We start from the raw sequence: 1,096,647 nt of genomic DNA on the forward strand, positions 1-1,096,647 counted from the left end.
AAAAAAAAAATCTCTGCACGAATATAACACACTAGGGTGTCTCTATTCTACCTATGAAAGGTTATTCCGTTATTATACTTCCTCTGTGTACATCCGTATGGTGCACAACCCGGCATGTTTGAAAATGTAAGTGGGATCAAATAAAAATGCTACCAGCATTAAAGAACAACATGGTTGCAGTTGCAGCAGCAGCTCTTACGTTTGTTTGCTTTGTTTTGAGTGTATTTGAATGACAGACAGTTGCGCAGGGGAGAGGGAAAGAGAGATTAAATGGCTTCAACGTTGTGACGTCATCCCGCTTCCTGTTTCCTTCACTCTCTTTGGTCTATTAAACTTCCTTGATTAAAATAGCCGCAAGCGCCCTCCCACCTTGCGTCACTTCCTCAACTAACAACCCTCCCATAAATAATACTCCAGAAAAGAGTGCGCCGTTCTTCTACGAGGTCTCATATCAATATGGCCTCATCATTTCAGTCTTCTCCCTGCCCTTGTAGCATTCCCACAGTTCCTCCCTCCCTTGTTTGATTGGCTGTTCGTGCCCAAACACCTCCTATTCTCTCCTCAGTCACGTCCTTAGAGCTCCCTGAACTTTAATAGCCGGTGTTCTTTCCCTTTTACCCAGGCTCCTCCCTGTGTTGTGTCGACCTCTTCTGTCACATTTTTCCCCTCCTACTTGCTGTTACTTTTACCATGTTTCTCAGTTTGCGTCCCCTTCTGCGGCTCAGCGCCCGCCAAAATTGTGTCTTCTCTGCAGCAGCAGTCGCAGCGTTTGCTCGTCCGGCGCTGTCTTTGAGAATGGTAGGCAGAGGAAGCCCTCGCGCGCGCACTCACTCTCCCGGGGCGACCTTGGGCCGTCTTCGCGACGTACACTTGGGTTCTTTGCGGCAGGGGGTGGATTGGGTTTCATAGCTCAGTATGAATGGATTCCCTGGGGTGCGTGAGGTACATTCAGGGCACATTCAGTTCAATGGGAAATGCAAGGGTTTGGGAGTGATCTAGAGATGCCAAGTCGCCCTTATTAGGAGTGTGTCACACTCATCTGAAAACTTTCACACTCTTTGAGCCCTATTTCTCATAATCAGAGCTTCAGAACCAGTGCACCAATCTTAATCTGGTTTCATGAGAGGAAAGGAAGCCTTAGAGAAGTAAACCAAGTGGTCCAACCAGTAGGAAGAAATTTGAGTACACCTTTCTGTCTGCTGCTTGCCCCTGCCCTGTCCATTTTCCCAGTACTGCAAGTACACATGCTCTGAAACAGATGTACATGCTCTTAACTACTGGGTGAAAGACAATTTTCAGCTCAAGAAATGTACCTAAATTGTTCCCCACTTTGTTTTCTTTCACAGTCTAAAAAAAAAAAAAGCCAGTATCATATGTTACAATCCAATCTATCACTCGGGAACCTATATGCAACACCATAATGTATTATTTTTTACCATGTATGTATGCACCTTAATGCAATACCATTTGTAATTATGTTAACTGGAAATGGCAATCGCCACTATGGCATATGTAAGCCACATTGAGCCTGCAAATTGGTGGGAAAATGTGGGATACAAATGCTACAAATAAATAAATTTAATGCTGCCTTGATTCATTTGCAGATCATTCTAGATTTATACCCTGGATGTACCGTCTGAAAAATCCCACTCAGCCTTTAACCTCACTCCTTAACATGGTGAATCATAATCTTTGGGATGGCTCACCCTTGGCATCTCTGGTGATCTATAAGCAAAAGTAATAAATTAGATCGTGGTGACTGATCCTATGCAAAAGTCCAAGCTGGCCGGGTAGTCCCCACGTTGCTTGTTTTGTCAGCGGATCTGGCTGAAGGTCTTTCTTTTTCAATGTTTAGACACAAGTTTGTATTGAATGTTGGCATGATTTAAAACTGGTATGGCATTTGTTTTTGATGTGAATTTACAAAAATGAGTGATATGATGGCAGGTAGTAACCATAGTAGCTGACTTTTCAAAATGATTGGGGGTGCTAAACTCAAAACAATTTGCCCCTTAATGGACTTTGTTCAATGTTGGGGGTGCTTGAGCACCCACAGAAGTGGCACCTATAGTAATAACTGCAGGATAGTAATGAAGGGGGTGGTTTTTAAAGCTTTTTTGCAGGTAAAACTGAACTTGACCTTAATAGATTGGGGGATATACGCATGCAAAGGAGGAGTAGCCTAGTATGGTGGCCTGAGATCCAGGTGAACTAGGTTTGATCTCCAGTGCAATTCTTGTGACTCTGAGAAAGCCATTCAACCTTCCATTGCCCCAGGTATAAAATAAGTAGCTATGTATAATATGTAAATGGCTTTGATTGGTATACCATGCCGTTCTCTGTGGTTACAAATACCAACCCTTTATTGCTGCATAGCTCATTTTTAGGGAGAATAAAGGCAACTCTATAATCTAGGTGCCCACATTTATGTGTTCTTTGTGCAGATAAATATTTAGAATAATAGCATATATGTGTGTACGTACCTGTGTAAGTGCTAGCAGGGTACTTATTCTGCAAACCTACATAGCGTTTATTTGCAAGCGAGGTGTATACAGGTGAGGATGTACCATTGGGCTAGATGGACCATTGGTCTGACTCAGTATAGCTGTTCATTTGTAGGTCGGTCCATTGCGTTTTTTGTACTGAGCCGTGTACTGCATTTACCTTGCACAGCATGATCCTCACAGTGTAGTCCTGCACTCTCTTCTCTTCCTACTTTCTGTTTCATAGAGTAAAACCTTTATCCTCCAGCTTTTCACAGTTTATGATTGCTGTGATAGTGACTGAGGCCTCCCTTTGTGGTACTTCTTTTCATCCTTTTTCTTATGATTTTTTTAATGAAATAAAATTGAAATGTGAACCTCCTGGGCAACAACCCGAGCAGTCGCGCATGAGAATATTTGTAGGGCAGTGACTTGGTCATCATTACATTCCTTTGTGAAGCATTACAAAATTTATGATTTGCTTTTGATTTAGTGGACCATAATCTATCGTTATTGAGGTTAAGTGAATTAGGCATTTCTGGTAAAGTTTTGACTTGGTTTACAGGTTTTTTATCATATAGAACTTACAGCATTGAATTTGGGGGCTCTGTAACTACTGAAAATCATGGGAGGAGATCAGAGCACCATCACGGTGCTTTGGCATTGGCATACTGAACAGTTCCAGACTGCACTAGCTCTTATACCAATGATGTCACTGGAAGAGTTCAGTTTTTTAACATCTATCTGTTGGTTGGGGGCCCGGGGGACACACCTATTGGTCTGGACTGGTCTAGGCAAGCAGAATTCAAGGAAAGGAAATTAACAGATAATTTCACCTTATAGTGTAACAACAAGATCTTTAATGTTAGGCACTCAAAACTTTCAACAGCATTTTATATGTATTTGTTTCCTTTATGTTGGTCAAGGTGAATGCAGTAATACAATTGATGTGTTGTCAGTTGACCACCTAACCCATAATATCGTCTCAGAAAAGTGCTTCACCAACCTTTCACAGTTTTACCTAGATGGCTGTCTCAGGTATTGGTAACCTTACAACTTTTCATAATCTTATTCAACTTTGATGCTTTAGGGTCTGAAATCTTTTGTACATAGTATTCTCTCATGCTTTTGAGTACAGATTTATCACTTTCTGAGGAAAAAAAGAATTAACACTGATTTTTATTACATTTTTTTTTCTGTGAAGAATGGGGGTTGTTAAAGAAAAGTCTAGCTTCCCAATGGGTTTTAAGTATGGTTTCTCAAGTAGATCACCTGGTGGACTTGGAAGCCACATCTTGTTGCACCAAAGTTGTTTCCTTAGCGTCCCTCTGGACTGGCCAAGGAAATGACTGATGGGTTCTGCTCGCCTACCAGTAGGTGTAGACTGAGAATTCTGACTCTGTGAGAGTCAATAAGAGCCCTGCCCCACTTGAGGAAGAACCAGTATTCTCAGTCTCCAGCAGGTGGTAGGTGGTGAACCCTTCAGACTAAGTTTCTTTCTGTTCTGTTCTTTTCTTCTCTTTAAAAACAAAACAGGAACAACAAAAAAGCGGTTTTTAAGTGTTCTTTTGATAGTGTAGGTTTCCAAATGCGTCCTTGTGTTTAGAGGCTCAGACCCGCAGGGATTTTCTGTTAGGCTTGGGAGTACCACACTCCCTCCCCCCCCCCCCCACATCTCGTGTTGACCGTTGTTACAAGCAAGTTGCTAGAGATTTGACTCCATGGAGCTGGTGCAGCCTCGACCCCATTGAGGGAAGTGCTTGGGAGAGACAGCCACTCTAGGCTTTACTGTAAAAAACAAAACAAAAACTGGAGCAAAGCAATGTTCTATTCCATATCATCAAGCTGATCAATCCATAGACTGGTGGGTTGTGTCCATCTACCAGCAGGTGGAGATAGAGAGCAAACTTTTGCCTCCCTATATGTGGTCATGTGCTGCCGGAAACTCCTCAGTATGTTCTCTATCTCAGCAGGTGGTGGTCACACACAGCAGCAGCTCTGGCTAGGCCTCCAAGCCTAATCCTTAGGTTTTGTTGAGGCCTGGGGTTGAGGGCTCTTTTGAGCAAGTGCAAACCTGGTGGTGCCAGGTCCCTCCTTTTCTCCCCCCTCCCGCTGGCTCCGTTTAAAAAAAAAAAAAAAAAAAAAAAAAAATATATATTTTTAAACGTCTTTAAAGGCGTTTAATTCGACGTTTCTTTAAACGTTCATTGCAGCTACTCACTGGGACACCAGTTCGTTACAGCTCGGAGCGGCAAGCAGGTAATTTTACCTTTTTATAGCGGGCAGGGGGTTCCCCGATTCTTCTCCTCGTGGCAATGGCGTCGGAGGGCGAGGGCGCAAAGGGTCGCTCCCCGGATCGCTGGAGCGCTTCTAGAGGGGATGCGGGGATTTTACAACCTGATTCGCCCTTGATGGGTGATAGTTTAGTGACCGATGAATGTCCCGGTCGTTCCTCCGGCGTGGCGGTTTTTTCCCGCCATAAACGCCCATCCCCCGCTCCTCGCCTCCGCCATCTTGGCCGGCCACGCGGCTCGGACGGCTTCTTCGGGGCCGCCCTTGAGGTTGGAGACATTAATGCCATGAACGCCCTTAATTTGGGCGACGGCACAAAAGCGGCTAAAGTTAAGCGCCGTTCTTCCCGCGCGGCTCCTTCACGGAGTTTCGCGCCGGACGCCATTTTGGATGCGCAGCATGTCTCTCCCCCGCTATTGCGAGCGCCGGTTGAGAGTGCGTCTAGGGCTGTTGCCCAGGCTGCGGAAGTGCACAGTCTGGGGGGTTTCTCCCCCGAGTTTGTTTTGCTGCTGCATCAGGCTTTCCTCATGCAAAACGCTGCCCCTGCTCCCTCTTCTGATAAAGAGGTTGAGGTTCCCAGAGGTAAACGCCCTCGGGTTGATTTCCAGGCCTTGGAGGACTTTTGTCTCCTCCGATGTAGATGAGGGCAGCGTGTCTGAGGTCTCCCAACGATCCTTTGCGGATTCCTTGGAGGAGATAGATCCCCGCTCGGATGGAGCGGATGACCCCTCTGCAGCGCGGCTTTTTAGCCCAGAGGATTTGCCCAACCTGTTGTTACAGGCCATGGACACTTTGAAGATTTCCTCTCCGGAGGACGTCTCTCCCTCAGCCCCTGTTGGCTCTGCCATTATGCTGGGGACGAAGCGCCCGCCTAGAACCTTCCACGTGCATGATGCCATGCACACCTTAATTGCGGCTCAATGGGATGTCCCGGAAACGAGCCTTAAAGTGGCTAGGGCTATGTCCCGCCTCTATCCTTTGGCTGTGAGTGAACGTGAGGCCTATCTGTGGCCTACCGTGGATTCTTTAATCACTGCGGTGACTAAGAAAACGGCGTTGCCGGTGGAAGGTGGCACGGCCCTAAAGGACGCCCAAGACAGAAGATTGGAGGCGGCCTTAAGGTCGTCCTTGGAGGCAGCTGCTTTAAGTTTGCAGGCCTCAGTTTGCGGCTCCTATGTGGCCAGGGCGTGCCGGACTATGGTGCAGCGGGCTTCCCCCTCGGATCATTCCTTGAGGGCTGATTGGCCGGCCCTGGAATCGGGCTTAGCCTATTTGGCAGACTTGCTGTATGATGTCTGGAGAGCCTCAGCTAAAGGCATGGCTCAGACAGTCTCTGCGCGGCGGTGGCTTTGGCTGAAACATTGGTCTGCTGACCACGCCTCTAAATCCCGCCTGGCTAGATTGCCTTTTAAAGGCAAGCTGCTCTTTGGGGTCGAGCTGGACAAAATCGTGACCGATCTCGGCACGTCTAAGGGCAAGAAATTACCAGAGGTCAGGGCTCGGGTTAGTACTCGTCCCGATACCTCCATACCGCCCGGGCAAGTCGGGTTCCTCTGCCCCCTCTTCCTTCAAGAGGAATTTCTCCCCCAAGCAGCATTCCTTTCGCAGAGACCGCCGTCCCGGAGGTGCTCCCTCCGGTCCTCCCCCAGGGTCTCGTACCCAATGACGGGGCCTTGGTCCACGCCCCAGTGCAGATTGGAGGACGGCTGTCCTCGTTTATGGGCGAGTGGACCACTATAACTTCAGACGCGTGGGTGCTGGAAGTCATCAGAGACGGCTACAAGCTAGAGTTCTGCCAACCCTTAAGAGACGGGTTTGTACTCTCTCCCTGCAAGTCTCCGGTCAAGCTGTGGTAGTGCAGCAGACCTTGGACAACCTGATCCGCCTGGGTGCGGTCGTTCCGGTGCCAAAAAATCAGATTGGCAAGGGACGTTACTCCATTTACTTTGTGGTTCCAAAGAAAGGAGGTTCTGTCCGGCCTATCCTCGACCTCAAAGGGGTCAATCGGGCCTGGAAAGTGAGGCACTTTCGCATGGAGACTCTCCGCTCTGTTATAGCGGCAGTGAAGGCAGGAGAGTTCTTGGCTTCCTTGGACATCAAGGAAGCGTACCTGCATATTCCCATCTGGCCTCCTCTCCAACGCTTTCTGCGTTTTACAGTCCTGAGACGACACTTCCAGTTCAGAGCCCTCCCTTTCGGGTTGGCTACTGCTCCGCGGACCTTTTCCAAAGTAATGGGGGTCATAGCGGCCTTCCTGCTAAAGGAAGGAGTACAAGTCCATCCTTATCTGGACGACTGGTTGATCCGAGCCCCCTCTTATGCAGAGTGCGGCAAAGCTATGGACCGGGTAGTTGCTCTTTTGAGCTCCCTGGGATGGATCATCAACTGGAAGAAGAGCCAGCTGCGCCCGACTCAGTCCCTGGTGTATCTGGGAGTTCGATTCGACACCCAAGTGGGCAGAGTGTTCCTGCCAGACAATCGGATTGTCAAGCTTCAGGCTCAGGTGGACTAGTTCCTAGTAGCCTCTCCTATTCGGGCTTGGGACTACGTGCAGCTGTTGGGCTCTATGACGGCCACGATGGAAGTAGTGCCCTGGGCCAGGGCTCATATGAGACCACTACAGCTATCTCTGCTGCTGCGCTGGACTCCGATGTCGGAGGATTATGCTGTGCGCCTTCCCGTGGACCCAGCAGTGCGCAAGGCGCTGAGCTGGTGGACGCAGACAGACAAGTTGTCTGCAGGATTGCCTCTGGTGACCCCGGAGTGGATTGTCGTCACGACAGACGCCTCTTTGATGGGCTGGGGAGCCCACTGCTTGGGAAGGACAGCGCAGGGGCTCTAGTCTCCTGCAGAGGCAAGTGGTCTATCAACCTCCTGGAACTCAGAGCCATTCGCTTGGTGTTATTGGAGTTCATCCCGGTACTCGTGTTGAAGCCTGTACGGGTCCTGTCGGACAATGCCACGGCTGTGGCCTATATCAACCGCCAGGGAGGTACCAGAGCGCCCCTCTAGCCAAGGAGGCTATGAGTCTTTGCCAGTGGGCGGAAGCGAACCTGGAGCAGCTTTCAGCGGCCCACATTGCCGGAGTCATGAATGTCAAGGCGGACTTTCTCAGTCGCCATACCTTGGAGCCCGGAGAGTGGCAACTATCTGCTCAGGCGTTCTTGGACATCACGAAGCGCTGGGGCCAGCCGAGCCTAGATCTGATGGCGTCATCGGCCAATGGCCAAGTGCCGCGCTTTTTCAGCAGAGGACGGGACCCTCGATCCCTGGGAGTAGATGCTCTTCTCCAACAGTGGCCGACACAAGAGCTCCTCTATGTGTTCCCGCCCTGGCCCATGTTGGGCAGGGTGCTAGACCGGGTGGCAAAGCATCCCGGCAGGGTAATCCTGGTGGGTCCGGATTGGCCCAGACGTCCCTGGTATGCGGACTTGTTCAGGCTCTCAGTCGACGATCCTCTGCGGCTGTCAGTGGAGCAGGGCCTGTTACATCAGGGTCCCGTGGTGATGGAGGATCCCTCTCCCTTTGGTCTTACGGCCTGGCTATTGAGCGGCAGCGTCTGAGGAAGAAGGGCTTCTCAGACAAGGTCATCGCCACTATGCTGAGAGCGAGGAAGCGCTCTACTTCTACTGCTTATGCCAGGGTTTGGCGTATCTTTGCAGCATGGTGTGAAGCAGGCTCACTTTCTCCCTTCACTGCTCCAATTTCTTCAGTGTTGGCGTTCCTGCAAGAAGGTCTGTAGAAAGGCCTGTCGCTCAGTTCCCTTAAAGTCCAGGTAGCGGCTCTGGCTTGCTTCAGGGGCCGCCTGAAGGGTGCTTCCCTGGCTTCGCAGCCAGATGTGGTGCGCTTTCTCAAGGGAGTTAATCACCTGCGCCCTCCTCTGCACTCAGTGGTGCCTGCGTGGAATCTCAACCTGGTGCTAAGAGCATTGCAGAAGCCGCCTTTGGAACCCTTGTCGAGGGCATCTCTGAAAGACCTGACGTTGAAAGCAGTCTTTTTGGTGGCTATCACTTCAGACAGAAGAGTTTCCGAGCTCCAGGCGCTCTCATGTCGAGAGCCTTTTCTGCAGTGCACTGAGGCAGGAGTGACTATTCGCACAGTGCCTTCCTTCCTGCCCAAGATTGGTTCTCGCTTCCATGTGAATCAGCAGCTCTGTCTCCCTTCCTTTCGTAGGGAGGACTACCCAGAGGAGTACTCCGCTCTTGAATATCTGGATGTGAGACGAGTCATCATCAGATACTTGGAAGTGACCAATGATTTCCGGAAATCGGATCATCTGTTTGTCCTGTTTGCAGGTCCTCGTAAGGGTCTGCAGGCTGCTAAGCCTACAGTGGCAAGATGGGTCCAGGAAGCCATTGCAGCGGCTTATGTGGCCGCGGGGAAGGTGCCGCCTATCCAGCTGAAGGCTCACTCCACGAGAGCTCAGGCGGCCTCGATGGCAGAGGCCGGATCCGTCTCCTTGGAAGAGATATGCAAGGCGGCAACGTGGGCTTCGGCTCATACGTTCTCCAAGCATTACCGTTTGACTGTGGCTGCACGGGCGGAGGCCCGGTTTGGAGCTTCAGTGTTGAGGTCAGGGATTTCTATGTCCCGCCCTGGGTGAGTACTGCTTCGGTACATCCCACCAGTCTATGGATTGATCAGCTTGATGATATGGAAGGTAAAATTATGTATAATCATACCTGATAATTTTCTTTCCATTAATCATAGCTGATCAATCCATAGCCCCTCCCAGATATCTGTACTGTTTATATTCTGGTTGAATTTTAGGTTCAAGTTTAGCCTTCAGTTACTTCAGGAGGACTTCGTGTTCAAGTTCTTCTTTCACTTGGATTCTTCAAGAGTTGAGACGACTTTGTGTTACAGTGAGCTGCTGCATTCCTCTCCCCTCCGTTTTACGGGGCTGGATTGAGACATAAATTCTGCCGGCACTCCCTCCCGCTTCGTGCGGCTGTAGGGCAGCTTTGTACCCCTCCCGCTTCGGCGGTGTTAGGGTCAGTCAGCTCCTCCCGCGGTTGCGGTTGCAGGATAAGCCAGATCCCCCCGCATCGGCGGGTGTGGTGTCCCTCCCCCGCTCCGCGGGGATGAGCTGGACGGATTCCCCTCCCCCACTTGTGTGGGGATGAGCTGGGTTAATTCCCCTCCCCCGTTTCGGCGGTGGTGAGCTGGGCAGAGTGTCCCTTCGTGGGTGTAATTCTCTAAGTGCTGAGTCCTGCGGATGGAGCTTTGATATCGACATACTGAGGAGTTTCCGGCAGCACATGACCACATATAGGGAGGCAAAAGTTTGCTCTCTATCTCCACCTGCTGGTAGATGGACACAACCCACCAGTCTATGGATTGATCAGCTATGATTAATGGAAAGAAAATTATCAGGTATGATTATACATAATTTTACCTTCTCTGGGGTTACATGTTCTCCGTGCAGCTGGTGGTTGTCTTCCCTTACCACAGCAAGAGTCTTTAAAGGCACACAACTATGGCAGAAAGGCTCCGTGTGTCAGCGACATGGGGGTACGTGAGATTTGACTGCTGCTGGGAACCCAACTGCTTTTCCATCTGAACCAAAGGACGCTTCTGCAGCATCTGTTTTTTGTGCCTTCAGTTTTGGGGTCAGTCGTGGTCTGTCACATGGTGGTTCCTGTTTTGGTGGTTTCCACCTCCATTTTGGATCTTCTTTCATCGGTGTCTGAGCGACCTTCACATGTCCTGCATCAGCAGTCTGAGTCTTGTGCGCTGCAGCTGTATGAGCAGGGAGGATTCCCCAGAGGGGGATTTCCTCCAGATTCTGTGCAGGACATGTATAAAGCATTTCTTTTAAAATACTATATTCCCTCCTCAGAGCACTCTTCGAGTACCTCTGGGAGGATTTATTTTACTGTTCAGCGGCAAGAAGAGGAATTTTTATTTAATGCAGACCTTGATTTACAGGATGATGAAGAAGAAATCAGGATACTGATATTCTTCAGGGTACTGTAGACAATTGCCACCTTGAGGCTAAGCTGCCCCCTGGTGAGGTTCCCTCGGTAGTGTGTTTTATACTGAGGAGTTGTAACACCTTTTCGCTAGTTTCTTCTGCTTTGAATTTGAGGGGAAATTGGCTGCCACTGAGAGAAATACCACATATCACATAGCATATCACAATGACTAGTAATGAGAAGTACGCCCTGGACTTACGCCAGAAGAACTTGAATGTCAGGTCTGAAGGGGCTTGGAAGGGGTAGCTCATTCTTCTGTGAGAATTTAAAGCCATTTGATAATGACATGCAGTGACATGGGATATGTTGTTGCAAACGAATGCCCACCCCTATTCTGTGCACAGATTTTAGCAAAAAAAAAGAAAAGAAAAGAAAAAGAAAAATTATATTTTCTACCAATTCTACAGTAAGAGTTCCTCAAGGCTGCTGGATGGAGATACTTTACAAAACAAAATCCAGAGTTTTGCTGTTTTGGTTCTTACGGTACAGGCAGGTGGTCAGAGTATGTTTTTGGTGGTCTGAGGAGGTTGTTTTGGATAGAGCTACTGATGTCTTTGCTCTGTTAAATAGGGAAGTCGCTACCTGATTTCAGAGAAGTGCCCTGCTCGACCATCACGGATTTCGATGAAATTTTCTGTGAACATTCATACATGTCCCCAATGCAATACTTGCTGAGATATAGTAATCTGTTTGACCCCATACTGCAGCCTTCTATAGTATGACCACTTGACATGGAATGACCCTATAGATGGATTCTGCTTTCTGGGCAGCCACTCGCTTCGGACTTCTTTGAAGTCTATTTTGTTTGGCGTGGCTGTACATCGTTTTCTAGGGATTCGCAAGTGGTCTTCAGACGCGGCCTCTTAACACCCAGCTTAGTCAATTTCCCTTTTGGCGTGTTCTTTCAAATAGAAGCAGTGGGCATGGTTTTCTGCATTTTAGAACAGATAGTGTGGCTAATATGATGATTTTGCATTTCTTACACAGTTTCCAGTCCTTTCGTGGAACCACAGGTGGAGAAGCTGGACCCTCCCCTCTGTCCAAAACTTGTCCTTCCCAGTGTTGGTGTTGGGGCCTGCCCTCTGCTTCCTGGATGTTCTCGATTCAGACAGTTGTGTCTGAGGTGGGTCCAGATTACCTCCGATTGGTTGGGTTCCTTGAAGTTATTCACGATGTGTATGCCTTAGAGTTTGCGTGTGCTTTGCTAGAGTCCTTCCTAGAACCTCCTTGTCTTTCTCAGATCAAGGCATGAGCCGTTAGGGGTACCCAAACAGGTTTTTCAATTTGCAGGCAATCTGTCCAATGCCTTTCTCGGAGATCGGAGCAGGCTGCTATTCCTTTGACTTTATTGTACCGAACAAAGGAGGATTCTTTTCGACCACTTCTACTTCTCAAGAGTGTGACTCAATCCCTCCAAGTCTCCAGTTTTTTTCACATGGATCCTCTTCACTCCGTTTTGTAGCAGTTATCTCTAGACAATTTTTATCAGATCTGCAATTGATGGAGGCTTTCCATCTCTTCCTGATTCATTTTTTTCGCTTCACAGTTTTGGGCAGGTGTTCTCTTTCATGCGCAGCCTTTTGGACTAGTGACATTTTCTCACTCTTTCACCAACGTTATGGTCGTAGTGGTGGTGGCTCTACATTAAGAAGGCATCTTAGTTCATCTCTGTCTGGCCGACAGGTTGATCTAGCCAAACTCATATCAGGAAAGTTCTCAAGTCATGGCCCAAGTAGTCTAATTTCTGGAATCACTCAGTTGGGTACTAAACCCTTTCAAGAGCCATTTTCTATCATCACAGGCTCACGACTATCCAGGTGTGTCTTTCAACACTCTTCAAGGGTGAGCATTTTTTTCACAGGCCAACATTCAAAGCTAAAAAGTCTGTTCCATCTTCAGGTCCTGGGATCTATGGCGGCATCCATGGACGTGATTCCTTGGGCCAGAGTGCATATGAGGCTTCTTCACCGGTCTCGGTTATTCCAGTGGTCTCCTCGTTCATCCTCTTTGATGGTTAGTTTTCCACTGAGAGTATTAGAGCGTAGGAGTCTCCACTAGTGCCTCCAGCCGGCCAGTCTGTCCAAGGGAGTGCCCTTAGATCAGAGATTTTCAACCCAGTCCTCGGGCCACACTCGGCTAGTCAGGCTTTTCAGGATATCTCCATTGAATTCAGTGAGGTTTGTCACGAAAATTCCTTACTGGCTGGGTATGCCCCGAGAAGTGGGTTGAAAACCTCTGCCTTAGATCCTTCCCAGTGGACGATAGTTACCATCGTTTCCAGTTTTGAGGGCTGGGGAACTCACTGGGACAACTTTAGCTGGGGTTTTGGGTCCAGGAGGAACCGTGCTGTTCAGTAAATCTGTTAGATACCACAGCATTTTGCATACCACTGGCAGCATTTTTTGAAGCGTATCAAAGGCAAGCCAGTATGAGTCCTGTCATAAAGCGATGGAAGTGACCTCCCTCAGTCATCAACGATGAACAAGGAGTCATCAGTTGGACCAAGGAACAGCTGCTCTTGTCCTTTGAGCAGTGATTCCCCTCTCTGTACTTTCTGCATCTCTGGTGGCAGGGACATTGAATGTTCAGGCAGACTTTCTCAGTCTTCTTATCTTTGTCCCAGGTGTATGTGTCCTCAGTTTCAGCTTTTAACAGCTTTGTGAGTTGCTGGGGAGTACCGGACATGTCTCTTAGGGCAGCAGGTCTTGATTCCCAGGCAGCACGGTTCCTCAGTCATGGAAAACATCGCGATGTGGAGGGCATCAGAACTTTCATTTGGTCTTGACCGACGGGACTTCTTTCATTTTTTTCTTTCATGGTCTCTCCTGGGTCGTCTGATACAGGGGATCAAAGCTTCTAGGAGCCTGGTGGTCTTGGTAGCTCCGGACAGGCCACATGCACTACTAGATGTATTAGATCAGCATACAGAGGTATGCAGATCTAATGCATCTAGTAGTGGACTCGGTTAGGAAACTTCTGGGGTCACCTGGACTTCTGATTCAAGGTGCTCTAGCGCTTAGTTCGGCTCCTTTTGGTCTTACTGATTTTAGTTCTTGAAAGAGCTCGGTTGAGAAGCAGAGGTTTCTCGGCAGAAGTGTTTGTCGCTATGCTTCATTCTCAGCGACACTCTACTTCTCTGGCGCATACTTGACCTTGGATGATTTCTTTTTTTTGAGGCTTGGTGCGCGCATCGTGATGAGACTCCCTCGCAAGCTTCAATGGCGCAGGTCCTTTACAGGATGCTTTGTAATGGTTTAGTTCTCACTTCTCTTAATGTGCAGTTTGCAGCTTTTGTCTTTTTTTCTCATGGCCGCGTTAATGAAAAATCCTTCCCTGTCATCTGGACGTGGTTGTTTTTTTTTTCTTTGTTGAGCTGTTATTCTTTTTCCTCTGTCGAGCTGCGTTTCCTGCTTGGGATCTCAATTTCATTTTTGCAACCCTTACTCGACTGCCCTTTTGAACCTCTGTCTTCTGGTTCCCATGTAGTCCTGACTCTCAAAGCTGTGTTTTTGTTAACCATAACTTCATCAAGTCAAGTGCAGGTCTTCCTTTCTGACATTCCTTCATCCAGTTCTTTCCTTCCTAAGGTTTTGCTGGTGTTTCTTTTGAACTAATCGGTAGTTTTACTGGTGTTGGGTTTGACTTCTGTCTCAGTGGAGCAGAGTCGTTTGTGAAAGATGGACATCAGGAGAGTTCTTCATTAGTATTTGCAGCATGGTGGATTCGGAAAATGTTTGTTTCTCAGGTAGTCCCATTCCAGATGGAGCGAAGGTAGATGGAGGTCAACATTCTTCAAAGGCTGAGAGTTCTTTGGCTTCTCCATTAGGATTCTATATAGTGGCAACGTGGTCTTCATTCCTTTTCCTGACATTGCAGGTTTGATGGAGATGTTTTACTGTCAGATTAGGATGCTCTTTTTTGGTAAACAAGGGCTTGCAGTGGGGTTACTAGGGTCCCTCCCTTGACTACACTGCTCTGTTACTTCCCATCAGTCTTTTCCTGAGCCAGTCCGGCGGGACACAAAGGAAGGAGAAATTGGATCTTACCTTCTAATTTGCTTTACTCCCTCCAGTCTGGCCCAGAGCCCTCCCTCTGCTTAGTTTCTTTCTCTATGTGATGTTCTTTCCTTTGGTTTATAGTTGGTTCTGTTTCTTGAAGAACTGTTTGGTTTGTTCCTATTTTTACTCTTTTTCAGTTAACAAAACAGGCAAAGAACTTTTGCAAAAATGAACTTTTGGGTCCACAGTCCAGTAATGAGGACTACATATCATAAGTGACTGTTCAAGTTTGCCGGTTGCATAGATATTCCTATTTGTTTTCCACTTTCTCCAGTTTTAAGACAATACTGGTTCTTCCTTGAGTGGGGCAGGGCTCTTATTGGCTCTCACGAGAGTCAGAATTCTCAGTCTCCACCTGATGCTAGATAAGCACAACCCATCAGTCATTTTCTAGGCCGGTCTGGAGGGTCTAAAGAAAAGCAAATTAGCAGGCAAGATCTAATTTCTCCTTAGGGTTGTAACCATCTCCTTATGCAGCTTAACTCAGTGCTTTGTTACTAAACAAACAAAAAAATCCCACTCAAAACTAAAGAAAGTGTCATAACTTTCAAAGTAGTACAATTTATTTCTTAACATGACATATAAATATTTGGAGGAAAGGACCTTAGAGTCCCTGTCAACATAATTAACGTAATTCTAGTTCAGAACCATGCCTTAGATAGGACAGTAACTTCATAGGTCAGGAAAACCTCCTGTAATGTGAAAATATATTGAAACCTTCAATTAAGCAACTTTAATGTGAAAATATTAAGGGATCCTTTTGCAAATCTGCGGCAAAAAGTGGCCTTAGTGTGCCCTTATGTGGGTCTTTGCCACTCACTGCAGCAGGAAAATGGGCGATTTTTATTTTTTTCCATTAATGGCCACACACTAATTTTCCCATTAACGTGTGGCCATTAGTGCGTGAGCCCCTACTGCCACCTGTTTTGTAGGAAGTAGGGACTTACGTGCTGAACCTATGCTAATTGGTTAGTGCGTGGCAATGCTGACACGCTAACCAATTTGCATAGACGTACCCACTCTCCACCCCCAGACATGGCCCCTGCACCAAAAAAAAAATATATATATATATATTTTTAGCACGTGGTTCGTGTGTGCACATGGCAAAATTACAGCGAAACACCATTTTTTGCTGTAGCTTAGTAAAAGGGTGCCCATTTTTTGGCTATCATAAGATAAGTTAGTGTTTTCATACTGAAGTTGGTTAATTGAAGATTTCATGATTTTTTCACATTACATGAGGGTTTTCCTGACCTATGAAGTTACTGTCCTATCTAAGTCACGGTTCTGAACTAGAATTATGTTGTCAGGGGCTCTGAGGCCTTTTCTTCCTATTATTGATATGATGTCTTATCTTTTTAAGAGATAAGTGTCAAAACCTTCAAACTAGTTTGCTTTATTTTTTAAGTGGGATTTCTTTTCTTGTGTTTAACCTCTGTAGTTATTCCATGCTTACTGATTTTGTCTGTCCAACCTCTTCTGTGAGGGAATACCAGCCATCTACCACCATTTCAGATGGTGTTGCCTAATCTGTTCTTTTTTTGTTGCACACAGATTGGATGTTTTGGTGTAAGATATTTTATTTTAGCGTATAACATGACAGTAATGAACCTCACTCCTAAGCCAGGGTTGTCTCAAAACTTTGTCCCTATTTTTTTTAAATTTTTTTTATTTGTAAGAAGTCTTTATAAATGCAATTGAAGAATACAGATTTGCTTCGGTACAAAAAGAATGGTGCACCAGTGCATAAATATTACATAAACATAGGTAGAGCCAGTACACCCCTCGTCTACAACTGTAACATTCACCTCAGTAGACTTCAAAGGTTTCTTAAACGTTTCAGAATACAATAATTATCCCACCCATATCCCCCCCAACCCCTTCCTACTTACCCACCCTCCCTCCCAGTAGGCTTAGTAATATGACCTTACAGGCTGCAGTCATTATAACATCACGCTACAGATTTCGCATAGTGGTCGGAAAAGTATTTCCATATCGATTGCCATTTACTCATCTGACGTTTTCTTACAGCTATTAACCTCTCCATCTCACACACGTAACTCAATTTGTTATGCCATTTTGTGATTGGCGGGACCCCTATCTGTTTCCAGTGGGAAGCTATGGTTACTCTGGCAGCCCCCAGAGCCTGTTGCACCAAGATTTGTTGAGGCTTCTTTAGGCCTGGAGGCTTTACTGAGAAGAGGAAGTCCACGGAATTGAACACCCCACCCACTGCTGTAACCGAGTATGAACTGACTTCCAAAATGCCCAAACTTTTACACACCTCCACCACACGTGACCCAATGTCCCTCTTTGTCCGCACCCCCTCAGCACAACCCGGAAGAATCCGGAAATATGCGCTGAAGACGATCCGGAGTAAGATACCATCTATATAATACTTACACTGCATTTTCTTTAAATGGGACATGGGTGTACACACCGGCCGCATGTCGCTCTATTCTCTCCCACTCGGTCTCCCCCAGGGCCATTCCAGTCTCTTTCTCCCAACTCTTCCTATGTAGAGTGTAACTAGGTACCTGCGCAGCAATACTGCGATATAGTCGGCTGATCAAACCCCAGGAAGAGGCAAATCTCTCACTAATGTCCTCCAAACATAACCGTTCCCTTTTTATGACCTGACGTACAGCCTCAGTTTTAAGGAAGTGGGCTAATTGACAGTAGGCAAATTCATCCCCATCCTGTATGGAGTACCTGATCTTCAAGGTCTCGAACGGGATCAGAGAATCCTCCTCGAACATCTGACCCCAAGTGCTCAGGCCCTCCGTATGCCACCGTTGGAAAACCCCCACTTCATTCCCTGGCAGAAACATAGGATTAAATGCTATAGGGGCCACACGTGTTAATATACATTGCCCATGTGGGAACATACTATCCCAATACTATCCGGGTAATTCTGATGCCATTCAACCGCAGATTTCCCTTGAACGGCCCCTGTAGTACCATAGGAGGTTCGGGACACCTAATCCTCCCTTTCTCCTATCCTGATAGAGCAACTGACGCGCTAAACACGGACGTTTACCCGCCCAGACGAATCGCATGATAGAATCTTGCATGGATGCAAGGAGTCGCCTGGGCAGCATTACAGGTAGCGCTTGGAATAAATATAATAAACGGGGCAACACGTTCATCTTGACGATGGCTATCCTTCCAAACCACGAAACGTCCTGATCCCCCCCGACGCTCTAAGTCTAACTTGATGTTGCGAATCAGTCCCTTATAGTTGGCCTCAGTTAATTCAGAGAGATTGGAAGTGATATTTACCCCCAGGTATTTAATGTGTTTTGTGGCCCATCTAAACGGATATTGCATCTTCAGAGAGTCTCTACTATGTCCTCTGGAAGTGAAATATTCAAGGCCTCTGATTTTGTCATATTAACTTTGAAACCAGAGACTGCTGAATATTCCTCTATAAGACGCAGAAGGGTAGAGAAAGTAGGCACAGGACGAGTAACATATAACAAAATATCATCTGCAAAAAGAGCCACCTTATGCATTCTATCCGCTACACGAGCCCCAGACATTCCCGGATCTAACCTTAGTTTTGAAGCAAATGGCTCCATAACCATTGCGAACAGGAGGTGTGACAATGGGCATCCCTGCCTGGTTCCCCTATGGAGTCCAAACAGATCTGAGTTACTCCCGTTGATCCGGACACACGCTCGAGGAGAGTCATATAATGCCTGGATCCATCTCCTGAATTGAGCTCCAAACCCCATGGCCTCCAGAACCTTATGCATGAAGGGCCAATGGACCCTGTCAAAAGCTTTTTCTGCGTCTAAGCTAAGCAGACACAGAGGCCGTTTGGTATTTTTTGCTAGATATATAAGGTGCAAGGTACGCCTGATATTGTCTGTGGCCTTACGGTGCGACACAAACCCAACCTGATCAGGATGTATGAGTGTCGGCATCAGTGGTGCCAATCTATTTGTCAGCACTTTAGCCAGTATTTTAACATCGGCGTTCAAGACTGAGATAGGTCTATAAGAACCACATTCAACCGGGTCTTTATCTGGCTTAGGCAACACCGCAATCCAAGCCTCCATCATTGAGGGCAGCTTCCCCCCGTTTCCCACCTGATTGAACAGGTCCGCGAGGAGTGGAGCCAATTCTATTGCAAATTTCTTGTAAAATTCGTTCGGAAGCCCGTCCAGTCCAGGCGACTTACAAGAGGGCAGGCTGCATATTGCCTCTTGTACCTCAAGTGGAGTAACAGGCCTATCTAACAATTCTCGGTGTTGGAGTGTCAGGCATGAAATCTCACTGTCAGCCAAGTAGGTATCGATAGATTCCGAGGGGGGGGGGGGGGTGATCTCTTGTGTATACAGTGCTTGATAAAATTCCCTAAAACGTTTATGAATAAGATCCGATTTATATAACACCGAGCCTGTGCCATCATGAATCTGCTTTACCGTACGGTCAACTTTTTGCCTCTTTAATGGCCAGGAGCCGGCCAGCCTTATTGGCAAATTCGTATACTCTAGCCCTTAACCTCTCTCGGCCCATGTTGAGCTGCTCTGAGTAAATAGAATCCAGCTTCATCCGTTCTCCGCGCAATTGATTCCATATGTGAGGGGATTTATAGGCTTTATGTTGACCCTCCAACACCTGTATCCGGTCCATACTTCTCGCTATTTGGAGTTTACCTGCCCGAGAACCTGCACTTGCTAATTTTAAAAAATAACCCCTTGAGACCGCCTTCATTGCATCCCACACAGTAGCTAAGGATGGGCCTGAATTGATATTAAACTCCAAATACTCATTCAACAGTTTTCTATAGCCGTCCTCCACCTCCTGTTCTAGCAATAAGCTGGTGTTCAGTGTCCATCTCTTATCCTTTATTTCCAATTTTATATTCGGCAAAGTGACCCACACAGGTGCATGGTCAGAGATCGTTACATTGCCTATTCCAGCTGTTGGACCGTGCTCTACCAACGAGACATCCACAAATATGTGGTCTATACGCAAATAAGAATTGTGCACTGGGGAATGATATGTATAATCTCTGTCCGCCATATGTGTCAATCTCCATAGATCTAGTGTACCTAAGGAATGGGCCAACGACTCCAACGCTAGTGCATCTCTTCTCCCCTCCTTATTAATAGGTCCCGTTCTATCTATACCTGGGTTAAGGACTGCATTAAAGTCACCCCCCACTATTAGAGGACCCTGTACAAATAAGGCTAGCAAATTCTTCACCCTAGTAAAGAACTCTGCCTGTCCACTATTGGGGGCATATACAGATGCTATCGTTAAATCAACCTGATCTATTTGGACATGTAGAAATATAAACCGCCCTCCCGGGTCCTTCTTTATTCGCAGCACCTTTACCGCTACTGCTGAGTGGAACATTATGGCCACCCCTCTTTTCTTGGAGGTCTCAGAAGAGGCACAATAGACCCCAGGGTACCCCGAGCAGGAGAGAAGTTTTTCATGCTTGCTTCGGAGGTGCGTCTCTTGTAAGAGAACCACGTGTGGCTTCAACTGTTGTAGCTCTCTATAGAGCTTCTGCCTTTTTTGGGGCGTATTCAGACCTTTAACATTATAGGATAATAGCTTTAACTCAGCACACATTATTCAAGATGTAAATAGCGTACAGCTTTGATGTTCAGCAACAACTTTACATTCCAATATGCACTACAGTATGAGCGTGAGAACATTTCAGTTACCCAGTATGCATTACAGTCTGTACGAAAGATCATTTCAGTCACCCAGTCCCCCCCCTTCTGTAACCCTACCCCAAGATCCCTTCCATATCTGCATCCCTCCCTCCTCCCGCTGTTCTCCCCCCTTACCTACCCTCCCATCTAGATCCCAACCCCTAGAAGCCCTCCTAATTCCCCTACTCCCACCAATTCTACCTAACTCCATCCCCCCACCAGACAGTGCCGCAGGCACCGAATGGGTTTGTCAGAGAAAGGAACCCACCGACCAAATAGACCACCCCTCCCATCTCCCACACAGAACACAAATCCCCTCTCTATGGATTAATAGCTCATGATGCTATTCATCTGTGACACCTCCTCCCCTTGTTAGAACATTTACCACTTGAAAACTTTCCAACTGCCAGACAGTTTGATAAGTCCCGTTACGCTGACGTCAAAAGTTATAACAAAGTCAACCAATGTACAAACCAACTCAGGTCCCTTGTTTCTGAGTCTTCTGACCCACACGCTTCCACTTCTGCAAGCGAGCTTTTGTGGAAGGCGCTATCTCTGTTGGCAACGCAGATGTTGGGGTCAGGCCTGCTTCGTGTAGACTCTGCCATGCTTCGGAGACCCGGCGAAACCGGAGCTGTTTGCCTTTTAACTCAAAGCATACAGCAAAAGGGAAGCTCCAGCGATATGCAATTTTTTCCTTGTTCAAGATCTCCAGGACAGGTTTCATTGCCCTCCTGTGAGCCAGCGTGTACAGTGAAAGGTCTTGAAACACTGTGACCCGCGCTTCTTTAGCTGACGAGCCCTCTGCCAGACCCGCTCCTTAAATGTAAAGGATGTGAAGCGCACAATTATATCTCTAGGCCTGTTTGCCAATGGTTTACCCAATGCCCGGTGTGCGCGATCGATCTCCAGCTCTCCAGGGGTATAGCTCTCTCCCATGATATGCTCGCAAAGAGTTCGCACAACAGTTGAAAAATCTTCGCCGCCACCATTTTCAGGTACTCCCCGGAATCTCAAATTATGTCTGCGCCCTCTGTTTTCTAAATCGTCCATCTTATATTGTAGATCCTCCGCCTGTTCAGCCAGTTGATTGATGTGCGCGTCCATGGCCGCATTAGCCTCCGCCTGCTCGTCGGCCCTCTCCTCTAGTGCTACCACGTGGCCTCCCAGCTCTCGCAGATCAAGGCTGATGGAGTCCACGTGTTCCAGAATCTCCACCCTGGACGCCTTAATTTCTTTGTGTATCGCTTCAAGGCATTTCGCAAGGTCTTTGGGGTAGCTTTTCTTTTTAAGAGCCGAACATCACTGATCCACATGAGAAGACGCAGTATCGGAGTCTGATGAATGCCGCTGCTCCGGGGACGCATGGCGTGACAGGCCTTTCACCGTCTGCCTAGTCGAGTGGCGTTCTCCCTCCCGCGTCTGCAAAGTCGATATTTTACTCATTGTGTGGAGCAGGCTGATCCAACCTCGTCCACCCGATTTGTCACTGAATTTGTAGCGGGGCACCACAGAAAATAGCTCAATTTAGCAGGGAAGTGCAGGAGCAAGAGCTTTAGGCAGCCATCTAATCTCGTGACGTCACTTCCTCCTAAACTTTGTCCCTATTTTTATTCCCCCTATTGACCTGGCTATTAAAAAGGAATGTAAATGTTGTGCCTGGGGCATTTCCCATATTTGTTTGTCACTGTTGTACTTAACAAAGGGATTGGGATGACAAGGTGGGCCTTTTACAAAGGCAATCTACCGTTTTTAGCACGTGCTAAAAATAAGCGTTCACTAAATGCTAGACACACCAATATATTCCTGTGGGCGTCTCTAGTGTTTAACATGTGCTAATCTTTAATGAGCACTAAAAACGCTAGTGTGCCTTTATAAAAGACCCCCCTCGGTGCTTATGAGGCACTGAACTGTAAGGGCCAGGTGCACTAAACCCAACGAGCCCACAACTTGCGTTTTAAACTGGTTCCAGCCAGTTTAAAACGCAAGTATTTTACCAGGGGCATGCACTACGGGCATTTTCCCTGCCACGGTAGCAGGCAACGAAAACGGAATGCAAATTATTCAAAAGCTATTATAATGAGCTGCACTACCGTTGTAGCCCATTATAATGAGATGCACTACCGTTTTTCCGATTCCCTTACCGTAGGAACCCTAACGGGAGGTCTGCACCTCTCGTTAGGACTCCTGTGAGGGAATCAGAAAGGAAAAGGGCCCCCCAAAAAAGGTAAAAAAGAAAAAAAAAAAAGCAGGGAGCGCATGTGAGGGGCGTCCTTTATGGAAGTACTCTCCCTGCACTTGTGAGAGACGTCTTTTTTTTTCGCCGTTTTTCGCTCTGCCGTTTTTTCCCCCCCCTTCTATTTTGTCTTTGCCGTGCCACTTACCCCTTCACAGCAAAAGTTTTCTATTTTCCTGGTTGCCGGAGAATCAGGACGTCCCTTTCGATTATGCACCTCTTCCTGGTCTCTTCAGCCAATCAGAGCGCGTTTCGCTGACAGCCAGCTAAATCCGCTTTGATTGGCTGAAGAGACCAGGAAGAGGTGCATAATCGAAAGGGACGTCCTGATTCTTCGACTGGCAACCGAGGAAAATAGTGAATGCAACTGAGCTACAACGAGTAGCTCATTTGCATTCCCTATCGTTGATGCATTCCCGTTCGGGAACGGGAATTACCGACGACTTTAGTGCATCTGGCTCTAAGTCTGGTGGTTGTGTGCTGTAGGTACTGTATTCTCCACTAGTCTTTAGCTGCTCCTGCTCTTTCAGAGATAATCACCCACAAATGCCATGGTGTTGCCTGTGGCCCTGTCTCTTCTGGCAGTTTGTAAACAAATAGCTAATAGGACTGAAGGAGACATAAAATGAAATGTTTTATTCTAATTGCTTCTTTTGGCAAATTTTCTGATTTCTCTGCGTTTTCCTTTGAAGGGAAACAAAGACCGTACAGATCCCAGATCCTGACACATACAGCATTTAAGGGATCTGGTCAGTCCTTCCAGATTTTAACAATAAAGGATGCCAGGGAATATAATACAAGGCACTTTAACATCCCTGGCATCTCCAAAGCTAACTTTTCCAGGAAAACACTGCCTCAGGGTCATGACTTGTAACTGTGTTCTGCTGCTCCTTTTGTTTTTTTTTACCTTGCCGTTGTCTTCTGCTCCTTTGGGCTTTTATCAGGGCTGTGGTTCAATCACAAACTACCTGGGGATATTCCCCCTATTTTATATACATATCTAGCTTTGGTCCCGTCCTTACATTGACACAGCCCTTAGCTTGGGAGCCTTGCACCAGGGCTATCAAGAGCCTTAAATATGGCCTCTAGGTGTCGTGGGTCTAAGACTCCTTCCTCTCCAGGGCCTACAAATACTACCTCTACAGTATCTTTAGCCCTGGGCAGCCTGGGGAATGGAAGACCTTGGAATTTATGTAGTTCTGAAGCATAGAAGAGACCTTGTTATTGTTCCATATGTTGTGATGACAGTTGAAAGCACTAACTCCCGCCAATCTTCTTATTTGAAGGCCAGCTCCGATACCTACAGAATTGAGTATGACACCTTTGGGGAGCTCAAAGTGCCAAATGACAAATACTACGGTGCCCAGACTGTTAGGTCTACGATGAATTTTAAGATTGGAGGTGTAACAGAGAGGATGCCGGTGAGTTAACTCCAGGGGGTATTTTTGCATATGTATGTGGCGCTGGATGCGGTATTTCTCAAACGTTATTTTTGCACGCAGTACTTTAATAATTTATTCAAAATTCTGTATGTTTGCTTTGTTAAAATAATGAAACATAATTAGTTTTTGAGTGATAACCTAACTTGAAATACAATACAGGAAAAAATTACCAAAAAACGCAACCCCCCTCCCTTTTCAGTTTCTTCAGGACTGCTGTAAGAAAACATGATGATAAAACCCCATCCCTCAGCTCTCTCTCCTTATCTTTATCCCTCCTACAGACTCAACTGTCTTAAAGTTCTCTCTTCAACACTAACTACTATATTTCAATCACTGTGCTCCCACCATTCTTAATCTTTGAAAACCAAATTTGCCCTTTAATTTTTATTTGATTTTTTTTTTAATTTGAACCTTTAAAACACAGTGCTATCCAGTAGTTCCATCTGGACATTTGTTACTACAAACATAACATACAAATGTCAAGTTCAAGACAGTTTAACATAAACCCCCTCCCTTTCTGTCCCCCATCTCTGTTCCACTAAATTTGAAAGCCATATTTCACCAATACAGTTCATGCCTCCTCCCCTCCCCCAGGCTAGGCTTTCACTTAGTGAGTGGTCACTATAGATTGTGCTAGCGCTCCTGCTGTACATAGTTGTATCATGCTTACATTTATTGCTCTCCACTTGCCGAATGGTTTCCAAATTTTTATAAATGAGCCAGTTATGTTTCGACATAGTGCTGTAAGTTTAGACAATAGATACAATCAAGGTTAATAAGCTCTGCATTGGCGGCACAGACTGACTTTTCCAGTATTTTGCCAGTGTCACTTTTGCTGCAGTTGTCACCTGCAGGCCGTGCCAACGCGGTAAGCGAGGTAAGCGTGGCAGGGGGGGCGCCGTCCTCTGGGGGGCGCCCCGCCGCACCATGCTTGCCTCGCCCTCCTGCTCCCATGTCCCAACTGCCCGCCCTCTTCTCCCCCCAACAAAATCTCTTTTAAATTTACCTCCGTCCGGCTGGCAGGGCAGCGAAGGCGCAGCGTCAGTGAAGGAGGCGGCGCTCCCGACGTCTCTACTAGTCTTCCCTTCGCTTAATGTCCCGCCTTCTTCTGACGTCATTTCCTTGACGTCAGAAGAAGGCGGGACATTGAGCAAAGGGAAGACTAGTAGAAACGTCGGGAGCGCCGCCTCCTTCACTGACGCTGCGCCTTCGCTGCCCTGCCAGCCAGATGGAGGTAAATTTAAAAGAGATTTTGTTGGGGGGAGAAGAGGGCGGGCAGTTGGGACATGGGAGCGGGAGGGCAGGGGAGAGAGGACAGCGATCATCTTCACGGGGGGGGGGCATGCGCCCGCTCCAACTGCTTGTCTGCGGGGGGGGGGGGGGGGGGCGGCGCGGCACCCGATCCCTTGCAGGGGGGCGCCACAGACCCTTGGCATGGCCCTGGTCACCTGGGTAATGAACTTCTGCTGATGAACCCAGAGATTTGCCTGTCTACTTGTTATACCCTAGTATATCGGTTACCCAAAGTTGGATGCACAAATTTGGGCATTGATCCCAGATCTGTGCGTAAGCTAATGAGCTGTTAACAATCAATAATTGGTATTAAGTGGCAGTCAAGATTTACGTACGGATCTGCCCTGACATGTGCCTAAAATTTTGGCACATGACTTAAAAGAGGGGGGGGGGCATTGCCATGCGAGAGGCATGGGCAGGTTGGGGCATTCTCAGAATTTATACCAATAAATAAGTAAAATATTTGTAAGTAAAACAAACATAAAAAAACAATCCTATTAAACCCATAAGTAACTGTTGATAAAAAAAGTTAAACCAATAAGTAATGAAAAACTAAAAAGTGGAACAAGAAGAAGCTAAAAAGTGAAAATAATGCATATGAAATAATAAAAACAAGTAAACCATGATGGAAAAAAACCTTTAAAAAAATGTAAATAACATATATAACATTAAAACCATAAATGATAAACAGAGAAAAAAAATCACTTAAAATACTAATCAGTATTAAAAAGTATATATAACAACTTATACTAGTAAAAGAACAAAAACAATAGTAGCAAAAAATAAAGCAAAACCCTTTCCTTTTTAGAGTATTAATAGCAGCACCCCCCCTCCCCAAAAAAATACAGCGAGGTCCAGTGTTTGATTAAACTGGAAGGTTCACAGTGTTAAACTGTAAAACTTAACTTTTTTTCTTCTTGTGATAGTCTCTTAATCAGTTCACCTTACCAGGAGAGAGGCATAACTTGTAATACACATATCTTTAATTCTTCAAAGGTGTATCCCATCTGCTTACAATGCTCAACAATAAGAGCTTCCAAACAATTGTGTTTCAGGCAGCTTTTATGTTATGTTTTATAAGGCAAGTCTTTGTCTCAACATTTGTGTAGTTTTTCCAAGTAAAGTAGGTTACATAGAGGCATATTTTCAAAGCACTTTGGGAGGCTAAGTTCCATAGGTTTCTATGGAACTTTGGGAGGCTAAGTGCTTTGAAAATGAGCCTGATAGGCATGCAATGACATAAATGACAGTTGTATAATTTAAAAAATGATGTAACTTACTATTCTTAAAGCATTTATCATTTTGTTGACAGAAAATAAATTTCTCACATTTGAAATGACCAACTTGATGTACTTTATGGTTTTGGAACAGGTAAAGCTGATGGTACTAACTTCTGTCAGATTGGGGCCTCTGGTATGTGCCACCAGCAACTCACTATTTTGAAAACAATCCAGATTCTGAAATAAATACCAGTTTCTTTAACATTTTTGAATGTCTTTAGCTAAATGAGAAAACTGGATGGCATACAACCATATGAGAGTCATTTTTAAACTTTTTTTTTTCTTAGCCAAAAATGCTTTTTTTTGTCAGTTTGAGAGATCCTCCAGTATATATTCCTTATCGATCGCCTGGAAATCAAACCAGCTAGTCTCAAAAGCTTGATTACTTATGTAATAATGCATAATGCAGGAAAATGGCTAAACGTCCTTGAGACCAAATTTTGATGTATGTGAGAAAGAAAGAAAGACATATCTAAACACATTCTGTTCATTATTTCAGGTCCAGATTATACGAGCTTTTGGCATCTTGAAGCGAGCAGCTGCTGAAGTGAATCAAGATTACGGTCTTGAGCCCAAGATTGCTAATGCTATTATAAAAGCAGCAGATGAGGTAGGAAGATAATGCTTTAAAAAAAAAAAAAAGAGGAAGAAAGAAGTCGGGAATGCTTCCTGAATTTTTTTTTTTTAATTCTTTAGAACTTTTCATGGTAGTAACAGATTGTCTGATAAAAAGCAATTTGGCATCCTGAGATGCAGAAGAAACTTGGCATTAAGTGTCAGATTTTTTTTCGTCCAATTACTAGGAATATTGCTGCCAAAAAGCAATTTACTTATTGAAACTTCTGGTTAATGCTTAAAATACAGTACTGGCTTAAGGGGAGTTTGGAAAAACACAAATCTTGTTTATTCCAGTGCTTTGTGCTTTAATACAGCCTATGTTTCTTACTTGGAAGACCCATCATATGTTGCGTCACAGTGTAAATGCTCCTTTATGTAAGGTGATGCCAAAACAAGCAACAGGAGGTGACGCACAAACTGGGCACTTCCTCTTGCTTCTATTAGCGTTGCTTTTCTGTTATACCCTAGGTTATAGAATAGCATATGTAGCTAAAATATTTTTATTATTTTGTTTTGAGAGTAAAGTCATAAGTACATAAGTATTGCCATACTGGGAAAGACCAAAGGTCCATCGAGTCCAGCATCCTGTTTCCAACAGTGGCCAATCCAGGTCACAGATACCCGGCAAGATCCCCAAAATGTACAAAACATTTTGTACTGCTTATCCCAGAAATAGTGGATTTTCCGCAAGTCCATTTAATAATGGTCTATGGACTCTTCCTTTAGGAAGCGTTCCAAACCTTTTTTAAACTCCTTAAGCTAACCCCCTTTCCACATTCTCTGGCAACGAATTCCAGAGTTTAATTACACGTTGAGTGAAGAAACATTTTCTCCGATTCGTTTTAAATTTACTACATTGTGTCTTCATTGCATGCCCCCTAGTCCTAGTATTTTTGGAAAGCGTGAACAGACGCTGCACATCTACCCGTTCAACTCCACTCATTATTTTATAGACCTCTATCATATCTCCCCTCAGCCGCCTTTTCTCCAAGCTGAAGAGCCCTAGCCGCTTTAGCCTTTCCTCATAGGGAAATTGTCCCATCCCCTTTATCATTTTCGTCACCCTTCTCTGCACCTTTTCTATTTTCCCTATATCTTTTCTGATATGCGGCTACCAGAATTGAACACAATATTCAAGGTGCGGTCGCACCATGGAGCGATACAAAGGCATTATAACATACTCATTTTTTGTTTTCTATTCCTTTCCTAATAATACCTAACATTCTATTTGCTTTCTTAGCCGCAGCAGCACACTGAGCAGAAGGTTTCAACGTATCATCAACGATGACACCTATCTCCCTTTCTTGGTCTGTGACTCCTAATGTGGAACCTTGCATGACATAGCTATAATTCGGGTTCCTTTTTCCCACATGCATCACTTTGCACTAGTGCATGATAATGACTTTGTGGGCAGGGTTTGAGAAGGCGAAGGGCTTTGGGAGGGGGTCAGTCTTACATTGTAGCCCCATGTTGGGGGTGGGTGGTGACAGGCTCACTGAGTGGGGAGGGATGATTCTAGGGGACCTCAGATTTGGGCCAGAGGAGTGACAACCACAAGGAGTAACATGGGTTGCACATATGGCAGCAGGACATGTTTATCCACTCCTTCCCTAGCTGATATAATATTTAACCATCTCTGACTTCATGTGCACCTTTCTTTAAATTAGTTACCTTACTTTCTAACTCCTCTTACTCTCTTACCTATCTATATGTTAATCACCTCTCTGACCTCATGTGCAACTTTCTTTAAATTAGTCACCTTATTTTCTAACTCCTCTTCCTCTTACCTATCTATATGTTCCATCTACACTGTCAGTTAAAATGTTCAATTATGTATTGTGTTGACATTGTGAGTAGTATTCTATATATTCAAATCAACAAAACTTGCTCTAAAATACTAACAGTAACCCCAGAGGTAAATAGCTCTTAATTTGAAATAGAAAAGGAAACCTCAATAGTCCAGAGAGCCTACATAGCTTCTGTGGCACAGGCTCCGATGGAGGAAAGCGATGTACAGGGAGCAGGAGAGTCCCTTGCAGTTCCTTTTCCCCCGGATTTTGTTTTATTAATGCACAATGCCTTTCTTTTGAAGAAGTCAGGAGCTTCTCGTCAGGCAGCCCCGTCTCTTCCATCAAACTTCGGTTGCTGCAGCCTCTCAGTCTTTCCTGCCAGAACATCCCCAGGTGACACAGATGGCCCGGTTTTGTCTCTGGGCTCTCCCTCAGAATCTTTAGATTTGGCAGATGTCACCCTGCCCTCTGGGGAGGGGGATGATCTGACGGCTGCCCGCCTTTTTTCGCAGGGAAGAGCTTCCCTCCCTGATTGTTAGGGTTTTTGAGGTTTTGGCCATTTCCCCCCTGAATCGTCAGGGGGAACAGGCCTGGTGCCCTCTATTATGTCTGGCACCAAATGCCCACCTCGTTCCTTTCATGTGCATGAGGCCATGAAGATCCTTATTTTAGCGCAGTGGGATACGCCGGACAGTGGGCTTAAGGTTGCTTAGAGCTTGTCGCGTCTTTACGCGCTACCTGCTCCTGACTTAGACTTGCTGAAGGTCCCTACGGTGGATTCCTTAATCACAGCGGTCACTAAGAAAACCACTCTCCCTGTGGAGGGGGGCACTGCGCTCAAGGACCTTCAGGATCATAAGTTGGAGATTTGCTCGAAGCTGTCCTTTGAAGCAGCGGCCCTTTCCCTGCAGGCCTCAGTTTGTGGCTCCTATGTGGCGCAGGCATGCTTATTGTGGGTACAGAAAGCCTCCTCTCCGGAAGATCTCGTGGCTGTTTTGCCGGCCTTGGAGTCCAGTTTAGCCTTCCTTGCGGATCTTCTTTATGATCTTTTGAGGGCTTCGGTGAAGGAGGTTTCCCTAGCGGTCTCCACGCGTCTCTGGCTGTGGTTGTGGCAAGTCTTCCTTTTAGGGGAAAGCTTTTGTTTGGGACAGACTTAGAACAGATTGTGAAGGACCTCGGTGACTTTAAGGGCCAGCACCTCCTGGAGGACAGGCCCAAGTTTTTTGACCGGCGGGACCTAGACCTAAGTTTAGTGATACACGGTGTTACCGTCCAGTTCGCGGGGCCTCTTTTCAGAGAGCAAGGTCTTCTCAGAGGCCTCAGCCCTTTTGAGGTGACAGGCGGGCCTTCCTTTCCAGTAACTGAAACCAGCCCACAGCCAGGTCCGCCCAATGATGGGGCCCTGGTCCATATCCAACCAGTTATTGGTGGCAGACTGTCCTGTCCCTATTCTTGGTGGAGTGGACCAGGGTAACATCCGATGAATGGGTCTTGGAGTTTATCAGAGATGGCTACAAGTTAGAATTGGCTCGTCCGATAGTAGACTCTTTTCTGTAATCTCCTTGCAAATGTCCCGCTGAGGTGTGAGCCGTTCGACACACCCTCCTCAACTTACAATGGCTGGGTACCGTCCAGCCTGTACCGCCAGCAGAAAGAGGGTGCGGTCTATACTCCATTTATTTTGTGGTGCCAAAAAAGGGCGGTTCTTGGAGACCCGTCTTAGATCTCAAGTGCGTCAGCAGGTCCTTACGGGTTCGGCTTTTCCGCGTGGAAACCCTCCGATCAGTGATCGCAGCGGTACAGCCAGGGGAGTTTTTGAGCTCTCTCGATCTCAAAGAGGCCTATTTACACATTCCTATCTGGCATCCTCAAAGGCGCTTTCTTCGCTTTGCAGTGATCGGTTGTTATTTTCAATTCAAAGCGATGCCCTTCGGCCTAGCCACAGTGCCTCAGACCTTTTCCCAAGGTCCTGGTAGTAGTGGTGGCCTTTCTCAGGAAGGAAGGGATTCAGGTCCATCCCTGCCTAGATGACTAGCTTATGCGGGCGTCTTCTCTTGAGGAGAGTCAGCAGGCAACCGACAAAGTGGTCGGGTTGCTTCAGTCGCTTGGTTAGTTGATCAACTTCCCGAAGTGCAGCCTAATGCCTTCCCAAACGCTGGAATACTTGGGGGTGTGCTTTGATACCCGAACAGGTATTCTTTCTCTTTCTTCAGCTCGAGCACAGCGGTTACAGGCTCAGTTATGAGCGCTGTTTCGAACTCCGAACCCGCAGGCTTGGGACTATGTACAAGTTCTAGGTTCCATGGCCTCCACCTTGGACGTGGTAAAGTGGGCCAGAGCTCACATGCACCCCCTCCAGTGGCACCTTCTGAGCCGTTGGTCTCCGCTCTTGGAGGATTACGAGGTTCGGGTGCCACGTTTGGCCTGTCTTCACACAATCATGCACTGGTGGTTCATTCAAAAGAATCTGGTGTCGGGCATTCCTCTGGCATCCCCAGACTGGAAGATAGTGACCATGGATGTGTTACTGTCTGGCTGGGGGGCTCATTGCCTGCAACAGACGGCTCAGGGCTGGATTTCGACGGCGGTGTCATGGTCCATCAACCGCTTGGAGTTACGGGCGATTCATCTGGCCCTTCGAGAGGCTCTGTCTCTTATCCGCGGTTGCCCAGTTCGAGTTCTTTTGGACAATGCAACGGCAGTCGCCTATGTAAACCATCAGGGGGGCACCAGAAGTGCACCCCTAGCGCGCGAGGTGGCTCTGATCTGCCATTGGGCAGAGACTCTTCTCTTGTTCTTGACAGCGGCTCATATAGTGGTGTAACAGAATGTGCAAGCTGACTTTCTCAGTCACCACCAGTTGGAGTCGGGGGAGTGGACGCTTTCCCCTCTGGCCTTCGATCAGATAATTGCCCATTGGGGGATGCCAGAGATGGACAGTGGCCACTGCATTCAATGCGAAGGTTCTCAGTTTCTTCAGCAGGGGACGAGAGCTGGGCTCAGAAGGCATCGATGCCCTTCTTCAACCTTGGCCCAGGGGCCTGCTCTAGGCCTTTCCCCCGTGGCCAATGGTGGGCAGGTTACTGACTCGCATTGCCAGTTATCCCAGTCGAGTGATCCTAGTGGCCCCGGATTGGCCCAGACGACCCTGGTACGCAGATGTGATCAGGCTTCTGTTCGATTGTCTTTTTCTGCTACCGGCACAGGATGGTCTCCTGCTGCAGGGGCCAGTCACAATGGAGGATCCCTCCCCCTTTGGTCTTATGGCCTGGCCCTTGAAAGGGCGAGGTTGAGAAGAAAAGGTTATCCGGACGCGGTTATCGCTACAATGCTGTAGACTCAGAAAAGATCCACCTTGATAGCTTATGCCAGAGTGTGGCATACCTTTGAGTCGTGGTGTGCTAGTTCGGGATTGTCAGCAGCTTCGGCTTCAGTATCGGTTATCCTTGCGGTTCTTCAGGAGGCTGTACAAAAATCACTCTTGTTCAGTTCTCTTAAGGTGCAGGTTGCAGCTCTGGCATGTTTTAGAGGCCGGCTTCAGGGGGCGTCCATCGCCTCCCACCCGGATGCGGTTTGTTTTTTGAGGGGCGTAAATCATTTGCATCCTCCTCACGTGCCAGTTCTGCCATCCTGGAACCTTAATCTAGTTCTCAAAGCGCTTCAGCATCCTCCTTTCGAACCCTTATCGGGGATTATGATTAAGGATCTCGCCTTGAAGGTGATTTTCCTAGTAGCCATTACTTCCGCTCGGAGAATTTCAGAGTTGCAGGCCCTTTCTTGCAGAGACCTCTTCCTACGTTTTATGGAGGCGGGGGTATCGATTAGGACAGTTCCTTACTTTTTGCCCAAGGTGGTTTCTTGTTTCCACTTGGGGCACTCCCTGCGTTTGCTGGCCTTCCACTGGGAAGTTTAGCCTGAGCAATTCCGGGCTCTTCGCTTCCTCAACGTGAGACGGGCTCTTGTCAGGTATTTGGAGGTGACGAATGAATTTTGTCTTTCTGACCATCTCTTCGTACTTTTTGGAGGCAGTAAGAAGGGTCATATGGCGTCCAAGGACACCATAGCCCGTTGGTTGCGGGAGGCCTTCTCTTCGACATATGTGGCATTGGGCAAGCAAGCCCCTTTGAAAGTTCGTGCTCATTCTACGCAGCTCAAGCTTCCTCCTACAGAGTCCCGTTTGCTTTCTCTGGAAGATATCTGCAGGGCAGCTACATGGGCTTCGGTCCATACATTCACTCGTATTTATCGGGTGGATGTGGCAGCTCATCAAGATGTGGTGTTTGGCTCGTCGGTGATTTCTGCCGGGTTGGGGGTGTCCCACCCTACTAGAGGACTGCTTGGGTACGTCCCACAAGTCTCTGGATTGATCTGTGGGACGCCATGGAAGGAAAAATTAATTGTTACCTGATAATTTTCTTTCCATTAGTCCTAACAGATCAATCCAGAGGTGATAAGAGTGTGGATGAGGGTTCTGGTAGTGTGCTCAGAAAGGACAGGGCGAATGTTGGTGATATTAAAGAGACAGAAACGACAGGTTTTAGCAGTCTGCTGAATGTGTGCAGAGAAGGAGAGGGAGGAATTGAAGATGACCCCAAGGTTACGAGCTGATGAGACAGGAAGGATGAGAATGTTATCCACAGAAATAGAGAATGGGGAGGAGGAGAGGTTGGTTTAGGTGGAAAGATAAGAAGCTCAGTCTTGGTCATGTTTAGTTTCAGATGGCTCTGAGACATCCAGGCAGCAATGTTAGACAGGCAGGCTGATACTTTGGCCTGGATTTATGATGGGATAGAAGTAGGGGAGTATCCACTAGAGTATACACTAAAGGTACACTGGGAGAGATAAGAAAAAAAACAGGAAAGAACAGAGTCCTAAAATCCAAGTGAGGACAGCGTATCAAGGAGTAGGCTGTGATCAACAGTGTCAAAAGCAGCAGATAGATCGAGAAGGATGAGGATAGAATAGAGGCCTTTGGATCTGGCCAGGAACAGATCATTGGAGACTTTAGCAAGTGCTGTTTCAGTTGAATGAAGGGGGCGAAAGCCAGATTGAAGTGGTTCAAGAATAGCTTGAGATGAAAGAAAGTCAAGGTAACAGCGGTGAACAGCACATTCAAGTATCTTGGATAGGAAAGGGAGGAGGGAGATGGGGCGATAGTTGGAAGGACAGATAGGGTCCAATGAAGGTTTTTTTTAAGGAGTGGTGTGACTATGGCATGTTTGAAGGCATCAGGAACAGTCTCAGTGGAAAGTGAATGATTGAGGATATGACAGATAAAAGGGATGGCAGTAGGAGAGATAGTGTTAAGTAGATGGGTGGGAATAGGATCAGAGGAACAGGTAGTTAGTTTCGAGGAGGAAAGAAGATATATAGTTTCCTCTTCAGTGATTTCAGAAAAGGAAGAAAAGGAGGCAGGGGTTGGAGGGTTGAGAGAATGGACTAAGGGAAGGAGAGGTGGAGGTGACCTGGTTGAGAATTCAAGTTTAATCTTGTGAACCTTATCATGAAAACCAGAGTCTGGGGGGAAAGTGAAGGGGGAGTTAGAGGTGAAGGCACTTTGAGGAGAGAGTTCAGTATGGCAAAGAGATGTTGAGGGTTTGAGTCAAGAGAATTTGTCAGCTGGATGTAATAGTCCTGTTTGGCAAGTAAAAGAGCAGACTGGAAGGAGGTCAGCAAGAATTTGAAGTGTATGAAGTCAGCATGGGATTTCAGCCAAAGGTGTTCGGCAGAGCGGGCACAGGAACGTAGGTAGCGGATTCTAGAGGTCAGCCAAGGCTGGGGTTTGGTACGTTTTACAGAACGGGGAATGGGAGGAGCAAGAGTATCCAGAGCAGAGGAGAGAATAGTATTATAGGAAGAGACAGCCTCATTGACAGACTTGGATGTGAGAGCAAGGCCCTAGATCCCCTTTCTTGAATACCTCAACAACAACTCCATAAGGGTTCACTTAAGTGCAATTAGTGCCTATCAACGTGTAGAGGGTAAGCACATCTCTGGACAGCATCTAGTTTGCTTCAAGAGAGGTTTGCTTTTGTCAAAGCCCCCTGTCAAATGTCCATGTCATGGGACCTCAACATCGTTCTCACCTAACTGATGAAAACTCCTATCGAGCCACTGGATTCCTGCCATCTGAAGTACTTGACCTGGAAGGTCGTTTTCATGGTGGTTGTTACTTCAGCTGGTAGAGTGGGTGTGCTTCAGGCCTTACTAGTGAATGCACCTTATAGTAAGTTTCATCACAACAGAGTAGTCCTCCGACACCTAAGTTCTTGCCAAAGGTGGTGCTGGCGTTCCATCTGAACCAGTCGATTGAATTGCCAACTTTCTTTCCCTGAATTCATGCCCATCCTGGCAAGAGCACCTTGCACACTTTGGACTGCAAGCGAGCATTTGCCTATTACACCGAGCTGACTAAGCTCCACAGACAGTCCACCCAACTTTTTGTTTCTTTTGATCCCAACAGGATGGGGGCTGCCATCTGGAAACGCACAATGTCTAATTGGCTGATAGATTGCATTTCTTTTATTTATGCCCAGGCTGGGCTGATCCTGGAGGGTCAAGTTAAAGCACAATGTCACACAATGTCAGAGCCATGGCTGCATCAGTAGCCCACTTGAGGTCAGCCTTCATTGAAGAAATTTGCAAGGCTGCAACTTGGTCTTCAGTCCACACATTCACGTCTCACTACTGCCTTGAGCAGGATACCCGACATGACAATCTGTTCTAGCACACAGTTTTGCAGAACGTGTTTGGGTTCTAGAACCCAACTCCACCCCCCTAGGCCCATTTTCTTCTCTTCCAGGCTGCACTCTCACTGAGTTTGTTTACAGTTTCAGGTTGATCTGTGTTATGTCCTCGCTTTTGCGAGGCCCAATTGACCAACGTTTGTTGTTTTCAGTGAATCTGATTGCTAGGGATTCCCCACACGTGAGAATAAATAGGCCTGCTTGTCCTCGGAGAAAGCGAAGATACTTACCTGTAGCAGATATTCTCCAAGGTCATAAGGCCTTATATTCTCACAACCAGGGGTGTGCTGGTAAATTTTTAACAACAGGCTCTTTCTCCGGACGTAGCCAGCTCTGCAGTTGGAAGGGCCAGGGGTGGCTGGGGTGGGGAGGGGGAGCAACACTTGCCTCTCTCTCCTCCCTCCCTTCGTGCGGGCACGCTAGGCATACCTTTGCTGGCAGCCAATAAATGGACTGCCACCACTCCCAACATCTTGCTCTGAGCAGCATGCTGGAACTTCTCTCACATGCTCGAGAAGTCCCAGCCTGCTGCCCAGAGCTGGAAACAAGGAGCGGAGAGCAGCAGTAGTCTATTTACTTGGCTGGCAGGGCTCAGCATCCCCACCAGCAAAGTAAAAGATAATTCAGCAGGGGGCCCAAGCCCACATTTTGGGAGCCAGTTGTTAAAGTAGCCATGGAGGGCCCTACTTTAACAACCGGCTCCCAAAATTCTTAAAAACTTAACAACCGGCTCTTGCGAGCCTGTGAGAGCCTGCTCCAGCACACCACTGCTCACAACCCTCCTACCTCCCCATGGAGTTGTCTCCTATTTCCTTTTTATGCTGTAGTATTGTATTGCGTTAATCGAGCTCTTGCGGCAGGTGGGAAGGCACTCGCTCATGCGCGGTGGAGCGTGTCTAAAGCTCCACAAAGCTCTTAAAAGCTTGTTACAAGCTCTGGACCGGGCAGCACGGGATCATGTTATTCACACGTGAGAATAAAAAGTCTGCTGTCCTTGGAGAGTACCTTCTGCAGGTAAGTATCTTTACTGTATTGTCATTGACAAATGTAGGTGAACTTTTTACAGAATACTGACTAGCGGAAAAGTACATGCCATACTTTGATGGCGCATAACTTTGCTAGTGTGTTTTGCATGTTCAGAGTACACATCTATACGCCCAAATTGTATAATACTACAATTTATGTACGTTCATGCTTACATCTTTGTACACAATGCAAAACTATCCCAGCAACTCAATAGAATTTAGTAATAAAATAATTTACGGATTAGCTCCGGATTATATGACTTCTTTAATAGATCTACCACCACGAAATTCCATAAAAACAGCTCGCTCCTATCTCCAACTACATTACCCAACTTGTAGGGGTGTCAAATACAAGCTTCTTTTTGCCTCGTCTTTCCACTACTCCAGCCCGAAGAATTGGAATGCTCTACCTTTGTACTTAAAATCGCAAGCTGAGCATCATCTTTTCAAGAAGTTGCTGAAAACGTTCCTGGGCAGACTTCTACGGTCTGTGCCCTGAAAATGGCAGATAAAAATCAAGGTCAGGTATACACAAAAAGTAGCACATATGAGTTATCTTGTTGGGCAGACTGGATGGACCGTGCAGGTCTTTCTCTGCTGTCATCTTCTAGGTAATCGTGCTGGTTCCAGTCTTTGATTTCTGCTTGCCAGAGTCTCTTTGTCCATTTGACATTTCTTCTCTCTCCATGTTCACCATCCATCTTCCCTCTTTGTTGCTATCACCCTGTCCAGTATTTCCTCTGTGACCCTGCTCCTATTCTCCTATTATATTAACTGTCCCCCTTCTCTGTGTCTGCATTTTTTCCTTATCTAGTATCACTTTCATGTGTCTATCATTATCTCTCTGTGGCCCTATCCCTCCCCATATCCAGCATCTTTCCTTCTCTCCCTACTTCCGGTTGCCTTCCACCCCGGGAATTCAGTAAAGATCCTTTTCTCGCCTGCCCCCACCCCCACTACCTGCGGGTCCTGTATCTCTCCCACTTCTCCTGCAGGTCCCGCATCATTTAGCTGTCTTTCTCCCTGGCATCTTACTCCCTTCCCTTTTCTCCCCCCCCCCCCCCTTTGGTTCGGCATCTGCCACTTGCTTGTTTCTCCACCCCGGGGTCCTTTAAACTTGCCCTCCATCCTGGCTGACATTGGCAACCACAGTGCTGAAAACAGGCTGCCTGTGGGTGGTCTGCAGGGCCTTCTCTCTACCAGCCCTACCTCCCCTGTTTCTACTTCCTATTTCTGGAGAAGGCAGGACCAGCAGAGAGACTTAGTATCCTATGCTGTTGAACTGCGGCCTGAGCTAGAAGGCTAGCCTTTCTTTTGGTGTCTGATTTGATTTTGAGCACAGATTTTTAAATCTATGCTGAAAGCTCACCTTTTCACTACTGCCTTTGGCTCCTAACCGCTACTCATTTGCCCTCCTCCTCCCTCCTCCCCTGTTCCTCTTTATCCTGTAATTCCCATGCCCGTAATGTCTTGTCTGTCTGTTTTACCTAGATTGTAAGCTCTTTGAGCAGGTACTGTCTCTCTATGTCAAATGTACAGCGCTGCGTACGTCTGGTAGCGCTATATAAATGCTATTAGTAGTAGTAGTAGATTGTCTCCAGTGAACTTTGGGGCTGACTTGATAAGTACACAGATGATGGAAACATGAATGACTTTAGTGAGAGAAATACAGTGGAACTGTGCTATTGTATACTTGGCTAAAAAGACCTTATGCACGTCTCATAATAGATTCTAAACAGTGATTGCAGTTCAGTCATCCCCACATCCTTGTCTGTTCTTTAAGAACATAAGCGTTGCCATACTGGGACAGACCAAAGATCCATCAAGCCCAGCATCGTTTCCAACAGTGGCCAATCCAGGTTACAAGTACCTGGCAAGGTCCCAAAACAATACAGTACATTTTATGCTGCTTATCCTAGAAATAACCTGTGGATTTTCCCCAAGTCCATCTTAATAATGTCTCATGGACTTTTCTTTTAGGAAGTTATCCAAACCTTTTTTTAAACTCCGCTAAGCTAACTGCTTTTACCACATTCTCTGACAACAAATTCCAGAGTTTAGTTACACGTTGAGTGAAGAAATATTTTCTCTGATTTGTTTTAAAATTACTACTTTGTAGCTTTCATTGTGTGCCCCCTAGTCCTAGTATTTTTGAAAAGAGTAAACAAGTGATTCACATCTACCCGTTCCACTCCACTCATTTTATAGACCTCTATCATATCTCCCCTCAGCTGTCTTTTCTCTGAGCTGAAGAGCCCTAGCCGCTTTAGCCTTTCCTCATAGGGAAGACGTCCCATTCCCTTTATCATTTTCGTTGCGCTTCTCTGTACCTTTTCTGTTTCTACTACAGTAAAACCTCTGTTTTCGTTGACGTCGGTTATCGTCGTTTTCGTCTTTTTTTTTTTTTCAAAAAATTTGTCTCGGTTTTCGTCGGTTGCCTCAGATTTCGTCGGTGTGCATACTGTACTGTGCTCTGAAGACAGGGAAAACATTAATCCGGCTTTTCCTTTGGGAGCTCATGCCTCATACATAAATCTTTCTGAGAGGGGAGGAAGAAGGGATTACCCTGAACTCTTTAGAGCTGAAAAGACCCTACTGCTCCGATGCACCAAGACTCTCTTCCTGCCCCTACAAGGATGTCCTTGAGGAAAAACGGCAACTTTTTTAAAAATTCAGTAACATCACCTGGGACCCTTCTCTTTTTCTCGCCTAACCTCTACTTCTGTAGCACACAACAGTACGACGCTTCCTGCCTTTACATCTCTCCCCCTGTGGACGAACTTGCCTTCTTCTGCACAAACTTCGGCCTCTCGGATCAATCAACTCTCGGACCCCTTCCCCCCCCACACAAAATAAATGCAAAAGATCCCAAGGGAGACATGCACCCCATCCCTGGATATTGACACCTTCTCTGCACTGCTCAGGCTGGAAACGGAACAAGGCGATCCGGGACTCATCCGGTCTCTTACAGCGGCCGCTCGTGCGTCTTGTTGCTTTCTTGGGAGGGAGGGGTTATCTTCAGGTCCACACTGCTCCCTCTCGAACAAGACCTAAAAGGAGGCCAGGGTAAGATCCTTGGTTGGAGAAAGCAGTTAGGGTGGGAGCTGGTTGCTGGTATGGATCTCTATAGGAGACGGTGAAAGACGTCCAAAGTGAAAGGTGGAAAAAAAAACCCTATAAAATACTTTTCAAAATTATTGCCTCGGTTTTCGTTGGTTTCGGATTTCGTCGATTGTTTTCGGACGGATTACCGACGAAAACCGAGGTATCGCTGTATATCTTTTTTGAGATTCAGTGACCAGAATTGCACACAATATTCGAGATGCAGTCACACCATGGAGCGACACAACGGTATTATAACATCCTCATTTTTGTTTTCTATTCCTTTCCTAATAATACCTAACATTCTATTTACTTTCTTAGCCACAGCTGCACATTGAGCAGAGGGTTTCAACGTATCATCAACGATGACACCTAGATCTCTTTCCTGGTCGGTGACTTCTAATGTGGAACCTTGCATCACGTAGCTCCACCTAACCTTTCCCCAATTTGGGAAACCTACTGCAAGCTCTGAATTCTTGAATCAATTTAAACCAATAATGTTAGCAAAACTATGTTTTGACGCATTCCTCTGTTCTTGTAAGCTTTCTCTCTGCCAATTCTTACAGAGCAGGCTGACAAAAACACTAAAATAAACATTCCTGGAATGAAAAGAATAGCTCAACAATAACCTATGGATTGTAATAACTTTGTTGCAGCTGGTACCTGAATTATTTAAAGATTTCTCACACTTAAAAAAATGAAAAAAAAAAAGTATTATTTATATTGCTGCTGGTCCTACTAGTGGTTTGTTTCCACCCTGTCCCCTGTTGCAATAATGAGTTAGTAACTATTTGCTGACTGCTATGCTTGAGTTATGGTGTTAACAGCTTTCCATTATTGAAGCTCAGTGATGCTTGCAAGTTTGTTACTGGTTCTGTCATGCAAAGTAGGAAAGCAGTGGACGAGTGAATGACAGGCCCGAGATTCTCAAAGTGACATTGTGTGTATAACTCTGCTGTTGCCTTTGCAGCATTTGGTGATACTGTTTTTTTTTTTTTTTTTCATTGTTAAAATTTTAATTTGCATCCTGTCAGACTGCTGCCTCATGCTCTTTGCAGCTGTCATAGCTATCAATAACCCTGTTCAGAGACTAAGTCCAAAATACCAAAATGCTGGCACTTTCTGCATAAGGCAAAGTGTTTTTTTGCTTCTTGGGAAAACATTGCTTCTTTGTAACGTTATATAAGCTGATTGTTTCTACTGTTTTCCACTATGGTCACTAGCAAATGCACATCCATAGTCATTGTGTTGTGAGGTGTGACCTTGGCTTATGGGGGCAGGGGGAGGGTTGGTCTGTGGAGCTCTTTAAATAGAGTACCTTACACTCATGACCTCTGTTTGGCCTGTTTAAGTACATAAGTATTGCCACACTGGGACAGACCAAAGGTCCATCAAGTCCAGCATCCTGTTTCCAACAGTGGCCAATCCAGGTCACAAATACCTGGCAAGATCCCAACAGATGTAAATTCTCAACACCAACATAATTCGTCCACTAAACTGAAACAAAATGAATTTTTCCTACCTTTGTAGTCTGATGATTTTTATTATTCCAATTATTTTGTTCAGAATCTTTGGTTCTACTTTCCTCTGTCTATGCTCTTAACTGTTTTCAGGGCCTCCTTTCTGTTTGCTATTTCTTTTCTCACTTCCTGCCCTTTGTCTGTTTGTTTGGCACTGATCTTTCATGTTCAGCTTTCTTTAATTTCAGTGCCTCCTCAAATCTATCTTCTTTTCCCTCTCACTCCTCTTTTTGTGCAACATGTGTCACTTTTTCCCTTCCTTTTATGTGAAGCCCGTCTTTCCTCTTCCCTTCCCTTCCCCTACAGCACTTCCTCCCCTCTTCTCTTCCCTTTCTGTGCAGCACGTCCTCCCCTCTTCCCTTCCCTTTAATTGCAGCACGTCCTGCCCTCTTCCCTTCCCTTTAAGTGCAGCACGTCCTCCCCTTCCCTTTAAGTGCAGCACATCCTCCCCTCTTCCCTTCCCTTTAAGTGCAGCACGTCCTCCCTTCTTCCCTTCCCTTTAAGTGCAGCACGTCCTCCCCTCTTCCCTTCCCTTTAAGTGCAGCACGTCCTCCCCTCTTCCCTTCCCTTTAAGTGCAGCACGTCCTCCCCTCTTCCCTTCCCTTTAAGTGCAGCACGTCCTCCCCTCTTCCCTTCCCTTTAAGTGCAGCACGTCCTCCCCTCTTCCCTTCCCTTTAAGTGCAGCACGTCCTCCCCTCTTCCCTTCCCTTTAAGTGCAGCACGTCCTCCCCTCTTCCCTTCCCTTTAAGTGCAGCACGTCCACCCCTCTTCCCTTCCCTTTTATGTGTAGCATGTCCTCCCCCTTCCCTTCCCCTATCTTCTCTTTATGTGCAGCACGTCGTCCTCTTCCCATCCTTTTATGTGCAGCACTTCCTCCCCTCTTCCATTCCCTTCCTGTTATGTGCAGCACATCCTCCCCTCTTCCCTTTATGTTCAGCACATCCTGTCCTTTTCCCTTTATGTGCATCACGTCTTCTCTTCCAACTTTGTGGCTGCTGGCAGCTATTAGAACAGGCCTTCCTCTGATCATCCTGAGGCTTTCTCTCTGCTGCGCTTCTCCCATGTGGCAAAAGGAAGTCGCATCAGAAGGAAGGACCTCGGGGAAGGCCTGTTCTAATAGCTTCCGGCAACTGCAGAGTTTGTAGAATTGCAGCAGAGAGGAGAGGGACCTGCCCTGAGGGGAGGGACGAGGAAGATAGTGATGCGTGCTGATTCTGTTGCCGATCCCGCGGGATCCCCATGGATTCTGATCTAATTACATGTGGATTTTTAAAGGGGGGAATAATTTTAGATGTATAGTTATATATCCAGCAGCCATCTCAGTATCTACTGTATTTCTTTGTGTTTTGAAAACCGGTTACCTTTTACTTCACTTAAAAGCATATGACAGATAATTTACCAACACTGTGATCTGATGTGCTGCCTCCTACTTCTCTGTGCAGCAAGTAGTTTGTACGCTGTTGAACTTTACAAGAAGGAATAGCTCCAGGTTCTAATATTTATTCTGACTCAGAAGCTTGGGAGAGAGTGGAACAAAAATGTTGGTTTTAAAGTCATGTTTTTCCCTTTAAATGCCCAAATGGTGCATCTCAACCTAGGAAATATATACCATTAGTTTAGTTGGGTGGTGTTTTTACGCATGGCCCGACCCCCTGTTTATGTGTATTGCCTCTTAACCCTTTTTTTCTTCTCAGTGGGTGGAGTGCCCCCCCCCCCCCCCCCCCCCGAAACTAGTCCTGCCTTTTACCCGCTGCAGTAAAAGAGGGCCTCTATGCGCATTAAAAACACGCACTAATGCCAGCATAAACCCCCTTTGCCACAGCTTTGTAAAAGGACTTCTAAACAAGGATTTAGTATTAGTTAATCAATTATGTCCATCACAATATACAGCCTATTTTCAATCTAGGGACGTTAAGAGAGGCGGAGCAGTGATTCTGGTAGCTAAAGATAATACATTCTTTTTTTATGGAAATGGAACTTTTATGTTGGAGGGGATTGAGATTTTAGTGTTAAATTCTACCTTCATCAATATTGTATTATGCTGTGCGGCACCTGGTGTGCTTTACAATGACTCTCTCTCCTTAACCCTCCATTGCCCCTGGTACAAAATAAGTACCTGAATATATGTAAACCGCTTTGAATGTAGTTGCAAAAAACCTCAGAAAGGCGGTATATCAAGTCCCACTTCCCTTCCCTTTCCCTCCTGGTTGAATTTTTGGTGGACCTGAGTCTTCCAATCTATAGGACCATTGTTTTAAGAGATTTTACATGTGCTGATTTTAGAGGAAGATGATATAGTGCTTAATTTTTTCTAAATTATTGAGTCATTAGGCTGGAAACAAATAGTGGAAGCGCAACACTTACTCTAGATTTAATTTTTATCGGAAAGAATCTTGATCAAGAGCATTTTAAAGTTTTGGATATTTTAACAGTACCTTTGTCGGATCATTTGGTGATCTGTTTTCAGTTAAGGTTAGGTAACAGAATATTAGAGTCAGGCTCTAAAACCATTTTCTTTTCGTGACCATTATGAGCTTACTGAGTTTGAAGCACACTTGTAAGTAACCTAGCCACTGCAAAAAGTTCCTTAGATCCAGAAGGGGCTGATTCATGTACGTGTTCCATTATGGATGTTGGCACTCCTGTAATCTGTGTCAGTTGGTGCTGACTGATATTTGGCGGTTGTTTTTTCAATTCTTCTAGCATGGCGATTTTGTCTGTGAGTGCACCACAGAACAGAACATGACACACCCCATGGCAACACATATAAATGTCAGGGATTGGCGACGTATCTGATATTTTACCTATGCTACTGCCACAAATAAACGGTGTGTTGTCCCAAATAAGCCACCTTTACAACTGTGCATTGTGTCTGTTCTCTGAAAATAAAATGCTAAAATTCTGGATTAAAAGATATTCAAAATGTACCTTAAGGTGTTCTAAAAACCATAACTATCAAAATTGCTGGAAACTTTCATCAAAAAAGTGCTTAAAAACACACCACTATTTTAAATGTTTATTGCATTTTAAGCACTTTTTTGATGAAAGTTTCCAGTGATTTTGATCACTGGATACCAGATAATCATACACTATTATTAACAACAGCAACTCTCTCCGTTCATAAGCACTAAGACTAGTATGACCCCATCCTACTTTGGTTCCATTACCAACTGCTGGAACAGCTCTCTCTATAGAGAATCTAGGATCTCCCTATTTCTAGACAACCCCATAATAAAATCACCTATTAGTTGAACTTTCCCTTTTACAGCTATATTTTGAATGACTTCAATTAAATCTGTCACTTTTTCTGCCTATGAAGGAAGCCTGTGTATCACACCAATATAAATAGAACTTCCATTTCCTTTTTCCAGATTAACCCACAGTGCCCCCTACAATGCCTCTTCCTTACCCTGTAAACTCTGCAATTTATCGCTTTAATATTATCTTTAACATATAACGACACGCCTCCTTTTCTTCCTGTCCAGTCCTTCTTGAATAAATTATAACTATTTATATCATTTCAGCAAAAGAACTGTGTAATTAAAAAAAAAAAAAAAAAAATACATCTTCCCCCTAATTCTATAAAAGTTGCCATAAATTGTGGATACAATTTAATTGTATAACAAGCCAATTAGTGCCAGTAATTGACTTTTTAACAAGCAGTTATCACTAATCAGAACTTTTAGTATCAGAACTTGTATAAGAAGAGTGCTGGGCAGACTTATATGGTCTATGCCCTGAGTATGGCAAGAACAAATCAAACTCTGTTTATATAAAGTATCGCATATCAAGTAAAATGAGTTTATCTTGTTGGGCAGACTGGATGGACCGTACAGTTCTTTATCTGCTGTCGCTTATTATGTTACTACGTAATTAGATTTAATTGGCATTTATGCACATAAATTTAGATGCGATCTGAAAAAGGGGGCACAGAAATGGGAGGGTATTCTTAAAAGCATGGAAAGGGCTTTGATGTCTTCCACATGAAACTTCCTGATATACTATTTTTAACTGTTTTCCTCTTGGGGAAGTATGTCCAGAAAAGTGAGATTTCCAAGGCTGAAACAGACCACAGAATGGTACTTTTCAGCAGGTTGTTTAACCACACAAAAAGTTCTAAAAATTGTTCTTTCTCTGGATAAAAGTACATGCACAGCTTCATAGCATGGGTGCATTTTCCTTCGGCAGGGAGGGCCAATCATGCATGGATGTTCTCTACCATTTTGGAAGTGTTGTGATAAAGGCAGGAGATGAGGATATAGCCACAGGTGCTTCTTTGCTGCTGTCTATTAGGAGGTGTGTCATGTCTAGGATAATTGTTATGCCTGACCCTGTTTCAAGTTCACACTATTAGCTGGCATTAAGAAGGCTGAGAAAAAATGTGGTTCTGAAAACACAAATACTTACTATAACATGGCAAATACCATGGTGATAAGCATAACTAGCAGTGTTTTATTAACAGTAAATTTGATTCAAATGTTATCTTTTAATAACTAATAAATCTACCCTAATGAAATAAACATTCTTCTGGAAACCAAGGAGAATTTCTCTAACTGACCCCTAGCCTAAAGGAGTATGAAATAGACAGCCATACAACCTTTTGTTAGCAAACAAGACACAGATGCCAGATTCTAATCCAAAAATGCCTTTCTGTGGAGCAGGAGTCTGGTATAATTCTCCTTACGTTGACTGTAGCCAACCCAGTCCTTGTACAACAATCCTAGAGTTGAGGCCTCAGTGGCAAACAGAGGGGTAAATGAGAAGTCCAAGTCTATGAATCTTACAGGTGTTACCCTAGATGACAGCGTAGCAACAGTATACTTGCAAAGTCTTTGTCTTCCACAGGTGCCCATGTGGTAAAAAGCAAAGTCCTTCGCCCTGCTTTATGATACAGCAATTAAAAAGGAGAAGACCAATTGTGAAGGATTACTTTTGATGCTGTATAATTATAGTACAGCAAGAGGCCCTCACTGGATGCCCACCGGAAGGGTGGAAGGCCAGATTTTAGGACTCAGGCTGTAAAAATACCAGCTAGGTTTAAAAATCTATGACTGGCTGCGCAAGGACGTGCTTTTCCTGCAATTTAATATGTGTCCCAGCTTGGGATCCATCCACTGGAATAGTGGTGGGTCAATTTACATACCTTAAACAGCTTAAACTGCTAAAAGGCACTGACTAGGCCTAAAAATCTGATGATGGCCTTGTTGCTGAGCACCTGCAGAAGCAGGGCTGCTTGATAAGCCTTATTAGAATTTAGTGTGACATTCAAAAGCAGTGCAAAAGCCAAGATCAAGGAATTGATGGCTAAAATCCTAAAAAGTTTGGTTCAGAACATGGAGTCTGTTGCAGTTAAAATGGCAGCCAGAGTCACAAGATATGGAACTGATCTCTTCATCTTAGAAGAGATGGTTGCACAAGATTAGGAACAGTCCATATTAGGAGTTGGCCATATTAGGAGTTAGTTGCAAGACAGGAAAAAGATTAAGAAACAGGTGGACACCTGACCTGTGGTTAAGATAAAAAAATCCCTCTCCATAGACTTGTATGGGGACCAAATACTATATAAGAAGTGGGCATCAGAGCTATCGTTGGAACATTTTTCCCCAACGAATCTCCGAACGGCGAAGCTCTGGCCGGTTGAACCCCGAATCTGTCTGATGAATGTACCAAATTGAAGTCCTGATTTGGGTGAGAATAAAAGACTATTTCTTTCACTAAACTGTTTCAGTCTCTGTTTCAATCTCTTCTCTTTAAACTGTTTCACAAACACACAAGTAAAATTCTATCTCACTATTCTCTAGTCTCTGTGTTAATTTCTGTTTCATTTCACACCTTATATCACATAAATAGACTATCTTTTAAACTCTAGTACATCATGTGGGAGAATAGATGCCCTAGGATGTCCTTGGAAATTAGGAGCCAGAAAACAGAGGTCATATTTAAGAGACTTATTATGAGCCTTCTGAAACCCTCTCTCCACCTCCGTGGGCAAGGGTCCTGCGGGGGTCTAGAGAGGGGTAATTAAAAACAATGCTCATTAGGCATACCGGATTATATTCTTTGTTTGCTATGAATAAATTGTGGTACTTTTATCTTTTAATAGGAAGAGGGTTGGGTCTTGCTGGCTGTAAGAAAAATGTAGAAGTGGTTTGCTAACCGTGGTCTGAAAAGGTGACAGGAGATGCAGCAAGTGTGTTGGTTGACCAAGTGGGGACGTGTTAGCTTGGTCCCCCACCTGAAGTGGAACTCGAAATGTGTCACCTGGTTATATCGCCTTACTTTAAATTCTGGCCAATAGATAGACAGAGGGGAGGGAGAGGAGCTCTTTTCTACTGCTCATCCACCCAAACCTGCTTTATTTCCCTCTCCTCCCATGCTGTACTTTTTGCAATGTGAATGATGCTGGAGAGAGCTTCCACTGCTCACTTCTATTTGCGAATGTATCGCAGAGGAAGAGGGAAATTATTATAATTTATATAATTGTATACAGTACTTTTCAGAGGCACATAACAAATAGTCACTGCTCCCCAGAGCTTATAGTCTTTTCAAGATAGAAGAATTAAGTAAGAAGGTTTGTGCTAGCAGTAGTAGCCATAATAGTGAAAAAACCCCAAAACCCTAAACAGGTAGATTATAGACAGGAGTAATTTGGGAAGGAAAACATTGATAAGACATCTCCTTCATTTCAGCTTTAAGAACTTATATAATAAAAATAAGCTAGTGTGATTCTACATCCATAGCAATAATAGCAGGCCTTGAAAAAAATCTCATAGGATCTAGAAGGCAGAATAAGAACAGTTGGAATATTTATTTATGCACAGTCCCACAACCTGTGGCCATCATCCATTCACTCCCATACACTTCACTCCTCTCCTCCCAGCCTCAGCATCAGATTATTTTTGTCTCGACCTCTTTTTCCCAACTGCCCCCTTGTTAGATCCAGTCTGTACTTCAGCCATTTGCCCGCAGCCCCCTTCTCCCAGGCACAGCATTAGACCCCCCCCCCTTATTCCACCCCTATCCCTTAGCATGTGTTCTTTCTCCCATGTCCTGCCCCCATGTGATCTCCAAGTCTTCTAGCGTTAGCATTGGCCCCCTTCTGCTATCTCCAACCTTGTCGGCTCCCAGCCCCCTTCACTCATTCCCAGACCTTAGCAGTTTCCTATTATCAAAGTCCCAGCATCAGACTCTTCCACCAACCCTATTCCCAGCATTAGCCTTTTACCTGACTGGCTGATGCCTCTAAATCCCCCTACAGAGAGGCAAGAGTTTGTGTTTATACTGCCACCACTCTTAGCAACAGCATAAACACAAGCTCCTGCCACTCAGCAGGAGATCTAGAGCTATCAGGAGCATAGGAGGATGATACTAGGGTCAACTGGCAGTGATATTTTGATGTGGCTTCTCCATTCCTCCCCCCCCCCCAGTTCCGGTGCCATACATATCATTCTTTGTGTGACCCTGATGCTACTGTACTGCTGTGATGAGCTGGATGAAATAAAATAAGTATTGTGTGAGACAGTAATATTTGCTTGAAAACACATCAAACAAAGAAAAAACTCCGCTGGAGCATGGACTCAACAAGGTCTGGGTTTCGGCCAATGCCTTCATCAGGAGTTCAAAGCATAGAGCAAATGAAACACAAAGTGCTGAATGAGACCATTGGCTACACAAAACAACCAGTGTGTGTTCTAATCAGCTTGTGTTGTTCTGTAACCTTGCTATGACACAAGCTGACTAGAATACACAGGTTTTTCTTGTGTGGCCATTGGTCTCATTCAGCACTTTGTGTTTCATTTGCTTTATGCTTTGAACTCCTGATGAAGGCATAGACCGAAACATGGTCTGTGTGCTGAGTCTATGCTCCAGCAGAGCCTTTTCTTTGATGTGTTGTCGTCATGCATATATTACTGTGTCACACAATAAAGACTTACTTTATTTCATGTGGCTCAACGCAGTGGTCATTCCTACTCCTGTGTTTTGCTTGTACTGGTTTCTGTGGGTTTGATTGGCTTCTTTTATTGTTGGGCTACTATACTGCTGCCATTGTGCTCTGAGCCCTAGGTGCCAGATCCAATTTTTTACTCACCATGATGACCTGGTGATAATATAAGATACTAATAACAATGACAATAGTGTAATAGTATATACTCGGAGACCTTGGATCAAAATGAAGCTGAACTGTTAAAGCACTGTAAGTGGTGTTGCTATTATTCCCAGTAATCTTTCTGAAATCCAAGGTTCAAAACAGCTATATTATATATTAGTTTTGAGTTATGTTCTAAATAGGTGCTGTTTTTATTCAATATAGGTATCTTCAGGAAAACTGAATGACCATTTCCCTTTGGTGGTGTGGCAGACTGGATCTGGAACTCAGACTAATATGAATGTCAATGAAGTCATTAGCAACCGAGCCATCGAAATCCTGGGAGGCAAACTGGGGAGCAAAGAACCAGTGCATCCTAATGACCATGTTAATAAGAGCCAGGTCAGTACACAGTATTCTGGGTGATCATTTATAATTAAATTGGAGCATATAATGTGCCCTTTAAATCATAAACATAATACAAATATATTCAATGAATATCTCATTTTTATTGGTATTGAAAGTTGTGGCGTAAGATTAAAAAAATCCCAGGGTATCTGTTTTCAAACTATGTAGTTGCCTAACTTTGGCCCTGTTGAAAATAATTCAGGACTGAAGTGGTAAATTTAGCTTCTTAATTGTATTGCTGTAAATTTAGACAGGTATGTGGTGAGGAGAGATCTTACTTACCTAACTGAGCAGCCAAAATAGCAGGCCTAACTATTGGTGCCAGATGATAACCACTTAGATTTAGGAAAATTTCCATCTTGAAGCTTCATGTGCTGGCAGAATTAAAAATGGTTAAGGATGTAAAGCGAGGTGCCAGATCTTTTTTCAGGTATGTTTGGGAGAGGAAAAAGGCGAGAAGTGGAATTTGAATTGTAAGACTGAAAGGTGCTGAGGACCAATGCGTGGGAATGACTCTGAAAAGCAGAAACCATAAACAAATACTTCTGTTCATTGTTCACAGAAGAAAATCCTGGAGAAGGGCCACCGATGACTGACTTAGGTACATATGGGAATTGAGTAGATGCCACACCATTTATGGAAGAAAATGTTTATGAACAACTGGCAAAACTGAAAATGGACAAAGCCATGGGGCTAGATGAGATACATCTCAGGGTACTGAGGGAGCTTGGAGAGGTTCTAGTGTGTCTTCTAGGATCTGTTCAATAGACTTAAAGATGGGAATGGTTCCACAGGATTGAAGAAGGACCCGTGCAGTCTCTCTTCACAAAAGTGGTAACTAAAGAAAAGATTAGAAACTACAGGCCGATAAGTGTTACTTTGGTGTTTGGAAAAGTAATGGAGATGTTACTAAAGGAAGAATAGTGAGCTTTCTACAGTCTAACAATTTATAAGATCAGAGGTTATAAAGTTTTACCAAAGGAAGATCATGCCAAACCAATCTGATTTCTTCAACTGTGCGACCAGAGAACTGGATTGACGACGTGCTGGATATGATCTACTTTATTTTTATTTTATTTTTGTTACATTTGTACCCCGCGCTTCCCCACTCATGGCAGGCTCAATGCGGCTTACATATTGTATACAGGTACTTATTTGTACCTGGGGCAATGGAGGATTAAGTGACTTGCCCAGAGTCACAAGGAGCTGCCTGTGCCTGAAGTGGGAATCGAACTCAGTTCCTCAGTTCCCCAGGACCAAAGTCCACCACCCTAACCACTAGGCCACTCCTCCACTTGGTTTTCAGCAAAGCCTTTAATGATGTCCTTTATAGGAGGTTCAATAAACTGAGCAGCCTTGGGTTGGGACTAGAGAGTTGCACGGGGACAGAAATCTTACCCATCCCCGCCCGTCCCTGCTGGAATCTAACCCGTCCCCGCCCGTCCCCGCAAGAATTTAACCCATCCCCACCCATCCCCGTAAGAATTTAACCCATCCCAACCCGTCCCCACCCGTCCCCGCAAGAATTTAACCCATCCCCACCCATCCCCGTAAGAATTTAACCCATCCCCGTAAGAATTTAATAGTACATAAAAGAAAGTTCCAGTCAGCTCCCTCAGTCTCTCTCTGGTTTTGAGCCACAGCACTGTAGGCAAGGAAGGAACAGAAGTTGCAACTTGGAACACTCTGGTGCGCACATGTAAGATTTGTCTCTGATTCACTGGCAGTGTGTGCTGAGAGGTCGCCACATGCACGCGCCAGTAGGTCAGGTGACATCTGATCCTCGTGCCTGTGTCAGAGCTGAGGTCTGTGCACCAGCCTGGGAGCAAAGAGGATTAATAGTAACATAGTAAGTGACAGCAAATAGACCTGAACGGTCCATCCACTCTGCCCAATAGTCACACTCATGATCAATTCATCATTAAATCAACGAGTGTGGTATTATATACTTGATTATGGTCTTTCTTTCGTGTTTCTGGAACAAAACCCACAGAAGTCTATTTGGCCCCATCCTTATGTTCCAACTGCTGGAGTTGCCATCAAAGCCCACTCCAGCCTATTCATGTTCTCATTTGTGGGACACAGACCATAAAAGTCTGTCCAGCACTGTCCTCATGTTCCAGCCACTGAAGTTGCTGCCTAAGCCCTTTCCAGCCCATCCTACACCAGATTGCCATGTATGAGACACAGACCATACAAGTCTGCCAGGTATCAGCTCTAGTTCATCACAGCCAGAGTCGCCATCTAAGTGTCACTTGACATATCCGCACACATGCAGCCATTTAAGGTTAGCATGCCTTTTTGAATTCCGTCATCATTTGTGACTCTACCACCTCCTTAATGGAAGACTTTCCACATTTATGCTGTTAAAGCAAGGAAGAAGAGGAGGAGGAGGAGGAGACAGCACTCAAATAAATTGGTATTCGGTAGATGAGAGGCTGGTGCAGGTGCAGCTTACACTTCCATGGAAAGCCCACAGAACTGGTTCCATCCCCGCGGGAACCCCGCAGAAACTGCCTCCGTCCCCACGGGAACCCCGCAGAACTGCTTCCATCCCCACGGGAACCCCGCAGGAACTGCCTCCGTCCCCGCGGGAATCCCGCGGGTTCCGCGGGATTCCCACGGGGACGGAAGCCGTGCAGCTCTCTAGTTGGGACCCAAGATGTGAGCTGGATTATGAATTGGTTGACACAAAGCAGAGGATGGTGGTAAATGAAATTCACTTGGAGAAAAAAGGTGAACAATGGAGTTCTCAGGGATTCACCTTGGGGCCGACTGTGTTTGGTATCTTTGTGAGTGATAACAAAGGATTAGAAGGAAAAGTTTAGACTTTTGCATATGACACAAAGATTTGTAACAGAATTGACACCCCAGAAAGAGTAGAAAAACATGAAGTGGTCTACACACATTTTAGAAGAATGGTCTAATGCTTAGCATTTAAGTTTTAATGCAGTCAAATGTAGTGTGAGGCATTTGGAGAGCAGAAATTCAAAGGAGCTGTTTTCACTAGAAGGTGAAAGGCTGATGTGCATGGACTTGGAGAGAAACCTTGTGGTGTAGTGAGGATTTCAGTTGCAAAACAATGTGACAAGATAATGGCCCAGCAAGAAGGATATTTGGCTGTGTAAAGAGGTGCATAATCAGCAGAAAGGAGGAGGTGACAATGCTCCTGTATAGGGTAAAAAAAGGAAAAGGGATAGTATTTGATATACCACCTTTCTGTGGTTACAATCAAAGCAAGTTACATATAATTTTCAGGTACTTATTTTGTACCTGGGGCAGTAGTTATTAGTGAGGCCTCACTTTTGAAGTACTGTTCAGTTTTGGAGGCCATATTTTACTAAGAATGTAAAGAGTAGAAGCGTTCCAGAGGAATGCAACTGAAGTGGTACAAAGTCTGTGCCAGAAGGCATACAAGGAGATATTTGAAGATCTAACTATGGATACTGTAGAGGAGAGATGGAACAGGAGACTTTTAGATATTTGGAAGGTATTAATGAACAGTTGAACCTGTTCCAAAGAAGAAGCTGTAGAACAGGAGGACATGAAATGAAGCTGCAAGGAGGTAAACTTAAAAGCAATGGGAAATGTTTTTTTCCACAGAAATGGAGGTGGATGTCTGGCATGCATATGGTAGAAAAACAGTGATGAAATTCAAAAAGATACAGAATAAACACAAAGGATCCTTTAATAACAAAATAATGGATTCCAAATACAGAGTATTTCAACTCAAAGCAAAAGTAATATTTGTACTTCAAAAAAGGCATTCGGGGAGGGGGAGGGGGTATGGTAACAAAGGCGTGGGAGGAGGAGGTGACCTTCTTAGAGCAGCAGTTACAATCCTAGTGAATTGATTTGCTCTTTTCTGACCACCGACAAGTCAGATTATGACCCATGAACTGCATGTCTAAAGGCTCAAACTTAAGAAGCCTGACAGCTGCATCTTTCTGGCTAAAAACTCTGCTTCAGCATTCTGTGTAGCCAGAGCCTTACAGCAGCAGTTTCTAATTCTAGGTCATGCTGACTCTTAAGAGCGCTCTTACCTCTCCCCTGACAGAGTATTGGTGCCACTGATTCTACTTCACAGAGTTTGAAGGCGAAGAAGGGTTGAGATTTTAGATAACACTATGATAAACATGGGTGCTAGAGAAATTCCTGTAATGAAATGGCGACCAAAATAGTTGGTAAAAGAACCTTGGACTTAACATTCAGATACTGTGTTTCATTCTATGTAAACAATGGGGTGAGACAGAAAGTAGCTGAAATTGCAAGTTGTAGACTGAATGGGAGGGGGATTGATGCTCAATCCGTTGTATATAAGGCACTGCTGTTCTGTATTAGACTGAGGCAGAGATCATCAGCAGTGAGTGCGTCTTTACCACAGTGATATCTCTTCCTCTTGTAGCAAATGCTGCCATTTGTTGCGACCTAATTACTTTTCTGATTACTTTACCTAATTACTTTGACTACTGTACCTAATTACTTTGTCTGATTACTGTACCTAATTACTTTGTCCGATTACTGTACTTAATTACTTTGCCTGATTACTTTGCCTAATTACCCTGCCTGATTGCTTAGTAATCATCTATATTGGAATAAAGACTATCCCTTTGGAAGGAAAATAGCTTCTGTCTTTTCTGTCACCCCATATCAGTCCATTGTATCTTGGGTGGGTGTAAGAAGGTAGAAACCCTATTTGTCCCACATTTCCAAATTGTATATTTCTTATGGTAAGTAGATATATCAGAGAAATAATTCACATATAATTACATCCCTCACTGATACCAGGTTGTCAGAGGGGGGCCATATAAGAACAGACTCCACTATAAACACTAGCCACCTTACTGGGCACACTAGGTGGGCTACATAAGCATTGCCATACTGGCAATGGCTCAAGGTCCATCAAGCCCAGTGTCCTGTTTCCAGTAGTGCCCAATCCTGGTTACACATACTTGGCAGGATCCTAAAAGAGTAAAATAGATTTCATGCTGTTTATCAAAGAAATAAGCAGTAAATTTTCCCCAAAGTCCATCTTAATGGTTTATGGACTTTTCTTCCAAGACTTGTCTAGTCTTTTTTAAAGCCTGCTATTCTAACTGCTTTTACAGTGTTCTTTGCCAACAAATTCTATTGAGTGAAGAAATATTTTCTCTAATAATGCTTAGTAACTTCATTGTGTCCCTTAGTTCTTGTACTTTTTGAAAGAGTAAACAAGTGATTCATGTCTACCTATTCCACTTCACTCAGTATTATATAGAACTCTTATCATATCTCCCCTCAGTTGACTCTTCTCCAAGCGGCAGAGATGCAGTTCAATTGCAGTGTCTTTTAGATACTACGTTTTTTAGGTTTTACAATGTACAGTTTTATGATTATTTAAAGAAAGGCTATGGTTTCATTCCATAGGGTATTATTGTATCCTTTTACTTCAGTTTTTGAATATGCTATACATACTAGTTAAATTTGCAAAGTTCTTCAACTGTTTGTATTAATTGATACTTAATTACTGCTGTGTTTGTCTATTGCTTATGTTTGACTTATTCTTGCTGTACACCGCCTTGATCCAAATAAATAAATAATTGTTGTACTGTAGCATATGTATTATTTTCTGAAAGACACTGTAATTGAATTGCTTCTCTTGGTTGTTTCACTCAATGAAGTTACATAGACATACATTTAAAACAAATGGGAGGAGGAAATATTTTTTCACTTAACAAATAGTTATTCTCTGGAACTTGTTGCTGGAGGATAAGGTTAGCATATCTGGGTTTAAAAAAAGATTTAGACAAGTTCCTGCTTGCCCCGGGATTGGTAGCATGGAATGTTGCTACATTTGGGTTTCTGCCAGGTACTTATGACCTGGATTGGCCACTGTTGGGAACAGGATACAGGGCTTGATGGACCATTGGTCTGACCTAGTATGGCTATTCTTATGTTCTTATACAAGTACTTTCTCTATCCCTAGTGATCTCATAATCTAAGGCAGGGGTGCTCAATTTCAGTCCTTGAGTTCTGCAATCCAGTCAGGTTTTCAGGATTTCCCCAGTGAATGTTGGGCAGATTAGATGGACTGTACAGGTCTTTATCTGTTGTCATTTACTATGTTACTTTGTAATATGCATGAGATCTATTTGCATACAGTGGAGGCAGTGCATGTAAATAGATCCTATGCGTATTCATTGGGGGAAATTTTGAAAAACTGAGTTGCAGACCTCAAGAATTGACATTGAGCACCCCTGATCTGAGATTTTTTTTTAAGTAACTGGGACAATGGAGTGTTAAGTGACTTGATCAGGGTCACAAGGAGCTGTAGTAATATTTTGTGAGTGAGCATGGGGACTAGGAAGCACATTCTTCAAATGTAGTAGCTTAATGTTGTAAAACTGGAGAGTTGCCAAGTTACCCCATTTCAGGAGGGAGATGTTAGGCGAGTCTTGGATATCTGGTGCATGATGAGGACTACAAATAGTGCACTGGATTGGGATATCAGTTCAAAAATAGGGCTGGCCAAAAAGTCCTTTCTGGAACTGGGTAGCTTGGCTCTCGAGCAAAAGGCTTCAAACCTGGAAAATTGGACAAGTCATTTTCACCCTCCATTGCCTCTGGTAGAATCTAGAGATGCTAAGAGTAGACTATACCAAAGAATGAGTTTTATGGGCAATGTGTCTGAAGTATAAATTTATAAAAAGTTTTACATAGAGTAGCTTCACAAATGGAAGAAGTGTTGGGGTCTGCTTACGATTATCACATATTAGACAGTTACCTCTATGAGAGCTTACCCCAAATGACAATTGCTGGAACATACACATTCTTGGGTTTGTTTCTTACACTAAGAAAACAAATAATACTTACTCGGAAATGAAATAAAAAGAAAAGTTTATTCTAGAAACAAGTAAATAGTAGCTCAAGCAGAGGCTTATAGCAAGTCTGAAATACAGAAAAGAAATGATTAGAGAGACCCCCTTGTCTCCAAGTCAGTTCACTGCCTTGGGAACAAAGAAGCCACCCTGAACACTGTCACTCGTATTTATACAATACATTATTATACAATAATCTGGAAACTAATTACCATCTTAGCACATCTCACTAACCAATCATCTACCTTCCTATTCCAACACATCTGACTTTTATCCTATCAATTTTCAGTCCATACCCTAATTCTTAGAAAGCTGTTACGCCTCCCTACCTGACTCTGAGTCACAAAGTCATGCTATCTTCATCCACCTACTAGAAACTTCTCTCCCACCATACCTTCTGTCACAAATTCCATGCCCCTCTCCTCATGCTATTTCAACAGTTTTCCAAACTGTAACTGTTTTTTTTAACTGTACCAGCTGACCTGTGATTGAGCTAGCAAACTGTTCCCAACTTCCTCTTTTTACTATCTAGATATAATGTGGTTTCAAACTATATAAAATACAGAAAATCTTGACCCAAAGGTTAATATAAATCCAAATATCCATTAAAGTTATCGTAATTACATTGGACCATTCTATATGCATATACTTATCTTCTAAAAGCTTGTAACAAAGTTCACAATCAGTAAATTCTTAAGCTGTCTTGTATAGTAGACATGACCTGAACATTGGTCAGCAAAAATATAGAAAATAGTTTTTTTTCCATTCTTGTGACACACTTCCCTCCCCAGGATCTTGTATAACCGTCTCCACACCCATATACATCTGTGTTTCAGTGAGGGGTCCACTTCCCCTTCTCCCATCGCTTGCCCAACAAATCACTGTAAATGCATAAACATGTTTTTAGGTCCAGTCTAGTCAGTAGGAGTATGGGGTCACATGGCTGTCCTTGCACAAATTCAAAGGGCCACCCTGCAGCCTGATCTAGTTAGCAAGGGTTGAAAACAGCACACAGAATAATTAGGAGGATTTATTTATTTATTTATTTGTGACATTTATATCCCACGTTATCCCAAACAAGTTTGAGTTCAGTGTGGCTTACAATAAACAAAGAATAATGCATAAGAAAGTAATTTGCTGTAAGAATCCAATTTTGCAATACAATATCATAAACATACTGGGATAGCTATAGATATTTAATATTTAGAAAATCTATTATGAATGAGAAATATATGAAATCTTACATGTAACCCTTGTTTCATTATCTTATTCATTATCATAGCTCCCCCCCCCCCCCCCCCAAAGTTCTGTCTAGAAGGAAAAGAAAGTGATATTTAGCTTTATTTAGCTTTATTTATCTTTGCTTCTTCTGATAACATATAGGCAGAGTGGAGGCAGTTTTAGGACACTTTTCAAAGGAATTTGGCTAATGATAGTTAGCTGGGTAAATTGCTCAGACTGAAAACATCCCTTCACTTACTATGATATAGACGCATTCATATTAGTGGACCTCTCTACTCCAGGCCAAATTTGTATGATTGTCTCCACCAGAGACACAGAAACACATACTTATACATGCTGAGAACGGAGAGAGTATGGAGCAGAATGATGAAGGTGATCTGGATTTAAGTACATTACCTCTTCCAGAAAACAAGGTTGATATCATCAGTCTTCCTATTTGCACAATAACAGATCATTTTTTGTCACTGTGGTAAGATGAATGGGTAATAATTAAGTTATGGAACAATTCAGCATACTCAGCATTATGTGGTGGTTGCAGTGCTGAGCTAATTATAAACTGATTTGGAATAGTGTTGCCTTAGCTGTTTGCCAGTAAACCTAAAAATTGAGCAGATGTGTTTTATTATGAAGTTTTCCATTAGTAAACCAGTGTGGACTGGTAAGTGTTTTTGCTTTATTAAAACAGTCAAATGGGGTTGGGATTAACAAACCGCTAGAATACAAGTAACTAAATAAATCCCAAAGGTTAAGAATAGATTCAAGCTTGAAATCTTAACCTCTAGAAACCCTTGAAATCTATTTTTAACCTTTGGGATTTATTTAGTTACTTATATTCTAGCGATTTATTAAAACAGTGACAACTACTTTCTTTAGGCATATCATTTGTTTGAAACTTAAGGGATCATAAGTTTGTGGCATCATTTTGGAGTGGGTGGGGGTATCATTTGACATGAAGGGGGGTGCTGGATGTCAGTTTTGCATCAAAATCTTGCAACATCTTTATGGACAGCTCCAATGCAAATTAGCACTTCTACAATATAGGGGTAATTTTCTGAAGTTTTTCTTATGTGTAAAGCATGTTTTACACACAGAAAAGACCTGTTACACTATTGTGCTGCTGAGTTTGCAGACAGGATTGCATGTGACCATTCTCAGTACTATGCTTTGTCTAGATTTGTTTCAAACCTCCAAACAGGAAAAATACAAAAGTATTTATTATATCCTTGTTTTATCAGGAGTAGGTTAATATCATTGGTTCCCTAAGAAGGAAAAAGAGAAAAAAAACCCAGACGCAAAAAACTCACATTTAGTGAGAAACAGCAAACAGCATTTTTGTTATTTTTTGACGACACAGATTCAGCTTTTATTGTTTGTTCGAATAGCAGATGGATTTTCTGAAGCGTCCTTCCTGATGCAGCCACAAGGTTGTCGAAACAAGGCGCTCTTGTTGAAGGGCTGATGTCTTCTTCGTTGGTGGAAAGATTTTTTGTAGGGCTCCAGAGCCCTCAGGAGGAGTGCTGGTTTTCAGCATTCACAGCAGCTCACAGGAACTCTCAGTGATTTGCAGCTCAGAGCTGTTTATAGTAATTTACAGCAGCAGATGTCCTCAAGATTTGTGGATTAGAGACTGTCTGTTTAATCAAAGCTAAGTACCAGCCATTTAGGGGCTAGTTTGCTGTTTGATAGTAAAAGCTAGTATGAGGATATTTAACACAATGCCTGTTTAATGAACTGTAAGGATTGCTGTGCCCTCTGGTAGGGGTTGTTTTCCATAGGTAGCCTTTTTTTGCATGTTTTGGGCTGGGATTAGTCTGTGATAGTTTAGTTTTGGGTGAGTGCCCCTTTATTAGTTAAAATAAAAGAAGGTAAGAGAGTTTTTCATCTCATTTGCTTTTTCTCACTAAATGTGAGTTTTTTGCATCTGGGTTTTTTTTCTCTTTTTCCTTCTTAGGGAACCAATGATATTAACCTACTTCTGATAAAACAAGGATATAATAAATACTTTTGTATTTTTCCTGTTTGGAGGTTTGAGGTTTCAATTGTTTTCTAATATATTTAAAGTGGAGGTTTTTCCACAATTAAAGGGACACTCACAAACTAACTATATATAAACTTTGCAAACTCCTTTTAGAGAGTTATAAGTTATAGAATACCATAAGTTAAGTGCTAATGAACCCCATATAGGTGCATGCACTGACGTAAAGTAAGTGGGCATGCCTAAATGTAGGCATGTTTATGCCAACTTGCCTAGTGTTCTGTTACAGAATCTCGGCTCCCAGATGCTTTTAGAGAATTAGCATTCAACGCACTGCATCTAGGTGTCTAAAGGGCTAGATTCTATATATGGTGCCTGAAAAAAATTATCCATGCAGAATGAATTTCCACCTAAGTGTATTCTATAAGTGGTGCCTAGATTTAGGCACGATATATAGAATATGCTTAGTTGATATCCCAGCGCCTAGAACTACACGCATTCATTTACACCAAGAGAAACGTGGTGTAAATACCAGGGGCATATTCTGTCATGGTGTGCCTAAATTTTGGACCACCCATTTCGCCGCCTATAACCACACCCCTTTTTGCCTCCACCCATTAGAATTTAGGCGCTGTGCATTACAGAATACATTTAGGGAGTTATGCACCTAAATTCTAATTATTACCAATTAGTTTTATTGCTTGTTAAGTGCTGTTAAAAATGCTGAGTGACTTGTTGAGCCAATTAAGTTTTGTTTTAGAATATGCTTGGGTTTTGGTGCAAAATGCTAGGCGTGATATATAGAATCCAGCGGAAAATGTGGTACACAGTTACAGAATTCCCTGTGTGTGTATTATATCAGAATGTAGACCTGCCAGGCATCAGACTTGGAGTTCAAGCCAGTTGTCAGAAGACAAAGTTGTACGGTAAGCAGTCTCCCAGTAATGAGGTCTTGTACTTTAATGATTTAAAAACTTTCATTCTTAAGTGCACCTCTTCAGTGTTCATTTAAGATGGTTTTCGGTTTTGCAGGCGGTATATAAAATGAAATAAAATTTAAAAAATAATAAAATTGACTCTGCACTCTCTTTCTCAAAAGAGCTCAAATGACACTTTCCCCACTGCAATGCATATTGCAGCTGCTCAAGAAGTCCATGAAGTGCTGCTACCTGGACTGCAGAAGCTCCATGATGTGTTGGCTGCCAAATCAAAGGAGTTTGCTGACATTATTAAAATTGGCCGCACTCATACTCAGGATGCTGTTCCTCTTACTCTTGGCCAGGTATGGAAAGAAGATTGAGGCACTGAATCTTAGAAAATATGTTTATTTTATGAACAGGTATAGTCAACTAGTTCATCTGCTGTTCTTTACTAAAGTGTTTTGTTAGTGAAGCAGCATTATTTATAGAAACTTGCCACCCTTCCTGGCTTTGCTGAAATTCTCAGCTGAAACTGCAAAAATGATGTCTCTACTAAAGGGTAAAGGTTCAAGGGTTTGATATACTGCCTGTAGTACAACCGGAGTGTTTTACATTTATTATATGCATGTGAGTGTGGTCAGGTAATCATTTTTTCCACTTATCCTAGTTTTGGTCTCCTGTAATGGGTTGTGTCAAAAGTTAAGTGAAGGTCCCGATACGAGCCATGTTTTGGCAAATGCCTGCATCAGGGATCGTAGATATAATGAAAAGGCTCTTAGTCTTTATTTTTATCTCTTCAAAAGCAGCAGAAATATGGATGCAAACCAACATGCAGTAGTTGAAATAGATCCTCAACAGCCTGTGTCGGGTCCTTCAATAAAATTTTGAGACAACCCAATTCAGAAGGCTCACTATTCTTCTTGTATGCATCTTTGTTACTTGTACTTTGGATTCCCTCTCCTTAGTTTATCTTGTCACCTGTAAAACAGCTCCTAACGTCCATTGTTAATTTTCAAATTGATAAGGATGGCTGGCAGTGAATTTGGCCTTGTGCTGATTACCTGTTTTGGTGCAGTGATTTCTCTGTTTACCTTATCTGTTTATACTCTATGAATTTGATTAACCTATGATCTGAACTTCAATGAATTTTTTTGTATCCAATTTTTATTAGAGAAATATAAAACATACAAAGTAACCCCCTCATCCCAACATAACGCACAATAAAGACATCTTCTTCCTCTTCCCACCCACCCCTCCAGTCCAATGAAAAACAACCAACCTCCCTCAAGGAACATAAGTACATAAGTACATAAGTAGTGCCATACTGGGAAAGACCAAAGGTCCATCTAGCCCAGCATCCTGTCACCGACAGTGGCCAATCCAGGTCAAGGGCACCTGGCACGCTCCCCAAACGTAAAAACATTCCAGACAAGTTATACCTAAAAATGCGGAATTTTTCCAAGTCCATTTAATAGCGGTCTATGGACTTGTCCTTTAGGAATCTATCTAACCCCTTTTTAAACTCCGTCAAGCTAACCGCCCGTACCACGTTCTCCGGCAACGAATTCCAGAGTCTAATTACACGTTGGGTGAAGAAAAATTTTCTCCGATTCGTTTTAAATTTACCACACTGTAGCTTCAACTCATGCCCTCTAGTCCTAGTATTTTTGGATAGCGTGAACAGTCGCTTCACATCCACCCGATCCATTCCACTCATTATTTTATACACTTCTATCATATCTCCCCTCAGCCGTCTCTTCTCCAAGCTGAAAAGCCCTAGCCTTCTCAGCCTCTCTTCATAGGAAAGTCGTCCCATCCCCACTATCATTTTCGTCGCCCTTCGCTGTACCTTTTCCAATTCTACTATATCTTTTTTGAGATACGGAGACCAGTACTGAACACAATACTCCAGGTGCGGTCGCACCATGGAGCGATACAACGGCATTATAACATCCGCACACCTGGACTCCATACCCTTCCTAATAACACCCAACATTCTATTCCCCCCCCATTCTCATAACCCACTTACTTTTCATTAGAAAATAACAGGGCCAAGTGAGTCCACTCCTCATTAGTCGGATCATACCGACCATGTAGTTGATGATTAAGGATTGCCAAATTACGAAGATGAGCCACTTGCACCAGAGGTTCGTTTCCAGTGTTTCGATCACCCTCTTTGCTGCAGCCAAACATAGCCTCTTGCGTCGAACCTGCCAGCGGAAACCCAGTGCATTACTCAGTCCAAGCAAACAGGCCTTAGGAGTCGGTGACAACGGTTTACCCAATATTCGGGACAGGCCCTGAACCACTCGAGTACAGTAACACTGAATAAACCCACATTCCCACAAAATGTGAAAGAAAGTCCCTTTAGCCTGCAAGCACCTCCAACACTCATCTGTGGTTACATTAGGAAACATAGCTTTTAATTTCACAGGAGTATAATACCAATGTGTAACCACCTTATGTGCATTATCTTTAATCATCACACAATTCAAAGACTTTTGAACACCCGTTTCCATTCACTCTGTGTAATCTCCATACCCAGATCTTATTCCCACTGTTCGATAAACCCAAATCTCTTAAAAGACAAACACCAAAAAAAAACCTAATAAAACAGTGAAAGGAGACTAGGCCAGTGTCTTAGAGCCCGTCATAAATTTTCAAAATGCTCAGTATCATCTGGATCGGATTGGAGCCAACCCTGTCCCAGCATATAACGCTTAACTTGTAGATAAGAAAATACATCACCCTCATGCAACCCATGACCTCCAAAGGAGGTAAACTCTCCTACATCCAAGAATTGGCGAAAACAAGTAAGCTTCTTCCCCTCCCATCGAAGGAAGACTCCACTCTCCCGGCCCGCCTGCAAACCAGGCTCATAACAAAGCGAAGCGAAAGACAAACTCCCACTTCCTATCCCCATTCCCCTCTTTACTCTATTCCATAGTCCCAAAAGGAGTCTCATAAAGAGATTGATAATCCTCCTCATATAGTCTAAGGGAATCTGAGATATCCACAACAAGTAGTTTAGGGGGAAGCTAGAAAAATGTTCTTGTTCAAGTACCACTCCTCCCAATCCCAAATTTGCCTAAATTGGTCCACCCAATAATACCATAAAACATTTGGAAATGCCCTTCCTCCTTATTCCTGCCTGTGCCACAGAACCTTTTTTTGCTAATCTTTGTGATTTCCCCCCAATATAAGTCTAGAAAAAACCCTTGTAGCATCTGCAAAACCCCTTCTGGAACTGCTATTTGGCAGTGTTTGGGACATGATCAAAAGACGAGAAAGCTCCTTCATCATCAATGCTGCAATACTCCCCCACCCAGATAATCGGGTGGAATGCCACCAGGACAAATCCCCCCCTAAGAGGATCAGAATTAAGGGAATAAAGCTGCGAAAGATCCCTTAATCCCTAAGTATCGAATATGAGTGTTCGCCCATTTAAAAAGAAAATTACCGTGTATGAACGCTTTTTCCCAGGTATCCAAAGAAATTCCCCAAATCTCAGTTTTATCTAATTTTACTTTAAAACCTGTCACCTTCCCAAACCCTTTCAACTCATGCAATGTAGCTAGAAGAGAAAGATGTGGGTAACTAACATACTTCAAAATATCATCATCAAACAAGGCTTTGTGGGGCGTCCTCTCACCCAGCTGGAAACCATATATATCTGGATTAGATTGAATCCACTGAACCAAAGGCACAATTGACAAAGCAAATAAAAGAGGTGACAGAGGGCACCCCTGTCTGCTGCCCCAAGCAATAACAAACATATCCGAATAGCCACCATTCACCCTCACCCGAGCCGAAGGTCTAAAATAAAAACTACGAATCCATGTACAACAATTCTCTCCCAGTCCCGCCCTCACCAAAACCTTCCATAAAAACGCCCATTGGACCCGGTCAAAAGCCTTCTCCGCATCCAAAGACAAAAGCAATAGCTTTCACCAGGCCCGCTGTGCCTTCCAAATCACATTAAGAATATGCCAGATGTTATCACCTATGTTTAGGAACAAAACCTGCTTGGTCTTGTTGTATGAAACCAGGCAGTACCCAAGCCAATCATGTTGCTAAAACTTTAGCAAAAATTTTGACATCTATATTAAGCAAGGATACCGGGTGATAGGAACCACAACATGCCAAAAGTACTGTAATTCCTGCTTCACACATACTAGGAGGCAAAACATTACCCTGCAACAACCCATTACCCACCTGTGTTAACAAACCCCCTATATCAACCCTAAAGACCTTGTAAAATTTGGCACTAAGGCCATCTAGCTCCAGAGTCTTCCCCATCTGCAAGTTCTTAATAGCTTTCCCCACTTCCTCCAGCTGTATAGGTGCATTCAAACACGCTCTCTCCTCCGCCACCACAGGCAAAGCAATTTTCCTGTAAATACACTTTCAAATCTACCTCTGCACGTGATTCTGTATAGAAAGGCTTATAAAAATCAAAAATTGCGCACTAATAGTAGATATAACAAAAGAGAGGGAACGAAGTACAAACTAAAGTCCAAACAAAAAAAACAGCACCACGGGCCTTTAAAAATGGAACACAGTTCTTTAATGAATGAGCCTTGACAAAAAGACCCGACACGGGCCATGTTTCGGTGACTAGCACCTGCGTCAGGGGTCACAGTGATGACGTGGAAAACTTGGGGATTAACTCGAATATATTCCTTACTCCACGTCTCATATAGTAAAAGCTACAAAGCACCAAGGCACTTTCACTTTCTGTATCCAAATGGATAGTCACCGAAACATGGCCCGTGTCGGGTCTTTTTGTCAAGGCTCATTCATTAAAGAACTGTGTTCCATTTTTAAAGGCCCGTGGTGCTGTTTTTTTTGTTTGCACTAATAGTAGAATCATCTGAATAACAAAAATGTCCTCTCAGATCTCTAATCTTTTGTAGCAGTTTTGGGTTCCCTCAACAATCTGACTGAGTCCCAGATCTGTTGCCAGACTCAAAACGACTTTGTCTTAGACAATGATGCATGCTCCAACTACCAGCGCCCCAACTCTGTTCGAACAAAATTCAACTCCTTCCAAACCTTATCACTGAGGGCTCTTTGATGCCTCCGCTCCAACTGGAGAAGATCTTCCCAAAGTCTTAAATGTGTCTGAGCTCTCTTTTTTCTGTGTAGACATCCACTTCACCAAATATCCCCGAAACCGCCTTAAGAGCATCCCGTAAAATACTGTCCGAGAGCATCCCATTATCATTATCCTGGAGATAATTCTGAATTACCAATTTTAAATCTTCCTGAACCATACTATCTCCTAATAATTGTTCATTAAGTCTCCAAAAACCCTTAGGGTGATGTTAGCCCTCCAAGAGTAATTCCACCCACACAGGTGAGTGATCAGAAACCTGCATCGATTCTATACCAGCATCTCTTACCTGCGCAAATTATCCCCGAGTGCAGAAAATCAAATCTATCCTTGTATATGTTCCACCTGAGTGAGAATAATGTGTATAGCTCTTAGTGGATGGATAATGCAGGCACCACACATCTGAAAGATCTAGGCCCTTAACCAGAGGCGTAGCCTTTGTAAATTAGGCACCTGTCAGTGTTGGACGGGCGCCAGTGCCAGTATTGTCGCTTAGGTGCAGTGACTGTGGCCGGCAATGATTAACACAGGCTGCTTCTGCTGCATCCCATCTACAAGGAACCTGGAAGTTATATCAGGAGACGGGAGGTAGCAGAGGTCCCAGGACCAGCCAGAGAAGGCAGCCTGTCTTCTTAATTACAAGTAAAATTATTCAAATTGTGACCATCACCTCAGGAACACTCGTTCCACTAGAAGAAACTTTGTTTAAATCAGATGGGGTTTTGTTTGTGTGGTGACTCTACAGGATGTGGAGCCCATTAGTCCTGAGCATATTATTTTTGGTGACAAGGGTCACCAAAGGCAGCCCTTGCCCTAGAGCCTACTTTCAAATACAGCCTGACAGTTTATGAAATAACACAAATAATCACTAAAGACACTAAAACCTATACAGAAAACGTACCACACCATATTCACCTATGAAAAGCTAGTACTATAAATATTACACTGGGTCCTAGAGCACCAATATACCTGCACTACAAATATTACATGGAGCCCTAGAACACCAACACATTTACTACTGGTAAAACAGAACAAGTGAGACTGCTAAAGAGTTCTACGCAGAAACTACTTGCCCACAGAATACTACACCTTGGTCACATACCAAATACAAAACAAGGGATCACTTTATAAAGATAAAAATTGAATTGGGAACCCCAAGAATTCAAACTAGGCATGTTGTATAACATGGGAGAAATGAAAACACAAATTATTTTTTTTCTTGTACTGAAAAAAAAAAATTACAAAAGACATCTGTGATGCACATTTCCCAAAGCTAACATATTCCACCAAATAAATTCAAAACAAAATACTTTTTTCTACCTTTGTTGTTTGGGTATTTTATTTTTTTCAAGCACGTTGGTCCCAGTTTCTTTTCTATTTTTCTGTCTGTCTTCTGTTGTCTTTCCAGTGGGTGCAGTCCATTTGTCTTCTCCATTTCCTTCTTATCTTCTTCTATTCCCTCACTATATCTGTCTCTGACATATTTCCTCTTTCTCTGTTTTCTGTCTCTCCGCTCAGATTTTATCTTCTCACTCTTCAGTCCTCCACCTATATTTCACTTACCAGTACCTATCAACTTTCCATCTTCTCCTCTCACCCCTACCTCTTCTGTCTCACTCCTTCCCTAACCTTCTTTTTCACCCACTCCCCATTATACAATTCTACCCTCTGTACTTACCATCCTCCTCTTACTCATCTCTTCTTGAGAAACTTCATTGTCTCTGCCGACATTGTTCCACCATGCCAACATCTCCCCTCCCTCTCCCTTCTTATACCCTTGTAGCCCAGCATCTCCTTAACCCCTCAACCCTTCTCTCTCCTCCCCCCCTATGGTCTAGCAGTTCCCTATCCCCTCTATTTGTTCCCTCCACCCCTATGGTCCAGCAATTCCCTGTCCCTTCTCTCCCCCTTTCCTCCTTATTGTGCCAGGAGACATTTCTACACAAATTCCCAATGCCATGTGCCTTCCAGGTTGTATAGACAGCACACTGCACACCAGAAGTTAAAGCCTGCTAAGTGTTCACAATCCAGGAAGGAACCAAGTCATCAGGGTTTGTGTAGCTGCTTCTCTCCCCTTCTCTTACCCTCTCTCGCTCCTCCTCCTCTGGTCTGCCACCTTCTGCTTCTCTTCCCACTTTCCATCTTTATAACACCAGGCTTCCCAAAGCAGATTACAATAGTTAACATAAAGTTGAATCCATCAGGATACAAGATATCCTCACTGAAATTTGGCCAACTGTATTATATTGAACAGTGTAGAAGATTTAGCACAAAATAGAGTTTATTAGTGCTGTTTCTACCAGCTACAATAATTTTAAGCTATTTTAGTGATATTCAATTGTCATTTCATGATATTTATATCTACATATGGGAAGCTTTGATTTTTAAGAAGTATTTATTGAATAAAAAGAGATAACAGAAAGCAGTAATACAATGTAATACAAATACAACAGTTGTATTCAGTAGTAGTGAAAAGTCTCTTTTAAAACTATTATACACCATAAAGGAACTTCCTTATTTTAACATTAATTTTTAATATTAGTAAAACCCAACCAAATCCCCGTGAAAAGAGGAGAACCCCCCCCCCCCCCCAAAAAAACCCATGTCCCAATCAATTCCCACAACTTAAAACGAACAACGAGTTACAAAAGGCTCCCAAATAGCCTCCCATTTAGATAAATTTTCAAATAAATTATGTCAAATAAGTTAAAATAAAATAAAAAATGTTTTGTCCTCCATCTTTTAAGGCACTGCCTATCCAACTGGAGCAGCTTAAACATTTTAGGATGGACCATGCATAGACAGTCTCTAACTTCTAATAATCAGTTTTTGCTATTGTTTTGGGTGAAAAGGCTAGATAGCTGAGTCTCCAGTTTTGTCTAACCTCCTTGCCTTCAACCCCCCTCCCTGAGTCCAGCACCCTTCCCTCTCTCTCTCTGTTGCCACCATCAATTCCCCTCCCCTAGTCCAGCACCCTCTGTTTTCCCTTTCTCCACTGCCATCAATCCTCGGCCCTCCCCAAGTCCAACACCCTCTGTTCCCCCCCTCGCTCTCTCTCTCTCTGCTGCCACCATCAATCCCCCTCCCCCGAGTCCAGCATCCTCTGTTTCCTCTCTCTCCACCACCATCAATTCCCCTCCCCAAGTGCAGCACCCTGTTTCCCCTCTCTCTCTCCACCACCATCAATTCCCCTCCCCAATTGCAGCACCCTGTTACCCCTCTTTCTCTCTCCACCACCATCAATTCCCCTCCCCAATTGCAGCACCCTGTTTCCCCTCTTTCTCTCTCCACCACCATCAATTCCCCTCCCCAAGTGCAGCACCCTGTTTCCCCTCTCTCTCCCTGGTGCCGCTAACGCTGCTGCCGCCGCCTGAACCGTCAAGCCTGCTCTGTTTAGCTGTTCCCTACAGTGCTAACATGCTGTCTGCCTGAACAGGTGTTGGATCTGCACCTCAACACAAGTATTTCCTGTTTACGCGAGGGTGGGTCACGAAGTAGAGGGAAGGATCCAACACTGGCTCAGACAAGGCAAGCAGCATGTTATTGACAGTCCGGGAGGGGAGGTGGGGGATGGAAGTGGTCTTGGGGACTTGGTGGGGTGGGAAGGGACGCAAAGTGAGGGGAGAAAGTTACTGCAAAGTTTTTTTTTTTTTTAAATCCTTGCTGCAGTGTGCCGACCATGCTGGTAACTGCATAGGCGCCATTTTTTAAAAATCAATTTGGGGGAGCAACCGCTCCCCCTGCGCCCCCCCCTTTAACTACACCACTGCCCTTAACAAGATGAAAAAGAGCTTTCCTATGCTTCTTGTTGTATTCCCCCCACCCTCTAGAGTTATCCCAAAGCCCATCAGGAACCAAATTAAGATCCCCCCCCTCAATAATCAGACCACCCCATACAAAAGACTGTAAAGGCGACAAAAGAGAACTAAAAAGGAATGATTTTTATTAGGAGCATAAATATTAATAAGGGTAGTGGGTATCTCTTCCCATCCCCCCTCCCCCCACCCCCATGCCAGACACCTTCCCAATGGGTCCTTGTAATTCTCCTCCACCACAAGTGGACAAATGGCTTTGCAAAGGGAAAGGGAAGAGACTGGGACTTGATGTACCACCTTTCTGTGGTGGTTGTACCTGGGCCAATGGAGGGTTAAGTGACTTGCCCAGAGTCATAAGGAACTGCGGTGAGAATCAAACCCAGTTCCCCAGGATCAAAGTCCGCTGCACTAACCACTAGGCTACTCCTCCACTCCAGGAACAGTCAACCTTCCCTTCTTGCCCCCCCCCCCCTTCAGAAAAGTGGGTCCCACACACCACAAAAGAACACTGTTACAGAAGATGGTGATCCCTAGCCTGTGAGTTACCTGCAGAAATATAATATCCGATTGTAAATGTTTTATCTCATTCAATACTATACTCCTCTTTCCTGCATCATGGATCCCGTTAACATTCCAAGAACCCACTTTAAGCCCACATCCAGTCTTCTCCATAACCCCCCATCCCTTCAACAATCCCTCCTCCTTAGCCCACCCCTCTAACCCCCACTCCCAGCTCCCCTACACCATGCTGGCTTTGATCCTCCCCCACCAGCCTACTCCCACAAGGAAGATCCCTCTCACCCCTGAGCAGGACTCATCCCATCTGAAAGCCTACCCCCTCTTCCACCACACAAATCAGCAATTCAAATGCACTCCCAAGCACTCCTCAACAGTCAAACCAACTGTTGTATTAATAAGAACATTGCATAGCACAGTGCAGAAATGCTCCCAACAAAGTCCCCAAAGCTTCAGATCTCCTGTTGTTCCACATGTGGTCTCGATTTAGGCTGTGTCAACTTTTGAGGTCAGGGGGAGCAGCCCGTCCCCCGACGTTCCTCTCTCCCAGGTAAGTCCTTGCAGCCCAACCCTGTAAACATTTTTCAAGCTTTGCACATGTTGATAACTTTCTAGATGCCCATCCATATAAACAGGAAAAGCCATTAATAACTGAAATTAGCAGATTGCAAATATCTGGTCTAATTCCCGATGACACTGTAAGGTCACCCATGCCAAGTCTTGATAAATAAGAAATTTTACAGTTGTTCCAGAACAGCTCCTTCTGGGCACAAGCTGTAAGTAAAATGTCTTCCTTTAAAGTGTAGTCATGAAAACATACCAAAATGTCCTGTGGGGCTAAATCTTTACGGGGGATCTCTTTCCAACTTAATCAATGGGGGATCCATAGTATTAGCCCCCTGATCCTCTGATTGCAGTAAAAATCTGCTTATAGCAGTAACTGGCTGTGCACAATCTTGATACCGATCCACTTCCGGTATGCCCAGAAATCGAAGATGAAGTCTCCGGGACCTGTTTTCCAAATCTTCAATCATGTCCATTAACTCTCCTCACTCCTGATGATCATGGGTATCCGATTTCTCCAAAGCTATGAACTGTCTCTACACCACATCCTCTTGCTCCTCCATATTATCCACTCTAGTCTCAAGTTCACTCCCGTCTCTCCGGAGCTCTGCTAGGGCCCTCTGCAGATCTCCCCACATTGTCTGCATTTCTGTTTTCAAGTCCTTAAACCAATTCACCACTTTTTGTTTTGTGATTTCCACCTTCACTCGTCCCATACTACTCACCAAATCTTCATTCTGTGTCTCCACCTGATCCGCTGCCATATTGGCCATGTGGTCTCCTGGCTCTGAGGTTCACCGATCTGCCTTCCTCTTTTCTCTCCCACAAGTATTTAAATTTTTCAAGATGCTTCCAAGTATGCATAACTATCCATGCTCGATTAGCACCACAAAACACCCGTTAGGGGTAAAACTATTGTAGTATTCACTTCTCCAACAGAGATTCAGTTTTGTGCTGCTGTGCTCGAGCAGTGACGTCACTTCCCCCCTCCCAATGAAAATATTTTTACCAGTGGATATTCAGCAACTTTGAAAGATAAAAGATTTCATCCTGCTTGAAAAAGCAGCACAGAAAACCTGATCGCCTCTTAACAAGCGAAAAAATTATTTTTATGCATCTGTCGTTGATTAAGGCCCCACTCTCAATCCCAATTTTCATACTGCTCACGTAATGTGCACAAGTTCTTTGCACTAGCTTCTCAAATGAAAGACCACATGTATTTTCACTTAAAAAATTAGCTAAGAGATTTTTCTATAGATTCTTCTTTATTCAACTAGAATATGTTTAGTTTTAAAACTATTATTTTAGCACATTGCCATTCAGTCTGAACCTGCTCCAGGGAGCACCTCTTCTGAACACAGGGAAAAGTACACATTGCGGAACAGCACATGTCCTTAGCTTTGCAGCTGAGGTCAATGAAGCTCAATATGCTCATGAAAAGCCACAGTCCCCTTTTAGAAATAACCCTCTTTAGACAGAAAACTTAGTAGCTTGAGTGTCTGGACTGTGCAGTAGTTCTTCAGGCTGTGAAAGCTCTTGACTCTTTGCTGTTGTGCAGTATAGACATGCAGCACAGTGTAATGGTTTGTATATTGACCTTTTAAGATATTTATAGATATTTGTACAGCCTTACACTCTCTTCTGTACTATCCTTAATATTTTCTCCTGTGATACATGTTCCATTCCATACAGGAATGTCATATTAGGATTCAGAGCCTGTGTAGATATTTAATTCTATTTGCTGACAATTGCACATTATTTAATTGTTCCAATTTGGGCAGTCAGAGTGGACGCAAATCAAAGAAGGTTAACAACCAGTGGGATAAATCAATTTTCCATCTGTGTGTTGCAACTTGAATTTTTTTAGTACTGTGTGTACTAGTTCTTCCGTGACTACATTTCACCCCCATCATTTGTGTATTTATTTCTATTTGATATGAAGCTAAATGTTTCAAAATAGGGTTAATGACTAATGTGATGATAGCATTCTGTGCCTTTTTACAATGTCCCCCTCTTCCACCCACACATTTTCAACCCTTTCCCTATCTGTCTGTCTTTCTTTCTCTGCAGCTTCCTTTTACTTTGTGGACTTCTGACTGATTCTGAACTGGCGTTTACCAGATTTTACTATGATACCTTAAGTGTTCACCTGCAGAACCTTAAGCCTAATAGTTATAACATTACTCATACATTACTCATAATGTTATAACCATATGTATCCCCCCATAATGGTCTTGGGTGTGGTTCTGGAGTATATAACATTTCTAAAGGTGTTCTTTACCTTTTAGCACTTAAGGATGGCATGCTCTCATGCTCCGACTCTAATGGTATTTTTTTTTTCAGAGTTATATGTGGAGGGAGTTCATGAATGCATTTCCCTGGCAAGTGCATATCTCTCCTTCCAACCTTATTGGTGCTGTCTGTCTTCTCCTCCACTCGCCACCTTATTTGTGGGGCAGTTCCCACTCCTCTTTCTTCCACCCACCCTCCTTGCGGCACTCTTAACTCCCACTCATTTCCCCCACTGTCTTCTCCCCCACTGTCTTCTCCCCATCTGACATCTTCTTCTCTTTCCCACACCCACTTAACTCCCCCCAACCCTCCTTTGCTGTTTTTCCTCATTTTCCTTCCACCAGCTGATCTGATCACTACCACCTCCTTTCACCAGCTATTGCACTCCTGTGTGTGTGTGTTGTTTTTTTTTGTGACACTGGGTCCTAGGAATTCCCACCAGCCTCAATGATCTTTGTTGCCTTTTCCTCCCATTATTTTCCATTTGTGTCCATGTTCACCTGTCCATGCATAGACGGTCTGCAGATTTTACGGTTACCTGCCTAACTTTCCATTACCAGAAATTTCATGGATATGAACTCAACACACATGTGCAGATAAGGAACCCAGGTAGACACATTATCAGGAGTAGATGGCAGTCTTACGCTATCAAGAATTCCCAAAAAATGTGCAAACCTGGTTAATCGAAGTAACTAGGAGCTAGTCTACAAAAATAGGCACATATGTGTAAGAATCATTGCTTAGTGGTACAAGTCACCAAAATTTGCCAGTCTTTTAGAAAAGACATTTGCAAAAAATAGCTGCCCCTTGCTGTATGTTTGGGGGAAAAATACATGTCTGTTTGCTACGACCCTGTGCCTATTTTACAAAATGCTCCACATTCAGCGGGCTTTTGCAAAATAGGCTGCAAATTGTGAACATCCTGACTTGGACATTTCTATTGCCAAGCTAAACCAATGCAAAATAGGACTTCATAGTATGGAGATATAGCTTATAATGTTACGTCAATGAAGAGTGTTTTCTCCGAGGACAAGCAGGCTGCTTGTTCTCACGACTGGGTTGACGTCCACGGCAGCCCCCACCAACCGGAACAAAACTTCGCGGGTGGTCCCGCACGCAGGGCACACCCACTGCGCATGCGCGGCCGTCTTCCAGCCCGTGCGCGACCGTTCCCGCTCAGTTTTTTTCGATTCCGCTCTGGAGAGAGACGTGTTATCGTCTCTCTCTCTGTCAGCCCTGGAAACCGGATGCCGCGAGTTTTTCTCTGTTCGTACGCGTTCGCGCTTCTTTCTTTTCTTCTGTTAAAAAAAAAAAAAAGAAGTTTGTCCCCTCGTCGTCTTTAGACGCGGGGGTGCCTCATTGCGGCCTTGTGGCCGCGTGGTCATTTTCTTTTTTTCGAGGTGTGCTTTTCACCTCCACCATCGACGACTTTGACTTCGCTGACGCGATTTTTCCGTCGATGTCCTCGAAGGTCCCGAGCGGATTCAAGAAGTGTGGTCGGTGCGGCCGGCAGATCTCGCAAACCGATACTCACGGTTGGTGCCTCCAGTGCCTTGGGCCGGAGCATAATACCAAGACGTGCACCTTGTGTCTCGGCTTGCGGAAGCGGACACAGGTGGCGAGGCAAGTTCTTCGGGACCGTCTTTTTGGAACTTGCGCCGGCCCGTCGACGGCCGGATCTTCGGTACCGATGTCGACGAAATCGGCACCGACGATGGCACCGACCCCAGGAGTACAGGTACCATTGGCCCGCCGGCCTACCGGCCCCGGCCACTCCCTCTACCCAGGGCCATCGGGACCGAACCCTGTCAGACCCGATCCCTCGAGGCCGGGGGGTTCTACCTCCTCTTCATCTCTGCCGCCGAGCGCCGATGACGGGCACCGAAAGAAAACTAAAAAGCACCTTCATCGGTCGCCCATGGCGCACGGGATTACCAGCTCCGGCGTCTCCAGAGATGATTCGACGCCGAGGAAGCGACAGTGCCGAGAGGAGCGTTCCCCCTCGGTTGAAGAGGTGTCGCTGCGTCAGTCCATGGGTGCTTCGGTACCGTCTCCTGGACCTGAGCAGCTTCCGGCCCCGACACCCACACCGGCCCCCCTGCCTTTCCCCGACAGCGGGCCTTGACAAGTGCCTCCGAGCCATCCTTCCAGGGATTCTGGAAGGGCTGATGCACCAGGCGCCGTTGATGGAGGCGCCGGTGTGCTCTAGCCCGATGCCAAGACCTCCGACGCTGCTTGCGGCACCGGTGTCGACCACCACACAGGTGGAATCCCCGTCAACGTCAATGGAGGGAGCTTCATCCCCGCCGGCGCGGGAGTCCACCGCTCAACGCCATCGTCGTGGACATGGTTCCTCGCAGTTGAGACGGGCCTGGTTCAGGTCTGAGCTGCAAGAGCTCATGTCCGACACCGAGGAAGAGGCCTTGTGGGGGGAGGAGGAGGACCCCAGATATTTCTCCTCAGAGGAGTCTGAGGGCCTTCCCTCCGACCCCACTCCTTCACCGGAGAGGAAGCTCTCGCCCCCTGAGAGCCTCTCCTTTGCCTCCTTCGTCAGGGACATGTCTATTTGCATTCCCTTCCCCGTGGTCTCTGTGGATGAGCCGAGGGCTGAGATGCTCGAGGTCCTCGACTATCCATCACCACCTAGAGAGTCTTCCACGGTGCCGTTGCACGATGTCCTCAAAGAGACACTGCTTCGGAACTGGCTGAAGCCCTTATCTAACCCCACCATCCCCAAGAAAGCGGAGTCCCAATACAGGATCCACTCTGACCCAGAGTTGATGCAGCTCCAATTGCCTCATGACTCGGCGGTCGTGGACTCTGCTCTCAAGAGGGCACGGAGTTGGAGGGATACCGCCTCGGTGCCCCCGGGGCGGGAGTCTCACACTCTGGACTCGTTTGGGAGGAAGGCCTACCAATCTTCCATGTTCGTCACCCGCATCCAGTCATACCAGCTCTACACGAGCATTCACATGCGGAACAATGTGAAGCAACTGGCGGACCTGGTCGACAAGCTCCCTCCGGAGCAGTCCAGGCCCTTTCAGGAGGTGGTCAGGCAGCTGAAGGCGTGCAGAAAGTTCCTGTCCAGGGGTATCTATGACACCTGTGATGTGGCATCTCGAGCTGCGGCCCAAGGTATAGTGATGCGCAGACTCTCCTGGCTGCGTGCCTCTGACCTGGACAACCGCACCCAGCAACGACTGGCGGATGTCCCTTGCCAGGGGGATAACATCTTTGGCAAGAAGGTCGAGCAGTTGGTGGACCAACTACACCAGCGGGATACCGCTCTCGACAAGCTCTCCCACCGGGCGCCTTCAGCATCCACCTCAACAGGTGGACGTTTTTCCCGGGCCAGGCAGGCTGCGCCCTACGCCTACAACAAGCGTAGGTACACCCAGCCGGCCCGAAGGCCTCCTCAGGCACAGGGACAGTCCCAGCGCGCTCGTTCCCGTCAACAGCGTGCGCCTAACCAGCCCCCTGCGCCTCCACAGCAAAAGCCGGGGACGGGCTTTTGACTGGATCCATGGGAACATAGCCGCCATCAAAGTGTCTGTACCGGACGACCTGCCGGTCAGGGGGAGGTTGAAAGTTTTTCACCAAAGGTGGCCTCTGATAACATCCGACCAGTGGGTTCTCCAAATAGTGCGGTGCGGATACACCCTGAATTTGGCCTCCACTCCTCCAAATTGCCCACCGGGAGCCCAATCCTTCAGCTCCCATCACAGGCAGGTACTTGCAGAGGAACTCTCCGCCCTTCTCAGCGCCAATGCGGTCGAGCCCGTGCCACCCAGGCAGGAAGGGCAGGGATTCTATTCCAGGTACTTCCTTGTGGAAAAGAAAACAGGGGGGATGCGCCCCATCCTAGACCTGAGAGGCCTGAACAAATACCTGGTCAAAGAGAAGTTCAGGATGCTTTCCTTGGGCACCCTTCTACCAATGGTTCAGAAAGACGATTGGCTAGGTTCCCTGGATTTAAAGGACGCTTATACTCACATCCCGATACTGCCAGCTCACAGACAGTATCTCCGATTCCGTCTGGGGACACGGCACTTTCAGTATTGTGTCCTGCCCTTTGGGCTCGCCTCTGCACCACGGGTATTCACGAAGTGTCTCGTGGTGGTTGCGGCGTATCTACGCAAGCTGGGAGTGCATGTGTTCCCGTATCTCGACGATTGGCTGGTCAAGAGCACCTTAGAGGCAGGAGCTCTTCGGTCCTTGCAGTGTACTATCCACCTTCTGGAGCTGCTGGGGTTTGTGATAAATTACCCGAAGTCCCATCTCCAGCCAGTCCAATCTCTGGCATTCATAGGAGCGCTGCTGAATTCTCAGATGGCTCAGGCCTTCGTTCCCGAAGCAAGGGCGCAGAACCTTCTATCCCTTGCCTCTCAGACCAGAGCGTCTCAGCAGGTCACAGCTCGACAGATGTTGAGACTCCTGGGTCATATGGCCTCCATGGTTCATGTGACTCCCATGGCTCGCCTTCACATGAGACCTGCTCAATGGACCCTAGCTTCCCAGTGGTGTCTAGCTACCGGGAATCTAGAGGATGTCATCCGTCTGCCCATCAGTTGCCGCAATTTGCTGCACTGGTGGACCATTCGGACCAATTTGACCCTGGGACGTCCATTCCAAATTCCGCAGCCCACGAAGGTGCTGACGACGGATGCATCTCGCCTGGGGTGGGGAGCTCATGTCGATGGACTCCACACCCAGGGTCTGTGGTCCCTCCAGGAACAAGATCTTCAGATCAACCTCCTGGAGCTCCGAGCGGTCTGGAACGCGCTGAAGGCCTTCAGAGATCGGCTGTCCTACCAAATCATCCAAATTCGGACAGACAATCAGGTTGCAATGTATTACATCAACAAGCAGGGGGGCACCAGATCTCGCCCCCTATGTCAGGAAGCCGTCGGGATGTGGCGTTGGGCTTGCCAGTTCGGCATGCTTCTCCAAGCCACATACCTGGCAGGAGTAAACAACAGTCTGGCCGACAGACTGAGCAGAGTCATGCAACCGCAGAAGTGGTTGCTCCATTCCAGAGTGGTACGCAAGATCTTCCGAGAGTGAGGCACTCCCTCGGTGGACCTTTTCGCCTCTCAGACCAACCACAAGCTGCCTCTGTTCTGTTCCAGACTACAGGCACACGGCAGACTAGCGTCGGATGCCTTTCTCCTCCATTGGGGGACCGGCCTCCTGTATGCTTATCCTCCCATACCTTTGGTGGGGAAGACCTTACTGAAGCTCAAGCAAGACCGCGGCACCATGATTCTGATAGCGCCTTTTTGGCCCCGTCAGATCTGGTTCCCTCTACTTCTGGAGTTGTCCTCCGAAGAACCGTGGAGATTGGAGTGTTTTCCGACTCATTTCGCAGAACGACGGAGCGCTTCTGCACCCCAACCTTCAGTCTCTGGCTCTTACGGCCTGGATGTTGAGGGCGTAGACTTTGCTTCGTTGGGTCTGTCTGAGGGTGTCTCCCGTCTTGCTTGCCTCTAGAAAGGATTCCACTAAAAAGAGTTACTTTTTTAAGTGGAGGAGGTTTGTCGTTTGGTGTGAGAGCAAGGCCCTAGAACCTCGCTCTTGTCCTGCACAGAACCTGCTTGAATACCTTCTGCACTTATCAGAGTCTGGCCTCAAGACCAACTCAGTAAGGAATCACCTTAGTGCGATTAGTGCTTACCATTATCGTGTAGAGGGTAAAGCCATCTCTGGAGAGCCTTTAGTCGTTCGATTCATGAGAGGCTTGCTTTTGTCAAGGCCCCCTGTCAAGGCTCCTGCAGTGTCATGGGATCTCAACGTCGTCCTCACCCAGCTGATGAAACCTCCTTTTGAGCCACTGAATTCCTGCCCTCTGAAGTACTTGACCTGGAAGGTCATTTTCTTGGTGGCAGTTACTTCAGCTCGTAGAGTCAGTGAGCTGCAAACCCTGGTAGCTCATGCTCCTTATACAAAATTTCCGCACTCACCCTAAGTTCCTGCCAAAGGTGGTGTCGGAGTTCTTAACCAGTCAATTGTCTTGCCAACATTCTTTCCCAGACCACATACCCACCCTGCTGAACGTCAGTTGCACACATTGGACTGCAAGTGAGCGTTGGCTTTCTATCTGGAGCGGACACAGCCCCACAGACAGTCCACCCAATTGTTTGTTTCTTTTGACCCCAATAGGAAGGGGGTCGCTGTTGGGAAACGCACCATCTCCAATTGGCTAGCAGATTGCATTTCCTTCACTTATGCCCAGGCTGGGCTGGCTCTTGAGGGTCATGTCACGGCTCATAGTGTTAGAGCCATGGCAGCGTCAGTGGCCCACTTGAAGTCAGCCACTATTGAAGAGATTTGCAAGGCTGCGACGTGGTCATCTGTCCACACATTCACATCACATTACTGCCTCTAGCAGGATACCCGACGCGACAGTCGGTTTGGGCAGTCGGTGCTGCAGAATCTGTTTGGGGTTTGAATCCAACTCCACCCTCCAGGACCCGATTTTATTCTGTTCAGGCTGCACTCTCAGTTAGTTGTTCTTCGTAGGTCAATTTCTGTTATGCCCTCGCCGTTGCGAGGTTCAATTGACCTGGGTTCTTGTTTTGAGTGAGCCTGAGAGCTAGGGATACCCCAGTCGTGAGAACAAGCAGCCTGCTTGTCCTCGGAGAAAGCGAATGATACATACCTGTAGCAGGTGTTCTCCGAGGACAGCAGGCTGATTGTTCTCACCTACCCTCCCTCCTCCCCTTTGGAGTTGCGTTTTTACTTATTCCTTTGCTTGTCATTCAACTGAGCGGGAACGGTCGCGCATGGGCGGGAAGACAGCCACGCATGCGCGGTGGGCGTGCCCTGCGTGCGGGACCGCCCGCAAAGTTTTGTTCCGGTTGGTGGGGGCTGCCGTGGACGTCAACCCAGTCAGCCTGCTGTCCTCGGAGAACACCTGCTACAGGTATGTATCATTCGCTAACCATGAAGTTTGTGGCCTTTAGAAATTCCATATTTGATGTAGTTAGCACACCAGCTGGATCGGTTCAGATTTTTAACTTAATTTGATGTTTGAGTCCTTAAAGGATCTCCCTCACAACTGCCTTATCCTTACCCTTGGTGCAGGGTTACAGATTGTGTCTGAAAGATTTTTGATAGGACATGTTAGATTACAGTACTGCTTGGAAAATATGCAACACTAGATGAATGAAAACAAGAGCGCCTTGAATTTATGTAAAACAGAAATTAGATAGGCAAAGATGTGATGATTAAGTTTTTGCACCTGTGGGATTTCAAGACAGTAGTGAGACAATTCAAAATCAGATCCTGAGTCTTGATATGTTGTTGGATTGACATTTGAATTTGAAGGCTCATGTAGCTAGAGTTGTTAAAACTTGTTTTTATCAACTGAATGTTCTGATTAAAATTAAGCTAATGTTACCTAGATTTGATTTCCAAATTGTTGTGCAAAGTTTGGTTTTGTATAAATTAGACTGTTGCAACAGTTTATATCTAGGTGTTACACACTCATGTTGCAAGTTATACAGCATGCTGCAGTATGTTTGATAGTTGGATTAAATTGATTTGATCATATTACTGTTTCTGTGAAAGCTTTACACTGTCTTCCAATGTGATTTAAAATACAAGTTAAATTGCCAATGCATATTTTTAAGTCTGGCATTGCTCCTTTATATTTGATGCAAATGATTCAGATTTAGGACCCAGTCTGCTCTTAGATCTACACGTTTATAGCAATTAGTATTGCCTTTGTTGGCAAAGATTCATTACTCAGACACCCAGGACAGTGCTTTTTCCATTACTGGGCCTCTGTTGTGGAACAGTTTACCAAGCAGCTTACGTCTCCTGTCACCAAATTTAAGAGAAGATTAAAAATACAGGGGTCGATATTCAGCCAATGGTGGTTCATCATTTTGCTGACCGCCACCAGCGTTATGGCCAGAAATTATCTGGACTTTGGCATTGAATTTCCAGGTTTCCAGAGCCAACTAAAGTGTAGACGGTTAAGTGCAATATTCAGCACTTAATCAGCTATAGGGCACCACATAAAGATAGAACTGACTTTTATGTGGTTCTCTTTATGTAGTTACCTTGGCTGGTTAAGTGCCGACTCTGCCCCCTAGAACGCCCCCCCCCCCCCCCAAAAAAAAACAAAAAAACAAATAACTGTTTTTTAGACAGGTGCTAACTGGGTATTTTCAGTGGCACTAACCATTTAAGTGCCACTGAAAATGACTGGTTAGTCCTGAACAAGCGATTTAACCAGCCAGGAGCCATTTCTGGACAGTTAAATTGCTTTTAATATTGACCCAACAATTATTTGCACAGGCATACATGTTATGTGAGTAAGGGCATGAGAGGCAGTCTCTTTGGTTGTTGTAATTTTAGTTTCAAACATTTTTATTGAGAATTCCTCCATAAGTACAATCTCATGTAACACAATATTAACATCTAGTATACAGCAATCTTTACTAAATACCAGTGTACAACCATTCTCAAAATGTTTTTATTTTATCCCTCCCCACCTTATGCTGACATTTCAAACGACCTGCAGTCCAGTATCAAATGATACATAACTCAATTGTGAAGCTGTCCACTAGGACATTAAATTGTAGCATTGCATCAGCAGCCTTTTCCCCCATATTATCACCAATTCACCCTTTTAAAATTAGGGTTAGGCCTGTATCCTTTACTTAGGTAACTTTAACTTTTAACTAAACAGCTCTTCTATTTATTGCTCTAATTACCCCCTCCCTCCCCCCTCCCTCCACACCAAAGAAAACCTCCCTTATCATATTTGTTGTACTAACCGATCACTACTCCTTAAACCTGCATTAGGATGTACCTCTAGCCTCCTAATACCACTGTCTTCTCATGTACATCGCCAAACCCCTACCCACCTTTCCCCGAACCTCCCACCTCTTCCCCCTCCCCCATTATCTGTTTTTTGTAATTTTATTGTGAATGTTTTTATTAGTACCTGCTTAGTTAATAAGCAGGCTATAAAAAAAATAAATTCACATCACTGTGAAAGTCAGTAATAACCAGTGTTCATTATGTGTGCAGCATGTGCTCTCTGCATGATTCTCTGAGCAGAGTTGTTAGGGTGCAAAACAGAGCCAGGCAGTAAAACATTTCAGTTGAGTGATGTGGTCCTCTCTGATTTTATAAAATATAGTTCATGTAGGTATAGTTCTTTTTAAATAGCAGATTTGAGTGGCTGTTTTGCATTCTGATCATTAAAAAAAAATTGTCAAGTAGTCACTTACTTTGTTGCCTGTTTCTGTTTTGTTGTTGAAAGGAATTTAGTGCTTATGTACAGCAAGTGGAGTATGGCATAGCCAGAATCAAAGCAGCCCTGCCTCGGGTCTATGAGCTAGCAGCTGGTGGCACAGCGGTTGGCACTGGATTAAACACCAGAATTGGATTTGCAGAGAAGGTCGCAGCTAAAGTGGCAGACCTCACAGGTAACCTTTGAGGAGAAGGATGTTTTGTCCTTCTGCTATGTTATCAAAACCAAGTTTGCCTTTGAAATGTTTTTAGTAAATTTTACAAGGATCACTTGTTTGGACTGCGAGATTGGAGTTGTATTTAATTTTTGCTTTATAAGTGGTTGGACTTTGCATTTCAGTAAGGCAACCCTGGTTGTTTTTGTTAAACTTAAACTAGTTAATAATAATTTATTTGAATTTTTGATATGCTGCCTTTTAGCATTAATGAATAAGCCACAAAAAGTATGCTCTAAATGACCAGATGACCACTGGAGGGAATCAGGGATGACCTCCCTGTATTCCCCCAGTGGTCACTAACCATCTCCCACCCCCAAAAAATTTGATTAAAAACATTACTTACCAGCTTCTCTACCAGTCTCAGATGTTATACTCCGGTCCATTAGAGTAGCATGCAGGTCCCTGATGTAGTCTAGTGGTGGGTGCAGTGCACTGCAGACAGTTGGACCCAGGCCCATATCTCCCCCTATGTGTTACACTTGTGGTGGAAACTGTGAGCCCTCCAAAACTCACCAGAAACCCACTGTACCCATATATAGGTTCCCCTTTCACCCATAAGGGCTACTGTAGTGGTGTACAGTTGGGGGTAGTGGGTTTTGGGGGGTGCTCAGCAGACAAGATAAGGGAGCAACTGTGGGATGTGTACCTGAGAGCATTTTTTTTTAAGTCCACTGCAGTGCCCCATTGATCTCTGGGGATGTTCGTGTGGCCAGTCTACTAAGATGCCGGCTCTTTCTACATCCAAATGGCTTGATTTTGTACCTTTTTTTTCCCCCTGAAAATGGACCAAAAACATAAACGCACAGAGCACAAAAACATTTAGCAAATAGCCATTTTTGGAAAAGGAAAAGTTTTTCTGTTTTCAAAATGGCTATACGCTGCACTTGAATTTTGGGCATTTTTAGCAAAACATCCAAAGTAGACCTAGACGTCCTATCAAAAATGCCCCTTGGTGTCTTGCAGAAGTCTTCATACCTCTTGTACAATTTTCCCATTCTGCTCTCTCAAAGTCTAAATCTCAAAAGCACGAGACAGTAATGAAAAAAAAGTATTTTGATATATATATGTTAACTTGGAGTATATTTAAGAACATGGCAATTTTCTTTCTAAAAAAAAATACATAAATAAAAAATGAATACACTAAATTTCAACAAAGAAACAACTAGGTCTCCCTAATTTTTCTATTATGTGTTGTAATGCATAGTAACTTAAACACAATTCCAAATACAGTTGTTTATGCAAAATATGCACTTCCTTTGAATGTTAAAATTAAGAGAGGAAGACAGAGTTGCTAAGATGGCAGCATATACCTGACACCAAGAGGTGGCCAAAGTTTTTTCTGTTGGTGTTTTTCATCTGCTCTGTTTTCTACTATTTCCTAATGCTGCATACAAAAGCGTAAAGGGTCTGTGAAGCCTACTCCTTCTGCTGTGCGTACACTGCCCTTGGTTCAGCAAACCCTGCACTGTTCTCACTGTTACACAGGGAAATTGGCTCTGTTGTGAGACAGGTGGAAGGGGCATGACATCTTTATCACCTCTGGGTCTTAACATTCCTCCATGTTCGATGACTGTATCAGCCCTTGAATGTAGGTGCTCACGCTTCTGAAGAGGTAGCAATGTTTGCTCCTAGGGAGGGTGCTAAGAAGGCTGCAAATTACAAAAAAGGTAACACTGGATTTGATCTGGAGGGTACTCTAGAAATTGGTTCCACTGTAGTCAAGAGCTAAAAATACAGGGGTAAATAAAAAATATTAATACTAGAGCTATAAACTATTCCTCAAAAATTGTTACTGGTAATGCATTTGTAGAATATGCAAACCTGTTCCCTCATACTATGTTACACATCCACAGCATTTATTTCTGTGAGTTTATGCCCAAAACCAATTTTATAAGTAGCTATTCCTATGTATAAAAACAGTGGTATACATCTTTGAATGTCTTATAAAATATCACCCCCATGGTAACCCCCCCCCCCCCCCCCCCCCCCCCCCAAAATCAAACCAGCCTACTTTATATCACATATAGGATGGTCATTTTTCAAAAAGTCCTTTTCTGCAGGTAAAGCTCTGTTTTACCTTGAACATGGCTTTGACAATTGTTGTTTTGCCTTTCTTAGCTTTTATATTTCTTAGTTTATAAATCAATACTCTTAATTTCTTCTCATGTGAGTGCAAATGAAGGTATTTCTAATGGCTACTTTTCAATCCTTCCTCTTTTTTTTCTCCCTCTCTTTAGGATTGCCATTTGTTACCGCACCAAACAAATTTGAAGCTCTGGCTGCCCATGATGCTCTAGTTGAGCTAAGTGGTGCCATGAACACAGTGGCATGCAGTCTGATGAAAATAGCCAATGATATCCGTTTCCTTGGATCTGGACCCCGTTCGGGCCTAGGAGAACTCATACTACCTGAAAATGAACCCGGAAGTAGCATTATGCCAGGTATCTCACTACACTGTTCGTTACAAAACTGGTTTAAGAAAATGTTTACGGGTAGGGGGTCGGGATGGAGTTAAAGGATGGGTTTTAGAGTGAGAAACTCCCATGTTAAAGACAGTCTTTTCTGGTTTGGTTTTTCTGCCCTCTTTGTCCTAACGAAAAAATATGCGCTATGATTTGATGACTACTTTGTTAGTGGATGTGTGCATAAGGAAACTTGGGGCAGAGTTCACAGATATATACCATATTTTTCGGACTATAAGACTATAAGCCAGCCAAATCTACCTTCGGACTATAAGACGCACCCCCCATTTTCCTCCCAAATTTTGGGGGAAAAAAGTGCGTCTTATAGTCCGAAAAATACGGTACATAATTGTAGAATACTGTAGTTTACGCATGTTCCAATTCAAAACTAAGTTAATGGGACTGGTGTAAGTGCTCAGGCCTTAAAAGTAAGCGCATTTTTGAGTATTCTGTAAAGAAAATTTAGTGTTTATTTTTCTTTATAGAGTGGGCTTGAGATAGGCCATAGGCACCATGTTATGTCTAATTTTATTGCATCATGATCATAGCCATGCAGCCCCTTCATGGTTACTTCTGCACCAGGTCCTGCATTCCCAGGGCTTTTTTTGAGGGGGTACTTGGGGGTACTGAGTACCGGCACCTTTTCCATTGTCTGCTAAAATCAACCCATGATTCCCAAGTTTTAATGAAAGAGCTCAGGCTCTACATAGCAATTTTTGCCTTTTCATAGATTCTGTGACTGGTTGCAGGGGGCCTGGCTATTGTGGGGTGGGTCCCTCAGTGATCACCCCACCCCTGAAGGGTGGCCTGGCATTTGAGTAGCAGCACCTTTTTCGCTAGAAAAAATGCACTGTGCATTCCACTGAGAATTAGATCTAAAGTCATTCTTCCTGTCATTGGTTCAAGGATCAGCTGCTTCATCAAGCATTCATTAATAGCATCCTGATTGTCCTCCATAGCATACCATGATAAGTTGGGGTGATTGAAATTTCAAAAATCATCAAATAATTCTGTTATAAGTAGAATCCAGTAAGTGAGAAAACGCTACATTATAATATAAATGACTAATGCCATTGTTTATTGGAAATGCAGAGCCCTCGGCAACCCTTGTTCACTATAAGGTAAAAATGAGCTTAAAAGGGTTCCCATAAAATCAACAGTACTACTACTATCCTCTTTTCAATTCCAAAATGGCAATAATCTTATGGAGAAAAAAACGACAAACCCCAAAGTTGGGATTAAAAAAAAAAACCTCCATAGTGTTCCTTACTTTTCTATTCATAACAGAATTTTTTTGATGATTTCCCTTAACTTTTTTTTTGTAATTGAAACTTCATATTAATGTATTGCCAGTTTTATTTGCCTTTCTAATATCTAATGGCCTAGCAACAAATGATGCACATTAATAACGTTAGTGTATACTAACCAGTGCTTTTTTTGTAGGAAAAAAGGTACCGGTACTCCATTATGGATAACCTTAGGGGTGGGGTCACTATCTGACTCTACCCCTTCAGTAGCCACACGCCTGTTTATATGCACCATGGCTAGTAAAAGAGATCAATGAAAATATTACACCAGTGTAGGAGAAGAAAAATAACTTGTCATTTTTTTCCCATTATAAATCATCTCTATAAGCTGGTACAGCTGCAGTATACCCAAAATGACACAAACCAAAGTAGTACACAGACCAGGAATTAGGAGAAGAGTCTTGCCAAATATGAAACACAACATGTGATCAAAATCTCAGAACCTAACAAACAGATCCCTATTCAGACACTTGACCTTCCAGTCACACATGCAGAACAGATATCCCCTCTTCAAATACAGGCAAAAATTAACCTGAAATCCTAAGATGCTAGACTCTGCATGCAGAACACTAGCAGAAAGAAACATGATAACTCCTATACAGTGCAAAATAAGACAGATGTAAATTCTCAAATTGGACATTTGCCAAACACTAAAATGAAAATAAAATTATGTTTCTACCTTTGTTGTTTGGTGACTTTATTTTTCTGATCATGTTGGTCCTAGTTTCTGATTCTGCTGCTATCTGTTATCTTAACTCTGTTTCCAGGGCTTCATGTCCATTTATTTCTTTACTTTCCTCCTTTCTTCTTCATTTCTTTCCCTACATCCATAAGCAAAAACTGGGTCCTCCGCAGACTTGACTGGAAGAGTTAGAGTGGATCCATCTTTTGCCTATTTTCTCCATCCATGTACAGTTTTTCTCCTTTTGTCCCTTTCCCTCATCTCCATCCAAGTGTATCTTCTTTTTTTTCTCTTCCTTCCCCTCCATCTATGTCCAACATTTCTCCTCTCTCCCATCCCTTGCATCCATGTCCATCATTTCCCCCCTCCCCTCCATCCATGTGCATCTCCTTCCTTTCTCTTCCCTCCCCTCCATCCATATCCAGTGATTCTCCTCTCTTCCCTGCCCTCCCCTCTATCCATCCATGTCCAGCAATACTCCTTTTTCCCTGCTCTCCTCTCCATCCATGCTCAGCATTTCTCTTCTCTCCCCTGTCCTCCTTCATCCATGTCCAGCAATTCTCTCTCCCCACCCTCTTCTCCATCTATGCCCAGCAATTCTCCTCTCTCCCCTGCCCTCCCCTCCATCCATGCCCAACAATTCTCCTCTCTCTCGTGCTCGCCTCCATTCATCCATGTCCAGCAATTCTCCTCTCTCCCTTCCCTCCATCCATGTTCAGCAAATCTCCTCTCTCCCTTTCCTTTTCTCCATCCATGTCCAGCAATTTTCCTCTCCCCTGCCTTCCACTCCATCCATGTCCAGCAATTTTCCTCTCTCTCCTGCCCTCCACTCCATCCATGCCCAGCAATTTTCCTCTCTCCCCTGCCCTCCACTCCATCCATGTCCAGCAATTTTCCTCTGTACCCTGCCCTCCACTCCATCCATGTCCAGCAATTTTCCTCTCTCCTTTTCCTCTTCTCTATCCATGTCCAGCAATTTTCCTCTCTCCCCTGCCCTCCCCTCCATCCATGTCCAGCAATTCTCCTCTCTCCCTTGCCCTCCCCTCCATCCATGCCCAGCAATTCTCCTCTGTCCCTTGCCCTTCCCTCCATCCATGTCCAGCAATTCTCCTGTCTCCGTTGCCCTCCCCTCCATCCATGTCCAGCAGTTCTCTCTCCCCTGCCCTCCCCTCCATTCATCATCCATCCATGTCCAGCAATTCTGCTCTCTCCGCTGCTCTCTTCTCCATCCATGTCCAGCAATTCTCATCTCTCCCCTGCCGTCCCCTCCATTCATCTATCCATGTCCAGCAATTCTCCTCTCTCCCCTGCTTTCCTCTCAATCCATGTCCAGGTGAAGTTGTGATTCCATGTGTCCCAATGAATGGAGAGTTTAATTTTACTTCCAATATTTATAATACCAGGCTTCCCAAGACAGATTACAACAACAGTCAAGATGAACCCATCAAGAAACAGGTTATCCTCATCCTCACTGAAATTTTGCCATCTGTATTGTATAGGACAGTGTAGAAAAATGAGCACAAAATACAGAGTTTATAAGTGCTGTTTCTTTATATCTACATATCAAATAAATTAAAAAGCTGTCCAATAAGTTTTAAAGCCAGCAGATCAATGTCACAACAAAAAGATTTTATTGAAGATACCGTGTATGAACAAATCGCCCGACACAGGCCGTGTTTCGCCCACCTAGGGCTGCGTTAGGGGCTAATTTGAAACCTTCGTAAAGGGGCAAATATGGTACATAAAAGTCAAGAAAAAAACAGCTCAAACGGGAATCCTGACGCAGCCCTAGGTGGGCGAAACACGGCCTGTGTCGGGCGATTTGTTCATACATGGTATCTTCAATAAAATCTTTTTGTTGTGACATTGATCTGTTGACTTTCTTTCCCATATTGGATTTTGCAGATCATTTGCCTTATTGTTTTTTGGGACCCCCAATAAGTTTAAAAAAAAATCTTTTCTCCTCCACCTTTGAAGGCACTGCCTATCCAACTGGAACAACTTTAGAACAGCTTTAAACTTTTTACAGATGGACCAGGCATAGGAGAGTCCCTTATTTCTAATTATCTTTTTGTGTGAACCAATGTGACAAGCTCATCCTGTCGGCCGTCTCCTGCTTTTTCTAACCTCCATTGAGTCCAGAGTCCAGCATGTCTCTCTCCTGCGCTCCCACCCCCTGTGCCCAGGTCAGGTGAAAATTTCCTCCCTCCCCATGTCTTTCTCCTGCACCCCGCCCCTCCCTTGCCAGCATCGCTAAACATTTCCCCTGCGTCAGCTCTGCAGTCCTTCTTTCTCTCTGCCATGCCCCGCCCCCTTTGCTGTAACTTCCTGTTTCCACAGGGGTGTGGCAGAGAGAGAGAAGGACTCATCAGCCAATGCAGGGCAGGCAGCTGAACGTGGAACTTTGCCTCTGTTAGTGTTCCAAAGAGAAAAAAAAAACATGTTGGAACAGGTATGGGGGAGGGAGGGAGAAAAGCTCAGGACAGACCGCTATCGTTGGTGGCAGAGGCAGCGGCGAGAGAGAGCGAGAGCGCAGCTCAAAGTTAGGACAGGTGGAAAAAAGGTGCCGATACGCTGTACCGGCGCGTACTGGCACAAAAAAAGCCCTGATACTAGCTATTAGTAAAGGAAGTTGTTAGATTGTAAGCCCTGGCACAGGGAAATGCCTGCTGTATATGAATGTAACTCTCCTTGAACTACTACTGGAAATGCATGAAGTACATCCAAGTAAAAAAAAAAGTAATGGAAAATATTTTTGGTTTTTACTGAAAAGAATATTGAGGAGAAGTGAGAAACTGAAGCAAATTGCTGTGAAATTGAAAGGTGTAGTAGAGCAGATTGATGAGCTAAAGAGTAATAAGTCACCAGGACCTGGTGGTAGTTGAGTTCACTAAGAACTGAAATATGAAATTGCAGAGCTATAGTTACTACTCTGTAACCTATCATTAAAATCGGCCACTGTACCTGAAGAGTGGAAGGTGATCATTATAATGCCAGTTTCTTTTACAACGAACTCCAGGATGTTCCATGACTCTATTCAGAAGAGAACCTGGCCTTAGTATCATGCAAAATGGTGAAAGCTATTTTAAATAACAAATTCTGGGCATATTTATTTTAAAGTATTTCTAACCCATTTATCCTTATAGCTTGTCCTTGGTGGACAACAATGTATAACAAAACATTTACTCTTGTCGGAATTTGCTCAGAATTCTACATTTTTGCACAGAATCTGCACTCCGAGGCTGTCTGGCTGGCCTCCGCGTCACCCCCCAGAACTGCGGTGAGCCCACCCCAGCCTGTGACAAAGGCTGACTGGCTCCCCTGCTGCCCTCCCAGGCCTACCCGAGTACACCCTGGTGGTCTAGTGGCGGCTTTCTGGCTCGTTCTGCCAGAGACTTTAAGCGGTAATCTTGTGAGACTATTGCAGGAAGTCTTGGCAGCTATTTGGAAAAAGCAGCCCAGAGCCACGGCAGCAGGCAGGAAAGAGTGGGGTTCTTTCCTGCCCCGAAGAGGTACTCCCATACAGCAGCTCCTGCTCCTACCTCAAGGGTGAGTGCAGGAGACGGACTGAACAAAATATTGATGAAGTGTGGATGCAGGCAGGGAGGGAGCTGGATGCTGTGTGTTTGGGAGGGAGTGAGGGGGCTGTAAAAAAAAAAAGTAGATGTGTGTGGGTGGGTGGGATGTAGGGGGCTGTAAAGGTGGAAGTTATGTGTGAGTGCAGGGAGAGGGCTGGAAAAATATGGATGGTATCTGTACTGGGGGCTGTAATATTGGTAAAATTTTGACAAACTTGCAGAATTTGCACATTTTGTGCATAGAATTATGCAGAATTTGTAAATTTTTATGCATAGAATTTTGAAATTTTTTGTGTAGAATTCTGATTTTTTTTTTTTGGGTGCAGAATTCTGGCCAGGAGTAAACATTATAAAAGAATAGCAAACATCAATATAACAAGAATAAACACTATACCATACCTTAAAATCAGTAAAATTAAGTGCACAGCTTTAGAAATTAGGTTTTTTACTGCATTCTGAAAAAGTATAAGCCTAATTTCTATAGCTGTGCACTTAATTTTACTGATTCAGAGTTCTGCAGATCTGAATTATAGGGTGGGATGACAAGAAGTAAGCCATTACTCAAAGCCCACCTCAAATTCCATTTGAAGTAGACAGAGGAACACTTAATGTAGCCATGTGAGAAAACAGTTTTATGCTCTGATAAAACTAAAATAAAAAGTTTTAACCTGAATTTAGAGTGTTAATTGGGGAGCAGCCCCAACATAGCATATCATCCAGACGACATCATCCCTACTGTGAAGTATAGTGGAAGTAGCATCATGTTATGTTTCCCTTCAGGAGCAGTGTCTCCAAATGGGCAAGTGTTGTCCGTAACATGAAAGTAATGAATCTCACTGGTTAAGACAGGGTATTTGGAGTTTGATCTCATTTAAATTAACTGCTAGCGTTTGCTATAATACTTGTATTATGCCAAAGAAGACTTCCTAATGAAGTTATAAAATGTAATATGTATAAGCAATCTATAAGGGTATGCTTGGAAAGGGCTTTTAACAAGGCCTATGGTGCCCAATACAATGAAAAATATTTCTTTATTTTTCTACCACATTTTCTTGATCTCTGATTGCAAATTGCGTGGTACTTGAGGATCTTATGATGTTCAGAATAATTACTTGAACTATCACCCATTATCAGTGCAGTTGTCATAGTTTTCTCCTTAATGACTATGCCCAGTTTCCTTGCATTGAGTTTATCGGTTAGAATGGGAATATCCCAGGTCATCACATCCTCTTCAGTTTCAAAATTTTAGTTCTTTTATTGTACTGTAATGTTATAATGTTTACAAAGTTTTCAGTAGATGAGGTTTGCCATCTTCTCATCATCAAGGAAAGACTGAGCAGTTCTCGGGATAGAAGGGACAGTAAATGGAAAAAAAAGAACAGAAAAGTCCTTAAGGAAAATCTGCCACCACCTGCAAGAAAGCTTAAACTGGGAAGGAAGTTCTCCTTTCCACATGACAACAACCCAGAGCATGCAGGCAAAGCTACAGCGAGTGGCTAAGGAACAGAAATGTAAATGTACTTGAGAGACCCAGTTAGAGCCCTGACCTCAATTTGGTCACATTCTGCAGCATGACTTAGATTGCTGGCCATCAGTGCTCACCAAAGAACATAACATGGCCTGAACAGTTTTGTGAAGAATGGTCTAATACCAAGAGGTCTAGTTGTGCAAAATTAGTGGAGGCATATCCAACAGACTTGCAGCTGTAATTGCTTTCAAAAGTTCTTCCAACACCATATTTTTTAATGGAAGACTTATCCAATTACTGCATTTCACCTTTTTTTGTTTGTTTGTATAGGGTGTGTTTTTTTTCCCCCATTAAAACATTTTTTCTTTGAAAGGTGTGTTGAGTGGAAAAAAAATCAAATCAATCATTGGAAACCATGGAAGTCTGATGTACTAAAACGTTGCAGGAGGGTGTGGACTTTTGATAACCACTGTAAGAGTGAGCAATAGAAGTGGACGTTGCTCTTTGATTCTGCCGGGTTCTAAGTGGCTCAGACCAGCCATTAGAGACAGGATGCTGGACTCTATGAACCATTAGCCTGTCTCAGTATGACACCTCTTATGTTCTTTTGTCTGGTTGATTATTAATTTAGATATTCTGAAACTATAATTCTCAAGGATTTCAGTTTGAACCAAACTTTGAAGTAGTTAAAATGTGTGCTACATAAGGATTGCTGTGGGGGTAATTTTGTGTGATGAGTTTCTACTTGTGAAGCAATGTTTTAAAGATTGCTGTTTATAAATGCCCCAGGGTATACATGCATAAAAGTACCAGCTCATAGTCCATGTAGGTACTCCTGGGGTAGAGCTGGGTGGGAGTGGCACCTACATGCCGATATGTCATATAAAATACACACACATGAATGTGGTGTAATTTTACAGCAGCAACTTTGTGAGAGTTCTTGGGAGACTCTAATGGCACACAGGCTTTTATAAAGTAGGTGCAGTATATGCATCCGTGTGCGTTCCGATGCTAGGTACCCCGTTACAAAATTTTCCTGCATGTGTGGTTATGTATTTCTGAAATGTTTGCCTGAGCTGAGACTGATTATCCAGGAAGCTTGGTGAAATTGTAACATCATGAATTTCATAGGAAGTTTCTAGAAATAAACTTTTGCAGGCAAGAAATGTAAAATATTGTAAACTTTAGAAAAGGGCACTTTGAAAACTTAAAAAAATATTTGTGGGTATAAACTTCCTTTAAGAAAGAAGCATTGAGGTTTATTGTTTGTACTAATCTTCTGTTAAGTCTCTGCTGCTCAGTTTGGAGCACCACTCCTTACTACATTATAGTTCATAGGTGTCATGGCGCAAGCTTATCAAAGAGGAGCAGATGACAGGGTTCTTAAAACTCCTCCAAATTTCAGACAATACATATATTAACGTTGCTGAACACTGGACTCTGGGAGAGGAAGAGAAAGAGAGAGGAATGGGTGGCAATCCAGACGTAATGCTGGAAATGTTAACTAATTAAAACCATCCCGTATTTTGACATGGTTGGATCGATCTATGCATAGTACAACTGTGAATGAGAAAAACCAAAGAACCACTGGAGGGTAAACCTTTTACAAATCCTACAGAACGAGTAATAAAATTATTTTTATTTATTTCTAATCTGCTTATCCATAGTACTAAGTGGAGTACAATAAAATAAGAGAAATGGTGCCTCAAATTTGACAAAATAACATTAACACAACACATAAGACAAAGTAGCAACATGTAAAACAAACAGTCCATCAGATCCCATCATCACTTGACCATTGCATATTCTAACCACTTAAAAACAATAAAAGATAACACAGTACCACTCCAATTATTACAAACAAGTGAGCGTTCACCAGTTTATTTGGGTTTAGATCACACCTTTTTCAGTAGTAGCAGCTCAAGGTGAGTTACATTCAGGAAATTAGAATTAGTTAATACTTGACCATGTTATGGCCATCACTTAAACATTATCTAACTTTAATTTGGAAGTATTTTGCAGCCCCAAATCAGAAAGTGATAGAATCAAACTCAAAAATGCCTTTATTTTTAATCTGGAGGCTTCTTTAAACTTCAAAAACATATAGAACTTTTTTACTTCCTAATTTAAACATTTCACTGACTCCTTGCACAATATTGTGTGCTTGTTAGCTTCAGAACTTTTAGTATAGGAACAGTGCTGGGCAGACATTTACAGTCGGTGCCCTGAGAAAGGCAGGGCCAAGTCAAACTCGGGTATACATATAAAGTATTACATACCATGTAAAATGAGTTTATCTTGTTGGGCAGACTGGATGGACCGTTCCGGTCTTTATCTGCCGTCATTTACTATTTTACTATGTTCTTGGGGAAATACAAATTAAGGAGTGCCTTCCACATCTGCCCTTGATTCAGGCTAGGAACACTACATAGAATAAGGAAATAACTATAGGCATCACATATCTTACTGGATGAAATTAGTTATTCAATTCAATTCTTGTATACCACTAATATCCCTTTTCTAGAGTTCACTGCGGCTTACATTCTAGGTGAGGCAAAAGCAGATAGTGTTAATGTGAGGTATGAGAAACATTGGTGTAATGCATGAGACTAAAAACATTAAAGGAAAGGATAATGGATGATACTAGGAAGTAGAAGTAGGAAAACATTTCAAGAACCTTCTACTGTTTCTGCTGTCGCAAGTTGTTTTAGCTACCGTTAACTGCATCAATCCATGGGGAATTTATGTCAGATTTTGGAGGAAGCCTGGTTTTTGTTATGATCCTGTTAGCCAGGTATTGATCCTGTGTAGGTTTTAATTAGCTCAGCAAGGTTAAGGATTCCAGATGCACAGGTAGAGAGAATACAAAGAAATGCACTTGTGGTGTAAACTGAACATCATAATGAAAGGAAAAGAGGAAGATACAAAATGCTATTGTGTCCCTTGGAGAAATGTTGGAAAGGCTTCATGAGCATTGGCTTTAATAAATCTCAGATTATGTGCCCAGATGATATTTGATGGCTAATTCTCTTCTGTTCGTTTTCCACAATTGGGATTGTCTTTGTTGAACCTTGGTGTTTGTTCAGAGGATAATAGTACAATGAATACAAAAAAAAAAAAAAATCACTGATCTGTCTTCTCTTTCTTTCCTGTCCCCCAAAGGAAAGGTGAACCCTACACAGTGTGAGGCCCTTACTATGGTGGCAGCTCAAGTAATGGGAAATCATGTTGCAGTAACAATAGGAGGCAGCAATGGACATTTTGAGCTGAACGTTTTCAAGCCAATGATTGTAAGCCCAAAACTTTTTTTTAGGCTGATAATGTTTGAATTCATATTGTTGTTTTGTTTGAATATTTCTTAAACATGCATTTCTGAAGTAATATACACATTTTGTGTTGTTGTTTATGTGCCAAGTTTCACAGTTATCTCCAAGCACACTGCTTGAAAAAGAAATGTGTCTGTGTAGTTACAAATATAATCAGGTCTTCTGATACTAGATGGTTAGAAAGTGCAGTGGGTTGTGGTAAAAGAGGGAGCGCACACAAAAGTAACACCTCATTCCTTCAGCTACACGATTATGTTTCAGCGGTTTTTATTGATGATTAAACACTTTGAACAGAATCATTAAAGTCAAACATTTTGTGATCATAGTGACCCATCATATTCATATACGTACATCTTAACTGCATCATCAGTTTTTTAACATCATTTTCTCCCACACTACACCACCAGCAGTCATCTCCAGGTACGTACTGGGGGTGATGGGGGCCCTCTGGGGGTGAGATTCCTTTGCAAGTTTTGGGTGGGGCTTTGAGTCAGGGACTGACTTATCTGAGCAATGTGATCATGGGCTTGGGGAAGGTGATTAGGGATGACTGGGGGAGGCTTGGTAACTGGGGAGATTAGAGGGCTTGGGGAAGCTAATCGGGGATGGGAGGGATTGGACCTGGTCATTGATTGTACTGATGATTGGTATCTGTACTGATGACAGAGTATGGTAATTGTGTATGCAGGGTATGCCCCTTGCATTTACCACACAGGCTTTGCACTTAACTGCTTGTTAATTTTTGCGAAACTTATTTCACTGAATGTTCTATCCTATAAACAGAACATCTTTCCTGGGATAAAAAAAAGTTTGAGAATCCATTCGTGGACTGTTTCAGACACAGGTGAAATCTTTAAAATGTTTCTGGAGGCTATGGGACTCATTTTTGAAAGAGAAAAATGTCTAAAAAGTGGCATATAGAAGCATTTGGATGTTTTTCTCACAAAAATGTCCAAATCAGTATTTTCAAAACCCTTTTTTCAGACTTTTTCTATGCTGTGCTTCTGCAGTGCGTCCAAATCTCGGGGTGTGTGGTAAGGGCGGGATTTTGGCATTCCTAAGACTTGGACGTTTTTCAGCCATAATGGAACAAAATAAAACCGTCCAGGACTAAAGCTAAGACATTTTGAGCTAGACCTGTTTTTATAACTAATAAGGCACAAAAAGGTGCCCTAAATGACCAGATAACCACTGGATAGAATCAGGGGTGACCCCCAAATACTCCCCACCCACCACCCGCAGTGATAACTGATCCTCTCCCACCCCCAAAAAAATTTGAATAAAAGTATAACTTACCAGCCTCTATGACAGCCTCAGATGTTAAAAGTCAGGTCTATTAGAGCAGCATGCAAGTCCCTGGAGTAGTGTAGTAGTCACTGCAGTGCACTATGGAGTGGGGGACTCAGGACCTTATCTCCCTCTACCTGTCACTCCTGTGGTGGAAACTGTGACCTCTCCCAAACTCACCAAAACCCTACTTGTACCCACGTATAGGTGCCTCCTTCACCCATAAGGGCAGTTGTACAGTGGGGGGTAGTTGGTTTTACTCAGGGGACAATGTAAGGGAGCAAAGATGAGATTATACCTGGGAGCAATTTTATTTAGTGCACAGTAGTGCCCTCTAGTGTGCCTCATTGCTTTAGTGGGATTTCTGAGGGACCAGTCTACTAAAAATTCTGGCTCCTCCTACATCCCAATGGCATGAATTTCAACATTTTGCACTTTTTTTATTTTATTTTTCCCGAAAATGGGCCAAAAAAACAAAATGTCCAAAGCACAAGGCCTTGTTCGAAACAGTATTTTTGAAAAAAAAAAAAAAAAAAGATATTTTGCTTTTTCAAAAATGACCTCCTTTCCTATTCGGATTTTGGACGTTTTGTGCAAAACGTCCAAAATTGGACTTAGACGTCATATCAAAAATGGCGCATGTCTTCTTGCTGGACACTGTCATAAGTCCAAACTGTTCACAGTAACTTTTTCCATTGCTAGTACAGACTGGGCTGGAGGAGAGAAGAGAAGGGGTGTTCATAAGGGGAGTAACTTGGACAAGGTGCCCTTTACTCCTTTCGTCAGTGTCTCGGCAACAGAATCAACAATCTGATCTTGCACGGGGTTGAAGCTCTAAGATACTGTACCATAAACTGTTCCATGGGGGTCACCCAAGGAAAAGTAAGTTTGGAGGGATGAGACCATATCCTTCTGAACCGTCCCATGACACCAAGAGTGAACAGATGAGGTAGTTGCCATTTGAGTACTTCCCTTGTGGTTAAAATATGCACATTTTTCTAAATCATTTGTTCCCAAACCTGTCCTGGAGGAACCCCAGACAGTCAGGTTTTCTGGATATCCATACATGCATGCAAATCAAGCTCAAGCATATTCATTGCAGATATCCTGAAAATCTGACTGTCTGAGGTTCTCCCAGGACAGGTTTGGGAGCCATTGTTCTAGGTCCTATGTCAAACCTGCAAGAAAAGGACATTTATTTAATTAATTTTATCTCATTTGATATACCGCTGTAGGCCTGCACATAGGCATCAAAGCGGTTAACAGTAAAAACAATTATAACAGGAAAAGAGAGGCACAAGGGATCAAGATTGGGGAGATGGAAGGATTCTACAAACAGAATGTTAATATGTGTGTGTTGGGGGGGGGGGGGCTGTTTTGACATTTTCATCTGAAATTCTGCCAGACCTGCTTTCAGCAAGTAAGCTGTTGGATTCCAGCAAATTGGAAGGAATGTGCTGTGAAAAGATTAAATCCATTTTACTCATCATAACTACTCAGATGAAAAATACATTCTTTATATTCTGCAGTCAAGCCTGTTTAAAGTTTGATTATGATTAATGTCGAACACACAGGGCATTATAGAAATAGGTTTGATTTTCCTAAATAATGTGACTTGTTTGCTTTTATGCTAGGGTCATAATAGTACTAGTTCATCTTAAAAAGAATTTCAGCTTTTGGTATTGAATGGTGGCATGCTTAAGTTCTTCTTTGAGAGTGTATAAATACTTGTTGTAACCTAATACAAAATGTTTATTTTTACTTTTTTTTTTTTTTTTTTTACTAGAAATGTATCTCAGTAAAAGTCTCTTCTGCCAGTTGCTGTATCCACTGTACTAGATGTACTAGGATTATATTTGCAATGACAAGCAGCACCACAGTAGCCTAATAACATAAAATAGTCAAGAAGCATGGAATGGCACAAGAAATTTTCAAAATCGTTATATATCATTGGTTCCATAGGTCTTAAGCTTAAGCCCACCCACCCTGCTCCACAACCCACCCACCCCAAGACTGACACTTCCTATATAGCTTTACCAAATATACTACGTATCATAAATTAACCCCACCCTAATTACAACCCCATCATAGTACACCTGTTCATACCCATTTCAACAAATCAAGATGACTTTTATTCTCTGTAATAATTGTGGTTCTTTAGTTTCAAGACCAAGCTTCTGGAGACTTAAAGCTTGTCCTATCTGTCTTCAGCTTGCTAGTTTAAAACAGGAGCTCAGCAAAGTAAAGCAGGAATTGAATGCACTTAAAGCAACTTCTAGGACTGCACAAAATCATACTGCACAGAATCATACCAAATTCTCACCACTACCTCAAAGGATAATACCACCTAAGAATAGATGGTTCACAGTAGGCTCAGGCAGGCTTCGTTATGTGACACAGAAGCATCCGCCCTCACAAGTTTTGCCCCTACAGAATTCTTTTGCTCCACTACAGCACTGTGATGCTCCTGAAAATAAAACTGAGGCGGAAGAAAAAGAAAAAGCAAAGAAGGTGGAACAAAAAGATATGAAGGTACCCAAAGAGAAAAGACACCCCCAAATCACTAAAACCGAAACACATACTAGGAAATGTAGATGGAAAGCGATGACCACAAATGCTTGCAGTCTAAGCAATAAAGTTCATGACCTTCATGCCCTAATCTTGGAGGCAGACTTGGACATAGTTGCAATCACAGAGACATGGCTCAATGGTTCCCATGAATGGGATGCAAACATACCAGGCTATAATCTTTTTAGGAAGGATAGAGAGGGGCGTAAAGGTGGAGGAGTAGCTCTGTATGTGAGAAATGATATCACAGCGACTGAAATGACAGGGAACTGGGGAAAGGAAGAAGCGATATGGATCACCTTAAAAAGGCCGGTAAGCCTCACTTCGGTTATTGGAAAAGTAATGGAAGCGATGCTGAAGGAAAGGATAGTGAATTTCCTGGAAGCCAATAAGTTGCAAGATCCGAGACAACATGGTTTTACCAAAGGGAAATCGTGCCAAATGAACCTCATTGAATTCTTTGATTGGGTGACAGGAGAATTGAATCAGGGACGAGCTATGGACGTAATCTACTTAGATTTCAGCAAAGCTTTTGACACGGTTCCCCACAGGAGGCTCTTAAATAGACTGGATGGGCTGAAGATAGGACCTGAAGTGGTGAACTGGATTAGGAACTGGTTGACGGACAGACGCCAGAGGGTGGTGGTGAATGGAATTCGCTCGGAGGAGCGAAAGGTGAGTAGTGGAGTGCCTCAAGGATCGGTGCTGGGGCCGATTCTATTCAATATATTTGTGAGTGACATTGCCGAAGAGTTAGAAGGTAAAGTTTGCCTATTTGCGGATGATACTAAGATCTGTAACAGAGTGGACACCCCGGAGGGAGTGGAAAACATGAAAAAGGACCTACGGAAGCTAGAAGAATGGTCTAAGGTTTGGCAATTAAAATTCAATGCGAAGAAATGCAAAGTGATGCACTTAGGGAGTAGAAATCCACGGGAGACGTATGTGTTAGGCGGGGAGAGTCTGATAGGTACGGATGGGTAGAGGGATCTTGGGGTGATAGTATCTGAGGATATGAAGGCGACGAAACAGTGTGACAAGGCGGTGGCCGTAGCTAGAAGGTTGTTAGGCTGTATAGAGAGAGGTGTGACCAGCAGAAGAAAGGGAGTGTTGATGCCCCTGTATAAGTCGTTGGTGAGGCCCCACCTGGAGTATTGTGTTCAGTTCTGGAGGCCGTATCTTAAGGATGTAAAAAGAATTGAAGCGGTGCAAAGAAAAGCTACGAGAATGGTATGGGATTTGCGTTACAAGACGTATGATGAGAGACTTGCGGACCTGAACATGTATACTCTGGAGGAAAGGAGAAACAGGGGTGATATGATACAGATGTTCAAATATTTGAAAGGTATTAATCTGCAAACGAACCTTTTCCGGAGATGCGAAGGCAGTAAAATGAGAGGACATGAAATGAGATTGAAGGGGGGCAGACTCAAGAAAAATGTCAGGTAGTATTTTTTCACGGAGAGAGTAGTGGATGCTTGGAATGCCCTCCCGCGGGAGGTGGTGGAAATGAAAACGGTAACTGAATTCAAACATGCGTGGGATAAACATAAAGGAATCCTGCTGAGAAGGAATGGATCCTAAGGAGCTTAGACGAGATTGGGTGGCAAAGCCGGTGGCAGGAGATGGTGCTGGGCAGACTTATACGGTCTGTGCCAGAGCCGATGGTGGGAAGCGGGACTGGTGGTTTGGAGGCGGGGATAGTGCTGGGCAGACTTATACGGTCTGTGCCAGAACCGGTGGTGGGAGGCGGGGATAGTGCTGGGCAGACATACGGTCTGTGCCCGGAAAAGGACAGGTACAAATCAAGGTACGGTATACACAAAAAGTAGCACATGTGAGTTTATCTTGTTGGGCAGACTGGATGGACCGCGCAGGTCTTTTTCTGCCGTCATCTACAATGTTACTATCATTGGTTCCCAAACCTGGTCCTTGAGGCACCCCAACCAGTCAGGTTTTCAGGATACTCACAATGAATTTTCATGAGTTAGATTCACATGTAGTGGAGATAGAGCATGCAGTTCTCTCTCATGAATATTCATTGTGGGCATCCTGAAAACCTGAATGACTGTGGTACCTCCAGGACCAGGTTTGGGAACCACTATATATTTCATCCATTTAAAATAGAACTCTTAACTGGAAGGTTGTTTTCTTTGAGTTGTTTCTTCCATTCTATATGTAAAATTTACAGTCTGTCTAGCAAAAAGAAAATAGCCAAGAAGATTCCAGCCATACATTCATAAATTATATAAAACAATGTAACATAATAACAAACAAACAAAAAAAGCAACACTGGGCCTTCAAGACTAAGACAACAGGAGTATTTTATTAAAAAATGACCCGACACGGGCCGTGTTTTGGCGTAAAACAACGCCTGCCTCAGGGGTCCACCAACAAAACATATAAAAACATATAGATTATCACAATTAATATTTAAACAATTAAAATTATTAAAAATATAATTTCAAAAAATAATATTAATGAATAACATTTGTAGATTATAACGTAATAGAGGATGTCATAGGAAAGCATCACTTTGAATCTTGTATATACAGAGGTATTAATGTAACTTTGTATTGACAATAGAGAATTAAAAAGCACTATTGTATTTGATAATATATCTAGCAAAAGAATGTAGTCTATATGTAATAAAAACATATAAAAAACATAGATACATATATATTAAAAATACTCAAAATCAGACATTCATAGATCAGTTTGATATTAAGATTAATAATAATAATAAATAATACTAGAAATGAATATTTTAGAATGCATCCAAAATTCTCAATACAAAATGACTTACATTCAGATGTAATGTCCAGGTGTAGATATGTGTCATATTTTAAGGCTTAAATAATTGTGAAACAGATATAATCTTATTGTTAAAATTATTTGCAATAGTAAATCATAATAATCAGTTTATCAATTTTTAAAAAATCTTATTTATATCTGATATGAGTGGAACTGTATATAAAACCATCTATTTAAAATAATGGTGACGGCTGGGAATAAAGATATATAGTGATTATGTATATATCTTATATAAGGGTCTTGGAAAAAATGACTAAAAGTAAGGTAGACTGTTACTAAAGATTACTTAGATTCTTACCAGGGTGTACTTGCAAAGTGTGCGCAATATATATGCATCTAATAGCCTATAAAAATGTGGAGCAAAGATTTAGCTAGTAGTGGATACATCATACATGATCTTTATTTTAAATGTAATCTCTCATTTTAAAGGATACTTCTTTCTCTGAACTCGCGTGACTACATTCTGTGGGTGGTTGGTCCAAAAAATAAGTTTGTTCTTTATTATAATTGTGCCACGTATACCAGCTATCTTTGCTTAAGTGCTGAAACACTCAAATTTACCAATATATTACCAAAATATATGTACTGGCTTATCCTAAGTTGTCAAGCTAAAGTGCTAAATATATAAAATAGGTGCTATCTGATGTTATAATTAAGTTTCTGCTATAGACGTGTGTCATGCTTGCCTTTGAAAACAAGAGAAGTCTTTTAAACAAACGTTCCTGTTGCAAAAGACAGTCGTGATGTTGGAAGTAAACTCCTATATTATCATCGATCTTAGTGAAAAAAGATTAGAAAATAGGCAGAGATGCCTCTTGCTGGTCTTTTGTAGCGGAAAAAAGGCGCCAAAACCAAAAGTGGAGGTGACTTCAGAACGGACATTCTGACGTGATTACGAATGAGCACAGTGTAATCAGCTGATATGTTATATTGTTAAGCTGGTCAGTGCACACAGTCTACGTGTAGTTTTGAAATATCTGCTCTATATATGAATTTCAATGTGTGTTTTTGATTATAAATCTAAATGATTCTTGTTCTTATTGCATGACTTTTCTCCATTAGTGAAATGTAGTCATAACTGCTAGATAATTAGAGATATCCAATTTACAAGTATAGGCGATTGTATTTTAGTTGATACACACAACAGAAATAAAATCTCACAATAAGTTCCTGTGCATAATTCAAAAAAATATATGTTTGATCAGTAATGTTGAACAACAAATATGAAGTCTAATGGAAACTTCTCCCTCATAAATAGTGAAATAAATAAGAATAGATACTGTTGCTGAATGTTCATTAATAGAGGAATATATAAGAACAGGATGTATATTGACAAAAAATAAATACAAATCAAACTAACAAATATATCAATTTTACTTTAAGAACTATGTATATCCGTATTATTGGTTGATTTGGATGACACATTCATTTAAAGAGAATGTTTAAAAAATATATAAAATGTCCTATTTGAAGAAATAATTAATTGATCAGTTGAGTTATAAAAAATCCGTTGTAAAAAATTAATTTAAGAAAATCCAATTTAAAAAAATCAATTTTAATGAAGTGCTCTCTAGTGCAGGATATTAATAAAGATGAAACATATTATATCAACGGTGATAAAATTATGCTAAATAGATACTCCTTATTAAGCATTTAAAAATAAGAAAAAACAGTCAAATCCAATTCAGCATTTAGTCCTGCTGGATAAATAGTATTGAGTTTGACAATAGTTCTCTGTTCATGTCTTAGCAGAATTGAATCCAAATTTCCACCTCTCCAATGTTTTGAGAAAACTTTGAATGCACAGAATCGTAGATCTTCAAAGTTATGTGACTGCTCAATGCAATGTTTGACCAGGGGAGCTGAAATATCCCCTCGTCTAATGCTGCTCCTATGTTCAATCATTCTGGTTTTTAATTTGCGAATTGTTTTGCCTAAGTAAATTAATTGACAGGGACATATGATTAAATATATCACTCCTTCTGTATTACAGTTCGAGGAATGATTTAGCACATATGATCTCCTGGTGCAAGGATGTGTAAAAGCAGTGATTGACATAGACGACGCACAGACTGAACAGGAGCCACAGGGTTTATGTCCAGTAGGCTGCTGAAGAGGTGGTTGTATAGGCAGTAATGCAGATGGTGCGATAATTTCCTTGATATTTTTGTTTCTTCTGTGGGCCACAGTGAGATGTTTATCTTTAAAGCAGTCGTGATGTTCCAAAATGTGCCAATGTTTTCTTAATATTTTTTGAATGTCTGATGAAAGGTTAGAGAATCTAAGACTGTACACTATATCCGACTTCTTGCGTTTTGGATTTCCTTCTAAAAGCTCATCCTATTTGCCATTCTGGCCCTATTGAGTCCTTTTCTGACACTCTCCTTTGGATAGCCTCTGTTCAAAAACCTTGTTGCCATAGGTGTTGCTTGATTTTCGAACTCGGTATAATCACTACTGTCTTCTGAGTCTAAGGAATTAAGAGTACGGTAGATTCTGTTTTAGGCTTCTATTGTGAAAACTTTGGAAATGCAAAAAATGATTTTTATCAGTTGGTTTTCTGTACATCGTGGTGGAAAAATTGTATGTATTTTTCTTTATAAGGATATCAAGAAAAGGAATTTTATTGTTGTCATGATGCATGGAGAATTTTAGATGCTGATTAAGACTCTTCAACCATAAATGAAATTCGTTTAGTCTAGTGATGCTTCCTTTCCAGAGTACTAGAACGTCATCTATGTATCTCTTCCATAGTTTTAGTTCTTCCTTAAATGGATGATCTTCTAAATGTTGATATTCAAAATAGGCTACATAAAGTATTGCAAGGTGAGGGGCCATACTTGCTCCCATTGCTGTGCCTCTGATTTGTTTATAGAATGATTCCTGGAAACAGAAGAAATTTTCTTGAAGTGCTATTGATGCCAACTGGATAATAAAAATACAAATACATCTCCTATCCCACATATATCATAGACCCACCCCAAAAGACACCCAAATACCTTCCTAAATACAAGCCATTAAAATTCAAAAAAGTAGACAGAGAACTGTTCCAAATATGCACGCACACAAAAACAGGATGCTCTAGCGCAAGAGCTCACGTCCTAGATTCTTAATCCAAATTTAACCTACTATATTCCCCAAGTGATCACCCGGGGGGAGGGGGGATGCTCAAAGCAAACCTGGCTTGCAGTGTTTCCTTTAGACTGACCTTTTGCAGTCTTGGCAATCCATAAACCTTGGGACAACTAGCTGATGAGCAGTTTGTGATCATAATGAACACCCTGACAAGTACGAGTCTCAAAGATACTGCAGGCTTACCTCCATGCAAAACCTTAAACAATGCTTGTAGAAGGAGGCACAGCACAGCACTGATTTCAGCTGCTCTCTACCTGATAAACTGGAATCTAACTACCACTAACATCATGCATGACTAACAGCACTGAGAGTACCACCTCATTCACCTCAAAGGAAGGCAATTAAGGGCTCCTTTTTATCCACCTGAAGTGCTCAGTTTTAGAAACATTTACAACCAATCAATTTTGCCTCATTCACTCCCCTGCCAATTGAAGTCAAACAGCAACCGACCTTGAAACCTCTAATAGTTTTCCCACTGGAACAGTAATCTGCAAATTGTGTGCAAACATGTGAAACAAAATAACCTTTACCTCAAGCAGTGCAGCCAGTTGTTGCATATAAAGGTGAAAAAGTAAAGCAGACAGTTCCAGACCCTGCAGCACACCCAATAACACTGGTATCCACCCACCATTCCACAAGGCCAAAGGTTCTACTGAAGTTAGAAAGCCACATGTCGAATTGCTAGTGAAAACCAGTGGTCAGATTCATTTTGTAAGATTGTCATTGGGACCAGAGTAGGATGGAATAATCTTGGATGATCAGACCAGTGATTGAAGCCACCTGCAGACTGATTACCACTCCCCCCCCCCCTTCGTCCCCAATATATAATTTGAACAAAATTGCTTCAGGAGCATTTCAGCTAATCTGTGTTTTACCTGTTATCATGAATTGCAAGTAACCCTCTGAGCTGGTTTTCAGGAAGTATGTGAAGGCTCTTTTTTAAAATAAAAAGGAGGCACTTGTTTGGCAGAGCATTTCAAAACCAGTGCTTGGCAGATGGGGCTCAATGCAGGTTCTTCCACTACCTCTGAAGGCCACGCTGGTTTAATAGCTCTTCCTGACTCTCTCTGTTTAATTTAGATTGCCATTCTCTTTTCAGATTGAATTGAGAAAAGTTCAATCACAAATCTGGAAACACCAGTTAAGTGCTGATTCATAAAACCCTGCAGTAAGAACTAAGGAGCCAAAGCTTAAAGGAAATTAGCACAAAAAATTTGGCCCTGGCACGCTCAAACTAATGAGCATGAATTTTACTGCTGCCTTAAAATCGCTGCAGCAATCTACAGCTCAGTGCTAAATGTCAACTTTCCTGTCAGTGTCTGAGCGGTGATTGGCTCAGGCACTTGACAGGAAAAGTTGACATTTAAAAAAGAAAAAAAACAAAAGCATGCTGCAGCAATACGTGCCCTGAAAAACATCCCTGAATCTGACATCCCTTCCTGTTCCACCCCCAAAATATATCCCTGTTGTCTAGCAGCACCCACCCTGCCCCCATGTAACCAACCCAAACCCCTTCCTCTAATATAAAAAATAAAATGAACCCCCCCTGACCTGACCCCACTTCCCCTAATATCCTATATAATAATTCTCACCTCCAACATTCTGAGGCTGCCTGGAACCATTGTTTCCGCTGGAGGTGGTGTCCCTCATGAAGTAGATAATAGTGACGTCACACAACCCACACCAGATTGGCCAGTAGAAGGGAGAGGGGCGGAGCCACGATACAGGGAGCAGTGAATCAGCACAACACTGGGAATGCACAGCAGCAGGAATAGAAGCCTCTCTCACACGGTTACTCTCACATACACTCTCTCAAACATACACACTCAGAGGAAAACCTTGCTAGCGCCCGTTTCCTTTCAAACAGAAACGGGCCTTTTTTACTAGTATATATATAAAAAAATACCCTAGTGTTCTAATGACCCCTTCCCCCATTCCTCTTATATTGAAAAATACTGTGGTTTTCTAATGACTGCCTCCCAGCCCTTCCCCCGTTGCAAAACAGTACTTGGTAGTCTAGCAGGAGCCTATCCTGACCTCCGTACCTCATGCGAGGCAAGAGTGATGCCCACTCGTTCTTGCCTTTGGGCACTGTCATCTGTAAAATGGCAAAATACTAAATCAAAATCAATCCCACAAACAAAATTAAATAGCTAGCTTGGTAGACACTCTGAAACCAGTAAAAATTGTCAAAAAATATAAAAAAAAATGTCAAAAAAGTATATGAAAGGAAGTAAGGAAGATTCATTATAAAATGTACAACAGCCAAGCATGGCTTTAGTGATAAACACTGACAGATTTGGCTCACTTATATTGTTGTATACATCATAAAACTTCCCAACATTTCCTTCACTCAACTTTTTAGCAATATTTTTAATATACTATTATTCTGTAAACCAACAGGTTACCTAGGTGACTGACGAGTGCAAAACAAACTATCTGCTGCAAAAAAATGTGAATGTTTCTTAATTCAAAATTAAGACAAAAAAAATCCATTAGTAAATAATATAGTGGCAGTCTTTCAAACAGCAGTAAGAGCATGACTTCAGTGGTCCTTTGTTCTTCCATTAACTGCATACAAAACATCCGACAGAGCACCCTGTTTCTGCAGCTCCTTCGTCAGGGACGCCAGTGCTATAATACTCCATGGTTTAACTGTATTATTATAGCGCTGACATCCCTGATGAAGGAGTTGCTGAAACAGGGTGCTCTGTCGGTCATTTTGTATGCAGTTAATGGAAGAACAAAGCAACATTGAAGTCGTGCTCTTACTGCTCTCTGAAAGACTGATGCTATATTATGTACTAATGGATTTTTTGTCTTTATTTTGAATTGAGAAACTTTCACGTCTTTTTGCAGCAGATGGAGTTTGTTTTGCACTTGTCAGTCACCTGGGTAACCTGTTGGTTTATAATAGTAATAGTATATATAATTAAAAATATTACTAAGAAGTTGGGCGAAGGAAGTGTTGAGAAGTTTTATGATGTATAGAGCAATTTAAGTGAGCCAGGCTCTGCTATTGTTGTACAACCTATAGTGAATCTCCCTTCCTTGTTTTTCGAAAAACAGTTTTTATATCTTTTGACAATTTTATAGGTCCCAGAGTGTCTACTGAGCTAGCTATTTAATTTTGTTTGTGGGATTGATTTTGTTTTTATATTTTTATCTCTCCCATGTGGTTAAAATTTTTTAGTAATCTGTAAAATGGAGGCACCCATTCCCTTGCAGTGCATCATGGGACGTATTGGGCAGGGCCTGTGTACATATAAGTGAATTTCTCTTCTGTATTGTAGACAGGCCCTGTCTGGTGCATTGTGCTGCCATTTTGCAGATGGCGATACCCGGAGGCAGGAGCTCAGTTGGTATTGCTCTTATCTCGTGTGAGGTATAGGGGTTTGGGATGTGGGTGGGCTCCCACTAGACTAGTGGGGATATGGGTAGGGAAGGGGGTCATTATACCACCATAGTATTTGTATATTAGGGGGAGGGGGATTGCGAGAGAGAGCAATTAGACCACCAGAGATTAAATATCAGGGAGTGGGTGCTGGGTTGGAAAGCAGTTGGGGGATGGTACACTAGACTTGGAGAGGGGAAGGAGACTGGGGCCAGTGCACAAAGCAGTCTGGGGCAGGGTGGTCAGATTGGAGGGAGAGAAGGGGTATCACTAGACGTGCTCCTCTCAGCTGCCCCTTTTACGCTGCCCCAGACCTGGTGAAAAGTTTCCAGCACTAAAAGCACATGAGAATCCTTTTTGAGCATGACTGGAGAATAGCTAAATGACCACACTAAAGTACAACTTTGAATGTGGTCTGTGGTAATGCATTAATACTCATACTGAAATCATTTGAGCATTGCTCAGCCAGTAAAATCTGTGGTAAAACCAAGTTAAAGCTGAGCTAATGCTTTGTGCATCATCTCCTATGTGTTTTAAAATTATAGGAACATACTACAATGAGAAGGTAATACTACTTGTGTATTCTCATTCTACATGAATCAGAATGTTGATGATAAACTGTTAGCATGTATAACTGGTCTCTCTGGTGTAGAGATCACAACTGAATTGTTTTCCCAGCTTAATCACATCATTTGGAGGCTTTGCAGTTTTCATGCTTGTTAAAGGATCATTTTCTTTTGATGCAATGACATGCTGAACTGGAGCTGCATCAGTCTGGCATGTTGTATTCCTTGCTGTCTTTGAGCCAAGTTTAAGGGTAGGGTGAAAGGAGGGGAACAAAGGTGCAAAATGTCTGCAAAACTGCAACCAATGGGGTATTTCCGTCTGTACTAACTTGGACAGATAATATTTGAGCTGATATTCAAAGCCAGTTATAGACTCATTGGTGGCTGGTTAGCATGCAAGTGGCCTTTAGGTTTCAGCCCTTATCAGTCCTGGTTTAACACTATATTGGGCCCTAGGCAAATATACATTTGTGGACTCCCTTCCATGCAGCTCCAGCTACTAGCTCCTCCCCCCCCACCCCCCCAAAAAAAAGTTGTGTTCATCTTCCCTGCCATCTTTACCCCATGTTTTCATTCATGGTCTTTCTCCCACATTTCACCTCTTTAAAAGTAGCAGGGAAAATGCAAAGTTTTGCAGTGAGTGTGGTGGCACTAGTAGTTTGTGAGTGAGCATGGGAAATAGGCAAATATATGCTTTGAATTTTTAGAGCTAGAGAGACGCCATGTTACACCATTCGAGGAGGCTGGTTTTAGGCCAGTCTTGGATCTCTGGTACATTATAGGATATGTAGTGCTGATTTGAGTGGGTAGAATCAAGGACTATAAATACTGTACTGAATTGGGATGTCAGCCCCCCTCAAAAAAGGGCTGGCCAAGTAGTCTTCCTCTATTGCCTCTGGTACACACCAGAGATACCGAGGGTGGACTGGCCAAATAGTGACATTTATGGGAGATGTATCTGAAGTATAAATTTACAGAAAGTTTTACATGTAAGAAAAGCTTTGCAAATGGAAGAAGCAAAAGAAAACTCTATCTATCTATCTATCTATCTATCTGTAATTTTAGTACTTCTGATAAGATATAGTCAATATTATGACAGTTCTCAAAGGAATTTGCCCAATTAACAATAGTTGACTGGGTAAATTCCCCAGACCGAAAACATTCCTTCACTTACTATGCACACAGGTACATTTATATTAGTGGATTTCCCTACTCTCAACACACACACATGCATATGCACAAACACACCCCTACCTACCTGCTGTGGTGTGCTGTTCATGTGCTCATTCACTCAGTGTCCCCCAGCCATTATGTAAAGTTCTTGCAATTTGCTGCCAGTTCTTTCCTGCATTGTTCTTATATTCTTACCCCTTCTCAACAATGCCTGTCCCCTAGTCTACTCACTGGTTCTACTGGTTCTTTCCAAAGCCTCTTGGAGGCAGGTGCTCAAAACCGTGTGCTAAAGCGCATAATGCAAAAGCCTGTAATTTGGGATGAACACAGAAACACAACAAAGCAATGCTCAGAAATTCAATGCAAATGATACGTGCGCTTAATTTGCACTAGTAAACCAAAAATAGGGGGAGGAACGTGCTGGGAACATGCACACACAGGTTTTGTGGTAAGCGTGGCTCTTGTGCACATGTTCAGTCAAGAAAACAGAAGTGTGAGTGCACAGTGGCACTGTTCTGCGCCTGTAAATATGAGCCTTTCAAACATTGTTTGCACTAACCTTTGGCTGTTTGGTTTTTGGTGTGCTAAAACTATTATAGAAAAAAAACTTGTTTGCACTTTTTGTGGCTAGCGCAGAAAAGGTTATAGATTAGGGCCAGTTATGTACCTAACTTAATTGTTAAATTGGGTGCCAATTGGCTTTAAGTACCAATAATGGCCCTTAGTGACCAACTTCTGCTCTTCATTTATTAGACACCACTGTTAAACCTGTGAGTAACTTCTATTGTCTTGGAATAATTCTGGACTCTGAACTCTTGCACTACAGATATCCTCCTCATGTAAAACAGGTTTCTTCGTTCTGCGCCAACTACGTTCTATCTGATCGCTCTTTGACCATAACTCTTTCCACTCTTTCTTGCAGGCTGTTCTTATTACTAGACTTGACTACTGTAATATCATCTATTTGGGCACTCCAAGGACTGTATTTAGGAAATTACAAACATTGCAGAATACTGCTATCCACATGCTCTGTCATGCTTACAAATCAGACTACGTCACTCCTCTATTGAAAGCCACCATTAGTTACCAGTTGAATTTCGTGTGAAGTTTAAAACTCTTCTTGCTTTTAAGGCATTTCATATGGATACTCCACCATAATTACCCACTTTGACAATCCTCTACTGTCAGCAATCAAAATGTGGCTATTTCAACAGGCCTTTGATACCTGGTTGTGGTAGTTTCTGGGCTGCTCCTGTTTCCTCCCCTGTACAGTTTTAGGTTGTTTTGTAATGCTATATATTGTGGTATGTGTGTATGTCTGACTGAATGCCTTTCTACCTTATCAACTGCTGTAGCTCCTTTTCCTTAAGAGTATTTTTGTTAGATTGTGCACTGCTTTGTCTTGCCTGACAGATAAAATGTATAGCAAGTTCCTAATAAATACATTTCAAAATAAATTAGTTGGCACTGATTTGAACTTATGTAAATGCACTTAGGGCGCCATTCTGTAAACATAGAGCCAGATTCTGTATATGGTGCCTGAAAAATCCACGCAGAGCGAATTTCCGCTTGTGTGTTATATAAGCGGCATCTAGATTTAGACATGGTATATAGAATACGCTTAGTTGATATCCCAACGCCTGAAACTACGCGCATCCATTTACACCAAGGAAAACCTGGCATAAATACTGGCACATAGATTTAGGCTCAAAGGGCCATTTTCTATAACACGCATACATTTTGAAATGCCTATTTCTCCGCCCATAATAACGGCTCTTTTTGCACGTATGCATTACTGTTACCTATACACGCAACTGCCAACAGTTAGACATGAGCATTTACATCAGCCTTTGACATGGAGTAAGTGCTCATGCCTAAAGTTGGGCAAGCGAATTCTGACTTAAGCTAGTATTCTATAATGGCAATTATGTGCTTAGAATTGGTGCTTAGTGCCCAGATTTTCGGTACCTAACTTTACACAACTTTTTTCTTGAATTGATCCCAGTATATATGTTTAGCACTGCTGTTTATACATTGAGCAGTGCTGAACCAGAAATTCCAAGTTACCCAGTTCCAGGCTGGAGATTTCGGGCCAGTCCTGGTTTTGAACGTCTATTCCAAAGCAGTGTGGGATTTGTAATGCCTGATCCTGCCTATTGAAACCAGAGCTGCAAGTTCTATAATGCACCAGGATAGGGTGGTTAGAAAATCCAGGACTGGTCCAAAATCTCCAGACTGGAACGGGGTAATTTGGCATCTATGTGAACATATGAATTAAAGCACTGGCTTTTATTTATTTATTTGAATCCCACATTTTCCCACCTATTTGCAGGCTCAATGTGGCTTACATAGTACCGGAGAGGCGTTCACCAACTCCGGTATAAACAAATACAAAGTGATGATGTGATAGGATAAGGTTCATGTAGAACAGACACATTAGTGAATTGTAGAGTGGAAGAGTTATGTAATGTCCATTACGTGCTTTGGTTTCGTTCTGTTGCAGAGTTCAGTCATTTAAGTTGGATCGGTAGGGTATGCCTTTTTGAACAGGTTAGTTTTTAGTGATTTCCGGAAGTTTAGGTGGTCATACGTTGTTTTCACGGCTTTTGGTAATGCATTCCACAGTTGTGTGCTTATGTAGGAAAAACTGGATGCATAAGTTGATTTGTATTTGAGTCCTTTGCAGCTTGGGTAGTGGAGATTTAGATATGTTTGTGTTGATCCGGATGTGTTTCTGCTTGGTAGGTCTATGAGGTCTGTCATGTATCCCGGGACTTCGCTGTAGATGATTTTATGAACCAGGGTGCCGATTTTGAAAGCAATACGTTCTTTGATTGGGAGCCAGTACAGTTTTTCACAGAGGGGTTTGCGCTTTCAAATCGCATTTTTCCAAATATAAGCCTGATATAAGCCTGGCTGCCGTGTTTTGGGCGGTCTGAAGTTTCTTTATGATTTGTTCTTTGCATCCCGCATAAATTCCATTGCAGTAGTCTACATGGCTTAGTACCATTGATTGTATCAAGTTGCAAAATGTTTCCCTCGGGAAGAATGGTTTCACGCGTTTGAGTTTCCACATTGAGTGGAACATTTTCTTTGTTGTGGATTTCACTTGGCTCTCTAGTGTAAGGTTACGGTCGAATGTAACGCCGAGGATTTTCAGGCTGTCTGAGATAAGGTAGGGTGTAATTTGGGGTATTTATATTTGTGGGGTTGTCCGCATTGTATTGGGATGAGAGGATGAGACAGTGTGTTTTTTTCTGTATTGAGTTTTAGTTGAAATGCATTTGCCTATGAGTCCATGATGTTCAAGCCGAGCTTGATTTCGTTGGTGATTTCTGTCAGATCATATTTGTAAGGAATGTATATTGTGACATTGTCTGCATAGATGAAAGGGTTTAGGCCTTGGTTGAATAAGGACTTGGCTAGTGGGGTCGTCATTAGGTTGAAGAGGATCGGTGATAGTGGTTATCCTTGGGGTACTCCGCAGTCTGCTTTACACGGTGATGATATGTTTGAATTTGATTTCACTTGATATGTTCTAGTGGTTAGGAAAACCTTGATCCAACTAAGTATATTTCCACCAATCCCGAAGTAATCTAGTAGTTTTAGTAGTATATAATGGTTTACCATGTCGAATGCACTAGACATGTCAAATTGGAGGAGAAGTATGCTTTTGCCTGTTGCTATTTCTTGCTTGAATTTGACTAGGAGCATAATTAGTACTGTTTCAGTGTTATGGAGGGGGCGAAATCCTGATTGTGATTCATGTAATATTGAGAATTTGTTTATATAATCTGTAAGTTGTTTGACTACCAGTGGGATAGATACTATGGGGCGGTAGTTAGTGATTTTGTTTGTTTTTTTCTTGGTATCTTTTGGTGTTGGGGTGAGTAGGATGTTGCCATTTTCCTTAGGGAAGAGGCCTTGCTGAAGCTAGGTGGAATGTGAGGTCTGCTATGAAGCGGTCAGGGGCGGATTTTATTAGGTAGCTGGGACAGGTATCAAGTTTATAGTGAGTGTTGGAGAACCTACTAATCGCCTGGGCAACTTTCGGCGGTGAGGAGAGCGAAGTTTGACCAGGTTCGGTCAGCTGGGTATTCTCCAAAGGTTGGGTCCAAACCATTGATGAAGTTTTCGATGTCGGTATTGTCCTGAGGTAGTGTGTTGAGTAGGTTTGCAGTTTTTTCATTGAAGTATTTAGCAAGTTTGTCTGCAGATGGGATGTCTGTATTGGTTGTTGTGACCAGGGTGGTGTCTAGTAGTTTGTTCACGAGTTGGTATAGTTTCTTCGCGTCTTTGTAATCTGTCCCTATTTTAGTTTTATAGTATGACCTTTTGGTCTGTCTTATTGCGTATTTGTATTTTCTTTGTATTTGTTTCCATGCGTTGTGTGTGTGTTCATCTTTTGTTTTTTTCCATGCTCGTTCGAGTTTCGTGGATTGTGTTTTTAGTTTTTTCAGTTCATCGTTGAACCATGGTATCGAGTTATGCCTTCGTGAGGTTCTTGTTCGTAAGGGTGCAATTTTGTCTAGTATTCTTCTGCATCTTTTATCCCATTCTATGAGGTAGTATATGGAGTCCATTTGTGCTGTCCATTCGTTATTCTATATCTGTTGCCAGAATGTTTTCGAGTCTACTTGACCTCTTGTACTGTAGGCTGTGTGTTCTTGTATACGGTATGAACCCTTCTCCCTCCATTTTAAGGATAGGTTTAGTTTGTAGTGATCGGTCCATGGTGTTCCTGTCATTTAATATCTGTTATTATTAGGTTCTGGTCTGATGACAGTTTGTGTGAGATGAGGTCGAGTGTGTGCCATTTGACGTGGGTTGTTTGCATATATGGCCATTCAAGATCCCATACACGGAGGAATTCCTTGCAGTCTCGTGTGTTGAAAGAGTTTGGGTCTTCTAGGTGAAGGTTAATGTCTCCTAATACTAGTATATTGCAGTTGGTTACACAAGTGTTTGAGATGAAGTCCATGAAGATTGTCTGGCCTTCGTTCCAATTTACCTGATCTCTCTATATAAAACGCACCTCCAACATTCTAATGAAGCCTCACTTTCCCAACGTTCTAAAGTGAGGCGGCAGAGACCACTTTTTGAACATCAGTGTTTGCCCCGCCCACGCGCTGCTGATTGGCTGTGCCTCAGGTGATGCACACAAAGTACGGTTCCACCTCCCAAACACTCACATGGACTTAGAAACCACCAAGCCTCTGAATGGGACCGGTGCTGCAGAGGAGCAGGAGTGGGACAGCGAAGAAAATGCAGCGGCATTCAGGAAAAAAAAAGCAAACACACACGAGTCCCGCCCCTTCCTGAGGAGGGGGTAGCTACCAGCACACGGACCAACCGCGAGGAAAGCGCGGACGAAGAACGCCACTAAACAACCACTACATCGCGGACCTTACTCTGCAAGCTGTTCATGCGGTGAGTCTCCAAGCCGGCGTTCAGTGCCTACAACAGAGACTTCCAAACACATGCGCCCTCAGCCCCGCCCCCCCTACAGAACGCCACCCACATTCCACACTAAAACCAAACCAACCCCCCCCCCCCCAAAAAAAAAAAACCCCACCCAAACGGAAACCTCCGGCGCCCAACCCCCCCCCTAAAAAAAACGGTTCACAGCCCACCTGAGTGCCCAGCTGAAATCAGTGCCTACAAGGAGACCTCCAGACACATGCGCCCTCAGCCCCGTCCCCCCATACAGAACACCACCCACATTCCACACTCGAAAAAAACCCATATCTACTCCTACTGCCTGCCTACAACAGATCCCTCTGATTTCAACAAAAATACAAGTGCCTACAAATACCACATCAGAGTGCCCTGCTGAATTAAGATTACTGTATCACACTCACACGCAGAGAATCACCCCCTACCAGCCACAAAAAAACCTTACATCTAATATGGACAATCAGCATCACTCACTAACACACATACATACAACCAAACTGCCCACCACCCAAAATGCCACACACTGCCATGGACAGACAACATCTTGCTTTCACACTCATACACACACACTCCCTCCCCCAACCCCCTTAATACAAAAACTGAAACAGTAAAAACCTACATCTCTCTCTTACAAACACCCACAGACTCCCATAATCCCCCCCCAAAAAACACAAACACTCATACAGAACAACCCTACCCTACAAACACCCCCCCACAAAATGGCACACACACCCATAGACACCCACAACCCCCCTCAAAACCACAAACACTCATACAGAACAACGCTACCCTACCCCACAAACACCCCTCCCCCCGCCAAAAAATAGCATACACCCATAGACCCCCCACAACCCCCCCTCAAAACCACAAACACTCATACAGACTTTACAACTTAAAAAAAAACTATTTTCCTTTTTAAAAAAAAATATATCCCTTAATATCAAACAGAAAAAACAAAAAAAAAACACATGCTAGCACCCGTTTCATTTGTTTTGGAAACGGGCCTTTTTTACTAGTGTTCTATAAAACAAGACACACAGTTCAAGTGATCATGAAGGATCTTGTTATGGATTCTGATTGAGGCAATTTCAAGTTGGGGTGTTATGGACTCGGCAGTGGTTTTGGTGATAAAGTGGGATCAATAGATTAGTCTATGCCTCCACCTCTCTTTTCCTTTCTGGTCCAGTGTATGATTTTGTATCCTGGAGGGCATAGGTGTTTGTTAAGACCTTTCTTTCCCTTCTGTTGTGGTTGTTCGCTTGTTGGTGTTCTTCCTTTAAATTATTACAGTCACCATATCAGCTGAATTTTGACCCCCATAGATTTTAAGAATAGTTCTTTTAAAAATCATCTTTCTTTATTTGAGCTTTAACCCGGGTACCGTTGTTATCAGGTTGTTGTGATAATCAGCTTGAAACCTAAAGTTTTCCTTATGAAGTAGCTACTCCATTTTTTTTCTGTTGCAGGAACGAGGGCAGTCTTTCCTATTTAATCTCCTTTTAGTTTCACAGGTTCCTGATGAAGGAAAACTACAACTGGGAGCTGTTTATTCAAATAACACAGAATTACTTCTCTCTTTAATTGCATTGTTTAAATCCTTGGTGTTTAGAAATAGAATCTTAAACTTTGGATTTTCCATTAAATCTGAGTAAACTCAAAAATTCTGGCTCCCAGAGCATTTGACTTAAAGCTTAGGTATACTTAATAAAGCTGTTTCCTCCTAAAGGACACTTAGCAAGTAAAAAGACACCAAGAGAAAAATGAAGTAAGATAAAGCTAACACAGCTTTTATTTTTATTCCAGTTACATAGAGCATCACGTAGATAAAATTTGTAATTATAAAACATAGCATTAATCCCATCCATAGACTAGCACAGTGGTTCTCAATCCAGTCCTCAGGTCACACCCAGCCAGTTGGATTTTCAGGATATTAACAATGAATATGAATAAGATAGATTTGCATGCATTGCTTCCTTGGAATGAAAATCTCACTCATATTCACTGTAGCAATCCACAATGAATATTCATGAGAGAGATTTGCTTGCAGTGGAGGCAATGCACTCAAATCTCACCTGCATATTCATTGTGGGATATCCTGAAAACCTGACTGGCAAGGGGTACTCTAGGGCCAGTCTTGGGAAACACTGGTGTAGTCTACCTCAGGGGTTGCAGGATGAGGGAGATTTTCTTGCAATTTATAAAAAATTAAAGTCATTTTTATTTGCAGAATCTTTTGGTTCTTAAAATGGGGGGAGGTATAGTGTTGTAAAAGTAAGCAGGGTTATACCTATTATACGTGGGGGTAATTTTATAAAAGACTTTTGCACATAAAGGTGTTTTATGTATATAAAATGGCCTTTATAAAATTTCCTCAGGGTTTACATATGTAAAAGTACACACAATGCCAAGAAGGCGTGTACTTTTATGTGACCCACATGTAGGCATGCTCAAGGGTAGAGCGTGGGTGGAGTCGCCATATACTTGTGTTCTCTATAGTTTATTTACTAATATTTACACCTGAGTCCTAAATAGACGTAAATGTTTGTGATTTCAATCTAGCCATGATTTCAGATGGTTTACCCCTAGTATTTCATAAAAACACATAAGTTCCTAAATGTCTTAAGAAAAATAGGCACCTTCTTGCCCTTCAAGCCTACCACTAAGCTGTAAAAAAAAGAAAACATGCATGTTATTTACAAAGATGGAAACTATTATAAAGAATAAAATTACAGAACACATAGACAAACATGGTTTAATAAGACAGAGCATAGGCTCAGCCAAGGGAAGTCTTGCCTCACCAATTTGCTTCATTTCTTTGAATAAATATGTGGATAAAGATGAGCTGGTTGATGTAGTGTATCTAGATTTCTCCGAGGGGGGGGGGGGGCAAAATTCCCCAGGCCCGGGCCTCCAAGGGGGGCCCGGGGTCAGGCCACCGGCGCTGCAGTCCCCGGTCTCACCTGCCTGCCTCCTCAGCTCCGGGCTCCCTGCATTCAAAGTGGCAGTCGCAGATCTCGTCTCTTCTGGCCTTCCCTCGTGGAAACCGGAAGTTACATCAGACGAGGGCGGGACACAGGGAGGAAAGGCCAGAAGAGACACAATCTGCGACTGCCACTTTGAATGAAGAGGGCCAGAGCCGGGGGGGGGGGGGGGGGGGGCCTTGCCCCAGGCCCGGCCTAGTCTCTCGGTGGCCCTGCTCCGAGGACAAGCAGGTTGCTTGTTCTCACAGATGGGTTGAAGTTCGTGTTGGCCCAGGAAACAGCAGTTTTGCAAGCAAAAATAAAAATAGCTTTTGCCCAGTCTTTTGGCGCGTGAATCATGCGCACCGTGCATACGCGGATGACTTCCTGCCCATCGCATGAGCATGCCCCTTAGTTCTTTTTTTGTCCACGTCGAGGTGACAGGATTTTTTCTGCTCTCCTTGTTCTTGGCCCAGGAACAGAGTCTGACGACTATTTCTTTTATTATTTTAGTCATTTTCTTAAAAAACAAAATAATATTCCCATAGTTACTTTCAGTATTTTTTTTCTCTATTTTAAGTTCCTTCTTTTCGATGCGGCCAACCTTTTCTCCCATTTTGTGCCCTTCCCTTTTTTGGCACAGGGGGACCATTAAGAATCATTAAGTTGGTGCCAGTTACTCTTAGAGAACCTATGGGGAATGAAGCATGTCAAATACTTGAAATTAAAGTGCCCTCTGGTACTTGAGCAAGGTCCTTTGGGTCAACACATTCCAGCTTGTGAGACAGGTTTTAGTAGGTTTAAAGAAATAACAATTATTCCCTGAACTAAGAGAGAGAGAGAGGGCTGGTGCTTCTGAATAGCAGCGCAGAAGAAAAAAGTACTGGCTGAATAATGCTTTGACGTCATCAAAGTGGGACGATGGCAGAACATCTCTGTGGTCAGAAAAAAGTCAATCAATCTAGAGAGGGCTCTCCCGCATTCGAGGCTGTAGGATGATAGAACCAAGGATGATAGAAACTTTTACTAAGCTGTGTAGGTGCCTACGTGTGCCCAACGCATGCCAATTCTGAACTACCGCCTGGCTACTGCGTGGCCTGGTTGGTAATTTCATTTTTAACGAGCGTCCAGTATGTACGCCAGAAATATTTCAGCATGTGGTGCTAACCGGGCAGTAATTGGCAGTGTATGCGCACTGATTATCGCCCGGTTAATGCGTGAGACCTTACCGGTAAGTCAGTGGGTGGCGGTAAGGTCTTAGGGCCAAAATGGACGCGCAACAATTTTTATTTTGCTGCATGTCCATTTTTGGCCCAAAAAGGCCTTTTTTGCAGGTGCACTGAAAAATGGACATGCGCACATCCAATACGTGTGCCTACGCCAGCTCAGGCCATTTGTCGGTGCACCTTATTAAAAGGATCCCCAATTATTCTGCTCATACACGGAAAAAGTATAGTTCACATTAATTCACCTAGGCAATGAAAACTTTCCCATTCTATTTTCATGACAGAGTTGTCAAAAGAAAACTAAGTTTAGTCTGTTTTCTTACTTTGGTTATCTTAAATGTTTTCCCCACAGCTTTATGAGTTCAGATGTACATAATGGGCTGGATTCATTAAATGGTGGTCAAAATTTGTCGCCGAAAAAAAAAATTAGCGCTGAACGGTAATCTATAATGGGCATTCCGAGATTGGCGTCCTTAATAGAATAGCTCATGGTGCTAGGATCTACGCTGTTTTGGGTGTGAGAAGTTACACTAACTGAAACCACTTGTAAATCTCGGCACGCAAGTTGGGTGCAGATCTGCACTATTCTGTAACAACACTGCACGTATTTTAAGGGAATGACACTGACCTGCCCATGGCCATGCCCCCTTTGTAGATGGGTACCAGGACAGCACCCCAATATGCCAAACTTTTTATGGCTGATCTGGAAGAGACATTTCTGAATATATACCAGACCAAACCTCTAAAATACTACAGGTACATCGATGACATTTTTATGATTTGGACGGAGGGGGAAGAAACTCTGAAACAATTTTACTATTCCTTCAATACATACCATCCTACAATCAGATTCAAAATTGACTACTCCCTAGAAAAAGTTAATTTGTTTGACACCACGGTCTCAATCTATATACAAGAAACCCACAGACAGATGCAGCTACCTCCACAACTCCAGCTTCCACCCTTCACATACAAAGGGATCCATTATTTACAGCCAAGCCACAAGATACCACCGTATCTGCTCTGACCCAAGGGACAAAGACAGAAATCTTGAAATCCTGACTGCATCCTTCGAACGGAAAGGCTACAACCCCAAAATAATCTCCAAAAATATTGCCTGCTCCCTCAAAACACCCAGGGAAAATCTGCTACTATACAAAGAAAAAAAAGCCACAGACAGAATCCCCCTTATAGTGACATACAATCCAGAGCTGTTAAAATTAAGAAAAATCATAAAAGATCTTCAGCCTCTACTCCAAGAGGATGAATTACTGAAAGAGATATTCCCAGCCCCACCAATGCTGGCATTCTGACAGCCACCCAACTTGAAACACAAGCTAATCAGAAGTAAACTCCCAACACAGACTGAAAAAGAAGAGAAAGGCACACATCCTTGCAATATATCCAGCTGCAAGCTATGCCAAAACATTTCACAGGACCCCACAGTCATTCACAAAGGAAAAATATTCAACATAAAGGAATATTTCACATGCTCATCTTCCAATGTGGTATATATCATTCAGTGTAAAAAATGTAACGAAGGATGCTATATTGGAGAAACAGGCCAGATGCTAAAGACAAGGTTTAATTTACATAGACATCACATGAACAATATTGGTGCCAGCCGGGTTCCCACCCTGTGGGCCAGCACGTTACAAAACCAGATCACTGTACCAGTGACTTCATAGTAAGAATCCTGAATGGTAACTTTAAAACAATACAGGAACGTAAGACCTTTGAAGTCAGAATGATTGAATTTTTTGACACCCAACAGACAGGACTTAACAAAGATCTGGGTTTTCTAGCCCATTATAAACCATAAAGTTGTATTGCTATGTTTATCACTCTCCTCTCACCTATCCACCCCCATCCTGTTAGACTATCTCTGAAATGCTTTGATGTTCCCATGCATACCTCCTACCCATCCCCACACTGTTAGACTGTCAATGAAATGCTTGGAAGTTTCTCTTATATATACTGTCATCTACCACATTTGCTTATTTCCGATCTGACGAAGAAGGGCAACCTTCGAAAGCTAATCAAGAAATGTTTTAAGTTATGTCCAATAAAAAAGGTATCATCTTATTTTCTTTTCCATGTTTTATTTTGTTTGATTTCTATTGATTACCTTTAAAAGTGGACTAACACGGCTACCACACCACTCTAGATCCACATGGAAACACTTAGGCGCAGTTGTGTAAATGGACGTTTAAGTATGTTTTTGCACGGATCTGTCATTTCTTCCCCGTTTCAGGACCTTGCATGTTAGAACACTTTTCTGCGCTGAACATTTGGCACCATATATAGAATGTCCCTAAATATACATACTTATGGCGCACACAAGTTTAAGCATCCCTTTCACATTTGTAATTAACAGAAAAAATGTTCACACTTCCATTATTACTCCTGGTAGCTTCCATTCATGCAGCAATACTTCAACTACACATACCATGCTTATAGGAAAAATCAGTCAAATCAGGGTAATGTCGCTCCCATAGATCATTCACCTAAGTCCATCATCTTGCTACTTTCATCTCGATGTATAAAACAACTTGTCTGTTGCCTACGTCTAGATTGTTTTTTGCTGTTCACTTGCTTGGCTGATTTTTTTTTCCAAAAAGGAAGTAAATATGTCTAAATAAAGCCAATACTGCATCAACGGCTCTGAAAGAACCAGCTACTAGAGAGCTCAGTGAGCATCTCCATTGTGTTTTAGACTGGTATCTGTTCAGTTCATTGTGTTCAGTTAATCGTGAGGAGCAAATGTCAGTTGTAGAAAAAAAAAGTCATAAGTGCTAAACACACCATAGTTACAGTTAACAGGAAATATCAACCAATCTCAATTGTAATATTAAACGATTTTTATGTACTGTCACTTTCCTATAGGATTTTTTACAGTCAAATGAGAAAGAATGGACAAATTTATCATTATGAAACATAATTGAATAATTATAGCACAAATACTGTAACTAAAAAAAACAAAGCCAAATAAGGATACATTGGGTCCAAAAGGTATATTAATTTTAGTGAAAATATCTGTCTTCAACAGTCTCCTAAATTTAAGATAGTTTTTATTCTCCTCTAATTTCTAAAGGTGTAGTATTCCATAAATCAGGAAGAATAATATTAAATAATTTCTTTAGAGATGAAACAAGGTGAGTATAAAAAGCAGCAGAGAGTGCAAACATATAAGTGTACCGAATGTTGAGACACTATATTTGGTCTGACCCTTAGTGAATGCATGAGAGAAGCACAGTCCTTGTGCAGTATCTTGAAGGCAAGACAAAGTACTTTGAATTCTGTACAGGCAGCCAGTGGCTGTAACATATTTACTTGATCATTGCAGTATCATTTCAGTTGTTAATACATGTCTTGTCCTACCCTTCCCCATAGCATCATTTCTCTAACTGCTGAAATTGTTGGCAAGCAGTCAAAAGTGATTAACATAGATTGCAAGTAAGAAGCCTCAGACTCTCAATGGTTGTAGACTATATTGTATTCATGTCATTCAGTCATCTCCCTTACAAATTTCTGCAGATGTCTGGGCTCATTGATGTTACAGCATTACCCACATTATAGAAGGATAAAGCCCATATCTAGCCTGCAAGGATTTCAACTGATCTTGAAGATGTAAGAATGGCTTTCTCTCAAATGGTAATTTCTCCAAATGGGTTAGTTTTTCACACACTGTGACAGTAATGAACCCCACTCCTAAGCTAGAGTATGTGGAGGATGATCTCAGTCTCTTGAATTCACTACTAACACTCATCGTAGTACTCGTACTGTGCCAAAGAGAGGTCTCCTTTGGGGTACGTAACATGTAGGCAACCTATCCCAGTGTGCTTGGAAATTCTTTTAAATCAAGTTTGTGGCACCCAAAACTATGAGAAATATTTCTGTATCTTTTTGCTACGTTTTCTTAGTCTCTGACTGCATTTCTTAGTTTTTTAATATCTTCTGTGTCTCTACATGATTCACAAGTAATCACTTGGGACTGACACCTTTATAATGTACATAACACAACTCTTCCGTTGTACGATTCAGTAATGTGGCTGTACCACATGAATTCTATCTAACCACAATATCACTTTGTATTTGTTTTCACCGGAGTCTGCAAATGCCTCTCCGGTACTATGTAAGCCGCATTGAGCCTGCAATTAGGTGGGAAAATGTGGGATACAAATGCAACAAAAATAAATAAATAAATAAATACATACATAATCAATGGTGTTCTTCTGGTATTCTCTTTTACCACTATGTCTGGCTGCTATTTTGAAGTGTGCGTGGGGAGGGGGGATTCTTCCTTGGAACATTTAACTTCAAAATTTAACAAAAATTTAGTCTTGGGTTTTACTTGATTTGTTAGAACATAACTTCCATAAATGTAGGAGGTGAAAAATGAATTTATTAAACAGAGAAAGTAGATGATGAGGAAACATTGGAAACCTCATTGGCTCCCAATAATTGATTGTGTGAGATTTGAGGAACTTTTGTTGATGTCCAGGTAATCTGTACTCTGATTCTCTCTTTCAGGCTGCCATTCCTGGTTTGTTCACTGGTGGTGCCTCATGTAGTCCAAACTTCATACAAATAACTTACTTATATAGAGAGTAATTCTTTAAAGCATGTTTTACTTGTGGAATATAGCTATTTTAAAATTGTGCATGGGTACACATATGTTATAAAGTGGGGTCACTGAAAGAGAAGGCCTACTTTTACATGAACAGTATGTAGGCATTCCTAGGGGCAGCCTTTAGAAAATGCACATACGTGCGCGTGGAGTAGTTAGATATTTGCACCTGCCTTGGAATAGGTGTGAATTTGTGCAAGAGCACTTGTGTGCTGTTGTGGATAGCTCTGAAAGCTTGTGTCATCTTTATAAAATATTTGCACCAATAATAAGCTTCTCACCAAATGAGTTAAAGGGACCTTCAGAAAAGGAGTTAACATTAGATAATATCTGATCAATTCAATATGCTCCATCCTTTCAATTATCTGTCACACATTTTAACTGAATTATTTTGTGCTAATCAACTTAATAGTGTAATACCACATCCCTTCAAAGCAGTCACATACTAAAGTACTTTTTAACATCCATACAACTGATGCTTATATTCAAATTTCTTTAAACATGCTTAGTATTTAGAGTCCATTTCAAAAGACGTATATGCTGTTTGAATCCACACTGTTTAATTTGCCTGGGCACCCAAGTTTTGACAAACCTGCCTCTGGGATCAACGGCTTTGCATATAACCATCTAAAAAAAAAAACCCTACCGTGTTCACAGTCAGTGTGGCATCAGAATCCCCTTTCACAGATCTATGCACTGCATTCCTTCTTTCTTGAAACCATGGCTCCAACAGCAGGCTTTAAACAAGGATATAAAATAGGACATCATCATCAGCCAAATTTATTAATCTTTCCAGAGGTCATTTTAACACCAGGCAGTGAGAAAAAGAGAACAGTAGCCATCTGTTAACAGATACAATTATTTTTTAAAAAGGGGTTACTATATCTATCAATTAATGGTTTCCCATTCAGTGTTATCATCATTCAACCCCAGAGATTTTCCAGCTTTTAATTCATATATCCAAACTTATTCTCGGAGTGTGAGAGTGCCCATCCTGTTACCATCCTGTTACTGTAATACGTGCCGAACGGTCTTTGCAGTTTTATAGGCTACAATAAATTGATGTGGTAGCAGTGTTAGTCCACTTTTAAAGGTAATAAATAGAAATAGAACCAAAGATAGAAGACAAGCATATCTGTGTTCTGAGTGATTTTATTCTAATCTGTGTGAGCATAATTAATTCATTTTATTACTGGTGTGAATCTTTACAGCTTTTTTTCTCACTTGTGGGCAGCTGTTTTATTTTTGAACTATTTCCTGCCTTTATAAAATAGGCATGAAACAGACTCTTTTTTTTTTTTTGTAATTTACCTCCAGAACGTTAGGGCTGCCATTCTGCATTCAGACTTAAAGTTGCAGGGTTTTGTCTTATTGCACTATAAAAGTGTTGAGCTCCCACCAAGGCTCTGAAAGTAACAAAAGCATAGGATACGAAAAGTTGTTGCATGCATATGAAAATGTACTACACTTGTGACTTACAATGCAGTCCTGCCTAGGTAAAAGACATTATATAAAATCTGTTTTTCTTATGTCTTTATGTAGTAAGTACAGCAGTCTGCTCAGTAAAATGTGTGTCAGTACTGAACTTTTGGATGTGTAGCACCCTGCCAACACTTTAGTGCATGGCATTGCCCGAGTCAGTGCTCACAGCTTTTAGTCTCAATTATTGCATCTATCAAATATGCTTCTCACACTGGTCCCCAAAAGTAAATGATGCAATATTTCTGAACACCAGAGGCTCATCTGTTAACTTCCACTGTTCCTTTTTCTTTTATTTACAGGTTAAGAATGTATTAAACTCAGCAAGACTACTAGGAGATGCTTCTGTTTCTTTCACCGATAACTGTGTGGTTGGAATCCAAGCAAACACAGAACGGATCAACAAACTAATGAGCGAGTCTTTGATGCTGGTGACAGCTCTCAACCCACACATAGGTAAAAATGGAAATTATTACATCTTGTTTGAAAAAATATATATTAATTAAAAGCTCAACAAGATGAACTGTGGATCAACCATCTCTAAAATCTTAAGTTTGCATCTCTTCCAACTTCCTTAAATAATACCACCACAATATAGAGTATGAAATTGATTTGCTCTTGGGTATGATGTCAGAGAGAGCAAGCACAGCAAAATCAATTTTATTTACATTCATTTTATCCAATTCAATGGCCCCATGTCATTGTCTTGGAGATTTTTTTTTTTATATATTCAACGATTTTTATTGATGTCAATACAGAGGAACACGTCCACAGTAGAATTGCACACAGATTCAGATAACAAGAAGTACGCAGTGAGGACAAGTTAATACATTCCTACATTATTCTTTTTAACCGTTTATCCCCACCCTGCATCTCTATTCTATGTTAACATTAAACACAGACCCTCGACAGTTCCCAGCTACAATGAATTTATTTAAGGAGATTTAATCCTTCCTTAATCTCCTACGTAAAGCTTCTGTCCGTGTGTTATATTCTGTATGTTTAAGTAGAAACAGTCTTATTTGAAAGCTTCTCAGTAGCGAACAATATACTCTTACATAGACTTTGAAAACAGATACTAACCATCCCAACATAACAACAACAACTACCCCTAGAAAGTCCATTATACCTCCGTGTCCTCGCGTCTCTCCCTATTCCTCCTACCCTCCCAACCCACTCCCCAGATCCCTCCTCCCACTAACCATACCCAAAACAATGGTTCCTTATGTGTAGGCCTCACCTTTGCCCTTCTAGTCCGACCTACCCTCAAAGATTGTATTCTTTATCCCCTAATCCCCATCCCCCTAACCCGTCCCTATGGTGCCTGGTCCCCTCACCCAGCCGCCCTCAACAGCCCAGCGAGAATCTGTTCAAAATTTGACTCCAAGCTGCAGGTGAAACTTTATTCAAATAAGCCCCCCAGATCGCCAGAAACCTCTGCTGCCTCTTCGGAGACACGTGGGCACCCTCCGACTCCCATATCATGTTGATGTAATTTATTCCTTCAATACCAAACGGGGATGATCCTGAATCCAGTGGTTGAGAATACATTTCTTTCCCAGAATACACGCTTTGCCTAAAAATAACTTTTCACCCAACTTTCCAGGCCCCCACCTGCCTAATGTATTTTATTTTATTTATTTATTTATTTATAATTTTAATACATTTTTAACAAGGATAAACCTTGTAAGAGAAATACAGGCAAAAATTAATATAAAAGAATAATGTTCCATTCATAGTAACAAGGTATTAATGTTTTAAAGAAAAATATCTATTGGTACATTTATACAAAATAATATTTTACAGCCTTTCTTAGACCTCAATAGTGATGTGAGAGAGAAAAGAGTTAGAGAAGATCAAAAAGAAAAAAGAATAATCTCATAGGTATAGGCTGATATTAACCAGTGCTTCATTACTTTTCACTTCACTTTCTTCATCTCTATAAACACTTTCAGCTGTTCCGGTGAAAAGAATGTATATTTTGTTTGAGCCAGCTTGACCACGCATTTGCACGGATATGCAAGAAAAAAGGAAGCACCAATGTCAATTGTATTTTGTTTTAAAGAAATAAATTGCTTCCTTTTTTGCTGAGTTGACTTAGTAACGTCAGGGTATACCCAAACCTTAGCACCATAAAATTGGGACTTAAGGTTTTTAAAATAAAGTCTTAAGATAGTGTTATAGTCTTGCTCAAAAACAAAGGATACAATGACTGTAGCCCTGTTCACTATTATTTCCGAGGATTGTTCTAAGATATCAGAGATATTTTGCAAATCAAGATTGTCTTTAGCAGGACCTTGACCCTCATTTCTAACAGGAATATAGTAAATCTTGTTTAGCGGAGGTATAGCCTCTAAAGGAATATTCAGAACTTCCATCAAATATTTCCGAAAAATGTTAATTAGAGTTTCCCCCGCTATTATTGGAAAGTTAAGTAATCGGAGGTTTAGGCGCCTGTTAAAGTTTTCAAGTTGTTTGATTTTATTTCTAATGTCCGAAGTCTTTTGCCTAATGTATTTTAATATCACCCAAACATTTTGGATTTAGGTCACAATTTTTTTCAATTGTAGTTCAAGGCAAGTTACATTCAGGTACAGTAGGTATTTTCCTCTCCATGAAGGGCTTATACTCTAGGTTTGTACCTGAGGCAATGAAGGGTTGTGACTTGACCAAGATCACAGAGAGCCACAGTGGGATTTGAACTGTTTCCCTGGTTCTGTTCTCTAACCATTAGTCTACTCATTGACCATTTTGTTTGATTAGAACATACTAGGGACAGAGAATACCTGTATATAATATGTAAACCACTTTGGTTGTACCACAGAAAGGCGGTATATCAAATGCTTTAACCTTACCCTTAAGAATAGCCATACTGTGTCAGACCAATGGTCCATCTAGCTCAGTTATCCTGTTTCCAACAGTGGCCAATCCAGGTGACAAGTACTATTTGCTACTATTTGAGTGGCAAAAACTCAAATAGTAGCAACATTCCATGCTACCAATCCCAGGGACAAGCAGTGACTTCCACTATGTCTATCTCAATAGAAGGCTATGGACCTTTCCTCCAGAAACTTGTCCAAACCTTTTTTTAAACTCAGATATGCTAACTGCCATTGGCTGTACATGTACCAGTTTTTATGCACAAAATCTTCTTTCAGTTGTTAAAGACCAAATATACCTATCACTAATATAGGGTTGCCAACTGGATCCAGATTCACCTGACAGGGTTCATCCAGGCCTGGGTTTACCCCTTTGCATGCAGGGACTTGTGTTTTTGATTACCCTAGTTCATCCCCTAAGAAAAGCAAAGTTACAAGTCCATGCATGCAGTGGCAAGCTTACACCAGACCAGGTGTTTCCTTACTGTGTGCATGGACATCTACTTCTGATTACATGTTCCCCTTGATTGACCTTCCGCCTAGAAATGCCAACCCTGCTGCTCGGTCCTATCTTCACCTCCATTTCCCGAATTGTAAGGGAGTCAAGTATAAGAAAATCTTCGCCTCGTCTTTCCGTTACTGGAGTCCCAAATACTGGAACACGTTACCTCGCCACCTTAAAACTCAAGTGGACCATGCCCTTTTTAAGAAGTTGTTAAAGACATTCCTCTTTGCTAAGACTTATCCCTCAATTTACCATGTTGATTAAAACATCCCTTGTCCCTTACCCTACTTAGTTCACTTTGTTAGTTTCTTCCCCCATGTTTACTTCTTTATGCTTGCCTAAGCTGTTAAGTTTGTACTCTTATGTAATTCTCTGTAAGCCACATTGCGCCTGCATGTGTGGGAAAATGTGGGATATAAGTAACAAATAAATAAATAAATAAAATTATCTCATCAAGTTTCCCAAGAAAATCAAAACCACAAGTCCTAGCAAAATAGAGTACAACCAGGACCGAACTAGCCTGTTCCTTATAACATGGAGTCATGGGGCAACCCTAGCTATAGTAATCATAGCATTGATTTTTTTTTTTTTAAAGTTACATTATGAAATATATCACGTTAGAATCACTGAGGTGGAGACACTGGAGAAAGATCAGCAAGGTTTGCCAAAATGTAGCACAATTCCTGAAAAAACTATCAGATTTCAGTATGCTAAGAAACAAACGCTATTGAAAAAGCACTGAACCAGATATCTCCTTGGCTTATCAAGTGGAAGTTTATGATATGGTGATGTCACAGTGGGGGGATGTATCACTGGACTTGATTGCCCTTTATCAGGAATGGTTGCTAAGAGACCATAAAATCTCTCCATGACAGTCACCAACACAGCAGCTTTTTCATGCTTGGCAGAGAGGTGCTTAAAGGAGAATTAGAGGTCAGGAGAAGACAAAGGACCAATTCTGAGGAAGGGTAGGGGAATGCAAATTTGCAGGATGCACACTTCATTTAATTTAATTAGTTTATTTACAGGTGCTTGTTGCTTATAAATCTAAATTTAACCCTCAGCCCCCAGCTATGATCATGATGGGCTAACAAAATAAAAATGATAATTATAAAATCAGTCCATGGAAATCTCAATTATTTTAAGTTTCCCTCGCTAAGTATAAAATAATGAAGCATATCAAGGCTATGAATTTAGGATTCATGTATGTTAAGAATGGTATCAATAGAAAATGAATCTGTTTAAGTTTGGGTGTTTTATTTTAAAAATTTGGGGTTACTGAACAGAGAACTTTAAATCAGATATTATCATTATAACTTTTGTCCAGAGAAATGAAGGAGGACCAGCAGGCATTCTTAGGGTTGTACCAAAATGTTAACTAATAACAATGATATTCAGTGCTATCCAGTTAACTCAGACTATATAAATTATGTTAACTTTAGGACTGCTATTTAAATGTAACTGGCGAACCTTGACACACTGAAAAATTGATAATACAAATGAGTATTGACATCCTATATAATAAAATGCACCTCCAACATTCTGAAGCTGACTGCATGGCTGAGGCATTCCTGCTCTCTGTATCCATCTCCTGAATTGACGTCACGTACTTCCGGGTTCGTCACAAGCAGAAGTGACCAACCACACGAGGTTTCTTGGCTTCAGAATGTTGGAGGTGCATTCTATTAAATAGGATTGGTCAGTTCCTTGAAGCACAGCCAGAGCTCAGCGTCCTGCACAGTAATGCTAAGACACCAGAGAGGGGGGGGGGGGGGGCTGACACCAGAGAGAAGGAGGGAGGGGGGGGGCTGACACCAGAGAGAAGGAGGGAGGGGGGCCTGACACCAGAGAGGGGGGGAGGTATCTCTGTCACACACACACACACTCTCTCACTCTCTCACAGTCAATGTCTTTCTCTCTCTCACACACTGTCTCTCACACACTCTATGTCTCACACTGCATCACATTCACTCTCTATGTGTCACACAGTCACTCACACACTCTCTTGGTTTCATACACTCAGTCTCATAGAGAGTCTGTGTCTCACACACACACACTCTCTCTCTCGCACACACTGTATCTGTGTGAAACACACTCTCTCTCACACACTGTCTCATATATGCACTTGCACACATTCTCATTCTCACACACACACTCTCTCTCTCACAGACACACTCGCATCCAGACTCACTCTCTCTCTCTCACACACACACACTTGCACATTCACTCTCTCTCTCACACACAGTCACTCTCACATACTCTCTCAAACATACACACTCCGAGGAAAACCTTGCTAGCGCCCGTTTCATTTGTGTCAGAAACGGGCCTTTTTTTACTAGTTTTTAGTATAAAATACACTAGGGCCAATATCTACTAAACGTTTTGTAACAAACAGCATAAGTCGGCTGAATATGCACATAACCTAAATATGTTACTGCTGAATATCATCCCCACTGTGAAACATCCATCGATACATAAATTATTTGTATTCATGAGTGTTCCTTCCTTGTACATGCTAAATCATTCTTCCATAATAGCAGCCTCTGCCAAGTGTTATTAGTAGGTGGCAGCAAATCTATAACCATCTGTGGGGTTATTTTCTTAGTAGTAGAGGTTGGAAAGTCCACAAAAACAACAGTGCCAGTAAGACCAAAAAAAATCACTGAAGTATGTAGTAGAAAATGTACAGCTTAGTTATAACACCACAGTATAAAATGACATGAGCCCAATTTTACATAGAATGTGGAGACCAGAATTGAACTGCTATCCAACCTAGGACTAAGAGTTACCAAATCCAAAATAAAAAAAATCTACAGTGTTGGCTACAAAATTTCTTTTATATATATATATATATGTATTTTCAATTTTTTGAGTATACCCTCAGAGTTCCCACTCAATATTGCAGATAATAATATAACTGCCTGGTGGTCCAGCACTTCATTCATCGGGTAACTCGTTTTGCATTTTTATGTGCTTGTATTCATGTGATATTAATTCTCAATTCACAAATTCACCCTCTGCACCTGTGCGTAAAACAGTATCAATATATAACCAATAGCCAATATTGATGATAACACTGTGGCTAAATTCTCATGCACTTATCTTATAGTCCGAATGCTTGGGCTTGCTGAGTCATAACGAGAAAATATCCAATTGCCTTCCCCTAGGGGCGTCTTCTAGGGGAAGGCAATTGGATATTTTCCTGCTGTAGTATGTGCAGCCCGTGTCACTCCTTTTGTGTGTGTGTGAGAGTGAGACTAACAAGTTAGTTACTTCTTCCATTAAAGGCCTGGTTGAAGAGCCAAGCTTTCACCTGCTTCCTGAAGAAGAGATAGTCTTGTGTTAGGCGGAGCCTTTCAGGCAGGTCATTCCAGAGTGCGGGGGCTACTCTGGAGAAGGCTTACTTTCGAGTATTACATCATGTAATGTCTTTTGGAGATGGTGTGGTTAGTGATAGTCCTTGAGAGGACCTTAGTGTCCTTGGCAGTGTGTAGAGGATCATCCTGTTCTTCAGGTACTGAGGGCCTTGAAGATCAGACATAGAGTTTTAAACTTGGCCCTGTATTGTACTGGTAGCCAATGAAGTTTTTGCAAAAATGGTGTGATGTGGTCACACCGCTTGCAACCTTCTATGAGTTTGTCCATCCTTGCCATCTACTCTCGCTTCCTCTTCTTTAGATTTCCTATGCACTTGTCCCTAGCATTTTTGAATTCAGGTACAGTCTTTTTTTTTTTTTTTTTTTTTTTATTTATGATTTTACAATTTTACATCCATTTCAAAAATGTAATAGATACAGAAAATATATTTTAACATACTATAACATAGGAAATATAATCATTCTTACATTGACCACAATCAACACCACATTATGAGGCAAGAAACTAGGAATAACAAAATAAAGGAAAAATTAATTGAGTTTAATTTACTTTACAAGAGGAAGAAAACCCTGACTACTCGCTAGCCGATTTAACAGCATATTTAAAGTGGGGCCTCAGGTCTGATCACCAATCTTACTATGTTCTTTCAAATCTATATATATTTGCATTTTTCTGGGGTCAAGAAACATATAATTAACACCACCAATAGACACAAAGCATCTACATGGATACTTTAGGACAAATGTTCCAGATAAAGCGAGAATTCTTGGCTTTAACACCAGGAATTCTCGTCTGCGCTTTTGTGTCTCTTTGTTAAGATCGGGGAATATCTGAATCTTAGCTCCAAAAAAAGATGCATTCATATGCCTGAAATACAATTTAAAGATGTTATTTCTATCAAGCTCCAGAGCGAATGATACCAGGAGAGTTGTGCGTTCAGTAACCATCTCCAGCGAACTCTCAAGGAACTCTGTCAAGTTCAGATCTGGTTGAGGCTGAGAAATCAGGGGTTGCGATTGAATTCCAGATATATAGCGAGCCCCGGTGATGGGCGGAAAGCCCTCCACAGGGATTCCTAAAATTTGTCCAAAATATTTTTTTAGCATATCTTTAGCAGGAATTAGAGGAGACTTCGGAAAATTAAGGAATCTTAAGTTATTTCTCCTCCCCTGATTATCTAAGTATTCCATCTTCTTAACTATAGTGTCTCTGTCCTTTACCAAAGTTCCTGTCAGATCCTGTAATTTTTTAAGCTCTCCTCCCAGTGTTTCAGTTTTCTCTTGATTTTCTTGTATTTTCCCACAAAGCTGCTCTTGAGTTTGCTTTAAACCTACAATTTCCTCTTTTATAGAAGTTGTTACCTTGGTAAGGTTGGTGTTCATCCCCTATATGGCGTCCCACAGCAACTCAAGCGTTATTACAGCTGGTCTTATTCTTTCACCGCTATCCACGGAAGGTGCCACCAGGACAGGAGTGAGTGCAGGGCTCACTGCGTCCAATTCTGTAGCCGCTAACTTGTCTGGGGTCGACGCTTTCACGGGGCCTCCTCCGGTTACTAGTGCAGGAAACCCTTCGGTTTGCAATAGCTGCCAGTCCAATAGGAAGCGAACACTTCCGGGTCGCGGTGGTGCTGTAGTTGGAGGCGGGCTAAGTGACGCTGCCTCTATGCTGCGGTCCGATAGTCCAGCTACGGACTCCATCGTCACGGGTGCTGGGGTTTTGCTCATCTGGACGCCGTACATCTCCAACGTTTGTTGCCGGAGCGCCGGGCTTCCAGGGCAGGAGGAGGACTGAATCCCTGTTTTCCCCTTCCTTTTCCCCATGAATCCTCGTGGGGAAAGTGCTGCTCTCTCAGGCAACTACGTCGGGTTTCGGGAGCTCAGACGCGACTTCCTCTCAGATCGCCATCTTGCCCATGTCTTTTTGTCCAGGTACAGTCTTTATCTCTACTGCTTCCACTAGGAAGCTATTCCATGCATTCATCACCCTTTCTGTGAAGAAGATTTTCCTTAGATTATTCCTGAGTCTATCCCCTTCACCTTTATCCTATGTCCCCTCATTCCAGAACTTCCTTTCAATTGAGAAATTTGAATACCTCTGTGGCCTAAATGCATAGGAGGTAAAGGTCTCCCCTCTCCCTCCTTTTCTCCAAAGTACACATATTGAGATCTTTGTCTGGTCCAATATGCTTTGTGAAAGACCACTGTCCATTTTAGTATCCACCTTCTGGACTGATTCCATCCTGTAAATCTTTTTCAAGGTTCAGATTCCAGAACTATACACAGTACTCTAAATAAAGTCTCACTGAACACTTATACAAAGGCCTGATCACCTCCTTTTTCCTGCTGGCCATTCTTCTCCCTTTGCACCCAAGCATCCTTCTGGCTTTTGTCATTGCCTTTTCTACCTGTTTGACCTCCTTAAGGTAATCACATGATAGATCCATAAAGTAGATACCCTGACCACATCCGGCAAGAATTTTCACATCTTGATTTGGGTTCTGAGTAAAGAAATAGTTTCTCCAATACATTTTCAATGTGCTTCCCTATTAGTTTCATGAAAAGTCCCACAGTCTTAATTTTATTTTTATTTCTTTATTGCACTTGTATTAACATTTCTAGAAATGTATAAGAGTATCACATGATTTGATCTTTGTGGTATATCTTGTCGAAGAGATGTGTCTTTAGTAGTTTGTGGAAGTTGGTCAGTTCATAGGTCGCTTTTAGGTTGCGTGGCAATGTGTTCCAGAATTGCATGCTCATATAGGAAAAGGTTGATGCGTACATTAACTGGAAATGAAGATTAAGGAATGTGCAAGATGATTTTTTAGCATTCCTGGGTGGTAGGTCTATCAAGTCTGACACCAATTTAAAAGGGTCAACAGCCTTAACCTATCTACTGGATCCACTCTACTCATGATTTTATAAAGCACTGTCATTTTCTTTCTCCTGGTTGAAGAGGGTTAACCTGTTTACCCTTTCTGTCCCTTTTAGCATTTTGATAGTCCTTTTCTGTACCAGTTCTACTTTCTTTGAAGATTGTAACATGAAAATCTCTTTCAGGTTGGAACAATTATGTTTTGTTTTGTTTTGTTTTCTACACTGCAGCTTTCACATAGCTCCCTAAAACAGCATTTTAGAATGGCTGACCAAAAACTCTTTAGAAATGCGGAGGTACTGGTACATAAGTTGCGTCCTGAAATCATTTACGGGACACTACTACAACTGAGTGCTTCCATTTAGATGACCTGAGGATGCACAGTGGGAGTCTGTTCTATGACCACGTCTGGGTGTCCTGATTCTGTTATAAAATACTAGTGTAACCCAGCATCAGGGTGCCCTACATTTATGTGTCTGGCATAGTAGGAACAGCGGTTTTGGTTCCAAGGCAACTTTTGGATAGCATTTTTGAATCTGGGTGGTTCCATTATGTGTAATCAAGGGAATATTGGTGAACCTGGTCCAGTAGGATCAGGAGGAGAGCGTGGACCAGAAGGCCCTGTGGGACTAATTGGATTACCGGGTTCAAATGGCCAACCTGGAGACTTGGGTCGCATGGGTTACAATGGCACAAAAGGAGATCCTGGGCCTAAAAGAAACAGGGTAAGACCTACTCTCATATCTAAGACAATAAGAGGTAATTTTATTTCAGATGTCCTAATGTTTGTAGTCCAAGAAGGCATCTTTTTTAACTGGGTTTTTATTGTTTTCCAAAGCAAAATCATTTTATTACATTAAGATAGGCATTTTATTAAATAGAAACCCTGAAACCGCCTTGATAGCATGCTGGACCAGATGGTATTCATCCCGGAGTACTACTACTACTATTTAGCATTTCTAAAGCGCTACAAGGCATACGCAGCACTGCACAAACATAGAAGAAAGACAGTCCCTGCTCAAAGAGCTTACAATCTAATAGACAAAAAATAAATAAAGTAAGCAAATCAAATCAATTAATGCGAACGGGAAGGAAGAGAGGAGGGTAGGTGGAGGCGAGTGGTTACAAGTGGTTATGAGTCAAAAGCAATGTTAAAGAGGTGGGCTTTCAGTCTAGATTTAAAGGTGGCCAAGGATGGGGCAAGACGTAGAGGCTCAGGAAGTTTATTCCAGGCGTAGGGTGCAGCGAGACAGAAGGCGCGAAGTCTGGAGTTGGCAGTAGTGGAGAAGGGAACAGATAAGAAGGATTTATCCATGGAGCGGAGTGCACGGGAAGGGGTGTAGGGAAGGACGAGTGTGGAGAGATACTGGGGAGCAGCAGAGTGAGTACATTTATAGGTTAGTAGAAGAAGTTTGAACAGGATGCGAAAACGGATAGGGAGCCAGTGAAGGGTCTTGAGGAGAGGGGTAGTATGAGTAAAGCGACCCTGGCGGAAGATGAGACGGGCAGCAGAGTTTTGAACCAACTGGAGAGGGGAGAGGTGACTAAGTGGGAGGCCAGCAAGAAGCAGATTGCAGTAGTCTAAACGAGAGGTGACAAGGGTGTGGATGAGGGTTTTGGTAGAGTGCTCGGAAAGAAAGGGGCGGATTTTACGGATGTTGTAAAGAAAGAAAAGACAGGTCTTGGCAATCTGCTGGATATGAGTAGAGAAGGAGAGAGAAGAGTCAAAGGTGACCCCAAGGTTTCGAGCTGAGGAGACAGGGAGAATGAGAGAGCCATCAACAGAAATAGAAAACAGGGGGAGCGGGGAGGTGGGTTTGGGGGGGGGAAATGAGAAGCTCGGTTTTGGTCATATTTAATTTCAGGTGGCATTGAGACATCCAGACAGCAATGTCAGACAAGCACGCTGAAACTTTGGTTTCGATGCAAGGTGAGATATCAGGGGTAGAAAGGTAGATTTGGGAGTCGTCAGCATAGAGATGGTAGGAAAAGCCATGGGATGAGATTAATGAACCAAGGGAAGAAGTGTAGATAGAAAAGAGGAGGGGACCAAGAAGAGAACCCTGAGGTACGCCGACAGGCAGAGGCATAGAAGTAGAAGAGGATCCACCAGAGTGAACACTAAAGAGTGAACACTAAAGAGTACTGATAGAATTGAAAAATGAACTGGCGGAACTATTCGTAATATGTAATTTATCTTTAAAATCAAATGTGGTACCAGAAGATTGGAAGTAGTTCATGTATCGCCAATATTTTAAAAAGGTTCCAGGGGGGATCTGGGAAATTATAGACCGGTGAGCCTGACATCAGTGCCGGGCAAAATGGTAGAGACTATTATAAATAACAAAATTACAGAGCATATTCAAAAGCATGGATTAATGAGACAAAGCCAACATGGATTTAATGAAGGGAAATCTTGCCTCACCAATCTATTACACTTCTATGCAGGGGTGAACAAACATGTGGATAAAGGCGAGCCAGTTGATATTGTGTATCTGGATTTTCAAAAGGCATTTGACAAAGTACCTCATGAAAGACTCCAGAGGAAATTGAAGAGTCATGGGATAGGAGGTAGTGTTCTATTGTGGATTAAAAACTGGTTAAAAGAATACAGAGAGTAGGGTTAAATGGTCAGTAGGGGTCTGTGCTGGGACCGCTGCTTTTTAACATATTTATAAATGATCTAGAGATGGGAGTAACTAGTGAAGTAATTAAATTTGCTGACGACACAAAGTTATTCAAAGTTCTTAAATCGCGACAGGACTGTGAAAAATTACAAGAGGACCTTACGAGACAGGGAGACTGGGCGTCTAAATGGCAGATGACATTTAATGTGAGCAAGTGCAAAGTGATGCATGTGGGAAAGAGGAACCCGAACTATAGCTACGTAATACAAGGTTCCACGTTAGGAGTCACCGACCAAGAAAGAGATCTTGGCGTCATTGTTGATGATACGTTGAAACCCTCTGCTCAGTGTGCTGCAGCGGCTAAGAAAGCAAATAGAATGTTAGGTATTATTAGGAAAGGAATGGAAAACAAAAGTGAAGACGTTATAATGCCTTTGTATCGCTCCATGGTTCAACCGCACCTCGAATATTGTGTTCAATTCTGGTCACCGCATCTCAAAAAAGATATAGTGGAATCAGAAAAGGTACAGAGAAGGGAGATGACAATGGGGATGGGACAACTTACCTATGAGGAAAGGCTGAAGTATCTAGGGCTCTTCAGTTTGGAGAAAAGACGGCTGAAGGGAGATATGATAGAGGTCTATAAAATAATGAGTGGAGTGGAATGGGTATACGTGAATCGTTTGTTTACTGTTTCCAAAAATACTAGGACTAGGGGGCATGTGATGAAACTACAAAGTAGTAAATTTAATACAAATCGGAGAAAATATTTCTTCACACAACGTGTAATTAAATTCTGGAATTCATTTCCAGAGAATGTGGTAAAGGCGGTTAGCTTATCAGGGTTTTAAAAAAAGTCTGGACGGCTTCTTAAAGGAAAAGTCCGTAGACCATTATTAAATTGACTTGGGGAAAATCCACGGCTATTTCTGGGATAAGTAGCTTAAAATATATTGAATTTTTCGGGATCTTGCCAGGTATTTCTGACCTGGATTGGCCACTGTTGGAAAAAGGATGCTGGGCTTGATGGACCTTTGGTCTGTCCCAGTGTGGCAATACTTATGTACTTATATCACCACAGGCACTGAAAATTTCCTTGTCTTGCCTGCAGTGGAATTCTTGACCCTTGAGGCAGGCAGTTCTTTTCGTCGAAACACAGCCCAATGTCTGGTCTCTGGTGCAGTAAAGGTGATTTGATCAACACTTCCTGCGTTGAAGCTCATGTTTGCCCTCTCTACTTTTCTGCTTTCCTTGGACTCTCCATAGAGGTGTTTTTCCTGTTTTGTTTTGGACCCTGTAGTTACACTATTCATCAACCTGGTGTAATTGTGACTGTGTCAATAGGACAGGAACAAAGGTGACTTACAGTATTTCGTAAGTTACGCCCATAATTGTGACCCCTACCAATGTCCTGCCCAATGCTCTTCCATTGTATACGCCTCTCCTCACCCCATGTGAGTTACACTTGAGTGCTTTGGTGCCCTGTAGCACTTTTGCGAGTAAGTGTACGTCCTTTTGTATAAGTGCTAGTATTTTGCATGTATATGTGAGTACCTAGTTTTAAGAAATTCTTTGAAAATAAAAAGTAAATTTCCTGCAGTGATGTTTCCCAGGTACTGGTACTGTATTCTAAGGATGTTTAGGTCAGAAGTTTTTGTTTTGTTTAGTTTCCTCTGTTTTCAGGATTTTTTTTTTCATTTGTGGGTGGAGGGGGTATTTTCCCCCCCCCCCCCCCCCATTTTGTGGACAAGTGTTAATAGTGCGTACTGTTGTGTACTAGTGCACCCTATTGTTCAATACACTGAAAATGTATCTAGTTCAGCAGGTTTGTGGAAACTGATGTATTTCTTATGTTGCTTTTTCGCATTTTAATTTTTTTTAATGTATTAATGGTTTGTTTATATTGAGTAAGGGGGAAATTCTATAAATGGCGCTCAAAAATCAGCACTGAACGGTATTCTGTAATGGGAATTCTGGGATTGGCGTCCTTTATAGAATAGTGCACAGTGCTGTAATTTGTGCTCAGCTTTGGGTGTGAAGAGTTAAACCAACTGAAACTAGGTGTAAATCCTGGCACACAGGTTGGGCATGGATTCCCTCTATTCTTTAACACTGTGTTCATTTCAAGGGAAGGCCCATGGCCACGCCCCCTCGCAAACCTGTGCAGATATTCTTAGGCACTATTCTATAAATGGATGCGTAAGTGTGTTTTCGCACAGATCTGCTGTTTTTGCCCCATTTCAGCACCTTGTGTCAGAACACTTTTTTTACGCTGAAAATTTAGTGCAGAAGTAACACCTGTTTGGCACCATGTATAGAATTTTCTGTGTAACTGTTTGTGTTTTATTTCAAAGGATTATGTAAGCACATGTTGTTAACCTCTTAAGAATATTGGATAAGCAATTTGTAAATGCTTAAATGACATGAAAAATGAAATAGGGCAGTAGGACACTTATTATAAAACAGTGTGCATTATTGGGCAATAGTGTTCAGTCTTGAGGAATAATGCACATTATTGGAGCAGTAGTGTTCACAATTAAGAGCACAGGGAAAGCACTTGAAACTTCGGATTTTTTCATGTCATTTTGAGTAAATGCATATCCTTTCTGTGGAAAGAGGCACATTCCTGTTCCAGAGCGTTGAAGCACAGCCAGTTTTCAGGCTAGCTGCTAAAATATTGCTTCAAACTGTTTTCCTTTAGATTGTTGTAAAAATTAAAAGTGGGCATTGATTACAAGAAAGGTACGGGAGAAAACATTTTTTTCTGCAAGGGGCAAGCAGGAACACCTCCATGTTCTTTCTGCTTTGCTTTGTCTGCATTCATGATTTGGCATTGAATCAACAGAGAAGTGAATGGAAGCATAATGAAATATAGTAAGGCTTTTCATTGAGCAGAGCAGTAATCCTCTTTACAGCAGGCAGCGTTCAAATAAAATCCTCTTACTCCATGTTCAAACTGAGCTGTTCAAGCAGAATAATCCACATGCCTCAAGCAAGTGTGACACACCTCTAAGGAAGTGGTCCTCTTCCCATATCATTTGGCCATGTGTTTTTTGAAACCCTCCAACTGTATCAACAAATTAGTAAGACAGGACTTCACTTTACAGAAGCATCAATATATCATATCTACTTATTTAGCTAAAGTTTTTTTTTTTTTTTGGCTTTAGACTGTCTGCCAGGAACAGAAGGCAGATTTGTTGGTTTGCATCCCTCTTTCAGCCACTTTTGGAACCTTTTTAATAGATTGGTTTTATATCGCCAGAATACGGTTTTATATCGCCAGAATACTAGTCCTCTGGCACTAAGGCTGTTTTTAGTGAAAGATTAACAACTATCTTTGGTAGGTATGATATTTTATATTTAAGGTCTTTCAAGCTCCTGGGTGAATTGCAATATGGGAGTGGTGGCTTTTTACTTTTCAGTTTTATCAGTTTTTTCCAAAAACATCTCTACTGTAAAGTAAGGGGAAGATATTCAACATGTTTTAAATGGGTAGGAGGAGCAGAACGTGAGTTTTGACTGCGACGACGCTGTCCAGTTAGTGCTAGGGTGGTCTGGGGGTGCAATCCGGGTAGAGGTGAGAGTAATGTGGGCACTGCTGGTAAGCTAAAGAAAAATGGGCATCTACTATAGGAAAGGTGGTCTAACTTTGCCTGGTTAAGTATAGGGGTATGGCACTGAATTATGGCCATACCCACATAATTTCCAGGTGCCATTGCAGAGTTGAATATTCCATGCCAGTGTCCAAACATGGCCTGGTATCGACTCTTGAGGTCTAATTTAGCTGGCAGTGGTCAGTATTTAAGAAAAACACTCACCTCCGCCAGCGTAATATTGACTAAAGTGTTTAAGCTAGTTCTTCATGGATGTTTCCTGAAAGGACTCATTCTGGTTAGGAATCTTCTCAATATTTGGGTAAATAGAGATACTACCAAATAACCATTTAGAAAGACAGTAATAAATGTCATACATATATATTTTAGTTCAAACTTTTTATTGAAAAGATAAGATTTGCAAAACAAAACTATCCACCATAAGAAACCAGTTACAAAATTGATACCAGATGATAAGAACAGAAGAAATACAGGTGAGAGAAATACATACAAGTGAGCATAAATGTTGTATATTAAGGTTTATTAACCACCTTTCTGAAGAGATGCACCCAAGGAAATATACAGCATAGGTAGCAGGGAATAAGCAGTTTATAGTTCTAGTAACGGTATAAATCACAGAACAGTGAGGTAAACTAGGGGACTAGGCAAATTATAATAGCAATAATATGATACAGTATCAGTACCATACACTTTAAAACAGCACATTAGGACATGTGTATAACACAAATATGATACAGTATCATCAATAGAAATGAAATATCTTAATAGGCAACAGCGGGGCATGTGAAGGCCCATTTTACATACACAGTTGAGCTCAGAGTTAAAACATACATAAAATCCACATAGTCAACAAAGCATAACAAAATACAATCTAAAAACTGATAAATCAACACCATTATATGCTAGAAAAAGCTTGCAGAAATAAATGGGTCTTCAGTGCCTTTTTAAATTGCAACAAAGTTGTACACAACTGCATATACCTAGGGAGTTTTTTCCAGTGTAGCATCCTGGCTACTGAAAAGGTAGCTACCTTGGGGGCCCTTTTACCAAGTTGCTTAAAAGGGGCCCTGTGATAGCGGCAGTGTGTATTTTTGCTGCATGTAGAGGCTCCTTTTACCACAGAGGGTAAAAAGGCCAAAAAAGAAATGGTTGGCGGTAAGTTTGCACTTGCGCGCACAGCTATTTTGGAGAGGAGGAGCACTTCGCCACCCATTGAGGTGTCGGTAAGGGCTTCCAGGCTAACCTGGCCCAATTAAAAATACAGAAATAAATTTCTGTAGTGCCAGAATTACCACCGGGCTGCTGTGGTAGCCCAGTGGTACATCCAGATTGGCGTGCGGCAAGCCTGTTTCCGCTCGCTAACCCTTCAGTAAGAGGGCCCCTTGGTTTTTCTACGTAATATATCTCAGACAATAATGATACTGAGAGTTGTTTTGCATGTTCAGATCTTGGGTGTCCTACTGGTCTATGCAACCTTACTGCCTGTGACAAGTACACGAGAACAGATTGATACTGATAAAAGAGGGTCAAAACCTTATATTGTATTCTATACAACACTAGCCACAATTCACAAGTAACACTTGCTTCCCCTTGTATTAAAGCAGATATATAAAGTATAGGGGGTGAAAGTTTTGTATAGAAAAGGAAATTAAAGGACAGGAAGTCATAAGTTGCAGGATGGAAGTATAAGAAAATATTAGAGGATTTGTAGAAGTCTGGAATAGCCTGAAAGCAGAGGCAGTAGCAACCGAAACTGTGACAAATGGAAAGCAAAGTGCTAAGGGGTAAGTGAGGGCAAAGAGTAGAAGAAAAGGCAAGGGCTTAAGTTTAGAGGCTGACCGAAACTGATTCAAAATCTGAGTTCGGGTTTCAGCTGAAACCGAACCCCCTGCACCGCCATTTACAACATATCTCTCCTTACCAGAATATCACAGTGGTGGTGAGCAATTGGTCTTTATGCTCACATACTACAGGCTGGTTTCAAAGGAAATGTCAGGAAGAATTGCTTTGCTGAGAGGGCAGTGGATGTCTGGAGTTGCCTTTTGGCAGAGATAGTTCAGTCTGATGCTGTAACAAAGTTCAGGCATGCTTGGGACACATGTTGGAGGGCAGTTGTGAGAATATGGTTAAACCGTTGGACAAAAGACATGGGGGAAATTGGTGTTAGTTTAAGTATGGGAATTAATGTGCTTATCCACCCAAAATTATAAGAGAACCAGAAAGGAAGACTGGGTGTGGTTGTTTAATCTGCCATCATCTACCCTAGTACCATGAAACATTTGTTCCATAAAAAGTGGCTAGTTCTTTGCTCTGACCACATAGGGTACATCATAGAAAGATCTGTCAGGTCCAGCATCCTGTCTCTTATCAGTGGCCAATCCAGGTAACAATGATCTGGCAAGATCCCAAGTTGTAGGCCATTCCTTATTCTTACTGAAAGTTAAGCAGTGCGTTCCCCAAACCTGTATGTCTAATAATGGTTTATGAACTTTTTCTCCAGGAACTTGTCTAAACCCTTTTTCAAACTTATTGTACTAACTGCCTTGATCACATTCTTCTTTCAGCTTGGCACAGTTTAATGATATACGTGGAGGGGCATAATCAAACAGGAACGACCATCTCTAAGGGCGCCCATCTCTTAGGACGTCCCGGTGAAGGGGCGAGGAAACCCATATTATCGAAACAAGATGGACGTCCATCTTTCGTTTCGATAATACGGTCGGGGATGCCAAAATCCCAACATTTAGGTCTACCTTAGAGATGGTCGTTTCTGATTTTCGGCGATAATGGAATCCTAGGATGCCCATCTCAGAAACAACCAAATGCAAGCCCTCTGGTCATGGGAGGAGCCAGCATTTGTAGTGCACTGGTCCCCCTCACATGCCAGGACACCAACCGGGCACCCTAGGGGGCACTGCAGTGGACTTCATAAAATGCTCCCAGGAACATAGCTCCCTTACCTTGTCTGCTGAGCCCCCCAAACCCCCCCCAAACCCCCCCTAAAACCCACTACCCACAACTGTACACCACTACTATAGCCCTTATGGGTGAAGGGGGCACCTAGATGTGGGTACAGTGGGTTTTGGAGAGCTCGCTGTTTCCTCCACAAATGTAACAGGTAGGGAGGGGGATGAGCCTTGGCCCGCCTGCCTGAAGTGCACTGCACCCACTAAAACTGCTCCAGGTACCTGCATACTGCTGTGATGGACCTGAGTATGACATCTAAGGCTGGCATAGAGGCTAGCAAAAAAAAATTTTTAAGATATTTTTTGAGGGTTGGGAGGGGGTTAGGGACCACTGGGGGGGGGGGCAGTAAGGGGAGGTCATCCCTGATTCTCTCCAGTGATCATCTGGTCATTTCGGCCACCTTTTTGTGCCTTGGTCGTAAGAAAAACACGACCAGGTAAAGTCATCCAAGTGCTCGTCAGGGATGCTCTTTTTTTTTTTTCATTATGGGTTGAGGATGTCCATGTGTTTAGGCACGCCCAAGTCCTGCCTTCACTACGCCTCCGATACACCCCCTTGAGCTTTGGCCGTCCCTGCGAGGGAAAGCAGTTGGGGACGTCCAAAATCGGCTTTCGATTATAAAGATTTGGACGACCCTGGGAGAAGGACGCCCATTTTCCGATTTATGTCGAAAGATGGGCGTCCTCCTCTTTCGAAAATGAGCCCAATAGTCAGCCCATTTATCAAAATAGGTGATGAGAGAACAGATTGACACTGATTGGAGAAAAGAATGGATTTGCACTTTTGATGATTCAGAATGAGTTTATTAACATGTAATAATGTACTAATACATTGAAGTATTGTATTAAGTTCCGAAATCTCATCATGCTTTAAAGAGTCACGTGGAGAGAGGATTTGTATATCATCTGCATATACAAATGCTGTAAGACCAAGAGTTTGTATTAAAGTAAGAAGAGGTGCCAAGAAAATATTGAACAGTGTCAAAGAAAGTAATGAACCTTGAGGTACTCCTGATGGAATCATGAAAGGGTCAGAGGTAATACTATCTGAAAGAACTTAACTTCTGCTCTTCAAGTATGAAGTAAATCAATCTAATGTGTTACCAACAATTCCTTTCTCCTACAACCAATTAAGTAGAATAGAATGATCTATAAGATTAAATGCTGCTTTAAGGTCTAAAGATATAAGAAGAACAAGTTTGCTCTTATCTCTATACAAGTGCGAATTAGTGTAGTAATACCTAGCAGTGCAGTCTTAGTACCATGGTGGCTGCAGAAACCTGTTTGCAGAATGTTGATACTAAAGTCAGATAATTGTCTGTAAACTATGTGTTCAATGATTTTGGTCACAAATGGAAGATTAGCGATAAGTCAGTAATTTACGGGATCAGTAGTTGATATTGTGAGATCTTTAATGTTAGGAGATAAAGTTGATAATTCTGATGGAAGGGTCAGAGAAATGTCACGCAGATCACAGAGTGTAGAAAAATGTATAAATGTATTTATTTATTACATTTGTACCCCGCGCTTTCCCACACAATGCAGGCTCAATGTGGCTTACATAGTAATTCGAAATACAAAGTCTTATAATAGAAATTTCAAAACGGTAGTGAAACATTATGAAGTTGAGCTTGAATAATGTATGATAAGTTGAGTTTGATAATGTATGATTAGGATAAAATAGGGTGGATAGGATAGTTGGGGGGAAAGGAGTACGGAAGGATATAATAAAGGGGAGATGTAGAAGAGAAGGATGGGATGCGTACAGGGGGAATGGGGAGGAGGGGTAAGTAAAACCAATGATGAGGTCGGTATCTAAGTCAGAACAGAATTGGGCATGGAGGTTGGTAAGATTAGGTTGGAACATTAGAGTAGGCTTGCTTAAAGAGGTGAGCTTTCAACATTTTTCTAAAGGGCAAGTAGTCGTTAATTAATCATATAGGTCTTGGTAGAGCATTCCAAAGCTGGCTGCCCAAAAAGGAGAAGCTGGATGCATAGTAGGTCTTGTATTTAATTCCTCTGCAATTGGGAAGGTATAGGTTAAGATAAGTTCGTGAAGAAATAGATCTATTTCTGGCAGGGAAGTCGATCAAATCATTCATGTAGCCGGGGGGATTCACCGTGTATCATCTTGTGGGTCATTGTGTTGATTTTGAAATTTATTCTTTCTTTGATGGGGAGCCAGTGAAGCTTTGCTTGAAGAGGTGATGCACTTTCGAATTTTAAATGTGGGCAATAATTATTTTTAATATAATAAAGGGTAATGGATCAGTTGGTGCTATTGTAATACGACTGTGGCAATAGTTTGATATAAATCAGTAATAGTAGGGACTTGGAAAGATGATAGAGTGATGCATTGAAACAAGAACAATGAAGAAGTAGGATGCAAAGAAGATGAAGTTGTAGCACGACCTGTTATAGAGTTCTTGTTATTTGATTGAATGGATTGACAAAGGGTCATGATTTTGTTTTCATAAAATGTGCAAGTACATGGGCTGTCGGGAGAGAGGTAGGAGAACTACGGAAAGGCAAGCAATAGGTAGTAAGTGTCCTAAGAGTTTTACATAAAATTGCAATATTTGGTGCTTTAGTACATTTTTCTGTGAAATCTTCTTGGCAGCAAGTAGCCATTTCTTATATGCTGATGCTAGGGATTTATAGTTAGCAAGTAATGGAGAGGTAGATTGATGCCATCTCCGTTCTACTTGACGTGGTTGATGTTTGACATGCTGGTGGTCCGATGTAAACCATGGTTCCGTATGATGCTTGACTGTCTGGTTTGACTTAGTAGTTAATGGTGCTAATAAATCATAGGTTTTTAAAAGGCTGTATTCCAGCAAGCAATTTGTTCATCTATCGATTTAACTGTAAATGAATCAAGGTCTAGTGTAGAACTTGTGAGAAGAGAATTAGCAGAAACCAAACCTAGATCTCTAAAAGAGATACGCTTTGTAGTAGAAACTTCAGGGAATGAAAGCTCAGTAAAGAATGATCTGTCCATGGAAGGGGATAAGCAGAAGTCAAGCGTATTGAGGCATCAAGTATGGTAGCAGAAAATATCAAGTCTAATGTATGACCACCCTTATGTGTAGAGCCAATTACATGTTGCTTTAAGTCTAAGTCTGAAAGCAAAGTGCTGAGGTCATGAGATAAAGGAGTAGAAGGAGCATCTATATGAATATTAAAATCACCAAAAATAATAGGATATTTATTATACATACAATGGTCAATCCATAAGGATCATAGGTGGTTCCATTCGGTGGTAGAAGAAGGAGAATGGTAGATAATTAGAACATCTAAAGGAACAGTAGTGTTAATTTTAAAGTGTAACACATCTACAATTGGTGTGAAATTAATAGCTCATTTAGACACTGAAAATTTGGATGAGAAAATAAGAGCTGTGCCACCTCCATGCCCAGAAGCGTGATTACTAGCAAAGGAAAATATCCAGGTGGGGTTGCCTGTTGTAAATAAAAAGTGTCTGTATCAGAAAGCCATATTTCTGTTAAGCATAGAATGGAGAGGTTATAAGTCAAAATAAGATCTCTAATCAAGAAGTGTTTATTCTGCAGTGAGTGACAGTTAAGGGCACAAGATAGATTGCAAGAAAGGAGAAAATTAGCATGTATTAAAGGAGAGGATGAAGAAATAGGAACTGTTTTGCCTATGGATAGAATAACTGCAAAGAGCTCGGGGGGGGGGGGGGGGGGAGGAACGATAACGACATCCTCAATGAACAGGAATACAGTGTGGTAGGCACATAAAAAAGAAAAGAATCAATATAAGAAAAACATGATGAGTTGAAAATGTTGGGAATTAATCTTCTCGCGTCTTCAGAAGCGTACAAAGGAGCACTCCACATGTTTTTCTCACTTTTGTTTTATACACATGGGTCAACAGTACAACAGTTCCGTATGGCAGGCAGAAGCTAAGAGCTAACTTTTATACTAATGTGCACTGGTAGGCTTATATTAGTAAGATAAGGGCCACACCTCATTGAATGTACTTTTATTGTTCTTTGCACAGAAGAGGGGCAGTAATTAGAGTGAAGAATAAATTCTGTCAGTCTGCAAGACAACACAATTGGGTATTTCAACTATGCATTTTTTTTAAACTCATGCTTAGAAAAAAGGTTTTTCCATCCTCTCTGGTAGAAAAATAGAAAAATTATGTGCCAATTCTAAGCCACTGTAATGTGACCATAATGAAAGGGTGATACTAGTATCAAATTTACCTGGCACTGCTTTTTGTCCTTTTCAATCTAACTTGAAAGACAGCAGGGAAAACATTTGGCACATTTAAATCTGCTTTCTGTACCTATACATTAAAATATTAGCCTGTTAGGGTTAATGATGGCTAATATGACATTCACAGACTAGAGAAGTCTTTGTCACTTTCTACATTGTCTGAACATTTTAAGACTTAATCATGAATTTCACTGACTATATGATGCACATTATAAGATGGTTTAGCAAAACCATTTTGCAGTAGAATAAAACTAGACTGCATATTATGTCCTGTAGAGCAGGGACTGTCTCTTCATGTTCAAGTGTACAGCACTGCATACGTCTAGTAGCGCTTTAGAAATGATAATTAGTAGTAGTAGTATGTCCTGACTGCTATTTAATCATGTATGAGCCTCTCCTGCCCAGTACATAAGTACATAAGTACATAAGTAGTGCCATACTGGGAAAGACCAAAGGTCCATCTAGCCCAGCATCCTGTCACCGACAGTGGCCAATCCAGGTCAAGGGCACCTGGCACGCTCCCCAAACGTAAAAACATTCCAGACAAGTTATACCTAAAAATGCGGAATTTTTCCAAGTCCATTTAATAGCGGTCTATGGACTTGTCCTTTAGGAATCTATCTAACCCCTTTTTAAACTCCGTCAAGCTAACCGCCCGTACCACGTTCTCCGGCAACGAATTCCAGAGTCTAATTACACGTTGGGTGAAGAAAAAGTTTCTCCGATTCGTTTTAAATTTACCACACTGTAGCTTCAACTCATGCCCTCTAGTCCTATTATTTTTGGATAGCGTGAACAGTCGCTTCACATCCACCCGATCCATTCCACTCATTATTTTATACACTTCTATCATATCTCCCCTCAGCCGTCTCTTCTCCAAGCTGAAAAGCCCTAGCCTTCTCAGCCTCTCTTCATAGGAAAGTCGTCCCATCCCCATTATCATTTTCGTCGCCCTTCGCTGTACCTTTTCCAATTCTACTATATCTTTTTTGAGATACGGAGACCAGTACTGAACACAATACTCCAGGTGCGGTCGCACCATGGAGCGATACAACGGCATTATAACATCCGCACACCTGGACTCCATACCCTTCCTAATAACACCCAACATTCTATTTGCTTTCCTAGCCGCAGCAGCACACTGAGCAGAAGGTTTCAGCGTATCATTGACGACGACACCCAGATCCCTTTCTTGATCCGTAACTCCTAACGCGGAACCTTGCAAGACGTAGCTATAATTCGGGTTCCTCTTACCCACATGCATCACTTTGCACTTGTCAACATTGAACTTCATCTGCCACTTGCACGCCCATTCTCCCAGTCTCGCAAGGTCCTCCTGTAATCGTTCACATTCCTCCTGCGACTTGACGACCCTGAATAATTTTGTGTCATCGGCGAATTTAATTACCTCACTAGTTATTCCCATCTCTAGGTCATTTATAAATACATTAAAAAGCAACGGACCCAGCACAGACCCCTGCGGGACCCCACTAACTACCCTCCTCCACTGAGAATACTGGCCACGCAATCCTACTCTCTGCTTCCTATCTTTCAACCAGTTCTTAATCCATAATAATACCCTACCTCCGATTCCATGACTCTGCAATTTCTTCAGGAGTCTTTCGTGCGGCACTTTGTCAAACGCCTTCTGAAAATCCAGATATACAATATCAACCGGCTCCCCATTGTCCACATGTTTGCTTACCCCCTCAAAAAAATGCATTAGATTGGTGAGGCAAGACTTCCCTTCACTAAATCCGTGCTGACTTTGTCTCATCAGTCCATGTTTTTGTATATGCTCTGCAATTTTATTCTTAATAATAGCCTCCACCATCTTGCCCGGCACCGACGTCAGACTCACCGGTCTATAATTTCCCGGATCTCCTCTGGAACCTTTCTTAAAAATCGGAGTAACATTGGCTACCCTCCAGTCTTCCGGTATTACACTCGATTTTAGGGACAGATTGCATATTTCTAACAGTTAAATAGTTCTGAGTATCAAAGTCAAATATCTTCGTCCTACCACCAACTATATCTATTATCCTCTCATGAATATGTCATAACAACACTCTGTAAGCCACATTGAGCCTGCAAATAGGTGGGATAATGTGGGGTACAAATGTAATAAATACATAAATAAAGTATCAATCCCAGAGATTATAATGCCACTGTACTGAACCATGGCATAATCACTAGAGTACTGTGTGCAGGTCTGATCACCCCTGTTTAGTCATCGTATTGCTGAAACATGGTTCCGGTGTTGAGTCTGTTTAATTTCTGATACTCAATAAATTTGCATTATTTTCATATTTGCCTCTAGGTTTGGTTTGTACTTTGGATATTCCCTACTTTTTTGTTTTCTTGCACCTCTAGAAAGGTACAGAGACAGGGCTAGACCAAGGTTGTCTGATGCTCTAGGCAAACCTTCAGCTGTGCATCCCTCTCTCCTGGGAGATTGGGGGGGGGGGCTTCAAGGTCCTTACCCCCCCCCCCCCCAGTTCTCTAGCATCTCCCCTCTATCCCCCTCCTTAGGGTGCCCGGTTGGTGTCCTGGCATGTGAGGGGGACCAGTGCACTACAAATGCTGGCTCCTCCCACGACCAGAGGGCTTGCATTTGGTCGTTTCTGAGATGGGCATTCTTGGTTTCCATTATTGCCGAAAATCAGAAATGACCAAGTCTAGGGACAACCATCTCTAAGGGCGACCAAAATTTCAAGATTTGGGCGTCCCCGACCATATTATCGAAACGAAAAATGGACGTCCATCTTGTTTCAATAATACGGGTTTCCCTGTCCCTCCATCGGGACGTTTTGCGAGGACGTCCTCAACAAAACTTGGGCGTCCCTTTCGATTATGTCCCTCCATCTCTTTAATACAGTCTGTTAGTCTTCTAGGAGTTGTTCTAGATAATAATCTCTCTTCTTGTTCTCGGATATCATTGGTTGTGCAACGCTCTTTTTATAGGCTTAGATTAATCAGATCTGTTCAGTCTTTGATCTATCCTGCATTGAATATTCTCATGCATTCTTTAGTAATAAGTCAGTTGGATAACTGTAACTCTTTATATATGGGTCTTCGCTTAAGGACTGCCAGCAATTACAAATTGTACAAAATACAGCTATTAAAGTAATTAACAGCTTTAAAAAATTTGACCATGTTACACTACACTTGATAAATTCACACTGATTACCAATAACACAGCACATTACATATACATTTCTGATACTAGTATTTAAAACTTGTACTTCCAATGAACCACACTATTTGGCACGTTATCTAGTTCCATATGTTCCTGCACGTGTCCTGAGGTCAGCATATCATTAGCGTCTTCATGTACCCACTTATAGGGAAATTCATTGAAAACTTCAAATCAGACTTAAAAACCTTTCTTTTTAAAGATGCGTTTCCTGCGGTGCAATAGAATTACTTATACTTATGCCTGTTCTGGTACCTGATGTTCTCTACTGTGGCTCTGACTACAAATGCAATGTCCCTATATATTTTTATGCCCACTCTTTTCTGTCTATATTGTAGATCTCTCCTTTTTTCCTTTTGTATTCCGTTTTGTCTTGGTAAGTTTCCCCTTTTAATTTAGATTGTAAGCTGCTATAATGGTTTTTCCCTTAGGCAGGGTAGAAAGTTTTAAATAAACTTGAAAGGATGCCACTGTTCTACAGCAATAGGTATTGCTTCTCAACCTCTAATTGGCAGTACACATAGCAACCAACAGCAAACTGCAGGGTTCATTCACCAGGTGTCAGCCTACAAAGCAGCCAAAGAAAATGGAATGCACATCTGAATCATTAAGAACTAGTCCAACAAGGATAGGGGCATAATGGCTTTGGGTGAAAGGTGTGTTGTGGAGAAACATGGAGCATGCCTCGTGGAATTTCTTCCAGTACCTCTGTGTTTTGTTTCTGTGGGTATCTGTGACCAGGAGAATAGAGAAGAGGGGCATAGGAGCTTAACTGGAGGAATTCCCTGTTGTATTTCAGTGTTTCAAAGTTCCTATGATGCAGAAGCTGCAGCTGTTCCAATAAAAATGCATTAGGCAATTGGGTTGGGGGATGGGGAGGAGCTAATTTCTCATAGCCCCTGGTGTGATCTGGCCCATTTTCAAACCTGAGGGGTTTTTTTAACCAAATTTAATCTCTGTTAAATTTTCACAGAGGTTTTTTTGCTGACAGCCACACATAACCTCGATAGATAATTTTAAAGAATAAAAGTCAGGGCACAGTGTTTGTGCAGCTATTCCTGCAGATTTGTACTATGAGATCAAGTAACTGTTTCAGCCATTTTCCTTCAGACATATGGTTAATTCATTTCTCTGTCTAGACAGTGGCCATTAATATACCACATGTCACTTTCATATAAACCAGTTCACTGTGCTGCTGAGCCATCTCTGGTAAATACCTTCCCTTTCTCCGAGGGCAAGCAAGCATGATAGTCTCAAATGTGGGTGATGTCATCCACAGATCCCCATGCAAACGCTGCCATAGCGCACTGTCACTTAAAAATTTGGAGGCAGTGCCCCCAACAGGCATGCGTGGATGCCTTCCTGCCCAATGCTTGAACGTGGGACTTGTAGTCCAACTTTTTCCGTTGAGCCACAGAGGTTGGGTTTCTAATCTCTCCTCAGCATGTCAAATTTTTCTATTTTGGTGTCTTCCATTTTTCAGGATATTTTTCTCATATTTTTTTTTTAATTTTAACCAATTTATGGATTTTTCAAATTACTTTTTCATTTAAAATTTTTGAGCTCTTCTTTTTGATCGGGAAGCATCGATCATTTTCAGGTACAGAATTACTTGAGCTCCCCCGGCCATTGAGCCTCTTAATATTGTGTCAACTGTTTTTCTCTCCTTGTTAACAAGGGTGCTGAGTGGCTTTAAAAAAGTGTATTCTGTGCAATAGGACCATTTCAGGCACAGACCCTCATAACTGTTGTGTTTGGTGCTTGGGTCCGGAGCACTGGGGCATACAGTGTGACCTCTGTTTGCACATACGAAAGATGACACTTAAAGCCTGCGGAGTCCAGCATTCTGTATTGGCATTGAGCATGGCAGGGGTTTTGGCACTGATCGCACATTCTTCTCGTTGATACCGCATGCATCGAGGGACCTGCAGTGTATAAAACCTAAGAAGGCTCACCATCATTCTCCCGCCAGGCACAGTACCCACACTTCCCCTGCATTGACATCGTCAATGCACGGGAATCATCCATGCTGCAATGACCGCTTTCCTTCTCTACCACTTATTTTTCAATGAGAGCTTTTGAGGTCCTCGAGATCTCCTGTGCCTGCACAGGCTATATAACCCCTGCTCTACAGGAGAAAATCCAGGCTATGCTCATGGAGGAGCTCTTAGGGCTACTGCATATGCAGTCTATTCAGGCTTACAGGGTGCTTGTGCCGGCGTCATCCCAGCTCATAGGTACATCAGAGAGATAGTAACAGGAGAGGTCCCTGTACACCGGCTTGGCATTGACCATCGGGGGCACCACGAACCCAACTGATGGATACATCAACAGAGAAGCTTTCTCCAGCCTTAGATATTTGTCTGCCTCAACATTCTTCCATACAGAGCCAATGCTGTAGTCAACACACTCTCTTTCATGTACTTCCCAAGAGGAGTACTTTGAAAAGTCAAACTCATACTTCTTGTGGGAGACTGAGCAAGAACCACAGGACCTCTCAGCTGAGGAGTCCTATGGCATTCCATCTGACCCTTCTCTGCCGATTGAGAGACGTAAGTCTCCTCCAGAAAGTATATCCTTTCCCGGGTTTGTCCATGAGATAACCCAAGCTGTACCTTTCAAATTAGAGATTGAAGAGAAACCTAATTCAGAGCTCTTTGAGGTTCTAGATTATGACTGTCCTAGACAGGGAATCACTGTTCCCCATCATACAGTTATGAGGAATGCTCTGATCAAAAACTGGGAGACTCCACTAACAGTGCAAGTTCCCCCCCCCCCCCCCCCCCAAATTGATACAGTGTACAGAATACAGACGTACTGGGTTTGAAAAAACGTGATTACCTCATTCCTTAGTTGTGGAATCTGCTCTGAAGCCTACTGGCAGTGCCATATCTCTTGTTTATGCTCCTCCAGGCAGAGAAACTGGAACATCAGACTCTTTGGACTGGAAAACATTTCAAGTTTCTATGCTAATCAGTTGCATATTAGATTATCAACTTTATTCCACAATTTACTTGAAGTCTCTAATACAGAGTACTCTCTCCTTTGCAGACTTCCTTCCTTATGAAAAAGCTGATGAGTTTCTCATCTTCACTGGAAACTTCTAGATTGTTGTAAATATCTAGCAAGGCCTGTCAAGACAGACCTTTGACATCTCTTCCCGCATATCCGCCTTAGGAGTAGCAATGCAATGTCTTTCCTGACTAAGTGCTTCTGATCTCAAATCTTCAGTCCAGGAATGGCTAGCAGATGTCACTTGAGTGGCAACCTCAATAAAAAAACATAAAGATACTATTAAAACTCTTTCCAGACTACAATCTTTTACTTTCTCTTCTTTCTAGAAGATTTACATGAGGATTTCAGCACTCTAATTTCTATACATCTAAGCGTATACTCCTATTTCTCCTCTACGCCCCAACACTCATATCTGTGGCAGCAGCAGGGACAGAAGTCACAGACCTCTTCTCAGTCCAAACAATAACCCAGTTTTTGAGTCCTTCCTAGAGAGTATTGCCACTGTCCAGTTGTCCGTGCCAAGCAACCTACTGGTAGGAAGGAAAACTGGTTTTCTTTCAACAGAGTTGGCCGCTCATAATCTCAGACAATTGGGGGCTAAATATCCACCACAGTTACACTCTGTGTTGGGGGAAAAAAAGACCTCCTGACCAATCCACCAAGAGTCTTGTTTCAGCTCCCTCTAAATGATGCAATAGAGCTCCACAGCTATGCTACACTCTACAGTGGTGGATGGTTCCCCAGAATCTCACCCGGGTACTTCCATTTCAGCCCCTTCCACATCACAAAGTCCTCACTACAGATGCCTTCATGGTAGATTGGAGTGCACATCTCAATAGTTTCCATTCACAGGGTTCTTAGTCCCTGCAGCAGAGATAACATATTAATCCCCTGGAATTGCAAGCAGTCTGGAACACCCTCAAAACTTTCCCAAGACTGCATCCTCAATCAGATAATTTTCATTTACACAGACAACCAGGTTGCAACATATTACCTGAACAATCAAGGAGGAACCTCTGTTGACAAGCAATCTAGCTATGGACTTGGACAGCACCTTGAAATATCTCTATATGAGCTGTTTATCTAACCAGCAAACAGAATGCTGTGGCACACAAATTTAAGCAGAGTCATTCAACCTCACAAGTGGTCCCTCAACATGCCTGAAGCTTGTCAAATATTCCTGCAGAGGGGGACCCCAGCGATAGACCTTTTTGCTTTTCCTCTGAACAACAAGCTTCTCTTTTGTTCCAGAATCTGTTCTGTTAACTGTGTAGCCCCAGATGCCTTCCTGCTCCATTGGGGAACAGATCTTCTATATATTTTCCCCACTGCCTGTCATTGGGAAAACTCTTCTCAAGCTGCATCGAGACCACAGGAATATAATCTCAATTGCTCCCTTCTGTCCATGTCAAAGTTGGTTCCTCCTCCTCCTCCTAGAATTATTGTGCAAGGAACCATTGAGGCTAGATCCTTTTCTACCCCTAATAACACGGAAGAAGGGGTCCCTCCTCCATCCAGACCCTCTCTCTCTAGCCCTGCTGGCTTAGTTTTTGATGACATAAACTTACATTCCTTAAATCTCCTAGCCTCTAGGAAACCACTTATGCAGAAACGTTACTTTTTCAAGTTGAGATTTTCCGTCTGGTGTACAGTCAGAGAACTCAACCTTTGCTAGGTGCTTCAAAACTAACTCAGTCTGAGTACACTTGAATGCCAGTAGTGCTTTTCATTTTAGGGTTGATAATAGGCCAGTTTCCGTTCATCGAAAGGTTTATTTTATACTAAACCTCTGTCAAACCACCTCTTGTGCCGTGGGATCTCAATGTCATCCTCACAGCTCTCATGAAACCTTTATTTGAATCACTCCATTCCTGTTCTCTGAAGTTCCTTACATATAAAGTATTGTTCTTAATAGTACTGACTTCTGCTAGTAGAGTAAGCAAACTTCAAGCCCTGGTGGCAGACCCACTTTATACCAGGTTGTTCTCAGAACCTACCCCAAATTCCTCCCAAAGGTGGTATCAGAGTTTCTGCCATCTTCTCTAAGCCATACTCTCATCCTGGAGAAGCAGCACTGCAAGTGTGCTCTAGCATATTATCTTGAGCGTACAGAACCTCATAAGAAGACCTCCCAGCTTTTTGTTTCCGTCAACCCTAACAGATTAGGGCAGTGGTTCCCAAACCTGTTCCTGGAGGCACCCCAGCCAGTCAGGTTTTCAGTGTATCCACAATGAATATTCATGAGAGAGATTTGCATGCATTGGAGGCAGTGCATGCAAAATTCTCATGCCTCCATGACCATTTTGGGAACCACTGGATTAGGGATTCCCATCACCAAATGTAGTATCTTGACTTGACTGGCTGACTGTATCTCTGTCCACACCTTCACTGCTCAGTACTATCGGGAGCAGCATTCTAAGTAGGATAGCCGGTTTGGACAAGCAGTCCTACAAAATATTTTTACTACTTGAATGTCATCTCTGTCCTCCAACCCTTTTTTTCCATAAGGCTCAGTTACCAGGTTCATTATTTGTGAGCCTTTCAGCTAGTGAGCCCAACATGTGAGAATATCATTCCTGCTTTCCTCAAAGAATGCAAAGTTACTTATCTGTAGCAGGTGTTCTCCGAGGACAGAAAACATATATTCTGACATTCCTCCCTCCTCCCCATGGAGTCGTCTTCTTAGCTTAAGTATTATACTGCTGGTCCCGTGCTCAAGTGTTGGGCGGGAAGGCACCCACTCATTCACGGTGGGGACACTGCCTCAAAGGTTTAAAGTGATAGTGCACTATGGTAGTGTCTGCACTGGATTCCATGGATGGCATCACCCACATGTGAGAATATATGCCTGCTGATCTCGGAGAACACCTGCTACAGGTAACTAACTGCTTTTTTCATTCTTGTCAGTGCTCTAGCATAAAAGTAATAGAGAAAAAGTTATTTCATCTTCACTGCACTGTTGATGCTGACTTTCATGTAATACTTTGAGGTCCTTTGTGGATGGAAGGTGATATATAAATCCATAGTATTACACAAATTTAGGCACAGCATGTTACTGTTGAGAAGTGCAGAAACCGATATTGATGTTTGATTTGGTAATTCCAGTAAAGCATCAAGCATTTCCATGTCTCAGTGTTTCCTACTGCACCTGATACAGGTTTTTCACCTTTCAGTGGTTTGAACAAAATTTGTTTCAAAGTCATATTGCTTAACTCTCTCAAGAGGATAATTTTCAAAAGTATTTACTTGGGTAAGAGGGCTGTTTGAATGTTGTGCTACCTGGATGTGATTAAAGTAGCTGCATTGTGTAACAATATGCATAGTTTTATCAGCATTTTCATAGAGTTTTGTCTGGGGGTTGCTTACTTTGCCCATTGTCTCCCCTGGAAATAGCAGATGCAAATCTAGGAAGGTTCTTTTCACTTGGACACTTTCTAAGGGGAAAGTATCATAATTTTCCTGTTGAGAAATAGTTCAAAATCCACAGGTAAAAGTTGTGCAGACAAATACATAAGCATTGTCATAGTGGGATTGACCAAAGGGCCATCAGGCCCAATATCCTGTTTCTAGCATCGGCCAATCCAGGTTACAAGTTTCTAGCAAAGTCTCAAAAAAGTAAAATAGATTTTATGCTGCTTATCCTAAGAGTAAGCAGTGGCTATTCCCTTAATAATGGCTTATGGACTTCATTTTAGGAAATTAGCCATTCCTTTTTAAACCCTGCTAAGCTAACTGCTTTTACTACATTTCTCTAGCAATGAATTCCAGGACTTAATTCCACATTGAGTGAAGAAATATTTTCTCTGATTTGTTTTAAATTTACTACTTACTAGCTTAATTGCATACTCCCTTGTCCATGTATTTTTGGAAAAGAGTAAACAAGCGATTCACGTCTACCCATTCCACTCCACTCAGGATTTTCTTATCTCTCTATATAAAACACACCTCCAACATTCTAATGAAGCCTCCATAAGTCCCAACATTCTAAATCTGTGGTGGTGTAGATCAGTTTGCCCATGAGTGTTTGCCCTGCCCTCGTGTCCTGCAGGCGGCCAGCCTGAACGTCGGAGGGAGACAGCCAACCAAACAACCAGCCAGCCAACACACTCTCACACAGACAGCCTCACTCTATGTCACACACACACATGCACATTCACTCTCTCTCTCTCTCACACAGTCACTATCACACACACTTCTCAAACATACACACTATGATGAAAACCTTGCTAGCGCCCATTTCATTGGTCTCAGAAACGGGCCTTTTTTTACTAGTAATTTATAATAGACCTCCATCACTTCCCATCCTCTTTATCATTTTCATAACCTTTCTCTATACCCTTTCTAATTCCACTGTATCTCTTCTTTTTAAGATGAGGTGACCAAAATTGCACACAGTATTCGAAGTGCAGTTGCACCATAGACCAATACAAAGGCACTATCATAATCTCAGTTTGTTTTCCATTCCTTTTCTAATAATTCCTAACATTCTATTTGCTTTCTTAGCTGCTTCTGCACACTGAGTAGAGGGTTTCAACATATCATCAACCTAAATTCTTTTCCAGCACAGTGTAAAAAATTGCCCCACAGATATAACTAGCTTGCCCATAGACTCATTTACTTTGGTATTAATTCTAAAACTAAGGTGGTATTTGTTTTTGTACATGAACCCAATCCATATTTTTCTTCTCCTAGTGGCTTGCTAAACAAGATGGGAATGAACAGTTCTTATCATTTTATCTTACACTAGAATGCAGATAAGTTTTCTTAAACATTGATCTCAAGATTAAGTACAGATATATATTAGCTGTATGTATCCTGAAAGTTTTAGTGTGTGTATATTTGCCCAGCATATAGCTAACATTTCTCTTTTCTTGTGAGATTGATGTTACATTTTTCATATTCAAGGGTGGTAATTTTTTGTCCTCTAGCTACTGTCTTGTTTCCAAAATAGTGTTTTTTATGGCACTGTTAAAAAAAATGCAGTTTTTCTATTATATGTATTTTGGTTTTGTTTTTTAATCACAGGATATGATAAAGCAGCCAAGATCGCCAAGACAGCTCACAAAGAAGGTTCAACACTCAAAGAAGTCGCTATTAAGCTTGGGTATCTTACATCTGAACAGTTTGACCAGTGGGTAAAACCCAAAGAGATGCTGGGCCCTAAGTGATGTAATTAAGTGTAATTACCATAAAAGAAAGAAATGGTGTAAAAATAAAATATTTTGCTGTGTACATATTGATGGTCATTCTTCATATTTCCTAGTAAAATGGTACCATGTTGTATTGACTTCATTTTCTTCAATTTCTAAGAGAACACAAGATTGCTTGCTTAAAATGTCTTTAAAGAATAAAGCAGTGGTTCCCAAACCTGGTCCTGGAGGCACCCCAACCAGTCAGGTTTTCAGGATATCCACAACGAATATTCATGAGAGAGATTTGCATACACTGCCTCCACTGCATGCAAATCTCTCTCATGAATATTCATTGTGGATATCCTGAAAACCTGACTGGCTGGGGTGCCTCCAGGATCAGGTTTGGAAACCACTGGAAGCAAGGACAATAAGTCACTTCGGAAGCAAGGTTGCTGCATTCATCCCCTATACAAAGTAAACTTACTAAGACTAAAACAAGTCTTAACAAATATTCCTAAGATCAAGTGCCAGCTCAAAACTAGGAACCAGCTGCTAAAACTCTCTCACCCTCCTCCAGCCACACAGAGCTTAACAGCGGAAGTTAATGTCAAAGTTCCTCCAAGGTCTTCCACAGCTGCTTGAGGGCCTGATTTAATTAAACTGTTTTTTCCCTAGGAAGTCTGTAATATGTTGATGCTTCTCTTTCTTTCTTTCCAGTCCCCTCACTCAGTCTCTCAACTTGCTCCCAGCAGTCCCTTCTTATCTCTTTCCCCTACCTTGTCTTCAGTCTCTTTCCCTTTCCTGCCTTCCACCAGTTCTTTCTTTCTCAGTCTTCAACCCTCATCCCTACCAGTCTCAATCATTCCACTCAGCCATCCCTCCTCCTCTCCTAATCAGTCATCCACCCAGTCACACCCTCTATTATCCCCATTGGTGCCTTCCTTTTTAGTCACCCACCCAGCCATGCCATAGCAGCCACCTGCCCTAGCTAAGCAGTTACCCGCCCTTTATCTTCAGGAAGTCGTTCCTCCACTCCATGACTTTCCCAACCAGTTAGCTATTCCCTATCTGGCTTTGAGTCAGCCACCTATTCCAAAACAGGGAAGGTAGGGTATCCTGATAGTGAGGTTGCAAAAGAGACCATAGTAGATCAGGTGTCCTTAAATAAAAAACAGACAAAAGATTGCAAATTAATACTGTAAAGTACTGAGCATGATGTAAATAGGAACAACAAATATAGTTTGAAATGTCTATATGTGAATGCCAGGAGCCTAAGAAATAGGACGGGAGAGTTAGAATATATTGCACTAAATGAAAAATTAGATATAATAGACATATCTGAGACCTGGTGGAAAGAGGATAACCAGTGGGGTACAAATTATATCGAAGTGATAGGGTGGATCGAATTGGTGGAGGGGTAGCATTGTATATTAAGGAGAGCCTTGAATCAAATAGATTGAAAATTCTGCAGGAAACAAAACACATCTTGGAATCACTGTGGATTGAAATTCCATGTGTAAAGGGGAAAAGGATAGTGCTAGGAGTGTACTACTGTCCGCCTGGCCAGGATGAACAGAGGGATGCAGAAATGCTAAAGGAAATTAGGGACGCAAACAAACTGGGCAACAAAATAATAATGGGTGATTTCAATTACCCGATATTGACTGTGTAAATGTAACATCGGGGCACGCTAGGGATGTAAAATTCCTTGATGAAATCAAGGACAGCTTTATGGAGCAGCTGGTACAGGAGCCGACGAGAAAAGGAAAAATTCTAGACCTAGTCCTTAGTGGAGGGCATGATCTGGTGCGGGAGGTAATGTTGCTGGGGCTGCTTGATAACAGTGATCATAATATGATCGGATTTGATATTAGCTTTGAAGTAAGTATACATAGGAAATCAAATACGTTAGCGTTTAACTTTAAAAAAAGGAGACTATGATAAAATGAGAAACACTATGAAAAAAAAAACTTAAAGGAGTGGCTGCGAGGGTCAAAAAGTTTACATCAGAGGATCAAGATGGCGTCTGTAACTGTCGCGTAACCACGAGCTCCTGCGGTCTAAATAGCTAACCTGCAAGAGGGTTTCTGACCCTAATTATGGGGAAAAGAAAGGCGAAAATACAGCCTCCTACCTCCACGTTCCAGTATCTACGCCAGGCAACCATCAGGGAACGCTTGAAGCCTATGGAATCGGGGTTATTGGTGAGCAGGCTCCTGCTTCGACGGGCTCGCCCTTGGATGCGGAGCGCAGCGTCGAGGAGGCTACATTGAGCCCCCCTTCCTACACTGCTCCCCCGCAACCCGGAAATGCATTGCTATCGGAAGGGCTGCAGCAAGAGGTGGAATTCCTTGGCGCTGTGGGAGGAGGACCTCCGATAACATCAACCCCGGTAGGAATAACAGCAAATCAGGGTCAACGGGATTCCGTTGCCCCTGCTTCCCGGGGCTTCATTTCCGAAGGCAGCGGTGGACTGATAAGACCTCAGCAAGTAACGATGAACTCACTTTGGGATGCGATTCAGGAGGTAAATAAGACTCTTCTTCAGCTTAATTCAACTTTTAAGGGCGAAATAAAGGATCTGAGACAAAATATTGAGATTCTGAATCAAGGTCTCCAAGAACAGAAAGTGAAATTACAAACAATGGAAAATGAGATTAATAATTTGCAAAATACCGTGGGGACCTTGATTAAAGAAAAAGAAATTCATAATAGGAGATTAGAATTTCTGGACAACATAGGGCGGAAGAACAACCTGAGGATATTGAATTTCCCTAAATCTCCGTTAATAACTGCTTTAGAGATGTTTAGAAAGTATTTGGGAGAGGTATTGGGGGTCCCTGTGGAAGGGTATCCCCCAATTACTAGGACCCAATATATTTTGGGAATAAAGAAACTGGCTAGTGATCAACCTCAGGTGACTTCAACCTTGAATTTGACTGAGTTCTTGGAGAATTCCTTGGACCTGGTCACAGAAAGAACTACCATGATTATCACATTTGCCCTTGAAACGGACAGAAATAACATTCTGAAACTTTATTTTTGCCACTTAAATGATTTATTTATGGGGCAAAAGATAAGAATTTTTCCTGACATGGCAAGGAATACTCAAAAAAGGATAAATGAATTTTTGTTGATTAAACCTAGAGTGTTAAAGATAGGTGCTACTTTCTTATTGAGGTTTCCTTGTTATGTTACTTTTCAAACAGTTAATTATATATTCTTTACCCCTGATAAATTGTTAGAATTTCTTAAAATGAAGGAGAGTGTTAAACCTCCTGAAGTACCATCCTAATGATAGGAACGCTGTTACGTTGGCTGCGGTACTCTGCTCTACCCTTCTGTTAATAATAGTTTGAATTGCTATGAATGTATTTTTTTTTCTTAGTATCTTGATCCACCTTTAACCTTTAATTTTAAAGTGGTGGTCAAATTTAATAGTTTTCTTTAGATTTATTATTGTTAGTAGGGAAATATTCCTCTCTGTATATTTCTGAATTTCTTCATTTATGTCTTTGGATGTAAATTGAAAATGTTTAAATAAAGAATTAAAAAAAAAAAAAGTTTACATCAGGCTTGGATGCTGTTCAAAAATACCGTGTTTGAAGCCCAGGCCAAATACATTCCGTGTATTAAAAAAGGAGGGCGGAAGACCAAACGACAGCCGGCATGGTTAAAAAGTGAGATGAAGGAAGCTATTAGAGCTAAAAGAAAATCCTTCAGAAAATGGAAGAAGGTACCGACTGAAAATAATAAGAAACAGCATAAGGAATGTCAAGTCAATGCAAAGTGCTGATAAGGAAGGCTAAGATGGACTTCGAAAAAAAGATTGCGTTGGTGGCAAAAACACATTGTAAAATGTTTTTTAGGTATATTCAGTGGTGTGCTGGTAAATGTTTAACAACCGGTTCTCTCCCCGGTCCACCTCTGCGCCCCCACCCCCCTCGTTCACCTCTGCGTCCCCCCCCCCCCCTCAATTGCAGAGCTGGCTATAACCGGGGAGTGAGCCTGGGGGGGGGGCAATGCATTACTCCAGGGGAAAAAAATTAAATGATCCCAGGTTCCAATCTAATTCATGTTTAAAGTGGGATAAAATGCCATAAATAAATAAGTATAAAATTTTAATGTTGAGCACCTGATTCTCAAAGTGGACATATTCCAAACACTATAATGAAAATAAAATGATTTTTTTTCTACCTTTGTTGTCTGGTGACTTTGTTTTTCTGATCATGCTGGCCCAGTATCCGATTCTGCTGCTATCTGTCCTCTTAACTCTGTTTTCAGGGCTTCCTTTCCATTTATTTCTTTACTTTCCGCCTTTCTTCTTCATTTCTTGCCCTACATCCGTAAGTAAAAGCTGGGTTCTCCGCAGACTTCACTGTCCAGTGGATCCAGCTTCTGTCTATTTTCTTCATCCATGTGCAGTTTTTCTCCTCTCTTCCTTTTCCTTCATCTCATCTCCTTCCTCTTCCCTCCCCTCCATCCATGTCCAGCATTTCTTCTCTCTCCCTTCCCTCTCCTCCATCCATGTCCAGCAACCCTCCTCTCCCCCTGCCCTCCCTTCCAGCAACCCTCCCACCCATGTCCAGCAACCCTCCTCTCCCCCTGCCTTCTCCTCCACCTACCCACCCATGTCCAGCAACCCTCCTTTCCCCTGCCCTCCCCTCCATCCACCTATGTCCAGCAAACCCTCCTCTCCCCTGCCCTCCCCTTCATCGACCCACCCATGTCCAGCAACCCTCCTCTCCCCCTGCCCTCCCCTTCATCCACCCACCCACCCATGTCCAGCAACCCTCCTCTCCCCCTGCCCTCCTCTTCATCCACCCACCCACCCATGTCCAGCAACCCTCCTCTCCCCCTGCCCTCCCCTCCATCCACCCATGTCCAGCAACCCTCCTCTTCCCCCTACCCTTCCCCCTCCCCTCCATCCACCCATGTCCAGCAACCCTCCTCTCCATCTACCCACCCATATCCAGCAACCCTCCTCTTCCCCCTGCCCTCCCCTCCATCCACCCATGTCCAGCAACCCTCCTCTTCCCCCTGCCCTCCCCTCCATCCACCCATGTCCAGCAACCCTCCTCTTCCCCCTGCCCTCCCCTCCATCCACCCATGTCCAGCAATCCTCTCCCACCTGCCCTCCCCTCCATCCACCTATGTCCAGCAACCCTCCTCTCCCGCCTGCCCTCCCCTCCATCCACCTATGTCCAGCAACCCTCCTCTCCCCCCTGCCCTCCCCTCCATCCACCCCATGTCCAGCAACTCTCCCCTCCATCCACCCACCCATGTCCAGCAACCTTCCTCTCCCCCCTGCCATCCCCTCCATCCACCCATGTCCAGCAACCCTCCTATCCCCCTGCCCTCCCCTCCATCCACCCATGTTAACCATCTTCCAGCCTCCCTCCCCAGCAGCCCATGACAACCATCTCCCTTCTAGACCCAGGAAGGAAACGAGGGCTATCGGGCAGCTGAGGGCAGACAGGAGATGATGGACGACCTGCGGAGCGGGGGAGCCTGCAGCTCACGGGGTGGGGGAGGAGAGGCAAGCCGGCTCGCACTCGGTAAACAACCGGCTCACAAGATGCCAATAAATTTAACAACTGGCTCTTGCAAGCCAGTGTGAGCCGACTCCAACACACCACTGGGTATATTAAAAGCAGGAAGTTGGCAAAAGAGTCGGTTGGACCGCTAGATGACCAAGGAGTAAAAGGGGCGATCAGGGAAGACAAAGCCTTAGCGGACTGATTAAATGAATTCTTTGGTCTTCACTGAGGAAGATTTGGGTGGGATACCGGTGCCGGAAATGGTATTTGAAGCTGACGAGTCGGAGAAACTTAATGAATTCTCTGTAAAACTGGAGGATGTAATGGGGCAGTTCTACAAACTGAAGAGTAGCAAATCTCCTGGACCGGATGGTATTCATCCCAGAGTACTGATAGAACTGAAAAATGAGTGGTGGAGCTATTGTTAGTAATATGTAATTTATCCTTAAAATTGAAGATTGGAGGGTGGCCAATGTAACGCCAATTTTTAAAAAAGGTTCCAAAGGAGATCCGGGAAATTATAGACTGGTGAGTCTGACGTCGGTTCCGGGCAAAATGGTAGAGATTATTATAAAGAACAAAATTACAGAGCATATTCAAAAGCATGGATAAATGAGACAAAGTCAACATGGATTTAGTGAAGGGAAATCGTGCCTCACCAATCTACTACATTTCTTTGAAGGGGTGATCAAACATGTGGATAAAGGTAAGCCAGTTGATATTGTGTAAGCCAGTTGATATTGTGTATCTGGATTTTCAGAAGGCATTTCACAAAGTACCTCATGAAAGACTCCAGAGAAAATTGGAGAGTCATGGGATAGGAGGTGGTGTTCTATGTGGATTCAAAACTGGTTAGAAGAATACAGAGAGTAGGGTTAAATGGTCAGTAGGGGTCTGTGCTGAGACCGCTGCTTTTTAACATATTTATAAATGACCTAGAGATGGGAGTAACTAGTGAGGTAATTAAATTTGCTGATGACACAAAGTTATTAAATTGCGGCAGGATTGTGAAAAATTACAAGAGGACCTTATAGAATAGTATAAGAAAAGCCATACTGGGTTAGACCAATGGTCCATCTAGTCCAGTTCCTGCTTCTAACAGTGGCCAATCCAAGTCACAGGTACCTGACAGAAATCCAAATAGTGGCTACATTCCATTAAACCAGTCTCTGGAGAAGCACTTCTCCCATGTCTATCTCAATAACAGACTATGACTTTTTCCTCCAGGAACTTGTCCAAACCTTGCTTTAAACCCAGTTATGCTAGCTGCTGTTCTTACATACTCCGGCAAAAAGTTCCAGAGCTTAACATTCAGTAAAAAAATATTTCCTTGTATTTGTTTTAAAAATATTTCCATTAACTTCCTCGAGTGACCCCCTAGTCTTTGTACTTGTGGAACAAATAAAAAAAATTGATTCACTGGATATACATGTCAGTGTTGATTATTGGCATAAATGATGCATGCAAATGGTGTGTGCTTCTAGGCACCTGTTTATTCAATTGCCTCGAATGAGTTAAAGAAGAAAAACAGAAGAACAGCAATGCTAATAGAAGCATAACTACTGAATGAGTTGTTTGTGCTAAGCACGGACTGAAATTATATTCTGCATAACCAGGTTTAGGAACAAGTTATGGTATGTGCAAAGTTAACTTATCTGGAGACATTATCCAGAGACACAAGATTATCAAGTACTAAAAAATAAAACTGGAGAACAAGAAAATGAGTAAAAGATACAGAAATAGTTCCAATTTTCTTAGACACTATCAATATCGTTAAAAAAAGAAAAAGAAAAACGTCAGTGTCCAATTCAATATGTTGCCTTCAGGTATTTCACTTTATGAGCTCCAGAGAGAACTGCTTTTGGCACAATGCAAGTGGTAAGATGAGCACTAACAGCAATTCTGAGACATGCCATGCTTTATGAGTGCGGTCCAATACTAACCTATCTGGAGAGAGTAGCCCAAGGGATACTGCAGGAAATGTAATCTATATATTCAGTGAATGATGCTTGCTTTAGAACAGAAGGATATGAAATAATAACAGGTCTGAGACTTTATGACTCGGGGCTGTTCTCTCTTTTCACAGTTTATACTCTACAACTAAGCCTATTACTAACCTATTCTTCCAGCAACACAGTTCAGTCTTTCAGTTATCGCTGTTTGTTCCTCAAGCGACTATCAAAATAAGCGTATTAGTGCGACGAGAGGTGACAAAAGTTCAGTGCAGCCTGGTAATACATAAGAGGGATTCAGTGGAAGATCCACATTTCTGATTTGATTGCTGATGCTAAAGATGTGTCATTGTGAGTTGACTTTGCTCAGGCTTTAATGCGGTACCTCAGCAATCATATACTGGCTTTGCTGATTTGCTGTTGAAACCATTTTAGCTGTTAAATTAAGACTTAACTCTATCTGTCTTGATATCTTTGCAAGTAATACCTTTTACTATCTGCTTTTTACCTCACTCATCTCCCACCTCTGAGAATGTATTCTGCAAATCCCATTTTGTATATATCGAATATATAAATATTTTTCTAAAAACAGTTCACTTTTCCTTTATGAGTTCCTACCGAGTTTCCAGTGTATGCAAATTTCCTGCCAACCCCTGCAGATGTGGGGTTCCTAGGGAAAGTTTTGGAAGCCCTGTGGCAGAATGGGAATGTGATAAAAAAACAAAATTGATGAATGTAATCTCTGTGAACCTCTCCCTCTTCTTCTGTAATAGATAAGGGGGTTGATATTCAGTAAAGTGCTAACCTGTTAGCATTAAGCACATAAGATGTCCACTTGACAAGATATATGATTAATAGGGGTAGTTATTAAACTGCAATAAAATGTCACATTTTACCATAGTGAAATGTACCATGCAAGTTACTAATCTGCAGTACATTTTCTTTTTATGTAGCTGCAGGAGCATCAGGAATTTTAGGCCATAGCAACACAGATGGGTGCCTAACTTTGGGCCTGCTTATCTTACCGGGGGTCTCCCTCATGTCTAGTGGGGGGACAGAAACAAACCCTGGTCACTCCTGTCCTGTCAGCACCTAAGTTCAAAATGGCACTGCTTGACCCCTACCATTAATACCAGAAAACTACAGTTAGAAGTTGAGCGATGCCAATGGGGCAGAAGCAGCCAGGAATCACTCCAGCCCCGTCCCCCACCCCACCACCCCTAGACAGCAAGAAGACCACTTGTAGATGCTGGGAGCCTGGAGGTTCAGAGATGTGCAGGATATTTCATAGACCACAGACCCAAGCAACATCGGCCTTATCTTTTCATAAATAACACAGCTAGTAAGGTTATATACAAGCTGTATTATTCGTTTTGCATAATGCAGTGCTTTGCAACTCATTATTACTTAACTTATATTACACAACAAAAATGTACATTAAGGACAAATAACATGATTTGTGCTACTGAAAACATGTCAAAAATATGCATTATTCTCTTAGGGCCCTGTTTACTAAGGTGTACTAGCATTTTTAGCACATGCGCTCACCATGTAGACACCCACAGGAGTATTATGGGCATCTACACGGTTAGTAAACAGGGCCCTTAATGCTTTAGTAATTTATAACGCTATCTTGGCACTGCTAAATATCAGATACTTTATCTTGTTAACTTAGCCCTGCTATATGTGTGGTCCAAGTTAACTGGCTGTAGTTAACCAGATAGTTCTGAGTATGGGCACTATCTGGTTGGCATTCAAGATGATTTAACCAGCCAGAAACAGCCACTGACCAGTTAAATCATTTGTTTGGGGCTATCCACTAATTTTCAATAGCACTTAACCGGTTATCACCACTGAAAATTAGTGATTAGTGCCTAAGTCGAAACCGGCTATTTTGGGGGCATTCCAGGGGCAGAGTCAGCACTTGATAAGTTAAGTGCCAATATTCAGCACATAACTGGCCAGGGTAACTGCACTAATGGGACTGCATAAAACACAGTCCTATATGTGCAATCCGTGGCCAGTTAAGTTCTGAATATCTACTTAACCAGCTATGTGTTAGCCCGGCAGTTTCCAAACTCTGCACCACGGCACCCTGGTGTGCCGCAGTGAACTCTCAGGGGTGCTGTGGTGCATCGCTCCCTACTTTCTCCTCCTGCAGGTCTGGCATCTGCCACTTCCTGCTTTTCCCCTGCCACCACTGCAGTGCTTGCAGCATATATTTTTGGGCCATCAGCGATTCACACAGGCACTCCGTGGACTTCCCTTTGCTGCGTCTGACCCTCACAACAGGAAGTTGCATCATAGAGGGCCGGACATGGCAGACTGGAAAGGCCCCAGAGTGCCTTTGTGAATCGCGGATGGCCCACTGCAAGCACTACAGCAGCGGTGGGGGAAGGAGAAGGAAGCAGCAGCGATCCTGGACCTGCAGGAAGGAAGGTAGAGAGCGATGCTGGATTTAGGGAAGGCAGAGATGTGCTGGTGTGAGAGGTGGGGGCTGCAGGAAGGCAGAGGTGTGCTGGGGTGAGAGGAGGGGGCTGCAGGGAAAGGGAGACCCATGTGTGGGGGTGCAGAGACCCATGTGGCCGGGGGGGGGGGGGTGCAGAGACCCATGTGACCAGGAGGGATGCCGAGACCCATGTGACCAGGAGGGGTGCCATGCACCGAAAACGTTTGGGAACCCCTGTGTTAGTTGGCACTGGATATTCAGTGTCAAAGCCCAGACCTGGCCCAGTGTTGAATATCCAAGAATAATGCTGGTGGCGGTCAATAAAACACTAACTGCTACCTGCTAAATATTTACCCCTATCTAGTTAACTTTAAGCCACACTCTCAGAATGCTTCTTGTTGCTCCTAATTTTAAACAGATAGTTTTTGGCCAGACATTGAGTTGTCCAGCTATAAGTTATCCATTCCCTGGCCCCAATCTTTTACATAAGGGGACCCTGTTCACTAAGGTGCGCTATTGTTTTTAGCATGTCCTATGGGCGTCTGCACGGTTAGCATGTGCTAATGATTATCACACTCTAAAAATGTTAACGTGCCTCTAGCGCAGCTTAGTAAACAGGGCCCATAATGCATTAGCGCCTTGGTTTTCACTTGAAGTCCTTAAGGGCCACCAACAGGTCAGGTTTTTAGGGTAGCCATAAGGAATATGCATACCTACCAGTTCCATTGTATGCAAATCTACTACTACTACTACTACTTAGCATTTCTATAGCGCTGCCAGGGTTACGCAGCACTGTACAAGTTTAACATGGGGAAGGACCGTCCCTGCTCAAAAGAGCTTACAATCTAAAGGTTACAAACTATGTAGTCAGTGTAGGTATCATGAGTGGGGAAGGTGGTTATGCGCCAAAAGCAAGGGAGAAGAGATGGGCTTTGAGTAAGGACTTGAAGATGGGCAGGGAGGGCGCATGACGTATGGGCTTGGGAAGGCTGTTCCAGGCATATGGTGATGCGAGGCAGAAGGGGTGGAGTCTGGAGTTAGCGGTGGTGGAGAAGGGTACAGATAGAAGTGATTTGTCCTGAGAGTGGAGGTTACGGGTGGGAACATACGGGGAGAGGAGTGTAGAGAGGTACTGGGGGGCTGCAGATTGAGTGCATTTGAAGGTTAAAAGGAGAAGCTTGAACTGTATTCATTAGGCATATTCTAAAAACCTGACCTGATGGTAGCCCTTGAGGATTACAAGTGAAGACTAAGGCTTTAGCTGGTTAACTCCTGACATCAATGGGCTATCATTCTGAGTAGGTTATCAGATTTAGCAAGCAAATCTGGGACATGTGTTCCCATGGTAGATATAGTGAATAGTTCATTAAGCAAATGAGGAACTCTTCCCAGGAAAATGTTTACCAGCCTGCTGTCAAAATATAGCTAAAAACATTCTTTAAGTTATATTTGTAAATTTAAAATGTATTAATGACCCAATTTAACTTACTTGTGATATGCTGTGTATAGGAGAGATGGATACCAGCCAAATCAGCCCATGAAATTAATTTTTTCCAGAACATAAACCCTCTTAAAGTGGGTGGTATCTATAGACCTTAATGTTTTGAATTGGGTTCAAGATTCTTTTCATTGATAAAGTAGTTGATATTATTTTTCAGAAAAATATGTTTTCCAACCTTTTCTGTTCTGCTTCTCTTTTTTTGTTTTTCATTCCACTTGTCTATCTATTTGCTTATTTTATTGTTTTATTATTTCCAACCTAAAAGTAGTTGGAAAGAATATATAGGGATAGAGAAAGTCTATCCGGGGCCAAAATAATTTACCAAAAAATTGAACAAAATTTAACTAAATTTGGCATGGGGAAAAAACTAATGAAAAGACGCCTTGAGTTTGAAAATGGGCCAGGTCAGACTGGAGATTCCAGAGAAATAAGCTGCCCTGAAATATGGCCCATTGCATTTCTATGAGTAGAGAGGTGTTGTAGCCCTGTTAGTCCACTCTTAGATAGAATATCAATGAAATGCTTTGATGTCCCCATGCATACCCCCACCCTCCTACTCTGTCAGACTGTCAAAGTAATGCTTTGATGTTTCTCTTATATATACTATCTGCTACCACATTTGCTTATTTCCGATCTGACAAAGAAGGGCAACCTTCGAAAGCTAATCAAGAAATGTATTATGTCCAATAAAAAAGGTATCATCTTAGTTTCTTTTCCATGTTTTATTTTGTTTGATTTCTATTGATAACCATTTCTATGAGAAAAGCCATTCCACCTTCTGCAGCACAGAAACAGATACAATGAGCACAACAGTTAGGGAATTACTTAGGGCCTCTTTTTCAAAGCCACACTAGCAATTCCTATGCAGAAAGTGAGAGGAAGCCCATTGAATTCCTATAGGCTTCCTCTCATTTCCCCTGCAGGAATCGCTAGCTCAGCTTTGTAAAAGAGGCCCTTAAATACCTCTCCCCTGTTCTCTACTCTCCCAAACTTACCCATACTCTGCAGTTCAGCATTGCTCTTCCCTGTGTGAGTATCCTGCCTTGCCCTGCCTGCTTCCCGTATCAATAGTATCACAGAAAGAATTCCCTGAGCCTCTTTAGTTTTTTTCTCTCCTGGTATCTCTTTCTTCCCCTTTTTATTTTCCCTATCAGTTCTTTCTGCCTTCAGTGTATTATTTCTTTTCCCTCTCCCAGTACTTTTCTTTGAAATCCTATCCACTTTTATTTCCTACTTGTCTTTCTTCCCTTTGCCCTGAATTATTCTTCTTCCTTGTTTGTTTTTTCCTTATATATTTTTTACCTTTCTATCTCCTTTACTCTCTCTCTCTCCTGTTCTACTTTCTTCACTCCTGCAGACTGCTGTGAAGGAGCAGCAGTGGCTGCCCGTGGAGTTTAACTTAGAATTCAAGGTTCTGCATATATATATTTTTAATGCCTTTGAATGGAACTCTCACAAGGTTTAGCAGATTTATTATTACACATGTCCCTGACAGAAGCCTGAGGTCATCATAACAAGCACTCTTATCTACACCCCCACTGGCTTCTGTCAGACTATCATTTAGTAGGCTTAGGGCACTGAGCTGTTTTGTGCCTCACCACTTGAATAGTGTCCTTTTTGATCTGAGGCTGAAAAATAACTATTCACTATTTTATAGGAAGCAATAAAGGCCTGGCTGTTTAGGCAAGTCTAGCATGGGTACGGAACTGTGCCATTTCCTGCTGTCTGATTTATCTCTTCAATATATGTGTGGGATACAGGGTATTGTTTTATTTTTTATCTATATGAAATGGTTTATTGCTTTTTAAAGTAATTTGTTTTAAAATATAGGAAAAGAAGAATGAGCTTGTCAAAATAATTAAGCTGCTACTGCTGCTGTTTTTCCTCCATCGTTCTCTTTATTCTTCCTGTCTGTATTCTAGCTTTCTCTTGTTTCTACTATCTTCTTTCCTCTCCACACATCTTTCCTTCTCTTGTCTCTCTTCCTCTTTTACTCCTTGGCTCTAATTTCTCCTCATCCTCCTGCTCGCTCTTCAGTCCTCTGTTCCTCTTCTCTACTCCTTCCAATCTGCCATTTGTCTTCCTGGGTCTCTGCTGCTTGTCATTCTTTCTACTGACTTTCCTCTCCTCCTGCCTCCTGCTAGCTCTCTTCCCTTCTCTTTTCTTCCCTCTCCAATTTTAGCAGCATTTCCTCCTCATAAACACAGCCACCAGGTATCTGCAGCAACTTTGATGGTTGGAGAATTTCAGGTATCAACAGAAGAGAAGAAGCAGGAGAATGTGAAGACATATTGGTGGAAAAGGAAGGACTGGGGTGGAGGAGGAGGAGGTGCAGAGGGAGAGGGGGATTGAGGGGAGATAAGAAAAGATCATGATGGAGGAAAGATCACGATAGAACATGAATTGAGGTTCTGAAATCATTGGGGGGGGGGGGGGAGGCAAGATAAGAGTTCAGAGAGAGGAGGGAGATTTCCAAACCGACTTCTCATAGTTCTGCCTCCCTTTCTCCTAGTGCCTAACCCCCATCCCCTTCCCATTTTCATACCCTCTTTTTTTAATCTTTCCTCTCTCATGCCCAGTATTTTTACTGTCTTCCTCATTAGTGTCTACACCCACCCATCTCCCAGCATTTGAAGTGCTGTTTCAAGACTGCATACCGAGCATACGGTACAGACTTTGTATACAGAGTACTTCACTCACCAACTGTGCCAGGTCATAAACTGTTACCTTACACAGAGTTACTCTGTTGACCCCTGAAGCAGGTGGTCTTGTCTGCCGAAGCACGGATCCGTGTCGGGTCATTCATCTGGTGCTACTGAATAAAGAATGTTTGCATATCTTCTCCCAGGCTTGGAGTCAGTTTGTCACCCTCTGCTCTTGTGTTGACTCCCATCATACAGCCACACATCCTACTATTCAAACACCCTTATTGTGCACCTCACTCCTCTATCTCCCAGCACCTCTTTCACATAACCGCTCCCCACATAACCCAACCAACCAGTAGCCACCACAAGACTGATAGCTCATAGCTTCCCAGTACTCTCTCATGGTACTTGTGCAGATACCAACAAATTCCATGGGAAGGAATACATTTTTCAGCCCTTCCCGCAGTCACGGGCCCTGCGTGTAGTCACATCCTATTATCTCGTCTCCCTCCCTCCATCCTTCCTGGTTTCTTTTCTCTCATTCTGTGTTGCTTTTCTTCTAGCTACTCAAGCACCTGTTTCCTTTCGTCTCCATCACTAATATATCTCCTATCCTCTCATTATGTCTTATTGGCAGCCAACGAAGCTCCTTCAGGAATAGAGTCACTCTATCAAATCTGGATTTATACAAAATTATCTTCACTGCAGAATTTTGTAGTAATTGAAGTAGAGCTACTAAAGTTTTTGAAATTCCTGAATACAGAGAGTTACAGTAGTCAAGATGAGAAAAAATAAATACATGGCCCAGCTTTTGTAAATCATGCTAACCTGACATAGAAATCAACCATCCCCCAATATTCAGCATGAAATGACCGCCTAAACAGCACTTAGCTGGCTATCCAGCGATATTCAGTGGTGGATAGCTAGTTAGCTGAATCTCACCTGTTAGCGGCTAAAAGATAGCCAGTTATATCACCTGATATAACAGATTATCTAGTAATTTTCAGCATGGAGCTTGCTAAGTTTTGCGGGCAAGTAATAGGTGAACTATATCCGGCTCCGACTGAATATCAGCTTGGCCGGTTAAGTTAAAACCGACCAAATTTAAACCAGATATTCAACGCTGGTAACTGGAAATGGCCCGGCATTGAATATCTGGGCTCAGTGCTGATCGTGGGAGGCAGCCCGGCTATCTCCCGCTGTCTGAATATCGGTCCCAAAGTTTTTGAAAAACTGAAGCTACCACATGATTGACTTGAGGATTTCCTTCTAATGCTGAATCAATCCAAACTCCTAAACTACAAGCCACCGTCTGGAAAGGGATGGTCTTCCTATCTAAGACAGGATTAGATGTTGGCAGAGGATTCAGTTTCCCTCCCACCCACAACAAAGTTGTCTTATCTATGTTTAATTTAAGTGGGTGGATGTCTAAGTAGAAATATGTTTAAGACTAATATCCATATATTTTAAAGTTTCAACCAGAGAAATTGTGACTGGGAAAATGAGCTGCATGTCATCTGGATATATACAATAAGATAGTCATATTGACTTGCATTCAGTCCATAAGGAGCTAAAAATAATAAGGAAAAGAACTGGGGAAAATTGAGAGCTCTGGCGAAGTCTGCAGCCTGGATTCTATGTGGTAGATGTTTCATTAGAAAACCTAACTACAATTTGATTTTTGAAGTGATTGTAAGCTTTAAGGGGCCCTTTTACTATGGCATGTAGTAGCGTGGGCACGTGGAATTGCCATGCGCTGAGGCCACTTACAACCACGGCGGTAAAAAACCTATATGTAGCATGGATGTCATAAATGGCTGTGCACTAATAAAAAAATTGGTGTGTGGCCACGTTCTGCCTGAGCCCTTACTGCCTCCTATTTAGCAGGCAGTAAGGGCTTACGTGCTAACCCGGCAGTAATATGTTCCTGATTACCGCCGGGCATGCCTACTCTCCGCCCCCTACACTAGAAAATACAAAATTATTTTCTGGCATGGGAAATGACACGAGGCAAAAGCTAAACTACCGCCAGGCGCCTGGGCGTTCCCAGAATTTGTGCTGTTTTGCTGTGCACTATCTGTGTGGTAGCCCTACTGCCGCTTAGTAAAAGAGCCCCTAAATTTGTTAAAAAGGAAAAAAAAAAAAAGAAATCCTAACTACATAATTTCACTTTTTCTGAAATCCAGTGAACCAAGATAAAACTGAATCAGAGATACTGATGTTCTCTAGTTTATATTTCAGCAAAGGAGTAGTGTGTTCAGCAAGGCTCTTCCGTAAGAAAACAGAAGGACAAGGGATCTAATAAAACCTTTTATTCTTCAGGACCCGACACAGCACTGTGTTTCGGCATAAAGCCTACATCAGGGGTCTGTACATAAGATCACTGAAGGATATAGAAATCTCTGGATAACAGTCTTGATAAAGACTCGATCCAAAAAAAATGAAGACTGGTCAGCATGTAATACTGAGAGCCTTGCTGATCACACTACTCCTTTTGCTGATATTCATTGACATACTGGAATACGGTCCTCCGCTCTCGCAGTGTCCTTCTCTAGTTTATGTAGTAACAGATCATGATCTATTAGATCAAATGCTGCTGATAGATCTAACTTGATAAAAATTGATGGTATCCCATGATCCTGTAATAACTTCAACTCTGTAAAAAGTGATAGCAAATATGTTCCAGTGGTGTAGGTCTTAGGGAAACTGGACTGCCTTGGATCTAACAACTCAATGCTGTCCAAGTATTCCTGACGTTGCAAGGCTAAAAAAGTTTCAGAAACTTGGGCAAGAAAAAGAATGGTGGCTATAGACCTATAATTATGTTTTATTTTCTTTTAAAAACTTGATATACCGCTTACCTTTACCAGACCAAAGTGGTTTACAAATTAAAATCCATCATTACAGATAATGAAAAGAACTCCATAAAAATAACAGGATAAATCTAAACATACATCTCAAACAACATTCATCCTTCCATAAAATTATACTAATGAATCTGAAAGTGAATAAATCCCTGGAGGCCATTGCAGTTTCCCTCATACTGTAAGCTGTACATCAAAGGCATGTTTAAAGAAATGGATTTGGTTGTTGTTTTTTTAACAAACCTTTATTGAAAAATACAAATACAATGAAATAACCTGATAGATGTACAGTTTGTTCTTCAGTTCACCAATCTAATACAAGCTCTCTGCTTTCTCCCCCCCCCTCCCTCCCCCCCCCCCACAAAGAAGAAACCATACTAAGAAAAAGCCCGTAAGACCTAGTATCTAAAAGCCTCTTTCCACTGCTGATATGCTCTTCAGTACCTCTCAAAAATCTGCACTCTAAAGCAACAGATAGCAGTAAGGTGGTGCATGTCATACCACTAGTCCAGTTTCTGAACAATCTGGTTAAGGCTGGGGGTCTGAGATAGTTTCCAAGTAGTGGCAATAACCACCCTGGTTACAGTCATACCCATGTGGAACAACATATCCTTGCCATCTTCCAGATGGGGCAATTTGTGATTCAAAGTGCAAGCTCGATACTAGGTGCTATATCCCCCTGGAGCATCTGAGAAAGCACAGCAAATACCTCCATCCAGATAGGTTGCAAAAGTGGGCAGTTCCACCATCTATGACAGCAAAAACTCCACCTCCCACATCTTCTCCAATAATGCTCCATAATACCCACACCCATATGTGGAAAATGAACAGGGTTATAGTATCAGTGCAAGAGCACTTTATAACCATTCTCAACAATAATGGTGGAAACACCCAGCCCAGCAGTATGCTGCTGCATCTCTTCCCAATCATCCATAATCAGAGCCCTACCCAAATCAGTCTCCCATTGCAGCATATAATGATGTTTAGTAGACCCTCTGCAATTCAACTATTGCTAGATATGGGAAATAGCTCTCTTCTGAACCAGATCCCCTAGAAGCCACTCAAAGGGCCCCTTGCCCTTATGTAAATCCGCTAAAGTGGGGCCCCACTAAGATAATGTTTAGCCTGAAGATAGGGGAACACATCTTGGGGCAGTAGCCTATATCACTGCTTGGGATCCCCAAATGACATACTTCTGATCAGGATCAAGAATATCAGTCCCTACCTCTCCCAGCAATGAAATAAGGCTTGATCTGCCCCAGGGGTGAACTCCCCATTATACAACAGAGGTGTTTACTAGGAATAATGGCAACTCTGCAAGAGGTCCATCTGTGCAAGCTTCCAAATTTTCATGGTGAAGGCCCAAAAGGACCCCCCCTAGACCCACTCCAAACCACCCACCCGGTGGTTGCCAAGGAGGATGCATTTGGGAATATCGTCCTCGCTGACTTGCTCCAACTCCACCCACTGCTTAACTTCCTGGGCCTGCCAAGTAAGGACCACATGCAGCAGGGATGCATAATAATATTTGTGGATATTAGGGACCGCCAGTCCCCCATCCTTCTTTCCTAACCACATCACCTGATACACCACCCACATACTCTGTTCCTTCCAAATAAATTGATGGAAAATATGCTGCAGTTGATTCAAGTCTGTAGGTGGGATCAAAATCAGTAAGGCACCAAACAAATATAATATCCAATGTAAAGTCATCATCTTTATAGTCTCAGTGCGCCCCAGCCAAGAAACTGTCAGTTTGGACCAAATGTCAAGATCCTGAACAATTTGATGGAGCAACGGCCTAAAATTTAGGTCATAAAGGCGAGTGCCTGACCCCCCCCCCCCAGATAAACACCTAAATACTGCAATGAAGAATGCACCCAACAAAATGGGAACTGGGTCCGCAAGGCGGTCACCCATTCAGGAGGAATGTTAACATTAAAAATTTCAGTTTCCCCATATTAATGCAGAATCCCAAGACATACCTGTAAGCCTCCAACTCACTCATCTACTACTACTACTGCTTATCATTTCTATAGCGCTACTAGATGTATGCAGCGCTGTACACTTGAACATGAAGAGACAGTCCCTGCTCAACAGAGCTTACAATCTAATTAGGACAGACAAACAGGACATACAAGAGATAAGGGAATATTAAAGTGAGGATGATAAAATAAGGGTTCTGAACAAGTGAACAAGGGTTAGGAGTTAAAAGCAGCATCAAAAAGGTGGGCTTTTAGCTTAGATTTGAAGACGGTCACAGATGGAGCTTGACATACCGGCTCAGGAAGTCTATTCCAGGCATATGGTGCAGCAAGGTAAAAGGATCGGAGTCTGGAGTTAGCAGTGGAGGAGAAGGGTGCAGATAAGAAAGATTTACCTAGTGAACGGAGTTCCCTGGGAGGAATGTAGGGAGAGATGAGAGTGGAGAGGTACTGAGGAGCTGCATCACCCCATGCAGGGAAATTTCTAGGTCTGTCAAAGTTAGTAAGACATCATCCGCAAAGAGATTAATTTTATGCTTCTTACCATGCTCCCAGAACCCATGCACAGTTGCATTCTCCCGGATAGCTTGCGCCAAAGGCTCAATAACCAAAGCAAAGAGAATCAGGGATAGGGGACAGCCCTGTTGGGTGCTCCATCTGAACTCAAATGGCTGTGAGTAACCCCTATTAATGGTCAAACAGGTCAGTGGCTGAGTATATACAAGACAAATCCAACTCCTAAACTGGTGTCCCAAGCCCAGTCACTCCAAAACTTAGAACAAGAAGGGCCAAGAGACTCGATCAAAGGCCTTCTCCACATCAATTGATAACAAAAGCATAGACTGTTGAGTCCTCCATGCTCTGTCCATCACATTAAGAACCCTGAAAATATTATCCCCCATCTGCCAGCCACTCACAAACCCTACCTGATTGAGATGAATCAGCTCAGGCACCCTTTGGCAGTGATTCTCAAACCTGGTCCTGGAGGCACCCCAGCCAGTCAGGTTTTCAGGATATCTACAATGAATATTCATGAAAGAGATTTGAATGCAGTGGAGGCACTGCACACAAATCTCTCTCATGAATATTCATTATAGATATCCTGAAAACCTGACTATCTTGGGGTACCTCCAGTACCAGATTTGGGAACCACTGCCATAGGGTGCCTGAACTGGTCCATCCCAATCAGGTGGGATTCATGAGTGGCCGGCAGATTAGGGATAATCGATGCACTAAAACATGAGTCAGAATCTTAGTGTCCATGCCCAGTAGAGAAATGGGATGGTATGAGCTACACTATGTAGGGTCTTTGCCTTCCTTGGGTATCAACATCACACCACCCAAGCAATCTCCCATTGAATTAAAGAGTCAGATGAGGGAGGCGATCAGCAAATGTTGGTTCCATTTATAAAAAAGGCACTGAGAACCCATCAAGCCCAGGGGACTTACCCAATTTCATAGAGCAGGTGTCATGCCCTACCCGTAATAGGGTAGTCGAATAAGGCCACCTTGGGCTCATGAAAACTCCCCAGGTTTACACTTGCCAGATAAGCATTAATAGCCTCAGGGAGGTCTCATGCTCAGGAGTGTAAAGATCATGAAAAAACTCCACAAAACGAGCCCTAATTTGGGTATCTCCATGCAGTTCCACCCCTGTCTGGCTCTAACACATAGCACATTATTCCTGGTAAGCCTCTTCTTCAGGCGATGGGCCAGCAGTTGGCTTGCCTTATAGTTAAATTCAAAGTAATATAGTGCTGCACAAGCTGCAAGTGGAACTTAAGATCCTCCAGTTCACAATCCTGTAATCGCTGTTGGGTCTCCTCCAATTGTCTCAAGAGGGCTCGATCAGCAGGCTGTGTCCTATGCTGCGGGGTCAAGACTGCAATCTGGTTATGCAGCTCCACTACCTCAGCCTGTTTTGTCCTCTTCCTCTGAGAAGCAAGCACTATCAATTTGCCCCACATGGTCGCCTTTAATCACTCCCATAGGGCCTCGGGGGATGGGGACTCCCTCCTGGTCACTGAACTTCAAATACTTGTCTATCTAGGTCTCTATCCATTCCGCTAACTGGGGGTCCTCCAGAAAGCTATCATTAAACCACCAGTATCTAGCTCCCCTCTGATCAGTCTCAGTTGCCAACTCCATTCACATCAGAGCATGATCAGATCAGAAGATCTGTCCAATACATGAAAGCACATGGAGTATAAAGAGACCCCTGACAAAAAAATGTAGTCAATCCTTGGATAACTCAAATGCACAGGAGAAAAAAAAAGGTGTAGTACCTCTGTACACCATGTATCTTCCGCCAACCATCCAAAAGATGAAGAGTGGCAAGAAATTTGTGGAAACCTTGCCTATCAACTCTACCATAACACCCCTTTCAACTCACTGTATTGTCAAGCCAAAGTGCCAGAGTCAAGTTAAAATCACCCCCTATAATCTTGTCTCCTTGATGGCCCAAGATATCCTTCATGCAAGAATCCAAGAAACTCACCTGTCCCATATTGGATGCATAGATATTAACCATAGTATACACCCTTCCATTAAGAACCACAACCACTAACAAGAACCTCCCTTTATCATCTCACTTAGTCAGTTTAACCTCCACCTGCAGGTGCTTGTAAATAAGGATTTCCACTTTGCCTTTCCTATACTCGTTAGTGTTGGATGCTCAAAATCAAGAGAGATAGTGCAGGGATGAGACTATGTCTCTGTATTGTTCCATGGTACGACCTCACCTTGAGTATTGCGTTCAGTTCTGGTCACTGTATCTTAAAAAAGATATAGTGGAATTAGAAAAGGTTCAAAGAAGAGCAACTAAAATGATAAAGGGGATTGAACTCCTCTCATATGAAGAAAGGCTAAAGGGGTTAGGACTCTTCAGCTTGGAAAAGAGATTGCTGAGGGGAGATATGAATGAGGTCTATAAAATCATGAGTGGTGTAGAATGAATAGAAGTGATTAGATTTTGTACTTTCAAAAAGTACAAAGACTAGGGGACACTCAATGAAATGGAAATACTTTTAAAACAAATAAGAGGAAATATTTTTTCACTCAATGAATAGTTAAGCTCTGGAACTCTTTGCCAGAGGATGTAGTAACAGCAGTTAGCGTATCTAGGTGTTGCGTTCTCGAGGGCCTTGGCATTCTGTCAGGTCCTCGAGGCAGGACTGGAGTTCGTGAGCCCTTGGACCACTGCCGAGGAGCGGCAGCGGCAGGCAAGACCACCTCGGGACTGGAAACACAGAAGAGCAGTACTGGAACTCTGGACTGGAGTAGTACAAGGCAGGCAACTAGAACAGATGAGACAGGAACAGCTTCACCTGCACCTAGCCACCGTTCCTCCGGAGTTGAGCTCCGAAGTGCAGGCGGCCGGCAGGACTTGCAGGATAAGGCAGGAACTGAAGATCCAGAGGACCCACCCTGGGTCTGGGATACATGAGGGAGACCAGACTAGGAACTAAACACAGACAGTGTGCTGCTGCACAGCCACTAGCAAGACCCAGAAGACAGACCAAGGAACACAAGGCGTACAGAAGCCTAGCAGGAGCAAGGACTAGGGCAGCATACCCACTATGCAGAATGGGGATCCAGGAATACCCACAGGGTAAACCCTCTAGCTAGGTGGAGACAGGATACAGGAAATAACCACCCAGGAAATACACACTAGCTAGACTGATACAGGATTCAGGATATACACTCAGGATATACAAGCAGGGTAGGCACACAGGCTAGGCAAGGCAGGACTTAGGGTAAAGAGAGCAAACCAGGAAGAACAGGCCAGGGGTCTTGGGCTGGCAGCAGAGCAAACAGAGTAACCAGGAATAACAGGCCAAGGGTCTTTGGGGCAGACAGGAGAATAGACAGAGTAAACCAGGACAAAGGCTTCACCCCAACCCAGGGTAAGCCAGGGACAGAGGCTTCACCCCCAACACAGGGTAAGCCAGGAAGGACCGCAGTCCACAGACAGACAGTGGCAGGGAAAACCCCCCATGGAAGGACAACAGAGACACAGACACAGAAAGAAGCTGGGCTGGAACCCAGAGAGAGGCTAAGCAGTAGTGCAGCAGACACTTACTAACCTGAGCTGGCCTAAGAGCATAACACTTCATGCAAAGGCCATGACTGCAAGCACAGCACTTCCTTATGAAGGCTCTCACTGATGAGTCACCAGCAGTAGGACAGAAGCAGGAAGTACACTGACCCCAAAGAGAGGCTTGACACACATAGGAAGTGAGCCCACAGGAAAGACAAGCAAGAGCCATCTTGGAAGCTGGCACAGAGCCGGTGGCAGCCATCTTAGATGCTGGCTCCCCAGAGAGGCATAGCACACACAGGTGAGGTCTAGTGAAGCAATCAGCACACAGAGCCAGAGACAAGACTAACACAAAGACAGACAGAAGCCAGCAGAACTGCTGACCCCCAGAAAGAAGGTAAGGCTGAGGGTGGTCACGACCTCAGACATGACACTAGGTTTGAAAAAGGTTTGGACAATTTCTTGGAGGAAAATTCCATAGTCTGCAGTTGAAGCAGACATGGGTAAGCCACTACTTGCCCTGGGATTGGTAGCATGGAATGTTGCTACTATTTAGATTTCTGCCAGGTACTTGTGACCTGGATTTACCACTGTTGGCAACAGGATACTGGGCTAGATGGACCATTGTCTGATCCAGTATGGCTATTCTTATGTTCTTATGTAAAAGCTCATGAATCAATGTTAGATGGGTTTCTTGAATAAAACAATTATGCCCCTGAAACTTACCCAACTCTTGATATATTAAACTATGTTTGGCCGGTGAGTTAAGGCCTCAGACATTACAGGAAACAAACCTTACTGCCAATCTCCCTATATTTTCCCCTGAACAAAACCATACATAGACAGGAAGAGCGTTGAGATGCCGTGCTGGTCATTCTCCCATGTGACACCAAGACCCTGAAGCAGCCTTGCGAAACGCTGGCCATCGTCAGCTTGGCACATGAATAGAGGAGAGTGGAGTACAGCACGAAATTGGGCAACGCGGTCCAGAAGCACCAACTTGAAAGATAAGTGGTGGTGCTAAATTATATTCCTGTATATTGAATTAATAATTCACACAATTGACTAGTGGATTTGAGACTAGCTATACCAGCAGGAAATATAGTACATCATAAGGTTTTTTGGCCGATGATGAAGGCAGGATCCTTTGATCTGTTCCAGCTTTAACAGACATATTCAAGATCTGTAAGCTCTTTGAGGCCTTTCCCTGCTGTACATTAGACTGCACTAGATGCCGTTTGATGGTCATTTTGAGGCAGCGGATTTTTTGTAAGTTTAGCAGCGATTCTAGCCTATCTGCACCCGAGGAATATTTATTTAGTCAAAACCATACATATACACCACACTTATACTACCTCTGCTTAGCCAAAGTCACCGCATCCAGATCTTGAAAGAGCTCTAACTCAAACCCATTCCAAAGCAGGTGGCCTTTCTGCACTTTGCACAGCATCACATCTTTCTTGGGGAAGCACAGGAAACATATCACCATGTCTTGGGGCTTTCCCTCCTATCGAGACCCCAGAGTCCTATGGGCCCGCTCAAGCAAGGGAGGATTCAGCGAATGCTCACCTTGAGTCCCTAAGAGCCATCTACTCAGGTGTTGACTCGTCTGGTTCAAAACCTTATACTCAGCTTTCTCAAGTATACTGCAGACCTGGATGTTATTGCGGTTCTCAGGTTCTCAGGATCCTCCATTTTGTATAATAGAGCCTGATGCTCTTCTTGAAGGTCCACCACCTCCCGCTGCCCCTCCAAGGCTGTCATCTCACATTGGTCCACAAGCTCCTCCACCGGATCCAGGCATGTGCCCATACTCACCAGGTCTGAATTAATTTCTTGAAAAGGCTATCTCCGTCTTGAGCTCCCTAAACCAGGAATGCAAATCATCCACTGTGACCTCCATTGACACTGCAGGCTCTGCATCCACACCACTAACCACTCCCGCCATCACCTCGAGCCGCAGGCTCACATGCGCACACTCAAAGGGTGTCACTAAGTTATGGAGGCCCTGGGCCACCACTGTATCCCCCATTTTTGCTGTGGTTTTTCCCTTGCCAGCATGTTTTTTTGTGGCCATCGGAAGGAGGGAGCTTTGAGGCAGTCGCAGCAAAAGGTAACGTTTGAGTAGGGTGAAAATAACACTGTCGGGAAAGGGATATCGCAACAACCCAAGTACGACTTCCCAATCAGGCATTTACCAAGCTGTAATAAAACTTTAAATCTATTATAATTGGTGTCTGCACAAATTTATTTAGGCAAATCATTGCACAGGTTGGGTACAAGCCAAAAGAATTCCCTCTCTCTTGTGGACATATCTCAGCCAACTTTGTATTATCTTTGAGAACAGGAGTAAGCATTATAATACAGATCTCTTCAGGATAGCAAACAACTGTAAATAGTAAATTTAAAAAAGAGATCAATAAAAAAAGATTTAGGTAGAAGGAATTTTAACATAGTAGCAAGACATCAATCCAAACTGCAAGAACTTTTAGCAAACTATTTAAGGTACTTAATCAACTGCGCTTTGTCCATTAAAGCAAACTCATTTCAAAGGCAATCTACATGTACACTCACAGATTCAATACCACCAGATTGCATTAGATCTTCTGTTGCATCTGGATCAAAAACCCCATAGCTGCAATCTTATTAATTCAATTTTCCGCTGAAAATAACCAGCAAGGTCATCTACTTATGGAATGTTCCATGAAGATTGAGCCAGATTTGACATGAAAGTTGGTTGCGATATTCCTAGAAGTAGAGGAATTGAACATAGAGCTCCAGTTGGGAAACATCTGGCAAGGAAAGGCCTGTTTATGGTTTATTCAAGTTTGCTATACTGCCTAATTCTATAAAAGGATTAAGCCTAATGATTTCTCACTTATTAGTAAGACTTTGTTCTAGCAGTTCCGAGATAAGATATCTCTGGAGTCTGTGGAGTGACCCTTTGTGTTTCTTCCAGTGCCCAATCAAGGTGCCAAGACATTCTGGGAATTTTCAGCATCCTCTTGAAGCTAGGGGGAGTAAGAACTTCATCCATAACTTTTCTATCATTAGGGCTTCATTGTTCTTTCATTTGGACTAAGGACCTCTGTAAACCTGGTGAACAATATATTTTCGAGTAAGATCGAAGAAGAACCTATGAACCAGACCACGGGGGCTTGTGGGGCCACGGGGGCTTGTGGGGCCACGGGGGCTTGAGCCCCCACAGATTAAGCCCTGGCCCCCTCTACATTTGACCCCTCATAGCCGCAGACTCCCCGCTGCTACCACCACGCCAGGTACCTTGTTTGCTGGCGGGGATCTCCAACCCCTGCCAGCCGAAGAGTCTTCTTCAGTGCCAGTTGACTCTGGCACCTTCGCTGTGTGATGATCTGTTTCTGACGCCTTACGTCCTGCATGGGGCTACATACAGGACGTGCACGGCACAGGATGTCAGGAGTTTGAAACAGATCATCACACAGCGAAGGCACCAGAGTCGACTGGCGCTGAAGACGACTCTTCAGCTGATGGAGTTTGGGGACCCCTACCAGCAAACAAGGTACCTGGCGGCGGTGATGGGGGAGGGTTTTGCATGGCGGAGGGGTCCAAAGTGGCGGGGGGGGTTGGCGGTGGCTGGGGGAGATGCTCTGGACCCCCCTTCCGCCGAGGTCTGGCTACGCCCCTGCTATGAGCTTACCAAAGACAAGCACATCATTCATTACAGATTAAATGGTTGCTCAAATTTATGAAATGGTAACAATGAAATCACTATCCCAGGGAGAATGAGTGATTTTTCTCTTAGGATCCATATAGCTTAAGGTCAGAAACTTTGGACCAAATAGTTTTCTTCAGTTCTACTTGTTTGTCATTAAAAGGATCCACTGTGTAGTTGCTGATTATTAACCTTGCTAGTAGGGGAATCATTTCCTGATAGAGGTGAGTTTATCCTTTGTTGATAGGGCTTCTGATACTGGAACATCTGCCAAGGTGTGTGTGTGTGTGGGGGGGGGGGGGGGGGGGAATGCCTTGTCCATCTTTCCTAGAGGCCTTCTTAGGTTACAGTTTGTCTGGCACTATGACCATAATTCAGTTTACGTGGAGTTAGAGAGAGATTTTCTGATACTATCTCACTAGACTGAATGATCCAGGCATCCCACCAGTCATTCAGGTGAACCACCAAAAATTGTGCACTGTCCTTCCAAGAAGAAATAGGAGATCTTGCTGAATCAGATATTTCCTGGATTTAAACAAATGGTCAATGAACAAATTGCTGCAATGGATGTCTGCACCATCAATATTTAGAAAGTCCAGCCGAAGGAACTGATATATCAGACCTCATTGCTCTTGATTCTTATGATTGTGGTCTGACAGATCTACATATCACAATTCACCAAAAAAGTCTCACCAAATACATATAGGAACAAATCAAACATTAAGACTTTCAATTGATATCCTAAGGAAGGAAAAGTCTAAAAGAGCTCTAAGTTATCCAACTTTTAGAGCTGAAACAATCCACTTATGATCTACTCTTCATAATTAGATACTGTTTGGAACCCTGTGTTTGCTGTCTATTGTGTAAACATCACACCTTACGTTACTCCCTGTATAAGCATTCGTTTTTGCATTACTGATGCATGCATTTACTCTGCAACACCATTTTTTCACATTTATTTCTTTTAGAGATTACATGACTGTTATTTTAATATTACTTTTAATATTACTTTTATGGATTTGAAATTGGTTATAATTTTGCTCTGTTTTTTACATCTACAGTGGGGGAAATAAGTATTTGATCCCTTGCTGATTTTGTAAGTTTGCCCACTGACAAAGACATGAGCAGCCCATAATTGAAGGGTAGGTTATTGGTAACAGTGAGAGATAGCACATCACAAATTAAATCCGGAAAATCACATTGTGGAAAGTATATGAATTTATTTGCATTCTGCAGAGGGAAATAAGTATTTGATCCCCCACCAACCAGTAAGAGATCTGGCCCCTACAGACCAGGTAGATGCTCCAAATCAACTCGTTACCTGCATGACAGACAGCTGTCGGCAATGGTCACCTGTATGAAAGACACCTGTCCACAGACTCAGTGAATCAGTCAGACTCTAACCTCTACAAAATGGCCAAGAGCAAGGAGCTGTCTAAGGATGTCAGGGACAAGATCATACACCTGCACAAGGCTGGAATGGGCTACAAAACCATCAGTAAGACGCTGGGCGAGAAGGAGACAACTGTTGGTGCCATAGTAAGAAAATGGAAGAAGTACAAAATGACTGTCAATCGACAAAGATCTGGGGCTCCACGCAAAATCTCACCTCGTGGGGTATCCTTGATCATGAGGAAGGTTAGAAATCAGCCTACAACTACAAGGGGGGAACTTGTCAATGATCTCAAGGCAGCTGGGACCACTGTCACCACGAAAACCATTGGTAACACATTACGACATAACGGATTGCAATCCTGCAGTGCCCGCAAGGTCCCCCTGCTCCGGAAGGCACATGTGACGGCCCGTCTGAAGTTTGCCAGTGAACACCTGGATGATGCCGAGAGTGATTGGGAGAAGGTGCTGTGGTCAGATGAGACAAAAATTGAGCTCTTTGGCATGAACTCAACTCGCCGTGTTTGGAGGAAGAGAAATGCTGCCTATGACCCAAAGAACACCGTCCCCACTGTCAAGCATGGAGGTGGAAATGTTATGTTTTGGGGGTGTTTCTCTGCTAAGGGCACAGGACTACTTCACCGCATCAATGGGAGAATGGATGGGGCCATGTACCGTACAATTCTGAGTGACAACCTCCTTCCCTCCGCCAGGGCCTTAAAAATGGGTCGTGGCTGGGTCTTCCAGCACGACAATGACCCAAAACATACAGCCAAGGCAACAAAGGAGTGGCTCAGGAAGAAGCACATTAGGGTCATGGAGTGGCCTAGCCAGTCACCAGACCTTAATCCCATTGAAAACTTATGGAGGGAGCTGAAGCTGCGAGTTGCCAAGCGACAGCCCAGAACTCTTAATGATTTAGAGATGATCTGCAAAGAGGAGTGGACCAAAATTCCTCCTGACATGTGTGCAAACCTCATCATCAACTACAGAAGACGTCTGACCGCTGTGCTTGCCAACAAGGGTTTTGCCACCAAGTATTAGGTCTTGTTTGCCAGAGGGATCAAATACTTATTTCCCTCTGCAGAATGCAAATAAATTCATATACTTTCCACAATGTGATTTTCCGGATTTAATTTGTGATGTGCTATCTCTCACTGTTACCAATAACCTACCCTTCAATTATGGGCTGCTCATGTCTTTGTCAGTGGGCAAACTTACAAAATCAGCAAGGGATCAAATACTTATTTCCCCCACTGTATATCTGTTCATTTGGTTTTAACTCATATATATGTTTTGAGATGTTCATTTAGTATATACGTACACTGATATATTTATTTTGTATGCAGTATTTATGTATTATTTCTGTCATTATATTTGTTTTTATAGACTCCTGAGGAAGGCGCTACGGCGCCGAAACACGGCTGTGTTGAGTCACCTATTCACAATATAAATCATTGTTTTAACTAATATATACATCTGCCCCATTGTTTGAATAGAGCCTATTTTCCCCCACCCCTTTTTTTGTTTTCGCTTTTTTTGTCCTGTGGGGATCAAGTGCACCTCCACACTCCGTGTGGTTTTTCTCTGACCCTACTCTTCATAATCGACATAAAAACCTTCCTTTTAATTATTATTGCTCTTATTTTAACAGTATAAAACTTAAAAGCAAAAAAAAAAAAAAATTAGCTTTAGAACATGTCACAACCAACTTCTCTGTTCCCCAGGACCAACCAGCATTTTGAATTTATGTAGTTAATATTGCTGCATCAGGGTCCACACAAGCAGGGCTGCTAAAAAAGCAAAGACTAATAGACCAGTTCTTAATTCATAATATCAGAATAGCACAAACTTAACTTACTGTTCAACAGAGCGCTATATCATCCTGCTGCTCCTCTGCATCATCTCACAATCATCAAAATGGCTACCTCTTTAACATAGTGACATCAGATGCTCACACAAATCCCACCAATCAGCATAAAGGATAGTAAAAACACAACAGAATGTGATCAGATAAAGTGACACCATTCAATTCTACAATTTAAACCTTTTGGTTCCGGCAAATCCAGCATAAAAATCCATTTCTGTTCCTGCTGCAATAGTCATTTTTGCTGATCCCCACCCCTAACAAGAGGTGTGATCCATTGTAGAACTACACAATGCAGCTCTTGAAAAGAATAATTAACATTAGCACAATGTACAGCAACCGGCAATCCCAACGTGCATGCCTGTATGGTGCTTTTATGCTCTGTCAACCTAACAGAAAATCATCTAGTAGTCTGCCCGATGTAAAGCTTTTTGCATGGGAATATCAAATAGTATACTACATAGTCAGATTTACAAGTTGTAAGAGACTACAAAGTATATTACTTCTTAGTTAAAGGATCAATGAATGTAGAAATTTCCACTATCAGTTTGAATGAATTTGTGTTGTATTTGAATAGCTGCTGTCATAAGAACATAAGAGTAGCCATACTGGGTCAGACCAATGGTTGATCTAGCCCAGTATCCTGTTTTCCAAACAGTAGCCAAGCCAGGTCACAAGTACCTGGCAGAAAACTAAATCGTGACAAAACTCCTTACTACATATCCCTGGCAGTTTTCATTCCCATGACTGCCTCAATAGCAGACTATGGACTTTTCCTCCAGAAATTTGTCCAAACATTTTTTTAAACCCAGATACACTAACCACTGTTGCCACATCCTCTGCCAAAGAGTTCTGTAGGAGTATTTACCTGTGATCTCACCTTTGCTGGTCTGGAGCCTATACAAACCTGAACCATTCTCTTATAACCAATATGGATTCTACAGCCTCTGGCCTGAATACATCTGTAACCATCAGAAACCAGCTTTTCTATAAAAGGAAAATTATTTCTGGGCATATTAAGATGACTTCATCCAAGGACTTATTATTTGTTGCAAACTAGCCCAGTTATCTTCTGGGAAGAATGGAGGAGAGAGACACAGATGGCTCCAGGAGTATGGGATCCGGCAGGGAGGTTTGCATATGCCTTCTGATAAGTTTCTTTGGTATTATAAAGACCTCTCTTCATGACCATGAATCTGGCTGGACATTATTGCACCATCTGTGATTGGTCCATGGGTATCATCTGACCCTTGGATGCCAATGTTAGACTGAAGAAGGAGAACAGAAAGAAGAAGACCAGAAGACTTGCTGGAGGTTAGAAGAGAACAAAAACTGATTTCCTACACAGTGAACTGCATACCTGGTAATAAAAAGGTTAGCTCAGCTACGATACACAGCCTCCCTAAAGACTGTGCCGTCTATATCCAGAATACCGACCTTAGACTTTATTCCTGGTTTTATTTCAGGATTTGTGGTCAGTGAGTAATTAGCTGCTAACTGTATATTTTGCATAAGATATGTGTTGTAAGTTCTCATAATAATCATTAGGATATCAATATTGTGATTAGCGGTGATCACTCATTTAGATAGTCCGTTTGGATAATCATATATCTTTATATATATTTTGGTGATAATCTATTTTTGGTAACCAATCTTATTTTTGTACACTGCATTGCAATTGGCCACATATTTTTTATATTTATAATAAATAATAATATATTCCATCTGTGGCATTGTTCCTTTCATCAGCATAGCTAGCTAGCCATAGGGCCAAAGAGGTACGCTTCCCCTAGAAACATGTCCAGAACAATTGCTATTTACCCCTACAGTTCCAGAGCTTAACTATTCATTGAGTGAAAAAATATTTCCTCCTATTTGTTTTAAAAGTATTTCCATGTAACTTCCTCAAGTGTCCCCTAGTCTTTGTACTATTGGAACGAGTAAAAAATTGGTTTACTTCTACACGTTCTACACCACTCAGGATTTTTTAGACCTCAATCATATCTCCTCTCATCTGTCTCTTTTCCAAGCTGAAGAGCCCTAATCTCTTTAGCCTTTCCTCATACAAGAGGAGTTCTATCCCCTTCATCATTTTGGTTGCTCTTCTTTGAACCTTTTCTAATTCTACTATATGTTTTTTGAGATACGATGACCAAAACTGAACGCAATACTCAAGGTGCAGATGCACCATGGAGCGATACAAAGGCATTATAATATTTTCGATCTTATTCACCATCCCTTTCCTAATAATTCCTAGCATCTTATTTGCTTTTTTGGCTGCCGCCACACACACTGAGCAGAAGATTTCAGCTTATTATCTACAACAACACCCAGATCTTTTTCTTGAGCGCTGACCCCCAAGGTGGACCCTAGCATCAGGCAACTATGATTCAGATTATTCTTTCCAATATGCATCACCTTGCATTTGCCCACATTAAATTTCATCTGCCATTTGGACACCCAGTCTTCCAATTTTCCAAGGTCTTCCTGCAATATTTCACATTTCGCACGTGTTTTAACAACCTTGAATAGTTTTGTATCATCTGCAAAGTTGATCACTTCACTCATCGTTTTGATTTCCATATCATTTATAAATATGTTAAATAGTACTGGTCCAAGTTAAATAGTACAGATCCCTGCAGCACGCCACTGTTCACCCTCCTCCATTGAGAGAAATGACCATTTAACCATATCCTGTGTTTTCTGTCTAATAACCAATTCCTAATCCACACCAGAACCTTGTCTCCTATCCCATGATTCTTTAATTTTCTCAGGAGTCTCTCATGAGGAACTTTATCAAAAGCTTTCTGAAAATCTAGATACATTACATCAACCGGCTCACCTTTATCCACATGTTTATTCACGCCTTCAAAGAAATGAAGCAAACTGGTGAAGCAAGAGTTCCCTGAGCTGAACCCATGCTGACTCTGTCACATTAAACCATGCTTGTCTACATGTTCTTTAATTTTATTCTTTATAATAGTTTCCACTATTTTGCTGAGCACCGACATCAGGCTTACCGGTCTATAATTTCCCGGATCACCCCTAGAACCCTTTTTAAAAATCGACGTTACATTGGCCACCCTCTAGGTATTATGGACGATTTTAATGACAGGTTACATATTACTAACATCAGCAATTTCATGCTTGAGTACTTTGAGTACCCTTGGATGTATGCCATCCGGACAGGTGATTTACTACTCTTTAAATTGTCAATTTGGCTCAGTACACCTTCCAGGTTCACCAAGATTTCTTTCAGTTCCTCTGCATCATCAACCTTGAAAACCAATTCCGGTACAGGCAGATCTCTTACTCTTCTTCCGTAAAGACAGAAGCAAAAAATTCATCCAGTTTCTCCACTATGGCCTTGCACTCCCTGAGCGCCCCTTTTGGTCCTTTGTGATCTAATGGTCACACAAATTCCCTCACAGGCTTTCTGCTTCTGATGTACCTGAAAAAGTTGTTTCTGTGAGTTTTAGCCTCTGTGGCAAAACTCTCTTTCTTCATATTCTCTTTTAGCCTTCTTTATTAATGCTTCACAACTGACTTGCCAGTGCTTATGTTGCTTCTTATTTTCTTCATTTGGGTCCTTTTTTCCATTTTTGGAAGAACAATCTTTTGGCTGTAATGACCTTTTTTTACTTCACCTTTTAACCATGCTGGCTGACGTTTTCTGTTCTTTCTACCTTTGCAAATACGTGGAATGCATCTGGGCTGGGCTTCCAAGATGGCATTTTTGAATAATGTCCATGCTGATTTAGTGTTCTAACCTTTGCAGCCTATCTTTTTAGTTTCTTTTTTTTTAAATTTTTTATTTATGCTTTATTCAAATTTACATTTATGCAATACAATATAAATTGATCAAGACAAAAATAAAGAAAATTCAGCTCTAGAAATGCTAAATAGTAGTAGTAGTAGTAGTAGTTCAAAGCAGAAATTATCCAACATTATATCGACCACAAATTATGATCCAAGATCTAGGAAAATAACTGTAAAGTCAAAGAACAGTCAATTTAAGTGAACAGAGAGAGGTGATGGTAAATCGCAGCTGAGTAGCACCTAATACAGTGCCTATTACAACATTATTCTTTAGAGGAAATAAATTCTTGTAATTTTTCTGGGTCAAAGAAAATATATGATATAGAATTAATAGTAATAAGACATTTACAGGGAAACCTCAATTGAAAGGTTCCACCTAAACGGAGAACTCTTTCTTTTAACAACAGGAAAACTTTTCTTCTTCTCTGGGTATCCTTGGAAAAGTCTGGAAAAATCTGTATTTTTGACCCAAGAAAAGTGGAGTTCATATGGCGAAAATAAAGTCTCAGGATATTATTACGATCTGTTTGCAGAGCAAATGTAACAAGCAATGTGGTTCTCTCAGTTATGACCTCCATAGAACTTTCTAGGAAGTCAGTTAAATTTGTAGCAGCTTGAGGGTTTTGAGGAATATCACCCCTTCTTGCACCAGAAATATATTGTACTCTAATAATCGGTGGGAATCCCTCAGAGGGGACTCCCAATATCTCATGCACTTATTTCCTCAACATTTCCAGTGCTGGGATGAGTGGAGATTTTGGAAAGTTAAGAAAACGTAAGTTATTAATACGAATTTGATTTTCAAGGAGATCTATTTTACGCTGCTGAAAATTAGAACTTTTCATCAACATTTCTGTTGAAGATTTCACAGCTTTAAAATCATTGTCCAAAACATTCATTTTAGTTGTATGCTCTGCAACTTTAAGAGAGATATCTATTTGAGTTTGCTTTACCTCTGCCAGTTCTCCCATTAGGATTCGGGCAATCTGTTGTACGTTGGAATTTAGGCCTTGTATCGCTTCCCATAAAGCTTCTAGGGTGATAGCTGTAGGTCTTTTCAAATCTCCCAGCACTACAGAGGGCACGCTCAGATTCACTGCAGGCATTACACTCGCCTGCAACGGTGTTCCTTCTGGCGTTGAGGAAGCAGCGGGGTCTCCGCAAGCGAGCACAGGGGACCAACTTCTGGATACCTCGCTCCATTCCACCGCTGAATTCTGCCTCTCTCCTGGCCTTGGGGGTACAGCCATTGGGGGAGGACTCAACGAGACTCCCTCGGCGCTCAGGTCAGTGAGGTTGTCCGGACCGCCCGTAGTGAGACCGCCAGCTCCTGGCGTCAGCAATCCCACTTCTGCCAGAGTCATCTGCCGCAACGGAGCTGGTTCCACCCTGCCCGCGGAGACAAGTGCACTGGGTTTACCCTTTCGCTTCCCCATAACGGTAAGCGAATCTCCGTGTGCAAGTTTCAATGGAGAAAGGAGAGAGCTAGACGCACGTCCGCTCAGCTAGACGCCATCTTGGATCTCTTTTTTAGTTTCTTTTTAATCATTTTATTCATTCACCGTTTTGAAAATTAAAAGCAGCTACCGTAGATTTCCTTTGCGGGTCATCCCAGATAGTAGCTCAAACTTGATCATGTTATGATCACTGTTTCCCAGGGGGCCCAACACCACCACCTCTCGCACTATGCCTGGACACCACCAAGGACCAGATCCAAAATGGCTCCGCCTCTTGTCGGTTCCTGGACCAGCTACTCCAAGAAGCAGTCGTTTATTACATCTAGAAATTTTATCTCCCTGGCACTTCCTGATATAACATGTATCCATTCAATATCAAGGTAATTAAAATCACCCATTATTATAACGTTGCCCAATTTGCCAGCTTTCCTCATCTCAGATGAACATTTCTTCATCTGTCTGTTCATTCTGTCCCGGCGGACAGTAGAACAGCTCTATAAGAATACTCCTTCCCTTCACACATGGAATGTCTATCCATAATGATTCCATGCTGCTATCTGTGTCATGTGAAATGTTTATTTTATTTGACTTAATTCCCTCTTTAACATATAGCGCAACCCCCCCCCCCCCTCCAATTGGATCCTCTCTATCATTGCAATACAATTTGTACCCTGTTAACACAGTGTCCCATCGATTGTCCTCTTTCCACTAAGTCTCTGAGATGCCTAGTATATCTACATCATCATTTAGTGCTATATATTTTATCTCTCCCATCTTATTTTTTAGGCTTCTAGTATTTGTATACAAGCACTTCAAATTGTGTTTTTTCCTTTGATCTACAAGCTGCTTAGAAGTTGAAGGGGATAATGTGCATCCTTTATCCTGCTCTGTTATTAAGCACACCTGGCTTACTTTCAGCATTGTTGAAACCTCTCTACTGGGTTTCCCTAAATGTCCTGTTTCAATAGTATCCTTCAAGGATACTCCACACCGACCCATGCACTCCTGGGTGACTGTCGGCTTTCCCCCCATTCTAATTTAAAAGCTGCTCTATCTCCTTTTTAAAAGCATCAGCAGCCTGCTTCCATCCCGGTTAAGGTGGAGCCCATCCTTTCGGAACAGTCTCCCCCTTTCCCAGAATGTCACCCAGTTCCAAACAAATCTAAATCCCTCATCCATGCACCAACGTCTCAACCATGCATTGAGACATCAGAGATCTGCCTGCCTTTTGGGTCCTGTGCATAGAATGGGGAGCATCTCTGAAAATGTGACCTTGGAGGATCTGGACTTCAACTTTTTACCTAAGAGCCTAAATTTGATTTCCAGAACCTCCCGCCCACATTTTCCTATGTCATTGGTACCCACATGTACCAAGACAGCTGTCTCCTCCCTAGCACTATCTAAGATCCTGTCTATGTGACATGTGAGGTCCATCACCTTTGCACCAGGTAGTCAAATCACCAGGCGATCCTCACATCCACCAGCCACCCAGCTATCTATATGTCTAATGATCGAATCACCAACTCCAACAGCTCTCCTAATCCTTCCCTCCTGGGCAGAAGCTCTTGGAAACATATCCTCAGTGCGAGGGGATAGTACATCCCCTGGTGGGCAGGTCCTGGCTACAGGAGTACTTCCTACTTTACCAGGGTGATGCTTTCCTTCTAGGAAACCTCCCTCCTCCAAAGCAGCACAGTGGCTGCCAGACTGGAGGTGGGACTTCTCTACAACATCCCTGTAGGTCTCCTCTATGTACCTCTCTGTCTCCCTCAGTTCCACCAAGACTGCTACTTGGTTTAAACTAAGTTCCTGCAGTGCCTGCTAGAGGCTATCTGTTAATGTTGTGGTACAAAGTTCAAGTTTTAAAACTAGGGGGAAAACAGTATGAAGATTAGTTGATAAACTTTGCTTTTTTATATTTTTATTCTGCCTATCGCTAACCTAAAAGTCCTCCTTTAAACCTCAATCTTTAAGTTCCCAAAGCACAAGGCAAAATAATATTCACTTACCAGAGAAATGTCCTCTTCTCTCAGAACTTCTCAGAAAGAAAGTTAAGTGGGATCTTTCCTCTTTATATAGTTTTGAATCTAAGGGGACTTCTTCAGACAGACCCTTTCAAGCTAACTCAGTAATCAGATTGCCCTTAGTAACCTCTGCAAGTATTCTATTTCCTCACATCTTAATTAACACCTAATTAATTTTTCTTTGCAGTATAACTTTTACACTATTTCATTTTTAGAGGTGTTTATGAAAAAAAAGGATGTGTTTTTGCCACTACTATGTTCCATAAAGATACGGATAAGAATACCTTTTTAGAATACAGTAGTTGTCATCCCCCTTTATTGAAAAACAGTTTACTTGTTTCCCAGTTTATTAGATATTGCAGAGTATGTTCAGATGACAATGTTTGGTGTGCTTTCCGCTGATCATTGGGGAGGAAATGACTGAAGTGGAATAAGAGGTTGAAATCTACAAGAGGGTGAGAGTAGCAGCCTAACACCACCTCCGCGGCCAACCGGGCGAGGTGTATAGGGGAAAAGGGAACGTCCATGACACAGGGCAGCAACTGAAGCAGAGTCTTCAGGGCAAAGCCAAGTCTCAGTTAGTGGAAGCAGATTTTATTTTATTTATTTATTTGTTGCATTTGTATCCCACATTTTCCCACCTATTTGCAGGCTCAGTGTGGCTTACAGAGACCTGTTATGGCATCGCCATTCCAGGATATCAGATACAATTGGTAGTGTGACAGTATTAAGGATAAGAGGAAAGAAAGAAGATCTAAGCAGGTTGTTATAAAGAAATGACATTCGGAACAGGGTGGATTGGCGAGATGGTGTAGTTACTCTATGGGTTCTCTTTGTAGGCCTTGTTGAAGAGATACGTCTTCAGAGATTTACGAAAGTTAGATAATTCGCTGATTCTTTTCACTTCATTTGGTAGTGCATTCCATAATTGCGTGCTTATGTAAGAGAAGGTAGTCGCATGCATTAGCTTGTATTTTAGTCCTTTACAGTTGGGGAGGTGTAGATTAAGAAATTTGCGGGATGATCTTTTGGCATTTCTGGGAGGTAGGTCTACGAGGTCTGACATGTAGGTCAGGGCATCTCCGTGGATGATTTTGTGTACAATCGTGCAGATCTTGAATGCGATACGTTCCTTAAGTGGGAGCCAGTGAAGTTTCTCTCTTAGAGGTTTTGCACTTTCATATTTTGCTTTACCGAATATGAGTCTGGGCTGTTTGGAGTTTCTTGATAGTCTGTTCTTTGCAGCCCACGTACAGTGCATTGCAATAGTGCAGGTCGCTTAATACCATTGACTGTACCAGATGGAGAGTACGAGAGATAAAGAGGTCATGGATGTAGGCAAGCTTGCTGGAGACAGAGCGGGCATTCCACAGGGCACATGAGAAAGGCAAAGAAGGAGAAAGGAGAGGAACAGAAATAAGATTTGAGACATTGTGGTGTGACCTGCACAAGTAGGGTGACAGCTGATGTAGATCAGGATTAGGATTAATATCCCCAGCAGAGAGCAGGAGAAGGATCAAGATAGTGCAGAGAAGAGTAGAAGAGGCATGATGATAGCGACAAAGATGAGGTGCACTCAGACAGAATGGAGATAGTTAAATGAAAGGAAGAAAATGTTGAAGCTTGAGAGCTGGGAAGAAGGGATAAGACAAAAGGGATAGAGAGATGGTGAAAGCAGAAGGTTGGCAATGTGGTCCTGAGGTATGCAGTGGTTTCAGATGGAGAAAGAGATTGGGAAAAGTCAGTATCAAGAAGAGAAATTGTACTGGAGCCATTTGGAATGGGAGAAAAGAAAACCCTGTAGAAATAAAATATTTCATGCGCCTGATGGGAGGAATATGCAGATGGGCTACAAGACCTCCACAGCACTTAATGAAGTTACATGGAAATACTTTTAAAACAAATAAGAGGAAACAAATAAAGCAACTAGGAAGAAATATTTTTTCACTCAACGAATGAAAAATCGTTGAGTGAAAAAATCGTTACTACATCCTCTGGAACTTGTTGCCAGAGGATGTAGTTACAGTGGTTAGCATATCTGGATTTAAAAAAAGATTTGGACAGTTTCCTGGTCCATAGTCTGCTTGCCCTGAGATTGGTAGCATGGAATGTTGCTGCTATATGGGTCTCTGCAAGGTACTAGTGACCTGTTGGCAACAGGATCGTGGGTTAGATGGACCATTGATCTGACCCAATATAGCTATTCTTATGTTCTTATGTTCAGTCATACCGTGGACGTCTGCTGCAACATGTCCATGATGAGCTCTGTCCTGGCTGCAAGTGTTCCCATGCTATCAGCATTCATGACACTAATGTGCAGAACTAACCCACATGCTAGCTGTCACAGCTGGCCGCTCCTCTGGTCCACCCAGCTCCCCCCTCTATTCATGTTAGGCTGCTAATGTGTTGTGGGTTTTTTTGTTTTTACCATGCTGCTGGTTTTAATACATGCTAGATATTAACACAGCTAACATCTTCTGTGCAGTAAAACCCCACTTAACTACCTAATGCAGCTTAGTAAATGAGAAACATTATAAAGCCATTGGCCTCTGTACTATGCTGTAGTCACTGCACTCCACAACATAGACAGAAGTACCGTTCCTCTAAAGTGATATGTTCCCTGGGATTAAGCAGGATCAGACAGAAAACTTTGATGCAGAAGATACCTGCATCCACATTGATATTCTTGATATGGCACAGGTTGTCTGTGCACATTTCTGTTCCCTTTACATGACTGCTCATGCTTGCCATCACAAATATGATCTCCTTTGAAAACACTCATGGCAGGCCCAGAAATATCTAGGCTTGTGGAAGTCAACATCAGCAAGCTGCACTGCTGCCTCATGAAGAGCAGAGTGTCCTTTGTGTACTCCATGTAGTCGATATTCAGCCCGTGGTGCTCAATGTTTTGCTGATACCTACTGGCATTATGTCTGGAAATTCACTGCTGGGCCATGTCCGGGTTCCAGCATTGAATTTCCAGGTTTACAGAGCTGGCTAAACCATAGCTAGTTAAGTGTGATATTCAGCACTTAACTGGCTACGCAAACCATATAAAGATAGGACTAACTTTTATGCGGGCCTATTTATGCAGTTACCATGGCCATTTAAGTGATAAATGTCAGCACTTTACTGACCAAGTACTGACTCCACCCCCAGAATGCCCTCCAAAAAGCTGTTTTTGGGTTAGGCACTATCTAGACATTTGTCAGTGGCACTAATTGGTTAAATGTCACTGAAAATGAGTGGTTAGCCCCAAATAAGCAATTTAAATGGCTAGCATAAAAAAATCAATTCACATTCTCCTGTTATTCTCCATTCAGGATTTTATAGACTTCTACCATATCTTCCTTCAGCCATCTCTTCTCCAAGCTGAACAGCCCTAACCTTTTTAGCCTTTCCTCAGATGAAAGTTGCTCCATTCCCTTAATCATTTTGGTTGCCCTTCTCTGTACTTCTTCTAGTTCTACCACATCTCTTTTGAGATTCTACGACCATAATTGCACACAATATTCAAGGTGTGGTACACCAGTAGTTCCCACACTTGGTCCTGGAGGCGCTCCAACCAGTCAAGGTTTCAGGATATCCACAATGAATATTCATGACAGAGATTTGAATGCAGTTGAGGCAGTGCATTCAAATCTCTCTCATGAATATTCATTGTGGATATCCTGAAAACCTGACTGGTTGGAGTGCCTCCAGGACCAAGTGTGGGAACCATTGGGTTACATTATGGAGAGATACAGAACCATTATTATAGTCTTTGTTTTATTCTCTATTCCTGTCCTAATAACTCCTAACATTTTGTTTGCTCTTGTGGCCACTTCTGCACACTGAGAAGATTTCAATGATGATGTCAAAATCCTTCTCCTGGGTGGTGACTCCTAACATGGAACCTAGTATCATGTTTACCATACATGTACCTCATTCTACCACAATATTACTACTACTACTACTACTACTATTTAGCATTTCTATAGCGCTACAAGGCATACGCAGCGCTGCACAAACATAGAAGAAAGACAGTCCCTGCTCAAAGAGCTTACAATCTAATAGACAAAAAATAAATAAAGTAAGCAAATCAAATCAATTAATGTGAACGGGAAGGAAGAGAGGAGGGTAGGTGGAGACGAGTGGTTACAAGTGGTTACGAGTCAAAAGCAATCTTAAAGAGGTGGGCTTTCAGTCTACATTTAAAGGTGGCCAAGGATGGGGCAAGACGTAGGGGCTCAGGAAGTTTATTCCAGGCGTAGGGTGCAGCGAGACAGAAGGCGCGAAGTCTGGAGTTGGCAGTAGTGGAGAAGGGAACAGATAAGAAGGATTTATCCATGGAGCGGAGTGCACGGGAAGGGGTGTAGGGAAGGACGAGTGTGGAGAGATACTGGGGAGCAGCAGAGTGAATACATTTATAGGTTAGTAGAAGAAGTTTGAACAGGATGCGAAAACGGATAGGGAGCCAGTGAAGGGTCTTGAGGAGAGGGGTAGTATGAGTAAAGCGACCCTGGCGGAAGATGAGACGGGCAGCAGAGTTTTGAACCGACTGGAGAGGGGAGAGGTGACTAAGTGGGAGGCCAGCAAGAAGCAGATTGCAGTAGTCTAAACGAGAGGTGACAAGGGTGTGGATGAGGGTTTTGGTAGAGTGCTCGAAAAGAAAGGGGCGAATTTTACGGATGTTGTAAAGAAAGAAACGACAGGTTTTGGCGGTCTGCTGGATATGAGCAGAGAAGGAGAGAGAAGAGTCAAAGATGACCCCAAGGTTTCGAGCTGAGGAGACAGGGAGAATGAGAGAGCCATCAACAGAAATAGAAAATGGGGGGAGCGGGGAGGTGGGTTTGGGGGGGGGAAATGAAAAGCTCGGTTTTGGTCATATTTAATTTCAGGTGGCGTTGAGACATCCAGGCAGCAATGTCAGATAAGCACGCTGAAACTTTGGTTTGGATGCAAGATGAGATATCAGGGGTAGAAAGGTAGATTTGGGAGTCATCAGCATAGAGATGGTAGGAAAAGCCATGGGATGAGATTAATGAACCAAGGGAAGAAGTGTAGAAGTGTAGAAGTCAGTTGGATATAATAATATCACTTTGTAATTGTTCATACCTTGTATCTGTTCATACCGGAATCAGCTAACGCCAGTTACGGTACTATGTAAGCCATAATGAGCCTGCAAATAGGTGGGAAAACGTGGGATACAAATGTACCAAATAAAATAAATAAATGTAGCTATAATTCAAGTTATTCTTTTCAATGTTCATCACTTTGGACTTGTCCACATTGATTTCATTTGCCATTGGGATGCCTAGGCTTCCAGTTTCTCACCTCATGCAGTTTACCGACTTTGAATAACTATAGGGATCATTTTCGAAAGAGAAAAACATCTAAAAAGTGCCATAAAGCAGCATTTAGACGAATTTCTTCTCAAAATGTCCAAATTGGTATTTATGAAACCTACTTTGCAGATGTTTATCTATGCAATTCATCTGCAGTGTGTCCAAATCACAAGGGGGCATGTTGGGGGCATTTGTTGGGTGGGCTTAGGGTGTTCCTAACACCTGAACATTTTACAGCCATAATGGAACAAAACAAAACTGTCTAGTGCTGAAGCTTCAATGTTTTGGTCTAGACCTATTTTTAGAACTAAGGCACAAAAAGGTGCCATAAATGACCAGGTGACCACTGAGTGAATCAGGAATGACCCCCTTACTTCCCCAGTGGTCACTGACCCCCCTCCCCCAAACTGTAAATAAAAATAGTACCAGCCTCTGTGGCAGCCTCAGATGTAATAGCCAAGTCTATTAGAGCAGCAAGCAGGTCCCTGGAGTAGTCTAGTGATCAGTGCAATGCACTGTAGACAGGTGGACCCTGGCCCATACCTTCCCCTCCCTGTTAAACTCGTGGAGGAAACTGTGAGTCCTTCAAAACTCACCAGAAACCCACTGTACCCACATATAGGTGCTCCCTTCACCCATAAGGGCTAGTGTAGAGGTGTATAGTTGCGGATAATAGGTTTTGGGTGGGGTTTAGAGGGGTTCTACAATGATAATAACATCGTTATAAGTTTAATACAAATTTATTCATATCAAAATATATTTTTAGTAATCACCAAGCACAGCAATCATATCAAAAACATAACAAACATTCCCCACATATAACACATCTCAGGTCCTCAGGAGTCAGTCCACGGTGAGAATGCTGAAGTAGACCAACCAGCACACTATAAATGTTCAAGTCAGTCCATGACAGACTGACAAGGATTGGAAATCTGACTATCTCTGACCAGTTTTGGAAATATTTCTCATCCTTTCTGTACATCACCTGATGGGCAAAAATTACAATTTAATAAACAGTTGTCATGATAACCATAACAATAACTGTGCAAATGCTTACTGTATCAACGATGCTTATCATGTTTGGAAATTTTTATTCTGCATGATTTTGGGCCTGACTGGGATTCCAAGCTGCCAGCAGAGCTGACTTCCCTTTATTACCAGAACCTTCAGCAGCACAGCGACTTTGGATGACTCTGAAAGATCTAGAAGCCACTGTGCTGCCCATCATTACTGGCAGCAGGAGAAAGTCACCACTACCAGGAGCTTGAAATCTCATCAGTGATTGAGTCCTTCAAAATAAAAATGCACCTCAAAACTATAAATCTTATCTATAAAGTATATCATAATGTAAGCAAAATAGGAGGGAGATATTCCTACATGTTTTACTCATTTGCAAGTCAATTAAAAGCAGTAGCACAAATTCAATACACAAAACCATGATAAAATCTGGCCTTAAATTTCTTGGCCCAGTGTGCTTTAGTCTGAATCATTTTTGGATGAGTATTCAGAATTTATTCCCATGTTGGCATGGCTACATAATAGATATGTTTAGCTTGAAATTTGCTCTATTGATGCTGGATGTGAGGCCTTCTGGAATCAACTGTTATAATTTTGGATTGCAGTTTAAAAATGTGCATCCATGCACCAGATTCAAAATTGTCCTGTAGGTCATTACTTTTCTATCTTCTTAGACAGCAGTAAAAGGATAATTCACTACACTGATTAATATATTTAGAACCCTGTTCTGCTAAATTTCTGAGCTCACAGAAGAAATGACTGACTATTGATGGAGTAACTGTTTTAGCTGGATTTATTCCTGTTTGAGGCGGGAGCAATCATATTCATTTTATCTGCTCTAGATATGGTGTAAATGTTGCACCAGAAGAAGTCCTGGTAGGCAGTTCTGTAGGTGCTTATTTATTTAGTTTATTTCTGAAAAATTTAATATACTGCTCATCCAAACACTGACGTCTCTTAGGGGGGACCTTTGACTAAGGTGTGCTAGCATTTTTAGCGTGATCTAAAAATGCTAGTGCAGCTTAGTAAAATAATCCCTTAGTTAGTGTTGCTGTAGCTGAGCTTATTGGTGAAGAGCAGGGACAATTCTATCATTTGCCTCAGGCAGCAAGGTTTTGGAGATGGCAGCAATTCCCCCCAAATGCCCCTGGAATGGCAGCTTCAGTTTCCCAACCAAGCAATCATTAAAGTGTCCCCTCAGATGAAACAACAGCCACAGGCAAAGTAGAAGGCAAACTTTATTTAAGGACCCGGCACGGCCTGTGTTTTGGCGTTCTTGCCTGAATCAAGGGGTCTAAATAATGTTATAAAAACAGTGTCCAGAATGTCAAAAACACATAATTCATAACAGAAAGCAATATAAAACAAAGTAAAAATATCAAATACCAATAAAAATCTCAAAAAATAGCTTCTCTTGATGATCAAACATGTTATATTTTAATCCAATCCTGGAATGAAATATAACATACAATACAATAAAATCAGTGTAAACAATTACATTCACAAACTTATACAATGAGGGAAAGGTGAGTAGTGGAGTGCCTCAGGGATCGGTGCTGGGGCCGATTCTGTTCAATATATTTGTGAGTGACATTACCGAAGGGTTACAAGGTAAAGTTTGCCTTTTTGCGGATGACACCAAGATTTGCAACAGAGTGGACACCCCGGAGGGAGTTGAAAACATAAAAAAAGATCTGAAGAAGCTAGAAGAATGGTCTAACGTTTGGCAATTAAAATTCAATGCAAAGAAATGCAAAGTGATGCACTTAGGGAGTAGAAATCCAAGGGAGACGTATGTGTTAGGCGGGGAGAGTCTGATAGGCACGGACGGGGAGAGGGATCTTGTGGTGATAGTATCTGAAGACCTGAAGGCGACGAAACAGTGCGACAAGGCGGTGGCCGTAGCTAGAAGATTGCTAGGCTGTATAGAGAGAGGTGTGACCAGCAGAAAAAAGGAGGTTTTAATGCCCCTGTATAAGACATTGGTGAGGCCCCACCTGGAGTATTGTGTTCAGTTTTGGAGGCCGTACCTTGTGAAGGATGTTAAAAAAATGGAAGCGGTGCAAAGAAAAGCTACGAGAATGGTATGGGATTTGCGTTCCAAGACGTATGAAGAGAGACTTGCTGACCTGAACATGTATACCCTGGAGGAAAGGAGGAACAGGGGTGATATGATACAGACGTTCAAATATTTGAAAGGTATTAATCCGCAAACGAATCTTTTCCGGAGATGGGAAGGCGGTAAAACGAGAGGACATGAAATGAGATTGAAGGGGGGCAGACTCAGGAAAGATGTCAGGAAGTATTTTTTTATGGAGAGGGTGGTGGATGCTTGGAATACCCTCCCGCGGGAGGTGGTGGAGATGAAAACGGTAACGGAATTCAAACATGCGTGGGATATGCATAAAGGAATCCTGTGCAGAAGGAATGGATCCTCAGAACCTTAGCTAAAATTGGGTGGCGGAGCAGGTGGGGGAAGAGGGGTTGGTGGTTGGGAGGTGTGGATAGTGGAGGGCAGACTTATACAGTCTGTGCCAGAGCCGGTGATGGGAGACGGGACTGGTGGTTGGGAGGCGGGGAATACTGCTGGGCAGACTTATACGGTCTGTGCCCTGAAAAAGACAGGTACAAATCAAGGTAAGGTATACACATATGAGTTTATCTTGGGCAGACTGGATGGACCGTGTAGGTCTTTTTCTGCCGTCATCTACTATGTTACTATATATGTTATACAATGAAAAGATCTGCTGAAGGTCTTATAATAAAGATATTACAGCCAGTGTCTAAAATATCTGAATATTTTATCTGAATAAAATATAGATAATAAAACATGCATACATGTTTGACTCATGTCACCAAAAAAAAAATCATGTTCTTAATTCTAAATATGCTTCATTGTTGAAGGATAGTAATTAAAATATCCCTCAATATGCCTGGATATAAAATCAAACCTACTATGTAGTACATAATGGTGACAAAAAAAAGGATAAAATATGAATTATTTGACTAGCACACAAATTTGGCAACACAATGCAATGAAATGGTTTAAACCTAATTAAAAGATGTATTTATTTCGTTATCAGCAAAGTGCAATGGAGCATATCTAAAAAGGGTCCGATATTCAGCTTGTGGCGGTGAGCGTTTTGCTCACCGCTGATGGAGTTATTCTCAGATATTCAAAGCCCAGAACCCGTGTGGGCTTCGACTTTGAATATTCGGTTATTTTAAAGCCAGCTAACACATAGCCACTTAAGTCGATATTGAGCACTTAAGCGGACAGGGGCTAGCTCATAAAAATAGGACAGATTTTTATGCGGTCCCATTTATGCTCTAAACCTGGCTGCTTAACGGATGTATATCAGCACAGAAGTGGCCAAATGCTGACTCCGCCCCCTGGACGGCCCTAACAAAGCCGGCATTAAGTTAGGCACTAACTGTGAATTTCAGCGGCACTTAACCAGTTAAGTGCCACTGAAAATTAGCAGCTCACCCCGACCAAGTGATTTAACCTGTCAGCAGCCGGCTAAATCATTTTCAATATTGACCTCACAGTTAATTCACTAAGGAGTCCTTTTACAAAGCCACACTAAAAAGTGGCCAGTGCTGGTAGCAACACATGGGTTTTCCGTGTGCTATGGCCACTTTCAGCGCGGTGGTAAAATTGCTGCTGTGCTATATTTTATTGTAATGGCAACACACTAATTTCCTCTTTAAAGCAATGCCATTACTGCTGGAGCCCTTACTGCCACCTATTTAGGAGGTGGTAAGGGCTCCTGCAGTACTCTCGCAGTAGTCGGGCAGTGTGTGGTAATGTGCCCATGCTACCCGATTAGCGCAGGCATGCCTCCTGCGCAGGAAAATAAAAAAAGATTTTCCAGTGTGGGATTAGTGCATGCTGATGGGGAACCACTGTGGGATACATCATCGCACCCATGGTAGTACCATTATAACGCCCGGTAGGCTCATCTTAGGCCTACTGTGCCTCAGTTAAAGGGCCTCAAATACATTAGAGATTATTTAAAAAGCTTTCAAATGATCCTAATAACTAGCATACTAATTTAAATGGAATTCAGAACGCAAAAAAAAAGTATAAATGTACTTACTTAAAAACAGAGTTCATTGTGCACACACAAATCACTATCTAATACAAATAGGCATAAGTCGTTATATGTTCAGAGAGGGGTTCAGCGAAGATCCAGAGTTCAGTGAGGGGTTCAGAGCGAGGTTGAGAGAGTGGTCCAGAAAGTCCAGTGAGGGGTTCAGAGTGAGGTTGAGAGTGTGGTCCAGAAAGTCCAGTGAGGGGATCAGAGCGAGGTTCAGAGAGTGGTCCAGAGAGTCTAGTGAGGGGTTTAGAGTGAGATTCAGAGAGTGGTCCAGAGAGTCCAGTGAGGGGTTCAGAGTGAGGTTCAGAGAGTGATCCAGAGTCCAGTTAGGGGTTGAGAGTGAGATTGAGAGAGTGGTCCAGAGAGTCCAGTGAGGGGTTTAGAGTGAGATTGAGAGAGTGGTCCAGAGAGTCTAGTGAGGGGATCAGAGCGAGGCTCAGATTGTTCAGTGAGTGGTTTAGAGTGAGGTTCAGAGTGGTCCAAAGAGTCCAGTGAGGGGTTCAGAGTGAGGTTCAGAGAGTGGTCCAGAGAGTCCAATGAGGGGTTTAGAGTGAGGTTGAGAGAGCAGTTCAGAGAGTCCAGTGAGGGGTTCAGAGTGAGGTTCAGAGAGTGGTCCAGAGAGTCCAATGAGTGGTTTAGAGTGAGGTTCTGATGTAATCACTATCTAATACAAATAGGCATAAGTCATTATATGTTCAGAGAGGGGTTAAGCGAAGATCTAGAGTTCAGTGAGGGGTTCAGAGCGAGGTTCAGAGAGTGGTCCAGAAAGTCCAGTGAGGGGATCAGAGTGAGGTTCAGAGAGTGGTCCAGAAAGTCCAGTGAGGGGATCAGAGTGAGGTTCAGAGAGTGGTCCAGAGAGTCCAGTGAGGGGTTTAGAGTGAGGTTCAGAGAGTGATCCAGAGAGTCCAGCGAGAGGATTAGAGCGAGGTTCAGAGAGTGGTCCAGAGAGTCCAGTGAGGGGTTCAGAGTGAGGTTCAGAGAGTGATCCAGAGAGTCCAGTGAGGGGATCATAGTGAGGTTCAGAGAGTGGTCCAGAGAGTCCAGTGAGGGGATCAGAGCGAAGCTCAGAGAGTGGTCCAGAGAGTCCAGTGAGTGGTTTAGAGTGAAGTTCAGAGTGGTCCAGAGAGTCCAGTGAGGGGATCAGAGTGAGGTTCAGAGAGTGGTCCAGAGAGTCCAGTGAGGGGATCAGAGCGAAGCTCAGAGAGTGGTCCAGAGAGTCCAGTGAGTGGTTTAGAGTGAAGTTCAGAGTGGTCCAGAGAGTCCAGTGAGGGGTTTAGAGTGAGGTTCAGAGAGTGGTCCAGAGAGTCCAATGAGAGGTTTAGAGTGAGGTTGAGAGAGCAGTTCAGAGAGTCCAGTGAGGGGTTCAGAGTGAGGTTCAGAGAGTGATCCAGAGAGTCCAGTGAGAGGATCAGAGCGAGGTTCAGAGAGTGGTCCAGAGTCCAGTGAGGGGTTCAGAGTGAAGTTCAGAGTGGTTCAGAGAGTCCAGTGAGGGGATCAGAGTAAGGTTCAGAGAGTAGTCCAGAGAGTCCAGTGAGGGGATCAGAGCGAGGTTCAGAAAGTGGTCCAGAGAGTCCAGTGAGGGGATCAGAGTGAGGTTCAGAAAGTGGTCCAGAGAGTCCAGTGAGGGGTTCAGAGTGAGGTTCAGAGAGTGGTCCAGAGAGTCCAATGAGGGGTTTAGAGTGAGGTTCTGATATATGCTCCATATTTATTTATTTATTTATTTGTTACATTTGTATCCCAAATTTTCCCACCTATTTGTAGGCTCAATGTGGCTTACATAGTACCGGAGAGGCGTTTGCAGACTCCGATGAGAACAAATACAAAGTGATGTAGTAGTAAGATAAAGTTAATGTGGCATAGCCACATTAGGGAAACGTATAACGGAAGGGTTGAGTTTTGTCCATTACGTACTTTAGTTTTGTTGTGTTACAGGGATTAGGCATCTAAGCACAGTACAGTTATAAATGCGTACATTCATTTTCATAAAAACATTTTTACTATAACTCCAGACAGCCCAGAACACAGCAGCCAGACTCATATTCGGAAAATCTAAATATGAACGTGCTAAACCCCTACGTGAGAAGCTACACTGGCTCCCACTCAAAGAAAGCATCACGTTCAAGGTGTGTACCTTAGTTCACAAAATCAACCATGGCGATGCCCCAGCCTACATGTCATACCTGATAGACCTACCACCCAGGAACGCTAAAAAATCATCTCGCACATTTCTTAATCTTCATTTCCCCAACTGTAAAGGTCTAAAATACACACATCAACCTTTTCCTATATGAGCACACAATTCTGGAACGCGCTGCCGCGCAACCTAAAAACGATCCATGAACTAACCAGCTTCAGCAATATACTGAAGACCCATCTCTTCAACAAAACATATCACAAAGATCAACACATGTGAAATCCTCCACATGTATCCAAAACTGTCTTATAATGTTTTCTTGTTTTATTACTAATATGCTTCATCATTATCATGTAACCCAAAACCCTCTGTATTACCAAATGTCTACTCTCTTCTTGTATCCACTATTCATGATGTATTGTAAGCCACATTGAGCCTGCAAAGAGGTGGGATAATGTGGGATACAAATGCAACAAACAAACAAACAAATAAATAAATAAATAATATAGTGGCAAGTACAAAATCATTTTCACTGGGCACACTGTTCTAATGATAAAACTTATCCCCCTAATATTCAAAGATATTTAACCAGCCAGATATGGGTGCTGACCAGTTAAATAGCATACTGGCGCCTAACTGTTAATATTCAATGGCAGATAACTGGTTATGTCCGCTGAATATTGCCAGTTAGCACCTAGCACATAAACAGCTATATCGTGTTACTTATCTGGTTAGGTGCTAATATTCAGTGCCTAACTGGATTAGTTTAGCAGGCAAATTGGGGTCCTATTTTTAAATGCTAAAAAGTTAACTGGGTAGCACTGAATTTTGGCATTGCTGGTTAACATTTTAGTGGTTAAAAAAACCTGGATAATCAATGCTGGAAATGGTCCGGCATTAAATATCCAGATTTAAGCCTGGTGGTATCAGGCCCTATGTTACTAAGGGGTCCTTTTACAAAGCCATGGCAAAAAGTGGCCTGCGCTAGTGTAGGTGAATTGTTTTGGCCTGCTCCAGGCCAGTTTTTACCACGTCTGGGGAAAAAAGGGCTTTTTTTTTCATTTGGCCAGGAAAAGGGCCTGCAGTAAAATTGAAACCAGCGAGCGTCTATTTATGGCCTGAGCCTTTAATGTCACCCATTGACCTAGTGGTAAGAGCTTGTGTGCTACATGTGTGGTGACCAGTCAGTACAGGCCAACTGCCGATTAACGCCACACGCGGTAGGAAAAAAAAAATAATTTGTCCAAGCAGTATGGGTGCACGCCAAATCCAAAATTACCACCAGGGGGGGCATGCTAGCCTGGCTGTAGTCTCATTTTGGCATGTGATGCACACAGGTAGAGCCTACCACGCCTTTGTAAAAGGGTCCCCATTGCCATTAGCTCATGTGGAGGGGCATAATCGAACGGGGTGCCCAAGATTTCCTGGGGCCATCCTCACAGGATGGCTCCGTGAAGGGGCGTGGAAACCCATATTATTGAAACAAGATGGGCGGCCATCTTTCGTTTTGATAATACGGTCGGGGAAGCCCAAATCTCAACATTTAGGTCGACCTTAGAGATGGTCACCCTTAGGTCGTCCTTAGAGATGGGCGTCCCTGGTTTTTGGCGATAATGGAAACCGAGGACGCCCATCTCAGAAACAACCAAATCCAAGCCATTTGGTCATGGGAGGAGTCAGCATTCATAGTGCACTGGTCCCCCTGACATGCCAGGACACCAACCGGGCACCCTAGGGGGCACTGCAGTGGACTTCACAAATTGCTCCCAGGTGCATAGCTCCCTTACCTTGGTTGTTGAGCCCCCAACCCTCCAAAAAAACCCACTCCCCACAACTGTACACCACTACCAAGCCCTAAGTGGTGAAGGGGGGCACCTACATGTGGGTACAGTGGGTTTCTGGTGGGTTTTGAAGGGCTACATTTACCACTACAAGTGTAACAGGTGGGGGTGGGGATGGGTCCGCCTGCCTGAAGTGCATTGCACCCACTAAAACTGCTCTGGGGACCTGCATACTTCTGTCATGGAGCTGGGTATGACATTTGAGACTGGCATAGAGGCTGGCAAAAAAATTTAAGTTTTTTTTAAGGGGGGGGGGGGTTGGTGACCACTGGGAGAGTAAGGGGAGGTGATCCCCGATTCTCTCCAGTGGTCATCTGGTCAGTTCGGGCACCTTTTTGAGGCTTGGTCGCAAGAAAAAAAGGACCAAGTAAAGTCAGCCAAGAGCTCGTCAGGGACGCCCTTCTTTTTTCCATTATCGGCCAAGGACGCCCATCTCTTAACCACGCTGCCATCCCGCCTTCGCTATGCTGCCGACACCCCCCCTGTGAACTTTGTTCGTCCCCGTGACGGAAAGCAGTTGAGGACGCCCAAAATCGGCTTTTGATTATGCCGATTTGGGTGACCCTGAGAGAAGGATGCCCATCTCCTGATTTGTGTCAGAAGATGGGTGCCCTTCTCTTTCAAAAATAAGCCTGTCAGTGTACCAAATCCCAAGTTAAATTCCACACCTTCTGAAAAATAGATATTTGTGAACATGAGCCAAACTTATGTTTTGCAGTCGGTGGCATGCTTCAGTCGTCAACAGCAGCACTCCTGCGCAAGCTGTTTACATAACATGAATTGAGCATGCACAAAAGTGCAGGCATGGGCAGCTGAAACATGCCACCGACTTCACTACTCAGGCAGCATGGGTGGGGGTCGGTCAATGAATTTCTTCAGCAGGCGGGGTTTGGGCATCCCGACCAGCCATTCAACCAGTGCCACAATTTTGGAGAGGGCCTGAGTCCAAAGTGGGAGGGGGGCTCAGGCCCCCTCATGGCTATGTCACTGGTAAGTGGATAGGGAAGGAAGATTGAAAAAAGGGGAACTGAAGTCTCAGTGGATGAGGAAAGGAAGGAAAAGAGAGGTAAGGGAGTGAAGAAACGGGAAAGGTTGGAAGAGAGGGATAAATTGGTGGATGATAAATGTAGCAGACCTCTCAGATAATTACCTAAATATTTGTCTCCCAATGCACTCAGATTAATAAATGGTCCCCTAAGAGCAAGCTTAAATATGAATAATTAATATTAAGTAGGCACAGTAAATTCATAGGAAAAAATGTAGCTGGGAGACTGTAATTAATTATAATATAATTCTCATTTATTGGGCTTCCCAAAAATGTGCAAGTATATAAAAAGGAAGGGATAAGAAAACAATGACAGTAATACTAATACAATGATATATTATCTGCTCATTATTATGACAGATCAAATAGTCCATATGACTAAAGTAGGATTGTTGCAAAAGGTATCAAAATGTTTATGCATCTTTCATGCATCATTCTCACTTCTGTGCAGATTGGATAGTTGTTAAATTCCTTACTTCTCATGCATATTCTCAGAGCCACCTAACCTTGGATGAATGCCTAATGAAGCAGATGCCTGATATCCATAGACCAGCTTGATCCATGGTGAATGACTGGGAAGACAAATGTAAGGCAAGACCATCAGCACAAAGACAACATTTCGGGCTCCTTTTACAAAGTCATGCTAGCGGTTCCGGCACAGCAAATGTGACGAAGCCCACAGGAATTGAATGTACTTAGTTGCATTTGTCGCCCTGGAATTGTTAGTGTGGCTTTATAAAAAGAGCCCTTAATAATAATAATAATAAATTATGGAATTTCTGTTTTCAGTAGTCACAATTCCTGTTAAGTGACATTTTCCAAAGTTTTATATCCATTATTCATCATTTTTTAAAAACAGATACACATGTCCTAATACATCAATTTACCAATAATTTACTTTATTTGATTTTGTTTGTCTTGTTTGAATTTTGCTAGGCTTTATATTGTTATTATTGGTGATTCCTCATGTTCGTATTAAGATTTTGTGACTTTTCATTTTTATTCTATTCTATTATCACAGGGGCCCTTTTGCTAAGATGTTCTAACCCATAACATGGGCTTAGTGTGCCGAAAATGGCTTACCACAGGTTAATACAGGAGCACTTAGGGGTCCTTTTAATAAGCCTTGGTAAAAAGTGGCCTGTGGTAGTGTGGGCTGGGCCATTTTTTACTGCGACTGGGAAAAGGACTTTTTTAATGGGCCGGGGAAATGGGCATGTGCTTAAATTAAAATTAGTGTGCATCTATTTACGGCCTGAGCCCTTATCACCACCTACTGACTTAGAAGTAAGGGCTGACGCACTACCCATGCGGTAACCATGCAGCGCGTGCCAACTGCTGATTACTGACGGGAATGCCCCCCATTGTAGAAAATAGAAAACTATTTTCTATCACACAATTCCAGGTCTAGGCCCCTTCTCCCATCTGAGCCCCCCCAGACCCAGTCCCCACCTGCCCACCAGATCCATCGACAGACGACCCTCTTCTCCTGCCACCCGGCACCCAGTCTTAAAAAAAATCAGTGAATGCCCCTCTCATTCTACTCCTATGAAAAAGAAATTGTCTATCATTGAAATACAATTTAAGAACTAAGGGGGTCTTTTACAAAGCTGCACTAGCATTTTTAGTTCACAGTAAAAATGAGCTTGCAGTAAATTCTGAGATGCCCATTATATTCCTATGGCTGCCTCGGCGTTTACCACAAGCTCATTTTTACCGTGAACTAAAAATGCTAGCATGGCTTTATAAAAGGCCTCCTAAGTCCCTATCTCACTTCAGGATGAAGAAGGACAACGGTGTTGCTTTGTTCACTGTTTCTTTATATGCCTAAGTTCAGGCTGTCAGGATAGCATAGCATATGCATAACTCCCTCTAATAGAGCACAAAACCCTCTATGAAACACTGGGAGGGTTTCAGGCCTACTCTTAATGCCTCCCATAGATGTTTACGTTTTTCAAAAGAAAGAAATCTATGTTTTCCAAGGAAACGTAAGGAATCGGAGATTCTTAGTTATCCTTAATGATGAGCTCCAGCTTCCCTTTAAAAATGGTTAAAGTGGAGCAACATTTGTCTAAAACTCTGCCCTGTTCTTGAAGTATCTTTGCTATCTCTGGAGCTTGACATATGTAGGAAAGACAATCTGTAAGAACTGCCTCCATTCTGACCATGAGGTTCCATAGTTGCAAATTACCTTTTGAGAAGGAGCAAAAGCAGGTCCTGCAGGGATTTGGGAAAAAAGTACTGGTTTCAGGTTGTTGACTTTATGGGCCCCTGAAGTTATTGAGAACCCAGTGGGACTTACCAGATTCTTTTGTTGGTGGTTGTCCTGAGGCTTTAGTTCCTGTTAGTGATACTTCCTCCAGCATGACTGGATCACAAATAAAACAGTGTATGTCCCGAGCATCAGTCTGGAGGAGCTGCTTTGTTGGTTCTTACAATGTGAAGATCTTACAAGATTTAGTTGAAAAAGAGGAATCAGGTCTCATGTACTTCTCTTCTTACTAGGGGCACTGGAGCCCATGGCATAGATCTCAAAGACCTCGGAATGGTTTCATCTGCTCCCTCAGAGCCAACTTTTCGTCTGTGGGATATATACTTGACTATGGGGTCCTGCCAATGCTGAAGAAGCCACAAGGTAAGTATGAACTTTCCCCTTTTACTTGATGATGTTTATGTGGAACACAGAGCATGGAGAAAAGTAAAACAAAAACATTCCAGTCTCAAACAGCTACTCGAGTGGGGGGGAGTGGTGGCTGCATCTTTGGCACCATCTTGGGTTATAGACAGCTTCATCTTGGTCCTTAAATTCCATAACTGTGTGTGTGTGGCACTAATAAGTAGACTGACCATTCATATCCAAGTTATCAGCAATGGGTAAATCAGACTTAATTTTACTGGATGGAAATGGCAAGCATTCCTACTCCATGGATTCTAGAATGGATGGCATTAGGCTTCACCAGATAGTTAGATGTGCTTATTCTCAAGCATCCATTTCCTATAGGTCAGTGAAATTACCAGTTATTCTAATTTCAAATGCAAAATGAAGTACTGATCCAGGAATTTGCTTTGATTGTATTGTAGGTAATTTATTTATTTGAAACTTTTCTACCCTGCTTAACACTAAGCAGCTTACAAACAGCACATTCATATTAAAATATAACAAAAACAAATCAACAAACAGACTACAGTATAAAACAAACAAAACTGCTATTCACCGTCTTGACCTTCTACCTTTGCATCAAAAGTGCCTGTTACCATTACCCACCATTTCATTTACTGCATGAAGAAAGCCTGCAAAAATAAATGTCTTTAATACCTTTATTTATGTATTTATTTTGACATTTATACCCCACAGTATCCAAACATACTCAAGTTTAATGTGGCTTACAATAAAGAAAACAACAGGCAAGGTTTACAATACTATAAATAAAATATCAAGTAAGAGCAGAGTAGCACAATTAAGATAGAAATAAGAACTAAATAATAAACCATTGATGGCCAGTTACAATCTAACACACTCCATCAATGGGTAGAAACCTCTCAAAAAAGAAAAGGTTTTAGTCTTTTGCAAAATACCAAGTAATCAGGCTGACCCTTGATTGCCATTTGCAGTGAGTTCCACCACTTAGCAGCTTGATATCTAAAGTCTTTGAAGTGAACTGACTTATAGCGCACTTTCTTGCAATCTGGAAGATTAAGTCTAAGGTAGTCCTTAGAGTAGTGTAGGGTAATGGTTATCATGCCTCATAATATTTGAAAGACAAAACACATCATTTAAAAATAATCATAGCTTTAATGGGTAGTCAGTGCAGCTTGCATAATAATGGAGTGGGACTGTCTTTCTTCTTCTATGTTTGTGCAGCGCTGCGTACGCTTTGTAGCACTATAAAAATGCTAAATAGTAGTAGTAGTAATATCTTGAGGAGAAGCTTAGCTGTAAATTACTTCTTTAAATTGCTGTAAATTCGAACAGCACCAAAGATGCCCTGGAAGTTTATTTCAAAGCAATGGTCCCACAGAAAATGCACATGCTGACGTCTCTGCATAATGGATCGTGCCTGGACCCAGCACCACAAGGTGTCTCTTATGCCCAGACCGCAAATTGCAAGATGGAACATACCACTATAAAGCCTAGGTCAAATACCATGGAGCCACCATACGCAATGCCTGATAAATTAAAGTCAACCCTTTATACTGAATGTGATACTGCACCAGCAGCCAATACAGACTCTTCAACATTGGCATAACGTGATCAAATTTAGAAGCCCCCATGATATGCCTGGCAAAGACAGCTGGCTGAAATTCTGCAAGGGATTGTTTTCCTTTCCTAAGATGAGGAACAAATGAGCATATTTGGGAGTTAGAAAGATGATCAATCTTTTAAAAGGTATTTTTGTAACCATGTAACTATGCAACTAGGCTGTGTAAACTCTTTCAGACCTGGGCTTTCAAAAATAATGTTAAATTATCCCTAAACTGTTGTGTTCCACATAAGGAGTGACTGAATTCGATCACCAGAAGCACTGAAGAAAGCAAAGGAAAAGGAAATGAGTAAACATTAGCAAGAGGTTCTGGGTGAAGAGTTTAGTACAGTTGAACTGATTTACCCTTGTTAACTCATGTTTTGGAATGCACCAGCTCCAGATAATACTTCAGTAATGGGATAATGAAAATATATGCAGAAAAGCATTTAGTGCAATGCATGATTAATTTAAAAGATCATTATGGTCATAAAATAATGATAGGACTTCAGCCTCATGGTTGTATCCGTAAATTACTAAATATCTTTGAAGGTCATTTTATTTCTAGTTAAATGATGGAAATCTATTGGACTTTCTTCTCTAAATATATTCTGAAAGACAGGTGATGCAATTTACAAAATGAGAAGATACTGCAGAGATTGGCTGACTTTAAGTAGGACTTGTGGTGTAAAATAATGAGAAAGTGAAAATGTAAGCCAAGATGCATTAAAAAACAGTCAAGGTTGCCATCTTTCTTTTTTTTTCCCTCCTAGATATAAGTATGCTAAATAATTCAGGAAATTACTGAATGAGAACTATCTGCATTAATAATAATATTTCTGAGTCAGGACTATATAATAAGAGTACACTTTATTATTTACTTGTTTTTAATAACATTTGTATCCCACATTATCCCAAACAGAGTTCAGGTTCAATGTGGCTTAAAAACCAGACAATTTAGTACACATATATTATAGTTATACATCTTCTGATAAAGGAAAAATGTTGAGTAAATCTTCTATATACAGGCATATGAAACTTTACCAAAATTAGAATATGAATTATTTTTACAAGGTTGTATTGTGTAACAAACATCAAATTATAAGCAGTTATACAGGATAAAGTTTGAAACATTGTTTTGCATAAAAGTAGTTATTCTTGTCTTCCATTATCTCATTGCAGGAACTTTTGAAAAGAAAAGTTTTTAATAATTTCCAAAAGCAACTGTAATCATGTACAGATCTAACAGCCCTTGGAAGAAGATTCCACCAATTAGTACATTGATAGGAGAAGTCAGCAGAGAGGACTGTTTTGTAAACAATCTTTTTATAATTAGGATGATGGAGAATTAGGAATTCCCTGGATCCAGGGATGGAATTACACATAGGTCAATCAAAGGGAGCATATTGTCAGGGGCCATACCATAGATAATTTGGAATCCAAAACAACATAATTTGAAGGTAACTCTGGCTTTGATCGGAAGCCAATGTAATGAGTAAAGGAGTGGCAATGCCTTGTTAAATCGTGAGATGTTACATACAAGTCTTGCGGCAGTGTTTTGGGCAGTTTGTAGTTTCTTTATGACCCTCTCTTTGCATCCTGCATGTACTATATTACAGTAATCAAATTGGGATAGTTCTAGGATTTGGGCTGTTTCTGAAAATTTCTTTTGAGAAAAGGGGACTAATTCTTTTCAACCTCCGTAAAGCTTTAAGACTTTCTTTATCACTAGAGATACTTGCAGATCAAAAGAAAGGCATTGATCAATTGTAATACCTAGCATTTTCATGTTGTATTCTAGTGGGATCTTACATTGATCTATAACGAATTTTTTGGAAAAGGTATGAATAGAATGGTTCAGTAAGGACTAGGAATTTGGTATTTAATTGCTGATATAATGAATGGATAAAAAAGCAAAGCCATAAATTGTATTTGAGACATAATAGTATACATTTATCATGCTAACATGTATGACCAGTCTTTATACCAATTTGACAAAGGATTTTAGTCCTGCGATGAGGAAATGCCTGGCTTTCACACTTTGTTCTGGATCTTTTATCAGTTTTTATGAACCAAAATGTAATGACAGAACAAAATGCACCTCAGTTATCATACATGAAAAGAAATACATAGTTACATTATGCCATATACATTTCCAAAGACAACCACATAAGGAGTCCAGAAAAAAAGCACAAAGGGCTTCAAGAATGGAATCAGGGCACTTTATTAATGACCCAACGTGGGCCATGTTTTGGCATAAACAAACGCCTGCCTAAGCGGTCAATTCTGAAACATAAACAAAAAACATTATTTTAAAAAACATTGCTTTAAAACATACCATGAAGCACTATTCTACATTATGAACCTTATTTTTACAAACTTAGGCCATGACAGCCCTCTTGCAGAGGCTTGGTCCTGTAATAGCCAGGCCTCAAGTACAATGCTGACACATCAAGGCTGGGCCCCAAAGACACAACAATGGAAAACCTCAGACTTTGTTATTCTAGTCAACATGGCACCAAAGCCAGATGAGAGAGTATAAGACCCACTTCCTTGAAGTTGTTATCAGCTTGCTGTTATCTTGAGCAGTTCATGCAAGAGCTGCTATCAGCTTACTCAGAGCTGACCACACATGACTTGTTAATCTGTGGCTTCACCTGCCTGCATGCTCTTGCCAGGCAGGGAAGAGCTTCCTGAGTTCCTGCTGCTGCCTTGCCTGATCCTGAGCCTCTGTTTATTATTCCTGACTGTCTCAGGACCCAGTGTTTGTGAGTGTTACCATCTGTCAGGTTCAATTGCTTCCTTTGCTTAGTGCTTGAATGTGCTAGGTGTCCTCTAATTTAGGACTAGGGCTAGTGTGCGTTATCCTGCTTTGGCGGGTAACTGAAATCATTGTTCTGCCATTATTTCATAACTGTTGTCTCTGATTATATTTATTATTATTATTGCTGACAGTGTCTAATAAAACAGATTTTCTATTTTTATAATACATCTAAGCCTTTGTCCTTTCATGTCAGTATTCTTTTGTGCTAGTAGAGGAACATATAATTTCACATATCATTCCAGAGTGCTATTGTTTATAATGTGTTCCTTGAGTTTACATCCCCTCTTTGCCTGTTTCTACGAGAGGCATGGTAATATGTGTTTTAACCCCACACAGCCTCCAAGAAGCCACTAAAATTTAAGCACAAACAACATACAGGACAGAGTTCCAGTGGTTATATGACAGGACTAACATTTGCTGTTACTTGTTTTCCACCTTAGCTAATTTTGCTGGTGTCAAGACCACTCTGATTGTGTAAGCTATCTGGAAAGGGAAACCCTGGTCTGCTCTCCCCAGAATAGCGTTCAGTTTTGATCTGTGAGGGAATCATTCAACTCATATTCCCTCACATCTTGAGTACCACCACAATAAGAATTACTCACATTTTGGAGAATATTATAAAAACTGGAAGCTGTTTTATGCAAACAAGACATGCACCTACATATCACTTCTAATTCTGAATCATCCTGTAACAAACAGTGGAGGAAAGGAAGTTTATGTGGAGGGGCATAATCGAACAGGGACGACCATCTCTAAGGGCATCCATCTCTAAGGACATCCCAGCAAAGGGGCGGGGAAACATGTATTATCGAAACAAAATGAACGTCCATCTTTCGTTTCGATAATACGGTCGGGGACGCCCAAATCTCAACATTTAGGTCGACCTTAGAGATGGTCATTCCCGGTTTTCGGTGATAATGGAAACCGAGGACGCCCATCTCAAAAATGACCAAATCCAAGGCATTTGATCATGGGAGGAGCCAGCATTCGTAGTGCACTGGTCCCGCTCACATGCCAGGACACCAACCGGGCACCCTAGGGGGCACTGCAGTGGACTTCACAAATTGCGCCCAGCTGCATAGCTCCCTTACCTTCGGTGCTGAGCCCCGCAAACCCCGCAAACCCCACTTCCCAGAACTGTACACCACTACCATAGCCCTAAGGGGTGAAGGGGGGCACCTACATGTGGGTACAGTGGGTTTTGGGTGGGTTTTGGAGGGCTTACATTTACCACCTCAAATGTAACAGTTGGGGGAGGGGTGGGCCTGGGTCCACCTGCCTGAAATGCACTGCACCCACTAAAAACTGCTCCAGGGACCTGCATACTGCTGTGATGGAGCTGGGTGTGACATTTGAGGCTGGCATAGAGGCTGTGGGAGGGTGGGAGGGGGTTGGTGACCACTGGGCAAGTAAGGGGAGGTCATCGCTGATTTCCTCTGGTGGTCATCTGGTCAGTTTGGGCACCTTTTCAAGGCTTGGTCATGAAAAAAAATGGACCAAGTAATGTCAGCCAAATGTTCATCAGGGACGCCCTTCTTTTTTCCATTATCAGCCGAAGAAGCCCATCTCTTAACCATGCCGCCGTCCTGCCTTCGCTACACTGCCGACACGCCCCCATGAACTTTGGTCATCCCTGTGATGGAAAGCAGTTGAGGACGCCCAAAATTGGCTTTCAATTATGCCGATTTGGGCAACCCTGAGAGAAGAACGCCCATCTCCCGATTTGTGTTGGGAGTCCTTCTCTTTTGAAAATGCCGCTGAGAGTGTCACAGCTGCAGCCATTAATAATTCACAGTAGCAGTGATGATATTAAGGTTATATTTGAAAATAATGGTCCTCCCATTCAGAGATGTTAGTATAGTAAATAAGATGGAAAATGATTAAAGCTACCAGATACACCCCACCCCCATCCTGTTAGACTATCTCTGAAATGCTTTGATGTTCTCATACATACCTCCTACCCATCCCCACCCTGTTAGACTGTCAATGAAATGCTTGGATGTTTTACTTATATATATTGTCATCTACCACATTTGCTTATTTCCGATCTGACGAAAAAGGGCAACCTTCGAAAGCTAATCAAGAAGTGTATTAAGTTATGTCCAATGAAAAAGGTATCATCTTATTTTCTTTTCCATGTTTTATTTTGTTTGATTTCTTTTGATTACCTTTAAAAGTGGACTAACACAGCTACCACACTACTCTACCAGATACAGGAAACTGTTATTATCGAAACGAAAGATGGCCACCTATCTTGTTTCAATAATATGGGTTTCCCCGCCCCTTCGCGGGGACGTCCTGCGAGGATGTCCTCCAGAAAACCTGGGCGCCCCGTTCGATTATGCCCCTCCACAGGACTCTCAGGCTTTCTCCCATAGGCCTTTGATATATATATATATATATATATATATATATATATATATATATATATATATATATATATATATATTTTTTTTTTTTTTTATTAGTGGTATGTGTGTGTTTTCTGTCCTTTGGCCTTCTAGAGATGGGATTAAAGAGCCGGGTATGTTACCTGCTCCAGTGGGGTCTTAGGCAATCAGTAGGAAGATGAAATTCTACTTGCAATTGATTGAAGGACTTAAAAGCTGAGTTACTGCTATACCAACCTAATAGCCCTATACTGCCATAGTGGCCATAAAACTACTGTATTCTGAATCTTGAGATGTGAAATATAACACATTGGAGATCTCCTACCTAAGTACATAAGTAATGCCATACTGGGAAAAGACCAAAGGTCCATCGAGCCCAGCATCCTGTCCCCGACAGCGGCCTATCCAGGTCAAGGGCACCTGGCAAGCTACCCAAATGTACAAACATTTTATTCCCGAAATTGTGGATTTTTCCCAAGTCCATTTAGTAGCGGTCTATGGACTTGTCCTTTAGGAAACCGTCTAACCCCTTTTTAAACGCTGCCAAGCTAACCGCCTTCACTACGTTCTCCGGCAACGAATTCCAGATTTTAATTATGTGTTGGGTGAAGAAAAATTTTCTCCTATTTGTTTTAAATTTACTACACTGTAGTTTCATCGCATGCCCCCTAGTCCTAATATTTTTGGAAAGCGTGAACAGACGCTTCACATCCACCTGTTCCACTACACTCATTATTTTATATACCTCTATCATGTCTCCCCTCAGCCATTTCTTCTCCAAGCTGAAAAGCCCTAGCCTCCTTAGTCTTTCCTCATAGGGAAGTCGTCCCATCCCCGCTATCATTTTTGTCGCCCTTCGCTGCACCTTTTCCAATTCTACTATATCTTTCTTGAGATGCGGCGACCAGAATTGAACACAATACTCAAGGTGCGGTCACACCATGGAGTGATACAACGGCAGTATAACATCCTCACATCTGTTCTCCATACCTTTCCTAATAATACCCAACATTCTATTCGCTTTCCTAGCCGCAGCAGCACACTGACCAGAAGGTTTCAGTGTATTATCAATGATAACACCCAGATCCCTTTCTTAACGTGGAATTTTGCATGATGTAGCTATAATTCGGGTTCTTTTTCCCCACATGCATCACCTTGCACTTGTTCACATTAAACGTCATCTGCCATTTAGCTGCCTAGTCTCCCAGTCTCGTAAGGTTCTTCTGTAATTTTTCACAATCCTCTCGCAAGTTAACAACTTTGAATAACTTTGTGTCATCAGCAAATTTAATTACCTCGCTGGTTACTCCCATCCAGTGGCGTAGGAAGGGGGGGGGCGGTGGGGCAGTCCGCCCCGGCTGCACGCGCTGGGGGGGGGGTGTCGGCTCGCTGGTTCCCTGCTCTTTTCTGCCCTGGAACAGGTTACTTCCTGTTCCGGGGCAGAGAAAGCCGGGAAGCAGCAGAGCCGATGCAGCTCCCAGTGACGTGCACTGGGGGCGGATCGGCCCTCCCGCTACAAGGTAGGCTTCATTTCGGGGGAGGGTGCATTTTCGGGGGGGGGGGGGGGCGCCATGCGCTCCGGAGGGGGGGTGCCGTGCCTGCACCCGGGGGGGGGGGGGATGCGCAGCGGCGACCCGCCCCGGGTGTCAGGCACCCGCGCTACGACATTGCTCCCATCTCTAAATCATTTATAAATATATTAAAAAGCAGCGGTCCTGGCACTGACTCCTGAGGAACCCCACTAACTACCCTTCTCCATTGTGAATACTGCCCATTTAACCCCACTCTCTGTTTCCTATCCTTCAACCAGTTTTTAATCCACAATAGGACATTTCCTCCTATCCCATGACCCTCCAATTTCCTCTGTAGCCTTTCATGAGGTACCTTATCAAATGCCTTTTGAAAATCCGGATACACAATATCAACTGGCTCCCCTTTGTCCACATGTTTGTTTACTCCTTCAAAGAATTGAAGTAAATTGGTCAGGCAAGATTTCCCCACACAAAAGCCATGTTGACTTGGTCTCAGTAATCCATGTCCTTGGATGTGCTCTGTAATTTTGTTTTTGATAATAGCCTCTACCACCCGGCACCGACGTCAGACTCACCGGTCTATAATTTCCCGGATCTCCCCTGGAACCTTTTTTAAAAAATTGGCGATACATTGGCCACCCTCCAATCTTTCGGTACCATGCTCGATTTTAAGGATAAATTGCATATCACTAACAGTAGCTCCGCAAGCTCATTTTTCAGTTCTATCAGTACACTAGGATGAATACCATCCAGTCCAGGAGATTTGCTACTCTTCAGTTTGCTGAACTGCCCCATTACGTCCTCCAGGTTTACCGTGAAGTCAGTAAGTTTCTCTGACTCGTCTGCTTGAAATACCATTTCTGACACCGGTATCCCACCCAAATCTTCCTCGGTGAAAACCGAAGCAAAGAATTCATTCAATCTCTCCGCTACGTCTTTATCTTCCTTGATCGCCCCTTTTACCCCTCGGTCATCCAGCGGCCCAACCGATTCTTTTGCCGGCTTCCTGCTTTTAATATACTGAAAAAAATGTTTGCTATGTTTTTTTGCCTCTAATGCTATCTTTTTTTCGTAATCCCTCTTGGCCTTCTTTATCTGCGCCTTGCATTTGCTTTGACACTCCTTATGCTGCTTCATGTTATTTTCAGACGGTTCCTTCTTCCATTTTCTGAAGGCGTTTCTTTTAGCCCTAATAGCTTTCTTCACCTCACTTTTCAACCATGCTGGCTGTCTTCTGGACTTCCGTCTTTCTTTTCTAATTCGCGGAATATGTTTGACCTGGGTCTCCAGGATGGTATTTTTGAACAGCGTCCATGCCTGTTGTACAGTTTTTACCCTCTCAGTTGCCCCGCTAAGTTTATTTTTAACCGTTCTTCTCATTCTCCTAAAGATCAAATGTGAGTCTTCTAGACAAGAATTTAATTAACAAAGGCCACTTGGGCTGCTACCGGGACTACATGAAATTGTAATTGCTTTGGAGAGAGATGCTAAACACCGTAAAGAGAGGGAGGAGATGAAAGACGTTTTGCTTGATCCTTAGCCAAATATGCACATCCTCTACAGTCTCTACTTTCTTTTAGTCAAAAAGCATGATGATACTATTTGAAATTAGAACAATTCACTCCTCCACTCTCTTTCCTAACTTTCAATTTACAAAAAGCTATCTTGGGGTTTTTATTTTTCCATAAAAATTTAGACAAAAGCATTTCTAGTTTTTTATAAAACAACCAAGGCAGCAGTATGGGAAGCATACCTAAAGAATAGTTAATTCCAGGAGCAACAACTATATTTATGCTCTCTAGCCTGCCCCACCAGGTAAAAAGTGGAGGAGATTAATTGCTGGATTTTCTAAAATCAAAGACAACTAATTAATCAGCATGAGTAGTATAGTTACTTACATGACTTTTGTCAAATTTATTTGCTTATTTTTTGATCAGGAGTCACAAGCAATCTCTCAGCCTTTGAGTCAAGATCCTTAAGAAAAAGACCGATACATCATTATTTCTTTAGCAACAGGAGCTGCTTTCCTTGGGGGAGGTTTTGAACCCCTTTTGTGACAAGGGTGCTCTGTGTGTAAGGAAGGAGAAGAGGGTGCTGGGATCATTATGGTAACCAGTAGCTAAAAAGAAGGAGAGGGGTGAGTGAGAGATTCTCTAAGATTTTTGCTACATGGAAAGAGATATGGGTAGTGAGATGTGGGTCATTATGGTAGCCAGTAGACAAAGGGAAAATGGTTTAGCTCAATAGGAGGGATCTGTACTTGCTTGTGTTTGTGTGAGCTGATGGATATAGGATAGAGAATTCTCACATTTATGTAAACTATAGGACTAGGTACATATGTATCAATGTTGATGTTGGTGTACTTAACATTCTGTAAATGTCTATGTGTTTTATCTTTTTTTGATGTTGTGGCCATTGCGATTGTTTTTTGTGCTTGTTTTTTTGGTATGGGTTAGGGTGTTGATCTCTGGTTTATTTTGGTTTTTATAGTTTGGTCTTTCTAGTTGGTGAGGGGGGAATTGTCTTGCTGTAATAAGTACATGGATTTTGTTCCATTTGTTGACTGAGATAGCTTGTAACCCCATTATCCATAGTATTATCATGCAGTAGAAAAACCATGATCTAATATTGGCCATAATGTTGTAGGGTTTGTGGTAGAGTGGTGGTAATTAGGGGTTAATTGCCAGAGCCTCTAGTGGTCTACCCAAGTCACTTAGTAAACTTGACTTTATTCCACAGTTTTCCCCTGATGCATAATGGTGCAAATTGTGTATTATAAAGACGGAGACAGAACAGGCAACAAGGGGGGCTCCACTGTCAATCGGAGCTGGACACAGAGACCATGAAAAAAGAGTGTTTGCCTCCCTGTGATTAGTTAGGATTTCTCTTTCAGGGTGCCATTCTTCCATAGTCAGTGGTGCAGCTGTGAAGGGAGAGTTTACAGTGTAGTTCTCATGTTCATGGATTTCAAATGTCCTTAGTCTGCTGTTTGAAGGAAAGTTACAAATGCAGACAGTTCTCTTTTTCAAGTTGCTGGCTTGGAATTACTTCAAGCAATGGAGAGGGGAGGAGGAGGCGAGCTGAACAGGATAGGTATTTGTAAGACAAAGGAAAGTAATTGAAAGTAATTGACCTTAAGATTGAAATGCAGCTATGCAAAAAAGCTACCACAGTGCTTGCTTTAAATTTCCACAAACGGTATGCCTCGTTGCTATTATTAGGTAGGTTTCTCTTTCAAGCTGCCGTTCTTCCTTAGTCAGTTGTGTAGCTGTGAAGGGAGAGTTTAGAGCTGGTGAGAGGCCACAGCATAGTTATTATTTTCATAGGTGTATCAATTTCCTTTGTTTGCTGTTTGAAGGAAGGTTACAAATAGACAGTTCTCTTTTTCAAGTTGCCAGTTTAGAATTACAGCAGACAATTGAGAGGGAAGGGGGGAGGTGATCTGAGTAGGACAAGTATTTGTGAGACAAAGGAGAGTGACTGACCTAGAGGTCTATAAAATAATGAGTGGAGTTGAATGCGTAGATGTGAAGTGTCTGTTTATGCTTTCCAAAAATACTAGGACTAGGAGACATGCGATGAAGCTACAATGTAGTAAATTTAAAATGAATCAGAGAAAATATTTCTTCACTCAACGTGTAATTAAACTCTGGAATTAATTGCCAGAGAATGTGGTAAAGGCGGTTAGCTTAGCGGAGTTTAAAAAAGGTTTGGACAGCTTCCAAAAGGAAAAGTCCATAGGTCATTATTAAATGGACTTGGGGAAAATCCACTATTTCTGGGATAAGCAGTATAAAATGTTTTGTAGTTTTTTGGGATCTTGCCAGGTAGTTGTGACCTGGATTGGCCACTGTTGGAAACAGGATGCTGGGTTTGATGGACCTTTGGTCTTTCCCAGTATGGCAATACTTATGTACTTTTCTTGTGGCTGTTGTATCTTCTTCCCCAGATTACTAGGGTGTTTAAAGATCTTTGATTTATTTGGCCAGAGCAGATTTGTGTGTTAAAGTAGGTGAGATTTCAGAATTTTCTGTCTATTCAGTGTAACAAACAGCCAGTTTGTCTTTGGCAGCAATAAACAGGGGAGTGTTAATTTCACAGACAGTGCTGATGAGGGTCTGAGTCTCTTTGAAGTAGGAAAGTTGAGATTCTCTGATAGATATGTAGTCATTCAGTAGAACTACATATTCTATTTATATTTTGTACTTTTATATCTTGAAACAAGGTAAAATAGTTTTAAAATCCATTATCTGATATCTAGCAGGCACTTCTGTTCACTAGAGACATCAATTTAAAGGTTGTATTTCACTTCTCTGAGATTATTTGGAAGTTGCTTCAGCAGGATATCAGAAATTTAGAGATCATTTAAGTTAAAGATATGAATTCTAACTCATGGAATTGCAGTTATGGTTTCATCATTATGCAGTTCCTGAATCCTGATGTTGTTTGATGATCCAGTTGGTGCAGATGCAAATCACTGGAGGCTTTTTCTTTTGTTGTTTTTGCAGATCCAGCTTATCACAGGAAAGAGGTTTCTTGCTTGAAAAGTTCAGGGAGAGAAAAAGTTGCTTTTATCCAGTCAAAACAATGAAATTAAACTACGTGAAGGATGAAATTAAACTAAGTGAAGGAAAGAAAACTCAAAATAAACTCAGGGCTGGTAACCCGACATATACTGAGCAGCAGCATGTAAGAATTTGAGCAGTAAATAAACAAATACTATGTTATTTAGCCTGAAGTGTGGGAGCCCGATGTGAGCACAGATCTTAGGCAGCCTCCTGCAAGGATAGTTCCTTGTTATGGCATGAATTCAGCCTTGAACTCCAGTGTATGCTTAGAGAAATGTTTAGCTAAGAAGACTGGGTGGCTGCATCTCACTGTATTTACAAAGGTAGTGTTTTGCAAAGAAAGAAAGGTTTTGCACATGTATAGGTGCCTCTTGCCAGAAAAAAAAGAACAACAACAACAGAGAGAGAGAGAGAGAGAGAGAGAGTGGCAGAGAAAGACGTGTCTGTTGGAAGCTTTCGGGCTGAGAAAGAAGGGGTAGCTTCTTGGGCGGGGGGGGGGGGGGGGTTCTATTTTCCCAAAACTCCAAGGTGTCTGAGAGCTAGGTTTTTGCAGAGAGAGTCCTACAGATTTTTTCCAGCTGGTACCTGCGTACAGCCAAATTTTACCTCAAGATATATGATAGATTCTCCCTTCAACATTCACAAATAGAAAAAAAAAGACAGAAACATTTTATTTTGGCTTTAAAATGGCACAGTCACACTTAAATTCTAATTCCCTGTTGTAAAAACTCATCACAGGGACATAAAATGAATGAGAGGTCTGTTAAAAACAATGGCAAAGAGTTTATTTACCCTTAAGATGGTAACAAGGTGAGAGGCAAAGTAATTTTGTGCAATTTGTAAAACAAAAGTAATTTTGTGTAATTTGTAAAACATAAAGAGACAGATTCACACTCGGTTGACTGTAAAAACACCCTGAAAGAAGCATGAGGGCAGAAGAAAATAAAATGAATCAGAATATGCATGCTCAGTGACTGTAGGGGTGTTGTCTAATGACCTACGTCATTTACCATCACATGGGGTACTATGGGTACCACCATCTTGGATTTTGTGATGTCATTTGCTGTCATATGGGTACTATGGGTGCTGCCATCTTAGAAAGGGCAGAGTTATGATGCTACTTCCAGTGATTCCATCAAAAGGGGTGAAGTGTAGTCTTGGACTGGGAGTGATAGTGTCTAAGGCAGACCCTCAACACTGATTGGCTGATGCAACCAGAAGTGGCCTCTTGTCAAAAATATGCAACTATAAAACAGAAAAGCTATGCAACTATACTATTGGTATGGCTTCCTTGTACAGCCAAGTTTTACCTCAAGATATATGATAGATTCTCCCTGCAATTTAAAAGAATAAGTAGCAAGATCTTCCTAGTAAATTCCTGTTGACAGGGGGAAAACCTCCATTTTAGGGCAACTGACTTTGTCCTTAAGAATTAACAAAAAAGCTTTATGGAAGACAACAGGAAATTGAATCTAGAGTCCAGAAGGCTAGAATATCATCAGCATAAATTGAAATTTAGGACTGTAAAATAGCCCAGGACCATGCTTCTCTTGCTTTACAGGAAGACAAATGGTCTAAAGTTTAATAAAGGGGTAAGTTCAAATGCCCTCCTACTATAAAAGTTACTGGCAGACTCCAACAGGATATATGCCAATGAATGAAAAAAAGTAAGGGAAATCTAAATTTGGGGCATAAAAATTGCACATAACTCCAGTGGCATGTCCCAGATGCAAGACTAGCTTGACCCAATGACCTTCATTATCAGATGGTAATGGCAGTGGTTAAGGATTGTTTAATCAATATAGCAACCTCGAGGTTGATATTCAAATGAATTCAACCAGCCAGAAATTGCTCCTAGCCAGTTAAATCGCTTGTTCAGGGCTATGACAATTTAGTGCCCAAATGTAAAACCAGCTATTTTGGGAGTTTTCTGGGGTGGAGTCAGCACTTGGCTGGTTAAGTACTGATATTCAGCACTCAACCGGCCAAGATAACAGTGAGGGTGGCACCGGTAATCACTACAAAGTGTGGTAGGATAAAGACATGTATAAAATAACTGTTTAGCACTTTGGAATAAGTTGATATTTTATTAGTTGACTTTGTTCTCTAACCCTCTAAATATATATTAATAAACTACAAAAATATACATAACTAATAACAAAAGGATTTATTTACAAGGCTAGAACATAGACAAGATTATGACAGAAGAAAAGATTAGATAATGCTAGAACAAACACTAATCAGGTATCAATTGGAATAAACACACAAAATGCCAAACCTGTTTGTCCCCTGATAGGATCATGTTTGCAGATCTTGATTTATACAACCTGAGTAGGTGATATAAGTCTTTTCCTTTTTGAGGATGATAGGAACAGCAGGTGTTTGCCTTGTCTCAGGCAGTGCGCGCTCTTGATCTTCAGCTGTTGCTGGAGATCTGATACTTACTGAACATGTATTAATTTGCTTCTTGAACTTATTGTAATTTGTGTTATATTCTGTACATTATTATGTTTTATTCACTTTATTGATTGTTTGTAAGCCGCATTAAACTTGAGTCTATTTCAGTCTAATGTGGGGTATAAATGTCATGAATAAATAAATAAATCAATAAATGTGTACCTAAACTAGGTGTGTACCTAAGTGAATTTGACTCATGTGTGATTTCAGAAAAGAAACTTTGTAAAATGGAACCTCCAAACAAAGTACCACAGTTTTTATAGGTCCACAGATCAACACAGATATGTACATATTAATCCGTATGTATATATGGTGCCATATATATAAGTTTAGTTCACATATATGCATACATAGTTCAGCAAATGCTATAACCTTCAAATTACTCTTCTCCAACAAACTGCAATTGATTCAAAATTTGGATTTGAATTTTGAATCATGGTTTATTTTCTTTGCTATGTCATAAACCAAATAATCAGTACTGTTGAAAAGAGTATAGGAAATTCCAAATATCAAAAGTTAATATGAGCTCTGTCACGGGTCCTTTAACATAATCCTTTGACATAAGAAAATATTGATCTGAGTCTGCCTAAAAAAGAAAATGGACAGACAAAAAGAAACCTTAGTATACTAAAAATGTGTATAATCCTGAATATGATAAGGTCAGGAAAAAAAACACAAACCAAAGAGTAAGTATGTTCCACAAGTTCAAAAAGCAAAAAAATATAAAAAAAAAAGCCCCCCCCCCCCCCCCACACACACACGGGAAAACATTTTTTTAAATTAAAATTCCACAAGGGATAGCCTGTTGCAAGTATACTGTTTATTACCAAAGATGAAGACTAGATCATACTGATCCTGAAGTTGTACTGGCAGGGTCTAAAAGCCTGATGCTAGATCAAGGCCAGCGAAATACTTTGCACCTTTAATCATGACCAGATTCTAGACCTAGGGGGCCATAAGTCATCTAGACAGAGGTATTTTCATGTTCAGTTGGTAATAGTCCAATATAATCCTCCAGGTATTATTCTTTTTTAGGATGGGCCACAGTAGCAAATTATAAATACTGTTGCAATGTCAGATTATGCCTTTGGCCTCCAGGGTGTTAAGGATCTTCTGTATTGATTCATATAGAATTTGGATCAAAAACAAATCCAATGAACAATGGACTAATTGGAAAAAAACTTCTAAAATCATACAAGAGCATGATTATCAAAGCAAAAAACACTTACTATTCAAACCTTATAGGCAAAAAAACAGTTAATCCACAAAAACTTTACACACTAGTAAATAAGCTATTGAATACTCAACCTGTAACTATTACAAATGAACCCACTCCAACAGCTGATCAATTGGCATCATATTTTGAGCAGAAAATAACTAAAATCACACAAGAACTAAATAACTCCCTAACATCAATAGATCATTTTCTTAATCTACGTGATCCTTCACCACTATGCTCCCAAGCAGACAGAATCTGGTCGGCTTTGCACTCACAACCGATCGTCAAATGCATTCTTCACAAATATGCTAAATCACAGTGCCTACTTGATAACTGCCCTAGTTACCTTCTCAAATCAGCCCCTAATTTACTCATAAGCTATTTGCACACAAACATAACTTTAATGCTATCTCAGGGCCCATTCCCCCCCTCAAAATAGCAACATTATTTTGACTCCCATACTGAAGAATACCCAAACCAGCCTAAGTGTAGTCTCTAGCTACAGACGAGTGGCTTCAATCCCATTATTGGTAAAGGTAATGGAGGGGTTAGATATGCACAAAGTATCTCCACTACATTTTACATAGCTCACAATCCAGTTTTAGACATTCTCACAGTACTTAAACTGTTCTCACCACCCTCCTAGCTAAATTTAGATGAGAACTTAGCTTTGGTAATAATATTAATACTATGTCTAGTGCCTTTGACACTGTTGATCATAACATCCTTTTAAACATCCTTGACCATTACGGAATTTGTGGAGCTGTGTTAAAATGGTTTTCAGGCTTCTTATGGTCTAGATCATACCAAGTGAAACAATCAGGTACAATTTCATCAGCATGGTCCCCTGTTTGTGGAGTGTCCCAGGGTTCTCCATTGTCCATCATCCTATTTATTTATTTGGATTTTGCTGACATCTTTTTTAGTAGTAGCACCCTTCTCAAATAAAGTCATGGCATTCATTTTTACCTCATTCTACCTCTCACTACTCCTGTCTATCCCAGTTAATCCTGGCCCTTTACCTTTTTCCTCCATATTTCAATTATCTAGCTTAAATCACTAAGGGGCCCTTTTACTAAGCTGTGGCAAAAAGTGGCCTGCGGTAGTGTGAGCGCATCTTTTGGGCACACACTGGACCAGTTTTTACCATGTCCTGGAAAAAGGGCCTTTTTTTAAGGGGCTGGAAAATGGACATTTGGCAAAATAAAAACCAGCGTGCATCCATTTTTGGCCTGAGACCTTACCGCCACCTATTGACTTAGTGGTAAGGTCTCACATGCTACCCGAGCAGTAGGCATGCCGCGTGTGCCCACTGCTGTTTACCGCTGGGTAAGCACCATGTGGTAGAAAATAGAAAATTACTACCCGGGCCTCGTGGTAGCTGGGTGGTAATGCCAATTTGGCATACACTGGATGTGCATAGGCCCTTATGCACCTTTGTAAAAGGGATCCTAAGGGCCCTGTTTACTAAGACACACTTGCATTTTTAGGTCGCACCTAAAATTAGTGTACGCTAAATGCTAGAGACACCCATATATTCCTATGGGTGTCTTTAGCATTTAGCTGTGCTGTTTAGCACATGCTAAAAATGCTAGCATGCCCTTAGCACTGCTTAGTAAACAGGGCCCTAAGTATTTAATTACATCTATTCCTAACTCAGGGCTTCTTTAACCAAGCCACGTTACCGATTCTCGGTGCAGCAAATGAGAGGAAGCCCATTCAGTTCCTATATATTTTGAACATGTTCATGCTTTTCTAATTGTTATGTAAGCCACATTGAACCTGAGTTCTACTCAGGCTAACGTGGGATAAAAATGTCATAAAACATTAAAATAAATATGATATCAATGGAATCTTATATTGCCATACAAAGACTGGCTTGCATGCAGTGGGGCAGTGTATGCAAATCTCTCTCATGAATATTTATTGTGGATATCCTGAAAACCTGACTGGCTGGGGTACCTTTAGGACCAGATTTGGGAATCACTGTCATAATGGAACAAAACAAAAACATCCAGGACTAAAACTAAGAAGGTTTGGTCTAGACCTGTGTTAATAATGACTAAGCTACAAAAAAGTGCTCTAAATGACCAGATGACCACTGGAGGAATAAAGGAATAACCCCCTCTTACTCCCCCCAGTGGTCACTGACCCCCCTCCCACCCCCCCAAAGATGTGAAAGAAACAGTACATACCAGCCTCTATGACAGCCTCAGATATTATAGCAAGTCCTATTACAGCAGCAAGCAGGTCCCTGGAGTAGCTTAGTGGGCGTTGCAGTGCACTGTGGAGAAGGGGATCCTGGCCAATAATCCACTCTAACTGTTACACTTGTGGTGGAAAATGTCAGCTCCCCAAAACCCACCAAAACCTACTATACCCACATATAGGTGACACATGCAGCCATAAGTGCTATTGTAGTGGTGTACAGTTGGGTACAGTAGGTTTTTGGTGGGTTTTGGAGGGCTCATTATAGAATATAAGGGAGCAATGGTGAGATTTGTACCTGGGGCCATTTATGTGAAGTCCACTGCAGTGCCCCCTAGGGTGCCCCACTGCTCTGCTGGGATGTCTGTGTGGCTAGTCTACTAAGAATGCTGACTCCTCCTATAGCCCAATGGCTTGATTTTGTGCCTTTTTACACTTGGACATTTTTTTTTCTGAACATGCACCAAAATTCACTGAGCAGAAAAACATCTAGCAAATATCCATTAAAAAAAAAAGAAATCAAAAAGAGAGATGTTTTGCTGTTTCCAAACCAAATACCCAGTCTATAATTCCTTTCTATCCCTCATAGATCCTTGGTGCTTATGCCAAGGATAAATTCATCCACAGTCCACATCTCCACCACCTCTACTGAGAGGCTGTTGTATACATCCATTACCCATTGCCCACCGTATAAAGAAATGTTTCCTTAGATTGTTTCTGAGTTTATATCCTTTTTCATGATTATCTTGTGGTCCCTAGTTCTAGAGTCTCCATTCTGTTGAAAGAGTCCCACCTCTTGTACATTTATATCTTGGAGGTATTTGACTGTTTCTTTCTTACCTCACCTATCCTACCTTTCATAACAAAAATACATGTCTAGATTTTTAGGCTATCCCCATATGCTTTATGACAAAAAATATTTATCATGTTAGTAACCAAAATATATATGTGTGAAGAGATTCTGCAATACTAAACTGGAATGTACTACTATATTCTTGCTGAACGACATTGTGGCCAGTTTTCCATTTCAGTAGACTTTACTTAAGGAATATTGAGATGACTCCATGTGTATATGTTGTCTCACTGCTAACAAATGGAATGAACTCTAGCCTACTTCTAATTTGAGGAATGTCAAAACCATCCAATTTGATCAGAGCATCCAGTATCCTCACTTGCCAGCTGGTCACTCCCAAATAAAAGTGACACTAGTGCAGAGAAAGGAAGCAACAATAGCTAGAAAACCTAAGAGAAGCTGGGAAAGTAGTCAGGAAAGCAAAATGTGAATGGAAGATAAATAGTTTATAGAGTAAAATGGAGCAACAAGCCTTTTTTTCAGACATGTTAGTGATAGGAGTAAGTACAAAAGTGGCATTTTCAGACTCATGGTGAAGAAGAAGAATAAGGATGCTGGGTATAAAGTAGGATTGCTTAACAAATGTTTGGAGGCTCTGGAGTAGAACCACAGAAAAACGTAATGGAAGTAAGATAAACCATAAATAATTATCAAAATACTGTTCATGACACACTAGCTAAAGGAAACAGACAAAGAGATGGGGCCAGGATGATTATGTCCAAGGGTATTGGAAGAACTTAGGGGATTGCTGGCAGCTCTGATGACTGAACCTTTCAATGTTTCTTTAGAGGTGGCTGTGGTCCCAGAAGACTACAGGAGGGTAGATAAAGTTCCTGAAGCAGAAGTAATGAGGAGGCTGTCAGCTACATGCTGGTTAGCCTGATCTCAGTGGTAAGTTAGTATAAGTGCCAATAAAATAGAGGATATTGTAGTTTCTGGAATCCAGTGGATAACAGGATACAAGACAGCGTGGTTTAACAGAGGTAGTTCTTGCCAGATAAATCTGATTAATTTCTTTGGTTGCATGACCAGACACTTGGATAGCAGGTGAGCACTAGATGTTTTCTGCAAGGCTTTTGACATAGTTCAGCATAAATGATTTATAAATAAAGTGAGTGCCCTTGTTATGGTCCCTAAAATGATTTATGAGATTAGAAACTGAGTGGGAGGCGACAGAGAGTAGTGATAGTGTTTATACTGAAGATAGTGATATTTCTAGTGATGTTCTGTTATGGAATGCACTACCTACAGACCTGAAGACAATCAACGAAATAATTGTCTTCCGCAAATCTCTGAAGACACACTTCTTTAACAAACCCTACAATGAGAACCAATAACAGATAACCTCACCAATATCCTTCACCAACCCAATCAGTTATGAAAACCCACCCTCTATAACTACCCTAATCTCTCCCTTTCTTCTCCTTTCTTCCCCTACCTAAACTATGCACAATACTACTGTATCTAAGATCCTGGAATGACTGTCAGGTTCTCAGGGTCAGAGCCCGCGGGGCCGGGCTCTGGAGCAAACGTGAGCCCTTGGGCTACTGCCGAGGAGCGACAGCAGCAGGCAAAACCCACCAACCAACACTGGGCAAGCACACCGGCAGGGACTGCAGGCACTGCCCAGTGAACCGGAACATATGGACTGGAATCCCCCGGACTGGAGGACACTGGACTGGAGCGCACCAGACTGGACACACACCGGACCGGAACACACTGGACTGGAGCACACTGGACTGGTCCGTACAGCTTCACCTGCACTTGGCCACTACGCCCCCCAAGGGTTGAGCCCTTGGGTTCGAGTGGCCGGCAGGACTTACCGGATACCGGATGGCACAAGGACCAGGACTGGAAACAGAAGAGACAGCAGTGCTCCAAGGAACTGGACTAACCAGGGCACTCCTAGGCCTACACTAACAAAAGGACTTCCTAAGCCCTATACTAACGAGCTAATCACAAAACTAACAAGCTTCCTAAGCACTACTCTAGCAAGCTAGACACAAAACTAACAAGGTGCTTCCTAAGCCCTACTCTAGCAAGCTAGACACAAACTATCAAGGTGCTTCCTAAGCACTACCCTAGCAAGCTAGACACAAAACTATCAAGGAGCTTCCTAAGCACTACTCTAGCAAAACTAACAAGGTGCTTCCAAAACCAAGAGGGAAAAGCAGGGGAACCACAAGGGAAAAGCAGGAAAGCTAAACACACAGAAACCAGTGCACACTGCACTAACACTAACCTGGACCTTAGCAAAAGCAAGCAGGGAAACTAGACACAAAGTCAGAAGTGCACACTGCACCACCCTACCTAAAGCAAACACCACCGTTGCAAAGCCCTGAAGGAATGAACATCACTTCCTTATCAAGACCCTCCCTGATGATGTCACACTCCCTAGACCCAGGCAACAGCACACTGACCCAGAGAGCACACTGAAACCCATAGAGGCCCAACCCACACCAATGCAGCACCGTGAAGCACTTGAAGCCAGTACACCCAAAGAGAGAGCAGAGCAACTCAGTCCACACACACAGCTGTAGTAAAGTGAAACAATTAGAGTCATGCTGCTGGAAGATGCCAGCACCTAGAGAGAGAGCCAGCTCAGAAAGGACAGACAAAAGAAACAGAAGCCAGCTAAGCTGACCACCAGAAAAAGGTACGTTTGAGAGGGGTTATGGCCACAATCATAACAATGACAATGTTATATAACCATATAAGCCACATTGAACCTGCAAATAGGTGGGAAAATGTGGGATACAAATGCAATAAATAAATAAATGTTCTACAGGGATTGGTCTTTATATTTGCTAGTTTAGAAATATAAGCATCTATTCCCTGATATTGTCATAGAGACTGGTATCCCTTTCCAGTGTGGATTTTTGAGAGAACAAAATCCACTGGGGAATTAAGAGGGCAGCCTCCCCTAATCCCCCTAGTGCAGTTTGCCAAAACCTAAATGTGTTTGGTAGAAGGTGGAAGTCCTGACATAGCTCTACTGGGACATTGATGTTTATTTCCGTTCTGAAATGGAGAATAAATGTGTTTCTTCTAGACCAGGGGTTTCAGCCCAGTCCTTGGGATACACCTAGCCAGCCAGGCTTTCATGATACCCTCAATGAATATGCATGAGACAAATTTGCATACAATGGAGATAGTGCATGCAAATCTGCTTCATGCATATTCATTGCGGGTATCATGAAAACCTGACAGACAAGGTGTGCCTGAGGACTGGGTTGTTGAGAATCCCTGTTCTAGACACACCCTAGTCCTTCCCAAAATATGCCCAGACCATGCCCTCTTGCCATTTGCAAACACTTTGGGTTTTTGACATACATATACCAGCTTTACACAATGGGAACTCAGACATTTATACAAGATGAACGTTTAAGTTTATGCATGTCTCAAACTTCAAGAGCCCCTCTAAAATATTCACCTTTGAATTGTTCTTAAACAGTAGTATGTGAAAAATGTACCATAATAGGATGACTTTTAGAAGGCACTGCAATTATTCTCCTATCCAGTCCAAGCTCAAGGAAATTTATAAATCTGGTACAGGAAGTATTTCCCTCTGCCAGAGGGCTTATAACTATTTCCAACTCCAATTTTATTTGATGCAGAAAGCAAGAGCTAGAATGGCAAGATTTATCCTAATTCTCAGCCACTGGAAGGGCCATTGTGAAGAACAACTACAAATATACCAAAGCTATAAAACCTGGTAGAAAATATCTTGTTTTGACAAATGGACACCATTAGCAAATTCTAAGACTATTATAAAGAATCATGGCAATTCCTTAAGAAATTATAATTCTTTTAGTGTTAGTGTTCTTTGTTTGTATCACAGTTATTTTGATCTTTCATAATTACTGTTTTTATCATTCTCTAGAGTTTGCCTTTATTTTTAGGAACCGTTCAAAATCAGTGCTCGGTTAGATAATAAAAGGTTCCATTCCCTGTTCATTTGTCATAGGCAGCAAAAAAAGCCCTGAATTCCTCATTTTTTTCCTGATAATAGTTGCCATGTGTTTGTCTTACTTCAGTTGTCCAGAACAAAATTTGACAGCATGAATAATCAATTATGAAAAATATATTTGAACTGATCACCTCCCTTGCACAGGTTCCTATGGTGGTGCATGATATGAGAAAAGCCTAGTTTTATCAATGGCACCTCAGTCATACAGGAAATTAGTTCCATATTCTCTGTTGTGTTAATACTATTATCGGTCCCAAGTAGATTCATACTAACATAAAATTGATGCAAGACTCTTTTATGCTAAATCTAAACAAATCTAAAGCATTTGCAAACTCAAAAAATATGGTGGCCAGGATTTCCTATCATGCAAAATGCAAAGACTATCAGGCTTATTTTCGAAAGAGAAGGGCGCCCATCTTTCGACTCAAATCGGGAGATGGGCGTCCTTCTCCCAGGGTCGCCCAAATCAGCAAAATCGAAAGCCGATTTTGGGCGTCCTCAACTGGTTTCCATCGCGGGGATGACCAAAGTTCCCGGGGGCGTGTCGGAAGTGTAGCGAAAGCGGGACTGGGGTGTGCTTAACACATGGGCGTCCTCGGCTGATAATGGAAAAAAGAAGGGCGTCTCTGACGAGCACTTGGCCGACTTTACTTGGTCCATTTTTTCTTGCGACCAAGCCTCAAAAAGATGCCCGAACTGACTAGATGACCACCGGAGGGAATCGGGGATGACCTCCCCTTACTCTCTCAGTGGTCACTAACCCCTTCCCACCCTAAAAAAAAAACTTAAATTTTTTTTTTGCCAGCAGTATGCAGGTCCCTGGAGCAGTTTTAGTGGGTGCTGCAGTGCACTTCAGGCAGGCGGACCCAGGCCTATCCCCCTCCCCCTACCTGTTACACTTATGGTGGTAAATGTGAACCCTTCAAAACCCACCACAAACCCACTGTACCCACATGTAGGTGCCCCCCTTCACCCCTTAGAGCTATGGTAGTGTTGTGCAGTTGTGGGGAGTGGGGTTTTTGGGGGCTCAGCACCCAAGGTAAGGGAACTATGCACCTGGGAGCAATTTGTGAAGTCCACTGCAGTGCCCCCTGGGGTGCCCGGTTGGTATCCTGGCATGTCAGGGGGGCCAGTGCACTACGAATTCTGGCTCCTTCCACAACCAAATGGCTTGGATTTGGTAGTTTCTGAGATGGGCGTCCTCGGTTTCCATTATCTCTGAAAACCGGGGATGACCATCTGTAAGGATGACCATCTCTAAGTTCGACCTAAATGTTAAGATTTGGGCGTCCCCGACTGTAGTATTGAAGTGAAAGATGGACGCCCATCTTGTTTTGATAATACGGGTTTCCCCGCCCCTTCCCAAGGACGTCCTCAGGAAAACTTGGGTGCCCTGTTCGATTATGCCCCTCCACGTGATGCTACTACTCAAACAGTTTCATTGGCTTCCAGTCGAATATTCAGAGTTTGGCTTAAAATTCGAACCCTGACCCACAAATTACAGAGGCATACTAACATATCTTGTGTCCCTAGCTGCTGAAGTTTATGTGGATGCCAGCCAATATTCAGCCGGGGACCATATATGACAGTTATGCAGGTCATGGCTAAATATTGGCCAGTACCCACATAACTTTTCAAATGCTTTTGTAGGCCTCCGAGCCCCCTCCCACCCCTCCAAAACAGCTACCCTCATTCTGTTCTCCCTTTCCCCAGCTTGTGACATCAAGGACTCCTCTTCCACCCCCCAGAATTTCCCCCCAACCCCGGTCTCAATAGTCCCACCAGGCCTACCTTAGATTCCAGGTGGTCTAGTGGGGGCAATGGGGGCAACAGCAAACTAAACTTACTCCTGCCTCTAGCAGCTGCATCTTCAAAATGGCTGCCATGACCACTTATGGCAGCTTCACAGAACTGCTAATAGTACCATGAGTCTGCTGTGAGAGGTCAGAACAGGCATTCTGAGGATGCAACTGCTAGGGAAATGGGACTTGTTCCATGTGCAAGGTGTCTGAAGATCGAATCCTTCATTTAAAAAGTGGAAGAACTGTGGGAAGATGTGAAAAGACTAAGAAGCATCTGTGACAATGAGAAATACTTCAATGAAATGCTTCTTGAGGTGTCATGGATCTCTAGCAAAGGGGAAGAAGAAGCTTTGCTGAATGAGGACCACTAGACACAGATCACCAGACCCTGTAGAATTGATACCCCAACTCTACCTTTTCTTGTTTTGTTTAAATTTATTTATAGAATATTCAAATAATTACATCAGGCATATAAACCATGAATATAAACTGGAAATTACACAAAGCAATCACAAAAATATGATCAACAAGAAATAATATCTAAATCTCAGGTCCACAAACAAGTTGGGGAGGCAAGATAACTAGTAAAAGGGAATTACAATACAAAAAAGAAATTTAAAAGGAGGGCGACTTGCCTATACTATATCAGAAAGAGATTACTAACCTATCATACCTTATCACTGTAAAGGAATATCATGAGCATTTAAAAAAGAATATAGTTGAAATGGCTTAAAAATGTCATATTGCTTATTCAGAAATCTAGTCAAACGTTTAAAGGAAACTGAAGCAAAATGAAGTGCCTAGAGCCAAAATTTCCTAGCTCATTACAATAAATTTCTTTCTCCGCTCCTGGGAGGTTTTACGAAAAAACAGTCTCATTACTTGATCTCTGTCTGAAAGGAAAACAAAGGAGACAAGGAGGTTAGCTCTCTTCAATTCCTCCTCAGGTTCTTCCAACAAATCAGACACATCCAAACTATCAGAAGATACCTCGGCAGGAAGAGAAACTTCCTCACCACCACCTCTCTTTACACTAGTAGGCAGATAGAATATTTTACTGAATGGTGGAAATAATTCTGGTTTATAACCCAAAATTTCTTGAAAGTATTTCTTGAATAGATCAATTGGTTGTCTCAAAGATCTCTTAGGAAAGTTAAGTATTCTCAAATTTAATGCCCTTGGAGTACCAACTTAGCCTACACTAAAGTTGTTTACACAGTTGTTACTTTCTCAAAGTTCTTCTCCAAATTTTAAATTTTATTTATTTATTTATTTGTTGTGTTTGTACCCCACATTTTCCCACCTATTTGCAGGCTCAATGTGGCTTACATAGTACCGTCAAAGGCATTTGCCCAGTCAGTGGATAACAAATACAAAGTTGTATAGTGATCGTATGAGGTATAATTGGAGGGTCGGAATGGATGACGATTGCGTGATGTCCTGTTCAATCATAGTCATGCTGTGTTGGTAGGTGAAGAGGGTTATGTGGGGTCATTGGGGTAGGCCTTTTTGAAGAGGTAAGTTTTTAGTGATTTCCTGAAGTTCAAGTGGTCGTGGATTGTTTTCACAGCTTTTGGGAGCCCATTCCATAGTTGTGCGCTTATGTAGGAGAAGCCGGTTGCGTAAGTTGTTTTGTATTTCAGTCCTTTGCAATTTGGGTAGTGTAGGTTTAGGTAGGATCCTGACGATCTGACTTTGTTTCTTATTGGTAAGTCTATAAGGTCTGTCATGTATCCTGTGACTGCGCCGTACATGATTTTGTGGACTAAGGTGCAGATTTTGAAGATGATCCATTCTTTGATTGGGAGCCAATGCAACTTTTCTCAGAGGGGTTTGGCACTTTCGAAGTGTGTTTTGCTGAATATCAGCCTGGCTGCTGTATTTTGGGCGGTCTGGAGTTTTTTTATGAGCAGTTCTTTGCAGCCCGCGTAGATTCCATTGCAATAATCTGCATGGTTTAGGACCATTGATTGTATTAGGTATCGAAAAGTTGCTCTTGGGAAGAAAGGTTTTAATCGTTTGAGCTTCCACATTGAATAGAACATTTTCTTTGTTACAGAGTTTACTTGGCTCTTGAGGGTAAGGTTGCAATCGAGTGTGACACCGAGTATTTTCAAACTGTCCGAGGTAGGGAGGGTATGTCCTTGAGTATATATGGTTGTGGGTTTGTATTTGTTACATGGAGAGGAGAGGATGAGGCAATGTGTTTTTTTGGTGTTCAGTTCCAGTTGGAATGAGTTTGCCCAGGAGTCCATGATGTTCAGACTATCGTTGATTTTGTTGGTTATTTCTGTCAGATCATGTCTGAAGGGGATGTATATTGTAATATTATCTGCGTAAATGAATGGGTTAAGGCCTCGGTTGGATAAGGACTGTGCCAGTGGAATCATCATCATGTTGAAGAGTATTGGTGATAATGGTGATCCTTGAGGTACTCCGCAGACTGCTTTCCATGATGGTGATATGTTTGACTTTGATTTTACTTGATAAGTTCTGGTGGTTAGAAAGCCTTTGATCCAGTTAAGTACGTTTCCTTCAATCCCAAAGTGGCCTAGTATTCTTAGTAGTATGTTGTGGTTTACCATGTCTTGCACTCCACAATTCCCTTCTCCTGAGACTGTAGTCCAGCAAATGTCATAAGGGCTGACACCAAAACATCCACCAATACCATTACATTCCACAACAATTCCAAAGTGATCTGGGCAGGTTTCTCAACAGAAGGGTGCTTGCTAATTTTAGCCAGTTCATCAACAGCTGATGACAAAAAAGCAAGTCTTACCTCCTCCTGTGGAACAACAGAGTTCATGTCAGCTCCTGTCCCAGATGCCTCCATTTCCAACAAGGTCATAACCTTCCTGGAACTCACTTTGACCTGCCCGTTAACCTGAGCAGTGGTCTCGGGGGCATTGCTGAGTACAAACTCCCGACAGTCATCAGCCACACTCTTTGGAGAAGCTGAGGTATCAAGGATTCCAGCAACCACATCCACTAAGGTCTGACAAACTCTCAACTTCTCCGGGGACAGCGTAACATCAAGCTCAGGGTGGGAGGGGCTCCCTTCCCCCATGACACCAGTGAGCTCACCTCCAGAGGATCCAACAGCACAAGTGATGTTCTCTGCAATCATAGTCTGACAGAGGGTACTCACCAAAGGGCCAAGAGGTAAGCCCTTTACTTTCCCTATCCTTTTTGGCATAGCAAATGCTGAAAATCCAATTTAGAAGCAAAAAATAAAAAAAAGGCAAACTTCAGACACAATGCAGAGCTCCTGCATACTCCTCCATAGTTGGCAGCCATCTTGCTTGGCCTCACCTTTTCTTGAACTGAAAAACCTGTATTCAGCCCTGGAAGAGGAATAAACTGACGCTCAAAAATCCCAAAATTGCTAGATCAGTGACCACTAGAAAGCAAAGGGTAATGTTGGTTGATGATTCACTTCTGAGGTGTACAAAGGCATCTAACTGTGAACCTGACATGATGTCCTGGGAGGTATGTTATCTGCCTGGTACCAAGATCTGAGACATTACAGAGAATTTGCAAGTGCTTATCATGCCTGTTATTGAGATGGACATGGGGAAAGCCACTGCTTGCCCCAGGATTGGTAGCAAGGAATATTGCTACTAATTGGGTTTCTGCCAGGAACTTGTGACCTGGATGTTTTGATTTTAGAAGAAAAAAATGATGCTAGGTCTTCCGCCATTGGAACATAATTCGATGGAGTAGGTTTAAACTGAATAGATGATTTCATTTTGGAAAAGATAGCTTAGAGGGACTTGATGATGTTTTAATTAACTTTGAAAAATAATTCCAGTTCCAATTAGCCTTAGATAACTGAATTGCATTTGTGTTTTTGTTGATATTTATAGCAATGAAGAGACTCAGGATTCTTACGTTTCTGCAGTTTCATTCTACTCTATGGACGTGTCTTTTTAATAATTGGAGACCCTGTTGAAACCACCATTTCTTTTGGTGTGTAGATGATGAGACAAATTGTAACAGTGCTATCAAGTCCAATGAATTGTGCCTGGGCATCCAACAAAAGATCTGAGAACTACCCAGAAAAGAGAAATCATAGAAGAAAAAAAGATAGTGGATCTACAGCCATCTAGTCCAACAGCCAGCCTGTGGGAAGACTCTAGAGACAAAGGAAGTAATAACTGAAAAGAAATGAGATAGTGATCTGTCCAAGGGAACAGACAAGATTTAAAGTTAATGAGGCTGATAGTAGATTAGTTATGGGAGATAACCAGATTAAGGGTACGTCCAGCTGAATATGTTGGAAAATTAATGAACTGAGAAAGACCATGATCTATCAAGAATGTTAGAAAGTGGGTTGACTTTAGATGGGAGGGGATGTTAATATAGAGCTTAAACTCTCCTAATATCAAAAGAAGGAAATTTGATGTTAGCATCAGCAATTGATTGATAAATCAAATCTCATTCTGCAACACAAGAGTAGGAAGACTATAAAATGCAAAAGACAAATGATTGGCTGTGTGTTAGGTTCCACTAGTAATGATTCTGGGTAGGGTAATTGACAGAAGGTGATTTCTTTTACACCTAACTTAGGTGAAGTAAGAATTGCAAGACTGCCTCCTCGTTTACATAGGAAAGCTGAATAAAAGACTGAAAACCCATCTGGTAAACATAAGTACATAAGTAATGCCACACTGGGAAAAGACCAAAGGTCCATCGAGGCCAGCATCCTGTCCACAACAGCGGCCAATCCAGGCCAAGGGCACCTGGCAAGCTTCCCAACGTACAAACATTCTATACATGTTATTCCTAGAATTGTGGATTTTTCCCAAGTCCATTTAGCAGTGGTTTATGGACTTGTCCTTTAGGAAACCGTCTAACCCCTTTTTAAACTCTGCTAAGCTAACTGCCTTCACCACGTTCTCTGGCAATGAATTCCAGAGTTTAATTATGCGTTGGGTGAAGAAACATTTTCTCCGATTTGTTTTACATTTACTACACTGTAGTTTCATCGCATGCCCCCTAGTCCTAGTATTTTTGGAAAGCGTGAACAGACGCTTCACATCCACCTGTTCCACTCCACTCAATATTTTATATACCTCTATCATGTCTCCCCTTAGCCGTCTCTTCTCCAAGCTGAAAAGCCCTAGCCTCCTTAGTCTTTCTTCATAGGGAAGTCATCCCATCCCCGCTATCATTTTAGTCGCCCTTCGCTGCATCTTTTCCAATTCTACTATATCTTTCTTGAGATGCGGCGACCAGAATTGAAACAGAAAAACTTCTTCCCCTGAACGGAGCCAGGCTTCAGTTTGACAGAGAGGGGCATAATCGAACGGGGCGCCCAAGTTTTCCTGAGGACGTCCTTGCAGGATGTCCCGGCGAAGGGGCGGGGAAACCTGTATTATCGAAACAAGATGGGTGGCCATCTTTCATTTTAATAATACGGTCGGGAATGCCCAAATCTCAACATTTAGGTCGAGCTTAGAGATGGTTGACCTTAGAGATGGTCGTCCCCAGTTTTCAGCGATAATGGAAACCGAGGACGCCCATCTCAGAAACGACCAAATCCAAGTCATGGGAGGAGCCAGCCTTCGTAGTGCACTGGTCCCCCTCACATGCCAGGACACCAATTAGGCACTCCAGGGGGCACTGCAGTGGACTTCATAAATTGCTCCCAGGTGCATAGCTCCCTTACCTTTGGTGCTGAGCCCCCCAACCCCCCCCCCCCAAAACCCACTACCCACAACTGAACAACACTACCATAGCCCTAAGGGGTGAAGGGGGGCACCTACATGTGGGTACAGTGGGTTTCTGGTGGATTTTGAAGGGCTCACATTTACCACCACAAGTTTAACAGGTGGGGGGGATAGGCCTGGGTCCGCCTGCCTGCAGTGCACTGCATCACCCACTAAAACTGCTCCAGGGACCTGCATACTGCTGTCATGGAGCTGGGTATGACATTTGAGGCTGGCATACAGGCTGGCAAAAAATATTTTTTAAGCTTTTTTTAGGGTGGGAGGGGGTTAGTGACCACTGGGGGAGTAAGGGGAGGTCATCCCCGATTCCCTCTGATGGTCATCTGGTCAGTTAGGGCACCTTTTTGAGACTTGGTCGCAAGAAAAAATGGACCAAGTAAAGTCGGCCAAGTGCTCATCAAGGATGCCCTTCTTTTTTTCATTATAGGCCGAGGACGCCCATGTGTTAAGCATGCCCCAGTCCCGCCTTTGCTATGCTTCTGACACACCCCGTGAACTTTGGTCATCCCCGCGATGGAAAGCAGTTGAGAGCACCCAAAATCGGCTTTCGATTATGCTGATTTGGGTGATCCTGAGAGAAGGACACCCATCTCCCGATTTGTGTTGAAAGATGGGCGCACTTCTCTTTCGAAAATAAGCCTGAGAGAATTTCTAATTGTTGGGATGAAAGAAGTTCCATAATAAGATGCAATTTGTTTCTCATGGACCTACAATTAAGAAGACTACAGAAGATAGAAGTATTGGATTGGACAGCGGGTAACTGATTAGAGCATCCAGAGTCATAAATGGGTGGGATTTTCAGGCTCTCCCTAATGAATACTCATGAGATAGATTCATATACAATGGAGGTAGTATGCATACAGATCTATCTCATTGCATATTCATTATTCACAGCTTGAAAACTCGTCCAGCTAGTGACCCTTGAGAATCGTCAATGAATACCACTATGTTAGGAAATTGTAAAGGAAACAACTGATCTTCTCCAGTTTGTTTTATAATAGAAGCAGTGCACTGTAGACTATGTATTTTTGTCCTTCAATTACCCTTGTATGGTGACTGAAGTCATTTGATTTTCAATCCCTGATGTGTGTAATTAGAGGACAATAATGCAGTCATGCCTTACATCCAGATTCGAAACTCATTACCATTGTTTTGTTTCTCAACAAGGTTTCGTGCCTGACAGTACAGATGATTATGGTGTCTGGAAGTAAATCATCTTTGTCAATTGGAAATTATTATTGTAGTGAATTCAGCAATCAGCATCTTGAGTTTGAGGTATTTTTCACATAGACACAGCAAGTGGAAAAAAAAACCACCTTAGTATATTAGGCCCAAAGTGGTTAAATCACTCGTTTTATGGTAGAAATGGAGCCTAAGATGAATATCTATTTGGGAAGGCTGGTAAATAGAAATGTTTTCAACTCAAAGCTGGAGCAGAGGTTGTACAGGGAAACCAGTTAGATGCCTTGAAATGTGGCAAATTGTTTTTAGTTTTCCCCCACCCACCCCCAACTTGATTCTGAATGCACTCAAGTCAATTTTTTTGGTGCTGGTGGTGAGCATGTCTTTCAAATGCCAGCTTTGGGTTTTTTAAAAATATGTATAAGTAAACCTGAATAAAAGTATTCATTGCTGATTGCCAGCCTTTATACGGATAACAGCGATATTCAGCTGCTATCCAGAAAACCTATTAATCAGACCTAAGGCAAAACACTTAAATTATCCAGATAACAAGTGAATATTGTTGTTTGGAATCTTTTTTAGTGCTTCCCTTACTCTGTCCTAGACTGAGCCGCAAATCTAAGGCTGGTCAGTCACATATTAAAGAACAACAAAAATTAAAATAAAATTCTGGGAGATTTGCCTTCAATGCTTAAACCATATTGAGAAAAATTTTAAAATACAGTAGCTGCATACCTTCTGGTCAGCTTACAATCTAAAATAAAAGGAGAGACAAGAAGGCAGAGAAATGAGGTTTAGACATGACTGTCAGGATAGGGGGTAGAACTACAATAATAGATAGGAAAGGAGGGGGAGTGGCGAAAACAAAATGCCACAAGTATCTTTGAGATTTTTTGGGGTCTTTAGGTCTGTTTTAAATTTCTCTAGTGATGTCTGTAGACAAAGAGAGATGGGGAGACTGGTAGCAAATTGTCATCTACCTTGCGCTAATGGAAATATTTTTTCACTCAAAGAATAATTAAGCTCTGGAACTTGTTGCCAGAGGATACGGTAACAGCGGTTAGCATATCTGGGTTTAAAAAAGGGTTGGACAAGTTTCTGGAGGAAAAGTCCATACTCTGTTATTGAGATGGCCATGGGAGAAGCCACTGCTTGTCCTGGGATGGGTAGCATGGAGTGTTGCTGCTATTTGGGTTTCTGCCAGGTACTTGTGACCTGGATTGGCCACTGTTGGAAGCAGGAGACTGGGCTAGATGGACCATTGGTCTGACCCATCGGTTACTATGGAACTTTGTAAGTGCTTTGAAAGACTCCTCCATGTAACTTTGTAGGTTTGTGCGCTTTGAAAATGAGCACCAAAATGTTTTTGGAAAATTATTGTGATAGGACTGAAGATTATAATTTGAGTATTTTGATGTTTACTCTTTATAAATTAGGAAGAACATAGAGAAACAGACAACAGACAAAATGACAGTGGTAAAGACCAGATGACCTATTCTGTCCGCCTATCCATACCAACTACTATCCCTTCCTCTCCCTTAGATATTCTATGTGCATTGAAATATATAAAAGTATGGCAGATAATTAATATAATGCTCACTTTTATGGTTCATTGATATTAGAATGGATTGAGGAGACCTGCAATTTAATTAGTTGACCTATTAAGTGTAAATCATTTAAAAAGCTTTGTTCTGAGGAAGCTGCAGATGAAAGGCTTTGGCAATGAGGGGAGAGATACCTGGATCTGAAGCAGAGACCTATTGATCTGCACTTGGGTACTCTACTGCTGAGCTATTACCCCCCCCCCCACACACACACACACACACACCTCCACCTCATATGCTTCTATGTTCCTTTCCTATCAAGGTGCCCTGGTATAAAATTACCTTTCATATATACTCTTATACGTGTGATTTACATGACATAATTTGATTTTCAGGTGGTCATTCTGTTTCATTACGGCTGAACTAATTTTTTTTATTTTGAAGCATTTAGATGATATTTATTGCAGTTTTGCATCCAATTAAAATACTTTCTTAGTTACTGTTAGTCATATGTGCCACCAACACTACCACTTACAAGTGAATCACAGCCAAGTCATGCAAGAGATATATGAGGTAATTTCATTTATCAAACTGTATCAATATGGTTTGATCCTTTTCATAAATATCTATTTGGCAGTTTGAATCATAGGGGTAATACCACAAGACTACTACAAGGGAGCTGAGGCTGCCATTTTGAAGCAGGGAGCAACTGGGGCGAGATCATCCAGGGATCACTCCTTTTCCCTTTTTGCTCACCAGAGAGATCACTGGTAGGTGCCAGGTTTGGGCAATTGGTGGTGGGGAGTGTGTGTGTGTGTGTGTGTGTGTGTGAGTGGGGGGGGGGGGGGGAGGAATCATAAACAGATGAGGGGAATGTTAAAAGTGAACAGAATTATGTAAAAAAATGTGAAATAGGGAACAATGAGTGGGGGTACATAACTAAGAATGGGGATGAGGGCAGGGGGAATCAAGGGCATGTAAATGGGGGATTGCTGGGTGGGTGATATATCAAAGGGGATTGAGGGGATATTTATTAGAAGGTACCAGCTCCTTAAAGTTTCTCACCAGAAACACTGGGCTCAGTGGGCTGTGGTGTGGCATTCAAGAAACTTTCTTAATAAAAGATTTATGATGAAAGAGGGATATCCATAAAAGGGAGAAAAACAAGAATAAAGAAAGAAAGAAAGAAAGAAAGAAAGAAAGAAAGAAAGAAAGAAAGAAAGAAAGAAAGAAAGAAAGAAAGAAAGAAAGAAAATACCATATAAACAGAAACACAGCCCAAGGTTTAGCAAAGCTCAACATTCTTTAATGTGCTTTGTGGTAAATAAATCCCACAAATAATGTGTTAATAGCAAATAACACATTATTCCCAACTAACACACATTAATTGGCAAATACAGCAATAATTAATCCAATCCTATATAAGAGTTCTTAAACAGCACTCTATAGATCCCAAAGACAAAGGAAAAATTAATGTAGTAAGTGTAATGACCACAGACCTAAGAGCTAGATGATAGAGATATATTTGGTCACTGCTGCATTAATGGCTCTTATAACCATTGGTCCCACAGGCAAAATAAATCTTCTTAAATTTTTTGTTTCAGTTTATAATGCAAGTAAAACAATCTCAGTCCAATCTCTCACGGGTATATTAGCTCATAAAATATTCATCTTTATATCTTGCAGTGTTCAAAAATAGAATTAAAACTGCTGCTTTGAGCATTCCATATGGACAAATGATGACAAGGCCACTATAAACTTTTCAATACACAAAACTGTACTTATCCACAGCAACAAAATCAAATTCCTCTGATGCAGTTCCAAGTTTTATTGAATGGCCTGCTTCAGGGGGAGAGGTCTCAATATGTCAGCTTCTATCTTCTTCTAAACCAGTTATTCCCAAACCTGGTCCTGGAGGCACCCCAGTCAGTCGGGTTTTCAGGATATCCACCATGAAAATTCATGAGAGAGATTTGGATGCACTGCCTTCACTGCATACACGTTTCTCTCATGAATAATCATTGTGGATATCCTGAAAACCCGAATGGCCGGGGTGCCTCTAGGACCAGGTTTGGGAACCACTGGAGTAAACGCACCATTCAAGCCCTAAACATACCACAAATGGAAGCACCATTTAAATATATATAAATGGCCACTATGCATCATTGTTGTAGTGTTCAATAAACTTTATTGCCCACAGACCTCAAAGCAAGCTCATATCTAGTGAACAAAAAGTACATTGAATAGCAATGATACTATTGGTAAGATGTACACATCTATTCATCAAACCACTGACATTCAGATTCACATATGTGAAGACCCATTTTAGAAAGAACATTGAGATTAGAATTGAGATGTCTAGGTTGTGAGATCTTCAATACTTGTAGCATTTTGTGAAGGCTCTGCTGAACGTGGAACATTTTGTAAAATACATATGTAGCCCTTGGATTCCCAATCAGCATGAGGGTGGATTACTTAAAATATTTTTGGGACTGTTTGGTGAAGTCAGGGCTGGAATTACTAGGTTGGGAGGCCAACTACATGTTCACTTATTCAGTACACTCATTCTATCCAATAACTCAGTCTAGCCAGAAGGTGCTATTCCAACAAAGAGGGGTTTACTTAAACTTGAATAGTAAAGGGAAAAACATACATTTTCAGCATAAATTATTTATAATCATAAGCAGAATGAAGGTAATCTCCACACTTACAATCTCTTTACTAATAATAGTAGTAGCAACTCTGGTGAGTGCTCTGCCTTAGAGAAGTGGTTCTTTGCAAAAGTCCTTACATGTTTTTCTCCCTCTAGATCCATTTCTAGAAAGGCTATTATGAGATAGTTTCTCCGGAAGTTGGCCTGTTGAGTCTGCTGATATTTAGTTCTGGAAACTGGTCCCTTTCCCGCTGGGATTCACTACTGGGGTTCTCTGTCCTGGTGCTTCTGATTCCACTGCTCCTCATTTCTCCTGTGAAGGAAGTGTTGGTGATCTGGTCCCTGTTTCAGATATCATTTCAACAACTGGTAGGTTCTATTGCTGTTTCATCATGCCTTCTCTCCCCCTGTGCACTGACTGTGTTAGTCATGAGCCCCCCCCCCCCCCCTCCATTTACTTAATTTAATGGTGCAGTGTCCAGGGGATCAAAAAGCCTATATCAAAGCCACTCCCATTGGCTTGGTTTTTATAGCCCTTCAGTTTCCCTCCACAGGGGTGTTTCCTTTTCCTACTATTACTCAAGCAGAAGAGTCAGTCCTGGCTTAAAACTTTACATACTTAACACTGGTAGAGGCAATAGAGATCATTGCCAAGCTGATTCTGACTGGTAGGATCTGTATGTGTCTCATTGTTTGAAAAAGATTCCAATTCAAAATTGGAAACAGCTAGAGAGTTTGTAGGCGAGGCTGGATGCTGATAACAGCTTCCAAGAAATTATGGGACAGAAAAGAGGAGCAAGTTAAGCAAATTCAGGAATAGAAAAGCAGCTATGTGAACTGAATAACCAAGTAAAATGTCAGTATAAGTAGCTTTTTGATAAAACTGAACAATAACAGGTAGCAGACGAAACTACTGTTAGAGTGCTCAGTATAAATATCGAGGACGATGAGGAAAAGGTTTGAATATGTGGAAATTTACAGAAATTCAAAGGGCATAAGGTAGCTGTAAGTGGTTTTGGGGGAAGTTACCACCAGCATTTTCCACTAAACTACTTATGCAAATTGGCCAATTGCCAATGAGGGAATATTCTGTTTTAATTGTATCTATTAAAGAATATATCATTGGGATTGACATTTTGAATGGGTTGGTCTTAAATTTAAGGGATAGGCAATATTTATTTGAGAAACCATTACATATATATGCTTGACCCATAATAGTGGGTAAATTATAAATGCCTCCAGTTCAGTTTCCAGCTGTAACCAAAATTATTCAGTTGAAACAATATAGAATATTTGGGGGACATGATGAAATACCGAATACTATTTGAAATTTGTTGGGGTATTAAGATATGCCACTTCCTCACATAATAATTCAGTCAGGCCAGTGGGGGAAAAAATCAGATGGAAGCTGGCATATGATAGTAGATTATAGAGAATTGAACAAGTACACTCCTCCTTTGACTGCTGCTATACCAGATGCGATTACACTGATAGAACAAATTTTACATGGTTGAGAAATTAACCTTGATACAATACAAGGACCAGGAATAAGTTGGAATGCTGGGGTGTAAGAAATCACTCAAAAAAAAAGATTTTTCAATTTTTACCATCAAAAAGGAAGCACAGAAATGTTTTGGCCAGTTTGGGTTCTGGATATCTCATATACCTCATTTAAGTCAGATTCTGAGCCCCTTATATGCAATAAAATTTTTTAACTTAATTCAACAGAAAAGCATGCTCAAGCTTTTGAGGCTGCTAAGCGGGCTTTGCAGATGAGCATGGATTTGTGGCTTATGGAGTCTGGTCCTGTGGATGGGTGCCCTTAAGATTTTGGACCAAAAATTGCTCCTGCTGGGGGACAGTATACCCCATCTGAAAAGCAGCTTTTGGCTTGTTATTGGGCATTGTTAGACACACAGAGCAACTGACCATCACACATGATTTGTACATGCATCCATGCATTCCTATTTTGAATTGGGTGATGAGTTCCCCTTGCACCCATTATATAGAACACGCACAGGAAGCAAGTATAGTTAAATGGAAATGGTATATTCAGAAGCGAGCCAAAACAGGGACCAGTGAAGTGGCCTTATTGCATGAGCAAGTGGCTGAGTTGAATACCCTAGATACAGAGCCTAATCCTGAATCCTTGTAGGAGGAACTGTTTGTAAAATGGGGAGTAGTGCATGAAGAACTCTCCCCTGAGAACAAGAAATATGTCTGGTTCACATAGGGGAGGAAAGCTCTGCTGGAGAGCAGCATCATATAACCCCAGTCCCACTCAATTGTTATCTACCATTGGTGAGGGCCAAAGCAGCTGTATGCTGTTTTCCAGGCCCTAGCAGGGGTAATGTTGCATTTACACAGACTCCTGGGCGGTGGCAAATGGCTTGGCCATTTGGATGTCCATATGGCATAAAAATACTTGAAAATTTTATGACAGAACTGTTGGGGGAAAGGAGTTATGAGAACAAATTTGGGATATGACATCCAGTATGAAACTTTGTATAATTCCTTTTCAGACCAATTTTCAAATACATATGGGCAGAGCCAAAAAGATCATTATATTTTAAAATGTTGGAAAATTGATTCAGATGCTAAATTGCTGTTGCGAGTAACAAAATTAGCCACAGTGTTGCTTTACATAGCCTAGTATCAATTAGGGGAACCTGAAATTATTCCTACCAGAATTAGAATTAGTGTGCCTCCTGGAACATATAGGCAAATTGCCCCAAGATCTGGTTTCGCAGTCCAGGGAATTCATATAGTTGGTGGTGTAATAGAAGCAGTTTATCAAGGGGAAATTAAAATTATTCTGATCAATTTGGGAAAAACACATATATGAAAAGGGGGGCAGAGTTGCACAATTAATTGTTCAGAATATCATGACACCCCAGATGAAAGAAATTAAAGCACCACATGTTATCTCAGATCATGGTAACCATGGACTGAATTCAACTGGCATAACTGATGGCACAAAGATTTGGATCACAGATCCTGAGAAACAAAATGCAAAGCGGAGATAAGGAGGGCAAAAAAGGACTTTGAGAAGAAATTAGCGTTGGAAGCAAAAATACATAGTAAAAATTTTTTTAGATACATTAAAAGCAGGAAACCGGCCAAAGAGTCGGTTGGGCCGCCGGACGAAAATGGTGTTAAAGGGGCGATCAAGGAGGACAAAGCCGTAGCGGAGAAATTAAATGAATTCTTTGCTTCGGTCTTCACCGAGGAGGATTTGGGAGGGACACCGGTGCCGGAAAGAATATTTGAAGCGGGGGAGTCGGAGAAACTAAACAAATTCTCTGTAACCTTGGAGGATGTAATGGGTCAGTTCAGCAAGCTGAAGAGTAGTAAATCACCGGGACCTGATGGTATTCATCCCAGAGTATTAATAGAACTAAAAAATGAACTTGCGGAGCTACTGTTAGAAATATGCAATCTGTCCCTAAAATCGAGTGTAGTACCGGAAGACTGGAGGGTAGCCAATGTTACTCCGATTTTTAAGAAGGGTTCCAGAGGAGATCCGGGAAATTATAGACCGGTGAGTCTGACGTCGGTGCCGGGCAAGATGGTGGAGGCTATTATTAAGAATAAAATTGCAGAGCATATACAAAAACATGGACTGATGAGACAAAGTCAGCACGGATTTAGTGAAGGGAAGTCTTGCCTCACCAATCTAATGCATTTTTTTGAGGGGGTAAGCAAACATGTGGACAATGGGGAGCCGGTTGATATTGTATATCTGGATTTTCAGAAGGCGTTTGACAAAGTGCCGCACGAAAGACTCCTGAAGAAATTGCAGAGCCATGGAATCGGAGGTAGGGTATTATTATGGATTAAGAACTGGTTGAAAGATAGGAAGCAGAGAGTAGGATTGCGTGGCCAGTATTCTCAGTGGAGGAGGGTAGTTAGTGGGGTCCCGCAGGGGTCTGTGCTGGGTCCGTTGCTTTTTAATGTATTTATAAATGACCTAGAGATGGGAATAACTAGTGAGGTAATTAAATTCGCCGATGACACAAAATTATTCAGGGTCGTCAAGTCGCAGGAGGAATGTGAACGATTACAGGAGGACCTTGCGAGACTGGGAGAATGGGCGTGCAAGTGGCAGATGAAGTTCAATGTTGACAAGTGCAAAGTGATGCATGTGGGTAAGAGGAACCCGAATTATAGCTACGTCTTGCAAGGTTCCGCGTTAGGAGTTACGGATCAAGAAAGGGATCTGGGTGTCGTCGTCGATGATACGCTGAAACCTTCTGCTCAGTGTGCTGCTGCGGCTAGGAAAGCGAATAGAATGTTGGGTGTTATTAGGAAGGGTATGGAGTCCAGGTGTGCGGATGTTATAATGCCGTTGTATCGCTCCATGGTGCGACCGCACCTGGAGTATTGTGTTCAGTACTGGTCTCCGTATCTCAAAAAAGATATAGTAGAATTGGAAAAGGTACAGCGAAGGGCGACGAAAATGATAGTGGGGATGGGACGACTTTCCTATGAAGAGAGGCTGAGAAGGCTAGGGCTTTTCAGCTTGGAGAAGAGACGGCTGAGGGGAGATATGATAGAAGTGTATAAAATAATGAGTGGAATGGATCGGGTGGATGTGAAGCGACTGTTCACGCTATCCAAAAATACTAGGACTAGAGGGCATGAGTTGAAGCTACAGTGTGGTAAATTTAAAACGAATCGGAGAAAATTTTTCTTCACCCAACGTGTAATTAGACTCTGGAATTCGTTTCCGGAGAACGTGGTACGGGCGGTTAACTTGACGGAGTTTAAAAAGGGGTTAGATAGATTCCTAAAGGACAAGTCCATAGACCGCTATTAAATGGACTTGGAAAAATTCCGCATTTTTAGGTATAACTTGTCTGGAATGTTTTTACGTTTGGGGAGCGTGCCAGGTGCCCTTGACCTGGATTGGCCACTGTCGGTGACAGGATGCTGGGCTAGATGGACCTTTGGTCTTTCCCAGTATGGCACTACTTATGTACTTATGTACTTATGTAAAATCCAAAGCCATATGAGAGAATTATAGCTGGAGCAGATAATGCAGTTCTGGTGATTCAACCAGGAGAGGATAAATGAACATGTATAAATAGGGACAAGTGTAATTTAAGAAAATATGTGTCTTTTATAATTTCACACTTTTCATATATAAGTATAGAGAAGAATGCCCTCAGAGATTTCCACACCCACTTAGCGGTTCATCTTAACCACTGATGGGTGACGTGGAGGGGCATTTTCGAAAGGGACGTCCAAGTTTTGATGAGGACATCCTCGCAAAATGTCCCGATCCAGGGGCGGGGAAACTTGTATTTTCGAAACATGATGGACATCCATCTTTCATTTCGATAATACGGTTAGGGATGTCCAAATCCTGAAATTTGGTCATCCCTAGACTTGATCGTTTCTGATTTTCGGCAATAATCAAAACCAAGGACGTCTGTGTCAGAAATGACCAAATGCAAGCCATTTGGTCATGGGAGGAGCCAGCATTTGTAGTGCTCTGGTCCTCCTGACATGCCAGGACAGCAACCGAGCACCCTAGGGGGCACTGTAGAGGACTTCATAAATTGCTCCCAGGTACATAGCTCCCTTACCTTGTGTGCTGAGCCCCCCCAACCCCCCCAACCCCCACTAACCACAACTGTACACCACTACCATAGCCCTTACAGGTGAAGGGGGGCACCTAGATGTGGGTACAGTAGGTTTCTGGTGGGTTTTGGAGGGCTTGCTGTTTCTTCCACAAATGTAACAGGTAGGGAGGGGGATGGGCCTGGGTCTGCCTGCCTGCCTGAAGTGCACTGCACCCACTAAAACTGCTCCAGGGACCTGCATACTGATGTGATGGAGCTGAGTATGACATCTAAGACTGGCAAAGAGGCTGGCAATCAATATTTTGAAAGATATTTTTTGAGGGTGGGAGGGGGGTTAGTGACCACTGGGGGAGTAAGGGAAGGTCATCCCTGATTCTCTCCGGTGGTCATCTGGTCATTTCGGGCACCTTTTTGTGCCTTGGTCGTAAAAAAAACATGACCAGGTAAAGTTGTCCAAGTGTTTGTCAGGGATGTCTTTGTTGAGTGGTGAGTGGTGAGTGGTGACTGAGAGTAAGTGCCAGACAAGGGACGAGACCCAATATATATATATACAATCATTTGCTTTTAAAAGCATAGTACTAGCTGTAAATAAACTGCATTTTTTATTTGGACAAATTTGTGTGCTTCCTCCTCTTTCCTGGACATTGTTCCATGGCAAAATAATAGCACAGCAGGAGTAGCTGAATGAGGGTAAGAAAGAGGTAGAGCAAGAGTGCTTCTTTTGTTTGCACATAGATCTCATGCATATTCATTGGGAAAATCCTGAAAACTCGACTGGTTTGCAGCACTCAAGGACTGAGGTTGCCCAGCCTGAAGTAGAGGATGATGAACAGCATGATGGCCAGCCAGTAGTGAAGATAGAACATCTTCAGGAGAAGGATGCCAAGGACAGTGCAGCAGATAAACATCACCAAGAAGTGTGATGTCTCAAATGATACATTTTCTTGTCTACTGGATTGCAAAAAATATCCAGTGCTTAAAGAACAATATTTACGTATGGCATTTTTGTGTGCCAGAATTTTGAAGGAATTATTAAGTCATGCACAACTACCAAAAGATAATAGAGGTTTGACTACATTACCGGTGGGTCATTTTAGATGTGGTGCTCCTGGTTATAAAACATGTGATAACATAACATTAGCAAAATCCGCCCTTTCCTTTCTGAGCACACCACCCAAACTCTCATCCACTCTCTCATTACCTCTCGCCTTGACTACTGCAACCTACTCCTCACTGGTCTCCCACTTAGCCACCTATCCCCCCTTCAGTCCGTCCAGAACTCTGCTGCACGTCTTATCTTCCGCCTGAACCGATACACTCATACCACCCCCCTCCTCAAGTCACTTCATTGGCTTCCTGATCAGGTACCGCATTCAATTCAAGCTTCTGCTACTAACCTACAAATGTACTCGATCTGCAGCCCCTCCTTACCTCTCAACCCTCATCTTCCCTTACGTTCCTACCCGTAACCTCCGCTCTCAAGACAAATCCCTCCTTTCAGTACACTTCTCCACCACCGCTAACTCCAGGCTCCGCCCTTTATGCCTCGCCTCACCCCACGCGTGGAACAAACTCCCCGAGCCCATACGCCAGGCCCCCTCCCTGCCCATCTTCAAATCTCTGCTTAAAACCCACCTCTTCAACGTCGCCTTCGGCACCTAACCTCTACACCTCTACCCAGGAAATCTAGTCTGCTCAACTTGACATTTCGTTCTTTAGATTGTAAGCTCCTTTGAGCAGGGACCGTCCTTCTTTGTTTATTTTGTACAGCGCTGCGTAACCCTAGTAGCGCTCTAGAAATGTTAAGTAGTAGTAGTAAGTAGTAATATATTACTGAACAAACTGATATTTTTTGTAATCCAGTAAACAATAAAATTTATCATTTAAGACATCACACTTCTTGTCTCACTTCCCATGTCATTTATGTGCTCAAGTGTCCATGTGACAAGTAATATGTTGGTAAGACGAAGAGAAACTTGCACATACGTGTCAATGAGCACAGGTCCTGTGTGAAAAGACAACACCCAAGAGCTTCAATAGTTCAACTTTGTATGACATAAGCACACAATTTCACAGATTTAAAATGCCTTGCGATTGACTGCGTTTATCCTTCACAACACAGAGGAGACATCAGTAGGATTTTGTTGCAAATAGAGCTTTACTGGATTTTTCATTTAAACTTTCTCAAACCTTTGGGTCTCAATACTAATTTGCAGTGGGTTTGCTTTCTGTGAATCAGTTCTTTCAAGACTGTCATCATTTTGACGTAAATTCCTGTCAGCTGTCGCCAGCAATTCAAACTCCCGGTACATCCTGTTAAAGGGACACTGCCGCCATCTTTTTGGGTAGTTTGGCGGTGACAACAGCATTCAGCAAATGTGAGATCACTGAGAGTCAGGTTTTCAAAATTATTTTGATTTATTGGATGTTCACTGTTCTTGAGGAGTGACATTTATCAATTTTCTGCAGGTCTTCAGCACTATCCCTTGATAAAGCGAAGGCAAAACGGATGTCCATCAGTACTTAGTGAGCCAAAGATAAATGCTACCCTGCATTATTTTTTATTTTTCAAGTTTACCGCCAGTCACTCAGCACGATATGTATTATTTTTGTATCAGTAAGAGCCCTTTGACAAATTAAGTATTCTTAGATCACAGGGTGGCTGCGAATTCCTGGCGCACAGGTTTCAGCTTCACAGCTGATGCTGCTTTAGATCTGCTACAGATAAAATTGATCTAGACATCTCCCTTGATCTATCTGCAGCCTTTGATCTCATTGATCACTCTCTTCTTCTCTCCCACTTGTCTTCACTGGGAATTTCAGGTAAGGTTCTATCCTGGTTCACTTTTTTTTCTATCCCACTGCTCCTTTCAAGTTTTGACTTCCAACTCTATCTCTGAGAAATGAGAATTACACTGTGGCATCCCTCAGGGATCAATTCTCTCCCCCCTTATTTTTAATTTATTCCTTAGTCCCCCTCGCTATACCGATTCAAACTTTTGGTATTTCAATTTACTTATACGTTGATGATATCCTTTTGCTCTATTCTACCTCTCCTCTTTCTCCTTTGCTTGGCCTACTTCAAATCTGCCTTCACTCTGTTGCTGCTTGGTTAACCTTCGCCCGTAACCTGCCGCCCGTAACCTCCGTTCACAGGATAAATCCCTCCTCTCAGTACTCTTCTCCACCACCGCCAACCCCAGGCTCCGCTCATTCTGCCTCACCTCACCCTATGCTTGGAACAACCTTCCTGAGCCCTTACGCCAAGCCCCCTCCCTGCCCGTCTTCAAGTCTTTGCTTAAAGCCCACCTCTTCAATGCTGCGTTCGGCACCTAACCCTTACCATTCAGTGAATCCAGACTGCCCCAATTTGACTGCCCCTATCGGACCGACCGTTCACTTGTCTATTAGATTGCAATCTCTTTGAGCAGGTACTGTCTCTCTTTGTTAAATTGTACAGCGCTGCGTAACCCTAGTAGTGCTCTAGAAATGTTAAGTAGTAGTAGTAGTAGTAAAGGACCATCATCTAGTACTCAATGCTGAAAAGACAGTTGCCTGCTGGTTTACGAATGCTTTGCCACCACCTTCCTCTCCCGTTCAACTTTTCTGGACCTCAATCACCCCTATGACTAGCTTCCGTTACTTAGGCATAATTCTTGATTCTTCCCTATATATTTTGCCGCAAGTCTCACATCTGTCCAAAGTTAGTTTCTTGGTTTTTCATCAACTACAAGTAATTAACCACCTCTTTGATTTCAATCAGTTTCACGCACTCATCCTCTTCTTCTTTACTTCTCGACTTAACTATTGCAATATAATTTATGAAGGCCTATCAAACGCAACATTAAAGAAATTACAAATCCTTCAGAATACTGCCATCCATCTGCTCTGTCGTGCCCATCGTTATGATCACACCACACCACTGCTGAAACAGCATCACTGGCTTAATAAAGTAGCAGCTTTGACTTTCAAAGCTTTCCAAGTAGGTTCTCCTGACTATCTTTCATGTCTCACAATTTCTTACTCACCAGCTAGAGTTCTTCATTCCGTAAATGATCACCGTCTTGTCCTCCCGAGTCCCAAATTCACTCGTCTTGATTCAACAAGACATAGTGCATTTTTCTTTCCCCCCACCCCCACCCCATATTTGGAACAATCTTCCTCTCCCTCTCCATATTAATCCCTCTTTTAAGACCTTTAAATCATAACTTAAAACATGGCTTTTCAAACAGGCTTTTGGAATAACAGACAGATAGAGATCACCAGCCTCCCCCCTCTTCTGTTTTTTTTTTTTTATTTCCCTATACCCTCTGTCCCCCTCCTTCCCTTAGTTCTTTCACCCTCCTTCTTCCCTCCTTTCCTTAGAGGGTCTTTTACTAAGGCGCGCTCACATTTTTAGTGTCTGCTAAAATTGTGGGTGCGCTAAATGTTAGAGATGCCCATAAGAATGCATTGGCGTCTCTAACGTTTAGCGCACCCACAATTTTAGTGCGTGCTAAAAATGTTAGTGCGCTTTGGTAAAAGACACCCTTAGTTTTCTTACCTTTCTTCTCTTTGTATGAATGCATCACTTTCCTGCCATAAATGTAGTTCCTTTCCTTTTTCTGAAATTTTTGTGGTATGTACACCAATGTGCTTTGCCCAGTCAATTAGAGCGATATAGTAAGTAACAATAAACTGTAAAAATACAAACTATAATAGTTTTGTTTTATATGCAAATTTAATCACCTTGCTTATCATTCCCATTTCTAGATCATTTATAAATATATCAAATAGCAGTGCTGCCTATACAGATCCTTGAGGTACTCCACTATTCACACTCCTCCACTGAGAAAAATGGCCATTTAACTCTATGGAGCTCTTGAAGACAGGAACCAGGGGTACCTACTATCCCTCCTAAACAAAATTAAAGAAGGCAAAACCATGACTTCCTGAGTGTGTACTATGATTAGTGTCTTTCTTTTCTAGCTACTTTCAAAAGAAAAAATAATTGTGGTTCCCTATTGGAGCTCACCCAGCAATTTTATTCAAGGCCAACTCCACAATTCAGATAGAACAAGAGCTGACTACAGTTTCTCTAGCTTACCCCAGCAGCACAGTCCCAGCTTGTGATAACAGCTGGCTTACCAACTCTGGCTCATCAACTAGTTTCCAAATTCCAGTAGTAAAAGAACTGTTTTCCCTCTGAGTCATGAGAAAAACACCAGACACCCTCAATGAGAGCAATTATCAGTTCAGAATTAATTTCCCAAGCAAGTCTTAATAAAATGATAAGGAACAGGCCAAACTGCTGTAAAACAACAGCAATTCTGCTGCCACTAACAGCTTCCTAGCACCTCAGGGCAGTCACAGCATCACTCAGAACATTTTAAAGCTGCCTTAGCTCAAAGTATCATTTTCCCCAAAACTCAGGAAGACCACTACAATTCTTACAGCCAGCAGATTTTCCAAAGGTTTCTCTCTCTCAAAGACAGCTTACAAGGCTTAAGCTCTTTGCTCTTTTAAAAGGCAGAACTTGGAATAAATGAACTTTCCAAGTAATTCCTCACATAATACCTCCAGGAGCTGTGGAGGGGCATAATCGAACGCGAACGCCCATCTCCATGGGTGTGTATCTCCGAGAATGGGTACGTGAAGGGGCGGGACAGACCGTATTTTCAAAAAAGATGGGCGTCCATCTTTTTTTTCGATAATAGGGTTTGTGCCGGGCAAATGCCTAGGATTTGTGCGGATTTGAGCTGGGCTGTATCGTTTTTCAGCGATAATGGAAACCGAAGGCGGCCAGCTCAAAAACGAACAAATCCAAGGCATTTGGTCATGGGAGGGGCCAGGATTCGTAGTGCACTGGTCCCCCTCACACGCCAGGACACCAACCGGGCACCCTAGGGGCACTTGTAACAATTAAAAAAAATAATAAAATACCTTCCAAGTCCATAGCTCCCTTCCCTTGGGTGCTGAGCCCCCCAAATCCCCCCCCAAACCCACTGACCACAACTCTACACCATTACCGTAGCACTTATGGCTAAAGGGGGCATCTAGATGTGGGTACAGTGGGTTTTGGGGGCGGTTTGGAGCGCTCCCATTTACCAGCACAAGTGTAACAGGTAGGGGGGGATGGGCCTGGGTTCACCTGGCTGAAGTCCACTGCACTCACTAACAAATGCTCCAGGGACCTGCATACTGCTGTGATGGAGCTGGGTATGGCATTTGAGGCTGGCATTCAGGCTGGAAAAAAAAAAGTTTTTAAAGGTATTTTTTTTGTGGTGGGAGTGGGTTAGTGACCACTGGGGGAGTCAGGGGAGGTCATCCCCGATTCCCTCCGGTGGTCATCTGGTCATTTAGGGCACTTTTTGGGACTTGTTCGTGAAAAAAAAGGGTCCAAAAAAAGTGCCCTAAATTCTCACTAAAAACAGCTATTTTTTTTCCATTATTGGCGAAAGCCGCCCATTTCTGTTTGGCTGATAACCACGCCCCAGTCCAGCCTTCACCACGCCTCCGACATGCCCCCGTCAACTTTGTCCATTTCCACGATGGAGTGCGGTTGAAGACGCCCAAAATCGGCTTTCGATTATACCGATTTGGGCGCCCACGGGAGAAAGACGCCCATCTCCCGATTTGGGTCGAAATATGGGCGTCCATCACTTTCGATTATAAGGCGGATAGTTTCTTCAAAATCACAAGCTCATCTAACCCCTTTCACAGCTCTCAAATCAGCTAGTGCTGATTTCTAATTTCCAACATTTTTCTCACTAGCTTAAAACAAAAGTTTTTCTCACACCTTCCATCAGAATTTCACAGGCACTAAAACCCCTAAAGACTGCTAAAATCAAAGACTTGTAACCAAATTTTGGCCAAAATCCTTTTAAAGATTCAGCTGCTCTCTCACACACACACCACTGCCTCCCAATAGGTCCTTCACCAATTGCCTAACAGTATTTTTTTCCTCCAGTGACATCACTCACTCCAGTAGGCTCATATATGTGCAATCATTCTAAGTCAGGCTTGTTTAACCTTTTCTATCGGGGACCACATTTTACATTTTGTAACATTTGGAGGGCCAAAACACACAACATTGTATTTTGCCGCATGTTTTGTCAAATAGTGGCAAAATACAACGGTGCATTATCCCCTTCCCAGTCTTCATCTGGTCTCTATCTCTCTCTCTCTCATGTACCCCCCCCCCCTTCCCCAGTCTTCACCCAGTCTTTATACCCTCACCTGGCTTCAGCTGCGGAAGAAACAGTGGGATTTCTGCTTCTCCACCGCGACATGGTTCTCTGCAAGGTTGGGCCATGTGATGATGGAAGTTCGGGTTGGTCTCATGAGACTTGAAACTGCAAGACCAACCTGAACTTCAGGCACTACATGGCTCAAGTTTACAGAGAGCTGAGTCGTGGCAGGGAAGCAGAAATCCTTTTGTAAGCATCACAAGAATTGCCAAGCTTCCAAGGGCCAGAAAAAAGCACTTGGTGAGCCAGATGCTGGCCCGCATGCTGGCCAGCAGCTTTTCCTCTCCACAGCCCCTACTCCTTTCCAGAATTTTCCAAGCCATGCCACCACCAGACTCCAGCAGCCATCATCTCCAGAATACAGCTAGCCAAATGTTCACCCTCACCTGAAATCAGCTGCTCACACTCTCCAGCCAAGCTCCTCTGTGCTTCTTCTTTGCCCTTAATTCGGCCCCTGAGTTTCTGTGAAGCTCTGGGATCTTTAAACAAATTCAGCCGTGACTGCCCGCAACTGCCCTGGGTCATTGTGCATGCGCACTCACTATATGGCAATAATGTGTGCACTTGCTCTAGCTCCCTCCCTCATTGCAATTTGCACCAATCAGAGGCTATTCTTCGGTGCTTTCTGCACCAATATCATATAGGGCTTTTGGGCCATCCTTCGGGCCTCTTTCCTTCTGTATGTGCTCACATGTGCAAATGGTGCCTGCCTTGCGGCCTATGGCACTAATGAATGCCACGGAACTGGACTTACTGCTGCTGCCACCTCCCAACACCCCAGAGCACCCTGAGGCTGCCTTCCAAGGCCAGAGCTCGGCCCCATGAACCTCGGAGTGGCTTCCCTTGCCAGCAAGGGAGCACTTCCAGAGTACCTTCCCTCACCAGCATAGGGAAACTTCCGGGTCACAGGCATCCACAGATCCACCCCATGCTGGAAACAGTGCTGCTTGCAGTCCCAGGACCTCCTCAGTGAACATAAATTTTTTAAAAGCCTGCTTACACTCGCATACACATTTTTGGTGACATTTGAGGCATTGTAAATAACCTGCATTTTTAAGAAATGGTAGGGCTTGTGGTTCCTACAGGTAGCCTCACTACCTGCAGGTGGTCTCAGGGCTACATGGGTGCAGTCAATAAACCCCAGTACACATGGAAAGCCTGCCAGCTGCTAGAATTTAGTCACTGTTTGGTGTTGCTCTTCTTCATGAACAGGGAATTTTATATACTGTCTTCATAGAAAGTTTGTAAGAACTGAGTAGTGCAGCATGATATGGCTGCCTGACTCATGCCTACAGTGGCTCCAAGTGGTATTTGAAAGGATTCTGTGGCCAGAAATTCTAGTGCAATAGTCACCTTCATGTGGACCATCAAGGCTTGTCCCCTCCACATTGTGGGCTCCCAATCTTCCTTCAGCACATTGCAGAGATATACTATTGTTTATTAAACTGGAACCTGAGTACATATTGCTCACCACTCCGGTCCATGAACGATGCTCTAGGCATGTGCACCCTCTGCACCACAACAGGCCACTAGCCACAAGAGCAACAGTTCACTTCCACTTCCAGCCCAAACTACTGAACCCAAACCACACAGTAGCAGTGTTACCTGGTGGCCAACCAAGTATGGAAAAGGAGCATACACACACATCCAGACAAACAGGGACGCAAACACAGTTACAGGAAGGGGATCGAGAGTGAGGGAAACGGACATCAGGAGGGAAAGGTAGATTGAGGGTTTGGGGTGATACAGGCAAGAAGGAGGTGCCAATATGGGGCTCAGCAGAGCTAGCAGTGGGCAGAAAAATGATTTGGGTAATAGGTAGAGTTTCAGAATGCACAAAACACCAACCAGCAGCACAAAACACAGCTGAACTCTCCAAGTCATAAAAAAACACATTTTCTGCAATTACGTGTGGAACTGGATGCTGGAAATTCATGTCATCATGCAGAACACCTTTCCCATAATACAAACTGGATGCATAGATGCTAGGCAGGCCCAGTGCTCACCCATTCTCAGCCCCATCCTTGCTCCCTTTTTTGTAGATGTACACGACATGACACAGAAGTGCGTCCACTGATTGCCTACCTCAATCATGCTTAGCGCGTTTTGGCCCTTTTGTTTTCATGTCCAGTATAGGCAACTAACTATTACATTACAGTTCCTATATTCCACATCCACCTTATAAGTTCTACATGGATTACAACTTAAGACACTAGGAATACATAGGAAATACAATTAAAATAAAGCAACTTTGATAGCAAATATTTACGGAACAAAAAAGTTTTTACTGCCTTCCTAAAGGCCAGATAGTTGTTTAGTTATCTAATCTTCAGTGGTAATTGTAGAAATATGGTACAGCCAGGAGCCCCCACCGGAAGGGTAGAAGGCCAAGCCTTAGAACTCAGGCTATATAGAAAACCCGGGCCAGGTCAAAAATCTAATGGCTAGTATGGCTGGAAGTCTGCTGGAAGAGCAAGGCCTAGCTTTAGCCCAGACTGAGGCCTAGATGACCTAAATTGGGAAAAAATGGTCAAGAAATCTGAAATCAAAATGGAACCTGTCATCTATAAAATGGATTCCCTCATCTCTGTATCTGAGTTAGAAAAAACTTGTTTTTCTGAAATATTATCAGGTGCAAGAAAATAGGGAAGTTACAGATTGAGATAAAGGAGGAGGGTTTTTCCGGTGAGCATCTTGTGGTCAAGCAAGTTTTGGGTAAACAACTTTAACATTAAAGTCAATGGAAAACCATTGGTTTGAATGCAGCCAAAAGGGTATAAAAGTAGCTGCAAATTTGGGTGAGGTTGGAGAACTCCCAGATGCCATGCAGAGATGCTGTCAGTTGGACCTCCACTCCTGCTTGTGAATCTATTTGCCTTGTATTGCTTTGGTGAGTTGGAAAATAAAGCCTAATATCTTTGCAGCTTATCTTCTCACTCTTTCTTATGCCATATTTAAAGGGGTAGCTAATCTTTTGGGTGGAGATGGGTATGAGAAGGTGTTTATATTTCCCTACACCCACAAGGAGTCAGATGATTGTGGGTACTACTGATAGCCTTCTAGGAGACCCCTCTGGTATGTGGGCAATTGACCAGCCTACCAGAAGGGGACCCATGGAGCAGTAGAAACCCCCATAAAATTCATAATGGATTCCAAATTTTAGCAGGTTGATACAGAAAAGAAGAAGTGAACAATCTTTTCAATATAATTCCCTCGGGATTTGGTAAATGCAAAAACAATGCAATGCAAAACCAAGAAACATGATAAACATTAATCTTGGATCATGCAGAATCTAGTCATTGTTGGTGTTGCTCTTTCTCATCAATAGGGAATTTTATATACTGTGTGTTCCTTCATAGAAAGCTTTGTAACAACTGAGCAATGCAGCATGATGTGGCTGCCTGGCTCATGCCTGCAGTGACTCCAAGTGGTATCCAAAAGGATTCTGGAGCCAGAAATGCTAGTGCATCATACAGAATTTTGAATACCAGTTTAATACACAGTTTAAAAACTATTCTAGCCTCAGTTGGCAACCACTGAAGCTATTGCATTTATGTGCTGAAAATATTAAGTGAGATGCCATTTCTGCACTGTGTGTATATAATCATGACATCCTAAATAGATAATGTTACAATAATTTAACTAAGACAAAAAGAACAATTGTACCACTGACCTAAATGAATCAGATCAAATATATTTTTGAATCATTTTCAGTTTCCTAGATTCCAAGAGGTAACTGTTTCCTCCAATTGTCAAATATTGGACGTTTTCTAAGTTTTCATGTGCTCCCAATATCAAGAATTTAATTCTCTCTTTATTTAATTTTAGAACATTTGAATTGGATTAATGTTCTATCAAATCAAAACATGTTTGAATTTTGCATATAGTTTCCTCCAAACCAAAATGAATACTGTTATATCATCTGCATGGACGTAGGCCTTAAAACCAGTACTTTCCAGTACAACTCCCGAGGAGTACATCAAAAGACTGAACAAAATAGGGGAGAGTGGAGAACCTTGTGGAACACCACAGGGCGCTGTCCATGCTTTCGATAACCCACCTGCCATTTTCACCTTATAAAACCAGGAAGACAAAAATCCTTGAAACCAGCGCCACACATTTCCAGCAATTCTAATCTCACTCAAAATATCAAACTGAATCATGAATGCAATAAAGAGGACCGCTGCCAAGATTGATCCCTAAGGCACTCTACATATGGGATTGTAGGGTTCCAAGCAATGTTTATTGCATAGTATTATGTTATTCCTGTCTGAGAGATATGAAGAAAACCACTGCAAGACAACACCAGTGATACCAACATCCTGAAACCTATTGAGCAGTAGAGTATGATCCACTAAATCAAAGGCTGCAGATACATCTAATGAGACTAGTACAACTGTTTGATCTTGATCTAAATGCATCTTAATATACATGGTGAGCCCTAAGGGGTCCTTTTACTAAGGAGCGCTGAAAAAAATGGCTTATGGTAGTGTAGGCGCAGGTTTTGGGTGCGCAGAATCATTTTTCAGCTCACCTGTAAAATAGGCCTTTTTAAAATTTTTGCCAAAAATGGATGTGTGGCAAAATGAAAATTGCCACGCGTCCATTTTGAGTTTGAGACCTTATCATCAGCCACTGACCTAGCCGTAAATTCTCATACGGTAACTGGGCAGTAATGACCTATGGCGCGCATCTGAAAATTAAAAATTATTTTTCAGCTGCGCATATTGGACACACGGCAAAAATGAAATTACTGCAAAAGCCACGCAGTAGCTGTGCGGTAAGTCCATTTTGGCATGTGTTGGGCACGTGTAGACGTGTTGACTTGCTTATAGAGGTATCTTTAAGATGAGGACAGATGATAACACTTTTCCAAGCTAGAGGTATGAACCTGGTTTGGAGACTATTAGGAATCATAAAATGGTAGTAGAAGTACATCAAATAGCGTAACTAAGTTTGATGGAAGTGGATCATGAGGGGGCTGTTGTGGGTCTAATGAATTTCAAGGTCTTTTGAACAGCTAAAGAAGATAGTATTATTAAAAGCTGAGAAACGGCTACAGAGAGAATTTTCTTCCTGAGAGTCTTGTGAAATAATGTGAGATGCTACTGCAGATGGTGGAAGCAATGTTGAAAATGATGCTTGTAGAATATAAATTTTCCTGTGAAAATAATGTGCCAGATCTTCAGCAGTAAAATTAAAAGATTGCTGTGGCAAGGCATTTAAGGAAGCTATATAATGTGCCAGAATGTAGGGCTTTTTCAGTTTGTGTAGAATAATATTTTTGTTTTGCTTCTGTAATAAATTTCTTGTATAGATGTGCTTGATTTTTATACAAACAATATGCGTTATGATATTTTTGACATCTACATTCCCAAGAGCGGAGCTGATGTTTCATTAGTGTCAAATTACCATTGTGCAATGGCTCTTTTCCTTTAGATGAGTTGTTAAAGGAACCAGATGGTGCCAGAGTGTAAAAAATGTCAGACTGAAACATGGTCAAAGATGTAGCTTGTTCATCTAAAGATAGTACAGAAAAAATTCTAGTGAAAGTTTAAGCTTCTGTTCAAAAGTTTCCATAGTCATCTTATAATATTTTGATTTAGATTAAATATTATTTATAATCCACTCTTATCCAGAGCAGAGAACAAGCAAAACAAACACAATCATAAATACAAACAACACCAAAAGTAACATACAATTTTCACAAAAAAAACTAGAACTGCTGATACAATGAATCAAAAGCTGCTGCTGTCAGTTCAGTCAGGACAAACCATATGCCAGACATAATAAAATGCTTTTTCAACAAATGCTTGAAAGCTGTCAGGTTTCTTTCACGTATCATCAACGGCAGTGTGTTCCTCTCCAGTGGACCAGCAACAGTGAAAATGCTGTTTTTCATGCTTTCAAGATGAAAAGAATGAAAATCTGGAACCACTAAGCTGCAAGTAGTTGCAGGGTGTAGCATGCGAGATGCAATATATAACTGCAATCCCTAAATAAAGGTCCCTAAAATCACCAGTTCCCTTATGTATAGGTTTGGAGGTAGAAGCACTAGTGCAAGAAAATCGAGGGGCCCTTTTGTTAAGCTGCAGTAAAAGGACTCTGCGCTAGCGGTGGTGGTTGTTTTTGCCACGCGCTGAGGCCCTTTTTACTACAGTGGGTAAAAAGGCCGAAAAAGAAATGGCCATGTGGTAAGATTGCACTTACAGGGTGGCATGTGGAGTGGAGCACTTACCACCACCCATTGAGGTGATGGTAAGGACTCCTGCACTAACCTGGCAGTAAAAAATAGGGACCTACTTTCCCTAGCCCTGGAAATGCCACGTGCTGGGGGTTGGGCTGGCGGTAGTTTTGGATTGTGTTCTGCCCCAGGTTTTACAGCCTGCTACACTGACATAGACTACTCAGTAATTACTGTGGATTCTTTTGGATTTGTTTTAAGTAATGAGACTTTTATTAGCAGTTCTAAGATCTAAGATACACAATGATTTATATATAAGCAATTATTACATCACTGGTCCCTACATCCAAGCAATGCTAGGAGTTTCTAGACCAGGCTTTTTACATCAGCTGAGAGAAGTCCCTTTTTCAGCGAAGCCGGAGTTTGACCAGGAGTCTGGTTCTATGCAATGCGTCCACCCATAGATGAGCTTCCAGCTTCACTGTAAAAGGCCCCCCTAAAACGCTTAGAACTCATGTTCAGAGCTAAGGAAAATTACAGAATGCTTGAGAATTTCTCTGTTTTGGTAAACAAGCCATACTGTGAAAATGTGGTCACATGTTTCTCAGTCCAGGTGACCAGTCTGAACTCGAAACAGACTCCACCTCTCCCTTCACATATCAAAGTAATTAGAGCTGTCTTATCTTCTACATTCCAACTTATTTTCACACAATCAAAGTTAAACAATCATTTTTAAACAGTGCACTAATCAAAAATACAGACCCCGAGTGCACTTGTCAGTCAAGGCAGAGTTGAAAAACAATCTTTAAAATTCACTTCTACTACAGATTGCCACGCAGTAAGCCCGTGGTGGGCTTACTGCTGCTTAATAAAAGGGCCCCTGAATGAGATACTGATCCAACCAAGGAAGGGGCATCACAGAAAATTTGTGTAAAGAAATAGAAGAATGATTGGAATAAAAAACACTGTCTAATGTATGTCCAGTAGAGTGGGCAGAAATTGATATATGCTGATTTGGAGACATATCTTTGAGAAAATTGAGAAAGTTTGATACAAAAGGGGCTGAAGTATCTTCTAAATGAATATTTAATTGTCTCCCAGAATGATAAGATTCTAAATCTCACTGTGCTAAAATGGCTTGTAAATTTGAGACACTATTTCAAGTAGATACCATCAATGGAAAGAAAAGACAATGTATCAATATGTTGTAGGGATAAATAACTGCCAAACCACCATTCCAATTGAAAAATGATGTTTAAAACTGGTGGGGGCAGCCCGAGTTAGCTAAGAAATATTGATAAATTGATGTTTAAAACTGGTGGGGGTAGCCTCAGTCAACTAAGAAATATCAGCAGCTGTGAGCCAGGTTTCCATGATACATAATATATCCAGATGATTTATAAGTATTAAATCATTGACCAAATGATGCTTAGGAAGAAACAATGTGGTATTGAGATGGCCTATTTTGTATAGCCCGCACCCCTGTATATGCTGATATGAGCATACGCAGGAGTGTGGACATGGGTGGCCGAGGCACACCAGCAATGCTGGGCTGGTGGAAAAGCAAAGCTAGTCGACATGAATGAAAGGTTTACCATATACCTGTCACCACATGCATACAAATTTTGGAAACTTAAGCCCAGCTGCCCAGGTAAAAAAAAATATTTTTTAAAATGTACAGTGTAATGCTGGTAGTGGGCTTCTGGGTGGTGGTGTGCTCTTCACTGTCTAGGGGGGGGGGGGGGGAAAGTACATTTAATCATCAAATATACCTTCCTCCCCAGCAGTGAGGAGCCCACCTCCACCCAGAAATGCACCAACAATAAATTTTAATGTTTGGTTTCTGGGTGGGGTTGGGCTCAATGCCCAAGTTAAAATAAAATAAAAAAAAAACTAGTTGTATTTTTTATGTTAGTAGGTTTTGGGGTGGGGATGGTCCCTGCACTACCCAGGTTGAAATAATAATTATAATAATAATAATAATAAAGCTGTATATTTAATTTGGGCAGGTTTCTGGGAGGAGATGAGCTCTGTAGTGCCCAGGGCATTAAAAAAGCAAAAGGTTTTGTATTTAATGCTGGTGTGCTTTGGGGTGGGGGTTGGGGATGCCAGACTAGGGGGTATGGGTAGGGGGTAGGACAGGGCTGACACTAGGCTACAGGGAGAAGTGGGAGGCTGGGGGGGACTGATGCTTAGCTATGGGATGGATGGTGGGGAAGGGGAGAGCTGATGTCAAGCTACGGAAATGGATGGGGGGGGGGGTAGGGTAGAGAAGAGAAGAGAAGGGCTAATGCCAGGTTATGGGGATGGAGGGGGTGTAGGGAAAGGAAGGGCTGGATGAGGGGATAGGGAAGGGAAAGGCCAATGCCGGACTATAGGGATGAATAGGTGGGGTGGGGTGGGGAAGGGAAGGGCTGATGCCAGGCTACAGGACAATTTCTAATATTTGGTCCTTAATTCTGTAATTGATGAGGGCTGGTCTGTGTTTTGCATGTGACTGAGCAGGTGAGAGATTTTGCTGGCATGTGGTTTGTGTGGGGGATCTAGGAGACTGATTTGTCTGGCTTTTCCAATGGGATGCATATTGCTGTTGTGTATATTCACTGCTGCCTTTTTAAAGGTACTGTTACTGGTATTCAGAATTGGTGTTAATGTTTGCAACATAGGCTCTAAGAAGCTTCTTTGCAAGATAAAGAGGGGCATAATCGAACAGGGCGCCCAAGTTTTCCTGAGGGCATCCTCGCAGGATGTCCTCACGAAGGGGCGGGGAAACCCGTATTATCGAAACAAGATGGGCTTCCATCTTTCATTTCAATAATACGGCCAGGGACGCAAAAAAATCTCCATATTTAGGTCGACCTTAGAGATGGTTGTCCTTAGAGATGGCCGTCCCTGGTTTTCAGCGATAATGGAAACCAAGGATGCCCATCTCAGAAACGACCAACTCCAAGCCATTTGGCCGTGGGAGGAGCCAACATTCGTAGTACACTGGTCCCCCTGACATGCCAGGACACCAACCGGGCACCCTAGGGGCACTGCAGTGGACTTCAGAAATTGCTCCCAGGTGCATAGCTCCCTTACCTTGGGTGCTGAGCCCCCCCCCAAACCCACTCCCCACAAATGTACAACACTACCATAGCCCTAAGGGGTGAAGGGGGGCACCTACATGTGGGTACAGTGGGCTTGTGGTGGATTTTGAAGAGCTCACATTTACCACCATAAGTGTAACAGGTCAGGGGGGGATGGGCCTCAGTCCACCTGCCTGAAGTACACTGCACCCACTAAAACTGCTCCAGGGACCTGCATACTACTGTCAGGGAGATGGGTATGACATTTGAGGCTGGCAAAAAATATTTTAAAAGTTTTTTTAGGGTGGGAGGGGGTTAGTGACCACTGGAGGAGTAAGGGGAGGTCATTCCCTATTCCCTCCGGTGGTCATCTGGTCACTTCGAGCACCTTTTTGAGGCTTGGTTGTAAGAAAAAATGGACCAAGTAAAGTCAGCCAAGTGCTCATCAGGGACGCCCTTCTTTTTTCCATTATCGGCTGAGGACGCCCATGTGTTAAGCACACCCCAGTCCCGCCTTTGCTATGCTTCCGACACGCCCCTGTAAACTTTGGTCGTCCCTGCGACGGAAAGCAGTTGAGGACGCCCAACATCGGCTTTTGATTATGCCGATTTGGGCAACCCTGGGAGAAGGACGCCCATCTTCTGATTTGTGTCGAAAGATGGGCACCTTTCTCTTTTGAAAATAAGCCTGTTAGTTTTACATCACAAAGAACCTGGCAGTGAAGGGATTTTGTGTTGCTATTATTGAGGTGCTACCAGAATTTGAATACATTTTTCCTGTGGAAAGCTGTAAGAGGAAACATTTTAGCTATGTTCTGTATGCTACAGATTCCACAGTAGGTAGAAGACAAAGAAGTCTTCAAAGGTATATTTACCAAATTTTAAATGTTTTATTAATACAGGTTAATAATGCATATATATTTATCATAAAGGAAAGTTGAAGGATATATGCCAAACTGTGGTAGTTTTATTTTGTCAGCATCAGAAGGGAGATAAAGCAGTAGAGTCATAGCAAGGGAAAAAGACTTCAAAGCTTACTTAATCAAGCATTTACTTTTGTTATAAAGCAAGGTTTGAAGGATATATGCCATTGTTGTAATTATATTGCAGGACCTGTCATGTGTATTGAAATGTTTGCCATTATTGCAGACTGTTGTCTGGTCAAGTTTAAGATATGGGATAATGTAACTGTATTTAGAAATATCTGTTTTTCTATTAAGTATATATGTTGTTTATATTGATACAGGGCAGCAGTTGTGCAGACTACTTATAAATCCATCATCAAGTGCATTCTAAGGCATTATTTTGTAGTATCCCAAGAAACACTACTCATATCTATATACACAGTGCCCATCCATATTAGCTCTGGGCCCACCCACAATGTCAGGTCTGGCTACGCCACTGGCTTAAATTGCTTTGAATATTGACTGCTTAGTTTTTCCTGTAATCATGGTCACTAAAGAGAAAGAAAAGTTAAATATTGGAATTAATGGATAAGCAACTGCTGTCTGTCATGCAAATTATTTTAATCTGGGTATTACAATGTGTTTGTCAAGTTAAGTGAGCGTGTAAACTGAAATCCTATGAGTAATCCTTTAATTTGGCTCTGTGCAGTCTGGTGAAGAACAGAAGTTACTTAGTGCACTGTATGGTTGATGTCATTTTCTTTTTTTACATTTAGAAATAATTTTATTTCAGACATTAACATTAGATCCAAAATAGTTTTCCAAACTTAAACTTGCTATTAACTTTAAGGGCTCACTTCATCCAATCTTTGAAAACCAAGTAGCAGAATTTTTTTTCAAATAGAAAATGACATAAGATGCTTCATTAAAATGCCCGCAAGCACTTATTCACTCAAATACACACATGCCCCCCTCATCCTTTAATCTTACATGCATATTTTTCTGCTTAGCGCATAAAATTACAGTGACAGTTATGTGAATATGTTATGGCCTAATTAGGTGCAAATTGACACTAACAACCAATAATCAGCAATTATTGAAGTTAATTGGCACTAATTGGTTCTAATTTGCAGTTACACGCATAACTACACTTAGGAGCTATTCTATAATATTACTATAATATTCAAAATGATTTAACGGGCCAAAAATGGCCGCTTAAATGGTAAATCGTTTGTTTGGGGCTATCTGCTGATTTTCAGCAGCTTCTAACTGCTTATTGCTGCTGAAAATTAGCAGTTTGCACCTAAGTGATAGCTGGCTATTTGGGGGGTGTTCTATGGGCGGAGTCAGCACTTGGTCAGTTAAGTACCAAGTCAGTGCTTAATCTACCAAGGTAACTGCATAAATGGGACTGCATAAAACAAAGTCCTATCTTTATGTGGCACTCATAGCTGGTTAAGTTCTGAGTATCGATTTAACCGGCCATATGTAAGCCAGCACTGCATAAACCGGATATTCAGTGCTGAAGCCCAGACATGACCCCAGCATTAAATATCCAGGAATTATACTGGTGGTGGTCAGAAAAACGCTCAACACTGCCAGCTGCCTATTTACCCCTAAGAGCCAGATTTTATATATGGTGCCTAAAAAAATCTGCGCAGAAAACATTTCCATTTAAGTGTATTATATAAGCTGTGCCTAAGTTTAGGTGCGGTATATAGAATATGCTTAGTTGAAATTATAGGGGCCCTTTTACTAAGCCATGGTAGGCTCTACGCATGTGCAATGCACACCCAAATAAGACTACTGCCTGGCCAGCACGCCCCCTGGTAGTAATTTCAGATTTGGTGCACACCCATAATGCCTGGATGAATGATTTATTTCCTCCCATGTGTGCCATTTCCAGCGGTAATCGGCAGTTGGTGTGCACCAACTGGTCACCGCGTGATCTTTTATTGCTAGATCAATGGGTGGTGTTAAGGGCTCAGGCTGCTTTTAGACACACGCTGGTTTCAATTTTACCTCATGCCCTTTTCCCGTAACATTAAAAAAAAAACCTTTTGCAGACAAGGTAAAAACTGGCCCTTCATGCACCTAATACACGTGCCTACACTGCTGCAGGCCACTTTGTGGCCCCATAGTGCCTAAAACTATGCATGTCCATTTACATCAATGAAAATGTGGCGTAAATCCCTGAACGTACATTTATATGCAATGGGCTATGTTGCATAACTATGCTTGTTAATTTCAGAATGCCCACTAAATGCCCAAGTCCCTGCTCATAACCACCCCCTTTTTTTGCCTGCGCATGTTAGAAGTTAGACATACTGCGTTACAGAATGTGCTTAGCGAGTTGTGCACATAAATTCTAATCATTGCCAATTAGTGCTCATTATTGCTTGTAAAATGCAGTTAAAAACACTGATTGGCTTGTTAAGCCAATTAAGATATGCACATAGTTATAGAATGCACCTGGATTTCTGCTCGGATCTTTAGGCACGCCATATAGAATGCCTAAATTCTATAGTGTGTAACTGCAAGAGGGGAGTGGACGTGGGAGGGGCATAGGCAAGGACGAGGCATGCCAAGCACTCATGCACTAAGCTTGTAGGGGCCCTTTTACTAAGCTGTGTAAAGCATCTACGTGCACCCAACGTGTACCAATTCTGAGTTACTACCCAGCTACCACATGCCCCGGGCAGTAATTTCATTTTTGACGCATGTTCCCTACATGCACCAGAAAATAATTTTTATTTTCTGGTGCGTGGTACTACCGGGTGGTAAAAGGCATTTGACGTGCATAGACCATTACCGCCCAGTTAACGCGTGAGACCTTACCGCTATGTCAATGGGTGGCGGTAAGGGTTCAGACCCAGAATGAATGCGCGTCAATTTTCATTTTGCTGCACGTCCATTTTCGGTCAAAATTTTTTAAAAAAAGGCATTTTTACAGGTGCGCTGAAAAAATGGATCTGCACACATCCAAAACACATGCCTACACCACCGCAGGCCATTTTTCAGCACTCCTTAGTAAAAGGACCCCTTTGAATGCTGTCAGTTATGCATATAACTGCCACATTTAGGACTGAGGACTTATGCTGGTATTCCATAACAGGTATGTCCTAGTAACATCTTATCATTTCTTATCACTTCTTAGTTTTTGATAGACAGAAGTGAAATTGAACTAGAGAGTCTTGAGTTTTGAGTTTTAATGCATGAGGTCAACGGTGGAAGTGATAGGATTGACCTCACCATTTAATAAGTATAATTTTTTCCTGGTATTGGGTATTGACTATTTAAAACATAAAGAGCACACGTGATGCTCAAAGAATATTAAAAAATTATCGGAGTTGTTCTATGATTGAGAAACTTGTCCACCCTTAGAGGCGATACTTTCGCTTCGCATGGGTGACTTAATACTCTGAGAACTTCTCCATTTCAGTACTTTTCATTTTTTTCATCTTTATTATTTTTTCTTTAATTAGTTGGGTCAATCCTCTCACATTGTACCATCATTTTTTCTCTGGTTGTTGGGGTTTTTTTTGCTTATAGATTTTACCAGAGTAGGTTTGATGGGAATTATATTTGATAGATTGGTATTCTATAACAGCAATGAAGCACTTATTTGCTGATACAGAATTCATGCTTAGCACACTCTTTAGCTGCATAGCTTTGGATGAACTGTACAGAATTACTTCCATGGCTTTTATTCACACTAAGGAGCCCTCACATATAACTATCTATGGCTACTCAAGGCTTGTGTCGGTGTGAACTATAGTGCTACCATAACTGCACAGCACCCATTTCTTCATAGAGGAGAATATTGGTAAATTTTAAAAAAATGGAAACAGAAAAAAAACTAGAAAGGTAAAAATATCTAGCATCAACAAACCTTCTTTAGTGGTGTGCTTCAAGAATTGATCCTTGGGCTGGATGTGTTCAATTGCTTTGTAAGCAACATTTCTGAAGGGAAAGAAGGAAAAGTTTGTCTTTTACTAGATGACATAAAGAGTAAACACCTCAATAAAGAATACAGAATGAAAAGAGATCTATAAATATTGGAGGAGCAGTTGAATGCTTCGCCATTAAACTTCAAAGCAAAAAATTGCAGAATCATGTATTTGGAGTGCAAACATCCAAAGAGATTTATATGATGGAGAGAAGAGGTTATAATATACACTGATCAGGACTAAGCAGGAGCCTTGGACAGTAACTTCTAGGGAGCAGAAAAGAGCAGTTACTGTCAGAGCAAAACAAAGGGTCCTGATGGCCACACAAGCTCCAAGAACCATCAGTGTGTACTTTTGGCTATAGGGATGGTTGTCAAATTTCAAATAGTTAATTTACCTTTGTAAATGCATTTGAAAATTTCTCTCATTGAGCATCATTTTATAAATGGTGCCTAACCTGCTTATTTTCGAAGGAGAAGGGCGCCCATCTTCCGACACAAATCAGGAGATGGGCATCCTTCTCCTAAGGTCGCCCAAATCGGCATAATCGAAAGCCGATTTTGGGCGTCCTCAACTGCTTTCCATTGGGGGCGTGTCGGCAGTGTACCAAAGGCGGGGCGGGGGCATGGATAACAGATGGGCGTCCTCAGCCGATAATGGAAAAAAGAAGGGCGTCCCTCATGAGCATTTGGACGACTTTACTTGGTCCATTTTTTTTCACGACCAAGCATCAAAAAGGTGCCCGAACTGACCAGATGACCACCGGAGGGAATCAGGGATGACCTCCCCTGACTTCCCCAGTGATCACTAACCACCTCCCACCCCGAAAAAAACAACTTAAAAAATGTTTGTCTTTTTTTTTTTTTTAGAGTATGTCCTTCGCTATATCTCTGTCCCTGCGACTGCAGTTGAGGCTGTCCAAAATGTGGATGTTTCTGTGAGAAGGACATCCATGTGTTTGCTATGCCTCTGACACCCTCTTTATTTATTTATTTGGATCACAAGTAGCAGCAGTGGGATTTGAACTGGCCACCACTAAATTGCAAGACCAGTGCTCTAACCACTAGGCCACTCCACCACTCCTCCATGCCACTCCCTTGAAATTTGGCCATCCCTGGGGGGGGGGGCAGTATGCAGGTCCCTGGGGGGGGGGGAGGTATGTGTGTGTCAGCGGAGGCATAATGAAGGCGTGGACGTCCTTCTTTCAAACATTTTGAACGTCCTCAACTGCCCCCCACAGGGAAGGACGTCCTCAACTGCCGTTGCAGGGAAGGACGTCCTCAACTGCTGTCGCTTCCCCTCCTTAGGAAGGAAATCATGTGCAAATGAGCTAACAGCGAGCAGCTCATTTGCATGCAATTTCTTTCATGCATTCCCGTTCCTTTCCGGATCGGTAAAGGAAGGGCTTTTTTCATTCAGTTAGTGGGACCAGTGCACTATGAATGCTGGCTCCTCCCATAACCAAATGGCTTGGATTTGGTCATTTCTGAGATGACGTCCTTGCTTTCCATTATCGCTGAAAATCGGGAACGACCATCTCTAAGGTCGACCTAAATTTCATGATTTGGGTGTCCCTGACCGTATTATCGAAACAAAACATGGATGTCCATCTTGTTTTGACAATACAGGTTGCCCCGCCCCTTTACAGGGCCATCCTTATAGATGGGTGCTCTTAGAGATGGGTGCCCCCGTTCGATTATCCCCTTCTATACTATCAAGGCACATAGGGCCCTTTTATTAAGCTGTATTAGCAGTTAGCACAGGCTTTTCCATGCGATGGACGGTAGCACAAACCCACACTGCTTCATGGAGCATCTGGTCTTGAAACCAATAAGAGGGGAACTACTTTAAGTCTACAGGAACACAGAGATGGGGCGAAGCTGCTTGGCAATAATGATCAAATACAATCAGAATTTTCAAAGTCATTGGAAAGAGGAAAGGAAACTACTAATGTAGCACACTTTTAAAAATGGGGAAATTAGTAATAAAAAAAACCTAAAAGGAGTAGTTCCCAGGTGCAAATTTTATATGGATATTTTTTAGCAATACTATTTTGGAAGCCCAGATAAAATATATTCCAGACATTAAAAAAAAGTCAAAAGAAAACCAAATGATTGTCACTGTGGCTTAATGATGACATGAAAGAAGCAGTGAAACCATAAGATAGCGTTCAGAAAATGTAAAACAGAATCTTAAAAGGAAAATAGTGATGAGTTTAAACATTGAAAATTTAGAGGTAAAACAGTAATAAAGCAGGCCAAGAGACATTTTTAAAAGAAGCTTATTGTAAAAGCAAAAACTAATACTAAAAACTTTTTCAAGTATGTTTGAAACAAAAAGCTCTGAGGAACAAATTGAACCACTAGATGATCAAGAGGTAAAAAGGAGTTCTCATATATATACAAAGATAGCATCCCATAAAATAAAGGTTAGAAGAAATATAAATAATAAATCAAAATCTACTGAAAAGCTCTTTTAGACCTCATATATGGAACAAAAACAGGAGTAAGAGAAAAAAGTGACAAACAAGAAAGGATCACAATATCATTACAGCAGCATTTGCTACAGAACTTGCTAAAATTTGAGGTAGCTATGTACTAAGCAAAGTATAGTGTAGCTTAAACAGCCAGCATAAACCATCCCCAAGCAGAAGCTTTACCAGTAGACTCTCAATTCTTAAGCAAATCTTCTTAATTGTAGTACTCAGAATAAACAAAGAAAATCCACCTTACAGTTCAGTTGCTTGTAAAAGAATTGGGGCCTTCTGCCCATACAGCCTGTATTTAGCCACTTCAGAGGCAAGGAGATGGCCAAAACCTCGGCCCAACTGAGAAGAAAAGCTGTAACAAAGAACATAAGGGGGAGAACTCATAGAAAATAAATTTATTTATACGCTGCGCTTTCCTACTCATGGCAGGCTCAATGGAGGGTTAAGTGACTTGTCCAGAGTCACAAGGAGCTACCTGTGCCTGAAGTGGGAATTGAACTCAGTTCCTCAGGACCAAAGTCCACCACCCTAACCACTAGGCCCACTCCTGGGGAATGAGTTGGGGTAATGACTTGGGGAAATTACTTTGGGAGATGACCTGGAGAGATGACTTGAGGAGATGGTGAAAAATCTTGATGGAATTACAGTATATTAAGGAGGGATCAGCACCTAGAACAGCTGTTGATCACAAAGGCATGCTAGGAAGACTGGACTCTCAGAGCTAACAGCCAATAGGGGAAGCTCACAAGGAGTCAGTCACAGGAACTGCAAACTATAGGAAAAGCAGTCCTAATTCACAGCGCTATTACACAAACATTGCAATTAAATACAACTAATACGCACATTAACTAAACATCACAATAAACCCTGCCTACGTGAATATGGGGGCTGAACAAGCTACAACTTTATCAGAAAGAAAATTCTTTAAATGGTTGGGAATTCAAAAAATATATCTTATTTCTGTGTTGTGACTGTTTGGGGGGGGGGGGGGGGGTCTTCTCCTTTTTCCTGAACAGATTCAATGGGATAAAAAAAAAACAAGCCAGAGCAATGACTCCGATATCTGCCCTATCCATGTTTCAGCCATAGAGCCTCCAATGAATTCCTTATGAAATGTAGTTCAGTGTGGCAGCCCTACCAGGGTTATGTAAGGACTTGCATCACATTCTGTGGTTAGCGCTTGGACAGAGGTTCGGGAATAGTCTGGCTGAACTTTTACATTTTTTTTTTACTTATCTAGGATGCCAATTAACTTTTCAAATGAAGTGTTATAATAATGAATGTTAGGAATGGAAGGAAAATGACTGGGCAAGTTAAAATGTCTGTCAAATGTGATCTGCTCTTTCAGTGTAAGAACAATGCTTTCAGTGTAACCATTGACAATGGCATGTACATTGCTGTTTTTATTCCAGAATAAAAAGACCATTTGAAGTAACTGCCACTGTTCTCTGTATCCATCTGTCATGAGGAGATAGGCCTCTGTGAGTGTCAAAAGACTAGTAATTTGAGCTTCAAAATGAACAGTTTAGCCACTGGGATAAGGTAGTGCTAAAATGAGTATGCTAGAATATACCTGGAGTGCTCAGGACTGTGATGTGGAGCTGTGGCTGAAGATATGCCAAAAGCAACTACTTGTCCTATCAACAAGAAGCTACCATATGACACAGCTGTCACCCCTAAGTTTTTTCATCTTATCATCACTAAACTTATGTTGTAGGAGAGACATAGAGCATGACCACCAGAGGAGTGGCTCCTGGGGGCAAGGTGACGAGGAAGCACGCCATTTCAACCGAGAGCCAGAACAAAGCCTGCACCATGTCTCCTTCTCTCTTCATAGGTCTGTGTGAAAAATCCCAGAGGTGAGGCAAGGAATACATCATGTCTGGAGGGAAGGTGCTGGCCAAACTGAGGAAATATAAAGGACATAATCTCCTTTGCTCTCTCTCTAATCCCACAGGATTTTATCCAGACAGTCCAGAAATTGCTTCCCCAGCCCTGGTGGATCTTTATTGGGACAAGTCATGTGCTGGAATAAGTCCTTATTCCAGGAATATAACTTGGAAGTGTACAGCTTAGCTGATTTCATCCTACTCCTGCCGTCTGTGCTCTTCCAGCTTATCTTGCTACTCCATTGGCCTTCCTACAGAACGTCATCCATCCTATCTTGGCACTGTGTTGGGACTCTTTGAGTATTTTAGTGCCTTCCAGCTAATCTGGTTGCTGTGTTGGTCCACATTAGGTATTCTTGGACTTCTAGCCAATGTTATAGCTGCTTTTTAGTTCAATTTATTTATCCATTTCAAAATGCAATATAAGAAACACAAAATAACGAAAGTATAACAAACAGTACAATACCCTTTAATACATGCCCTAAAGGCAAATAAAGAAAGCCCACATTAAAGCAAATTTGTGAGTAGACATTCTTTTCAGCAAGACACATCTCATATTTATATATTAAACAGGCAGAATTCCATCAGAAAGAAAAACTCACTTGACTATTACATTTCCAAACACTACAGTTTTGAGGGCAATTGCCACAAGAAAATAATACAGTTTCGTAGTTTCATCCGAAATAGAACGTGGTAAACACAAACAAAAAACAACTCTGTATGAGAGTGGCAATTACTGGTGAAAAATATCGCCAGTTCTTTCCCATACTGCTGCCCAGTATGGTTGCAGGTTAATACATGAACAGGAGGCTGTAAGCTCTAGAGCACCAAGATGTGATGTACATGACAAGCACAAGTTGGAAATCTTATTGTTCATTCTGTGCGGTTTAATTGGGGTCTATATACCCTGTGCATCCAATAGAACAATGATTGTATTATGGGTGCTGACACCAGAGGGTCAATATTCAAAGTTATTTAACCAGTCATAAATGGCTCCAGGCTGCTTAAATCGCCTCTTTGGGGCTAACCTCATATTTTCAGCAGCACTTAACTGGTTAGAGCCACTAAAAATAACCGTTTAGTGCTGAACTGCAAACTGGCTATTTTGGAGGCGTTCCGGGAGTGGGGTCAGCACTTGGCTGGTTAAATGCTGATATTCAGGTTAATTGCATAAATGTGACTGCATAAAAAGCTGTCCTATCTTTATGCAGTAACCCATAGCTGGTTTAATGCTGAATATCAGACTGGCTATGCGTTAGCTGGCTCTGCAAAAGCAGATATTCAATGCCGGACAGAGCCCGACATCGAATATTCAAGAACAATTCCAGTAGTGCTCACAAAATGCTGAGCGATACCAGGTGACTATTGACTCCCAGAGGTTTGTTAATTCTAGACCAAAACAAAGCCCATTTTTTTTCAATAAGTTGGAAACTAACTTCTTGAGACCAAAAAGATTGTAATATTATAACTTGAGAAGTGGAAAGCAATACATGTTTGGCATTTGGCCAAAGCTGTTGTCACTTTACTCCTCTGCCTGTCAATATTGGTGCTGTTTTATTCCTCTCAAAATACCTTGGTGTGTTCTTGCCAGTTTTGTTACAGCTTTGCTATCTTCCCTTTTGCTGCTTTGTCCTTCTGATGGTTAAAATTGAGTGGGTTTTAATATTAACTGCAAAATTTAAAGGGGTCCTTTTAAAAAGCCATGCTAGCATTTTTAGCAAGCGCTAAAAATAAGCATGCATTAAACACTAGAGATGCCCATATATTTCTATGCCCTATTTAGAATTATATCAAACACTATATTTTATAATCTTCACAGCTAGTCAATGATATCACTCTTCTATCCAAAATATACATTCATAAATCAACATATTGGATATAATAGGCATTACTGAGACCTGGTGGAAGGAGGATAACCAGTGGGACACTGTCATACCGGGGTACAAAGTATATCGTAATGATAGGGTGGACCGGATTGGTGGAGGGGTAGCATTGTATATTAACGAGAGCCTTGACTCAGATAGATTACAAATTCAGCAGGACACAAATCACACCTTTGAATCACTGTGGGTTGAAATTCCATGTATAAAAGGGAAAAAAATGGTGATAGGAGTGTACTACCGTCCGCCTCACCAGGATGAGCAGGTAGACACAGAAATGATAAAAGAAATCAGAGACGCGAACAAAATGGGCAATGTGATAATAATGGGTGACTTCAATTATCCAAATATAGACTGGGTAAATGTAACATCGGGACACGCTACAGAGATACAATTCCTTGATGAAATCAAGGACAGCTTTATGGAGCAACTGGTGCAGGAGCCGACGAGAGAAGGAAAAATTCTAGACTTGGTCCTTAGTGGAGCGCATGATCTGGTGAAGGACGTTATGGTACTGGGGCCGCTTGATAACAGTGACCATAATATGATCAGTTTTGACATCGACCTTGAAGTAACTGTACACAGAAAGTCAAATACGTTAGCGTTTAACTTTAAAAAAGGAGACTATGATAAAATGAGAAGAACGGTAAAAAAAAAACTTAGGGGGGCAACTGAGAGAGTAAAAACTGTACAACAGGCGTGGACGCTGTTCAAAAATACCATCCTGGAGGCCCAGGCCATACATATTCCGCAAATTAGAAAAGAAAGACGGAAGTCCAAAAGACACCCGGCCTGGTTGAAAAGTGAGGTGAAGGAAGCTATTAGGGCTAAAAAAACGCCTTCAGAAAATGGAAGAAGGAACCGTCTGAAAATAACAAGAAACAGCATAAGGAGTGTCAAAGCAAATGCAAGGCGCAGATTAAGAAGGCCAAGAGGGAGTATGAAAAAAAGATAGCATTAGAGGCAAAAAAACATAGTAAAATTTTTTTTCGGTATATTAAAAGCAGGAAGCCGGCAAAAGAATCGGTTGGGCCGCTGGATGACCGAGGGGTAAAAGGGGCGATCAAGGAAGACAAAGACGTAGCGGAGAGACTGAATGAATTCTTTGCTTCGGTCTTCACCGAGGAAGATTTGGGTGGGTTACCGGTGTCGGAAATGGTATTTCAAGCGGACGAGTCGGAGAAACTTACTGACTTCACGGTAAACCTGGAGGACGTAATGGGGCAGTTCGGCAAACTGAAGAGTAGCAAATCTCCTGGACCGGATGGTATTCATCCTAGAGTACTGATAGAACTGAAAAACGAGCTTGCGGAGCTACTGCTAGTGATATGCAACTTATCCTTAAAATCGAGCGTGGTACCGGAAGATTGGAGGGTGGCCAATGTAACGCCCATTTTTTAAAAAGGCTCCAGGGGAGATCCGGGAAATTATAGACCGGTGAGTCTGACGTCGGTGCCTGGGAAAATGGTAGAGGCTATTATTAAAAACAAAATTACAGAGCACATCCAAGGACATGGATTACTGAGACCAAGTCAGCATGGCTTTTGTGTGGGGAAATCTTGCCTGACCAATTTACTTCAATTCTTTGAAGGAGTGAACAAACATGTGGACAAAGGGGAGTCGGTTGATATTGTGTATCTGGATTTTCAAAAGGCGTTTGACAAGGTACCTCATGAAAGGCTACAGAGGAAATTGGAGGGTCATGGGATAGGAGGAAATGTCCTATTGTGGATTAAAAACTGGTTGAAGGATAGGAAACAGAGAGTGGGGTTAAATGGGCAGTATTCACAATGGAGAAGGGTAGTTAGTGGGGTTCCTCAGGGGTCCGTGCTAGGACCGCTGCTTTTTAATATATTTATAAATGATTTAGAGATGGGAGTAACTAGCGAGGTAATTAAATTTGCTGATGACACAAAGTTATTCAAAGTCGTTAAATCACGACAGGATTGTGAAAAATTACAAGAGGACCTTACGAGACTGGGAGACTGGGCGGCTAAATGGCAGATGATGTTTAATGTGAGCAAGTGCAAGGTGATGCATGTGGGAAAAAAGAACCCGAATTATAGCTACGTCATGCAAGGTTCCACGTTAGGAGTTACGGACCAAGAAAGGGATCTGGGTGTCGTCGTCGATAACACACTGAAACCTTCTGCTCAGTGTGCTGCTGCGGCTAAGAAAGCGAATAGAATGTTGGGTATTATTAGGAAAGGTATGGAAAACAGGTGTGAGGATGTTATAATGCCGTTGTATCGCTCCATGGTGCGACCGCACCTTGAGTATTGTGTTCAATTCTGGTCGCCGCATCTCAAGAAAGATATAGTAGAATTGGAAAAGGTGCAGCGAAGGGCGACTAAAATGATAGCGGGGATGGGACGACTTCCCTATGAAGAAAGACTAAGGAGGCTAGGGCTATACAGCTTGGAGAAGAGACGGCTGAGGGAAGACATGATAGAGGTATATAAAATAATGAGTGGAGTGGAACAGGTGGATGTGAAGCTTCTGTTCACGCTTTCCAAAAATACTAGGACTAGGGGGCATGCGATGAAACTACAGTGTAGTAAATTTAAAACAAATCGGAGAAAATTTTTCTTCACCCAACGTGTAATTAAACTCTGGAATTCGTTGCCGGAGAAAGTGGTGAAGGCAGTTAGCTTAGCAGAGTTTAAAAAGGGGTTGGACGGTTTCCTAAAGGACAAGTCCATAAACCGCTACTAAACGGACTTGGAAAGATCCAAGATTCCAGGAATAACATGTGTGGAATGTTTGTACGTTTGGGAAGCTTGCCAGGTGCCCTTGGCCTGGATTGGCTGCTGTCGTGGACAGGATGCTGGGCTCGATGGACCCTTGGTCTTTTCCCAGTGTGGCATTACTTATGTACTTATGTACTTAACGGGGATCTTCAGAGTTTAATTGACAACATACACCTTCTAGGAGACTTGTTCCAACATTTTAGTGTTGTTAATTACATCGTCATCGATCCACCCATTTATATTTTTCTATTTTTATATAGTGATCTATTTTTTTCAAGAATCCATATTGCACTTTTTCATAAAACTTTTTTTTTCCTTTTTTATGAATCAACTTCTTCCAATAAGCAAATTATATAATGATCATAGCACTTAGCTTTAAATGGCTTTCAGCAGCGATTTTTCTCCCGAGTCAAACCCCTGCCCGAAATTCTTCATCAGGGAAGAGGTTTGCTGTGGTTAATTCATTCCACAGCTAGCAGCAACTTGTTAGTCGCTTACCGCAGTGGGCTGAATATTGGCCCCATTATGATTATGTGTATCTGGCAACGATTGACAAAAGTTTTACAAATGAAGACAGATAACAAGCTTTTGCCTTTTATATTCTACAGAAACTGCTCTTACCAAAGTCTCCAGTGACCTGCTCCTGGTAAGATCCAAGGGCATTTACTCAATCCTCATCCTTCTTGACCTATCTTCTGTTTATGATACTACTGATCACTGCCTACTCCTTGATATGCTGTCATCACTTAGATTTCAGGGCTCTACACTGTCTTGACTTTCTTTTTGACTTTCTTAGTGCACTTTTAGTATATGCTCTTGTGGATACTCCTCTATTGTTATCCCACTATCAGTGTACCTCAGAGCTCTGCTTGGAACCTCTTCTCTTCTCTCCCATGCTGCTCTGTTCACATCCCATGGTTTTCAGTATTATCTTTACACTGATGATTCCTAGATCTACTTCTCTTTATCAGAAATTTCATCAGGAATCCAGATCCAAGTCTCAGCCTGCTTGTCTGACATTGCTGCCTGGATGTCTCACGGATATCTGAAACAGAACATGGCCAAAACTGAGCTTTTATCTTCCCCCCTAAACTACTTTCTACCATTCTATATTTCTGTGGACAGCACTTTCATCCTCCTTGTCTCCTCAGCTCATAACCTTGGATTCATCTTTGACTTCTCTCTCTTTTTCTCTACCCATATTGTTTTATTCTTTATAACATCACCAATATTTTAACCTTCCTTTCTAAACACACTACCAAAACCTTTATCCAATTTCTCATCACCTCCCACTTAGATTACTGCAAGGTTGTAGATCTTGAGGCTGATTTGGTGATCACAGAGACATTGTTAACAAAGAACCATAACTGAAATATAGTTATTACCAGGCTATAATCTGTTCAGGAAAAACAGGTTAGGGTGAAAAGGAGGGGGAATTACATTATATGTTAAAGATAATATTAAAGCCACACAGTTGCAGGACCTACAAGGTAAGGAAGAGGCACTGTGTGTCAATCTGGAAAGAGGGAATGGCAAATGTGTTTTCATTGGTGTCCTTGCCACACCTCTTCTCAGTAAATTACATATGCAACAAGTTATACCAGGTAGCTGAGTTACCCTAGCAACTGGAGGCCCCATCAGAGTTTGTGACCAGCCAGAAATTCCTTCATGAGGCTGATAGTAAAGAAAGATGGGGGGTGGGAAATAGTGCAGCATACCTGAAGTAGAACATTATAGCTAAAAATTATAGACATTTTATAGAAAATTTCCAGATTGGCAGCTATACCCAGATATTCAATGCCAGGAGTTGCATATGCCCTAGCATTGACTATCTGTGGTTAATTCATTCCACAGCTAGCAGCAACTTGTTAGTCACTTACCACAGTGGGCTGAATATTGGCCTACTGTGGAGTGGAGTGGAGTGGAGGCATAGCCTAGTGGTTAGTGCAGTGGACTTTGATCCTGGGGAACTGAGTTCAATTCCCACTGCAGCTCCTTGTGACTCTGGGCAAGTCACTTAACCCTCCATTGCCCCAGTACAAAATAAGTACCTGAATATATGTAAACCACTTTGAATGTAGTTGCAAAAACCTTAGAAAGGCGGTATATCCCATTTCCCTTTCCCTTCACAGACAAAAGAAATGGACAGAGATTTGATTGAAGACATTCAAAATATAGCTGTGAAAGGGGAAGTACTACTAAAAAGTGATTTCAATATGACAGATGTTGATTGGGGTATCCCTATTGTGGGACCTTTTAGAAGCAGGGAGATCCTGGATTCTCTACAGGGGGAACTACAGAGCTTAGTCAAAATCGGGAGGCGGGGCTGGTGGTTGGGAGGCGGGGATAGGGCTGGGCAGACTTATACAGTCTGTGCCAGAGCTGGTGGTGGGAAGCGGGACTGGTGGTTGGGAGGCGGGGATAGTGCTGGACAGACTTGTATGGTCTGTGCCAGAGCCGGTGGTTGGGAGGCAGGGCTGGTGGTTGGGAGGTGAGGATAGTGCTGGGCAGACTTATACGGTCTGTGCCTATGCCAGAGCCGGTGGTTGGGAGGTGGGGCTGGTGGTTGGGAGGCAGGGATAGTGCTGGGCAGACTTATATGGTCTGTGCCCTGAAGAGCACAGGTACAAATCAAAGTAGGGTATACACAAAAAGCAGCAAATATGAGTTATCTTGTTGGGCAGACTGGATGGACCGTGCAGGTCTTTTTCTGCCGTCATCTACTATGTTACTATGTTACTATGTTACTATGTTACAGGGGGAACTATTCTGGCAGTTGGTAATGGAACCCACGTGGGATGGAGCCATACTGGACTTAATGCTTATTAATGGGGAGAGTGTTTTTGATGTTATAGTAGGAGATAATCTTGCATCCAGTATTCACTAGATGGCATAGTTTAATATTAAGATAAGTGTGGAGAGGGTTCATTCAAAAGTGAAGGTTCTAGACTTCAAAAAAACTAACTTTGCTGAGATGGGGGATTACCTCAAGAATTGTTATCTGGATGGGAACATCTGGAAGAAGTTGAAAAGCAGTGGGCAAAACTGAAAGGAGCTATTGTAATGGCAACAAACCTTTTTGTAAGGAAAGCAAATAAAAGTAAGAGGAAAGGGAGGCTGCTTTGGTTCTCAAAAGTAATAGCTGAAAAGGTAAGGAAAAAGAAGTTAGCCCTTATAAACTGCAAGAGATCACAGAATGATGAAGTCAGGCAACAATATCTGGAAAAGCTAAGAGAAGCTGGTAGAGTAGTCAAGAAAGTAAAGATGCAAATGGAAGAAAATATAACCAATATGTTAAAATGGGGAGGACAAGACATATTTTAGATATGTTAGTGATAGGAAGAATACAAAAGTGGCATTGTGAGACTCGAAGGGAAGACATATGTAGAACTTGCTAAAGATAAGGTGGAATTGCTTAACAAATATTTCTGTTCTGTGTTCACAGCTAAAGTGCTGGGAGCAGGACCACAGAAGATAAACACAGAGGACTATGTTTGTGAGGAGCTGGCTAAACTAAAGGTGGACAAGGCAATGAGGTCAGATGGCATACATCTAAGGGTACTGAAGGAACTTAGAGAAGTTCTAGCGGCTCCACTGGCTGACCTTTTCAATGCTTCTCTAGAATCGGAAGTGGTCCTAGAGGACTGGAGAAGAGCAGATGTGGTCACTTTCCACAAAAGTGGAAGTAAAGAAAAGGGAGCTACAGGCCAGTAAGTCTGATTTCTGTGGTAAAACAGAGAATAGTAAAGTTGTTGGAATCCAATGGATTACAGGATCCAAGGCAACATGTTTTTACTAGAGGCAGGTTTTGTCAGACAAATTTGATTAATTTCTTTAACTGGGTGATGAGAGAGTTGGATCGACGGAAAACGTTAGATGTGATGTATTTAGATTTTAGCAATGCCTTTGACACATTTCCACATAAACGACTGATAAATAAACTGAGTGCCCTTGATATAGGCCCTAAAGTGACTGACTGGGTTAGGAACTGGTTGAATGGAAGGCAACAGAGGGTGGTGGTAAATGGAGCTCATTCTGAGGGAAAGGATGTTACCAGTGGCATGCACCAAGGTTCGGTTCTTGGGCCAGTTCTTTTTAACATTTTTGTAAGCGTTATTGCTGAAAGGCTGCCTGGTTAAATTTGCCTCTTTGAGGCTGATACCAAAATCTGCAATAGGGTAGGTACTCCTGATGGTATGAATAACACGAGGAAAGAATTAGTGAAGCTGGAGGAATGGTCTGGAAATTGGCAGCTAAGATTTAATGCTAAAAAAGATATGGTCATTCATTTGTGCTGCAAAAACCTGAGGGAATAGTATAGTTTGGGGAGTGAAGAACTTTTGTGCATGAAAGAGGAGCGGGACTTAGGTGTAATCATATGTGACGACCTTAAGGGGACCAAAAAGGTAGAAAAGGTGACAGTGAAAGCTAGAAGGATGCTTGGGTGCAAAGGGAAAGGAATGGCCTGTAGGAAAAAGGAGGTGATGATGGCCCTGTATAAGACTCTGGTGAGAACTTATTTAGAATATTGTGTACGTGGAGGGGCGGACCGAACCGTATTTTCGAAAAAAATAGACGTCCATGTTTTATTCGACAATTTGTGAGCTGGGCGTTTTTGTTTTTCAGTGATAATGGAAAATGAAAGCGCCCAGCTCAAAAATGAATAAATCCAAGGCATTTGTTCGTGGGAGGGGCCAGGAGTCGTAGTGCACTGGTCCCCCTCACATGCCAGGACACCAACCGGGCACCCTAGGGGGCACTTTTACAAAAACCAAAAACAAGGTAAAAGAGCTCCCAGGTGCATAGCACCCTTCCCTTGTGTGTTGAGCCCCCCAAATCCCCTTCAAAACCCACTGCCCACAAGTCTACACCATTACTATAGCCCTAAGGGGTGAAGGGGGGCACCTACATGTGGGTACAGTGGGTTGGGGGGGGGGTTGGACGACTAAGCATTAAGTAGCACAATTGTAACAGGTAGGGGGGGGGGATGGGCCTGGGTCCACCTGCCTGAAGTCCACTGCACCCCCTAACAACTGCTCCAGGGACCTGCATACTGCTGCCAGGGAGGTGGGTATGACATTTGAGGGTGAAAATAAAAAGTTGTGAAACATCATGTTTTGTGGTGGGAGGGGGTTAGTGACCACTGGGGGAGTCAGGGGAGGTCATCCCCGATTCCCTCTGGTGGTAATCTGGTCATTTAGGGCACTTTTTGGGGCCTTATTCGTGAAAAAACAGGGTCCAGGAAAAGTGCCCTAAATTCTAGCTACAAACGCATACTTTTTTTCCATTATCGGCGAAAGGCGCCCATCTCTCCTCGGCCGATAACCACGCCCCCAGTTCCGCCTTCACCACGCCTCCGACACGCCCCCATCAACTTTGTACGCTTCCGCGATGGAGTGCAGTTGAAAACGTCCAAAATCGGCTTTCCATTATACCGATTTATTCGTTTTAGATAAACGTCTATCTCCCGATTTGGGTCGAAATCTAGGCGTTTTTCTCTTTCAATTATAAGGTGGATAGTAACATAGTAGATGATGGCAGAAAAAGACCTGCACGGTCCATCCAGTCTGCCCAACAAGATAAACTCATATATGTGCTACTTTTTGTGTATACCCCACCTTGATTTGTACCTGTCCTCTTCTGGGCACAGACCGTATAAGTCTGCCCAGCACTATCCCCGCCTCCCACCACCGGCTCTGGCACAGACTGTATAAGTCTGCCCAGCACTATCCCCGCCTCCCAACCACCAGTCTCGCCTCCCACCACCGGCTCTGGCACAGACCATATAAGTCTGCCCAGCACTATCCCCGCCTCCTAACCACCAGCCCCGCCTCCCACCATAATGTAATTTCTCAAAACAAGGTGTAATTCTGTCTGATTTCTTTAAGAAGAAAAATCAAACAAGCTGCCACATTTTGGACTGTTTCAATTTTTCTCAGCACTCATTTCAGAAGATGCAATATATGACATTACAGTAATCTAATTTACTGTATATGACATTACAGTAATCTAATTTTCTTAAAATCAAGGATTGTATCCCCACTGGGTGGGGGGGGGGGCACAACCATAAAAAGATTGAGAAGCCCAATTCTGGAGACTGTTAGGGGTGGGGCCAGGGGTGGAGCTTAAATCCATAATTGTCTGATAACACAAAAAATAAATAAATAAAAATAAAAGTCACAATTAATACCTTTTATTAAATTTAGATATTAGATATGTATCATATGTCAAAGAATAAAGTGGTTGCTCAAAGCATATTCTAAGTACAATTGCTCAACTGCAAAACACTATGCACAACTTTGTGCAAAAACACACTCAGAACCTTACTGTACCATAAATATTACACTGGGCAGAACCTAATACACCAATATACTACCCATATGGAAAATGCAGACCGTCAACAATAAGAAATAAGGGATCATATCATCACAATTCTCATGTAGAGCCACAAAACACCCTAATTCATGTTTAATGTGGGATAAAATGCCATAAATAAGTAAATAAATATAAACTTTTAATGTTGAGCACCTGATTCTCAAAGTAGACATATTCCAAATACTATAATGAAAATAAAATGATCTTTTCTACCTTTGTTGTCTGGTGACTTTTTCTGATCATGCTGGCCCAGTATCCGATTCTGCTGCTCTCTGTCCTCAGTGCAGGTCAGGAAGTCATCCTCGTTAAATATCTCCCTGGCAACCCAGGACACCTCCAGCCAATACCCCCCCCCCCCTGCTCTCCCAGCAGTAAGGTAAACAAATTAAACCATAAACCAAATTCTACAACTGGTTACACAAGGCTAGAGGGCTTTCACTGCAGCTCCTGTTGTGAGGATGGAGGTAAATCAACAATTTAAACCTCTCAGAGCACAGCAGGGGAGGCTTAGCCTTTCCAAGCCTCTTATACCGGGCGCCTATGGGGATGAGGGAGTATGGGATGAAGGTGAAAGAGAATAGACTCAGAAGTAACCTGAGGAAATACTTCTTAATGGAAAAGGTGCTAAATTTATGGAACAGCCTCCCGGTGGGTGGAGATGAAAACAGTATCTGAATTCAAGAGAGCTTGGTACAAGTACATATTATCTCTAAGGCACTGATAGGGAGAGTAGAGGGCATGTATGGGCAGACTGTATAGACCATATGGTCTATCTGCCTATATTTTTCTATATTTCTCACAGGACTCCCACTAAATTGTCTCTCTCCCATTCAATCTGTTCAAAATTCTATTACAAAACTTATCTTCTCCTAGTGTTGCTACACATTTACAAGTATATTCATTCTGCTGTTCCTCAGGATCTCTCCTCGCCTATCTCTCACTACACCCCTCCCTTGGAACTGCGTTCATCAGGTAAGTCACTCTTATCTGTACCCTTCTCCTCAACTGCTAATTCCAGATTCTCATTCCTTCCATCTTGCTCACTGTATGCCTAGGATAGACTTCCTGAGTCAGTACGTCATGCTCCATCTTTGGCCCTATTCAAATCTAGGCTAAAAGTCCACCTTTAGGAGACTGCTTTTAACCCTGAACCCCTTATTCACCCCCTTTTCTTCTGTTCAATACCCATTTTGTTTAAATCATTGCCATAATAAATGCAACTCCCTTATCCATTATTTGTCTTGTTTGTCTGTCTTGAATAGATTGTAAGCTAGGTTGAGCAAAGTCTGTCTCTTATGTTTTTATGTGCAGTGCCGCATACATCTAGTAGCACTATAGAAATGATAAGTAATAGTAGCAGTAAATATACCACCTAGGGAGGATAATTTTGCAATAGGCTGGCTAACATGCAGTAAGAATGCACATGTTAGACAAATTTTCAAAGGAAATGAATAGAGGTAATATTCAGCTGGTGGCAATCAGCGAGTGTCTGGGCTTTGGCATTGAATATCCAGTTTTGAGGAGCTGGCTAATTCATAACTGGTTAAGTCTGATATTTGGTACTTAACTAGCTATGGGTTACCACATATAGGGGCTCTTTTATTTATTTATTAGGATTTATTTACCGCCTTTTTGAAGGAATTCACTCAAGGTGGTGTACAGTAAGAATAGATCAAACATGAACAATAGACAATTACAGCAGTAAAAATATTCAAACACAATACAAAGTATGGCATGGTATACTATTTACAATGTCAACACAATACGTAATAGAACATTATAGGTGATAGCGAAGGGTAAAGCAAAGATGTAACATATAGAAGGGTAAGAAAGTAGGAAGAGTTAGAAACTAAGGTGATTGATTTAAAGAAAGTTGCACATGAGGTCAGAGAAATGGTTAAATGTTATCTCAGCTAGGGTAGGAGTGGATAAACATGCCCTGCTGCAGTATATGCAACCAGAGTACTCCTTGTGAGTGAGACTAACAAGTTAGTTACTTCTTCCAGTAAAGGCCTGGTTGAAGAGCTGTGGTAAAAAAGGGTACTGCAGTAGCAGCGGGGGCCATTTTTGCTACGTGCTAAGGCCCTTTTTACCTCAACGGGTAAAAAGACCAAAAAAAAGACATGGACATGCAGTAAGATTGCCCATTGAGGTGGCAGTAAGAACTCCCACGCTAATCCGGTGTTAACCAGGTAGCGTGCAGCATTGTATGATTACCACTGGGTAATCCCCCGTGGAAATATTTTTTGAATATTTCCGCTAACGCCGGAAATGCCGTGCACTGGGGGTACAACTACCACCGGCACCTGCATTGGGCTAGCGGTAGCTCCAGATTGGTGCACAGTAAGGGACCAAAAGATAGGGCTAACTTTTATGTGGTTCTATTCATGCAGTTAACCTGGCCGGTTAAGTACTTGATATGGGCATTTAACCAACCAACTGCCGACTCAACCCTGGAACGCCCCCAAAATAGCCAGTTTGCAGTTCAGCAGTAACCAATTTTTTTAGTGGCACTAACCAGTTAAGTGCCACTAAAAAAATTGTTGTTAGTCCCCAACCAGGTGATTTAACCAGCCAGGAGGTGTTTCTGGCTAACTAAGAGGGGCATTTTTGAAAGAAACATCTAAGTCAGAATTTGGATGTTTTACAAAGATATCCAAATTCCGAAGCAGGGAGAAGGTCATTTTCGAAAAAGATGGACGTCCATCTTTTGTGTTTGAAAATATCATGGATGCCCTTGGATTTGGATGTTTTGTGATTTGGACATCTTTGATTTTTGGTCATTTTCGACCCCCCCCCCCCCCCATCCAAGTCTAAAACGTCCAAATTCAAGCCATTTGGACGTGGCAGGAGCCAGCATTTGTAGTAGACTGGTTCCCCTGACATACCAGGACAGCAATCGGGCAACCTAGGTGGCACTGCAGTGGACTTCATAAAATGCTCCCAGTTACACATCTCACCATTACTCCCTTATCTTGTGTGCTGAGCCCCCCAAAATCCACTACCCCCAACTATACACCACTACTATAGACCTTACGAGTGAAGGGGGCACCTATATGTGTGTACAGTGTGTTTCTGGTGGGTTTTGGAGGGCTCACAGTTTCCTGCACAATTGTAACAGGTAGTGGGGGTATGGGCCTGGGTCCACCTGTCTGACGTGCACTAAACTACTCCAGGGACCTGCATGCTGCTGTCATAGACCTGAGTATGACATCTGAGGCTGGCATAGAAGCTGGCAAGTAATGTTCTTCAACACACTTTTTTGGGGTGGGAGGGGGTTAGTGACCACTGGGGGAGTAGGGGGAGGCCATCCCTGATTCCCTCCAGTGGTCATCTGGTCATTTGGGGAACCTTTTTGTGCCTTATTTGTAAGAAAAACGGGTATACTGTAGTTCAGAGCGTCCAAGTTTTAGTGCTGGACGTTTTTGCTTTGTTCAAGTCTTAGGAATGCCCAAGTCCCGCCTTGAACACGCCTCCGATATGCCCCCTTAAGATTTGGCCGTCCTTCCGATGGACTTCTGAGAAAGACGTCCAAAATGCAGTTTCGATTATACCAATTTGGACGTTTCGGTGAGATGGACGTCCAAATACCGATTTATGCCACTTTTTGGACGTCCGTCTCTTCCAAAATGAGTCTGTAAATCACTTTGAACATCAATCCCTATGAGTATAATTTCTCTTTGAAGCTAGTCATACACATTTGCACCTGCTATTTAGTATGTACAAAGTTTTTGAGAAAACTGACAAGCATAATTTTAAAAATCCAAATGTATGTGTGTAAATTCAAATCCCCATCCCAACTGGGATTGACTCTGATTGCTGACTGTGGGGTGGGGGGAGGAGCCAAGATAGTGGCATGAGCGATGGTGTGAGCATGTCTCTGTGCTTAGCTGGTCTGTTCCTTTTGTTTCCTTGTTGAACTACTATGCCGCATACCAAGCATAAAGCTGTAGTGAGAGTCAGTCCCCCGTTGACCAGAACTTCCTCTCTGGCTCAGCAAAGTATCAAGTGGTATGCCACCAGGATGTCTCAAGAAACTGGCTAAGGGAGTGGCTGTGGCTTTGGGAGGGTCATTGGTGAGATGACAGGTATCTCCTGTTACCGAAATGGTTACAGAAAGTGTTCCTAGCGAGGGGCCCGAGCCAGGGATAATAGCTGTTGCGAGAAAAAACAGTATAGGAACAGGAGAGGTTGGAACAGCTCCCACGGCAGTGACTCTCAATGAAATCTGGAAGGTGCTTCAAAGATTGGAAGGCATTGTTTCCAAGATAACTTAAGGAGTTTCTGCGCTAATGGATAAAATGAATTTATTATCTAAAACTGTGTCTGAAATCAAGCAGGAAAGTTCAAACTAATTGCTTGAGGTTCGAGAGAAAATTACATAATTGAAATCTGTGAATGCCTCATTAGCAAAAGATAATACTTTAATCCACAGGAAGTTTGAACGAATGGAGAATTATAATAGAAAACTGAATTCGCAATTTTTGAATTTTTCAAGGCCGCTTGGTATGATCCCAGCTGATACATTCTGCAAATATGTCATAGAGATACTGAAATTTTCCTCAGAGGCTGTTCCTCCTTTGAACAAGGTGTATTATTTACCTTCCTCTAAAATCCAATCTGTGGATCTACCAGTGGGCCAAACATATGAGCAGAGGATAGATGTTAATAATATTTCTGCTATATTGGAAAATTCTACTTCTGAAGTGATGGAAAGAGCTACCTTATTGGCATCATTTGTCTTTGAACAAGATTTGAATGCAGACTTTATTTTCAAAATGCTCAATCATTATTCATTGGATAATATATTTGAGTATACCCAGATGTGAATACAAGTATGAAGGAGAGAAGGAAGGCTTTCTAGCTTCGAGGCAGGACACAATGAATGCTGGGGCCATTTTTCTACTAGTTTACCCTTGTAAATGTTTAGTCCATTTTGCTGGAGTGAAATATGTATTTTTTAATGTAAAAATAGTTGAAGGCCTTTATAGATCTGAAGAAGATCTACATTGGGCTACTGGCATTATAGGATAAAAGGAAGGTCTGAGTCTCACATAAAGTCTATAAAATGCAATATATATTTTTTTGTTATCCTTGATTTTATTTTGGATTCCTCCCCCATATTTTTGTGGTCTAAGGAGAATGGTAGTTATTTCTTCTGCATGATTAAATTCACTTTTCCCCCTAAGTTTTTACAGTTCATGTTTCTTTAGCAAGTGTTTACTTGTGATTGTATTTTCAAAGTTATTAATTAATTAAAAAAGTAAGAATGTACATTCATTAGTGTCCATTTGTTTCTTATAAGAGCCTTCAAAATTTTAGTTCATGCAAAAGTGATAGTATATGCATTAACCTATGATTTAGCACGTGTACAATTCACTTACACATATATTTAAAAAAAGTTATTCAAATGAATGTGTGAAACAAACAAAAAAAACACCTCAAAATTTTAAATAGCCAAATGAACTGAAAATGAACCAACCAATTTCTGCCTGTGCGCACCCCTAGTAAAAGTATTCACAAAACAGCATTATGGGAGAAATGCAAACAAAGAGCCACCTTGCTTTTAACTGACAAGAACACGTGAAAATGCCAGTATCCAGGCCTTTTATGTGCATATGTGAACACATACACATATAAAATGAATGCTTTCTGGCTAAACGGTATTTTGTAAGTAGATGCCGAGATGTGATGGAGCATAATTTGTGGGTAGTCATGCGCATGGATGGAGTTTGGTCAGAGTGTGGGCAGGGCACATACTTACATCCATAGGACTAGATTCTATATATGGCGCCAAAAACCCTACGCTTAGTGCTATACTATAAACCTCACCTAAAGGTAGGCGTGGTTTATGGAATATGCATAGCACCTGTTCCTGTGACTAAATTTAACTGTGGCCATTTATGCAAACTAAAACCTGGTATAAAAGCACATGACTAATTTAAGCACAGATTGGGCATATTCTATAACACTGCGCATAAATTAAGAATGCCTATGACCCACCCGTGCCCCTCCCATGGCCACACCCCCTTTTGAGATCCGCACAGTCCGATTTACACACATTGCTTGATAGAATACGCTTAGCGAATTATGCAAGTAAATCATAATTAGTGCCAATTAGTACCAATAATTGCTTGTTAGCATCCAAATATCGGTGCTGATTGGCTTGCTATTCAATTAAGGTCCGTGCACCAATCGGCTACACGTGCTGATTTGTGTGGGGAACTCTAGTCGTCATATATGGAATCCAGGGGCTAGAATATAAAATCTTATAATCCTTACATGGTCTTTTGCAATCTAGAAGCAAACTTTCACAGCAGCTCTTATGTATAGATGCGTTTTTAGCACTTTTGCTAGTATTCTGTAACGAAAAATAGGTACCTGTTGTTTTTTACAGAATAGGTGTGAAATGGGTGCTTTCTTAGAATCCGGGCACCCTTTTGTAGAATTACCCTCTGCGTGCATACTTTAACTAATATACAAGGTGAGGCAAAAAATAGTAACTCCCTAGGTTTTTTTTTCTGCTGTTTTCTCAGCATCTGCTTGGAATTTCAATGTCAAATTTTACAGCTTTCCCCCCTGTTTACAAAGCCGCGTCCAGCTGCTCAATCGTTTACTCACCCATGGCTATCTATTGTACTCAACAACGGTAATTTTCAAGACTATTCTTATGTATCATCTATTAAGTTGCTCACAATTTTTGAAGACACATTTACAGCCAAAAAAGACTCCTGAAACAGGCTTAAAACCAAAACACATTCACTGTGTCGAGTCTTTGAGCAATAAGCTGTTTTCATATTCAAGATTACCATCCCTGACTCTGAGTTCAAGGTCACTTTTCCATTTTTTCTTCACTGCATCTGATTCTCTTTGAGGCATATTTTCAAAGCACTTAGCCTTCCAAAGTTCCATAGAAACCTATTGAACTTTGGAAGGCTAAGTGCTTTGAAAATATGCCTCTTTGGGTTTTCAGCATTCTTCCACCCAGGTGGACTTTCACTGGACTTCTACAAAGTTGCATGGTAATGCTGAAACAGCTCATTCAAAGTGACTGGACTGTGTCGGCATTACCGCACCGGCAGCTGCTAGCGCGGCTTTGTAAACAGGAGGGTTTATTTGTAGTTACTATGTGCCAAGTATCAATAGAAATCAAACAAAATAAAACATGGAAAAGAAAATAAGATGATACCTTTTTTATTGGACATAACTTAATACATTTCTTGATTAGCTTTCGAAGGTTGCCTTTCTTCGTCAGATCGGAAATAAGCAAATGTGCTAGCTGACAGTGTATATAAGTGAAAACATTCAAGCATTACTATGACAGTCTGACAGGGTGGGAGGATGGGGGTGGGTAGGAGGTATGCATGGGGACATCAAAGCATATCATTGATATTCTAACAGGATGGGTGTGGATAGGTGAGGGGTGGGGTGATCAACAGAGAAACACAGCTTTATGGTTTATAATGGGCTAGGAACCCCAGATCCTTGTTAAGTCTTTTCTGTTGGGTGTTAAAATATTCAATCATTCTGACTTCAAAGGTCTTACGTTCTTGTATGGTTTTAAAGTTACCTTTCAGGATTCTCACTGTGAAGTCACTGGTACAGTGTCCTGGTCCTGTAAAATGCTGACCAACAGGGGTGGGAGCCCTACTGGCACCAGTATTGTTCATGTGATGTCTATGTAAATTGAATCTTGTCTTAAGCATCTGGCCTGTTTCTCCAATATAGCATCCTTCATTACATTTTTTACACTGATATATACCACATTGGAAGTTGAGCAACTGAAAGATTCCTTTATGTTGAATATATTTCCTTTGTGGATGACTGTGAGGTCCTGTGAAATGTTTTGGCATAGTTTGCAACTGGATAAATTACAGGGAAGTGTGCCCTTCTGTTCCTTTTCAGTCTGTGATGGAAGTTTACTTCTGATTAGCTTGTGTTTTATGTTGGGTGGCTGTCGGAAGGCCAGTACTGGTGGGGATGGGAATATCTCTTTCAGTAATTCATCCTCCTGGAGTATAGGTTGTAGATCTCTTATGATTTTCCTCAGTTTTTCCAGCTCTGGATTGTATGTCACTACAAGGGGGATTCTGTCTGTGGCTTTTTTCTCCTGGTACTGTAGCAGATTCTCCCTGGGTGTTTTGAGGGAGGAGGCAATATTCTTGGAGATTATTTTGGGGTTGTAGCCTTTCTGTTTGAAGGATGCAGTCAGGCTTTTAAGGTGTCTGTCTCTGTCCCCTGGGTCAGAGCAGATACGATGGTATCTTGTGGCTTGGCTGTAAATGATGGATCTTTTTGTATGTGAAGGATGGAAGCTGGAGTTGTGGAGGTAGCTGTATCTGTCTGTGGGTTTCTTGTATATAGATGTTTGTATACAGCCATCACTGATTGAGACCGTGGTGTCCAAAAAATTGACTTTTTCTGGGGAGTAGTCAATTTTGAATCTGATTGTAGGATGGTATGTATTGAAGGAAGAATAAAATTATTTCAGAGTTTCTTCACCCTCCGTCCAAATCATAAAAATGTCATCGATGTACCGGTAGTATTTTAGAGGTTTGGTCTGGTGTGTATTCAGAAATGTCTCTTCCAGCTCAGCCATAAAAAGGTTGGCATAGGGCAACCTTCGAAAGCTAATCAAGAAATGTATTAAGTTATGTCCACTAAAAAAGGTATCATCTTATTTTCTTTTCCATGTTTTATTTTGTTTGATTTCTATTGATAACCTTAAGAGTGGACTAACACGGCTACCACACTCCTCTACTTATGTGCCAAGTAGAATGAGATTATCTTTAAACACGGTGAAGTTAAAGACTTTTTAGTGTGACCACCCAGCGATTTTCACTGGCACTGCTGCTCTTCCTCCCACACAGTGGAAAAAGCATTTGTTTTGAACCACATAAGCTTTACGTAACTACAAAGCCCTATGGAATTCAAACAGAAACACACTGAACCACTCAGAAGGGCGAAAGAGCTAGATGCTGAACCACCAGTGCAGGAAAACAGGGAAAGCAGCAGTAGAACTCAGGGCCTAGCAATGTTCCTTCAAATACTCATGCATAAGGCCATCCTTGTGAGAGGGGAAGAGGTGGCCACATAAGGCCCTCCCATGATATATTGTAACTGCTAAAATGAAATTAAATGTACAGTGCGAGACAAAAAAAGTAAAGAGTTTTTTTCCTGATTTTTTTCAGCACAGTCACTCTCACACACACTCTGTCAAACATACACAATCCGAGGAAAACCTTTCTAGCGCCCGTTTCATTTGTGTCAGAAACGGGCCTTTTTTACTAGTTTTACTATAAATACCACCTTTTTCGATTTAGTAGTAAACTAGTCAGTTACTGGCAAATCTTACAAAAAGCTGGTCTGGACTGGCAGCAATATCCTCCCTCCAGGACTCCAGGGGATGGGTTATGACTGAGCAAAAGCAATTAGAGTCACTATTTGTACAATTTTATAGTTCTTTATATAAGACAGAGGGTAATGGGCATAAAGAACAACTACAATCCTTCCTGCATACTTGTGGAGTTCCTCGGTTATTGGAGGAGGAGAGCATTTGTCTGGCCTTGAACTCCAGCAAGCTATCAAGACCTTGAAGGTACATAAGACCCCAGGGCCTGATTGTTTTAGTGGAGAGTGTTTTAAAATCTTAAATTGTAAATTGGTGGGCCTTTTGGGGGATTATTTTGATACAACTTTACAATGAAGGCCCTTTCCTTAATGGTCAAATCAAGCTCTGATCACAGTCCTCCCTAAACCTGGGAAAAGACTTTCTGTTGCTAGAGTCCTATCTCTCTTATAAATGTAGATCTTAAATTGTTAACCAAAATTTTGGCAGCTAGATTGGCTGTATATATACCTAAGCTGGTTGATTTTCTGAAGGGTTGACATGATAGAGTAAATGTAAGATGCCTAATTCTGGCCCTAGAATGGTGTGCTCAATTATCCATTCCTGCCTTGACAATTAGTTTTGATTCTGAAAAGGCTTTTGACAGGGTAGAGTGGTCATTCTAGTTTTCTTTATTGGGTTACTATGGTATAGATGTTTTTTTCTTCAGGCACTACAAACATTGGGCCAGATGCACTAAACCTAATGAGCCAGCAACGTGGTTTTTAAATCAGTTCTAGCCAGTCTAGCGAGCAAGTAGTAAAACGAGACATGCACAAAAGGGTTCTCCGAGCCATTTTCCTGTCATGGTAGCAGCTAACAAGAATGGAATTCAAATGATCTAAAAAGGTATTATAATGAGCTAATTAGTATTATAATGTGCATGCAAGGCAGATGCACAGCCGTTGTCCGACCCCATGCACAAAAGCAGTCCCTACCTTTACCATGGAAAACCTAACGGGAGGTCTGCACCTCTCGTTAATGCCTGGCTGGGGCTGCTGTGAGCTTGTGCTGGTGCAAGAAGCATAACAGGCATGTCTGTGGCAATTTATTGGAGGCTGTAGACAGCTATTATACACGCAGCTTGTCTGCGTGTATGAAGCCGTCTTTGGCATTGTGCACAAGAAGGAGAGACAGCGGGACCCTGGAAAGAGAGAGAACTGCAAAGATCGAGGGAGACCAAGGTCTCTCTCAGCCAATTACAGCACGTTTAGTTAACAGCAGTGACAGCTAAATGCGCTGTGATTGGCAGGTATTTCTTTTTAGTGTTATGCCTCTTGCAATTAAAATAAAATCAGAAGTGCCTGCCAATCACAGTGCGTTTAGCTGTCACTGGTGTCAGCTAAACACACTGTGATTGGCTGAGAGAGAGACCTGGGTCTTCATCGGATCGTTTAGTTCTCTCTCTTTCCAGGGTCCTGCTCTCTCCCTCTGCTGCACAATGCCAAAGACGGCAATTTATTGGAGGTTGTAGACGGCTATTATACACGCAGCTTGTCTGCATGTATGAAGCTGTCTTTGGCATGTGCAGAGCAGCCAAGCATAACGCTTGGCTGCTGTGCGCATGCTCAGCTGTCCGACTGGCCTCCCCCCCAGGAAGGAAATCACATGCAAATGAGCTAACAGTGAGCAGCTCATTTGCATGTGATTTCCTTCATGCATTCCCATTTTTTTCCAAATCTCTACGGGATCGGTAAGGGAAGGGCTTTTTACGTGGAGTTAGTGCATCTTGCCCATTGTACACTAATCCTACAGCGGCCATTTTAGTGAATGGACTATCATCAGAGGTGTTTCCTTTGGGGCGAGGTACAAAACAGGGATGTCCACTTTCGCCTCTGTTGTATATTCTTTTCTTAGAACCTTTGTTGGTGCAACTTAGAAGCAACTCACTTGTATCAGGGATTGATGTTCCAAAGACTTTTACACCATTGAACGTATGGCTTTCGCAGATGATATTGTGTTAGTTGTAACTGACCTGAGACGGACACTTCCACTTGTACTCCAGATGTTTTCAGACTTTGGTAAGCTTTTGGTCTCAAACTAAATGTCTCTATGTCTGAGGCTTTGCTGATTTATTTGATATTTGGTAATTTGTGGGCAAATTTCCCCCTTAAGGAGGCTGTAGACATGTATATACCTACTGATATTTATTATTTATTTTATTTATTTATTGCATTTGTATCCCCCATTTTCCCACCTATTTGCAGGCTCAATGTGGCTTACAGAGATCTGTTATGGCATCGCCGTAACAGGGAAGAAATACAATTGGTGTTACAAAGGGATGAAAATGACAAGAGGCTCAGGTTATGCAGTTATACAGTGAGACATTCTGAATAAAGGCGTGTAAGGGGTTGTGTTCTAGTCATTATTTAGTTCGTTGATCGTTCTCAAGTGAGTTGGTAGTGCATTCCACATCTTTGTGCTCATGTAGGAGAAGCTTGACGTATGTGTTAGTTTGTATTTGACCCCTTTACACCTGGGGAAGTGTAGGTTGAGAAAGGTGCGGGATGATCGTTTAACATTTCTGGGTGGAAGGTCCACAAGATCTAGCATGTAGGTCGGGGCGTCTCCATGAATGATTTTATGAACAATTGTGCATATCTTGAACGTGGTACGTTCTTTCAGTGGGAGCCAGTGTAGGTTCTTTCTTAGGAGTTTTGCACTTTCATATTTTGTTTTTCCGAATATGAGTCTGGCTGCAGTATTCTGGGCTGTTTGGAGTTTCTTGATGGTCTGTTCTTTACAGCCAGCGTAGAGTGAGTTACAGTAGTCCAGGTGACTTAGTACCAGGGATTGTATCAGGTTTTGAAAGATGGCTCTTAGGAAGAAAGGTTTTACTCTTTTGAGTTTCCACATGGAGTGGAACATCTTCTTCATGGTATTCTTCACGTGGTTTTCGAGTGTGAGATTTCGGTCAATGGTGACTTCCAGAATTTTCAGATTGTTTGAGATGGGGAGGGAGAAGTTAGGGGTGATTATGGTGGTTAATTTATTTGTATTGTGTTGTGATGTGAGTATAAGACATTGTGTTTTTTCTGCATTGAGGTTTAGCTGGAATGCATCCGCCCAGGAGTGCATGATTTGGAAGCCTTGGTTGATTTCGTTGGTGATTTCCTTTAGGTCTTGTTTGAATGGGATGTAGATCGTGACATCATCTGCATATATGTATGGGTTAAGGTTTTGATTGTCTAATAGCTTGGCTAGTGGTGTCATCATTAGGTTAAAGAGGGTTGGTGAGAGGGGGGATCCTTGGAGGACTCCGCATTCAGGTATCCATGGGTCTGATATCGCCATATTAGTTGTTACTTGGTATGATCTGGTTGTCAAGAATCCTCTAATCTAATTAAGAACATTACCTCCAACTCCAAAGTATTCCAGGATATGTAGTAATATTCCGTGGTTGACCATGTTGAAGGCACTGGACATATCAAATTGTAGGAGAAGTATGTTATTGCCAGTTGCAATTGTTTGTTTAAATTTATTCATTAGGGTGACTAGTACTGTTTCTGTGCTGTAGTTCGATCGAAATCCTGATTGAGATTCGTGCAGGATTGAGTATTTATTTAGGTGGTTGGTGAGTTGTTTAGTCACTGCACCTTCCATAAGTTTGGTTATTAATGGTATAGATGCTACTGGGCGATAGTTGGTTAGGTCATTTGTACTTTTCTTTGCGTCTTTAGGTAGTGGAGTAAGTAAAATATTTCCTTTATCCTTTGGGAAAAGACCATTTTGTAGCATGTAGTTCAAGTGACTCATGAGGTCTGTTGTAAATTGTTGGGGGCGCTTCTTATCAGGTTACTAGGACAGATGTCTAGTTTGCAGTGCGATTTGGCGTATCTTTTGAGTAATTGGGAGATATATGAAGAAACTTTATGAGTTGAATGTGAGTTCCCTTCTCCAGAAATCTCTGGAATGTTTGTGGCTGTGGTCGGGACTGCCCCTGGCCCTTACGGATAGAATATTTTTGTATAATATGCTTATAGTGCCAAGGTGGTTGTATCTGCTACAGACTCTGCCCTTGTGGCTGAGAGAGGCGAATTTGCAGAAGTTATATAAGGCTCTTCGCCTGTTTTTTTGGAGAGGTCGGAGGGCAAGGATTGGTCTCTCCACACTTATGCTTCCTAGATCGAAGAGTGGTCTTGGACGTTTAGATCTGAGTCAGTACAATCTGGGATGTGATTTGTGGCATGTAAGAGATTGGCTCCTGGATACCTCTAGTTTCACACCGGGGGAGATGGAGGCTGCATTTCTTTCTCCCTTATCTGATTTATATGTGCTACATGCCTGAAGGGCAAAGTTAGGGGAAGCTTTTGAGGACCATGTGGTTTGGCAATACATGAAAGATATTTGGAAAGTTTTCTGTGCATCCTTAAATGGTTACAGGTACCTCTCACCATTTTTTGACAGTGATAGGAAACCCTGATTTTCTTCCAGGTTTAGGGAGGATAGGAATTTTTTGGGATGGAAGAGGGAGAGATATACACTGGATTGATGATCTTCTTGATGCGGAGAGCAAAATGCTTTCCTTCTGTACTTTGCAGGAGAGATACGAGTTGTTGGATTCTGATTTATATGTGTTCTTTCAATTGAGATATTATCAGGCTTATTTTTGAAAGAGAAGTGCACCCATCTTTCAACACAAATCGGAAGATGGGCGTCCTTCTCAAAGGGTCGCCCAAATCGGCATAATCGAAAGCTGATTTTGGGCGTCCTCAACTGCTTTCCATCGTGGGGACGACCAAAGAAGAGGGGCATGTCGGAAGCATAGCGAAGGCGGGACTGGGGTGTGCTTAACACATGGGCGACTTTACTTGGTCCTTTTTTTTTTCATGACCAAGCCACAAAAATGTGCCCTAAATGACCAGATGACCACAGGAGGGAATCATGGGATGACCGCCCCTTACTCCCTCAGTGGTCACTAACCCCCTCCCACCCTCAAAAATGTTTAAAAATATTTTTGCCAGCCTCTATGCCAGCCTCAAATATCATACCCAGCTCCATGACAGCAGTATGCAGATCCCTGGAGCAGTTTTAGTGGGTACTGCAGTGCATTTCAGGCAGGCAGACCCAGGCCCATCCCCCCTACTTGTTACACTTGTGGAGGAAACAGTGAGCCCACCAAAACCCACCAGAAACCCACTATACCCAGATCTAGGTGCCCCCCTTCATCCCTAAGGGCTATGGTAGTGGTGTGCAGTTGTGGGGAGTGGGTTTGGGGGAGGTTTGGGTGTTCAGCACACAAGGTAAGGGAGCTATGTACCTGGGAGCTTTTTCTGAAGTCCACTGCAGTGTGTAAAGTGGATCCTCTTTTCTCAGCGGTTGCAGCTCTCCACCACCTGAAGACCCCTTTCAGTACTGCTCCCTTCTTTCCTCAGAACAATGGAGTTTTTTATTGCCTAGAAGGGGTTTCCCTCCTTCCCTCCGTTGTGGCACCAAAACACAAAATAAAGCACAGTTATCGTTCACCTTTCTCAAGCCGGTTAGTTTCCCAGACCCGGCTTCCACTGCTGCTGCCTCTCCCTCCTTCCTGGGGGAGAGTAGCAGCACCTAAAAAAAAAAAAAGAAAGAAAACAAATACCCTATTCAGTGTAGAGGGTTTTTCCCAAAAAACCCCAGTTCACTTTTAGTCAAGCTTTACAAAAACACAGCTCAGTCCAGCTAGGCTTTCAAAACACAGTTCAGTTCTAGCCAAGCTTTCCAAAAACACAGTTCAGGTCTAGCCAAGCTTTCAAAACACAGCTCAATTTAGCCAGGCTTCCCAAAACACAGTTCAATTTTAGGCCCAAGCTTTCAAAACACAGCTCAGTTTAGCCGGGCTTTCAAACCACAGTTCAGGTCTAGCCAAGCTTTCAAAAACACACAGTAACGGCTTTGCGCGGGCTCAAAGCCTAGGGTCCCACCCTCTTGGTCAGTCATACTCCTACCTGACCTCCTCCCGCTTGACCCGGCTTGGCCCCGCTACCTCCTTGGCTTTCGCTGAGCCAGAGCTGAAAAGTCCATCGGCTCTTCCAGGGTGTTCTCCGGTTCAGTCCACTCCATAGGGCAAGGCTCACTCTCTGCCTCTCTCTCCTTAGGAGCGCAATCCATATTCTCCTCGCCCCGCCCTTCTCCCAGCTGCTCACCCTTTCTTTCATTAAGGCTCTTTGGTAGCTCTTCTTTCTCCACCCACCTGTTCCACCACCTCTTCCACCAGGTTGGAGAATCAGCCTTATTCCTTCCCCTGCGGCCCTCCTCTGGAGACTCCTGGGAATGCAGATAGTTTCTCCTATCCCCGGTCTCCCTTGGGGCATGCTGGGAGTTGTAGTTCTTTATTTCTAGTTTTTTCCTGGGGGATGCCTGCCTATAACGGGGGTATTCTGGCCTATCCCAGGGTTCCTTTGGGGCCTGTCCTACATACTCTTTACATACCCCCCCCCCCTTAAATTTCCACCCCCGCATTCTTTTTCCTCTTCCTCCTCCACCCGGGACAGAGCATCAACATTTCCTAAACATCGCCCGGGACGATGCTCCACAGCATATTGGAAAGGCTGCAATGCTAAGTACCAACGCATTAGTCTCCCATTATTATTCTTCATTACATTCAACCATTTCAGGGGAGCATGGTCCGTTACCAACTTAAATTTTCTCCCCTCTAAATAGACACTACACTCCTGCACTGCCCATCGTATGGCTAAACACTCCTTTTCTATTGTGGAGTAATGTTCCTCATGAGGCAAGAGCTTCCGGCTTAAATAAAGCACCGGGTGTTCCTCCCCTTCATGCTCTTGGGACAGCACTGCGCCTAACCCCCTCCCTGAAGCATCTGTTTGAAGGATAAAGGGCTTTTCAAAATCAACTGCCTTCAGCACAGGTTCCTGGCACAGGGCCCTCTGCATCTGTTCAAATGCCCTCAACTCCTCCCCTCCCCACCTCAAGTGGTCCGGATTCTTCCCTCTCAGCATGTCAGTTAAGGGAGTGGCCATTGCGGAAAAATGCGGGATGAATCTGCGGTAATACCCTACCATCCCCAGGAATCTACGCAATTGTTTCTTGGTGTTCGGCCTGGGAAACTCTTGGATGCTTTTAACCTTATTCAATAAGGGCCGGACCTCTCCCCTTCCCACATTATACCCTAAATACTTCACCCTGTACTGCGCAAAATAAAATTTTTTTGGGTTCAGGGTGAGACCTGCCTCCCTAAAAGCCTGCAGCACTGCCTCTACCTGGTTTAAATGGGTGTTCCAGTCTCCACTATGTATTACCACATCATCCATATAGGCGGCGGCATATGCCTGATGTGGTCGGAGAACCCTGTCCAGCAACCTCTGGCAGCTTGCAGCTGCTGAATTAAGGCCAAAGGGCAATCTTTTGAACTGATACAGGCCGATGGGCGTACTAAAGGCGGTCTTAGCTTGTGCCCCTGATGTAAGGGGAATCTGCCAGTACCCTTTTGTCAAGTCCAGGGTGGTGAGATATTGTGCCGATCCTAGCCTGTCCACCAGCTCCTCAATATAGGGCATAGGATATGCATCTGCTTGCGAGATATTATTAAGCTGGCGGAAATCTATGCAGAATCTCCACTCCCCTTCGGGTTTTGGTACTAATACCACTGGGCTATTTGACTCTTCGATCACCCCGAAGTCTAACATTTCCTGGACCTGTTTTATCACCTCCCTCCTTTTCATGGGGGACAGCCTATATGGCTTTTGCCGAACCACTTTACCCCTTTCCGTTATGATGTCATGCTCCACTAGGTGAGTATTTCCCGGGCAGGCCGTCAACACATCATCAAACCCTTTCAGGAGCCTTCCTATCTCTTTCTTTTGTACTTGTGTCAACCGGGGATTAACCCCTGGTTCACCGGGCTTGAAAATATCTCTTATTTGCGGTCCCAACTCTTCTCCCTCCTTTTCCTCTCCCCGGGTCTGAAAGCCTACCCTTGCTACCCAGGGTTTCATCAGGTTAACATGGAAGGTTTGGACCCGCCCCTTTTCGTTCGCCACCTCATATGTAAGAGGCCCAAGTCTCCTCCTCACCACCCAGGGACCCTTCCACCTAGAGGCAAACTTATGAGGATCCTCCGAGATGAGGATAAGGACCCTATCTCCTATTACAAACTCCCTCTCACGAGATCCCTTATCATAATATTCCTTTTGACGATTTTGGCTCTGTTCAAGCATATCCTGGGAATATTCCTGTAACTTATCTAATCTGGCCCTCAGATCCTGTAGGTATTCGACCACTGACTGATCGGAGGTGTCCGGGGGTACCCAGTGTTCCTGTAAAATATCTAAAATGCCCCTGGGCCTCCGTCCAAACATCAATTCATACGGCGCAACTCCTAATGAGTCTTGCACCTTCTCCCTATAGGCATATAGCACGAAGGGTAACAGTTGGTCCCAACCCGTCCTATCCTCGCCTAACGCTTTTTTTAACATACCTTTTAAAGTTCTATTAAAACGTTCCACCATCCCATTAGTTTGAGGATGGTAGGCCGCTGTACGGATATGTTGTATCCCAAAAGCCTCCCACACTTGCCTTAAGGTACTTGACATAAAGTTGGACCCCCTGTTGGTCAAAACTTCTTGGGGGAATCCCACCTCACAAAAATGTTTTATCAGTTCCCTGGCAATGACCTTCGCTGATATACTTCTCAAAGGAATGGCCCAGGGGTACCTAGTGGCCATATCCATAACCACTAAAACGTAGAGGAAGCCTCTCTGAGATTTTGTTACTGGGCCAATAATATCCATGGCTACTCTCCTCCCCGGTTGTTCCACTCTAGCAAGGGGTTTTAACGGGGCCTTAGGCGGTAGCCGGTCTGCCACCTTCTGACAGTTGGGGCAGGACTTGCAATACCTATCCACCTCCCCATAAACTCCTGGCCAATAAAACCGGCCCAATATCTGAGTCAGGGTAGCTTGGGAGCCCTTATGCCCCCCCAAAGGGTGATCATGCGCGAGCCTTACTACTAGGGGACGGAAAGCTTGGGGGACTACTAGCTGTCTCCCCGCTTCAGAGTTCTCCCAATTGGGTACCCTGCGATATAGAATGTCCCCCTCTATCATGAACCCCGGGGCTTCCTGGCCCTCCCCTTGTCGGGCCCGTTCCCAGGCATATTCTAAAGTAGGGTCCGTGGCCTGCTCCCTATGAAACTGGGGAAACTGCTCGCTCAATTCTTTCGGGGCCACTGGCAGATAGCTTTCTTTTCTTGCTTGCTCCAAGGCCTCCCGTCTGCCCCTCTGCTCCTTTTTTTTTTAAGCTTTCCCCTTTCTCTCTTTTCCCGGCTCCCCTAAAACCTCCCCTTGAAAAGGAAATATACCTCCTATTCCCTCTTCCTCAACCTCAGGGTCTCGCCGAGCCTGAGAGCGGGTAGTAACCAACACTCTTTTTTCCCTAATACACTCGGTAAAGGGGGGCTAGTCCCTTCCCAAAATCATCTCCTGTGGCAGTCTGGGCAGAACGGCAACGGCTATCTCTATCTCCCCTGTAGGCCCCTTCACGTGAACCCTATGGAGGGTATAACGAGTACTGGCCCCATGTATACATTGAATAGCCACTGCTCCCTCATAGGTATCCTTACCTCCTGTCCTCCTCTTTCTTATTTGTTCCCATAACCTCCTGGAGATCATGGACTGGTCTGCCCCGGAGTCTAACATGGCTACAATCGGTAAACCCTCAACCTCCACCTTAGCACTATATACCGAGGCCTAAACCCTTGGGCAACCTGCGAGGTCCATCCCTCTCGACCTGGGCAATCCCTCCTGAAGTGCCCAGTCTTCCCACACTTATAACAGAGTTTTCCTTCATACGAGGGGGCCTTTTTTTCAGGGCCTGAGGGCACTACGGGCTTTTTACCATCCCAGCCGTAATCTGGTTTCCCCCCCTGGGGATCTGTCTTAAAGAGGGAACTTTTGGAACCCCAGCCCCCCCCCCGGTCGGGGTTTCCCACCCTCCAGGTCGGGTCCTCCCCAATATTGGGCTTCCAAATAACACTCCAACCCGGCTGTCACGGCCTCCACCGTCTTACAGCCCCTTTGGACCAATCCTGCCCGAATCTCCCTGGGAAGGCCCTGCAGGAACTGCTCCACTACTAATTCTTGAAGAATCTCTCCCGTGGTGTGGCGATCAGGTTCCAACCATTTTTTTACCAAGTCCATCAGTCTAGTGGCCAGCGCTTTAGGGGTTTCCCCCTTTTCCCATTTAGTGGACCGAAATTTATGCCTATAAGCCTGGGTACTCAGTCCATACCGGTCTTTAATGGCCTCTCGCAACCTCCCATAGTTAGCAGCGTCCCCAGGAGCCAAGTCTCTAAAGGCTCCTAGAGCCTCCCCAGATAATGAAGGCACTAACCGCATGGCCCACTGCTCTTGTGGCCACCCTGCGGCCACTGCCACCCTCTCGAAGGCGGTCAGGAAATCATCTACATTATCCTGCTCAGACAACTTTCCCCAAGTAAGTGAGTTCAGGGATAAAGGGCCTACCGCACCGCTTCCTCCTGGCCCCTGTCCAGCGGCTCCGGCTCCACCGCCCCTGGGAGCCTCGATCCCTCGCTGGAAAAAGTCCTGGAGCATATTCAGCACCGGTTGTTGCTGCTCTCGTGCCGCCGTCAAGGAGTCTTCCACCATCTTCCCCGTCAGTTCTTGCTGTTTCTGGAACTGCATCATCATCCAAGCGAAGATCTCCTTGGGGTCCATCCTTGCTCCGGAACAGCGACTCCTGGCGGGGAAAAAAAACAGAGGACACCTCCAAGTGCGGTTTCACCACTTATGTTTTCCCCTCTTACTAGGATCCCTTTATTTCCCCCAATCTAGGCCCCGCTTACCGGAACCCCAGACGGGTCTGCGCCTTTCTCAGCGTTGGCCCCTCCGTCGGGCTTTTCTGTCCTGCTGGTCTTGGCCTCCTCGAGCGACAGGTCCGCGAAGCGATCCCACTTCTGACACCAATTGTAAAGTGGATCCTCTTTTCTCAGCGGTTGCAGCTCTCCACCACCTGAAGACCCCTTTCAGTACTGCTCCCTTCTTTCCTCAGAACAATGGAGTTTTTTATTGCCTAGAAGGGGTTTCCCTCCTTCCCTCCGTTGTGGCACCAAAACACAAAATAAAGCACAGTTATCGTTCACCTTTCTCAAGCCGGTTAGTTTCCCAGACCAGGCTTCCACTGCTGCTGCCTCTCCCTCCTTCCTGGGGGAGAGTAGCAGCACCTAAAAAAAAAAAAGAAAGAAAACAAATACCCTATTCAGTGTAGAGGGTTTTTCCCAAAAAACCCCAGTTCACTTTTAGTCAAGCTTTACAAAAACACAGCTCAGTCCAGCTAGGCTTTCAAAACACAGTTCAGTTCTAGCCAAGCTTTCCAAAAACACAGTTCAGGTCTAGCCAAGCTTTCAAAACACAGCTCAATTTAGCCAGGCTTCCCAAAAACACAGTTCAATTTTAGGCCCAAGCTTTCAAAACACAGCTCAGTTTAGCCGGGCTTTCAAACCACAGTTCAGGTCTAGCCAAGCTTTCAAAAACACACAGTAACGGCTTTGCGTGGGCTCAAAGCCTAGGGTCCCACCCTCTTGGTCAGTCATACTCCTACCTGACCTCCTCCCGCTTGACCCGGCTTGGCCCCGCTACCTCCTTGGCTTTCGCTGAGCCAGAGCTGAAAAGTCCATCGGCTCTTCCAGGGTGTTCTCCGGTTCAGTCCACTCCATAGGGCAAGGCTCACTCTCTGCCTCTCTCTCCTTAGGAGCGCAATCCATATTCTCCTCGCCCCGCCCTTCTCCCAGCTGCTCACCCTTTCTTTCATTAAGGCTCTTTGGTAGCTCTTCTTTCTCCACCCACCTGTTCCACCACCTCTTCCACCAGGTTGGAGAATCAGCCTTATTCCTTCCCCTGCGGCCCTCCTCTGGAGACTCCTGGGAATGCAGATAGTTTCTCCTATCCCCGGTCTCCCTTGGGGCATGCTGGGAGTTGTAGTTCTTTATTTCTAGTTTTTTCCTGGGGGATGCCTGCCTATAACGGGGGTATTCTGGCCTATCCCAGGGTTCCTTTGGGGCCTGTCCTACATACTCTTTACAAGTGCCCCCTAGGGAGCCCGGTTGGTGTCCTGGCATGTCAGAGGGATCAGTGCACTACGAATACTGGCTCCTCCCATGACCAAATGGCTTGGATTTGGTCGTTTCTGAGATGGGCGTCCTCGGTTTCTATTAGCGCCGAAAACTGGGGACGACCATCTCTAAGGTTGACCTAAATGTTGAGATTTGGGCGTCCCCGACCGTATTATCAAAATGAAAGATGGATGCTCATCTTGTTTCGATAATACGAGTTTCCCCGCCCCTTCGCGGGGATGTTCTGCGAGGACGTCCTCAGGAAAACTTGGGCACCCCATTCGATTATGCCCCTCCACATATCCTCATTACCAGTGGCCTATCTCTAGGCCTCTTTTGCAAAACAGGCAACATTGTGTCTGAGATTAGAGGCCTCTGAACATCCAAGTTTATGCTACTGTGTAGAAATTCTTTCTAACCTGCTGCCTGATTTTTCTTTGCAAAATATTGCAGATGCATGGGCAAAAGACCTAGACTGTAATATTACTGCTGACTTGCTTCAGATTTTCCTTAGCAATATTGTCAAAACATCTATAAATATGCTTCACAGGGAACAAGAGTATACATTTTAGCTCTGTACTATCATATCTCCCTGGAGGACATTTAAAGCACGTTTTGCTGAATCAGATAAATGTCCCAAATGTGGACAAGACAGGGCTATCTTAGGTCATATATTCTGAACCAGTGAAAAAAACTCAGGTTTTATGGGGCGGGTGATTGATAAGCATTTTCCTAGGGTGTATGATACCCTTGCCCAGCCCTTGTGAATGCTGTTGCACCTTTCATAAGTACATTGACCTATGACCATACACCTAAAAAAAAATACTAAACTAAAAAATAATTTTATACCGCAATAACTATCTCAGTTTAATGTGGTTTACAAATAATAAGAGACAAGGCATACCTGGGAAGTTACAATCAAATGAAAAATATGTCATACATTTAAATGCTCAAAACACGAACTTCTCAAATAACCACATGTTTAGTTCTTTTCTAAATCATAAAAGACAATCAAGCAATTTCAGAATTACAGGGAGATCATTCCAGAATTTAACCCCTGTGAAAGAAAATGAGGACTAAAACAGTCATTTATATCTCACAGATCTCAGAGATGGAAGATGTAAAAACAGAGTGTTCTGTAATTGCACAGCAGTGTCCCAACAGGGAAAAATAAGCAATAACAATATCTATTCTGGAGCAAGACCATATAATGTTTTAAAGATAAGTGTACATGCCTTGAAGTACACTCTAGCTTGGATAGGGAGTCAATAAGCTTTACCCAACAAAAAGGTCTCTCTCTCTCTCTCTCACACACACACACAGCCTCACCATGCTGATGATACACCTGAGTCCCCTATAGAGCTATTCCTATCCTGGCCTCCCAATATAATTGGATGTACATTTGAGGAGCCCCCAAAATGGCACCCTATATAGTACTGACTGCAGAGAGAAACTTTCAGGAAAGGATGGAGTGGAATGACATTAATATGCATCTGTACAGGTCATGCCTACTAACAATGCACAGAAGAGCTACCAGTTACACCTCTATGTTCAGTTGTGCCTGGGTAATTGCACCCCTCATCCCTTTGGGCCAACCCATTGTTTGAGCAGGACACTGATTTGTCTTGTCAGCCATGGTAATTGCACAGAGAATCTGAGCCCAACTATACAGCTGGGCACTATGCTAACGGATACTTTTAACTATGGGTTTATCCTGCCCTTCCTATGTCTGTTTGCACATCTGCAGTAGTAAACAGGGGTGTGCCTCATTTCTGTACTCTATTAGACTGCTTTAACCTGCTCCTGAATGTCTGTCTATCTGTGAAGAAATTGGGAATGAACACCATATTAGTTTCAGTTTTGGGGTCAGACAGGGAGGGGATGTGGTTGTCTGTCTCCTCCATATTGGAGTTTATTCACAATGGAGCAGCAGTGACGACCAAAGGGAGGATTAAAAGGACAATTTAGGAGTCCAGCAGAATTCAAAAATATATTAAACATGATTCAAGCACTCATAAAGACCTGACATGGCCATATTTTGGCATGTGATGCCTGCATCAAGGATCTATCATACACCAAATGCTACACACATAAAAAGGATGGATCTTAAATCAATTCTGAGCTTTGCTTTTTTCAAGTGAGATACTGCATTCACCGTGAAACAGTGACAGCATATGAAAGACCCTTACACAGGCATCAGTTACCGAAACACAAACGTGTCAGACCTTTATGAGTGCCTGAATCATTTTGATGTTTGATTCTTAATAAATCTTTGAATTCTGCTGGATTCCCAAGTTGTCTTTTCAATCCTCTCCTTTGTCATTACCATTGCTGCTTTGTTTGGTTTCATTCCTGCAGAGACCTTCATCCTTTTTTTCTTTTCTTTTTGTTTATTCACAATGCTCCCGATCCCCTTGGTCACATGGTACTGTCTAACGTTTTACCAAACCAGTGGCTGATTTTATCATTTAATGGATCCCAATTCAGTGTACAAACTGTTATCACAGGTATCCGATAGTTCTCAAGTATATAAATTTCAAAAGATGCAATAAACACAGTCACTTTTAGTACACCATCTTCACTGTATATTGGTGACCTCAGCGGTGCTCATTGCTAATACATGGACATAGCAATGTAACCAGCACCTACCTCTTCATCGGCTCACCCGATTAACTCTTTTACCTATTTACTATTCACTAATTAATACTGTTTTTTAAGCTTATGAATACTCATCTTTATATGTCAAACCCAGTGGCTTTACTGTTCGACATGCATGTTTCGCCCGAAGACGAGCTGTCTCAAGGACACTCCCCTATAAGAGAAAAGAAACAATGTTTTACCTACACCCACCACCAGAGTATCCTATCCTTTAATAATTCTCATGCAGTGATACGTTAAAGTTAAATTCACAACGTTCCCTTACCCCAAGCCTCCATTAGCGCCAGCTCTGCTTTTACTTTTCGGGACAAACCCCATTGCAAAGATGGCGGTGGCATTTCCTCAAACTGTTTAAATCCCTTAAGCTAATGATGATGTAGTGATCCCTCCCTTAGCTCCCATTGGATACTCAATCTTTGCTGACTATTACCTTATTCAAATCAGCGACGCCCATTCCAGCTTAGCATTTAAGCCATCCGGAAAGACCGTTTGCAAAGTGTAAATATACCACTGTTTCCTGTAATTCAATAATTTCCCAACTGATCCACTTTTCTTTCCTAACCCTACATGTTCTACTATTCTCCGATGACATCAGTTCATCTTTTATAGCCAATGCATGCTAGTGAACTTGTACTTATGGGTGGTCCCAAGGAACTGCACTTTCTCCATCTTCATCAATATCTGTATCAGCCTGCATGGGTTCAATGGTTCTGGCAACCTCCTAGTCAGTGATGAGGGGGAGGGGAAGACCCATAGGGGGCAAAAGGTTAGGAGATCTATAGAAGGTGTGGAAGGGGCAGAGGCAATTGAATGGAGTGGGGGTAATGGGTAGTAGGTGGTAATGGGGCCATGGAGCTAATGTAGTCTAGGCTTGGAAGGCTGTTTCACACTCTGGCAACCAGGTAATAATTCAGGGCAGTCTCTGTTTTCTCAGGTCTGTAATACCCTGCTGTCTCAAGGAAGGCCAATATTTGCATTTTGGTTAGGGGAGTGGGCCAATTTTGGATAGTTTCCACCTTAGCTGGCTGAGGCTTTAGCTGTCCACCTCTCACTCTGTGTCCTAAATATTGCACTTCTGCCATCCCCGTCTGACATTTGCTGGGCTTGATGGTCAGGCGGACCTCCCTGATTTGGTTGAATACCCCACTTAAATGTATCAGGTGGTCATCTCAAGTCTGACTGTAAACAGCAATGTCATCAAGATAAGCACTAGCATGTTCCTGGAGTCCAGCATCAGTATGGGCATGTTTTTCATTATTCCATCTGCTGGCCTACTAGAAGAAATACATTTTCATGAAATTATTTATTTACAATTCACAGGCCTGAAAACCTATTGTTTCATCACAGAAACATGTGGAAAGAGGAACCTAAATTATAGCAACATGATGCAAGGTTCCACATTAGGAGTCATCGCTCAGGAAAAGGATCTAGGCGTCATCTGTTAAATGCACCCCCCCTTAAATACATCGTTGATGATACGTTGTAACCCTCTGATCAGTGTGCAGCGGTGGCTAAGAAAGCAAATAGAATGTTAGGAATTATAAGGAAAGGAATGGAAAACAAAAATGAGAGTGTTATAATACCTTTGTATTGTTCCATGGTGCAACTGCACCTTGAATATTGCATTCAATTCTGGTCACCACTTCTCAAAAAAGATATGGTGGAATTAGAAAAGGTACAGAGAAGGGTGAAGAAATTGATAAACAGGATGGAACAACTTCCCTATGAGGAAAGACTAAAGTGGCTAGGGCTCTTCAGCTTGGAGAAGAGATGGCTAAGGGGTGATATGATAAAGGTCTATAAAATACTGAGTGGAATGGGTACACTTGAATTGCTTGTTTACTGTTTCCAAAAATACTAGGATTGGGGGGAGGGAGAACACAATGAAGCTAAGTAGTAAATTTAAAACAAAATGGAGAAAATATTTCTTCTCTTAATGTGTAATTAAACTCTGGAAATCGTTGCCAGAGAATGTGGTAAAAGCAGTTAGCTTAGCAGGGTTTAAAAAGGTTTGGATACTTTCCTGAAAGAAAAGTCTATAAGCCAGTGGTTTCCAAACCTGGCCCTGGAGGCACCCCAACTAGTCAGGATTTCAGGATATCAACAATGAATATTCAGTGGAGGTAGTACATGCAAATATCTCTCATGAATATTCATTGTGGATATCCTGAAAACTTGAATGGCTAGGGTGCCTCCAGGACCAGGTTTGAGTATCACTGCCATAAGCCATTATTAAGATGGACTTGGGGAAAATCCACTGCTTATTTCTAGGATAAGCAGCATAAAATCTGTTTTTTCTGTTTTGGTATCTTGCCAGGTACATGTGACCCGGATTGGCCACTGTTAGAAACAGGATACTGGGCTTGGTGGACCTTTGGTCTATCCCAGTATGGCAATGCTTATGTTATTATTTGTAAGAGTAGACTCCCAGTCCCAGGCACTTTAGAGGGAAAAACTGGAGAGGAAGGGAAGAAGGCAGACATGAATCTCAAAGACCCTTTGCTGGGGATGAACCCCCTATGCTACCTATGTAATTCTGGGAAACTTAACATGACCTTTTTAGCAGGATGCACACCATACTTTTTTGTTTGTTCATTGTGTACACCTGTTTTGTATCACGCAGCAAAAATCAGCCGATCAAACTTATTGTATATAATCACATTAGGTGGCGCTTTCCCGTGCACATGGAATTTTTACCAACTCACATGAACATTTTTCTTTAGCACAAGTTTAATTGCAGAAGTCTGTATGTGTGTGTTTGATTTTGCTTAATGGAACTAGAATACCAAGGGGAAACATGTAGCAGCCCCATGGGCAGTAACATGGGTATCAGAAATGACATGCGGCAAGTGGCAGAGGAAGCAACTGGCTCCCATGCGACGGTTCAGCGGTGCCACCACCACCACCCTTTCGACGTTTTAATTTCCACGTGACGTGCCATTGAAAGTCGAGAGCGCGCGGGAGAGAGAGAGAGAGAGAGAGAGAGAGAGAGAGAGAGATTGGCTCTGGGCTGGCGCGCGGCGGGGAGGGGAAGGCACGCTCTCATTCCACGAGGTACCGGGAGAGCAAAGGAAGGAGCCGCAGCGACGGGGGCGGGGGCTGCAGAGGGAGGAGGAGGAAGAAGGGGGGTGGGGAGGAGAGATGCTGGCGAGCTGAGGTGTCGTGTTATTTGTGATGAATTGCGTTCCCATTCCTCCGCTCGCCCGTTGAAAGGGAGCCGCCAGAGCCCGAGACAGGGAGAGGCGCTGCCGTGACCTTGGCTCAGGTACTTGAAGGAGGGAGGGTGGGGGAGGGGAGGGAAAAGAAGGAGGAGATTTCTTTTTCCGTTGTTTCTTTTTTTTTTTTCAAGCTGAAGTCGTTTACCTGCGAATGCCAATGAGACTGGGCTGCGGTGCGCGCCTGCTGCTGCTGTCGCTGTCCGTGGTGCTGAAACTAGGCTTTAGACAGCAGCTGCCATTTGTCGAGAGAGGGGAAATAGCCTGTGAGCTGGGGCTCCGACAGCACAGAGTGTCTGGGGGCTCCCCTCGTTCTCTCCAGTGTAAGCAGCTGCATATCTCCGTCTCCTCCTCCGCCCCCCACTCCTCCGATCAAACAGGGCTAAGCTTGGGGCGGTTACTGAGCGCTTTGCTCATGGTGCACGTTTTGGCAGTCTAGTAGGCAGCGATTCTCATCACTGTGGCCGGGGCACCGGTGGTAGGGATGGAGTGGCCAGCTGCTTGCTATCCTCTCGGCCGGAGATGGGTCAATGCTTTTGCCGTCTCCCTCTGGTTCGTTCACCAGAAGCAACTTGTGACAGTTTTGCTTGGCAAGGTGACTCTGGCCAAAGTGGTGCAGCTACTCTTAGAAGAGTGAGATCGGTCCTGTTCCTTTATTTCAGAAAGAGGATCACAGGAGCTGACGGATGTATATAAAAATAAATGATAAGACCTATTAGCTTTTATATAGATTGCAAAATCTAAACACACACACGCACACACATGAAGTATATGTGAACACAGAGTCATTCATCTACCCGTATATATATATAAACCTTTCCATCTTTTCAGAGGAAGGGACAGTACAATGTTGAGTATGGCATTGCAAAAGCTCCCTATGTTTCAACAGAGTAAGAAAGAAGACAGATTTTGACAAACGGAGATTAGAGTATAAGGGAGACAGATTTATGGCCTTTTGTCCACTAATCCGTGTTTGCAGAAATAGACAAGTAGTGTTTGCGAACTGGTAATTGTTGAAGCAGGCCCGTGCTTTGCTGGCTGTGTTACCGGGTTATATTTGCCACCTTCGCCAGGCGGCGTCAATTACCGATTCGCATTAATGAATTTATTCATTCTTAGCACTTTGTGCCGTTTCTATGCTGAAGAAGCTTTTAGCCTGGGAAGACAGGCACTAAAACTGGAGGGAATGAGCTAGAGAGAGAGTCAGAAAGGTCATGCCGTGCTGATGTTTGCTTTCTTCTCCTTTGTTTTCTAGAGCTCTTTAGCCAAGTCTATTATCTAAAAGCAGAACAGGGTGGGATATGGCGCAAGGAAATAACTATGGACAAGGCAGTAACGGCGTGGCGGACGAATCCCCGAACATGCTGGTTTACAGGAAGGTAAGATATGATGATGTTTTGCTTTCGTTTGTTTATTTGGAAGTTTATCTGAAATCTCTCCAATTCGTCTTTGCTGAGCGTGGTCCTGTTTCATTTAATTTGATTTATTATGCTTTTCTAACTTGCCGTGCACTCCGTGGGGCTTGTTTTATGTGCACTGTGTTTACGGATATTTATTCATTTAGCAGCAAGCATAGATATGGTTAATGTAAACATTTTGAGTATAGTTGTTTGCATCGAACTTTTATGAGGTCTTTTTAAATGCAGTAACAGTGTTTTTCTTTTGCTCAATTTCACTTATTTATACTTTTAGTAATTTTTGTGGATTCTCGTGTATATAGATTTGAAGGGATTGTTTTTTTTTTTTCACTAGAATGCGTTTGTTGTTGTGTTCTACCCTATAACATAATTCAGTAAAGGAAAGGTAGTCTAAGGCATCCTAAGTATTATTTCTTTAAAATGTCAGATATTTTTTTCACTTTTGTCATTGAGCCTTATTTGCATAATCTTTGGGTTCACCCAATATGAGGAAGTCAGTTACTCATGCATTAGGCCAACACTTCCCCCCCCCCCCCAAACCCTCCACCCAAAAAAACAACTGGTAGTAGTAGCAATTGGTTAAGGATATTTGATGTCTTATAATGGAATTTATTTGGTAGGCATCTGCAGAATTCTGGAGTTGGTGATACCAGAATGTTTGAACTAAGGAGCCGTATTGTCTATGTCATTAGTGTTGATTAACTGTGATTTTAAGAGTAAAATCATTCTAAAGACTTTTTAAAGTAAAGATGCTGATATTACTTTGAGATATGTTGGCATAACATAACTGAATGGATTCCATAAGCACTTTTCATGCCCTATGGTTTTTGCATTGCATTAATGATTGGAGTCATAATACTGCTTCATCATGGAAGAGGGTATTTTAGAAACACCAGTATTTTGGTTTTAAGACCAAAATAATCTTTTAATCTAATGCCTATGCAATATATCAAAATACATCAAACTGTAAAAATGTACACTTTTACAAAGCAGGAACTTATGCAAAACTGATCACATCATATAGCACAGTCGTTTTATAATTGGGTAGTTGAAGACCTGCATAGAACAAAGAGCTGAGAAGATGAATTGAAATTTAAGGCAGACTTTGAGCATGGAGCTAGAGTGCAGAAACTTACATATGAGATTGGAGTATAACAAGGCTCTTGTACAGAGATATTATACATTTGAAATTCCTACAGTCTATGAACTTCTCATTTGTTAATATTTTATCATAGCTTCTGAAGTCTCAGTGCAACATCTTGAGGTTCTAGCTATTTATTCTTCCTGTTGCACAGGTAGACTACTATAACATATTGAAAAATCATTAAGAAGTAAGTTGAAAAAAGCTGAGTATTCACAGCACAGTTAAATTTAAATGATTGAATGCTTTTTGTTCACAGCTACAGTGTGGAAGTGTAAAAAGTGTTCTTTCTATAAAGTGCTGAGAAAAAGTTTACAAACTCCATAGGATGTTCTGTATTTTAGCAAAATGTATACTCGAAACATTATTAGATCCTAATCTAATCCCCAATATGAGAGAAAATTAACCCCATTGAATGAATAACTTACAGTCCCTTTTACAAAGCTTGGTAAAAGGGGGACTGCAATAGTGGCAGCATGTGTTTTTGGTGCACCCAGAGGCCCCCTTTTATTGCAGTGGATAAAAGGCTGTTTTTTTTTTAAAAAGGAAATGGGCCTGCACTAATCATAGGGACTGGTGCATGGCCATTTCCAGGGAGAGCCCTTACCACCACCTATTTAGTGCTGCCGATTACCGCCGGGTAAGCCCCAGCGCAACAAAAATCCAAAATATTTTTTGTAGCACCAGAAAGGGAGCACACAGGGGGTGGGAACTATCACTAGGCTCCTGTGGTAGTTCCGTATTGGTGCACGGCAAGACCAACGGCATGCAGCAAGCCCTTTGTAAAATGGCCCCTTAACAAAAAGGATATATTTTGATTATTTATTCTACAAAGTGAAAAGATATGTGAACCCATCATTCTGTAACTGGTCAATGGTATTTCCTTGAGGAACAATAATTTCAACTAAATATTTCTTGTAACTGTTAATCTAATCTAATCTAATCTAATTTGATCTATGTGTTTATATTCCATCAGCTGTCTGTATGTGTGAGTTATGCAGGTGTAGGCAATATTCACTGCTGGTACCTGCATAGCTAAGCAGCTTAATTTAGGACAGCTCAAAAGCTGCCCTAAATAAGGCTACTTAGCTATATGGGTACCATTTCTGAATATTGGGCTGGCACTCGCATAACTTTTTTTTCCTTTAAAAAAAAGCCCCTGATAATTTCCCCTCTTTCCCTCCTCCAGCCTATGTCAAGACCCCCTCCCCAGAAGACCCCACTCCCCCAACTGCAAGTAGGCCCCTGGGTCTATCTGTATCCCTAGTGGTCTAGCGGGGTCGTTGAGGGCAGGCGCACAGCCCTCTCATTCCTGCCCTGCTCATGGTACTATACAAAGTACCACAAGCTGCCGCAAGGGTCACGAAAACCATTTTAGGGGTCTTTTACTAAGGTGCCCTGAAAAATGGCCTGCACTGGTGTAATGTATTGAACGTGCGAAGGTCCATATTTCAGCGCACCTGCAAAAAAGGCCTTTTTGGCCAAAAATGGACGTGCGGCAAAATAAAAATTGACGCACATCTATTATGGGCCTGAGACATTACTGCCACCCATTGATTTAGTGGTAAGGTCTCACACGTTAACCGGGCAGTAATCATCAGCATGCATACACTGCTGATTACTGCCCAGTTAGCACCACGCATAGTGGAAGCGCGAAAAAAATTAAATTACCGCCCAGGCCACGTGGTAGCCAGGTGGTAATTCCAAATTGGTGTGCATTGGGCGCACGTAGGTGCCTACGTGGCTTAGTAAAAGGGCCCCTCAGAGAAGTTCTGCAAGAGGCAGGAGTGAGGGGGCTGCTCTCCTGCCCCAAATGACCCTGCTGGACCACCAGCGATACAGGGAGGCCTGGGGGAAAGGCCTACCTGTCAGACTGGGTGGGTGGGTCTTCTGGGGGGGTGTCTTGATGTGTGCTGGGGGAGGGAAGAGGGGACATTGTTGGGCAGGAGGGAGCTTGGGACCTTTTGTTAAACAAAAAAAAAAGTTATGCAGGCCCCTTAATCTGGCCCTGATGAATATCCATCAGGCCCACATAAGCTCCAGGTGGCTAGGCCACCCAAAATTATTCCCGTTATTCAGTGCAGGTGTCTGGACATGGCCCAGCACTGAATATTTGGGGATAATTTAGTTGGTGACGATCAGCATTAAAAAAAAAAGCTGACTGCCGCCAGCTGAATATCGGGGGGGGGGGGGGGGAGAGGGGGTGACCATATATTACATTAAAATGAATTCTAATGATGCCATTGAGTATTCCATTGGCAATGTGCAGTGGTACCAAGATAATTTTTTTACCAGGTATAAGGGTTTGTCGTGAGGGAAGCCACTGCAAAGTTCAAAGTTAGACAGGAGATAACAGACATGTGCATGTGTCTAAACAAAACCAAAAGTGAAAGCAGACATTGGTGCCTGGCTTGTGCCTAAATAAGAGTCTCGCAAAAATTGCTTGCACATAAATTTTAGCTAGGTTTATATTTAGGTGCAGAAAAACAGGTGCCAAGTGTGCTGGTGCTTCTAATTTATTTTGGAAACACCAGAAGAGGAATGAAATGTTCTGCAGTGCAGAAAGTAGTCCAAAGAAGAGGAGAACACACGTCTTAGTATAATAAATAGGCTTATTTGTGCCACTCTGTAAAAAAGGTCCAACGTGGCCATGTTTCGCCTCACTAGAGGCTGTGTCAGGCTAAAACAGCTGTTTGGCGAAACATAAAAACATACAATAAATCATAAAACACCAATCCTGAATAGTAAAAACTATTAAACATTTTTTTTTTGTTACATTTGTACCCCACACTTTCCCACTCATGGCAGGCTCAATGCGGCAGGCAATGGAGGGTTAAGTGACTTGCCCAGAGTTGCCTGTGCCGGGAATTGAACTCAGTTCCTCAGGACCAAAGTCCACCACCCTAACCACTAGGCCACTCCTCCACTCCTCTTCATAAAACATGAGTTAGGAACAAACCACCAATACATTATTAGAGGCAGGATCAAACAGCAAACCTATAGAAGATAAGGCTAACATTCAGGTATAAAATATACTATTAAAGCAGGTTTACTTAATAAAGCAGAAACTCATAAGGAACATTGTTAATATGTTAAACAAAACAATATGCAAAAAAGCATAACTGAAAATAACACAGAAATATTGCATTAAACCAAACTAGTACACACCAACTGTAAACAGACCATCAAGCCGAAGTATGATAGAACTCCTAAGAACCAATAAAAAATCAAACTATAATACTACTGAATGTGGCAACTCACAGAAACTTGTACCAAATGAATCTGATTAAACAAGAGAAGGGCCGCATACCTATTGTGGTCCCAAAAGGCACAAATACACAATAGAGCTAAAATCCAATGAAAGCAGCAATGGTCAGCCTTGCCCTGCAAGCTGTGAGTATGCATTTTGGTCACTTTGTTCTATTTTTTAGTTGCTTTTGACTCTTTATTGTGCCCTTATTTTGAACTTATCTTTTTAGGCATGGCTGACTGTTGCTGTTTTCCATCCATCAAACACTTTGATGGATGGAAAACAGCAACAGTCTTACTCCACAACATTTGTCTCCTATCCCATGGGTTTTTATTTTTCTCAGGAGTCTGTCATGAGGGACTTTGAGGCTCATTTTCAAAGCACTTAGCCTCCCAAAGTTCCATAGAAACCTATGGAACTTAGCCTCCCAAAGTGCTTTGAAAATATGCCTCATAGTCAAACGCTTTCTGAAAATCTAGATACATCATTAGGCTTATTTTCGAAAGAGAAGGGCGCTCATCTTTCGACACAAATTGGGAGATGGGCGTCCTTCTCCCAGGATCGCCCAAATCAGTATAACCGAAAGCCGATTTTGGGCATCCTCAACCACTTTCCGTCGCAGGGATGACCAAAGTTCATGGGGGCATGTTGGAAGCATAGGGGCGTGCCTAACACATGGGCGTCCTCAACTGATAATAGAAAAAAGAAGGGCGTCCCTGACGAGCACTTGGGTGACTTTACTTGGCCCATTTTTTCTTATGACCAAGCCTCAAAAAGGTGCCCAAACTGACCAGATGACCACCGGAGGGAATCGGGGATGTCCTCCCCTTACTCCCCCAGTGGTCACTAACCCCTCCCACCCTCAAAAAAACTTTAAAAATATTTTTTGCCAGCCTCTATGCCAGCCTCAAATGTCATACCCAGCTCCATGACAGCAGTATGCAGGTCCCTGGAGCAGTTTTAGTGGGTGCAGTGCACTTCAGGTAGGTGGACCCAGGCCCATCCCCCCTACCTGTTACACTTGTGGTGGTAAATGTGAGCCCTCCAAAACCCACCCGAAACCCACTGTACCCGACCATATTATCGAAACGAAAGATGGCCGCCCATCTTGTTTCAATAATACGGGTTTCCCCGCCCCTTCGCCGGGATGTCCTGCGAGGACGTCTTCAGGGAAACTTGGGCACCCCTTTCAATTATGCCCCTCTATGTCAACTGGTTCACCTTTATCCACATGTTTATTCGTGCATTTAAAGAAATGAAGCAGATTGGAGAGGCAAGATTTCCCTTGGCTGAATCCATGTTGACTCTCTCCCATTAAACCATGTTTGTCTATGTTCAGTGATTTTATTCTTTATAATTGTTTCTACTGTTTTGCCCTGGCACTTATGTCAGGTTTACTGGTCTGTAATTTCATGGATCCCTTTTTAAAAATAGGCATTACATTGACCACTCTCCATTATTCTCCGTTTCTCTGTTCTTCCCTTAAACACCCCTGGCTTTCTTTCACCATTGAATTTCCATGCAAAACACCAGTGGTGGTTAGCAAACCTCCGAGCACCATCCTCTGAAAATTGATTCCTAAAGGACTTTTGTGCTAAGGTTATAGAATTACAACTACATGTGTTAGTTGTGTGACTGCAAATTAGCACCTGTAGGCACCAATTAATTCCAATTATGGCCAATTATTGGTAGTGCCAATTAGTGCTTAATTTAGCAATTGTCCCCTGGATTCTATATATGGTGTCTATAGTTGCGCATTCAAATCAACACGCATTGCCGCTAACAACCAATTATTGTTGATAATTGGCCTTATTTGGGTTTTCCATGCGGATCGTATTCGATAACGATCTGCCTGTAAATCCTAGGATGCGTATATTTGGGGGGCATATTTAGGGGTGTTTCAGAGGCATTTCTATGAATTATGTGAATTCTTATAGAATACACCCAATCCATGCCTAATTTAGGCATCAGAATTTACGCTTGCTGTTAGGCACGAATTAGACGCATAGGCGCCACTCTATAAAGTGCAGATGCCCTTTATAGAATACCGCTCAATGAATGATTTTTCCATGATGATTTTCAGGGTGATTACTGAATCTAGCTCTTTGTGCATAAGTAGCATTATTCTATAGCCTTCGTAAGTAATTTTACATACTAACCCCCCTGTTTACTAAATCGTGCAGCAACATCAACACAGTCCATTCAAAGTGAATGGGCTGTGTCAGTATTAGCGCACCACCAGTCACTATGGCAGCTTAGTAAACAGGGGCTTAAGTACAAACAAGGTGCACGATATTATAGAAGGGGGGTTAACGTGTGAATAAGCATGTGCTGTTGCCGCACGAGCACGGTAATTGTTACTGAGTGGCATGCTAGCATGTGCTAATTGACACAGGAACTGCATGCTGTGTTAGGGGATGGGGCTAGGTGGTTATTGGTCAATGAATGGATTTGGACTCCAACTGCAGTTAGTGCATGGTACTTACTATGCACTGTGACTTGGAGGCATTAAAACTCATTATGCCCCTATTGTGCGTACTCTTAACATGTGGTAGGGATCTTATCAGTGGGGTATCTGCAGAAGGCAAGCTGGGCACAGGCTTTGCACATACCACATGCTGATAGCTGTTAAAGTGCAGTAAATGGAAATAAACTTACTGAACTTTAGTAAAAGGGCCCAACTGTCAGTACTGATGTACCCCATTATTTGATAATGACTAACTCTCTTAAACGGATATATAATATCTGCACTTGTACTTGTTTTATATTGAGGCTCTTTCTCAGGTCTTTTGGGTATTGTTTGTATATTTTAAATAATTTTCTATACCTAGTATATATGGAAATGTGATCTAATGTGTAGAGCTTTGGTTTTGAGCTTAATTCTAACTGTATGCCCCATTATATATATACCCTGGAAAGATGACATTTACTAACCTCCCTAAAGTCAGAAATCAGTCAAACTGATTGTCCAAGTTGAACTTTGCCAGCACATATGTGAATGACAGATTCTACAGTGAACTCACAAACAATATCTGCATAGGGCCTCCAAAATCCAACAGGTTGTGTTGTATAACAACCATTAATGTATTTAAACAGTATAGAGTTAATTCTAAAAAGAATGTTTCTGTGTGTAAAAGCATATTTTACATACTGGAAAAGAGATCTTATAACATTGCACAGCTGAATATACATGTATACTTAAATATGTCCTGCATATGGGCATTCCTGTGCATAAGATTCAGTTCTGTGGGTGCTGAGCATCCCCAGTATTGAGAAAACTCTTTCATTGTGTCCAAGGAGGGGTAATTAGTATTATGTTTGGCACCTTCAATCATTTTGAAATGTTGGAGCCCATCATGTAGGCATACTTTAGGCAAAGTAGGGCTGGACTTGTGATACTTATGTAGTTTCTTTATAAATTAGCCTTTGAGCCCGTAAAAACGGGCTATTATAGGAAGGGGGGGTTGAAAGGCCCGCCCCCACCGCCGAGTTCGCCGCTGCCCCTCCCCCTCCGAGTTCGCGCCCCCCCACCGAGCCGTCACCACCCACCTTCCACCTGGCCGGGCCCTCGCTCCGCTATTGAAACAGCGAGGGTCCGGGAACGCAGCACTGAGCTCTGCTGAACTGCCGACGTCGGCCTTCGTTCTTCTTCTCTGCCTGTCCCGCCCTCGTGTGACGTAACGTCGTCAAGGGTGGGACAGAGGCAGAGAAGAAGAAGGAAGGGCGATGTCGGCAGCTCAGCAGAGCTCAGTGCTGCGTTCCCGGACCCTCGCTGTTTCAATAGTGGAGCGAGGGCCCGACTGGGTAGAAGGTGGGTGGCGGCGGCGACTCGGGTGGGGGGAGCGTTAGACGGCGGTGTCCCTCCCTCAGCAATGCGTAGTACAGACCCTCTGTGTTCCGCCCCCCGTCATCACGTATTGACGTGGGGCGGGGCAGAGAAGGTCTCTACTGCGCATTTGCGAGTGAGTACGGTCACTCGCCATTTATATGTTTGATTGTAAGCCATATTGAACTTTACGGCTGATGTGGGATAGAAGTGGCGAATAATGTAATGTAATGTATGTACATAATTTATAAAATACGCACACACACACACACATATATATATGTGTGTGTGTTTATATATATATATATATATATATATATATATATATATATATATATATATATATATATTTATATAAACATAGAAAAATGAAGGCAGATGAAGACCATATGGGCTATCCAGTCTGCCCATCCATGCTATCTACTATCCCTTCTTCTTCCTCAGAGATCCTATGTACGTGCATACATTTATACATTGAAGCAGTTGTACATTTTTGTGTGAAAATTTATGTGCTGTTAGGGATAGTTCTGAAAGCTTGTTTTATGGAAACATGTAGGCACCCATGCTACTTTTATAAATAGGCAAAAAAGGCACCATTTTTGGACTTTTCACATAGGCAGCCTGTTACAAAATTAGTCCCTACTTGTATAATTATGGTAAAATGCTTCTGATCAATATTTCTTTCTTTTTAAGCTTTAAACCTATCCAAATGTTAAGCTACTGTTATTATTCATTGATGAGACCACATGACCTTGAAATGCCCTTATAGTACAGACAAGGGCAGTAAGATGATTAACCTATTCATAGTATAGGAAGACATGAGAAAATCAGTCACAGAAAAAGTTTTATTGTCCATTATGTCACAGCGTTTTGCATAATAATACTGATGTTTAAGCACTGTGGATGTATGAAATATGCTCCTAGCTCAACAGTGTTCCTGAGTTTAAATGTTCAGGCTGTAGAAATCTGAGAGGCTGAAAGAAATTAAATGTTTTTATGTCACTTTCATACCACCCATGGAAAGGCATGTCAAAGTTATAGTACTACAGGGAATCCTTTTCTTTTAATAGAAAGTCAATTGTATTACTCATTTGAGAAGTTAGCCTAATTATAATGTAATGAAATGTGGCATGTCTAGTTGGTGTACATTTACCTTAGGAATAGCCTTAAATTTTCCTGCCATTAGCCCCAGGCAAGTATGAAAGTTTAATGAGTTTTTCTTTTGTATGTTTCTTTTTTTCTGAGCTTATTTTTGGCTGCAATTAAAAACTAAGGTGTTGTTTTACTAAGCTGCAGTAAGCACTAGTGCATGCTTATTGCAGCTTAAAATGGCTTATCACAGGATGCACTCAGGTATCCTGCAGTATTTCAAATCAGCATGCGCTAACCACTTGGGAGGTGGAGAGTAGGCGTTCCTGCACTCATCAGTTATTGTGTCCACCTTACTGCACGCTAACTGGTTAGTGCAGGATTAATATGTGAGCCCTTACCGCCTACAAAATAGGCATTGGTATGTGCTCCTGTGGTAATTTTTTTTTAATGGACATGTGCTAATGACAACACTAGTGCATGGCTATTAATTGAAAAAAATAGGAATCGGTCATTTTCCTGCTGCGGTAAAAATGTCCTTAGCACATGGGAAAACCCTGTGTAAAGGTATGTTAAGGCCAGTTTTTACTACAGCTTAGTAAAAGAACCCCAAAATTAGAAGATTTAAGTATTAGCATTCAAGTATCAAATAAGTTACTAATGAGAGATTACATTTCTTGCATCTTTTTTGGTGTATATTTATATGGGCTATAGGAGGATTTTGGAATGTTTAGTAGAGAAATGCAAAGCTGAATTGTTCTGTCTCCTGGGATTTTCATCAGACAAAACTCTGACTAGAATCAAATGCTTCTTATTTTGATCCTTCTGCCATGATATAAACTGGGAACTGGCACCATAAGCCTTCATTGAAAAATATTGGGCAGCTTCCTTCCTTGTCCCCCATCTTTATCACCCTTGGCTAAGATCGAGTGTAGTATCTGTTCTTATCAGTTTAACTTACTTCATTGTAGTGAAGGAATTTTGTTGGAGCCATTCACAGTCCTAAAATCAAGGGCCCAAAATACAGCCACTAGGTGTCACCATTGCTCAATGACTATGATTCCTTTCCCAACTAGGGAGGCTTTGCATAACTCACTGCTCTGGATTGGCCTGGGGAATGGAAGTCCTGAGCTGTGAATCAAAACCAGGTCCCTTCAAATGGCCTGTACCAACAGGGCAGCCCAAGCAAAATTTCTAATGAAGATATAAGATAAGTAATAGAAAGCAACAATTAAACTTAAAATACAGAATAATCAGATGTATAAATTGGATAAGCTACTGCACTGAAATAGCAAAGAAAAAGGAAGTGATATGGATGTGCGGATTTTATTCCTGTATATTAAGCAGTTCATACTATAACTGTGAGCAGCCAGGTTTTCTTTTTCTTTTTTAAATCAGAATGTCTGTAATTGCAGCAGTAACGTGAGATCACAATAGCAGCATTGAAGGAGCCTTACTCTCTTCAGGAAATAGAAGCCGTGGGGTTTAAGGCATGGAGAAATCTGATTCACTCACAGTATTATGTTACCTTATAATTATTATTGAGAGCTGGTCTGTGGAAATAGTATACACCCCTGCTTTTTTCTGATCTTCATGAAAAATGATTATAACCTTCAAGAATGATAATGATCTATCCAGCTGCAATTTGAAATTTTCAGTGGAAGGAGAGGAATACATCCTTTTTAAAAATAATTGTTATGCTATATGCATGCTAAGTAGGTGCTGAATAGATTACAGCTTAATGCTAGATGCAAATATATGGGTTCATAGCCAGTATTCAACATTGAGTGTAATGAATTGATCACATCATTGTGCTTGAGCCATTAAAATGTTATTAGTAATGAGGTCTCTTGCATAAAATGGGACCCACTTTAAAATAATACACATTAATGGCAGTAGTGTGTACTAGTGTGGTAATGCACATTAGTTATTGTAGCTGTTATTTTGGTGCATGCAGTGGAGACAGTGCATGCAAATGTCTCTCAAAAATATTCATTGTGGGTATCCTGAAAACCTGTCTGGTTGGGGTACCTCCAGGACCAGGTTTAGGAACTGCTGCATTAAGCTATTGTCCTGTCTTAAATGAACATATAACTCCAGCATTCAGCTTCCTGTATTCTATTCCCAGTTCATTTATCAGCTAATTTTCTGTATAAGTAATTTCTCATGCCACCGGAATTATCTTTTTCTAGCCAATTTATAGTACTAACAGTATGGCTTACTACTTAGTTCTTATTTGTATCTTATTTGTGCTACTCAGGTCTTACTTGATATTTTGTTTATGGTATTGTAAACCTTGCCTGTTGTTTTATTTATTGTAAGCCACATTGAATTTGAGTATGTTCAGGATAATGTGGGGTATAAATGTCAAAATAAATAAATAAAATATTCTTGTTGGCTGTGACCTTGAATCATCATCAGTTTTTTTTTCTTCTGCTTACAATTACAATATCCTCATTTGACCCTCAATTGAGCTAGATAAGATGAAGTTCGTGATACACCCATGGGATACACCCAGGCTTCTACTAGAGATGCAGTTCATAAAATTACAGATAAATTGCTGCGATTTGGAAGTTATCACTAAGGTCAGTTTTAAACACATCTTTGAATTAGTACTCACACTAGCCCTCATTTTTGCAACTTAGTTTTTGTTTCTAGAATTAGAACTACAGGGCATACTTTCAAGACTTAAAGAGAGTAATTCTATAACTGGGTGTCTAGTGTTAAGTGTCTTGATGCTGCATGGTGACATCCTATTCTATAATGGCATCTGGGCACCCACATTCCCGTAAAGAATACTAGTGTAACCAGGCATGCATTTACATGCATGTAGTTACACCAGCCATAACACTTACATGTGTAAGTGGGGGCCCTGCCCATATGTACACCCCTTTGAATTTACGTGCTATGCCACTTACACATGCCCTTATAGAATAGCACTAGGCACCCTGCTGGTACTTATTTATTTATTTATAACATTTGTATCCCACATTTCCCCACCTATTTGCAGGCTCAATGTGGCTTACATAGTTCCGTAAATGGTGATTACCAGTTCCGGAGAGGAGAAATATATAGTTGAGGTAAAGGAGACAACTAATGTTGTGTAAGCAACCAGAAAAAGGAATTGGGAATACTTGATTGCGTGTAGTAATGGAAAAAATAGAAACAACACATACTAAGGATTATCTATCTCAATTAAGAATAAATAATTAATATCTGGCAAAATCTACACATGAAAGTGTGCACTTCCTCACATAAGGAAGATAAAACAATGAGGCAGACCTTGTAAAAAAATACAATAGGGGGTCTTTTACTAAAGCTTAGCTCCTGTTATCTGCAGCAGGGCCCATTTTAGTCATATGGGTCCTTCTGCACATAACACGAGCTAAGCTTTAGTAAACGACCCCAATGTCTTTATTAGTAGATTTAAAGCTCCCAGATATTCAACATAAAATGCCCAACATGGCCATGTTTCGCCAGTATAAAAATGGCTGTGTCAGGGGCAGTGGGTCACCACTGATATAAAACTTCAAAATAAATTGCCACAGTGTTTTTTTGAGAGACTGTGCCGAGAATTTAGCTTTCTATGTTTTAACAGCCCCTCCCGTCCTGCTCGCTACGGCAATACCCTATTCACCCCCATCCCGTACCACCTCACCATCTCTCTTGTCCCCCTCCTCCTCCCTAGCTCTTAACCTTCAACACTTCCTTCCTGCCATTAACCTATCACCATTCCTCCTAAGTGCATCCCGTCTTCGTCGCCTTCGTCGCCCGACCTCCCCCACCCTCCTCCGCACTCTCTTGCTCCTGCTCTTGCTATCTGCAGGAGACATTAATCCTAATCCAGGCCCCCCTCACCTGTCCTCCTCCTATCCATGAAAACGATTCCGTGATGTCTCCAATCTCGTCTCTATTCTCCTCCTCCCCCCCTCTTCCCTCCCCTTCTCATGTGCCCTATGGAATGCCCACTCGGTCTGCAACAAACTGCCCTTCACCCACGATCTCGTCATCTCTCGTTCCCTTCAACTGCTCACCCTATCTGAAACCTGGCTCTCCCCTGACGACTCTGCCTCAGTCGCGGCCCTTTGCCATGGAGGTTATCTCGTCTCCCACACTCCCCGCACAGCTGGCCGCGGTGAAGGCGTCGGGCTACTACTCTCGCCCTCCTGTAGTTTCCAACCCCTCCTCTTACTGCAGTCTCACTGCTTCTCATCCTTTGAAGCACACTCCATCCGGCTATTCTACCCATTGCCACTCAGAGTGGCAGTCATTTACCGCCCCCCCTAATAAATCCCTCTCTTCCTTCCTCACCGACTTCGATGCCTGGCTTTCCGTTTTTCTTGAACCCTCATCTCCGTCCCTCATTCTTGGAGACTTTAACATACACGTTGATGACCAATCCGACCCTCACGCTTCTCAGTTCCTCACTCTAAAATCCTCCTTCAACCTCCAGCTATGCTCCACCACCCCTACTCACCGAGACAGCCATTGTCTTGACCTCGTCCTCTCCTCTTCCGGCTCTCCCTCCAATTTCCACGCTTCAGCTCTTCCTCTCTCCGATCATCACCTGATCACCTTCACACTTCTTCACCCCCCCTCAGCCCCATCCAACTTTAACCACTACCTCCAGGAATCTCCAGGCTATTGACCCTCCCACCCTATCCTCTAGTATTTCTAATCTCCTCCCCTCCATCATGTCCTCCGAGTCTGTCGACAAGGCTGTCCCCGCTTACAATACCACTCTCTCCTCTGCTCTGGACACCCTCGCACCATCCACCCCCCGTCCCACAAAGCGGACTAATCCCCAGCCTTGGCTGACCCCTTGCATCCGTTACCTTCGCTCCTGCGCCCGATCTGCTGAACACTGAACACCTCTGGAGGAAATCCCGCACCCATTCAGACTTCCTTCACTACAAATTCATGCTATCCTCCTTCCACTCCTCCCTATTCCTTGCCAAACATGACTATTACACCCAATTGACCAATTCTCTCAGCTCCAACCCCCGTCGTCTCTTCGCCACCCTTAACTCCCTCCTCAAAGTGCCCTCCGCTCCCATCCCCCCTCGCTCTCTCCTCAATCACTGGCCAATTACTTCCGCGACAAGGTGCAAAAGATCAACCTTGAGTTCACTCCAAGCCATCTCCTCCTCTTCACCCTTCAACCCTCTCCCTCAACCAACCAACCCAGGCCTCTTTCTCCTCCTTTCCTGACATCACCGAGGAGGAAACCGCTCGCCTTCTTTCCTCCTCGAAATGCACCACCTGCTCTTCTGATCCCATCCCCACCAATTTACTTAACATCATCTCTCATACTGTCACCCCTCCATCTGTCATATCCTTAACCTCTTTCTCTCCACTGCAACTGTCCCTGACACCTTCAAGCATGCCTTAGTTACACCCCTTCTCAAAAAAACATCACTTGACCCTACCTGTCCCTCCAGCTACCGCCCCATCTCCCTCCTACCCTTCCTCTCCAAAATACTTGAGCGTGCCGTTCACAGCCGCTGCCTTGATTTTCTCTCCTCTCATGCCATCCTCGATCCACTTCAATCCGGTTTTCACCCTCTACACTCAACAGAAACAGCACTCTCTAAAGTCTGTAATGACCTGTTCCTTGCCAAATCCAGAGGCCAATACTCCATCCTCATCCTCCTCGATCTATCCGCCGATTTTGACACTGTCAATCATGATTTACTTCTTGCCACACTGTCCTCATTTGGGTTCCAGGGCTCTGTCCTCTCCTGGTTCTCCTCCTATCTCTCCCACCGCACCTTCAGAGTTCACTCTCATAGATCTTCCTCCACCCCCATCCCGCTATCTGTCGGTGTTCCCCAGGGATCTGTCCTTGGACCCCTTCTCTTCTCAATCTACACCTCTTCCCTGAGCTCCCTGAACTCGTCTCATGGCTTCCAGTATCATCTTTATGCTGACGACACCCAGCTTTATCTCTCCACACCAGACATCACTGCGGAAACCCAGGCCAAAGTAACGGCCTGCTTATCCGACATTGCGGCCTGGATGTCCAACCGCCACCTGAAACTGAACATGGCCAAGACCAAACTTCTTGTCTTCCCACCCAAACCCACTTCTCCTCTACCTCCTCTCTCTATTTCGGTTGATAACACCCTCATCGTCCCCGTCTCATCTGCCTGCAACCTCGGCGTCATCTTTGACTCCTCCCTCTCCTTCTCTGCGCATATCCAGCAGATAGCCAAGACCTGTCGCTTCTTCCTCTTTAACATCAACAAAATTCGCCCTTTCCTCTCTGAACACACCACCGAAACTCTCGTCCACGCTCTCATTACCTCTTGCCTTGACTACTGCAACTTACTCCTCACCGGCCTCTCACTTAGCCATCTATCCCCCCTTCAATCCGTTCAGAACTCTGCTGCATGTCTTATATTCCGCCAGAACCGATATACTCATATCACCCCTCTCCTCAGGTCACTTCACTGGCTTCCAATCAGATACCACATTCAATTCAAGCTTCTCCTTCTTACCTACAAATGCACTCACTCTGCTGCCCCTCACTACCTCTCTACCCTCATCTCCCCTTACGTTCCCGCCCAAAACCTCCATTCACAGGACAAATTCCTCCTCTCAGTACCCTTCTCCACCACCGCCAACTCCAGGCTCCGCTCATTCTGCCTCGCCTCACCCTATGCTTGGAACAACCTTCCTGAGCCCTTACGCCAAGCCCCCTCCCTGCCCATCTTCAAGTCTTTGCTTAAAGCCCACCTCTTCAATGCTGCATTCGGCACCTAACTCTTACCATTCAGGAAATCCAGACTGCCCCAATTTGACTGCCCCTATCTGACTGACTGTTCACTTGTCTTTTATATTGTAAGCTCTTTGAGCAGGGACTGTCCCTCTATGTTAAATTGTACAGCACTGCATAACCCTAGTAGCGCTTTAGAAATGTTAAGTAGTAGTAGTAGTATTTTGAAGTTTTATATCAGCTGATGACGCACTGCCCCTGACACAGTCATTTTTATACTGGCGAAACATGGCCATGTCAGGCATTTTATGTTGAATATCTGGGAGCTTTAAATGTTCTAATAATGACTTTGAAGGTTTGTTTCAGTATTCTATAAATTTTTGCAATCAAGTGGTGCATAAATGTAGGCACCCAGTTATGGAATCGTGAGATTATGTCCCTAGCGGACACGTGTGTGTGTGTGTGTGTGTGTGTGTGTGTGTGTATAGTGAGAGGTTGCACTGTTTATGTACAGTAAGTAATGTTTAATGGGTACAGCATGATGCATTTTGTGATCCTTAAGCTCTCAGTTGAGGGGAGGGAAATGTGTCCATCTGAGTGCCATAGTAAAAGAAAGTCTGAATCTTCACATGGCGAGAAGCTAACAATTAGATAATTTCTTTAAAATAATTACAGTCAACACAGTAGATTTTGGGTGTTTCCTGGAGACAAATGCTTGTTTTTTTCAAATGGTATATCTGGTTCTTAACATAGGTTAGTATAAGAAACAATGATTTGTACTACTTCAATGGGATTATTAGCATTAGGAAATATTCAGTGAAATACCAGACAACATAAATGGGTCACCTGCCTTTCCTGACAACTTAATCCACATAGTATTAAAAATGATTTTTTTTTCATTTTCACCATTTCTTATTTTAATATAGATAAATCTACAACTATTCTGTACAACCAGGAATATATTTGCTTAAAGGCAATGACTTAATTTCTTCAGTGTATCAGACTATAACAAATACAATGAACAAAAATAAGTAGTTTAATAATCTTCTGCAAAATAAGCATGTATCACTTCATATTTTAGCACTCTGTAGTCTCTCTCTCTCTCTGTATATATGTTTTTATGACTTTAATACTCCATCTTTTCCATGGGAAGACAACATAAAGCAATGTTGCTCACCTGTAATAGATGTTTTCATTAGACAGCAGGATTGGCAAGGTACATCCTTGGGTGACATCATCTGATGATCCTGGGATGGAACTGTTCACCCAGAGCTCAGAAATATAGTGCAAAGTTCTGAGCATGTGCAGTAGTCTCCTAAGTTCCCAGGCTCAACATAATTAGACATTTCTCAGGAAGCTGAAAGGTGCTTTATCAGTCCTGTTGTCTATGGAAAAACATCTGTTACATGTTGTAGCAGCATGAGTGAGGGCGGGCCTGGAGCCTTAATTAACTATAACCAGGTCATAAGGCGCTCTCCGGCCTCGATTCTCTCCTCCCCGGGAATCCGCTTGATTTGCCTGGAACGAAACGGTGCCATAAGGTGTCGGAAACCGGATTAGGGCTTGGACTGCCGCAAAAGAAAGCGAGGGACGAGTATGGCGGCGAAAAGAGCGTTTGCACCCAAAGCCTGCTGATCCCAAAATGGCGTCCCCGGCGGGGGACGATCGGTGCCCGGTGGGGTTGAGCCCACGAGGGCGCAGTATGCTCTTGAACATGCTGTAAGATGAGAGACTACTGATTCTGTGATGTTCTCTTTACCCTGGGGATGGTTGGCATTAGGGGAGGGGGGCCTACCTGGATTATCAGAAACCATGTTCAGGTAGGCACATAGATAGAGGATGTTGGAGAGTGGGGAGAGGGAAGGGGAAGGGAAAGGGGGAGTGTAACAGGGACGAGGGTGGGGGCGATAAAAAGTTTAAAGTTTGATGATGGTTTGTAGCAAGTGATTTACTTAGATATATTTGTATACTTGAGTTTCTGTACGGAAAGTGTTTCTTCTTTCTCTTTTTTGATGTGCCATCAATAAAAAAAATGTTAAAACATAACTATAACCAGACAGCGGGTAAAAAAATGTAACAAAGCAATTTATTAATGTGCAGGGAGAGGGGTAACCTGTTCTTTTCACAGGTGAGGAGAAATAAACATGCAAAATGTCAGTCTATGTTCTCAAGAATTCTCTCCCATGGCTTGCTCCTTCAGCACCCTGACATGCACTAGTCTCTCAAAAGGCAGCACAAACAGCTGGGCTCTGGCTGGTTCCAGAGTTATAATTCTGTCTTTCAGGAGCTTGCATGCCAAGCGAGATGGCCGCATAACCCAAGTAACCCACCTCTAGCCTCTTTCATCAAATATTTTAGGGTCAGCATGCACAGCTAGGTGAATTTTTTATTTAATTGGCTATGAGACAACTTACCGGACCTGCCAGTGTAAAGATTTTCCCTTCTCCTTCTCTACAACCACTCCAAGAGCTATTCAAAGCTATGTCTTTCTCCTCAAGTGGCAGCATTTGCACTCATTAGACTGTGTTCCACCAACCATGATCTTTACAAATTTTTTGCAATATCTTCTCTGGAGGATATGATATCGAGAGTCATGCACCCCTTTTTGGAAGAGGCGGCTAGGAATATGGAACCTGTGAATAGCTGCTCTGGCCTCCCGCTGGTGCATATGTAAGTGTTCCGCCCTGGGCGGCTTGTTGCTTGACCTGCAGGTGCTTCATCTCGAGCTGCACGACTGATTATGGAAGAACGGCAGCTGAAGGAATGGGATTCCTACCTGATAACAGCGAGGCAAGTGCTTTTCTTCTAGACTGCTTTTTTACTTTCCATGACTCACACAGACTCCTTTAAGTGTTCTGGCTTCAACCTCTCCACACATGGTTTTGTGGACCAATATGGCATCTCTTGCTCTGTGTGGTTGCCGTGGCATTGGTGGCATGATTTTCTTGCTGCATTATTTTACCTCCTTTTGGTACTCCACTGAAATATTATATTTTAGGAAGCACTTTCATCTTTGCAGAAACTTAATTGCCATTGAGGATATACAGCATTTGCTTCTCCTGCACAGATTCTCTTGCAATCCCGTGACTCCATCTCGTTGAGGTCTCTCACTACTCTGAACTAATTACTGCTGTCAACCATAACTGTCATCTCTATTGCTGAAGTATCTACGATATCAAATGAACTATTCTTTCCCCCTCAGCTACTCAATACTGAAAGGGACATAAATGCTTCACTCGAGAAGGTTCTCTGGGACCTCCTATGCATCACCATACATATTCCTTTTCACTTTCTTTGAACTTATACAAACTAAATGTTTTATATTTTCAATTTGATTTTTCCAGGGTATATCTCCTACTGTTGTTGATGTTATCCTATTAGACATATTTGTTTGATTCCTTAATGTAGTAGCCTATTATTGCATTTATATTTCTATCCTTGTCTGATATTACATGGTAATTTTTGTTGCTGCAGACTCTACATTTTGCAGTAGCTACCTTTTTTAACTTTAGATTTCCATTACTGCCTTTTACTTTTCAGGCGTTAATTGATATTTTAGGGCAACTGTTTTATTTTTAACTGAAACTACCTTAATCCACAGTGGTTTCTATAGCATTCACTATCACTGCTGTTGCAAATGTTTATTATTGTATCCATAACTGATGCTATGTTCACATCATACTTTTGAACTGATTTACAAATTTTACTGAGATGTTTTAGTCTTCGAATTACAAAGGTGTGAAGCATCTGTTTACGCTTTCCAAAAATACTGGGACTAGGGGGCATGCGATGAAGCGACAAAGTAGTAAATTTAAAATGAATCGGAGAAAAAGTTTCTTCACTCAACGTGTAATTAAACTCTGGAATTAGTTGCCAGAGAGTGTGGTAAAGGCGGTTAGCTTAGCAGAGTTTAAAAAAGGTTTGGATGACTTTCTAAAGTAAAAGTCCATAGACCATTATTAAATTAGACTTGGGGAAAATCCACTATTTCTGAGATAAGCAGTATAAAATGTTTTGTACTTTTTTGGGATCTTGCCAGGTATTTGTGACCTAGATTGGCCACTGTTGGAAACAGGATGCTGGACTTGCTGGACCTTTGATCTGTCCCAGTATGGCAATATTTATGTACTTATATCTGAAAGCACAGATATTATTTTCAGCTGGTCTTTCCTTTCACCATCTATGGCCATGACCCATAAGCCTCCTTATGCTTCTGCTGCTTCCAAACTCTCTTGTAAGCAAAAACTGGTGGACTCCGTTCCTTTTGATTCTTCACCACTGGATCCTTCTAACTCAGAATCTCCAGTTTCTCCAGAGGATACTCCTATTACTAAGGTGGATTTCTTGGACGTGTTGGGAGAAATTAAAACCTTTCATATGGATCTAACTTCAGCCATTAAAGACCTCAAAGTGGAACTTAAATCTTGGGATAAGAGAGTGACACAGAATGAAATAAATATAGGTGAGCAGATTGAGACAATTGTAGTTTTTCTTTTTTTTATATTTTAAATTTTTATTGAAAAAATTTTGAACATTTTGAACAAGTCATAACATATATGTTCACTTACTTATCAGCATCATTCCAACATCCCCCTATATATGCTTATTGGATTACTGGCGATAAGAACTATCTTTCAACCCTTTGTCTTCAAACTAAACCAAACAATCTTTCCCCTCCAACCCTAATCCTCCAAACAGTTCCCCCAACTTAAATGTTCATGTACCCCGCTCTTTTATTATCCCCCTACCCTAACCCCGTCCCTCCTCCCATTCTTCCCCCTCCTCAAAAGAACCCCTAATGTTGCCTTACTCCCCCCCTCTTACTGTACCCCCTCCCTGGAATGTATCCAAGCTCCCCTAAATCCCCTCTAACATTTGTTGGAGTCTTGCCCATCCCCTTTTATGTTTTAGCTCCCCCTCCCTGTTATGCACCATGAGACGTTCCATATGATACAAATGTCCCAGTCTGAGCCTCCAGTCCCCCATAGTTGGGGGGTCCACTGTTTTCCAACAATGCGCAATCTGGCATTTAGCGGCTGCCAATCCCCACCGCATCAGTTTACTCTCTTCCTATGATTCCCGCTCATTGTGTAAACTTAGTAAACACACTCGAGGGCTACACACCAGTGAAACTCTCATCATTTTGGCCAAGGCCTGCATCACCCCCTGCCAGAACATCACCAACCCTGGACATGTCCACCAAATATGTGAAAACGTGCCCTTCTGTACTTTGCATCTCCAACATAAATCTGAAGCCCCGGAAACATCTTCTTCAGTCTCTTTGGTGTATAGTACCATCACGTGAGCACCTTATACGCATTTTCCTGTATCAACCCACATATCAAAGCTTTTTGCACTTCCCCACATATATCCTCCCATTCTCGCTCAGTAAATTTACAATTCAAATCTCTTTCCCATGCCCCCTGAAATGGGTAAGGCGTATCCATGTCCCCTTGAAAAAAATCTATATATCACCGATATGGGCTTCGGGACTTTCCCCAGTAACAACCATAAGTTTTCTAAACTTTCCCTGTCCTGGGGGTATCCACTCCTCCACCCCACCGTGTCTATGAAATGTTTTAATTGCATATATGCAAAGCTGTCTCCCTTGGGGATCCCATATCTAGCACATACCTCCCTAAAACTCCATATCCCACTCCCGTGCATCACCTCCCGATAAAGCCAATAAAGCTGTTCCTAAACTAACCCTCTGTGCTTCCCAAAGCAAATGGAGTATTCTTCTCATGTTGTCTCCTACTTGTCTTCCTGATATAAACCCCGTCTGGTCTGGGTGTATCAATTTATGTAACATTCTACCTAACCTATCACAAATATTTTGGCTATGATTTTTGCATCCACGTTTAGTAAAGATATGGGTCTATAGGACCCACACCTAGTCGGGTCTTTCCCTGGTTTGGGCAAGACAGTCATCCCCGCATCCAACATAGCTCTCGGGAGCTCGCCCCTCTCCAGCACTCCATTTCCCACCCTCATCAGTAGTGGGCTGAGTAAGCTGTCAAATTGTTTGTAGAACTGGGCCGTGAATCTGTCTAATCCTGGGGCTTTACTGGTAGGCAGTTGTTGGATGACCCCTTGTACTTCCCCCAATCTGATTGGTTCCCCTATCCTTTGTTTTTGTTATGCATTATGGGATCCTTTAACAATGCTGCAGCAAAGGGGGCCTGCATTGGTGTCTGTGCGTGTTTTTGATGTGCGCCGAGGCCCCCTTTTACTGCAGCGGGCCACATGGCCATTTCTGGGGGAGCACTTACCACCACCCATTGAGGTGACGGTAAGGGCTCCTGCACTAACCTGGCGGCAACCAGGCTGCCCGATTATCACTGGGTACACACTGGTGCTACAAAAATTTAAATATTTTTGTAGCGCCGGAAATGGCATGCTGGGGGAGGGAGCAGTACTTTCGTTTTTGAGCAGTGAGACCCTGTTGGGCTTGCTGCCACTTTGTAAAATGACCCCTATATATCTTATTATATGTACCTGTAGTGTTTTGTAGATTGTTTCCCTTCCTGATCCCTTAACTATTTTATTTAGAGTATATCTCTTCTCTTTGCTCTCCTTTTTCCTCTTTTTTTTGTCTCTTGTTACTGTTGGTTCCTATATATATATAGAATAGGTTATTTGCCATATATTGCAGCCTTCCTGAACATGCTTGTACAATTTTCAATGTCCTTTATTTGATGTACTTTTAAATCACTGCATTGTTCTTGCTCTGATTAAAAACTTATTTGAGAAAAAAAAAGAAAAAAAAAATTCTATCTTTCTAAGTTCAGTACAACCAGGCCAACTTGATCCTGGTTTCCAAAGTGATAGTTTGAACAGGGTTCCAAGCTAAACTTAGCCTACCTTAGTGGAGCTTCTGCTTTTGATAAAAGCATTCTGGAGGGCTGCTTTTCTCTTCCTAGGGTTTTCCTTTAGGTTACTGTAGCCCAGCTTGGAGCAAACTTGTTGGAGTCCTCCTTGATCTGACTATGCCATGGGCTCTTATCCTCTCTGGCCCATGACCTCCTAGGTATGCCTTTGCTGAGTCACTTCCTCCCCTGGTCTGAAGTGTGGTTTTTAAGGTACCTTTGCAACTGTGAAGGAAAGGAGTGTTGTTAAGAGGAAGTGGTAATTTTCGATAGACTCCTTCATACAGGTGACCAACATTGCTTTTTCTGTTGAGAAATAGGATTGAGTCAGGCACACACACATGATTGAGTCTCAAGCTTAGGACTGCTCAGCAGCCAGCACACTCAAGCGTAAGAGTTATTAGGGACTATTTGCTGAAACAGCTTGAAGAGAGAAGCAGATATCTGTTGTGCAGCTTATAAGCAGTAAGGTAGATTTCAATAGGTCTTGGAGCTGAGACAAATATGCAATGGTTTATAGCAAAATTGTATGTAAGAGGCCTGCCAGTTTGCTAAGGTTCTTTCACAACTGGACTTCCACTTCTTTTTGGACTGAATGAAAAGAATAGTTGAATTGACTTCCTGAAATATGCAATTCTGTTCAAGTTTATGATCTAGAATACAAAAGGCCTTCACTCAAGCACTGGAGTTATGTTTCAGACAGAAAGTGGGAAGTGCTATTTCTTTATACAGATGGAAAAATGTTACAACTTTTTGGTAAAAATTTAAGATGCATCCAAAGAATGTCTTTTGTAACCAATGGAATTAGGAATACGGTTTGACAATATGCCTGAAGCATACTAACTTTTCTAGCTAAAGTGATAGCTATGAGGAAGGAAGCAAGGACTATATTTAGGTCCCAGGGTAGATGGGGATTTTGCAACATAGGTTTTACATGAAGTAAATCTTTCATAAAGTGTGTGACCAGCTTCACTTATGCAGTTGGAAGGTTATCTATTAATAAGTGATAAGCAGAGAGTACACTAAGATAAATTCTGATAGAAGATTTTGAAGCCCAAGGCAATATAAATGGTACAGATACTGTAGAATCATCATAGAAGAACAGATGACCAGATCATGGTCATTAGTAGTGCACCAAATTGTAAAACTTCTCCATTTGAAAGCATATGTAGGCTTTTAAGCAACTATCAAGATGTCTGGAAGCCCAGGCCAAATATATTCCATGTATTAAAAAAGGAGGTAGGAAGACCAAGCAACAGCCGGCATGGTTAAAAAGTGAGGTGAAGGAAGTCAGAGCTAAAAGAAAATCCTTCAGAAAATGGAAGAAGGATCCGACTGAAAATAGTAAGACACAACATAAAGAATGTCAAGTCAAATGCAAAGTGCTGAGAAGGAAGGCAAAGAGGGACTTTGAAAAAAAGATTGCGTTGGAGGCAAGAACACATAGTAAAAACTTTTTTTTAGGTATATTAAAAGCAAGAAGCTGGCAAAAGAATCAGTTGGACCACTAAATGACCAAGGAGTAAAAGGGGCACTCGGGAAAGACAAAGCCATAGTAGAGAGATTAAATGAATTTTTTGCTTCAGTCTTCACCAAGGAAGATTTGGGAAGGATACCGGTGCCAGAAATGGTATTCAAAGCTGACGAGTCAGAGAAACTGAATGAAATCTCTTTAAACCTGGAGAGGTAATGGCACAATTTGAAAAATTGAAGAGTAGCAAATCACCTGGACTAGATGGTATTCATCCTAGAGTACTGATAGAATTGAAAAATGAGCTTACAGAACTATTATTAGTAATATGTAATTTATCTTTAAAATCAAGCATGGTACCAGAAGATTGGTGGGTGGCCAATGTAAGGCCGATTTTTAAAAAAGGTTCCAGAGGTGATCCGGGAAATTATAGACCGGTGAGCCTGACGTCGGTGCTGGGCAAAATTGTAGAGACTATTATAAAGAGCACAATTACAGAGCATATTCAAAAGCATGGATTAATGAGACAAAGTTTCTCCGTTATATGATGTGAAGCCCCACCCAGCGCATCCCAGGATACACTGGGCAGGGCTGGGTGCTGCCATTTTGCAGGTGGCATCGAAGGAAGAGGAGGGAGGCAGTCCACCTCCCTCAACTAACTCAAGGTCAGGGGGTAGGGGGGACTTCTTGCTAATGCTGGGGGGATTAGGGGACTGGAGACCCACCGGATCTCCAGCCCTTCTTGAGCCTGGGTCAGGGGGACCAGAGGTCTGCCAGATCTTCAGCCCCCTGTCACTGGGGGCTAGTCGTCCACTGGGCCACCAAGGATTTGTTATAAATGCTGGGGGGGGGGGGGTTAGGTGGGGCTGGAGACTCACCGGATCTCCATCCCTCCGTGAACCTGTGTCGGGGAGGTGTCGGGGAGACCAGAGGCCTGCCGGATCTGCAGCCCTCTGTCATTGGGGTGGGGGGTTATCGGTTCCTGGGTGGGTTGCTTCATTGGGGGGAATGGGGGTCTGCTAGCATGCAAATGCATGCTGGACAGGGCTCACCATTCCTCCCCAATGGTCTGCAAACCCTAACACCAGTTTCGAGCTGGCATAGGATTTGGCGCCCTGGTTGCTGATCATTGGGGATGAATAGGTTTAGCATGCATTTGCATGCGATTTGCGCTAAGAGCCCCGTTTTGCATGCATTTGCATGCTAGTTGCATTCAGAGCCCGCAAGCACGTTGTTTCACACGCTCAGGGGCTTTGATCATGGGGCAGTAGTAAACACAGGCGCTAGTATGGTGCTAACAACCTTTAGCGCCTGCGTTTGCTTCTGATCATCGGGGCATTAGAAACTAGCTGAATAAACAGTGGAGTATGCCACATGCAGAATTATTGGTCATTGAGTATACAATATACAGGTCTTCGGCACCTCTCTATATTTAAAAGGCCAAAGACATCTGATCTGGGTTCTGTTCCCCGCTTAAGATGAAAGAACACCTCTTTAGCCATCTTACTGCCAAACTGGATGTGAAATTTCCTCATATAGGGACTCTTTCCTTGAAGGTGGAAGAGAAGGTTCCCATAGATCCCACTTCCTACTGTAGCAGGATCTACTTAGCATTACAGGCTCTCCATATTAGATGGAAGTTAGTCTAGAAGGGAAGGGAATGGGACTTGATATACTGCCTTTCTGTGTTTTTTACAACTACATTCAAAGTGGTTTACATACTATATATAAGTACTTATTTGTACCTGGGGCAATGGAGTTTTAAGTGACTTATGCAAAGCCACAAGGAGCTGCAGTGGGAATCAAACCCAGTTCCCCAGGATCAAAGTCCACTGCACTAACCACTAGGCTGCTCCTCCACTCAGAGGACAGTGTATGTGAAGATTTGATTTGTGCTCCAAATCTGATGAGAACACTAAAGAGACAATAGGATCTGAACAGGAAGTTCTTTGTGTAGGAGTAAGACCAGAGGAATGTGATAAGTCCTTTAAATTGTGACATAGATGGAATTACTGATGCATCTTTAAGATTTCCCTTCACAAAATCTGTAAATATCATTTGAAGAAAGAAGTGAAATGCCCAGGCAGTTGCAAAAAATATGATTCATCTGCTAATGTAAGAATTCCGGTGTCTTAAGAGTAGGGCATTGAACAGATGATTGCATAGAAATAAGAGTTTTTTGGGAGGGGACAGGAGGATGTAATTCTCTAAAGTAAGTAGACATGTAAATCTTTAGAATATTAGTATATATGCATGTATGTGCACACGTGTGTATAAATGGCAATATACCATAACTATGTGCATATCTCTGATAGCATGTAGTTTGCAGATGGCCATGTACATCTGTGGCATTTAGGTGGGGCCTAAGCTCTGGATTACCTTGCCAGTGGAAATGCATAAAGCTGAGATGTTGCTTAGCTTTAGAAAGCAGTTAAAAACATTTTCAAAAGCATTTGAGGTGGTGGGAAGTTTCACAGGTTTGTGAGGTGGAGGGGCAAGTACATGGCTATGGAAACAATTATTGTTATTTGTGTTTTTGATCTGAGGTTTGTGATGTATTTTATTACTGTGTATGTAACTTTGTAATCCACCAAGAATGCAAGATTGTGCGGAATAGAAATGTGAAATAAATAAACTAACTAACTAACTAACTAACTAACTAACTAAATAAATAAATAAATAAACAAATAAACAACTTGGAGAATACTATAAGGTATGGCTTAAATTCTATAAATAGCACCAAAAAATAGGGCACTAACAAAAAGTGCTAAACACTATTCTATAAACAAAGTTAAGTGCCATTTATAGAATAGGGCTAAGCACTAGGAACCAAGACCACATTTAGGCACGACCATTTACACCAACAAATCCTTGGTGTAAATTCCCGTGCCTAAATTAGGCACAGATCCCCCTTATTCATAACAATGCACGTATATTGTAGGAACACCCCTGATCATCCCCGGACCCTCCCGTGGCCGCACCCCCTTTTCTAATCCATGCATAAAAGTTACATGCGGATCTGGTTGTGTAAATTTATGCACGCAGATTTTAATTAATGCCATTTAGCACAATAATTGATTGTTAGGGCCCAATTATTGGTGCTTATTGGCTCATTATTCAGTTACTTTGCACACACAAATTGGCACAAGCCCAAAGTTTCACACACAATTTAAAGCACCATTTATAGAATTTGGGGACTTGTGTAAATCTGGAATACAGGTGCACCATTTACACTTGCTCTTTGACTAGTGTAAGTGCGCACACCTAAGCAAATAAACATTACAATAGTGTTCTGTATAGGAAAGTAGGCACCTATGTGTCAATCATCACCCCCAGCTGCCTAATTGTAGGTGCACTGTCATAGAATTTCCCCTCTGTGCTGGTTACAGGATTGGACAGTTTCATAGAAGAAACACTGTAAGCTCTGTTGAGCAGGGACTGTCTCTTCATGTTCAAGTGTACAGCGCTGCGTATGTCTAGTAGCGCTATAGAAATGATAAGTAGTAGTAGTAGTGATATTGTGTTGATGCTTTTGCACAGAGAGGGAGTCCAGACGCCTCCTCTTATCAGAAGGAGAATCTGCCCCGTTCTGCTTCTTTTGGAGTTGATTCAAGCAGACTTTGCATAGGTGGCTACAGATGCTCAAGAATGGCTGTGCTGTGAGCTTTGAAACCTCCAGGGTCTCTGCCTGTTGGCAGATGGACTCTCAGGAGCACTGCACTGATAGGTTGAAGATTTTCCATGGAAATAGCTGGGTTGTCCACAGAAGAAGCCTTTATCTGAGATTTTTTCCAAGAGTAACTTCTTTTTGGCATCTACTAATATTTATCTATTAATTTTTACTGTAAACCACTGCAACCTTTTGTTAGAATTGGAGGTATATTAAGCTTCCTATTAAACATAAACATACTGTAGATGGTCTCTGCTATGATTACGACAATCTCTTTGTCATGCTTTTTGTGACACTTAAGCACAATCTGGCTGATATTCAAAAGCACTTATGTGGTTAGCAGGTGCTGCTAACTGCTTAAGTGCTAATCAGTGAAATATTCAGTAGCACTAAATATCTATTGTGACTCCATTTACTGGAGAATTGCTCAACTGGAGCACCTTTCTATAAGATGGACATGCCAAGCCCCAGGTCTAAATGCGGGCATCCATCTTTTCGAACATGGACGTCCCTTCCCCTTCTGCAATCAGTATCTGGACATCCATCTATTGGACTCACCAGTCTAGTCCCACCCAAAACACACCCAGACCATTCCCCTTCCCATATAGATGTAGAGCAGTTTTAGACATCCATATTCTTGCTTTTACCAAATTGGAATTTGGATGTTCATGCGATATGGATGAATAAGTGCCAGTTTTTAGACTTCCAAAACATTAATAGAGCTTCTAAAATAAGCACCTTAGCTTAGCAAAGACTGAAATTTATATTTGTTCTAGAGTTCCTTTATGAAATATCTGACAGTAATGGACATGATTCAGGCTATGATACACATCTGTATCCAAATTAAAAGTGTGGTGTTATTCTTGATTCTGCTTTTATTATGATTCCCTTTGTTAAGCGTTTAATTTTAAGTTCTTATTATTGTTTGCATCTATGTTGTCAGTTAAAGAATATTTTGTCAGCTAGTGATTTTTGGACTACTCTTTGCTGCTTGGCCAGCCTCTATCTACATGCAGAGATCTTCAATCTATTCAAAATTTGGGGATATATCATTTGCTTTGGGATTTATCCCATTTTGATCTTGTTACACCATTGCTTTCAGCATTACACTGGTTACTAGTTCTTTGGCATGTGGAATTTAAGGAGTTATGTTTAATTTTTAAGTTGGGGGGGCTTTTTAGTTTACTGATTGCTTACTAATTTATTCTTCAGTAAGACAGCTGTGCTCTGGAACTGACAGGCTATTGCAGTTGCCTGCTCCTAATGCTTACAAGTTGGATTAAAACCATAATATGTCTTTTTCCACTGCTAGATCTTTTTCAGCTTCAAGTGTGGTCAAGACTCAGAGGAATTATTGTACCTTCTAACACGTGAAGAAAAATTTATTTCAGAGAGTGTTTAGTTTAATTTTATATTGAAACAGCTTAACTTATTGACAATGTTTATTATTATGGTACTGTATTATTTTATTCTTGAAGTTATTATGATTTTATTGTTTGAACATGTTGCGCATGCTTTTACTGTACCTCACCTAGAACGGTGGATTATGTGGGTAATATATTTAAATAAAACTGTAAAATCTATCCATTGAATTCTGTTGACAGATGGTTTAATATATTAGCACATATATTATCAAACTTTCCCAAATCGGCCATGCTCCACATGGAAGTCTTGTTGTGATTTCTTTGATCTTGGATCTAGTGAAGATTTATTAAGGCCAGAGCATATACCTTGATATAACTACCAAATACAAGATTGATTAGTTCTTCTGAGCCTAGGAGATTTCTAAATAAACTATGGCCAACGTGGAGAACAAACAACCAGTTTTTCTTCCAGCATTTCCATCAGCTCTTCCATGTGTAAGATGGAAACTTTTATAGTAAATGAGATGAAGAGCAAGTCGATGGAATTTTTTTTTCGTACAGATTAAGGTCCTCATGTATTCACACATGAAAATGTTTTGCAAAGTTTAGCTATGAGGTGCAAATGAGTTCTTGTTTCATTTATATCCATTAACTAAACTTTACACTCAATGTTTCATGTGTTGCCACAGCCAGGAACTTTGGGGGTCTTTTACTAAAGATTAGCTCGAGTTTTCTGCAACAGGGCCCATTTTACTCCTATGGGCCCTGCTGTAGATAACTCGAGCTGGCCTTTAGTAAAAGACCCCCTTTCTGTATTCCTGGTTGTGGCAACATGTGATAAATTATATGTAAAAGAATATCTTCTCACTTTGAGGAGTGGGGTGCAAATAATGATCCTATTGGCTTGAATTGGAGGCTTTCTAGACCCCCAGGGTCTCCAAGTCCCTCCTCTTAACTCTGATATGGGGCATCAATGTAATAAGAAAAAGTCCCCCCAGTTTTGCAATATGCCTGAAATGCAGTGTGTTTTCAAGTTTCCAGGTGTTTGTCACAATTTTTCACACAAAGCACTCTTTTGTGAACCGTTTAACTCTTTAGTACCTTGGTCTTCATTCCCAGTCCTTGAGGACCACCAATAGGTCAAGTTTTCAGGATATTCCTAATGAATGTGCATGGAGGAAATTTGTATACCTATTTTTTCCAATGTATGCAAATTTCTCTGAAACATATTCATTAGGGATATCTTGAAAAAACGCCTGTGTTGAGGTCACTTATTGAAATCAACTCTGTCAATAAACACTATCCAACCCACTGAAAGCTGAGTAGTCAACAGTTCACCCCAAAGGGAGTTTGCTGCGGTGCCATCTGAGAAGTAATGCTAGTGAGGTGAACTGTTGACTAATCAACTCTCAGTGTATTGGCTAGTGTTTATTGACAGAGTGGATTTCAATAATTGACCCCTGACTTGGGTGTTTATGCCAAAACACAGCTCATGTTGGGTCTCTTATTAAAGAACTGCTTTGCTATCCCAACCTCAGAGGTCTTTGGAGCTTTTATCTGCTTTTAGATTTTAAGACATCTCCCACAATATCTTATTTTTCTTTACGACAGCTGTTTTCACCATTCCTTTGGTATTTCATTACTCTGTTGCTACAGTGACTATAGCAGAGCATTTCAGCTGATTTCACAGTGTTTTTCTCAGCTCTCTTCTTTTTTTTTATAGCTTTTCAGACAATTCCACATGTTCTTTATTAGAATTCTCCACATGAGTAAGGGATAACAACCATATGCCTGTTGGTTTCTCTCAGTTGGTGATGCCTTCTAGTTTACAGGCTTAGGAAGAGAAGAATAATGCCCCTCCTATAGATGTATCTTTTAATTTCTACCATGTGCTTATACCCTTTGATATCTTTCCGTGAGGCAGGTCAAGTATTTGTTTGAAATGCATGCCAGGGTTTGGGGAATGTTCATATATATCACACAATGGTTCTGATTTTCAGCATGAGATATGAGTTCACAGACAGGTTGCAAATGCATAATTAACCTATCTGGATATTTTAAGATGATCTAACTAAAAGTGGGTCATATAAACCACTAACTGATAATAAGGGCCGAGTTAGAGGAGGGATGGAGGTGGGGATATTTAGCTGCTGACATAAGAAATGGCAATGATGTATCCTATGTCAGTTCATGTCATTACTAAATGGCAATGAGCAGAAAAGAAATAACATTTTTGTGTATTATCATTCACTGATAATAGTGTGCACTATGTGGAAATAATTCACACTCTCTCCTCATAGTGCAACCATCACATATGTGTGATCCACTGTGCGTGCACAAACTCAGGAAAACAGTGTGACCTCTTCCTGAAACAGTATGACCTCTTACCACCTAGTGCACACTAATTCCAAAGAGTACACAGTATTATTGGTGACTGACAAACTGGCCAAATGATAATGAACAAAAGAAAAATTCCTGTAAATGATGCAGGAAACAGTATGAAATGAACAGTTTTTTGGCTGCCCATCCCTAATTAATATGTACATTCAGCACTGCTGCTTATATGAAAAGTGGAACTGACTATATGTGTATGTTAAACACCAAAGCCAGCAGTTAAATTAATATGGTGTGACCCTGCCAGCTAAAAATTGAGTCCTATGTTTTTGTCTCAAGTCATTAGTTAACATCCTCTTATTATGAGATTAATAGTAATAAGGCAAAAAGCATATTGCGAAGGTACCCCTTACCCTAAAGCATCACTTGCCTCTGGGAGTTACTGTGGGTATCGCTGGTAATATACCCCTGGATTATTATTCTTATTTATTTGCTACATTTGTAACCCACATTTTCCCATCCATTTGTAGGCTCAATGTGGCGTACATTATGCCGCAATGACAATCGCCATAGCGGAATGAAAAGATCAGATTGATTATACAATTAAGGTACATAAAAATTAGATAATAGGAATGAATGAATAAATAATTCACATCAGGTATATGATATCAAGGACAAGGTATAACATTCAATAATAATAGTATGATTACAGTAACTTAAAATAAGAGTTCAATATTGGTTAGTTCTGGTGTAGTTTTGAAGGTAAGTTTATGTAGGATTCACTTCGTAGGTCGCTTTAAACAGATTAGTTTTCAGTATCTTCCGGAAGGTTGTCAGATCATGCGTTGCTTTTATGACATTCGGTAATGCATTCCATTTTTTCGTGCCAATATAAGAGAAGCTAGATGCATGTATTGCTTTATACTTAAGTCATAAGTACACAAGTAATGCCACACGGGGAAAAGACCAAGGGTCTATCGAGCCCAGCATCCTGTCCACGACAGCGGCCAATCCAAGCCAAGGGCACCTGGCGAGCTTCCCAAACGTACAAACATTCTATACATGTTATTCCTGGAATTGTGGATTTTTCCCAAGTCCATTTAGTAGCGGTTTATGGACTTGTTCTTTAGGAAACTGTCTAATCCCTTTTTAAACTCTGCTAAGATAACTGCCTTTACCACATTCTCTGGCAACGAATTCCAGAGTTTAATTATGCGTTGGGTGAAGAAACATTTTCTTTGATTTATTTTAAATTTACTACACTGTAGTTTCATCGCATGCCCCCTAGTCCTAGTATTTTTGGAAAGCATGAACAGATGCTTCACATCCACCTGTTCCACTCCACTCATTATTTTATATACCTCTATCATGTCTGCCCTCAGCCGTCTCTTCTCCAAGTTGAAAAGCCCTAGCCTCCTTAGTCTTTCTTCATAGGGAAGTCGTCCCATCCCTGATATCATTTTAGTCGCCCTTCATGCACCTTTTCCACTTCTACTATATCTTTGGATTTCAGGGCTCTGTTCTGTCCTGGTTTTCTTCTTATCTCTCCCAGCGTACTTTTAGTGTATACTCTGGTGGATCCTCCTCTACTTCTATCCCACTGTCAGTTGGTGTACCTGAGGGATCTGTCCTGGGACCTCTTCTTTTCTCCATCTATACTTCCCTTGGTACTCTGATCTCATCCCATGGTTTTCAGTATCATCTTTATTTATTTATTTTTATTTATTGCATTTGTATCCCACGTTTTCCCACCTCTTTGCAGGCTCAATGTGGATTACAATACATCATGAATAGTGGAAATATACTAGAAAATAGACATTTAGTTTTACAGAAGAATCTTGGGCAACATGATAATGATGAAACATGATAGTAGTATAACAGCAGATATTGTAAGACTTCTGAATATATGTGGAGGAGTTGTGAATATATGCTGACGACTCCCAGATCTACCTCTCCACACCAGAAATCTCAGCCGAAATCCAGGCTAAAGTATCAGCCTGCCTGTCTGACATTGCTGCCTGGATATCTCACCGCCATCTGAAACTAAACATGACCAAGACTGAGCTTCTTATCTTTCCACCTAAACCAACCTCTCCTCTTCCCCCATTCTCTATTCCTGTGGATAAAACTCTCATCCTTCCTGTCTCATCAGCTCGTAACCTTGGGGTCATCTTTGACTCCTCCCTCTCCTTCTCTGCACATATTCAGCAGACTGCTAAAACCTGTCATTTCTTTCTCTATAATATCACCAAAATTCGCCCTTTCCTTTCTGAGCACACTACCAGAACCCTCATGCAACTCTTATCACCTCTCGCTTAGACTATTGCAGCTTGCTTCTCACAGGTTTCCCACTTAGCTATCTCTCTCCTCTTCAATCTGTTCACAATTCTGCTGCACGACTAATATTCCGCCAATGTCACTATGCTCATATTAGCCCTCTCCTCAAGTCACTCCACTGGTTCCCTATCCGTTTCCGCATACAGTTCAAACTCCTCTTATTGACTTATAAGTGCATTCACTCTGCAGCTCCTTAGTACCTCTCCAATCTCACCTCTCCCTACACTCCTCCCCAGGAACTCCGTTCACTGGGTAAATCTCTCTTATCTGCACCCTTCTCCTCCACCACTAACTCCAGACTCCGTTCCTTTTATCTTGCTGCACCATATGCCTGGAATAGACTTCCTCAGCCGATACGTCAAGCTCCATCTCTGGTCGTCTTCAAATCTAAGCTAAAAGCCCACCTTTTTGATGCTGCTTTTAACTCCTAACCCTTATTCACTTGTTCAGAACCCTTATTTTATCATCCTCACTTTAATATTCCTACTGCAGCTCCTTGTGACTCTGGGCAAGTCACTTAACCCTCCATTGCCCCTGGTACAAAATAAGTACCTGAATATATGTAAACCGCTTTGACTGTAGTTGCAAAAAACCTCAGAAAGGCGGTATATCAAGTCCAATTTCCCTTTCCCTTATCTCTTATTTGTCCTGTTTGTCTGTCCTAATTAGATTGTAAGCTCTGTCGAGCAGGGATTTTCTCTTCATGTTCAAGTGTACAGCGTATGTCTAGTAGCGCTATAGAAATGATAAGTAGTAGTAGCAGTAGCATATATAGAATCTCCTCCATAGTGGCTATTTCAAAGGTTCTGCCCCCTTCAAAGACTATAATGTGATAAACAGAATCTGGGGATGTAGGTGGGAGGACATGGGAGAGGCGGGGGGAGGGCGAGGGTGTTATCAGTAGAGTCCTTTTTGTTTGTTTGCTTTTTTCATTTTTACCAAACAAAATGAATGAAATGACAGAAAAGGCCAGAAGAAATGGCATGGACATTTTTACCATGCACACATCTAGTATTAATCTAAATTCCCCTGACTTCTTATTTGCTCCCAGAGGTGAGATTTTAAAATTCATAAATGTTTTCTTTTCAAATGGCCCAGTTATTCTGCCTAAAACTAACTCCTTTTTTATTTTAGTTTCTATATCTCTTGGACATTATATAACTGAATTTAGTTGTTTTTTTTCATGGGCCATTTGGATCATCATAAGCGATGACAAAACATTGCCCAGAACCCTATTATACCTTAATTGTTTTTTGTACCTTTCAAAGTCATTAGTAAGCATGTCTAGACATTTGGATAAATGTACTATCCCATCTATACCCTCGAGTCTCTTTTAATGTTGGCCCCTGATATTAGTCTCCCCTCCCTCTTTTTTAAACTCCTAATCTGGGTTGATTCTCAGCACATATTCTACTACTAATAATCATTCCTATAGCGCTACTAGATGTACTCAGTGCCGTACACATTATATGCAGGTTCTTTCTCTGTCCCTAGAGGGCTCACAATCTAAGTTTTTGTACCTGTGGCAATGGAGGGTTAAGTGATTTGCCCAAGGTCACAAGAAGCTGTAGTGGGAATCAAACCCAGGTCACCAGGATTAAAGTCTGCTGCACTAACCACTAGGCAACTCCTCCACTCATATATATATTTGTTCTCACAACTCCCTTGATACTTCTAGAACCCTTTATTAAATAATCTGCAAATGCTTCTGTAGACTCCGTCTTGCAACTCCCTCCTGTAGCTGGTTCAGCCACCTCTTCCCTACTCTTTATATTGCCACATCTCTGCTTGAATCCTGTCTGTTGTGCATGTACTCCTTTCTGTGGAAAACTATTATGCCTGCCAAGAGCCCTTCTGACAACCAACGGCCTGTATTCTTCTTATCAAAGAAAAGAAGTCTCTGCAGAATGAACAAGAGAAACCAAAATGCGGAGGTGGCCCAAAAACAGAGGCGTAACCACAGATCCAAATGTGAAGTCTTTAAGAATAACTGGGTCAGTTATTAATAAAGACTTCATATTTGGACCTGTGGGTTCGCCTCTGTTTATGGGCTACCTCTGCTTTTTGGTTTCTCTGTATTCTTCCTATCCCATTTAAGGTTTGTAATGCCTGTCTTATTCCTACAAAATTGTTGATCATACTCTTCCAGTACTCTACCTCCATATGCCCTGTGTACTTCATATAAAACATTTTTATATGTGAACAATGCACAGCATTTCTATGGAGTTGCTCCAACAATGATGCTTGCTAATATTCTAAACGTAGCAGACCAGCTTGCTGTATTGTTGTCACAGCTTCATCCTTCTATTCTGTAGCCTTACATTTCTCATGACAGCTCCTTCTTTCACTGCTTTTATTGCTCTCCCTATTGAGAAATGAAAACATAGCTGTCTACTCATTCTTCCTAATCTTTTCTTTAACTGCTGCAGATACATATCCAGCCAGTGAACTGGCAGGACATCTGTATTCCTCAGGATTCATAGCTGGCATCTCTTCCCCACTGCCATCCCTACGTTTCTCACAGCCCTTTCTTCTCTTTTTAATTCCCCAACCTGTAATTTAGTCACCTTGCTGTGTGCTCCCAATGTTGTGACCTGATTTTTCTCTGTATCCATTTTGTCTGTTACCCCCCCTCCCCAAACTTTTTCTTCAGCCAACATAAGCATAGTTTTATTCAACATAGGTTATATTTCTTCTAGTTTCTTATTTTGCTTCTTGTACCACATCAGATGTTCTGCCTCACCACAGCACATGCTTTGCACCCATCCCCACCTCCTACCTCCCACTTCCACAAAGTTTATCTGGGCCTGCGATGTTCAGACATTTCTGTATTGTCATTGTGTTCACCATATTAATCAACTTTGGAGTAAATATTCGGCCTATGGGGCAGTGGCGTAGCCACAGGTGGGCTTGGGTGGGCCGGGGCCCACCTACTTAGGGCTCAGGCCCACCCAACAGTAATACATGTTTAGTGGTAGCTGGTGGGGATCCCAATCTCTGCCAGCTGATGGTAACGAAAACGCTACTCTCCAGGATAATGGCACCTGCACATTCTCAGTTTTTAGCGCCACTGCCAAGGTGGAAAGAAGTGTTATCCCACCAGCTGAGATATTTGTTTTTGGTGGTGGGGGAGAACACTTGGTGCCCACCCACTTCTTGCCTAGGCCCACCCAAAATCTGTTGTCTGGCTACGCCCCTGCTATGGGGATTAGTGATTTTTAAGCTGCATACAGTCATAGGCTGAATTAACCCTGGATATTCAGTGCTTCTCCATTGAATATCTGAGTGTGTGCGGTCATTCAGAAGTTAACTGGGCACTGGTTGTTATTCATACCGCTGCTGAGTTAGCACAGTGGATAAAGTTAGAACAACCTTTTTTGCTGGTGAATGGACTGAAAATCCCTGCGAACCTGTTAAGTTCTGGCTCCACCCAGGTTCCACCCTGGACTGCCACAGCACTAACGGGACGGTGCCTGAGCGGTCACAGGCAATATTCAGTAACACCAACCACTTAAGTTCCACTGTGCAGCATCTCTCCATCCCTTCCCCACCCCACCCACAATTCGTCCTCTCCCTTCCTCTCCTATATCCAAAAATTAAAGATTATCCTTCTCTTTTCCCTCCCTCACGTGTAGCATCTCTTTCTTTTCCTCCCCTCCACCCTCAGGTCCAAAAATTCACCCTCTATCTTCCCTTCTTTCCTTCTGTTGTCCATTACTTTTCTGGATCATCTCCTTTAGGAAGCATCTCACTCTTCAATGAGGTCCTGGCTGCAGCAGCAATTCCCACATGCTGCATGTTACTAACCTGGATGCTTCCCCTCTGCCATTTAGAAACAGGAAGTTGCAACAGAGAGGGTGGGACAGGGCAGTAGTATGCTGGAGCCGGCTCGCAGTGGCTTGCGAGGGCTGGTTATGAATTTTTCACAGATTTTGTGAACTGGTTGTTAAATGCAGGGCTCCCTCCTGCTCCCTGTTTCCCTCTCCTCCCCCGAGCTGTAGGGCCCCAGCACATACCTGGCTGAAGCCACCTTGGTGGTCTAGTGGATGCTTCGGGGCAGGAAAGATCCCCAGTCTTTCCTGCATGCTGCCAGTGCTGATCCTCTTGCTGCAGCATCACTCTTTAAAAATGGCTGCTGAGAATTCCAGCGGCAGCCTCGCCTTACTTTCGCTGAAGTCCTGTGAGGCTGCTGTTGTAAGTCTCGGCAGCACACTATTAGTAGCCAAGTTCATACAAAGTTAATTATGTTCAGTGGAAAAGAAATCTGTTGGCTCAGGGTGTTTGCTATGTGAATATTCAATCACTGTTTCATTATCAAAATTTGTACTTCAGCATGACAACCTTCTCCTTTAGTTTTCTTTGATCCAAGCTATTTACTCAGGCAGGAATGAGTTCTGAAACTGAAGGTCTGGACCCTAAGATTTTTTGGATGGGTCTCAGGATGAGAAGCCTCAGGGGAGAAATTCCAAAGTGCAAGCTGAACAGCTGGGCAGTAGTTTGTGAAAGCTTTTTTAATCATGTTTTTTTTGACCCAAGTAGGATGGGGGCAGCCATCGGGAAATCCACTTTATCCAATTGACTAACACATTTTATTCCTATACTTATGCCCACACTGGGCTGACTCTGAAGGGCATGTTTCAATGTATCATCAACGACAGTTAGATCTTTTTCCTGAGCGGTGAGTCCCAATGTGGAACCCCTCATCACGTAGCTATAGTTTGGGTTCCTCTTTCCTACATGCATCAGTTTGCACTTGCTCACATTAAATGTGATCTGCCATTTGGATACCCAGTTTCACAGTCTCGTAAGGTCCTTTTGTAATTTGCATCTAGAGGCCAAGGTTGTGGGTTTGAATCCCAGCACAGCCAATCTCAGGTAGGAGTGGGGTAAAAGCCTGTACTAGTCAGCACTTTTTTTTTAGGTCAGAGGAGTAGCTGTCAGGTTCTCAGGTTCAGAGCCCGCGGGGCCGGGCTCTGGAGCAAACGTGAGCCCTTGGGCTGCTGCCGAGGAGCGACAGCAGCAGGCAAAACCCACCAACCAACACTGGGTAAGCACACCGCAGGGACTGCAGGCACTGCCCAGCGAACAGGAACACATGGACTGGAATCCCCCGGACTGGAGGACACAGGACTGGAACACACACCGGACCGGAACACACTGGACTGGAGCACACTGGACTGGTCCGCACAGCTTCACCTGCGCTTAGCTACTAAGCCCCCCAGGAGTTGAGCTCCTAGGTTCGAGTAGCCGACAGGACTTACTGGATACCGGATGACATAGGGACCAGGACTGGAAACAGAAGTGCTCCTAAACCTAAACTGATCTACGTGCTCCCAATCCCTAAACCAGCAGGAGTGTTCCTAACAGTAAACTGACAAAAAGGACTTCCTAAGCCCTATACTAAACAGGAGCTCCTAATCCCTGCTCAAGAAAGGAACTTCCTAAGCCCTAAACTAACAGAGCAGGGAACTAAACACAAAGCTAACACAGGTGCTACTAAGCACCAAGCTACAAGCAGAGCTTTACACTAATAAGCTGAACACAGAACTAACCAGCTACCTAAGCACTGCTCTAGCAAGCTAGATACAACTAACAAGGTGCTTCCCAAGCACTACTCTGGCAAGCAACCAGAAGAGCTCCTAGCACTAAAAGGGAAGACAGGGGAGCCACAAGGAAAAAGAAGGGAAGCTAACACATAAGCCAAAAGTGATTCTAAATCACCAAACACCAACAGCAAAGACTGCAATGCTCCCAATAGCACAATCCCAGAAGTACTTCTAACAGCAAACTCTGCAGTGTTCCTAACAACACCAAACCCTGAAGTACTTCTATCAACAACAGAGCTTCCAAAGCCCTACACACAGCAATGCTTCCAAAACCAAGAGGGAAAAGCAGGGGGACCAAACACACAAACATCAGTGCACACTGCACTAACACTAACCTGGACCTTAGCAAAAGCAAGCAGGGAAACTAGACACAGCGTCAGAAGTGCACACTGCACCACCCTACCTAAAGCAAACACCATCGTTGCAAAGGCCCTGAAGGAAACAACACCACTTCCTTATCAAGGCCCTCCCTGATGATGTCACACTCCCTAGACCTAGGCAAAAGCACACTGACCCAGAGAGGCCCAACCCACACCAATGCAAAACCGTGAAACACTTGAAGCCAGTACACCCAAAGAGAGGTAGAGCAACTCAGGCAACACACACACAGGTGCAGTATAGTGAAACAATTAGAGCCATGCTGCTGGAAGCTGCCAGCACAGAGAGACAGAGCCAGCTCAGAAAGGACAGAGAAAGAAACAGAAGCCAGCTAAGAAGCTGACTCCCAGGAAAGAGGTAAGTTTGAGAGGGGTTCAGACCGCAATCATAACAGTAGCCTAGTGGTTAATGCAGTGGATTATAAACCAAGAGGCCATGGTTCAAGTCCCACATCAACTCTAGCTCTGGAAATTTTTGCCAGAGGATGTGATAACATCAGTTAGCATATATGGGTTTAAAAAAGATTTGGACAAATTCCTGGAGGAAAAGTCCATAGTCTGCTATTGAGACAGGCATGGGAAAGCCACTACTTACCCTGGGATTGGTAGTATGGATTGGGACACAGCTGAGCAGAACCCTGAGCGCCCAGAAAACATCCTTGGGGAGGACAATGGCACCTCTTAACTAGGTTCTTTGTGATTGCTGTTTGTTCTCCTGAGGCAGGCCATGTGGACCAAAATGCCATTATTGCATTGTTAGTTCTCAATATGCTCAGCTTCTCAACACTTATATACCTTATATTATACAGGTCAGTAGGATCGAGAGTCATAATAGGATCCATCAGACTAACCTATCCGCCTCCATTTTGGCTGAATGGTGACAACTGGTCTCCATCATGTATTGTTGAATATAGCCTAAAAGCTAAGTACCAACTTGAATACTATGCTAAGCTTTCTGTAAATGCATATTATAAAGAAAACTGAAAATATAAAAAATCGTTTTGATACCAAAATAAGGATTGACAGTAGAAGACTTAAAAAAAAACTGGATCGATGAGGATTGCGGTACCGCCTCTAAAAGTATGCTTGACTCATTGAATCATTCAGCCAAAATGGAGGCGGATACGCTAATCTGACGGATCCTATTATGACTCTCCGATCCTACTGACATGTGTAATATAAGGTATATAAGTGTTGAGAAGCTGAGCATATTGAGAACTAATTGATAGTGAGCGCCCTTCAATTCTTAAAACTTGTGTGTAGTGCCTAGTTATTGTTGGGTTATTATTGCATTGTTGGCATCAGGCTTTTGAATGGCTACACAGCACTGTGGATTATTATCTAATGAAAGCTAAGTAGTTGCTTTCTTTATTACTCATTTGTAGTGAAACTATATAGTGACTTTGTATTTTTTTTTTTTTTATAAAGAGAAAATATCGTTTAAATAAAATAATTGAATGTAGTAAGACTGATGAGGCAAATGATTGATGATATCTTCAGGAGCTTGGAGCTGGAATATCATGTGCTATAAGAGGTCCAATAGCCCATATTTGAAACCATCTGATGCTTCTGGGTCTCACATGTTTTGATTTTGTGTGTGTTAGTTATGTTTGCCATGTATTTACTACTCCTGTTGTTGCATTATTTACTATTTGGGTTTCTGCCAGGTACTTGTGACCTGGCTTGGCCACTGTTGGAAACAGGATACTGAGCTAGATGGACCATTGGTCTGACCCAGTACAGCTATTCTTATGTTCAAAAGAGCATCAACATTTAGGCACCAGGATGATGCATGCTATGCATGAATTTTATAATGAAAGTTCTTCGCAAAATTACAATTATAGAATACTAGCATAAGTCTACAGTTTTGCCTAAATTTAAGCGTGAGTGCTTACACCATGTCAAAGGTGCAGTTAGGTGCATAACTCCTAGTATTCTATAACATGCACACTAAGGGCCAGATTCTATATATGGCGCTTCAAAAATCCACATGGAAAACATTTTCGCCCAAGCGTATTCTATAAGCGGCGCATAGATTTATGCACAATATATAGAATATGCTTAGTTGATATCCTAGTGCCTAAAACTACATGTATCCATTTACACCAATGAAAATGTAGCATAAATCCTGGCGCATAGATTTAGGAACAGAGGGCCATAATCTAAAACAATGCATGTAAATTTTGGAATGCCCATGAAACACCCATTTGTCCGCCCATAAACATGCCCCTTTTTGCCTGTGTGCATTAAAATTTAGGCACAGTGTAGTACAGAATATGCTTAAAGTCTTGTGCGTGGAAATTCTAATTATTGCCAATTAGTGCTCTTTATTACTTGTTAGGTGCTGTTAAGAACACTGATTGGCTTGTTAAGCTAATTAAGTTACGCACATTGTTATAGCATATGCTTGGATTTTGGTGTGAAACACTAGGCGTGATATATAGATTCCAGGGGTAAACAACTAGGAGCACCCTTGATCTGCTCTTGCCACTCCCATATCCACCCCCCCCCCCCCCGAAGTTGGGTGCAATAATTTGCACATACAACTTCCAGAATAGCAACTAAGGGAAATTGGACACATAACTGCTAATTGATACCAAGTAGCACTAATTAACACCAATTTAAGCCAATAAGAACATAAGAGCAGCCATACTGGGTCAGACCAACGGTCCATCTAGCCCATCTACTCCAATTAACAGCCAATTATTAAATTAAGTTATGCCCATAACTGACCTTATTCTATAAATTACACATGCAAATTTGCACAGTAAGAATAAACTCTAGTGCATACGTTTATAAAATTAGGGGATATGTCTGCATTTGTTCTTCTGTGCAAGTATTCTAGAAAGGAAGGTAAATCTTCCTTTCCTTTAAAGAATAGTCTCCATATTGGTAGCTATTTATAGAATTGCCCTCTGCATCTCTATTATTCTTATTCATTTGGATGTTATCAGTCAGTAGATGGTGTTCTTTCATTGTTATCATCTGTACATCCAAACCATCAAACACCACTTAGGTGCAATTTTCAAGGAGATTTCCACAGACAAACAGTTGAAAAAGATAAATCTGCAGAAAAATCTGTTTTGAAATTGCTTCTTTCATTCCAAGGGGTGGTGCTGGGAAAGGCCAGCTGAAAGTATGTTGCAGGGTTTCATTTTGAAAGCCCAAAATTTCTTCTTTACTCTGCATACTTTGCAGGGTAATTCTCCTGGGCCTACACTTCTAAGGTCATGCAATAATATGTTTGTGCATTAAGATAGATTGTAAACATGTTAATTTGTAGGTATATATAAATATAAGCGATTTGGGTGTACTTTAGATTTTTACGAGCCCATACAAACCACATGTATGCTCACAAATGCACATACCTATACTCTAGTGGTTTTTACTAATTTTTAACTCAGGGCCACTTTGGATCCAAATGAGCTAAAAGAGAGCTGCCAAATATTTTTCCATGTGAGTCAATGACATCCATACCCACCAGCCCACCTTCGAATGTTTTACTGGGGGCATCCTCAAGGAGGTGGGCATTTCCAACTTCTTCCATTCAGAAATGTTTTATCCTTCAAACATCCTCCATCCACTTTCCCCTTTCTGTCACAAGCAGAGGTACGAGGCAGAGAATAGCAAAAAAAAAAAAAAGTCAAACAAACAAAAAATCCCAGACATGATGGGGGTCACCCTAGAGGCTCTAGAGGCCACTATTGGCTCCCAGGCATTGCATTGAAGAACACTGCCATTCTCTCTAGAACTTGCCGTCATATTGGCTGGTGATTATGCTAGAGGATGCAGTATCAAGCCCTAGGCATCTACTTCTTATATTGTCCAGGGCCTAGAATGTTTAATCTTTCTATCTTCTCCCATCAATATATATGTGGTTTTTTTCATGTGCTAAAGTGCCTAAAATTATGCATATAGTGGTAGGTCCACAGAGAAAAGGTGACTTTCAAAGACAAGTTGCCTGTGTATGTTGAGTTTGAAAATCAAGTTGTTATCTGGGTAAATGCAAGCAATGGAGGTAGTAGACATGCACATCTTTCTCATGCATATTTATTAGAGAAAGCCTGAAAATCTGACCAGTTGTTGATCCTCAAAGATTGGGTGCAAGTATACAGGCCATTAACTATTATTAACCATGTAAAAAGGGTTATGAACAATAAGGACTGGATCTACTTCTTAGGATCCTGCCAAGTATTTGTCCTGTTGAAGACAAGATGCTGGGTTTGATGTATCTTTTGTCAGGCTCAGCTATTTTGCTTTTATAAACCTTACAAAATACACACACGTGTGTAAATTAACACAGGAAATTTGTGTGTGCCAAAGAGCAGGTGTAAGCATATGCGGATCAATTATTTGGGACAAGAATACACAAACATAAGATAAGTCATGCTGATTATACCAAGATACACTGAGCCCAGCACACTGACTGTGACCCTAAAAACTAGATCTATTTATCATAGTTCATTTCCAGTAATATGCTCTCCTAAGTCTACCTAACTTAGGAGAGCATATAGTTTGTATGGACTGTTTCTCCAGGAATGTATCCACATCTCTTTTGAACCCCACTATTTCAGTCACTTTCATCTTGAACTCCAGCAAAGGACTTTCTACCATTTTCAATCTTCTGGTTGTTGGTATTTCTTTTTCAGTGATGTTTGAAAAGTTTAAACAACCAACCTAATTTCACCATTCCACCACACTCATGATTTGTCTACAAATTCAGGAGGCAGGGAACTCCACTAAACAGCTATTCTGTATCTTTAATAATCTTACCTCTGTTTCAAATGGGGGTGCGTCTAGAACACCCCTTTCCTCAGAAAGTCTAGCTAGATACTTTAACTCAAAAATAGACACTTAGAGCTCCTTTTTTCTCAACATCGCAGTCATCCACTACCACTTCATCCTCAGTGATTACTGCTTCATGGAGTGGAGGAGTGGCCTAGTGGTTAGAGCACCGGTTTTGCAATCCCGAGGTGGCCAGTTCAAATCCCACTGCTGCTCCTTATGATTTTGGGCAAATCACTTAACCCTCCATTGCCTCAGGTACAAACTTAGATTGTGAGCCCTCCTGGGACAGAGAAATATCCAGAGCACCTGAATGTAACTCACATTGAGTTACTACTGAAAAAGGTGTGAGCAAAATCTAAATATATAAATAAATGGACAGCATTTAATATTCCCACTATGACCTCAGTTTCTCAAATACTGAAAAAGCTCAATGTGACTTACTGTTCTTTGGATCCTTTCCCATCAGCTTGGTTAAAACAGCTGACCCTGGGCCTCACGCCATTCCTTCATTCAATTATTACTCACAGTTTAACTACAGGGATAGTACCACCACCTCTCAAACAGGCTATTCTTAAGAAACCTACATTAGATCAACTTCAACCAAGTAGTTATCGCTCTGCATCTAATCTTCCTTTTTTATCAAAGATTTTGGAAACAACAGTTTTTGAACAGCTTCAATCTTATATTGAATCTACCAATGCACTACACCCATGACAATCGGGCTTTAGAAAAGTCCATAGTACAAAAACAGTCACCTCACTCTTAAGTGAGCTTCACTCTAATCTTGAACAGGGTAGGGTTGCTCTGCTCATATCTTTAGATCTTTCAGCGGCATTTGACCTTATTGTTCACTCTTTTCTAATTTCTCACCTGGCATCCTTGGGTATCTCTGGTACAGTACCTCAGTGTTTCACTTCTTTTCTAGAAGATTGGACTTTTACAGTTGTTCAATCCACATCTACCTCTTCATCCCATACCCTTTCCTGTGGTGTTCCCCAGAGTTCAGTACTTTCACCTTTAATCTTTTCATTAGTCCACTTGCACTGCTTATTCAGACCTATGACATTAGTACTTACTCATATGCAGACGACTTCCTGCTGGTCTTTTATACTGCTCCTACATCTCCTACCCGACTGCCTACAGAAGGTAGGCCACAGGATAACAGAATACGTTTTGATCCTGAATTCTGATATAACAGTAGCCTGTTGGATCACAGGCTCTTCATCATTCATTCCTTCTCTAACACAGGCGTTTTTTTGACAAGCAAATAGTTCCATTCACTTCATTCAGAGACCTAGGGGTTCTTCTAGACTCAGCACTGTCATTTACACCTCAGTCCTGCCAAATTTTGAAAGCTGGTTTCTTTTTTCTCTATTGTCGTATGTGCTATGCCTATGTCAACTCCCTCTATGATTATTGCAACTCTATTTACGCAGGTATTACTAAGGCCAATATTAAACATCTTCAAACCTTACAGAATATTGCAGACCGTCTATTAGATTGTAAGCTCTTTGAGCAGGGACTGTCTTTCTTCTATGTTTGTACAGTGCTGCATACGCCTTGTAGCGCTATAGAAATGCTAAATAGTAGTAGTAGTAGTAGTCTTATCTGTAATGCTAAACACTAAACTGTTTTGATTTGACTACAGGAGAAATGGTGTATCAAATATAATAAATGATAAACGATAATCTTTTCTCCAAGCTGAAGAGCCCTAACCAGGACAGCCTTTCTTCTATACCCTTTATTCTTGTTGCCCTTCTTTGAACTTTTTCTAGTTCCACTATATAAATGAGGCAACCAGAACTGTGTACAGTATTCAGTGGAGCCTTTTTACTAAAGTGTGATAAGTTTTTGCACTAAATGTGCTTTAACAGCAAAACTTAATGTGCAGTCGCCCGGATTCTGTATAGCGCACCTAGAGTTAGGCACAGTTCTGTGCGTAAATCTAGGCAGATTCTATAACTACATGCATAGATTAATTGTTTTAACAAGCTGTTGAGCATTGTTAACAGCTCTTAACAAGCAATAATGAGAACTAATGGCAAAAATTAGAATTTATGCACGCACATTGCTAAGTGTATTCTGTATTGTACTGCACCTAAATTCTAACGTGCACAGGCAAAAAGGGGCATGTTTAGGGGCATTTCGTGGGCATTCCAAAATCTACGCATGTTGTTATAAAATATGGGCCAGTGCGCATAAATCTATGCACAGGGATTTACACCAGATTTTCGTTGGTGTAAATGGACATGTGTAGATTTACATGTATGAACTATGCCTAAGCGTATTGTACATACCACATATAAATTTAAATGACTTACGCTAGGTATAATTGCCTAATGCCTGTTAATTTTAGGCGCCATATATATAGAATCATGCCCATAATGTTTCCTGGCCCAGTATGTCCCCTGCAGTTACCACACAAAAGAAGCTCTTCACCCCACTTTAAGATTATTTGCAGTTAGTGCAGATGCAAGTGCGGGCGCTAAGTGCACAAATGATAGTGCACAGAACTTACCATGCGCTAACTGCAGGGTAACAGTCCATGTCCATTCTTTGCCCATAACTCATCTAATTCCCATCCCTAACCTGTGAATTAGCACGCACTGTCATGTCAGCATGATAACAGTTCGCTTGATAGACAAGGAAGGAACCCTATGGAGAAAATACTGTCCAAAGAAGTAGGGGAGGGACGTAAGCCAACCAAACACATGTAGGACTCCAGAGGTAGAAAAGATAAATGACTTTATTATCAAAGAGCAGATACAGTGGACTCAACAACATGCCTGCTTCAGGAGTCTATGCATCTTTTAAGCTGTCACAACGTCTTTCCACAGAAAAACATCATTAAAAAACAACAACAATACTTTGGTGTTCTGTGTGGCGATTTGGACCAACTATTGTAACTGTTGATTTTTTAATTATTTATTTCTGTGGAAAGATGTTGCATCAGCTTAACAGATACTTAGACTCGTGAAGCAGGCATATGGTTGCCGAAACATGGGACCGTGTTGAGTCCACTGTATCTGACAATAAAGACATTTATCTATTCTACCTTGGAGTCCTACATTCCTTCCCTACTTCTTTGAACAGCATAGTAACAGTTACATACTTGTGCACTAGCAGTACTGTAATTTGTGTGTTAAGTGGTTAAAACAATTTAGAGAATGGACCCAAAGTGCAGCTGAAGTAGGGACTTATACAAAGGCATATTATTCTCTGTTTTGTTCTGCATCCCTTATTGAGTAATCTCTAATGTTCTGCTTGCTTTTCTGGCAGTCACAGCACACTAGGCAGGAAATCTCAATGTGTTATCCACAATGGACTCAGTAAATAGATTCAGTAAATGGCACCCAAATTTGGGTGGCAAAAAAAAAAATTTACATGGAGCACTGTTCTATGAAGAGTGCTCCGAGTTGTGTGCCGTTTATAGATTAGCACTTACAGTCAATTTCTGCATCAAACTTTAGATACGAAGATTTACACCACCTGGTGTAAATTCTGGTGCGTAAGTTAAGTGCAGATCCCTGGTATTCTGTAATACTGTGCACATCTTTCGGGAATGCCCCTGACCCATCCATGCCCCTCCTACGGCCTTGCCCCCTTTGAGTTGCACGATAAAAGGTTTGCACATGGACCTTTACAGAATACCGCATAGCAAGATGCTTTTTGCAAATCCAAATTGTTGCCAATTAATGCCAACAATTCTCAATGGGGGAACTACACGTTCTATGACCAGCTGCCAATTAAGTAATAAAGGAGACGCTGGAAATTGAAACAAATGAATATAAGATAGAATGAAGAAGTAAAAGATTGGAATGATGTGGAGAAATAGATGTTTAAAACAAGAGTAAAATAAGATCAAAACAAAAGTAAAAAACTGAAAAATATTGAAGAAAATATATTTATTTAAATGAAGGAAGAACTTTAAGAGGATCAATGAGGATTTGCATCTAACTGCATAAAAATCTAACGATCTATTAGTTGAGATGCAATAGGTCTGAAGATCCTCCACAATATACTTTGTTGCATAATGTTCCAAATCATTAAATTGTAAATGTGCTTGGGGCTGTTTTAAAAAAAAATGTTGTAATAATTGATTGTTAGCACCCGATTATTGCTGCTAATTGGTTTCTTAGCCAGTTTAGTTGTGCACGCATCTCAGGATTGTGTGGAAATTTATGCACCATTTATAGAATCTGAGGGAATACCTTGCGTGGAAATTTGTGCACCATTTACAGTATCTGGGGGAATACCTCCAAATTGGAAGTATACAAATACTTTTTGAAACTTTGCCACTACATGCACAGGGTGCATACTATTTATGCATCTGTGCAGTTATAACATTTACCCCCACCCTCAAGTTTGTGTGCAGTATAAAAGGGCTGAAAATACAAATCCTCCTATGGCTAACCTAAACAGATGAACTATTTTCCCCAATAGGGAGGAGATTCTATATATGGCGCCTAAAAAAATCAGTGCTGACTAAGCGTATTCTATAATCGGCACCTAGATTTAGGTGCCAATTATGGAATATGCTTAGTTGATATTTCAGTGCTGATATCTGTGCGCATCCATTTACGCTAATGAAAACCTGGTGTAAATCTGAATGTGTAGATTTAGGCACACAGGGCCATATTCTATAATTAGGCAGGAACGGCCATGAAATGCCCATTTCCTCACCCATAACCATGCCCCTTTTTGCCTCCACACATTAGAAATTCGGCACACATTGTTACAGAATACGCTTAGCGAGTTGTGTGCCTAAATTCTAATCAGTGCCAATTAGTGCTCATTATTGCTTGTTAAGTGCTGTTATTAGCGCTCATTAGCTTGTTAACCCAATTAAGTTACGCACAGTGTTATAGAATCCATGTCGATTTCGGCGCTTAAATCTAAGCGCACTATATAGAATCTGTGGGTAGATGACTAAGGCCTTGGTTTATCAAGCCCTAAATCTATGATCTGTTACTCTGAAATGTGGAGATTATATTAATCTTAATGGAATTGGCTATAGATACTCCTGCTGATAAAATCTGCATCAGTTGTATTTAACAAAACAGAATCATTGGTGCTCTCATTTATTTAATTATTTAATTATTCATACTTGTATCCCACAATTACCCAAAAACGGGTTTCAGTTCAATGTGGCTTACATTTAACAGTTGTTAGAGATTACATTGATTCAATTACATTTACAGGGTTGTATGATGCTGTGTTTTACAGTGGTTGGCAAGATAACTATTAGTGCGTATGGAATAGTCATTGGGTTTCTTGGGAAGATATGTTTACTACAATTCATGTTTAGCTTATGGTTTGTAGTTTCCTCATCTGTAATATAATAAAAAGCATTTTACAATGGCCTCCTCCCACCCCAAGTTGCTTTACAAAGTACATGGCTCCTTGTTAAGCTTTTAAATACATTCATAGATCTTAGTCCTGCCAACAGGCATGTCCTACAGCACCAAGCAGTCCTCCCGTTGCTTTCAATCTAAGCAAATTAGCTTTGCATGCTGGTATGCACAAGATGGGCCTCGATCAGATGCTAATTGCTATACTGTTGTTTAATTAATGTTTTGAAGTAGTAGAATACGGCACGTATTTCACATGCACTCTCTCTTGAAAGCTTTTGGAAAAAAAAAGATGAAATCCATAACTGTATTGTTTTATTCGGTGAGTTAGCCATTTACTTCTTAGTAGTATGTTGTTTTTTCAGAACCACACACTGTCATATTTAAATATCTGATCTAGCATCTGTTAGAACTTTCCTTTCCTCCCACAGGTAATGAAGCATTAGGTAGTGTGCCAAACATGAGCTAATTTACGTTTCTGTCTGTGCCAGGGGTAAAGCCTGTGTGCATTGCACAAACAGCCTGTTTGTGGGTATTGCCTTAGATCTGATTTAAAAGATGTCAAGTTTTGCTATTCTCAATGAAAGATGTAGGCAAGGTGAGAACAAAACACAATTTCAGATATTATAATAGATTCTTCTACTGGGCTGATTTATCAAAGGTTTCCTCCCATAGGCTCACAATAATGCAAAATATTTTAAGAATCAGTTGGAAAACCTTTTTGAGTAAAATACTTTCATCCTAGAGTCTGGCTTCAGATAAATTATTTTTAATAGAAAATAAAAATATGTTGTCTTTTGTTTCTAGAAGGTAAACTTTGTCATTTTCCATGCCATGTATGTTGCATGCTGGCTTTTTCTTGTTCAAAATGGATCTTGCGAGCACAAAAGTTTTCATTGTTCAGGGCCACGGATACAAGCAGGATATGAGGAATGTTCCAACTGTTGTTTATATGGGAACATGTCATAGAATAATCAGTTAAAGCAAGATCCATGGGCTCAGATATAGAGGGTAAGGGTCTTGGATTTGATGAGCTGCCTTGCTGTGGTTCAATCAAAGCAGTTTACATATTATATGAAATGATAAGTAGTAGTAGTAGTATATACAGTTTATATATTGTGACAGAACAGTTTTAAGCCTGTAAAACTGCCTTAATTCCTGAAGTGTATTTCTTCTAGTGGTCAGCAGGTAGTGCATGTTTTATAGTAAAGCTGTTATAGAAAAGTGAATTCTCCCTCTTTTAGTTTGACTCAGTGAAGAAGTGATCTACAGTACTGTGAGCAGTATGCTTTTAAAACTAGTTGTCTGGGCTCTGATTGGCCCAGGAGCTGAATTTCATTTGGATTGTATTGGCTTTTGCTCGAGTTTCAGCCTGGGAGAAGAGAGTGAGAGCTCTTTGCTGAAACCCTATAAAACAGTTATATTTGATAATTGGTGAGCAGCTATATTTCCTGATCTCCCCAGGTACTTAAACAAATGTTTATTTAGTTAATGTTATAATTGATCCATATTTCAGTTACCTGTTATTGTTCTGCTGATTGCACTTTTTGTTCACTGTTCAAGTTCTGACAATAAACAGTATTTAGTTTGTTGACTCTGCCTTTTTGGACTGATAAATAATCCTGGTGGTTTGTGTGTTGAGTCTGTGAGTGCTTTCTGGGAACTGTGGGGCCACTGGGAGTGTGACCTCCAGTAAACGAGAAATCACTGGGGAGAATTTGAGAGGCGGTTGTGACTCAGTCGGTGGGAGAAGGGTTCTAGTGTAGAGCACAAGTGGCAGGTGCAGGCAGACCTGATCTATGCTGGGGATAGACACCCTAAGTGGCTGCAGGGTAACCCCGGGCAGGTGGCTAGGCATTTCATCACATACATGTGTCCCTAGTGTCCTTATAATATAGGTCTTGCACCTGGGGCAATGGAGGGTTAAATGACTTATGCAGGATCACAAGGAGCCACAGTGAGAATTAAACTCAGGTCTGCTGTTTCTCAGCCTACTGCACTAACTAGCGGGCTTCTCCTCCATTTCACTAATTTTGTACTTTGCTTGGTATGGAATCTTGAAGTTATATAAAAGGGGCCCATCCATGTTTGTCCATTTGTTTGGAAACAAAATAACTCCACACAGAAGAAATGAAGTAATTATTGGTTCTGTTGAAGAAAATAGGAATATATTGGATGAGTTCAAAGACAAGAATTATTCAAAGACAAGAATTATTGGGTCAGTAGTTTTGGAAATTGAACCCTTCAAAAAAATTCTTTTCAAGCCACCTTCCCCACACATCCCAAACAATACTACCCCTACACAGTCCCCCAATATTCCACATAATTTTCACATTCTCTTCTCCCTATTCACATACACCTTCACATACCTCATACTTACCTCACACCCACCATCTTGCACCCACCCATACTATTCCCCACCTATACTCCCACACAGTTCCCTCACATATACAGCATCTACACACTCATATTCTACCAAAGCCACAAATACTAGTAACTGCTTGACATATCCATACCCCTCATACATATCTACCATACATACAAACATACCCTCAACCACACTCCCACACATAAACCTTAATTGACACACATAACCCCACATATATTCACATACATCTATAACCATCACATACAGCATTCCACATACATCTGCACCTCTCCACACATACATGCACATTCTCAAAACCACACACAATATAACCCTTAAATACACCCATACATAAACTCTTCTACATTCATCAAAAGCTCCTTCATTCATATCTCCCTCTATATACAGACAGACACACAAAGAAATAGACGCGGGTGCACATTCACAGATGCATGCTCAGGTAGACACACACAGACTGTTATAGATGCAGACATAGATACTTCTGAGATTTATCACAGATCATATGTCCATGTATGAATGTGTATATGTATGTAGTCCACTCTTCCTTGATTGCTTTTCAAAATTTGAATTTTGTAATCTACAGGGTGCAGGGAGGGTTGTATTCCACAATGCTCTGCCCTTCTCCCCAAATCCTCTGCCCTTGCAGTATGGGTTTGTAATCCACAGGGTACAGGGAAAGCTGTAATCCACCCTGCTCTGTACTTCTCCACAAAATCCCTTGCACCTTGTAGTTTTCTCCCCAGGCAACACCCGGGGGTCAAATAAGCCTCCTCTCCTTCCTCGGCTTTAGTCCTCCTCAAACCCCCAGCTCCAACCTAGGCAGCCACCTGGTCCTGCTGCCCAGGCATCAATCTCTCCCTGAGAACCTCCCCAGCTGCTCTCCCCTAGCCTTTGCCTGTTGCCTGAGACAATAGTTCCACAGTGGGGGGAGTCTCTCAGCGTCTAGATTCCCAACTATATCAAACTTACAGACTGAGGCAGTCCCTTCTCCCAGTCTACCTTTCTCTTCCCTCCCTCTCTTCTGCCCCTGGGAGGGAAATGGAGTAACCGTGCTCTTTTACCCTCCCTTTCCCCTAGGTTCTCCCACCTTGGTCCAGACAAAGAGTGCACTTGTAAAGCAGCAATTTAAACAGTTCTCTAGTTCTCCCCTTGTTTTTCCTTTAACCCAGTCACAATAAACACACTATGGCTTGCTCAGCTTCAATCCTTGCTCCACTCCCTTCGCCCTATCAGGCAAGGGAATGTAAGGGTCCCACCCTTTCTCTGTCAGCACTAAATCCTGACAACCTCCCACTTGACCCAGGTTGAAACCTTCATTCATTAGTTCACCTTTGACATAGCCACCTTTTCCCTCCCTTCATTAGGCCGGAGAACCAAGCTGCCATCAGCCCTCTTAGCTCTCTACTTTTTACTTGAGACAGAGCAGAGATGTCCATAGGCTCCTCTTCCACGATCTCTCCACTCTCTTCCGTCCCACCCTCCATTGGTTGCCAATCCATAGGCTCTTCTACAATCCTCTCCTCCAGCTGCCCCTCATCCACCTGATTAATCCTTCTCAGAGCCTCCTCCCTCTCCTTAGCATTCTGGGAATGGTAGTGTGGATAACTCTTCCTGGCTCTACTCTGTATCTCCCTAAAGGGCTGCTGGGAATTGTAGTCCTTGGGTCTCCTTGTTCTCTCTGAGGAGTGCAACCAGCTGCTTTCTCTAACCTGTTTGATCCTTGGGGACCGGAATCTACGAGCTCTGCCTTCCCATGTGGGTTCAGGACACCCTGAAGGAGACCTTCTCCTTCCTGCCTTAGCTGTTTCCCACTCCATGCCCCCGTACTCTTCACAATTTATATCAAAATGTGTGAAAAAATGAAACTGGGATGCACACACACACACACACACGCAAGCATAGAAGGGTAACGCCCAAGCTGCTTTTCCTCCATCCTTGCCTTCCCGTCTTCCAACAGCGCGTATCCCATGGTTAGAACAAATGAAACATATTGCAGCAAAGAGAAAAACCATACTGAAACATAACATATACTCAGTATGTAATGTAAAGATCCCATCATCCCCTTCTACAAATCTGTATTGGACAGCATTCCCAAAGCTACATATCTGCATGCTTTCCCCATTTGTTAGAGGTAAGATTTAAGAATTAAACACAGCAGAGTAAAGGGCATGGGAAGGATTTGTTTTGTTCAAGTGCTGAGTTAGGCTGCAAATTTAGGATTCCAGAGCTAGAAAAGTGGTGATGTGTACCAATCTATAAATAATCAGTGACTGAACTTGGAAAAGACTGAAAGATATAAAAATCTAGTTGTGCTAATCAAGTCAGTGACATTTATTTTTAGTCTTCTCCTTTTTTATTTTTAATTATTTATTTTGGATCTCATCACGTTATTCATGAATTAAAGAGAATATATTATTTTTGAAAATAGTTCTATTCCATTATCTGATGATACTGTTTGTTGTCTTTAAATTTTACATAGAATAACTGGTTTTACTTTCTAGGAAACACTTTTCCTTGATTTTATTTATTTGTTTTATTGGTATTTCTACATTTGCAATTGTAGTTCAACGCAGATCACATTTATAAAATATATGTAACCCCTCAAGTGTTTGCCCAGGCAGCAGCGTAATGCTCGCCCTGTGGAGTGGGAACCTGGCTTACAACCAAATTATTGATTTTAGGATCTAGGAGGCAAAATAAATAGTTCCAACTGTTAAAACTCTCCACACAATAATCTAGTTGATTTCAAGGATGTTGCTCTAAACTAAGATTTACTAAAATCTTTTAAAATCGTTTATAGCCGGATAGTGGCAAGCCATTGAACATGTAAGAAACATAACTTCAAACTGTAGCAAATATATATATATATATATATATATATATATATATATATATATATATTCCCCTTCTCCCCCCAATATTCATCCTACGGCAATCAGCATGGTTAACTGCCGCCGATGGTGCTGACCCTGGATGTTCAATGCTGGGCTGCATCCAGCACCTGGCATTGAATATCAGGTTTCAGTTTTGGCCGCGGCAACTTAACCGGCTAAGCAAATATTCAGAGCTAGCCATTTAAGTTAATAGCGGTTAAATATAGGCCTGCTATTTAAGTGTCTTTTTTAGTACTGAACATTCATGCTTAGGTGGCTAAGAGGGGCATAATCAAAAAGGACGCCCAAGTTTTGTTGAGGACGTCCTCGCAAAACGTCCCGATGGAGGGGCAGGGATACCCGTATTATCGAAACAATATGGACGTCCATCTTTTGTTTCGATAATACGGTTGGGGACACCCAAATCTTGAAATTTAGGTCATCCTTAGAGATGGTCGTCCTTAGACTTGGTCGTTTCTGATTTTCGGCGATAATGGAAACCGAGGACGCCCATCTCAGAAACAACCAAATGCAAGCCCTTTGGTTGTGGGAGGAGCCAACATTTGTATTGCACTGGTTCCCCTCACATGCCAGGACACCAACCGGGTACCCTAGGGGGCACTGCAGTGGACTTCTTAAAATGCTCCCAGGAACATAGCTTCCTTACCTTGTGTGCTGAGCCCCCCAACACCCCCTAAAACCCATTACCCACAACTGTACACCACTACCATAGCCTTAAGGGGTGAAGGGAGGCACCTGGACATGCCCTTTCCTAATGGCATTGATGAGAAAAGCTTAATGGTTTATTCGGTATACCACCTTTGTTAATAATATAACAAGGCAGTTTGCAATAATATAAACTAAAAGAAAAAGGGACGGGAACACCATCATAAAATTGGACATTATTGAACAGATGGGAAGTAATACACATACAGATTCAAGTATAAGTAAAATAATAGAAAACATTTCTTAAAATAAATAAGCTATAGATTGGCACACACTCTACATGGGGATTGGTATAATCCTTGTAACCATCAAGTTTATAGTCTGCCTCCAGTAAATCAGGTCACCAGGTATCCAGTGTGATAGATGATATCTTCATTGCAACAAGCCAAATTTTGACAGTCAAATGAATGAACTGGTTAGGGTTTTTTTTTAAATCCTTCAACACCTAAGAAATATAAGATCATCATTGAACTCGGCTAGTTTTAGAACAATTGCACAGGCTATATTATTACCTTAACTGGGCTACTGTAATTCGCTTTATTCTCTAAATATAAAGTTGAAAAAGAAGCTCCAATTGCTGGAGAACACATCAGTCAGATTAATATTCAAGCTGGGTAGATACAGTGAAGCAACTCCTCTGCTAAATGAACTACATTGGCTCAACGTGGAGAGTCAAATTTGTTTCAAACTTGCCTAGTTTATAAAGGTCTTTATGGCTTATCCTCAGAATAATAACTCAGTTTTTAACATTATCAGGCAAGGATTTAATTCAAAGAGCAAGGAAAGGCCGTTCTTAAATCTTCCTTCTATGAAATATGTGAACTCATTGTACTCCAAATTTAATTTGCTAATAGGAGATATTAATCTACATTTGGAAACAGTTGAGTCTAATCCGAAAGTGTCAGATCTCTGTGCTTATCTAAGAGCACTTAACTATAAAGGAGTGGAGGAGTGGTCTACTGGTTAGAGCACTGGTCTTGCAATCCAGAGGTGGCCAGTTCAAATCCCACTGCTGTTCCTTGTGATCTTGGGCACTTAACCCTCCATTGCCTCAGGTACAAACTTAGATTGTGAGCCCCCCTGGGACAGAGAAATATCCAGAGTACCTGAATGTAACTCACCTTGAGCTACTACTGAAAAAGGTGTGACCAAAATCTAAATAAATAAATAGATGTGAGTACCATAGGTTTCTGGTGGGTTTTGGAGGGCTCGCTGTTTCCTCCACAAACATAACAGGTAGGGAGGGGGATGGGCCTGGGTCAACCTGCCTGAAGTGCACTGCACCCACGAAAACTGCTCCAGGGACCTGCATATTGCTGTCATGGACCTGAGTTTGACATCTAAGGCTGGCAAAAAATATTTTTAAAGATGTAGTTTGAGGATGGGAGGGGGTTAGTGACCACTGGGGGAGTAAGGGGAGGTCATCCCCCATTCTCTCCGGTGGTCATCTGGTCGTTTCGGCCACCTTTTTGTGCCTTGGTCGTAAGAAAAACAGGACCAGATAAAGTCGTCCAAGTGCTCATCAGGGACGCCCTTTCTTTTTCCATTATGGGGCGAGGACGTCCATGTATTAGGCACGCCTAAGTCCCGCCTTCGCTACTCTTCCGATATGCCCCCTTGAACTTTGGCCATCCCTGCGACGTAAAAGCAGTTGGGGACGTCCAAAATCAGCTTTTGATTATACCGATTTGGACAACCCTGTGAGGACGCCCTACATAGTCACACTACATAGTCAGTTAACAGCTAATATTCAGCAGAGATAATCGGCTATCTCCCGTTGAATATTAGCACAGCCAGCTAAGCACTATTTAACCAGCCAGCAGCCATTCCTGGTCAGTTAAATAGTGCTGAATATCAGGCCCAAAGTCTCTCATGTATTTTACTTGTAGTTCAGCAGTGTCTTACTCCTTTAAACTCCTAAATCCCACCACAGGGTCAAACTCGGTTCTTTTTAAGCTGATTCCATTGCTGAGTGCAGGTAGGATTAGTAGCTCTCCTTTATGAGATTATCAATGCCGTTATCAGTAAGTTATCACTTACAGTTTGCTGACTCTCTTGATGGAATACCCAGGGAGACTGAGCTCCAAACAATGACTTTCTGATTCAGATCCTTTTAGATGTGCTGGAACTTACAGACTTTGCTGCAGAGGTAATAAACGCTTTCCTTCAACCTTAAGATGTTTTATCTCTGAACCACAAGATTTGTCGTTCAGGTGCCTTATTGGATATCACAGCAATAGTTCAGTCTCGCTTTCTCCCATATGGGCGGTGCTCAGAACCTAACGCCGGTGCTAGAGCTGATTAACGCTGGACTAGCACCTGCATTAATCTGCATAGGATGTTCAGAGGGATCTAGCACAGGAAACAAGTTACACGCCAAAGATGAGTACAAATAGTATTTAAATGTAGTGAAATGGATGTTAATGAGGTCATTTCCTATTCCCTCCCAATGCTCAGAGAACATCACAAAACAAAGTCGCCCTTACTGTTGGAAACCTAACACCAATTCTGAGCTGGTGTTAGGGTGTTTGAAGAGAGGATTTCCCATGATTTAGTCCTCTGGTTAAGCACTGAACATCCTCTACCCTTCAACACTGTCAGATGTCCCACAGATTTTATTCTACTCAGGTGCATTAAGCAAAATGATCCTCGTTTACAAATCTTATCTTGTCTGCATAAATTCTAGTAAACAACTTTTTGCTATTTTTAATAGCGTAACAAAACTGCCACCAACTTGGCATAATGCCAATGTTCCTACCTCTGAGGATTTGACTCAATATACTCACTACATTGCAATCTAATTTTTCAAGCACTCTTTTCATCATTGGAATCTTCACTTAGTGAATTTAGCACACACTGGACCTCATTTAATATCCTGTCCCAGGATTCTCTTTCCAAGATTATTTCTAATATGAATGCTATTACTTGTGGTCTTGATCTGCGTCCATTGAAGTGGATTTCCCTTTCAATAGTTGGTTTTCTTCCACTTATCTACATGATTATTTCAGTGTCTTTAGCTGGGTACAATCCCTAACTGTTTTAAGATGGCGCTTATCCGACCTGTTCTTTAAAAACCTGATCTGGATCCAACTTGTCCTAATAACTATCGACCAATTTCTAATTTTCCATTTCTCTATAAAGTATTGGAAAACATAACTTTCATAGCATCAATTGGGTTTTCATGCTGGCTACAGCATGGAAACAGTATTGACATCTTTATTTAGAAAAATTTACAGTACAGTTGAATCTGGTTCTATTTGTCTTGTGGTCTCACTCAATTTCTTGGCAGTGGTTGATTTGATTCATCACACAGACAGGCTCTCTTACATTGGTATGTGGCAGTACTGTATTAAAATGGTTCATGTCCTATTTGCAAGACCATAACTTTCAGGCTTGCACCTCTACATCCTGTTCCTCATCACATACTTTTTTCTTGTGGAGTTTCACAAGGTTCTATCTTCTCTCCTTGTCTTTTCAAACTTTTTTTTAGTCCTTTTGCACTTCTCATTCAGACCTTTAGTATTAGCTCATACTATTATGCTTATGATATCTTTCTGATCCATTACACTGATCCCCCTTTTTTTTTAGATCTTTACCCTCTTCAAACTTGTCTAACTGAGGTTGCCAACTGACTACAAACTCACCATATTGTTCTTTTATTATATAGTTATTTATTTATTTATTTATTTATATTATTACAACTCAATAGAGAAATAATACAAAAATAAGAAAATCACAATCTTACAAGTATCATATTGCACCAATATAAAAAAAACATTGACATCAATTAGAAACATATATAAACTTCGTCCACTATTTGTTAGATAATTGGATCCAAGATGATAAGAAATAGAAAAGGAAGAAATTTAATTAAATTAAAGCAACCCTACATTTCACTCGAACCTATCTTACACTGTGTTCCTGTTCCTGTGACGTAAACAGTGATTTTTACCTCCTCTCTAACTAATAAAAATTCTTCTGGTTACTTGGGATCAAAGAACTGAATTTGTTTAGATTGAAATAATATACAACAAATACAAGGAAATTTAAGTACAAAATTCGCTCCCAGAGCCAGAGTCCTTGGGCGCAAATTTAGAAAGGCCTTACACCTTTTCTGTGTTTCTCTAGAAAGATCAGGAAATAATCTAACTTTAGATCCCATGAACTGCTTGTCTAAATGTCGAAAGGAAAGTCTCAATACCGCATCTCGATCCATCTCCAAAGCAAAGGAAACTACCATAGTAGTTCTCTGAGTAACCACTACTAATGAAGATTCCAAAAAAGATGTAAGGTTCATGCCGTCTTCTGCTGGGTAATGGCTTAGAGGGTTCTCACCAGGCAGTTTTTTAAAAGGCTGCAAATACTGCACTCATGTTATAGGAGGCAATAAATCACTCAACATTCCCAAAATTTCAACCAAATATTTTTTTACCATTTCTATTGGAGCTATTAGTGGTGACTTAGGAAAGTTGGTTAGTCTCAAATTTACTTTTCATCGTTTGGAGTATTTAGAAAATCAGGCTAGGACACTTAATTTGAGTTTTTTCCCTTAATTGAGGCTAATCCCAAAGATTCCAAAGCCTGAATTTTTTTATCGAGAAGTTTCACTTCAGTGATCTGTTGGGCAGTTACTGTGCTTGAGTAAGGACTGCTTCAGACAAAACCTTAATTTCACTAGTATTTTTTTACTGTCAGTGTTTGGAGAGAGGTGTGCAAATCAAAAGTTAAGTCCCAGAGTGACTCCATTGTCACTACGGCTGTTTTTTTTAAAGCCCCAAAAGAAATACCAGGAGTGGGAGAATTTACAGTCTGTTTGAGAGTAATTACTATCAGTTGAGGCAAAACTTGTAGTGAAATATCCGTTTCAAACAGGTTAGTCCCATTCTCCCTTAGTGTGGGTAGGTTCCCTCCCTGCTCAGTCGGTATCTTATCATTCGGAGTGCCAACAGCAGGACTTGCTTCCACAGCGTTCCTTCCTGGTTGTGGGGGAGCCGCACGCAGGACGGGGGGCTTAGGGAAACCTCGTCTTCACTGCCGGCCGACACCGAAGCGCCAGCTCCGATAGAAGGAGAAGATTGCATGGGTCCAGACATGAGCCCAAATCTCTCGAGAGTCATCTGTTTTGGAAGGTGGGTCCCGGTGGTGGTCGAGGGAACTTCCCGCACCTTCCCTCTCCTTTTCCCCATTGTCAGGGGAATGAGCCATTTCTTGCAGCGCAAGAGAGTAGTTGAGCGTGTCTGTTGCGCCATCTTGGATCCAAATTAGTTCTGGTCCCACCATCTTGTTCTTAATCCAGGCAAAACAGTAGCCTGTTGGATCTCTAGCTCCCTAAATCCTCCATATCTGATATCTACTCTCTTTGGTAGGCCAGTTACCCCAGTTTCATTGTTCAAATACTTAGGGGTTTATTTAGTTCTCTCTTTCACCCAGCAAATTTCATGTGTCATGAAAATGGGCTTCTATATCTTGCGTAAACTTAGGGCTGTTAGGAGCAACTTTCATGCACCTGCTTTGTGGACCCTTTTCTGTGCATTCATCAATTCCCGTTATGATTACTGTAACACTAACTATACTGGTCTTACTAAGTCAAACATGAAACATCGTCAGACTCTGCAAAATATGGCTGCCAGGAACCTCTGTTGCGCTACATGTAGGGACCATATATCCCCTTTGCTAAAATCTTTGCACTGGTTCCCAATGTCCTGACAGATTCAGTTTAATATACTCATTCTCACATTCAAAGCCCTTTGCAATGGTAAGCCTGATTACCTTGCTTCTTTCACCATCCCTTATACTCCAACCCGTTGCCTTTGTTCACTCAATGATCATTGACTTGTTCTTCCACCTCTGGCTAAATCCAGATGGGAGAAAACTCGGAATATTGCATTTTCTTTCTTGCCTCCTCACTCTGGAATTCTGTACCCCATTCACTTTGAGCAGAGACCTCTCTCCCACTGTTCTGTACATCTCTTGAGACCCACCTCTTTAATTTGGCCTTCTCTTCAATGTAACATTGATAGACATAGTGGAAGAGTTAATCACACAGCAGTCCCCCCCTCCTTTCTTCTTTTAGCTTCCCCTTAACCCATCTTTATCTTCTCTTACCATCCCTGCCTACCTTACTACCTGATACTATGCTTTCCTGGATGAATGCTTTATGTATGAGAATTGTTTCTTTCTGTCCTATGCAATTCGGAGTTCCTTTTTTACCCAGATTCTATGGTATATTTATTTATTATTTTTTTATTTATTTGGATTTTTGCTCACACCTTTTTCAGTAGTAGCTCAAGGTGAGTTACATTTAAGAACACTAGGTATTTCCCTGACTCTGGAGGGCCTGCAATCTAGGTTTGTACCTGAGGCAATGGAGGATTGACTTGCCCAAGATCATAAGGACCAACAGTGAGACTCAAACTGGCTCTGATTTGTGTTCAATAAGAGCGGTACAGCAAATGTTAATAAACGATAAGTGAAATAATAAATGATTTCCGCCTTAAAAACTGCCGGTTTTGATTGAATATGGAAGCGGAAGGAAGCTCCTGCAAACTTCTAAGTGCTGGGAGTGAGAAACATACGTGCACAAGTCTGAGCAAAGACAAAAATGAAAGCACATGTTGGCACTTGTTTCTGCTCTTCAATATAAGCCTTCCAGTGAAAAAACAAATTGAAAGGCTCTGTTCAGATAATCAGCGGCAGCTATTTTGTCACTGAATATCCAGATTTTGTTCGCCTGTGGTGGCTGGCATTTTTAAAAAAATGCTGGTCAGCAGTGCGGGCTCAGTATCAGGGGGACAATGTTTGTCCTCAGGTTTTATTATTTTTTTTTAATATTTCTTATGGGTTAAGACAATCTTACTCAGTATGTTTGCTCTCTTGTTAATTTCTTCTTTGCTGTTGATTCATACTTTTATCAAAGTTCATACAACACACCTTTTCCTGTACATTTTCAGGAACACACTAGGTAAATAAAAATAATTAATTCATGGAAGTACAGCCAATGAAGGAGTCAATAATGTGCCAGCAAGTTCATCATTATTGAACTGTGGCATAATTTGTCATCTCCACTGAAACACTGGAAGAAGCCGAATGTATTATCTAATATAAGGTGGCTGTTAAGAATTTATATGCCACCTGAAAATTGTGAGCTGATTACTAAAAGCTTTAATGAGATGTAAAAAGACTGGATACATTCTCCTGCTGTCAATGATGCAGCTTTAAAATAAAACTATTTATTTAAAATCTGAATTTGGTTATGCATTCACTTTTTTGAACCAATCAAAACTTGACTTTAACTATTCTATCATTTTTTTTATCAGTTTCTTGCCATAGAGATGCATATTTCATAGTAATATAGCAACCTAGAAGGTATTAGCAGATAAAGGCCACACCAAATTCTCAGGACATATCATGGGGCCCATGTCAGTTCTGACGTGGTTACTTGTTTAAGATCCACCTAGTCTATAAATATGTGCACATTTAAGTCACCTAAGAAATTTTTGGGTTTGCATCCCATGTACAGTATATCTTCTGCACAAAACAGGGGGTCTGCAAGGATCATAAAAGTGGTATTTTTGGAAGGAATCTATTTCATGAATATACACACACAGAGGAGTCTGTTTACTAGAGTACAGTAATTACACTTACCGTTTGTTAAATGCAAGAACTAAAGGATGGTAAGGGCAAGGCTTGAGCACTGCTGGGAACATTTCCAGCACATTTCCAAAGACTTACTGCATGTAACAGTTCTTTACTGCACTTAAGTGTATTCATAGTTTGCACAGTAAATGCACCCATGCTAATTGACTGTGCTAGTAAAGTACTGTGCACTAACTTCAATTCACAGTCCATGCCCATTGTCTACCCATAACCTGCCCACAATACACTGAAAAGCATATGAATCAGCGTGCACTGACATGTGGGTGCAATAATGAACATGATGCTTCTGTGCTAACTGTACACACTAATTAATGCACTAACTGCTTATCACTTCTTAGTAAACATGCCCTACAATCACACTACCATTTGTGGTTTTGCATCAGATTTTCAAGAGATGTCAGGTGATTAAGAAGATCATAGAATGGCTTTCCTTTTTAAATACATGCATGCATAATCCATGAATATATACATGCAATTTTATCACCTAATAACCATTTTGTATCCAATGTACATCAAATTTTAAGATATCGAGGGGGGGGGGGGGGGGGGGGGGGGGGGGGGGGGGGAGAGAGAGGAAGGCAAGAGGAATTGGACAGAGAATTTCCCAAATCTAAGTAGGCACGCACAAACAAGTTAATGCGTTGCAGAACATTAGTACCATTAGTGCAGTACATATAAAGAACTGTGGAGGTGGTTACAGATTGGTGTATTGATAATCCTGTGCAATGGGTCACAACAAAGATATGGTCCAAGGTTCAAAAACTCTCTTTATCTACTTCTTTACCAGTAAGAAATACAGACCATCTGGAGACTATAAAGTATAATGGTTTTGTAAGGGAGTCTCTAGGAAATTATCCCCCCCCCCCCCCCCCCCCCCCAATACCAGCATTCCCTCCCTGTTACAGAGCCACCTTAAAAGGCAGGCCATAGAGCAGGGAAGAGATGACTCAGCAGGTGCAGAGCAGGAAGTGTGTTTCAAAGGCAGTATAAAAACCCTCAGCACAGATCAGGCAGAGACCTCCAGACAGGAGAGAAGCTCTCTACCACCATGTAAGCTGCAGAAGCTCTATTAAGGTAGGCCAAGTTTATCTTGGAACCCTGCTGAAATTGCAACTTTTGAATTGAGGGCCAAGCCTGGCTGATTGTGCTGCATTTTTAAAAGACTGAATTTTAACTCTGGGACTCCAGGCCAGATGCAAACTGTTTGTGTTGCCTTTTGAGAGACGGACTAGTGCACACCATGGCCCTGCAGGAGCTGGCTACAGGACAGGAGAGAACTTTTTGAACGAAAGAGCTACTTTTTGGTGTGTTTATTTTCTCCTGACCTGTGAGAAGAACAGGTCACCCATTTTACGGTTCTTAAATAAATTGGTTTATTTTACTTTTAAACCTCTTTATGGCTGCGTTTTTCATGGCTCCAGGTGTGCCCTCGCTGATGCTGCCATATATGGTTCTGATGATGGGATCTGAGCTTCTGCAGATAGAAGAAACTAGAATCCTTCGTCTCCATGGCTCTGGGCCTTGTAACTAGTACCAAAACATAATTTGAGCTAAAGGGATTAGCTTGGCCCCAGATAGGGACCTGAAGGAGTATAGCAAGTGCTGGATGGGCAGGAGGTTTTTGTGTTTACACTAGGGCTACAAGCATAACATGGAGAAACTACTATAGGTGGAGGGCCAACAGTAGCATCAGCAACTCATGCAAGCACAGCAATAGCAGCAATTCATGAAAATGCAGCAACAGCAATAGTTTATGCAGACACACTTTGAACATCAGCAGCAATAGCAAGCAGCAGCTACAGTAACAAGTTTTACAGATGCTGGTAGAACTGCAACAAGGCTTTCTGGCCCAGACATTCTCAATACGACAAGGCAAAAAGAGAAGGCAGTGGCCGATCACCCCAAGGAGAGGATGCCACCATCAAGCCTGGGAACTCAGAAGGGAAAGCTGCCCTTTCCTAGAATGTAGCGGCCCATGTGGACCCGGGAATAGGAACCAGCCTTTTTATGTGCTTTAGGCAAAGGACACATGTCAAGAGTCTGCCCTGGACTGAGTGAAGAGGCTATGGATGTATATGCCATACATCCACACTTCTATAATTTTGTGGAAGCCTCCTATAGGCAGGACCTTTGTGCTTCATTTTGAACTGGAAAGGAGTCCATACCAAGTGTTGGTGGACTCTGGCAGTATGGAAACACTCATAGAAAGAGGAATCTTCACCTCACGTCAAGTGAATTATGAGCAGTGTCTTGCATACATAGGGATCAGAGGGAATACCCAACTGCCCAAGTTTCCTTCAAAACCCCACTCAGAGAAACCCAGTTGGAGGTTGGGGTTTTGCCTTGACTACCTTACCCAGTTGTCTTGGGTAAGGAATTTCCAAAATTCAAGGCCATATGGGCATAGCTAACTGTTGTCCCAGAGAAGAAGGATGAATCCTTTCCTAAGATCTTCCCTTTGGAAGATCCTGATTTGTTTGTGGAAAATGCCAGGTTACCCGAACCCCACTGGCAACATCACCTGGAAAAGCTACGCTACACCCTAAATTTAGGAGCCACAGTAAATGAGGACCTGGTCACAGGTGAAGAGACACAGGAAATCCCCAACTCCTTAGAGAATGTGGCCAAATGGAGTGAGGAGGACAATCTGGACAGCTGTAAGATGACTCAGAAGATGTATCCCTTAGAGAGGCATGAATCTGAGTGGTGATAGTAGATGAGAAACCCATGGGTAATCAGGGCCCTTCTGAGGTAGTGCCCCCATTTTTTATATTGAAACACAACTTGCTATACAGGGTGACCAAGGGATCCTTGGAAAGGGAAGTGGTGAAGCAATTGTTAGTGCCTCAATCCTACTTCAGGCAGGTTATGCAGTTAGTCCATAGCTACCTGTTAGGAGGTCACCTAGGGGAGGAGAAACCCAAGAGTGAATAAGGGCCCAATGAGTGCAGCTGAATGTATCCTTCTTAATGTGAGGAGGCTGGTCTCACCAATTAAAAGAAAGCAGTTCCTTAAGCATCAGTGGGAGCAGATCATGCTCTTACAAGAAATTCTCTTCATGAGAAAACACCAGAAGCTAGAATACGACTGGGTGGGTCAGGTTCACTTCATTTATCATAATTCTGAGGGTTAAGATGTTGCTGTGCTTATACATAAAGCCCTGCTTTTTGTCAGTTTAGCAGTCATGGGTGGGCCTAGAGGAAAGATAGGTCAAATGAGAGGTCCTTTTTTAGCACATGGCTGATACTCTTGTTCCCTTGGCTATGAATAAAGTGATCTTTGGAGGGGACTGGAATTTCTGCTTGAATCCAGTGTTGGACGGGAGCCTGAATATTCTTGAGAGCCATGTCTCAAATGGTCTCATCTGGCTAATGGATTGGTTTGGGCTGATGGATGTATAACCTGAGGTTCTGGTGATAGCCTAATGTATGCCCTGAATGGTGGGAACCATAAACAAATGTATTTATTGTCAGGACTGGAATGATCCAGAAGGCCAAATAGGCAGTTCAGACTTTTTACAATTGGGCCAGAAGATGCACCTGTCCAGTCAAGTCTATTTGCCTATAGTTGAGGGTCTGCCAGAAGGTTTTACACTATTGGTGGTTTAAAGTAAAGACACTGTGAATCTGATCAAACATTCCATATGTAAGATACACAGGAGTCCTACATTCTCTCCTCCACTGGAGACAAATGATTACCTAGAGGAATCATTTGTTTTATCCTCAAAAAGTCCATCTTTGATCCAGATCATTGATTCCATTAACTTTCATTAAGGGGCTCTCCTAGGAAATATCAGGAAGCAATATAGTTGTCATCATTCAATTACTTCAATTCAGAGTCTTCCGGTAGAAAAAGCAAAAATTGGCTTTTTCATTCCAGTTCAATTCTTTTCAGTGTGGCGGTTAAGGACCAGCCACAGACCTATGATCACCAATAAGGAGAAGTTCATTAGAGAAAAAGTTAATACAAGTCTTGAGCAGCCACAGGTGTGTCGCATGTGTAAATAGTGAGATATGCATGCTTCTGGGTGAAACAGAAAGAACAATACACTATCTTCAAAAATCTCTTGCTTGAGTTATGCATGTGAGAATGGTCGCACAGCTTCCTCCAGAAAGGTATTATCCTATGGTGTGCTATTCTGAGAGCAGTTAGGAAAGCACAGCATCTGTTTCAAAAATCACCAACTACAGGGGGCAGTTAATAGGGCAAGTAGGATCGCTTAAATAGTATTCCTAACTTTGCCTGGGTAGCTATGTGGGTACAGCAGTGAATATCAACTGTACCTGCATAACTTCCAAGTGCTGGAAAGACCCAAATATTCAGTTCTGGTATCCAGATATGGCCCAGCACTGAATATCTGGTTCTATTTTAGCTGGTGACATAGAGCGTTTAACAAAATGTTGTCCACTGCATATGTATTGATGAAGGAATAATCAAAAAATCTACATGTTGTGACCGTAACACAGGGATGATGAATATGGACTCAAGAGCTCTGATAAGTACTCTGGAACCCTAGTGTAAAAGGCTCTGTGGGCAAGTAAGAGAATTTGAAATTGTATCCTAAGGGAGACTGGTATCCAGTGCTGTTCAGCAAATAGTAGTTTAACATAGGCAAATATAGAGGCACTTTAAATCAGCTTTACTGCAGTATTTTGTATATTTTGTAGTCTTCTCCTGAATATATACTTTAGTCCAGTGTAATAAGAATTACAATATTCCATTCTGTCAGATAATCATAAAGCACAAATTAGTGTTTGAAGGTTGTTATGTCTAGGAAAGATCTGACAGAACAAATTTGTCTTCTTAGTATATAAAAACTGGCCATAGTAACTGCTGACAGATGTTTCTGAAGGGTAGGCCCAGATAAAGGTGACATCTTAGAATAACTAGAGAAATAAGACGGATAAAATGGCTTAATATAAAAGGAAGAAAACAAACAAACCACACACACAATGCACTATGCAATTAGGGTGTTAAAATAGTTCTTTATTAAAACAATGAAGGACCCAACATGAGCTGTGTTTTGGCCTAATGGTCTGCATCAGGAGTCCAAAATATCTGTAGAAATCAATGTGGTGTTTAAAATTCTTATACTAAATCAAAAGGCAGGACCTCTATATAATTGCAGAGTTTTGACGCCAACACAATTTCTTTGCTGGGGCCATGAGCGAGAATTTATATAGGATTTTCTGACACTGCAGTGCTACAGAGATTGCACACTACATTGTGTGTGTGGTTTGTTTACTCTCTACTGTTTGGTTTCTTTGGATTGTCTTGTGGAGAAACGGCACTATCTAAAGTCTGCAATGACCTACTCCTCGCCAAATCCAAAGGTCACTACTCCATCCTCATCCTCCTCGACCTATCCGCCGCCTTTGACACTGTCATTCATAACTTACTTCTTGACACTCTGTCCTCCTTTGGATTCCAGGGCTCTGTCCTCTCCTGGTTCTCCTCTTATCTCTCCCATCGTACCTTCAGAGTACACTCTCATGGTTCGTCCTCCTCTCCTATCCCGCTCTCTGTCGGAGTCCCCCAGGGATCTGTCCTTGGACCCCTCCTTTTTTCAGTCTACACCTCTTCCCTGGGCTCCCTGATTTCATCTCATGGCTTCCACTACCATCTCTATGCCGACGACACCCAACTTTATCTCTCCACACCAGACATCACTGCGGAAACCCAGGCCAAAGTATCGGCCTGCTTATCTGACATTGCTGCATGGATGTCCAATCGCCACCTGAAACTGAACATGGCCAAGACCGAACTTCTTGTCTTCCCACTCAAACTCACTTCTCCTCTCTCTCCACTCTCTATTTCAGTTGATAACACCCTCATCGTCCCCGTCTCATCTGCCCGCAACCTCGGTGTCGTCTTCGACTCCTCCCTCTCCTTCTCTGCACATATCCAGCAGATAGCCAGGACTTGTCGCTTCTTCCTCTATAACATTAGCAAAATTCGCCCTTTCCTCTCTGAGCACACCACCCGAACTCTCATCCACTCTCTCATTACCTCTCGCCTTGACTACTGCAACCTACTCCTCACTGGCCTCCCACTTAGCCATCTATCCCCCCTTCAGTCCATTCAGAACTCGGCTGCACGTCTTATCTTCCACCTGGACCGATATACTCATATCACCCCTCTCCTCGAGTCACTTCACAGGCTTCCGATCAGGTACCGCATACAGTTCAAGCTTCTCCTACTAACCTACAAATGCACTCGCTCTGCAGCCCCTCCTTACCTCTCTACCCTCATCTCCCCTTACGTTCCTACCCGTAACCTCCGCTCTCTAGACAAATCCTTCCTTTCAGTACCCTTCTCCACCACCGCCAACTCCAGGCTCCGCCCTTTCTGCCTCGCCTCACCTCAAGCGTGGAACAAACTCCCTGAGCCCATACGCCAAGCCCCCTCCCTGCCCATCTTCAAATCACTGCTCAAAGCCCACCTCTTCAATGTCACCTTCGGCACCTAACCACCACACCTATACTCAGAAATCTAGACTACACCAACTTGACATTTTGTCCTTTAGATTGTAAGCTCATCTGAGCAGGGACTGTCCTTCTTTGTTAAATTGTACAGCGCTGCGTAACCCTAGTAGCGCTCTAGAAATGTTAAGTAGTAGTAGTAGTAGTAGTACTGTTTGGTTTCTTTGGATTGTCTTGTGGAGTTTTGGTCTTCCTGTTTTTTGTTAATTTAAAAGGAGCATTGCTTGGAAGAATAGAATTCCCTGATAACCATGTTGCTTGAGACTGAATTTAGTTAAGCTTCAACCTATTATGCAGCCACCTTGCCCTTATTTGGCAGCTTAACCTCTACTTGTACCATGAAACTACTGCCAGTGGTTGTACTCAGATACACAGTGGGTCAAAAACAATTGGGGATTGCTTCTGCCTGACCACTAAACACTAGGAAGACCCCTAGTAGGTGGAACATAGCAAAACTTGAAGAATGCCGTAGAATTTGGCAGCTAAGATTTAATGCTTAAAGAAAAGCTAAGGTCATGCATTTGGGCTGCAAAAACTCAAGGCAGTATTACAGTATAGGGGATGATGGTTGAGAAGGATTTAGATTTGTTTGGAACTGGGCAACATTCTGGGAAAGAGGGAACCTGTTTTGAAAGGATGGGCTGCACCTTAACCTGGATGGCATCAAGAGATAGAGCAGTTTTTAAACTAAAATGGAGGTGGGGGGGGGGGGGGGGGAGAGGAGGAAAGCTGACAGTCGCCCAGGAGCACATGGTTCAGTGTGGAATATCATTGAAGGATACTATTGAAACAGGATCTTTAGGGAATCCCAATAGAGAGGTTTCAATAATGGTGAAAGAAAGTCAGGAGTGTTTAATGGGAGAACAGAATAAAGGATGCAAATTATCCCCGTCAACTTCAAAGCAGCTTGTAGATGCAAAGAAAAAACACAATTTGAAGTGTCTATATTCAAATACTAGAAGTCTAAAAAATAAGATGGAGAGTTGGAGTATATAGCATTAAATGAAGAGGTAGATACAATAGGCATCTCAAACACCTGGTGGAAGGAGAAAAATCAGTAGGACACTGTGTTAAGAGGGTACAAATTATACCTCATTGAGTGGAGTGGAATGGATAGACATGAATCACTTGTTTACTCTTTCCAAAAATACTAGGACTAGGGGGCATGCAAAGAAGCTACAAAGTAGAAAATTTAAAACGAATCAGAGAAAATATTTCTTCACTCAACGTGTAATTAAACTTTGGAATTCATTGCCAGAGAATGCAGTAAAAGCGGTTAGCTTAGCATGGTTTAAAAAAAAAAAAGGTTTGGATTGCTTCCTGAAGGACAAGTCCATAAACCATTATTAAAATGGACTTGGGGAAAATGCACTGCTTATTTCTAGAATAATACACAACCTAGTAGTGGTGAAACCTGTAATATTCAATGCTGTCAATTAATGAACGGGATGTCTCATACAGTCACTTGGGCAATCTTTTATCACCAGAACGGTGAGCACATGTTTCGTGACAATGTATAATCATTGACTGCCCCAACCTCCTTTCGTGCAAAATATCATTCAAAACAAAATTTCTTTCCAGTGTTTGTGTCTATATATTATTTTTTTGTATTTTAATTTTTCCTTTTGCTAGCTAATCAACTGCAGCACTCATTCTCCAACTGCTATCGATTGCAGGACACACTAAAAATGTCTTCAAACTTAATACAGCCACAGTCTATGCAATATCAGACACATCTCTTCCAATACTTTGCCTTGCAATTCACTCTCTGCAGCTGTATATCCATACTATAGGAAGAAAACGGAGCCAGGAACTAGGTGGTGCATGGGTGGAAAATGGGCATTGATAGCATTTTGCAATTTGCATAGAAATCATACTCTCCTGAATTCTATAAAAGTTGTTAAAAACTGTGTGTGAAAATTTGGGTGCACACCCAATTTGTGTACATAATTTAATTGAATAATTAACCAATTAGCACCAATAATTGCTAGCATTTTTAGCATGCGCTAAGCATTAGCACGTACTAAACAAGTAGATGCCCATAATATTCCTATGGGCGTCTCACGGTTAGCGTGTGCAAATTTTTAGCATGCACTAAAAATGCTAGCACACCTTAATAAACAGGGCCCTAACTGTCCATTCTAATTGTGAGCAATGTTAACATGCAAGTAATGAACATTTCAGCACAGTAATTGCAGAGAATGGGCCAGGCAAATCTCCTACAGTTAGCATGCAGCCTTTGAACTTGAGGCATGCTAATTTTTGTTGTTATGGTGCATTAAGTGCAAAAACTTAACACTCTTTAGTAGAAGGACATCTACATTTTATCTGGATGAATTTTTCAGCTATGGAACTTAGGTAACATTAGCGACGAGTACACAGCACCTCAGCGGATAATATGGTAAAGTGAGTTACTATGTATATGTTAATGACCTGTTGAAAGTTACAATACTGAGCGAAATGTTATGCCTGCATGCGGGCAGGATTACAGAACAAGATGGACACGGCTAGTCTCCTGGCTTGGACGGCCAGGGGGCCAATAGCTTTGGTTAAAGTGGTGAATGCATCCTTGTACGGGATGCATTTGATTGGACGGCGTGCTATAGCAGACAGCACTGAGGAGGAACAGGGTGCTTGGACGGCACAGCCTGTAGTAATATAAGCAAGAAGGGCTGTGTACTCGGAGGGAGATGTTTATCAATGATGTTTATCAATGATGTTTACCAATGATTGTTTATGTGAAGGTTTACGGTAAATAAAATTTTGGGACCTGGCTGCGGCCTAAATAAATCCACATTCGTTAAAGAAATTGGCTTCTGGTGGTGTTTTAACAGAAGGGGGTGACTGAGTGAATGCCGAATGCCCGTGTTGATGGAAAGGCTCACCCTTAAAGGGGAGCCGATTACAACCGGGCTGAAGGCTCAGGAAGAATCTGGGTGGGGGGGGGGGGGGAGAGGGAGGGAGGAGTGGGAGTGGATAGGAAGGATAAGAGATTGAAGGGTGATGGGTAAAGGGGCGGGTAGGGAGGAGGGGTGAAGAAGGGCTGTGAAGGGAAACACAGCGCCATTTGGATTTCAGCAAGCAGAGGGAGCAGTGTTGACCCGCCCTCCCGCCCATGAGGTACGGGGGAAGGGTCGTTGTCGCAGCAAGGCATAAGCTATGGAACTTAGGTAACATTAGCGACGAGTACACAGCACCTCAGCGGATAATATGGTAAAGTGAGTTACTATGTATATGTTAATGACCTGTTGAAAGTTACAATACTGAGCGAAATGTTATGCTGCATGCGGGCAGGATTACAGAACAAGATGGACACGGCTAGTCTCCTGGCTTGGACGGCCAGGGGGCCAATAGCTTTGGTTAAAGTGGTGAATGCATCCTTGTACGGGATGCATTTGATTGGACGGCGTGCTATAGCAGACAGCACTGAGGAGGAACAGGGTGCTTGGACGGCACAGCCTGTAGTAATATAAGCAAGAAGGGCTGTGTACTCGGAGGGAGATGTTTATCAATGATGTTTACCAATGATTGTTTATGTGAAGGTTTACGGTAAATAAAATTTTGGGACCTGGCTGCGGCCTAAATAAATCCACATTCGTTAAAGAAATTGGCTTCTGGTGGTGTTTTAACAGAAGGGGGTGACTGAGTGAATGCCGAATGCCCATGTTGTGAACATTTCAGCACAGTAATTGCAGAGAATGGGCCAGGCAAATCTCCTACAGTTAGCATGCAGCCTTTGAACTTGAGGCATGCTAATTTTTGTTGTTATGGTGCATTAAGTGCAAAAACTTAACACTCTTTAGTAGAAGGACATCTACATTTTATCTGGATGAATTTTTCACTTGTTCTTATCTCTCCACCATTTTATCCTCATAAATATTTAACATAAGAAAAATCTATTCTGTACATTATTATAAACTGAAAATACTAGTGTAATATCAGCACAAGATAATTGTAATACACCTATTTGACATCATATTCCCTAAAGCTCTCAAATATACTTTACATCAGATCAGTGGCGTAGGAAGGGGGGGCGGGGGGGGGGGGGCGGTCCGCCCCGGGTGCTCGCCGCTGGGGGGTGTCGGCTCCGTGCTGGTGCACTGCCCTCTCTGCCCCGGAACAGGTTATTTCCTGTTCCGGGACAGAGAGAGCAGTGCACCAGCGCGGAGCCGACACACCCCAGCATCGTGCAGTCGGGGCGGATTGGCCCTCCCGCCCGTCCCTCGCCGTAGGTATGCGCTCCGGGGGGGGGGAGGTATGCACTCCGGGGTGGGGTGCGCTCTAGCGGGAGGAGGGTGCGCCGTGCTGCACCCAGGGGGGGGGGGGGTGCGCAGCGGTGACCCGCCCCGGGTGTCAGCTCCCCTCGCTACGGCTCTGCATCAGATGGATGAAAGCAGAGATCCTCTGTGGCATTATGCAAGTTTCTCAAATTAAATTCTGCCAAACTGCTTGCAATGCTCTATTCATCAAACATCCCTTAAACCATTTCAAAACTGCTTCTGATATACCTATTTCACTTAATTACAACAATAATTTGTCATGTCCAAACAAGTGCAGCAGAAAGGTCTAACTGCATGCAAAGGCTTGAATACCTGTGCATGTTCTTAATTCTGTTAATAATGCAGTCAGTACTGATTCTGTGCTAAACAGACTTCTAAACCCATATTGAGAATTGTCCAGGAACCCAAATTCTTCTAAATACCATTGTAGTTGCAATACAAAACTGAAGAATTTTGTGTTGTTACTACAGTGGTATTTGGAAGAATTTGCCGCAGGCTAATAATTTATACAAGCAGTTTTATCCAAAGCTTTCCCTTCCAGAAGTGGTTTCAGATCAATTAATCCCATTGCTTTTGAAAAATTAACTTCTTACAACAATTTATCAATTCTGTAATCCAACCAGTTGGCAAATCAGGCACTTGATTCAAAAGATATGTTGGACATGGACATAACCGATATACCTTTGGCATATTTCTATTTAAAAGTCTTAATTGTTTTAACAGAAAGCCAATCAACCAAAGAACCCTCTATTTCTTGTGATGAACAACACCCTTTTCTATCTCCTTCAAAACTATTAGATCTCTCCATAGGCACCCCGTATAAGAGGCTTGGGGAGGCTTAGCCTCCCCAGCCCAGTTGTGACCTTCGCCGCCTGCCTCCTGCCCCCCCCCTCCAAAATTTAAAACTTGATACCTGCTCGGGGTTAAGGGAATTCGGCGTCGGCAGCGACACAGCACATCAGCACCAGTGAAACGCGTGCTGGCTCGGCGCGCCTTCAGCTTCCCTTCGTTCTGTCTCTCAAGCGCTGGTCTCACCCTTGAAGGGAAGCTGAAGGCGCGCCGAGTCAGCACATGTTTCACTGGTGCTGACGTGCTGTGTCGCTGCCAACGCTGCCTTCCCTTAACCCCGAGCAGGTATCAAGTTTTAAATTTCGGAGAGGGGGGGCGGGAACTGGACCTGGTGCTTGGTGGAAGGGAGGGAAGGAGGAAGGCCTGATGCTGGGTGGGTGGGAAGGAGGAAGGCCTGATGCTGCTGGGTGGGAGGGAGGAAGGAAGGAAGGAAGGAAGGCAGGAAGGCCTGATGCTGGGTGGGAGGGAGGGAGGGGTGCCTGCCTGCTTGCCTGCCTGCCTGCTTGCCTGCCTGCCTGCCTGATGCTGGGTGGGAGGGGTGGGTGGGAGGAAGGGGTGCTTGATGCTGGGTGACAATTATGGGTTTAAGCTCTGCCCCCAACCTCGCCCCCCACCCCACCCCCTTTAGCTTTCCCAAACAGTTGGGCCACCGACCACCTATGGATCTCTCTAATAATATATTAACCTGTATATCATTTTTTAGTGTCCTCATCTTGGAAACATTTTGCAAAATTCTCAGCCTGAAGACTAACATTTCCTGATATACTTGATTTCTATACCAATCCAGTTTTTAAGTAAATACTGATTTTTGTTTATTATCGTAGACTAAATACACTTTTTTTCCTTTATTATCCTTCATAAATTCATGCCACCATAGTTTATCCTCCTCATTTAAACATTTCTGCTATCTCCTTTCTAATTTCCAACATTCTTTCTTATTCTGTAACACTGTATCAGTAGACCAAGGTGAAACATCCCTCCTAGATTTTTTTTTATCTGTCTAGGTAGAGCTATCTTATCATATGAATCTTGTACAGTTTCAGTCCAAACATTAACAAGCCTTCCTTGTCATCTATACCAGACCAGTCCAGACTAATGGGTTGTGCCATCTGTCAGTGGAAGGAGACAGAGAAAATAGTTCCAAGTAAATCGCCCCTTAAGGGTATCGTGCAGCCTGGAATGTTCAGTATATTCTCTGTCTCCTAGCGGATGGTGGACGGATCGTGCAGTTGCTCTAGATTGCTGGCTGGTAGCTCCTGTCCCAGATTCTTCTGGTGAAAGTGGAGCCAGGGGTGTGCTGGTAGCTGTGTTGGGGCTAGTTTTACATGATACTCAGTGGTCCTGAGTTCCTCATCTGCTAGCTAGGGTGATATCCAGTGACCCTGGTTCCCTCCCCTCCTCTACCTCCCCTGGCTGTCTTTCAAGCAGGGTGATGGTTGATTGTGGCATGGAGTAACTTGTCTCCCCTGTGGGGGTTCTTCTCTTCTGTGGTGATAGGTGTATCTGAATTTCTGCCTCTGAGGTAAACCTTTCTTTATTCCTGTCACTAGTGAAGAAGGCTGTTTAAAAAAAAAAGAAGAAGAAGAAACTTTGTTTTTCCTTCTTTCTTTTGCCTGTTACCTGATTTATTTTTAGTTCCTTCTTCTCTGAGCCTCCTTTGTTTTTGGCGGGTACTGTCCTTGCATTCGTCTTCACTTCTCTGCTCGCTCAGGTTTTGTCAGGTCATTTTGTTCCCTTGCAGTGTTTTCACCCTTTCCCGCCTTTGGCAATGTATTCTAGGGGGCCGCTTGCGAAGTTTCTTTGAATTTCACTGGCCGGCGTCTGATTCTGATCTTGGACCCTTCCGAGCTGGTACCAGTTGCTTTGATTTTTTTTGTGGGGCATGGCTGGTGTCTGGATCATGAAATTCAGTTGTTTTTCTCCTCTTCACGGTCCTAGACGGCGGCTGGTTCAGAGGGCGGCCCCGTTGCTGGAACTTGTACCTTTGCGGTTCAGAGGTCTTAGTCTGCTGTTTCCAAAGTGGGGGAAGTGTCTTGCTGGCTCTGTTTGGCTGCTGGCTCCGTTTGGCTGCAGGCTGTTGGTCAGTTCTTTTTCAGACCGTCCGATCTCTGCTGCTTCAGGCATCTTGCTTGAGACGCCCCTGCTATTTGATTCTTGTTTTGGCAGCAGTTTTTCCTCCCTTCCTTAGGGAGGTTCTGGTTCTCTCGTCACCATGGATCTCTCCTGTCTGCTCTGGTTTGTCTGCAGGGTACTTTCCTTCTGGCGGGGGTCCGAGTTGCCCTTGGAGTGCAACTGCTAGCTCATATCCGTCTTCTGAGTACCCTTGGGAGCACTATTTTTGCCAGTCTTTTGCTTGGACTCAGTTCAGTGTCTCTTTACAGGAATGTGCCTTTTTAGGACTAGTTTGCCACAGCTCTTCCTTGATTTCTCTTGCTTTCGGGTGGGAATTTTAGCCTGGCACAGGTGGATTTTGCCTTTTCTAGTTTCAGGCGCCTCTCTACTGGCACATTTGGCACTCCTTCCTTTTTCTGTAAGGGGCGCAGTTCTTTCCTGCTGAGCAGATCTATTGCTGTGCATCTGGATTATCGCCTCTTAGCTCTGCGCTTTTCTCTACTTTTCTGCACGGAAGTGGCTTTGTTCTAGGTCTGGAGTTTGACTCTCCCGTAGATGGTTTTTCCTCGGTTTGGTGTTAGTGGGCAGCTTCCTCTTTGTTCCTGGCCTGGCGAGAGTTGTTTCTTCCTCATTGCCTTACGGCTGCATTTTGCTCCATATGGTCTGAGGATTCCAGATCTGTGGTGCTTACCTCCCTTGTGGTGGGAGTTCTTTCTCTACGTTGACTGCTGCTCCATCTCATTTGCCTAGGAGGGCAGTCATTGTGGCTCAGAGACCACTTGGGGGCCGAGAGTGTCTCTTGGGGCACAGGGCCTTCTCTTCTTGTAGTTTTAGTCTGTCTGGGCCAGGGGAGTGCAGTGCTAGGTCTGCATTTCCACAAGTTGTGCTCCTTTCTTGTTGGCCTCCTGGCAGCACCTTCTTCTCTGGCTGTTCCCCAGGGCTCCATCTATACATTTTGCTTGTTGAGCACAGCTCCATCACTGCATTTGATCACAGCTTCATCGCTCTATGTTGAGCACAGCTTCATCACTCTATGTTGAGCACAGCTCCATCACTGCATTGATCACAGCTCCATCTCTGTATGTTGAGCACAGCTTCATCAGTCTATGTTGAGCACAGCTCCATCGCTGTATGTTGAGCGCCGCTCCACCGCTGCATGTTGAGCACTGCTCCATTGATACATGTTGAGTGCAGCTTCATTGTTCCATGCAGTTCCATCATTCCATGTTGGGCATGGCTCCATCGCTACATGTTGTGCACAGTTCCACAGTTCCAGGTTGGCTTTAGCTCTATCGCGTACGTTGAGGACAGCTCTGTCATGGCATTTGAGTGAAGTTCCTTTGCTGCATACTCTGCAACCTTTCATCTCTGCATGTTGAATGCAGCTCCATTGTCGCATGTTGACTGTAGTTCTTTCTCTGCAGGTCTTAGTGTGGGGCGCAGTCCTGTGTCTGCGTGTAGAACATGGGTCTGTGTCTGCCTGTGGAATGCAGCTCCTTGTCTGTGTGTGGCATGCAGCACTCTCTCTGCGTATGGAACGCAGCTCCCTGTCTGCGTACAAAGCGCAGCTCCACTGCCTGTTGAGTGTGGCTCTATCTCTGTGTGTTTAGCACAACTCTTCTCTGCAGATTGGGCGCAGTTCCAGGGCAGTATGAGGAGCACAGCTCTGCAGAGCTTCATGTCTTTGTAGAAAGCATAGCTCCTTGTCGGCGTGTGGAGCGCTGCTCCTTGCTGGTGTCTGGAGCGCAGTTCCTTGCTGGTGTCTGGAGCACAGCTCCTTGCTGGTGTCCGGAGAGCAGCTCCTTGTTTGCATGTGGAAAGCAGCTCCTTGTCTGCGTTTTATGCCCAGTTCCATCACTAGCACCGCTTCAGTTCTGCAGGTACCTCTAACATCCTGCTCTTTCAGTGGGGCACTGCTCATCCTCTTTCTGTTACTCTCAGCTTCTTCTCTGCTTTTTCAGTGCATTTATTTCTTTGCCAGAGGTGTGCAACTCCTTCTCTGCCCATGGTGTGTGGCTCAGTTTGTTCTCTTGGCTCTGTTCTTTCATCCATAAGTCCAGAGCGAGCTGGTTTAGGAGTACTCTCTTTCTACAGTTTATCTCAGTATACTGCTGCCCTTTTCTTAATCGTTCTCCTGGAGAGTCTAGTGCTTCAGTTAGTTGGCTCTCTTGACTCTGGAGTCTCTTCTTGTTCTGTGGAGTTTGATTCTCTCACTAGGTGCAGGTCTGGGTGGTTCCTGGGCCTTTCTTCCTTTTTCTATGAAGTATGACACACTGTTTGGGGTTTGCTTACTCCTAATACTTGTTAGGGTCGCTTCCTCCGACCATCTTGGACTCAAGGCAGACCAGCAGGTTTAGGAGTTAGTTAGTTTAGGAGTTAATCACGGAGACGTGGCTCAATGGTTCCCATGAATGGGATGCAAACATACCAGGCTATAATCTATTTAGGAAGGATAGAGAGGGTCAAAAAGGTGGAGGAGTAGCTCTGTATTTAAAGAATGATATCATGGCGACTGAAATGACAGGGACCTGGGGAAAAGAAGAAGCGATATGGATCACCTTAAAAAGAAAGGATAGAACCTCTGTCCATGTGGGTGTTGTCTACCGACCCCCGACACAATTAGAGGAACTAGATAAAGATCTGATCGCAGATATTCAAAAAGTAGGAAAGAAAAAAGAGGTTCTGTTGATGGGAGATTTCAATCTGCCGGATGTACATGTAGATTGCAAAATCGGAAAGAAGTAGAGAGATTGTGGATGCTTTCCAAAGTGCTCTGCTCAGACAAATGGTGACGGAACCCACGAGGGAGGGAGTGACGCTGGATCTGGTACTCACAAATGGGGATAGTGTGTCAAATGTCCAAGTGGGTGCACACCTGGGAAGCAGTGACCATCAAACGGTTTGGTTTGATATGACGGCTGAAGTGGAGGGCGGTCACTCTAAACTTAAAGTCCTGGATTTCAAGCGTGCTGACTTTAGTAAAATGGGGGAATACCTGAGGAAGGAGATGATGGGCTGGGAGGACGTATGAGAAGTGGAAGGACAGTGGTCCAGGCTGAAGGAAGTAATAAATAGGGCCACAGACCTTTATATAAGGAGAGTAAATAAAAGCAAGAGAAAAAGGAAACCGATATGGTTCTCCAAGAAAGTGGCTGAGAAAATAAAGGCCAAAGAGTTAGCATTCCAGAAATATAGAAAATCTCAAGAAGAGGAACACGGGGAGGAATACCGGGTGAAACTGAAAGAAGCCAAGAGAGAGATACGCCTGGCAAAGGCGCAAGTGGAAGAACAAATGGCTAGAAATGTAAGGAGGGGAGACAAAAATGTCTTCAGGTATATTAGTGAAAGGAGAATGACTAAAAAGGGAATTGTGAGACTAAAAGATACAGCGAAACGCTATGTAGATAATGATGAAGAAAAAGCCAATTTGCTAAATAGATGCTTTTGTTCTGTTTTCACTGAAGAAAATCCTGGAGAAGGACCGAGAGGGACTGGCAAAAGTACACCTGAGAATGGAGTGGATAGAACACCGTTAATGGAAGAGAGTGTGTATCAACAACTTGGAAAGCTAAAGGTGGACAAAGCCATGGGACCGGACGGGATCCACCCCAGAATATTGAGGGAGCTCAGGGACGTTCTGGCACGTCCTCTTAAAGATTTGTTTAATAAATCCTTGGAGACGGGAGAGGTTCCGAGGGATTGGAGAACGGCGGATGTGGTCCCTCTTCACAAAAGTGGTGATAGGGAAGAAGCTGGAAACTACAGGCCGGTAAGCCTCACTTCGGTTATTGGAAAAGTAATGGAAGCCATGCTGAAGGAAATGATAGTGAATTTCCTGGAAGCCAATAAGTTGCAAGATCCAAGACAACATGGTTTTACCAGAGGGAAATCGTGCCAAACGAATCTCATTGAATTCTTTGATTGGGTAACTGGAGAATTAAATCATCGACATGATAAAGATGTAATCTACTTAGATTTTAGCAAAGCTTTTGACACGGTTCCCCACAGGAGGCTCTTAAATAAACTTGATGGGCTGAATATAGGTCCCAAAGTGGTGAACTGGATTAGGAACTGGTTGATGGACAGAGGGTGGTGGTAAATGGAGTTCGCTCGGAGGACAGAAAGGTGAGTAGTGGAGTGCCTCAGGGATTGGTGCTGGGGCCGATTCTGTTCAATATATTTGTGAGTGACATTGCCGTAGGGTTAGAAGGTAAAGCTTGCCTATTTGCGGATGATACTAAGATTTGCAACAGAGTGGACACCCGGGAGGGAGTGGAAAGCATGAAAAAGGATCTGAGGAAGCTAGAAGAATGGTCTGAGGTTTGGCTATTAAAATTCAATGCGAAGAAATGCAAAGTGGTGCACTTATGGAGTAGAAACCCAAGAGAAACTTATGTGTTAGGTGGTGAGAGTCTGATAGGTACTGAGGGGGAGAGGGATCTTGGGGTGATAGTATCCGAGGATCTGAAGGCGACGAAACAGTGTGACAAGGCGGTGGCTGTAGCGAGAAGGTTGCTAGGCTGTATAGAGAGAGGTGTGATCAGCAGAAGAAAGGAAGTGTTGATGCCCCTGTACAAGTCGTTGGTCAGGCCCCACCTGGAGTATTGTGTTCAGTTTTGGAGGCCGTACCTTGCGAAGGATGTTAAAAAAATGGAAGCGGTGCAAAGAAAAGCTACGAGAATAGTACGGGATTTGCGTTCCAAGACATATGAGGAGAGACTTGCTGACCTGAACATGTATACCCTGGAGGAAAGGAGGAACAGGGGTGATATGATACAGACGTTCAAATATTTGAAAGGTATTAATCCGCAAACAAATCTTTTCCGGAGATGGGAAGGCGGTAGAACGAGAGGACATGAAATGAGGTTGAAGGTGGGCAGCCTCAGGAAAATGTCAGGAAGTATTTTTTCACGGAGAGGGTGGTGGATGCTTGGAATGCCCTCCCGCGGGAGGTGATGGAGATGAAAATGGTAACGGAATTCAAACATGCGTGGGATATGCATTAAGGAATCCTGTGCAGAAGGAATGGATCCTCAGTAGCTTAGCCGAAATTGGGTGGCAGAGCAGGTGGGGGGAAGAGGGGTTGGTGGTTGGGAGGCGAGGATGGTGGAGGGCAGACTTGTACGGTCTGTGCCGGGGCCGGTGGTGGGAGGTGGGACTGGTGGTTGGGAGGCGGGAAGTACTGCTGCGCAGACTTGTACGGTCTGTGCCCTGAACAAGGCAGGTACAAATCAAGGTAAGGTTTACACATATGTTTGTCTTGTTGGGCAGACTGGATGGACCGTGCAGGTCTTTTTCTGCTGTCAACTACTATGTTACTATGTCTTTGTCCTGCCATGGTTCGGAGAAGTGGATCCTGGTCTAGGAGAGACAGTTCTTCTCTTTGTTGCTTGGATATGACTGCTACCTTTCTTCCAAGGGGGGTCCTTTGGCATGAGTATCTTTGCTGCTTATTTTGATACTCTTGGGACATGAGTACATGGTTTTTCTTTTGCTCAGGATGTTTGTTTTATGTCCTACGGCTTCAGTTCCTTTTCTAGTGTCTAACTCTGTTCCATTTTGGTAGCCTGGTGGTTCGGATATTCAAATCCTTTTCTGCTGATCAGTTTTTGCTGTGTGTAAAGCCTTATTGATTTTACAATCTTCTGCATTCTTCTTTTCTCCCCCCCCCCCCCCCCCCCCCTCTTTGGGAAACTGCTTTTCTATATCCCATTAGTCTGGACTGGTATAGATGACAAGGAAGGAAAAATTATGTTCTTACCTGATAATTTTCTTTCCTTTAATCATACCAGTCCAGATGCCCTCCCTGGCTAAAGCTTGTCAGAGTGTTGTTTCCTTTAGGTATCCCTGGCTGTTCCACAATGCTTCAATACGGTGGGATGTCCTACGGCACTGCCTACTTCATCTTCTCTATTCAATCTCCTGCCACTTGTTGTTGTGCCAGCTCTGTATAACTGCTGTTACTTGGGATCACGGAGTTCTTTCCCCGGATTCAGGGGTAGATCTCTATGTGCTTGGGCAAGCTCAGTATGGACCATTCCCTCCCACTTACTTTACTGTGAGGGGAGGTTGCAGTTGCCTTCGGCCAAGCAGGAACAGTGAGGTTCTGCATATTGGCTCCAAGAGTTTGCCTGTTTGGTATTAACTGTGTTTTCTTCTAGACTTCAGAGCATCATTGCTTGGCTATTCGAAATACTGAACATTCCAGACTGCACGATACCTTTAAGGGGCGGTTTACTTGAAAATATTTTCTTTGTCTCCTTCCGCTGGTAGTTGGACAGAACTCATTAGTCTGGACTGGTCTAGATCAGTGGTCTCTCATAATTTGAATTGTATTGATAAAAAGCAAATATTATTATAAATTTGCCACAGGTGATCTGACCAAATCAGTGAGGAAAAGGAATCAACCAAGTCCTGGGGTATTTATTGCATCTAATTTATGTCTCCCTATGTAGGAAATTCATTCATGATCTGTGGATTTAAAAATTATAAAAAGAACTTAACTTCTGATTATCGTATTGTCTAAATGATTAAAATCTCTGGTAATCAGTGCTGATGAAAAATGCATCACCATCTGTGAAATCATTGTTTGTAGATCTTACATTACAGGTTGTAGAACTTACATTACAGATACCCAATTCCCAGGTGATCTATACGTAACTACCAATCGCATGTCTGTCTCATTTAGGAATGGGGGGAAGGCCGATAGTCACTCAAAAGCGCATGGTTCGGGATAAGGTATCTTGCAAGGATACCTCACAAACAGGGAAGATAGGGTTTCTGGATAGTGAGGTTGCACAACAGACCGTGGTAGGCCAGGTGCCCTTAAATACAACCAAAGATCAGACAAAAGATGGCAAATCATTAGTGTCAAGTACTAAGCATCATGCAAATAGGAATAACAAACATACTCTGAAATGTCTATATGCAAATGCTAGGAGTCTAAGAAATAAGATGGGAGAGTTGGAATAAATTGCACTAAATGAAAAATTGGATATAATAGGCATCTCTGAGACCTGGTGGAAGGAGGATAACCAGTGGGACACTGTCATTCTGGGGTACAAATTATATCAAATTGGTGGAGGGGTAGCACTGTATATCAAGGAGAGCCTTGAATCAAATAGATTGAAAATTCTGCAGGAAAGAAAACACATCTTGGAATCACTGTAGATTGAAATTCCATGTGTAAAGGGGAAAAGGATGGTGATAGCAGTGTACTACCGTCCACCTCGCCAGGATGAGCAGGTAGACACAGAAATGATAAAAGAAATCAGAGACGCAAACAAAATGGGCAATGTGATAATAATGAGTGACTTCAATTATCCAAATATAGACTGGGTAAATGTAACGTCGGGACATGCTAGGGAGGTACAATTCCTTGATGAAATCAAGGACTGCTTTATGGAGCAGCTGGTTCAGGAGCCGACGAGAGAAGGAAAAATTCTAGACTTGGTCCTTAGTGGAGCGCATGATCTGGTGAGGGATGTTATGGTACTGGGGCCGCTTGATAACAGTGATCATAATATGATCAGTTTTGATATCAACCTTGAAGTAACTATACACAGGAAGTCCAATACATTAGCGTTTAACTTTAAAAAAGGAGACTATGATAAAATGAGAAGAACGGTTAAAAAAAAACTTAGGGGGGCAACTGAGAGGGTAAAAACTGTACAACAGGCATGGACGCTGTTCAAAAATACCATCCTGGAGGTCCAGGCCAAACTTATTCCGCGAATTAGAAAAGAAAGACGGAAGTCCAAAAGACAACCGGCGTGGTTGAAAAGTGAGGTGAAGGAAGCTATTAGGGCTAAAAGAAACGCCTTCAGAAAATGGAAGAAGGAACCGTCTGAAAATAACAAGAAGCAGCATAAGGAGTGTCAAAGCAAATGCAAGGCGCAGATAAAGGCCAAGAGGGATTACGAAAAAAAGATAGCATTAGAGGCAAAAAAAACATAGCAAATTATTTTTCTCGGTATATTAAAAGCAGGAAGCCGGCAAAAGAATCGGTTGGGCTGCTGGATGACAGAGGGGTAAAAGGGGCGATCAAGGAAGATAAAGACGTAGTGGAGAGATTGAATTAATTCTTTGCTTTGGTCTTCACCGAGGAAGATTTGGGTGGGATACCGCTGTCGGAAATGGTATTTCAAGCGTACGAGTCGGAGAAACTTACTGACTTCACGGTAAACCTGGAAGACGTAATGGGGTAGTTCAGCAAACTGAAGAGTAGCAAATCTCCTGGACCGGATGGTATTCATCCTAGAGTACTGATAGAACTGAAAAATGAGCTTGCGGAGCTACTGTTAGTGATATGCAATTTATCCTTAAAATCTAGCGTGGTACCGGAAGATTGGAGGGTGGCCGATGTAACGCCGATTTTTAAAAAACGTTCCAGGGGATATCTGAGAAATTATAGACCGGTGAGTCTGACGTCGGTGCCAGGGAAAATGGTAGAGGCTATTATCAAAAACAAAATTACAGAGCACATGGATTACTGAGACCAAGTCAGCACGGCTTTTGTGTGGGGAAATCTTGCCTGACCAATTTTTTTTTGTTACATTTGTACCCCACGCTTTCCCACTCATGGCAGGCTCAATGCGGCTTACATGGGGCAATGGAGAGTTGTTAAGTGACTTGCCTGTGCCTGAAGTGGGAATTGAACTCAGTTCCTCAGGACCAAAGTCCACCACTAGGCCACTCCAATTTACTTCAATTCTTTGAAGGAGTAAACAAACATGTGGACAAAGGGGAGCCGGTTGATATCGTGTATCTGGATTTTCAAAAGGCATTTGACAAGGCACCTCATGAAAGGCTACAGAGGAAATTGGAGGGCCATGGGATAGGAGGAAATGTCCTATTGTGGATTAAAAACTGGTTGAAGGATAGGAAACAGAGAGTGGAGTTAAATGGGCAGTACTCACAATAGAGAAGGGTAGTTAGCGGGGTTCCTCAGGGGTCTGTGCTAGGACCGCTGCTTTTTAATATATTTATAAATGATTTAGAGATGGGAGTAACTAGCGAGGTAATTAAATTTGCTGATGACACAAAGTTATTCTAAGTTGTTAACTCGCGACAGGATTGTGAAAAATTACAGAAGGACCTTACGAGACTGGGAGACTGGGCGGCTAAATGGCAGATGACGTTTAATGTGAGCAAGTGCAAGGTGATGCATGTGGGAACCCCCCCCCCCCCTGAATTATAGCTACGTCATGCAAGGTTCCACATTAGGAGATACAGACCAAGAAAGGGATCTGGGTGTCGTCGATAATACACTGAAACATTCTGCTCAGTGTGCTGCTGCAGGTAGGAAAGCGAATAGAATGTTGGGTGATATTAGGAAAGGTATGGAAAACAGATGTGAGGATGTTATAATGCCGTTGTAACGCTCCATGGTGCGACCGCACCTTGAGTATTGTGTTCAATTCTGGTCGCCGCATCTCAAGAAAGATATAGTGGAATTGGAAAAGGTGCATGAAGGGCGACTAAAATGATAGCGGGGATGGGACGACTTCGCTATGAAAAAAGACTAAGGAGGCTAGGGCTTTTCAGCTTGGAGAAGAGATGGCTGAGGGGAGACATGATAGAGGTATATAAAATAATGAGTGGGAGTGGAACAGGTGGATGTGAAGCGTCTGTTCACGCTTTCCAAAAATACTAGGACTAGGGGGCATGCGATGAAATTACAGTGTAGTAAATTTAAAACAAATCGGAGAAAATATTTCTTTACCCAACACATAATTAAACTCTGGAATTTGTTGCCGGAGAACGTGGTGAAGGCGGTTAGCTTAGCAGAGTTTAAAAAGGGGTTAGACGGTTTCCAAAAGAAGAAGTCCATAAACCGCTACTAAATGGGAAAAAATCCACAATTCCAGGAATAACATGTATAGAATGTTTGTACGTTTGGGAAGCTCGCCAGGTGCCCTTGGCCTGGATTGGCTGCTGTCGTGGACAGGATGCTGGGCTCGATGGACCCTTGGTCTTTTCCCAGTGTGGCATTACTTATGTACTTATGACAATTTAATGATTAATGCCAATCCCCCCAATCCCACTTTCATCAGTGAATGTAGACTCCCCACTTCCATTGCCTGATTAAAAATAATTCCTCTTCATGTTTTCACTTTTCTATTTAAACAATGAATCATATATCCCAGAGGGCAGATTGCCTCAAAGGACCTTCACTATCAGTGAGCCAGGTCTCTATAATTATAGCCAAACCATAATGATCGTCACCTATTAAATCTCTAATTATATCTACCTTAATACACATTGATCTCACATTAAAATAACAAACCTGGACTAGTATTACATTATTTTCCCTATGATTTTTCATTTTCACTATTGGTTTCAAGTAAGCCAGTCTTTTCCTTGATTTCCTTTTATAAGATTTACCATCATATCTACCTCTATCTAGCACAGTTGGAATACAATCAATTCCAGGAATAACATGTATAGAATGTTTGTACGTTTGGGAAGCTCGCCAGGTGCCCTTGGCCTGGATTGGCCGCTGTCAGGGACAGGATGCTGGGCTCGATGGACCCTTGGTCTTTTCCCAGTGTGGCATTATTTATGTACTTATGTAAACTCAAGTAATGTTCTTTAGCATTATAGTGCTTCCCCTTCCCTATGTGCCCACTGATTTTCAGTGGCATTGTTGAGATGATGTAGTTGAAAATCACTGACTGGCCCTATGAGAATCACTTGCCCAGGTAGCAGATGCTGCTACAAAGATAACTACCTTTGAATATTGGGCCCATTATTTCTCTTTTAATTTGTAAGACTATGCAGCAAAACTATCTCCTTCCATTCCTATTTCCACAAATATACAAATACCAAATTTACTGTTTGTGTGTAGAAGTGATATTAATGTAAACTTAGGAGAACACCAGTCTTCTCATACTTAAAATCACAAAGAACACCGTGAAGGTGACACAAGGATATGGTCTTTAGATGATGTTAAAAAAGTCCACATTTATTGTGTAGCTCAAAAGATAGAATAAGTCCAGATCAATTGAGTCTTTTTGAGTTACTCAATTAATCTGGACTTGTTGTGTCTTTTGAGCTAAACAATAAATTTGGACTTTTTTAACATCATCTAAAGACCATATCCTTGTGTCACCTTTGCTGTGATCTTTGTAGAAGTGATATTAAACCATATATAATTGTACTAGACTTTTAAAAGTATAGAGCACACAGTTCTGTAGAAAAGCTATAATGTACAAAAGGAAATAATACACACTCCACAGATTAAAGAATGTATGTTATCACAAATTCAATTTGGAAATGACTCCCATGTGGGTTATCTCTAGACATCACTAATAGCTCCCCTCAATGCCATATCATTTAAACATCCAGGGCCTGATATTCAAAAAAAGCAGAACTCCTAAGTTAGGTGTCTAAATATGGGAGTTAGTTTCAACCCAACTTTGGAGCCTAAATATTTAGCTGAAAGTTCATCTTCAGTTAAGATCTTAAAAGATGTACTTATAAATTTAGGCCTGCCATTCATTTGCCTAGATTTGTGAGCCTAATTTATAAGCTTAGTGCTCAAAATCAGTGCTAAACTCCTAACTTTTATCCTACCTAAATGCACCCATGTTTCCACCCTCAAAGTTAGGAGCATACTGCTGTCATGGAGCTGGGTATGAAATTTGAGGCTGGCATAGAGGCTAGTCATCTGGTCAGTTCGGGCACCTTTTCACGGCTTGGTCGCAAGAAAAAATGGACCAAGTAAGTCAGCCAAGTGCTCGTCAGGGATGCCCTTCATTTTTCCATTATTGGCCGAGGACGCCCATCTGTTAATCATGCCCCAGTCCTGCCTTCGCTACAGTGCTGACATGCCCCCATGAACTTTGGTTATCCCTGCAACGGGAAGCAGTTGAGGACGCCCAAAATCGGTCCGTGGAGCAGTTTTACTGGGTGCAGTGCACTTCAGGCTGGCGGACCCAGGCCCATCCACTCCCCTACCTGTTACACTTGTGGTGGTAAATGTGAGCCCTCCAAAACCCACCCGAAACCCACTGTACCCACATGTAGGTGCCCCCCTTCACCCTTTAGGGCTATGGTAGTGGTGTACAGTTTTGTGGAGTGGGTTTTGAGGGGGGGGTTGGGGGCTTAGCACCCAAGGTAAGGGAGCTATGCACCTGGGAGAAATTTCTGAAGTCCACTGCAGTGCCCCCTAGGGTACCCAGTTGGTGTCCTGGCATGTCAGGGGGACCGGTGCACTACGAATTCTGGCTCCTCCCATGACCAAAGGGCTTGGATTTGGTCATTTTTGAGATGGGCTTCCTCGGTTTCCATTATGGCTGAAAACTGGGGACGACCATAAGGTCGACCATCTCAACATTTAGGTCGACCATCTCTAAGGTCGACCTAAAAGTTGAGATTTGGGCGTCCCCGACTGTATTATCTAAACGAAAGATGGATGCCCATCTTGTTTCGATAATACGGGTTTCCCCACCCTTTCGCGGGGCTGTCCTGCGAGGATGCTCTCATGAAAACTTGGGCGCCCTGTTTGATTATGCCTCTCCGCGTGTCCTGCAGCTGGGTGGGAAATGGCAAGGGACCCTGTTGGAGCTGCCTATCCTTCTGGCCACCTCTGCAGGGACCCCAGGAGAGAGGCAGTTTCCAGATGTCAAGGTGGGAAACCTGAGTTTGGGAGCATCTATCTATGGGGTACTAATGCTATATGTTTTAGGGCCCTCACTGATGGCAGTGGCTGCACATCATCCCATGACACATTCCCATATTTTGGGGTTTCTGGGGAGAGGGGCTGAGTTACATTGGCTTCCAATAAATTCTCAGATTACCTTTAAACTTTGTGTACTTGTTTATAAAAAATTGTGTATGGTTTATTACGTTGCTACATGCAAAACCTGATAGAACTGCCTTTACGAATTGCTTTTCCTACACCTAGGGACTATCTCATCTTTCATTACCCAAGTTGTAATAAGCTTCATTATAAGTCTATTCATAATGCAGGCTTTACCTATCAAGGTATGAAGATATGGAATTCTCTGCCTAATCCATTAAGATATATTACAGATTACCTCTTATTTTGTAAACTGTTTGAAGTATTTTTATTTAGTAAATCCCTTACTCACACTTGTAATTTTTAGCTCTTGGTCATGCTTGGAACCCTGCTCTTGTTATTCAATAGTAGTGAAGTTTGTGTATTATATTATTACTACGTATGCTAATATGAATTGTTTTGTACTTTTTGCAAATGTATATTGTTAGCCACATTGAACCCAAACTTGTTTGGGATAATGTGGGATATAAATTATTATTATTATTATTTGTTACATTTGTATCCCACATTTTCCCACCTTTTTGCAGGCTCAATGTGGCTTAAATATAACTGTTAACGGCGTTAGCCGATTCTGGTCTGAACAAATACATAGTATGAATGAGTACAAAGTGATATTGTGTTAGAATGAGGTACATGTATGGTAGGTACAATTGGGGGGAACTTAAGGAGGGAAAGGGGGAAGAAGAGTCAGGTAATGTCCGTTACGGTCTTTGGTTACATTGTGTCGTAAGTGACCAGGTATTTTTATGTTGGGTCGGTGGGGTATGCTCTTCTAAACAGGTCTGTCTTTAGTGCTTTCCAGAAATTTAGGTGGTCGTGCGTGGTTTTTACTGCTTTTGGTAATGCAATCCATAGTTGTGCGCTTAGGTAGGAAAAGCTGGATGCATAGGTGGAGTTGTATTTGAGTCCTTTGCTGCTTGAGTAGTGGAGGTTTAGGTATGATCGTGTAGATTGTGTGGTGTTTCTGGATGGCAGGTCAATAAGGTCTGTCATATATCCCGGTGCCTCGCCGTAGGTAATTTTATGGACAGTTGTACTGATTTTGAAAGTGCTGCGTTTTTTGATTGGTAGCCAATGCAGTTTTTCTCTGAGTGGTTTGGCACTGTCAAAATGTGTTTTTCCAAATACAAGCCTGGCTGCTGTGTTTTGGGTGGTCTGAAGTTTTTTTATGATTTGTTCCTTGCATCCTGCATAGATTCCATTTCAGTAATCTGCGTGGCTTAGTACCATTGACTGTACCATGTTACGAAATATTTCCCTCGGGAAGCATGGTTTCATGCGTTTGAGTTTCCACATTGAGAAAAACATTTTCTTTATGGTGGAATTCGCTTGGGTCTCTAGTGATAGGTTATGATCGATTGTTACTTCGAGAATTTTCAGACTGTCTGAGATAGGGAGGGTGTATCCTGGGGTGTTAATGTTTGTGGGCTTGTATGTATTGTATTGGGATGAGATGATGAGACAGTGTGTTTTTTTTCAGTATTGAGTTTTAGTTGGAATGCATTTGCCCATGCTTTTGCCATAAATGCCATAAATAAAATAAAGTATACATATAAGTAGGAGTTTCCATTGGGGGGTTGGGACCCACTATAACGTGGAGATTTCAGGGGCCCCCAGCTTGGGCCTTCAGGGATGTCTCAAAGGCTGCATCCTGACCTTTGGAGCAGACAATGGTATATCCATTGAGTGTGGGTTAGGGGGCATGAGAGACCATCCATTTTGGGGCAACTAATGCTGTGACAGCTCTCTGTGGTTATTGAACTGTCCTTCTTGAAGATACCATAACACTTTTATTCTTGTTACCATAATAACTGCAACCTAGGGAACCTTGTGTGTTCTTCCTTTCAACCCTATGATCACAAATTAACCTATTGTAAACCATGTGGTCTGTATTTATCTGGCAGCGATCAGCATTGCTAACCGCCACCAGCACTAAACCTGGAAATGTAATGCTGAGCCATGTCCACCCACTGGCATTGCATTTCCGGGGTTGTGGAGCCAGCTAACATATAGCTGGTTAAGTGCATTATTTGGCATTTAAACAACTATGGGTTACTGCATAAAGATTTGACTGACTTTTATGTGGTCCTGTTTATGCAGTTAGCCTGGCTGGTTAAATTCTGAACACTTAACCAGCCAAGTGCTGACTCCACTCCCAGAACACCCCCAAAATAGCCGGTTCTGAGTTTGGAGCTAACTGGTTATTTTCAGTGGTGCTAACTGGTTAAGTGCCACTGAAAATGACCAGTTAGCCCTGAACAGGACTGACCATGAGCTGTTTCTGGCCTGTTAAATAACCTTGAATATTGACTATCTCATAGTTATTTTTATTATTTATAGTATATCAAATAAAGTTGGAATGTATAACTTACGGCACTCTGTAAGTTGAATACTTAAGTGATAGCATTGCCCATGCTCCTCCCCCATGTGAAATCCTTCTTGCATTTATGCACTGTACCACTTACACATGATAATACAGAACAGCGCTTAACCATGAAACTGCCAGTATTCTGTACATTCACATGAGCAATTACTCATTCTGTACATTCACATGAGCAAGTGCAGTTACTCATTTATATAATTACTTCTACTACTACTACTTATTATTTATATAGCACTCAAATGGATAGGAGCCAATGAAGTGACTAGAGGAGCAAAGCGACACTGGCGGAATATAAGTTATGCAGCAGAATTTGAACAGATTGAAAAGGGGAGAGAGGTGGCTTAGTGGGAGACCTCTGAGAAGCAAATTGCAGTAGTCTAAGTAAGAGGTGATAAGACTGTAGATAAGAGTTCTAGTAAGGATAAGGAAAGGAATGATTTTGGTGTTATTATAGAGAAAGAAACGACAGGTTTTAGCAGTCTGTTGAATATGTGCAGAGAATTGACCTTCACATGGCTGAATATCACTGCAAACCAGATAATTTTTAAGCCTGCCCTTGCCCTGCCCCAAATCTGGCCTCAAATATATGGATAGTATTAAGCCATTTATGAATATGCAACCTTAAGTACAGGCCCATGTTAATGGCTGCAACGCACTAAAACAGCCAGTGGAGTAAATATCCCATTGTAACTGCATGGGATGGCATGGCATGGGACGGGATGGGAACTGGGTGAGAAATTGGTGGAGATTGGCATTTGACACATGGTTAGTAGCATGAGCTCTCAAATGTGCAGTTAGCGCAGATGCAGATAACACTATCACTAGAGGTGACGTAAGGTGCATCTGCATTAATTGTGCTTGAAAGTAATTTGTGGTAGGGAACTTGTCTTTGTGGAAACTGCAAGGGGAATGCCTCCAACAGTTAGTACACAGCCTTTTACACTTAATTCTGGCTGTTAACCCTCAGCAAGTGCAAACATCTATTGCATTAAATGGCCCAGTACTATCAATATATCAGTAGTGCAACCAGACAGCATATTGTGGATGGGCCTAGGGGCAGCATGGATAGACAGGAAATGTCTTATCTACTCCCTCCCCACCACTGGTGGCCCCCCAACTCACAATATACATATCTGAGCTGATTGGGATCCCCAAGTCCTACCAGTAAATACCTCCAGTTTCTCAAGGCGTCAGCAGCCCAGAATGCCATACCACCAAGATCTTCTGTTGGCTTGGTAGCAGCGTTCCTGAGCCTTACCACCAAGATCTTCTGTTGGGTTGGTAGCAGCGTTCCTGAGCCTGAGCCAGTACCTGGCATGTTCACATCTCATCAGATGCCAGCACTTCTTGCATGCTCAGTTTTCACACATGGCCAAAAGTGAGCATGTGCTACATGCTGGCTTGGGCACAGGAAGCTGCCACCAACTGACTGCAGAGCTTGGTGGCATGGTATTCTGGGTGGCTGGGTGCCTTTGGAGGGCTGGAGGAGGTCTTCAATTGGTGGGGATTGGGGATACCTGCCAGCCATAGTAAGAATGTACCACTGCTGGGTTGGCCTGAGTCCAAAGTAGGTAGTCATTCCACCTGGGCCCACCCATAACTACACCCTTGAAGTATATTTTCTGAAAATACATAGATAAGGGATTTATACGTTGGCCACCCAGAGGCCAACTCATAAATCCTTGGTTAAGTTTCAGAAAATTTGGGTATACTATTGTTTATATTTATTTTGTAGCTGGAAATTTCAATAACAAAATAACTTGTGAATTTTAAAAAAATCATATTAAAGAAGGATCTCAAATTATTTGTAGTCATGTATAACCCTGGATAGGCATTATTTGAAGGACATTTTAGCAGTATTTGTTGAACTATATCTGGTATGATTTTGGTGTCACTTTACTGAGTTAATTTACTTTTCAATAGTTAGTGACCACCTTCCTCTGTGCTAAATACATTTTGTACCTGTGAAAATGCTAGATATTTCTTGAACAAATTTTTGTTTCTGTTCTGTGATGCTTTCTTTGATGTAAAATAGCTAGCTCCTTTTAGACTTCAAGAAGTCTTTCTTTGCTTTACAAAATGGGAGAAAACCTATGATGAATGGAAACCATAACAAGATTCTGAAAGGCCTTGGGAGCATTACAGAACTGGTGACAAATTAAACTTCATTTATGAATTAATTGTTAGAGAAATCAAGGAGCTATCCATCTGGAAAGAGAGGATGCGAAAATAAATGTTTATGTTGAATTACATTTGAAAAGACTGAATAGCTTATAAGCTTCTCTACACCTAATAATATACTATATGCTACTGGCATATGTTTATCCCTGTTATAGTTATTATTCATCAGGGCTCTCATCATTCCATTGAAAGTAACAGTGTTTAGAATAAATTGACTTACATGGTTCAAACTGAAGTTCAATTTAAAAAAAAATAATTCATTGGGGTTGATTTAACTTGGAGTTATAGTTTCCATTTGGTGAACAGATGCTGTTTATACTTTTGTCCATTATATCTACTTTCATGTACCATTAACAGGTGTTAATGCATGTCTACACATGCTAATGTGATTTAGGACACATTAAATAACACAAGTTCCATTATTTCAGTGGGGCCTATTTACTAAGGTGCGCTGAAAAATGGCCTACGGTAGTGTAGATGCCTGTTTTGGGCATGCACAGAATCATTTTTCAGTGCATCTGTAAAAAATTCCTTAAAAAAGTTTTTGTCGAAAATGGACGTGCGTGGAAATGAAAATTGCTGTGCGTCCATTTTAGGTCTGAGACCTTACCGTCAGCCATTGACCTAGCGGTAATGGTCTACATGTGTAAACTGTCAATTACTGCCCATGTGCCAGAAAATAAAAATATTTTCCGGCGTACGTAGCGGATGTGCATCCAAAATGAAATTACCTCAAGGGCCACGCAGGTAGCCGGGCTGTAACTCAAAACTGACACGTGTTGGGTGCGCATAGGCACCTAAGTGAAAGGGCCCCTTAGTGAATGGGACTTGATATACTATATACAGGTACTTATTTTATACCTGGGGCAATAGAGGGCTAAGTGACTTGCCCATAGTCACAACAAGCTGCAGTGGGAATCAAACCCAGTTCGCCAGGATCAAGGTCTGCTGCACTAACCACTAGGCTACTCCTCCACTCCAAATATAGCACTGAACTCAAATTAACACACTTTAATGTGATTAGCACTCATTAAAATGTTAACACAAATATTTTGTTTGATCTTTGTGATGACTGCAACATAGCAAAAACATATTTAGAACAACCCCTATAAATATACTCAAGAGTGTGAAGAGGAAACACTGACCTATATTTACTTTTGTGTTCCACTTTGCCCCCATACCTGCCCCAAACTAGACATTGCCTTCTTGAATATGCAGCTTTTCTGAATCTCCTCCTCTACAAAGCCTCAAATCCAAATAGATCTACTTCAGCTCTCAACAAAACTGGGGTCATCTTGCCTCCCTTTTGCCCATGAAGCAAACATGGGGCTATTTTACTAATTTATATTCATGCATATTATTGCTATTTGTAGCTCATTATTTTAATATGGGCCCCATTATTGTCAGTGGGGCCTAATTACTAGTAATGCATGCTAAATAAAAACTTTATAAAAACTACAAAGTTCTCTGTCAGAGACTAGAAAAAAGCTAAAAAAAAGCCACCGCTGAAGAAAAGTCATACAATGTGCCTCTTAGTAGTTGCAAAGAAACACTTAGGGGACATGCATGTGGAAGAAGATTTTGTGGAATGATGCTGTGATCATGTATGTGTGATGTAATGCCAATATTACCCGCTGATACCATCCTAATAGTAAGTATGGTGATGGCAGCACTACATTGTAGGAATGCTTTGCAGTAGCAAAGATGGCAGGATTGTGAATATCAAAGGAAAGATGGATGGTGCAAATACAGGCACATCCGGGAGGAAAACATGTTCTAATCTATGAAGGTGGAGAAGATTCACCTTTCAGCAAGAATGTGGTCCTAAGCACAACACAAAAGCAACAATGAAGTGACTCAGCAAGAAGAAAGTGGATGCCTTCAAATGGCCCAGTCAAATCCCCCATCTGAATCCAACAGAAAGTCTGTGGCAAGACTTACTGCAGTCAACAGAAGATCCACAGCCAACTTGTAAGAGCTTGAACTATTCTGCCAAGAAAAATGGCAGAAACTAGGCATGTGAAGAGGGCTTAGATTTTTGGTTCATTTTCAGTTTGTGTGGCCTTTTCCCCAATTTATGGATATTTTGTTTTCAATTTGTTCCTTGCCTAAATTTTTTTTAACATGCACTGCTAACTTAACACGTTAACTTTAAGCTAATATGCATGCAAACACATTTTTAAGGTACACTAATGAACTGAATGCACCCTAATGAATGCACATCCCTAGCAAAATCTTCACCATCCTATTGTGTAAAGTCAAGAGGTATGAAGATTATTGCAATCAAGATATTTTGGTATCTCAGGGTCCCTTATATTAAGCTTTAGAAAGCACTAGTGCATGCTTACTGCTTTTTAAAATGGCTTACCGCGGAACATGCTCAGGCATCCTGCAGTAAGTTCCAAATCAGTGTGCCTAACTGTGTGCTAAAATAATTTTAAAAACTTTTTATTGAGAGGGTGTGTCTGGAGCAGAGAGTGGAACCAAAATTGGTATCCACTAATCTCTGGTAATTAAATCAATGATGACAAAATACTATAACCAGGATATGATAAACCTAACAATTGTTAGGTTTATCATATCCTGGAACAGAGCGTGAGCATTCCTACTCTACTCAGCACAGCTACATTACTGCATGCTAACTGGTTAGCGCAGGATTAGCACATGAGTACTTACGGTAAATGCTCATGCACTAATTTTTTCAAATCAACTTGCACTAATGGCAACATTAGCACATGAAATCAAAATATGGATAGAGGATGAAATAACCAGACCAAATATAATCTAATACACAATCCTCAATGCAGTTGAAAACTGTGCAAGATATCTACTAATATATTATTAGCAGTGGGTGGAAAAACTATCAAAGAGCTCCAGGGATACCCCAATGCTCTTCATCATTGGCAAAATTACACACCACAAATATAAGTGCAAAACATATAAGTACATAAGTAATGCCATACTGGGAAAAGACCAAGGGTCCATCGAGCCCAGCATCCTGTCCACGACAGCGGCCAATCCAGGCCAAGGGCACCTGGCAAGCTTCCCAAACGTACAAACATTCTATACATGTTATTCCTGGAATTTTGGATTTTTCCAAGTCCATTTAGTAGCGGTTTATGGACTTGTCCTTTAGGAAACCGTCTAACCCTTTTTTAAACTCTGCTAAGCTAACCGCCTTCACCACTTTCTCCGGCAACGAATTCCAGAGTTTAATTACACGTTGGGTGAAGAAAAATTTTCTCCGATTTGTTTTAAATTTACTACACTGTAGTTTCATCGCATGCCCCCTAGTCCTAGTATTTTTGGAAAGCGTGAACAGAAGCTTCACATCCACCTGATTTCTAACTTAATATATAGTGAAATTTTATCATTTTCTTAATGTTATAAAAACAAAGATGTACTTATCTCGCCTCCTCCAGTAAAACAGAAAAGTCATCTGACCGACGTTGGCCAGCAATTTGTACTGCTGTCTCAAGGTCAGGACTTCTGCAAAGAAAAAGGAAAAAAGAGGGGCATAAAACTGAAAAACATCAGACCTACCCAGACTATCTACTTCATACATCTACTTCATAGATAGCAAAACTATCTTCTTCATACATAGCGCTAAAAAACTTAGCTGCTGGAGTATCGACATAGCGAAGATGCAACAATGGCCACTTCTTTAAATATTAGTGATGTCAGATGCCATCAAACAACCCTCCAATCAGAACATTAGAAGATTTAAAGACAAACGCCAAAAACTGTACTGAAAAATTGTTGTATTTTAACTGTTTTAGTGAAAAAAGCCATTAAAAAAAATTAAACTGTTTTAGAAAAAATGGCATCACTCTATCTTCCCATTCAAGCCAAATGATTCCATGGAAATAAGCCTGTAAATCCAGCGTTTCTCCTGTTGTAAAAGAGTTTTATGTCTATCTCCTCCCTGCCACTGGGGCTCGATCAACACATAGCAGCATCTCAAAGGAACTGTGCTATTTAACACAGTGTGCCACTAATGGAATAGTGGTCTTTGGAGTAACTATAGTGCTCTTATGTTCAATCAATCTTATTCTAAAACTTCTGCTTGTTTGTCCTACATACACTTTTCTGCAGGGGCAGATTAAACAATACACTACATGGTCTGACTCACACGATGTATTCGATCTCAAGCTGTATAACTTGTTCATTGTTGGATCTTCAATTCAGCTGTCTCCAACATTTGAGGGCAGAAAGCACATTTTCCACATTTCTTATGACCATGTACAGGCAAACCCTCAGCAAATACTGGCCCCTTATTCGGTAATTCAGAGGGACATAAAAGTTCTTTCAGGTTTTTGCTTATGCAACGTTCTCTTCAAACTTTGGAAGATGATGTTTTAACCTGTGTTTTGAGATGTACCTCTTTGACTCCTGGTCTGGCTAGAGCTGTAAAAAAATATTGGTGTGTGTTCTGCCTCCAGAATTTAGTAGAGGCAAAAACATGAAAGAAATTTTATGTCCCTCTGAATTACCTAGTAGGGGGGCAGTGTTTGCTGAGGGTTTGCCTGTACATGGTCACAAGAAATGTGGAAAACGTGTTCTCTGCCCTCAAATGTTGGAGACAGCTGAGTTTGAAGATCCAACAACAAAGTTATACAGTTTGAGATTGAATACATCATGTGAGTCAGACCATGTAGTGTATTGTTTAAATGTAGGACAAACAAGCAGAAGTTTTAGAATAAGACTGACTGAACATAAGAGCACTATAGTTACTCAATTGACCACTATTCCATTAGAGGCACACTGTGTTAAACAGTAATATTCTTTTGAGACGCTGCAATGTGTTGTGCTTCAGCAGATCAAGCCCCTGCGTTGTAAAATTCTTTTACAACAGGAGCAATGCTGGATTTACAGGCTTAATTCCATGGAACCATTTGGCTTGAATGTGAAGATAGCATGGTGCCATTTTTTCTAAAACAGACTTGTTTTTTTAAAACATGGCTTTTTTTCACTAAAACAATTAAAATACAACATTTTTTCAGTACAGTTTTTGGCGTTTGTCTTTAAATCCTCTGATGTTCTGATTGGAGGGTTATTTGATGGCATCTGACATCACTAATATTTAAAGAAGTGGCCATTGTTGCGTGTTTGCTATGCTGATATTCTACGAGCTAAGATTTTTAGCACTATGTAAGAAGTAGATAGCTTTGCTATTAAAGGTCTGTGTAGGTCTGATGTTTTTCACTTTTATGCCCCTCTATTTTTTCTTTCCAGAAGTCCCAACCTTGAGACAGCAGTGCGAAACACTGGCTAACGTCAGTTGGAGGACTTTTTTTGTTTTACTGGAAGAGACAAGATAAGTGCATTGTAATTGTTTTTATAACATTAAGAAAATTATAAAATTTCACTATATATAAAGATAGAAGTTATTTTTTTGCACTTATATATTTGTGCTGTGTTTTTTTTGCCAATGACGAAGAGTATTTATCTCTGAAGGGGTTTTCCTGATGCTTTTCCACCCACTGATAATATTATATTAGTAGATATTGTGCACAGATTTCAACTAACTACCACCCACTGGCCTAGCGGTAAGGGCTCATACGCTACTTGTGTGGTAATTAGGCAGCGCACACCAGTGTGACCGTGCTGCTGATTACTGCCGGGAATGCTCCTTGTGGTAGAAAATAGAAAATTATTTTCTACTGCGGGATACAGCATGCACCAGCTTGAAAACTTATCACAGGGCACCCGTGCTACCCCTGTGCTAGTGCCAATTTGACACATGCTACCCACGCGCTAGCCCTACCGTTGCTTAGTAAAGGGCACCAGAGTTAGGAGAATGGCCCACTAGGGACAGACCAAATCTGTTCCTTGATAGTCAGCTGCGAGAATGACAGCAGTGTTTGAAATGTTATCCATAATGTTGGACCATCCCTTTTTCTGCCTCATCAGGCAATATACTGTAGAATATGAAGCCTGCATTTTTATACTGGTAACTTGCTTGCTATCAAGTCTCTTGGTTATACTTTAGGTCGCTGTGAACAGCTTTCTGATACCAAGCAACCCCTTTAACCAAGATCCAGGTAATCAGTGTTGCCTGACAATTTCACCTTGCTGTCTGTGTGACAGGCCAGTATTTTTAAAAACATATCCATGGAAGAAATGATGTCACCCACCAAATTGGCAGCTTAAGCTGTTTGCTCAGTCTTACCTCCATTATATTTAGCAATTCCCCCAGCAACACTGAGGTGATCCCCATTGCGGTCAGCAGCAAAATCCTTTGTAGAGACTGCACCCTGCTCTGTAATGGGTTTGAAGCATTGGGTAATTGATTTGAAACAGGTTTCCTAAACTGCGGTGGCACACATCCATGGGAGCATTTTAGATTTAGTTTTCATTTTTGCTGGGTTGAAGGATACAGATAAATCTTTGGAAATAGCTTTCTCTCCAGTGCCTTAGTATTATCATTTTTTGATTATGTTTGAGCTATTGATAGCAAAGTAATCTGACAATGTGCTGTGTAGACCTACAGTTAAGAAGGTTCATGGTCCTAATTCTGTGGACCTAGCTGCTTTTGCTCTTGGTTGAAAATTGGAACTTGAAGCTCCATATTGTATATGAGAATTTTTTTTACTTTAAAGGTGGTTAAAGTTCCCTTACGAAACGATTAATGATCAGCTTCAAGTTCTAAAAAAATAAGAGGAAAGCAAGAGAATTTGGTATGAAGATAGGACACTTGTTAATAAAACTATGGAAGAAGGAAGCACATGATTATAGACTTGCTATTTTTGAGACCAAGAAGACCTATTTTCCTCAATTGTTGTCCAAGATGCCAAATAGATTTAGGAATACTTTTAATTGACTAAAAATATATGACAACTTCTATTGGTGATACTCAGGGTTTTCCTCCTTATTTCGATAGTGAGTTTCCCCCCCTCTTTTTCTGTGAATAGAGAGAATTCATTCAGTATTGGATTTTGAGAACAAAATATCTTAGTTAATGATGAACCACCCATTGTTTTAAATTCAGAAGTGATTGTTACTCCTGTAACTGCCTTTGAAGAAGTTTCCTTGCCAGAACTTTGTGGTTTAGTTGATTCTATTTATCCTTTTTTTTTCAGTTTTTGATCCTTTTCCTTTCACTTTGTTGACTGCTGTTGAAGATGTTGCAGTTCAGTCATTTTGATTAATGTTTCTTTAAGACGGCAGCTGTTCATCTTATCTTAAAAAAATCTATGCTGGATCCTAGTAAACTAAAAAATGACAGACTTGTTTCAAATTTACCTTTTTTATGAAAAGTATTGGAGAAGGTAGTATTAGTTTAGCTTTGGAAGTTTGTTGATGAATTTGTTTTACAATCAGTCCTGTTTCAGGAAATTTCATAGTACTGAGACTGGGCTGTGCTGTGTTGCTGGAAATTTTGAATAAAAGCTCTGATATTCTTCTGGTATTGTTAGATTTGAGTATGGCTTTTTTTTTTTTTTTTTTTTATTTATTCATTTTCATCAAAAACACAAGAAAACATCTTGTTCGGAAAAGAACATAAAAAGGTATCATATAACATAACACTAAAGATTAAACAATCTAAAGGAAATAATTGCTACTCAAGTCCATAAACTGAAGATCCAAGATTCAGGAATACAAGGAGAATCTAATCAAATTATAAAAAATAACAGGATTAAGCTAGTACCATTGAGGTGTGTTACTTATATATTTAAGCGTTGTCCTTTTTACTCGAAGTTATAAGAGCAGATACATGCATAGGTTCTGTGAACACATATTTCTTTCCATCAAGTCTTACTATACACTTGCAGGGGTATCTTAAAAAAAAGGTACCCCCCAACTGCATTATTCCAGACTTCAGGAGCAAAAATTGTTTCCTCCGTTTTCTTGTCTCCTTAGAGACATCAGGAAATAATAATATCTTATAACCCAAAAAGGGTTTTTCTCTATTACGAAAGAAAAGACGGAAGATCCAACCCTTGTCCGGCAGCAAAGCAACGGTAGCAACCAAAGTTGCGGGCGTTGCCTGCTCGGAATCAGAGGTCTCAAGCAATAGTGATACATCTAATGGGGTTTCAGGAATTTGATTCAGCTCTTTTCCTGGGACATAATAAACAGAGGTAAATGGTGGTAAATTCTGATCTGTTACATTCAGAACATCTCGGAAATATCTCTTTAACATATCAAGAGGAGGTGTTGTCTGGATCCTGGGAAAGTTTACAAATCTTAAATTATGACTTTTGGTATAGTTATCAAATGTTTCCATCTTTTTCCGAAGATTAGCCAAGTCATTTATCATCAGAGGTTGTAGTGTTTCCAATTTTTCAATTTTTTGCTCAGCCTTTTCAGCTTTATTGTCTATTTCTTTAGTTTTTCCCTCCAGTTGTCTCAAATCTTTCTCTAATAAATTTACTTTTGGAACAATCTCGTTTGTCTGTTTCAAAAAAGTTTGTCCCAGGGCAGAAACCAAGTCCCATAATTTATCCAAAGTAACCTCTTTTGGTTTAGTAATTAATTCTTTAGGCATTTCAAACCTTTCAGGAACCAACGCATGGAACTCTCTCTGTTCCTCGATACCTCTCCCCGCGTTCCACGAAGGCAGCATTTCTCCTGCTTGAGATAAAAATGAGCTCTCCACTCGATTTCCTTCCGGGTCCCTCACATCTTCGTTGGGAGACCCGATCGAGTCAGCAAGAAAGGAGCTTGCTCCAACCGGCTGGGGAGGCGGAGTCCGCATAGCGGGGCTAAGGGTGGTTTCCAAGCCAGGGGAGACCGAATCTCCTAACTCGCCGGACATCCCAACTGGCGGCGTCCCGCTTTCAAATGCAACACTCTGAGGTCGAACGAAGCGGTCAATTGGACCAGGTAAAGAGGGGGTAGCTAGCGGGGCTCTGGCTGCTACTCGCCCTCGTCGTTTAGGCATTGTAAGAACAAACGTAAAGCGCGACTTGCAGCGCCTCAATGGACTGCGGCCATCTTGGATCCCCTGAGTATGGCTTTTGATATCATAGATCATTTTATCTTATTGGACAAATTTATCTCTGATTGGAGTGACTGATGTTGCTTTGTCATGGTTTGGATTGTTCTTAGAAGAAGGATACCAAAGTGTGTTGTGGGAACCAACAATTCAAAACCAAGGCCTTTGCTATCTGAAGTCCCTCAAAGTGCTCTTCTGTCACCGTTACTTTTTAAACTTTATGTCAGACTTGTGGTTGAAATTGCAATAAAATATGGGATTTTTATTTGCTGATGATATACAACTATGGCACTTATTTTAAAAGCCTATGGATGTCTCAAAAAGCCAAAATGCACGTCCATGTGCTTGAAAAGGCCAAATCCCAATTTTGCAAAGGCAGGATTTGGACAAACAACACTGCCATATATCCAAATAGCAAGGGGGTATGTTTGGGCGGGACTAGGGAGGGCCCAAAATCAGGACATCCTACAGCGATTACTGAAGGGAAGGAAGCATCAAAGTCTGAAAAGAAAGATGTCTTTAGACCTGCTTCACTCATGTCTAGGGAACAGAGAGGTGCTCTGATTGAGCAGCTGGCCACAGGAGGGATTAAGGCATGATAGCTCCTTAATCCTCCAGTGGTTGCTGTCCCCCTCTCACTCCCCTGAAAATGAAACTTGAAAGGAATACCAGGAAGTATTTCAGCTTCAGATATTTTATGCATTCTGAACAGAGTAGCATGCAGATCTGAGGAGTAGCCTAGCGGTTAGTGCAGGGGGCTGTAAACTAAGACACCCATGTTCAAATCCCAATTTAACTCTTTTTTTTTTAAATTGTGAGCCCTCCAGGAACAGAAAAATACCTACTGTACCTAAATATATAAGCCCCCTGCAAGTTGGAAGGCTATTGAAGTGGTATGCATTCAGGTACAGTGAGGGGCATTTTCGAAAGAAACGTCTAAATTGGGATTTGGACGTCTTTGTAAGACATTCAAATCCGGAGGCGAGGGAAAGCGTATGTTTGAAAAAAGATGGACGTCCATCTTTTGTTTTGAAAATACCAAGGACGTCCTTAGATTTGGACACCCTTAGATTTTGACGTCTTTGAGTTTCGGCAATTTTCGAAACCTAAGACGTCCAAGTCAAAAACGTCCAAATGCAAGCCATTTGGATGTGGGAGGAGCCAGCATTTGTAGTGCACTGGTCCCCCTGACATGCCAGGACAGCAATGGGGCACCCTAGGGGGCACTGCAGTGGACTTCATAAAATGCTGGAGTAGCCTCCCTTACCTTGAGGCATATTTTCAAAGCACTTTGGGAGGCTAAGTTCCATAGGTTTCTATGGAACTTTGGGAGGCTAAGTGCTTTGAAAATGAGCCTCTTTGTGTGCTAAGCTCCCCCCCCCCAAAAAACCCCCAAACCTACCCAACTGTACACCACTACCACAGCCCTTACGGGTGAAGGGGGCACCTAGATGTGGGTTCAGTGGGTTTCTGGTGGGTTTTGGAGGGCTCGTTGTTTCCTCCACAGATGTAACAGGTGAGGCGATGGGCCTTGGTCTGCGTGCCTGCCTGAAGTGCACTGCACCCACTAAAACTGCTCCAAGGACCTGCATACTGCTGTCATGGACCTGAGTATGTCATCTGAGGCTGGCATAGAGGTTGGCAATCAATATTTTTAAAGATATTTTTTTAGGGTTGGAGGGGTTAGTGACCACTGGGAGAGTAAGGGGAGGTCATCCCCGATTCTCTCCAGTGGTCATCTGGTCATTTCAGATACCTTTTTGTGCCTTGAGCATAAGAAAAACACGACCAGGTAAAGTCATCCAAGTGTTTGTCAGGGACGTCCTTGTTTCTTTCGATTATGGGTCGAGGACGTCCAAGTGTTAGGCATGCCCAAGTCCCGCCTTCGCTACACCTCCGATACACCCCCTTGAACTTTGGCCATCCCTGCGACGGAAAGCAGTTGGGAACGTCCAAAATCGGCTTTTAATTACACCGATTTGGATGACCCTGTGAGAAGGACGCCCATCTTCCAATTTATGTCCTTCTCTTTCAAAAATGAGCTGATATATGTCTTTATAAAATATTAGGAGTAAACTGGAAGAATATAATTTAAAGAGAGAGAGAGAGCAAAAGAAGGAAGAAAATGCACAAATAAAATAAATGAACTCATAATAATTAGCTGAAGGTAGCTCCTGATACCATCACACTAGTGTTTTATAAATGAAAGTAGGTACCTTCTGTCCTTTATAGAGTATGCACCTAACAGGCAGCCTCTGGGTGGCTATATGAAGGCATACTGTTATAGAATTAACCCTCAAGGGGTAATTCTATAGGGATCTAAATAGTTTTAGGTGGCACGTGTGCATGTCAGTGCCAGAAGTTTAGTCATGGTGCGTGGTATATGAACACAAATTCGCATAAATGACAATAAATCCTGCTATGTGCTATATGTAACTGATCCCCGCATTCTTCTAAAGATAAGTTTTTCAAATGAGAAGTAAAACAAAGCTTAACCGAAATGCTCAAGATTGTTAATTAATGGAGTTATTAGAATACATGAAGAGTGGTGTAATTTGAACTTAATGTTAAGTTGCTCAATAGGAAATGTTATTTCTGATGGTCCAAAAATATTATTATAGCAGATGAATTAGAGCGATAATAATTACGTTTTGTGCCAGGACATTTTGTAGGGTATGGTCTGGGCAGATTATGGGCAATGTGCGCACTTGCCCCCAGATTCTATATATGGCGCCTTCATTTCCGCACAGAAATCGAAGCGTATTCTATAAAAATGCACATAACTTAATTGTTTAACTAGCTAATCAGCACTTAATTGGATGTTAACAAATAATTAACAGCACTAATTGCATTAATTGAGATTTACCCGCAGAACTCATCAAGTGTATTCTATAACATGGTGCGCCTAAATTCTGTCGCATAGTTGAAAAGGGGACGTGACCATGGGTGGGGTATGGATGTTTCTACAATCTATGCACATTGTTGTAGAATACACCTGCTCTGTGCCTAATTTTAGGCATCAGGATTTACATCAAGTAAAACGTACTTTAGTGAATACGCCTAGTCATTATTTTTTTCCACACAGATTTTTTCAGGTGCCATATATAGAATCTCCCCCTTATTACGCATAACTTATAGAATATTTTTAGTTATGTATGTGTCTGCCAAATTTAAGCATGAGTATTCATACCAGATTTGTGGCTGGTGTAAGTGCTCACACCTAAATATATATGCGTGTATATACTCAGTTATGCTAGCGGAATATAAAGGCTAAATAGAGGCACCCCTTTATAGAGCTACCCTCTATCCCCCAGATTCTGTATTTGGCACCCTAATTTGTGTGCCTCGTTTTGGGCATATGCCCAAGATGTGTCCATTAGTTAATTGACGAGCCCTCAACTAGCAATAATTGGATGCTAACAACCAATTATTGCAGTTACTTGGCATCCATTAGGATTTGCATGTGCATTTGGCTATGTGCTATTCGGTAAGGCACTGAACCTAAATCCCATGATGTGTATCTGAAAAGGGGGCATGATCAGGGGCATTCCAAAAAATTATGTGTGTCATTACAGAATACTGCATCAGCATTTACACCTGGTTTCAGCAGCTGTAAGTCTGGTACCCAAAGTTAGGGTTACCATATGTCTGGATTTACCCGGACATGTCCTCTTTTTGAGGACATGTCTGGGCAACCGGGGCGGGTTTTGCCAATCTGCCCGTTTGTCCGGATTTCTGGACAAACGGGCAAGCTGGGGGACGGGCCGTCCTATAGGATGGCCCGCCCGCCAGCCTGCCCATTTGTCCAGACATCCGGACAAACGGGCAGATTGCTAGCCTCCCCTCCCCTTACTTACTACTGCCCTGGTGGTCTAGTGACCTCTTCCGCCTTCGGGGCAGGAAAGAGCCCCCTCTTTCCTGCCCGGAGTGCTGCCTGCATGCTTCCTTCCAATTCAAAATGGCCGCTGAGAGTTGACGTGACCTCTCGAGAGACTTCAACTCTCGGTGGCCATTTTGAATCGGCACCGAGATCAGCAACAGGAAGGATGCATGCAAGGCAGCACTCCGGGCAGGAAAGAGGGGGCTTTTTCCTGCCCCGAAGAGGTCACTAGACCACCAGGGCAGTAGTAAGGTAAGGGGAGGGGGGTGACGGGGAGGGGGGGTGACGGGGTATGTGACAGGGAGAGGAGAAATGTGACAGGGGGCAGAGTGAGGGTGTGAAAGGGGGCAGGGCAGGGTATGTGGTGGGGGCGGGGCATGTGTCCTCCTTTTTGGGGGACAAAATATGGTAACCCTACCCAAAGTTAGGTGCAAGATTAGTGCTTAACCACAATTCTATAAGGGATGTGCACCGTTTACAGAATTGCACCTATAGCTGATCTCTTCCTGCGCCCATTTGGGAGCACCATTTACTGAATCTAGCCCTATATGATTTACATTAAAAGTGTTGCAGTGTGACATAAAATTAAAAATTCAAATGTCTGTTTTAGTAGGTCTCTGAAAATGGTTGGGGCTGGAATAAAATCAAAAGCGGCCAATTATAAGAGAGGTCTCAGTGGCCAGTCGAGCTGGGTTTGCATTTACACTTCAGGGGCTCACTAATGTCATGCACTTCTTGCTGCTCACTAATGCCATGCACTTCTTGCTGCCTTCCAATTGGTTGCAGCTAGAAATAGCTGGAACTTGCTGTTGGACTCACTGGAGCAGTAATGGAAGATCACAATGGACAGTGCAGAGTCTGCACATGTACAGACAGACAGGAAGGCAGAACACGGCAGGGACACCAGACGTTGAGAAAATGCTCACTTGGGGGGCCCTATTATGAAAGGGTTGCCACACGGCAACCTGGAACTACTGCTGGCCCAACATGGCTGCTGGCAGTAGTTTCACATTGACTGTGTGCCATTTCTGGCCAGAAAATATTTTTATTTTTACTGTGGCGCTAATCTGGTGGTAATTGATTACCGCTGGGTTACCACAGGAGCCCTTACCGCCACCTCAATGGGTGGCAGTAAGTGCTCCCTGCTGCATGGCCACTCAGTAAGATAATCTTACCACACAGCCATTTTATTTTTAGGGGATTTTCATCTGCTGCAGTAGAAAGGCCCTGGCACACAGGAAAAGTGTCCCCCGCCGCTACCACAGGGCCCTTTTTACTGCAGCATGGTGAAAGGACCCCTTATAGAGGAGGAGGAGCTGTGATAAGTCCAAACATTGGGTAAGCAATGGCATTTAAGCTAGAGCATTGACTTCCCTCTGTTGTGGGGACACTCTCATGGTATGAGTCCTGACATTTGTGTGGTTCATACTGCAAGATTGGCCCCGAGATAGGGGTGCAATAGCAAAAGATGGCTCAGGGTGCCACAACACCTTGACCTGGTCCTTACGGCCCCAGCAGTTAGCATACAAACTTTGTATTTACCATGTAGTAATCTGGGCATTTACCACATACTAAATGCAAAACTTTGCTGTACTTTAGCAAAAGGGCCACAAAATATATTAACATAGTAGATTCTGTATACTTTCTGAGAAAATAATCTATGGGTGTTAATTTTCAGCGGGTGATGGTTGGCATTTTGGCATATGCTGAACTGTGCCCAGATATTTAGGGACAGACCATATCTGGGAACTGGCATTTAGTATCTTGGCATGAGGCAGCTGCAAGGAGTTACCCAGGTAGTGCCCTAGTCAATGGTGGTAACTGGATAGCTTTTAACTTAGGACAGCCTTTTTACTGTCTTAACTGGATAGTTATCTGGACATTGCCAATGAATAATGGTTGTGCCCGGGTAACTCCCAGTTCCATTCATACCCTGCTCCCAGGCTGCCCCACCACTAACTGGATAATTCCACTGTGATCTGCTTGGATTTTCAGCTGAACTATCCATTTTTGTGCTGTTGAAATTCCAGATATGACCCAGCCAGCATTACTTAACCAGATAAGAGCCTCTCCTACTTGGTTGAGTAGCATCATATATTGGGCCCTATGTTGTTATTCATCATGTAACCCACAGCAACCAGAGGAAGTAGTGTTCTGACTTGCTGATTCAAACAGAATGAATCACTGTAATTATAAAGAGCAATTTAATTATGGATCGTTGGCACAGTTTTATTTTATTTTTATCACTTGGTGTATACATTTCAACTTTATGCTTCATTGTTTGAATTCCAGGCTAAGGGAAGGGAAATGGGACTTGATATACTGAGGTTTTTTTGCAACTACATTCAAAGCTGTTTACATATATTCAGGTACTTATTTTGTACCAGGGGCAATGGAGGGTTAAGTGACTTGCCCAGAGTCACAAGGAGCTGCAGTGGGAATTGAACTCAGTTCCCCAGGATCAAAGTCCACTGCACTAACCACTAGGCTACTCCTCCAGGACCACATAGCTTAGTAAATGTAGCCATTATTCTGTAGAATCTTATATCAGCTAGTATTCAACAGCACTTCTATGTTTTGCAGCAGCTAATAAACATATATATGCTCAGACTGTGAATTTTCATTGGCGATATGTGTGCTGCTAAAGATCCTTAAAGCCTGCCCTGGCCCTATCTGGATACTGCAAAGGTGAAATAGGAGTGTGGACAGGGCTGCTGAGAAGGGGGGGGGGGGGGGCAAAATTCCCTGGGCCCAGGCCTCCAAGGGGGACCCGGCGCCGGGGTCGCTCTCTCCTACTTTGGACGGGACCCAAGTGATCGTGTCCTGATAGGAGCAGGGGAGAGAGAAAACTCTGGTGCCACGGCCGGGCCTCCCTTGGAGGCTGGGGAGGATCTGGAGGAGCATCTCCATGCTGCTCTTGTGCCCAGCTGAGTGGCTGCTTTTCCTCTTAGGCGCGCATGCTCAGTTTTGAAATCGACAGAAAACAAATCCACAATATCAATATCTCTGGTAACATCCAATGACATATATACACAAACCAGGACTTGTAGCCACCAACTCAAAGAGTGCTTGAAACAGTTCACACCAGTATAATATAATAGAAATTTTTATGTATGTAGAGTACCCTCAGATATTTACCAGTATTACTGCACTCAATAATGCTGCTACAAAGTGGCATAGCACTTCTTTCATCGGGTAACTCTAACAAATTTTTTGGGAGGAGCAACATATGCTCATTTTTTCATGCTTCCAAATCACCTCAGTGCTATAAAATCGCTTATCACTTTTAAAAGTTTTGAAATCAAGCATGCCCTAAGAGGAAAAGAAACCACAGGGGCAGGCTATCAGCAGGAGAGCAGCACTGGAGGGAGATGTCTTCTGCTGGTGGGGCCTCGGGATCTCCATCTTCCAACAAGGTATTTCAATTGGGCAGTGATCTGGGGGAGGGGGGGGGGGGTTGTGGACGTGATCCGGGGGGTGGGGGGGGGGGCGGCCCTGCTCCGGGTCCGGTTCAGTCTCTCAGCAGCCCTGGGGAATTCCTCCCAGTCATTTGAATATTAAGTCACTGCCCCTATAATATATTTTCAGTGGCTGAATATCACCACTGTACATAAATCTCTGCAGTCATATGTATATTCAGCACCTCTGACTGTATGTGCAATGATGCTGAATATACATGGATGATTTAAATGCTGCAGCTGGCATAAAAAAATATGGTCCCTTAGTAGATTTCTCTTTATAGTAGAGGGTCTTCCAGCTACTATAAACAGGATACAAAAAGAAGGCAAACAAATTTTGGCAACAGATGTATAACTTAGACAAGCAGTACTAAGCCCATCAGTGGAACAATAGAAAAAATTTCCATAGCTCCTGTTCAGACAAGCACAGTAATACGGCAGGTGAACAAACATTGATTTTACCATCATGTGATTTTTCTTTATGCTCTCAAACACACACAGTTTATTATGGTGCACAAATGAATAGTGACATCAAATGAAATGGAAAATCATGTACAGTATCTATATTTAGCGATTTCTATATATTGAGGTGAAGGGAAATATTTGTATTGTTCATACAAAGATTTACAAAGGAATTTATAATCCACACCTTTTATATAGTGAATTTTGGATGGTTACATTATTAAATAAAAACTTTAAATACAGCAAAAATAAATATTTAGCAAGATGACCCCCAGCACATCATTTCAGGTGCTACAAAACTATTTTCTATTTTTGTAGCACCGGTACTAATCGGGCAGCGCCACACACTTTCCAGTTACCTCTGGGTTAGTACAGGAGCCTTTACTTCCACCTCAATGGGTGGCAGTAAGTGCTTCACCCTGAAATGGCCGCACGGTAAGTGGTTCACTTACCACACTGCCATTTCCTGTTGAGAAAAGGGGGGCTTCAGCGCACATCAAAAACACACGCTGATGCTAGCGCAGGCCCCCTTTTACCACAGCTTAGTAAAATGACCCCTAGATGTAGGTCACCCTCACAGATGAAGGCCCCTAAAATGCTCAGTTAGATTTGTTTTTATCTCATTTGAACTACTTGAGGTGTTAAACATATCAGATTACTTATTGCCTTTAAAAACTGGGTTAATATTTTTTGTAAAAAACAAACAAACAAACAAACAAACTGCAGTGGTTCTACATATACGTGTGGGGTGGCTAAATGTTTCCATCAGGAAAAGGAGCATAGTTGGAGATAATGTGAGGGTAGATGAAAAAGTTACACATTGATCCCCTCATTCTTAACCTTAGCATCTGAATGCAAGTTCCATTGGTGCACTTATGGGTCCTTTTACTAAGTGGTGGTAAGCACTAATGCACGCCAAAATGCACTATTGTGGGGTATGCTCAGGTGTACTGCAATAGTTTAGGCATCTGCACATGCTTACCTGACACCATATAGTGTTGAGGGCATGTTTGGTGTAGGAGAGCAGGCATGCCCAGTACTAAATGGTTAGTGCAGGTACATTGCCACACGCCAACTGACTAGTGCATGGTTAGCGTGTGAGCCCTTTCTAGTGTCAGTAAGGGCTCACGCGCTAATGGCCATGCACTAATTTGGAAATTAGTGCCTGGCCATTAACGGGAAAAATGGAAATGCAATCATTTTACAGCCATGCTAAATGTGGCCTCAGTGTATGGGGAAACCCTGGGAGTGGTCGCTCCCCCAAACAGGTTTTTAGAAAAAATGGCGCCTATGCGCCTCTCCTGCCCACTCTCCCCATCTATGTGGTCACTTTACTGCCCTGAAGCGCATTTATCCCTCCAGCACCAGCGATTCCCATAGTCAGCCTTCTGCAAGAGTCAGGGGCTTTCCTCAGGCGCGTCCCACCTACTCTAATACAACTTCCTGTTTTCCACAGAGGTGGGATGCGCCCGAGGAGAGGCCCCAATACTTGCAGAAGGCTGACTATGGGAATCGCCGGTGCTGGAGGGGGAATGGTGCTTCAGGGCAGTAAACTTTACCACACGGACGAGGAGAGCGGGCAGAAGAGGCGCATAGGTTGCCATTTTGTCTAAAAACTCAGGGGGGGGGGGATGGTGAAGTCCAGTGTAAGCAAGGAAGCCCATTTGGGTAATCTGTTTCCACTCCCCCCACCGTCCTCCCCCATGCAGCCGTCATTTCAGGTCACACAAAACAAAGCAAGTAAACTTAAAAGGTGGAGGAGAAAAGAAATAACAATTGAATATCACTAAAACAGCTTCAAAAATTATTGTAGCTGGTAGAAACTGCAATTCTAAACTCTAGTTCGTGCTCATTTTTCTTCACTGTTCTTATATATAGATGTCCAGATTTCAGTGAGTCTATCCTGTTTCCTGATGGGTTCATCTTAACTGTAGTTGTAATCTGCCTTCGGACGCCTGGTGTTAGTTATAAAGATGATAGAATATACTGAAATTAAATGGAAGTAGAATTAAACTCTCCTTTCATTGGGGCACATGGAATCACATCTTCATCTGTTTTGTAGACGTTTACCTTTTAGATACACAAAGGGATTATTCTGTGTTGAACGTGTTTCAGGGGCAAGTAGTTTTATAAGTCAAAATAAAAATAAATATTTTGTTTCAATCAGATCCCTTTTGTTTAAACATAAATGGGCTATAAGCCCCTAATTCAGTCCACTGGTTTTCTTATATTTTGTTCCTGTGATGACTTATATTGTGCCAAAACTGAAAACTCTTACCTCTATCTGGTCGATAATAAAAGGAACACTATCTGCCCTAAATAGTTGTTTTGTGGCACTACATGAGGAATTGTGAAACTGAATAAATAAGTGTATGTTTGTGCCCCTAGTCATGCCACAGAGGCATGGTATGGTTGCATGTTTAATATGGTAATACTAGGGCCCAGCTAAGAAACAGGTTATTTTGAGTTAGTCTTCACTGGACCAAACTTGCTTTCCTTGTACCATCACTGTCCAGCAGGATAGGCAGTGTCTTAAAAGGTGGAGGAAAAATGATTTTTTTTTACCAATAAAGAGTGACAACGTAGATGCAGCAGCTCATAGGTTTGCTTGCTTGGTTTTGAGAGTACAGCAATGACAGCTGCATGGGGAAGGGGAAAGTGAGATTGGCTTAATTGGTTTCAACAATTTGATGTCACTTGGTCTCCTGTCTATTAAACCTCCTTGGAGCTGCCAGAGGATGGACCGTGGGAGCAGGCCAGGGAGATTTGTGGCCCCAAGGAGGATGGGGAACGCTGAAAGAGACAGGGAAGAAGGTTAACATGGGGAGAGAGATAGGTAAATCCTGGACAGGGAAGGAGAAGCACACAGAGTCGATACTGGACAGGGAGAGAAGAGGGACATTGGAATGCAAAGAGACAGTGCTGGAAAATGAAGAAATGGGACACGGGCACTACTGAAAAGGGGGGGGGGGAGATAGGGGCTCTACTGAGAAGGGGAGGAGGAGATAGGGACACAGAGGGGCACCACTGGAAGGGGGAATGGAGATATGGGGACAATGGTGGAAAAGGGGCAAGATGGGGACAAAGAGGTAATGCTGGAAAAGGGAGAAGATGGTAACACAGGGGTAGTGCTGGAAAATGGGGGAAATGGGTACACAGGGCAATGCTACAAAAAGGGAGAGATGGGGACACCTGGATGGCAGATACTAGAAAAGGGGGAGATGAGGAGACCAGGTAGGCTTGTGCTGACAAGGGGGGGGGGGGGGGGGGGGGGGGGGGGGAATGGGGACACAGAAATGGCAGATGCTGAACTTGGGGGTAGGATAGGAACAAGGGACACAGAAGGGAGATGCTGGACAGGACAAATAGTGGTGCAGAGGAAAGAAGGATGGTGCACTTGGAGACAGAAGAAATGTCAGATGGGCAAAAGACTCTGTAAAGGCAGAAGAAACAGAGAAAAACAGAAAAGAGACAGCGGGACCAAAGCAAATGAGAAAATAAATTGTTCAAACAACAGTAGAGGGGTCCGAGTGCATTTTCTTAAGACATTTTGGATGTACTGCCATACAGATTTTGATGGGTAGAATCAGGGACTGCAAATCCCATATGAATTTGGGATGTGAGTTCACACTAGGACTGGTTGAAAGATCTTCCTTCTGGAACTGGATCACGTGGCAGCTCTATATACAGCCAGTGGCGTAGTCACAGGTGGGCTTGGGTGGGAAGGGGCCCACACACTTAGGGCTCAGGCCCATCCAACAGTAGCACATGGTAATGAAAATGCTGCACTCCACAATACTGGAACCTTCGCATGCTCAGTTTTCAGCGCATGCCTGCTGCAGACTACCAAGATGGAGACTGGAGAGAAGCATTTTCCCACCATCTGAGCTATTTTTTTTGGTGTGGGGGTGGGGGAGAGAACATTTGGTGCCCACCCATTTCTTGCCTAGGCCCACCCAAAATCTGCTGTCTGGCTACGCCCCTGTATACAGCTATTTGATAGTGGGGACGTAAAATACAAGATCAGTGCCAAACAGGTGTAGAGAAGGAAAGGAAGAAGACAAAAGGCGAGAGAAGAAATGGAAAGGCCAACCTGGAAAAGAATTTGTAAGGCTGACTCATGGAACATGGAAAAAAAGACTGGGACCAGCCAAATTCCTAGACAACAAATTTTTATTTAATACTTTGTAAAGCCGGAGATGCACCTGCTTTGTAAAATGTACAGGAGAAAATGCATTTCTGTCTCTTTTTTTTTTTTTTTTTTTTTACCAGTATCGCACTCTTTATAGAGTCTGGCTTCCTTGGACAGAGAGTGTGTGTGTGTGGGGGTCTCTATTTCATTTCTGTTGTTGTTTTTTTTTTTTTGTTGTGGCTCCCTATTCTGTATTAGATTGGTAGAATGGAATGTTGTCACAATTTGGGTTTCTGCCAGGTGCTTGTGACCTGGGTTGGCCACTGTTGGAAACAGGATACTGGGCTGGGTGGACCATTGGTCTGACCCAGTATGGCTAATCTTATGTTTATCTAGATGAGGGTCCGTCAATGTTCTGCATGTGTGACTGAGGTGAAGGATTCTGCTAGCACGTAGTGTCTGTGTAGGAATGTGTAACAGTGCAGTTTGTTCTAGTTTCCAAATAGTAGGTATATTGGTGCTGCACAGTCCAGTATAATATATATAGCATTGTCTTCTGATAGGTGGGTTAGGGCTGTTATGATGTGGTAAGTTTTGTGTTCTAGGGCAGTCCTGGAGTACCCCCTTGCCAGTCACCACACAAACAAAAGCCCATCTGATTTAAACAAGGTGTCTTGCAGTGGAAGGAATGTGTGTGCTATACCTGAATATTTTTACTTTGTAGTTAAGAAGACAGGTTGCCTGCTCTGGCCAGTCCAGGGACCTCTTCTGCGTCCTGCCTCCTGATGTAACTTACTGTTTCCTTGTAGGCAGGACGCAACAGAGACAGCCTGTATTAATCATTGACCGCCATAGCACCTGAGCAACAACACAGACACTGCTGTCTAGATGACACCAACCGGCGCCTATTTTATAAAAGTCTGCTCTCCCTGAGATCAGAACCTGGCTACGCCTCTGCCATGCACTAATGTTAGTGCATGACCCCTTTAGTGCAGCTTAGCAAAAGGGCCCCTAAGTTTGTAGAATACTAGCATGTACAATCATGCTGTAAGAAGGGGGCAAAAAAAACAGAAGGCAATTGGTCCACAATATCCATCATGGAATAAAAGACAAAGAGCAGACCTTGATGAAGAAAATGCAGTTTTTAATAAGTTATATTGATGCTCCCAAGATTTACACTCTCAAATGCCCGACATGGCCAGGGGGACATCTATCAGATGAGCACCCCTTCCAAATCCAAAGACTACATAGGAGAGGTTGTTACATGTGCGAATATGATCTACTAATCATGCTGCGAGTATAGATTTTTGTTTGCCCATCAAAATGTTGTTGTTTTTTTTCCTGTCAATTGGGGCTTTCATTAAGGTAACACACATTAACACCATTTTAACCCACATAAGACACCAATGCATACATTTAAACAGCTGATAAGGTGCTATCACAGGCATCTAAATGTTAGATAACTCTGTCCTATGTTTGTAAGACTGATATATGAAATAACAATAAAATTGCCCATTTCACCCAGAATTATTTTGACTAGCTACTGTACATTCTTTCTTCATGTAAACTATGTTTTCTGTATAATTTATTCAAGTTGATATTTTCTCAATAATTGGTAAAAAAATCACAAATTTAAATAGAAATTATTCAATTTGCCCCTAAGATCTCTTCTTCCATAGTTATCTCTAACAATATTTATTTTAAATCATTTCCAAAATCTCCTTGTTGCCATAGTAGCCAATCTTAGTGATGACATTTACATGCAAAACACTCAGATTTCTAGAAATGAAATCAAAATGAGGGGGGAGGGGAAGGAAGATGGATCACATTTTGTGAGTGGGCCTTGGCTTTTGAGAAGGAAGGATCAGATTCTGGGGGAGGGGCACGGGACCTGTATAAGCGTGTAACCCATGGGTTTAAAAAATATCTGGACTGGGTTGGGGTTCTCCTTGTCCTGGGGGTGATAGCCAGACTTGTTTGGAGCCTGTCTGGATATGCTGAGCTTGGTTGTGACCCGTTTCAGGTCTGGAGTTGCTTGTGGCCAGCTGGGATCCAAAATGCGGCTGGTGTGACTGGCCATGTTGCTGTGCTGGCTGGTAGTGAGAGGAAGGCTGGGGCAGAGCTGATAGAAAAATGACCAGTTTTTGGCCTGGCCTGCCAGAGCTCTGGTACATGCGCAGCTATTCATGTATGCATGGTAGATGCTCCAGAGCTCTGGTAGGCCCACATTGAAACAGGGGCCCAAATTTTCTACTGCACTCAGGGCCTCTTTTATGGGCTTCCTCTCATTTGTTGCACGGGAATCGTTAGCGTGGCAAAAGATTTCAGGCAGCTCTCGCGATCACCAGAGGATGGGGGAAGCCTGTGGAGCATCTGTGAACTTAGATAAGGTGTCTACTGGGTATCCTCATTGCAAATTTTATTTTTAAAATGTAGTTTTGGAGTCATGGTGCTTAGGCACCAGAGATTTTATTTAAAAGTATTTTTTATTTTTTTGTGTATGTGTTTGGGGGGGGTGGGGGACTGGAGGGTATGGGAAGAAGGGCTGAGGAGTTGTTGGACCTGGAAAAATTATTTTGAGGTCCTTTTACAAAGCTGTGGTGAGGCCAATTTTAGCAGCAACAGCAGCAGCCAGGATGGAGTAGTAAGAAATGCCGATTAGCATAGGGGGTGGGGGCAGGAAGCAAGAGAAAAGTGCCAGTCACTGCGGGGGGTGGGAGAAAGCACAGAAATGTCTTCCAACTTGACTATAAATCAAAATCAGTGGCGTACCAAGGGGGGGGGGGGTGGTGGGGGTGGTCCGCCCCGGGTGCACGCCGCTGGGGGGGGGGTGCCGCACGCCTGTCGGCTCTTCGTTTTCATATTCCCTCTGCCCCGGAACAGGTTACTTCCTGTTCCGGGGCAGAGGGAGCATGGAAACGAAGAGCCGAAAGGCACGCGGCACACCCCCCCCCCCCCAGCGGCATGCACCCGGGGGGAGTTCTTTGGCCGGGGGGGGGGGTCGCGCTGCACCCGGGGGGTTATTTCTCCGGGGGGGCGGGGCGCATCGGCGATCCGCCCCGGGTGTCAACGCCCCTAGGAACGCCACTGATCAAAATACCAATTTTTGGCCTTTTTTGGGGGTCCAAAAATCTCAACTTATAGTCGAGTATATACAGTATGAGTTCCATGCATGCAAAAGTTAAAAATATTTTCCATGTGCATGATTCTAATTGAGCAAGGGAGTGAAGTTAGGAGCAGTGACAACATCTGATTCACTGCTGCCTTTGTAAAGGCTTGGTTGACAACAGAAGAGCTTAAGAACTGAAGAGGGACAGACGTGTGAGAGTGTCTCTGATGAGAGAAGGAAAAGGTTAAGATAAATTGTGTTTGAGGAGTTGAATGGTATTTCACCTTGATATTTATCAAAGTTGACTGATTGGGACAGAGTCTGGTGGAGAATAAACTGATTTTAGATGTAATGCTTATGGGGGTTACTGAGACTGCTGATGTTTGGCTGGTACTCTGAAGGAGTTTACAGAATTGACAGTGAGAGATTGTCTAAGTGGAGTTTGTGGAGCTAAGGGTTGTTTTGATTGGGGAAGCTGTGGATGGGGAAGCTGTGGATGGATAAGCCCTATCTGTAAAAGGCCTGAGGTGAAATGCATAAGTGGTTAGTGTGGCTGTGCCCTTTGAGTCTGCTTGGCTGCTGCTGTGTTTGGATTGATCAGGAACCAGATGAGTGCTCTTCTTTAGCACAGGGACCAGTTACAGTTGAGGATGTCCTAGTAAGGGATCACAATTATTTCTTTACTTTTGGATAGCTAGCTAGCCCAACAGTGTTTTTAATGTAAAAGCACCCAGATAGTATTCATGTTCCAGAAACAAAGAAAGGGAGACAGGGTTTTCTTTCCTTTTTTGGTTAATTACAGGCCTATCTCATCTTTAACATTTCTAACTGAAGTTATTGGCAAGGTTGTACTTGTTCAACCTATTGACTTTCTTGATACTTTCCAAGTTTTAGATAATTATCAGTTTGGCTTTAGGTCACTTATTGATATTGAAACTCTTGATTTCAATGTTTCACATTGTACAAGGGGGATTTGATAAAGGAAATTGTGTCTTTTTTGTCAGCTTAGATATCTTTGCTGCATTTAACTCTATAAATCATGATATTTTACTTCTTTGACAAGTCAGTTTGGCTTGGTGATGTTGTACGTTTTGACACACAGGATGTACTCTGTGACAAAAAAATCAGCAGAAATCAAAACCAGAAATGAAATCTTGTTGAGACTCTTTTTGGTGTACCACAGGGCTTTGCTTTATCTGCAACCCTGTTCAACTTTTTTTTTGAGACCTTTGCATGTCCTGTTAGGGGGATTGGGACTTCAGTACAGAATATATGCTGATGACTTTCAAATTTTCTGCAGGATTGAGAATACAATTTCTGAGAGCCTTGATCTTTTTTACACTTACATTTACAAATGATTAACTGTTGGATGAAGGCAAATTGCCTTAAGTTGAACGTGACTAAAACTCAAGTTTTGCTGTTGTCAAATTATTCTATTATTGATGCTCCCAAGGTCTTTTTGTATAGATGGTATTAAAATTGATTTGGGTGAGAAGGTAAAATTATTAGGCGCTATTCTTGACTCTACCCTAATGTCTTTTCCAAGCTCAGAACAATCAGACGACTAAGAGATTATCTTAGTCGAGGAAATTTTAGACTGGTAGTGCAAAGTGTTGTTGTTCTGCATTTTGACTATTGTAACAATTTGCTAATTGGATAACCAAAAAAGGGTGTGTACAAATAGCACAAAATGCCACTGTTATATGGTCTGTTTACATTTGACCATATCTTGCCAACACTGATACATCTTCATTGGCTTCTAACTGAATATCAAATTCAGTATAAAGTTTTATTACCGGTTTTCAAAGTTTTGACTAATTCTGTACCTACTGTAATTGCATCAAGTTTACATTTGTACCACCCTTAAAGGACTTTACGTTCTGGATCACTTAATTACCTGGACGTATATAGGGCTTCGAACCTTTACATAGCTGGCTCAAAACTTTTGTATAGTTTGCCTCTTTCTGTGATATCACTGAGAAACATGGCAGCATTTAAAGGGATTTTAAACAGTGTATGAGAAATGAGCAAATGCCTGAGCTTGCATGCTATGATGTTTTTGACAAGTTGGAGAGAGACACTTTTAAATTTTTAATGAATGTTATTTGTTCAGTTATATATAAAGTTAGTGTTTGGTTATTTATGTTGTTACACCTTTTCTGTGCATGTTTATTGTAATATGCCAAGGATGGTAACCGACAGGGCACCCACGTTGGCGCGCACTGCATGGTTACTGCGTGGGTAGCGGATGAGCCCTTACCGCTAGGTCAATGGGTAGCGGTAAGGGCTTATGCTGTAAATAGGCACACACTAGTTTTAATACTAGTGCAGGCCTATTTCCTGACCCATTAAAAAAATTGCCTTTTTCCCAGCTGCAGTAAAAAATGACCCAGCGCATCCCTAAAACACGTGCTCACACTACCACAGGCCACATCTTACTGTGGCTTTGTAATAGGACCCCTAAGTTATGTATGTTAATGTTGACGCCATTCAAGCTTGGCCCTTACTCTTCCCCTGTAAACTTCCCTTTACATTTACACATGAAACAAGTTGTGCATGTCATTTATAGAATAGCACTTAACACACATAAATGTTCACTTATCCACATAAGTGCTAGTATTCTATAAATGTGTGTGAACAATTAGTGCATAAATGTAGGCACCATGTTGAAGAAATGAGGGGGATAGTGCATATCTTGTTATCCGTACATCAATAAATCAATATATATGTGTGTTGTTTGCTTTCCTCTTTCTGTGATTTTCTTGTAATTTTTTGACATAGTAATAGAGAGTAGATAAAGACCAGAATGGCCATGGTCTGTCTAGTCTGCCCAGCAAGGTGGCTAGAATCGTACTTGCTGCTCTGTGCAGAACATGCAGGTTACCCCCTCTGTGCCTTTTATTAGGACTGTACCTGCCTTTCCTTGCAGGCTACCTCTTTTTCCTTATGTTTTCAGCTACTTCTATGAAGAACCTTAGTGACCCCCTTTTCCCTCTTATTTTTATTTACTTTCCTAACATAAAGCTTTGTTACCCTTAAAATACCTTCTTTCAGTTTTCCCCACTGCTTTTCTATTTCCCCCCCAGATGTTCCCATTTAGCTAATATTTTCTTGAGATATTTCCCTCTTGAAAAAGCTAGTTTTCCTGAAATCTAAGACTCCACTTTGGAATGAACCATCTCCTCACATGTACTAATATTGAACCGCAGCATCCAGAGATGACTAAGGGGTATGTTTACTGAGGTGCATTAGCAATTTTAAAGTGCCTGTAAATTTAAGGCACGTTAAATGCTAACGTGCCTATACGTTTCTATAGGCGCGTTAGCATTTAATGCACGAGTGCTAACACGCCCATAGCACCGCTTAGTAAACATAGGCATAAATGCCAAACGATCAGCCACTATAACAGTGATTTTCAACCTTTTTCATCTCACAGCACATTTGCAAGGTGCAAAAATTGTCAAGGCATACCATCAGTTTGTTAAGGATATATTTTATCATTTAACACATGAGTATTAAGATTGTATTTAAAGTTCAATTATTAAAGTTTTAATTATTGTGTTATCTTTGTAGCCACAAATATCATGCATTCAAAAACAATAATTATAAAGCGAATACCCCCCCCCCCACACACACACACAAACCACCACCACACTCTTTAAAAAAATAAATAATCAGTGGGACATCTGTGTAATGATGTTTCATGATGCCCCTTGTCTGAGGGTGGATGGTTGACAAGCATACCCTCAAGTCCTCCTCCAGTGTTTGAAGCCACTACCTATTTTTGCTCTTTCTTTGTGTTCATAGCAGAGAAACCAGTCTCACACAGATAAGATGTTGAGAAAGAAAGAAGTACTTTAATTGCCATCTTTGTGATATTGGGGTATTACACTTGGAGAGACAACCAGAATGAGCCCATATCTGTTGATATGTGTTTCAGTTTCAATGGTCTATCATTTCTGATTTCCATCAGTTCATCTTCTTCTGCAACAGTTAATTCTGCTGACATGCACACAAATAGATCTCTCACCTGGACCAAGGAAGATACATCACGTGATGAGAAATACATTTCAATATTTTTAGTCTGCAGTGACAAACTTTGTAGAATTAAATCAACAAGATTTTTGTCCGGTCAGCAACTTTTTCTCAGTTCAAACATTTCAATTTTGTTCTCTTTTTTGATTCTGGCTGCCCACAGTGTTAGTTTTTCCATAAAGGAGATAACGTTGTCAGTACAAGTAAGGTATTTTCATTCTTTCCCTACATACTCTTGTTAAGAGTGTTCAAGGATTGGAAAATGTCAGCTAGGAATGCAACTCTGTTGCACCAGGTCTCATCACTATGCAGGTCAGTCAACTCAGACTCTTCTGATGTAAAAAAAAATAGAAGCTCTTCCCTGTTTATACAACCTTGAAACCACTTGCCTTTGAGATAGCCATCTCACTTCCTTGTGCAGTAACAGTTGTGTGTGAGAAGCTTCCACGGCACAACACAGTGCTGAAAGCATCCTTGATTTTAATGGAATACTCTTAATATAGTTAACCATTTTGATTGTCTAATCCAGTACTTTTTGGAGTTCTGGTACCACTGATTTTGAAATGAGGGCCTCTCTGTGCAGGAAATAGTGTGTAAAAAGAAGATATGATTGAGGTCTTTAAAATAAAGAGTGGAATGGAACAGGTAAATGGGAATTGATTGTTTACCCTTTCCAAAAATACTAGGGGTACACAGTGAAGCTACAAGGTAGTAAATTTAATACAAATCAGAGAAAATATTTCTTCACTCAACATGTAATTAAACTCTGGAATTCATTGCCAGAGAATGTAGTAAAAGCAGTTAGCTTAATGGAGTTTAAAAAAGGTTTGGATAGCTTCCTAAAAGAAAAGTCCATAAGCCATTATTAAAATGGACTTGGGGAAAAGCCATTGCTTATTTCTAGGATAAGCAGCATAAAATGTATTGTACTGTTTGGGATCTTGCCAGGTACTTGTGACCTGGATTGGCCACTGTTAAAAACAGGATGCTGGGCTCGATGGACCTTGAATCGGTCCCAGTATGGCAATACTTATGTATTAAGAATGCTAGGGTTCTTTTGTTTGGCCAGTGTGATGAATCCTCTTAGGCTTCCTGACAGATGCTGATGCTGATGTTGATGCTATGATTTCCATGACAAATTGTGAGAATAGAAATAGACTGAAAGCCCACCTCTTTAACATTGCTTTTGACTCGTAACCACTTGTAACCACCTGCCTCCACCTACCCTCCTCCTTCCTGTACACAATAATTGATTTGATTTGCTTACTTTATTTTTTGTCTATTAGATTGTAAGCTCTTTGAGCAGGGACTGTCTTTCTTCTATGTTTGTGCAGCGCTGCGTATGCCTTGTAGCGCTATAGTAGTAGTAGTAGTAGTAGTAGATGTTGATATCATCAAAAATGTCTTGGCCTCTTGTTGTTTCTGCAAATAACAAATTGTTCAATGATGTCTCCATTAAAAACAAACCTGCTGGATGCTAGAAGTTGAGCTTGCCTATTGATGTCAGTTGACATCCAACTGGATGGCAAGGAAATCGGCTTTTTTAGTGCAAGCTTTCACTTGTGACTCAATGTCTTGAGACGTCATATATATGCCAACTAATAGTGCTATCTGACATAGGGATTTTCAAGATCTGTTGTTCATATGTTTCCAAACATATTTACACTTTTACAGCATGCTGGTAAAATTATTGACTTAGCAATTGTATGTGATTTCATCTTTTTTTGCCCAAATTTTGGTAATGTCTGTAATCCACAGGGTACAGGGCAAGTTGTATTCCACAATGCTCTGTAATTCTTCCCCAAATCCCCTGTGCCGTGCAGTCTTTTCCCTGGCCAAGACCCAGGGTTAAATATGCCTCCTCTCCTTCCTTGGCTTTAGCCCCCCTTCAACGCTCAGCTCCAACCTAGGCAGCCATCTGGTCCTGCTGTCCAGGCATTGGTTTCTCTCTGGGGCCCTCCGCAGCTGCTCTCTCTCCTAGTTCCGCAGCAGGGCGAGCCTCTCAGGGTTTCAGAGAGTTCATACTAAATTCCAAATTATATCCAATTTCCAGACTGTTCCTCTTCCCCCCCTCCTGAAAGGGGAACAGAGTAGCCTTGCTGTCCCACCCCCTTCTCCCAGGTTCCTTCACCTTGGTCCTGTTAATGAGAGCACGCTTATTTCCAACACAAATTAAACAGTTCTCTGATTTTCCCATATTTTCCTTTAACACAGTCCAAATCTATACAATTCGGCTTGTTCAGCTTCAACCCTTGCTTCACTCCCCCCCCCCCCCCCCCCCCCCCCAACTAGCAGGCTAGGGAATATAAGGGTCCAACCTTTTCTCTGCCAGCACCAACTCCTGACAACCTCCCACCTGACCCAGGTTGAAACCTTCCTTTACTAATTCACTACTGACGTAGCCACCTTTTCCCTCCCTTCATTAGGCCGGAGAACCAAGCTGCCATTAGCCCTTTTAGCTCTCTACCTGACTCTATCCAGAGCAGAAATATCCATAGGCTCCTCTTCCATGATCTCTTCTCTCTCTCCACCCCCACTCTCCACCGGTTGTCAATCTATAGGCTCTTCTACAATCCTCTCTTCCAGCTGCCTCTCATCCACCTGATTAATCCTCCTCAGATCCTCCTCCCTTCCCTTAGCATTCTGGGACTGGTAGTGTGGAGAACTCTTCCTGGCTCTATCCTGTGTCTCCCTCAAGGGCTACTGGGAATTGTAGTCTTTGGGTCTCACTGTTCTCTCTGAGGAAGGTGACCAGCTACTTTTTCTGACCTGTTTCATCCTTGGGGACCGGACTCTATGGGCTCTGCCCTCACATGTAGGTTTAGGACATCCTAAGGGAGACTTTCTCCCTCCTGCCTTAGCTGGTTCCCACTCCATGCCCCCGTACTCTTCACATGTCATAGTTTGCTTCTTGAGCTCTGTCAGAAATAGTTGTGATTTTGATAAATTTTTTAGCCTGATGTGTTTGATCACAAGCCTACAACCCTTTTAAAATAATCAATTGGTTTCTCGCATAAATGTCAGTGCTTTGTGTGAAAGTGTCTTTCAGTTTACTTGGAACCATAGCTTGGTTTGCCAGCTTCTCACCGCAAACAACACACTCAGGATATGGCACTTCTTCTCCAGATGAAATGAATACAAAGAAAAAATAGTCTTCATTATACTGGCGCACAACAATTTTATAACTAACACTGATGGTACTATGTGCGTTAGTACCTAAACAAATCCAGCCTCACCTATTGTCATCGTCTAACTTATGTTTTTTTTAAATTAAAAATCTATCCATGTCTAAGAAGCCTTGAAAAAATAAACATAATTAGGAACTAAATTCAGACCCTCACCAAATATAGATCACAAAGTGGAAATAGAAGTACGAAAACAAAAATTAAACTGGTAACCCCAAGTAGTCACAACTCAGAATGGTCAAAAGGTTACACTGTTTAATTTTCTTGCCATTTATTCTTTGGCATTTTATGCATATTTATGGACTCAGGCTCCATGCTCGGCCATGCTCAGTTTAGCCTCTCCAAACATCTGAGCCACTGACCGCGTATGTTGACAGGTATTTGGACCTGGACTGGCCACTACTGAAAATAGGATACTGGGTTTGATGGAACTTGTCTATCCCAGTATGGCATTGCTTATGTTCCTACTATTAGATGAATATCATCATTTTAGATACTACATAGGGAGAACTGTTCCATCAAATGGTTATGAATCCATGCAAGAAGGAGCCGTACTGAACTTGGTGCTTATGAATAAGGAGAATATTTCTGGTTTTAGTGCAGTGTGCCTTGGACCAATGGTGTGCACAGCTGTTCCCCAGGTGTGCTATGGTCCTGTCCCAGCCAGCAACCCAGCATTTGAAGTTCTATTTTTTAGCAGCAGCAGCGGGCAATAATTGAGATATCTGCTCACTCCACCCCTGAGTTTTCTCTCTGGTGTAACTTTCTGCTTCCACATAGGCAAAAATAGGTGAGGCAACTGGAAGAGCTAAAAGGCAGGCCACTAAGGGATTCTAATCATTCAAAGCTGAGCAGAAGTGGCTTGCATAGTGTCCAAGCTCCACCCCTGAAGCCCCCACCCCTGAGAGAACTGCATTAGGTCTCAAGGATTACAATGGATTGCTGTGAACACCACCTTTTTCTTTGTAATGTGAGAGCTGTTGTTTGCAGGAGAGCCCAATGGGAGATCTGTGAACACTCCCCCAGCCAGTGGTGTACCAAGGGGGGGGGGGGGCGGTCCGCCCCTCGTGCATGCCGCTGGGGGGGGGGGTGTGCCGCACGCCTGTCGGCTCCGCTCGTTCTGTGCTCCCTCTGCCCCGGAACAGGTTACTTCCTGTTCTGGGGCAGAGGGAGCATGGAACGAACGAAGCCGACAGGCGCGTGGCACCCCCCCAGCAGGTAAAAATGCAACCGGGGTGGTGTCCTTTTGCCGGGGGGGGGGGGGTGTTGCGCTGCACCCGGGGAGGGCGCATCGGCGATCCGCCCTGTGTGTCAGCCACCCTAGGAACGCCACTGCCCCCAGCGGTTCTAACATCTCTCCCTCCCTCCCTCCCATTCTCTGTGGTACAATGGTGCTTGCTAACCTGCCTTAATTACTGCAGTGATTAAGGCAGGTTAGGAAGTACTGTTGGACTGCAGGGAGCAGGAGGTAAGCAGAGAGGAAAACTGGCAAGCCAGGACAGTAGGTGGAGATCATGATTGCCATTGGAGAGGCTAAGCCTCCCCAATCCTCCTATATGGGGCACCTATGCCTGTTAAGATCTAAAAAAAAACAAACAGATTTTATGCTGCTTTTTCTAGAAATAAGCAGTGGATTTTCCCAAGTCCATCCTAGGACAGTGTGATAGGGCATTGGTCAGGGATAGAGAAGTTTGAGGTACAAAAGAGTGAGATTACTGTACAAACTAGTGCAGTGTTTCCTAAGTTGATCCTGGAGTACCCCCTTGCCAGTCAGGTTTTCAGAATTTCTATAATGGATATACATGAAATTGATTTGGATACACTGCCTCCATTATAAGCAAATCTTTTTCATGCATATATTCATTGTGGATATCCTGAAAACCTGACTGGCAAGGAAGTACTCCACGACCAATTTGGGAAACACTGAGCAAGTGTATCAGTAGTGATTTTTCTTCAGGGTCAAAGAAACCTGTTGGTGCTGGAGTGTGTAGCTTGGCTTCATGGTGGGAGAGTTCAGGGATGATCAAAAGCCAGCTAGTTATGTTGAAAATTCCTTCTGTTTTTGTATCTCATCTGATGTCTATTGAGAAATTTCCAGGATTTGATGGGTGCCTAGAGTCCTAATTGGTGGCCTCTGGGATAATCAGGAATTGGATGGGTTGCACAGTATTTCTTCATGTTACATAGAGAGACATAGGGGGTTGGGGAGCAGGCTGCCTAACCTGGTTTCAGCTGTGGAGATTATCTTTATGATTTTCAGCAAATATTTATTATGGGCTGACCTTATAATTCAGTGAGACTTCCAGATCCAGAAGAATCCAGATAATTTGATAATGGATGACCATTTTAACAGAATTTGTTTGACACTGTTCAATGCAGGTAGTGTAACATGCAGCTGTTGGTCGGGGATTAGCAACCAGCTGAGTAGTAGACATCTGAGGATAGTTGTAAATGGAATTTTCCATAAAGAAAAGACAATTAGTGGAGTGCCTATGGGACTCATTATGGAACATTTCTTAGTGAAGGCTAGATGGCTCAGGAGAATGTTCAGAGTTACATGCAGAGCCATTCACCTTTAGGCCACTGGTTTAAATTCTAGCTAATGTGGTCTATGGGAAATGAATTGGTGATTTTATCTCAGTTCAAGGGGCCAGAGCAGGATTTTTCCTATCAGACAACTCCTTTCAGATTCCTATGAATCGGTGAATTCTACTGTATGTCTGATCCCTGACTTGTACCAAGGACATGATAACAGAGAATCTTTATTGAGTATATTTGTAAAAAGGTAGTAAAAAAGTTGCTTTTTGTGGAAGAAGTTAACCATTTAGTGGCACTGAATTGCGATTTGAGATATATCAAGCCTTTATAAATAAAAAATAAATAATAAGGTGTTAGTAATGGGGGAGGAGTCAAGATGGTGGCCTGACTTGTGTGACTCTCGTTTGGAGAAAGTTTGAGGAATCTTCCTTTTAGTTTTCTATATTATACTTCTTAACCATGTGCCGCACACCAAGAGGAAAGGGACGGTGAAAGGTCAGCTCCCGCTGACCAGAACCTTGTCCCCGATCCAACAAACTCTTCATCGATTTGCGACAAGTCTTCCATCAGATACCGGATTGTTGAGCCCTGTTGTTAGAGCTGATGGAGGAGTGGCGGCACTACTGGGTACGGAAACATCTTTATCTCCAGCGGATCTTAATCCACCACCATTTACTGCGGGGAACCTGAGGGGTTTAGAGGAAGGCCTAGAGGAATCGGAAGTCGGTGTCTTTGAAGCCTTGGCCGGCAGTGCTCTACCCCAGGCCGCAGAGGAGGTGAACGTGGAGCACAAGACTCTCATGGTGGCAACATTAGAATCTATTTAGGGAGCGATACAAGAATTGACTACAACTGTTACTAAAACGGCCCAAGATACATCTCTCCTTGTGAGTAAAGTTGAAGCTTTAACTTTATCTATAGACAAAGTTAAACAAACCAAGCTTCACAATTGCAATTAGAGATTTCAATTTTAAGATCCACTACTGAAGCCTTGGTTAAAGATAAACTTATGACATCTTGGAAAATTGAACAAATAGAAAACTTTAATAGACGTTTAAATTTAAGAGTTCTGAATTTCCCGATGATGGAAGGAATGAATGCAACTGATTTCTTTAAAAATACTTAATAGATATTCTTCAATATCGCTCCGCAGCTATTCCTCCATTAAATAAAGTTTATTACCTTCCACCATCTTTACAAGCGGGAATGGGACTTGAGGCTTCTGAGCGTTTGCCTTCAGTTAATGTTCCTGAATTGAGAATTCAAGACATTTCTGCTTTGCTTGAAGAATCAATATCAGAAGTTAAAATACGACGGACTTTAATTGTATCGTTTGAATTTGAGCAGGACTTAAATGCAGTATTGAAGCTATACTTTAAGAACTCATCAACGATTTTTGTGGTTTCAGAATATGGATATACCCAGATGTCACTAAGATAATACAAGATAGAAGGAAAATGTTTCTAGCTCTCAGGGAAGAGACTAAGGCATTAGGAGCAACATTTTTATTAGCATATCCGTGTAAATGCCTTATAAGATTCTTGGGTAACAAATATGTATTTTTTGAACCAGAACAACTTCGAACCTTTTTGGAGATGAAAAGAGTGGCCAAATAGACTGTATGTATGAATGTTAACTGATTAAGTTATAGAACTAGATGGAAAATTCAAACTAGACATTTTCTTAATTGTTTCTATTTTTACCTCTAAATTTTGATCTCCTCATCTAATAATACTCCTCCCCCCTTTTCCCTTTTTTTTCTTTAATATGTGGTCTAAGAAAGACAGCATACAAAAATCTATGAATGAATAGTTTTCTATAGTTTGATTTTCTCTGTATTGCAATTTGCAAGTTAATCTTGTAATCTAATATAATAAAACGCACCCTCAACGTTCTGAGGACAACGTTCTGAAGCCATGAAGCCATCTGACGTCACTCCCAGGCTGAAGGGTTCGTGGTTTCGTGGTGTGAAGCCTTCAAGCCAGCCAGCCGTCTCTGCCCCGCCCTCGCGTCAAACGTCATGACGTCAAGGGCGGAAAAAAAACCCCAAACAAATCCGGCAGCGAAGCGTCAGGGAAGGAGGCGGCGCTCCCGACGTCTAGCCTTCCCTTCGCTGTGTTCCGCCTTCTTCTGACGTCAAGGATGACGTCAAAAGAAGGCGGAACACAGCGAAGGGAAAGCTAGACGTCGGGAGCGCCGCCTCCTTCCCTGACGCTTCGCTGCCGGAACCGCCACGGAGGTAAATTTCAAAAGAAGAAAAAAAACAAAAAGGGATGTTAGGGGGAGAGAAGAGGGTGGCCAGTAAAGAAGAACAATGGGAGCGGGAGGGCAGGGGAAAAACGACAGCATGGATGCGAAGGGGGGGGGGGGAAAGAGGGCGGCCCAGGCTGGGACAAGGGAGAGAGAGGAGCATGGATGCGAGGGAGGGTCATGGAAGGGAGAGAGGGGACTTGCTGGAAAAGGATGAATGGAGGCGGCAGGGGACAGAGGAGCATGGATGGGCATGGATTGGGAGGGCAGGGCTCAGGGAGAGAGGGGAATTGCTGGATAGGGATGAATGGAGGGGACAGGTGACAGAGGAGCATGGATGGGCATGGATTGGGAGGGCAGGGCTCAGGGAGAGAGGGGAATTGCTGGAAAGGGATGAATGGAGGCGGCAGGGGACAGAGGAGCATGGATGGGCATGGATTGGGAGGGCAGGACTCAGGGAGAGAGGGAAATTGCTGGATAGGGATGAATGGAGGGGACAGATGGGCATGGATGGATATGGATTGCAGGACAGGCCTCAGGGAGAGAGGGGAATTGCTGGATAGGGATGAATGGAGGGGGCAGGCGACAGAGGAGCATGGATGGGCATGGATTGGGAGGGCAGGGCTCATGGAGAGAGGGGAATTGCTGGATAGGGATGAATGGAGGGGACAGATGGGCATGGATGGATATGGATTGCAGGGCAGGCCTCAGGGAGAGAGGGGAATTGCTGGATAGGGATGAATGGAGGGGACAGGTGACAGAGGAGCATGGATGGGCATGGATTGGGAGGGCAGGGCTCAGGGAGAGAGGGGAACTGCTGGAAAAGGATTAATGGAGGGGGCAGGGGACAGATGGGCATGGATTGGGAGGGCAGGGCTCACACTCTCTCTCTCATATACAATTAGGCATATTTTCAAAGCACTTTGGGAGGCTAAGTTCCATAGGTTTCTATGGAACTTTGGGAGGCTAAGTGCTTTGAAAATAAGCCTCAATGTCTTTCTGACTCTCACTCTCACACACTCTGTCTCACACTGTATCACATTCACTCTCTGTGTGCCACACAGTCACTCACACACTCGCTTGGTCTCATACACTCACTCTCACAGAGAATCTGTGTCTCACACACACTCTCTCTCTCGCCCACACACACACACTCTCTCTCACACTGTGTCTCACATACACACTTGCACACACTCTCATTCTCACACACACACTCTCTCACAAACACACTCACACCCAGACTCACTCTCTCTCTCACACACTCACACTCTGACTCTCAAACAGTCACTCTCACATACACTCTCCCAAACATACACACTCTGAGGAAAACCTTGCTAGCGCCCGTTTCATTTGTGTCAGAAACGGGCCTTTTTTACTAGTGTTAATATAAATGTCAATAAAAAAAGGTGTCAGTAATTTAGATACACTTGCATTTATCTGCATTTATCTACATCAGTGTAGATGTGTAGCTATGATGTAGTTAAATTTGATAATGTATCTAAATTAGCAGTTTCTTTTAGTGGGTATAGTTTTTACTTCTGTCACTTGCTACAATATTGCCCTTTGTAACAGTTCTCACAGAGATTTGTATGATATATGTGGATACTTATCCAGCCCACAACAAGGAACATAGTTGTCATAAAAAAACTATGCATACTGTTTCTTGACCTAGCCCTGACCATGGTAACATCTTACAACAGCGCAGGTAAAATTACATGTTTGGTAGAACAATGTATATAATTTTATCTGCATTGAGGGTAGACAAAGAATCCTTTTCCATGGATAAAAACACTATTTACTCATGAAAATGGCTTTGAAAATTGCCCTCAGCAGTTCAGACCATGATTCACCCAATTTTATACCTGAAAGGTATAACTATTTTCACCCAGTGTTATAGCAGAAAAAAAAAACTATTTTAGAAGGTCAGTGAATAAAATATCATTTGAGTCAATATTCAGCTGGTGGCAGTCAGCATTTTAGACACTACTTTCTCTTGAATCTAAGAACTTAAGAATTTCCATTCTGGGTCAGATCAGTGGTCCATCTAGCCCAGTATTCTGCTTCCAACAGTGGCCAGTCCAGGTCACAAGGACCTGGAAGAAACCCAATTAGTAGCACCATTCCATGCTACCAATCCCGAGGCAAGCAGTGGATTCCCCATGTCTGTCTCAACAGACTATGGACTATGAGGAACTTGTCTAGACCTTTTTTAAACCTAGATATTCTGTCTGCTGTTACCACATCCTCTGGCAGCAAATTCCAGAGGTTAACTATTATTGAGTGAAAAAATATTTCCTCATATTTGTTTTAAAAGTATTTCCATTTAATTCCATTGAGTGTCCCCTGGTCTTTGTACTTTTTGAAAGAGTGAAAAATCAATTCACTTCTACCCATTCTACACTACTCAGGATTTTGTAGACCTCAATCGTATCTCTCCTCAGCCATCTCTTTTCCAAGCTGAAGACCCCTAACCTCTTTAGCCCTTCCTCATGTGGGAGGAGTTCCATCTCCTTTATCACTCCAGTCACTCTTCTTTGAACCTTTTCTAATTCTGCTATATCTTTTAAAAAATATAGCGACCAGAATTAAACGGAATATTCAAGGTGAGGTTGCACCGTGGAGCGATACAGAGGCACTATAATAATATTGTTCTTATTTTTGCATCCCTTTCCTATTAATTTACAGTATCCTGTTTGTTTTTTTGGCCACTGCTGCACACTGGGCAGTAAATTTCAGTGTGTATATAATGTAAAATCTGTGGGACCAATATTAAGGCTGCAGGAAGATAAACCTTGCTTTCTCTACCTCACCAGCTCTCCCTCCACTAGTCCGTTCCCCTCTCTCTCCTTCCCCTCATTCCCTTTTCTCCTTTCCTGAAGTTACTATTGAGGAAACTACACTTCTCCTTTCTTCCTCAAAATGTACCACCTGTTCCTCTGATCCCATTCCCACCCACCTTCTTAATGCCATCTCTCCTACTCTTATTCCTTTTATCTGTCACATTCTCAACCTCTCACTTTCCACTGCGACTGTCCCTGCTGCCTTTAAACATGCTGTGGTCACACCTCTCCTTAAGAAGCTTTCACTTGACCCTACTTGTCCCTCTAATTACCGACCCATCTCCCTCCTTCCTTTTCTCTCCAAACTACTTGAGCGTGCTGTTCACCGCCGCTGTCTTGATTTTCTCTCCTCACATGCTATTCTTGACCCATTACAATTTGGTTTTCGCCCTCTCCACTCAACCGAAACTGCGCTTACTAAAGTCTCCAATGACCTATTACTGGCTAAATCCAGAGGTCAATATTCCATCCTCATTCTTCTTGATCTTTCCGCTGCTTTTGACACTGTCGATCACAGCATACTTCTCGATACCCTGTCCTCACTTGGATTCCAGGGCTCTGTCCTTTCCTGGTTCTCTTCCTACCTCTCCCTCCGCACCTTTAGTGTTCACTCTGGTGGATCCTCTTCTACTTCTATCCCTCTGCCTGTCGGCGTACCTCAGGGTTCTGTTCTTGGTCCCCTCCTCTTTTCTACCTACACTTCTTCCCTTGGTTCATTAATCTCATCCCATGGCTTTTCCTACCATCTCTATGCTGATGACTCCCAAATCTACCTTTCTACCCCTGATATCTCACCTTGCATCCAAACCAAAGTTTCAGCGTGCTTGTCTGACATTGCTGCCTGGATGTCTCAACACCACCTGAAATTAAATATGACCAAAACCGAGCTTCTCATTTTCCCCCCCAAACCCACCTCCCCGCTCCCCCCGTTTTCTATTTCTGTTGATGGCTCTCTCATTCTCCCTGTCTCCTCAGCTCGAAACCTTGGGGTCATCTTTGACTCTTCTCTCTCCTTCTCTGCTCATATCCAGCAGACCGCCAAGACCTGTCGTTTCTTTCTTTACAACATCCGTAAAATCCGCCCCTTTCTTTCTGAGCACTCTACCAAAACCCTCATCCACACCCTTGTCACCTCTCGTTTAGACTACTGCAATCTGCTTCTTGCTGGCCTCCTACTTAGTCACCTCTCCCCTCTCCAGTCGGTTCAAAACTCTGCTGCCCGTCTCATCTTCCGCCAGGGTCGCTTTACTCATACTACCCCTCTCCTCAAGACCCTTCACTGGCTCCCTATCTGTTTTCGCATCCTGTTCAAACTTCTTCTACTAACCTATAAATGTATTCACTCTGCTGCTCCCCAGTATCTCTCCACACTCGTCCTTCCCTACACCCCTTCCCGTGCACTCCGCTCCATGGATAAATCCTTCTTATCTGTTCCCTTCTCCACTACTGCCAACTCCAGACTTCGCGCCTTCTGTCTCGCTGCACCCTACGCCTGGAATAAACTTCCTGAGCCCCTACGTCTTGCCCCATCCTTGGCCACCTTTAAATCTAGACTGAAAGCCCACCTCTTTAACATTGCTTTTGACTCGTAACCACTTGTAACCACTCGCCTCCACCTACCCTCCTCTCTTCCTTCCCGTTCACATTAATTGATTTGATTTGCTTACTTTATTTATTTTTTGTCTATTAGATTGTAAGCTCTTTGAGCAGGGACTGTCTTTCTTCTATGTTTGTGCAGCGCTGCGTATGCCTTGTAGCGCTATAGAAATGCTAAATAGTAGTAGTAGTAGTAGCCTGGATGTTCAGTGCTGGGCTATTTCCGGTGACCGGTTTATTTTTGGCTGGTTTGTACTTAACCAGCCAAGCCGATATTCAGCAGTGGCCGGTTAAGTTGGAACCAGCTAAAGATATTCCACCTATTGATGCGGCCATATTTGGCTGCCAAACATAGACAGCCAGACACTGAATATCAGCGCTGACTGTCTATGTGATGCAACATAGCAGGTCATCCGGCTAGCTTCTAAACGCTAATATTCAACCGAGATAGCTGGCTATCAGGTGCTACATATTAGTTTTTAGCTAGCTAATTACCATTTAACTGGCCAGGTGTCATTTCTGTTGGTCATTCTCCTTTGCTGCCCCTACCTGGGATAGATATTGTGCTGGCTGGTTTTAGCATGTGATGATATGATAGATGTTAGCATGGGTCTGCTAACACCCACACTAGATGCGTAATGAAACTTAGTAAATAGGCCATTAGGGGCCCTTTTACTAAGCCACATAAGTGTCTATGCATGCCCAATGCATGCCAAAATGGAGTTACTGCCCAGCTACTGCGTGGCTCTTGTGGTAATTTCATTTTTGGTGCACACCAATATGCGTATCCGGAAAATAATTTTTGGGCATGCATATCGAACGCGTGCCAAATGGCATTTCATGTGCATAGGGCATTACCACTTGGTTACTGTGTGAGTCTTTACCACTAGGTTAATGGCTGGTGGTAAGGTCGCAGACCCAAAATGTACGCACAGTAATTTCGATTTTGCCGCATGTCAATTTTCTGCAAAAAGAGCCTTTTTACAGGCGTGCTGAAAAATGGATCAGCGCGCACCCAAAACCCATGCCTACACTACCGCAAGCCATTTTCAGCGCAGCTTAGTAAAAGGACCCCTTAATTTTTAATGTGACACCATGCCACTAGCATGTACTAAAAGTTACATTCTATGAATGGTGCTCAAAATCGCTGTGCAAATTTATGCATGCAATTTAATTGAATAATAAGCAAATTTGCATCAATAACGGGCACTAATAATCAATTATTGGTATTAATTGGAAAGAATTAGAATGTATGCACAAATCTTGCTAGGTACTATTCTATAAAGATGCGTGTGATCATTTCTAGTGTGCAGCTGAAAAGGAGGCATGGCCATGGGAGGGGCATGGCGGGTCAGGGCGTTCACTAAAAATGCATTTAGTGTTATAGACTCTGGGGGATCTACACCTAACTTAGGTATGAGCATTTATACCAGGTTTCAGTTTCAGGCACGGATTGTAGTGCTAAACACTATTCTATAAACAGTGCCCAAGTCAGAGTGCTGTTTATAAAATAGCAATCAGTGCCCTTTTTTTCAGCACCCAAATTTGTGTGCCATTTACTGAATCTAGCCCTAAATGTAGTTTAGTACATAAGCCCGTTAATAAAATCCCAAATAAAATTGCAGTGTCCACCACACCCAGTATTTAACCAGGCAGAATAGGAAGGGGCTTCATATAATCATACAGAGTCAAAAGGTTGAAACAGGAACCTCTATCTATCATCACAGACAATGGCTACTTGCAAGGGGACTGAAATTGAAAACTTGCTTTTAACATGGGCATTAACAAACTGATGATAGCAAATTATGGTTGTAAAATGAAAATGGCTTCCTGTACACCACTGTTTTCATTTCCAATAGAATAGATGAACTGGAGAGAAAGACTTCCTTGCTGTAAGGTATTGCATTACTGCTACAGTACAAAGTCAAAATATTTGTGAATAGAAAATAATTTTGAAGTTTGCCATATCATTTATTTATTGTATTTATTGTACTTATTTATATATTCATTTCTTATCTACTTATATCCTAAGGATAGTACAATATCACATTCGTAATCTTAAAACAAATTAGAATCCATGAAATAATTTGAGAATATGTGGGACTTCAGAGATATTCCTGCCAATTTATGAAGGTCTTTGAAACTGAAAGAGTGCCTTCCAATAACATTAGCAATGAAAAATACACAAGGCAATGTTGATTAATATTTAGAGATATCCTTGACTGTTGAAAATTCTGAGAAAATAAAAGTTGCAGGCACTGGTATTGTATGAAGAAAAGAATATTTTATTTCTGTGGAATTAAATTACATCATAGCATAGAAACGGAAGAAACTTCTGACCATGGGAGAGGAACTAGGTAATATGAAAGCATGATACAAGTTGTTCTGTCCAGCAAGGATGGATGTCACTGTGAATAACAATAATACGTCTCAGGAGCTTGAAGAACCACAAGGTTATATTGATTGACTTCAGAAGAAAAAAACTGGAAGTGAATTTAACTGGGAAAACAAGAACACCCAGCTAGTTCATTTGGAAAGTGTAAAGTCTTCCAGAGCTCTCCTGAAAAATGCAGTTAATATATGGAACATTAATGTTTTGTGCAAGTATAATGCAACACACCTCTTGAATTTAAATCCCAAAAGTGGCATAAATCTGCATTTGGTATTTTTGAAACCAATTTTTAGATCTTCTTCTATGAAGTCCGTCAGAAATGTGTTCAGATCACAAGGAAGCATGTCAGGGGCTTGTTAAGGGCGGGATCTGGGTGTTCCTAACACTTGGACATTTTTCTGCCATAATGGAACAAAACAAAAACATCCAGGGCTATAAGTTGGACATTTTGGTCTAGGCCTGTTTTATTAATGAATAAACCACAAAATGTACCCTAAATGACCAGATGACCACTGCAGGAATAAAGGAATGACACCCCCTTACTCCTTAAGTGGTCACTGATCCCCATCCCACTCAGCAAAGATGTAAATATAACAGTACATACAAACCTCTATGACAGCTTGAGATGTTATGGCCAGTCCTATTAGAGCAGCAAGCACGTTCCTGGAATAGCCTAATGGTCAGTGCAGTGCACTGTAGTGAAAGTGACCCAAGCACATAATCCACTCTAACTATTACACTTGTGGTGGAAAGAGTCAGCCCCCCTCTCCCTCCCCCCAGGAAAGCTGGCACCTCCTACATCCAATGGCTTGATTTTGTGCATTTGTTACTTGGATAGGTTTTTTTTTTTTTTTTAAATGGTCCGCAAAGATAGAAGTACTAAGCACATCAATGTCTAGGAAATGGTCATTTTCAAAGAGAAAATATAGACATTTTTCTGGTTTGAAAATGGTCATTTTTACTACTTGATTTTTGGATGTTTTCAGCAAAACACCCAAAGTTGGATTTAGATGTCATATCAAAAATGCCCCTCCGTGTCTTTTGAGGCTGATATTCCAAAGTGCAAAGGCAGTTAATGAAAGAAGACTTTCTGCCCAATATTTTAAACCATTTAACTGGCCAGGAATAGCTCCTGGCCAGTTAAATAGCACTTAACTATCTATCCTGCAATATTCAGTGGGAGATTGCTGGTTATCTCCCGTTGAATATTTCCGCTTCGCACTTAGTGAATAACAGGTTATATTGTGTAATATAACCAGCTATCTGTTAATATCCAGTGCATCACTGGCTAAGTTTGGCAGCCAAATTAGGCCACCAAAATAGCAGGTTTATTTTTGACTGATTTGAACTTAACTGGTCAGTGCTGAATATTGGCTTGGCCGGTTATATTTAAACCGGCCAAAAATAAACCAAATATTCAGTGCTGGTCACCGGAAATGGCCCGACATTGAACATCCAGGCTTAGTACTGACTGCTGGAGGCAGCTCGGCTAACTCCCATGGTCTGAATATTGGGCCCTTTGAGTTTATAAGGGGGAAAATATATCTAAATACATAAAAATGCCAAACGTTTGGCATGTTACACTACTGTGTACCTGCCTGCAACTTTTCCAGAAACCAGTGTCTGTATGAAGCCAACCTTTGCAGACTAGGCATGAAAGTTTGCTACTCTGCAGTAGTAAACTTTCACACTTAATCTGCTAAACTAGAGGGTGGGGGTGACAAAAGGAAACAAAGGAATTCAGAAAGCCACCCCCAGAAAAATCCTGATGGCAGAGGGAAAGGTCATGTAAATAAAGAAAACCATCCTAATTCAATTAGCACATGGAAAGCAAGGAGCACAAATGCTTGTAGTCTAAGTAGAAAGGTTCAAGATCTGCAAGCACTGATGTTTGAAGAATCTTGGGTAGAGACATGGTTCAATGAGTCCCATGAATGGAATGCGACTATACCGGGCTATAATCTTTTTTAGAAGGAGTGGCATTGTATGTGGAAAACAATATCAGAGCGGCTGAAATCTGGGGTACCTGGGGGAAAGGAAGAAGCTATATGGATTATCCTGGAAAGAGAAGATGAAACCTGTATCCACACAGGTGTTATCTACAGACCTCCGGCAAAAATGGAGAAGCTGGACAAGGACCTGAGAGAAGATATTCATAAGCTTGGAATGAAAGGGGAGGTACTATTTTTGGGAGATTTCAGCTTTCCTGATATGCCGTAGAATGTCCCATCAGCAGAATTGGAAAGAATTAGAGAGATCATGGATGGCTGTCAAAGTGCCTTGCTCAGACAACTGATGATGGAACCCATAAGGGAAGAGTCAATGCTGTATCTAGTGCTCACAAATGGAGAAAGTGTTTCTAATGTCCGCGTAGGTGCCCTCCTAGATAATAGTGATCATCACACGCAAGAGCAAAAGCAGAATGCGGACGCACAAAACTCAAAAAGTACTGGGTTTCAGATGTACTGATTTTGGTAAAATGGGGGAATGCTTGAAGAAAGAGCTGAGGCAGGGGTAGGAGATGGAGAAGTAGAAGTGCATTGGTCCAAGCTGAAACTACTATAAATATGGCAACTGATCTTTATGCAAGGAAAGTAAAACAAAAACAAGAGAAACAGGAAGCCTATATGGTTCTCCAAAGAAGTGGCTGAAAAAATAAGAGCAAAAGAGGCCTTGGCCGGCGCCTAGCAGCTGACTTAGAACTGGTGCGGACCGGGGAAATCCAACTGTTTAATTAAAACAAAGCATCATGAAGGCCCGCGGCGGGTGTTGACGCGATGTGATTTCTGCCCAGTGCTCTGGGATATGGAGAGAAAGCAGGACATTAAGCTAACATAATTGCTGTGGAAGTATCTGCTGTGATTTATAAAAGATTGTTTCAACATTACAGTTGCCATCCAAGATAAGTAACATTTGTGTTACATTGTTTACGTATTACCGTGTCTCTATCTATGAAGTGTTGTTGAAGGTGGATGGACAATAAACTACGAAGTAATTGAATGTGGAGTTTTTTTGACTTATGATTAAAGAGGCATGCTTTCTTATTATAAGGTGATTCCTTTGGAAGGAAGTGTTGCCGGTTATACTGAGGTCTTTTTTCTCCACAATTTTTCATGTAATTGAGTCCATGATCTCCTCTCAAAACTTAATTACATTGTAGAAAATTGTGAATTTATAGTGATTTAGATTCTACATATTCTAAGTTATTGGTTGGTAATTAAAATCACCTAGTATTATTGCATTGCCTGTTTTATTAGCTTCACAAATTTCCTTTAACATGACTGTGTCTATCTGCTCATCCTGGTCGGGCGGACGGTAGTACACCCCTATCACCGTCCTTTCCCCTTAACACTTGGAATTTCGATCCACAATGATTCCAAGGGGTCTTATGTTTCTTGTAGAATTTTCAATCTATTTGATTCAAGGCTCTCGTTAATATAGGCTCTCGTTAATATACAGTGCTATGCTTCCCCCAATCCGGCCCACTCTATCACTACGATATAATTTGTACCCCGGTATGACAGTGTCCCACTGGTTATCCTCCTTCCACCAGGTCTCAGAGTTTCCTAATATGTCCAATTCTTCTCTCAGTTCAATATATTCCAATTCTCCCATCTTATGTCTTAGGCTCCTAGCATTTGCATATAGACACTTCAAGCTAGACTTGTTATTCCTTATTATAGCATGTTGATTACTTGACAGTACTAATTTGCTATCTTTTGTCCGGTTTTTGTTATTTTTACTTATGGACATCGAATCCACTACAGTCTCTTTTTCATACTCACTATCAATAAACCCTGTTTTCTCTGTTTGCAAGATACCTTATTCCGAACCATATGCTTTTGTGCAACTGTCGGCCTTCCCCCTGTTCCTAGTTTAAAAGCTGCTCTATCTCTTTTTTAAATGTTGATGCCAGCAGCCTGGTCCCATCCCGGTTAAGGTGGAGCCCATCCTTTCGTAATAGGTTCCCCCTTCCCCAGAATGTTGCCCAGTTCCTGACAAATCTAAAACCCTCCTCCTTGCACCATTGTCTCATCCACGCATTAAGACTTCAGAGCTCTGCCTGTCTCTTGGGCCCTGCGCGTGGAACAGGAAGTATTTCTGAAAAAGCCACCCTAAAGGATCTGGATTTGAGCTTTCTTCCTAAAAGTCTAAATTTGGCTTCCAGAACCTCTCTCCCACATTTTCCTACGCATTGGTACCCACATGTACCAAGACAGCCGACTCCTCCCCAGTACTATCTAAAATCCCGTCTAGGTGACGCGTGAGGTCCGCCACCTTCGCACCAGGCAGACAAGTCACCAGGTGATCCTCCCGTCCACCATCCACCCAGCTATCTATATGCCTAATGACTGAATCACCAACCACAACAGCTGTCGTATCCTTTCCTTCCCGGGCAGTACCTGGAGACATATCCCTGGTGTGGGAGGTTATTCCATTCCCAGGTGTGCAGGTCCTGGATACAGGAGTACTTCCTAGTTCACCTTCTGGGAGACCTCCCTCCTCCAAGGCAACACAGAGGCTACCTGACTGGAGGTGGGGACCTCTCTACAACATCCCTGTAGGTCTTGTCTATGTATTTCTCTGTCTCCCTTATCTCTATCAAGTCTGCTACTCTAGCCTCGAGAGAATGAACACGCTCTCTGAGGTCTAGCAGCTCTTTGCATTGGGCACATACATATGACATTTCACCAACTGGGAGGTACTCATACATGTGGCACTCAATGCAAAAGACTGGGTAGCACCCCGCTCGCTGCTGGTCTGCTGACTCCATTTTCTTGTTTTCAAGTTTTTCAATCTTGTAAGATTTTATGAATTTGCTGCCGGTGACGTTTAATGATGACCCTATTTTTGAGGAAGTGTTAAAAGGAATTGATGCATGTTATAGGAAAAACACCAGAGTGTTGCTCAATAATCTATCCAGGCACAAGGTGACCTGGGGTGCTGATGGGACTTATGTAGACAAGGGGGTACCCCATCAGTGGGTCTAATCTGCTCAACCTGGTTCCCATAGTAGAAAATATCTCTTTGCAAGCTCTACGGGGTATACTCTACTGCAAAAAACTATGTCTGCATTCTCAAGCACTTCCACAGGGCTAGAAAACAGTCAGATCTGCAATTAATATTTGGATCTATACACATTAGGAAATCTAATTCCAAATCTATTTTGAAAGCAGATGTGATTTGGCATTTTTCAGTACTCAGTTTACTATTTACTCGATCAATATCTGTGGTTTTAATGCCTCTTTTTGCATGAGTGCTTTATTTAGCAATGACATAAAGAATTTGATATGTATGGCTTATGCCCCCCCCCCCCCTTTTGATGGAGATAAAAATAAACCCTTTTATGGTTACATTTAGACAGTTTTATTTTCAGCAATTTAAAAACAGACACAACATTCCAGTCACTCATTTTGCATTTCTTAAAGATAGAGTGATTTAGCACTGAAAACAGAATTATTATGCACATGTCTAAAACATAAGAAGGGATTTGCTTACTTTATTTTTTGTCTATTAGATTGTAAGCTCTTTGAGCAGGGACTGTCTTTCTTCTATGTTTGTGCAGCGCTGCGTACACCTTGTAGCGCTATAGAAATGCTAAATAGTAGTAGTAGTAATTTCAATAGCATTTCTATAGCTGAAACCATTCTTTACCTGTAGAAATTGCCTATCCAATTATAAAATTCCCTATCCAATAAAAAGACAATTCAATAAACTAAGCACTAACATTTACATGCCCTGTACACATGTAAACATTTAAAATACTAGTTTATAAACACGTATGTGTGCACTTATGCATGTACAAAACTTGCATGTCCTTTGGCAATTTTCAGTGGTGATTCTTGTGAGCAGCCAACTAAGGGTCCTGTTTACTAAGCAGCATTTTAGGCATGTTAACATTTTTAACGTATGTTAACTATGTACGTGCATTAACCATGTATGTGCCTACAATATCCCTATAGGTGCCTACATGGTTAGCACGCGTGCTAAGTGTAAGCGTGCTAAAAACAATAATGCCCCTTATTAAACAGGGCCCTAAGAAATTATTCAAGGTCTTGACATCAATATGCTAAACTTCCTATTTTTTATTTAGTACTGAAAATTCACAAAACCCTTTTCCAGCCTCCGGGTTGCCCCATCATCTTAGCCTGTGATTCACTCCTGGAACGAGTGTGTAAATATATTGATGGTTTTCTTTCCCCATTAGTCAATCAGATTCCTTCTTACTTAAGACACCACTCATTTTTTGAATAAATTATCTCAGATTCAAATTGATGTGAACCCTATATTATTGGTGACTGTGTATGTGCAATCGTTGTATACAATGATCCCTCAACAAGAAGCTCTGCAAATAATACAATCAAGTTTAGTTTCCCGACCACGTCCATGGCCAGTTCCATCTGATTTTTTGATGGTTTTAGCAAAAGTAGCTCTTACAGTTAATCACTTTGTATTCCAAGACAAAATATATTTGCAAATTTTGTGTATTGCCATGGGAGCATCTTTTGCCTCTTTGGTGGCAAATCTATTTATAGGCCATTTGGAATAAAATTCAATATTGGGCCCATTTTTGAAAGAGAAGGACACCCATCTTTTGACATAAATCAGAAGATGGACGTCCTTCTCATAGAAACGTCCAAATCGATACAATCGAAAGCCAATTTTGGACATCCCCAACTGCACTCCAACCCTTCTCCTCCACTGCTAACTGCAGACTCCGTTCCTTTTATCTTGCTGCACCATATGCCTGGAATAGACTTCCTGAGCCGGTACGTCAAGCTCCATCTCTGGCCGTCTTCAAATCTAAGCTAAAAGCCCACCTTTTTGATGCTGCTTTTAAGTCCCAACCCTTATTCACTTATTCAGAACACTTATTTTATCATCCTCACTTTATATTCCCTTATCTCTTGTTTGTCCTGTTTGTCTGTCCTAATTAGATTGCAAGCTCTGTCAAGCAGGGACTGTCTCTTCATGTTCAAGTTTACAGCGCTGCGTACATCTAGTAGCGCTTTAGAAATGATAAGTAGTAGTAGTAGCAGGGACGGCCAAAGTTCAGGGGGGTTGTCGGAGGCATAGCAAAGGCAGGACTTGGGCATGCCTAACAATTGGACGTCCTTGACCCATAATCGAAAAAAACCAAGGACGTCCCTGATGAACACGTGGATGTTTTCACCTGGGCCTGTTTTATTATGACTAAGGCACAAAAAGGTGCCTGAAATGACCAGATGGCCACCGGCGAGAATCGGGGATGACCTCCCCTTACTCCCCCAGTGGTCACTAACCCCCTCCCACCCTCAAAAAAACATCTGTAAAAATATTTTGTTCCAGCCTCTATGCCAACCTCAGATGTCAAACTCAGGTCCATGACAGCAGTATGCAGGTCCCTGGAGCAGTTTTAGTGGGTGAGTGCACTTCAGACAGGCGGACCTAGCCCTATCCCCCCCCCCCCCCCACCTGTTACATTTGTGGAGGAAACAGTGAGCCTTCCAAAACCCACCACAAACCCACTGTACCCACATCTAGGTGCCCCCTTCACCCATAAGGGCTATGGTAGTGGTTGTACAGTTCGGGGTAGTGGGTTTTTGGGGGCTCAGCACACAAGGTAAGGGAGCTTTGTACCTGGGAGCAATTTATGAAGTCCACTGCAGTTTCCCCCTAGGGTGCCCGGTTGGTGTCCTGGCATGTCAGAGGGACCAGTGCACTACAAATGCTGGCTCCTCCCACAATCAAATGGCTTGCATTTCGTCATTTCTGGGATGGACGTCATTGGTTTCGAAAATCGCTGAAAATCAGAAATGTCCATGTCTAGGGACGTCTTTCTCTAAGGACGACCAAATTTAAGGATTTGGACATCCCTGACGTTATTTTCGAAACAAAAGATGGACGTCCATCTTGCCCCAGGATCGGGACATTTTGCAAGGACATCCAAATCGAAACATGGAAGTCCCTTTCGAAAATGCCCCTCCACATGGTTTAGCAGGTTTTCAGACAGTTAAATGCTGGTGGAGGTTTATCGATGACATTTTTCTAAGTTGGAATGGCAGAGAAAGAGATCTGTGAAATTTGTGGATAATTTAAACCATATTCATCCTATGATTAAATTTCAACATGTTTGTCATCCTCATACTATTACTTTTTTGGATGTAAAAATCTCAGTTCAAGAAGGGAAATGACAGACCAGCATCTTTTCTAAACCTACAGATCGTCATTCATTGTTGTATTTCGAAAGTATGCACCCTTATGTGAAAACCAGTCTGCCTTTCTCTCAATTTATTCGGTACCATCACATTTGTGATGATGTAGTGATTTATAAGCAATCTTCCCAGAGTTTACAGGACAAGTTTTTGGAGAGAGGTTATCCTAGCACTACAGTGAACTGAGCTTATAAGAGAGCACTATACAATCATCAGGAGTGGCTATCAAATCCTCAACAACATCCAGAGGAGAATAATAAAATCCTGTGTGTATTAAAATATACAAGTTTTTCAAAAAAGGTGGCCAAAACTATTAAAGAAACATTGGTCGATTTTGTCAGTGCATGAAGTATTTAGACAATCTCAGTGCTTGGTGGCTTATTCCAGAAATACTAATCTGGTGGATCATTTGTGCAAGATCGATGTATAGTCCATTTCAAAAAAAGCATTTACAGGACATCAGAAGTGTGGGTCATGTTCACTATACTTTATGATGGAACAGATTACCCAGTTCTGGAGTCCAGCGAATCAGTGTTGGTTCCAGTTACATTGGTTCCAGTTATATTACAGTTCTACTGATTGTTCTTCCAAAGGTGTGATTTACAAGATAACTTGTCCATGTGGATTATTCTATATTGGTCGAACCAAGTGTAGATTGAAAACACGGATGGTAGAACATAAACATTGTATTTCTACACACAAAATAGAAGCCCCTTTAGTTTGTCATTGTTTACAAAAGCAGCATTAGTTTGAAGATCTAACACGTGGGGCAATTGACCAATTGTTTGCCAATAGGGAGGGAACATATCTAGATATCTACAGCAAAGAGAACAATACTGGATTTACATATTGCATACAGTGAATCCAGAAGGATTGAATGGCCCTATAGAATTGGATAAACAAAAAACCAAGAAAATGTACTAATACAAAAATCGCTATCAATTAGGTAAGAGGAGCACCCTCAGAAATATAAGCACCCACGTGGTAGTCTTACAGGACCACTATCAAGTGAAGCATAGCACTTCATTCATTGGGTAGCTCACTCTTCTTGTGACTTTGTATGTGCCAGTGTGCTATTTGTGCTTAGTGAAATTGTGCCCTTAATCTCTCTCCAACCAAATGCCCTGCAATTAATTGCCTTAGCCAGAGAATGGGGAAGAAAAAAGGCAAAGCCGTGGTGTTGTCCTCTTCGAACACGGCTGGGGTTCCCACCACTTCTCAGTCTACTTTGGAGAGATTCGGGGTCATAACGTCATAGTAACATAGTAGATGATGGCAAAAAAAGACCTGCATGGTCCATCCAGTCTGCCCAAGACAAACTCATATGTGTATACCTTACCTTGAATTTGTACCTGTCCTTTTCAGGGCACAGACTGTATAAGTCTGCCCAGCAGTATTTCCCACCTCCCAACCACCAGTCCCGCCTCCCATCATTGGCTCTGGTACAGACCGTATAAGTCTGCCCTCCCCTATCCTAGCCTCCCAACCACCAACCCCTCTTCCCCCCACCTGCTCCGCCACCCAATTTCAGATAAGCTTCTGAGGATCCATTCCTTATGCACAGGATTCCTTTATGCATATTCCACGCATGTTTGAACTCCGTTATCGTTTTCATCTCCACCACCTCCCGCGGGAGGGCATTCCAAGCGTCCACCACCCTCTCCGTGAAAAAATACTTCCTGACATCTTTCCTGAGTCTGCCCCCCTTCAATCTCATTTCATGTCCTCTCGTTCTACCGCCTTCCCATCTCCGGAAAAGATTCGTTTGCGGATTAATACCTTTCAAATATTTGAACATCTGTATCATATCACCCCTGTTCCTCCTTTCCTCCAGGGTATACATGTTCAGGTCAGCAAGTCTCTCTTCATACGTCTTGGATCGCAAATCCCATACCATCCTCGTAGCTTTTCTTTGCACCGCTTCCATTTTTATAACATCCTTCGCAAGATACGGCCTCCAAAACTGAACACAATACTCCAGGTGGGGCCTCACCAATGTCTTATACAGGGGCATTAAAACCTCCTTTCTTCTGCTGGTCACTCCTCTCTCTATACAGCCTAGCAATCTTCTAGCTACGGCCACCGCCTTGTCGCACTGTTTCGTCGCCTTCAGGTCCTCAGATACTATCACCCCAAGATTCCTCTCCCCGTCCGTGCCTATCAGACTCTCCCCGCCTAACGCATACGTCTCCCTTGGATTTCTACTCCCTAAGTGCATCACTTTGCATTTCTTCGCATTGAATTTTAATTGCCATACGTTAGACCATTCTTCTAGCTTCTTCAGATCTTTTTTCATGTTTTCCAGTCCCTCCGGGGTGTCCACTCTGTTGGAAATCTTGGTGTCATCCGCAAAAAGGCAAACTTTACCTTGTAACCCTTCGGCAATGTCACTCACAAATATATTGAACAGAATCGGCCCCAGCACCGATCCCTGAGGCACTCCATTACTCACCTTTCCCTCCTCCGAGCGAACTCCATTCACCACCACCCTCTGGCGTCTGCCCGTCAACCAGTTCCTAATCCAGTTTACCACTTTGGGTCCTATCTTCAGCCCGTCTAGTTTATTTAAGAGCCTTCTGTGTGGAACCGTGTCAAAAGTCTTGCTGAAATCTAAGTAGATTACGTCCATAGCACGTCCTTGATTTAATTCTCCTGTCACCCAGTCAAAGAATTCAATGAGATTCGTTTGGCACAATTTCCCTTTGGTGAAACCATGTTGTCTCGGATCTTGCAACTTATTGGCTTCCAGGAAATCTACTATCCTTTCCTTCAGCATCGCTTCCATTACTTTTCCAATAACCGAAATGAGGCTTACTGGCCTGTAGTTTCCAGCTTCTTCCCTATCACCACTTTTGTGAAGAGGGACCACCTCCGCCGTTCTCCAATCCCTCGGAACCTCTCCCGTCTCCAAGGATTTATTAAACAAGTTTTTAAGAGGACCCGCCAGAACCTCTCTGAGCTCCCTCAGTATTCTGGGGTGGATCCCGTCCGGTCCCATGGCTTTGTCCACCTTTAGCTTTCCAAGTTGTTGATACACACTCTCTTCCGTGAACGGTGCTCTATCCACTTCATTCTCAGGTGTACTTTTGCCAGTCCCTCTCGGTCCTTCCCCAGGATTTTCTTCAGTGAAAACAGAACAAAAGTATCTATTTAGCAAATTGGCTTTTTCTTCATCATTTTCTACATAGCGTTTCGTTTTATCTTTTAGTCTCACAATTCCCTTTATAGTCTTTCTCCTTTCAGTAATATACCTGAAGAAGTTTTTGTCTCCCCTCCTTACATTTCTAGCCATTTGTTCTTCCACTTGCACCTTCGCCAGACGTACCTCTCTCTTGGCTTCTTTCAGTTTCATCCGGTATTCCTCCCCGTGTTCCTCCTCCTGAGATTTTCTATATTTCTGGAACGCTGACTCTTTAATCTTTATTTTCTCAGCCACTTGCTTTGAGAACCATATCGGTTTCCTTTTTCTCTTGCTTTTATTTACTCTCCTTACATAAAGGTCTGTGGCCCTGTTTATTACTTCTTTTAGCCTGGACGTCGAGGATATCGGTTCCTGCTTCGGGGAACAGCAAGGCTTTACTGCCGAATCTCAGTGGAGAGGGAGTGACTTTGAGTCCCCCTGTTGGCATGACCTCTCCAAGACCCGGAAACAGTAACGCTTCGCTATGGAGGTCGACAGTGGAAACGCCCGAAGTGGGTTAGGATTCTCACGCGATCCGAGGAGGTCCTGGTGCAGCATTGACTCCGGATAATAAACCAACTGGGGGATTGAAGAGTGAGCTCTTCCCCCCGAAGATATCTGGAGCGGTTTCTGTGGAGAAATTGGACCTGGTGAAGCCAAAAAATGTCATAATGGATGCACTATGGGAAGTGCTGCAGAGTGTGAATAATTCTCTTTTTCAAATGTCAAATATTTTTCAGGAATAAATATGTGATTATATCAACACTTATCTAACAAAGTGGAAGTCCAAGATATAAAAATAGAGACTTTGATTACGGAAATGGTTTCTCTATGAAAATCAGTTAATCTGGTAATGAAGGACAGTCATGTTTCTTGTAAAAAAGTGGAACTTCTGGAGAACCAATTCAGGAAAAATAACTTGAGAATGATAAATTTTCCTAAAATACCCTATATATAGAGTTATATTACTAGTGACTTTTGCCTTTGGTTTAGATAGGAACAATGTTTTGAAATTGTATTTCCGATACATGGCTGATAGTTTTTTGGGTTCAAAAATAAATATATTTCCTGATATATCAAGGGAATCACAGACTAGGAGGTGTGACCTCTTGGCTTTTGAGCCAAGAATCATTGCCCTAGGTGGGACCTTCCTAGAGCGATTCCCTTGTAAGTGTTTTATTTCCTTATTACTTATTTGTTGAACCTAAGAAATTACAAGAGTTTGTGGAGTTAAAAGAACAGATGAAGAACCCTCTGCAGCAACTTCCTTTAGTTACCACTGTACCGGCTACAATTACCGATTAACCTTCCTCCCTCAGAAAATATGAATTTGTAAGATTAACCACTTGGAGGGGCATAATCGAACGCGAACACCCATTTGTAAAAACGTCCATCTCCGAGAACGGGTCCCTGAAGGGGTGGGCCAAACTGTATTTTCGAAAAAAATGGACGTCCATCTTTTTTTTTGAAAATACATTGGATTAGGGCGTTTTTTGAGCTGGGCGTTTTTGTTTTTTAGCGATAATCGAAACCGAAGCGTCCCAGCTCAAAAACGACCAAATGCAAGGCATTTGGTCGTGGGAGGGGCCAGCATTCGTAGTGCACTGGTCCCCCTGAGATGCCTCTATGCCAGCCTCAAATATCATACCTAGCTCCATGACAGTAGTTTGCAGGTCCCCAGAGCAATTTTACTTTAGTTGGTGCTGCGCGGGACCCATGCAGAGAGGAAAAATCGGAAGAAAAAAAAAACAAGTAAGCAAGTGCAGTCAGGGACATCCAAATTAAAAGATAGTAAAAGGGGGAATTGAATCAGCAACCTTTTGATTACAAGCTCAGTGCTCTAGCCAGTGCACCACTGATTAGACGTCCTTCCCTTTCCATTAAGTCTCTCCAAGTTTCTGTCAGCCAATCACAGCTCATTTAGCTGACATCTGTGTCAGCTAAACAGCGGTGATTGGCTGACAGAAATTTGGAGGGACTTAATGGAAAGGGAAGGACATCTAAGCACCTGAATAATGTGGCTCACTGGCTAGAGCACTGAGTTTGTAATCAGAAGGTTGCTGGTTCAATTCCCTCTTTTACTATCCTGGTAATTAAGACATCCCTGACTGCACTTGCTTGTTTTTTTTTTTTTCTTCCGATTTTTCCTCTCTGCATGGATCCCGCACAGCACTAACTAAACTAAAATTACTTCGGGGACCTGCATACTGCTGTCATGGAGCTGGGGATGACATTTGAGGCTGGCTTACAAGTTGGAAAAAAAAGTGTTTAACATTCGTTTTTTTTTTGGTGGGAGGGGGTTAGTGACCACTGGGGGAGTCAGGGGAGGTCATCCCCGGTTCCCTCAGGTGTTCATCTGGTCATTTATGGCACTTTTTTGGGACCTGTTCGTGAAAAAAATGGGTCCAACAAAAGTGACCTAAATTCTCTCTGAAAACACCTTTCTTTTTTCCATTATCGGCCAAGCACGCACATCTCTGCTCAGCCGATAACCATGCCTCAGTCCCGCCTTCACCACCCCTCCGACACGCCCCCGTCAACTTTATGCGTTCCCGCGACGGAGTGCAGTTGGAAACGCCCAAAATCGGCTTTCGATTATACCGATTTGGGCACCCACAAGAGAAAGACGTCCATCTCCCGATTTAGGTCGGAATTTGAGCGTTTTTCTCTTTCGAAAATAAGCCTCTTGGTGTTTTTCTTATTTTCTTTGAGATTGTGTTCCTGATCTTGGATCCCCCAATTGTGGAAAATTATATATATTGTTGAGAGAAAATGTTTTTTCTTTTTCCTTATATTAATTTCTGTTTTTCCTTACATTTACGTGATAAATGTGAATGTAATTAAGTAAAATGATAAATACAAAAATAAAAAAAAGAAGCTCCAAACAGCCCAAAACACAGCAGCCAAACTCATATCTGGAAAAATGAAATACGAAAGCGCCAAACCCCTAAGAGAAAAACTACACTGGCTCCCACTTAAAGAATGTATTACGTTCAAAATCTGCACTCTGATTCATAAAATCATTTAAGGTGAGGCCCCGATCTATATGCCAGACCTCATAGACGTACCACCCAGAAACACTAAAAGGTCAGCACGCACATTCCTGAACCTCCACTACCCCAGCTGCAAAGGACTAAAATATAAATTAACATATGCATCCAGCTTCTCCTACATAAGCACGCAGCTATGGAATGCATTACCACTCACCGTGAAAAAAATGTGTGACCTAACTTTTGGAGATCACTGAAGACGAACCTGTTCAATAAGGCATACCACAATGATCCATCCTAAATACCAGACAACAAAACTCAAACCAGAACTGGATAAAACCTAACTCTCTATACTCGACTACCAAGGTCTACTCTACCACGAATGAACTTTAATGCAATACCACTTTGAGGCATATTTTCAAAGCACTTTGGGAGGCTAAGTTCCATAGGTTTCTATGGAACTTTGGGAGGCTAAGTGCTTTGAAAATGAGCCTCTTTATCTCTCATTCCGAATATGAACTCTTTACACTTGACTGCTTAATCTACTCTGTCAATCATGAACTTTAATGTAATACCACTTGTATCTCTCACTCCAGAAATGGCGATCGCCATGACGGAACAATGTAAGCCACATTGAGCCTGCAAATAGGTGGGAAAATGTGGGATACAAATGCAACAAATAATAATAATAATCTATATTGGAACTGGTGGCTGTGGTTATCAGATTGCTTGATGAAGAAGGGATGATGAATAATCTTGCAAGCAAAGAGTCTACAGTGCAGATAAGTGTTTGGTTTGGTTGTCACTCTCTCATATAGTGCAAAGAACAGTAAGTTTTTTTTGTATTTTTTGGACTTTAGGTTTTGATTATTTCTTAGGCTTTTTGAATCCAATTTGAAATATGGCTATGTTGTTTTTGTGATGTATTTTTGTTTATACAGAGTCCCCAAACCCGGTTTTTTGGAGCAGTGGTTTTCTCTGGAATTGGAGTTTTTACACTGCTGTTTTTTCTGCAGTTGGAGGGAGACTGTGATAAGAAGTCCAATTAGGTGTTAGGTAATATGTAATCTCGCCTTGGACAGTTGAGGCTCTGTTTATTTAGTAGTAATGTTATGAGCAACGTAACCTTGTTTCAACTGGATTAGGGTAAACATTTTTTCTTTGGATAGTATACTAGTGTTTTACCTTCCAATTTTTTGAAAACTGGTTCAACTCCCCTCTCTCTCACCCCCTCACAAGGTCCTACCTCCCTCCTGACCCCTATCCCCACCCCAAACATGAGTATTGCCATATCCTATCACCTTCTCCCAATAGTGCACACCCCCCCACTGATAACAGACACTTCCAAGCACCTTCCCTGAAGAACGTACACATTCCCAATAACAGACCCCCCCCCTTGGCACCTTCCTCCAATAGCGCATGCACACACGCACGCACGCACCCACCCACCCCAGGAACAGATCCCATCTCTTGGCACCTTCCCCCAATAGTACACCCAATAACAGATCTCACTCCTCAACACCTCCCCCCTATAGCACATACCTCCCCCCTATAACAGACTCCCTGGCACCTTCTCCCAATAGAGAACACCCCCCCCCCCAATAACAGGTCCACTCCCAGCAGCTCCTCAACTGTAGGTTCCCCCAGGGCCTTATTCTAGCTCTCTGGTGGTCCAGTGGGGTTGGTCAGGCACTATTTATTAACTCCTTAGTGACAATAAATTTGCTTGTAAGTGCTTTATAATGCATAAATGCAATATATATACATATTAAATCTTGCCACATATAAGCTTTGGTTAATGACCCATATTAGCATGGTTCAACTGTGTGAGAGAGTCTATGGGACACTGCCATTTCTCCTTAAGAACACTCCCTCACTGTGTCAGAGCCACCTTAAAACCCCAGAATCCCATCCAAGGAGGAAGTGACAAAAGAGGGGTAGAGCCAAGAGGGCATGGCCCAGAGCTGGGTGAAGGAGGCCCAGAGGGAAGCAGAGATGCCCACTGCAGATGCCGCCACCCTGAAGCTGAGAAACTGCTACCATTATGTTTAGGTAGGCCAATTTCAGCTTGGAATCTTCAAGAGTTTGTGTTTGTCCTGGCCAGCTGCAAGTCATCCTTGATGCCTGCTAGAGACAGTGCTGGCATCTCTGGATCCAGGGACCATGCCAGAAACCAGTAAGAACTGCTGCAGAGAGAAAGACATTCATATATGCTGTGGCCCTGCAGAAGCAGGCCATCAGAGGACACTTTTATATTTACAGAACTGGTTTTGAATATTGATTCCTCCTTTCTTGTGAAGTGAACTGGAGTCCTTACCTGACACTTTTAATAAATATTTGTTTTCACTGTAAACTGTTGAGTGTGTGTGGCTTGTCTTACCTGGCCCCATGGTTCACCCTCGCTCATATTACCACAAACTGTTATTCCTTTGTAGGTTCTTCCACTGTACCAAATTAAGACATATAGTAGAGGTAGTTGTATTGAAAGCTTACTGCTTTTGTTCTGACAATGATCAGGATTGTTCTAAAAGGCTCGTTCTTTAGGGATGAGAGGATAACTGTTTCCATGGTGATGCCAGATTTACTGATATGGACACCTGCCTACATAATTATTCCCAGCTTAATTCTTCATCTTTGTGACGTTTTAGCCCTGCAATGTTTTTAGTGCCTATCTCTATCCATTTTTTAAGATATTAAGAACTAGACTGATTTGGGTAAGGAATTAGAACTAGCATCTCATCATGTCATAATTAAGCATTTTGCTGGGAACATGGATTATGATAATTCCCTTTTTCAAGTTAGCCATCAAAGTGCTAACATGTTTTTGATATTTGTTGACACAGATATGTTTCAATTATGTCTACATTTTGTTAATTGAGTAACTTGAAAATGGTTCTCTTCATTTATGCCACGTTCCCATCTGGCTCAAAAAGTATAAAGTAGAGCATATAATATTATCCAGTAGAGAAAACTCTACTATAACAATTATGAACACCTTAGAAACCAATTTCAAGAATTTCAGTGGTACCATAAAATCGTTGCTTCCTAAGCTTTATGCACCAAATAATCATTGCTTCTAAATTTTGAAAAAAAAATTAAAACACTATCTTTCTTAATTTGTAACCTAAACTTAAAACATAAATGTAAAACTCAGGAAAGCACTTAGCTTAATCCTAAACAGTAGCATCAACAATTGTAGCAGCTTTAAAGCTAGTGTAACCCTGGTCTCACTATAAAGAATTCAGATGCCAGCTAGCTCTTCTTGGGTCAGCACCCTCAGCACCCAAGACCAGGGCTACAAAATAAAGTTTTTAAAGTTTCTTACTCACTGAGCTGGGCGAAGACCAGGGCTGCACTTATTCCGATAGGGTCATAGGGTGTTAAACTGGAGTTTTTTTTCACTCTCTATTCACTTTTCTTTGTTAGTCTTGGAGTAAATAAGCTTCACTCTCATGCAAAGAAATCACTCCAGTCTAGATTTTATAAACCAACGTTACTTAAATTCTGCAACAGGCAGTTCATCCAAACTTCCAATATTCTGGAGGCAAACAATCCCCTTTTAGTTTCACCAAATCAATTTGTAATCCAAACAGATAACTTATTCAACTTGAGGTTAAGTGCCAGTTCAAGATTTTGATGTAAAATTCAATAGTCCATGTGCAATTCCTATAGTATCTACATATTTACAACTCCTCCAGTCCTGTTTATGCAGTTATCTTAGCCAGTTAAGTGCTGAGTATCGCCACTTAACCGACAATGTGCTGACTCCATCCCCAGAACTTCCCCAAAATATTTGGTTTTGGCTTGGATGCTAGCTAAGAATTTTTAGTAGCACTATCCAGTTAAGTGCCACTGAAAATGCCTGGTTGGACCTGTTCAGGTGATTTAAATGGCCAGGCCCTACATGTTTGTGTGAAAATTGATTTTTTTCTTCAGTTGATTATGTATATGTGAATGCTGACCACCGAAGGTAAAATTAGCCCTGGATATTGAGTGCCAGACCCTGACTGAATATCGGCCGGGACCCACATAAGTATTTTCAAGTACCCCTCCAACCCCTCCACCCAGGTCCCAATCCCTCTTCCATCCCCTGGAAGAAGAATGTTTTCTGGCCCTCTGATCTCCTGGGTCCCAATCCCCCCTTGCTCCCCACTCATGAAGAAAAATAAATTCTGGGCTGGAGCCCCCCTCCCACCCCTGTAGGTCTTCCCTTTCCTACCTTGAAAGTCTGTGGTGGTGGTGGTGGTGGTGGTGGTAGGGGGGTTATATGGGCAGGAGTGATTCCCACTCACTTCTGCCTTTTGTAGGTCTGGCCACAAAATGGCTTCTGTGACTCTTAGTGGCAGTCTCAAGGTATTCTCGGTACTCATGGTACTAAAGTGTGCACATTTTAGCACATTTCTGTAAAAGGGCCCTGGAATTAGAAGATTACAAGACAGTATTCAAAGTGGTTAAAACACATGCAGATGGTGAGGAACTGCAGAAAGATCTTGCCAGATTGGAGAAATGGGTGCTTAATGGAGTGGAAGAGTTGCCTAATGGTTAGATCAGTGGGCTAATAATTAGGGAAGCCAGGATTGAAATCCTACTGATGTTCCCTTTGCTATTTGGCAAGACATTCATTGTGCCATTGCCTCAGGTACAAATGTAGATTGTAAGTACCTGCTGGTAAGGTAATACCTACTAAACCTGAAAGCAACTCCTCTTGAACTCCTACCTAAGAGATGTGAGCTGAATCCAAAAATCCTATGTGCAAGACTAAAAAATTGTGGTTGAGGTTTTGATGCAGCATTAATAGCGTTTAATGTCTCCAGACTGGTACCTATCATCCGCTAATAATAGGCTGCTGAAATGCATCTTTAATGAAGAGACTACAGGAAGTGACATATAACATTGCTAGAACTAAATAGAATTGTAAATATTTTATTAAATTGGCCCTGTGCAATTGTTTTTTTTCTTTTTTTTCTTTTAATATCTATTCAAATATTTAAGGCATTTCAATTATCTATAATCCTAGATGTTTTTCTGCTAGCTTCTAGCCACAGATGGATGGCATTTGATGACTGAGCACTCAGACATTCTAGTAAAACTGCTGCTTAGATGATGTGCTGCGACAAGTTTGCTAAGATAATGAATGTGGTAGCCAAACAATCAGTGCTTAAAGTAATAGTTTATTGATCTTGATTTGGGATTTCATAGTGAGCTGCCATGTACATTATTTTCTTTGTATACGAAAATAGTCTAAGTGAGCAGCAGGCAGAAGAGTAGCCTAGTGTTAGAGCAGCAAGTGTAGAGCCAACGAAACCAGGTTTCATATCCTGTTTTCTTTTGTTTCTCAGTGATGCTCTTTGTTACTTCAACCCTCTACCTTCTCCAGGTATATCTTAGATTGTAAACAGGGGTGTGCTGGTAAATTTTTAACAACAGGCTCTTTCTCCGGATGTAGCCAGCTCTGCAGTTGGAAGGGCCGGGGGGGGGGGGGGGGGAGCAACACTTGCCTCTCTCTTCTCCCTCCCTTCGTGCGGGCACGCTAGGCATACCTTTGCTGGCAACCAATAAATGGACTGCCACCACTCTCAACGTCTTGCTCTGAGCAGCATGCTGAAACTTCTCATACATGCTGGAGAAGTCCTAGCCTGCTGCTCAGAGCTGGAAACAAGGAGCTGGGAGCAGCAGCAGTCTATTTACTTGGCTGGCAGGGCTCAGCATCCTCACCAGCAGAGTAAAAGAGAATTCATCAGGGGGCCCAAGCCCACATTTTGGGAGCCAGTTGTTAAAGTAACCATGGAGTGCCCTACTTTAACAACCGGCTCCAAAAATTCTTAAAAACTTAACAACCGGCTCTTGTGAGAGCCTGCTCCAGCACACCACTGATTGTAAATCCTCTTGGCAGAGAAATAACTCATGTACGTGCTTGTACTTCATCTAGGGGTCCTTTTACTAACTAAACTGTGGTAAAAAGTGGGCTTAGTGAACCCTTTTAGAGGTTTTTTTTCCCATGTGCTAAGGCCATTTTTACTGCAGTGGTAAAAATGGCCTTTTTCTATATTATTGTTTTATTGGCCATGCGCTAATGTTGCCATTAAAGTACAAAGCAAAATAGAAGAACCAAACTCCACACTTCTCAACACAACACAGGAAACAGTGGAGATGACCAATGAAGCAGTATACTAACCAGATGTGATATTGACTTTATCGATTGCCTTGAAACATGGCAACATGGGCTGTGTTTCAGCTGAATGGCCTGCATCAGGAGTTTGTAATAAATTCATAAATAGACAATTTAGGGTCCCAAAAAACAACAAGGCAATCGATCTACAAAATCCAATATGGAAAAAGAAGCCAGCAGATCAATATAACATCAGAAAGATTTTATTGAAGATACCGCATGTAAACATATTGCCCGACAAAGGCCGTGTTTCGCCCACCAAGGGCTGCGTCAGGGGCTACAATAAACAAACAGATTGAATTATAATAAATAAAACATCAAATTTAAAATATAAAAGCAACATATTTAAAATATTAAAACAACATACCACCATAGTTTCTCATATATTCATGAACAAATAGATAATGTATAAGCTACAAAATGATAATAAAATGTTATACATACATGTATGTAAAATCTAAACATGAATAAATATGTGGTGTACATAGAAAGGACCACTTAATACAAATAAATAAATAAATCATCCCATCACAAAAACAGCAAGGTCTAATGCTGTATATCAGTGCCCTTGCTTTGCTGTTTTTATGTATATATTCTTATATAGATATTTATTATTTATTATATATATGTTGGGAATTGTATACATGCTTATATATATATATATATATATATATATATATATATATATATATATATATATATATACAATTTTTAAATACATATAATGCGTTTTTTTGTGATGGGATGGTTATTTATTTGTATTAAATGGTCCTTTCTATGTACACCACATACTTATTTATTCATGTTTAGATTTTACATACATATATGTATAACATTTTATTATCATTTTATAGCTTATACATTATCTATTTGTTCATGAATATATGAGAAACTATGGTGGTATGTTGTTTTTATATTTTAAGTATGTTGTTTTTATATTTTAAATTTGATGTTTTATTTATTATAATTCAATCTGTTTGTTTATTGTAGCCCCTGACACAGCCCTTGGTGGGTGAAACACGGCCTATATCGGGCAATTTGTTTACATGCAGTATCTTCAATAAAATCTTTCTGATGTTATATTGATCTGCTGGCTTCTTTTTCCATTTTCTAAATAGACAATTTATAAATGCCATGTTAACCTGCATTAGTCGTGTGTTAGCATTTAAGTAACAGGGCCCTTAAATCCATATAAGAAAATACTTGCTAATTGTTCTTTGCTTTTATTGCTTTTGTCTTTCTTCTTGTTTTTACTTTACATATGCTTTCTTTCATGTGTGGTGCTGCCACGGCAAGGTACGATATATGATTATTATTATTTTTTAAAGTTTGTTTATTAAGGGTCCCCTTTACGAAATGTTTGTAGCTGTACTGCTGTGTCACCGCACACCAAATCGGCCCTGCCGTCATGCTCGCTCAAGAGCCTGGCAGTAGCTCCAGCTTCTGGCGCGTGGTGATTATGGTGCTAGAAAATACCTTTGTATTTTGTAGTGTGTGTGTGTGTGTGGGGGGGGTGTCTGGCTATAATCCTGCCCGGTTATTACCGGGCTACCACCAGAACCCCTACTGCCTCCTAAATAGGAGGCAGTAAGGACTCCCTCAGAAAGTGGCCACACGCCCAATGCCTTGGCTTAGCGCATGGCCATTTCCTTTCAGAAAAAAAAAAAAAAAACAGCTTTCTGCCAGCGGCAGTAAAACGGGACCATGAAGCTGTGGGAAACCCACACACACACACACCGACACCACTGCAGGGCCCCTTTTACCACTGTTTGGTAAAAGGACCCCTAAAAGACTTTATACTGCTTACCTTTGTTAGAACAAAGTGGTTTACAGTACATATCCAGAGTACCTGAATGTAACTCACCTTGAGCTACTACTGAAGAAGGTGCGAGCAAAATCTAAATAAATAAATAATTAAAACATTGTAAAATATGAAAGGAACGCCATCTTTCAATAGACAATCATTCAAGAGAGCATACAAAACATTCCAACTAAAATTTATACTTTACAAATCAAGGGATCCTTTTACTAAACTGCACTAATGGATTTAGCTCATGCTAACGAATTAGTGTTCGACAGAGTTACTAATGCAACCCTACCTCTCCATCCAGCTGGACATCAAAAACCTGCCTGAAACAATAGGTTTTCAATAAAGCTTTAAACCGTTTGAAATTTAGTTCTGCATATATATTATTCCCCTCTAACATATGAAGGCCATTCTCTTTAACTCGATTATATGAGCATTTATTCTGCCATACAATAGTGACTTCTAGAATTCTTTTAATTAACAAGCAGTGACTTTGTGCTCATTTTGAAGTGATTCAAATGAGGGCATGCAACAACTGAACTACCAGCAAATGTATTTTGGCTTCTTGCCTTTTCTTCACACAGATATTTCAGACCAAGGCAGTTACTGCAGCAACAACTCTATGTTTAAATAGTGCATTAGCACATGCTAATTGGCTAGAGAATTAAGTAATGATTATAGAAAGCCATCATTTATATGTGGAGGTCTGTACTCTATTCAAGAGGGTGTGGTTCGCATGGGCCAAAAAAAAAGGACTTGTATTCCCCATTTACAAGGGAAATACCTGTGGTGGCCAAAATTCTTGAAAACTTTCTGATAAAGATAATTACATTAGCTATTTTTCTTAATAATTAGTGCCAATACCAGTGTTCCCTCTAAGGCTCCAATGCACCAAACCTAATGATGGTGCTAGAGGCAATTAGTGCCAGATTAGTAATGGTGTTAATGGGCGCAGGATGTTCAGCATGCACCAGGGCTGTAGCTACGTGGGGCCTCGGGGGCATGGGCCCCCATAGATTTAGCCCTCCCCCCCCCGCCGCCAACCCCCTTGATCCCCCTCCCACTGCCAACCCTCCCCCGCCGCCACCGCCGGGTAACTTTGCTGGTGGGGGTCCCCAACCCCCACCAGCCAAAGTCCACTTCTCCGGCGCAGCTACGTTGCTGATTTGCAAGGGCAGGCTTCTGTTTCTGTGAGTCTGACATCCTGCAGGAGGGGAGATATGATAGAGGTCTATAAAATAATGAATGGAGTTCAACAGGTAGACGTGAAGTGTCTGTTTACGCTTTTCAAAAATACTAGGACTAGGGGGCATGCGATGAAGCTACAAAGTAGTAAATTTAAAACAAATTGGAGAAAATGTTTCTTCACTCAACGTGTAACTCTAGAATTTGTTACCAGAGAATGTGGTAAATGCGGTTAGCTTAGCAGAGTTTAAAATGGTTTGTACAGCTTCCTAAAGGAAAAGTCCATAGACCATTATTAAATTGGACTTGGGGGAAAATCCACTATTTCTGGGATAAGCACTATAAAATATTTTGTACATTTTTTGGATCTTGCCAGGTGTTTGTGACCTGGATTGGCCACTGTTGGAAACAGAATGCTGAGCTTGATGGACCTTTGGTCTGTCCCAGTATGGTAATACTTATGTACTTGTGAGGAGAAATGATAGACATTTAAATACCTATATGGCATAAATGCACAGGAGGCGAGTCTCTTTCAATTGAAAGGAAGCTCTGGAATGAGGGGGCATAGGAAGAAGGTGAAAGGGGGTAGACTCAGAAGTAACCTGAGGAAATATTTCTTTGTGGAAAGGGTGGTGAATTCATGGAACGGCCTCACGATGGAAGTGGTGGAGATGAAAACAATATCTGAATTCAAGAAAGCTTGAGACAAGTGCACAGGATCTCTAAGGCAGTGATAGGGAGAATAGATGGCATCGATGGCCAGATTGGAAAGGTCATATGGTCTTTATCTGCCTACATTTTTCTGTGTTTCTATTTTTCTATGTTTATTAAGTAATTTTATATGTGCAACACTAAACTGAAACATCACAAGCCAAAGTGCAAAACAAGATAAGATCAGGTCTATGTGAATAATCCGTTTCTCTGTGCTGTTTATAACCCGTAATTAAAATTTCTTATGGAATTATATTTTCATGTGCATGCAAAGTTTTGTTGTGAGCAGTGGGTTCATGATCTCTGTGTGCGCACACACACGCACAGTGTAGAAAGGATGCTATCTTGCACTACTATATGCAAATCTGTGGAGATAGATAAAATTGCATCTATTTTACTCTCCATAAATAATATAAACATACTGTAATAACACTGGAAACCTGGGCATCCATCTTCAAATATGAATCCAGATGGGCCCCCAGGTTATGCAAAGGAGGGCTAGGTTTCAACTTATCTTCTGTACGAGGTACAAGTGGATGACCACTTTGACTCACCCATCATAACTCATACTGTGACTGCTGAAAGCAGTGGCGTTCCTGGGGGGGGGGGGGGGGCGGTGGGGGCGGTCCGCCCCGGGTGCACACCGCGGGGGGGGGGGCGGGTGCCGCGCACCCCTGTCCGTCGTTCGTTCCATGCTCCCTCTGCCCCGGAGCAGGTTGTTCCGGGGCAGAGGGAGCATGAAACAAACGACGGACAGGCGCGCGCGACACCCCCCCAGCGGCGTGCACCCAGGTGGAGGGTTCTTTCATGGGGGGGGGTGTCCTTTTGCTGGGGGGGGGGGTCGTGCTGCACCTGGGGGGGTTCTGCACCCGGGGGGGCGGGGTGCATCGTCGATCCGCCCTGGGTGTCAGCCCCCCTAGGAACGCCACTGGCTGAAAGTCATTCCAGGTTGTGATCAGCTGTTCCCAATCAGCAGCCTGAAGGGCCTTTCTCCTGCCTTCGTCTGCCTTATACTGTGAGGTCTACATGGTTGGATTTACTCCAGGGGTCCACTGTGGAGGAGTGGTCTAGTGTTTAAAGCACTTCTCTTGCAATCCAGAGGTGGCCGGTTCAAATCCCACTGCTGCTTCTTGTGATCTTGGGCAAGTCACTTAACCCTCCATTGCCTCAGGTACAAACTTAGAATGTGAGCCCCCCCTGGGACAGAGAAATATCCAGTGTACCTGAATGTAACTCACCTTGAGCTAGTACTGAAAAAAAGGTGTGAGCAAATGCAAAATAATAGCAGAAGATTTTGATTTTAGGCAAGATGTCTGCTGCATAAACCAGGGTTCTAACTGCAACATTTTGGGGTCATTATATTTGGGTAGTAGCAGCTCCTACCCAGATATGGTTGCTGAGAGGAATATAGGTGGCTGATATTTCTTTTGATTGCCTCAGCACTATCTGGATAATGACAAGGTAGTCCATGGGCGGAGCTTGGGCAGAGTTAGAATTTATCCAGTTAGCAGAGATATTCAGACTGCTAACATTAGTTTCCGGATAGTTATTCAATTAGTTACCCTGTTCACGGTCTGAATATCACTGCTAACTGGATAGAACAACTAAATGCTAATTCCAGATATTCAGCAGCAGCTAGTATCCAGATACTGCTGATGAATATCCGCGTATACTTTACCCATTGCAGCCAGTGTTAAAAAAATAAAAACACTGATTGCCGTAGGCTTAATATTAGATGATTGCTTTTCTTCTTTTAATTACTACACCTATCCGTGAGACATGGAATGCTCATTTAAATACATCAAAACTGTATCTGTACATATGTCATCTGATATGACATGTAACTTCTCACATTTTTAATTTTTGTCTTCACTAAGATTTAACATGCTAAAATAAATTACCTTTCATTTTCATTAATTTTATTGCAAATTGGAATGACACTAATTCTCAGGATAATTAACTAAAAATTAAATTTCACATGCTATTTATACTACTACTACTACTGCTACTATTTAGTATTTCTATAGCGCTACAAGGCGTATGCAGCACTGCACAAACATAGAAGAAAGACAGTCCCTGCTCAAAGAGCTTACAATCTAATAGACAAAAAAAAGTAAGCAAATCAAATCAATTAATATGAACGGGAAGGAAGAGAGGAGGGTAGGTGGAGGCGAGTGGTTACAAGTGGTTACGAGTCAAAAGCAATGTTAAAGAGGTGGGCTTTCAGTCTAGATTTAAAGGTGGCCAAGGATGGGGCAAGACGTAGGGGCTCAGGAAGTTTATTCCAGGCATAGGGTGCAGCGAGACAGAAGGCGCGAAGTCTGGAGTTGGCAGTAGTGGAGAAGGGAACAGATAAGAAGGATTTATCCATGGAGCGAGTGCACGGGAAGGGGTGTAGGGAAGGACGAGTGTGGAGAGATACTGGGGAGCAGCAGAGTGAGTACATTTATAGGTTAGTAGAAGAAGTTTGAACAGGATGCGAAAATGGATAGGGAGCCAGTGAAGGGACTTGAGGAGAGGGGTAGTATGAGTAAAGCGACCCTGGCGGAAGATGAGACGGGCAGCAGAGTTTTGAACCAACTGGAGAGGGGAGAGGTGACTAAGTGGGAGGCCAGCAAGAAGCAGATTGCAGTAGTCTAAACGAGAGGTGACAAGGGTGTGGATGAGGGATTTGGTAGAGTGCTCGGAAAGAAAGGGGTGTATTTTACGGAGGTTGTAAAGAAAGAAACGACAGGTCTTGGCAATCTGCTGGATATGAGCAGAGAAGGAGAGAGAAGAGTCAAAGATGACCCCAAGGTTTCGAGCTGATGAGACAGGGAGAATGAGAGAGCCATCAACAGAAATAGAAAACGGGGGGAGCGGGGAGGTGGGTTTGGGGGGGGGGGGAATGAGAAGCTCGGTTTTGGTCATATTTAATTTCAGGTGGTGTTGAGACATCCAGACAGCAATGTCAGACAAGCACGCTGAAACTTTGGTTAGGATGCAAGGTGAGATATCAGGGGTAGAAAGGTAGATTTGGGAGTCAACAGCATAGAGATGGTAGGAAAAGCCATGGGATGAGATTAATGAACCAAGGGAAGAAGTGTAGATAGAAATGAGGAGGGGACCAAGAACAGAACCCTGAGGTACACCGACAGGCAGAGGGATAGAAGTAGAAGAGGATCCACCAGAGTGAACACTAAAGGTGCGGAGGGAGAGGTAGGAAGAGAACCAGGAAAAGACAGAGCCCTGGAATCCAAGTGAGGACAGGGTATCGAGAAGTATGCTGTGGTCGACAGTGTCAAAAGCAGCGGAAAGATCAAGAAGAATGAGGATGGAATATTGACCTCTGGATTTAGCCAGTAATAGGTCATTGGAGACTTTAGTAAGTGCAGTTTCGGTTGAGTGGAGAGGGCGAAAACCAGATTGTAGTGGGTCAAGAATAGCATGTGAGGACAGAAAATCAAGGCAGCGGCGGTGAACAGCACGCTCAAGTAATTTGGAGAGAAAAGGAAGGAGGGAGATGGGTCGGTAATTAGAGGGACAAGTAGGGTCGAGTGAAGGCTTCTTAAGGAGAGGTGTGACCACAGCATGTTTAAAGGCAGCAGGGACAGTCGCAGGGGAAAGTGAGAGGTTGAGAATGTGACAGATAAAAGGAATAAGAGCAGGAGAGATGGCATTAAGAAGGTGGGTGGGAATGGGATCAGAGGAACAGGTGGTACATTTTGAGGAAGAAAGGAGAAGTGTAGTTTCCTAAATAGTAACTTCAGGAAAGGAGGAAAGGGAATGAGGGGAAGGAGAGAGAGGAGAACGGACTAGTGGAGGGAGAGGTGGTGAGGTAGAGAAAGCAAGGTTTATCTTTTGAACCTTGTTGTGAAAGAATTCAGCAAGGGTCTGAGGAGATAATGAAGGGGGAGTTGGGGGGAGGGGGCACCTTGAGGAGAAAGTTCAATGTGATGAAGAGAAGTCGAGGGTTAGAGCCAAGAGAGTTGGTCAGTTGGATATAATAATCCTATTTGGCACATAAAAGAGCAGATTGGAAGGAGGTCAGCATGAACTTAAAGTGTAAGAAATCAGCAAGGGCCCGAGATTTCCGCCAGAGGCGTTCGGCGGAGCGGGTACAGGAACGTAGGTAGCGGATATTAGAAGTCAGCCAAGGTTGGGGTTTTGTATGCCTTATAGGGCGGGTCATCAAAGGTGCAAGAGTGTCTAAGGCAGAGGATAGAGTATTGTTGTAAGAAGAAACAGCCTCGTTGACAGACGTGGATGGTGCCACAGTAGAGAGGAGGTTTGAAACATGGGAGGATAGAGATGAAGGGTCAATATCGTGAAGATTCCTGGATAAATTAGATAAGATAGGACGGGACTGGGAGGGAGGAGATTTAAGTGTGAAAGTTATAAGATGGTGATCAGAGAAGGGAAGATCAGAGGCAAGGAAACTAGAGGGTGAACAGTTGGAGGAGAAGATGAGATCAAGACAGTGACCATTTTGATGAGTTGGGGAGGTGGAGCATAGTTGGAGATTAAAGGAGGACGTTAAAGCGAGTAACTTGGAAATATAAGAGTTGGAAGGATCATTAGCAGGAATATTAAAGTCACCAAGGATGAGAGAGGGGGAGGAAGGATCATGGAAGAAGGCAAGCCAGGCGTCAAAGTCACTGAGAAAGGATGAAAGGGACTTATCAGGGGGATGATAAATGACCGCTATTCGAAGAGGCAGAGGAGAGAAAAGGCAGATAGAGTGGACTTCAAAGGAGGAAATACAGTGAGATGGAGGTGGAAGAAGGGGTTGAAATCTGGAGGAGGGAGAGAGAAGTAGTCCAACACCGCCCCTGCGACCAGCAGGGCGAGAAGTATGTGAAAATAGATAACCGCCATGGCACAGGGCTGCGACTGAAGCAGAGTCATCAGGGCAGAGCCAGGTTTCTGTTATGGCGAGCAGATGGAGGTGACGCGAGATAAAGAGGTCCTGGATATAGGCAAGTTTGTTACAGATAGAGCGGGCATTCCATAGGGCGCAAGAGAAGGACAGAGAAGAGGAGGGGAGTAGAGAAATAGAGATGAGGTTAGAGAGGTCGCGGTGAGACTGTAGAGTTGGGATAATAGTTGGTGAGGGGGGGCCAGGATTGGGATTGATGTCACCGGCTGAGAGTAAGAGAAGGAGTAAAAGAGAGCGGAGGAGAGTAGGAGAGGTGTGGCCACGAAGGCGTCGAAGGCGAGAGGTATTTAGGTGGAATGGGGAAGGCAAAATGGAGGGAAGAAAGAGACGGAGATTAAAAGCCAAGAGGGAGGAAGAGGGTAGGAGCGAAGGTGAGGTGATGAAGTCGATGGATGGGCAGTGAGTTCCTGTAGCGGAGAGAGGTAGGGGGTGAGGGAAAAGATTAGGAAGGGACAGCGCTAGGAAGAGAATGTGAATAAGGGCCATAAATGACTGAGGTACTTTAGCAACTGGGAAGAAGATTAGATGTAAAGAGAAAAATGCCCCGCGCGCGCACCTAGAGCGGAGGCCCTGAGTGGATCGGAGTGGACCTGGGTGTCACCCCGGAGAAGGCTGTAAGGATATGCAGATGAGCTGCAAGTCCTCCACAGCACCTGAAAGGCAGCCGGTGGTAGAGATGGGCACCTCTCAGCTGAGGAAAGGCTTACCAGGGGTTAGGCCGAAGCCAGCATTCCTCCCCCCTATTATTTTATCAGACCAATTAAATCCTTTAAAAATATATGAGTTTGCCAGTCTCCCCCCTGAAATAGGCTGTCTGGGACAGGACTTCTCAAATTTGTTCTGGGTACCGCATAGCCAGTCAGGTTTTCAGATAAAGTTGTGTAGAATGGAAAATGAAATATGCCTAGGCACGTTCTATAAAGTACACCTACATATATAGAATAAGCCTAAATTATTGCCCAGTTTATGGAATACTCCAAGTACCCGTCCACGTGACTAAATTTAGTTGCTTGCATTTACGCCAAGTAAAACGATGTAAATGATGCCTAAATTAGGCGCGGACCGGGTGTATTCGTTAACAATGCGCATAGATTTTAGAAACACCCACAATCCACCCATTCCCTGCCCATGGCCACACCCCCTTTTCAATACATATACATATAATACATATATAATAAATCAATATATATATATTTGTAAAGCCGGTGTGTACCCGGCAGTAATTGGGCAGTGTCATATGCTGCCCAGTTCCGCCGGGTTAGCATAGGAGCCCTTACCACCACCTCAATTGTTGGCGGTAAGAGCTCCCCCCAAGATGGTTGCGAGGCAAATGCTTCGCTTGCTGCATGGTAAAAGCAGGCCTCAGCATGCATTAAAAACATGCCGACACCAGCACAGGCCCCCTTTTGCTGCAGCTTGATAAAAGGGGCCCTAACTGATTAGAATTGGAATACCCCTCTCTGGGCAGTCCCCTTTAAGAAAAAATAAAAAGTATTTTTTAGCACACAGCACATGCTGATTTTCCAGCTACCACAAGATGCCTGATCGTGTTCTGTGATATGCCATTTTAAGCTGCAGTAAACACATGGTGGTGCTTACTGCAGCGAAGTAAAAGGGCCCCAAAGTTAGGAGCAAAAATCCTTTTGAAGACTGGGCCCATAGGGGTAAAGATTCAGCTGGTGGCAGTGAGCATTTTGCTGATCACTGGTATCATTATTCCTGGATCATGTCCAGTCCATGCGGCGCCGGCCAATACATAGCCAGTTGTCGATATTCAAAATTTAACCAGCCATGGGTTGCCGCATAAAGATAGGACTGATAACCCTGGCTGGTTAAGTTCTTACTCCACCCCTGAAATACCCCCAAAATAGGTGGTTTTCACTTAGGCTCTAACTGCTAATTTTCAGCTGCGATAACCAGTTAAGTGCCTCTGAAAATTAGCGGATAGCCCAGAACAAGCGATTTTACCAGTCAGTGGCCGTTTCTGGCCAGTTATATCATTTTGAATATCGACCAGATAGTTTATAGCTTAATCCAAATCTAGAGGTATTTGAGATCACCTACAGGTTAATTCACTAAGGGGCCTTTTTATTAAAGGGCTTTAGAATCTGGGTTTAGCATGTCTTAACGTAAGATTTTCCCACGTGCTAAGCTCAGATTCAACAGAGCAGTATTTAGGGCTTTTATATTTATTTTGTAGGACCCATGCTGATTTTTATCATTAGTACTCTAGCGGAAACACTGCCTTGTAGGGGCCCTTTTTCTAAAGTACGGTATAATCTGGGGTTAGTGTGTTCTGATATGAGACTTTCCCATGCACTAATCTAGATTTACCATGGCACATTTTCAAGGTTTTCTTTGTTTGTTTGCAGGTCATGCGCTAATGTTCACATTAGCATGCAGTACCTGCAAACAATTAACATAGGAGCACTTTCCACCTCCTATTGAGGTGCTAAGTACTTCCACATTACCCCAGTGTTAACCAGTTAGCGCGTGCTAATCAAAATGGACTAGCTGGAGAATGCTTCCATACCTATTCCCCACCCATGACACACCCCTTCAAAAATATTTTAAAAGAATAAACGCACGCTTAGCACATACTAACGTGCAAAATACCGCAAAATGCTTTAACTGAGATACAGTAAAGGAAAGGGGGGAGATACCAGTGTGATATAGGCCAATTCAGGTTAGGATTAAAAAAATTAAGAAAAGCCCTGGATTGGCCTATATCACACTGGTAGCTCCCCCTTTCCTTTACTGTATCTCAGTTTCACTGATCATAATTCATGAAACAGTTGTTTGGCTAGTCACCTTCCCCTATCCTTGTTGTTTCTGTCCATGTTCCTAAATGTTTTATTCAAGTCTGGCTAGTCATGATCTTTGTTTTTCTGTCAGTTTTAATCTCCTGGTTCTCGTAAACCGCTATGATGGTCTACGAATGGTGGTATACCAATTGAGGCATAAATTAATACATAAAATAGAATAAACGTGAAATACCAAAATTTAATTAAGGATAGACTTAGCTACACTTTCCAGTCTTCCTTACCATTGTTCTGTTCTGATCCTCATCATCATGATTCCTTGCCAATGGGAAAAATATATCTGCAGTATCTTACGCCTCAGCTTCTGAGGCACTTGGCTGTCTAAAAGAGGGATTGCATACAATGTCCATGCCTAGACACCTATGTTTCCAATAGACCTGGTATACCCAGAACCCCAGGATCTCTTGAACACTGCCCACCCTGTGATTCTGTCATCCATGTCAGAAGATGAATTGGATTCTGAGAAATCCATTGAATCTGACTCCTAGATTTGTAGGGGGCCTAACCTTTTACATCTGTGCAAATGCTTCTTCTGATACAAACATTTTACTACCATGTGCAAATTTCTTAAGAACTTCTTGCTCCACAATCTCTACACTAACTGCTTACCCCTTCCCACCTTTGCCCCTTGCCACTCAGCCACTTCCTCTCAAGAAGAACTTCCCATCAAACTCTCCTGCTCTGATGCACTCTTAGGACCAGCACCCTCAACACCATACAATGTACATCAGCAGCAGACTCTGGCTCCTCTACAACATTTTGTTTTCTAGTTTTCACTCCTCAAGAAGCAGGATTGGCCATAGTAGGCAGACCAGAAGCTCTCCCCTTTGCTGTCTTCCCAATCATCTACCCACACTCCTTCTTTACCTCCCCTTTTCTCACCATGCAGATCCCTGTGAATACCCTTAAGCTTTTTCTCTATGAAGCACACCAGAATTTAGATACACTTTCTCCCACCTCCATAGATGCTGATGCCCCCTACCCAATCTCTTACTCAATCTTCTGGGTACTATGCTGTCCCCAAGTCACCCTGATTACCAAGCTTATCCCACTGAAAAGAAGCTACCTAACGTTTTCCTGCTCCAGCCTTTCCTGCACCAATCCTGCACCCAACCTACCTCAACAAACTGCACACACCTTCTATTTGACTTTACAAGGCCTACAAGTATAACAGAAAATCTTTTTCCCTGAATCCACAGAAAACCTCCTCAAATATTAGTAATTCAATAAAAACTAGACTACTGGAACTGTCACAAAACTGGTGAGCACTAGGATCTGCAGCACCTGGAATTGACGCACAGCCAAGAATGGCATCTTCTGCCTGCCCCTCACCCCCTGCAATAAGCAAAGGTCCACCTGTGAAACAGCCCAATGAAGTATGCCCATTGCCACCATCTACCTGAAAAGCTGCCTTACTCTTTACATTCAGCCCAAGTCACCCAGTGTGCTGACAAACCAACTAAACAAACAACCAAAAACTGCTCCCTCCACAAAAGCTTGTACCTCTCAGAAAACCTGCCCAGACGAGCAGCCAGTCACACTGTCAACACAACCTCAGGTAAACAAAATCTTCCACACAAGTTCTTCACCATTCCTGATGCTGTCATTAGGAACCCCGGAGAGGAGGAGGAAGGTGCTCAGTCATATTGTCACACCCTCAGAGGAGTCTGTGGGGCTTTTTAACTCTTCACAAACATAGACAAGACATTACATCATAGTTAATACCATTCATTAATCCTGTATATTCATGAATAGAATTAAAATACATAAACCCAAGAGAAATATATCTGTTTTGTCTCATTTCTCACATGAAACAACACACACACAACAACAAGAACAACAAATGTTTTGTTTTGATCATTTTACCATGTGCTAAATAGTCGGCAGCATGTTCATTGTGGCATTAACAGCTAACACAGCCCTTTATTATCTTCTAATATCTAACTTATCTTGGCATGAGGGAAACATAAGATCCTCAGAACAACAGATCAATCCTGACCAGAGCTCTATACCAACAAGCCATGGAATATCAGAATAAGAGTATTTTTTTTCTAAGTTGCGAAGATGTCTTTTTTTTTAAATCTATGAGTATGCAGCCTCTACCTTGAATGATGTTTCGATAACCATGCTATTTGTAATCCTCCCTTTGCTTTGTTGTCTCAAAACATCTAAAATGCCAGAGGAACTTAAATGCCATGCTTTCTGAAAGGCTCTTTTCCTGAAATGAAAAGAAACCTCAGAGTGGTGCAAAATAAGCTTCGTCATTGTTCAAGCAGTCTGCTTACATGTGCACTGAGGCTTAAATAAATTCCAGCAAAGCGATAGCAATTCCCAGTGGTTGGCTCAAAATAAGAAGCCTGCTGTAGCAAATACTAAAATTCATCATCAGTGCTCATGAACTGCAGTGGAAGGAAGGAGCTAAAATTAGCTCTGACTTACCTCAATAGTTAGTTTGAGCAGAGTTAGAATAAATCGCTACTAAGAAAAGAAGGGTGATTTGCATCAAACGCAAGACTGTTCTAAACCACGTATCACTTATAAATCAGCATTTCTAGGTAAAAAGTAAGCCAACATATAGAAGGTATAACTTCTGAACACATTTATATATCAATTCTATGCATATTTTCCTGGGAAGTAAAGGTTTGAAATCCCACTGATGTTCCTTGTGATCTTGAACAAGTCACTTCATTCTCCATTTTCCAAAGTACAAACTTAGGGGACCCTTTACTAAGCTTAGCATGCGCTAACAGACATTAATATGTGCTAACTGCCATGTAGCCCATAGGTATAAAATAGGACATGCAGCGTTTAGCACGTACACCACACCACACCACACCCTTGTCATTACACACACCGTTATAACATGAATTTTATACCTTTTGCTTGATTATACTATACAAGACTAACATGGCTCTCGGCTCACATAGTTGAAATGTAGTTCCAGCACGTAGCCCTTGAAAATGGCAAGCGGTTTGTTAAAGCACCTTTCCAGCTCACATGGTTGACGCATACCATTCCAGTGCACATGGTTGATGTGTGGTTCCAGCTCATTGCTCTTGACAATGGAAAGTGATTCATTGGAAGAGAATCTAAGAGCAATACAGTGCATTGATGATGGTGAAACACAAGTAAACATCTCCAGAGGCATACATGTTTGAGAATCAACTGTGCATGGGTGGGTGAAAAGTCGACCAAAGACCACAGATTATCTGCACAAAATCAACAAAAATTATGGTATCAAATGAAAACCTGAATGGTTAGTACAAGGTGTAGACTTGGATTCAGCACTGTTCACGTGGTTCGAGCAGCAACAACAAAAGGGCATTCCAATCTCATGGCACGTGATATGCAAGCAAGCGGAAAACTTTGATCGAGAACTTAACTGTGAAACCTGTCAATTCAAAGCAAGCAATGTTTGGCTATGGAGATGGCAGCAGAGGCACAGGATATCTCAAGTAGCATTTGCAGGCAAAAAAAGATCTTCAGATGAGCAAGCTGCTCGATTCTACCCATAGAAACTGAAATAAATTATTGAGGTTGGACGTTACACAGAAGTACAGGTCTACAATGCTGATGAGATTGGGATATTCTATAAAATGTTGCCAGATAGAACACTAGCACTGAAGAAGGGTGATGGCAAAAGAATAAGGATTTAAACAAACCTAAGATGTGATGCTGAAATTATCAAGTTGGTAAATTCACGTCAACTTGTGGACAATGCTTCAGACAAAAGGCAATAGAGTTACCTGAAGCAGATAATGATTTTGAGGCAGTACATGCACTAAAAACTGCTCTTACATGGATTGAAACTCAGGATTTAGAACATGTCAAAGTTGTACAGCTGAGAAGCATTCTACAATTTGCTAAGCATCAGTCATATGCCTTGAAGACCAAGTGGTGAATTATGGACTTCTTCATTAAGTGAACTGAATTTAGTGAATTTACATTCTACAGTAATTTGATTGCATTCTTAAAAAGGTTCTTTATTTGCTTCTGTACAGAGGTTATATAATAATAAACCCCATCATCGTGAATTGTAAGTTTGATTTGCAGCCCATGTTAATCAGTGTTTTTGACAGCACTAACCACTGTGGACTGAATTAGGCCCTGATATTCAGTGCCTGGCCTAATCCAGGTACCAGCACTGGTGTTTAGGAGCATTTAAAATTTATCCAGGAATGTCTGAAATTCGGTACCACACTAGGTCCAACATGCCCAATTAGTTATCCAGGTACTGACATTAAATACTGGCGAAGCCTGGGTAACTTTTGTGTTCACCCTGACTCCACCCCACACTGCCCCCCGGACTGCCCCAGCACTGACCAGAAAGTGCCGCAGTCATTTGTCTGGATATTCAGCAGCAAAATCCAGGAAAGTGCAGCTGAAAATCTGGGTGTGGGCTGATCAGTGGGACTTATCTGGGTAGGAGCCTCTCCTACTTAAATAAGTCCTGCTGCATATTGATCCCTATATTTTTATATGGGAACTGTTGGGATTGTTTTCACAGTAAACAGCAATCTACAGCTCTAAACGCGATTCAAATAACTATACTATTTATTTTGTAAATAGAACTGGCATTGCCATCATGAATATTTTACTGTAAGGAGAAATTTGCATCTACAGCAGAGGCTTTCAACTATAGCAATACTACATCCAAAGAGACTCAGTTTCAAAATAGCTTCAGTATTATGCTACATATGAACTGTTGAAGGAATATCTGAGGAGTGACAGTATCCAGTGGCGTACCTAGGGTAGTTGACACCCGGGGCCGGTCATTTTTTAACCCCCCCCCCCCCCCCCCCAAATCCAGTACTAGGCATACCGAGAATACAAAACATTCAGGACCTATAGAGCGATTCTACCATACCATAAGCAGTAATTTGTACGAGTCACACAAGGAAAAGGAAAGCATCTTAAACACTACAGTGAGCACTAGAACATCAATTCACCTATTGTAAAACGAAAACAGACAGATTAGTACAGATCGTCGATCCTGCAGTCAATGCCAACCGAAAGCCATGTCATTTTCACAAACACAGATACACCCTAATCCACTATAGAATAAGTAATATATTTAGACAAAAATTAAACTGAACTCCCGATGCCAGACTCTGCATACAATGCAACACCACAGAGACAGAAACTGTCCCCTAGTACTGTGCAAAATATAAAGACAGCAGATGTAAATTTGAAAAAACTAACACCAATCACCACTTTACAAATTAACAAATAGAAATAAAACAAATACAGAAAATAAAATAATACCATTTTATTGGACTAATACATTTAGCTTTCAGAGGCCAAAATCTCCTTCCTTGGGTCAATACAGTATAGTGCTGTTACATTATCCTATCCTGACCTGAGGAAGGGGGTTTTGTTCTCTGAAAGTTAAGTCAAAATGTATTAAAATTAGTCCAATAAAAAGATTACCTTATTTACATGTTCTATTTATAAACATTTATTAACACAGCTACAATACTATATCCTAAAGCAAAATAATTAAAATATATATTTACAGTTTGTTGTCTCTGGTTTCTGCTTTCCTCATCTTCTTTTCACTGTCTTCCTTCCATCCAGCATCTGTCTTCGCTCTCTCTCTGCCATCCAGTGTCTGCCCTCTCTCTCTGCCCCTTCCATCCACTTTCTGCCCTCTCTCTCCCTTCCATCCACATCTGCCCTCTATTTCTGCCCCTTCCATCCACCATCTGTCCCAGTCTGCCATCTCTCCCTCCCCCTTCCATCAACATCTGCCCTCTCTCTCTTCCTTCCATCCACATCTGCCCTCTATCTCTGCCCCTTCCATCCACCATTTACCCCAGTCTGCCCTCTTTCTCTCTTCCCCTTCCACCCACCATCTGCCCTTTCTCTCTGCCCCTTCAATCCGTCTGCCCTCCCTCTCCCATCCATCCAAGGTCTGCCCTCCCTCACACTCCCCACTTCCATACAGGGTCTGTCCCTTCTCTCTCTGCCCCCTCTTTTCAGCCCTCTTATTCCACCTGCCCCTAGTTCCAGCCCCAGCCCACATCTCCCACCTGCCCCCCTTTTCAGCCCCACTATCCCACCAGTCCCCAGCCCTTTTCTCCCATCAGTCCCGAGCTTCAGCCCCAGCCAGTTCTCCCTGTCCCCTTTAAAGCCCCCAGTTTCAGCCCCTGCCCCGTTTCAGCCCCCAGTTCCAGTACTAGCCCCCTTATCCCAAATACCCTCCTTTTCAGCCCCCAGTTCCAGTCCCCTTCATCCACCACATGCCTTGCATCCCCCCCTTTTCAGCCCCAGACCCATTCTCCCACCTGCCCCAGGCATGGACCCATTTTCCCTCCTGGCCCCTTGTCAGATCCCAGTTCCAGCTTCAGACCCCTTCTCCCATCTGAGCACTCCCCTCCCCAATCCTCTTCTCCCCTCTGAGCTCCCCCACCCTCCCCAATCCCCTTCTCCCCTCTGAGCACCCTCACCCTCCCCAATCCCCTTCTCCCCTCTGAGCACCCTCACCCTCCCCAATCCCCTTCTCCCCTCTAAGCACCCTCACCATCCCCTTCTCCCCTCTGAGCACCCCCACCATCCCCAATCCCCTTCTCCCCTATGAGCACCCTCACCCTCCCCAATCCCCTTCTCCCCTATGAGCACCCCCACCCTCCCCAATCCCCTTCTCCCCTCTGAGCACCCTCACCCTCCCCAATCCCCTTCTCCCCTCTAAGCACCTCCCCAATCCCCTTCTCCCCTATGAGCACCCCGACCCTCCCCAATCCCCTTCTCCCCTCTGAGCACCCTCACCCTCCCCAATCCCCTTCTCCCCTCTAAGCACCCTCACCAATCCCCTTCTCCCCTCTGAGCACCCCCACCCTCCCCAATCCCCTTCTCCCCTATGAGCACCCCCACCCTCCCCAATCCCTTTCTCCCCTCTGAGCACCCCCACCCTTCCCAATCCCCTTCTCCCCTATGAGCACCCTCACCGTCCCCAATCCCCTTCTCCCCTCTGAGCTCCCCCACCCTCTCCAATCCCCTTCTCCCCTATGAGCACCCCCACCCTCCCCAATCCCCTTCTCCCCTCTGAGCACCCTCACCCTCCCCAATCCCCTTCTCCCCTCTAAGCACCCTCACCAATCCCCTTCTCCCCTCTGAGCCCCCCCTCTCCCCTCTGAGCCCCCCCTCTGTCGAGAGCCCTGAGCCCTCTTCACCCTAAAGCCACCACCCTGCTTTTTTTTTTTTTTTTTTAATCCGTGCAGCGATGCAGGCAGCGCCTCACGTCTGCCCTGCATGAACTGAAAAGAGAAAATCGCTTCGCTGGCGTCGGGCCTTCTCTCGCTTGTTGTCCCGCCCTCTTTTGAGGTAACTTCCTATTTCCTCGAGGGCAGGACAACAAGCGAGAGAAGGCCCGACGCCAGCGAAGCGATTTTCTCTTTTCAGTTCATGCAGGGCAGACGCGAGGTGCTGCCTGCATCGGCGATCGCTGCACGGATTTAAACAAAAAAAAGCTGTCGGCTCTTGCGGAGCACCCCCCACCCACTGACACCCGGGGCGGACTGCCCCCGCCCCCCTCTTGGTACGCCACTGACAGTATCTACAAGGAATATGCATGAGATAGATTTCTATACACTGCCTCCAATGTATGCAAAGCTATGTACTGCATAGTCATTGTGGATATCCTGAAAATCATACTTAGTTATGGCTTTTAAGATTTCGTAGATATTTTATAAAAGGCTTGCGGAATGCGGAGCTCTTTATAAAATACATATACAGATTTGTAGGAGCAGACACAGGAAAGTTTATGTTTCAGTTTTGTAAATGATTCTCCTTGGCAGTTTGCCTGGGAAGAAGATTTCTCTCCCTGTTTAACAATCAAACTTGTGGGGTGGGGAGAAAGAGGGGAGATACTGGCCCTGGAGTGGGGGATGTGGGAGGAAAGGAAGAGAAGGGGACAGTCTGGACACAGAGAGAGACAGAAACACAGCAAAGAGATGTTGGATGGAAATGGAGCATGGGAACAGTGTCATAGGGAGGCAATTCTGGATACAGAGAGGTGATGCTGGACACAGGGAAGGAGTAGGGACACAGAACAATAAAGCTGGATGGAGGGGAATAGAAGAGAAGAGGGAGGGAAGAAATGCACATGGATGGAAGGGAAGGGAAGAGATAGAAAACTAGTCAGATTTTCAAAGGAGGCAGAAAAATAGAAGGAAGCAGAATGTGAAAAAAACTGATGTCAAAGGTACATGTAGGATAGGAAGTAAAGAAGAAAAGAGGAAAGAAATAGCAAATGGAGACCCTGGAAAGAGAGTTAAGAGCACAGACAGAAGGAAGCAGAATCATAAATTACAAACAAGATGATTAGAAAAATAAAATCACCAGGCAACAAAGTTATGAAATTATTTTATTTTCAGTTCAGTGATTGAAATAGGTCAGTTTTGAGACTTTATATCTGCTGCCTTCATATTTTGCACTATTTCTCTGCAGTTGCACTGATACAGAATCTGACATTTTAGAGTTTCAGGTTAATTTTTGTTATATTAGTACTTTTAGTTTGTGGTCCTTAACCTTTACTTGAAAAGATGTTATCTACTATGTGTTCTGCATGTGTGACCAAAGCCAGGTGTTCTACTGGGGATGGATGTCGGCACACATTGGTTGGTGTCGTGGCCCACATAAAGAAGATATTTGTTGGCTGTCCTGCCCTTTTAGACCCAAAGTATCCCTGACTTAAACATTAGTGAAAACCACTGGTATAAGAGGATGTAGAGTTAACCAGTATGTGTTGCAGGGATGTGTGAGGGACGTGGGTATATGAGAATTGAGATTTATTGGCGTAGGAGTGGTATTAATGGGGAGAAGTTGGTATGTGTATATGGATATGTGTACATGTAGGTTTGGTAAATGTCTTAGTAGGACTCCTTTTACTAAGGCACACTAGTGGATTGAACACACACTAAAAATTAGCATGCGCTAAATGCTAAGATGCCCATAGGAATATAATGGGCATCTTAGTGTTTACTGCAGGCTAAGTTTTAGCATGCGCTAAATCTGCTAGTGTGCCTTAGTAAAAGTGGCCCTCAGAGAGGTGTGTAAGGTTTGTGGGCATTTATATGGATGTGTGGGAGATGAGGGTGTGTGAGGGAGGGTGTGTGTCTGTGGGAAAGAGTATGTGCAGTGTGGCTGTGGGAAGAATATAGATGGAGATGGTTTGAATGAGGTGAATAATATGATGGGCATCGCTCTAAGAATATTGCTCACAATTGATAACATTATACATGCCAAGTTAGACATCATGAATTAATTGCTAATTTTGCCAACTTTAAAGCATGAAAAGCAAAGTGGTTGTAATCTTTTATACAATATATTTAAAAAAAATTAGATAGTAGCATCATGTGAACAGAGTTGGTAAAAGAGGTTTGGGAAAAGGGGTGTGTGTGACATTTCGTTAATATTAATGAGGGAAGAGGGCACCAATTTATAGGTTGAAGTGGGGCACTAGAAAGTCTTGCACCGGCCCTGGTGATATCCTGCAGACAGTTATATGTGGCTGGCAGCTGTGATATATCTTTGGCAGTAGGAACAGGAATGCCTCAACAGACTGGATGGACCGATTGGTCTTTTTCTGTCATTATCTGCTACGTTAAGATGGTTCTTTGTACTTAAGGGGATCATGTCAAGTGTTATAGATGGTCATTTTTATACAGTACTATGGCATGTATACATGTATAGTAAAGGGCAGCATATATACATGTAAAAGCCAAGTTTACATGCTGTGGTTTGGGTGAGCCAAAATAATTATCTTCCCCGATATTCAGCCCACAGTAGTCAGTGATTTTAAAGCTGCTGACCACTATGGACTGAATCTTTCCCAGATATTTAATAATGGGACCATGTCCAGGCACTGGCATTAAGTACCCAGATCAGCCGTGGACCTAATAGTTATGTGGGTTCCAATGCCGGCACCCACACAGTTTACTAGGAAAAGATAGGACATCCTTTTTTGTGTGGTTCTTTCTATACGGTTAGCTGTGTGATCTCTGGCACTGTGCCCGCATAACTACCAGCTCCTCCCAGTTGTACCCATGGACTTCCCTGGCTCTAACTGCACAATGCTGTGGCATTCAGAAGAGATTTCAGTGCACTGAATATCTTGGGAGGGTGTACTAATTGGGTGTAAGTGGGCAGAAGTCTCTCCTGCTGCTTAAACCCCTTTCAATATCTTCTATATGTATATTTCTAATTTTGCACTGGAATACGCCTACATTTTTAAAAACGTACCCCCTGTTTACTAAGCCGTGCTAGTGGCTGCTATGCGCTAATGCCGACACAGCTTATTCACTTTGAATGGACTGTGTCGGCATTGCTGTGCAGCTTAGCAAATGGGGGGGGGGGGGGGGGGTTAATTTGAACATTTATTTTATTTTAATTACCAAACATTTCCATTCCACACTATCTACAATTCTGGGTGGATAACACCAAAAACAAACATAATACAATGAAATCATAATACAAACAGACACATTACATGATAAAATGTCAGCAGCCATCATACGCTGATCACTGCATGAACAGAACTGCACACATGCATGGTTTGGGCAGAATGAAATCTACATGTGTACTCTCCATTTCATCAAAGGAATACATGTAAATGGAGGAAAAGTTCCATGTCAGCTTTTCAACCTTCTCATCAGCTTTTGCATTTCCTTTAAGCCATGCATAAGGGTCAGCAAGCTGCTCATTTCAGTGAAGACTTCATAGCAGTGATTCTGTATTTTAAATATTCTGTTTATTTAAATGATTCAAATATGTTAAAATTGGACGCTTAATTGGCACCTGTTATACATGTAGTTTTGTGAAATCCAGCACTTATATATCTAAGTGCCAGTACTACACATTTAAGTTGTGAAAATTGGCAGGTACTTAAGTAGGAGCCTGTGTTTATGCATACAAGACACGGAGTGATGCTGTTCTATGAATATCTTTTCTTGTAAAATGGCTGTCTGCTGAATGTGCTGGCAAAGAGATTTGTACTCCTGCACATCCTTAGACATAGTTACAAAAGGCTCTACATTCACTGGGCCTTTTCTGAAATAGGTTGGAAATTAGGAACATCCCGCCTTAGAGAGGTAGTTATTAGGTTCAAAGTTCAACTTTATTTAGTATATTGTCTATAAAATGTATGCCTCTGTGGTATTACAATAAATACAAACTAGGCAAAATAGGGTAGTGAGGTACAAAAAAAGGAAATAATAAATATACAAGAAGTAAAAGGAAAAATAGGAAGAAGCATATGATATGTTGAAGAAGGATAACTGGGGAAGGAAAAACATAATGGGTCAACATATAGTTCAGGCATAATACTCTGATCTCCAGAGAAGCATTAAGGGGATAATACATGATTTTTGCACAATAACATGTCTGAATGGGAAAATCATGTGTTATTTGTCCTTAATACACTCTTGTTTTATCACAATGTGAGGTAAATAATAATGCAAATACATGCAAATCAGCTCATTAATATGCTAAATGAACAATCCAGTATGCATTTAACCTTGCAAGCTGTATTATTAATGGAAAGACAATGCAACCTGGAGCTAGTGTTATCTTTTCTCCCCAAGTGTACTGGACCACTAACATACAGCCCAGTACTCCCTAGCACCTCTTAATGGGATAAGTGGTGTTGCTAACCTCTTGCCCATTCCCCATCCCTGCCCAGCTCAGAGGCCTCCTGACAAGGATCCTCCACTAACAAGAAACACTCTCACCTGCTTTGATCCCTACTAACATTTGTTGGAGGTTTCCCTAATGTCTGGTGGGGGTGAAGGAGGGAAACCTGTTGCCTGACTTCAAAATGGTGCTCCTCAACCCCTAGTAGTAGACCCAAGTTATTACTGCTAGGAGTCAATAGACAAATAAGGGCATGTACTGATTTTTACAGTACCACTAATTATATATGTACATGTCATGGTTTGTACAGGTCTAAAGAACTTTACATATAGTCCTTATTTTGCGCAGGAGTACATGTGTATCTTTTTAAAATTCCCCACCAGCTTTTGCACATCCTCCAAGGCACACATAAGTGTTATAGATGTGCATTCATTTAAAACAACATGGAAAATGGCCTTTTATGGAACGCACCACACAAAACATTCTGAAATTATAGAGGTATCAGAACACCTAATAATTTGAAAATGGAGAAAAGACCCCAGTGAGACCTTGAAACTGAAGCATAGTGACTTCGATAGCTTCCACAAGGAAAAACATCACTGGTCAGAAAAACTCCATAACACCATACATGCCCATCAAATAAACAAAAAATGCCTTCAAAAACCAATATTTTCTTAGAATTGTCCAAAGACTCTTAAATATGTACATTTTTCAAAAAGGTACTTAGCTTTTGCAAAAGGAGCACCAGTAGTTGCTGACTGAAATATACAGGCTGCCAGGTTCCAATCACAAGGAGAAATAACAGCTGCAGCATCTTAAATGTGCTCAAAAAGACAAAGCATTGTATTCCCGACAGGGGCCCTGTTTTGCTCATGCTGCCTCAGGGGAACCTCTAAATAAGAAAAACTAACATGTCTCCTACCCCCTTCTGATGGAGCAAGACACCTTCTCAGCTGTTCTCCAGGGTCATACCCACCCCTCCACCCCCACTCAGGGCAGGCTTCCTGGGTCTACTTAAAGTCCCTGGTGGTTCTGTGGGGGAGATGGGGCTGGATCAAATTCCGTTCTCTGCTGCCGCTAGCTGCTTCTAGAAAATGGCTGCTGCAACCTCTCACAACAGTCTCACTCTACTAAATATTGGCCCTGCATAAGCTGTGGTGGCCAGTACCACTGCATTTAGTCCCGGATATTTAATGCCAGAGCCCTGACATGGCCCAGCTTTGAATATCTGGTCTTAATTCTTCCCACAGTGGTCAGTGTTCAAAAAATGCCATGCCATGGGCTGAATATCAGCTGGTGTGGCTTTTAGATGTGCCATTTATGACCTAGGTACCCTATATAAAATGGAGCTTTTACAGTAAAAAAAAACTACAAACCATCATTGACTATACATTTGTCCAGTCTGCTTTAGTTTAATTGTGGAAGAGTAGCCTAATGGTTAGTGCAGCAGGCTTTGACCCTGCGTTTGTTTCCCACTGCAGCTCCTTGTGACCTTGGGCATGTCACTTAGGGGCCCTATTACTAAGGCACATAGGCACCTACGTGCATCCAATGCATGTCAAATTGGCATGCCCATACCGCCCAGCTACCTCATGCCCCAGGCAGTAATTTCATTTTTGGTGGGTGCCCAAAACACGCAGTATAAAATATTTTCTGTTTTCTACCACGGGGTGCTTACCCCTCAGTAATCGGCAGTTGGTGTGCGCTGGACACATACCACCCGGTTAGTGAGTGAGACTTTACCACTAAGTCAATGGGTGGCATTAAGGTCTCAGGCTGAAAATGGACGTGCTGGTTTTCATTTTGCCGCACATCCATTTTCTGGCACAATATAAAAATCCTTTTTTCCAGGCACACTCAGGAAATGGACCAGTGTGCGTCCAAAATATGCACCTACACCAGCGTAGGCCACTTTTGAGTGTGTCTTAGTAAAAGGGCCCTTTAACCCTACATTGCCCAAGGTACAAAAAACTAGATGGTGAGCCCTCTAGGGACAAAGTGCCTGCATATAAATGTGTACAGCACTGTGTACATCTTGTAGCACTATAGAAATGATAGTAGTAGGTTTATGTTATGACTGAGTGCATACATGTGCATACATGTGTTCTTTTCTGACCAATTTTCAAACTAAAAATATTTATATACAGTATCTCTGCTTTAAAAATTACCCAGGGAAGTTATGTATTTACATTGACTGCTGATTGGCAAGCATACATTTTCTCAATTATTTTACATGATAGATGTGGGTTTTTTCAAAAGTTTATGCATATATGCAAACCCCTCACTAATCCCCTCCCTGAGAACACTTCCACTCAGTGTGAGTAAAATTGTACCCTGATGTGCAATAGTATAAGCACCTTTTTAAAAATTTGTATTTTATTTTATTTACAACAACTTAATTTCACAAGTACTAAAATAACTTGCCAGAAATACAGAGAAAATAACACACAAGAATGATTTCAATCAGGTAATTCTATACTCTTCCTTTGAGTATAAGCACTTTAATCTGTGCATCCAACAATGATTTACTGAGAGGAATAGCTTTTAAACTTGCCCTCAGTTTTTTTTAGCATTAATGCTTCAAGGTCCTTACCTAATTCCAGCAAAATATGGGGCAGTATGAAAGAAGCAAGCTTATTGTGACAAAATAAGAAATCTGCCCCCAGAGTGCTTCCTTTGCCAGAAAGTATAGTGGTCCCAGCAGAGACTTCAAGCTCACGACCAAGCTTCTGAATATGCCAGCCTGGGATTTTCTTAATGCTATGAAAATATGGATAGCTGAATTCTCAAGTGGAATCTGGGCCCTTTTGAATGATGAAGTCATATGCATTAGCTCCAAAGCTAGACAACTGAGGATCTTCAGCAATTGTCACATAAGGCAGTGGTGTCAAGGACACCAGTGACACTGCTGAGAATACTGTTGGGGAATTGAATGAAACATATTCACTACAAAAGGCTTTAGGATGAATACATTTTTATTGTTAAGCCCTGTATTGAAAGTACAGTATGTTGACAATAGTAGCAAAATGTTTTTTGGTTTTTTTTTTTTTTAATGCTCTGAACACATTCGTAGCTGTGATGCTTTGTTTCAAATACCATCATATTTTTTTCCATGGAAAATTAAATATTTTCTCTCTCTTTAGGATGGTGCTAGTTTAAAGAGTTTTCAGGTAAATGAATGCCTGATGTGTTTGTGCTGATGTTTTAATACCTTTTTTCTCACCTGTCTTCTCAGTAAAACTTGAGGCAAAAATCTGCAGAACATGTTCATGAAAAGCTGATGAGCAAAGATACCACTATTTCTTCAATATTTAGGAATATATGTGATAAAAGCAGACAAACATTACCTGAAAGTGGCCATTCAAGTTCTGCCTTAAAATCTCACTGTTAATGCAGTGAGTGGTCCTTTCACAAAGGCACGCTAGCGTTTTTAGCGCGTGCTAAAAATAAGTGTGTGCTAAATGCTAGAGATGCCCATGTATTCCTCAAAAAGGAAATGAAGACTTCACATTGAGTTTCTGTTTGGCTTTAACCCAAGTCCCTGATGAAAGAGGTGTTGAAACCCGCGGAGTCGGGCGCGTTCAGGGGAAGCCAGATTCGGGCAAAGAAAGGGCCGACGAGAGTGAAGTGATAAGCTGAGAAGCACAGTGCACAATGCAAGAACATTAAGAGATAAGTTCACGTTATGAGTTATTTATTAGTTTAAGCACTATATTATTGGCTACAGCACACATAAAAATTCAAGAGTGGCCCAATGAAAGAAAGTGCTATACCGCTTGGCAAAGGAATGTATTGCCTTGAATAGCGGTTTTATACTGAGGGCACTCTTTTATAAACAGCAAAGGAAAATGAAAAAAGTATAAAGAAAAGAAGCTTTATTATTAGTTCTTATAGGGTTGGTAGTCTAATTTATATCACAGCATAGTCTTGGTTCCAGTTTTGCATGGTATCATCGTTTTCCAAAGACTGGGGGATTTGATTTGATATATTTCCATGTATTCCTATGGACATCTCCTGCATTTAGCACGTGCTAATCATTAGCTTGTGCTAAAAATGCTGCTACGCCTTTGTAAAACACCCCCTGTAGTCTGTGTTTATGTATGCAAAAGTAATTCATGCTAGAAGTTCGGCATTTATCATATAAAATTGTTTGGTAGAGGAAGGAAGATACAGTAAAAATCATACAGTAAAAATCATGGTGTTGGCAATGAGTATTTTTAAAGCGTCAGGTGTAAAAAATAATTTAGGGAGGAAGTTATCAATGTGGGTTACCAATAAGACAGGTTATTTGAAACTTAAATAAGTCTTTATTAAACAGTTAGGAACAATATCAATCCATAAAGGAACAATAACAATGACACAAATAAGCAATAAAAAACTGCGTGAAAATAAAATGTCATAAATCTTTGAAATACATAACAATACACAAAGTTACCTCACTTTGTGCAATTTTAGCATAAGGTCCCACTTTATGTAATGAGACCCTGTGCTAAAAGAGCACAGTGTGTGGTAAAATAACCCATATTGATAATCTCCTCTGAGTTTCACCAGAGCATGTTCATTAGAAAAAATTAGAACTCTTAAGATGTCATTGGATAGTATAAAAGCCAAGCATGTGCAAGATTTGTATGAGGTACTGGAGAATGTGCTTGTTCATAGATAATTATTGAGTGACTGACTGCTGGGTGCTGTCCTTTGTGATTTTTCTTCATGATTTCCATCCTTTTGGTTTTGTCCTTGCCATGAGTGGAGTGAAAGTGACTGGGCCTAACTATCTACTTCTATCTATCTACTTATCATTTCTATAGTGCTACAAGGCATACACAGCGCTGTACACCATACACAGAAGACAGTCCCTGCTCAAAGAGCTTACAATCTAGATAAGACAGGTAAACAGACAGAACAATTAAGGGTAAGGGAATAAGGGGTGAGGATAAAGGACAGGGTAAGTGAGTTAGGAGTCAAAAGCAGTGGTAAAGAGGTGGGTTTTCAGTTTGGAGTTGAAAACGGCTAAAGACGGAGCTAGACGTACAGGCTGGGGAAGACTATTCCAGGCATGAGGTGCAGCGAGATAAAAGGAATGGAGTCTTGAATTAGTAGTAGAGGAGAAAGGGACGGATAAGAGAGATTTATCTACAGAACGGAGTACTCGAGGGGGAACGAGGGGGAGACGAGTGGAGAGGTACTGGGGAGCGGCAGAGTGAATGCACTGACAGTTTTAATTTGTGTATGGATTTTTGTTTCGGTGTTAAGGGTCTGCATGTTGATATTTAAGCAGAGAAGGTCATTGGCTACAGTGATGTCTCATTTGGAAGATAAACCTCCAAGGACAGCATATGGATAAACATAGCCTGCAGTGTCTGAAGACTGGAGGTCTTCCGGAAATCAACAGGCTATATCAGTGAGGGACATTGTTTGGTGCCTTCTGGGGATCCAGATACACTTGAACAACCAGCTTGCCCTTAGGATTTTGTCTTATGCTTTTGTGTTTACATTTATTGATTTTTGCTGATGGCTACCTAAATATATGTATAGATAGATAGATATGTATAGTATTTTGAGTACTTCTTACATGGTTTTTTCCATTTCTGTTTCTATAGCTACCAGTGACTGGTCTGCTGTTTTGTTAACCATTTGAAGACAATTTTTTATAACATGCAGATGTTTCTTTCCATAATTGACCAGATGATATTAGAAAACTACCATCCAGTGTCAAATTTGCCATTCATTAGTAAACTGTTTGAGAAATTGGTTTTTGATAGGCTGTACCTTATTGGGAACAGACACATTTATTCTGTTCTTGTCAGTCAGAATTTCAGCCACACCAGGCAACTTGAGCATGAGGTTTTTTTTTCGCTCTGGCAGGCCCAAAGCTATAGAATGCTCTTCATTTAAGAAACACTTAAAAGTAATTTTGGGGGCGGTGATAGGATTTTTATTATTGGGGTATGTGGCTTAAAATGTATGAAATTATAAAATAGCTTTTCTTTTTAACTCACCTCAAGCTCTATTTGTTGAAGCATGTATTCAAATACCATAATGTAATGTCATTTCAAGGGGGCTTAATTTGAGCATGGTTAGAGGCAGAATGAAATCTACACGTGTATTTCCTATTTCACACAAGGAATTCATATAAATGGGGAAAAAAGCTCCATGTCAGCTTTTCAACCTTCTCAATGCTGTAATTAAAATAATAAAATCTGAAGTAGTTGACACAATTGCCCTTCTAGTAAATAAATCCTTCACCAAGGCCTCAGTGCCAAATTGGTTAAAAAAAGTTTGGCTTTTGTTGAAAAATGATCATTTAGAGTAATTATCACCCTGTATCTTCCCTGGTTTTTCTTTCTATGATTTTGGAAAAAAATGTTTTTTAAATCAATTACAGGATTTTTTGGATGTGAATGATTTGCTAGGTACCTCACAATTTGGCTTCAGACCAAAACATTCAGCAGAAATTCTTCTTATATCAGTTCTGGATTCAATTAGAGCCAGCTTTGATAGGGGCATTAACCTGCTTATTTTCAAAAGGAGAAAAACGTCCATGTTAGGGAGATGGGCGTCCGTTTCCCGTGGGCGGCCAAATCGGTATAATCGAAAGCCGATTTTGGTCGTCTTCAACTGCACTCTGTCGCGGGAATGAATAAAGTTGATGGGGCGTGTCGGAGGCATGGTGAAGGCGGGACTGGGCCGTGGTTATCGGCCGAGCAGAGATGGGTGCGCTCGGCCGATAATGGAAAAAAGAAAGGCGTTTATAGCGAGAATTTAGGACACTTTTTTTGGACCCTTTTTTCTCACAAACAGGTCCCAAAAAAGTGCCCTAAATGACCAGATGACCACCGGAGGGAATCGGGAATCACCTCCCCTGACTCCCCCAGTGGTCACTAACCCCATCCCACCAAAAAAACCCCACTTGCAAAACCCTTATTTCCCAGCCTCTATGCCACCCTCAAATTCCGTACCCACCTCCATGACAGCAGAATGTGTTCGATCCTCTCACAGCCTTTCCCTGGGTCAGATGTGGCTCTCAGGTGCACTGCAGGTCACATCAGCATTGCATTGTGGTGGGTGTAGGGTATTGGGCTCCATGATTTCACTAGCTTGTGTTACAGTCTCACAATGTTGGTAGTTGGTAGGCTCTTCTCCCATGGTGCTTTTCCCTCTGCTTACTGGGTCAGAGTGTGCCCTGTTTTGTTTCCGGTAGTCCACGAGGTAGTGGCCATTTTGTAAGTCTGTTTTAGATCCCTTTCGTGTGTTAGCCATGTTACAGAACTTAGTTCTTACCTTGAATGTTGCTGAAAGAGGGCATTGTACACCATTCTGCCAGCTCTGAGCTACTGCTAATCTTAGTACCAGGGAGTCTTGTTGCCAGTGGGGCACAACCTCTGATCTGCAGTTAACTGTGAGTAAACGCGGTTATTGAAATAAAGGACGTTTACAGTGAGATTAGTCTTACGGTGTGAACTGCTGTGCCAAGGTTATACAGCAGCAACAAGTCCTGTCCCTGGAGCAGTTTTAGTGGGTAATGCAGTGAACTTCAGGCAGGCGGACCCAGGCCCATCCCCTCTCCTGTACCACTTGTGGTGGTAAATGGGAACCCTCTAACCCCCCCCCCCCAAAAAAAACCCCACTGTACCCACATGTAGGTGCCCCCCTTCACCATTAAGTGCTATGGTAATGGTGTTGAGTTGTGGGGAGTGGGTTTTGGGGGGGGGGGGATTTGGGGGTCTCAGCACCCAAGGTAAAGGAGCTATGCACCTGGGAGGTAATTTAATGTTTTTTTCCTATTTTTTAAAAGTGCCCCCTAGGATGCCCGGTTGGTGTCCTGGCATGTGAGGGGGACCAGTGCACTATGAATCCTGGCCCCTCCCACGACCCAAAGCCTTGGATTTGGTCATTTTTGAGCTGGATGCTTTGGTTTCGATTATCGCTGAAAAACGAAAATGCCCAGCTCAAACAAACACCCACATCTCAAAAACGCCCACATCCAATGCATTTGCCTGGCACAAACCGTATTTTCGAGACTAAAGATAAACGTCCATCTTTTTCGAAAATACGATTCGGCCCACCCTTCACGACCCGTTCTCGGAGATGGGCGTTCTTACACATGGGCGTTTGTGTTCGATTATGCCCCTCCATGTATCTCATGATTTCCCTTGATATCTCTGCCACATTTGACATGATACACCATGGGATACTACCGGGTCGACTTGAAGCCTTAGGGATAAAAGGAAACGCCCTTCAATGGTTTAGCTATTTATGCTGAATAGATTTTTTTTCGTGTGCAGCAAGGTTGTAAATGCTTAGACTGGATAAAGTTATCATTAGGTGTTCCACAGGGATCAGCCTTATCAGGTAGCATATTTAACATTTATATGAAACCCTTTGTCTGGTATTGCATTGTCTAGACGTGCAGTTTCGACTATATGCAGATGACTTACAGGGTTTTTTTAAAATCAATTTCTGAATTGATAGAGAAAATTTTACAATTTTTGACTATGTTTTCAAGCAGGGCTTGACAATGCCATCTGCTTTAAGTTAAACATCACCAAATCACAAATTCTGTTTCTGTCTGGTAAGATTTCACCCTCATCTGTTCCTGAGGTTTTTGTATTGATTACTTGAAAGTTCCTGTTGTTTCCATTATGAGATATCTTGGGATTTGGATAGATACTAATCTATCTTAAGTGAGGATTATTGTAAGAAAAGGTTTTTTTTTAATTAAAGCTTGTTAGAATTTTTTATTTATCCATATATTTTATTGAAAGATGTTAAGTAGAACAATAAAATTCATAACAAAACAAAATATACAAATATAAAATAATACAAGTAATAAGAATATTACAGTATAACCGTATTGACCATCAGTAAGGCTGTATCAACATAGAATTCAAAGTAAGACGAAGCAAGAAAAATGCAGCGCAAAAGTGTGTCTAGAAAAGAATTCATGAGGCAATTGAATCCTGCATATATGACTCTAAGGGAGACCATAGTTTCTTTTTGTTTAAGATTGTACCAAATTTTTATGCTAAAGCCAGTTCCAGTTTTTGATGTAACAGAACAGATTGCCACCAAAAGTGAACATTTAACAAATGAAAGGATTTCCAATTAGAAAGAATTACTTCGTGTGCAATAGTAAGTAGTGTATCAAATCATTTTTTATGAGGGTCTTGAAGATTTAGGTTCAATGAAAGAGACTTAAAGATAACAATGGAAGGCAATATATCACATTCAATGTGGAAAATCTTCTTAATGAAGCACCATATATCTTTCCAGAAGGCCAATACTGCCTTCCATTCGAAGATCATATGGAGAAATGTTCCAATTTGTGTACTGAAATCCCAGCATTTATTAGTCAATTATAAGCCTGCTGTTTAAAGCTTTTGTGGTGTCCAAGACATTGTATGATAGAAAAAAATACATGGATTCTAGAGTAGAGACTGAAGCCAGTGTCTTACCACTAATTCTTCATGGGACTATGACCAGCGTCTATTTGTAATATTCCTTGAAGTTCATGTATGTCATTATATATGGTGGCAATTAATAATTTGTAAAGGGCAAAGGCAATTTGGCCATTGATAAGAGGAGATTGTGTCTGCTGATTAATAGTAGGTGAGTCAGTAGTTAATTTATTGAGAAATCCGTTAGTAGCCAGGCAGTGTTGAAGTTGAAGACATTTGTACAAGTTCGTGGGAGATAATAGATAACATTGTTGTAGGTCAGAAAAAGAGAGTAATATATTTACATTTTGCATAATATTATTAATTGTCTGAATTCCCTTATCTATCAATTCTTTCCAAAAAATATTTTTATTAATAAGTACATTTGGATTATACCATAAAGATAAATGAATAGTAGAACAAATTGGATGATATAATATTTTATCAAACTGAAGTAAACACATAATTGTGGATCCTATGATTAGATTTAAACCACAAGGTGGAATAACAGAAGCAAATAATAACATCTGAGGAAGTAATGGGTAAACAGCCATTTCTTCTAACTCCAGCCATTTGAGTTTATGATCATTTTTAGTGAAAAACCAAGAGCATCCTTGATTCAGAATGAAAGCTTTATGATAAGTAACGAAGTCAGGAAATAAGATACCATCCATTTCTTTCATGCTGTTCAATTTTTTTTAAAGCGACTGGGCTGTTTGGAATTCCAGAGAAAGGAAGTGAGATGTTTATCTAGTTGTGAATAGAAGGAAGGGAAAAGGCGACCCCACTAGGAGACATGCAGATGGTGCCAAGTATGGAGTAGATTTTTAACAAAAGTAAGAATGTGACCACTATTATATTTAATAACATCATCTAGAGTTCAGTATAAATCTGTTCCCAAATATCTAATTGTATTGCTGGGCCATACTAAATTAAAGGCTTTAGCTATATGTGACTGGGCATATCTTTTTAATGGGACAGTTTCAGTTTTCTGTTGATTGATTTTATATCCAGAAAAGGCAGAAAAATCAGATATTAACTGAAACAGGGATAGAGATTTCAGGATGTGACAAGTAAAGAAGGTTCACGGGTATATGTTCAGAAGAATTTGCAACCAAGCGGAGAAATCTAACGCCCCACGGGAAAACACAAGTATAAGTGAGAGTGGGATGTTTGACCACGGGAATACAAATCCTGGAGACAAGAATCTTAAAAAGTTTATTGATGAAAAGACTCGACACAACTGTTGTGTTTCGGCCGTCAGGCCTGCATTAGGAGTCTTGCTCAATAACGTGTCGTTTATTGAGTCTCAGACCATGGAAGAACAGCTGATATGTGCAGTAGGTAGCACGTGATGTGTTGTACGGGTCTTTAGAAAGACCTTTGGTGATGAGCTTGCTCGTAGACAAATCGAGTGTCGTAAAAAGCATGAATAAGATGAAATCTTAATTTCAAGATTATGATAATGAATTTCTCTAATCTGAGAGTGTGCCCTGATTGAAAGCAAAAGGGGTTGTGTGCTATCCTGCCAGTAACCAGTGGTAGTTCCTGTTTGGCGTGGGGTAGGCTTACTGCCACTTAGAAAAAGGGCCTTTTAGTTCTTGTACCATCATGTCTAAAGTGGATTGAGTGATTTTTCCCAGCTGTCGCCATTTTGTCTGGAGATGGAGGATCGTGCTTGTTCTTTTTGAGCCAGCTAGTAGGATATTGTACACTTCTGATTCCCCCCCCCCCCCCCCCCCCCCCGTTTCAACACAGATATGGTAAAGTACCTATTAGAAAGCTCCTCTTCAATCTGTTCAAAATTCTGCTGCACGACTAATATTCCGCCAGGGTCATTATGCTCATATTAGCCCTCTCCTCAAGTCACTTCACTGGCTTCCTATCCGTTTCCCCATACAGTTCAAACTCCTCTTATTGACCTATAAGTGCATTCACTCTGCAGCTCCTCAGTACCTCTCCACTCTCATCTCTCCCTACATTTCTCCCCGGGAACTCCATTCACTGGGTAAATCTCTCTTATCTACACCCTTCTCCTCCACCGCTAACTCCAGACTCCGTTCCTTTTATCTTGCTGCACCATATGCCTGAAATAGACTTCCTGAGCTGGTACGTCAAGCTCCATCTCTGGCCATCTTCAAATCTAAGCTAAAAGCCCACCTTTTTGATGCTGCTTTTAACTTCTAACCCTTATTCATTTGTTCAGAACCCTTATTTTATCATCCTCACCTTAATATTCCCTTATCTCTTGTTTGTCCTGTTTGTCTGTCCTAATCAGATTGTAAGCTCTGTCGAGCAGGGACTGTCTCTTCATGTTCAAGTGTACAGCGCTGCGTACGTCTAGTAGTGCTATAGAAATGATAAGTAGTAGTAGTAGTAGAAAGATCTATCAGAATCATCTAATCAGTTGTCAATTGGAGTCATTTTCCAGGTTAAGCAGGAAGAACAAAGAACTGCGGGTGGCGAGAGGGTTGATGTGCTTCGGGGGGGGGGGGGTGTTGATGTGCTTTGGGGGGGAGGGGGTGTTTGATGTGCTGGGGGGTGGGCTTGGTTGATGCGTGGAAGGGGTGTTTGAGCGGCGCACTCACAGCTGATTCCCAGGCAGGGGGAGGAGTAGGGAAACACGCGGAGCAACTTGCTCCGCGTATTTCCCTACTCCTCCCCCTGCCTGGGAATCAGCTGTGAGTGACGTCAGCCTGGCTACGGAGCCTAGCTCAGCAACTCCAGGAGCCATGGACATAGGCAGCTACTTTAGAATGTTGGAGGTGAGAATTATTATATAGGATGTAAAATTGTGATCTGCCCAGAACTGTAGGATGGAGTGGAATATAATTAAAAAAATAAATAAATAAAAAGCTCACGTCCCATCCCGTCTGATATGCATTTCCTGCTGCCAAGGGGATGGGGCCAGAAGAGTTTTGCAGAGTGCTTCAGTGTGTGGCTCTGTTCCTTTTCCTCTGTTCTCTTGTGGTGTGATCACAGGAATAAAGGAGGTTTGACGGGAAGAGGTGGATAAGGGGCATCAGCGAGGCAAGGAACAGAGATGCTGGATGGGAGAGGGCAAAGAGGAGATAGAAGATGTTTGCCTTGGGGGGGGGGGGTGGAGGAAGGAGGGAGGAAAGGATGCATTTGTTGTCAGACCTGCAGTTTGCTATACAGCACTTCAAAACTGCTGTGCAGCACTTAAAAACAAAGGTGCAAAGTCACCCTGCCATGCAGCTTACGGGAACACCAGCCCTGACCCCTAGAGGAAGTTGTAAAGAGTATGTAGGACGGGCCCCAAAGGAACCCTGGGATAGGCCAGAATACCCCCGTTATAGGCAGGCATTCCCCAGGAAAAAACTAGAAATAAAGAACTACAACTCCCAGCATGCCCCAAGGGAGACCGGGGATAAGAGAAACTAAGTGCATTCCCAGGAGTCTCCAGAGGAGGGCCGCAGGGGAAGGAATAAGGCTGATTCTCCAACCTGGTGGAAGAGGTGGTGGAACAGGTGGGTGGAGAAAGAAGAGCCACCAAAGAGCTTTAATGAAAGAAAGGGTGAGTAGCTGGGAGAAGGGCGGGGCGAGGAGAATATGGATTGGGCTCCTGAGGAGAGAGAGGCAGAGAATGAGCCTTGCCCTATGGAGTTGACTGAACCGGAGAACACCCTGGAAGAGCCGATGGACTTTTCAGCTCTGGCTCAGCGAAAGCCAAGGAAGTAGCGGGGCCAAGCCGGGTCAAGCGGGAGGAGGTCAGGTAGGAGTATGACTGACCAAGAGGGTGGGACCCTAGGCTTTGAGCCCACGCAAAGCCATTACTGTGTTTTGAAAGCTTGGCTAGAACTGAACTGTGTTTTGAAAGCCCGGCTAAACTGAGCTGTGTTTTGAAGCTTGGCTAGAACTGAACTGTGTTTTGAAAGCCTAGCTGGACTGAGCTATGCTTTTGAAGCTGGGCTAGAACTGAACTGTGTTTTTGAAAGCCTAGCTTGACTGAGCTGTGTTTTGAAGCTTGGCTAAAATTGAACTGTGTGTTGAAAGCCTAGCTGGACTGAGCTGTGTTTTAAAGCTTGGCTAAAATTGAACTGTGTGTTGAGAGCCTAGCTGGACTGAGCTGTGTTTTGAAGCTTGGCTAAAAAAGTGAACTGTGTTTGGAAACCAGGGCTGAATTGCGCTGGGTGTTTTTTTTTCCTTTTTCCTGCTACTCTCCAGGGGACCGGGAGAGAAAGCAGCGGTTGAAGCCTGCACGGTGTAGCAGTGTTTGTTGTTTTGGAGAAGCAATTGAGAGAAGGAGGGACGTTCCTCCTATTCAATAAAAAGCTTCCTTATATTTGTTTTTGAGAAAAGGGGAGCCATACAGGAGTGTGTTTTTTTTTGTTTGGCTTTTTCTTGGAAGAGCTGCAACCCAGGAGGAAAGAGGATCCACTTTACAAAGTACATATACCTAAAGATAAAATCCTGACAAAAATAATTCTCATTCTTTCCAATATATCTATGTGACTCTGGGCAAGTCACTTAACCCTCCATTGCCCCATGTAAGCCGCATTGAGCCTGCCATGAGTGGGAAAGTGCGGGGTACAAATGTAGCAAAAATAAAAAAATAAATACTTATTTCTATATAGGTTGTCTGCCTTTTAAATAGCTACACAATTGATCTGAATCATAAAAATGTAACACATTACATTCATAAGTAAGTCTATATATTTTATGACACAGATCAATTGCTTGACGTTTTAAATGGCAAGCAACCTAAAAGTGTTCAAGTTAAAGAGAGAGCATTTTAAAATCAATCCTCATCTTCTTTTTGTTCTTCATTGAGGAGATCCTTTTACCAAGCTGCAGGAAACTGAGCCCTGTGCTGGTGGCAGGGTCTGTTTTTCCCCATGTGCCAGGGCCCTTTTTACTGCGATGAGTAAAAAGACCCCAAGTACACATGGCCATGCAATGGAGAGCCCTTACTGCCACCCATTGAGGTGGCAATAAGGGCCCACTCACTAACCTAGCGGTAACCGGGTAGCACGTGGCGATGCCCAATTACCATCGGGTTATTGCTGTGCAAGCCATTTCCAGGGATTTTCTTTTTCCCCCGGAAATGGCGCGCTCGAGGTACCGCTGGCAGCCGCGTTGGGCTGGCAGTAGTCCTGAAAGAGTGAGCAGTAAGCGCGCATTGGGCTTACTGCCGCTCTGTAAAAGGGCCCCTGATTAAGTGAGATATCACATTTTTGGGATTTAGTTCATGCCTTTTCAATAGTTGTTCAAGATGATTTACATTCAAGTACAGTAGTTCCTCTCCCTGGAAGGTTTATAATGTAAACTACTTTGCTCTTTTTGTGAGTCATTCTCACTCTGGCTGCATTTTGTAGAACTACTTATTATACTTGATGAAAAATTTTCATGTAAATGTTTGCTAGTGGACCTTTCCTGATTTTTAGCATTCTACTGCATGACCACTTTAGTATCGGTCAATTTTCTGTAACATGTCTTGGAAATAATTGAACATGTCTAATCTTCATGTTTCAAATGATTCCTATATTCAGCAGCACTAGAAGTATAGCTAGTGCTCCCGTATATGCAAGTATAAAATATAAGTTTACATGTTTACATATGCGTATGTGTACAATATCTAAATATTGGGTTTCTATGTATAAATTATGGTGGTGATACTATAAAAGTTAGCGTTTGTGCATGCAAAATCTACATTAAGATGTCAACGTGCTCAGCAGTTTTCTATAATGGCAAAACAGGTGCACACATATGCAACGTGTCACATACATATTCACACCCTGAAAGGGGTTGTGTGTGGGACAGAGGATGGGCATCTGCTGGGTGGGGCCAACAACCAAATACACAGGATATATTCTATAAATGGGTCCACAGAAGGCACATAAAAGCACACTGAAATGTACAGTTTTTACAGATAGCAACTAAATGGAAGAAAATATATCTCTTTTGACCTGAAGTTTGGTGCATTGTGCAGCTGGTGGGCTTCTCTAAGTAGCTACCTCTCTGCCCTTATCTACCCCACTACAGTTTCATTAGCACCAGGGGCGTAGGCAGACACCCAATTTTGGGTGGGCCTGGGCCCAAGATGGGTGGGCAGAAGAACCCCACCCAGTCCTACAGGTGATTTGGTCTCTCCTTCTCTCGCCTGCATGCCATATGGTCTCAAACATCTCCCCTCTCCCGCATATCTTTTAAATAGCAGATTTTCACTGGCAGTGAGAAGCAACTAATACACACTGGTCATGTTGGCCCTACAGCCTTAGGCGGGAATACGTCAGAGGGAAGGCAATGGGGCCGGGGTGAGCAGTATGTATTAGTCACTGCTTGCTGTAGGTGAAGATCTGCTCTTTACAAGGTATGCAGGAGGGACAGTTGTTGGGAGTTTTCAGCTAGTGGGGCTTCGAAATCCCTGCCAACCACATCATAGATGTGCTGCTACTGGGTGGGCCTGAGTCCAAAGTGGGTGGGCCTAGGCCCACCCAGGCCCACCCTTGGCTACGCCACTGATTAGCACCCATTCTGCTCCATTTTATTTGTTCTTCCCTGGTCTTTACCGTCTTGGTGTCTTTTCCTCTTTTTTGGGGAAATTGTAAACCACTTAGATGTATTAATGACTTTGTGGTATGGTAATGCTGGTTACAAGCATGAGTGGAAGTGAGTTATTGCTCTTGTGGTACTGGTTGACAGGAGAAAGAGAGGCAACAGAGGAGAAAAAAAAGTCCCTATGCGGAGGGTTTATAGGTCCAGACCAGAACACAGTTCATCGACACAACAGAGGAGCTATGTCTGCACAGATTCAGATTTGAAAGTAGTCAGTAGTACACCTGTGCAACCAGTTGGAGGCAGACCTAGAGCTCACAACATGGAGGGGAAAAGCCTTGCCAGTTCACCAGAAAGTCACCAGAGTCTTAGCCTTCTTTATCAAAGGATCATTCCAGACACTCCTTGGGGCCACAGCTGTCTTGCTGCATTGCTTAGTTTCTACAGGCTTTTATCTGGAAGGACATATACCCCCGGGTTCTATATAGTGCGACTTAAGTTGCACTCACAAATCCGGTCATATTCTGCTTGCAAGTTAATTAGCTAACAAGTCAATCAGCGCTGATAATTGCCAATTAACAAGCAGACACTAATTGGCATTAATTAGAATTTATGCTCACAGCTGTCTAAGCATACGTGTAAAGTGATGCACGTAAATTCTAAAGCAGTTACCTGAAAAGGGGACATGGCCATAGGTGTGGATCATGGGCGTTTCCAAAATCTATGCGTGTTGTTATAGAATACACTTGTTCAGGCATTGGCATTTACACCAAGTTTTACATGGGGTAACTGCCCGCAACTAAATTTAGTCATATGGATGGGTGCTAGGTGTATTCTATAAGCTGCATCAAAATGTAGGCATATTCTATAAAGTATGCCTAAATTTAGGTGTACTTTATAGATTATGTCTAGGCTTTTTTTTGGGGGGGGGGGGCACTTATTTTTTAGGCATGATAAATAGAATCTAGCCTACAGTGTATTCACTGACAGTCTTCTATTAGCTGATATGTTTCTCTTCTTTGTTTGGATCAATAGACTATGCCCACATAGTCTAAGACCACCTGCAGGGAAGGTGGTAATCTATAGGAACTGAAAGTCCTACCCTTTGTTAAATATGCAAGTGGTCTTCAATGCTTCATATCTCATAACAGAAATGTATACATGCTTCCCAAGATCTAGTTATGAAGCCTACAACCTGTCCCAATCTGGAACACAAGAGTGTTTTCAGAGCTACTAGATCACCAGGGGATGGCTGCTAGCTGAGCTAAACATACTCATCAATACCCTTACAATCACTAACCAGCCATCTCTCGCCTCACAGATGAATCACACCATATGCCACAACTTGTTTATCAAGTCTCAGGGCCCATCAGTTCTGTGATGTACCATTCCATACAACAGTAGGTGATTTCACCTTCACTAACTTTCCCTTTTTGCACCCTTCCCTGCAGGTGATAGAGGCAATCCCCTATGGACCTGGTTGCTGATCTCCATTGACTACCCCCACGGGGCACCTTTTTACAGGCTCTGTCATGAAGGTCTTTGCATTTTTTTTTTTAGATCTTCAGCATTGCAGTTTTGATGGTAAATGGCATTGAGGCATTGGCAAATGCCATGCCACGGCAATATCTTACTATTGGCACTGATCCTTGCCCAGCAGCCCTATAAAGCACACTCTTCAGCAATTCAATGGTTTTATCGAAAGTTTTGAGTACAGAACATAAAAGAAAAATATCTGCATATGATAGCACTAGAATTCCAAGATCTGATAATATAACTCCTAGTGATTTCATATAAATGTTAAACAGCAGGAGAGAGAGTGGATAGCCTTGCGACACTCCACATTGAGGACACCAAGAAGCTGAAACTAGATCATTTTTCTGAACCTTATAGGATCTTTTTCCCCCCAAACTCCTCAAACCACTTAGAAACCCTTCCTATGATACCAATTTCACTGTCATGTCCCCTACCTCAACGCAAGCGGCATCCTCGGGCTGCGCAGGGTCCCGTCCACACGCACACTTGACTGACAAAGCCCTGAGCCATGTGTGTGTAGTTCTCTGGCTGCAGATTCCTTGATTGCTTTGCTTCCATGCACCTGGCTCTGCTCTCTCTCTGCCTGGCTTCCAGGCTCCTAGATTGCTTTGCTTCCACCCACCTGGGTCTGCTCTTCCTTTGCCTGGCTTCCCTTTCTTCTCTCCTATTGGTCTTCCGGTTCCTCCTTCCCCTGCTCTTGTCCTATGGCTGTGCCCCATCTCCCTGTTGCTGTCAGACGCCAGCACTTTATCAGCTGAGCTCTCCCTAGACTCCTTGCTTCGGCTTCTACTTTGGTAGGTGTTACTTGCTCAGTAGTGTGCTTCTCTACTTTGTTCTTAGTTTCTGACTCTGCCTGTACCTGGATTACTCTTGTGTCTGCTGCCTGCCTACTTACTCTGCCTGTACCTGGATCACTCTCTTGCCTGCTGCCTGTCTGGCCATCATGTTCATCACCCTGCTTCCTGCTCCATCTCGTAATCCCTGCAGGCCACCCACAACTAGGAGCTCAACCTGTTGGGAACGGTGGTCAGCTCAGGTGAAACTCGGGGTTGTCCGGCCACCAAGCAGAACCTGGTCCGAGTACCAGGCTCAGCAGCGCTCTACCTGGTACAAGAACTCACAGGTCTGACACTCACTGAGTCTATATAACAGAAATGAATGATCGATTGCATCAAATGCAGCCAAAATATCAAATTGGAAAAGAATAATCTGCTTTCTAATCAGTACCCTCTTAATTTCTGTAGATAAGATCATGATTCAATACAATGTCCTGGACAAAAACCATATTCGACATGCCGAGCACTTTCGATAGGGCAAACCACAATATACTAATAAGACTACTAGACCACTTCAGGATTGGTGGAAAAACACTTAACTGGATCAAAGGTTTCCTAACCACCAGAACATACCAAGTAAAATCAAATTCAAACATATCACCGCCGTGGAAAACCGACTGCGGAGTACCCCAAGGATCACCATTATCACCAATACTCTTCAACATAATGATGATCCCACTGGCCAAAGCCTTATCCAATCAAGGCCTCAACCCATTCATTTATGCAAACAATGTCACAATTTACATTCCCTTCAGACATGATCTGACAGAAATCACCAACAAAATTAAGCTCGGCTTGAACACCATGGACTCATGGGCAAATTCATTTTAACTGAAACTGAACACTGAAAAAAACACACTGCCTCATCCTCTCATCTCAACACAGTAAGTACAATCCTACAACCATAAACACCCCAGACCATACCCTCCCTATCTCAGACAGCCTAAAAATACTCGGCATCACAATCGACCGCAACCTTACTCTTGAGAGCCAAGTAAACTCCACAACAAAAAAAATGTTCCATTCAAGATAGAAACTTAAATGCCTTAAACCTTTCTTCCCAAAGGAAATATTTCGTAATCTAATACAATCAATGGTACTAAGCCACGCAGACTACTGCAACGGACTCTATGCGGGATGTAAGGAACAACTCACAAAGAAACTCCAAACCGCCCAAAACACAGCAGCCAGGCTGATATTCTGTAAAACACGATTCGAAAGTGCCAAACCCCTCTGAGAAAAACTGCATTGGCTCCCAATTAAAGAACGTATTACCTTCAAAATCTGCACCCTGGTCTACAAAATTATTTACGACGAAGTCCCAGGATACATAATAGACCTCATAGATCTACCAACCAGAAATAGAACCAGATCATCACGAACTTACCTAAACCTCCACTACCCAAACTGCAAAGGACTCAAATACAAAGCAACCTATGCATCCAGCTTCTCCTATATAAGCAAACAACTACGGAACACACTGCCTAAAGCAGTGAAAACAATCTACGACCATCTAAACTTCAGGAAATCACTAAAAACCAACCTGTTCAAAAAGGCATACCCTACTGACCCAACATAAACACCTACACTCTGCAACACAGCAAAACCAACGATCGTACTGGACACTATATAACCTTCCCTTTCTTCAACCCCCATTGTGCCTGGAACAAACCTACCGTTATTTGACCACAATATCACCTAGTATTTGTTTCTCTACCAGTCTTGGCAAACGCCTTATGGTATTATGCAAGCCACATTGAGCCTGCAAATAGGTGGGAAAATGTGGGATACAAATGTAACAAATAAATATTGAGAGAAATGCAAGAAATCATTAGAAAATATGAAATTGGAAAGCTGTCGATAAACAACAAATTCCAGTAATTTTTCTAGCCAGGGTATTCCACTGGTCTATAATTATCAGCTACTGTAAGATCAGCTCCTGCTGACTTTGGTATAGGAGTAAGTATTATTTCCTGGCATGTCCAATTAATAAAGTTGACAAGCCAGCTCACAATATTCATTGGAGCTGTTTTAAGAAGGTAGGAAGGGCATATATCTAAATTACATGATTTAGCTTTTTCAATACTGCATAATCTCCGTGACTGAGGTCTCAGAAAATCTATCCCAAATTATATCTCCAGGAATCTCTATTTCCCTTGGTACTCCTGATGATAAGCAACTCCCATAATCCATTTTATCTATGCAAAAAGCTTGTCTGATATTAATTAGCCTGGAAAATTTTTTGCTAAACTTTCAGCAGACGGTTGTAAATTACTTGGAATTTACATTATATTATCCATCCTAACCTGATTATTAAAGACTAGTAAAAAAGGCCCGTTTCTGACACATATGAAACGGGCGCTAGCAAGGTTTTCCTCATAATGTGTATGTTTTGGAGAGTGTATGTGAGAGTGAGTGTGTGTGATAGAGAGAGTGAAAGTGTGAGTGTGTGTGTGTGAGAGAGAGAGTGAGTCTGGGTGTGAGCGTGTCTGTGAGAGAGTGTGTGTGTGAGAATGAGAGTGTGTGCAATTGCGTATGGGAGACACAGTCTGATAGAGAGAGAGAGAGTGTGTTTCACACAGATACAGTGTGTGCGTGAATGAGAGTGTGTGTGAGGCACAGATTGTCTGTGAGACTGAGTGTATGAGACCAAGCGAGTATGTAAGTGACTGTGTGACACATAGAGAGTGAATGTGATACAATGTGAGACATAGAGTGTATGAGAGTGAGAGACAGAAACACATTGTCTGTGAGAGAGAGAGTGTGTGTGTGTGTGACAGAGATACCTCCCTCCCTCCCTCCCTCCCTCTCTCTCTATGGTGTCAGGCCCCCCTCTTTCTCTGGTGTCTGAGATTGCTGCCACTGCACCTAAGCAATTGGTGTGCTGGAGGAGAGGAAGAGAGAGAGAGAGTGTGTGTGTGGGGTGGGGGGGATGTGTTGGAGGGGCTTGGAAGAAGAGGGGTGTGGGGGATTCTGGATGTGCTGCCAGATGAAAGTAAGTGAGTATGTGTGTGTGTATGTGTGGGGGGGGGGGGGGGTCAGGAAGCAATGGCAGATGACAGAGTGAGGGAGTGTGTGTGTGTGTGGGGGGGGGGGGGGCAGGGGGTACAGGAAGCGCTGCCAGATGAGAGAGTGAGTGTGTGTGTATGGGGTTTCATGAAGCGCTCCCATCCTTGAACCCCCTCCCCACCTCAGTCCCCTTCTCTCATTCAAGAACCCCCTCCCCAGTCTCTCCCATCCAAAAACCCCAGTCCCTTCCCCACCCGTCCCCTTCTCCAATCCGAGAACCCCCTCCCCAGTCTCTCCCATCCAAAAACCCCAGTGCCCTTCCCACCCGTCCCCTTCAAGCATCCAAGAACCCCCTCCCCCATCCTTGAACCCCCTCCCCACCTCAGTCTCCTTCTCCCATTCAAGAACCCCCTCCCCAGTCTCTCCCATCCAAAAACCCCAGTCCCCTCCCCACTCGTCCTCTTCAAGTATCCAAGAACCCCCTCCCCACCTCAGTCCCCTTCTCCCATTCAAGAATCCCAGTCCTCTCCCCATCCGTCCCCTTCTCCCATCCGAGAACCCCTCCCCAGTCTCTCCCATCCAAGAACCCCAGTCCCCTCCCCACCCGTCCCCTTCAACTATCCAAGAACCCCCTCCCCACCCCCTTCTGCTTCTCCCATCCATGAACCCCTCCCACCTCAGTCTCCTTCCCATTTGAGAACCCCCTCCCCCCACCTGAGAGCCCCACACCCTTCTCCCATCTGAGTCCCTCCCCACCTACCAGCTCCATTCTCCTGCCGCCCAGGCCCACCACCCTCACTGCCTTAAAAAAAAACCCAATTTGAAGCACTGGAGTAACAGGCAGCAGCGCCTCGCGTCTGCCCTTCTACTAAAAATCTCTTCCACGACGTCATTGGGCCTTCCCACATTGAGTCCCACCCGCCCTCGCGGTAATTGGAAGTTACCTGAGGAGGGCGGGACTCAATGTGGGAAGGCCCAATGACGTCGTCGAAGAGATTTTTAGTAGAAGGGCAGACGCGAGGCGCTGCTGCCTGTTATTCCAGCGCTTCAAATAGGGTTTTAAAGGCAGGACAGCGCCGGGAGCGGACTCGCAGCACCCCCCACCCGCTGACATCTGGGGCAGAGCGCCCCCACCACGTCGCCGTTGCGCGTTGCTGAACTTGGGAGGGAGGGAGAGTGGTGCTCGGGCGGTCGGGGCGGGGCTACCTGAGGCACGCGGCGCGGTTGGTAGCCAGCGTGCGGTCCCTGCTTTCATTTTTCTGTTGGTTTTCCGCCCTCGACGTCATGACGTTTGACGCGAGGGCGGGGCAGCAAGTCGTTCAGTGGCTTCACCACCACGAACTTACGAACCGTTCTGGGAGTCTGAGTGACTTCAGAACGTTGTCCTCAGAACGTTGAGGGTGCCTTTTATTATATTAGATTTTAAACAATAGTTTATGAAAGAATTATCCGCTTCTTGTATATTTTGTTCATAATAGCTGGCTTTGGCTGAGAATACTGCTTTTTTATATGTTTGAATACTGGAACACTAAAGTTCATATTGGGATTGATCCTTATTCTTCCTCCAGATTTTTTCAGCTTTTTTACACACTATTTTCAAAAGAGCCAAAACTTCCAAATATGAAGGATTCCTTTTCAGTCTTAACCTTTTAAATTTCGCAACAGACAAAATTGATAAAACACTGGATATCCCAGAATTTCAGGAATCAAGCATTAAATTAGCCTGGTTATCTTGATCATCCAGTTTTGAACCCAGTTTCTGCCAGAACTATGATGTATTAAATTTACTATGTTTATAGCAAACTGCAATGCCAGGATGAGCTACCACTGGCACAGTTGGTAACGCAGCATAAAAATCTAGAAGACAGTGATCTGACCATAGAACCGATTTCCATTCCGAATGATCTATTAATGCTTACGTCGATGTATTGGACAAATAGTCTATAAAATATAAGGTGTGTCTGTTTGATTGTGTTGGCAAACCAGGGCTTAACACTATAATCAATGAATTTAAACATTGTTTACATTGAAAAGTATGTGGATCATTTAAATTTTCCAAATAAAGATTTAAATCTCCTGAAAGTATTAACTCCTTAAAAATAGATGTATAATGTAATATATCTTCAAACAACTTCTGCTGCACTGAAGCCCATCTACCTGGTGGCCTATATATTAACAATATTCCCAAAGAAGAGACAATATCCACAAATTCCAGATAAGAATCATTAAAGCTATCTAAAAGTGTAATTGGAAAAAAAATCCTTATAAATGAGGGCCAATTCTCCTCTCCTCCTATCATATCATGGTCAATTTATTATTTTATAACCTAAACAAATGATGTCTAAAGCAAATGGGGAGTTTAAATCAGGTATCCATGTTTCAACTACAAAAGCTAATCCAACCTGAGTATCTTCAATCAATTCCTGAATTAAAATTGACTTAATGGAAATAGAACAAGCTTTAACATAAAGACATTTAATTGGTATTGAATAATCAGTATCATTAGATGTAGCAATCAGTGGTATATAATGCAAATTACTATTAGGATGCTATTCCCTACCTCTCTGTCTTTGCTTTTGTAAGCAAGGCCATTTCCCTGATACTACCTCAATACTATGAGGAAGTGCATCAGAGCAATCAATTAGATTACCAATGTTTCTAAAATTAAAAGCAGACTGCCTGGAATGTTGGTAGCAATCTATACCTAGTACAAAACATTCAACTCTAAGTCATCCTGTCCAATTAAAAGCTAGAACCTATCAAAGACAAACAAATAACCAATGCATTTTGTCCAAATAAATAGACAAATAAACCTAAAAAAAATCTTTAAAAATCTACTTGAGGGGAAACAAGTGCTCTCACCATTCCAGTGCCCACAAAGATGCCCACAAACGGCACAGTAAGGGGCATACATGCCCCTTAGGTATGCCCCTTCAGTGGCATACCTGAGGCTTCATACCTCAAAAGTGATGCGATTCTCAAGGATTCACCGGACAGGTATTGATGATGTCACAAGAGAAGGCAGGGCCAACACTGCACTGCACCCAAAAGCTCTCCAAGGATAAAACAGCAGGAAGTGCTTATGTTTGCATGTTGTCCCATGTGAAAGGCAGACTCCAAGGAGAGTCATAAAAATTATGGGGCCAATATTCTAAAGGCCTTATCCTATTAGACAGGACCTGTTAACCATACAAATCACAGTGCCTATAAATATTTCCTCTGTCCACCACAGCAGTTGTTAACAAATGAAAAGAAGCAGAAAAAAATGTCATTTTGTATTTTCACATTTGCCAATGATAGTGCACTCCTGATAGTATATGCAGGCATGAACCATTGTACAAAATTAAGCAAATGACAGTGGGAAGGTGGAGAAGGCTTGAGATAAACCAGGTACACAGGATGATCATCAATTGCTAAAACACTTTGGGGCCCTTTTACCAAGCTGCGGGAAAAAGGGCTCTGCGCTGGTGGTGGAGGCCATTTTTCCCATTTGCCAGGGCCCTTTTTACCGCAGTAGGTAAGAAAGCCCCCAGCACACATGGCCATGTAGTATGAGAACTCGTACCGCATGGCCGACAGTGAGCCTTTACCACCACCCATTGATGTGGCGATAAGGGCTCCTATGCTAACCCAGCAGTAACCGGGCAGCACGAGGCGATGTCTGATTACCGCAAGGTTACCGCCATGCAAGCCATTTCCAGGGGTTTTCTTTTTCCCCCAGAAATGACGTGCGCTCAGGGCGAATCTACCGCCAACAGCCACGTTGGGCCAGCTGCAGTCCCAAAAGAGCGAGCGGGAAACCTGCATTGGGCTTACCACCACTCTGTAAAAGAGACCCTTTATTTCTTATACTTGCAATAATATGCAGTGCCCAACATGGCACTATGTTTTGGCACAAAGTGCCTGACTCAGGGGTCATAAGATATTAATGTATCCAAAACAGTGTTTGAGTATAGCACTAGGAAATTGCTTAAATACTTGTGAAATTGGTCTTTAAAAAGACCTTTGTAATGACAATGCACCTGTAGTGAACTGTAGTGTAAACACTATACAGAAGCATGAACCATTGAACATATAAGAATTAGTGCATTCATGCATGCGCTATTGGGGAAGAGTACACTCTCTTTCTGAAAGCATGTACTTTCTTTGCAAATAGTGTGCCTGTTTGCAAAGAGGGCGCACTCTTGGGGCTTGATTTAGGGAATAGTGCCCAAAATTTGACGATGGAAAAAAATCAGCAGTCAGTGTTATTCTGTAAAGGTCACTCTGGGTCGAACGTCCTTTATAAGATAGCACATAGCGCCAATTCTCAGACCCAAATGTGGGCACCAGGACTTATGCCTGTTGAAACCAGGTATAATTCCTGGCACCCAATTTGGACACAAATCACTAGCATTCTATAATACTGCACACACTTTTTGTGGAATGCCCCTGACCTGCCTATGCCCCTCCTATGGCCATACTTCCTTTTAGTGTGCACGCTATGGGTTTTGGGTGCTCAGTGTTAGTGCAAATCCTAATTGGTGCCAATTAACATCAATAATTGATTGTTAGCTCCCTATTATTGCTGTTAATTGGCTTGCTAACCAATTAAAAGGCGTGTGCATCTCAGGATTATGCCCAAATTTTGTTGCGCAAATTTTGTGCCCTTTATAAAATCCGGGGGTTAATGACATTGCTCCTGTAGAAACAGAATGACCAAAATTCTCATAAACAACACAGAAAATTACACTTTTAAATACAGCACCAGAAGCAAAGCCTTGGTCATCCTGTCCTCGTTCCAGCTTTGCAAGCAGTTATTAACATCCAGAAAGGTCCTGTTCCACATCAAAGCAGACTACCATTAAATAGAACCTGAATTTTCAAAGCTATTTCTCAGGCAGCCTACTAATGGCACTTCTATTCCTGAGCACCACTCACAAGTTAATGGAAAAACCAGCATAACTTTGAATGTATGATGTCCCAACTGAACAGAAGGCTTCAAAATCACAAGTGTAAATGTGCTACAGTCATTTTCCTAGGGTTAGTTTCAAAGCAAGAGTACATGTACAAGTTTGCTTTGAAAATCTGTCAGTTTGTGTAGTCGATATATTCACTTATTCAGACAGTTATAAGATTAACCCCTATAAGTCTAGCAAAATCTCAGTTATACACCTGTACTTTATAGGGCCGGCGTTAGGGGGTGGCAAAAAGGTCAATTTCCCTGGGCCCCCATACTACAGGGGCCCCCCAAACTGCCTCAAGCTGAAGAAGGCATAGGTTGAAGATCAGCTTTGGGCCCCCCTCCCCAGTTTCTTCCCTGGGCCCCTGAATGTCTAACACCAGCCCTGGTGCTTTTACAGCATTAATATCATTGTGGAGGGAATGGTGCTTATTATGATTATTGAGTTTAATGATCAAAATCTCAGAGTCTGGGCCCTGAGTCTTTTAAGTACAGTGATACCTCGGTTTTCGTCGATAATCCGTCCGAAAACTATCGGTGAAATCCAAAACTGACGAAAACCGAGGCAATTATTTCTATATGAATCAATGTAAATCCAATGAGCAGCAGAACGCGTGGGCCACCCTTTGTTTTCGCAAAATTAGCAGTGAGGTCACGCCGACAAAATCCAAGACATTTTTTGTGGAAAAAATCAAAGAAAACCGAAACCGACCATAACCGAAGTCAACGAAAACCGAGGTATTACTGTATATTGGGGTTCATTCTCTATAGTCGCCTAAAGTTAGGTACTGGGATGCTGTACGTTAAGTATGAATTCTATATTGGTAATTTTGCACATAATTGCTGTTATAGAATATTAGCATAAGTTGGCATTTACGTGCCAACATTTAGGTGAGGCCACTTATACCATGTATGCGTAATTGTCGGTATTTTATGACCTTAGCGCGTAAGTGCTGGGCATGCCTGTAACCTGCCCATGCCCATCCCATGTCCCCATCACCTTGCACTGTAGAATTTGTGCACTAAAGGGCTTTTTTACTAAACTGCAGTAAAAGGGGTCCCGCGGTAGCGGCAGCAGCCATTTTTGCTAAGCACCAGGGCCCCTTTTACAGCAGTGGGTAAAAATGTCCAAAAATGAAATGACGGTGCAGTAAGTTCACGCTTGCCATGTGGCCATTTCAAGGAGAGCACTTACCACCATCCATTGGCATGGCGGAGTAGCCTAGTGGTTAGTGCAGTGGACTTTGATCCTGGCAAACTGGGTTTGATTCCCGATGCAGCTCTTTTTGACTCTGGGCAAGTCACTTAACCCTCCATTGCCCCTGGTACAAAATAAGTACCTGAATATATGTAAACCGCTTTGAATGTAGTTGCAAAAACCTCAGAAAGGCGGTATATCAAGTCCCATTTCCATTTCCCTATTTGAGATTCTACATGGAATGTTGCTACTATTGGAGATTCTAGATGGAATGTTGCTACTATTTGAGATTCTACATGGAATGCCACTAGTGGAGGAGTAGCCTACGGTTAGTGCAGTGGACTTTGATCCTGGGGAACTGAGTTCAATTCCCACTGCAGCTCCTTGTGACTCTGGGCAAGTCACTTAACCCTCCATTGCCCCTGGTACAAAATAAGTACCTGAATATATGTAAACTGCTTTGAATGTAGTTGCAAAAAACCTCAGAAAGGCAGTACATCAAGTCCCATTTCCCTTTCCCATTGAGGTGGCGATGAGGACTCCCGCAGTAACTGGGCAGCACCTACCACCAGGTAACCCCCTGCAGAAATATTTTTGCTAGTGCTGGAAATGCTACATTCTGGGGGTGGAACTACCACTGGTGCTTGTGTTGGGCCGGTGGTAGTTCTGGATTGCCTCGCAGTAAACTGTGGTGGACTTACCGCTGCTCAGTAAAAGGACCCCTAAGGTAGCTGCAAATTAGTGCCAATTTATTCCAATTATCACTAATAATTGGTTGTTAGTGTCAATTAGGAGCACTTAATTTGTCACTTAAGTTATGGGCATAACTATAGGTATTCTATAAACTGTTAACACAATTTTGCACAATAAGCATAAAATTGTGCATGCAAGATTATAGAATGAGGGGGGAAAGTGTTTGACCTTCAATAATGTCACCCACATGAAATGAAAGGAGGAGGGTGCCTCATACCATGCTTTCATGGCCTCATATAGGCTGAATGAAGAAGGAAGCATGTGTGCTTGTGTTGCTCATGTAGGCTAGCAGAAGGGGGAAGAGTGCTTGCATTGGCCTGCATGAACACAGAGGAGGGAGAAGTATGTTGCTGCCCTCTTGTAAATCAGCCTAGACAGAAGAAAAACTGCAGCAGGTTGGCATGAGGTGGTGGATAAGGAGAGTGCTGGGTATGGGGGTTTAAAGGAAAAAGCAGAGGACTGTGTTCAGGGAAGGAAGGAAGGTGGTGATCAATGTGGAAAAAATAAAAGATTACAGTTTCAGTGAGCATGGCATTCAGTTAGAGCGGCATACTGAGTTATATTTAAAACTACTTTACTGAAGAACTTTAGAACTGAGAACCAGTAATTGATTACTTTAACTCTCATCTGTTGATAAAGATTGTCTTTTGACCCATGATGCATGTATGTTCTTGTCGAAACACAGCTGTGTCAGGCTCTTTGAATATTTTGGATATTGGCAATTAAAGAATCATCTGGTTCCTATATTTGATTAACTGACTCCATTTTCTTGGTTTCATCTATGATTCATTCCTTCTGTGGAGGTTTTTTCCTTCTTTGTTTTTTGTTGTTTCAAAAATAACAGATTACTATCTACAATATTTTCCAAAGTCCCCTGATGTGGTTAAGGTGGTCCTGAGCGTGAGATAAGAAGATGGCCCGAGCCAGAGAAATATTAGGGTGTAGGGAGAGACATAACAAGGATAAAAAAAATGTAATTATAATGTCTCTGTGGAGGTTTTGGCGAGACCACATATGTTTATTGTATCCAGCGTTTGAGGCTATACTCCTGAACACAGACCCCCAAATTCTATAAATGGTGCCCAAAGTAAGACATACAGTTGGGTGCACAGTTATTGAATAGACCCAATTATGTGCATAAGATAATTAACTAATTGGCACTAAATTGGCAATAATAATAATCAGTGACTCTGAATTTTCCTAGGATGGTGATCATGGGAGATTTCAATCTACACATTGAAACCCCAGATACTACCACAGCTGTCTTTCTGGACACGATGATAGCACCAGGATTCACACAGATAATCAATTCACCAACCCATGAAAGGGGTCACATACTAGACCTAGTATTCTACAAAGGGGTTGATATGCAACTGTGTATTTAAACGACTTTTGATGCTGTTGTAATAGCTTTTCACTTCCAACTTTCTCGCGTTTTTTAATGTATCTTGGTTATGCACTAAGTCTTCACATTCACGGTTTTTATACTTAAGTACATATATTAGCATCTGACCCCTGTAGACATTTATTGTCATTATGATTGATGCCACTATATATCTGCGATCCTATGTGTACATTTTTTAGTATGTCATCCGTTTGGTACCCCGATGTTAGTGTGTCGCTGTATACTGCCAACTCTGTTGCTATTGTACTTTGTGTCGCTGTAATATCAGCTATTTAGTTTTGAGTGGTAGCAGCTTGTTGACACTTTAAACCATGCCGTTGCATATTTTCTTGGCACTTTTGAGCATTTTATCTACCCGGCACCCTGCGGTCGTTGCTACTTGTACCGCCAAATACTGACCATCTTGGTTTCATGAGTATTCATGTCTATTAGATTGTAAGCTCTTTGAGCAGGGACTGTCTTTCTTCTATGTTTGTACAGCGCTGCGTATGCCTTGTAGCGCTATAGAAATGCTAAATAGTAGTAGTAGTAGAGACAGCGTTCTGTTTCCTTTAAATCACTATGTAGTATTCAGTCATTTTCACCCGATTTCGGGCATGTAACCACTATATAATTGAACAAACAATTCAATTATATAGTGGTTATAATTATGCATATTTGTCGTTTAAGTTTTTATCATTACTTTTCAGAATATTTTCCTATTTGATGAAGAAAATTTGATTGCTGCATATAACATTCATTTCCTGTTAGAACTAAATTGTGATTTGTAACAATGTAGATTGCCAACTATTTACACTTTATTTAATTGATAGATCATTTTGGTAACACAGCCTCCTTCGGTCTAAACAATACGACCCATATACACAGTTTTATATAATGTCCACACTATGAATATGGTTTCTTTCCTGTTACATCTATACATCTCATTTTCATTTACACAGTTAAAGATATTGGTTACTCTGTTTTTGTCATATCTCCTTTACTAGGCTTTTAAATGTATGTCTGTTTAACTTAAGAAATTTTTTACACATGGGTTTTTTACACATATGTTTTGATTAATAAGCTTTACTTTTTTATAATGATGTTTTTGTTTATCTTTTACCTACATTGACATTTATGTTTTATATCTATTATTATTATTTATGTTGCTTTTATTTATATTTTAATTGTATTATTATCAATGTTTATTACAGACCCCTGACGCAGGCGCTGTGTGCCGAAACATGGCCTGTGTCGGGTCTATACTGGAATATCTATTTTCTTAATAAATGTGTCCTGTTTCTGAAGGCTCCTGACGCTTTTTTGCTGTACTTTGGAGTGTGTTTTGTACTTTGGACCCTCTCTGTACTGTTAAATCTGTAGACCAGACAGGAGAAAAAGAAGGCTATGATTGAGATAGTCTGTTTCTATAGATGTGTGAATGACTTGCAGATTTAGGGTCACCTTCTGCTCTGAAATGAATATAATCATTTCTCTGGTTCTGTGGAAAACCATAAGTGTAGCTATTTATGTCTTGCTGGTTGATTAGGAACAATCAGTATTTTAAAGGTCAAGGTCCTTTTAGGACTTGATGAATATAATTGCTTTCATCTGTTTTTAAATGGCACTGAACTACTTTTGCAAAGCAGAGGTAAAGTTACTCTAGGTATGGATTTTCTGCCAGGATTCAGTATCTAGTGCACTATGTCCAAAAGGAAGCCTCTGAACTCTACAACCTTTAGATGAGATTTCTACAAGTAAATTAATGGATACTGTTAGGCAGCAGGCAGCGCGCTTTTCTAGCAAAAAAGGTGCCGGTACTGGGTACCCCCAAGTACCCTCTCCAGAAAAGCCCTGCTGTTAGGGGAATAGATGTTGTTTATGATGAAATGTCATTCACTAATAATAATGTGCAGTCTTTTCCAATAGTGTGCACAAGCAAGAGTGTGCATGCACTCTAGAAGAAGAGTGCACCCTCATTCACATAGTGCATATTTTTTAAGGAAGGGGGCATTCTCTTTTACATATCCCCTAATTCTATAAACTTGTGTGCCCAATTTTACGCTTGACACACAAAGGCACTAATTTTCAAAGCAGGTTGATGTTTCAAGATGGTCAAAAAAGAGGTCCATCTGCCAAAAATGTTCAAATTGTGATTTTCAAAAGGCAGAATTTGGACATTTTACACTGCGGTTCATCCAAAGAACAAGGGGACATGTTTTGGATGGGACTAGGGTAGGCCCCAAATTAGGACATATTTCAATGATAATTTATTTTGTTACATTTTTACCCTGCATTTTCCCACTCATGGCAGGCTCAATGCAGGGTTAAGTGATTTGCCCAGAGTCACAAGGAGCTGCCTGTGCTGGGAATTGAACTCAGTTCCTCAGGACCAAAGTCCACCACCCTAACCACTAGGCCACTCTGAGTCTGACGTCAGACTGAGAAACAAAATGAAGCCTTGCACCGGAGGAAGAGGACCTCGGCTGGCGGGGGTTGGGGTCCCACGCCAGCAAAGGTAGGCGATGGCGGGTTGGCGGCAGGAGGGGGGGTCGAGGGTCATCGTCAGGGGGGGGTCAAAGTTGGTTGTGGTGGTGGCGGCGGGGGGGGGGGGTGCGGCAATGGGGGGGGGGTGCCGGCAATGGCAGGGGGTGTCAGCAGCGCCGGGGAGGGGCTAAAATGTGCCCCCTCACCTCAGGCTCTTGACCCCCCTCCCGCCGAAGTCTGGCTACGCCCCTGCTCTCATAGGGGTACTTTTACTAAGCTATGAAAAAAGAGGGCCTGTGCTAGCATCAACACATGTTTTTGACGCATGCTGTTGCCCCATTTTACCTGCAGCGGGTATAAGGCTGTCTTTTTTTTAAAAAGAGAAACGGCCATCGGTAAGTGAACCAATTACCATGCATCCATTTCAGGGGGGGGGCACCCATTGAGGTAGGGGTAAGGGCTCCTGTGCTAACCCAGTGGTAACTGGGCAGCACGAGGCACTGCCCGATTACTGCCAAGTAAACACCGGCACTACAAAAATAGCGGCAGAAATAGTGCTCGTTGGGGGTGAGAATTTCTGCCAGGCTACTTCCAGATTGGCACATGGCAAGCTGGTTGCTGCATGCCAACCCTTTAGGAAAAGAGCTTCCTAGAGGCTGATATTCAGCCTGTGAGAGGCAGCCCACCTAAGTGCCGCTATGAGCACTGACTCCGAATATTCAATGCAGGGCCATTTCCAGTGACTGGCATTGAATATCCTTTTTTTGGGGGGAGTGAGGCTCAACTTTATCTGGCTATGTCAATATTCTGTGCAGGACAGTTAAATTTTGTAGCGGCCAGAGATAGTAGTACTACTATTTGCTAGTTACTACGCGATATAACCAGTTATTTTTTTCAATGCTAATTGGCAATATTCAGCATGAGATAACCAGTTATCTCATGCTGAATATTAGTGGTTAGGTGTCGAAACGCTATTTAACTGGTCAGCAGCCATTTCTGTACATTTAAACTAGTGCTGAATATCAGGGGGATAGTGTGTAGTTTTATGCAAAGAGTGCACACTTTTGACAAGAAAGTCGTGTTAATGGGATGAGCTGGGAGAGGGAGCTGTGTTGTCTGTTGGAAATGCATTTGGGATTAAATTGTTCAAGGGGGGGTTCTCTACTAGTTTTGAAGGTTATTTATTAGAAACCCATTATGCAGCATCCAATAATAAATAGTGTACACACACACGCGCACACACACACACAGAGAAGATAATTTTATAACAGTGTGCCTAGACAGGGAAAGTACCTAGGTGCTTATGTTGTGCCTATTTTATTAAGGAACATAATGCATCTATGTGCCTTTATAAAGTAGCCTTCTTGAAAGCTCTTGCAAACAAGTTATACTTGCTCTAAGGTTAGTGAGAATGAGTACTAATGCATGTAATTTATTAAATACACTCATAAGTGCTAATTGTTCCCCTCTTCCCTTCATTCACCGTCTACGAAATACCTACACATATACACAATCTGCAAGATATTCAAAGTGATTTAAGCAGGGAGGAGAGGTTCTTGGCTGCCCAACTGCCAATATTCAGTGACTGGGCAGTGCCTCTGAGTATTGGCTCTAACCGACCATGAAAAAAGAGAGCAGGTCAGGGGTGGTACAAGGGGTGGCATTGGGGAGTAGCTGGAAGTTATGTGGATGCCAGCAATGTTCAGTGCTGGCACCCACATAGCTAAGCAGGGAGATTTGGGACTGCTACTGACTGAATATTGACCCACATGAAAATCCACTGTTTTACTCAGTGCACTTTTTCTAGTGAAAAAGGTGCCGGTACTCAAATGCTAAGCCGATCTTCAGGGGTGAGGGTAACCACTGAGGGACCCTCCCCATAATAGCCAGGCCCCCTGCAACCAGTCACAGAATCTATGACAAGGCAGAATTGGTGTGTAGAGCCTGAGCTATTTCAGTAAAACTTGGCACCATGGGTCAATTTTAGCAGACAATGGAAAAGGTGCTGGTACTCAGTTCCCCCAAGTACCCCCTCAAAAAAGCCCTGGTTTTACTGCATGTACATATTTGTGTAAAATACTGTTCCACATACTGAAGTTGTTAATAGTACTCTGAATGTAAATTAGAGGATCACCAAAACCATTTTGTTGGTTTCGGCCAAAACTGAACCTGTGACCAAATGTTGTCGCTTTGTTTTATCTGAAACCGTAACTGAAACTAGCCGCCCCTAATCAGCACTTCATCATCGGAATCCCATGTAGCATAATGATTTCTGTAGCAGAGCAATTAAACAAGAGCACTACAGTAGAGTTTAATATAGATAAGCACAGACAAGCCCAGTAGAACACACACTCCAATACCTGGTAAAAACCATCTAACTAAACCCAGTGTAAATGTGAAGACAGAACTTGATCATATGACTTGCAGATGGCAGTGCGGTCATCTTCTTTGGTAGTGGGTGACAGACACAGCAGGCCTGGTCACAGGATGTGACCTCTCAATGTGCTCCTGAGGTGGTCCTGACTGGCTGATCTTTGCATGGCCTTATACAGTGGTGTGCTGGAGCAGGCTCTCACAGGCTCGCAAGAGCCGGTTGTTAAGTTTTTAAGAATTTTGGGAGCCAGTTGTTAAAGTAGGGCCCTCCATGGCTACTTTAACAACTGGCTCCCAAAATGTGGGCTTGGGCCCCCTGCTGAACTCTCTTTTACTTTGCTGGTGGGGATGCTGAGCCCTGCCAGCCAAGTAAATAGACTGCTGCTCCTCCCAGCTCCTTGTTTCCAGCTCTGAGCAGCAGGCTGGGACTTCTCCAGCATGTGTGAGAAGTTACAGCATGCTGCTCAGAGCAAGACGTTGGGAGTGGTGGCAGTCCATTTATTGGTTGCCAGCAAAGGTATGCCTAGCGTGCCCGCACGAAGGGAGGGAGGAGAGAGAGGCAAGTGTTGCTCCCCCCACCCGGCCACCCCTGGCCCTTCCAACTGCAGAGCTGGCTACGTCAGGAGAAAGAGCCTGTTATTAAAAAGTTATCAGCACACCCCGCCCTTATATAAACTTTGTTATCAGTTATGATAAAACAGTATATGGTGACAGGCTGAGTTGTGATTTGTTGATGGTATACAGAGAGTGATCTGGGCCCCTGAGCAATAAGGATCATGGCCGCACCTCCCACCTCCCATCTGACTGCCACCAGCTGAATACTTACCCCTAAATGGGTAGGCCTTCTGACTATGAAGCAAAAGATAAGCAGACAAATCATCCACTATATCTCATGTGGCAGTTGGCTTTCTGCATATTGCCTCTGTTGTTGTTAATACCTTTTTAATTTTCAAGGGAATCTCTTCTGGTCTTTTATACATTTATTTCTATGTGCATGTCTCTGCCAACAGGGGCAGCCAAAGGCAATCTGCTGTTTGAGGCAGGGATGAGATACTGCCCCTGCCACTGCCACCCTCTCCTGTCACCTCCCCCCTTCCCTCCTCAACCTTCTTCCCTATGTGTACCTTATTTTATTCTTTTCCAAAAGGCGACAATGGTAGCGATTCCCATAGGCTTCCCTGCCACAGTGCCACCGGCACTGGCCTCTTTACTGTTGCCTCTGAGGAAACAGGAAGTTACATCAATAGGCGGGCCACAGTAGGGAGAAGAGGCTGGTGCCAGCTGCAGGGCAGCCTATTGGAATTGCTGCCTCTGACACTGCCGTTTTTTGGAAAAGAAAAAAAGTAAGGTAAACGTGGGGAAGAGGGTTGAGGAGGGAAGGGAAGAGTGCTGCCTGAGGCCCCCACCTCAGCTAGGCTAATGACAGGGCTGTCACTGTCTATCAACATTCCATTTATAAGTTATTTTATTATCTGTGCTGTATCTTTTAACTTTATTTTTAGAGTCTTGCTGCATTTTAACCGGAACCTTAGGTGTATGCCCTAATGCGTGAAAATACTTATCACAATGGAAAAGGGGTGGGACTTGATATACTGCCTTTCTGTGGTTACAGTCAAAACGGTTTACATACTATATTCAGGTGCTTATTTTGTACCTGGGGCAATGGAGGGTTAAGTGACTTGCCCAGAATCACTAGAAGCTGCAGTAGGAATCAAATCTAGTTCCCCAGATTCATAGGCTGCTGCACTAACCACTAAGCTATTCCTCTACAGATTTATTAAAGCATTTTGTAGTAGGTATGTGTTTAGTACGCAAGAAGCAAGCTTTTTTTGTTTGTTTTTTTTGCTGGGGTCATGGCATGGGTAAGGAATTCAGTAGTCTATAGACCAATTTATTAAAAAAAAGCAACAACACCATAGGAATAACATGCCTAGGCCGGACTTGGCCAAGTTTTGCCCTTCCTATCAGGGACCAGTTAACAAACTGGTGTAAAATTGCAGCTAACACCAAGTCTGATTAAAGTCAGTCTCTCTCTCTCTCTCTCTCTCTCTCTCTCTCTCTCTCTCTCAATAGTGGGTTCTGTCAAAGTGTTCACTTAGCGGAGCCCTTCATTTCAGTGAGTAAACTAGTAAAGACTTTGGAGCTCATTTTCAAAAGAGAAAAACATCCAAAAAGTGGCATAAATCTGCATTTGGATGCTTTTCTCACAAAAACGTCCAAGTTGGTATTTTCAAAACCAGTTTTTAGATGTTTTTCTATGAAGTTCATCAGAAGTGCATTCAAATCACAAGGAGGTATGTCAGGGGCATGTTAAGGGTGGGTTCTGGGCAACACTTGGACATTTTCCAGTCATAATGGAACAAAACAAAAGTGTCCAGGACTAAAACTAAGACAATTTGAGCTAGACTTGTTTTCATAATGAATAAGGCATAAAAGGGTGACCTAAATGACCAGGTGACCACTGGAGGGAATCAGGGGTGACCCTCCCAATACCGCACCCAGTGGTCACTGACTCCCTCCCACCCTACCCCACCCCAAATGTCAATAAAATATGATTTAGCAACCTCTATGGCAGCCTCAGATGTTAGAGCCAGGTCTATTAGAGCAGCATGTAGGTCTCTGGAGTAGTGTAGTCTAGTGGTCAGTGCATTGCAGTGCACCACAGAGTGGGGGACTCTGGTCTCTATCTCCCTCTACCTGTCACATTTGTGGGAGAAACTGTGAGCCCTCCAAAACTCACCAGAAACCCACTTAACCCACATATAGGTGCCCCCATCACCCATAAGGGCTCTTATAGTGGTGTGCAGTTGTGGGCAGTGGGTTTTGGGTGGTTAGGTTTTGGGGGGCTCAGCAGACAAGATAAGGGAGCAGTGGTGAGATGTGTACCTGGGAGCATGTTTTTGAAGTTCACTGCCATGCCCCCTAGGGTGCCCCAATTATCTCCTGGAATGTCTGGGGGACCAGTCTACTAAAAATGCTAGCCCCTCTTACATCCCAAAGACTTGGTTTTCTACGTTTTTCACTTGGACGATTTTTGTTGTTGTTTTTTTAAAGGACCAAAAAACAAAATGTCCAAATCACAAAACCTTATTAGAAACAGTATTTTCAAGAACAAAAGATAGAAGTTTTTCTTTTTTGAAAATGAACTTCTTTCCTATTCAGATTTTGAACATTTTTTTATGAAACGTCTAAAGTCGGACTTAGACATTGCATCGAAAATGCCCCTCCGTATCTGATCAACTGTACTTTTGCTATGATTCCTTCCTGTTTGAATATCCATTTCACTTAGCTATGGATATAGAAGACTCTTCCTGTACTAGGATTTATTGTAGTCTTTATACATGCAATGTAGCTGAAGGGTTAGTTGATAGGTCACACTCAAGGGAAATAATGTGGAATTCAAAGCACATTCAGCTGACAGCCATCCAGATTAAATCAGTCCAGCATGGAAAGGTAATGAGTTCAAGCCAAAGTTTGCAAAGAAATTCAATAGAGAATGACTGGTTCTTAAACACAGGCTGTAAAATTATTACAGTCAACCAGTATCTTCTAAATGGATGTTCTTTGTTCCACACACTAGAAGAGTTGGTGAAGCTCATTCTGTATGTCTCTATCCTTTACTTCACTTTAAGGTCATATGCAAAACATATTCCTTTTTGTATTCATGTTTCTTCAACACAGCATGTGGCAGGAGAATTCAATTCAGAGGTATTCAGACTGCTTTGCTAAATTGCATCCTAAGCTTTGCTTAATCGTAATTTCAAGTAAAAACATCTCTATAGCTTTTGTATTCATGTGTTTTATTTGGTCTTGATTTCTCATGGCTTACTTACTGTAAAATGCTGCTTACAACATTAACATTTCATCTGCAGAAGAGCAGTCTAGGCACTTAATGCATTTTATCAATACTCATTATGCCGGTTGAAATCTAGTGGTTTATGCATTAGGTTTGGAAAAAAATATATACCCAGTGGTATTTTGTGGCCAGAATATTTTTTATGTTTTCTGTTCCGCTCCAGGGGATAGCTGAAACGTATTTCTATTCAATTTGATTACGCATTATAATCAACTAATTCACTCAACAGAATTCATTAGATGGTTGACACAATTCATTTGCTGGTGCTGTTTCCTGAACCAACCAGCTGGATGGTATTTTAAAACTGTGAACAATGTAGCAAAACCAGTGTGAAACATTTTACTCAAGTGCTCTTATAGAGGTGCAGAAAAGAATATATCTGCACATGGGGCCTAGTGTAGCACATACTGTGTGGCATAGTTTGAAACTGAGATAAGCTACTGTAATATTTTAGTACTATTCGAAATGTCTAAAGAAATACAAAATAAGACTGGATATAATTCCTGAGTAAAATTTATTTTTCTTTCATTTTTTTTAAAAATAAAGCTATAATATCAGCTTTAATAACAAAACAAGCAGTGACACCTTTCACAATTCGTTATCTTTTGTAGGTTTGTTTGCGGTTAATATGAGTTTTCATTAGCGCTAAAATTTCTATTATACTATGATGCTAATATTGCATACATTTTGGAATGCATGAGAGTATGACATTATTTAAGGGTTTATCCCTGAATTAAGTCCTTTAACCTCTTTTTTCACATTACAGTACAAGTCCAAAAATCTGGACTACTATGGGATTGGGTCAGTCCAGAGTTTTGGATTTTCTTGGATTCTCAGGCAATACTTTCAAAATTCAAATTTAAGCCAAGTTTTCTTCATTTATTCATTAACAAATATACCCCCTATTTACTAAGCCATGCTAGTGGCTGGCTTGCGGCAAAGCCGGCACAGCCAGTTCAAAGTGAATGGGCTGTGTTGGCATTAGTACACAGCAGCCGCTAGCCCAGTTTAGTAAACAGGGGAGAATTGAAAACAGGAAAAACATATTGTAAAAACTCAAATAAAAAAAATGAGTGAATAAATGCTGTATACTGTACCCATTCCCAGTGTCTTTCTTCCCATCCAACATCTGTGTGTGTGTGTCTCTCTCTCTCTCTCTCTCTCCCCCTTCCACCATCTCTCTTTCTTCTCTATCCAGCACCTCTCTTCCCCATCCAGCGCCTGTGTGAGTGTGTCTGTCTGACTGTCTCTCTCTTCCCCTATAGCATCTCTCTCTCTCTGTCTCTCTTCCACATCTAGTGTCTCTCTGTTTCCCTCTTCTCCATCCAGCATCTCTCTGCCACATCCGACGTCTCTGCTTCTATCTTCCCCATCTAGCATCTTTCATCCCAGGTCCTCCATGGTTTCACCTTCCCCTTCCCTCCCTCCCAAATCCCTCCCCCTCGCACAACCTGGTATCTCTTCCTCCCCTCCCGACCCTGCCTGCAGTTCCCCCAGTGTACAGACCTTTCAGAAGTCTTCGGTACTGCAGCACCAGTGCCAGTCTTATTCATAGGCTGCCTCCAGCCTGACCCATGCCTTTCCCTCTGACCTATCCAGATCCTCCTGATGTGAAGCAACTTCCTGTTTTCTGAGGGATGGGACAGGTCAGAGGGAAAGGTATGGTGCAGGCCGGAATCAGCCTGTGAGTAAAGCTGCCACTGGTGTTGCAGTACCGAAGACATCTGAAAAGCTCTGTACACTGGGGGAACTGGAGGGGAGGGAGAAATGGCGGACTGTGGGGTGGGGTGGGGGGATGGATGGAATCCGGATTCTCAGGTAGTCCAGAAAACACAAATTTAAAGAGTAGGGATTCTCGGGTGGTCCGGATTTCTGGCATTCAGATTTTCAGACTTCTACTGTATTATAAGATTTGTTTGTGCACATGACTTGTACTTCATATCTGTTGCTTCCACTCTCTATATTGAACATATTGGTGGCAATTTCATAGTTTGAACTGTTGCTTTTCCTGTGTGATAATTTTATAAAGGCATTTTTATGTATATATGCATAAATTGCCACTTAGAAAATTATTCCTCACATAACAGTATGTGAAATGACTAGAGCACTTGTACTTTTATGTCATGTGAGAGGTGTGTTTGAGGGAAGGTTTTGGGTGGAACATGGACAGAGACATTATCAGTGGCATACCAAGGGCAGGGCAGTGGGGGCGGTATGCCTCTGATGTTACTTCCTGTTCTGGGGCAGGAATCCAGCAGAGCCGGCAGCTGCCCGACTGCTCCCTGCATCCTACTACTACTACTACTACTATTTAGCATTTCTATAGCGCTACAAGGCGTACGCAGCGCTGCACAAACATAGAAGAAAGACAGTCCCTGCTCAAAGAGCTTACAATCTAATAGACAAAAAGTAAGCAAATCAAATCAATTAATGTGTACAGGAAGGAGGAGAGGAGGGTAGGTGGAGGCGAGTGGTTACAAGTGGTTACAAGTCAAAAGCAATGTTAAAGAGGTGGGCTTTCAGTCTAGATTTAAAGGTGGCCAAGGATGGGGCAAGACGTAGGGGCTCAGGAAGTTTATTCCAGGCGTAGGGTGCAGCGAGACAGAAGGCGCGAAGTCTGGAGTTGGCAGTAGTGGAGAAGGGAACAGATAAGAAGGATTTATCCATGGAGCGGAGTGCACGGGAAGGGGTGTAGGGAAGGACGAGTGTGGAGAAATACTGGGGAGCAGCAGAGTGAGTACATTTATAGGTTAGTAGAAGAAGTTTGAACAGGATACGAAAATGGATAGGGAGCCAGTGAAGCTACTTGAGGAGAGGGGTAGTATGAGTAAAGCGACCCTGGCGGAAGACGAGACGGGCAGCAGAGTTTTGAACCGATTGGAGAGGGGAGAGGTGACTAAGTGGGAGGCCAGCAAGAAGCAGATTGCAGTAGTCTAAACGAGAGGTGACAAGGGTGTGGATGAGGGTTTTGGTAGAGTGCTCGAAAAGAAAGGGGCAGATTTTACGGATGTTGTAAAGAAAGAAACGACAGGTCTTGGCAATCTGCTGGATATGATCAGAGAAGGAGAGAAAAGAGTCAAAGATGACCCCAAGGTTTCGAGCTGAGGAGACAGGGAGAATGAGAGAGCCATCAACAGAAATAGAAAACGGGGGGTGTGGGGAGGTAGGTTTGGGGGGAAAATGAGAAGCTTGGTTTTGGTCATGTTTAATTTCAGGTGGCGTTGAGACATCCAGACAGCAATGTCAGACAAGCACGCTGAAACTTTGGTTAGGATGCAAGGTGAGATATCAGGGGTAGAAAGGTAGATTTGGGAGTCATCAGCATAGAGATGGTAGGAAAAGCCATGGGATGAGATTAATGAACCAAGGGAAGAAGTGTAGATAGAAAAGAGGAGGGGACCAAGAACAGAACCCTGAGGTACGCCGACAGGCAGAGGGATAGATGTAGAAGAGGATCCACCAGAGTGAACACTAAAGGTGCGGAGGGAGAGGTAGCAATGTCAGACAAGCACGCTGAAACTTTGGTTAGGATGCAAGGTGAGATATCAGGGGTAGAAAGGTAGATTTGGGAGTCATCAGCATAGAGATGGTAGGAAAAGCCATGGGATGAGATTAATGAACCAAGGGAAGAAGTGTAGATAGAAAAGAGGAGGGGACCAAGAACAGAACCCTGAGGTACGCCAACAGGCAGAGGGATAGAAGTGTGCTTGGGGAGTTGTTGTGATTCGCAGAGGAAGGTGATGCGCCGGGGGGGGGGGCGCAGCAGCAATCTGACCTGGTTGGCAGCTGACCTAGGAACACCACTGGTCATGATTTACATGTGTGTTGTATAAATTTAGTGCTTACCGCAACTTTGTAAAAGGGCCCCTAATGCATACTTACTGCAGCAAAAAATGGCATACTTCAGGTGGCACTGAGGCATCCCGCGGTAGTTTTGCCTTGTGCACGTTACCCCACACTAAAAAAATACTTTTATTTTTTGGTGCAGGGACATATCTGGAGGCGGAGAGTGAGTGTATTCTGCAGTAACTGGTTGGTGCAGCTACATTGCTGCATGCTAACTGATTAACACAGGTTTAGCACATGAGTCCCTACTGCCTACAAAATAAGCGGCAGTAGGGGCTTACGCACTAATGGTCGTGCAGTAATGGAAGCGTTAGCATATGGAGCAGGAAAAGTGGGTGATGGACCATGGGTTCCAGAGACAAAGCCTGCTTCAGGAGTCTTAAATTTAAAAAAAATAATAATCATAAGTGGACTAGTGGAGGAGTGGCCTAGTGGTTCGGGTGGTGGACTTTGGTCCTGAGGAACTGAGTTCAATTCCCACTTCAGGCACAGGCAGCTCCTTGTGACTTTGGGCAAGTCACTTAACCCTCCATTGCCCCATGTAAGCCACATTGAGCCTGCCATGAGTGGGAAAGCACAGGGTACAAATAAAAATTCCAGATGTTGAGTATTTCCAGGTAGATCAGGTAAAAGTGGTCTTGAAAAAGACCTTTTCAGTGGTAGACAATGCATACCTTCTAGTTCAGTTTTAAATAGTGCTTAAAACACATCTGGAATCCTGAAGTCCACTTATGCTTATTATTTTTGAAATGTAAGACTCCTGAAGCAGGTCTTGTGGCCAAAACACAGCGTTGTGTCGAGTCTTTTATCAATAAATCTTTTCAACTTAAGATTGTCTCTCTTGTCTCTGGAACCTGTGGTCCATCACCCACTTTTTCCTGCATCCTCGTGGGACCACAGAGTTCTCCACTCTTGCAGATTTCTGTTGAACATTAGTACATGGCCATTACTGAAAAATTCCAAAACTCAGAACTAAAAATGGCCAGAGTGTGTGGGAAAGACCCCTGTAAGGGTGTGCTAAGGCCACTTTTTACAGCTGTTTGTTAAAAGAGCCCTTACTTAAATTGTGAGACCATTATGCATAGAGAAAGTACCTGCATATAATAAATGTACACCACTTTGATTGTACCATAGAAAAGTGGTATATCAAAACTCATTGTGGCATGGTATCATATGTTCTCATGAGTACTTTTCGTGTAAAGCAGGTAACCATGACTTCTTTTAGCAGTAATTTATGCAGGATTTGTCCTTGTATTTTATACATAAATAGAACAACAAAATAAAGAAGAACATAGGAATAGAGAGGACAATTTCATCCTTTAAAATCAACGAACATATTGAAGCAAAAAATATTGGAACATAAGAATTACAATACTGGTCAGGTCAAAGTCCATCAAGCCACTATCTTGTTTACAGTAGTCACCAATCCAGTTGACAAGTAGCTAGCAAGATCAAAAAAACTATATAGATTTCATGCTGCTTACCCCCAGAGGCAAGCAGTGGATTTCTCCAAGTCTATCTTAATAACTTACTGTACTGAAAAATTGGCTAAACCACTATTGCACCTCAAAGACTTTTCTGTAATACCTCCAAGACACAAAACAAAACAAAATTTCTTCCAAACAGCAGCAAGAAGGAAAGTGAATAGAAAACTGTATTCACAAAAAGGAGCTCCAATATAAAACAAGTAACAAAAAAACAAACAAACAAAAAACCAGAATGTGCCAAAGAAAAGGACTTCAGAACTGATACATTAAGAAATAACCAAAAGAATATGCCAGTGAGAATGAAGAAGCAGACTTAACAGTCAATAGCGTATTTGCTGTTTCTCCGAGGACAAGCAGGCTGCTTGTTCTCACGACTGGGTTGACGTCCGCGGCAGCCCCCACCAACCGGAAAAAGCTTCGCGGGACGGTCGGCACGCAGGGCACGCCCACCGCGCATGCGCGGCCGTCTTCCCGCCCGTGCGCGACCGCTCCCGCCAGTTACTTTTTTCCCGCGACTGAGAGAGTCGTGTTTTTGCAACTCTCTCGTTTCAGCCGCCGGAATTTTCGACCGCGTTTACGCGGGTCGTCGCTCTTGGCCCTTTTGGCCTCTTCTTCTTTCAGTTTCGTTTGTTATCCAAAAAAAAAAAAAAAAAAAAAAAAGAATTTTGCGCGTGTGGAGCACGCGCTCCTCCTTTTTCCCTCGCTTTCTAGCGGGGACGCCTCGTTGCGGCCTAGTGGCCGCTCGGTCGGTTTCAATTTTCGTGGTGTGATTTTAGCCACCATTGCCGACTTTGACTTCGCCGACGCGATTTTTCCGTCGATGTCCTCGAAGGTCCCGAGTGGATTTAAAAAGTGTGGTCGCTGCGGCCGGCCGATCTCGCAGACCGACACCCACGCTTGGTGCCTCCAGTGCCTCGGGCCGGAGCACAATCTCAAGTCGTGTGCTTTGTGTCTCGGTCTCCGGAAACGGACTCAGGTTGCGAGGCAAGTTCTGCGGGACCGTCTTTTTGGAACTTGCGCCGGCCCCTCGACGTCGACCTCGACGGCATCGGTATCGAAGGCCGGTTCTTCGGTACCGGTATCGATGCCCGAGACATCGGCACCGATGGCAGCGACCCCAGGAGAACAGGTCCCGTCGGCCCGCCGGTCCGCCGGCGAGAGTGGGGTAGAGAGACCGCGTGGGCAGTCGGCCCCGGTCACTCCCTCAACTCGTGAGCCACGGGACCGAACCCTGTCGGACCCGGTACCCTCGAGACCGAGGGGGATCGACCTCCTCCTCCTCCATGCCCTCCGGCACCGGTGACGTGCACCGGAAGAAGGACAAGAAGCGCCGTCACCGGGAGCCCTCGGTGCCTGAGGAGGTGTCGACGCCGAAGCGTCATCACAGAGAGGAGAGATCTCCGTCGGTGGTGGAGGTACCGACGCGTCGGGGTTCCGGCACCTCGGTGCCGTCTCCTGGCCCCCAGCAGCTTCTGGCACCGACACCCTTGCCGGCCCCACCGCCTTTCTCGGCAGCGGGCCTGGACGAGTGCCTCAGAGCCATCCTTCCGGGGCTCCTGGAAGGGCTGATGCGCCAGGCTGTGCCGGCGCCGGGGGTGCTTGCGCCCTCGGCGCCGATGACTGTGGCGCCGGCGAGCTCTAGCCCGGCGCCGGGGCAGTCGACACCGCCGCCGCTTGCGGTGCCGGTCTCGACAGCCACGCAGGTGGAGTCCCCGTCGACGTCGATGGAGGGAGCTCCGTCCCCGCCGGCGCGGGAGTCCACCGCTCGACGACACCGAGGCCTCGGTGCCTCGACGTCGAGCCGGGCCCGGTACCGGACTCAGCTACATGAGCTAATGTCCGATACCGAGGATGAGGACTCGTGGGGGGAAGAGGAGGACCCGAGATATTTCTCCTCAGAGGAGTCTACGGGCCTTCCCTCGGACCCCACGCCGTCACCGGAGAGGAAGCTCTCACCTCCTGAGAGTCTCTCCTTTGCCTCCTTTGTGCGGGATATGTCTATAAGCATTCCCTTTCCCGTGGTCTCTGTGGAAGAGCCGAGGGCCGAGATGCTCGAGGTCCTCGACTATCCATCACCACCTAGAGAGTCCTCCACGGTACCGCTGCACAATGTCCTGAAGGAGACGCTGCTCCGGAACTGGGTGCGACCATTAACTAATCCCACCATTCCCAAGAAAGCAGAGTCCCAGTACAGGATCCACTCTGACCCAGAGCTCATGCGGCCCCAGTTGCCCCATGACTCAGCGGTCGTGGATTCTGCTCTCAAGAGGGCACGGAGTTCGAGGGATACCGCCTCGGCGCCCCCGGGGCGGGAGTCTCGCACTCTGGACTCATTTGGGAGGAAGGCCTACCAGTCCTCCATGCTCGTGACCCGCATCCAATCGTACCTGCTCTATATGAGCATCCACATGCGGACCAATGTGCAACAGCTGGCGGACCTGGTCGATAAGCTCCCGCCGGAGCAGTCCAGGCCTTATCAGGAGGTGGTCAGGCAGCTGAAGGCGTGCAGAAAGTTCCTGTCCAGGGGGATTTTTGACACCTGTGACGTGGCATCTCGTGCTGCGGCCCAAGGTATAGTGATGCGCAGGCTCTCATGGCTGCGTGCCTCTGACCTGGACAACCGCACCCAGCAGAGACTGGCCGACGTCCCTTGCCGGGGGGATAACATTTTCGGTGAGAAGGTCGAGCAGATGGTGGACCAACTGCATCAGCGGGAAACCGCTCTCGACAAGCTCTCCCACCGGGCGCCTTCAGCACCCGCCCCCACGGGTGGGCGTTTTTCCCGGGCACGGCAGGCTGCACCCTATTCTTTTGCAAAGCGTAGGTACAACCAGCCGGCCCGAAGGCCTCGTCAGGCACAGGGACAGCCCCAGCGCGCTCGTTCTCGTCAACAGCGTGCGCCTAAGCAGCCCCCTGCGCCTCCACAGCAAAAGCCGGGGACGGGCTTTTGACTGGATCCACGGGAACATAGCCGCCCTACAAGTGTCCGTACCGGACGATCTGCCGGTCGGAGGGAGGTTAAATTTTTTTCACCAAAGGTGGCCTCTCATAACCTCCGACCAGTGGGTTCTCCAAATAGTGCGGTGCGGATACGCCCTGAATTTGGCCTCCCTGCCTCCAAATTGTCCTCCAGGAGCTCAGTCTTTCAGCTCCCATCACAAGCAGGTACTTGCAGAGGAACTCTCCGCCCTTCTCAGCGCCAATGCGGTCGAGCCCGTACCACCCGGGCAGGAAGGGCAGGGATTCTATTCCAGGTACTTCCTTGTGGAAAAGAAAACAGGGGGGATGCGTCCCATCCTAGACCTGAGAGGCCTGAACAAATTCCTGGTCAAAGAAAAGTTCAGGATGCTTTCCTTGGGCACCCTTCTGCCAATGATTCAGAAAAACGATTGGCTATGTTCCCTGGATTTAAAGGACGCATACACTCACATCCCGATACTGCCAGCTCACAGACAGTATCTCAGATTCCGCCTGGGCGCACGGCACTTTCAGTATTGTGTGCTGCCCTTTGGGCTCGCCTCTGCCCCACGAGTGTTTACAAAGTGCCTCGTGGTGGTAGCGGCCTACCTACGCAAGCTGGGAGTGCACGTGTTCCCATATCTCGACGATTGGCTGGTCAAGAACACCTCGGAGGCAGGAGCCCTCCGGTCCATGCAGTGCACTATTCAACTTCTGGAGCTGCTGGGGTTTGTGATAAATTACCCAAAGTCCCATCTCCAGCCAACTCAGTCTCTGGAATTCATAGGAGCGCTGCTGAATTCCCAGACGGCTCAGGCCTACCTTCCCGAAGCGAGGGCCACCAATCTCTTGGCCCTGGCTTCGCAGACCAGAGCGTCTCAGCAGATCACAGCTCGGCAGATGTTGAGACTTCTGGGTCATATGGCCTCCACAGTTCATGTGACTCCCATGGCTCGTCTTCACATGAGATCTGCTCAATGGACCCTAGCTTCCCAGTGGTTCCAAGCCACCGGGAATCTAGAAGATGTCATCCGCCTCTCCACCAGTTGTCGCACTTCACTGCTCTGGTGGACCATCCGGACCAATTTGACCCTGGGACGTCCATTCCAAGTTCCGCAGCCCACGAAAGTGCTGACGACGGATGCATCTCGCCTGGGGTGGGGAGCCCATGTCGATGGGCTCCACACTCAGGGTCTGTGGTCCCTCCAGGAAAAGGATCTGCAGATCAACCTCCTGGAGCTCCGAGCGATCTGGAACGCACTGAAGGCTTTCAGAGATCGGCTGTCCTGTCAAATTATCCAAATTCGGACAGACAATCAGGTTGCAATGTATTACGTCAACAAGCAGGGGGGCACCGGATCTCGCCCCCTGTGCCAGGAGGCCGTCGGGATGTGGCGTTGGGCGTGTCGGTTCGGCATGCTCCTCCAAGCCACATACCTGGCAGGCGTAAACAACAGTCTGGCCGACAGACTGAGCAGAGTCATGCAACCGCACGAGTGGTCGCTCCATGCCAGAGTGGTACGCAAGATCTTCCGAGCGTGGGGCACCCCCTCGGTGGACCTTTTCGCCTCTCAGACCAACCACAAGCTGCCTCTGTTCTGTTCCAGACTTCAGGCACACGGCAGGCTAGCGTCGGATGCCTTTCTCCTCCATTGGGGGACCGGCCTCCTGTATGCTTATCCTCCCATACCTTTGGTGGGGAAGACCTTACTGAAGCTCAAGCAAGACCGCGGCACCATGATTCTGATAGCGCCCTTTTGGCCCCGTCAGATCTGGTTCCCCCTTCTTCTGGAGTTGTCCTCCGAAGAACCGTGGAGATTGGAGTGTTTTCCGACTCTCATTTCGCAGAACGACGGAGCGTTGCTGCACCCCAACCTTCAGTCTCTGGCTCTCACGGCCTGGATGTTGAGGGCGTAGACTTCACTGCGTTGGGTCTGTCTGAGGGTGTCTCCCGGGTCTTGCTTGCCTCTAGGAAGGATTCCACTAAAAAGAGTTACTTTTTCAAGTGGAGGAGGTTTGTCGTGTGGTGTGAGAGCATGGCCCTAGAACCTCGTTCTTGCCCTGCACAGAACCTGCTTGAATACCTTCTGCACTTATCAGAGTCTGGCCTCAAGACCAACTCAGTAAGGAATCACCTTAGTGCGATTAGTGCTTACCATTATCGTGTGGAAGGTAAAGCCATCTCTGGAGAGCCTTTAGTCGTTCGATTCATGAGAGGCTTGCTTTTGTCAAAGCCCCCTATCAAGCCTCCTACTGTGTCATGGGATCTCAACGTCGTCCTCACCCAGCTGATGAAACCTCCTTTTGAGCCACTGAATACCTGCCATCTGAAGTACTTGACCTGGAAGGTCATTTTCCTGGTGGCAGTTACTTCCGCTCGTAGGGTCAGTGAGCTTCCAGCCCTAGTAGCTCATGCTCCATATACCAAATTTCATCACAACAGAGTAGTGCTCCGCACTCACCCAAAGTTCCTGCCGAAGGTGGTGTCGGAGTTCCATCTTAACCAGTCAATTGTCTTGCCAACATTCTTCCCCAGGCCGCATACCCGCCCTGCTGAACGTCAGTTGCACACATTGGACTGCAAGAGAGCATTGGCCTTCTACTTGGAGCGGACACAGCCCCACAGACAGTCCGCCCAATTGTTTATTTCTTTCGACCCTAACAGGCTAGGGGTCGCTGTCGGGAAACGCACCATCTCTAATTGGCTAGCAGATTGCATTTCCTTCACTTACGCCCAGGCTGGGCTGACTCTTGAGGGTCATGTCACGGCTCATAGTGTCAGAGCCATGGCAGCGTCGGTGGCCCACTTGAAGTCAGCCACTATTGAAGAGATCTGCAAGGCTGCGACGTGGTCATCTGTCCACACATTCACATCTCATTACTGCCTCCAGCAGGATACCCGACGCGACAGTCGGTTCGGGCAGTCGGTGCTGCAGAATCTGTTTGGGGTGTAAATCCAACTCCACCCTCCAGGACCCGAATTTATTCTGGTCAGGCTGCACTCTCAGTTAGTTGTTCTTCGTAGGTCAATTTCTGTTGTACCCTCGCCGTTGCGAGGTTCAATTGACCTGGGTTATTGTTTTGAGTGAGCCTGAGAGCTAGGGATACCCCAGTCGTGAGAACAAGCAGCCTGCTTGTCCTCGGAGAAAGGGTATGATACATACCTGTAGCAGTTGTTCTCCGAGGACAGCAGGCTGATTGTTCTCACCTTCCCTCCCTCCTCCCCTTTGGAGTTGTGTTTCATACTTTATTGCTTGTCATTCAACTGGCGGGAGCGGTCGCGCACGGGCGGGAAGACGGCCGCGCATGCGCGGTGGGCGTGCCCTGCGTGCCGACCGTCCCGCGAAGCTTTTTCCGGTTGGTGGGGGCTGCCGCGGACGTCAACCCAGTCGTGAGAACAATCAGCCTGCTGTCCTCGGAGAACAACTGCTACAGGTATGTATCATACCCTGTCTTGCCATTGACCCTCCTCTTGGACATGAGTAAGGTGGGAAAAATTCCACTACTGGACTGGGAACTAGTGGGCCCTTTTACAAAGGCGTGCCAAAAAGTGGCCTGCCATAGTGTGGGCACGTGTATTGGACGCACACTGAACCATTTCTCCAGCGCGTCTGGAAAAGGTTTTTTTTTAGGGCTGGAAAAGAAAATAAGATGATACCTTTTTTATTGGACATAACTTAATACATTTCTTGATTAGCTTTCGAAGGTTGCCCTACCACACCTCTCTACTTTTAGGGCTGGGAAATGGACATGCAGCAAAATGAAAACCAGCATGCGTCTATTTATGGCCTGAGCCCTTAACATGGGAAGGGCTCATGCGTTACCTATATGGTAACCGTCGCCAACTGCCAATTACTGCTGGTAATGCCCCTGCAGTAGAAAATAGAAAATTATTTTCTACCACGTGTTTTCAACACGCGCCAAACTTGGAATTACCATCAGGTGCATGCACTAGCCAGGCAGTAATGCTGATTTAACGCACACTGGGTGTGCATAGGCCCTTACACACCTTTGTAAAAGGGCACCTAGATCAGGTCTCCACCTAGCAAGTCAGGTTGACTGGATGGTGCTATATTAGGTCTTTTGATGGGTAGGTACACCATATATAGTGCTCTCTCCTGATCCTATTCTATACTCACGTGGAGGGGCATAATCGAATGGGGATGACCATCTCTAAGGGCACCCATCTCTAAGGACGTCCGGCAAAGGGGCGGGGAAACCCGTATTATCGAAACAAGATGGGCATCCATCTTTTGTTTCCATAATACGGTCGGGGACACCCAAATTTCAACATTTAGGTCGACCTTAGAGATGGTCGACCTAAATGTTGAGATGGTCAACCTTAGAGATGGTCATCCCCGGTTTTCAGCCATAATGGAACCTGAGGACGCCTATCTCAAAAACGACCAAATCCAAGCCCTTTTGTCATGGGAGGAGCCAGCATTCGTAGTGCACTGGTCCCCCTGACATGCCAGGACACCAACCAGGCACCCTAGGGAGCACTGCAGTGGACTTCAGAAATTGCTCCCAGCTGCATAGCTCCCTTACTTTGTGTGCTGAGCCCCCCAACCCCCCCCCCCCAAAACCCACTCCCCACAACTGTACACCACTACCATAGACCTAAGGGGTGAAGGGGGCACCTACATGTGGGTACAGTGGGTTTCTGGTGGGTTTTGAAGGGCTCATATTTACCACCACAAGTGTAACAGGTAGGGGGGGATGGCCCTGGGTCCGCCTGCCTGAAGTGCACTGTACCCACTAAAACTGCTCCAGGGACTTGCATACTACTGACATGGAGCTGGGTATGACATTTGAGGCTGGCATAGAGGCTGGCAAAAAATTTTAAAACAATTTTTTTGGGTGTGAGGGGGTTGGAAACCACTGGAGGAGTAAGGAGAGGTCATCCCCGATTCCCTCCAGTGGTCATCTGGTCAGTTTGGGCACCTTTTTGAAGCTTGGTCGTGAAAAAAAATGAACCAAGTAAAGTCAACCAAATATTCATCAGGGACGCCCTTCTTTTTTCCATTATTGGCCGAGGACGCCCATGTGTTAAGCATGCCCCAGTCCCGCCTTCGCTATGCCTCCGACACGCCCCTGTGAACTTTGGTCGTCCCCGCGACGGACTGCAGTTGAGGACACCCAAAATCGGCTTTCGATTATGCCAATTTGGGCGACCCTGAGAGAAGGATGCCCATCTCCCGATTTGTGTCGGAAGATGGCGCCCTTCTCGTTCAAAAATGCCCCTGCTTAACATACATAGTAGATGATGGCAGAAAAAGACCTGCACGGTCCATCCAGTCTGCCCAACAAGATAACTCATGTGTGCTACTTTTTGTGTATACCCTACTTTGATTTGTACCTGTGCTCTCCAGGGCACAGACTGTATAAATCTGCCCAGCACTATCCCCGCCTCCCACCACCGGCTCTGGCACAGACTGTTTAAGTCTGCCCAGCACTATCCCTGCCTCCCAACCACCAGCCCTGCCTCCCATCACCGGCTCTGCCACCTGATCTCGACTAAGCTCCTCAGGATCCATTCCTTCTGCACAGGATTCCTTTATGCTTATCCCACACATGTTTGAATTCCGTTACCGTTTTCAGAATTCAAACATGCGTGTGATAAGCATAAAGGAATCCTGTGCAGAAGAAATGGATCCTCAGGAGCTTAGTCAGTAAAATTGATTATATTTGTTTGACAAGACCTACCTTTGGTAAAATGGTACTGTCTTGGATCTTGTAGTTCATTGAATTCCAGACACTGCATAATCCTCTGTTTCAAAAGCAATTCCATTAATTTACTCCCTAATGAGATTAGCATAACTGGCCTGTAGTTCCCAGTGACTTCTTTCCAACTGCTTTAGTGCAGGGGCGTATCTGCGTGGGGCCTCAGGGGCCTGGGCCCCCGCAGATTTTGCCCTGGACCCCCCTACCGCCATCAACCCTCCCCCGCTGCCGTTCTTACTTTTGCTGGCGGGGGACCCCAACCCCCGCCAGCCGAGGTCTGCTTCCACCTGCCGCTGCCGTAAAAACTTCTTCTTCAGCCAGCGGGGGACCCCAAACCCCCGCCAGCCGCCCCGCGGTGTTTAAAATTCATCTTCGGCCTCCGTGGCCGTGCTGCTGTGATAGGCGCTGTTGAAATCCACTTCGGAGTCTGACGTCGCAGCACGTACAACGTACAACGACGTCAGACTCCGAAGTGGATTTCAACAGCGCCTATCACAGCAGCACGGCCACGGAGGCCGAAGATGAATTTTAAACACCGCGGGGCGGCTGGCGGGGGTTTGGGGTCCCCCGCCGGCTGAAGAAGAAGTTTTTACGGCAGCGGCAGGTGGAAGCAGACCTCGGCTGGCGGGGGTTGGGGTCCCCCGCCAGCAAAAGTAAGAACGGCAGCGGGGGAGGGTTGGCGGCGGGAGGGGGGTGGAGAGAGTCATTGGTGGCGGTGGGGGCTCGGCGGTGGGGGCTCGGCGGCGGCGGGGGGGGGGGCTAAAATGTGCCCCCTCCCTCTGGCTCTGGCCCCCCCTACCGCCGGAGTCCAGATACGCCCCTGCTTTAGTGTAGAGGAACCCCAGAAGAGTTGCTGTGAGAGGACATCCAGAGAGGAAGAAAACTCCATTGGTGAGTATTTTACCTGTTTGGAAATTACTTTTAAACTCGGAAAAAGGTAGACTTAAAGTTAAATAGGTAATCTCATTGTCCTTATTTTAAGTTACTCTACTTATTTAACAAAGGCAGCCTAGGGGATAGTTTATTTTAGCATTTAAAGTCTCTGTTAAAATTGCACAGGATAGCATTTAAAAGTACTGTTTTAAAGTTTACCATAACATCAGTATAGAGCACAGATAATAGTGTGTTTGGAGTTTAGTTCCCTCCCCCCCCCCCCCCCCCCCCCACCTTTCAACCAATTAGGAGGTTAGAAGGTTTACTTAGGGCATTTCTTTCAGCCATTAAGTAGATCTTAGGAATACACCTGAAATTCTATAACTGGCACTTAAAACAGCACATGCAAATTTGGGCATTCATCCAATTTGTTCATGCAATTTAATTGAACAATCAGCCAATTAATGCTGATAATTTGGTGACATCACGCTACGGTGCTGAGAAGTGAAAGCTGGGCGTCTTCTATCCTTCATGGCCATTTTGAGTGTAGATGCTATTGAAGCCAGCAGCGTCTCCTGTTGGAAATTTTGGAACTTACCAGCAAGATGAGATAAGTGACTTTGAACTATGAATTATGAACTGTTCGGTGTACTGTTAAATGGCTGTTTGAATTTGCTGTCAACTTGCTGTTAAGATTGATTGGACTGAGGTGAATTATTAATCTATGCCCACTTCGGGTCATGGACTTGACCATTGCTTCTATATAATGGAGTTTTTTTTTCTAAGACTGATGATTAATGTGAGCTCTTTGCTATTAGCAGCTTAGTGCTGCATGTTTAGAGCTCTTTTTATACTGAGGTCTTTTTTCTCTACTTAATTGGTGGTGTTAAGCAGTAGCATAGCTAGGTGGGGTGCAGGGGGAGCGGTCGCTCCCCCAAATGGATTTTTAGAAGAGATGGCACCTAAGCGCCAAATGCCTGCCAATAGCTTTCTCTGCCTCCTCCCCCCTCCCGCGCTAGTCTTGCACCTACTCCTGTCTCTTCCATTCGCTCTCTTCCATCAGCATGGCCATTTTTAAAGCCCTGAAAACTTCTCCCTCCGATACCAGCGATTGACACAGCCAGCCTTCTGCCAGCATCGGACCCTCTCCTCAGGCGTGTCCCACCTCTGCGGAAGACAGGAAGTTGCATTAGAGGAAGCGGGATGCGCCTGAGGAGAGGCTCCGATGCTGGCAGAAGGCTGGCTATGTCAATCGCCGGTGTCGGAGGGAGAACACAGTGCTTTAAAAACGAGTGACCACGTGGATGGGAGAGAACGGGTGGAAGAGACAGGAGTATATGCAAGACTCACGCAGGAAGACAGTGAAAATCACCATGCGGAGCTCGAGCGGGCGAAACATGTAAGACTTGGGGGGGGGGGAGGGCTGGAGAAGGGCGAAAGCTGCCCATAGAAGGTTTAATAGACAGGAGTGGAACTGGGGGGGGGGGGGGGGGGGGCTGGAGAAGGGAGAAAGCTGCCCAGGAAGGTTTAATAGACAGGAGTGGAACTGAGCCTATCTACCGTTGTAAGCAAGGAAGCCAGTTTGGTTAATCTGTTTTTACTCCCCTGCGCAGTTGTCATTGGTGTTCACTCGAAACAAAGCAAGCAAACATGAGTTGCTGCATCCACCTTGTAATTTTTTATTGTTAGTCCATCTGTAACAAGTCTAAAGCTATTTCAGTTGGATAGGCAGTACCTTACAAGCTCCAGAACCCAGTGTAATATATATGGCACTGTCTTTTCATAGATAGGTTAGGGCTGTTAAGGTGTGGTGAGTTTTGTGTTCTAGGGCAGTATTTCCCAAATTGGTTCTAGAGTACCCCCTGCCAGTCAAGTTTTCAGGCTATCCACAATAAATATGCATGACGATTTGCATATACTGCAAGGTGTGTAGCAGTGGAAGGAATGTTTGTGCTATTCCTGAGGTCATGGTCAGGATCTGAATATTTTTACTTTGTAGTTAAGAAGACAGGTTGCCTGCTCTGGCCAGTCCAGGGACCTCTTCTGCATCCTGCCTCCTGATGTAACTTACTGTTTCCTTGTAGGCAGGATGCAATAGAGACAGCCTGTATTAATCAATGTCTGCTACAGCCCCTGAGCAACAACACAGACACTGTTGTCTAGCTGATACCAACCGGCGCCTATTTTATAAAAGTCTGCTCCCCCTAAGATCAAAACCTGGCTACGCCTCTGGTGTTAAGCACGTCAGTCCTGAATCTGCAGTGCAAGGGAGTTGATGTTGTTTGGAATTTTGATTTGGTTCAATTTTGCCCTGTGTCAAATGTGTTGATTTCAATTACCCAATACTGACTGGATAAATATAACATCAGAGCATGTTAAGGAGGTAAAGTTCCTAGATGAAATCAAGGTCTGCTTTATGGAACAGCTGGTTAAGGAACCAAGAAAAGGGGGAGCAATTCTATGTCTCCTCCATAGTGGACCACATGATCTGGTAGAAGAGTTAATGGTATTGGTGCCACTTGACAGCAAATCATAACATGATCAGATCTGATTTAATAACCAGGTTAAGCTCACACAGGAAATCCAATATGTTAGCATTTAACTTTGAAAAATGGAGACTATGATAAAATGTGGAAAATGGTTTTTAAAAAACATCATAGAAGAGCAGCTTCAAAGGTCAAAAATTTACATCAGGCATGGATATTATTCAAAGATACCCTCCTGGAAGCTCAGACCAGATAAATTCCATGTAGTTAAAAAAGGGTAGAAGGCCAAATGACAGGTAGCATGGTTAAAACGTGAGGTGAAAGAGGCTATTAGAGCCAAAAGATAATCTTTCAGAAAATGGAAGAAGGATCCGACTGAAGATAATAGGAAACAGCTAAAGAATGGCAAGTCTAATGCAAAGCCCTGATAAGGAAGGTAAAGAGAAACTTTGAAAAGATGATTGCCCTGGAGCCAAACACCTATAATAAGAACTTTTTTTAGGTATATCACAAGCAAGAAGCTGTTAAAAGAATCTGTTGGACTGCTAGATGACTAAGGGGTGAAAGGGACTTTCAGGGATGACAAGGCCATAGTGGAGGGACCAAATGAATTCTTTGCTGAGGACCTAAACAATGAACTTGCAGAGCTATTATTAGTAACTAGTAAAAAAGGCCTGTTTCTGTTTTAAAGGAAACGGGCGCTAGCAAGGTTTTCCTCGGAGTGTGTATGTTTGAGAGAGTGTGTGTGAGAGTGACTGTGTGAGTGTGTGTAACAGAGAGAGTGAGACTGGGTGCGAGTGTGTGTGTGAGAATGAGAGTATGTGCCAGGGTCCCCCCTCCCTCCCAGTTCCAGGGTTGTCGTCCCCCCAGTCTGTGTCCCAGTTGCAGGGGGGTCCCCCTCCCTTCCTTTTTCCCAGTTGCAGAGTCCCCCCTCCCTCCTCCCTCCCATTGCAGGGCCTCCCGGTCTCCCTCCCTCCCTGTCTCCCAGTTGCAGGGTCTCCCTCCCTCCCTCCCAGTTGCAGGGTCTCCCTCCCTCCCTCCCTCCCTCCCAGTTGCACGGTCTGTCTGTCTCCCCCCTCCTTTTGTCCTCCACATTTTAAGGCACTGTCTTTCCAGTTGAAAGAGCTTTAGACTTGTTTCAGATGGAACAACAATTTAAAAACGATAATGTGAAGCAGCAGCTCCTAGGTTTGCTGGTTTTTGAGTGTATACGAATGACAGCTGCCTAGGGTAGTGGAAACAGAGATTAACCAAAGGGCTTCCTTGCTTACCTTAGACTTGCTTTGCTCACTTCCACTCCTGTGTTTGAAACATCCTGCAGCATCTCATAGGTTTGATTGTTTTTTTTTTTTGAGTGAACGGGGATGACGGCTGCGCTGGATTCGGACCCGCTGCCCTTTCCCTGCCCCCTCTTCCGAGTCGGCAGTGGACTCCAACCCCCGACCTGAGCCCTCACCCGCCTCCAGGACATTGTACAGTCGCCGCAGCCGCTCGCTCGCCGTCCTCCCTCTTCGTCTTCTACGACAGTCCGAATCCGGACTTGGAGAGGAGAGGGAGGGTGGCGGTGGTGTTTTGAGGGTGGTTAGTGTGCACAGGTGGTTCGGGAGGTTGGCAGCTAGTCTCGAGCGATTCGTAGGCAGGGGGAAGAGTAGGGAAACAGAGCGTGTTTCCCTACTCCTCCCCCTGCCTGGGTCGCTGTTTGCTGCTGGCTGGGTCTTGGTTTGTTGCTGTGCGTCGGGCTGGTGACATCACCTGAGGCGCAGCCAATCAGTGGGATTCCTGACATCATCTTGATCTACAGCACCTTACAGACCATGGCGGAAGCTAGGGTCCCAGGCAGCTTCAGAACGTTGGAGGTGAGAATTATTATATAGGATATGTAATTTATCTTTAAAGTCAAGTGTTGTACCAGAAGATTGGAGGGTAGCCAATGTAATGCTAATTTTTAAAAAGGGTTCTAGACGTAACCAGTGAGCCTGACATCGGTGTTAGATAAAATGACAGAAACTATTATAAAGAACAAAATTGCCGAGCATATATATAAACATGGATTAGTGTAACAAAGCCAGCATGGATTTAGCCAAGGAAAATCTTGCCTCAGCAATCTTTTATATTTCTTTGAAGGGGTTAGTAAACATGTGGACAAAGATGAGCCAGTTAATATTGTGTATTTGGATTTTTAGAAGGCATTTGACAAAGTATCTCATGAAGAATATCGTGGATTAAGAAATGGTTAAAAGCTAGGAAGCAGAGAATTAAATTGAATAGTCAATATTCTCAGTGGAGAAGTGTATATAGTGGGGCTCCCCAAGGTTGTGTGCTGATACCGATGCTTTTTAATATTTTTATAAATGACATGGAAATGGGAATAACAAATGAGGTGATTTGGGGCCCTGTTTACTAAGCCACACTAGAGGCGTGTTAGTGTTTTTAGCTTAGCGCTCACTAACTGTATAGATGCCCATAATATTCCTATGGGCATGCTAATTTTTAGTGTGTGCTAAAAATGCTAATGCACCTTAGTAAACAGGGCCCTAAATTTGCTGATAACGAAAAATTATTCAAAATTAAATCACATCACAAGAGGATTGTGAAAACTTATAAGAGGATCTTAGGAGACTGGGCATTCAAACAGTAGATGAGATTTAATGTGAGCAATTGATGCATGTAAGAAAGAGGAGCCCACACTGTAGCTACGTGATGCAAGATTCCACATTAGCCCCTCTGTTTATTATTATGTCGTGCTAGTGTCTGCCACATGGCAATGCTGACACAGCCCATTTAAAGTGAATGGGCTGTGTCAGCATTAGTGCACTGTGGCTTAGTAAACGGGGGGGGGGGGGGGGGGGGGGGGGTAGGAATCTCTGCCCAGGGAAAGGATTTAGGTGTCATCTTTTATGATATAATGTATTTTATGATCTAATGATATTTATGGTTTAATGGGACAGAGTCAGCATGGGTTCAGCCAATGAAGTCTTGCCTCGCCAATTTGCTTCATTTATTTGAAGGCATGAATAAACATGTGGATAAAGGTGAGCCAGTTGATGTAGCATATCTAGATTTTCAGAAAGCTTTTGATAAAGTTCCTCATGAGAGATTCCTCAGAAAATTAAAGAGTCATGGGACAGAAGGCAAGATTCTGGTATGGATTATGAATTGGTTACTGGACAGAAAACATAGGGTAGGATTAAATGGTCATTTCTCTCAATGGAGGAGGGTGAACAGTGGAGTGCCGCAGGTATCTGTATTGGGACCGATGCTATTTAACATATTTATAAATGATATGGAAATCAGAACGATGAGTGAGATGATTAAATTTGCAGATGATACCAAACTATTCAAGGCTGTTAAAAAACGGGCGAACTGTGAAATATTGCAGGAAGACCTTAGGAAACTGGAAGACTGGGCATCCAAATGGTAGATGAAATTTAATGTGGACAAATGCAAGGTGATGCACATTAGAAAGAATATTCCAAATTATAGTTACCTGATGCTAGAGTCCAACTTGGGGGTCAGCACTCAAGAAAAGATCTAGATAATAAGCTGAAATCTTCTGCTCAGTGTGCGGCAGCGGCCAAAAAAGCAAACAGGATGCTAGGAATTATTAGGAAAGGGATGGTGAATAAGACCAAAAATACTATAATGCCTCTGTATCACTCCTTGAGTATTGCATTCAGTTCTGGTTGCCATATCTCAAAAAAGATATAATGGAATTAGAAAAGGTTCAAAGAAGAGCGACCAAAATGATAAAGAGGATGGAACGCCTCTAGTATGAGGAAAGGCTAAAGAGGTTAGGGCTCTTCAGCTTGGAAAAGAGATGGATGAGGGGAGATATGATTGAGGTCTACAAAATCCGAGTGGTGTAGAACAAGTAGAAGTAAATCAATTTTTTACTTGTTCCAAAAGTACAAAGACTAGGGGACACTCAAGGACGTTACATGGAAATACTTTCAAAACAAATAGGAGGAAATATTTTTTCACTTAATGAATAGTTAAGCTCTGGAAATTATTGCTGGAGGATTTGGTAACAATGGTTAGGTATCTAGGTTTGAAAAAGGTTTGGACACATTCCTGGAGGAAACGTCCATAGTCTGCTATTGAGACAGATATGGGGAAGCAACTGCTTGCCCCGGGATTGGTAGCATGGAATGTTGCTGCTAATTGGGTTTCTGCCAGGTACTTGTGATCTGACGGCCACTGTTTGGAAAACAGGATATTGGGCTGGATGGACCACTGGTCTGACCCAGTATGGCTACTCTTACGTTTCTATGAAACCCTTTGCTTATGTGCAGTGGTGGCTATGAAAGCAAATAGAATGTTAGGAATTATTAAGCTGGAATGGAGAACAAAACTGAGAATATTATAGTGCCTTTGTGTCGCTCCATGGCATTGCTACACCTTGAATATTATGTTGGAGCAGAGACAGCTGAGGGGAGATATGATAGAGATCTATGAAATACTTGAAATGGAATGGGTAATTGTGAATTGCTTGTTCACTCTTTCAAAAAATACAAAGATTGAGGGTCATGTAATAAAACTGCCAAGTAGCAAATTTAAAACAAATTGAAGAAAATATTTCTTCACTCAATGTGTAATTAAATAAATCCTAATAAATAAATAAACAAACAAACAAACCCTGGAATTTTGCTGCCAGAGATGTTTAAAAAAACATTTGAACAAGTTCCTACAATAAAAGTCCATAGTCCATTTTTAAGATGGACTTAGGAAAATCCATTGTTCATTCCTGGGGATAAGCAACATAACATCTGTTTTTACTGTTTAGGGATCTTGCCATGTTCTTGTGACCTGGATTGGTTGCTGTTGGAAATGGGATACTGGGCTTCATTAACCTTCGGTCTGATCCAGTATGGCAATGTTTATATTCTTATATCTCACATAACCACATTCTGTTCTCTCACAGCGTACTTTTATTGTATACTCTGGTGGTTCCTCCTATTCCTCTATCCCGTTGTCAGTGGGTGTACCTCAAGAATCTTTTCTAGGACCTCTCCTTTTCTCCATCTATACCTCCTCCCTTGGTGCTTTGATCTCATCACACGGCTTTCAGTATCACCTTTACGCTGATGACTCCCAGATCTACCTCTCCACACCAGTAATCTCGGCAGAAATCCAATCCAAGGTATCTGCCTGCCTCTCTGACATTGCTGCATGGATGTTTCACCACCACCTGAAACTCAATATGTCCAAAACTGAACTCCTTATCTTCCCTCCTAAACCTACCTCTCCCCTTCCCCCATTCTCTATTTCTGTCGACAACACGCTCATTCTTCCTGTCTCGTCTGCTCGCAGCCTTGGGGTCATCTTTGACTCCTCCCTCTCCTTCTCTGCCCATATTCAACAGATTGCTAAAACCTGTCGTTTCTTACTTTATAACATCGCCAGAATTCGCCCTTTCCTTTCTGAACACACTATCAGAACCCTCATCCACACTCTCATCACCTCTCGCTTATACTACTGCAACTTGTTTTTTACAGGTCTTCCGCTCAGCCATCTCTCTCCTCTTCAATCTGTTCAAAACTCTGCCGCACGACTAATATTTCGCCAGTCGTTATGCCCATATCAGCCCTCTCCTGAAATCGCTTCACTGGCTCCCTATCCGTTTCAGTATACAATTCAAGCTCCTCTTATTGACCTATAAGTGCATTCACTCTGCAGCCCCTCACTACCTCTCCACCCTTATCTCTCCCTACACTCCTTCCCTAGAACTCTGTTCACTAGGCAGACCTCTCCTAGTTGCACCCTTCTCCTCCATTGCTAACTCCAGACTCCGCTCCTATCTCGCTGCACCTTATGCCTGGAATAGGCTTCCTGAGCCATTACATCTAGCTCCATCCCTGGCTGCTTCAAATCCGGGCTAAAGGCCTACCTGTTTGATGCTGCTTTTGACTCCTGACTTGTCACTTTTATCTTATCCTTGTGTCCTTGTGTCCTTCTGTCTGTCCTTCCCTTATCCTTATTGATCCTGTCTGTTTGTCCTGATTTAGATTGTAAGCTCTTTAGAGCAGGGACTGTCTTTCTTCATGTTCAATTGTCAAGTGCTACGTATGACTGGTAGCGCTATAGAAGTGATTTATAGTAGTAGTACTGTTCATACCCATTCCTCTGGGACCACCCTTGAATTTACAGAATAGTTGAAAAGGTCAGAGAGTGGACCCTAAGTTCCTACTGTATCCTCAGATTCATCCCAACCTGCCTCATTGCTTTGTTTACTTTTAGTTAGTTCCTCCCAAACACATTTTTCTGAGAACCATTGGTCTACCTCACTTGCATCTCCATATGCATTTGTTTTCCATGATTCAACTCTCAGCCGTTTTATACTGAAAATTGTTAAGTAATTCTTCTTTTTACTCAACAACCTCACCATGTTCCCCCCTTCACCTTTGAATTTCATATTGTCAGTGTTTCACTTCCTCTTCTCACTATTACATCTAAAAATATGTCTTCCCCTGCTTAGTGCTGTATTAGCTATTTTTTCTTACATTTGTATCTTTGCTTTCCAGACTGTTTTCCATGCTTCTCAGCTTTTCTAGATATTGTTGCTTGTCTTGCCCTTTCTTTGTTCTCTTGACATTTATTAACATTAATCTTTTCAAAACTATATTTTTCAAGGTCTATAGTAACCTCATTTCCTCTAACCTTAATTGTTGCCCTTACAATATCCCACATAAAAGACTTTACGTGGCACCTGGATTTGAACCAATGACATTTTGGTCTACAAGTAAATGTTATGCAGCTGAGCTACACTCCCATGTGTAGGGAGGGGTTAGATGTTATCTATGTCAGAAATTGTTAATATCATTGTTCCATTGTTAGTGTTCTGTTCAGTTGTTAATGCCAATAATAAATGCTGGAATTCAGTTGTGTTGTTAAAATATTAATACTACCAACCTTTTTTTTTCCACAGTGAACCATTTTTTATAATTGAAGTTAAAACCTTAACTCTGTTTACAAAGACATGTTAACCAATTAATATGAGGTACGTTCCTGCCCTGCTCTTCTTGCTCCTCTTGTCCTGTGCACACTGACGCTTCTTTACGTGAAACTGAGGAGTGTCAGCGTGCACAGGACAGGAGGAGAAAGAAGAGCAGGGCAGGAACGCGGCTGTGCCAGAAATGGCGCTGAAGGAAGGCTTCGGCTGGTGGGGGTTGGGGACCCCCGCCAGTAAATGTGTATTTGCGAGGTGAGGGGGGTGCAAGGAGGCAAGGGGGCGTGAGAAGGCGCGAGGCAGTGGTGGCGGGGGGGAGGGGGAGGTGAGGCGAAATGAGACGTTGTGGTGGGGGAGGTGGCAGTGGGGCGGCACTCAAGATGTGCCCCCAACCTTGGGCTCTGGCCCCCTCCCACCGTAAGGTCTGACTATGCCCCTGGTTTGTACTTATACATCAGTAATCACAACAAAACCATGCATATGACTTGACTTTGATTATTGCCAAAGGAAGAAAAAGATCCTCAGAGATCTGCACTTGCTTTTTCTGTGGGTAATTTTCCTTTGGAAATAAAGCATATAGATATGGGAAAAATCATTGCATGCTATATTCCTCTCTTTAATAAGTATGCCCTCAGGAATACCCCCAGCAACCCGGGTAAAACTGCATACACTGCTCTTTGCTCCTCCTTTCCATTTGAAAGTACTTTCTTGGCATTTTCTGTTTTTTTTTTTTTTTTTTTGTAATACTGGATCTAATAAATTGTATTCATTGGAGCCGAATCTGTGGGTGCTTGAGCACCCCCAATATTGAGAAAATTCCTTGTATGTGTCCAGGGAGGGGTTATTTTCATTGGGCTTAGCACCCCCAATAATTTTGAAAAGTTGGCTCCTATGATTGTATTCCACTTTTAAAAACTAAGGGTATTATATCACTTACACCCTAATTCTATAATCTTAGCACCTAAATGTAAATGCCATCTGCCTGATAAGATTATAGAATACTAGCACCTATATGCATGAATGTCACATTCAGATGCGTAAGTACTATCCCCCGGATTATATATAGCGTGACTAATTTGCACATGCAAATACAGTCATACTCTGTATTTGGACGTGCAACTTAGTTAACAAGCAAATCAGTACTGGTAATTGCCAATTAACAACTAATTATTGACACTAATTGACATTAATTAGAATTTACGCGCAGAACTGTAAGTGTATTCTATAACATTATGTGCATAAATTCTACGTCACATACTTGAAAAGGAGGCATGGCCATGGGTGTGGAATGGGTAGGTCATGGGCATTTCTAAAATCTATGTGCATTGTTATAGAATACACCCGGTCCTTGCCTAATTTATGCATTGGGATTTACACCAAGTTTTACTTGGCGTAACTGCCCACGACTAAATTTAGTTGCGTGGATGAGTGCTTGGTGTATTCTATAAACAGACTGAAAATTTAGGCTTATTCTATGAAGTACTCCTAAATGAAGGCACACTTTATAAAACATGCTTAGGCATATTTCATTTCGGTGCCCATATTTTAGGTGTGATATATAGAATCTAGTCCTAGGTGCATGCCAGGGGCGTATCTGCGTGGGGCCACAGGGGCCTGTGCCCCCGCAGATTTCGCCCTGGCCCCCCTCCCGCCGCCAACCCTCCCCCACTAATGTTGTTTACCTTTGCTGGCGGGGGACCCCAACCCCCGCCAGCCGCCGAGGTCTTCAAAGTTCTTGTTCGTCGTCCTCTGTGGCCATGCTGTACACTGTTGATTCGGAGTCTGTCTGATGTCGCACCACGTTGTACGCGCGTACAACGTGGTGCGACGTCAGACAGACTCCGAATCAGCAGCGTACAGCATGGCCACGGAGGAGGACGATGAACAAGAACTTTGAAGACCTCGGCGGCTGGCGGGGGTTGGGGTCCCCCGCCAGCTGAAGAATTATTTTTAAAAGCAGGCGGAAGCGGACCTCGGCTGGCGGGGGTTGGGGTCCCCGCCAGCAAAGGTAAACAGCGTCAGCGGGGGAGGGTTGGCGGCGGGAGAGGAGGTGGAGGAAGTCGTTGGTGGCAGGGGGGGGCTCTGGCAATGGCGGGGGGGAGTCGTTGGTGGCAGGGGGGGCTCTGGCAATGGCGGGGGGGTCGGTGGTGCCGGGGGGGGGGCTAAATGTGCCCCCTCCCTCTGGCCCTGGCCCCCCCTACTGCCATAGTCTAGATACGCCCCTGGTGCTTGCACACTGGTGTTCTATAATGTGAACACACAAGTTGCATAGACCTTATTCTATAAAGATTATGCTCCTAAATTTATGATCCTAAAATTTATGCTGTTAAATTTATGAGCATAATTTATGCTCCTAAACTTATGCTGCTAAATTATGAGACATATAGACTAAGTCCCATAGTGCATAAGTACAAGTGGGCATTCACAAGGGGAAGTGCATGGGTGGGGCATGGGCATGTCCTAGGAGTGGCCTAGTGGTTAGAGCACTGGTCTTGCAATCCAGAGGTGGCCAGTTCAAATCCTACTGCTGCTCCTTGTGATCTTGGGCAAGTCACTTAACCCTCCATTGCCTCAGGTTCAAACTTAGATTGTGAGCCCTCCTGGGACAGAGAAATATCCAGTGTACCTGAATGTAACTCACCTTGAGCTACTACTGAAAAAGGTGTGAGCAAAATCTAAATAAATAAATAAAATATGCTTATATTCTAGAATGCTGAGATGTGCTATGCACATTTACACCTGCCTGTGATACATCCTATATAATAAAAAGCACCTCCAACATTCTGAAGCTGACTCTGTGGCACTGTGGCAGTGTAGGGTTCGTAAGTCTGTAGTTCAGCATTTCATTGGCTCTCACTGTCCCCGCCCTCACGTCAAGGAAACAGAATGCTGCATAGTTGCCAAGCAAACAAACGCGACGTCACAGGAACAAAGAACCAATCAGACAGAACGGAACTTGGACGAGGGAAGTGGAGTGGATTGAATCTCAATCATATACAGGGAGGTACGAACATTAGTGGAGGCAAGTGCACAGAATGGAAGGGAAGACAAACATTTAATCACTTTAACCTGTCACTCAAACACACACACACACTCAATAACTCTGTGTATCTCTCTCTTACACTGTCTGTAAAACACACTGTCACTCTCAGTCTCTCACATGGGCAACTGTATGTTGCATTCTTACGAGTAAGGAGCTCTTCTGATGTGATTGTTAAACTGATTAAAGGGCCTGAATAAGGAAATCTTTTACCACATTGTAACACAGTTTACACAAAAAATATTGTATATAAAGAAATCTTAAACATGTAAACAACAATTATATTCAGAATACAACCATGGAAACATTAATGGCAGGAACTCATTACATTGCTAGCGCCCGTTTCATTGCGTTAAGAAACGGGCCTTTTTTACTAGTAAATACTAATGTATGCTAGTATTCCATAATGGAATGTGGTAATTGAGTTTTCATTTATTTCTCAATTTGATCATTGAAACAGACTTTACCTAGGTTTTCTGAACTCAGCTCTTCATTCTCCCCAAATAATTCTGAATTCTGTTGCATGGGTTTTCACTGGGGCTTTACAATATGAGCACATTTTACCAATATTGTCTTCATTACATTAGCTAGCAATTATATAGAGAATTAAACTAAAAGTTCTGAGAGTGATTCATAATAGCGATAGAGGAAATGCCAAACAACATTTCCTCTGTCATTTCCTGTCATTGGCAAAAGAAAAGAGTCAAGGTTCATTTGCCAGTTACAGATTTGCCAATGACAAGAGGCTACCCTATGATCCAAGCCCCCATCCCTCAATCCAAGGCCCTCCTTGTAGCCGTAAGCCTTTCCCCTGGGCCTACCTGAAATTCTAGTGGTCTAGTAGGGTCCATTGAGGCAGAAATGATGCCCCATGAGCAAGCCATTTCAGCAATTTTTTTATTTTTATTTTTTTTACCGCCGGGTTACCACGAGAGCCCTTATCACCTCCTAAATAGGTGGTGGCAAGAGTGCATTGACCGCACAGACATATCCTTTTTTTGCTTTTTACTGGATGCAGTAAAAGGGGCCTCAGTGCGTGGCAAATCCACATGCTGACGCTACTGCAGGACCTCTTTTACTACAGTTTGATAAAAGGGGCCCATTGTGAGCAAGCAGAAAATATGTACCGCTGGTGTTGAACAGTCTATTTGCCACAAAATCTGGCTGAATGCAATATCATAGTTCCTGAGCAATGACAGGTACCTCCATTAGTATCTAATAAACCTTTAGCTTTAATTGACTGGTTTGTTCAACCAGAAATCAGCACTGGCATCAAGTTGATATTTGATATTTATGCTTACACTTGCAATGGTATCTGGCATTTTAATCACATTCTATGCTTCATCAGACAAAAAAAGAAGCAATTAGATCATATGGCATTCATAGTCTGAGGAATGTGTTAGAAATACAAATAATTCCACTATTCTGCATTTATTCTGAAGAAGAAAAATGATTATTTGAAATGTCAATTGTTCTTCATCTTGTCTGTTTCATTCATAAAAGAGAGATGCTTTTGAGACAACAAATATTGCAATTATTATATAGTTATTTAGTAAAAAGAAAAACAAGATTATGAAGGTGCACTTATACACTATACATTTCCAAATAGGTTCTTTACCTCAAATGCTTACCCCTACTCTACCCCTAAAACCTATAAGAACATAAGCATTGCCATACTGGGACAGACCGAAGGTCCATCAAGTCCAGTATTCTGTTTCCAACAGTGGCGAATCCAGGTCACAAATACCTGGCATAGATTCTAAAAGAATCTGCTGATCCTACAAATAAGAAATTGATTTTCCCAAGTCCATCTTAATAATAGCTTATGGACTTTTCTTTTAAGAAATTATCCAAGCCTTTTTAAAAATCTGCTAAGCTAACTGCTTTTACTATTTTCTGTGGCAACGAATTCCAGAGTTTAATTATACATTGAGTGAAGAAATATTTTCTCTGATTTGTTTTAAATGTACTACTTAGTTGCTTCATTGTGTGCCCCTTAGTCCTTCTATTTTTGTAAAGAGCAAACAAGTGATTCACATGCTTGATAGATTAGCAAATATTGGTATCTCTGGACCAGTTCTTAATTGGTTTACAGATTTTTTTGGAGAATAGGTGTTCGTCAGAAAGGGAGTTATCGGGATTTTGGTCACCGGAGTGTGGAGTTCCTTGGGGTTCACCACTCTCACCGTTATTGTTTGATTTCTTTAATGTCATCTTTAGGACTTCTTAAACTGAATCCGGGAGAGTTGTTGCTATCCTACGTAGACAATATATTAATTTTACTTCCTGTACCCTTGATAATTTCTGATTTGTCTGAAAACATTAATTCTTGGATAAAGAGGATCCAAGAATGCGCTTTGTCTAATAGTTTAAAATTGGTTCAATAAATCTGATAAGACAATAGCTTTTTCTATAAAACTGCCAGACGATAGCATTTTATCAATAGAAAGTGAGTCTCGGGTACTCAGAGTGATTTTGGACTATTTCTGGAGAAAGACAATGTTTAAATTAAGGCAGTTGACACTGATTAGACCATTCTTTACAAAGGAAACATTTGCACTTATAGTTCAGATGATGGTACTTCCTCATCTTGATTAATGTAATGTATTGTATCTGGGGTTATACTCTAAATATTTTTACAAATTACAGCATATTCAGAATACTGCAGTGTGATTAATCTTCAAGATAAATAGATACACAAGTGTCTCAAAGTATATGGTTACTGGTATGAGAACCTATTTTTAAAAAAATCATTATACATACTATACCAAGTTCTTCATGGCCTTACTTCTGATAAACACAGTTTCTAATTTTTATTTGGATTTTCCTCATGATTGGTCAATCAATTGATTCTGCGTTCTGCATGTTTTCTTAAGACAAAATTTTTAAAATTCTTTAATACAATTTTTTGGGTTGTGATTGTCCCATTATGGAACTCTCTCCCACAGTGCATTAGGATTGAGAAAGATTACCTTAAATTTTGTAAGATGTTAAAGACTTAGAGGGTCTTTTACTAAGGCGCGCTCACGTTTTTGGTGCGTGCTAAAATTGATAGAGACGCCAATGCATTCCTATGGGCGTCCCTAATGTTTAGCGTGCCCACAATTTTAGCGTGCGCTAAAAACGTGAGCGTGCCTTAGTAAAAGACGCCCTTACTTTTTTGAATACTATTATTAAAACATTTCTGTTTTGGTTAATTATGTCATGATGTTATCTTGAATGTCTTTCTAATTTAAGTGTACATCACAATGAACCCTCAGTGTAGTGAATAAGCCTATATTGACATTGACATACTTGTTCCACTCCACACTCAGTATTTTATAGACCTATATCATATCTCCCCTTTCCATGGGCAGTGTTTGACTGTTTCATTTGGGGGAGGGGCAAAGGGTGGGATGTAGCATATTAGCATATTAATTTGCATATATACATCTCATACATATTCATTATTATTATTACAAAAATAGAGACAAACACAGACTGAATAGGAAGCCACTATATCAAAACAATGAAGATAGATACAATATGAACATAGATATATGAAAGTAGCCAACAATGGGAAATTTCTCTCAATATGCCCCCTTTCACATTCACATGAATTAGCAAGGGACGAGCACACTTTCACTGTCCTCCTTCCCTAGGCTTGACACCATCATCTTCCTCTTTTTTCCTTTTGAGCTCTTTCTCCCTTTCCCCACTCCTTACCCAGCCTTCCTTCCTTCCTTCCTCCAGTATGGACCTTAGAAATACACAGGCTCTAGATACAGACATTCAGTATTGGGGAGGCAAAATGACTGACAGTGATAGCAAGTAGTTCCATACCTTCCAGAGTAATGTCTTCAGATATGTTAGTTCTACGTATTCCAGACCCCCACTTCTTACAAAAAAGGGATCCACAGAAAACAAGCAAACAAAAACTGAAATGGAGACCTCCTTCCCCTTTGCTCAAGAAAGCCAGATTCTATAAGCAGTGCAATTGTGGTAAAAGAATCAAATGTATTTTCTCCCCTTACTCTGCTAAGTGCAAAAATAGATAGGATGCATATTTCTGTAAATGGACACATTCTAATCCATAAAAAGAATTAAATAAAAATATTTTTTTCTACTTTTGCTGTCTGGTACTTTTGTAATTGGGTAGATCCCATCTGTTCCACTTTTTGTGTTGTTCTTTTAAATTCTTTTCCAGGTCTGCCTTTCCATTTCTTCTCTCTCCCTTCTCATCCTTCTTCCTTTCCTTCTCTATATCTTCTGGCAATGATATTTCTTTTTTATGTTTCTTTTCTCACTTTTCTCTTGTGTGCCTCTATATCAGCCTATATTGATTTTTACTCCTCATGCTCCCTTTTTGTCACTCTAGCCTAGTTTCCATTTCTTCTCTCATCTACCTACCTCTGAAGAGCCATGGAGATTGAAATGTTTTCTGACCCTCTTCACACAGAACAAAGGGTCTCTTTTCCACCCCAGCCTTCAGATCCTGACCCTCACGGAGTGGATATTAAGGGCATAGAATTTCAGTCCTTGACTCTGCCTGAGGGTGTCTCCAGAATTTTGCTCACTTCCAGGAAAGATTCCATTAAGAGATGTTTTTCTTTTAAATGGAAGAGGTTTGCCCTCTGGTGAGAGGGGAAGGCCCTAAATCTTCTTACTTGCCTTACACAAAAACTGCTTGAATACCTCCTGCACCTTTCTGAGTCAGGTTTGAAAACCAACTTTGTAAGGGGATATACCTCAGTGCAATAAGTGCTTATCATCTTTGTGTAAGGGGTAAGCCCATCTCTGTACAGCCTCTAGTTGTTCGATTCATGAGAGATTTGCTTTTGAAGAAAACCCCCCGATCAAACCTCCTACTGTGTCATGAGATCTCAACGTCATTCTCACTCAGCTGATGAAGGCTTCTTTTGAACCACTTGTCTTCTGTCATCTGAAGTATCTGATCTGGAAAGTTGTGTTTTTGGTGGCAGTCGGTGAGCTTCAGACTATAGTAGCTTATCCACAATTTCATCACAACAGAATAGTTCTTCGCACCTTCCAAAGGTGGTATTGGAGTTCCACCTTAACCAGTCAATCGTGCTGCCAACATTTTCCTCTAAAACTCAAAAACACACTCCATACCTGAGACCTCAAGCTAACCTTAGGCTTCTAAGTGGAAGCACTTCTATCTGGAGTGGACTAAAGCCCATAGACAGTCCACCCAGCTTTTTGTTTCTTTTGATCCAACTAGGATGGGGGTAGCAATAGGCAAATGCACAAGTTCCAATTGGCTATCAGCTTGCATCTCCTTCACTTTTGCCTATGCAGAGCTGACTCTTGGGGGTCATGTCATAGCTCTTAATGTCAGAGCCATGGCTACATTGGTAGCTCACTTGAGAATAGCCTCCATCAAGGAGGCTATGCAAAGCTGCGATGTGGTCTTCAGTCCACACATTTACATCACACTACTGCCTTGAGCAGGATACCTGACAGCTGGTTCGGTCATACAGTCCTGCAGAACTTGTTTGGAGTCTGGAATCCAACTCCACCCTCTAGGCCCAGTTTTGTTCTGTTCCAGGCTGCACCTTAAAGCTCAGTTTGTATATGATTTCAGGTTAATTGACTTCAAGACCTCAACATTTTGAATCCCTATTATCCTCGCTTTGCTGTTCGGTGAGCCTGATAGCTAGGGATTCCCACATGTGAAAATACAACTGGCCTGCTTAACCTCAGAGAAAATGAAGATACTCACCTGTAGCAGGAGTTCTACAAGGACAGCAGGCCAAGTATTTCATCCTATCTATTTTTGCACTTAGCAGAGTAAGGGGAGAAAATACATTTGATTCTTTTACCACAATTGCACTGCTTATAGAATCAGCTGTATTATTAGACTGATGAGCCCACGCTTGTGCGTCGGGCGGAAAGGTAGCCATGCATGAGCGGTGGGATGCTGCTAGAACTTTCTTTAAGTAATACATGCTAGGCACTATCTGCACTGGGCTCCATTGGATGACATAACCCACATGTGAGAATACTTGGCCTGCTGTCCTCAGACATCTGCTACAGGTGAGTAACTTTGCTTTATGACCCTCAGTGTTCCTCGTGACTTCAAGAAGAGACATTATTGAATATACTGTCGGTTAAATAGATGAGATTGGCCTGTTAGCATAATAGAGCCTTCTTTGTTAAGGCTTCACTGGATTTGAATTCCCTTCCAAGAGTTCTGTCAAATTTTACAGGTCTTAAAACATTTTTATTTACATGTGTGTATAGTTATTGCAAATAGGAAGATGTTTGTTTTTAATGTTTTCAGTCTTTTATTTTGTTGTTTTTCTCTTGGCATGGGCTATTGGATATAGGAAATATGTGAGTAATTTTATAAATAATTGTTTTTGTGAGAGAAAACACAGATTTATGTGTATAAGTGAGCTCTTAGAAAATTAGGTCATGCCTAACAGTATGTGCAGTTATAGTTATTTTTTTTTCTACTGTTCTCAGAATTGTATAAGATGCTTTAATCCAAAGATTTGCCCAGAAAATGTCTCCTCCATTTTGCATAAGCTAATATAGGGCCCTGTTTATTAAGGTGCACTGGCGTTTTTAGCGTGCAGTAAACACTAGACACACACTCATATATTACTATAGGCGTCTTTAGTGTTTAGCGTGCATTAACAATGCTAGCGCACCCTTAGTGCAGCTTAGTGAACAGGGCCCATAGAATTTCAGTACTACTAATCATTTCTCCCTTTCTCTTACTGTCTGTACTGTATGAAAAAACATTTTTGAGTACTTTACATCAGTGTGATTTCTGACAGGCCCTATCATTTATTATATAACTCGACCACATGAATTTCCGGAAAGTACTAAAAGCAGAACTGTTCAGAAGGGCATACCCCAACGACCCAACATAAAAAACCTGGACATCTGCGACACAACTTAACCAAAGAATGTAACGGACATATCCTAACTCTTCCTTTCCCTCTCTAAGTTTTCCCCAATTGTCTTTACCATACATGCATCTCACTCTACCATAATATCACCTTGATATTAATCACAACTTGTATTTGTTCATACCGAAATCGGTTAATGCCAATCACGGTACCATGCAAGCCACATTGAGCCTGCAAAAAGGTGGGAAAATGTGGGATACAAATGCAAAAAATAAAAATAAATAAATAAAATATAATTTCCATTATTGTAAGTGTATTTAGATGTTTCATTGTGCATCAGTGAAAATAACTCTTGAAGTAACAATTAATCAGAGGATGGATGATTCAGACATTTACAGGAGTGAAGAAATCCAGCCTTACAGATTCTTTTTCATACTCCATTAAACTTGTCAGCACAGCAAATCACTTGACATTAGATAATTGCAGAATGCTTGAATACAGTAGATGGTCATCAGGCTACAAAAATGTTTTGTGTGCATCACTTTAGCATAGCAGGTTTTTTTCAGGGGAAAGATCTGTGCTTTATGATACTTTCATGAGTAGGTCTATGTGCTCAAAGGTGGACCTCAATAGTTTTTCTCTTTGGATTGGGATGCTGTCCTGCTTGTTAAATTTTAGGTTTGTGCCTAAAATTGTCCCTTCATTTTTGAACAAATGGTAAAGTTCAATAAATGATGGCATTTTCAGTTTGTATACCTACAAATAAACTGGTCAATATTCAAAATGATTTAAGGCAGCAGGAGAGGCTCCTGCCCACTTTATTCAAGTTATGCAGGCTAGCTGCCCATATTCAGTGGCACTTAACTACCAGTTGTGTTATGTAACACAGAAGATGTTAGTGATTTTTGTAGGCTTTTAAAGGGCTATTTATTTACAAGTACTTATTTTTTTATTTTTGTTAGCCTTTTGTTATCCTTTGTTTTTTTTCTGTTTGTGCATTATTATGTTTTTGTTTATTGTATGTGTTTGATTGTATCCTGTCTTGACCCATGGTAATTTGGCGGGTCAAAAGCTTTGCAAATAACTAATTGATTAAATAAATAAACATTGTTGTCTGAGAAAGAATACACTCTCAGCTACTTGTTGGAGGCTCATTAGTGGTCTATTGTTAGAGCCAGCTTTTGTGTTACCATAAAAAAGTATATAATTCTTACTTTCAGTTTAATTGCCCTAATGGTACTCTCATTGCAAATTAGCGGGATACTTTGTAGGCCACATGAAAAGGAGCATTTCTCAATTTATTCAATTGAGTTTTATAAAAGGTGTGGGCAGGAATTTGATGTTCTTGCTCAAGAAATTAAAATACTAGAACAACATGATATTAGTAATAAGAAAACATTTTTACTGTTATAATTTTAGTAATTGAAGTAGAAACACAATTTGATTTTCTGCCAACAAGTAGGTTTTTCAATCTTTTCCTAGATGGCAAGATATTAAAAGTGGACATCTTTTGGCTGAATAGTTTAAAGCTAGTAAAATTTGGAAACTAGAAAAATTTGGAAAAATAATTACTACTACTACTACTACTTATCATTTCTACAGCGCTACTAGATGTACGCAGTGCTGTACACTTGAACATGAAGAGACAATCCCTGCTGACGGAGCTTACAATCTAATTAGGACAAACTAAACTGATAATAATCAAGTGGGTTCTATTGCAGATGAAGACAAGATAATCCAACAGTTCTATGAACACTATGCCAATCTGTGTAGCAGTGAGATTCCCCTCACCTGACCCCATTAGCTCATTCTTATCTATCTCCAATATCTAGGGATCTTTGAAATAATATGGGAAATGTTAGTATGTCATTTAATATTATTTTTAACCCAAAACAGCAGGTTTTGTTTGCTATGTTATCAATAGTGTGCACTATTGCTCAAAAATGTATATTATTTATGAATAGATGCTCTATTGAGCAATAGAGCTCAATATTGAGTACTGTAAAACTTCCGGGGTAGCCGCTGTATCTTTAGAAGTAGTGCTGAGTCTTCCTCCCAGGGCCTGTTTCCTCTCACAAACACACAGGGGAGTTTAGAAGCTCCCCAAAGGTTCAAGTAAGGATTCCCTGGGAGTTACTTTCACTCATCAGGGTTTTATTTTTTTAATGTCCAAAAGCAAGAAGTCCCCCAAATAATAATCTGAGAAAATTACTGGACTTTCCAAGTTATAAGCCTAGGAGTGAGCTTCCAGGTAGGGAGAGCCTTTAAGCAGCTGAGAGTAGTTCACATTGAGTCCAATCAGTTCAAACGGTTTATCTTCAAAAGTACATCAGTTCAGCAAAATATTAGTAGACAATCAGTTAAATCCTCTGCCCAGACCAGTAGCCCTTCAACAATCTGGGCTGGCAGATCACCTTCTACAACACAGCAAACATCCACCTGTGTCCTCCCACTCTGCCTTTATTGGCGGGCGTTCTCTTGGTTTGTGGTCTCCCAATCCATTACAGCAGTGTCATCTGAGGGTTCAAGAGATACTTCTTTTTACTCCTCCTGTTATTCCATGGACTCTGCCGCTTCAGAGCCTGGGCTTCCAGTTCCCTCCTCCAGTTATTCCATGGACTCTGCCGCTTCAGAGCCTGGGCTTCCAGTTCTTTGAGAGCCCTCATAAATTCCTCTCTCTGCTCAGCACACCTGGGAGGAATCACATATTGTCGCGTGCGCGAGGACCTTGGCACACTGTCAGGCTTCTTCCCCGGGAGCACTGGTTTCGTGAGTCCTTGGGCCACTACCGTGGAGCGGCAGTGGCAGGCAAGATCACCTACAAGGTAGAGATGAGACAAGACTGGACCGGAACTCCGGACTGGAGTTCTACACCGGAACACTCGGAACTGGAACGCACCGGACGGGTGCGCACTGGAGTGGGGCCCGCTGGACTGGACACCCTGGAGTGGCCCCACTGGACAGGAACATACAGGAGTGAAACCCGCTGGACTGGAACACCCTGGAGCGGAACCCGCGGAACTGGAACACCCTGGACCTAGGCTTCACCTACACTTGACTGCCTTCCCCCTCGGGTTGAGCCCTCAGGTTCTGGCAGCCGGTAGGACTTACAGGAACCGCAGGAATGAAGGTCCAGGAGTGCCCCCTGGCCCCTAGGCGATGGCAAGGCAGACAGGCAGGGAATGTCCGGGTTCTGGCAGTAGGCAGGTTCAAAGCAATGGTCACAGAAGGGCTGGAAACCCACAGAGCAATAACCACAGAAGGGCTGGAAACCCACAAAGCAATAAACACAGAAGGGCAGAAAACCCACAGAGCAATAAACACAGAAGGGCTGGAAACCCACAGAGCAATAAACACAGAAGGGCTGGAAACCCACAAAGCAATAAACACAGAAGGGCAGAAAACCCACAGAGCAAATAACACAGAAGGGTAGGAAGCCCACAGAGCAATAAACACAGAAGGGCTGGAAACCCACAAAGCAATAAACCCAGATGGGCAGAAAACCCACAGAGCAATAAACACAGAAGGGCTGGAAACCCACAAAGCAATAAACACAGAAGGGCAGAAAACCCACAGAGCAAATAACACAGAAGGGTAGGAAGCCCACAGAGCAATAAACACAGAAGGGCTGGAAACCCACAAAGCAATAAACCCAGATGGGCAGAAAACCCACAGAGCAATAAACACAGAAGGGCTAGAAACCCACAAAGTAAATAACACAGAAGGGTAGGAAGCCCACAGAACAATAAACACAGAAGGGCTGAAAACCCACAGAGCACAAGACAAGGAAAGCAAACAGTGCTAACAGCACACTAACCTCGGGACCTAAGGCACTGCGGAGGAAATGGCAATGCAAAGGCCAGGACTGTAGTCTCCAAGTCACTAATAAAGCTCATCAACACCAGAGCCACAGCTGCAGCAATCACCTTGCAACCAAACAGAGGCTTGACACACAAAGCAGTAATCCCATAGGAAGGAACAGCGGGAGCCATCTTGGATACTGGCGAGGAGGAAGCGGCAGCCATCTTGGAAGAGGCAAAGCCCACACAGGTGAGATTCAGTAGGGCAATCAGCACACAGAGCCAGAGAGAAACTAAGACAGAGACAGACACAGAGACAAGCAGAAGCCAGCACAGCCACAGACTCCCAGAAACAGGGTAAGTATGAGGGTGGTCACGGCCACAGACGTGACACATATTGCCTTCTCAGCCAGGGATACTGAGCTTCATCTCTCACACTCCCTCTAGAGGCAGCTGGAGAAAAGGGCAGACCGTTAGGAGTTACGGATCAAGAAAGGGATCTGGGTGTCGTCGTCGATGATACACTGAAACCTTCTGCTCAGTGTGCTGCTGCGGCTAGGAAAGCGAATAGAATGTTGGGTGTTATTAGGAAGGGTATGGAGTCCAGGTGTGCGGATGTTATAATGCCGTTGTATCGCTCCATGGTGCGACCGCACCTGGAGTATTGTGTTCAGTACTGGTCTCCGTATCTCAAAAAAGATATAGTAGAATTGGAAAAGGTACAGCGAAGGGCGACGAAAATGATAGTGGGGATGGGACGACTTTCCTATGAAGAGAGGCTGAGAAGGCTAGGGCTTTTTAGCTTGGAGAAGAGACGGCTGAGGGGAGATATGATAGAAGTGTATAAAATAATGAGTGGAATGGATCGGGTGGATGTGAAGCGACTGTTCACGCTATCCAAAAATACTAGGACTAGAGGGCATGAGTTGAAGCTACAGTGTGGTAAATTTAAAACGAATCGGAGAAAATTTTTCTTCACCCAACGTGTAATTAGACTCTGGAATTCGTTGCCGGAGAACGTGGTACGGGCGGTTAGCTTGACGGAGTTTAAAAAGGGGTTAGATAGATTCCTAAAGGACAAGTCCATAGACCGCTATTAAATGGACTTGGAAAAATTCCGCATTTTTAGGTATAACTTGTCTGGAATGTTTTTACGTTTGGGGAGCGTGCCAGGTGCCCTTGACCTGGATTGGCCACTGTCGGTGACAGGATGCTGGGCTAGATGGACCTTTGGTCTTTCCCAGTATGGCACTACTTATGTACTTATGTACTTATGTACTTTTTCTGTGCTGCTTTCTTCCCTTTCTTTACTCAAGTTCCATTCCGGGTCTTTGTGGCTGCTTTTCTGACCCTGTTTCTCAAGGGGTTCTGGGTATTGTAGTCTAGGGGACGTTTTCTTCCTAATGGAGATCTGTGCCTTACCCTCCTCACATATATCCTCTTCACAGTACTAATGTACACTAACTAAGCAATGCAGCACATTATTGAGCAATAGAATACAGTATTTGAGTATCAGTGTGCAGAAGTGAGCATTTTTGATAATTTTGCCCCCGAAAGCAATTTAGAAAAAACCCAAACAAAATGAAAAAATCCCATAAACATCAGGGAAAATTAAACAAATTGACCATTTTTAGCCTGCACATCCCTACCAATGGTTTGGCTATCTCTGGTCATCAGATGGAAAGTCCAGAGTCTGAAATTATGGAAACTGAAATGCAGGCAGACTCATCACTATCACAGAAGAAATCTTGATGATGTTTTCTCTAACCCTTTTTGTCCTTGTACCAGAAGCCTCATATTGTGCCTCTTGTTCCAGAGTCTTCTTTCATTTGAATGATTTGATCCTTATGCTGTACATTTCAGTTATTTCAGTACACATACCTACATCCAGCTATGAAGGCTCAATTGAAGATTCGATCAATGAAGAAGATTAAATTAACTAATAGATGTTTATGGTCTTTTATTGGTCTAGCACCCTAATTATTGCATTTGAATCCCAATGAGGCCAACATGAAAACTAATGGTTTGAAACCAAGGAGTAGGGTGAGGATTGATTGGATGGTCCTTCCAAAAACATGAAGGGGACTAGACGATCCTTATACATAGGCAAATGATTTAATAAAACAAAAAAGTGTGTATCTTTTGAATAAAAATATAGTCGAAAGGAATACAGTTGATCAACCTTCTGATTGACAGAAAAGCTGCACTGCATAGATAAAAAAAATATCACAATAGCATAATGAAATAAAAGTAAATTACATAATGCCATATTAAACCACAAAATATGAACATCTAGATTTCGTGGAACTCTGTGGAACATAGAAGTAGAAACATAAGGATGAGAAATGTGCGATAATGCTATTAAATCATTTGCCTATGTCATATTTGGAAATGTATTGATATGTTTATGTCACATTTCACATTTATGTACATTTTGATCCTCTGAATATATGCTATTTGCATATACATTCAGACTATGTTAATCTTTGTTCAGCCTACATGCATTACGATTGTTCACAAATCATATGGCATTGCAACATTGGAAATGTTTTAGTACATGTAGAGTAACTTTAATCTGGGAAGTATATCTTGATCCTTTTGGCCCTTTATACATATTTGTATTCTGTGGTACAGTTTTTTGAATGACTAATAATATGACTGTTTTTATGTCTTGTTTTAATTCTTTTTATTTCACATTGATTTATATTCTTTATTTTATATCTATATATATTCATATTTTGACGTTGTGTTACTTTATATGTATTCATAGACTCCTGAGGCTGAAACAGAGTGCCTTGTTGAGTCTTTTAGGTGAATTTGAATAAAACACTGTATACATTGATATTCTAGTCTCATGTTTTTGGAAGGACCAATTACTCGCTTTACTTCTTGGTTTCTGACCTGCTTCATTTGTAGAAATTGGTGTTCCTCCACTTCCCATGATTGCTTGTATCACCAAACTAATGGTTCAATATTCAAAGATGTTTTATTGTATAACTGCTGCTCTTATTTGGGTGAATTGGTTTGGAGGCACTGAACATGGATATTAAATTCAATTATTCTGGAGGGTGCTGTTCAATATCCTAACAGACTGCCTTGGCCCTATCTGGATAGTGCTGGGGTGATCCACGGACAGAGTTGGGGTGGAGGTGACTGTAATCCAGTTGGTGGCAATATTTAGTCTGCTAACCAGATAAGTATCCAGATAAAGTTAGAACATACAAAAAAAAAGGTTGGTTTGCTTTTATCAAAATACTTATCTGGATAGCATGCTGAATATCACTGTTTTCTGGATAGTGCTGGCATAAAACACAGTCTCATCTTTGTCCATGTTCACTTATCCAATTAAGGGCTAAACATTGGCTCTAAATCAAATAAATTTTGGCTGTCCGCATATACCTTGTTATTCATTGGCAGTGGCCAGATATAGGCCCAGCATTGAATATCTGGGCATAAAACTGGCAGCAGCTAAGACACAGTTATCCATACCCCTTAAATATCTTGGAAAGAGTAGCCAAGCAACTGTTTTAATTGCCATATTTTTAATTCAGTATATCAAAAACCATAATACATTTCACATTTTATCTTTGAAGCAGATGACTTCTAACAAATTGTAGACCAGTATAACTTTTTTGTTTCTATAAATTAATTAAATCTTGTTTCATGCCCTATTCCCCCATTTAAAAACTTTGTGGGGTTTATTTTTAATATCAGTGATAACATTGTAGACATTAGGGATGTGTGCTGTAAATAGCTATCTAGCACAAGCCAGCCATGAATCTATGACTCTTAAATTGGGAGGTATCTGCCTTCCAGACTGAGCTATTCTGCCTCTTGTGAGGCTGCTTGAAGCCAACTCATTCTTAGCTGTGTCTTGTATTTCTGGTAGTCATAGTTCCTGTTTCCTAATTCAGGACCACGCCAGAGTAGGCTTCAGTATATCTGCCCCACCTCTAGGCTTATTTCCTTCGATTTCAGTGTTGTTTTCTTGTCCAGTCATGCATTCATTTCCTGTTTGTGACTTGCTTCCTAATGGTTAAGCATTCCAGTGTCGTACCAAACCCTTTGCTTTCAGTAATCCTTATTTGCCCTTTTGTGTTCAATGCACTTTTTAGAGGTAAAGATGCTCATTTTCAAAGCACATAGACTTACAAAGTTACCTATATTACAATGTAACTTTGTAAGTCTATGGGGTCCTTTTACTAAGGTGCGCTGAAAAATGGCTTGCAATAGTGTAGGCACAGGTTTTGGGCACATGCCGATCCATTTTTCAGTGCATCTGTAAAAAAGGCCTTTTTAAAATTTTTGCCGAAAATGGATGTGCAGCAAAATCAAAATTGCCGCGTGTCCATTTTGGGTCTGTGACCCTACCGCTAGCCACTGACGTAGCAGTAAAGGCTCATGCAGTTACCAGGTGGTAATGACTTACGAGCATCAAATGCCACTTGGTGTGTGTCTGATATGCGTGTCCGATAATAACAATTATTTTTCAGTCATGAGTATCGGACGTGCACCAAAAATGAAATTACCGCAAGAGCCACATGGAAACCGGGCAGTAACTCCATTTTGCTGCACGTTGGGCACACATAGACACTTGCATGGCTTAGTAAAAGGGCCCCTATTTGTTTTGAAAATGTGCTCCATAGTGACATTAAACTTACCTTGAACAATCTTGGTTCTTGTCTTGTTCTCATCTAGTATTCAAACAATAGGAGTCTCTTGTAGGGACTGTGTGACAGAATGAATCAGCCAAAGTGAAGATACTGAAAGACTGACGTGGAAGGGCATTTTCGAAAGAAACGTCCAAGTTGGGATTTGGATGTCTTTGTAAAACATCCAAATTCGTGGGCAGGGTAAAGTGTATTTTCGAAAAAAGATGGACGTTCATCTTTCGTTTTGAAAATACGAAGGACGTCCTTGGATTTGGACGTCCTTAGACATGGACGTCTTTGACTTTTGGTGATTTTCAAAACCAAAGACATCCATGTCTAAAATGTCCAAATGCAAGCCATTTGGACGTGGGAGGAGCCAACATTAGTAGTGCACTGGTTCCCCTGACAATGCCAGGACACCAACCCGGGCACCCTAGGGGGCACTGCAGTGGACTTCATAAAATGCTCCCAGGTACATAGCTCCCTTACCTTGTGTGCTGAGCCCCCCCAAACCACCCCAAAACCCACTACCCCCAACTGTACACCACTACCATAGCCCTTACGGGTGAAGTGGGACACCTATATGTGGGTACAGTGGGTTTCTGATGGGTTTTGGAGGGCTCGCTGTTTCCTCAACAAATGTAACAGGTGTGGGGGGGGGGGTATGGGCCTGGGTCTGACTGTCTGAAGTGCACTGCAGTACCCACTAAAACTGCTCCAGGGACCTGCATGCACTGTCCTGGACCCGAGTATGACATCTGAGGCTGGCATGAAATATTTTTAAAGATGTTTTTTGAGGATGGGAGGGGGTTAGTGACCACTGGGGGAGTAACAGGAGGTCATCCTCGATTCCATCTGGTGGTCATCTGGTCACTTCGGGTACCATTTTGTGCCGTATTCGTAAAAAATTACATCTGAGTGAAAACGTCCAAGTTTTACTTTAGGACGTCCTTGTTTTTTTCGATTATGGCTGAAAGACATCCATGTGTTAGGCACGCCCAAGTCCCACTTTCACCATGCCTCCGACATGCCCCCTTGAAATTTGGACATCCTTGCGACAGACTTCAGTTGGAGACGTCCAAAATCGGGTTTCAAATATACCGATTTGGACGTCCCTGGGAGATGGACGTCCATGTTCCGATTTATGTCAGAAGATGGACGTCCATCGCTTTCGAAAAAGAGCCTGATAGTCATCTAATTAAAAAAATTGATAGAAGAACAGCTCAATTTGAGTGCCCATACCAGCTTAAGCAGAACTGCCAAGTTAAACATTTCAAAAAAGGAGATTTTAGACCAGCCCTATTTTTCTGACAACCCTTTCATAATACATTATGGGACATGCAGCATGGATTTCAAAGGGTGGAATCATGGACTATAAATCCCTGTGGTAGCGTGGGTATAGCAGCAGGCACAGGCCCCTCATAAAATATAGGCAGCAGACAGTTTAAACCAAAAGAAAAGTCTTTATTATACTTTTTCATGCAGTTGGGTTCACTATATAACATAAGTCTGTCTTCTCTCTCAGATAGGCAAGTCAGGTCAACATAAGTAATCCTTTAATATTACCACCACACCACAAAGGCCTGACAGTCAGACACACAAATGAGTTTTAGCAGTCTCTTCCCCATGTGTGAAAACACCTATTCTCTCTAGTTCAAACTTTTTCTCAGCAATCCCCCAGCTATGGCTGGCCAGGCTTGGAGGTTTGCCTCTGCTATCATTGGCAGAGAACGGAGGCTACCCTCAGCCACCATTGGCAGGCATGAGAGTCTTCCCTCAATTGGGCATGAGAGTCTTCCCTCAATTCTTCAGCCTGGGGATTTCAACTCTGTCTCAGTCTGGACTCTGCCCTCCTGCTAGCTGTGCCTGATTGAACCTTACATTCTCTACCCCTGTGATCCTGTGAGGGAGTGTTATTAAGGGAGACTGGAAACTTTCTATACACTCCCTCACATACTCTCCCCCTCAGGAAACCATGCACGGTTGAGTACCTGCCACTATAAGGACCACTGTGAGCAAGGGAAAAGGATAACCACCAGCTAGGGAACCAAGAGTTTCCCCTTGTCACCAGAGGCCCATGGGACTACCCTCTGACTAAGGTCAACAGCTTCTCTGGCAACAAATTCCAGAGTTTTAATTACACGTTGAGTAAAGAAATATTTTCTTCAGTTTGTTTTAAATTTACTACTTAGTAGTTTTATTTCGTGCCCCCTAGTCTTTGTATTTTTGGAAAGAGTAAACAAGTGATTCACGTCTAACCATTCCAGTTCACTAGTTTTATAGAACTCTGTCATATCTCCCCTCAGCCATCTCTTCTCCAAGCTGAAGAGCCCTAGCCACTTTAGCCTTTCCTCATAGGAGTTATCCCATCCCCTTTATCAATTTTGTCACCCTTCTCTGTACCTTTTCTAATTATGCTATATCTTTTCTTGACATACGGTGACAAGAATTACACACAGTATTTGAGGTATGGTCGCACCATGGAGTAATACAAAGGCATATTCTATTTGCTTTCTTAGATGCTACTGCACACTGAGCAGAGGGTTTCAACCAGGTCTGACGAGAGATATGGCTGGGCCTGGGGCAGAGCAGGACTGCTGCAAGCTGCCCCCTCATTCGTGCTGCCCCCCCAATTGGACAAGCTGCCCCCTATTTGCGCCGCCCCTCCCACTCATGCTGCCACTCCCACACCTTTTTGACTTTGCCTCCAAGGGGGGTCATCCCAGGCAAGCCACTTGCACCACCACCCCTACTTACACTGCAGGTCCCGGACCTTTTTGTCTTTGCCTCCAAGGGAGGGCCCACGCCAGCAATCCACTTCCTGCATGCCTGCTCCCACAGTCTGACCTCTTCTGCTTCTGTTTGTGCTGGGAGTCAGGATGCAGATGATTGTATTAATGTGATATTGCTCTAATACAATCATCCTGGTCCTGGGCGGCATGCAGGAGCAGAGGAAGACAGACCAGGAAGCAGGCAGCAAGAAGAAGCTTGCTGTCACCTGGCACGGGCCCCCCCCCCCCCCTTGGAGGTCTGGCCTGGAGAATTCCAGCCCCCCCGGTGGTCCTGGTTTCAATATATCATCAACGATGACACCTAGATCCTTTTGCTGGGTGGTGACGCCTAATGTGGAACCTTGCATCTCGTTCCTATAGTTTGGGTTCCTCTTTCCCACATGCAGTACTTTGCACTTGCTCACATTAAGGGCCCTGTTTACTGAGGTGCGCTAGCAATTATAGCCCATGCTAGCCATGTAGACGCTCAAAGGAATATTATGTGCATCTACACGGTTAGTGCATCCTAATGCTTAGCGCACTCTAAAAATGCTAATGCTCCTCTAGCGCGGCCTAGTAAACAGGGCCCTTGATGTCATCTGTCATTTGGATACCCAATCTCCCAATCTTGTAAGGTCCTCTTGCAATTTTCACAATCCTCTTGTGATTTAACAGCTTTGAATAACTTTGTGTCATCAGCAAATTTAGGTGCCCTTTTACTAAAGGGCATTAATGCTACTGCCAGCTTGGTGTGCAGCGAATCGTCCCTACCTCTGGGCTCACCCAGGAGCCCAGAGGTAGTTCTAGGTCTCCCACATGCCATTTCCTTTTTTATTTTCTAGCGCTGGGGGCGTACCTAGCGGGTAATTGGGCAGTGCCGTGTGCTGCCCAATTGCCATTGTGTTGCCCCTGGAGCCCTCACCTCCTCCTAAATAGGAGTTGGTAAGGGCTCCAGCAGTAAATGACCATGCGGCAATTTTTTAATTACTGCACAGCCATATACTGGTCCTTTAAAAGACAGCCTTTATACCAGTGGCTGTAACAGGTGGCCTCGGCGCATTGCAATCCCACATGCCAAAGCCACCGTGGGCTAACTTCTATGGCTGTTTGATAAAAGGGCCCCTTAATTATCTCACTAGTTATTCTCATCTCTAGATCATTTATAAATATGATAAAAAGCAAAGGTCCAAGCACAGACCACTGGGGAACCCCACTATCTACCCTTCTCCATTGAGAATATTGACTATTTAACCCTACTTTCTGTTTTCTATCTTTTAACCAGTTTTTAATCCACAGTAAGACATTACCTCCTATCACATGACTTTCTAATTTCCTCTGGAGTCTTTCATGAGGTACTTTTTCAAATGCTTTTTGAAAATTCAGATACACAGTATCAACTGACTCACCTTTATCCACATGTTTATTTACCCCTTCAAAGAAATGTAGTAGATTAGACAGGCAAAGATTTCCCTTCAGTAAATCCTTGTTCTTTGTCTCATTAATCCCTAAATAAATGCCAGGGAGTATAGACTGCCTCTTTGGTGTGGTATGTGATACTTTGCTTAACACTGGTCCCAAGGGAGATTTTAGGGGTCTGGGTTTTTTCATGTGATTTTCTTTGGGCATGCAGTTTGTTATTGGGACTTCTGTTTATGATCCGGAGGGGAGGGGGCATGGGGTGATGTGCCATGGATGGGGTTTTCTTTTTCTTTTTCTTTTTTTTTTTAGGCAGAAGCCACCTCTTAATTTATCTTATCTTATTATCCTGCAACTACCTTTTCCAGATTCTTTGCGGGTAACACTTAAGGTAACTTGAACATTCCAAGAAAATACAGCAAAACATATATAAATCATATAATAAGATATGGCAATCACAAAATATATGAAAAAGAAAACAGGCTTAATACTTATATAGTAGATAAAAGAAACTTCCAAAATAAAAATGTTTTTTAAAGCTTTTCTAAAAAAAAAAAAACATAATGACGCATTCTGTTTATCTAAAATGGCAGTGAATTCTATACTATAGCTACCTAATACGCAAAAGAGGATAAAAGGAACCTCTTAACTTTAACCTTGGATGATGATGGAAAACTTAGCAACATCTGGTTTCTGAGACAGTGGGACTCATTTTCAAAGCACTTAGACTTACAAAGTTCATGTAGCTTTGTGTAAATCTAAGTGCTTTGAAAATACATCTCTCATCTCCTGATAATAACTGAACTGACAAAATTAAATAAGGAAGGGCATAGCTATATAAAACCTTACATATAAACATGCAAGCTTTAAATTGCACCCTTGCTTCTACTGGCAACAAAGAAAATTGCTTTGAATCAAAAATATATAACAACAACATTAAAAAACCTGCAACAATACAAGAAACTAAACAAAACAATTTTTTTTGGCTACACATTCCTAGAGGGCATTGCTTGACTTTTTACAGATAGTTTTTAAGTGGTCATAAATAATAATTTTAATGCTGTTTTGGTGATTTTAAGAAATTATATTTGACCTTAATTTTTGGTGTTATGATGAGCCCTATTTCTGGTGGGTATTTTAGAAAAGGGTCTGTCAGTATAGGGCCTTTTGTAAAATACCTGTGGGAGTGCACATTATGGGGAAACTTCTATAAATAGCACTCAAATATTTTGATGCTGAAAACCTTGGTGTTGAATGGTATTCTATAACGGGCATTCCAGGATTGGCGCCTTTTATAGAATAGTGTGTAAAGCTGGGATCAATGCTCAACTTTGGGTGTGAGGAATTACACCAATTGAAACCAGGTGTAAATCCAAGCACAAAAGTTGGACGTGGATCTCCCAAATTTGATGACATTCAGGGGCATAATCAAACGCCGCCGGCCAAATAGATCACCGGCTATCTATGTTGGTGGCGGCGCTACAGCTGGCCGGAACCATATTATCGAAAAAGATGGCCGGCCATCTTTTTTTTCGATAATACAGTTTAGCCCGGCCAAATGCCGTGGAGTTCGCCGGGTTTGAGATGGCTGGGTTATGTCTGCCATCTCAAACCCCGGCCAAATTCAAGGCATTTGGCCATGGGAGGAGCCAGCAATTTTAGTGCACTGGCCCCCCTGACATGCCAGGACACCAACCAGCCACCCTAGGGGTCACTGCGGTGGACTTCAGAAAAGCTCCCACATGCATAGCTCCCTTACTTTGGGAGCTGAGCCCCCCAACCCCCCCCCCAAACCCACTACCCACAAATGTACTGCACCCACTAAAATTGCTCCAGGGACCTGCATACAGCCTCTAGGACTTATTGCTGCTTTATAACTTTGGCACACCAGTTCACACCTGAAGACTAATCTCTCTGAAAAAGTCATTTCTTGAAATAAGCACGTTTACTCACAGTTAACTGCAGATCAGAGGTTGTGCCCCACTGGCAAAGAGTCCCCTGGAACTAAGATTAGCAATAGGTCAGAGCTGGCACAATGGTGTACAATGCCCTCTTTCAGCACCATTCAAGGTAAGAACTACGTTCTCTAACGTGGGTAACACAGGAAAGGGAACTAAAACTGGCTTACAAAAATGGCCACTACCGCATGGACTACAACAAGAAACAAAACAGGGCACACTCTGACAGTGGCATAGCAAGGGGAGGGTGAGAGGGGCGGTCTGCCCCGGGTGTCAGCTCGGGGGGGGGGGGGGGTTGTGCTCCCTGCCAGCTCTCCCCCCCCCCCCCGACCAACTCCCACACCCTACCCTTAAAAAGAATATCGGAATCCCAGGCGAGGCGCAGCGCCTCGCGCCTGCCCTGCACATAAAAGAAATGTGGACCATCGGGCCTTCCCTCGCTCTATCTGTCCTGCCCTCCGCTGATGCAACTTCCTATTTCCGCAAGGGCGGGACAGACAGAGCGCGAGAAGGCCCAACGGTCCACATTTCTTTTACATGCAGGGCAGGTGCGAGGCGCTGCGCCTCACTTCGGATTCCAATATTCTTTTTAAAGGTAGGGTGTGGGAGCTGGTCGGGGGGGAGGGGGGTGTCGATGTGCCAAGGGGGGGGATGCTATCGCGCTGCACCCGGGGGGGGGGGGTGCAATGGCAAACCGCCCCGCCCCGGGTGGCAGCCCCCCTGCTACGCCACTGCACTGTGACCCAGTTAGCAGGGTGGAAAAGCACCATGGGAGTAGAGCCCAGTACCCTACACCCACCACAATGCATTGCTAATGTGACTCTGCAGGGCACCTAACAGAAAAGGTGTCACACTCACCCGAGAGCCACATCGCAACCAGGGAAAGGCTGTCGGAGGATACAACACATTCTCCTGTCATGGAGGTGGGTACGGCATTTGAGGCTGGCATACAGGCTGGCAAAAAAAGTTTTTAATTTTATTTTTTTAGTTTGGAAGGGGGTTGGTGACCACTGGGGGAGTATGGGGAGGTCATCCCCCATTCCCTCCATTGGTCATCTGGTCAGTTGGGGCACCTTTTTGAGACTTGGTCGTGAAAATAAAAGGACCAAGTAAAGCCGGCGAAATACTGCTTAACGCCGCTTTTTTTTCCCATTATCGGCAAAAGCCGGCCATGTGGTAGCCACGCCCATGCCCGCCCATGTCCCGTTTTCGCTAATCTACTGACACGCCCCCTTGAACTTTCGCCGGCGAAGCGACGGGAAAGCGGCAATGCTGTCAAAAATGCCGCTTTCGATTATACCGATTTCGCCACTTTTAAGAAATCGCCGGCCATCTCCCGATTTGTGTCGGAAGATGGCCGGCGATCACTTTCGATTATAAGCTAGATTGTGTGCATTTTAAGGGAATGCTCATCCCCACCCATGCCCCAACCCCTTTGCAGATCTACGGAGAAACACTTTGGTGCTATTCTATAAATGGGTGTGTTAAATGTGTTATTGCGTGGATCTGCTGTTTCTGGCCCGATTCAGCACCTTACATCCATTAGAATGCTTTTCTGTGCTAAAAATGTAGCATGGAAGTAGTGCCTAACTGTTCAGTGCCATATATAGAATTTCCATTTCCCAGTATGCACACTAGGACCAGCCATTGTACCAATCTATTGTTGACACTTGTAAATGTAAGTTGCCAAGTTTCCACTTGATTTTTCCTATGTATAATTTACATATATAAATTGATATTTTGCAACTTAAATGTGTACATTAGTCATTATGCAGATCTATATGTGTGACTGCTGCTCAGTAACCGCAGAGGTCACAATCTTTATTTTCAGTTTGGAAAGGAAAAAAAAAAACAGTGGGGGATTTGAGAAGGATACCTCACCTAATACTGCCCCTAAAAGGCTGGCCAAAACAAGCATGTTTTTAAAAAAAAAACTATGGGACCCTTTTACTAAGAGGCGGTAAGCCTAATCCAGCTTATTTTCGAAAGGAGAAGATGGGCGCCCATCTCCCGAGGGCGCCCAAATTGGTATAATCGAAAGCTGATTTTGGGTGCTTTCAACTGCACTCCGTCGCGGAGACAATCAAAGTTCACGGGGGCGTGTTGGCACAGTAGCGAACACGGGACAGGGGCGGGCATGGGAGTGGTTAACAGATGGCCGGCTTCAGGCCATAATGGAAAAAAGAAGGGCGGGCCGTAGCCTAGAATTTAGGTCGCTTTTTTTGGACCCTTTTTTTTTTAGGTCCAAATCCCAAAAAGGTGCCCGAACTGCTCAGATGGCCACTGGAGGGAATCAGGGATGACCTCCCCTGACTCCCCCAGTGGTCACTAACCCCCTCCCACCAAAAAAAGAGTACTTTAAAAACTTTTTTTTCCAGCCTTTAAGCCAGCCTCAAATGCAGTATGCAGGTCATGGAGCAGTTTTTAGTGGGTGCAGTGCACTTCAGGCAGGTGGACCCAGGCCCATCCCCCCTACCTTTTACACTTGTGGTGGTAAATGTGAGCCCTCCAACCCCCCCCAAAACCCACTGTACCCATATGTAGGTGCCCCCCTTCACCCATAAGAGCTATGGTAATGGTGTAGTGTTGTGGGGAGTGGGTTTGGGGGGGGGGGATTTGGGGCGCTCAGCACCCAAGCTAAGGGAGCTATGCACCTGGGAGGTATTTTAATGTTTTTTTTAATTTTAAAAGTGCCCCCTAGGGTGCCTGGTTGGTGTCCTGGCATGTGAGAGGGACCAGTGCACTATGAATCCTGGCCCCTCCCATGACCAAATGCCTTGGAGTTGTTCGTTTTTGAGATGGCTGCCTTCCGTTTCCATTATCACTGAAAACTGATGCCGATCATCTCAAACCTGCCCATCTCTGACATTTGGCTGGGCCCAACCGTATTATCGAAACAAAAGTTGGCCGCCCATCTTTTTCGATAATATGGTTGGGACCGCCCCTTCTCGGATCCATCCACGGAGATGGCTGCCCTTAGAGATGGGTGGCCCCTTTCGATTATGCCCCTCAATGTGTGCTTAACACTTGCTAAACAGGAAGTATCGCTGGGCTACCGCAGCAGCCCAGCGGTACTTCCCACCCCTAGCGTGCTGTCATATCCAGCGCTACAAAAATATATTTATTTTTGTAGCGCCAGAGTGTACCTGGTGGTCATCGGGCAGTGCTGCCTGCTGCCCGGTTACCGCTGAGTTAGCGCAGGAGCCCTTACTGTCACCTTAGTGGGTGTCAATAAGGGCTCCCTTCCGAAATGGCTGTGCGGCAAGTGTTTTTACTTGCTGCACGGCCATTTCTTGTAGAAAAGAGAGACTTCCTTTTACCCACTGTGGTAAAATGGGGCCTCGGCATGCGTGAAAAACACGCACCAATGCCAGCGCAGGCCTCCTTTTGCCGCAGCTTGGTAAAGGGGCCCTCTATGTGCCAAGGAGCAGTTGTAAATACTGATGTAGAAATACTAGGTCACACACGCATTTCCTTGATGAAATGGGGAATACACGTACTGACTTTTGACTTACTAAGGTCATGCCCAAACCATATCCCAACATGCTCCCTTGCAATTTCTAGATATTGTTTTTATTGACCCTCTGTAGACCCGCGTCTGATCTTTCCACACGGAGGTGTACAGAGAGTCTGTTCTTCTATGATCTTGTAGACCGCCTCCCTGAATTCCCGAGATACCCCTTCCCATGGGTATCGCTCCTGGGGAGGCATCAGAAGGCTCAGTTCAAATCTAATTCCCGTGACCACAGCTTTCTGTCTATTAGGATGTAGGTGAATCTTTGGCCATTTATGTTCCCACATATATTCTATTAAAAGCCAACCCAAATTAGTGCAGAGACTGAGTGTTACTTATGTGTGGATTACCTTGCAGAACAAATGACAGGTAAAGAATGAATTAGAAATAAAGACAGAGATAGTTCCCAGAAATAAAGTGTTTATTCTTACCAAAATCAAATCTTCAATTTGGTACATTCATCAGACAGATTCTAGGTTCAACTGCACAGAGTTCTGGCTCTGAGGATGTGTTGGGGAAAGTTCCAACGATCTGCCAAAATCTCTTCTCTTTTATAGGCGCAGGTCTGCATGCAAGTCAATGGCAAGACCCCTGGTTTTTTTTTCCTTAATATTGCCCAACCTCTGATTCATACTTTCCTTTCCGGCAGATGTCCATCTGTACCCTCTTCTTTCCGTTTTAGCTATTGCAAGATTTCCGTTATTGTCAACAACATGTTTTTTCTTATTACAAAAATATCTGCACCTGATTATGACATTTCCGCTTTTGTCAACACTTGTTTTTCTCCCTCTTGATACAAAAATATCTCAATACTAGCATTTCAGTTTCATATCATCTTTCATATCATCTTATGATCTGAGTGCCAATCTTATAGAAACACAGACTTCATTTTAAAAACCAAACTTCATCCATTTTTGTCCATTATTTCGACATCTTAGGTGTTATGTTCAATTTAACAGTTCTACCAGATTTTGTTAAGACCCATCATGCAGGCCTGCTTTTGCAGGTTCCCATCTATAAGGCCATTGGTGGGCTTTCAGGCCTAGTCAGGGCTGCTCAGCTGGCCAAAGCCCAGTAACTTGGCCCGCCACCATTCCAGTGGATAGGCCTCAAGCTACAACACATATTAACAATATTATCAACATCCATGTGTAAATTGAGCATTTTCTGAAATAACCACTGACACATGGATGTTGTTACCATGTGTAAATACCAAAATCTCTCTGTGCAAATTATGGATTTGACTTGTAAAATAACTCCATTTATGTTGCATTAGCATTTTTATTCTGAGACTTTTTTAAAACTTTTGCTTTACAGATGGAAGATATTATAGCCCGCATGCAAGATGAGAAAAATGGAATTCCAATTCGTACTGTGAAAAGCTTTCTCTCAAAGATACCCAGTGTGTTTTCAGGTAAGATGCAAAATTCTTTATGTCAACCTTGAAACACCAGCTTAAAGACCATACTTATAAATGACACTACTGCTGAACAGGCAGTCAATCATTTGCTGCTCAAAGTTCCATTATAGGTTCCTCTAGAGTGCAGTCATGCAAACTAAATTGTACGCTGTGCAATAACAGCTAGTCTTGTCTCTTCAAGCTAAACAGCATTAAGGGCTAATGTGCGCTTAGGGCCTGATTCTATATAAGACGCCAAAAAAATCTGCACGGAAAACATTTCTACCTAAGTGTATTCTATAAGCGGTACCAAGATTGAGGTGCGATATATAGAATACAAATAGTTGATATCCCAGTGACTAAAACTACATGCCTCCAATTACACCAATGAAAATGTGGACTAAATCCCTGCAAGTAGATGTACGCGCACTGGGCCATATTCTAGAACTATGAGTGTAAATTTTGGAATGTCCATGAAATGCCCATTTCCACACCCCCTTTGAACTGTGCACATTAGAATTTAGGCGCAGTTCGTTCCAGAATACGGTTAGCAAGTTGTGTGCATAAATTTTAATTATTACCAATTAGTGTTCATTATTGCTTGTTAAGTGCTGTTATCAATGGTGATTATCTTGTTAAGCCAATTAAGTTATGCTTGTCGTTATGGAATATACTTAGAGTTCAGCACGAAACACCAGGCGCAATATGTAGAATCCAGGGGTTAATGTGGGAAAAAAGGCTTAACCACAAAATGAACTATAGCATTATGAGGCAATTTGCCTGTCAGTGTGCACTAATCACACACTATTTATTTTTAAAATGTTCTCAGAAGGGGGAGTGTAACAGGCAGGGAATAGGTGTGAAACCATTAATGTGTGTTAACTGGATAGGTGCTCCCGCATTACTATTTTTGCAGGTCTCATGTGCTAAAGACAAAATTAGCATGAGACCTGTAAAAAAAAAAAAAAAATTTAAAGCCCTATCTTTGGGCTATGTTAAAATAGTTTCTAGTTTATTGAGATTTGATAAACTGCTCTAGCTGCCAGGGCAGAGCAGAGGACTGCACAGACTACAAAACTTAAGAAAAGAAAGGAACTGCATTTAAAATAGTGAAGATATACATTCACACGGGAGAGAACGAAACCATAGGAAGGCAGAGACAGGAGAAATTAGATGGTCTCAATGTGAGGTGTCGCGAGAAGTCATGGCAGCCATTTTGAAATGGAGCCATGGGGGGCAGGGGTGAGGAGACTGCACTCCTGGCCCCACTGGATCATTAGGAAAGTAGGTAGGCCTGGGGGTGGCCTACCTAGATATTGGGAGGTGGGGAGTTCTTTTGACTGGGGAGGGGAGATACTTAGAACATCACGGCCGAGGGTAGGAGGGAGGGGGGCTCTAAAAAAGGCCAGGGAGCATCAGGAGGGTTTTAGCAATTAAAAATAGTTATATGGATGCCAGCCCAATATTCAGCCAGGGCCCACAGAACTCTCATATGTGGCCCCAGCTGAATATCGTCCAGGCCCATATAAACTCTGGCATCTTGCCCATTCATATTTAGCCCCCCAATATTCAGTGCCAGTTCCCCATCATGGCCCAGCACTGAATGTTGGGGCAAATTTAGCTGGCGACGGTCAGTGTTGGAAATGCTGAATGTCGCCGGCTGAATATAGAGGGGTGTCATTCCTTAAGCATTCCAGAATAGAGGCTAACTGAAATTGCTTTTTTCAGTTTCGGCTTTTAGCCAAAACCGAAACTGCAGCAGAAATTCATCGTCTCATTTTGGCTAAAGCCAAAACCAAAACTGAAAACTCAAGTTTGGTTTTGCGAATGTGAACTAGCGAGGGCTGTAGGGCATTGTCAGAGATTGCAGTCTGCATCTCTCTGCTAAACCCACAGTGTCCAAGCCAGCATATCTCTACTATAATAAAAGGCACCTTCAACGTTCTGAAGCTGACTCCGTGGCTTCACTGAAGTGAAGGGTTCGTAAGGATTGTTAGGTTCGTCACTCTGTAACCATCTCTCTTTGCCCCGCCCTTGTGCCTCTGATAGGTCCGCCGCCCTCAACGTCATCACGTTTTGATGTCCTCGATGTCATCACATTTTGACGTCAAGGGCGGAGGACCTATCAGAGGCATGAAGGCGGGGCCAAGAGATGGTGACAGACTGACGAATCTGACAAACCTTATGAACCCTTCACTTCAATAAAGCCACAGAGTGTAGCTTCACAACGTTGCAGGTGGGTGGCTGGAGGGGAAGGGGGAGAAGAGAGGGGGCAACTACCCTGGAACTGGGAGGGAGGGAGAGAGGGGGGGCAACAACCTTGGAACTGGGTGGGTGGGTGGGAGGGAGGGCGGACCCTGAAACTTGGAGGGGGGCTAGGCAGACCCAGAAACTGGGAGGGAGGGAGGGAGGGGGGGTGAACCTGAAACTGGGAGGGAGGGGGAGAGGGGGGGAATGATCCTGGAACTTGGAGGGGGGGCGGGCGGACCCTGAAACTGGGAGGGAGGGGGCCCCTGGCACACACTCTCATTCTCTCTCACACACACACACTCTCGCACACAGTCTCACTCTCTCTGTCACACACACTCACACACTCACTCTCTGTCACACACTCACTCTCACACACACTCTGTAGAACACACACACTCCGAGGAAAACCTTGCTAGCGCCCATTTCATTTGTGTCAGAAACGGGCCTTTTTTCCTAGTAATTTAAATAATGAAAGTACTGTATTTTACCTTCAAACAAAAGAGCCTCCCACACACGTGAACTGCAGCTAATGGAAACTGAAATTTAAAGCAATGTGCTTTTACAGGGGTTGACTCTGCCACACTCAGAGTGATAGGTGATGTTGTAACTCCACAGAGAGGCTAATTCCTAAGGAGCGTGTCATTTCAAATTTACAGACTTTAATTGCTACTAAAATTCTATAGGAAAAGCATTTATTTGGAGTACTCTATTTACTATATAAACTATTGTGGAGATCATAACTGCAGTACTTGCAATCACAGTACAAAAAAAGAATACAAAGAAGATAGGATATGACCCAAGCAAGTATTACATAAGAACATAAGAATAGCCATACTGGTTCAGACCAATGGTCCATCTAGCCCAGTATCCTACTTCTAATAGTGGCCAATCCAGATCACAAGTACCTGGCAGAAACCCAAATAGTGGCAACATTCTATGCTACCAACCCCAGGGCAAGCAGTGGCTTCCCCATGTCGGTCTCAATAGCAGACTATGGACTTTCCCTCCAGGAACTTTTCCAAATCTATTTTAAACCCAGATATGCTAACCGTTGTTACTATATCCTACTACTACTACTTATCATTTCTAAAGCGCTCCTAGACGTATGCAGCGCTGTACACTTGAACCTGAAGAGACAGTCCCTACTCGACAGAGCTTACAATCTAATTAGGACAGACAAACAGGACAAACAAGAGATAAGGGAATATTAAAGTGAGGATGATAAAATACAGGTTTTGAAAAAGTGAATAAGGATTAGGAGTTAAAAGCTGCTTCAAAAAGGTTGGCTTTTAGCTTAGATTTGAAGATGGCCAGAGATGGAGCTTGATGTATTGGTTCAGGAAGTCTATTCCAGGCATATGGTGCAGGAAGATAAAAGGAATGGAGTCTGGAGTTAGCAGTGGAGGAGAAGGGTGTAGATAATAGAGATTTACCCAGTGACTAGAGTTCCCGGGGAGAAATGTAGGGAGAGATGAGAATGGAGAGGTACTGAGGAGCTGCAATGCAGAGTGAATGCACTTATCGGTCAATAAGAGGAGTTTGAACTGTATGCAGAAACAGATAGGAAGCCAGTGAAGTGACTTGAGAGGGCTAATATGAGCATAACGAGAGAGATGGCTACGTGGGAGACCTGTGAGAAGCAAGTTGCAATAGTCTAAGCGAGAGGTGATAAGAGTGTGGATGAGGGTTCTGGTAGTGTGCTCAGAAAGGAAAGGGCAAATTTTGGTGATATTATAGAGAAAGAAACGACAGGTTTTATCAGTCTGCTGAATATGTGCAGAGAAGGAGAGGGAGGAGTTGAAGGTGACCCCAAGGTTATGAGCTGATGAGACAGGAAGGATGAGAGTGTTATCTACAGAAATAGAGAATGGGGGAACAGGAGAGGTTGGTTTAGGGAGAAAGATAAGAAGCTCAGTCTTGGTCATGTTTAGATTCAGATGGCGCTGAGACATCCAGGCAGCAATGTCAGACATGCAGGCTGATACTTTGGCCTGGATTTCGGCTGAGATTTCTGGTGTGGAGAGGTGGATCTGGGAGTCATCAGCATAAAGATGATACTGAAAAACCCTTTTGGACCTCTAGAGTAACTTGTGGGTCAATACTCAAATGGACTTATATGTTATCTAGAAGCTATTTGCATGGGATTTTCAATGCCGCTATCTGAACAGTGCTAACAAAAAACTCTAACTATATCAGCACTGTCAGGATAGCCCTAGAGTACAGTTGAGTCACAAAAAGGAGGATAGTGCCTAATTATATGTCAAGCAGCAATATTTAGCCACTATCCCTCGGATTCTATATAGTATGCCTACAAAATTGGTGCCAAAATTGGCACGGATTCTATAACAATGCGCATAATTTAACAAGCTAGTGAACACTGATAACAGCACTTAACAAGTAATAATGAGGAGCCTATATTCAGACCACGTGACGTAGCTGGGCTGCCTTCCACGGTTGGTGGTCAGTCCAGATATTCAATGCTGGGCCATTTTAAGTGTCCGGCTTTGAATATCTAGGTGTTTTTTGGCCTGTTTAAATTTAGCCATACAAGCCGATATTCAGCACTGCCCGGTTAAGTTTAAACTGACCAAAGATATCTCATCTATTTCGATGGCCTAATTTGGCTGCCAAACTTAGCCAGCAATGTGCTGAATATCGGTGGAGAGCCAGTTATATCACACAATATAACTGGTTATCCGCTAAGCGTTAACCAGCAATATTTGGCAGGAGATAACCGGCTATCTCCCACTAAGTATTACCAGATAGCCAGTTAAGTGCCATTTAGCTGGCCAGGAGCCTACAGTGGTCAGTGATGTTTTTAAAATGTTGGGCCATCGCAAGTTGATTTATACCTGGATATTCAGTAGTACTATCCAGGTAAATGCCACTGAAAATCCATGCTCAACCCAGTGAACAAGGGTTCTGAGCATCTCTAATGACCCTTGTAAATTTAGGTATTTTCAAGCTAGTCAGCAGGTTTGGAGGGTACCAAAAATTGGTGCTTATTGATGATTTTGCAACACAGATAGTATTGTTAGGTAACTTGTCTGGAGGAATTAAACATCTACATCTGTATTACTTATGAGTCATTAGCACAGAAGAAACACAAAATCTGAGAGTAGAATATAAGACAAGCTGGGGGGGGGGGGGGGGAGGAGTAAGGGTGTGAGAGAATACTGGGAGCTAGTGTTTTCTGGGGTTTTTTTTTTGTTACATTTGTACCCTGCACTTTTTCCCACTCATGGCAGGCTCAATGCGGCAGGCAATGGAGGGTTAAGTGACTTGCCCAGAGTCACAAGGAGCTGCCTGTGCCGGGAATCGAACTCAGTTCCTCAGTTCCCCAGGACCAAAGTCCACCACCCTAACCACTGGTATTTATCAAATAAACAGACATACAAAGTTTTAAAGATGTGTATCGGTTAAAACCTTAAATCAGAAGCCCTTAGATGTACCCTTGACTTTGATTTGTTATACAGACAAAACTTTGTCTACCATTTTGTTACATTGTATTATGAGAAAAAGTGGAGGGAGTAGTTTGTCTCCAAGCACTCTTGCTATTTTAAATCTTCAATGATTGTTCAAAGTGAATTGAAATGAAGTCATCCAGTTACTTCAGTTTTATTTCCTACTAACAAACACACAAAGAAAGAGAATATAGTAACATCATAAATGACAGCAGATAAAGACCAGTATGTTCCATCTAGTCTGCCCAGTAAGGTGGCTACAGTTGTAGGGTTGATCTTTGTACCTACTGCTCTGTGCTCTTCACGCCTTGTTAAAAAATATAGAGGGTCTTTTACTACAGATTAGCTCAAGTTATCTGCAGTAGAGTCCATAGGAATAAAATGGGACCTGCTGCAGATACTTGAGCTAAACTTTAGTAAAAGACCCCCCCATAGTAAGTGATGGCAGATAAAGAATTGAACAGTACATCCAGTCTGCCCAACAATTCATGATTAAATCAACAATGAATCTGATATTATATACTTTATCACGGTCTTTCTTTGGCGTTTCTGGAACATAGACCATAGAAGTCCGCCCAGCTCTATCCTTATGTTCTACCTACTGGAGTTGCTATCAAAGCCCACTTCAGCCTACCCAAATGTCTTGTCATTTGCAGGACCCAGACTATAAACGTCTGCCCAGCACTATCCTTCGTTCCAGCTGCTGAATTTGCCATTGAAGCCCTTTCCAGCTTATCCTAAACCGGATTGCCATATACAGACACAGACCTACAAAATCTGCTTGGTACCGGCCTTAGTTCTTTACAGCCGGAGTAGTCGACAAAGCATTACTCACACATTCACCCCCTGCAGCCATTTAAGGTTTTTTTTTACATTTATTTTTGCTCTCTACCATCTGTTTTCTAAATAGAGTTCCTCTATGTTCATCCCACGCCTTTTTGAATTCCGTCACTGTTTCTGTCTTTACCACTTCCCTCGGGAGGGCATTCCAGGCATTAGCCACCCTCTTCATGAAAAAGCTTTCCACCCCGCATCCTCAGCTCATATCCTCTAGTTTTATCACGATGATCACTCTTAGAATGGATTGAGGAGGTTTTGTTCTGAGGAAGCTAGAGATGAAAGAGTGGCACCTAGATTTGAATTAGGACCTCTTGATTTGCAAATGCTCTAAATTATGAATATAACAGAGGAAGCCTTTACTATTATGCGTGAATGAAATCTAGTTTATGTGGAGGGGCATAATCGAACAGGGCGCCCAAGTTTTCCTGCGGGCGTCCTCGCAGGACGTCCCCGCGAAGGGGCGGGGAAACCCGTATTATTGAAACAAGATGGGCGTCTATCTTTCATTTCGATAATACGGTCGGGGATGCCCAAATCTCAACATTTAGGTCGACCTTAGAGATGGTCGTCTTTAGAGATGGTCGTCCCCGGTTTTTGGCAATAATGGAAACCGAGGACACCCATCTCAAAAATGACCAAATCCAACTCATTTGGTCATGGGAGGAGCCAGCATTCATAGTACACTGGTCCCCCTGACATGCCAGGACACCAACCGGGCACCCTAGGGGGCACTGCAGTGGACTAACTGATGCACTAACTGAACGGAAAAAGCCCTTCCCTTACCGATCCCTTAGTGATTCGGAAAGGAACGGGCATGCATGAAGGAAATCAGATGCAAATGAGCTGCTCACTGTTAGCTCATTTGTACATGATTTACTTCCTAAGGAGGGGAAGCCAGTGCAGAGCAGCCAAGCATTATGCGTAGCTGCTCTGCACATGCCAAAGACGGCTTCATACATGCAGGCAAGCTGCGTGTATAATAGCCATCTACAACCTTAGAAAAGTACAAGTCCAGGTGAAAATGTCCAAGTGCTCGTCAGGGACATCTTTTTTTTTTAGAGTATGGGTGAAGGACGTCCTTCGCTATGCCTCTGTCCCTGCAACGGCAGTTGAGGACGTCATTCGCTATGCCTCCATCCCTGCGATGGCAGTTGAAGATGTCCAAAATGTGGATGCTTCTGTGAGAAGGACGTCCATGCCTGGATGTTTCTGTGAAAAGGACATCTATGCCTGCTATACCTCTGACACTCCTTTTAGTTATTTGGATTTTGGATCACAAATAGCAGCAGTGGGATTTGAACCAGCATCCTCTGGATGGCAAGACCAGTGCTCTAACCACTAGGCCACTCCTCCTCTCCACTCCACGCCCTTGAAATTTGGCCGTCCCTGTGTGTGTGTATGGGGGGGGGGGGGCAGTTCAGGACGTCCAAAATGTTTGAAGGAAGGACATCCATGCCTTCGCTCTGCCTCCACTGACACACACATATCTCCCCTCCCATGGACCTGCATACTGCTGCGACGGACCTGAGTATGACATTTCAGGCTGGCAAAAAAAGTTTTTAAAGTTGTTTTTTTAGGGTGGTAGAGGGTTAGTCACCAGTGGGGGAGTAAGGGGAGGTCATCCCTGATTCCCTCTGGTGGTCATCTGGTCAGTTCACGCACCTTTTTGAGGCTTGGTCGTAAGAAAAAATGGACCAAGTAAAGTGAGCCAAGTGCTCGTCAGGGACGCTCTTCTTTTTTCCATTATCGCTCAAGGATGCCCATCTGTTAGCCATGCCCCAGTCCCACCTTCGCTACGCCTCCGACACACCCTGGGAACTTTGGTCATTCCCGCGATGGGAAGCAGTTGGGGACACCTAAAATCGGCTTTCGATTATGCCGATTTGGGCGACCCTGGGAGAAGGACGCCCATCTCCCGATTTATGTCGAAAGATGGGTGCCCTTCTCTTTAGAAAATAAGCCTGAATGTCTCATTTATATGACAGTAATACACAACCATTGTTAAGAGTTCTTCAACTAAAACTGATCCCTTGGCGAGCTTACCCCCTCACTTTGCTTGACAGGGTGCAATTATTTAATATGATATTAGTGCCTAAGTGATTGTATGTTTTTCAAATGCTTCCCCTGAATTAAAAGATGAAAAGATTTTGCATAGATCTTTACAGTTGTACTTATGGCAGGGGAAGTGTGGCTGTTTGCCTGTATCTGTTACCCAGACAATTGTAGAATAAAGAGGACTGGGAATATTGACTATGTGTTATCTAACAATGGCATGTTGTATGCACCACATTCATGACTGGTTAGGGGCATGCAGGACTTCTCTGTCACCTCAGCTGAAATCAGACCTTCTGAGAACAAACATTTTAGCTGCTTCCTACATATTACGGGGAGAGTGATTTTTTTTTTTAATATTGTGGATAGATGAAAACTTATAAAACAATATCACATTGGCTAAGTTGAAGACATCATTTTGCTGCAAATGTGACTCCATTTATATCTATTTGTCACAACCTGGCTTTTCTACTGGCAATGGATAACAAGTCATTTCGAGTCTGGGAGACTAAAGGAATATGATGTCTGCTTCATATGGTGACTGAGGAGGGAAAATGAAATCTTTCACAGATCTCAAACAAGAGTTTTCCCTGTTGGATACAAACTTATTTTCTCATGCACAACTTTGTTATTATGTGCATAGTTTGCCCTGGGAAGATCTCTGTAAGGATATTGAAGTGATCCTAAGGACTGGCATTTCTGTAGTTTGTCTTTATATATAGTGGTTCTCAAACCTGATTGAAATGATTTTGGTGGGAAATTGAGGCAGGAAAGTCCATTGGTCATAAATTTGAATTTTGGCAAGAAAATTTAGAAAATCTGTGACCAATGGACTTTCCCATCAAAATTCAAACTTGCGACCAACAGACTTTCCTGCCAAAATTCTAATTTGTGATCAGCAGAGTTTTCTGCCTCAATTTCCCACCAAAATCACCTCAAACTCCAGCCAATCAGGTTTGATAGCCAGCTATATGTAAAAACAAACTGCAGGATCCAAGATGGCCGACTGAATCGGTTGTGTGATTCCTCGCTCTGTCCGATTTCCGCAGTGCCGAAGCATCGAGGGAAAGCGGCAGCCATAGCTCCCCCAGACCGGCGTACCTCAACGATAAGTGGTCCTATTGATACCTTTTTGCTGGGACTCCACGTTCCAGAAGGGTCGGTGAGCAGCGGATTGGCGGCGCCTGAGATTGCTGGAGAGCCTGGGATGCTGCCCCTGCTGGATGTGACACTCAGCCCCGACTGGCGAACTCTGCCCCCGCAACCCCTGAGCGTTCCCCCTCCACTGATGGCGTCCTCCCCGCAGCTTCTGGAAAGTGCTATGAGGGAATTGACGGGAGCTGGAATTTCGATCCTGGAGAGTGGAAGAGTATAGGGTGGGAGCTCCCCTCTGTCAGCTCAGGAGTGTTCACCTCAGCTTGCAGGAGGAACAAAGGCAACTATGAACTCGGGAGCAGAAGGAATTCAAACCAACGGTACACGAGTTCAAGGTACTTTGAATTTTCTTGAAGTGAAACCTACTAACATTACCTTAGAAAGCCTTTGGGCTTTAATTGCAAACTTGGGGAAAGTGTTGTGTCCACAAATACAGCTCATTGAAACTCGGGTTAAACAATTAGAAGATACTGTTGTGGCTGCAGAGTCAGAAAGGAAGGATATGATTTCTAAGACTAAATCTTTATCTGAGAAATTCGAGAAAGCTCAAGACTTGCAAATAGTTACTATTAAAGATGTAACCAATATGAGAAGAAAAATTGAAAACTTGGAGAATGTTCAGAGATCTAACAACTTAAGATTCTTAAATTTTCCAAGAACTATAACAACCACTCCAAGAGAAATGTTAAATAGATATTTAAAAGAAACACTAGGATTCTCAGATAATACTCTTCCTCCTATAGTACAATCTTATTACTTACCGACTAAAATGTTGGATACTACTCCACAACAACCTGAGCAACTTCATAATGTCTCTGCACTATTAGAAACCCCAACAGAGGACTTAGTAACTGCTTCAACCCTGTTAGTTACTTTAGCTTTATCTTTGGATAAAGCTTTAATTATGAAAAAATTTTTTTAGAAGCAGAGACAATGATTTCCTGGGTTTCAAAGTACGAATATTCCCGGATGTGTCTAAAGATACCCAAAAAAGACGCAGACAATTTCTTCTGCTAAAACCAGAGGTTCTCCATATGGGAGCCACTTTTCTTCTACGATATCCTTGCAAGTGTATTGTATACTATCAGTCAGTTAAATATGTTTTTTTTGACTCCTTGCAGCTCTCCGAGTTTATAATAGCCAGAAGTTCTCAACGGTAAAGCTTTGAATGTATATAAGAACCATAGAAAACCGGTTTATAATTTCTTGTAAAATTTCTTAGTTAATTTCTTCTTAAATGTTAATCTTGGATCCCATTTGTGGACTGGAAGTACTAAGTCAATTAATATTAATATGTTCATATTTCTTCATTAGTAATTTCTGAGGAATGTACTTTTTCTTTTTCAAATATGGTGTTTGTGATATTTGAAATTAATAAATATATTATGATAAAAAACAAACTGCAGACCTCACAGTATACCCTAAAAAAAGTCACAGCATGTTGGTTCCACTTACTCATGTGCAACAAGTCCCAGACAACTGCAACAATCATGGACAGTGTAATCTGGGGGGTGGGGTATGATAGACACCATGGCCCCTTTAATCTCCAGCCCAGGAGCATTGGCCTGTGGCTTTGAGGCCCAGTGATCCCGGCATGGTAAAATAACCCCAGTTTTTGGCTAGGGTTATTATACCATCATTTTATGGTCATAACGTGACTTGCGGCATATACCCAGGGTTTATTTATTTGTAGCATTTGTATCCCACATTTTCCCACCTATTTGCAGGCTCAATGTGGCTTACATTATGCCGTGATGACGATCGCCACTTCCGGGTACAGGATTTCAAATGGTATTACATTTAGGTGCATACATACTTGGTAAAGAAGAGTACATTGTGGTATTGCATACAAATGGTTTTGCATTAAGGTGCATACATACATGGTACAGAGGAATGCATTATGGCATTGCATAGAGGTTTCTAAGTGATCAAGTGAATTTTAACATAAGTTAGGTCATCGACTATAGAGATGTCATTTTCAACTTAGGGAATAGATTGGTAGTGCATATTGTATAGCTTTCTTTAATAGCAATGAGGTTAAACAGTCAAGCGGCAAGAGTTCGGTTTTGTCTAGTTCGTATAAAGTCTAATTATTTTGTATATAGGATGGAACGTTGTGGTAAGCCTTCTTGAACAGGTCCATTTTCAGTAGTCTACGGAAGATTTTTAGGTCTTGTGTTGATTTTATGGCTTTTGGTAATGCGTTCCATAATTGCGTGCATACGTAGGAGAAGCTGGATGCGTATGTGGATTTATATTTTAGTCCTTTACAACTGGGGTAGTGGAGATTGAGGAATGTTCGTGATGATCTTTTTGCGTTCCTAGTAGGCAAGTCTATGAGGTCTGACATATAGGTCGGAGCTTCCCCGTGAAAGATTTTGTGGACCAGGGTGCAAACTTTGAACACAATCCGTTCTTTTAAAGGGAGCCAGTGTAGCTTTTCTCTTAGGGGTTTGGCGCTTTCGTATTTCGTTTTCCCAAATATGAGTCTGGCTGCTGTGTTTTGAGCTGCCTGAAGCTTTTTAATGACTTGTTCTTTGCATCCAGCATAGATGGCATTGCAATAATCTAGATGGCTTAGCACCATCAATTGTATCAGGCTACGGAATATTTCCCTTGGGAAGAAAGGTTTGATCCTTTTAAGTTTCCACATTGAGTGGAACATTTTCTTTGCAGTATTTTTCGCATGGTCTTCGAGTGTTAGATTTCGGTCAATTGTGACTCCCAGAATTTTCAGACTATCTGAGACTGGAAGGGTGTAGTCTGGGGTGTTTATGGTGCTGGGTTTGTTTGTGTTATATTGTGAGGACAGAATCAGACATTGTGTCTTTTGTGCGTTTAGCTTTAGTTGGAATGCATCCGCCCATGAATTCATTATTTGGAGGCTGTATTTGATTTCATTTGTGACTTCAGTTAGATCGTTTTTGAACGGGATGTATATCATGACATCGTCTGCATAGATGTATGGGTTGAGTCCTTGGTTGGATAGCGATTTGGCTAATGGTGTCATCATTAAGTTAAAAAGAGTTGGTGAGAGTGGTGATCCTTGTGGTACTCCGCATTCAGGTTTCCATGGTGTTGATGTTTTTGAGTTTAATATCACTTGATAGGTTCTTGCTGTCAGGAAGCCTTCGAACCATCTAAGTACGTTTCCTCCAATCCCAAAGTAATCCAGGATGTTTGAGAGTATTTGGTGGCTGACCATGTCGAATGCACTGGACATGTGAAATTGTAGGAGAAGCACATTGTTTTCAGTTGCAATTAATTGTTTAAATTTGGTTATGAGAGTGGTTATAACTGTTTCAGTGCTGTGGTTGGATCGAAAACCTGACTGTGATTCATGTAGTATAGTGAATTTGTTTAAGTAGTTGGTAAGTTGTTTGGTTACCATACTTTCCATTAGTTTGACTACCAGGGGGATTGATGCTACTGGTCGATAGTTGCTTGTGTCGTTTAATTTTTTCTTTAAATCTTTGGGTATAGGGGTAAGAAGTATACTTCCTTTGTCCTTGGGAAACAGTCCATGTTGCAACATGTAGTTCATGTGTGATGTTAGGTCTGTTATGAAGTGTTGGGGGCAAGCCTTATTAGGTTGCTGGGACAGATATCCAATTTGGAGTGGGTTTTGGAGTATTTGTTGATTGCTTGGGTGATGGTTTCTTTGGTTAGCAGATCAAAGGTAGTCCAGGTTCGGTCTGCTTGGTATTCACCGGGTGTTGGGTCCAAGCAATCCATGAATTTTTTGTGATCAGTGGTACTGAGTGGTAGCGTGGATCGTAGTTTTATAATTTTCTCATTGAAGTATTTGGCGAGGTTGTCTGCTGATGGGGTGTCTGTGCTGGTTGTGGTCATCGGTGTAGTGTCTATTAATTTATTCACGAGTTGGTAGACATTTGTAATCTTTGTAATCTGGCCCTATTTTGGTTTTGTAGTATGCTCTTTTGGTTTGTCTTATTGAGTATTTGTATTTTCTTTGCATTTGTTTCCATGCATTAAGTGCATATTCATCTTTCATTTTTTTCCATGCTCGTTCAAGTCTCCTAGCATGTGTTTTTAGTAATTTCAGTTCTTCGTTGAACCAAGGTATTGAGTTTTCTCTGCGTGTAGTTCTTTTTTGTAATGGTGCAATTATGTCTAGTGTCGTCCCAGTTTAGTAGATAATGTTTGGAATCTGTTTGTGCTGTCCAATCATTATTATAGATCTGTTGCCAGAATGTTTCAGGATCAATTTGGCCTCTTGTGATGTAGGTTGTGGGTTCTTGCTTGAGGTGCGTACCTTTTTTCCTCCATTGTAGGGTGGAGTTTAGTTTATAGTGGTCTGACCATGGTGTGTCCGACCATTTTGTATCTGTTAGTGTAAGGTTTAGGTCTGAGGATAGTTTATGTGTGATGAGGTCAATTGTGTGTCCTTTGACGTGGGTGGCTTGCATATTGGGCCAGCTAAGGTTCCATAGTTGGAGGAAGTCCTTGCATTCACGTGTATTGATTGCCTTAGGGTCTTCGAGGTGTATATTTATGTCTCCAATTATGAGTAGATAGGGGTTTGAGACACAGGTATTCGATATGAAATCCATGAAGTATGGTTGACATTCTTGCCAATTTCCTGGTGGTCTGTAAAATAAGACAACATTTAGGCTGTCGAGTAGGTTAGTATGATTAATTCTGACTGAGGCGATTTCAAGTTCTGGTGTTATAGACTCGGCAGTTGTTGTTACAGTGAAGTGAGATCTATAGATTATTGCTATGCCTCCGCCTCTTTTTTCTTTCCTTGTCCAGTGAATAATTTTGTAGCCCGGGGAGCAGAGTTCCAAAATTATGGGGTCCTTGAGGTCGTGGATCCAGGTTTCGCTGATGAGTAGTAGGTCGAGATTGTCTGTTGCGATCCAGTCTGTTATAATTGTTGTTTTATTGACTACTGATCTGGCGTTTATGTATTCTACTTGAATTATTTGGTAAGGGTCCGTTTGCGCTGTTGTGTTGATTTTGATTAATTGTCGTTCCTTTATTTTAGTAGGACCCTTGTTTCCCTTCTGTTGTGGTTGTCTGCGTGTTGGTGGTTTTCCTTTGTTTGAATTTTTGTCAGTTTGATAATGTGTATTGTCTCATATTAGTCTTTGGTGTGTGTGTAGTATGGGTATCATGTTGCTTTCAGTGGGTGGTGTGGTTATAGTTATGTGAATCCGTGTTATGAAATAAATTAGTGAGAGCAGTTTGAATGCATTTATTTTGTTTTTGCTTTTGGTATCAATGTGGTTTCTGATGCGTTGTTTTGGTGTGGTTTCCGAGAGTTATGCATTTCGATGATTTATGCACAGTCAGTGTTCAGCCGTGGTGTTCTAGGGTATTGAAGTTCTTATCTCTATGTACCAGTCAGAGGTAAGAATCTCGGTGAGATGGCTGTAATGCAGGGCTGACCGTCAGCGGTCCATTCAGTCTCCTCATTATCACAAGTTGTATTATGCTTTTTACATAGTAAGGAGCTGCTTTACATGCATTTGCATCTCATTACTGTGTATCCCACGGTGACCTAAATATCACTATTTTAGGAAAGACAACCTGTGTTAGAGCCCTTTAACTCACAATATGGGGCTAATAACATGGGTTATTGCCCTAACTCAGCTTGATAACTCCCCCTTCCATGCAAAGTTTAAAATGAAACCATCCTATCTCCTTTCCTACTCTCAATTGCTTAATTGTGAAGTAGTAGGTCATATCGCACATCTAAATGTGGAAAAAAAACCCAATGTCAGATAAATTGAATTTCATAGTATGGAGCGTAATATCCCAATAAAATGTACGATACAGCATAATAAATCAAAATATTATAAAACTTGAACATATCTTAATAATGGTGCCAGAAGAAGTGGTAATGGAGCGTTACTATTGTTCCAATTAAAATAATGTTGAATGTTTGAATTGAATTGTGGCCTTTATCAAGGCAAGTGCTATTCCATGACATCTTCATTGTCAAACCAGATAATAGTTCTGCGCTACAAAGAAATCTAATAGAGGGTTTGAACCTGAAATATAGTTATAACTGTTCATTTCTTCACATATTTTCCCAAATTAGTTCATAGAATACTTAGACTATTAGACTCTTGGCAGCACACTGAAATGTGATTGAGTTAGCACAAATTTGATATATGTGAGCAGTAATTATATCATCGAGTCATCAGATCATTTTATCAGCATTCAGTCCTCCACATTTCTCCATTTATTTCACACAGTAGGAGCTGAGACAGAAAATGGGGCATTTATAAATGCAAAGATCCTTTTTTCTAGGTTGTGAATTTCAACTTCACTACCTCAAAGGGGGAGAGCAGCTGTTGTATATCTTTATGATAATACACAGAAAAAAGGGAGACATGAGTAATTTAACTAAGTAATTCCAAATGTGGATAGAATATAGAGACTATGGCAGGATCCACAACATGTTATGCCCAATTTCCTAAAGAACACTTAAGTCAGAAAATGGATGTTTAGGTTTGTGTATGCCAAAACGTGAAAGCATTTTCTAAAAGGCTTGCTGAACACTGACTCCTTGCTTACTAAGCCATGCTGTGGTGAGCCTTTTATAAAATATGAATAAACACAGGAAAGGAAAAAATTGTATTAACTGAAATGCATAGCAGAGGAAACAATCTTAGGAAAAAAGAACACAAAACTACTACTACTACTACTTATCATTTCTATAGTGCTATTAGACATACACAGCACTGTACACTTGAACATGAAGAGACAGTCCCTGCTCGACAGAGCTTACAATCTAATTAGGACAGACAAACAGGACAAACAAGAGATAAGGGAATATTAAAGTGAGGATGATAAAATAAGAGTTCTGAACAAGTGAATAAGGGTTAGGAGTTAAAAGCAGCATCAAAAAGGTGGGCTTTTAGCGTAGATTTGAAGACGGCCAGAGATGGAGCTTGACGTACCGGCTCAGGAAGTCTATTCCAGGCATAAGGTGCAGCAAGATAAAAGGAAAGGAGTCTGGAGTTAGCAGTGGAGGAGAAGGGTACAGATAAAAGAGATTTACCCAGTGAACAGAGTTGCTGGGGAGGAATGTAGGGAGAGATGAGAGTGAAGAGGCACTGAGGAGCTGCAGAGTGAATGCACTTATAGGTCAATAAGAGTAGTTTGAACTGTATGCGGAAATGGATAGGAAGCCAGTGAAGTGACTTGAGGAGAGGGCAAGTTGCAATAGTCTAAGCGAAAGGTGATAAGTGGATGAGGGTTCTGGTAGTGTGCTCAGAAAAGAAAGGGCGAATTTTGGTGATATTATAGAGAAAGAAACAACAGGTTTTAGCAGTCGAATATGTGCAGAGAAGGAGAGGGAGGAGTCGAAGATGACCCCAAGGTTACGAGCTGATGAGACAGGAAGGATGAGAGTGTTATCCACAGAAATAGAGAATGGGGGTGGAGGAGAGGTTGGTTTAGGGGGAAAGATAAGAAGCTCAGTCTTGGTCATGTTTAGTTTCAGATGGCGCTGAGACATCCAGGCAGCAATGTCAAACAGGCAGGCTGATACTTTGGCCTGGATTTCGGCTGAGATTTCTGGTGTGGAGAGGTAGATCTCGGAGTCATCAGCGTAAAGATGATACTGAAAACCATGGGATGAGATCAGAGTACCAAGGGAAGAAGTATAGATGGAGAAAAGAAGAGGTCCCAAGACAGATCCCTGAGGTACACCAACTGACAGTGGGATAGAAGTAGAGGAGGATCCACTAGAGTATACACTAAAGGTACACTGGGAGATATAAGAAGAAATACTAAATACCTCAAAATATATCAGTAGATTCAGAGCTATAACATGTATCGAGGAAATATCCCTAGCCAAATCTATAACAATCTAGAAAATTTAGGAGATTTTAAACAATAAGTATCTAAGGGTCTGACCCAAAAACAGAGGAAAAGGCCTCGAGAAGCCCCCAGCAAGTCATAGACCTCAGGGGCTGGGCTTCTTCATCAACGGCCAGAAAAACCTCTGTATAAAACCTCTCTCTGGTTTTATAAAATGTTATCATCTGTTCTTTAATTCTTTTACTATCTCTTTTTTTATTTTTTGTTTTTTTCAATTTTTAATTTTTATCCTTCTGTATACCACTTTAGTACACCAAATTAAACATCAGATATTACTTAGCTTTATCTGATGTTCCAGCATACGGATCAGTGCAGCATATAAATCAGTTCAACACGCCGACCACGACCAACGATGGCCGTCGTTTCAATGACCTGCCTCAGGGTACGGTGGTCCGTGTTTTTGATTTCCGCAATGCTAGATTCTTTCTAAGAGAGAGGTTTTATACAGAGGTTTTTCTGGCCGATGATGAAGAAGCCCAGCCCCCGAGGTCTATGACTTGCTGGGGGCTTCTCGAGGCCTTTTCCTCTATTTTTGGGTCAGACCCTTAGATACTTATTGTTTAAAATCTCCTAAATTTTCTAGATTGTTAGAGATAAGAAGAAAACCAGGAAAGAACAGAGCCCTGAAATCCAAGTGAGGACAAAAAAGAGTGGTATCACTCTGGCGCTTTGCATGTGCAAATTGTGTGCACTTAACACATTTAAATGGTGGATTTTACATATTTAACAGGAGACAATTAAGGGGTCACATTTTTATAATCTTATTGTAGTTTTCTAACCCCAGAGGCAAATACTAATTCCTCCTCAAACATTCCTTCCATGCACAGGCTCAAATGAGACATTACCACATAGTTTCATGAGAAAGAAAAGAGTTTGAGAAGTCGCTGGAATACTGAGCCTTCAGGAAGTAAGGCAAAAAAAAAAAAAAGGAACCATATGGAAAAAAATACTGAAGAAAGAGGAAATAAGCCCAATCAGGAAACAGGAACTAAGATTACTAGAAATACAAGACAGAGGTAGGAATTGGCTGGCTAGAGCCAGACTTCCAAGAGGCAAAATAGCTCACCTTGGAAAAAAATACTCTCCAACCCAAAGGTCACAAGGTCAAGGTTGGCTTGCGCCTAATCAGTATTTACCATAGAAAAGATACATGACGTTAATGACACTGTAAAAAAAATGAAGGACTCATTTTACAAAGTGGCACTACCAATTAGTGATGTGCTCAATGCGAAGAAGCCCAATCAATTCCCATGGGCTTCCTCGCATTCAGCGCACGCTAATTAGTGGTACCACATTGTAAAAGGAGCCCAAAATGGTTGGGCTTTTCCCCCCTCTCATTTCTGGCTAGAAATGATATGAAATGTAAAGGGAAATGTTTTTTCCCATGTTCTTTAAAATGATTTATATTTCTAATGCTCATTCCTTTATAAAACTACCCCTTAAAGACTTGCTAAGCTGAGCCTGACTAAGTTTTAAGATGAATATCCTTTTGTATCTCAATGATCAAAATATGAATGGCTAGATTTAGTGCAACTGGGTTAGCCAGTTATGGGGCAATTCTATAACTTAAGTGCTCACATTTATACATGTGCTACAACATAAATGTTTAGAATAGTACCATTCATGTGCATAAGTGCTGGCTTGGTGCCTAAGTGCTATTTTGCAAATACCTACTCAACTTACATGGTTCATCTTCACAAGGGGGGGGGGGGGCATACACAGGGGAAGACCATATGCAAGACATAGGTGTAGCTCTCAATTACACATGTAGCCTGCAGAATACTGTAACACATATGCACCCATTATCCCCCGGATTCTATATATGGTGCCCAGTATGGCCAACCCATGATATGCGCCCATCTAAATTTGCTAAGGAGCCAATTAGTGCCAATATTTGGGCACTAATTGGCATTAATCAGCACCAATTTGGAATTGGGCACACACTTTGCTATGTGCTATTCTATAACAGTGTGTGCCCAAATGTTTGTAGCGTGCAACCTAAAAGGGGACGTGGCCATAGGTTGCGCATGGGCGGGCAGGGTTGTTCCAAAAATTTGCATGAAGTGTTATAGAATACCAGGGATGTGCGCCCAAATTGGGTGCAGGGAATTCACCTAGTTTCAGCAGGCATAAGTCCTGCCAGCCAAATTGGGTGCCAAAATTGAGACTCAACGCTATTTTGTATTGGGTGCTCATCTTTGAGCGCCCATTATAGAATAGTGTCGAGCACCAATTTTTTTCGGTGCTGATTTTTGAGCACCATTTATTGAATCTAGCCCTATGTGCATAAATGTTTAGATTAATGGCATTTATGTGCATACATGCACACATATACTACATAATAGTTTGGTGGTTCCCGCGTTCTTATACTCAGCACTTCAACATGGAGACTATTTTACTTGTATAAACTAGACACTACAGCGCTGAAGCAGGCAATGTTCTGTGTTAAGTCTACTGTTCTGTAGCAGTGGTCTATCATTCTCCTCTTGGTGATCAACTGTAGTTTTATAGTGCCCTTCTTGGGCCCTAGATTGTTGTTTTTCTAATAAATTTTTATATTTTTAACTTTTGATCTTCTGGTGCCTTTCATTCATTTTTATTGGAAGGTCTGTGTGTCACCCCTACTTTTGATCTTTGCATTTTGCACCATATATAATGTTTTTTTCCTCCTCCTTTTTTTGGATGAATACCTATTTAACTTACATAGCATGTATTTGAAGGATGGTGTACACATAGATGGAACTTGGGAGGAGCATGGATGGGGCTCATACTTCTGTACGTAACTTACAGATTACTGTAAGTTACATGCATATCAAAAATATTTAGCAGGGTTGAATCAAGGGATTGTAATGCCCTGAGCCAACTTTTGCCTTGGTGTCCCCAAAGCACTAGCGCATATCCCCTACCTTGGTGCCCCCCATATCAGCTCCTTTCTAGCTAGTCAGCCTGCCTGCACAACCCCAACTCATGCCAGGGGTCCTAGGAGCAACAGGGGTAGGACTGATTCCTATTCACTTCTACCTGGTGGTTGCCTTCTTCAAAATGGTGCCACTAGGGAATTTAAACTGTTATATAAGAGAAAAAAAACATATATTGCAGCTTGAACCCCCTAGCGTTGTACTGAAAACCTTTCACTAGGGGTCAGTGGCACCATTTTGAAGAAGGCTCTAGAACAGTGGTTCTCAACCCAGTTCTTGGAGTACACCCAGTCAGTCAAGTCTTCTAGTTATCCACAATGATTATGTAAGAGATAGTTTTGTATGCCAGGAAAGTAGTGCATGCGAATCAATCTCATCCATAATCATCCTGGATATCCTAAATACCTGACTGGCTGGGTATACCCCCAAGGACTGGGTTGAGACATCCCTACATAGAATCTGGATTCTAACAAAATACCTGGTCTCAGTCACATACGTAGAACATACATAAATCCTCAGAGTATAGAATAAGTGACTACAGATTAAAAATAGAAATAGATACATAAAACTGAACCCCCATGAAGCCACACTTTGCATGCAGTATAACACCCGAGAAATATGAGATGCAACTCCCTCTGTAAATTCCAAAAATCTACATATTCAAATCACTAAATTGAAAATAATTTTTTCTACTTTGTTGTCTGGAAATGTTATCTTTCGTATCATGTTGACCTCAATTTCTGGTTTCTGCTTTCCTCTGCCTTCTCTTAACTCTCCTTCCAGGATCTCCAGCCCATCTGCTACTTCTCTTCTTCTCTTGTGTCTTCCTCTCTCTCTTTCTTTCTTTCCTTCCTACATCCATCTCAGACACTGACCTCTACATCTCAGCTTGATTCCATATAATTTTTTTCTTTTTCTCTCTGTTTATTAAGATTTCATTCCTCCTCCTTAACATCCACTCCTCATCTTTCTCTTTTTACTACATCTACCTACAGCTTTTCATTTATTTTCTTCCACCTTTCTCCATCTATCTCTTCTTCCTCAGTTTTTCAGCAATGTCCTCCTCTCCTGTATCCAGTGTATCTCCCCCTCTCTCCTCCTTGGTCAAAAATGTCCCCCTCATGAGGACAAGATGGCTGCGGAGGACAAGAAGGTTGCTCTAAGGGAGCATTGGTCAGATGTTTGTGGGGGTTCCGGATTTATTCCTTTCCCCAGTGGCAAATTTACCTCATAATATTGCCTAAGAGGAGGGGAAAGTAACGTGTTTTCCCTGCAACACCAGCAGTTCCTGTTTTGGGCCCACTTGATTATTTTGTCATTATAGGGCTACAGATTGATACTGGACTGGATACTCTGCTGCACATGAGGATGGGAGAAGGCGAGCCGTCCTCACTGCTTGGAGCTAATATCCCCTTAGCCCAGAGCTGCGGATTCCATATGCCATGGTTCGATTCTTGCCTGATTAAATGGCTCCAAAAGAGGCCTCTATAGTGTCAGAAGTAGTGTCAGAAATAGGGCCGAGTTGACTTTCTCAACCATTGGAGGTAACTGCCCTCACTTAGGGAATCCTTTAGAAAGGTGTGCTAGCATTTTTAGCACGTACTGATTACTGCGCGCTAAATGCTAGAGACGCCCATAGGTATATATGGGCATCTCTGATGTTTAGCACATGCTTATTTTTAGCGCAGACTAAAATCGCTAGCTTGCCTTTGTAAAAGGGGCCCATAATTTGATTGACATTTCACAGGGAGCTGCAGATTCGGAGGAGATTGCACATCCAATAGGTCTGTTCTCAGTGGAAGAATCTTCTTTGAGTAAGTTATGTCCAATTAAACTAGCAAATGTGACCCTGAACGCTATTTGGGATGCACCTATGCGTTTGGAAAAATCCTTTACCCTGAAATCATTGACTTTATCGACCCATTTCTTGAGTTCTTTAACTGAAGTAGCAGTTTTGGAAAATAAAAGTTTAATTATGGGGAAGAGTGTGGAAGAAATCTTCAAGAATATTAAAACCCTTAAGGAAAGACAACAATTATTTATCAAAGAAAATATTAGTTTACAGAACAAGACTGAAAATTTGAAAAACCTCCAGAGAAATAAAACATTGTATTTTATTAATTTTCCTAAACTTCTTTCAATTGCTTCATTAATTACTTTTAAGAGATACCGTTCAGAAATATTAAAGATTCCTGAGCAGAATTATCCACCTGTTGCTAAAATATATTATAGGGCACCATTTGTTTGGAAGGAATCTATAGCAGACGGAGCCAATTTCTCATTCATAATAGATTTTCTAAGGGCCCTCTTTACTAAGGTGCATTAGCATTTTTAATGCACCTACAATTAGCATGCATGATAACAGTGTAGGTGCCTATAGGGATATTGTAGGTGTGTACATAGTTAAGGCACGTACATGGTTAACGCACGTTATACCTCCTTATATTCCCTTGTTTCTATATGCTTCAGTGTCAAACATCTCTCTATGCTCCCATCATGTTCAGCATCTCCCCTCCATTTATATATGCCCCCCACTATGTCCATTATCTTCCATCTACCTGAATATCTAGAATCTCCTCCCTGTCTCCCATCTCCCACTTCCCATGTGTCCACCATCTGAACTCTCCTGATCTTTCTCTATGTCCAACTTCTCCCTAATGATGTACAGCATCATTCCTCTGTCTCTCTATGTCCGCATCATGTCCAACATCTCCCTAAATAACTCCCTTCCCTTGATCCAGCATCTGCCTTCCATATACCTTTGGCATCCCTCTCTCATATCTAACATCTCTTCCTCCCTCCCCTCCAATCTGCATATAACATCTCTCCATCTCTCTTTCCTCTTTCTCATTGTACAGCATCTCTCCCTCTGTCTGGTCTGGGGTCCAGGTTTATCATCCCTCTCTTTTCCCTCCCTCTGTTCTTTTGCTGAAATAGAGTTGATTCAGACTATACATTTTCCTACCACATTTGGGGCCCTATTTACTAAGCAGTGTTAAGGGCGCACTAACATTTTTAGCATGATTTAAAATTAGCATGTGCTAAATGCTAGAGTCGCCCATATGTTTCTATGGGCAACTTTAGCGTTTAGCGCATTCTAATCATTAGCATGTGCTAAATATTCTAGCGCGCCATTAGCACTGCTTAGTAAGCAGTGCCCCAAATGCGGTAGGAAACAGAAAAATGTATAGCTTGAATCAATTCTATTTCTGCGAAAGTATAAAAAAGAGCATTATGAAGAAACTTTCCTGGGTCCCTTTAGAAAATAAGTGAAAATGCTGCTTTTTACAGTATGTTGGAGGAAATGGAAATTGAATAGTGATACGATGTTTAGAATTGCACTCTCTTGGTATAAGTGAGAGAACTGCTAAGGGATTTTGTTATCAGATTTCCTTATAAGGGAATTTTTGAAGTCACTAAAGGAAATGTAAAATGTAATAGATATCTGAAATTAAAAATAAAGCTATCTGGTGCTGTAGGCCATTGCAAGTCAGATAGAAGGTAATATAGATTCATATGAAGGAATATATATATATATATATATATATATATAGAGAGAGAGAGAGAGAGAGAGAGAGAGAGAGAGAGAGAGAGAGAGAGAGGAGGTTGGGGTTTGATGTACTATTACTCAGCTGGATCTAAAAGGCGGGGGATGGTAACATTAGTTAAAAAATCACTTCCTTCTGTAATGTATGACACAGGAAGGGATGATGCTGGAAGATGGGTATGGGTAAATGTTTGGATTGATAATTTTGAGATGATTAGTTTAAATATATATGCTCCTAGAGGACACAAAGTTACGGAGGTCATGAATAAGTTAGTAGGGACTTTAATTGTAGGAGGGGATCTAAACTGTAGTCTAGGAACTTTTGATAGATCTAAAGTCTTAGGGGGATCTGTGACATGTGAGGGAAAAGACTTGAATGATATAGTATGCTTAAATAGGGAATAGCAGATTTATAGAGGAATAGTAACCCAGGAATAGCAGCAGCACAATGGGAAGGAAAGAACATGCCCCCCGCAGAGGCCATCAGACTAACAGGACTCCTCAGGTAGGACCAGGGCAGTGGGGGCGGCAGTTGTGGCGGCAGGGGTGGCACGGGGGTGTTGGGCAGTGGCCAGGCAGGGGGCCTAGACCACCCCCAGTGCCTGGGGGCTCAGATCACCCTCAGTCTACCCCTGTTGTGTACCCAACTTAATGGTTGGAAAGATCTTTGGATTCATCCTATTATTATCTCAGATCATGCTAAAAAAGTTTGATAGGCTCACTCCTTGTTTACGCTCACTTAATTGACTTGCTATGCATAAGCAAATATTATTCAAAGCTGCTTGTTTGTTAATCAAAGTAATTTATGTAATTTAATTGTTATGATTGGGGTCAGAACCCCTCTCAAACTTACCTCTTTCCTGGGAGTCAGCTTCTTAGCTGGCTTCTGTTTCTTTTCTCTGTCCTTTCTGAGCTGGCTCTGTCTCTCTGTGCTGGCAGCTTCCAGCAGCATGGGGTTAATTGTTTTACTTTACTACAGCTGTGTGGGTGGACTGAGTTAGCTCTACCTCTCTTTGGGTGTACTGGCTTCAAGTGCTTCACGATGTTGCATTGGTGGGTTGGGCCTCTCTGGGTCAGTGTGCTTTTGCCTAGGTCTAGGGAGTGTGACATCATCAGGGAGGGCCTTGATAAGGAAGTGGTGTTGTTTCCTTCAGGGCCTTTTTGCAACAGTGGTGTTTGCTTTAGGTAGGGTGGTGCAGTGTGCACTTTTGACGGTGTGTCTAGTTTCCCTGCTTGCTTTTGCTAAGGGCCAGGTTAGTGTTAGTGCAGTGTGCACTGGTGACTGTGTGTTTAGCTTTCCTGCTTTTCCCTTATGGTTCCCCTGCTTTTCCCTCTTGGTTTTGGAAGCATTGCTGTGTGTAGGGCTTTGGAAGCTCTGTTGCTGATAGGAGTACTTCAGGGTTTGGTGTTGTTAGGAACACTGCAGAGTTTGCTGTTAGAAGTACTTCTGGTGTTTGTGCTATTGGGAGCATTGCAGTCTTTGCTGTTGGTGTTTGGTGCTTTAGAAGCACTTTTGGCTTATGTGTTAGCTTCCCTGCTTTTTTCTTGTGACTCCCCTGTCTTCTCTTTTAGTGCTAGGAGCTCTTCTGGTTGCTTGCCAGAGTAGTGCTTAGGAAGCAGCTTGTTAGTTTTGTATCTAGCTGGCTAGAGCAGTGCTTAGGTAGCTTGTTAGTTTTGTGTTTAGCTTTTTAGTGTAGAGCTCTGCTTGTAGCTTGGTGCTTAGTAGCACCTGTGTTAGCTTTGTGTTTAGTTCCCTGCTCTGTTAGTTTAGGGCTTAGAAAGTCCCTTTGTTGAGCAGGGCTTAGGAGCTCCTGTTTAGTATAGGGCTTAGGAAGTCCTTTTGTCAGTTTACTGTTAGGAACACTCTTGCTGGTTTAGGGCTTGGGAGCACGTAGATCAGTTTAGGTTTAGGAGTACTTCTGTTTCCAGTCCTGGTCCCTGTGTCATCTGGTATCCAGTAAGTCCTGCCGGCTACTCAAACCCAGGAGCTCAACTCCTGGGGGGCTTAGTAGCTAAGTGCAGGTGAAGCTGTTCGGACCAGTCCAGTGTGCTCCAGTCCAGTGTTCCAGTCCGGGGAATTCCAGTCCAGTGTTCCAGTCCGATGTCCTCCAGTCCGGGGGATTCCAGTCCGTGTGTTCCGGTTGCTGGGCGGTGCCTGCAGTCCCTGCCGGTGCCGGTGTGCTTGCCCAGCGTTGGTTGGTGGGTTTTGCCTGCTGCTGTCACTCCTCATCAGCAGCCCAAGGGCTCACGTTTGCTCCAGAGCCCGGCCCCGCGGGCTCTGAACCTGAGAACCTGACATTAATTAATATGTTCAAAGAGTTTTTTATTTGGTTATTCGACATGGTTGCAACAATCTTTGATATTTTGTTCACTGAGTGCAAAGAGTGTTCATTTAAAAAAAATACTTTAATTCATTATTTTCCTTTATTGTTATTCCTTTTTTGGCTGTACCACATGAACCTTATCTTATCACGACAACACCTTGTATTTGTTCATACTGGAGCCTGCAAAGGCCTCCGGTACTATGTAAGCCTGCCACATTGAGCCTACAAACATGTGGGAAAATGTGGGATACAAATGTTGAGAAACAGTCTCTGAGGTCTTTTCCTCTATTTGTACTTTCATGCTTATTCCCATTCATATTTTTTGGATGAAGTTTGCACTGTGTTTCTGAATGGTGCTGACTTCTCACTGTGCATACCTATTCGCAGCACGGCGCGACCCCCCCCCCCCTCTGCGGCACACCCCCCCTCCGGACCGCGAACCCCCCCCCTCCGGACCGCATTCTTACCTGCGGGAGGGCCGATCCGCCCCGAGTGCACGTCACTCAGAACTGCGTCGGCCCTGCTGGTTCCCTGCTCTCTCTGCCCCGGAACAGGAAGTAACCTGTTCCGGGGCAGAGGGAGCAGGGAACCAGAGAGGCCGGCACCCCCCCGAGTGCGTGCACCCGGGGCAGACCACCCCTCCCATCCCCCCTTCCTACGCCACTGCCTATTCGCACATATACAGTGGGGTAATTTTATAAAAGGCTTTTTCCATGTGTAAAATACCCTTTGTTTGTTAAAAAAAACCCTTTATTAAATTAAAGTTTCATAGAATCCGTTGAAATTTGAACTCTATGAGGAGAAGGATTCTGTATATGTTGCCCAAAGTTAGGCACTCAATTTTATGTGCAGATCTTTGATCTCATGCAAAGTATTTGGCTAAATTTGTGATGTCAGTCAATAATTGGTGTTTATAAGCACTTACTTGGCAATCAGGAGTTATGCATGAATCTGACCTGTGTCCTATTCTATAGCATGTGTGCCTACGTTTTATAGCATGCAGCTTTAATGGGGATGGTCGTAGGAGGGGCATGCTGGATTACGGGCATTCCTAGAATTTATTTCTGCACCTAACTGCAATTAATTGGGCACGAACATTTACACCAGCTTTTGGAAGGTGTACATGCTCACACCCAAAGAAAGGCACAAAATGCGTGCTAAGCTAGCATTTAGGGCTCTGGCCATAAATGGTGGTATGGTAGTTTTTTTAACTACCACATGGCCATTTACTAACAATTAAAAAAAGGCCTTTTTACCTGCGGTGGTAACAAGTGGCTTCGTCACATGGCAATCCTATGCGCCAATGCAAGCCACCTTTTACTGCCATTCAGTAAAAGGGCCCCTTAATAAACAAAGGAGACACCTGTTGCATATCAATAGAATTTCAACATCTAGTAAAATATTCAAACGTAGCTTGAAACATGGAAACAGTAAGTAATAATTAAATCATAAACAAGATTAGTAAATGATCAGTCCAAGATAAAGCGATCTTCAGAAAATCTTTGAATTGATGTCCAGAATGCTCATTTATAATCAGATTCAAAGTATGCCCACCCTCATGTGTTGGGCCCAGGACCCACTGCTGAAGGTCCAAATCAGCCAAGAAAAAAAAAAGACGTAAAAGCAATATTTTTTAATGTGTACCTCATCCATATGAATATTAAAGTCACACAATATAATAACATTTTGATGACTTAAAGTCAAATTCACTACTGACTGATAAAGTCCCAATCCTCCACATCTAGGCCCAGAGGACAGTAAAATAGAGCTATATAAATCAGAACATGAAGTATCAATTTTACAAAAAGGGCCTCTTCATAAAGCACAGTAGGGAGCAGTATCTCCACCAGAGGAATTGAAGAAATATGCAGTCCCGCCCAACCACCACCCTTTTGACCTAAATGTATCTTATAAACAGCAGAGTAGTTTGGCAGAGCTAGAAAAATAAGCCTCCTCTCCATCCCTCAACCAAGTTTCCATTAGACATAACACAAGAACTTTAAAATCTGATAGCAAATCATTACAGTGCACTCCATTTAAGTACACGTCAGATAAGCGCATGCTCTGTTTAACTGCATGCCGTACTTCGGTCCCATTTTTGGCACCATCAGTTTATATGGGGACAAACTTCAGTTTAGCGCACCACTGATAAGTGCAAGATTCGCTTATATGCATGGTTTAAGACCGCTCCTCTGCAGGAAAGACTCCGCATGAGCACACGCAAGGAATATGGAAGCCGATTGGTACGTGACAAAGGGGCAATACATTTGAAATCTCATTGGTTACCTGCCACAGGCGGTAACCAATGAGATTTAATTTGTTAGAATAAGCGAAAGAAAGTTCTTAGAGTGTACAAGGGAGTCATCGTCTCGCAACTGTAAGACTTTAACACTGGCTGAACGAATAGAAGTTCTTAAAAAATTAGAAAACAAACAAAATCAAGCATCTATTACTAAAGAATATGGGGTCAATCCCAGTCAAATTTCACGTATCTTGAAGCAGAAAGATCAGCTTCTGGAAGACTGGCAAAACAATACTAATCCACACAGGAAACATAAACGGGCGGGAAAAGCTGAGGATGTAGAAGATGCTCTTCTTCGGTGGTTTTCTCAAGTCAGTGGTCTACTGCTTATGGCGAAAGCTAATCAGCTATCTGAAAGTCTTGGACTAAGTGAATTCAAAGCCACTGTTGGATGGTTGGAAAGATGGAAGGAGAGGAACAACATAAAATTCAAAAAACAGCGTGATGAAAAACAAGACGCTGATGACTTTGGTGCTGAAAATTGGGTTGTTTCAGTTCTTCCTACCATCTTGAACGAGTTTGCACCTCGTGACATTTTCAATGCTAATGAAACCGGTCTCTATTGGCGAGCGATTCCTGGAACACTTGCATTCAAACAAGCCGAAACTACAGGAAGTAAAATGTCGAAGGACCGACTGACGATCCTCCTTTGCTGCAATATGGATGGGAGTGAGAAGTTGGAACCCCTCGTAATTGGAAAGAGCAAACAGCCCCGTTGCTTCAAGAATGTTAAGCAACTTCCTGTGTCATATGAGGCTAATGCAAATTCATGGATGCCTGGGGAAATTTGGAAGCAGTGGCTAAAGAAGTTAGACACTAGAATGCAGGCACAAAGACGTCAGATTTTGTTGCTTTGTGATAATTGTGCTGCACACAGTGATGATGTCAGGTTGTCTAACGTCAAGGTGGTTTTCCTGCCACCAAACACTACCTGTCTGATTCAACCTATGGATCAGGGCATAATAGCCAATTTCAAACAGCATTATCGGGCTCTTGTCATAGGCACCCGGTATAAGAGGCTTGGGGAGGCTATGCCTCCCCAGCCAGAAGTGCAGTAAGGGCGGGGTGGGTGCAGCTCATTAACATCTCCCTTCCGGCTCCCCCCGACTGGTGCGCGACGGTCCCGATCTTTACCCCCCCCCTCCCCGTCCTCCCGACTAGTGCGGTGCTGCTCTCCCCCTCCACTCCTGTCACGTCGTCTTTCAACGCGGCTTCCTTCCTGTAGCATCAACAATGATGTAAGCGCCGTTGCTTTCAGCCTGCCCCGGAAGCCTTCTCCTACGCGGGAAGCTGTTCAGAGAGTGCTTCCGGGGCAGGCTGAAAGCAACGGCGCTTACATCATTGCTGATGCTACAGGAAGGAAGCCTCGTTGAAAGACGACGTGACAGGAGCGGAGGGGGAGAGCGATACGGTACCGCACTAGTCCCGGGGGGGGGGAGGGGAAGCGATGCCAGACAGACAGACAGAGTAAGAGTGATGGAAGCAAGAAGGGGAGGGAAGAGAAAGGTGGGATGCATGAGGGAGAGGAGAGATGCATGAGGACGCTGAAGGAGAGAGAGAGAGAAAGTGGAAAAGTGCAGGGGAGAGCCAGAGAGAGATGGGGAGAGGAAGAGGGGACATGGAAGAGAGCAGTGGAGAGCCAGAGAGAGATGGGGAGAGAAAAAGGGGACATGGAAGAGAGCAGGGGAGAGCCAGAGAGAAGATGCTGGATGGAAGAGGGGTACAGAGAGAGAGAGATTAGTGGAAAGATGGCGGGAGAAAGAGGGGACATGGGCAGGAGAGAGAAGCTGCTGGGGAGAAACTGGGGGAGACCCTAGCTGTCAGACGGAGAAATGCTGAATGAAAGGAGGAAGAAAGAGGGAAAAGCTGGAAGGAGGGGGCAGAAAGAGGGAAGACACTGGACGAAAGGGTAGGGAGGGAAAGTGGAAAGACACTGGAAGGATGGGGATAGAGAGGACATGCTGAATGGAAAAGGGTCAAGAGAGAGAACTGTTTAGAAGGAAGGAGATATAGAGGGAGACAATGGATGGAAGGAGACAGAGACAATAGACGGAAGGATTGGGAGAGGGTAATGGGTAGAAGGATGGAGAGAGAAAGAGGGATGACACTGGATGGAAGGGTAGGAGAGAAAGAGGGAAGGTGCTGGACATGGATGGATGGATGGAGGGGAGGGAAGAGAGGAGAAACCTGGACATGGATGGAGTGGAGAGCAGGGAACAGAGGAGAAATGTTGGACAAGGATGGAGGGAAGGAAAGACAAAGGAAGTACATGCACATGGATGGAGGGGATGGGAGAAATGCTGGATATAGATGGAGGGAAAATTGCTGAATTTAAGGGCTGGATCGGAACACTTTGAGGGCAGATGCTGAAACTGGAGAAAGGATAGGGACAGGGCTACAGATGGTAGACAGGACGTATAAGGACACAGGAGGATGGTGGACATGGTGAGAGAAAAAATATCAAATGGAAAGAAGGCACTGAATAAAACAGAAGACACTGGGACCAAAGCTAATAGAAAAACTAAATGATCAGACAACAAAGGTAGAAAAAAGTATTTTATTCAGAATTTATTAACTGGAATATGTCAGCTTTTGGAAATGTGCATCTGTGATATTTTGCATGTAAGTTTCAATTTTTATAGTATTGCTGCATGCTGAGTCTGACTTCTTGAGGTAACTTTCCAGTTTTGCCTTCATATCTGTTGTGTCATGTGTTTTTCATGTGTAATCAAGGTGCAGACCCTTCACTGGCTCCCTATCTGTTTTTGCATCCTGCTCAAACTTCTTCTACTAACCTATAAATGTACTCACTCTGCTGCTCCTCAGTATCTCTCCACACTCGTCCTTCCCTACACCCCTTCCCATGCATTCCGCTCCATGGATAAATCCTTCTTATCTGTTCCCTTCTCCACTACTGCCAACTCCAGACTTCGCGCCTTCTGTCTCGCTGCACCCTACGCCTGGAATAAACTTCCTGAGCCCCTACGTCTTGCCCCATCCTTGGCCACCTTTAAATCTAGACTGAAAGCCTACCTCTTTAACATTGCTTTTGACTCGTAACCACTTGTAACCACTCGCCTCCACCTACCCTCCTCTCTTCCTTCCTGTTCACATTAATTGATTTGATTTGCTTACTTTATTTATTTTTTGTCTATTAGATTGTAAGCTCTTTGAGCAGGGACTTCTATGTTTGTGCAGCACTGCGTACGCCTTGTAGCACTATAGAAATGCTAAATAGTAGTAGTAGTAGTAGCTCGTCCTGTCCTTGGAATTAGTGCTGTTATGGTTTGCTAAGGTTATGAGTGTGTTTTTGCACAAGTTTGTGTATAGTGTTTTGCAGTGGCGAGATTGTGTATTGACCTTACTGAGGTGGCACCAAAACATCAGAAAGGGTTTTAGAGCCTAAATCATGACACACTACCTCTTGAAGGATCTACATATAGTTGTTAATAAAAGGAGCTCATTGTGAACACTATCCACCCTAAAAGGGTATTTTGTGGCTCTACATGAGAATTGTGATATTATGATTCCTTGTTTCATATTGTTGACGGTCTGCATTTTCCATATGGATGGTATATTGGTGTATTAGGGTCTGCCTAGTGTTATGGTACAGTAAGGTTCTGAGTGTGTTTTTGCACAAATTTGTGCATAGTGTTTTACAGTTGAGCGATTGTGGTTAGTATATGCTTTGAGCAACCACTTTATTCTTTGACATATGATACATATCTAATATCTAAATTTAATAAAAGGTATTAATTGTAACTTTTATTTTTATTTATTTTTTCTGTGTGTTATCAGACAATTATGGATTTAAGCTCCACCCCTGGTTCCACCCCTAACCCCGCCCCCTTTAGCCTCCCCAAACAGTTGGACCACCGACCACCTATGGCTCTTGTGCTACATCGTCTGATGAGCGTTATGGATGACCAGAATGGCAAGGATAAACGTGCTGTTGAACTGGCTAGTAATCTATCACTGTTGGATTCCCTACATATGCAGAAAGAAGCCTGGAATCATGTTACACAGGCAACCATTGTGAACTGCTACAAGCGGGCAAGCTTTGTTAAGGATGTGGAGAGGGACGAAACAGATGCAGCTGTTTCAAATGCGTCAGATGAACAGGCTATTGACATCCCAGCCGGTGTTACTGAAGAGGAGTTTCATCACTACATAGCTGTTGATTACGATCTACAAACAGCTGCCGCCAGCACTGATGTCGAGATATGCGCCTACACACAAGCAGAGGCTGATGATGAAACAGATGATGAAATGAGCAGCGAGGCACATGCTGACGAAATTCAACAACTTCCTGTCAGTTTTGTAAGAGTGCTGGAGAGTCTCAACACCGTGTGGGCCTATCTGGAGGCCACTGGATGTCAGTGCTATGACAGTTTTTACCGTCTGGCAGACATAGTCTATGGAACTCACAGACACAATAGTGTACAGAGGACTATGACTGATTACTTCAAGTGAGCCTAATGTCAGTTAACGGAGGAGACTGTATACTGTACGTATAATAAACAGTACATATGTTTATCAGATTTCAAGCTTCTTTGGGTCACTACGGAGGCTGTATACTGTACATATAGAGGGGCATAATTGAACGTCGCGGCCAAATAGGTCGCCGGCGATCTATTGTGGTTGCGGTGCTACAGTTGACCAGAACCGTATTATCGAAAAAGATGGCCGGCCATTTTTTTTCGATAATACGGTTTAGCCCGGCCAAATGGCGTGGATTTCGCCAGGTTTGAGATGGCTGGGTTTGTTTTTCAGCGATAATGGAAAAAAATACCGGCGATCTCCAACCCGGCGAAATCCAAGCCATTTGGTCGCGGGAGGAGCCAGCATTTGTAGCGCACTGGTCCCCCTGACATGCCAGGACACCAACTGGGCACCCTAGATATGTGGGTACAGTGGGTTTTGGAGGGCTCCCATTACCAGCACAAGTGTTACAGGTGGGGGGGATGGGTCTGGGTCCGCCTGCCTTAAGTGCACTACGGTACCCATTAAAAGTGCTCCAGGGACAGGACTTGTTGCTGCTGTATAACCTTGGCACACCAGTTGACACCTGAAGACTAATCTCTTTGAAAAAGTCCTTTATTTGAATAAGCACGTTTACTCACAGTTAACTGCAGATCAGAGGTTGTGCCCCACTGGCAAAGAGTCTTCCTGGTACTGAGATTAGCAGTAGGTCAGAACTGGCAGAATGGTGTACAATACCCTCTTTCAGCCACATTCAAGGTAAGAACTAACGTGGCTAACACATGAAAGGGATCTAAAACTGGCTTACAAACATTGCCACTACCTCATGGACTAACGGAAGTAAAACAGGGCACACTCTGACCCAGTTAGCAGGGGGAAAAGCACCATGGGAATATAGCCCAGTACCCTACACCCACCACAATGCATTGCTGATGTGACTCTGCAGTGCAACTAACAGAAAAGGTGTCACACTCACCCGAGAGCCACATCACAACCAGGGTAAGGCTGTCGGCGGATAGAACACATTCTGCCGTCATGGAGGTGGGTACAGCATTTGAGGCTGGCATACAGGCTGGCAAAAAAAGTTTTTAATTTTATTTTTTTAGTGTGGGAGGGGGTTGGTGACCACTGGGGGAGTATGGGGAGGTCATCCCCCATTCCCTCTGGTGGTCATCTGGTCAGTTGGGTCTCCTTTTTGAGGCTTGGTCATGAAAATAAAAGGACCAAGTAAACCCGGCGAAATACTGCTTATCACTGGGTTTTTTTTTTCCATTATCGTCGAAAGCCGGCCATCTGGTAGCCATGCCTACGCCCGCCCATGTCCCGCCTTCACTTATCCAGCAACACACCCCTTTGAACTTTCACCGGCGAGGCGACAGGAAAGCAGCCATGCTGTAAAAAACGCGGCTTTCGATTATACCACTTTTGCCGCTTTTCCGAGATCGCCGGCCATCTCCCAATTTGTGTCGGGAAATGGCCGGCGATCACTTTTGATTATAAGCTGGATAATAAACAGTACATATGTTTATCAGATTTCGAGCTTCTTTGGGTCACAACGGTTAAGTGCATGCTCCGGTTAACTGCATGTATTTCTTTGGTCCCAGACCCTTGCACTTAAGCGGATTGCACTGTAATCATAAATGTTTTAGACTTATGAGAATAACAATCTAACAACCCAACCTGCAAATTATTTGGCAATTTTGTGGCCAGTCCATGAAGGACAATGAAGTCCCTCAAGGAAATTCTATAAGTGGTGCTCAAAATTTGTCATTGAAAAACACTTGTACTGAACAGTATTCTGTAACATATGTTCCGGGATCAACACCCTTTATAGAATAGGGCGTAGGGCCAGAATTTGTGCTCAGCTTTGGGTGTGAGGAGTTACACCAACTGAAACCAGTTATAAATCCCAGTTCAAAAATTAGGTGTGGATCCCCTGAATTCTATAACACTGCAAGTATTTTAAGGGAACGCCTCTGGCCTGCTTGTGTCCTTCCCATGGCCACATCCCTTTTCCAGATCTGCACGGAAACGCACGCTATTCAATAAATGGGCGTGCAAATGTGTTTTCGTGCAGATCTGCCATTTCTGCCCTGTTTTGTCATCTTGCAGCCATTAGAATGATTTTGTTCACACTGAAAATTCAGCATGGAGGTAGCACCTAACATTCAACACCATTTATAGAATTTCCCTGAGGGACTTTAGTTTGAAATCTCCAAGCACAATTTCATATCTGTACTTTGAACCTGCTTTCAAGTTCCTACATTCCACCAACAGCCTGAAAATGAACTTGAAGGCTTGCAAGCAGTATAAAAATTGACTCTATAATAGTCAATCATGGTATATACAATAAATGAAACTTAAAGTATAATGAATTAAGAATATACTTTTCTTTTCCCTAGGTTCAGATATTGTTCAATGGTTAACGAAGAATTTAACTATAGAAGACCCAGGTAAGTGGAAAAACATTTTGCATTAAATTGTAACATGAATTGGAATTAGTAAAAAAGAAATTAATGAAAAAAAAACCACAACAGAATAGAGAAGAAGCATTATCATCAACTGAACTGTGTATCATTTGGCTAATAAATACTAATGTTAATGGTTATCATGATAGTATCTTTCCTGGCCCTGTCTACACTTAGAAATTTAGGAGGGGGGAGAGGTAGCTATCAAGCTGTGTTAAGGCACTAACCCAGGTTATTTGCCTCTTAATGTGTGTTAAAGGGCTCCAAAACTGGTTGTGGTTCTCTAACACTATGATAAATAGGTCACCCTGTGTTACATAGTAATGACACATAAAACAGGTAAATGCTATACCATGACTTGCAGTGTGCACCAGGTGCACACCACAAGATGTATTATAGCTGGGGTTCCTTCCTGTGCGCATCGGCTCACCAAGCCACAGCCTAATACTTCCAGGCCATCTGTTAAAGTGGCTGGCACCCTTCCTCAATAGTAATGACTAGAGTGCCATCCCAGGCTGAAAGCCCCTTTTTGATGGCCACCTCATTCAGACCAGCCGTAACCTGAAGGGCCCCTCCTAGTAGCCAACCCCCCACCCACAAGTGTCCACTCCCCCAACCAATGACCCCCCAAGGCAGTAACCCCTCCCCCAGACACCCCCCAGGTCTACCTTGATCTAAATCCCTGGTGTCTTGTGGTACAGGCAAAAGTAGTTGCTTCTGTCCTTGCCAGTGTCTTCTATGAAAATGGCACTGGCAACCCCTAGTGATAATCTTGGGTACAACCACTAGGTGTCATGTTTCTGAATTGTTTTTATACATAAACACAATCCCTAGTGGTATTACTACAAGACTATCACTAGGGGTCACCAGTACTTGGAAAAAGATGCAGGCAATGGTAGGAGCAACTGGGGTTTTTTTCTGCTCCATACCACTGGACACCATGGGCCTGATATTCTGGTGACCAATATTGAATACACTAGAAAAACTCAAGGAATGTGGAATAACCAATGCAAAAAGCTATAACATAAAAATCATCCACAGGTATAGGTATGAAAACCAAAAGTAAATCATGAAAAAATAGGAACCTTGTTAGATCACAGGGAGCGGTGACAATCCAAACAGATCACGATTTCATCATTGGCAAAAACCTTCCATTGACACAATATGCAGTGCTCAGCAAAACTCAAAAGTGCTAAAAAAATGTGTTCTGTTTTCAAAATAAGATCTAAGAATGACTTATCTTAGAGCTGAATAGCTTGAAGACGACTTCAGTCGGGTAAGTAATGGTGGTGACTTGCCTCAAGGCCAACGGTGGCCAGCGTTTCGTAAAAACTGCATCAGGGTCCAGCCTGGTTGTGGACAACCTGTCAGATGTTCTGGTGCTAAATATAGTTGCCAACTGGACCATGATGCAGTTTTTATTTTTAAATCTTTTTATTCATAACAACATCTTTCAATACAGATACAGTTTGCAATCAACAACCAGATACTTAACATGTCATCAATTCAACTCTATCCAACCTCTGAGGTCAGGGTAGTATAATTTTCACATTTTCCCCCTCCCCCCCCTCTCCTGTTCTCTCTCCCCCCCACTTTTTTTATTTTTGAATCTATTGGTTATAAAGCGTTTCTGGGCCAAGGCACCCAATTCCTTTTCTTCTCCTCCCTTTTCTCTACCCTCCCATCCTCCCCCCGGAACTGTCCATGAATGTAGGAGATTTATGCCACTACCTCACATTATTGACTTCATCATGTTGGAATGTGGGGGTCTCCCAGCCGGTTAAGGACAGAGCTACGAGTTCGAGGCGCAAGCACATGTATGTAACTTTTCCAAATCAGATATAGTTCTCTTTGTCTTTTAAATTTCAAGTAGGTGTCCCATAGCTCCATCAACAACAAGATATGGAATCTATTGCGCCATTGCCAATACGTAGGAGGCTCTCGTTTAACCCAATTGACCATTATGCATTTCTTACTGATTAAACATGCTTTATATATCAATAAATTTTGGTGAACAACACCGGCCCCCACCACAGCGTCCAGGCCCAGTAGAGCGTATTCCGGTCGCAGTAGAATATGTTTATTCAGCACATAGCCCATAAACCTAAATATTTTAGCCCATAACCGTCGGATCTCCCGGCATTCCCATAGAGCATGATAAAAAGTGCATGGATCCTTTCTACACCGCTCGCATATAGGTGAATCCACTCCTCCCATCTTATGGAGTCTCATTTTAGACGTATAGGCACGAAAAATCACCCGTCCTTGGCATTCTCGTAGTTCTGCGCTACCTAATTTTCTGGGGATCTGTCTCAAAGTGCCTAACAACATTTGCCGTGTTATCCCTCTTTTGGTGTCTGCTGACCATTTCAGCGTAAGGTAATTCATTTGTTTCGGTCTGTCAGTGTGCATAAGCCTTTTGTGTAAGAGTGATATTGATATGGCGTCGTCCGTTGGCATTTCATACAGCTGACCAATTTTGTTCGGAATATCTATAGCAAGGTATTGCCTAGGAATACCTGCAATGTAGTGGGAGATTTGTTGGTATGCAAAGGTGTCCATCCATGTTACCATTCCTAACCCTAAAGATTCCACTCCCTTAATCTTGCCAGTGGAATCTACCATGTCTTGTAGAACCGTAATCCCTTTGTGTCCCCAAATTCGGAATCTCGAGTTATCCATTCCTGGAAGAAAGTCTTTATTCCCCATTATAGGTAGTAGCCCACTCTGTTGTGCGTCAAATGCCCATGCCTGTCCTAATTCTCTCCACGCCAGTTGAAGCAGCCGAACCAGCAGGCTATGCTGACCACCGTTGGCCCGGTGGCAAGTCACGACCATTACTTACCTGATTGAAGATATGATGGGGTATAATATGTGGGTATATATGTCTTAACTGAGAAGCATAGAGTGAAGTTGTTTAGAAGATACCTTTTGGTATCATTCTACAGAGACTGCTTCAGTTATATTTCCTATCTCTGTAGAGGGAATGAATAGAGGTGTGGGATGGGGTGGGATGAAGGGGCATATGAAAGAGGTGGTGTATGTGTGTAACTTAAAAGTGTGGGGAAAGTGGCTTTGAACATGTCTTCTGCAGCCAGCCTTCACCAGCTGCTTCAGTTAAATTTTTGTCTCTGCTACATATGTTGCTGTGGGCCAAAGTATTACAATAGTGAAGGGGAGCTGTTACAATGGAGGTTTAACATTGTGATACCTTATTTCCCATAGAAAGCAATGGTGATTTTTACATTGCTTAGTTCTCTGAAAATACTGACTTTTTTTTTTGTAACTGCATGTTACTCATCTCTTTTTATATATTTGAATCTCCTACAATCTGAGATCTACTGCTTTCTTCAGACTACAAGATATCAGGATTTCTTATTTAATTTCTGAAATTTTGGGTTGGAATCTTTCACTATGTGCATGTTTTTATCCACTGTTATTACTATTGTAGTACTGTTGTTGTACTTACTGGTTTTTTTTTTCTGGATCTACAGTGAGAATGCTTTTGAAAAAAGGATGTAAAATATTCAAGAAATATCTTTCACTAATATTTGCTATTTAAAGTTCATTTGCTAATAATTATGTTCAGAGAAATTACAGATTTTATAAGCAACACATTTAGAGACCCTTTTACTAAAGGCTTAGTGTATGTTAAATGCTAAGAAGCCCAAGTACAACAGTACTTAATATACACAGCCAATATAATCATCACACATTTAAAATGAGGGCAGCACAATTACATATTAAACTGTGGAGCCATGTCAGGGCCAGACTACTGAAACTGTGATTGCGCTTGATTTTACTAGAAGTACCAAGCCTGTGAGGAAGCAAGGCTGGCTACTGTACTTTGCGATTATCATAAAAAATAGAGAGACTCCACAAAAAACACCAATTGTTATATACAAAAAAACAATGTGGATAATTGTGTACATATACATATAAGAAATGTCTCAGAAGTCTGTAGCTATATACAGTCTGGTCTGTTCAGACCCTCCTCTTCCAGCCACCAGATGACAGAGTAATTATTGGCCAAAAACTTCTTTTTTAAAATTCTTTAGGTGAAAATTGTGCAAATCGCACACCACTTCATTTCAAACAGAAATTTAATGGGAATATACAGTTGTACTTAGCTTTTGAGCTTGGTTTCCATTTATATTAGTGACAACGATCCTAAGGGGACCCTTTTCACATGAGGTTTCTTCAGGGGATCAGTTGATACTTTTATTTTGGAAACAACAAAACAGAAGAAAATCAGTATAATTTCAGAAGAAGACACTTGTGATCTCATCATGTTCTCATTTTTGATTGGTAGCATGAGTGTTGATGTCTCTCTAATAAACGAGCGCCATTTTGAAAGTTTTCACGGAGCATGTGAAGATAGAACTTTGGATTAGATTCTATATATGGCGCCTGAAAAATCTACACAGAATAAATTTCCGCCTAAGCATATTCTATAAGCAGCGTTGAGATTTAGGCACGGTACATAGAATATGCTTATTTGATATCCCAGCATGTATATAACTCTGTGCATCCATTTACACCAAGGAAAATTTGTCATAAATACTGGTGTGTAGATTTAGACACAGAGAGCCATATTCTGTAACAGTGCACACAAATTTTAGAATGCCCACAAAACACTCATTTCCTCACTTATAACCATGCCCCCTTCCCAAATCTTAACCCCTATGAAACAGAATTTCCATTCATCAAACCCCATTCCCTGCTCCAGTGACTTACGAGTGCTATCCCTGGTGTCTAGCAGAGAGGGGAGAGGGTGCAGGAGTGATCCCTAGTCCTGCCTGTTACAGGGTGAGTTAGAAAAGTAGCCCTCTAGAGTTTTTGCCATTTTCTCAGAAACTAATTTGAATTTCTACAAGAAATTTTACGTACTTATTTAATCATCATACTTATGTACTACTATTAAATACCATTTAATTATCTTAAACTGTGTTGATGTTCATGCCATTTTAGCATTAATACCTAGTGATTTTTGCATGTTAAACCTTTTGAGGTAAAATAACATAATTCAAATGATACAATTAACAATGTGTCAGAATTTCATAGTCACATGAATACTCAAACTGTCCACCCCCAGCTTTAACACAGGCCTTTAGTCGCTTTGGGAAGTTCTTAACAGAATTGTCGATTGGTCCCTGTGGTAGGCTGTCCTCCAAACGCTGCAGCACGTCACGGCAGAAACAACACTGAAAGCAGCCTCTTTCTGCCCAGTGGAGCCTTTCCTCTGCTGTGTCCCACCTCTCTGATGCAACTTCCTGTTGGCGGGACATGGGAGAGGTAAGGCTTCACTGGCCAGAGAGAGAGACAACTTTCAGTGTTCTTTCTAGCGTGGCCCACTGTAGCGTTTGGAGGACCAGCAGGCGGGTGAGGAGCTGGGGAGATGCTGAACCCGGGCGTGGGGAGAGGAGTGCAAGGAGAGTCTAGTTGCAGGTGGCCCCTACCATTGGGCAGCCCTGGGCTTTTTGCCGGGCTCATTCAATGCTAGCTACACTGCTAAACATGTGGTACCTGCAAAACCTTACTACACTTTAGTAGATAGGCCCGTGTTAGGCCATTTTTGCTGTGTTAGGAACACATTAGTGCCTTTTTGCAGCTTAGTAAAAGGGCCCCCAAATGCACATTAGCTAAAACACATCCCTAAAGACCAATTTGCAATGATTCTAAAATTCTTGCATGCTGTAATATAACACACTTCAACTGAAGCTATGAATCAGCAGAATGAAATGGAGAACAGCATATTCACACCATAGTGTTACACATTTTTTCTGTTTTTTAACATTGAAATAGACCTTTTTCCAAATGAAATACATTTGCAAGGCAGTATATATATATATATATATATATATATATATATATAGAGAGAGAGAGAGAGAGAGAGAGAGAGAGAGAGAATATTTTTTTCATATAAAACCAGTAAGCACTGTGAGATGGTGAATGCTTGAAAAATAATAGAGCTGTGCCATAATGCAGTATATAAATGGTAGAAAACAGTGTACAGTTAAAATGCAAATGAAAGGTTTTAGAAATGCAATGCAATTTTTATAAAATTGTCTAGGTTTTGTCTTCCATATCCACTGAACATCCACATATTATCCTTATAGAACAGAGACCATCATCTCCAATTACACTGCATTTCAACTCAAAACCTCTTAGAAGGGTTCAAAGGAGTTGTTGTAAAGTACCATCTATATTTTCTACTTCCGCTCTTGGGTAGTTTGTGAATTATTTTAGAAGTGTGTAATCATGAGTATTACACAGAAATTTGCCCAGGTTTTATTTTGACATATTAGTGCTGAAAGGCACTCCATTCTAAAACATTATTTTGAATCATTTTCTGGAAGTTTTTATCTTCACTTCTACATCTGTGGCAGCATATCTTTTTGAATGCAGGATCTATTCTCTAGCAGTGTGACTGGGCATGCAAAGAATGGCATATATTTTCATTTTTTTATTCTTGCTACTTTTTATTGAACTTTTATAAAACAGAAGGAGGGAAATTATGTATCGGATTTTATAGTACGTTATTAGAATGAGTTTGAAGAAAGCAGATTCAGAGCAACTTCAACTTTTTAAATGTGATTCCAGCATGTCTATAGTATATAATAATGAAAATTTGCATTGCATTATTAACATGTTTTATTGTAAATTGAAATAATGAGTTACGCAAGACATCATGCCGGGGATCTCCTGCCAATTTGTAATTAATCATTAAATCATTCAGACATGTATTTTGCTATGTGATAACTGCAAATCTCTAGTTTACTGAGAAACACCAAACGCCAGAAAAAATTAGCAAGAAATTTCAGGGTCCATGACCTAAAGGGCATTGGCATTAAAGCCTGTGATTAACTCTTATGGACATTACAAATTGTTGCATGTTCATCAACATTACAACAAGGTACCACTAATATGCGTGTGAATGACTATCCGGCATTAATACCTAAGACGCTTAATTCATCCCTCGTAAAACTGCAAAGTTAACTACATATTAGGAGTTAAAACTACCTTTTGTAGTCTTAGCAGGCCCTACTATCTTGAGCCCCCTGAACATTATTTTCTCCCTTCCCCCAAAAAGGACTTCAACCCTTCTCCTCAAAATAAAAGTGGTCCCTTGGGATCCTGTATCAGGTGGTGCCTTAGCCAACGTCTGTTTTTGTGCACCCATCTTGGGGCCAGCCATGAAGCACTGCAAACCAAGAGTTAAAATTAGATTAATAAATTACCTTGCAAGGGCTTTTTTAAGTGCTCTGGGACTGGAGGGCAGGAGTTGGAGTAATTTTAAGAGCAGAAGGTCTGTAGTGGCCATGGGAAGTACTATAGAGTTCATGCTGGCATTCTCAGTACTGGTTCCGGTCCCAGAAGTGGAGGAAGCTGGGGAAGCTCTGTACACATTGAATGTACTGAAGAAATGTGGCGGTTGCTGCCAAGATGCTGAGAAATGCCATCAATTGGAGCAGTACTGGGTCCGGTGTTTCTGCATTTCTTCAGAACACCTGAAGCACACACAGTGTCCCCAACCTCCTCCACCTCTGGGACCGGAACCAGGATTGCCAGCTCAAATCTATAGTACTTCCTATGGTCACCTCAGACCTCCTGCTCCAATATCACTCCATCTCCTCCCCTCCAGTCCTGGAGCCCCTGAAAAGGCCCTAACAAGGTAATTTTGAAATCTGATTTTAACTCTTGGGTTACATTATGAGCTATGCAGATGTTAGGGCCCATATTGTGGGAATGGTCCAACAGTGGAAGGAAGCCATTGCTTATCAAATTTCTGCACTTAAAGTATTCCACACATTTTCTGTCTCCCTATCTGTTTGTGCACATGCAAAGTCTGCACCCTTACAAACATTGCATACCTAGCATAAAAACTGCACTCACTGTATCAATCCCTTCTTATATAAAGGCTTCCACAGATATCTTTTTTAAAAGCCATTTCAATTGCAAATAAGGTGCAGGTAAAAAAAATGTTTGCTCAGTGATCGCATAGAAACATGCATCCATTCTAATACATTTGGCGTGCATTAGCAGCAGAATCAATATTTTGTGTAGAGATTACACCAGTACCAGCAGAAGTGTTGCATGTACATAATCCCCTGTATTCTACATAGTTCAACTGATTAGTGCGCAACTTAATTATCCTAACAAGCCAATCAGCACTAATTGCCACTTAACAAGCAATCATTGACACTAATTGGCATTAATTAGAATGTACACACACAACTGTCTAAGCGTATTCAGTAAAGTAATGTTTGTAAATTCTAAGGTGCATATTTGAAAAAGGAGTGTGGCCTTAGGTGTGGAATGGGTAGGTCATGGGCATTTCTAAACGCTATGTGCTTTGTTATAGAATATACCTGGTCCACCCTAACTTAGGTGTATGTATTTACACCAAGTTTTATTTGGCATAAATGTCCTCTACTAAATTTAGTTGCATGGACGGGCGCTAGGTGTATTCTATAAACCGTGAGGCATACTTTATAGAATACACCTAGGCATATTTTTGGCACCAATTTTTAAATGCCATATAGAATCAAGTTCAATATATGCATTAAAAGTGCATATCTGAATATAAGTGTTGCCATACTGGGACAGACCAAAGGTTCATCAAGCCCAGTATCCTGTTTCCAACAGTGGCCAATTCAGGTCACAAGTGCCTGGCAAGATCCCAAAAGAGTAAAACAGATTTTATGATGCTTATCCTAGAAATAAGCACTAGATTTTCCCAAGTCCATCTTAATAATGGCTTATGGACTTTTCTTTTAGGAAATTATCCAAACCTTTTTTAAACCCTGCTAAGCTAACTGGTTTTACCACATTCTATGGCAACAAATTCCAGAGTTAATTACACATTGATTGAAGAAATATTTTCTCCAGTTTGTTTTAATTTACTACTTAGTAGCTGCATTGCATGCACCCTAGTCCTAGTATTTTTGGAAGGGTAAATCAGCGATTCACATCTAACCATTCCACACCACTCAGTATTTTACAGACCTCTCTCATATCTCCCCTCAGCGTTCTCGTCTCCAAGCTGAAGAGGCCTAGCTGTTTTAGCCCTTCTTCATAGGGATGTCTCATCCCCTTTATCAGTTTTGTTGCCCTTCTCTGTACTTTTTTCTAATTCCGCTATATCATTTTTGAGATGTGGTGACCAGAATTGCACACAATATTTCAGTCACACCGTGGAGCATTACAAGGGCATTACAACATTCACATATTTGTTTTCCATTCCTTTCCTAATAATTCCTAACATTCTATTTGCTTTCTTAGTCGCCGCTGCACCCTGAGCAGAGGGTTTCAATGATGACAGATTCTTGTCCTGGGTGGTGACTTCTGATGTAGAACCTTGCATCATGTAGCTATAATTTGGGTTCATCTTTTCCACACGCATCATTTTGCATTTGCTTACATTAAGGACCAAATTCTACAAATAGTGCTGAACAATTGGCACCACAAAAATAATGCGCTAAACAGTATTGTATAAACTGTTAGGTGCCATTTATAGAATATGCTTAGCGCCTAACTTTAGACATGAGAATTTACATCAAGCAAACCCTGGTGTAAATCCTTATGTCTAAGGGGTTCTTTTACTAAGCTGCGGCAAAGGGGGCCTGCACTGTTGTGTTTTTGACACTCACTGAGGCCCTCTTTTACCACAGTGAGTAAAAGGCTGTTTTTTGTTTTTTTTAAAGAAATGATCATGCAGTAAGTGAAGCACTTACTGCTTGGACATTTTGAGGGGGGGGGGGGGGGGGGGAGCATTTACCGCCATCCACTGAGGTGCAATAAGAGCTCCTGTACTAACCAGACAGCGTGTGGAATACCTGATTACTGCCAGGTAAACACAGGTGCTACAAAAATAAAAATATTTTTTTAGCTCAAGAAATAGTGAACGCTGGGGGTGGGAATTTCTGCTGACTGCTGCGGTGGCCTGGCAGTACTTCCGATTCAGTGAGACACATTGGGCTTACTGCAGCTTAGTAAAAGACCCCCTGAATTTGGCGCAGATCCCCCTTATTATATAACAAAGTGCATAAATGGAGTGCCCCGATCCACCCATGATCCTCTTGTGGCCATGCCTCCTTTTTAAAGCCATGTGTAAAATTTACACGGAGATCCGTGTGGCTAAAAATGCACACGTAAACTTCAATTAAGGCCAATTAGTGAGGATAATTGATTATTAGCACCCAACTATTGGCATTAATTGGCTCGTTAATCAATTCAATTGCATGTGCAAATTGGGTGCATGCCTTTTGCACATTCTATTTTAAGTACCATTTATAGAATTTGGGGGTAAACATCATCTGCCATTGGGATACCCAGTCTCGCTAGGTCCTCTTGCAATTTTTCACAATCTTCTTGCAATTTAACAACTTTGAATATCTTTGTGTCATCAGCAGATTTAATTAATTCACTAGTTATTCCCACCTCTAGATCATTTATAATGCCAAATGTAATAATATTTTCTGTGCATAAACATTATTGATATGAGATCATGTAAATGGAGTGGAGGAGTAGCCTAGTGGTTAGTGCAGTGGACTTTGATCCTGGGGAACTGAGCTCAATTCCCACTGCAGCTCCTTGTGACTCTGGGCAAGTCACTTAACCCTCCATTGCCCCTGGTACAAAATATGTACCTGAATATATGTAAACCACTTTGAATGTAGTTGCTAAAACGTGAGATAGGAGGTATATCAAGTCCCATTCCCCCCCCCCCCCCCAAATTCCTGCTGCTGAGCACGTTTCATCCCATCACCCCATATTCAGTGACTTGATTACTTTAGGTCCTCACCCCCTTGCCAAACAGCAAACTAACTTTTTATTTCTCCTCAGACCATGTAACAAATTCCCAACATTAGCCAACTTGCACATTAAGCCTTTGGGTCATGTGCACAGTTCTTTGCATCCTGGACTAATAGGTAATGCCTTCATTTTATCATTGGATTTAAATAAACAGTGTAGTGATGTCTACAACTCTTTGCACACTGTTGTGCTAAATTTCTCTCTTCATTGGTAGTACTAATAGACATATTAATTTAAATGACACAGCTGGCATTTAAATTAGTAGGATGACCACTGCCACACAAAATCTGGCCATTCCAGTTTTGTTCTACAGAATCTGTATTTATCTGTTCTATTGTGTAACATCTTGTCCCCTGATTTACTGTCTTGTAATGAAGTTACCAGTCTATTTTTTTTTTTTTGTTTCAGTTCATGTCTGCTTAAGCTGTCTTATGTCAGATTTTGATGTACATGCGATTTTGAAAATAACTCACTTTATTTCCCACTACATACATAGTAACATAGTAGATGACGACAGAAAAAGACCTGCATGGTCCATCCAGTCTGCCAAACAAGATAACTCATATGTGCTACTTTTTGTGTATACCCTACTTTGATTTGTACCTGTGCTCTTCAGGGCACAGACCGTATAAGTCACTACATTTGTGATTTAGCCAGTTGTTTTCTCTTCTTTGTTGATTTTTACAACAGGCTGAGGGCCCATTACCTGCTGGCCTGAGCACAGCGTGACAGCAGGTAACTCAGTGATTGGAGAAGGGGGGGGGGGGGCTTTCCTGCTCTTGATTCTCTTTCCCAAGGCTCGTGGGTTGCTATCACAATAGAACTGGTCTGTGAGGCTGGAAGTTTCCTCTTTCCTTCACATTTAGCCTCTAAATTCAGGCACAACCCAACCAACATTTCCCCACAAACCAAGGAAATCAGCACAAACCCCAGCTCTACTTAGTTTTGAGAAACCATCTCCCTGCTGCTTAAGAAAGAAGGTCCTGCAAAGAGTGTATTTTAATACATTCAATCTATTAGAAGGAAGCCATAGAAGAAACTCCAAAAAGAATTGTGAGTTGGCCTCCTTTATAGTCATATTAAACCCATAGCCCGCAATATGGCTAATTGGGTCTTAGCCTTTGCCTTTATGATAAGCCTTACCTATCATAAACTTCCAGAACAGCTGGGTTCAATGTTAATCTATATGGATACCATAGTAGGTTTACATAAATATGAGGGGTTCTCCTGGCTCATATATAATGAACACTTCAGGGACAAAACAGAACCCAAACTGAATATGTCATGGGGCACAAAGGATAATAGCCTGTAGCTCAAGGAGGTATCCAGAAATTTCAACCCTTTTCCATTGAGGCCCTGTACCCCAAAAGCTAACTATAAGACCACTACCACATGATGGATTCCTTCTGTGGCCCATGACATATGCTGGTGATTTGATAGGATTATTGGCACTTTTAGGGACTGCAGTTACAAGTACATATGCTTGAATTGTGCAGACTGCCTACCCAGCTGATCAGTGTACCAGGACATTCATTAGTATGCAGCAGTTTGAATTCAGAACTACTCAAACATTGCCTTTGAGCACTAATTCCCACCCACTAGGTATATACTCAAAATGACAAGATGCACAGGTATTCACTGAAGGTTTTGCATGACATTTCAGAATTCCAGTTCATGGCTCCCAATTCCCATTGCATGATTAACCATTCATTTTGCAAATATCATAGGGGACAAATTGCAGAAGAAGTTGAACTTGGACTGCGTGGTCTGCATTTTTCCAGAACCTCATTTCCAGTACCTATCACCCTACCACTCCTGAAAAAAAAGAGTCTGGGAAGTTTTGACTAATGTAGAACCTTAATTATTTTGAAGATTTATATCACTCTTAGGTATACAGATTGACATTGAAGCTATGGTGACCAGACTATCATAGGATACGCTGTCAGATTTAAGGTAAACAATACACATCACACTAATGGCATCAAAACTGACATTGCGCTAATTCCAGTCTTTGATAGGTTTCCTCAGTTTTGCATGCAGGGTAATATACATTGGTAAGGCCTTCTTATGAAGGCTGACAGAAACAGTGGGCATTGTTCACATGCATCACCATATCATAGTTCTCTGATCAATAAAGCAGGATCTAGAAATTTGGAAGCCTCCTCTGCAAATTTAATGGTGTATCTGTCTGAGCCCATTTTTATCAGGGATCTCAATCTGTTCAAGGCAGGGCAAGCATTTTTGGCTTTGGTGCCCACTACCAAGGCATATGGGCTACATTCAGTAAATAGCACTCAATTATTGGCGCCAAAAAAGAAAATCAGGACTCAACCCTATTTAATAATGGACACTCAGGTATAATTCCTGGCATCCAATTTGAGCACACATATCCAGTATTCTATAACACTGTGCAAATTTTAGGAATGCTCCCAACCTGCCCATGCACCTCCTATGGCCTTGCCCTCTTTTGGGTTGCATGCTATAGGATTTGAGCACACATTGTAATAGAATAGCACGTAGCAAAATGTTTGTGTGCCCAATTTCAATTATTGGCACTAATTGGCTCCTTAGCCAGTTTAATTGGGCGCACATCTTGAATATGCACCCAAATATCATCACCCTATTTTGAGCACTATCTATAGAATCTTGGGGATGGTATGCTGCTCTTTGGTCAGCATCATGAGAGTGGTCTGACCAAAAATGTCACTTTTTGAACTTTTCACCTTAATATTCTCCTTATTTGGTATATCCAAATTACAAAATACAATGATGATGGTCAAACAACACAGTAGTAGTAGCTGCAGTGAATAATCTATCAGCAAAGTACCCCAAAAATGACAGCGTAAATTAAGGGTTTTGTCTTTCACTTTCCTACAGCTTAACATCATTGCTCGAGCAAGATATGTGCTTAGAGTGCAGAACAGTATCACTGATGTGTCGTCTCGCTTTAAATTGTTTCTTTTCCCACAGCTAGTCCCCAAGACAGATGAAGTCAATGTGATTGGTCCAGTCTGGTTGTGGCAGCTTGAAGTCTCAAAATCATGAATTCAACATACGCTTTGCTCAAAATAAATATGAATAACAAAATTAACAGTATACAAAAAAAGCTGAACTGGACTAGAAAAGAAGGAAAAGAACTCAGCAGTCTGACCAGCAAAAATACATTTTTCCACGCTTAAGACTCTATTTTCTGTCATTGGTCAAATAACCTCCTCTCTTTCATGAGTTTTGTTTTTTGTTTTAATTTTTGTTCTTTTTAAGTATTACTTTGGGTCTGATATTCATCCAAAATGCTGACCACTGCTGGCTTTATTCCCAAATATTCAATGCCAGGCCATGTCCAGGCACCGGTATTGAATGTTCAACCGGCATAAAACATAGCCAGTTAAGTTTGATATTCAGCACTTCAGTGAACTGCATAAATATAGGACTGTGTTTTATGCTGTTACCCTGGCTGGTTAAGTGCTGAATATTGGCACTTAACTGGCTAAGTGCTGACTCTTTCCCTGGAACGCCCACAAAGTAGCCGGGTTCGGCTTAAGCGCTATTCAGTTAAAGTGCCACTGAATATGCCCGGTTAGCCCCGGACAAGTGATTTAAATGACCAGGAGTCATTCCCGCCAATTACTTTGAATAAAGACTCCTTTTCTATTTATGTGAATAATCCTATGTAATAATTCTCACCTCCAACGTTCTAACTTGCCTGGGACCATGGCTCATTCCGAGTTGGTCTGCTAGGCTCCGTAGATCAGGTTGACATCACCATAGCCATTATGATGTCAGCTTCAGAACCCAAAGGGAAAAAAACATGCCTCACAGCTGATCCATGTCCAGAGGAGGGTCGCTGGACATGGGTGGCTGGAGAGGGGGAGGGGAGAGAGGAGGGTTGCTAGACATGGGTGTCTGCAGGGGGGCAGGGGAGAGAGGAGGGTCGCTGGACATGGGTGGCTGCAGGGGGGCAGGGGAGAGAGGAGGGCCGCTGGACATGGTTGGCTGCAGGGGGGCAGGGGAGAGAGGAGGATCGCTGGACATGGGTGGCTGCAGGGGGGCAGGGGAGAGAGGAGGGTCGCTGGACATGGGTGGCTGCAGGGGGGGCAGGGGAGAGAGGAGGTTCGCTGGACATGGGTGGCTGCAGTAGGCGCAGGGGGCGAGGAGGGTCGCTGGACATGGGTGGCTGCAGGGGAGCCGAGGAAAACCTTGCTAGCAACCATTTCATCTGTGTCAGAAACGGGCCTTTTTTACTAGTATTATATAAAATATGTGAGGGCCAATATCTTATTCTGCTTAAACTCACAATTAAGAAAACAATAGCACTTATCTTTGAACACAGTCCCAGTTCCATCAGGGGCCACTGTACCCTCTGGCTTCATCAAGGAGTAAAATAGCTGTGCTCATTTTCTGAAATAATAAAAAAAACAATAATGAGTTTAGGCCCTGATGGGTCCTTTTACTAAGCTGCAGTAAACGGGGGCCTGAGCTAGCATTAGCGTGTGTTTTTAACACGAACTGAGGCCTCCCTTTTACCACAGTGGGTAAAAGGCTGACCATTTTTGGGGAAAAGAAATGGCCATGTGGTAAGTGAACCACTTGCTACGTGGCCATTTTATTTGGGGGGGGGAGCACTTACCGCCACCCATTGAGGTGGCGGTAAGGGCTCATGCTCTAATCCAGTGGTAACTGGCAGCATGCAACGCTGCCTGATTATCGCTCTGTAAGCACCGGCGCTACAAAAATAGAACATATTTTTGTAGTGCTGGAAATGGCGCCACTGGGGGGTGGGAACTACCGCAGCACCCCTGAATAATATTACCTTCTACAGTCAAGTGCTTCTTATGGTTTTAGTTTTCTGGTGTTGATCTCAAGTCATGCTAGAAAAATAACTGTCTATTCTGCTATAGGATCCTCAAGAATATTATTGTTTCAGCTTTGGTTGGTGATGTTTCAAATATAAATATATTCTTCCAATTTTCTGTAGAATTGTTTTGGTTTCTGTCTAAATCAAAGGTCCCCACTGTACAGCACATGGTCCAAATGTAGCCTGTGCATTTCATTTTTATAGTCTGCCTTTTCTGGTCTGCAGCTGAATCTGGCATATTGAGAAAACTACATTTTTTCAAGAACAGCAGCATCAAATGTAGCAAGACCAGCTTTTTATCCACATTCTTATCAATTTTGTGGTTCTTTTCCTTTTCTAATTGTCTTAGATTATTGTAAACCACCGAGAGCTGCCGGTTAGTCATGGCAGTATAGCAAATTCTAATAAACCATAAACCACCAGCCAAAGAAGACATGATAGCACAGTATATGCTCAGCAGTCTCCCAGAAGGATTCCCTGCTGGCTTTTTTTGTGTTTTGAAATATCCTATCCTGCTTATTTTCGAAAGGAGAAAAACGCCCATGTTCGGGAGATGGGCGTCTCTTTCCCGTGGGCGGCCAAATCGGTATAATCGAAAGCCAATTTTGGTCATCTTCAACTGCACTCCGTCATGGGAACTAATAAAGTTGACAGGGGCGTGTCGGAGGCGTGGTGAAGGCGGGACTGGGGCGTGGTTATCGGACGAGCAGAGATGGGCACACTCAGCCAATAATGGAAAAAAGAAAGGCATTTTTAGCAAGAATTTAGGACACTTTTTGGACCCTTTTTTCTCACGAACAGGTCCCCAAAAAGTGCCCTAAATGACCAGATGACCACCGGAGGGAATCGGGAATCACCTCCCCTGACTCCCCCAGTGGTCACTAACCCCCTCCCACCAAAAAAACCCACTTGCAAAAACCTTATTTCCCAGCCTCTATGCCACCCTCAAATTCCGTACCCACCTCCATGACAGCAGAATGTGTTCGATCCTCTCACAGCCTTTCCCTGGGTCAGATGTGGCTCTCAGGTGCACTGCAGGGTCACATCAGCATTGCATTGTGGTGGGTGTAGGGTATTGGGCTCCGTGATTTCACTAGCTTGTGTTACAGTCTTACGATGTTGGTAGTTGGTAGGCTCTTCTCCCATGGTGCTTTTCCCCATGCCTACTGGGTCAGAGTGTGCCCTGTTTTGTTTCCGGTAGTTCACGAGGTAGTGGCCATTTTTGTAAGTCCGTTTTAGATCCCTTTCGTGTGTTAGCCATGTTACAGAACTTAGTTCTTACCTTGAATGTTGCTGAAAGAGGGCATTGTACACCATTCTGCCAGCTCGGACCTACTACTAATCTTAGTACCAGGGAGACTCGTTGCCAGTGGGGCACAACCTCTGATCTGCAGTTAACTGTGAGTTAATGTGGTTACTGAAATAAAGGACGTTTTCAGCGAGATTAGTCTTACGGTGTGAACTGCTGTGCCAACGTTATACAGCAGCAACAAGTCCTGTCCCTGGAGCAGTTTTAGTGGGTAATGCGGTGCACTTCAGGCAGGCGGACCCAGGCCCATCCCCCTCTACCTGTACCACTTGTGGTAGTAAATGGGAGCCCTCTAACCCCCCCCCAAAACCCACTGTACCCACATGTAGGTGCCCCCTTCACCATTAAGTGCTGTGGTAATGGTGTTGAGTTGTGGGGAGTGGGTTTTGGGGGGGATTTGGGGGTCTCTCTCTCATTAATTGTGGTGTCCTTAATCTATTGAGGTGCATGTCGGTCAGTCAGATGTCTGCATGCAGTGGTTTCATATGTTTTTTCCAAGAAGGAATTGTTATCCTTTTTCTTTTTGTCTGGCACTGGGGATTCCCTCAGTAATGAGTTTTACTGCACTGTATTATATTTGATTTATTTGTTTGATATCTAAAGACACTGATGGTCTATTTAGGCAGATTATGACCATGCTAATCATATATATCCTGTTTTTACTCTTTATATTGGGCTTAATTTAGGAAGGCCTTTCCTGTCCAAGATCCTAGCATACATATTTGTTTCAACATAAGCCAGGAGCTTCACTGCCAACTCCCTCTCCTGTTTTCCTCTTTTGCTAGCCCTTACATATTGCACCTTTATCATTCATTGGCAAATCAGAGCAAATACTTTTTTCAGCTAATGCGCAGTTAAGTTCTGAAACTAATTGCGAGAGGATGTGGTAGAAGCAATTAGAGTAGCTGGGTTTAAAAAAAAAGTTTGGACAAATTCCTGGAAGAAAGCAATATTCTGCTATTACAGTGGACTTCAGGAAAGCTACTGCTTATCCCTGGGAGTAAACAGCATGGAATTTTTCTGCATTTTAGGATCCTGCCAGGTACTTGTGGTCTGGATTAGTCACTTTTGGAAACAAGATACTGGGCTAGACAGACCTATGGTTTGACGCAGCATGGTAATTCTTAACTTCTTATCGTTATAGTAGAAGTTCTCAAACTAGTCCTTGGGATATGCCAAACCAGCCTGTCTTTCAAGATATCCACAATGAGTGAGCATGAGATAAATTTGATGCACTCCCTCCATTGTATGCAAATATATCTCATGCATATTTATTGTGGGTATCCTGAAAACTGGACCTGAGAACTAGGTTAAGATCCTTTAGTTTATAGGCAACATAAGAAATTGCCTCCCAAATCTCAATCTGATGGGTGCCAGATCCTACCTTGTAGCCATTCCTTCATCCAGATCTTTACTTGCCACTGCTATTTCCAGCCACTGGATCAGGAACAGTAGCAGCCACCACCATAACATCTCTGAAAAAGATCAGTGCAGGGCCTTGGAGCCAGTGCACAGTTTTGGGCCCAGTGGAAACTCTGACTTGCACAGGTGTCCCCACTTACAGGTGCCCAGCTTATAAATCTGGCCCTTTTCATTGGTATCTCTTCACTCTGCTTCCTGGTCTCTCTTACATTACTCTTGTTCTCCTGTGTTGCACCCTTATTTTTCACTGTAATCTCACCTATTACTTCTTCTGATTCTGATTGGTTGGGCACCTGTCTTCTCATGTTGCTCAGTTCGTCTGGCAGTTTTCTTTCTGGTGTTCTTTTCCAGATCTTCTATTTTCTTTCTACGTCGGTCCTCAATTGTTTTAATATTCTGGCACTTATATATTTATTTGCTTTGATTTTTTTTTTAAGTATAGATCTTAAATTTCAGTTGTATTTTTCAGCTTTTCCTTTGATGGTATTCCGGTTTCTTCCATTTTTTGGCAGCAATCTTTGTGAACCCTCTCAATTTAAATGTAGGATTTACAGCATGAAAATAGGAGTGCATTTCTCTTATCCTCAGTGATCCACCTTATTTTGTTGTAAACCACTCTTTTATGTTAGAAGGGTGGTATATCAAGTCTTTTAAACTATTAAATTAGACTTGTAGTTATCCATCATAATTTTTTTTCTGTGGCAGTTTGTTCATGAATAGGTTCACCATGGCCTACGACTACATCAAAGATACTATCTTTTCTTGAAGTATCTACACTATTGTTACCACCATCATTAGTCCTAGTGCTGAGTCTAAGGTTTGGCACCATTTGGGTGGAGGTTGGGTGGATTTAGCATATATGCATATAAACTATTAAATACAGTTTTGCTGTCCTCAGTTATACTGATAAATTATCTGGATAGCAGACTGAATATAGCTGCTAGCTGATAATTCACAGACTACCCATACTTTACCCATGCTCTGCCCCAGCCCTATCCAGATTGTGCCAAGGAGGTCAGTAGTGATTTTTAGTGACACTAGACAGTGGCACTGAAAATCACTGGATAGCTTTTGCTAGCAACACTTCTCTGGATAGCAGGCACTGGTATTTTGTTTTGTGGATTTCCTTGTGGAATTCATTGAAGAAATATGGTTAGTTCTCATGTGTCCCTGATTTCTATTCACTCCATTTATGGAAGATGCATGTGCATCTCTGGATAAGCATTTAAACATTTCAGGGGGGGGGGGGGGGGGTGGTTATAAATGGCATTCAAAATTCAGTGATATACTAATCAAAACACTGGGTAAATTGTAGAGGTCAGTTCCTAATGTCAAAATTGATGAACTATTACAGAAACCACATTGAAAAAATCAAAAATGAAAAATAAAAAATAGTGCTTATTTTTTATTCAGTGCCAGAAAAAATTAGCACTAAGTGCAATTCTATAACTGGTACACGCCCAGTGGCGTAGCGGGGGCGGCTGCCACCCGGGGCGGATCGCCGCGGCACCCCTCCCCCCCGGGTGCAGATGAACACGGCACCCCCCACCGGCGTCGACACCCCCCCCGGCATAGCGCCACCCTGACACGGTCCCCACCTGCCTACGAGCTCCATCCATCTGCAGCGCTGCTGTAAAGAAGAAATCGCTTCGTCGGCCCTTCCCTCACTCACTGTGTCCCGCCCTCTGACGTAACTTCCTATTTCCTCAAGGATGGGACACAGTGAGTGAGGGAAGGGACCAACGAAGCGATTTCTTCTTCACAGCAGCACTGCAGATGGATGGAGCTCGTAGGCAGGTGGGGACCGTATCGGGGGGGGGAGGTGCTGCGCCGGGGGGTGGACGGATGCACCCCCCCCACCCGTTGACACCCGGGGCGGACCGCCCCCACCGCCCCGCCCTTGCTACGCCACTGTACACGCCATTAATAGAATAGCACATAGCACCAATTTCCATGTCTAACTTTGGATGCCAGACTTACTCCTGATGAAGCTTGGTTGTATAACTACATGTACAACTTTTTGGAATGCCACCCTTTGAGTTAAGAGCTAGTGAAGTAGATGCCATGCCTTATAGAATAGTGCATAACCAAATGCATATGCAAATTTCAGTGAGTATCAGTTAACTTCAATAATTGGTTATTAGCACCCAATTATTGATAGTGAAGGGCTCATTAGTCAATTAATTTGTACACGCAAATCTGGGCACCATATATAGAATCTATTAATAATTTCTCTATGTGAGATACATGTACAATCAACATTAAATTGCCTAAAAAGCTTCAGTTGTCTTTTTTTTTTCAAACTGTCATTTTCTCAAGATGTGTTTATGTTCTATTAAGGACCAGATTCCACATATCACACCTAAAAAATTGACACTGAAATGAAATATGCCTGTGTATTCTATAAAGTATGCCTTTATAAATAAGCCTAAATTTCTGCACAGTTTATAGAATAAGCCGAGCACCTGTCCATGCAACTAAATTTAATCATGGGCAGTTACATCAAGTAAAACTTGGTGTAAATGCCGATGCCTAAATTAGGCATGGACCAGGTGAATTCTATAACTACACACATAGATTTTAGAAATGCCCATGACCTGACCATTCCACACCCATGGCCATGCCTTCTTTTCAACTATGAAGCTCATTTTCAAAAGAGAAAAATGTCCAAAAAGTGGCATAAATCTGGATTTGGATGTTTTTCTCACAAAAATGTCCAAATTGGTATTTTCAAAACTAACTTTTATATGTTTTTCTATGAAGTCCATCATAAGTGCGTTCAAATCACAAGGGGCATGCCATGGGCGTGTTAAGGGCTGGTTCTTGGATGTTTTTCAGCCATAATGGAACAAAACCAAACCGTTCAGGACTAAAACTAAGACGTTTTGAGCTAGATCTATTTTTATAATGAATAAGGCACAAAAAGGTGCCCTGAATGACCAGATGACCATTTGAGGGAATCAGGAATGACCTCTCCTTACTCTTTCAGTGGCCACTAATCCCCTCCCACCCCCCACCCCAAATGTGATTTAAAACATTATTTGCCAGCCTCAGATGTAATACTCAGGTTCATTAGAGTGGCATGCAGGTCCCTGGAGTAGTGTAGTGGTGGGTGCAGTACACTCAACACAGGTGGACTCAGGCTCATACCTCCCCTTACATGTTACACTTGTGAAGGAAACTGTGAGCCCTCCAAAACTCACTAGAAATCTACTGTACCCCCTTCACCTGTAAAAGTTATTGTAGTGGTGTACGGTTGAGGGTGGTGGGTTTGGTGGGAGGATCAGCATTCAAGATAAGGGAGCAATGGTGAGATGTGTACCTGGCAGCATTTTATGAAGTTCACTGCTGTGCCCTCTAGGGTGCTCTATTCCTTTCCTGGGATGTCTGGAGGACCAGTTTACTAAAAATGCTGGCTCCTCCTACATCCCAAAGGCTTGATTTTGTGCGTTTTGTTTGTTTTTGAAAATGGACCAAAAAACAAAACGTCCAAATCACAAAACCTTGTTCTAAACAGTATTTTTGAAAAAAAACATTTTTCTTTTTTGAAAACAACCTTCTTTCCTATTCAGATTTTGGACATTTTTTGCAAAACGTCCAAAGCCGGAGTTAGACATTATATCGAAAATCCCCTCCACGTGCATCACATTAAAGAATATGCTTAGACAGTTCTGTGCATAAATTCTAATTAATGCCAATTAGTGTCAATAATTACTTGTTAAGTGACAATTATCGGCACTGATTGACTTGTTAAGCTAATTCAGTTGTGTGTGCTAATCAGAATATGACCTGTGTGTAAGAGACAACTTTTCACTTGCATGTCTAACAAAAGACATGAAGATATTTTCAGTTAGTTGTTTTTGAAATTACATTCTTGACTTATCTAGAGCCACAAAAATTTGTTGTCTATTCAATAAGTGAAAGGTGTGCTGTCCGAAGTACAAGCCAAAGAAGCATTACTACACTTTCGAGGAAACTTTCTCTGTCTTGCAATTTCTCTTACATTAAGACTAGTGATAAATCAAGCAATCTAGAAGTGACTTTTATGGCATCATACAGAGTTAAAAGGTCTAAACAGGACTCCTCATTACAACAGAAAATAGTTGTTGGCAATGAAACTGGAATTGTAAGCACCTGTCCTATGATCATGATGGAACTGTAATTGCTAAAAGGAATTAATGACAGAAAACATAAGAACAGAAGAGAAGAGCATCTTGGTATGACTAGTGCAATAAAAAAGAAGAAGGTCTTTATCATGAAGTTCTTGTTAATTTGAAAATATAGTGAACAACTTGAAGGAAAAGATTTCTTTATTTGAAGATACAGTGACATTACTACAGGATAAGGTCAAAATCATTGCTGAGCTGAAAAGGAGCTTCGATGATGCAAAATATAACCATATAACCACTATAAAAACAATTTGAGAAGTTTTTGGATTCAAAAGGAAACCAGGAATGGGAATTTTGATTTTATTCAGTTTTTTTTTTAGTTATATCATTTAGCATATACTAATTTACAAATTCTAAAACGAAATAACATGCAGTATCACAAATCAATGTAAATATTTCAATTTTATAAATACAAAAAGGATTCTTTCAGAATTGAATAAGTAATCAAAAACAAAAATTAAAGAAAGGGAAGAAAGAGCCTCAAGAAGCTCCTAATTAACAATTAAAGGAGCAGGACTTCTTTATCATAGGCAAAAAACCTCCCTGAAAAATCTATTTACAAATTGTAGGATTCAATAAACAAATGCTTATCAAAAATAGTTCTAAATACTTAGCTCATCTAGTCTCTTTCTTCCAGCTGTTGTAGTAACCAGACCATGACCAACAGTGGCCAGGGTTTCGTTAGCTACATCGGTCTAAAAAATCTATAAAGAAGAGAGAGAAAATTTTCATAGCATCTTATCATCTGAAATCTACTGAGATAAAATTTCACCAACACTGCTTACTTTAACTCCGTTCACAGAGCGGACAATATAGGCAGAGACTTCCCTGAAGAAATGGCGCTTATTAAGATTGACGTCAGATGCCCAGAGAGGCTATAGCCAATCAGATGGGAATCAGCTGAAAAAATGGGGCTGATTTTATATCTAAATACTCAAAAAGAATCAGTAAAAGTGACACCATTCTACTTTGGAGTTCAGACCAGATGGAATCAAAGAATTCAGTCTAAAAATGAATTGTTCTTTCTGCAATAATAGGCGCCGTCTATCACCACCCTTTGTAGATAGTGGAATCCGTTGAAGTACCAGACAACGTAACACCTCAAATGCATGGTGACATTCATCACAGTGGGTTGCTAAAGGCGACGTGCTGTTATGGATCTTAGTGGTGCTCTTATGTTCCACCAAATGTATATATAGCTGACGAGTTGTTTGCCCCACATAAAGCTTGTCACAGGGACAGATGATACAGTAAATCACATATGTCAATTTGCATGTAGTATTGACAAAGAGAGTGTATTCTTTATTCCTGATGGGATCTTTAAATACTGCTGTCTCTAGCATTAAAGGGCACACGACACAGTTATTATATTTTTTATGTCCTTCAAAATTTCTCAGTTCTGTATTTATTGTGGATAGAACAGAGGGTCATAAAAGCTATTTCAAATTGTGACCCCTACTGTATGCAACCACACTCTTGAATGAGAAAAGACTGGTAGAGTCCTCATTATATGCCAGTGTTTCTTTTTTATCAATGTTTGCCACATTTAAAGCCTTAGAGGTGTATTTCAAAACACATGTGTGAATTAAAGCCTCATCTTCTGTATCCTGTGAGCATGGCTGCAAAAGAAAATCTCAGTTATTGTACTTGGCTCTGCGGTATGTATTTCAAACAACTTTATTGAGATAGCCTTGATCCAAAAGCTTCCTACATAATAAACGGACTTGTGACCGAAATTCTTTCTCTTCTGAACAAATCCATCGATATCTAAGTAATTGAGAAAAAGGCAAGCTATCCTTAGAGTCTTGGCATGACAGCTGGAGAAATCCAAAAAAGTATTCACATCAGTGCTTTTACAACACACTGTCATCTCAAACTGATTATTTTTCTTTCGTACCTTCATATCTAAATATGCTATTTCAGTTTCATCATATTGAACGGTGAACTTAATTTTCATTTGGCATGCATTCAAATACTCCACAAATTGATTGAGTGTCCCACTATCTCCTTGCCAGAGTAGGAACACATTATCGATAAAACAAACACAGATTTTGATATTAGCTTGAAACACACTTGAGTAAATATATTGATCTTCAAAATTCATCATGAAAAGATTTGCCACAGGGGGCGCCATCGTTGCATCCACGGTGACTCCAGAAATCTGTTGGAATAACTTCTCTCCATATTGAAAAAAACATAAATTTCATAGCTAGAGATTCCAGACTCAAAATAATTGGTGTAGGAGTTTCATTATCTGATCGTTGTTCTAAAAATCTCTCAAGCACAGTCAAAGCTTCATCTTGAGGTACTGCAGTATATAATGAAGCTACATTCAAAGTCACCAATAAAGTTTTCCAATGAGCCCCTCCAATCTTTTAAATGATTCATGAATTGAGTAGAATCTATAATATATGATCTCCCTTTCGAGACCAAAGGACATAGTAAAATAGTGTCCACATAGATAGAAAGCGGCTCTAAAAGGGAGCCTCTGATGAAGTCCTGCTCCTTTAATTGACAATTAGGAGCTTCTTGAGGCTTTTTCCTCCCTTTCTCTAATTTTTGTTTTTCCTTACTTATTCAATTCTGAAAGAATCCTTTTTTGTATTTTTTATGGTTATACATTTTGGGTTCTTGTCCCCATTTTTTCTGTGTAATATTTCACTTTAGCCATTATTCATATTAACACATGCTAAACTAAAATAACCTGTACTAAGACAAATGAAAGAAAATCAGAACTGAAACAAACGGTCGTGATCAAATGAAATGTAGGGCGACATGTCTGCCAAAGTTATTGACAACTCAATTTGTGAAGGACGTTAAGATTGAAAGACTATATAAAAGAGGACATTTTATCTTGTGTGCTGCAAATTACATGGGTACTTTAGTATGCTTAGACTTTGTAGCCAGTTTTCAAATAGAAACTAAGGGGTCCTTCTACAATTCCGCGATAAAAAATGGCCTGTGGTAGTGTGGGCACGTCTTTTAGGCACACGCTGGGCCATTTTTTACTGGGCCAGAAAATGGGCCTGCAATAATATTAAAACTAGTGAGCGCCTATTTATGGCCTGAGCCGTTACTGCCACCCACTGACCTAACAGTAAGGGCTCACATGCTACCCACATGGTAACCATGCAAGGAATGCCCCCTACGGTAGAAAATAGAAAATTATTTTCTACCGCGGGATTCAGTATGTGCTAAAATTGGAATTACCACCAGGTGCATGCCCTACCCCGGCAGTAGTGCCGATTAGGCATGCGCTACCCGCGCGTTAGTCCTCCTGTGTCTTTGTAAAAGGGCTCCTAAATGTGTAATTTACATTTACTACTTCTACCAAGTAGGGATGTGCATGGCCAAAAATGTTTGGAAATTTTCTTAATTTTGGGGTGTTTTTTTTCATTTGGCTGATTTTTTTTTTTTGTTACATTTGTACCCTGCGCTTTCCCACTCATGGCAGGCTCAATGTGGTGGGCAATGGAGGGTTATGTGACTTGCCCAGAGTCACAAGGAGCTGCGTGTGCTGGGAATTGAACTCAGTTCCTCAGGACCAAAGTCCACCACCCTAACCACTAGGCCACTCCTCTCACACATTCAGTTATTGCAAGGTGTTACCCCTCCCCCACCCCGTTTACTAAGCCATGCTGTCGGTTCCCATGTGGCAATGACGACACAGCCTATTCATAGGGAAGGGGCTGTTCCGGCAGTAGCACAACACAGCCGCTAACACGGCTTAGTAAACAGGGGAGTTAATGTGTATCTGAACTTTTTACTATGTAAAAATCCATTGTGCATGCATTTGTTCATTCTGTTTTGTGTGTTAAATGCATATTTCATCAGTTTTGTGCACACTCAAGTTTTTCAGGCACAGTAACAAACTGAATGCATGCTTACAAATGCACATCCTTACTACCAATGATGGGATAGTGTCAAAACAATGTACATATATTTGAAAATTCAAAATGTATGTGCTTTGTTTCCTTCTTAAATAAAACATCTCTCTAGGAACATGTTGGTTTAATCCAGCTAAATGTTTGCATGTTGTAAAAGCAAAAGCATATCTTTAGCTGTTGTAAGAGGCATATTTTTTACCCATTGACATCTATTTGGGTAACTACACAGTTACCTAGCTAAACTGATTTGAAAACTGACCTTAGAGTGCTTTCCTATAATACAAGATACAAGAAATAGCAGACACCAGTGGTGATTCAGATAATGAGACACCCTCAAGTAGTGAACGTATGACCATAATTAAGGAATGGGAAGACAATTCTGATGGTCATGATTCTAAATAAAGCCAAACCTCAGAAAGGGAAGTCTTTTTTCTGGTAAAACAAGAGCCAGAGCCAGTGCAAGTATATCTTAGTATATGTTGTGCCCTAGGCAAATCATCACTCTTCTTCCCCCCCCCCCCCATCCCCATTGATCTTGCCCCCTCCCAATCAATCCTGCACCCTCCAACCTAAATCACTGCCAGCCCAAGCCCATGCAGACTCTGGGAGCTCAGTTCCTGAAGCCAGAAGAAGGATGGTTAAGAGTATGTTGCTTTTCTCTGAGATGCAGGATCAGCAGAGGTAGCTCAGGTCCTGGACCCAGAGAAGGAAAGACGCTTAAGAGCATGTTGGTTTCCCATGAGGCATAGGGATGAATATCTAGCCTCAGGAGCTGAGCTGCCTGTACTGACCTCATACTTCGGAGGGAAACAATGAGCTCCTAAGTACCTTTCCTCCTCTAGCTTCAGGAGCTGAGTTCCAGGTAAACTTAAAAAAGGCTGCTCACTGCCCTTGCGCCATTCCTAGAATGTCAATGCTCTAGGTGACTGCCTAGTTCACCTAATGGAAATGCACACCCTAAGAAGAGCAATTAAGTAATTTAAAAGGAAGGTTCAGATTGTTCTATCCGGCAAGGATGAAAGTGACTGTGAATAAAAAGAATAAAACATTTGAGGATCCTGAAGGACTACAAGATTGTATTGATTCTTTTTCAGAAAGCAAAATGGAGACTATGATTTATATGTGCAGAAGAAGGAGACAAATGGAGAATACTAGGGTGAGACAGTAAGTTTTATGTACTGTTTTCCTAGCAGTCTTTATGCTGATCCTCTTATTTTCACTGTTATTGTAATCCCAGCGAGTACCTTTGAACCTTAGGAAGACAGAGCATCATTTTGTTCAAAGACATCTGTTTAGTTTCAGCTCTAAAGGCAGGTTTATTATTTTGTGTAACAATTTACCATATAAATAAAATAAAGTCCTGTAGTGCTTCCTTGCAGTGTGACAAATCTACCAGACATTTCTTGTGAACAGTAGTGGCATGCAAAAGGTGAATCATAGTGATCCAAGTTTTGTATGGAAATCTTGCAGTTATGTGCCACTATCTGGGGCATAATCAAAAGAGAAGGACGCCCATCTTCCAACACAAATTGGGAGATGGGCGTCCTTCTCTCAAGGTCGCCCAAATCGGCATAATCGAAAGCCGATTTTGGGCGTCCTCAACTGCTTTCTGTCATGGGCAGTGGCATAGCTACGTGGGGCCAGGGAGGCCTGGGCCCCCGTAGATTTGGCCCTGGACCACCTGCCGATGACCCTCTCGACCCCCTCCCACCGCCGTCGCCGTGGGCTACCTTTGCTGGTGGGGGAACCCCAATCTCCGCCAGCCGAGGTCCTCTTCTTCCCACAAAGGCTTTGTTCTGTTTTTGACTGTACGTGCAGAATGTCAGACTCACAGAAACAGAACGAAGCCTTGCAGATCAGCTGTAGTACATTGTAGTACGTGCAGGATGTCAGAAACAGAACGAAGCATTGCGCGGGAAGAAGAGGACCTCGGCTGGCAGGGATTGGGGTCCCCCGCCAGCAAAGGTAGGCGATGACAGCGGCGGCAGGGGAGGGTTGGCGGCAGGAGGGGGGTCAAGAGGGTCATCGGCGGGAGGGGGTCATCAAAGTTGGTGGTGGCGGTGGTGGCGGTGGCGGCGGGGGGGGTCAGCAATGGCGGGGGGTCTGCAGTGCCAGGAGGGGCTAAAATGTGCCCCTCACCTGGCGCTGGACCCCCCTCCCGCCGAAGTCAGGCTACGCCCCTGGTCGCAGGGACGACCAAAGTTCACGGGGGCATGTCGGCAGTGTACCAAAAGCGGGACTGGAGCATGATTAAGAGGTGGTTATCCTCGGTTGATAATGGAAAAAAGAAGGGTGTCCCTGACAAGCATTTGGCCGACTTTACTTGGTCCAATTTTTTTCACGACCAAGCCTCGAAAAGGTGCCCGAACTGACCAGATGACCACCAAAGGGAATCGGGGATGACCTCCCCTTACTCCCCCAGTGGTCACCAACCCCCTCTCACCCCCCAAAAATATAAAAAACATTTTTTGCCAGCCTCTATGCCAGCCTCAAATGTCATACCCAGTTCTATGACAGCAGTATGCAGGTCCCTGGATCAGTTTTAGTGGGTGCAGTGCACTTCAGGCAGGCGGACCCAGGCCCATCCCCCTTCTAGCTGTTACACTTGTGATGGTAAATGGGAGCCCTCCAAACCCCCCTTGGATTTGGCCAGGTTTGAGATGGCCGCCATTAGTTTCCATTATCGACGAAAACCAATGGCGGCCATCTCTAATGCCAGCGATCTCTAAGGGCAGGTCAAATGTTGAAATTTGGCCGGCCCCGACCATATTATTGAAACGAAAGATGGCCGGCCATCTTGTTTCGATAATATAGTCGGGTACGCCGCTTGACGGGGCCGGCGTTAGAGATGGTCGCCCTTATAGGTGGCTGTAGACGGAGAAAGAGACAACACTTGCTCAGAGAGGAGAGGGATGGAAGGAAAACAAACATGACAAATCACAAATTTTCAGCTTCCACCGAAAATCACAGTTAGTTTTTTGTGAAACTGAAACCATGGCTGCAAATTAAAATAACTTTTTGGCCGCAACTGAAACCAGGCAGAAAACGTATATTGGGTCAGTTTCAGCACTGTAGCCAAAACCAAAAATGAAATTCAATCAGCCTCTAGTCTAAATATTAGCCTATAAAATATGTATATACTAGTAAAAAAGGCCCGTTTCAGGCAAAGGAAATGGGCGCTAGCAAGGTTTCCCCCCCCCCCAGTTCTAGACCCCTCCATCACTCCCCGCCCCCCCAGTTCCAGACCCCTCCATCACCCCCCCAGTTCCAGACCCCTCCATCAGTCCCCCCTCCAGTTCCAGACCCCCCCACAGTTACAGACCCCCCATCACTGGCCCCTCCAGTTGCAGACCCCCATCAGACCCCCATCACTCCTCCCCCAGTTGCAGACCCCCTCCCTCATTCAATCTGAATTCCAGACCCCCCTCCATGTTCCAGACCCCTCCCACTGTCCAAGTTCGAGACCCCACCTCCATGGCTTCCTCTCACCAATTTGTAGACCCCTCTCCCTCGCAGTTCCTGACCCATGGACCCCCCTGTTGCGAGCGTCTGGAGCCCCCGTTCCCTCCGCCAAACCGCCCCAGCTGCTGTGGCGTACCTGTGCTGGCAGGGGACCCGTCCCCAACCCCCGCCAGCCGGCCGAAGTCTTCCCTTCTCGGCGGCGCGCGATGGAGGAAAACGTAGTGAAGTTGGACTCACTTAGTTTGTGCTCGTGCGTCCTTATTTCAGTTATTGTTTTGCTGATTGCACCTTTTCTGTTCATAATTTTTCATGACAATAACATTTTTAGTATATTACCTCTGCTTTTCTGGACAGACTAAGAATCCTGGTGGTTTGTGTGTTGGGTCTGTGAGTTTTTTCTAAGAACTGTGGGACCACTGGGAGTGTGGCCCCCAGTAACCTAGAAATCACTGGGGATAATTTGAGAGTGGGAGACTCACCCAGAGGCAGTTGGGACCCAGTCAGTGGAAGGAGGGTGCTAGTTTAAAGCACAAGTGGCAGGTGCAGGCTGACCTGAGCTGTGCTGGGGATAGACCCTTTAAGTAGCCGCAAGGGTAGCCCAGGCGGGTGGCTAGGTGTTTCATGACAGCTCACTTTTGTAAAGTCACTTTGTAGCTTAGTACAGACATTCTTTTTGGCAAAGGCTTATCACCATTGTGCAGCAGTGTATGTCCAGTAACACCATAAAAAGAATAAGTACTAAAGTAAATAATTGTATTTCAGTATTGTTGACATTGAACTAGAGATGAGTTTATTTGATTTTGGGACTAAAATGCAAAGTTAATCTAGGTATTTTAAAACATCAGAGATTCTGGAATATGTTCCTAACTCTGTCTTTTAGAATACAGCCCCATACAACCAGAATCAAACAGCTGTGGGCTGGAATCTTATTCAATTGCAGCTGACTCGGATCTCCATATTCTCCATGTGGATCTTTTTGACTGCATTTGGATTTGAATTTGCATATATGTGTGTGTGCGCGCGCGCGCGCCTATGCATTAAGGAGCTAATTCTATAAATTAGTGCCTTAAGGGGCCCTTTTACTAAGCTGTGGTAGGGCTAACAGGTTAGCATGCCAAATTGACACTACCGTTGGGCTAGTTTGGTGGTAAGTTTGAAGTTGGCACGATCTATTTTCCACGGTAAAAAATATTTTTCTAGTTTCTACAATGGGGGGGGGGGTGCATTCCTGGTGGTAATCAGCAGCAATGCCACATTAGCAAATGCCAGCTGATTACCACGTGAGTAGTGTGTGTGAGCCCCTACCATTGGCGGTAAGGGCTCAGGCAGTAAATAGCTGCGTGCTGCTTTTAATTTTAGCACACGGCCAATGAACAGCCCCACTAATATAAGCCCTTTCTCCCAGCTGTGGTAAAAAAATGGCCTGGCGCATGCCAAACTCACACGTCCAAATTATCACAGGCTACTTTTTACCGCAGCTTAGAAAAAGGGCCCCTGAATTAGGTGTCACAATAGGGTGTGATGAGTGCCAATTTTATAACAGCAGTGAGGTTCACCTAAAATGTCGTAGAATGCTAGCGTAGACCCGCTTTGATGTAGCAAACATTAGGCACGATCACTTATGCCAGGTCAATGGTTGATGTAAGTGGATGTGCCAAAGGTGAATGTGTGTAACCGACAGTATTATACAAGTTGCATGTGTCGCTTGATGGCACACCCATTGCCCACCCATGAGTTTGCCCCCTTGCAGTTGCATACTATAGCCCATGCATGTAGAAGTCTACAAAATAATGAGCGGAGTAGAGCGGACAGATGTGAAGCGTTTGTTTACACTTTCAAACAATAATAGAACCAGGGGACACAAGACGAAGCTAGAATATGGTAGATTTAAAACAAATAGGAGAAAGTTTTTCTTTACTCAGCGTATAGTTGGACTCTGGAACTCGTTGCCGGAGAATGTGGTGGCAGCGGCTGTCCTTACGGAGTTTAAGGGGGGTTTGGACAGATTCCTGAAGGAAAAGTCCATTGAACATTATTAATGGGTTTTTTTTTTTGGGGGGGGGGGGGGTTGCCAGGTTCTTGAAGCCTGGATTGGCCGCTGTCAGAGACAGGATGCTGAGCTTGATGGACCCTTGGTCTTTCCCCTGTATGGCGGTGCTTATGTGCTTATGTACATTATAGAATAGTATATTTGGCACATATCTGCGTGCAAAGTGCATGTAACTGCAAGCACCCATTTATAGTCACCTCCTAAATGCAGACTTGCACATTCTTTTGAGTAATACAGATAGACTTGTAAATGTTTATATATGTTGAAACTAATCTGAGTAAATTTGACCTATTTTTCAAATCCAGTTTAGGTTAGAACTGGGTTAAAACTGGCTTTGATCATCTGAACAATTTAAAATGGAAAAAAATGTTTTTAATATAATTTCAGATTTAGTTGAAGAAAGTTTCTCATCTCTACACTTATCTATGCTAGTCAGGCATAGCTATTCCTTGTATTTTCCCTTCCTACATTAACGATGTATTCATCACTAAGTTTCGGATTTTTATTAGCAAAATTGGCATGAGTAAAATAATCAGAAAATGGTTTCTAAGATTTGTCTTTATGTATAGGATCCAAATACTGATGTATTAGTATGTGCACTTATAATTGGACAGGACAAAGCCAATTTATGGCTCTCTCAGTTACAGAATTGGAAAAGTGCTACTACATGCTTTCTGAATTGCCTGCCTCGCTACATTCACCTCCTCTGGAATGAAAGCAGGGTGGCCATTAAAGAGCCACATGTCAGTGTCTGTTGTTCTGCTACAGCTAGGCTGCTGCTATCCACTGAAAAGGTGCATAATTCTATTGGAAACACAAAGCAGTCCAGTCTGCCCAACCGCACATTGCTATTAGTGCAGTGCTGCTAATAGCACAGTTTTTATACAAAAGGTCCATTTTGCATTAGTGTGTATGCTATTTTTCATTTAAAAAAGAAACTACTAATTACACAGCTATTACGAATTGTTTTACAATTGCTAAAACAAAACAAAGCTTTAAATTACAGACAGAAACAAAGAGGGCACTGGAAGGCCTAGTTCAGAAGGCTTGAACTGTATGTGCATTTGATAAAATCTGGATTTTTTTTCTCATCTTTACATCAAACACACTCAAGCCTTGCAATTTCATTGTTTCTTCTGTCACACTCTTTAACATATTCTGGATTAATTTTTCAGCAAGTCATCTAGCTCCTTGATTACGTATTTGTAAGGAAACTCTTGTTAAGGAAATGGAGAAAGCTCTATATCCACCCAGTTGTGATCTCAGATCATGTAATAATGACAAGTTAGTGTAAGTTTGCTGGAGAGAGAAGAGGTACAGCAACATATGCAGAAAGCATGGCGGGATTTTGAACTATAAAATGAAACCATGGATATGAAATTGGTTACAGGATGGGAATCAGGAAAAGCATTCATGAAGGGCATGTAATGTTAATTCATTTGAAAGCATAGGAAAAAAAAGAGAGGGTAAAGGAAAAATCCAGGTTCATTACTCGAAGTACAATAGCTTCAGGCTCTACATAAAAAGACAGAAATCTGGGAACATATCAACAACTGCAAGAAAAATAATTAGGAGTCCAATATTCCAAAGGGTTTATCTGGGCTGATCCTGCCAGTTAAACCCTGCTGAGCGAGCCAGCTGCCAGTATTCAGTGACTCTAACCTGGTAATGCTGCTGACAATCAGTTCAGACCACACAAGTAAAACCAACCAATGGAGGGGTGGCCAAAAGCAAAGTCAAGGAGAAGCTGTTACTTATGCAAGCATGAGCAGTATTCTGTGTTGGTGCCCATACAGCAAAGTGCCCAGGTAGGACTGTGCAAAAGGTAATTCTATTTTGCACTGCTTAGCTTTTCGAATACCATCACTGAATACTTGCTGATACCTGGCTTAACTTCCAGTATTGATCTGACACCCTCATTTCTGGTCCTGATACCCCATTTCTGATCCCCTACTCTATTCCCCAACCCCACCATGGTTCTAGTCTTTCCTGGCTCCTCAATCAAATCTCCCCCCTTTTCAATCCCCCTACTCTGATTCTCAACCACCTTCTCCTGAAACCCCAGTCAGCCCCAAGTTTCTGGGTTTCAAAATGGTGGTACTGACCTTTGCCCTTGTATGGAAGGCTGAACCCATAGCAGTAGTACTGCAAGACTACCTCTAGGGAGTCAGTGCTACCATTTTAGAATCTAGAGCCAATGAGGCAGGAGCAGAAAGAGGACCACTCCAGCCCCATGTCACTGAACACCAGGTATCAACTCCAGGTAAGTCCCAGGAGCATCCAGGTGCCTGGGTGGGTTGGAGAACAGAATGAGGGGATCAGAAAGGGGGAGGGGATTGGATTAGGAAGTCAGGGAGGATTGGAGCATAGGGTTGGAGAACAGAGGATCTGGGGGATTCAAAAGGGGTGGATTGGCGAAATCAGGGAAATATGGGAGGGGGTGTTGCAATTGACAGGCCACCTCATGCAGATCCCAGCCAGTATTCAAGACCCTTATAAGTATCTTATGTGGGTCATCGCTGAATATCAGCCAAGACCCCGCAAAAGTAATGGTGGCCACCAAATGCCCAGTCTTGTCCGGATATCCAATGCCAGTGCCTGGAATTGAATATCTGAGTCTAATTTAGCTGGCAGCAGTCAGAGTTTATAAAAGTGCTGACTGCCATCAGCTGAACATTGACCAGTAGATCTTTTAGGGATGCTCAAAAATGAGTAGTAACTAAGGAGGTCAAAGAGGGATTATATGGAACATAGCAATAAGGCAGGGATATTACTGATTTGACAGTTGTGAAAACAAAGAAGCTTCAGTTGGGTAAAGAAATTGGTGAGAGGGGAAAATCTAATAGAGGAAAATGAGGGTATAGCTGGGGGGTTAGAAAGTATTATGAATATCTTTACAAACCAGAGGTCAATCTCCCATTGGAAGTATTGACAACTATCTGGATACAGGGTCAAGACGAGGAGGGATGACAGATGGGAAGGTTTATGCTGGTAAAGTGGAGGGGAAAGATGAATTCCCCAGGGAATTATATAAGGCAATTCAGTCAGATGTATCACCATTCCTGAACATTTCAATGCTACTTTATAGGACTCTGCCAGGTATTTGTGACCTGGATTGGCCACTGTTGGAAACAGGAAACTGGGCTTAAAGGACCTTTGTTCTGAACCATAGAGCACCTCATATTCTTATGGGGAGAGGTATTGCCACCCATGATGTAGAAAGCTCATATGGTAGTCCTCCATAAATTTAGTAAGGTGGAGACTAGCCCCCAAATTCTTTATTGTTGCACATCCAAATTTGCAACAAGTGTGCAAATTTTCACACACAAGTTATAAAATAAGAGCAGGTGTGCACGTAACAATTTAATAATGAGCTGCTAATTGGTGTTAATGAACAATAATAGGTTATAATTAGCCTTAATTTGAGTTAATTGCACCAATTAGCAGTTTTGCATGTAACTGCCCTTAGTCACCATTCTATAACTTTTGTGCTCAAATTCCAGAGCTCGCAACTTCATGGAGGGCAGGTGCATGTGCAGGTTATAGAATACTAGCATTTATGTACCTAACTGATTATAGTTAGTGGTAGAATTCTGATAATATCTTGAATTCCTCAGTTAAATTCCTTTCTTGCATTTCTCTTTACGCAATCAGATTCCAGTCATATTATAGGTTTCACATAAAACTTCCTTTTTATGGGTAAGCATATTTCCATACAGGAGATGCCTTTCCTCTGCACCAGGTCAGGGGATCAAGATTCAATATTTTACCTCCTTATCTATAGAGGGGTCCTCAGAGCAATGGTCATCAATCCCCTATTTCAGTGTTTCCCCAAGTCCGGTCCTGGAGTACCCCTTGCGAGTCAGGTTTTCAGAATATCCACAATGAATATGCATGTAAGAAATTTGCATCTAATGGAGGCAGTGTATGCAAACCAAGTTCATACATATTCATTGTGGATATCCTGAAAACCTGACTGGCAAGTGGTACGCCAGGACTGGACTGGGGAAACACTGCCCTATCTGACAGATCCCCCTAATCCTTGGTTCCAAGCAGTTGGATTTGGTTCATTAACTCTGCAAACCCACTATTCTGCACTTCATACGTCTTTTGTTGTCTGACGGCATTCTTGATGCTGTTGAATCCATAGTGTGAATTGTTGAGAGTGTGTGTCCTACCAAACATTTTATATCAACTGCTATTGAAACTACTGCTCAACTCTTGATGCATGTGCATGTGGCACCGAAACACAGCACTGTGTCGAGTTTTTGTTACAGTTGGTATTTGATTAATAAAACGACATGAGTTGAAATAACATTGGCCTACCCCCTTCTTTTTGGTTGTTAAGCAATTCTGTAGCATTCTTCTGGGAAGGATACCTTACATAGTACATCCTTTAGAAATGAAACTCTTTCAAGCAGCTATGTTCACTGCTTCTATGATGCTTGTCACTTTAAATCTAGCCATTTTTTACAGACTGATGAATGCAACCAATAAAGAAGCATGTCTGCCAGCTCCTCCGGACACCTTTGTTTGCTTAATTTTGCTTCCAAACAAGGCCTACAATGAGAACCTACAGCCTCACTAAGTCACCTCACCAACCCACTCAATTATGAAGGCTCACCTTCTATAACTACCCTAATCACTCTCTTCCTTCTTCTTTTTTCCCTTCCTAATCGCTACACATTACTAACTGTATCTGATCTGATATCCTGAAATGACAATGTTAACAAATCTATGTAAGCCACATTGAGCCTGCAAATAGGTGGGGGAATGTGGAATACAAATGCAATAAATAAATAAATAAATAAATAAATAATATGCATTCCTAGTGAGTGCTTGCCATTGTGTTAAAAAAAAGTAGAGGAAAGAAAGTGCATACATTGCACTCAATTACACTAAAACAATTGTGAGGCAGAGTTGGAGATCATAACTCTGCTTTTTCAACTTCTGTTATTGGCTTTGACTCCTACATGCTTTCTTATGAGCACTAAATCCCGATATTGATAGAACAATTCATACCAAATGAAGCTGTTCCTACTAAGAATTGATTGATTAATTGCTATCAAGTCAAAGCCGACTCCTGGTGACCATATAGATTGACCATCTTATTGCTGGTCTTCCATATCCTCTTTTTACTTTAACTTTTCCCAGCATAATTGCTTTTTCTAGGACTCTGGCCATCACATAATATGGCCAAAATATTATAGTTTCAGTCTATAATATTCTGGAGGAAAGGAGAAACAGGGGTGATATGATACAGACGTTCAAATATTTGAAAGGTATTAATCTGCAAACGAACCTTTTCCGGAGATGTGAAGGCAGTAGAACGAGAGGACATGAAATGAGATTGAAGGGGGGCAGACTCAAGAAAAATGTCAGGAAGTATTTTTTTACGGAGAGAGTAGTGGATGCTTGGAATGCCCTCCCGCGGGAGGTGGTGGAAACGAAAATGGTAACGGAATTCAAACATGCGTGGGATAATCATAAAGGAATCCTGCTCAGAAGGAAGGGATCCTAAGGAGCTTAGACGATATTGGGTTGCAAAGCCGGTGGCGGGAGATGGAGATGGTGCTGGGCAGACTTATACGGTCTGTGCCAGAACCGGTGGTGGGAGGCGGGGCTGGTGGTTGGGAGGCGGGGATAGTGCTGGGCAGACTTATACAGTCTGTGCCCGGAAAAGGACAGGTACAAATCAAGGTAAGGTATACACAAAAAGTAGCACATGTGAGTTTATCTTGTTGGGCAGACTGGATGGACCGTTCAGGTCTTTTTCTGCCATCATCTACTATGTTACTCATGTGAGCTTCTAGTGACAATTCGGGTTTTATTTGGTAAAGGACTCATCTAGGTGATTTCTTGGTTGTCCATAGTATTCATAAAGGTAATATATTCAATTTAAATCAGAGATGGATAAAAGTATTCCATTACATCCTCCTCACAAGAACCCCAAGCTTACCTTCAATCCACCCAGTTCTTGTTCAACTCCTCACCTTTAATTTGTCGTTGGCTCCTCGGGTATCTTCAAGATGCTTCCTGACCAAGAGCACCTAGAATTCCTGTACTTGGACAGCTGGACTCACATCATCAATCACAGGTCTTCCCCCTCTGAAAGAGAAAAACAAGTAACAAATACACAAATACAGTAGGAAATATAAAGTGTTACTCTAAGAACTATACACAGATCAAGACCAGACTTATGAGTGGTTAAAGAGAGGTGAACTGAAACCCAAGTATGAGTGATTGTTAGTTATACTACTGGACAGCAGATTTCAGATTATATGTTTTACAGGAAGCACTGAAAAGATTCTGTAAGAAAAAACTGAAAACAGTTACTCATCTGGTAGCTGACAGATAGAAGAAAATGTCTACAGTACAGTCTCGATTATCTGACCTTCACTAACATGACCATCTGGCATATCTGACAGACCCCCCCCCCCCTCCCGATGACATCATCATGTTGCCATTAAGAAGTGTGCAGGTTCTCTTCCTGTGTTCCGGCTTCACACACTGGTTGCTGGTTAGTGTTAATAAACAATATTTTACATATGGACACCCTATGCTATTCTTTACGCATAAAGTGTGTTTTCCATGTATTTTTAAGGAATTACCATTGTTTTCCATATTATCTGACTTTTCACTTATCTGACAATGTCTTGGTCCCGTTTACATCGGATAATTGAGACTGTACTGTATGTGGAAAGGCACAGCAATCTTTTCTTTGGATGCCTTCCTCTTCAGCTGTGCTTCTTTTGCACTGCTAATCACATATCCCCAAATTATGAGCTGTGATCTTCTTTCACCTTACCAGCATCAGTAACTTTTGATTACATGTACCTCAAACAATCCAAAGTTGACTCAATTTCACAAGCATCATTCATAATGCATGTGATTAGACCACTGTGCTAATATAAAGGCATAAATCAGCCTAACTTCTGGTTTCATGTATACAATTGGTTATGAATAAGTAGATATTTTTCTCAGCTCCAAAGTCAAGTCTCATTGCTATAAGTGACACAGGACACAAGTGCTTTAAAAGCCTATTTTGCCAGGTATCATCTGGAAGTGGAGGAGTGGCCTAGTGGTTAGAGTGGTGAACTTTGGTCCTGGGGAACTGGGTTCAATTCCCACTGCAGGCACAGGCAGCTCCTTGTGACTCTGGGCAAGTCACTTAACCCTCCATTGCCCCAAGTACAAATAAGTACCTGTATATAATATAAGTACATAAGTAATGCCACATTGGGAAAAGACCAAGGGTCCATCGAGCCCAGCATCCTGTCCACGACAACAGCCAATCCAGGCCAAGGGCACCTGGCAAGCTTCCCAAACATACATACATTCTATACATGTTATTCCCGGAATTGTGGATTATTCCCAAGTCCATTTAGTTGTGGTTTATGGACTTGTCCTTTAGGAACCCGTCTAACTCCCTTTTAAACTCTGCCAAGCTAACCGCCTTCACCACGTTCTCCGGCAACGAGTTCCAGAGTTTAATTATGCGTTGAACCTGCTATGAGTGGGAAAGTGCGGGGTACAAATGTAAGAAAAAAAAATATCCATACACTTTTTGATATAATCATTAGTTGGTCGAAGTCTCAGCATAAGACAGAATCTCCAATCAACTAGTACTGATCTATATATCCTATCAACTAACAAATCTCACAATCAACTATGCAGGTGCTCAAAAGACTAAAACTATATGAAACCGGGCACCCCAATGAGTGGCAGTCACTCACTTGAATGCCTGCTTCGATTCTGCTTGTCAATGAAAAAGGCAATGTTGCTTACCTGTAACAGACAGCAAGATTGATAAGGCACATAATCCTACCCACCGCCTCAAGAGTTGTCTTACTGTTCTGAGCTTGGGAACTGACTGAGGAGCTGAGATCACTGAGTGTGGGAAGGGCTGAACATTCTCATAAGTTTACACTCACAGTTCTGAGCTCTGGGAGAGCAATTCTGTCCTGGCATTATTGGTTGATGTTATTCAATTGTATGACTTATCAGTCTTCCTGAACAGTTTTTTTGTTCAGCATCATTTTTTAGGCCATTCAGTTCTGGTATTATTAGCTGTAGAAGAGATGATTTTTGCAGGCCATGTAGAAAACTGCGATGGATCGTTCTGATACTAATGGGAATTATTGTAGTACTGTAGTCAACACTATCTCCTGGAATCTATATATGGTGTCCATATTTGGGCACCCAAATTTAAATTCACTTCCAAGATGAATGTGCAACTTAATTGGCAAACAAGCTGTTAAACATTGATAATTGGATGCCAACAACCAATTTATTGACATAATTGCACCAATTATGATTTATGTATGCATCTTGCTGTGCACTTTGCACCCCGGGGTGTCTAAATCCCATAGCGTTCAATCCAAAATGAAGTATAGCCATGGGAGAGGTATGGACGGGTCAGGGGCATTCCAAAAAGTTACATGCTGTGTTGTAGATTAATGGGTCTCCGCGTTCAACTTGGGTGCTCGGATTTACACCAGGTTTGAGCAAGCGTAAGTCTGGTGACCAGAGTTAGACATAAGAATTGGTGCTAAGCGCTTTTCTATAAAGGACACGCACCCTTTACAGAATAGTGTTTAGCACTGATCTTTTATAGCATCCATTTTTGAGCACCATTTATAGAATTCCCCTCATGTCTTCTTTATGCAAAGAAAAATAGATCAATAATATTGCTTGTAGTATACAGATGCCTTGCAGTCATAAGTGTGTGCTCAGGAAAGATAAGGAGATATGATCTAAGGCATCATTCTCCACTGTCTAAATTCAAGCAATTAAGTATTCTCTTCTATATTCTTTTCTTTTGCATGGAACAGTGGAGGCGCTGCATATGGGGACATTAATGGCAGCCCATGGCTACTTCTTTCCAATCTCAGACCATGTACTAACGTTAAAGGATGATGGCACCTTCTACCGGTTTCAGGTAGGTCCTAAATGCTTAATGTTAAGCCTTTGAGTAGTTATCTCAATGCATTGTTAAAGATAGGGGTTATTATTCAGAGCTTGCAACTTGTAATGGCATGTATGTTTCTGTTCTAAAATCTCCCCTTCTGTCTGGGTAAAATGATAAGCACACAAAATCGCTGTGACATAATATTTACTTGGACAAAAGGGGGAGGGCTGGAGGCATGCTGGTGTCAGGCATTGTTACTTTATCTAGTTAGCATTAAATAAGTGTTTTACGTGCTCATGTAGGCATTTATAACATTTCCTTGCTGTTTACATCCATAAAAGTAGGCACTAGAAAAAACATAAGTGCTGATTCTCATTGGTACATAAAGAGCAGGCTTAACTTTGTATGGGAGCATTAGGGGGAATTTTATAACACCACATAGGTGCATCTGTTGCCTTTATAAAATAGGAACAACATAATGTGCCTATAGTACTTCTCTGCCTAGGCACATTTCATAAATTCACAATCTTACCAGCTAAGTGTGGCCAGACAATCTATGCGCTGCAAGGCCAGTCCCATATTTGTCTGGTCCACTACCTTGTGAAAAAAAGAGCCTTGCCTGCTGCCCCAATTCCCCTATTATCTCCCATCTTTTAAATAAAAGAAGCAAGTGCCCCAATCTTGACTACTTCCTTCCATTCTTCCCTCACTGCCTCCTACTGGAAAAAAAGAGATGACTACCAGGTGACGATTCTCCTTCCCTCCCTCTCACACTCACTTTATTTAAAGCAAAAAGATCCTTCTCCTCCCTGCTACAATCTTACTTCATTCCTCCCTGCAGTTATATATATTGTGATAAGTAAGAGGGTGTCCTATACGGTGTAGGCCATTAGAGGGCGTTAGAAGAAGTTGGAGGTCGCTAGGACCGGGGAGAGCCCTGGGAGGTCCACAGGTGCAGGTGGTTATGGGCTGGGTCCTGTGTAGCTAATTAACCACTTTATACCCCACCTGAGGTGTGAAAGGAAGGGAAGTGAGCTAGCAGCAGAAGAAGAAGAGAGAGCCCCTGAAAGATACTGGCTAACCTTATGGACTTGGGGGTGGACTGGGTGTCCAAAGGAGATCAGCAGGCTGAAAGTCCTGGGGTAAGAAGTCCCTAAAGCATTAGTGTTTGACTGTGTGTCCTCAGTACTTATAGGAACTGTGTGTCCAAAGAAGAAAATACTGTGTGTCCGGAACTGTGTGTCCAAAGAAGAAAAGACTGTTAGGCATATTTTCAAAGCAGTTTGGGAGGCTAAGTTCCATAGGTTTCTATGGAACTTTGGGAGGCTAAGTGCTTTGAAAATGAGCCTCTGTGTGTCCAGAACTGTGGGTTCAAAGGGGGGACCACAGTACTTATAGGAACTGTGTGTTCAGTGGAGGGACTGTGTGTCCAAAGAAGAAAAGACTGTGTGTCCGGAACTGTGTGTTCAAAGAGGGGACTGTGTGTCCAAAGAAGAAAAGACTGTGTGTCCAGAACTGTGGGTTCAAAGGGGGGACTGGGTGTCCAAAGTACTGAGAGAAGCAGGTTGCAAAGCCTGGGGTTGAGAGTCCCCAAGGTATTGGTGTAGTACTGAGCCCATGTATCTGTGTGGGGAGGCTCAGTGTGAAGATCTATGAAAGTATAAAGTATTAAGCTAGAAGAAGTGTGCCCAGGGGCTGGAATAAAGAGTTGCCTGAGAAATATGCAGTTGGTGAGACCTGTTTAATTTGCTGAGTGGGAACCAGGTCACCCTGAGCGAGAAGGGGTAGGACACTAATTTGCATATGATCTGCATATTAAGAACCAGGTCACCCTGAGTGAGAAGGGGGATATCACTATATATATATATATATAGAGAGAGAGAGAGAGAGAGAGATTCTTTTCTTTTCTCCTTTCAGTTGCAAAAGAAAAGTGTTGCCTAGGGAATGTCCTTCTGATTCCCACCCTGCAGCTGTCAATTTGTTTTTTTAATTCATTCTTTCCCACCTTCTGGGGTAGTGGGAAGATATTAGCCCCTTTTGCAAAAGTGATGGATCATTCTCTGCATCTCTTCAGAACATTCCTGGGCTATCCTGCCCTTTTTCTTTTGGTTCTGGGTCCAGAAGAAGAGTGCAGACTTGTACAGAAAGAAGACAAAACAGGAAGAATGCACCAAAGACAACACATAACCCAGAAAGTGAAACATGGCAAAACAAGATGCATATACAGCAATATCTCCAGCATGTTTTTCCAGCCCTTTCATAGGCTTACTAACAAAAATCCCAAGGGAGAGACAAATCTAATATACTATACAAAGAGTCAATCCCAAAACTATATCTAGAAAAGCAGTATAAAAGATGCCTAAGAGGTTCAATGGAGAGTTCAGAATAGGCTGTACAGCCAAGTGTTACGTCAGTGAGTCAGGCCGCAAGAAGTGACTCACTTGCAAGCTCTATACATCATGACATACTTTACATATAGAACTCTCAATTTTTAAGTTTGTGCTTTAACCCAATATAAAATTTAAATCAAAACAAAATGTGATAATGAATGAGTTCTCAATAAGCAGACTATACCACCAGGATCCACATAATGGAGGGTTAAAATATAATCCCTATTATCTGAGTGAAGTCTTTAAACTTTCAGCTTCTTTACCTCAACAGCAAGCACTGGAGGTTAAGAAACAAACTGGAGCAGACTTATCTGAACTTGCAACTCCGTCGCTCATTCACTGTGAGTTCCAAATGTCCTGCAGAAATTTCCGTTTCAAAAATGTTCCTCAGGGACACCAGTGCTGATTTACAACAGATCCTCCATCTTGAATTCCACTCCTGTTTGGTTTGTATATTAACCTTTTTGCCAGACATGCTTTTTACTTCCTAAGAACTATCCACCATACACATTTGTCTTGGTTGATGGGAAGTTACACTCAATTGAGGAGGGGGGGGGGGGGGCAGGTCACAGCTGTCCAGGCTACTCTGCTGAGAGGTGTCTCCTCACTAACATACTTAAAAGCTGTCTCTGCAGGTAGTAGGCTAGTGGTTAGAACACATGACTTATCATTCAGTGGGTTCAAATCCCAGCACTATGAGTGATGACCCAGAGCAGTTAATTTACCTGGATTGGCATTTACTTGACTGGGATGGCATTTTGAACTTTCCTCCTACCCAAGGAGGTAAGCTTCACCATTCAAACAGACACCTGTATGCTCTGGAGGAGGTAGGCTAGTGGTTAGAGCACATGTCATATCATTCAGGGGTGGCAGATTCAAGTTCTAGCACTAGTAACTAAGACCTAGGACTGGAGCCAGGGGACCTGGCCTCAGTTCCCATTATACTTACTGCTCATCCCCACACCTTACCCTGTGGAGCTTGAATGAAAGAGGGAGACACATTGGATGGACATTTTACTCTTTGGTTTGTTAAGTAAGGAGAGTACATAAGGCTGGCAAATGTTGCATTTCTCAGTTGCATTTTGAAAGAGGAATACATTTAGTAAATGTATTCAAACTGCTTTACCTGTTTTCTGTTACTCTTCCTGCCTAATTTCTGTGAGCTACTGCACATCATCAACTATTGCATTGGAACACAAGTGCCTACTGAGTTAAAACATAGCATTGCATTTATCATTCACACTCTTTCCATATATTTTAAATATAAATAGCTGGAACACTTGAGAACATCATGGATTGAAATCACACTCCCCTTCCTGGTCAACAGGAAACTCGGTCTGGTTTTTGTACCTTTTTGTCACAGATTCACCTTTTCCTGATATTCTCTGGTTTGCTTCAATATGAGAATGTCTGCTTTCATATTACAGTCTTCCTGCTTGACTTATGTATATGTCTTACAAGGTTTTTTGATAAATGTATCTATATTCTGATACATTGTTCATTTCTTTATATTTCTAATAACCAAAAACTTTTTTGACCCCCCCCCCCCCTCCCAAAAAACAGGAACATAGTCTTCAGCAGTAGAGTACATACAGTGGTGGAAATAAGTATTTGATCCCTTGCTGATTTTGTAAGTTTGCCCACTGACAAAGACATGAGCAGCCCATAATTGAAGGGTAGGTTATTGGTAACAGTGAGAGATAGCACATCACAAATTAAATCCGGAAAATCACATTGTGGAAAGTATATGAATTTATTTGCATTCTGCAGAGGGAAATAAGTATTTGATCCCCCACCAACCAGTAAGAGATCTGGCCCCTACAGACCAGGTAGATGCTCCAAATCAACTCGTTACCTGCATGACAGACAGCTGTCGGCAATGGTCACCTGTATGAAAGACACCTGTCCACAGACTCAGTGAATCAGTCAGACTCTAACCTCTACAAAATGGCCAAGAGCAAGGAGCTGTCTAAGGATGTCAGGGACAAGATCATACACCTGCACAAGGCTGGAATGGGCTACAAAACCATCAGTAAGACGCTGGGCGAGAAGGAGACAACTGTTGGTGCCATAGTAAGAAAATGGAAGAAGTACAAAATGACTGTCAATCGACAAAGATCTGGGGCTCCACGCAAAATCTCACCTCGTGGGGTATCCTTGATCATGAGGAAGGTTAGAAATCAGCCTACAACTACAAGGGGGGAACTTGTCAATGATCTCAAGGCAGCTGGGACCACTGTCACCACGAAAACCATTGGTAACACATTACGACATAACGGATTGCAATCCTGCAGTGCCCGCAAGGTCCCCCTGCTCCGGAAGGCACATGTGACGGCTCGTCTGAAGTTTGCCAGTGAACACCTGGATGATGCCGAGAGTGATTGGGAGAAGGTGCTGTGGTCAGATGAGACAAAAATTGAGCTCTTTGGCATGAACTCAACTCGCCGTGTTTGGAGGAAGAGAAATGCTGCCTATGACCCAAAGAACACCGTCCCCACTGTCAAGCATGGAGGTGGAAATGTTATGTTTTGGGGGTGTTTCTCTGCTAAGGGCACAGGACTACTTCACCGCATCAATGGGAGAATGGATGGGGCCATGTACCGTACAATTCTGAGTGACAACCTCCTTCCCTCCGCCAGGGCCTTAAAAATGGGTCGTGGCTGGGTCTTCCAGCACGACAATGACCCAAAACATACAGCCAAGGCAACAAAGGAGTGGCTCAGGAAGAAGCACATTAGGGTCATGGAGTGGCCTAGCCAGTCACCAGACCTTAATCCCATTGAAAACTTATGGAGGGAGCTGAAGCTGCGAGTTGCCAAGCGACAGCCCAGAACTCTTAATGATTTAGAGATGATCTGCAAAGAGGAGTGGACCAAAATTCCTCCTGACATGTGTGCAAACCTCATCATCAACTACAGAAGACGTCTGACCGCTGTGCTTGCCAACAAGGGTTTTGCCACCAAGTATTAGGTCTAGTTTGCCAGAGGGATTAAATACTTATTTCCCTCTGCAGAATGCAAATAAATTCATATACTTTCCACAATGTGATTTTCCGGATTTAATTTGTGATGTGCTATCTCTCACTGTTACCAATAACCTACCCTTCAATTATGGGCTGCTCATGTCTTTGTCAGTGGGCAAACTTACAAAATCAGCAAGGGATCAAATACTTATTTCCACCACTGTATATATGTCTTCCTTATGACAACCCCTTTACTAGTCTTGCAGGTCACAGGACATTGTGACAGCAATTGTTATACCTCTCTCCCTTCTATCATTCACAGTGCTCATGCAACCTGTGTAAGAGGCATAGAACCTTCACACTAGATAGGGTAGCCCTAGTCATTGAGTTGAAAAGACAAGTCACCCATATAAACTTGAACTTTTGTATAAGCGCAAATCTTTTTTTCTATATACATAAGAAAAAAATGTATATGATACAATAAAATCCAATTTCTTTCCAGAAGGCAAAATAAAATATTTACAAAAGGGTATAAATGAAAACATACAGGGAGGAGGGGAAACATGATTAATAAGTAAAATAATAGGGGAGAGGGGAGGGGAAAGGGTCACTTAGGGGAAAGGGGAGAGAGGGAGGAGACCCCAAGAGCAGCAGGAGTTGGAGATGGGACCGACTAAGGGTCCTGGGAGGTGGGGTGTCCAGGGTTGGCAGCATGCCCTAGAGCAGACAGAATGTGGGCTTGGGTGGCTGCAATCTTCTCTAGGGCATCCTGACACCTGGTCTGACCAACTTCAAGGGCCCTTAGACACTGGTCAGTGGCATCCCGCATGTGCCCCATCTCCTCCAAAACAGCTTCTGATCCAGTGGCAGGTGAAGACAGAGGTGGGGCTTCAGCTGTGCCAGCACCTTCCCCTGGATCCACATAAGCCTTAGCTCACTGTCTTGGGGAAGATGGGGAGACATGTAGGATGCCATTATCCTCTCCTGAGGAGAGGTGCCTCTCCTGGGTCAGATCATACTGCTCTTGGGGTGGTGGAGGAGGGGGGAAGTTATGCTGTGGGGGCAGCTGCTGCCGGGTTCTCTTCCTCCTCATCATCTCCTTTCTCCTCATCATCATCTCCTCCTCACCATCACCTTCATCCTCCTTATAATCATCTTTATCCTCTTCTTCCTCCTCTTTAGTTGGTTTCAATTATGCTGTCCATCACCTGAACAGTTGAGGTGGTCATTGATGTTTGGAAGTTGATCATGGGGGTTATCTCTAGACAGTTTTTGGCATAGGCGGTCGGTGGCCCAACTGTTTGGGGAGGCTAAAGGGGGCGGGGTTAGGGGTGGGGCCAGGGGCGGGGCTTGCATTCATAATTGTCCGACAACATAGAAAAAAAAGTAAAAAATAAGTCACAATTAATACCTTTTATTAAATTTAGATATTAAATATGTATTGTATGTCAAAAAATAAAGTGGTTGCTCAAAGCATGTACTAACCACAATTGCTCAACTGCAAAACACAATGCACAAATTTGTGCAAAAACACACTCAGAAACCTTACTGTACCATAACACTGGGCAGACCCTAATAAACCAATTTACCACCCATACTGAAAATGCAGACCGTCAACAATATGAAACAAGGGATCATAATATCACAATTCTCATGTAGAGCCACAAAACACCCTTTTAGGGTGGAAAGTGCTCACAATTAGCTCCTTTTATGAATGACTATATGTAGATCCTTCAAGAGGTAGTGTGTCATGATTTTGGCTCTAAAACCCTTTCTGATGATTTGGTGCCACCTCAGTAAGGCCAATACACAATCTCTCCACTGCAAAACACTATACACAAACTTGTGCAAAAGCACACTCATAACCTTACCAAACCATAACAGTACTAATTCCAAGGACAGGACAAGCTACAACCTTATGCATGGAAAGGCAGCACTGTAATTACACCGGGCTCTAAAACAGCAGTGCACAACCTAGTGAAACAAAAAAAAACCCAAAAAGGACTGAAAATACTACACGCTAGCAGAATACTGCACCTTGATCACATGAAAAACACATGACACAACAGATATGAAGACAAAATACTAAACTGGAAAGTTACCTCAAGAAGTCAGACTCAGCATGCAGCAATACTAGAAAAATTGAAACTTACATGCAAAACATCACAGATGCAAATTTCCAAAAGCTGACATCTTCCAGTTAATAAATTCTGAATAAAATACTTTTTTCTACCTTTGTTCTCTGATCATTTAGTTTTTCTATTCGCTTTGGTCCCAGTGTCTTCTGTTTTATGCAGCGTCTTCTTTCCATTTGATATTTTTTTCTCTCACCATGTCCACCATCCTCCTGTGTCCTTATGCGTCCTGTCTACCATATGTAGCCCTGTCCCTATCCTTCAGTATCCTGATCCAGCTCTTAAATTCATCAGTTTCTCCTCCATCCATATCCAGCATTTCTCCTCACTCCCCTCCATCCATGTGCATATACTTCCCTTCCCTCCATCCATGTCCAGCACCTTCCTTCTTTCTCTCCTACCCTTCCATCCATTGTCATCCCTCTTTCTCTCTCCATCCTTCCACCCATTACCCTCTCCCAATCCTTCCGTCCATTGTCTCCCTCTATCTCCCCTTCCTTCTAGACAGTTCTCTCTCTTGACCCTTTTCCATTCAGCATGTCCTCTCTCACCCCATCCTTCCAGTGTCTTTCCTCTTTCCCTCCCTACCAGCGTCTTCCCTCATTCTGCCCCCTCCTTCCAGCATTTTTCCTCTTTCTCCCTCCTTTCATCCAGCCAGCATTTCTCAGTCTGACAGCTAGGGTCTCCCCCAGTTTCTCCCCAGCAGCTTCTCTCTCTCCTGCCCATGTCCCCTCTTTCGCTCCCCATCTCTTTCTGGCTCTCTCCTGCTTTATTCCATGTCCCTGGCTCTCCCCTGCTCCTTTCCATGGCCCCTCTTTCTCTCCCCATCTCTTTCTGGCTCTCCCCTGCTTTATTCTATGTCCCTGGCTCTCTTCTGCTCTTTTCCATGGCCCCTCTTTCTCTCCCCATCTCTTTCTGGCTCTCCCCTGCTTTTTTCCATGTCCCTGGCTCTCCCCTGCTCTTTTCCATGGCCCCTCTTTCTCTCCCTATCGCTCTCTGGCTCTCCACTGCTCTTATCCATGCCCCCTGGCTCTCCTCTGCTCTCCCTCTCTCTCCTCCTACCATTTCCCACCAGTGACCACGTTCTCTTCTCACCCTCCGGCCTGGGCCTCTTTGCTGCAGCGCTGACATAAGAAGAAAAAGAAGCGCGGGGCCGCAGCAGCGTTCAGACATGCGCTGTCGGCTCTGCCGGTCCTCTGCCCCCCAGAACGGGAAATTGACGTCACGGGGCAGAGACCGGCAGAGCCGACAGCGCATGTCTGAACGCTGCTGCGGGCGGCCCCGCGCTTCTTTTTCTTCTTCTTTTATGCTGGCTGTACGTCTTGTTCCTGGCTGCCGCTGCGCTGCTCAACAGAAGCGGTGGCACGCGGCAGCAGAAGATTTGAACTCGGGAGTCGTCTCAGGCTGCATTTAGAGAAGGAGGTAGGCGGGGCCGCGGGGAAGGCCTCTTATACGGGGCGCCTATGGTTTTTGGATACTACAGTGTTAATTACCTGCCTTTGCACATAGCTCAGCATTCACCCCCTGGAGAAACTCTTGGTTGTGCTGCCACAGCTTGTGGCTCTTCTTGCTGAGGTCCTCCATCTGTATGGAGACAAGGGGTGGGATGGGAAAGGAGAGGGAGAGGGAGGTTGAGTGGCAGGTACCTGACAGATTTTGCATATAGGCTTTTTCATATGTTATGCCTGCTCCTACCTCCACCTCCATCTCTCAATGTAGCATGCCATATCAATGTCTCTATATATGTGTCCTGTCACTGGTGGCCACTCTCGCCAACCTGCTTGCATTTTGCATTTGGCTCCATATGGAGGCAGGCATTCTCATTGTGAGAGGGCTTACTACTCAGGGAAGGAGGTGATGGAGTGGTTAGAACAGCTGCCTTATCCTTTGGGGGTGGGTTAACCCTGATTTATCAGAGTTACCAGCAGAGATTTGTTATGGATACTGATACAGGACAGAGACATGCTTTTCAGGAAGCACAGCACTCTGACCCTGACCTGGAAGCCCTGAGGCAGAGAGCTAGTCAGCCAACTAATTAGTTTTGTAAAGATTGTATTCTATGGAAAGGGGGCTTGCTGTACAGAGACTTATCCTGTTGATCCAACTAGGCCCTGGCAGCAGACAAGCAGCTTATAGTGCCCAGGCATACAGAAAACAACTCCTACAGATTGAACATGATATTCCACTAGCAGGACATCAGGGGGTGACCTACACATGCACTTGATTGACCCAGAACTTCTATTGGCTGGGAGTATCTCGAGCCATAGCTGACTATTTTCGAACCTGTGATGTGTGTTAAAGAGTGGGTAAGACCCAAGATCACCCCCGAGATCCCCTGAAACATTTACCCATTATCAGTGAGCCCTTTGAGAGAATAGCTGTGGATATAGTGGGGCCTCTAGCTGTCCCTAGCTGGACTGGGAAAAAGATATATATTGACAGTGGTGGACTTTGCTACCAGATATCCGGAAGCAGTACCCTTATTCTCAATTTGCCACTGCCCTGCTAGAAATATTTTCCCAGGTAGGATATCCATGAGAAATACTTTTAGACCAAGGCACACAGTTTATGTCTGAGCTGATCCAAAATCTGTGGACACACTGTGGAGTGAAATCTGCACATACCAACCCATATCACCCTGAAACTAAAGGGCCGGTGGAGAGATTTAATGGGACATTAAAGCATATGTTAAATAGTTTTGTGAAGACAGGAGATAGAGACTGGGAGAAGTACTTGCCCTACCTACTGTTTGCATACAGAGAAGTACCCCAGGAGTCTACAGGGTTCTCCCAATTTGAGATGCTTTATAATCAGAGGGTGAGAGGACCCCTTGACCTACTAAGAGAACATAAGGAGGGGAAAGTTGATACCTCTGACACCCCTGTAATTGAATATGTAGTTAATATGCAGAAGAGATTGGAAGACCTTGTGGACTTTGTCAGAGAAACTTACAGGCAGCTCAAACTAAGTAAAAGACCTGGTTTGATCATATGGCCCAAAATAGAGAGTTTTATGAGGGCCAGCAGGTACTTGTTTTAGTCCCAATTCATCAGAATAAACTTCGGGCTAACTGGGCAGGACCTTAGAAGGTCATAAGGTGCCTGAATGATACAAACTATGTTATATCTATTGACTCTCAAGACAGAAAGCAGTGTGCCTTTCTTGTAAATATTTTAAAGACCTATGCAAATCGCATAGCCATGGTACTAGCTGTGTGTAGCCCACCAGAAGAGTGAACCCATACCTGACCTTCTAGCAGAGATATTACCAGAGGGATCTGACACTGAGGAGAGACTATCTAAATGTACAGACAATGAAAATCCTTCAGTCAAAAGGGATAACTACAAGGACAACAGGAAACATGTTTAAAGATACACATTTTACATGCTCTAAGTATGGGAAAGATTTCAGTACGAAAAAGGAGTTAATGCAGCACCTGAAAAATAATAAAGAAACTGGAGTAAGGAAAAGCTGTATCAATAAAGCAAACATTACAGAATATCAGAAAAACACTGATGAGAGAATATCTTCATGTTCTGGTTATGACAGTAGCTTCAACCAGGAAGAAAGCTCCACAAGAAATACAAAATTTCACCCAGGAAAGAGACCAGCTTCAAGTATGGAGTATAAGAAACGTTTTAGTTGCTGGAAATTATTGTCAATGCAGCATAAAATCCCTCGATGGATGAAACCATTTACATGCACTGAAAAACTTTATTCATAAATCACAGCTGACAAAGCACCAGAGAATCCACACAGGAGTAAAACCATTTATATGTGCTGAGCATGGTAAAAGCTTCTGTCAGAAGATACTCCTTATTATTCACAAAATGAAGCATACAGCATTCAAACCATTAGCATGTACTGAGTGTGGTCAATGCTTCTGTTATAAGCACCAGAAGAGCAATAAACATGGTGATGCTGATGGACTCTCCAGAAAGGAAGAGCCAGAACCACCCTGACACTTTAGTCTGGCACAGATAGGAAGCAAGATGCCGTATACTTTTGAAAACTGGTCTCTGATGGCCCAGGATCTCAAATTCATCTAGGATGTACTAGATTTTACCCCAGTCTTAGCCAGGTAGAAGAGAGAGAAAGATCTCTTTGCTGAGGCCCTGTGAATAGTTATATTTGATAACCTTTGAGCAGCTATATGTCCTGAACTCCCCAGGTACTATTTAGATAGTAAACAAATGTTTAGATAGTTTTATAATTTATCCATATTCAGTTAACTTGCTACTGTTTTGCTGATTTCACCTCATTTGTCCTATTTGCCTGTCTTGAGTAGATTATAAATCATGCAACAAGAAAAAAAGTGGGGAAAATAGCATTAAAGCATTACTAAGAGCTAGCAGCAACCTAACACACAACATTTTATTTCCACGCACACTAAAGATGCCCCAAACATTAAGGAATGAAAACTGAAAATAAAAACAAGATCAGGGGAGAAAAGGCATCAAACAAATATGGAACAGGTCATAGGGTCTCTTATAGAGTCAGCTATTTCAAACCCATTCCTCTTAAATGTATAGTTCTTATCATCTGTCAAAAACTCCCATTGGACATGTACAGCTTTATTAAAGAGCACTGTGCAAAACAATAGTAACACAATAGCAAAAAAGAGGTTTCTCACAAATAGTCCAAAAAATGTTGAAACTAGTCATCTTAAGCAAAAATGTATTGTCAAAATTCAAAATATCAAAAATTCTCTTTGATCCAAACTTACTATAAGAATGGAACTATAGACACAAAATAGAACATTCACATCAAATTAAACTACTTGATGGCTTTCCAAAGCGCCTTCTCAAGCCTGAATAATAGGCACTATTGTATAGTTCAATGCAATAAGAAAGAACTTTTGCAAATCCGACAGGACCTGTTTAGCCGATTCATAAGGCTTTGACAGGGTCAAATACAATCTAATTGAAAATCCTATGTATGGCTTGGAGATAACTTAACATCTCCAAAATGGCATCTCAGTAGTGACTCTTTTCACACCAAGTTACAACCTGATGATTTACTAACTTTGTTATTGGTCCACTTTTTTACTCATTTATGACATAAAATGGAGAATCATTGATAAGATTGAATTGAGGTGGGGGGCAATATGGATACTTTATTAAATCATAAAGAACAGCAATGGATTTACTATCTAAATACAGTTTGCCTTAATGAGTAACATTTAGAGATAGATTGCAAGTCTTTAATTTGATTGGTCAGTTATTTCATGTGATTGTCTTTAAAAGTTCAGCGTTTTTCAGATAGTCGCCATTTTGAATCTCTTTGAGCAAGCAGACGCTGAGGCAATCACTAGGTGAGTTCGTTTATACAGGGTTCTAAATAGTATTTAAAATTTAAGTAAGTCTTTTACAAAGCATCGGTGAGCCCAATGCGGGCTTACTGAATGCTAAATTGGGACTATTACTGGCCCAACGCGGCCGCCGATGGTAGTTCTTTCCTGAGTGTGCATTTCCAGGGGAAGAAGAAAACCCCCGGAAATGGCTTGTGCAGTGGTAACCCGGTGGTAATCAGACATCGCCGAGCACTGCCCGGTTACCACTGGGTTACCGCGGTAGCCCTTGTCACCACCTAAATAGGTGGCAGTAGGAGCTCCCCGCCGCATAGCCACATGGTAATAGTTCTTTTACCACATGCCATGTTTGTCTGTAGCTTTTTACCTGCTGAGGTAAAAAGGGCCCTGGCGTGCGGGAAAAATGTCCCCTGCTGCTAGCGCAGTGCCCTTTTTCCCGCAGCTTATTAAAAGGACCCCTAAATTTGAAGTGGTAGTTAGTGATTATTATAAATGCTGGTTTATTACAGTGCCTAACCCTGATGCAGCATGCCAAAACATGGGCCATGTTTGTGAGGGTCCTACAATAGTCTATGCAATTTTGAGAGTTAAGTTAAGTAGCTTTATATATATATATATATATATATATATTGAGAGCATTTTATTAAGTTTTCTATGAAAAATTAAAATTACATTAAAAATAATTAAAAATGAGTAAATAAGTGGACCAGTGACAAAATTAGTGAATCACTTACCTGCACCATACAGGTCTCAGTGCTGAGAATATATAACACCCGACACGCACCGTAACCATAAAGGTGTTTCAATTTTACGCCTGCTTCCAGGGTATCAAATGGAGGTCACATCATATACGTTTCAGAATGGCTAAATGCCAAACCTTGATAACGACACTCATTCTCTGTATTTCCTCAGACTGATTACTGTAACTCTCTCTTTCATGGTTTACTACTCTCACAAATCAGGAGACTGCAACTAGTTCAAAACACCGCTGTTAAATTTCTGTTTAAAAAAATAGATATTGATCATGTTAAGCTTCCCCCCCTCTTCACTCTGAGCATTGGCTCTCAGTTGTATTTTGAATCTTCTACAAGTATTTAATCACCACTCATCAGGTTCTTCACTCTGGGGTACCATTTTTTCTTATTTGGTTTTCTTATTCCATATCTACTGCAGCAGAATGTGAATGTTGTGGTAGGGAAGAGGTAGTTGGATCAATCCCAACGTAGGACATGTGCCGAATTGGTGCAAGGTTAGTGGGTTCCCTAGGCAAGTGTTCTGCCTTACATACACTCCCCCTCAATTATTTATTTATTTATTACATTTGTATCCCGCACTTTCCCATTAAAAGCAGGCTCAATGCGGCTTACGTAGTAATAGGTAACACAGAACTTTGTTATGTAAAGTAGGAAATTAAGTATAACATAGTAATGATGGGTAGTAATAGGATGGATGGGTAGGTAGAGATAGGTGATAGAGAGGAAGGTAAGGTGGGAGATAGAGTCTGGGTCAATGTCGTTTTCTCTTCGGTATATGTAAGGTAGATAGGTTCATAAGATTAATCTGAGTCTTTTGGCTAGGCTTGCTTGAATAAATGGGTTTTTAATGCTTTCCTGAATGGTAGGTGGTCATGGATTGCTTGGATAGGTCTAGGGAGAGTGTTCCAGAGTTGGCTGCCCAGGAAGAAGAAATTGGATCCATAATAAGTTTTGTACTTGAGACCTTTACAGTTGGGGTAGTGCAGGTTGAGGTACTTTCGCGAGGATACAGACATGTTTCTTGCTGGGAGGTCGATCAGATTTATCATATAGTCCAGAAATTCTCTGTGTATTATCTTGCGGATTAAAGTCTGGGCTTCGAAGTTGATACGTTCTTTGATTGGGAGCCAGTGCAGTCTTGCACGGAGAGGAGTTGCACTCTCAAAACGTGATTTGCCAAAGATGAGTCTCGCTGCCGTATTCTGGACAGTCTGAAGTTTTTTCAGGATGTGGGCTTTGCAGCCTAAGAAAATACTGTTGCAGTAATCAGCATGGGTAAGTACCGTGGATTGCACTAAATTCTGGAATGCTTTCTGAGGTAGATATGGTTTTACGCGTTTCAATATCCACATCATTGTGAACATTTTCTTTGTGGTGGATGTGGCGTGATTTTCGAGGGAGAGGTGGCTGTCTAGTGTCACTCCAAGGATTTTCAGGTTTTCAGAAATGGGGATTGTAGTGCCGGAGGTGGTGAGATTAGATGGGGGGGTTGCAGAGTGCTGAGATGAAAGGATTAGGCATTGTGTTTTTCCTTCAGTTTCATCCTAAAGGCGTTGGCCCAGAAGGTTAAGATGTTCATGCCCATGGATATTCTATCAGAGATTTCTGTTAGGTTTGATTTAAAGGGAATGAATATGGTAATGTCATCAGCATAAATGAAAGGGTTTAGACCATGTCTGAATAGGGCTTTGGCTAGTGGGATCATCATTAGATTGAAGAGTATCGGTGATAAAGGGGATCCCTGAGTTACTCCGCAGATTGGTGACCAGGGGGATGAGATATCAGTGGGTGATTTAATTTGATAGGATCTTGAGGTGATGAATCCTTTTATCCAGTTAATAATGTTACCGCTGATTCCAAGTTTGTCCAGTAGTTTGGCTAGTATGTTGTGATCTACCATGTCAAATGCACTGGATAAGTCGAATTGTAGAAGAAGGATGTTGATTCCAAATGCAATTTCTTGTTTCATAACTTAGGTTTGCAGCTCCCCCAATATTTGGGTTTTACCAGCCAACAGCTATGATCTTCATAATAAACAGATTATAGTATGCTCCAAAAAACCAATCACTTATAAAATGGATTAGCTAATTCATTCCATTGAAAGCATGTGAAGCTGTTTGATTTTCTACTTACTATTGTCTTTAAATTGGTAGTGGATAACTGGAAGTCTGCTATTTCAATAACAGAATCCTATTGGTGGAATCTTGCTTATTTATATTGAAAATATGAGGGGCAATTATGGAAAGGTGTAATCTGTGGCAAAGGTGGGTAAATATTCGGGAGGTATTTGATGAATATGTTGTCAGTTTGTAATGCTATTTCTTAGTTTTTCACATAGCCATTGCAGTTTGGGTTTTTATTCAGTTTTTATTTTTTAATGTATATCATTTGAAATTCAGTAAAAATTATTAGAACTTAAAGTATGACTTGATGTGACTGGCAGAACCTATAGATTCCTTTAACTGCAACTGCTCCTTGCTGTTCCCACACCATGCTCCCTGCCCTAAGCAGCTGCCTAACCCAAATTAATGGTAGGTGTTCCCCTGGACATATGCTGGATAGTACAGCTCACATTCATTGTTTCACTGCCCATATATGCTCCTGCTTCACCTACCTTCCCCTGCAGTTAATGGCCACTGACTCTTCTTTCACTCCTTCCCTTCCCAGGACTACTTATTCCCAGTCATTGTATGTTTGTCCTCCAGGTTTGTTCCCTTTTCAACCACTCCATGTGAGTTTTTTTTTTTCATCCTCTCTATCATTGCTGTGTAGTATAGAACCAGTACTGTGTTTCATATGTCCTGTGTGTTTGGAGGGATGCTTGTCTACAGTGCAACCAAGTGGAGCACTCAGATGGCAAAGATCTGAGCAGTGCTTCCTGGGTCCTTGCAGTCACACTGTGGCAACATATGTGCAATGACGGCATGTGTGTACTTGTGTTAGGGATGCTAAAGTGAGATGTCCCCTTGATGGGTACTACTGGCTCTCATATGACCTGTGCACAGGTTCTTACCTCTGCCTTTCCAAGCCCCAGTACAATGCTGTTGTGAGTAGGTGTTGCTGCTTTGTCTATAGCCATTCTGCTACTGCAAACCCTGTATAATATCCTGGGTCTCACATTCTTATTTCCCTTGCTTTTCCAATTTAGAACCTTTCTCTTTGCTCTGCCCCTCTAATGGCACTCACTCACTGAGGACAGCAACTTCTCTATTAAATCTTCAGTGCAGCCTCTCATGCCCTCCTCATGTAGGTCCTCCTGTGGTCAGGCTGTGGAAATAGCTACCTAAGACTTAGTAAAAAGAGCCTGGTCAGCATGATGCTTGAACAAATCCTTTTGCCTTCTTTAACTTCTTGTAACACCAATTGTATGATGTAACCTGACATGGCTATGCCATGACAGTGCTCTGTAAGCCACATTGAGCCTGCAAATCGGTGGGAAAATATGGGATACAAGTGCAATAAATAAATAAAATAAAAATGAGGGTATTTTCAAGACCAATGTTTGACTTGCGAATTGAGGATGCTATTTTTTCTATGTCCCTGTGCCTGCAACGTCATCGTGTACGTCACACATATGTGAGCGCACAAATGTAACAGCATGCGCAGAACACTGGGCATTCCACTGCATTTGACCACTAACATGTGCACCAAAATATGCATCTATTCATAAGAACATATACGACCATAGGAGTAGCTGTATTGGGTCAGACCAGTGGTTCATCAGCCCAGTATCCTGCAATAGTTTCCAACAGTGGCCAGTCCAGGTCACAAGTACTTTCAGAGTCTCAAAAAGTAGCAAGATTCTATGTTAGTTAGCCTCAGGGATAAGCAGTGGTGGGACTAATACAAGACTGAGTTCTTTTCATTTTCAGCTAAGTTTGTTGTACAATATTTTCTGAAAAAATATTGAATGTTTTGTTGCACTTAAGCACACTAGTGATCATTGTGCATTTGAAAGGTTTTTTGACCTGTGAGGTTATTGTCCCAATAAGTCTATGAGCCACTTTTACCAAACTGCAGTAAAAATGGCTGTAGTGTGCCTTACGTGGATCATTCCTGCATGCTAAAGCCATTAATACCTCAGAGAACGCTCACTCTCTGTCTCCAGACCTGCCCCTAACACAAAAAAATAAATTGTATTTTTTAGCACGTGACTAATGTGCACACATCCAAACATTACTGTGGGACACCTCTGCGTGCCCCATGGTAAAAACATGTTTTGCTGCAGTAAGCACGCTTTAGTGTTTACTCGAACGGGGATGCCCATCTCTAAGGGCGCCCATCTCTGAGGACGTCCCCGCGAAGGGGCAGGGCATCCCGTATTATTGAAACAAGATGGGCATCCATCTTTTGTTTCGATAATACGGTCAGGAACGCCAAAATCTCAGCATTTAGGTTGACCTAAGAGATAGTCGACCTAATGTTGAGATGATCAACCTTAGAGATGGACGACCTTGGTTTTCGCCGATAATGAAAACCGAGGATGCCCATCTCAAAAACGACCAAATGCAAGCCCTTTGGTCATGGGAGGAGCCAGCATTCGTAGCGCACTGGTCCCCCTCACATGCCAGGACATCCTAGGGGGCACTGCAGTGGACTTCACAAATTGCTCCCAGGTGCATAGCTCTCTTACCTTTGGTGCTGAGCTCTCCAACCCCCCCCCCCCAAAACCCACTCCCCCACAACTGTACACCATTACCATAGCCCTAAGGGGTGAAGGGGGGCACCTGCATTGGGTACAGTGGGTTTCGGGTGGGTTTTGGAGGGCTCACATTTACCACCACAAGTGTAACAGGTGGGGGGGGGGGGGGGAATAGGCCTTGGTCCGCCTGCCTGAAGTGCACTGCATCCACTAAAAACTGCTCCAGGGACCTTCATTCTTCTGTGATGGAGCTGGATATGACATTTGAGGCTGGCATAGAGGCTGGAATAACATGTTTTTTAATTTTTTTGGGGTGGGAGGGGGTTGGTGACCATTGGGGGATTAAGGGGTGGTCATCCCCCATTCCCTCCGGTGGTCATCTGGTCAGTTCGGGCACCTTTCCGAGGCTTGGTCGTGAAAAAAATTGGACCAAGTAAAGTCGGCCAAATGCTCGTCAGGGACGCACTTCTTTTTTCCATTATTGGCCGAGGACGCCCATCTCTTAACCATGCCCCTGTCCCACCTTCGGTACACTGCTGACACGCCCCCGTGAACTTTGGTCGTCTCCGCGACGGAAAGCAATTGAGGATGCCCAAAAATCGGCTTTCGATTATGCCGATTTGGGAGACCCTGAGAGAAGGATGCCCATCTCCCAATTTGTGTCAGAAGATGGGCGTCCTCTTTCGATTATGCCGCTGATAGTGATCTAAACATACATTCCAATGAAGTAACCACTAGTGAAGAACACAATATATTATTGATGTTGAATATTTTGTAATGAAAATTTTTACGTGTTTAGTTTTTTTTAGTCTTTCTATACTGTCCTTCCCAAATAAAATCAGAGCAATGTACATAAATTTTTCATTTCTAGTTCTGTAATTAAATTTAAAGCAAATGACTAATGGATTTCCCCAGGTCAGCTGCATCTTCTTTAAAAATGGCTACCGAGACTTCCAACAAAGGCCTCACAAGACTTCAACGGAAGTCTTGTGAGGCCGGCGCTTGAAGTCTTGGCAACCATTTTTAAAGAGCGATGCGGCAGCAAGAGGGTCAGTGCCCAAAGACGCCATTAGACCACCAGAGTGGCTTCAGGTATGTGCCAGGAGGGCACCCTGTGGCTTAGGGGAGGAGAGGCTAAGCAGTCAGATCGCAGTAATAGCAGGGAGCGGAAGAGAGCGCTGCGGGGCCCCTGGAAGCGCGAGGACCTGTGCGACCGCCCCTGTCGCCTCTGCCTAAGACCGGCACTGCCAAGGACAAGCAGTGGCTTTCCCCATGTCTATGTCAATAGCAGATTATGGGCTTTTCCTCCAGAAACATGTCCAAACCTTTTTTTAAACCCAGATATACTAACTGCTGATACGACATCCTCTGGCAATGAGTTCCAGAGCTTAACTATTTATTGAGTGAAAAAATATGTCCTCCTGTTCATTTTAAAAGTAGTACCTTGTAACATCTTTGAGTGTCTCCTAGTCTTTGTACTTTTTGAAAGAATACAAAATTGATTTACATCTACCCATTCTACACCTCTCAGTATTTTGTAGGCCTCTATCATATCATATCCTCCCTCATCCATCTCTTTTCCAAGCTGACGAGTCCTAACCTCATATACTTTTCCTTATATAAGAGGAATTCTATCCCCTTAATTGTTTTGGTCGCCCTTCTTTGAATCTTTTCTAATTCTGCTATATCTTTTTAAAGATACGGTGACCAGAACTGCACACAATACTTAAGGTGTGGTCACACCAGGGAGAGAAACAGAGGCATTATGATATTCTTTGTCTTATTTTCTATCCCTTTCCTAAACATTTCTAGCGTTCTGTTTGCTTTTTTTGGCTGCAGAGAAGATTTCAGTGTATTATCCACGATGACATCTAAATCATTTTCTTGGGTGCTGACTCATAGGGTGGAACCTAGCATCAAGTAGGTATGATTTGGATTATTCTTCCCAATGCGCATCACTTTTCAGTTCTCCACATTAAATCTCATCTGCCATTAGGATGTCCAAGCTTTCAACTTCCTAAGGTCTTTCTGCAATTTTTCACAATCCACATGTGGATAACAACTTTGGATAGTCAATATCCCATAACAATACAATACATATTATACTGTTTGTCCTAAATATAAACAGTGGTTTTTCCCATAGGCATAGTTTGACTGTTTCATTTTGGGGGGCAAAGGATGGGCGGAGCATATTAGCATATTCATTTGAATATATACATATGCAAATGATATGCTAATATGGAGGAAGGAATTGAAATTTACAGGCAAAATATCACAGATGCACATTTCAAAAAGCTGACATATTTCAATTAATAAATTCTGAATAAAATACTTTTTTCTACCTTTGTTGTCTGATCATTTAGTTTTTCTATTCACTTTGGTACCAGTGTCTTGTTTTATGCAGTGTCTTCTTTCCAGTAGGCTTCCCTCTGCTCCCCACCCTCCCAGTCCCATCCATCTCCTGCTCCTTCCCTCTGCTCCCCACCCCTCCCAGTCCCATCCATCTCTTGCTCCTTCCCTCTGCTCCCCACCCCTCCCAGTCCCATCCATTTCCTGCTCCTTCCCTCTGCTCCCAACCCTCCCAGTCCCATCCATCTCTTGCGCCTTCCCTCTGCTCCCCACCCCTCCCAGTCCCATCCATCTCCTGCTCCTTCCCTCTGCTCCCAACCCTCCCAGTCCCATCCATTTCCTGCTCCTTCCCTCTGCTCCCAACCCTCCCAGTCCCATCCATCTCTTGCTCCTTCCCTCTGCTCCCCACCCCTCCCAGTCCCATCCATCTTCCCTCTGCTCCCCACCCCTCCCAGTTCCATCCATCTTCCTTCTGCTGTCCCCCCGCGAGGTCCAAGATCGTGACTCCGTTTACCCCCCTCTCTTCCTCCCTCCCTCTGGCTTCTAGCTCACGGGTCTTCAGTGGCGTACCAAGGGGGGGGGGGCGGTGGGGGCGGTCCACCCCGGGTGCACGCCGCTGGGGGGTGCTGTGGCGCACGCCTGCTCTGAGTTCGCTGACTTCACGCGTTCGCTGCAGCTCCCCCTACCCTGGAACAGGTTACTTCAGGGAATTCTGAGCAGGCGCGCGCTGCGGCACCCCCCCCAGCGGTGTGCACCTGGGGGGGGGATTCCGCGCTGCAACCGGGGGTGTCCGCGCTGCATCGGGGGGGGGGGGCAGGGCGCCGCCCCGGGTGTCCGCCCCCCTAGGAACGCCACTGCGGGTCTTCAACAGCACAGACGGGGGAAACACCCCGCCTAAGGCTAATTAAACTGAGCTTTTTAAAATCTGAACACACCATTTCCTAATAAGTACATTCATCTTAATTGAGATATAAAATGACCCTGTACCTATAAACATTTATTTTCTTTAGAAACCACCAGAGTATATTGTCTGAGTTACAAGCAGTGAACTGAATCTGGACAAGGAAGGGGGGGGGGGGGGGGGTCCATTACAAAATCGGGTAAAATCTAGATCTTATAGAGGTGAAAGTTCCTAGGAGCTCCTGGTCTCCTTGAAGTGACAGTGTTGCTTGTGAAAAGTCAAGTGACATTACCCTCTCTGAAGTGTCTATTTTCTGATGCCAGGAGGTATCACTTTACTGGCCTACCTTGTCCCTGCCACCGCCATATATAGACAAGATATTGTTGCCTCTCCAACACGATCTGAGCAAAGTCAAACCAAAGCCTGGAGCCCCTGAACACCACCCACCAAGCCAGTGAACACGAATTAGCCCGGGGTTGTTTCCATGCAGTAGAAAAGCACCTTGCACATAAAATCTGGTAATTAGAATGCAGTCCCACTCCGGCGCAGGCAACAGTCTTCTTCAGTTTTTCTGTCCTCCTGGCAGCGGTAGCGATGTACATGCTGCCTTCAGCTCTGCCCCGGAAGCCTTCTCTTCATGTTCCTGTTCTCACCTATGCGGGAACAGGAACTTGAAGAGTAGGCTTCGGGACAGAGCTGAAGGCAGTTCATAGGAGCAGTAGTCCAATACAAAATTCCAAATACTCATCTGTCAGTCACTTCCTGGCTGCCTGCTGACTGAGGTCTTTTTTTCTCCACTTTTTAAAAATGTATTGTTTTCAGCATCACATTAGAAGAGAGTAGAGTTTTCCATTGGGTAATTGAAATCGCCTATTATTATACCGTTGCCAAATTTGCTAGCTTTCTAATTTCTTTTTTTTTCCTTTTTTTTAAATTTTTTATTTATCATTTTCAAAATAATACATTCACATACAGTAAATTTGGAAAAATAGGCAAATATTCCAAAAGACAATTTAAACCTCCATTACATATTCATGGATTTAAGAAAAATTAAACAAAATTACTTAGTCCACTAAACGTTAATCAAGATACAAGGAAATGTTATGAAATATTCAAATATTCAAAATACATATTTGGAGGACAGGGTCTCAAGCGGACACGAATCAAAAATGAAATTACCGCAAGGACCACGCGGTAGATGGGTGGTAAGTCCAAATTGGCGTGCGCTGGGTGTATGTAGGTGCCCATGCGGCTTAGTAAAAGGGCCCCTAAGCCAGTGGTTCCCAAACCTGGTCCTGGAGGCACCCCAGCCAGTCAGGTTTTCAGGATATCTACAATGAATATTCATGATAGAGATTTGCATGCAGTGGAGGCAGTGAATGCAAATCTCTCTCATGTATATTCATTGTGGGTATTCTGAAAACCTGACTGACTGTGGTGCCTCCAGGACCAGGTTTGGGAACCACTGCACTAAGCTCTTCATCCTTGTGAGTGGAGATGCTCTTTTCTAGCTGTTGGAAAAGATCTTTTGTTCTCCCAAGCAGCTTAGTTGATTATGTCCTGCCATGTTAATTGGAAAGGTACCATTCAATGCAATGACTCAGCTTTGAAGGCCTTCACAATATTTTACGAGGTCAAACAGGGATCCTGTTTGAAATCTTCTTTATACTTTCATGAGAAATAGAAAACGATGACAGGTTAAGACTATATGGCCTATCCAAATCAACAGCCCAGTCTGTACAATTCCTCCTTCAGAGTAGGCACCTACTTGCCCTGCATATACTAGAGGCTTTTACAAGATTACCCTCTACATAAAAGGACAGTAAAATAGAAGTCAGCTTCAGGTTTACAAGCTTAACTGGCTATCTGCTGTTATTCAGCAGGGGATAACTGGCTATCCTCCACTGAATAGCCATGGGCAGTGGCTGGCGGATAACCAGTTATATCACGCAATATAGTGGCTATCTGCCGATTTTTAAATTTGGTTTGACGGTCATATTGGACCACGTCAATCCCTGGTATATCTTTGGCTGGTTTAAAGATAACCAGCTATGTCTGAATATTGGCATAGCCGGTTATCATCAAACTGGCCAAAAAACCCCAGAGATATTCAATGCTGGTCATCAGAAACAGCCTGGCATTGAATATCTGGGTTCAGCGTGGACCACGGGAGACAGCCTGGCTATATCTGGTGGTCTGAATATCAGGGCCCCAGTTTTTTTTGTCCGGCTTAAACTCAATCAGCCAAGTTAATATTCAGAGCTGGCCGGTTAAATTTATAATGGCCTAAGATAGGACTGTTATTTAGGCAGTCCAATTTGGTGGTCCAATTTGGCCACTAAATTTAGCCGGCGAAGTGATAAATATTCGCAGGTAGCCAGTTATATTGCTCTGCAGTAAGCACTAATATTCAAAGGAAATATCCAGCTATCTCACACTGAATATTAGTGCTTAGCTGGCTAAGTGCTATTTAACCATCCAGGAGCAGTTCTTGGCTGGTTAAATAGCGCTGGATTTTGACTGGTAGGTAACTGAAAGCTTAGAATGAATAGCCTCTGATATTCTTTTAACCAAACCAACTACATAACTATGAAGTTATATAAAGTACAGCAATTTGGGTGCAAAGCTGTTTTAAATCCTTGATGATTTACCCATCTTTATTGTTGCTGTGTGTTTTGTTCCTCAGTGTTCTCTTGTTGCATCTTTTACTCCCCATCCATTCTTTTGCATTTGATTTCAGAAGACAAGGAAACTAAAGCCTTGAAATTCTGTGCACAAACTATTATTAGAATAATAATATAAGCATAATGCAGATGTGCATAAGTCAATCAATAGTCTGTCATAGCTACCATAGCAACCATGATTTGGCATCTTGTGCATTGATATGATACCATATACAGTATGGCTTCAGGAATAAAAATCATAAGAAATACATATGAAAAGAATTGGAAGCAGTATTGATATGATGGATGAGTATAAAGGATAACAGCATTTGCTGAGATGATAACAGAAGGGATTAAAAGCTGATAAAATGGGAACAAAATAAAACACAAAAAAAGAAAAGGAGAAAGAGGCACATGGAGTAAAGATTTACTGAATGGGCTAGAAAAAAAAATACTGTGTGGAATACCAGAAGAGAGGACATAAAAAGGGGAATATATTGTTTTTAAGGGAGATTATGTGTATGGTACAGAATCAGGCAAAGAGATTAGCACAGTCTTGTTTACAAGAGATGTAAACAAAACATGGAACAACATTTTAGAAAGAACGTACACATGAGAAATCAGATGTCCAATTCTGGACATCTGAAGTTCTCCTATTATTTTAAAATAGGATCTGCCAATGTAGAGACTGTTCTAAAATACATGGTGAGATGGATGTCTGTGTGCTGCTATGTGCAGCAAGATCAGCCATTTCAGAAGCAAACTTGTTCAAAATATGGACTTTGAAACATCAGGCAAAGAGACCATTTCACAGCACATGAATGTCTATGTTGATCAGTAGCAACATAGACATTCATATTGCTGTTATTTGGCTACCCTATAATGTCTTATAGCCCTCCCAACCCCACCCAGAACAACCAGTCCTGCCCCCATGATGATCAGCCCCTATCCTGACCTCCTCCACTACATCTGATCCCTGTCTCGACTCCCTCCCCACCATGATTCCCCTCTGGGGATTCAATAGCAATCATCCACAAATCAAACCCCCACCCTGACCCCCCCAAACTCTCCCTCCACACCCACTGAGATCTATCTGGGGCTGTAGCTATGTTGCCAAGTTGCAGCGGTGCTTTGCTGCTGCTGCCCAGGATGGCACCAGGATCCAAGATAGCTTCATATAAGTAAAATTTAAGATTGAGTATATCTAAGAAAAATGCACATTAAAGTAGAATGAAGTTAAAAACAGAGAGATAATAAGGAACATATTGATCTAATTTACAGAATTTTAGTTCCTTCTCTGTTCTGATGGTCCTAAAATAGTTTCTAATAATATTGAAATATTAGTCTATATTTATATGAGATTTAGTATGAGGTGTTGAATATCTTCTCGTGTTTTGGTGGAGTTTTGAATTGTTCTACAATACAAATGATACATCTGAATAGCCATCAGGCTTATTTTCGAAAGAGAAGGATGCCCATCTTTCGACACAAATCGGAAGATGGGCGTCCTTCTCCCAGGGTCACCCAAATCGGCATAATCGAAAGCCAATTTTGGGTGTCCACAACTGCTTTCCATCGCGAGGACGACCAAAGCTCCTGGGGGCATGTTGGAAGAGTAGCAAAGGCTGGACTGGGGCGTGCTTAACACATGGGCATCCTCGGCCGATAATGGAAAAAAGAAGGGCGTCCCTGACGAGCACTTGGCCAACTTTACTTGGTCCATTTTTTCTTGCGACCAAGCCTCAAAAAGGTGCCCGAACTGACCAGATGACCACCGGAGGGAATCAGGGATGACCTCCCCTTACTCCTCCAGTGAGGGAATTGGGGATGACCTCCCCTTACTCCTCCAGTGGTCACTAACCCCCTCCCACCCTAAAAAAACTTTAAAAATATTTTTTGCCAGTCTCAAATGTCATACCCAGCTCCATGACAGCAGTACGCAGGTCCCTGGAGCAGTTTTAGTGGGTACTGCAGTGCACTTCAGGTAGGCGGACCAAGGCCCCCCCCCCCCCCCCCACCTGTTAAACTTGTGGTGGTAAATGTGAGCCCTCCAAAAGCCACCAGAAACCCACTGTACCCACATGTAGGTGCCCCCCTTCACTCCTTAGGGCTATGGTAGTGTTGTACAGTTGTGGGGAGTGGGTTTTGGGGGGCTCAGCACACAAGGTAAGGGAGCTATGTACCTGGGAGCAATTTCTGAAGTCCACTGCAGTGCCCCCTAGGGTGCCCTGGCATGTCAGAGGGAGCAGTGCACTACGAATGCTGGCTCCTCCCACAACCAAATGGCTTGGATTTGGTCGTTTCTGAGACGGGCATCCTCGGTTTCCATTATCGCTGAAAACTAGGGACAACCATCTCTAAGGTCGACCTAAATGTTATGATTTGGGCGTCCCCAACTGTATTATCGAAATGAAAGATGGACGCCCATCTTGTTTCGATAATACGGGTTTACCCACCCCTTCCCGAGGACGTCCTGCGAGGATGCCCTCAGGAAAACTTGGGCCCCCCCCATTCGATTATGCCCCTCCATGTGATCTTTATCACAATTTGATAGAAAATACACACTTGTCATCAAATTTTCCATGACAACACCTGTTTTTGGACACTCTGAGGTACTCCTTCATGCAACCCTCTAATGGGTCCATTTTCCCACAAATCTCTGACCTTGCTCCTCTCCTCCCATCCATGTCCAGCGATTCTCCTCTTCCTTCTCCTCCTATCCACGTCCAACGATTCTCCTTTGCTCCCTATCCTCCTCTCCCATCCATGTCCAGTGACTTGCCTAGGCCCCTCCCCTTTTCAGTCCCCGAGTTCGAGTTCCAACCCAGCCCTACCTGCTCGCCCTCAGCTCCCTGACAGCACTCCTCTCCATTCCTGCCACCCTGCGTTTAAACCTTTTATTTTAAGTCGCAGCAACGACAGTGAATAAAACAGCACAGCAGGCTCAACTCCAGCATTTCCCGTCCCTTTCAGTGTCCTGCCCTCGTGGAAACAGGAAATATATCATCAGAGGAAGGTGGGGACACTGAGAGGGAAGGGAAGGCTAGAGGCGAGCCTGATGTGCTGTTTTTTTTTCAGTGCTGTCGCTGCAACTTAAAATAAAAGGTTTAAATGCAGGGCAGCAGGAACGGAGAGGAGGGCTGTTGGGGAGCTGAGGGCGGGCAGGGGGGACCAAGAGATGCCTTGCCTCCCCAAACTATGCCCATGACCCCCCTTTGCTCCTGCCTGGCCTAGCTCTGGGTTCAAAATGGTAGCTGCTGACCTCTAGCAGTAGCCTCACAGTAATACCACTGGGGGGAGTCAGCCTTCTATTTAAGGGCAATTTGACACTGAAGGGAAGGTTTGGGTAGGGCAATCTTGATTGCTGCAGGGGTTTTGACATTGGGGGTTTGGGTGGGGGATTTTGATTGCTACAAGTCTTTGAAATGGGGAGTTCAGGTGGTGGCATCTTAAGTGCTGCAGGGATTTTTTACTTTGGGAGTAGGTGGGTGGGGGATCGTGATTGAAACAAGGCGACAGATTGGATTCCATGTTGTTGGCGCTGCATTACATTCAGTGCCTGATAGCATGGATGCTCCCATACCTGTGCAGTGAGCATCTGGTCTGTGTGTAAATGCAGGGCAAATACAGGACACAACCCTTGCATTTACCACACAGACTGTGCACTTACTGCATCTTAATTTTTTGCAGTTAAGTGTAAAACCTTACAACAGTTTAGTAAACATACCCATTAGTTTGTGGACCATTTACACATGTATACAAACTTTGAAAACACTATTTAAAAAGATGTCAACAAAACTAGCAGACTATTTTCAACTTCGGAAAGACACACTTCAAGGGGAAAAAGTGCTTTTTTTTAACAGTGCCAGACTGAGTACATTATTGTAAAAAAATAATGTAATAATTAAAGAAATATGCATTAAACCGGATGAAAAAAACCCATGAAAACATATGGTAAAAGTATAAATATAATTTTATATTAAACTTTTTTGTCTAATCTATATTCCCTTGGTTTATTTTTTCTTTTAATTTATTTTTATTTATTATTATAGACTCCCTACTTTTGGCCATCTAATTGTTGGGAGCCAGAAAATACAGACTATGGTAAGTTTAGATATATTTCCTTTACCTATACATAATGCATTTCACAAACTGTATATGTTATAAATTAATTGTCAGTTTCACTATCAGATAGTAATTTTATAAAGGATTTTTTATGCATAAATGCAGTTTTAAATCAAACTTAAACTGTCCAATGAAAGTTAAACACAATGGGGGCGAATACAGCTCAAATAATAACAACCCAGCGCTTAACGTTTTCGAAAACACATAAAGGTAGGTGAATACTATCAACACAGAGCCTCAGCAGCAACTCGTTTCTTAAAGGAATATATCCTATGGCTTGCCTGCATCATCATCGGCTCAGATTGCACAATTTGAGCCAATGATGATGGGGTGTGTGGTGATTATCAGTGGTGCACTTTGGTAGTGACAGGATTGGAATAGTGTCCTGCTAAGCAGAATAGATGGATTATGGCAAGAGATAATACTGATTGTGATTTGGTGAATGTGTTTTATGTGATACAGTGCCCATGTGGACTTTTGTATGTAGGTTATACATCTAGGATGATTAAATTGCAGTTAAATAAACATAAATCAAAAATTGTCTGTGAAAATACTCAGGCACCATTGGTGTCACATTGGTTGGAGAAACGTCACACTCCCATGGATATTAAGTGGAGAGTATTGGAGGTTATGCGTATGGTTGGGAGGGAGGGGACATTGAACGATTACTTAATTTTACTACTACTACTTAACATTTCTAGAGCGCTACTAGGGTTACGCAGCGCTGTACAGTTTAACAAAGAAGGACAGTCCCTGCTCAAAGGAGCTTGCAATCTAAAGGACGAAATGTCAAGTTGGGGTAGTCTAGATTTCCTGAAAAGAGGTATGGTGGTTAGGTGCTGAAGGCGACATTGAATAGGTGGGCTTTGAGCAAGGATTTGAAGATGGGCAGGGAGGGGGCCTGGTGAATGGGCTCAGGGAGTTTATTCCAAGCATGGGGTGAGGTGAGGCAGAAAGGGCGGAGCCTGGAGTTGGCGGTGGTGGAGAAGGGTACTGAAAGGAGGGATTTGTCTTGAGAGCGGAGGTTACGGGTAGGAACGTAGGGGGAGATAAGGGTAGAGAGGTAGGGAGGGGCTGCGGATCTATTTGTAGGTTAGTAGGAGAAGCTTGAACTGTATGTGGTACCTAATCGGAAGCCAGTGCAGTGACTTGAGGAGAGGGGTGATATGAGTATATCGGTCCAGGCGGAAGATAAGACATGCAGCAGAGTTCTGAACAGTCTGAAGGGGGGATAGATGGCTAAGTGGGAGACCAGTGAGGAATAGGTTGCAGTAGTCAAGGCGAGAGGTAATGAGAGAGTGGATGAGAGTTCTGGTGCTGTGCTCATAGAGGAAAGGGCGAATTTTGCTAATGTTATAGAGGAAGAAGCGACAGGTCTTGGCTATCTGCTGGATATGTGCAGAGAAGGAGAGGGAGGAGTCGAAGATGACTCCGAGGTTGCGGGCAGATGAGACAGGGAGGATGAGGGTGTTATCAACTGAGATAGAGAGTGGAGGGACAGGAGATTTTCTCATCGGACAGTTTTGCCCAAGGGTCTAAATTTAGAGATTGATTGGGCATCTCTATTGTAACAGCTCTGGTTTTGGATTGGTGTGTTGTAAGGTTTCCAGTGGTGGTGAATATTTAAATGAGATGACATGGTGTGGGTCTGAGAAATTTATAAGATAAGTTCTCAAAATTTATATTAAAGTTTGTTTAAGCTATTTGGAAGCATTTTGTAGAAAAATGAAAAAAGATTATTGTGTGATTTGAGCCGATGATGATACAGGCAACCAAAGGATATATTCCTGTGTGAAACGAGTTGCTATTGAGGCTCTGTGTTGATGGTATCCATCCACCTTTAGGAGTTTTGAAAAAGACATTTAAATGCAGTTTTATGCACATAAAGAATTTTTATAAAATTACCCCTCAGTTATGTGCATAAAAGCATGCATAGTAACAAGAAAATGCTTACTTCAATGCGATCCACTTGTGGTGTGTTCGAGGGTGTAGTATGGGCAGAGTGCAGGAGGCCAGTTTGTTCATAGAGTATGCATGTATGTCCATATTTCACTTGTATATATGTAAATCTGCTTCTTATCAGCAGTAGATGTGCACGATAATTTTTTAGTTGGATTGGACAGAGTCAAGGGGCGTAGCTAGGTGGGGCCACGGGGGCATGGGCCCCCACAGATTGAAGCCTGGCCCCCCTCTACATTTGACCCCCCAGCCGCCGATCCCTGCCGCCGACCCTCCCCCGTCACCTAAGTTAAAAGTCCAAGTATTGTATAGGCAATATTTGCAGCTCTGTTTCTTTATAAAATAGCCAAAGTCTGTCCAAGGGGCGTAGCCAGACCTCGGCGGGAGGGGGTCCAGAGCCCGAGGTGGGGGGGGGCATTGTTTAGCTCGCCTCCCCCAGCCGCCGACCCCCCTGCCACTGTGGACCCCCCGCCGACCCTCCCCCATCACCGCTGCCAGGTAGCTTTGCCAGCGGGGGGTTCTCAACCACCGCCAGCCGAAGAGTCTTCTTCAGCACCGGTCAACTCCACCGCCTTCGCTGTGATGATCTCTTTCTGACTTCTCCTTATGTCCTGCATGCACATCCTGTATGTAGCCCCGTGCAGGACGTGCATGCAGGCCTTTTCCACATTCTCTGGCAACGAATTTAATTACATGTTGAGTGAAGAAACATTTTCTCCGATTCGTTTTAAATTTACTACATTGTAGCTTCATCGCATGCCCCCTAGTCCTAGTATTTTTGGAAAGCATGAACAGGTGCTTCACATCTACCCGTTCAACTCCACTCATTATTTTATAGACCTCTATCATATCTCCCCTCAGCTGCCTTTTCTCCAAGCTGAAGAGCACGAGCCGCTTTAGCCTTTCCTCATAGGGAAGTCGTCCCATTACCTTATCATTTTCGTCGCCCTTCTCTGCAACTTTTCTAATTCCACTATATCTTTTTTGAGATGCGGTGACTAGAATTGCACCATGGAGCGATACAAAGGCATTATAACATCCTCATTTTTGTTTTCCATTCCTTTCCTAATAATACCTAACATTCTATTTGCTTTCTTAGCCGCAGCAGCACACTGGGCAGAAAGTTTCAACGAATCATCAACGACGACACCTAGATCCCTTTCTTGGTCCGTGACTCCTAACGTGGAACCTTGCATGACATAGCTATAATTCAGGTTCCTCTTTCCCACATGCATCACTTTACACTTGCTCACATTAAACATCATCTGCCATTTAGACTCCCAGTCTCGTAAGGTCCGCTTGTAATTTTTCACAATCCTCCCGTGATTTAACGACTTTGAATAACTTTGTGTCATCAGCAAATTTAATTACCTCACTAGTTACTCCCATCTCTAGGTCATTTATAAATATGTTAAAAAGCAGCGGTCCCAGCACAGAGCCCTGGGGAAACCCACTAACTACCCTTCTCCATTGAGAATATTGACCATTTAACCCTACTCTCTGTTTTCTATTTTTTAACCAGTTTTTAATCCACAATAGGACACTACCTCCTATCCCATGACTCTCCAATTTCCTCTGGAGTCTTTCATGAGGTACTTTGTCAAACGCCTTCTGAAAATCCAGATACAGAATATCAACTGGCTCACCTTTATCCACATGTTTGTTCACCCCTTCAAAGAAATGTAGTAGATTGGTGAGGCAAGATTTCCCTTCACTAAATCCATGTTGACTTTGTCTCATTAATCCATGCTTTTGAATATGCTCTGTAATTTTGTTCTTAATAATAGTCTCTACCATTTTGTCCGGCACCGACGTCAGACTCACCGGTCTATAATTTCCCGGATCTCCTCTGGAACCTTTTTTAAAAATTGGTGTTACATTGGCCACCCTCCAATCTTCCGGTACCACGCTCGATTTTAAGGATAAATTACATATTTCTAACAATAGCTCCACAAGCTCATTTTTCAGTTCTATCAGTACTCTGGGATGAATACCATACCATTTGCTACTCTTCAGTTTGTAGAACTGCCCCATTACATCCTCCAGGTTTACAGAGAATTCATTAAGTTTCTCCGACTCGTCAGCTTCGAATACCATTTCCGGCACCGGTATCCCACCCAAATCTTCCTCGGTGAAGACCGAAGCAAAGAATTCATTTAATCTCTCCACTACGGCTTTGACTTCCTTGATCGCCCCTTTTACTCCTCGGTCATCTAGCAGTCCAACTGATTCTTTTGCCGGCTTCCTGCTTTTAATATACCTAAAAAGTTTTTTACTATGTGTTTTTGCCTCCAACGCAATCTTTTTTTCGAAGTCCCTCTTAGCTTTCCTTATCAGCGCTTTGCATTTGACTAGACATTTCTTATGCCGTTTCTCATTATTTTCAGTCGGTTCCTTCTTCCATTTTCTGAAGGATTTTCTTTTAGCTGTAATAGCTTCCTTCACCTCACTATTTAACCACGCCGGCTGTCGTTTGGTCTTCCATCCTCCTTTTTTAATATGCGGAATATATTTGGCCTGGGCTTACAGGATCAGCATCCACACCTGATGTAAATTTTTGACCCTCGCAGTCACTCCTTTAAGTTTTCTTTTCACCGTTCTTCTCATTTTATCATAGTCTCCTTTTTTAAAGTTAAACGCTAACGGTATTTGAATTCCTATGTATACTTACTTCAAAACTAATATCAAATCCGATCATATTATGATTACTATTATCAAGCGGCCCCAGCACCATTAACTCCCGCACCAGATCATGCGCTCCACTAAGGACTAGGTCTATAATTTTTCCTTCTCTCGCCGGTTCTTGTACCAGCTGCTCCATAAAGCTGTCCTTTATTTCATCGAGGAATTTTACCTCCCTAGCGTGTCCCGATGTTACATTTACCCAGTCAATATCAGGGTAATTGAAATCACCCATTATTATTGTGTTGCCCAGTTTGTTTGCGTCCCTAATTTCCTTTAACATTTCTGCATCCGTCTGTTCATCCTGGCCAGGCGGCCGGTAGTACACTCCTTTCATTATCCTTTTCCCCTTTACACATGGAATTTGAATCCACAGTGATTCCAAGAAGTGTTTTGTTTCCTGCAGAATTTTCAATCTATTTGATTCAAGGCTCTCGTTAATATACAATGCTACCCCTCCACCAATTCAATCCACCCTATCACTACGATATAATTTGTACCCCAGTATGACAGTTTCCCACTGGTTATCCTCCTTCCACCAGGTCTCAGAGATGCCTATTATATCTAATTTTTCATTTAGTGCAATATATTCTAACTCTCCCATCTTATTTCTTAGGCTCCTGGCATTCACATATAGTCATTTCAAACTGTGTTTGTTGCTCCTATTTACATCATACTTAGTACTTGCCAGTACTGATTTGCAATCTTTTGTCTGACTTTTATTTTTATTTAGGGACACCTGCCTGCTTATTTTCGAAAGGAGAAAAATGCCCATGTTTGGGAGATGGGCGTCTGTTTCCCGTGGCCGGCCAAATCGGTATAATCGAAAGCCGATTTTGGTCGTCTTCAACTGCACTCCGTCGCGGGAACGAATAAAGTCGACGGGGGCATGTCGGCGACGTGGTGAAGGTGGGACTGGGGAGTGGTTATCAGCCGAGCAGAGATGGGCGCGCTCGGCCGATAATGGAAAAAAGAAAGGCGTTTTTAGCGAGAATTTAGGACACTTTTTTGGACCCTTTTTTCTCATGAACAGGTCCCAAAAAAGTGGCCTAAATGACCAGATGACCACCGGAGGGAATCGGGAATCACCTCCCCTGACTCTCCCAGTGGTCACTAACCCCCTCCCACCAAAAAAAACCACTTGCAAAAACCTTATTTCCCAGCCTCTATGCCACCTTCAAATTCCGTACCCACCTCCATGACAGCAGAATGTGTTCGATCCACTCACAGCCTTTCCCTGGGTCAGATGTGGCTCTCGGGTGCACTGCAGGGTCACATCAGCATTGCATTGTGGTGGGTGTAGGGTATTGGGCTCCGTGATTTCACTAGCTTGTTTTATAGTCTCACGATGTTGGTAGTTGGTAGGCTCTTCTCCCATGGTGGTTTTCCCCATGCCTACTGGGTCAGAGTGTGCCCTGTTTTGTTTCCGGTAGTCCACGAGGTAGTGGCCATTTTTGTAAGTCCGTTTTAGATCTCTTTCGTGTGTTAGCCACGGTACAGAACTTAGTTCTTACCTTGAATATTGATGAAAGAGGGCATTGTACACCATTCTGCCAGCTCGGACCTACTGCTAATCTCAGTGCCGGGAGACTCATTGCCAGTGGGGCACAACCTCTGATCTGCAGTTAACTGTGAGTAAACGCGGTTATTGAAATAAAGGACGCTTTCAGCGAGATTAGTCTTAAGGTGTGAACTGCTGTGCCAAGGTTATACAGCAGCAACATGTCCTGTCCCTGGAGCAGTTTTAGTGGGTAATGCAGTGCACTTCAGGCAGGCGGACCCAGGCCCATCCCCCCCCTACCTGTACCACTTGTGGTGGTAAATGGGAGCCCTCTAACCCCCCCCCAAAACCCACTGTACCCACATGTAGGTGCCCCCCTTCACCATTAAGTGCTATGGTAATGGTGTTGAGTTGGGGGGGGGATTTGGGGATCTCAGCGCCCAAGGTAAAGGAGCTATGCACCTGGGAGGTAATTAAATGTTTTTTCCTATTTTTTAAAAGTGCCCCCTAGGGTGCCCGGTTGGTGTCCTGGCATGTGAGGGGGACCAGTGCACTATGAATCCTGCCCCCCCCCCCCATGACCCAAAGCCTTGGATTTGGTCGTTTTTGAACTGGGACGCTTCGGTTTCGATTATCGCTGAAAAACAAAAACGCCCAGCTCAAACAAACGCCCACATCTCAAAAACGCCCACATCCAATGCATTTGCCTGGCACAAACCGTATTTTCGAAACTAAAGATAAACATCCATCTTTTTTGAAAATACGATTTGGCCCACCCCTTCACTGACCCATTCTCGGAGATGGACGTTTGCGTTCGATTATGCCCCTCCTGATCTACTACGGTCTCTTTTGCAACCTATCAGGATACCCTATCTTCCCTGTTTTGGTGACATCTTTTGAGCAACTGTCGGCCTTCCCCCCATTTCTAGTTTAAAAGCTGCTCTATCTCCTTTTAAATGCCGATGCCAGCAGCCTGGTCCCACCCTGGTTAAGGTGGAACCCATCCTTTCGGAATAGGCTCCCCCTTCCCCAGAATGTTGCCCAGTTCCTAACAAATCTAAAACCCTCCTCCCTGCACCATCATCTCAGCCACACATTGAGACTCTAGAGCTCTGCCTGTCTCTTGGGCCCTGCGCGTGGAACAGGTAGCATTTCAGAAAATGCTACCCTAGAGGGTCTGGATTTGAGCTTTCTACTTAAGAGCCTACATTTGACTTCCAGAACCTCTCTCCCACATTTTCCTATGTCATTGGTACCCACATTTATTTATTTATTTATTTATTTATCACATTTGTATCCCACTGATAGCAGACTCAAAGTGGCTTACAAAAATATTGTAGTAAGTTACAATGCAAGAAGTAAAATTTTTCAAATTTAGCAGAATAAAAAATAACATGTACCAAGACAGCCGATTCCTCCCCTCTATACTTTACTAGGAAGCCCCTGACCCCATCCAAAATACATTCATTTTTCCTATATTAGAGGGATACAATTTTGATAGGGAGACTCTCTGCAGGTAAATACAATTTTCAAATTTCTTTCATACCCCCTTCAAAAAAAAACCCCTTTGAAAATTGCCCCTGATTTGTATACCATTATTTCTGATAATGGTATACAAATCAGGGGCGATTTTCAAAGGGTTTTTTTTGAAGGGGGTATGATACAATTTCTGATACAATTTAATTTAAATTGATATATATATACCCTCCCCCCCCCCCCCCCCCCCACTAAGCCGTGTTAGCAGCTGGTGGTGTGCTAATGCAGACACAGCCCATTTACTTTGAATGGGCTGTGTCGGCACTGCCACACGTCAGCCACTAGTGCGGCTCAGTAAACAGGGGGAATATATTGTGCATGGGAAAACATGGCCCGTGTTGGCGTGGATCTGAGAAATTTATAAAATAAGTTCTCAGAATTGATCTTAAAGTTTGTAAAAGCTATTTGGAAGCATTTTGTAGAAAAATGAAAAAAAGATTGTTGTGTAATTTGAACCGATGATGATGCAGGCAAGCCACAGGATATATTCCTATATGAAACGAGTTGCTGCTGAGGCTCTATGTTGATGGTATCCACCCACCTTTAAGAGTTTTGGAAATCAAATATAAAATCCAGAATTACAATGCCCAGTATCTCATTATAATAAAATGAGCAAATCTTAAAACCAGTAGCTTAAAAAAAAAACCCCACTAGAAAAAGTTACCGTGTTGGACCTTTACAGCTGACTTCAAATTTGTTTCCAGTAGATTTCATAATAGTTGACGAAAAATCACTTTGAAACTTGTTTCCATATTCTCTGAGCTAAAGAGGTCTATTTACAAAACCACATTAGGTATTTAACATGAGTTAACTCTTAATGGAGAGCTCAAAAATCAATTAACATGCTACATTAACAGCAGATGTTATCTGCCACATTAAACAACTGATGTGGAAATTCATATGGGTGGGGGGGACAGACAAGGACAGTATATACAGTATATCTTACAACTAGTGGAGATCCCATTAATGCAGATAATGTGGCACAATAAACCAAACTCTTGAGGTGAATTTAACTGTATTCCACATTAATAGCCATACTGAAAATGAGTGGCAGTCATCATTGCTCTATGTTAGCGGCAGAGCTGCCTTCACCAAAGTTACTGAGGGTTTCTTTTGACAAGCTGCGGGAAAAACGGCCCAACGCTAGTGGTGGAGTCTGTTTTTCCCCCTAAAAAAACATGGCCACGCGGTGAGATAACTCTTACCACGTGGCCATGCAGTGGAGAACCCTTTACTGCCACCCATTGAGGTGGTGAAAAGGGCTCCCGCGCTAACCTGGCTGTAACCGGGCAGCACGTGGCAATGCCTGATTACCACTGGGTTATCACCATGCAAGCCATTTCCAGGGGTTTTCTTTTTCCCTTGGAAATGGTGCGTGCTCAGAGCAAGACTACCGCCGGTGGCCTCATTGGGCTTGTAGTAGTTCTGGAAGAGCAAGCGGTAAGCTGCTCTGTAAAAGGGCCCCTGAAACACTTGTAACAGTTGCCAGAGAGATTCTGCAGCTAGCATGAGGTAAATGTATGTTGCCTGCAAAACCTTCAGATGGTTTAGTAGAGAGGCCCCTAGATGAGTACAGTACTTATTGGGCTATATTCAGTAAAATCAGCTGAAAACAATTTACGCTTAATGCTATTCTATAACGGGAACACAAAGATGAGCGTCCATTATAGAATTACATTATGTTACATTACAGTTTCATTAATATTCTGCATTTTACCTATGAGGTTCAATGTGGATCACAATAAGATAAGGGTCAAAAGAAAAAACAGGAAGAAGCTTCTTCGTTAAAATGAACAATCCAATCAAAGTAGAGGATGACACCAATGAAGACCAGCCATGGACATAAATGTAAAAAGGTATCCTTTATTGAAAGCACCAGCAAAGAAGACCCGACATGGGCCGGTGTTTCAACAGAAGCAGCCACCTGCATCAGGGGTCACAAGTCAGGCTATATAGAACATAGATAAATACATAAAGAATAAAAGAAATATAACTGAATTACCACAGTCATCTGTTATACAGTAAACAGATGTGTGTGTGTATATATATATATATATATATATATATATATATATATATATATCAAACATATAAATTGCGAGTGACCGTACTCACCGCAAATGCGCAGTAGAGACCAACATTCAAGGAGCAACACTCCAAACCCCGCCTCCACCAGCAGCTCCTCTACCGAACGTAATGCAGCCAATAGGGAGGGAAGGAGGGGGCGTGGAAATTGGAGGAGGACATAATGCAGCCAATAGGGAGGGGAGGGGCGTGGAAAACGGAAGAGGACGTAATGCAGCCAATAGGGAGGGAAGGAGGGGGCGTGGAAATCGGAGGAGGACATAATGCAGCCAATAGGGAGGGGAGGGGCGTGGAAAATGAAGGAGGATGTAATGCAGCAAATAGGGAGGGAAGGAGGGGGCGTGGAAATTGGAGGAGGATGTAATGCAGCCAATAGGGAGGGGAGGGGCGTGGAAAACGGAAGAGGACGTAATGCAGCCAATAGGGAGGAAGGAGGGGGCATGGAAATCGGAGGAGGACATAATGCAGCCAATAGGGAGGGGAGGGGGCGTGGAAAATGAAGGAGGATGTAATGCAGCCAATAGGGAGGGAAGGAGGGGGCGTGGAAATTGGAGGAGGACGTAATGCAGCCAATAGGGAGGGGAGGGGCGTGGAAAACGGAAGAGGACGTAATGCAGCCAATAGGGAGGGAAGGAGGGGGCGTGGAAATCGGAGGAGGACATAATGCAGCCAATAGGGAGGGGAGGGGGCGTGGAAAATGAAGGAGGATGTAATGCAGCCAATAGGGAGGGAAGGAGGGGGCGTGGAAATTGGAGGAGGACATAATGCAGCCAATAGGGAGGGGAGGAGGGGGCGTGGAAATTGGAGGAGGACATAATGCAGCCAATAGGGAGGGGAGGGGGCGTGGAAAACGAAGGAGGACGTAATGCAGCCAATAGGGAGGGAAGGAGGGGGCGTGGAAATTGGAGGAGGACATAATGCAGCCAATAGGGAGGGGAGGGGGCGTGGAAAACGGAGGAAGATGTAATGCAGCCAATAGGGAGGGGGCGTGGAAATCGGAGGAGGACGTAATGCAGCCAATAGGGAGGGGAGGGGGCGTGGAAATCGGAGGAGGACCTAATGCAGCCAATATGAAGGGGAGGGGGCGTGGAAATTGAAGGAGGACGTAATGCAGCCAATAGGGAGGGAAGGAGGGGGCGTGGACATCAATGGGGGAGGGAGGCAGGATGGAGAAGAGAACCACCATGTACAAGGGCACAGCAGGAACGACGAAGTGGCCGAGGTAGGGTTACCATTTTGTGTCCTCTGAAAAAGAGGACACATGTCACGCCCCCCTACCCCGCCCCCGCCCCGCCTCATGCCCCGCCCCGCCCCTGCCACGCCCCCTTCAGGTCCGGGTTCCGCCCCTATTCCCCCCCCCGTCACATAGTCCCCTCCCCCCCATCACATACCCCCCCTCACTTACTGTCTAGCCCTGGTGGTCTAGTAGCGTCTTCTCTTCGGGGCAGGAAAGAGCCCCCTCTTTCCTGCCCGGAGCGCTGCCTGCCCTTGCCTGCTGCATCCTCCTCGGTATGACTGGGGATTCAAAATGGCCACCGAGAGTTGAAGCGGCCTCGCGAGAGTTCAACTCTCGGCGGCCATTTTGAATCCCCAGCCAGACCGAGAAGGATGATAGACAGGGGAGGCAGCGCTCCGGGCAGGAAAGAGGGGGCTCTTTCCTGCCCCGAAGACGTCACTAGACCACCAGGGAACATGGTAAGGAAGGGGAGGGGAGGGGACGGGAGACCACGCGCCGATCGCCCGCCCACACGCCCACCGCACGCACGCGCGTGCCCGCACCCGCGCCCACGTTTGTCCAGAAATCCGGACAAGCGGGGGCAAAATCCGCCGGACGCCCCGGACATGCCCTCAAAAAGAGGACATGTCCGGGGAAATCCGGACGTATGGTAACCCTAGGCCGAGGCAACTAAAAAAACCCACAGCAGAAACCAAGCAGGGATCAAAAAACGTTCTGAGGCCAACAGAAAAAGGTAAACAGGTGCATTCACTCGCAGCACACACACACACACACACACACACACACACACAAGTCCTGCTTTGCAGCATGAAGCAAAGACATAGCTGTCCCGCCCCTTTGGCTCACTGAACAGCAGGAGTCAGCAGAAGGGGCGGAACAACAACATGTATGCGGGGAGGGGGGAAGGGGGGAGGGAGACCGGCACACGACTGAAAAATGAGCCTGCGTTTCAAACTGCTCTAACAACTGCCTAAAAGGAGACACTGAACCTCCAGTGCCACACAGCTCCAACAACTGACTACAAGGAGACACTGAACCTCCACTGCCACACAGCTCCAACAACTGACTACAAGGAGACACTGAACCTCCACTGCCACACAGCTCCAACAACTGAGTACAAGGAGACACTGAAACTCCACTGCCACACAGCTCCAACAACTGAGTACAAGGAGACACTGAACCTCCACTGCCACACAGCTCCAACAACTGAGTACAAGGAGACACTGAACCTCCACTGCCACACAGCTCCAACAACTGACTACAAGGAGACACTGAACCTCCACTGCCACACAGCTCCAACAACTGACTACAAGGAGACACTGAACCTCCACTGCCACACAGCTCCAACAACTACAAGGAGACACTGAACCTCCACTGACACACAGCTCCAACAACTGACTACAAGGAGACACTGAACCTCCACCGCCACACAGCTCCAACAACTGACTACAAGGAGACACTGAACCTCCACACAGCTCCAACAACTGACTACAAGGAGACACTGAACCTCCACCGCCACACAGCTCCAACAACTGACTACAAGGAGACACTGAACCTCCACTGCCACACAGCTCCAACAACTGACTACAAGGAGACACTGAACCTCCACTGACACACAGCTACAAGGAGACACTGAACCTCCACTGACACACAGCTCCAACAACTGACTACAAGGAGACACTGAACCTCTACCGCCACACAGCTCCAACAACTGACTACAAGGAGACACTGAACCTCCACCGCCACACAGCTCCAACAACTGACTACAAGGAGACACTGAACCTCCACTGCCACACAGCTCCAACAACTGACTACAAGGAGACACTGAACCTCCACTGCCACACAGCTCCAACAACTGACTACAAGGAGACACTGAACCTCCACTGACACACAGCTCCAACAACTGACTACAAGGAGACACTGAACCTCTACCGCCACACAGCTCCAACAACTGACTACAAGGAGACACTGAACCTCCACCGCCACACAGCTCCAACAACTGACTACAAGGAGACACTGAACCTCCACTGCCACACAGCTACAACAACTGACTACAAGGAGACACTGAACCTCCACTGCCACACAGCTCCAACAACTGACTACAAGGAGACACTGAACCTCCACTGACACACAGCTCCAACAACTGACTACAAGGAGACACTGAACCTCTACCACCACACAGCTCCAACAACTGACTACAAGGAGACACTGAACCTCCACCGCCACACAGCTCCAACAACTGACTACAAGGAGACACTGAACCGCCACTGCCACACAGCTCCAACAACTGACTACAAGGAGACACAACCTCCACTGCCACACAGGAGACACTGAACCTCCACTGCCACACAGCTCCAACAACTGCCTACAAGGAGATACTGAACCTCCACTTTCACACAGCTGCAACAACTGACTACAAGGAGACACTGAACCTCCACTGCCACACAGCTGCAACAACTGACTACAAGGAGACACTGAACCTCCACTGCCACACAGCTCCAACAACTGACTACAAGGAGACACAACCTCCACTGCCACACAGGAGACACTGAACCTCCACTGACACACAGCTCCAACAACTGCCTACAAGGAGACACAACCTCCACTGCCACACAGGAGACACTGAACCTCCACTGCCACACAGCTCCAACAACTGCCTACAAGGAGACACTGAACCTCCACTTTCACACAGCTGCAACAACTAACTACAAGGAGACACTGAACCTCCACTGCCACACAGCTCTAACAACTGACTACAAGGAGACACAGAACCTCCACTGCCACACAGCTCCAACAACTGACTACAAGGAGACACAACCTCCACTGCCACACAGGAGACACTGAACCTCCACTGCCACACAGCTCCAACAACTGCCTACAAGGAGATACTGAACCTCCACTTTCACACAGCTGCAACAACTGACTACAAGGAGACACTGAACCTCCACTGCCACACAGCTGCAACAACTGACTACAAGGAGACACTGAACCTCCACTGCCACACAACTCCAACAACTGACTACAAGGAGACACAACCTCCACTGCCACACAGGAGACACTGAACCTCCACTGCCACACAGCTCCAACAACTGCCTACAAGGAGACACTGAACCTCCACTTTCACACAGCTGCAACAACTGACTACAAGGAGACACTGAACCTCCACTGACACACAGCTCCAACAACTGACTACAGGGAGACACTGAACCTCCACTGCCACACAGCTCCAACAACTGACTACAAGGAGACACTGAACCTCCACTGCCACACAGCTCCAACAACTGACTACAAGGAGACACTGAACCTCCACTGAGACAGGGAGTACTAACAGCTCACAAGCACTCTCTCTCACTCACTCACACACTCTCTCTCACTCACTCACACACTCTCTCTCATTCACTCACTCACACACACACACACAGAGACACCCAAGCACACACACACTAGCTGCTCACTCTCACACTCACTGTCTCTTTGGGAGGGCAGGGAACAGAGGACTGTGGCTTGACATGGGGTGAGGGAAGAGGACAGAGGAGGGTTGCTGGACATGGGGGGAGGACAGGGGACAGAGCAGACTTGCTACACATGGAGGTGAAATTTAAAAAACTCGCCCGTTTTAACGGGCTTAACGGCTAGTATATATATAATAAGCAAGAGAACGCATACTGCTAACTCCCTAATGTCCTTTTTCAATTAAAACAGACAGTAAGAGAAATGCACTGAGATACATTCAGATATGAAATGTTGATAATCATTGGTGTCATCCTTAACTTTGGATTGTTCACAATAAAATAATCCAGCTCAAGTTAGATATTGGGAACATATATAGCCAGAAGTATACATAACCACTTACAGATAGCAGGGTAATACTAGATAGGGAGAAGAGGAAGAGAACTGGTGCAGTGCTGAATGGAGAAGAAGAGAAGAGAGAGCTGGGGTAATGCTGGGTTAGCATGGGAGCCCTTACTGGCACCTCGAAGAGTGGTGGTAAGTGCTTTCCCCCAAAATGGGCACGCAGCAAATGCTTCACTTGCCGCATGGCCATGTCTTTAAAAAACGAAAGACCTGCCTTTTACCCACTGCAGTAAAAGGGGGCTTTGGCGTGCATCAAAAACATATGCTGAACATTGGCAACAGCTCAGTAAAGTAGCTTGTTGCAGAGCCCATCCTCACAGCTACAGTAGGCCAGCTTCTGCTACAGGTTATAGGCCTGCACACAGACATGCAGCAGAAGCTGAGACCCATAAGAACAATACAGGGGTAAATCCTCAAATAGCTGAGGATGCTATGTGAGGAGCGGCAGCAGCATGAATGAAGGCCATGGACTGATTTTTGTTGTATTTAACATTGTTTGCATTTTCATTTATTTTTCAAATACAAAGTTCACAGTTATTTCCATTCAAAGGTCCACTCTGTAAAATATGGGTACAGTCATTGGAGCCGACTCTGTGGGTGCTGTGGGTGCTTGAGCACCCCAAATATTGAGAAAATTCCTTGTATGTGTCCAGGGAGGGGTAATTTCCATTGGGCTTAGCACCCCCAATAATTTTGAAAAGTTGGCTCCTATGGGTACAGTCCCTGATTTGCAAGGCTGACAAATGCTGGGAGTGGAACACTCCTAAGCAAGGGGGACTGTAGAATGAGGGGGGGGGGGGGGGGGGGGGAGGTATCCAAAGTGCCTTCAGTGGACACATTCAGAGCAGCTCCTCCTTATTGTGAACTGTACAATTGAGAAGGATCCAATGTGCCCTGCATTAAAAGAAAGGCCTAGTGGGACTTGAACCTGCCACACCCAGGATGCCAGACCACATCTCACCCCAAACCATTATGCAATGCTTCCAATAGCTAGAAAAGAAGGTGACAGGGAATATGTAATAGGCATTCCAGCCAGCAATAACCTTTGAACCTAGGTTGCCTACTCCAGCACCTGACTGCAGTCTTCCTTTTCACTTCTTTCTCCCAGATCATGGCTGTAGGGCATCTTTTCTGAGATGAGAGCTTTGGCTAGGTATGCCCCTACCAGTTCCCGAGGGCACCTTTGTCCCTCAGGTGGGAGAAGATGCCCATGGAATCTATATAACAGACATGTACAGGCACTGGAAACAATGCCTGTACATCACTCTCAGATTATTCCTTGGGCATCTCCTCACTACCTGAGGGGCCAGGGCACACTAGGAACTGGCAGGGGCATATCTGGCCAAAGCTCTCATCTTAGGAAAGGCCCCACTCACAGATGCCGTACAGCCACAGCCCAACCAGTTACAGCTGCAGTGTGAGGGGGGGGGGGGGGGGTCAGGTTTAGCAGCAGAGGCTCCAAGCCCAGGATGACTACCTGCAGATGTTGCATACCACACAGCAGAAGAGAAGGAATGCTAGGTACAATATGAGGCTGCAGCTTCAGGGGATCTACATGATTACACAGAGGTCTTGTTCAGCACATTGCCCACCCAGCAGGCACCTGATCCTGCCAGGGGACTCGGTGAGGCCAGCATTCCAGAAGAACCACCCTCCTCACCAGCCTTAAGTGGCACCAGTGCCTACACCACCAAGGCCAACTTCACAGCAACCTCCTCAGCTCTGGCCAAGCAACCGGCATCCAAGCAGGTGAGAATCGAAATCACAGGACTCCAGGCCAGTGCGTCTATCTTGCAACCAGGTCCCTCTGGCGCAGCACACACTGCCTTGCTGGATGCTGGGCCCAGCAGCAACTCAGCCACAGGCTCAATCCATGGAACCTGATTTCTGTAGGGCAGCAGAAGTAGCTACATCTCCTGAGGCCACTGAGAGCAGTGGCAGCCCCACAGGGGAGGACTCAGACACTGTGTTTGCTCCTGCAAGACCTGGACTGTCTCCAGCAGCTAGAAGGAGGGGTGAGAGAGGTGGCTCTCAGAGGTGATGGGAAGAGGGAGGGGTGGAGGAGATAGAACTGTTAGGAAAATACCATGCTGTGGTAGTGTGTAGTGGGGGGAGGTGTGTTTGTGTGTGTGTGTGTGTGTGTGTGTGCTGGGGGGTAGGAGTGTGTGCTGGGGGTCAGGGGTTGGGAGGGTGTGTGCTGGTGTGTGTGCTAGGCAAGAGGTGGAGGAGTGTGTGCTAGGGGATGTTAGGAGGAGTGTGGGTATGCTGGGGGGGGAGGGAGGGTTTTGGTGGTGGGGGATATACTAAGATATGGTGAGCACAAATAAATACTGCACTGACCTTTACTGGAAATTGGTCTGTATGAGTCTTTGCCTGGCACAGACCCCCCCAGCTGGTGTGGTCACTAGTCAGCTCTTTGGGCAGGAGAGGGAAGGGATTCATCATCCTCTTGGTCTGCCTGCTCCTGCTGTGTGTCCTCTGGCAGGGACTGTCTTTGTTGCAGTGCAAAGTTCTGCAGCATGCAGCAGGCCATGATTATCTTGGTGACTTTTTCTGGGCTATAGAGGAGCTCCCCTATGGAATGGTCAAGACATCTAAATCTGTTTTTCAGGTTTCCAAAGGTGTGCTCAATGATGGTGTGGCTGTTCTTGTGGCTTTTGTTATATTCCTTCTCTGATTCATTTAAGGGGTGGAGAATAGGATTCTTTAGCCACGTTCACTGGGGGTAGCCTCTGTCATCTGTGGGGGAAACAGGATTCACAGACATGGGTATATATTTGTATGTGGACCTTGTGGAGTGCGGATCATGGGTGTGGGTTCTGGGGGGGGGGGGCATGTTGAGAGAGGTAGAGTGGTAATGTAAGGGGGGGGGGAGTAGTATGGGGATAAGAATCCCAGTACTGCTTTCTTAGGAGCCAGCCACTGGTGATATCCCCTTGGTCAAACCTGCGGTAAATTCCAGAATGCTGCAGGATATATGCATCATGGGTGAACCCTAGGTAGCGAGCGCACACATCCACAATTTCCCCCTGGGCATCACACATAAGTACATAAGTAATGCCACACTGGGAAAAGACCAAGGGTCCATCGAGCCCAGCATCTTGTCCACGAAAGCAGCCAATCCATGGAATGATATGATTTTCTGTTCCTATAGATCTCCTTGTGTGCTTGGGGGGGGGGGGGGGGGGGGGGGGGGGTTGAGTGCGACAAGAGTGCAGTCAGTGATGCCAGTGACTGAGGGGAAGCAGTCTATCACATAGAACTGAGACCATGTTGTTCTGGAGTGCCTAGGCAGTGGTGGGGAAGGTAATATAGTCTGAGGTGTGGGAGAGGAAGGCATTGAGGAATTGGACACGGGCTGGGTGAGGCCTGCATTAACTGCTACCATTGACTGAAAAGTGCTGGTGGCAAGAAAGGCAAGGGAGGAAGTGACCGTACAGTAGACTGGCACTGGTTTATTTCTGCATGTTCTGGCCTGGGGAAGAGGTTGTAGTTGGTCACAAATGTGCTTTATGCAGCCGTATCAAAGCAGTACCTAGTATGGCATTGTTGGTCAGTAACGTCCATGAAGCGGGTCCTGGGCCTAAATACTCTGGGATTGGGGTATCTCCTCCTGGACCTCCCCTCCAAACTCTCATCCACATCCAGCAAAGCGTCAGCCACAATAGCATTTAGTACATCCATGGGTGATGTGCAGGTGTCCCACCACCACATGTGCAACCCACTAAGCCCAGTAACACCATTGTGCACTCCTCCACCTACTGCACCCAGTGAGACCCAGCACCAGCACCCATCACTCTCCCAGCACCAGCAAACAGTCCTCACACAAATGGCAGCAACACACAACACAGGTTCTCCCAGCCCAGCACAGAGCCCTCACACAAACAGCTGCAACACAAAGCACAGTGACAAACTGGGTGTGGACAAACAGAGGAACAATGAGATAGAGAGAAGACATACAGGTAGGGGGTTTGAATGGGAGGTGTGGGGGTTTGGGGACAGTGATGGTTTGGTGGGGGAAGGGGGAGAGGCACAGAGCAAGGGATGGGTGTGGCTGGGGAGCTTAATCAGATCAAGTTAATCAGGTTGGACATTGAGGAGGTGAGACAAAAGGATGCAAGGCAGGAAATGTGTGGGTCCAAAGGATCAGACAGGGGCAAAGAAACAAAGTTTAGAGACCACTCAGCAACTTTCCAGTCTTTTTCACAAAACAAAACAGCAAAATCACAAATGAGTCCAAAGAGAAGTTTGGTCTTGAGCTAGTCATTTTTAAAGCAGGTCTAATTCATAATGTTTTTCTTTCCAGCACAAGGAAATCGTTTTGTTATCCATTATCGCAAAAAAGTACATCACGTAAGACTGTCCATCCTACGCCCACTCTCAAACAGTTTTTCTTTTGGTGAACATCAGACTTAAATGATTTTGTTTGCTTATACAGTATAAATGTTTTCATGTTTGAAACATATACATCTTCCCCTTGTGCCACGTTTTGCACATTCTTTTCTTTTGAAATGAGGCCCATAGTCTCTTTCTTTTCCATGCATGTGAGGTCAGACATCTGATAATTCTAGTTCTTTAAAAGTTTCCCTAAATGTTTTGAGCCAATGTGTTGCCAGGATCTATCTGACGATCTTTTTTAGATAGCACACAATTACGTCCATCCCTAAAAATATCTGGCCTTGTGCATCCAATTCCAGTATTCAGAAAAAGGGGAAGTCACCTCATTTAGTTCACAGAGACAAGCTAAAGTCATCAGCAGTATGTTCAAACACCCAATCACAGTAATATGTCTCCCTTCTGAACCAACAATGGCCTTTTCAGTAGTAAGAAGACAAGATTTGAAGATTAAAATCTCAAGCCCCCCCCCCCCCCCCCCAGATTTCTTATACGAAGAGTATGCTATTTATGCAACCCAACCTTTTTCAGCATCTCTTGGAGTAGAGGCATCTTGCTTAAAAAGTTAACCTAGTACCCTCTTATACTTTATCGGGTTATTGTTCCAAGAACTTAGCTTGAAGGACAAGGAAATTTTGTAAAGACTTTCTCCATCATATAGGTCCTGACAAATATTAACAGCTGACTGCACACCACACTGCCCTGTCCATCTTAACAGCCTTTCCAAAACCAACCCCTCCCTCCCCTCAAATATAACTTCCTTAATAATAACAACAACAACAAAAACAGTGAGCAGGGACTGTCTTTTCGTGTATGATGTACAGCGCTGCATATGCCTTGTAGCGCTTTAGAAGTGATAAGTAGTAGTAGTAATAGTAGAGACAGACAACCCTCTATATACCAATAAACCACATCATCTGGATGAGGACCAGGGGTGCTGCTGGTAGACCTCCCTTCTTGCCATCCTGCCAATAATTCAACAACATTTTCACTTTCCTTGCTTTAACAATCTGATATCCCCAAATTGAGGCCTTTCATTTTGTATTCATACTTACATATACTACTACTACAAATCATTTCTATAGCGCTACCAGTCGTACGCAGCGCTTCACAATTTAACATGAAGAAAGCCACTCTTCAATGAATAGCTACATCCTTAAGATCTCATGCCGTTAACTTACAGCCCCACTGCCCAATCATCTTTTTTATATCCCTGATTAAAACCTAATCTATACACCTTTTATTCAAAAAACACGTTCCAAACACTGTAACTACTAACACCCATCCAACTCAGTGTACAGCCTGATTTCTTCCTTCCCCTATACAGTCATATCAATATTTTATCCAGCCCGCACAAACAATACCACATCTATCCATCCCTCATATAGATACAATTACAACCCCCCTCCTCCTCCAGCCACATATAACTCAGTTAGGGGTAGATGTGGCCATCTCAAAATGAAGTAATGCTGACAAACCCTTCAAAGAGCATCTCCCATTAGACACCTTCCAATGCTTAGAGGAGCCTTGTCATTTTCCCTGGATTGAAAGTTTACAGGAGGTTTTTTTTTCACCCAGTCCAGACACTCCTAGAACTCAGAGATTTGTTGAGTCTTGAAGTAAGAACAAAGGGGAATCTCTATCTTTAGCCAGTACCTTTTTCTTTCACTTCCAGATGTCAATGGACAAAAAGCCTTTTACCTTTGTAAAATGTACTGAGTAAATTTGTGTCTCAGAGGCTTTATATACTATAGGTTTCTTGTGTCATATATTAGTGGCGTAGCCATGGTGTTGGCCTTGTGGGCCTGGGCCCTCGCAATTTGGGTTTTGGGCTCCCCAAAGTCTGGTGGTTTGGCTGGCAGGGTTCCCCAAGCCCCACCAGCAGAAGCTTTCCTGGGTGATATTCACCACCACTCTGTCTACCCTGCTTCCTCCTCTCTCACATGCATGCTCAGTTTTAATGAAATTGAGCATGCGTGAGCTTCACACATGCTCAGTTTCACTAAAAGCAAGCATACACACCAGGGCGGGAAAGTAGGGCAGGCAGTGTGGCACCAAGTATCGCCACAGGAAGGATTCTGCTGGTGGGACTTGGAGACCCCCGCCAGTCCAGGTATGTGGGGTTGCGTCGGGGGTGGGGAGAGAGTCGGGGAGGCAGGGCAAAATGTGCCCTTCCGCACATTTTTGGCTCAGCCTCCCCCCCACCCCCACCAATCGAGGTCTGGCTACGCCTCACTTATTTTCAAAGTAGTGAAAACTTGCAGTAATGGGGCATGCCTATTATCTTTGGAGTCTCAGTTCTTAAAATTCTATGTCCCATTTTCAGCTGGACTGTACTACCTTCATTCTCTTGCACACAGAGATTGTACATCTTCTGTTGCCACTTGGAAAGCATCATCTTTAAGGTTCCTCTCGGAGCATGGTATTGTCTGAGTATTAGACCTTTAACAGTTCTCTATATCGTCTTATTATTTGCCTGATCAATGACACTAGCTTACACAACTTGCTCTGAAAAGAGCCACCGAGTCAATCTGCTTTCCAATATTGATTTAATTTTGTGCAACATGCTCGTCCAAAGATTTTAATTCTGCTTTTAAATCAAAGACCATGTTGGCAATGTCCAACCTGATTAACTTGATCTGATTAAGCAATTCTAAGGCTTCAACAGAGCTGTATTCCTATATTCCTAGCAATATTGTTTGCCTTATTCTGTCAAGGCAATGTAGCTCTTGAGAATCTACTGAATTTCACTAAGATGTCAGTTTGGTTTCCACACATAGAAAGACAAAATAGCAGTATTATCCAGATGCATAGCAACATCACACACAGTTAGTGCTGCACTGGAGTTATCAATGATAAGCAGAGATCTTAAACACACCTTCAAATAAGCTCTATGCGGGCCTGTCCCTGGAATCTGGTGTTCTATCAAACCTTTCCAGCTCTCTCAATGTGTTCCAGTTTCATGATATGATGTCAATTTAACAATTTCTACCAGGTTTCCAAATAGGAATCTTCAGCCAGTGCTCACATCAGCTCCACTCTCATGCTCACTTATACTACCATGAACTCAGTGTCGGCAAACCTCTGAGATCTGGTCAAGCAGAGCTCAGCACACACCATTCTTTTCCCCATTCACACACTTTGTGATTGCCACAAGGTAATTAAATATGAGAGGAAGCAAATAGATTCAGCATTCCACTGCATAGGCTCAACTGGTATAAACCTATCACTGCTCAGCTTCTGTTTCCATCTTTGCCATTCAGGCTTCCTCTCCTTGGTCACATTATGTGGCAGCACTGCAATATTGTTTTTATACAAGCCTCTGGACATTGCTCTTGCTATTAACTGGAAGGTTTTATACTATTTGTGATCTTGAGCAAGTCACTTAACCCTCCAATGCCTCAGGTACAAACTCAGATTGTGAGCCCTCCTGGAACAGAGAAATATCCAGTGTACCTGAATGTAACTCACCTTGAGCTACTACTGAAAAAGGTGTGAGCAAAATCTAAATAAATACATAAATATTTAACCGTCCACCTACATCATAATTATTATGCAGCCAAGGAGCCGAAAACCAATTACGGCAGGGTGGGAAGAACCAGTTCTAGGATCATGCATTCATCTTGAAAATGGTTCAATAATGCTCCTATTTTTTTAAATATGAGAAGTATGATATTTGTTCTTCCCCCCATTTTCATGGAAGCCAGAAGCAGAACAGAGTCCAAAAAAATACTTTATTCATGATAACCCGACGTGGTCTATGTTTCGCCCAACAAGGGCTCCTTCAGGGGTATGAAACTAAAAATAATATAAAAACATAGAATATTATATAATCATAAATTAATCTAACACAAAACAGTGTAAGGAATCCAGAAAATGTGTGCACTTCCATATCTATATTAAGAACACACATAGGCACATAAAAATAATTCCCACATAAATCCAGCTTGATAGATGTGTGCAGTGGTGTGCTGGAGCCGGCTCTCTCTGGCTCGCAAGAGCCGCTTGTTAAATTTTGACAGCTCTTGCGAGCCGGTTGTTCTTGGGGGCGAGCCGGCTCCATTACGGGAAGTAAGCATGGCAGGAGGGCGCCATCACAGGCCATGCTTACCTCCCCTCCCGCTCCCAAACATGTCCAACGATGTCCTTCGCCCCCACCCTCCCCTCCCATCCGTCTCTTTTTGTATTACCTCCGTCGAAGCACCGCGTTATTTAAAGCCCTGCTGCCCGTCTCCAGCCTTCCCCTGCTTGCGTCTGATGAGTTTGTGCCCTTAGTCCCGCCTTCTGACGTCATTCTGATGTCATTTCCTTTTTCCGCGGCGGGACTGAGGGAACGAACATCATCACGAAGCAAGCAGGGGAAGGCTGGAGACGGGCAGCAGGGCTTTAAATAACATGGCTCTTCGACGGAGGTAATACAAAAAGATGGATGGGAGTGGAAGGGGAGGGTGGGGGCGACGGTGAATCGCTGGACATGGATGGGAGCGGGGGGCAGGGGAGGGAGGAGAATCGCTGGGTATGGATGGGAGCGGGAGGGCAGGGGAGGGAAGAGAATTGCTGGGCATGGATGGGTAGAGGGGGATGGGAGAGAATTGCTGGGCATGGTTGGGTAGAGGGGGGCAGGGGAGAGAATTGCTGGGCATGGATGGGTAGAGGGGGCAGGGGAGAGAATTGCTGGGCATGGATGGGCAGAGGGGGGCAGGGGAGAGAATTGCTGGGCATGGATGGGTAGGGGGGGCAGGGGAGAGAAGAGAATTGCTGGGTATAGATGGATAGAGAGGGGCAGGGGAGAGAGGAGAGTTTCAAGACATGGATGGAGGGGAGGGCAAGAGAAATTCTGGACATGGATGGAGGGGAGGGAAGGGAGAGAGAAGAAATGCTGGACATGGAGGGAAGATAGAAGAAGGAGATTAGATGAGGGAAAAGGAAGTGAGGAGAGAAACTGCACATGGATGGAGAAAATAGGCAGAAGCTGGATCCACTGTACAGTCAAGTCTACGGAGGACCAGAAATGAAGGAGGAAAGAAAAGAAATAAATGGAAAGGAAGCCCTGGAAACTGAGTCAAGGGAACAGATAGAGAGCAGCACAATCAGATACTGGGCCAGCATGATCAGAGAAACAAAGAGGGGCATAATCGAACGAAAACGTCTATCTCCATGGGCGTTTACCTCCGAGAACGGGTCCGTGAAGGGGCAGACCGAACCGTATTTTCGAAAAAAATAGACGTCCATGTTTTATTCGACAATTTGTGAGCTGGGCGTTTTTGCTTTTCAGCGATAATGGAAAATGAAAGCGCCCGGCTCAAAAATGAATAAATCCAAGGCATTTGTTCGTGGGAGGGGCCAGGATTCGTAGTGCACTGGTCCTCCTCACATGCCAGGACACCAACCGGGCACCCTAGGGGGCACTTTTACAAAAAAAAAAAAAAAGGTAAAAGAGCTCCCAGGTGCATAGCACCCTTCCCTTGTGTTTTGAGCCTCCCAAATCCCCCTCAAAACCCACTGCCCACAAGTCTACACCATTACTATAGCCCTAAGGGGTGAAGGGGGGCACCTATATGTGGGTACAGTGGGTTTGGGGGGGTTGGACGACTAAGCATTAAGCAGCACAATTGTAACAGGTAGGTGGGGGATGGGCCTGGGTCCACCTGCCTAAAGTCCACTGCACCTCCTAACAACTGCTCCAGGGACCTGCATACTGCTGCCAGGGAGATGGGTATGACATTTGAGGGTGAAAATAAAAAGTTGTGAAACATCATTTTTTGTGGTGGGAGGGGGTTAGTGACCACTGGGGGAGTCAGGGGAGGTCATCCCTGATTCCCTCTGGTGGTAATCTGGTCATTTAGGGCACTTTTTGGGGCCTTATTCGTGAAAAAACAGGGTCCAGGAAAAGTGCCCTAAATTCTAGCTACAAACGCATACTTTTTTTCCATTATCGGCGAAAAGCGCCCATTTCTGTTTGGGTGATAACCATGCCCCAGTCTCGCCTTCACCACGCCTCCGACACGCCCCCGTCAACTTTGTACGCTTCCGCGATGAAGTGCAGTTGAAAACATCCAAGTTCGGCTTTCGATTATACCGTGTTATTCGTTTTTGTGAGATAAACGTCCATCTCCCGATTTAGGTCAGAACTTGGGCGTTTTTCTCGTTTGATTATAAGCAGGAAAGTCACCAGACAACAAAGGTAGAAAAAAATAATTTTATTTTCATTATAGTGTTTGGAATATGTCCACTTTGAGAATCAGGTGCTGAACCTTAAAAGTTTATATTTATTTACTTATTTATGGCATTTTATCCCATATTAAACATGAATTAGATTGGAACCTGGGATCATTTAATTTTTTTTTTCCTGGAGAGAGTAATGCATTGCCCCCCCCCCCCCCTCCCGGCTATAGCCAGCTCTGCAATTTTGGGGGGGCGCAGAGGTGGGTGGGGGGCGCTGAGGTGGACGGGGCGGGGGGGGGGGCGCCAAGGTGGACCGGGGAGAGAGCCTGTTGTTAAAAATTTGCCAGCACACCACTGGATGTGTGCCATGCATTTCTAAAAAGTGAGAGAAATTCATTGGAGCGTGTTAAGAAACATAAGTGTAGGTGTGGTTCCCAAAAAAGATATGGCTGTTACAAAAGTGGTTTAAAAATGCAGGCCTGAAGAGCCTCTTTGGTGTTGTATGCTGTGTTGCTGAAGCAAGATGTCCTTTACTCCCTGGAGGAACATTCTGAATTACAATGAAGATATTTTGCAAGAACTACTTCCAAAAGAAGCATTTTTCCAGGATGCAGGAACTGATAATGATTTTCTGACCACTGGGAAAAAGTATAAAATTAAACAAAGTTATAGTTGAGTGAACTGAATCCATCCTCATTATTGGATTATTTCAGGTTTAAGCGTATTCCCCGTGGTTTAAGTATTATGAAAGAACCAAAATTATATACTGATGATGACGATTTTCTTAATAAATGGGAGGCAATCTTGAACAAGTGCTCCCTTGACCTGATTATTCTGATTATTCAAACCTCCAATAAAAGGATGGAAATTGCAAAAGAAAATCTTGATAAGGAATTGGCTTTTCTCAAAGAACATGATTTATGTTATGACCTTTTAATTGATGATTATAAATAACATTTAGAATCATTCAGGAAAGAATTGAGACAGGTTAAGTTTGACAAATTTGAGAGAGATGATTTGGACTATCATTTTGGAAATGTTGATCAGTGTCGTTGATCAGAAAAAGGATGAATCTAGAGGAAGAGACCAAAAACATAGATATGTTCCCATACCTAAACGAGGATATGAGAATACTTGAAAACCAGAATATGAGAGTACTAGGAAGCATAGGAAAGAGTCTGAAATGGTTTTTGATCATTCAGCCCCGTTGTATGCCACACCCCCAAGACAAAATGTGGAAAAACAGGTTTTTCAATTAGGTAAGATGTGGAGGAAAGATTCCGCAATGGAAGGATTAGGAAGATATATGCAAAAGAGAAATGTACAGTCTTACAAAAAATATTTTTGTAGCACTGGATATGACGGCGTGCTGGGGGTGGGAACTACCGCCAAGCTGCTGTGGTAGCTTACCACCGCTTTGTAAAAGGGCCCCTGCGTAAGGATAAAGTTACTGTTCTCAGTAAAGGACTGTCTTTCATTCCCATTCCTCACTATAATGCTTTCAATACAAGGATAGAGTTGTTTAAATTTACATGGAAGCTTAAAATTATTGATTATTTTTCGAAACAGACCTCAAATGCATCGGATATGTCTATTGTTAGACAGGATAGCAGGTGGATGCCTCAGGGTACCCAAAATCCTATGTTTCAGGCATATGAAAACATGATATTGACAGGGCCGCCGAGAGACTGGGCCAGGCCCGGGACAAGGCCGCCCCCGAGGCAGCCCCCACCCGAGGTCGCCGGGCCCCCCCCCCCCCGCCACCCGCCACCGGGCCAGGCCCTCTCTCCACCCCCGGGCCCTCTGCACTGACCTTAAGCGCCTCACCTTCGAAAGCGCAGCAAGCAGCGACAGACCACTCCTTCCTTCTGTGTCCTGCCCTCGCGGAAGTTACATCAGGCGAGGGTGGGACACGGAAGGAAGGAGTGGTCTGCCGCTGCTTGCTGCGCTTTCGAAGGTGAGGCGCTTAAGTTCAATGCCAGGGAGCAATGGAGGGAGGGCGGGCCAGACTGCAGTGGCGGCGCCGGGCCCCCCTTGGAGGCCCGAGCCCAGGGAATTTTGTCCCCCCCTCTCAGCGGCCCTGGATATTGAAATAGATTTCCAGCCCTGAGAATGCTAATAAGAAGGTATGAAGAAACAGTGTGTTTTAAGCCTGTAAAATGTATAAGATATTTTCCTGTTTTAATTATGTCCTGAAGTATATTTCTCCTATTTGGCCAGCAGATTGTGCTCCTTTGCTGTAAAGCTGTTATAGGGAACTGAGAGGCCTTTTTTACTAAGACGCATACAACGTGCATCAAATTGGAATTACCGCCTGGCTACCACGTGTCCCGTGCGATAATTCCATTTCTGACGCATGTCCAAAACACAAGGTAGAAATTTTCTACTGCGTGGCTCTTACCTGGTGGTAATTGACAGTGTATGTGCGCTGATGATTACCACCTGGTTAACACATGAGACCTTACCGCTAAGTCAATGGGTGGCGGTAAGATCTCATGCCGAAAATGGGCGCGCTCTTGTTTTAATTTTACCGTACGTCCACTTTTGGCAACAAGAAAGAGGCCTTTTTTGCAGGCACGCTGAAAAATGGATCTGTGCGCATCCAAAACATACGCCTACACCAGTGCAGACCATTTTTCGGCGCGTCTTAGTAAAAGGTCCCCTCAATGTTCCTTTTCGTTAACACAAGCAGGAATCAAGCAGCAGTATACCTTTAAATCTTGTTGACTGGACTCTGATTGGCCTGGAGTTTGAAATTACCCAGCAGTTGTTGCTGGTTGTTGTTTCAGTTTCAGCCTGGTAGAAGACAGTGAGAGAGAGAGAGAGAGCGATCTGTTTGCTGAAGCTCTGTGAACAGATATATGCCCTGTACTTTCTAGGAAGTAAGCAAACGTTTAGTTAGTTTTATAATTGATCCATATTTCAGTTATCTGTTATTGTTTTGCTGATTACACATTTTTTGTTCATTGTTCTATTTTTAAGACAATAATTGTTTATTGCCTCTGCCTGTCTGGACTGATAAGGAATCCTGGTGGTTTGTGTGTTGGGTCTGTGAGTGCTTTCTGGGAACTGTGACAACTGGGAGTGTGGCTCCAATAACCTAGAAATCAATGGGGATAATTTCAGAGTGGGAGACTTGCCCAGAGGCAGTTGTGACCCAGTCAATGGGAGGAGGGTGCTAGTGTAGAGCAAAAGTAGTAGGTGCAGGTGGACCTGAGCTGTGCTAGGGATAGACCCTCTAAGTGGCCGTGGGGGTAGCCCAGGTGGGTGGCTAGGCGTTTTGTGACAGAAGGTGTATTTCAGTTTAAATAAATATGATAAATCAGCTATTGACTTTTTGAAAAATGATATGAGCATTATTATAAAGCCAGCTGACAAAGGTGGAGGAGTGGTTGTTATGGATACAGAACAATACCTTACAGAAAATGACCGACAGTTGGAAGATCATAAGTTTTACAGAATGTTTCCAAGGGATTCCACTATGTGCATTAAACAGTCTATTGATTCAATTTTGAAGACTGGATTAGAAAGAGAATATATAACAAAGAAGGAATTTGATTTCTTGACTGTTCAACATCAATGCCTCCAGAGCTTATATGTTTTACCTAAGATACATAACTCCTTAAAAAGAAAACTGAGAAGACCAATTGTTTCTGGGAATTAATCCATTTTGGAGCCACATTCTGTGTGTGTGTTTTTTTGTTATATTTGTACCCTGTGCTTTCCCACTCATGGCAGGCTCAATGTGGCTTACATATTGTATACAGGTACTTATTTGTACCTGGGGCAATGGAGGGTTAAGTGACTTGCCCAGAGTCACAAGGAGCTGCCTGTGCCTGAAGTGGGACTTGAACTCAGTTGCTCAGGACCAAAGTCCACCACCCTAACCACTGGGCTACTCCTTCCTTCAACCCTTGATCCTTTTCATTCCCTCATATGTAAGAGACTCATCAGATACAATCAATTTTTTAGTACGGATCAAAATTGAAAAATAATGCTTTTTGGTTACACTTAATGTGAAATTATTATATACAAATATTCCATAAAATGCTGCACTACTATTAGTATTACTAGTACTAGTAGTACTTAATATTATTCATAATACTTTATATAAAAATTTACATCTGAGAAGAATTCAAGTTGAATTTTTGGTGTCCTTGGCAGAAAATGCACTTACACAAATTAATAAAAGGTTTTATCAACAGATCAGGGGCACGGCCTTGGGGTACACAGTGACACCCTCCATTGTGAACCTCTACATGACCAATTTTGAGAAGCATTTTTTAACTACACACTCTTAGAAGGAGCAATTATCCATAAGTACATAAGTATTGCCACACTGGTACAGACCAAAAGTCCATCAAGCCCAGCATCCTGTTTGCAACAGTGGCCAATCCAGGTCACAAACACCTGACAAGATCCCAAAAAAGTTAAATACATTTTATGCTGCTTATCCCAGAAATAAGCAGTGGGTTTTCCCCAAGTCAATTTAATAATGGTATATGGACGTTTCCTTTAGGAAGCTGTCCAAACCTTTTTAAAACTCCGCTAAGCTAACTGTCTGTACTACTACTACTACTACTACTTAACATTTCTAGAGCGCTACTAGGGTTACGCAGCGCTGTACAATTTAACAAAGAGAGACAGTCCCTGCTCAAAGAGCTTACAATCTAATAGACAAGTGAACGGTCGGTCCGATAGGGGCAGTCAAATTGGGGCAGTCTGGATTCACTGAACGGTAAGGGTTAGGTGCCGAATGCAGCATTGAAGAGGTGGGCTTTAAGCAAAGACTTGAAGATGGGCAGGGAGGGGGCTTGGCGTAAGGGTTCAGGAAGGTTGTTCCAAGCATAGGGTGAGGCGAGGCAGAATGAGCGGAGCCTGGAGTTGGCGGTGGTGGAGAAGGGTACTGAGAGGAGGGATTTATCCTGTGAACGGAGGTTACGGGCGGGAACGTAAGGGGAGATGAGGGTAGAGAGGTAGTGAGGGGCAGCAGACTGAGTGCATTTGTAGGTAAGAAGGAGAAGCTTGAATTGAATGCGGTATCTGATCGGAAGCCAGTGAAGTGACCTGAGGAGAGGGGTGATATGAGTATATCGGTTCTGGCGGAATATGAGACGTGCAGCAGAGTTCTGAACAGACTGAAGGGGGGATAGATGGCTAAGTGGGAGGCCGGTGAGGAGTAAGTTGCAGTAGTCCAGGCGAGAGGTAATGAGAGCGTGGACGAGAGTTCGGGTGGTGTGTTCAGAGAGGAAAGGGCGAATTTTGCTGATGTTAAAGAGGAAGAAGCGACAGGTCTTGGCTATCTGCTGGATATGCGCAGAGAAGGAAAGAGAGGAGTCAAAGATGACTCCGAGGTTGCGGGCAGATGAGACGGGGAGGATGAGGGTGTTATCAACTGAGATAGAAAGTGGAGGAAGAGGAGAAGTGGGTTTTGGTGGAAAGACGATAAGCTCGGTCTTGGACATGTTCAGTTTCAGGTGGCGGTTGGACATCCAGGCAGCAATGTCGGATAAGCAGGCCGATACCTTTGCCTGGGTCTCCGCGGTGATGTCTGGTGTGGAGAGATACAGTTGGGTGTCATCAGCATAGAGATGATACTGGAAACCATGAGATGAGATCAGGGAGCCCAGGGAAGAGGTGTAGATTGAGAAGAGAAGGGGTCCAAGGACCGATCCCTGGGGAACACCAACAGATAAGGGGATGGGGGTGGAGGAAGATCCATGAGAGTGAACTTTGAAGGTGCGGTGGGAGAGATAGGAGGAGAACCAGGAGAGGACAGAGCCCTGGAACCCAAATGAGGACAGTGTGGCAAGAAGTAAGTCATGATTGACAGTGTCAAAAGCGGCGGATAGATCCAGGAGGATGAGGATGGAGTAGTGGCCTCTGGATTTGGCAAGGAACAGGTCATTACAGACTTTAGAAAGTGCTGTTTCTGTCGAGTGAAGAGGGCGAAAACCGGATTGAAGCGGATCAAGGATGGCATGAGAGGAGAGAAAATCAAGGCAGCGGCTGTGGACTGCGCGCTCAAGTGTCTTGGAGAGGAAGGGTAGGAGGGAGATGGGGCGGTAGTTGGAGGGACAGGTAGGGTCTAGTGATGGTTTTTTGAGGAGTGGCGTGACTACAGCATGCTTGAAGGTGTCGGGGACAGTTGCAGTGGAGAGAGAGAGGTTGAGGATATGACAGATGGAGGGGGTGATAGTAGGAGAGATGGTGTTAAGTAAGTTGGTGGGGATGGGATCAGAGGAACAAGTGGTGCATTTTGAGGAGGAAAGAAGGCGGGCGGTTTCCTCCTCGGAGATATCAGGAAAGGAGGAGAAGGAGGTCTGGGTTGGTTGGTTGAGGGAGAGGGTTGGAGGGTGAAGAGGAGGATGTGGCTTGGTAGTGAACTCAAGGTTGATCTTTTGCACCTTGTCGCGGAAGTAGTCAGCCAGTGATTGAGGAGAGAGTGACGGGGGGGTGGGAGCGGAGGGCACTTTGAGGAGGGAGTTAAGGGTGGCGAAGAGACGACGAGGGTTAGAGCTGAGAGAATTAGTCAATTGGGTGTAATAGTCCTGTTTGGCAAGGAATAGTGAGGACTGGAAGGAGGATAGCATGAATTTGTAGTGAAGGAAATCTGAATGGGTGCGAGATTTCCTCCAGAGGCGTTCAGCAGATCGGGCGCAGGAGCGAAGGTAACGGATGCAAGGGGTCAGCCAGGGCTGGGGATTAGTACGCCTTGTGGGACGGGAGGTGGATGGTGCAAGGGTGTCCAGAGCAGAGGAGAGAGTGGCATTGTAAGCGGAGACAGCCTCGTCAACAGACTCGGAGGACATGATGGAGGGGAGGAGATTAGAAATACTAGATGATAAGGTGGGAGGGTCAATAATCTGGAGATTCCTGGAAGTAGTGGTTAATGTTGGGCGGGGCTGAGGGGGAGGGTGAAGAAGTGTGAAGGTGATCAGGTGATGATCAGAGACAGGAAGAGCTGAGGTGTGGAAATTGGAGGGTGAGCCGGAAGAGGAGAGGACGAGGTCAAGGCAATGGCCATCACGGTGAGTAGGGGTGGTGGAACAAAGCTGGAGGTTGAAGGAGGATGTTAGAGTGAGGAACTGAGAAGCGTGAGAGTTGGACAGGTCATCAACGTGTATGTTGAAGTCTCCGAGAATGAGGGATGGAGATGAGGGTTCAAGAAAAACAGAAAGCCAGGCATCGAAGTCGGTGAGGAAGGAAGGGAGGGATTTATCAGGGGGGCGGTAAATGACTGCCACTCTGAGTGGCAACGGGTAGAATAGACGGATGGAGTGGACTTCAAAGGATGAGAAGCAGTGAGACTGTGGTAGGAGGAGGGGTTGGAAGCTACAGGAGGGCGAGAGTAGTAACCCGACGCCTCCTCCACGGCCAACTAGGCGGGGAGTATGGGAGAAGAGATAGCCTCCATGGCATAGAGCCGCAACTGAGGCAGAGTCGTCAGGGGAGAGCCAGGTTTCAGTTAGGGCAAGCAGGTGAAGGGAATGAGAGATGAAGAGATCGTGGGTGAAGGGAAGTTTGTTGCAGACCGAGTGGGCATTCCACAGTGCACATGAGAAGGGGAGGGAAGAGGGGGGGAGGAGGGGAATAGATATGAGATTGGAGACATCCCGGAAACGTTTGCATGGATAGGACGAAGACAGGTGTGGGGGACCTGGATTCTCTGGCAAGAAATTCCAGAGTTTAATTACATGTTGAGTGAAGAAAGGTTTTCTCTGATTTGTTTTAAATTTACTAATTTGTAGCTTCATTGAATGCCCCCTAGTCCTAGTATTTTTGGAAAGAGTAAACAAATGATTCACATCTTACCTGTTCCACTGCATTCATTATTTTATAGACCTCTATCATATCACACGTCAGCTCTTTTCTCCAAGCTGAAGAACCCTAGCCACTTCAGCCTTTCCTCATAGGGAAGTCTCCCTATCCCCTTTATCATTTTCGTTGCCCTTCTCTGTACCATCTGGAAGAGGTTCATTGACGATGTATTTTTATTTTGGAAAGGCACTGAAGATGAACTGAAAGATTTTTTGGAATGGATTAACAATTGAGATCAGAATTTGAAGTTTAAAATGGAATACAGTTGAGAGAAGATTCCTTTTTTTGGATATTCTTATTTTTAAAAGGAATGGCATTTTTTGCACTGACATATAGAAAACTTGTAGACATCAACAAGCTGTTAAATTACAGTTGTCATAGTAAGTCCCTTAAAAGAAATCTACTGTACAGCCAGTTTTTAAGACTAAAAAGATTATATATATTTTCATGGTTTTAATATATGTTTTAAATGCATTATTTATAATTTTAATAGCATTTTACATGAAAATACATATTGTGGTTTTATTTTAGCTACATTTGTACCCCACACTTTCCCACTCATGGCGGGCTCAATGTGGCTTATATGGGACAATGGAGGGGCAAGTGACTTGGCCAGAGTCACAAGGAGCTGCCTCTGCCTAAGGTGGGAATGGAAATCAGTTCCCAAGCACCAAAGTCCACCACCCTAACCACTCCTCCACACCACTTAGTTGATTGTTTGATCATGTGAACCATTCTATTCCCCCGTTTACTAGTTCATGCTAGCTGCTGTCGCTCGGCAATTCCAACACAGCCCATTCAAAGTGAATGGGCTATATCAGTAGTAGCGCACCACTAGTCGCCAGTGTGACTTTGTAAACAGGGGGGGGTATATGTTTTAATACTAGTAGCAGTGTCAAGCTGCATTATTACGATGTTTTATTTTTATATTTGTTTATGTCAATATGCAGATTAGCAATGTGTTGTATTGCAGTTGTATACTATTTTTTGTATAGACATGTTTCTAGATACCTTTTTAGCAGCCTTACGATTTTGGTCTTCTCTAGTACAAACCATTTTAGAGGTGATTGTAAGGAGTTTTATTTTATCAGCCAATCAACCCCGGTTTGGAATCTTTTGATTGCATCTTCGGAATACATGAGCGCTCCAATTAGACTTCCGCAGAATCATGTTCGGCAAGCTGTTTTTAAGATATTTCATTTTGTGCAACTTTTTTTAGCAGCTTTTGGGCTCATTTTCGAAAGAGAAGGACGCCCATCTTTTCACATAAATCGGAAGATGGACGTCCTTCTCCCAGGGTCGTCCAAATCGGTATAATTGAAACCCAATTTTGGATGTCCCCAACTGCTTTCCGTTGCAGGGATGGCCACAGGTCAAAGGGGCGTGTCGGAGGCATAGCGAAGACGGGACATCGGCGTGCCTAACACTTGGACATTCTCGACCCATAATCGAAAGAAACAAGGACGTCCCTGACAAACACTTGGACGACTTTACTTGGTCGTGTTTTTCTTATGACCAAGGCACAAAAAGGTGCCTGAAATGACCAGATGACCACCAGACAGAATCGGGGATAACCTCCCCTTACTCCTCCAGTGGTCACTAACCCCCTCCCACCCTCAAAAAACATCTTTAAAAATAGATTGCCAGACTCTGTGCCAGCCTCAGATGTCATACTCAGGTCCATCACAGCAGTATGCAGGTCCCTGGAGCAGTTTTAGTGGGTGCAGTGGACTTCAGGTAGGTGGACCAAGGCCCATCCCCCCACCTGTTACGTTTGTGGAGGAAACAGCGAGCCCTCCAAACCCACCACAAACCCACTGTACCCACATCTAGGTGCCCCTCTTCACCCTTAAGGGCTATGTTAGTGGTGTATAGTTGTGGGTAGTGGGTTTTAGGGAGGGTTTGGGGGGCTTAGCACACAAGGTAAGGGAGCTATGTTCCTGGGAGCATTTTATGAAGTCCACTGCAGTGCCCCCTAGGGTGCCAATCAGTGTGTAGGCTTTTTGAAAAATGTAATATGCAACATTACTGTATATAAGTGCAAAACCAAAATGTCTCCAAAATTCCAATGCTGAACTAGCACATCTATATCAATATCCCAGTATTTTAAATACATGAATTTTTTTTAGAAGTCATATTTTTCTCAGTAAATGAACCTTAAAATATCTCACAATTAATCACATAAACCATTTAATAAAATTCCCCAATCACTGCCACAATTAACGGAAACCAAAAACGTGTCCCCCAGAGTGCAGGACCTCCACACCCAAAACACCCATACTTGGCCAAAAATAACCCCATCCAAAATTCAAATGTAAGACCAACCAAACTCCCTAAAGAACAAAAAAAAAAAAAAAAAAATTCAAAATCACCTTTGGAGACTGAGCTCCACAACATTAAAAAGTATCCATAAAAATGAAATAAACTAAAAACAACCCCATAGGACTTTTTACCTGGGCCCCTAAACTCGCACCTGGTCCTTCAAAACCAGACCCCTCCAGAATGACCCCTGCGATGCCAGCGGTATAAAACCGCAAAATCCATGGAACTCCAGCTGGCGGCACATAAATTGAGGCCCTGACTTCATTTGAGGCCTATTTCCCAGCTCCAGAGAGTATTTTGCGGATCTGCAAAGTGTGCTGGTGCTAAAATGTAAAAAAAATGTGAATTGTGCTGATGGCTAAACTTAAAAAGTGAAGTATTAATAAATGTATAATGTTTATTTTATGTATGTGTTTATTAGAAAAACAAATGATAATAGTGCTGTAATAAAATTCCAACATGAAGGTGGTAAAATGTGAGCAGAGCAGATGTGGTAACAGATGTGGTGTGAACATTTCCACTTTAGTAAGTGAAACAATAAACTGAAGTGAATGCCTGCTGCTTAAACTGTTGACAAAATTCCAAAAAAGCTAAAATAACAGAAGAGAAACCTGAGAAGACTGTGTATAATGATCAATACCAACTGGAGCAAACAGGAAGGTAGTAGCAAAAGAGTAAAAAAGAGAAATAATATCCAAACGTACTTCACTTTTTAAGTTTAGTCTTTTTTTTTTTTTACATTTTGTTACCAGCACACTTTGGCGCAAGCACACTTCACTTCTCATTCTTTAATGAGTCTCTGGTATGGGTTTTCACCATTTTCTCCATTAAAAATAATTTTGTAATTTTTTCATGTTTATTATAAATTACTTATATGCTTTTATTCATGTGCTCAAAATCAACTCCTGATGAAGGCTGTATAACCGAAACACAACCTGTGTTGAGTGGGTGTATCTGGGACTGCGTTATGGTACCTGTGTTTTGGGCAAGAACTGATAAATTTGTGAGCTACATTGAGATCTAACTGGATATCCAGAGGAAGTCTTCCCATGGAGTTTCAGGAGCCAGCTGGATCCATGGGTATATATATAAGCACAACTTTTATACTTATATGTTGCTTGGTGGCTCTGCCCACTTCACCCTAATGAACATGCTTGTGTAATTTCACACAACTGTGGAATAGAATTTTTTACCCTTAAATGAGCAAAGTTGCTTATCTGTAACAGATGTTTTCTGTTGATAGCAGGATTAATCAGGAATACAAAATGCCTTGTGACGTAAATATTGTTCTACACAGAGACAGCAAGGTGCACCAGCTGATGTTAAATCATCAATTAGGCAAGCAGTGGGGATAGGGGAGGGAAAAAAGCAAAATGTTCTATGGTGTATGTGTTTCAGCACAGTGCTATTCAACTGGACCACCAGTAGATGGAAACAATATCACAGCAAGACAGCTGATTTAGAGCGGGCCTGAAACCAAAGTGGGTGGGCCAAAAATTTCATGACTGCCCCTCCACCAACTAAAGCATAACCCAAACAATTTGCTCTTTCCTTCCCTGGGCACTACCCCCTCCCAAAAAAAAAAGTTAAATACCTGGTTTGGCAGGAATCCCCAAGCTCCGCCACCCAAAGACCTCCTCTCCACCAAATGAGCTTGCCTCTTGGGTGGCCACCAACACTGTCCCTGAGCCGCTGCTGGCCTCCACGTATATTCAGTTTTGCGCAGGTATGAAAATTTAGCATGTGAGTGGTGGGGGGGGGGGGGGGGGCTGCAACTAGCAGCAGCTCAGAGTCAGTGCTGGCAGCTGCCCAACATATATGATCTTTCGATGGTGAGGAGGTCTTCCACTTGTGGGGCTTGGGGATTTCTGTCAGTCACACTAAGCGAGCTGAAATTTTGGGTTTGCCTGAGCCCAAATTGGGTGGGTCCCAGCCCACCCATGGCTACACAACCTTGCTAGAGGCACACACGTAGCCCAGTCTCTTCTTTCTTCTCAGTATATTAGAAAAGATGAAGAAGGTTCCCCATTTCATCAAACATCTTACACAGCAGATTCTTAAATTGCTTCTATCACATGTATGCTCCTAGATCATTCCTTCAGCTAAGGCAGCACAGTATAAAGTATGTAGAACTTCTGGGATCTATATGGCTAAGGTTTAGGCTTGAAGGGCTCTTCCCTAACATATATTGTCAGTGGCCAAAAAGGCAGAAAGAAACAAAGGGGTCCTTTTACTAAGCTGTGGTACAGATCAAAACATGCTTACCACAGCAAAAATGGCTTTACTATGGTAATTTTGTCATATGTGTGGGTCTGGGGCAGAGAGTGGGTGTGTTCTGTGCTAATTAGTTACACTGCCATGCACTAACCGATTAGCACATGAGCCCTTACCACCTACATAATGAGTAGTGGTAGGAGCTCACACGCTAATAGGACTCTACTAGTTGGCTTTACTTGCTGTTCCCACAAAATCACTATAAAAAGTGAGCAAGTAACAATAAAGTTGCTGAAGAAGTATCAATGATAAGGATTTAATTTACAAATGTTAAAAATTTAAAAAATAAATAAACTTTTTTTGTTAAGAATGATATAACGTCAAAATAATGGGAGGTTTTTCTGGACTTATGAAGAAGTAGGGCAGGTCATTAGTCCGAATTTGACTCTAGACGTGACCTTAGTCACTGATGTCCTTATATTTATTTACATATGTTGATACTTCTTCAGCAACTTTATTGTTACTCATCTGCTAATAGGAAAATTAGCATGTGGCCTTTAATATAGAAAATAGATAAATCATTCATTTTACACCTGCGGTTAAAATGGCCTTTGCGCAAGGGAATGACCTGCATAAAGATGAACTAAGGCCAGTTTTTACTGCAGTTTGCTAAAAGGGCCCAAAGACAATTATTCAGAGATAAGACATGATTTTTTTTTTATTTGCATGAATTCTTTATTAACAAGGTAAACATACAACAAGAGGAAGAAGAAAATAACACCAAGCCACATTAGATCATTCGACATTCAACGCAATTATTAGAAACCTAACAACAACAGTCCTGTTATTGTTGTTCAACCTTTCATTTGAAAGCAAAAAACACACTCCAAAATTTATATAACGTTTTTTATGTACTTAACCGGGCCCCCCCCCAGACATGATTTTTATACTCAGGGGAGTTTCCTAACAAACTGTTCCCTCCCTCTGATTGCAATAGAAACATTGAAACATTGAAAAATGTAAATAGATAAAGACCATATGGCATATCCAGTCTGTCCATCCATACCATCTACTCTCCCTATCACGCCCTTGGAGCTTCTATGTACTTGGCCCAAACTTTCTTGAATTCGGATACTGTTTCCATCTCTACCACTTCCTCTGGGAGGCCGTTCCACAAATTTACTACCCTTTCCGTGAACTATTTCCTCAGGTTACTTCTTAGTCTATCCCCTTTCATCTTCATCCTATGCCCCCCTCCAGAGCTTTCTTTCAGTTGAAAGAGACTAACCTCCTATGCATTTATGCCGCTTAGGTATTTAAATGTCTCTATCATATCTCCCCTCTCCCGTCTTTCTATCAAAGTATACATATTGAGATCTTTAAGTCTGTTCCCATATTCTTTATGATTCAGACCTCTGACCATTTTAGTAGCTGCCCTTTGGACCGACTGCATCCTCTTTATTTATTTTATTTATTTATTTATTTATTTGTTGCATTTGTATCCCACATTTTCCCACCTTTTTGCAGGCTCAATGTGGCTTACATGGTACCGTGATCGGCGTTAACCGATTCCGGTGTAACAATTACAAGTTGCGAGTAATATCAAGGTGATATTATGGTAGAGTGAGATACATGTATGGTAAAGACAATTAGGGAGAACTTAGTAAGGGAAGGAAGAATAAGGATATGTCCGTTAACGATATTTGGTTACGTTGTGTCGCAAATGTCCTGGTTTTTTATGTTGGTTCGGTGGGGTATGCCCTTCTGAACAGTTCTGTTTTTAGTGCTTTCTGAAAATTCAGGTGGTCGAGTATGGTTTTTACTGCTTTTGGTAGGGCGTTCCACAGTTGTGCGCTCAGGTAGGAAAAGCTGGATGCATAGGTGGATTTGTATTTGAGTCCTTTTCTGTTTGGGTAGTGTAGGTTTAGGTATGATCGTGCTGATTTTATGGTGTTTCTGAATGGTAGGTCGATGAGGCCTGTCATGTATCCCGGTGCCTCACCTTAGATGATTTTGTGATTTTTTTTATATCTTTTTGAAGGTGTGACTTCTAGAATTGTATACAATATTCTAAATGAGGTCTTACCACTTCTATTATTAATCATTTCTATAGCACTACAATACCTCCTTTTTCCTACATGCCATTCCTCTCCCTATGCACACAAGCATCCTTCTAGCTTTCACCATCACCATTTCTATATGTTTGGTCTCCTTAAGATTATCACATACAATCACACCTAAATCCCACTCCTCTTTCATGCACAAAAGCTATTTTGTGCATGGAGTGGAGGAGTGGCCTAGTGGTTAGGGCGATGGACTCTGGTCCTGGGGAACTAAGGAACTGATTTTGATTCCCACTTCAGGCACAGCTCCTTGTGACTCTGGGCAAGTCACTTAACCCTCAGTTGCCCCAGGTACAAATAAGTACCTGTATATGTAAGCCGCATTGAGCCTGCCATGACTGGGTACAAATGTAACTAAAAAAAAAAAATTACCAAGTAAACTGCACCATTCCCTCAGGTTTTTGCAACCCAAATGCATGAACCTGCATTTTATAGCATTAAATCTTAGCTTCCAAATGTCAGGCCATTCCTCTAGCTTTGCTAAGTCCTTTCTCAGTGCTATCCACACCATCAGGGGTGTCTACCCTACTGCAGATTTTGGCATCATCTGCAAAGAGGCAAACCTTGCCAGACAGCCCCTTCAGCAATATCATTTACAAAAAGGTTGAAAAGAACTGGCCCAAGAACTGAACCTAGACCTGTCACTAGTAAAACCATGTTCTTCAGGTCCTGTAATCTGTTGGATTCCAAAAACTTTATTAATCTTTGTTTTAAAAGCATTTCTATTAATTTACTTACTACAGAAGTCAGACTTACCAGCCTGTAGTTCCCAACCTCTTCTGCTTTTATTTATTCAGGTACACTGGGTATTTCTCTGACCCTGGAGGGCTCACAATCTAATTTTGTACCAGAGGTAATGGAGGGTTAAGTAACTTGCCCAAGATCAAAAGGAGCAGCAGTGTGATTTGAACTGGCTACCTCTGGATCTGGATGTCAAGACTGGTGCTCTAACCACTTGGCTACTCCTCCACTTCTATGCAGAGGAACCACATCTGTTCTTCTCCAGTTCTCCGGTCCACTCCCAACTCTAGAGAAGCATTGAAAAGGTCAGCCAGTAGAACACTAGAACTTCCCTAAGTTCCTTTAGTATGCTTCGATGTATGCCATCTGGCCTCATCTCTTTGTCCACCTCTAGTTTAGCCACCTCCTCACGAACATAGTTCTCTGAAAATCATTGAGGGACTACCACCCCTCCATTCCTATTTGTGTTTGTCTTCTGTGGTCCTGGTCCTTGTCCTTCAGCTGTGAACATAGAACAGAAATATTTTTAAGCAGTTCTGCTTTTCTATATCAGCTTCTACTTATTCCTCCCTTTCACCGTTGAGTCTCACAATGCCAATTTTGCACTTCCTCCTATCACTAACATATCTAAAAAATGTCATGTGCCCCCCCCCCCCTTTAATGTATTGGCTATTTTCCTCCATTTACATGTTTGCTTCCCTGACTACTCTACCAGCTTCTCTTAGCTTTTCCAGATATTGTCACCTGTCTTCCTCTTTCTGCAGTCTCTTGTAGTTTATAAAGGCTAACCATTTTTTCCTTACCTTTTTAGTGCTACGTGCAACTCCCTCTTTGTGGAAGATGCTAGAATACCCAAGGTGCATGCATTGCTCTGCCAGGCAACTACTGATATCAAATAGAAGATAAAAACTAGATTGCTTATATTATCGACACTTATAATCCATGCAGGCATCCATAGATTCTAGCTGACCTACAAGTGCAACTCAATTTTTTTGTGCTAATTTTTTAAAAGCATACTAATGAACCTAATGCATACTAACACATTCACATCCCTAATTGTTAAAAATGACATCTTAATGTTATATGTTGGGGTGCACCCTGAACATTCCTTGTATACCTCAAAGGTTTCTTAGTGTGATTGTTCTTAGTTTTCTTTTAAACAATCATAATTCAAAATTTGGACTAGTACCTTTTGAATGTTTAAAATGAATACATATATGTTACCTATTTACATTAGTCACTGTTTTATAAAACAAGGTATTATAAAGTACAGTGGCTTACCCACAGAGATTTTGATTGAAAACTTCAGACAAATAGTTCTCCTAACACCTACTCCTGCTTCCAATCATTGAACTACTACTCTCCCTTGCTTTAAATGGCATGTACTATAACACTGTGAAACCAATAAGTATGAGGCACACAATAAAATCTGTGGCACAAATTTCTTGCCTACTGTGTGAACAAAGATCTAATTTCAAATAAAATTGTCTGAACATATCCATTAACAACTAATCAGATAAACCTTTTCAAAATGTTTTTCTTCTTTAAATTGTTAAATTGCCTCCAAAGCTGAAGAGCTGCTATTGTTCAACCACATCAATGCTGTACACGAAAGACGACCCAAAAGTACAATAATTAATCTTAAAGTAGAAATGAAATAAGGTCAAATCACTATAATTGTTCATTCATTAGTAAAGCTAATTTGAAAAAAAATCCTCTGTTCATTTTATTAGATAGACTAAAGTGACTTATGAAAAACAATTTAATTTTCTATTCTTCCTATCATTGAAATTATGGCATCTTCTTGATGCTCCTCCACCCACAGCCCCTGCCAACTCCTCTAAAAAAGAAAAATTAAGAGAGTTCTGTGCGTGAAGTTTGTCATCTTTGTGTTATCCTTTACTCTGAGGACAAAGTGAATCTCCTAGTTCCACTGATATAATCATTCACTGGCACTAACACATCACATGTTTCCAGGAAACAATGGAAGGTCTCTCTGTGTATGTATAACATTTTCTGTGTCCCAAAACCATATAGTAAGCCTCAGTATAGGTATAGGGTGGAGAAGCTCAGACATCTATTAGGGGCCCTCAACACGGCCTGTTCCCCTTCCTACTGTTGACTCTTTTTAGTGGCTTTCTGATGATTCTATGCCAGCTACAATAGGGAGGGGGGGGCAAGTACTTGACTTAGCTTCTCTAACACGTTCTCATATTTTGTGACACAGAGGTTCCTTCTTTAGAAACTGACTTACAATTGTGGGGGATAGGTGTGTAGAGATGGGCTCACACCCTCCCAGGAGTACTGTAACATTAACCAAGTAATAGAGGGTGCACAGGGCAGGCCTGGTTTCATTGTTGTTCTATGTTCAAGCAGGATTCTATGTTAGTATACTTGTTGTTCTGTATTGTTATCTGCCTCATACCAGTTGGCAGTTGCTGAGCTGCACTGACTCTCATATCAATTCATGTTCTGTTTGATATGATTGTGGAGGCCAATAAAGGCCTCATAACTTTTTCCTCATTCTACCATATGCTATAGGAGGGCCTGGGCTCATTGAGATAATGTATTGCTGCTCAGAGATGACATGAGTTTATGCCATTCCTGATAGGACATTGCCTCAGCACTCCTTATCCCGCTCTTCACAGTGTTCTGGAAACCTGCATATTAACCTCAGAACCTTGATATCAGATTGGGCAGCTATAGGTATCAAGATGAAAACAAAGGACACCCATATACACTTCAACTATAAAACATAATAACCAAAAGGAATTTTGGATTCTAAATCACAACATATCAGTATAAACATGAGATGAATAAAAGAGGCAGAAATACAAACACTGGGAAGGCAACATATTTACAAAGGGGCAACAAAAACAATAAAGAAGAATAAAAACCAAAAAGGTGAGGGAAGGAGAAAGGATCACTGTGGGCAGGTAGGCCCCCCACCTGCTGGAGCTGCCTCAGGAGGTGTAGCAGATTAAAAGTCCTGGGAGGGATCTGAGCCAAGGAGGCCAGCATGCTCAAGGGCAGATAACATGTATATAAACTCATTGAGAACACTAGTCTATAATGAGCTTCCCAAACTCATAAAGTGATTACAAAAGGAGAAAATCCCTAGGTTACAATGGGTGCAGATTTTATCGTTGATTAGTTTCTATCATAAGGATTAAAAACTCCTTATATTTTTTGCTTTCGACAGAGCTGTCGTTTCACCCTTATTTGGCTTCTTCAGGAACATGTGCTGTGTTTTAAATGATCAAGAACATCCTCTAATTCATTACACCAATTGTAGAACTGACTTTGCTGTTTACGTCATTCAGTGCCCTTGTTACAAACTATATGTAGGAATGGCAACGAGAGCATTTAAAATTAGAATTTTGGAACACAGATCAAATATCGTGAGGAAAAACATGAAAGAGCCACTGGTTGAACATTGCACTGTGATGAAGCACAAATTTGAAGACCTTAAATGTTGTGTTTTGGATAAAGTTGAAATCAATCAGAGAGAAGGAAATAGAAAACTAATGTTGCAATGAAGAGAGGCAAAATGGACATTTAAATTAAAAATGTTAGAACCCATGGGACTAAATTGATTGGCATGTATTGATGTATTGTACTAATTCAATCTACATCACAGAATTAAGAACTGAGTGGTGAGCGAGAGCGAGCACATTTTTAAAAAATGTAATGGTCACTTTAAGATTAGCTGTTCCCATGGACCTATTTAAAGGGCTTAGTCGGCATGTGAAGCGACGGCGCCATTTTGTTTGAAGTTTAATCAACTGAAAGTACGTGAACTGCAGACAGAGGTTGACAGCTTTGTAAACCATATATTTAAGAAACTAACTAAAATTTGCTTTTCTAGATATGTAAAAGTTGAAATATTCAGCACATGTTCCTGAAGAAGCCAAATACGGGTGAAACGGCAGCCCCATCAACAGCAAAAAATATAAGGATTTTTTAATCCCTATGATAGAAACTAACCAACGGTAAAATCTGCACCCGTTGTAACCTAGGATTTTTAATCCGATTTTCTGCTTTTGTAATCAATATATGAGTTTGGGAAGCTCATTATATAGTAGTGTTCTCAATGAGTTTGTATTTATTTATCTTACTGTTACACTAGTTTCTACTGCATCTTTTGCACAGTGCAGATAACATGTACCCTTGAGTGTGCTCTATCCTGGCCAGACCAGCTTACAGAGCCCTTAGTCACTAGTCAGTGGTCTCATGTATTGCCTCCACCCTATCTAATACAGCAGCCCAACCTCCAAGGGCAGGTGCAGGGTATGATGTACCTTCCCATGGAAGTGCCTGAGCCTTAGCTCTCTGTATTGGAGAGGAGGGAGGATGATATAGGAGGCCATTGCCCCCTCCAGCAATGTCAAGCCCCTCCTGAGGCTGGTCCAGCTGCTCCTGGGATGGGAAGTGGGATCCGGTATGGATAGGTGGGGGTGGGTGAAATTGTGGAGAGAGGGAGATATGCCAGACCAGAAGGAGGCAGGGGAGTGTATATAGGGGTATTTTCCTGCTATTTCATCTTTGCTAGTCAGAGGCCTGGTAAGCATGAACATCTTTTCCCATTCTAATATGGATTCTACAGCCTGTGGCCTAAAACCATCAGAAACCAACTTTCTACAATGGAATACTACTGCTTGTCTTAGCCGTGGTGACTTCATCCAAGGACATTTTGTGATTGGTCCATAGGTATCACCTGAATGAGAGGGATGTCAATGTTAGAAGAGAAAGAAAGACGATCAGAAGAGAAGATGTTTTGTTGGTGGATAGATCTCTCTGAGAAATGCTAGATTTCCCCACAACACTAGTGAACTGAATTCCTTGTGATAAATGCTGACAAGGTCAATTCCAATGCAGCTCTGTAGCTTTCTATAAGACTGTGAACCAGGGCACAGAGCAAAGACCTTGGATTTTGTTCCTGGACTAGAAAATTCTGCTAGAGTCTCAATGGAAAATCTGATTCTTCACCACACCGGAAGTCTGCAAACTATGGACTACAGGGTGAGAGAAGTGGGATTTTATACCTATGTTTCAGGGTATAGTTAGCCTGTGGTTTTTGTCTGTAAAGGACTGGTTTGTCCCAGGATTTGTGGTCAGTAGTGTAACTCGCTGCTAAGTGTGTAATCTACTCAGGATATATATTATAGTTGTGTAATCACTCATACATATATATCTATCTTCATTTATTTATCTATTAGTAATCAGTATATTTTGGAAGAGCACAAGAATATTTTTGTAGCTTGCTTTGCATTTTGCCATATTGTTATTTTTATTATTGGCAAATGGTGATGCCTCAACTAAAACATGATTTTTATGAACCATCACAATCTTTTAATATTTGGCATGATGTTCTAATATTGACCACTTAGCCTCGTTGATTAGGAAGCTGGTTCCTACTTCTCACAAGGTTAAGTGGTATACTCAAGATCTAGCAAAGTTAAAATCCTTATGCCACCATTTAGAATGCAGATGGTGTCGATCACATTCTCTGGCTTTAAGAAATGAATGGAAAAAGGCCAATAGAGATGATAAATTAGCTATTCCTAGAGTTTAAAAAAAAGATTATTTTGCCTCTCAGAGAACTCACCTTCATCCTCAAGACAACTTTTTCATATTTTCAGAAATCTTTTGCTTAATCATAATGTTCATATAATCAAGAATGTGTTCATCTGGTAAATGTCTGTAAGAAGGAAAAGAACCATGAGACACTGTCCCAGAAATACCAAAAGATGCTATGTGGTTCAGTAAGAGAGACTGATTGACCTGGTTGAAGGTGGCTGAGATCTTTCCATTGTCAAGGGAACAATGAAGTTCATTTAAGAGATCTGTCATGATGATTTCTGTACTATGTCCTGGGCAGAACCCTGATTATGGAGGGTGGAAGATGTTTATATGATCTACATGGTGAAGTAGCTGTTGGAATACAATGTTTTCAGCAAGTTTAGAGATGAAACTGAAATTAGAGACAGGTCTATAGTTTGACAGGGTCAAAGGGTCAAGAGTGTGTTTTTTTTTTTTTTAGGATAGGGCAGACTACTACTACTACTACTACTACTTAGCATTTCTATAGCGCTGCCAGGGTTACGCAGCGCTGTACAAGTTTAAACATGGGGAAGGACAGTCCCTGCTCAAGAGAGCTTACAATCTAAAGGTAAAAACTATGTAGTCAGTGTAGGTATCAGGAATGGGAAGGTGGTTAGGCACCAAAAGCAAGGGAGAAGAGATGGGCCTTGAGTAAGGACTTGAAAATGGGCAGCGAGGGCGCATGGCGTATGGGCTCAGGAAGTCTGTTCCAGGCATAAGGTGATGTGAGGCAGAAGGGGCGGAGTCTGGAGTTAGCGGTGGTGGAGAAGGGTACAGAAAGGAGTGATTTGTCCTGAGAGCGGAGGTTACGGGTGGGAACATATGGGGAGAGGAGGGTAGAGAGGTAATGGGGGGCTGCAGATTGACAGACAAGAGCATCCTTCCAGATTTCTGGGAATGCTCGATAATTGAGACTGTTCTTACCATAGAGTAGACTAGGGATAAAAGCCCATGATGTGGAAGAAACAACCAAGGGGGTGGGAATTAGGTCAAGTGCACATGTGGTTGGATGTGTTGCATTAGCAATTTTGGTGAAGGTTCAAAGTGTAGGAACAGCAAAAGTGTCCCAAGAATGTGTTAGCATAAGATATAGCCCTGACAAGTCAGTCTCAAATGATGAGATCATAGGAGGTAAGTCTGCTTAGAGAGAAGTGAAGGGAAGGATAACTGTAGTGAGGTAATGTTGTGAACAAAAAAAAACTGTACAAGATCATGGGGTGAGAGTGCATTGAATGCCAGGGAATTGACTTCTAGGTAACATCCATTGGGTGGCCAAGCCAATCCCAACTCCTCTCCCCATCTGTCTGATCCCTTCATTTTGAATGCCCCATACCCCTCTTCTAATCCACCTGTCCAAATCAACACCCACCCCTCCCAGTGACCCAAAAGGGACTATCAAGGGGCTAATAATATGCATCATGGACATAACATACCTTAAAAACTATCTCCCTAAATAAAAATATGCCCAACACTATACATGATAACTTTTTTTTGCCTGTCAAAGCAAATTAACTTTTTGTTTTTTGAATGTAATAAGGTATTTACACCTACATTTCCTCCCCATTCTAAGTATGCAATTGCTTTGAACAGTATGTATCATATTATATTTAGAACACTGAATACCTAAGAAAAATTCTTTCTCCTTGATATTCAAAACAATTTAACCAGTTGGCAACGGCAGATGACCGGTTAAATCGTAGATAGCTGACTATCCCCAAATATTCAGCAGGAGATTTCAGGTTATTTCCGCTGAATATTTATATATATATGTGGTTAGTGTGTAACCGTGAACCAGCTAGTTCAGTGGCGTTTCAGGGATGGGTCAACATTATGCCCCGATATTCTGCGCTGTACTATCTTTATGCACTAGCCAATGCCCGGCTAGTGCTGAATATCAGCTTAACCGGGTATGCACTAGCCAGCCAGCAAAAACATGGGTATTCAATGCCACTTGCCGGAAATGGCCCAGCATTGAATATCCGGGGTCAGCGATGGCAGCGGGTATTCACCGCTCTGCACGCTGATAGCTGAATAGCAGGCCATTTGATTTTAAGCAATTGAAAGAAAACAGTTTGGATTTTTGATGTTTACTAGAAAATAAAAAAAATATCATTGCTTATTTTCTGTGTTACAGCGGTTTACCTCTGCAAACGAACAATGCAAAACAAAGCACGTCTTGAGCTCGCAGACTATGAAGCTGTAAGTTCTATTGGCTTTTTTCTAAGGCTTAGATATGAAACAGTAAAAATATCACTCATTTAATATACACACACAAACCTATGTTGGCATAATTCCTAGAATAGATTTGACATATAAATATGGCTACACTAGAGGATTACAATAGAAAATTATTACAGCAGTGACAGAATAGTCATATTGGAATAATAATGTTCAAAACTGAAGATTAAGGGCATAACTGTACTGTGAGGGAGTCTATAGCATGCTGCCCCTGTCTCTTAAGAATATTCTCTCTTGTAGTCAGAACCATCTTAAGCCCCATAATGCTGCCCAAGGAGGGGTAGAGCCAGGAAGACAGCTGCCGGGAAGCATAAAAGGTGGGCCAGAGTGGAGCCAGACCAATGTTCATGCAAGCTGAAAGAGAGACTGTATAAACTATGCTTTTGGGGCCTGTCAGCCACAGGCCTATGTAAAGATTCTATGAATCTCCAGAGACTTTACCTATCATTTTCTGTAGTTGTGAAGTAACAGGCCTCAACCTTTGAATTAATAAAGAGTTTACCTTTGTAAAGTTGTCTAGCTGTATAATCTGAAGGCCCACTCTCAACCCTTGCTCACATTATCACATGTTGTAGTGGTGGTGAGATTGTAGCTGGGAGAGATCCAGGATCCTTGGCCTAAGGGGCTCTGGGTCTTATAGAAGGGGCTAGCCTTGCTCTAGTTGTTGGGGGGGGGGGGGGGGGAGTATAGTTAGTGCCAGACAGGCAGGTTTTTATTTTTGTTCCCTTGCACAGTGCATGTTTCAGGGTGCCAATGCTACAGCAAAGACATGGAAAGGCTACTCCAAGCTTTAATGGAAGGCTAGCAGCAGCTGCAACAAGTGGTACAGAGGCAATGGGAACACCATTAGGCTTCCCAGAGATCGCTAGAAGCTCAGAAGAACTCTGATCAAAGTGACACAAGCTTTGCAGACTTTCAGGTTACACACTCTGGTCGTAGTGTTACCAAAGATGGTATTGGAAGATGACTCGCACTATTTCCCGACTAATTTTGAAAAAACGCTCACTTGGCTGGTTGTCCAGAAGCCTCACCACTATTGGAAACAGGATGCTGAGCTTGATGGACCTTTGGTCTTTCCCAGTATGGCAATACTTATGTAGCTTATTTGGGTAATTTACTGACTGATAGCAGCTAAACTGCATTTCAAGATGTCAGCTCCAGTGGGATGGCCACCTATACAGAAGTAAAGGCTGCTGTTCTGGAGAATGCAGGCTTTACCCAAGAGGCCTACTGGCCATGGGTGTAGTTTGACTGTTTCATTTGGGGGGAGGGGCAAAGGATGGGGCAGGGCATATTAGCATATTCATTTGCATATATATATATATATATATATATATATATATATATATATATATATATACACACACAAATGAATATGCTAATATGCCCTGCCCCATCCTTTGCCCCTCCCCCCAAATGAAACAGTCAAACTACACCCATGGCCAGTAGGCCTCTTGGGTAAAGCCTGCATTCTCCAGAACAGCAGCCTTTACTTCTGTATAGGTGGCCATCCCACTGGAGCTGACATCTTGACCCAAGCCAGCAGGAAATAAGGAACTCTCCTACTATTAGAAGACCTGAAGGAGCAGTGGAGAAGTTGGGTGGGAATGAAAGTGTAATATCCACTATCCCCCTGATAGTCAGCCATCGCTGCTCAGCATTTTTTTAAACTCATGCCGTCACCATCTAAATTAGCCCCCAGTATTTAGTTCCAGGTAATGTCCAGGCACTTGCACTGAATATTGGAACACGCTGGAGCGGATTGACTGGAGCAAGCAGAGAGAAGCTGGATCAGGCGGACCGGGACACACTGGAGCCGATGGACTGGAACAGGCAAGGGGAAGGCTGGAACGGCGGGCTGGAACAAGGTGGATCAGGAGCAATGGAATGAGCTAGATCCTGCTGGAGCCAGTGGACTGGAGCAAACAGTGAGAAGCTGGATCAGGCGGACTGGAACACAGTGGAGCCGATAGTCTGGAACAAGCAGGGGGAAAACTGGATCAGGCGGACTGGAACCCACTGGTGCCGATAGACTGGAACAAGCAGGGGGAAAACTGGATCAAGCGGACTGGAACAAGCTGGAACACGCAGGGGGAAAGCTGGATCTGCGGACTGGACAGCAGAGGGAAGGCTGGATCTATGGACTGGGACAAGCTGGGATCAGGTGGATAGGAGGACTGGAACAAACTGGAACATGCTGGAGTCGATGGACTGGAACACGCTGGATCTGCGGACTGGAGCACACTGGAGTCGATGGAGTGGAACACGCAGGGCGAAAGCTGGATCTGCGGACTGGACAGCAGGGGGAAGGCTGTTTCTGTGGACTGGAACAAGCTGGGATCAGATGGATAGGAGGACTGGAACAAACTGGAACACGCTGGAGTCGATGGACTGGAACATGCTGGATCTGCAGACTGGAACACACTGGAGTCGATGGACTGGAACACGCAGGGAGAAAGCTGGATCTGCGGACTGGACAGCAGAGGGAAGGCTGGATCTGTGGACTGAATGGTCAACAGCCACAAGCAGTTCTCCTGACCCTGGTCAGGTCACTCCTCCCTGCCAGATCCTCCGATCCAACTGATACCAGAAGTCGCCCACTGACAATCCCGCAGCTTGTTCCAGTCCTCCTGATCCCAGTTTGTTCCAGTTTGCCTGACCCAGCTTCCCCCGCTTGTTCCAGTCCATCGGCTCCAGCGTGTTCCAGCCCGCCTGATCCAGCCAGCGTGTTCCAGCTCGTTCCAGTTCTCCTGAGCCCAGCTTGTTCCAGCCCGCCTGATCTTTCCAGTCTATCGGCTCCAGTGTGTTCCAGTCCGCCTGATTCAGCTTCTTCCGGCTTGTCCCAGTCCACCGGATCCAGCGTGTCCAGCTAGTTCCAGCCGCCAATCCAGCCTTCTCCCTGCTGTCCATCGACTCCAGTGTGTTCCAGCCTGCCTGACCCAGCCTCTCCTTGCTTACCCCGATTCTTCTGCTCCAGCGTGTTCCAGCTCGTTCCAGTCTTCCTGATCGCAGCTCATTCCAGTCTTCCTGATCCCAGCTTGTCCGTCTGCGCATCCTGACACAGTTCATCTGTTCCTGCTTGTTCCAGCCTGTCCATCTGTTCCTGCCTGTTCCGGTTTGTTCCTGCTTGCTTCAGCTTGTTCCGGCTTGCTCCGAACCATCTGCCTGTTAACAAACCAAGTAACCTGCCTGCCTGCTTGCGAGCCTCTCAGCCATTGACTTACCTACCTGCCTGCTAGCTTATCAGCCATTGACTTACCTAATCGCCAACCCAAAACCTAGCGTCAAGCCCTATCTATCTGCTTAACACCTCAATCATTACATAGGCACCCATTAACACCTGTTAACTGCTTAACACCTCATTCACTATACAGTCACCTGTTACACCTCAGTCACCACCTATGGCCCCTGTCCATGTTCTCTTCCTTGCCCTGTCCCTTCCTAATCTTCTTTCCCCCCCCCCCCCCCACTCCCACTGTCTACCATTAGAACCACCCGCTGCCCTCCCACCCTGCCCGCCACCGCAATACCCTATTCACCTCCATCCCTCACCTCACCATCCCTTTTGTCCCCCTCCTCCTTCCTAGCTCTCAACCTTCGGCACTTCCTTCCTGCCATTAACCCATCCCCTTTCCTCCTAAGTACACCCCGTCTTCGTCGCCTTCGTCGCCCGACCTCCCCCACCCTCCTCCGCACTCTCTTGCTCCTCCTCCTGCTATCCGCGGGAGACATTAACCCTAATCCAGGTCCCCTCACCTGTCCCCGTCCTATCCCTGAGAACGATCCCGGGACGTCTCCAATCTCGTCTCTATTCCCCTCCTTCCCCCCTCCTCCCTCCCCTTCTCATGCGCTTTGTGGAATGCCCACTCAGTCTGCAACAAACTGTCTCTCACCCACGATCTTTATCTCTCGCTCCCTTCAACTGCTCGCCCTAACCGAAACCTGGATCTCCCCGGAAGACTCTGCCCTCAGTTGCAGCCCTCTGCCATGGAGGCTATCTCTTCTCTCCACACGCCCCACCCAGTTGGCCGCGCCGGAGGCGTTGGGCTACTACTCTCACCCTCCTGTAGTTTCCAACCTCTCCACCTTCCGCAGTCTCACTGCTTCTCATCCTTTTGAAGGCCCATTCCATCCGGCTATTCTACCCATTACCACTCAGAGTGGCAGTCATTTACCGCCCCCCTGATAAATCCTTCCCTTCCTTCCTTACCGACTTTGATGCTTGGTTCTCTGTCTTTCTTGACCCCTCATCTCCGTCCCTCATTCTCGGAGACTTTAACGTACATGCTGATGACCTATCCGACCCCCATGCTTCTAAGTTCCTCACCCTAACATCCTCCTTCAACCTCCAGTTGTGCTCCACCACCCCTACTCACCGTGACGGCCATTGTCTTGACCTCGTCCTCTCCTCCTCCGGCTCACCCTCCAATTTCCACGTCTCAGCTCTTCCTCTCTCCGACCATCACCTGATCACATTCACACTTCTTCACCCCCCCCCTCCACCCCGTCCAACTTTAACCACCATCTCCAGGAACCTCCAGGCTATTGACCCCTCCACCTTATCATCTACTATCTCTAATCTCCTCCCCTCCATCACGTCCTCCGCAACTGTCGACAAAGCGGTCTCCGCTTACAATACCGCTACTCTCCTCTGCTTTGGATACCCTCGCACCATCGATCTCCCGTCCCACAAAACGCACCAATCCCCAGCCCTGGCTGACTCCTTGCATCCGTTACCTTCGCTCCTGCACCTGATCCGCTGAGCGCCTCTGGAGGAACTCTCGTACCCTTTCAGACTTCCTCCACTACAAATTCATGCTATCCTCCCTCCACTCCTCCCTATTCCGTGCAAAACAGGACTATTACACCCAATTGACCAATTCTCTCAGCTCCAACCCTCGTCGTCTCTTCACCACCCTTAACTCCCTCCTAAAAGTGCCCCCGCTCCTACTCCCCCTTCTCTCTCTCCTCAATCACTGGCCGACTATTTCCGCGACAAAGTGCAAAAGATCAACCTTGAGTTCACGACCAAGCCACCACCTCCTCTTCACCCTTTAACCCTCTCCCTCATCCAACCTACCCAGGTCTCTTTCTCCTCTTTTCCTGAGATCACCGAGGATGAAACTTCCCGCCTTCTTTCCTCCTCGAAATGCACCACCTGTTCCTCTGATCCCATCCCCACCAACCTACTCAACACCATCTCCCATACTGTCACCCCCGCCATCTGTTGCATCCTCAACCTCTCTCTCTCCACTGCAACTGTCCCTGACACCTTCAAGCACGCCGTTGTCACACCTCTCCTCAAAAAACCTTCACTTGACCCTACCTGCCCCTCCAACTACCGCCCCATCTCTCTTTACCCTTCCTTTCCAAAATACTTGAGCGCGCCGTTCATAGCCGCTGCCTTGATTTTCTCTCCTCTCATGCCATCCTCGATCCACTTCAATCCGGTTTTCGCCCTCTGCACTCGACAGAAACGGCACTCTCTAAAGTTTGCAATGACCTGCTCCTGGCCAAATCCAGAGGTCACTACTCGATCCTCATCCTCCTCGATCTTTCCGCCGCGTTTGACACTGTCAATCATGATTTACTTCTTGCCACGCTGTCCTCTTTTGGGTTCCAAGGCCATGTCCTCTCCTCTTATCTCTCCCACCGCACCTTCAGGGTACACTCCCATGGATCTTCCTCCACTCCCATCCCACTATCTGTTGGAGTTCCCCAGGGATCTGTCCTTGGACTCCTTCTCTTCTCAATCTACACCTCTTCCCTGGGCTCGCTGATCTCGTCTCATGGTTTTCAGTATCATCTTTATGCTGATGACACCCAGCTATACCTCTCCACACCTGACATCACCGCGGAGACTCAGGCCAAGGTATCGGCCTGTTTATCCGACATTGCGGCATGGATGTCCAACCGCCACCTGAAGCTGAACATGTCCAAGACCGAGCTCCTTGTCTTTCCTCCTAAACCCACTTCTCCTCTTCATCCACTCTCTATCTCTGTTGATAACACCCTCATCCTCCCCGTCCCATCTGCCCGCAACCTCGGAGTCATCTTCGAATCCTCCCTCTCCTTCTCTGCGCATATCCAACAGACTGCCAAGACCTGTCGCTTCTTCCTCTTCAACATCAGCAAAATTCGCCCTTTCCTCTCTGAGCATACCACCAGAACTCTCGTCCATGCTCTCATTACCTCTCGCCTTGATTACTGCAACTTACTCCTCACCGGCCTCGCACTCGGCCATCTATCCCCCCTTCAATCCGTTCAGAACGCTGCTGCACGTCTTATATTCCGCCAAAACTGATATACTCATATCACCCCTCTCCTTAAATCACTTCATTGGCTTCCGATCAGATATCGCATACAATTCAAGCTCCTCCTCCTTACCTACAAATGCACTCAGTCTGCGGCTCCTCACTACCTCTCCACCCTCATCTCCCCCTATGTTCCCGCCCGCAACCTCCGCTCACAGGACAAAGCCCTTCTCTCAGTACCCTTCTCCACCACTGCCAGCTCCAGGCTCCGCTCATTCTGCCTTGCCTCACCCTATGCCTGGAATAATCTTCCTTTACCCATGCGCCATGCCCCCTCCCTACCCATCTTCAAATCTCTGCTTAAAACTCACCTCTTCAATGCTGCCTTCGGCGCCTAACCGCTGGAGAAATATAAAATGCCCCAATCTATCCACCCTATCAGATTAACTGTTCACTCGTCCTCTAGATTGTTCACTTGTCTTTAGATTGTTCTCTTGTCTTTTAGATTGTAAGCTCTTTGAGCAGGGACTGTCCTTCTATGTTTGAATTGTACAGCGCTGCGTAACCCTAGTAGCGCTTTAGACATCTTTGTTTGATGTTGTTGTTGTTGTTGAATATTGGAGGATACATGTGAGTGGCCTGGGTGGCGGAGATTATGCGGGCCCAGTAAATATTTAGCCGGCGCTCATATAAGAGTTATGCGGCCCCAGCTGAATATCGAGCCCGACCCACATCAGCTTTTTAAACAATTTGAGCCCCTGACGCATCCCCATCTCCCCCTTTCCCTAGCCAAAAGCCACTTCTCCCCCCCCCCCCCAAATGCTCCCACCCCTCTACCCCTTAGTAGTTCATGTAGGCCCCTCTTGGCCTACCTTGATCCCTGGTGGTCCAGTAGTGGTCATTGGGGGCATTAGTGCAGCCCCCTCACTCCTGCCTCTTGCAGCACCTTCCAAAAATGACTGCTATGACCTCTCACTGCAGCTCACGGTACTACATGAAATACCACATGCTGCCGCAAGAGATCACAGTAGTCATTTTACAAAGGCGCCGCAAAGGGCAGGAATGAGGAGGCTCTGTTTTTGCCCCCAACGACCACCACTGGACCAATAGGGATCAAGGTAGGTCCAGGAAGGGGCCTACCTGAACTACTGAGAGGATGGGGTGAGGCATTTTTTTTTTTTGGGGGGGGGGAGTGGCTTATGGCCGTGAGCTGGTGGGAGAGGGTGGAGGAGAGGTGGATGCATCGGAGGCTTATGTGGGTCCCAGCCTGATATTCAGCCAGGGCCTGCATAAGCTAAGCGGGCAAATTTTGGACACAAATATGTAATTAGGTATGTGGGGTTTTTTGATTGATTTTTAAATTCTTGGAACTGTGGATTTTTTTTAATTACTTGTTTCATTTCATCATTTATATTATGCTATACTTTAAAAACACAATATGCATGCTGTTTTCATATTTGTTTGTGATACCTATTTCTTCATCCACTTTATATTATGGTCTTGTCCAATCACAACTCATTGATTTTTAATTCAGTCTTACAGCTTATGTTTGGGACCTCAGGACTATATGCTATCAAATGGTTTTGCACATATGTATGGTGTTAGTTTTTAAGTTTCCTGGATGTTCAATTTATATTTATGGTATCATTTTAAATTTATGATCTCATTTTTAATAAGTAATACTTTTTATGAGTTTTATTAATGTTGATTTGTATGTTTACTCATTAGTGTTTTGTCAAACCCCTGATATAGCCATTTTGGTGAAGCTTGGCCACATTGGGACTTTATCAATAAAGAATTAGGTCTTTTTCAACAAAGAATTTCTTGGACTCTTGGTCTAATACCAGCCCTAGCCCATGGTGTAGCTGATTGGGATCGCCAAGTATTTTCAGTTGAGGACCTTCTCCAAAGGTGGCCAGAACTCCCTTCTATCAAGCTCTGCAGTCGGTGGCAGCATCCTTGAGTCACCAACTAAGCATGCATGGGGTGCCGGCATCAGTGGTTCAGAGACATTGCTGCTGCCTGCCAAAGTTTGTAAAAGGGAGTTTTTGCCGCCTTCGGAGGAAGTCTTCAGTAGACAGAGCTTGGGGATTCTAATTAGCTAAAGTATTTATACTGAGTTGCATGATGCCTGGGTAGGGTGGGACAGCAGGGAAAATGTTGTGCCTACCTACCTTGGGCTCAGGCCCATCCAAAATTGGTTGTCTGGCTATGCCACTGATTCAAATATCTTGCACTCTGATTTTACCAAGTGGTAATAGGATATCGCTCCCTCAGCACATAAATTATCTTACTATTTAACCAACACCAGACTTCAACGCTACCAAGCTTGGCTATTCTGCAAGGAATACTTGCTCTCTTATGTTCGTTTGAGAGCGCGACCGCTTTTAAATTGGAGCTATGTTCTTATCATTGGTCTTTTAATTTTTTATATATATTTATTGACAGGAGCTCTCCTCAGCCAATGTAAAAAAAACTCAATAATGAGAAAAAACATTGCTTGTTGAGTCTACCTGACATGTCAAAACACTCATGCTGTGAGAGAGATATCTCCTTTAAACCTTAGACAAAATCTAACATTCCATATTCCACTAGTAATTTTCTATTCTCATATTGAACAACACTGACTACACCCCCCCCCCTCCATTGTTATGTACTCCTCTTCAACATATTTTGTACTTATCTTGTACTTGTGTAATTGTTTGCCTCGGCACAAACCCTCCAACCGGTTGGGGTGTATTTCTCCTTGATGTCCTGTTATGCCTCTTGCCACCCACGGAAGCTTCATAGTTTCAAAAAAAATTTTAATCAGCTTTTTTCTTCATTTTTCATACCTCTACAAACATTCTTCTTCTACAAGCACGTCTTGTTTTGCAATCTTTGTTGCTGCTTCAGGAAGGGTTTTTTTCGTTAGTGTGCGATTTTCCACTCCAAGATGGTCGCAGGTTTTTAAACTAATGCTCACCAAGTTCCAGCCAATCCTGAGTGGAATGTCTTTTAAAGGGCCCTTGACTTTTAATAAAATGCCTTCCATTCTACACTTCTATTAAGGCCATTCGGCACGATTGTTTTATATTGGAAAATTATTTTTTGTTCTTTTTGCCGTAATCATTTTTAATGTCCCCCCTTCTCTTGCCCCGGAAAAGGTTCATTTGTGGATTAATGGGTTTCTGCATCGGAACAGAGAACTGTTTTAGTTGAAAAAAAAAGGGTGGAGAATTTGAAAATTAAAGTTAATGAAAGCTGTGGAATCACTGATGTCACTAGTTTGCTGGTGAAGTGGTCATCCTTGCTACTGGCATTTATATCCAAAACAGCAGGAAAAAAAAAGCACTAAGAGCCTTCACAATAGGGACACAGATCTTTTTAATAATGTAGCTTAAACACCAATCTTGCATCAATGACCCGACATGGGCTGTGTTTCAGTGCACAGCACCTGCATCAGGGGTCAATTAGTTATTCTTGAGCAGTTCTGATTGTAAAGATCTGGTGCACAAAACGGAGATACCTCTTTGTACAGACTCTTTCCTACACTCTGCTGCCGGCGGCTGCGCCAGATTCAGGTGGCATTTATATATCAGAACTGAAACTGTGGAGTCGCTGGTGGCACTAGTTTGCTGGTGAAGTGGTCATCCTTGCTACTGAAAATGGCACTATAAGTACATAAGTATTGCCACACTGGGACAGACCAAGGGTCCATCAAGCTAAGCATCCTGTTTCCAACAGTGGCCAATCCAGGTCACAAATACCTGGCAAGATCCCAAAAAAGTTCAATACATTTTATGCTGCTTATCCCAGAAAAAAGCAATGGATTTTCCCCAAGTCAATTTAATAATGGTCTATGGACGTTTCCTTTAGGAAGCCGTCCAGACCTTTTTTAAACCCTGCTAAGCTAACCCCCTTTATCACATTCTCCGGCAACGAATTCCAGAGTTTAATTACATGTTGAGTGAAAAAACATTTTCTCCGATTCGTATTAAATTTACTACTGTGTAGCTTCATCACAAGCCCCATAGTCCTAGTATTTTTGGAAGGAGTAAACAAACGATTCATGTCTACCTGTTCCACTCCACTCATTATTTTATAGACTTCTATCATATCTCTTCTCAGCCATCTTTTCTCCAAGCTGAAGGGCCCTAGACGCTTCAGCCTTTCCTCATAGGGAAGTCATCCCATCCCCTTTAAGTGAGTTTCAAGGTAACATTCATAAGCACAAAAAATCCTGTGATGTGCCTTAGTGATAAAATACACGTTAGATAAGCTTCATTCTGGTATGTTTCTTTCTGCTGTTGGCCAACAGTTCAATATAAATGAATCAATAATCTGATACATCTGGCAAAATGAAGAAGATATTCGCTGATCTGTGCATGATATTGCACTTGAAAGTACAAAATCAACATCTGTGGTTCATGATCAGTCAGTGGAAAAGATGGAAAAGTAGCTAAGTTTGTGGATTATGCAAATGGTGAACAATAAAAAAAAGCACAGTGGGTAGCATTGTTGTGAGGATGAAAACCAATGAAATTTATAAACACGTCACCCAGGGTCAGGAAAGTGTGAAAACATTATTTGCTAGTTCTGGCTGGCTTGCTCATTTTAAAAGGCAATGTGCACTTAAAAATGTATGCTGCTGAAGAATTTTTAAAAACACCTACTAAGTGTGATAGGATTATGTGTCGGAGCAGGTCTTCAATGTTGAAGAGACTGGCTTGTTTTATAAGCAGACTGTGAAAGGGATATATATATATATATATATATATATATATATATATATATATATATATATATATATATGAAGAAAATGGCAGTCAAAGCCCCTGGCTTTAAATCATTTCAAGACCGTGCCATCCTTCTATTGTGTGCCAATGTCAAGGACAATTTCAAATGCAAGACTCTTATGGTCTACAGAGCACAAAATCATTGCACACTTAAAGGGAAGAACCTGAACTTCATGCCAGTCCATTGGAGATGGAAACAAAAAGCTTGGATGATGTCTGCAACAAGTGCTTCATCCCAGAAGGTGAACTCTATCTCCACTGCAAAAACCTTGCCTTCAAGGTTTTACTGATTTTGGATATGTCATGGTTGCCGCCATTCCCGGACTCACCTCCTGAAGCAGGAAAGACCATGGCCCTGCTGTCTAGTTGACTGAAGCTGATACCCTTGCTCAGGGTCCGCATGGCGGCATGGGAACAGACGCCTCTGGAAGACCTTTGTGGCGGTGTGCCTTAGGCTCGTATGCTCATCCCACATGCACCATTATGGGAGAGTCAGTGATGTGCACTCCCAGATGGTGTCCTGCCACATTCCAGCTGTTCCTGATTCAGTTCCAGTTAAACCCACGATGCTACCTGTCTCCAGTTCCAGTTCCTCACGATCTAGAGTCAGCAAAGTTCAATACAACCCCTTGTTGTGTCCAGTGTGCTTGCAGTCCTTGCTCCAGCTCAGTCCTTCACTGGTTTCTCTGTGTCTGAACAGTCCAAGGGCTTACATCCAGGACAGTAACAGTTTGCAAAGGCCATGAGCTCCATCGAGTCACCCGCCTTGCAGATACTGCAACAGATGGCCACTCAGCTCTAACAACTGTCCAGGGTAGTACAGGAGTTGACCCAATATATAGACAACTTGCAGAATTCGGGCACATCACCCCATCCACCGACCCTCCTCTCTCTCCCCTGCCCTCCCCCCATATCCAGCACCCCTCCTCTTTCCCTTGGCCTCCCCCCTTGGCCTCCCCCCACCCTGTTCTCTCCCCTGCCCTCTCCCCATGTCCAGCAACCCTCCTCTCTGCCATGCTCTCTCCCCATGTCCAGCAACCCTCCTCTCTCCCCCCTGCTCTCCCCCCATGTCCAGCTACCCTCCTCGTCACCGCTCCCTCCCCCCTCCGTGCCGGGCCCCCTGCACTGACATGACAGCGCCTCTCACCTCTGTGTGAAAGTGCTGCAGGCAGCAGCAGATCGCTCTGCTGCTGCCTGCAGTGCTTCCACACGGAGGTGAGAGGCGCTCTCATGTCAGTGCAGGGGGCCCGATACAGAGTGGGGAGGGAGCGGCGGTGGCGGCGACGACGTCGGGGAGGGGGGGAGGGTGGAGGTTGGTGCTCCGGCGATGTTCCTTTCCTTCATCTCCAGGCTCTCCAGCTGCAGGCCAGCAGCGCAGAGTCCGTTTCCCTCTCTGTTCCGCCCTCTGACGTCATCACGTCTTGACACGAGGGCGGGACAGAGAAGGCATTTGCAGGTGAGTCGGTCACTTGTCTTTTATATCGGACAAGGGAGTGTGCATGGATCTGGCCATGCTGTCTGTGATCTTCGAATGACCTCGGCCATAAGGACCTCGAGCTCTCCAGAGATTCTTAAGGTTCACTAATTACTACCAGCAGTTCATTCTGAATTACTCTTCTATTGTGGCACCCCTGACAGCTCTTACACAGAAGGAAGCGAACCCCCAAGACTGGCCAGCAGAGGCAGTAGCTGCATTCGGCCACCTGAAACAGGCCTTTACCACTGCTCCTATCCTTTGCCACCCAGGAAAAAAACTTGGCCTGATAGCGTAACAAACTTCAAGGGCTTTGAAGGTGTTGAGGAAAACGTGGAAAAAAGTGTGGAAAACATAATGCACTTTGCACATATAATCAATGGTGGGCTTTGATGATATGACACAAGAAGATGTGGAGCAAATTTTGGCTGAGACTGCAATAGAGCCCAGCAATGAAGACCTTGACGAGATGGTGCAACAAGCGAAGAGGAAGATCAGCATATCTCCAAAAATTGTGCTTCTCACAGTAGCAAAAATAGCAGAGTAGGTGTCAACATTGAATAAAATGTTCAGTGACATGGAGGAATGTGATCCCATGCTACAGTGCAATCTAAAATCAGAGACGCGAACAAAATGGGCAATGTGATAATAATGGGTGACTTCAATTATCCAAATATAGACTGGGTAAATGTAACATCGGGACACGCTACAGAGATACAATTCCTTGATGAAATCAAGGACAGCTTTATGGAGCAACTGGTGCAGGAGCCGACGAGAGAAGGAAAAATTCTAGACTTGGTCCTTAGTGGAGCGCATGATCTAGTGAGGGACGTTATGGTACTGGGGCCGCTTGATAACAGTGACCATAATATGATCAGTTTTGACATCGACCTTGAAGTAACTGTACACAGAAAGTCAAATACGTTAGCGTTTAACTTTAAAAAAGGAGACTATGATAAAATGAGAAGAACGGTAAAAAAAAAACTTAGGGGGGCAACTGAGAGAGTAAAAACTGTACAACAGGCGTGGACGCTGTTCAAAAATACCATCCTGGAGGCCCAGGCCATACATATTCCACAAATTAGAAAAGAAAGACGGAAGTCCAAAAGACACCCAGCCTGGTTGAAAAGTGAGGTGAAGGAAGCTATTAGGGCTAAAAGAAACGCCTTCAGAAAATGGAAGAAGGAACCGTCCTGAAAATAACAAGAAACAGCATAAGGAGTGTCAAAGCAAATGCAAGGCGCAGATTAAGAAGGCCAAGAGGGAGTATGAAAAAAGATAGCATTAGAGGCAAAAAAACATAGTAAAAATTTTTTTCGGTATATTAAAAGCAGGAAGCCGGCAAAAGAATCGGTTGGGCCGCTGGATGACCGAGGGGTAAAAGGGGCGATCAAGGAAGACAAAGACGTAGCAGAGAGACTGAATGAATTCTTTGCTTCGGTCTTCACTGAGGAAGATTTGGGTGGGTTACCGGTGTCGGAAATGGTATTTCAAGCGGACGAGTCGGAGAAACTTACTGACTTCACGGTAAACCTGGAGGACGTAATGGGGCAGTTCGGCAAACTGAAGAGTAGCAAATCTCCTGGACCGGATGGTATTCATCCTAGAGTACTGATAGAACTGAAAAACGAGCTTGCGGAGCTACTGCTAGTGATATGCAACTTATCCTTAAAATCGAGCCCATTTTTAAAAAAGGCTCCAGGGGAGATCCGGGAAATTATAGACCGGTGAGTCTGACGTCGGTGCCTGGGAAAATGGTAGAGGCTATTATTAAAAACAAAATTACAGAGCACATCCAAGGACATGGATTACTGAGACCAAGTCAGCATGGCTTTTGTGTGGGGAAATCTTGCCTGACCAATTTACTTCAATTCTTTGAAGGAGTGAACAAACATGTGGACAAAGGGGAGTCGGTTGATATTGTGTATCTGGATTTTCAAAAGGCGTTTGACAAGGTACCTCATGAAAGGCTACAGAGGAAATTGGAGGGTCATGGGGTAGGAGGAAATGTCCTATTGTGGATTAAAAACTGGTTGAAGGATAGGAAACAGAGAGTGGGGTTAAATGGGCAGTATTCACAATGGAGAAGGGTAGTTAGTGGGGTTCCTCAGGGGTCCCGTGCTAGGACCGCTGCTTTTTAATATATTTATAAATGATTTAGAGATGGGGAGTAACTAGCGAGGTAATTAAATTTGCTGATGACACAAAGTTATTCAAAGTCGTTAAATCACGACAGGATTGTGAAAAATTACAAGAGGACCTTACGAGACTGGGAGACTGGGCGGCTAAATGGCAGATGATGTTTAATGTGAGCAAGTGCAAGGTGATGCATGTGGGAAAAAAGAACCCGAATTATAGCTACGTCATGCAAGGTTCCACGTTAGGAGTTACGGACCAAGAAAGGGATCTGGGTGTCGTCGTCGATAACACACTGAAACCTTCTGCTCAGTGTGCTGCTGCGGCTAAGAAAGCGAATAGAATGTTGGGTATTATTAGGAAAGGTATGGAAAACAGGTGTGAGGATGTTATAATGCCGTTGTATCGCTCCATGAGTATTGTGTTCAATTCTGGTCACCGCATCTCAAGAAAGATATAGTAGAATTGGAAAATGTGCAGCGAAGGGCGACTAAAATGATAGCGGGGATGGGACGACTTCCCTATGAAGAAAGACTAAGGAGGCTAGGGCTATACAGCTTGGAGAAGAGACGGCTGAGGGGAGACATGATAGAGGTATATAAAATAATGAGTGGAGTGGAACAGGTGGATGTGAAGCTTCTGTTCACGCTTTCCAAAAATACTAGGACTAGGGGGCATGCGATGAAACTACAGTGTAGTAAATTTAAAACAAATCGGATAAAATTTTTTCTTCACCCAACGTGTAATTAAACTCTGGAATTCGTTGCCGGAGAAAGTGGTGAAGGCGGTTAGCTTAGCAGAGTTTAAAAAGGGGTTGGACGGTTTCCTAAAGGACAAGTCCATAAACCGCTACTAAACGGACTTGGAAAAATCCAAAATTCCAGGAATAACATGTATAGAATGCTTGTACGTTTGGGAAGCTTGCCAGGTGCCCTTGGCCTGGATTGGCCGCTGTCGTGGACAGGATGCTGGGCTCGATGGACCCTTGGTCTTTTCCCAGTATGGCATTACTTATGTACTTATGTACTAGCCAATAAATAGTGCTTATACATGCAGATTATAGATATAAGTGGATTTTCTACATGTAATGATTTGGAACATCTACATGAAACAGTATAATCAGTGGCATAGATAGACAGACTGACAGTCCAGCTTATTTTCGAAAGAGAAGGGCGGCCATCTTCCGACACAAATCGGGAGATGGCCGCCCATCTCTCAAGGCCGGCGAAATCGGCATAATCGAAAAGTCGATTTTGGCCGGCCTGAACTGCAGTCCGTCGCGGGGCCGGCAAAAGTTTAAGGAGGCGTGTCAGAGGCGTACAAAGGCAGGACGGGGGTGTGCTTAACACATGGCCGCCTTCAACCGATAATGGAAAAAGAAGGGCGTCCCTGGGAGAATTTGGTCCGCTTTATTTGGTCCCCTTTTTTTTTTTAGCTCCAAGTCACAAAAAAGTGCCTGAACTGCCCAGATGACCACCGGAGGGAATCGGGGATGACCTCCCCTGACTCTCCCAGTGGTCACTAACCCCCTCCCACCCTAAAAAAAGCAACTTTAAAAACTTTTTTTGCCAGCCTCCATGCCACCTCAAATGTCATACTCCGGTCCATCGCAGCAGTATGCAGGTCCCTGGAGCAGTTTTAGTGGGTGCAGTACACCTCAGGCAGGCAGACCCAGGCCCATCCCCCACTACCTGTTACACTTGTGGTGGAAAATGGGAGCCCTTCAAAACCTCCCAGAACCTCACTGTATCCACATCTAGGTGCCCCCTTCACCCGTAAGGGCTATGGTAGTGGTGTATAGTTGTGGGGAGTGGGTTTTAGGGGGGGGGGGTTGGGGGGCTCAGCACCGAAGGTAAGGGAGCTATGTACCTGGGAGCAATTTGTGAAGTCCACTGCAGTGCCCCCTAGGGTGCCCGGTTGGTGTCCTGGCATGTGAGAGGGACCAGTGCACTATGAATCCTGGCCCCTCCCATGACCAAATGCCTTAGAGTTGTTCGTTTTTGAGATGGGCGCCCTCGGTTTCTATTATGACCAAAAACCGAGGGCGCCCATCTGTACAGCCGGCGATCTCAGCATTTAGGTCGAGGTCGACCCAAATGTTGAGATTTGGGCGCCCCAACCATATTTTCGAAATGAAAGATGGACGCCCATCTCGTTTCGAAAATACAGTCGGCCCTGCCCCTTCACGGCGCCGTCCTCGGAGATGGGCGCCCTTAAAGATGGCCGGCCCCGTTCGAAAATGCCCCTCACTGTCATTGTTAGGTGCGCCCTGGCATCTGTTCCCAGGTTCACTCCACTACCTGGGCAACAATTCCCTGTATTGGAGCTAGCAGCAACAGCAACCAGAGAGGTGCTGTCCCGAAGAGGGAGCTCTGTCTACCCTGCATCCAGTTCTCCTCTAGTGATGGGCTGTCTCTCTTTTCATCTCTGGATGTTATCCCTCCAGAGGCTTCCTTAGTACTGAAGAAAAGACTATGCTCTCAAATTTAGTGTCATTTATTTCTTCAGCTTAATTCAAAAGTATCAGCTTCCCTCTTTTCACTCAGAAGAGTAAATACAAATTCCTCTTACAGACTGTCTTGGTTCTTTTTATACAATTATGAACATTTAAACAAACATTGCCAAACTTTCCTGAAGGGAGCTTCCATTACTGGAGAGTTAATCTTAGAACACTCTATATTAGTCTGAACAACAATGCAAGTAGACAATAAACAGCACTAATCATTTCTTAGCTAATTGCTACAACATGAACATGCTAAGCAGAGAGCAAGCCCCCTTCTCCCCAGTAACCTTTCCTCTGGGTTTAAATGTGTAACAGGGTTAACTACCTCATTTCAGAACCACAAACTTTTCCCTACTCAGGCACTTCCCTAGGGCAGGGTTTCTCAGTGATTCTCTTGTCCTTACCTGGCTTCGAGGACTCTATGTAAGCTACTGCTGGCTTTTTCTCTGTACTAAAGAACACATTGTAAAAGGTACTTACTTTCCCTTGTCAGCTTCCTCTGCCCTATATCTTCTCTGTAGCATGCTAGGGATTCGCTTTCTCTAAGCCCCCCTCCCTCTTTCTGTGTAACCAGAACACTTCTCTTTACGAGTTGGTTCCCAACCTTCTTCAGGCTATACCTTACTTCCCACTGCCTTTGCCCTGTGCACCTTCCTGGGGATTAGCTTTTCCTTCAAGAACTCCTCCCATTATGCAAACAGAGCCACCACCAAAGGACAGTGTATTTACCAGCTTTTCCTGGCTTTATATAGATTTCACCTGCTTAATGGGGCCAGCTTCTCCATATGTTTCGCCTTTAAATATTCAGGCTGATTTAAATCTCCTAGGATTGCTCCTGCTGCTGCTTCACAGTCTGTGCCTTATGTTCTGTAATATACTCCTGGCTTTGTTTAGTGTCAGCTACCCCCCCCCCCCCCCCTACACACACACTTTTGGAGGCTAGCTGGGTACTAATTGGTCCACCAGTCCCTGCTACTACAATTCTCAAGACCCTCATCTGCCTTTCTCAAGCTGCCTGCCTGCCTCTCCTCCCAGGGCTTCTGCTCATTCCAGCTCCATGTATTTTCCAGAGCTCTGACAGCAGGAATTCCTAGGTAAGGACAGTTTTTTTCCTCAATTTTCTTTTCTATTTTCCTGGAGGAAAAGGAAAACTGTTGGACTTTTCCTACCTTCTCTCCTCTCTTTTCTCCCTCTTCTCATTCTATGACAGGGCTTCCCTGTAGATCAACATTGTCTCAATATACCAAGTTACAAGGAGATCATTCGTGAACACCCTAGACATTCCATTTTTTTGGTACAGGGTCCAGAACTTTAGAACTCCCTAGTTCAGCACTTATGACAGCAATCATCTCGAGCTCAGTTCAAGGCCACCCGTAAAACTTTCCTGTTTCAAGATGCTTACTCAACCTTTATTTTCCTCATTTTTATCTCTGGTCACTGAATGAAGCTGGCAGTGGAGCTGCAGTATTGATTGTTATGTCTTCTCTAGCTTTTAGACTATAAGCCGCCCAGATGGCATGTTCTGTTGGGTGAATAATAAATCTTATTAAAACTTGAAACTTGATTTTGATTTGGGTAGAATTAGACAACTGTTTTTTTCAAAACTTTCTTTTTGTAGTAAAATCTTGGAAGCTGTAGTTCTGGTTCAATTGCAAGAATTTCAGGTCTGCCACCCATATCAATCAGGTTTTAGAAAAAGATGTAGCATGGAGATTCTTTTGCACCAAGAGCATTCTTTGGCATTTGGTACTTTAAATCACAATATATTATTTCAATGATTAAGAGATTTTGGATGTGGAGGAAGAATAATCAGTTTTCTCTTCTTTTTAATTCATCCCTTGTAGCAGGTGAGACGGGGGTGGCCAGGCTTTTGACTGGTTGACTGTTACATCTGGCGTGTCTCTGGGCTCAGCCCACTCACAAGTAATTTTTAACATCTGTTTACAGAATTTGGGGACTGTGTTGTCCAAGGAAGACATTTTTGCCAGCATTTATGATGATGATATTCAATTGGTATTTTCTGTTTCTGGTCATCTGGACCATCATGGTATAAAGAAACTGGGTGCTTGACTGAAGGATAATATGTTATCCTAAAATTTAATCAAGACAAAGATTTTGGGGTCCACAGTAAATCCTGAATTAGTAGGCCTGTAATTTGGGTGCAGTATTGGATTACTTCTTTTCTATGTAGATTCATATAGGTAAGATTGCCTGGGCAACCTATGAATTCTTCAGAGGAGACACTATTGTCATTTGGTGACCTGCAATCATTGGGTAAGGTACTGGTTTTATCAGGCCCTGGCAACTGTAATGCAGTCTGTTTGGGTTTGCCACAGACAACCTAACGTATGTTACAACTGATACAAAACCTGGTGGCTGCCATGCGCATGTAACCCTAAATCTCAAAATGCTACAGCGATTACCAGTAGAAGAGAGTGAAATTCAAGGTTCTGTGGTTGTTATTTTGTATTCTTCATGTTGAAGCTCCCTCGTACTTGAAAAATGTGGCATGAGTGTAGTCTCCTAGGCTTTTCTTTTATTCTGTAGATATACAGCTGCTTGTGGTTCCTTTGTTTTAGTAAGTGGGATTGTATATTCCCAGACTTGGGCTTTCTCTGTTATATATCCAGCCTGCTGGGCATCATGCCCTTAAAGAAGATACTTACTTACTTACTTACTTACTTACTTATTAGGATTTATTTACCTCCTTTTTGAAAGAATTTACTCAAGGCGGCGTACAGTAAGAATAAATCAAACATAAGCAATAGACAATTACAGCAGAAAAAATATTCAAACTACAATACAAGCTGTGACACAGTACACTACTTGCAATGTCAACACAGTACGTAATAGAGCATTTTAATAGACAGCATAGGGTATTTAGCGTAGGGTATTTAGGATGGCATAATGTGGTAGCCATGTTAGCCCACTTTAAAAGTTAATAAATAAGAAAAAAATGTAAAATAAGAAAATAAAAAAGACTAAAATTTTTGACTAGTTTTCTAGCTTTTGTTGGCCATAGAGATAGTCTGTCATTTAATAAGAAAGCAAAAGCTTTGCTTTTTGCCAAGCAAATAGATAAATTGACAGCTCTCCAGTGTTGATATGCTTTTGTTGTAGATAATTGAGGTTGTCTATTTTATGTGTTGGGGATTGATGGATGTATTCTGATTTTGTTTTATTTACTGTTTTTTTTTTTTTTTTTTTTAATGATGATTAGTTTTTTTATTTTATGTTTTTATGTTCACTGATGCTTTTGTCTTTATTTTAGAAGTATCTTCGCCTGTAAATGGCAGAATTTTAACATGGAGATGAGGTCTAGACATTTCAGAACAATGGCATTTACATGGGAATGCTTCCCACATCTAAAAGTCAAGGTGGCTTTTAGGCAGGGTGGGAAGAGAAAATGTTCTGGACAAGTGTACAATACAGATGTGCATTCCCATTTCACATTGGGAATCCATGTCTATCTTGAAAAAGATAGACATTTATATTTAAATGCCCTGACGCATGTGTAAGTGCCTGCCTAAAGGTTAATTTAATACCAAGATTTGGTCCCCAGGAACCACTCTCTCCTTAAACACACCCTGGCTGTCCTGCAGTATCTGCCCCCTCCCCCCGGTACCTCTCCCTACATTATCCATCTTCCCTCCATAGTTAGTAGCCTCCTTGATAGCAGACCCCCCCATGGTGTTGCCCATGGCAGTGACCCATCCCCCTTGATGTCAACTGCAGCTCCTAAGTTCATTGGGCACACAATTTTTTCCAACCTCCTCTGTCAGCTAGTTTAGGCAGCTTCGGGTTCTCTGAATAGAAGTTGGCATCCTCCAAAGGGGAAAAGTTCAGGGAGAGACTCTCCTCCTCCTCCTTTTTTGGGGCCAGTGGTTAGTGGAGCCCAAACAGTTTCAACTTTTGGGAAATCCTGGCCCAAAACAACTAGGTAGGGAAGCCACAGCAAGACCGCCACCTCCAGCTGAGGCTTGCCTGACTGGGTTCTTTAGGGACACCAGAGCTATAGGATACTGTCTTTGGTCCCCATGTACCACACAATAATGTCACAATCCACTTATAGTTTACTTGTAGTCGGGTAGCTATTTCTCTCCGAACGAGGGTCTTGACACTGCCAAAGTCTATCAGTGCCTATTAGTGGCTCTGATTCAGTTCAACTTCCATTACACAGTTCCTGCTTTTGAGTTGAGAGACCTCCATAGAGTTGCAAGAATGTAGAATGACCACATTTATGTCCATGGCATTTTCATTGAGTTCTTGGCAGTCCCTGGCTATGTGGCTTCTCTTCCCACATCTGAAACAGGTGAGCAAGAGGGATTCAAGCAACCAGGTCAATGAAGTGCTCTGGGTTTGTGGGGATGAAGGTCTGCTGCTGATATTCTTTTAGAAAAGAGATTGATTTTTCGCAACTATTTTTAAAAACAAATGGTTTCACTCAAAGCTGTTAGTGCTGAAACAACAAACGTACCAGCTTGAACAGAAATGGTGTAAAGCATTAAGTGATGAAGCTCACTAGAATTACTCAGAAGTCTTGAAAAGTAAAAAAAAAAAAAGTTTTAACAAAAAACTTTCAGAAGTAGGCAATAATCCCCATCATTTGTTTAAAATTGTTCAACTTTAACCAATGTACATTCCTATCCTGTTTTTGTTGAGTCAATGACAACTGAGGGATTCTGGATTTTTTTGATAATCAGTTAAGATGGTGCAATCTCTGCAAATAGATGAGAATAAGTCTTCAGTGGCGGTGATTGAAGATGAATCTGCTGAATGTTTGTTAGAGCCTACTCTGGCAGATCAGTTTCTGTCTCCTATAAACATAGAAACATGTTCAGCAATGTGGAGTAAATTTTGTTCAGCATCTCTTACAGAGATTATAAAAAATTTGCAATCCATTAATTCTTCAGCTATGTTCTGGATTTTCAGCCATTTAGTTATTTGTCTGTTTTTGTAAGGATAATATTGCTCCATTTTTAACTTTATTTAGTGAATCTTGCATTGGACAGTGGCAATGTTCCAAGTTGTTTAAAAGAAGCCATGGAGGGTTATTTTCGAAAGGGACGTCCACGTTTTGCTGAGGACGTCCTCACAAAACGTCCTCATCTAGGGCGGGGAAACCTGTATTTTTGAAACAAGATGGACGTCCATCTTTCATTTTGATAATACGGCCAGGGACGCCCAAATCCTGAAATTTGGTGGTCCTTAGAGATGATCGTCCCTAGACTTGGTCGTTTCTGATTTTTGGCGATAATCGAAACCAAGGACGTCCATCTCCAAAACGACCAAATGCAAGCCATTTTGTCATGAGAGGAGCCAGCATTTGTAGTGCACTGGTCCCCCTGACACGCCAGGACACCAACTAGGCACCCTAGGGGGCAGTGCAGTGGACTTCATAAATTTTTCCTAGGAACAGAGCTCCCTTATCTTGTGTGCTGAGCCCCCCAACCCCCCCTCTAAAACCCACTACCCACAACTGTACACCATTACCATAGCCCTTATAGGTGAAGGGGGGCACCTAGATGTGGGTACAGTGGGTTTCTGGTGGGTTTTGGAGGGCTCACTGTTTCCTCCACAAATGTAACAGGTAGTGGAGAATGGGCCTGGGTCCGCCTGCCTGAAGTGCACTGCACCCACTAAAACTGCTCCAGGGACCTGCATACTGCTGTGGTGGACCTGAGTATGACATCTGAGGCTGGCATAGAGGCTGGTAATCAATATTTTTAAAGATGTTTTTGAGGGTGGGAGGGGGTTAGTGACCACTGGGGGAGTAAGGGGAGGTCATCCCCGATTCTCTCCAGTGGTCATCTGGTCATTTTGGGCACCTCTTTGTGCCTTGGTCATAAGAAAAACACGATCAGGTAAAGTCGTCCAAGTGTTTGTCAGGGACATCCTTGTTTCTTTCGATTATGGGTCGAGGACGTCCTAGTGTTAGGCACGCCCAAGTCCCGCCTTCACTACGCCTACAACACGCCCCCTTGAACTTTGGCTGTCCTTGCGACGGAGTGCAGTTGGGGATGTCCTAAATCGGGTTTCGATTATACCGATTTGGACGACCTTGTGAGAAGGACTCCCATCTTCCGATTTATGTCGAAAGATGGGCGTCCTTCTCTTTCGAAAATTAGCTCAATAGTGAAACCTATTTTGAAGAAAGGGAAGAGTTCAAAAGATGGCTACTCAGGATTCCAGCCCATTCAAATTTGTCATTATTGGCTAAGACACTTGAAAAGTTGGCTTACTTCAATTAATTGATTACTTAGATACTTGCAAACTTTTGCATCCTCAACAGTCAGGTTATCAGAATGATGATAGTACAGAGTCTTTGCTACTAGAGATAGTTGATGAAATTTCACTTAAGGCAGATCAAGGGTTTTATGCCCTTTGGATACAATTAGATTTTTCTGGAGATTTTGAGAAAATCTCTCATTTTAGATTGCTGTAAAGTTTAAGAGATATTGGCATTGATTCCACTGTGTTTTCAGTGTTTGACTCATATTTTACAAACCAAACTCGGTCTGCTGGAATGCTGAGCTTTTTTCCAAAATCTTTTCTCAAAGTGGAGTCCCTTGAGCCTCGCTCTTGTCTCTGGTCTCTTTTAATCTGTACTTAGCACCTCTGGCCAGATTATTGAATGACTGGCAAGTGGATTTTTTGTGGATGACCTTCAATTAATTGTGTTCATGAAAGATAACCAAGAAGAAGCTATTTCTGTTTCTAACAACATGCTCAAGTCTAGCAGGTTGGATGAGCTCAAAAGAATTGATTCTTCTCCACCACCGCCAACTCCAGGCTCCGCTTATTCTGCCTCGCCTCACCCTATGTTTGGAACAACCTTCCTGAACCCTTACTCCAAGCCCCCTCCCTGCCCGTCTTCAAGTCTTTGCTTAAAGCCCACCTCTTCAATGCTGCGTTCGGCACCTAACCCTTACCGTTCAGTGAATCCAGACTGCCCCAATTTGACTGCCCCTATCGGACCGACCGTTCACTTGTCTATTAGATTGTAAGCTCTTTGAGCAGGGACTGTCTCTCTTTGTTAAATTGTACAGCGCTACGTAACCCTAGTAGCGCTCTAGAAATGTTAAGTAGTAGTAGTAATTGATTCTAAATGTAGAAAAGTGTTCCACAATGTGGCTTTCATATAAGCACAATGTTTTTAGAGTTTCAGCTGAGATTAATGGCCATCCTTTGTCACTCTCCCCAAATATAGTCACTTTGGGTGTAAACCATGTAGTGAAGTCTTGCTTTTATTACGTATACATATTAAAACAACTGAAATTGATTCTTAAATTGATTCTTAATGTAACCCCTAGGGCCACATTGAGCCTGCAAATAGGTGGGAAATTGTGGGATACAAATGCAACAAATAAAAAATAGATAAATAAATAAAATTACCTGGGACTGCTTGGGCAGTGACCCGGGAAGCCTGTGGGCTGCAGCATGGGCGGCGTAGGTGGTGCGGTTCCAGCGGGGTCAGCTGTTTGCTGCAGCACTTTTTTTTTTAGCAGTACAGGGGCTGAAGCGGTGATCTGGGGAGAGTGTGGGGGGCGTCGGCAACAGTGGCGGCGTTAGTCTGCTGCTGTTGAGAAGCAAAAACGATGATCCGAGAGCAGGCTGAGAGAGGGCGTCCGGCCTGCAGTAGCCAGCATTCCGTGTCGGGGCAGGGGCAGTGTTCAGAGCACCGTCATCAGCTGTTTGACGGCACTGGAGCGGAGGCGGAGGGAGGAAGCCCGGGAAAGATTGGGGAGGCCCTGATTGGTCCTGCCTTGGTGTCTGATGTCGTTGATGATGTCAGATGCTCACCCAGATGTAGGACAACAGGGAATCCCGTTCTTAAAGGAGCCAGCTCATTTTAAGGGGAAGAGCCAGTTCTGAAGAGAAAAGAAGCTTGGCATGGGACAGAATGGAGAGGGAGAAGTGCTCCGGTGCACTTATCCGGCGTTTTTTTATATTTTTGAATTGCGGTGGGCATGTGGTTGGCTGGCATGCACTGCAGGGGTGCCTCGAGGAGGGAAAGACAGCAGACAGCATGAGCCAGATGCCAGCTCATGACAGAGCTGTGCAGCAGGCTCGTGCCAAGAATAAAAGAAGATATTTGGGACACAAAAGGTTTCCTAAATAGGCATCCCATGATGCTTCTGGCCAACCTGATAGGTGAGTGGGCCTCTTAAAGTTTGTTAAAAAATAGTCCAGGTCATCTTCTGGTATCATTTTTTTAAGCATCAGCACCTAGGGTTGCCATATTTGCAGAGAGAAAAAAGAGGACACAAAAATTAAAATGCAACCCTACTCCTGGCCCCACCTCACCCTTGCCCCACTGCTGCCCCAGCCACCACCCCCGCTGAAGGTCCAGTTCTATATCACAAACTTCATATTCCCCAACAATGGAGCTATCCTTCTTAGAATATGCCACACAAAAAATATTCAAATTGTACTTATCACCTCATGAACAGCACAAACTCCTTCCACTGCCAGACACTTTGTTTAAAGCAGATGTGTTTTTGTTTGTATGATGACTCTGTAGGATGCAGAGACTACTAGTCATGAGCATTTTTATTTTGGGTGACAAGGACCACCTATGTCAACCCTTGCCCCAGAGCCTGATTTCAAACTGGCCAGACACTTTGAACACGTACAGGAAAAACTTACCACACCATAACAGCCTTGACCCACCTATGAAAAGACAGTGTTATAAATATTAAACTGGGCCCTAGAGCACCAGTAAACCTGCTACTGGGAAACTGGAACAAGCTGGACTGTTACACAGTCCTACACAGACACTACATTTTAGCAGAATCCTTTACCTCAGTCAGACATACAGAACATGGACAGACTCTCACCTGATACAAACTAGGGGAACACAAAAAACATGCAGACAAAAACTGAAATGGAGACCCCCAAGTAAGTCAGACTCTATAAGCAGTGAAAATACTGGTAAATGACAAACAGAAATGCATTTTCTCCTGTACTCTGCTAAATACGAAAATAGAAAAGATGTACATTTCCCAAAGCAGACTCATACCAATCCTTAGAAAGTATTGAATAAAAATATATATTTTTTCTTTTTTTAACCTTTGTTGACTGGGTACCTTTCTATTTGCATTGGTCCCAGTCTGTTTCACTATTTGTATCAGGTTCGCCTTTCCATTTCTTCTCTAAATCCCTCTGGAACTGGTCTTTCTTCTTTTTTTAATGTTTGTTTGTTTTTTTAATTTTTCTCTTCTCTGCCTCTATATCCACCAATATATGATTTTTACCCCTCATTGTCCCTTTTTCTCACCTTCTAGTACTTAGTCCCTTTCTTTTCATCTCTCATACTCTCTCCAGCAATTTCATTGCCCCCTTCTGAATTTATCCTTTCCCAGTCTGCTAATCCCCCCTCTTATCTTTTACCCACTCTCGTCCCCCATTTCCATCCTCTGTACTCACCCTCTCAGACCTCATCTACTGTCCACTGATTCACATCCCCAGCTCCAGCTCCAGCTCCATCCCTGTCTCTCCTTCCTTCACTTGTCTCCAGATGACTCTGTCTCTTACCTTCTACCTCATCTCCTATTTCCTCCCTTTGACAACATTAACTCCATTTCTACCCCCACTCAATCCCTTGGGACCTATCTCCTTCTCTCATGCTCTTACACAGCACCGCCTGGCCTCGGTCACACATGCAGAACACAGAGAGCCTTGTTCAAATACAGGATAAACAACCACAAACTAAAAGTACTAATGTAGACAAAAGTGAAACTGAAATCTGAAATACCAGACTCTGCATACAATGGAACACCAGAGAAATGGAAAGAAATGCATTTCCTCCTGTACAGTGCAAATTAACATAATTTAATCACTAACTAAAAATAAAATAATTTTTTGTACATTTATTGTCTGGTGATTTTATTTTTCTAATCATCTTGTTCCCAGTCTGTGGTTCTGCTTCCCTACCTTTGTGTGCTTAACAATATCCAGAACCTCCTGTTTATGTGTTGTTTCTTTTCTCGCCTCCTTCTTCACTTCCTGCTCTATATCCATCTTTAGCATTGATCTTTCAACGTTCTTCCATTTTCTGCCTCCTTCCAATCTATTTAGTTTTTCCACCTCTTCCCCTCTCTTTAATCAATGTGCAACATTTTCCTCCTCTCCCTACTTTTTCCCCTTCTATCCTTTGGGCAGCATGTCCCCCTTTTCCTTCCTATCCATCCACATGCAGTGTGTTTCCCTTTCCTCTCTGTTCCCTTTTTTTTAAATTATTATTTGTTTATTACATTTTGCAACTTAAACAGACATAAGAACTGCTAAGTGAAATACAGCTTTAGAAACAAAAGAAGAAATAAACAAAACAGGAATTTACTTTTCTCAAAGAAAACATCGTATTTAGCTTCATTAGACCACAATAAGGAAGGGGGGTAGGAATTTGTGAAAATTATTACTATAATATTTTCTAAAATAAGAAATTGATTCCGCCAACATTCTCGTTTGCTCCTACAAATTCTCTATCGTTGTTTAGAGTCTAGGAAAGATTTAAGCTGATCAGGATTAAAGAACACATATTTTGTTTGATTTAACCTTACAAGACATTTACATGGATACACAAGAAGGAAGGATCCTCCTAATTCTATTATTTTAGACCTCATAGAAAGAAACAATTTTCTTTTTTGTTGAGTAGTCTTAGAGGGGCATAATTGAACGAAAACGCCTATCTCCATGGGCGTTTATCTCCAAGAACGGGTCCGTGAAGGGGTGGACCGAACCGTATTTTGGGAAAAAATAGACGCCCATGTTTTATTCAACAATGTGTGAGCTGAGCGTTTTTGTTTTTCAGCGATAATGGAAAATGAAAGCGCCCAGCTCAAAAACGAATAAATCCAAGGCATTTGTTCATGGGAGGGGCCAGGATTCGTAGTGCACTGGTCCCCCTCACATGCCAGGACATCAACCGGGCACCCTAGGGGGCACTTTTACAAAACCAAAAAAAAAAGTAAAAGAGCTCCCAGGTGCATAGCACCCTTCCCTTGTGTGTTGAGCCCCCCAAATCCCCCTCACAACCCACTGCCCACAAGTCTACACCATTACTATAGCCCTAAGGGGTGAAGGGGGGCACCTACATGTGGGTACAGTGGGTTTGGGGGGGTTGGGACGACTAATAAGCATTAAGCAGCACAATTGTAACAGGTAGGGGGGATGGGCCTGGGTCCACCTGCCTGAAGTCCACTGCATCCCCTAACAACTCCTCCAGTGACCTGCATACTGCTGTCAGGGAGCTGGGTATGACATTTGAGGGTGAAAATAAAAGTTGTGAAACATCATTTTTTGTGGTGGAGGGGGTTAGTGACCACTGGGGGAGTCAGGGGAGGTCATCCCCGATTCCCTCCAGTGGTCATCTGGTCATTTAGGGCACTTTTGGGGCCTTATTCGTGAAAAAACAGGGTCCAGGAAAAGTGTCCTAAATTCTAGCTAAAAACGCATACTTTTTTCCCATTATCGGTGAATGCGCCCATCTTTGTTCGGCAGATAACCACGCCCCAGTTCCGCCTTCGCCACACCTCTGACACGCCCCCATCAACTTTGTCCGCATCCGCGACGGAGTGCAGTTGAAAACGTCCAAAAATCGGCTTTCGATGATACCGATTTATTCGTTTTTGTGAGATAAACGTCCATCTCCCGATTTAGGTCGGAACTTGGGCGTTTTTCTTGTTCGATTATAAGCAGGTTAGTCACATCTGGATAAATCCAGATTTTTTGTCCTCCAAATATGCGATTTGTGGATTTAAAGTAAAGTCTCATTACTGAGTTCAGATCTTGCTGGAAGATGAAAGAAACAAGCAACGTCGCTCTTTCCGTAGCCTCTTCTAAGGTTTGTTCCAAAATGGCTGTAATATTATTTAAGTCCTTTGATTTCTCTCCTTCTACTTTTTTAATTGTATTAGGTATAAAATATATTTTATTCAATGGCGGGATTGCCTCATGTGGAAAATTTAGATTTTCTCTCAAAAATCTTGTAAACATTTCTAATGGAGTCCCTACTAATTTAGGAAAATTAAGTAGACGGAGGTTTAGTCTTCTATTAAAATTCTCCATTTGCTCTACTTTTCTTCTTAGCTCCGTATTATCTTTTATTACAGCCATTTTAAATTCTGTAGTTTGATTCATCTCTTTCTGTAAGGTCTCTATCTTTGAGGAAAAATCTTGTTTAACGATTTCTATAGAATCCTTCAATTCTTGTACAGTGGTATTTAAAGTTTTTACCTCCATTGAGGACTGCTGCAAGGTTTTATCCATGTCTAACAATTTCAGCCATATCTGACCTAGGCTGACCTCCGGTTCTCTCCCCGCAGCAGCTATTAACTTCACAGGGTCGGTTACCCCACAGGGGCCTCCAACTTCAGCCTTTCCGGCTTGCGATGGGTTCCCCTCTCGACTCGCTGTGTGCGCAGGGCAGGAAGGAATCATAGAGACCGGCGGGGGAAATAGAGATGTTTCCGCTACCAGCGAAGCAGCCGCTTCACCGGCTCCTCCCGCTGACTTCACGAGAGAGAGCAGGGAAGAAAACGCTCCAGACCCAGCCTCGTCAGTGGTGGACATACCGGTAGGTGTGGGAACTGTCTGGACGACCCCTTTGCGTTTCGAATGAGGCATTTTTAGTAGAAGGAAAAGAGAAGATTATTGAGGCGAAGCTGGAGCAAGTTACCAAACCTCCGCTCTCGGCGCCATCTTGTCACCTCTCTCTGTTCCCTTTTATCCATGTGTAGCATATTCTCCCTCCCCTTTTCTCATCCCTTCCTTTCCGTTCCATCCATGTGCAGCATGTTCCCTGTCCTCTCCCTTCTATCCATATGGCAGCATGTCCCCCTCTCCACTTCCTTCCCTTCCATCCGTGTGCAGCTTCTCCCCTCTTCCTTCCATCCATGGGCACCTTGTCCCCCTCTCTTCTCCCTTCCCTTCCTTTCATGCAAGTGCAGCTTCTCCCCTCACCCTCCCCCTGCAGGTACAGCATCACCACCTTACCTCCCTGTCTGTCCTCCCTCCCTGCGAGCTCTACAAAGTTACAGAATTCACCGGCATTGCCGGCAGTGATTACAACAGACTCCCTCCAGTGCTTCAAAGGTTTTCCTTCTGCCACATCCTTTCCTCGTGACAACAGGAAGTTGTGACACACAGAAGGACCCTTGGGCTGGCCAGAGAGAGCCCATGGTAATCACTGAGTTTGTAGGGCCTGCAAGGAGGGAGGGAAGAAAGGAGATGTGCAGCTTTGGCACTAACATTCACTGGGGGTGCAACTAAGATTTTGGGGGGTTATTTGCTCCCTTTGCCTCCCCCCACACCAGGGGCGTATCTGCGTGGGGCCTCAGGGGCCTGGGCCCCCGCAGATTTCGCCCTGGACCCCCCTACCGCTGCCAACCCTCCCCCTCCGTTGCTCGCCTACCTTCGCTGGCGGGGGACCCCAACCCCCGCCAGCCGAGGTCCGCGTCCTCCTGCCGCTGCCGGCTGCCTTTGGTCCTTTAATTCTTCCATTGAAGCTGGCGCCGACGAAAGTTTCTTTTGAGTCTGACGTCGCTGCACGTTGTACGTGCAGGACGTCAGACTCAGAAATTGTTTCTGAGTCTGACGTCCTGCACGTACAACGTGCAACGTGCAGCGACGTCAGATTCAAAAGAAACTTTTTCGTCGGCGCCAGCTTCAATGGAAGAATGAAAGGACCAAAGGCAGCCGGCAGCGGCAGGAGGACGCGGACCTCGGCTGGCGGGGGTTGGGGTCCCCCGCCAGCGAAGGTAGGTGAGCAACGGAGGGGGAGGGTTAGCAATGGCAGCGGCTGGGGGGAGGGGGATCGGCAATGGCGGCGGCGGGGGGGGGGCTATAATGTGCCCCCCCTCTCTGGCCCTGGCCCCCCCTACCGCCGCAGTTCAGATACGCCCCTGCCCCACACACACACTGTAGTGATGCCTATGCCTTTGGCTAAGTTTCACAAGAAGCTCCAAATCTGAGTAATACCATGAGTTGGTTCACGTTCAGTGTCTGTGTTTTACTAGTCTGGTTTGTGTCATCCCTTCCCTTCACTCCATAATCCAGCATATTTTCCTCTCTCTTTCATCCCTCCCCTTCACCCCTTGATCCAGCATTGTCTTTCACCCCTACCGTTCAACCCATGATCCAGCATGTTTCCCTCTCTTTTTCAGCCCTTTCCTTCACCCCATGATCCAGCAAGTTCCCCTCTCTCTTACTCCCTCTGCTTTTCCAGAATCTCACCTTCTCTTCCACCTCTGTCCCGGGTCCAGTATCTCATCTTCACTTCCACCCGTGGCTAATATCTCTCCCTATTCTCTCCCCTTTCCTCCCACTGTCTGGCATGTCTCTCTCCTGCCACCTGCCACCCCTGCCCGGGTTGGGTAAACATTTCCACATGCAACATTCCCCCCTGTCTAGCATGTCTCTCTCTCCTGCTGTCTGCTGCCCTCCCCCCCCCCCCTTTGTACTTTTCAACCCGAGTTTCCTCTCTGGACCACTAACAGCAGCACCGTTTCACATCAAGCTGTGAGCGTCAGCCCCGGAGTCCTCTTTGCTGTATCCCTGCATAAATAGGAAGTTTCATCAAAGAGTGTGGCAGAGAAAAGGACTCTGGGGCCGACGCTTGCAGCTGAATGTGAAATTCTGCCACTGTTAGTGCTCCAAAGAGGAAAATTGCTTTGAAAGAGAGAGAGAAACCAGGTCAGGACAGAGGCTTGCTCGTGGGAAGTCCATAAAAAAAGGTGTCATTATGCCATACCTGTATGTACCAGCACAAAAACATCCCTGCATAACAGTGTCCTCAGGTGGCCTGCTCCTGCAGGGCCAGAGCAAATATGAATGTCTCTCAGCTCAGCAGCGACTCTTACTGGTCTCTGGTCTTGTCCCTGGATCCAGAGTTTTCAGCACAGTCTCTAGCAGGTACGCAGAGCTGGCCTGCAGCTGGCCAGGTCAAAACACAAACTCTTCAAGGTTCCAACTTAGCTTGGCCTACCTGAACATAATGGTTACAATTTCTCAGCTTCAAGGTGGTGGCATCTTCAGTATGCATCACTGCTTTCTTCTGGGCCTTCTTAACCTAGCTGTGGCCTGGCCTTTTATATTTCCTGAACCATGCCCTCCTGGCTCCACCCCTCTCGTCTCACTTCCCCCTTGGGCGGGACTAGGAGTTTTCAGGTGGCTTGGTACTGTGAGGGAGTGTTCTTAAGAGGAAATGGCAGCATCCTATAGACTCCCTTACATGGCCAGTATATGTTTAAGTACACAATTGGGCTTAAATTTAAGTGACTTGTAATAGAATGAGTGGGAAAATGGTAAAACTCAGATGCTCTGCATACAACTTTATGCATAAATTAGGACAGCAAAAAAGTAGGCCTGATTTAGATGTATGAGTAGCAATATAGCCACTGCTTCTATACACATTTAGCAGCACAGTTTAAATGGCCAACTCTGCTGATTATACACATGAAATTAAGCATCAGCGTTTAACTTTATGCATGTGGCTATTACTTTCAATATCAGACTCTACTACTATTACTAATTATTATTTCTATAGTGCTACTAGACGTATGCAGCGCTGTACACTTGAACACATAGGAGACAGTCCCTACCGAACGAGGTTTTTGTTGCTGTGCAAACGGTACCACTTTATCCACACCACTTTCCCAGCAAAAGCTATTGTGTACAATGTTTAAGTGCTTACAATCAACTTCATATGCAAATGCTTTATCTTAAATGTGACAATGTATTACATACTTTTTATGTATTAACACAATAATAGTTCAGTTGGCATGGAGCTATTTGGAGGCTTATTTTCGAAAGAGAAAAACGCCCAAATTCTGACCTAAATCGGGAGATGGACGTCTTTCTCTTGTGGGTGCCCAAATCGGAACAATCAAAAACTGATTTTGGGCGTTTCCAACTGCACTCCGTCGCGGGAACGCATAAAGTTGACGGGGGCGTGTCGGAGGCGTGGTTATCGGCTGAGCAGAGATGTGCGTGCTTGGCTGATAATGGAAAAAAGAAAGGCGTTTTCAGAGAGAATTTAGGTCACTTTTGTTGGACCCATTTTTTTCACGAACAGGTCCCAAAAAAGTGCCCTAAATGACCAGATGACCACCGGAGGGAACCGGGGATGACCTCCCCTGACTCCCCCAGTGGTCACTAACCCCCTCTCACCAAAAAAAACCGAATGTTAAACACTTTTTTCCCAACTTGTAAGCCAGCCTCAAATGTCATCCCCAGCTCCATGACAGCAGTATGCAGGTCCCCAAAGTAATTTTAGTTTAGTTAGTGCTGTGCGGGACCCATGCAGAGAGGAAAAATCGGAAGAAAAAAAAAAACAAGCAAGTGCAGTCAGGGACGTCTAAATTACCAGGATAGTAAAAGGGGGAATCAAACCAGCAAACTTCTGATTACAAGCTCAGTGCTCTAGCCAGTGCACCACTGATTAGACGTCCTTCCCTTTCCATTAAGTCCCTCCAAGTTTCTGTCAGCCAATCACCGCTGTTTAGCTGACACAGATGTCAGCTAAATGAGCTGTGATTGGCTGACAGAAACTTGGAGAGACTTAATGGAAAGGAAAGGATGTCTAAACAGTGGTGTACTGGCTAGAGCACTGAGCTTGTAATCAAGAGGTTGCTGGTTCAATTCCCCCTTTTACTATCTTTTAATTTGGACGTCCCTGACTGCACTTGCTTGCTTGTTTTTTTTTTTCTTCCGATTTTTCCTCTCTGCATGGGTCCCGCACAGCACCAACTAAAGTAAAATTGCTCTGGGGACCTGCATACTACTGTCATGGAGCTAGGTATGATATTTGAGGCTGGCATAGAGGCATCTCAGGGGGACCAGTGCACTACGAATGCTGGCCCCTCCCATGACCAAATGCCTTGGATTTGGTCGTTTTTGAGCTGGGACGCTTCGGTTTCGATTATCGCTAAAAAACAAAAACGCCCAGCTCAAAAAATGCCCTAATCCAATGTATTTTCGAAAAAAAAGATGGACGTCCATTTTTTTCGAAAATACAGTTCGGCCCGCCCCTTCACGGACCCGTTCTTGGAGATGGACGTTTTTACAAATGGGCGTTCGCGTTCGATTATGCCCCTCTTGGTCACCTTAAAACCTTGAACACAAAGCAAAGATTTTAAGAACATTTAGGTCCCCAGGAAAAAATATTAGGGTCAGTTTATGAGCCAGCATGGTCACCAGCTTAAGTTAAACTCCAGTGTATGTAGTACCCCTGTCTGTACTGGTTGGTGCCCACAATAGCATTATCATTCAGTTTAGGTCTGCTACACAGCAGAACCAATTGTAGCAGACAGATTATCCATTTAGTGGTAAATATTGCTGCTGTCCAGATAATATTTAGGGCAGCCTTTGTCCTGTCCCAAACTCGGTGCACATTTATATGGTTAGTATTGTGCTGTTCAGCAAATTAAATGGACCAGTATTATCCATATAACTTGTTAAATTGTATGGAAAAGCCAACTGTGCGCACACTGGGTCAATTTTCAAAGGGAGTTATATGTTTACTGGCAGCTGGTAAACATATCACCTCCCTATCTATATATTTAAAGCCATTATAATGCTAGTAACTGGTTGAAAATACATCTAACTGTCCCAACAGCAGGCCTAAACTAAATAAATATCAGCAAAGGCAATTAACATACTACAAGTATATTTAGTACTGCTAACTATATGTACAGGGGACAGTTCTATAACCTAGGCACCGGCATTTATGTGTGTGTTATATATATAAATGATTAGAATGCTAGCATATACATATATATGCACGCACTTAGGTGCACATATGCCAGAATGTCACTTAAGTACTATTCTGAAAATACCCGCTTAACTTACATACCCTGTTTTTGCAAGGGGGCTTACACAGTGCAGGACTTTGGTGGGGCTCCCAGAATACTGTAAGTTACGTGCATCCCTTCCACACTTAGGCTGGCATAATTATGAGCACCTAAATGTTAGGCGTGTCTATACTGGGTTATGGCAGTATTCTATAATAGAACCTAGACATCTAAGTTCCCTTACAGAATAGTTTCCTACGACATGCCCTTGGGGTGCCCTGTTAGAGAATTGACGTTATAGCAGAACTGAATACATATATTACTTTAACTACCAGTGCTGGCATTTAAATTAATAAAGTGAAGTTGCAACTGAAAATTACCCTCAATTTATATATGTTTGCATTTCTTATTCCCTAATTAATCATTTTCAAGAGGATAAATAGGCACAGCAGATTTCTTATCTTCTCGAGTTAATCTAAACATATTTTGTATACTTTGTCTGCATAGCTAAATGCCAGAAGTGTTTTCTTGTTTGGTCATTACATGAACAAACCAGAGGGTAGGAACCAAAAGTAGAGGGGGAGTAGCTTAGTGTTTAGAGAAGTGGGATGTGAATCAGGGAAACCACAGTTCAAATTCTGCTTCTCCCAGTGATACTCCTTTTAGCCTTGGGCAAGTCACTTCAACCTGCGTTTCTTCGAGTACAACTTAGACCACAGGTGGGCAACTGCGATCTTTGAGAGCCACAACCCAGTCAGGGTATATTCTAGAATGAATATACATTAGATCTATTTGTATACATGGAAGCAGTACATGCAAATCAATCTCATGCAAATTCATTGAGGAAATCTTGAAAACCTGACTAGGTTGTCCTCAAGGGCCATGTTTGCCCACCCCTGATTTAGACTGTAAGTCCATTTGGGCAGAAAAATAAATCCTGTAGCTGAATGTGAATTGCCTTGAGCTCAGATTTGGAAAAGGCAAGTAATAAATCTAAAACTCCAAATCCAGCAAGGCTCCTCCCAGAAGCTGTAAACCCAGTCAGCAGGTGTCACCCTCAATGATGACCATGACTCCCTTTCTTCCTTCCTTCCCATCCCTGGGGACGGTGAGTGCAGCCCCTGCAGCATGTCTAGCCAGATTGATGCAGAAATTTTCTGTAGAGCACTGTGTAGGATTGCCAGTGAGTCAATGGGTCACCCTGCCATTTTAAAATATGCAAGTGCTGTCTGTCCATCACTCTTCCTACTGTACAGGCTTAAAAGACCTATGTGATTTCATAGGGGAAAATGTTACAGTACTTAGATTAGAAGCTAAAGGAAAACTATAACTTTGAATCAAGCCCTAAACTATGGTATGTTTACAGGAAAGCTTGGCCAGGCTTCAGAGAGCATTTGCACGAAAATGGGAATTTATTTTTATGCAAGCAGAAGCACAAGCAAAGTGAGTTCTTTTCAAGTTCTTTGCCAGACCTGTCATAATTAGACTGTTTTCCTGAGATACCTGTGCTGTAATTAATACTATTTGTCTTCATTACAACACTGGCAGAGTTGACAAGAAAAGAGACAAGATAGAAAGAAAAATTCTTGATAGCCAAGAGAGAGCATTTTGGGATGTACACAGACCGGTGGTAAGTTAATTCATAAAATTGTCTTTGTTTTGAAAATATTTGCAAGAAAACAGCTGAACTCATCATTATTACGTCTTACACATAAGCTTTATCATAAATACTACATGCCCAAATATGAGTATGGTTATGGTTAAAATAATATTGCATCAACTTATGAACTGAACATTACAATAAAATATCAGAAGATATATAGGGAGAGTAGTTTTCTAAGGCCAGCATTTTTAGCAGACTGGTCACCCAGACATCCCAGGAAAGCAGTGGGGCACCCTAGGGGGCACTGCTGTGGACTTCATATAAATGCTCCCAGATACACATCTCACCATTGTCTGCAGATCGCGCCAAAACCCACCCAAAACCTACTACCCCCAACTGTATACCACTACAATAGCCCTTATATGTTAAGGGGGCACCTATGTATGGATACAGTAGGTTTCTGGTGAGTTTTGGAAGGCTCATATTTCCCACCGCAAGTGTAAGAGGTGGGGGAGGTATGGGCCTGGGTCCACCTGTCTACAGTGCACTGCACCCACCACTAGACTAGTCCAGGGACTTGCATATTAGTCTAATGGACCAGGCTATAACATATGAGGCTGTCATCTGGTCATTTAGGGCAACTTTTTGTGTCTTATTTGTTAGAAAAAGAGGTCTAGACCAATATGTTGAAGTTTTCACCCTAGATGTTTTGATTTTGTTCCATTATGGCTGGAAAACAGATTAGGCGTGGAATGGGCAGGTCGTAGGTGTTTCTAAAATCTATGCGCATGGTTATAGAATACAATTTAGGCATTGGCATTTACACCAAGTTTTACTTGGAGTAACTGCCCGCGTCTAATTTTAGTCATGTGGACTGGCGCTTGGCATATTCTATAAACTGCATGGAAATTTAAGTTTATTTTATAAAGTACTCCTAACTTTAGGTGTACTTTACAGAATATGCCTAGGTGTATTTCATTTTAGCGTTGATGGTATTCATCCCGGAGTATTAATAGAACTGAAAAATGAACTTGTAGAGCTACTGTTAGTAATATGCAATCTATCCCTAAAATCGAGTGTGGTACCGGAAGACTGGAGGGTAGCCAATGTTACGCCAATTTTTAAAGAAGGTTCCAGAGGAGATCCGGAAAATTATAGACTGGTGAGTCTGACGTCGGTACCGGGCAAAATGGTAGAGGCTATTAAGAATAAAATTACAGAGCACATACAAAACCATGGGCTGATAAGACAAAGTCAGCACGGATTTAGTGAAGGGAAGTCTTGCCTCACCAATCTACTGCATTTTTTTGATGGGGTGAACAAACATGTGGACAATGGGGAGCCGGTGGGTATTGTGTATCTGGATTTTCAAAAGGCGTTTGACAAAGTGCCTCATGAAAGACTCCTGAGGAAACTGGAGAGTCATGGGATCGGAGGTAGGGTATTACTATGGATTAAGAACTGGTTGAAAGATAGGAAACAAAGAGTAGGGTTGAATGGTCAGTATTCTCAGTGGAGAAGGGTAGTTAAGTGGGGTCCCGCAGGGGTCTGTGCTGGGACCACTGCTTTTTAACATATTTATAAATGACCTAGAAGTGGGAGTAACTAGTGAGGTAATTAAATTCGCAGATGACACAAAGTTATTCAAGGTCGTCAAGTCGCAGGAGGAGTGTGAAAGATTATAAGAGGACCTTGCGAGACTGGGGGATTGGGCATCCAAGTGGCAGATGAAGTTCAATGTTGACAAGTTGAAAGTGAAGCATGTGGGTAAGAGGAACCCAAATTACAGCTATGTCATGCAAGGTTCCGTGTTAGGAGTCACGGACCTAGAAAGGGATCTGGGAGTCATTGTTGATAAGACATTAAAAACTTCTGTTCAGTGTGCTGCGGCAGCTAAGAAAGCGCACAGAATGTTGAGTATTTTTAGGAAAGGGATGGAAAACAAACACGAGGATGTTATAATGCCGTTGTATCGCTCCATGGTGTGACCGCACCTCGAGTATTGTGTCCAATTCTGGTCGCTGCATCTCAAAAAAGATATAAAGGAATTAGAGAAGGTGCAGAGAAGGGTGACAAAAATGATAAAGGGAATGGAACAACTTCCCTATGAGGAAAGGCTGAGAAGGTTAGGGCTCTTCAGCATGGAGAAAAGGCAGCTGAGGGGTGATATGATAGAAGTCTACAAGATAATGAGCGGATTAGAGCGGACAGATGTGAAGCATTTGTTTACACTTTCCAAACAATAACAAAACCAGGGGACACAAGATGAAGCTAGAATATGGTAGATTTAAAACAAATAGAAGAAAGTTTTTCTTTGCTCAGTGTGTAGTTAGACTCTGGAACTCGTTGCCAGAAAATGTAGTGACAGCAGCTGGCCTTACGGAATTTAAAGGGGGTTTGGGAAAAGTCCATTGAACATTATTAATTTAAAATTTTTTTTTTTTTTTTTTGGGGGGGGGGGGGGGGGGGGGTTGCCGGTTCTTGAAGCCTGGATTGACCGCTGTCAGAGACAGGATGCTGGGCTTGATGGACCCTTGGTCTTTCCCAGTATGGCGGTGCTTATGTACTTATGTACTAAAATCTAGAGCCATATGATTCAATTTATGTGATGACAGGCATACAATGAAATGTATTGGTTTCTCTAAAATTCAGCAATCCTCAACCTGAGGTCTGATTCCCCCTCCTGCACCCCCTTCCTCAAACTCCTCTTCCAATCTAATCATCTTGACAGTCAAACTCTGCCCTCCCAACAGAACAACCCTAATCCCCCATAGCCATATTCTTCCCTAAACCCCAACTCCCTTAGGACCTACCTATGGGTCAGCAGTGGTCAGATCAGCAGTCATGGGCAGCAGTGATCTTCTCTGTTGCTGCCTGGCTCTGTACCTGCATTCAGAATGGTGCCTCTGTACTCCTAGCAATAGGCTTACATAGTAACATAGTAGATGATGGCATATAAAGACCTATATGGTCCATCCAGTCTGCCCAACAAGATAAACTCATAGCATAAGGTATGGTGATACTATATATGTGTACTTGATCTTGACTTGTCCTTGCCATTTTCAGGGCACATACAGTACAAGTCTGCTCAACACTGGCCTTGTTCTCCAACTTCTGAAGTTGTCATTGAAGCCCCACTCCAGCTCATCCAAATCTGTCCAGGCACGATCAGGGCACAGACCGTAGAAGTCTGCCTGGCACTGGTCTATCTGTCCAGCCTCAATCAGGGCACAGACCATAGAAGTCTGCCCAGCACTGACTTTGCTTCCCAATTACTGGTGTTACCATCCAATCACTGCTAAGCTTGTTTGGTTCCTTGCCACCTATACAGGATTCTTTCATGCTTATCCCACACATTTTGAAATCCATTACTCTTTTCATCTCTACCACCTCCCACGGGAGGTCATTCCAGGTGTCTACCAACCTCTCCATGAAAAAGTACTTCCTGACATTATTCCTGAGTCGGCCCCCCTGCAAGCTCAGGTACTACCATTAGAGGTTATCCCTCCTTATATGAAAGGATAACCCCTATGAGTAGTACTGTTAGAGGGCAGAGGTGCTATTTTGGATACAGGCACTGACCTGGTTGGCAGCAGAAGGGGATCGCCTCTACCCATGGCTGGTGAATTGACCATCGCCTATCTCAGGTAGGACCCTGGGAAAGTTAGAGAGGTGGAGGAGGGGAGGACATTTGGAGGCAAGGTTGTTCTGTGTGGGGACTGAGGTTTGGCTGTCTATGGAAGGATCATATTGGGGGGAATTTTAAGGGGTCCAACACCTGCCTGGAAGGAGGATCAGACCTCAGAGGAAATCAGGAGGAGGGATCGGATAACAGGGGGATCATATATTAGGAGGAATTGGATGGGGGAGAATGAGTTGGGAGCGCTGCCACAATTTTCCACTATTTATTTTTTATTTATGGGCTGGGACCCCACCACATTATCTGAAATGGCAGACAGTGCCTTCAAATGAAGTTGCCCATGTCAAATCCTAAATGATGAACCTTTCTGAAATAAGGACGATCCAAGGGTATCTGACATTCTAAGAAATGATAGAAATACATTGAACAGAACTAGTGCAAGTAAAAAAACCCTGTGTATCAACACAGGGGAAAGTGTGGGATTCAGACAGGGAGTTGCTATAATCAACCCTGAATGAAAGATTATCCAGATATGAGGAGAATATAGGAGAGTTTTCATGTGGTTTCCTTCTAACACTACTTAGTAACATAACATAGTAGATGATGGCAGATAAAGACCTGTACAGTCCATCCAATCTGCCCAACAAGATAATCTCATAGCATAGGGTATGATGTGATACCACACATGCATACTTGACCTTGATTTGTCCTTGCCATTTTTAAGGCGCAGACTATAGAAGTCTGCCCAGCACTGGCCTTGTTCTCCAACTACTAAAACTGTCATCGAAGCCCTACTCTAGCCTATCCAAATCTGTTCGGCCACTATCAAGGCACAGACCATAGAAGTCTGTCGTGCACTGGCCTGCTACTGAAGCTGAATCAGTCCATCCATTATCAGGGCACAGACTGTAGATTATTTAGACTGTCCAGATCATTTATGCCAGCAGAATCACAATTGTCATTCAAACAATCAGTTACTGTGGAATAAAACTGCTGACAAAAACAAAAGCAAAAGTGTTCAAAAAACAATAAGCACAAAAAAGCACCAAGAGCCTTCAAAATACGGACAAAGATCTATAATGTGCACAGTGTAGATAAATCACACAATGACCCAACATGGGCTGTGTTTTGGTGTTGCCATCTAATCACTGCTAAGATTTTTTGGTTCCATGCCTTCCATACAGGATTCTTGTTAGCCTGCATGACAGAGGTAAATTGCAAACATATTTCTGGGCAACAGTGAGATTTTTAAAAGAGAAACTTCTGGAAGTACTCTCTTGAACTGCTATAAAAAGGCTTAGGTACTAGAATTTGAAATATGTTTTCATGAAAGTAGCAATGGGGCTCATTTTCGAAAGAGAAAAAACATCCAAAAAGTGTCATAAAGCACCATTTGGACGGATTTCTTCTCAAAATGTCCAAATCGGTATTTTTGAAACCTATTATGCAGATGTCTATCTATGCATTTTGTCTGTAGTTACATCCACATCTCGGGGGGGGGGGGGGGGGGCATGTTGGGTGTGTTTTGAAGGATGGGTTAGGGTAGATTTAGGGTGTGCCTAACACTTGGATGTTTTACAGCCATAATGGGTGCCCCATTGCTGTCCTGGGATGTCTGGGGGACCAGTCTGCTAAAAGTGCTGGCCACTCCTAAATCCCAATGGCTTGATTTTCTACATTTTCACTTGTGCAGTTTCCTTTTGAAAATTGCCTGAAAAGATAAACGCACAGAGCACAAAACCTTGTTACAATGATATTTTTTTAAAAAAGAAGAAGATAGACGTTTTGCTTTTTTGAAAATGGTTACCTTTACTATCCTGATTTCAGACGTTTAGTCATAAACATTCAAAGTTCAACTTAGACAGTCATATCAAAAATGCCCCTCTTTGTGTGTTAAAAAGCACAAAATTGCTAGCAAACCTGAAAAAATGCAGAAGTTCCTTCTGGATGAGTCACTATCTAAGTTTAACACCATGGGGTTTGCAGTGAGTGTTTTTTTTTAGCCGGTGATGGCATTATTGCTGCATATTCAATGCAGGGCCACGTCCAGGCACCGACATTGAATATTCAGGTTTATGCAGCTGAATGTCTCCTATACAGTTAAGTGCACTTAACCACCTAATCAACATTGCATACAGATCGGACTGACTTTTATGCGGTCCGATTTGGCTGCTTAGCATAGGTGGTTAAGTGCTGACTCCGCCCCTGGACCACCTACAAAATAGTCACCTTTCAGCTCAGCAGTCAGTGGTGATATCCAGTGACATTAACCCTGCACAGGTGATTTAAGTGGCCAGAAACCTCTCCTGGCCATCTAAATCACTTTGCATATGACACCCATCTGCTTAAATAGTCATTGCAACCTTGTACCTCTTTTTAGAGGTTTGCAAGTAGTACTGGGATATGTCCAAACTGGTGACAACCATGACAATCTGCTTCCATATCTTCTTTTCTTTCTATTTACACTTTTTCTGGAGTACTACCTCATGCTGCAGGATCTCACGGAGAACGATTCTCCTCAATTCCAAATTGAATCTTGCAGATCAGAATTATACCACGTTGCAAAATATTTGACAAGAGTTTACATTTATAACCATATGTCTTCTGTGTCAGTAAAGACAGAAGGGATAATGAAAGTGGGTTACTTAGGGATGTCTCTGGCACATGGAAGACAATTCTATAACAGGTTTCCAACATTTAGACTCCAAATGTCTGCAGGCTGCAAGCTTATTCTATAGGAAAACTTATGTAAACCCGCATCAACATGCCTACATTTAAGTGTGAAGTCAACAAAACAAGAGAGGCTTTTCACATCCACAAATAGTGTAGAATACAGAAAAAAAACCAGCAAATCCCAGAAAACGTTCTCATAGGAAATGCCTTTGTTATGTGCTACAAGTTTCATCCACTATTGGGATACCCCAGGAGTATAACTAAAGTATATATATATCAATTCTAAATAATACAGAAACAAATGCATACTTAATATCAATTATATAAAGCAAAACATTTAGGAAACAAAACTTTGATGAAAAAATATTAAATATGCACAGGGTAGGGGGACCGGCAAGTGAGGTGTACACAGACATTAATTTACAATGCATAAATTATCCGAATTTCCGAATTGTAAGGGTGTCAAGTACAAGAAAATCTTCGCCTCGTCCTTCCGTTATTGGAGTCCCAAACACTGGAACACGTTACCTCGTCACCTTAAAGCTCAAGTGGACCATGCCCTTTTTAAGAAGTTGTTAAAGACATTCCTCTTTGCTAAGACTTACCCCTCAACTTACCATGTTGATTGATGCATCCCTTGTCCCTTACCCTGCCTAGTTCACGCTGTTAGTTTCTCCCCTCCTACTTGCTTCTTTTATGCTTGCCTAAGCTTTTAAGTTTGTACTCTTATTTAATTCTCTGTAAGCCACATTGCGCCTGCATGAGTGGGAAAATGTGGGATATAAGTAACAAACAAACAAATAAATAAATAAATAAATTAAACCAAATAAAACATAACATAGTCAATAAAACACATGAGTTAAAATGTGTCTTGCATAAAAAACAGTGAGTCCTGCATTATGATACATTGCAAAAACACATCTGGTAAAATCTTGAAATTAAAATTCTATACTCGGTGATTTAATGCATCTCTCAAAGGTGTTAAATTGCAGAGCCCAAGGTAATGTGCATGAAACATACTGTATGCTGAATAAAATGTGCTACAGAATGTATTAAGATTATAACACACATACAAGGGGTCAAAGAGGATCTAATAAAAAGCTGCAAATTCCCTCCACAATATAGTGACATCACTGTTGAGCTAAAAGGTATAAAACCCAGTAATAAATAAAACACAAGATGGAAGAGAAAGCCTCCTTACCAGAAAAACATGAGCCAGTGTGTGCAGCAAACTCACAGAGTAATCTTTTGAATAATAAAGCGAGAGGGGTTGCTGGGAAGGCAGATTTATATAACATTTACAGGTTGAAAAAATGATTAAACTACTGTCCAGATCATTTATGCCAGCAGAATCACAATTGTCATTCAAACAATCAGTTACTGTGGAATAAAACTGCTGACAAAAGCAAAAATGTTTAAAAAACAATAAGCACAAAAAAAGCACCAAGAGCCTTCAAAAAACGGACAAAGATCTCTAATTTGCACAGTGTAGGTAAATCACACAATGACCCAACATGGGCTGTTTGGTGCGAAGCACCTGCCTCAGGGGTCAAACAATGAAATGAAATTGCCCGCCAAAGGTACAAGAACGAAGTCCTTATCCCAAAAAATTGCTGAACATCAAACATGGCATTACCTCATGACAGTATTAACAGTCACGAAGTAATGCCACATTTGGGGGTATGTTTAGTAAGGTGTGCTAGTGTTTTTATCGCGCCTTTAAAGTTAATGCACATTAAATGCTAATGCACCTATACATTTCTATGGGCGCATTATTGTTTAACGCGTGTTAACCATTAACGTTTGTTAAAGATGCTAATGCGCCTATAGTGTAACTAAACATGGGTGTTGATGTTCAAAAGTGTAAGATTACATGTGAAAATATAAATAAGAAAAAGTACAAATAAAAGAATACTAGATAAAATAGTCATATGAATTACAAATGAGAGAATTGCATCAAGTCATGAGGTAAGACACTACTTCAACTTAGTGAGACAAATACATAGATGAAGAATATTATTCATTATATGCAGTATGCCTTAAGAAAATAGCAAACTGCAGTTTCTTATTCAGACCTCTAAGGCTGACAGAGCCAAATTCAAAGATAAATCGTTGCTTTCTTTTAATCAGTAAATTATCTACATCTCCTCCTTCAGTGACTGATTTATTTTAATTTTTAAAAAATCTGTATTCTTGAAATGTATGATTCTTCTGGATAGAATGTTCCACCAGAGGTTTATCCATTATTTTCCTTTTAATAGCACTGCAGTGTTCAATGAGCCTCTTATTTAATGCATGTTTAGTTTTGCCAATATACATGAGTCCGCAGAGGCAACACTCTGCATAGATAACCTTTTCAGTTTTACAGTTTGATAATTGAGTGTAAATTGCTTGCTTGTCACTGGATGAATCATAGATTTGGTTGCAACATTTACACAACAAACTGAACAAGTCCCACATGGGTAGTGACCTTGGGTAGTTTGTTCACTTATTTTCAATGATCTTGAGAAAGCTAAAGGGGTTAGAAAGTCCCTTAAATTCTTACTCCTCTTTTATTCAATAAGTAAATTAGAAAATGCATCAATGCTGGTGACAATATGCCAGTGCTTTGTTAAACTATGGATGATGTCTTTTGACAAATGGTTAAATTCGAGACTGCATACAATTTTATTGTCAGCATGTTTCTCCTTCAATCTATTACATTAGCTCTCCTATATCCCTCTCTGATATATCAGGGTATCCTCTTTCCAACAACCTATTCCCCAGTTCTTTAGCCTGTGTCATGTAATGTCTGTCCTGAGCACAAGCGCCTGATTTTCAAAAACTGACTATAAGGGAGATTTTGTTTGAAAGCCTAATGTGACAACTCTCAAATTGTAACAATTTATTGATGGCAGTGGGTTTCCTATAGATGTTAGCAGTCAGTTTCCCTTTATAATTCTGAATTATGATGTCTAGAAAAGCAATCTCCTCTTTGCTAAAATTAATTTGAAATGTCAAGCTAGGGTACAAGCTATTAATTCATTTGTGCAAATCAAGGAGTTCAGTTTCTCAGCCTTTCCATACAATAAAAATATCATCTATATACCTGCTCCAGGTTAATAGCTATCTGTTATATGCATGGCTAGTCAAAAATGTTATCTCAAAGTTAGGCACAAAAATTTGACTATTGATGGTGCCACTGTGCAGCCTATGGCCGTCCTCTTAACTTGCTTAAAAAAATTATTAATGAAGCAAAAATAATTCTAAGTGCAGTTTCTGCTAATGTCATCATGAACTTCACTGGAACTTGCCTTGAATGGCCATTCTTTTGAAGAATCTCTATGATGATATTTAAAGCTTCTGACTTAGGGATATTCGTATACTGGGATTCGACTTCCATAGATGCCAAGATAAATTTGTCTCCAAAATCCAATTATGACAAAAAATTGATAGTATCTGTTGAGTCCCTTATATATGAACGTATTGTGGGAACATTAGGTCTTAAAAACCTATCAATAAATATGAGAATGACACAATCAGTTTTCCCGGATGTGCATTTAAAGATTTGTGGATTTGGGGAATTACATACAGTGGGGGAAATAAGTATTTGATCCCTTGCTGATTTTGTAAGTTTGCCCACTGACAAAGACATGAGCAGCCCATAATTGAAGGGTAGGTTATTGGTAACAGTGAGAGATAGCACATCACAAATTAAATCCGGAAAATCACATTGTGGAAAGTATATGAATTTATTTGCATTCTGCAGAGGGAAATAAGTATTTAATCCCTCTGGCAAACAAGACCTAATACTTGGTGGCAAAACCCTTGTTGGCAAGCACAGCGGTCAGACGTCTTCTGTAGTTGATGATGAGGTTTGCACACATGTCAGGAGGAATTTTGGTCCACTCCTCTTTGCAGATCATCTCTAAATCATTAAGAGTTCTGGGCTGTCGCTTGGCAACTCGCAGCTTCAGCTCCCTCCATAAGTTTTCAATGGGATTAAGGTCTGGTGACTGGCTAGGCCACTCCATGACCCTAATGTGCTTCTTCCTGAGCCACTCCTTTGTTGCCTTGGCTGTATGTTTTGGGTCATTGTCGTGCTGGAAGACCCAGCCACGACCCATTTTTAAGGCCCTGGCGGAGGGAAGGAGGTAGTCACTCAGAATTGTACGGTACATGGCCCCATCCATTCTCCCATTGATGCGGTGAAGTAGTCCTGTGCCCTTAGCAGAGAAACACCCCCAAAACATAACATTTCCACCTCCATGCTTGACAGTGGGGACGGTGTTCTTTGGGTCATAGGCAGCATTTCTCTTCCTCCAAACACGGCGAGTTGAGTTCATGCCAAAGAGCTCAATTTTTGTCTCATCTGACCACAGCACCTTCTCCCAATCACTCTCGGCATCATCCAGGTGTTCACTGGCAAACTTCAGACGGGCCGTCACATGTGCCTTCCGGAGCAGGGGGACCTTGCGGGCACTGCAGGATTGCAATCCGTTATGTCGTAATGTGTTACCAATGGTTTTCGTGGTGACAGTGGTCCCAGCTGCCTTGAGATCATTGACAAGTTCCCCCCTTGTAGTTGTAGGCTGATTTCTAACCTTCCTCATGATCAAGGATACCCCACGAGGTGAGATTTTGCGTGGAGCCCCAGATCTTTGTCGATTGACAGTCATTTTGTACTTCTTCCATTTTCTTACTATGGCACCAACAGTTGTCTCCTTCTCGCCCAGCGTCTTACTGATGGTTTTGTAGCCCATTCCAGCCTTGTGCAGGTGTATGATCTTGTCCCTGACATCCTTAGACAGCTCCTTGCTCTTGGCCATTTTGTAGAGGTTAGAGTCTGACTGATTCACTGAGTCTGTGGACAGGTGTCTTTCATACAGGTGACCATTGCCGACAGCTGTCTGTCATGCAGGTAACGAGTTGATTTGGAGCATCTACCTGGTCTGTAGGGGCCAGATCTCTTACTGGTTGGTGGGGGATCAAATACTTATTTCCCTCTGTAGAATGCAAATAAATTCATATACTTTCCACAATGTGATTTTCCGGATTTAATTTGTGATGTGCTATCTCTCACTGTTACCAATAACCTACCCTTCAATTATGGGCTGCTCATGTCTTTGTCAGTGGGCAAACTTACAAAATCAGCAAGGGATCAAATACTTATTTCCCCCACTGTAAATTATTGATATTCTAGGGTAGTCTACACTAGGGAAATCAAACCCCTGTTTTTGTACTATAGCCTTCTTCTAATCCTGTTTACAAAATGGAATCAATTTTAGATTTGATCTGCAATGTGGGATCATGATGAAGTCTTCTGGAGAACTTATGATGTTTCATTTGTCTGCCTGTTTCTTTAATGTAATCTTCAGTATTTATAATGACCACTCCCTCTCCTTTATTAACACACTTTTTAATGATATTAGGATCTGTACTGAATGACTCAATTGCCTGCTGCTCCTATCTATTGAGATTATTTAAAAAATATTTATCATTCCCTTCTAAGTTAAATCGTTCATCACCATTCTTTCATATGCAACAATCAGTGCTGAAGTGCACTGCACCCACTAAAACTGCTCCAGGGCAGTGGCTTAGCTAGGTGGGGTGCAGGGGGAGCAGTTGCTCCCCCAAACAGATTTTTAGAAGAGATGGCGCCTAAGTGCCAAATGCCTGCAGTGTCAATAACTTTCTCTGCCTCCTCCCCCCTCCCGCGCGAGTCTTGTATCTACTCCTGTCTCTTCCGCCCGCTCTCTTCCATCTGCGTGGTCGCTCATTTTTAAAGCCCCGAGGCATTCTCCCTCCGACACCGGCGATTCACATAGCCAGCCTTCTGCGAGCGTCGGGTCCTCTCCCTCAGATGCATCCTACCTCTGCGGAAGTTGCATTAGAGGAGGTGGGATACACCTGAGGAGAGGCTTCGACGCTGGCAGAAGGCTGGCTATGTGTGGAAGAGACAGGAGTAGGAGCAAGACTCCATGCAGGAGGGCAATGAAAATCACAATGGACGAAATATGTAAGACTCTGGTGGGGGGGGGGGGGGGGAGACAGGAAGGATAACGATGAAAGCAGAGATGGGATTATGTTGGATGGGGAGGAAGATTTAGAGATGCTGGGTGGGGAATAAGAGAAGGTGATGGTACATGGGAAGAGAGAGATGGATGAAAGGGAGACAATGATGCTAGGTGCGGGGTGGGAAGAGAGACAGACAAGGTGATACTTTATGGGGGAGGAGAGAGGAGGTGATTTTGGATAGGGAGGAAGAGGGTGAGATGCTGGATAGGGGAAGTGAGAGAGACAGGGAGATGGTAGATGAGATGAGAGATAGATGGGGTGAAGCTGAATTGGATGGAAGAGAGAGAGCAATGATGGAAGGGGGAAGAGAGACAGAGATCACAATGCTGGATGGGGTAGAAGAGAAAAAGACACTGTAATGCTGAATGGGGGAGGAGAGAGAGATATGGGGCAATTCTGGATAACAGGGAAGAGAAAGAAAGATGGGGCAATGCTGAATATGGGGAAGTGAGAGAAAGAAACAGAGATGGGGTGATGCTGGTTGGCAGGGGGAGAAAGAGTGGTAATGCAGCATTTAGGTGGGGAAGAGAAAGAGATACTAAGAGGAGATGCTGCATATTGGAGGGGGGAGAAGGGGATAGAAAGAAACAGAGAGGAGATGTTATATGACAGGGGGAAAGAATTAATGAAAGACTGGGAACTAAGCGAAAGGGGAATGGATGGGCTTGAGTGAGGGAAACATATGGAAAAATGTAGGTAGATTCAGTGAAAAAAAGGGAGCTTAGTTAGACTGGATAGTAAGAATGAATAAAATCTAAATGGACAGAAATGCAGAAAAATAGAAGAAAGCTGAAAGATGAGCGTCAGAAATGAATGTAGTTGAGGAAGTGTAGAAGACAGGAGAGAGAGAAATGGAGTAAAACACTTGCCGCATGGCCATTTCAGGGGGGGGAGGCCCTTACCGCCACTCATTGAGTGGGCAGTAGGGGCTCCTGCGCTAACCCAGCGGTAACTGAGCAGTGTGCGGCACTGCCCAATTACCACCGTGTACACTCTGGCGCTACAAAAATAAATATATTTTGTAGCGCTAGATATGATGGCGTGCTAGGGGTGGGAAATACCGCCAGGCTGCTGCGGTAGCCTGGCGGTACTTCCTGTTTAGTGAGTGGTAAGCCAGTGTTGGGCTTACTGCCGCTCAGTAAAAGGGGCCCTTAGTTTGCTGTTTGAAGGAAGGTTACAAATGCAGAGAGTTCTCTTTTTCAAGTTGCAGGCTTGGAATTACTTCAAGCAATGGAGAGGGGAGGGGTAGGTGAGCTGAACAGAATAGGTATTTGTAAGACAAAAGGAAAGCAGTTAACAGGGGAGTGTTAATTTCACAGACAGTGCTGATGAGGGTTTGAGTTTCTAGAAGGAAAGTTGAACATTCTCTGATAGATATAAGAACTGCTTATTCTATTTATATTTTGTACTTTTATATCTTGAAACAAGGTAAAATAGTTTTAAAGTCCATTATCTGATATCTAGCAGGTACAGAGACATCGATCTAAAGACTGTATTTCACTTTTCTGAGATTATTTGGAAGTTTAATTGAGGGGGAGCTTCAACGGGTTATTAGAAATTTAAAGATAATATAGGTTAAAGATATGAACTTTAACTCACAGAATTGCAGTTATGGTTTCATCATTATGCAGTTCCTGAATATTGATGTTTGATGATCCAATTGGTGCAGATGTAAATCACTGGAGGCATTTTCATTTGTTGTTGTTGTAGATCCAGCTCATCACAGGAAAGAGAGAGGTTTCTTGCTTGTAAAGTGTGGGGAGACAATTTTTTTTTTTATCCAGTCAACACAATGAAATTAAACTAAGTGAGGGAAAGAAAACTCAAAATAAACTCAGGGTCAGTAACCCGACATATAATGAGCAGAGTATGTAAGCATTTGAGCAGTAAGTAAACAAATAGTGTGTTATTTAGCCTGAAATGTGGGAGCCCAATGTGAACACAGACCTGGTGTCTAGTGCATGACTTATATTTCTGTATATCTATTCCTCTGCCCTTTTTATTAGATTTTTCTGATTAGGTTTTCTTATCAGGTTCTTTTACTGTGCACGTGGAGGGGCATAATGAAGCGGGGTGCACAAGTTTTCCTGAGTCCCAGCGAAGGGGCGGGGAAACCCGTATTATCGAAACAAGATGAGCGGCCATCTTTTGTTTCGATAATAGAGTCGGGGATGCCCAAATCTCAATATTTAGGTCGACCTTAAAGATGGTCATCCCTAGAGATGGTCATCTCCAATTTTCGGCGATAATGGAAACCGAGGACGCCCATCTCAGAAACAACCAAATCCAAGCAATTTGGTCATGGGAGGAGCCAGCATTCATAGTGCATTGGTCCCCCTGACATGCCAAGACACCAACTGGGCACCCTAGGGGGCACTGCAGTGGACTTCAGAAAAAGCTCCCAGGTACATAGCTCCCTTACCTTGTGTGCTGAGCCCCCCCCCCCCCCCCAAAACCCACTTCCCACAACTGTACACCACTACCTTAGCCCTTAGGGATGAAGGGGGGGGGGGAACCTAGATGTGGGTACAGTGGGTTTGTGGTGGGTTTTGGAGGGCTCACATTTACCACCACAAGTTTAACAGGTAGAGGGGGATGGACCTGGGTCCACCTGCCTGAAGTGCACTGCAGTACCCACTAAAACTGCTCCAGGGACCTGCATACTGCTGTCATGGAGCTGGGTATGATATTTGAGGCTGGCATAGAGGCTGGAAAAAATATTAATCTTTTTGTAAGGTGGGAGGGGGTTAGTGACCACTGGGGGAGTAGGGGGAGGTCATCCCTGATTCCCTCCGGTGGTCATCTGGTCATTTAGGGCACATTTTTGTGGCTTGGTCGTAAAAAAAAAAAGGACCAAGTAAAGTCGGCCAAGTGTTCATCAGGGACGCCCTTCTTTTTTCCATTATTGGCCGAGGACGGCCATGTGTTAAGCACGCCCCAGTCCCGCCTTCGCTATGCTTCCGACATGCCCCCGTGAACTTTGGTCATCCCCGCGATGGAAAGCAGTTGAGGATGCCCAAAATCGGCTTTCAATTATGCCGATTTGGGCGACCCTGGGAGAAGGACGCACATCTCCCGATTTGTGTCGAAAGATGGGTGCCCTTCTCTTTCGAAAATAAGCCTAATAGTATTTGCACTTTTATTTGTATCTGACATTCTATTTATTCACTTTTAATTTTTTATTTATCTATTTCACCTCTTCTTATTTTTCTATACAGGTGTCCGTCTTTACTTGTTCCTGTCTTTAGCTTTTGTTTTTCAATATGGTTTTTATGTTTTATTGTTTGGCGTTGTACACATTTATTTATATATTTATTCACATATGTATTTTCCCCCAGATTCAATATATTGCGCCAAGATTTCCACGTGGAAATCAAAGCATATTCTATAACAATGCATTTAACCTAGTTTAACAGGCCAATCAGCACTGATAATTGACAATTAACAAGCAATTATTGACAGTAATTGGCATTAATTAGAATTCATGTACAGAACAGTCTAAGGGTCCTCTTAACTAAGCTGCACTGTAGGCACGCTGGCATTTTTAGAGTGCACTAATGCTAAAGATACCCATAGAAATGAATGGTTGTCTCTAGCATTTAGCACATGCTAAAAACGCTAGTGCACCTTTATAAATGGAGCCCTAACTGTATTATATAATGTGCTGCACGTAAATTCTAAGTTGCATAGTTGAAAAGTGAGTGTGGCCATGGGCGTGGAATGGGTGGGCCGTGGGCGTTTCTAATATCTATGCGCTTGGTTATAGAATACACCCAGTCTGCACGTAATTTAAGTGTCAGCATTTACACCAGGTTTTACTTGTAACTGCCCACAATTAAATTTAGTCGTGCGGACTGGCGCACAGCATATTCTATATACCGCATAGAAATTTAGGCTTCTTCTATAAAGTATGTCTAAATTAAGGCGTACTTTATAGAATACGCATAGGTAAAATTCATTTTGGCGCCAAATGTTTAGACATGATATATAGAACCTAGTCCTTTATGTTTGTTAAGGACTCCTGACAAAGGCATAGACCAAAACACTGACCATGTAGAGGCCATGCTTCAGTGAATGTTTGTCTGTTACTTTGACTGTGCTGATTCCGAGAGAACATATATAATAAAGACATCAGCTTTCTTGACTCATCGCCTTGGTCATTCCCATTCCTTGGCTTGCTTGTGCTGACTTTTGTGGGATTGTTTGTCTTTCTTTTTTTTGGACTTCCTTGGGTAAAATTTAAAACCTGGAGGGAATGACCAGAATGGGTATTAAACTATAAAAGTGAGCAAGCCATGTAATATGACATCTGTAAAGTGGTGCTGGTGACATAAATGTACCTTGGATAATTGAAAAGCAGACATATAATTAAATAAGTGAGCCAATTGTCTTAAAGTGTAATGGAAGATGAGTGGATGTGCAGTGTAACATCCATAGTATGTATGTGACAGCTTGAAAATATATAGCTTAAATCACCATAATAAATCAACTAATTGAAGGAACTCGCAATTGGATAAACACTTTAATGTATTGTAGTGTTGCAGAAAAAATGTCTAATGTGTATAACATAAATCTCCAGAAAAAATGTCAATTACATAAAGATAGCCATAAACAAAGGACAAAACTAATAACTTGTACTGTGCAATAAGTGCAGTCAAGGTGCCAAATAAAGTAATTTAGTGGTTTATAAAAGAAGAGCTATTACCTTCTAATGGACTCTAAACATAATGGGGCTCTTTTACTAAAGGGTTGCCATGTGGCAACCTGTAACTTCCACCAGCCCAATGCGGCCACAGGCAGTAGTTCCACCTCCAGCACACGCCATTTCCAGTGTTGCTGGATTTAAAAAAAAAATATATATATACCACAGAGTGTTACCACCAGGCTAGTGCGGAAGCCCTTGGCAGTAAGTGCTCCCCCCCCTTCCACTGCATGACCATGCTGACTCCTAAGGTGGATCCTAGCATCAGGTAACTATGATTTGGATTATTCTTCCCAATGTGCATCACTTTGCATTTGTCCACGTTAAACGTCATCTGCCATTTGGATACTCAGTTTTCCAAATTCCTATGGTTTTCCTCCAATTTTTGACAGTCCACACATGTTTTGACAACTTTGAATATTTGATCACCTCACTTGTCATTCCGATTTTTAGATTATTTATAAATATGTTAAATAGCACCAGTCCTAGTACAGATCCCTACAGAACTCCACTATTCACCCTCCTTCATTGTGAAAAATGGCCATTTAAATCTACCCTTTGTAGTCTGTCCAATAACCAGTTCCTAATCCAGAGTAGAACATTGCCTCCTATCCCATGGGTTTTTAATTTTTTCAGGAGTCTCTGATGAGGAACTTTGTCAAAAGCTTGCTGAAAATGTAGATACACTACATCAACCATTAGCACATGTTCATTCACACCTTCAAAGAAATTAAGGAAATTGGTGAGGCAAGACTTTCCTTGGTTGTGCCATTTCTACCCTTAATGATTTGAACTTAAAAAAATAAGAGAGCTTTTATGTATATCACCTATTAACAGACACCTCAGGCAGTCAGTAACACCAAAACATGGCTCCATGTCGAATCTCTGTGGTGAAAATAAACTCTCTTTTGACCTATTCTTGTGTGTTGGAAGACTAATCTTTAATCCTACTCATTACCTGGATAATGTCACTAAATATCTGAGGATGGTCCTGATCAGTGCTGCTTGTCCAGGTAGCAGTAGCTGCTGTTTGGATAAGTAGTTTTGAATATTGTGCCATTTGTGTTTATAATAAAAACGTACTATTGTTTGGAACTTGGGCCCAGTCAACTTTGTGCAAAGAGCCTTACCACTGGCCTAGAAACATGACTGCATGCTAGATAAAATAGCTCCAATTCATGAAAAGACTGATTGCTAAATAAAATAGCTCCAATTCATGAAAAGAAAATTAAAAAGTTAGGTAACAAATGGTATACTTCAGGCTTATTAAAATTAAAGCATAATTGCAGGTTGTTAGAAAGAATATGGAGAAGGGAGAAATCGAATTTAAATAAATCTAATTGGAGGAAGGTAATAAATATTTATAAGAAAGCTATTATTCATCCTAAGAAAGATTATTACTCTACTATTATAACTAGAGACACTTCCAAAGTGAGTAAACTTTTTCAGACAGTAATCTGATTTATACATTAAGTATTTCTGAGAAATCTGGAGAAGAATTACCCATTGCCAATCAATTAGCCCATTATATTCAAATGAAAATTAAAACTCTTGTGAGTTATTACATGGTCATAATAAGAATGTAAGTAGATCTTGTTATGTTTATTCTTCTAATGTAGGCTGACCAGTTGATCACTATTGGAGCACCTTTTTTAGGGTTTGATTGGATGAGTTAAATATTTTTATGCTTGAAGTTTGCAAATTCGTGCTGTAATCTTCATAACAGTCCTACATACTTAATGAAATTGGCACCTAGAATATTTAAGGTTGTTTTACTTCACTGGATCAAAGATTGTTTTGCTTCTGGTATTTTTCCTAAAGACTTTCCTGAGAGAGTTCTCATGCCCATTTTAAAAGATCCTTCAGGTTCTAAGTGTGGTACATCCAATTATGGACCTGTGGCTTCAATTCCCTATTTTGTTAAAATAAGGGAGGCCTTGGAGACAAAACAATTGGTGACTTATTTGGACCATTGTGGGCTGTTGCATGTGTTGCAATCAGGATTTCGTGCTGATCACAGTACAGAAACGTTGCTGGTTAAACTTCGGAATCATATTTGACATGTTATGCGTAAAGGCCTAGGAGCTCTTATCATGCAACTAGATTTTTCTAGTACATTTGATTTGGTTGATCAAGAAGTCCTACTTTTGATGATTGTGGTGCAACTGGCAGAGTTTTTTCATGGTTCAGAGGATTCTTGAATTTTAGATCCTATCAAGTTAAGCTGCAAGGTTTGTTATCTGAGAGTTGGTCCTTACCCTCAGGTGTGACTTAGAGGCCTCCCCTGTCACCAGTATTCTTCAATGTACGTATGTCTTCATCATCAAAAGGAAGGTTATGCTAGTTATATCTATGGAGATGATATGGTTATAACAGATTTAAAAGATATATATAGTACTATTTCTCATTGTATCTTGACTATTGCAAATTGGATGGCCTCTCATTATCTCAAATTAAACAGAGGGGGGCAAAGCAGAATCAAATTACAGAGCTTAATTTTACTGTTGATGGAGAATCCTATTCATTAGATCTCTCAATTAAAATGCTGAATATTGTGTTGGATGATAAATTATCTATGGATGATCAGGTTAATTCCCTTGTAAGTAGCTCTTTTTATGTCATGAGAAAACTGAGAAGTATTTGGAAATATCTACCAGAAGATCTGTTTAGATTAGTGGCACAATAATTGATTCTTAGTAAAATAGGTTATTGTAGTAATATGTACCTGGGTTTGTCGAAGCACTTGTTCAGAAAAATTCAAACCATTGAAAATGTGATTGTGTGCCTAATTTTTTCTCTTAAGAAATCAGATAGAATTACACCATATTTTACTAAGCTGCATTGGCTTCCTATTGAAACTAGGATATTATTTAAATTAGGATGTCTATTATTCAAAATTGTAAGTGGCTCAGTTCCTCAATATCTGATTTCTCTTTGTATTTTATTCAAATGTAGGACAATATTATAATACTCGTAGCCTGTTTTCATTTTCTTTTCCTAGCCCTCGGGGAATTACCTCTTCAAAATTGTTTACTTGTTTATTCGCATATCAGGATGCTGGCCTTTGGAATTCTCTGCCATTCAATTTGAGGCATATTTAGTTATGATACTTTTAAGAAGAGATTGAAGATGTTATTGTTTTCTAAGTATATAATTAAGAAGTAATATGTTTCAGTTATTTTAGCATACATATGTTCGTGTGAATTACTTTAGTGCCCGTGATATTATTACTTATGGCAATTTTGTATCAACATTGTTACATCCTAGACTTGTTGTGAACTTAAACTACAGTGAATATTCCAAATGTCAGCAAAGATTTTCAATATATAATTGTTTAAAAAATCATCTTTATTGTTCTTTGCCAGTTTTGCACAAGCAATTGAAAGTGTATGGTCAAGTCAAAGAATTAAGAAAGACTGAAAAAATAATAATTTGTTGGGAATTACTGAAACTTTGATTGTCACGTGGAGGGGCATTTTCGAATGGGGTCGACCATCTCTAAGGGCGTCCAACTATAAGGACGGTGCCGCAAAGGGGCGGGGCAACGCGTATTATCGAAACAAGATGGACGTCCATCTTTTGTTTCGATAATACGGTCGGGGACGCCCAAATCTTGACATTTAGGTCGACCCCAGAGATGGTCATCCTCGTTTTTCGGCAATAATGGAAACCAAAGACATGTACCACAAAAACGTCCAAATCCAAGCCCTTTGGTCATGGGAGGAACCAGCATTTGTAGTGCACTGGTCCCCCTCACATGCCAGGACACCAACAGGGCACCCTAGGGGCACTGCAGTGGACTTCACAAATTGCTCTCAGGTGCATAGCTCCCTTACCTTGGGTGCTGAGCCCCCCAACCCCCCCCCCCCCCCCCCCGAGGTCCTCCTGCGTGAAGTACAGTGGGGGAAATAAGTATTTGATCCCTTGCTGATTTTGTAAGTTTGCCCACTGACAAAGACATGAGCAGCCCATAATTGAAGGGTAGGTTATTGGTAACAGTGAGAGATAGCACATCACAAATTAAATCCGGAAAATCACATTGTGGAAAGTATATGAATTTATTTGCATTCTGCAGAGGGAAATAAGTATTTGATCCCCCACCAACCAGTAAGAGATCTGGCCCCTACAGACCAGGTAGATGCTCCAAATCAACTCGTTACCTGCATGACAGACAGCTGTCGGCAATGGTCACCTGTATGAAAGACACCTGTCCACAGACTCAGTGAATCAGTCAGACTCTAACCTCTACAAAATGGCCAAGAGCAAGGAGCTGTCTAAGGATGTCAGGGACAAGATCATACACCTGCACAAGGCTGGAATGGGCTACAAAACCATCAGTAAGACGCTGGGCGAGAAGGAGACAACTGTTGGTGCCATAGTAAGAAAATGGAAGAAGTACAAAATGACTGTCAATCGACAAAGATCTGGGGCTCCACGCAAAATCTCACCTCGTGGGGTATCCTTGATCATGAGGAAGGTTAGAAATCAGCCTACAACTACAAGGGGGGAACTTGTCAATGATCTCAAGGCAGCTGGGACCACTGTCACTACGAAAACCATTGGTAACACATTACGACATAACGGATTGCAATCCTGCAGTGCCCGCAAGGTCCCCCTGCTCCGGAAGGCACATGTGACGGCCCGTCTGAAGTTTGCCAGTGAACACCTGGATGATGCCGAGAGTGATTGGGAGAAGGTGCTGTGGTCAGATGAGACAAAAATTGAGCTCTTTGGCATGAACTCAACTCGCTGTGTTTGGAGGAAGAGAAATGCTGCCTATGACCCAAAGAACACCGTCCCCACTGTCAAGCATGGAGGTGGAAATGTTATGTTTTGGGGGTGTTTCTCTGCTAAGGGCACAGGACTACTTCACCGCATCAATGGGAGAATGGATGGGGCCATGTACCGTACAATTCTGAGTGACAACCTCCTTCCCTCCGCCAGGGCCTTAAAAATGGGTCGTGGCAGGGTCTTCCAGCACGACAATGACCCAAAACATACAGCCAAGGCAACAAAGGAGTGGCTCAGGAAGAAGCACATTAGGGTCATGGAGTGGCCTAGCCAGTCACCAGACCTTAATCCCATTGAAAACTTATGGAGGGAGCTGAAGCTGCGAGTTGCCAAGCGACAGCCCAGAACTCTTAATGATTTAGAGATGATCTGCAAAGAGGAGTGGACCAAAATTCCTCCTGACATGTGTGCAAACCTCATCATCAACTACAGAAGACGTCTGACCGCTGTGCTTGCCAACAAGGGTTTTGCCACCAAGTATTAGGTCTTGTTTGCCAGAGGGATTAAATACTTATTTCCCTCTGCAGAATGCAAATAAATTCATATACTTTCCACAATGTGATTTTCCGGATTTAATTTGTGATGTGCTATCTCTCACTGTTACCAATAACCTACCCTTCAATTATGGGCTGCTCATGTCTTTGTCAGTGGGCAAACTTACAAAATCAGCAAGGGATCAAATACTTATTTCCCCCACTGTACACTGCACCCACTACAACTGCTCCTGGGACCTGTATACTGGTGTGATGGACCTGAGTATGGCATTTGTGTGTGGAGAAGTGGCCTAGTGGTTAGGGTGGTGGACTTTGGTCCTGGGGAACTGAGGAAGTGAGTTCAATTCCTGGCACAGGCAGCTCCTTGTGACTCTGGGCAAGTCACTTAACCCTCCATTGCCTGCCGCATTGAGCCTGCCATGAGTGGGAAAGCGTGGGGTACAAATGTAGCAAAAATAAATAAAAAAAAATTTGAGGCTGGCAAAAAAGTATTTTTAAACTTGTTTTTTATGGTGAGAGGGGGGTTAGTGACCACTGGGGGAGCAAGGGGAGGTCATCCCTGATTCCTTCCGGTAGTCATCTGGTCAGTTGGGACACCTTTTTGAGGCTTGGTCGTGAAAAAAAATGGACCAAGTAAAGTCGGCCAAGTGCTCGTCAGGGACGCCCTTCTTTTTTCTATTATCGGCCGAGGACGACCATCTCCTAATCACGCCCCAGTCCAACCTCTGCTACCCTGCTGACACGCAGTCGAGGGTGTCAAAAAATCGGCTTTCAATTATGCCGATTTGGACGACCTTGCAAGAAGGACGCCCATCTCCTGATTTGTGTTGAAAGATGGGCGTCCTTCTCTTTCGAAAATAAGCGTGATAGTAAATCAGAACTGTTTATTTACAAAGGTGAAACCAAAAATTGTCAAGCACAGCTTCTGAAGACAATTTTCAAATCCATTTATGTGGGGAAATACAAGATATCAAATTACTCTGATTTCAGTATTGTGCAGGAACTTATCTTAAATGTATATACGGCTGAACTTCTTCATAGGACACTTGCTATACTTGCAATATTCAGCCAGTGTCAGTTAGTGGTTTTAAAGCCATGGATCATCTTGGGCTGAATCTAATCCAGATATTCAATGCCAGGGCTATGACTGGACATCTGCATGGATATCCGGGTCAGCCATCAACCTGGATTTTATGGGGGTGTCAGCCATTATTCAGTGCCAGTACCTGCATAGCTAAGCAGGAAAAAATAGGACTGACTTTTGTACAGTCCTTTTTACCTCATTAGCTATGCAACCACTGGCACTGAATGTGGTCAGTGCCCACATAACCGCTGACTGCGCGCTGATTCTGCCCACAGAGCACCCTGGCACTAATTGCACAGTGCTATGACACTGTATGGTTTAAGTTCTGATGAATTTCCAGGGACAGGGCAAGAGCCTCTCCTACCTGCTTAATCCCTGTTGAATATCTACCCCCTTTGAAAATTACCCCTATACTATTTATATTCTCTATCACTGAACCTGCCCATTATAAAACTGAATATCTAATGAAATGGTCATGTAAAAAAAAAGAGTTAAAGTTTTAAAATATATTTTTTCTTTCTTTTCACTTTTTAGCCTGGCTGTGTAAATACCACAGAAGTTGATATAAAAAAGTCATCAAGAATGAGAAATCCTCATAAAACAAGGAAGGTAAGTTTTATTGGATATCAGCAGAGTTAGAGGGCTAACTACATTATACTAGAGTCCTCAAGGAACTGACCAAACTACCCCCACCACCCAACCAGCGAAATGCCAGTGGACTAAAGGGATACCTATTTGATCCCAGATGATAAGAGAGATCTTCTGAACTGCAAGTCATGAGTTAAGATCCATTCTTGATAATGAAGTTCCATAACTATCAACTTACCAATATTTGCCAGTTTTGCATCCTTGTTGAGACTTGTTTAGAAATCACCTTTTTCTCTTCCATTGCATATTTAAAATCTTGTACCATTTTTAGAGCAAAAGTAGCATACCATTTATTTTTGACCATATCTCATTTCAGGAGGCACACTATACTCGTTCATGTTTCATTCAAAGGGGCCGATATTCAGACTCCAGGAGGTAGCCGTGCTGCCTCCCATGGTCAGCGCTGAGCCTGGATATTCAATGCCAGGCTGTTTCTGGTGCCCGGCATTGAATATCTGTTAGTACTATGTAACCTGTCATTAAAATTGTCTGTAGTAACTGAAGATTGGAGGGTGGCCAATGTGATGCCGATTTTTAAAAAGGATTCTAGGATGATCCGGGAAATTATAGACTGGTAAGCCTGACGTTGGTGTCGGGCAAAATAGTGTAAACTATTATAAAGAATAAAATTATAGAACACGTAGACAAACATGGCTTAATGGGACAGAGCCAGCATGGGTTCAGCCGAGGGAAGTCTTGCCTCACCAATTTGCTTCAGTTCTTTGAAGACATGAATAAACATGTGCATAAAGGTGAGCCAGTTGATGTAGTGTGTCTAGATTTTCAGAAAGCTTTTGATAAAGTTCCTCATGAGAAAATTAAGAGTCTTGGGACAGGAGGCAAGGTTCTGGTGTGGATTAGGAATTGGTTATTGGACAGAAAACAGAGGGTAGGGTTAATGGTCATTTCTCTCAATGGAGGAGAGTAAACAGTGGAGTGTTGCAGGGATGGCGAGTGAGGTGATCAGATTTGCAGATGATACAAAACTATTCAAGGTTGTTAAAACACGTGGGGACTGTGAAATATTGCAGGAGGACCTTAGGAAATTGGAAGACTGGGCATCCAAATGGCAGATGAAATTTAATGTGGACAAATGCAAGGTGATGTACATTGGAAAGAATAATCTGAATCATAGTTACCTGATGCTAGGCTCCACCTTGGGGGTCAGCGCTGAAGAAAAAGATCTGGGTGTCATTGTAGATAGTACGCTCACGTCTTCTGCTCAGTGTTCAGTGGCAGCCAGAAAAGCAAACAGAATGCTAGGAATTATTAGGAAAGGGACGGTGAATAAGACTGAAAATACTATAATGCCTTTGTATTGCTCCATGGTGCGTCCTCACCTTGAGTATTGCGTTCAGTTCTGGTCACCGTATCCCAAAAAAGATATAGCGGAATTAGAAAAAGTTCGAAGAAGTGCAACTAAAATGATAAAGGGGATGGACTCCTCTTGTATGAGGAAAGGCTAAAGAGGTTAGGGTTTTTCAGCTTCGAAAAGAGATGGCTGAGGGGAGAAATGATTAAGGTCTACAAATCGTGAGGGGTGTAGAATGAGTAGAAGAAGATCTATTTTTTACTTGTTCCAAAAATACAAAGACTAGGGGACACTCGAGGAAGTTACATGGAAATACTTTTAAAACAAATAGGAGGAAATATTTTTTCTCTCAATGAATAGTTAAGCTCTGGAACTCTTTCCAGAGGTTGTGGTAACAGCAGTTAGCATATTAGGGTTAGCATATCTGGGTTAGCATATCCTGGAGGAAAAGTCCATAGTCTGCTATTGAGACAGACATGGGAAGCAACTGCCCTGTCCTGGGATTTGTAGTATGGAGTGTTGCCATGATTTGGGTTTCTGCCAGGTACTTGTGACTGGATTGGCCACTGTTTGGAAAACAGGATACTGGGCTAGATGGACCATTGGTCTGACCCAGTATGGCTACTCTTATGTTCTTATTTTTGGCTGGTTCTCAAATTAACCAGCCAAGCCAATTCAGCGCTGGCCAGTTAAGTTGGAAATGGACAAAGATAGGTCTGCCAATTTAGCTAGCAATATGTGAAAATTAATGGATAGCCGGTTATGTTGCCCGGTATAACCAGCTACCTGCTAGGTGCTAACCAGCTATATTCAGCGGGAGACAGCCAGCAATCTCCTGCTGAATATCGCCATATAGCCAGCTAAGTACCATTTAAACAACCAGGTGTCATTCCTGGCCAGTTAAATGGTTTTGAATATCGGAGGGATAGTTTATGTATCAGTTTGATGCTTTCATAGGGGTCAGATTAGAAAAAGAGTAGCTCCTAGGCTTAACAAATGTATGTAAATACAAAAAAAAAGTTATTTCTATCAAGCCTAGGGGGGTCTTTTACTAAAGCTTAGCTCGAGTTATCTGCAGCAGGGCCTATAGGAATAAAATGGGCCCTGCTGCAGATAACTCGAGCTAAGCTTTAGTAAAAGACCCCCCTAGAGTTTCTATAACACTAGTACATGTAGCACACCTTAGTGAACAGGGCCCTAAGTATTTAATTACATCTGTTCCTAACTCAAGTTTTACTGGTCTAACATTATATGATGTATTTTACTTTCTGTTAATATATTTTGAACATGTTGATTCTTTTCTAATTATTATGTAAGCCACATTGAACCTGAGTTCTACACGGGCTAATGTGGGATATAAATGTCATAAATAAAATAAAATAATAGGAAAATAAATAAATAGAGCATGAGAGACACATTAAGAAAAAAAGAGACTTCAATGGTAATATTTATGTTAACTTTCATGTGAATTACCAATATGTAATTTTGATAATATTAGGGCTTTAAATACCACCTGGGGCTTGTGACAATATGACAAATACTGGAATGGAATACTGTCATAGGCCAGAGAGAACTTTAAAATGTAATATTGGTGGTTCTAAAATAGGGCAGTCTTGTCTCAAAGCCAGCAACCAGTTCCCCATCATGGTGCTTAGAAGTAATATAATGATGATGGTTATTCTTTAATTTAGATAAAGTGTTTAATTTAATTCCAGTTTTTATATTCCATGGAGGGGTATAATCGAACGAAAACGTCTATCTCCATGGGCGTTTATCTCCGAGAACGGGTCCGTGAAGGGGCGGACCGAACTATATTTTTGAAAAAAAATAGACGTCCATGTTTTATTCGACAATTTGTGAGCTGGGTGTTTTTGCTTTTCAGCGATAATGGAAAATGAAAGCGCCCGGCTCAAAAACGAATAAATCCAAGGCATTTGTTCGTGGGAGGGGCCAGGATTCATAGTGCACTGGTCCCCCTCACATGCCAGGACACCAACCGGGCACCCTAGGGGGCACTTTTACAAAAACAAAAAAAAAAGGTAAAAGAGCTCCCAGGTGCATAGCACCCTTCCCTTGTGTGTTGAGCCCCCCAAATCCCCCTCAAAACCCACTGCCCACAACACTACACCATTACTATAGCCCTAAGGGGTGAAGGGGGGCACCTACATGTGGGTACAGTGGGTTTGGGGGGGGTTGGACGACTAAGCATTAAGCAGCACAATTGTAACAGGTGGGGGGGGGATGGGCCTGGGTCCACCTGCCTGAAGTCCACTGCACCCCCTAACAACTGCTCCAGGGACCTGCATACTGCTGCCAGGGAGGTGGGTATGAGATTTGAGGGTGAAAATAAAAAGTTGTGAAACATCATTTTTTGTGGTGGGAGGGGGTTAGTGACCACTGGGGGAGTCAGGGGAGGTCATCCCCGATTCCCTCTGGTGGTAATCTGGTCATTTAGGGCACTTTTTGGGGCCTTATTCGTGAAAAAACAGGGTCCAGGAAGAGTGCCCTAAATTCTAGCTACAAACGCATACTTTTTTTCCATTATCGACGAAAGGCGCCCATCTCTGTTCGGGTGATAACCATGCCCCAGTCCCGCCTTCACCACGCCTCCAACACGCCCCCGTCAACTTTGTACGCTTCCGCGATGGAGTGCAGTTGAAAACGTCCAAGTTTGGCTTTCGATTATACCGTGTTATTCATTTTTGTGAGATAAACGTCCATCTCCCGATTTAGGTCGGAACTTGGGCGTTTTTCTCGTTCGATTATAAGCAGGATAGTGTCCCTATAAGCTCAGAGTGGCTAACAATGGAAGGTATAATATAATATAAAATTATATGCAATTTAAAAGAAAGCATACAATTTCTAATAAAGAAAAGTTGTGTATTGGAATAATGACAAGAGTAATACATCAAAATAAGGACAGAATCATATAAGCAATGGGGTTTATATGGCAAGCTCCTCACAGCCACAGACCCCCCTCCCGCCGAAGTCTGGCTACGCCCCTGAATCACACACTCTCTCTCTCTGACACACAGTCTTTCTCTCTCACACATACTCTCTCCTAATAGTTCCCTTTAAAACATAATTGCCATTAGAGGACAACCTTGCTAGCGCCCGTTTCATTTCGTTCAGAAATGGGCCTGTTTTACTAGTTAGTAATACAAAAACCAGAACTACCTGACACAGGCCATATTTCGCCCACGCAATGGATGCATCAGGGGCTATGAGATGTGCACCAAACTCATTGGTTATGCAACAGAACTCCAGTAGATGGCACCGTTCTCACATGGAAATAACAATGAAACACTATTCAATAGGTAACGTAACTGCATATATGTCCAGTCAGCCACTCTGTAGAAGATGGAAGCGTTCACTCAGAAATGCAGCAGTATCTGTTCTTACACTATGGATTCAATAATATATTATATGGATGGAGGTTAGAAGGAGTAGAGGCTCCAAGCTTTGGGATCTTTGGTTTTGGGCGAATCAATGGATGCTTCCAGTTAGTGGGGGGAATTGACCGTATTTAAGGCTAGTAATAATCATAATGGTAAGAAATGGGAGCAGAGTATGAGAGAATTGCTTAATATAATCAAAAGCTGCTGCCCTGGGTATTTGCTTAGTCTTGTCTAATGATTGGGCCAGCCCTGCCTGTCTAGGTTTTATAGAAAGGAGAAATAAGTACATATTTATTTTTAGAATATTTTAAAATTTTGTTCTATTCATAATAATTTTGCAATTATACAAAGCATTACCTTAAGGTAATAAAAAGGAAGCATAACATACACAAACATAATAAATTCATATTCTTTAGAATCTGATATCAATTAAAGAATTCTTTTAGAATTTTTTTGTTGTTCTGGTAAAGTGATTATTTAGATTATTCATTGTGGGAACATTATCACTTTTGTTTTCTTATAAAAATGCATACATAAAACAGAACCTTACAAATATAGATTAAAAATGTAATACAGTTCTTTCTGTGCTTGTACATAGTCAGTCTACGGATTACAAAATGATATTCGAAGTCACAGTCCAACCCATATACCAGTGACAGAATCTAAACCACCAACAGAAGATGAATTACACCAACAGGTCTGAAAAACTTTGAAATCAATATTTACAATGTTTTGTATCAAAAAAAGTTGTTGAAGGTCATGGATTAAAATCTAAAAATTGTAAGATAAATTTCTGTTGTGAGATTCTATATACAGTATGGTATCTTTGGGATAATAGTCAAAACTGGCTGCATTGGTGCAAACTGTATGGATAGTTATAACTCTGAAGTCTGCACCAACAATCAGAGAAAATGTGCATGTAAGATTTTGCTTTGAATAATGCCCTTCTGCAAAATTGCACAGAGACTTTTCTGTGCTTAATTTTCCCACTAAGAAAAACATATGTAGTTTTTGATTATCAAATCTATGGTGTGTTTCTGGTCTTTGCCCACACTCTACCCTAGGAAACACTTCTGCTCTCCACAGGTAAATGTATGCATGCTATCAAAATGAATACACTTACCTGATAACAGGTTGAGCAGTAATCAAAGCCTCAATATCCATAGATAAAATGCCATTTTACCTATGGAAAACACTGTTGTTTATTGCCTCATGTGGGGGTAATTTTATAAAGTCATTTTCATGCATACATTGCAATATATACACATGAATAAAGTCTCTTATAACATTACTTCATGTGTAATGGTAAGTTCATTATTGTTGTAGGCATGTTCTGAGGTGGAATTTAGGCAGAGTGTGCATTGTATATATGTATATTTACATCTGTTTTGGGGTTGGTATAAATATACATGGGTCTGTTTTACCAGTGATTTTCTGCATACTTTGTGTAAATATTTTATAAAGATGCATAGGTGCATTTATAAAATAGCCTGCAAATAGGTGCTTTTTTTTTTACCTTAATGGCAACAGTATACAGTGGTGTTTTAAGTTTGCTGGATTTGCTAGGGAAACTCATGGAGTGATTTTGTTGAATTCACAGGGAATCCAAACAAGACAACCACTAGAAAATTGAGAGAAAGAGAGAGAGAGAGAGAGATTCCCCTCCAACACCTTAAATAGGTTCGGAGTGAATTACAGTATAAAAAAAAAAGTCAACCGGACTGGGAGCTTACAATATCAAGAAAAATTACAATACAGTAACTTCACAATATCTAATTAGAAAGTATATACCTTCTAAATAAGTTTGTCATCAACATTTTACAAAAAATTAAGTAATTTAATTGTTTTTTTCACCAAAGTAGGTAGGAAGTTCCAAATTTGAGATGACTGGTAAGAGAATAAGGCTGTAAAATATTTCTTAAAAAGGAATCCTTTAAAAGAAGGGGCAGATATATTTGGGCTATTGTGAGTATCATACTTTGAAGAACATGTATTAATTAGGGGAAACATATAACTTGGTGCCATACCTACCAGGATCTTATAAACTAGACAGCAAAGCTTATTAAAAAAAAAAAAAACTTGCTTCTTTCGGCAACCAATGGAGCCTTTCATCTTAGTTTGATATATTCAAATATATAAAAGCCAAATAACATTGTATTTCAAGGCTGAAAGAAGCCCTTAGTGTTTCAAGAATAAGTTTTATTTGAGCTGAACAAAATTGTAGAGTAATGGGTTTTCAAAGATAAAAATTTTAAACCTGAAATCAGACATCAGGTTTTCCTACAATTAATGGTACTTTAAAATTGAAGACCACCATCAAGTAAGTTTAAGCTTTTAACCTGGTTAAAGATAAGATTTGAGTTTTCTTCAGTCCCCATACTACTTCTAGCTACACCAAGCATGAAGGAAAAACAGTCATAAGAATGCAAACAATACAGCATAATAGACCATAGGTTATTCAGTAACTGACCTATTATCCAAATACCTTATTTCATTAAACCAGTTAACTATTTTTTGAATGACTTCCTAAGATCAGATACATTTAGCTAAGCAATTAGTATCTAACACCTTATTTGGGTAACACCAGGATGAGAGGTAGTCTACACAGGCACACCCTCCATTTACTTGAGAGATCATAGAGACTAATACCACAATTAGCATGACTCATCATCTGGAGGAGCTACTGACATGAAGGAGAATGATTATACATGAAGGAGGTTCCCAAACTTTCTGGCTCTCTTGAAGGACTTGTGCACATAGGAGTGACAACAATCTTAGGTGCCACTGGAACACCTTAAAACTGAGAGGCCCCTGTGGTCTCATTAGAGCTCAATTGTCATCTGGTGGAGCTGCTTACATGAGGGATAGTGTGGACTCCTTTCTGGAGGTTTCCAAACTTTCTGGTGTGATTGGGGGACTTATGTGCACAGGAATGACGCATCTCTTAGGCACCACCAGAATACCTTAAAAGCAGCCCCTGTGGTTTTATTGGAGCCTGATAGTCATATGGAGGGGCTGCTGACATGAGGGAGAGTGAGGACAATTTTCTGGAGGTTCCCAAACTTTCTGGCTTGCTTGAAGGACTTGTGTGCACAGAAGTGAGGTCAATCTTAGTTGCCACCAGAATGCCTTAAAACTGAGTGGCCCCTGTGGTACATGGCCACAGGTGCATGGCTGCAGAGCATGGCCAAAGGGGCATGCGATGCCCCTGGGGAGCATCTTGGAGCTAGTTCTAATTTTTAACATCATGGAGGAAAAAAACAGAAGGCTCAGTCCAAGGCAGTGGTTACTGTGAGAATGTGTGATGTCTAACTCCTTTTTATCCTCATGGTGGTAGTCCAGTAGATAAAGGAGGTGCATCTGCTGATGGTTTGATGTCGATATTATCTACAGGTATTCCTATGCCTAAGCTAGTTTCTCTTATTGGTTTTGAGGGAATGCCCACCCCCAAACCAGGACAAGCATTACCTTGCATGATATTTGAGCTGTGGTCACCAGGACTGATTAAATCTCAGGTTCAACAGCTGTGTACCTTTACTCAGGAAACTGTTGAAAAACTAGAGGATATGGATAACAAGTTTGCCTCAGTGGATAAGAGACTCCAAGTGATGGAGCATCAGATTTCTACTCTTCAGGCTTCAGGAGTTTCAACGATTAAAGTTAGCCCAACTTTGCAGTATGCAGTGGAGAGGCTAGAAAACTCACTATGCTCTAAAAATCTGAGTGCTGAAGTTGCCTCAAACATAATTGCTTTCATCTGAGATTTTGTTGAATAAAAAATTTAAGGAGGTGCTAATAATTTCATCATCTTAAGAAATAGTAATTGCTTAGTCTTATATTTCTCAATGCTTCTGTGTGGAGAATCCTAATGAGAGTGACCTTGACTCTTTAGATGGGGCTAGTTTAGATTTGACTAATTTCCTTGAAATCTGTAATGATGATATTAAAACTAGGACATCCTTCTTTGTTATGCTGTCTACAGAAAAGCATAAACTTATAGTTCTCAGAGTTTACTTTAAAAATAAAGATTCCTTATGTTGTGGTCAAAGAATTCAAATCTTTCCCAATGTGGCTAGGTCCACTCAATTGAGAAGGAAACAATTTATTGAATTACAGTTCATACACTTGTTTTGGGAGCCACTTTCTTTTTATGGTTCCTATGTAAGTGTTTGATTGGCTGGCAAGGGAAGAGTTATATCACCCTTGATCTCACACAGTTAGAGATGTTTCACGATAATAATAAAATTTCCTATGTAAATTCCATGGCAGGGGTTATATATATTCTCTTTTATTGAGTACTCCTGTCTGAGAGGGTTTATAAAACACTGCCCCTCACCCTTAAGAGAAGTCCCTCTCTAACTAACCTGGGCCACCTTAAGAGCACTGATATTACCCTTGGAGTAAGTAAGGCAGGAGGGGCAGAGTCAGTACCATGGAGTTTAAAAGACAGGGCCAGGCTAAGGGTAAGAGGGCTGAATTTTCAGCTGCAAAATCATATAACGAATAAAAGCATAAGAGATCATCATAAAAAAAGAGGTGGGGTCTCTGGAAGAAGCCATAGCGAAACGGGTCCCTGTTGGGAGTCAACAGCATTTTACAAGAAAAATTACTTGACGATCATTTGAAGCTATTTATGAGCAGGGCTTCTGAAAGCTAAGTAACAATTTTATTGAACACAGTTGTTGAAAGAAAGCTATTGTGAAATAAAGTATATGTATAAAAAAAATTTGTCTATTCAACAACAGTGAACAGGAAGTTTTTTAGACCAATGATGACTTGTTTGTCCAATCACATATACAGGAAACTATAAGTTCCAAGAGTGTGGTTTATGGTCTAAATGAGATCTTTTCTTCATAATTTTTAATTATCAAAATATTGAGAAAAATAAGAGACTTTATTCTAAACCCATTATTAAGATATCATACAGTGTTTATTGAGTTATTTTCAGGGCCACCCTATAAACGTGTGGTGACAGTGATGGGATTCTGAGCTTATTCTGCCTGAGGAAGCGGATCTGTGACCACCGTGGTGCTGGGCCTATTAAACAGCACTACACTTGGACATCGGGCCAAAGGGGTTAGCCCCTGTCCTAGTTAGGGGGGGACATATAGCTGGTGCTGGACAGACAGGCTTTTATTTTTGGTTTACTGGTGTACTACATGGTCTGGCCATTAACAGCAAAACATAGAGAGGCTACTCCAAGCCTTGGTGGAGTTTATGCAGGCGCATCTTGAACAGCAGCAACAGCTACAATAGCAACAACAGGTAAGCAGCAAGGGCTGCAGAAGCTCATAGAGCTACAACAGAGCTCGCAGGCCCCTTTGGTTTCTGTATTAAAGAAAATGGTGCCTGAAGATGGCCCAGACTATTTTGTGACCACCTTTGAGAGACCTGCCTGCTTTGCTGGTTGGCCAGAGGCATCATGGACACCATACCTGGGGAATTTATTGACCGGTAGCAGCTAGATTGCATTCCAGGATGTTAATCTTGCGGAGATGGCCACTTATGCAGAGATAAAAGCAGCCATCTTGGAGAGGGCGGGCTGCTCCCCAGAGGCATGTTGGCAATGGTTCTGGAAGGGTTTCCTGCAAGCCAAAAAAAACCCCTGAAGTTTCTTTCTACCATCTCAAGGAGGTCGCCTGGAGATGGCTGCAACCGGAGGGGAAAACAGGCCTTGAGATCACAAGAGTCATCATCCTGGAGCAGTTCCTAGAAGGACTACCACTACCTATGAAATAGTGGGTGTGCAGTACCCCAAACTGACCCCAGAGAGTGCATTAGAAGCAGCCAAAGCCTTCTACCAGGCATAGCCAGTCAGAATCTAATAAAGAGAAGAAGTGACTTTGAAGTCCTGGAAGGAAAAGAGAGGTAACTGGACAGGACAACCCGAGGGATCAGAAATCACACTCTGGCCCGGGTTTCTAAGGAAGGTGTGGGAGCAATGGAAACCCTCATCCCCACGAATATATCATGGCCCTTTACCTTAGTTACAGGAACCATACTCCCTCACCTGTTTCAGGTGTGGGGGGAAGAGGCCATATAGCAGAAGACTGCCAAGATATAAAGGAATATGCTATGGATGTGAGTTTGATAGCCACTCGTGACTGCAATTTTGTAGAAGCTGCCCCTCCAGGAAATAGAAATTGTATACTACAAGTGGAGTTAGAAGGACACCCATATCAAGCACTAGTGGACTCTGGCAGTGTCACGACTCATGTCCGGAGAAAGATCCTCAACCGAGGGTGGGTGAACTCATTAAGCAGCTGGGAGGGGCCCAATTCATTTTGACCCTGGACCTGACCATGGGATATTGGCGGGTACCTCTCACCCCTACCACCAAGGAGAAGACAGCCTTTTCAATACTCCAGGGTTTGTTCCAATTAACGATGCTCCCGTTTGGCCTTCATGCAGCCCCAGCTACCTTCTAGTGTCTTGTGAATTGCCTACTTAGACCCCATGGCAGCTACGCAGCTGCCTATTTAGATGACATTGTCATCTACAATAAATATTGAAGGAGTCATCTTATCCGAGTAGAAGCATTACTGGATAGTCTGCAGACAGCTAGTTTAACAGCAAATCCCAAAAAGTGTTTCTTGGGAGGACAAGAAGTCCAATATCTGGGTACTCAGTTGGAAAGGGACAAATGAGACCCCAGATCTGGACGTAGAAGCAATCACCTGAGTGCCAGCACCTCAGCCGAAGCAAGTATGAGCCTTCCTCGTGATCATGGGGTATTACTGCAAGTTTATTCACATATTTGCTGAGAAAGCGGAACCACTAACCCCCCTCTTGCAGAAATAAGAGAAACGGTTGCATCTGAGGTTCCAGGCCAGTGAGGTAACAGGTCCCATGGCTCAGGTGAATAAAAGTATTTTCACCTTTATATATCTTGTTTGGCTGAGTTATTTCAGAGCCACCCCATAACCCTCACCTGGGGTCTCACATCCTAGTATAGGTCCTATTGTATGGTAAGATTGAATTCCATTTTGTTTTCTTTAAACTATTTTCTTTTTTGTTGTTTAATGCCAATTCAGCTTCCGTAATGTGGGCTACGCGACCCATGATTATATGATAGTATATTTGATTCTGTTTGTGTTGTAATTACCTATGTGAGGTGCATTTTCTGTGCATATTATGACTATGCATATTTTTAATTCTCCAATAATAATTAAAAAAAAAAAAAACTAACAACATTCTCTATATTGGGCTAGTCTTCTTGGTCAAACCAAGTTCTGGTGGTTACAACAATCTGTGGTGGTTCCACGACTGACTATGAACCAAATTCTGGAGGATGCAAAGCTTCTGGATGTCTTGTGCCTCTGGCTGGCATATTCATTTGTAATATGTCAGGGTTATGGAGTACTTGTTTGGTAGTATTTGAGGGTGCTCCTACCTTAGTAGAGCAATCCAGGTCTTTCACCACAATTGGGGACTCACAACTCAGTTAAATATATCTGGACATTTGTCTCCATACTTACCCATCCTCCATCTTGACCAAGAACAAGCAATATAGTAGTTATTTGGTAACCTCTGCCTTCCTCCAGTCACTGTCCTCATCAATTTTGACCCAGACACTCTGTCCTTCTTTTAGGACTTGCCTTGCTGAGGGCCCTCCTATTGTAATAATAGGCCTAATTATCCTCAGCTACCTCTAAATGATGGCAAATCGTCTATGATGATAGGTAAAAGAGTCTAGGTCCATCAACCAAACATGGTTTGAGCTGGAGGTTCTACTAATGCATCATACGTTGTATTCCTCCAATCCGGTAGACATAAGAATGGATTGACTTGGGCAATTTGCTTTGCTGTTCAGTTCGCATTTTCTGCTTCCCCATTCAACTGAGGGTATTATCTGGGGGATGACATCATATGTTGAAACTCATAGAGTTGCGCAAATTCTGAAAACTGTCTGAAGTTGAACTGAGAGTTGTCTCTAAACACCTCTTCTGGAATACCGTGATATACAAAATGCCTTTTAAGGCAATGTATAATATCTTTGCACTTGTTGCTATCCTGGTGGTCAGTTTCAAAGCAATTGTTCTACTATTCCACGCTACAATGTACTCAAATTCCTAGAATTGAAATATGTTGATTCCTTCCTTTTTGTAAATACAAAAAGGACAAAAATCCAAATTTCCCAAACAATCACATCAACAAACATAAAATGGGAAATGTAATGGTCTGTAGTGTGTAACCAAGCTTCACTAATAATTACTGAAAAGTACATATATACAAAAGTATGAACAAAAATTACTTTATGTAATGTGAAGAAGACATCAGAATCAACCTCTTTTAAATCTCTTATCATTTGTCTTCCCATTTAAATAGCGGAATAACCACCACCCAATGTAAACTGCATGCGTCAATCAAACAAAACCTTTCTTTAAAATTATGCCATTACCAAAAATATTCATTTGTAAATAAATTCAAGATGGCATAAACTTATGTGTCACAGCGCTGGACCAAATCATGGGTTTGTTGATTCTTACCTTTTGTTATGGCCTAGTAGGCGCCAGATGATGTGAAGAGGTTCTCAGGCAGTGTCCAACTAGATCTTGACACATCTATAGCATTTCTGGAGAAAGTTCTCAATTTCATGATTCATAAATGGCCAGAAAAATACATCTCTAGCTCATCAAATGCCATTGTTGATACCAAAATCACATGTATGAACTGATTCAAGTATCTTTTGCCTGGTTCCAGTTGGAACATACAGTCGCATTTGATACGCTCTGTTTGATAGTCAGTTCATCACAAAAGTTGTGAAAATGTTTAATCTCCAGTGGCAGCACCTCATCAGTACTTGGCCAACCTCTCTGGATTTGCTTCTTCCATGACCTGGTACATCTCATCACTTTCTCCAGCAAACCAAATAGTATATATTGTTTCAGAACCTGACACTGGTGCTGTCTCTGAGTGGCACACCTCACTGATTAGTAAGGCTAAATCTTCTGTGAAAATCTCCAGTTGTGATCTGTGTTGGGCTGCCAGTAGAAAGGTTTGATTTAGTGTGTCAGCAATGACTACCTCATTTCTTTATACATTTTTCTGTTCAAAGGAATATGTCTGAAGTTGAAATATTATTCTCTATAGTTGTTTAGGCACAGTTGTCAGGGATTTCTTGAAGATGAAGATCAATGGCTTGTGACTGGTTTGAATAGTCACTTGTCCAGCATATGCATAAGTATGAAAATACTCTTCATATAAACTATTACTAGAAACTCTTTCTCTATTTGCGCATAGTTTTGCTCCACCGTGTAGGATAAACATAAAGGAATCCTGTTCAGAAGGAATGGATCCTCAGAAGCTTAGCAGAGATTGGGTGGCAGCACCGGTGGTTGGGATGCGGAGCTAGTACTGGGCAGATGTCTACGGTCTGTGCCCTGAAAATGGTAGATACAAATCAAGGTCAGGTATACATATAAAGTAGCGCATATGAGATCATCTTATTGAGCAGACTGGATGGACCGTACAGGTTTTTTTTCTGCCGTCACCTACTATGTTACTATGTCAGTGATCAGGATGAATATGCATGTCCCAAGCCAGTCCTCAGGGCACACACACTCAGCCAGTCTGGTTTTCAGAATATCGAAAATGAATCTGGATGAGATAAATTTGCATACATTATGGTTACCCTGAAAACCTGACTGGCTGGGTATGCGCCAAAGACTGGGTAGACCATGCTGGCTAGAATTACACTGCACTGTAGGATCAGCATTGGCATCATAGAATCCTACACTGAAGCCTCCCTCAATAGTTGTTTCAGCTCATCTAGCACTGCATCATGTCTCTCAGGTTATCAAGTGGATTTGTTTTCCTGCTCAATTGGTTCTGTAATGGACGACCATATTTCAGAAAGTTAAGGTACAAACTTTGCCAGATATGTTGCCATCCCAAATAATCTCAAACCCCATGTCTGTCTGTGGACACTGACATATTGTTTATTGCTTTGACATTCAAAGGGTCCAGCTTCAGTCCTTTTGCCAACAGCACATGCCCCATAAATTCAGCAGATGTGCAGTTGAGGTGTAACTTCTCCAGGATTTCCAAAAGGAAATCTGCATCACTTATATTTCTCAAATGTAGTATCAAACATAGTTAACATAAATCTAGGAGAATATCCTCCAGGGTTAGCATGGAGAGCCCAGTTGAGTGGTTTCAGGTCTATACATATTCTGATTTCTCATTAGGTTTTCTGACCACCAGCAATGCTAATATCCACTCTGACAGCTCCTGTATCTTAACCAGAATCTCATGAGCTTCTATCTCTTGTAATTCCATTTTGATTTTCTCCTTGCTAGCAACTGGCAAATGTTGCAAAACTATCTGGACCGGTTGGATAGCGGGGTCTACTTGTATGTGCAGCTGCCCATCCAATTTGCCATATCTAGTGAAGTGTCCTGGAAATTGGTCATATGCCTGGGTACTTGTCCTCTAGTATTTGTTTCAGCAGCACCAATGGTGAACACATGGTCACTGTTTAGGTAGAGTAGCTGCAGTTGCTGTCAGGTCTCAGCACCCAACCAACTCTTTGTGTCACTGCAGGATATAGAAATGTACTTTGTAGCCCTGATTGTCTTTAGGATTCATAATGTTGACTAAAATCCTCCCTATTCTTTGTATTTCTGTGTTAGCGAACATGTACATATTAGTTTCAGGAGACCATGGGGCACATCTTGATCTAAGAGTTTTTCTGTCACTTCTGGCAAGAGATTTATTGTGGCCCCTGTATCCAAGTGGAACCTCACCAGCTTGTATCCAACCTGTAAGCATATGTATAACTTCTTCAGGTTTTTGTTTTTACCTCTTCTTAAGGCCAAGAGGCTTTCTCTGTCATCGTTGTCATCACCCAATGAGTGTACTTTAAGCTGGCTTCTGCATGCACTGGCAAAATGATTTTTTTTTTCATTCAGAGTTTTTAGAGTTTGCCATACTCGGGGAATGCTTCCTTCTTTGCCTCATGAGTGTAATTTCAGTAGGAGTACATATCCTTCTGGCTTGCTTCTAGCCACCTGAAATCCTGGCATATTTGTGGTTGCCTGTGCTCTGACTTATGCTGGGATAGCTCCTGTACTTTTTCCTTGCCAATCATGTCCTTCATGTGAATTGGATTGGATTGGATTTATTCAGTTTTATATACTGCTTTATACCATAGTGTCAAAGCGGTTCACAATGTTTAAAAATGACAAAAAATATTAACTACATACATAAACAGCAATAAAGAAAGGCAATTTTGTTTGTGTGGCATATTGTGATGGCGTCATTCAGGGTTAGCCTTTTTGTCTGGTGAAGATTTTGCCAAGTAATGTCTTCCCTGATGTTGATAACAATTCTATCCTGTATGAATAAGTCTTCTAGATCCCCGTACTCTCACAGCTATATTAGATGCTTAACCTCTGTTAGATAGTGTGAAAAGATGCATTTGGTTCCCTCAGCCTGTTATTCAGGATGTATCTTTCATTAGTCACATTTGTTACCCTGATGCAGTAATTTTCGAAAGCGTTAAGGATTTTCTTCACACCAATTTTATCTGCATTGCTCTAGAAAGTTAGGGTCTCATACAGCTCATATGCTTCCATGCCAATTCATCACAAGAGAAAGGGAGCACATTTCTTCATCAGCTGTTCTTCCAGGTTAATTGCAGTTTCATAATCCACCACTGTCTCTTGAAATACGTAAAATTCATAGTGCAATCCCCTGCCAAACTCAATAGTAGCAGAACTGGAATCAAGTGTAACCTTTCACGCTAATTTAGTTCTGACACCACGTAACATATTGAGCAACTCCAAGGTTGGTTAAACGTAGTCAACAATTTGCTGTATTTTCCAGCACAGCGACAACAGGAAGTGATGTATTCTACCCAGGTATACCCTTCAGTTCCTTGAGAAATCATAGAGACTTATATAACAGCTAGCATGACCCATCATAGTTTGGACCTTGGTGACCACTGTCCTCAGTCTCTTAGAGGGTATGGGTGATAAAGATAATTTATCACCTTGCCTGTGAGCCAGCTATGTGCATATGTCCTTGGACCCACTTCTGCTTCTAATAATTATCATTTTTTATTTATTACTACATGTCAAATTTTCTAACTTTTTCCATTATGCAAATGACCCCAGATCCCCAGGAGAGTGGATAATATGTTAGTTTCTGTACCTGGATATTTCCAACATCACTTGTGAGGAGTGTGAAATTTGATTTCAATATTTACATTTGCACAGGAATTGTATATCTAAATTACTATATAAAAACACATCTAAACTAGCAAGATATGTACAGAGCAGTGATGCCAGCAACCCCATCCCTGCCTGACCTCAATTCACTCCCCAGCCTGGCTGCATCACAGTTCCATTTTCCCCTTTCTACAGCTGCCATGATGTTTGTCCTCTGTGTGGGCTGATATGACCTGTGCTACTGATTCCCATCCATCTTCCATCCATGTGAACTGGCGGACAATTCATAAGACTTTTTCTAGCCCATGCAGTTACTGAATCCACAACTGCTTATGTATGTCACCTGACCCATAAATGTGCATACCACTGGCCACTAATAGGTGGACACATGGCTCAAAGTAATTAGATATGATAGATATAGGTAGATAGGTATGATTATCCAAAAAACTGATACTCTCACAGGCCTACTATGTATTGCCATGGAACCATAAAACCATTGAATTTGGCATTGTTGTTTTAAGATAATACCATAGGTTGGGGCCAATAACAAAACTTTGTGTAGAAGTATTACTATATGCAATCCTGATTGATAAAAAGATGAACTATGTATCCGTATCTAGTTTAAAATATGTTTATATGCATGCAAAACTATTTGTAGTCAAATTAATTCCTTTATTGCAACTTCTATAAATACACAGGTGGATATTCAAATGCTGCAGTCAGTTGTTTTAAATGCTGGTCATGGCATTTAGATTGGCCATGAATATTCAGCACTACTGTCTGCAAGGTTAATCAGTGCCAGCTATGTGGATAACAGCAATATTCAGATGCTATTTGAATAGCTATGCAGTTTAAGTTGGACCAACTTTTTTATATGCGTATCAGCTTAATATCACCGACTATCCATAGAATTAGGTAGAACGTTCATGCTCTGCCCTTGCTCCTCCCTAGCACTATCCAGATAATGCCACTGAAAAGTTATAAATTGGCCTGGGTGGGGCATCCTTTGGATAGCAGCTATCCAGTTAATTGCTTTTGATTATTGACCCAACAGATGTTCTGGTTATTTTTTCACTGAAACTTTTAATCAGAAATTCAGAGAAGGATCTAGAATGGGAGGGAAGGGAGAATTGGAAATGGAGTGAGAGAAGTATCTCTCCCTCAGGCTCTGCTCAGGTTATACTTTGCATTCCTATTCCTTCTCCTCTTCTGTACTGTAGTCCTATTTCTCTCCATTTTGACCCCCGTCCCTGATACTCTATTAAATATACACCTACTACTCATGTTAATCTCTACTTTCACTTATTTTCTGTTTGTCTGTCTCTCTTTCTGTCATACCGCTTTTCACTCTCAACCCAGCTGTTCCCTTCTAATATTCTCTTTGGTTAGTCTTTTCTCTCACCTCACACTGTAATTTTTCCCCTTTCACCTTCTGCTACCCCCAGCCACTTCCTAACATTCCATCAGTGAATCTCCTCTCACACTTCTTGATCCATTATCAGTCCACTTGCTTTCCCCTTCTGACTCTTCATTTTGTTGTCCAGTACCCCCAGCTTGTGAATCTTGCAGGACACTGGTACTACTTTTGCTTTATACAGTTACACCCCCCCACCAGTGGCGTTCCTACGGGGGCTGACACCCGGGGCGGATCGCCGATGTGCCCTGCCCCCCGGGTGCAGCGTCCCCCCTCCGGAACAGCACGACGCCCCCCCCGGCGAAAAAACCCCCAATCCCCTGGCAAAAGACCCCCCCCCCCCGGGTGCACGCGGCTGGGGGGGGGGGTGCCGCGTGCCTGCCGGCTCTTCATTTTCATGCTCCCTCTGCCCCGGAATAGGAAGTAACCTGTTCCGGGGCAGAGGGAGCATGAAAACGAAGAGCCAACAGGCGCGCGGCACCCCCCCAGCGGCGTGCACCCGGGGCGGACCGCCCCCACCTCCCCCCCTTGGTATGCCACTGCCCCCCACACTGCTCCTGAAAGCTCAATATGACCAGTACCACATCTCTTACCACTACCACCACTGTTTCAGCCAGCAGCAAATATCAAAAGCAGTTTTACTTAAAATATGCCTTCTCACTGCATGATCAAAACATGATACAATATGATACACAATAAAATTACAGTTCACCAAACCCCTCATAGCCTTCATGGCACCAAGTTGCTCATTGCCTCTGTCCACTTATGGTAAACCTGGTACAGCCTGCCTCTGCTGAGTCCTATGCTACTATGACCTGTGCAGCTTATCTCCTTCATGAAGCAGACTGGTTTGGCATTATTTTCTCTTCCTGGTTCTCATGTTGATGGTTAAGACTACAAAGTGGTAGTATTATCTATTAGACTTAAGCTTCAGCAATGTCCACAAGGTGTCAGTGTTTTCCAGAGAGACAGAAAGTGGGTATATTGCATTGAGGTGCATAGATGCTTAGGTTCATTTTAAAATTTATCTTAAAGGCAGCACAGAATTAAAGTAAGAAAAAGCTGATGTATCCAGCACTTCTCCTCATGCTGACAAAACTGAGCCTTAACTGTATAGATCAATAAAAGGAAAAGCTATCCAAATGAAGAAAAAATTGTCTATTTATGCCATTTTTTTGCCTTCATTTTGCAGATAAAATTTTGGCAAATTCAGTTAGATAGACATCGATTAAAAATGTCAAAAGTTGCAGATAGGTAAGTACTATACATTGTAAAATCTCTTGTTTTGTAAAATGTAAATATTAAAGATAATTTCTGTGAGCAGATGAAGAGTTTTCATAGTCACCAAAATTTAATGCAACAACATGCATTTGTCTTTCCTAAGTAAGAGGCTCATTTTCAACACACAAAAAAAATGTCCAAAAACATCATGAAGTGGCAGAGGACGTTTTTCTCTTAAAAACATACAAGTTGCAATTTTCAACACCCTAATTTGCTCTACAGTTCATCTATATTTCAAGGGGGCATGTTTCAGGCGAGACAAGATCAGCCCCAAAAGATAGATGTTTCTCTGCAATAATAGAACAAAATGAAAATGTCTACGACCATTAAGATGGTTTTGGCTAGACCTGTTTCAATCATGAATAAGTAACCAAACAGTGCCCTAAATGACCACTGAAGGGATTAAGGCATAACCTCCCCTTCCTTCTCCAGTGGTCACTGACCCCCTCCCAGACTCCTAAGAGGTGACAGTGACAGTATATACCAGGCTGTATTACAGCTTCACATGATGAACATTCCTATTAGAGCAGCAAGCAGGTCCCAGGTGTAGCCTAGTGGTCAGTGCAGTGGACTATAGAGAAGGCGATTCAGGCCCGTATCCCACTCTAACTGGTACACTTGTGGTGGAATGTGTGAACCCTCCAAAATACACTAAATACCTACTATTCCTACATAGGTGACACCTGCAAGCTCGAGAGCTTTTTTAGTGGTGTACAGAGAGGTACAGTAGGTATTTTTCTGCTCCTAGAGAGTTTACCATACAATATAAAGGGGTTATGGTGAGATATATACCTGAGACCTTTTATGTGAAGTCCATTACGGTGCCCACTAGGCTGCCTCTCTACTCTATTGGGATGTCTAAGAATGATGGCCCCCAGACATTCCAAAGGCTGTTTTGGGGAGTTTTTCTCTTGGATGTTTTCTTTTCCAAAATGGTCCCCAAAATAAAATTGCACTGAGCAAAAATCATCTAGGAAAAAGGTGATTTTCAAACCAAAAAGTTTTTCAGGTTTCAAAATGCCTATGTTTGTCACTCGAGTTTAGGATGTCTCTAGAAAAACATCCAAAATCAGACATAAAGGGGCATTTTTGAAAGAAATGTCTAAGTTGGGATTTGGACATCTTTGTAAAACGTCCAAATCCGGAGACAGGGAAAACCGTATTTTCGAAAAAAGATGGGATGTCCATCTTTCATTTCAAAAATACCAAGGACGTCCTTGGATTTGGATGTCCTTAGACATGGATGTCTTTGACTTTTGGCGATTTTCAAAACCAAAGACGTCCATGTCAAAAACATCCAAATCCAAGACATTTGGACTTGGGAGGAGCCAGCATTTGTAGTGCATTGGTCCCCCTGGCATGCAGGACACCAACCGGGCACCATAGCACTGCAGTGGACTTCATAAATTGCTCCCAGGTACATAGCTCCCTTACCTTGTGTGCTGAGCCCCCCAAAACCCACTACCCCCAACTGTACACCACTACCATAGCACTTACGGGTAAAGGGAGGCACCTAGATATAGGTACAGAGGGTTTCTGGTGGGTTTTGGAGGGCTCACTGTTTCCTTCACAAATGTAACAGGTGGGGGGGAGTATGGGCCTGGGTCCGCCTGTCTGAAGTGCACTGCACCCACTAAAACTGCTCCTGCATGCACTGTCATGGACCTGAGTATGACATTTTAGGCTGGCATAGAGGCTGGCACGTAATATTTTTAAAGATGTTTTTTGAAGGTGGGAGGGAGTTAGTGGCCACTGGGGGAGTGACAGGAGGTCATCCCCGATTCCCTCCGGTGGTCATCTGGTCATTTTGGGCACCTTTTTGTACCTTATTTGTAAGAAAAACACGTCCGGTTGAAAACGTCCAAGTGTTAGTCATGGACGTCTCCGCTTTTTTAGATTATGGCTCAAAGACGTCCAAGTCTTAGGCACGCCCAAGCCCCTCCTTCACCATGCCTCCGACGCCCCCTTGAAATTTGGACATCCTAGCGACGGACCTCAGTTAGAGACATCCAACATCGGGTTTCGATTATACCGATGTGGACGTCTCTGAGAGATGAACGTTCAAGTACCGATTTATGTCAGAAGATGGATATCCATCTTTTTCGAAAATGAGCCTGTTAGACATTTTATTGAAAATGCCCCTCTATGTATACTATAAAATGGTTTGTATGTTTATTTATATGTTCCACCAGATATTAAGAGAGGTCTGGATACACTTGAGCAATGGGCCTCATTAGTTAAATTAAAACTCAACAGAGAAAAAAACCCAAGTTTTTAGTACTGAGTAGTAGCTATAAACTACTATATAAAGATTTTACAGTGAATGGTACAACTTATCTTAAAATAAGCTTAAAATATTGGGTATTATATTGATAACTATCTCACCTTTGAAGCTCAAGTGAGAGCAGTTTTTGTTAAACTGTTTAGGGCATTATGGAGATTAAGGAGAATATGCTCCAATTTTGTACCTGAAGTATTCCAGATTATTGTCCAGGCTTTGATTTTAACACAACTGGACTATTGTAATTGCCTTAAGTATTTTGTTGTGACAGTTACAAACCTTGTAGAATACAGCAGCACATCTTATTTGTTAGGCATCAAGATTTGGTAGTGCTTAGCAAGATGCACGTGTAAATCCAAATTGTTGTCAATTAACACCAGTAATTTATTGTTAGTGCCCAATTATTGGTACTAATTGGCTTGTTACCCAATCAAATTGTGTGCACACCCAATATATATAGAATATAGAGGATAATCCCAACACCTAACTTTAAATGATCTATACATAATTACCCCCATAGTGCCCAACTGCAAGTAGGCATACACATGGGTGGGGCATGGGTGAGTTCCATACTTATGTGCATAACTTATTGAGTACTATGTTACATACTAAAGTGCAAAATGACATCAACATCAGAGGTGGTCCAAGGAAGGAGGCCACTCAGTGGTTAGTCTAAATGTAACTGTATTGAAGATAAAAAATTGAAGATAAGCCCATACCTGGCTTGGCTGAGTTTTGGCAACTGCCTGAATCAGGGGTCATCAAATTCTTCAAGTTCTTCAATACACACAAAAAAAACTCAAGGATTTCAATGCAAAGGCTGCAGGTCACCAAATATATACCACAAACGTTCAAATGAACTGCCATAGGGTTGACGATCTGCTAAACCTGAGCCTTTGTGTTGATGATATTAAATTTGTTTTGTAATATATTGAAGAATTTGATTACCCCTGATGCAGGCAGGTGCCAAAACTTGGCCTAGTCAGGTCTGGGTTTATCTTCAATATAGTTCCATTTGGACTAACCACTGACTGGCCTCCTTCCTTAGACCACCTTTGCTGGTGGTGTAATTCTGTATGTGCTGCAAAGGTTTCTACTCCTGTTTTTCCCTAAAGTGCAACATTTACATGATAACATTAATGTCTGCTTTATAAATGGCATAAGTGATAGTACTTACATAATGATGCACAAATGCCAACTTATACTCTGTTAGAGGGGAGTAACCTAATGGCTAATGCAAGAACTTGAGCAGCTCCTTGTGACTCTGGGAAAGTCACTTAACCACTTTTACTGTAACCACAGAAAGTCAGTAAGAACTTAAGAATAGTCATATTGTGTCAGACCAATGGTCCATCTAGCCCAGTATGCTGCTTCCAACAGTGGCCAATGCAGAAACCCAATTATTTGTAACATTCTATGCTACCAATCCCGGGGCAAGCAGTGGCTTCCCCAATCTCCATCTCAATAGCACACTGTGGACCTTTCCTCCAGGAACTTGTCCAAACTTTTTTTAAACCCAGATACGTTAACTGCTATTACCACATCTTCTGGCAAAGAGTTCCAGAGCTTAACTATTCTTTGAGTGAAAAAATATTTCCTCCTATTTGTTTTAAAAGTATTTCCATGTGATTTCATTGAGTGTCCCCTGGTCTTTTTACTCTTTGAAAGAGTACAAAATTGATTCACTTTTACCCATTCTACACCACTCAGGATTTTGTAGACCTTGATCATATCCCCCTTCAGCAGTCTCTTTTCCAAGCTGAAGAACCCTATCCTTTTTAATCTTTCCTCACATGAGAGGAATTCCATCCATTCTATCATTTTGGTCTCTCTTCTTTAAACCTTTTCTAATTCCACTATATCTTTTTTGAGATACAGTGACCAGAATTGAACACAATACATCCCCTTTCTCTATTCAATAATGTAATCTGGGTAGCCAAGGGCTTTTATAGAATTTGTACTCAGTGCCCAAATTTCAGGTGACCTTTATAGAGTTGTCCCTTGAAGGCATTCTTTTATAAAAGTCACTTGTTTACCCTATTCCATATGTGTAAAAGGCATCTTACAAAATCATCTCACAGGTTACATACGTAAAAGTATATGTGGTGACAAGAAGGTGCACACGTATGTGAATCACATGAAGGCATGTTCTGGGACATAGTTTGTGTGGGGGTGGGCAGAGTACACACATACCGCCTGATATGCAGCCTGCAGCAGTCAGTGGTGTAAAGCCGCTAACAGTTGTGAGCAGAATTAAACCCTTATATTCAATACTGGGTCATATCCATGCACTTGCATTAAATATCTGGAGTCAGCTGCTGACCAGGAAATGAAGTACATGGCAATCGATATTCAGTGCCAGCACCTGCATAGCTAAGGGACAAACTTAAGACTGTAGTCCTGTCTGCCCACTTAGCTATGCAGGCAATGATACAGAATATGGCTGGCACCCACATAACTGTTGGTCCCTTCCTGAATCCACCCATAGACTACCCTGGCACTAACTGTGTAGTGCCAAAGCAGTCAGAGATGATATTCAGTGACACTGCCTGGTTAAGTGCTGCTGAATATCAATGGCTGGGATGCTAAGCATGGTTCAAGTAGGCAAGAGCCTCTTGAGCCTGCATAACCACACCAAATATCGATGCTCACGTGCCTATGTCATCTATGTACATTTATATTTGCTTCCTAGCAGGTATGAAGGTAGGTGAGTGCATTTTAGCTGCAATTGTGCTAAAAGTGTTTATGTGTCTTTATAAAATAGCCTTAAAATAGGCTCTTATTTTGACTTTCAATCTAAAATAACACTCTACATGCAGACCCCATTGTTGTCAATGTGACCTATTTGGTTACTAATAATTTATGTTAAATGTCAGTAATGATGTTTAATAGATTAATGCAGGTTAGTTAATCTAGCCCTGTATATAATTCAAAGATTGACTGTGTGTTTACACAAAATGATGACTATCAATTTATGCACTTCACTTTCCTTACTTTCACTTTTGTGGAGAGGGGCTATATCCACCCTTCTCCAGTCATCTAGGACTAATCCTGCCTGTTGCCAGGTATAACACAGCACTAAATATCTGATCTGACTGCCAGCATTGGGCAGTCACCGTGCAGCCTGACACTAGCTGCATATCAGGGGGTTGTGAAAATGTAATCACCTCACTTTTATTTCTGTTTCCAGGTACTTTATAAATTTGATAAAAAGCAGAAGTCCCAGCACAAATCCCTGGGAACCCATTTTTACTTCTCCATTGAGAAAACTGACCATTTAACCCTACTCTATGTTTTCTGTTAGCCAGTTTTTAATCTACAAATCGGACACTGCATCCTATCCTATGACTTTTTAAATTTTCTCAGGAGTCATTTGGAAGAGATACAGGTGCCAGAAAAGATATTCAAAGCTGATGAGTCAAACTGAATGAAATCTCTATAAACCTGGAAGATGTAATGGCACAATTTGACAAACTGAAGAGTAGCAAATCACCTGGACCAGATGGTATTCATCTAGAATTGAAAAATGAACTTGCGGAACTATTGTTAGTAAAATGTAATTTAGCTTTAAAATAAAGCAAGGTACAGGAAGATTGGAGGATGGCCAATATAATGCTCATTTTTAAAAGGTTCCAGAAGTAATCTGTGAAATTATAGACTGGAAAGCCTGACGTTAGTACCAGGCAAAATGGTAGAGATTATTATAAAGAACAAAATTAAGGAGCATATTCAATAGCATGGTTTAATGAGATAAAGCCAACATGGATTTAGTGAAGGGAATTCTTGCCTCACCAATCTATTACATTTATTTGAAGGGATGAACAAACATGTAGATAAAGGAGAGCCAGTTGATATTGTGGAGGGGCATAATCAAACGAAAATGTCTATCTCCATGGGCGTTTATCTCCGAGAACGGATCCGTGAAGGGGCGGACCGAACCGTATTTTCGCAAAAAATAGACGTCCATGTTTTATTCGACAATTTGTGAGCTGGGCGTTTTTGTTTTTCAGCGATAATGGAAAATGAAAGCGCCCAGCTCACAAATTGCCCACAAGTCTACACCATTACTATAGTCCTAAGGGGTGAAGGGGGGCACCTACATGTGGGTACAGTGGGTTTGGGGGGGTTGGACGACTAATAAGCATTAAGCAGCACAATTGTAACAGGTAGGGGGGATGGGCCTGGGTCTGGGTCCACCTGCCTGAAGTCCACTGCACCCCCTAACAACTGCTCCAGGGACCTGCATACTGCTGCCAGGGAGGTGGGTATGACATTTGATGGTGAAAATAAAAAGTTGTGAAACATCATTTTTTTGTGGTGGGAGGGAGTTAGTGACCACTTGGGGAGTCAGGGGAGGTCATCCTCGATTCCCTCCGATGGTCATCTGGTCATTTAGAGCACTTTTTTGGGACCTGTTCGTGTGAAAAAAGGGTCTAACAAGTGTCCTAAATTTCCGCTAAAAACGCCTTTATTTTTTCGATTATCGCCGTAACACGTACATCTCTCCTCGGCCGATAACCACGCCCCAGTTCCACCTTTGTCACACCTCTGACACGCCCCCATCAACTTTGTCCACATCCGCGACAGAGTGCAGTTGAAAACATCCAAAATCGGCTTTCGATTATATCGATTTATTCGTTTTTGTGAGATAAACGTCTATCTCCCGATTTGGGTCGAAATCTAGGCGTTTTTCTCTTTCGATTATAAGGTGGATTGTGTATCTGGATTTTCAAAAGGCATTTGACAAAGTACCTCATGAAAGACTGCAGAGGAAATTGGAAAGTCATAGGATAAGAGGTAGTGTTTTATTGTAGATTAAAAACTGGTTAAAATACAGAAAACAGAGAGTAGGGTTAATGGTTAGTATTCTCAATGGAGAAGGGTAGATAATAGGGTTCCCCAGGGGTCTGCGTTGGGACCGTTGCTTTTTAACACATTTATAAATGATCTAGAGATGGGAGTAACTAGTGAGGTAATTAAATTTGCTGATGACACTAACCAGCTTATTTTCAAAAGAGATTGCTGGCCATCTTCCGACACAAATCGGGAGATGGCCGGCCATCTCCTGAACCCGGCCAAATCGGTATAATTGAAAGCCGATTTTGGCCGGCTTCTACTGCTTTCCATCGCGGAGCCGTCCAAACTTCAAGGGGGCGTGTTGGTAGGGTAGCGAAGGTGGGACCAGGGCATGCTCGCGAGATGGCCGGCTTCGCCCAATAATGGAAAAAAGAAAGCCAGCCCTGACGAGCATTTCGCCGGCTTCACTTGATCCCTTTTTTTTCAGGACCAAGCTTCAAAAAGTTGCCCCAACTGACCAAATGACCACTGGAGGGAATCAGGGATGACCTCCCCTTACTCCCCCAGTGGTCACCAACCCCCTCCCACCCACCCACCCAAAAAAATTATTGCCAGTCTCTATGCCAGCCTGAAATGTCATACCCAGCTCCCTGATAGCAGTATGCAGTCCCTGGAGCAGTATTTAGTAGATGCAGTGCACTTCAGGCAGGTGAACCCAGACCCACCCCCCCACCCACCTGTTACACTTGTGGTGGTAAATGTTAAGCCCTCCAAAACCCCCCAAAACCCACTTCATCCCTAAGGGCTATGGTAGTGGTGTAGAGTTGTGGGGAGTGGGTTTTGGGGGAATTTGGGAGACTCAGTACCCAAGGTAAGGGAGCTATGCACCTGGGAGCTATTTTTGAAGTCCACTGCAGTGCCCCCTAGGGTGTCCAGTTGGTGTCCTGGCATGTGAAGGGGACCAGTGCACTACAAATGCTGGCTCCTCCCACGACCAAATGCCTTGGATTTGGCCAGGTTTGAGATCGCTGGCATTAGTTTCCATTATCGGCAAAAACCGATGCCGGCCATCTCAAACCCGGCCATCTCTGACATTTGGCCGGCCCCAACTGTATTATCGAAATGAAAGATGGCCGGCCATCTTTTTTGATAATACGGTTCGGGACTGCTCTTTGTGGCGCCGGCCAAATAAATGGCCGGCCTATTTGGCCGGCGCCGTTCGATTATGCCCCTCCACGTTATTCAAAGTTGTTAAATCACAAGAGGATTGTGAAAAATTACATGAGGACCTTATGAGACTGGGAGACTGGACATCCAAATGGCAGATGATACTTAATATTAGCAAGTGCAAAGTGATGCATGTGGGAAAGAGGAACCCGAACTATAGCTACGTAATGCAAGGTTCCACAGTAGGAGTCATTGACTCAGGAAAGGGATCTGTGAGTCAGCGTTGATGATACATTGAAACCTCTGTCCAGTGTGCTGCGGTGCCTAAGAAAGCAAATAGAATGTTAGGTATTATTAGGAAAGGAATGAGAAACAAAAATGAAGACATTATAATGCCTTTGTATCACTCCATGGTGCAACCACACCTCGAATATTGTGTGCAATTCTAGTTACCGTATCTCAAAAAAGATATTGTGAAATTAGAAAAGGTACAGAGAAGGGCAACAAAAATAATAAAGGGGACAGGATGACATCCCTATGAGGAAAGGCTAAAGTGGCCAGGGCTCTTCAGCTTGTAAAAGAGACTGCTGAGGGAGATATAACATAGTAACATAACATAGTAACATAGTAGATGACGGCAGAAAAAGACCTGCACAGTCCACCCAGTCTGCCCAACAAGATAAACTCACATGTACCATTTTTTGTGTATACCTTACCTTGATTTGTACCTGTCTTTTTCAGGGCACAGACCGTATAAGTCTGCCCAGCACTATCCCCGCCTCCCAACCACCAGCCCCGCCCCCCACCACCGGCTCTGGCACAGACCGTATAAGTCTGCCCAGCACTATCCCCACCTCCCAACCACCAGCCCTGCCTCCCACCACCAGCTAAGCTTCTGGGGATCCCTTCCTTCTGAGCAGGATTCCTTTATGTTTATCCCACGCATGTATATGATAGAGGTCTTTAAAATGATGAGTGGAATGGAATGGGTAGACGTGAATTGATTGTTCACTCTTTCCAAACATACTAGAACTAAAGGGCAATGAAGCTACAAAATAATGAATTTAAAACGAATCAGAGAAAATATTTATTCACTCAACATGTAATTAAACTCTGGAATTTCTTGCCAGAGAATGTAGTAAAAGCAGTAAGTGGGGTTTAGAAAAGGTTTGGATAGCTTCCTAAAAGAAAAGTCCATAAGCCATTATTAAAATGGACTTGGGGAAAATCCACTGCTTATTTCTAGGATAAGCGGCATAAAATATATTGTACTGTTTTGGGATCTTGCCAGGTACTTGTGACCTGGATTGGCCACTGTTGGAAACAGAATGGTGGGCTTGATGGACCCTCGGTCTGTCCCAGTATGGCAATACTTATGTACTTATATTCATGATGTACTTTGTCAAATGCCTTCTGAAAATTCAGAGACACAATATTCACCCCTTCAAAGAAATGAAGCAGATTGGTGAGACAAGATTTCCCTTGGCTAAATACAAATTGCTAGAGTAGGGTAAAAATGTATGAAAAAGCTCTAAACTTCTCTTTTTAAGGTTGACATCATAAAAGGAGAAGATTAGAGCTTTATCATGACATCATCCAGCAATTACCTCCCAGTTAATGACAGTAGGGCAGGGAAGAAAAACTCAAGCAAGATGCACAGTCCCGTTTCTTGCTGCCACCCTTCTCCTTTACAGCATATCCTACACATGCTCATTAATTTCCAAAGGCTCAAATCATCATTACATGTTCTGCTATGTCATATGAATCATCTTGAGAAAAAAAAAAGCACAGACCCAATCTAAAGGTGATAAAACAACTGAGAACAATGTACAGTGAAGCTTCAAGTATTTTATTTACACCTCTCTAGGAGTGAAGTTTGGGGTCTTGTACAGGATAGGAAAGAATCCAAGTATAAACCTGCCAAATTCAGTTTTGTTAATTTATCTTGTATTCAGCAAAGCTTCCCAAGAGTAACTATAGAGCACAAGTAGCACACTTTTTCTTACTACTCACAATGTAAAAAAGAATTCTAATTCTGTAACAGCCACACAACTTTCTTCAATACCAGGCACAAAACTCTCTCCCTGCAAGAAAACAATATGCTAGATTGCTAAAGATCGTTACACAGAAAGTGCTTGCTACTGTACCTGAATGTAACTCTCAGTGAGCTAGGACTTGGAATAGGGAAATAATTGCATGTAGAATTCAAATCTAAATCAAACACAAATATTGTTCCTTAACAGATGGAGAACAAGTGATTATAAATTAGAAAATGTAAAAGCAAAAACTGAAATGGAAGCTCCAAGAAACGAGGGTATGCATTCAGTGCAGAACCAGAGAAACACATTTCTTGTACTGTTCAGAATACAAACATTCCAAAGAGAATACATTCCAAAGTTGATATATTCCAGTCTCTAAACTGAAAGTAAAATTCCTATATCTACTTGTGTTGTCTGAATCTTTTTGTGGGTTTTTGTAGAGTTGCCTAGTGGTTAGTACAGCAGACTTTGAGCCTGGGGAGCTAGGTTCAATTCCCACTGCAGCTCCTTGTGACTCTGGGCAAGTCACTTAACCTTCCATTGCCCCAGGTACAAATAAGTACCTATATATACTATGTAAATCGCTTTGAATATAGTTGCAAAAACCACAGAAAGGCAGTATGTCAAGTCCTATTCCCTTTCTTCATCAGTCTTTCCTACCTCTTTCTGTATATCTGATTTCCCATTCCCCCTTTTCACTTAAAATATCTCTGTCTATGGGCTTGAGTCCCCACACTCTCCTCTAAGACATCTTTTTCTCCCTGTGCATTCTCAGAAGTCCTGCCATTTCATTCTATACCCAGCCCATCCCTGCTCAGTCCCCCCCCCCCCCCCCTCCTCAACTCACAATCCCTAAATTCAACTACCCTCTCCCCAGGCCTCTTTTCTTGCTCCAGTCCTGTTCTGCTTTGCCCGCCTGAGGCAGCCTGTTGTGACCCCTGTTCTTCCATTTAATACTCCTGTCTCTTCTCTCTCTCTTCCCACACTACCTTATTGTCTCTTTCCCTGTTAATCTCAAGTGCTCATTCACTCTTCCTTCTATCCACCTAATCCCAAGTATCTGGGCTTTCTTCCCTGGATATTTTTCTTTCATTATCACATTTCTCTGTACTTATTCACATTCTGGGTCACCACTGGGTCCTTCTTTCTCCTCTAGTCTGCGTTGTCCCTCTCCCCCTACTATGTGAACAAACTGACCAACTCACCAAGACTTGCATGCCTAAATGTCCAGTTTTCCCCTTGCTGAGCAGTGACTCAAGCCCCAGCTGGCCCAGGAGAGGTACAAGCTTTATATAGGGATGTCCCCTTCTCTAAGTAAACAACACCAGTGCAGAGGGATATAAGATCTTATTTACTTCACATGCTGTACAAAGTCAGTCCAATGTTACAGTCACAACACATAATAAACAATCCTCTGTAGTTGACCTGCAGGATGCGGCAACCAGTTGGGCTGATGAGGGCTCCCAGGACAGTGTTCCTCTTTTTCTTCCTGTACTGCATACCACCACTTTCTCTCACAAGGTAGAAAGAGATCAGGACACCTCTCTTGGCTTTTATATGACTCTTCCTCAAGTTTAGGGTTCTGTCCTAGACCTGACCCTTTTCCATTATGGCTCCATTATTCCTGGTAGCAGCACTTAAAGACTGCAGTGATGGAAACAAATGAAATGTCTTCCCAGGCAGGAATGTTTTATTCTCTCCTGTTCCCTCCAATGGTGTAAGGTACTTTGTAAGGTAACAGATTATCACCTATTTAGTAATTATTCTAGACTCGTTTGGCACAAGGGGATGATCAGTACCTAAATGTGGCCCTTGTATTCTTGTCTGGCTATACAACAATGAAAGGAATAATACCAAAATGGAAATATATTATTTATTATAGATATAAAAATAACAATATGGCAAAATGCAAAGCAAGTTACAAACCTATGTACACTACCAAAATATACTACCGTATTTTTCGGACTATAAGACGCACTTTTTTCCCCCAAAATTTGGGAGGAAAATGGGGGGTGCGTCTTATAGTCCGAAGGTAGCGGTTCGCGGTGGAGCGGGAAGGCAGGAGCAGGATCGCCACTGCAGGAAGCCGGCGGCGGCAGAGTGTGCAATGCTGCGGGCCCTGGGCTGGAAGGAGGGGGTTTCCCGCCGACTCCGTGGGTGCTCAGGCACCCCCAATATCTCACCGACCGCCAGCCTAGTCCCTCCCTCCCTCTGAATTTGAAGTCTTACCTCGTCGGGGCAGCGCGAGTGAAAAGCGTGCAGCCCTGCCCCCTCTCTTGCTCTGCTCTGGAAATGTGGGCGGGACCAGAGCTCAGCTAAAGAGAAGGGAAGGGCTTCATGCTTTTCATTCGCGCTGCCCCGACGAGGTAAGACTTAAAATTTAGAGGGAGGGAGCCTGGAACTCAGGAGGAGGGAGGAGGGGCTGGAATTTGGAGGGAGGGAGGGGGCCTGGAAACTCAGGGAGGGGGGGCTGGAATTTGGAGGGAGGGGGCCTGGAATCTCATGGAGGGAGGGGGCCTGGAATGGAGGGGGCCTGGAACAGGGAGGGAGCCTGGAACTCAGGGGGAGGGAGGGGGGGCTGGAATTTGGAGGGAGGGAGGGGGCCTGGAAACTCAGGGAGGGGGGGGCTGGAATTTGGAGGGAGGGAGGGGGCCTGGAATCTCATGGAGGGAGGGGGGCCTGGAATGGAGGGGGCCTGGAACAGGGAGGGAGCCTGGAACTCAGGGGGAGGGAGGGGGGGCTGGAATTTGGAGGGAGGGAGCCCTGGAACTCAGGGAGGCAGGTCCCCCTGGAACTCAGGGAGGGAGGGGGCCCTGGAACTCAGGGAGGCAGGTCCCCCTGGAACTCAGGGAGGGAGGGAGGGGGGCCCTGGAACTCAGGGAGGGAGGGAGGGGGCCCTAGAACTGATAGTTTTGTCAGTACTGTATTTTGTTGCAGAAAGATAAATTAGCGTACCGTAGTATGCTGCTGAATCTACTGTAATTGTGGAAAGATGTCAAAGCAGAAAAGGCTTTCATATAAAATCCCTTTTAAACTGGAGGTAGTGAAGTACGCCAAAGAACATGGTAACAGAGCAGCGGAGAAACACTTTGGGCCACCTCCAACCGAAAAAATGATACGGGAATGGAGGAAACAGGAGGATCAGCTGCAAAAACCGGACAAAACGAAACAATGTTTTCGTGGGCATGCTGCAAAATGGCCACAGTTAGAAGTGGATGTGAAAGAGTGTATCACACGTCACAGGAACAATGGCTTTACAAAAATGATAATATATGAAGCCAAACGTCTTGCTACAGAGAAAGGCATTGAGGACTTCACTGGATCACCATCATGGTGCCACAGATTTATGAAGAGATGTGGTCTTGCTATGCGCACCAAAAGTAGGATTGCACAAAAAATGCCTATAGAATATGAATCCATGATTGTGTCTTTTCACAAATTTGTACTGGATGCAAGAAAGAAAAATGGATTTGAAATAAGCCAGATTGGGAACATGGATGAAGTCCCATTAACCTTTGATGTTCCATAAAACAAGACTGTTGATCTGAAAGGTGCCAAAACCATAACCGTGAAAACCTCAGGGCATGAGAAAACCCATTACACGGTTGTGTTGTCCTGCTGTGCAGATGGCACAAAACTGCCACCAATGCTGATTTTCAAGAGAAAAACCATGCTAAAAGAGGCAATCCCAAGAGGAGTTATTGTTCATGTTCATGACAAAGGATGGATGGACGAAAATGGCATGAAGATATGGATAGAAAAAGTGTGGTCCAAACGTCCTGGAGGGCTTCTGAAAAAACCTGCTCTATTAGTGCTTGACCAGTTTAGGGCACATATCACTGAAGCCACAAAAAAGAGATTTAAAGAAGAGAAAACCCATCTAGCCGTAATTCCTGGGGGGCTTACCAGCCAGTTGCAACCTTTGGACGTTTCCATCAACAAGCCATTTAAAGTTTTAATGAGAGAAGAGTGGAATAAATGGATGGCTGCTGGAAATCATGATCTGACACCAACTGGACGAATGAAGAGGCCCACTTTCACCCAAGTTTGTGAGTGGGTGAAAACCTCATGGCAGTCAGTTAAGGATGAAACCGTTGTGAGGTCCTTCAAAAAATGTGGCATCAGCAATGCCTTAGACGGCTCTGAAGATTACATCCTCTATGAACAGAGTGAAGACAGTGATGCTAGTGATTCTGAGGAACTGAGCCTCATAAATGTGGACAGTAGTGACGAGGAGTTCTTGGGGTTCCCTGATGATTAGAGTAGTTTCTGTACTTAAAGCTTAAAGTCAGTAATAATGGTTGTTAATGCTGCTGTTGAGTTCTGTTTACATTGGTTAAATATTGTTATTTAAGGTATGTTATTAAATATTTTACCTCACGTTTTGCTTCAAACTTTTTTTTTCTATTTTCCTCCTCTAAAACCTAGGTGCGTCTTATGGTCCGGTGCGTCTTATAGTCCGAAAAATACGGTAATTATTGCCAAAAGATATATGATACAACTATAATATCCTGAGAAAAGATTACCACTTAGCAGCAAGATTAGGCTAAAGACCCCGGGTCCTGTTATAACCAATCAGTTGCAGGCAAACCAAACTAAAACCTCAGTTATAAGAAAACTCCTGCTTCTCTCACCCTTGTGGTCCCGTAAGTCCCAGAGCTCAGGTGATTAAGAATACTTTTTACTCTGTAATAAAAAAAAAAAGTACGTAAGTAAAAATGTACTGGCTTCAAAAGTAGTGAAGTAAAAGTAGAGGGGTATGTTTACTAAGGTGCATTAGCATTTATATCGCATTTGTAAATTTAAGGCATGTTCTATGGGCACATTAGTGTTTAATGCGCGTAAACCATTTACACGTGTTAAAAATGCTAACACTCCCATAGTGCCGCTTAGTAAACATAGGCGAGAAAGTCTTATCCAAAACAAATACTCAAGTAAAAGTAGAGAGCTGTACTTTTGTACTTTTACTTGAGTATTTGTTTTGGCAAAACTTTCTACTTTTACTTCACTGCTTTTGAAGCCAGTATTTTTACTTTTTTACTTATTTTTTTTTTTATTATTTGGAGAGGTTATCCACAGTCTTCACTAGCATTGTAATTTCCTTCATTGACTTGGCCACTGTAGTGTCTAGAGAGCATCTGGAATGCTCTACAAGTCATCACCTTGGTTTTCAACTGTGAAGAACTAGTCTCCGCAGGAATTCCAGCATTTTTCAAACCACCATTGGATTCAGCTGAAACTGCTCCTTGAGTAGGGGCTCGCTGTATGGCTTCCACTTCCGGAGTAAACCCCTGCTGCAGCACTGATCCATACGGATGAGGTGGGGTGTTAGGAACTGGCGGGGACAGAGTAAAATGAAGCCCCAAGTCAGCAGGCTCTCATTTGCCCGACGAAACAGCAGGGCCCCCGCCAATCACTAACAAGAGGGTTCTGGCCACAAATCGCTCAATAGACTGTTGAACTGGGGAAGAGGTTTTCGTCGTCGAGGAAACGGCTCTCACAATCCTCATATGTTTAATATGCGGCATATTGGTAAGAGGAAACACAACAAATTCAGCAGTCAAGAACAAAGCAATCCTCTACCAGATATATGCCGCCATCTTAGCATGCCTCACAATCAGCTACTTAAGTACTTTTAAAAAGTAACGACCCCATCTCTGAGAATAAGATATGCTTGTTCATAATATTATAATATCAAATTACTAAAGTTGCTAAGATCAAGAATAGTTTAAAGAAAATTCTGTTTTATGTTTTATCCTTTTTTTCTCCAATCATTTTACCATCATGACACTATCTATTATGAAGATATGCCCTATGCAGACATCAATATATAATGAGGTGCTCTTTAATAGTCACCCCCTACCAAAGTTACTCAATTGAAACTAGCTAAAAATGTATACTGTTTGATTAGATTGTTTCTGATTACAATTTATTTAAACTTGATATGCTGCCTATCAAACAAATGTCCAGGTGGTTTACAATACTTCCACTTAACACCAATTGTTGCACCCTATTCTATTAACTTTACATGTGAAAATTAAATGTGTTGTAAAAAGACTTCAGCCACCTCAGAGTCTTTTTCTTTTTTGCCTTTGGTACCATTTTTCCACAGATCCTCAATTTTTTCTTTTGTCAACCTTGACACTATAATTATTGAATCTAGTTCTAGGCCCAAGAATCTAACCTTCCAGCTGGGGCCTTCACTTTTCTGAATTGCTAAACATATCCTCAAATCCCTACTGCCTCAAATGGCTTTAGCAGTTATTCACAAAGGGGTAAATTCATAGGCACCAAAAAAAACTAGTATTTTATAACAGCAGTTACACATCAAAACTGTAATAGAATACTATTACAGATTACATGCCAAACTTTAGGCACAACCACTTATGCCAGGTCTGTGGCTAGCGTAAATGGTGGTGACTAAATGCATCAGTTGGGCACATAAATTCAACAATTCAATAAAGTGTGTGCAAGAAAGTCAGAATGCCCTTGACACACCTATGTCCCTCCTATGTTAACAAACCCTTTGCATTTGTGCATGAAAGAAGTTAAACGTGCTGTGTGAAGAATAGGTGTGTAAGCAGTGCCGTAGCGAGGGCGGCTGACACCCGGGGTGGGTCGCCACTGCACACCCCCCCGGGTGCAGCACGGCGCACCCCCCCTCAGCGCGCGCCTCCCCCCCAGAGCGCATTCTTACTGGCATAGAAAGCGAGGGACGGGCGGGAGAGCTGATCCGCCCCGAGTGCACATCGCTGGGAGCTGCGTCGGCTTCGCTGGCTCCCTGCTTTCTCTGCCCCGGAACAGGAAGTAACCTGTTCCGGGGCAGAGAGAGCAGGGAACCAGCGGAGCCAACACCCCCCCCCCCCCCAGCAGCATGTACCCGAGGTGGACCGCTCCCCCCTTCCTACGCCACTGTGTGTAAGTCTGTTACATGCAATGTCAAATTATCGCCAGTTTGTGCTTGTTAACTTCAATTATTGGCATTTATCACCAATTTAGTGCCAATTAGTTAATTATGTTGTGTGCCTAACTGGCCTTGTTCTATAACTGTGCACCACATTGCATGCCAAACTTTGGTTGCCATTTATAGAATTTGGGGTTAGTCCTCACATTCATTAACATCAATCTGCCTTTTAATTCTGGATTGTGAATCAGACTAGTATAGGTATTCTTAACCCTATCTTGGGCTACACCTAGTCCCATCAGGTTTTCAGGCTATCCACAATGAATATTTATGAGTTAGATTTGCATGCAGTGAGGCAGTGCATGCAAATCTATCTCATGCATATGTATTGCAATACACTAATATTTGAGTATCCTTATTCCAATCTAGTTACAGTCTATATATTCCAATCCAATGTAACTATCAAAGTTCTTCAAAAATGTTCCTTTATTGTATAAACTATATCGTAATATATCATAAAAATATTTTGATTCTATACATAGCCTCACTAACTTCACACACATACATACTCTCACTCCCACACCAGAAGTACTGTTTACTATATGTTAATTCAATACAACTTAACAATCTTAAGCAACTGACATCGTTGCTATCAGCTCCATCTGATGTTTCTAATACCATAACATGTATTTCTACAAGCACTTGGTCTTGATATACTGCCTGTGAAATGTCAACATGTCCTTGCATGTCCATAACAAAGCATCCAATCCTTGCTTGTATGATTATTCTAGAACGTTCTTTTCCTTTTAAATCCCAACAGTAACAGTTCCTCTTATTGTTCTACTAATGATGGTCAATATTCAAATAAAATGTACAATAGGAAATATTCTTATTTCAGTGAGTCCTGGAATCCTTTTCGACAGAGTACACATGTCATCAGGCAAGGTCTTTCACTTTTCCCAAGCTCCGTTGACGGGTTTGACTAGATCACCAGGACATTTTATTTGTGATTGAGGGGAGAGAGCTGGGGGGGCAGTAGACCACCAGGGCATTTTTTTATTTGGTGAAGGGGGTTCAGTTGGAAGGGGTAGGTCATGACAGGGTGGGATGGGTGTCACTCTACACCAGGGATGTTTTGGTCGGGGGGCTGGAGAAATGTCAGGTTGGGGGTAAGGGCTGATGCATTCTGTGGCATGCTTGTGTTTCTTTTTTTAAATGTCAACCTTTCTGTCAGTGCCTGAGCCAATCACCACTTGGGCACTGATAGGAAATTTGACATTTAGCACTAAACCACAGCCATAGCAATTTTTTGGCACTGATTTTGCAGTAGAGTCTTCACTCTACAGTGAGCATTTGAGCATTGGCCTCTTGGTTTGGTAAGATAAATTTGCATAAAATTTGTGCTTGGCTCTCAGCTGGTGTAAAACCTGATGAGAAACTTTTCTCATACTCGTGTGTTACCTTTATAAAATGAGGAATAGATGTAAAGACTTTTCTCACACCCAAATCACACCTCCTTGAAATGTCTGTGTATTGTTAGATCTCCAAGTGTAAATAGCCAAGATGTTTCCAAAATAAGGATCTTAGGAACTCTTTACAAAACCACAGTAAAAAAACTGCAGTTACTGTAGCTTAACATGAGATTATACCATGCGGTAGCTATAAATTTAATGCAGCACCTATTGGGGTCGTTCCCCCTATGTTTTTCAGGTCGTGCATTGACATTCAGATTAGTTTGTGGTACTGGTCCTGTTTAATGCAGAAGCACTCAATGCATCCTATTTAGGAGGCAGTAAGTAGTCCTTTGTTATTTCTGTGCTAGCGAGTTAATGTGTAGTAATTACAGCCACACCCACTCTCTGCCCATGCCACAACCCTGACACAAAAATCACTTAGGAATAAATTGTATAAATAGTGTCAAAAAAAATTGGCACCAGAAAAAAGATCACTAAGCATTATTCTATAAATGGTGCTAAAAGTTAAGTACCGTTTATAGAATAGCCCTTAGCTGCCGGGAACCATGACTATAGTTAGGTGTCACCATTTACACTAATGAAACCTTGGTGTATATCCTCATGCTAAATTAGGTGCAGATCCCCTTTATTCTATAACACACCTAAATTGCAAGAATTCCCCTGACATCCCCATGACCCTCCCATGGCCACGCCCCCATTTTTGATTCGCATACATGCAAAGATTTTAATTAATACCAATTAACATTGATAGTTGATTGTTAGGGCCCAATTATGGGTGCTAATTGGCTCGATATTCAATTAATTTGCACGCACAAACTGGGCAAACACACAAATTTGTGAGCACAATATAAAGCCCCATTTATAGAATTCAGGGATTAATGCCCAGTTTACCACACGCTAACTATGAAAATACCCCAAAGTCCCTTAACTTGACTCTATGCTAGCATGGGGTAAACTGGGCATTAGATGCTTAATGTGGTTTTGTAAAATGGCCCCCATATGGTGCCTAAAATTAACGCACATTAGGCAATCATGTCTAAGCGTATTTTAAATACTGTGCATAAATCTACATGTGGTATTTAGAATACACTTAGGCATAGTTCATGTGACTAAATCTACATGCATCCATTTACGTCAATGAAAAGCTGATGTAAATCTCTCTACGTGGATTTACACGCACTGGCCAATATTTTATAACAATGCATGTAGATTTTGGAACACCCACAAATGCCCATTTCCATGTCCCTAAGCATGCCCCTTTTTGTCTCATGCGTTACAGAATATGCTTAGCAATGTACGCATGTAAATTCTAATTTTTGCCAATTAGTGCTTGTTAAGAGTTGTTAACATTGCTTAACGGCTTATCTATGCATGCGTTATAGAATATGCCTAGACGCACTATAGAATCCGGGGGTTAGTGGGTTAATTCCTGTGTTAACTGCGTAATGTGGAATGGGGTAGGGAATGGGAATAGACTGTACTTTACAGTGAATGCATGATAACTTACCACACTATAACAGTTAGCATTACCTGCACATTATTTGCTGTGCTATCTCAATAGGTGATATTAGGGTGCCTCCACATTCCATGCAATGCTTTTAATGCTCAGTAAATGTATTGTCTCTGTGTTAATTGTATAGGAACATGCTGAGAATGCCCCCTCCCCAACAGTTAACACAGAAGTTTTGCAGTTATGATCCATAACAGCAAGATTTTAGCACAGCTTACTGTAAGGGGGATGGAGATAGTCCAAACCTATGATAACATCTAGGTATTATTTGTTGATCGGTATGTGCATTTAATAGCATGCATTTAGTTCAATTAGGCACACTGGAGATAATTCTCAATAGAACGTCTAAAGTTAAGTACCAGGATGATGCACGCTAAGCACAAATTTTATAACAGCAATTGTGTAAACAACTGCCATTATAGAACACTAGCATAAGTCTGCATTTGCGTGCGTAACTTTAGGTGCGCGTACTTAAGCCAGTCAAATGGCTAAGCCCCTTCCTTGGGGCTTAGCTCTGATACCTCTCTGCTGTTGGCTCCTATCCTGTTTGGGCTGTCTAGAGCCACTGCCTTTCTGCCACTGGACTCCTTTCTCCTGGGGCCATTACTCTGTCCATCAACTTTGGTGCTGGATCCTGCAGTTCATGAGCTGCATGTGCATGACTGACATCTCAGTCACTTTACCACTCTCTAATTGGGAGTCACTGCTCTGCTGCTGAAGCTTCTAGGGACTTTCTGCTATCTGTTGTCTCAGCTGCTGAACCTCCCTCCATTTGGGAGTCTGCCCTCTTCGCTGCTGGACCACTCTCCATCTGAGGGTTGCTGTGGTTCACTGCCATCTCTATTACTAGACCTCCCTCCATCTGAAGGTCACTGTGAGTCACTGCTTCATTTCTCAGCCTCTCAGCTACTGGGCTCTATTGTGCCTGGAGCCATCTCTCTCCTGTCAGCAGCAGCTCAAAATCCTGCAGGGCCAAGCTTGAAGAGGGATTTCTATCACTAGGGGTTACTTTCTTAATAAGCACATAACTTAGTAGTTCTAGATCTTATTGTTTTCAGTCCTCAATAATTCTGCCTAGCACAATATATATGTAAGCTCTCTCTTATCCTAGTCCATTTCCAATATTAAACCCGGCTGACTTAGGATTTCAACACTATTCTTTTTGGTTGAGGTGAGACTCTTCCTTCCTGAGGAATACTTTCCTGAAGTCTTCTTTCACTCACTCCAACACATATTCCAACGTATATTATCTCTTTCTCAGCTTTAGAATGCTATTACCATTTTTATGTTTTAATAGTGATAAGTGATTTCTACTCATTTGCATGTCCCCCCTTTATGCAAATTCCTTTAAACTGATATTCCCAGAATTCTCATCACATGCCTGATCAATTACTGATGGCTCTAACTATATTGCAGGAGTCTGTCAATCCCATTCTTGTGTGTTTGAAATATAGTCTCCATTTTGACCTCTCAAAACCTCTGGGTAGGATCCAGAATGCATATAATAAATTTACTAACAAAAAAGTGTGAAATGAACTGAAAAAAATCTATGAATATTGGGAAATGAAATACAAACAGGCTTATGCTACTACAAAAGCACACAGTCTTGGAATGCACTACCCATGGCCCTGAAAACCATGACCAATCTAACCAGCTTTCGCAAAGCTCTGAAAACACATCTCTTCAACAAAGCCTACAAAAGTCACCCTCAATGAAACAAATCATTCCTTAAACTACCCAAGTACACCAAAAAACACCTCTCACACGACCTTACCTAACACCTTCCATCTAAATCTTCTTTCACATCTGCTTGTGATTGACTGTTTTTAAATCATGTAACGATGTTATCATATCTATACTCTGTAAGCCACATTGAGCCTGCAAATAGGTGGGAAAATGTGGGGTACAAATACAATAAATAAATAAATAAATAAATAAATAGTACTAGAATGAACCAAAAATCAAACAGAATTTGTTTCTGTGTGCATTCCTATTTACTGACTTTAATTACAGGTGGTTTAAAGTTTTGGCAATCAGGTGTCCTATTGGTCCAAACTGAGCATTCTTTAGGAGCTCTTATACTGAAGCTTAGCACGCAGGGGCCCTTTTACTAAGGCGCACTGAAAAATGGTGTAGGCACGTGTATTGGACGTTCACAGGTCCATTTTTCAGCGCGCCTGCAAAAAAGGCCTTTTTCTTGTTGCCTAAAATAAACGTTAGGCAAAATTAAAACGAGCGCATGTCCATTTTATAGCCCGAGACCTTACCGCCACCCATCGACTTAGTGGTAAGGTCTCATGCATTAACCGGGCAGTAATCGTCAGCGGGAGTACACTGCCAATTACCACCCGGTTAGTGCCATGCAGTAGAAAATATTTTCTGCTGCACATTTGGTATGCGCGTCAAAAATAGAATTACTGCCTGGGGCATGTGGTAGTCGGGCAGTAGTTCTAATTTGATACTTGTCGTATGCGTGTAGGCACCTATACGCCTTAGTAAAAGGACCCCTAAATGCTAAGAAGCCCAATTTATACCGGTGGGCTTCTTAACTTTCACATTAACTATGCTTTAGTAAAAGGATTCCTTAGTGATCTCTAACAGTCAACAGAGATTCAATGTTGACAATAAAATTAATAGAGAAAAGAAACAATCATCACTGATCAGTATAATTTTTGTCTTTTCATAACTCAAGAAATTTCAAAGTCATTTCAAAAAGGTTATTTGGAAATTGCCACCTTCTAGAAATTACTCTAAAACACACATTATTTTACCTACTTGGTCTAGAGGCATTACCAAGGGCATGTGTTGAAGAAATTTCCAGATTTACATGTGCTGTTTCCAAAGGAGGAAGTGCCCACAGAAAAACCAGGTGCAAATCACTGTGGCTACCCATCCTGGGAGGATAATTTAGGCAAAATATGTCTGTATTGTGATTAGGTTGCTCATGGAAACTTGTATGTAAAAAGTACCTGTGGGCCTTTTTATGAGTGCAACCAGTTTGATTATTCCCTCCTCTCCCATAGAGACTAGAAATTAGCAAGATCATGATAGTCTCATGCAGATCATTAATGTCCACCACATGTACAACATTTCAGGTTCACTCATCTTCTGCAACTTGTTTACTGAAGAACATGTATTACTGCACAGCACAGAGGGCCTGTTTAATTATGGGTTCACAGTTATGGAATTCTTTACCTTTACAAAGAAAGGGATTTGGGGAGTTTGGAGAAGAAATAGAATTTTTAAAAACGTTTTCTGATTGTTATAAAGTTTAATATCAATTTTTATTTTTTATTTTTGCGATTTAATCTGAGAAAAATTGTATTAATGTATTTATAAATACTCTACATGTTATTGGAGGCAGCTGAGAGTTGTAAGACTGGCAGTATATAAAATGTTTAAATAAGTAAATATTATGTAAGCAGTTTGGTACCACTATATAGCTTGCAGGTATCCAGCATTTGTTTTCATAAAATCTTTCCATAATATTATTGATAGTAAGAGAAACATGTAATGGTTTTGTTTCCAGTCTATTAGCCTACACAGAGCAGTATGTGGAATACGATCCTTTTCTTGGGACACCAGACCCCTCCAATCCATGGATGTCAGATGATACCACCTTCTGGGAACTAGAAACATGGTATGTCATTCTCACATTTATAAATATTTCCCACAGACAAAAAGATTTAGTAGATACATTTTCTGCCTTCACCTGAAATGAGAAAATGCCAATTTTATGGAGCAAAAGGTGTTTGGAAGGAACTCATTTAGGATATATGCTGAATGCAAACACTTTGCAAACAGAAATGACCAAGAGGCTGGTGGTATCTTACAGACCAAGAGCACAATACATCAAAGGGTTTAACCAAGCAGAAGAAGCACCTACTTAGATAAACCACACTGAACAGGCTGGGAGGAGATATTCAATGGTTTTTACTGGGCACTGCCATCTTACTGGCATGGAATTGTCCAGGTTGTGCCAGAGTGGTCTGGGAACAGAGTTGGGGCAGTCCCAGAAGTTTATGTGGGCACCAGCAATATTCAATGCAACAATTTGCACTAGTTTAGTTGTTCTTTTTCTCATGACATTAAATGTATACAATATTTAAGAATAGCAATTAAAAAAATGTTTTAGGTATGGAATGGACAATGTCAAAATAGGACCTGTCCACATACAAAGGAGCAGCATGTTATGTATTAAATGTCCAGTGCATGCCAAGTCTGGTATTAGAGATGTGCAAATTTTTCAAATATTAGTTTGAAAGAAATTTTGCAGATTGCTTAGAAGTTAAAACAAAATCCAGAAAGCTCAAATGAGGTCTGGTAGTTTGTTAGATTTCTGGATTAATTAAATCTAGGCAGCCTTCTTACTAAAGTGCCTCAAGCATTTGCCATTTAACCAGCCAGAAGTGGCTCCTTAACAGTTAAATTGCCTGTTTGGGGCTAACCGGTCAATTGCAATGGCACTTAACTGGTTAGTGCTGCTGAAAATAATTGGTTAGCGCTGAACTTTGGGGGCATTCTGGGTGGATATTCAGAGTTTGACCAACTAGGTTAACTGTATAAAAGTCAGTCCTATCTTTATGCTGAATATTGCACTTAAGTGGCTATGTATTAGCCAGTTCCACAGACTCGGAAATTCAATGCCGGCATTGAATTTCTGGGTTTAGCGCTGGTGGTGGTCAGGAAAACACTGATCACCACCAGCTGAATATCAACCCCCCCCCCCCCCCATGTGTATTAGTGCATGGTAACTAATAGTTCATAACCGCCAGGGCTGTTTTTGAGAGGGTACTTGGAGATACTGAGTACTGGCACCTTTTCCATTGTCTGCTAAAATTGACCCGTGGTCCCCACCAATTCTGCCTTGTCATAGATTCTGTGACTGGTTGCAGGGGGTCTATCTATGGTGGGGTGGGTCCCTCAGTGATCACCCCACCTCTGAAGGGTGGCCTGGCACTTGAGTACCAGCACCTTTTTTGCTTGAAAAAACACACTGATAACCGCAGTAACAGTTAATATGCTGGTATGACATGTGCTAATTTGTGTACTCATTTCATGTCATGGAATGGGATGAGAAGTGGGCAGGTTTTTGGTGTGGAATCAGCAGGCATTGTGCCTTGCAGTTATCACACAATAACTTAACACAAGCTGTCACCCATGCAAACGGTGCACTCACTGCATAGTAAAGGTTTTTCCTCTGCAGTAACTACATGGGCAGATGCTGGGTGGGCATGCTCCCAAACATAATTAAACAGGCTTTTCTGTTATTGCTTAGTAATTTGGGAACTTATCACACAGTAGGTGCAAAGCTATATTGCAGTATAGCAAAGAGAACCCAAAATCTATCATGTGTAAAAATGTTTTGATGGTAGGCATCACACTAATCTAAGACACTGTAAAAGAGAGTGGGTATGATATTCAGCTGGTGGTAGGCAGCACATTTGCTATCCACCGTCAGTATTAAACCTAGATATTCAATGCTGGGCCATATCCGGGTTTATTTTGGCCACTAAAATTTAACTGACTATACCGATATTCAGTGCTAACAAGTTTCAGAAATCATAAAACAGAGTTTCTCCTCCTTGTTTCATGAAACTCTATTTTTTGGAACACTTGCAGCTGCTGGAGTTCCTCATATAAGCTTGCTTACAGCATGTTTGAATGATTCTATGTGAAACAAGGAGGAGAAACTCTGTTTTTTAGAACCTTTGCAGCTATTGGGATTGATTCTGTGCTGTTGCTGATTATATCCATCCACCTCTATGTGCCCTTAGGCACCCTAGTAGTGAAAAGTAAAGCCCCTGACTCATCCTCTTGGGAGGCAAAACATGATCACGTCAGAACATTTTTCAATAAAGTTTTACGATTTCTGAACCTTGATTGAGATCCGTTCTGTTCTTTGACCACTCAACATAGTCGGTTTGGCACTGAATATCCCCACCTACCCAGCTATGTCATGCGATTATAGCTGGTTAGCAGCTAGCCACTGACTAGGATATTCAGTGGGATATAACCAGTTATCTCCCGCTGAATATCCATGGTTAGACACATAAACAATATTTAACCAGCCAGGAGCTGGTAAAATATGACTGGATTTGCACACGCAATGTTACTCGTGCTATACAAAATCTAGGAGCAAATGCATGCATGAGATATAGAATATTTCCAAATTTACTTATAACTTTACTATACGACACATCGAAGAGACCATCTATGCAGCTTACAAATTTAAAGTAAGAAAGAACAACAACAATGGTGTACCTTGGACTGAATAGGCCCTGGGCAGAAAATTGAGATAGGCCTCCTATAACATCATTTTTTTTGTTACATTTGTACCCTGCGCTTTCCCACTCATGGCAGGCTCAATGCGGCTTGGACCCAAGGTAGTGGAGACTGGTGGGGGGGGGGGGGGGGGGAGAGAGAGAGAGAGAGAGAGTGGATGCGCATTTTCCAAAGCTGACATATTGCAATTAATAAATTCAGAAAACAAATACTTTTCATATACCTTTGTTGACTGAGCATTGCTTAGGTCCTAGTGGGTCTCCTGTTTTTTTAACATTTCTTCTCTCTATGTCCAGCATTTATCTTTTCTACGTGTCCCTATCTATCCTGTCCAGCATTTCCCTTCTGTATCCCTGTCCCTATCCTCCTCCCATGTCCAGTATCTCTTCTCTGTGTCCCTATCCCTCCCCTTATGTCCAGTATTATCCCTCTGTGTCCCTGTCCCTATGTTCCCTCTAAGGCCAGCACCTCTTCTGTGTCCCTGCCCCCCCACCCCCATGTCCAGCTTCCCTTCATCCTGTACCCCCAGACCATCTGTGGTCTGACATCTCCCCCTTCCCTTTGCTGGTCCAGACTCTCTCTCTTTGCTCCTTCCCCACTGTCCAAGGTCCACTGCCCAGTGCCCACCACAGTCCAGAATCTACTCCCTCTTTTACTCTCATGAATTCCCCAATGGTTGCTGTACCTCTCCCTCTCCCCTGAAAATGAAACTGGAAAGGAATACCAGGCTGTATGACAGCATCAGGTATTTAGGACATTCTGACAGTACAAACAGCAGCAGTGATCCAAAGAAGGACGAGACAACAAAAGTTTACTCAAATGTACCAGGCCACAGGAAGCAGCCCAAATAAGTGCCGCAATCGGCGTTGACCCTAGATATTCAATCGACAAATACAGAAGAACAAAAACCTCCGCACAGGTAAAGACAAAGCAAGCAGTCACAGTGAAGGAAATGAGATAGACGATGACAAAAAAACTTCTACTGGACTCAAACAGTTCACAGCAAAAGTTTATTGCTAAAACAACGTACTTTCGAGTCAAGGTGATTTTTGAATTTTCGTTTCATTCTGATACACATTTTTGAGGACCATTTCTTCTTCCAGAAATCGCCATAGAAATAAAATACAGGGACTCCTGAAGCAGGCCAGAGGGCCGAAACACAACTCGTATCGAGTCCAGGTTTTAGCAATAAAGTTTTGCTGTGAACTGTTTGAGTCCAGTAGAAGTTTTTTTTGTCATCATCTATCTCGTCTCCTTCGCTGTGACTGTTTGCTTTTGCCCTGGATATTGAATGCCAGGCTTTTTCCGGTGACCAACATTGAATATCCAGTAGGACCCAAAGCAGTGCAAAACAGGTAAAGTCAAAAACAACAGTTTATACCAAATTGTTTAATTACCCTTAGGTTTAACAAGCAATACCATCTGCATGTAAGGTCTAGATAAACGAATTTAAACAATCTATGTTGAAGGCATGTGCCCTCAATATGCAATACTTGGTAGTAATAATGAAACAGTGACGGAATATTCACATAGCAGGTAGCCAACAGATTTATTTTCAACTGCAAATAATTAACTTTGTATGAACTTGGCGGCTAATACTGTGCTGTTTGCTATTTTGTATTTTGGCAGTATAGTATATTGTTTGCCTGCCTAATAAAATCTCACTTGCAAATATTTTTTCTGTCACAGCTTTAATTAACAAAAGCCCATGATTTCCTACTGGATCACATTCATACATGTGACCTGACAAAACGGAGAAGCTACATGTGACCTGACAAAGATAGTTATGTTTGAGAAGCTTCTTAACATAGACTGCACTATTTCAAAAAAGAAACCTGAGGAGAGAAAGCTGCTGGGCTAGTTGGATTTGAGACATGGCATCTAAAAAAAATTTCACACTTAATACAAATTTCAATAACATCTGTTGAGAGAAAAATAAGGCCACCTTTACTTTTCTGTGTTATCAATAAAAGCAGTTCACTGCTACTATCCTTACTGCAGGGCTCACAATGTAGAGATGTTTGCAACTTAAAAACAACAGATATATATATATATATACACACACACAACAAATATTTCTGAACACATGGACGGATGGGCATGTCTTGGGATATAAGTGCAATCATGGTCTGGTATTACACTTTCATCAGGATCAGTGAGACTGTGTTCACTGATACCATTGTTAAGGACTGATGCTGAGGGTACTACTTCAGCTATGTAATTGCTTGATACAGTTAAAATGGGAACAGTTTCCAGGGGCAGGCAATTACCTTGGAGAATACTTTGCAGATCATTATGCCCAAGCATTTTTCTAGAAGCAACAATGAACTGCCTAGCTGATGGGTTGTTTTTACAGCCCCTGGGACGCTGGATTTTGCCAAAAAAGAACTCTACATGATCTTGGCTTACTTTAAAGGCACACAGGAATCTTATGTAATATGCAGGTTTACCAAACAGGAAGTTACAGAGCATCATCAAACTATCAATGCAAACTATAAACCCCTGGAATCCAGTTTTACTAACTGAGTCTAACATAGACTTGCTGTGTTTGGACTCCTTTATCAGAGACAGCAGTAAAGAGGTAGAGAGAGAGAGAGAGAGAGAGAGAAAACAGGTGTTTTCATACAACCCACTGATTTCCACCCAGGCCCTGGCCTATAGGTCAGCAAAAACCTTGGAGAATAGGTGAGTTTTGAGGTCTGCACAGAATAGAAGACCACGCTTCACATATGCAAAGTTAACACATTCTACAAGGACAGAGCTAGGAAACAAGGCAGAATGCCCTTGTACACACTGGGAGGGATAAGGAGAGCTGGTGGTCATGTTTCGGTCAAAGGCATCAAAAAGGATAAAGCATGGCTGATAAGTAGCAAGCAACACCTGAATTAAGGACTTTGTCGGGGCTAGTATCTTAAACTGGATTCTAGATCACTCTGGAAGCCAGTGATACTGCAGTAACAGAGGCATAATATGGTCATATTTGTGAACCAAGCATAGAATCCTAATAGTGTTTTTTTTAACTGATTCGAGGGGTTTTATATCAGCAGCAGAAATTGTATTGGATTGCACACACTGCATTAGAATAGTGAAAGAAAGAGAATTAAAGCGGTAAGGATCAGAGCCGTTGTACTAAGGCGTGCCGAAAAGTGACCTGCGCTGGTGTAGGCGTGTGTTTTGGATGCTTGCAGGTCCATTTTTCAGTGTGCCTGGGAAAAGGCCCTTTTTTTGTGGCCAAAAATGGACGTGCTGCAAAATTAAAACCAGCGTGCGTCCATTTTTGAGACCTCACCGTCACCCATTGACTTAGCAGTAAGGTCTCACACGCTAACCGGGCAGTAAGCGTCAGTATGCGTAAACGGACGATTACCACCGGGTAAGCACCATGCGGTAGAAAATAGAAAATATTTTGTACCGTGTGTTTTGGATGTGTGTCAAAAATGGAATTACCACCCAGGGCACGTGGTAGCTGGGTGGTAGTTCCAATCTGACATGCGTTGGATGCGCGTAGGCGCCTATGCACCTTAGTAAAAGGGCCCTGGAGTGCGTTGGGCCTACACGCAAGAAGCTGAGTCTGAACTATGGCAGACAACTGTTGTGTAAATGTAGGTTGATAATCAAAAGCCACATCTAGGGGGTCGATATTCAACTGGCTGAATATCTGCCCCTTAGTGTTTGTAATTTCTGATGAAAATCCCATGCAAGAGGAAGGTGAAAGAACACATGCGGGACCCACCGCAGTGTAAATCTCTCACATTTTTAGTCTATGCAAGTATTAAAATGAACACTAGATAAATATGAGAGATTAAGGGGCTCATTTTCAAAGCACTTTGACTACGGAACTTTCTAAGTGCTTTGAAAATATGCCTCTAAGTCTTGATATTAAGTGGGAAAAGAGAGGTTTCCACCCACTTAAACTGTGCTGAGCTAGGCTACCTGCCACCCATATTCTGCAAAACTCTTTTTGCTGACTGCTGCTGGTGTTTTGTCTGCAATTCCCTGCTGGGCCATGAGTGGGCTTCAGCATTGAATTTCCAGGTTACCATAGCCGGTTAAGTGTGATATTCAGGTGCCAGATAACTATCTGGTTAACTTAGAGCTGCAAAAAGTCTATCCTGGTGCTGCTGTTAAATCAGTGAAAAAATAAATCTATGTCCCAAACATTTCATCTCATCTGCAGGATGCTGATAACCTATTAATTTTTAATTTTTATACGGGGAGAATCAGATCAACTGCTTATCACAACCATATGAATAGTTTTATTCTTTCGCACAGGCGAAATGGTGTGTAGCAAATCCTCATATACTTCCCCTCCTGTCTTTCAACGACCTTTTTATAAAATTTTGTTCTCAAAGGCTGTGCAAATATGCATATCACTCCCAAAGACGGTATATATATGCTTAAAGCATTCTTTTTTCTTTGTACAAGCATTCACTTATCTGTAAGACGGCAATTTAGCAGTAACAGGGAACCCCCGCGAAAGAATAAAACTATTCATATGGTTGTGATAAGCAGTTGATCTGATTCTCCCTGTATAAAAATTAAAAATTAATAGGTTATCAGCATCCTGCAGATGAGATGAAATGTTTGGGACATAGATTTATTTTTTCATAGCTTTTGGTCCCCACAGTGTGTGATTAGGGTGAGATTATATTTAAGAGTTGCTGTTAAATCAGTGGCATGCCAAGGGTTGGGCGGTGTTAGAGGTCCGCCCTAGGTGCATGCAGTAAGGGGGAGCATTACACAGTCATGAGGCTGCAGGCTTTATGCGCATGCATTCAGCTCTGCCACACACTTGCCCCCTCTGACATCAGCTTCCTGTTCCAGAGCAGGGGAGCAGCAGACTGACATCACATGCATGGAGGAGGGGGATGTTAAAAAACGATCTCCCCTGGATGTCACAGACTGTAGGTACACCACAGCGTTGAATAGCTGTGGTACCTGGGTGACTACCAGCAGGCCATCAACTACCCAGATATTCAGTGCTGACACTGTTTACAAAAATAGTGACCACTGCTGGCTCAATGTTAGCCCCACAGAAAATCATTTTGAAAAGTCAGGTAAATGACTATTTGTGTAAAAGAGCTATTTGAAAGTTACTTATCTTCTATTTGTACTTTGGTTGAGGGTGGGGTTAGGCCAGAGGAGGCACCTTTGTACCTTGTTTTTGCTGTAAAAATAAATGAGAGAGAGAGAGAGAGAGAGAGAGAGAGAGAGAGAGAGAGAGAGAGAGAGAGAGAGATAGTACTAGATACACAGGAAATAAATACCTATTGATTTCTCCATCTTCCCATATGGATTTGAAAACACTGCTGGGCTGACCTCATAAAATATTTCTTCTTACAAAACATTATGTTATTAAAAATACGGTCTCTTATTTTGCTTTCCTTTCAGCAAAGAGCCAGGCCAACAGAGAGTAAAGCGGTGGGGCTTTTGCATGGATGAAGTGTTGAAGGACCCAGTAGGAAAAGACCAGTTTCTTAAATTCCTAGAGTCAGAATTCAGCTCTGAAAACTTAAGGTAAGAGTCAGCAACTCTGTTTTGTCCACTTACCAGTCGACATTCAAAGCAATTTAAGCAGCTAGCAGTGGCTCCTGGCCACTTAAATTACCAGTGCGGTCAATGCTGCTGAATATCAACACTGACCACAAAACTGAAAGTCAGCTATGTTGTGGGCAGTCTGAGGGTGGACTGGCACTTATGTTGTTAAGTACCCTAATGGGCCCTTTTACTAAGCTATGCATGCCCAACGCATGCCAAAATGGAGTTACCGCCCAGCTACTATGTGGCTCTTGCGGTAATTTCATTTTTGGCACGTGCACGATATGTTAAGCAGCCAAATTGGACCATATGAAAAACAGTCATATGGTGTCACTTAGGTGGTTAAGTCTTGAATATTGCGCTTATCTGCATAAGAGATAGCCAGCCACATTAACCCAGTTATTCAGTGTCAGTAGCTGGACATGGCCCGGCATTGAATATCTGGGGATAATGCTGGTGATGGCTAAAAAATTCCTTACCGCCGCTGGCTGAATATCTGTCCCTTAGTGTTTGTAATTTCTGATGAAAATCCCATGCAAGAGGAAGGTGAAAGAACACGTGCAAACTAACCACAGTGTAAAGCTCTTACATTTTTAGTCCATGCAAGTATTAAAATGAGCACTTGAGATATATTTGAGAGATTAAGGGGCTCATTTTCAAAGCACTTAGACTATGGAACTTTGTAAGTCTAAGTGCTTTGAAAAGATGCCTCTAGATATTAAGTGGGGAAAAGAGGTTCCCGTCCATTTAAATTGTGTTGAGCTGGGCTGCTGGCCACCAATATTCTGCGGCACTGGCAGTGTCACTGAGTATCGGTTCCAAATGCTGTACCATTTAACAACGCTGAGGCAGTTCCAGAAGTAATGTGGGCACAAGCGATATTTTGTGCCAATGCCTGCATACTTAACGGGTCAAGTTGGGCCACAGAAAGAGCAGTCTGAACTTTGCCCATGTAACCCCCTTGGTTTACGTAGTCTAAGCAGCTGCCTAGACTATGCCTGGGATGGTTTGACAAGTGGGGGTGCACACTATTATTTAGTGGTTGGGACCAGGGTAAGACTATGATTTACCTAGGAGGCCAAGCAAGCTCTGCAACAGACTTCTCAATTCACACAATGATGGAGACCGTATTAGTTCTTTTTTGCTGAAACCAGAACTTTTACTGTCGTTCAATTAATGAGGATACAGCTTCCAACATTTCAACACAGATAGCCAGCTATATACAAGGGGGGTGATATTCAGAACTAAGGAGTTAGCCAGGCTGCCTTCCATGGTCAGCAGCGAACCCAGAAATTCAATGGCGACTGGCTTTGAATATCAGTGAATATTTTTGGCCGCTTTGCACATATCCAGTTAAGCTGATATTCATCGGCTGACTAGCTAAGTTATAGTGGCAAACATAGACCTGCTAAACTTAGCTGGTCAGCCAGTAAATATTGGCGCTAGTCGGCAATGTTGCGTGACATAGCCAGTGACCAGGCTAGCTGCTAAGTGCTAATATTCAGCCGGCTATCTTATGCTTAGAGTAGAGGAGTGGCCTAGTGGTTAGGGTGCTGGACTTTGGTCCTGAGGAACTGAGTTCGATTCCCACTTCAGGCACAGGCAACTCCTTGTGACTCTGGGCAAGTCACTTAACCCTCCATTGCCCATGTAAGCCGCATTGAGCCTGCCATGAGTGTTAAAGTGCGGGGTACAAATGTAACAAAAAAATAATAATAATATTAGTGCTTAGCTGGCTTAAGGCTACTTAACCGTCCAGGAGCTGTTCCTGGCCTGTTAAATAGCACTAAATATCATATCATGTGGAATAGGTATACTCCTCTCCTCCAGTATTACAAAATTGCTTACATATTCTCCTTGTTCTCCATGTTACTCCAGCCCACTCACCAGATAGGTGAGGGCTTGACTCGGCTTGCACAGTCCACTAGATGGCAAGGCCGGTCTTAGTCAGGGGTGACAGGTGCAATTGCATAGGGCCCTGCGCTCCTAGGGGCCCCACATCTCTGGCATGTCTGTCCTCCTGTCTCGGAACACTTCCCTGCTCCATACCTTAATGTGCATCCATATTTCAGTAGAGAGCATCAGCTAGTGGCAGCAATTTTCATATCCCGTCAGCACATCATCAGCCAAGTTTGACAGCCAAATATGGCTGTGTCAATACCTGGAATATCTTTGGTTGGTTTCATCTTAACCAGCTAATGCTGAATATTTTCTTGGCTGGTTTAGTTGGAAACACCTCAAAATAAACTGGATATTCAATGGCGGTCAATGGAAATGGCCCAGCATTGAATATTCAAGCTCAGTGCTGACCACGGGATGCAGCTTGGCTACTTCCCACATTCTGAAAATCGGCTTTCTTGAGAGCAGCCTTGAATTTAGGACTTTTATGATTATACCCACCATATCCTGGCTTAGAAGTGAGGTTATTACTATAATTTCATGTGCTAAATTAATAAATTCATTTAGAGACATTGCCTGGCCTTCCTGAAATGAAATATTCATTTATATTATAGATTTGCATTCATTTAAAATAATGGTAAAATACAGTGAATGAAGACCTGTTTGATGTGGTTCTTCTAAATGAACTAGGATTCTGAGTATCTATTTGTTTTAGGTACCATTGTGGGACCAGGAAAACAACAGACTTTTTTTTACTTGTCCTGTGTGATGCTCAGTACAGATCCAACCCATGACCTATGGGAAGCGCAAGGACCTGTGCAACCAAAATAGAAGCCAGTGAATAGTTATTCTCTGGGCAGCAGAAAGTGAGACACAGCTCCGGAGCAGCCCAATGAACCAACATTTGGTCTCTAATCAAGGATACGCCAATGAGCTCCTCCAGAGGCATGCATTGCCTTCTGCTGTCCAAAGGATATCTGTTCACTAGTGTCTATTTTGGCTATAGAGCTCCTATGGTTTCAGCAGCAAGTCTCCAGTCTCTGCACCTGAGGTTGAATCAACAGTGACTGACAGCTGAACAGAGTAGAACCACCTTACGAGGGGACAAGGAAGAAGCATGATATCCACAATGAATCTGCATAAGAGAAATCTACATGCATTAGAGACACAGTTTATGCCAATTTAACTCAAAAATGTTCACTCTGTCCTTCAAGTATTCTGGTTCCATTTAAAAAGGATACTGTAAAAATCATCACTAAAATCTTAAACTGGCTTCTAAAAACATCAGTGTAAAGTTTGAAGAGCAGGAGACATTAAGGCTGGAGGGAGGGGTGTCAATATTCAGCCTGTGGTGGTAAGTGGCTAGCAAGCCACTTCTGGTTATGGGCTGAACCAACCCCAGATATTCAATACCAGGGCATGTGCTGCTCCTGGCATTGAATATCTGGGTATAACCATTGACTCAGAGGTTAACCAGGTTCTGTTATGCCGCCCTAACTTTATGCGGTTCCTTAGCCAGTTAGTAGACTAAAAATTGCTGCTAACTGGCTAAGTTGCTGTTTTGCCCTAATTTCACCCCCACCCCTCCTCCCCAGCCTGCTCCTAAGCTATCCAGTTAGGGGATAGCCAGTTAACGGTGATATTCAGCAGTACTAACTGGTTAACAGAATATCATGTGCCAGGTCCCTCCTACCTGATTAAACTCTTGAATATTGACCCCTAGATCTCTACCCCTAGTATGATGTGATCTGCCATGTTTTAGACATACTGGAGCCTCTTTGTTGCTTATGCCAGTGATTCCCAAACCTGGTCCTGGAGGCACCCCAGTCAGTCAGTCAGGTTTTCAGGATATCCACAATGAATATGCATAAGAGATATTTGCATGCAGTGGAGGTAGTGCTCTAATAAGGAATTTTTACCTGATTTTGTTGCGGCCACCATCAAAAGTTACATATACATGAACATTTCATAGGACATAGGAAAAAGTATAATCCATAAAAGGGAACATTAATCACAGATTTGCCCCAGTTCAAAAATATGTCCAGTTCCCCACATATCTGGATTTTGGGTGGATAAATCCAAAACGTATGTTCTTTTTTGCTGTGAAGTAAAAGTTTGATAAATCTGTCCTGAAGTGTAATGCTTTACCTTTTCCATAAATTTGCCTTAGGTTCTGGATGGCAGTAGAAGACTTGAAGAAGAGGCCGATGCGTGAAGTTCCCAGTCGTGTTCAGGAAATCTGGCAGGAATTTCTTGCCCCAGGGGCCCCCAGTGCCATTAATCTAGATTCAAAAAGCTATGACAAAACTACACAGAATGTGAAAGATCCAGGAAGGTATACATTTGAAGATGCTCAGGTTAGTGTACTGTGTTCTTACTGTCACCCATGCTTAACAGAAACATTTCCTTTCTTGAAAAGAAGTATCCTAGTGGGAACTTTTCTGTTTGAGCATCACTGATGTAGGAGGGGGAGGAAAATAGTTGGAGTACTTTTTTTTTTCTGTAATGAGATATAGTGGGAGGGAAGGAGAATCCGCTGGTACAAGGAACTATTTTCATCTTGGGCAAAGGAGAAAGGAAAGGAAGCAAATTAATGTGGGGGGAGGAGCCAAATTTTCAGTAAATATGCAGAAATGTATTAAAAAAAAGGCAATAACATTACACATTACCACACCCTAATGCTGATGCCATATACTTTGTAAAATATAAGGCTAAAAAACTGGAAAGATACGAAACAGGTGTCCAATGTACATTTTCCAAAAACTTATGTGACTTTGTTAGATTAGTAAAAAAAACACCGAGCTACTCCTACAAAGTAAGTGATAAGGTTAATTTCAGTCACAGAATCTGTTCAAAATGTCCTCCCTGAGCAACCACACAAGCGCAAAGACATGTACACCACTGTGTTATTGCAGTGGTAGTTATACATTGGTCAAGTTCTCCCCATACAGCCATTATCATTCCAATGTTCTGTTGTACCAGTTTCATCAACCTTTTTCGGAAACTTATTTAAGCCCCTCACTCCATATCCAATTCTGTGTCAGAAACTCAGCAATAAGTTGTTTTGCACCGTAATGTTTAGTTTGTTGCAAAAACTTGATAATAACTCTTTCTTCTTCAGTAAACACCATTTTGACAGTGTAAGCTGCCTGACCGATAATCAGTAGCAGTCAGCATTTCTCTGCCGCCAGTTGTCTTCCCGCATATTCAATGATGGGTCATGTTCGGGCACCGGTATTGAATATCTGGTTGTATGTTGGCCACTAAGTGCAATATTCAGCCCTTAGCCACATAAGAAGCACTGCTTTTTATGCTGTCCAATTTATACGATTATCTTATGCGGTTAAGGACTGAATATTGACACTTAAGTGCCAGCTCTGCTTCTGGAACACCCACAAGTTAGCTGGTTTCGGCTCGGGCCCCAACTGTAGATATTCAATGGCACTAACCTGTTAAATACAACTGAATGACCAGGATCCTCTCCAGGCCATTTAAAACGCTTTGAATATTGGGCAGAATGACATCTCACTGATGTCACTTTTGATCATTAGAACACAGTAAAAAAGTAAGTATGCAGCAAATTCTGGTGGTCAGGTATGGAAAGTGTTGTTTGGCATTTATTTTTATACAAATTACTCAATTTTATTTAAATTATGCTGTTAAACAACAAAGTTAGATGTCAAAACCTATATCTATCTATCTATCTATCTATCTATCTATCTATCTATCTATCTATCTATCTATCTATATCTATATCTATATATCTATATATATCTATATCTATATATATATATATATATATATATATATATATATATATACATACATATATACTTGTTCAGTGGCTGCTAGTAAATGTATAATTGCAGATGAATAAACTCCAGAACAAACACCAAACATAAAATCATCATCCCTGCCAGCCAGCAACTATACACCCTTTCACCCAGAAGGGTCAGTGAAAAGGAAGAGAGGAAGGGGTTACTAAGTGTAGGGCCATTATTTTATATTTTTTCAAAAGCCAGGAAAGAAGGTAGCTGAAGACATCAGCATCCTTAAATTGATGCCAATAACTAGTAGAATCAAATCTGATTAAAAATAAGGATGCCGATATATGATGATGCACTTGTGCTTTCCTCTGATGACTGATTGCTAATCAGTTTTGGATTGTGAAATATAAGAGCATCTAGCTCCTTATTTTTAATCAGATTTGAATCTACTGACCACTGACACAGGCATATTTCATGCTGAAACACGGCCCATGTTGGGTCTGCTAATAAAAGACTCTCCACTATCCCATTTTGAACGGCCCTTGGTGGTTTTTTGCATTCCTAAATTGCATTGAGGAATGGATGTTTATGTGCAGGTTATATGAGGAAGGAGCACCCATTTCAGAACCATAGACATCTAAAATATCAATGGGGTGAACACAGTAACATAAGCATATATGTGCCAGAACATGTGCATGTTGTGAAATATCAACATGTACTGATATGTGCCAGAACATACACGTTTATGTCAACCATTTTATTAACATACATGTATTATTCTGAAGCTCTCACAGAATCTGATATCTCTTGCTGGCGTCCTTATCAGGAGGAAGAAAAATACTAGGGGATTAAATGGTCAAGCACCCCCTACTCCCACCAGTGAAAGACTACACAAAATAAGCAACTTTCTAAAGCTTAGATATCCCTAGGAGCAGGTGTAAATCCCAGTGTTTATATTGGCAGACATAAACGTACACATTCCCCTTGCCGTGTGCAGAATTTTTAATTTCAACATGTATTTCCCGGCTTTCAACATTGGGATTTACACATATATGAAAAATACCCATCTCAATACCAGCTTATGCATATCTAAAACATGAATAGTGGTTCTAAATTAAAGGTCATTAGCTTCATATCCAAAGGAGCTAATTAGGTAGCTGCCCTGTGAAACTGAAATGATGCCTCAAGGAAAGTGGTTGTGAACATCAGAGAAATAAGCACAGTTCCTCTCGCAAGGTCCAGATCTCTAAAGAGAAGTTAGCAGGAGGTTATGTGTGATTCAACAGGTGTAAATGCTAATAGCTAAAACTTCCAAGTTATACCTGTATTAAATTCTAAAATACAGAATACACACGTACATGAAAGGTTCACCCAGAGCATACCTATTTTTAATCATTGTGTGCTGCCATATACAGTGGTGGAAATAAGTATTTGATCCCTTGCTGATTTTGTAAGTTTGCCCACTGACAAAGACATGAGCAGCCCATAATTGAAGGGTAGGTTATTGGTAACAGTGAGAGATAGCACATCACAAATTAAATCTGGAAAATCACATTGTGGAAAGTATATGAATTTATTTGCATTCTGCAGAGGGAAATAAGTATTTGATCCCCCACCAACCAGTAAGAGATCTGGCCCCTACAGACCAGGTAGATGCTCCAAATCAACTCGTTACCTGCATGACAGACAGCTGTCGGCAATGGTCACCTGTATGAAAGACACCTGTCCACAGACTCAGTGAATCAGTCAGACTCTAACCTCTACAAAATGGCCAAGAGCAAGGAGCTGTCTAAGGATGTCAGGGACAAGATCATACACCTGCACAAGGCTGGAATGGGCTACAAAACCATCAGTAAGACGCTGGGCGAGAAGGAGACAACTGTTGGTGCCATAGTAAGAAAATGGAAGAAGTACAAAATGACTGTCAATCGACAAAGATCTGGGGCTCCACGCAAAATCTCACCTCGTGGGGTATCCTTGATCATGAGGAAGGTTAGAAATCAGCCTACAACTACAAGGGGGGAACTTGTCAATGATCTCAAGGCAGCTGGGACCACTGTCACCACGAAAACCATTGGTAACACATTACGACATAACGGATTGCAATCCTGCAGTGCCCGCAAGGTCCCCCTGCTCCGGAAGGCACATGTGACGGCCCGTCTGAAGTTTGCCAGTGAACACCTGGATGATGCCGAGAGTGATTGGGAGAAGGTGCTGTGGTCAGATGAGACAAAAATTGAGCTCTTTGGCATGAACTCAGCTCGCCGTGTTTGGAGGAAGAGAAATGCTGCCTATGACCCAAAGAACACCGTCCCCACTGTCAAGCATGGAGGTGGAAATGTTATGTTTTGGGGGTGTTTCTCTGCTAAGGGCACAGGACTACTTCACCGCATCAATGGGAGAATGGATGGGGCCATGTACCGTACAATTCTGAGTGACAACTTCCTTCCCTCCGCCAGGGCCTTAAAAATGGGTCGTGGCTGGGTCTTCAAGCACGACAATGACCCAAAACATACAGCCAAGGCAACAAAGGAGTGGCTCAGGAAGAAGCACATTAGGGTCATGGAGTGGCCTAGCCAGTCACCAGACCTTAATCCCATTGAAAACTTATGGAGGGAGCTGAAGCTGCGAGTTGCCAAGCGACAGCCCAGAACTCTTAATGATTTAGAGATGATCTGCAAAGAGGAGTGGACCAAAATTCCTCCTGACATGTGTGCAAACCTCATCATCAACTACAGAAGACGTCTGACCGCTGTGCTTGCCAACAAGGGTTTTGCCACCAAGTATTAGGTCTTGTTTGCCAGAGGGATTAAATACTTATTTCCCTCTGCAGAATGCAAATAAATTCATATACTTTCCACAATGTGATTTTCCGGATTTAATTTGTGATGTGCTATCTCTCACTGTTACCAATAACCTACCCTTCAATTATGGGCTGCTCATGTCTTTGTCAGTGGGCAAACTTACAAAATCAGCAAGGGATCAAATACTTATTTCCACCACTGTATATGTATATGTATAAATAGATACTTATATGTATATTCTGATTTACAGGTGTAAAACCACCTTTATACAGGCAAGCATTGCCAAAGGTTTTTAAAATGTTCTCATTATTTAACTGTAAGAATTTTCTCTGCCCTCTGTTGATTTTACAATATTATACTTGTTGATATAGTGATGGTTTTATTAGTTTTATCAAATTAATTTGCAAAGGATATTTTTGTTTTTGAAGGAGCATATTTACAAATTGATGAAAAGTGATTCCTATCCTCGTTTTATACGATCCAGTGCCTATCAGGAGCTGCTACAGGCAAAGAAAAAGGTACTGAGCAACGGTGCTGTCTATTCCACATATCTCTGAATGATGCTCATTTTTTTTCTCTAGTGCCTGGCCTACTGCATAGGTAGAAGTGTGCCGATTAAGGGGCCCTTTTACAAAGGCATGCTATGCTCAGGCCACCTCTTAGCGTGTCTGCCAAAAAGCCGAATTTCTATTTTTGGCAATAATGGCCAGGCGCTAAGTCCAAAATTAGTGCCTGGCCATTTACCGCATGAGCCCTTACCGCCTCCTATTTACTAGGTGGTAAGGGCTCATGCATTAACTCTGCTGTAATTGGGCAGCACGTGGCATTGTGGCCATGCTGCTTATTACCGCCGGGAATGCCCCTGTGGCAGAAAATAGAAAATTATTTTCTACCTTGGGAGACCGCGTGTCAACTTCGGAACTACCGCTGAGCTCCTGTGCTACCCCAGTGGTTGGGCCTATTTGGCATGCACTACCTGTGTGGTAACCTTTCCATGCCTTTTTAAAACGGTCCCTAAGTTATGCATCCATACAAACTCTCATAATCTATCATTTCATATTTTTCATAGTTATTTTGCATGTATGCATGGCTATAAAGGACTTTCATGAGTACATGGATTCTAAGGCTCTCCTGCGCATATTGGTGCTTTGATTGCTGCTGCTGGTGAGCGCAGAGCACAAGTGCAGCAGTGTCAAGCAGCGGTGGCAACTGCAATGATAGCAACAGGAGGGGGATTGGCCCAGGCAGGGCCAGTGCAACAGGTAACAGAGTTCTTGACCTGCAAAAGTCGTCACCATCACTCCCCACCCCACCCCACCCCACCCCACCTACCTTGCTTACCAAGTTGCACTGGCCTTGAGGCCAAATTATGTTAAGTGGTGTTAAGTTTCTAATTTAACATTTTAATATTATACAGACCATTCTAGAAAGACATAAATGAACAAACAAATCTTTAGGAGAAGATTTAGCTCTAAAAGACATATAATGAAGCTGTAAGGAGATAAATTTAAGAGGAACATCGGGAAACATTTTCTCATGGAAAGGGTGCCTGGAATGCCCTCCTAGTGGAGGTATCGGGGACAAAAGTAGTGATGGAATTTTAAAAAGCGTGAAATAAATATTGAGAACTCTTCTATAGCAAGATGATGGAATTAAAGCAAACATAATGACTTTCATACTTCAAAAAAAGGCATAAACAGGTGTAATCTGCAATGAGCAACAGGTGCAACCTGAAACCAAAGGCATAGATAGGCTAACCTGGATGGAGTAGCAGGTATAACTCTAGCCACTTTACTGGGCAGACTAGATTGGCCTTATTGGTCTTTATTTGCTCTCATTTACTATGCTATTGTGTTAATATTCTATTTACTATATGAAACCCCTCTAAAGAAAGGTTTTAATAACAGCACATGGTTTGTGTGCTGAAAAGAGCAGGCTAGCAGTTGAGGCTGGCTAGAACCAGTCAGAAAAAGGTACATTGCATTCTAAATAGTGTTGCCAGATGGCGAAAAGTTTTCCAACCGAAAAGAAGCAATAGCACAATATTAATATAAATATGGCGGCCGCCCAAAACGCCTGGGTGAGTTATTTATTTATTTCTTCCCACACACATCATTTCTGGCGGTAATCAGCAGTTGGCGTGCGCCAACCGATCACCGCACTTGTAGCACATGAGCCCTTACCGCTAAATCAATGGGTGGCATTAAGGGCTCAGGTCGGTTTCAGATGCGCGCTGGTTTCAGTTTTACCGCATTCCATTTTTCCATCACATTAAAAAAAAAAAACTTTTTTGTACACACGCCTACACAGCCGCAGGCCACTTTTTACTGCAGCTTAGTAAAATGGCCCCTGAATAATAAGGTCAATATGAGTATTAATAAGGTAATTGTAATCATAATCATAAGAATCAGCAGCAACATAATCATAACATCAGAATCATAATCAGCAGCAGCAGCATAATCAGCAGCAGCATAATTAGCACAATCAGCACCATAATGAACATCATCATAATGATAATTAGTACAAATTTATCCTTCCACCCACCTACAAAACAAAAGGAGCAAGTTTCCACCACAAACCATCTCTCTCTTTTGATCTAGGCACAGAAAAACAAGATTTTACATGGAGCGATAAAAAGGCATTATAGTATTTTATGTCTTATTCACCATCCCTTTCCTAATAATTCCTAGTATCTTCCTAAGGATGTAAAAAGAATTGAAGCGGTGCAAAGAAAAGCTACAAAAATGGTATGGGATTTGCATTACAAGACTTATGAGGAGATACTTGCTGACCTGAACATGTATACCCTGAAGGAAAGGAGAAACAGGGGTGATATGATACAGACGTTCAAATATTTGAAAGATATTAATCCACAAACCTTTTCCGGAGACGGGAAAGTGGTAGAACTAGAGGACATGAAATGAGGTTCAAGGCGGGCAGACTCAAGAAAAATGTCAGGAAGTATTTTTTCACGGAGAGAGTGGTGAATACTTGGAATGCCCTCCCACTGGAGGAGATGAAAACGGAATTCAAAAATGCATGGGATAGACAAAGGATTCCTGTTCAGAAGGAATGGATCCTCAGAAGCTTAGCAGAGATTGGGTGACATCACCGGTGGTTGGAAGGCAGGGCTAGTTGTTGGGAGGCGGAGCTAGTGCTGGGTAGACTTCTACGGTCTGTGCCCTGAAAATGGCAGGGACAAATCAAGGTCAGGTATACATATAAAGTAACACATATGAATTTATCTTGTTGGGCAGAGTGGATGGACCATACAGGTCTTTCTCTGCTGCCATCTACTATGTTACTATGTAAATAAATATCACCTGCTTTCACTAAAAATTGGTCTGTATGAGTCTTTCCCTGGCTTGGACCCCAGCTGGTGTGCACTCTTCTCTGTTGTTTGGGCAGGGAGTGGAGAGCGAGCTCATCATCTAGGTCGGGCCTTCTGTTGTGGCTGTGGCTCCTCTGGAGCAGGCCATGAAGATCTTGGTGACCTTTTTGGGGCTATAGAGGAGCTCCCCTCTGGACCAGTCAAGATATCAAAAGCTGTTCTTGAGCTGTCCGAAGGTGCACTCTATACTACCTGTGGTCCGATGTCTGTTGTTGTAGTCCTCCACTATGGTTTGGCGGTGTACTAGTGGGGTCATGAGTCAAGTTCGCTGTGGGTATCCTCTGTCAAATGTGGGGGGAAGCAGAATGAGAGACATGGGTGTGTATTGGCTGGTCCTGGTGCTTAGTGGAGGTAGGGTGTGAATTGTGGGCTGTGGAGGCACCTGGAGGGAGGCATTGCAGAAGGTTTGTGGGAGGAGGGGATATGAAGTTGGCGGATCCCTATTGCGCTTACCTAGGACACAACAAAAGAAGAACCCTTGCAGAAAACAAATAGGAACACAAACAGCAAAGGTGACAGAAACCAAATGGTGTGGTTCAGAAATTTATTGGTAGGTATCAATGACTCAACACGAGCCATGTTTCGGCTGTAAGGCCTACCTCAGGAGTCAATACCAGTAATTACACATATAATCTGTTCTGCAGTGCTACCATTAGGCAGGATATCTTTGATGTGCAATATTGGTTCAGTTGATCATGTTCATTACAAGATTATATACCATTGTGTAGTTGCTGGTATTGTTTGTGCACTTACCTGGGAGCCAGTCACAAGTGATCTTCCCTTGGTCAAACCTATGGTATATTCTAGAATGCTGTGGTATGTAGACATCACGGGTTGAACCTGGGTATTGGGCACATACGTCCACAATCTCCCCTTAGATTGTGGACATTTGACACAATCGATAGTCGATAACACCTATAATCGAGGGGAAGCAAGCTATGCCGTAGAACTGAGCCATGTTGTTCTGCAGGGCCTGGAGGATAGTGGGAAGGTGATGCACTCTGAGGTGTGGGTGAGGCAATTGGAAATGGCAGGCTGGGTCAGGTCCATGTTCACAGCAAAAGCTACCACTAGCCAGAAAAGCGAGGTGGTGGCCTTCAGGTGGACAGGGATTGGATTGTTCCTATGGGTCTTGAGCTGTAGGAGGTGTTGAAGCTGGTCAGAAAGGTGCTGGATAGTAGCCCTGTCAAGCCGGTATCTGGTGAGGCATTGGGCATTGATGAGGTACAGAAAACAGGTGCGAGGCCTGAATATCTAGGTATGGGGGTATCTCCTGTGGGGCCTCTCCTCCAGAGCCTCATCCATTTCCATTCCACTGTGAGCCACCAGTGCATGCATTTCCAAAAACCACAGGTGCAACTGACTTACCCCAAAATAAGGACTGTGCACACCTCCACCTACCTACTACACCTAGTGAGCCTTGTGAGTCCCTCCACCAACAGACAATGCCCAGCACTTTCCCACCACCAGCAAACAGTCCTCACACACAGACATAGCGGTAATCATTTACTCTCCCAACACTCAGTCTTCAAACACACTTACAACATAAATCACTTGCTCTCCTCTCACCAACAAACAGTTCTCAACAAACAGTAAGGGGATATAAAGATGGGTGTTGGGGAGAGATACAGGGAAAGAGGTGGGTGTGGTGGTGGTGGGGGGGCTAGCGGGGGGGGGGGGACCTGGGTAGGTGAGTTACAGAAGAAGCAAGGAAAGAATTGTAAGGGAAACAAGGTTGAGACTGGGGAAAAACAAACGGTAAGACAGCACTCAACAACTCTTTCTCAATAACCAAGGCTCCTAGCTCTCCGTTCTCCAGCTCTATAAAATCACAAATAGGTCAAAAGACAAGTTGGCACTTACCCTAAACGCTTTTAAAGGTGGTCCAATTGTGGATGTTTTTTTTCCTGCCAGAAGGAAGTTCTTTTGCTATCCATTATGGGCTGGAGATATCCATTCCCTAAGATCACCCAAGTCACGCCCACGTCACACCTATGAAATGTCCCCCCTGGTAATGTTCAGTTTTAGATATACTGGCATTTTCGACTGGTTGTTTTTTTTTTTTTTTAATACATTTAAATTTTTTACAAGTCATATACAAACTTGAACCAGCAATACGGAACTTAAAATTGTAATTACAATTATATTTTTGTAAGAAAAACATTTTTCCCCCCTCTTTAGACCACTATAAGGAAGGCCACATGAAAGAAAATACATGGAGGAATACTAAGGAAAACTTAAAGAATAATATAGCTTAGCACCCATCTATCCAAACTAAATATACCCGAATAATTGGTTCTAGCCAGCAGCCAATTTCTTCATTTTTATAAATTCACTAAGATGTTCAGGCTGAAAAAAAATGTATTTTATCCCCAAAAGTTTAATCACACATTTACAAGGATAGTTGAGATAGAATGATGCTCCCAGAGCCAAAGTTTCAGCCCTAAGAGTTAGAAAAGCTTTCCTTCTTTCCTGGGTTGATCTAGTTACATCTGGGAACATCCATATCTTTTTACCCAGGAAGAGAATCTTTGAGTTTCTAAAGTATAGGCGTTTAATTGCCTCCAGATCTTGCTCAAATACAAACGTCACCATCAAAGTCAACCTTTCAGATTCTTCAGATATAGAGGCCTCTAAAAAAATCAGTCAAATTCAGAGTATCTTTATTTACTCTTGGTAAGTCAGGAACCTCCGGAAGTTGTTGTAAATCTTTCTTTGGTAGAATATAGTAGATTTTACTTATTGGCGGAAACGTTTCTGGGGAATAATGTAAGATCTCCATTAAATATTTCTTAAATACGTCCAGAGGACTGACTCCCATAGATTTTGGAAAGTTGAAAAAACGTAGAGTTAATCTACGCTGAAAATTTTCAATTTGTTCTATTTTCCGGTGAATAAAGGTTCTATCTTTGACTGTAGTTATGTTGAACTCCTGGAGAGTTTTCAATTCTGATTTTAAATCTTTAACCTGCGAACCAAATTCTTGTCTTATATTTTCCATATTTATAGAAAGTGAATCCACTTTACTTACAAAAGATGAAACTTCTTTTGTTGAATTGACCACTGACATGTCCAAACGCTGGAGAGTTTCCCAGATTCTCTCCAGCGTCACCGTCCCAGATCTGGTGATTGAAGCACTTGGCTGAGGAAGGGGAACATTCTCTTCCTTCCCTCCGTCGGTCTTTGCCACCTCCACTCCTCGCTCCGAGGGCCCCTGCAAAACCACTTCCGGTCCCAGGAACCCTCTCTGAGGGTAGCGTCCTTCAGGCTGGGGCGGGGGTTCGAGTTCCGGAGGAGATAAGGTAACATCAAGTCCAAGGCTCCGTTGGTCTCCTCCCAATGGGGCTGCTGGACTGCCTCCGGATATCGGGGTAGATGTAGTTGTGGTGTATCACTCCATTGTTTGTTGCCTAGCGGGCGGTCGGGGCAGCGAGGACTCACCCCTGACCGATCCTTTGCACTTTGTATGCGGCATCGCTTAAAAGAAGAAATAATTTGGCAAACTAAACTCTGAAGTTCTCAACCCACAAACTTGCGTACCGCCATCTTGTAACGTGGCCGACCTTTTTCTGGTTGTTTTTTTTTTTATTATACACTTTGGTTGTACTTCTGTGAGAAAAACATATATCTGCCCTATTGCCACTTTTTGGATGTTTTTCTTGTTCAAAAATAAGTGCTATTGTCTGCACACCTTGTTCCAGGGCCACTGAGAGACACAGCCGGGCCCAGGGCAGGACTGCCCCCCTACCTAGGCAGAAGCTATGCCGTGCCCCCACACACACGTTCAGGCTGCCCCCCACACTCGGGCCGCCTCCCTCACCCCACCCCCTTACCTTCCTGTGTCTGTCCATGCCTCGGTCTGTCATCTCCTGCTCCTGTGTGCCGGGACCCGGGTTATTGTGTTATTGCAATTATTCAGGTCCTGGCACACAGGAGCAGGAGAGAGACAGACTCGGAAGCAGGCATGGACGTAGTTTGACTGTTTCATTTGGGGGGGGGGGGCAAAGTATGGGGTGTGGCATATTAGCATATTCATTTGCATATATATATATATATATATATATGCAAATGAATATGCTAATATGGAGGAAGGAAGGAAGGAAGAAAAAGCTGGCTTTTTTGGGAATAACCATAATGAATATGTATGATCTCATACATATTTATTATGGTTATTCCCAAAAAAGACAGCTCTTTCTCCCTTCCTTCCTCCTTACCCAGCACTCCCTCTTCCTCTCCAGTAGTATTTCCACACCCCCTTTCCGATACCATGCCCGTGTAGACCTTAGAAATGCATAAGCTCTATATGTAGATCCTTCAAGAGGTAGTGTGTTATGATTTAGCCTCTAAAACCCTTTCTGATGTTTTGGTGCCACCTCAGTAAGGCCAACACACAATCTCTCCACTGCAAAACACTATACACAAACTTGTGCAAAAACACACTCATAACCTTACCAAACTATAACAGCACTAATTCCAAGGGCAGGACAAGCTACAACCTTATGCGTGGAAAGGCAGCACTGTAATTACACCGGGCTCTAAAACACCAGTACACTACCTAGTGAACACAAAACAAAGTAAAAAGGGCTACAAATACTACATGCTAGCAGAATACTGCACCTTGATCACACATGAAAAACACATGACACAACAGATATTACACAAGGAACTAGAAATAAAAAAAATATGAAGGCAAAATACTGAACTGGAAAGTTACCTCAAGAAGTCAGACTCAGCATGCAGCAATACCAGAAAAATTGAAACTTACATGCAAAATATCACAGATGCACATTTCAAAAAGCTGACATATTCCAATTAATAATTTCTGAATAAAATACTTTTTTCTACCTTTGTTGTCTGATCATTTAGTTTTTCTATTCGCTTTGGTCCCAGTGTCTTCTGTTTTATTCAGTGTCTTCTGTCCATTTGATATTTTTTCACTCACCATGTCCACCATCCTCCTGTGTCCTTATGCGTCCTGTCTACCATCTGTAGCCCTGTCCCTATCCTTCCTCCAGTTTCAGTATCTGCTCTTAAAGTGTTCTGATCCAGCCCTTAAATTCAGCAATTTTCCCTCCATCCATATCCAGCATTTCTCCTCACTCCCCTCCCCTCTATCCATGTGCATCTACTTCCTCTGTCTTCCCTTCCCTCCATCTATGTCCAGCATTTCTCCTCTCTCCCTTCCACTCCATCCTTGTGCATCTCCTTCCTTTGTCTGCAGTAGCCTGACGGTAATTCCCTTTTAGTGAGTGGTAAGCCTGCGCTGGGCTTATCGCCACTTCATAAAAGGGTCCCTGTATGCTTATCCTGGGAGTACTGTATGCCACTTTAAGTCTCTGTTGTCTGCCATCTAAAACTATATATGTAGAATTTTTCTGAAATTGATATTTTTGTGTATATACCTATTGAACATGAATGTAACTTGTGTTGAACCACCAATGAAAATGTACAAACTAAAAACATTTTATTAACAGTACATGACAATATATACATATAAAACCATATGTATAGAACATCTAAGGCTTCTAAAAGTTATTGATTAATATCTCTGATCTGATGAAGATGGTTGTGTGACATCAGTATTCCACTGTAATCAATGAACTGCTGGGACAGCATAGGTTATAGCATGAGAAATTCTGAGAACTTTGTAGTTGGTGCTCGATCTTGAGTTATGTCAAGACCAATAGTAAATGTTTTTGTTTTACCAATATACTGATCTGAAATGATGTAAAATATAGCCACACTTTAATGAGGCAAACAGGGCTAGTGAACACGATTTTTAGTCAATGTCCATTTTCTATTCTTACTGTTTTCTTTTTCTTCAGGGAAAATCACAGACATCAAAGAGGTTAACCAGCTGAAATCCCAGTAAAAGGATGACCTTGTAGCATGGGAGCAGTGCATATTGTAGCTCAATGATTGCCTAAACTCAGAGGACAATAGACCAGTTGTTGCATGAGCAAGGACCCAAATTGTTTTCTTCTGTGTATACCAATGCATTACAGACCGGTGAACTCAGTCTTCTGATGCCTCCATCCCAAAAGATAACTGTCAACATTGTCCTCCGTATCAGCTGGATTTCTGTGTCTCATATTCTCCTGCAAACTGAAGTACAGTGAAAGATGAGAAAAGCTTCTGCTATAAACTGTTTAGTACAAAACACTTATCAGTCACAAAATGGAAAAAAATATAAAAGAAAATATGCATAAATTTAATAAATATACATTATATTCCATCACATATATTGCACAATAAATTAGCACAGATTGTTTCATTTCATGATGTATTCATATTCAGAAACACGTACCTGTCTGTTATATGTATATTCTTTGTTAATGTTTTCTTGCATTTATTTTTATACCACTCCTTTTATTCAAAAATGTATTAAAGTCGATCCTTTCTCTGTAAATTGTGTATCTTGTTTATATGGTTGTTTTATCTTTCATTAAAAGATACAGAATCTCTTTGCTTTGGTAACTTTGGACTCATAACTTTGGACTCACAAGTTGCATTTGTAAGATGAATTATTTGGTTGAATTAACCCTCTGCATGAAGTAGAATAGTTACAATTCAGTTGTGATACTACTTCATCAGGCTTCCAAGAAGGCTGTGGTAACTTGCACAGAGCCACCGTGGTTGTAATCGTAATATCAACAAGTTCAGGTGGCCGATTAGATTTGTTTTGAAGCTAAGGGTTAAGACATGAGAGGGGGCTTGGCTACTGAATTAAGCGTATGACTTACAAAAACAAAAATGAAAGATGATAGCCTGAAATAACAAGGAGATAGGGTAGAAGAGTACATTATAACAGAATGTAAACATGCTTGGGACAGATAGAGAAATCAAGAACGTGAAAGGGTTGAAAGGTTGGGTAAAAGACACTGGAGAAGGGCAAGCTGATATATTGGGTTAAAAATGGAAATCTATGTAAATGCTTATCTACACAAAGATCCGCAGCATGTAGTTCCCATGTGGACATGTTTTGAGTGGGCCATAAAAGTTTGCATGTATTTCCACTTTTGCAATGGCAAAACATTTCCCCAAATTCTATATAGGTTGCCAAAATCTGGGTACTCAAATTTAGGTGCGAATCCCAAATGTGTGCAGAAACTAATTAGTCAATTGTGTGCTATCAATCAATTATTGAGGTTAACTAGCACTAATTAGGATGTATGCACAGATCTGCCTATGTGCTAGTCTATAACACTGGGCATCTAAATTCCATAGTGTGCAACTGAAAAGGGGGTGTGGCTGTGGAAAGGCATGGGTGAGTCAGGGGCCTTCCCATAAATTAGGTGTGATGTTATAAAATACTTGAATTTCCGCGCCCAACTACCATCAATGAGGCAACAGAATATATACTAGCTTTTGTCAGGTGTAAGTCCTCATGTCCAAAGTTGGGTGCGGGAATCCCAGGTAAGCATTCTTCTATAAAGGTTGCTAAGTGCTAAGCGACCTATATAGATTTGGTTTAATATTGATCTTTTTGACGTCTAAAGGTGGGCACCATTTACTGAATGTGGCCCATTATGTTTAAAAAAAATCTGCCCCAAAGCAAGAGTAAATGCCAGTCACCTGCTCATTCAGACTTGCGGTTTAAAATCACCTCAAACTTAAAAATCAAAGGGCCTTTTTTATAAAGCCGCGCTGGTGGTCCCTGGTGCAGTAATACCGACAAAGCTGATTCATTTTGACTGGGCTTCGTCAGCATTGCCACGCGGGAACTGCTAACACAGCTTAATAAAAGAGGCCCAAAGGTTTTCTTCTGCTTTGCTTGTTTTAATGGGTGTCCAGTTTTGTAAAATCTGTCATTTAAGCAAGTAAATGCAACTTACATGCATAGGTTCTACTACTACTACTACTATTTAGCATTTTTATAGCGCTACAAAGCGTACAGGTTCTACAGACTAAACTCCATGTTTACTAAGCTGCGCTAGTGGCTGCCATGCACTAATGCCAACACAACTCATTCACTTTGAATTGTAACATCATCAGCATAAATAAACGGGTTAAGGCCTAAATTGGATAAGGATTTGGCCAGTGGAATCATCATTATGTTGAAGAGTGTTGGTGATAGTGGTGAACCCTGAGGGACTCTGCAAACTGCTTTCCACGAAGATGATATGTTTGAATTCGATTTTACTTGGTATGATCTAAAGGATAAGAAACCTTTAATCCATCTGAGTATATTTCCACCAATCCCAAAGTAATCAAGAAGATTTAGTAGCAGTGGCGTAGCCACAGGTGGGCCTGGGTGGGCCAGGGCACATCCACTTAGTGCTCAGGCCCACCCAACAGTAGTACATGTTTAGCGGTAGCTGGTGGGGATCCCGAGCTCTGCCAGCTGAAGACTTACCCCTGATGGTATCAAAAATGCTGCTCTCCACGATACTAGTACCTGCAAATGCTCAGTTTTCAGCACATGCCTGCTGCAGATTGCCAAGGTGGAGCGAAGCATTTGCCCACCAGCTGAGATATTTTTTTGGTGGGGGTGGGGAGAACACTTGGTGCCCACCCACTTCTTGCCCAGGGCCACCCAAAATCTGCTGTCTGGCTACGCCCCTGTTTAGAAGAATGTCATGGTTGACCAAATCGAATGCACTAGACATGTCGAATTGGAGGAGAAGTATACTTTTGCCTGCAGCTATTTCTTGTTTAAATTTGGCCATAAGAGTGACTAAGACAGTTTCAGTACTATAGAGGGGGAAAAATCCTGATTGAGAGTCGTGTAGTATAGAAAACTTGTCCAGGTAGTTCGTAAGTTGTTTAGTCACCATGCTTTCCATTAATTTAACCACCAGTGGGATAGAAACAACTGGGTGGTAATTGGTAATATCACTGGTCTTTTTCTTGGTGTCCTTTGGTATTGGGGCGAGAAGAATGTTACCATGATCCTCAGGGAAGAAACCTTGCTGAAGCATGAAATTTAGATGGGCTGTTAGATCTACTAAGTATCGAGAAGGGGCGGATTTGAGTAAATAGTTGGGACAAGTGTCCAATTAGAAATAGGAATTGGAGAACCTAAGGACCGCCTGGGTGACTGATTCAATGGTGAAAGGAGCAAAGTTTGTACAGGTATGATCCGCTGGATAGGCCCCCAAGGTGGGCTCAAGGACATTGAAGAAATAGTCAGTGTCGGAGTTCTGCTGGGGGAGTGAATTGCGTAATTTTAATATTTTTCCATTGACGTATTTAGCAAGATTATCAGCGGATGGAACATCTGTACTGGTTGTGGTAATTAGGTTGGTGTCAAATAATTTATTAACAACATGGAATAATTTCTTCAGGTCTGTATAATCATTACCTATTTTAGATTTGTAAAAAGACTTTCTGGCCTGTCTTATTGCGTATTTATATTTTCTTTGAACTTGTTTCCATTCTTTGAGTGTGTTTTCGCTTTTTCCTTTTTTCCACATACGTTCCAATTTCCTGGTTTGTGTCTTTAGTTTTTTTAGTTCTTCATTGAACTATTGTGTCGAGTTTAATCTTTTTGACATTCTAGTGTGGGTGCTAAAACTTCTAGTACGCTACTACATCTTGCTTTCCAATCTGAGAGGTATGTTACTATGTTACTATGTTAGGTAGTGAATAGAATCCGTACGTGCTGACCATTTCTCCCCTTTTTCTAGATGCCCTGACCTTGAAACAGCGAGAGCGAAACGCTGGCCAACATTGGTGTTGGGATATCATGGTGGCAAGAGAGGATTAGATAAGTGCAGTATTGCAATATCTTACATTTAATAATAATAATTATTATTATTTGTTACATTTGTATCCCACATTTTCCCACCTTTTGCAGGCTCAATGTGGCTTACATATAACCATTAATGGCGTTAGCTGATTACGGTCTGAACAAATACATGGTATGAATGAATACAAAGTGATATTGTAGTAGAATGAGGTACATGTAAGGTTACATGTATGGTAGGTGCAGTTGGGGGGAAGTTAGAGAGGGAAAGGTGGGGGGAAGAAGAGTCAGATAGTGTCCGTTATGGTCTTTGGTTACATTGTGTCGCAAGTGACCAGGTATTTTTGTGTTCGGTTGGTGGGGTATGCTCTTCTGAACAGAACTGTCTTTAGTGCTTTCCAAAAATTTAGGTGGTCGAGCGTAGTTTTTACTGCTTTTGGCAATGCGTTCCATAGTTGTGCGCTTATGTAGGAAAAGCTGGTTGCATAGGTGGATTTGTATTTGAGTCCTTTGCTGCTTGGGTAGTGGAGGTTTAGGTAGGAGTGCTAAAAATAGTGAATAATTGATAAAATTGGTATGGAGGCTTTTATGCTGATGATGAGTTTTTCAGCTCCGAGGGTGTTTATGCCTCCTACCTTGGTTATGATTTCAAGTGAGTTATTTATATGATTTTGGGATAGTATTTGGTTATTTCATGTTAAACTTAAAAGATAATCATAAATAACAATGCCAAATATAAAATATCATAAAATCTATGAAACAATATATATCTACACTCCTGAGGCAGGCACCTATACGTGAAAACACAGCTGCTGTGTTGAGTCTTTTGGTGTATTTCAAATAAAACCTTACACACAAGAATTTTGTCATCTCCCTGGTGTCCTTTGGAAGAGCCTACTCATTGGTTTGTGTGTTCTACCGTCGTAGAGATAGAGTGTTCCTGCACGTTTCATGGCTGATTTCTCAGGGCCTAAAAGTACCATGTTCAACTGACAGTGTTCTATAAGTTAACTGTATCATTTGATGACTTGCTCATGACATGCCGATGCACTGCTCACATGTACACTTCCGTGACAGTTGGATGCTAAGGGGCCCTTTCACAAAGCTGTTGTAAGCAGTAACATCTTACCACAGCAAAAATAGCACACCACAGAGTGCGCTGAGGCATCCCACAATAATTTTTAGATGTGCGCACTTGCTAAAAAATTATATTTCTTTTTTGACACAGGAGTGTGTCTCAGGGTAAAGAGTGGGTATGTTTTGCACTAATCAGTTATCAGAGCTACATTGCTACACATTAACTGATTAGCATTTGCTTAGTACGTGAACCCTTTCTGCCTACATAATGGGTGGTGGTTAGGGCTCACATGCTAATCTGTTTTAATGGCTACGTGCTAATGGCAAAATTAGCATGTGGCCCTTAATACCAAAAATAGGAATTTTGACCATTTTACCCTATCGGTAAGAGCCTAAGGGGCCCTTTTACTAAGCTGCGGTAAAAAGAGTCCTTGACTAGCAGCGGGGGGCTGTTTTTGCCACAGCTTTTTGTTCCTGCCGGGTTATCATTGGAGCCCTTACCACCAGCTCAATGTGTGGCGGTAAGGGCTCCCCCCCCCCCCCGAAATGGCTACATGGCAAGTGCTTCACCTGCCGCATGGCCATTTCCGAAGAAAAGAAAGACCTACCTCTTACCCGTGCTGACGCCAGCACAGGCCCTCTTTTGCTGCAGCTTGGTAAAAGGGGCCCTAAATGATTTAGGTGCACTACTTATAGAATACTGCTCAGTACTTAAGCATATAACTGCCGATTACTGGCGTCAATTATGTATATAAGTACTATAGCTCTATAAAATGGACACCCAATCAGTGCCTTACTTCAACCTTAGTCAGTGGATGTTCCTAGCAACATGTATTAGCCCAATAATTTTGCATTGTTCCATCTAAATCACCCAGTGTTCGCTTTGTTTTCAGAAATAAAAACTATTATTAAATCCTATAATAAATGATTTTGTGAAAAGGTGAAATTGGTGATTTTTTTTCTTGACATTATTTGCAAAACAAGCATCAATTTTCTACAGTTTACACTCATCACATATAATTATTGTCAATTTACTATTTAATGCTTATAAGTGCCCTCACCCATCTTCTTTAGTGCCTCCCAGGGTTTCTGCACCCATAAATGTCAATCTACTTTCCTACATGTTTACTGTCACACTCGACTGCTACTCAAACTTTATTAACATCCATTTGATTTTCCCACTGCTCCATGGCATAGCCTTCCTCTTGAAGATCCTGAAGAAAGGCTTTCCTTTCTACCTTCATGAACAGACTGAAAATGCTCTGCCCCCACATTGATCCACAGAGCCTTTTGCTGGTCACTCTTGTTTCTTGCAGGCTGAACTAAGGTAATTAGTATCTGAATTTTGTCTTCTCTTACCCAGAAGAAAAATATTTTATTTCTATTGTGCACTTTGTATTTCTAGTGAAAGAAAAATGGCTCCACTAACAGATTTATACATTTGCATAAGCAACACTTTACTCTACAAGCCTAATAATCATTCATGTTGTTCCATTGAAAAAATAAATAAATTTTAGTAATAAAACATTCAGAAGCAAAATGATAGCAAATATCCTCATGCATATGGATGCCTGCAATCTCGTGGCTTAAATAATTTTTGTTCTTCAACACTGATTTTTAAATTGACCGTAAACAACTAAACATATAAAACATATCCCTCTAGGTTTTAGCTTGCCTAGAAGGTACATCATTTGTAGTCTACTGACATTCTAACTATATGGGCAAATCTGTTGTTACATTTGTGAAAGGCATCAGTGAAATAACAAGAAACTATTTTCTATCCAAATAGCAGGTGCAGTCAAAACCATAACGATGTAGGATCATCCCGCTATCACTGTGATGTCCTTCTCTGTTGTCAGAGAAAGACTGTTACAAACGGTGAAAGGGTTATTCACTTCTGCATTTGACTACTGTAATTAGCTAATTATGAGCATGAGGCTTTTGAATTTAATAGGTTCATTTTAGAAATTCATAACATAGACAGCTGTGACAATTCCATGTCTTGTCCATCTCATGCTCCTGGAGCTATAATGCTTAATGGCTATGATTAGCTGCAGACAAGGCCAGAGTTGGCGTTAAGGGAGGGGGAAGCAAACAGAGTAACTGTCCTGTGTCTCACATCTACAAGAGAAAACTGTGAGCACTTAGGCCCAGATGCACTAAACTTTAATGACCCTTTAACGAAGAAATTTTCAACCGTAGCATGCATTAAAGGCCATTTTCCAATGACGCTAGCAGCTAACGAAAACAGAATGCAAATGAGTAACTACCATTGTAATGTGGACAATTCGGGATGCACTAACCATACCGACGATTGCACCGAATCATTTACCGCAATATATTTAACGTGAGGTCAGAGCTGTCGTTAAGGCCTGAGCTGTCAGACACGCCGCTGCTCCCCGCTTCTCCCTGCAGCATAAAAATCCAAGTTGGCATGTTTGAAAATATAAGTGAGATTAAATAACCAACACAAACACGTGGCTCCCTGCTTCCCCCTGCATAAAATAGAAAATCAAAAGAAAAATCAAAAAAGGATCGGGAGGGGGCAAAGGCGCTTGTCAGGAGCGTCCTTTATGGACGGCCTTGCCTGCCTCCCCCACCCGAGGTTCCCGCTGCTCTCGCTTCCCCCTGCATTAAAAAATCTAAATTTTAGCAGCCCCGACTCCCCTCCCTTCCTTTCTCTCTACTTTTTCCCACAGCTCTGCCTCCCGCCATCCTCCGCCCCGTGCCCCGCCCCTCTGAGGTTGTTGCCCCCCCCTTCACCGGGCCCCCCTCCACATTACCGGGCCTGCACAGCGCCTCTCACCTCTGTGTGAAGGCGCTGCACGGGCAAGAAGAACATCTGATCGCCACCAAGTCTTCAGGACGTCTCTGCTTTCCTGACCTGAACCCGCCCCCGTCTGACGTAAGTAACCTACGTAGGTTACTTACTTCAGACAACATAATGTCAGGAAATTATTTTTCATGGAGAGGGTGATCGATGCCTGGAATGTCCTTCCAAGGGAGGTTGTGGAGTCAAAAATTGTGATAGAATTCAAAAAGGTATGGGATGAACACAGAAGGCCCCTAATTAGAAAATGGATGGTATTAAAAAAGAACAATACTTAAATGACTATATATGTGTTACTGTATCAAGTAATGCTTAGATTGTGACTCTGGCTGTGAAGAACTAAGGTCAGTGTTGGGTAGACTTCTATGGTCTATGTCCCGTATATGGCAAGACAGTTTAGGATGGGCTGCAGAGGACTCTAATGACAACTCCAGTAGTTGGAACTTTGGACAGTACCGGGCGGACTTCCATAATTTACATCTCAGAAATGGCAAAGAAAGACCAGGATCAAATATTTTATACCACATTCATTGTTGGTTTAATCAAGGGTATGACTGTTGGGCAGACAGTTCAGGTTGTATCTGCTGTCATCTACTATGCTACTATTTGAAGGCTACTTCTGATAAGAACTTGCAAAAAGATGCACCTGCAAAAGGCATGAGGGAGCACTCAGTCAGAACACCGAGATTATCAACACTGTCATAAGGACCAGGATCATCAACAAAAGAAGTTTCTTGCAACCTGCCACCTGCCTTCTGTGCCAGTTGCCTATGCAGACAACCCGATAGCAACAGACTGAGGATGTATACCTTTTATTCTAAAGTCTGTAAACACTCTGGGCTCTTAGGTAGTTTCTGCTCCTAGGCAGTATGTACTGACTTTTGTAATTTTTTGTCATTCTACTTATTTGTATCATGGACTTTTAAATTTGAATCCTTGCTTCAGTTTACACTATGTTTTGCACTTGTTTTGTGAATAAACCCTTTTCTATTTGCTATGTGTGGTTCTTGTGGCTTATCAGTGATCAATAAGAGGGATTTCTGAATTTATAGATATTATTATTTGATGTGACACCCCTAGATTTAGTGCCATTATTTACACACCTATGTTTCTACATTGATTAGTACGGGTCAGTGCGAGCTGTTACTCCCTCTCACTGTTCCATTTTTTAGGACTGAATTGTGTTTCTCTTACTTCACACCAAATATGACCTTTCAGGATTAAGGTACACAGGATACACACAGCACTTAGGTCCTCCTTCGTTCAGACAAGTTCATCATGTGGACTCTCCTACTCCTTGTCTCCACTCATCTTCACCCATCAGATTCTCCTTCCTTTGCTTTGTGGGATTTTCCCTTATGAACCCCTCCTAGTTCCTCTTCTAAGCACACTATGTAACTGGAATGAAGCAGAGAGTATATTTAAACCCTGCCTCCTCTTTTAAGGAATATTGCTAGCACCATATGCCTCCTTCTTCTTTGTCTCTGGAATAGAGAACCAAGGTTCTTATGGGCCCTTGGGCAGACAGTTCACTCCCGCTACTGTACCTCATTTGGGGAAGGAAGGCCCTCCTGTTTAGACTTCCTTCTAGCTTTTTTTGAACTCCTGTAGTTTCTACATCAGAGATCACCTCTCATGATGAATAGCATACTTCTGGAGCAGGGATCCAAAATATCCTTTCTGTTATCACCAATCTTCCTCCTACTGGTAGTTTAAGGTACTGTATACATTTTCCTTACTCTATAGGGCCCAATATTCAAAGGATTTACATTCATAACTTTGAGCGTTATGCTTTTAAATTGGCATCTTTGAAAGGTACTAGGACTAAGTGCCTAAATTGTTATTCAAAATTTCACTAAGGGGGTAATATTCAGCTTACAGCAGTAAGCAGCTTCTAAGCCGCTTCCAGCCATGGTACGAACTAACCCCAGATGTTCAATGTGAGGGCATGCACAGGTCCCACATTGACTGATCAGGTATGTGCACTGACGTGGAAGTTAACAGGTCACTAGCCAATATTCAGATCTGTGCCTGGTTAACTCAGTGCATAAAGTTAGGACAGCATTTGGCCAACTGGCTAAGCTGTAGCTCTGCCCAAACGCTGCCTCTGAACTGCCCCAAACCTAAAGAGTTAATGATGATATTCAATAGCACTACTCAGTTAAGTGCTGCTGAATATCAGCAACCAGCCAGTCCAGTAGGGTTTAACCGGGCAGTATTAACATTTCTGAAATTGTTCAGGCAAAATGGGTTTACCTCAGCATTTGACTCTGCACAGACCAGAAGACCAACTGATAAATTTTTATCTCCTTCCTACCTCTGGAAGGATCTAATAGCTAGATAATACAAAACAGTCATCATTCCCACCTCAACAGACAAGCTGTGAGAATGGCTTACACAGGAGACCATAGGAAATATATTCAAAGAAAGCTAAGATTCTGACCTAGGCAAACAGAGAAAATATTGAAAAACATCATATTCATTTAACTCTAAATGGATATTTGGTGATTTATCTGGTTAAGTATATGTTGCTGAATATAACTGGTTAAAAATAACTGGATAAAGATATTGACAGGATACCGCTGATTATCAACCCTATCTAGCTAAAGTTTTGGCTTCTCCCACACATGCCTAGTTTCCTTCCCACAGTTAATCAGATAATTTGCAGGTGGAGGGAGGTTGAAACCTGTGATTTATCCATGTAATTTCTGAAGTTACCCAAAGAAATTGCTTTGAATATGGAATTCAGGATTTGCAGGTTGAAAAATGTTTAGTTTCCAGTGTTATTTGCAGTTTTTTTTTTCATTTTGTTCTTAAAAGCAGTTCTTTAGGGCACAACTGGTCAAAATCAACAATTAAGACACAGGTAGACATGATCTGGCAACAGCAAACTCTGGGGGTCTTTTACTAAAGCTTAGCTTGAGTTATCTGCAGCAGGGCCCAGAAGAATAAAATGGACCCTGCTGCAGATAACACGAGCTAAGCCTTAGTAAAAGACCCCTTCCAAGAGGTAGAATAACTCCTCTTGGAAGGCAGCTGCTTTCTCACCCAAGGGTTACCAGTTCAAGAATGGTTTGTGCCTGATATCTATTAACTCTGGGGATTTAAAAAAAAAAGAAAAAAGGATGAAATTTAATGACATTGGAAATAAACCTGAGATGCCACGTTTTTTCCTGAGTTCAGCTTTTTAACTTAGATGATCTTTGTTAGTTTATCAGTACCTTTACTTTGGTTGGTTCTTTCTGTCATAGACTCCTGAAGCTTGAATACTAGACAAGAACAAGACAAGAACTAGGATTGTTCAAGGGATGTCATAATGTCATTGTCCCTCCAAGAAGTGCATTCAGTACAAAAGCGCACACAAAGATTACCAAAAGCAAAGAGCCATTCAGGAAACAGGATCTAAGATTACTGGACCCTTGAGATGCAGAATAGCTCTTCCTGGAAGGCAGCTGCATTTCAACCTGAAAGTCATAAATTAAAAAGGATGGCTGGTTCCTGATAGCTATTTCAAGGTAAGCAGAGGATGTCCAGCAAAGAAGGAATCAACCAAGAGTTCACAAACAAACTTTTATTGAAGATGACCTTACTTGGTCAAGTTTCAGCATTAGACTTCATCAGGGGCCTATAAACATACATTTTTTTTTTTTTAAAAAAAGCACTTAAACATTATACAAAAGAATATATGACATTATGATCCAACCCAATTTGGAAGACACTACCATCACAATCTTCAGTGTGAGCCCAATTGAACACAAATCCATAATCAATTTCCCTGTGGGAACGTAATACAAAAATCAATCTGAATGGATATATACAAACAAATCATTCAATGTGACTCCCAAAGAGAATCACTTTGAAATACCTTCAAAACAAAGATGTAATATAGTGTTACTACATAAATATCAATAAGCAGAGCCACATGTTAAAATCCTAATTTAGTAAGCATGGCAAGCTAGCAGAAATAACATAAGAATGATATGTAAAAAGTATATATGTAAAATCAAAACTAAACAAGCTTGTAAAACATTGAATATATATATATAAGACAACCACTTTACAGCATGCAGTGATTGAAAACAATTGTAAGATATTTCAAACACATTCCCATTCTCATGTCATTGGGAGTTTCAAGATAAGTGCACCAATTTTTGTCTATATAAAACTCTGATACATAATTTTTTGACACTAATAAACATTGAATTATAATAAAAATATCATGGAGGTTTTTTGGTCAGTGACGACGTTTTGGTCCATTTGTTGGTAAAGTGAACCATAATATACCACAGACGTTTTGATGTCTTTTCCTCCAGTATTTTCACATATACACAGAAAATATAAAAATATTGGTTAAGGTGTTTATCAACATTTGATATACCTCACTATTTGGTGTGTAAGAATTTATTCTTTTCTTTTGGTGAGGAGTTCCTATGTAATTTAAAGTAATATATAACACTGTCAAATGATGCCACAGTCGGACACTATCACATTACAAAACCCGTTATAGTACACTGAAGATAAACCAAAGTGAAGTGTCTGTCTTAAGTGAACACTTCAACGAAATGCAGTGGAGTTTTGAAACCAACTTAAAACCATAAAAATATGCCAATGCATTTCTCAAGTGCAAAAGCACTTCAAAAAATACAGTGGTGTTTTAAAGTCAACTTAAAATCCATCACATGGAATGCTACTTAGCAAAAAAAAAAAAATGTTAAGAAGCATGACAAGAAAAGATAAAACTAAGGGCCTTTAAATAAATAAATGTGCCCACAATTAGTGTGCTTGCTAACTGTGAAGGCACCTATAGGGATATTGTAGGTCCATGGCTAGAGTGCATTAAAAACACTAATGCACCTATAATGCTGCTTAGGAAACAAGGCCCTAAAAAAGCTAGCTCATCATGGCAAACAATACAGCTTTACAATGGGTTTCTCCTATAATTATCAAAAAAGGCCTTATAGTGAATACTGGGCTTAGACTACTCCTCTATAATTTACATACATCATCAGTACGTGCATATACCTAAAACAAGTTCAAGGTTAAAAAAGAAATACAGAAGAATGCCCATTGGAAAGTTTCTTTAAATTGCTAAACTAGAAATGTTACCTTAATAACACAGATATTTTTAAAAGGATAAGAACCATAAAGCACAATATCAAATAAAATGTCTCTAAAGGGTTTTCAATAAGGCAGCTCATAGAAAGACTTTTAAATCAAGCTCACAGTTTAAGCCTGAGGGCATCCCTGTATTTAGTTCATAAATCAGCTTCTGTCCTTCCTTCAAAATAATACTATCCACACACCTCCTGTGCCGAGTACGCTTTATAACCTACACAACATAAAATCTTAGCTGTTCAAATGCATGATTTTCTTGAATAAAATGGCTGACCAAAGGGTCAATGACAATTTGCCCCTTAATCTGCTCCTGTGTTTGAGGAGCCCAGTCCTAACTTTTCTCTTTGTTTTTTTCCCATATATACTAAGGGGCATGCCTAGAGTCTTAAAAAGAACACTTTCAGGGGGACCAGGATGCCTATCTGGAGGAGTGGCCTAGTGGTTAGGGTGGTGGACTTTGGTTCTGAGGAAGTGAGTTCAATTCCCACTTCAGGCACAGGCAGCTCCTTGTGACTCTGGACAAGTCATTTAACCTTCCATTGCCCCATGTAAGCTGCATTGAGCCTGCCATGAGTGGGAAAGTGCAGGGTACAAATGTAATAAAAAAAAAATCTATCTTTACAAGAACAATATTGGATTTTTGAGTTAGACTAGGTCACACCACATGGATTGAATGATTACATTGAATGGAATGCTACCATTTGATAGGGTGTAGATCCCCCTTGTTTATCATATTAGCGTGTTCTTGATGCAACCTTGTTCTTTTTAAGGATTACACTCCCATGCTGTGTAATTTCAAGATGGAAGACCCATTGTGAAAGCAGCACTGTCGTCCCTGGGGAACAGCTTTGAAACAGAAATCTCTGTTGGACATTTGGAACTTACAGTGAAACAGCGACGAAGTTGGAATTTGAGATAAGTCTGCTCCTGTTTTGCTCCGTATCCTCCAGTGCTTTTTGTACTGTTTGCCATTTTGTTTGGAGTTTGATGATTGTTTGTACCTAAGATTATTGGGAGTAAGTTTTCTCCCTATGGACATTAGAAGGCCTGGGTTATATATGGATGCCTACTGAAAAAAACATTCTCTTCACTGTATTAGTTTAATCATAATTCTATTTTATTAGACACTGGAAATTTAAGTTATATTGCACTTAGTGAATAAGAAAGGGTTTCAAGCATAGAGAGTATTTCATGATGTACAGAGTTTTTAATGAGCCGCATTTGCCATTTGACTCACTGAAACGTATGCTCGGCTATAGATACAGCCTATATTGAACTCTCTTTTGTGCCCTTTTACTGAGTTGGTTTTACAGTGAATTTTTTCTTTAGGCATCTGATATACTTTTTATTCTTTTTGGGATTGACTACTCCTTGTTTGTTATTACAAGTGTCTCTCCTTTGGAATTCTATTCAGTAGTCCTTGATATTGAGTGTCAGTATCTGGGGATCGCTTGATGCCTGGAGGGGGCTATTATTGCAGGGGTGACACACGGGGGACTGTTGTTGGTGGGGTGCACATTGCGGGAGGGTGCCAGGAGTGGGTGGGAAGGAGTAGATACTCTTTTAATGTGGGTCCCAGCCCAATATTCAGCCAGGGCCCCCATAACTTTCAATTTGTGCTCAGCTGAATATTGGCCAGACCCGCATAAGCTCTGGCAGTCTACCTGCCCACACTTAACCCCAGTATTCAATGCTGGTGCCCGGACATGGCCCAGCACTGAATATTGGGGGACAATTCAGCCAGCGATGGTAAGCATTTAAAAAAACACTCATCATTGCGAACTGAATATTGTGGGGGAAAAGTATAGTTTGTTTCCACCTTTTTAAAATGGAGATTAAAAAGAGCCAGAATAAGCTGATGAAGAAATGGAAAATAGTAAACTAATATCTTTCTATTAGAGGTATATAAAATAAAATAACAATAAACCTGTTTATACCAGGGGCGTAGCCAGACTTCGGTGGGAGGGGGTCCAGAGCCCGAGGTGAGGGGGCACATTTTAGCCCCCCCCCCCCGTGCCGCTGACCCCCTCCCCCCGCCATTGCCGACCCCCCCATTGCCGATCTGCTACCACGTTTCACGACCTCCCGCCCTCTCGACCCCCCTCCTGCCGTGAACCCTCCCCCGCCGACGCCTACCTTCGGTTTTGCTGGTGGGGGACCCCAATCCCCGCCAGCTGACTCTTCATCCTGCAGTCAAAAAAATTCTTCGTTCTGTTGCATGCTGACGTCGGCTGGTGGGGATTGAGGTCCCCCGCCAGCAAAAGCGAAGGTAGGCGGCGACGGGGAGGGTTTGCAGGGGGGTTGTCAAGAGGGTCATTGGGAGGGGGGTCCAGGACGAAATCTATGGGGGTCCAGGCCCCCTCAGGCCCCACATAACTATATATATATATATATATATATATATATATATATATATATATATATATATATATATATATAAAGAAAGAAAACCTTTTTTAATATACAGTAAACCAGGAAAGGCACTTGATATAAAGCAGATAGCGGAATCAGGCAGACTTAGGGTTACCATTTATACTCTTTTAAGAGAACATATCCTCTTTTGGGACTTCTTCAGATATATCCTCCCGGTTTTTTAATTTTTAGGAAAATGTCCTCTTTTTTATGTGCCTATGACCAACATAACAACATATATAACGAGAGAAACCATCTCTGGCCCATTAGTCAGTCTGAACACATGGGGGTGCCAAGGAAAGAAAAAGGCATTGCTGATCTCCTCTCTGTTTCCCTGCTGGTTGAATGTGTCAAAGGAATTTTCTTTGTGCAGCACAGCTTTAAGCATATGCCATGCAAAGACTTTCATATGTATCTTAGAAGCAGGGGCGTATCTGGACTCCGGCGGTAGGGGGGGCCAGAGCCAGAGGAGGGGGCACATTTTAGCCCCCCCCCCCCCGCCGCCGCCGCCGCCCCCCCCACCGCCGAGCCCCCACCGCCACCAATGACTCTCTCCACCCCCCTCCCGCCGCCAACCCTCCCCCGCTGCCGTTCTTACTTTTGCTGGCGGGGGACCCCAACCCCCGCCAGCCGAGGTCTGCTTCCACCTGCCGCTGCCGTAAAAACATCTTCTTCAGCCGGCGGGGGACCCCCAAACCCCCGCCAGCGCCCCGCGGTGTTTAAAATTCATCTTCGGCCTCCGTGGCCGTGCTGCTGTGATAGGCGCTGTTGAAATCCACTTCGGAGTCTGACGTCGCAGCACGTACACCGTACAACGACGTCAGACTCCGAAGTGGATTTCAACAGCGCCTATCACAGCAGCACGGCCACGGAGGCCGAAGATGAATTTTAAACACCGCGGGGCGGCTGGCGGGGTTTGGGGTCCCCCGCCGGCTGAAGAAGATGTTTTTACGGCAGCGGCAGGTGGAAGCACACCTCGGCTGGCGGGGGTTGGGGTCCCCCGCCAGCAAAAGTAAGAACGGCAGCGGGGGAGAGTTGATGGCGGTAGAGGGGTCCAGGGCAAAATCTGCGGGGGCCCAGGCCCCTGAGGCCCCACGCAGATACGCCCCTGCTTAGAAGCCAGCCAAAGTTGTTGAGGGATATCCACTCTTCTGATAGGTACTCAGTCAAACTCCCAATCTGGAAGTTTTTGAAAAGTAGATTGTCTACCAATATACTGTAAAATCAATCACTGATGTGTGCTCATTAACCCAAAAGCCATTTACACATTTGTTATGATTAAATATTTCTTAAGGAAAGGTAGCAACCATTTTTATTTTTTTCTGTCCTCTTTTTTTGTCTGTGCAAATATGGTAAACCTAGGCAGACTATACAGGAAATGTCACCCCTGGGGTGGGTGAGTTGAGGGGCAGGGTGGAAGGGCCTAAAGAAGCAAAGGGGCCCTTTTACATTGAGTACGTGTAGACACTTACGCAGCTTAGTAAAAGAGCCCCCAAAGTTCTGTGGACTGTGTTAGCTGTGAAACCAGTCTCCAATATTGTATTAAAATACCTTACTACACCTCTGTTTTGCAATTGTCCCTCAACCGCAGAAACAAAAGGGGTTCGAAGTTTCCACAACAGTTCAACAAAAAGAAAAAAGTGGAAAAACACAACTTCAAGAGATCAATCCGAGACAAGGGGTGAGATGCTCAGGAAAACTTTATTAGGGACCCTACACGGTCCGTGTTTCGGCTTTTAAAAAAGCCTTCATCAGGGGTCGATCAGTAGTGCACAGAATATACTGACAGACAATAGAGCTCATAAAATGTTGTCTCTTCAGGTGCTGTGCTCTCAGGAGCACAAAATGAAAATTGCTACGCATCCATTTTGGGTCTGACACCTTACCGCCAGCCATTGACCTAGCAGTAAAGACTCACGTGGTAATCGGGCGGTAATGACTTATGCATGCCAAATGCCACTTGGTGTGTGTATGTTACTCGTGAAAATATTTTCCACACGTGCGTATCGGACGCACACCAAAAATGAAATTACTGCAAGAGCCACACGGTAGTCGGGCAGTAACTCCATTTTGGCGCATGTTGGGCGTGCGTAGATGCATATGCAGCTTAGTAAAAGGACCCCAAAGTTAATTTGCGCACAACTTTTCTGTTGACCTTTATTACTATGTATTTAATTGGACTAAACTGCACAATACTATTATGAATGCAACCATCAATACTGACCAGCAGATGGTAGCAAAATATAACAATACTCTAATTCATCCTCCCCGCACATTATGAGGTAGTTGTTTTTATACAATTTGAAAACTTTAAGCAAGATAGTGTGCAAACTATTTAAAAAAAATCAGGGAATCTAAGCTGCATGAGGCATTTCATCTATTAGGTTTCTAGTTTGATCCATGAAATAGATCTTGGATATCAATGGACATAGCAAACATCATCACAATCCAGGATATCTATGCAGCATATGTTATCCCTTCCTCGTAACCTGTATGTTCAGTTTAAGCTTTATCTCCAGTACAAATGCAAAGGTTCACGTTAACTCCCCCCCTCCCAATTTTTTTTTAATTTCTTTATTTATAAATTTGCGTCTACATCCATAAACATAAACATTAGAATATCAGAAATCAAACTAAAAGTTAAAAAGAAACTTACAACCAATTTGGTTTTAAAGTATAAGATACTTGATTTACATTTGTAAATGGATCAAGATACTAGGAAATATTAAACCTATAAATAAGCAAGGAATTATATAAAGGCAGCCCGGATGTCTACAGCCGACATTACAGCGCCCTAATTAGGGAGGCAAGGACAACAGGTGATTTAACATGTTCCTTAGATGAGATGAATTCTAATAATTTCAAAGGGGAAAAATATGTAATTATTCAATTCATAAGTTAAACTCCAAAAAATTTTAACCATATAATTTTTTTAGTTCAATCTTTTTATCATTTAAGAACAAATACATATATATCTTGCCTTACAGTCTATAAATAGGAAGAAACATTTCTTTTAGCTCAAATCTCTATGTAAAAGATTAGAAACAAAACAAACATACAGCCCCAGCATAAACCGATGCACTGCAGACATAAAATACATCATCCGCCTTATACCGAGATAGCATGATGCTGCTGTTCTACAACTGATGACTATGGTAGCAATGGCCCCAAATTATTACATACATTTTCACACAATTATATTTAGTAGCTGCCACACTGATACTTGACAGTAAAATGTACTAAATCCCACTAATTATTGTAACTAGTTCATGCTATATCTTTCTAATTAGTAAAGGTATGTTTAACCGCCAACAAAATATCAAATAACCTTTGTTGATATCAAGGAAGGTCAACTTCTGAGGCTAAAGATAGCCATAAATTATATAAGGGGTCCTTTTACTAAGCTGTGTTAAGCACTAATGTGTGCATACTGCAGGTTAATACTCAGGGGTGCACTGAGGGTATGTCTAGGGGCGGATAGTGGGCGTTTCTGTGCTAATCAGTTAGCGTATCAGCATTGCCATGCATTATCTGATTAGCGCAGGATTAGCGTGTGGGGCCCTTACTGCCACCTATTTTGGCTAATCAGTTAGTGTGAGGTAATTTTCAGAAATGCCCCCTCTGAGCCAGTCAGGTTTTCAGGATATCCACAATAAATATGCATGAAAGACATTTGTGTATAATGGATGCAGTGTGTGCAAATCAAGTTCATGCATATTCATTGTAGATATCCTGAAAATCTGACTGGCAAGGGGTACTCCAGGACTGGACTGCTGTAGACTAAACACATATGAGACAATCAGTCCCTGTTGAGCAGAGCTTACAATCTAATTAACAGACAGATAAGGGATTAGGGAATGATTAAAACAGATACAGATACTGAACAAGTGAATAGGAGTTAGGAGTTAAAAGCAGCCTCAAAAAGCTGGTCTTGTAGCCTTAGATTTGGATACAGCAGAGATAAATCTTGACATATTTTACTCAGGAAGTCTGTTCCAGGTTTATGGAGCAGCAAGATAAAAGGAACAGAATCTGAAGTTGGCAGTCGAGAAGAAGAGTACAGATAAAGACAGATTTACCCCAATGACAGGAGTTCCAAGGGAAGAGTACAGGGAGAGATGAGAGTAGAGAGAAGAGGTAAAGAGTGAATGCACCTGTAATCAATAAGAGGATAAAGAACTGTATGTGGAAATGGATAGTGAGTGAAGAAGTGACTTGAGGAGAGGGCTTAATATGAGCATAGTGACAATGGTGGAATATAAGTCATGCAGCAGAATTTGAACAGATTGAAGGGGAAGAGAGATGGTTTAGTGGGAGACGTGTGAGAAGCAAGGTGCTGTAATCTAAGCATGAGGTGATAAGAGTGTGGATAAGGGTTTTGGTAGTATGCTCAGAAAGGAAGGAACAATTTTGGTTAATATTATAGAGAAAGAAATGACAGGTTTTTACCAGTTTTGTTGGATTTGATGCAGAGAAAGAGAGAGTGGAGTCAAAGATAAAAGGAAAGTGAAGAAACTCCAACCTGACCTCAGCAATATGAAAAGCATGAAATGAAGAAAGTTTAGGAACAAAAAGATTAAGGAAAATCCAAAGAAATAGTACAATTTGCATCTACGATTGATCAAAGAAATGTCTGAAGAACTGAAATAGTGAATAACAGCTAATGCAAAGAAAATCAAAAGATATGATAGTAGAATAAGCCAATTTCAACAAAATCAACAATTTTAGACAAATTAACAATTGTTTTATAAAACATTGCTGAGAAACTCAGGAAATAGAAATGCATGCCTTGACTAAGAACAATAAAACAAAGCGGAAAAATGGATCCAAATTGAGGAGCATGTGAACCTGGTCAAGATAACGACTGACGGTAATCAAACAAGAAGCAAGGAAGGTTAAGAACTGGAGTGCATCAGGAAAAGATGAAGCACATAGATTTCAGCTTTAACATTTGATTTATCTCCATGCAGTTTAATAAAATACTGCACACCGAAAATCAGAAACATAGATGACAAATGGCAGGTGGGATAAGGTTCCTATAGCAAGCAATTACAGACCGATCACTGCTTGCTGACAATGTTCAAATTGCTTAACTGAAATTTTAGCTAACACAATATCGAATCATATGTCTGGAAATAGTTTATACTCCCCTGGTCAAGAGGAAGCTTCTGAAACTCACATGCAAAAAAAAAACCTAGATGCTAATCAGCAAAATTATATTGAAACATTCAAGGAATTGGAAAAAAAGATTAGTAAATGATGTGGATAGACTAAAAGAAGGCCTTTGTCTCACAGCCTCATAGCTCGATACTGTAATGTTTGAGAATGTTTGAAAATAGTAAAAATGTCCTGATAATATTCAGCCGACTGTGGTTAGCATTTTTTTAATGCTTACAGGAAGAATTAATCCTGGGTATTCAGTATAGGGCCATGTCCAGGAAACCACACTGAATATCCAAGGTGAATTCAATGGTGTTAGCTACTGGAGTTTATTCCTCATTTTAAATTCTGAGGGCAAAACCTATATGTTTGATCTGACAATAGAAGAATTTGGGTCTTTATCATGTTCAGTTTTATCCTATTCGCTGTCATCCAACACTTGAGTGAAGACAAGCATAAACACAAGTCGAAAGACTCTCCAAAGGATTTTGTAACAGGAAAAAAAAACTGGATATCATCCACATAAAGTCTGTATGAAACACCTAGACCAGAAAGAAGTTTACACTGTAAGACTATATGAATATTAAAAAGTACTGGGGAGAGGGCAGATCTCTGGGAACTCCTAACTTCACTTTCATCCAATCAGCGATATCACAGTCTATTTCAACTCTGAAAAATATATGAGTTAAAAATGATCTGAACCATTTGAGTACTTTACCATACATACCCATACGTACTAGTGGACAGCTGTGTTGCAGGCAAATCGTTGGAGAACCTCTTGAAATATCAAGACATGAAGATTGAAACTGAGTGATCCTGGCAAAAAACCTACAGTTGTGGTCCCTATAGTAATTGGTTGCCCTTGAAGCAATATCAACAAATGTGGAAACAATATCTGAGCATACTAGGCGTTGACAAAATCACTGTCAATTACAGAAGGCTACGTTGCTTGGAACTGCTCACATCTTGCACCGATACTTCTGAATATCTTAGGTTCTGGGAAAGAACTTTTTAATATGTAGAGCGCCAAACCCATCCAAGAGCATCTGGCAGGCTGTGTGAAGCCACAATTATATGTGTCTTTCATAGAAAACAATCATTTGTAGCTGAAGATTTATTGGTGATGACACAAACAAGCTAATGTATTGTGCTGCTTATATTGTCACTAAGGAACTTGGATATGAAATGAAAGAACAAAAACAAGCCAATAAAGACAGATCTAAATGGAAAATTCATTTGGACCCATTGAGTCAGGGGGTATCCTACCCAGCACAATAAACAGGGGCTGCTGTGACAGGGTAACCTCTGCTTGAACAAAAGAAGGCAAAGCAAGATGGCTCCGTTTCCTCGGCTACCCGGATATACTCCTCTTGAAACAGTCAAACGTTTCTTGACTGAGAATTTAAAATTTTCCCCTGAATCATTTCCCCCATTGAATAAGATATATTATTTACGTACTAAGGAAATAAAAGAGAATATATAGACTTTATTGCAAATACAAGAAGAGCTGAATATTTCAGATATTCTTGAAACATCTTTAACAACAGTAAAGGAGAGACAAACTTTATTGGTTTCATTTGTTTTTCAACAAGACTTAGAAGCTGTAAGAAGATTAGCTTTAAAAAATCTACAAACTCCATTTTATGGAGGGAAAGTTTGGGTGTTTCCTGATGTGACTAAGCAAACACAAGAGAGAAGAAAAGCTTTTCTTGCATTAAGATCTGAGACTATAGCACTTGGAGCATTATTTAATTTGAATTATCCTTGTAAATGTAATATCAAGTTCATGGGTACAAAATATGTTTTCTTTATTCCAGATCATTTAAGACAATTTATAGAACAAAAAAAGGTTTTGAAGCCTGCAAGAATACAGGGTCATGACCTTAAGAATAGGAAACATTCTATATATTTTGGTGGATATTGTGTTAAGCCTTTCTTAAAAATTTGTTTTCTTGTCTAAATCTCAGCTCCTACCCCCTAGTTAGGTGGTCTAATATAAGATGTACAAACAATATGTTATTGAGATTTGCTTGTTAATATTATGCCGTCTGATTTTTTCCTGCTCAAGTTTAAATGCTTGTAAAGAATGAACACTTATAAATAAGAATTAAAAAAACGCAAGATGGCTCTGGGGTGGGAGAGAATAATGCCCCCCCCCCCCCCCCCACAGCAAATGGAACAGGGAGAGGCCATCAGCGTAACAAGATTCAGAACATGAACATACATATGTTGAACATCTAATAAATACATGGATTTGGCTTTTTCATTGCATAATTAATTCTCTTTTACATTGGACATAACACCCAGCATAAGACTTTGGTACTGGACCCTAAATATTTTGGGGCCCTTTTATCAAACAGTGGTAAAAAAATGGCCTTAATGCACCCTGTTGTGAGTATTTCCCATGTGCTATTCTGCCAATGATACCAAAAGCTGAAAAAGATTTTATGAGGTTTAGGAAGAAGATGAAAACTTTGGTATTTGAATAGGCATATGGAAATGGTCATTAGCTATTACAAGCCTTTTTATTTCTATATATGTGTACGTTTGGTGTTATGTTTTTATGTATTGTGCTGGGGAGATTTGTAATCCAACTGCATATGTTTCCCAGCATCTTCCAGGCAACTCCCAAGTCCACCCTGATCCATTCAGGTTTCTGCTTTTTCTACCCCATGTTCCATCCAGCTCTTTTCCAGGTGCTGGGAAGGTTTGCAGTCCATCCATATATTCAGGGCTTTTTGTGGGGGTATTTGGGGGTACTGAGTACCAGCACCTTTTTCATTGTCTACTAAAATTGACCCATGGTCCCCAAGTTTATGTGAAAGAGCTCAGGCCCTACACATCAATTCTGCCTTGTCATAGATTCTATGACTGGTTGCAGGGGGCCTGATCATTGTGGGGTGGGTCCCTCAGTGATCACCTCACCCCTGAAGGGTGGTCTGGCATTTGAGTACTGACACCTTTTACGTTAGAAAAAATGCACTGCATATATTCCTCCCAGCATCCTCCTGGATGATTCCCAGGTTTCCTGAACCACTTGAGCTTCCGCTCCTGCTACCCTGCTCTCTATTCAGCTGCCTGCTGGAAAGTGTGCCCATATTATTTTCTATTCTTCTTCCATTTCCCATGGCTCCACTATACTTTCTGTTCATGATGCTAACTTTCCCTAATCTTATTCCTTATCTTAAACCACTACATACCTCACTGCCCATTTTCTGCTTTTGTCATGACACCAGCCACAGGAAGGTTAATTCTATAGCAAGGTGCATAAGGATACATGCCCCTTTACGTGCGTAAGTTCTAAGATTTAGTGTGTTTATACCTAAAGTCACCCTAAGAAGTATTCTATTAGGGCGCACATAAGTGCTATAGTGCACAAATGGATAGAGGCATATGTGTGGGCAGAATATGGGTGGGCCTGCCTCTCAGTTATGCACATAACTTAAGGAATACTATGCACCCTTGCACATATAGGTATACTCAGTTACATCAGGTCTATGACTGGTTTAACTATGGGCAACTAAATATAAGGCATACCAATGCCAGGTTACTCTAGTATTCTATAAAGGAATCTGTGCATCCAGAAGCCATTATAGAATGGACGCTCAACAGGCTGTATTGGTACACCCAAAATGAGGCACCCACTTATGGAGTTGCCACCTTAGTGGTCTACCCTCTCCTCAGCTCTTGAGCTTCAACATTTTCTTCCTTTCATCCAGCATTCTACCTTTTCTCTGAGTGCATGTCATCTTTTTCATTGTCATCATGCCTTCCTTATTCTTCTCCATACTCTCTTGCTCCTGTTCCTCTCTGCTGGATATGTCAATCCCCAATCCTGGCCCTCGAAGGCAAATCTTACCCCACTTTTTCAGATCAAACTGCAACCCCTCAATCACATTTTTATTCCTCTACTTCTTCCCTCTTCCTTTCTCATTTATTCTGTAGAATGCCCACTCTGTCTCCAACAAGCCTGCCTACATTGACGGCCTCTTTATCTATCATACTTTGCATCTTCTTTCTTTGAGACTGACTTTTCCCTTTCTACCTATTCACTTCACTGCCTCTCCAGATAGCTGTCATTTATTGACTCACTGATAAGTTCCTCTCTTCTTTTTTGCTGACTTTGACTCTGGTGTTTCTTCTTTCTTGAACTATCCTCCTCTTCCCTCATTCTTGGGGACTTTAACATTCATACTAATGACCCCTCTGATTCATGCCACAATTTTTCTTGTTTAACCTCTTCAATTAATCTCCAGCTATGATGTACTGTCCCTATTCACTAGCATTGTCTCTTTCTTAATCTTGTCTTTTTCTCCAACGCTCACTTAATGAAGACTTCTTCATCTCAATCCTTTTCATTCTTGACCATCATCTAGTAGCTTTCAAATGTAATCACCCTGCTCCACAGCCTCATCCAATCAATAGGATACTGAAAACAATTGCTGATCTACTAGTGATTTGTAACCTGTTATTATATTCATTCATGGTATCTGAAGATTCGAAAGTGGCCGATGTCACCTCAATTTTTTAACTTTTTATTTATGCTTTGAAATAATTCACAATATACAAAGTGAATAAAGAAAAAGGAAAAAAAATACAAACCACAGATAATAATAATAAACTTAGCCCACCATATTTAGGGAGCAGTCATACAAATTAATGTAAGGAAATAATACCAAATAACCAATAGACTAGACTACAGCAATACTGGGCATAAGAACCAGCCTAACCGTGATCAGTTCTCTGGTACAGATTCTCCAGGAAGCAAACTCTCTCTTAGGGGTCCTTTTACAAAGCCGTCGTAAAAGTGGCCTGTGGTAGTGTGGGCTCATCTTTTAGGCGCACACTGGGCTATTTTTCACCGTGGCTTGGAAAAAGGCAATTTTTCAATGAGCCAGGAAATGGGCCTACGCTAATATTAAAACTAGCATGCACCTATTTACGGCCTGAGCCCTTACCGCCACCCATTCACCTAGTGGTAAGGGCTCTTGTGCTACCCACACGGTAACCATGCAGTGCACGCCAATGTGGGTGCACTGCCGGTTACCACAGGGAACACCCCTCATGGTACAAAATAGAAAATTATTTTCTAACGCGGGATTTGGCATGTGCCAAAATTGGAATTACCACTGGGCGCACGCTCTAGCCCGGAGATAGTGCTGATTGGGTGCGTGTTAGCTCTCCTGTGCCTTTGTAATGGGCCTTTTAATGTGTTAAACTGTAGAAGTTGTTTGGGGTCAAAAAACAAAAAGGATTTAGCCTCAAGAATTACTATACAAACATAAGGAATGCTAGAGTTCTAGGTTTTAAAGCCAGAAACTCTTGGTATCTCTTCTGAATAGCTCTTGGTAAATCAGGAAAAATACGAATTTGTGACCCAAAAAGAACTTCATTCAAATGACTAAAGTAAATACGTAATATTCGATCCTGATCAGGCTCCAAAGCAAAGGTAACTATCATAGTAGACTCTGCATAACTACTTATGCAGAGTCTACTATGATAGTTACCTTTGCGTTGGAGCCTGATCGGGATCGAATATTACGTCCATGATAGCTTTTTTTTCCTGCTTGGTCTCCACCCAGTCTTCCAACTCCAGGGACATAATAAGTTGTAACTAGAGAGGGTAAGACCTCAGTTGGTATCTGCAGAATTTCATGGAAGTATTTGCGGACCATATCTAAGACAGCAATTAAAGGAGACCGTGGAAAATTCAGTAACCTCAAGTTATTTTCCACATTTGATTTTCCAAAAATTCAATCTTATGATGCAATAGTCCTTGTCCTTCAGCCAGGGCTAATATCCCCTCCTGTGTTTGAGTAGTTCTCATTCTCATGGACTCATAATCCAAAGTATATTGTTCCAAACAGGTGGCCTGATCATACTAGACCTTCTTAAAATCTTTACAATCAGACACCAATTGTTGAACAACCAATTGCAGAGAACAGTTCACAGCCTGAATTATCTCCCAGAGTGACTCTACAGTTACAACAGCTATTTTTTTGGCCTCAAGAATCCCAGACAGCAGATCTCCCAAGACTCTCACCAGCCACACCACAGGAGGCAGTAGCCTCTAACAGAGGTGACGTCATCATGCCTCCTATGCTGAGAAGAAGAAAGCCATAGGAAGATCCCCAAGAGAGGATGCTATCTGTACAAGCCCGACTCTGCCGCACCTTGGATACTGAGTGCAAATCTGGTCACTGTATCTCAAAAAAGATATAGAAAAGGTACAGAGAAGGCCAACAAAAATGATAAAGGGGTGGGACGACCTCCCTATGAGGAAAGGCTAAAGTGGGTAGGGCTTGTTTTTATATCTTAACAGGCTCTTCAGCTTGGAGAAAAGATGGCTGAGGGGAGATATGATAGAGGTCTATAAAATAATGAGTGGAATGGAATGGGTAGATGTGAATCACGTGTTTACTCTTTCCAAAAATACTAGGACTAGGGGGCATGCAATGAAGCTACAAAGTAGTACATTTAAAATATAAGAACGTAAGAGTAGCCATATTGGGTCAGATCAGTGGTCCATCCAGCCCAGTAGCTTGTTTCCAGCAGTGGCCAAGCCAGGTCACAAGTACCTGGCAGAAACCCAAGTAGTGGCAACATTCCATGCTACCAATCCCAGAGCAAGCAGTGGCTTCCCCATGTCTGTCTCAATAGCAGACTATCGACTTTTCCTCCAGGAACTTGTCTAAACCTTTTTTAAACCCAGATATGCTAACTGCTATTACCACATCCTCTGGCAAAGAGTTCCACAGCTTAACTATTCATTGAGTGGAAAAAAATGTCCTCCTATTTGTTTTAAAAGTATTTCCATGTAATTCCTTAAGTGTCCCCTAGTCTTTGTACTTTTGTAATGAGTAAAAAATCGATTCACTTTCACTCGTTCTACACCACTCATAATTTTGTAGACCTCAATTATATAAGTTCATTGCCATACTGGGTCACACCAAATGTCCATCAAGCCCAGCATCCTGTTTCCAACAGTGGCTAGTCCAGGTCACAAATACTTGGCAAGATCCCAAAAAAGTACAAAACATTTTATACTGCTTATCCCAGAAATAGAGGATTTTCCCCAAGGCCAATTTAATAATGGTCTATGGACTTTTCCTTTAGGAAGCCGTCCAAACCTTTTTTAAACACCGCTAAGCTAACCGCCTTTACCACATTCTCCGGCAACAAATTCCAGAGTTTAATTACATGTTGAGTGAAGAAAAAGTTTCTCTGATTTGTTTTAAATTTACTACTTTGCGCATGCCCCCTAGTCCTAGTATTTTTAGAAAGCATAAACAGACGTTTCACATCTACCCATTCAACTTCAACAAATCAGAGAAAATATTTCTTCACTCAAAGTGTAATTAAATTCTGGAATTTGTTGCCAGAGAATGTGGTAAAAGCAGTTAGCTTAGCAGGGTTAAAAAAAGGTTTGGATAACTTCCTAAAAGAAAAGTCCATAAACCATTATTTAAGATGGACTTGGGGAAAATGTTCTGCTTATTTCTAGGATCAGCAGCATAAAATGTATTGTACTGTTTTGGGATCTTGCCAGGTACTGTTGGAAACAGGATGCTGGGCTTGATGGACCTTCGGTCTGTCCCCAGTATGGCAACGTTTATGTTTCTATGTTCTTATAAAGCACTTGTGGGTTGCAGGGGCACTGTTGACACAGGACTCAGTGAAACCTCATCCACACTACAGTCTGCCAAAGCAAACCCGGTCAAGGAAATGGCCAGCTTCGCTGACTCAGTCCTCACATCACATGCTTCCAAAGTAAGCTGCCTGGAGACTGAAGTAGGGTCAATCACTGGGGGGTGGGGTGGGAGGCAGGCTTAACTGCACCTTTCCTCTTCTTCCCCATTTCGGGAGTCACTTAACAGCACACACTGCTTTGAGCAACGCAGAGCTCAGCAGCAAGCGTCTAGGTCCAACGCTGTCTTGACTCCTCCATCCATAACCCCAGTTTTTAAAAGGGTTCTAGGGGGTGATCTGGGAAATTACAGACTAGCAAGCCTGATGCCAGTGCCAGGCAAAATTGTAAAAACTGCTATAAGAACATAATTACTAAACACACAGCCAAACATGGTTTAATGGGACAGAGTGAACATGGATTCAGCCAAGGGAAGTCTTGCCTCAACAATTTGCTACATTTTTTTGAAGGTATGAATAAACATGTGGATAAGAGGGAGCCAGCTGATGTAGAAAGCTTTTGGCAAACGTTCATCCTGACAAAATTAAAAAGCCATGGTACAGGAGACATTGTTCTGTTGTGGATTGAGAACTTGTTAAAAGATAGAAAACAGAGTAGGGTTATTAGAAACTATTGTAACCAGTTTGCCAAAGGATGCTGCTATTTAATCCTTGTGCAGTTGATCTGTTAAGATCTCTACCTGATCAATTATGTCACTGGCTTGCAAATTTGATAAGTTATTTTTAAAAAGAAGGTTGTTTTTCAGAAGATATGGGTATTATTCTTAACCCTTTACTTAAAGGAGATAAATTGGATTTTGTGGATTGTAGTAACTATCACCCAGTTGTTAATCTTCCAACATAAATGCAACAGTACCTTGGTTTCAGTGCTACTCAGTCCCAGTTTCAACAGCAGGTGAAGCTGTTGGTCACAGTGGTCAAGGTAAGACAAGTCAGAATACACTTCCACCTAAATGTATTACAGAAGTCTAAAAATAACTGTTTAAGGGGTGTTTTTACAAAGGTGCGCTGAAAATGGCTTGCGGTAGTGTAGGCGTGGGTTTTGGGTATGCACAGATCCATTTTTCAGCGTACCTGCAAAAAATGCCTCTTTTTTGCCCAAAAATGGACGTGCAGCAAAATCAAAATTGCGTTGCATCCATTTTGGGTCTGAGACCTTACCGCCAACCATAGACCTAGCGTCAGGTGCCACTTGGCATGCGTCCGCTACACGTGCCAGAAAATAAAAAATATTTTTCAGACACACGTAGCGGACATGTTCCAAAATTGAAATTACCACAAGGGCCACATGGTAACTGGACAGTAACGCCAATTTGGCATGTGTTGGGCACACGTAGGCGCCTACGCATCTTAGTAAACGGGGCCCTAAATACCTTGAGTGTGTGCCCCAGAAGCCACTGAACAAGAAGAGACTCATATCAGGTTTTCTCAGTCAAACCAAGTTATATTAATTTGCTCATAACTGAAATGATTAAGACTAGCAAACAGTATTTGATTACAGGTGTAAAGTGCATTTTGATTAAAATGTTTAAAACCAAATATTTAAAATGGTTAAAACCAGTGGACAATTACAAAGCAGTTAAAACACAATTAAAATATTTAAATCCTCAGCTACACATTAGTGCTTAACCACCTCTTTTCCTTTTCCAGTTCCCAAAGTGAATCCAAGAACTAACAAGCTGAGCTTCGTCACAGCCAGTATACAGATAAGTGCATTTAAGGAAAAATTATGTTCTTACCTGGTAATTTTCTTTCCTTTAATCATATCAGACCAGTCCATCTGCCAGTGGAAGGAGACAGAGAAAATAGTTCCAAGTAAACTGCCCCTCAAGGGTATCGTGCAGCCTGGAATTTTCACTATTTCGAATAGCCAAGCAATGGTACTCTGAAGTCTAGAAGAAAACACAGTTTAATATCAAACAGGCAAACCGTTGGAGCCAATATGCAGAACCCTCACTGTTCCTGCTTGGCCGAAGGCAACTGCAACCTCCCCTCATATTAAAGTAAGCAGGAGGGAATGGTCCATACCGAGCTATCCAAGCACATAGAGATCTACCCCTGAATCCGGGGAAAGAACTCGTGATCCCAAGTAACAGGAGTCATACAGAGCTGGAACAACAACAAGTGGCAGGAGATTGAATAGAGAAGATGAAGGAGGCAGTGCTGTAGGACATCCCAACGTATTGAAGCGTCATGGAACAGCCAGGGATACCTAAAGGAAACAACACTGACAAACTTTAGCCAGGGTGGGCATCTGGACTGGTCTGGTATGATTAAAGGAAAGAAAATGATCAGGTAAGAACATAATTTTTCCTTCCTTGTCATCTATACCAGACCAGTCCAGACTAATGGGGATGTAGCAAAGTGGTTTCCCAAAGAGGTGGGGGGGGGGGGGGGCAGAAGAATGCAGAAGATTAAAAAATCAGCAAAGCTATATACACAGCAAAAACTGAACAGCAGAAAAGGATTCCAATATCCGAACCACCAGGCTACCAAAATGGAACAGAGTTAGACACTAGAAAAGGAACTGAAGCCATAGGATGTAAAACAAACATCCTGAGCGAAAGAAAAACTACGTACCTCTGTCCCAAGAGTAGCAAAAAAGGCAGCAAAGATACTCATGCCAAAGGACCCCCCTTGGAAGGAAGGCAACAGTCATATCCGAGGAACAAGGAGAAGAACTGTCTCTCCTAGACCAGGATCCACTTCTCCGAACTGTGGCAGGGCAAAGACTAACTCCCAAACCTGCCGGTCTGCCCTGAGTCCAAGATGGTCGGAGGAAGCGACCCTAACAAGTACTAGGAGTATGCAGCCCCCAACAGTGCACCACACTTCATAGAAGAAAGGAAGTAAGGCCCAGGAACCACCCAGACCCACGCCTAGTGAGAGAATCAAACTCCACTGAACAAGAAGAGACTCCAGAGTCAAGAGAACCAACTAACTGGAGCGCTAGTCTGTCCAGGAGAACCATGAAGAAAAGGGCAGCAGCATACCAAGGTACAACCGTAGAAAGAGAGTACTCCTAAACCAGCTCTCTCTGGACTTACGGATGAAAGAACAGAGCCAAGAGAACAAAAGGAGATAAAAAGAAAGAGAGTTGAGAGCCACACTGCGTAGAAAAGACCCCCAAGGTGCCAAGAAGCCACAAAAGGAGCAAAGACAAATTCAAACTCCAGCAATGGAAAACCTTCTCGCCAGCCACCAACAGGATACAGCAAGAAAAGGTGCCACAGGAATGGTAGCCAAGAGGAGACAAGGCAGCCTTGTCTAGCAATCTAAACTGTGGTACACCACAGCTGCCGAGAAGTTACTGTATCCAACCCGCAGAGAAGAGCTGGGGTTGACTGAAAAAGTAAAACAGTGCCCAACAGGCAGAGATGAAAATATGCTCCACAGTCAGAGACTGAACTGTGCTCAAGGGACAGAAACGAAGCTGCGCTCATCAAACAAAGTAGGATCCATGCTCAACGAGAACAAATGGATTTGCACTCAAAGCACACAAACTGAGCCATGCACCATGGGCAGAGAAAGAGTTGCACACCTCTGGCAAAGATAGAAATGCACTGAACAAGCAGAGAAGACGCTGAGAATAACAGAGGATGAGCAGTGCCCACTGAAAGAGCTGGATGTTAGAGGTACCTGCAGAATGGAAGCTGCGGTAGCGATGGAACTGTGCATAAACACAGACAAGGAGCTGCTTTCCACATGTAAACAAGGAGCTGCATTCCAGACAGCAGCAAGGAGCTACGCTCCTGACACCGGTAAGGAGCGTGCTCCAGACACCGTCATGGAGCAGCGCTCCACACGCCGACAAGGAGCTATGCTTCCTACACAGACATGAAGCTCTGCAGCACCTGCAGTCACAGAGCTGTGCTCCACATACTGCCCTGGAACTTCACCCAATCTGCAGAGAAATGTTGTGCTAAACACACAGAGATGGAGCTACACTCAACAGGTGGTGGAGCTACGCTCCGCACACAGACAGGGAGCTGTGTTCCATATGCAGAGAGAGAGCTGCGTGTTACACACAGACAAGGAGCTGCATTCCACAGGCAGACACAGAGCTGTGTTCTACATGCAGACACAGCACTGTGCCCCACACTGAGACCTGCAGAGAAAGAACTACACTCAACAAGCGACAATGGAGCTGCGTTCAACACGCAGAGATGAAAGGTTGCAGAATATGCAGTGAAGGAACTTAACTCAACATGCCATGATTTAGTTGTCCTCAACATACAACGATGGAGTTAAAGCCAACCTGGAACTGTGCCCCAACAGGCAACAGTGGAACTGCATGGAACAATGAAGCTGTGCTCAACATGTGTCGATGGAGCAGTGCTCAACACTCAGCGATGGAGCAGTGCTCAACATGCAATGACAGAGCTGTGTTCAACATGCAATGATAGAGCTATGCTCAACATACAGCGAAGGAGTAGTGCTCAACATGCAGCAACGGAGTTGTGCTCAACATGCAGCGAAGGAGCTGTGCTCAACATACAGTGATGGAGCCATGCTCAACATAGAGCGATGGAGCTGTGCTCAACATGCAAAATGCATGAATGGAGCCCCGGGGAGCAGCCAGAGAAGAAGGTGGTGCCAGGAGGCCAACAAGAAAGGAGCACAACTTGTGGAAATGCAGACCTGGCGCTGCACTCCCCTGGCCCAGAGGGACTAAAACTACAAGAAGAGAAGGCCCCTTGCCCCAAGAGACACTCTCAGCCCCCAAGTGGCCTCTGAGCCACAACCGAGATGGAGCATCAGTCACAACCGTCCGCCTCCACCATCCACTAGGAGACAGAGAAAATACTGAACACTCCAGGCTGCATGATACCCTTAAGGAATGTTCAGTATTTTCTCTGTCTCCTAGTGGATGGTGGACAGATCGTGCAGCTTCTCTGGATTGCTGACTGGTAGCTCCCGGTCCCAGATTCTTCTGGTGACAGTGGAGCCAGGGGTGTGCTGGCAGCCATGTTGGGGCTAGTTTTAGATGATACTCAGTGGTCCTGAGTTCCTCATCTGCCATATAGGGTGATATCCAGTGACCCTGGTTCCCTCCTCCTCCACCTCCCCTGGCTGTCTTTCTAGCAGGGTGATGGTTGATTGTGGCATGGAGTAACTTGGAACTATTTTCTCTGTCTCCTTCCGCTGGTAGATGGACACAACCCATTAGTCTGGACTGGTCTGGTATAGATGACAAGGAAATATTTTTTCCCAACTCTTTGTACACTTTTAAGCAAAGAAACAAATTCTTGAAGTTAAATTCTTTCTCTGTTTATCTCCATAGTCGTGCTACAAAATGAGAAAACAGAACTCCTGTTTCTTCTTGGGCAGTTAGCCCCACTTGTGACTGAACACCACAACAGGTAAGTACTGTATGTACCCTTGCATAAACATAGTAGAGTTTCTCATTCTCCAGGACTCCAGATTAATGGCAAAAAAATGTGGGAAGAGCAAAAATGTATGCACATAACCACCCCCCCCCCAAAAAAAAAAAAAAAACAAAAAAAACAAGACATCATCCTAGGTCTTTCTTGATGTTGGCTAGCCTTCTCACTTCCGGATGCAGGAGCAGCAACATACCAGGACCAGTTCAGAAACTCGGCATCATTTGAAGCTTGAAAGAGAAATTCTGCCTGCCATCAACCCACTATAAGTGTCACTTAATCAGGGCCAGGGCTTCTCCTAGGCACCACTGCAAGCCTTCTTTCTCTTGGACTAGGTCTCCCTCTCTAAAAGTGCAGCCTTACCATCCCTAACTGCACCTATACAGAACCAAGACCCACACTAGCACAGCTGCCCACTCAGTGGCACCAGAACCTTTCCCTTTAAAGAGGAGAGTGTTTCTAATTCAGTTTTGAAACTATTCCTCAGAGAGCTCTCACCTGAGGGCCCCACTTACCATGCTTTATTTCAAAGCCTACAGCACACAACTTTGAGGAAACCTGTTTTTCCCCCTGCTTTACCAGGGCTATCTCTTAATCTCTGCCCTCCTCAATATAAACCCTGAGGACACCCTGAGAGGTCTTACAGACTAAAATTCCTTTGCTTAACCCTCTAAACCTGTCCTTTTTCCTATTCTGGGACATTTAAAGCACCAAAGGCCTTTCTGGTGCCTGCTTCCTCAGCAGCATCCTACCTTATCCAGCTAACTCCTAACTCAAAAACAGTCTACCCAAGCTGTAACTATGGCAACATGGAATTGGCTGGCACCACCTGACCCCTACTGGCCAATCAGTGCCTGGCATATGAGACCTACAGTTTCTTCAGGCACATGGAACCTAAACTCTTTCTATTCAAATCACCATTTTGAAACTCTATATTTCCATAGACTATAATGGGCACAGTACATTTTTCAAATTTTTTTCTGACACAAATAGTGGAAAACACACCTCTTTCACTGTACAGGTCAAGCACATCTCTACCAAGGTCCCTGTTATTTTACATTTTAAAAATACACAGTTTTCCAGACGCCCCACATTTTTCTCACAAAGCTCACTAAATAATCCATTAAATTCCCTAATAACCATATAGGAAATTCACAAAAATTCCCTTCTACTGCTATAACCTTCAGAATTCCCAGACACATGTCCTAAGGTGCACTTGTCCCCGAATTGTAAACTCTCACCCCATGAGCACAAATGAATTTTTCTGGGGTCATGGCCCATCTGAAGGATGTCCCTAGAGACCCCTACCACCAAAAAGAATTTTCCACAAACTTTTCCCAGAAGCCCGGTAAAAGTAACCCAAAAATGGCTTTTAAAAATTAAAAAAATTCCCAAACCTGAGGAAACTCTTACCCGGCTCTCCAGATGCTGGAAAGACCACCTGTCCTTCTGGATTTGGTCCAGATGGACCCTCTGTAGCTCCATTAAAAATCCTGGTTTCCTGCAGAGCTCTACTGTATAGGCTCAAAAACTGAGGACCTGGCTTGAATTTGGGCTTACCTCTAGCACCAGAGCCGCAATGAGCATGCACAAAATTCTGTGCATGCTCAGTACGCTCCCACCCGGCAGGCCAGGCCTCAAACTGTCCATTTTCCTACTGGGTTGCCTCCTGTCTCCCTGCATTGACAGGCAGTGCAACTTTGTGGCTGTCACGTATTCTCACACCTCCAGTCCAGGACCTCCTCCAGAAATCTAAACTGGCCACCAATACAGCCTTGAATTGGGTCAAAAATGGCCCAAAGAAAATTGGAATCACCCTACCATTCCCCAAAACCAATTTGGACCCGAAAAAGGGTCCCAACAAGTACCTTCAGCCCTGGGCAAATTCTGGATCTGCCCATGACCCAACAGCAGTGCCCTGCAGCACCAACAGCCCCCCCCCCCCCCCCCTTGTAGCCCTCACAGATCCTCTGGCCAAGAAAAAAACCCTCTTCTTTTCTTTTAAAATAAAACCCCTGTTTCAATTAACAAAGATTATGAAGGCAATATTGTCAACACAACTTCAAGAATATTTGGATCATTATGATCTATTGGACTCTTCACAATCAGGGTTCCGTTCTTCATATATGCACTGAGACAGTGCTTCTGCACTGTGGCTACTTAGATAGGAAAGTTGAAGTATTGCTTATATCTCTCAGCTGCTTTTGTTTTAGTAAATCATGATTTACTTATGTGCAAGTTTGACAATACAGGTATTGGAGGAAATATGTTGAAATGATTTGCGGATTTTTTGAAAAAGAGATACATGCAAGTCTGCTGGCAAAATGGGTTTTCTAGCTTGTGGCACATGAAACAAGGTGTCCTCTTCAACTTATATGAGTGAACTGGGTTCTATACTGCATAGGAATGTATTGAATATTTTTCCTACACAGATGATATTACATTGGCACTTGCTCAATCTTTCACCATACTCCCTAAATTCAAACACAATTATAAATAAATACAAACCACAAACTCAAATTAGCGGCAATACATGGACCGCAGTTTTATTACATAGCAATATCTTTACTTATTATTAATACACAATGATAAACTTTCTTTCACCCCCCCAACTCCTCCCAACTAGTCGGTATCAAACTAGTTGCACCCTCCTATAACACACTTATTTAAATGCCACAACACTCACTCCATTGTGTCGCAGGAGTGAGCTCCAATCTTTCCTCTGGCTCCTTCTCTCTTCTCTTGCCCCTTAGCTCCCTCATTTCTAATCAGGAGTTCTCAAACTCCTCCCTTTGGGGCCCATTGGCAGATAGGGCTTTGAGGAAACTAGAAGTTTCTCCCTTTAGGTGACTTCCCTGTTTCCTAGGGAACACTAAAACCCCTGTCAATCCTTAGGATTCCGCTTCAGGTTTTCTTCCCTTCCCGAGCTCTAAATCCCTCCTAAGGCTCATTTATACAACCCAAGTGGGAGAATTCAAATGGGTGCCCTGTGACTGCTAGATATTGTTAAATTTTAGAAATGGTTGTTTTTCAGAAAACAGAATTTCAACTAACGGACGTTTTTTCCACATAATGAATCATATAAAGCCAAACATTTTGAATATACCACAAGGATGGCTGCAGAAGTTTGCAAATTTGTCTATATTACTCCAGTATTGAAATAACTTCATTGGTTGTCTGTAAAATCTAGGGTACAATATCTGATTTTGTCCATTATTCATCAATCTATGTATGTTCAGGTGCCATAGTATTTTCAATCTGTTATTAAGGTTTTTTTCTTCTACTAGGGGCTTAAGGTCTGATCTTTCAATGCTGCTAGCTATGAATTTAGTAAAAACTGCACATTATGTTGTGAAAGAGCTTCGGTGTTCTCGATAGCAGGCCCTTTGATGTGGAACGCCTTACCTTGTCAGTTGTGTTTACGTTCAACTGTTTCACAGTTTAAGAAATTGTTAAGACAGCTTTTTGTTCAGGCATTTGCTAATGTTTTATGATTTATTCACAGACAAATGAGGGAAGATGATTATAGAAGCATATCTTCATTTGCATGTTTATTTTGTTTGCAATTATTTTTATTGTGTGTTTTTATAGTAGCCACTTAGGTGTTAAGTGGGTTATTCTTTTTTTTTTTTTTTTTTAATAAAATAAATAAATAAATATGTCTCTCTAGATTAGGATGTATTTAGCTATTGACTGCACTATTTTAGTTTTTAAACTGCTTTGGGTTGAACTTTCATTTGAGGAAAGTGGTCTAATTAGTCTAACATAACAATATAATGAATCAGAGCCAGTGGGTGGAGCACAATTTTATACTGATAATGTTTCCAGCTAACACACTCTGGTGATTTACATATCTCAAAAAAAAAGGGTGATATGTCAATTATTTCATGAAATTGAATTTGAGTTTCAAGGGACTTCTTATCCAAACAAGATCTTAATATACAGTACAAGTCCAAATATGAATTCAGAACCTGTATATAGTTGCAACACATGCAAGATAGATAGTTCTGGGACCTGGACTGAAGGACAGTTTCCAAAGCAGAGAAGGAACTTTTATTATTTCCTGCTTACAGTTGTGTAAACTAAAGAAAAAGGATCTTCAAATGACTTGCCAAAATCCACACAGTCAGTATCAAACCAGGAATAGAACTCTTGAGTGTCTTCCTCTCTCTTCTAACCACTAGACCACCTATTCTTCTCATATGAGCTAAAACCTTAATACACCTCTACCTTTTTGATTTGAAAAATGTTATGAAAAAGATACTATTCAAAATCCATATTACAGTGCTATTCATTTTCTTACACTTTTGACAGGCAGGATGGAAATTTAAAGGTAGGCATTAACTATATTAAAAAGAAATTATTGTTTGCATATTTCAATGTGGTCAACTAACAAGCACTTTCCAACAGCAATATTATTATTTTCTTTGTCACAGTAAGACCTTCAAAACTGGGTACCACAAATTAGCCATCAATATATCTTGAAATATATCTGACTACATGCTAAGCCAAACATCAGAAAAAAAATCCTTTTGAGGTGCATTTCCGATATGACGTCTAAGTCCGACTTTGGATGTTTTGCACAAAACGTCCAAACTCTGAATAGGAAATAAGGTAATTTTTCAAAAATACTGTTTTGAACAAGTTTTTGTGCTTTGGCTATTTTGTTTTTTGGTCCATTTTTGAAAAAAAAAAACCCCCCGAATAAGTGCAAAACGTAGAGATGCATGCCATTGGGATATAGGAGGAGCCAGAATTTTTAGTAGACTGGTCCCCCAGGCATCTCATGTGATCAATGGGGCACCCTAGAGGGCACTTCTGTGCACTTCATGAAAATGCTCCCAGGTACACATTTCACCTTTGCTGCCTTATCTTGTCCTCTGAGCCTCCCAAAACACACTGTACCACTACAATAGCCTATATGGGTGGAGGGGCACCTATATGTGGGTACGGTAGGATTTTGGTGACTTTGGGAGGGGTCACAGTTTTCACCACAAGTGTGACAGGTAGAGGGAGATAGGGACCTGGGTCCCATACTGTGTACTACACCAACCACTACACTACTCCAGGGACCTGCATGCTGCTCTAATAGACCTGACTTTAGTATCTGAGGCTGTCATAGAGGCTGGTAAGTCACATTTTTATTCACATTTTGGGGGGATGGGTGGGGGGTCAGTGACTACTGGAGGGTTATTGGGGTCTCCCCTGATTCCCTCCAGCAGTCATATGGTCATTTAGGGCTCCTTTTTGTGCCTTATTCATTCTGACCAAAACCTGGATGTTTTTTTATTTTGTTCCATTTTGGCTGTAAAATGTCCAAGTGCTAGGCACACCCTAATCCCGCCTTTGAAATGCCCCTGACATGCCCCCTTGTGATTTGGAAGCACAGCAGATGAATCACATAAACATCTGCAAAATATGTTTCGAAAATACCGATTTGACATTTGAGAAGAAAAACATCCAAATGGTGCTTTATGACACTTTCTGGATGTTTTTCTCTTTCAAAAATGAGCCCCTTAGTAACGTCATCCGTTGCTAAAGACCTAATTCAATTTAGATTTATGGCACAGGTCTAAGGCACCAGTATTTTAAGGTGTGACAAACAGTAGGTTTAAGCCTATACCTGTATTATTTTTGAAATGTATTTCTCTAGTTTGGCCAGCAGGTGATGTGGCCAGCTATTTTTGAAACTTGTTGTTATTATGGGCTCTGATTGCTCCAGGAGCTCAATTTCCTCTAGACTGTAATGGAATTTGCTCCAATCTTAGCCAGGAAGAAAAGAGAGTAGGATCTCTTTGCTGCGGCTCTGTAAACAGTTATATGTCCTCATCTTCCCAGGTACTACTTAGTTGGTATACAAATGTTTAGATAGTATTACAGTTGATCCATAATCAGTTACCAGTTATTGTTCTGCTGACTGCACTTTTTCTGTTTCACTGTACCAAGTTCTGTGACAATAAACCCTATTAGTTTGTTGACTCTACTTATCTGATAAGAATCCTAGTGGTTTGTGTGTTGGGTCTGTGAGTGCTTTCTGGGAACAGTGGGACCACTGGGAGTGTGGCCTCCAGTAATCTAGAAATCACTGGGGATAATTTGAGAGTGGGAGACTCGCCCAGAGGCAGTTGTGACCCAGTTGGTGGGAGGAGGGTGATAGTATAGAGCAGGCATACCTGAGCTATGTTGAGGATAGACCCTCTAAGTGGCTGAGGGGCAGTGTCAGGCAGGTGGCTAGGTCTCACACATTAACTGGGCGGTAATCGTCAGCACGTGTACACTGCTGATTTCTGCCCAGTTAGAAAATGGAAATTATTTTCTGCTGTGCGTTTTGGACATGCATCAAAATTAGAATTACCGCCCGGGGCATGTGGTAGCTGGGCAGTAGTTCTAATCTGATGCACGTTGTATGCACGTAGGCGCCTATGCATCTTAGTAAAATGGCCTCTAAATACCTGCTTAATTTACATAGCATATATTTGCAAGGTGGGTGGAGTTTGGGCAGGTTTCAAACTTAAACAAATAACTTACAGAATACTGTACATTATACTAGTATGTGCAGCACTTAGGTATTGACAGCTAGATATTCTCTAGTTCATACACATGTATATACAATGGTATGCTGGTAAATGTTTAACAACAGGCTCTCTCCCCGGTCCTCCTCTGCGCCCCCCCCCCCCCGAACCCCTCTGCACCCCCCCCCCAAATTGCAGAGCTGGCTATGGCCGGGGAGAGAGCCTGGGGGGGGGGGTGGCAATGCATTACTCCAGGAAAAAAAATAAATGATCCCAGGTTCCAATTTAATTCATGTTGAATGTGCGATAAAATGCCATAAATAAGTAAATAAATATAAACTTTTAATGTTGAGCACCTGATTCTCAAAGTGAACATATTCCAAACACTATAATGAAAATAAAATTATTTCTTTCTACCTTTGTTGTCTGGTGACTGTTTTTCTGATCATGCTGGCCCAGTATCCGATTCTGCTGCTATCTGTCCTTTTATCTCCGTTTCCAGGGCTTCCTTTCCATTTATTTCTTTCCTTTCCTCCTTTCTTCTTCATTTCTGGTCCTCAGCTTCTGCCTATTTTTTTCATCCATGTGCAGTTTTTCTCCTCTCTTCCTTTTCCCTCATCTCATCTCCTTTCTCACTCTTCCCTCCCCTCCATCCATGTCCAGCATTTCTTCTCTCTCCCCTCCTCTCCCCTGCCCTCCATCCATCCATGTCCAGTGACCCTTCTCTCCCCCTGCCCTCCATCCACCCATGTCCAGCGACCCTTCTCTCCCCCTGCCCTGCATGCACCCATACCCAGCGACCCTCCTGTTCCCTGCCATCCATGCACCCATACCCAGCGACCCTCCTCTCCCCTGCCCTGCATGCACCCATACCCAGTGACCCTCCTTTCCCCTGCCCTGCATGCACCCATACCCAGTGACCCTCTTTTCCCCTGCCCTCCATCCACCCATGTCCAGCAGTGACCCTCCTCTCCTCTGCCCTGCATGCAGCCATACCCACCGACCCTTCTCCCCCCTCCATCTATCCACCCATGCCCAGCGACTCCCTTCTCTCCCCTGCCACCCCCTCCCGAGTTGTTCAGCGAATTCTCCTCCCTCCCTCCGGATCCAGTCCCTCACCGACCTGACTCTGAGTCACCCTGCCTGCCCACTGCCAGCGCTGCCTCTCCCCCGCTGCCAGATCGCGCTTCAAAATGGCCACCGAGACTTACAAGGGTGGCCTCCAAGACTTCAGCTGAAGTCTCACGAGGCCGTCTCAGGAAGTCTCGGTGACCATTTTTAAAGCGCGAACCGGCAGCGGGGGAGAGTCAGTGCTGGCAGCGGGCAGGCAAGACTGCCTGCCACGAAGAATTAGAAGGACAAGGCAGGGTGACTCAGAGTCAGGTCAGTGAGGGACCGGATCCGGAGGGAGGGAGGGAGGAGAGCTGGCTCGCACTTTTTAACAACCGGCTCGCAAGTCGGAAGAAAATTTAACAACCGGCCTGGTGCGAGCCGGCTCCAGCACATCACTGTGTATATACCTGGTTATGCAACCTTCTTTTACAGGACCTTGCTTTTCTTTACAGACAGGCTCCTACCACACACCCTCTGGTGCCCTGTTATAGAATTCATCTTCCGGTGTTTGTGTTTGACTGAGGAGCCAATGGGATGAAACTACCTCAGTGGGATTATGACTGAACACCTTTAAGTCAGAATCTCTCTAAAAGGACCAATAGCACAGCACTATGGTACTTTACTTGACTTTTGAAATTGTTTATCCATCTGGCTGGTGATTAGAGCTGCTCACCTTGGGACTGGAGTGTGGACAGAAGGGGGATGTCTCTCTCCTGTAGTGCACTATACATTCATGGGGAACTTGATACTAAATTATTTGTAGGCAACATGATTCTAGATCAGGTTTTTCTATATAACAGAGGGGATGTGGGGAGATATGATTGAGGTTTACAAAATCCTGAGTGGTGTAAATGAGTAGAAGTAAATCGATTTTTACTCGTTCCAAAAGTACAAAGACCAGGGGACACTCAAGGAAGTTACAATTTCAAATTTAACAATTTCAACAATTTTCCAACTAAAAATGTTGTATAAATGTGCTCAGAAATAAATATGCTTTTAAAGTTTCAATAAGAACTATAGCACCCATTTTCCATCACGGTGCATAGTGGACTATTGGATCAGCAATATTGTCCCAAAAGTGCTACTGTCAATGCAAAAGAAACAAACAAAAATCAATAAATAAAATTCAGCACATAACAGTTAGTTTTAGCTCCTCTTCAATCCACTGTGAATTGATATCTAGTTGTCAACAGATACATATGTATACTCTAAAAAATGTTTCAGTTCACTGTCCCATGAATATGCTTCAGTACTACTTATTTCTCCATACTCCAACTAGGATCCCAGTTTCGCCAAACTCAGCTTCATCAGGGAGATTGATCAAACCATTCCATACCAAAATTAATAACAATTAATCATATATAAAAAATGTTAAACAAATTTAAACATATTCAAAGGACTCACCGATCAGGACTGCACAATCTGCAATGGCACCTCAACCATCACAAGATGTCATGTCTCTTTTTCAAAAATATGATGTAACAATGTGATGATGTTCATGATTCAAATGTTGTACCATTTAATTTCATTTTTTAATCCTTTGGGGAACATCGTTTGTCAATGAAAAATGAATTGCTGTTAATTCTTCAATAAAAATTGCGAGGCATCCCCAATGAGACTTGTTCCAATATCACAAACTGCAAATCCAAAACCTTATGATTTGCTTGAAAACCAGTGTTCCACCAATGTTGCTTCTTCTCGTTGTGCCCTGAGATTATGTAAACATTCCACAATTTTCCTCTTAATTTTCATCTTTGTATAACCAATATAATACAATCCACATGTGCATTTGATGCAATACATTGCCTGTATCTGTGACTGTCTTCAACATAAAAAACTTGGACATGTGTGGAATGGGGACAAAAGTTGTAACTCATGCCAAAGAGCAGTATATACAATTATTACATTGAAAATGGCCCCTTTGAGCAGTCACATCCTGATTCTTACTCAAATTGCATCTCTTTTTAAATGCAAACTTAGGATATTGTTGCAAAGCTGAATGGTATTGTAAAATTGGTCAGTATTTCTTAATTACTGTACACACCATTAAAGCTTGTGTGGTATATTTTTTATTTATTTTAGTTACATTTGTACCCCGCACTTTCCCACTCACAGCAGGCTCAATGCAGCTTACATGGGGCAATGGAGGGTTAAGTGACTTGCCCAGAGTCACAAGGAGCTGCCTGTGCCTGAAGTGGGAATCAAACTCAGTTCTTCAGGACCAAAGTCCACCACCCTAACCACTAGGCCACTCCTCCACTGTTAAAGCACACACTATTGATGGTGCTACATTAACCTGATGTGAAGATGGTGGTTGCAACAACCATTGACATTGTGTGTATAATGCCCTTTTATTTATTTATTTATTTTTATTTAACATTTTCTATAACTATTACAAATCATACTAGGTAAAGTAACATTACCAATCACAAAAAAACCCAGAAGTAAGAAGTATCAGGTAAACAGGACTTGCACACATCTTTATCAGGAAACAAATAACAAGAAATTCAATAGATCTACAATAGACCCAACCCTCTAAACTATCAGAGTCTATAACAATTTAAGGACTAACCCACACCATAGGCCAAGAAAACTAAACTTTACCACTTAAAAAAAACTCTCCCACTGAGTGGTTTCAACGAAGACATAATTCTTCCCTTCCTAGCTAATCAAACATTTACATGTGTACCTCAAAAGAAGGTAGCCCCCTTGGAAATAACTTGAGATTTTAAAACAAGAAATTGTTTTCTCCTAAGCTGAGTGGCACAAGACACAATCAGGGAAGACATGTATCCTTTGGCCACAAAAAGAAACACTCATATTTTAAAAGTAAGGTTTAAGAATCAATATTTTTTGCAATTTGAATGCAAATGACACAAGAAGAGTGGCCTGAGTCTTAATATCATCATTAGAACTTTCAAGAAAATTAGTCAAACTAAAACTAAAATACCTACTACTAAACTAACTACCAAAGTATCAAGACCACCTACCTTCTCTTCTGCAACCCGAAAAAGATGAGAAAAATTGAGAAATCAAAATCTCATCTGAACATGTCAATTTTATCACCTCCATGAAATATTGGTTCAACAAAATATTAGAGGACAAACGTCTTGTCTGAGGAAAATTCAAGAACCTCAGGTTCTTAGAGCACTGCGAATTTTCAAGCTTCTCCATTCCAAAATGAACAGAGAGGCTATCTTTAATCACTGATGCTCCAATTGCCTGAAGGTTAGCAACTTGAGGCTCCAAATTCTGGAGCTTCTTATCCATCAACATGAAACATTTATCAATCTCTTCACATTTCTGCATGGATTCCAGAGTAAAGTTGCAAAGCTGAGTCTTAATCAGAGTCTCTGTCCTGGAGATTACCACTCATATATTCTGAGAAGCTTGAGGGAGTCTAATGTCCACCATAAATATTGGAGAAACAGATTTAGGCTTAACAGTCAACTGTAGAGTCTCCATACTGACCCAGGTCTCCAACTACAGCTCCTTCTTTCCCCAAGAGCACAGCAGATAGAGAAGAACTTAACAAAGAAGGTGTAGGCATATAGTGCAGGAGTCCTGGTAAACACCTTCACTAGCTGACAAAATATGTTTATCCATAGAGCCTCAAACTGAGGTACTCATAGCAGAAGTAACCTTGGATTATGCCTTCCTTTTTTTAACTCCATGACCTCGGAAATATCTCCCCACTCTTCACTGCTCCTTGGTGCTCCAAGGGGCATGCTCCTTAGGGCACACCTTTTTTGGTCATGCCCTATGGCTGTGTGCTACAGATTCTGCTGCTTTTTACGCTATTACTAGGGTGCAGCCCGATGATGTCACTCTACACAGTCGATCCCGAAGCAGGTTAGAAAAAACAGGGAACCAGGTCAATGGGTCACTCCTTCCAGCACCTCCTTCGGTATGCAGGCAAATCTCCTATATAATGCCCTTTTAAACGCTTTTTTAAACAGCCTGATGTGGATAAACCCATTCCAAAAATGATTATACACAAGTACTGCTTGTTTTTTAAATTCCTACTGTGTGGAACATAATCTCTGCAATCTTAAAAATTGACCAACTGGAATATTATTTTGAAGCTGTTTAGGATAATAACTACAAAAATGTAACAAGGTGTTTCTATCAGTAGACTTCCTATATATGAATATGTCAAACTGATCTTCCTCATACCATATACGCACATTCAAAAACTGTGTCTCTTGTTCACTGCATTCATCTGTGAACTGAATATTATATTCCAGAGAATTGGCCCAGACCAAAAATTCTTTCAACCTATTGCTGAGCTACCAGAGCTCCAGACCCTGGCACATAGCTTTTCATACTCCACCGGGGGTTTTCACAAGGAAAACCAAATTAAGAATGTAGATTAAAAGTGTCAGCATTTGCAGAGAAAGTGACTGCAAGCTAACTGACCAAATTTCTAGATGACATCAACTCTCTTCACCCTTATCAAACTGGTTTCTGTGAACACTATTCTACTGAAACATCTGTTCTTGGCTTATTTACTTTAATACAAATCCACCAAGACCAGCATAGAATTGTTGTTCTAATCTCCATTCTTCAGATTTTGATTTAGTTGACCATGAATTACTGCTTGACAGGCTCCTGGAGATTGATATTATTGGAATGCTCTCACCTGGTTTGTTTCATACCTATCCAATAGAACTAACATGGTTTTCTGGAAAAGCATTCTATCCCGATCACAGCCTGCCTCGTTCAGAGTCCTTCAGGGCTCCATATTAGACCTTACACTGTTCAATATTTTCTAAACACCTTTTGCACACTGATTCAATACTTGGAACTTTGTTCTTTTATCTATGCAGACAACATTCAAATTCTCTGCGTGTTGGATAGTATTGATCCTCTAACCGTTATGACCCTCAAACATAAGTTGGATGCAATTGAAAATTGGTTGCAATCCAGAAACTCAATGCCAATAAAACAAAGTCTGTTGTATTTATAGAGTTTCTTGACCTAGAAGTCCCCACTCCACTTTGTATTGCAGGCATGCCCAATATTTGTGTACATTAGTTAAAAATTTTGAGGATTATAATTGATGATGAACTGAACCTTTGTAATGCAGAAGTTCTTCCTTAAAATAAAGCAAATAAACTCCAATAAATTTTGCTTTACATGGAGAGGCATAATTGAATGGGGATGACCATCTCTAAGGGCGACCATCTCTAAGGACGTCTCGGCGAAGGGGCGGGGAACCACTATTATCGAAACAAGATGGACATCCATCTTTCGTTTCGATAATACGGTCAGGGACGCCAATATCTCAACATTTAGGCCGACCTTAGAGATGGTCGACCTAAATGTTGAGATGGTCAACCTTAGAGATGTTCGTCCCCGGTTTTCGGCAATAATGGAAACCAAGGACGCCCATCTCAAAAAGACCAAATCCAAGCCATTTGGTCATGGGAGGAGCCAGCATTCATAGTGCACTGGTCCCCCTCACATGCCAGGACACCAACCGGGCACCCTAGGGGGCACTGCAGTGGACTTCAGAAATTGCTTCCAGGTGCATAGCTCTCTTACCTTCGGTGCTGAGCCCCCCCCCCCCCAAAAAAAAACACCTACTCCCCACAACTGTACACCACTACCATAGCCCTAATGGGGGGAAGGGGGGCACCTACATGTGGGTACAGCAGGTTTCGGGTTGGATTTGGAGGGCCCACATTTACCACCACAAATGTAACAGGTAGGGGGGGATGGGCCTGGGTCCGCCTGCCTGAAGTGCACTGCACCCACTAAAACTGCTCCAGGGACCTGCATACTGCTGTCATGGAGCTGGGTATGACATTTGAGGCTGGCATAAAAAATTAATTTTTTTAAGGTGGGAAGGGGTTGGTGACCACTGGGAGGAGTAAGGGGAGGTCATCCCTGATTCCCTCTGGTGGTCATCTGATCAGTTTGGGCACCTTTTTGAGGCTTGTTCGTGAAAAAAATGGACCAAGTAAAGTCGACCAAATGCTCGTCAGGGATGCCCTTCTTTTTTCCATTATCGGCCGAGGACGCCCATCTCTTAAGCACGCCCCAGCCCTCCTTCACTACGCTTCTGACACGCCCCCGTGAACCTTGGTCGTCCCTGCGATGGACTGCAGTTAAGGACACTCAAAATCGGCTTTCGATTATGCCGATTTGGGCGGCACTGAGAGAAGGACGCTCGTCTCCCGATTTGTGTCAGAAGATGGGTGCTCTTCTCTTTCGAAAATGCCCCTGATAAACTGCTCCATGCATTAGTACTAAGCCAATTATACTATTAACTCACTATTCACCAGGCTCCACATGACTGATATGAAAAAAATTGCAACTATTTCAAAACATAGCCGTGAAACAGGGGCAAAGCATCGGGACTATACTACTCCGCTACTTCAACATGAACACTGGCTTCCAATTTCATCCACATCCCCTTTAAAATTTTAACACTGGTCCAGAAGATATTTCACTCAGCCCCCCCTCCCCCCCCCCCCATTTCTCTCTCACATAATCATTCCCTATGTACCATCTAGATTTTTATGCTCCAGCCAGCAGCTGGTTTTAATAATATAGTACCCTCTTTTTGTTTATGACTTGACTCTTTCCTCAATTTTTAGTGTTGTTGGTTCACACTTTGGAACAACTTTCCAGCCTATTTGCATATGGAGCCCTCTTATCAAAGTTTTAAGTTACTCTTAAAAACATATCTATTAGGAAGGCATAAGAGCCAAGCTAAGCAAGGTTTGCTCACTCGCTTTGGATTGTGCTGGCAGAACGCAGGCGGATGAAGAATGAACAAAACAGAGGAAAACAGCAACACTAATCTGCCTTCATTGTTCCCATCTGGACCCAGGACACAGGCAGAGCCTATTAGCACAAGGAAGTAGGCGTCTGCTCTCTTTATTTACTGTTTGTAATGTCTTTTCCATCTCCCTTTTACCATAATTATAAACCGCTTCAACAGTATTTTCTGATATGCAGTATAAACTTGAAACTTGAATTTAGATGACAGAGAACTAGATAAAAATATGATAAATCCCAATTCACTGGACTCTCAAAATCTTGAAAATCTCTCTATATATGAGACAAATTGAAGACATTTTCAGAAAATGTTGCATTCCATTGTGTCTATTCAAGTTTATATTTGATCTGCAGACAAAACCTAGCCAGCTAAGTTGTGCCTGAACTCTGCTTATTAGTTACTTATCTGGAAAAAAAATCTAACCGTTTAAGAATACAATAGTTTCTGAAAATACACCATACTCCACCACTCCTACAGTGAACACCTTCCCTTCCTCTCCCTCTCCCCAGAGCTTCAAGTTAAATACCTTTCAGATCCAGTGTGCCTTGCCTTCCCCTTGCCAACTAAATCCTGATTTGCCTCTCCCTTAAATCCCAGTCTCAAATTTAATACTCATAGATCCAACAAAGAGTCTCTCAGTAAGGGCCAATCCTAGGGTTTCTAACACCCTGTTACAACCTATAATTCAATGGTCTTCTCCCTCTTTCTCTCCCCTTTCCCCCAGTCCTGCATCTCTTTTTTCTATTTTCTTCTCTTCCCTCCCCTCCCCCTTGCTCCAGCATCTCCCTTTTCTCTTCTCTCTTCTCCCCCACCATGAGTTTCAGCATCTCACTTTTCTCTTCCCTCCTCTCTCCATTCCTGGCTCCAGCACCTTCCTTTCTTTTCCTTCCCTTCCCCCATTTAACTTTTCCATTTTTTCTTCCCTCCCCTCACCCATCCTGCACCATCTCCTCTCTCCCTCTCACTCACCCCATCCAGCTTCAATCCCTTTTCTCTTCTCTTCCCTTACAATTTTGGAAGATCCTTTGTCATCTCTCTAGCAAAAAGAAAACCATCCCTTCTGCTGGCACTGCTGAGCTATGGAGTACGCCACCACTTACTGGCACTTTACCACACAACACTGTTAGACAATGCCATGCTCTGTAGTTCTGTCAAATCAACTGGCCTCAATCTACTGAAACTCTCATATATACAAAACAAAAATAGTAGAGTATAAGGCAAAAGCCCCTTAAGGCTTCAGGATAGGTTGTTCAGGGCAAGTTTCATATAGTCACAGGGGTTAATCTTTTATCACCCGTCAGGTGAACCCCGATTTAGTGACAGATTTAATCATAGACTACCCCCAACCTTCCTTGATGTGTAGTTCAATTTAATACTTTGTGTGACTAAAAAAATGTTCTTATTTATACATTTATATATATTTTTTATTTTTCTATTTTTTTTTATTGTAGTTTCAAAATTTTACATTACAAGAAAATCTTGCTTCAGAAAAGCAGACAAGAAAATGTTATGTAGAATACATCTTCCACTTGAATAACATAATACAAATTCCAATAATTGTCTTTTTTATATCACAAAAGAGAACTTTAAAGTAGGGGCGTGCTTAAGATTAATGGGGTTAAATCTAAAAAAGAAAAATTTGTAACAGTAGATAGGCTTAGCACGATTTTCCATCCATCTATGCTATAACTCAATCAGTTGGGGGATAACCAAAGGAATTTATACTTTCCTAGAATCAAGAAAAACTCTTAACTGCTCTGGCTGAATAAAGGTATATTTTAAACCCTGATGTTTAATAGTACATTTACTAGGATAATTCAAAAAGAAAGAGGCACCCAAATCTTGTGTCTCCTTTCTCATAGTCAAAAACAGCTTTCTAACTTCTTGGGTCTGTTTTGTAACATCTTGAAAAATGCGTACAGTTTTACCACAGAATAATTCATTCATTTTGCGAAAATATATTCTTTTAACTGCATCAACATCCTGCTGAAAAACAAATTGAACCACTAGAGTAATTCTTTCTGATTTTTCGGATAAAGTAGTTTCAAGCAAGTCGTATACATTTAGAGCTGTTTGCGCCTCATTGGTTGCTGGAATATCAATAAGTTTATTTCTTATATAGTAGATTTTATTTATTGGAGGTAACAAGTCTGAGGAAAATTGTAAAACTTCAACCAAGTATTTTTTAAATGCATCCAAAGGTGGAATTCCATTTTCTCTCAGAAAATTCAATATGCGCAAATTTAGTCTCCGATTATAATTTTCAATTTGGTTAATCTTTCTAGTTATTATATTTTTGTCTTTTATTAACTCTGAAGATAAATCTTGTAGCTTCTTCACATCCTGATTAAGTTTCGTTGTTTGAGTAGCAAATTCCTTTTTAATATCAGCCAAAGACACAGAGAAATTGTTCATCGTACTTACTAAAGAGGAAAGTTCCTTAGTAGATTTCTCAACGGTAACCGCCAACTGTTGGAGAACTATCCAGACGTTTTCCAACGACACTGTCCCAGGAGCAGTTCTTACTTGCTTCCAGTCAATGCTCGGGCCCTCTGGTCTTTGCATCTCGTCGGGTTGTGCCTTACCAGCGCCTTCGAACAGGGCCCCGGCAAAAACCACTTCGGTCTCAAGGGGTCCCTTCTGGCTTTAGCGTCCTTCCGGATGGAGCGGTGGATCGAGTACCGGAGGAGATAGCGTGACATCTAGGCCCAAATCCTCCAGGGTTTCCCCTTCCTGGAGGACTGCTGGGCTCCTCTCGGTATTTTGGGTGGAAGTTCGCGAGATGAACCGCTCTATCGAGGCCTGATGCGGAGAGGAAGTCCGGGTTGTCGAGGCTTGCCCCCGGACTATACCCTTTCTTTTGGTATGTGGCATAACTTAGAAGATACACTTTTTCCAAGCGCCGATTTTCCGAGCGGTGCAGAGCTCGGTCAGCTACGTGCCGCCATCTTGACACGCCCCTATTTTTTTTTTTACTTTTCTTACTAATTTTACAATTCGTTAATCTTCTTTGTTGCTACTGTTCACCATGTTATTGCAGTGCTTTTCACTTCCCACACATTTCTACACATTAATGCTAATGAAGGCAACTTTGCTGCACTTATCTGCGTGCCCAGGTATGGCTGCAACCCGACACGTGCCTGTTTCGCAATTCCTGCATTCTCAAGGGTTCATATCACACCGGACAGTCTTTACTGCCTTCTCTTCAGCCTCCGACTGGCCTCCACGGTAAAGACTGTCCGGTGTGATATGAACCCTTGAGAAAGCAGGAATTGCAAAACAGGCACCTGTCGGGTTGCAGCCACACCTGGGCACGCAGATAAGTGCAGCAAAGTTGCCTTCGTTAGCATTAATGTGTAGAAATGTGTGGGAAGTGAAAAGCACTGCAATAACATGGTGAACAGTAGCAACAAAGAAGATTAACAAATTGTAAAATTAGTAAGAAAAATAAAAAATATATATATAGAAAAAATATATATATATAAACGTATAAAAAAGAAAAATGTTTTAGTCACACAAAGTATTAAGTTGAACTACACATCAAGGAAGGTTGGGGGTAGTCTATGATTAAATCTGTCACTAAATCAGGGTTCACCTGACGGGTGATAAAAGTTTAACCCCTGTGACTATATGAGACTTGCCCTGAACAACCTATCCTGAAGTCTTAAGGGGCTTTTGCCTTATACTGTACTATTTTTGTTTTGTATATATGCTCTGTAGTTCAGCAGAGGGAGATTGTGTTCCTCCTGCCAGCAATGAAAAAAGCCTTTTCTTTCAAACCAGACACATTCGGGGCCCAGTTTAATAAGGTGCACTAGCATTTTTAGCGCATGCTAACCGTGTAGATGCCATAGGAATATTATGGGTATCTACATGGTTAGCATGTGCTAATGCCTAGTTTGTTTTAAAAATGATAACGTGCCTCTAGCGCAGCTTAGTAAATAGGGTCCTTGGCTAGCTGTAATATATTCAGAAAATTGTAGAAGATGTGGAAGAGAAAAACACCTATATTTTGACCCAAATCAGGAGATGGGCATTTTTCTCGCAAAGGCACCCAAATTGGTGTAACCGAAAGCCGATTTGGGGCGTTTCCAACTGCACTCCGTTGCGGAAATGAATAAAGTTGATGGGGGCGTGTCGGAGGCGTGTCAGAGGTGGGACTGGGGCGTGGTTATCAGCCAAGGAGAGATGGGCGTCTGTAGCTGATAATCGAAAAAAAAGGCGTTTTTACCGCGATTTTGGGTCACTTTTTTTGGACCCTTTTTTTTCACGAACAGGTCCCAAAAATGTGCCCCAACTGCCCAGATGACAACTGGAAGGAATCGGGGATGACGTCCCCGGACTCCCCCAGTGGTCACTAACCTCCTCCCACCAAAAAAAAACCCACTTTAAAAACATTTTTCCCAGCCTGTATGCCAGCCTCAAATGCCATACCCACCTCCATGACAGCAGAATTTGTTAGATCCTCTCACAGCCTTTCCCTGGGTCAGATGTGGCTCTCGGGTGTACTACAGGGTCACATCAGCATTGCATTGTGGTGGGTGTAGGGTATTGGGTTCCGTGATTTCATTAGCTTGTGTTACAGTCTCACGATGGTGGTAGTTGGTAGGCTCTTCTCCCATGGTGCTTTTCCCCCTGCTTACTGGGTCAGAGTGTGCCCTGTTGTGTTTCCTGTTGTAGTCCATGCGGTAGTGGCCATTTTTGTAAGCCAGTTTTAGTTCCCTTTCCTGTGTTAGCCACGTTAGACAACTTAGTCCTTACCTTGAATGTGGCTGAAAGAGGGCATTGTACAGCATTCTGCCAGCTCTGACCTACTGCTCATCTCAGTACCAGGGAGACTCGTTACCAGTGGGGCACAACCTCTGATCTGCAGTTAACTGTGAGTAAATGTGCTTATTCCATTAAAGGACGTTTTCGGAGAGATTAGTCTTCAGGTGTCAACTGGTGTGCCAATGTTATACAGCAGCAACACGTCCTAGAGGCCTGCGTGTATGCAGATCCTTGGAGCACTTTTAGTGGGTACCGCAGTGCACTTCAGCCAGGTGGACCCAGGCCCATCCCCCCCCCCCCACCTGCAACACTTGTGCTGGTAAATGGGAGGCCTCCAAAACCCACTGTACCCACATGTAGGTGCCCCCTTCACCCCTAAGAGCTATGGTAGTGTTGTACATTTGTGGGTAGTGGGTTTTGGGGGAGGGGGGTTGGGAGCTCAGAACTCATGGTAAGGGAGCTATGCATATGGGAGCTTTTTCTGAAGTCCACCGCACTGACCTAGGGTGCCCAGTTGGTGTCCTGGCATATCAGGGGGGGCCAGTGTACTACCAATCCTGGCCCCTCCCACGACCAAATGGCTCGGATTAGGACGTTTTTGAGCTGGGCGTTTTTAATTTCCATTATCACTAAAAAAAACAAATACCCAGCTCAAAAACATCCATTTTTTCAAAAATAGGGTTTGGCCCGCCCCTTCACGGACCCGTTCTCGGAGATAAACGCCCATGGAGATAGGCGTTTGCGTTCGATTATGCCCCTCCACGTCATCTAATCTAATCTAATCCAAAGATTTATATACTACAAAATCCAAACAGGTCCTAAGCAGTTTACAAATTTTAAAACTGCCATTACAAGACCTTATATAAACACAACGAGGTAAAAGAATAAACAAGAGAAAAAAGGAAAGGAAAAGATACAATGATTATAGATTAAAATAAAAATTACACAAGCCATTTCTCAAAGAAAAGGGTCTTTAATCTCCTCCTAAAGGAGTAATAAGAAAGATTTAACCTAAGGTCCAAAGGCAACTCATTTCATACTGAAACTGAAAAAAACAGAGAAAGAAGCTATCCAGTGCTTACTATATTTCATGCCACTAGGCGAAGGGAAAAATAGTAAACAATGATTTTTCAAATTATGTACATTTTCGAAAGAAGAAGAATAAGAAGAAAAATTCAATTGTTCAATCAAGAGGACCGATACTGCACCATAAATCGCCTTATGAATAGGACACAAAACTTAAACATCACTCTTGCATGCACAGGAAGCCAGTGTTCTCAGTAAGGGAGAGACACTATTAAACAGTACAACAAAAAAATCATCCTTGGTGCAACCTGGTCCTCATTCTCTGTGAGAGGTCAAAATATACTGAGTTGCAGTAATCCAAACAAGGCAATATCGTGGCCTATACTACCAAAGCAAAATGTTCTTCATGGAAATTAGAACGGATTGTTCTCAGTTGTTTAAGCTTACAAAATGTTTTCTTAACCACATTATTTGCCTAAGTCTCAAAGGACAGCGTTGAACCGAAAAAAAACTCCAAGTACCCGAGATTGTTGGGTTATTGATAATAATACACCAGCTGATAAAGGGGCAGCTGCAGGGATATCAGTCAGAGAATTACTGAACCACAAATTATTAGTTTTGTCTGCATTTAGTTTAGTTTAAGTAAATGATTATAAGCCCATAATTTTATCTTGGTAATACATTGGTCAATTATTGAAAAAGTGAGTGTGTGATCTGAGTGTACGGGTGCCAAAACAAAAATATCATCTGCATATGAAAATAAAGATGTAGCCATAGGCAAAGAAATTGTTCCTAGGTCTGACAGAAAAAGATGAAATAAAAATAGAGACAGCAGCGAACCCTGAGGGATACCAGATATCGGTTTCCAAACATCAGAACGAACAATATTCTTCAGCTTAGTGTAGCTACGATTTTACAAGAATCCTTTGAACCAACCAAATGCTGAGCCTTCTAGACTCAACTCAATAAGGGGCCCTTTTACAAAGCAGCAGTAAGCCAAATGCGGGCTTACCATGCACCAATTTGGAGCCACACCAGCCCAAGGCGGGCACCATTTCCCACTCTACAGAAAATCAGACCTGATTTTCTAGTGCGGCGGTTACCCAGCAGTAATTGGTTAGTGCCGCCCACTGCCCTGTTACCAACAGGTTAGCATGGGAGCCTTTACCGCTACCAGAATGGGTGGCGGTAAGTGCTCCCCTTAATAATAAAATGAACAGTATGGGCTGTTAATCTCAGTTACGTAATCTAATACAACACAAATTGATAAACATCCTGACACGATCCTAAAGGGTTCTGTAAAGTAAACATACACCAATTGAAGACAGGGAATACCCTCAGAAACCAAGGTATTTACCAATTTGGTAAGTGCTCCCCTCCCACATGGCTACGTGGTAAGAGCAATCTTACTACATGGTCATGTATTTGTTTGAGACTTTTTACCCGCCATGGTAAAAAGGGTTTTCGGCATGCGGCAAAAATGGCCCTCGCTGCTGAAGGGTCCTTTTACCAAGCTGCAGTTAAAAGGGACCTGTGCTAACGACAGAGGCCGTTTTTGCTACCGTGTTTCCCCGAAAATAAGACACTGTCTTATATTAATTTTTGCCCCCCAAAATGCGCTAGGTCTTATTTTCAGGGGCTGTCTTATTTTTTGGGGAAACATCGGGCTTGGATTGGGGTTGGCCCGCCCGCCCTCCGTCGCTCCCGGAACTAACCTTAAACGCCTCCTTTCACCTTCGCAGCAAGCAGCAGCAGGGCAGGCCACTCCTTCCTTCCGTGTCCCGCCCTCGCCTCGCCTGACGTAACGTCCGCAAGGGCGGGGCATGGAAGGAAGGAGAGGTCTGCCCTGCTACTGCTTGCTGCGAAGGTAAAAGGAGGCGTTTAAGGTTAGTTCCGGGAGTGACGGAGGGCGGGTGGAGGTGGGGGCCTGGTGACCTCGGGTGGGGGGCGACCTCGGGTGGGGGGGGCGGCCTTGTCTGGCTCTCGGCGGCCCTGCTTTCAAACAAAAATTTGCTAGGTCTTACTTTCGGAGGAGGCCTTATATCTAGCAATTCAGGAAAACCTCTAATAGGTCTTATTTTTGGGGGATGTCTTACTTTCGGGGAAACAGGGTAAGTACTGCGGCCCTTTTTACAACCCTGAGTAAAACGGCCAAAAAAATGGCATGGTCATGTGGTAAGATTTCACTTACTATGTGGCCATGCGGGGGGGGGGGGGGGGGCACTTAACATCACCCATTGAGGTGGTGTTAAGGGCTCCCATGCTATCCCAGTGGTAACAAGGCAGCGTGAAGCACTGCTTGATTATCACCGGGTTAGCAACACACTGGAAAATAGTTAGCTATTTTCCCTAGCACGGCAAATGGCACACTCCGGGGCTGGAACTACCACTGTGCCTATGTTGGGCTGGTGGTAGTTCCAGATTAGCATGCAATAAATCTGCATTGGGCCTACAGCTGCTCTGTAAAAGGGCCTTTAAGTTTCTCAAGAAGTTTAAAATGATCTACTGAATCAAAATCCCCGATATGTCATCATTATGTCAGCAATCATTATCATTATACCCTTGTCATTAGACAGTGTTATAACAGATATGTAAATGACACTTCGTTCAATGCACTGATCATGGTGTGCCCATATATCTGTCAACACAAATGGTTGTGTTACTTTTTAGATAAAAAAAAGTACTATATTAAAATGAGTATTGAAAATGGGTGGTCACTGAGTTTATATCTAGTCAGAAGTCATTTCCAGTGCATCACCTAAACATTTCTTAACATGATACCTGTTTAGGGCCTGGATCATAAAATAAATTTGTTTCCTAATATTTTTAAAGCAAGTTGATCCCTGAACATCTGGAATTCATCATGGAATTTTGTTGACTGTTACCACCTCGAGCACTGCCAGGCAGAGGATTTGGAGAGATGTTTAGTTACAGAAATATGCCAAATAATAACATGTTGAAGAAATTAACAAACTTAAATCATACATCAGTGGATGTATGCTCCTTTTAGAGAGAAAAATAAATACAGTATCCCTAGGGTAGGCAAGGGAGCCATAGTAAATCAAATATTCATAGAAGATCTGGTAATTATTTAAGATAAATGCTGTCAAATTGCAAAACAAACATGGATAGAATTTATGTAAGGCTTGTTGTTTAGGACCAGGCATTATATCAGATAGATTCATCTTGATTCTGCCATTAATCTGTTTAATTCCTAATACAATAACAGCCAAAAGGTTTTGTTGTGCATTTTATCTTCTTAGTAATCTTTATTGTATAAATCATTTCAATATTTTATTAGAGCCATGACAACTGCATTTTTTCTGTTTCTTGTTTTTTTTTAAACAAATTGCACTTTTGTTATTATTATTTGTTTCTTCGCTCTTTACCAAAATACTTTAGGGTATGATTCGATCCTTTGTAGATAACTCTTTTTCTTAAATTTATGGGAAAAAATTTCAATCTGTGGAGCTAATGTACTAACTTACAAAATGTTCCACAAATGTTAACTATGAATGCAAAAATAAGCTTAATAGCAAACTTTGTCAGAAATGTAAGTATATACATGACCCCTCCCCCCAACACAACATTTCAAAAATAGCAGGGAAAATTGCAGAGCTTAGCTGTGGGTGTGGAGGCAGTAATAGTTTGTGAGTGGAGACTAGGCTGGCACATGCTTTGAATGGAATTGTTTAATAAGTAATGCCATACTGGGAAAAGACCAAAGGCCCATCAAGCCCAGCATCCCGTCCCCGACAGCAGCCAATCCAGGTCAAGGGCACCCGGCAGCTTCCCAAACGTACAAACATTCTATACATGTTATTCTCAAAATTGTGGATTTTTCCCAAGTCCATTTAGTAGCGGTCTATGGACCTGTCCTTTAGGAAACTGTCCAAACCCTTTTTAAACTCTGCCAAGCTAACCACCTTCACCACGTTCTCCGGCAACGAATTCCAGAGTTGAATTACGCGTTGGGTGAAGAAAACTTTTCTCCTATTTGTTTTAAATGTACTACACTGTAGTTTCATCGCATGCCCCCTAGTCCTACTATTTTTGGAAAGCATGAACAGATGCTTCACATTCACCTGTTCCACTCCACTCATTATTTTATATACCTTTATCATGTCTCCCCTCAGCCGTCTCTTCTCCAAGCTGAAAAGACCTAGCCTCCTTAGTCTTTCTTCATAGGGAAGTCGTCCCATCCCTGCTATCATTTAGCTGGAGAACTGCCAAGTTACCTGGTTCCAGGAAGGAGATTTTAGGACAGACCATGATTTCTGACAACTCTATCCTGGTGCATTATGGGACCAGTGAATTGGGATGTAAGTTCAATAACTAGACTAGCCAAAAAGTCATCATCCTGGAACTGAGTAATTTGGCAGCTCTGCAGTAGTGTGCTGAGAACCACGGTAGTTGAAAAAATTATTTTCTCTGTTTATTGCCTCTGATACACACCAGAGATACAAAGGATACACTGCCCCAAAGGATGAGATTTATGGGTTTTGTATCTGCGACAAAAAGATTGTCCTTCAAAGAATGAAAAAAGACCCCAAATGAAGAAAATAAGAAGCAACATAAGCACTGGCAAGTCAGATGCAAAGCATTAATAAAGAAGACTAAAAGAGAATATGAAGAGAAACTTGCTGCAGAGGCTAAAATTCACAGTAATAACTTTTTCAGGTACATCAGAAGCAGAAAGCCTGTGAGGGAATCCATGGGACCATTAGATCATGAAGAAGTGTCATACTTCAAGAGATCTGCCTATACGGGAATTGGTTTTCAAGGGTGATGATGCGGAGGAACTGAAAGAAATCTCAGTGAATCCGGAACATGTACTGAGCCAAATTGACAAATTAAAGAGTAGTAAATCAACTGGACCGGGTGGCATACATCCAAGGGTACTCAAAGAACTCAAGCATGAAATTGCTGATCTGCTGTTAGTAATATGTAACCTCTGTCATTAAAATCGCCCATAGTATCTGAAGATTGGAGGGTAGCCAATGTGACGCCGATTTTTAAAAAGGTTCTAGGGGTGATCCGGGAAATTATACACCATTAAGCTAGACATCGGTGCTGACCAAAATAGTGGAAACTATTATAAAGAATAAAATTACATAACACGTAGACAAACATGGTTTAATGGAACAGAATCAGCATGGGTTCAGCCAAGGGAAGTCTTGCCTCACCAATTTGCTTCATTTCTTTGAAGGAGTGAATAAACATGTGGATAAAGGTGAGCCAGTTGATGTAGTGTATCTAGATTTTCTGAAGCTTTTGATAAAGTTCCTCATGAGAGACTCCTGAGAAAACTAAAGAGTCATGGGATAGGAGGCAAGGTTCTGGTGTGGACCGTGAAATATTGCAGGAAGATCTTAGGAAATTGGAAGACTGGGCATCCAAATGGCAGATGAAATTTAATGTGGAGAAATGCAAGGTGATGCACATTGGAAAGAATAATCTGAATCACAGTTACCTGCTGCTAGGGTCCAACTTGGAGGTCAGCGCTCAAGAAAAAGATCTTGGTGGCATTGTATATAATATGCTGAAATCTTCTCCTCAGTGTGCGGCATTGGCCAAAAAAGCAAACAGAATGCTAGGAATTAGTAGGAAAGGGATGGAGAATAAGACTGAAAGTACTATAATGCCTTTGTATCGCTCCATTGTGCATCTGCACCTTGAGTATTGCATTCATTTGTGTTCGCCGTACCTCAAAAAAGGTATAGTGGAATTAGAAAAGGTTCAAAGAAAAGCAACCAAAATGATAAAGGGGATGGAACTCCTCTCGTATGAGGAAAGTCTAAAGAGGTTAGGGCTCTTCAGCTTGGAAAAGAGACAGATGAAGGGAGATATAATTGAGGTCCACAAAATCCTTAGTAAATTGATTTTTTACTCGTTCCAAAAGTACAAAGACTAGGGGACACTTGAGGAAGATACATGGAAATACTTTTAAAATAAATATGAAGAAATATTTTTTCGCTTAAATAGGAGGAAATATTTTTTTCACTCAATGAATATTTAAGCTCTGGAACTCTTTGCCGGAGGAGGTGGTAACAGTGGTTAGTGTATCTGGTTTTAAAAAAGGTTTGGACAAGTTCCTGGAGGAAAAGTCCATAAAGGAAGACATGGGAAGCAACTGCTTGCCCTGGGATTTGTAGTATGGAGTGTTGCCACAATTTGGGTTTCTGCCAGGTACTTGTGACCTAGCTTGGCCACTGTTTGGAAAACAGAATACTGGGCTAGATGGACCATTGGTCTGACCCAGTATGGCTACTCTTATGTTCTTATATTCTTATATATGCATACAATCGCTAGAAGGCTAGGTGGACCCAGCATGGCAATTCTTAAATTCTTATATGGTTACTTTGTAACTCTACCTGTGTTCTACCAAACTCCACCTACACACACACACACACACACATTGCATAAGAGTGCATGCTTTCTTGCTACCATGCATATTTTTATGTGTGTAACCCATGGAGTAATTTCTAAAAACCCATATATGAGCAGAAATTGAGGCTAAAATGAACCTGAATATATCTACACCAGCTCAAGATCTGGTGTAAATTTAATTTATTTACTTTGGCATTTATAACCTGCTTTACCGACAAGTTCTAAGTGGTTTACAACTAACAGTATGTTATCAAAAGATTAGCTAACATTAATTAGTAATAACTTACCGTGGAACTGTTCAGTATACAGTAAACCAAATTACATTAAATCTTATATGAAGAAAGCACATAAATTGTGACTCTGCTCGCACTCCACCCAAGATCCACCCACAAACATGCCTTCATCAATAGTCCCATACAAGTACTGGCGATCTTATCATCATGGTGATTATATATGCAAAGCATTTTTTCTTAAATGCAATTTGTGCACATATACCAACATATATGCACAAAAAAAGCCTTTATATATGTAGTGGTTGGATCCTCAGAGATTCAGCTGCAGAAATATTCAAAGGCATGGCAGATTAAATCGTACCCCAGACTATTACATTCAAACATTTGTTCCTGATTTACAGACATTTTCTCTGAATTGGATAATTGTTGGATTGCGTGCCCTGAATTTTACAAGATCAGGTAGTTCAAGAAACAATGCATAAGAATGAAAAGTAATCAGCCACTTAATAAGCTCAAATTTATTCCTTCTCAGGGGACACTACTCCAAAAGCCAAGTCCCAAGGCACTGCAATGTGACAGCAGTATTGGAGTCATGGATCAGAAGGCAGAGTCAAGCTCTGGCAGTGAGAGGTGGCCACCATGATTAGAAGAGTCTCAGCCATGCCAAAGAGTTCCACAGCAGAGAGACAACCAGGATGAGAGTTACAGTAGCAGAAATAGTAGGAGCCATATAGGGGCAAAGGTGCCTAACCCAGCCAAGTCCAGCAGAAGAAGGAGGTATCAGGTGCTGTTTTTAACTCTTAATCCCTTATTCACTGTTGTTGTTGTTGTTGTTGTTGTTGTTATTGCTATTATTGTTTTAATAATTTCCATAATAAATTAAACTCCTTATCAATTATTTGTCCTGTTTGTCTATCTTGAATAGATTGTAAACTCTGTTGAGCAGGAACTGTCCCTTATGTGTCTGTGTACAGCACTGTGTAAGTCTAGTATAGCACTATAGAAATGACTGATAGTAGTATTAGTATTAGTAGTTATAGTGCAGAAGATTAGAATGTACTTGGAGAAAAGCTAAACAACTTTCAGCTAAATCATTGTGGAAGAGTAAGATGCATTGGGAACTTCTTAAGGCCAGAAGACAATATTATGGAAAATAATGGTTCTGAATGTTGCAATCAGAAAACTATTTTTAAGCTTTGGAATGAGTTAGCCTCTGTTTCACAGTCTTCCTTAAAGACTGAATATCCTGAGGCTGAGACTAAGGTGAATTATTTTTCTGAAAAGATTAAGACTCTTTGTAGGTCTTTAGACTTGGGACTATGTGTTCCATCCCAAGTTTATGATATTTACTTGGAGGATAGTCAACATATACCAGTTGCTAGATACTGGTCTACATTTTTAGGGGTATCTGATACCTTAGTAGGTTCTCTGCTTTCTAAACTAAGGGCCCTATTTACTAAGCCATGCTAGAGGCGCTCTAGCATTTTAGCGTGTTCTAATGATTAGTGCGAGCTAATTGTTAGAGGCACCCATAGGAATATATGGGTGTCTCTAGCATTTAGCATGCACTAATTTTTAGCACACACTAAAAACTCTAGCGCACCTTAGTAAACAGGGTCCTAAGATTCTCATCTTGTCCTTTAGATTCATGTCCATTTATGCTGTTTAGAACTCTTCCCTCTCCAGCGTTATAATGGATTTCTATCTTAGTAAACCATTTTCTAAAGTTTAGATTTTTTTCACCTTTGATGGGTAAAATAATTATTTACACCACTTTTAAAATCTCCCTCTTCAGACCCCAGCTTGTCATCAACTTATAGGCCAATTACTAACATTTATTTTATTTATATATTTATTACACAGTTTCTATACCGCGCTATCAAACTTTCTAGACGGTTTACAATTTTCAGATACACAATAAAAACAGATCAATAACAACACTTGTTCTACCAGCAAAGCAAACAAAAATCACAGATAGGAAACATCACTAAGCCTCAAGATCAATACCAAGTGCTCAACCCTGAGGTACTCCTGAATGAATTTCTAGCCCACTAGATGTAGTCTGATTAGTTTGTACTTGAAAAAAATCTACTACTCAAAAAAAGAGCCAAACCATGACTGAAGCCTCCCCTTCCCCCCCCACTCCTAATTCTTCTAGGCATCCTAGCAGCAATCAAAGATGTAAAGTATCAAAAGCCGCTGAGATGTCTAGAGCCACCATAGTGTAGATCAAGCCCCTATCAAATTCAGCCCTAATATTGTCACAAACCGTGATAAGCAATGTTTCCGTGGAGAACTTTGGACAAAATCAAAACTGAAAATCATCCAAGATCTGATACTTATCTAAATAAATCTTGAAGTTGAACAAATACTAATTTCTCTACAATCTCTGCTAAAGTAGTAACAAGACTGGTCTATAATTTCCTACCACAAAATTGTCTAAATGAGCATCTTTTAATAAGGGTTTCACAATAGCCTGTTTAAAGTTTTCTGGAACAATACCTTCTTCAAAAGATTTATTAACCAATTGTGTCAAAAATGGCTGCTCTGCACATGCCAAAGACGGTTTCATACACGCAGACAAGTCTACAACCTTAAAAAAACACAAGTCCATGTGAAAACGTCCAGGAGCTCATCAGGGATATCTTTTTTTTTTTTTGAGTATGGGTGAAGGACGTCCAAGTGTTAGGTGCCTTCACTATGCCTCCATCCCTGCGACTCAGTTGAGGATGTCCAAAATGTGGATGTTTCTGTGAGAAGGATGTTCATGCCTTTAGCTAGGCCTCTGACACACCCTTTATTTATTTATTTGGATTTTGGATCACAAGTAGCAGCAGTGGGATTTGAACTGGCCACCTCTGGATTGCAAGACCACTAGGCCACTCCACACCCTTGAAATTTGGCCGTCCCTGTGAGAGGGAGGGGCAGTTCAGGACGTCCAAAATGTTTGAAAGAAGGATATCCACGCCTTCACTATGCCTCCGCTGGCACACGCACACACACATCCCTCCCCAGGGACCTGCATACTGCTGCGATGGACCTGAGTATGATATTTGAGGCTGGCAAAAAAAGTTTTTAAAGTTGTTTTTTTCAGGGTGGGAGGGGGTTAGTCACCACTGGGGGAGTCAGGGGAGGTCATCCCCGATTCCCTCCAGTGGTCATCTGGTCAGTTCAGGCACCTTTTTGAGGCTTGGTCATAAGAAAAAATGGACCAAGTAAAGTCAGCCAAATGCTCATCAGGGACGCCCTTCTTTTTTCCATTATCGCTCGAGGACGCCCATCTGTTAGGCATGCTTCAGTCCTGCCTTCGCTACACCTCCGACACGCTCCCGAGAACTTTGGTCGTCCCCGCGACGGGAAGCAGTTGGGGATGCCCAAAATCGGCTTTCGATTATGCCGATTTGGGTGACCCTGAGAGAAGCACGCCCATCTCCCGATGGGCGCCCTTCTCTTTCGAAAATAAGCCTGTAGGGGTCAGGGCCATATTGCTTTTTGCTGTTTCTAGGGTCAAATGAGTTGGTTTTGCACATATCATGATAATAATGAACCTCACTCATAAGCTGATGTATGTGAAGTATGATCTCAGCCTCTCAAATATATAGCTTGCCATGCCAAAGAGAGCTTCCCTCTGGAGTTCGTAAGACGTATTGTGTACAGAAAACTTATCCAAGTGTGCTTGAAAATTAATTTTAATAAAGTCAGTGGCACCCAAAAAGATGGGGAAATATTTCTATATCTTTCTGTCACATTTTCATGGTCTCTAACTGGTACTTGAGAATCTTCTCTCTAATCATTTGGGACTGACGTCCTTATGATCAGTGTTGTTCTGGTGTTATTTTCTCTTTACTACTATGCCCAGTTTCCCTGCATACAGCTTTTTATTGTTTTGGAATGGGAATGTCCCAGAGACTATTATAAAGAATAAAATTACTGAGCATATATGTAGACATGGATTAATGGGACAAAGCCAACACGGATTAAGCCAAGGGAAATCTTGCCTCCCAAATCTACTGCATTTATTTGAAGGGGTGAACAAACATGTGGATAAAGGTGAGCCAGTTGATACTGTGTATTTGGATTTTCAGAAGCTGTTTGATAAAGTACCTCATAAATGTCTCCTGAGGAAATTAGAAAGTCATTGGATAGGAAGCAGTGTCCAGAGAGTAGGGTTAAATGGCCAGTATTCTGAATAGAGAAGGGTAAATTGTTGGGTTCTCCAGAGGTCTGTGCTGAGACCACTGCTTTTAAACATAAATATAAATGATCTAGAATGGGAATAATGAGTGAGGTGATTAAATTTGCTGACAGCAAAAAGTTAAAGTTGTTAAATAACGAGAGCATTTGTGAAAAATTGCAAGAGGGAACTTTATAAGACTAGGAGACTGGGCATCCAAATGTTAGGTGACATTTAATGTGAGCAAGTGCACAATGATGCATGTAGGAAAGAGGAATCCAAACTATAGCCATGAAGCAAGGTTCTGCATTAGGACTCTTGGAGAAGAGATGGCTGAGTGGGGATATGATAAAAGTCTTTAAAATACTGAGTAGAATGGAATGGAGAATGGGAAGACGTGAATGTTGTTTACTTTTTCTAAAAATACAAGGACTCAGGGGCACACAATGAAGTTACTAAGTAGTAAATTTAAAACAAATGGAGAATATCTTTCTTTACTCAACATGTAATTAAACTCTAGAATTAATTACAAAGGAATGTGGCAAAATGCAGTTAACTTAGCAGGGTTTTAAAAAGATTTAGACAAGTTCCTAAAAGAAAAGGTCATAAGCCATTATTAAGATGGACTTAGGAAAATCCACCGCTTTACTCTTTTGGGATCTTACCAGGTACTTATGACCTGGATTGACAATTCTTGGAAACAGGATACTGGGCTTAATGGACCATCAGTCTGTCCCAGTATGGCAATGCTTATATTTTCATGTTCTTATAATCATAATCTCTTCACAGGTCTGTAGTAAACCATAACTGCTTCCAGTGTAGTCACTCTCTATGGTGCCCCTTGCTCCCTAGCATCCACCCCCCTCCCAAAGCTCCTTGAAATCTCCCTCCAAAGAACCTCTCAGTGCATCCATCTCTTTTCTAAAAGCCCTGCTTCCCCCTCCTCAGCACAGAGTGCATCTCTGACTCCTGCCTTCCCCTCCTCCTCCTCATGATTAGGGTTACCATATGGCTCCAGAAAAAGGAGGACGGATTGAGCCAGACGGGAATGGAAGTAATTGAGCCAGCCGGGTTTTACTTCCATTGTTTGGAAAGCAATGGCAGTAAAACCCGGCTGGCTCAATCCGTCCTCCTTTTTCTGGAGCCATATGGTAACCCTACTCGTGATGCAGCATCTCCACCTCTCGCTTTTCTCCCCCCACCCCCCCAAATTCCCTTCTCATCAATCCTTTGAGTCATAGATAGAGGATCATGTCCAGTAAGTACAGCAATGTTCTGCAGAGCTTCCTGCTCAAGCACAATGTGAGGCACTTCCAGGTCCTGCCTACACGGCAACAGGAAGTGTGCATCAAAAGAGGTGAGACCCACCAGAGCCTCACAATGTACTTGAGTGGAAGCCTCCACAGAATGTTGCTGTTCTTATTAGATGTGAGCCTCTACCTGCAACTGGAAGGTTTGAAGAGGGTGGATTCTTGGGGGGAGGAAAGGAAAAGTTGGTGATGTTGCATATGTTGGGGGATAAGAGGCCGGAGGGAGACAGGGATGCACATTGTGCTGCAGGGTACATTCATGGGGGGGGGGGGGGTCAGTTTTACTGTTCCCACCTCTATTGTGCACTGTGCAGTCACACTAGATGCACATACAGTGCCGTGCCTCTTCATTCATCATAACTCTCCTAGGGTCACGATCCTAGTGTATTTCTAGTACTGTAATGTTTGCAAAGTTTCCTTTGAATGAGATGTGCCACCTTATTGTGTCCTGTACAGAACTTTTTTGTCATCAAAACTTCACAACCAACTATGAGATGAGCAATCGTTTCCAGCTTTTTCTCACAGAATCTAAAGATGTATATTGTACTTGTGTTTTCTATGCTTGCTGTGAACCATCTCATCCGTAATCTGCTGTCCTGGGCTGCAACTATCAATCGCTCATCCTTAAGGTACAATTCATCTCTCCTTAACCATTCTTGCCTCAGATTTCAGAAACATAGAACATAAAGGCCAAATGGTCCATCTAGTCTGCCCATTCTCAGCAACCACTATTTCCCATTTTCCTTAAGAGATCCCACACGCCTGTTCTAGGTTTCTTAAATTCAGACACAGTCCTTGTCTCTACCACCTCCATTGGGAGGCTCTTCCACATGGCCACCACCCTTTCTGTGAAAAAGTACTTCCTTAGATTACTCCTGAGTCTATAACCCTTCCGGAAATCTCTAAAAACCTATCTGTTCAAGCACGCCTACTCAAATGACCCAAATTAATCTTTTGAACCCATCTACCCAACACATATCCTGGAAACAATGATTCATACTACATCGCCCACCTAATTTCCCTATGCCTATCTCATGTCCCTTCCCGCCTCCACTACCCCTCCTCCTATGCACACCTACCCTTGCTTATACCTCTCCTACTCTCCTACCCCTACCCTTCTCTACCTACCTTTCTCTCTTACATACCCCTCTTATTATTCTGCTATACTTAACCTTTTTTCCCTATCAATACTATGTAATCCCAATTACTATGTAAGCCGCATTGAACCTGCTTTAGGTGGGAAAGCGCGGGGTACAAATGTAATAATAAATAAATAAATAACCTCTTAGCTTCATCCTATGCCCTCTCATTCCAGAGTTTTCCTTCATTTGAAAAAGGCTCACCTCCTGTACATTAATGCCACAGAGGTATTTAAATGTCTTTACCATATCCCCTCTCACCCGCCTTTATTCCAGAGTATGCATATTGAGGTCTATAAGTCTGTCCCCATACGCTTTATGACAGAGACTACTGATCAGTTTTGTAGCCACCATCTGGACCAAATTCATCCTGTTTATATTTTTTTGTAGGTGTGGTCTCCAGAATTGCACAGAGTTACACAAGGGCACTATCACCTCTTTTTTCCAGCTGGCCATTCTTCTCCTTATGCACCCAAGCATCCTTCTGGCTTTGACCATCATCTTTTCTACTTGTTTGGCCAACTTAAGATCATCAGATATGATCACCCCCTAAGTCCCATTCTTTTTTCATACACAGATGTACTTCATCTCCTAGTACTATAGTGTTCCCTTGGATTTTTGTAACACAAATGCATGACCCTGCATTTTTTAGCATTAAGTCTTAGTTGCCAATTTCTGGACCATTCCTCAAGCTTATCTAAATCTCTCCTCCAGGGTGTATACCCTATTACAGAGTTTGGTGTCATCTGCAAAGAGACAAACCTCATTGGATAGTCCATCTGCAGTATCACTCACAAAGATGTTAAACAGAGCTGGCCCAAAGACCGATCCCTGCGACACACCACTGATAACATCCTTTTCCTTGGAGCAAACTCCATTTATCACTACCCTCTGTCTCCTTCAATTTAACCAGTTTTTAACCCAGTCAGTCACTTTAGGGATCATACTGAGGGCAATCAGTTTATTTATCACTCACCTACGCGGAACTGTGTCAAAGGCTTTGCTAAAATCCAAGTACACCACATCTAGTACCCCTCCCACGTCCAACTGGTCACCAACAGACTCATTTTCGAAAGAGAAGAATGTCCATCTTTCAACATAAATTGGAAGATGGACGTCCTTCTCCCAGAGACGTCCAAATCGGTATAAACGAAACCCGATTTTGGACGTCTCCAACTGCAGTCCGTCACAAGGACATCCAAATTTCAAGGGTGTGTGTCGGAGGTGTAGCAAAGGTGGGACTTGGCCGTGCCTAACACTTGGACATCTTTGACCCATAATCGAAAAAAACATGGATGTCACTGACGAACACTTGGACGTTTTCACGTGCTTTTATTATGAATAAGGCACAAAAAGGTTCCCAAAATGACCAGATGACCACCGGAGGGAATCGGGGATGAAATCCCGTTACTCCCCCAGTGGTCATTAACCCCCTCCCACCCTCAAAAACATCTTTAAAAACATTTCATGCCAGCCTCTATGCCAGCATCAGATGTCATACTCAGATCCATGACAGCACATGCAGATCCCAGGAACAGTTTTAGTGGGTACTGCAGTGTACTTCAGACAGGTGGACCCAGGCCCATACCCCCCCCCCTACCTGTTACATTTGTGGAGGAAACAGCAAGCTCTCCAAAACCCACAACAAACCCACTGTACCCACATCTAGGTTCCCCCTTTCACCCATAAGGGTGTAATGATGTACAGTTGTGGGTAGTGGGTTTTGGAGGGGGCTTGGGGGGCTCAGCACACAAGGTAAGGGAGCTATGTTCCTGGGAGCATTTTATGAAGTCCACTGCAGTGCCCCCTAGGGTGCCCGGTTAGTGTCCTGGCATGTCAGGGGGACCAGTGCTCTACAAATGCTGGCTCCTCCAAAGTCCAAATGGCTTGTATTTGGACGTTTTTGACATGGGCGTCTTTGGTTTCGAAAAACGCCGAAAGTCAGAAACGTCCACGTCTAGGGATGTCCAAATCTAGGACTTAAATTTGGACGTCTCTGATGGTATTTTCTAATTGAAAGATGTACGTCCATCTTTTTTTGAAAACACGGGTTTCCCTGCCCCTGGATTTCACCATTTTGCTAGGACGTCCAATTCGCAACTTGGACGTTTCTTTCGAAAATGCCCCTCCAAGTCAAAGAAATCAATCAGATTCATTTGACAAGACCTACCTCTAGTGAAACCATGCTGCTTCGGGTCCTGCAGGCCATTCACTTCTAGAAACCTCACAATCATCTGTTTTAAGGGTTTCTATTAGTTTACTCACCACCGAGGTCCTCTTCCGCTCATGTGCAGAGGGACCACATCCACCCTTCTCCAGTCCTCCAGGACCACTCCAGACTCTAAAGGAGCATTGTAGAGGTCAAACAGAGCTGCCAGAACTTCTCCGAGTTCCTTGAGTACCCTTGGATGTATCCCATCAGGTCCCTTCGCTTTGTCTATTTCTAGTTTAGCTAGCTCCTCATGAACACAGTCTTCTGAGAATCGGTCTGTCTTCCATACATCCATCCATCCATCCCCATTAGCATTTGTTTTCTGCAGTCCTACCCCAGCCTATCATCTGTAAACACAGAACAAAAATAATTGTTAAGCAGTTCAGCTTTATCCTTATCAGCTTCTACATATTCCTCCCCTTCACCAGTGATCCACACAATGCCATTTTGGTACTTTGTATTTCCCACTTTATTTAAGCATTTGCCACTTGTTTTTCTTCGTTTGCTGATCTACTTCTTTCAAAAGATTTTTCTTTTCCTTTGCAAATCCTGTGGATTCTCACTTATTATTTCTACTTGGCAGAGCACTTGTGCACATTTAACGATGGAGACAGATTCTGGATGCTTATTTTCATAGTAACAAAGGGAGTAATATTCTGCCCATGGTGACAAATGGCTGGTAAGCTGCTCCCAGCTGCAGGCTGACTTAAATCCAGATATTCAATACTTGAGCATGTGTAGCTCCAGGCATTGAATATTATGTGCACTGACCCATAAATTAATTGGGTACTGGCCAATAAAGAGACTGATGCCCAGTTTTTTTAGCACATAAAAATAGGACAGCCTTTTTGCTGCCCTATATTTATGTTCTTGCTTAGCCAGTTAGAGGAATGAATATTGCCACGAACCAGCTAAGGGGGTCCTTTTACTAAGGTGCGCCGTTTTGGGTGTGCAGAATTATTTTTCAGTGCACCTAAAAAATGCCTTTTAAAATTTTTGCCGAAAATGGACATGCTGCAAAATGAAAATTGCCGCACCTCCATTTTGGATCTGAGACCTTACCGCAAGCCATTGACCTAGCGGTAAGGTCTCACGTGGTAACCGGACGTAAATGGTCTATGCGCATCAAATGACACTTGACATGTGTAGCTGCCGCAAGTCAGAAAATAAAACATATTTTTTGGACGTGCGTAGCGGACACGTGCCAAAATTGAAATTACCACAAGGGCCACGCAGTAACCAGGTGGTAACTCCAATTTGGCACGCATTGGGCACATGTAGGTGCCTAGGCGGCTTAGTAAAAGGGCCCCTCAGTGTGTTATCCACCCTAATTCTGTCCCTAGACCATCCCTAACCTAGCCAGTTAGGGAATGGCCAGTTAGCAGAGATATTCAATGTCAATCTCTGGTTTAGTGCCACTGAATATTAGTGACCAGTCAGCTCAGGGGGGTTTAGGCTCCTATCCAATTAAACTCTTTTGTATATCGACCCCATAGTAACCTAGTAGATAACAGTAAATGAAGATCCTCATGATCCATCCAGTCTGTCATCAAGGTGGCAGAGCTGCACCTGCTACTCTGTGTAATCCTTGTTCATGATCAAATACAGGTATCTCAAACAGGGCAATTGCAATCTGCTCATTTGAAACAATAAACAACAGACCCAAAAGTTGTGTCCACAAAATAACCAATAAGTCTGAAGAATAATTCTACTTGTTGTTAACTAAAGATTATTAAAGAAGGAGGACAAAGACCTCAGTAGTTACTTGGATTCCATGAACGGCTGTGATCTTGCAGGCAAATATTATCATTTGCGAATTGTGATTCAATTCTCATTCATTGGTCAAAATACCTCGTATTTTTCAATATGTGAATGTAAAAATTATTGCTTTAATTTGTGCATAGAAGTTGTTTGCTTAATATGAACTGGATATACACATCTAAGAAATTAAGGCTTTTGAGCAACACGCTTGAGCCCTAGAGCAGCCAGAGGTGGAATCTACTTGGGGATCCAATACAGAGTTAAAATCGCCTGCCACAAGCATAGTAGAACTGCTGCAGAGTGTAAGAATCAACAAGAGCAGATAGAAGAAAGGTTTTGAATTATTATTTAGAGCATAGACAGAAACTGTGGTGACCACTGAATTATTAAGATTCTCATGTACCTCCACATATCTGCCCTCTATATCTTATACCACTTTTTGTGTGTGAAAAGTCACCCTTTTACTAAAAAGAATAGCATCTCATACTTTCTTTTTACTGGAGGATGCAGGAAAACATTGTTCAACTCAAATCTGACATAGTTTCTGATGTTCTGTAACATTCAGTCTGGTTTCTTGTAAACATGCTATATCTGACTTATATCTGCACAGTGATTGTAAAATCTTCATTCTCTTAATAGGGGAATTAATATCTGCAACATTCCGGGACACTACCCATATATTTCTAGTGGTCATAAGTTAAAACATACAAAACAAGTAAATAAGACACAATGTATGCATGTGAAACCTTGGTCAAGATGCCCAGCACTACCCTATTTACTCCACTTCCACTTAACAGTTACACAATTGCTGCAAGTCTCACCCTTTCCTTCTCCGTTGAATCACCCCTCCCACTCACCTCCCCCAGACTCATCAAACAGGCTCCCTTGCTGGTGGTCATCATGGGAAACGATTCTCTCCATTTACATTTCATAGTATTGAAAATCTAATTCCCTCCCACCTATCATCTCCTACCCGCAAGACTCAACCATACACCCCACAAAAACCACCCATACTCCGCAACTTCCTCTTTCAAGGTCCCTCTCATATAAGAACACTAGATAAACTGCATCTCACAACTTGTACCCAGTCTCCCACTCGCCAACAGCAGTATGCTACACGCACAAAGTTGAGTTCAGTTTTCTAGTTCATCCATAATAAATAGTGTAATTGGCAGGACGAAATTCATAGGACTCTTGGATAGTTATCCTCAAATTATTCATCAGTATGAATCCAAATATCTAGCTCAGGATTGCCGAAAGGCACCGTTCCACTTATTAGGCTGAAGCCATCTATGTGGTCACTCTCAGAAATTCAGCGTGTGCAAATATATTTTAACCATGATGGAACTGGCACAGAAACCATTCCACAGGGTCCATGGCGCACCACAGTATCCAAAACAACAAATGAGGGTTGGCAATATCTTCATAGCACAGGACTGCACCACCCAAAAAGAAAGCAGGATCAACAGGGCTGATAGCTGACCTCATAGACAATGTGTCTCTTCATAGCTCCACAGCCATCCCTGCAAGCAAAGGTACGCGCTGTGTCTGCAACTCTTTTAAATCTGAAAAGAGGTGCACTGTTCTGTTGAGTAGAGGAGTGGCCTAGTAGTTAGGGTGGTGGACTTTGGTCCTGGGGAACTGAGGAAGTGAATTCGATTCCCACTTCAGGCACAGGCAGCTCCTTGTGACTCTGGGCAAGTCACTTAACCCTCCATTGCCCCATGTAAGCCACATTGAGCCTGCCATGAGTGGGAAAGTGCAGGGTACAAATGTAACAAAAAAAACTACTCAAAGGCAGGCTGGATGTTGTAGTGTGAAACAAATATTTATTTAATGCAATTTTTTAAAATATAGGACCATAGGTTTTGCAGTGCTGCCACACCCGTCATTTAGTCTTGAAAAAGTAGAATTGTACAGTTATGATTTGTTTCTTTTGTTTGCAGTATTGCAAAAACAGCTAAGAAAGCAAATAGAATGTTAGGTATTATTAGGAAAGCAATGGAAAACAAAAATGAAGATGTTATAATGCCTTTGTATCGCTCCATGGTGCGACCGCACCTCAAATATTGTGTTCAATTCTGGTCGCCACATCTCAAAAAAGATATAGTGGAATTAGAAAAGGTGCAGAGATGGGCGATGAAAATGATAAAGGGGATGGGTTGACTTCCCTATGAGGAAAGGCTAAAGCAGCTAGGGCTCCTCAGCTTGGAAAAAAGGCGACTGAGGGGAGATATGATAGAGGTCTATAAAATAATGAGTGGAGTTGGACGGGTAGAAGTAAAGTATCTGTTTACGCTTTTCAAAAATACTAGGACTAGGGGACATGAAATGAAGTTACAAAGTAGTAAATTTAAAAGGAATCAGAGAAAATTTTTCTTTAGTCAACGTGTAATTAAACTCTGGAATTTGTTGCCAGAGAATGTGGTAAAGGTGGTTAGCTTAGCAGAGTTTAAAAAAGGTTTGGACGGCTTCCTAAAGGAAAAGTCCATAGACCATTATTAAATTGGACTTGGGGAAAATCCACTATTTATGAGATAAGCAGTATAAAATGTTTAGTATTTTGGGGGGATCTTGCCAGGTATTTGTGACCTGGATTGGCTACTGTTGGAAACAGTCTATCCCAGTATGGCAATACTTATGTACTTTTGTCAAATTCAGTATTCAAACCAGGCCTAGGGGCTTCATCTATTAGCCACCTCAGTGTGCACAGTCAATTTGCAGTGGGCCAAGAGGATAGTCCTTCACCAGCTCCGCAGAAACCGAGCGATCCAGGAACCCAGCCAACTCTCCATCTTTAAGAGACTTCAGAAGTCCCAAGAAGCGAATATTTCTGCGCAATCTATTTTCCAGATCCTCCAACTTATCTTCATATTAGCTAATGGTCACTTTCAATTTACCAAGTTTCTCATGAGTCTCAAGAATATCGTCATCCGATGCCCCCGCTCTATGCTCCAACTTTGTCATCTGACCCAAGAATTGTGTCTGAGACTGAATAATAGACTGAAGTTGTTCAAACTTTACATTGAGTACACTAACAACAGCCTCAGTAATCTGTTGGATTAAAGACGCATGGGCTATTAGATCATATGCAGCAGGATCAGTCACCATCTTGGCCCCAGTAGTACATCATCAGACATTGTCATCAAATAAACTACATCATCTTTTTGATCATGTCAATCACATATTTAAGTTCATTTTAGACTTGATCTAAATGTTATTTTTATTATTGTAGAAAAAAGCCTTCCTTTGCTTCTGTTTTCTTATAAATACATGGCGGCTCACTTTTTATGGCAATCCACAGGAAAGCTAAAAACCAACAGCAGCAACAGCATAAAACACAGCATCTGTAGTCACTTTTATAGCCATGAAAAAATATATCTTTCCTGGTGCCAATTATCGTGTTCCTGTGATCTGCTTAAAATCGGTGAATCAGCACTTTCCCCCTGTATCTACATTATCAAAACCACTACCATCTCTCTCCTCTTGAAACACATTCACTTTACATTTGAATGGATTTAGCTTGTTAGAGTGGAGGAGTAGCCTAGTGGTTATGATAGTGAACTTTGATCCTGGGGAATTGGGTTTGATTCCCACTGCAGCTCCTTGTGACTCTGGGCAAGTCACTCTACCCTCCATTGCCCCTATATATAATATGTCATATTATATAGAGAATATATATATAATATTCTTCCTACTTTCTTACTCATCTATATGTTACAACTTTGCCTTACCCTTCACTACCAATTATAATGTTCTAGTACATATCGTGTTGTCATTGCAAGCAGTATACCATGCCATACTTTGTATTGTTGTTCGAATATTTTTACTGCTCTAATTGCCTATCACTCATGTTTGAGCTATTCTTAGTGTACACTGCCTTGAGTGAATTCCTTCAAAAAGGCGGTAAATAAATCCTAATAATAATTTAAATAATAATAATAAAATGTAAGCTGGTTTGATTGTAATCACAGAAAGGTGGTATATCAAGTCCCATCCCCTTTCCCTTAATCTTGCCTGCTGTTATTAGCAACATATTCTGCCTTTCAGTAACTTGTCAAATACTGTCATTTAAACATACTGTTGTACCTTAGCTACAACACCCTTTTTGCTAAATTAATCAGACTTACATGAACAATGTTTTATCATTCTTATCATGATGGATTGGCAGGCTGGAATTATTAGAAAAATGTAGAGTGAAACGTTTTGTAGCCAGGTCCGTTGGACATATTTTGATCTGGGAAACAGCAAAAAGAGCTTAATTATAAGTATTTCAAGTAGGCCAGATTCAAACATCCATATGGTCCTAGATCACTACTGTTATAGTGAAGATGCTAAAGTCTATATTTACTTTATATGGTATCAGAGTTACACTTATTGGAGGGGGCTTCTTATATACCAATCTTCTACTAATGCCCAACTCTCAGACTATTTTACAGCTCCTTTATACAGATTTAAAGGGTATTAAGAGGTCTCCGAGATGACTGATCGCTTTTTAGAAAAATAGAAAACGAAGGAAGAAAACACTATGTTTAAAGCAAGTGTTAATTTGAATAATGGGTTAAATAAGTTAATGATTGGAAAGTTTAAGAAATAAACGTAAGGATCAATGAGGAATGCCTGCCCACCATATAAAGTGCCTGGCTCACAGTATAGCCTGAATGGTGGTGATACGAAAGTCTATATTTAGTCACCACTAGATGGAGCAAGGCCAAAAAGCACAGAGAGCTTGTTCTAATGTTCCCACATCTCTTACCAGCAATGTATATGTTTGAGTCTGTGTTAATATATTAATATGTATTCACAAAAAGTAAAACTAATTTTTGTAGGGTGTGCATGCAAAAAATTGATTTTCTGTGTTACTGTGTCATTATATTTCCCATTCATCTAGTTTCTATCATTTCATTTCACAGTTTGTCATTTCATTAAAGACTGCTGCCAGCAACTGTGACGATGGCTGCACAAAGGACTGTGATAGCACTGCTGCACTTACCACCTCCTGCTGAGGTGGCTGTAAGTGCAGCTGCACTATCAGCATTTTTCATAGCTAGCATATGGTAATGACACTCACACTTGCTGTCACAGCTAGCCACACCCTCACCCGCCCATGTCACTCCTAGATCCCACCCACTCCTGTATGAGATAGCTAATATGGGACTTTTGTTGCAAAGGTTTCCTTTTTAACACAGGAGACAGTAGCACACACACCTGTGTTGCTGTCTAGTGTGCTGAAAACCCTGCACTAGCTGTTTAACATAGATTAGTAAAGAGGTTCAGGTGGCTCCATTGTCTGACCTCTTCAATACTTCCTTCGAGTCTGGAGTGGTTCCCGAAGGACTGGAGAAGGGCGGATGTGGTCCCTCTGCAGAAGAGCGGAAGCAAGGAGGAGGTTGGGAAAGAAAGAGGCCGACCCCATAAGGGGAGGACGCACACAAACGGGCCGAAGGACAGCGAAGGCTAGGGAGAGGGGGGAGGGGGGGTTAGGTGAGAGTAGAGACAAAGGAACAGCTACAGGGAAGCAGGCGAGGAAAGAGTTAAGGAAGAGGAGGGGAGGGGGAAAGAGGGAGAGAAGGCAGGAAGGATACAAGGAGGAAGTCATTTTGCAGACCAGCAAGCAGAAGAACAGCAGCACTGATGTTTCTAAAGCGGAGGATCGTGAGGTTTCTCAAATTGAATGGACTGGAGGACCCGAGGCAGCATGGCTTCACTAGATGCAGGTCATGTCAGATGAATCTAATTGATTTTTTTGAGTGGGTGACCAAACAGTTCGATGTGGGAGGGGCGTTAAATTGGTATACTTGGATTTTAGCAGAACCTTTGACACAGTCCCACACAGGCGACTGATAAATTAACTGATTGCCCTCAGTATGGGACCTAAAATAACTGACTCGGTCAAAAACTGGTTAAATGGAAGGAGACAGAGGGTAGCGGTCAATGGAGCTTGCTCTGAGGAAAAGGATGTTATCAGTGGGGTACCGCAGGGGTCTGTCCTTGGGCTGGCTCTTTTTAACATCTTTGTGAGTGATATTGCGGAAGGACTGTCTGGTAAGGTTTGTCTCTTTGCGGATGATTCCAAACTCTGTAATAGGGTGTACAGCCCTGAGGGGGTGGATGACATAAGGAAGGATCTAGGGAAGCTTGAAGAATAGTCCGAAAACTAGCAACTAAGATTTAATGCTAAGAAGTGCAAGGTCATGCACACTGAGATTTCTGCATGGAAATCAAAGCATATTCCATAACAATGAACATAATTAGTTAACAAGATAACAACCAATTATCAGCACTAATTGGCATCAATTAGAATTTACACGCACTACTGTCTCAGCTTATTCTGTAATGTGATGCACCTAAATTCTATGTTTCGTAGTTAAAAGTGGGCATCATTATGGGAATGGAATGGGTGGGTCATGGGTGTTTCTAAAATCTAAGTACATTGTTATAGAATATACTCGCTCTGCACCTAATTTAGGTGTTGGTATTTACACCAGGTTTTACTTGGCGTAATTGACCATGACTAAATTTAGTCGTGTGGACTGGCACTCAGCTTATTCTATAAAGTATGCCTAAATTAAAGCATATTTTATAGAATATGCTTCAATTTCTGTGCGGCTCGATATATAGAATCTAGTCCTTGGTATGCAAGTGCTGGGCATGCCCATGATCCACCCATGCCCCTGTCACATCCACACCCCCTGCATTTCTATATCAATACAGATATAGAAATGAGAAGCAGTAAAATAATTATTGAAATGCTAACAAAAATAGCCATGTCATTATAAGTTTGCATATCATCCTGTTATGATCTGATTTCTTACAGGTAACTAGTTTCAGTGCTGTGAACCAACACTGGCAAAAGCTCTCTCCCATGGGGACTTTAGTGGAGCTTCCTTAAAAAAGGGCTTCTTAAGTAAAAAACATCCCTAGGAGGATGAAGATCAAATAATCATATACTGTATGACATATATAAATAACATGGATATGCTATATATATATTTTTTTTTAATCCATCCTTTAAGGAAGCAAGAGGTCATGCAAGACTGAGTAAAATTAATAATTAAGTGCCTTGAGCTGTTACACATATTCAAGCACAGCAATCTCACATTTTGTATGGAAGACTGAATTCATTAATGAATTATGATTGCCTGCAAGGAATTGCCCTTCAGTATGGTTTGGTTCATGAGAGATTGCACAGATATGACAATCAGATCATTTCATGTAGTTTCATCTGTTTGTAATGTTTGGGTGATAGTGATAGTAATCTACCTTCCTCTATCTGGAATGAAAATGTAATAACACTCTTTCAAAACCACATCTCTTTGCTTGTAAAATTTTTAATCTATAATTTTATTTTCAATATGTCTTTATTGGACCTATCTAATCTTTAATTTTAATTTAACATCTAAGTACCCTACTCGGAGAATGTGTAATAACAAAGGTAGGCACAGAAAAATGGTTGTCATACAGTACCTGTGCTCCCCATGTTATTATTATAGATAACACATTAAAAAGTATGGGGATTACTACTCACCCAGCTTGATCTACTTTCTCATATAGAAGTTGTGGCCACTATTATTAAGCCACAGTTGCTAAGGGCAGGAAAAAGTGGGCTTCGCTGCTGCCCCATTTACCTTACTGGATTACCAATGAATTTAAGGTAGGCCCGGGGTTGGGTCTACTGTTGTTGGTGGGGAAAGGGGGGTTAAGAGGGGAATCCGGATTGGGGATGATGCTACTATTGTTGCGATGGAGGGCTGGGAGGTGGGTCAGTCATGGAGGGGATCGGGACACAATGGGGATGATGCTTCTATTGCTGTGGGGGGGGGGGGGGAGGGGTCCAGGAGGGAACAGAGAGCTTTGACTGTTACAGGCCGGTGACTGGAGGTTATGCAACTGCCGGCCAATGTTCAGTGCCAGCACCCATATAGCTAACCAGGCAGAGTTAGCTATGCAGGCACCGGCACTAATTATTATTAGCACCCGTATAACCTCCCCGACTCCTCCCCTGTAAAGCCCATCTCCTGCCCACTTTCAAAATGACTGCTAAGTGCTGAATACTGGTGTCCAGCACAGCTGAATATCGGCTTTCAACTCACTAAGGGCAATTTAAGTGGGCATTAGTGAACAGCCATATATTGAAAACAATAGAAATAAGCTCTTTTTCTTAGCCGTGCTAAAAATGATCTTAGTATGTGGGAAAGACCTATGTAAGGGTGCAGCTTAGTACAAGACCCCAAAATTCATTGTATACAATGGAAGTAACTCAGTACTATGGCTTCTTTGAAAAGCCATACTGCTGTATATGAAAAAACAATTTTTTTTGTCATCCAAACAGTCCTGCAATTGCTTAAGCACAACTTGTTGCAATGTTTCAGAATAATGGGAGATTCATAATTGACTGCATATTCCCCAGGTCATAATACATAAACCAAAAAAAAAATAAAAAAAATCACTAAGGGGCGAGCGGCAGTAAGCCCAATACAGGCTTTACCGCTCGCTCTTCTGGGACTACCGCTGGCCCAAAGCGTCTGCCAGCGGTAGTCCCACCCCTATTGCATTCCATTTCTGGGGGAAAAGAAAACCCCAGGAAAAAGCTTGCATGGTGATAATCCGGTGGCATAGGAGCCGACTCTGTGGGTGCTTGAGCACCCCCAATATTAAGAAAATTCCTTCTATGTGTCCAGGGAAGGGTTATTTCCACTGGGTTTAGCACCCCCAATAATTTTGAAAAGTTGGCTCCTGTGTCCGGTGGTAATCGGGCATCGCCGTACGCTGGGTGGTGGTAAGGGCTTCCTGCTGCATGGCCACATGGTAACAGTTATCTCACCATGTGTCCATTTTGGGGGGAGCTTTTACCGGCTGCGGAAAAAAAGCCCCGCCGTTATCGCAGGGCCCTTTTTTCACAGCTTGGTAAAAAGACCCCTAAAATTAGTGTAACAGAAAACCACTTTGTCTACAAAACTATAATAATTCTATCATTTATATCAGAAGGAAAAGCTTCAAAACATTTTGGCACGAAAAGTGCTCAGGTAGTGTTCTGTCATTACGGAAAAACCTTCTGAAGATAACAAAATGTATTTTTTGAAGCTTTTCCTTCTGATAAAAATGATGGAATTATTGTGGTTTTGAAGATTGTTTTGCTTTCTGTTACACTATATTTAGAGAAGATGTTTGGTTTATGTATAGTTATCTTTTGATATACTTCACTTCTCACAAAGGGCCTCTTATATCAAGCCGCACTAGTGGCTCCTGTGCGGCAAAGCCGACGGAGCCCATTCAAAGTGTATGGGTTTTGTCAGCATTACCGCAATGGGAGCCGCTAGTGTGACTTAATAAAAATGGCCCTAAGAGTACATTGCATATTCTTCAGGTCACGCCTGCCGAACAATAGGTTATTTTTAAAAAGTCAGTCAGTAAATAGTTTTCTGTAGTTTTGCTGGAAAATACCTCTTCTGAAGCAAAGTATTAACCAGATTGTCTCTAACATTGTCCACAACACAGGCTGCTACTTTAACAAGACTCAAGGGACATGGACTGAGAGGACAACAAAATATTTCATGTGAGACAGGATTTTAATTATGTCTGCCTTATTCACAGGGGAAAAATTATGCATTTTACTTCAGGATCAAATTGCAATTCTGTCTGTGCCTCAATTACATCCATTTTAACTTGATTATGCAATCTTAACATGTTATCAAAGAAGTAATCAGAAACAACTGGGCAATCAAGGAGGGAATCAAATAAATGATTGTGATGATGAAAAAAGATCAGAGGTAACTGAAAAAAGCTTATGAGATTTATTCATGGAAGTTGCAATGTTTTTTGTGCTTAAAGAAGGCCTTGTTCCCTTTACCCAATATTGTTTTATTTATGCTTAATAACAAATCTAAATAATTTTCTACCTACCAACAATAAAGCTTTCCTTCATCCTTTTCAAAATTGTGTTTTGTTTATGAAAGTTTATTTAAAAACCAGGAAGAGTTACAATTTGTACCCAAGCCTCATAGGTGCAAAATGACAGTGAGAGGCATACAGTTGAGGACGCCCAAAATTGGCTTTCAATTATGCCAATTTGGGCGACCCTGGGAGAAGGATGCCCATCTCCAGATTTGTGTCGAAAGATGGGCGCTCTTCTTTTTCGAAAATAAGCCTGAGTGTCTTCTTGACAAACGAATTCCAATCTTCAACCATGGAATCAGGGTCTGTAAGATCAGTTTGTGCTGTTTTGTATTGCAGATGTCTCAGTGCCTAACTCTGAGTGACATTTATTGAATCTGACTTTTAGCATGTTTTTTTAAACACTGGCAGTGGTGACCAAATAGATCTGGATATTCATCATCCAGAGAGTGGCTGGTTCTAAATATCTGAGTAGAGCAGTGACTGTTGCAGGTTTCTTGGTGGTGGCTATGTTGAACTTGACCGACTAAAGTTAGAACAGCTTTTTTTAAAATATCACTACCAACTGTATAACTTTTAGCTCTGCCCTCGCTCTATACCTGTACCATCCTGGCACTGTCTGGATAATGCTAAGGGAGTCTGTAATGTAGTAAATTTAAAAACAAATCAGAGAAAATATTTCTTCACACAACGTGTAATTAAACTCTGGAATTTGTTGACAGAAAATGTAATAAAAGCAGTTAGCTCAGCAAGGTTTAAAAAAAAAGTTTGGATATCTTCCTAAAAGAAAAATCCATAGCCATTACTAAGATGGACTTGAGAAAATCCACTGCTTATTTCTAGGATAAGCGGCATAAAATATACTGTATTGTACTGTTTTGGGATCTTGCCAGGTACTTGTGACCTGGATTGGCCACTGGGCTTGATGGACCTTAGGTCTGTCCCAGTATGGCAAGACTTATATTCTTATCCTACTTTGCTATCCAGATAGTATTGTTAAAAAGTCATTTTTTTCAGATAATGGTGGCCATTATCCAGATACATAGCTTTGAATATTGATCCATACATTCCTAAGGTTAGATGAATTTTCAGCTAAGTGAGGACCTAAGAGCGTTTTGAAAATGGACCCCACTTTGAATATACAACTGTATATCTCATTCTATTATAACCCGCTTAGATTCATTTGGTTAGTGAGATATAAATGCTAGATTACTATTATTATTATATAATAATAATTATTATTATTAATTACTTATCTCCTTCCAAAATAACCATCACTTTATTTTCTAATGTAGAAATCAGTCCCTAAAGTGCAATTATAGGGCATGTTTAATATTCATGCTTTGAAAATGATCATAGTCCAGGCAAAAAAAGGAAACAGAGTTCACCACTTCCACAGGAGAAGCAAGCACAAAATAACAAGGGTGGAGGTGGAGAAAATTCCAAATGACCAGAGCAAACAAGGAGTAAGAGCATCCAAAGAGCTTATTCGCCAAATAAAACTGATCCAAAACACCCTACACAGGCCATGTTTCAGCACAAAGCCTTCTTCAGGGGTCAATATGGTTCAGGTTAAATCAGCAACGCAGAGAGTGTAAAAACCATTAAATACTCAAACACAATACACTAGACACTGATTTCTGTTTCTTTCTGCTTCAGTTCATCATTTGTTGAAAATGATGTCATTCGAAGGTTAAATCTGGTTCTGTCACTTTTCAGTGTCTTGAAGAGAAATACCAGATCCTAGGGATGATAAGCCCACAACAAAGACATATAAAGAAGTGTCCCCTTTGCCTTCTGGCACACCACCAGAGCTAGTCATGCGTCTGGTCATCTGCGGTTCTCAGGGAACACGCCATCGCTGCAACAAGATACCTGCGCTGGGGCCACGCTGGCTTCACGGTCAACCTGGACCGTAGGAGAGGCAGCAGCAGAAGCTCGAAATTGGTCATTTGGAATTTTCTCCACCTCAACCCCTGTTGTTTTGTGCTTGAAGATGATCATTACATCATTGTGCCCTCAATGGGGCCAGATACACAGTGTTAACCCCTGCATGTGTAGGTTCTCAGTCTCAGCCAGAAAGCCAAGAAAGGACCTTCCTTAGGTCTTAGTTCAGACCCTGCTAACGGACCTTAGACAAAGCGAGTGAAAATTATTGGCTGGATTACTGCAGAGTGGGAGTGTTGAAAAGCAGATAGGATGGCAGGTGGCAATTCTGCAGCAGCGAGTGGATTATGTAGCATTTTCCATGCATACAAAAGTATAACAGACTGTGGTTTATGGCAATAAGATATGACACAGCCACTGGAGAATAAAAGCCTATAATAGAATCATAAATAGATCTTACAAAATACTTCATAGTGGAGCTGTAATTAAATTAAGTGAGATAAATATTATACTTTAATTCAAAGATGTAGCTGATCTTACTCCAGAGACTTCATTAGACCTTTCTGCCAATTTACGTTTTAACCAAGAATTCCTTAGGTTGATCAAAAAAATACATGTTGTCCAAATTAACTATAAATATAGCTGGATATAATACAGCTGTGGTCACATTAAACAGAGCAAAATCAATTTTTGTTTGCAGGGTAAGCTTTACATGATGGCATGTGCCTTTGAAAATCATGACATACCTGTACTGTGCATTCTTCATAACCCAACATCTTAGTTGCCTCTGAAAAATGGTTCATTAGTAATGCAGAGCAAATCTTCTTTTCTCTTCAGTGCTTCGTAATATTTTGCATATGTTACTATGAACATCAAGGCAGGAGAGCAGTAAGCATTATCCACTACTAGGCACCATTTCACAAGAAGATATTAACGTTTTTCCACCTGGTAAAAGAACTGTTCATGTGTGCTGGTTAGGTTTATGTATAATTATAGTATTAATATACATAAATTAACTTGCTAATGAGGGAATGAGATGCAAATTTATGCAGAACAGCTGATTGCATGTTGGTGTAATAAGTATATTGTTTTGCAAATTGCTTCTCAGATGTATTAAAGTAAAATAAAGTATATTTATTATTTATTTATTTATTCATGATATTTATACCCCACATTAGCCCAAAATAGACTCAATGTGGCATACAAACAAACAATAAGTGAAAAAACATAATAATATACAGAATATAACACAAATTACAATAACTTCAAGAAGCAAATTAATACATATGCAGTAAGTAACCAGGGATTTAGAGTATCTCAAGGACAAATAATAGATGGATAGATGAGAGCATAATTAGGAAGGACTTGATGGGGGGGGGGGGGGAAAAGGATGAAACAAGTTTAAGAAAAGGATGATATACCTCGGGGACGTTTAGTTGCGATATCATTTGTATAAATCAGAGGGGATCAACAGCACAGCACTGATAACACATCAACATGTGGTTGACCATGAGGTGAGGTGAAAGAAGTAACTTTACTGGGGACCTAACATGGACTATGGTTCAGCTTATTGCCTACATCAGAGGTCTGCATTTAAAAATATATAGATATACATACATACATAACAAACAATCACATTGGTTAAAATATAATTATAAATATCAATCATAAAACACAATCCTAATAACGGTCAAAAAATTCTAACATTGTGTAAATGACTTAAACTTCAGTCAACATTCAGGGGAGGTAGATAGGCTGCAGTGCTAAAAATGTATATAATGCATTCATAGCTTGCTGGGTATAAGTATTACAAGGATATCTATCCATTATGAGAGTAATCTTACAACAGGTCACCTGCATGGGGAGGTCAAGTAGGCACCTATTTTGGGTATGATTTAGAAAGTCATATAGATGCCTATGTCTTTTTATAAAATACCCGCAAAATCCTGCAGAAATGCCTACATTTAGGACTGTCCTAAATTATAGTGCATAGCTAACCAGATAGTGGCTGAGTACTGCTGACTGTTCATAGAGTTAGGCAGAATGTCCATGCTCTGTCCTCTCTTCCTTGGCACTATCTGGGTAGTCAAAAGTACAAAATTCCTCTCACCAATTGAAGACTGCAAGAGGATAACAAATTCTCTTTAAACATACAAACCACTAAAAGGAAAAATGTGAGCTAAGACCCATTAAATGTTGCTGCAATTTTAAAAGCAGCTACAGTCCTATCATTAGCGTAAACAACCTCCTGTGATTTCCTTTTTATAATTTTTAAATATATTTCGACAGGTTCATTATCAGTATTCTAATAGGTCTGTCTCAGTATTCCCAGTGTCCCCTACCTTCCCCTCTACCCCTCTTCGTCCCCCCTCCTACCAACCATGAGGATCCGACCTGCACGCATCCGAGGCCGCCAGACGCCCCGGCCGCCCTGATGACTTCTCCTCCACCTCCTGTAATTTATTTTCAGTTATGTTTCTTCATTCGGGAGTGAGTTCAATACCAAGCTACGGGCTTTATGTGACAAAGACTGAATATATCTATCCCAGGTTAATAAAAAGAATTTCCTTCTTTTAAAAGTCGAGCGGGCGTGTTGGAGTTCCAAAAGCATCAGCTCGTGTAATCTATTTCTCCACTGCCAATACGATGGTGCCTGATCGCTGGTCCAGACCCCCAACATTACTCTTTTGCCCAATATCCCTGCTTTCCAAAGCAACAGTTTAAAATGTTTATCCTGTGTACCAAAGTCTTCATAGCGATCTAAGAGGAATCCCATTGGGGAGAACGCCACCGGTCGTCCCCCCAACTGTTCAAAATAACGGGCCACTCCTTTCCAGAATTTTTGAATATGTACATATTTCCAGAATGCATGAATAAATGAGTTTATCTCTGTCTTACATTTTGTACAAATGGGAGAATCAATCAAAATATTATAATACTATAACATAAATAATATTTAAAAACTAGTACATGTGATAGTGATCCTACAAAAAGGATCACGTATAATAATACAGAAATAATGCATAATCTTGAAAAAATGCATATAATAATTGAGAATGTCATTATAAATAACAAATCTAGTGACAGTTACAGTTAATATACCTCATCAAAATTGCATTCATCTTAAAAGATTAATCATAAAAGACTAATTGCCTAAAAACTGGTAATCAAAAACCGATAATTTCTGTATTATTATGCATGTTCCTTTTTGTAGGATCAATATATATGTACTAGTTTTTTTAATATTATTTACCTTTTTTTATTATAATATTTTGCACATTTCCTTTGTAAATTAGTTTGATTATACATGTACTCTTGCTTGTTGGATTATATATGCACTAGTTTTTATATTATTTATATTTTATTGTACTAATTTGCATGTTCATTTTGGTCTCTTGCAACTAGTATAATTTAAAGATTTTGTCATATATACGTCATGTACAGTTTAAAGACTGTGTCATTTTCATGTTATACTTTGTCATATTCATGTTGCGTATTGTTTTTAGGGACTCCTGAGCGTCTGAAACACGACTCGTGTTGAGTCCATATTTTATGAATTAAACTCTTGCTGTGAACTTTGTTGAGTCCAGTAGAAGTTTTTTTGACATCATCCATTCTGTCTCCTTCGCTCTGACTTTGTTCTTTGGTTTGACCAGTGCGGAGGTTTGTTTTCTTCTGTCTTTGTCGCACAATTTGACACAAACCAATGAAATTGCTTCTCCAACTGTTCAATATTCTTGACAACAACGCAGGTTCAATTAATCCTGGAGGCAACCATACTGACTTGTTTCTAACAATAGATTGTTATATGTAGCTGACCTGTTCTTTACTAAAAAAAAATGTTTCACCTGCAAAACACAAAAAATCGTTCAAAATCAACATGGCATTGAAAGGCATCATACCTTTGAGTAGGGACAAAAGATAGCCTTTTAGATAAAATTGTAATCTCATCAGGAGTCAAAATCAGCTGAGATAAATTAATCACTGCCAGATCTTTTGCTGTTGTGACCATGTGTACAGTATGTCCTGTCTGCCCGGTTTGTCCTGCTTGTCTTGTTGAAACTGTCATCCTTGGCCTATCTGGGTAGTGCCTGGACAGTCTATAAGAACTTTCGGGAGAACTATCCAGATAGTGCTGCTGAAAATTCATGGCTCGAGCCCAGAAAGGACATTTGTCTGGATATTAGCTGCCATTATAAGTGCTTTTGAATTTTGGGCTGTGAATTTTGTAATTTGTAGTCTAATTGTAGGGTTTGCAGACCAACAAACATATTGTCAAAGGACAACTCGTAAAGGGTTTCCCCTTTGAAAATGCAGACAGCAGGGAACAGAAGAATCAATTTCAAATTAAGCATGAATGTTTTAAGAATAATTAAATTAATTAATTAACTAACTAATTAACTCTGTGGTCAGTGTGTAGTGGTAGCAGCTAAGAAAGCAAATTTAATGTTAAGAATTATTAGGAAAAAGAGTGGAAAACAAGAATGAGAATGTTTTAATGCCTTTGTATCACTTCATGGTGCAATCACACCTTGAATATTGTGTGCAATTCTGGTTTCTGCATCTCAAAAAAGATACAACAGAATTAGAAAATGTACAAAGAAGAGTGACAGTAATGATAAAGGGGATGGGATGACTTCTTTATGAGGAAAGGCTATAGCGGCTAGGGCTCTTCAGCTTAGACAAGAGACGACTGAGGGGAGACATAATAGAGGTCTATAAAATATTGAGTGGAGTGGAACGGGTATATGTGACTCGCTTGTTTACCTTTCCAAAAATACTAGGACTAGGGGATATGCAATGAAACTATTAAGTAGTAAATTTAAAACAACTGGAGAAAATATTTTTTCACTCAACATATAATTAAACTCTGGAATTCTTGCCAGAGAATGTGATAAAACAGCTTAGCAGGGTTTGAAAAAGGTATGGATAATTTCTTAAAAGTAAGTCCATAAGCCATTATTAAGGTGGACTTTGGGGAAATCCATTGTTTATTTCTAGGATAAGCAACATAAAATGTGTTTTACTGTTCTGGGATCTTGCCAGGTACTTGTGACCTGGATTGGCCACTGTTGGAAACAGGATACTGGGCTTGATGGACCTTTGGTCTGCCCCAGTATGGCAACATTTATGTTCTTATGTTCTTAAATTAGAGGCCTTTTAACTAAAGCTTAGTTCATATGTATAAACTGAGCTTTTTAGTATTTAGCATGCGCTATTTCTGTTAGCACACACTAAGCTTCAGTAAAATGAGCCCTTAAATTGCTGCTGAAAGGAAATTGGTAACAGACACCTTCATTATTCTCACACTCTCTCCAAAATACAATAATCATGAAAAATAGTTAACCCTTGATTTAATGGACCCCTGATTTAACGGATTTTGTATTTAACGGACAGGATTCAGAGGAGCAAAAAACACGTGACAAGGGTGCATTTCCTCTTCCTCCCTGCACCATGTTCTTGTCTTTGTGGGCAGCATTTGTTTAGTGATATCTGTGCACTGTAGACCCCCATATGCTCAATGATCAACTATCAGCGGCATAATCGAAAGAGAAAGGAGCCCATCTTTCGACACAAATTGGGAGATGGGCGCCCTTCTCTCAGGGTCGCCCTAATTGGCATAATCGAAAGCTGATTTTGGGTGTCCTCAACTGCTTTCCGTCGTGAGGACGACTAAAGTTCACGGGAGCGTGTCGGCACCGTAGCGAAGGCAGGACAGGAGCGTGGTTAAGAGATGGGCATCCTCGGCCGATAATGGAAAAAAGAAGGGTGTCTCTGATGAGCATTTGGCCGACTTTACTTGGTCCAATTGTTTTCATGACCAAGTCTCAAAAAGGTGCCCAAACTGACCAGATGACCACTGGAGAGAATCGGGGATGACCTCCCCTTACTCCCCCAGTGGTCACCAACCCCCTCCCACCCCAAAAAAAATTACAATTAATTTTTTTTGCCAGCCTCTATGCCAGCTTCAAATGTGATACCCAGCTCCATCACAGCAGTATGCAGGTCCCTGGAGCAGTTTTTAGTGGGTGCAGTGTACTTCAGGCAGGCGTACCAAGGCTCAGCACCCAAGGTAAGGGAGCTATGCACCTGGGAGCAATTTGTGAAGTCCACTGCAGTGCCCCCTAGGGTGCCCGGTTGGTGTCCTGGCATGTGAGGGGGACCAGTGCACTACAAATGCTGGCTTCTCCCAAGACCAAATGCCTTGGATTTGGTCGTTTTTTAGATGGACGTCCTCGGTTTCCATTATCACCGAAAACTGAGGTCGCCCATCTCCAAGGTCGACCATCTCAACATTTAGGTCAACCATCTCTAAGGTCGACCTAAATGTTGACATTTGGGTGTCCACGACCGTATTATCGAAACGAAAGATGGACGCCCATCTTGTTTCAATAATATGGGATGCCCCGCCCATTTGCGGGGACGTCCTCAGAGATGGGCGTCCTTAGAGATGGTTGTCCCCGTTCGATTATGCCCTTCTATGGCTTCCAAACCTAGTGATATCAGTAGAGAGAAGAGAAAGCAAGTGAATTTAAGTGTGAGGCAGAAACTTGAGTTAATCAAGAAACTGGAAAGTGGAGTTTCAATAGCCTAACTTTGTGCAGAATTTGGCATCAAGAAACAAACCATTTCGGATATTTAAAAAAATCAAATCTCAAAGTAACTGAATTTACTTTTAAATATAGTATTGAAGGTACAAGTGGTGTAAGAGCTACAAAACATGTGAAAGAAGCCAGAAATAAAATTTTATGGCCCACTATTCAGACCACGGGAGTTAGCCTGGCTAAAATAATCTTTAGGGTGATTGGTCAATCTGTGTTGAATTGTTTACCTGCTTCACTGTTTCACTATCACATTTTCAAAAGTGAGGGACAGGCAAGCTCTGCAGGACTCCAGGGAATCTGCCTATCCCTAGTGATTGAAAACACAATATTAAAGAGGCACAACCCACTGGCTACCCACTCAGCTTAGAGTGAGCAGTAGTTCCAACAACGTATGGTACAGAATGAGAAAGTGTGATGGGGAAGTGCTCATTTAGGTTTTGACTTTGGTGTCATTTTCTATCTTTGTTTTTGGAGAAGAAATAGTAACAGAATTGGATTGGATAAATGTTATAAAGCTATATATTTTTAATTGTGAATGTCATTTTTGTAAGAATTTCTGAGATTGTGCGGGTTAGAAAATGTTGCAAATAAATAACAAGTAAACAAACAAAAAAAAAGAAAATAACACATTTTTTATTAGACTAACCTAATACATTTCATTTGCTTTCTTTCTTTCTTTTTTTTTTTATTTCGCCTTATTACCTTTAGAAGACAAACATGCCAAACACATTGCTTTATTTTAACATTATAAGTGCCACTCCATGCAGGTTACTCCCCTCTATGCCTTTTTTTAAATGTAAAAGTTTTGCTTCGAGTAGAAATGCTCTATCTGGTCAATATTCAACAGGGGCAGTCTTAGCAACTGTGGGACCCTGTGCAAACCAGTTTGGTGGGGTCCCCCACCTGTAAAAATTGAAACATGTATGTACAGTTGATGATTATTCACAAACCCTGTCTGATGTTATGACTAACTAAAATTAAATTAACGTTTTGAAGTTACCTCAGTATGGCCAACATACAATCCCTCCACTGCAAAACACGAAGCACAAACTCGTGCAGAAACACACTCAGAACCTTACTGTACCATAACAGCACTAACTCCCAGGAAGTAAAGAGAAACAACCTTATCTGTGAAAAGGCAGCACTGTAAATATTACACAATACCCTAAAACCCCAATACACTATCTAGTGAGAAAAAAAAGAACAAACGGGACTGCTAAAGATCTCTACACAAAAACTGCATGGTGGCCTAGCAGAATAACACACCTTGCTCACACATGTGAAACACAGTCTATCAACAACTATGAAATAAGGAATCACAGACCAGTAACAGATATACAAAAGCAAAAATCTGAATTGGAAAACAAGGAGTCAGACTCTGCATATACTAGAGAAACAGAAATGGAAATACAAAACAGCAGATGAATATTTTCCAAAGTTTGACATGTTCACAGATAAATTAAAAAATAAATAATGTTTTTCTACCTTTGTAGTCTGGGCATTTTATTTTTACATTTGATTTGGTCCATGTCTTTTCTGCTTTTCCTGGATCTCTTCTGCATTTCTTCTCCCTCCATGTCTGCCATCCATCTTCTTTCTGCATCCCATCTGTTCGGTCTAGCCTCTCTCCCTTCTGTGTTCCTCTTCAGCATCTGCCTAGACTATTTTCCACTCTCCATGTGTCAGTCTTCTAAAAAAATTTTCCAAGGTGGCTTTTCCATTTTTTTTCTCATCTTGTTTTCTTCCTTTTCTTCTGTACATCTGTCTGGCACTGATCTTTCATTTTATGTTTTTCCCCCCACTTTTCTCTCACCCGCATCTATCTACTGGCTTTTACCATCTCCCTCCCATTCCATTTCCAGCACTCCCATTGCCCCCTCTGTCTCTTCCTCACCCAGTCTCCTAAACCCCTCCCCATCTTTCACTTACTTCTTTAGTTTCCCATTCCCATCCTCTGTACTTGCCCTCTTAGCCCTCAACTACCCTCCACTGCACCTCACGACCCTATCAGTCCCAGCTTCATCCTTATTTCTCCTTCCTTCCCTTGCCTCTAAGGCCATTCTTCTGTCTTGTTACACGATACCCAATAGCCTCTCTTTCACCATCTTTTAACCCCATTTCCACCTCAGCCCCTTCAGAGACCCATCCCCTTCCTCCCATGCTCAAGTACCCCCATCTATTATCAATGCATCTGATCCCGTCTCCAGTCTCCCAGGTCATTCACGCTATGTCTCAACCTTTCCCTAAATCATTCCCTTTTCTTGCCCCTCTTCTCATATCCCTCATTTCACACCCTCACTCATTCTGCCAACCCATCAATAAATCCCCAGAAATGGTTTACGCGGCAGTAACTCAGTGGCAATTAGGCATCGCAGTGTGCTGCCCAGTTACCGCTGGGTTAGTGTGGGAGCCCTTGTTACCACCTCAGTGGGTGGCAGTAAGGGCTGCCAACCACATGGCTATGCGGTAAGAGTTGTCTCACCATGTGGCCATTTTCTTTTTGCGGAGGTGTGTGCTTTTACCGGCTGCGGAAAAAAGGGCCCTGGTGTGCAGGAAAAACTGCCCCTGCCAGCAGCACGGAGCCCTTTTTCCTGCAGCTTGATAAAAGGACCCCTATGCTTCTTGATTCTGAATATGTGAAGAAAAATGCTAACGTGTAAGGCAACAACAAAGATTTTTGGAGTCACCTGATGATGATGAAGGTAGTAGTGCTGAAACATGGCCCGTGTTGAGTCCCTATGCACTTGATGATTTGAGGTTGACATATTTTTATCCCTATAAAGGACATTTTCTGAGAACCAGGTTTCCCCTTCCCCATTTCCTTGGTCCTCTCAGCCACTCCACTTTTGAGAAAATTGCATTGGTTGCCTGCGAAGGCACAAGTAGTATTTAAATTATTTATTTATTTATTTATTTGTTACATTTGTATCCCACATTTTCCCCATCTATTTGTAGGCTCAATGTGGCTCACATAGTATGAACAATCACTTTCTAAGGGGTATGTTTACTAAGGTGCGTTAGCATTTTTAACATGCCTGTAAATTTGAGTGTCTTAGGGGTCCTTTTACCAAGCTGTGGGAAAAAGGGCCCAGTGCTAGTGACGGTGGCCATTTTTCCCATGCGCTAGGGCCCTTTTTACCACAGTGGGAAAAAAAGACCCCAGGCACACATGATCATGCAGTAAGAGAACTCTTACTGCACATCCATGCGATGGGGAGCCCTTACCGTCACCCTTTGAGGTGGCGATAAGAGCTCCCACACTAACCTAGGGGTAACTGGGCAGCACACGGAAATACATGATTATCACCGAGTTACCGCTGCACAAGCTATTTCCAGGGTTTTCTTTTTCTCCAGAAAAGGGACGCGCTCGGGGCAGGACTACCACCGGCGGCCATGTTGAGCTGGCGGTATCCCAGAAGAGCGAGCAGTAAGCCCATGTTGGGCTTACCGCCACTCTGTAAAAGGGTCCCTTAGTACTTTTTGAAAGAATGAACAATCAATTCACACTTACCTGTTCTACAAGACTCAGGATTTAGTCCTTCCTGCATTCCTCAAATGGGTCTCATTTTCCCACAAAACTCTAATCGTAACCTTTCCTTCTTGGTGCTTCTTTGACCTACTCCAAGAAGATTTAGGACCTCCATGCCAATACTGTTGCTAGTGTACCCCTATCTCAGTGCCTTGGAGTCTTCTTGTCAATGTCAGTACTGCTTTGCTGCTCTCCTGTTGCATTGCTTTCTCTATGGCAATGCTGGTACTACCATGTCTCTTGGGAGTCTTTCTGCCAATGCTGGTGTTTCTTTTCTCCTCTCCCTCTGCGTCATCATGCCAATGTGTTGGCATATTATCCCTTTTCTGATGCTTTGGGATCTCCATACTAAGGCTGATGTTGCTCTACCCTTTTTTTTTTGGTACATTTGTACCCCGCGCTTTCCCATTCATGGCAGGCTCAATGCGGCTTACATGGGGCAATGGAGGGTTAAGTGACTTGCCCAGAGTCACAAGGAGCTGCCTATGCCTGAAGTGGGAATCGAACTCAGTTCCTCAGTTCCCCAGGACCAAAGTCCACCACCCTAACCACTAAGCCACTCCTCCCATGCCTTTTCCACATGCCTTTCTCTTTTAATTCCACTCTTTTTGTCACTTTGCTGCTCTGTCAGTGACTTGGAATCTTCATGCACAGTTAATGCTCTTTGCCCCTCGTTAGGTTCCATGGCATTTTCATAACACTCTTAGGGGCCCTTTTACTAAGCTGCGGTAAAAAGTGGCCTGTGCTAGTTTTGGTGTGTGAAATTGGTGCGTGCTGGGCCACTTTTTACTACAGCAGGAAAAAGGCCTTTTTAAAAATGGGGCAATAAATGGTTGTGCGCTAATATTAACTTAACATACTGCTATTTACTGCCTGAACCCTTACCGCCACCTATTTAGAAGGCAGTAAAAGATCACGCGCTAACCCCACATAACTGAGAAATAGTTCCTTGAGGCAATCCTTCAGTTCTTTTTACAATCTTCTAAATGTCTAACTGTAAGACATCTGTAATGTCTGCTACTTCCTTCTGAACAGTATCCATGTTGGTGGGCTTAGCAACCACCTTAGATATATCGGCACTAGTTAGAAAATAGGGAAGTCCAGGAGAGACAACTCTACCTGCTTCTATTAAAGATAAACGTGTTGCTGAATCAATATGGCCAGAAGCTAAAGACACGGAGTTACATGGGGGAGGGATACAGCTTCCTACACTGAAAGAAGCCCTTTCTCTGAAGAAGTTGAACTGCCAACAAATTGAACAGGTGATAGATGTTTATCTATAGGCATAACCAGACCCATTGTACACATAACCTGGTTCTTTTCTTTGATCATCTTTTTATGCATCTTATTGAAAAAAACCTCATCAAACCAGTGGCATAGCCACAGGTGGGCCTGGGTGGGCCCCGGCTCAGGCCCACCCAACAGTAGCACACGTTTAGCGGTAGCTGGTGGGGATTCCAAGCTCCACCAGCTGAAGACTTCCCCCTGATGGTAACAAAAGTACTACTCTCTATGATACCAGCACCTGTGCATGCTCAGTTTTCAGCGCATGCCTACTGGAGACTGCCAAGGTGGAAAGAAGCATTTTCCTGCCAGCTGAGATATATTTTTGGTGGTGGGGGTGTGTGGGGGGGGGAGAGAACATTTGGTGCCCACTCACTTCTTGCCTAGGCCCACCCAAAAATCTGTTTTCTGGCTACGCCCCTGCATCAAACACTATGTAAAGCCTTTCTAGGAATATCTTCTCACCTCTGGAATAATGGGCTTCTATAAGAGAGCAAACAGTGAAGTTTCCCCAAAGTTCCTCCAAAGTTCTGTGACCAAAGGGACCATACCCCTTTGGGCAATGCCTCTGTTGTCACAAGCCTATGGCATTCACTGCAGACAGAGGGTTCTTTATATATTCTGGTACCCTTTTTCCTTTGCCTCCCACTGCATGTCACAGGTGTGATGGTAAATCCTTCACTCCCAAAGGAGTTACATATGGGGGGGGGGGGGGGGGGCTACCATATACATGCAGTGCATTCTGGATGACATCACTGGGTTTGCTTGGAAACTGTGGTGTAACAAGTGTGAGGGTATGTTCTTCACTTCCCTCCCCATTGACTTTAAAGGACCTAAGTCATTCAAATGATCCCCCCCCCCCAAAAAAAAAATGGGGGATTTCTAAGACAAACTGAATGGGTGATTGAACCAAAGACAAACTAAATAGAAAATTTTTGTCATGCAAATCCCTGCTTGGTGGTACTCCGGGATGCATTTCAGCAGCAGCTTTGTCTTGTCTGATCTGAAATTCATTTTGCATGTCTTTGGACTGGCTTGAAGTGTTCTTGCACTGCTTTCCAGTTATGATGCCAATTTTATTCATTCAGATTGCCAAGGGGTATCTTTCTATTCTTACCATCTTCTCTCCTCCCATCTCTCCTTTTTCCTGCTCTTCTATTCTCACTTTCTCTGCTCTCTTCTATGATCTACCTCTTCCTCCTCATTTTCATCACTCAAACTTCTGCAGAATTCTTTGTCTTCATCCTCTCAATAGGCATCTACACAGGCTACTCAATTATACCTCAAAGATGCCCTTCTCCACCAAAGAAAGACATAACAAGACAAATCAACAGAGACTTTCACATTAGGATTGTTATACTGGTTGTGTTTCATTTCAGTCCCCCCCCCCCCCCCCCTCCTAATTTCATTGATTCTGCTTTTTTCTTCACTTATTTTGTTTCATTCAGTTAGCATTCATTATTGGTAAACAGTGCATGCTAGAAACAAAATTAAACAAAACAAAACATATCCTTCAAAAAATGTTTTAGCTCATTTTCTGCTGAAACACAAAAATCTGTTTTGCTGCATTTATCTTTTTGTATCAAATGCACATTTCGATTGAATATATTCCAGTAATGTAGCTGACAAAAATCCAACCAAGGGGAAGGAAAAGCTTATGGAATATCCCAGCATGAAACAACTTGCTCAGAAAATGCTGAGCTCCTCAACATTTCCTATACTGCACAATCTTCTACACCTCAGTGACTGAGAATGACTGTGAAGACCAAACTTTTAGATTTTTCATGAAGGTATAATCTGGCTTTGCAAATTCACAGGTCCATGTGGTATCAAGTAGCATGGTAAATATGCCACAACATGGAAACCTCTCAAAATTACCAAGTGACATTTTTGCCTTTTTTGTTAACCCAATATATAATATCAGCCAGTTTACTTTGGGCAACTCACCTTTGTTATTTAAATTGGTGTTTTAAAGTACATTGTTCCCTAAGCATTTAGGGGCCCTTTCACTAAGCAGCAGGGGTGTAGCCAGACCTCGGCGGGAGGGGGGTCCAGAGCCCGAGGGGAGGGGGCACATTTTACCCCCCCCCCCAGTGCTGCCGACCCCCCACCACCACTTTCGATCCCCCCACCTCCGCCACCCCTGCTGACCCTCTCCCGCTGTCGCCAGATACCTTTGCTGGCGGAGGTCCACAACCCCCGCCAGCCGAAGTCCTCTTCAGCGCCAGTCTCCGGCGCGTTCGCTGATCTGTTTCTGTGAGTCCTGACGTCCTGCACATTCCTACATGCAGGACATCAGGAGTCAAGACCCACAGAAACAGATCAGCGAATGGCACGCGCCGGAGACCAGCGCTGAAGACGACTTCAGCTGGCGGGGGTTGGGGACCCCCGCCAGCAAAGGTACCTTGTGTCGGTGGCGGCGGTGGGGGGGGGTCAAAAGTGGCAGGGGAGGGTTGGCGGCGGGAGAGGGTCAAAAGTAGAGGGGGCCAGGGCTAAATCTGTGGGGGCCCATGCCCCCGTGGCCCACCTAGCTACGCCCCTGCTAAGCAGCGATAAGCCCATTGTGGGCCGATCCGGAACTACTGCCATGCTACCACAGCAGCCCAGCAGTAGGTCTCATCCCTAGCGTGTGCCATTTACAGCGCTACAAAAATATCTCCTATTTTTGTAGCACTGGAACTTAACTGGCGGTAATCAGGTTCACTTACCACACGGCCATTTCTTTTTCCCAAAAATGGACAGCCTGTTATCCACTGTGGTAAACGGGGGGCCTCAGAGTGTGTCAAAAATATGCATTGATGCTAGCACAAGCCCCCTTTTACCGCAACTTAGTAAAAGGACCCCTAAGGGAGGCAATTCTATAAGTAGGTGCCTCTGTTTACACTGATACCGCACAGTGAGAACCCTATTCTATAAGTATCTGGACTCCCCAAAACCATTATAGAATACTAGTGTAATCTGGTATCAGCGCACCTATGGGCCGATGCTCAGAACCAAAAGCGGGCACTAGAGGCAATTAGCGCTGGACTAGCACCTGCATTAGTGACTATAGAATGCTCAGAGGCTATGGTGCGGGAGACATATGTGCCAAAGATTAGTGTAAACAGCATGCTAATGTAGTCAAACAGATGTTAACGATGCCATTTCCTGTTCCCTCCCAATGCTCAGAGAACAGCGCACAAAACAAACCTGCCTTACTGCTGAAAAAATAAAGCCAGCATAGAGTAGGCATTATGGTGTCTGAAGAGAGGATTCCTCACGATTCTTTCTTTAAAATCTGCCAGCTTTTATATAATTTGGAAGCAGAAGGAAGCCCGTGTAAACCCCTAAGCACTGGTAGTGAGAGACGAATGTGTGCAAGTCAGAGCAAACCCAAAAGTGAAAGCACACATTGGCACCCGTTTCCTGCATTTAGGTATAAGCCTTCCAAGTAAACCAAAACTTTTAAGGTGAAAAAACAGATGCCGATGTGTGTTTCACTTTCAGGTTTGCCAGGTGCAGGGGCCCTGGAGCTGAGCTTACTGCTAAACTGTTCTGCGCATGTGCCGAGCATGTTCCCCCTTGCTTTTGCTTTTACAGGTCTCATATAATTTGAATACCATTTCCTTTGCGCATTGGCGAGCTAGGTTTCTGCACTGTTCCAGCAGTATGGTTTCTGCACTGTTAGCTTACCACAGGAGTTCTGAGCATTGGCCCACCAAACTCTAAGCACTCACAGTTACACCACTACTACTACTACTACTTAACATTTCTAGAGCGCTACTGGGGTTACGCAGCGCTGTACAATTTAACAAAGAGAGACAGTCCCTGCTCAAAGAGCTTACAATCTAATAGCCAGCCATAGATTGCGGGCACCCAGATGTGGCAGGTACCTGTGTAACCAACAGTATTCTGTAAGTTGCATGCATAGGTGGCAGCACTGCACATGTCCCTCCCACGCTCCAGCCACGTAAATGCCCCCTTTGCAATTATATTCTATGCCGCTTATGTGAACCCTTACGGAATAAGCTTAGTCAATTTGCTGACACTTTTTGTGCATTTAGGGGCACTTTTACAAAGTGATGGAAAGACCAATGTGGGATTATGGAACGCTAATCTGGAGCTACCGCCAGCCCAACGTGGGTGCCAGCTGTAGTTCCAACCCCTGTGCATGCCGCTTCCCACTCTGGGGAAAATAGGGCTGTAAGTTTTAGCATGGCACTAACCTGGGGGTAATCAGGCACCTCTGCGCACTACCCATTTACTGCAGGATTACCACGGGAGCCCTTACCACCACCTCAATGGGTGGCGGTAAGTGTTCCCCCTTGCACGGCCACACGGTAAGAGCAATCTTACCACATGACCATGGCTATTTTCAGCCTTTTTAACCCGCTGCGGTAAAAGGGCCACTGCATGCGGCAAACACGGCCTCCACCAAAAGCGCAGGGCCCTTTTTATTGCAGCTTGGTAAAAGGACCCCTTAATCACCTCTCTGACCTCGTGTGCAAATTAGTCCCCCTATTTTCTAACTCCTCTTATTCTCTTACCTTTCTATGTTCCATCTTTGCTTATATCCTATGCTGTCTATTAAAATGTTTTATTGCGTATTGTGTTAACATTGTAAGTCATATACTATGCCATACTTTGTGCTGTTATTTAAATATTTTTACTGCTGTAATTGTCTATTGTTTATGTTTGATTTATTCTTACTGTACACTGCCTTGAGCAAATTCCTTATAATTAGAATTTATAGGATAGCGGTGATACATGTTTAGGGTGTGTGGAAAGCAGCACTGTAAGGATGCAATTTTATATTTTCACAGTATTTTAATATAAATTTTGAAGTATGTAATAAAGATTTTGGAATAATTCATAGTTATGGTAGTATACCATCAGGCTTATTTTCGAAAGAGAAAGATGCCCATATTTCAACCCAAATCGGGAGATGTGCACCTTTCTCCCGTGGGCGCCCAAATCGGTATAATCGAAAGCCGATTCTGGGCGCCTCCAACTGCAGTCTGTCGCAGGAACAAACACAGTTGATGGGGCGTGTCGGAGGCGTGCTGAAGGCGGGAATGGGGCGTGTTTTTCGGCCGAGGAGAGATGGGCACTCTCGGCCGATAATGGAAAAAAGAAGGGCGGCAGAAGCGAGAATTTGGGCCGCTTTTTTTTTTACCCGTTTTTTTCATGAACAAGTCCCCAAAAAGTTCCTCAACTGCCCAGGTGACCACCCAAGGGAATCGGGGATGACCTCCCCTGACTCCCCCAGTGGTCACTAACCCCCCTCCCACCAAAAAAAGAACTTTAAAACCTTTTTTTTCCAGCCTGTATGCCAGCCTCAAATGTCATACCCAGCTCCATCACAGCAGTATGCAGGTCCCTGGAGCAGTTGTTAGTGGGTGCAGTGGACTTCAGGCAGGTGGACCCAGGCCCATCCCCCCTACCTGTTACACTTGTGCTGGTAAATGGGAGCCCTCCAAACCCACCCAAAAGCCACTGTACCCACATCTAGGTGCCCCCCTTCACCCATAAGTGCTATGGTAATGGTGTAGAGTTGTGGGGAGTGGGTTTTGGGGGGATTTGAAGGGCTCAGCACCCAAGGAAAGGGAGCTATGGACTTGGGAGGTATTTTAATTTTTTATTTTACTGTTTACAAGTGCCCCCTAGGGTGCCCGGTTGGTGTCCTGGCATGTGAGGGGGACCAGTGCACTACAAATCCTGGCCCCTCCCACGACCAAATGCCTTGGATGTGTTCGTTTTTGAGCTGGGCACCTTCAGTTTCCATTATCGCTGAAACCCGAAACCGCCCAGCTCAAATCCGCCCAAATCCCATGCATTTGCCCGACACCAATCGTATTATCGAAACATCTTTTTCGAAAATACGGTCTGTCCCGCCCCTTCGCGTACCCGTCCTCGGAGATAGGCGCCCATGGAGATGGGCGTTCGCGTTCGATTATGCCCCCTCTTTATGTAATAAGATTACAACTATATTGAAATGTATTTATCCATGCTTTGTGAAGAGGAATATTCATTGAGGATATCCTGAAAACCTGACTGGCTGGGGTTCCTGCAGAAAGGGTTTGGGAATCACTGATCTAATCATTACAGAAGAAATATATTAAGATAGTCCATTAGTATTATTTGTTATTGTTTTTCATTTATCAACTTTTTGTTTCTGCAGAGGACGGGTCACATATTGAATGATTAGTGATACTGAAAGAAAGCAAAGGAAAAAAAACCCTGCCTGTCAGATAAAGCATTATAGAAAAATAAGAATAAACAATAAACAAAAACGTGTAAAACAATCGTCTGTACCCTGTGGTTTCTCTGCCTAGGCTATTTCAGGACAATGTGGCTGCTGGCTATATTGAAGACTAACACCTCGAAGTAAAGCAGTTTAGAACAAGTACCTTCGAGAATATTCCTCAGCAGGCAGTTTTATTTTAAATGCACATGACAACATCATATATCCTTTCCAGCTAAGATGTTGAATAAAGAAATATAATTCTAGGGTAGTTGTTTTATTTTCTGTGAGACGACCCCACCCCCACCCCCACTAAAAGACCTTTGCTACTGGCATGGACTAGGACTCACTTTGTATAAAGGTATCTTACAGTGCAAGTTGCTAATCTTGGTACGAAATACTTTACGAAGGCAAATAACAAGGATGCTCCTACAATGACAGCACACGTAGAGGGGGAAGAAATGGACACATTTCTGATCGCACTGAAACAGTCTGGATTGTAAGCCTGTCTGTCTTGTGTTATTCAGCTCTGCATTCTTTTCCAAGCAATGATCTAGTGTGGGAATAGGAAATGCATCGCACAAAGCAGAACTTGTAAATTCTTAACATTGCAAATCCATCAGCGGAGCAGAAAAGGAAGATCTACCAGACGGGGAGTGTGTGTGTGTTTTTGTACGGTGGGTAGATGGAGAATTTCTCTGCATAAACAAGGGGGTTTGGAAGTTTGCTAAAATTGTTAGGACTGACCGCGGGGTTGTAAATCCAGAGACTGAAAGGCAGAGAGCAACAGTGCAAGCGACTGGTGTGTGTGTGTGTGTGTGTGGCTGTTTGTGATGAGAGAGAGAGAGAGAGAGAGATTTGTTTGGTGATCAGAGCCAATAGAAAGTTAAGGCTGTGATAATATCCCCATGCAGTGAATAAGAGGAGTCAGAGCTGAGCCTCCACGGTTCCTTTCACGTCTCACACCAAAGACAGGCTTGGACCCCGCAGGGAAAGGCAGACTTTGCTATTTACAGCTAATCTCCACTGAGCTCTTATGGAGCATCTGCAGCAGCTTGGCTAGCAGCAAAAGAGCACAGAGAAGTCAAACCTATTCACTCCGTTGGGATATATGTTGTAACTCAGCATAAGAAGCATTCATTGAAGCAAAACCTGAAGAGAACAAGCCACTTACCTCAGGTAAGATCATACCGTTTATAATAAAGCAGAAGAGTTTTCTAAATGCTGTTTATTGCTACATATCGTGGTTAGTTCTGTTTATTCCAGAGTTTAAGTAGGTCCAGCATTAGGAAAGCAGGCAACATTCTTCTCTGATCAATCAGCAGCATTTAATTAATATCATCCCTTGTTTATGTTATCGCCTGAAACGAGTCAACATGGATTCATATACTAAACTAGCACACATCCACACGCGAGAAAATGTACTTTATGTTTTTTGACATACCTGGTCTTAATTACTGAAAATAAATCTCTGGCGTGGCCGCATGCACTGCAATTGATTTTATTAAAAAAGAAATATCAATGGCTCCACATGAATACATGAATATCCAAAGCTCCACAGCCTGGCATGTGTTGGGAGTCATTACAGCCATTTAGCAGACAAGGTGATATGTTCATAGCTGAAACGACTTACAAAACTAATAAAGAACAAGGTGGAAACAAGCGGCTTTAGCATAACAAGGGCAAATTCGTTTTATTTGTGCAGTGCCTCTGGTCTCTCATACTGCCATCATTACCCACCAGCACTGCTCTGTACCTTTGCACTTTTTTCCTTTGCTTTGGTCAATAGTAGTTTGTGATTATGAAACTCCATTAGGATCCATTCCAAGCGTGCACAGTCGCCAGGAGCTGAAAGTACATTGCAAAACGGTGATAAGATTTGCAAAAACAGACGCTTGACCAAAAGGGGCATCTTTGCTGCCTTCACCCTGGTCTCTGGTTTTTCTATAGAGTGCATGAACTGGAATATTGCTTTTGGCCTCCTGTGGGCTGGGATCCAAGCACAGGGTCTGAGCCACATGCTAAGAGCAGTCTCTTCATGGTCATTTAACCGAAAATGAGATCATGTTGAATATGGCAGGGGATGTTAATGCCCTACCACCTGATCCCATTGGGGCCACCAGAATATAATTATTTGAATATTTTACTGCTGTAATTGTCTATTGCTTAAGTTTGATTTCTTCTTACTGTACACCGCCTTGAGTGAATTCTTTCAAAAAGGTAGTAAATAAATAAATCATACATACAATATAAGGACCATTGCTAAAAGCGGAGATTTTAACCTCTCCTTAAATAGCAGTTTGTGTACTTCCACAGCTAGTCAAATTCTTCCTGAATAGCAGAGATTCACTGCTGCATTGGCAACATTTTACTTTCTTGACAGTTTTGTGATTTATAAGTTTCAGAGGAGAAATTTGACAAGCCAGAACGAATCAAATGTTTCATTTTAAAAGAAACCTCTTATCAAAGCAACAAATTAGAATTCAGCAGAAATCCTAGCTTGTGAGAATAAAGCTGTTGAAAGATGTTTTTAAGCAGTTTAGGGGCTTAATCAGAGAATGGCATTACAGGTGAGATGATAAAAACATATTCCTTTCCTAGCTCAAAAGCCAAATTAACACTAAAAACCAATCATTTAACACTTAAAGCTAATTTGTATTGTTTTATTACTGGTTTTAATGTTCTCCTTTTTTCCTTTATCCTTCTGTGTTCAGTTATTGGTGTCTTCCCAACTGGTTTGAACTCTGATGTGCTATGCTTACCCTTCCTAAATTGCGTAAAGGGATGGGACTTGATATACCACCTTTCTGCGATTACAATCAAAGTTTACATGTTATATACAAGTACTTATTGTGTACTGGGGGTAATGGAGAGTTAAGTGACTTGCCCAGAGCCACAAGGAGCTGTAGTCCAAATTAAACCCAGTTCCCCAGGATCAAAGTCCGCTGTACTAACCACTAGGCTATTCCTCCACTCTAATGTGTACTGTTAATGTCTGACTTACGTAGGTGACTTTTTATGTTCCTTTAATTGTATCTTGTATTTTGTAAACCACCTTAATATCTCAGAATCATTTGGCGGTATAACAAATGCTCAAATAAATAAATAGATAAATCTCCAGTACTGCATATTACAGCATGAACCTGCATATCCCACTAGTGTGCATATTGTCATGGGATCCTTTATGTCCCACAGAAGTAGATGAGAGATGTAAATAACTGTAAGATGCCGAGACTTCATTTTATGCTTTTAAACCTGCGTTAAAGGCTTGGCTTTATGCACAAGCCTTTTGAAACCATCTAAGCAGGTTCCCCTGCATGAAGTGGATACTCGTGTTACCCCTAGAAAGATGGACACTAAGGCAGTATGTTATACCATTTAGCTGCTTTTTATTTTGCCCGTCTACTTTCTTTTCCTCCTACTCTTAGCTTTAATAGTGTGTTGACTTTGCCAGTATATGCGATCTTTCCTATCCAAAATGTAGCTGTTTTCCATCTTTCGCCTTCTATATTTTGATGTACTTTGTTTACTTTGCAAACTGCTGTGACCTGCTAGTTAGCTATAGTGGTATAGCAAATATTTAATAAAGCATATATCCTGTACATATTATTTATTTATTTGTTGCATTTGTATCCCACATTTTCCCACCTATTTGCAGGCTCAATGTGGCTTACAATATTCCGTAATAGCGATCGCCATTCCGGCATGAGGAAATACAATTTGGTCTTGCATTAAATGTTCATAAGTGAACAAGTAGATTAGTATTCAACTTTAGAGTATTCATTATCGGGATAAGAAATAGAATGATGTAGTGTTACAGTTCATTCATGACAAGTTGACGAGGCAATTAGGTATAGAGAGTTCGGTTATGTCCAGTTCTGGTATAGGTTTCGTTGACTGAACTTTTATTATTATATTATTATTTCCAGTTTACAACTTTGACTCATTATTCTTGTTGTTAGTATTATAATCACCACTCACTTTTTCGCCTGTTTAAAGTACTATTTATAAAGGGAAAAGAGCTGTTTCCCACAGATGAATAGGGATAGGAATTTGCTTATCTACCTATTAAACATATTTGCTCCTAACTGAACGGAATCACTTTCAAGAAGTGTGCAAAAAAAAAAAGTGAAATGTTGATGATGGATATGCTCTATTTATTTATTTATTTTATTGCTTTTGTATCCCACATTTTCCCACCTATTTGCGGGCTCAGTGTGGCTTACAATACATTGTGATTAATGGAAGTATAATTTGTTACAATAAGATTTTTCTGGGTTACATTGTGAAGAGTTAAGAGAAGACGAAGTCAATTCAGAATATCATTTGGGATATTTCAATGGAGTGTAACAACGGGTGATGGTAAGACGATAGAACAATAACCTGAGAACGCTAGGGTGTACCAGTTTTATCTGTGGGTAGAGTTTTAGGTGTGGTGAAAGTAAGGGGAGGGGAATTCAGAGGGAGTGTACTTATGCGTTTCTACACTAGTAGACCCCAAATCCACATCAAGACCTCCAAATGGACCCAGTTTTCAAGATAAGTTAAGCATGAGAACAAAACAAGGAGCCTGTACAATAAAGAAGAAACTCTAAAAAGTCTCTTATTTTAAGCCTATGTTATAAAGGCAGCATAGGATCCACAAGGCTTCATAAAAGAGGCATACAGAACAAACGCCAATGGAGGGAATTTTAATTGTACAAAATAATGCTTGCTCCAAAATGGTGTACATTTGTGCATGTATTGTATGAGTGACCACATCACACCCTTCCTGCAAAAACTACACTGGCTACCAGAACCTTACAGGGCTAAATTTAAAACTCTATGTTAGATTTTCATGGTCCTCAGACAAAATGGACCAGAGTACTTAAAGAATAAGTTAGCCCTATACACACCTTTGATACCTCTAAGATCCTCTCAAGGATCATCACTATCTGTACTCTCATCAAAAGAAACTGTATCATGTGATACCCATCAGCGAGCCTTCTCAGGAGTAGCCCCCACGCTCTGGAATTTACTTCAAGAAGGGCTAGGTATAACTCGAGACTACCTTTACTTCAGGAAGCAGGTGAAGCCTGGCGCTTGTCCCAAGCCTTTAATACATAAGACAACTGACTATACACTCATTCTATACCTGGACTAGCTTGCTACACACACTGTAACTTAGATCAGTTCCTTATCTCTTGCTTAACTATACAAAGAACCTGCCGCGAGTTTAGCTAACCATCAAATTAGCCCAACTGACTTTGTACCATGCATCTTGTTCCCATCATATATCTGGTCTTGGTTCCTCAGCTATATGGTAAGCCGTATTGTAGAAAATCTTTAGCATCATATCTATGTTAGTTGAAAGTTCTAATGCATGCTTATTAGGTCTATCTTTAGTATTATGCTAACATATCTCTGGTATTTGAATTTCAGTGCTGTTAAATGTGCATATTTGTGATCCTGTTTCATGATTGTCTTATTATTAGGTTTCAATTTGTTGTTTTCAAGTTTTTCTCTTTCATTGTATTTATGTTTATTGCATGTACATTTTACTATTGTTATGCTGTTAACAAAATTGTAAGTTTGGTGTTATGGTGTTAAACTGTACCTACTGTACACCGCCTTGGGTGAATCTCCTTATAAAGGCGGTTAATAAATCCCAATAAATAAGTAAATGTATTCTATGAATGTGCTCACATATTCTATGAAATAGATTTGTACATCACAACTTTACCCCCATTCTGTCTAAACTACTACTCTGGGAAAGCTTACAGAGGCCCTAGTTAATACATTAAACAGGAATTAGACAATGTTCTTATGTACTCTCATTTTCCATGCAAAGTAGACTTTCATGTGCATACATGTGTTATGTCCTCCTCTGCCATTTACCAAGTTCATTAATGTTAACCTAAGACAAAAGCAAAGTTGTAAATAAGTATTTTAACACTCAGGGAATGCAAGAATGTTTGTGGCCTCTTTTTCCCACTCCCACAGTTGACCCTGTCTTAAAAGGCAGCCCAACAGGCGTGAGTAAACTAAATTTCTGCCTTCACTGCCTCCACTCTTTCCTCTCTTCCCCCCACAACCCAGTTGGCAGCTTCAGAGCTGGACTTTCACTGGCTTTCACACTTGTATATCTGTCATTTGTTTCACCTCCAAAAAGCTTTCCAGCTTTTTTTGCTTTCACACTTGGAATGCTTAAGTGAGGCAGAGAGCATCTGGATTTTGCTGCTCATTATGGGCCTCTTTTACTAAAGTTAGCTCGAGTTATCAGCAGCAGGGCGCATAGGAATAAAATGGGCCCTGCTGCAGATAACTGGAGCTAATCTTTAGTAAAAGACCCCCCTAAATGCCTTTTAACTCCACCCCTAAAATGCCTCAAATCTCTCTTTTATTTGAAACATATAGGGCCCAATATTGAAATCTGCTATCCAAACACACGGGTGCTGCTGACCAGGGCCATTCCTTCATTTTCAGCCTCTCTGTCTGTGTAGTATCACTGAAAATCATTACTGACTGTTGTGGTACTATCTAGATAGGGAGCGATTCTATAAGTGGGTGCCTACTTTGGGCACCCCAATGTCACACAGTGAAAACCAGTTCTACAATAGTATCTGGGTATCCAGATTCTGTTACAAAGTGCTAACATAATCTTGGCCTTACATTTACATGCCCAGTTACATCAACCATAAATCTCATGTAATTTGGATTACTAAATGCAGCAAGGGGTGCACATAACTTTCTGTATTCTGTTAGCTGTGCATAAAGGGCAGCCCCATTCATGCCCCCCCTCCAAAGCTCTATCATGTTAACACCCCCCTGGCATTTTAACACCACGGCACCTAGATTCACCCTTGCAGAATACTGCTGAATTGCATTGCCACATAAATGCATTAGTATACACTTACCTGTGAAAGTGCTAATATTCTGTACATTTGTGTACGTAAGTGGCATGTAAGTATAGGTGAGAGAGTCAAACAGTGGAGATAACCAATGTGTCGAATGACCAGTGACCTTTAAAAAAGTCCTTTATTGAAAACGGTGCTCATCACAGTTACTTGATGGGGCTTGACTCGGGCTGTTTTCAGCACTCTTGCCTGCCTCAGGAGTCCAAAAGGAATTCACAAAAATGCACAGTTGAAAATAATCACAAGATCCATTTCGTATCGGAAGAAATTATGATCATTTTTGACTGTGCAGTTTTGATTTGTATTACATTGCACTTTGGGATTAGACTATTCTGTCATTTTTGTGAATGCTCCAGATTCCTTTTGGAACCCTGATGCAGGCAAAAGTGCCAACACATGGCCCGAGTCGAGTCCCATCATGTAACTGTGATGAGCACTGTTTTCAATGAAGGACTTTGTTTTGCACACTAAGGCATGCTGAAAAATGGCCTGCACTGGTATAGGCACGTGGTTTGGACATGTGTAGGTCCATTTTTCAGCACGCCTGCAAAAAAGGCCTTATTTTGTGGCCAAAAATGGACATGCGGCAAAATTATACCCAGCACTGCCACCCATTGATATAGCAGTAAGATCTCACGCATTAAGCGGGTGGTAATTGTCAGCATGCGTACGCTGCCGATTATCGTCGGGTAAGCACCACACGGTAGAAAATTTTTACCGGGTGTTTTGAATGCATGTCGAAAATGGAATTACCACCCGGGGCACGTGGTAGCCGGGCAGTAGTTCCAATTTGACATGCGTTGGACGCGTGTAGGCATCTACATGCTTTAGTAAAAGGGCCCCTTAGTCATTGGTTATCTCCATTGCAGTGGCACAGTGGCACAGGCCCACCCAACAGTAGCACACGTTTAGTGGTAGCTGGTGGGGATCCCAAGTTCCACTAGCTGAAGACTTCCCCCTGATGCTAACGAGAATGCTATTCTTCATGATACCGGCACCTGCGCATGGTCAGTTTTCAGTCCATGCATGCTGCAGACTGCCAAGTTGGAAAGAAGCATTTTTCTGACAGCTGAGATATTTTTTTTTTGGGGGGGGGGGGGAGAACACTTGGTGCCCACCCACTTCTTGCCTAGGCCCACTCAAAATCTGTTGTCTGGCTACGCCCCTGCTCCATTGTTTGACTCCCTTGCTTTTTGTGAAGTTTGGTTCATCTTTCTCTCTTTTTATCATATAAATGTGGGCATCCAGTTATAGATTTGCCTGTATAGTATTGGGATCCTATGGGGACCGCGTAAAAGCCAAGCTGGATGTTGTCTTGTTAGCAGCAATATTCAGTCTGCTAATCTGGTAACTATTTGGATAAAGATAAGTCAGCAAGCAAGTTTTCCTAACTTGATCCAGTTTGCTGCTTGGTTAAAGAGCTCAGTATCACCTCAGACCAATCAGTGGTCATGGTCACTGCATTATATAGTGACGACCACTATCTAGATACCAACACTGAATATCCAGATTGTTTTTGGCCAACATGGGTACCATTAAAAGAAATGCTAATTGTGGCAGCAGAATATTTGTCTGATAACTTCAGCTATAGAGCATGTTCTATGGCCAAAAGTTATAGGCAGGATTCTGTATATGTCGCCCAAAGTTAGGTGCTCAGTTTTGCATGCAGATCAAAGATCTGCACAAAAAGTAATTGCCTAAATTAGTGCTAACAATCAGTAATTGACATTAACGAGCACTTAATTAGCAGTCATTAGGAGTTATGCGTGGATCTGCCCTAGTCCCTATTTTATAACATCAGCATCTAATTTTGGTAGCATGCAACACCAAAGGGGGCATCACCATTGGAGGGACATGGGCGGATCAGGGGTTTTCCCAGGATTTTGGTGCAATGTTATAGAATACTTGCATTTTATACCAGCCTTTGGCAGGCGTAAATGCAAACACCCAAAGTTAGGTGCAAAATGCACACTAAGCAAGTATTCCTCACTGAATGACCTTTTTAGAATTTGCAATTAGCACATATCATCCTGATGCCTAATTGTAGCATATGGATGTACACAGAGGAAGTATTTGTTTAATCTAATTAGTTCTAAATTGTAATCATTGTGTCATTTGGAGGGGCTGGTTTATAGGGACTCACTCTATTCTGATGTTTTCACTTAGTAAAGGATTACCAAAACAGACATTGTGAGTATTAGGTGGGTGCTTAACAATCAGACTTACTATTTATAAGTACAGTTTTTAAAAAAAAACATTAATTAAGTTGAGACCTGAAAGCATTTAACATCTTTTTTCCTGTGCCTACATCAAAAGAAAAAGATGGCAAGTGGGAACTTGCTCTTTTTGTGGAATGCAGTGGTATATTATGAAAATGCACTTGCCTTTTTTTTAAATTACTACTATTTCACAGAGAAGGTATTGAATAATGAGGGAAGGGTTTCCTTCCTGCAGAACCGTCCAGAGTCAGTCTAAATGTGCCAACATTGTCCAGTTCAGCACACTATTAGCTGCTAAGTTCATACAATGTTAATTATGTTCAGTGGAAAATAAATCTGTTGGCTCAGGCTGCTTGCTATGTGAATATTCAATCACTGTTTCATTATTGCTCCCAAGTATACATAATAAGGGCATTTGTTTTAATTCATTTATCCAGTCCTTATATACACATGGTTTTGCTTTTTAAACCCAAAGATTTCCTATGATAGCATTGTGCTTATTTGAATTAGTTTTTCTGTACAAGGTTTGCTTGATTTGTCTTTATTTGAAATAAAACATTTAGAAACACATCTCATCAACAAGGGGTGGGTTTGGAGGGCCCCACTGAACTGGTCTGCACAGGGCCCCGCAATTGCTAAGATTGTTGGTCTGTCTAAGATTGTTGGTCTGTCCAAAGACCCAGCAGAGATTCTGACAATTCAACATTAGCAGTTGTCTATACATCTATGACTTCTTTTGAATATGGAGCTCTTTCTGCATAATTCTGAGGTCCTTAAAAGATTCTGTTATCATGCCATTTTTGCCCAAAACTACAGGGTGCACACAGAAGGTGGATACTGAGATGACATTGCTCTCCCAATTCTGAGAGAGAACAAGAGGGAATGAAAGAAACAATAGGGTCTGTAGACCTTACAAATAATCAACAGGTTAAAACTGAAACTTTTTTTTTAAGTGTCAGGCAATGTGGATTACAGTTAGGCTGGCAAAGCCATGTATAAACCCTACCCTGTTGGTAAATTCACTGAAAATGTTGGGTCATATTGGCATGGGGTAGTAGCCTAGAGTTTAGTGCAATAGACAGGGAAGCAGGGCTTCAGATCCCACAGTGGTTCCTTGTGATTTTGGGTAAGTCACCACAGGACCCTTTTAAAAATCCACGGCATGTGGCAAATCGACGCTACCACCAGACTATCGTAGGAGCCAGACAGTAGTGCCGGCGTGTGCAGCGCATCATTTCTGGAGCTCAGAAAATAATTTTATTTTTGTTATTATGAATATTGCTGCTAACAAGACAACGTCCAGCTTGGCGTTCACCCGGTCCCCGAAGGATCCCAATACGATACAGGCAAATCTATAACTAGATGCCCACATTTACATGATAAAAAGAGAGAAAGATGAACCAAACTGCACAAAAAGGAAGACAGTCAAACAATGGAGATAACCAATGACTAAGGCATGTAGGCACCTACACGCGTCCAACGCATGTCAAACTGGAACTACTGCCCGGCTACCATGTGCCCCGGATAGTAATTCCATTTTTGACGCGCATTCAAAACACATGGTTAAAAATTTCTACCACGTGGCGCTTACCCAGCGGTAATTGGCAGTGTACGCATATTTTTTACTTGGCGGTAATCAAGTAGCACTGGGCACTGCCCAGTTACTGTCAGGTTAGTGCTCCTATATAGGAGGCGGTAAGGGCTTCTCCAGGAAATGGCAATGTGGCAAGTGTTTAACTTACCGCATGGCCATTTCCATTTCAAAAAACAAAATCCATTTACCCTCTGCAGTAAAAGGGGGCCTCAGTTCTTTTACCGCAGTTTGGTAAAGGGACCCCTTAACCCTCTATTACCTCAGGTATAAATTTAGACTGTAAGCCCTCTGAGAACAGAAAAATACCTACTACAGCTATTAACTCATTTTAACTAAAAAAGGTATCAGCTAAATTCAAATGCCTGCTATCAGTTGTCCAACTCCTATTTGAAGAAAAGGTGTCCACAGTAGTCAAATTTTACTTTTCTATTCTGAGGCAAATTTGATCTAGTTCTTATTTAAGTGACAGTATACAATACAGGCCTTAATTGATTTTGAGTCTGCTCAACTACTGCAACTTTCTTTATAATGGACTAAAGTTATCGACTATCAGGAGTGCTAAAATATCCATATGTAAACCTGATCAGGTTGCACCTTTACTGAGGAAAAAGCATTGGCTTCCAGGTTAAATTCAAAATCCTCATCCTTGCTCATAAGGCACTACAAGTCTTCTAGCTATTTATCTTACAGACTTATTCTACTGAAATCTTCTCACTATCTAAGATCTTAAAACAATTATTCCCTTTCCTTTCCTTCTGTATTGCTGGCCAGATTTGTGTTCAGCCTTCTTTTACTTAGCCCCCACTCTGTAGAACAGTGTACCTTATCTCTTTGTCTGATTTTTATATATGTTAAGTTTAAAGTAGGTCTGAAGACTTATTTCTAAACTTTGGCTAACAGGGGGGTAGGCAGCTAGAGGTACCAGACAGTGACCAATACGAAGTCTCCTTGCTTCATCCTCCATCTCATTTCCTATTCCACTCTCCTTTACTCCCCCTTCCTTGATTAGCAGTGCTACAATTGCTGAAAACTGCTTTGTTCGTTGCTTGAAGGGAAGTTAAGAAATGACTGTATTAACAATCATCATCAAAGAAAATGAACAAGCCAAGATTCTCTAGGACTTCAGGATACAGACTGGAAAACACTTGCAACACAATGGGGCTCATTTTTGAAACAGAAAAACGTCCAAAAAATGACACAAAGCAGCAGATCGGTTTGTTTTTTTGTTTTTTGCAAAAACATCCAAATCGTTATTTTCGAAACTAATTTTTAAGACTTTTTCTATACATCTCATCTAACTCTCAAGGGGGTGTGTTGGAGGCATATTTTGGGTGGAATGAGGGTGGGCTTACGATTTGGATGTTTTTCTGTGATAATGGAATATTGTAAAAACGTCTAGGGCAAAAAATAGAACATTTTTGGCTAGACATGTTTCAATAAGGCTAACCACCAAAAAGGTGCCCAAATTGACCAGTTGACCACTGGAGGGATAAAAGCATGACTCCCCCCTTAATCTCCCAGTGGTCACTGATGCCCTTCCACCCCCCTAAAAGGTGAAAGTGACAGTACATACCAGATTCTATGACAGCTGCAGATATAATGGCCATTCCTTTTAGAGCAGCAAGCAGGTCCCTGGAATAGCCTAGTGGTTAGTGCAGTGGACTGCAGAGAAGAGGACCCAGGCCTTTATCCTACTCTAACTGGTACACTTGTGGTGGAAAGTGTAACTGCACCAAAACATACAAAATACCTATTGAACCCACATATAGGTGACATCTGCAAACGTAAGGGCTATTATAGTGGTCTACAATACATTGTTTTGCTATTCCTGGAGGGGTGACCATACAATATAAGGGGGTTATGATGTGATGTGTATCTGGGATTTTTTTATATGAAGTTCACTGCAATGCCCCATAGGCTTGCCTACTGCTCTGCTGGGATGTCTGTGTGGTCAGTCTAGTAAGACTGCTGGCCCTCAGACATCCCAATGGCTTGTTTTTGTGCGTTTGTTTACAAAATGTCCAAAATCGGATTTGGTCTTTACATCAAAAATGCCCCTCCACACCTCCAATACCACTGTGGTTGAATGTATGGATTATAGGTGTGGCAAATTCCAGGAGACATCCATGTTGAAAACAGTTAGAGGCCACAATAATAATAATAATTGGATCAATATTGAGCCATGGTGATCAGCAAAGGAAAATAAACCCTTGATGTCAAGGACAGGGCTATAACCACAAGGACAGGGCTATAACCACTCAGTTACTTCTCTAGGCCATTCTGTATTTCAAAATATTTAGCCCTGCTCTGAGTTACAACATTTTTATTTATTTATTTATTTTTGCTCATACCTTTTTCAGTAGTAGATCAAGCTGAGTTACATTCAAGTACACTAGGTATTTATCTGTCCTTAGAAAGCTTATAATCTAATTTTGTACCTGAGACAATGGATGGTACAGTGACTTGCACAAGATCACAAGGAGTAGCAAATGTGATTTGAGCCCACCAGCCCAGTATGTTAAGGCTGGTGCTTTGTCTACTAAGCTACTCCTCCACTCCATACTACCCTGCTTTGCCCTGCCCTGCCCTGCTCTAAGAGCAGGGCAAAATATATTGCACCTGGAAACAGGGCAAAATGTATTACACCTCAGAGTTGAGCAGAGGAGTAGTTTAGTAGATGGAGCACCAGACTTGACATCCTGGAGTATCTGATAAAAATCCTCCTCTGAGCAGCATAAAACATTTAACAGTGGGTTTTTTTGTTTTATGTTTAACTATTATTTATTCCTCACTGCACAGAAATGGAACAAGGCGCATACACCATTAGCAAATAATATAAAGGGCATCAAATCACAAAAAGCAATTGAAATAAAAAAGAATGTTGTACCACCCAAATCTTCTATAAACAACTCTGGCTCACATTTCAATGCTGAGCCACAGAAACTGCTGGCTTTGTAAAATGGCAGGCATAGACATGTTGCAGACCTAAACATTTAGATCTGCAGGAAATTTCAGAAACTTGGATGTACCAAATAGCAAAGTTTACAGCCCTCACACCTAGACTTTTTTACGGCACATGTAAATGTCATGCTTGCCATTTTACAATCGCTCAAAGAATATCAAAATACCCAAAATAATAAAAATACAAGAGGAGGTATAATATTATATCCTCAAGAAAATCCTGCCCTTATAACACAGAATGAACATACCTATAATATGTGAAAAGGAGGAACTTCAGTAAGGACTCATCCAAGTCCGAGAGGCACTAACAATCAATTGCTATCAATAACTATGGCTTTTATAGTGCTCTCCTTACATCATCAATGTCCTCCCAATATGTGCTGGTAAACCAGAAAAATCATATGAAGGTGTCACATTGTGCAAAAAAAAAAACTTCTTGGGTAAACCATTAATATACAAGTTCAGTATAACAATATAAATGATTGGCACTTACCTTGATATAATTGGAAGGATGGCTGTTCGACAGAGCTTCTGTTTTGAGTCTGTTCTTCAGGAACAGTCTTTCCCAACTTTAAAGTCCAGCAACAAGAGCCTTTGCATCTACCAATTCCAAAATTGAGTGCCCAAATGGTAGCGTTCTTTAAACCACTTCCGTATTTTCCCAAAGGAATGCAACAGAAGGAGGTGGCTGCTTCTCAGTGAAGAAGCACATTGTAATCCCCTTTTACAACTGCTCTTACAAATGCAAATTGCCATGCAATATCAAATCTGCTTAAACATATCTGGTTGACTTTCTAATTAGGTTTAAACAGTGCGTTTTTTCTAGCGAAAAAGGTGCCGGTACTCAAATGCCAGGCCACCCTTCAGGGGTGGGTTGATCAATGAGGGACCCTCCCCACAATAACCAGGCCCCCTGCAACCAGTCACAGAATCTATGACAAGGCAGAATTGGTGTGTAGAGCCTGAGATCTTTCATTAATACTTGAGGACCGTGGGTCAATTTTAGCAGACAATGGAAAAGGTGCCAGTACTCAGTACCCCCAAGTACCCCCTCAAAAAAAGCCCTGGGTTTAAACAGATTTTCAACTGATTTATTCACTCAAGTTTCACTGATAAATAGGTAGTCCTAAACTTAAAAGAATTTGTTGATCGGTTAAATTTGAACAAGCACTTATACTGTGCTTTTTAAACAGTTAAAGTTAACTGCATAGTACTGAATATTGACACTATCTAGATAACTTTTAGTCCTCCTTGTAACACCACCGAGCCTGCCTTCACATAACCACATAACTTTAGTCCAAACATCATGAAGACTGGCTAAAAGTTATATGGCCAGCGTGCACATATTTTCAAAACCAGTAAGTTCACTGCATAAATTGATTTGAATACTGACCTTAACATGTTTTATACATTTATTTATGCAGTGTTATCAAGAAAATTATAGTACTAATAGATTTGTTACATAATGGGGGTCAATTTTAAAATGGCCCCTGTAATTACAACTTGTGTGCACTTTTAGAAAATAATTTAATAAAGGCTGATTTACATACCAAAAAGCCTTTTATAAAGTTATCCCACAATATATGAGTATGAACAGTAACAAAACAGCTTGAGCTCAGATGTGTACTTTGAGCAGGGGTGCAGTTGTAATGCACTGGAATATATTGTAAAAAATACAAATACACATGTACAGTACAGTCTCGATTATCCGACTTAAACAGGACCGACCCATTGTCGGATAATATGGAAAACATGCATAAACCCCTTAACCAATACATAAACAAAGGCGTAGAGTTCCCAATTTTCAAAAATTGTTCTAAAACAAAGTTTTTTTATTAGAAATAAAGGTGATTATATCACTGGAAGGTCTATTGGATATGCCGGATGGTCAGATTACTGAAGGTTGGATAATCGAGATTGAAGAATTAGTTCCATTGGCTAGTATAGATTTGACAGTGTTCTTAGAGGACTCTGCTGATAACATTTCTTCCAGGTCCACATTGTTAGTATCCTTCTCGGATGCCAAGGATAAGAATTTTGTCCTAAAATTATATTTTTAGAAAAAGGACTATTTGTTCTGTGGGAAATCTATTCGGGTTTTTCCAGATGTTTCTAGAGCCATTCAGTTATCTAGGAAGGCTTTTCTAGGTATGGAATCTTCTGTTCTAGAACTGGGTGGGATTTTTTTTAATAGAATTCCCTGTAAATGCTTAATTACGTTGCAGGAAACAGTATGTTTCTCTGATCCTCAACATCTTGAGAAATTCTTGGTGGAACAGTTCATTGGGGTGCTGGGAGGGGATAGTTTTGGGTTCTGAAACTGATGCAACTCTCATCATTAAGGTGTTATCCTTTATTTTTATTAGTTATTTTCTTTTCATTTAATTTAGGTTGTTCTTACCTGTGATGTGGCCTATGATATCTTACTAATTTAGTGTATTTTGGATCGTTTTCCTTTTTTTTTTTTTTTTGCATCTTGATATTTACCTATTCCATTATTAGGATGTTATTGTAAATATTTCAATTAAAAAAAGAAAGTATCATTAAATAGCCCGATACTCTATCTATCTATCTATCTATAATTATTCACTGAGTTAGGGCCAGCAGAGTGATGTAAGCTGAGTTATGGTTGCATCATCCATGACTTCTACAAATAACACAATGCAATTCATATCACATATGACACAATATCACACTCAGATTGCAATATTCATTTTGCTTAAAAAGCAAGTACTCTCCAAACCCACTCATAGATTTATTCATAAATTCAGTCAAAGATGCATTTTAATCATTTCCGCTTTAAACTGAGATAGCTTCCCTTTCTAACTCACTTATCCTCCGCCATTCGTAAGTCACGGGTTATATATTCTGACCCAATAGTATATCTTGAAAACTAGAGCCAGTCAACAGTTTTAACCATCATTTTTGTTCTCAGTGATCCATAATAGCAAAGTTTCACTATATTTATTTTGGAAGCATTTTGACTATAGACCAGAGACAGGAAAGCAAATAGTTAGAAAAGTACACAGATATTATGAGAATTAATCAAAGTTAAAGAAGTCCTCCAGCCCCCAAACTGATTGCAAAACACGTCTTCTATGTTTCCATTTCCATTTTGCAGGTACATAAGTACGTACGTATTGCCATACTGGGACAGACCAAAGGCCCATCAAGCCCAGCATCCTGTTTCCAACAATGGCCAACCCAGGTCACAAATACCTGGCAAGATCCCAAAAAAGTACAAAACATTTTATACTGCTTATCCCAGAAATAATGGATTTTCCCCAAGTCCAATTTAATAATGGTCTATGGACTTTTCCTTTAGGAAGCCGTCCAAACATTTTTTAGACTCTGCAAAGCTAACCACCTTTACCACATTCTTTGGCAACGAATTCCAGAGTTTAATTACACGTTGAGTGAAGAAACATTTTCTCCAATTTGTTTTAAATTTACTACTTTGTAGCTTCAACTCATGCCCCCTAGTTCTAGTATTTTTAGAAAGTGTAAACAGACGATTCACGTCTACCCGTTCAACTCCACTAATTATTTTATAGACCTCTATCATATCTCCCCTCAACCGCCTTTTCTCCAAGCTGAAGAGCCCTAGCCGCTTTAGCCTTTCCTCATAGGGAAGTCGTCCCATCCCTTTATCATTTTTGTCGCCCTTCTCTGCACCTTTTCTAATTCCACTATATCCTTTTTGAGATGCGGCGACCAGAATTGAACACAATATTCGAGGTGCGGTCGCAAAATGGAGCGATATAAAGGCATTATAATGTCCTCATTTTTGCTTTCCATTCCTTTCCTAATAATACCTAACATTCTATTTGCTTTCTTAGCTGCAGCAGTACACTGAGCAGAGGGATCCAGGATGATTATGATTATAATTTATTGGATGCTCCTTTTTGACACTTATGTCATAATATTAGTTTAAAATCATATCATCATGGACTTCCACCCTTTAAATTTAGGCTTGTTCCTTAAAAACTCATAAGAAGCTTTACATTTTTTCTTTCACTGGAGGACCAAGTCAATATAAATTACTGTATCATTCACATATTCTGTAAAATAATGAACAAAGGCATGAATCTAATACAAGCACGTATAGTGATATTCCTGAACATATCGTTTGCATTGTGACTGAGCCACGGGGAAATGCTTAATCTACTGAAGCTGTGCAGTAATAATTGAATATACCACAATGGGGATTGCTTGAATTCCTGTGCACTGCTTTGCAAGTTCCTTGACTTTGTCTTATACAAACATTGTCTGCCTTTAATATATTATATAATCTGGCGCTGGATGTAGATCTATGACTCCAAAAGGCTGCAGGAATCTAATCTTATCAGACATAGAAGACTAGCTGACTTTTTTATATTTGTGTGCAATTATAGCACTAACTCTGTATAAGCTGTTATATTAAACTAAATATATCTGAATACGCTTTTGTCTACTTTTCAGATCAGTTAACAAAGATCTTAAGTTTCCTGCTCATATTAATTCACCTTAAAGCTCCTATGATCAGTAGCACATGGAGAACATACATAATATATCAAGATAAGAGTTTTAATTAAGTTCAAAGTGGGAGATTCCATCTTCCAAATGCTCACATCCACCTACTAAACTCATTTCCACGCTAGGCAAGGTGGTATCTTCCAAACTGAAAAGACTAGCAACAGAGTTTATTGAAGTTGAAGTGAAGAGTGCTATCCCATAGCAAATCTGAGTTGATTCCCAGTTCCAGCTTGTGATCATCAGGCTATCAGGAGCTGCAGAGTTATTGTTCACATTAGCCATCATCTTGCAACAAATACGAGTGTAACTTATATTCTTTAAATGTTTAAAATCTCTCTGTGCATGGCTATCCAGGGGAGATGAAATAAATAGAAACAGAACACAAATGGCTATTATACTATCTCTAATTAGCTTTGTTGTCTCAGTGGACCTCTGGTCTTTTTCAACCTATATAATTATTGAGGGGTCCTTTTACTAAGCTGCAGGAAAAAGGGCCCTGCAGTAGCGGCGGGGGCCATTTTTCATGCTCAACAGGGCTCTTTTTACCGCAGCAGGTAAAAAGCCCACCCAAAAATGGCCATGCGGTGAGATAAATCTTACCGCATGGCCATGTGGCAAGGAGCACTTACTGCCACCCATTGAGGTGATGATAAGGGCCCCCGCAGTACCCCGGCAGTAACCAGGCAGTTTGTGGCGATGCCCGATTATCACCGGGTTAGTGTCGTGCTAGACAATAAAAAAAATCATATTTCTAGGGACTGCCGGAAATGGCGCATGCTCAACGCATTGCCCCAGCGGTAGTTCAGTTTTAGTATGAAGTAGGCCCATGTTGGGCTTACTGCCGCTTTGTAAAATGGCCCCTTAATGAGGTTGTAAGCAAAGAATCTTTAGTCTACAATAGCACTGCCTCCATTACTGGAATATTTACTTAGGGCCCAATATTCAGCCTGTGATGATCAATGGCTTTCAGTGGTGGGCTGAATTAAGCTTGAATATTCAATACTAGGCCATGTCTGGCCTTAGGCATTGAATATCTGGGTAAATGTAGTCACCTGGAAGCTTGCCAGGTGCCCTTGGCCTGGATTGGCCGCTGTCGTGGACAGGATGCTGGGCTCAATGGACCCTTGGTCTTTTCCCAGTATGGCATTACTTATGTACTTAATTGGGCACTGGCTGGTATTCAGTTAGCTTGGTGGATAAAGTTAGGATAGCCCTTTTGCTGTCCTAACTGTAGCTGGTTAGCAGACTGAATATCACTACTAACAGATTAAATGGTGACTCTGTCTAAGCTCTTTACCTAGCCTTTCCTGGCACTAACCAAACAGCGCCATGGTGGTCACAGGCAATATTCAATGGCTCTATCTGCTTAAGTGCTGCTGAATATTGGTGGATAGCCAGGTCTGCAGGGTTCAACCGAGCATGAGTCTCTCCTGCTAGTTAAACCCTTTTGAATATTGGGTCCATATTTTTTTGTAATTTTTTGTATGGTTTCACACTTTCCTCCTGCTTATCTTTGACTTCTACCTACATCTTAACTTGGGTAGAATTCAGTGTCCCTGATATTCAGCAGCTCTTATCTGTGTAGGAAAGACTTCTGTCCGGATAGGAGCCACTCAATGGATCTTTAACTGGATTTTGAGTAGTATTAGCCAGATAATATAGCTGAAAATCTTTACTGATTACCCTGAAATATCTGGGTAATACAGTGTGGTCCAGGAATGGAGCTAGAAATTATCTGATATAGCCCATATTCAGAGCCAGTACCTGGTTATCTATCTGCATAGGAAAGGACAACGATAGCTGTCTTAGCTTCTCTGGATAGTTATCCAAGCACCAGTACCCAAGCCCAGTGGCGTAGCAAGGGTGGCTGACACCCGGGCCGGGTCACCGCTGCGCACCCCCCCTCCAGAGCACACCCTCCCCCCCGGAGCGCATTTTTAATTGATTTAAAAGCGAGAGGTGGGTGGGAAGGCCGATCCGCCCCCGAGTCCACGTCGCTGGGAGCTGTGTCAGCTCCGTTACTGAGTAAGCTGGTGGTAAAGGAAAGTGCTGTAAAGGGATGCGCAGTCCGGCTCCTTGAAGCTAAGAGCAAAGCGGGAGCTCGCCGTCGGGCATGGACATGAGCAATAAATCCAGCACTATCCACAGCTAAGTACTTCTGTAATAAAGTATGTTTATAGTTTGATAGAGGTTTTGGCTAATGAGGATTCTCGCCAGTGTGAACTAAGAATAAAAGTCACGCCGAGCATTGTGGTCAGCTGTATGGCTAGTAGCATGATCAGCTGAGACCGAGATTCTGAAGTCTTTCCTCTTTAATAATACAGTCATCGAATAAGCACAATATCAGTTTGCAATGTAGTAGATGTTGTATAGTAATATAGAACAAGAGCAAACGCCTTAAAATAGTGTTTTGTCAAACATTCCATGCTACCAATCCTGGGGCAAACAGTGGCTTCTTCATATCTGTCTCAATAACTATGCACTTCTTCTCCAGGACCTTTCCAAACCTCTTTAAACCCAGATACACTAACCACTGTCACCACATCCTCTGGCAGCAAGTCCCAGAGCTTAACTATTCATTGAGTGAGAAAATATTTCCTCCTATTTGTTTTAAAAGTATTTCCTTGTAATTTCATTGAGTGTCTCCTGGACATTGTACTTTTTGAAAGAGTGAAAACTCGATTCACTTCTACCCATTCTACACCACTCAGAATTTTATAGACCTCAATCATATCCCCCCTCAGCCATCTCTTTTCTAAGCTGAAGAGCCCTAACCTCTTTAGCCTTTCCTCATATGGGAGGAGTTCCATCCCCTTTATCATTTTGCTTGTTCTTCTTTTAACCTTTTATAATTCTGCTATATCTTTTGTGAGACACGGCAACCGGGCTTGAATGCAATACTCAAGGTGAGGTCGCACCATGGAGTGATACAAAGGCATTATAATATTCTTGGGGCCCTGTTTACTAAGTTGCGCTAAAGGCACGCTATTATTTTTAGCACACACTAAAAATTAGTGTGCGCTAAGGCTAGAAACACCCATGGGAATATATGGGTGTCTCTAGCGTTTAGCGCATGCGCTAAAAATGCTAGTGCATTTTAATAATCAGGGTCATTGGTCTTATTTTGCATCCCTTTCCTAATAATTCCTAGCATCCTGTTTGCTTTTTTGGCTGCCAGAATGACACCAAGATCTTTTTCTTAAGCGCTGACTCCTAAGGTGGACCCTAGGATCAAGTAATTATGATTCGGATAATTCTTCCCAATGTGCATCACTTTGCATTTGTTCACATTAAATTTCACCTGCCATTTGGATGCCTGGTCGTCCAATTTTTTAAGGTCTTCCTGCAATTTTTCACAATCTCAATGTGTTTTGACAACTATGAACAGTTTTATGTCATCTGCAAATTTAATCACCTTACTTGTCATTCCGTTTTCCAGATCGTTTATAAATATGTTAATAGCACCGGTCACAGTACTGATCCCTGCGGCACTCCACTATTCACCCTTCAGAAAAGTGTAGCAAACTGGTGAGGTAAGATTTCCCTTGACTAAATCCATGTTGGCTTTGTCCCATTAATCCACACCTTTGAATATGTTCAATAATTTTCTTTTCAATAGTCTCCACCAGTGACTTAGTTACGGGGGGCCATGGGTGCCTGGGCCTCCCCAAACTGGATCTATTCCCCTGGTTTGGCTGGCAGGGGTCCCCAGTCCCGCCAGCTGAAGAGCTTTTTCCAGCGCTGGTCTCCGGCACCACCACATTTCCTGCCCTGCTATCTCTTCCCCTCACATCCGGCACATGCGTTTTAGTGAAAATAAGCATGTGTGCATGTTCAATTTCATTAAAACGAGCATGTAGGACATGACCTGAGGGGAGGAGAGAGCAGGGCAGGAAATGTGGCAGGAAAACACGCTTCAGCTGGTGGGGGTTGGGGATCCCCACCAGCCAAGGCATGTGCATCAGCAGCGGCAGTAGGTGGGTGGAGGGTGGTGGTGAGTGGGGGTAGAGGGGAGGGGGACCAAAATTTGCCCCCTCACTTTGGGCTCTGGTCCCCTCCCACCTCGAGGTCTGGCTATGCCCCTGTCTCCACCATTTTGTCAGTCATCGAAGTTAAGCTTACCATTCCATAATTTCCAAGGTCAGTTTTGGAACCATTTTTAAAAATGGATGTTGCATTGGCCATCCTCCAGTCTTCTAGTAGTGTGTTTGATTTTATAGATCAATTACTAATTACTAATATTATTTCTAGAAATGCATTTTTTTTAGTTATATCAAATCATTTATGCATGTAGAGGCTACTTACACACATACGGGTCCAATATTCAGACCACCGGAGGCAGCCCGCATAAGTGCCACAATCGACCCTGACCGGCATTGAATATCCATTTTGTGGTCTTTTTGGCTCAAACTTTAATGGCCTAGGAGGTCTTTTACTAAAGGTTATCTTGAGTTATCTGCAGCAGGGCCCATAGAAATAAAATGGGTCCTGCTACAGATAACTTGAGCTAATCTTTAGTAAAAGGCCCCCTAAGTGTATATTCAGTGCTGGCCAGTTAAGTTTATAGTAACCAAAGATAGGACCACTATTTAGGTGATCCAATTTGGCCACTAAACGTAGATGGCTAGCTCTTGAATATTCACGGATAGCTAGCTATATCCACAATATAGTTGGTTAGTCGCTATCTCCCAGATTCTATATATCGTGCCTAGATTTCCATGTGGAAATCCAAGAGTATTCCATAACAGTGCACATTATTTAATTGGTTAACAAAGCCAATCAGTGCTGTTAAATGGATATTAACAAGCAATTAGGAACATTAATTGGAATTAATTAGAACTTGTGTGAGGAACTCCCTAAGCACATTCTATAACATTTTGCGCGTAAATTGTAATATGCCTTGAGACAAACATGGGGAAGCAACTGCTTGCCCTGGGATTTGAAGCATGGAATGTTGCCACGATTTGGGTTTCTGCCAGTACGTATGACCTGGATTGGCCACTATTGGAAGCAGGATACTACGCTAGATAGAGCATTGGTCTGACTCAGTATGGCTATGCCTATATTCTTATGTCAAAAAGGGGGCATGGCCAAGGGCATGGACTAGGCAAGTCATGGGCGTTCCAACAATGTACACACAGTGTTATAGAGTATACCTGCTCTGCACATAATTTTGGGCATCAGGATTTACACCAGGTTCTACTTGGCTTAATTCCTTGTGACTAAATATAGCCGCGCAGATGGCCATCAATGTATTCTATAAACTGTGCTGAAATTTTATCGAATATGCTTAGGCAAAAATGATTTCCAGGTGGATTTTCCATGCACCATATATAGAATCTCCCTCTATGTGCTAACCGTGAATACTTAGCGGAGATAACTGGTTACCTCCTGCTGAATATTAGTGGTCCGTCGGCTAAATGCTATTTAACCAGCCAGGAGTCATTTCTGGCCAGTTAAATAGCACTGAATGTCGGACAGATACATATCTAAAATACCAATATTTGCATGCATTACTAGTGCTTAAATCTAGGGTCATCATATGAAATTGTCCCCTTAGTGGCAGAGGGAAACATTGGTCTTCTATCCCAAATCTTGCTTTGAAATACTCCTATACTCTAGCCAGTATACCACGCCATCTCTATAATGTCCCCCACAGTGCTGCTTATCAATTCTCAATTGCAATTACTTTTCTGGCACATGCTGACCAGAAAGAGACATCGAATTCAACTTCATAAGCATAATCTAATAAAGTGATGCATCTGCAGTTGAGAATTTCGTCATTGTCAATTAATAGGTTAGATGTACTTCAAAGCTGCACATTGAAAGGTGGAACATGTTAACTGTGACAGCCTTTGTTTATTCCACACAATTCAAAGATAATAATAATGCGGGTGGAAGAACAAGCTATAAAGCTAAGGGCAAATGGAAAATCAACTTTGAAAGGTACTGTTTTGCTCAATTTTGTATTTGAACCTGACAGTAAAAGGATTGTATGCTTATACTGGCAGCAAGGAAGAGAACTTGTTTGGGGATGTGGAGTTCTCATTCATATGGAAGTAACGTAAGTATAGTAATAGATCAGGAACCAATTTTATTCCACTGCTACAGGGAAAAACCAAATGGATCAGGAAAGCTTGCTTCATTTTTAATATGTGAAAAAAATTACTCAAGAGAAAAAACAGTATTCAAAGCAAAAGCAGTTGTTGTACAAAACAGTGATAATGATACTGGACTTGTCAGTGGGGAAGTGAAAGAGGGAAAAGCCAATAACAAGCATTTGTGATGTCTGATTTGAGAGACATGATGGTGAAACAAAGGGGGGAAAATAAGGAGCAACTGTAGTTTTTAATGTGGATAATCTCCAGTTTTCGGTTTATTAGTAACTAGGGGCCAGATGCGCTAAATTTAACGAGCCAGCAATGTGGTTTTTAAACTGGTTCTAGCAAGTTTAACACACAAGTAGTAAACCGGGACATGCACAAAAGGGTTCTCTGAGCCATTTTCCTGTCACGATAGCAGCTAACGAAAATGGAATGCAAATGAGCTAATTTTTATTATAATGTGAATGCAATGCGATGCACTACCGTTTCCGACCCCATGCACAAGCGCAGTCCCTACCTTTACCGTGGAAATTTTAACGTGAGGTGTGGACCTGCCGGTTCTTCATTATTGCAAGTAGGATAAGGGGAGAAACAAGGCAGAGAAGATGGAGCACAAAAAAAAAAATAGTATAACAGCTTACACGTAGCTTCTTTGCGTGTATGAAAGCTGTGCCACATATGTTTCTTTTTCATATTACATTTAGTGCCAAGAAATTGTGGGGGGGGGGGGGGGGGGGGGAGTACTGAAATGTAAAGCATAAAAGTAATGGTGACTTACCAAAAATGCAAGGAAGTTAAGGGTCCATCAAAGAAACAGCGTCTGTGGGACACGGGCTTGGTTCCACCCCCAGCTGTTCCTGCTGCTTCCTTCTATTGGCTGGCTGACATCCTAGAACGCCCATCTCCCTGAAGATGGACTCTCATTGGCTGGCTGCTGTCCCAACTCCTCCTCCCTGCAGGGCTTCCCTGATGACATCACTTTAAAGCTGTGAACTGATTGGATCCGAACTTCCTGGTGTTCCCTTCCACAGAGAGGGGCTAAACCAATTGGACAGCATCATCCTGGGATGTCCCGCCCACTCATTACTGGACGCACGCACGTCCATTTTTGGCAAAAATTTTAAAAAGGCCTTTTTTACAGGCGTGCTGAAAAATGGATTGGCGCACACCCAAAACCTGCGCCTACACTACCATAAGCCATTTTCAGTGCACCTTAGTAAAAGGACCCCTAAGCGTATTCTGTAATGCAGTGTAACTAACTTCTAATGCATGCAGGCAAAAGGGGCATGGTTATAGGCAGGGAAATGGGTGTTTCGTGGCCATTCTGAAATTTGCACACAAAGTTATAGAATATGGCCCTGTGCGCTTAAATCTACGTGCTGGGATTATTCCTCATTTTCCCTGCTATAAATGGAGATGGGTAATTATAGGCACTGGGATATTGACTAAGCATATTCTATATACCGCACCTAAATCTAGGCACCGCTTAAAGAATACGCTTAGTTGGAAATCTTTTCTGCACCGATATTTTAGGCGCCATATATAGAATCTCCCCCCTAGTGCATTTAATGCAGGACTTTCCCCACAAACTAAGTCTATCCAGAGGTGGCCGGTTCAAATCCCACTGCTGCTCCTTGTGATATTGGGCAACTCACTTAACCCTCCATTGCCTCAGGTACAAACTTAGATTGTGAGCCCTCCTGGGACAGAGAAATATCCAGTGTACCTGAATGTAACTCCCCTTGAGCTACTGCTGAAAAAGGTGTGAGCAAAAAAATCTAAATAAATAAATAGCATGGGCTTAGCGTATGAGAAATGGCTTCTTGCAAAATATGTTGGGCAAGGTAATTTGCCTGCTTCTGCATGCTAATGCATATGTTAGAGCTTAGTACATTTTAGTAAAAGGGTCCCTAAACTTTTTAAAGCAAAAAACTGAGGGATTCTTTTATTAAGGTGTGCTAATGGATTTAGCATGCACTAACGATTAGGTGCACGCTAAAGGGGTCTTTTACTAAAGCTTAGCTCGAGTTAACTGCAGCAGGGCCCATTTTATTCCTATGGGCCTTGCTGCAGATAACTCAAGCTAAGCTTTAGCAAAAGACCCCCTAAATGCTAGGAAACACATAGGAATATAGAGCCAGATTCTATGTATGTCACCTGAAAAATCCACGCGGTAAAAAAATACACCTAGGCGTATTCTCTAAAGTATGCCTAAGTTTTACAGAATGGGTTTAATTTCCACGTGGCACATAAAATATGCTGAGCAGCTCTCCACATGACCAAATTTGGTCACATTCATTTAGGGCACATTATACTTGGAGTAAATACCGACGCGTAGATTTAGGCGCAGAGGGCCATATTCTATAATGGTGTGTGTAAATTTTGGAATGCCCATTTCCTCACCCACTTTTTGGCTGTGTGCTTTAGAATTTAGGCGGTCTGCATTACAGAATATACTTAGTGAGTTGTGCATGTAAATTATAATTATTGCCAATTAGTGCTTATAATTGCTTGTTAAGTGCTGTTATCAACACTGATTAACTTGTTAAGCCAATTAAGTTACATGCATTATAGAATATGGCTGGATTTTGGTGCGGAACACTAGGCATGATATATAGAATCCGGGGGGAAATAGGCTTCTTAATATTTAGCACGCTCTAATCATTAGTACGTGCTAAATGCATTAGCACACTTTAGCAAAATGAGCCCTGAATATGCACTAAAGAATACTCAGATCCCTAGTTACCTCCTTTAGTGGCACTTTTACTAAGCAGCCCTCGTATTAGCCCTACCGCTGCTTAGTAAAAGTGCCACTAAAGGAGGTAACTAGGGATCTGAGTATTCTTTAGTAAATGATTAGAGCGTGCTAAATATACTTAGTGAGTTGTGCGCCTAAATTTTTTTCCCCACAATTTTTGGAAACTTTCCACTTTTCTTACATTTGTTAAATAAAAAATTTTGAATGGATAGGTTTAACTTGCTAGAACTTAGATTGTCTATGGATAAGGGTATTTCTGTGTTCTTACATAAGTATAAAAGTATTGCCTTACTGGGACAGACCAAAAGTCCATTAAGCCCAGCATCCTGTTTCCAATAGTGACCAATCCAGGTCACATATACCTGGCAAGATCCCCAAAAAAGTACAAAACATTTTATGCTGCTTATCCCAGAAATATTTTCCCCAAGTCCAATTTAATGGTCTATGAACTTTTCCTCTAGGAAGCCGTCCAAACCTTTTTAAAACTCTGCTAAACTAACTGCCTTTACCACATTTTCTGGCAAAGAATTCCAGAGTTGAATTAGACGTTGAGTGAAGAAGCATTTTCTCTGATTCGATTTAAATTTACTACTTTGTATCTTCATTGCATGCAACCTAGTCCTAGTATTTTTGGAAAGCGTAAACAGACGCTTCACGTCCACCCATTCCACTCCTCTCATTCTTTTATAGACCTCTATCATATCTCCCCTCAGCCGTCTTTTCTCCAAGCTGAAGAGCCCCCCAGCCACTTTAGCCTTTCCTCATAGGGAAGTCATCCCATCCCCTTTATCATTTTTGTCGCCCTTCTCTGCACCTTTTCTAATTCCACTATATCCTTTTTGAGATGCGGCGACCAGAATTGAACACAATATTTGAGCTGCCGTCGCACCATGGAGCGATACAAAGACATTATAACATCCTCATTTTTGTTTTCCATTCCTTTCCTAATAATACTTAACATTCTATTTGCTTTCTTAGCCGCAGCAGCACACTGAGCAGAAGGTTTCATCGTATCATCAATGATGACATGTACATCCCTTTCTTGGTCAGTGACTCCTAACGTGGAGCCTTGCATGACGTAGCTATAATTCGGGTTCTTTTTCCCATATGCATCACTTTGCACTTCCTCACATTAAATGTCATCTGCCATTTAGACGCCCAGTCTCCCAGTCTCGTAAGGTCCTCTTGTACGTTTTCACAATCCTCTTGTGATTTAACGACTTTGAATAACTTTGTGTCATCAGCAAATTTAATTACCTCACTAGTTACTTCCATCTCTAGGTCATTTATAAATATGTTAAAAAGCAGCGGTCCCAGCACAGACCCCTGGGGAACCCCACTAACTACCCTTCTCCATTGAGAATACTGACCATTTAACCCTACTCTCTGTTTTCTATCTTTTAACCAGTTTTTAATCCACAATAGGACACTACCTCCTATCCCATGACTCTCCAATTTCCTCTGGAGTCTTTCATGAGGTACTTTGTCAAACGCCTTCTGAAAATCCAGATGCACAATATCAACCGGGTCACCTTTATCCACATGTTTGTTCACCCCTTCAAAGAAATGTAGTAGATTGGTGAGGCAAGATTTCCTTTCACTAAATCCATGTTGGCTTTGTCTCATTAATCCATGCTTGATGCAACTTGAATTAACATCCAATTTTGATTTGGTAGATCATGCTCTTCTTTGTCAAAATTAGATAATATTAGTTTATCCTGCCCAGTTTTCTCTTGGTTTTCAGGATTTTTGAAAAGTCATGTATATTCAGAAATTAGACAGTTTTTTGCATAATCCTAACTGGTCTCCTGGGTGTTATAAGGGTTGAAGCAAACTACTTTTATTTTCGCAAGAGATCATTCAGGTCTTTATTAGCCGTCACTTACTATGTTACTATACATAGGAGTAATGTCAGAAAAATCTTTTACATGGAGAGGGTGGTTGATGCCTGGAATACCCTCCTGAGGGAAGTGGTAGAGAAAAACTGTGGCGGAATTCAAAATGGCATGGGATGAACACAGAGGATCTCTAATTAGAAAATGAATGATATAAAAAACAAAACTTAAAGGGTTGCATATATGTTTGTATGTCAAGTGGTGCTTAAATGGCAACTCTGGCTGTATCAACTAAGGCTGGTGCTGGGCTGACTTGTACGGTCTGAGTCCTGGCAGAATTTTATAGTCTATGTCCTGCAAATGACCTGATGGATTCAGATAGGCTGGAGTGGGCTTTGACGGCAACTCCAGTACTTGGAACATAAGGACAGAGCTGAGCAGACTTCTATGGTCTATGTCCCAGAAACAACAAAGAAAGACCATTATGCCTGGAATGGACTTCCCGAGCCTGTACGCCTAGCTCCATCTCTACCTGTTTTCAAATTTATACTGAAAAACCACCTTTTCACCACTGCTTTTGGCTCCTAACCACTACTCAATTCCCCTATCCTTGTTCCTTCTCACCCAGTACTTTCCTCGCCCTTGTCTTGTCTGTCTGTATTTTTAGATTGTAAGCTCTATCGAGCAGGGACTGTCTCTTTGTGTCAGGTGTTCAGCGCTGCGTGCGTCTGGTAGCGCTATACAAATGTTAATAATAATAATAATTGTTGATTTAATCTCTAATTGAGAATGAAAGTGACTGTTGGGCAGACTAGATAGACCATTCAGATCTATATCGGCTGTCACTTACTATGTTACTATGTTTGGGAATGTTTAAATTATACTTTTGCAGCATTTTGACTTTTAATTATTTTTACTAATATTTGTTTTGAGTGTATTATATTGGATGAAGTAATTTTATGATGTTATTGTACCACATTTGTAAGTCACACTAAACCCTTATTAGGGGAAATAGGGGGAGATTCTATATATGGCGCCTAAAAAACCCAGCGTGAAAATCAATACTAAGTGTATTCTATAAGCGGCGCCTAGATTTAGGTGCAGCATATAGAATATGCTTAGTTGATACTTCAGTACCTAAAACTACACACCTCCATTTACACCAACGAAAATGTGGCATAAATCTCAGCATGTAGATTTAGGTGCACTGGGCCATATTCTATAACTAAATGCATAATTTTCAGAATGCCCACAAAACGCCCATTTTCCCGCCTATAACCATGCTCATTTTTGCCTGTGCACATTTAAAGTTAGGCACACAGTTGTGTGCGTAAATTCTAATTATTGCCAATTAGTGCTCATTATTGCTTGTTAAGAGCTGTTATCAATGCTGATTAGCTTGTTAAGCCAATTAAGTTACACGGGTTGTTATAGAATACGCTTGGATTTTGGTCCAGATCTCTAGGTATTCTATATAGAATCCATGGGATAGCGGGTAACAAAAGCTGTATTGTATTGGTATTGGGGGGAGGGGGTTGTTCCCTGGGTGTTTTTCTTCAGGATTTAGGTCTGTCGTATTATATTTATGCAGATGATGTACAAATTCTGTTTCTAGTGTTTTCCTCTTTAAAAATTACTTTGGATTTTATGGATTTCTATTTTCAGAGAATATTGCCTTGGCTGATTATTTACTTAAATTGAATGTGGATAAAACAGCTGTTTTCTTGGTTGAGGGGAAGCTTCCCTCTCCAACCCCCTACACACACAATTGATGGTCTTGAATGGTATTTCGATTTCCCTTCATTCTAAATTACACAGTTTAGGTGTGGATAGACTCCAGTCTGAAGGACTCCTCCCATGTTCATAAGATAGTATTTTCAGTATTTGGGAAATTACATTTTTTTTTTGCCGTTAGTGCCTATGTCTCTGATTACAGACATTGGTGTACACTTTTTTTGTGTTCTTCAGATTTGATTACTGTAATTCTCTCTATTTGGGTTGTACCAAGATGCTATTGGACAGATTTATTTTGAATACAACTAGGTTTGATAGTGTGACTCTGCTTTTGAAGAAATTGCACCAGCTACCTGTTCAGGTTCGCATTGATTTTAAGATTTTATGTCTTGGTTTTAAGTTGCTTTATGGGAAAGTTCCTGATTATATGATAATATTACAAAAGGCTGATTCAGTCCAACAAGTTTGTGCTTTCCTCTGCTTTTGTTACTCGTTTCGCTTGTACTCAAAAGAAGCTGTTTATTACTGTGTTTCCATCTTTGTAGAATTCTTTGCTGACATCTTTGAGGCACAAACATTATAATTTAAAGTTTAGAAAATTGTAAAAAACTTGGTTGTTCAAAACGTATTGTAATAAGGAAGAGGCTGTCCTACCCTGGTTAGGCCCCTAGAGGGCGCTGTTCCCCTAAAATGTCCAGGGAGAAGGGCTGGGGGAGTCACTAAAGGGAGCCAGAAAGGGGAGGTATAGCTGGAGGTCGCTAGGACCGGGGAGAGTCCTGGAGGTGGAAACAGGTGCAGCCGGTTAGGGGCTGGGTCCTGTTTGGCCATTAACTACTTAATACTCCACCTGAGTGGGGAGGAAGAGAGCTAGAGCTAGCAGCGGAAGAAGAGAGCTGGTAGCTGGAGCAGGAGGTCCCCATGTGAAGTACTGGCTGAGCCCTTTGGACTGGTGGTGAACTGTGTGCAAAGAAGGAAGCTGGCTGGGGTAAGAAGGCCCTAGAGTATCAAGAATAAGAACTATGTGTTCAAGGAGGTACTGTGTGTCCCAGCTGAAAAGACTGTGTGTCTAGAACAGTGAAGAGGAACTGTGTGTCCAAGATGAAGAGACTGTGGGTCTAGAGCTGTGTGCTACAAGGAGGGACTGTGTGTCCAGGGACTGAGTTAGTACTGAGCCCAAATGCCTGTGTGAGAGGGCTCAGGGGGAAGAAATCTATGGATATTGAACTGTGCAAGAAGAAATGTTTTAAAATGGAAGATTGCACCGAGTAGGAAGAAATGAAATGGTTAAGCTGGAAGAACTGTTTAAGCTTGTGAAAGTGTTTTAAGCTAAAAGAAGTGTGCCCCAGAGGCTGGAATAAAGATGTGTATGAAAATAGCCTGATTGGTGAGACCTGACTATGTTTGCCTTTTGAGAAGCAGGTCACCCTGAGCAGAAAAGGGTAGTAGATTAATTTGCATAAAATCTGCATATTGAGAACCAGCTCACCCTGAGTGAAAGAGGGATCTGGGATCCTGAGGTGGGAGCTTCATCATCACAATAGCCTCATCATTATCACAGTATATTAGTTGATTTTGTTATTTTGGCTTTTTTCTATCTTGATTGTTATTCCCACTGTATTAGTTGGTTTTGTACATTTTTTTTTAATTTAGATTTTGCTCACACCTTTTTCAGTAGTAGCTCAAGGTGAGTTAATTCAGGTACACTGGGTATTTCTCTCTCCCTGGAGGGTTCAGAATCTAATTTTGTACGTGAGGCAATGGAGGGTTAAGTGACTTGCCCAAGATCACAAAGAGATGCAGTGGGATTTGAACTAGAGAGCTGCACGGGAACGGGGTTTACGGGAATCCCGCGGGGACGGAGGCAGTTCCTGTGGGGTTCCCATGGGGATGGAAGCAGCTCTGCGGGGTTCCCGCGGGGACGGAGGTAGTTCCTGCAGGGTTCCCGCGGGGATGGAAGCAGTTCTGCGGTCTTCTCATAGAAGTGTAAGCTGTACCTGCACCAGCCTCTCATCTACCGAATACCAATTTCTTTGAGTGCTGTCTTCTTCTCCTCTTCTTCTTCCTTGCTTTAACAGCACAAATGTGGAAAGTCTTCCATTAAGGAGGTGGTAGAGTCACAAATGATGATGGAATTCAAAAAGGCATGGGATGAACACAAAGGATCTCTAATTAGAAAATGGAAGTTATATAAAACCTAACCTTAAATGGCTGCATGTGTGTGGATGTGTCAAGTGACGCTTAGATGGCGACTCTGGCTGTGATGAACTAGGGCTGATACCTGGCAGACTTGTATGGTCTGTGTCTCATACATGGCAATCTGGTTTAAGATGGGCTGGAAAGGGCTTAGACAGCAACTTCAGTGGCTGGAACATGAGGACAGTGCTGGACAGACTTTTACGGTCTGTGTCCCACAAATGAGAAGACGAATAGACTGGAGTGGGCTTCAATGGCAACTCCAGTAGTTGGAACATAAGGATAGGGCCAGATAGACTTCTGTGGTCTTTGTTCCAGAAACACGAAAGAAAGACTATAATCAAGTATATAATATCACACTCATTGATTTAATGATGAATTGATCATGAGTGTGACTATTGGCAGAGTGGATGGACCTCAGCTCTGACACAGGCACGAGAATCAGATGTCACCTGACCTACTGGCGCGTGCATGTGGCGACCTCTCAGCACACAGTGCAAGTGAATCGGAGACAAGTCTTACATGTGCGCACCAGAGTGTTCCAGCTTCCGTTCCTTCTTTGCCTACAGTGCTGTGGCTCAAACCCAGAGAGAGACTGAGGGAGCTGACTGGAATTTTCTTTTATGTACCATTAAATTCTTACGGGGATGGGTGGGGATAGGTTAAATTCTTGCGGGGACGGGTTGGGATGGGTTAAATTTTTGCGGGGATGGGTGGGGATGTGTAAGATTCCAGCGGGGACGGGTGGGGACGAGTAAGATTCCAGCAGGGACTGGCGGGGATGGGTAAGATTTCTGTCCCCGTGCAACTCTCTAATTTGAACTGTACTGAATGCGGGGTTGAAACCTATTAGATTGTAAGCTCTTTGAGCAGGGACTGTCTTTCTTCTATGTTTGTGCAGCACTGCGTATGGCTTGTAGCACTATAAGAATGCTAAATAGTAGTAGTAGTAGTGAAATGGCATATAAGATTCCTGTTTAGAATTAAAATTACAATAAATGAAATGTGTGCTAGAAAGTTTTAAGGCAGATTAATTGATGAGACATGTTAATTGGCATTACAGAATATTAGTTCAAAGCCACATCGGTGCACCAAAAATTAGGTGTACCTACTTATGTCAGGCCAATGGCTGGTGTAAGTAGGTGCACCTAAGTGCACCATGCAATGGAGCCCTTTTACTAAGGTGCACCGAAAAATGGCCTGCGCTGGTGTAGGCACATGTTTTCGACGCATGCTGGTCCATTTTTCAGTGTGCCTGCAAAAAAAGGCCTTTCTTTGGAGGGGGCCGAAAATGGACGTGCGGCAAAATTAAAACCAGCATGCGTCCATTTTCGGCCTGAGACATTACCACCACACATTGACTTAGTGGTAAGGTCTCATGCGTTAACTGGGCAGTAATTGTCAGCACATATACACTGCTGATTATCGCTGAGTAAGTGCCACATGGTAGAAATTTTCTACCGTGTGTTTTGGACATATATCAAAAATGGAATTACCGCACGGAGCACGCAGTAGCCTGGCGGTAGTTCCAATTTGGCACACGTTGGACACATGTAGATGCCTATCCAGCTTATAATCGAAAGAGAAAAATGCCTATATTGCGACCCAAATTGGGAGATGGGCGTCTTTCTCCCGTGGGCGCCCAAATCGGTATAATCAAAAGCCGATTTTGGGCGTTTCCAACTTCAATCCATCGCGGAAACGGGTAAAGTTGATGGGGGTGTTGGAGGTGTGGTGAAGGCGGAACTGGGGCGTGGTTATCAGCAGAGGAGAGATGGGCGTCTTTAGCTGATAATCGAAAAAAAGGCGTTTTTTTACCGCGATTTTGGGTCACTTTTTTTGGACCCTTTTTTTTCACGAACAAGTCCCAAAAAGGTGCCCCAACTGACCAGATGACCACTGGAGGGAATCGGGGATGACCTCCCCAGACTCCCCCAGTGGTCACAAACCCCCTCCCACCAAAACAACCCCACTTTAAAAACTTTTTTTCCAGCCTCTATGCCAGCCTCAAATGCCGTACCCACCTCCATGACAGCAGAATGTGTTCTATCCTGTGACAGCCTTTCCCTGGTTCTGATGTGGCTCTCGGGTGAGTGTGACACCTTTTCTGTTAAGGGCACTGCAGAGTCACATCAGCAATGCATTGTGGTGGGTGTAGGGTATTGGGCTCCGTGATTCCAGTAGCTTGTGGCAAATGCTCACGATGTTGGTAGTTGGTAGGCTCTACTCCCATGGTGCTTTTCCCCCTACTTACTGGGTCAGAGTGTGCCCTGTTTTGTTTCCGGTAGTCCATGAGGTAGTGGCCATTTTTGTAAGCCAGTTTTAGATCCCTTTCACGTGTTAGCCACGTTACAGAACTTAGTTCTTACCTTGAATGTGGCTGAAAGAGGGCATTGCACAGCATTCTGCCAGCTCGGACCTACTGCTAATCTCAGTACCAGGGAGACTAGTTGCCAGTGGGACACAACCTCTGATCTGCAGTTAACTGTGAGTAAGCGTGGTTATTCCAATAAAGGACGTTTTCGGAGAGATTAGTCTTCAGGTGTTAACTGGTGTGCCAATGTTATATAGCAGCAACAAGTCCTAGAGGCCTGTGTGTATGCAGGTCCATGGAGCACTTTTAGTGGGTACCGCAGTGCACTTCAGCCAGGCGGACCCGGGCCCATCACCCCCCTACCTGTAACACTTGTGCCGGTAAATGGGAGGTCTGCAAAACCCACTGTACCCACATTTAGGTGCCCCCTTCACCCCTAAGAGCTATGGTAGTGTTGTACATTTGTGGGTAGTGGGTTTTAGGGGAGGGGGGCTGGGGGCTCAGCACCCGTGGTAAGGAAGCTATGCATGTGGGAGCGTTGTCTGAAGTCCACCGCACTGACCTCTAGGGTGCCCAATTGCTGTCCTGGCATGTCAGGGGGGTGAGTGTACTATGAATCATGGACCCTCCTACGACCAAATGGCTCGGATTAGGACGATTTTGAGCTGGGCATTTTTAGTTTCCATTATCGCTAAAAAAAACAAACGCCCAGCTGAAAAACGTCCATTTTTTCGAAAATACGGTCTGTCTCGCCTCTTCACGTACCTGTTTTCGGACATAGACGCCCATGGAGATAGGCGTTCTCGTTTGATTATGCCCCTCTATGTGTCTTAGTAAAAGGGCCCCAATGTGCGTAACTAGTAGTAAAATGAAGATATAGCAAGAACCTATGCAAGCATGCATCTGCAATCCACACCTATGCAGGGATCAAAAATAACCCCACACTGGTCAAAATAGCAGAATCCTCATCTCCATGTCCCCTTGCTCCTCCTCCTCCCCGCTCCCCCTGGATTTTTAGATTTATTAATCGCCTATTCTAAATCCAAGCATTATCTCTCATCTGAATTATTGTAAGACGGTATATGCAGGCCCTCCTCAATTTCAATTACATCATCTTCAGACTCTCCAAAACTCAGCAATCCGTGAGATGTTTAAGGCTAAATGGTTTGATATTGTTACTCCTTTGTTTCTTACACTTCACTGGTTGTTTATCCCTTATTGCATCTGGTATAAAATTCTATTACTTACGTTTAAGAAACCATACTCTTGTAGGCCTGCATACCTTTCCTCTCTAATTATTCCTTATACCCCCTCTTGTTCTCTCGATGCTAATCGTCTGATGCTCTCATCCTCTAAGTAAGCTCATTATGAGTCAACCCAGAATCCTGCATTCTACTTTTTAGTACCGTCACTATGGAATAATCTACCTTCAATTATTATGTCAGAACTTTCAATTACCAAATTTATAAAACAACTCAAAACTCACTTTTTCCACTTAGCTTTTCCATTTAGTGCTTCCTAGCTTCCCATTTAGTTCTTGTAATTCTGTGAGACTAATACCCGTTTGATTTGCACACATTGTAGCTTGGGATTTTTAACTGTATCTGAATGATTGCTAGCGAGTGAATGTTGATTGTTTGTGCCTGAGTGATTGTTTTCTTTCCTATTGCAATTTGTGTTTCTTTTCCTTGTTTTGATTTTAAGTTAATAATTTTTATTTATATACAGTGGGGGAAATAAGTATTTGATCCCTTGCTGATTTTGTAAGTTTGCCCACTGACAAAGACATGAGCAGCCCATAATTGAAGGGTAGGTTATTGGTAACAGTGAGAGATAGCACATCACAAATTAAATCCGGAAAATCACATTGTGGAAAGTATATGAATTTATTTGCATTCTGCAGAGGGAAATAAGTATTTAATCCCTCTGGCAAACAAGACCTAATACTTGGTGGCAAAACCCTTGTTGGCAAGCACAGCGGTCAGACGTCTTCTGTAGTTGATGATGAGGTTTGCACACATGTCAGGAGGAATTTTGGTCCATTCCTCTTTGCAGATCATCTCTAAATCATTAAGAGTTCTGGGCTGTCGCTTGGCAACTCGCATCTTCAGCTCCCTCCATAAGTTTTCAATGGGATTAAGGTCTGGTGACTGGCTAGGCCACTCCATGACCCTAATGTGCTTCTTCCTGAGCCACTCCTTTGTTGCCTTGGCTGTATGTTTTGGGTCATTGTCGTGCTGGAAGACCCAGCCACGACCCATTTTTAAGGCCCTGGCGGAGGGAAGGAGGTTGTCACTCAGAATTGTACGGTACATGGCCCCATCCATTCTCCCATTGATGCGGTGAAGTAGTCCTGTGCCCTTAGCAGAGAAACACCCCCAAAACATAACATTTCCACCTCCATGCTTGACAGTGGGGACGGTGTTCTTTGGGTCATAGGCAGCATTTCTCTTCCTCCAAACACGGCGAGTTGAGTTCATGCCAAAGAGCTCAATTTTTGTCTCATCTGACCACAGCACCTTCTCCCAATCACTCTCGGCATCATCCAGGTGTTCACTGGCAAACTTCAGACGGGCCGTCACATGTGCCTTCCGGAGCAGGGGGACCTTGCGGGCACTGCAGGATTGCAATCCGTTATGTCGTAATGTGTTACCAATGGTTTTCGTGGTGACAGTGGTCCCAGCTGCCTTGAGATCATTGACAAGTTCCCCCCTTGTAGTTGTAGGCTGATTTCTAACCTTCCTCATGATCAAGGATACCCCACGAGGTGAGATTTTGCGTGGAGCCCCAGATCTTTGTCGATTGACAGTCATTTTGTACTTCTTCCATTTTCTTACTATGGCACCAACAGTTGTCTCCTTCTCGCCCAGCGTCTTACTGATGGTTTTGTAGCCCATTCCAGCCTTGTGCAGGTGTATGATCTTGTCCCTGACATCCTTAGACAGCTCCTTGCTCTTGGCCATTTTGTAGAGGTTAGAGTCTGACTGATTCACTGAGTCTGTGGACAGGTGTCTTTCATACAGGTGACCATTGCCGACAGCTGTCTGTCATGCAGGTAATGAGTTGATTTGGAGCATCTACCTGGTCTGTAGGGGCCAGATCTCTTACTGGTTGGTGGGGGATCAAATACTTATTTCCCTCTGCAGAATGCAAATAAATTCATATACTTTCCACAATGTGATTTTCCGGATTTAATTTGTGATGTGCTATCTCTCACTGTTACCAATAACCTACCCTTCAATTATGGGCTGCTCATGTCTTTGTCAGTGGGCAAACTTACAAAATCAGCAAGGGATCAAATACTTATTTCCCCCACTGTATTGTTAACTGCTTTGACCTATTATTATATAAAGGCGGTATATCAAGTGTTAAATAAACATAAACATTAACATAATCTAATTTGTTCCTGAGGCAGTGGAGGGTGAAGGGGCTTGCTCAAAGTCACAAACTGTGTCAGAAGTAGGATTTGAACCCTAGCTTGTCCTGGTTGACAACCTGTTTCTCTAAGCATTACATTATTCCTCTAGATTAGCATATCCAATATTTCTATCCAGCATGTAGTGGCGTAGCCAGACTGCCAATTTTGGATGGGCCTGAACCCAAAGCGGGTGGGCACAAAATTTTCTCTCTACCCCCCTCCCCCAGCAAAATTTAGTCACGCTAATCAGATGCATTTGTCACACAGGGTAAAGTGCTGCTTTTCAGTGCATCAGATTTCAGAAAATTTATTTAATAGCCTAACACCCTTTTCAATGAGCTTTCAGAGGCCAAAACCTCCTGCCTCAGGTCAGCATAACGCTGTTACGGTATCCTCGCCTGACCTAAGGAAGGAAGTATTGGTCTCTGAAACTTCATTAACACAGGTACCATATTACTTTATCCTAAATTAAAAATAAAATTATTTTCTTTACCTTTCTTGTATGGCCATTTACTTTTTCTCATTGTGTCGCTCCCAGTCTCTAGATTCTGCTTTCCTTCGTTTTCGATTAACTCTTCTGCCACGGTTTCCTGGCCATTTCTCATTTTTCTCTCCTTTTTCTTTGCTTTCTTCAATATTTTTCTGCCTCTCTCTCTCTGTCCTGATTTAATTCATTCTTACTATCCATTCTTTAATTTCCTTCATCTACTTATGGCTTTTCATCTTTTTCTCACCCTTGTTCTCCCCATGCCCCTTCCTCTTATTCTCCAGTCTTTCACTACTCTCCTTTTCCATCCAGCAGCTCTCTTCTTTCTCTCCCCATCCTTCCAGTCTCCCCTCTCTCTCCCCATCCTTCCAGTAGTCTCCCCTCTTTCTTTCTGCATCCTTCCGTCCAGTGTCACCTCTTTCTCCCTACCCTTCCATCCAGCGTCTTCCCTCTTTCTCTCCCCATCCTTCCATCAATCTATCCTCTCTCCTGATCCTTCCATCTGTCTCTCTCCCTCTTTCTAACCAGTGTCTCTGTATCACTCTACCCTTTTCTGTTCAGTGTCCCTTCTCTCTCCACATCCTTCCAGTCTCTCACCTTTCTCTGCATCCTTCCAGTCTCTCCCCTTTCTCTCCCCATCCTTCCATCCAGAGTTTCTCTCCCCATCCATCCGTTTTCCCTCTTTCTCTCCCCATCCTTCCATCTGTTTTCTATCTTTTCTCCCCATCCTTCCATGTTTTCCCTCTTTCTCCCCATCCTTCCATGTTTTCCCTCATTCTCTGCCATCCTTCCATCTGTTTTCCCTCTTTTCTCCCCATCCTTCCAAGTTTTCCCTCTTTCTCCCCATCCTTCCATGTTTTCCCTCATTCTCCCCATCCTTCCATGTTTCCCTCTTTCTCCCCATCCTTCTATGTTTTCCCTCATTCTCTGCCATCCTTCCATCTGTTTTCCCTCTTTCTCCCCATCCTTCCATGTTTTCTCTCATTCTCTGCCATCTTTCCATCTGTTTTCCCTCTTTTCTCCCCATCCTTCCAAGTTTTCCCTCTTTCTCCCCATCCTTCCATCTGTTTTCCCTCTTTTTCTCCCCATCCTTCCATGTTTTCCCTCTTTTCTTCGACGAGGCCCGCCCTGCATGCCAGCGTCAGCCCCCTTCGCCGGCCCTGCTGCTTTTCCTGTTGAGCAGCAGGGCCGGCGCTACAAAAAAGAAGAAGCGCTAACGGCGCTAAGGACGAGAAATGTTTAAAAAAAAAAAAAGCACGGCACCGGCAGGCACTGTCTCGGCAGCCTTAAGGCATTGGCTGCTGAGGCATTGGCTGCTGAGGCATTGGCTGCTGGCTCGCAGGCTCCTCCCGCAGACGGGAGGAGCCTGCGAGCCAGCAGCCAATGCCTCAAGGCTGCCGAGACAGTGCCTGCCGGTGCCGCGCTTTTTTTTTTTTTTAAACATTTCTCGTCCTTAGCGCCGTTAGCGCTTCTTCTTTTTGTAGCGCCGGCCCTGCTGCTCAACAGGAAAAGCAGCAGTGGCCGGCAATGGGGGCTGGCGCTGGCGCTGGGCGGGCCTGGGCTGAAATTGGGTGGGCCTGGGCCCACCCAGGCCCACCCGTAGCTACGCCCCTGCCAGCATGATCCTGTTTTATCACTTAAAACTTCATGGGTGTCCCAAGTGATGATGAAAGCAAAATACAGATTCTCATACCTCCATCCACTTCTTTCTGTCCCTGATCATCCAAAGCATTAAGACAGTATGTGCTCACAGATCCCAATTCTTTCCATGTATTTCCAGTTTAACAGGAAGCCACACAGGAGGAGGGGGCAGGGTCTGCGAATGTTCACTGGCTCACAGGCCTCATACTAACTGCCACTCTGGACATAGAAAATAGTGGAGGTCCATAGGAAAGGGGAGTAATCCTACTTCTTTGACCCACATCCACTGATGAAATGATGATACTTGGGGTGCTGACCCACAGTTTGGCAACCACCGCTCTAAACTCTGTGTCACGAGAAAACCAGAAAAAAATTAGAGGGAAGGGGAGGGCATGAACACACTCAGAGATGAGGCGTCTTTTCCTTAAAAAGAAGGGAGCATTGCCAAGTTTAAAAAAAACAAAAACAAAAACAGATTAAGTCCAAGAAACAGTAGAGCTAATATTTTGAACCATGTCAATATTAAGGCTTGAAATGGATAACCAACGTATTCCTAGAAAAATAGCCAGCAAAGAAATATCTGAGGTATTTATGGTAGAGAAACAGGAAAGTTAATATATGGGTCAATATTCAAATGCTGGAGTGTGTGTTTTTAAAACACTGGCTCTGGCATTTTTTTTTTGAGCCTTTTCCATCAAGATAGCAAGCAGCCCTGAACATATATAGAGAATGGTGACCATCACTAGCCCTATAGAGAGCAGCAACATTCAGCAACTCTCCATACAGGCCCTATTTACTAAGACACGCTATCGTTTTTAGTGCACAACTAAAATTAGCACGTGCTGAACACTACAGATAGCCACATATTTCTATGGGTGTCTTTAGCGTATAGAAAGTGGTAATGTTTAGCCCATGCTAAAAATGCTAGCATGCCCTTAGCACAGCTTAGTAATCAGAGCCCTAAGTTAGGACAGTCTTGCTGGTGTTCTAAATTGATCTTCATACATGCATAGATAGTAGTTAAATATTTTTGAGTTTTGATTTTATTTTGTACATTGCTTTGATTTATGCTGTAACTAAAGTGATTCAGCAAATTTTAATAAACATAAATATATCACCGACTATGTGTAGAGTTTGGCAGATTACCATGCTCCACCCCTTGACACTATCTAGATAATGCTGGGGGGGTGATCTGTAAGAATTTTCCGTACTATTATGGGCTAGATTTTATATATGGCACCCAAGTGGAGGAGTGGCCTAGTGGTTAGGGTGGTGGACTTTGGTCCTGGGGAACTGAGGAACCGAGTTCAATTCCCACTTCAGGCACAGGCAGCTCCTTGTGACTCTGGGCAAGTCACTTAACCCTCCATTGCCCCATATAAGTTGCATTGAGTCTGCCATGAGTGGGAAAGCGTGGGGTACAAATGTAACAAAAACAAAACAAAAATTCCACACAGAAAAAAATACACATAGGTGTACTCTGTAAAGCATGCCTAAATTTTATAGAATAGGCTTAAATTTCCACATGGCATATAGAATAATGCCGAACACCTCTCCACACAACCAAATGGCTATTTACGCCATGTTTTACTTGGCATAAATCCTGGTGCTTATTATGCGCAGTGTGGGTGTATTCTATAATGACACACATAGATTTTAGAAATGCCTACGTTCTTCCCATGGCCATGTCCCCTTTTCATGTTACACAATACACTTAGCAAGTTCTGCATGTAAACCACTGCTCACTTGCCTGTACCTTTTATCTCCTCCTCTTTAATTCCCCTTACCCCTTAGTTGTTCTGTCTGTTACCTGTTGTTTTATTTAGATTGTGAGTTCTTTGAGCAGGTACTGTCTTTATGTGTATGGTGTACAGCGCTGCATATGCCTTGTAGCGCAATAGAAGTGTTAAGTAGTAGTAAATCTTAATGCCAATAATTGTTTAACATCCAATTAACTGTGCTGATTAGCTAGTTAAACAATTACATTATGTGCATTGTTATAGAATGCACTTTGATTCCTGAGCAGAAATTAAGGCCCCATATATAGAATCCTGGGGTATATGGGTAGTGTTGCTGCAAATTAACAGATAGGGCACTAATTTGTATAGCAACTGCCACTCTTCAGATAGGTGCGTTTGAATATCAGGCCAGCAGGTAACATACCAGTTCAAAGACTCACCAAAAAAACAGTCATTAAAAAAGATCACAGCATGCTCACAAAAAAAAACTGTGCTCTGTAAGACTTTAGAAATGTATTGTTTTTGGATTAAGGTTGTATCTAAAGGCGTGCCAAATATTATTGTTTTTCCATTTTATATGAGTAAAGGGAACAATTTGCTATTCAGCTTGTAATCCATGTTTATTATTTCAAATGTAACATTTGTTGACAAAGATGGCTGGATTTGATTCCATCACTGACCCCTGTTCGTAGTGGCTTTAATGCTGCAAGTAGTAAGGTAAAAACCAGCAGTAAATCCGAGACACTGAGACAGAACACATCTTACCCTGCTTGAGGCATGATGTTCATTCCTGTTCTAAACATTGGATTATTTGGAAAAGTTTCCTTCTCCTATAGAAGAATTCCTTTAGTGTGGTCCATTCTCTTTTAAATAAGTCACTGAGGGGTCCTGTTACCAAGCTGCAATAAAAAAAAGCCCTGCAGTAGAGGCAGGGGCCATTTTTGCCGCATGCCAGGGCTCTTTATACAACAGTGGGTAAAAAGCCCTAAAAAAGACACGGTCATGCGGTAAGATTACCACTGGGGTAGTGCCTCACTAGAAAGTACAGAATTATTTTCCGTAGCACCAGAAATGGCACGCACTCAAGGCAGAACTACCCCCAGTAGTATATTAGGGCATGCCTTTAATGTGTTTTGCGGTAAATTGCCTGTTTGTGCATGCTAATTACAGGCATGCCAGCATTATACAGCTAGTATGTTCTGATTAGCATATGCTAACAGGAAAAACCAAACTCAATGCAGGAGTATTTAGCACCTCCTAAATAGGAGTCAGTAAGGGTTCCTGTGTTAATTTTTTGCAAGTCTCTCACGCTATTGGAAAAATTAGTGCAGGATCTGCAAAAACAAAAAAACAAACTTAAAATAACGGCGCCTTAAATATGGGCTTAATCTATGGGAAAGTCCTGCATTAAAACATGCTAAGGGTTAGACTGTATACATGGCACCCAAAAAGTCAGTGCAGAAAAAAACGCTATTCTCTAAACTGTGCTTAAAGGGGCCCCTTTACGAAAGGATTGATGCCGGCCCAACACAGCCGCTGGTGGTCATTCCGGCAACCGCATGTGCTATTTCTGGCATGTCGGAAAATATTTTTAGAACTTTTACCGCAGCGCTAACCTGGCGGAAATCGGGCAGCACTGCACGCTGCCCAGTTACCGCGGGAGCCCTTACCGCCAACTCAGTCGGTGAAGGTAAATGCTCCCTGCCACATGGCCATGCGATAAGAGTGATCTTACCACATGGCCATTTGGGGGGGGGGGGGTGCTTTTTATCCGCTGCAATAAAAAGGACCCTGATGCATGGGAAAAAGAGCCCCCTTTTTACTGAAGCTTTGTAAAAGGACCCCAAAGTTAGGAGTGGTTTATAGAATAGTGCTTATGCCCAGGGTTTACGCATAAATTTAGGCTGTACCATTAGCACCAATGGAAACGTGGTACAAATGCCTGCACCAAAATTTACATGTGGAGTTCCCATATTATGCACCTAACGCAAAACCATGCCCACAATCCGCCCCTAAGTGCCCACGTCTCTCCCATTTCCTTGCCCCCTTTTTTGGGCCGTGCATAAAATATAGGCATAGATCCTGCGCCTAAATTTACATATGTAAGTTCAAATTAAATCTAATTAATGACTATAATTGCTTGTTAAAAAGTCATTTATTGGTACTAAATAACTCATTGTGGTTTCCTTTTACGAAGCTGCAGCAAAATGTTTTTGACACAAGCTGAGGCCCCCTTTTACCGCAGACGGTAAAAGGCAGCTTTTTTTAATAAAAAAGAAATGGACGTGCGGCAATTGAAGCACTTGCCATGCGCCAATTTCAGTGGGAGCACTCACCACCACCCATTGAGGTACCCTGATAGTAACCGGGCAGCACACAGCACTGCCCGATTACTTCTGGGTAACACACCGGTGCTACAAAAATTTAAAAAATTTGTAGCGCCTGAAATGGCGCACGCTGGGGGTGGTTCCCTTTTAGCAAGCGGTAAGCTCGCATTGGGCTTACCACCACTTTGTAAAAGGGCCCTTATGTAATTAAATTGCATGCACAAATTTGGTGTGCACCCAAATCTGCACACTCAGTTTTTATAGAATTCGGGGATAAGCCCATATGTTAGTGTTTTAATAAAAGTACAGTGTAATGATTCTTCCTGATATAATGCAACATAGAACAAAATGAATGCCAGCATGACTTTTGTTGTCCATCATAGGATTGGTGCCAGTTTGCATGTTTGCCATTCAGCAATGATATTAGAACATATACCTCCAAGATCAGTTCCAGTCACATATTAAAGGGGGCATTTTTTTTGTTGTTAATAATTTTTATTGACAAGAGATATGCACATGTACAACCATCAACATAGAATGCAGCAACAGCAATACACGTCGTCTGACATGGTTTTTACCAGTACGTTACGCTACTTATATAGTACAATTTCCTGATACATGGTTCAGCCAGAAGTAGGGGCCAGTGTAAGTGAAGCCCACCTCCACTCGACTCCACTGAACCGATAGAATTGTTTAACACAGCTTATATAACATCGTGCACCTCCTCACAGCTACCCAGTGTGAGGACAGCTGAACAACAGCCATTAGGTGTATGACCAGTCATTTTTGCCTAGTAAGTCTTGGGGGTGGGGGCAAAAAACGGAAATATGTGCAAGAGAGGTAAAGGGACAATTCTATAAGGGGGTCTTATACTAAGCCACGGTAGCATTTTTAGCTCACAGTAGAAATCAGCTGGCTGTAAATGCTGAAATGCCCATTAGAATGGAGGAGTGGCCTAATGGTTAGTGAAGCAGGCTTTGAACATAGCAACTGGGGTTCAATTCCCACTGCAGCTCCTTGTGACCTTGGGTAAATCACTTAGGGGTCCTTTTACTAAGCCGTGTAAGCGCCTATGCGCACCAATTCTGAGTTACCACTCGGCTACTGCGTGGCCCTTGTGGTAATTTCATTTTTGGCACGCGTCTAAAAAATATTTGTTATTTTTTGGCGCGTGTCAGCTACGCACACCAAGTGGTATTTGATGTGTGTAGGTCATTACTACCCGGTTACCCCATGAGTCTTTACCGCTAGGTCAATGGCTGGTGGTAAGGTCTCAGACCCAAAATGAATGCGTGGCAATTTTCATTTTCCCTCACGTCCATTTTGAGCAAAAATAAAAAAGGGCTTTTTTACAGGCACCCTGAAAAATGGATTGGCGCACACCCAAAACTCACGCCTACATTACCGCAAGCCATTTTTCAACTCACCTTAGTAAAAGGACCCCATAGATTGTGAGCCCCCTAGGGATAGAGAAAGTACCTGTATATAACGTGTACAGCGCTGACTAGTCAAGTAGCATTAGAGAAATGAGTAGTAGTAGTATATTCATTTTATCAGTGAAAATTGTGAGGCAGATGTGTTGCATACAGATTTTCAATATAGGAATGAATTATAGGCAAAACCACACAAAATTTGCTGTCAACATCAAGAAACTTTTACCTATTCTACACAGAGCATAGAGTTAGGATGTGTGGAGGGGCATAATTGAATGAAAACGTCTATCTCCATGGGCGTTTATCTCCGAGAACGGGTCCGTGAAGGGGCGGACCAAACCGTATTTTGGGAAAAAATAGACGTCCATGTTTTATTCGACAATTTGTGAGCTGGGCGTTTTTGTTTTTCAGCGATAATGGAAAATGAAAGCGCCCAGCTCAAAAACGAATAAATCCAAAGCATTTGTTCGTGGGAGGGGCCAGGATTCATAGTGCACTGGTCCCCCTCACATGCCAGGACACCAACCAGGCACCCTAGGGGGCACTTTTACAAAAAAAACCAAATAAAAAGGTAAAAGAGCTCCCAGGTGCATAGCACCCTTCCCTTGGGTGTTGAGCCCCCTCAAAACCCACCACCCACAAGTCTACACCATTACTATAGCCCTAAGGGGTGAAGGGGGCACCTACATGTGGGTACAGTGGGTTTGGGGGGCGGTGTGGAGGGCTCCCATTTACCAGCACAAGTGTAACAGGTGGGGGGGGGATGGGCCTGGGTCTACCTGCCTGACGTCCACTGCACCCCCTAACAACTGCTCCAGTGACCTACATACTGCTGCCAGGGAGGTGGGTATGACATTTGAGGGTGAACATAAAAAGTTGTGAAACGGCATATTTTTGTGGTGGGAGGGGGTTTGTGACCACTGGGGGAGTCAGGGGAGGTCATCCCCGACTCCCTCCAATGGTCATCTGGTCATTTAGGGCACTTTTTGGGGCCCTATTCGTGGAAAAACAGGGTCCAGGAAAAGTGCCCTAAATTCTAGCTAAAAATGCATATTTATTTTCCATTATCGGCGAAAGGCGCCTATCTCTGATTGGCCGATAACCACGCCCTAGTTCCGCCTTCACCACGCCTTTGACACGCCCCCATCAACTTTGTCCGCATCCGCGACGGAGTGCAGTTGAAAACGTCCAAATTCGACTTTCGATTATACCGCTTTATTCGTTTTTGTGAGATAAAAGTCTATCTCCCGATTTGGGTCGCAATATAGGCGTTTTTCTTTTTCAATTATAAGCTGGATAGTGTCCTTTACAGCTTCTCATAAAAAAACATACATATATTCAAATTCTGGTGTCACCTCAGTAACAGCAACGCAAAATCCTTCCACTGCCAGATACTGTGAAGTAACTCAAAACCCTGCAAATATGCTACTTGGAAACTATGTAGCAAACAGGACCTATAGAGAGCAGACCTGCATCATTTCCAGTAGGGGCTGGTGTCAGTAGTTATAATCGATGGGTAGCGGAGAAACAGAAATAGGGACCTGTTATTGGAATTTCAAGTATTTGACTCTCTGGATCTCTGGTCTCCCCAGTTTGCAAGCACAGGTGGTTGTTAAGGAAATCACAGACTATTTATTTATTTATTTATTTATTTATTTATTTATTTATTTCATTGTTTATCCTGTCCTCCCAATCATCCCCAGAGCAGGTTACAAAAATGCATGCACAATCAGTTGGCACAAAACAAATTAATGAAAACATATAACTATACAGCTCTAAGGGACCCATAGCACATAAAAAAGTAGTTTAATAGCATCTTAAATAAAATAATCCTAAATACAGAATAAAACTTAGTTAAAAAGTTTTGATGGCCTTCCTAAACCCCAATAAATCATCAACAGAAGGAAGTTTATGCCAGAGAGAAACAAGTAAGTAGGAATAGGCACAAGAACATACTCAATCAAGGTGACAAGATTAAACTGACAGTAGAACAAAAAAAGCCTTTCTCCTTGGGACTGCAATGGGCAATTAGGAACATATTTAGAGACCTTCATCAGAAAATAGCCTGGAGTCAACTCATGAAAAATTTTAAAAGCAAGAACCAACAATTTAAATTTATATTGTTTTTCAACTAGTAATCAGTGCAAGGAAGTAAGGGTTGGTGTGATATGACCATGATGTCCTGAGTTTGTCAAAAGCAATGTAGCTGCATTCTGCATCTGCTGTAATCATTTTATTCTCTTCAATGGTAATCCCTGAAACAGAGCATTACAGAAGTCAATTCATGATAAAATGTAGGCATACAATAACTTTACCAGACTGAGAAAAAATAACAGCAAATTTTTCTAATTTGACGTAAATAGAAAACACAAGTACTAGTGTTATCAGAAAAGTGGCCGTCAAAAGTCAAATCATAATCCTGATCTACACCTGAACTATAGACTTGGTCTTTTGCTGTATGAGCCACCCTATCCATGATAGACGCAGATGCAGGTTGGTACAATTATCTCTGCGAATCCATAAAAGTTCATTTTTCAAAGGGTTTAATTGAAATCTATTCAAAACCATCCACTCCCTTGTTTTGATCAAACAATTTTGTAATTTCTCAAGATGCCTATCAAGTTTAGACCCCATCCTTTGAATATCATCAGCAAAGGAATGTATATGAATTCCAAATTCAGCTGCAATTTCAATCACAGGTCTCACATAGAGATTAAGAAGTAGGGGTGGCAAAAAAAGAGGGACTCCAGATAGCAAAGGCTTTGGCTTAGACAATTCAAATCTCACCAAGACTGTCTGATATCTATCTTTTAAAAATGATCTAAATCAACCCAGAACAATACCCTATACCCCTAACAGAGACAATCTATGCAACAATACTGAGTAATCAATAGTGTCAAAAGCTGCATTCAAGTCAAGCAAAACCAGAAAAGCATCACAACCTTTATCTAAATATTTCCAACAGTCATCAACAATATCCAATAGTATGGTTTCAATGCTATGGAATTTCTTAAAACTGGATTGATAGGTAGATAAAAGATTGTATTTATCAACTACCTTCTGAAGTTGAGTAAACACTATCTTTTCCAGAACCTTTGACCAAAAAGGTAAATTTGAAACAGGTCTATAGTTTTCTGGTTTGCTAGGGTAGTTGTCTGTGCCAAAGCTTTGGTGACATATATCCCGCATCTTGAGACAAACCAGTGTTTTCCAATACACTGGGTGAGAACCACTGGGCTAATGGTTGCTGATTTCATGGCATAACACATTCTTTAGTAGAGGGTATAGGAGCCAAAGCTTCATTCTTTAATAAATCTCTTACACACACACACACACACCCCCGTTTACTAAGCTGTGCTAGTGGCTGGCGATGTGGTAATGCCGACACAGCCCATTCACTTTGAATGGGCTGTGTTGGCATTGCCACGTGGCTTAGTAAGCAGGGGGTTAGAGTGGAGGCTAGCACATTTGTTTTCCATAGATGCTGCTGTCAATGTATCTCTGATTGGCTATTGTCATCAGTAAACATCAGTGAGTCTGAAATAAACCTCAAAGCTAAATACATGATTACTTTGCTCCTCTATGATAATAGAACAATTCAGCTATGAATCATTCTGCTGATTTCATTCTACCACAGTATGTTCTGCACACAAGGCAGAAGTAATAAGACCATAAAATTCCCAGCTGTGCCCTAACCCGTTTATTCACAAATATTACGATGACTGTTTGATCACATGTCTACAAAGCAATTGTAATTCTGCTTTGAGCTTGTCAAGTGCCGGTGTGAACTTTATCCCAGCAGGAATCTTACAAAACATAGAGCAGTTGCTCAGCAGCTATATTTTAAAATAATGTTGTTTTTGAAACCATAGAACAGATAGCAGCTGAGGAAAGCCAATTGATTTCAGGGTCATAGAGCTGGCTGTGCTCAGTTGTGCCTTTAAATTTCCAACAGTTTTTCATGGTCAGGATCTTCATTCATCCAAGAAAACTAATGAAATTTTACTCAGTGGCTCAGGCTGCTTTGTTTTCTAAAAAAGAACTGTAAATATTCACAGAGCCTGATGTTCAAAAAAAAAAAAAAAGCTGAAATCCTATTTTTCAGCGCCTGCTAGTCCTAAAATTTTCCCCTATTTTCAGTCAACCATATGAGCATAAGAGACCAATATTCAAAGAGTTTATGCTGCTAACTTTGAGTGGTCCTTTTACTAAGGTGCGCTGAAAAATGGCCTGCGCTGGTGTAGACACAAGTATTGGACACGCACAGGTCCATTTTTCAGTGCACCTGCAAAAAAAGGCCCTTTTTCGGCTGAAAATGGACGTTTGGCAAAATGAAAATTGGCGCACATCCATTTTGGGCCTGAGACCTTACCACCGCTCATTGACTTAGTGGTAAGGTCTCACACATTAACCGGGTGTTAATCGTCAGCACGTGTACAATGCCGATTACTGCCTGGTCATTTTATTTTTATTTTTTATTTATTGCATTTGTATCCCACATTCCCCCACCTATTTGCAGGCTCAATGTGGCTTACATAGATTTGTAAACATTGTCATTGCAGGATATCAGACACAGTTAGTAATGTGTAACGATTAGGAAGGAAGGGAAGAAAGAAGAAGGGAGAGAGTGGTTAGGGTAGTTATAGAAGGTAGGCATTCATAATTGAGTGGATTGGTGAGGTGACTTAGTGAGGCTATAGGTTCTCATTGTAGGCCTTGTTGAAGAAGAATGTCTTCAGAGATTTTCGAAAGCGCCGCACGCTTGAAAAGTTTCTGGAGCGTGTAGCGGATGCGCATAAAAATGAAATTACTGCCTAGGTCCCGTGGTAGCTGGGCACTAGTTCAAAACTGACATGCCTAGGTTGCGCGTATGCACCTACGCGGCTTAGTAAAAGCCCCCCCCCCCCCCCAAGTTAGCCTCCTAAGTTGCTCTATTGAAAACTTACTAGGGCTGAGTAAATAATGGATGTCCTTTTTTAAAAACACCACAGCAAAGGTCAAAGTTTGACACCCCTGCCGATGACCCTCTCGACCCCCCCGCTGCCAACCCTCCCCCGCTGCTGCTGTTGCCTACCTTTGCTGGCGGGGGACCCCAACCCCGCCAGCCGAGGTCCTATTCTTCCAGCGCAAGGCTTCGTTCTGTTTCTGAGTCTGACAACGTGCAGGACATCAGACTCAGAAACAGAACGAAGCTTTGCGCCGGAAGAAGACGACCTTTGCTGGCGGGGGTTGGGGTCCACCACCAGCAAAGGTAGCCCACGGCAACGGTGGCAGCAGGGGATGGTTGACAGTGGGAGGGGGGTCGAGAGGGTCGTCGGCAGGGGGGTCCAGGGCCAAATCTACAGGGGTCCAGGTCCCCATGGCCCCACGTAGCTACGTCACTGATTTCTTGTGTCACCCATAAAACAGGCATTTTTTTTTTCATTTGTAGAATTTCTGGCCATGTGCTAATGTTAGCCTTAGTTCACAGCCTTTTAAATAAATGAACAATGGAAAACTTACTGCCTCCTATTTAGGAGGTGCTAAAGGATCCCACATTAAGTCTGCATTATTCAGTTAGGGGTCCTTTTACTAAGGTGCACTGAAAAAATGGCCTGCGCTGGTGTAGACACGTGTATTGGATGCTCGCAGGTCTGTTTTTCAGCGAGTCTGCAAAAAGGCCTTTATTTTTTTGCTGAAAATGGACATGCGGCAAAATAAAAATCAGAGCGCGTCCATTTTGGGCCTGAGACCTTACTGCCACTCATTGACTTGGCGATAAGGTCTCACACATTAACCGGGTGATGATCGTCAATACATGTACACTGCTGATTACTGCCCGGTTAATGCCACACAGTAGTTCTAATTTGAAATGCACTGTACGTGTCTTAGCAAAATTGCCCCTTAGTGTGCGCTAATGTCAGTGCACTAGCTGATTAGTGCTTCTATGCCCGTTTTCTACCCCTGACACGACCCCTCCCAAAAAATACAACCCCCCCCCCCACATACTTATCATGCATAAATGGCAAAACTAAAGGTTTGTTTTATCAAGCCACGCTATTTGTTCCTGTGCAGCAATGCCAACAAAGCCCGTTCAAAGTGAATGGGCTTTGTCGGTACTATCACACCGGGGATCGCCAGCGTGGTTTGATAAAAGAGGCCTTAATGCAGAATACTTAAGCATTAGGCCATTTTCCTGCATTAAGCGCATGTTGGCACTCCCCCCCCCCCCCCCCCCCCCCCCGTGGCTTAGTAAACAGAGGGGTTAATGTAGCTTAGTAAAAGGACCCCATGATGAGGATGTGGAACTATTTTGAAAAGGTTGAAGTCTCAGACTTTCCACTTTGTATTGGGTCACTGGGCATATCCGTTTATAAAATCAGGCAAATTCAGTGTTATAATTTTTACATCTTCCCTAACTGAACATAAAGAAATTTAAATAAATAAATTATACCAATATCTTAAACAGACACCATGATTCGACCAATTTAAAAAAAACCCACTTACTTAGGTTTTAATAATCTTGACAATTATAATTTTCCTTCTCTACGCAAATTCATAGAAATACTATAGCGACTACCAAGCTAACAAATTATTAGATTTTATGTCTTGGTGGGATCTTTTTCAATCTCTCTTTAGGCCTGTTTACAGAACACAAAGAGGTCGATATTCAGCAGGTGGCGCTTAGTGTTTCGATGTCTGCCACCAGCATTATGCACAAAAATTCAATGCTGGGCCATATCCAGGTTTCAGCATTGAATTTCTAGGTTTCCGATACTGTTACACTACAGACAGTTACAGAAGTACATAAGTATTGCCATACTGGGAAAAACCAAAGGTCCATCAAGCCCAGCATCCTGTTTCCAATAGTGGCCAATCCAGGTCACATATACCTGTCAAGATCCCCAAAAAAGTACAAAACATTTTATGCTGCTTATCCCAGAAATATTTTCCCCCAAGTCCAATTTAATAATGGTCTATGGACTTTCCTTTAGGAAGCCGCCCAAACCTTTTTAAAACTCTGCTAAGCTAACCGCCTTTACCACATTTTCTGGCAACAAATTCCAGAGTTTAATTACACATTGAGTGAAGAAACATTTTCTCCGATTCATTTAAAATTTACTACTTTGTACCTTCATCACATGCCCCCTAGTCCTAGTATTTTTGGAAAGTGTAAACAGACGCTTCACGCCCACCCGTTCCACTCCACTAATTATTTTATAGACCTCTATCATATCTCCCCTCAGCCGTCTTTTCTCCAAGCTGAAGAGCCCTTCTATGCACCTTTTCTAATTCCACTATATCTTTTTTGAGATGCGGTGACCAGAATTGAACACAATATTCGAGGTGCGGTTGCACCATTTAGCGATACAAAGGTATTATAACGTCCTCATTTTTGTTTTCCATTCCTTTCCTAATAATATCAAACATTCTATATGCTTTCTTAGCCACCGCAGCACACTGGGCAGAAGGTTTCAAAGTATCAACAGCGACAACACCTAGATCCCTTTCTTGGTCTGTGACTCCTAACGTGGAACCTTGCATGATATAGCTATAATTCGGGTTCCTCTTTCCCACGTGCATCACTTTGCACTTGCACACATTAAACACCATCTGCCATTTAGACGCCCAGTCTCCCAGTCTCGTAAGGTCCTCTTGTAATTTCTCACAATCCTCCCACGATTTAACTACTTTGAATAACTTTGTGTCGTCAGCTGCTTTGTTAAGCACAGACCCTTGGGAAACCCCACTAACTACCCTTCTCCATTGTAAATACTGACCATTTAACCCTACTCTCTGTTTTCTATCTTTTAACCAGTTTTTAATCCACAATAGGATACTACCTCCTATCCCATGACTTTCCAATTTCAGCACTTAACTGGCTATGGGGAACTACATAAAGATAAGACTGACTTTTATGTGGTCCTATTTATGTGGTGACCTTGATTGGTTAAGTGCTAAATATTGGCACTTAACCAGCCAAATGCCGACTCCTCCCCTAGAATGCCCCCAAAATAGCCAGTTTTGCTTTAAGTGCTAGCTGGCCATTTTCAACAGAACTAACCAATTAAGTGCCAATGAAAATGACTGCTTAGCGCTGAATAGGAGCCATTTCTGGCCAGTTAAATTGCTTTGAATATCGATCCCAAACAGCCATGTGATATTGATAAGGGTAGTGCATCACTAATAACTCAGTTAGACCTGTCAGCGGTATTTGATACAGTGGACAAAATAGTCCTTTGCTCAGGGCAAGCTCAAGGGACTGTGGCACCATGAGCCAACTTTTGCACATAAGTATCCCCCACATTGGTTCTCCCCCACATCAGCTCTCTTCTAGCCAGCCATTCCCTAGGGATCCTGGGGGCATCAGGGGCAGGATCGATCCCTACTCATTCTTATGCTGGTGGCTGCTTTCTACAAAATTGTGCCACTAGAGAATTCAAGCTGCCATATATGAGAAATAGTCCTTATATGGCAGCTTGAACTCTCTAGTGATAGTTCTGCAAGACTGCCACTAGGGGGCAGTGGCACCATTTTGAAGAAGGCGCTAGCTAGAACATCAATACATCTACTGAGAAAACTAAACAAGTTAGATTACTCGACACCCTTACATAGAATTTCCATCTACCAGAATACCTGGTCGCAGTCGCACAGATAGAACTGCAGAGAATATAGAATAAGTGACCACAAATTAAAAATAGAAATATCTGCACAAAAATTAAACTGAACCTCCAAGAAGTCTCCCTTTGCACGTAGTACAGCATCAGAGAAATAGGAGCTACAACTCTTCCTGTACTGTGCAAGTGTTAGCATTAGCATTACATTCTAAAAATCAACATATTCAAATCATCAAATTGAAAATATTTTTTCTACCTTTGTTGTTTAGCCATTTTATTTTTCTAATCATGTTGGCCAGTCTCTAGTCTCTGCTGTCATCTGTCTTCTCTTAATTCTTCTTCCAAGGTCTCCAGTCCATCTGATACTTTTTTCCCTGTAATTCTTTACAAGTGAAAGTGACAAAACTTTTATTTAATTACAGTAACTAGTTACATTTACTAAGTGGTCCTTTTACTTAAGGTGTACTAACAGATTTAGAGTGTGCTAAATTATAAGACACTCATAGGAATATAATTTAGCACACACTAATCATTAGTATATGCTAAATTCATTTGCACACCTTGGTAAAAGGACTCCTTTGTTTCTGCACTTCTCAAGGTCGCCAACAGCGAGCAATGTTTCAAATGCTTTGAAAATTAGTGGTTAGCGCCTAAGTGAAAACTGGCTATTTGGGGGATGTTCCAGGGGTGAAGTTGGCACTTGGATGGATAACTGCTAATACATAGCAAGTCAGGGTAACCCCATAAATGGGACCGGATAAAACACAGTCCTATCTTTATGCAGAAGTCATGGCGCCATATAAACCAGATATTGAATGCCGATGCCCGATGCCAGAATGTTTACCCATAAAATACTAAAAGAGGGTTTTTAAAAATATTTATATATAAATATTATAGAAAGAAAATGAAATTAAGGAAATACTGGCATAGACAAGGTACCCCTGATATTCAGCCAATGGTGGGCAGCACTTTTGCTGTCCGCCGCAAGTGTTAAACCCGAATATTAGATGCCGGGCTGTTTCCAGTGATCAGCATTGAATATACAGTTTCATTTTTGACCGTGGCAACTTAACTGGTTAAGTGCTTAGCAGTTAAAGATAGGCCTGCTACTTTAACAGCTAAAATGAGCTGGTTTGGCGCTGAATATCCGCACCTAACCGCTGAAAAACAAATGTCACCACCAAGTTGCTCTGTCTTGGACTTCTTCTTGAGATGTTTCTAAGAAGGCAGTAAGATTGAAACTGTCCAGTGAGACCCTAAACGTGATATCACTAGATCTCTGACCTTCTTGTTTCTGATGAAAAGGAAGATAGAAGACCTTTTGAACTGGTGGAATCCCTTCATCCAAAAGTCCAAGACCTTCCCTAAGGAACCTCTTAAACAGCTTCCTAGAGGAAAGAGAAAGGATTCAAAGGATGTTCAATACCCTTAAATTTAAATTCCTCAGTCTGTTCTCCATATACTCCATTTTATTCTGCATTGATGCCACATCTTTTATCACCGTCACTTTAAAATCCTGCAAAGATTACATTTTAGGATTTAATTCTCTTAATTGTTCTGTCTGTGATAATATAGTACCTTCCAAGGTGTTATGATGATCTTCTAGTCTCCCAAGTTTCCCTCCCAAACTAGCAACTTTTCCACTTACTGTCTATTCCAGAGAAACCAACACCAACCATAGAGTCTCAAGTGTTATGGTGGGGGTTTCAAGTAGCAATAGTAGTTTCTGGGTGCCAGGAACACTCGCCAGGCTACAGTAGAGTAGAGTAATCCTGCAGATTTTTCCCTATCCATCAGCAAGTCACTTCCTTCCTCATGCTGCATATAATCTCTTGGGGAAACTAGAAGCATTTCCAGGGTCAGAAGGAGCAAATACCGGCAAAGCGGGCAATAGTTTTAGAGTGGCAGTAACAGCCATTCCTTTCTTTTTTGAAGCCTGAGCCCAAAGTGGGTGGGCATGAAATTTCATCTGTGCCTTCACCCTCCTTGCCCTCCACCTGGTGCCCCCCTCCCCAAATAGAAAATAGAAATACCTAAGCTGGTGTGGATTCCCAAACCCTTCCAGTCAAAGTCCTTCAGCCAGAACTCTTCCAACCTGGGCTGCTGGTGTGGGTACCAATGACATGTTAACATGTGGAAGAGAGGTTCTGGAAGCCAAATTTAGGCTCTTAGGTAGAAAGCTCAAATCCAGGACATCTAGGGTAGCATTTTCAGAAGTGCTCTCTGTTCCATGCACAGGGCCCAAGACACAGGCAGAGCTCTGGAGTCTCAATGCATGGATAAAGTAATGGTGCAGGGAGGAGGATTTTAGATTTGTTAGGAACGTGGCACCATTCTGGGAAAGGGAGAGCCTATTCTGGAATGATGGGCTCCACCTTAACCAGGGTAGGATCAGGCTGTGAAAATTGGGGAAGACTGACAGTCACAGGACCACCCTGACACAACTGATACCTTATCCTCTGCCGTTTCAGAGCCCTCCTTGAATGATTATTGAGGGCCTCACTGGTTTCTAGTGGTAAGAATGAAAGATCCCTGGATGATCCTGCCCCGTTGGGGGCCCAGCTTCAAAATGTCTCTTCTGACTCCCTAGTGATAATCTTGTAGTACATGTGTTAATTCACAGGTTAACATGCGTTAAATCTATTTTACACACACTCCCTTTTCTAAGGAATCAAATACAGACAAAAAAATGCACCTCACTAATTGCAAACTGTAACATAGGCTCGATATTGCAATGATTTATGCTCCCAGCTTTGGGGCCCTTTTACTAAAATTTTGTGTGTGCTACATGCTAAGAAGCCCATAGGTATAAAATAGTCTTCGTAGCATGTAGCGTGCACTAATTCCGTTAGCACATGCTAAGCTTTAGTAAAAGGGCTCCTTCATTGAAAATTTACTAGGACTGAGTGCATAACGTTATACTCAAAATGTAACTAAACTCCTAAGTTTAGGGGGAAAATGTGGGTGGCAACAGAGGCGGATATAAGGCAGGAGGAAGAATTAAGAGCTTAGCGCTAACTTTCAGTACTAGACTCATAAATCTAGGGAAACAAATGGCAGGCCTATATTTATGAGCAACCTTTTATAAGCTTCTAAATTAAGACACATTTTCAGCTGAGTAGTTATGCTCCTCAATTTGGCTGAAAATAGGGCACAAATTTAGGGGCTCTTTACTAAAGGTTAGCATGTGCTAAGTGCCACATGACCCATAGATATAAAATAGGACACGCAGCATTCAGCGTGCACTAATTCTATTAGCGTGCCCTACACATTAGTAAAGTTAAGAGGCCATTTTACTAAGCAACTTTAGGTGCTGACACACGTAATGCAGCTCACAATGGTGTACAGTGGGACACACTCAGTTATCCTGCAGTAATTGCCAAATGTGTGTATGCTAACTGCTCACAAAAAAATGTATGTTTTTGAGGGGGCATGTCAGGGAGCAGAGAGTGGGCACGCCTATGCTAAATAGTTACCACATCTACATTAGCAGACGCTAACTGGTTAGCACAGGCACACCACGTAAGCCCTTACTGCCTACAAAATGGGTAGAGGTAAGTGCTCGTGAGGTAATTTGTTTTCATGGCCATGCCCTAATGGCAACATTAGCACATGCCGAGGAAAAATAGCTTAATGGACCTCCAAGAGTGGGTTGTCAGACAAATTTTATTGAAGGACCCGACACAGACTGTGTTTCGGCGGAATGTCTGTGTCAGGGGTCGTCAATGTCAGTAATACAGTCAGTTTAATATTCTCTGTTCTTTCAATATCAGCGGGAAATGCCACCACATATAAAGGTAAGAGCAATATAGCCAATTTTCTCAGTTGACGAAAAAAACGCTGCCATGAGAGAGATAGACAACTCACCTAACTCTTTATTGCCTTAATAGAGAGCCATGGCTCTGGTCAAGAGGCTATGTACTCTGCTTTGGCTTGAACAGAATGAATTTTCATTTGCAACTAACTCCAGGAGGTTTCCCTATTTTTACAACCCCCCCCCCCCCCTCCCAACTCAGATCAGTCATTGCAGCGACAGCCTTTGGCCAATGACTACAAAAGTGCAGCTTCCTGGCCAGTAAGTGTGGCCATTAAGTGAGGACTGTGAGCCTCCTTCCCCATAAGGAAGGGGTTGGAGGAGGGCATTTGATATACCACCTTTCTGTGGTTACAATCAAAGCGGTTTACATGTTATATACAAGCACTTATTTTGAATCTGGGGCAATGGAAGGTTAAGTGACTTGCCTAGAGGTACAAGGAGCTGCAGTAGGAATCGAATGTAGTTCGCCTAGTTCACAGCCCATTTCACTAAGCATTAGGCTGCTGCTCCACTCAAAGGCTTATGAATACCATCTTCATAGCATTGCCAGTCTCAGGGCACAAAAGCCAGGCCAACGGATTTAGCCTATGTTTTCTAAATGGCATTGAGCAACGTTTGTTACCATGCAAAACCTTCAGAATCATATTGGTCCAATCTTTTTTGCATGCATTGGCCACTTGGCCAATATCCTCCAAAAGCCTTAATTTGTGAACCACTTCCAAATTCTTTTTTTTAAATTTATGTTGAAGTACTGTATTTTTTGCACCATAAAAGCAACTGATTAAGGGCACTTCAACCTTCCATTTCACCTCCCCCTGCCATACAGAAATATAGGCATTTGTTATACATGTTTCTCATTTTCCTCAACCAATGTGTACTCATCTAATTGATTTGTAGTGTGTCACTGAACTTATAGAATTTCATGCATAAAATTTCCATATTGTATTTAAAACCTAGTATACCCAATGCAACTTTGGTTATAAAATGCTGGTCTTTCACTCTGTCATAACATTTCAGATTTGGCACAGACAGTCCAGTTCAGATTCAATTGCATTTTGTGTAGCCATAATTTAACAGGAAGATCTATGGACCCCTGGAAGTTTACTTTGTTTTAAACTCTTCAGAAGTTTATAGCAGCTGGGGAGCCAAGAGTGACCTTTAACCCACACTGATATCACCTTGAATCCTAGTCATTTGTGAAATTTGCATTTCTGAAACGTGCATGAATCAAAACCATCACCAAGCCAGCTAACTTGGCTGTGCTCCACAACTGGGAAAGAAAGTCAGAATCCTAGCTGGGTCATAGTCAAGCCAGCCTTCCTTCCTTCCTTAAGGGTTTTGTTAATAGCTTTTGGAAATTCATATTACAGTTTTATGAGCAGCCTCAAACCTCCCCCACCTGTACATTACTGAACTGATGAGGTATATATACAAAGAATGATGCCTAATTTATGTCCCCAACAAAACACATATGATCTATATATTATAGATGTTATCTTCTTTTCCCCATGATGATTTTCTGTAGAATGTACACACAATACAGCTATGATTTCCTATGACAGGGGGCACTAACTAACTCATGTCTAACTTCAGTAATAAGTATAAAGACACTATGAAGATAAGTTAAATAAAATTATAAAATGCACATACCCCCTCATTCTATAACTTGGCACCCAATGTTAGGTCAAAAAGGAACCAGGGTCTATTAAAACTGAACAGCCATGGTTAAATGGAACACATATTACTTCAATAATTACTACATTCGCTCCACAAAAAGGAAATATTTTAATTTTTTATTTTGTGTTAATATATATAGACCATTTGGGCTAGGATAAGGCATCATAAAACTGTTAAACCGGCTATGAGATCTCTTGACGCACAACCATTCCAGATCTGCAGCACTATTGAGTTTCTTAATGATCTGCCTCTGACACTAGCCTTTATTATTTTATACAAAAAAAACTTTATTGTACTTTCTTAATAAAGTCTACCAACAGCGATCCCAGAACTTAACTGACGTAGAAATTTGCAGCGCTGAAAATAGTCTACGTCAGTTAAGTACTGGGATCGCTATTGGTAGACGTTTTTAAGAAAGTACAATAAAGTTTTTTTGTTTAAAATAATGAAGGTTAGTGTTAAAGGCAGATGATTAAGAAAGTCAATAGTGCTGTAGATCTGGAATGGCTGTGCATCATAAGAGATCTTATAGCCAGTTTAACAGTTTTATGATGCCTCTGTCCTAGCCCAAATGGTCTATATATATTAATAAAAAATTAAAATTAAAATAATTGCCTTTTGTGGAACGAATGTAGTAATTATTGAAGGAATACGTGTGCCATTTAACCTTGGCTATTCAGTTTTAATACTCTCTGGTTCCTTTTTGATATATTATTGTAGAGTATTTCTATTTCCCTTATACCTTTTTGGACCTAATGTTAGGTGCCAAGTGCATGCATATTTTAGAATAATATCACTTACATGCATCAGAGGCATCAATACTTGGCAGTTAGGTGCATAGGTGCTAGATGTGTAAAGCTCTCTTGTGAGCGTTCCTGGGTCTGGAGCCAACCTGGCTGGAGTCTCCCTCAGGCAGGCTCTGTTGGGCCCTAGAATGATTGCACCTGGTGCCTACACCTGGGGAAGAAAGGTGATAGCAGGTTGGATTTCCCTCCCCCACCCTCCCCCCCCCAGAAAATTCAAAAAGACTGCTGTGAACAAGGCTGGTTGAAATATCAGTTTATTGAACTATTTACAAATTATAGCATATGAAAGCATTTAGGCATTTGCTAATGTGATATTTTGATAATCAACTTATTAAGCCTTTTTAGTGAATGATGTTCAGTAAGCAAACTACTAAACAACATATGAACAGTGCTCTTGAACACAGTTAATTTCCTTGCCAATGTGCAGCTTTAAACACATCACACTGATCCTTTATTAAATCTTTTTATTGGCGTGGCAGTATTAGCTAAGTCCCATGAGTCTCTTCCCCTTGTCCACCCCCACTTGGTCCCCCAGATCTCACCCTCTTGCTGGAACACTCTGGACCACCCTGGCCCAGGGCTTCTGAACATCCAACAAAGGGCTGAATCAGTCTGCCTTGGTTAGTCTCTGCTGTCAGATTCCGAGTGAAAGTTCTCCTTCCAGGAGCCTCCGCCTCTGCCAGGCTCCGAGTGCCAATTGCATTCCCAGCAGCCTCTGCCTCCTCTGGGCTCTGAATGCTGATTGCGCTCTCAGGAGCCTCTCTAGCACTGGGCCTTATGTACTGACTGTGTCCCAAAAGGCTTTGAACTGAGCAGGCTCCCAAAGGCTTCCATGCCCTGAGCCCTAAATGTGCCCCAGAAGCCTTCTGCCTTGCCCTGAATATGTGTCCATGGGCCTCCTTAACCTGAGCCTGCTCCCAAGGGCTGCTCCACTTATCAGTCTCTGATGGTGCCCTCATTGGCCTTGTTTTTCTCAACCCTGAGCTTGTTTCCACAAGCCTGCTGTCAAGTGTTGTTTTGTTGGTCTCTTCCCTGCCAGATCCGCTGCTCCTAGCTCCTTAAAGCTTATGGCTTGCAGCTCCATAGTTTCTCTAACAGAGACAAGCCTCTCTCTCAACCAGAAGACCAAAAGCCAGAAATCCCATTTAGAATTTCTATATACCAAACAATGATTGAATTTAGGTTTGAATTCCAGGGAGGGCATGGCTAGACTGCCCCAAATATCTTCTGGTGAGGAGTTTCCCTGACCCTCCCCCCCCCCCCCCCCCCCCACCATTTCCACCCAGTTTCAGTTACCTTTCTTCAGTGAGTGCGCATTATTAGCATCAACTTTATTTATCAACTTTAATGGAAAATCCTTTCCGAAGTGTGCAAATGTGGATCATTAATCTTTTTCATCTAGTGAGCAATTTACATATCTCAACCACTGTGCTGTTGACCTCCCTCTTTAGCTCAGTGATGGAACAATTTTCAGATGGATACATTCCTCTCACAGGCTGCTGCCAGAGCAAAATATGTTAGGCAGAATGTTGTCTTTCTCTCTCAGACAATTTACCTCAGAGAGCTATCAAAATCTGCTTTTCAAAATCCCCTTTGACTAGAGATTTCTTCCTCTCTGTGTCTCAAAACCCCCTCTTTTTAGGGGGGGTCTCCGATGCTCAGATTTCCATGTCCTCAAGACTATTTTTTCCCTTCTAACGATTGTCTATTTGAAACATGGTTAATACTGACTAACTTTGCTTCCGAGCAAAGTTATATAATGTTCGATATGATTTTTGTAACATAACCTATGAAGGAATTAATAAAACCAATTTTAAACGTGTTCAGAAGCTTCAAAACACCACCACTCGCATCATCTGTTGGGCCTCCCACTACAACCGAGTCACACCGCTCCTACAGTGCCTTCATTGGCTACCGATAGAATATAGAGTTAAGTTAAAGATTCTCACCTTCACGCAAAAGGCTCTTCACAGCTCCATGCCATACTCACCATCTCGTACTCTGCGGTCCCTAGCTGACAACAGGTTAGTCCTGCCTCACCCTTTTAAAGCAAGGTGGAATCCACTCGCTATTCCAAATGTATCTTAATAAGAGACCTACTTGTAGTTTTTGGCTAAGTTGATGATTCTGGTTCTCTTGAGTGTGTTGGATTGTGGTTTTTCTTCTTATAAATTTATGGAGTTCCTTTCCTGCATTTATTTAAATTTGTTTGATTGTAAACCACTTCAAATTGCTTGGCAAATTGAAGCGGTATATTAAACCAATAAACAGTAAACTATTGTATAACATATGTGTCAGAGTTGCTTAGTGCATAATGGCAAGAGGGTGTACATATATGTGATGTATGAATGGACCATGCACATAACTTAGGTGTACACATGAGCAGATCATTGGCAGATCATGGGTTTATCACCAAGTGATGAGCGCAACTTATAGAATTCTATCATTTGCATGCATTGCATGGCGCACTTAGGTGTACCAACTTATACCAGCCATTGACCTACATTATGGTGCGCCAATGCAACTTTGCACTAGTATTTTATAACATAGTATATATAGTGCATAGGGGCAATTCTATAATGGGGTGCCACAAATTTGATACTGAGATGCATTGCGCTGACCTGTAATGAGAATGCAAAAAAGTACCAAGGGCCATTTATGCTTGGGATTCTCAGGAGTCTTTTATTAATAGACCCAATACGGGCCATGTTTCAGCATCATGCGCCTGCATCAGGAGTCAATAAGATAAAATTAATATGTGTAAGAGTGTATCACATAAAAATCTTATAGCTCATACAATCAGAGGAACAAAGCTATTTCAAAGTGTGTCAATTATGGGTCAAATACGTCCAAGTCTTAGGAACGCCCAAGTCCCGCCTTCACCACGCCTCTGATACGTCTTCTTGAAATATGGATGTCCTTGCGATGGACTTCAGTTAGAGACGTCCAAAATCGGGTTTCAATTATACCGATTTGGATGTCTCTGGGAGGTGGACATCCAAGTACTGATTTATGTCAGAAGATAGACATCCATCTCTTTCGAAAATGAGCCTGACAGTACTTCATTTCTGGATAAAAAGGAAGCTGGTATGTACATATACTTGGGAAATTCATATATTTAATTTTTTAAAATGTAATTAAAGAATATCACCCAAATTTGCAACATTATCAACAATATCTTGCACTAATCAGTGTTTTTCTGAACATTTACACATTTGAAACCATATTGTTCTCCTCACAAATTTTTGGTAGCCAGTAGCTGGGTTGGGTTGGAGTAATGTTTACATTTCCAAAGACCTTTGGTCTTACACAGCATATTAGTTCATATGAGTTAAATGTAAACATGCTCTGTATCCACAAAAATTCAACCTCCCCCCCCCCCCCCCCAACAACAGGTAGGATATTTCTCCTTGGAAGTCACCATACAGAAAATATTTAGATTCTTATGTCATCTGAGCAACAGCAACATAAACCTCTCCACTACCAGGCATACTGTGAAATACAAAACCTGAAAAAAAATCCCAACTCAACATACATGTAGTAAACTTGTCATTTAACTGTAGCAATAATTTCTAAGATTCAAACAGCAAGAACCATACCTATGAATAGGCAACACTACAGATATTACACTAGGCTGCAGAACACCAATACACCTACCAATGGAGTGGAGGGATGACCTAATGATTATAAGTACATAAGTGTTGCCATACTGGGACAGACCGAAGGTCCATCAAGCCCAGTATCTTGTTTCCAACAGTGGCCAATCCAGGTCACAAGTACCTGGCATGCTCCTAAAACAGTACAATACATTTTATGCTGCTTATCACAGAAATAAGAAGTGGATTTTCCCAAGTTAATTTTAATAAAGGCTTATAGACTTTTCTTTTAGGAAGCTATCCAAACCTTTTAAACCCTGCTAAGCTAACTGCTTTTACCACATTCTCTGGCAATGAATTCTAGATTTTAATTATACACTGAGTGAAGAAATATTTTCTCAAATTTGTTTTAAATTTACTATGTTGTAGCTTCATTGCATGCCCCCTAGTCCTAGTATTTTTGGAAAGAGTAAACAAGTGATTCACGTCTACCTGTTCCACTCCACTCAGTATTATATATACCTCTATCATCTCCCCTCAGTCATCTTTTCTGCAAGCTGAAGAGCCCAAACCATTTCAGCCTTTCCTCATAGGGAAGTCGTCCCATCCTCTATCATTTTTGTCGCCCTTCTCTGTACCTTTTCTAATTCCACTATATCTTGTTTGAGATGCGGTGACCAGAATTGCACACAGTATTCAAGAAGCGGTCGCACCATGGAACAATACAAAGGCATTATAACATCCTTGTTTTTTGTTTTCTATTCCTTTCCTAATAATACCTAATATTCTATTCGCTTTCTTTGCCGCCACAGTACACTGAGCAGAGGGTTTCAAAGTATCGTCAGTGATGACTCCTAGATCCTTTTCCTAGTAGGTAACTCCTAATGCGGAACTTGCAACACATAGCTATAGTTCGGCTTCCTCTTTCTCACATGCATCACTTTGTACTTGCTCATATTAAGCATCATCTGCCATTTGAATGTCCAGTCTCCCAGTCTCGTAAGGCCGCCTTGCAATTTTTCACAATCCTCTTGTGATTTAACAACTTTGAATAATTTAATTACCTTACTAGTTATTCCTATATCTAGATCATTTATAAATATGTTAAAAAGCAGCAGTCCCAACACAGACCCCTGGGGAACCCCACTATCTACCCTTTTCCATTGAGAATACTGACCATTTAACCCTGCTTTGTGTTTTCTATCCTTTAACCGGTTTTTAATCCACAATAGAACACTACCCTCCTATCCCATTACTTTCCAATTTCCTCTGGAGTCTTTCATGAGGTACTTTGTCAAACGCCTTTTGAAAATCCAGATACACAATATCAACCAGCTCACCTTTATCCACAGTGCAGAGGGCTATAGACCTGGGGAACCAAGTTTGATTCCTGCTGCTGACTAACTGTCGGCAGTGGATTGAAAACATGGAGAACTGGATTCAATTCCCTATGCAGCTCCATGTGACCCTGGGCAACTCACTTAGCCCTACATTGCCCAAGGTGCAATATACTACTTACATTTTGAGCCCATTAGGGTCAGTACCTGTAAAGAAATTGAAAACTGCATAGATCTAGGCAATATATAAATACTTAAATAATAATACTGGTCAAACGGAACAGAGCTAGATCTGCAGATCCAGTGGGTGCTGTGCACCCCCAACATTGAGCAAGCTCCTTCATTATGTCCAGGGAGGGATTATTTGTATTGTGACTGCCTCCCCTCAATCATTTTGAAATGTTGGCACCTATGCACAGACTGACCCTCACCAAATACAGATCACAAATTAGAAATAGAAATATGAAAACAAAATTTGAACTGGTAACCCAAGAAGTCAAAACTCAGCACCCAACACTGGAAAAATAAAAACAAATTCATTTACTCTTGTATTGGACACAATACAAAAATATCTGTTATGCATATTTTAAAAAACTAACATATTCCAATTGATACTGTAAATTCAGAATAAAAATAAGTACATAAGTACATAAGTAATGCCATACTGGGAAAAGACCAAGGGTCCATCGAGCCCAGCATCTTGTCCACGACAGCGGCCAATCCAGGCCAAGGGCACCTGGCAAGCTTCCCAAACGTACAAACATTCTATACATGTTATTCCTGGGATTTTGGATTTTTCCAAATCCGTTTAGTAGCGGTTTATGGACTTGTCTTTTAGGAAAACGTCCAACCCCTTTTTAAACTCTGCTAAGCTAACCGCCTTCACCACATTTTCCGGCAATGAATTCCAGAGTTTAATTACACGTTGGGTGAAGAAATATTTTCTCCGATTTGTTTTAAATTTACTACACTGTAGTTTAATCGCATGCCCCCTAGTCCTAGTATTTTGGGAAAGCATGAACAGATGCTTCACATCCACCTGTTCCACTCCACTCATTATTTTATATACCTCTATCATGTCTCCCCTCAGCCGTCTCTTCTCTAAGCTGAATAGCCCTAGCCTCCTTAGTCTTTCTTCATAGGGAAGTCGTCCCATCCCCGCTATCATTTTAGTCGCCCTTCGCTGCACCTTTTCCAATTGTACTATATCTTTCTTGAGATGCGGTGACCAGAATTGAACACAATACTCAAGGTGCGGTCGCACCATGGAGTGATACAACGGCATTATAACATCCTCACACCTGTTTTCCATACCTTTCCTAATAATACCCAACATTCTATTCGCTTTCCTAGCCGCAGCAACACACTGAGCAGAAGGTTTCAGTGTGTTATCGACGACGACACCCAGATCCCTTTCTTGGTAAGTAACTCCTAACGTGGAACCTTGCATGACGTAGCTATAATTCGAGTTCTTTATTCCCACATGCATCACCTTGCACTTGCTCACATTAAACGTCATCTGCCATTTAGCCGCCCAGAACGTCATCTGCCATTTAGCCGCCCAGAACGTCATCTGCCATTTCCTACCTTTGTTGTCTGGCCATTTTATTTTCCAGTCATGTTAGTTCCAGTGAGTATTCTCACTTCTGCTTTTCTAACTGTCTTCTGACAACTTTCTCCTGTGACTGCTGTCTAATGATCCTTTCTCCTCACTCTACTGTCATCTTCTATTTCTTCACATCTGTCTCTGACATATTTATCTTTCCGTTTTAGTTCTTTCCTTCCTTTCTTTTTTGCCTTTCTGTCCACTCAGATTTTACCCTCTTTCTCACCCTCCAGTTCTCCAACTCCTTCTTTTTACTTTTCATCTACCTATCATCTTTCCATCTCCTTTCTCAGTCCCTAGCTCTCCTATTTCTAATTTCACTCCTTCCTCAGTCTCCTATTCCCTTCTATCACCCTCCCATGACCACATTTTTACCTCCTCTCACTCATCTTCTTGAGAACCCCTCATGGCCTCTCCCAAATGGTTACTTCATGTTCAGCATTTCCCCTCCTTCCACCTTGTAGCTCATCATCTCACCTCTCTCTCTCTCTCTCTCTCTCTCTCTCTCTCCCCCCCCCCCCCAACTCTCTCTCTCTCTCTCTCTCCCCTTGTTTCCACTTCCATACTGTTGTAGCTCAAAGTCTTCCCTCTCATTCTCCTCTCCACCCCCACCATTAGAACCCATCTTCTCTTTCTCTACCTCTACTTTTATAGTCAAACATCTTCCCTCTCTCCTCCCCCCCAACATTTTAGCCTATCATCTTCTCACCCCTCTTCATTCTCTACCCTAACAGTGCAGCTTCTCTCCTTTCTGGTCAATAATATGGCTTCTCCCTTTCTCTCTCTCTCATTCTCCCTATAGTCATCATCTCCCTCTATATCCCTTTCTTTTTCTTCTCTTCATAGTCAGCAGAGTCTCTTTCCACTCTATCAAATCCCCTTCTCTCTCATTCTTCTTCTATCTCCCCCAAAGTCAGCATCTCCCCACTCATACCCACTTCATATCTAAAATCCCACTGTCTCTTCCCTATTATGCCCTTTCCTCCCTGTCCAGCATTTCTCTTACCCTCCCCCCTCCACCAGTGGTCCAATATTTCTCTTTCTCTGACTTACCTACCCTCCATTGATCCAACCTTTGTCTTTCTTCCACCCCCACCAGTTTTTCTCCTTTTCCCCCTTCCACCCACCATTGGTCCAGATTTTCTCCTTATTCTCCCTCCTCCCACCAGCCATTGCTCCAGATTTTTTCCTTTTTTTCCTCCACCCACTCCCCCACCCACCCACCAACCAGCCAGCCAACCATTGGTCCAATTTTTCTCCTTCTTTCCCACATGCTATTAATCTAGCTTTTCTCCTTCTTTCCCCCACCTACCCAACCACCAATCAACCAACCAACCATTGGTCCAGCAATTCTACTTTTCCACCCACTTATCATTGGTCCAGCTTTTCTCATTCTCCACCACATGCCACCGACCAACCAACACATCCACTTCTTTCATTACCATATGTCACAGTTAAAATACTGAACCCACAAAATATTAAGGTGACAAAATACTGGCCACAGTTTTATTGACAAAAAAAAACAGTTTCATAACAATATACTTAAAATGGTAAAATTCTGCAAATACCCCAAAATGCACAAATCAAAACATCAAACATAACTCTTTTTCCTATTCAGCTAGATGGTATTGAATGAGCTGTGAAAAGTTCCCAGTACCCTCAGGGGCCCGTGGTGATGCTGAACCACAAAAACTCCTCTTCCTCGAGGCATGAATCACTGAGGGACTTTTTGTATGTGGTGATTAATAAGTCACAATAAATAGATAAATGTCAGAAATGCCATCAGCAGTAAGGGTTAAAAAAACAAAAGGAAAGTCTTATAATGGTGCTATTTCTGCAACAAGAGCAACAAAGTATCTTATTGGTTGAGGTAAACTAATATCCAGCCCTGTTCCCAAGCTCTCTAGCTAATGAAACCCTGTTGGGGAAAAATATCAGTCTAGCCATGCTCCCAGTGGCTCACCCCATTCTACTGCCTATGGAGTAGAGCTTGTGCAACCATGGACTTCTAAGGAATGTGTACAGCAAAGCACATAAATGGAAAGAGCAAAAATTTCAGGCCCTGGAAATATGGAAAGCAGTAATGGAGAAATAGCAATGGTAAACATGCCTCAGACAGCTTTGCTATCATAAGCCTATAGATTTTATCTTTTTTGCATTTTTCTTTTCTTAATTTTAGATTCCCAATAACATCTGTATCACTACGTGGTTGTGTTTCTTTTTCCAAACCTAACATGTAACGCCCCCTTGTGGGCATCCCAGGAACCCTTGGGCAAACTGGAGTCTCCTTTGGGTAGGCTCTTTCGGGCTCTGGAATAGTTGGCGCCTAGTGCCTCCATCTGGGGATGAAAGGTGTTAGCGGGTTGGGATTTCCCTTCTTTCCCCAAAAGAAATTCAAATAGACTGCTATGAATAAGGCTGGATAAAATGAAACCATTAAGACATTTGCTAATGAGAATAATCAACTTATTAAGTTTTTTTTTTTAGCGGATGGTGTTTAACAAACAAACCAATAAACAACCTTTAAACAGTGCTATTTAACCTACTTAATCTCCTTCCCAATATGGTAGTTTTAAACACATCTCCCCGGCCCTTTATTAAATCTTTTTATTGGAATAGCAGTGCTACTTATGCCCCCTTACTCCTTCCTCTGAATCTTTTCCCTTGTCCATCCCCACCAGGTCCCCAAATTTCACATTTCTGCTGAAGCACTCTAGACCGGTGACTGATGGACGTTCTCAAGGGCCCAGTGTTGAGTTCCAAGTGCTGATTGCGCTCCCAGGAACCTCTGCCAGGGCTCTGGCACTGATTGCACTCCCAGGATCCTCTCTGCCACTTGGCTTTGGGCACTGAGGGGCTCTTTTACAAAGCAATAATAAGTCCAACACAGGTTTACTGCACACTAAGACTAAACTACTGCTAGGCGAACATGGCCACCGGTGGTAGTTACGGGTTGAACGCATGCTATTTCTAGCACTCCCTGGCGCTAACCCGGCAGTAATCGGACATCGCTGTATTCTGCCAGGTTACCACAGGGGTACCACGGGGGCCCTACCGCCACCTTAATGGGTGGCAGTAAGTGCTCCCCACCGCAGGGCCAAGTGGGAAGAGTTATCTTACCGCATGACCATTTTTGGGGGGGCTTTTTACCTATTGTGATAAAAAAGGGCCCTGGCATGTGGGACTCCTGCCGCTACCGCAGGGTCCTTTTCTCACAGCTTAGTAAAAGGACCAATGACTGTGATCCTCTAGGCCCCATCTTCATCCTGGCGGGCCAGTTGAATGTCTTCAGGAGGCACTTCCAGGGGTCCCTTCCTTGGCAGGTTCACAACTGAGTTCTTGTTGTGAGTCCAGTTTATTTTCGCTCTATAATTCCAGCTCTTCAGAGCCTGTGACCTACAGTTCCAAGTTTTCCCCAATAGAGGGAAGCCTCCTTCTGAGGCAAAAGGTCTGATGTACAGAATCTCTGTACATCGGAGGAAGAAAAACTTGAAACTGAGTCTGCATTTCAGGAGAAGGCCACAGCCTACCTAACTTATATTCTGGTGAGGAGTTTCCTTGACCCCATAATCTGCTTCAGTTACCTTTACTTAATGTGTGTACATTTTAACCCCAACTTTATTAACTTTAATAGATAATTATCCCAGTGGCGTTCCTAGGGGGACGGACACCCGGGGCGGCGCCCCGCCCCCCGGGTGCAGCACCCTCCCCCGATGCAGCGCGGACCCCCCCCCCGGTTGCAGCACCCCCCCCAATGCAGCGCGGAACCCTCCCCCGGGTGCACGCCGCTGGGGGGGGTGCCGCAGCGCGCGCCTGCTCAGAGTTCCCTGACTTCGCGCGTTCGCTGGAGCTCCTTCTGACCCAGAACAGGAAGTAACCTGTTCCAGGGCAGGGGGAGCTGCAGCAAACGTGCGAAGTCAGCGAACTCAGAGCAGGCGCGCGCCGCAGCAACCCCCAGCGGCGTGCACCCGGGGCGGACCGCCCCCACTGCCCCCCCCCCCTTGGTACGCCACTGAATTATCCTCAAAGTGTGTAAGTAGGGATCATTTCTCTGCCTTTTCTCCCAGTGAGAAATTTACATATTTGCTGCTCACCTTCCCTCTTAGCTTAATGATGTAACTATTTTCAAATGGTTACTTTTCACTCACAATGCTGCTTACTGCATCTCCAAGACAATTCATTTTTTTTTAATTTCCATTCATTTGATATACCTCCAAAATGACATCTAGGCAGTTAACTATAGATAAAAGCTAAGGAATGAGCAAGTGAGAAAAAAAAAAGAGGAGAAAGGTTCAGTTTTAAGTTCTAGGGGTAGAATGTTCCAGAGTTAAGGACCAACATAGGCAAATAAAGAGGCAGAGTCAAGTCAGATAATGGATGGTGAAGGGATATGTAATAAAGACTGTTGCGATGAGTGCAAGGTGTGGAAGGGGGAGTATGGGATAAGTAAATTGGAAATATAAGCAGGAGCAGAGGCTAACAGTCCTTTATAAACTAATGTGAGCAACTTGAATGCAAAATGAGACAGGGGGCCAGCGTTTTTAGCACATACTAGACGCTAGAGACACCCATATATTCCTGTGGGTGTCTATAGCATTTAGTGCATGCTTATTTTTTACCATGCACTAAAAATGCTAGCGTGCCTTTGTAAAAGGACCCCCCCTAGTACCTTAATTTCATTACAAGTGTTCTTTGTAGGAGGCATATCATTATGGTACCAATATTAGGCTGCTACGGTTTGGTGAATATTCAGAATAAGAATTTTGTTTTCCTTTCTGACAGTAGTTAACAAATGAAATAGTACTTACCTCGGACTACAGATGAAAGCATCAGTAGCAAGGAATGAATGCTAGGATCCGCTGACAACTAAACTACTACTACTACTTATCATTTCTAAAGCGCTACTAGACGTACGCAGCGCTGTACACTTGAACATAAAGAGACAGTCCCTACTCGACAGAGCTTACAATCTAATTAGGACAGACAAACAGGACAAACAAGAGATAAGGGAATATTAAAGTGAGGATGATAAAATAAGGGTTATGAACAAGTGAATAAGGGTTAGGAGTTGAAAGCTGCATCAAAAAGGTGGGCTTTTAGCTTAGATTTGAAGACTGGCAGAGATGGAGCTTGACATACTGGCTCAGGAAGTCTATTAGCAAAATTATTAAATTCTAGCATTAGAGATTGGACATTTTGCTTTCTAATTTTCATTTATCCATACTAGCTTCATAAAATATGAGATTCCAACACTAGATCTCTCAGCCCTGAATTGAATCAAGGACCCTTTTTCATTAGTCTTTTGAATGGTTATAACAACAATTAAACATAGAATTTGTTTCTTTCAAATTTAATTCTGATAGTGAATCTACAGATGAGGAACGAATCGATGTAATATGCGAGAAATACATGGAGTGAGAAGAAAGTGGCTGTGGTATACACAAAGCAAAAAAGAAGGGGGTTTATTTACAAGAGCTGTAATTGTCATGGAGGAGGACTCAGGTTACAGGGAAATGAGCAATAACATTTGTCTGGAGACTAATCATTTCATAATTTTTTTGCCATGAACATGTGTGGGTAAGGAATGCTTTCAAACTATTTGTATAAACCTCAAATCTCTCTCATTTGGTGCTTCGCCAGTGCAGTACAAAAAATATGTAGCTCATGTATTGCAGTTGGCATCTGATTAAAGAAACAAGCCTTGTAGTTAGGATCATCAACATCTCTTTTCTTTTAAAATCAACCAGATTTTTATGAGTTTTCTTTTAATTTGCTAAAGCAGGAGAAACCTGATAAAAACCAGTGACATTTTCAGGCTTATTTTCGAAAGAGAAGGGTGCCCATCTTTCGACACAAATCGCAAGATGGGCGTCCTTCTCACAGGGTTGCCCAAATTCAGTATAATCGAAAGCCGATTTTGGGCGTCCTCAACTGCTTTCCATCGTGGAGACAACCAAAGTACACGGGGGCGTGTCGGAGGAGTAGCGAAGGCGGGACTGGGGCATGCCTAACACATGGGCGTCCTCGACCAATAATGGAAAAAAGAAGGGCGTCCCTGACGAACACTTGGACGAGTTTACTTGGTCCTTTTTTTTTTACTACCAAACCACAAAAATGTGCCCTAAATGACCAGATGACCACCGGAGGGAATTGAGGATGACCTCCCCTTACTCCCCTAGTGGTCACCAACCCCCTCCCACCCAAAAATTAAATTGTAAATATTTTTTCCAGCCTCTATGCCAGCCTCAAATATCATACCCAGCTCAATGTCAGCAGTATGCAGGTCCCTGGAGCAGTTTTAGTGGGTGCAGTGTACTTCAGGCAGGCGGACGCAGGCCCATACCCCCTACCTTTTGCACTTGTGTTGGTAAATGTGAGCCCTCCAAAACCCATCAGAAACCCACTGTACCCACATCTAGGTGCCCCCCTTCATCCGTAAGGGCTATGGTAGTGGTGTACACTTGTGGGGAGTGGGTTTTGGGGGGGGTTGGCGGGCTCTGCACACAAGGTAAGGGAGCTATGCACCTGGTAGCTTTTTCTGAAGTCCACTGCAGTGCCCCCTAGGGTATCCGGTTGGTGTCCTAGCATGTGAGGGGGACCAGTGCAGTACGAATGCTGGCTACTCCCACGACCAAATGACTTGGATCTGGTTGTTTCTGAGTTGGGCATCCTCGGTTTCCATTATCGCCGAAAATCGGGGATGACCATTTCTAAGGACGACCATCTCTAAGGTCGACCTAAATGATGAGATTTGGGCATCCACCAGCGCATTATCGAAACAAAAGATGGACACCCATCTTGTTTCGATAATACGGGTTTTCCTGTCCCTTCACCGGGACGTCCTGCGAGGACGTGCTCAGGAAAACTTGGGTGCCCCTTTCGATTATGCCCCTCCACATTAATCATCTTTCACTGAGTAGCCCAAAATGACAGGGTTCTTTATCCTATGTGTACAGCAATCGTCGGGTTTCTCGTTTCATTGCCATAGCTTAGAATCATAGAAAGAACTGGAAAAGAGTTCCTTCTAGATCTCTTTCAACTCACTACCTACAAAGTAAGAAGGTAGAACCTACCTTTAGCAAAAAGGTAGAACACCAACAGAGGGAAAGGGAAGGGGAGAAACAGACAGAATAGGAGGAGAGGCTTGAGGGAGAAGGGATGGATTGATTAGTAGGAAAGAACGATAGAGGGCTTGGAAACAGATGAAGGAGATTACAAATTGGATGGAAGGAGTTCTACACTAAGGGAGACAGGCAGAGGTACTGGCAAGGATTAAGAGGAGGGAAAGAAAGAATATGCAAATATGGCAGAAAGAAAGAGAATACAAAATTAAAGACAAACATATATGAAGAACAAAAAATAAAATCAATGAAATTGAGCCAGAAACTAAATTAAAAACAGAGATGGCAAGGTTTTGACAACCATTGCTTTCTATAATACATATCAGTGTTAACTCAGTGGCAAGTATCATAGGGCCTTGACTATAATAGCCCAGTATTGATTTATCATTCACAATTCTGCTTTCACTTTATGTAATTTCCCTGTATGCAAGAAATAAAACTATGTACCAACTTCAGTAGTTTGACTTGATTTCTTAGTATTTTGTGATAAGAACAAGTTTAAATAACTGACTTCTTTGCCATCAGGTATTCTCATGCTAGAGTACTAAAATTGTTTTATGAAGCAGGTAGCTCTGCTTCCTCTACCCCCACCCTACTCCCATCCCACCCAGGGGGAGATGGAAGACCCAAGGGGAGATGAAAGTGGAAATCAGGGATTGCTGCTGTACCCTGGAAGTGGTAGAAGAGGAGATCAAGGAAGATGCTACACCTAGAGGAAGGTGGGAGATTCAGGAGATGCTGGACCCAAAGGGAGATGGGAGATTGGAGGAGATGCTGGACCCAGTGGGAGGTGGAAGGGGAGAATGGGGGGAGATGCTGGACAAAGGGTCATAAGCAACAACATTTCAAAATGATTGGGGGTGCCAAATATAATACCTCCTGCTGGACCAGATTAGCACCCGTTAATTTGGGGTTATCACAGGATGTCTGAGGATGTCCCACGGTACAACATTTTAAGCTGCATTAGGCACACATTAGCACCTAATGCAGTTTATTAAATGGGCCCCTATATTTCAAAAATATTGCAAGAAAGGTTGTCATATGTAGAAAATAATTTTGTGCAGGAACTATCCGATGCAGCATATTTAAAGGGGGATATTAATAGAATGCAGCTATTGCTACCCCAGTAACAATATTAGCTATAAATCAGGTACATAGAAACAGAGAAAAATGAAGGCAGAAAAAGACCATATGGTCTATCCAGTCTGCCCTTTCATGCCATCTATTCTCCCTATCATTCCCTTAGAGATCCTATGTACTTGTCTCAAACTCTTTTGAATTCAGATACAGTCTTCATTTCCATCACTTAAACGGGGAGGCCATTCAACACATTCACCACCCTTTCCGTAAGGAAGTATTTCCTCAGGCTACTTCTCTGTCTATCCCCTTTCACCTTCATCCTATGCCCCCTCATTCCAGAGCTACCTTCCAATTGAAAGAGCTTCACTTCCTGTGCAGTTATGTCAAATGGGTATTTAAATGTTTCTATCATTGTTCCCTCTCCTGCCTTTCTTCCAAAGTACAGTGGGGGAAATAAGTATTTGATCCCTTGCTGATTTTGTAAGTTTGCCCACTGACAAAGACATGAGCAGCCCATAATTGAAGGGTAGGTTATTGGTAACAGTGAGAGATAGCACATCACAAATTAAATCCGGAAAATCACATTGTGGAAAGTATATGAATTTATTTGCATTCTGCAGAGGGAAATAAGTATTTAATCCCTCTGGCAAACAAGACCTAATACTTGGTGGCAAAACCCTTGTTGGCAAGCACAGCGGTCAGACGTCTTCTGTAGTTGATGATGAGGTTTGCACACATGTCAGGAGGAATTTTGGTCCACTCCTCTTTGCAGATCATCTCTAAATCATTAAGAGTTCTGGGCTGTCGCTTGGCAACTCGCAGCTTCAGCTCCCTCCATAAGTTTTCAATGGGATTAAGGTCTGGTGACTGGCTAGGCCACTCCATGACCCTAATGTGCTTCTTCCTGAGCCACTCCTTTGTTGCCTTGGCTGTATGTTTTGGGTCATTGTCGTGCTGGAAGACCCAGCCACGACCCATTTTTAAGGCCCTGGCGGAGGGAAGGAGGTTGTCACTCAGAATTGTACGGTACATGGCCCCATCCATTCTCCCATTGATGCGGTGAAGTAGTCCTGTGCCCTTAGCAGAGAAACACCCCCAAAACATAACATTTCCACCTCCATGCTTGACAGTGGGGACGGTGTTCTTTGGGTCATAGGCAGCATTTCTCTTCCTCCAAACACGGCGAGTTGAGTTCATGCCAAAGAGCTCAATTTTTGTCTCATCTGACCACAGCACCTTCTCCCAATCACTCTCGGCATCATCCAGGTGTTCACTGGCAAACTTCAGACGGGCCGTCACATGTGCCTTCCGGAGCAGGGGGACCTTGCGGGCACTGCAGGATTGCAATCCGTTATGTCGTAATGTGTTACCAATGGTTTTCGTGGTGACAGTGGTCCCAGCTGCCTTGAGATCATTGACAAGTTCCCCCCTTGTAGTTGTAGGCTGATTTCTAACCTTCCTCATGATCAAGGATACCCCACGAGGTGAGATTTTGCGTGGAGCCCCAGATCTTTGTCGATTGACAGTCATTTTGTACTTCTTCCATTTTCTTACTATGGCACCAACAGTTGTCTCCTTCTCGCCCAGCGTCTTACTGATGGTTTTGTAGCCCATTCCAGCCTTGTGCAGGTGTATGATCTTGTCCCTGACATCCTTAGACAGCTCCTTGCTCTTGGCCATTTTGTAGAGGTTAGAGTCTGACTGATTCACTGAGTCTGTGGACAGGTGTCTTTCATACAGGTGACCATTGCCGACAGCTGTCTGTCATGCAGGTAACGAGTTGATTTGGAGCATCTACCTGGTCTGTAGGGGCCAGATCTCTTACTGGTTGGTGGGGGATCAAATACTTATTTCCCTCTGCAGAATGCAAATAAATTCATATACTTTCCACAATGTGATTTTCCGGATTTAATTTGTGATGTGCTATCTCTCACTGTTACCAATAACCTACCCTTCAATTATGGGCTGCTCATGTCTTTGTCAGTGGGCAAACTTACAAAATCAGCAAGGGATCAAATACTTATTTCCCCCACTGTATGTATACTGAGATCTTTAAGTCTATCCCCTTACACTTTATGACGAATACCACTGACCATTTTAGTAGCCGCCCACTGGACCAACTCCATCCTGTTTATATCTTTTTGAAGATGCAGGGACTACCACCTCTCATTCCTATTTGTGTTTGTCTTCTGTGGTCCTGCTCCCGGCCCTTCAGCTGTGAACACAGAACAGAAATATTTGTTAACCAATTCTGCCTTATCGTTATCAGCTTCTACATATTCTTCTCCTTCATCTTTGAGTCTCACAATGCCACTTTTGCTCACTTCCTCCTATCACTTTTCCTATCTAAAAATGTCTTGTCCTCCCATTTTCCATATTGGCTTTTTTTTTTTTCTTTCATTTGCATCTTTACTTTCCTGTCTACTTTACCAGCTTCGCTTAGCTTTTCCAGATATTGTCACCTATCTTCCTCTTTCTACAATTTCTTGCAGTTTTCATATACAATATGTTTTCATACACAGTATGTCTTATTTTTATAAGAACATAAGCACTGCAATATTGGGACAGACCGAAAGTCCATTAAGCCCAGTATCCTGTTTCCAACAGTGGCCAATCCAGATCACAAGCATCTGTCAAGATCCCAAGGTTTAAACAGATTTTATGCTACTTACCCCAAGAATTTTAATAACGTATGGACTTTTAGGAACTTGTATAAACCTTTTTTTTAAACTATGCTATGCTATCTTCTTTTACCACATTCTCTGGCAATGAATTCCAGAGTTTAATTATACATTGAATGAAAGAACAAAAGAGAACTACAGAAGAGGCTGATCACATTTCAGTTTCAGCCTGAAATTCAGATTGTTTTGGTTTTGACCCAAAAAATGCTGTTGCATTTACAACTGAAGCTGTACTGTGTAGCCCAAAGCCCCCACTCCCTCCCCCCACCACAAGAATGCCCCCTACCCACCGCTTCCCACCATGAACAGAAGGAACTCCCTTCCCCCCCCCTAACAAAAAGAGTCCTCCTCCTAGAACCCTGAACCACAGGTTGGACTACCCTCTGTGCCCCCTCCCAGGCCTACTGTATCATTGGTGGTCTAGAGGGAGAAGAAGAGGTCCCCAGTCACTCTTTTCCATGCTAATACCTCTGACAAAATGGCTGCTGGGGCGAGTGGGCCTACTTGTGGTTCTAGAAGGAGGGCTCCTGACTGGGGGGGGGGTGTCTTTTGTTCAGTGTGTAAGTTGGGGGTTGAGGGATGGGGGCTACCTGTGGTTCTGGATTATGAGAAGACTGTAGGGTCACCATATGGCTCCAGAAAAAGGAGGACGGATTGAGCCAGCCGGGTTTTACTTCCATTGCTTTGAAAGCAATGGAAGTAAAACCCGGCTGGCTCAATTACTTCCATTGAAAGCAATGGAAGTAAAACCCGGCTGGCTCAATCCGTCCTCCTTTTTCTGGAGCCATATGGTAACCCTGGGGAAGAGGCTCCTCATGTTAGGCACGGGAGGGATCTGTTCCTGTTCTGGGTCCAGGACTGTTTTGGTTTCAGCTTCGGTTTTGACCTAAACCGGGCAGCAAATTTCAGCCATAGATTCTGGTTTTGGTCACCCTCTACAATACAACACATAATAGGAATGCTCAGGAAATTCTCTGTAGGTGCAGGCCTTACCAAAGCAATTTAAAGTTATCCAGCAAACAGCTGTTCTCTGTGGTAGTCAATAAAAGGATTTAATGACTCATCTGAAAGCATTAAAGGATGGAGCAACATCTGCCAAAACCACCATGACCATCATTTCATGACTGTGAAACACTACTTACTCAGCATTATTCCCCGAGGAAGCAATGGTGGGTTTTTTTTTTACAACTGTGAAACAATTTTCCATGCTCCTGTGCTTAAATGTTTGTATAGGACTAAAGTCCTTAAACTCCTTTCACTGAAAGCTATTGCTTGTCTGAATGCTAAGAAGGGAAACCAAACAAGCAATGCAAAGGTAAACCACAGAGATGATTTTTTTTATTTGCAGTATGTCAAGTCTAAAACATCAAATATAAATGTTTAAAAAAGAAAGAAAAAATATCTAGAGGTTATAAAGCCATTTATACACCTGTATCAAAAATATGAAATGGAGGAGTGGAATATAACTATCAGACATTAACACAATCAAACTCCAGATGTTGAAAAAATGGAAGGCAAAACACCTTAGATTCTCTTTCACATTTAGGGACTCTTTTAGTATGCTTAGTGCATCCTTAGATGGGCCTTTTCCACTCATTTGGCCCTTTTCTAGTGCATCATCATAAAGAGATTATTCTATTTATTTCATTTATGGCTCTGACATGGGAACACTTACTGCCTCCTATATAATTTATTTAGGGGCCCTTTTACTAAGCCGCGTAGGCGCCTACATGTGCCCAATGCATGCCAAATTGGAGCTACTGCCCAGTTACCACATGGTCCTTGCGGTAATTTCAATTTTGGCGCACATCCGCTACGCGCATCTGAAAAATATTTTTTATTTTCTGACGCTTGTAGACCATTACCGCCCAGTTACCTTGTGAGACCTTACCACTAAGTCAATGGCTTGTGGTAAGGTCTCAGACCCAAAATGGACGTGTGGCAATTTTCATTTTGCTGCATGTCCAGTTTCAGCAAAAATATTTTTAAAAAGGCATTTTTTGTAGATGCGTTAAAAATAATTCTGCGCTCGCCCAAAACACATGTCTACACTACCATAGGCAATTTCTCAGCACACCTTAATAAAAGGACCCCTTATTTATTTATTCAAGGTGGGTAACAATATTCACATGCATAGTCATGAACATGTAACAATTGCTAAGCATGTTATGCTAAAACATGATCACCAGACTGGTCCTAACCAAGCAAAAAAAAAAATCACAGAGAAAGAAGGGTCAATCAGATAAGTCTTCTTGTAGCCAAAAAGGTTTCCATAAACAGATGAATTGTTAGCAGCCGCTTGAATGGTTGAATGTCTTCACATGATCTCAGGTACTCGGTAGAACATTCCACGTGGATGGGGCAGCAATACAGAAGGCTTGCAGTTTTGTCTCAGCGTAATTATATGATTTAGTGGAAGGTAAACAAAGCTGATGGGACGTCGCCGATCTTAGTGCTCGGTTTGGTTTATATGATTGCAGGGTATTTTGAAAATAGGCTAGAACTTTCCCAAGTATACATTGATGAGTCTTGAACTGAACTCTGCATGTTACCGGGAGCCAGTGCATTTTTTTTAAATGTTGAAGTAATGTGTTCAGATCTTGAGATTCCAGTGATCAGTCGTGTAGCTGCGTTTTGTATGACTTGCAGAGCCTGGATTTGGGATGATGATATTCCCAGAAATAGAGAGTTACAATAAAAAATCTTTAGGCAGTGTTAAGGGCTCCCTCATTATGGACATGCAAACCAACTGGGGCAAGGCAAAGAGATGGAAAGCTGTAGGTAGATACAGTAAAAAGAAAAAATTAAAGACTGGATAGGCAGAAAAATAAATTGAGGGAATCTGAAAGGAAAAGGAGAGAAAAAAATGACAAATGGGCAGGGAATCTCAACAAGAGGCTCAAGAGAAGACAAGGAAACCAGAAACCAGAGACTGGGGCCAATATAATTAGAAAAATTACATGGCCAGACAACAAAGGTAGAAAAAAGAATTCAATTTTAGTTTAAGATAAAGTACTGTGACCTGAGAAAGGAGGTTCTGACCTCTGAAAGCTCATTGAAAAATATTTAGTCCAATAACATTGTATTATCTTAGTTTCCATTTTTTTGTTTTATTTGTATTAATATGTAATGTAATGATTGGAATACGACAGTTTTTGAAATATATATCTGCTTTGGATGGACAGACAGAGGTCTGTATATTGACAGAGAAAAAGGGTGCCCAGCAAATAAGCAGTAAGCAAAACCGGAAGCGTGGACATATTTTCACATAGGGGCTCTTTTACAAAGTGGCGGTATGGCTACCGTGCATGTAGCATGTGCCAAATTGACACTACTGCACAGTTAGCATGCCTACCCAGCAGTAATGTTGAAGTTGGCACACACTGTTTCCCACAGTAGAAAATGTTTTTCTACCATAGGGGATGTTCCCAGCAGTAATCAGCAGTGTGGCCACATGGGCGCATGCTGCATGAGTACCGCATATGTAGCGCTTAAACCCTTACCGCTAGGTGAATGGGTGCCAGTAAGAGCTCAGACAGTAAATAGCCATGCACTACATTTAATTCTAGCATATTTCCATTTACTGTCCCCATTGAAAAAAGCCTTTTTTTTCTCAGCCGTAGTAAAAATAAAATGGACTAGCATGTACCAAAACCATGCGCCCACACTACCATAGCCACTTTTTACCATGGCTTAGTAAAAGGACCCCATAGAGAATAGGCAAGAAAAGAAGATGAGATTCCAGTGTGTGAGCTTACAGATGAAGGAGGAACCAGTGAAGGGCATAGAAAAGCTAGAGCAGCTGGAAGCTAAGGTCATTAGTAATGTTTACAGAAAGGCAGATACTTGACTGAAGTTCCAGTGACGTTCCTAGGGTGGCTGACACCCGGGGCGGATCACTGATGCACCCCCCCCCCGGGTGCAGCTCAACCCCCCCCCCCACCCAGGCGAAAGGACACCCCCTCTCCCCTGGCAAAAGGACACCCCCCCGGGTGCATTTTTACCTGCTGGGGGGGGGGGGGGTGGTGCCGCGCGCCTGTCGGCTTCACTCGTTCCATGCTCCCTCTGCCCCGAAACAGGAAGTAACCTATTCCGGGGCAGAGGGAGCACGGAACGAGCAGAGCTGACAGGCGCGCGGCACCCCCCACCAGCGGCACGCACCCGGGGCGGACCGCACCCACCGCCCCCCCTTGGTACGCCACTGTGAAGTTCCAAAATGTTTTTTTCCAGGAAGTGGACTACAGGAAGACAGAGAAGAGAGGTGCCACACTCCAAATATTTGAATGACATAATGGTGATAGAAGTGTCGGGTGAACATTTCAGCAGAACTGTATCTCTGTTTCTTTTGGGGTCCTTTTACTAAGGTGCACTGAAAAATGGCCTGCAGTAGTGTAGATGCGTGTTTGGGGCATGCATAGCATTATTTTTTAGCGCACCTACAAAAAATGCCTTTTTCTTTTTTTTCCCCGAAAACGGACATGCAGCAAAATGAAAATTGATGCGTGTCCATTTTGGGTCTGAGACCTAGCAATAAGGTCTCACATGGTAACTGGGCAGTAATGGTCTATGCATGTCAAATGCTACTTGACGCGCGTAGCTGCTGCATTCCAGAAAAAAATTATTTTTCAGACGTGCATAGCAGACGCAAACCAAAATTGAAATTACCATAAGGGCCACGCGGTAACTGGGCAGTAACTCCAGTTAGGCATGCATTGGGCACGCTTAGGCGCCAATCACGCTTATTTTTGAAAGAAAAGGGCTCCTATCTTTCGACACAAATCAGGAGATGGGCGGCCTTGCGAGAAAGGCATAATCAAAAGCCGATTTTTTGACACCCTCGACGGCTTTCAGTCGCGGGGACAACCAAAATTCACGGGGGCGTGTCGGCAGGGTAGCGAAGGCGGGACTGGGCCGTGATTAGGAGATGGGCGTCCTCGGCCGATAATGGAAAAAAGAAGGGCGTCCCTGACGAGCACTTGGCCGACTTTACTTGGTCCATTTTTTTCATGACCTAGCCGTGAAAAGATGCCCGAACTGAGCAGATGACCACTGGAGGGAATCGGGGATGACCTCCCCTTACTCCCCCAGTGGCCACTAACCCCCTCCCACCATAAAAAAAAACAGGTTAAAAATACTTTTTTGCCAGCCTCAAATGCCATACTCAGGTCCATCGCAGCAGTATACAGGTCCCTAGAGCAGTTGTAGTGGATGCAGTGTACTTCAGGCAGGCGAACCTGGGGGGGGGGGGGGGGGGGGGGGGGGTTGGGGGTTTCAGCACCCAAGGTAAGGGAGCTATGCAACTGGGAGCTATTTGTGAAGTCCACTGCAGTGCCCCCTAGGGTGCCCAGTTGGTGTCCTGGCATGTGAGAGGGGACCAGTGCACTACAAATGCTGGCTCCTCCCACGACCAAAGGGCTTGGATTTGGCCGTTTTGAGATGGACGTCTTTGGATTCCATTATCGGCGAAAACCAAAGTCGGCCATCTCTAAGGTTGACCCAAATGTTGAGATTTGGGCGTCCCCGACCGTATTATCGAAATGAAAGATGGACGCCCATCTTGTTTCGATAATAAGCCCCTTCGTGGCGCCGTCCTTAGAGATGTGCACCCCCGTTCGATTATGCCCCTCCAGGTGGCTTAGTAAAAGGGCCCCTTAGTTATTTCCAAAGAATGGTAACACTGTTTACCTGAAAAGGTGCAATAAGAATCATGTATATCACTACTGTTTGTCTAGGGCTACCAGATGTATGCTCCATTTAAAGATTTCTGTTTAGAACCATACAGGTATATGCACTAATGATTTATTCATCATGCAAAGTATTAATTATAATAGTTTTATCTTTTAATTTTTTAGTACAATTGGTATGGGTATATGTTTTTTGTATACACTAATATAAACAATGGATATATAAATATAATTTACATTTCTATTGATAGCTACTGCTAAGTAGAAATATAGTTTAACGTGGGTTTAAAAATCAACTTGTTTGTGTAATAAGTCATTCAGTATGTTTAGGCTTTTTAGTTTTAGATATGATGTCTATATCCACTTAAAATTGTACAGTTTATCATATTTCATGTATTTACAGATTTGTAAGTGTTTTTTTTTTAATCTGTGGTTCTAGATTGCTGTGGCTCCTGATGCAGGCACTGTGTTGAGTCCTTCTTCTGAACTCCTACAGTCTCTGGGGATTTGCTTTATATAGATCTGTTGTTGTTTTTATTGTTGATTGTTTGGTGGAGTGGAGTGGCGGAGTAGCCTAATGGTTAATGCAGCAGGCTTTGGTCCTGGCAACCTGGGTTCAATTCCCCCTGCAGCTCCTTGTGACGTTGGGCAAGTCCCTTAGGAATCCTTTTACTAAGCAGCAGTAAGCCCAATGCAAGCTTACCGCTCGCTATAACAGAAGTACCGCCAGGCTACTGCAGCAGACTGACAGTACCCCTAGTGTGCCATCATTTCTAATACCACTGGATTATTGCTGGAGCCCTTACCGCCACCTTAATGGGTGGCAGTAAGGGCTCCCCCCGAAATGGCCGCACAGCAAGTGCTTTACTTGCCTCCTGGCCATTTCTTGCAGGAGAGCAAGACCTTCCCCTTTTACCAGCTGCGGTAAAAGGGGGCCTCGGTGCACGTGTAAAACACACGCCAATGCCAGCACTGATCCCCTTTTGTCACAGCTCTGTAAAAGGGGTCCTTAACCCTCCATTGGAGTGGAGGAGTAGCCTAGTGGTTAGTGCAGTGGACTTTGATCCTGGGGAACTGAGTTTGATTCCTACAGCAGCTCCTTGTGACTCTGGGCAAGTCACAACCCTCCATTGCCCCTGGTACAAAATACATACCTGAATATATGTAAACTACTTTGAATATAGTTGCAAAAACCTCAGAAAGGTGGTATATCAAGTCCAATTTCCCTTTCCCTTGCCCCAGGTACAAAAATTTAGATTGTGAGCCCTCTAGGGACAGAAAAAGTACCTGCATATAATGTGTGCAGTGCTGCATACACGTGGTAGCACTATAGAAATGATTAGTAGTAATTATAATAAACTTTTTGTTTTCAGCTATTTGACTCCAAGGTTTCCTTTTCCTACTTTTTATTGGTGCTCTACTTCCTTTTCTTCTTTCTTGCCAATAGTTGCACGTAACACTATTCAATAACATAGCGAATACAAAGACATTGTAATTTTAGCATAACCTCAGCACCTCCTTCTAATAGGAAAAATGTTTGGCGTATGGTTTTACTTGAAATGCCTAAATGTCATTTGGGTGAAGCTGCTTTATGGCTTCTATTGTTTTTATATTATCATACTGTTTTTATTATGTATTTTGTTTATGTAAATGTGATGGATGTGTGATTTTTGTTGAGGTTGTAAAGTTTTGAATTGCTATGATGCAACTTTTATACTGTATATTAATATTTATGACCTGTTTGACATTTAGTAAACATGTGGTAATAAGACAAATATTTAAAACAGTAATATTGGAGGTTTTCAGATTTATTTGATTTTATGGTTTCAAAGTTGATGGATATGGGAGTTTTTAATGACTACTTGGCCATGTAGCATTCCCAAGGACACCAGCAGAAATAATTTTATTTAGATTTTGCTCACACCTTTTTCAGGAGTAGATCAAGGTGGGTTACATTCAGGTACACTGGGTATTTCTCTGTCCCTGAGGGGTTCACAATCTAATTTTGTAGCTGAGAGTTGGGTGACTTGCCCAAGATCACAAGGAACAGTGGGGGGATTTGAACTGGCCACCACTGGATGTCAAGACTGGTGCTCTAACCCCTAGGCCACTCCTGTGAACTAAAGCACACACATCTATTTACTCAGCCATTAAAAAAAAGTTTGACTCTCAGATTAGGACTGCTACCCCTCTATCTTGCTTCCCTGGTCTTGGTTGATGCTGGATGGTGAATCCTGTTGGGCATAGTTCAGTCAATGAGAATTATGCCCAACAGTTTTCAGCCAGGTCTCTGTTATTCCCAGGATATCTAGGAGGCATTCAGTGAATAACATTATTATGCATAGGAAACAAAATAGCAGTCACACTGTAGCTGACACTTATCTGGATTTTGGTCCTAATCCAGATTGCCTCCAACTGGAGTCAGAGAAACTGCAGTTGGTGGCAGTTTCAGTGCAATTGACTGGGGTGTATTTCAGTGGTGTGCTGGAGCAGGCTCTCACAGGCTCTCAAGAGCCATTTGTTAAGTTTTTAAGAATTTTGGGAGCCGGTTCTCCATGGCTACTTTAACAAATGGATCCCAAAATGTGGGCTTGGGCCCCTCCTGAATTCTCTTTTACTTTGCTGGCGAGAGAGAGAGCCCCCTGTTAACAATTTACCAGCACACCCCTGGGTGTATTGCTCCTGTAAGTGCATCAATGCATTAAGCCCCTCCTAAAATATGGAAATCCATGTATATTGATCTTCTTTCTTAGAATAATGCTGGTTCCTCTCCTTTCCAATCAACTGTTTCATGAATTGCTTGTTTACTGTTTCCAAACGTAGGAGGACTTGGGGCACACAAAGTCATCAAGTAGTACATTCAGAACAAACTGCAGAAAATATTTCTTCACTCAACATGTAATTAAGTTCTGAAATTAGTTGCCAGCGAATTTGGTAAAAGCTGTTAGAGTAGCAGGGTTTAAAAAAGGTTTGAACACATTCCTGGAAAGTTCATAAAACATTAAGGTGGACTTGGGGAAAATCCACTGCTTATTCCTGGGATAAGCAGCATGAAATCTATTTTATTATTTTGGGATCCTGTCAGGTACTTGTGACTTGGATTGGCTGCTGTTGGAAATGGGATACTGGGCTTGATGGACCTTTGGTCTGTCCTAGTACAGGAAAGCTTATGTACTTTTGATTGATTGGTAATTGTAAGCTGATCTCTTTTCTTGTAAATATATGCACTTCTTAAAAATAATAGTTTCTGCTGGCAATTATTCGTTAATTTTAAATGTTTACCTTTCTAAGAGGGATGTCTACTAGTGCAAAAACTGTCTCCCCTGAAAAATATAGTAACATGATAGATGAAAGCAGATAAAGACCAGGGGCCTGATATTCTGCCACTGGTGATCAAGATTTTGCTGACCGCCACTGGTGTTATCCTCAAATTCAAGTCGAGATAAGCCTGGACACCAGCATTGAATTTCCGGGTTTATGGAGCTGGTGAAAACATATCCAGTTAATTGAAGTATTACATAGTAACATAGTAAATGATGGCAGATAAAGAGCTGTACGGTCCATCCAGTCTGCCCGTCAAGGTTAAACTCACAGCATAAGGTATGATGTGATACTACTTATGTATACTTGATTTGTCCTTGCCAATTTCAGGGCATAGACAGTAGAAGTCTGTCCAGCACTGGCTTTGCTTCCCAATTACCAGTGACGCCATCTAATCACCGCTAAACTTGTTTGGTTCCACACCTTCTATATAGGCAGTACTTTATTTGTAGGAAAAAACGTACTGGTACTCATTATGGGTGGGGTCACATCTATGGCTCTGCCCCTATGGTAGCCACACCCACAGTAGCCCCACCCCTTATGCCAGCCATGGTGCATATAAACAGGTATCATTCAAAATACTAGAACAGTATAGGAGAAAAAAAACTTGTGATTTTTTTTCAATATAAATAATTTCTGTAAGCTGTTACAGCTCCAGTATACCCAGTGCAAAATAAGACAGCAGATGTAAATTCTCAAATTGGATATATTCCAAACACTAAAAGGAAAATACAATGATTTTTTTCTACCTTTGGTGATTTTGTTTTTCTGATCATGTTGGTCCCAGTCTCTGATTCTGCTGCTCGCTATCTGTTCCCTTAACTCTGTTTCCAGGGCTTCCTTTCCATTTATTTCTTTACTTTCCTCCTTTCTTCTTCATTTCTTGCCCTACCATCCATAGGTAAAAAAGCTGGGTCCTCCGTGGACTTGACTGGAGGAGGTATAGAGTGGATCCAGCTTTTGCCTATTTTCTCCATCCATGTGCAGTTTTCTCCTCTTTTCCCTTTCCCTCATCTCCGTCAGTATGCATCTCCTTCCTCTTTCTTCCCTCCCCTCCATCCATATGCATCTACTCATCTATCCATGTCCTGGAGGCGAACCTGCTGCTTTCACTGCCGCTGCTGCCACTACGACTTGAGAGAAAACATTTAGACACAGGGTGGCAGGAATGGAAAGGAGGAGGGCTGTCGGGGAGCTTAGGGAGGACAGGTGAGCCGGCCCTGGGAAAAAAGGTGCCGGTACGCCATACCGCCACATAGCGGCACAAAAATAAAAACTCTGTATATAGGATTCCTTTGTGTTTATCCCACACATTTTTGAATTCCATTACCATTTTCATCACCACCACCTCCAGCAGGAGAGCATTCGATGTATCTATCACCCTGTTTGTGAAAAAGTACTTCCTGACATTATTCCTGAGTCTGTGGCCCCCCTGCAATGTCAGTTCATGTCCTCTAGTTCTACCACCTTCCTGTCTTTGGTAGCTGAACTATATCTTAACAATGTGAACTTATAACTGGGCAGCCTAAATTGGTCAGCTTGGAGTCAGTATTCAAAGCATTTTTGAGAGCCAGAAGTGGCTCCTAGCTGGTTAAATCACTTATTTGGGTCTAACCGGTCCTATCCAGCATAACAATAGTAAAATGATGAAATGTAAGCATAAATTACAATAAAGTGAACTTGGAAACAGGCAAATTAAATCCTAGTAGTAGCAATGATGATATAGTATCAGAAGTATGCATATTAAAAGAGCACAGTAGAGCATTCTCATAATAGATATATCATACCTGTCAGCAGATTTCAAATGACAACCATATTAGGAAACAAGAAGAATATTCATTTAACATAGATATAATGCACATATCAGAACAATAAAAGGAAACACAATAGAACATTCACATAACAGGGGTTGGGATTGGCAAGGAGGAAGTTGGTAGCACAAGTGTGCATGTGTGAGTCAATTTTCCTTCAATTTTGTGAGGACGTTTTCATGTTAGGTGTGTAGTGCTCCGCCCAAGTAAATGCCAAAACCAAGAACCCCCCCCCCCCCCCCCCCCCACTAGATGAATAGCTGTAAGTCAAAATTTGATACTGCAGGTTGCTATCACACCCACACCTCGGTGAATTCATCCAAAGACCTGAGGTGCAAATCCTCCCTAACTGCACAGGTGAGATGCACCACAAACTGTTTTTATTTTCTTCAGATCCCTCAAAAGCAGCACTAAATATCTGGAAAACACGCAACCCATAGGAAGAACTTGATCTGTGTCTGCACATCTCATTCAATTAGTGCAACTGCCCATTTTATATGATAAGGTGGCTGCACTCTCTAGGGTCCTTACAGATATTTGTTCGTCTAGTTTTGAGACCTTAAGGTTTCAGTTAGCATTTTCAGTGGCATTCTTTGCACCTTTGAGGGTGGGAGAGTTGTATGCACGAGCAAAGGCTCCTGAATTTTGCAGACCTGTGTGATTTTTATTTTTTTTTGCTATCCTCCTTACAATTTGTAGCCATAATGATCTCTATTAAAAAAATGAGAAAAAAATAGAATCCTGCCTTCCTGGCTCAGAATTCTCTGTTTCTTGGCATCACAAGTCCCTTTGGCTCATGCCAGACCACAGATTACCAGTTCTAGATTTATAGCATGTGTTTCTTATTGAAGAGCAGTACAAACTCTGCAAAAGGAACACGCTGTTTTTACTTTCCATGAATGAAAGACTAAAGAAAATACACCTTCATTCATAATTGCGTTAGGATTTTACATCTGCATAGTAAAATTCAGCCAGACTAATACCTGTGCATCCAATTAAACCATCAGCCTCAAAACAAATGTTATGCCAAAGCTTTAAGAAACATAAGACAAAGAATTTAAGACACGCACAATGATGGTTTCCTCTTAGCAACAAACCATGATGACTAGGGTTTACTCACATAGAAGGTTGTGATTCCTTTCAATGGATATTATTAAACAAAATTTTTAACCTTCTTGTTGGATAGCAGCTCCATTTCATCGTGGAAGGGTAGCCTAATGGTTAGTGTAGGGACCTACGAAACAGGGGAACTGGGTTCAATTCCCACTGCAGCTTCCTGTGACTCTGGGCAAGTCACTTAACACACCATTACCCCAGATACAAATAAGTGCATGTATATAATATGTAAACTGCTTTGATTATAACCACAGAAAGGTGGTATATCAAGTCCCATTCTGTTTCCCTTTCTTCATAAAATGAGCTTTTAGTTACTTCTAATTATCTGCTTTAAAGAACTATAAATCATATCAAAAGCAGACAATCTTAATTTGCTCTGAGTAAATGAAAATGGACACTGTTGTTTTATAACGCTGTTACTTTAATAGTTGTGTCTTCTAATTCGTGTGTCACTGGCGGGTTTATCATAAAAGGGATTCTTTGCTGTCTTAAAAAAATTTCAAATAAAATGCTGACTGCCTGATATGGATTAACCAGACTTTCCTTATCTGCAGTTTTTATACACAAGATGTGTTCAAAAGTCATGGTGGTCATAATTCGTCTCTGTGCCAGACTTTCTGGCTTCATGATTTTGTTGGAACACAGATATCCCCAGAGTAATGGAAGGAGGCATTTTCGTGGAATGAACAGCATGCTTTATTTCTGAAGTTGCTCAGTGGTTTTAAGATAAAACCAAACAGCCAGTTTTAATATAATAACTAATCAGTTTAGTGCCAATAAAGGAGCAGATTGGATGTAATAACTGCATAGTATAGGAACTTACTTTGTGAAAACTGTCATGTACTTAAATGTTTAATATGGAAAAGATAATTTTGTGAAATGTGTCACATTCCTATCTTTCAATACAAAAGATATGGACATCTAAATGCTTTAAGAAGATTGCTTTGCTTAAAGCTGCCATTCATTGAACCTCCAGAGTGCTTCTTGTTTAAAATGAATTTGTAGAAACCAGAAAAGTAACTGTACTGTTTTAAAGAAAAAGTTATAGAAAATTATAATCAGCTCTTTAGAGAAATATGTATTTAATTAAAGAGTCAGGATGATGTTTTATATGAAGATTAGTCATCATTTCTTAGATGTACTATGATGTGCGCTTTATGTGCGATAGCCATGTACGATTTGAATTGTGGGAGTGATTGTATGTATGAATGAGGCTAGGATTGAGGAGGTTTTAATTAATTGCATGTGTAATCTAAATATAAGGGTTTAATAAAGTAGATTGACACGCTAAAACTTTAAGAGTGATTACATTGGTAAGTTAATATATATTTGTAATCAGATTGGAATTAAATAACTCAATAGGGATATAAAATAAATATGCATGTGAGTGATTTGCACACCTGCTAACTCCATTGTATGCAAATGTCTCTCATACATATTCATTAGGTATATCCTGAAATCCTGACTTGTTTGTGACTCTCAAGGACTGCACATGGATAAGCCTGTTTTATGCCTTTGTTCCTGTGTTATTATAATTCCCAATATATGTGCACATAAAAAGATGTATGTATTTGCAGTTAGGGAACATTACCATTTAGAAATTTACAATGTGACCATTTACAGATTTCTCCCCAGATTCTATATATGATGTCCAAAATCGGGGCACCAATATAAGATATTCGCCCAACTAAATTGGCTAATGAGCCAATCAGTGTAAACAATTGAGTACTAATTGGCATCAGTCTGAATTTGCATGCACAACTTGTTATGCACTATTCTATAACAATATGCACCCAAATCACATAGCATGCAACCCAAAAAGGGGCATAGCCATGGGAGGTGCATGGGCAGGTCAGGGGTGTTCCTAAAATTTGCACACAGTATTATTGAAAACTGGAGAAGTGCACACAAATTGGAACCTGAGAATTACTCCTGGGGCCCTATTTACTAAGCTAAGGGTGTCTCTAGCATTAGCACGTGCTAAAAATGTTAGCACACCTTAGTAAACAGGGTCCTTAGTTTCAGCAGGCACAAGTCCTGGCTCTCAAATTTGGGCACCAAAATCAGCTCTCAAATCTATTTTATAATGGGCGCTCACCATTGAGCACCGCTTTTTGGGAAAGTGATGATTGAACCTTCATGTTTACCTGATACTTATAGTACTCAATTGTTACCAAATTATACATATGTTTGCTACATTTCATTTATATCCAATTTTAGGGGCCCTTTTACAATGGCGTGGGAGGCTTTATGTGCATGCAGCGAGCACCAAAACGAGACTACTGCCAGGCTAGCATGTCCCCCTGGTGGTAAATTCAGATTTGGCGCATGCCCATAATGTCTGGACAAATAATTTTTTTAATCTCCTACCGTGTGCGGCATTTCCAGCATTAATCGGCAGTTGGCGCACGCCAACCGGTCACCGCTTGTGTAGAACATGAGCCCTTACCGCTAGATCAATGGTTGATGCTAAGGTCTCAGGCTGAAAATGGACACGCGCTGGTTTTAATTTTAGCGCACATATATTTTCCGGCCCCTTAAAAAAAGCCTTTTTTCCTAGATGTGTTAAAAATGGCCCAGCGTGCGCACAAAAGATGCACTTGCACTACCGCAGGCCACTTTTTACTGCAGCTTAGTAAAAGGACCCCTTAGTGAGCAAAGCTCTTCTGTTCATGGCAAAACCCTACATATTACCAATTTTCCAATGGTTGAGTACAGAGTATGCTCTAGTACTCCCAAATACCTCATGTTTCCTTTACAGCACTAGCATTTATTCTGAACTGCAGAGTCGTAATTAAAAGAAGGCTGCCACAGAAAAGCAACACATCCTGACAGTGCTCTATGGGATATTCTGTTCTTGAAAGGTCAAATTCATAAGCCCAGCTCAGTTTTCAAAACAGAAAAACAAAACTTTTACACCACTGGTTATAATTTATTTTTAATCTGACAGGCATCTTGAAGCCATCACAAAGCTATTTTTGCATAGCAAATAATACTAGCTTGTTGTATAAGACTGCTCGAATGTTGAATTAGCCTATTTATTCAGAATCAAGGTAGAAATCATATCTGATAATCTGTCACTGAGTTTATCTGTAATTATTAGGACACAGGTTGAAAAATGACATAAAAAAATACCCATTAGTATATATTCTCTAGATACAGATTTCTTTGGGTTGAAGACATTTGATGTGGCAATTGTTCATGATGGCTTTTGTTCCTCTTTTGATCAATTGATTATGGTAAAGATTCTTAAAATGTAGGCCCTGTTTTAGATTTATTGATTACATACACTGCTCTTACGCCTCCTTTATCTGATCTTCTACTCTGTAAAGAAAGAACCCAGCCACCTCCTAAAGGGAGGCTGGGCACAACCGGGCCGATGGCCTGCGACATTAGGGAGGGTGGGGGGGAGGGGAGAGGAGATGAGGGCACAGGGAAGAGGGAGGGGAACCAGGCAGACAAAGGGTTAAGGCAGGGAAAGGGGGGGAGGGGCGGGGAGGAAAGAGAATAAAAGGAGAGGAAGAAAGGGGAATCGCTCTTGAAAATCCAGACGGCCAGGTGAAAGCAGCGCTGACCCACCCGCCCACCCAGTCATAGGGCGCTAATTTGTCGCAGCAGGCGTTAAGAGGGGAGGTTTACGCAATAACGACGGGGGGTACACAGCAACATAGCAGTAACAGTACTAAATGAGATGCTGAGAACGGGGGCAGAAAGACCTCCTCCAAAGTGATAAGCATAAGCAACAGTAAGGCTGCAGAGTGGCAGCAGAAAAATGTGAACAGCGTGTCTCCTGGCTTAGGCAGCCAGGGGGCCAGAATGCCGTTTTTTGATATTAGGGCGGGGCATCCTTAAGCGGGATGCACCAGGATTCTACGGGTTCTGGTAATTGGCACAGGGAACCCACAGGCTGCTTGGGCGGCACCCTGGGGGGCATACTAAGCATTTGTGAGGTCCAAAACTGTGTACCCCAAGTTATTAATAGATGATAATGTGTAGTTATGTGTGTGTGACGATAATTATGTTATGACGTATGATGTTGTTTTGAATTGTAATCTAAACGTTCCTGGCTGCGGCCAAAATAAATCCAACTTTCTTTAAGATACTTTCAGTGTGGTGTTTCTGGGAAGGGGAGCAAGTGCCAAGTGCACGAGTTGTATAAGCAAACATGAATTGTTTGTCAGTCATTGTTTTAACGTCACAGGTAAATTTTCCTTAAATACTCGTATTAAGTTAATGAGTGCCCTTTGAGTGGAAGACTGTCAATTGCGCTCGCTGTGCGGAAGAAAAATGAATTGGAATGTTGTATGTGGTAATTGGATTCATTATACTGCCTGAAGCTTTAAAAAACAAGGATTCTGGTCAATTTCAGGATTTCTGACATTTGGAAAATGAATTCAGTTTGATCATGTGTTTTATGTTATCAACAGAACTCCAGAATAAAATGTCAGCCTTATTTACTCACAGCTACCCATTGTATAACAGAATAGAATGAATTCAATTAAAAACATTGTCATAGAAGAAAGTACAGAAATAGACAACTTCAGGAATGCCTACTAATTATGTTTAGCCTTTACTAAGTAGTCCCTCTTTTGCTTTGTTTTATTAGGATGTATTGGAAGCTTGCGTTGCTCCCACTTCTGGTAGCAATACTACTAAAGATAACAGAAGGGAGAAAAAATCGGCCTCCAGGAGCCATCCCCTCTCCTTATAAAGATGTCTCCAACAACTCGGAAAGGAGACCACACCAGCACCAGCCACACCAGATGAAAGAGGTTTTGGCTTCCAGTCACGAGGCCTTAGTGGTCACCGAGAGAAAGTATTTAAAGAGTGACTGGTGCAAAACTCAGCCCCTGAGGCAGACTGTGAGTGAAGAGGGCTGCTTGAGCCGCACCATCATCAACCGCTTCTGCTACGGCCAGTGCAACTCTTTTTACATTCCTCGGCATGTGAAAAGAGAGGAAGAGTCCTTTCAATCCTGTGCCTTTTGCAAGCCACAGAAGTTCACTTCCTTGAATGTAGAACTGGAATGTCCGGAGCTGGATCCACCTTTCCGACTCAAGAAAATTCAGAAAGTCAAGCAATGCAGGTGTATGTCAGTGAACCTTAGTCACTCTGATAAGCTGTAACTAGAGAGACTCCAAAACCAATACAACACGGCACTGAGACTGAAGCGGAATGTAGGGATTATTTGTTCCCTTTTTTTCACAGTTAATATTTCAAGGAAAACCACTTAGCAGTAGGCATCCTGTATTATATCAATGGACTTAGAGTATTTTTTTTGGATCATTTTAAATGTTACATTGAAATACAAGGGCAGGTTAAATATATTAGAGTATTGTTTGTCTCCAGTGTTCCTTCACAGTATCATCCCCGTGATGGATTGTATCCTTTTCACTGGTCACTGGAAATGAAGCTTGGCTTGGATCACATATGTTTCATAGTAACAAAAATCTCCTAGAAGGTTGCCTTTCTTTAAATACTATCACATGCATAATATTTGTTACAGCATTTCACCTACTCGGTTTTATTTTTGTTCTTGTTCCTTGGGATAAGGAAAAGGGGACACCTGACGAAACCAGCGAGTACATCTTGGAAGAATGCTCCCCAATCTAAGCCAGCATTAATGTTTCCACTATGTGGAACTACCTATCCTGGTCTCCCTTCCCCCTCCCAAAAGAGATGCATTCACAACCTTGACACTCCAGTGCTTTCCGCTCTAAGATGTTAGGCATATTAATTTGCCAAGCCTTTTTGTTCTCGCTATCCCCACAGAATATCTTCCACTGTTTTGCTAGAACTGTTTTCATTCTCATTTTGATTCACCATAATACTGCTAAATACAGTAATACTGCATTATCATCAGAATTTTAAGAGGCAGACACTGTAGAAGAGTCTCTTGTGTGCTTGAACATCACGAGAGCATCTTAAGATGATTGAACGGGACTTACTTTGCTTAATTGGAAATATTAAATACAATAAAATAATGGAAATGTGCCACCACTTTTCCATCTGGACCATCTGATTTTTCCCAGCCTGTGGCCATGCTTTGCTCAAGATACAAGAAAATAGTTAAACACAATGTGCAATCAATGATAACTCCTAAGCGAATGAAAATGCTTCATTGTGTTCTGAGAGCTCTTTACATCAATGATGTAAAGAGCTCTCAGAACACAATGAAGCATTTTCATTCGCTTAGGAGTTATCAAGCACAGACTTCATTCATAGGTAAATCTAAAAATGGAGCTAACATATCTCTCACATGCCACTTGAAATGGGTTATTTAATCATTGCTATAAATCTGAGCTTGCAGTTTGTTCTTTGGAAAGAGCATTTCTTCCAGGATGTTAAAGGCATTACAACATCAGGACACCATTTGCCAAGGGAAAAATAATGTTTTTGTGACAGTAAAGTCAAGCCAAAAACTTTGCTTGGAAAAACGGTGAACAGTCTTGGAGCTATCAGATCACAGACTGTGGTTAAATTGCAGTCATATCTATTTGTGATCATAGATTATCTGTATTTACAGTACATAAGAAATATTACCTTCTAAACTATTCATATGCAAATACTGTTTTTAACACGCAATCACACAATCCTTTAATACCTGCCTTTGATCAGTCTGGGTTGGACTCTGCACTAGTTAAGCTATTTTCGACCCAGCAGCTATTCTCATCAGGAAACTCCCTGATTAGCGCATGTACGTTTAGGTCTCTCTTCACCCATAATACTTCCAAAATCTGTTCAGTTATGTTTTAACCAGGACCCATGAAATAACTAATCCTGGAGCAAAACTGCCCTAAGCATGAGATAAATTACTCCAGCAATTACATACTCTTATGGTCCACTTGTTTCATGACATTAAGCAGTAGAGATGTGCATGACTGTATATACAGTATCAAACTGAAGGCTAGAATAACAGAAGGTATTCTATAGACTAAGTTGAAATTATTTTGTTTGTGTCTGTTTTGTGTGTCTGTGAAAACTGTTTTTTAACCATACCAGCTTTGTTTTCATATTAAACCCAAGGGTAGACAGCATGGTCGAAGGCTCTGAATTTTGTAACTTAGCCTCTCTAGTAATCCCAGTTATAAATAGTTTACTGTGAAACACAAGGCTTGCCAAATACTGTTACACACTTCCAGAGGCAATACAGTTTTGCCCAAACCTCCATTTTAAATAGAATCTCTTCCACTGATTTAGAAAAACATATGTCCCTGTTCCTCTCCCCTGCTGTGAGCAAACATTTATAAAAGCCTGGCTACACCACACTATGAAACATTTTATTGACTTCTGCAGACCAAAGTCTCTCAAAGCATTGCATTCTTTCCAACTGTTTGCAGACTGGTTCAGAAACATAGGTCAGTATTATAGTAAACTACCGGCACAGAATCATCCAGAAGGGGGTGCTTTTGGATATTGTAATGCAGACTAACTGTTTTCTTTAACACCCCCTTCTTATATTGCCTTAAGTTTCCACTGCACAGCCAGAGAAAAAGTAAGAATCTAGAAAACTATGACCATGAGAATGCCGTAGAGAAATAGTCTGTAGGCACCTATAGAAACAGCAGCTAGGTGGATCCTGTAATACCAATCACATAGTTTTCTTTCTGTAACACATGCATTCTTTCTCATTTTGAATTTGACCAAATCAGGAAATCTTTTCCACAAGTTTACAACTTTAATGGACAATGTCCCCAACATAAAAGGCTAATAATTTGGTTTATTGATACTATAGCATAAATAATGTAGCAGCTTTCCACCATGTATTTGTTTTTAATGCTTAAATTATTAATGCTATAAATTAACCCAAGATTTATAAAACAGTACACTATCTTATTGTAATAGTACAAACTTCTCAAACTATCTTATATTAATTTCATAGACATCAGGTGCCTTTTTTAATGGCAGCCAGTGAACATATAACTTGACTATCCATGTGTTTTGCAAAAATATACGGACAGTATTGGGACAAATATCTGACCAAATGGACAGATACCCCCTAATTCTACTAAAGTTGCCAAAATTGTGTGCACAATTTTGGGCATGTGCCCAATTTCCAGATACAATTTAATGAGCTAATTAGCACCCATAATTTGGGTGCACGCAGGTCCATTTTTCAGTGCACCTGTAAAAAAGACCTTTTTAAAATTTTTGCCGAAAATGGATGTGCGGCAAAATCAAAATTGGTGCGCATCCATTTTGGGTCTGAGACCTTACCGCCAGCCATTGACCTAGCAGTAAAGTCTTGCACGGTAACCATGCAGTAATGACCTGCGCACATCCAAAAATAAAACTTTTTTATCGGACACGCCCCAAAATTGAAATTACCACAAGAGCCATGTGGTAGCTAGGCGGTAACTCCATTTTGGCACCCAAAACCCATGCCTACACTACCGCAGGCCATTTTTCAGCACACCTTAGTAAAAGGACCCCTTAATTATTCTGGTCACTGCGCTATCTGAAAATTTGTTTAGATTTAATTGATTGTGTTTTAGGGGATGTCTACAGTTTTTTTATCAACAAAACAGACTTTTTAATATTGACGTATCAAATCTACTGTTGTGCTATAAAAAGCACTGGAATAATAAGTGACCATGGTTACTTGGGGACAGACCTGAACCCATTATAAGGACAGCATATTGCAGCATTTCTGCTACTTTCTCACTATATAAAAAAACATGACTATGACCAATTTAGCAGTTTCTGCTTAACAGACAACCAATATTAGTGGCTACTTGGAAGGTCTGATTGGCTAAAAGGGCTGCATGTTTCTAAAGATTCTGTGCTCTAGGACAGGGGTGGGCAACCTCAGTCCTTGAGGGCTGCAACCCAGTTGGGTTTTCAAGATTTCCTCAATAAATATGCATGAGATCTATTTGCATCCAACAGAGACAGTGCATGCAAATATACCTCATCCAAATATGGATAATGTGATTAGAATTTGAATTAAACATTTAATAAAGATTGATAATTAAATACAACGGTTGTTGAAGACAATGTATGATATACAAATTGCAACCAATTATTGAGTATATACCTAGAATATAACTTTGTTTGATCCATATACACTAGGGAAATCTTGAAAACCCAACTGGGTTGCGGCCCTCAAGGACCAAGGTTGCCCACTCCTGCTCTAGCATCATTCCACTATCAAAATAAGCAGTATTTTGTGCAGACAAAAGAAAGAAGAGACACGTAATGGACAAGGAATGGAGTGAAAAGACTTGATAAATTAGATATATTTACATTGGAATGGGGGCCAACAGATATAATGTTTGCTTTTTATCTGAATCCATGTTTACAGTGTTATGTGGAAAGAGGGGTATACCCTACCTGATCCAAACTGGTACTACCGGACCGCTTGCCTTAGAGCAGTTCATTTCTGGATTAATCCTTTTCTGCAGTCCCATTGGTTGTGCCTAGAAGAATCTTCAATACAGCCCTAAATATTATTAACTTATCCTTTTTTCTGATAAAGTTATCTACCATGTTCAGTTAGGGGTCCTTTTACTAAGCTGCAACAAAAGGAGGCCTGCACTAACGTCAGCACATATTTTTGATACGTGCCGAAGCCTTCTTTTACTGCAGCGGGTAAAAAGCTATTTTTGGGGAAAAGAAATGGCAATGTGGTAAATGAACTACTTATCGCATGGCCATTTTGGTGAGGAGCCCTTACCGCCACCCATTGAGATGGTGGTAAGGGCTCCTATGCTAAGCTGGTTAAATTCCAGCACTACAAAAATAGGACATTTTTTGTAGCACCGGAAATGGCACATGCTAGGGATGGGAACAACTTCTGGGCTTTTGTAGCCTGATGGTAGTTGGATTGGCGCACAGTCAGGACATGGTGGGCTTACTGCTGTTTAGCAAAAGGGCCCCTTAAATATCCATCCCTTTTTACCACCAGTGTTAAACAGCTGGAAGAAAATAAGTACTTTGCAGAAAACCTCAAATCACTTTTTCCCAATTACTCCTCTTCTAAGCACTCAAGCAGTTAGGAATTCAAATCCTCAAATATATATATATATTTTGTTACATTTGTACCCCACGCTTTCCCACTCATGGCAGGCTCAATGCGGCTTACATGGGGAAATGGAGGGTTAAGTGACTTGCCCAGAGTCACAAGGAGCTGCCTGTGCCTGAAGTGGGAATCAAACTCAGTTCCTCAGGACCAAAGTCCACCACCCTAATCACTAGGCCACTCCTCCACTGTTGCTACTATTTGAGATTCTACATGGAATGTTGCTATTCCACCAATGTGGCCGCGCAGGCTTCTGCGAGTCTGACATCCTGCATGTACGTGCAGGACGTCAGACTCACAGAAACAGAAGCCTGCACAGCCCTTCTACATGGAATGTTGCTAGTGGAATAGCAACATTCCATGTAGAATCTCCAATAGTATCTATTTTATTTTTGTTACATTTGTACCCCACGCTTTCCCACTCATGGCAGGCTCAATGCGGCTTACATGGGGCAATGGAGGGTTAAGTGACTTGCCCAGAGTCACAAGGAGCTGCCTGTGCCTGAAGTGGGAATCGAACTCAGTTCCTCAGGACCAAAGTCCACCACCCTAACCACTAGGCCACTCCTCCACTAACTTCACTATGTCTAGGCTCTTTTATAATGGCCATTTATGAACAATGGATTATTTGCAAAATTCAGCAGGTTTAGACTTTCTTTTTATCAATATTTCCAAATTTGTCATTATCTCAGTAAGTTTGTACCTGTCGACCAACTCATTCGCCCATTAAAATCTTTTGATGAAACCTTATTTGTCAGTCTTTCTCTTAAAAATTAGGATTTCCCATCTTTTTAAGAGTATCTTTCATACTCTTCGTAAATGTCACTTAAACTATATGGTTAAATAGGAATAACTGTTAAGTGAACATTTGCTGGATAACATTTGGCCTGAAGTATGGAATTATAATTTTAAATGCTTCCTTTCTGTATCTTTGATTAATACACAATTAAAGCTTCTCTTTGGAACCTTCCTCTCCCCTCAATGTATTAATAAATGGGACCCCAAAATGTCCCCTCTTTGCTGGAGAGACTGTAAATCTTTGGGTACTCTCTTACACATGTGGTGGGAATGCCTCTTTATTTAATTATTTTGATATATAGTTCTAAATCATATTAGAAAAATTGTAGGTCTACGAATCCAAATAGATCCATCTTTAATATTGTTTGGGATACCCATGATTCCCATTGAGGATGTAACTCGCTTATAGGATCTTTTATTAAGCCACAGTAGCATTTTTAGAGCGCGCTAATGATTAGCACACGCTAAATACTAGAGACACCCATATATTTCTACATAAATGAGCAAACAGGCAAATATATAGCCCCATACAAGCAAGCAAGTAAGCAAGCAGGCAAATGAAATAGTAACAAAACACCAGAACTGGATTATATTTACCCCAGATTTCAGAAAAAAAAATACAACCATGAAATTGATAACCTCTTAGGAATCTTGGCCAGGGTCACATCAGTTTTTAAAATTTTTCCCAGGGATGATAAGGGAACTATAGATTAGTCAGCCTGACATCTGTTCAGAATGGTGGAAACTATTCTAAAAATCATTATGTGAATTAATTAGAACAGGTTTCCCGAAGTCTAATGTATTTTAAAGATTTATAACTCTCACTTTTGGGAACCCATCATGGCAGGGTACAATATTAACAGAACAAAAAAACTAAACCTCATCATCTCATAAAACTAAGAAAATAGGGAATGGAAGGGAGAGAGATGCATAGCACAATAAAAATTCTACAGACAAATTGCAATGGAACACATAAGGAACAAACCAACAAAACAGTACAAAAAGTCAATCTGAATGGTAGGGTATGGTCAAGTAAGATCAAGGAAAGAGTGAAGAAATAACCAAGGGCCAATGAGGGCTTACCACTCACTCTTAAGGAACTACCACTGGCCCAACGCAACCGCCAGCGGTAGTCCCACCCTGAGCACACGCCATTTTTTGGAAAAACAAAAACCTCTGGAAATGGCTTGCACTGCGATAACCTGGCGATAATTGGACATTGCCGTATGCTGCCCAGTTACTGCCAGGTTAGCATGGGAGCCCTTATCGTCACCTCAATGGGTGGAGGTAAGAGCTCCCTGCTATATAGCCATGCGGGTAAGAGTCCTCTTACCACATGGCCATGTGTTCTGTGGGATTTTTTAAAATCTGCTGCAGTAAAAAGGGCCCTGGTATGCGGGAACAATGCTCACCCCCCACTGCTAGCACAGAGCCCTTTTTCCAGCAGCATGGTAAAAGGACCCCCCCCCCCCCCCAAGATTTTAGGGATGATTTAAATTTAGCAAATGAAGGGGTATATTTATTAAAGCACATTAGCATTTTTAACATGCCTTTAAAGTTAAGGTGCATTAAGTGCTAACATGCCAATACATTCCTATGCACATTAGCATTTAATTCACATCAACCATTAATGTGCATTAAAAATGCTAATGCACCTACAGCATGCCTTAGTAAACACACCCTGAAGATTGGACCGTCTTCCGTAACCTGGTACAATCAATGGTACTCAGCCATCTAGAGTACTGCAACTCACTCTACGCTGGCTGCAAAGAGCAAATAAACTTCAGACAGCCCAGAACATTGCAGCTAGACTCATATTTGGTAAAACAAAATATGAAAGTGCTAAACCCCTACGAGAAAAGCTACACTGGCTCCCACTTAAAGAACACATCACGTCCAAAATATGTACCCTAGTTCACAAAATCATTCATGGAGGCGCCCCAGCCTACATGTCAGACCTGATAGACTTGCCACCCAGGAATGCTAAACAATCACCCCGCACATTCCTGAATCTTCACTTCCCCGACTGTAAAGGTCTAAAATACAAACTAGTGCATGCGTCAACCTTTTCCTACTTGAGCACACAATTCTGGAACGAGCTGCCGCGCAACCTAAAACGATCTATGAACTAACTAACTTCCGCAAACAACTGAAGACCCATCTCTTTAACAAGGCATACCACAAAGATCAACAAATGTGAACTCCACCACATATATCCAGAATTGCCTTACAATATTCGCTTGTTATACTACTATTATGCTCTATCATTATATATTTCCACTATTCTTGATGCATTGTAAGCCACATTGAGCCTGCAAAGAGGTGGAAAAATGTGGGATACAAATGCAATAAATAAATAAATAAATGCATTCCAAAGAGAAGGCACCAATCAGCTAAAAGCAGTTAATCATGTAGTATCTAGCTGGAGCCTAGTGAAAGGGGGGAAGAACCTGAAGATCTATGTTGGGCACGCATAGACGCTTACACGGCTTAGTAAAAGGGCCCCTTAAATACTTAATCCATATAGTCAGTACTACTATCAGTATAGGTAGCGATCCTGAATACACGGATAGTATTGGGTACCAATAAAAATTAATGCTAAATGCAATTCTATAAACTGTACTCAGAGTTGGGTACCCTTTATAGAATAGCGTTTGGCACCAGGATCTGAGTCCAGTTTTGGGCATGAGAATTTACACCAAGTAAAACCTGGTGCAAATTCTCACCCCTAAACTATGCGCAAATCTCCCTTATTCTATAAAACAGCATGTAAATTGCAGGAACACCCTTGATTCACCCATGCCCCTCCCATGTCCACACCCCCTTTTCAGATCCACATGTAAATGTTACATGCAGATCCTATGCCTAAAGATACATGCACAAATTGCAATTAATGCCAATTAGCACCAATAATTAGCACCCAATTATTGGTGCCAATTGGCTCACCAATTAATGAGCACACACAAATTAGGTACACACCCATATCTGTGCATGCAATTTTAACCACTATGTAATCGAATAGGGCATAAATGTATAATTTATTTGGACAGCATCTCAATATTACCAATGTTCAGATCATTTTGTTTTGCCCACCCCTTGTTTATATAGAATATTGGATTCTGTTGCAATTTAAATGTCCTGGTAGCTTTAGGTCATATGAAAATACATGGTCAAGCAAGGTACATGTTCACCAACTGCTTTGATATATTGGCCCCTATATAAATAGGGTGACCACAGAACTGTAAAGAGGAGCGAGTAGAGTCATGCATCTAGCTGTAGTTCTAATTTCCTTGGGTTCGCTAAAAAGAGCAATCCAAAAAATGAAATAAAGTCAGAAAAGGCTTAGCTTTCATCCCCACACATGAAACAATATGATCACCCAATAAATAAATGTATCCCATAAAACATTTCCCTGAAAACACACTTACAGCAACCCTAGATATATGATGAAATTAGTTTAACAGTTCATGTCACTGGAAAATACAAGCTTTTATTTTCATCTCTTCACATATATGCACAGCTTTACTTGTTATTCCTAACTTTATCACCAGCAAATTATAAAATACTCATCTTTCTAGATTGTAGTACATTGTTGTTGTTGTGTATATAAAAGCTAAGTTTCCCTTATAATGGTTTTAACTGTATTATTTGTTTCCAGATTTAACAGAATGAAGAAAAGTTCTAAGTATAGTTTAATTATTTTATATAGGTGTATTATTTAATTATAGAGCAAATAAAGAGACTTTAGAATATACCATATATCTGTAAAGAGTGTTGAATGTTCTTACAACATAATAAATTTGTGTGTTACATGGGGGGATTTGTATGTAAAATTCTGATGAACATTGATGAATGTTTATGCAAATAACCCTCTCTCAATGTTTTGAGTTTCATATTTTAAGCTTCCTTCTCTTGATTCAGAATTGGCTCAGTTTCACTTAGCCTTTCAAAACCATTCAGTTTCAAGACTGCAATTAAAAATGATCTTCAGTATCTAAAGAAAAAAGAAACTAACCAGCTTATAATCGAACGAGAAAAACGCCCAAGTTCCGACCTAAATCGGGAGATGGACGTTTATCTCACAAAAACGAATAAAGCGGTATAATCGAAAGCCGATTTTTGGGCGTTTTCAACTGCACTCCGTCGCGGATGCGGACAAAGTTTATGGGGGCGTGTCAGAGGTGTGGCGAAGGCGGAACTGGGGCGTGGTTATCTGCCGAACAGAGATGGGCGCATTTCACAGATAATGGGACAAAAGTATGCGTTTTTAGCTAGAATTTAGGGCACTTTTCCTGGACCCTGTTTTTTCACGAATAAGGCCCCAAAAAGTGCCCTAAATGACCAGATGACCACTGGAGGGAATCGGGGATGACCTCCCCTGACTCCCCCAGTGGTCATAAACCCCCTCCCACCTCAAAAAATGATGTTTCACAACTTTTTATTTTGACCCTCAAATGTCATACCCACCTCCCTGGCAGCAGTATGTAGGTCCCTGGAGCAGTTGTTAGGGGGTGCAGTGGACTTCAGGCAGGTGGACCCAGGCCCATCCCCCCCCTACCTGTTACAATTGTGCTGCTTAATGCTTAGTCGTCCAACCCCCCCTGAACCCACTGTACCCACATGTAGGTGCCCCCCTTCACTCCTTAGGGCTATAGTAATGGTGTAGACTTGTGGGCAGTGGGTTTTGAGGGGGATTTGGGGGGCTCTACACACAAGGGAAGGGTGCTATGCACCTGGGAGCTCTTTTACCTTTTGTTCTGTTTTTGTAAAAGTGCCCCCTAGGGTGCCTGGTTGGTGTCCTGGCATGTTAGGGGGACCAGTGCACTACGACTCCTGGCCCCTCCCACGAACAAATGCCTTGGATTTATTCGTTTTTGAACTGGGCGATTTCATTGTCCATTATCGCTGAAAAGCAAAAACGCCCAGCTCATAACTTGGCGAATAAAACATGGACGTCTAATTTTTTCGAAAATACGCTTGGGTCCGCCCCTTCACGGACCCGTTCTCGGAGATAAACGCCCATGGAGATAGGCGTTTCTGTTCGATTATGCCCCTCCATGTGATTCTGAAATTGTAACTTCTACATGGACCTTCAGGTTATTCTTGAATTGGGGATGAGACAATATACCGCCTTTCTGTGGTTACAATCAGAGATTTACATATTACATACAGGTACTTATTTTGTACTTGGGGCAATGGAGGATTTGGGGGTCCTTTTAATAAGGTGCACCGAAAAATGGCCTGAGCTGGTGTAGATGCATGTACTGGATGTGCGCAGGTCCATTTTTCTGTGCACCTGCAAAAAAGGCCTTTTTTGCCCAAGAATGGACATGCACCACAATAAAAATGGGCGTGCATACATTTTGAGCCTCAGCTCTTAATACCACCCATTGATCTTGTGGTAAAGTCTGATGCGTTAACTGGGCAGTAATGGTCTACGTGTGTACAATGCTAATTACCATCTGGTTAGCACCATGCACTGGAAAATTTCCAGCACGCCTAGTGGACATGAATAAAAAAATGAAATTACTGCCCAGGCCTCATGGTAGCAGGATGATAGTTCAAAATTGATGAGTGTAGGACACGCATATACACCTACGCAGCTTAGTACAAGGGCCCCTAAGTGACTTGCCCAGAATCACAAGGAGCTGCAGTGGGAATCAAACCTGGTTCCCCAACCATTGCAATAACCATCAAGCTACTCCTCCACTCCAGTAAAATGTATGAGTATAAAAAAGTAAAATACACAATTTTCTAAATAGAGTCCTCTCTATAACATCTCAAAAATCCATCTATATCATAAGCTCTACTATAACACTACTATCAATATTTTATAGTACATAGTAAGGAGTGCTGAAAGAATTTTATGTCAATAAATCTATACTTCTTTCCTTGGTACTCTGATCTCATCCCATGGTTTGCTGATGACTCCCAGATCTACCTCTCCACACCAGAAATTTCAGCAGGAATCCAAGCCAAAGTATCAGCCTGCCTGTCTCACCGCCATCTGAAGCTAAACATGACCAAGACTGAGATTCTTATCTTTCCTCCTAAACCAACCTCTCCTCTTCACCCATTCTCTGTTTCTGTGGATAACACTCTCATCCTCCCTATCTCATCAGCTCATAACCTTGGGGTCATCTTCGACTCCTCTCTCTCCTTCTCTGCACATATTCAGCAGACTGCTAAAACCTGTTGCTTCTTTCTCTATAATATCACCAAAATTCACCCTTTCCTTTCTGAGCACACTATCAGAACCCTTATCCACACTCGTAATCAACTCTCGCTTAGACTATTGGAACTTGCTTCTCACAGGTCTTCCACTTAGCCATCTCTCTCCCCTTCAATCTGTTCAAAATTCACGACATATTCTGCCAGTGTCACTACTCTCATATTAGCCCTCTCCTCAAGTCACTTCACTGGCTCCTTATTCGTTTCCGCACACAGTTCAAACTCCCCTTATTGACTTATAAGTGCATTCACTCTGCAGCTCCTCAGAACCTCTTCACTCTCATCTCTCCCTACACTTCTCCCCAGGAACTTCATTCACTAGGCAAATCTCTCTTGTCTGCACCCTTCTCCTCCACCGCTAACTCCAGACTCCCTTCCTTTTATCTCACTGCACCATATGCCTGGAATAGACTTCCTGAGCCGGTACGTCAAGCTCCATCTTTGGCCGTCTTCAAATCTAGGCTAAAAGTCCATCTTTGATGCTGCTTTTAACTCCTAACCCTTACTCACTTGTTCAGTACCCTTATTTTATCATCCCCACCTTAGTAATTCCCTTATTTCTCCTGTTTGTCCTAATTAGATTATAAGTTCAGTCGAGCAGGGACTCTCTCTTCATGTTCAAGTTTACAGCGTTGCACACATCTAGTAGCACTATAGAAATGATAAGTAGTAGTAGTAGAGTTTTTTGAAAAACAATATTTCAAAAACTCATCATTAAAATGTGTCAAACAAATGCAACACAAAGGAGGACAATGAAAGCAAACTAATTTTGAAATTATTATTACAAACACAGAGATGACAACAAATATTTTTCTAGTCTGGCAACAAATTCCCAAAACAGCACATTAGGACACAAAGAGGCTTATTTTCAAAGCACTTAGCCTCCCAAAGTTCCATACAAACCTATGGAACTTAGCCTCCCAAAGTGCTTTGAAAATATGCCTCTATGAGGCTCATTTTCAAAGCACTTAGACTTACAAAGTTCCATAGGTTACTATGGAACTTTGTAAGTCTAAGTGCTTTGAAAATACACCTCTATTGGGCTCATTTTCGAAAGAGAAGGGCGCCCATCTTTCGACACAAACCGGGAGATGGGCGTCCTTCTCCCAGGGTCGCCCAAATCGGCATAATCGAAAGCCAATTTTGGGCATCCTCAACTGCTTTCCATCGCGGGGATGACCAAAGTTCCTGGGGATGTGTCAGAAGCGTAACGAAGGTGGGACTGGGGCGTGCTTAACACAATGGGCGTCCTCAGCCGATAATGGAAAAAAGAAGGGCGTCCCTGACAAACACTTGGCCGATTTTACTTGGTCCTTTTTTTTTTACGATGAAGCCACATAAATGTGCCCTAAATAACCAGATGACCACCAGAGGGAATTGGGGATGACCACCCCTTACTTCCCCAGTGGTCAATAACCCCCTCCCACCCCCCCAAAAGTTTTTAAAAATATTTTTCCAGCCTCTAGGCCAGCCTCAAATATCATATCCAGCTCCATGACAGCAGGATGCAGGTCCTTGGAGCAGTTTTAGTGGGTACTGCAGTGCACTTCAGGCAGGCGGACCAAGGCCCATCCCCCCCCCACCTGTTAAACTTGTGGTGGTAAATGGAAGCCCTCCAAAACCCACCACAAACCCACTGTACCCACATCTAGGTACCCCCCTTCATCCCTAAGGGCTATAGTAGTGGTATGCAGTTGTGGGGAGTGGGTTTGGGGGGGGGGGGTTCAGCACAGAAGGTAAGGGAGCTATGCACCTGGGAGCTTTTGCTGAAGTCCACTGCAGTGCCCCCTAGGGTGCCCCGCTTGGTGTCCTGGCACGTGAGGGGGAGCAGTGCACTACGAATGCTAGCTCTTCCCATGACCAAAGGCTTGGATTTGGTCGTTTCTGAGATGGGCGTCCTCGGTTTCCATTATCGCCGAAAATTGGGGACGACCATCTCTAAGGTCGACCTAAATGTGGAGATTTGGGAGTCCCCGGCCGTATTATCAAATTGAAAAATGGCCGCCCATCTTGTTTCGATAATACAGGTTTCCCCACCCCTTTGTGAGGCGCCCTGCGAGGACGCCCTCAGGAAAACTTGAGCACCCCATTCGATTATGACCCTCCACGGCACTTATTTTCAAAGCATATGCACATCCTAAAATGCCGAAATGGAAGTCCATGTTCTTGAAACTTCCAAATCCCAACTTTGCAAAGGCAGGATTTGGACTTTCAACACTGTTGTAGTCCATATACAGTGGTGGAAATAAGTATTTGATCCCTTGCTGATTTTGTAAGTTTGCCCACTGACAAAGACATGAGCAGCCCATAATTGAAAGGTAGGTTATTGGTAACAGTGAGAGATACACATCACAAATTAAATCCGGAAAATCACATTGTGGAAAGTATATGAATTTATTTGCATTCTGCAGAGGGAAATAAGTATTTAATCCCTCTGGCAAACAAGACCTAATACTTGGTGGCAAAACCCTTGTTGGCAAGCACAGCGGTCAGACGTCTTCTGTAGTTGATGATGAGGTTTGCACACATGTCAGGAGGAATTTTGGTCCACTCCTCTTTGCAGATCATCTCTAAATCATTAAGAGTTCTGGGCTGTCGCTTGGCAACTCGCAGCTTCAGCTCCCTCCATAAGTTTTCAATGGGATTAAGGTCTGGTGACTGGCTAGGCCACTCCATGACCCTAATGTGCTTCTTCCTGAGCCACTCCTTTGTTGCCTTGGCTGTATGTTTTGGGTCATTGTCGTGCTGGAAGACCCAGCCACAACCCATTTTTAAGGCCCTGGCGGAGGGAAGGAGGTTGTCACTCAGAATTGTACGGTACATGGCCCCATCCATTCTCCCATTGATGCGGTGAAGTAGTCCTGTCCCTTAGCAGAGAAACACCCCCAAAACATAACATTTCCACCTCCATGCTTGACAGTGGGGACGGTGATCTTTGGGTCATAAGCAGCATTTCTCTTCCTCCAAACACGGCGAGTTGAGTTCATGCCAAAGAGCTCAATTTTTGTCTCATCTGACCATAGCACCTTCTCCCAATCACTCTCGGCAACATCCAGGTGTTCACTGGCAAACTTCAGACGGGCCGTCACATGTGCCTTCCGGAGCAGGGGGACCTTGCGGGCACTGCAGGATTGCAATCCGTTATGTCGTAATGTGTTACCAATGGTTTTCGTGGTGACAGTGGTCCCAGCTGCCTTGAGATCATTGACAAGTTCCCCCCTTGTAGTTGTAGGCTGATTTCTAACCTTCCTCATGATCAAGGATACCCCACGAGGTGAGATTTTGCGTGGAGCCCCAGATCTTTGTCGATTGACAGTCATTTTGTACTTCTTCCATTTTCTTACTATGGCACCAACAGTTGTCTCCTTCTCGCCCAGCGTCTTACTGATGGTTTTGTAGCCCATTCCAGCCTTGTGCAGGTGTATGATCTTGTCCCTGACATCCTTAGACAGCTCCTTGCTCTTGGCCATTTTGTAGAGGTTAGAGTCTGACTGATTCACTGAGTCTGTGGACAGGCGTCTTTCATACAGGTGACCATTGCCGACAGCTGTCTGTCATGCAGGTAACGAGTTGATTTGGAGCATCTACCTGGTCTGTAGGGGCCAGATCTCTTACTGGTTGGTGGGGGATCAAATACTTATTTCCCTCTGCAGAATGCAAATAAATTCATATACTTTCCACAATGTGATTTTCCGGATTTAATTTGTGATGTGCTATCTCTCACTGTTACCAATAACCTACCCTTCAATTATGGGCTGCTCATGTCTTTGTCAGTGGGCAAACTTACAAAATCAGCAAGGGATCAAATACTTATTTCCACCACTGTAGCAAGAGAAAGTGTTGTGGGCATGTTTTGGGGTGAGACTAGGGAGGGCAAAAAATCAGGACATCAAACAAAGATTACTGAAGGGACAGAAACATCAACATCTAAAAAGAAGGACATCCTTAGTTAGAAGTGTTTCAATTATGTCTAGGGTACCAAAAAGTGCTGTGATTGAGCAGCTGGCCACTGGCAAGATTAAGTCATGATACTTCCTTAATCCTCCCTCCCAGTGGTTCCTGCCCACTCCCTTCCCCCAAAGGTGAAACTGGAAAGGAATATCAAGATCTGTGATAGCTTCAGATATTATGAGCATTCTGATCCAAGGAGTAGCGTAATGGCTAGAACAGTTGACTAAACCAAAGAACCCAGGTGCAAATACTATTAATTTTTTTGTTGTTGTGTGCTCTCCAAGAACAGAAAAATACCTATTGAAGTGGTGAATATTCAAGTACAGTAGGTATTTTCTGTTCATGGAGGACTCAATTACAAAAGAAACAAAAATAAAAGGAAGAGTTAAAGTGGGATCTGAACCTGGGTCCCTTGGTTTACAGTCCATTGCACTAACCACTAGGCTGCCCCTCTGGACATTTTCTAAGAATGCTGTCATGCAGACGTCCATGTCACTTATTTGTCCCCATTCATAATTTAGACATTTCAGTATGTAAAATGGCTGTTCATGCAATGGTATTTTGTATGAAACAGAGGAGCCCTTTTACTAAGGTGCACCGAAAAATAGCCTGCACTGTTGTAGACGCATGTATTGGATGCACGCAAGTCCATTTTTCAGCGCAACTGCAAGGGAGGCTTTTTTGATGGCCAAAAATGGATGCGTGACAAAATGAAAATTGGTGCGCATCCATATTCTGGGCCTGAGGCCTTACCGCCACCCATTCACTTAGCGGTAAGGTCTTGAGCAGTATTTGTCAACATGTGTACAATGCCGATTAATGCCAAGTTAGCGCCACACACCAGAAAATATTAAATTACCGCCCGGGCCATGCGGTAGCTGGGCGGTAGTTCCAAATTGGTGCAGGTTGGGCATGCGTAGGCGCCTATGCGGCTTAGTTAAAGGGTCTCATAGAAAACAAGAGGAGTCAATTTTCTTCCACGTACAGTGAGAGTACCCCATCAATCTTCTTTGCATGGTGTAACTTATCAGTAATATTCTATACTAGCTGAAGTCTTTGAAACTGATAGCGAATTACAGCAGTCAATCCATGATACATAATGGGCTTTGGTCAAAAAAGTGATTGAATGGAATGTAATTGTTTTAGAAAAATAAGATTTCTTGAAAATATATATGAGACGACTATCCTTATGATACAAATACTAACAGTTCTGCTTTTTACTAGTTCAGCTCTGCTTTTGTCTCTCCCCTATTTTTGGCAATACTATCACCAAGTATCATGGACCAAAATATTCAAGCTCCATTTACTAACGCTCACCGAAAAATGGCCTGCACTGGTGTACGTGTGTGTTTTGGATGCGTGCAGGTCCATTTTCAGCGCGCCTGCAAAAAAGGCCTTTTTTTTAGTGGCCAAAAATGGACATGCGGCAAAATTAAAACCAGTGCACATCCGTTTTCGGCCTGAGACTTTACTGCCACCCATTGACTTAGTGGTAAGGTCTCACATGTTAATTGGGCAGTAATCAGTGTGCGTACGCTGCCAATTACCATCAGGGAATTGCCACACAAAGAAAATGTCTACCTCATGAACTCTGATATAGATGGGGGCACAACAAATATCTTAGGATGCACAAAATCAGCAGCCAGGAGCTGCCAAATCATGACGTTTGAAAATACTCACTTGCTGGCTGTATGTTTATAGTTTGTGGCTTATTTAAAATTTAATATACAGGGTTACTATAAAATAACAGTTATGGATCACATAGGATTAAAGGAATGGCAGTAAACATAGAAACTATTCATATAACACTGGAGACAAGAAAAGTAAAAACAAATGAACAGATGCTTAATGGAAATTTGTGGGCCAACAGATCCAGAATGCCTTGCTACCATTCACCGTTACATCTCCAAATGCTCTCAGAAATAAATATGATTGTTTTCAAGATGGTATGAAATTTAAGGTAGGTTAATTCTAAGCGAACTTGGGAAGGAAGGAAATTTCAGAGTGATGGAGCAGTTATTGCATTGCCTCTAAATCAATTCCAACATAGCATCTCTGGGAGAGGGAATTTGCAAACACTGGTCGTTAAGGGAATGAAGAGGCCTAGATGGAGCATAAGGTTTGGAGAGGGCTGCAAGGTAAGAAGCAACACCATGAGCTTTACATGTGAGTAAGAATCTTAAAATTGTATATGGTAAATGATAGGAAGCTAGTCATACAGGATTAAAGAGGAGTTATATCATCAGACCGCTTAGATCTAGTGAGGGTACGAATAGCCACATTTTATAAAGCTTGAAGCCTGTGTAAGGGAGATAATAGTTTTAGTGTGATCTGGATGAAGAGAATTGGTACGAAAACCATCAAAATATCATCTGCGCAATAAAATGCATGGAGACCAAGAGCTTGTATGATAGTAGCAAGAGGACTCAAAATTGACTGACTAGCAATGGAGCCAGTACCGAGCCTTGAACTCCACAAGTTATTGGATACGTTTTAGAGGTAGAATCAGCCAGAGAAAGAGCAACAGTATAAGCAGATAAAGAGGAAAACCAACGAAGCACAATTCCCGCAATGCCCATGCATGATAATCTTGAAATAAGCAGATTTTGATCTACAGTACTGAAAACTGTTGTGAGGTCCCATTGAAACAAAAATAGAGGTATCACCCCTATCGACTGCAAAATGCAAGTCACTGACTAAAGAACTGAAAATGGTTTATCAACGGTGACTGGCACAGAACCCTGATTGGTGGGGATTGAGAAGGTTATGTTTATCGGCAAAAACCATAAGCTGTTGAAAAACTACTCAATCAGTGAGGTTTAGATGTAACACGGATTTGAGATTAGACAATAATTAGGTGGATTTGAAGCATCTAGAGATTTTTTTTTTTAATTGAATGTGCAATTGCATGTTTCCAGTCTATGGGGACTTCACCTGTCTGAAGCTGTTATTAACCATAATCATTGCTTGGTTAAGACCATCATGATGAGGGAGGGAAAGCCACTTTGATGGGACTGGGTCCAGAAAACAAGGGGTTGCGCAAGTAGCTGCAACAGTTTGTGGAAAAAGTGGTCAAACTACGAATAGTAAAAGAATCCCAATGTTGGATAACAGTAGGGACTATGGCTACTCCTGTGTATAACATGGGAATCCAGGACTAGCTGTCAGACTCGCACACCTCCTACATACCTTTGTTCAGAAAATTAAATCCACCCATCTCATATCATGAAGGAATACACAATAGAAATTCTGTATACAGAGACACAACTTTAAAGCATGCAGATTGGAAAGCAGCCAAATAAATTTCCGTCCCTCGCACAGGCCAGACACTTGAAAAAAAAAAATCTATCACATCAGAGTGGGATGGGTCACTTTCAGTCCTGTTGTTTCTTTGGTTATATCCAGTGGAGTTTTACCACCATTTGGGCCTCTGCCATGTCTCAACTGGGGCCTCCATCAAGGATAACCACCCCTATCATACCCAGACTGCCTAGTATAAAAGCACCCCAAATCTTAATGGGTTAGAAACTTGAGTGGAAGGCAACAAAGTGTAGTGGTAAATAAAGTTCACTCTGAGGAAAGGGACATTACCAGTGGTGTGTCTTAAGGATCAATTCTTTATACATTTTTTTGTTTTACATTTCTTTAAACGGTATTTTTTTTTTTTGTTACATTTGTACCCTGCGCTTTCCCACTCATGGCAGGCTCAATGCGGCTTACATGGGGCAATGGAGGGTTAAGTGACTTGCCCAGAGTCACAAGGAGCTGCCTGTGCCTGAAGTGGGAATCGAACTCAGTTCCTCAGGACCCTAACCACTAGGCCACTCCTCCCTTCTTTGCAGATGACACAAAAATCTGCAATTGGACTAACACCTCTGATGGTTTGGATAACATGAGGAGTAATCTAGCAAAGCTTGAAGAATGGTCTAAAATTTGTCAGCTAAGACAAATGCTAAAAATGCAAGGTCATGCATTTGGGCTGCAAAAAGCCCAAGGGAGCAGTACATTTTAAGAAGTTAAGTATGTCTGTGCAAGAAAGAAGAGAAGGACTTGGAGATGATCATATCTCATGATCCTAATGTGGCCAAACAGGTATAAAAAGTGACGGTAAAAGCCAAAATGATGCTTTGGTGCAGAGGGAGAGGAATGGCCTGTAGGAAAAAGGAAGTGAGTGTGCTTCTGTATACGTGTCTGGTGAGACCTCATTTACAGTTCTGGAGACCACAGTGCTCTTTCAAAAAGATATACAAAGGATGGCTTCTAAAATGGTCAGTGATCTTTGTTATAAATAAAGCATATGGGCAGAGACAAAGATCTTAATATGAATAATTTGAAAGAGGCACGGGAGAAGGGAAATACGACAAAGACATTTAAATACCTTCATGGCACAAGTAGACAGGTAGGGACAATTGAAAGGAAGCTCTGGAATGAGGCAGTATAGGATGAAAGTGGAAAGGGATAGCCTCAGGAGAAACCTTTATACAAAGGATGATGGATGGGCAGAATGGCTGCCCGATGGACGTGGTGGAGACAACCTATATCTGAATTCCAGAAAGCATGAACACACAAATAGGATCTATAA

The 1,096,647-nt window shown here is 42.6% G+C and overlaps 3 protein-coding genes across 4 annotated transcripts; all 3 read left to right on the plus strand.

Annotated features, from left to right (window-relative positions):
• Positions 1-570: 570 nt before the first annotated feature.
• On the plus strand, positions 571-160,869 carry FH (fumarate hydratase). The gene is made up of 10 exons (XM_030196382.1): positions 571-798; positions 24,012-24,146; positions 27,240-27,350; positions 49,853-50,029; positions 61,209-61,391; positions 82,610-82,775; positions 85,055-85,258; positions 95,477-95,604; positions 126,632-126,785; positions 160,659-160,869. The coding sequence occupies exons 1-10, from the start codon at positions 691-693 to the stop codon at positions 160,799-160,801; spliced, it is 1,509 nt and encodes a 502-aa protein (XP_030052242.1). The 5' UTR covers positions 571-690; the 3' UTR covers positions 160,802-160,869.
• A 162,701-nt stretch (positions 160,870-323,570) lies between these two features.
• Positions 323,571-880,655, plus strand: RGS7 (regulator of G protein signaling 7). Of its 2 annotated transcripts, XM_030196383.1 has the most exons (16): positions 323,571-323,648; positions 597,020-597,116; positions 632,698-632,748; positions 673,570-673,676; positions 701,807-701,858; positions 750,254-750,318; positions 786,661-786,737; positions 786,843-786,924; positions 810,873-810,947; positions 816,295-816,393; positions 830,476-830,537; positions 854,267-854,377; positions 862,414-862,539; positions 866,630-866,816; positions 871,459-871,548; positions 880,247-880,655. In XM_030196383.1, the coding sequence occupies exons 1-16, from the start codon at positions 323,571-323,573 to the stop codon at positions 880,280-880,282; spliced, it is 1,395 nt and encodes a 464-aa protein (XP_030052243.1). In that variant the 3' UTR covers positions 880,283-880,655. The 2 variants fall into 2 exon arrangements, with proteins under 2 accessions (XP_030052243.1, XP_030052244.1); XM_030196384.1 differs by lacking the exons at positions 323,571-323,648; positions 597,020-597,116; positions 632,698-632,748 and adding an exon at positions 660,234-660,379.
• A 100,939-nt stretch (positions 880,656-981,594) lies between these two features.
• On the plus strand, positions 981,595-1,079,110 carry GREM2 (gremlin 2, DAN family BMP antagonist). The gene is made up of 2 exons (XM_030196385.1): positions 981,595-981,825; positions 1,075,671-1,079,110. The coding sequence occupies exon 2, from the start codon at positions 1,075,672-1,075,674 to the stop codon at positions 1,076,188-1,076,190; it is 519 nt and encodes a 172-aa protein (XP_030052245.1). The 5' UTR covers positions 981,595-981,825; position 1,075,671; the 3' UTR covers positions 1,076,191-1,079,110.
• Positions 1,079,111-1,096,647: the final 17,537 nt, after the last annotated feature.

This window comes from Microcaecilia unicolor, chromosome 3 (assembly GCF_901765095.1).
Source record: "Microcaecilia unicolor chromosome 3, aMicUni1.1, whole genome shotgun sequence".
In the NCBI taxonomy this organism is placed as follows: domain Eukaryota; kingdom Metazoa; phylum Chordata; class Amphibia; order Gymnophiona; family Siphonopidae; genus Microcaecilia; species Microcaecilia unicolor.

Bases quoted from the DNA above. Each gene is read 5' to 3' on its own strand.
- RGS7 (XM_030196383.1), top strand. From the start codon at position 323,571: ATGGCGCAAGGAAATAACTATGGACAAGGCAGTAACGGCGTGGCGGAC. The intron at 597,117-632,697 runs GTAAGATGCAAA...TCTTTTCCCTAG, and splicing joins GATACCCAGTGTGTTTTCAG to GTTCAGATATTGTTCAATGG. The intron at 786,738-786,842 runs GTGAGTTCTTTT...CAACACTGGCAG, and splicing joins CAAGCAGAAGCACAAGCAAA to AGTTGACAAGAAAAGAGACA.
- GREM2 (XM_030196385.1), top strand. From the start codon at position 1,075,672: ATGTATTGGAAGCTTGCGTTGCTCCCACTTCTGGTAGCAATACTACTA.
- FH (XM_030196382.1), top strand. From the start codon at position 691: ATGTTTCTCAGTTTGCGTCCCCTTCTGCGGCTCAGCGCCCGCCAAAAT. The intron at 799-24,011 runs GTAGGCAGAGGA...TCTTATTTGAAG, and splicing joins CGGCGCTGTCTTTGAGAATG to GCCAGCTCCGATACCTACAG. The intron at 82,776-85,054 runs GTAACCTTTGAG...CCCTCTCTTTAG, and splicing joins TAAAGTGGCAGACCTCACAG to GATTGCCATTTGTTACCGCA.